The 1,082,012-nt window shown below is 38.8% G+C and overlaps 3 protein-coding genes, 4 long non-coding RNA genes and 1 pseudogene across 25 annotated transcripts; 3 read left to right on the forward strand and 5 right to left on the reverse strand.

Moving 5' to 3' along the window:
* The first annotated feature begins 9,148 nt into the window (after positions 1-9,148).
* Positions 9,149-12,627, forward strand: LOC309665014. The gene is made up of 2 exons (XR_014266156.1): positions 9,149-11,514; positions 11,841-12,627. It is a non-coding gene; the product is annotated as an uncharacterized lncRNA (long non-coding RNA).
* Positions 12,628-15,998: 3,371 nt separating this feature from the next.
* TRPM3 (transient receptor potential cation channel subfamily M member 3) lies at positions 15,999-942,456 on the forward strand. Of its 17 annotated transcripts, XM_082470810.1 has the most exons (28): positions 424,107-433,459; positions 685,038-685,117; positions 686,459-686,663; positions 703,142-703,355; positions 706,487-706,611; positions 720,706-720,877; positions 738,312-738,386; positions 760,719-760,893; positions 780,945-781,068; positions 814,424-814,496; positions 838,941-839,041; positions 840,436-840,570; positions 846,423-846,473; positions 853,687-853,722; positions 853,881-854,021; positions 855,181-855,210; positions 855,998-856,287; positions 856,941-857,169; positions 859,336-859,503; positions 864,222-864,362; positions 871,075-871,203; positions 875,724-875,975; positions 882,459-882,633; positions 921,741-921,891; positions 922,008-922,207; positions 924,174-924,306; positions 934,079-934,362; positions 936,026-942,456. In XM_082470810.1, the coding sequence occupies exons 1-28, from the start codon at positions 433,283-433,285 to the stop codon at positions 936,046-936,048; spliced, it is 4,089 nt and encodes a 1,362-aa protein (XP_082326936.1). In that variant the 5' UTR covers positions 424,107-433,282; the 3' UTR covers positions 936,049-942,456. The 17 variants fall into 17 exon arrangements, with proteins under 17 accessions (XP_082326948.1, XP_082326936.1, XP_082326933.1 ...); XM_082470822.1 differs by lacking the exon at positions 424,107-433,459 and adding an exon at positions 15,999-29,956 and having other exon boundaries at positions 934,079-942,456; XM_082470807.1 differs by having other exon boundaries at positions 934,079-942,456.
* On the reverse strand, positions 736,096-737,010 carry LOC309664975 (transcription and mRNA export factor ENY2 pseudogene; annotated as a pseudogene). The gene has a single exon. The product of its transcript is annotated as a transcription and mRNA export factor ENY2 pseudogene (transcript).
* LOC309665012 lies at positions 882,645-901,693 on the reverse strand. The gene is made up of 3 exons (XR_014266154.1): positions 893,522-901,693; positions 893,044-893,199; positions 882,645-891,721 (listed from the first exon to the last, which is right to left on the reverse strand). It is a non-coding gene; the product is annotated as an uncharacterized lncRNA (long non-coding RNA).
* On the reverse strand, positions 910,365-915,137 carry LOC309665013. Its single transcript, XR_014266155.1, has 2 exons — positions 912,006-915,137; positions 910,365-911,260 (listed from the first exon to the last, which is right to left on the reverse strand). It is a non-coding gene; the product is annotated as an uncharacterized lncRNA (long non-coding RNA).
* Positions 942,457-1,010,623: 68,167 nt separating the features above from the next.
* Positions 1,010,624-1,030,108, reverse strand: LOC309665004. Its single transcript, XR_014266145.1, has 2 exons — positions 1,016,912-1,030,108; positions 1,010,624-1,016,594 (listed from the first exon to the last, which is right to left on the reverse strand). It is a non-coding gene; the product is annotated as an uncharacterized lncRNA (long non-coding RNA).
* An 8,987-nt stretch (positions 1,030,109-1,039,095) lies between these two features.
* On the reverse strand, positions 1,039,096-1,040,331 carry LOC309664935 (uncharacterized protein). Its single transcript, XM_082471093.1, has 2 exons — positions 1,039,926-1,040,331; positions 1,039,096-1,039,641 (listed from the first exon to the last, which is right to left on the reverse strand). The coding sequence occupies exons 1-2, from the start codon at positions 1,040,328-1,040,330 to the stop codon at positions 1,039,192-1,039,194; spliced, it is 855 nt and encodes a 284-aa protein (XP_082327219.1). The 5' UTR covers position 1,040,331; the 3' UTR covers positions 1,039,096-1,039,191.
* Positions 1,040,329-1,068,504, forward strand: KLF9 (KLF transcription factor 9; the record flags this gene model as incomplete). 2 transcript variants are annotated; one of them, XR_014266100.1, is made up of 5 exons in its annotated part: positions 1,040,329-1,040,833; positions 1,060,867-1,061,750; positions 1,064,434-1,064,510; positions 1,064,864-1,064,951; positions 1,068,205-1,068,504. XR_014266100.1 is itself a non-coding variant. In XM_082471107.1 (2 exons), 2 exons carry the CDS (start codon positions 1,040,329-1,040,331, stop codon positions 1,061,094-1,061,096), a joined length of 735 nt encoding a protein of 244 aa, XP_082327233.1. In that variant the 3' UTR covers positions 1,061,097-1,064,280. The 2 variants fall into 2 exon arrangements, 1 of the variants encoding a protein (XP_082327233.1); XM_082471107.1 differs by lacking the exons at positions 1,064,434-1,064,510; positions 1,064,864-1,064,951; positions 1,068,205-1,068,504 and having other exon boundaries at positions 1,060,867-1,064,280.
* Between the last annotated feature and the right edge of the window lie 13,508 nt (positions 1,068,505-1,082,012).

Below are 1,082,012 nucleotides of genomic sequence, written 5' to 3' on the forward strand. Positions count from 1 at the left end.
AGCTTTTAAGTTTCATTAGGTCCCATTTGTTTATTTGTGTTCTTATTTCCATTTCTCTGGGAGCTGGGTCAAAAAGAATCTTGCTGTGATGTATGTCATAGAGTGTTCTGCCTATGTTTTCCTCTAAGAGTTTGATAGTGTCTGCCCTTACACTTAGGTCTTTAATCCATTTTGAGTTTATTTTTGTGCATGGTGTCAGGGAGTGTTCTATTTTCATACTTTTACATGTACCTGTCCAATTTTCCCAGCACCACTTATTGAAGAGGCTGTCTTTTCTCCACTGTATATACTTGCCTCCTTTATCAAAAATAAGGTGCCCATATGTGTGTGGGTTTATCTCTGGGCTTTCTATCCTGTTCCATTGATCTATATTTCTGTTTTTGTGCCAGTACCAAACTGTCTTGATTACTGAAGCTTTGTAATATAGTCTGAAGTCAGGGAGCCTGATTCCCCCAGCTCCATTTTTCGTTCTCAAGATTGCTTTGGCTATTCGGGGTCTTTTGTGTTTCCATACAAATTGTGAAATTTTTTGTTCTAGTTCTGTGAAAAATGCCAGTGGTAGTTTGATAGGGATTGCATTGAATCTGTAGATTGCTTTGGGTAGTAGAGTCATTTTCACAATGTTGATTCTTCCAATCCAGGAACATGGTATATCTCTCCATCTATTTGTATCATCTTTAATTTCTTTCATCAGTGTCTTATAGTTTTCTGCATACAGGTCTTTTGTCTCCTTAGGTAGGTTTATTCCTAGATATTTTATTCTTTTTGTTGCAATGGTAAATGGGAGTGTTTTCTTAATTTCACTTTCAGATTTTTCGTCATTAGTGTATAGAAATGCAAGAGATTTCTGTGCATTAATTTTGTATCCTGCTACTTTACCAAATTCATTGATTAGCTCTAGGAGTTTTCTGGTAGCATCTTTAGGATTCTCTATGTATAGTATCATGTCATCTGCAAATAGTGACAGCTTTACTTCTTCTTTTCCGATTTGGATTCCTTTTATTTCTTTGTCTTCTCTGATTGCTGTGGCTAACACTTCCAAAACTATGTTGAATAATAGTGGTGAGAGTGGGCAACCTTGTCTTGTTCCTGATCTTAGTGGAAATGGTTTCAGTTTTTCACCATTGAGGACAATGTTGGCTGTGGGTTTGTCATATATGGCCTTTATTATGTTGAGGAAAGTTCCCTCTATGCCTACTTTCTGCAGGGCTTTTATCATAAATGGGTGTTGAATTTTGTCGAAAGCTTTCTCTGCATCTATTGAGATGATCATATGGTTTTTCTCCTTCAGTTTGTTAATATGATGTATCACATTGATTGATTTGCGTATATTGAAGAATCCTTGCATTCCTGGGATAAACCCCACTTGATCATGGTGTATGATCCTTTTAATGTGCTGTTGGATTCTGTTTGCTAGTATTTTGTTGAGGATTTTTGCATCTATGTTCATCAGTGATATTGGCCTGTAGTTTTCTTTCTTTGTGACATCTTTGTCTGGTTTTGGTATCAGGGTGATGGTGGCCTCGTAGAATGAGTTTGGGAGTGTTCCTCCCTCTGCAATATTTTGGAAGAGTTTGAGAAGGATAGGTGTTAGCTCTTCTCTAAATGTTTGATAGAATTCACCTGTGAAGCCATCTGGTCCTGGGCTTTTGTTTGTTGGAAGGTTTTTAATCACAGTTTCAATTTCAGTGCTTGTGATTGGTCTGTTCATATTTTCTATTTCTTCCTGGTTCAGTCTCGGCAGTTTGTGCCTTTCTAAGAATCTGTCCATTTCTTCCAGGTTGTCCATTTTATTGGCATAGAGTTGCTTGTAGTAATCTCTCATGATCTTTTGTATTTCTGCAGTGTCAGTGGTTACTTCTCCTTTTTCATTTCTAATTCTATTGATCTGAGTCTTCTCCCTTTTTCTCTTGATGAGTCTGGCTAATGGTTTATCAATTTTGTTTATCTTCTCAAAGAACCAGCTTTTAGTTTCATTGATTTTTGCTATTGTTTCCTTCATTTCTTTTTCATTTATTTCTGACCTGATCTTTATAATTTCTTTCCTTCTGCTGGCTTTGGGGTTTTTTTGTTCTTCTTTCTCTAATTGCTTTAGGTGCAAGGTTAGGTTGTTTATTCGAGATGTTTCCTGTTTCTTGAGGTAGGCTTGTATTGCTATAAACTTCCCTCTTAGCACTGCTTTTGCTGCGTCCCATAGGTTTTGGGTCGTCGTATCTCCATTGTCATTTGTTTCTAGGTATTTTTTGATTTCCCCTTTGATTTCTTCAGTGATCACTTCGTTATTAAGTAATGTATTGTGTAGCCTCCATGTGTTTGTATTTTTTACAGGTCTTTTCCTGTAATTGATATCTAGTCTCATAGCGTTGTGGTCGGAAAAGATACTTGATACGATTTCAATTTTCTTAAATTTACCAAGGCTTGATTTGTGACCCAAGATATGATCTATCCTGGAGAATGTTCCATGAGCACTTGAGAAAAATGTGTATTCTGTTGTTTTTGGATGGAATGTCCTATAAATATCAATTAAGTCTATCTTGTTTAATGTATCATTTAAAGCTTGTGTTTCCTTATTTATTTTCATTTTGGATGATCTGTCCATTGGTGAGAGTGGGGTGTTAAAGTCCCCTACTATGATTGTGTTGCTGTCGATTTCCCCTTTTATGGCTGTTAGTATTTGCCTTATGTATTGAGGTGCTCCTATGTTGGGTGCATAAATATTTACAATTGTTATACCTTCCTCTTGTATCGATCCCTTGATCATTATATAGTGTCCTTCTTTGTCTCTTGTAATAGTCTTTATTTTAAAGTCTATTTTGTCTGATATGAGAATTGCTACTCCAGCTTTCTTTTGATTTCCATTTGCATGGAATATCTTTTTCCATCCCCTCACTTTCAGTCTATATGTGTCTCTAGGTCTGAAGTGGGTCTCTTGTAGACAGCATATATATGGGTCTTGTTTTTGTATCCATTCAGCCAGCCTGTGTCTTTTGGTGGGAGCATTTAATCCATTTACATTCAAGGTAATTATCGATATGTATGTTCCTATTCCCATTTTCTTAAATGTTTTGGGTTTGTTATTGTAGGTGTTTTCCTTCTCTTGTGTTTCTTGCCTAGAGAAGTTCCTTTAGCATTTGTTGTAAAGCTGGTTTGGTGGTGCTGAACTCTCTCAGCTTTTGCTTGTCTGTAAAGGTTTTAATTTCTCCATCGAATCTGAATGAGATCCTTGCTGGGTAGTGTAATCTTGGTTGCAGGTTTTTCTCCTTCATCACTTTAAGTATATCCTGCCACTCCCTTCTGGCTTGCAGAGTTTCTGCTGAAAGATCAGATGTTAACCTTATGGGGATTCCCTTGTGTGTTATTTGTTTTTTTTCCCTTGCTGCCTTTAATATGTTTTCCTTATATTTAATTTTTGATAGTTTGATTAATATGTGTCTTGGTGTGTTTCTCCTTGGGTTTATCCTGTATGGGACTCTCTGTGCTTCCAGGACTTGATTAACTATTTCCTTTCCCATATTAGGGAAGTTTTCAACTATAATCTCTTCAAATATCTTCTCAGTCCCTTTCTTTTTCTCTTCTTCTTCTGGGACCCCTATAATTCGAATGTTGGCGCGTTTAATGTTGTCCCAGAGGTCTCTGAGACTGTCCTCAGTTCTTTTCATTCTTTTTTCTTTATCCTGCTCTGCAGTAGTTATTTCCACCATTTTATCTTCCAGGTCACTTATCCTTTCTTCTGCCTCAGTTATTCTGCTATTGATCCCATCTAGAGTATTTTTAATTTCATTTATTGTGGTTTTCATCATTGCTTGGTTCCTCTTTAGTTCTTCTACGTCCTTGTTAAATGTTTCTTGCATTTTGTCTATTCTATTTCCAAGATTTTGGATCATCCTTACTATCATTATTCTGAATTCTTTTTCAGGTAGACTACCTATTTCCTCTTCATTTGTTAAGTCTGGTATGTTCTGACCCTGCTCCTTCATCTGCTGTGTGTTTTTCTGTCGTCTCATTTTGCTTATCTTACTGTGTTTGGGGTCTCCTTTTCACAGGCTGCAGGTTCGTAGTTCCTGTTGTTTTTGGTATCTGTCCCCAGTGGCTAAGGTTGGTTCAGTGGGTTGTGTAGGCTTCCTGGTGGAGGGAACTAGTGCCTGAGCTCTGGTGGATGAGGTTGGCTCTTGTCTTTCTGGTGGGCACGTCCACGTCTGGTGGTGTATTTTGGGGTGTCTGTGGCCTTATTATGATTTTAGGCAGCCTCTCTGCTAATGGATGGGGCTGTGTTCCTGTCTTGCTAGTTGTTTGGCATATGGTGTCCAGCACTGTAGCTTGTTGGTCGTTGAGTGAAGCTGGGTCTTGATGTTGAGATGGAGATCTCTGAGAGATTTTTGCCGTTTGGTATTACGTGAAGCTGGGAGGTCTCTTGTGGACCAGTGTCCTGAAGTTGGCTCTCCCACTTCAGAGGCACGGCCCTGATGCCTGGCTGGAGTACCAAGAGCCTTTCGTCCACACGGCTCAGAGTAAAAGGGAGAAAAAATAGAAAGAAAGAAAGAAAGAAAGAAAGAGGCTATAATATAGTGAAGTAAAATAAAGCTATTGTAAAGCAAAGCTATACAGACAAAATCGCACCCAGAAGCATATACATATACACTCACAAATAAAGGAAAAGGGGAAAAATTAATATATCCTGCTCCCAAAGTCCACCTCCTGAATTTGGGATGATTCGTTGTCTATTCAGGTATTCACCAGATGCAGGCACATCAAGTTGTTTGTGGAGTTTTAATCCGCTGCTTCTAAGGTTGCTGGGAGAGATTTCCCCTTATCTTCCCTGTTCGCACAGTTCCTGGGGTTCAGCTTTGGATTTGGACCCGCCTCTGCGTGTAGGTCGCCTGAGGGCGTCTATTCCCCGCACAGACAGGACGGGGTTAAAGGAGCAGCTGCTTCGGGGGCTCTGGCTCCCTCAGGCCGCGGGGAGGGAGGTGTACAGAGGAGGCGGGGTGAGCCTGCGGCGGCCGAGGCCGGCGTGACGTTGCACCAGCCTGAGGCGGGCAGTGCGTTCTCCCGGGGAACTTGTCCCCGGATCACGGGACCCTGGCAGTGGCGGGCTGCACAGGCTCCCGGGAGGGGCGATGTGGAGAGTGACTTGTGCTCACACACAGGCTTTTTGGAGGCGGCAGCAGCAGCCCCAGCGTCTCACGCCCGTCTCTGGGGTCCGTGCTGATCGCCGCGGCTCACGCCTTTCTCTGGAGTTCGTTTAGGCGGCACTCTGAATCCCCTCTCCTTGCGCGCCGCGAAACAAAGAGGCAAGAAAAAGTCTCTTGCCTCTTCGGCAGCTGCAGACTTTTTCCCGGACTCCCTACCAGCCAGCTGTGGTGCGCTAACCCCTTCAGGCTGTGTTCACGCCGCCAGCCCCAGTCCTCTCCCTGCGATCCAACCGAAACCGAAACCCGAGCCTCAGCTCCCAGCCCCGCCCGCCGAGCAGACAAGCCTCTCGGGCTGGTGAGTGCTGCTCCGCGCCGAGCCTCTGTGCGGGAGTCTCTCCGTTTTTTTCCTCTGCGCCCCTGTTGCTGTGGGGTCTGCGGTGATCGCCGCGGCTCGCGCCCTTCTCTGGAGTTCGTTTAGGCGGCGCTCTGAATCCCCTCTCCTTGCGCGCCGCGAAACAAAGAGGCAAGAAAAAGTCCCTTGCCTCTTCGGCAGCTGCAGACTTTTTCCCGGTCTCCCTCCCAGCCAGCTGTTGTGCGCTAATCCCTTCAGGCTGTGTTCACGCCGCCAGCCTCAGTCCTCTCCCTGCGATCCGACCGAAGCCGAGCCTCAGCTCCCAGCCCCGCCCGCCCCGGCGGGGGAGCAGACAAGCCTCTCGGGCTGGAGAGTGCTGCTCGGCGCCGAGCCTCTGTGCGGGAATCTCTCCGTTTTTCCCTCTGCGCCCCTGTTGCTGTGGGATCCGCGTTGGTAGCTGCGGCTCGCGCCCGTCTCTGAAGTTCGTTTAGGCAGCGCTCTGAATCCCCTCTCCTCGCGCACCCGGAAACAAAGAGGGAAGAAAAAGTCTCCTGCCTCTTCGGCAGCTGCAGACTTTTTCCCGGACTCCCTCTTGGCTAGCTGTGGTGCACTAACGCCTTCAGTCTGTGTTCACGCCGCCAACCCCAGTCCTCTCCCTGCGATCCGACCGAAGCCCGAGCCTCAGCTCCCAGCCCCGCCCGCCCCGGCGGGTGAGCAGACAAGCCTCTCGGGCTGGAGAGTGCTGCTCGGCGCCGAGCCTCCGTGCGGGAACCTCTCCGCTTTGCCCTCCGCACCCCTGTGGCTGCGCTCTCCTCCGTGGCTCCGAAGCTTCCCCCCTCTGCCACCCGCAGTCTCCGCCCGCGAAGGGGCTTCCTAGTGCGTGGAAATCTTTCCTCCTTCACGGCTCCCTCCCACTAGTGCAGGTGCCGTCCCTATTCTTTTGTCTCTGTTATTTCTTTTTTCTTTTGCCCTACCCAAGTACGGGGGGAGTTTCTTGCCTTTTTGGAGGTCGGACGTTTTCTGCCAGCGTTCAGTGGGTGTTCTGTAGGAGCAGTTCCACGTGTAGATGTATTTCTACTGTATCTGTGGGAAGGAAGGTGATCTCCGCGTCTTACTCTTCCTCCATCTTCCCGAGGACCCCCCCCATAGGATTTTATTTATGGGCACTGAAATGTGAATTTCACATAATTTCATGTGTCGCAAAACGTTCTTCTTTCTTTTTTTTTTAGACATTTAAAAATGTAAAGACTATAGCTAGGTGTGAGGGCCATATAAAAACAGGTTATGGCCAAATTTGGCCCATAGGCTGTAATTTACCAGCCCTGCTTTAAAGTGTACTGGCCTGGGACTTCCCTGGTGGTGCAGTGGTTAAGAATCTGCCTGCCAATGCAGGGGACACAGGTTTGATCCTGTTCCAGGAAGATCCCACATGCTGCAGAGCAACTAAGCCAGTGCACCACAACTACTGACCCTGTGCTCTAGAGACCACTAGCCACAACTACTGAGCCCATGTACCACAACTACTGAAGCTCGCGTGCTGCAACTACTGAAGCCCACGCGCCTAGAGCCCGTGCTCCACAACAAGAGAAGCCACTGCAATGAGAAGCCCATGCACCGCAACAAAGAGTAGCCCCCACTCGCTGCAGCTAGAGAAAGCCCGCATGCAGCAACAAAGACCCAACACAGCCAAAAATAAATAAAATTAAACAAACAAAAAACCAAATTTACCTCTTCTTATATAAAATCACCAAACTGGATTAGGACCCACTCTAATCCAGTATGAGTTTAACTTAACTTGATTACATCTGCAAAGACCCTATTCCCAAATAAGGTCACGTTCAGAGGTACCAGGGGTTAATATTTAAACATATCTTTTGGGGGTACAGCATTCAATTTGCATCATCTGGTATCTCATCCTTGCTTGTCACATCAATCCTGTTCTTTTTTTCTTCGCACTTTCCTTAAAGTGACTTTTTTTGCTTACTCAGAGTTTTGTCATTCTTCTTTACCATAAGATTGTCTTGTCCATGGTTTTGGCTTGCAGCATGCCAACTCCATCTCACACTGTCCTTCATTTTTTTTCTCTTCGACTTCTGCAGCTGACCACAGCATTTTTATTTCCCAATTCCAATACCAAGAAGATGATCCCAATTGGCCAAATTTTCGCTTTTTGTTCTAGGCTTTAAGTTACAGTCAGTCAATATAGGGGTTACTTCTGAGTCAGATGTTCACTCCAGATTCAAACAGTTGGGTATGGGGTCACATAGGCATGACTACTTAGGCAGAAGGAGCTCTGGATGAATCCTATATGCACTTAATGAACTGTATTAACTGTACAAGGGGCTGTATTCTAGCCCCTAGAACTGTATTAACTGGCAAGGTATTTTATAGAAATAGACAAGATCATTCTAAGTTTTATATGGAGAGGCAAAGAAACTAAAATAGCTAAAAAAATTTTGAAAAATAAGAACAAAGTGGGGGGAATCATCCTACTTTATTTCAAGACATTATAAAACTATAGTAATCACGACTGTGTGGTTGGCAGAGGGATAGACACTTAGACCAATGGAATGGAACAGAGAACCCAGAAATACACCCAAACAAAAGTATGCTCAACTGATTTTTAACAAGTGTACAGAAGCACTTAGATGGAGGAATGATAGTCTTTTCTATTGTTAGAACAACTGGATGTCAATAGGCAAAAAAAAAAATCAACCAAAATCTTATATGTTATACAAAAATTAACTCAAAATGGATCGTAAACTTAAATGTACACAGCACGTGGTATTTCATACCTGCTTCTCACAGCATTCCCATTCCATTTTCTTAACATTTCTCTTAACAGGGTCTTTCACAAAGCAACATTTAAAAATTTTGGTGAAAATTTATTGATTTTTTTTCTTTTATTAATGGTGCTTTAAAAAAATTTTTTTAAAACATCTTTATTGGCGTATAACTGCTTTACAATGGTGTGTTAGTTTCTGCTGTATAACAAAGTGAATCAGCTATACATATACATACATCCCCATATCTCCTCCCTATCCCACCCCTCTAGGTGGTCACAAAGCAAATGGTGCTTTTTGGTATGTCCAAGAGCTCTTGATCAATCCCTAGGTTCCAAAGATTTTCTCTCATGTTTTCTTCCAAAAGTTTTATAGTTTTATATTTTACATTTAAATATTTGCAAACTACATATGTGATAAAGGAGTCATATCTAGAATTTGTAATGGACTCTCAAAATTCAGCAGTAATAGAAAACAAGAAATCTGATTAGAATGTGGGCAAAAACCATGAAGAGTCATTTCACCTAAGAAGATAAACAAGTGGCAAATCAGCACATGAAAAGATGTAAAACATCCCTTGCCGTTAAGGAAATGAACATTAAGACCACAGTGAGGGGTTCCCTGGTGGCGCAGTGGTTGAGAATCTGCCTGCTAATGCAGGGGACACGGGTTCGAGCCCTGGTCTGGGAAGATCCCACATGCCGCGTAGCAACTGGGCCTGTGAGCCACAACTACTGAGCCTGTGCGTCTGGAGCTTGTGCTCTGCAACAAGAGAGGCCGCAACAGTGAGAGGCCCGCGCACCGTGATGAAGAGTGGCCCCCACTTGCCGCAACTAGAGAAAGCCCTCGCACAGAAACAAAGACCCAACACAGCCAAAAAAAAAAAAGACCACAGTGAGATATTACTCCATACCCATTAGAACAGCAGAAATAAAAAATTGTAAGAACACCAAATGCAGGCAAGGATACTAACAAACTGGATCTCTAAATCACTGTTGAGAATGTAATATGGTATAGCCATTCTGGAAATAGTTTGGTAGTTTCTTAAAAAAATGAAATATACCCTTACTATATAATCTAGTAATCACATTTGTGCATATTTTTCCAGTTAAATGAAAATTTTTGTCCTCAGAAGAAAATTGTATGCAGTGGTTCACAGTAGATTTATTTGTAATAGCACCAAACAGGAAACAAAATGTCTTAGAATACGTGAATCATTAAACAAACTCTGATATATCTATACCATGAATATTACTCAATGAAAAACGAACAAGCTAGTGATACAACAACTTGGAAGTATCTCATGCTGAATAAAAGAAAGCCAATCTCAAAATTTCTCACACTGTATGATTTTATTCATATAAAATTCTTAAAGTGACAAAATTATAAAGGTGGAGAACCAGTTGATGGTTGTTAGGGGTTAGGGTTGGTGGGGAGAAGGGAGTAGGTATGGGCTTAAGGGGTAGCATGAGGGGGATACTTGTGACGGAATAGTCTTGTATTTTGATTGTGGCAGTGGTTACACAGTTCTAGTCATGTGATGAAATGACATAGAATTAAAAACACACATTATACCAATATCAATTTCCTGGTTTTGATATTGTACTATAATTGCGTAAGATCTAACCAATGGGGGAACTAGGTGAAGAGTACACAAGATGTCTCTGTACTCTCTGTGTAACTCCCTGTGAATCTATATTTCAAAACTGTATTAATTTAGTCCCTGAACTCAGCAGAAAATGTAAGGAATCAGTAAGGGAGGCTACCTTGAAATTTATATACTTGTTTCTTTCTTTCATTACTATGTGTTTTTAGGTGTGTATACATTTATATCTTCCTGATGTATTGACTCTTTTATCATTATTAAATGTCCCTCTTTGGCTTTAGTAATATTTATTGTTTTAATGTCTAGTTTGTCTGATATTCATATAGTCACTCCAGCTCTCTAAAGTTACTACTTGTATGGTATATCTTTTTTTCATCCTTTTACTTTCAACCTGCTTGTGGATTTGAATGTAAAGTTTGTCTCCTGTAGACAGCATCTCATTGGATCTTGGTTTTTGTCCCGTCTGACAATCTGTCTTTTGATTAAAGTATTTAGTTCATTCACATTTAATGTAATTATTGATATATTTGGATTTACATCTTCCATTTTGCTATTTGTTTTGCATATATCTCATGTTGTTTTGTTTTCTTGTTTCTCTTTAATGTCTTCTTTTGTGTTAAACAAAGCTTTTTGTGTACCATTGCAACTTCTCTGTTAATTAAAATTTTTTTTGAGTTATATTCTTAGTTGTTACTCTAGGAATTACAACATGCATCTGAACTTATCACAGTCTACTCAGGTTAGTACTGACTCAATACTGGTAAAATGTAGAAACTTTGTTCCAACAAAGCCATTGTACTAATATTGTCATATATGTTATACATTAATCCCTATAATGCAGTGTTATTATTACTGCTGTATATAATCGTATGTTTTTAAAATAAATTGAGAGGAAAATAAAAAATATATTTAGCCTTTTCTTTTTTTTTTGGCTGCATCATGCAGCTTGTGGGATCTTAGTTCCCCAGCCAGGGATTGAACCCATGCCCCCTGCAGTGGAAGCGTGGAGTCCTAACCACTGGACCGCCAGGGAATTCCTCATATAGCCTTTTGTTCTTATCATACATATTTATCAATTCTAGTACTCTTTATTTATTCCAGCGTATTTCAGTTATCTCTGGTGTCATTTGCTTTCAGTGTAAAAGATTACCTTTAGGATTAAAAAATTTTTGTTTTAAAGTTTTATTATTTTATTTTATTTGTTATACAATTTTTAAAGGTTACACTCCATTTACAGTTATTACAAAATATTGGCTATATTCCCTGTGTTGTACAATACATCCTTGTAACCTATCTTACACCCAATAGTTTGAACCTCCCGTTCCCCACCCCTATATTGCACCTCCTCTCCCTCTTCCCACTGTTAACCACTAGTTTGAGTCTGCTGCTTTTTTGTTATTTTCAGTAGTTTGCTGTACTTTTTAGATTCCACATATAAGTGATATCATACAGTATTTGTGTTTCTCTGTCTGACTTATTTCACTTAGCATAATGCCCTCCAGGTTCATCCATGTTGCTGCAAATGGCAACATTTAGCATTTCTTATAAGGCAGGTTTACTAGCAACAGTTTTTCTGAATTTTTATTTATCTTGGAATGTCTTTATTTCCTTGGAATGTCTTTATTCATTTTTTTTGTTGTTGTTTTTTTTTTTTTTAATTAATTTATTTATTTATTTATTTATGGCTGTCTTGGGTCTTCGTTTCTGTGCGAGGGCTTTCTCCAGTTGTGGCAAGTGGGGGCCACTCTTCATCGCAGTGCGCAGGCCTCTCACTATCACGGCCTCTCTTGTTGCGGAGCACAGGCTCCAGACGCGCAGGCTCAGTGACTGTAGCTCACGGGCCCAGCTGCTCCGCGGCATGTGGGATCTTCCCAGACCAGGGCTCGAGCCTGTGTCCCCTGCATTGGCAGGCGGATTCTTAACCACTGCGCCACCAGGGAAGCCCTTTATTCATTTTTGAAGGATAGTTTTGCTAGATATAGATTTCTTGGTTGACAGTTTTTTAATTTCAGTATTTTGATTATGTCATTCCATTGCCTTGTGGGCTATCTTATTGCTGATCAGAAGTCAGCCATTAGTTGTATTGTTCTTCTCTGTACGTGATGAGTCACTTTTCTCCTACTGTTTTTGATATATTTATGTTTGTCTTTGACTTTCAGCATTTTGACTGTGACATGTCAAGATGTAGATCTCTGTGCTAATAGTACTTGGTATTCATTGAGCTTCTTGGATTGTTAGATTAATGTTATTTTTAAAAATCAAATTAAGGAAGTTTCACTCATTTCTTCAAATAATTTTTTTATTCCATCTCTCTCTCTCTCTCTTCTTCTTCTGTGACTTATACATATGTTGGTACGCTTGGTGTTGTCCCACAAGTTTCTGAGATTTTAATCATTTTTCCTCTTTTTTTTTTATTTGTCAGATTGGATAATTTCCATTGACTTTAAGTTCACTGATTTTTTAATTCTGTCATCTCAAATATGCTGTTGAGCCTGTCTACTGAATGTTTCATTTCAGTCAGTCATTTCAACTTTAAAATTTCCATTTGGTTCTTTTTATTGTTTCTACTTCTCTACTGAGATTACTTATTTGTTGAGTCATTCTCATCATATTCTCCTTTAATTCTTTGAAATAGTTATATTAGCTGCTTCAAAGTTCTAGTCTGCTAACCTAAATGCCCGTCAATAGGTGAATGGACAAAGATGTGATATATATATATATACACACACACACACATATACATATATTTATATATAATGGAATATTAATCACCCATAAAAAATAGTGAAATCTTGCCATTTGAGACAACGTGTGGACCCAGAGTGTATTATGGTAAACAAAATCAATCAGACAGAGAAAGACAAATAGCATATGACTTCACTTTTATGTGAAATCTAAAAAATAAAACAAATGACAATAGGAACAGAGTCATAGATACAGAGAACAAACAGGTGGTTACCAGAGGGGAGGAGAGAGACAGGTTTAAGAGGTACAGATTTCTAGTGGCAAAATAAATGAGTCATGGATATGAAATGTGCAGTATGGGGAATATAGTCAATATAGTCAATAATTATGTAATATCTTTCTATGGTGTCAAATGGTAACTAGACTTATTGCAGTGATAATTTTGAGGTGCATAGAAATATTGAATCAATATGTTGTGTACCAGGAACTAACATAGTATTGTAGGTCAATTATACTTCAAAAACAAACAAACAAATAAACTCATAGAAAAGAGATCAGATTTTTGGTTACCAAAAGTGCAGAGTGGGGTGCAGGACCTGGATGAAGACAGTCAAAAGGTACAAATTTCCAGTTACAAGGTAAATAAGTACTAGGGATGTATAGTACAACATGATAAATATGATTAATGCTGTTGTATGTTATATAGGAAAGTTGTTAAGAGAGTAAATCCTGAGTTCTCATGACAAGGACAAATTTAGACAGTTTTTTTATAGACAGATTTAGACTGTTTATTTTTTTTTCACTGTTCTTTTTCTGCCCCGAGTACGGGTCCTACTTTCTGTTTATTTGCATGTCTTGTAATTTTTTGTTGAAAACTGGACATTTTGGATAATATTTTGAAGCACCTCTGTATTTTAATTTTTTCCATTGACAAAAAGCTTTATTTTGTATTTTGTAACTTACTTGGACTTGATCTGCAGAATCTTTCCTGTGGTATGTGGCAGTTTTTAAGTTCTTATTTTTATTTCTAGTCCAGCTTCCTAATGGCTGTCCCTGTGTCTTCATATCTCAGTTGTTATACAATGATTTGGGCTGAGGTTGTACTCAAACACCTCAACCCCATAATCTTCCACCCTCTGCTGATGGATCAGTATGCATGTTTGGTAGCATGTTCAAAGTTCAGGTAATTCTTATCTGCCTTAACTTTTATTTACCACCAGACCATCTCAAATTTCCCTTGCACACATGTTTAGTTTCGTAGTCACACAGAGATGTGTGGAGAGCTTATCTAGCTCTTGTATGGCTCTCTTATTTTCAGATTTTCCCTATTAACTTTCTGGTTGGTCTGCTGCTTCCCCCAACTGTACCTCAGTCTCAAGCTAGCAGAGCTGTAGATTTGCCCTATTCTTTTTCTGCTGCATTTGCCTTTTTTACTGACAGCCTTTCTGGGTGTGGGTTTTTTACCTTCTGTCCCAAATCAAGTCTTCCTGCACTGGCAGAAAATTGCTGGTTTTCAGGGTCAGCCTTGCTTTTGTAATCCTACTGCATTGACAAACTGGGGGATTCAGAAGTGGAATGGGAGCAGCCCTAGGCAAAAAGGCTGCAGAATTCTACTCCTCTTACCCAAAGTTCAGCTGATTTCCATGAATAAATGCTTCTTAATTTGTTGTCTGCCTTTAGTTAATTTCCAGAGGCCTGAGGTGATTGTTTTGGATTTTTTCCCCCAGTTTTATACTTGTTTTATGGGTTGAGTGGGAGGCTTTTGACCTCTTTTCTTTTTTTTTTTTAATTATTTATTTTTGGCTGTGGTTGGGTCTTCATTGCTGCATTCAGGCTTTATCTAGTTGCAGTGAGCGGGGGCTACTCTTCGTTGCAGTGTGCGGGCTTCTCATTGCAGTGGCTTCTCTTGTTGCAGAGCATGGGCTCTAGGCACGCAGACTTCAGTAGTTGTGGCACGTGAGCTCAGTGGTTATGGCTCACTGGCTCTAGAGTGCAGGCTCAGTAGTTGTGGCACACGGGCTTAGTTGCTCTGCGGCATGTGGGATCTTCCCGGACCAGGGCTCAAACCTGTGTCCCCTACATTGGCAGGAGGATTCTTAACCACTGTGCCACCAGGGAAGCCCTTGACCTCTCTTTGATTTTTTAGCCAATTATGTTTTTAAAGCATCAGAGTGCAGATGTCTTATTTTACTTATGAATCTCGTTTATGGCCAGAGGGAGAATGACCTGCTTCCTCAGGCCAATATTTCCCTCTTTTCGGAAGTATCACATCAGAAGTGATACTTTGATGTTGCAAAATACAATCTATCTAAAGATGGCAGTAACTTACAGATTTAATTTGATTTTTTCTCATCACATGTGGTTGACCTGTAGCATGCTAACTGTGAGATTATTTGTGTAGGTGGTATGACTTGGTTACTATATACATAAAAATATTGATGAGTGGGATGCATATCATTAAGTTCCTTATTTCAAAGAGGATTTAAAGGTTATGCATTTTTGCAACTTTTAAACTGTAAATCTAACTTTTAATTATCAGTGTTAATGGAGATGAGCAAAAGTGTGATAATATCCAAATATTGGGCAATATGAAAATCATATATGCTGCTGAATGTTTTGTTTTTGTATTTCTGTTGGAAAATAGTTTTATTTATTATACAAACAACAGTTTTTAGCTACCAGGGTTAAAGGCTGTATGTGTAGTCTTTAATTTAGTCTTGAGATTTCCATGAGAGGATTATTACATTATCATCATTTTACAGATGTGGAAACTGTGGCTGGGAGAAGTTAAGTAACTTGCTCAAAGACAGACATAAAAATTCATGTAATGCACATTAGAAACCCAGTTGGTCTAACTCCCACAACCTTGCTTGTATAATGCGTGGTCATGTAATGTGGAAATTTATAGTATTATTTCCAACTGGGGGTAATATGAATTTTAGAGGCGAGGCTTTTTCATTTCCTTATCCTCTCTTTCTGCTGAGCTTTCAGCATTGCTTCTGAGACTGATTAAAAAGTGTCCACTTATAACAATTCTGGACTCTTTTACCTTGCTGGCCTATGACTTCCTTAGGGCAGAGTGGTTATTGCTTTTATATACCTTATAGCTCTTGCTTTACTTGAGGCAACAAAATCCATAAGCACAATTGTTTTTAGCCATTATTTAAATACAGGTAATCTTCTCTTTGCCTTCAAAGTATTGGAAAAACTTAGGTAAACAACTAAGATCTTAAAATTCATGTCTTTAAAATTCACAACTTTTAACCCTGATGCATTAAACAGAGTGGTGCTCCAAATTCAATATTTTTTCTATTGCCTTTATTATGTGCAGATTACATGATGATGGCATAAAGAATACAAAAGCAATGATAATATTTGCCACTAGTAAAAAGCTTTGGGATAAACAAAAATATTATGCACTAAAAAAAAAAAAAAAAAAAAAATATTATGCACTACCCTTGAGTTTCATTTATTTATTTCCAACATACGATTCTCCCTTAAAGATATCATGGTTGCAGTCTATCCTTGCAAAACACATGTTAAATTTGAGTGATACTTCAGATATGTGAGAGGCTACTTATTTGTTAAAATTCACTATTTTCTTGTCTGTTTGTTTGAGAGTACCTGTAAAGAGTGACCAAAGTGTTCCGGTCTTCCTGGGAGCCAGCCTGGAATGGACACATAGCTGAATGGACTAACTATGCTAATGTTTACTTTTTGAAAATGAATTAGCCCAAATCATTTCAATCTCTTTGATGCCTACAAAAGAGGCAGAAAAAAATCTCATGAACAAGCAATATAAACTAGTCAGTCCTTACCTCTGCTGAGATGCTACTGCTAGCTGTGGGCTTTCTAAAATGTTGAGGGAGATTCTGAATCCCAAGTGGCCAAAGGCACACAAATAGTACCAGAAGCCACTCTTAGTGAAAAACGAGCAATAATAGAGGTATGGGAGCAGCTCATTTTTCCTCACTGATTTTTCTGAGGTTGAAATCATGTTCCTCTTTTTATTTAAAAAAAAATTTCTTTTTTACATCTTTATTGTAGTATAATTGCTTTACAATGTTGTGTTAGTTTCTGCTGTGTAACAAAGTGAATCAGCTATATGTATACATATATCCCCATATCCCCTCCCTCTTGTGCCTCCCTCCCACCCTCCCTATCCCACCCCTCTAGGTGGTCACAGAGCACCGAGCTGATCTCCCTGTGCTATGCGGTTGCTTCCCACTAGCTATATATTTTACGTTTGGTAGTGTATATATGTCAGTGCCACTCTCTCACTTCATCCCAGCTTACCCTTCCCCCTCCCCGTGTCCTCAAGTCCATTCTCTACGTCTGCGTCTTTATTCCTTTCCTGCCCCTAGGTTCATCAGAACCATTTTTTTAGATTCCATATATATGTGTTAGCATATGGTATTTGTTTTTCTCTTTCTGACTTCACTCTGTATGACAGACTCTAGGTCCATCCACCTCACTACAAATAACTCGATTTCATTTCCTTTTATGGCTGAGTAATATTCCACTGTATATATGTGCTACATCTTCTTTATCCATTCATCTGTTGATGGACACTTAGGTTGCTTCCATGTCCTGGCTATTGTAAATAGCGAATCACGTTCCTCTTATCACTGGAGGCTATTGTGCCCACAGCTTATTTCATTCTTAGGTGGCTCATCATTTGAACATATCAGAACATTACATTGCACTCTGTGTGGCTCAGTGAGAAGGCATAATTTTTATGTAAAGCAGGAATAGCTAGTAGAGGGTTCTTTGCTCCCAAGGTTTGCCCACAAATACCCCACACCTGCAGATATTTTCAAGGCCCTCAGATGTATAAATTGTCCTAAAAAATCACCACCACAACCATCACCTACTCTTCAGAATCCTCCAATTCTGTCTACCCTCCCCAAACACACAGTTTCAACCAACTATTATATATATAGGCCCATAGAACCAAGAATGTAGTCTAGTGGCTTCTATGATAAAATGCAAACAGATAATTAATTATAATTGAGAAAACTTTCTAACTGTGACCCCTGCATGTGTAATGCAATATTCTGATTTGTAGTCAGACTCCCCAGGAATTGAAGCACACAGATTGGGAGTCTGAGAAAATGAACAAGAGTGATCATAGGCAGATGCATAGCCCACAGAAATATTTCAGAAAGCAGTACAGTTTGCAGAGTCCCCATGCAAGCTCCTAGACTAAGGATTTTGAAGAGGAGATAAATGTCCCTCAATACCTTTTTAGATGAATAATACAGACAAAACAAAATCTTTTTCTTCTTTATTTCAGATTGTTGGGAAACCTGCTAAATAGAAACTACTGCTCTAGAAATTAAGGGAATTGGAGTTGGCATTAAGTTGTAATTTTTCTATTAAGCTCTTTGGAATTCAGAATTGACATGTGGAATGTCAGCTATTTTTTATGACTACATAGCTGTGACAGTACATAAATAATAAATGTTCGCTTCATCTATGTCCAAGGGCCTGGGATGCTGGGATGACCTTAGAAATGCTACCTCTTTCTCACTGACAGTTATTTGAAGACGTCTTTGATGAATCAAGGTGGAAATTAACATTCTTTCCCATGAAACACTACCTTCAGGCCATTGGCTACAAGAAAAAGAGCAGGGTCTGTTGTGTTCTGATTTATTGGAATGTTCATTAAAATTCTCAGACGAAGCTTACCTTTGTATAAAACAAATATGGATACTGTTTAGCAGCTATATTATTTCTGTACCTTAGAATGTGTGATATTGTGTATAAGTATCAGCCAGGCTCCAAATAGAAACTACTCTGAGTTTAAAACAGGAGATTTAATACCAGACTGGCTAAACAGGTGATAGAAAAGCTGAGAAACCAAATGGGGGACACTTAGGTAATCTAGGAATTAACAACAGCAGGAAGTCATTACCATCCTAAATTAATTATCTGTTGCTGTGTAACAAATTATCCATAAAGTTACCACAAAATTATTATCTCATACAGTTTTGAGGGTTGGGAATATTAGTGTGGTTTAGATGTTTACCTCTGGCTCAGATTCCCTCATGAACTTACAGTCAAGTTATTAGCTTGGGTTGCTGTCTTACCTATGGGTGCTTGACTAAGATGAGGCATCCACTTCCAAGTTCACTTAGGTGAAGGTTGGTAGGCTCCAGTCTCTTGCCATGTGAGTCTCTCCACAGGGTTCCCTTACGTCACGGCAGCTGGCTTCCCCTAAAGCAGGTGGTCTATGAGAGGGAAAGAGTGCACTCAAGATAGAGTCCCAGTCTTTTAAAAAATTTATTTATTGAAGTATAATTGACGTAGAACAGTATGTTAGTTCCAGGCACACAACATAGTATTTTGATATTTCTATACATTACAAAATTATCACCATGGTAAGTCTAGCTACCATCTTTTGCCATATAAAGACATTACAATGTTATTGGCTATATTCCCCATGCTGTACACTTCATTCCCCTGACTAATTTATTTTGTAACTGAAAGTTGGTACCTTTTAATCTCCCTCACCTATTTCACTCATGCCCCAGTCTTTTTATATCTGAAATGATATCCCATCACTTCTGCTGTTTTCTATTTATTATAAGTGAGTCACAAAGTCCAGCCCACACTCAAAGGGGGGGAGGATTACACAAGTGTGAGAATACCAGAAGTATGTATATTAGTTTGCTAGGGCTGCGGTAACAAAGTACAATAGTACAAACTGGGTGGTTTAACAGAAGCTTATTGTCTCATTTCTGGAGTTTAGAAGTCTGAGATCAAGGTGTCAGCAGGGTTTTTTCCTTCTGGGGGCTGTGAGGGAGAATCAGTTCCATGCTACTCTCATAGCTTTTGATGATTTGCTGGCAATCTTTAGCACTCCTTGTCTTGTAGATGCATCACCCCAATTTCTGCCTTCATCTTCACATGATGTTCTCCCTGTGTTTGTGTTTGTCTCTCTCTAGATTTTTCCTTTTTTATAAGGATGGCAGCTGTATTGGGTTAGGGTCCACCCTAATGATCTCAACTTGACTATATCTGCAAAACCTTATCTTCAAATAAGGTCACATTCACAGGCTCTGAGGGTTAGGAGTTCAATACATATTTTTTGTGGGGGACACAATTCAACCCATAGCAGTGAACATCATTGGAGGCTGTTTTAGAAGCTGCCTACCACATACTGCTAGTCTGGAAGACAGAGGGAGGGGGCAGTCTCACAAGAGCCTGGTGGACCAGCTTCCACCTGACAGGAGCTAGGACCACAGTAAGCTGTCTGGCCAGAGGTGGGCTGTGGAGAAGACTCTTTTGCTGCCAAACTCTCTGCTACCTGAGCATAGAGAGAATGGGAGAATGACCTGCTTCTTCCCCACTCTGCCCCACTCCAAAGTAGACAGTCCAATCTCCCTTGCTGTAAGTCATTTGATAAGGGCACCTACAGAAGTCAGCTCTTCTGAAAGACTGAGCAGAGCTGGAGAAAGGCAAGCTGTGGATCTGAGGCACATACGTGTTGTGTTAGATCTGCAGCAAGGCATCCCAGAGTGCTGCGGCAAACTCACAGAGACATCGCAGGATATTTTAAATTTTTTGAGGTTAACACAGCAATACTTGATATGTTGGACACCACATGCAATACTAGCTCAAGGTAGTTCACAGACTCAACATTAGATTGTGCTACATTCCTTTTTGATATCTTGGCAGTTTCTGTGTCCTAACTACTTTAGTAAGTGGAATTTTTAGATATATCTGTGCCTAGAGGAGCCATGAAAAAATTCCGAAGACACTAAGGACTCCAAGAATTGAGAACATTTTGGAACCTCTGACAGTAGGCATTATTTATATTATTATTCACCATGGCCATATTTATAGAGCATACCTGGGGAGGTCGATTCTTTAATGTCTTGACAGCTAACTTCCTGCCCTCCATTATCCCATTTTGATCTTAGAATGACTGAACTCAAGGTTGGGCTATGAGGACTGTTCAGTTGGAATAATGTCAAGAGAATAGGAGAAGCCTTGTCTAAGAAACTCAAGGTAACATTTATGGATCCTGGACAGTGGAGCTTTAAGATTTTAGTGATTCATCTGCAAAGATGCCATTTAAAAGAAAGAAAAATCTGGACACATAGATATGTTCTAGCCAAACTGAGTATCACGTGTTCGCATATAGTTCCAGCCCTTGCACCTGCTGTTCTTACTGCCAGAGCAGTCCCCCCACCCACACCCCCATATCACCTCCTATCAGGGACTGATTTTCCCGCTAGGGATCAGCCAAGAGCTCCCTTACTGCCTTACACCTATCCTGTGCTCAAACTGGCCTGTCTATGCTTTTTCATAGCTGCTGGTGCCCTCCCATTGTAACAGTTACCACACTGGACCACTAAGCATCTTTATGTATTTCTTGCTGCTGGTTTGTAAACTCCATGAGGGAAGCAATCATTTCTGTCTTGTCACCACTGTATCTTCAGTATGACTACAGAGCCTGGCACATAGGCACTCAATAAATATTTAAGGAATGATTAACTGTTTTGGAATTAGATTGCAAAAGAGAGGTTACAGCTTTCATTACAGTGAGCCAAAGGTGGATGCTTCCATTGGTGACAGAGTATCTTCTGTTATAGTCCTCAAAGACACTACAACAGGAAATGGTTATTTAATAGGAAATGTAGTTTAGTCAGATCTGAATATTCACATTATGACTCAAATATCAAGTGATATTGAGTGATATAAATCAAGTGACACTTGATTTACAGTGGACTGTTGTGCCCTTACTTGTCTTTTAAAGGTCACTCAGCAATTTTCCGTTTACGACTTAGTCTCTTCCATGTTAACTCAGTCTCTTTGAGGAAAGAAAGCTTTTCTTTTTCATGGAGAGGGTGGTCTGTCTTTGGGTGGTTTGAGTGCTGTTTCTTATGAGGAGGGGAGCATCTGCTTTGCCGCCATCTTCTGACCCCTGGATCCCACTGCAATCCTGCCTGGCCATGGTTATCCTGTTTGGCACCTGCCTGGGTTACTGAGCATCAGCTGGAAGCCTTGATGATGTCCAGGTTCTGCCATGATTGTGATCTTGAGGATTTTACATTTTGTAGCTTCCTTATCTCAAACTTGGGTCTCTTCTGGTTCACAAGACATCCTGGTCTCTACAAAGCCCAGAAAACTTTGGCTGCCTTCTCTGCACCACCTCAGAATGTGTGCATCCCTCAGGCTCCCCTGGGCCAATCCACAGGTGCTATTTTTATCACCTAAGCACCATGTCCCTGCATTGGCAGGCTGAATGCCAAGCTCCCTTGAGGCAGCTTATACTCTTTCCAGGATATTCCCTGGAAAGCCGGGCCCAGCTGACTTGCTTTGTTATTCTGCCAAGCCTCCTTGGGGGTCCTATTATTTCACACTCCCTGCAGCTAAGGCTCAGAGAATAGGGTGTTGGAAACTGTCTCAGTGACCCACCCCAGTCTCACATCAATTAAATCCTCTTCCTTCTCTACTTTATGACCTAATTTTGCAAACTCTTTGAGCTCAGTCCTCTAAACTTGGTCTTTTTTGCAATTCAAAATATAACCTCCTTTCACTTTAGTGCCTAGCTCTGACTAATCAAAAGCATTTTGGCTTTTGGAGGATTATTTTTCCTCTGGGTATGAAAACATTTTATTTGAAACTCAAAGCCAAGCAATGACTTCTTTGTTATAGGAGGTATCTGCCCTCCCTTTATCCAGGGAAGTTAGCCTTGTGTTCATGGCTCAGCTTTACTGGTGGAAGGGATAACAAGTTCAAAGAAGAGAGGTGGATAAGGGCAGGTAGGGAAGGAAACTTAATATAAAAAATATCCTACTACATTTGTAGTTACAACTTATATTGCATTTGTGTTATATAAAGCTTTATAGTTTACGAAATGCTTTTATATATGTCATCTTGAAGCAGAAGAGAAAAATGGTTAAAAGTCCACACTTTAAATCTGGGTTTTGACTATAATTCAGCCACGCACCAGCAATGCGATATTGGATGAACTAATATAAGTTTCTTCATCTGGAGAAGAACAGTACCATACTCACAGGGTTATCACCTTTAAATAAGACTTCATTTATGTAAAGAACTTGGCATACCTCAAGAAATTAAAGAGTATAAATTAGTGCCACAGTATTGTTTTTTAAGCTGGTATTAATCTCTTTGGAGCTTTCTTCTTCGGTCAGATTTGTTCAAACTCCAACCTTAGTCATGGATTTCCTTCTGTTTGCCTAGGGTAAAGGAAATGGAGGCCCTTAATTGCTAAAATATTTGGAAGTTCATGCCACTCTCAAATGGCCATGTCACATGACTCTGTGCTGCATCTAGGCTTGGGGACTTTGTTGACTGACACTAGAACTTGGGAGCTTCCAGCCCAGATTTGCTACATGGGAGGCAGGGGGCAGGGTCCAGTCTCACTGAACCCGCAGCCCGGCAGATGAGTCAGTGTCTCCCCTTCCTCACCCAGTGATGCTCCTTCTCCTCCACCCCCCATCCTCCTCTGGGCCAACCCAACATAATCTCAAGAAGTTCACATTTTAAGAATAAAAGCCAGGAAGGGAGACTGATATCAGAATATTTCTACTTTCTGGGGGGCACCTCTTGTGTTCTGCTGCAGCAAGAACAAAGCCCATGTTAATATCTCAATACACTATCCTTCTGTGAAATGAATAAATGAAAGCAGTTATTATATTTATGCCATGATACGATGGAAAGAAAAACATTGAATTACACTTTAATCACAACTTAAACTCAATGAAAGAGTTTTAGAAATGACTGTTTTGAATATATTGAAAATGAGGATAAAACATCAGACAATCAGAAATGTAAGATTTCTGTCAGGCTTGTAGAAAGGAGAAAAATGAATCAGTCCAACACTGAATGTTTGGTTTTAGGAATTTGTCCTAGTAATCAGAATGAATTTAGAAATCAGAAGCTAGGTCTCTATGATGATTAAAGATGGGAATGCAAATATTCATACAAACAAACAAAGTCCCCTCCATAAGTGGTGCTGGGAGAACTGGACAGCTACATGTAAAAGAATGAAATTAGGACACTCCGTAACACCATACACAAAAATAAACTCCAAATGGATTAAAGACCTAAATGTAAGGCCAGACACTATAAAACTCTTACAGGAAAACATAGGCAGAACACTTTTTGACATAAATTGCAGCAAGTTGTTTTTCGATCCACCTCCTAGAATAATGAAAATAAAAACAAAAATAAACAAATGGGATCTAATTATACTTAAAAGTTTTGCATAGCAAAGGAAACCATAAATAAAACAAAAAGACAACCCTCAGAATGGGGGAAAATATTTGCAAACAAAGCAACTGACAAGAAATTAACCTCCAAAATATACAAACAGCTCATGCAGCTCAATATCATAAAAACAGGCAACCCAAATCAAAAAATGGGCAGAAGATCTAAATAGACATTTCTTCAAAGAAGACATACAGATGGCTAAAAAGCACATGAAAAGATGCTCAGCATCACTAATTATTAGAGAAATGCAAATCAGAACTACAATGAGGTATCACCTCACACTGGTTAAAATGGCCATCATCAAAAAATCTACAAACAAATGCTGGAGAGGGTATGGAGAAAAGGGAACCCTCTTGCACTGTTGGTGGGAATGTAAATTGACACAGGCACTATGGAGAACAGTATGGAGGTTCCTTAAAAAACGGAAAATAGAACTACCATATGACCCAGCAATCCCACTCCTGAGCATATATCCGGAGAAAACCATAATTCGAAAAGATACATATACCACAATGTTCATTGCAGCACTATTTACAATAGCCAGGGCATGGAAGTAACCTAAATGTCCATCAACAGAGGAATGGATAAAGAAGATGTGGTACATATATACAATGGAATATTACTCAGCCATAAAAAAGAACAAAATAATGCCATTGGCAGCACCATGGATGAACCTAGAGATTGTCGTTGAGTGAACTAAGTCAGACAGAGAAAGACAAATATCATATGATATCGCTTATGTGTGGAATCTAATAAAACGGGGTACAAATGAGCTTATTTACAAAACAGAAGCAGTCACAGATGTAGAAAACAAACATATGGTTACTGGGGGTAAGTGGGGGGAGGGATAAATTGGGAGATGAGGATTGACATATACACACTACTATATGTGAAATAGATAACTAATATTCAATACTCTCTAATGGCCTATAGGGAAAAGAATCTAAAAAAAGAGTGGATATATGTATAGAATAACTGTTTCACTTTGCTTACACCTGAAACTAACACAACATTGTGAATCAACTATACTCCAATAAAAATTTAAAAAATAAAAAACCTTGGGAAAGTATAAATCTATTTGAAAAAAATATTCTATTGAGATATTTTGGGCCACAGTTAATTACTTTAACTTCTCTTGAAAAAAATATTCCAAATTTGATCTAAAAAGTAGTTCCCCTGATAACTGTAAACATTGGAGCCCAACCTATATGTCTTGAAAAAAAAAATTTTGCAAGAAAACCTAGACTACATAGAGCAGTGGGAGAGAAATGCATAATCAAGACTGGAAACTCAGACCTATAAAGGAAAAATGTAGTTATATTTATTAAAAGTTAAAAACAGTTGTGATATGTGGGCTTCCCTGGTGGTGCAGTGATTAAGAATCTGCCTGCCAGTGCAGGGGACACAGGTCTGAGCCCTGGTCTGGGAAGATCCCACATGCTGCGGAGGAACTAAGTCTGTGTGCCACAACTACTGAGCCTGCGCTCTAGAGCCCGCGAGCCACAGTTGCTGAAGCCCACGTGCCTAGAGCCCATGCTCTGCAACAAGAGAAGCCACCGCAATGAGAAAGCCCGCGCACCGCAACGAAGAGTAGCCCCTGCTGGCTGCAACAAAGAACGCCCGCACCCAGCAACGAAGACCCAGCGCAGCCAAAAATAAATAAATTAATTAATTAAAAAAAAAACTTAACAGTTATGATATGTGATAGCATAATCAAAGTAATAAATGATAAGTTTAGAAAAAGTATTAGTAATACAAAAGACAAAGGGTTTATATCCATAATTATACACACTTCACTGAAAACTTGGTTAAGACAAACTAGTAGAAATATGGAAAAAGTATGTGCTCAGTAATGCATGAAAAGTTGATATATCAATTTACTGACCTTAGACTGATAAAATTAAACAAACATGGAAATGTAAAGTCCTGTCTTGGGGGACACACACATAAAAGAGTACATTCATGCGCTGATGATAGGATTTGTGACGTCCTTTTGGAAAGAGACGTGGCAAGGCCTACTAAAATTAAAGAAAAATATACATATCTGTTGTCTTAGCAATTCCTCTTATAGAAATGTATTCCATGGAAATAAAATGTCAACTACAAAAGGAAATATAAATAAGAATATTTATTGTCATATTGTTCATAATAGTTAAATAAATTATGACAAACCCACAGCATGGAAAGTTATGCGTCTATTAAAAGGAATGAACTAGACCTGTATCAGTCATCTTGGAAGGATTTCTAGGAAATGCTGTTGACTAAGCAAACAAAGATTTGGAGAAATATGTATAATACAATCTAATTCTTATAAAATAATAACGACTCTCCCATATAAGTGACTGGGTGTATGTATGGGTATATGATTAGAGAGATACACAGTAAATTTTAACATGGGTTACCTGGAGGGGTGGTGATAGGGTTGGGGGCAAAGGAAAGATGATAGATGGAAAGCAAGGATAAAAATATCTAGACTAAAAAGTAGATGTGCAATATCCAAATAAACACACACAAATTCACATACAGAAATTAGGGGGAAAGAGGATAAATGTAGTTTTATGTATACTGCCTTATATGAATGGCCCATGATACTCTGTCAAGTTTTAATTTACAGAGTGCTTTGTATAATATGATTCTGTTTTTGTTAAAACAAGTAAATAATCACATATTTGTGTGTATATGTTTCTACACATATATGTATATATTTATACACAAACATGGGCAAGGGAATAGGCATGGAAAAGCACATACTAGTCTTAATATTGCATATTTTAGGAGGTGGGAATGGAACAAGGATGGGATTACATCTTTATCCTTTTATTATGCATTGTTTTAATACTTATACTAAGCTTGAGTGACTTTTGTAATTTATAACACACCAAATAAATTTAAATAGTATGTAATACCTTACATATGTATAACTTTTAGATTCTACAAATCTGACTCAATCAAATAACATATATCAACCCTGGCCTGTGGCCAACATAACCTAAACCAAATTCTGATCTTATCCCAAAGTGAATTTATTCTCCTTATGCTAAGTGATTGCTAAGATGCTGTTTTCTCATTCATATTCTCATCTACTTCTCATCAGTAGCCTGAAAAGATATTATTATCCCTGTATTTATATACAGTATGTGGAAGAAGGAATCAGAGGTCTTCATTGACTTGCCAAAAGTCGTAGAGCTAGTTGTGACCTTAATCCAGATCTCAAATTCCATTTTTTTTCCTTTCTATTATATCACAAATGCTGCTAAGCAAGTGTTTTCCTAGCTCCTTCCAAAAACTCAACACTCATCCAAGTCCTAGCCATGGATGTCTGTAAAGCTGCTCATACCAAATAGTGAAAATTTCTCCTCTGGTTGTCAACATACCATTTATTTTTTCCCAATCTCTGCTTGGCTAAATGCTATCCATTTGTGAAATCATTTGGGTACCTCCCAAATGCGTGGCGTCAAAAGAAGACTCAGCCCTATTAGATGCCTCCTGTTTCAAGTAAAATAGGCTGGTCCTTAAGATAGTCCACGATCAAGATTTTCTCAGCCTGTGAGCTAAAGAAATAAGACAACTGACAAAAAAAGACCTCACAGCTTCAGGCTACTACGGTGAAAGAAACAGAAAAAGAACCAAACTATAAGGTTGATATAGGCTGAGTGTTTGTGTCCTCCCAAAATTCATATGTTGAATCCCTAACCTCCAATGTGATAGCATTTGGAGGTGGGGTTTTTGAGAGGTAATTAGAGTTAGATTAGGTCATGAGAGTGGGGCCCTCATGATGTAATTAAATGCTCTTATAAAAAGAGGAAGAGACAGAAGCATTCTCTCTCTCTCTACCATGTGACAGTACAGCTAGAAGCCAGGAAAAGGGCCCTCACCAGACACTGAATCTGCTGGCACCTTGATCTTGGACTGCCCAGCCTCCAGAACTGTGAGAAATAAACCGTTGTTGTTTAAGTCACCCAGTCTGTGGTATTTTGTTACAGCGGCCTGAGCAGACTAAGGCGAAGGCGCAAACAATTGAACAGAAATCCTTGATGCAACTAGTCTTGTAACAGTAGCTAATAGGAAGTGGCAGGACTATTGCACACATATGTCGGTACTTTTATTTCTTAAATTATGCTTGTGGTAGGCAAGATTCTAAGATGACCCCCTATGAGTCATGGCCTTGCATAATCCTATCCCCTTGAATGGAGGCAAAACTTGGGACTTGCTTCTAGCCAATAGTTTATGGCAAAGGTGATGGGATAGTCAGTTGCATGATTGCATTACATTACGTAAGACTCTGTCTTAGTGGACTGGGGAGAGATTCTCTTGCTGGTCCATATGGAGGAGTAAGTTGCCAAGTTGTGAGAGGGCCACAGCTGTGGGTGGCCTTTAGTTGCTAAGAGTGGTCCCCAGCTGACAGTTACCAAGAAAAATAGGGCCTTCAGTTCTGCAACCACAAGGAGATAAATTCTGCCAACAACCACACGCACTTGGAAGAAAAACCTGAGCTCCAAAAAGAAATGCAGGCTGGCTGACACCTCTGAGACTCTGGACAGAGGATCCAGCTAGGCATCACGTGGACTCCAGACCCGTAGAAACTTGTATGAGATAAGAAATGCCTGTTGTTTAAGCCATTACCTTTGTGGTAACTTCTTATGCAGCAAAAGAAAATGAATACAATACTTAACAAGTACAAACCACGATGTTATGGAAAGAACACAGCTCTGGAACATAGGATACCTGGGTTCATTCCTCATGAACAAGTGAACTAGCTATGGGACATCAAGCAAGTCATACAACCTTTGGGGGCTTCAGTGACCTCATATGTGACGTGATGGCCTGTTCAAGATCTCTTTAAGGTCTTGATACTAACACCTCCTGGCTAATGTTGACATTAATTGCTATAGGATTTTTACCCATGTCAAATATACTGCATATTATCATCATATATTTTAATCTGGCCCACTTGCTTCATTTATTTAGTTTTGGTATTATCATCCTCCCCCCCCGCCTCCAAAAAAGTCCATTAAAATCAGCACCCTCGGATTTTGATTTAAGAAGGCAAGAAGAGGTCTAATTTGAGAAAGGTGCTTAAAAAACTGTATGATGATCATCATTACTTTTCAGAAATTTCATTGTAAAATTGAGAAGCAAAACATAGCTAAAGTCACAAAAAAGGAAATGAGAATTTTATTTTCTGAAACATTTCAGGAATGTGAAAGTTGGATTAGATGTGAGCCCTGCCTCTCTTTCTGGAGCATTGCACAATGTAGGAAAACAGAACAAACTTTTAGCATCTCTGGAGAGAACTGTGTACATTCCCCAGGTGAGACTCTTATGTCAGAAGGTAGCACCTCATCAGCATCAGGATGCTGGTGGTTCATCAGGTTCATCTTAATCTGTGCACTCACTCATGCATAAAAGAGAAAAGTGAACAAGGATGCAGCCACCATTCGTTTTATTGCACTTTGTTACTAATATGAAGCATCATGGTTCATATTTATATTTAGCGTAAGAGATGAGCCTTCTGGAGGCAAAGCCCCAGCTCCGCAGGGTAAATGGTATATTCCCTCCTGATCCCACAAGGCGCTGTAAACAAAGGAGACTTCTGCTATAAATAGGACCTGGGTCAGAAAACGTTTTGTGGGAGTATTAATAATCAATGCACTACACAGACAGTGTAAGGTGAGGGCCGGAGTCATTATCCCGTTAGGAAACGAAGAAATGATTTCCTTTGTTGTAGGTGGCCTTTGGTGTGACCGCATGAAGGAATGTTTGATTAATCCAGCTTTTCCTCTTTGCATTGATTCAGCTCCACAGTGGACACCGGAGTACTGGGGCTTTCTCTAGGAGTCAGCCCTCGGAGCACAGGAGTTAGCCGTCATTTGCTAACTCACCACGCCACTGGAGGCAAAGCTAGAAGACAGAGCCGCCAAAAGCCAATCGCTGCCCCAACCTGTGGCAGGCTCCTGCCTGGGCTTTCCCCCCTGCCCCGCCCCGGCAGCTCCCGACCCCTCAGTCCTGCTCCTCCGCACGCCGGCTGCGCTCGCCTGCACCTGTCGCACCTCCCGGATTTGGCAGAAGGATATGAGGAGACAGCTGGAGTCACTGTAGTTTCCTCTGTTTGAAGGTTGCCCAAATGAAAAACAAACAAACAAATCTGGTGAGTTTCGTGTTTCTTTTAAGTGTACAGAAATGCAGCTGCTAAGTGGTGTAGGAGATCAAAGGAGCCTTTTAAATTTAGGACACCAAAGTGTTCTTCCTGGCTTGATCCTTGTTGGAGATTTGTTAGAAAACTTTAGAAGGAAGTTGCAGAAGAGGATTAGGTCTATTAAACTCGTCTGAATTGTGAAAAGTTCTTTATAAAGCTCATTAAGTGTCCTCATTGATGATCCTGTGGAGAATGTGTTAGTGCAGTGAGCCCTGAGGTTGTATTTCTGTTTCAGGTGGTAGGAGTCAAGGACATAGTTGAAAATATTTATTTAATAGAATGGTAAGGTGATATGATTGATTGCCTATTAATTGTCAATTTCGTAGCGAGAAACAAAGATATGTTACAAAGCATTCAGTAATTTCAGTACTTGGTGTGAGATGAAGATTAATCTCAGTTTCCAAATTTGAAGTTATATCTTAAAATATAAAGACATTGCGTAGGGAAAATAACTGGCATATTCTTTTCAGTGTACGTTGCAATATTTTAAATAGCTTAGATTCCAGTGATTGGGGCAAAAAAATGGTTAATTATTATTTCTATCAGTAACTTAGCAGTTGTTAATTTTCTTAAAATTTCTATTTATTTGTAAAAGAATGTAAAATTACTTACTGTAGATTGCAGTAGAAAAAGTAAGTGATAGTATTTGAATATTCCAATTTTCTGAACACAAAAATCATAAACATTATAGTTTTTAAGTTGCAGTTTTAATTTTATTTTGACCAGAATTGGGAAATGGCTGGTTTGTAAATGGTTTGTACTTTAAAGTTATTTTTCTTTAATTTGACATGCTTTAAATGACTTCTTGATCCCTCTCACTTCTCTATTTTGCATCAGAAAATTTTTAAATATGCTAAAGGGATAGAACTAACAAGGCAAATGTGTTCTATGGTACATTTCGGTTGTTGTTGATGATGTTTGTAAGCATGAAAAAAATCTATCTTGATTAATCCGAGTTTTTTTTTTTCTATTCTCTAAACTAATTAGTTGCTTTCAGTTAACTTTTTTTTCTGGTTAAAATAATATATCTAAAAATTAATTTCCACCTGAAATCATTTTAATCCACAAATTTAATTGAGAACTATTTAATAATTCGTCATTTTGGTCAAGTTTGAATCTTCCTTTGACAACTTTAAGGGGCTTGCTGAGGAGGGGGAAGGAGAAAGTGAGTGTGGAAGAAGCTCTTGAATTAAATAATGTATAAAGGTTAAACATCAAACACTCCTGACTGTCATCATCATAATTCTAAATCACAGTTGACCATGGATATTGATGTCTTCCTCCAATAAGTCCTAACCTCCTTGATGTATTTTTTTCTTCCGTTGACCTGATTTTCATTTTCTTAGCCTCTAAGATGTTAGCTCCATAAAAGGTAGGTTTGAGGACAGGATCCCCCAAAGGTAGGTTTTTCATTTCATATTCATACCAAGCAGCTTATGAGGGGAATTACAAATGAGGTCCTCATTCAGGTATAAAAGTGCTGAGCTATAGCGTTGGTTGGTTCTCCAACAGAAGGCAAGTGAATACGTGTACACATCTAATTGCAAGAGAAACTCTAGTTTTTAAACTATGTGTATAGAATTTCTGGAAATGAAGCTTTAAAAACAGTTTAGAGCTATGCATCAAAAAGCCATTTTGTTTCTCCTCAAATTTGAGGAGTAATTCAGAAACATTTTAATTTGGTAATTGGAATATGATTTGACTTTTGGAAAGAAACTGTGATTGTCCATCTTTGGCCTTCTATGTAAAATGCTACCATTTTTCTTATTTCAGTACCCAATGGTATATGTTTAAGTTTTTGTCTTTTAATTTACATTTATAAAGTAAAGCCATCCAATTTGTAAAATAAAGCCTCTAATTAATTTCATTAGACATTGACTGGGGTATGTGTTTCACAAGGTACTTTGGAGCTGGAAACTTCATCAAGATGTCTTTTAATTCAAAGTAAAATACATGTTACTTTTTGAAAAAATCTTTAAACATGGTACATGTTCATTGTAGTTAAATTAGAAGATGTAGAGAAGTACAAAAACAATTATAAAAACCAGTCAGTCTCAATAGGCAGAGAGAACTATTAAATATTATGATGTATTTATTATTATAAAGCATGTATAATTTAAAAAGTGGAGTCATAATGTGTAGAAACTATATTTTGATTTTTCCCATAAAACATTAATTATTTTTAAGCACTCTTGGCTATTTTTAGGTTAATACATGATAGTCTGTTAAGTGGATAAGCCATAATTCTTTAAAATATTCATTTGTTGACATTTAAAGGTTCATTTTATAGTAAGTGGATACAGCAGGATTTTCTTGGTACAATGCAGTATTGAAAACACTGGCTCTTCCCTATTCTACAAATGAGTTTTCACTTCTCAAAATGGAATGTTTCATATGGAAATGGATAAAAGAGGCTCTTTGAGTGATTTCAACACCTTCATTTTAATTTTAGTGATAAGCATTGGAAACACCTATTATTATAGCTAATATATTGATTGAGTTCTACAAAGATTCATTTAAAAGACTTAATATGCCATTAATACATCAAGGGAGCACCTTGTAAAGAGTCTCCTTTACAAATCATTTAGAACACTTTTCCTCCCACTTGTATATTTGCAAGCAAGAGGGGTATTTGTCTTTATTAAAATTCTCAAGGTACTTCTGATACTACTACCTCTAATATAGCAATAGTAGTGTCAGCTGAGGTCTGTGGTTTTAGGTGGGTTATAAAATCAGCAGGGGATGATGGATTTTTAAATATTAATTATTAGCTACTAGCTTAAATTAACATTTGGCTAGCAGTCCCTGATGCAACAGTTTCCTACCTTACACTAAAATTCTTAGGAAGGCATTTTAAAAGATGAATTCATTATACTTCCAAAGACCACTACTGACAGTCAACCTATTGCTAAGATCTTGGAGACATTTCACTGGGCTAGAAAATATCTGTAACACAAGGTTCAGTGTGACCCGAAAGTAGGAAGAAATCCACTTTATACTTTTTCTTGTGTTTGATTCTTAATTTACAACCTCACTGTCTATACCAAACAGGGAACTGGGTTTCCATCTCTTTACTGGGTGCTGCTTTTGAGGAAGCCAAAGTACTCTGTCCTTGCCTCTCCCAAATATTAGTATTTGTCTTTCTAAAACTGTCAGAGGTGGTAGACCACATAAACAACTGTGGAGAAAGAAGATGGAACATTAACAATGTTGGTGGTGGCCTGCATCACTCAGTAAAGCTTTGCAGGCAGGCTGAGAGACTGGGAGAAGCCCAGGAGCAGTACTTATGGAGTTGATGGTGTTACTCTATCTCTTCGGCCAGGGCTACCTGAGCTGGGCAGTGCAGTTTGTGCCCCAAATGAACAGGGCAGATGGAGGCTGTCTCAAAAAGGAACAGTGCCTTTTTGAAATTGTGTAGTTGTGTGTGTGTGTGTGTTTGTGTTTCATACAAAGACCTTGCATGTCCTAGTGGTGGCCTTATCTTTAGAGCATCAGAAACCCAGGCCGTGTAGGTAGGAGAAATACCAAGGCCAGCAGAGCCATGATGCAAGTGTGACTAGACCCTGGAAATTGGGATGGGAGCTGTGCGAATCAGTTTATGTCCCAGCAGCAAAACTGAGAAAGGAATGTGACCAGAGCCCAGGTGACCAAGAGTGAGGTCAAGGGAAAGTCTCCTTGCCTCCTTGTCTGTCGGCAAACACCTGGCTGAATTCTTTTTATTGAAATTGAGTGCAATTCTGTTAGATAACAGATATATTTTAAAAATACCAGAAGGAAGATAATCTGGCTATCCTCTGGATGCTGAGATCATGGGATTATGAGTGATTTTTGTTTGACTTAAAAATAATCTGTATATAATATTTATTGATAATAATCAAAAAAATGAAAATTATCCTTAACTAAGAAGAGAAAAACAACTAAAATAAGTTTTGTATTCATTTGTGTGCCAACAATATAATTGGGGTCTTTCTTGCCTCTCCTTTTATTTGCTTTTTCTTACTTAGTGAAGGTATCTAATGAGAAGATGTCGATAGTTCTATTTTCCTTTTGAATTGAAGTCTCAGTGACAGTCACCTTTTAGTTTATCACACACAGGTTGGTTAGGTATTGTGGTAAAGAGACAAGGATTGCTTAGTCACCCAGATTTTCTTCCTTCCTGGAATAGCCATACCAAAAACCACACCTGAAACAACTCTTAAAATCTCAGCAATTTTCCCCCTTGCTCTAGTTAGAGAATGTCAGAGAGTGCTGGGCAACCAAGGTTATGTGATCTGGTGGGCCAGATCTGATTAATGTTTTTAATTGTGTTTTCAAGATGTAACACACCCAGGGAGATTTGTTCCAGATGGATGCAGTACAAAATGAAAAATAAAATAAAACCCCCTCCAAGCACAATATTGTTCTGAATATTTCTTTGAGGCATCAGCAGTTTTTAAATCATTGGAAGATGAGCTGAAGGCATTCTCTACATTATTGTGCCTGTCCCAGTAATTTAAAATAATTTTTAGTCTTAAAGGCTTTTCTGTGTAGCCCTTTTCTCTACCTGTCATTGGTGATCTCACCCATTACATATTTTTTAAAAAAGTATATGACAGGTCATAATGTGAGTAATTATGACTCTTAAGAGTATTTTATATGACATACCCAATATTTTGTCTTAGTGTATAAAAATTTCTGCATGGGTTTGTATATGTGCATACTTTAAAAGGTCAAAGACAATACAAAAGCTTTGTCTTCCGAGAATATTAAGTTAAATGTGAAATGTATATGTAATAGAGCAAACCATTACATAAAAACTAATGAAACAAGTAGATTTGACACTTTTTTTGTATAAATACACAAGTTGTTGGGATATTTAAAAATATCAAATCAGAGAATTTATTTTTGTGCTAATTTCTGATAGTTATTATATTTTTTATTTGATACATACCCCTATAAATTAGAATTTAATAATATTTTAAATGGCTCTTAGAATCTGCAAACAAAAGCAAATTTGGGGGGAGGATATTTTTGAAAGTAACTTGGATTTGGGTAAAGATCTCACACACACACATTAGGCTTACAAGCTGACTAGTTTTATCTTGGTGCTCTTAGGTTAATAACTACTTCTTACAACTGACAACTAAGGAAATATCTTTGCATATTAAGGTGGTATGCCATATCTAATGCCATTTCGGCTTGTTGTCACTGGGGACTCTCAAGATTTATCTCCACGGTATTTTAATTGTGAAAACACAATAAAAAACCTAGGGCTTTACTTCTCTTTGGTTTTGCAATAAATTTGGCTTTTCTCTTTGGATTTAAGTAGTCTTAGAAAAGTAAAATCATCCTTAAACTCTCTCTCTTACAATTTAGAGGAAAAAGGAATGCATCGTAATCAGGGGCATTAGATGTTTAAGGAACAAAACTCTGTTTAGGAAATTGACTTCATGTTAAATCAGCCACCCTGAATATAGAAAATTGTGTTGAGTGCGGAATAGGAGATGTGATGTTTGTCCTGGATCAGATGATGGGGAAAATTTGCACACAGGTAGGACATGAAAACTTAAGTAAGTTATTAAATGATATCTTTAAACTATGCACACTCGTAAACCTCAGACAATTTATAACAGGCCTCTGCATTGCAACCTTAAGTTTCATTTTTAGGTAAATCAATGAAGCAGTTTGCCATGAAATTTTTCCTACTAGAGATTCCATAATTTCTAAAACAAAAGAAATAGTGTAAACCCATTTCGAATGTTTAGGCCATGGTCACTACCATTGAGGCTTTGTTCTCAATTTAGATTTCTATGTGAAGTTAAAATCACATAAACATAACAAATAGCTTGAGCATCTTCGGCAAAATACTGTAACTATTTGAGCCTAATGGGAGTAGTTGCCCTCATTTTTTTTTAAAGCATTAGGAGGATGAGTTTTTAAAAAAAAATTATTTTATTAATGTATAGTTGATTGACAGTATTGTGTTAATTTCCGCTATACAGCAAAGTGATTAGGTTATACATATATATACATTCTTTTTTATATTCTTTTCCATTAGGTTTATTACAGGGTATTGACTATAGTTCTCTGTGCTATACAGTAGGACCTTGTTGTTTGCCCATTCTCTATACAATAGCTTGGATCCGCTAACCCCAGACTCCCAGTCCAGTCTTCCTCCACTTCCCCTCCCCCTGGGCAACCACAAGTCTGTTCTCTATGTCTTTGAGTCTGTTTCTGTTTCATAGATAAGTTTGTTTGTGTCATATTTTAGATTCCACATATAAGAGATATCATACGGTATTTGTCCTTCTCTTTCTGACTTACTTCACTTAGTATGATAATCTCTAGGTCCATCCATAGTGTTGCAAATGGCGTTATTTCATTCTTTTCTATGGCTGAGTAGTATTCCATTATATCTATCTATCTATCTATCTATCTATCTATATATATATATCTATATATATATATATTACCACATCTTCTTTATCCATTGATCTGTTGATGGACGTTTAGGTTGTTTCCATGTCTTGGCTATTGTGAATAGAGATGCTGTGATCATAGGGGTGCATGTATCTTTTTGAATTATAGTTTTGTCTGGATATATGCCCAGGAGTAGGATTGCTGAATCATATGCAACTCTATTCTTAGTTTTCTGAGGAACCTCCATACTGTTCTCCATAGCAGTTGTACCAATTTACATTCCCACCAACAGTGTAGGAGGGTTCCCTTTTCTCCACACCCTCTCCAGCATTTGTTATTTGTAGACTTTTTGATGATGGCCATTCTGACCAGGGTTAGGTGGTATCTCATTGTAGTTTTGAGAGAATGGGTTGTTGACAGTAGCCTAGAGTAGGTGTGGAAAGCTAGGAATCTGTGCAACCTGAGCACTAGCACACAATTGTTTTCATAGCATATTCACTCCTTGTAGACACGAATGTCTGGGTGTGCTGCTTCTTTACCTCAAAGTTCCTAAGCATCTCCTTGAAAGCAAAATGTTCAGATATATAGCTATCCAAAGAACAGATATTTGGAAGTGATTCAGGAAGTGAATAGAATAGGAACTGTTTTAGGTTGTTCTTTCAATCACAGTTGCTAAAATAACAATGTAGTTTTGTTTCAGTACACGGAAAATAAAACATACGCCAAGGATATCTTTTTCTTTTAATAAGTTTCCAAAGAACTGGAGAAAAGTTCCTGACTTGCATACTTAAAAGGATATGAATTGTGTAGAACCCTGGATTATGTATAGATTTGAGTTGGGAATTTTGCGGGAAGATGTCCAAATTATTTTCTCATTCCTGTATTCTTTGTAGGTCAATTCCATTTCCGTTAGTTTCTTTGGATGCAGTTGATGTGTGCTAAAATTCATTAATAAAACCTTTTCTGTAAACTTTGGGAGACCTTGCCAGTTTTAAATTGACAGTTTGGCATATGTGGAAATCAGCATTGTTGCAGAGAGGCTAAAATTTCACAGGCAAGCTATTTTCTGAGTGCCATTTGATCTGGTGGCATTTGAAGAGAAAATCCCTTTGAGATTATTGATTTACAGCAAGCCCTGTTGGGTGGTGTTGCATAACCTGCCAAACTATGGCTATTGTTTTATCCAGACCAGATTTTCATTTCTCGTCATTTGTCTGTCATGACCTTACCTTTTATAGAATTTATACCAAATAGGAAAGTTAAAACTGATTGTGGGATTGAACCATCCTTTCACTTTTTTTTTTTGATTCTCAGGCAGCTTCCCAGTTGGGACATTGTTTATTTTATTTATTTATTTTTAACATCTTTATTGGAGTATAATTGCTTTACAATGGTGTGTTAGTTTCTGCTTTATAACAAAGTGAATCAGCTGTACATATACATATATCCCCATATCTCCTCCCTCTTGCGTCTCCCTCCCACCCTCCCTATCCCAGCCCTCTAGGTGGTCACAAAGCACTGAGCTGATGTCCCTGTGCTATGTGGCTGCTTCCCACTAGCTATTTATTTTACAATTGGTAGTGTATGTATGTCCATGCCACTCTCTCACTTTGTCCCACCTTACCCTTCCCTTCCCCGTGTCCTCAAGTCCATTCTCTACATCTGTGCCTTTATTCCTGTCCTGCCCCTAGGTTGTTCAGAACCATTTTTTTAGATTCCATATATATGTGTTAGCATACAGTATTTGTTTTTCTCTTTTTGACTTACTTTACTCTGTATGACAGACTCTAGGTCCATCCACCTCACTACAAATAACTCAATTTCATTTCTTTTTATGGCTGAGTAATATTCCATTGTATATATGTGCCACATCTTTATCCATTCATCTGTCGATGGACACTTTTTTTTAAGGTGGCTGATTTAGTTTGTAACTTACGTAGATCCCCTCCTGCTCCAATCTCATTTTGCAGCTTGTCTCTATCAGTGTTTATCAAAGTGGGAGCAAAATAATAATTGCTGGAGGTAAGGCCCTAGGATGCCCTTTCAACAGGCATCTCCAGGTAAACTTTGAGAATCATTGCTTTAGGTGTTTCAGGAGTCATCACTTTGTGCTTCAGATACTTTGAAAGGAGATGAAATACACCTTCCTCCCACTCCTCACCTTCATGCAGTAGATTTTTTTTACTTGGTATTTTACAGAGAGTTTCATGTGGAAGAAATTAACCTGGATGGCTAAGATTCCACTGTCTAGGAGTTTCGTTTATCCAGTGCACCCAGGTTAATGCAGAACTGATATGTAGTATGACTGGTCTAATAATCCTAAATGATGAATGTAGGTATAATAGCTCTGGAGGAAAATGTTTAGGACATTTCCTGAGTTTTGAAAATAAGAGGTCATCAGTTCTTCAATATTATTGTTGATCATTGTCATTATTGTCATCATTAACAAAGGCAATTCAAAACATTGTGCTTTTAAAGTTGAGCTAAGAGGTCTAAATGGTTTCCAGATTGTGGGGAAGATCTTGACCTAGAGCTGATAATTTATAGCAAAGAAATATTTATATGTAAATAAGTCAGTGATAAAATCTAATAATATAAAATTCAATCATTTGTACCTATGTTGGTGTTTTTCAACTAAAATTTTGGCTGTGCACAAGGCAAAAGAATGGTTAAGTATATTGACACTCACAAGTAAACATATCACATGTCATCTTGGTATGCTACTGAAAACAATAAACTAAGATAAATAATAGCTAGGAGGAGAGTCATAAGCTATTAAATTCTGCTGATTTGAGACTAAAAATATGTGTATTTATGGTTAAAATAAACTGTATGAATCAAGTCATATGTATGTAGAGAAGTGAGTGATTTGCAAAGGAAACAGTATTTAATAGTGTTCCGGGAGGACAGAGAAAGCAAATTGTTATGATTTTAGGGTTCCTAACATCAAGTAGCTCACAACTATTAGTAACCCCACAGTAACAGTATGATATGATAAATACCATTTGGCACACACATGTTAGGAGAGAAGGTAGGCAGAGTTCTAAACTTGGCCTGGGGAGGTTCTGGAAAGTATGCCAGAACAGATAACCCTAGAGCTTATAGATACTGTGTGTTCAAGAAACGATTGTATAACATCATTATTGTTAATCCTCTTGACAACTGACCTTGGAAAAAGGTATATTTTAGGTGATTTTTTTTTCTGGGTTTAGTTTGACTTTAGTCTGTGGCTTTGGATATATTGATTTTCTCACTTTCTTCCTGTCTGTAAATAGTATAGAAGTAGCAGTGAAACCATTTGGGGCTTTGATAAAAAGCCTGTAACAATGCTGTTTAACATGCATATAAGCCTTTAAGCAAAAACTCTGGAAATTATGTTGAAGGGTGTCGAGTTGCAGCTTTTGCAAATGGGAAAGGATGTCACAGAAGTACAGCTATTATAAAAGATAGTTTGAGATTTTTGGAAAGTCGAAGAGACAGTGGATGTGGCTGCTAACAATATTATGTATCCTTTTCAGGAAAGCTGGTGATATTGAGGGGGTTGGTTGGGTTCTCTTTAATTATTTCCTTCATGGCCATTTTTTCTTCAATACCTAGAAAGGAAATAAGTAAAAAACAGAATTCACAAACAGGGGAAAGGTAAATAAGGTTTTACATTTTAAGTATGTAACCTAGGGGAAACGCTTAGACTTTTAACTGCTCATTGAAGAGAAACTTGGCTGAGAGTGAGAGGCAGCTTGAGGTCAACTGATTTAAACCGCACTGAAAGTTTAGGACCAACTTCCTGGAAGAGCATTTCACTACAAGCTAAGAAAAGCTGAGTGTGTGGTTAAAGGAAACCTTATGTACCAATGAGAAGCATATTAAACTTTATTTAAAAAACTGTATTTCATTTTATTTTTTTATTGAAGTATAGTTGATGTACAATATTATATTAGTTTCAGGTATACAACATAGTGATTCAATATTTTTATAGATTATACTCCATTTAAAGTTATTATAATATATTGTCAATATTCCCTGTGCTGTGTAATATATCCTTGTAGCTTATTTATTTTATGTATAGTAGTTTGTACCTTTTAATCCTGTACCCCTGTCTTGCCACTCCCTCTTCCCTCTCCACACTGGTGACCACTAGTTTGCTCTCTATATCTGTAAGTCTATTTCAGTTTTGCTATATTCATTCATTTTATTTTTTTAATTCCGCATATAAGTGATAACATACATTATTTGCCTTTCCTTGTTTGACTTATTTCACTAACTCTCTAGGTTCATCCATGTTGTTGCAAAGGCAGAATTTCATTTTTTTTATGGCTGAGTAATATTCCACTGTATTTATATACCACATCTTTTTTATCCATTCATCTGTTGATGGACAGTTAGGTTGCTTCCATGTCTTGGGTATTGTAAATAATGCTTCTATGAACATTGGGGTGCATGTATCTTTTCAAGTTACTGTTTTCGTTTTCTTTGGATATATACCCAGGAGTAGAATTGTTGAATCATATGGTAGTTCTGTTTTTAGTTTTTGAGGAATCTCCATTCTGTTTTCCATAGTGGCTGCACCAATTTACATTCCCACCAACAGTGTACTAGGGTTCCCTTTTCTCCACATCCTTGCCAACATTTATTATTTGTAGACTTTTTGATGATAGCCATTCTGACAGGTGTGGGGTGATAGCTCATTGTGGTTTTGATTTACATTTTTCTGATGATTAAACTTCTTTAAAAATTGCTTTCTAATACCGATTTTAAATACCAATTAGCCTTGCCTCATGGAGGTATATTAAAATTGCAAGTTTAATTTTTGTTCAAGTTGAGGTAGGGACTTGTATAAAATGGTAAATGCTAAACAGCACAATAGAGAAGTGATGGGAAATATCATCTTACTTTTTCTCAAAAGATACTGTATGAAGCATATGGTTAAAAAGATCATAGAGATCTCTGGTAAGTGGAAGCTAGAAAACAGTCCTTTAATTGGCAGAAACTCCTTCATTTATGAGATCTTTCTTATTAATGTAGAGCACAGAATACTGAGAAATATCTTTCTTGAAAGATAAGTGAGTAGAACATGGTCAAAGCATTGCATGTGACATTTATCAAGCTTCAGAGGAAAGAAAAAAAAGAGATGTCAGTTCCCTGTCAGTCATTGGGCCAATAATTTCTATATTTATTAAGTCAATGATATGAAGCACACAGAACCACAAAAGCAGGCTGATGTTCTAAAGGCAAAAAGAAAAATGTGTAATATTTTAGCAAGAAATGAGTAACTCTGTGGTTTCTCTCTTTATTTCTATCCTTAGCCTTTGTGGCTGTTACTACTTTTAGTGCTCTTTCCCATCTACATTATTTTTAGCATTGAGAATGAAGCTTCTAATCAGTCAGACATACCATCAGAATCTACAGATAAAATTATTGCTTTGGCATTATGCTTACAGAAACTGAGTTTCCTAGAATTGATGTAAAGGTAGTATGAGCAGAAGCAAAATATATCCTTTTAAGTGTGGGTCTTTGCATCAATCTTTAGCCATCAAGCCATAAAATCACACAATTCTATTCTCTTTTTCATTCACCTCATTATGAGAATTCCCTTATGAAAGACCTGACAACTCTTGATGAATTGAGTGGTGCCATTTAGGCATTTTGTGGAAAAATCTCTTTTGAGAGGTGAGCAACCAAATGGCACTCTGAACTTCTGATATTCATAGTGATTTCCTGAGAGTTGTAAGGCATACTAGTTCAGTTTTGTATCCTTCTCCTTTGTCTTTTGTGTACAGACCATCCCCCCCACCATTTCCACAATTTAGCCTCCTCACAGCCTCCTCCCACCTGCAAGGTGCTGCAGTGCTGGCTCCCAAACTTATTCAGGTGGCTGAGGACCTGAACACTGGAGAGTTCTTTGTGGCACAGCATAATAACAATAAGACAAACTTAGAATTATTAAACGTATCTTTGGAGCTCAATCACACATAATCTCGTATGAGATTATATTATAAACAAGTGGTAGCAGCAACCAAAGGGTGAAGAAAACTCATGAGAGATTGACTTAGTAATGTTTTACTCATTAACGCATTGCTTCCCTTTGAAAATAGGAAAAAAAAAAAAAATTGGGTTGAAAGCTATCCTGTCCCTTCTTTTGAACACCAGTGTTTTGAACCATAGTTTAAAAAACGTTATGCTGAGGTCAGTGTGTCTCAACCTTGGATGTGTATCAGAATCACCTGAACAATTTTTAAAAATCACATCAATACCTGGGATTCACCCCAGATGGATTTATTGAGAATTCTTGGGTGTTTTGCTCAGGCATTTATAGTTTTAAAAAGTTTTCCTTTCCAGGTGATTCCAAGTGGACAGCCAAGGCTGTGGATATCATGCCCAGCAGGGCTGTGAATAGACATTGAGAGAGTGTGTGAAGACTGTCTGTGATAAGCAGGGCAGCTGTAACTGTTACCCAGTGCCCTCTGCTTGATTACAGTAACAACCCCTGCCAATCAGCTGCCGCAGCCTACCTCCCCCAAACTTCTGTATCACATAAACCAATTTGTCTGTTCTTCTGCCTTCTGTTGGCTCTGCCTGTGCATTAATTCCTTTAATACCTGGTTACAGTTCACTCATCTTTAGGGTAGGTAGTATTGTCTAGTGGACAGAGCATAAGCAGTGAAGTCAGGCAGAGTTGGTTAAAATTTTAACAGCCATTTGCATATTGATACTTGGCTTTCTGAGCTTTTGTTTCCTCAACTATACATTGCAAGTTAAGATTGTCAGTTACCACGTGTAAACAGTGCCTGCTGCTCCCTGTTGTTGCTGTTGACACCTTAGAGCCACACCTCTCTTCTGTATGACATTAATGAATACTAGTAGTTATGACTGTACTGCAGATGTGCTGCTTCATGACTTGGTGGTCTGGGTCTATAGCTAGATTTCACATATATTTGTCAGGGATTCTGTCTTCTGTTTCTTGGTCATTCCCAATCTTCTTTTCATTGCTCCCAGCCCTGATCTTAAATATATCCCAGGCTTCACAGCTCTCTCTATAGTAGTTGTGTTCTAAACACTGATGACAGACTGTCATTTTCTGATTTCAAAATGCCATAGACTTCCTAATGTAGATATTGAAAACAATGACATAGAATCAAGTCTTTAGTAGTTCAATTAATAAACTATGTAGAGTTAGATTAAAGGCATTTTGAAATATGATATTTTGAAATATTTGTTCAACCCTAAATAGAATCACCATTTTAAACTAACAGGAAGGCATAATGATATTTTCATGTAAAACAAATTCTTTCATTAATAATCAGAGGCTGTATAATTGTATAAATGCATGCACAAAATCAGAGTCTGCCAAGAATTATCAGCAGACAATTTTCATTTAAGACTTCTTTCTAATGTAAAATCAGTTACTGTGGCCTTTTTTTCTTTGAGCTCAAATTTAGCTTTGATTATATCTAGGGGCTCTGCCTTGTGGTTATGTAGGCTTTCACACTGTGATGCTAAGAGCAGATGGGAAAATGTGCTATAATACTACAATATAGTCTTGCAAATAGCTGTGAAGAATCAACCTACTAAAATTTCATAGGCTTCTGCTTCTGATGGCTACGCCTGTGTGGTTGTTGCAGTTTTATAATGTAACTAGGATTCCTTCTTTGGAGTTTATCTTTATTTCTTTTAGGCTTCAAGTGGTTCCATAATGCTTTATTTGGGGTCCTGCCTTTGAAACTGGAATAGATAGGAAGGCTGTCCATAAAGCTGAGAGTAGGAAGGGAGGCTTAAGGGTTCGAGTAAAGGCTGAAGGTATTCTGTGCATGCTTCTGGCCAAGGATGAGGAGCTGCAGTGCATCAGAGAGGAAAGCCAGGAACACAAAATATATGCTCAAAAACCAGTTTATTGAGAACATAAACACTTGAATGAACGGATGGAGCCCCCACTATGTGCCAGACACCACCAACGATTCTTACACCTGTAGCTTTCCTACCTGGTCAACATCTAGACACCTTTCTCCAACTAATGCTGTCTTCAACTAGGTATTTCAGATTCTAAATTTCCTTTTAGTTCACTCTTCAAGTAAAGCAGGTACATTGTTCAAGAATTTTTTCAATTTTATTTCCTTCTACTATTGATATCCCGTAGCTTTGAAGTATCAGTTTGAAAGCAAATTTACAAATTAAAAAATATTTTAAATATTCTACATAAAAATTAGTCAGTGTAAAATAAGCGTGACACTTTTGTCTTCAGGTTCTAGAAATGTGTGGGTTTCATGGTACTCCCCCACTTCATGCAGGGTTACTAACTAGGCTTGTACAGATTTTGCACCATATAACTCTAGGGATTGTATGAGGGATTTCATTCTACCATTATCAAAGTGAATGGCAACCCTTAAATTGTGCAGTGTATAACTTGGACAGCTGTACCTGTTGGCTTAGTATATGTTACCTCCTCTTCTCAATCAACATTTGGAGCTCATGAAATATGGTTATGATGAATATTTGTTTGAAGTTTTGTTTTTTTTATTCAATACCACACCAGAGTGATCCATGCAGTTGCTGTTAGAAGAAGCTTTAACTGGACAGCCATTCCTGATGCTTCTCTATCTCATTTCTAGTTAACTATGATAGATGACCTCAGACCTTTCATTGAGGACCAGTTGGTAACTTGACTGTCTCTTTCATGTTCTGCTATTTTACATTAACCAATTTTAGTCACCCACCTAAAGTACACGTTTCAGTGTGACTATTTTAATTTGCCATTCCCTAGGGCAATATTTGTCCAATTTGCCTGATGTTAGGAATAACAGTGTCTGTAAATACACTGTAAATACAGATTACTACTCTCCTTTTTATGTTTATAGAATCAGAAGTTCTAAGATAGGGCCTGGGGATTTTTGTATCTGCTCTGAGGTATTATATTTATTATGATGCAGAATTTCCTTATAGTAAGACATTGTTCTAGCAGAGTATCTCCCACAAAATGTCTCCAGTACCAAAGCCCATAACTCAAGTCAAAAGTAATAGGTCAGGGGTATCCCAGGAACTTCTAACAGGGTCCTTAAATCTGTACATTCAGTGAAGAGCTTCATGGTGGCTTTTGCAAATTAGTCCATTGCATAACGTTCTTAAGTCCATCCTATTTGACTTAGAGCTTTTCCAAAACATATTTCAGCGAACAAAGAGGTCACTAACCAACCAGCGACTGTCCACCACTCATCAAAGGCAGGAGGCATGCTCTGATGGAGCCAGAAGGAGTCACGTGCATGATTAAGAAAACTCTTTGGAATTATGCCGTCTTGCTCAGACTGCAGAGTACTTGCCTACAAACCACTTCATGGACACCACACAACACCCTCCAAAATGGGCATGACTACACCTCTGCCACTGATGGGGGAACTGATAGTCCGAGAGGCTAACTCAGTCTCCCAAAGACACCCAGCCAGCCAGGGGCACGGCCAGAGCACATTTCTGCTTCTCTGGGATTCCAGCTTGATAGTGTTTTTTGACAATACCACAGCACCCTCCTCTATAACAGTGTGTGCTTGTGTTTTTGTGTGTCGGGTGGAGGTGTGTGTCCTGACTTGCAGATCACTCTCTGGTCACGGGCAGAATGGATGTGCTGGGGTGAGCGTATGGCCTGTGGCAATGTATGTGTAAGTTGTGATGGCTTGTAGGGTCATGGAAGACCATTCTGGATAGGAAGTTGCTTTTCTAGTATCATCATCTCATCTAGGGGGCCCATTTTCTCTGTGGCAAAGATGAAGAAACTCCAAACCAAGATGCGCTAACATTGGTATGGACTCCTCCTCAGTGTTTCTTTTCTGCCTGCCTCCATTTTGACACCAGTGCTTACAGATGCTGAATGTTCTCTCTATACACAGAAGACTTATGCTCCTGCAGTGTGTGCCTGTGAGGAGCCTTGATCTCTGGGGAGGTGGATCCATGTGGATTTTGGCAGTGGACTCTGCCTAGAAACAGTTTAAAAACAAATGTGCAGGGAGTGCCTACTTAGTCATTATGGATAGCATTATTGAGTAGGAGGTATTTGGGTCTTGAATGACTCTGTCATCCTTGGGTTCTGGCAAAAGACTTTGGGTGTTATTTCATCTCATGGATAACAACAGACTGACTTCCAAATGATTCTCAGTAAATAATGGGCCTTGGCATTGGCTTGGGTTACAGTTGTACTTTGTTTATGATTTTAGGTCTGGTGTAGAAAAATTTCAGAGCGAAAGTTCTGGTCAGGTAAAACAGTGTTCCAAGGTAGCTGTCTTCACATGGGGGTTCACACACACTGGGGGAGCATGAAGACGTCCCAGACTCTTAACATTTATGTATACTTTCCCCTAATACCGGTGGGCCTGAGGTTTGTTGGGTTTCTACAATCCTACCCTCCACGATTGCCCTTTCTTGGGTTACCATGTAATTATCATTCAAATTGGAACACTTTTGAGAGTGAATGAGGGAACTATTTTAATAATTATGGTGAGGCAGCAAGTGTGAACTGGGGTTATTTTGGATAAAACTGCATTGTATGGTCACATTACACTTCTCTCATTTTATGAAAGGAAGGCAAACCTCTTCCCCATGCTGATTCTTACTGTGGTGAATGACCCTAAGTTGGGTAAATTTCTGGATGCCAAACAAAGGGACAGTTGAGAATCCATAACTCCATAGGGAATAAGTAGTTAGAGCAAGGCAAAGACGTTTTCAGTAAGAAACAGGTGGTGAGGCAGTGGCACCTTATGTCATTCATGCAGTAAACTCATGGCGAGTCCCTGTGGCTTCTCTCTCTCACTCTCTATCTTAGATAGGAATTCAGAAGTGACCTGGTTGTCATAGGCATGTGTGGTAATACATTTATTTAAAATGAAAATGAAACCTGGCCCTTTAGGATGAAAAATAAATCTGATTTGGCTGATGGATTTGACAACGAGGACCGACATTACCTATCAGGTTAATATGACAGATATTTTCTCTAAATCAAATGAGCTAAATCTTCAGTTCTAAGGTTTTGAAAAAACAAATATTTAAGTCTTATGCATTTTAATATACGCCATGAATTACACCTGTAGCAACTATTAAACATATAACGATGTTTAAATGTTAACTTAAAATATTAACAACTTTAAATGTTAACTTAAAAGTATAGATGGTACATAGTTTTGTGATTTTTTTTTAAGCAATAATCTTTGAAGACCATTTGAAGTGTTTACATTGAAGCTTCATGATGTTCACTGTCCTGGCCTCCTGCCTCATAGTTGCTGTGTCATCCACAATGGCTGTATTTTCAAATGCAGCCTTCCTGTTCCACACATGTGGACCCACTGTGGGCCCAGTGTCTCTTCAAATGAAGAAATCCCATGCTAGAGAAGCTACCTGAAAGGAAGACCCCACCATCTTGTCCAGTCAGGCAACTCAAATGTCCTGGTCCAGACACTTCATTTGTGCTTGGGTTTGTCAGGGCTCGAGTATACTTATTTCTGGGAAACTTGGTAAGGGCAGTTTATTCCAAAACATATACACTTTCCCCCCTTTATTTCCTATTTGGTAACTATGAAGTACATTTCTTTCCTTTCTTTTTTATTTTTTTGTGATGGCATTTTTTCTTAACAGTAGGAAAGTAAATTGCTTTAATATTTGGTGCAACATGAAGGCTTTGGATGAGGCCATGAGATAAGTTTCTATTCATAGAATATTAGAATTTATACCCAAGCCGTGGTTGTCAATCTAATTAGATCTTTATTAGATTGGCAAATTTTTTCTTGTACCTAAGAGATTACTGTTTTGTCTTATTTTGTTCTTCAGTGAATCTTAATACAATGATAGAGATGAACAAAAAGGAAGGTGATTGAAAAATTTCTTGAGGAAATTGGACATCAGTCTTACCGGTCAATGCACAGAAGAATAAAATCAGGTTTACACAGGAAAGAAAATTATGATGGGAATGATCCATTTAGTCTTCTTTGCAATTCTTAAACTCAAACTAGAAAAAATGAAACTGGTGAGTTTTGTCCAGTTCTGGGAAATTGAAGGTAAGGAAACATAAAAGAATAGGTTCAAGAAAAGGGCCTGCTGCTTTGGAACAAGAAAGGGTAAGGAGGGCCAAGTGGGGCTGCTTTTTGTGGTGGATTGCTCACCTGTACAAAGGGGCTATCATAGACATGAACATTGTAATTACATAAACATAGAGGCAAGCTTATTTTTGGGCAAATAGGAATTCTTAACCCAATTCTTAGTCTATATCTCTGGATGCTTCTGAAAAAGTAAGTTCTCTCTGATCAGGTCAGCAATGCTAATGTACCTTTGGTATTTGACAATAAAATCTACAAAAAGTGGCTTATATTTTTGTAGGTTCTTAGTTAGAAATGGCACCCTCCCATATATTATTCTGTTTGACTTTGACAAGAGTAGTTCCCCACATGTAGAAATGGCGTTCATGCTGAAGAAGGCAACACTCAATAGCATTCCTGCAAGGCTGGAAGGTTTATAAAAAGCATCTTCCAGGGTTGCACTCTGCTTCTTGTATAAACTCTACTCATATCAGCAAATTAGCCTGTGAAACAGTTAGTTGACTCATGCCTAATTAAAGAATGTCTCTATATGCAAGATGAAAACAATTAAATGAGTAATTTACAAAAATTATTTTTGAACATTTGACAGAGCTTATTATGACGACACTGCTACCGTAGGTAACCTAAAACTAACTGCACTGTAATTATAATGTACTCTGGCACAGATTTAACCCACTGGCCCAGATTTAACCCACGGTGTCAGGCTTCAAAAATTTTTCTTCAGCTCCCAAACTAGTAATTTTTCACAAAAATCCATAAAACCTTCTAAAATAATACATACACCATTAGAAGATAAACAACTGCCACAATTTTGTATGCTATCAAAAGGTGAAGGATCGGGTACAAGTAGTGTAATTCGACTGAAATAGTTGAGTCTACAAATGGAAAAGATGGGTTGGCACATTAGATATTAATATTTGTGTAGGATTTCTCCTTATTTGTTGATTTTTACCTATCTTTTTTTATTTTGCTGTCAATTTAGCACTTAATATAAATGGTTACAATGAGTTTTTAACATATATTTCTCATGGAAGTCCTAACTTAATAAACTAGAATGTTAGTTCAATACACAGCAGGGGAAATTACATAAAATTGTTTTAACCATGAGTTTTGTTCCACTTTTTCTTTCTATTTCTGCTGCCACTGACTAGATTCAGACACTTATTTCATTGGACTCTTGTAATAACACATTAAGCAGTCTGTTCCCGTGTGTCCCCCCCTCCACTTCATTCTGCCTCTTCAGATTAATCTCTTCTGAGTGCCTGCTTCATCATTTATACCCCTTCAGTGGCTCAATGACTCATTTTACCAATAGTTGATAGGTAAACTACTTAGCCTGCCAATCAAAAGTAGCTACCATTTATTCATTATTTACCAGATACTAAGGGCTATGTATGTACATTGTTCTATTTATTTCTCACAATAATCCTATATGGTAGATACCATTGTCCCCCTTTTATAGAAAAGGAAAGAGAAGCTCAGAGAGTTTGAGTAATAGTCTGAAGATAACACAGCGCATAAGTGGTAGAGCTGGGATTTGAAGCTGATCTACCTGACTCCAGAGACTATGAATGTAACTGCTAGGCTAGACTTCCTTCAAAGAGATTCTAAAATCTGACCCTAATTTAACCTTTTGCCTTCATGCCAATTACTTCCCTGCATCTAGTATTATTCATTCATTCATTCAAAAATATTTAGTAGGCGTCTACCATGTGCCATGGACTGGTAAGGAATGGTTGGTCCCTGCCCTCCCATTGCTTGTGATCTTGTGATGCTGTTGCTCCAGGCAACCTGGTCAAATCACTGTTCTCTAAGCATGCAATGCACTTTTCCTTCCCCATGGCATTTTCTAATGCCTTCTTGCCATATCCTGTTTATCCTTTGAGGACTGTCTCGTGTTCTTTCCCTCCATTATGTCTCTTAAACTACTCAGACCTATGGAAATTTCTCCCTTCCTAAAGTTTCAGTTTACATTCTTACTCTAGTTTCAAACACTAGCTCTGACACCAATTAGCTGTGTGACTTTGGGAAAGTTATTTAACTTCTCTGTACCTTAGTTTCCTCATCTGTGAATGAGAATAACAAAAGTACCTATCCCATACAGCTATTGTGAGGATAAAATGAATTTATTTATGTAAAGTTCTCAAAACAGTGCCTGACATATATTAATAATATGTGTTAGCTAACACTACTACTACATTATTATTGTATGGTTTATTTGTAAAGGATCATGTGACATTCCTGGTATTATGTATCTAGTATTATAATTCTCTTGTATTATTATTTTAAAACTGTTTGTAGATTTCTTTTTCTTTCTGTGGCACTTACCAGAGTTCTTTGTCTTGCTCTAATTTTGCTCTGATTTTTTTTCTTTATAAGAGAATTTCCTGTCAGAAGAAATATTATCCTTATTTATAAAAGGGTCATATTTTAAGAAGTAAAAGACCATGTGGTAGTGACTTCCCAAATATTGGGTTAGTATTGTGATTCAGCTTATTCTATTTATAGTCTTATATTTTACTTAGCAATATAAACAAATCCAGCTTTTCTAGTGGCTATATATTTACTTGTATATAGTAAACTTATCTTAAAAATGAAGACTAGACTATGGAATACATTAATAAAAATCTTTTCCATCTGAGTCTATTAGTTGTTACTAAACCTTGGATCCTGAAGATGTGATTACATTTTAGAGTTCTTATCTTAACTCATCTGCTTCAGACAGCAACCCCCAAAATAATCTGAACAAGAAAATTATCCCTATTTCGGTGAAACAAATACCTGAAACATTTGAAAGGTTAAAGGAAAATGTGTGCCTAGTATTGATAAAAATGTTGAAGGAACATTTTGTTCCAGGAGAATAATCAGTTTCTTATCTTTTCCTCATGAAATCTAGATGCCTGGGATAAACTCTGAGTATGGAGATCTTCATCATCTAAGAAAATACAAATTCCTTGAGAGAGCTGAGAATTCTTTTCTAAAAATATTTCTGTTTTTCATGTACAAGAGAGTTCTGAACACAGATATATTGTTGATAAAAGGATACCCTAAGCTGAAGGAAGAAAAGTGGGCATGAGAATTTTGTGAATGGGGGAAAGGGAACTAATATGAGGGCTATTCTGGGCCAGACACTCTGCTAGATGTTTTGCATGTTATTTTATTGGAGAAAGTTCAATAAGTGTTTTTGTTTTTGTTTTCTGGTAGCAGGTAACAAGAACTCAAAACAGCTTATTTTAAGCAAAAATAAAGTATTTTATTATGTAAGTAAATATAGTAATCCAAGATTGAGGCACAACTGGATGCTGTGGTACAATTGACGCCAATGAGAATTGGTCTGTCTCAACTCGGGTTTTCTCTGTGTTAGCTTCATGTTTAAGAAGACTCTTTCCATGAAGAGGCAAAGGTGGCTGGCCACTGACTGATCTAGGCTTACATTATTCTTTCTGCTAGGAATTTCAGCAAAATCTAGTAGGGAAACTCTGATCAGCCTTACCTGGATTTGGTGTCCATCTTTGAATAACCACTTTGCCTAGAGGGATGATGTAATCTGATTGCCCAGTCTGGGTCACATGTTCACCTTCATTCTGGTGGAAGCAAGGCTCTGTGAGGTAGAGGAAGAACCGTTTCCAAAATGGGATTATGATGATGAATATCCACTAGAAAAGAAATAAAAGCACTAATAGTATTCTGGGCTAGTAGGAATGGGTATGGCAGATATTTATAAAATAAACAATGATAAAAGGGTTAATGCCCTCTTGACTCTCTGTCCTTTTAAATCCCTCAGTCCTAGGAGGTTGAGCATGGTTGGTGCACGTTTCTGACTGCAGTTCCACTTCAGGGTCTAGAGGGCAGCCCTCCTTTTAATCTTAGAAAGGTGAGGGTCACATAGGGAGCCCACCGTGCATAATTTACCAGTACAGCATCAAGTCAGTCTTGCTCTTGGTCTCACTCCAAACTTGGTAGCCTAATTCTCCATTTATTGAGTTCCTGCTATGACTGCTTATTATTGGATTCACAATAAATGACTCCTTGTCCTGTTCTGTAGGGTGACAACAACTTGACCACTTCTAACTTTATGATCAACTTCTTTTTACTCCCCTTCTCTGGTTACTGAGGACTCCAGTTTCTGCCATGTCATTTTTTGACTGAAGCGCTGTTTAATGCCCCAGCTCTGCCAGGAACTAGGTTGTCTTCCTGCAAACTCCTTATGTATAATTAAATCCAGTACTAGTTTCCTGATCCCACTTCTCTGCATTGCAGCCCAACTTGCCGTAAAAACATCTTCCATTATTTTGTCCTTTGGATTCAGCTATTTACTTAAACATTCATTCTTTCATCTGTTAAATAGTTACACTATTTTTCCTCAATAAATATTATTTCAGCTCTCTTAGGTGCTTAGTTGTGGGTTATGGCTGGAAAGAAAAAAATGAATGCTTCCTACCATCAAGATTTTAAGTTTGGTGAGAAAACACACTCAATACTCTTCAAATTACTAGAGAGCACTAGGGATGCATGTACAAAGGCCAGGCCTGAAAAGAAAAGAAGGTCAGGAAGGTTTCCCTGTGAATGTGCTCCTTGGTCCTTGAATGACTGGCAGTTAGCTGGAAGTGGGAGCTGCCCAAAGAAGAGGAACAGAATCTGCAAAGATTCAGAGTCCTGAGAGAACAGAACCACTAGAATCCTGTGTGTGATGTATATGGGAGAGTGTTGGCAGATAGGGAGATCAAGGTAGAGAGTGACAAGGTCATGAGGGATTTTTAAGTTATAGAAAGGTGTTTGATCTTTTTCTAAAAAAAATGTCTCCTGCCTTTCCCTACTTGAATAGACCCCTTTTACATTTATCTCATTAGGGGATTTTGGTGAATAGCAATTGAATTCTGCCTGTCTTCCTTTCAGTGTGACATATATGCAGCATCAGTTTACCAGAGCATTTAGATTTCTGTCTGAATGGCTGTCCTTAAAAAAACAGTACTGGGTCACATTTTTTGAGATCCTTTTTGAATTTCCTGACTCTGCTGAGGCTCACTCTCTTCCACTGTAAAGTTCTGAAAATATTTAACGATGGGCTGATCTCAGAGATGATGGAGAAAACACCTTCCTTTTGGAGTAATCTGATATTACAGAAGAGCCCACCTAACCAAAAATACTTTCTCAATCCCTGAGCCTGAGACCATGATTAGAATTATTCTTAAGGATCTTCTAGGGTAAGGGTGGGTGTACATTTTCAAAGTAATAGGAAAGAAAACATCCTAGCTCTCTGACACGTTGGAAGGGCTTTGTCTTATGAGTTTCCATGTAAGTTTTTATGAAGTTTAAGAGAAAAAGGATCAAGAAAGAGGAACATGGGGTGCTTCTCAAGTCTGTTAACCTTCCCTACCCTAAACTTTAGAAGGGGGTCTCTAGCCTATAAGAAATCTAATGGTCTTCAGATATCCAATAGAATGGATGAAGGATACCAGAGTAATTTTAGCCTGACTCTCATTTTTTTTAGAGACAACATAATATAGAAGGAGAGAAATACTGATTATGGGATATGGGGGAGAGGAAAGTTTAGCCATAGAACCTGAAAGAAGAGCTGGATATGTATTAAGAGGTTAAAAATAGTCCTTAGCCAAAAAAAAAACTTGCAGCTACTGAGAGGGATTGGCTGGAACATCTTCTAGACTATCTAGAATATTCTAGGACACACTAGAAGTGAGCCAAGGCCATTTAAAGTTTACAACAGGCAGCGAATCCACATTTCCACTTGTCTTTGTAAATGCTTTGTATTACAGGGAATAGGGGATGGAGGGGGCGGGTGGAGGAAGTAGGAAGGCCCCCTCCCTTCTGAAAGCACTGCACAGTTCTGAGGAAAACTGGCTGTTCCTTGGTTCTGAGTCCATTTACTTCTAAACTCATGGCAATGGTTTGGTCTGACTCTATCTATGTTTTATTAGAGAGGCCCCATTTACAAAGGGCATAGTCATCTCACCTTTAAAAATACTTCTATATAAAGAGAAGTGCTGTTTTATGTATCCATGTTTTTATTGGCACCAGACTATATCTTGTACTCCAAACCTTCATCTCCTCCTGCCTTTATGCATATGTAAGGTCAACACAGCTGTCTTCTACCATATTACAATGCTGCCTAGACTGTTGTTGGTTTCCTTTCAGGCCACCATTAGCAGAAGAGAACTATTATTTAAAACAAACATATAAGAAGTGTGCCTTTTATACTTCCTTCTTTTTTTAAAAAAAATAAATTTATTTATTTTATTTATTTTATTTTTGCCTGCATTGGGTCTTCGTTGCCGGGTGCGGGCTTTCTCTAGTAGAGGCGAGTGGGGGCTAGTCTTCGTTGCGGTGTGCGGGCTTCTCATTGTGGTGGCTTCTCTTGTTGCGGAGCATGGGCTCTAGGCCTGCGGGCTTCAGTAGTTGCAGCACGTGGGCTCAGTAGTTGTGGCTCGCGGGCTCTAGAGCGCAGGCTCAGTAGTTGTGGTGCATGGGCTTAGTTGCTCCATGGCATGTGGGATCTTCCCGGACCAGGGCTCAAACCTGTGTCCCCTGCATTGGCAGGCGGATTCTTAACCACTGTGTCACCAGGGAAGCCCTATACTTTCTTGTTTCTTAACTCACTGCAGTTGCTTTCTATGTAAGGTGAACTGAGAAGTTCTGCAAAGTTGAGTCCACCCCATATATTCTCCTCCGTCAAGTAGCTACAGGACTGAGCTCTCTCCTTTCAGAATTATGCTTTTGGATAAAGAACTTGTCTGGTGAAACTGTGTTAAAAGAAAGCTGTAGAATTGTAACATCTAGGAGGAGTAATGTTTGCATAAGGATGACAAATGTATGGCATATATGGTAACCATCCTCTACTTCTGCAAATCAACCGTGGTATTTTTGCCACTGAATCTCGATTGGGCCTTAGAATCGTTGCCATTACATGCTACAGGAGGCATTACCAATTAATTGGAATAGGACCTTGGGACAAAGTCAGTTTGCTGTCAGTGCATGGATTGAGTTGGCTTGATTAGTTTATAAAGTTGATATAGCAGAAAGCCATCAATAGGGGGGTCATTAGAGCACTTACCTTTTGGTAAATGTAGGGAGTTGGGGAAAGAGGATGTCTTTCTGACTGTAGAAGAGTGGAGTGTTAAAGAAAAATTATATACAACAAAAATAAGTGTTGGGACAGTGACAATTCACAATTTGTCTCTAAACTACCTCTGCACAGGTGCCTTGTATTTCTCTATGTTCTAATTCCAATAGAAAGGAGAGCTGAGGGGTTGTAAAAAAAAAATTATGTAATTAAAAATATTCACCCCATTAGTTTCCACCATTTCATAGCACTTTTAGGTTCCAGGGAAGGTCTCTGCTGGGTAGAACACTGGCATAAAAAATCACATTGGAACCTTGTTAGGATCGTAATTTCTAAAGTTACTTATTGATTAGGAAAACTCTTTTCTGACCCTCTCAGATCACTGTTATTTATAATCATTTCTAAGGTATTTTAAAGGGCGTCACTTCCTGTTTTCACCTCGATCAGAGCTTCCAAATGGATGAGCTCATTTCATCCAAAGAAAGGTTCTGTTAAGTAGAATCTGTTTTCAGTTTCCTCTCTTGTGTGAAGTGTGACATACAAAGATAACAAAATACGTCTCGCTAAATTTAAAAGGTCCTCTCTGTCAGCTGTGTACAGATATGTTTCTAGGTAGTTTAATAGGACAACTCATTAGAGAGCTTAACTTCAGAAAACTGTATTTAGGAGCAAATAATAAATGTTGCCTGAATGTCGAATAGGTATTGAGGAGATATTCCAAAAGGAAGGTCCTGTAGTCTAACCCACACAATGTTTCCATATTGGCCTCTTTGGGCAGACTTGATGATTGCGGACTGTGGTCTTGGACAATTTTTGAATTGCTTTCTGTTTTGTTTTGCAACTGTTGGAACTATTTTTAAAGCTGTATACAGTGAAGTTCATTTATATAGTTCTGAGTAATTTTTTCCTGTGCTATCGTTCATGTCTATGGCCCTGCCAAAAAGAACATAGGCTTCAAATTAATTTTTCCTACAGATACTATTTTGTACATGTTCTGGCTTTATTTTGGGTTGTTGTGAGGTCACCAATTTTGTTTTCCCTTTGGTATCCAGTATTCTTGGATAATTTTCTGTGGCCTCAGAGAGACTCAGAGGGAACAGATGTTGTATAAACCATATCCCCCGCATGTTTTCCCACTTATATTCTCCTTTTGAAAGAAAAAACAGATGACAGCTCTTGTGTACCAAACCTTTTCTTTTAAATTCCCAAAGACTATTTATGAAATCTGTCCTACCTCTATTGTGGGAGAGAATGCTCCTTTTCAAATGGAATGATTGATAAAGTCTCTGGCTGCTCAGAGGTTGATAAAGGACATTTTCTAGATACCCATCACTCTGGATAGCATATGTAAGCCACTAGTTTACTTATTTTTTAATCCCCTTATGTGGAGACCTTTTGAAACACATATTAAGTTCCAGCAAAGGTCAACTAGTCCAGGACCATATGTCAAAAATCTCAGCAGTGATTAATCACCCTACTTGGTTGAAAGACAGAGACAGATTCAGTGTCTATGAACTTTAATATCTGGGTATTATATCCATGGGCCTGTTCCAATTTGCCAAGTCAAGCCAGAAGTCCACGTCACAGCTTTCGTCCTTTTTCTCTGTGTAAATGTTGTGCCCCCTCCCCTGCAAATGTTTGAAATAAGCTGAATAAACAGAACACAGTAGGTAACCTGGGGAGTGTTCTAATCAGAAATATTTTCACTCATGGGGTAAGGCTTTATATAACCTACGAGGAGCTGTGATTTGAACCACCCATTGCAAGCATAAAGCATTGAAATAAGGATGTATTTTTATCAGATCTCCAGCTCCATATTTGTTTCTTTTTTCTCAGCTGCTCATGTAGAACTTCATTGTGAATTGTGCAGATGCATAACTCTACCTGCCTATTGGGCAATATGTTTAAATGTCAACTTTTCCTTCCAGATAATTTTTTCCGTTATGTTTTTTCTTCTTCTGTCTTCTGAGTGTCAGAAGATAATATAAAAACACAAATGCATTGAAGAGACAAATGCAAAATAAAATCTATCCTTGTTTGTTGCACATTTCAATATTGGGTAGCTGATTTCCAACACACCCTGGAGTCCAGTGTTTTTTAAATAGTAATTTGGTCCTACAGCATCAGCACAGTGAGACATGTGAAAAAGAATTCTCTTTATTTAGCTTTCTAAGAACACATTTTGCTATAAACTGTATCCTAAAAGGTCGTATAATGTATATGTGTAACGTTTATGTACCATTTAGACTAATAATAAATAGAACACCTGTGTAATCACCAACTAGCTTAAGAAATAGATCAGTACCTTCTAAGTCCTTTGCATGTCCTTTCTTAAAACCCCTCCCATCCGTCTACTCAGAGATAACTTCTATTCTGAAAGCTATTACCATCTCTTGCTTTTCTTTAAAGCTTTATTTATTTATTTATTTATAACACCTTTATTAGAGTATAATTGCTTTACAATGGTGTGTTAGTTTCTGCTTTATAACAGAGTGAATCAGCTATACATATACATATATCCCCATATCTCCTCCCTCTTGCGTCTCCCTCCCACCCTTCTTATCCCACCCCTCTAGGTGGTCACAGAGCACTGAGCTGATCTCCCTGTGCTATGCGGCTGCTTCCCACTAGCTATCTGTTTTACATTTGGTAGTCTATATATGTCCATGCCACTCTTTCACTTCGTCCCAGCTTATCCTTCCCCCTCCCCGTGTCCTCAAGTCCATTCTCTGTGTCTGCGTCTTTATTCCTGTCCTGCCCGTAGGTTCTTCAGAACCTTTTTTTTTTTTTTTTAGATTCCATATATATGTGCCGGCATACGGTATTTGTTTTTCTCTTTCTGACTTTCTTCACTCTGTATGACAGACTCTAGGTCCATCCACCTCGCTACAAATAACTCAATTTCATTTCTTTTTATAACTGAGTAATATTCCATTGTATATATGTGCCACATCTTCTTTATCCATTCATCTATCGATGGACACTTAGGTTGCTTCCATGCCTTGGCTATTGTAGATAGAGCTACAGTGAGCATTGTGGTACATGACTCTTTTTGAATTATGGTTTTCTCAGGGTATATGCCCAGTAGTGGGATTTAAAGCTTTACTTTATATCTGCGTGTTTCCATAAATGATTTTTGAGCATGCAGGATTTGAACTTTATATAAATAAATATGTATTCTGTTTATTTTGCTCAACATTATGCTTCATGTAAATGTGGGTAGCTTGTAGTTCATTTATTTTCACTACTACATAGTATTCCATTGTATGAAAAAAAACTCTCCACTATTCATTTAGCCATTCTGTCAAGGGACATTTTGAGTTGATTTCATGTTTTCTTATTGCAAGTAACACTGCTAGAGAGATTCCTGGATCATGTTATCTCGTAATTATGGGTAAGAGTTTTTCTAAGATATATATTTAGGAGTGGAATTACTGAGTTGTAGAGTTCGGACATCTTCAGCTTTTCTCAATATTGCTATCCTGCATTTGGTTTTTATTCAGTTTTTTAAAAGTGTATTTTAAAGAAGTCAAAGTTGTGAATGCAATTGGAACTTAATGTTAAATTCTTTACCCCCACCCCCCGCATGCCAGAAGAATGGTCCCTCGCTTATAGTTATAAGCTGTAGATCTGTATGAAGCTGTTGTTGGTAGCTTTGCTGCGTTTTTCTTTCCTGTCCATTCTAGTTGTGTGCAATTATTCTAGACAAGATTCCTTTCATTCCTTAGGGTAACACCATGGTTCCTTTGCTCACTCATCCCTACAATCTTTCCCATTAGTGCTAGGATAAACAGTCTTCCTCCCCACCTCTAACTGCAGTGGCCTAGGTTGTTTCATCTTACTGTCATCCTGTCCTTCTGGGAATAGTACTTCCTCTTCTTTTTGAACAATTTTTTTTAGCATACTTAAACTACCACTAAACTGTACTCTTTAAAATGGTTAAGATGGTAAATTTTATATTAAGTTTGTTTTATCAGTTAAAAAAATAAATTTAAAAATTGTTTAAAATTTACCATCTTAACCATTTTAAAGAATACAGTTTAGTGGTAGTTTAAGTATGTTCATATTATTGTCAGAGCTCTTTTTATCTTGCGAACTGAAACTCCATATCCATCAAACAACAACTTCCCATCCCCTTGTCCTCCCAGTCCCTGGCAATCACCATTCTAGTTTCTATCTCTATGAATCTGACCACTGTAGGTACTTCATATAAGTGGAATCACACAATATTTATATTTTTGTGACTGACATTTCACTTAGCAAAATGTCCTCAGGATTCATCTACGTTGTACCATGTGTCAGAATTTCCTTCCTTTTTAAGGTTGAATAATATTCCATTGTACGTATAGACCACATTCTATTTTTCTATTCATTCATCATTGGGCACTTACATTGCTTCCGCCTTTTGGCTATTGTTGATAATACTGCTATGAACAGGGGTGTACAACTATCACTTCAAGACCCTGCTTTCAGTTCTTTTGGGTACATACCCAGAAGTGGAATTGCTGGCATACTTCCTCTTCTTTGAGGAGTACTGCCCCTATCCCTATTCCAGCCGTGTGGTTCTGATGGAAGCTGCCAATCCAGTCAGCACCATGCCTTTCCTTGTCACAGCTGACTGACAGGTGAATACCTGATCCAAACAAAGCCAGTAAGAGTTCTGCCCTGGGAGTTTTCCAAGTGGAGAAAATAATTCAGCCTTCTCTGTAGGGGAAACTGTGAAGCTTAGATGCTCTCAGTGGCTAGGTACTTTGTCATGTGGAGAAGACCCTTCTGTGAGAGGAGAAAATGAAACCATCAGGCAGAAAAAAAGTAGAGATTAAAAATGAAAAAGTCCTTCTAAGGACTTCCTTGGTGGTCCAGTGGTTAAGACTTCACCTTCTAATGCAGTGGGTGCAGGTTCAGTCCCTGGTCGGGGAGCTAAGATCCCACATGCCTCACGGCCAAAAAACCAAAACATAAAACAGAAGCAATATTGTAACACATTCAATAAAGACTTTTAAAAAATGGTCCACATCAAAAAAAAAATCTTAAAAAAAAAATGAAAAAGTCCTACTGGCACATTGTTTACTGTCTTTTCCACAGTCATGTGAGCCAATAAGTTCCTCCCTTTCCTTAATCAATTTGAGTAGGACTTCTATTTTTGATAGCAAAAAGTATAGTGACTAATATAGTGTCTTAGTTATACCTGCCCTATGTACTAGGGAAGTTCTACTTTATATTGGCCAAAAGTCAGTATTGATTTGTACAATTTTGAAAGCTGTTTAATGAAATGAGAAGAAATATAATGATATGAGACAGAGTAAATGGTGCCCCATATCCCCTACAGAAATTGGCAGTAGGAAAGAATGAAAGAATTAAACTGGTAAAGTTTAAAATTAAGAAGGGAAAAAGACAGTAATAAGCTATTGGAAGAAAAGATTTGGGTTCATCACAAATATTTGATGAGGAGGCTGACCTAGGTTGTAAACCTAGGAAGTATGAATAATAGATTTCTGGGATTATAGAATGTAGAACAACAAAATTTGGAGGGGGGCAGAATCTTTGGGGAGGGCAGATTTATCTTAAACCAAAGAGTGGGTATGGACTCTACTTACAAATGGCCTTGGTCTTCCCCAAAGTTTGGAACCTGAGAATGAAAGAAAGTATTCTAGCCTTGCTGGTCTGGAAAACAGGCATTTATAGATAGTCTTAACTATTTCTTAGTTACAAGAAACAGACATCTACTTCAACTGAATGAAGTTAAAAAAAGAAGGAGGAGGAGGAGAAGGAGAAGAAGAAAAGGAAATTTACTGGAAGGATACAGGAGTGTCTCAAAGGACAAGACATACTGTTTGGACTCACAGAGGACTAGTGCCTCATATGGGAATGTACAGCAAGTGAAACATTTATTTATTTTTTGCTATTTTTTTCTCTCTCTGGACCCTCTCTTCTCTTTTTGTGTGTGTTCCTATTTTATCCTTCTCTGTTTCTCTGTATAGTCTGATTTTCTCTGTTTGCTCATCATCATTCATATCTTAAGCATGGCCACTTCAGCCCTGACTTTACATGTCTTACATATCCAACACTCAAATTTCAGAGAATGAGAATCTGATTGGCCTAGCTTGGGTCCCGTTTCTACTCTGGTCCAACTAGCAGTGCTCAGAGAAGCTTGCTATCTCTGCAGCAGGAAAGGGCTAAGTGATGACCTGAGAGAAGGATGTGGGCATTCTCTAACATTGAAGGGGGCAAAAGAGAGGAAATGATTGACTTGTCTTGTAGATGTATTAATCTGGACCAAATTGGACACCATACATATGCTCTAGACCTAGTTTATACAGCATGGAGACAACTATCAAATTCCTCAGAGTTCTCTTCTCCACTTTCTCTGATGTCAGTGTTTCAGTTGTAGTTTTTCATGCTTGTAAAGCCCTCACTATGTATTTTTTGCTACCCGGAAGATATATATGGCTAACTCTCACATTAGTGTAAGAGCATGTCATCTGGAGCCACAAGACCTTACGAGAGAATTAGCTACTGTCTAGGTGAGTGACTTGAGCCATAATTTCCTTATCGATAAAATGGGGCTAATAATGCATGCCCCACTTATCTTACAAGATGTTTATAAAAGTTGAATGAGATGTTAGGAGTAAAACTGATTTTAACCTATAAATCAGTTTTAAAGAAGTAGTAACTAGAGCTGTGGTTCTCAAGCCCAATGTAGATACCCTGGAATCCCATCATAATTTGTGAGGGGTAGATTATTTGTTGCCAGTAATTCGTTATTAATCATAAAGATCCAATGTTTATGAAGCCCTTTTAAAATTTAAGAGTACATTCTAAGTTATGTTTATAAAGATGTCACTCTTACTCATTTGCATTTCAACATTTTCCTTAGTGGGAAGAGAATAGGTGGAGTTTGGGATAGCACAGTGAGAATTGCCTATAATTTTGAACTCACCTCCGGCAGTGTGTGACACATGTGTGCCTCATCTATCATATTTTCACAGCAGAATGTGGTTGAGGGATTGGGAAATCATTAGACTATAAGCTGTGTGAGGCAGGATCCGTGTTTTCTCATTCACTATTTGTATGCCCAGCAATAAGCACAGTTCTGCCACGTAGGTTCTCAGTAAATATTGAAGCAACTGGAAGCTGACATTCTAAGGGACTACAGGTAGTTTTTCTCATGCTGTAGGTACTAGAATTTCATTCTTACGCCAAGTGGGAAGGCATATGTCTTCTCTTCTCCTCCGTACAGGAGAAAAATATGGTGTTCAGAGTATTTGTGGTTGATTTAAGATATTAGTCACAGTTGCTAAGTTGTTCCTTTGAGGTTCTAGAAGGAGTTGTGAACAGAGAGGCATTTATTTACTACACAACATCTTATTATGAGGCACTTCCTGATGTGTGCATCCTAAGCCATGAGGGATTTGTTGATGTATTAATGAAAATAACTGATTGAAATAATACAAAACCTTAGAATAGAAGGTAGTTCTGAGGAACAGAAGTTTAAGTGGGTGCTCCCTTGTTTTGAAGGAAAATGATATTAAATAAAATCTTTATCCTGGATGGGGGAAGACTCTAGATAAGGAAGAAATTTGAATTTCTTTAAGAAAAAGTTATAGAAGATGCTGATAACCAAGAGATTGAGAAATGAGATAAAAGACTGTAATTGACTACTCTGGTCTTTAAATATTATTTCATTTTTTAAAAAGTTGGTAACAAGTTGTAAAGTGATTTCCTATGGTGTTGGCAGAGTGGGTGTTGGAGAATAGAACAATTGCTCCTTTGAGGGAGCTTGTTGGGTGTTTGCCTCCTGCAGTTAGATTTTTCTATTTAAGAGAGCCATCTGCTTCATTAAACTTTCCAAGATCAGGCACTATCTACAGGGAGTTCCACAATGTCTTAAAACTGAGAGCTGCAGCAAAGTTTTAAGTTGCTGCCAGAAAACCAGATGTTAACCAGATTGTCAAGTTCTTTTTTCTTTCCAGAACCAGAGATTTCAAGTGAGGCTGAGTGAATGCAAATGTTGGACAATCCTTATGGTTAGAATTTGGAGCCAACATTGGCCTCCTATGGCCTCTGTTCTTGAAGCCCCTCTAAACTCAGTCAAAGAGAACTCTGTTTATGGTTTAAAAAAAGAGGGAGTGTAGAGGGAGAAATTCTGGTCTTCCACATTCCCTAATGCACATTCCTTACTGAAAAATTACACATGCTAAATGCTGGAGAATTCAGTAGATATTCCCAGTGCTGTTTCCTTGGTCCAACATGCATTTCTCCATGTTTTGGATGGGTTTTCATTTCTGATTGTACCCTGCAGATTGCCTACTGATCTCAAAAAGGTTGAGTGGAGGACAAATGTGCAGTGGAAACTGAAAATGAAAACAGTTCCTTTCACGTCCCCCAAGAACTGACATTTGAATATCTGAATTATTTGGACTGGGTCTCTCAGTAGAGATTTGCAGGCATGAAAATAGGTATATCATTTCTAGAAACAAGTGCTGAGGGAGGCTGTGTGGTCAAATACTCTGGGGGTAGGAAGGCCTTCATTTTTGTTTTGACGAGTGCTAATTTATTTCTTGGGATTAGGGAGATCAGAGGTTCTCCCTATACCAACCAAACAAGGCAACATTCATATGTTTTTAGGGATCCAAAACTCATTTATATTTTCTCCTCTTAACAGCTTTTCAAATTAACTGAAGTTGGCTGTAATGTTTGAGCTTTAGCTGTTAATGCTTATGAAAACCTGCATTTTTAACAGCCTTAGGAGAATCAAAATAGATCGAATTCTTGGTATGCCAGATGTAAAGGTCTTCCACAAGTATACCTAAATGTCCCGATTCTGTTTTAGACCCACAGATGGGTCCTGTTGTCATTGCAAACAAGAAGGCCTGATTCCTCCTCTGCGATAAGGGCGTGGCTTTCTGTCATAATGTGCTATCATATGATGAAAACGTCCTTTAGACACACATGCACTTATGCTTCTATTGTTTAAAGGTATTTCAATTAAATTGCTCATTTCCATCACTGGAGTCTGCAAATATTTGGATTCAAATGGTACTGTCATAGGTAGTTTCAAGAATAAAAGGAAAAACTGGCTTAACACATCCTAGCAGATGTGTAGGGTCAGGGATATTCCATTTCTCAGTGTCCTTCATTCTTCACCTACATCACAGTCCTACCTCTGCTCAGCTTCCTTGAGGACCCGCAGGGAGACTTGTATAAAACAGACTTCTTCCATTGCTAAGGAAAGAAAAGCCTACATTTCCTACTGTTTTACCTTTATAGATAGATTTTTTTTCACAGAAAGAAGACTCTTATTTACCAACTTCAAAAGATGTAAACTGCTATGTCAGCATCACCTCTCAACTCTGTAGGATTCTCCATAGCTGTTTTTGTCATCATTTATGATATTTCACATCTTTCTATTTTTAGCAGTTATTATCCAATCAAAGCAATGTAGCCTTCTGAAGCATTAGTTTGCAGCTGCAGGAGAAGCATCCTGTCCCCTATAATAACAACAGTTTAAGGTTGCTGGCATCTAATTTTTCACTCACCACTGGCAAGCAGAAAGCTCACTGTCATGGCTGCACTGCTCTTTCTCCAACTGTATTTCCTTCTCTCCAAGTAACAATGTATTATCCTGTCACTCCTTAGAAACCGTTGGGTTTCTGCTACTCAAAGACAGAGCTGCTACAGATGGAACAGCTTTCTTATCAAATGAGCCGTGGATTTTAAAGCTGCCAATTCAATATGAATTAACATAAAGTTTCACTTGAAAAATGAGGATATCACTCAAAGAACATTTTTTAAACCAGAAAGCAGTCATATCTTTAAAAAAAACATTAATCATCATAATCCCTTTTCAAGAATTCTCTTTACTCCTAGGATCTGCAAATAATATGCCCCAGATTTTCTTTACAAATCTGAGTAGTCTGCCTTTCAGTTTTGCAAATATGAGAGACTTCTTGGCTATTTGCCTGGGTTCTGCAGCTTCTACACTACCAAACTGAGTTTGAATCAGTTTTAGACCAATGCTGATATAAAAAGAGGAGAAAGCCCTACAGAGATCTCAGCAATACAAACAACTAAATATAGCCTTGGACCATTCTAAGGCTAGAACTGAATTGTGAGTTCCTTTTTGGCAGGAGCCATGCCTTTTACTTTCTTTGTCTTCCCAATTCTGCCTGTCACCGAACTGAGCATGTAGTAGGTGCTCAGTAATACTCTGAACAATTATGACTCTTTTTTTCTCCAGTTCAAAAAGCACATGCATTAAACAACTTTAAGAAAATGTAGGAAGAAGAACAAATTCACTCAAGGCCTCACAAGCCAAATTTCAGCACAAGTGGTTTAGTGAATGCATAGTTTGAAGTAAGGTCTCTGTTGAATATACTGGTGCCCAACTGTCAGGTCATTATCCCAGCCCACTCTTTCTCATTCCCTATAACCCCCAAAATTCTTAAATACCCTTGCATCTGAAAAATTCCCATAAGCCACAATCACAGCTGGCTGAATGAGAGATCACATTCCTTCTAGTACTCCCCTATTGTTGGGCTTAAGGGAATTCAGAAATTTGCATACAGAAAATGACATCAGAGCCCTTTTATCCATCCATTTTCTTAATTCAACAAATATGTGATCAGTGCTCACTTTGAACTAGGTCACTCTGTTATATTCTGAGAAAACAGTGGTGAACAAAATAGACCTATCTCTTTCTTCCTAGAGCATAAAATCTGATGGGAGAGAAAGTATATAAATAAGTAAGCAAGGAAGTGAGTAAACATAGAATTCTGAGAAAATCAGGAAGCCAAGAGGCATAGGAAAGTAGATCAGATGGAGTTGCCTTTTTTTTTATTGTGGACCATTTTTAAAGTGTTTGTTGAATTTGTTACAATATTGCTTCTGTTTTATGTTTTGGTTTTTTGGCCCTGAGGCATGTGGGATCTTAGCTCCCTGACCAGGGATTGGACCACCGGGGAAGTCCCCAGATGGAGTTGCTTTTGATTTCTTATTTGGCTAAGTGCTTTTCTCAATTGGATTTTTTGACTGTTAGCTCCATTATGCAGTGGGCATACGAAGAAACCATACATGGTACAAGGGCGGTTTGGGTCAAAGTACTTGCAATAGGAGGCCTGTATTCTAGTTAGACTAGCAAGATGTGCAAACCAAAAACCAAAAAAGAAACAAACAGGACAAGCTGTATTAAATTGTTGGACCTCATGTAACAGACAAGTCATAAGAATAATAGATGTGATATGGTGCCTATTGTGTTTTAGAGACAGAGTGAGGCAGATAAATAAAGGGGAGTTTAATGCAGGCCCTGAGTGTACTCTGTACTTCTGGACAGTTAGAACTTTGGAGTGTTCTGGACCTTTCCTCTCTTCACTGCTGCAAATATCCATATTTCCCAACACCAATCCCAATTTCAACATTAATTGAACAGACTATCTTTTCCCCACTGAGTATTATCGGATCCCTAGTCAAATATTAGTTGACTGTATATGAATGGGTTTATTTCTGGGCTGTTGATTCCGTTCTGTTGATCTATGGACTATCTGTTTTTATGACAGTATGATAATATTTTGATAACTATAGCTTTGTAGTTTAGTTTGAAGTCAGGAAGTGGGATGCCTCTAACTTTGTTCTTCTTTCTTAGGATTGCTTTGGCTATTCAGGGCCTTTTGTTGTTCCATACGAATTTTAGGATTGTCATTTCTATCTCTGTGAAAAATGCTCTTAAAAATTTGATAGGGATTGCATTGAACCTATGGATGCCTTTGGATAATATGGATATTTTAACATTATTAATTATTTCAATCCATGAACTTGGGATATCTTTCCATTTATTTGAATCTTTAGTTTCTTTCATCAGTGTCATAGTTTTCACTATACAGATCTTTCACCTCTTTGGTTAAATTTATTCTTAAGTATTTTATTATTTTTGATGATATTGTAAATGGAATTTTCTTTATGTCTATTTCAGATAGTTTGTTATTATTATATAGAAACACTACTGATTATTGTATGTTGATTTTGTATCCTGCAACTTTACAGAATTGATTAGTTCTAACAGTTTTTTGGTGGGGTCTTTAGGGTTTTTTATATATAAGATCATGTCTTCTGCAAACAGAGACCATTTTAGTTCTTCCTTTATGATTTGGATGCCTTTATTTCCTTTTCTTGCCTGATTGCTCTGGCTAGGACTTCCGGTACTGTGTTGAATAGAAGTGGTGAAAGTGGCATTCTTGTCTTGTTCCTAATCTTACAGGAAAATTTTACAGAGTTTCACCATTGAGTATGATGTTAGCTGTGGGCTTGTTGTATATGGTCTTTATTATGTTGGGGTATGTTCTTTCTATAACCAATTTGTTGAGAGCTTTTATCATGAAAGGGTGTTGAATTTGGTCAAACACTTTTCTGCGTCTACTGAGATGATCATGTGGTTTTTATCTTTCATTTTGTTAATGTGATGTATCATTTATTTATTTTTCCTTATTAATTTATTTTATTGAAATATAGTTGATGTACAATATTATATGTTACAGATGTACAATATAATGATTTACAATTTTTAAAGGTTATATTCCACTTATAGTTATTATAAAATATTGGCTGTATTTCCTGTGCTGTATAATATATCCTTGTAGCTTATTTTATTTTAATTTATTTATTTTTTAATTTTTATTTTATATTGGAGTATAGTTGATTAACAATGTTGTCTTAGTTTCAAGTGTACAGCAGAGTGATTCAGTTATACATATACTGATACATGTATCTATTCTTTTCCAAATTCTTTTCCCATTTAGGTTATTACAGAATATTGAGCAGAGTTCCCTGTACTATATAGTAGGTCCTTGTTGGTTATCTGTTTTAAATATAGCAGTGTGTACATGTCAATCCCAAACTCCCAATCTATCCTTCTTCCTCACCCTTCCCCCCCAGTAACCATAAGTTTGTTCTCTACATCTGTGAGTCTGTTTTGTAAATAAGTTCATTTGTATCATTTTTTTTTTTAGATTCTACATATAAATGATATCGTATGATATTTATCTTTCTCTGTCTGACTTACTTCACTTAGTATGATAATCTCCAGGTCCATCCATGTTGCTGCAAATAGCATTATTTCATTCTTATTAATGGCTGAGTAATATTCCATTGTATATATGTATCACATCTTCTTTATCCATTCATCTATTGATGGGCATTTAGGTTGCTTCAATGTCTTGGCTATTGTAAACAGCGTGGTAATTAACATTGGGGTGCATGTATACTTTTGAACCATGGTGTTCTCCAGATATATGCCCAGGAGTGGAATTGCTGGATTATATGGTAGTTCTATTTTTAGTTTTTTAAGGAACCTCCATACTGTTCTCCGTAGTGGCTGTACCAATTTACATTCCCACCAACAGTATAGGAGGGTTCCCTTTTCTCCACACCCTCGCCAGCATTTATTGTTCATTTTGTTGAGAAAATTTGCATCTGTATTTATCAGGGATATTGGCTTGTTTTCTTTTCTTGTACTGTCCTTTATCTAGCTTTGGTATCAGAGTAATTCTGGCCTTCTAAATGAATTTGGGAGTGTTCACTTCTCTTCAGGTTTTTGGAAGTGTTTGAGAAGAATTGGTGTTAAGTCTTTTTAAAGTATTTAGTAGAATTCACCAGTGAAACCATCTGGTTCTGGGCTTTTTTTGTTGTTGGGAGTTTTTTTGATACTGATTCGATCTCCTTGCTTGTTACTGATCTGTTCAGATTTTCTTTTTCTTCATGATTCAGTTCTGGTAGCTTGTAGGTTTCTAAGAAAGTATCCATTTCTTCTAGGTTGTCTAATTTGTTGCTGCATAATTGTTCATAGTAGTCTCTTATGATCATTTGTATTTGTGTGGTATCAATTGTAATGTCTCCTCTTTTGGGTCCTCTCTCTTTTTCTCTTGGTTAGTCTACCTAAGATTTGTTAATTTTGTTTATCTTTTCAAAGAACCAATTTTTAATTTTGTTAATCTTTTCTATTTTTTTCCTATTCTCTATTCCACTAATTTCTGCTCTAATCTTTTTTATTTCCTTGTTTCTGCTAATTTTGGACTTACTTTGTTCTTTTTTTAATTCCTTGAGGTATAATGTCAGGTTGTTTATTTGAGGTCTTTCTTTTTTCTTGATGTATGTGTTTATAGCTATAAACTTTCCTCTTAGAACTGCTTTTGCTGTATCCCATAAGTTTTGTTATGCTCTGTTCCATTTTTGTTTGTTTATCTTGTTAAGATTTTTAAAATTTCCCTTTTGATTTCTTCTTTGATCATTGGTTGTTCAGGAATGTTGTTTAATTTCCATGCCTTTGTGTATTTTCCAGCTTTCTTTTTGTTATAGAGTTTTAATTTCATACCATGTGGTCAAAACAGATACTTGATATAATTTTTATCTTCTTGAATTTGTTGATACTTGTTTTGTGGCCTAACATATGATCTATCCTAGAACATGTTTCATGCACTCATGAGAAGGGTGTGTATTCTGCTGCTGTTGGATGTTCTTTGTATGTCTGTTAAGCCCATTTGGTATAGTGTTGTTCAGATCTGCTGTTCCCTTATTGATTCTGTCCGGATGATCTGTCCATTGCTGAGAGTGGGATATCAAAGTCTCCAATTACTATGGTATTGCTATTTATTTCTCCTCTTAGTTGTTAGTATTTGCTTTATATTTGTAGATGCTCTGATGTTGAGTGCATACATATTTACAATTATTGTATCTTCTTGCTGAATTGATCCCTTTATCATTATATTATGACTTTTTTGACTCTTGTGACCATTTTTAGCTTAAAGTCTATTTTTTTCTGATATAAGCATGGCCACCCCTGCTGTCTTTTGGTTACCACTTGCTTGGAATATCATTTTCCATCCCTTTACTCTCAGCCTATGTGTATCCTTAAAGCTAAAGTCTCTTGTAGGCAGCAAATCATTGGATCTTGTTTTTTAATTTTTAAATTAAAAAAACCTATTCAGCCATTTTGTGTCTTTTGATTAGAGAATTTAATTGATTTACATGTAAGGTAATTATTGATAGGTAGGAACTTGCTATTGCCATTTTCATTGTTTTCTGATCCTTTGCTCCTTGCTTCTTCTCTTGCGGTCTTCCTTTGTGATTTGATGACTTTGGGGGTAGTATGCTTTGATTTCTTTATCATAATCTTTTATGTATTTACTACAGATTTTTCCTTTGTGGTTATCATGAAACTTACATAAAATATTTTATAGTTATAACATGCTGTTTTAAGTTGATAATAACTTAACTTTGATAGCATACAGAAACAATATTTTTCTTCTCTCCCCCCTCACATTTAAGATTTGATGTTACAATATTTTTTTAATTTATATTGTGTATCCAATAAATAATTAATATATAGTTGTTTTTAACATGTTTGTTTTTTAACTTTTAAACTAGAATTGTGATTCATTCACCATTATTACAATATAAGAGAATGTGACTTTCATTACATATTTACCTTTACTGGTGAGTTTTACACATGCATGTTTTTACCATGTTAATTATCTTTTCATTTCAGCTTGAAGATCTCCCTTTAGCATTTCTTGTAACGCTTGTTTAGTGGTGATTAATTCCCTCAGTTTTTGTTTGTTTGAGAAAGTGTTTATTTCTCCTTCATACTTAAAGGACAGCTTTTCCAGGTATAGTATTCTCTGTTGAGTATTCTTGAGTATTTTTAGAACTTGCAGGCTCACTTCATCAGGGAAAGACCTTCACCAGTCAGCTCAGTTTGGTGTACTAGATGAGTCAGCTTATAGTGTTCATGGGTAGGCAGGGCTTGCTATCAGGGTTTCTAGTTGGGTAAGGTCACTGCTCATGCTTGGAGGTCAGTGGGGGTTGCCACTGGCTCTGCTCTGTGGTTGGTTGGGCCTATTCAAGTAGATGCTGATGGATTCCCTAGTTCGATGGGGCTGCTGACTGTGTTCTATGGTCAGATGGATCCACTATCTGGGCTCTGCAATCACTTCTGGTCAGGCAGTGTTTCCTAGCAGGGCGGTGCCACTCTTTGGATTCTGCAGTTTGGCAGGACTGCAGGATATGCTCCATAATTACTCCTGGTCAACTGGGGCATCAGACTGTGCTCCTCAACTAGATGGTGCTGCTGGCTGGACTCCGTGTTCAGGCAGGGTCACAGGCCAAGCTTCTCAGTCAGACAGGGCCTCAGGCTGTGATCTGTGTGATCAGGCAGGGCCACAGGCTGTGCTCCACTGTTGGGAAACGTTGCCGGCTGGGCTCTCTGGTTGGGTAGGGCCTCTTACTGTACCCTCCAGTTGGGTAGGGCTGGAGACTGCTCTGTGGTCAGGCTGGGTGAGTGTCTGCGCTCCCTGGTTGAGCGGGACTTCAGGCTATGCTCTGCAACTGGGTGGGTTCACTGTCTGGCCTGCCTGCCTGGCAAAGCCACAGGCTGTGCACAGCAATCAGGCATGGCCATAGGCTGGGTTCTGCTGCTGGATCGGGTTTGTAGGCTGGGTTCCAAGGCTAGTCAGCACCACTGTTCAGGTTTGCTGATTGTGTGAAACCAGAGGTTACCCTCAACAGTTGGGCAGGGCTGCTGGCTGCTGGGTGGCTCCATAGCTGGTACAGCTCATTGGCTGGGGATCCAAGTCAGGTAGAACTGCCAACTGAGCTCTCTGACCAGAGAGGGCCACCAGCTCAACTCTGCAGATGGGCAGAATCACTGGCTGGGAAGTCTGCTTTGGCACCGCTGCAAGCGGGAAGGTTGTCCGTCATAATCTGAGCGCTAGTTGCTGTAAGCTTTGGCCCCTTCTCTGTCTCTATCTGATCACCAGTGTTGAGCTCCACAGATTCCCCTAGTGTTCCCTGTGAGGTGAGTCCTGAATGGGCCTCCTGGGAAGCACCCCAGGAGGGGAACCTGGTTGTCCACTTTGGGCTCTCTTTCCCCACTAGAGAGACCTTAGGCCAGGGTTGAGGTGGGGTTTCCCTCATATGGCACTGTGCTAGTCTGGGACAGAGGTGGTGCAGTCAAAGTGCACTCCTCTTACCTTTCTAATGCAGTCCTTCTCCGTCTCTGTGGTCCAGGGGGCCCCAGGTTCTGGGATTTTCACAGTGGTGTCTCTTTATTTATTTATTTATGTCTGTCTGTCTGTCTGTCTGTCTTAGTTGAGGCAGATGGGCTCCTTAGTTGCGGCTCGTGGGCTCCTTAGTTGCGGCTCGTGGGCTCCTTAGTTGTGGCATGCATGTGGGATCTAGTTCCTAGACCAGGGATCAAACCTGGGCCTCCTGTATTGGGAGCATGGAGTCTTAACCACTGTGCCACCAGGGAAGTCCCCACAGTGGTGCCTTGTCTGTGAAGAGTTGCTAGTTGACCTTCTTGTGAGAGAGATCGAAGTCAGGAACAAACTGTGTCACCATTTTGATGACATCACTCCTCTTTTCACGATTTGCTGATTTCTGAAGACTGTCTTTGGACCATATCCATGTGCACATAGGAAGAAATAGAGTTATGCTGTGCATTTAAAGGTAATTAATATCTTCACATAATGTATAAAAGGAAATTATTTACTCATGCTCTGTGAACTTGAGAGCATGACCTGAAAGGATCTGAAAACAGAATAGCTTTACTTTCCTTAAGTTGTGTGTGTGATAAAGGGCATTTCTAACAACAGGTAGCAATTTTCAAATGACTTGAATCAAAAATCATAGAGGCTGCTTGATTTGAATCTCAATATGCCTACTTATTAACAGTGGGACCGTGGGTATGTTAAACCTCTCTGAACCTCAGTTTGCTTATCTGTAAGATGGGGAAAATTCCTGTTTCATTTATTAAGGACATTAAATGAAATACTCTATCTAGAGGTTTATGCCCAAAGCCTGGCATTTAATAGACATTCACTGGATGTAAGCATTCTCATTCATTATGGATGATTGCAAGAACTTGTGCATTATTTATTATCTGGTAGCTAAGAAGAATTTGAAAGGCTCACTTTCAGTTCAAATACCACAGTAGTTCTTAAATTAAAAAAAGATGTTATATAGGTCTTATAAATTAACAGCTTATACTTTAACACCATTCAGATATGTAACTTGTACAGATCTGTGGAAATACAATAATGAATTATAATAGCAATAACTGTGAGAAAAACAAAAACAATGATAGTAGCAAAAATTAACTGAAAGTTTATTTTGTGCACAGAGAACATGATCTTATTTAATATTTGCAAAACACTTGGGTATTTATTATTCCTGTTTTTTGGATGTGGAGTTGTAGAGATTAAATTAATTGCTCAAGGTCATGTAACTAGTAAGTAGAAGGTCCAGAGCTGGAAACTTTTCTGTCTTAATCCAAAGCCCAAGGTCTTCTATGACCAGTACCACTTTTCAGCCTGGGCCAATGGGCCCCTGCACTTCATCCTACCCTTAAAAGGATCTCTTCTGACCCTCCTTTGGCTGTGTCCTTTCCTAAGAGGCAAGAGCCTGAGGAGCAAAGAGGACATGCTCACCCAGAGCCTGTAACCTCTTCTACACTACAGCCTGGGTACTCAGGGCCTTGGAATTCTCTGCATTCAGAGTCCCCAGCCAGCTTCCCAAACTTGCTTAGATTTATCCCCAGTGTATCCTCCTGAGCATGGACTATCCATGGTGTGCAAACCCCAAGTGGACTTGTAAGCTGGTATGTACACAGTAAGGAGATGGGGCACCTTGAGGTGTGGGATGAAATTGAGGGTGATAAGAAGGAGGCTGCATGAATGCAGCCAGGGTGCTGCCATGCTCTCCAGGGGTTGGCTGTTGCATTCTGGACTAAAACTTCAAGGAGTTCAAGAATTCTAAACCTGAATCTGGTCTTTCAGATCATAGCAAAGGCATTTTTCTCAAGAGAGGAGATATAACAAATTTTATTTGATAGTTTATTGTCTTGATTGATAGATTTTAGTTTTTGAGGATAGTTAGAAGAGCTGTTTTAAAAACCCTTTCTGCTAATTCATATATCTGGATTATTTGGAGATCTGTATTTAGTGATTACCTTTTCCCTTGAATATGGGCCGTATTTTTTGGATTCTTCATAAATCTAGTGATTATGGATTGTATCCAGCAAATTGTGATTGTATGTTACAGAGACTCTACATTTTATTATGTTTCTCTGCAGTGTTTTTTGTTTGTTTATTCCTTTTCCATTTTGTTCTAGCAGACATTTAAATGGACTGAACTCATATTTTCAACTCAACTTCCCCTGTGTGGGCAGAAGCTAAGTCTCAGGTTAGTTTTATTAGCTTTAGCTGAGCTGCTTGGAGTCTTACCAGATTATTAGAATTTTATAGGTCAGCGAGAGATTTGGACAGAGTTTTTATACCAAATTTGGGGCTATCACTTTTCTGGTTCTCTTCTTTCTGGAACGTCTCTCCTCACTTTCCAGCTACTGTGGTTGCCCTGAAATCTCTCTCTTTATCAAGCCAGTAAAACTGCAGGTTTCTATCAGCATGATGATGGAAGGGACCTGCCCTTAAACTAAAGGCTTTAAAAATCAGGAAGCTCATTTCTGTTTTCTTCTTTCAAGTGTCCACTCCTACCCTATGCCTTCTTTTAGTCACATGTAAACATGACTAATGAGTTCTTTACTAGTATATTTCCTTGGACATGAATATCACTCATTTTCAGATAACCAAATAGAATTTCATTTTAATTAAAATTTTCAATACCAAGAGGAAAAATAATAAATAATAATCAAGCCGTGGCTACTTGGGTTGATTTATTTTTTTCCTTTGTGCTTATCTACAAAATGATTATTTGATCACCTATAAAATTATCTATCTTTGGACATTCCAAATATATGTCTTAATGATAGTGAGTGAGTCAAAGTTATTGTCAATGTGTATATTATTTAAAGAAAAATAACATGATTTTCATGAAAGCAAGTATCTATTTGTTGAAAGCAAGACTGCATTGCCTATTTTCCCATTTTGGCCTATAACAGTGTTTACATATTGGCACTTGATGTTAATTGACTCCCAGGCCCTATTTGCCTTACTACTTTAATCCATTGAAAAGTATGGTAGCAATATTATTTCCACATTATAGAACTTCTGTGGTCTAGTTTACCAGTTGTTTTTTAAGTTAGAGGATGTTCTTTTTGAGTTAAGTAGTTGGAACAGAGTATGCTAAAGACCAGTAACAAATTCAGTATCCAAGGATCTTGCTAACAAAACATAATCCAAAGAGAAAAAAAATCTAAAAAAGATTATTTTTCATTTACATAGGTTACTTTTAAATCTCTTATTAAGAAGGGCACACATTTGAATAGATGGCTGAAGACTTGTAAAAACTCTGGGTATTTTTCATTTCGAAGAGAGGTTTCAAATGCATGTGATTCTTTATACCAAAATATACCAATACTGAATAATGAATCAAAGGTATTCAACTCTGGAGGCATTACTGCTGGTTTCTAATGAGCCCGTAAGTCAGAGCAGATGACTTCTCTGCACTGGAGTTAGAGATGGTAAATGTTCCAGAGAATATGCCGAAATAGAGGAGTTTTTAACATCATCATATGTCTAAGTCAGTTTGCTTCCTATAACAAGGGTGATGATTCAGGACAACAAAAAAAAGACATTTTGTAAATATGAGGTGTTTTTTATTTGTCAGTACTACTATTCATCTGATTTTTCTGCCCCCAAGGATATTTTGTTCATTACTACAAAATTCTATATATAGCAATTTCTCTGTAATAGCCATGGTTAGAAAGTAAGATGCTCTGACAATAAATATCTTGATTAGTGGAACGTATGTTATGTTTGGCCATTCTTTGATTATTCAGAAGATAACACAATATCTCATTGTACTTTGGAGCCATTACAATTATGGACATCATTTTTTTACTAATATATTGACTCATATTAATTTTTCTAATACCCATTTGTTGAATGTTTTCAATGTGTAAAATACCATGTTATACATATGACTGGAAATGATGTTTAAAGTGCCATTTAATCAAATGATGTAAAATTAATAATTTGTTATACTTTGTATAAGCTTCTGCATACCCCATTATTTTGCATTATTTTGGGAGATTATTTTGCTCCCATATCACAGTGCATTCCTGATGAAACTGAGGAATACATGAATTATTAACTGTCAGAAATCTGATAGAAGCTGAAACATGAATATAGCTACCTAAATTTGGAAGCATAAGTCGCGGTTCGTTTTTTTATAAATTATGTTTTTTGTTTGTTTTTTTGACAAGATGGAAAACCAAAACAAAGATAAGCAATGAGCACTCTCTCCTAGAGAAATTTGTTGCTGTCACGTAAGAGTTGGCATGTCCAATCTTGATGCCTTTATCTCTGATGGAAGGGTGTTTTGATGCCCCTCCTCTTAAATTGGGAAAGACCCCCTCACTCCACCTATTTCTTTCCTTCCTCATTCATTCTTTTAGCCTTTAATCTGTGAGTCAGAGACCTAGCAAGAAACATATGGAGTAACTGAAGAGCATTTAATAAAAGGAAAAAGTGTGGCTAGGGCTTAGGGAAACCAAGAAGTGTCTTACCTTCCTTTGACTGAAGGAGCAATGGGAGGGAGCATTTACCTATTACCCAAAGTTGCTGTGTAGAGGCGGCCTTCTGACAGGAGCTGTGACCTCCTGGAGAGGGACACATCCAACCTGTGACAACTTGACAGGGAGGGATCCCGGGCAAGACATTCCCTGGCTTCGCTGTCTTCCTACTTTTTCTGGTAGTTCCAATTAGCCAAGTCCAACCAGTAGCCAGAGACAAGGGAGCCTCCAAGGGCTTAGGGTAAGTAGATAAGCGTGGACATTGGATCTGAGGACACAGATGGAAAATATTCAGCATGTGCTGCATTATATGTTATCAAGTCAGTATCCCCACCACTTTCTTCCAAATGCAAGGAACCATGTTTCCCAGAATCCCCTTTGTCATAGGGATCTTAGGGTCTGCCAATGAAAGCCACTTGTGGGATGTTAGAAGGAAGAGGAGGAGGAGAGACCATTCTTTTCCCTATGCAGCAGTGGACAGATGTGTGCCCAAACAAGCAGTTCCAAGCAGCTTCTAGGTAATTCCTTGAGAGCCACCCACTTCATGGTAAAGGCTGAGAAAGCTGGTGGGAGCATTTCAGAAGTTTTGGAGATTCACAGCCACTTTCCAACAAAAGGGCCATAGGTTGAGCTCATTGGTGGCAGCTTTCCTACTCCTTTGTTCTCTCAGCACTTCTGATGGCTATGTATGTCTCTATTTCCAAATTTGGAAAATGTGGAGTGGCTGCAATTTTTCTGACTGAATTCTGATTGATACACAGAACAATTCCTGTCAGCTGAAGTGCTAGAAATGTTCATTTTATTTGAAGAGGGAATATTGGGATAAATGATCAGCTTGGCACTGATACGAGGCCACAACAGGGAGCCCTAAGGATGGTGAGACAACAGGAGGCTCCGGGAGTGTGTAAAGGGGAAGAAAGAGGAAGGAAAACAGAGTCATGCTGTGCTATGGAGTTCCCTGGGGTATCTATGAAGAAAAATTCCTTTGTAACCATGGAGTTGGGTGGCATTATAGGAATACCTAATAGATATGAGCCAGATTTGGTTTTGTAAACAATAGTCTGTTGTTTCAAGCATACTGTTATTATAATTATCAGGGCTATTAACCTCTTAGGAAAGTGACATGTGCCTCTTTTGCACACAGTTTAGCTCATGAAGATGCCATCTGTACAGCTTCAATCACAGCCTAAGCCAGTGGTTTTTTTACTTCAGCTGCATATTAGAATTACCTGGGAAGCTTTTGGAAAAAATACCAATTCCCTGGAATCACCCCAAATCAGTTAAATCAGAATCTTCAGGCATCAGTGATTTTTTTTTTGAAACTCCACAGGTGAATATAATAGACAACCACATTGAGAAGTGGTTCTAGAGCCTTGCTACTCCAGCTCAGATCCCCTGATAGCAGCATGGGCATCCATCCATCTGTCCACCCACCCACCTTGATAGCAGTGTGGGCAGCCCCACCCCAGGTCTACTGAATCAGAATCTGCATTTTAAGACGATACCCAAGTGACTTGTGTGCACTGTTACAGACTGAGAAGCACTAGTCCTGGCCATTCTAAGTAGGCAAAATTTACCTTTGTTCCATCACATTTTCCTATTAGCACTTAAGTTTCCTCCTGCCCTTTTGTAATACCTTTTTCACACTCCTCCCCTCAGCCCTTCCCCCAACCCTATCCCCATGCAGCCATTGATCTGCTTTCTGTCACTATGATTAGTGCATTTTCTAGAGCTTTATGCAATCATACAATATGGTCTGGCTTCTTTCACCTAGCATAATTACTTTGAGATTTATCTGTGTTGTTGTATGTCATTCTTTTTCATTGCTAAGTAATATTCTATTGCATGATGTAATACAATTTCTTTATTCATCTGTTGATGGGCACTTGGGTTACTTCTAGTTTTTGGCTTTTACAAAGAAAGTTGCTATGAACTTTCATGTACAAATCTTTGTATGGATATATATTTTCATTTTTCTTAGATAAATACCTAAAAGTGGAATGACTACGTTATATAGTAGATGTATGTTTAACTTTTCATGAAATGTGTTTCATAACGATCCTCTAAGGTAGGTATTATTGTTGATCTCATTTTGAAGTTGGAAAAAAGTGGCCCAGAGGTTAAGTGATTACACTGCCTATTGTGAGATATTTTCCTATCTTTATAGTGATAACTCAGTGATGACAAAATTTTCACATGTTCTTGGATATTTAATTATAGCCATTATTACAGTTTGGGGGCCTTTGCTTGCGTCTCAGCCAGATATGACTCAAACCGTTTGGTCCAGGGAGGGTCCTTACATATTCAGCAAACTGCTTTTCCCTCTGGCCATCATATATTGTGAATTAACAGATGATTCTGGTTGAAGCCAAATGCCATCATGTCTATTGGGGAGTTTGCTGTTAGGCAAGTTGCCATACTTCATAGAAGATCTCTGTATCAGTCAGCCATTGCTGTGTAATAAACCTGAATGCTAAAACTTAAAAGCTTTTATCAATTCTCAGATGTCTGTGAGTTGGCTGGGAGTCATATGATCAAGGCTGAACTTGGCTGGGTAACTGTTTCAAGCAGTAGGTCTGATTGAGCTTGGCTTTTCACTGTGTGTTGGGCTCAGGTTAGCTGCATTTGTCTTCATTTGGAGGCCCAAATATTAGTTATTAGTGCAATTATTCTTCGTTAGGCCAACCTGTATGCTGAATTTTCTGAAGCCAAATTGCCAAGAAAGTGAGTAAAATTAATAGAGTGGAAGAATAGAAATTGCACAAGTAGGAGTGGAGAGGGACAGACACAGAATTTTTTTTTTCCAAGTAGGATACCTTTAGCAGACATTGCAGTTATTTCTCACCATTCAGTCTGTGAAGAGGCTGATAAGTTCACATAAGGACTCTTGGATAAATTAAGGGTCAAATGAATTCCATTTAGCACATCAAATTTTACCCAGTATACCACATTCCACTCTGCTGCTTGAGGAAAGCCTGAAAATGACCTTGATAGTTTATAGAGGAGACTCATGAAGTGATAAACTCTAGTCTGCCATTTCACTTAAGGTTTGACTTTTAACAGACTGATGATCTAGCAGTATGAATAAGTTTAGCATACTGGATTACAATGAATTCTCTGGCATAATGTGCAAGACACAGATTCAGCTGGCTTTGAATGGGATCATCAAGTTGGTGAAAACAGAGTACAAATGAATGAATAAGAGCATTAAATGATTTTAAAATAATAGCATTCTTAGTCTGAGATATTTCCATTAGCTACAAATGCCCTAAATGTTATTAGACTAAATCAGCCTTTGACTGAAATAACATTTCACCTTTTCCTCTTTAATTAGTGTTTGTATCTCTATTTGGGAGCAAATAAACATTTTCTCACTCATGTTACCTAAACACCAAATGAAAATAAAGACATAATTAGTATAAATATTCAGTTCTTGGTAGGGTGTCCCAGTCTGTTAATCCTAATTTCAGAAATTCATTGTCTTTATAAAACAGGTGAGCAAAAACCATTTGGTTTGCAAATAATGGTACCAGACCATCACCCCATTGGAACTAATTTGATGTGGCATCATGCAAATGAAACATGGGCATGGTTCCCTAGGGAGAAATGCTTTTGGAGATAGGCAGAACATTGGCAGATGATCTATACCTGCCAGCAGTGGAAAGGGTTATACTGTGGCCAGGAACGCTGTGATCTCTTGAATTTTTTGTAAACATACAGGGACTCTTCACTGACAGGTTACAAAATGAGTCATTTCAATTTTATAAGTTGGTGAAACATTCAACTAACCCTTGCATCCTTATGAATATCTTAATGCTAGTTGGGATACAGAATTTGTAGAAGCTGGAGATTTAATTAAACTTATATTAAGGAATCCCATGATACTTGGATGGTAAAGCAATGTAAGGCACAACCAGTCCTCCAAATTCAAATTCATGTCCCTAATACTAATGTTCTTTAACTTTTGTCTATGACATACTACGCATGCAGTAGAGAAAGATATTTTTCCCTCATATCATTGGTTCTCTAACTTGAATGATAATAAGTATATTCAAGGCTGCTTATTAAAACTTTAGATCCCCAGGACCCACCTTAGAGTTTCTGATTCAGTATATCTTGAACGAGACTGAAAATCAGCATTTAAAGTAAATCCCACAGGGGATTCTTTTTAAGGTGGTCATGAGCTCACGCTTTGATATAGACGTCATTGGACCTTTGTGATAAAGAGCAGAACTGTCTCACATAGATACAGGGTGACGTGTCTTACCATATTGGTGTCGGGATGTATCCCCTGGTTTATTACACAAAAGACTTGAAGTAGAAATAGCTTAAGATAAAGATAGATTTAAAAATAACATAAACAAGCAAACAATAAAAAGTAAGGAAGATTTAAAAGCAATTTGAGTAAGAAGTCAAGATCGAGAGAAAATAGTACAGATAAAAAATGTATAAAATCTTGATTACTTGCTATGATTAAACTAACAACTTGGTTTAAATTCTCTGGTCAGCCAAAACAATAGGAAGATACAGTCAGCTCTACAGTCAGTTTTCTGTTACCAAAATGAGGAAGAAATACCCTGACTTAGCAAAATTTGCCCTGGCATTGCCCTGGCATAGAAGGACACTGAGTGCTGGGGCAGGCCATGTCCTCAGTGGCTTTCTTCATTGGTAGGAAGGAATGGTCCAGTCCCCCAGTCCATTATTGTCTCCCTGCTCTTGAAAGATGAGGTATGTGTTAGTGTAATCGGGGTGCAGAAGGCATCCAGCTGGGCCGAAATGCCCAGATCTTCTACTGTTTGAAAGCTGAAGATTGGCATAAAAGGTATTTTCCCCTAACTCACACCTTTCTTCACTCATCCCATCATTGGTAACAGTTACAGCCATCTTCTCTCCTGCCACGGAATCATGTTCTTCCAGCTAGCAGAGTCCTGCACACATGCTATCTTCTCCAGGAGGCCCTTTAGTCATATGATGGTTGTTCCCAGGATTGTCCAACTCTATCTAAGGGGGACTGCAGTATGGAGTTTTTGCAGTTGAAAACATAGTACGAGCCAGAATTATACCACCCTTCCCATCATTCTCAGATCCCACTCAGCTTTTAGGTCTGGACAGGCAGGAATGAGACTGACATAGGCTCCTGACTGTTTCTGGCTACTGAATTTAGTAAGATGAGAAGAAATCTTGAAAGCTGCCTTAGATCCTGTTTGGGAAGCCTGCCTGCATCTTAAAACCATTGCTACACTTATGTGGAGGTGCAGTCTAGATGGTGAAATCTAAATCTCCTCAAGTAATATGTAGTTTAGAGTTGAAATTCCACCATTACCAATTCATTCCTTTGTATTTAAAACTTTCAACTCTGTTTGTATCCTAAAATATACAGGATGATTCAATATGAGTACATTAATCAGCTTCTTTGTAGCAGAAGGACCAGGATTAATTGAGAACACTGAGATGCTAAAGGCAGGAATTGCTTACAAAAGGAACATAGGTGTGGAAGGGTAGCAGGAATTAAAGATATTTATCTATCTCATAATTTTACCTAGGGCTATTCTTGCCTACCACACTGCGGTGGAATGAAATGAAATTGTCTTTATTTTCTTTGTGAGGTGCCATGTGATCTGCTCATATTAGCATAAGAGACATAATCTAGAAACAAGGGAAACCCTTTAATGTTAGGGATGCTTTTGCTAAAATTCACATATGTAGTGCTGGTATATTTAAAGGGGCCAGAGGAGATCATAATTAACAACTGAAGCATGAAGAGGAGAATGCAGGACTGCAGGTCACAGCAGATGCCAATGAGAACCTAGAATGAATTTTTGTCCCCCAGGTGACCCTTATATTATTTGTGAGTAGTAAGGCTTGATTCCACTGGGAGGAGTCACAGGTCTGGAGTGGATTTTATCCAGAACATCAGGGAGGGGACATCGTTAGAGGGCCTTCCAGTCACTGGTCCCTACCTAATATGGCAAAGTTTGTGGTAATGACTCATGGTAGACACAATGCCTAATAATCTGGTAAAACCTGGGCAAAACGGAATTGTTATTCCATTTGAAAATGGACAGTCACTCTGGCCTCTTTGCTTCATAAAGTACAGCTCAAAAGCACAGTGAGGTGTAATTGTCATTGCACATGAAAATAAGCCAAGTTTTCTCAAGATTAATCTGAGGGAATTGTCTTAACTGTAAAAGGAAACTGTCCAATGAAGTGACTGGTCTTGAGAACATTTCAGTTACACTTTAGAAAGGAAAATGACATTAGCTTTTCATGAAGGGGAAATGGGAGGAATGCGTTTTCTTTTTCTTGTTTTTTTAATATATACCAGTGGTATATTTTTAGAAGCTATTTTGAAAGTAGAAGATCTTTTTGCTTACACAAACATCTTCCAAACTTATTTGTAGGCTAAAGCCCAATTTTTCTTTATGAATTAAAAAATGTAAATCCTATTATTATTTGATCAGTTCCATTCTTATTTAAATCTTCATAGATTTAAAAAATTCTAATATCAGTAGGTAGTTTAGAACTTTGAATAACTATACTCATAGACAAAATGATGTAAATAGAAGTTAGGTTCTTAAGTCCCTTCATCAGACATGATGGAACCCAGAATGTAGCCCAAATCAAATCAACCCTAATCACCCTGCCACATGTCCTTGGATCTCTGTATTATCTAGAGCCCAGGACTCTCAATCCTAACTCACCACAGGTTCCTTGGGCTGGAGGTTTATCACTCCGTGGCCTTCTAATTCTTACTGGGGTAGTGTTCCTGCAGAGAATGGGGCTGTGGCAATGAGGGACAAGCTTAGAGAAGGGAAAGAAGAACCGAGACCCCATTAACAGCAGATTCTGAGGTCAGACTGGGGAAGGGTTTTATTGTCATTGAAGTAGGATCATTGTAGGAGATTCATTGTGGGTAATTCATAAAGTCTTAATACTTTAAGGTGGGGACTACATGTCCCTCATTTTTGAGCATTATCTTTGAGTGGGGAAAAAAATGTTAGACCTTTTTCGTATTGCCCCTGAAATCAACCAACAAAGTTGTTTGTTTGTTTTGGTATTTTCTTTTGGAGAAAATAATTCGTTCAGAGTGATGCAGAATATAATGTTTCCTTTAGAATTTTGACTCACAGCTAGCAACAAATGGATGTTTTAGATAAAAGGAAGCACAATTAATAACCAGGCAAGAAGTATATAGTTACCTAGGAGATCACTCTCCTTCCAGGTCTACTTATGTGGGTTCCTCTTTTCTTAGAAATGCAGTGGATTAGACGAAGTGCCAGCTGTAGGAACTGTGGAACACAAACATGGAATTGTGGAAACATAATTATGCCAGCCAAATAAAAAGCCTTTATGAAGTATACATTAATAACACTGAAGCTGTCCTTCTTGTAACATAAAAGACATAAAGTCTCAGTTTCTTGAAAAGACAAATCTATTCATGGAGAAAATCAGTAAATGAATACACAAAAGCTATAGAACATTGGAGCTGGGAGGTTTCTTAAAGGTTATCTGTCCAACTGCTTCATGCAGATGTGGAAACATGCTCAGAAAAGTTAGTAAATTGCTCAAGCTTGCAGAGCCAGAGGCAGGCCTGGGGTTGGATTAGAATCCAGGATTCCTAAATCCTTTTCAAATCTTTTCCCCTCCTTTCTCTACATACTCTGCTTCCAGAGCTGTGGTTCTCAAACAGGGGCAGTGTTGCTTCCCAGGTGTGCCCTTTGGCGATGTCTGGAGATGTTTTCAGTTGTCACAACTGGGTGTGTGTGTGTGTGTGTGTGTGTGTGTGCGTGTGTGCGCGCGCACGGGGAGGGTTGCTACTGGCATCTACTGGGTAGAAGCCAGGGATGCTGTTGAACGTTGTACAATGCACAGGACAGTCCCTATAACAAAGAATGATCTAGCCCAAAATGTCGATAGTGCTGAGGTTGAGGAAACCTGCTTTAATAATAAATCTTAGAGTATCCTGCATTAAGCAGCCTGTGAGAAAAACTAGATTTAAAAACAAGCAAATTCTTTATAAAGGATTTACCAAAGGGTTTGACTAATTGATCATATATTCTAATGTGAAGATCTTAAATAAGGTTTAACCAACAGCAAAAGACATACGTCAAAGAGACACAAGTACTATAAAAAATTCTGACACTCTTACATGAACAAAACATGAACACAAGTGAGAAGTAAGCATAGTAATACTGTAATTTCTATACATTCTGTAGGGTATGAAGTGATTTCACAGGTTATTCCTCATTATTAGAGCCTTGTGACAACCAAGCCAAGTGGGAATGGGAAGCATTCCTATAAATCTGAAAACTAAAGCTCAGAGAAGTCAAAGATTCACTCCCATCATACGGCGCTGGAGCTGGTACCCAGACCCAGTGTTTCGGTCTCCATCAACAATGTTCTCCCCGCATTTCTGTGTTGTCTACATAATATATAGGTATTTATAAGTATGTATTTTAAGAATTCATAGTCTAGAACATGTGAAAGTTCTTACGTTTTACATATTTTGGAAGAATGTGCAGAGAAAACCAGTCTTGCATTATTTTTCACTGGGAACCAGAAATGAAAAAGCAGTAGTAATATTTTATAGGAACTTCTCTGCCTGAAAGCGGATTAATTTAAAAGTCACAACTTGCCTAGAGCCTCTCTTCTTAGGATCATTAGGCCTGCGTTAAGATTAGGTGGAGAAAGCCATGACCAAAATCCATGGAGGGCTCCAGATAAATGTCACAGCTGTTGCTCTCAGCTAATTTCTCATGCACTTTTTACATGATTTCTTTGCTCACTGACTTGAGCAGAGTTATGGAGATGGGCTAAAGGTGACAGGACTTTATTATGATCTGTTGAAGTCAAAAGGCCACCATCATTAAGAGTGTCAGCTCTGCTACTTTGGAACAAAAATCTTTATTTTCAGTTTCTCTCTAAGTCTGGGTTTCTGTCCTTTTCTTGTCTGAAAGATTTTAAAAGGAACAGCATCTCCAAGTGAATATTTGGTAACATGACATTTGATATTAATAAGGTATTTCTGGTGGGTTCTAGATTTTGCTGTATTACTTTAAACTTGAAAGGAAATTGTTCTTCTGTTTCAAGGAATTGATAATTCAGAACCTCTTACTTTTGAACCTTTTAATACATGTGTTTTTATAACATGTAAATACTGGTTTATACACCAAGAACAAAAATGAAATCAAAAGATTTTTATGGGAATCTATTTTAATATTGTTTTATTCAGTTTTCTGTAGCCAAATTCTAAGTACCTTTCTGGTAGGCTATTTGTCTTTGGCCTCCAAGGTAACATAATTCATTCTCACACTTTTCTCTCCATCATTTTAGTCTTTTAATCTCTCCCATGGCAGAATGAAGGCATTTTTATTCCCTGCCTTCACTTCCTCTCAATGTTTCCATTTTGTACCCATCAACTAAGGTGAAGGGAATTTCTTCTTTGAAAGTAACTTTCTCCTAAATGTCCTGAGGAAGAAGATATTCTTTCATACCTGACTGATCCTTGGCATCCCATGGCTCAGAGGCAGGAGTCAGGCTTGGTCTGGATTAGGTGTCATAGAATATCTTGAACTTTATACATTACCTTACGCTTGTGTTTACTCTTAGAAAGGCTGCCCATGGAAAAGCACTGCAGCAGAAGGGGGCGGGGGTTTAGGAGAGAGCGAGGGTTCTGAGCAGCCAACCCTGGGAGCGCCGTGAGTAGGTATCATGAAGCAGGACAGCACTGTTAGAAATGCAAGAAAATACTCAAACTATTTCAAGATACTGTCCTGGGAGGCCTCTGCCCATAGCAACAAATTCAGCTGCCAATATTCCATTTGTTCATCACTTCATTCACATATTCTTAATTCATTCATTTAGGCATTAGTTTAATCAAACGTTTTGATTATAGATGATTCCCAGCACCACAATCTCAGAAAATTAGCTGCCCAGTTTTCTCAGGAAAGAGTCCTTGTACCTGAATGTGCCGATGACATGAATTCTTCAAGAGTAGAAGAGTAGGGCTATGTTGTTATTACTTTTAGCCCTTGTGAAAAGTGCTTGAATTGGGACATCATAGGGCTGCCTGTTTGGGGAAGTATCCTCATAAACACACACTCCATAGAAACTAATGGAAGCATTTACTTGGAGAATATTGCTATACAAAGATATAGATATGTGTACATAGGAGTTACGACTCTGAAATACTGAGGCTGATTTTACAGTCAAGCATGAAACTTATTTTATCATTTTAGAGTTATGACTTTGCATTGAAATATGCTGCAAAGGCAGGAAGGGTCAGAATCTAAGAGTAAAAAAGTTGGGAAAAAGAGGTATGTCTGAAAATTCCAGAGGTGGATGAAGTCAATGCATATTTGAGGACCAAGAGTAATATTTTATGGAATTAATATTTTTACAGGCTATCCGCACAATGGTATATTGATAATATGTTTACTTCTGCATATTATGGTTAAAAGTAGAGAAACAGATATAAAGAAGTAAAAAGCCTGTATCCATAGTTTCCCAATCCTGTATCTTATTGAAGAAATAAAGTAAATATCAATCTCTTCTTCAGCAAGAATGATTTCTTTATCATAACATAAATAAAACAGATTAGAAAGAATTAATATCTGGGAGAAGTATCTAAATAAATAAATAGAAAAGAACTTAGATTTATTTTTGTGAGTTTTGTGGGCTGTGATATTAGATCTGGGCAGCTCGGTGTTGGACAGATATCGGGTGGTGTGGTGTTTGTAGCTTCAGATCCTTCCAACAGAGCCATCTTTGTATTTATTAAGAATGTGGAATGCAGGGTGGGACAATAAAACTCCAAATTAATCACAGCAAGGCTCAACAGGGGAAAAATACATGGGTAAGAAGCATCAGGAGAAGTCCATTTAGCAACAGGAAGCTAATTGCTTCATTTTTATTCCATGGCAAAATCAAAACCAGGTGGCTGGCAGTCAGCCACACGTGAAGATGTTTCTTAGAGTTCCTCAGTCATGGGTCATGGATGTTGTCAGATGAAGTTGGAAGGCTGAAACAGCCATCTGGTGGCTGGTCATATTGTTGAACTCAATGGCCTTGGCTCCATCACAGAGCTTTCTAGCTAGATCACCTCCTGGTCTGTACATCCTTTATTAAGAATCAACAGAGCTGCCAACACTAGCCAGACAGATAAAGCTGCACACACCTAATTAACTCACATTAAGGTTGATTGATACTTCTTTCTTTATAAAAGTAGAACTCATTAAGCAGTGCTTCTTAAACTTTAGGATGAATCAGGGTGGCTTGGAGGGTTTGGTAAAACACAGAGTGCTGAGTCTCCTCCTCCCCCAGAGTTTCTGATCTGGTAGGTATTAGGTGGGCTCTGAGAATCTGCATTTCTAACAAGTTCCCCGGTGATGCTGTTCCTCTGGTTCACCATCCTCAGGGGAGCCATTTATTGTGTTAGGTATAAACAAAACAAGAAGTGAGTTACATTGTAATGCAATTTTCTCCATTCACATTTGACAAAAAATTCCTGAACTTTTATTTCTGACAAAATTATAAGGCACGATTGCCTGTATTAACTTTTTCATAGAAGTTCCTCCTGATCATTACTTTTAGGTGATACACCTGTCCCCACCCTCTCACCCTGATAAGTGCAAATAAATTAATGTTCCTATTTAGAGTGACTCATTACTTGGTCAGAAAACAAATTCACATCCAGCGTAGGCTGACCTTACCTCCGGTTTATTAAAAAACAAAACAAAGCAAAACCAAAGAGCTCACCAAATCTATTGTGCTTTCACACTAACAAGCATTTAATAAGAAGTAAGGTTTCTTTTTCTTTGCTTCTCTTCCTGGAGAACTATATTGACCTATACCTAGTATTCTATGTAATGAACATTTTTCAGGGATTGCAATGGTAGAAAAGTAGAGAGCAGTGGTAGGCTGCAGAGAGATGGCAAGGGTAAAAGACGTGCTTTACAATGTATCCAGAGATGAATAGTATCTATTTTTTGTTAAAAGTGATAAAGACAGGCTATGAATATACAACTTTAATCTAATTGACTGAAATAGAAGTTGGTTAGGTGTGTTAGGGAAAGAAAACCTTTTTTATAGTATAAATCTTGAAAAGGAGAGACATAATCAGCATAGGCAAAAAGGAGACAGGATGGTTTAGAAGAGGCAGTGATGTGTTTTCTTTTGTTTACATCTTTATTGAAGTATAATTGACATACAACATTGCATTAGTTTCATGTATACAACATAATGATTTGATATTTGTATACATTGTGAAATGATCACCACAATAAGTCTAGTTACCATCTATCATGATACAAAGTTACAATATTTTTTGTCTTGTGATGAGAACTTTTAAGATTTACTCTCAGCAACTTTCAAATATGCAATATCATCTTATTGATTATAGTCGCCATGCTGTACATTACATCCCCACGTGTATTTATTTTATAACTGGAAGTTTGTACCTCTTGACCCTCTTCGCCCATTTTGCCCACTCTGCCTACCCCTCTCCCCTCTAGCAACCACCAATCTGCTGTCTGTATCTATGAGTTTCGTTTGATTTGTTTTGTTTTTCAGATTTCATATATAAGTGAAATCATACAGTATTTGTCTTTCACTGACTTATCTCACTTATCATAATGCCCTTGAGATCCATCCATGTTGTCACAAATGGCAAGATTTCCTTCTTCTCTATGACTAATGTTCCATTATATATATACATATATATGTATATATATATATGTATATATATATATTTATACAGCTCTACCTCGACTTATGATAGGGTTACGTCTGATAAACCCATGGTAAGGTGAAAATATTCTAAGTTGAAAATGCATTTGATACACCTAACCTACTGATCATCATACCTTAGCCTAGCCTACCTTAAATGTGCTCAGAACACTTACATTAGCCTATAGTTGGGCAAAATCATCTAACAAAGCCTGTTTTATAATAGTGTTGAATATCTCATGTACATTATTGAATACTGAATGTAAAAAGCAGAATGATTGCATACATTCACAATGGTTGTAACTGTATCAGTTGTTTACCCTTGTGATTGCATGGCTAACTGGGAGCTGCAGCTTGCTTTCTCTGCCCAGCATCATGAGAGAATATCATACCACATATTGCTAGCTTGGGAAAAGATAAAAATTCAAAATTCGAAGTATGGTTTCTACTGAATGCATATTGCTTTCACACCATCATAAAAACGAAAAATTGTAAGTTGAACCATCGTAAGTTGGGGGCCAGCTATGTATTTTGGGTATTAGCCCCTTATCAGATATATGATTTGCAAATATTTTCTCCCATTGAGTAGATTGACTTTTCCTTTTTTTGAAGATTTCCTTTGCTGTGCAGGAGCTTTTCAGTTTGATGTAGTCTCACATATTTATTTTTGCACTTGTTGCTTTTTCTTTTAGAGTCAGATTCAAAAAATCATTTCCAAGACCTGTGTCAAGGAGTTTACTGCCTATGCTTTCTTCTAGGAGTCTTACGGTTTCAGATCTTACATACAAGCCCTTAATCCACTTTGAGTTAATTTTTGTGAATGGTGTAAGATAGTGGTCTAGTTTCATTCTCTCCTGCATTTGGCTGTTCATTTTTCCCAAAACCATTTATTGAAGAGACTTTCCTTTTCCTGTTGTATATTCTTGGCTCCTTTGTCGTAACTTAGTTGACCATATATGCCTGGGTTTATTTCTGAGCTCCCTATTCTGTTCCATTGAGCTACGTGTCTGTTTTTATGCCAGTGCCATACTGTTTTAATTATAATAGCTTTGTAATATAGTTTGAAATCAGGGAGCATGATACCACCAGCTTTGTTCTTCTTTCACAAGATTGCTTTGGCTATTCAGGGTCTTTTGTGGTTCCATACAAACCTTAGGATTGTTTTCTCTGTTTCTCTGAAAAATGCATGTGGAATTTTGATAGGGATTGCACTGAATCTGTAGATTGCTTTGGGTAGTATGGACACTTTAACAATATAAATTCTTCCAATTCATGAATACAGAATATCTTTCCATTTATTTGTATTATCTTCAGTTTCCTTCTTCATTTTCTTATAGTTTTCAGAGTACAAGCCTTTTACCTCATTGATTAAATTTATTCCTAGGTATTTTATTCTTTTTGATGCACTTGTAAATGGAATTAAAAAAAATTTCCCTCTCAGATAGTTTGTTATTAGTTGTATAGAAATGTGACAAATTTTTGTATATTGATTTTGTGTTGTGAAACTTTACCAAAATTGTTTATTAGTTCAAAAGTTTTTTGGTGGAGTCTTTTAAATTTTTTGTATGTAGAATCATGTCATCTGCAAATAGTGATAGTTTTACTTCTTCCTTTCCAATTTGGATGATTTTTATTTCTTTTTCTTGTCTTATTGCTCTGGCTAGGACTTCCAATACTATGTTGAATAAAAGTGGGCATCGCTTTCTTGTTCCTGATCTTAGAAGAAAAGCTTTCAGCTTTTCGTCATTGAGTATAATGTTAGCTGTGGTCTTGTCCTATAGGGCCTATATTGTGTTGAGGCATGTTCCTTCTATATCCACTTTTTGAGAATTTTTATCATAAATGGCTGTTGAATTTTGTTAAATACTTTTTCTGCGTCTGTTGAGATGACCACATGATTTTATCCTTCGTTTTGTTAATGTGATGTATCACATTGATTGATTTACAGATTTTGAAACATCTTTACGTCTCTGGAGTAAATCCCACTTGATCATAGTGTATGATCAATCTTTTTAATGTATTGTTGAATTTGGTTTGCTAATATTTTGTTACAGATTTTTGCAACTATGTTCATTAGGGATATTGGCCTGTAATTTTCTTTTTTTGTGGTGTCCTTACCTGGTTTTGGTGTCAAGGTAATTTTGGAGAAGTGTGTTTTTTACTTTGGTGATTTAATGAAAATCTTGCCAATGGCTACAACAATATCCTTTCTGTCTTCCATTTTCTTTTTTTCTCTCTCTTTTTTCTTCTCTTTCCTTCCCTTCCCTTTCATTTTCTTCCCTTCCCTTCTTCACTCACTAGATTTTTACTTGTCCCTAATATGTGCAAACATAATTCAAGATTGTAGAGGGAGAGGTGACTCAAACACAGATTCTGTCCTCAAAAAAGTACAGGTTGACAATTTCACCATATTTAAATGTACTTGGGCTCAAACTATAATAATTTCTTCTCAGATCCTTAATATACACTTTCATTATGATAGACTCCTTTGAAGAATGACATGGTTGCCTCCCACTCTCCATCATGTTTTGCTTGACCTGGAAATTCCCTCCTTTCCTCCTGGGTGCCTCCCTAGCAGCCTCTGTCCTTTAGTTTGCTGTTATATTTTGGTAGGTTTAAATACATGTAGCTTATAATGGGTAGGGCTGTGTGTTCAACACTCAAAGGAACTGGGCAGTCAAGATGAGGAATGTCTACGCTTCCAGCTGCTCAACTATAGCATGTAACCCAAAGACAGGCAGTATGCCAGAGGTCTGTCAATGGAGCAGTTACTACATTCATACAGCTATGGCTAATACTAAGTTATATTGGTTCATTCAGCGGTTTAATGTGTGGTAACTAAATTAAATTATTTGCATTGTGGGCATGTTTATTGATTATTTTGTTGATGTGGAAATCCTGAAGAACAGAGCATGGTCATAACTTGGGTGAGTCTGTCTTTGAGGCATGTTGAGACCTTGACAGCACTGATGGTGGAGAAGGGAAGGAACTGGTGAGTGAGCAGGATTGGGGGGAATACCTTGGCTCTTGACTGTAGCATTGACCAGCAGAGAGTAGCAGAAGTACAACATATAGGGAAATATATGTAGTTGTTACCAAAAAAGTGACATCTGAGGAGTCAGGACCAACTCCACCATCTACTGTGTATATGAACTTGCTAAGACAAAATTCCCAAGTAATATGGGAACATTAATATTGTATTATTAATAACAACAATACTCAATTTATAGGGTGGTTGTGAGGTAAGTGAGAAGTGTCAAGTATTTAGCACAATGCCCTCAATAAATATTAACTTTATTAATTATCTGTCTATGCCCTCAAACACAAGCTACACATAGGCTTCTTTCCAGATCTAAGTGATCTAGTTCTGTATGCAGATGTTCTCAAAGTGTGTCCTCAGACTGAAATCACTGGCATCTTGCTCAAAGTGCAGCCCCTCAAGCTCTTCTCATACCTACTAAGTCAGAAATGCTGGGGGTGGGGCCTAGTAACCTGTGTTTTCACAAGCATTCCAGGTGATTCTGATGTACCCCCAAGTTTAGAACTGTTGCTTTAGTGGGACATAATAGAGTCATTTTCAGCAAGGGAGTGATGATCAAAGCTGATGAGTGAAACACTGTGGTTCCAGGGGATTGGCAAATATAGCAGAGGCTTTGAGCCATCAGCCAGAGGTATTGAGGATGAGGTATAACCTTCCAGGAGAGAAGGCTGGGACAAAAGATAGGCAGCATGGCAGGCTTGGATCTATCCTTCCTTTCCCTATCCCATCCATACCAACTGGCTTTGGAGACAGGGTTCTTGTCCTCTGAGGGAATGGGGATGCTAATTATACCAGAATTCCATCATAAATTGGGGCAAAGTAAAAAGAGGGTAAGGGAAACTTGCAATTCTGTGGACCTGTAGGTAACCAGGGTTCACTTCCTGGAGGAGCAAAACTTATTCCTGATCAGATATGAATTAGGTTGGAACTAATGCTGAAGATAAAAAGTTTTCACTCTTCGAGCTGAGTAGAGCTTGGCAAGGTAGGGACTGAGATGCTCTTTGAATTAACACAAACTCTTTGGAAAAGCATAATCAACTTCAGTTCAAAATAGCCCTGATCCTCTACTCTCTTGTTCTGTCCTCCTGGCTCACATATTCACAGGCTTCTTGAAAAAATACTTAGCATTTTCTTTGAAGGGCCAGAAGCAGGCTGTGACCAGGCTATTTGTGTCTGGTGGTGGCTGCATGAAGCCCCTGGGATTGCCCACTTAACTACAGTCTGTGTCTGAATGCCCTGGGCTGGAAATTGAAAATGTGTGCTTGTGTGAGTGATCACCCTTGGCTGTAGGTGATGCTTTCCACAGTGCTCTTTGTAGAAGCCTCAGGGGAGGAAATCATGGAATGATATAACTGGGAGGACCTCTGAGAAATCATTTGGCCTTGCCTCCCATGGAGAGCCCAGGACAAAGAAAACAAGGAAAAGAAAAACAAAAAGCAGAACCCTGATTCTCTTCCCTCTTGCTGGCACACTGTATAATGCCGGTGCTCTCTCCCCATGCTAGCAGAGGAAGTTAGGATCAGGGAACCACTTGGGTTTTTTCCCTGCCATCCATCATTTGAGCTTTCACAGTGTGATACTCAACAGCTTGGAAATATTATCACTAATATGTAAGATATGGATTGAAATTCAGCCTCACAATTATGATTAGAAATGAAATCACATTGAGCCGATGAGTGTCACATTGTCATTAAATAGAAATTAAAACCTAAAAATGTGAATGAGTTCAATAAATATTGAAGGTCCCATTAGGGTAGTTCTCAAATATCACATGGAAGTATCACCTGAAAGGCTTATGTAAAGTGTTTTCAGGATCCACCCCCAGAATTTCTAATTCATTGGATTAGGAATGAGGCCGAGAAATCTATATTTTTAACAATGTCCCCAGGGAGTGCTAATGCTAATACTCTACAAAGCATACACTAAGTAGCACTGTTTGGGGAAAAGGACAGATATTTTGTGAGTAGTTACTATGTTCCGTCCCTAGACTATAAGCTTCCCACCTGCAGAAGCTTTTCATTTGCCACCATATCATTCCTGTGGCTTGTGGCTTTAAATACCGTTATATGCCCACAATTCTAAATCTGTATTTTCAGCCCAGACAACAGTTCCTAACTTCAGACTCATATAGCCACTCAACACCTCCATACAGATGTCTAAAAGACATCTCAAACTTAACATGTTGAAATTGAACTTTTAATCTCCCCTAACCTACTCTACTTTCAGTATTCCCAACTCAACTAATGCTGAACAAATCCTTCCAGACATTCAAGTAAAAAAATAGTGGGTCATCTTTGACTTCTTTCTTTCTCCCATACCCCTCATCCAATCTGTTAGAAACGCTGTTACCTGTGTCTTTAACCTATATCCAGACTCTGGCCACTTTCAGTCCTACCACCCTGATTCAACGTACTCTGTCTAATCTCTCTTGAGTTATGGCCAATTGTCTCATATCCATGCTTCCACTCCTGTCCCCTACTGTCTATTTTCAACATAGTAGCCAAAGGGATCCTGCGAAAATATAAATCAGGCCATGTGACTCTTTGGTTCAACACTATTTTGAGTAAAAGCCAAAGTTCTTACAGTGGACTGCAAAACCCTGTAAGAGGTGACTTCTCGTTGCCTCTCTGGCCTCATGTCTTGTTCCTCTCCTCCTTGCTTTGCCATGTCCACACAATCACTGGCTCTTCCTGCAATATACTCATCATGTTTGCACGTAGGCCTTTATATTGGCTGTTCATTCACTTTGCCTGGAACACTATTTCTCCATATATCCACATAGCTCACTCTCTCACTCACCTTCTTCACGTCTTTGAGTCTTTGCTCAAATTTGTCTTTATTACCTTCTCAGTAAGGTCTATCTTGGCTGCCCTATTTATTGTTATAATGACTCCCACCCATCCCTAGCGTTTATGAACTCCTTCTCCCCTCCTCGTGCTATTTTTTCTGTGGCATTTATCACCATTTAATATACCATGAAATTTACTGATTTATTATGTTTATTGTCTTTTCTCCCATTAGAATGTAAGCTTCACAGGCGTGGAGATCTTTGTCTCTTTTGTTCAATGATGCCACTCAAGCACCCACAGCAGTGCCTGCCATGTGGTAGGTGCTTTATTAATATTTGTTGAACAAATTAATGATGCATAATAAATTCTTAATATTTATTAAATGATAAAGCATTTAGAAATATTACTTCATTTAACCCACAGCAGCCCTTTAATCCCCATTTTACAAATGAGAAAACCAAGGTTGACATATATTAAGCAACATGATCAATATCAAATATCCAAATATGTCTGACTCTGAAATGCCTTCACTTTCTACTCTCCCACTACCTATACAATGGTCTAGGAACTATACTAGCTATTTAAAGGATATGAATGAAAGAGGCATCGTTCCTTCTCTAAGGATCTCATTTGTTAGAGAAGACAGATGTACAGAAAAAAAAATATCCTACAGGGAACTTACAGTCTATTACTGTAGCAAATGTACAGACAATTAACTACACTGCAAAGCAGAATGTGGCATATATTATCAAAAATGCACTAAGTGTCATAGGAGAGAGTTAGTCTTGCATGGAGTGACAAGAGATTGAACTTGTAGGAGGAGGAAATAATAATCATTGAAAATGTGAATAGTCCTTGGTTAGCTGCTGAATGATGGATAGGATTTAACAGCTAGAGATGCTCAGGACTAGTATTTCAACATGAGAAAAGGAAATAAGCAGAAGAGTGAAGATTAAGTGTGAGGAACGTAGAATTTTCTAGAAACACAGTATATGAGGTGGCATAAAGGCAATAGCCTAGGTAAGTCTATTGGATCTTTCTTCTGAATCTGCTAAAATGCTTTTGTTGAAGGGAAAGCTGTACTCTGGGAGAGCTGTTCTGGCAGGCATATGTTCATTTATGTAACATTATTTATTAAGTGCCTGCTATGTGTTTGATGAAGGGGTTAAAATGGAAAGAGAGATGGAAGATGCCTCTCTTGTAACCTGGCAAAGATGGCAGCTATTTAAACAAGGAAATACAACTCAATGAAATATGTACAGTGGAAGGAGACACAGAACCCATGACAAGGGAGAATAACCTTATCTGAGGTCAGGGAAAATATCAGAGACTTACTAGAGGACTTACATTTCAGCTGAGACTTGAGGGATGTATAGGCATTACCAGGGCAAATAAGAGGGCAAAGAGTGTTGTAGGCAAGGGAATGACATGTACAGACAACCAGAAGTGACCAGTACCATTCACTGAGCCCGCCAGGACCCAGAAAACATTCAATATAGCTGGAGTATAGAATGAAAAAGGAGAGAGTGGAAAGGAGTAATGTGGAGGAGTAGGCAGAAACACATTATAGGCATGTTAAAAATTTTAACTTTATCAAAAGGGGAAAAGGGCGTCAGCACGGGTTTCAAGCAGAGAAACTGTATGATCAGATTTTCATTTTAGAAGCTTTAATCTTGCTTTAGTGAGCAGAATGGGTTGGAAGGGACTAAAAATGGAAGTAAGGAGATCTATTCAGAGGCTGTGGTAATAATCCAGTCAGGTGGGGATAGATTAAAGCAGATGGATGAGATTGTCAGGATTTGGGGATTGATAGGATATATGGGATGGAGAAAAGGGAGGCGTCAAAGATGACTTGCAAGTTTCTAAATTGTGCAAATGGGTCATGGTATAGTCAGTTACTAAAATATGACTGGATAGAAAGTATGCATGTGTGTGGGTGTATATATGTAGATGTAATCAGGGAGTTATTACAATAGACCAGACAAGAGACTTAACAATGGTAATGATAGAATAGAAGTCAGGCAAGTAATCTTCAACCAAATTTATAAATATTTTAAGGTTATTAGTAAGAAATTATGTAGACTTAGAAAGTGATGATGGCACAATTTTTGTAATCCATTTGTAGTTTTCTAGATCATTGTTTGATAGCCTGTCTGCGTACTGGGTTGAGTCAATGCCTCATTTATTTAGTCAGTACTTAGGGAGAGGATTTTAAACAATCTTATAAGATCAAAATTTATTATTAAAAATGTTAAAAATATCCATCATTTTCATTTTATCATTTCATATCTCTGATGTAAAAAGAATGAGTGCACTACTTAAACAAAGCACTAATTTATTAGCTTCAGTACAACATGAGCTGCTCCCTAGACCTGACCATTCTTTTTTAAGAAACACAGTAATTTGGGAATTGTTCAATTGTATAGGCTTAAAAAGTAAATAGGGGCAAGGAAAAGCCACATACGGCTCATCTACATGAAGGATGGCTGGAAGATCAACTTAGCTTGATTCTTCAGGGAGTGATTTTCTTTGAACACTTAGCTGAATTCACATATAATATTCATCCAAGTGGCTCATTGCATCTGCAGAAAAAGCCTCATCTGGGCTTGCAAATATTCTTCTTTTAAAATGGTAAACTTAAACATTACTTTTGAAAGCACCAGTATAGAAAATGAGCCTTCAGAATATTCATTCAGGGCAGCCATCAATAAGATGGCAATCCTCTCTGGGCTAAGAATGATGGGTGGCCAGTGCTCAGAGGCTACCTCTGCACACTCTGATGGAGATTGGGGTAGCAGGAAAAGATGATACAGCTTATAGGAAAATTAGCCTCGTCAACCAAATGGACTTGGTAAGATTCTCTTCTTTCTACCATTTTGAATAAAATGATGGGCTGTGTAGTTCATATAATTCTCAGGAGTGTGGTCTGCCTTTATTACATACCTCCTTCTTTTCAGAAAATATATAAAGAATTCCAACCCTCCACCAGGCACTGTGCTAGGTCCTGGGGATACAATATACAAATTCTGGTTTCAAGAATCTTATAGGCTGGCAGTGGGGACATTCTCTTCATGCCATTCCTAGTAAATAAGCAACTAGCATGTTGACCTGCTTATGGTAGGTATTCAATAAATGAATAAATGAAATGACAAATAATTCATAATATATAATCCACACTGCCTGACTTGACTTCCCTGATTCCCTGTAGAGACCCCTGCGCTTGAGTGTTTCATTTCTCATGCAACAGCAAATATTTTGGATAGGAAATTTTTAATGAATACTTACTGCAGAGCCTTTAAATTGCCAAAATAGATTTTTCTCTATAACTATTGCTCTATAACACTGAACTTCTAAAACCAAAATTATTCCTTGCTATTCCTTGCTAAATTATTTGCTACAAAGTAATAACATGTTTCTGACCTAACAACCAAAAACTCAAAAATCGGACACACAGAGCTGAATGGAAGACAGTTTCCTCACTTAGCAACACATGATGGAGGAGAACTATCAGCAAGTATATGGTGACTTGAAGGGCCTTCAATTTATCTTTTCTTCTAGTAGCTCTCTCCTCCACACTGTGTCTTCTTCTTTGGATCTCTAATGCCATTCAGTTTTCAAAATCTGCTCTCAGGAAAGCACCTTATAACTTTGTAGAAGACAAAAATTATTTCCCAGGTGGAGGGTCACAGGAGGAAGGATAGGGGATCCTTCTCAATATCCCTGTTATCAGACCACACAAGCACTGCCTTTGGTGTTCATAAGAGTGGGTTGCTCTTAATAAACATACATAATAAATTAATTTATTCATTCATTCCTTCAATAATTAAGTGGTTAATAAGACAAAGTTTTTGGTGCTTATGAGACAAGATGGAGTTATGAATTGACAGAAATTATGATTCAGAAGTAAAAGGAATGCAGTAAGTAAAATGGAAACAATGAAGTCAGTAGATGAGAGAGCTGAGTGGAGTAGACTTAGGAAAACATAGACACTACTAAAAAGAGTAACTGGCCTCAAATGTCTTAAAAGGACTGAGATGAGGGCCACACTTGACCCACATGCCTTTGGAAAAGCATATTGGAAAGTATTTTAAAACTTTAAATAGAACGGAGATGAGAAGTTAGGAACCAAGAAGATAAGCCCAAACTTTTTCCTTCTATCTCGTGGTTCGTTTATCCCTCATAATTCCAGCTCTACTTCTCCCCTTCATGACATTAAAAAAAAAAAATTGGCCTATCTTCAAACTACGTAATTTGTTCACCATTTCCAGAATACAAATTGCCTGAGAATAAGATTGGCCCAGCTCATCTGTGTACAGTGGACTTGTTGTATTTATGTCAAGTGCCTTTATCCTTGTCTAATCCATCATCCATCAATGGCTTCCCAATTCTGGGGCTATGGGTAAGTAGGGCTGTGCCCTTTAGAAGGGATTTGTGACACCACAGGCATGAAGGCTAAAAAAATCTAGAACAAAAATGAGTTATTAGAATATAAAAAGAGCTAACTTCTTTGAGTATTTGCCATATGCTACATACTGCTTTATATACTTTAAATTTAACCTTAATAACAATCCTTTCATTATACTTGTTTTTATATGAGGAAACTGAGGTACTGAGATATTCAGTAACTTGTCAAAGTTGACTTTTCAAGTGGCAGAGTTGAGGATTGAACTCAGGCAGCCTGATTCCCGAACCTATGTACACAACAATTACGTTCTACTGAGTAGTTTAAAATTCTGTTTTCTCACTTACTGTTAGGTATGTGCTTCTAGGCAAGGGATACAACTCCTTTAAACTCTAGTTTTTCCATCCATCCAATGAAGGTAATACCTGCCCACATACCACATAAGATTGTTCTCAGGATTAAGTAAAAATGTATTTGAGAATTCTTTTTAAACTGTAGAGCAAGGTATTACAATTTAAAGCAACAACGTTATCAGTAGCAATAGGAATAATAAAAGTACGGAGAAGTTTGGTTAAGTAGTTAACTTTCTGAGAGCTCCTTAAAAAATTCATATGTTCTTTGCCCTCAAGTTCCCATTATAAAATAGCTGTCGTCATCTTTTACACTTCAGCATGACAATCTTTTGGGGGATTTTTTTCTTGAGGTTGATCAGATTACTGCTGTGTCATCCAAGAAATGATAATATAATGGGAAAAGGGCAAAAGTCCTGGATCTACATCTATTTTTCTCATTTCTCTTCCTGCCCATGATTATTTGTGGGATAGATAAATTTGTAACATGCTTTAAAAGCTTCAGATGAAAGGTGTTATAGGCAATTTAAAATCAGTATGTTCTGTTACATTTTTTTTTTCTTGAGACTTTCAGCAACCAATTGCACAATGGAAAGTTCTCTTAACTTACTACTTATCTCTTTAGTTATATGTCTGTTTTATTTTAGCACACTCAGATTTGCATGGCATACATCTAAATAAATGCTATAAAAAAGAAATCATGGGACTTCCCTGGTGGTGCAGTGGTTAAGAATCCACCTGCCAATGCAGGGCACACAGGTTCAATCCCTGGTCCGGGAAGATCCCACATGCCGTAGAGCAACTAAGCCCGTGCACCACAACTACTGAGCCTGCGCTCTAGAGCCGGCGAGCCACAACTACTGAGCCCACGTGCCACAACTACTGAAGCCCACGTGTGTAGAGCCCTGCTCCGCAACAAGAGAAGCCACCGCAATGAGAAGCCCGTGCACCACAATGTAGAGTAGCCCCCACTCGTCACAACTAGAGAAAGCCCGTGCACAGCAATGAAGACCCAATGCAGCCAAACATAAATAAATAAAATAAATTAAAAAAAAGAAATTATTAAAAAATTTTTTTTTCTTATCTACGAGCCTTTCTTTTAACACAGTTCTGCAGATCCAGTAGGAACACGAATGTATTTGAAAGGGAATCATTGAGAATTGAGGCAGGTTTTTTTCCTTCCAGGTTTCTCTATTTCAGTAGTAAGCACGTTAAATGCCAAAATAGCATTAGCCCCAAGAACATATTAGCTTGCTGTGGGATACTTAGAGCTCCATGGTAACAATTATTTGCAGAATTCACAAGATACACTTCTGGAATTAAAAGATGCTTATCTCATTTTAGGAAAAATAACATGCATAAACGAAGGAGAATAGGAGAAGTTTTAAAACAGACTGTTGTTTCAAGAACAGAGTTTATCCATAATCTTTTCCTGTGGTTATATTTATGTTCTGTCATTTTCCCTTATTATATTTCTCATCTTTCACACTAAAAAAGGGTAAGTTTGTGTTTGCAGTCTGCTGGGGGATTGTATATGGTTATGAGGTTGGAAGATATTACATTTCACCTCATAAAGTTGATTATGTCCTCAGAGCATGCATAAAAATGAAATTTCCTTTGTTTACTCTTGGAGTAAGATTCTCAGGTAAACTACTTGTCTTCATTTTAACTAGGTTGATGGCCATATCCTCCTCCTGTCCTTTGTAACATTCCTATTATGTCTTTATCTCTGGGACAACAACCTGTATGCATAAACACAGAGATAAGAGTTGGAGTAGTCACCTGCAGACATGGTATACATGATCAAAAGCTCAGCTATTATCCAGTGGCCCTGGCAGAAATTATGTTATTAAAGGCATAGATTAATAAAGAGGTCCTTTGGAGTTTGGAAGATGTGAAATGAATACTGTCATCAGTTTCTCCTGGTCATAGAAGCAGTGAAACCAATAAACTTTGTCAAAATCATTGCCGATCATAGCTTTTCTTTCACCTCTGATTATGATCCTAAAGTCCTTCTCCCACCTAGATACAAAAATGTAATCCATAGCTGGATCAGTTTATGAGATTGTATTTTAATTTCTAACTGTCAAGATTGAGGACTTAATAGATATTTGTAGAACATTACATCCAAAAGCAACAGAATACACATTCTTCTTAAGTGTGCATGGAACATTTTCTAAGATAGATCATATGTGAGGCCACAAAACAAATCTAAGTAAACTTAAGAGGATTGAAATCATATCATGCTTCTTTCCCAACCACAATGGTATGAAACTAGAAATTAATGACATGAAAAAACTGGAAAGTTCACAAATACGTGGAGGTTAAACAACATGCTACTAAATAACAAATGAGTCAAAAAAGATATCAAAGGAGAAATTGAAAAATACCTTATGACCAAATGAAAATAGAAATGAAACATATCAAAATTTATGGGATGCAGCAAAAAACAGTTCTAAGAGGGGAGTTCATAATGATAAACACCTTATTCAAGAAACAGGAAAAGCCTCAAATAAACAATGTAACTTTACACCTCAAGGAACTAGAAGAAGAACAAATGAAACCCAAGTTAGTAGAAGGAAAGATATAACAAAGATTAGAGCAGAAATAAATGAAACTGAGACTAAAAAGACAATGGAAAAGATCAATAAAACTAAAAAGCTGGTTCTTTGAAAAGATAAAATCAACAAATCTTTAGCTAAACTCATGAAGGAAAAAAGAGAGAGAACTCAGTAAAATCAGAAAGGAAAGAGGAGATGTTACAACAGATATCAAAGAAATACAAAGGATCATAAGAGACAACTATAAACAATTAAATACTAACAAATTGGAAAACCAAAAGAAATGGATAAATTTCTAGAAACATACAACCTACCAAAACTGAGCCATGATGAAATAGAACATCTGAACAGACCAATTACTAGTAAGGAGATTGAATCAGTGATCAGAACTCTCTCAAAAAGTGAAAGAGGGCTTCCCTGGTGGTGCAGTGGTTGAGAATCTGCCTGCCAGTGCAGGGGACACGGGTTCGAGCCCTGGTCTGGGAAGATCCCACATGCCGTGGAGCAACTAGGCCCGTGAACCACAATTACTGAGGTTGCGCGTCTGGAGCCTGTGCTCCGCGACAAGAGAGGCCGCGATAATGAGAGGCCCGTGGACCGCGATGAAGAGTGGCCCCCACTTGCTGCAACTAGAGAAAGCCCTCGCACAGAAACGAAGACCCAACACAGCCATAAATAAATAAATAAATAAATAAACAAACAAACAAACAAACCCAAAGTTTAAAAAAAAAAAAAGTGAAAGACTAGGACTGTATCACTTCACTGGTGGATTCTACCAAACATTCAAAGAAGAATGAATACCAATATTTATCAGACTCTTTCAAAAAACAGAATAGGAGGGAACTCTTCCAAACTCATTTTACGAGGCCAGAATTATCCTGATACCAAAAACAAAGTTACAGGCAATAGTCCTGGTGAACATAGGGATGAACAAAAATCCTTAACAAAATACCAGCCATCCATTAAAAGAATCATACACCATGATCAAATGGGATTTATTTTAGAGCTGCAAGAATGGTTCAATGTCCACAAATCAGTCAATGTAGTATACCACATTATCAAAATGAAGGATAAAAATTAATAGATGCAGAGAAAAATTTGACAAGATTCAACACCCATTTATGATAAAAACTCTCAATAAAATGGGTATAGGTGAATATATCTCAAAATAATAAAGACCATATATGACAGGTCTACAGGTAACATCATATTTAATGGTGAAAAGCTAAAAGCTTTTCTTCTAAGATCAGGAACAAGACAAGGATGGCTACTCTTGCCAATTTTATTCAACATAACATTGGAAGTCCTAGCTAGATCAATTAGGCAATATAAAGAAAGAAAAGTCATCCAAATTGGAAAGGAAGAAGTAAAACTTTCACTATGGATGATGTGGTATCAGATATAGAAAACCCTAAAGACTCCATCAAAAAACTGTTAGAACTAATAAATGAATTCAGCAAAGTTGCAGAATACAAAATCAATACACAAGAATTTATTGCATTTCTACATGCTAATAACAAAGTATCTGAAAAAATAAGAAAGCAATCCCATTTACAATTGCATTAAAAAGAATAAAATACCTAGGAATAAATTTAACCAAAGAGGTGAAAGACCTGTATATTGAAAACTACAAGACATTAATGAAAGAAATCGAAGAAGACACAAATAAATGGAAAGATATTCCATGCTCATGAACTGGAAGAATTAATATTGTTAAAATGTCCATACTACCCACAGAAATCTACAGATTCAATGAAATCCTTACCAAAATTCCAACGACATTTTTCACAGAAATAGAACAAACAATCCTAACATTTGTATGGAACCATAAAGACCCTGAATAGCCAAAACAATCTTGAGAAAGAAGAACAAAGCTGGAGGCATCATGTGCCCTGATTTCAAACTATATTACAAAGTGGTTGTAATTAAAACAGTATGGTATTGGCATAAAAACAGACACATAGATCAATGGAACGGAACAGAGAGTCCAGAAGTAAGCCCACTCATTTATGGTCAGTTAATTTGCCACAAAGGAGCCAAGAATATACTATGAGGAAAAGATACTCTCTTCAGTAAATAGTGTTGGGAAAATTGGACAGCCACATGCAGAAGAATGAAACTGGACTGCTGTGTTACACCATACATAAGTATTAAATCAAAATGGATTAGAGACTGAACATAAAACCTGAAACTGTAAAACTCTTAGAAGAAAACACAGGTGGCAAACTCTTTGACATAGGTCTTGGTGATGATTTTTTTGATTCTGATACCAAAAGCAAAGGCAACAAAAGCAAAAATAACCAAGTGGAACTACATTAAACTAAAAACCTTCTGCACAGCAAAAGAATGCAATGAAAATGCAGCCTACTGAATGGGAGAAAATATTTGCAAATCATATATCTGATAAGGGACTAATATCCAAAATATATAAAGAACTCATACAACTCAATACCAAAACCTAAACTATCTGATTTAAAAATAGGCAGAAGATCTAATTAGACATTTTCCCAAAGAAGACATACATATGGCCAACAAGTATATGAAAATATGCTTTACATCATTAATCATCAGGGAAATGCAGACCAAAACCACAATGAACTATCACCTCACACCTATTAGAATAGCTGTTATCAAAAAGACTAGAAATAACAAATGTTGACAAGGAGGTAGAGAAAAGGAAGCCCTTGTACACTGTTGGTGGGAATGTAAGTTCATGCAGCCACTATGGAAAACAGTATGGAGGTTCCTCAAAAAATTAAAATAGAACTACCATATGATCCAGCAATTCCAACCCTGGGTATTTATCAAAAGAAAACAAAAACACTAACTCAAAAAGATACATGCACCCCCAACGTTCATTGCAGCATTGTTTACAATAGCCAAGATATGGAAACAACGTAAGTGTCCATCAATGGTTAAATGGATGAAGAATATGTGGCATGTATATATAATGGAATATTATTCAGCCATAAAAATGAACAATATTTTGCCATTTGTGAGAACATGAATGGACCTTGAGGGCATTATGCTAAGTGAAACAAGGCAGACAGAGAAAGACAAATACTGTATGATCTCTCTTATATGTGAAATTTAAATACATATGTTATATATTTAATATTATCTATTTCATAGATACAGAGAACAGATTGGTGGTTGCCAGAGGCAGAGGGTGTGGAGGTGGAATAAATGGTGTATTGGTTTTGTTTCGTTTTTTAGTTTAAATAAATTTGAAAAAAAATTTTTTTTAAATGTAATCCACACCTGGAACAGTTCATGAGACTCTGTTTTAATTTCTACATGCCAAGATCGAGGACTGAATTTGAATGAGTTACAGTGTTTCGTGGCTATTTAGTGTGAACAAGTAATCTCCTCCATTGGCTAGAAGGAGCACCTAAAATTATACTCTCAGAAGAGAATTCACTTAGGTGTTGCTTTATTTTCAGTCCTTGCGAGTTCCTTATTAAAATGAAGATTCCCAAAGTAGGGGACACCAGAGCCGTTATTTCTTCCTTGACTAATAGGAACTGAAACAGTAAGTTTATCCAGATGAAGAAAATTTTTAGTCTACTAGTGGACAGCTAGCTGTATGCAAATATCAAAAAGTAACAATGGGCTTCCAGTTCTGGACCAAGATGGAGTAGATGTACTTTCCCCTATTCCTCCCACTAAGTACAGCTAAAAACCCAGAACGTTAAATATAAAACAAACATAAGACTCTGAAAGTGGAGAGAGAAGACAGGTTGGCTATGGTCCTGGAGACCTGAGGAACAACATGGCAACATAGGTTATCTTTTTGCCTCATATATGTTGGACTGAGTGCTGGAGACGCACTGAAAATGTCACTGTGAGCAGACCAAAAAAGCCCCAAGGAAAGCTTCCTGTTTCTAACCAAAGGACCAGAAAAGGGCAGCCTACTGAGACAGAAAACTTTTAAGACAGTGGCCACTCTACTTTATCCAATCACCATGGGAAAAACCATAATAATCCCACTTCCACTCTTGTCAGCAAAGGCTGAGTGGGGAGCCTAGACCTCCACCCTCATCCAGCTGTAACGAGGTTCCCCTTATCCCCTCCACCCATGAAAGTCTAATTAGGAGTCAAGACTTTCATCCCTGCCTAGGGGAGAGTGAATGGGGAACTTGGATTTTCACTCCCATTTGGGAGTAGTGAATTAGAGCCCCCTTTCCCCAACCTGTGTTGAGTTAGAGGGGGCTTGCTAAAACAGATTTATATAATATACAACTGATACACAATTATACAATTGAAAATCACATCATACCAAGGGAAAGGAAAATCACAATTTGAATGAGAAAAGGCAATCAACAGACAGAAACTTCAATATGACATAGGTGTTGGAATTATCTGACAAGGCAGATATTATAAAAATGCTTCAATAAGCAATTATGAATATTCTTGAAACAAGTGAAAAAATAAAAAGTCTCAACAAAGAAATTGAAGATATAAATAGGAACCAGTGGAAATTTTAGAAGTGAAAAGACAATAACCAAAATAAAAAGCTCATTAGATGGGTTCAATGGCGGAATAGAAGGGATGGAAGAAATAATCAGGAAACCTGAAAGTAGCAAAAAAAACATTCCCCAGTCTGAACCACAGAGCCAAAATAGACTGAAAAAAAAAAAAAAAAAAAAAAGACCCTTGAGAACCAATGAGAATAAAATAACTAAGCTAACACTCATGTCATCAGAGTCCCAGAAGAGAGGGGAAGGAAGGTAGAGGTAAAAAAGTATTCAAATAAATAATGGCAGAAAACTTCCCAAATTTGGCAAAAAGCTTGTCTGTAAGCAGTAAGCTCTTTGAGCTTAGCAATATATATATGTATGTGTATATATATATATATATATATATATATATATATATATATATATATATATATATATATATATATATATATATATATATATATATTTTTTTTTTATTTTAGATCTCCTCAGTCAAGGAAAACAAAAGCAAAAATTAAAAATGGGACTACATCAAACTAAAAAGCTTTTGCACAGTGAAGGAAACTGTCAATGAAACAAAAAGGCAACCTACTGAATGGGAGAAAATATTTGCAAATCATATGTTTGGTAAGGGGCTAAATGTCCAAAATATACAAAGAACTCATACAACTCAACATCGAAAAAAGCCAAACAACCTGATTTAAAAATGGGCAGAAGACCTGAATTTACATTTTCCCAACATGTACATGAAAAGATGCTCAACATTACTAATCATCAGGGAAATGCAAATCAAAACCACAATGAGATATAACCTTACACCTGTTAAAATGGCTATTATGAAAAACAAGAAATAAGTGTTGGTGAGGATGTGGAGAAAAGGGAACCCTTGTGCACTGTTGGTGGAAATATAAATTTATGTTGCCACTGTGGAGGGAGTATGGAGGCAGTATGCAGGTTCCTCAAAGAACTAAAAATAGAACTACCATATGACCCAGAAATTCTACTTCTGGATATTTATCCAAAGAAAATGAAAACATTAATTCAAAAAGACATATGCACCTCCACGTTCATTTGAGCATTATTTATAGAAGCCAAGATATGGTAACTTTACTCAGCTATAAAAAAGAATGAAATTTTGCCATTTATGACAACATGGGTGGTCCTCAAGGGCATTATGCTAAGTGAAATAAGTCAGACAGAGAAATACTGTACAATTTCACTTTTATGTGGAATTTAAAAACCAAAACAAATGAATAAGCATAACAAAGCAGAAACAGACTCATAGCTATGGAGAACAAACTGGTAGTTGCCAGAGGGAAGGGGGGGTGGGGACATAGGCAAAGTAGGTGAAGAAGATTAGGCGGTACAAACTCCCAGGTATAAAATAAATAAGAGGATGTAATGTACAGCATAAGGAATATTGTCAATAACATTGTAATAACTTTGGTGGCAAATGGTAACTAAACTTATTACGGTGATTATCTTGTAATGTATAAAAATATTGAATCACTATGTTATACACCTGAAACTAATATAATATTGTAAGTCAATTATTCTTCAAAAAAAGGAAAAAAAGAAAGATCCCAATTGATAACCTAATCCTCCACCTTCAGACACTGGAAGAAGAAGAGAAAACTGAATCAAAAGTAAGAAGAAGGAAGAAAATGATAAATATTAGCATGGATATTAATGAAATAGAAAGTAGAACGGTAGACAGAAATCAATAAAACTGAAAGTTGATTCTTTGGAAATATCAACAAAATTATCAAGCTTTTCGTTAGACTGACCAAGAAAAAGAGTAGATAAGACTCACATTGTTAAAATCAGAAACTAAAGAAGGAACATCACTTCTGACCTTACAGAAGTAAAAAAGGATTTCAGGGGAATACTGTGAACAACTGTATACCAACAAATTAGATACCTTAGATGAAATGATAAATTCCTAGAAAGACAAAAACTGTGGAAACGAACTCAAAAGAAATAGAAAATCTGAATAGATCTTTAACAAGTAAAGAGATTAAATTAATAATTTAAAAAAATCCCATAAAGGAGCGCCCAGGCTCAGATGGCTTCATTGGTGAATTCTCCCATACGTTTAAAGGAGAATTAATACCAATTCTTTAGAAACTCTTCCAAAAAATAGAATATTTCCCAGCTTGTTCTATGAGATATATAGATACTACTCTGATACCAAAACCAGATACAGATTATCATGAGAGCAGAAAACTACAGACCAATATCTTTTATGAATACAGATGCAAAAATCCTTGACAAAATAGCAAAGTGAATCCATAAGTCATTTTTAAAAGGTACACCATGTTTAAATGGGATTTATCTCAGAAATGTGAGGTTAGTTCAGTACCTGAAAATTAACTAATGTAACACACCGTATCAATAGAATAAAGTTTAAAAAACACATGATGATCTCAATAGTTACAGAAAAAGCATCTGGCAAAATCTAGTACCCTTTTGTGATTAAAAACACTCAACAAACTAGGAATAGATGGAAATTTCCTTAATATGATAAAGGGCATCTACAAAAAACCCACAGCTAACAGCATACTTAATGGTGAAAGACTGGATGCTTTCCCCTTAATATCAGGAAAAATAAAAGGATGTCCTCTCTTACCACTACTATTAAACATTGTACTGGAGGTTCTAATCAGGGCAATTAGGCAAGAAAAAGAAATAAAAATCATCCAGATTGGAAAGGAAGCAGAAAAACAATCTCTATTTGCAGATAACATAATCTTGTATATACAAAGTTCTAAGGAATCCAGTTAAATATCTATTAAAACTGAGAAATACATTCTGTAAGGTTACAGGCTGTAAGATCAATATACAAAAATCAATTATATTTTTATACACTAGCAATGAACATTCAAAAACTGAAATTATGAAAGCAATTACATTTAAAATAGCATCAAAAAGAATAAAGTACTTAGGAATAAATTTAGCCAGCTACATAAAAAACTTGTACACTGAAAATTGTAAAACATTGTTGAAAGAAATTAAAGATCTAAATAAAAAGAAATCTCACATTCATGGATTAGTAGTCTTATTAGGATATTTTTAGGATAGCAATATTCTCAAATTGGTCTACAGACTTGATGCAATCTCCATCAAAATCCCAGTGGTCTTTTTTTTTTTTTTTCCTCCAGAAGTGGAAAAGCTGACCTTAAAATTTGTGTGGAATTGCAAGGGACCCTGACTAGCCAAAATAACCTAAGAAAGAACAAAGTTGGAGGATTCACATTTCTCTATTTAAAAATTCATTATAAAGCGACAGTAATTAAGATAGTTTGATAGTGCATGAGAATAGACTGAAAGAACAATGGAATAGAATTGAGAGTCCACAAGTAAACACTTACAGTTTTGATCAATTGATTTTTCAAAACAGTTATCAAGAAAATTCAATGTGAGAAAGAATCATCTTTTCAATAAATGGTGCTAGGACAACTGTATATCCACATGCAAAAACATAAAGTTCGGATTTTTTCTTACACCACACAAAAAAATTAACTCAAAATGTATCATCAAACTAAATGTAAGAACTATTAAACTCTTAGATGAAAACATAAGGGTAATCTTCATGCCCTTGAATTAGACAATAGTTTTTTAGGTTACTGCACCAAAGCACAAGCGAACAAAGAAAAATACATAAATTGAACTTCATCATAATTAATTTTTATTCCTCAAAGGATACAACCACAAAGACAACCCATACAATGGGAGAAAGTATTTACAAACTACATATCTGAACAGAGACCTTTATCTAAAATATATAAATAACTCTTACAACTCAATTATAAAAATACACAAAAATAATCTACGGACAAAGTATTAGAATAAACATTTCTTTAAAGAAGATATACAATAACCACATGTAAAAATCCTCAACATCATTAGTCATCAAGGAAATGTAATTCCAGTTCACTGTGAGATGCCACTTTGCTCCCATCAGGATAGCTGTGATAAAAAAAAAAAAAAAGATAACAGGTGTTGACACAGATGTGGAGAAACTGGTATCTTCATACATTGCTGGTGGGAATGTAAAATGGAACAGGTGTTTTGAAAAACCACTTATTAGTTCCTCAAAATATAGGACGTACAGTTATTATATGACCCAGAAATTTCACTACCCAAGAGAAATGGAAACTACATGCAAACAAAAACTTGTACACAAACATTCCTAGCAGCCTTACTCATACTAGCCCCAAAATGGTAACAAACCGAATGTCCTTGTGCTGATGAATGGCTAAATAATTTGTGGTATATCTATACAATGAATATCTTTTGGCAATAAAAAGAAATGAAGTATTGTTATATGCTACAATAGGGATGAACCTTGAAAGCATTATGCTAAGGGAAAGAAGCCAAGCACAAAAAACTTCATATTATATAATTCTGTTTATATGAAATGTCCAGAAAAGACACATCTATAGAGACAGAAAGTAGTTTAATGGTTGCCTGAGCTGGGGAAGGAGAAGCAGGATGGGGAGTGACTGCTAATGGGCCTGGGGTTCCTTTTTGAGGTGATGAAATTATTCTAAAGGTAGATTGTGGTGAAAGTTGCACAAGTCTGTGAATACATTAAAAATCATTTTACACTTTAAATGGGTGAATTTTATGGTATGTGAATTATATCTCAATAAAGCTGTTAAAATTAAAAAAGTTGAACAAACCTTTAACAGGATAAACCCGAAGAAATTCATGTCAACACACATCATAATTAACTTCAGAAAACTAAAGACAAAAAAAAAACTTTATTGTTTCACCTTTGAAGCAACACCTTTGAAATAACACAAATTGCATTAAGATTATCGTCAGAAACCATGGAGCACAGAAGTGGTACAACATTTTCAAGTGCTGAAAGAAAAGAATTTTCGATCCTGAATTCTATATCACACAAAAATTTCTGTCAGGAATGAAGACATTATGACACAAAGGAAAATGGAAAGAATTTTCACCAGCAGTCCTATCCTAAGGGAAGATCTAAAAGAAGTTTTTGAAAGAGGAAGGACATCTTGGAACATCAGGAAGGAAGAGCCATCGTAGAAAGAGCCAAAATGTGGGTAAATACAATATACTTTCCTTTCACTCTTGAGTTTTCCAAATTGTGTTGGATGATCTAAGCAAAGTGTAGAACACTGTCTGATGTGGATCACAGTATGTGTAGAGGAAACATTTAAGGCAATTGTATTATAAATGGAAGAGGAAAAGGAATTTAAAGGAAGGTGTTTTCACTCTGGTAGTGTTGACACCAGTAGATTTTTTTGGTGCTGGGTAGTTCTGTATCTTTATTCCTATGGTAGTTTCAGGAATCTACACATGTAGTCAAATGACATAGAATGATGTACATTTCACCAATGTCAATTTCCTGACGTAGATACTGTGCTTTAGTTATATAAGACATAACCATTGATGGAAGCTGGGAAGAGAGTACATGGAAACACTCTGTAGTCTACTGGAAACTTCCTGTAAATCTACAAATATTTAGAAATAAAGTTTAAAAAGTGATGATTCAAAAACTAGAGAAACACCTATGGTGAAAGTGTGTGTGAGAGACTAGAGAGACTAGATTTAATTGATATTCATAGGACATTCCATCCAAAAACAGCACATTACACTTTCTTCTCAAGTGCACATGGAACATTCTCCAGGATATATCACATCTTGAGTCACAAATCAAGCCTCGGTAAATTTAAGAAAATTGAAATCATATCAAGCATCTTTTCTGACCACAACGCTATGAGATTAGAAATCAGTTACAGGGAAAAAAACGTAAAAAACACAAACACATGGAGGCTAAACAATACATTATTAAATAACCAGGAGATCACTGAAGAAGTCAAAGAGGAAATCAAAAAATACCTAGAGACAAATGGTAATGAAAACACGACGATCCAAAACCTATGGGATGCAGCAAAAGCAGTTCTAAGACGGAAGTTTATAGCTATACAAGCCTACCTCAAGAAACAAGAAAAATCTCAAACAATCTAACCTTACAACTAAAGGAACTAGAGAAAGAACAAACAAAACCCAAAGTGAGCAGAAGGAAAGAAATCATAAAGATCAGAGCAGAAATAAATGAAATAGAAACAAAGAAAACAATAGCAAAGATCAATAAAATTAAAAGCTGGTTCTTTGAAAAGATAAACAAAATTGATAAACCATTAGCCAGACTCATCAAGAAAAAGGGGGAGAGGACTCAAATCAATAAAATCAGAAATGAAAAAGGAGAAGTTACAACAGACACTGCAGAAATACAGAGCATCCTAAGAGACTACTACAAGAAGCTCTGTGCCAATAAAATGGACAACCTGGAAGAAATGCACAAATTCTTAGGTATAACCTTCCAAGACTGAACCAGGAAGAAATAGAAAATATGAACAGACCAATCACAAGTAATGAAATTGAAAATGTGATTTAAAATCTTCCAACAAACAGAAGTCCAGGACCAGATGGCTTTACAGGTGAATTCTATCAAACATTGAGAGAAGAGCTAACACCCATCCTTCTCAAACTCTTCCAAAAAATTGCAGAGGAAGGAACACTCCCAGACTCATTCGACGAGGCCACCATCACCCTGATACCAAAACCAGACAAAAATACTACAAAAAAAGAAAATGACAGACCAATGTCACTGATGAATATAGATGCAAAAATCCTCAACAAAATACTAGCAAACAGAATCCAACAACACATTAAAAGGATCATACACCAGGATGAAGTGGGATTTATCCCAGGGATGCAAGGATTCTTCAATATATGCAAATCAATCAATGTGATACACCATATTAACAAATTGAAGAATAAAAACCATATGATCATCTCAATAGATGCAGAGAAAGCTATTGACAAAATTCAACACCCATTTATGATAAAAACTCTCCAGAAAGTGGGCATAGAGCAAACCTACCTCAGCATAATAAAGGCCATATACGATGAACCCACAGCAAACATCATTCTCAATGGTGAAAAACTGAAAGCATTTCCTCTAAGATCAGGAACAAGACAAGGATGTCCACTCTCACCACTATTATTCAACATAGTTTTGGAAATCCTAGTCATGGCAATCAGAAAAGAAAAAGTAATAAAAGGAATACAAATTGGAAAAGAAGAAGTAAAACTGTCACTGTTTGCAGATGACATGATACTATACATAGAGAATCCTGAGGATGCCACCAGAAAACCACTAGAGCTAATCAATGAATTTGGTAAAGTTGCAGGATACAAAATTAATGCACAGAAATCTCTTGCATTCCTATACACTAATGATGAAAAATCTGAAAGAGAAATTAAGGAAACACTCCCATTTACCATTGCAACAAAAAGAATAAAATACCTAGGAATAAACCTATCTAGAGAGACAAAAGACCTGTATGCAGAAAAGTATAAGACACTGATGAAAGAAATTAAAGATGATACAAACAGATGGAGAGATATACCATGTTCTTGGATTGGAAGAATCAACATTGTGAAAATGACTCTACTACCCAAAAGCAATCTACAGATTCAGTGCAATCCCTATCAAATTACCAATAGCATTTTTTACAGAACTAGAACAAAAAATCTTAAAATTTGTGTGGAGACACAAAAGACTCCGAATAGCCAAAGCAGTCTTGAGGGAAAAAAACGGAGCTGGAGGAATCAGACTCCCTGACTTCAGACTATACTACAAAGCTACAGTAATCAAGACAATATGGTACTGGCACAAAAAAAGAAATACAGATCAATGGAACAGGATAGAAAGCCCAGAAATAAACCCATGCACCTATGGTCAACTAATATATGACAAAGGAGACAAGGATATACAATGGGGAAAAGACAGCCTCTTCAATAAATGGTGCTGGGAAAACTGGACAGCCTCATGTAAAAGAATGAAATTAGAACACTCCATAATGCCATACACAAAAATAAACTCAAAATGGATTAGAGACCTAGATGTAAGACCGGACACTATACAACTCTTAGAGGAAAACATAGGAAGAACAGGCTTTGACATAAATCACAGCAAGATCTTTGATCCACCTCCTAGAGTAATGGAAATAAAAACAAAAATAAACAAATGGGACCTAATGAAACTTAAAAGCTTTTTGAAAGCAAAGGAAACTACAAACAAGACGAAAAGACAACCCTCAGAATGGGAAAAAATATTTGCAAATGAATCATCGGACAAAGGATTAATCTCCAAAATATACAAACAGCTCATGTAGCTCAATATTAAAAAAACAACCCAATCAAAAAATGGGCAGAAGACCTAAATAGACATTTCTCCAAAGAGGACATACAGATGGCCAAGAAGCACATGAAAGGCTGCTCAACATTACTAATTATTAGAGAAATGGAAATCAAAACTACAATGAGGTATCACCTCACACCAATTAGAATGGGCATCATCAGAAAATCTACAAACACAGATGCTAGAGAGGGTGTGGGGAAAGGGAACCCTCTTGCACTGTTGGTGGGAATGTAAATTGATACAGCCACTGTGGAGGACAGTATGGAGGCTCCTTAAAAAACTAAAAATAGAATTACCATATGATCCAGCAATCCCACTACTGGGCAAATACCCAGAGAAAACCATAATTCAGAAAGACACATGCACCCCAATGTTCACTGCAGCACTATTTACAATAGCCAGGTCATGGAAGCAACCTAAATGCCCATCGACAGACAAATGGATAAAGAAGAAGTGGTACATATATACAATGGAATATTACTCAGCCATAAAAAGGAACGAAATTGGGTCATTTGTAGAGATGTGCATGAACCTACAGACTGTCATACAGAGTGAAGTATGTCAGAAAGAGAAAAACAAATATCGCACATTAACGCATATATGTGGAACCTAGGAAAATGGTACAGATGAACCAGTTTGCAGGGCAGAAATAGAGACACAGATGTAGAGAACAAATGACACCAAGCGGGGAAAGCAGTGGGGGGTGGTGGTGGGGGTGGTGGTGTGATGAATTGGGAGATTGGGATTGACATGTATACACTGATGTGTATAAAATGGATGACTAATAAGAACCTGCTGTATAAAAAAATAAATTAAAATTCAAAAAAAAAAAGGAATTATGAGGCACAGAAAATAGTACAATTCAGGAGTCCTGGCATTTGCTAGAGAGATAAGGAACTTGGGCCAATTATCCTGCATATTCTCCCTTCCTCTCTACTTTGATATCAGAATGCTGAAAAAAATCCAGCTAAAACAAATTTAAAACATGAAAAGAAGTAAAAAACTGACGATGTTTACCCCACCACATTGGCTTGGTTGTGATGGAGGCAAGGAAATTGTGGGTTGAGGTACAGTAAGAGCCCTCAGTTATTTTAAAAAATAATCATCGGTGGGTAGAGCTGCCACCTCCCCACCAACTGCCTCCATGACTCATGGCCCATTCCCCATCAGCCCTGGGGAGCAAGTATGGGGGTGGCTGGGTGATAGACCTTATGTAGTATTCAGTTGTTAGCTTACAAGTTTGGCTAGAAATCCAGCTGGTGGGAAGTGTTTCCCAAAGCACTGAAATGCCTGATAATGTCATCCTGGATTAGGCCAAAATCAACAGCAGATAAAGTAGTAGAAACTTATACAAATAAGCATATTATCATCATTATCATTCATAACCCCTAGCACCATCACTGCTGTTGTACTGGAAATGAGAAATCAAGAACTGGGTGGCTTTTCTCCATTAAATAAATTGCCAGCATTTGCCTTACAGCAGTTTAAATATGTATATTTATATCTGTTGCAACTATTTTCCTCCATACTCTCACAGGGCTATTGGGAAAACTTGAAATTGATTTTGTAATCAAAAAGGGAAACAATATACAGGTGCCAAACATTATTTTAAAATGTGGAGATTGGTTCAAGACTGGAGAGTAGAAGGACATGCACTCACTCCCTCTTGGGAGAGCACCGGAATAACAACTAGCTGCTGAACAGTCATCAAAAGTAAAACACTGGAACTCACCAGAAAAGATGCCCCACCTCCAAAGACAAAGGAGAAGCCCCAATGAGATGGTAGGAGGGGCGCAATCACAATAAAATCAAATCCCATAACCGCTGGGTGGGTGACTCACAAACTGGAGAAGAATTATACCACAGAAGTCCACCCCCTGGAGTGAAGGTTCTGAGCCACACGTCAGGCTTCCCAACCTGGGGGTCCGGCAACGGGAGGAGGAATTCCCAGAGAATCAGATTTTGAAGGCTAGCGGGATTTGATTGCAGGACTTCAACAGCACTGAGGGAAATAGAGACTCCACTCTTGGAGGGCACACACAAAGTAGTGTGCACATCAGGACCCAGGGGGAAGGAGCAGTGACCCCATAGGAGACAAAACTAGACCTACCTGCTAGTGCTGGAGGGTCTCCTGCAGAGACGGGGGCGGCTGTTGCTCACTGCAGGAACAAGGACACTGGCAGCAGAAGTTCTGGGAAGTACTCTTTGGCATGAGCCCTCCTGGAGTCTGCCATTAGCCCCACCAAAGAGACTGTAGCTTCCAGTGCTGGGTCGCCTCAGGCCAAACAGCCAACCGGGAGGGAACTCAGCCCCACCCATCAGCGGGCAAGCAGATTAAAGTTTTACTGAGCTCTACCCAACAGAGCAACACCCAGTTCTACCCACCACCAGTCCCTCCCATCAGGAAATGTGCACAAGACTCTTAGATAGCCTCATCCACCAGAGGGCAGACAGCAGAAGCAATAAGAACTAAAATCCTGCAGCCTGTGGAATGAAAACCACATTCACAGAAAGATAGAAAAAATGAAAAAGCAGAGGACTGTGTACCAGATGAAGGAACAAGATAAAACCCCAGAAAAACAATAAAATGAAGTGGAGATAGGCAACCTTCCAGAAAAAGAGTTCAGAATAATAATAGTAAAGATGATCCAGGACCTCGGAAGAGGAATGCAGGCAAAGATTGAGAAAATGCAAGAAATGTTGAACAAAGACCTAGAAGAATTAAAGAACAAACAAACAGAGATGAACAACACAATAACTAAAATGAAAAATACACTAGCAGGAATCAGTAGCAGAATAACTGAGGCAGAAGAACAGATAAGTCACCTGAAAGACGAAATGGTGGAATTCACTGCCTCGGAACAGAATAAAGAAAAAGAATGAAAAGAAATGAAGACAGCCTAAGAGACCTCTGGGACAACATTAAATGCACCAACATTCGTATTATAGGGGTACCAGAAGGAGAAGAGAGAGAGAAAGGACGTGAGAAAATATTTGAAGAGAGTATAGTTAAAAACTTTCCTGTGTGTCCTCGGAAAGTTGCTGAGGCTCTCCAAACTGCAGTTTCTTACTCTTTAATACAGATGAGAGGATGAGATTAAGTGTGTGCTCAGCTGTGCTTTGCACTGTGCCTGGTTACATAGGAAATACTCCATGAATATTAGTTGTTTACTATTGTTATTGGTTTTTTTTGAATTTTTCAATTTTATGTATTTTTTTATACAGCAGGTTCTTATTAGTTATCCATTTTATACATATTAGTGTATACATGTCAATCCCAATCTCCCAATTTATCCCACCACCACCACCGCCCCCGCCACTTTCCCCCTTTGGTGTCCATACGTTTGTTCTCTACATCTGTGTCTCTATTTCTGCCCTGCAAACCGGTTCATCTGTACCATTTTTCTAGGTTCCACATATATGTGTTAATATACGATATTTGTTTTTCCCTTCTGACTTACTTCACTCTGTATGACAGTCTCTAGATCCATCCACGTCTCTACAAATGACCCAATTTCATTCCTTTTTATGGCTGAGTAGTATTCCATTGTATATGTGTACCACATCTTCTTTATTCATTAGTCTGTCGATGGGCATTTAGGTTGCTTCCATGACCTGGCTATTGTAAATAGAGCCGCAATGAACATTGGGGTGCATGTGTCTTCCTGAATTATGGTTTTCTCTGGGTATATGCCCAAGAGTGGGATTGCTGGGTCATATGGTAATTCTATTTTTAGTTTTTTAAGGAGCCTACATACTGTTCTCCATGGTGGCTGTATCAATTTACATTCCCACCAACAGTGCAAGAGGGTTCCCTTTTCTCCACACCCTCTCCAGCATTTGTTGCTTGTAGATTTTCTGATGATGCCCATTCTAACTGGTGTGAGGTGATACCTCATTGTAGTTTTGATTTCCATTTCTCTAATAATTAGTGATGTTGAGCAGCTTTTCATGTACTTCTTGGCCATCCATATGTCTTCTTTGGAGAAATGTCTATTTAGGTCTTCTGCCCATTTTTTGATTGGGTTTGTTTTTTTAATATTGAGCTGCATGAGCTGTTTATATATTTTGGAGATTAATCCTTTGTCTGTTGATTCATTTGCAAAAGTTTTCTCCTATTCTGAGGGTTGTCTTTTCATCTTGTTTGTAGTTTCCTTTGCTGTGCAAAAGCTTTTAAGTTTCATTAGGTCCCATTTGTTTATTTTTGTTTTTATTTCCATTACTCTAGGAGGTGGATCAAAAAGGATCTTGCTGTGATTTATGTCAAAGCGTGTTCTTCCTATGTTTTCCTCTAAGAGTTGTATAGTGTCTGGTCTTACATTTAAGTCTCTAATCCATTTTGAGTTTATTTTTGTGTATGGCGTTAGGGAGTGTTCTAATTTCATTCTTTTCATGTAGCTGTCTAGTTTTCCCAGCACCACTTATTGAAGAGACTATCTTTTCTCCATTGTATATCCTTGTCTCCTTTGTCATAGATTAGTTGACCATAGGTACATGGTTTTATCTCTGGGCTTTCTATCCCATTCCATTGATCTGTATTTCTTTTTTTGTGCCAGTACCATATTGTCTTGATTACTGTAGCTTTGTAGTATAGTCTGAAGACAGGGAGTCTGATTCCTCCAACTCCTTTTTTTTCCCTCAAGACTGCTTTGGCTCTTCAGGGTCTTTTGTGTCTCCACACAAATTTTAAGATTTTTTTGTTCTAGTTCTGTAAAAAATGCCATTGGTAATTTGATAGGGATTGCACTGAATCTGTAGATTGCTTCAGGTAGTATAGTCATTTTCACAATATTGATTCTTCCAATCCAAGAACATGGTATATCTCTTCATCTGTTTGTGTCATCTTTAATTTCTTTCATCAGTGTCTTACAGTTTTCTGAATACAGGTCTTTTACCTCCTTAGGTAGGTTTATTCCTAGGTATTTTATTCTTTTTGTTGCAGTGGTGAATGGGAGTGTTTCCTTAATTTCTCTTTCAGATTTTTCATCATTAGTGTATAGGAATGCAAGAGATTTCTGTGCACTAATTTTGTATCCTGCAACTTTACCAAATTCATTGACTAGCTCTAATAGTTTTCTGGTGACATCTTTAGGATTCTCTATGTATAGTATCATGTCATCTGCAAACAATGACGGCTTTACTTCTTCTTTTCCAATTTGTATTCCTTTTATTTCTTTTTCTTCTCTGATTGTCATGGCTAGGACTTCCAAAACTATGTTGAATAATAGTGGTGAGAGTGGACATCCTTGTCTTGTTCCTGATCTTAGAGGAAATGCTTTCAGTTTTTCACCATTGAGAATGATGTTTGCTGTGGGTTTGTCATATATGGCCTTTATTATGCGAGGTAGGTTCCCTCTATGCCCACTTTCTGGAGGGTTCTTATCATAAATAGGTGTTGAATTTTGTCAAAAGCTTTTTCTGCATCTATTGAGATGATCATACGGTTTTTATTCTTCAGTTTGTTAATATGGTGTATCACATTGATTGATTTGCATATATTGAAGAATCCTTGCATCCCTGGGATAAATCCCACTTGATCATGGTGTATGATCCTTTTAATGTGTTGTTGGATTCTGTTTGCTAGTATTATGTTGAGGGTTTTTGCATCCATATTCATCAGTGATATTGGTCTGTCATTTTCATTTGTTGTAGTATCTTTGTCTGGTTTTGGTATCAGGGTGATGGTGGCCTCATAGACTGAGTTTGGGAGTGTTCCTTCCTCTGCAATATTTTGGAAGAGTTTGAGAAGGATGGGTGTTAGCTCTTCTCTCAATGTTTGATAGAATTCATCTGTGAAGCCATCTCATCCTGACTTTTGTTTGTTGGAATATTTTTAATCACATTTTCAATTTCATTACTTGTGATTGGTCTGTTCATATTTTCTGTTTCTTCCTGGTTCAGTCTTGGAAGGTTATACCTTTCTAAGAATTTGTCCATTTCTTCCAGGTTGTCCATTTTATTGGCATAGAGTTGCTTGTAGTAGTCTCTTAGGATGCTATATATTTCTGCGGTGTCTGTTGTAATTTCTCCTTTTTCATTTCTAATTTTATTGATTTCAGTCCTCTCTCTCTTTTTTTTGATGTGTCTGGCTAAAGGTTTATCAATTATGTTTATCTTTTGAAAGAACCAGCTTTTAGTTTTATTGATCTTTGCTATTGTTTTCTTTGTTTCTATTTCATTTATTTCTGCCCTGATTTTTATGATTTCTTTCCTTATACTAACTTTGAGTTTTGTTTGTCCTTCTTTCTCTAGTTCCTTTAGGTGTAAGGTTAGATTGTTTATTTGAGATTTTTCTTGTTTCTTGAGGTAGGCTTGTATTGCTATAAACATCCCTCTTAGAACTGCTTTTGCTGCATCCCATAGGTTTTGGATCATCTTGTTTTCGTTGTAATGTGTCTCTAGGTATTTTTTGATTTCCTCTTTGATTTCTTCAGTGATCTCTTGGTTATTTAGTAATGTATTGTTTAGCTTCCATGTGTTTGTGTGTTTTACGTTTTTTTCCCTGTAATTGATCTCTAATCTGATAGCGTTGTGGTCAGAAAAGATGCTTGATATGATTTCAATTTTCTTAAATTTACCGAGGCTTGATTTGTGACCCAAGATATGATATATCCTGGAGAATGTTCTGTGTGCACTTGAAAGTTTTACCTGCTGTTTTTGGATGGAGTGTCCTATAAATATCAATTAAAGCTGTCTGGTCTGTTGTGTCATTTAAAACTTGTGTTTCCTTATTAATTTTCTGTTTGGATGATCTGTTTATTGGTGTAAGTGAGGTGTTAAAGTCCCCCACTATTATTGTGTTACTGTCGATTTCCTCTTTTATAGCTGTTTGCAGTTGCCTTATGTATTGAGGTGCTCCTATGTTGGGTGCATATATATTTATAATTATTATGTCTTCTTCTTGGATTGATCCCTTGATCATTATGTAGTGACCTTCCTTGTCTCTTGTAACATTGTTTATTTTAAGGTCTATTTTATCTGATATGAGTATTGGTACTCCAGCTTTCGATTTCTATTTGCATGGAATATCTTTTTCCATCCCCTCACTTTCAGTCTGTATGTGTCCCTAGGTCTGAAGTGTGTCTCTTGTAGACAGCATATATATGGGTCCTGTTTTTGTGTCCATTCAGCGAGCCTGTGTCTTTTGGTTGTAGTATTTAATCCCTTCACGTTTAAGGTAATTATCGATATGTATGTTCCTGTTAACCATTTCTTAATTGTTATGGGTTTGTTTTTTTTTTTAATTTTTTTTGATAGTAATCTTTTATTTATTTATTTATTTTTATATTTATTTTTGGCTGTGTTGGGTCTTCATTTCTGTGCGAGGGCTTTCTCTAGTTGTGGCAAGCGGGGGCCACTCCTCATCGCGGTGCACGGGCCTCTCACCATCGTGGCCTATCTTGTTGTGGAGCACAGACTCCAGACGCACAGGCTCAGTAGTTGTGGCTCACGGGCCTAGTTGCTCCGCGGCATGTGGGATCTTCCCAGACCAGGGCTTGAACCCGTGTGCCCTGCATTAGCAGGCAGACTCTCAACCACTGCGCCACCAGGGAAGCCCCTATGGGTTTGTTTTTGAAAGTCCTTTTCTTCTCTTATGTTTCCCACTTAGAGAAGTTCCTTTAGCATTTGTTGTAGAGCTGTATTATTGTTACTGTTGCTGTTACTGTGAAGAAGTCAGGCTAACTTGAGGTTAATCTCAATGCTGCCACTTAAAAATTGAATAATTTGGGCCATGTTATTATTGTCCTGTGAAAGTCTCTTTTTTTCTCATTTGCAAAATGAAAATAACATTTCCTACTTTCTAGGGTTACTGAGAAGATTAGGGATCTCATTCAAGACACTCAGCACAGTGCTTGGCACAAAGGAAGCAGTCCCTATCAGGCAGTTATAATCACTCCCTCCCTCTGTCTGCTTACTTGCACATAGTTACATAGTGGGAAAGTGGATGGGCTCTGGAGCCAGACTCCCTGGGTTCAAGTCTAGGGTCTGCCACTCACTCTCTAGTTATATAACCTTAAGCGATTTGTTTAGCCTCTTTTGCCTCAGTTTCTTCATCTGTAAAATGGAGTTACTGTGAGAATTAAATGAATTAATCCACAGAGAGGGATGAAGCCTGGCACATAGTAAGTGCTTAATAAATGTTAACCATTTTAATATGATTGTTATTAGTGTTTTAGTTTCTCATATGCTACTTGGACTTTTAGGGACACTTTTGAATACTACATGAATAAATGGTTGACACTTGAAACTAAAATTACTGCCATGATCTTAATCAGTGTGTTTACTTTACCTCATAAAGTAATTTGGAAAGAATGTGGTCATGACAGATACATAGATTTCTATACATGCATAGAAAAGCTGGCTAGAAACTTTCAACCATCCTGCAAAGCTGTTTACACAGGTGAACGGTTTGTAGCATCCAAAACAATCTGTATTAGTGGGTATGATGGAAGTAATGAACAGGAGTGCTTCATGTTTTTGCCATGACTCCACGTTAGGTCTGGTTGAAAAATATTGGTAGAAAGTAAGAAGTGAAGCTAACTAACCAGTGAACAAATACTGAGGCATCATGTTGTTAGAGATCTTAAAAATCACTTAAATGTTCACCTTTAGGTAAAAGAAACATTTGTCAATAAAGCCTTAACAGAAAAGAAGCGTTTAGAGCACTATGACTTTCCCATTTGCATTCTCATTTTGGTTAAATTTTTATTTTAACCAGTTTGGCATTGCTTTACATCTTATTGTAGTTTTAACACTGATGAATTTTGTTTTCAAGCCACCAAACTGGACATGTAAGTTCTTTCATTGTTGCAACATAATTCATACCTTTCAGCCAGTCAGACCAACTTTCTTTTCAGCTAAATGGCACAACTCTACATAATTTGGTACATGTATTTCTTTTAACCCAATTTAATACAAACCATCTTTTAGTCTCAAGTGTTATAGTAGGCATTGGAGTATCTACTGAACCTCTTAAGAGCCCATTCACCAGGCAAAGATAATTTGTAATGGAATACATTGTGTTAATGACAATAGCTTGTCTCATTTTTAGCATCTTGTTGTTGGCTTTGTTTCTTTTGTGGAAGTCAAAGGAGAGTATGAAGCACTTGAGAGTTTTAGTTAGTTCATTGAGCCTCAGCCTTCAGACTCTTCTCAAACCCCCATAATGATTTTGCATGAGTTGGAGGAAATTAACTTTGAAATACATCAAAGATGAAAAGGTAGCTAAGCTGCTGTTTCTTGTTTAACTAATTGCTTTCACTTCATTCACCTTTATACTTTGGGGGGGGGAAAATGCACAAATTTGTTCTGTTTTGAGTAGTGAAAAATGCTTAATAGGATTCTAATTAATATGCTCAAATTCAAAAATCACATTTGAATAATTCTTTTCCAGTGTGAATAGAAATCGTGACTTTAAGAAATATGGGAGTTTTGCATGGTCAGTTACATGTTCCCTTTTCACTCTGTTTTGTATTGGAGCAGATGACATTACTACTTGTCCTTCTTCAGAAAAGGACAAAATTGCACAAAATTATTCAAGTGGACAGTTTAAAGTTTTAGTTTCATAAAGCCATTTAATACACTTACATTTAGGAAACTAAACGTGTTTAAGTGCTGGACCTAACTGTTTAGGACATTACTGAATAGTTTTATTGACCTGTGTGGTGCTTTTAGATATTCATACTTTCTTAAAAATTAAAAAGGAGAAAAAGTAAAGTCTTCCTCTAGTGATTAGACCCTGTGTTCGTTTTGAAGATGACCTTCAATGTTTTCCTGCTCTTTATACTGGACAAACAGAAATAACTGGACTTTAGCAGAAATGATTGCCTTCTGTTTTAGTGGTCTAACTCAGGAGGAGGAAGGAAACAATAGTTTCCCTTTAGAAACTTCCAGGTGCTGCATTCTGTACCCACCTTATCACATCTGTGTTGAGTATCCTTCTCTCCCAATCTCCTGGAGTTCTTGATACACACCTAAAAAAATCTTGACTTTAGAAAGGTGCTAATGAGTGATAAAATTTAAAGGATTACTCATTGAAGAAGGAGTGGCATTTTTAAAGAAGAAAAGTAGTGGAATTACAAAGGTTCAGGTATCCATGATGTCAGAAAAGCAGTTTGAGAAAACATGTGTCCCTTCTAGATGGGTAGCAACCAATTTCTTCGACTGTCAGCAAGACCAGTTCCTCCTGGGGATAGCTGAATCTTCTATCAGTTGAAAAGTCAGTTAAGCTTAAACAACGTATTTTAACTTAAAACATTATATTTATTTACTATTTTTGATGTAAGGATAAAGTCTTTTCTTTGATAATGGTACTAGTCATTGAACCTCTGATTTACCTCTTTACATAAGCCACATCCATCATGTAGCATCTAATTTCCTGTTTCATTTCTTTAAAATAGAGATATTAATGATAACTGTAGAGCAATCTGGTGGAAGTGAACTTTTGTATTTTTTCTACTTTATTATTCTTATTTTTACAGTTGTCTACACTACATTATTCTTATTGCTTCATCCATGGTTTTGCATGTAACAGTGGTTCATTCATTCTTGTTACTGTATACTATTCCAAAACTTATATATCCATATTTATGCTGATGGGCATTTGTGTAGTTTCTAGTTTGGGACTTTTACAAATAGTGCTGCTGTGACTATTTTTTCAGTATTTTATTGATCGTATGTATGCATTTCTGTTGGGTATATACCTTGGAGTAGAATTGCAGCGTCATAGTATGTATATCATCAGCTTTAGTAGACAGTGCAAAATAGTTCTCCAAAATAGTTGTACCAGTATACTCCCACCAGCAGTGTGAGGGTTCCAGTTGCTCCACATCCTTGGCAACACTTGGTATCTTTTTGTCTGCTTAAATTTTCTATCTACAGAATTTTAGCCATTCTGTTGCTAGTATTATATTAATATTTTAAAATCTTAGACATTATTTTATAATAGATAAGAATTTAGTTCACTTACGCTTTCCTTTTTTTGTTCTCTCTTCCTTTTCCCCCAGTTTTAATCATTAAATTATTTTCAATTCTATTAATTTATTTTTATAATCCTTATACAACTTACTTTAGTCATGATCTTTTAATTTTGAAATAAAATTTTTAAAAACCGTGTAGATTTAGAAAGAGGGAAAAGTTTTAAAATTTATGCAAATACATCAATGAAAGATAAAGAGGGTTTATACTAAAAATTTCTACAAATCATAATGTGTTTAGTGGGCAATTGGAGGATTTTGTTTTATGTTGAGGGAATGGTCTACAGAAAAATTAAAAATAGGAAGGAAGGGGGAAAGGAGAGTGGAAGAGAGAGAGGAGAAAGAAGAAAGGAAGGAAGGGTTGGAGGAAGGAAGGAAAGAAAGAAAAGAACAGTGCAGATATGCAGCTGGATTCTCTGACCTGCAATGACTCCTGCAGGGAGGACTTGGGTGTGTACCAGCTGTATCAGCTGGTATTTCAGGAAAGATATGACATTGTTTTCAGGAGGGGATCCCCAGAGAATTTCATCCACACAGATGGCAAACTTATATAACCAGGATAAACCTACTGCTCCTTTTCTTCATTAACAGTCGTTGGGAGATCTTTTTGCTCGAATTACAGGAGTAATTGTGTCAACTCTCACATTTGTTTGGCTTGTGTGAGAATCAGCCCTCATATCTACTGAAGGAAATCTAATCATAACTAAACACATCCTATCTCCTGCTTCATGGGTATTGACTAATCCCACTTCACTGTGAGTCTGGTCATAGTGATTAAGCTTTTAGTGAATTCACAAAGCAGTTGGCCCCAAATTCATTTCACACTCACCATTTTCAAATTTCTTAGTATGCTAGAATGCCAGTTCTGACTTTGCTCCTCCATGTGTGTGAGGATGTGACAAAAGGAACCAGACATTGTTTAGCTTAAGAGAAGATAAAAGTTAGGAAGCTTGTAAAGGCCATCTTCAAGGACCTGATGACTATCATGAGGAAAAGAACATATGTTAAATTAGGGTGACTCTAGAATTTGAAATAAGCATAGAAGGCATGGGTTTCAGCTTAGTTTATAAGGATGAGCTTCTAATGCTTAAAATTGTTTAGTAAGGAAATGTCCTGCTTATGAGAAAGAAGATATCTAATGCTGCAGACTGAATGTTTAGGCAGAGGATGAATGATAGCTTGTTGGGTTTCTAAGGACAGACCTCTAAGTGTCTATCTCACTCTAAATCTCTATGATTCAGTAAAACGTATTATTCTGAATTTGAGATACCATCTATTATAAAAAGCATCCCGATTTCAGAGAGGTTAAAATGTAAAAAATTGAGAGTGTTAAAATTGACGAAATATGGTTCATATTCTCTTATTTTGTGAGGAGAAATTGTGGATCAAACATGGCTTTGTAGTTTTTGTCACTTTCTCTATGTTTACTCTCCCCTCTCACACTTTGCTTGAGTTAGTCCCAGGGCATGCCTGTGGGTTTACACGTACTAGAAATAACCAAAGGAAAATATATTTACTGTTAACTCTCCTGCAATACAGTGCATGGCCATGTGACCCAGAGCAAATGGGATTTGGAGAGAGTTTCTTCTGATTATAGACTCATAATAGGCTCAACAGGCTAGTAGGATCATGTGAGTTCATAGAGTACCTAGGGCTAACAGAGGACCTTTGGCATCTAATGTTTTCTTGAAAAAAAATTTTTTGAGTCCTACTTGAAGTTCACTTTCCAGAACACTTCACAGTATTATATTTTGATTGATTCATGCATAAAATTTTTAAAATTTTATGTAGAAAATCTATTATTTAACAATATAAGTAATTTTGCCTTAATCTTTATTTATATTAACATTCTTTAATGCCAAGAAACAATGGAGAAAAAAAGGTTCATGTCATACTTCCCGTTTACCTTTTTAATGTATTAACATCCACCTTTGTAATTGTGGTGACTCTTCCGGGAAAGTTAAGGTGCTCTGGAAATGGCTTCTAAGCCTGCTCCCAGAATTTCAATGCTGGTGATTTTAAACATGTTCTTAGTTTTGATGCTGCTATGCTCTGCTAAGTTTGTGAGAAATATGATAGACATTTAACCTAGTTTTCCAGTTCCCGGCTATTCGGGAACTTGAAAAAAGACAAATGAACATCAGAAGAGGAAGGGGTCGATTTTCTGCTTGCTTATAATCATGTCTAATTTAGCCTCTTGTACAGTTCACAGACATTTTTGGTCCTTGTCAAGTGCAAAAAGAAATGCAGAGATGGTCTTCAAACAAGGCTTTAAAAATATTGCTCTAAGATAAGGGCAATTGAAAGCTCATTTTCAGACCAAACAGCTAAAAAAAATGACAAATGCAATCAAAACTCATCATTAAATTTTTCTAAGTGTGTTTAAAAAAACTCATCAGTTGCTCTGAGTGCTCATGGATGTGCTGGTACCATCGTTCATGACAGATACCATTGATTGATAGCAGGGTTATTTTCCCCTTAATAGGCAGATGCAGGTGAGCCAGGGGCTTGTGGCTCTGTGAGCTGAGCATTCTTGGATTTTATGTGTCTTGATATATCTGTGAAGGCCCTCGTAGCTCCTTTTCAGGGATTTTATCATTACACCTAAAGAATGAACTTTCAAGTCATCCAAGTTGGCACACAGGCTTTTCATCTTCTAGGGAGTTCTCACCTATATTTCCCTTCACTGACAACTAAAGGAAAAGGTAAACATTTACTTTATCATAATTTGTTGACTTTTATTCTACACCCTAATTGGTATTTAGTTCTCATACTTGTCTAATTTGTAAACTAAGCATAATCATTTTGATTTGTTTTTGTCAGGGGGAGGAATCTGGGCTGAATTATTATATTTCCATGAAATGTCACTAATAATTTCAAATCCATGAACCTAGATAGGAAGTGTGAAAACGCAGAATGGAGCCTGTGGTTTTCTCATTAAATGGCATTGTGTGTTGCAAACATTGTTTAGAGTCTCATTTTGTTTAATATGGGTGTGTGATTTCTGGACACAGAGGATTGTTTAAAAAGGTAGAAAGTATGCTCTGTGAGTCCCTTTGCTTAAAATGACAAGATTAATATTAATGTAGCACTACATACAGGTGCACAGCTGTGGGATATTAGGGCTCTGTATTCCATTCCTGTGAACTAGCCAATTCCAAAACCTCTGCTTAATCAGACTGACCACTGACAAATCAAATTATGCTTTTCATAACTGGCACCACAGCACCAATTTTCCCACAGCATTTCTCACTCTCTCTCCTTCCCTCTTATCCCCTTTTCACCTTTTCCTCCTGGGAAGACCTGGAATTACTCAAATAGGAGGGAGAATGCTGGATTTCAGAAAGAAATGAAAATACATCTGTTGCCATTGCAACAGTTAAGCAACCAGACAGCCCTTTTCAACTAGGAGCGAGTTTAGGTCTCCTTCCCTTTAGTAATGAGTAAGGTCATTGTTTCAGTTTTTGTAAATTTATGATGCCCCCTACGGCCTTCTCTCATCTGATCAAGGACATTTCTGAATACGAGGACAGCTCAGTCTGGTAAAATAACTAACACAAAACCGATGAGAGCCTGCCGGCTTTCCTTCTGATGAGCAGAAGGCAGACGCGTGAACACAGGCGGAGGTGGAGATGTCAAAGAATGTACAACAAACAGAAGCTTAAGCATCATCCTCACTGCTTAACGGCTGTACCACCCTTGCCCCAGGAGTGAAAGGGTAAACTGAATACCCATTCCTACCTCGGAGAGATAAGTGTGTTGATTTAAGAAGTATCAACCCTCTTTCCCTTCCAAGGATCCTCCTCTGCCCTGTCCCTATAGCGCAGGTCCTTGAAGGCTCTTAATTGCGGTTAGAACAGCAAGAATCACCCGGGGAGCTTTTAACTATCCTGATTCCCAGGCTACAGCCAGGCCAATTAAATTAGACTCTGAGGAATATCAGCATTACAAAATTTTTTTTTCCTTAGCTAACTCCAGTGTGCAGCCAAGTTTGAGAACAAGTGGGTTAGTCTGACCAAGCGTGAGAAGGAACTAGCGTGGCGTCTGACAAGGGGACGAAGCTTTACTTTCCCCAAGGATACTTGGGAGACAGTTGTTGCTGCACAGGGGAGAAGGGGAAGAAAGAGAAAAGGAAGAACAAAGTTATACGTTTCCAGTCTTTCTCCAAGCCAACTGGAGTCTCCACCCACCCAGTGTGGGTAACCCGGGCTTGCACCTGCAACTCGTGGTGGGGTGAGGTTGATCTCCAGGCCTGGGGGACTGGGCGGGGTGGGATGACCGGAGGTAGCTACTCAGCGGCGCATCAATAGCCCCAGGTGTGGGCCGTGCCCTCCCTCCCCCCAGGGAAGGCGGCGGCCGCGGGTGGAGAGCAGTTTGGGGGGCGCAAAAGGAAACTGTCTTGGGCGCAGGTGGCGCTCGCAGCCCCAGCCCCCAGTTTGGCCAATCACGGGCTCAAGCGCAGCCTGGTGGCAGCGGCGGCGGTAACGGAGTGCAGCAGGGCTGTGGCCGGAGCCGGCGGAGGCAAAAAGGCGGCGCCAACAGTGAGCTACGCGCAGGCGGGAGTGCGACCCGGCGGCTTGAGGAGCGAGCGAGAGCGCTCGGCGCCGGGGTGTTGCCCGGCCGAGCGAGGCGAACTTAGCATGGGGAAGAAGTGGAGAGACGCGGCCGAAATGGAGCGGGGCTGCTCGGACCGCGAGGACAGCGCGGAGAGCCGCAGGCACAGCCGGAGCGCCAGCCGGGGCAGGTTTGCCGAGTCGTGGAAAAGGTTAAGTTCCAAGCAGGGATCCACCAAGCGCTCGGGACTCCCGTCGCAGCAGACGCCGGTGAGTGGCTGGGGGAGAGCCCCTGGTGTCTTCCCCCCCCGTGCACGCGACTCGAGCCCTTTCCATGGTGCTGAACTTGCCTCCTTAGAGGCTCAAGCCGGGAACTTGTGGAGCCGCTTCTAATGAAAGTGTTGGGGGCTGTGAGGAGGGGCAAGAAGGAACGACTTTCCTTTCCTCAGCTAGGGGAGGGTCTCCTGACGTCTCTGGTGTCTCTGCAAAAAATGGAAAACATGTTCGAGAGGCGAGGGCTCACTGTCAGATCATTAGAGTTTTGCAATTAGCGGGGCGTGGGAGATGTTGTCGAGTGTGTTGTTGTGACTCGCATACGTCCCGAGGGTCTGCCTGTGCAGCGTGTTCAAAGGTACTAGGCATCCGCTGAATGAGGGCGGAATAGGGAGGGCATGCCATATTTTTACTCTTAACACTGGCTCTTTTCCATCGCACACCCCCACTATGTTAATAGGTGCGTTTAGTTGTTTGCAGAGTCATTTGCACGCAGAGAATAGCAAGAATATCCCAGGTGTTTATAATCCGACTGTTAACATATACAGCGTCCAGAAAACAGTTTTCCCATGTGCCAGCTCCTTTTCAATGTCTAATTAGTGCAATAAAAGCACTCAAGCGAAATTAATATGGGCATCGTATGTGTGTAGAGAAGTACAGTTGATAAAAACTTGAGCCGCATTTGCATTTTTAGTATTTAAATATTATGTTTTCCTTCAGCCTAGAGGGAGAGAACTCTGTTCTAGAAGAGAGTACAGAGCCCTCCTGTTGCTCCTAGGGAAGAAGGGTACACCACTTTAACTTCCAAGACATCACTGAGAACATCAGTGTGTGTGTATTTATGTTTTACATCCAGAGGAGTTGACAGCAGAGATTGTACAGTGAAGAGAAATTGAATTCATTTTTTAAAAAAAGGATGGTACATAAACATTGTATAGCACGAATAACGTTACCCTGTTCTGTTTTTGAAAGGTCATCATTGCAGGACAAAAATTAATCCCTAAAAAGCAGGATGTCTAAAATATTCCTTCAAAAGAGTAAAATATAAATGCATACCATTTTTTGGTATTTGTGTTTGTTTTGTTTGCTTGCTCACAAAAACTACTAGCAGAAAATGTTATTAGATATTTATTTGAAATATTTTAATATTTAGTGTGTTGAATGGGTAGGTTTTTTATTAAACTATGGATATAGAACACTTAAAATGCAATTAATTTTATTTCAGCCATTGAAATATTATTTTTCTAGAAATGTAGACTTGAAAATATTTTAAAAAGGAAAATATTCTGAAGATAGTTTTTTTCTGAAATAAATTATGTAGAACATATAAAATTGATGACTTTGGTTTCTATCACTTATGTGAACTAAGAATTAATTTTATCCCCTTTTTAATAAAAAGTCTAAATATCAATTTAAGTAACTTCTTGTGCTGCTTCTTTGATTTTGTTCAACAGGTACATTCAGAGTCTATATCAGGAACATATAAAATCTTCATAAAACTGTAAGTTAGATTAAATAGCTTGCAGGTCTGTTAGCTAGAATAAAAATGTGAGAGAAAGAGGACATAATAGATACCATGACAACCAGAAGACATCTGGAAAAGTAACCATGTCTCCTGTTTACTAAGGGTGATGATGGTGCTCTATTTCTCTGTAGTACTTGTTAATTGCAACATTAGTAATTCAGCTAAAAACAAGTTATGGCAAAAGCCTGTGCTTATTCTCACATTGCATGGCAAGTTTGATATTGATTTTGTTCTGAAAAAATCTAATAAGTGCTCCTAGCCGTGATTTTAATTATCAGAATTTTTTAAACAAATATAATGAGGTTTTGTAAATGTTGGAGCTGGGATGATGGTTTTTAACCAAGGTTTGATTCCATTAATACATAACAAAGACTTTCTACTTCATTTGTAAGTAAGACATCCAACTTATTTATGCAAACAGGAGGGAAGCAATAATAATGTTTGCAACAGATATGCTTATAAAAGTTTTTAATCTTTAAGGTAAGATGTTTTTCTCCCTCTTAAAGTGAGCTGGTGCTATTTTCAACTTTCACTGTATTTCATGTAAAAAATAGCTTAAATTATAGAGATTAGGAAGAGATTAAAGCAGTTAATTTGATTAATACTGCTTTTTATTTATTCTTATGAATAAATAAGATATTCTGTGATGTGGCTTTGGATCTTATTCATTTTGTGTTGTACTCAGAAATATTGTGGCATCCATCCTGATAAAAATCGTATAAGGATTTTACTCTTTCCTTTGAAGACAAAATAGATAAATGGGGAAAAAGTTAGTTAATAAAACATGGAAGCTTTCTAACATCTTTCTGTCTTCTTTCTTTTGAGAATGTAAAATGATTATATAGTTGTTTTAATAACGTGGCCTTTGTTAACTCTCTTCTCTGCTTTAGTTAAGAGTCTTGAAATCACTTCCAGTTAAAGTTATTCCCAGGGAATGATACAGCCTATGACTCTGTCCCCAGTGGGAATGATTGCATTATTTTTCATTTTCACTAACAACAAAGTAGACATACATCATGGATAATGGGGGAGATTTTCTTCAGCAAAGAGAGGTCTGCCATATTCTTGGTTATCCAGAAGTACTTTTCTTCTGTGATCTGAGTCATGGTGATTTTGTGTGTGAAGTATAGAGGAGGTGTGTTTGAATCAATCTTGGCAATTAGATTTCCTACCTATCACTAAATATGCTGGGGTTTTCTTAGAAATATCTTAGAGGCTGGGGTGGTCCCATGATTTTAATGCTGCTATTAGAAATCAAAAAGTCACATTCCTGGCAATCCCTTTGGTACTCAGAAAATGATCTCCTGATAGTCTTTACAGAGTATGGCAGGCCCACATTAGGACAGTGTGTGCCATCCCTGCCCCATCTCTCTGGGGTCTGCTTCTGTTCTGCAGAAGCAGCACTACCCTGTGCAATAGCTGGAAGAACAGGCAGCCGTTCTGAGTCCTAACAGTGGCATTTAAAGGGCATGTTTTCAATTTCTGGGCCACAGTCCTAGGTGTGTCTGACAAATCAATCCTTGCTGATTTGAAAAGTTTTTTTTTTTTTTTCATTTTTCTAATTCAAGAAACACTCTCCTCTCCGCTTATTTTTAGTCTTCATGGTTGACAATGAAAGCTTTAATCCAGTAATCTGCAATACTCAAAATGTACCCCAAATCATAAAATTCTGATAGAGTGAAGTAGGATTTAATCATATTCATTCCTTGGAATTTGTTCCTCTCTGAAAGTGCATCATGGATTATTTTTTAAAATCTAAAAATACTGAGTTTTTTTTTTTTTTAGTAAATGTAAAGGAATTTTATATCAACTTTACAGTTAAATTAATATGAAAGTTATATATTTGAATTTTGGATATGAAATGAAGTTTCTGGATATTAATGTTTTATGTAATATCTCTGTTGAATTGGTTAATAAGCATAAAAGTAATTTAAAACTTCTTTGCCTCCATTCTATAAGATCTGGATTTCGTATTTCTCCTTGAAGTATTGTTCTTGTTATTCCTATTATTTGTTTTAATTCCACCCACACAGAAATATTTGGAAATCTATTGAAAGCTGAGTCAGCAAGTGCCGTCTGGTGTTACGATATCAAATGTTCACCTGCGCATATAGTACTTTTAATTTTGAAAGGCGATTTCCTCCTCTAGTCCATTTATACAGCTATTTAAAGGCTTGTTTTCAAATAGATGCAGATTTAATTTAATCTCTGAGTAACCTCTGTGCAAAAGAAGAAGAAGCAGTTCTGAGGGAGTCAAATGATGGAGTTGTTTTTCAACCTTAGATGTCATGCTTGCTTCTACTAATGCTGTAATTACCCTCATCAGCAGGTGCCCACCACAGAACATCACACCTTGTGCAGACAAGAGGGCAGCTAAGAGCGTATAGAAGCAGCAGTGAGTCTATGAAACAGCAGTCCTGCGAAGTAGACGAGACCCGTTCAGCTGGTACTACATTCACTTCTCCCACAGCTGTTTGAGATGCTGTGTGCGCAGGGGGGATTCCATGAACAAACCTGGTCCATTTCCGAGGCTGACTTGTCTCTTTTGGAGCAAGTGACTTCCAGTTGTTCCTGCCAAAAGCTGGGTTCTTCAAGATCTTAAAATAAATGAGAGAAAGCTGAGTCAAAGGCAGGGCTAAAGTCAGAAAAACTCATTTCCCAACCGATTGCCCATTTGAGGATTGTGTGAATGGTAGATCCCATGGTGGCCGTAGAAACAACAGCAACTTGGTGAAAAGAATCCTTGTTTCCTTTTTCAGTGTCTAATATGCTATTGCAGTGTCATTAAACCCTTAATAGTTTGTTCTTGTTACACAAAGGGCTCGCTGGTGAAAGCAGAACAAATCCCCTGTAGTGCTAGTCCATTACTGAATAAACCATTTCTTGACAGGTGATTTTGTCTACTGCCTTTTACTCCCTGTGTTGAAAAAATAAAAAAAGGGACAATGTTGTATCATTTAGGAATATGGCTGTATTTTCTTGATATTGTGATTTTTTTGATGGGGAAAAAAGCCATTTTCTGATAATCGTCTATTTTGCTTAAGCATTTCTGAATTCTTTTTCTAGTAATTAATATAACAAGCTTTTTCTCATCAATCACAGTGAATTAAAAATTTAATTTAATTTAGTTTCATCTTTAATTTGAGGGCCATGGTATTAGGTGGCACGTGAGTAATTCAAATATTTTAAGTTTTGAGGAGGAAAAATATCCTTGTATGGGGATGGTTTTAAACATGTTTTCAGTTATTCCCAAATATATTACAGCAGTTTCTTCTGCCATTATTTATTGAGATCTTGAAAAAGAATTGAATCATTAAAAATCATTTATAAATAGTAGCAAAACATATTCATTTGTTCTGACCAGCTGTGCTGGTCTGTGCATTGGCTTTACTTTTTGTTTCTTTCATTTGCAAAGCCAAATGGGGGGCTGGTAGAGCAAATATGAAAGGATTATAGAGAACAATGTTTAAAGAAACTTTTATTCCTCTAACATTCATTGAGTACTTAGGAAGTGTTAGGCACCATGGTAGGTACTGAACAACTTCCTCAATAGAACTAATGGTTTAACACAAGACAGAGATATGCAAAGCAACAAGACAGGGTTATACATAGCCTAGCTTCATGGTCAGAATACAGTGGAGCAAAGATGAAAGTAGTCAATGCCTCTTAATGGATGGTGATGGAAAATTTAGATAAGAAGCATCCTAGACTTGGTGCCTGATTCTCAAAAGATGAGGAAGAAAAAGAGTTGCTTGGCTTTGGCAATTTGGAAAGAGGGCAATAATTCCTTTCTCAGTCATTTTAACAGACTCATGAGGGTCGATGCCTGACTGCACAGCAGATGAGACAGAGAAGTAACAGCGATGACAGCAACAAGGCAAAACACGTAGGTAGTACTCAGTATGTGCCAGCATCACAGAATTTATTATCTATTGCCTGACTTCAGCTAGACTGTAAGCAAAAGTGGGGATCTTTGTTTTGTTCACTGATTTATCCAGATGCCTTGAATAGTGCCTGGTGTATAGTAAGCACTCAAATATTTGTTCAATGAATAAAGTGACTAATTAATTGTAAAATGGTGCTTTTTGATTAATGTGAGGTAGACTTTAGGTTCTTAGCTATGAGGGAAAAAAGAAATATAGGCAATTTTTCTTTTTTTTTCAAGATGGGAGAAATTTGAGCTTTCTATTTGCTGGGTGAAGAACCTATTAGAGAAGGAGGGTTTAAACAAGTAGGAAGAGAGAAAAGCGATGAAACTAGTTTATACATTTGAAGGAGTTGGGATTTGTTTAATGGGAGGGTTAAAGATCTGTTTTCCCTTATGTTCAATCCTGGCTCTACCCTCTTTATCTTAGGGACTTGCCTGGTGGAAATTGGACCCGATTGTTGATTATTTTGCAGGTTTTACTTAGTACATATTTAGTCTATAGTGTTAGTGAATAATTCAAAATTATCACTCAAATATATGTATTTCTGGGAAACTATTGTTTGTTAGTAATTAATAGATTGCTGAAATGCTACTTTGTATCTTTGACCTCTCTAAGTACCTGAATTCTTTGATCTCACCAAATACCTCAAGAGATGTGGGAAATTCCTCAGATCTCAACAAGGTGGGAATCAGTACTTCAGTTTTCCTGAGGATGGTTATTTCAGTTGAGTTGACATGGCAAGCTGCCAATCCCTGCATACAGTGTCATGGGATTATATATTTATTTAAAATGCCTCTGTAGAATACCAGAACTTCAACCACAAAATAGTCACGCAAAACGGAACACATTCACAGTGATAATCAGTAGGTTTTGTCCTCCACAAGCGTTGATTTTTCTAGGACTTCCTTGGGAATGAACTTTATAATGGTGAGATTAGGAGGGACAACTCTTTTGGGTAAGTGTTCCCAACAGGCTCAATTTGAATGCAGTTCATCTCTACTTGGAAAGTTCTATGGACAATCTGAATTGATTTTAGAGAACAGTATGGTGGCTTTGGAAGCAAGCAGATCTATATTGGAACCCTGGCCTCTCTCAGTTTTCTCCCCAGTTCTATCAGGAGGATTCCGTCTTCCTTTCCCACTGTTTAAGATTCACTGGTGTTCTTTTTTTTTTTCCTAATAAAGAAAAAGTAATTATTGTATTTATTTTTATTTAAAATTTAAATTGGCCCAAATAGGCAAAAATAGAAAATACTATGAAAAGAACTCACATACTCATAATACACATTAAACCAAGGTTAACAATTTGCCGTATATTCTTTATATCTTTTTAAGAGTAAACTGCTACAGACACAGCTAAAATATCCCCTTACCATTCTCTTGATTCCTTCCGAAGGTAAGAATTATTCTGAACTTGAGGTTCATTCTTCTCATGTAGGTTTATTTAAAAAAATCTCTACTACATATTTATTTATTCATAACTATGTATAAATAGTATGGTTCTGTATGTTTAAAAGTTTTTACGTGAATGTATAGTATACTTTTGCAATTTGCTTTTATTCATTCAACATTGTATTTTTTGAGGTATATCAAGGAGTTAGAAGTAGATGTTGCGTATTATTTCAGTATGTTTGTACAACAGGTAATTTAGTCATTTCTCTACTGGCAAAATTTTAGTTTATTTCCTTATTTTTTTTGGCTATTACAAACAATATTCAATGATAATCTTTGTACTTGTCTCTTTGGTCCTTAACTTGCAAAAATAGGATATAAACTCAGGAACTGACCTTGCTCTTTGGAAGATATAAGGACCAGGGCTTCTTCCCTAGAGAAAGTTCAAGCTTGTCCAGCTCCTAATCTCTGAACAGATCCAAAATTTGCAAGGAGTTGAAGGGGAATGGTGCTGGCCTTCTTTAATACTGGATTGACATTCAGATCAGACAGACTTGATTTCCAGTCTGGCTCAGGTCATTAACTGGTTTTGCAGCTTTATCTTTCTGTGTCTCAGTCCTTTATAGTAAAGTTCCCTTTGTTTGATGGGGAAGTGTTTATAATCTTTAATTCTTTTGAAATTAAAATGTTGGTTACAGACAAGAGGTAATATAAGGCTAATGATCATTTGTATTGGGCTTCTGGTTTTGAAAGTGCTTCGGAAAATAAAGTCAGCTTGTCTCCTCCAAGGTGATTGTTTTCCACAGTTGATTCTGGTCCTTGAAATGTCCATTATTCTATGTTTTTACTGAAGGTAAATTTATTGACATTTTTAGAAATAAAATGTGAAATCTGTACCATATTGAAATACAGGATACTCTTTGTTTTTGGTATTTTTACCATTGGGTTCTTTATGTTTTGAAATAAATTATGATTATAAAATTGTTATCTTCATGAACCTCAAGATTTTTGGGAAAGAATGCTTTTTAAAATACCTTTATTAAGGAAAATCCAAACATATACAACACTAGAGGGAATAGTGTAATAACCACATTTACCCATAATCCAGCTTCAACAATTGTCAAAACATGACAAATCGTATTTCATTTGTATACCCCTATTTCCTGTTTTTTCCCTCTTCACTAGATTATTTGCAAATTCCAGATATCATATTACTTCTTCTAAAAAATATCTGAAAAATAAGGACCCCTTATCAAAACAAAACTGCAATACTATTATGAAGTTTAGACAAATTAATAATTTCCTAATACCCACATATATTAAATTGGGATCACATTTCCTTAATGATCTCACAATTCTGTTTTCTACCCACAGTTTGTTTGAATCAGAATACAGCTGTAATTTACACATTACAGTTATTTGTGTTTTTCAGTCTATAAGTTTCCTGTCCAGGTCTCCTTTTTTTCTGTTGAAAATTATTTTTCAAAGAAATTTATTTATCCTATAGAGTTTCCTACATTATATATTTTGCAGAATACATCCCAGTGGTGTTAATCTTACATGTTCCTCTGTCCATTGTATTTCCTGTGAACTGGTAGTTTGCTCAGGAGCCTTGATCGGTTTTGATTTTTTTGGAGAGGATACTGCATAGATATTCTGGTTTCCTCTCATTTTAGGTATTAGCTACCATTGATGATCATTGTCTAGAGCAGGTGTTGGCAGACATTTTATGTAAAATCCAAATAGTGAACATTTTAGGTTTTGTGCACCATAAGGTCTCTTAGAACTACTCAACCCTGCTATTACAGCCTCAAAGGAGCCATAGACATTATATAAATAAGTGGACATGGCTATGTTCCCAAGCAACTTTATAAATAAACACTGAAATTTGAATTTCATATAATTTTTTACATGTAATGAAATATTATTCTTCTTTAATTTTTTTAACCATTTAAGAATGTAAAAATCATTCTTAGCTCACAGGCTAAGAAAAAAACAGGCCACAGACTGGATCTGGCCCTTAGCTGGAGTTTGTTGATCCCTGACTAAGATCCATTGCTTTATTAGGGCATTGCAAAATGATAATATACAATTCTGTCTTTCCTTTTTCATTTATTAGCTGAAATTTTATAAATAGGAACCACTGCATCAATGATTTGCTTACTTTGAGTTATAATTCATACCATAAAGTCAAGATAAATATTTGGGAGAGACAGTTTTAAAAAGCTGAGCTAATAATAATAATAGGAGCTATGTGGTGGCATTGATCTCTTAGTTTACTGTCAAGCCTTAGATTTTAATTGGGTCACTGTGTTCAGTTAACCATCAGAAAATATTTGGCCCTTTATTATGGAGACCAATTAAACTGTCATTAAGAAATGGAATATGTAAAAACATATTGTCAAACTATTTCTGTATTAAGGCTTTTGCTCTCAGTATTTAAAAAAACCCTGGGCATTGTGTTAGGTTTCTGCTGCTGCCATAAAAAATTACTACAAACTTAGTGGCTTAAAGCGACACGAATTTATATTATCTTATAGTTCTGTAGTTCGGAAGTCTGATATGGGTTTCTCTAGACCAAAATCAAGGTATTGACAGGGCTGTGTTCCTTTCTGTAGTCTCAAGGGGAGAATCCATTTCCTTGCCCTTTCCAGCTTCTAGCAGATACCAGCATTCCTTGGCTCCTGGCTCCTTTCTCTTTCATCAAAGACAGCAAAGTTGTCTGTCATTGACCCCTGCTTCTATTGTCACAATGCTTTCTCTGACCCTCTCTTTTGCCTCCCTCTTCCATGTTTGTCTTATGATTACATTGGACCCACCTGGATAATCCAGAAGACTCTCTTTAAGGTCAAGTAATTAGCAATCTTAATTACCCTTTGCCAATGGAAAGTAACATATGTATTCACAGGTGCTGGAGATTTAGGATGTGGCCCTCTTTTGGAGGCCACTATTTTGCCTATCATGGGCATTAAGGTATCGTTGTTTGGTTTGTTAAATCTTTACTAGACAGGTTTTTCTTTCTATTTTAAAAAATTTTTATTGGGGTATAGTTGCATTACAATACTAGAAAGTTTTGAAGGTGGTGGTGAAAGATCCTCTCTGAGGTGCCTTTAAACCTATGATAAATACTCATCTCCTCAGAATGATGTTCTGCTGGCAAACAAAGGAACAGAATAGATAAGAATTTACTGCACTCTTTTTCTCCCCTATTTTTCCCCAGCTTTGTTGAGCTATAATTGACAAACATTATATATATTTAAAGTATATAACATAATGTTTTGTTATAGTATACATTGTGAAATGATTACCACAATCAAGCTAGTTAACATATCCGTCACTTCACATAGTTACCTTTCTGTTTTTGTGGTGCGAACATTTAAGATCTATTCTCTTAGCAAATTTCAAGTACGTAATACAGTATTGTTAACTATAGTCACCATGCTGCACATTAGATTTCCAGAGCTTATTCATCCTGCATAACTGAAACTTATACTCTTTTGTTTTCTGAATGTTGAATTCACAGTGAAAACTGTAGAAGTGAAAATTACCTTTCCTACCAGTGGATATTCAGTAGATTTGGCGATATGAATGTTTTGTTTTGACATACATTTTAATGAGCACCCACTCTGTACAAGGTAAAGTCTCAAATGCTACAGGAGAAAGAAATGTGAAAAAGACTTCTGGAAGACTTACTTGTGATTGGTGGGAGGGATGAAACTATAACTTGGCATATAACATGATATATTTACTGTGACATATTAGGTATATAGTTAGCAATTATACATAAATGATATATTTTGACTGTTACTCATAAGTATCTTAAAATTGCCTTAATTATATTATTAGTCTGCTAAAAAGCTTGGTAAGACTTGTCAAATGGTTGAGAAAATCAGTTGATTGGACCCATGGTGGAACTTTCAGTTTTTGATCCACAGACTTGAAGCTGTACAGGTAAAATGATTTTTTAGGATATCTTTAATTAGTATTTTCTTTAAAAAATTTTTTTAAACTTTTATGCAATTTTTAAAGGTTACTTTCCACTTACAGTTATTACAGAATATTGGCTATATTCCCTGTGTTGTACAATACATTCTTGAGCCTGTCTAACACCCAGTAGTTTGTACCTCCCACTCCCCTACCCCTGTATTCTGCCCCCCCAGCACCCCCCATAACCACTAGTTTGTTCTCTAGATCTGTGAGTCTGCTTCTTTTATGTTATATTTACTAGTTTGTTGTATTTTTTAGATTTCACATATAAGCGATAATCATACAGTATTTATCTTTATGTCTGACATTTCACTTAGCATAATACCCTCCAAGTCCATCCATGTTGCTGAAAATGGCAAAATTTTTTCTATGTAGATGTTTCAAAAAGCAATTTTTACTAGTTTGTAAATATTTTATTGATTTTTTTAATGAATGAAAATAACCCTTAACTTGAAATTTTGAATTACAACTACTTTTTAAATAGGGCTCTTAATGTTTTTTCCCGTTATTTGAGTACATCTGATTATTCATATAATTGCTTGTCTCCTTTATTCAATAATTTTAACAATAGATAATTATTATAAATCACAGTTAATAGAAAAGAAAGAAGGATGAATAATTAGCACCAAGTGAGGACATAGCAATAGATAGAGTCTTCAAAATGCTAAGGTCAAATAGGGTGAGAAATTGAGTCTCTCTTTTTAAAAATGTTCCTATTTCTTTTTTTATTGAAATATATTTGACTATAACCTTGTGTACATTTAAGGTATACACATGTTAATTTGATACATTTATATATTGTTATACGATCACTATAAAAGGCAGAAGGACCAAGATGAAGACAAAAGATCTGGACCTTGACTCAAGATAAAGACATTTCCTTCTATCATTCCTAACTAAGGGTTTTCCTGTGGTTATAGCTACGTATTATTGTTACTATTAATTATTACAACTTATATGTGTGATTAGGTTTAAGGTAATATTGGTGAGTAAACTCCATTTTATTCCATTTTTCTTGACTTTATAAAGTCTGTCATAAAATAAAACCTTCAGGAATTATTGAGGGGAAGTAGCAGAATTGGACCTGACAGACATTTGTCACCAGCCCATTGTCCATTGTGGGTGCCAGTTTCAGAATAAGATCTATTTCCATTTGTTTGGACTTTATATCACAAAGTTGACCCCCCATGTAAAGACACATTTTTAACAAAAAGATAAAGTTTAAAATTGCTTTCCTTTTTTCGGAGTTATTGGCAGCCATTTTGTGGGAATATGGGTTTTTAAGTATTTAAAAGTGTTAGATACCCTAGCACTAAATGAAATTAGTTTTCTTTAAAAGATAAACAATAATGATTCAAATTACTAGAGCCTAGGACAAAGTGGGAATGATTTGGATTACAGCTACAAAAAGAGCTCATTGTTTAAAAGGTGTATCACGTTATCGGATGTAACTATAGAACGCAGTGGTAACAGTAACTAAAACAAGAGCTTAATTCATGTTATGAAAATCACATACTCCAGGTGAATAGACTTTGAAAAAAATGAATGCAGAAGGAACCAGTGATAAATAATGGCTAAGTCCTGCTTTTGTCTCATTACCCATTAAGTACACTTAGGGGAGGGAAGGGAAAAAAAATGTGTGACTATACTGTACCTTGTATAACTGGTGCCTTTGGGTCCACTGATGGAGATAGACGACTAAGCTGGTATGATAACATCATGGTCCTGCCTTGATCTGGGCAGTGAGGTAATTCACAGGATATTGTATTACTGCATAGTTTGTGAATCCTACACATTGTAAAACCTTTGGATAGCTGGGCATTATTTCTTCTTCCTGGGGAAAATGTCTGATTGTCAAATATAATCTTAAATGTACCTGGAGTATAATTTAGTCCTTTGGTTTAGGATCTCCTTTAGGATGAGGTTTGTATTTTATTTACCAGTGTAGCCCCACATTTTGCACAGTGCCTGGCATGTTGTGGAAACTCAGTACTTGTATGTGGAGTAAATGAGAGAACATAGTGAAAATGCTCTAGACTTAGATGTTTCATACCTTGGACAGAAAAAGGGTGAAGAAAGGAAGAAAAATAAACATTATTTTGGTATTTTTAAATACCAGGCACTTTCAGTGATCTCTTATGTAATCTTCTGTACACTATTCTGATGTAGGATTGATTTGGATGCCCAAAGCACAGATGAAGAAGCAGAATTTCAAAGAAGTCAAGTCAGTTCTTACCAGGGTAACTGGGAAATGGTAGAGATAGAATTCAAATGCAACCATCCATTAATTTTTTTTCAATACTCTGCTGACTTGTGAGCTAGGGATAAGATGATTTAAAAAGCATAAACAAAGTTTATGTATGTCTCTTCCCTCACAAAGGTGGTTTGTTCTTGGAGGTGGCTTAAAGGTCACTATGGGTAGTGAGACTAAATCAGAGCAGCACTGAGTAATGAAAGCAATTAAACTGTATTGTCAACAGTCCTGCCAACAAGCTTAGTCCCAGGAATAAACTATTGAATGGAAAAACAAAAACATGGTAACTTGTTATTGCTGCTACTTCTCTTACTGTTGTTGGGTGAGAATAGGGCAATATAGTTGCATTTACATGATTGTGACACTTTATTTCCTTTATTTTAAAAAATATGTTGAGTCATTTACTTATTCTTTCAAGTTTTAAATAAACTCTGGTTATTTCATTTTTGTGATGTCAAACAGAACCAGATTTAGAAAACTATAATTTCAAGTGAAACTTGAGTATAGAACCCTTGTTAAATAGGTTCTGTGTGTGTGTGTGTATGTGTGTGTGTTAGAAAAATGTGACAAATAAGAGATAAATAAGAACCTTTCCTGGGAGTTTAATTTGAGAAAGTAATTACCTTGGTTTGTCTTGAGGTCAGAGTAGAGTCAGGCCAATATACCGTATCATTAATATCTTACATCAAATGGAATTGGTGTCCATAATAATGACCCTGAGCCAAGGTGTTGTACTCAGACATAAGAGAAAGATGGGTTTGTGTCCCGTGCTTCCTACTTACTAAGGCGAGAAGCTGCATTAAGATCAGGAAGAGAGATGTTCAATAACAATGGATGAAAGAAAATGAGTTGTTGATTAACTAGGAAAAAAACAATCAAAAGAACCCTTTTCACAAGCATTCTTATTTAATCGTACTCTGTGTGCGTGTAAGAAGTATATGCCTATATTTTCACAACCAAGGGTGTTTAAAATCTAATTAGGATATGCTGACATTTGCTGTAAATCTAAATAATGACCATAAAATTGAAGTTTCCATCCATTCTTCTCAGGTCTCTGGGATACTCATTGTGGGGGATGACAGTGGTGGTAGAGATACAAGAGAGGCAACGTGCCCACCCTCTTTACTTGTTATCATGAAGAATGGGAGAAAATGAACATTTGCTGTATGCTCAGCACTTTGTTAGGCTTTTTTTTAATATTTATGAAGGCTTTATATTTTATACATGCTATCTCATTCAGTCCACACAACAACCTGATTAGGTATAAGCATCCCTCCTGGAGCTTATATTCTAGTGAGGGCTGACAGAAGATACACAAACAAGCACGTGAATATGTAATAAAATGTCTAGTGATTATAAGTACTATGAGGAAAGATAAAACAAGGCCAGGAGGTAAAGAATGAGCGAGGGTGCTATTTTAGCTAGAGGGGAAGCCTCTCTGTTTGGTGCTATTAGGCAGATGTCAAGATGAAGTGAGGAAACAAGCCATGGAGATACCTGGGGAAGAACATTCCAGGCAGAGAGAACAGCAGGTACAAGTGTCCTGAGGCAGAGGAATGTCTGATGTGTTCAACCAAAGACGCTGGAGCAGAATGAGCCAGGATGAAAGGGGAAGGAGATAAAATCTGATTTGAACCCAGGTCTATCTGACTCCAAACTGATGTCCACAACGTTCCTCTCACACCATGAATTGGGAAGATGTGTAGCACTAGAGAATGACACAGGAAATTGAAAACAATTTGAGACTTTGTAGTATGGACTGTAACTATTGTAGAAAATCAGGAATAGGACGGCAAGATGTTTTGTTGGAGGCAGGATGACATGGGCTTGGGCTCTACGATACACATAAATGTGGGCTTGCAGATTCAAACTACAAAGAGCAGATTAAAATGAAAAGAGCACTGACATGGGAATGTTAATAACAGTTACACATGTTGACTTTCATGTGCCAGAAACTGTTCTGTGAGACTTACATGTATTGAATAATTTTCTCCATATAACAACCTCATTGTACCCATTTTATGGAAGAGGAAACCGAGTGACAGAGATATACAATAACTTGCCCAATGCCATGGAATTTAGGTTTGAAATCAGGATGCCTGGCTCTGTATTCTGTACTCTTAAAGAATGGTGAGATTGAAAGAAAATGTGGAGCAATTTTAAAAATTCTTTTTTAAATCTTCTCCCATCACTTTCCTGAAGTATGGAACAAAGATTGACAGATGACCTATCAGAAACAAAGTTTACTCTTACCCTTCTGAAAAATATAAAAGGAAGTTTGGGCAGAATCAGTTGGGGAGGATGGTGAAGATACACATTAGTCAAAGTATTTTCTCATCTCAGTTTTCCTCTGGCTTTTGGCTAGGGTGAAAAGGTGATTAGCCAGTGAGGTACAGTACTGTGCACATAGTTGTCCTCAATAAAGAGCTCATTAAATCTGCTTAAAAATATTCTTTATATTATTTTTTCTTTTTTAAAAAATAATCTTTATATTAAATGAAGAAGCCAATTTTTGAAACCTGGGGCAATTGGATGATTATAATGTATTAAATATGTGCTCAAGGGTTAAAAGAAGCCATGAGACAGTATAAATTTGTTTTCATTATTGCTTTTGTTTTTTTGTGTGTGTGTGTCAGTGTTTTGTGTTTTTCACTGAGCAAGACTTTTAGGCTTGTTTCACTTGTAAATTGGCTGCTGAAACGTGCCAGAAGCATCAGAGCAAGTAGTTTTAGATTAAATTTGTCAAAAGCTCTGTAGAGATACATCAGTGAGATTTAAAACAAACAAAAAATCTATCCAGGAATTCTGAAGGAACTTAACTATGAAATAGGAAAACAGTTCATTGAAATGTGTAACTGATTGTAAATAGCCACAGCATTGGAGAAGTGTTCGCAAATCTGCTGGCCATTGGGATCACCTGGGAACTGTTTGAAACTATAGACTGCTAGACTGGCCACACCTTGCCTGTGGACTTAACATCTCTGTGACAAGGCTGGAAAAACTATAATTTGACGAGATCCTCACGTGATTTAGATGATAACCCATATTTGGATACTACTATTTTTATAAGTATTATCTGTGATGGTGGGTCTCAATGTTAGCACATATCAGAATCACCTGGAGGGCTTGTTAAACCACCTTCCGGTGGGCTCTAACTTCCAGTGGGCCTTAACTTCCGGTGTTTCTAAATAAATAGACCTGAGGCGTGGTCTGAGAATTTGCATTTTGAACAAGCTCCCAGATGTAATGGCTGCTGCTGGTCTGAGCATTGCACTTTTGGAGCCATGACTTATAAGAACTTCAGAGTAGGATGTGGGTGACAGCCGGACAGGTAAGCAATATGACTTTCATTAATGGGATCTGGAAGACTTCATGGTATGGGATAGAATCAGTGACCACTTAAAAATAAAAAATTATAGTGAGTAAGGCAACGTTATTGCTCTAAGGTATATTCAACCAATTCAGTTGTTTGTGTTTTTAGTAAGTTTTTGAATAATGGCTTAACAAGGACAATATAATTTATAAGCCAAAGACTAAGAACTTCTAAAACAATCTAGTTTCACGGAATTGGAAAAAGTGGATGTGCGAAGGAAATCTTTTGTTCAAGGATGAGATCAGATTTAATGACAGACGTGAAAAGGAGATTAGCAAGCATTTTTAAAGACACAGAAAACAAAATAGTGAATTACCTTTGGCAATAGGTCTGGGAATTTCTTTAATGCTAGTAAATGTCTTACAACTGTGAATACCGTGGTAAATCACTCAGTGTACTTAGATCCTAAATTCTTCCCAGTAAGAAAATGCCAAGCTAGTAGAAATAAATTTAGGAATCTCTTCACAACAAAATCTGTGGTACAGGCAGGAGCAGCTGCATAATTTGTGGAGCCCAGTGCAAAACGAAAATGTGAGGCCCATGTTCAGAAATTACTAAGATTTCAAGACTGCAACAGGAAAGTATTAAACGAAGTGTGGGACCCTGTGAGACTAACACGGTCTCACATCCATGAAGCCAGCTCTGGGTATAGAGTCTAAGGGGCTTCAAGAGATTTGGAGCTAGAGCTAGATTTGAGTTCCATCCCTGACACTGTGTCATTTTGAGTGATATACTTTTGCTCCTCAGTTTCTTGATATGTACAGTTTGTTGAATAATCCCTACTTTGAAAACCCATTGAGAAAAACAAGTTAGGGAATAGATGAAACTCTCTATGGCAGCACATGGCATAGGGCAGACAATTTTGAAAAATTCTAAATAAAAAAAAGAGTTGGTAGGGCTGGAGAGATTATTGATCTCCCCAGTATGGGTGTGTCATCTCTCATATTCTTATAAAACTGACAAATTCATTAAAGGTTTGTTGACTGCTTATAAAGTGCTAGGCAGTGTCCTAGGTGCTGGTGTTTGTGCAGGTCACAGTCTAGTGGGAGACACAGCCAGTAAACAAGTAGATGAAAACATACTCGTGAAATGCAAAGTGCAATGGAAGGAAATAACTGACACAAGAGGTATGGCCTTGGAGGGAGGCCAGGGAAAGCCTCTCTGAAGAGGTGGCATTGAAACTGCTACAATCTACAGGTGAGGAAAATCTAGTTAGGAGACGAGAAGTCAAGTTGGAGAGAGCAACACATGCAAAGCTTCTTAAGCAGGAAAGACTTTGGTGTGTTTCAGGAACTAAAAGAAGACCAGTAAGCCTACTAGAGAATGAGGTAGAGAGTGGTAGGAGATGAAATTGGGGAGGAACATAGGACCAGAACGTAGCCCTTTGTGGGTGAGAGTCAGAAGTCTGGATTTTATTCTAAGCGTGATGGGAAACCATTGAAGACTTTTAAGTAGGGAAATGATGTGCCGATGGATATTGCTAAAATATCTCCAGATGTTTTGCATATAATAGTTGGAAGAGGGACAGAAGAGGAAGTGAGAGGCTATTGTGCAAAACCCAGTGAGAAACGATAATGGCATGGACTAGGTTTGTGACAGTGGAGGTAGGAAGAAATTGACTGAGTTTCTTTCTAATGTATTCTGGTGGGAGGAGCAATTGAATTTGCAATTGGGATTTGTGTGAGTGTGAAGAGAGACAGATGAATCAAGAATGGATCCCAGGTTTCGGGCTTGGGCAACTGGGTGGATGGTAATATTCACAGAAATCATGAAGACCTGGAGGAAAACAGGCTTTGGAGGAGAGTGAGAAGTCCAGTTTTGAACATGCTGATTTTGAGATGATGGTATCAAGTTGGTTAGTTGAATATATGTGACTGGAGTTTAGAGGAGAGGTCAGAATTGGAGATAATCCAGGTGTTATCTGTTTATAGATTATATCAGTATTAAAGCCCTGGGAATGAATGATGATTAGCATGACAGTACATAGATAAGGGAGTCCAGAAAAGACCCCTGTGGATCTATTTAGTAGAGGGACCATCCAAGGAAACAGAGCAACCTCTTATGTTACAGAGGCCAAGAGAAGATCTTTCAGGAAAGGAGAAGTGACCAAGAGGGTTGAATGCAGCAGAGATTGGTCAAGGAAGATGAGGATACCAAAGAGCCCATTGTATTTGGCAATTTAGATTCTTGTGAATTTGCTAAGAGCAGTTTTGTTACAGTAATGGGGACAGGAGCCAGATTGGAGTAGGCTGAGGAATGAGGTGTGAAGTAGTGGAGACAGGGTGTATACTCAATATTTTGAGAAGTTTAATGTACAAAGGAGTGGGAAAAAAAGGGGATGAGCATTTAAGAGGGCATGTGCAGTCAAGGTACTTTTTTTCTTTTAGGATGAATAATACCAGGGCATGTTTGTGTGCTGACAGGAATGATACCACATAGAGGGAAAGAATAATGATGGAGAGAAGGGATGCTTGTTAAACACAAAGTCATAGAGAAGGCTGAGGGGATCTATAAAATTATGCAAAAAAGCAGAGTGACTCACTGAGAATAAGTGGCCAGCAGGGTAAACCTAACATTTGAACTATGTCCTGCCTTATGATATTGCTTGTATTTGAATTATTTAACCTGTTTTGTATATTTATTTCTCTCCTTGGCTTGTCAGCTCCCAGAGGAAGAGGACATGCCTAATTTACCTGACCTCTTGCACAGTATCTTGGCATGAGTGTCATCCAGATGAGTTTTCTAAAATGTTGTAGTGGGGAAAATAATGGAAATTTGAACCAGCTATCTTAAGAATTGGTAGATGCTTTGCCATAAGGCACAAAATGACTGTTTCTGAACAGTATAGGAAGGAGCGCAAATGCACATCAGACCTAGGGTTGCTGAATTGGGATAAAAAACAGTAAAGAAATGAGATTTCTTCACAGAAGACTGTGTATTGAATTATCTATAAGAAACCTTATGATGTTGTAAAGTTGATGGTGATCTATAAGGCCTCCTTAAGAATGCAAATGATATGAGCTCTGGGTGGAAACCAAAAGGCAGACCCTGGAAAGCTGGAAAACCGTTGAGCTGTACTTACTCTCACTGGGAGCACTCAAGGTCCAGAAGCTCAGCCAGCCCGATTTCATTCAGCCCTTTCTGTCACCTTGTCCCAGACAAGGTGGAAACATTACTGGATTTGGAAGAGAGGCCGATGAAGGAAGTAGGTTAGTTACATGAAGCCTTAGTTGACATTTTAATAATTTTAGCCTCATCAGAAAAAAACATTGTTTCTCTGGGTTAAGAAATTGGGGGCTGAGGCTAAGATTTAGGAAGAAAAACTGTCAGAAATAGCAGAAAAATATTATTCAGTGGCTTAGGCAAGGCTGTCATTGCTCTATAATGTTAACATCCTGAATTATCCTTTGAGATTTTTTCAAATATGTACTTCTTAAATTCCATAGCCAAAGATATAAAAAACAAAACATTAAAAGCAAAAACATTGTTTGTTTTTATTTCTAGAAGAACATGATACTGTTTTCTATTCACAAAAGCTCAGTAATGAGCATAAAATATTGAGAGAAAACAAACATAAACTATTTTTATGGTGCCAGGCTTTAGTTCTGGAAGACTTGTTTTGTAGAGAATGGTGACAATAAATAACTCCTAGAGAACAAAGGAATGGTTACTCAAAAATGCCAGGTTTATTTATTGCTTAGATGCAGTGTTTGCTTCTCCTGTATTCTGGTCACATTCCCAAATAGTCTGAAAGGATGAATCTTGAAAACAAAATGGCAAATTCCGATTGGTTTTTAAAGGGTAGCTCGTAAAAAAAAAAAAGAAAAGAAAAAAAGTTATAATAATAAATAGAAAATTTAAAAAATCCTATTGTAAGAGTTTTATGGCCATCCTTACTGGATCTTTCCTGTTTATTTTGTATAATGTTAGTTTAAAGTTGTCTGTCAAAGAGTGAAAATCTGCTATGAACAGAAGTAAATTTAATGGTAATGAAAGTGACTTGCTCACAGCAGGGAATGGAGTTTTGCTCCAGGTTTTTTGCTTTAGTGAGCAAGTGATGAGAGACTGAAATGAAAGTGCTAGGAACTGAACGAAACTCTTAATCAGCTATATAGAGGATTGTCATAGAATTCATTTGTTCAGTTCACTGGGATGGGAATTAGAGCAGTTTTTGCTTTGTAGATATTGCATATTGATGTGGTAATGAATGTGGGGGGCACTTCAAAGGTTACCCATAACACTGGGTATGTGGGGTGAGCTGATAAAGCCAAAGGTTTAAAGATTATTCTTAAATCTCCACTGAACAAAAACTTATGAGTTGCTATAATATGTAGTTGTCTCAAAGATTCGGAGATACTGGAAAATTAGTATTTTATCAGCTGAATAATCTTCAAAAGCTAACTGTTTGTAAGAAGTCAAGCATAGCAATATGACATGGGTTCAGCCAAATGTGTCTCATTTGGACTCCCTTTTTAATTTCAGTGATCATGGAAATGTTTTTAGCTCCCTTGAAGCCTTTGGAGATACGCTACTAGAAAAATCTTCAAATTATGTTACCTAAAGTATAAGGAAACTGATTTTTTTTTTTTTCCAAACTACTTGGTGAAATCCCAGGTTTTCATAAAATGTCTGTTGGGATTCCTTGGGGAACTAGGCGTGTGGTCATGCGGTCATAACTTTTGCCACTGGGTCCAGTAGTGAACGCAGATTGAGGGGTCTCATAGGCAGAAGGTGACCCAAGTCAAAAGGATGGAAAACCGTTGCCTTAAATAATACATACAGATGGCATTGCTTGCTGTGAGTGTCTATTTATAAGTGTGTAGATAATCTGCCACATTTTCCTTCAGCATCTGAGATACTGATTCCTTTTTTTCATATTTTCCTTTTAGTATGATGTCAGAATGGTCATGGTTCCTTCCTAAGTTAGTAGTCATATTATCATACCTCTGTGATATTTGCTCCAGTACTCCCTTCAGAGTCTGTGCTTGACATATTTGCTCTAAACACCATCCTGAAAGAAAAAGGGGTTTATATAAGACACATCTGTTCAGTTAATTAGGCGGCCCTTTACGGGAGGAAGTGGGCAATAGAGCAAGTCCGTGTAGCATTCCTGTCCTTGGTTTTTCTTCAGTCACCTCTCTAATTCTCTCCTTTTCCAGTCCCCTCCTTACCAGACTTCCCACCCACACCACCCACCTGGTGATGTCTCAGATTCCTGCAGGTTCTCTCCTCATTATGGCTCAGATTCCTCAGATTCTCTCCTCATTATGAAGAGTAATGTAAGACAAAGATGGTAGCTAATGTTTATGAAGATTTTAAATATGGAAACTATGAAAACTGTTATTTAAAATGACGCGCAGCAGAACACTTTATTTTATTCTTTTAATTTTTATTTTATATTAGAGTATAGTTAATTTACAATGTTGTGTTAGTTTCAGGTGTACAGCAAAGTGATTCAGTTATACATATATCCATTCTTTTTCACATTCTTTTCCCATATAGGTTATTACAATATATAGAGTAGAGTTTCCTGTGCTATACAGTAGGTCCTTGTTGGTTATCTACTTTTTTAAAAAATAAATTTATTTTATTTTATTTTTGGCTGCATTGGGTCTTCGTTGCTGTGTGCGGACTTCCTCTAGTTGCGGCGAGTGGGGGCTACTCTTTATTGTGGTGCTAGGGCTTCTCATTGCGGTGGCTTCTCTTGTTGCAGAGCACGGTCTCTAGGCACACAGGCTTCAGTAGTTGTGGTGCATGGGCTCAGTAGTTGTGGTGCGGGGGCTTAGTTGCTGTGTAGCATGTGGGATCTTCCCAGACCAGGGCTCAAACCCGTGTCCCCTGCATTGGCAGGCGGATTTTTAACCACTGCACCACCAGGGAAGTCCTACTTTAAAAAAATTTTTATGGGAGTATAGTTGATTTACAATGTTCTGTTAGTTTCTGCTGTACAGCGAAGTGAATCAGTTATATTGGGTTGGCCAGAAAGTTCATTCGTGTTTTGCCATAGGCTGTTACAGAAAAACCTGAACGAAGTTTTTGGCCAGCCCAATACATATATCCAATCTTTTTTAGATTCTGTTCCCATAAAGTTCATTACAGAGTACTGAGTAGAGTTCCCTGTGCTATACAGTAGGCCCTTATTAGTTATCTATTTTATATGTAGTAGTGTGTATATGTCAATCCCAGTCTCCCAATTTATCCCTCCCCCCTCTTTCCCCCTAGGTAACCATAAGTTTGTTTTCTACATCTGTGACTCTATATTTCTGTTTTGTAAATAGGTTCATTTGTACCATCTTTTTAGATTCCACATATAAGTGATATCATATGATATTTGTCTTTCTCTGTCTTCACTTAGTATGGTAATCTCTAGGTCCATCCATGTTGCTGCAAATGGCATTATTTCATTCTTTTTAATGGCTGAGTGATATTCCATTATATATATGTACCACATCTTTATCCATTCCTCTATCAATGGACATTTATGTTGCTTCCATGTCTTGGCTTTTGTAAATAGTGCTGCAATGAACAGTAGGGTGCATGTATCTTTTCGAATTATGGTTTCCTTTGTGTATATGCTCAGGAGTGGAATTGCTGGATCATATGGTAGTTCTATTTTTAGTTTAAGGAACCTCCATACTGTTCTCCATAGTGGCTGTATCAATTTACATTCCCACCAACAGTGCAAGAGTGTTCCCTTTTCTCCACACCCTCTCCAGCATTTACTGTTTGTAGACTTTTGGATGATGGCCATTCTTACTGTTATGAGGTGATACCTCATTGTAGTTTTGATTTGCATTTCTAATAATTAGTGATGTTGAAGCAGAACATTTTAAATGTAAGAATGTATAACCAATTGGACTGTGATTGGTTGACTATTTTTTTTTTTAATTTTATTTTTTGGCTGTGCCACATGGCATGTGGGATCTTAGTTCCCTTACCAGGGATTGAACCCATGCCCCCTGCATTGGAAGCGTGGAGTAGTTGTGGGAAGTCCCAGTGATTGGTTGACTATTAATAACAATTCATAATTTGATTTAAAAGAATAGCTTTGTTGGATTTCATTGAACCTTAGGAGCTTTAATGTTTGGTGAGTATCAGAATTATACCTTAAATATGTATCTGAACCAAGATATGAGCATTTGTTATCCTTATTCTGACCTTCATTATAGAACAGAAACCATTAGTCTCACATATTATGGAAAGGAAATAAGCCAAAATGAGATTTTTTATATCAACTTCTTAATGTATTTTTACTTTATTGTGGTAAAATATATAACATAAAATTTATCATTTTGTCACTTTTAAGTGTACAGTTCAATGGCATTAACTACCTTCACATTGTTATATTAGAACTTTTAAGGAAACACGTTTTGTGACATGTATTTCTGGTTATAAATTTTTTTTGCAAATGTTTTGATCTCTTTTGCTATTATCCAATTATGAAAATTAAGAGAATTCAAGATTTATGGCCAAAATAAATTAACTGACTTGATACCTGACTGATTTTTCAACATGCTCAGAAATAAATTATTCCTCAGGCAAAGAGAAGCCTACCAACATACAAACAAACAAAAACACCACTGGTATATACACTGGACATTTCTCAATCTTATCTAAACTGTCATTGGATTTCTTGGTCCTTTGGGAGAAATTTTTTAATTCAAAGTCTTTTTATAATACAAATATCCACACATTACTACTACCATAAATAATTATTGTACTGCATTAAATCCTGTCAATAAGACCTTTTCTATTATGAGTTCTATAAGTTATTTTGGAAGAAAAATTGCCCTAGGAAGTAGGTGCTATATTAAGATGAGCAAAACCCATAATAGCTCTGAGGTTTTACATTTTATGATAGCTTTTTAGTTTTATTTCCCTTAGGTTTACATTCACTGCTATGTGTTTTCATATGTCCTCTTTAAGTTCATATCAGTGTAATGAAATGTTAACATTTGCTAGGTGCCTATGGTTTTCAAAGCACTTATGTACATATATTGTATTATTAGAGCCTTTTAGGAACCTCTCAGTTGGGGAGGAGGGGCCATTCTCAGAGTTTTATAGATTGAGATATTTAACTTGCCTGAGGTCATTAGTGGAGATTGATTAGTTCCTGAATGCTCAGGACCTTTTTCTCTTTCCTAACAACACATGAATACCCTTTCCCCCTAGATACAGTCACCTAGGGCTGTAGTGAGGGGCCCACCAATACCTAGTCGTGGGGGCAGGTATGAGACCTAAAGCACAGGCGGTTAGAGGCTCCCTTTTTGGAGCATGAACAATGAGATTGCTAGAGGTTGAGGTTACTCCATCTCAGCAGAGGCATGTCTTGATGTGACTGTTCCTGCTGAGAGCACTGCAGAGCTTCCAGCTTCCTCAATCTGAAGTGGCCTTGCTTCCTCTTTTCCAGGTTCTGAAGCCTCCTGGAGACTCTGGGAGTCCTTGATAACCTTTCAGTAAATTCCCTTTAGTTTGAGTTTGCTGGAATCTTTTTCTGTTGCTTGCCACCCCAAAACCAACACAAGATCATTCCCAGTGTCGGTGTGGTAGAAATCCTTGCTTGGACCCAACTCTTCCCTCATGATGTTCCATCAAATATTGGTTCTTTTAAAGCATATTATTAAGGCTAATTAAAACAATTGCTCATCCTTTTAAAAAAAGATTTCCAATTACTTTAATGTTTATTCCCATTCCTTTTCCCCCTTTCCATATGCCCTTCTCACCAAAGAAAAGTTTTTAGTCTTTTTAGACTTTTTAGAAACTTAAAATTTTTTTTTTCTTCAGGCCTTTTGCTGACAGTGACAGAGCATGATAAAGAGAAATGGTTCATCTAGTGCAGGCAAATAATGTGTTTTGAAGAGAAAATAAAAAAATCTTACCTCAAAGTTGAGGTAAGTCAATGGTTAGATAGAGATGGGTGTGAAATTGTTTGATATTTGGATTTCGAAGTAATCACGTCTCCTCCTAAACTATGAAGTCATTTTCTTAGAGTTACTTCTTGTTTACATGTCTATGTGAGATAGTAAAAGAACCCAGCATGCTGTGTTCTTTAATATTTCCATTTTGTTGGCACTTTACTTCTTTTATGCCCTCTCACATGTGTTTCTAATACCTGTTTCCTGTAGATTCTTTATCCACTAACTTAGATTAGGACATTAATGTCATAGGATTATGAGATAATACTTTGGAATACCAAGTCATTTATTCAGTCACTATTGAGTGTTTATGGGGTGGGCATTGTGTTAGTGTGGGTAGATATCTTTCAACAAATGGACTATTCTCTGAAAGATTTGACCAGGGACTTCACAAAGGAAGATATAGAAATGGCCAATAAACACACGAAAAGATGCTCATTATCACTAGTTTATCCGGAAAATATAAATTAAAACCGCAATGAGATACAACTACACACCAAACAGAATGACTAAATTAAGATTGACAATACCCAATGTTGGTAAGGACCTAAAGCAAGTGAAACTCCCATATTTGTTACTGAGAATATAAACAGATACAACACTTCAGAAAACAGTTTGACAGTTTCTCATAAAATTAAACATACACTTACCATATATTGCTGTCTTCCCTACAAAAATATCACCACCCAAAGACTATCACTTGAATGTTCATAGCAGCTTTATTTGTAAGAGCCTTAAACTGGAAACACCCCCAAATGTCCACTAATAGGTGAATTAATAAACAAATTGTGGTATATCCATATAATAGAATATTCAGCAATAAAAAGAAATGAACTGATATATAAAATTGCGTGGTTAAATCCTAAAAATATGTTGAGTGAAAGAAGGAGAGAACAGAAGAGTACATATCGTATGCTCTCACTTATATGAGATTCCAGAAAAAAAAAAATCTATAGCAGAGCAGGGATTGCCTAGGGGTGGGAGTTAAGGTGTTTAGGAAGGGGCACAAGGAAGCTTTTGGGGGTGATAGAAATGTTTTGTATCTCACGGTGGTAGTTTCCCAGGTGTATAATTTTGTTAAAACTCATTGACATGTACTTTTAAAATGAGTGCATTTTATCATATGTAAGTTATACCTCAATAACACTGGCAAAATGTAGGTGGATACTGTCTTTTTGTTTTACAAGCCAGTTTGAAATATGACTGTAATTAAAATGGAAACATCACAAGGCACTTAATTGTTATATTTTTAAAAGTATAGTGCTTTTTTGAGAATTTTAAATAAAAATTCCCATCTATTTACAATGATATAGGATGGGGAAATTATCCAAGAAACCAAATATATTTTCCACTATTAAATAATCTTTTATTATGGAACAAGAGTTAGACAAGTCCTCATATCTTTAAGTAGCTTGTGCTACTAGTTTGGGGGAAAAATGTTAAAACAGCAACAGCAAAAAAATTTATGCTAGGTGGTAATAAATTGTCAACCAATCCAAACTGATTTATCAAATATAAAAATGATAATTTTAACATACTTAACTCAATATTTTATTATGTTTTATTAAAATTGTAAGAAACCATGTGTTAATTTCTCCCCTGCTTTCTTAAACACCTGCTTTAAGTTATATGTTGTGAAATCATCTCCATGGACATGTATCTTTTAACAGGTGCCAGACAAAACCCAAGCAATACTTTGATTCTGTAGGTAAATGACTAGGTTCTTTCTTTGTGAAATAAAAGCATATTAAAAACTCAATGGTGATACTCAGCCTTCCGGTCAACTAATAGAAAGTAATACCTTACCAAAAAAAAATCATTGGGATAGTATAACAGGATTATTAAATGTTTTCCTGAGGCCTCAGGTAATAATAGAAATTCAGTGTTCTACCATCTGTTCTTTTAATGCAATTTCAAAGTAAGTTTTTCAGGAAACAGTCTCCCACAATTCCTTTAAATTTTTACTTTTCTAACACTATTTCATTTTTTAGTGCTTATATTTTTAAAAAATCCATTTACTATAAATCTAGAGAGGCTATTATAGGTGAGAACCTCACAAAGAGTCTCTTGGATACCCATTTGGAGAGGCAGGGTATAGAAAACTCTCCCAGTGAGGCAGCAGTAGAAAGTAGGTGAAGCATTTTATAAGCTGGAGTCAATCAACTTCCACATTAAGAGTTTAATGGCCATACATAGCAGTGGAGGTTTATAATTTAAGTCTGTTTGCATTTTTTTTAATAGTTCTGAAACTTGAGGGTTTACCTCCTTAAAAGCATATTTTGGTAACACCCTTAATACTTCTATTTATAATTTAGGAAAAAGAGTTTTTCTTATTAGGTTGTCTTTAACAGGTCTAGATAAGTAGAAAAATATTTTTATATGTATTTGAAGAATAATAATTAGATAATTATATCATATTGAAACTTAATTATGACTGTATCAGTTTCCTGTGGCTAATATAACAACCACAAAGGCAACAGAAATTAATTTTCTTGTAGTTCTGGCAACCAGAAGTCTGAAATTAATATTGCTATCTGAAATCAAGGTGTCAACAGGGCCATACTCCTTGCAAAGTCTTTAGAGGAGCATCTGTTCCTTGTCTTTTCCGGGTTCTGGTGGCTCTAGGCATTCCTTGGCTTGTGGCCACATCACTCCAATCCTTGCTTCCATGGCCATGTTCTCTTCTGTCTAGGTCAGATATCCCTCTGACCTAGACAGACTTGTGACTTCATTTAGGGCCCACTCAGATAATCCAGAATCACATCTGCAAAGACCCTTTTTTCAAATGAGGTAATATTTACAGTTTCCAGAGATTAGTTAGGACCTCATATCTTTGAATGTCATTATTCAGGCTACTGCAAACACCGAAAAAATGAAGCTTGCTATGCTGATTACATTGCTCTTTTTCCTGTCATTTCAAAGCACATATGGTCTTTCCTACACATTTAGTAGTTTAAATATATTACTTATTTACCCCAAAAAAGACTATTTCTGTTGTATAAGACACTGTCTGTTGTCATTTACAATAATCAGAAGAATCTTAGGTTTTCTCTGCCTTATGAGTTAGTGTCCTGTGTCTCCATTACAGTAGTAAAGATTTTGAGCACAAGACCTATGTAGATACTATGCCGTGTACTGTGAACCTGAGAATTTCACTGATAGTATTAATTTAAAATATTCAGTCCTGTTGTTAACCAATGTGTTTATTACATGCTAAATTCTTGATTCAGAAAATGTGATCGCTGTATACAGACCATCTGATAGAGTAGGACTTTTAAAACTATCTGTTCAAGAGAATAACGGCATTTCAGTTTTTTAAAGCTAGTTCACCATATCCCACTTTTATTTTTTTTCACTTTGGGAAAGGAAGTAAAAAGGTAATCAATGAATAAGCTGTTAAGAGTGGCAATATCAAGTCTGTTTCACAACATAAAATTATGACAGCCTATTGTTATGATGAAATGATTCTTGTAATAAGGCATTGATGTAGGAAAAAAATCCATCATATTAAAATTTCATTTCCATGGTTTCACTTAGATGCTGACATCTTCCCTCAAATGGTGTATATTTTTTTCATTTTAATAGTATCTTTTAGCTTTGTAGGCCACAGAACATGCTGCGTCTGTGTGAGAGGTCAGAGCTACCCTATACATCATAAAGAATGGAGCTACAATAATTACAGTACAATAGGACAAATTAGATTTTATTTTTACACAGCACAATTAAAAGGTTATATTTCAGTTTAGCCTGATGAATATTACAAAGCAAAGGGTCATTCTTGGGAAGCCATTTTTAGAATAGTGTCCATCAATGAGGTGTGGTGAAGTACAGAAGAGTGAAAAGTGAGTAGACAGTATACAAGCCAGTGAAGAGTATGCACTATTCATTCATCCATTGAGCAAATATAAAGAGCCTGTACAAGGTTGAGAGGCTTGTTAAGGGTGTAGTTTGGGGGCCCTGCCCATATGCATACAAATCACATTGTGACCACTTACTAATTTTATGACATTGAGAAAATTATTTAATCTCAGCTACCAAAGTCTATTTTCTTCTCATCTATAAAAAACGGATGAAATAGAAATTATCTCATACTTTTAAAAGTTAAGTTAGACGAACTGTAAGAAGCACTTAGGACTGGCACATACTAAATGTTTAACAATATGAATTACTGATTTTCAGGGTCTGAACTAGATATAAAACCATATAGGAGATAATAGCCAGTTTGATGAATTTAAGCCATGACCACCCTCATCCAAATTAATAAGTAGGCCATATTCAATGCATATGACCAACAAAAGTTTTTCCTTCAGTATGGATCAGAGCTTCTTTGCAACTTCCAAACTGGCCCTCAAATTCCCCACATAAAACCTAATCATTACTCTAAACCTGCAGCCCTAAAGTCTGAGTTCTGAGACTCCAGACCACTTTGTTGTCTTTGAGTTCAGTCCTTGATCCCTCAATCAATACCATTATTTCCATTTTTAAAGAGGACTTAATACCTCGAAACAAAATCCCCTAATCCAATGGAAACTGTTTGTTATGGTTCAGAAAGGCAGTGACACAAATGACATGACTGTAACAAAGACGATTGGAACAAAATAAACACATTGGGGTTGGGTTGATTTCAGGTCACTCTAAATATCTGGAGAAGTTTCAGCTACATTTTTTCCATGGACAGAATTTCCATTTTCTCTATGTCAAAACAAAACAAAACTAATTTTTGCTTCCTGTGTATGTGTATTTATGTGTGGTGTGTGTTGTGTTTTTCTCTTGGTAAATTGATGTAAATGGTTTTCATATTTAGGAAGGCAGGCTCTAGCTAAATGCTGATGTTGGAAATGTTTAAGTTAATTCTCAGATGTTTTCTTCCCTTGGAGTTACTCCTTTCTAATATATCTGAATGTCCTCTTATTCCTTGAGGAAAATTTTGGTCTACTTTTACTTACTTTTTTCTTTTCTACAAACTGTATCTCTGTAGACAGAGGACATATTGTGTGCCTTCTTCCATGCTCTGCATTCATCTCTTTAATTCAACAAATAGTAAGCACTGCCTATATCCCAGGCATTGTGCTAGGTGCTAGGAATACTACAGTAAACAAAATAGACAAGGTTGGATCTTTTTTTATAAAGGGAGCTATTTACCAACTTCTTATTGTTTTAAAATAATGACACTGTATTCAGTAATGGAAGGATTTATTTTTCTTGTTTTACTCTGTTACCTTTTGAGTATTTATGCACTTAGGTGTGAGGCAGTGAAGAATAGGTGTGAGGCAACAAAGAATAGGTACAGAGATGTTTTCTTAGCCTTTGGCATCCTTTAAAATATATTTTCATCTTGAATATGTATTAGTTGTGATCTGCCAACTATTAATTACTGTTCTTTGAAGCATGCCTGGTACAGAGAATAAAGACAAATAGAGTTGATAATTTTGCATAGCACTGTGAAAAAAGGAATCATCAGGAGGAGATGAAATGCATAAAATGACATTTTTGTTACCAAGCAATTATAATTAGATCTCAATATGTACAAAGCAAACAAAATTTTTCCAACAGAGCTCTCTGAACTTACGGTGGTTAGAGTGGTTTAAGCTTACTTTTGTCCTCCTCTCATTTTCCAAAAGGAAAAGACACAAATCTATTTGTATAACATTGACAAGCAGGAAAAAAATCCATATTTATGGTTGAAGTTTCAGGTCTTGTTTACATGGAAAGAAAACCTACCAATTATCTACTACTGTTGAACTACCTCTGGGAATTAGGAGGATGTGGGCAGCTGGTTTGTGTCTCTACCTAATCTAAACCCAATGTCTAATGATTATTTGTGCCCTTTCCTAAATTCCTAGAATTTAGCACAAGAGGAAAGATCCTATTTCTTTTTGACTTTGTATATTCCACTGGGCACAGGACAGGGCCATACATATGGTAAGGAAGTGCTAAATTCTAATAGACTCAGAATGAAGTTGTTTTTATATGATGGTAGAATCTATGGAGACAGTAAGACAAGGAGTAATTATCACTACATTTGCCAGTTGACAAATATTTACTAGTAATTAGATAAATATACCAAGTGTGGAGGATATGAAGTCAAATGAAAAGAAACCTCCAATTTAGAGGTACCCACAGTTTAGGTGTGACCCATGCATGTTAATTATAGTACAATACAGGAATACCAACATGTAGGTATGTACAAAGTACTGCAAGAGCTGGAAGGGTCCATGTACCAATGCTGCCTGGATAAGTTGGAGGGCCTTACAAAGCACAGAGATATTTGGTTTAGGCCTAGAAAGATTTTCTAGGTGTCGAACAAGACAAGGGCCGATGAATCTGGTTTGTGGGGAGGTGGCAGAAATTGAGGCAGGATAGTTAGATGGGAGCCAGGTAAGGATGCATCTTGGGGGTTGTGTGTAAAAGTTCAGAATTCAGTCTCCATACAACTAGAAGCCATTGGAGGTTCTAAGACGACCAGTGGCATCATTTTAAGACCCCCATTGGTCAGTTTCGAGAACAGCTTGGAGGAGAGGAAGAGACTGACACAACTAAAGCCTTCAGAAGGTGATAGCACCAGTCCAGTCAAGAGATGACCAGGATCTACCTGACATAAGGCCAAGAAAGGGAGGAGAGATTTAAGATTTCATAAGGTAGCTTTGAAAGAAATTGGTGAGTAATTGAATTGTAGGAAAGGGAGTGATGAAAGATGGGTAAGAGAAAGGCAGCTGGAATAATTTCAAATTCAGAATATTCCCATGTTATGCTACATTATTCAAGTGGAATGCATCTGATTAAGGGTGATATTAGCTAAATTTATTTCCTAATGAAAGTCTATTAATGTAACAAACAATCATTGAACACCTGTTTATTTCTTACGTGTTGGACACTCTTTTATCCTTAAAAATCCAATAACAAAAACTAGCATTATTGAGCTACTACTTTGTGTTAGGCATGGTGCTGTGCACTTAGATGTTTCTGTCTAGATATCTTAGATATCAGATGTTCTATCATCCTCACAGTCACCCTGGGATGTGTGTATTACGGTCCTAATTTTATATATGAGGATGCTGAAACTCTGGTATCTAGTTTTCTGTGTAATTGAACTTATAAGAGGTTTACTAGTTGAACAAAAACTGGACATTTCTGATTCTAAAACTCTGCTCTTTTCATTAGCTTACTCTGCTTCTGTATGTCAGAATTTCATATACCCTGCATTTTCAGGATTTTGAAAGGAGAAATATTCCTAATTGGTCATTAGGAAGCACCAACTTGTTGACATCCTCTGAATTCCTTTAAGTCTTATTCCTGTGAGTTCCTAATTCTCATTAGGAAAATGCACATGTCCTTTATCCTATAGGAGTCTGTGGGGTTCCGTAAGTCCTACCTCTTTGGATGGCATCTCCCGAAGACTTTGTGGTGATAACTGCTTCATACTTGCCTTACTAGTGGTATAGCGCATAGGAGTTATACCGCCTGGGTTCAGACCTCTCCTCTGTCATTCATTAGCTATGTAACCTCACTTCCATTCTCTCTGCATCCATTTACTCACTTATCAAATGAAGGTTATAGTTTTACTTCAGAGGACTGTTGTGAAACTTAAATGAGGTAATGAATGTGAGAGGATTAGTAGAGTAGTATCTGACAAAAAGCAAACACTAAAAAATGGTAGTCATTATTAATCTTTTTCAACTACCTACGCATGAAGTGCTTTGTAATCTGGTCCATGGTTATCCCTCTAGCCACATTCCTCCCCACTCCCCAAGCACACTGTGTGTTCTAGCTACTCTGAGCCACACACAGTTTGCTTTGAAACAACCAATTTTTTTGTCACTCTGCTATCTTTGCATGTGGTTCCCTTCCAGGATGGCCAAATCCTATCTCCAAATCCTCCATTGACTCTTTCTCTAGAACAAGAGTTGGCAAGTTTTTTTTGTTTTTGTTTTTTGCAAAGGGCCAGACAGGGCCTATTTTAGGGTGTGGTATGTGGTATCCATAGCAATTACTTAGTGCTGCCATTGTACCATGAAAGCAGCCATGACAGTAATCAAAGGAATAATTGAGGCTATGTTCCAATAAAGTTTCCTCACAAAAACAGGTGAGCTGGTTTTACTTGCAGGCATATTTTGCCAACCCTCTTTCTGGAAAGTTCTCTGGAAGCTCCCAGTCTGAGGTGGGTGCTCTTCTAGATGAGCCTTTACCCACTCATGCTACCTGTAACCAAGCATTCTTTACCCCCAGGAAATTATTTGTCTCTCTGTCTCTTGTAAGACTGAGAAATGTGAGAGCAGGGATTGCATCTTGTCTTTTCTGGCTTTTTATACCTTTCCAAGGGGAGAGAAGTCTCATTAATGTTTCTTGTGGAAATGGATGAATCTCATTAACAGGATGCTGTGCACTGACTTTGTGATTCATTTGCTCTTTACAAAATCTGGGTTAACCTGGTAAGATTAGTGGAAGGTTCAAATTGAGGCCATATCAGCATGGCTCATACTTGCCAAAGGCGTGGCCTCTCTGTCTCGTAGATAACATGAAATCGGCATATACCACTCCTTTCTGTTTGCTTTAAAGTATTTTCCCTATAAAAGAGTACAACTTTCAGAGGCCATTAAAGTGAAACAATTTAATAAAAACTGTTCGTTCATTTCTTAGTAATGGGATGATTCAGTTAAGTGCAATTTTAAATTTAATGATGTGGGGAAAAATTTGGAAAGGGAGTGTTGATTGTATGCTTTGGAAGTACCTTTCCTATAAGATTATTGAAGTAGGTAGAAGAAATACCATGGACCTTTGATACATCCATACAAGCCCTTAGGGTGTCTTCAACATAGCTGAGTAGGGAGGAGGTTAAAGATAGGGGTTACCAAAATTATCAAAGAAGAATTATCTGGAGAAGATGGCAAACCAGATATCTTAAATTTGATAATTTTCTGTCATCTCTTCTCCAATTTCGGGAGATTGTGTACCTTTCTTATTGTTGACTACTGAAGCAGCAAGGTTCTGTGGCATCTTTTCGAATTTTCATTAAGTTATCTTGACACATAAAAATGAATCCAATATCTAAAATAGCTTTGGATTTGAATTTATTTTGGCATATGTAAGCAGCAAAGTGCCAGGCTATGTAGACTTGCATGCTGATTCTAATTTGTGACAAGCAGTTGATGACAATTTGAGTGTTCATTTCTCCATTTCAACCTTGCTGGCTAAAAGGTGGCAGAAACAATTCTGGTATGTAGGCTAGCCGTAACTTTATTGCTTACATATTGATCATGAATCGTGTGCCCTTTTAGAACTCTTTCTCCTAGTAACCCATGAGAGTGATCTGAGCAGATAATATTAGCTTGAAATTTCGATTTTTGCCTCTTCCTAACGGCTGTTCAGCTGGATAAATCATTTACTTGAAATAATTCTTCAGTTATTCAATTGTCTGTGGTCAGATTTGAGTCTAAGCTTTATTTTGACTTAGCCTAAGGAATCTTAGGCTGTGTCAATCTTTTCAAAGACTGTTTTGAAATGACAAACAGGGGCTTTGCCTTCCTCCCCATTGTCATCACTCAAGTTCAGCTCTTTAGCACTTCAGCCTTACAGCTCCTTTCCCATTCTCTGATTACTCTCTAACCACCCTGTGTATTACTTCTGCTTTCAGGAGATCATTCTCTGTTCCAGAATATTCAATGAATCCTTGCTATGCACATCATCAAGAGCAAACTCTTCAGCTCTGCTTTTAAGACTGCTAAAATCTAGCTCCATCCTGTCTGTCCAACCCTCAATTTTCTCTTTCACCTAACTTAAAGCACTATTTTTATATCTCAGCTATTGTGAATAATGCTTCAGTGAACATGGAGTGCAGATATCTGTTGTCCAACTCATAGAAGTAGAGGGTAGAATGGTAGTTGCCGGGGTTGGCGGGGAAAAGAGAAAATAAGGTACACAGTTATACAAGAGGAATGAATTCTGGAGATCTAGTGTACAGCATGGTGAAAATAGTCAACAGTACTGTATTGTATACTGGAACACACACACACAATTGTAACTATGTAGAGGTAATAAGTTACTTAGCTTGATTGTGATCTTTGTACAATGTATGCATATATCAAAACATTGTTATATACCTTAAATAATACAATATTTAAACGTAGAAGATATAATAAAGTTGTTTTTTAAAAAAAACCCCACTATTCCCAACAGATGAATTATTTGCTGCCCCTTAGGCCTGCCAGAACCATGTCCCCCATCTGCTTGCCTTTTCTCTGTCTGCTCGTATGAATCCTGGGGGCCCTCTGAACCCCTTCAGTTCCCCACTTCCCCTAACTACCCCAGCCTACTCTGATATCCTTTTCTCATCTTTATCCTACTCTATGTCCATTTGTTTCAATTAAATGGAACTCTAAGTTCCTTGAAAGCAGAGGTTAGTGGCTATATCACTGATTCTTAATGAATATGTGATCTTTTTTTTTTTTAAACATCTTTATTGGAGTATAATTGCTTTACAATGGTGTGTTAGTTTCTGCTTTATAACGAAGTGAATCAGTTATACATATACATATGTTCCCATATCTCTTCCCTCTTGCATCTCCCTCCCTCCCACCCTCCCTATCCCACCCCTCTAGGTGGTCACAAAGCACTGAGCTGATGTCCCTGTGCTATGCTGCTGCTTCCCACTAGCTATCTATTTTACATTTGATAGTGTATATATGTCCATGCCACTCTCTCACCCTGTCACATCTTACCCCTCCCACTCCCCATATCCTCAAGTCCATTCTCTAGTAGGTCTGTGTCTTTATTCCCGTCTTGCCACTAGGTTCTTCATGACCTTTTTTTCCCCCTTAGATTCCATATATATGTGTTAGCATACTGTATTTGTTTTTCTCTTTCTGACTTACTTCACTCTGTATGACAGACTCTAACTCCATCCACCTCACTACAAATACCTCCATTTCATTTCTGTTTATGGCTGAGTAATATTCCATTGTATATATGTGCCACATCTTCTTTATCCATTCATCCGGTGATGGACACTTAGGTTGCTTCCATGTCCTGGCTATTGTAAATAGAGCTGCAATGAACATTTTGGTACATGACTCTTTTTGAATTACGGTTTTCTCAGGGTATATGCCCAGTAGTGGGATTGCTGGGTCGTATGGTAGTTCTATTTTTAGTTTTTTAAGGAACCTCCATACTGTTCTCCATAGTGGCTGTATCAATTTACATTCCCACCAACAGTGCAAGAGGGTTCCCTTTTCTCCACACCCTCTCCAGCTTTTACTGGTTGTAGATTTTTTGATGATGGCCATTCTGACCGGTGTGAGATGATATCTCATTGTAGTTTTGATTTGCATTTCTCTAATGATTAATGATGTTGAGCATTCTTTCATGTGTCTGTTGGCCATCTGTATATCTTCTTTGGAGAAATGTCTATTTAGGTCTTCTGCCCATTTTTGGATTGGGTTGTTTGTTTTTTTGTTATTGAGCTGCATGAGCTGCTTGTAAATCTTGGAGATTAATCCTTTGTCAGTTGTTTCATTTGCAAATATTTTCTCCCATTCTAAGGGTTGCCTTTTGGTCTTGTTTATGGTTTCCTTTGCTGTGCAAAACCTTTTAAGTTTCATTAGGTCCCATTTGTTTATTTGTGTTTTTACTTCCATTCCTCTAGGAGGTGGGTCAAAAAGGATCTTGCTGTGATTTATGTCATAGAGTGTTCTGCCTATGTTTTCCTCTAAGAGTTTGATAGTGTCTGGCCTTACACATAGGTCTTTAATCCATTTTGAGTTTATTTTTGTGTATGGTGTCAGGGAGTGTTCTAATTTCATACTTTTACATGTAGCTGTCCAATTTTCCCAGCACCACTTATTGAAGAGGCTGTCTTTCCTCCACTGTATATGCTTACCTCCTTTATCAAAGATGTGACCATATGTCCGTGGGTTTATCTCTGGGCTTTCTATCCTGTTCCATTGATCTATATTTCTGTTTTTGTGCCAGTACCAAACTGTCTTGATTACTGTAGCTTTGTAATATAGTCTGAAGTCAGGGAACCTGATTCCTCCAGCTCCTTTTTTCGTTCTCAACATTGCTTTGGCTATTTGGGGTCTTTTGTGTTTTCATACAAATTGTGCAATTTTTTGTTCTAGTTCTGTGAAAAATGCCAGTGGTACTTTGATAGGGATTGCATTGAATCTGTAGATTGCTTTGGGTAGGAGAGTCATTTTCACAATGTTGAGTCTTCCAATCCAAGAACATGGTATATCTCTCCATCTATTTGTATCATCTTTAATTTGTTTCATCAGTGTCTTATAATTTTCTGCATACAGGTCTTTTCTCTCCTTAGGTAGGTTTATTCCTGAGTATTTTATTCTTTTTGTTGCAATGGTAAACAGGAGTGTTTTCTTAATTTCACTTTCAGATTTTTCATCATTAGTGTATAGGAATGCAAGAGATTTCTGTGCATTAATTTTGTATCCTGCTACTTTACCAAATTCATTGATTAGCTCTAGTAGTTTTCTGGTAGCATCTTTAGGATTCTCTATGTATAGTATCATGTCATCTGCAAACAGTGATAGCTTTACTTCTTCTTTTCCAATTTGGATTCCTTTTATTTCTTTGTCTTCTCTGATTGCTGTGGCTAACACTTCCAAAACTATGTTGAATAATAGTGGTGAGAGTGGGCAACCTTGTCTTGTTCCTGATCTTAGTGGAAATGGTTTCAGTTTTTCACCATTGAGGACAATGTTGGCTGTGGGTTTGTCATATATGGCCTTTATTATGTTGAGGAAAGTTCCCTCTATGCCTACTTTCTGCAGGGCTTTTATCATAAATGGGTGTTGAATTTTGTCAAAAGCTTTCTCTGCATCTATTGAGATGATCATATGGTTTTTCTCCTTCAATTTGTTAATATGGTATATCACACTGATTGATTTGCGTATATTGAAGAATCCTTGCATTCCTGGAATAAACCCCACTTGATCATGGTGTATGATCCTTTTAATGTGCTGTTGGATTCTGTTTGCTAGTATTTTGTTGAGGATTTTTGCATCTATGTTCATCAGTGATATTGGCCTGTAGTTTTCTTTTTTTGTGACATCTTTGTCTGGTTTTGGTATCAGGCTGATGGTGGCCTCGTAGAATGAGTTGGGGAGTGTTCCTCCCTCTGCAATATTTTGGAAGAGTTTGAGAAGGATAGGTGTTAGCTCTTCTCTAAATGTTTGATAGAATTCGCCTGTGAAGCCATCTGGTCCTGGGCTTTTGTTTGTTGGAAGATTTTTAATCACAGTTCCAATTTCAGTGCTTGTGATTGGTCTGTTTATATTTTCTATTTCTTCCTGGTTCAGTCTCGGCAGGTTGTGCATTTCTAAGAATCTGTCCATTTCTTCCAGGTTGTCCATTTTATTGGCATAGAGTTGCTTGTGGTAATCTCTCATGATCGTTTGTATTTCTGCAATGTCAGTGGTTACTTCTCCTTTTTCATTTCTAATTCTATTGATTTGAGTCTTCTCCCTTTTCCTCTTGATGAGTCTGGCTAATGGTTTATCAATTTTGTTTATCTTCTCAAAGAACCAGCTTTTAGTTTTACTGATCTTTGCTATTGTCTCCTTCATTTCTTTTTCATTTATTTCTGATCTGATCTTTATGATTTCTTTCCTTCTGCTAGCTTTGGGGTTTTTTTGTTCTTCCTTCTCTAATTGCTTTAGGTGCAAGGTTAGGTTGTTTATTCGAGATGTTTCCTGTTTCCTGATGTAGGCTTGTATTGCTGTAAACTTTCCTCTTAGAACTGCTTTTGCTGCATCCCATAGGTTTTGGGTCATCATGTCTCCATTGTCATTTGTTTCTAGGTATTTTTTGATTTCCCCTTTGATTTCTTCAGTGATCACTTCGTTATTAAGTAGTGTATTGTGTAGCCTCCATGTGTTTGTATTTTTTACAGATCTTTTCCTGTATTTGATATCTAGTCTCATAGCATTGTGGTCGGAAAAGATACTTGATACGATTTCAATTTTCTTAAATTTACCAAGGCTTGATTTGTGACCCAAGATATGATCTATCCTGGAGAATGTTCCATGAGCACTTGAGAGAAATGTGTATTCTGTTGTTTTTGGATGGAATGTCCTATAAATATCAATTAAGTCCATCTTGTTTAATGTATCATTTAAAGCTTGTGTTTCCTTATTTATTTTCATTTTGGATGATCTGTTCATTGGTGAAAGTGGGGTGTTAAAGTTCCCTACTATGATTGTGTTACTGTCGATTTCCCCTTTTATGGCTGTTAGTATTTGCCTTATGTATTGAGGTGCTCCTATGTTGGGTGCATAAATATTTACAATTGTTATACCTTCCTCTTGGATCGATCCCTTGATCATTATATAGTGTCCTTCTTTGTCTCTTGTAATAGTCTTTATTTTAAAGTCTATTTTGTCTGATATGAGAATTGCTACTCCAGCTTTCTTTTGATTTCCATTTGCATGGAATATCTTTTTCCATCCCCTCACTTTCAGTCTGTATGTGTCTCTAGGTCTGAAGTGGGTCTCTTGTAGACAGCATATATATGGGTCTTGTTTTTGTATCCATTCAGCCAGTCTGTGTCTTTTGGTGGGAGCATTTAATCCATTTACATTTAAGGTAATTATCGATATGTATGTTCCTATTCCCATTTTCTTAAATGTTTTGGGTTTGTTATTGTAGGTGTTTTCCTTCTCTTGTGTTTCTTGCCTAGAGAAGTTCCTTTAGCATTTGTTGTAAAGCTGGTTTGGTGGTGCTGAACTCTCTCAGCTTTTGCTTGTCTGTAAAGGTTTTAATTTCTCCATCAAATCTGAATGAGATCCTTGCTGGGTAGAGTAACCTTGGTTGTAGATTTTTCTCCTTCATGACTTTAAGTATATCCTGCCACTCCCTTCTGGCTTGCAGAGTTTCTGCTGAAAGATCAGCTGTTAACCTTATGGGGATTCCCTTGTGTGTTATTTGTTGTTTTTCCCTTGCTGCTTTTAATATGTTTTCTTTATATTTAATTTTTGATAGTTTGATTAATATGTGTCTTGGCGTGTTTCTCCTTGGATTTATCCTGTATGGGACTCTCTGTGCTTCCAGGACTTGATTAACTATTTCCTTTCCCATATTAGGGAAGTTTTCAACTATAATCTCTTCAAATATTTTCTCAGTCCCTTTCTTTTTCTCTTCTTCTTCTGGGACCCCTATAATTCGAATGTTGGTGCGTTTAATGTTGTCCCAGAGGTCTCTGAGACTGTCCTCAGTTCTTTTCATTCTTTTTTCTTTATTCTGCTCTGCAGTAGTTATTTCCACTGTTTTATCTTCCAGGTCACTTATCCGTTCTTCTGCCTCAGTTATTCTGCTATTGATCCTGTCTAGAGTATTTTTAATTTCATTTATTGTGTTTTTCATCGTTGCTTGGTTCCTCTTTAGTTCTTCTACGTCCTTGTTAAATGTTTTTTGCATTTTGTCTATTCTATTTCCAAGATTTTGGATCATCTTTACTATCATTATTCTGAATTCTTTTTCAGATAGACTGCCTATTTCCTCTTCATTGGTTAGGTCTGGTGTGTTTTGACCCTGCTTCTTCATCTGCTGTGTGTTTTTCTGTCTTCTCATTTTGCTTATCTTACTGTGTTTGGGGTCTCCTTTTCACAGGCTGCAGGTTCGTAGTTCCCCTTGTTTTTGGTATCTGTCCCCAGTGGCTAAGGTTGGTTCAGTGGGTTGTGTAGGCTTCCTGGTGGAGGGGACTAGTGCCTGTGTTCTGGTGGATGAGGCTGGATCTTGTCTTTCTGGTGGGCACGTTCACGTCTGCTGGTGTGTTTTGGGGTGTTTGTGGCCTTATTATGATTTTAGGCAGCCTCTCTGCTAATGGATGGGGCTGTGTTCCTGTCTTGCTAGTTGTTTGGCATAGGGTGTCCAGCACTGTAGCTTGCTGGTCATTGCGTGAAGCTGGGTCTTGATGTTGAGATGGAGATCTCTGAGAGATTTTTGCCATTTGGTATTATGTGGAGCTGGGAGGTCTCTTGTGGACCAGTGTCCTGAAGTTGGCTCTCCCACCTCAGAGGCACAGCCCTGATGTCTGGCTGGAGCACCAAGAGCCTTTCATGCACATGGCTCAGAATAAAAGGGAGAAAAAATAGAAAGAAAGAAGGAAAGAGGATAAAATAAAATAAAATAAAATAAAATAAAGCTATTATAATAAAAAATAAGAAAAAATTAAGAAAAAATGTATTAAGAAAAAAATTTTTTTTAATTTTTAAAAATAAATTTATTTTTTGTAATAAAAAAATTATTAAGAAAAAAAATTTTTTTATTTTTTAAAATAAAAAATATGAACAAACTTATTAAGAAAAAATTTTTTTTAATTTTTAAAAATAGAAAATAAGGAAAAAGTTATTAAGAAAACATTAAGAAAAAAAATTTTTTTAAGTTAAAAAAAAAAACAGACGGACCGAACCTTAGGACAAATGGTGAAAGCAAAGCTATACAGACAAAATCTCACCCAGAAGCATATACATATACACTCACAAAAAAAGGACAAGGGGAAAAATTAATATATCCTGCTCCCAAAGTCCACCTCCTGAATTTGGGATGATTCGTTGTCTATTCAGGTATTCAACAGATGCAGGCACATCAAGTTGTTTGTGGAGTTTTAATCCGCTGCTTCTGAGGCTGCTGGGAGAGATTTCCCTTTCTCTTCTTTGTTCGTACAGCTCCCGGGGTTCAGCTTTGGATTTGGACCTGCCTCTGTGTGTAGGTCACCTGAGGGCGTCTGTTCCCTGCCCAGACAGAACGGGGTTAAAGGAGCCCCTGCTTCGGGGGCTCTGGCTCACTCAGGCAGAGGGGAGGGAAGGTTACGGATGCAGGGCGAGCCTGTGGCGGCAGAGGCCGGCGTGACGTTGCACCAGCCTGAGGCGTGCCGTGCATTCTCCTGGGGAAGTTGTCCCTGGATCACAGGAGCCTGGCCGTGGCGGGCTGCACCGGCTCCCGGGAGGGGTGGTGTGGGGAGTGACCTGTGCTCGCACACAGGCTTCTTGGTGGCGGCAGCAATAGCCTTAGCGTCTCTTGCCTGTCTCTGGGGTCCGCGCTGATAGCCGCGGCTCACGCCCGCCTCTGGAGTTTGTTTAGGCAGTGCTCTGAATCCCCTCTCCTTGCGCGCCGCGAAACAAAGAGGCAAGAAAAAGTCTCTTGCCTCTTCGGCAGACTTTTTCCCCGGACTCCCTCCCGGCTAGCTGTGGTGCGCTAACCCCTTCAGGCTGTGTTCACGCCGCCAACCCCAGTCCTCTCCCTGCGATCCGACCGAAGCCCGAGCCTCAGCTCCCAGCCCCCACCCGCCCGGGCGGGTGAGCAGGCAGGCCTCTCAGGCTGGTGAGTGCTGCTTGGCACCGATCCTCTGTGTGGGAATCTCTCCGCTTTGCCCTCCGCACCCCTGTGGCTGCGCTTTCCTCCGTGGCTCCGAAGCTTCCTCCCTCTGCCACCCGCAGTCTCCACCTGCGAAGGGGCTTCCTAGTGTGTGGAAACCTTTCCTCCTTCACAGCTCCCTCCCACTGGTGCAGGTCCCGTCCCTATTCTTTTTTTTTTTTTTTTTTTCCGTCCCTATTCTTTTGTCTCTGTTATTTCTTTTTTCTTTTGCCCTACCCAAGTATGTGGGGAGTTTCTTGCCTTTTGGGAAGTCTGATGTCTTCTGCCAGCGTTCAGTGGGTGTTCTGTAGGAGCAGTTCCACGTGTAGATGTATTTCTAATGTATCTGTGGGAAGGAAGGTGGTCTCCGCGTCTTACTCTTCAGCCATCTTGCCCCTGATCTTTTTTTTTTTTTAATGAAAATTAGAAACCCCTTCTTTGAATGTATTTTTATAAAGTTTGTCTTTTTCCTTGTTAAGACCTCTGGCAAATAAAGTGTAGGAGTAAAATTAACACCTGTTTTCTAATTATCTGAAGATAACATTGTTCTCACTTTAGATTTCCTTGTAGTCTTTGTTTGAATACATATAATACATAACATAACTACAATCACTGTGACCATATGAAATCTACAATTTATCTCATTATTTCCACTTAGACTCTAAGCTCCTTGAAGCAGGGAGTTTGTCTGTTTACTCTCCACTCAGCTCCCAGTGCTTTGAAAATTCTCAGCTGTATGCTGGGTGTTGACAAGGACAATCCCCTCTGCTTATTTCCACATTAAATAGTCTTCCAAGTCCTGATGGTTAATGGCTTCATTATATTCCTTCTTACAATTATACTATATTATTTTAACATCCCCTGTTTTTGTGCATTTAGGTTGTTGCCATATTTTTCCTTATAAAATTGCTGCTATGAAGCTTCTTTTTTTTTTTAATTAATTAATTAATTTATTTATTTTGGGGTGTGTTGGGTCTTCGTTTCTGTGCCAGGGCTTTCTCTAGTTGTGGCAAGCGGGGGCCATTCTTCATCGCAGTGCGCGGGCCTTTCACTGTCGCGGCCTCTTGTTGCGGAGCACAGGCTCCAGACATGCAGGTTCAGCAATTGTGGCTCACGGGCCTAGTCGCTGCGTGGCATGTGGGATCTTCCCAGACCAGGGCTCGAACCCGTGTCCCCTGCATTGGCAGACTCCCAGCCACTGCGCCACCAGGGAAGCCCTGAAGCTTCTTGAACACAGATGTTTCTGTACATATTTGGGTTTTCTTAAATGGTAAATACTATTGTTTTAGAATTGAGGCAAAGCATATGGCCAAAATTCTTGTATTTAAAGGCAAATTATGGGTATTGTTAATGCCCTTGATAAATATTATCACTTTTGAGATTGTTCTCTTTCTGTTTAATGAATAAAAGGAGAATTTTAAAGCCTGCATTTCTCTTATTTATGAAATTGAACAGTTTCCTAACATTTATGGATTATATTATCAGTTGCCTGTTCATGCCATGTGGCCTTTCTTTTATGAGGACGCTCCTCACATTTCTCACTTTACATTTGTATAGTGATTTACAGACTCAAAGTACAGACGGTCCCTGGCTTATGATGGTTTGACTTACAATTTTTTGACTTTACTGTAGTGAGAAAGTGATACGCATTCAGTAGAAACCGTACTTCAGATTTTGGATTTCGATCTTTTTTTCAGGCTAGCAATCTGAGGTACAATGCAGCTTCCAGTTAGCCAGTGCTATCATGAGGTCAACGACTGATATTTAGAATCATTCAGGGACTTCCCTGGTGGCCCAGTGGTTAAGAATCCGCTGGTCAGTGCAGGGACACGGGTTTGATCCCTGGTCCTGGAATATCCCACATGCCACGGAGCAACTAAGCCCACGTGCCACAACTACTGAGCCTGTGCGCCACAACTACTGAAGCCTGTACGCCTAGAGCCCGTGCTCCACAAAAAGAGAAGCCACTGCAGTGAGAAGCCTGCACGCAGCAATGAAGACCCAATGCAGCCAAAAATAAAATAAATAAATAAAGATTCATTACTATAAAAAAAAAATTTAGTTTTTCCCTTTCAGTGTAGTATTCGCTAGATTACTTTCGATAGTCAACAGTTTGTTATAAAATGAGCTTTGTGTTGGATGATTTTTGCCCAACTGTAGCCTAATTTAAGTGTTCTGAGTGCCTTTAGGGTAGGGCAGGCTAAGGTGTGATGTTCAGTAGGTAAGTGTATTAAATGCTTTTTTGACTTTATTTTCAATTTAGGATGAGTTTATTGGGATGTAACCCCATCTTAAGTCAAAGATCTGTACACATAGCACCTTATTTACTCATTGTAACAACCTTCTTGGAGAATAGGGCCATGTATGAGCCTTATTTTATATATGAATAGAGACTCAAAAAGCTAAACTGCTTGCTCAGGGTAATGGGCTGACAGATGCAGCTGGGACCAGAACATGCCTTTTTACTGTTATCCTAAAGCTTTTCCCTCAACAGTACTCTGGCCTAAAGGAAACCTTTTCAAAGGAGAGATCCTTGAACTTGTAAAGAAAAATTAATACTATATGAGAGTATCAAGTGTAATTAAATAGATGTATCATGAAGCTTATCACGACACAGACCAGTGTTGGTCAACTCAACAGTCCTATGCCAGTGCCCGACACAGGCGATGCATTTCATACATGGTTGCTGAGTAAATAAACGGGCAGAGTCTATGTTGGATAAACTGGATAAAGTTGCTGGGAGCGTGCATGTTTTGATTGAAAATCTAACCTGTTTGGATGGGAGTTTGTCTTAGTAAAGAATCCATTCTATTTATCAGACAATGTTCAGACCTACATTTAAGAGCAATTTTTGCCAATTTAAAGAACCTCTAATGTGGAGTTGATGAGGTTTGATGGACTCAATATTTCTGGAGTATATCATATAGGTTCCCCATCTTTTTCAGTCTTTTTCTTTACGATATAAAAATGAGTTCTGAAAATGCATTGTAATATTAGACTCATGAGTTCAGGTCACTGTATTTCAAATTGCATAATCCTCGTCCACAATTTCATTTCAGACTCCTCTGATTTAGGTGGGCAGATTTTTTTTTTTAATTTTTAAATTTATTTATTTTTGGCTGTGTTGGGTCTTCGTTGCTGTGCGCGGGCTTTCGCTAGTTGCGGCGAGCGGGGGCTACTCTTTCGTTACAGTGCACAAGCTTCTCATTGCGGTGGCTTCTCTTGTTGTGGAGCATGGGCTCTAGGTGCGCTGGCTTCAGTAGTTGTGGCACATGGGCTCAGTAGTTGTGGCTTACGGGCTCTAGGGCGCAGGCTCAGTAGTTGTGGTGCACGGGCTTAGTTGCTCCACGGCATGTGGGATCTTCCTGGACCAGGGCTTGAACCTGTGTCCCCTGCATTGGCAAGTGTATTCTTAACCACTGCACCACCAGGGAAGCCCCTGGGCAGATGTTTAATGCCAGGGATTTAACTCTTTGTCATTCCTTGTGCTTCTGAAAAAAGGTATCAGAGAACTATGGGGGACAGAGGGTAAGCCCCAACTTTTCCTCTGTAAAGTTTGCATTTTTTGGGTTTAATCTAACAAACATTCATTGTGATGTTGTATGTAATAATCAAGAGACCTTAGGGTATCAGGAATCAGAGTTATTAAGATATGGTCTATAAGTTTATTTGATTCAGAAAGACTATACTTTAGAGTAAAAAGGAGAAGCAAAAATCGAAGAGTGGTTACACTTAAAGGTCTTAAAAAACAGACAGTAGAATAGTATTAGAAAATATATGCCTTATAAACAAAACCTATTATCCCTGGCCAATACCCTCCAGATAAAGGCTATACTGTTCTGGCTGTAAAGAAATAATAGTAGCTTCAAAAGTGGTCCTTCTCTAAATTGAGACACATTTCATCATTGGACGGGCATGGTTTTATCCTGGTTACCAACTGTACTATTTTATTTAGAAATATCTTATTGTACTACATGAATGTTATTGAATTTTCTACATTGGAGACACAGCTTCTATTTTATTTGTGATATGAGACTATTTTTCCTGCCTAATAAATTAACATAATTAGATATAAACATCGGCAAAACAAAGCTTGTGTGTGTTTTTATTCAACTGTATATGTTGTATTCTTTTTCTTACAGAAGGATTTTTTTCCAAAGATTGATTTTAATTTTCCTAGACATGGTTCTTAAACATCTATCTTCTGAGCTGATACTCCTATGATTGGAATTTCCCAAATGTAAGGGCATAATAGGATGACTCACATATAAAACTGGCCCTCTGACTTTAAAATATTCTGTCCCGTAGCAACAAACCTATTGCTTTAAATGAAAACTAAATCAAAGTTTCTGTAAATTATGATTGTTTTACAGCTGTTTAAGACCAAACTGTGTCACTCTCTAGACTCTTAAAAGTTGTTAAATAAAACTGTGCTTTGATAACCGTAATCATTACTGATGTATAAACGTGTACATCAAGAGTATCTTTTTAAACAATAGTTCTTAAAAACAATTTATAAAGTTAAATATAGAAAAAGTATATCTGTTAAGTAGTCTGTGATAAATTCTAAATATCATGAGCCAGAGCAGAAAACAATTTGCAAAGTTATTTCTATTACCAGCCTGCTTGAATCCATTTTATGGCTCTAGGAGTTGTTTTCCACTGGTCATGGAATTAAGACCAAATTACCAAACTCTTCTTCAATGTAATCCTCTTACTTTTGTTAACTTTTCCTGTTTTCATTTTTTTTTCCATTTTAGCTTTTCTAGGTGATTTTCCTGAACATTTTGTTCACTTGATTTTTTTTTTTTTTGGTTCCCACTCTTAACCTTGTTCATTCCCCAAATTCACACCCAGTGGAAATTGTTCCCCCTGCTTTCAGACTGTCAGCTCCTAAAAATTTACATTAATTCTGTAATTCCATTTCTCCCACTAAATCTTTACCTGTTAAAGAGGGGCATTACTTTTCCCTCCAGCTGTGTCTTTTCCAAAGCATGCAATTTCTTCTTTGTTCACATCTTTTGCTTCAAGGCTCTCTCTCCTTGACCCCCTACTAAAAAACCTTAGGTCAATTTTAATTGGTATGAAGTTTGCCCAGCACATGAATCTAATAAGTTCTTTTGATCATAATGATAAAGAATGAACTAACCTAGAGTTTAAGACCTTAGTCAAGATGTCTAATCCAAATGTTGAAGTAAGCTTTCATTAATTTTCTAGCAGCTAGAAAAATCAGAAAGGGAAATAGTTAATGTTTGATCATCTGCTGTGGTACCAATATTGCCTGAGCACAGTACTGCTATTGTCAGTTATACTAAGTTAAGGTTAACAGTTCAGCTCAACATGTGCTTGTTTCTTTAAAAATAACTCTCCCTAGAAAGTCTGAAGTTTTTGCAATATCTGACCTCTTTCTATATAACCTATTCTGATTTGTTGACATAGAGCTTAGCATTTCCTAGATGATAGTACTCAGAATTTTCCTAGGTGACCACACACTCAGGACCTCAAGGTTCTCTTGAGGAATGCAAAGCATTTATATATGAAGTTGTTAATCCTTATATAAAAAAACATAATTAAGTACCAAACTGAGTACAAGAGATGGAGATACAGAGAAGGGATGCGATGAAGTGTTTGGGGGAAGTTTCATAGAGAAGATGGATTTGGACTTGAGCCCCATAGGAGAATAAGAGCGTATGGGAAGAACACAGACAAAGGCTCAGTGCTTCTCAGTAGAAGTGCTGTTGGCATTTTGGCAGTACTGCTCTTCATCATGAGGGACTGCTCTGGTCATTGCAGGATATTTAGCATCCCTGGTCCTTGGGTACTAAATGACAGCAGTATTCCAGTTACAGTGTAATCAAAATACCCTACAGAGGTCCAAAACACTTGCATGGGTGCTGTGCTGCCCTTGGTTGGGAACCACTGTGGAACATGCCATCCTTTTATGGAGTCCTGATTTTGGCTTTTCCAGGCAGAGTTTATGATGCCAAGTAACAGGAAGTAGAGGTTTATTTATTCACACTGTAACATATTTTAGAAGGTGTAGGCTTGAGTATTTTTAAAGGATAGGTTGGATTTTTCTTTTGAAGTTATTTCGAAATGAGTTTTTCAGTCATCCAGGAGAAACCTTTTTGGAGGTTAGAGAAAATCATGTGTGAGATAGGTAGATCATACATAATTAAAAAGACTGGGATGTGTGAGGACAACATAGGCACCAACAAAATATAATTTTCTGAAATTGGTGAGTCTCCAGAAAAATTTGGGACTGGTCATTTTTGGCTGACTGATGCACCTACACAGGGAAAATACTGTCACATTTAATTCTGGAAGCCTGTACTCTCCATGTATCTTTATAAATTATGTATACATATACAGATTAAGTCTAAAAAGGATAAAACAATACATGCTTATTTAAGAAAATTTAGTGGACACCAAACATTGTGGGGAAGAAAAACTAAAAATTATAACCTCAATAATGAGGGATATTTTCTCAAAATGTTTTCTCTGGTTCATACATACAATGTAGTTCCCTGCTTTTTTTCCACTTAAAGTTCTGATGAAAGTATTTTACATATATATTGAACTCTTTATAAGCATATTTGTCATGCATCAATAGAATATTTAATATGAATGATTGAGTCAGTTGTAGTATATTTAGTCTATTATCAGTTCTATGAAACCTCTCATGTTAAATGAATCCTGGCAAGTAGGTGTCATTGATTTTTTTTTTTTCTTATCTTTTAGCAATGGTTCTTAATTTCTTGCATCCTACATCTCTTTGAGGGCCTAAGGAAGTCAGTGGATCTCCCTTCGAAAAAAGGCATATATGTATATGCTCAAAAAATTTCTAGACCACCTGAAGACTCTCTGTGGATCCTTTAAAGAAATACAGATCTTGGATTACAAACTCTTATTTTTCAGCATAAACTTTCTCTCAAATGCGGGAAATGTCAGGGGAAGAATGAATGCCACTGTTGAGATGTCTGTCACTTGGTGGTCTCTGTGGAACTTAATGACATGAGTGTGCTGTGTGGTATGCTGTTGCCAACTGTTCTGAACCCTGAGGCCATCTAGAGTTCGCTTATTCCAGGCCGTTGTACCAGAACCTGTTTATTGATGGAACTGGCTTTGTAGTGTTGGAAGGGATATGAAGAGTCTCTAAGTTATTAACATAGGAAGAACTGATGTCCACATTTCCAAAGAGTCTAGAGATAAGGCTTTTTCTCTGAGCACTGCTGATTTGCTGCAGAATTGGGAAGTATCCAGATTTTTGTTGGTGACTTCCCACTTTTCCTTCAGGTGTTTTTATTCCTTCTGTTTGATATTGCATCCTTAAGTTAAGCTCTACTGCCACTCTCCCCCACAAGCACCCTTAAGTAGCACTTACCAGCATCTCCTTTTTCATTTCTTGCCCCATCACAATCTCATCTGTTTTATTCTTTTCAACCTAGGCCAAATTCTGGGACCCAAGAATGAAAATGGATACCTTTTTCTCAATATGTGGAGCATTTTACCCCATGTTATGCTATTCAGTATCTATAGAAATACCTAGAAAGTGGTGTTCTCAAACTTAACTCTGTGCTTCCCCTTGGCTGTTTTATTGCCATAGAAACTTTAACAGGTTTAAAAGTTAATTCATTTATCTCACTCCCTTGGCTTGAATCGGTCTCTCCTTTTCTTACTGCTACATTATTTCAATCCCCCCAGACTCAACTGCCCTGTCATCTTTGACATCTTCATCTCACTGGCCGTTTAGAACTATGGTATCCTAATTCCTCCTAGAAAACAAATCACTTCCTCCTTTTAATTCTGACTACTACTGGCCTAATCCAGGACAATAATTTATGTCCTAGATTGGTTTCCTTTCTGTATTCTATATTCCTACTAAATCATGTTCTAGAATATTACTTTGACCACATTACACATGTACTCTAAAACGCTTAATGGCTTTCCCATTCCCTAGAGGGTAAAGTGCTTTCAAGTGAACAGTTATTCAACTAACATGTCTTAAATGCCTTTCTCCATGCTGTGTAGCGTACAAATGTGATTTAGATATAGTCACTCAAGAAATTGTTCAGTAGGAAAACCAAGATGGGCATAGTTAACTATAATGCTAGATAGAAGGTGCTCTAAATTTTGAGAGGTAGGAAGTTATAGTGAATTTGAGAGGAGAGCGATGATGTTTCCCTCTGACTGAGAGAAGTAAGGAAGGCTTGTTAAAGCCAGAACTGAAAGAATGAATGGGATATAGATGAGGGAGAAATGGGGCAATAGGCTTTGAAAACAGGGAGAATAAGAATAAAGACTGACACTGAGCCAAGGCACATTTGGGGAAATTCAAGTTGTAGTTTAAACTTAGTCTTGCATTGAGGGCCTTCCAGACCTTGGCTCAACCTTCTTTCTGGTTAACTTAACTCCTTTCATGTCCTTAAATGCACCCTTTGGTCTAACGAAATTGGCTTATACTTTCTCCTCTGACAAATGCCTTGATTTCCCTGTCTTCATGTCTTTGCCTTTGTGTTTCTGTTAGTAGGCTCTTTCCCATTTTCTCCATAACCAAAGTGCAGACTATCAGTTACAGGTCCTGACTCACTTCTGAAGATATGTCTTGTTAACAGGTACAATGTTTGTTTTTAAATTAAATTTGAATGCCTGAATGTGGGGCACATATGCTCTCATTCACCGCAGTTCCCCTAAATTCTCTCGTCATATTTTTTTAAAAAGGCTTTTCCTTTTAGTTCCCACCCAGGCCCTTGTCAGCATTTGAGTTTGCAATCCCTATGAGCTTGTTCAAATCCTACTGAATTTTTCTTTAATGATTTTCCAAATCACTCTAGCCCATGGAAATGACTTCTATCTTTAAATTCTCTTCCTTCTCTGAACTTACTGTTTTATCTCCATCAGTTGGAAATTAGGTACTGCTTTAAAATGTCTATGGATTTAATGATTAAATTTGCAAAGATGTTTAACTATTATACCCGGTATCTTCAGCACCAGATATGTGGGAGCTAGAAATGTTTTACAAGTTCTTCATGCCACAAGAATGCCTTACATTCAGCACGAGTGCAACAAATATTAGGTTGAACCATATGAAATTGTTATTTGTGTTGGTCCAAATGGTTGAATATTAACAATTTCAAACAGTTCAACATAAGAAAAATCAAATTTGATTTTTAAATTTGCAAACTTATGAAACTTCCTAAAATGAATTTTTTAATTGTATGAGTAGAAGTTCATTTATTTAGCATCCTTCATGTGGAAAAATTCCAGTAACATTTAATAAAGTTTGACCATTATATTCATGAATTAGAATTTTAAAAAGTCATTTTAATCTAAGTATATGAATAATAACCATTATTAACCTATACTTATAATAGGAAAAGTTTTGAGAAAAGGTAATATCTTAGGAGAATCACTTTATATATTTTACCTATGTATAAATTTTTTTTCTTCAAGAAATAAATAGGTAAATAGATGTAGTTGCTTTTGTATTATTGTAGAATCAGTTATCTGAACTTGATTTCTGGTTCTGAACAAGTCACTTCATCTTTTTAACCTCAGTTTTCTACTGTATAAAATAGAAATAATGGTAATAATACCCCTCACAGGTTTGTTGGGAGGATCAAATAAGATAATATACATCAAGAGGCCAAGGATGGTGCCTAGCGTGTAATAGATGCTCATGTTGGTTTCCTTTCTTTTGATCTTCAGGCAGGGATGGTCTTAGAGAGTATGTTGATGATAAATGAGGGTAATTTGTAGTCATCAAGGCTATGGGGACTGTTTGCTTTTTTATTTATTCATATGTTATTCATTTGGATTTGCCTAATCTCTCTGGCCTTGTGTTCAACACCTTTTACCTCTTCATTATACTGCTGTTCCCTCAGTTCTAGCCAACTCGAGGTTATCTTTTAATCTTTGCTCGAACTATAGTCTTCCCCATACTCATGAGGACAGTTCTCCCAGGACTCTGTGCTTTTTCCCTCGTAGCATGTAACCACAACTGCAGTGAAAAGCAACCATGTACTTCAGTGTTTATTATCTTCTCCTTCACTAGATTAAAATCTCCAATACAGTGACTATGTCAGTTTAATTTACTGCCATCACTACAGGGCTAAGCATGGTACCTGGTCCATAGTAGGGTAGGGTTCAGTGAATGTTTGCAGAATCAATGACTGACTGACATCTACTTAGTGAATGTCTAGATCTAAAGTGGTGCATGTACAATCAGGATGGAGGAAGAGTCTGTTAGGTGGTCACCTCAAGGTAATTTGCCAGCTTAAACTGTGTCTAAAAGAGGACTACTGATTCTTATTTATGGAGCTGGTAGAAAGGAGAGTCCTGTCTTTAGCCAAACCAATGATTGTGTTCTGCATTTAGAATGGTCAGAATTTAAAGATATGCAAGTGACTGAAGCTGAAATTTAGACAACTCCTAGAAATATAAGTGCTGCTTAGATGACAACAGCCAAGTTCAATTGTTGATTGAGATGAAGAAAGTTATTTAGTTGTTTGTTATGCACATAAACAAGGGAAACTTAATACTCTGGACATAGTACACTCATTCCTTTCTCCAGTACACTCATTCCTTTCTCCCTCTCATTTCCTTTCTTCCTTTAAATAAATGGGCTCCTAATAGTTTTACCTCTTGTTCTTTTCTATGTGCCAGTGAGATCTATTTATCCATCTCATATGGAGAATGTAGGTGAATGTATGTTATCTGTGTATACATGTCTATCTGTGTGTGTATATATGTGTGTGTGTATGTATGTATAGTCAATGCTGTCTTGTCTGAAATATGAAGTCTTCTAGATGGGTTGTTTGAATTTTATATAGGGTTGAGATTATCTCTTATTTTTATCACATAACATTTTGTTCTCCTCTTTTTGCTCTAAGAAGCTGTTGCTTTGCTATAGTTCTTACAGCACGATAAAACTTTTCAAGTGGCCAAACCTATTCATATCAGTTCAAGTCCCCAGAATTCTCATTTTGATTTCTCTGAAAAACAGTAGAGTGTTGATCCCTGGGCTCTGGACTGCAAATGTGCATTTCCTCAAACTGTTGAGAGTAATCTCTCCTGGGGAGCTGAAGCCACATTAGGGAAATTAAAGACAAAAATTATTTTTTTGTTCTTGAGTTTTAAATGACTTTGCTCTGAAGATAAAGTCTTCCTTGACTGGTATATGTAGAGAATTTAGAGGCTAGTAAAATGTGCCTGTAGACCCTAATATACTATGTCAGCTACTCTCTAGGCTGAAATAGGTAGATCGGGCAGGAGCATGGATTAATTTCTGCTTCAGCGGCAAATGACTTACATGTTCCTTAAGGGATTTTTCATACTGCCATTGGCTTTCCTACACACATCCCATATTATGAGGCCAAGATAATATAGCAAGTGCCATCTATGTACTCTAAGATTTTATCTCAGAAACTTTGTGGGGAGGGATTTGTGGCAAGCTTTCCTTCTCATTTGTTCAATTTTTATTTTAAGTCCTTCTCATAGCCCAGACTTAATTTGATTCTCTCAGACAGACATAATAAAATAGCCAGATTTTATACTTTTCTTGAAAAAAGATGATGCACTTTGACTTTTTTTATTCCTCTAAATTTTGTGTACCTATGTGTGTTTCTGTGTAAGCTTGTAAAAATTAAAAGTATGAAAAAACAAGCCCAAAGGCAAGGTTTTCCCCTCCTGGTTCTTCATGTAGAAGGTGGGTCTTCTTTTTCTCGTCTAGCTATGTAAGATGGGTGCTGCCAAAATCTTCCAGACAGTGGCACAGAAATCTCTGACTAATGAGCCCTTGATTTCTGTGGCTTCTTTGAAGAAAGGAAAAGAATCCTTCAACTTCTTAGAACTGGAGCTGTCCAAAGAATATTATTTGGCAATGGAAAAGTTTTTGGAGAATATAGGTGAATATATATGTGTATGTATATATATGAAAAATATGTTTACAATGTAGGATTGAGTGGAAAAACATTTTACAACATAGTGTCTAAAGTATGATCTTATTTTTATCCAATGAGAGAAGAGTTATATGTGTTTGTATCTGTGTGTGCCTGCATGTGCATTTCAGTGCTAGTAGCGGTTATCTCTGGAGACGGTGCTTTGGTTTTTAGAAAACTTTTATAGTAGAAGTAGCTACTGGTAAGTAGTCTTGACTACTATGTGTCAGGCATTGTTATGCCTTATCTAATTATTTCGCTTCTCATATTTTGTAATATTAACATATTTTAATAAGACACAAGTAATATTTAATGAAAACAATAAAAATTAATGTTTCTAAAGAATGCTACCTTTTTCTTTTCCCTATTTTTCCAACTATACTAAAAGTGATGTATATAGTTATCAAATATTTAACTTGGAAAGTTGTGGCACTAACATTACTTTTCATAAGGATTCAAAGCCTATCCTATTTCCTTGTAGTTTAAGAACCCTCTTCATAGACTCAATTTATGGATGTAAAATACCATGGTTATTGGCAAAAATAAAGATGGTATTTAGAACCCTGTCACTTCTACTTATCTTTGGATCTGCCCACACTGGGTCCTTCCCTGATAGATATCCCCCACAGATAATTTGTTATCAATCAAAGATTAGGTTCTAATATCTGATTTCATGTGACCATGAAGACTTAGAATTCAGAATCATGTTTAGCATCATGTTTGGCAACTGTCAGCTCTTTGGTGTCTGGTGGTCTACAATGTAGTGGTTGCTGAAGCTGTTTAGGAAGCTTCTTAACTGAGTTTAGTCATATATTCAACCCAGATGGTCTCAACAACACCTTATTCTTTCAAGGCTATGTCCTTGAAATGGCTGCTGGCATGGGAACAGTAGGAATATATATCCCAAGGACAAGTGATGGGGTGAGGAGCCTCGATTGCCAGAGTCCAGCTCGTGGGTCAACCAGTAGTCACGTCCTCTTGATGACCTCCTCCAACACTAGTCATTCTGATGTGTAAGGTAACCTTAATGAGTGTAGGAACCATCAGTTGAGTAAATGCTCTCTCTGGGAAAAGCAGCCTACAAGTACATTTTCCAGTATTCTGATTGTTATTCAGCTGTGTGCTCTCAGTGCCACTGGAGAAATGGTGCTCTTACTAGAAAAGTAAATGTTTTTACTTTATGTATATGTCCGTCAGTCAAGCCACATGGTCAACTAAGAATCAAACTGAATTTATAGAATATTTTCTATAAATTTTCTATTGTCATTTTCTTCAGAAATTCTGTTAAGTTCCCAGGTTTTAAAATATTTAAGTTATTCCTATAAACTGAGTCCTTATCCATGGCTTAAGCTGCAGGCCAAGTATATATTGAGTGATAGTATCACGATGCACAATATTATTAGTAAAATTTTCTAGGGATTACCATTACTAGCAGCATGAAAATTAATAAAGGTTAGCTATATATACACACACTCCCAATATCCAATTGGCTACCTGATATATCTGAACCTCAATATTGCATAGGTACTATGAAGCCAATGATTCTAGATTTATGCTCATTAATTCTGCTACCTCTGCCCCTCTGAATGTATCCTCTTCCTGTATTCTCTATTTTAGGTAGTAGTGTACCACTCTTCCCATTTATCCCCACCAACCCAGAAATCTCAGTCATTCTTAGTTCCACTCTTTCCCTTGTAAGTTCCAAGTGGTGGTAGTCCAACCAACCACCATTTCTTACTGATTTATATGCCTGTATATTCTAAGAATTATTTAAAAATAACAGATAATCTGTGAATGTCAGTGTAGTGACTAGTATGTTTTTATTGTAGATAGGGCTAGTCATTTAACTTGAGCATCACAGTTTGGTTGTAAAGTGATTGGGAATGGCAGGGATTGTGGCAAACTGAATAGTAGCCATGAAGAAGTGCAGACTCCGAGTTTTCAGATATTCCAGTATTTTAAGAGAAGCTGGAAATCTGAATCTTTGTGTCAACTCCTGATTTTTAAATGTAAGCTTCTAGTTTAAATAAAGAATATGCCAGGCTAGTTAATAAACTCTATAAATCCAATTTACCCTCTGGGTTGCCACCTTTAGATCTATGCATATAGGTCATGTTGGGTACTATGTTTCATATACATTCAAATTTTTTTTTCCTAAATAGTTATTAAAGAAATAACTTCTTTTTCAGAAAAATTGATTTTTCTAGATTGATATTTTGAGAATACTGAAGAGACAAATGTGGAGATAATATTCTACCTCATATTCTGGAACCATTCTCTGGGACTTCAAGGACAAACTTTCATAATCCAAATTTAGGGCTCTCCGTGTGCTGCTCGAAGTTTTTAGATCTTTTCTTTGTCTTTCCTTTTATCAAGGGAAGAGTTTAGTTTCACTCTCGAAATGGAATGGGAGGTAACTGTGTCCCCATTATCTCAGGAGATTCAAAATTTTATAATTCCTCGGTTACATTTTGCCAAAGGGGTTAGACTTCAAAGTCTATTATATTAACTTTTCTTCTCCATTATTTGAGAGATTTTTATTAACTGAAGAATTAATGCCTTTTATAACTGTTGATTCTTCTTAAATGACATTATAAATCTTTTATTTAACAATATTGAAAGCTGAGCAGTTTTCAGGCTCACCTGGGATTGTATTAAAATGAATTCTTGCTCATACTGTGTTCATTGCACAGCATTCGATGACTGAAATTGTTACATTTAGGTACAAGATACCAACAGTTTTTTTTTCTTTGTTTGTTTTCTTTTTGTTTTTTTTTTTTCTTTCTGGCATTGCCAGAAAGCCCTGAGACTGCTAAAGCCTAAGAAAATCATAGCGGAAAATTCAGTGGTATCTATGGGAGAGTCAAGGAATAGAAAGGCTAGTGACTGGCGGTTTCCATGGCAACAACGGAATTTTCAGGCTAAAAAGATGTGTAGGTTACACCATCAAATGTGCCAGAGATTGGTCTCCATGACGACAGCACTGTGAATGGGGAAATGTACGCTCGTGAGATTTTGTTTTAAAAGCCTGTTGGGTTATTTTAGAAGAAAATCCTTGCCAAATCAATATTTTTTTCTATTATTATTTCCCTAAAAAATACATAGTCAAAATAAGGAATTCCATTTGTTCTAATATTTGAGAAAGTAGCATTCTTGAATATTTGTTACAAAAGGGGTTACTGACTTACAAATAACTCCTTTGGCAGCATGTCTGAGATAAAGAACCCAAAGAGTACAGATTTTTAAAATGTATTTACTTTTAAATTTCAACATTTATTTCAGAGAGCAGTGCCTCCAAATGTGAAAATAACTACAGAGTTATTTAACTTATGTTTCTGAACATAAATCAACAGCCAGAATGCATGATGTATTAAAGCTTTACTCCTGTTGTATCAGAAAGACAGGATTTATTACAGCAGTCATAGAATAAAAGAATGCTCAAGACTAATTACTACTCAAGTTCTTCTTATGCTTCGATTTCTAAGAGCTCTTGGCGAATTTTCCTTACTGCTGCATTTTGAAATCTCTAATGTAAGCACTAGGGAAACAGACCGTGCGGTTAGTGTGTTGTGTGCATAATTAAGGACTCATATACATAGTGTTAGTTAAGGATCGATTCAACCATAGAAATAAACACTGGCTTTATGCCTAAGGTTTAAAACACTTGGTGAACACTTTTGTTTTCATTTCATGGGCAGATGCTTGTGTAATCATTTTTTGAGACCTGCTTGGTAAGATTGATTTGTTTGTATTAGTGAGGAAATGTAAAATTTATGAAACTGTAAACAGGGTTGAGGAAAAAGGGATAGCATCCTCTGGGCTGGTGCTAGCTGGAAGCATTTAGGCTAACCAGGACAAGAAGGCAATCCCAGAACTTGGAGAGAGGAGCTGCTGCACTTTTGTAGAGGGACACAGATAACTAACTTGGAGCAGCCTAACAGAGCAGGAGCTGAGAGTAAACACCCCGACCACATTTTCCACCCTTCTCGATCTCTCATTGGTGTTTCCCATCGGCTGATCCCAACAGAAGTCAGAAGGCAAAGAAGCAAATAGTCTCTGAAGGTCCATTGCCAAGGGCACAGAACAGGGAAAAGAAGGGTGGAAAATGAATCTAGAGGGGCAAATACAAGATATCCAGCACTACCAGAAGTGAGACATTTAAAAGCGTCAAGAATAAAAATTAGCTTGATTTAAAAATCACATAACATACGTGTATGTATAGTAGTTTGGGTTAATAGTGTTGTAAATATTGATGTAAAATGTTAGAGAAATCTTTTTATGCTCTGTTTTTTTAAAAAAAGCAAAACTGAATAGTAATACAGAATATTGACGAATGTCGTTTTAAAATGAGTTCTATTTCATCTTTGTTCATAGTCATTTATCCAGTATCCATATATAATATACAGTATTATTTGGGGTTTATACAAAGTAAGCTAAAAAAGTCCCCTTTTCTAAAGATCAGTACTGTAGACCTGAAAAGGATTATCAGACGCTATTTTCATGTTTGTTCTCTACTTTGAGACAATATGTAATATCAACTTTCAGTGAATTGATAAATAAAATGCATATGGTGATTTCTGAGTAAAGGTGAAAAAGGAAGTATAAAACATTGCTCTGGCCTTTAAAGAGCTAAAGATTTAATTGAGAAAGAAGAATGTGTATTCGAGAGACTGAAGGACATTAAAAGCAATATGGGATAAACTGCAAAAACTATGGCTTTACAGACATAAAAGTTCTATAACTGTTTTGAGGTGGGTTTTTTTTTTTTTTAAGATTTTCAAACAAGAAAAATCAGGATATCACTCATTTCAGGGTTCATCTGGTGCTTTTGCTGGGTCTACGCAAGGCAAGCATTTTCTATTAGTTCTCCCTTATATAGTCTTACGTGTGGATTTTTTTCCCCCCTCTCTTACTGTTTAAATTCAATTCTAAATACCACGGTACTTAGAGTAAAAAAAACAAAAACACAAATTCACATCTTGGTTTTACCATTTTCTAGTAGTGTGGTTTGGATTTTTAACATTAGCGCCTCAGTTTCCTTATCTGTAAAATGTGAACTTAGAAGAAAATAATAAATGGAAAGGTTTTTCACATGCAGCTGCTGCACAGTAAACCGTATAAATGAAGTGGAGCCTGTCCTTTTATTTATCAGTTAAGCACTCAGTCAGGTTTTTATGGAGGGTTAGAGAAGTAACCATTTCAAAAGTTTAATTATCTAAAATTCTCATTGACTTTTCTAGTCCATGACTCATTTCCCCCTAGGTGAAACTAGTAGTTCCTTTCAAGGACTCAGTTTAATAACTGAATCTTTAGATTGGCTCCATGAGTTATACATACTTAGCTTCTTGTAAACTTATACAAGTATTTCAAGTTCCAAGTCTATAGAAACTATGAATTGGTTTTCTTGAATTCACTGACCAGTGTGGTAATTGTATACATTCATGAACAGCAAGAAAGGTAGACATTTGTTCATGTTCAAACTTGTTAGTGCTTGTGCCTAGTGGCATGGAAACGCAGGTCTGTCTAGACTTCAGACCACAGGACACCACCACTTCTAACATCAGAATGACAGCAATTTATTGAGTGCTTACTCAATGTCAGATACTGCACTGAGTGCTTTACATACATGACTTCACTTAACCTGAATAGGGACCCTGTAACTCCTAGGTCTTATGATCCTCATTTTATGGATGAATAAACTGGAGTTTTGAGAAATTACTTACCCAAGGCTGCGTAGGTAATAAATGACAGAAGTGGGATTCAAAATAAAGTCAGACACTAAAGCAATGTTCTTAACCAAAACCAGTTTCAAATACTTAATTGTGTTAAAGGGCATGCATTTATTTATCCATTCATTTATTCAATCAACCGTGGCATGCGTCACAGAATACTGTGATTGTTTATTTTCTCCTCTCTCCCGTGGGATCTGTCAGCACTGTGAGGTCAGGTCTAAGTAGAGAGGAGGTGCTCAAAAACTGTAGAATCACTCAGTATTTACTGAACCCAGCCTCTTCTCTAGGTGTTGGGGACAAATAGGAAGGATGAGGAACTTAGAGAGAATATTTAATAATCCCTCTGTCCAAGTACTAAAGCCCTCCCAATATTAGAGAAAACCATGTAACATAATGAATTGTGTGGGCTCTGAAATAGACATACCCACTTCCACATTTTAATTTGCTTGTTAGAGTGAATTTGCTTGTTTCTGTGAGCCTCAGTTTCCTTACCTGTAAGTTGTGGTTAATAGTGGCTACATCATTATGTTGTCCTGAGCACTTGTATGCTGACAAATATTAAACATTCAGTAATAATAATACTTTAGTGCCATATATTTTTCAATTCAGCCACAAATATTTTTTCAACTTTGAACTTGGCAGTTGCCTAGAGTCCCACTTAATCACTGAGAGTACTAAATGACACATGGGGCCTTACCTAGTCATTGAAATGGCCAGGTTCTGACTTGACCATACTTATGGGACTCCTATTTCTTCCTACTCTGTTTTCTTCGGGGATGTACTCACCTGCTCTCTTCTACCTCTGTGGTTTTGATAATATTCATCCTTATGTCTGGGATGATCATCTTCTCTGTTCCCCCATCTGACTGTTACTAGCTCTTTAAGATTTAATTCCAACTTTCATTCTTCTAAAAAGTTTTTTCTATCCTCTAGTGTTTATTGATGGCTGAGTGTTCTAGTCTCTACCACATAATGCAACACTATTTTATGCTGTCTGAGGTCATCTGGTATCATTCCATATGCATGAGGCTTAAGGGCAGTGATTATGTCTTATATTTCTTTAGTCGTGGTTGGTCCTTATTTCAACCTGGGGACTGACCTGACTCTGCTTATCTAAACCTGTGTGTGTAATGTCTTTCCAGTGGGTTACAAGATAGTTCCAGCTTTTCATTCTTCAATCTTCTACTCCCTCGTACCTAGGGGCAAGATGCATAACTTCTTCCCTCGTAAGTTTTAAGCAGTTCTGAGTTGAGATGTTGAGTGCTTCAGAGTCGTCTTGGCCAAAGATCAGGGGAGTGCATTCTCCCTGTCAGGCCCTAAGTTACTAAGTAGGTTTTATTTATGATGTAGTGAGTGAAAGATTTAGAAATCCAAGAGACAAAACTCAGGAAGAATGGATTTTTTTTTTTTAGTGAAGTCACTTATTTTTTATGTAATAGAATGTTCAATAATAATAACCAGATATTGGCCATACAGTACTGGTTTCTCAGCTCTTTGCTGATGAAGGTTTTTTCCCTGGGAAGAATTGTCTTTCTTAGAAGGGGGTGCTTTAGGGAGGTTGATCCATGTTTCAGCCCTGTGGATTGAAGTTGGTTACTGCTTCTCCAGGGTCAAAATGACCTGCCTCCCTCCTTAGGCAATGAAATGATTGACAAAGATGAAATAAAGTTTCAACTTTTCCGTTCTTAATTGTGGTGCTGAGAGTTGGGATTCTTTGTCTTCTAGTTGATAATATTACAAAATCACAAGCATGCATAATTTCTCATAACATAGGACAAGATTTAAAGTGTTTACGTGCTATTTCATATATTTGTTCTTCTTCTGCCTTGTATGTATTATCCTTTGGGATTGGAATGGCCAAGGACTTACTGTATCAAGCACAAAGACCATCAATGACATTTTATAACCCTATCTTTTCCTAGAAAGAAGAATTTCCTTAGGCAAATAACCAAGAAGACCACTGCACATTGAGGAAAACTGGCAGTCCTTTCTAATTTTGGGACTGTTGGACATTAACCTTTTAAATCAAGATTTGTACTTCTTGAATCTACACATATTAATAAATTGACTACGTTGAAGGATTGTGAAAGCAGTGAAAATTAATGCATTGCTTTTACAAACCTGGGCAATCATTATCTTGTCTTAGAAAAATTGATAATATTTAAAATATTATTCCAAATAATGCTCTTTATATTTGCATTAACCTGCTTGAATAATGAAGATCTGTTCTGTCATGTCATAAAGATATGATTAAGAATTTATATCATTTATATTCTCTTATAGCTATGCCACTTGATATTTTACATTTATCTAAATTGATACAGCCACTATGGAGAACAGTATGGAGGTTCCTTAAACTAAAATAGAACTACCATATGACCCAGCAGTCCCACTACTGGGCATATGCCCTGAGAAAACCATAATTCAAAAAGACACACGTACCCCAACGTTCACTGCAGCACTATTTACAATAGCCAGGACATGGAAACAACCTAAATGTCCAATGATAGATGAACGGATCAAGAAGACATGGTACATATATACAATGTAATATTACTCAGCCATAATAAGGAACAAAATTGCATCATTTGTAAAGATGTAGATGGACCTAGAGTCTGTCATACAGAGTGAAGTAAGCCAGAAAGAGAAAAACAAATATCATATATTAACACATATATATGGAATCTAGAAAAATGGTACAGATGAACCTAGTTGCAGGGCAGGAATAGAGATGTAGACATAGAGAACGGGCATGTGGACAAGGTGGGGAAGTGGAGGGTGGGATGAATCAGGAGATTAGGTTTGACATAAATACTACCATGTGTAAAATAACTAGTGGGAACCTGCAGTATAGCACAGGGAGCTCAGCTCGGTGCTCTGTGATGACCTAGATGGGTGGGATGGTGGAGTGGGGTGGGAGGGAGGTCCAAGAGGGAGGGAATATAGGTATACATATAGCTGATTCACTTCATTGTACAGCAGAAACTAACATAACATTGTAAAGCAATTTTACTCCAATAAAAAAAGAAAAGAAAAGAAAAAAACAATGTGCTTAGTGATTAAAAAACAAAACAAAACTCCAACATTTTGAAAAAAAATTAAAAAGTCAAAATATTATTTAAGTATTATATGGTAAAGAAAGAGAAACATGGTCTTATTTCCATGTCCTTTAAGTCACCCCAAGTAGTTGTAAATTTCTGTGATGCAATACTGTACCTAAAATGGAATTTAAAAAATAAGACAACAATTATTTTTGCTACTTAAAATTTATGCTCCTTTAATATTAATATCTTCACACTCATATCACATAGCAATTCTCATTTTACTATCATTAGACTTTTAAGAACAAAGATATATCTAAATTACACCATTGACTGTTTCAGCGATAGTTGTACACACTGTATATTATTATTCAGTAATATCTAATGCTATAATAGTATCTAAAGCAAAGATGGACATGCTTAGGTTCTAGCAAAGGGAATTTTTTAACAAACAACTTGTTAAAATTTTACATAGATGGTATTTGAAGATATTCACTCAAAAGGGCATCGTTAAAGTTATAGTCTAATGTTTTGATAATTTGAATAATGACAACATAGAAACATCCCCCATAGGTTCCAAGGGGCAGCAAGAGGAAGCATCTCAGCATGAAAATATGAGGGAAGAACTAAGTTGGAGTCTTATATCCTCAGAACCTGGTACAATGTCTATGACTTATTAGGTATTCAGTAAGTGTTTGACTGAATAGCATTTCCATTTTGCCCGAATCAAGAAAATTACGGCAAAGGTTTTCAGTGCCTTGGATGGCTCTAACTGTAGCATTATTAAATAAGGAATATTACAGGTGGTGCTACTATGAACATTTCTGCTAAATAGTTTTTTAAAGTAGTTACACCAGTTTACAAAGTGGTTGTTTCAGCAGTGTGCCTAAATTCTAATTGTTCCATTTTCTTGCCAGTACTTGGTATTTTCAGTTTTTTTCCACTTTAGCCATTTCAGTCTGTGTATAGTAGTATCTTATTATGTTTTAATTTGTATCACCCTGATGCTTAGTGAAACTATAAGTCCTTTTGACATGTTTATTGACTATTTGCATATTTTAACTACCTGTTTCAAATCTTTTGTTCGTATTTCTATAAGGTTATCTTTTTATTTTTGATTTGAGTTATTCATATATTCTGGATATGAGTCATTTAGACATGTGTATGGCAAATATGTTCGCCCACTGTGAAGCTTGCTTTTTATTTTTTGAATAGTGTCACTTGACAATCCAAATGTCCATTAATAATAGAATGGATAAATATATTGTGGTAATTTCATACAGTTGAATATTATATAGCAATGAAAAAAACGGGCTACAGCTACATGGACAACATATTGGGTTGGCCAAAAGGTTCATTCGTTTTTTTTCCATAAGATGGCTCTAGTAGCACTTAGTTGTCTTTAATTTCATTCGAAATAATTTTGTTAGATTGTATGCGACAGCTGTCATATCAGTGTGCATTTAAAAAAAGACATTGAAATTGGTGAATTTTTGTGTAGCCATTTTAATACTGAAGATGGAAGAAGAGAAGCAACATTTTCAGCATATTATGCTTTATTATTTCAAGAAAGGTAAAAATGCAACTGAAACACAAGAAAAGATTTGTGCAGTGTATGGAGAAGGTGCTGTGACTGATCGAACATGTCAAAAGTGGTTTGTGAAGTTTCGTACTGGAGATTTCTCACTGGACAATGTTCCACGGTCGGGTAGACCATTTGAAGTTGATAGCCATCAAATTGAGAACAATCAACGTTATACCATGGGAGATAGCCGACATACTCAAAATATCCAAATCAAGTGTTGAAAGTCATTTGCACCAGCTTGGTTATGTTAATTGCTTTGATGTTTGGGTTCCACATAAGTTCAGTGAAAAAACCTTCTTGACCATATTTTTGCATGCGATTCTCTACTGAAATGTAATGAAAACGTTCCGTTTTTAAAATTGTGACGGGCGATGAAAAGTGGATACTGTACAATAATGTGGAACGGAAGAGATCGTGGGGCAAGCGAAATGAACCACCACCAACCACACCAAAGGTCGGTCTTCATCCAAAGAAGGTGATGTTATGTATGTGGTGGGATTGGAAGGGGGTCCTGTATTATGAGCTCTTTCCAGAAAACCAAACGATTAATTCCAACAAGTACTGCTCCCAATTAGACCAACTAAAAGCAGCACTCGAAAACAAATGTCCAGAATTAGTCAACAGAAAATGCATAATCTTCCATCAGGATAACGCAAGACCGCATGTTTCTTTGCTGACCAGGCAAAAACTGTTACAGCTTGGATGGGAAGTTCTGATTCATCTGCCATACTCACCAGACATTGCACCTTTGGATTTCCATTTATTTCGGTCTTTACAAAATTCTCTTAATGGAAAAAATTTCAATTCCCTGGAAGACTGTAAAAGGCACCTGGAACAGTTCTTTGCTCAAAAAGGTAAAATGTTTTGGGAAGATGGATTTATGCAGTTGCCTGAAAAATGGCAGAAAGTAGTGGAACAAAAGAGTGAATACGTTGTTCAATAAAGTTCTTGGTGAAAATGAAAAATGTGTCTTTTATTTTTACTTAAAAACTGAAGGCACTTTTTGGCCAACCCAGTAGCTGTGTCTCACAAACAAAATGTTGAGTGAAGGAAGCCAGATACAAAATAGTATGTGAATGTTATATAAATGGTCTGATACAATGCAAACAGGCAAAAGTAATCAATGGGAGACTAGTAATGTTCTGTTTTTATATCTAGGTGTTGTTCACATAAATATTGGTTATGTTAGTGTTTTTACTTAGTTAAAAATAAACCTTATACTCTAATGATTTGTATACTTTTCTGTATATATGTATGCTTTTCTATATGTATGTTATACTTCAATAAAAACTTTACATAAAAAAGATATAGACTAACCCCACTTATAGAAGGATAATGTATCAAAAATAGAAACTCTTTAACAGAAGATGAAAAGTAATGGGCATGGTGATTTATTATAGATCTGCCTTATGATGAGCTGGTTCTGGTCAGGGTCACATCAAAATTTTGGCTACTGAATACGAGCAATTCAATGGAACCAATATTTCATATTAAGCTTAAACTTGAGATTTGGTCTAAAGAAACTTAGATGAGAACCTCCATATGATTATTTCCTTCATGTCAAATGACTCAAATGATTATCTTTGGATAGTGGTTAATACTCCATCTCTGAGGTTAAAGAATAATTAGAATGTTTTAATGCCCATATATCTCAGGTTTATTATAATAATCTGTTACCAAAATATCTTTGGTTAATAGGAATTTCTAATAAATGGCTATTATATTTAAATATTTTATCCGTACGAGGCAGTAAAGCAGGGTGGAAATAAAAAAATGACTTGGCATCTCCAAAAAGTGGTTTGAAACTCATTTTGGTCATGTATCAGTTGTTCGCATTTGTGTAATTTCCTTAATTTTTGAGCCATTTTTCAGTTGTGTAGTACTCAGAGAAACACTTTCATAGCAAATAGTAGATACATGATAATTGGTAGCTATTATGCAATTTTTATAGACTTTTGAATTTTAAATTCCATTCTTTGAGAGAATCTTAATTGCAGTGATATAGATGAAGATTACATTTCATAAATAGCATTGAAAATAGGAAACACTTTCAAATTTAACTTAAATATTAAGCAGATATATAAATTTTCAATCCATGATTCACTGTGCCTTTGTGAATAGAAACACAGAATTTCAAAATTTTCGGTTTTCTTAGCATGTCATTAAATTCGAATAGCACTGAATGTAAATCATATTACTTATTTTTGATGACTAGAACCTGGATGTATGCATTTAATATGGAAAAAAGGAGTTATGATTCTAATGATCAAGATGATAATGATGATGATAAAATAACAAGCAATTATTGAGCCCTTACTATGTGGCAGGCACTGTTTTACTAGTTCCATATGCATTTTCCTATTTAGTCCTAACAACTTGGGTAAAATAGAACATTTATATTCCTACTATACTGACAAGAAATGAGTAAAGTTAAGACATCATTTAAAACATGCTACAAATATAGAACTCTTGGAAGATTACTTACGTAACCATTTACTGATAATTATGAAACACAGTGTTGTAGATTTTAAATCTTACTCTATTAAGGAGTTTCATGTAAATCACCTGGAGGGGAAAGTTGTTTTCTCAAAGTTGCAAGAGTTGGCCTTAGAATTCTGTCATATTTTGTCTGATCTCCCATAATCCTAAATGATAATGAGATATAAAAGTTTATTTTTTCCAGATTTTATTTAGTTTAATTCAGATTTTTTACTATAACTCCCACCCCCTCACCACTCAGTGTTAGAAATTACTATCTATGAGTTTGGGGAAAGAGATTGCACTCTTGTCAGGAAGTATCTAGTTACATAATTTTTTAAAGAAATGTTTTATTGCAGTATAATATACGTGAACAAACAACAAATTATAGGTGTAGAAACTGATTGAATATTCACAAAGAACACATTTGTGTAACCATAACCCCAATCAAGACCATTATCAGCAAGTCAGAAATCCCCCACTAGCCTCCTCTAGATGTAGCACTAGTATATCCCCGTAGATGTAGCACTAGTATATTGTCTGTCTTCATTTAGTTTCTCTAAGTTTTGATTTTTTTAAACAAATGTGTCCTTTTATTTATATTTTCAAGTGTATTGGCCTAAAGATCATAATAGCCTCTTATTTTTTAAATGTATAGAGTATTATCCCTTTTTAAATCCCTGGTATTAGAATTAGTATTTTCCTTCTTTGTCTTTTGATCAGCATTACTAGAAATTTTATTAGACCTTTCAGAAAAACAGTTAATTTCTCTTTTTATATGTTTATCTTCATTTCATTCATCTGTGTTCTCTTTCATTTTCATTATTTTTTTCCTTTTACCTTTTTAAAGGATTTAATTTGTATTTCTTTTTCTAAGTTAAGATGGATAGTTTATTGATTTTTAGCTATTTTGGTAATATATATATGCTTAAGACTATATCCCCAGTAAGCATGTTTTTTTCTATATCCTACATGTTTTGGTATGTCCTATTTTTATTATTCAGTTTACCGGTTTTTAAATTTCTGTTGTGATTTCTTTATTGACCTGTTTTTTGGGGGGAATTGCTGCTTGTCATACATTTTATTTTCACTTAATATTTTATTCTGCAAAATTGAGTGGATTCAACAGAAGTCCATTATTACAAATTGTCTAGCTTGCTTGTTTTAGTATTTATCTAGTTGTTTTGTTATGGATCATATAGAAAATATTTGATTCTTTTCATGAACCAGAGCCAAAGCATTTTGTTTATTGCCTAAACTTAGGTGTGAAAGAACATTTCAGAACAGTAAATCACTAAAAATTATTCCATGCAATTATATTAAAGCTAGAGACGATTATACAACAAAGGTATTATAAATAATACCACATATTAAGCATTACCTATTTTGATTTGTTGTTTTAGAACCTTAATACTAATATAGAATAATGGAAGATTAAGCTCATCTTAGCCTGATATTGAAATTGGTGGATATTTGGAGCTCTGCTTAGGGTACTAATGAAATTTAATTTATAAGGGACCAGAAAGAAGCTTTATTTCAATGCTATGACATTTAGAAAAACATAGATTAAAATTAATATGTCATCTTTAAAGTGCTATTTAAATTTTACTAATTAAGTGAAACTTTTGGCCCAAAAAGACAGAGTGTTGAAAGTTATATTAAATGCTTTAGAGGAGCAATAATAACAGTAATTGGTGAGTCATGATCTTATATTTCTACATATCAAAGGATAGTTTAATGATTTTTATGAGGCAGTAGCATTTCAATAGTAAGAAAAATCTTAAAGGTAATCTAAAATCTTGACTCAAAATCCAGTATCATATTATATATTTTGACCTAAAGTATACAATGCCTACAATGAAGAGTAACATCATTGTTAGGAAGAAAAATCAGAGGATCCCTACAGCAGGGTAAAGTGATAAGACTCTAAAAACAGGTATATGGATATTCCTATAACAGCTGCATGTAGTGCATTTTCCAGTTCCTGGTGAGGAATTTGTGAATGTTCCCAAAGCAATACTCTAGGTATATGAGATAATAAAGTATACGGGAATTTTAAAAGTTGCTACTTGAGTAAATGAAAATCCTTTTTATTTTTTAAAATTTTTATTTATTTATTTATTTTTGACTGTGTTGGGTCTTCGTTTCTGTGAGGGCTTTCTCTAGTTGCAGCAAGCGGGGGCCACTCTTCATCGCGGTGCGCGGGCCTCTCACTATCGCGGCCTCTCTTGTTGCGGAGCACAGGCTCCAGACGCGCAGGCTCAGTAATTGTGGCTCACGGGCCTAGTTGCTCCGCGGCGTGTGGGATCTTCCCAGACCAGGGCTCGAACCTGTGTCCCCTGCATTGGCAGGCAGATTCTCAACCACTGCGCCACCAGGGAAGCCCGAAAATCCTTTTTATTTTAAAAAATGTGATGTTTATTTGTACTGTATTACCAAACCTAACGTCTTTAGAATTTGATAATTATGCCTTCTTTTCTCTTAGCTTGAAATTATTGCAACTTTTTATTATACATTGTTAAAGGGACTTACTGATATGTCTATGCAGGTTGTACTGTAGGCTCAGTGGGGTTTTTTTGGGGGGGAAGGAGGAAATTTCTTAAAAAAATTAGAGATTCCATTAAAATAAGAGAAGGCTTCTGTGAAATAAAACACTTTAGCTTGTACTTAGCATGTATGAAAGTGGGAGGTGGGACCTTATAATCCTCATAGTGTGTTACTTTTTCCAAAGCACTTCTTGGGGTGACCAACTATGATTTTACTTTGTTGTGTTGTAGTGAGTTGGTTTCTTCATGATGAAATGGCTTCAGTTAGTTGAACTTGTGATTCTTAAACCTCTTTTAACTTTAAATTTTCTTCTAGCTTTAAGATCCTAGGAATTAATGCGTAAAAAAAATTTTTGTCTGACCTTATTTCCCTTTTTTAAAGGACAGTGGATTAGTAAATACTACCTGAAGTCTACAAATATGAAATTTTAAAACCTTTATTTACATGAGAATATGGTTATAAATATGGTTATATAGGTTTTTATTCTCTGGCTGCCATTAGATTGTATTCCTGTGACTACTGCAAGCAGGCATTATCTAGATAGCCAATGAAATAGCAAGGTAACAAATCAACCAGCAAATTTAGCTACTGAAATTCTTTTCGAAGAGAAAATGAAAGTGAAAGTGAAAAGAAGAAGAAAAAATAGGTGAATCAGTTAAACCAACAGTGTGGTTTAAAGTTCACAGGGCCACATATGTGTATATTTTGTGGCACCTCTTGCTAAAGATGCACATCATGTCTGCGATATGCAGTGTAAATACTCATGCTTCCCATTGTAGTAGGTTACATTATGCGATTTGATTAATGCTATTAAGCAGGAAACTCCAGGACACACAGAACTTAGGACAATTGAGAGTTGTAGGAATTCCTATGATTTGTGTCTCTAAACTTTATTGGAAAAAGTCATGGCATAGATAATAAAAATATTCATGTATTATTTATGAATTACCCTAGAGTACATATGGGACTATAATACTATAATATTTCTTTGCCTTTTTTCCTTTTTTTTTTTTTTTTTTTTTTAAGACTCAACTTACGCACTTTCAGGAGCTCTGCATAGTGTAGATGCAAAGGACCCTTCCCCGAGATATACATACACATTTTATTGCAGGTCTATTCATTTATTAATTTAATAAACATTTTCCAGACCACATCACTAAATGTAGGCTTCTGTTCCCCACTGGGCAAAACAAACACAATTAAACAAGGTAGACAGGGTCCTTGTTGTCAGGGCTTTCCATCTACTGGTTGGGGCACTGCTTTACTCCTTAGGTACCAAAAAAAAATACAGTGATGGAACTTTTTTCCTATAGGCCTTGGGATAAGACTTTGGGATAAAAATTTCCTTGCTGTCACTAGGGTTCACATGGGAGTTCAGGCCTGGAGTTTGGCCAGCTGATTGAGGATTATTCTAATCCTCAGTTTTTCAGTAAAAGTTTCAAGGTAGCAGTAGCTCCCCTGAGCTAATGGATAAACTCTGTAGCTGTCAAACAAGTAATCAGAAGGTCTAAATCAGCTTCTACAGTTGTACTCACAATCAGAGGGAATAGCGCTGTTGGGAGTCTTCATCACATTTTACCAAAGAAAATTATTTTAAGGTCACTGTGGCACATCTAAAATCTTGGTCCTCTCTTTAATGGTTGCAGATCCGTCCCTGGTTACTGATAGTTCTTTAGTCAGTTAACCTAACACACACACAGACACCCCCCCACACACACACTCAGAGGAAGATACTATGACAGCAAGTAGAAAGACCAGGTATTTAAGACATTCAAAGTAGGAGAAACATATCTATTAGGAGGATGGCAAAAAAGCAACCTCAGACCATCCTAAGAGTAACTGAACATTTGCCCAGGACCTGGGAAGACACTAATAGCACATATTCCCCAGGAGAGGTGACAAATTCCCCATGGGTATTCTGCCAGTGACTTAGCAACATGGAGAAATTGCTAATTCCTCATGTCTGTCCTCATCTGTTTACAGAGCACTTTTGCCTTTATCCTTTTATTTAATGGTTTTGGTGAGTTTGTACCTGCACTAGATCTTTTTGGATCAGAAAACAGGCTGGAGGAGAGTAGTGAAACTGTAACTAGAGCTCAGGTCTTCTTTCTCCTCCTATTACTGTTTTTCTGCTACATGACTGTCTCTGATCAAAACGTCACAAAATGTTATACTTATAAACTTTTATTGTGTAAACCATAGACAGCTTGTTGAACTTCAGAAAATCTCCATTTCCCTATCTTCCAAATGGAAATGAAAATAAAATCTTCATCATTGAGTTCTCCTGAGGATTAATGGCCTTATCCCCAGCACCTCTAACAGAGGCAAACACTCCAGAGGGGTCAGCTGTTATTATGCAACACGTTCCAAAATGCTTTACTGTGTGTAGTCTCTTTTCATTGTTTATATACATCCTTTTCGAATTGTGCTCTTAGCCTGGGGTAAAGCATGGCTAATATCCCCAGATTTTTCAAACTGTTGTTTTAAGGAAGAAAATTTGATTCTGAGATTGCACTGAATGTTTTTCTTATGATCACTTTATTTTGTTTATCCATCTTGTTAGAACAAGACAGTTCTAAAAAAAAATCTGCAGGAAATCCCTTATTAATTCTATTTATCATATACAAGTTAATGCCCTCTGTCTGCCTGGCACTTTGAAACAGTCAATTAAATAGGTTCATTCGCCTTATGAAAATCTTCCACTTCTTTCAGTTGGTGGAATCTCATCTATATTTGAATTTGAATTTGTAATGATCTTTTAAATTTCTGAATGTGCAGATTCATCACTGCCAAATTATTTCTGCTAGAGAGTAATCTGCATTAGAAAGAAACTCTTCTTCTCATGACCCACTGCCCTATGGAATAAATTATTAGTAGGAGAATGCTCTCTTGGAGATAATATTTTAAGATAGCACCTGGCCCTGTGCCCTTAAAATACAAAGAGAATTACAGTGGCTCTATAAGGTCAAGTCCTAAGCAAGTTGGTCACATAGGTGGGCTCAGGTGTGGACCCCATATTTCCTTCTCTCCTCCCCACACCACCTCAGCCTCTCTTCATGCTTGTTCCATGAGACTCCAGGCTGTCTGCTGGCTGCTGAGCCTAACATGGCCCTTCCCTTCCTCGGCCAGTGTGTATCTCAAGCCCCATCCACCTCCCTGCTCTTCTCCCTGGTACCATCACAAAGTGTCATTCCTTTAGGTTCTCTAACTCCATTTCTCCTGTTTTGCAAGGAAACAGTAAGAGGATAAAACTGTCCATGGTAAGGTGCTTGTGTGCGCTTTTGTACAAGTAATAACACTTGTGTATTTTAATAACATGGGCCTTAATAGAAAAGAAACTTACAGTTTTGTTACGACACCTACTATGTTTGAGTGCTTACTAGGTGCTAAGCGTTGACTGTACTAGTTCCTTTATTTGTAAAAATTTGCATAATGGTTAATCTGTGGAAAGCTCTTTTAACAGCCTTCACCGCACTTTATTCACATTATAGTTCCAGTGTAACCTCCAAAAGACCGTCCAAAAGATTTTAGATAGCATGGCACCCTTTATCCCCCTTTTCCATTTCATTATGTTTTATATCATTTATCACATTGGTGTTATATCCAATATTGATCATATGTTTGTTAATATTCTGTCACATCAACTAAAATGGTAGTCCCATGAGGGTATGACCTTTGTTTTGTTTGCCACCATTTCCCCGTATTTAGAACAATAGGTATTACATGCATATTTGTTGAATGAAGTTGGACATTATCCCTATTTCCACAGTTGAAAAAAACTGGGCTTAGAAAAATAAGCTCAAAGCCACACACTTAGAAAGTGCGTGGAAATGGGTGGGAATCTAGGCTTGTTTGGGCCCAAATCCTTCATGTCTTATTTACATCACGGTGCAACTTTTCCCACCCCCACATACCAACAAGAGATCCTAACTAAATAAATGGCAGATGCCACTAGCTCTTCAAGAGACAGTTCTTTGTTAAGTCACACCATTCAGAATCCCTAAAATCATAATGCTTAGGTTGTTATCAATTCTACCCATATAGCTAGCCCATTTCATGTTTCTATCTGGGGAATTTTAGACTCTAAAGTGATGTCTTGAGTGAAATGAAGTGAAAAGTAACATTACAGGATGAGAGAAATAATATGAAGATCAATATGTCACCTGGACATTGAAAATAGAAAAAATATCCCTATGGCCTCTACATGGGGTCTGGGGTTTGCTTAGTAGGAAAACAAAACTCAAAACCATGCTATTTCTCAAGAAAGAAAAACGAAGCTGGAGGAATCAGGCTCCCGGACTTCAGACTATACTACAAAGCTACAGTAATGAAGACAGTATGGTACTGGCACAAAAACAGAAATATAGACCAATGGAACAGGATAGAAAGCCCAGAGATAAACCCACACACATATGGTCACCTTATCTTTGATAAAGGAGGCAAGAATATACGGTGGAGAAAAGACAGCCTCTTCAATAAGTGGTGCTGGGAAAACTGGACAGCTACATGTAAAAGAATGAAATTAGAACACTCCCTCACACCATACACAAAAATAAACTCAAAATGGATTAAAGACCTAAATGTAAGGCCAGACACTATCAAACTCGTAGAGGAAAGCATAGGCAGAACACTCTATGACATAAATCACAGCAAGATCCTTTTTGACCCACCTCCTAGAGAAATGGAAATAAAAACAAACAAATGGGACCTAATGAAACTTAAAAGCTGTTGCACAGCAAAGGAAACCATAAACAAGATGAAAAGACAACCCTCAGAATGGGAGAAAATATTTGCAAATGAAGCAACTGCCAAAGGATTAATCTCCAAAATTTACAAGCAGCTTATGCAGCTCAATATCAAAAAACAAACAACCCAATCCAAAAATGGGCAGAAGAGCTAAATAGACATTTCTCCAAAGAAGATATACAGATGGCCAACAGACACATGAAAGAATGCTCAACATCATTAATCATTAGGGAAATGCAAATCAAAACTACAATGAGATATCATCTCACACCAGTCAGAATGGCCATCATCAAAAAATCTACAAACAATAAATGCTGGAGAGGGTGTGGAGAAAAGGGAACCCTCATACACTGTTGGTGGGAATGTAAATGGATACAGCCACTATGGAGAACAGTATGGAGGTTCCTTAAAAAACTAAAAATAGAACTACCATACGACCCAGCAATCCCACTACTGGGCATATACCCTGAGAAAACCATAATTCAAAAAGAGTCATGTACCACAATGTTCATTGCAGCTCTATTTACAATAGCCAGGACATGGAAGCAACCTAATTGTCCATTGACAGATGAATGGATAAAGAAGATGTGGCACATATATACAATGGAATATTACTCAGCCATAAAAAGAAACGAAATGGAGTTATTTGTAGTGAGGTGGATGGACCTAGAGTCTGTTATACAGAGTGAAGTAAATCAGAAAGAGAAAAACAAATACTGTATGCTAACACATATATAAGGAATCTAAAAAAAAAAAAAGAAGGTCATGAAGAACCTAGTGGCAAGATGGGAATAAAGATGCAGACCTACTAGAGACTGGACTTGAGGACATGGAGAGGGGGAAGGGTAAGCTGGGACAAAGTGAGAGAGTGGTAGTGTATATATGGGCATATAAACACTACCAAACGTAAAACAGATAGCTAGTGGGAAGCAGCTGCATAGCACAGGGAGATCAGCTCAGTGCTTTATGACCAGCTAGAAGGGTGGGGTAGGGAGGGTGGGAGGGAGGGAGACGCAAGAAGGAAGAGATATGGGGATATATTTATATGTATAACTGATTCACTTTGTTATAAAGCAGAAACTAACACACCATTGTAAAGCACTCATACTCCAATAAAAACGTTAAAAAAAACAAAACAAAACCATGCTATTATGTGATTTAATATAAAAAAGCAATTCATTAGGAACCAGTAGTGGGACGTTTGTGGTAGACTCCATTTGCTCATTTATTCCTGGGACCCAGGGTCATGGAATGGAGTGGGAAGAGGGGTCTTTGCCTGTTGTCTACAGTGACCTCAAGGAGTAATCAGCTCTTCTTCTCTTAAATCCCCTATCAGTTAGCTTATTTCCTTCTGTACCTTTTTTTTTCTTTTCCTTTTCCTTTCTGACCTGGTGTCACTAATACCAGGTCTTTCTTTTTTTGTCAGTAGGTCTACATTGTTAAAATGAGCAGATTCTAGTGAGAAACAAGATTGTATCTTATTATTCTGTTTCCTTTCTGAAAAATAGATTCTTTTCCCCCAGGCAAATGTCTATGAACGTTCATGTGATTATTCAGTTAAAAAGAAGAGGGATGTATTCCTGTGTCTGAGTAAATCTTTAGTGATTCACGGTTCATGGTTTTCTTAATTGTAAACTTCTCTGTTGTCACTTTTAGTACCCTGGATCAGTAACTTCGGTCACCCAGGATGATAAAAGACATTTAATGAGACACACACACTACTCTCAAGCTGTAGGTATAAATATTCTTTTATTGTCTCTCATCCATAGGATCCTTACCACCTCCCCTCTCCTAGGATTTGTGAAGATTTTAAAATCACTTCTTTGTCCCAGTTTAGCTCTGAACCTCACGTTAAACTCTAAGAGGATTTATAATTTTTTATAGTCATTTCGAATAAGCAGTCGGTTCTGCAATAAGCAAACAAATTAGCCAAGCTTCTTCTAATGACTCTCCCTTTTGCACTGACACTGCCGAAGGCAGATGTGTTAAGGTAATCTGCCCACCACACACGTTTTACCCCAACCAATTAGTGGCTGAAAATGTTCAGAAAAATATCCCATTTAATTAGGCAAAGATAAATGATGACTGCATGTGTCTCATATCTTTGAGTGCTCAAGTTTCCTTAAGTGATTAAGGAATTAGTTTTCAATATTGTTTTTGGAATTGATGTATTCTAATAGTGGTGAACAGAAATATTAAGGCTGCCCCAGGAATGGATGATGTTCTCTTTGTATATGGGAGCCCAGTACTTTATTTTTTCTTGGTCATATTCCATGGACTCTGCTTCTTATTTATTTATTTATTTATTTTTTGCATAAAGATGTCTTACTCTCCTACTACGAGATAGCACTAAATCTTTTTTCCAGTCCTATTATTTTTCCTGGTTGGCATTAACAAATAACCAGCTTTCAAGATTCAAATGAACTTCAATACCACAAGCTTAGCATATTATTTCATCCATTTATTTCATAAATATTTTTGTACATTATTGTACGTGCTAGGCCTGAGCACACAGTGGGGTCTAAGCCATGTTCAGGGTCTACTCTCAGAGAGTAGCACTTAATTCTAGTGTGGTGTATTCTGGTAGTGCACGGGAGCTATGGGAACATGTGTCAGGGTCCTCCTGTTCAGGGATCAGGAAAGAATTCCCAGAGGAGGATATGTTGTAGGCTGAGAAGTGATGGGTGAGAATAAGTTAGCTTAGAAAAAGAGATTTTTAGAAAAATACATTTTTACTTTTTATGCTTATGAGCTTCTAGTTCTGGCAGATGTATTTTATGAAGATGGCTAGGGACAGAAGGGTTGTTTCAAACGAAAAGCAACTCATTGAGTTGAAAAAATAAAACATAATGAAACCACATGGGGCAGTGTGGTGACATGAAAATGGAATGACATTAAAATGATGGGGACTTGGGTTCAAATCGCACCTCTGCTGTTTATTGATTGTGTGTCCCTGGACACATTAGTTAACTATGCCAACCCTCAGTTTTCTCTTCTCTACCTAGGGTTTGTCTGGATGAAATAATGAGGTATAAAGTATCAGCATACAGTAGCTCCTGTCTAAATGGTATCATTTTTGTTACTGATTCAGGACTCAAAGCAATCTATCACATTAAACATTTGAAAATAGGGTGAGCAAATTAGTCAACTGAAAGGCATTTGATTTGAGTGACCATTTTTGCTCTCTTATTCATGACATGGCATGGGCACCTTTTTTTCAGGATAAAATTACCCAAGCCAGGAAAGATGGTGATGATCATTGAAATTTTCTTCAGTTAGTAGTGAATACAAATGAAGTTAGCTTTACAAACACAGTGAATTTTATATGTTCTTACTGGACTTAAGAACCTATGCCAACATTTTGGAGTCACCATTGCTATGTGGTTTTCTGGAGCACAACTTTGGAGTTTTGTGTTTTATTCCTTTAATTTAAAAATAGATGAACTTGATGGAATTAAGAGTATTTATTTAACAAGCTCTTAATCCAGATTCTGTGGAGAGCATTTTCATGGCACATTACATTTAAGCAATATGTGTGGGCATCTGCATGAGAAGCAGTCACTGTAGTGGCTGGGGACCAAGATTTCAGAGTTACCCTGACTGTGTTCTAGTTCTGGCCCTGCTACATACTAGCTTGTACAAGTAGATATCACCAACCCTCTCTTTCCCCATGTCTAGAGTAATAATTATTATAATAATAATAGCCATCTGATAGTGATTTCTGGATCAATTAAGATAATGTAAGCATATACTACATGCTTAGCATAGAGCAAGGGCTCAGTTAATGGTAACTATAATCTCTCAGCTTGGTTTGTAACATAAAAATAAAAAGCACAACTCCAGGTCTGTTGACTGGTGGACTGCTTATATATCTAGTATAGACAGGACTTAATACAAAATTAGTTATTCCATGATCATACCAAGAAAGGATGGTAGAATGGTGTTATTAACCTGGGAGTGATGGCAGGTATCCTCTTATTTAGCTGAGTGTTTCCCTTGATATACTCTTAACTTTCCAGTAGTTATTTAAGTTCTAGCAGAACTCACATGCAGAAATTTTGCCATATGAAAATTTTATCAGAATGATCCCTCAGGAGTAAGTAGTACAGGTAGTAAAATGAATAAAATCAACATTTCTGGTTTCTCAATCGTAGTACTGGCAAGGCTTCTTGTTTTCAAAGTATTGTTCTGAAGAAGATTTTGCTTTTTTAGTTTGCTTGTTTTAAATGAAAGAATTGCTCTTTATGATCTTAAGCAATTCCAATGAAATGCCAGTGTGTTTCCCCAAACCCATTCTTACTAAGCTTAATTCCTAAGATGGTTATTATTATTATCTTTATAAGTTCTGGCCTAAATTTTATGCAGTTGTTAACTAGAGCCATAATCTGTGTTCCAAGTCACTCAGCTTTAGTAGATACAGGTACTGTTTAATTTGAAACTTTAGATCTAATTTATTATGTTAGAAGAAAATGTATTTAATTAAGTTTCAAGAATTGTTATCCATTATGTTCAGGAGGTTTATCTGTAGTCATAGAGACAGGCAGTAATATTAAAGAGAGAGGATCATTCTGGATGTTGGTAGTTTGAAACTTTAATTTCAACTCGTATTTTTAGAATGTGTGAGTACAAGGGCTACCCTTGCTGAAATTTGCTTTAAATAGGTAAGAGTAAAGTCCTTCAGGGCCAGCCGCAGGGGAAATAGTCAAGTTGACAGTTTTTCTTGGATCCAGTCACAGCTTCCTGTTCCACAACTCTCCTTGCTGTTCTGAAGAAAGCCCTGAAGTGAGCACTTTTGACTTCCTATTCACTGAACCCTGCTCTTCCCAAGGTCAGTATCCTTTGTTCTGGGCTGACTGTTAATGGCTACGGGCACATCTCCTCCCAGGGGAACTGGGTTTGTAATTCTTTATTCCTGAACAAGGCAACCTTTAAGAAGCCTTCTCTGCAATGAAAGATGCTCAGGCTGTAAACAGGCCTAGACGGGGGATGGAGGAACCTTGCCTGAAGTTCCTCCAGTCACCCATATATACGTGTGTGGCCTTATCCATGGGCATCATTCATGCGGTGAAGAGCACTAGGGGAGTTTGTCCAAGGCCCCATCCCAATGTGGCATTAAGTAAGGTGTGATGATCTTGAAGCAAATCACCTCCTAGCTGAACCTTGGATCTTTTGCCGGCAAAATGAAAAAGCTTCAACTTGAACATCCTGTGATTCTGTAATCTCTTTCATGTCTTTTTGCACACTTGCTTCCATTGGACTGCAGGAAAAAAAACAATGGAAAGGTTTTATTTTTCAAATATATTTGAAACTAATTAGGGAGAAATGACTAGTCTTTCAACTCAGCAATAAATCCAGTTTAATTACTGTCAGCTTTTGGGTAGAAGTTGTAGAGTAGTGTAGACTTTGAAAAAAATTGGAAGAATTTCATACAGAATAATTCATAAGCACTAGAAACAATGAAAGCCATTTTTACAAACCAGGATTTCTCCATTGCTGTGGCAGTGCCATAGGAATAACCACCAATAAGTAAGCAATCTGGTCAAAAGAGTGAGCTTGGGTGCAAACACATATGCAAGAGAAAAACTTGCTCTCTTTTCCAGCTAGCTTGCTATACCTGCGCCCCTCGTATGTAAAGCTTCTATAGCTACCACTGTCTAATCAACAATTTTGGTATGGTCAACCACAAGGACTGCACATGAACCAATTCCTGCCATAAGTATTTCCACCTCAGGGAGGTAGTGTTTTTGGATAAATTTTTCTCATCCCTTTTGTTTCCTCTGTCTCTAACTTGTCCCTTTCATTTTCCTGAAGATCTTTGATTGAGAGTTAAATTTATTATTCTGTGATCTTTCCAAACATCATAGGGACATTCTCATATATTTATCAGTTTTTGGAAATGCAAGGCTCATTTCAAAGTTACATTAGAGTTAAGATTTATCAATGTCTAATTTTTAAAAAATTATTATGAAAAATTTCTAATATACCCAAAAGAAGATAATATAATTACTCCTCACGTATCTATCCTCTAGCTTCCACAATTTTAAACATGTTGGCAATTTGCTTTCTTCCTGACTATTTTTCTGGAGCATTTTTCTACAAACTCCACTGCTACAGTTAAAAGTGTTGTGATATAAAACGATGTTGTGCTGGGCTCTGGCTATTGAATCTTCTAAACTAGAAATTCTTCTAAATTAGAAAAACTCTGAATGTACAGAAAACTACGACTAGGCTGTGTTGTCTGATTCCAAAGAGATGATGTTATGATGACGCTATTCAATCATACAGTCTCTCAGAGTTGGTATATGGAAACTATCTTATTAGTGAATCATCTACTAGAATGCAAGTTTGTGAGAGCAACTTTCTTTTTTTTTTTTAAAGTGAGTTCACAGTATTTCGACTGTGGTTTTCAGTTTAGATTAGAATACCTTAGAAATTTAGAAATTGAATGAGCTTTTGTTACCCTTTTACATCCAACTATAATACCTAATCCAACAATTTATGGTGAAATTCTAATTTATTTTAAAGCTGATTTCAGTGAAATTAAGATATCATTTTGAAATTCATAACATTTTTATTCATTGTTTTAGCTCTTGTGATCTTTGTACCCAGAAATGTTAATAGCAAAACTGTGATATTTATCATACCATTCTATCAGTTCATTGATTACCAAAATGGTAGAGACTTGTCCAAGGTTGAATAATTGTATGTGGTTGAGTTAGAACTGGACTCCTGATCCCTGACTCTTCGGCCAGGACATTTACCACCAGCTCGTAGTGCTTTCTAAAATCCAGTGGGAAATTAGAGGTTAAATAACTACCTTATGGTTACACAGCTAGAAAGTTAAGATTAGGACAAATATGATGATAAGAACAATACTGATGAAAATACCAACCAACAATTATTCTAGCTATGTGTCAGCTACTTTTCCACCAACATTGTTCATTCTTTCTCCTTTATTTAATAAATGTGTATTGAATTCCTACTAAGTGCCAGGTACTGTTCTAGCTGCTGGAATGTAGCAATAAGTAAAGCCCCAAATCCCTGCTCTCATGCATCTTATCTTGTAGTAGTATTCTATGTAGATCATTCTATTTGAATTTATACAGCAACTTTACAGATAGCTACTCTTTATTTTCCCCATTTTATTGTTGGGGAAATTGAGTCACAGAGAGTTGAAGTATCTTAAACTCCAGGTCACACAGGTAGGATGTAACACGCAGAATCTGAATACAGATGGTTTGGTTTCAGAAACCATTATTATAAGCATCATGCCCTATCGTGTCTCCATATTGAGCTCCAAAGCCTTTATTTGTGATCACTCTGCTATGCCGCACCTCTAGTTCTGCATTTCTTACTGAAGTTCTTACCTTTATCCTAAAAAGTGAAACATGGACGGCAAACAGATTTTATATCCCTGTGATTCAACCTGTTTCCAGGGAACTTCTTTTGGAGGCAAGGGGACAGTTGTATCTCCGTACTTGTTCAGTCATTGGTATGTTAGGTAAGATCCTCAATTGTGATTGTGATTTTTCTGATGGTAACACAGAGGGCTGGCTTCTTTCAAAATCTGAGCAGCTTTTTCCCTTGGGATCAATCTTTGAGCTGCCCAGCTGAGATGCCCTAAGTCAGTCAATATAAAATTGGATTTAGAGGGAAGGAAAATGGACTTCTTAAAATATCATTACCACATTTTAAGTACTTTTTTTTATTTCTAAAAGATAGCTCTTCTATGGGAGAAGAAAGTAGGAAATAAGAAGAAATATAGCATATTTCTAGTACTGACTCATCAAGAATATATCAGAAAGCGAGAGACGTAATAACCAGCCAAAGACATGAATTAAAGCAGCCAGAAACTGACAACATGGAAATTAAGAATTTGCTTTTAACAACAAAAGCATTCTCTTATAGTGTGCCTAGAAAATATGCCAACTGATGAGATGTTTGAATTTTTTTTTTAACATCTTTATTGGAGTATAATTGCTTTACAATGGTGTGTTAGTTTCTGCTTTATAACAAAGTGAATCAGTTATACATATGTTCCCATATCTCTTCCCTCTTGCATCTCCCTCCCTCCCACCCTCCCTATCCCACCCCTCTAGGTGGTCACAAAGCACAGAGCTGATCTCCCTGTGCTATACGGTTGCTTCCCACTAGCTATCTATTTTACGTTTGGTAGTGTATATATGTCCATGCCACTCTCTCTCTTTGTCACATCTTACCCTTCCCCCTCCCCATATCCTCAAGTCCATTCTCTAGTAGGTCTGTATCTTTATTCCCGTCTTGCCACTAGGTTCTTCATGACCTTTTTTTTTTCCCCTTAGATTCCATTTATATGTGTTAGCATACTGTATTTGTTTTTCTCTTTCTGACTTACTTCACTCTGTATGACAGACTCTTAACATACAGAGATGTTTGAATTTAAAAAGTAAAACAAAGGCCTTCAGAATCGAAAGTTAGGTTTGTTTCCCTATTAAAGGCTTCATACAGAGTAAGGGTAGTTTCCCTCCTTAGTGTGAGCTATTAAATATAAGTGTTAAGGACATTAAGTTGGGTCTCAAAGGACCTAAATTGCAAAGGCTTCTATGGAAGAGTCCATGGGTAGAAATAGCCATGAAGAGTTCTGAAGTGGATTAAAACCATTAAGACATCGAAGGCATTTGTGTTGTGACCAAAATCGAGGGTGGTGCTTAATTTAAAATTTTAACATCTTTCATGAGCCATCTTGACACTCTTGCTTAGGAACCAAGAAATACTCCCTGTGTGCCCCTTCTATTAGCCTGAGTCCTGAAAATAATGAAATTTTCTTCTTAATGTGAAACTCCAGGATGGAAATATGCACCCAAAGAGAAAATTATTAAGAATATACAAGGTAAAAATTTAAATATTGGCATAATAAGAACTATGGGAGGTTAACCATAAAATTTATCTCCAGCAATTAAATTGACAAGTTAATGCAGTGGGTTTAAAATTATTTATATCTTAGAATAATAGCATTTACTTAGGTGCATTTTAGAATTTTCTGTCAAGGTTTCAGTGACTTCTGTTCCAGATTTCCTTTCTTCATGGGTGCAGCTATACTTGATCACAGATACAGCTCACAAAACAGGCATGTTTCCCTTTTTCCTTACTAACCATTTCTTGACTCTTCACCAAATGGATTGTTTAAATTCTAACAGATTTATTGCCTCACATTCAAGCTCTAAGCCTCCTCTTTCTTCTGCATATTGATTGTTATCCCCTAATTCTCTCTCTTTGGGTAGAATAGGATAATTGATATAATTAATCCTCCTCTAACCCCAGTTCTTAACATCTAGGTAAATGACACCTAGCCTTCGTTTCAAGGCTCAATGAGGCACCATATCATCAAAAGAAATATGACTGAATTCTTAAACAAATGGTCAATAGAGTGATTTAAATTTATTTTGATGTATAAAAGTCATAAATTATTTTTAGAAAAATTTAAAAGGCCTGAGGTATAACTGCTGCTGGCAAAAAGTTTGGGAATTACAGGCTATATCTGTTCATTCCTTTAGCAGTAGCATCTGTGTGTTACAAGCCATGATAATTCCCAAAAGTATGCAATTTCCATAAAACTTAACCTATAAATGTTCTTCTTAATGACTTGTGCATTACAGGTCTGCTTGAAGAAGTCTTTGTGACACCAAAGTCACAAATATATTCTCCTACATTTTCTTCTAGTAGTTTTTATGATTTTTTTTCCCCTTCCACATTTATATCTTTGGTATATTTGGATTTAACTTTTGAATTTGATATGTAGTATTAATCTAATTTTATGTTCTTCTATATATAGACCTAATTTCCCCAACACTATTTACTAAATAGTTCATTCTTTCCAGATTGACACATTCTAAGTTCCCGTGTGTAAATGCTTCTGTTTCTGTATTCTCTACTATATTTCCTTGTTCTGTTTATCTGTTATTGTTCCAGAACTGTGCTCTTGTAAATTCTGTGGATTTGTTATATGACTTCACATATGATAGGGAAAGTCTTCTGCGTTTACTCCTCTTTGAAAAATTGTTTTATCTCTGTATTGAAAACTTTGTTCCTCCATGAAAAAAATTCTAGATCTGTCAGTTTTATTTCCTTCCCCTATGATCAGATACTTGGTAGAAGAGAGATGTCACATCCCAGTTTTAAAACTTCTGCTGACTTCCCCATTCACCTTGCTTTGTTACCTGTTCTTTCTGGTCTTCTGACCACACCCTATTTTCTATTTTCAGTACCTTTACATTTAGGATCTGAAATTTGAAATATCTTGTGATTAGAGGGATTGTCAGTAGATTGTAAAACATTTCAGTTTATGGTCCATTTAATCTGAAGAGAACAGAAAGCTTGAGCAAATAGGGATGCTTGGAGCCCTTCATTTTGGAGTATATTCTAACCCACAATCTCTAGGATAGACTCCTTTAGTTTTTTTTTTTAATTAATTTTTATTGGAATGTAGTTGACTTACAATGTTATGTTAGTTTCTACTGTACAGCAAAATGAATCAGCTATATGTATACATATATCCCCTCTTTTTTGGATTTCCTTCCCATTTAGGTCACCACAGAGCATTGAGTAGAGTTCCCTGTGCTATACAGTAGGTTCTCATTAGTTACCTATTGTATACATAGTATCAATAGTGTATATGTCTCCTTTAGTTGTTTTGCCTTACTGGTGGTGGGTTGTGTTTGTCTAGCTGTGCATCTCACTTGGCCATGCCGGACAGATAATGCACATTTTCTAAAAGAGTGTTTTAGGCTTAAGTGTCTGTGCTCTTGAAAGTGATGTAGAGTTAACAGATCCATGTGGGGATTGAGCCTATAACCTTGGCCTCATTAATCCCTACCAATGAGTGAATTGTTTAGATAAAGCCAAGAAGAAAAAGAGAAAACAACAATAACAACAAACACTGTTGGGAATGATAATGTTTGATAACAAATTAAATGGATGTTCTGGTAATTACTGAACTTTCAGACTGTTTTGCCGAAAGTGAGATTTGAGCCCAAATTTATCTAGTTTATTGAAGATAAAATGCCTGCTACCTTCTTGTCAGTAATTAGGTTCTGTTGAGGAAGTATTGTATTCTCTTAAAATATGACAAATATTTTACCTCCACTGTATTCATTTGTTTCTACACTTTTTCCTACTCCCCAAGGCCCTTGTTGCATTAGGATCTGGGACAGAAGTGTGGAGTGAGTAATCTAGCCCATTTTGATAAACTGAAATTTGTTTGCAACAGAGTATTATCTTTCAAATTGCTTTCCAGATGCTTTTGGAATCACTTTCCTTCATCACAGGTTCATGGGAAAAGCTTTAGAACTGAATAGTTATTTGACTCTGGATCTCTTTATAATGATTAAAAAAATTTTTTTTCTTTCAAAGATAGCATATCACTTGAGTATGAAGCAGTTAAGCCTGCTTTGAGCCTAGTTCAAGTGAACTGAGGGCATGATTTGTATTTCAGAGAAGGTCAGTCAGTTTCGGTGTGTGACATCAGACAGGGTTCCCAGTTCCAACAAAACATCTGGCAAATGCATACTGTTGTTAGAGACTAGGCCAGAAAATGTTGATGGATGCAAATTCAAGCCAAAGTGAGCGCACAGTAGTGCTGTCTTTGTGAGTGATAGAGTTGTTATGAATGTCAGTACAATAAAACGTGTCTGCTTAGCTTCACGTTTGGAACTCCTGAGCTTGGTTCATTGTCACGTTACACATCTCTCACTGTTTGAGCAAGTGTCACTTGAAGAACGTGAACGTGCTTTTTAGGAAATATTACATTTTGGTTTGAAGATAAATGACATGAAATTGTATCTTTACATGTACCATTTGCTTCTTTAGAAATAACAGACTACACAGAAAATATTGGTAATGCAGCAAGAAGTAAAGCTTGCGATGTTTGAAAATGAGTCAAAGAAATCAATTTTAACTGAGTAGTGTGTTCATTTTTTAAAAACAATTTCCTCCCATAGCAAACCTAGCATTGTGGTAACCCTAAGTGCAGTGGTATGCTGGAGGGTGGGCTCTCTGTTCATATACATCCTGTTGTCCCTGTTCGCTATTTTGTTTTTCACGGGTGCCATCAACAACATGGTTTGCCCACTGCTCTGGAAGAATTTTCTTGTCTCCATTTGGTCCAATCATGTGGTTCCTGCCCTTCCACTAGCCTCTCTCCTTGGGGCTCAGGGTTGGGATACAGAAGGAGTAAGAAAGATTAAGAAATAAATATGCATGATAAACAAGGTGGTAGAAAGTCTCTGGGTTTTGTGCTACTATGTCAAAAAGTTACATTGTTCATAAATAACAATTGAGCGTCTCAAGCATCGACTGAGAATCTACTATGTGCCGGACACTGACTCAAGCAGTTCCCATGGATTATCTCATTTAATTCCCACAGCAACCTAATGACATTGTTATCCCCATTCTATAGCTGTGAAAACTGAGGTCTATCCAAGTGAAGTAATATGCCCATAAAGGTGGAAAGAACCTGAGATTTGAATTCAAGTACATCTTCCTAATCACTTCTCTATGCTACTATCTTATAGTATAGACACATTAACCTCTGAATTTCCTGGGTCACAGACCTCCCATGAAAAGAGTTCAGTTAAAAGTACATGATCTTCTGGGCCAGTCAGTGTAGCTGTTTTCATTGGCTGAATGGGTAGTCACTTACTTGGCATGATTTCATGTGTGGCAGAGAGACCCACCTGCTGGTCATTGCCTGAAAGTTCACAATTAGGGGTTTTCTCCAGGAGTGAGAACACATTGATGCCTAATGAGCTACTAACCGGCAGATTTTGTTTTTCCTAAAGTGTGCTTTTTCTAAGTGCCATAGTTTAGATCATTTGGACTTTAATGTGTTAGCTCTCCATTAAAAATCTTAATTTTTTTCAGTGTATTCTCTCCTTTCAAAGGCTTATAATAAGTATAGCCCCTAGGAAAACCAGGATGGACTGCATTATGCTGTGATAAAAATATCCTAACTATAAGTGGTTTGCAGAGACAAAGGTTTTGTTTAGCTCATGCTGTGTGTCCATGTCCATTGTAGGATTTTAGGGACCAGTGTATGAGGGAATGAGAGATTCTGGAGGGTCTCACATCAGCAGTAAATTACTTTTCCTGTAAGTAATGCATGTACTTCTCCTTATAGCTTATTGGAGAAAAATAGTCATATAGCCCCAAATAGCCATAAAAGGGCCGTATTAGTTTCCTACGGCTGCCATAACAATTACTACAAACTAGGTGGCTTAAAGAAAGAACAGTTTACTCTCACAGATGTCGGCTAGAAGTCTGAAATCCAGGTGTTGGTAGGATTGGTTTCTTCGGAAGGTCTGAGTAAGAATCTGCTCCATGCCTCTCTCCTAGCTTTTGGTGCTCACCAACAATCTTCTTCGCTTGTAGAAACATCACTCTAATCTCTGCCTCTGTCTTCACATGGGATTCTTCCCTGTGTGGGTCCAGAATCTGTGTCTAAATTTCCCTTTTCTTATAAGAACAGTAGTCAGTGGATTAGTGCCCACCCTAATCCAGTATTACTTCTGCGAAGACGCTTTTTCCAAATAGTCACATTCACAGGTACTAGGGATTGGGATTTGGACATACCTTTTGGGAGGATAAATTCAACCGTCAACAAGGGCCATGAAGTACAATTAGACCATGAGGTTAGAAAGGAAGAGACATGGAAATATATAGCAAAGGGCACTAGTGATGGCTGCACCGCTCTTTGAAATTTGAAGAGGAGACACTTCTTTTCAGAAATTGCTAGGAGTTTAAGAAAGGTTAGCAGCTCAAAGAACTAAGACTTGACTATGGATGTTAACCAAATAGCCTGACCTGCTAAGAATGTATGAATAGCAGAGGGATACTATTTGGGAAAAGAACACAAAGATATTATTTATGGTCTCAGTAGTTTGATGGCCCTGCATCTCTACCTATCTCTGCCACCTCATGGAAGGAAGTGAATCAGGGCTTTTGTGAGCATAGGGGCAGAAATAAAAACGAAGTCTTTTACCTAACTGGAGCGTTTTGTGTAGGATATGTGTAGTCTCTTGGTGGTGATTATAACAGAAGATAAATTAGAAATAAGTAAGATAAGACATTTTGGTGCCAGGGATGTCTCAAGGTTGAGGATTTACTACAAAGAACACAGTTTAATTACAAACAATGACTGTATAAACTAATGATAAAAAAAATTCAGGATTAACTGAAAAGTTGACAAGCTGTATCTTTTGGTTAATTAATACTCAGGTATCTTTTAAAATAAAATTACTTTGTATTTAAATTCTGCAGTTTAAAAATGAATTATATTTGGATAAATAAGCTGTGGGAAATGCATAGAAATAAATGCCTTTGGGGTTAAGAAGGAGGCCCCATCAGAAGCTTGTTTAAAGTATCCATGAAGCAGTTCCATGGGGTTTGGGTCATGAGTTTAGTGTAAAGGATGACACTGAATCCATAAATCAAAGTGGTAGCAACTGATCAGCAAGAAGTGCTGATATGGGACCGGGTACAGTTAAGAATGTGTGTTTATGTGTGTGTGTGTGTGTGTGTGTGTGTGTGTGTGTGTGTGTGTGTAGGGAGATCATCCCGGAAGTAACATTCAAGTTGTACCTTGACGGATGCACACCAGTGAAGGGAGAAGAAAGAAGGTAAAGAGAGAAAAGTGTTTGTAGCAGAGAGAACAAGTGAGAAGAATCTAGAGCTAGCACTTAAACTTTGGACAGGTGCTGACGTAGCAGCTTAAGTTTCACTTGAGATTCTGGTTTGGCAGGTGTGGGCCTGGGCATTTATATTGTGAACAGAGTGGTTTGAATGTCAGGCTGGTTTGTGAACCCTGAGTTTTAGGTTTTTGGCTTCAGGAACCCCACATATTCTAAGGTCCTTCCTGGAGGTTCTGAATCATTTTGGAAAAGGACAGGAAAAGAACCTGGTTGGATGCCAGAGATTACAACCTCCAAGGGAGCTTCCTGCTCTGGGTGGATTTGGGTGGTGTTTGAGACAGACCAAAGGCTGGACCTTCTGAGGGCATTCTGGGAGTGGCTTGGACCAGCCAGGGGGCATAAGTTCAAGAAGTTGCTGAAGTGACATGAGAGGACCTATTCTCTTCTTGTTTGAAAACCTGTATTTGGGGAAGTATTTCATTCTCAAAGACTTGTGGCAGAGTTAAATCACATGATGAGTGGTGTTCATTCAGGTGCCCTCTCTCACATGTGAACCATGTGGCAAGTGTCTGTTAGTTTTGTGCCAACATTTGTAGATATTTTGCATTAATGTCATAGGCCAAATGCTGTGATAGCTTATCCCATTCTTATCAACAAAAAACCGTAAAGGAATATAAATGGGACCATCAGTTTTGGTTGTCTTAGTGACATCTTTATGCTATTCTTTCTAGGAAAAAGGTTCATTATGTAATCTAGTGAAAAATATCTCTGAAGTTATACTGTATTTGAGTCACTTTCAAAGTAATCACGAGAGAAGTTCTTAAGTCAGTTTTCTTTAAAAAACTTACAGATTTTTTCCTTTCGTATTATGGAACTTTTCTAATATATAAAAGGGTAAAAAGAATAATATAATGAACACCTATATGTATCCTATTCACTTTAAAAATCTTCCTGATTTCCCTTCCTTCTCCCTTCTTTTTATCACCCAACCCCTCCCATAACACTTCTTATTGAACTTGGTGTTCAGTTTCAGTTGGTGTTCAATTTAAATAATGTTTTAAAATGTCCAAATTACTACATATTTTAGAGTTATACCCTTACATAGTAAATGATAACATCTAGGTCATCTAAAAATATTTTTCTATGTAAGTGTATCACCCTAAAAATATATAGTAATTTGGACATTTTAAAACATTTTTAAAATCATAGCTTCCTCTACATATCTTTCCACAACTTTTTTTTGTTTTTAGCCCAACATTACACTTTGAAGATCTATCACTATTGGTGTGTATCACTACTTCATTCATTTTCATTGCTTTATAGTATTTCACAATCTAAAAAGACCATGATTTATTTATTCTCCTATTGATAGGCATTTAAATTGGAAACAACCTATCAAGTTCATGACTAATTATACCTATAACTTAAATTATTCAATCTTTGCCATTTATAGCTGCCTCCTTCCTCCATTTTTTCAATGATCATCTAAGGTATACAGCCATTTTTCAGGAAGATTAAAGAAAAACAGACAACATTGCAATAACTAAATTTGTGTGAATCTAATTACAGCTTGAACACTATGTGCCTAAGCTTACAATTGGAACTAATGGTGACTTTCTAAATGGAGAGGAGCCAGTGAGCCGTAATAAAGCTGAAGCTCTGGTCATACTCCCTAACTTAATATTTTCTAGGTCCAGTGAATTTGTTAGAGACCAGTAAATTGGTAGGTATCTACAGGAAAATATTTTCATATCAGCTTCTTCAGGATTGCCCAGCAGATTCACCTTTAAAAGAATTATTTATTGTAAGAAATGGTCACCCAATCAGATCCTGTCACACTCTGGGTCTTTTCAGTCTTGAATTCTAAATTTTAAAAAGGCTGTTTTTAGCCATTCCTAATTCAGAAAATTTTAGAAATATTTGTTTCATGAGCATGGAGATAGCTCCATATGGTGATTAGGCCATATTGATATCTATCATCCTCTCCCCAAAATATCTTCAATATCAGTTATCAGTGATGTTTCAAATGGTCTCACCAGAAGACACATCCTTTCTGCTGTATGAATAAAGATAGCACTTGTTAAATTTGGGTGACATAAATTTTGGCAAATGATTTGTAGGTTAGATGACAGAGGTGGTGACTTCATGCACTTGAAGGAGAAACCCAAGTCAACAAAATAAAATCCCATTTTTAAAATTGCTTTGTTTCTTTTCTTATTATTGAATTTTGAGAGTTCTTTATATACTTTGGATATATGTTCTTTGTCAAAAATGTTATTTGTAAGTATTTTCTCCCAGTCTGTCGGCAGCCTTTTTCATTCTCTTAATACGGTATTTTTTTGCCATGTAAATCATTTTATTTGTATATAGTAGTCAAGGTTATCAATCTATAATTTTATTGAATATAGATTTTTGAGTTATAGTTTGAGAACTTTTCTAACACTTAGGTTACAGAAGAATTCACTCATTTTTCCCCTTCTAATATTGGCAGTTTTATTTTTAAAGTTTAGATCACTTATGTTTGGAGTTTATTCTAGTATGTGGTATGAGGAATTGATTCGGTAGACCCAATGTTACCTTTTTCCAAATGGCTATACAATAATCCCAATACTATTTACTTGAGTATGTTTTGTCCCAGTGGTTTGAGATGCGACCTTTATAATATGCTACATTTCCATAAGTTGTTAGGTCTATTTCTAGGCTTTCTGTTCTGTTTTATTGGTTTGTCTGTTCATGCACCAGTACACACACTGCTTTAATTTTGGAGGCTTTGTAGTATGCCTAAATATCAGGTAGAGCTAGATTTTCCTCAGAGCTCTTTTTTTTCACTGTTTTCCCAGTTTTTATTGCATATCTGTTTTTTCCACTTAAACTGTAGTGTCAACTTGTCTAGCTCCAGGAAAAAAAGATTTTTATTGTGATCTAATTAAGTTTATGAATTAACTTTGAGAAAACTTACATCCTGATGCTATTGAGACTTTAAAACCAATAAAAGGCATGTTTTCCATTTACACAAGTCTCTGTTTATATGTTTTATGGGTGATTTTATAATTTACTTCATAAAGGTTTTGAAGTTAACTGGCTAAGTTCATTTCCGAGTATTTATCTTTATTGTTGCTACTGTGAATTGTTTTCTCTTCCATTTTATCTTCTAACTTGTTATTTGTTATATAAAGGATATTGATTTTTGCTTGCTAATTTTGTATCTGCTACCTTGTCTAATTCTTTTATAATTTGAGTTAGTCTTAACATTGATTCTCTAGGTGTTTCTTGGTATAGTGGTATGTTACTTACAAATAAAGACAGTTTTATCTCTTCTTTTCTCTTGTCTAATTGCATTGGTTAATACATCCAGTACAATGTTAAATAGTTTTGGAGATAGTGGGTATTAGAATCCTTGCTCTGTTATTGATCTTAATGGGAATGTTTATGCTGTTTCCTCGTCAAGTAAAATGCTGACTCCAAGACTGAGGTAGGGATGGGTGTATGTGTGTGTGTGTGTGTGTGTGTGTGTGTGTGTGTGTGTGTGTAAGAAGGTATCCATCCATTCTTCATCAAGGGTTTTATTAGAAATAACTGTTGAATATTTTCAAAGGCTTTTTGGCTACCAATTAAATATTTTATTTCAGACAGTGCTTTTTCTTCAGTTCTAGGATTTCCATTGGTTTCTTTTATAGTTTTCATCTCTCTCCTGAAATCCCCATCTCTTTACGCATAAATTCATCTTTTCTTGGAGTTTAACATTGATCAAATGTTCTTTTTTGTTTTCTAATTCTTGTATGTTAATTCCAAAGTCTGCCTTGTCAGTGGATCTGTTTATATTGACCTTTTTTCTCTTGACCAGGAGTCGTATTTTTTTCTCTGATAAGATACAGGGCATTACATATGACACACTGAAGAGATTTGGGTTCTGTCATATCCCTCTGAAGAGTGTTGAGGGTTGTCTCGCAAGCCCTTACATTACTGGCAGATCACCTTTATTTTCTGGAGGCTTGGTTTCAGGTTTTGTTGGAGTGGCCCTGTATCAGTTTTTCCCTTAATCTAAGCAACATCTTAGTCATGGAATATGATTTATACTACTCAGGTAGACTGAGACCTTCAGTGGAATGGCTGAGGTGTTTACTAAGCCCCTCTGACTTAGTATAGTAGTTCTTTCAGTATTCTGTGTTTTTTTTTTTCCTTGGGCTGTTTGGGGTCTTGCCTTTAATCATGTGCAGTGCAGTTAGAAGTCACCCAAACATCCTGAGAGAAAATTTTATGCAGATTTTGGGACTCCCTACATTTTACCTCCCTCCTCTCAGGGAGTTTCCTCCTTGATTTATAGTTTTTCTGGCAACCCCAAACTCTGACATTGGACTCCTCACTTCATTAAGATTACCGTTTTCTGCTTGAGTTCTAGCCCTTGCTCTGGAACGAATAGACTGTGCTTGCAGAGGAAAAGCTGTATTCATGTGGATCTCATTCAGTGTCATTTCTTTTTTCAAGGGATGGATTCTGTCCAGTTCCTATCTATTTTTCAGTCACTTTCCATTACCTCCAAACACGTTAAAAATATTTTACTTAGTTTTTTTATTGTTATCGGCAGGATACAATATAGTCTGATACAATGACTCTGCCATTACTTGAATCCAGAAGTACAGAACCAAGATTAATCCCAGTGGAATTAACTCCACAGTGTATGCTCGTTCCATTTTACCACACTTCCCTACCTACTTTATTGGTACTCCCTAGGTGTGAGAAATGAGTTTTATTATTTTTCTGGTCATTTTTCAAGGCCAGATTGCCAGAAGTAGTCTTCTTGGAGTGTGGTAATAAGCCAACAGTTTGGCTGTTTTTTGTTTGTTTGTTTGTTTTTTAATTATTTATTTATTTACATTTTGGCTGTGCCGGGTCTTAGTTGCGGCCTGTGGTCCCTGGTCGGGGAACTAGATTCCGCATGCATGCCACAACTAAGAGTTTGCATGCTGCAACTAAGAAGCCCACACGTCGCAACTAAGAAGTCTGCATGCTGCAACTAAGTTTGGCTGTTTTTAATGAATTGATCGGTAGTTTGGAGGAGTAACTACCGTGACTATTTTCTCCTGTACTGATCAGTCTCACTGAACCCATGATAATTTGCCTGACTTTGGTAAACCCCTCTCTTGATTTTATGTTGTTTATATGCAGAATCTGAAGTCAAAGAGTACCATATCTTGCCACTTCTAAAAGGGTTAAAGATATTTTATATTGCAACCCCAAACTAGTTTACGAATGTTATATTTGTTAGCTTCTACTTGATAATAGACCTTTCCCAGATGTTCCTCATGTTTATAAATTTAATGTGAAGATTTGGAAAGTATATCGTATGTCTGTAAGAGAGAAACTCATTTAAAAAATGGTTATTTGCTTGTTCTTTCAAGTAACCCAGTTTATTGGTCCTAGAGCATAATACAGACTAACTTATGATTTCTTTCTCATTATTTCAAATGGAAAAGTGGTGAATTTAATTTTGGCAATTGTCTTCAGAGTTGTTTCATGTCAATGGTGAGGAGATACTTTTATATGCAGCTTCATCAAGTTATAAAATGTTGGTATGAGTCATGTAATGGGAAGATTATAAAAGGTGTGTTCTATTTTAAGAGTACTCAGTATTTGAGAATTTAACTACTAGTTGTTAAGTTTAAGAATGGCTACTCATTTTATAAAGCATTATTTCCTTAATGTTGGTTTTGTAAAAGTGGTCTTCTGATATAAATAAAATGTAATCTAAAAGAGTTTGATTTGCCAAACTTCTACCCAGGGTTTTAGGGGAGGATTTAGGTTCACTGAAATCTGTGATAATCTATGCTAAATAGCAAACCTTGCCAAAAAGGAGAGCTAACTACAAGTCCCCAGTGAGCCATGACTATGAGTCATGTCTACAAACTTATTAATATGCTTTCATGTCACTAAAATTGATTATAGTTGCTATTATCCATAATTTTTGGTTATCCATAATCTCCTTCCTAATATCTTATAGTTAATTTCATCCCGTTATGGTGGTTAAAATTTCAGTTGTGATTGCATTTTGTAATGTGGGGCAAAATTCTATCATATTATCATCAACAATTGATATTTTATTCAGTGACATTTTAAAGAGTTTGATATTGGTATGTATGTATAGTATAAATTAATAAAAGGGTGAATAGTTGGAAAGAAAAAGATGAATAGAAGAAAATGACATAGTAATTAGGGTGTTAGTTGGTGAGGGTTTGAACCCGCCGTCATTCTTGTAGAAATATAAAGGCAGTAATGTTTAAGATAATTAGATTAAAGAAATAAAATAAAGAATATCTAATCCGACTTGGTAACTGGATGAAAATGGCTATGGTGGAGCAGTGCAGTGGGGAGGCAATTTGAGGAGAAAAATGAGTGTTGAATAAGAAATAGAATAGCTAAGAGAAAATACAATTTGAGATAAAGGATTGTAGTTTAAGAATCTGGCCAGGGATGAAATGAATATTTGGGATTCATGTTCATAGAAGTGATAGATGAAATGTTGAAAGTGAGTAAAATGGGATTAGCCATCATCCATATGAAAGCAGATGATGCTATGGTAATTCCGTGGCACAAATTTATAGAAACATTCTGTCTTAAAATATTTTAGTATGACTTATATCCCTGAGTACATTTCTATATTAGAAATTGGCCTCTTTTTCCTAGCAGTTAGGAACTCATGTATATTAACCATAGTATAGGTTTTTAAATTTAAAAAGGAAAAATAATCCCTTGGGTTTACTTTGCTGCTTGCTTATTACCATTTGGTAGAAACACATGAGCCAAATGTTAAGCAGCTTTAATATTAGAGCTTTGATTGATTCAAGGTCTCTGGTGAATTGCTCAGTTAGTTATGATTTTTTTCTTCTACTTTTATTACTGATTATCATACATCCTTGAAACAGGAACTTCTTACCTTTTAATATGTCATCTCTGTTGTCATGTTATACTTCATAACTGGAAGCAGAAATAGTTTATTATTTTAGAGGACTTTATCCTCATTCCCATGCTTATCAATGCGTGTTCACTTTTGGTCATCATCTCTGGCATTTCCCTTGTTAGTGTATCAGAAACTGGAAATTTGTAATCCCCTTTAGCATTCAGATGTGGCTATATATTTATCTATTAAATGAATTGGTTTTCAAGTTTTAAAAGTTAGGAGATTTCACACACCTGAATCTGAATTTCCAGCTACTTTGGAAAAATTGGAAAATCTGGTGACACTCTGCATTAGCTATCTACCACTTAACACAACAATGTTTGTTATGTCAGTTTCTGTGGGTCAAGAATCCAGGTGCAGCTTGACTGGCCCCTCTGGCTCAGGGCCTCTCACGAAGCTGTACTCAAAGTGTGTACTCGGATTGCAACCATTGTTAAGATTCCACTGGGAGGATCATCCAAGCTCACTGCCAAGGTGGTTGGAAGCATTCAGCTCCTCAGGGGATGTAGGTTTAAGGCCTCCCTCAGTTCCTTTTCATGTGGGCATCTCCATAGGGCAGCTCATCACACGGCAGTTTGCTTCATCAGAACAAAAATGAGACGAGACAGAGAGAGTACCAGCAGGACTAAAGTCACAGTCTTTTGTAACCTAATCTTGGAAATGCCATCCAGACAATTTTGCTGTGTTTTTTTTTCCATCGGACACAAGTCACTAGGTCCAACCCATGCTCAAAGGGAGGGCATTACCCAAGGGAATGAATGCTGTCATGAGCTGTTTTAAAAGTCATCCATTGCTCCCTGTTCACGAGTTTTCACAATACAGGCATGTGTTAGAGCTGAGTCATGACGGACTCCTTATGAGTGGGTCATGAACTCTCTGGTCCAGAGCTGACCTCGTCCAGTCCCCTTAACCTTTTTATGTTCCCTGCTGGGATTCTACATGCAGTTGAGTTAGTGACAATGACATTAAACAGGAATCACAATCTTTTTTGTGGAGATGTTTTTCCACAGTTCCAAATTCTTCCCTTCTCTGCTCTGTGGAGACAAAATAACCACATGAAGTCAGAATAGGAGATTTGAAAAGGACCAGATTTAATATAGACTAGTTGTTTAAAATATACCACTTAGTTTTTCAGAAGTTCTTTAGGTATTCTCCAAATTTTGAATTAAACTTTATTAATGCAGATATTTCAATAATTTAAAAACTGTTTAAGTAAACCCACTAGAGGTATTTAGTAAAAGTTGTCACACTTAGAAACCAGCAAAGCTTCATTTGCACATACATTTTAAAGTATTCTAAATGTGTTATTAATTAGAAGCTTGTGACACTGCACTGATTTTTTTTTAAAAAGTTCTATGAAATTCTGCATGAATGCTCAGTGGTATGAAGCATTTAGGTAGAATGGTATGAAGCAAGTTCTTCATGAAATTGTGTAACTAAAATGAAATATATGAATAAATTGATGATGAAGCTGATATAACACTGTAACTTTAATACTCGGATTTCACATTTTTCGGTTTATCAGATCAACGTATCAATGTATTCTCATTGACTTTATAAGTAAATTTTTTAAAACATGAACTTACGTTAATAAAATGCCACTTTTAGCTCAATTGCAGTACTGTGTAAGAATTCACTTGAGCAAAGAGTTTCACTACTAAAAAGCATAAACAAATAACATTCAAAGCTACTGATCTGGAATAATTTTCTTTTAGGTTAAAGAAACTTTAGCAAGAGATATTTCTAGTAAAAGCTGTATTATTCCTAAACAAAATCATAAAATAGCCATTTAGAATAAAAGATATAGTGGAGCGGCATATTTAAAATACAAACTCTGAGGTGCAGCAAATTTCTGAAGTGTCTTTTTTAATCTCCAAGATTTAATATTCAGAGTATAGTTTACACCTTGAAGAGATTATCAGTTACCCAGAGGTATTATTATGTTACCTGACTACCATATTCAATTAACCAGAATTTGCTATTCCCTGACCTGCAGAGTTTATTTTATAAACACTATGTCTACACAGTAACCTATCTAAATACTTATTTTATTTACCATGTTTATTTATTACTATTTTTAGGATATCACTTTAATGATAAGAAACATAAAACGTATGCTTAGATCTCCTGAGATTCCTCTTAGGTATTTATCCCCCCCTCTGGGTAGAATTTAGTAGAGAATTGTGGCAGCTATATGTAGTAACAATGTTAGCAAATCAAATGTTAGTTAATCATATTTATTATAAGTCTACATTCTTCAAGGATATTTATTACTTATGCATTAAAATAAATATGTGGCTAGTTTATCCGAACATTAATGAAAAGTTTATTGTGCTTTTAAACATAGATATTTTAAGAGTTCACAATATAACTTTTTTTGATGCATTTCTGTTGCATAGAATTTGTTTTTATTTCACCCCATTTACCACTCCAATATGGAAATGGCTTTATTGTATTATCTATAGATGTGCCATGTGGTTAAGGAACCTGATACCCAAAAGAATTTGCCTCATCCCATCTTTCATGCTAACCCCCTCCTGACACTCATAAAAAGCCCCTCAGGAGGAGGCCACCACTAGAACTGGGGGTATTAGCAGCCTCCTGGTTGAAACTCGAGTTCTATCTGAAATGGCAGATAATTAGTGACAGGCATTTGTACATGGATATGGGAATCCAACTGCCATTTATAATCCTTTGCTACAGTAAAGTATGTGCTAAATGCTAGCTCAGAGTTGAAATTTTAGAAGCCCACCTATTAAAGTTGAAGACTTGCTGGTACTCTGGTGTTCAAATAGGTGTGTTATTATCTCGTCAATCAATACTTCTAATACAGGCGGAATCCTATTCTCAGATTTCCCTTTTCCAATCTGAATATAATATTTGTTTTTATAAGAAATTTTATAAATTCGTCTATTTGGATGGACAGTTGCTGGGATGGTTTTCTTTCTTCTCACACTTCCCCTCCACATCCTTATATCCACTGCAGCCTTTAGCACATGCCTCAGTGTTAGCTTTCGAGATATCCGTCACCTTTGTTCCTGCTTCTCTGAGATGGAGAAATCAGAAATGTATTCTGGGCTCTTTCATTTACACCATATTGAGAATTTCCCAGTATTACAAAAATATTGACAATAATAAATTCTAAGATTTCAGGGATGGTTGTGATCATTAGTAATATAATATCTGGTAAGTGACTGGTATTCAGTAAATAATGCTCATTATCCTTCTATTAGTGCAACTAATTAGTATAAGATTCTGAATTTTGGGAATGCCATTTATGTATGAATTAATACAATGACTATAAAAAACATTTTTCTCTCATTAAAGCAGGTCCCACACTGAACTAAAAACCTTTTGTTAGCCTAATTGAGTTACTGTGTGTCCTTAAGTAATTAAACTACATAACATTAAAAAATTCTGCAATTTAGTTTTTCAGAAATCCAGACTACAATTATTGCTCTGATTAGCCAACATTAGTGAGATGTTCCTCTTTGTGGTCTGACAGATGTGAGTTGCCTGCATGAAGGATGCACTAGGACTGTGCATAAAGAATGTATTTTTGGGTGCTATGTTGGGAACTGTGCTACAGCTGCTACCAGGCTATGATTTGTGAGGGGTTAGCTTTCTTCTATTGTCTTTCTAAATACGGGTCTTTTTTTCTCACTATTTTTTCCTGGTGTGCCAGCTTACCTCCAACAACTCCTTCAACTTAAAACTCGGAATATGATGCTTCCAAAAAGTTTTCTATATTTGTATAAAGGTTTATGAATACTTGTGTTTGAGTTATTGGATAATCAGCACATAGCAGGTGCTCAGGAATGCTCCTTTAAAAAATTCAGGACTATAAAACACATTTTTACCTTTTTATATAGGGAGACAGTATCCCCCAAATGCTGGGGTCATGCATATATCTCTTTTCCTCAGAATGCAGGAAGAGTATAGATGATCACTCTAGTATTTAGAGATAAGTGGTTTGATGCAAGATATCTAAGATGTGTATTGATTTGTCTTTAAGGTGGCATATCATTTTGATTACCCATGGCAATGGTTTTCAACTCCTCTTTAATTCGGTCCCTTTTACCCAATTTCAATTTCATTCAGATCTCCAAGTTATAAAGCATATAAAGTAAAGCTTCTGTAGTTGAAGTTGTATCTCCTTGGCCACTTTGAGCCCTTTGCTGTATCCCCAAGGCTCGGCTCAGCTATATGGCTTTGGGAGACTCTGTACCCAACTCTTCTTGACCAATTGACATATTGAAGAATCATCAGATAATTAAAACTTTTTTATTCTGACTACTGTATGCTTTAAATCACATTAGATGCTGTACAAAATATAGAAAATAAGACCCAGTCATGTTTCTCCAGATGCTGACTTAAGAGATGAGATAAACATACATGAAATAAGGGTGAACAATCAAGGCAGTAGAAATTAAGAATAACTTTATCACAGTTCTGGGGGTTCTTGCTGTTGATACTCTTCATGGATGCTGCAAAACCCAAGATAACAAATAGTGGCTAACTTTTATTCAATAGTGTCAGGTACTTTTCTTGCCTTAACCTGTTTTATCCTCATAACAGCTCTGTTGTCACCCCTCTTTTACATATGAGGAAACTGAGGATCAGAGAGGTTAATGCCTTGCCCATAGGCACCAGAGCTGAGTTTGAAACCTGCTGTGTTCAAACTATTGATAGTTACACTTTGCTGGCATTTAGAGTTGTCCATATGTGAGTATGGAAGGTCTTGGCCTCTGGGGCATGGCGATAGGGATGCATTTCTTAGTCTGACAGCATTCAAGGTAGCAGTTAAAATATAAATGAGATCTGTGCTATAATGCAATGCATGAGACACAATAAAAATTACAAATCAGCTGAATAATCTTTTGCATTTTGAAAGCAGCTTTATATACATTATCATAGATATGAATTTTTCATGATAAGCTAATGTTGTAACAGGTTTTGCTATGCACATTGGAAAGATGAGGAAATATACCAAAAGATCTTAAATGGCTTGTCCTAGGTTACAGGGCTAGGAATAGATCTAGCAATAGAAATCAGTATACTGGACTCCTTTCCACCAAGGTTTTCTTCAGAATTGGGAGACAGAGTAAAAAATGGATATTTTTGTGGGCTGCCTAAATATTTTTACTAATAGCAATTTTCAGTCTGTAACAATGATTCTTGTTTGTCAAAGAAGTACTGGGTGGGAATTTAACATTAATTGCTTGGACATGGATATTTGATTCATACCTATTTTTCATTTTTTTTTGCAATCTTTCAAATTCTCCTGGAATTAAACTTGAACCTCTTAATTATTTGATCATATTCTGCCCCAATAGCAATTGTAGAGGAATTCAAACCTGCTTGCGTGAAACCCAATTGCAGTCACCCAGACAGTGGTAGTTACTGGTAATTGTTAGACTCTTGTGGTCAATCAGTTCTTGAGTATTAGTAAATTAGTTAAAAAGACTTTTCCCCTTGGCTCAGAATTTCAGAGAAACTCCACCTCAGTCACATGTTGAGCTCTTGATCATTTGATACCCCATGGCCTGATAGAGGTGAGGAGAGAAGATCAGGATGAAATATGAGGTGTCCTAGTTAGACACCCTACTCACAAACCCGACAAGTTGGGCTTCCAGAGAGGTAGCAAAGATGAAAGAGAAGCCAGAATATAGATAGGGGATTGAGGACCCTTTGGCCTCTTCATTCTGGTCACTTAGGTAGTTTTTACTCAGCAAAGCATATCTTTTCCTTGGCTAATGCCATCTGTAGTCATTCCCACTCTTTTTGATATTCAGAGACTCATCATCACTCCCAAATGAATCCACCTCAGCAGTGCTGTAGAACAGCCAGCACAGCTTCAGACAGGAGGACTGCTCCTTGAAGGGCTACATTCCCATTGTGCTACTTAATGTTAAATATCACACGTAGCTGGCACTCATGAACTGATTCCCCTTACATCCTTTTTGGAAGCAGGGAAGAGATAATGATTAATACATTACAACATTTTTAAAACATTGGTAGAACCTCTTAGGAAGATGTTAGTAGGTGCAGATTGTTTCCAAAGCAAAGCTAACTTCTGATCGGAATTTAGAGGTTGTTGGAGAGATAAAAGAAGAGTTGAGGGAACCTAGGAACAGTGTGTATTTTCTTTAAGATACACAGAATTAAAAACCAGGCTACATTATTTAAACCTTTTGAAACACTGATTTATAGCTTTTGGTTTGGAAGCCAGTGGGTGACTCGTTCTGCAGTCTTCCATTTGGTTATAGTGTTAATATCATATTTCATATTTATCTGGTGAATTTTGTCTCAGAAGCTGTCAATGTGACTCTTATTGCACATAAAAATTCTTCTGTATCCCTGGAAAGCCAATACATCTCTGCTGGAGGCAACATTAGCTGGAGAGGCAGAGTGTATGGTGTGGCTGATCAGTTAGCTTGTTGTAGCATGCTAGGTGCTTAGACATCCCCAGAAGTACTACCATTGGATGGTTGTCCATTGCTCTCCACACTCACCTTTTTTTCAATGATCTTTTGACCCTTGTAACATTTAAACAAAATCCCAACTTGATAGCAAATCTTCGGCATCCCCTTAATAAAAGCTGAGACCTCCAGCCTCAGTACCACAAGAAAGCAAATGCTGTGGTCCAAGGAAGATGGAGTAGTAACATAACTACAAACAGCAGGTCCTAGTCTAAGTGTAAAATCTTGGATCTGTAACTGAGGAGAGTTTTCCATAGTAGTAGATGCTCTGCCAGTAGCACACACAATTGGTCTGGCCATGCAGCCTTATCTAGAGAGGCAATCCTGATGTCATCATGCCAGGTGAATTCATCATCAGTGTGTTGTGCACCTGGAGTGAGAGAGTTGTGGACTTGGGAGCCACACCAGGGACACTAGCCCTGTTTCTTGTCTGCTGGGTCAGAGGAGGTCATGAGAGGGGACCCTCATCCATTACCAGGGCTCAGAGTTACTAAGGATGTGAAGATATTTCTGGGTTTGGAAAAGCTCCAGTTGTCTATTTCTCCTGTTGATCTTCCCTGTCACAAAAGAGTGTTCTTGGGCTGCTTTGCCAGCCAATCAGAAACACACCGTGGCAGCGTCAACCATGGTAAAAATTGCATTAAAACAGCAATCATCTCCTTATTTGCCTTTGCTATAACTCATGCTTGAGGAGTTTGAGTTGCATTTTACAGATTCTTGACTCATTCAAACAATACTTAATAGCACACTCATGCTGAGCCAAGTAAGTTGTTGGGTGCTATGGATACAAAATGAGTGAAATGCATAGTCCCAAGCTCATAGTCAGCTAAAGAAATAATTGCAATATTAAGAGCACCTGATAAGCATTACCAACCTGCCAGTCACCTGGGAAAGCTTTAGTTTCCTCATCTAAAATGGAAACGTTGTATGAAATGGTTTCTTGGTTCTTCTCTAGTTGGATGTTCCATGATTCCTTCTGACCTGTTATCAATAAATGTCCTTCTTAGGAATGCAGAATATTTTGTTTGATAGCCTCAATTTGTTGGTTCAATTACTACATGTGCTCTTGCCCACAGTTACCAAATACTTGAACAACAATATTATGGTAATAAAATACAACGACTATATTTTAACACTTTAAAACCTGAGAAGTAAAGATATTTTCTCACATGGGCAAGTACTGTTGAACTGAAGGAAATATATAAGTCAAGTACCATGCAATATTTATCATATGGCTGGAATCTGATCTTTAGAATGGACTTCTGCTATAGTAGAAATATCTTCTGAAATGATAGTCTTAGATTCTGCCCAAGCTGGCCACAAATGTGTAAAATCCCTAGGTGAATTTGGTTATGATTAGCAATTAAAAATATAAGCAGAGTGAGAGAAATAAAATCCCCAAGGAAAATCATCAAATTACCATGCCCATTTAATGAAGTATGCGGCAGCATCTGGATCACTGTGTGCATGTGTGCGTGCATGCGTGTGTGTGTGTGAGAGAGAGAGAGAGAGAATATGAGAATATGGCTGGCATCTTTGAGAACAAAGAAGGGAGAAGTTGCAGCTTTGTTGACTTGGTTATTGCCATGATCTTTCTGCCTAAGCAATTCTTTCATTCATTAACAAACTTAATTACCTGCTATGTGAAAGGCAGTTCTTCAAAAATGTGTCTTGTCCTCTCTCACATACGGGCAAAGATGTATTTGAAGTTATGTGATGGTTTCTTCAATTCTTAGTTTTATAACTTAAAATTTCTGTGAATCTAGACTTGACATTTGCTCTCTCTGAGCCTCAATTTCCTCACCTATGAAATGGGGGACACTTGCCTCACAAGATTTTTATGAGGATTTAACAAGCATATATGTGGGAAAAAAAGGTCACACATATGCCAGTAGCCTTCAAAGATGACGTGATAATAAACTGGTGCTCGAAGACATGTCAACACCTTTTCTTACCATATCAGCTCTGTCGATGAAAAATTAATCAGTCAATCTAAGAAAGAAATAGAAAATTTTATTTGAGCCAAATTGAGGATTATAACCCGGGAACAGCCCCTCAGAAAGCTCCAAGAACTATTCTACCCATTAGAAGTCAAAGCACAGTTATATAAGTTTTTCGAGACGGAGGACTGTACGTTAAATGACGTATTATTGACAGTTTACACAATCCAGATCTGCAAGTACAAAGTGGTAGGTCATGTGACCCCTTACAAGATCAAGAAGGAACATTATCTTTAAAGGAGTTGTCTTGTTGGTACTAGGAGAATGTTGCTCTTTATGGTTGAGCAGGTATTTCTGCTGATGGGGAAGTTTGGTTGATGCGTAACACAGATATGCGACGCACAGTGAAGGGGAGAGAGGAGGCCAAAGGGCAGAGAAAATTTTTTGTTTAAATTTTTCTTGTCTTGCCATAAACTATGAATTTTATTTCACAGCTCTAAATGTAGAAATTGGCTTCTGTTGATATTAGTCCTGTTTCACAGTCATGTGGAAGCCTGTTTTAAAATTTTGTGCTAGGGAAGGTCTGCATTTATGGTTTGGGTTGCAGAAAATTCCATGAGTTTGGATCACGTATTCAAGAGACCTGTGTTTTCCAAGACTCTTTTCATTTACACATTTTCCCTAATTATTTCCCAATTATTATTTTCCTAATTATTTATATATATGATAATTCTATTATATTTATAAATAAAACAACAATAAATCTATATATCTCTATATAGAAATTGAATAGAAAGTTATACCAGTGAGCACATTCTGACACTATTTAAGGCTATCAAAGAAATAGATTCTATAAAGAAGAGCAAATTCACAATTTTGTGCATGACAAAGAACTGTGGGAATAAAATCCAGAGCATGACAGTTCCAATTAGGTCTCTGTTTTTTAGTCAGGGCCGTTTGGATTGTGACAGAGCCCACTCTAGCTAGCTTAAGCAAAGGCATTCATTGTCTCTAGTAGTCAATTTCACTGTCATCCAAGATCAGGAAGTAAAGGGCAGCCAGACCTCATGGGAATCAGAATTGGAAAGCCAGGTACAAGATTCTTTATCTCTTCTAGGTTGCATGGCTCCTTTCATGTTATTTTCTCTCTGATCTCAGTGTGTCAACTTCATTTTATTTTCTTAACCAGTTTCTTTGGCTTGCTCATATTTCATATGGCTTAACAAAGTCATTTTTTCATCCCTCAGACTACAGTGTGGCCTTTCATTTTTGATGCTTGCATCCAACTGACAACAGTCTCTTTGTATCTTGGTTCAAATTCTCAAGACAATCTCATGGGTTGTTTGGGGTCAAATATCCATGCCTGATCAGTTTAGTAGTTTTGGTTGGGAAGGGTACAGACAGCAAACCATATCTAGTAAAACCGTTACTAGTTTAGTAAACTTGGATAAGATTCAGATAAATTTTGTCACCTGAAAAAACGTGAATAACACTACTTCAAAGTATAATGTGAGAATCAAAATCAAATATTGATAGGTAAAGTGTAAAGACTTCTGTTTAGGGGTTAACGGATATTGGGTAAGTTGAAGTGTTCGGCAGCTAGTATTCCTGAGTCTACAGCTATTCCCCTTTACATCCACTCCAACTCATTTCAAGGACTTAAGTCCCAATTGTGCTATAAGACATGAAGGCTGATGAAATGGTATCTCTGAAGAATGAATAGAGACCACGGTGTGTTTAAATTACTGGGGTGTGAAAACAGGACAGATTAGCTTGAACTGCAGAGGAGAAAAAATAACTGTGTTCCCAAATGTTGAAATATATTTAATATCCATCCAATCTTGACATTTAGAATGTATCACCTTTTTTTTAATTATAAAAGGCAAAAAAGACTTAGAAATATTGCAAAAAATGTGAATGGAATGGCAGATCTTTTTCTCAGCAAACACACTTTTTAAGATGAACTATTACCTTGAACTTGAACTAACTACTTTTTATCAAGTCAATGTGCTTAATTTGTGGTTTGCCTTAAGAACATTTTTTTTGTTGTTTTTTGGCTTTTTTTGTTTGTTTTTTGTTTACTTTGGAAATGATGGAATCTGGGAAGAATTGCTTAACTGTGCAACTCATCATTTAGAAAATATATCAGAACTTAGAGATGAGCCAAAAAATAAACAAAAAATAATTAACTGGTTGATATGGTGCTTTTACATGAAATCCTGGGCTAAATATCTAGTGTAGTTTATTTTTTAATTGTCTCCATTGATGTCATATAATATAAATTGGAAAAAACTAACTGCTTTTTTTATGCCTTGTTCCTAAAATGTTGTTCATGAGAGAGGACTTGACATTTTCATTGTAACCACCTCACTCACACAGAACATGCTGGCATAGTCTAACTCTGCTGTAACCTGAGGCAATATGACTGGCTGAGATGTCATTTGTAGGGTAATATATCAGGTTGAATAGCTAGTTATATATGAAGATGCTTAACGAATTTACTGCAACCTTACAAGAAATATTTTGAATAACAATATTTCATCCCAACAACTATGACATCATCATCTGATTGTATGAATCATTTGAATGATTTCTCCAGATGTGAAATATCTGGGCAAATTCACAGGCCAACATTCATTTAACATACCAGTGGGGTCTCTCCTGCCCTCTAAGATGGCTTATGGCCAAATGAATGATGATTTTAATAATCTAAAATATTTAGGGAATTAAAAAATACTAAACATTATGAATCTTAAACTAGATTAAATATATGGTATACCATTATTCCTCACCATCACAAAAAATCCAAGTTGTCTTTACAACCAAAAATTATTTGATGAAAGCTTCCATAAATCAAAGTTCCTGCCCCAACCCATAGGCTACTTCATCTACAACTTCTTGCTAAACATTTAGATTTCCTACTTCTGTTTATTTCCTACAAAGCTTGTATAAACCTATTAATCTCTTTTCCCTCACCTCATTTTTTCCTTCTGTCATATCTTCTGGTTGCATGCATTTAAACTTTTTGTTATATGTTAGTTACGTCTCCTCAACTAGATTATGAAGACCCTGCGAGTAAGGATCATTTCTTACATCTCTGTACTAAAAGTTGCTCATCAAATTAATGTGCATGTACTCAATAAATATTTTCTGAATAAGTAAGAACTTTTCTCTTTACAGACGACAGCCCCAGCTCAGACCCCTCAACAGCTCATAGGCACTTTTAATCTCTCATATCTAATATATTTACCAGGAAGTTCTTTTTATAGTAACTATTAACTTTTTTTTTTAACATCTTCATTGGAGTATAATTGCTTTACAAAGGTGTGTTAGTTTCTGCTTTATTACTATTGACATTTAGTGGATGAAACATGTATGTAAAACAATTTATATCTTGTTAACCAATGCATAAGTGTTTTAACTTTATTTTATTTTATTTTTTTATTTTTTATAACATCTTTATTGGACTATAATTGCTTTACAATGGTATGTTAGTTTCTGCTTTATAACAAAGTGAATCAGTTATACATATGTCCTCATATCTCTTCCCTCTTGCATCTCCCTCCCTCCACCCTCCCTATCCCACCCCGTAGGTGGTCACAAAGAACCGAGCTGATCTCCCTGTGCTATGCGGCTGCTTCCCACTAGCTATCTATTTTATGTTTGGTAGTGTATATATGTCCATGCCACTCTCTCACTTTGTCCCAGCTTACACTTCCCCCTCCTCGTATCCTCAAGTCCATTCTCTAGTAAGTCTGTGTCTTTATTCCTGTCTTGCCCCTAGGTTCTTCATGACCATTTTTTTATTTTATTTTATTTTATTTTTTTAGATTCCATGTATATGTGTTAGCATACGGTATTTTTTTTTCTCTTTCTGACTTACTTCACTCTGTATGACAGACTCTAGGTCCATCCACCTCACTACAAATAACTCAATTTCGTTTCCTTTTATGGCTGAGTAATATTCCATTGTATATATGTGCCATATCTTCTTTATCTATTCATCTGTTGTTGGACACTTAGGTTGCTTCCATGTCCTGGCTATTGTAAATAGAGCTGCAATGAACATTGTGGTACATGACTCTTTTTGAATTATGGTTTTCTCAGGGTGTATGCCCAGTAGTGGGATTGCTGGGTCGTATGGTAGTTCTATTTTTAGTTTTTTAAGGACCCTCCATACTGTTCTCCATAGTGGCTGTATCCATTTACATTCCCACCAACAGTGTATGAGGGTTCCCTTTTCTCCACACCCTCTCCAGCATTTAGTGTTTGTAGATTTTTTGATGATAGCCATTCTGACCAGTGTGAGATGATATCTCATTGTAGTTTTGATTTGCATTTCTCTAATGATTAACGATGTTGAGCATTCTTTCATGTGTTTGTTGGCAATTTGTATATCTCCTTTAGAGAAATGTCTATTTAGGTCTACTGCCCATTTTTGGATTGGGTTGTTTGTTTTTTTGATATTGAGCTGCATGAGCTGCTTGTAAATTTTGAAGATTAATCCTTTGTCAGTTGCTTCATTTGCAAATATTTTCTCCCATTCTGAGGGTTGTCTTTTTGTCTTGTTTATGGTTTCCTTTGCTGTGCAAAAGCTTTTAAGTTTCATTAGGGCCCATTTATTTTTGTTTTTATTTCCATTTCTCTAGGAGGTGGGTCAAAAAGGATCTTGCTGTGATTTATGTCATAGAGTGTTCTGCCTATGTTTTCCTCTAAGAATTTGATAGTGTCTGGCCTTACATTTAGGTCTTTAAACCATTTTGAGTTTATTTTTGTGTATGGTGTTAGGGAGTGTTCTAATTTCATTCTTTTACATGTAGCTGTCCAGTTTTCCCAGCACCACTTATTGAAGAGGCTGTCTTTTCTCCATTGTATATTCTTGACTCCTTTATCAAAAATAAGGTGACATATGTGCGTTGGTTTATCTCTGGGCTTTCTATCCTGTTCCATTGATCTGTATTTCTGCTTTTGTGCCAGTACCACCCTGTCTTGGTTATTGTAGCTTTGTAGTATATTCTGAAGTCCGGGAGCCTGATTCCTCCAGCTCTGTTTTTCTTTCTGAACATTGCTTTGGCTATTCAGGGTCTTTTGTGTTTCCATACAAATTGTGCATTTTTTTGTTCTAGTTCTGTGAAAAATGCCAGTGGTAGTGTGATAGGGATTGCATTGAATCTGTAGATTGCTTTGGGTAGTAGAGTCATTTTCACAATGTTGATTCTTCCAATCCAAGAACATGGTATATCTCTCCATCTATTTGTATCATCTTTAATTTCTTTCATCAGTGTCATATAATTTTCTGCCTACAGTTCTTTTGTCTCCTTAGGTAGGTTTATTCCTAGATATTTTATTTTTTTTGTTGCAGTGGTAAATGGGAGTGTTTTCTTAATTTCACTTTCAGATTTTTCATCATTAGTGTATAGGAATGCAATAGATTTCTGTGCATTAATTTTGTATCCTGCTAGTTTACCATATTCATTGACTAGCTCTAGTAGTTTTCTGGTAGCATCTTTAGGATTCTCTATGTATATTATCATGTCATCTGCAAACAGTGACAGCTTTACTTCTTCTTTTCCGATTTGGATTCCTTTTATTTCTTTTTCTTCTCTGATTGCTGTGGCTAAAACTTCCAAAACTATGTTGTATAATAGTGGTGAGAGTTGGCAACCCTGTCTTGTTCCTGATCTTAGTGGAAATGGTTTCAGTTTTTTACCATTGAGGACGATGTTGGCTGTGGGTTTGTCATATATGGCCTTTATTATGTTGAGGTAGGTTTCCTCTATGCCTACTTTCTGGAGGATATTTATCATAAATGGGTGTTGAATTTTGTTGAAAGCTTTCTCTGCATCTATTGAATTGATCATATGGTTTTTCTCTTTCAATTTGTTAATATGATGTATCACGTTGATTGATTTGCATATATTGAAGAATCCTTACATTCGTGGGATAAACCCCACTTGATCATGGTGTATGATCCTTTTAATGTGCTGTTGGATTCTGTTTGCTGGTATTTTGTTGAGGATTTTGCATCTATGTTCATCAGTGATATTGGCCTGTAGTTTTCTTTCTTTGTGACATCTTTGTCTGGTTTTGGTATCAGGGTGATGGTGGCCTCCTAGAATGAATTTGGGAGTGTTCCTCCCTCTGCTATATTTTGGAAGAGTTTGAGAAGGATAGGTGTTAGCTCTTCTCTAAATGTTTGATAGAATAAGCCTGTGAAGCTATCTGGTCCTGGGCTGTTGTTTGTTGGAAGATTTTTAATCACAGTTTCAATTTCAGTGCTTGTGATTGGTCTGTTCATATTTTCTATTTCTTCCTGGTTCAATCTCGGCATGTTGTGCATTTCTAAGAATCTGTCCATTTCTTCCAGGTTGTCCATTTTATTGGCATAGAGTTGCTTGTAGTAATCTCTCATGATCCTTTGTATTTCTGCAGTGCCAGGTGTTACTTCTCCTTTTTCATTTCTAATTCTACTGATTTGAGTCTTCTCCCTTTTTTTCTTGATGAGTCTGGATAATGGTTTATCAATTTTGTTTATCTTCTCAAAGAATCAGCTTTTAGTTTTATTGATCTTTGCTCTTGTTTCCTTCATTTCTTTTTTATTTATTTCTGATCTGCTCTTTATGATTTCTTTCCTTCTGCTAACTTTGGGGGTTTTTTTGTTCTTCTTTCTCTGATTGCTTTATGTCTAAGGTTAGGTTGTTTATTTGAGATGTTTCTTGTTTCTTAAGGTAGGATTGTATTGCTATAAACTTCCCTCTTAGAAGTGCTTTTGCTGCATCCCATAGGTTTTGGGTCGTTGTGTTTTCATTGTCATTTGTTTCTAGGTATTTTTTGATTTCCTCTTTGATTTCTTCAGTGATCTCTTGGTTATTAAGTAGTGTATTGTTTTGCCTCCATGTGTTTGTATTTTTTACAGATTTTTTCCTGTAATTGATATGTAGTCTCATAGTGTTGTGGTCAGAAAAGATACTTGATATGATTTCAGTTTTCTTAAATTTACCAAGGCTTGATTTGTGACCCAAGATATGACCTATCCTGGAGAATGTTCCATGAGCAGTTGAGAAGAATGTGTATTCTGTTGTTTTTGTATGGAATGTCCTATAAATACCAAGTAATATTTTATTTTATTTTTTTGGTTGTTTTTCCCCACATAATTAAATTAATTAATTTATTTATTTATTTTTGGCTGCATTGGGTCTTTGTTGCTGTGCGCGGGCTTTCTCTGTTTGCGGTGAGCCAGGGCTACTCTTCATGGCCATGCGTGCGCTTCTCATTGTGGTGGCTTCTCTTGTTGTGGTGCATGGGCTCTAGGCGCATAGGCTTCAGTAGTTGTGACACACGGGCTTAGTTGCTCCACGGCATGTGGGATCTTCCCGGACCAGGCATTGAACCCATGTGCCCTGCATTGGCAGATGGATTCTTAACCACTGCACCACCAGGAAAGTCCCTTAATTGTTTATTTGTGTTCTTTGTGTCTTATGACATTATAGGAGGGGGAAGTCTCATGAATGCCTCTTATGAGATAAAGTATATTATGCATATTCATAGTTACATGTTAATGAATTTTCTATTTGTATGATTTCAACTAAGTGGTTTAAGCAAGGGAGAGATTAAAATCTTCTGCTTTAGAAGAATCAATTTGACTGAACTTGTAAAACAGATCAGGGAGGCAAAGGCTGTAAGTTAAGAGAACGGTTTCAAAGAACAATTTCAATAATCTAGGCAAGATATGATGATGATGATATCAGAGTCTAGTTGTGAGTGACTTTGGGGGTCGAGAAAGGTGGGTAGATGCAAGGGATATTTAGTAGGTATAATAAAAAATTTTGGTTGAATTTCAGATAGGGTGAGGGGCAAGAGGGGATGGTTTGTGTTTTAAAAGATCCCTCTGACTGAATTGCAGAGACTAAATAGAGGAGGCTGGAAGAAGTATGGGTTGACTTGTTAGGGAGTCATTGCTGTTGTCCATGATGGCAGTTTGGACTAGGACGAAAGCAGGGTGAATGGATAGAGGTGGACTGATTTAAGAGAGATACTGTGTTTAGAGGGTTAAAAACAAGAATTGATGATGGCTTAAATATAGGAGGGGGATAAGGAAGAAGGAAGGGTCAAGGATGGCCCTGATGTGTGGGTAGCTGGATGAATCATTCACTGAGTTAGGGAATTGTTCAAGAGGATCTTGTTTGGGAGGAAGATCAAAAGTTTATTTTTGGGATGTTGATCTTGAGATGGCTTTGGAACATTCAAGAAGATTTTTCAAGTAGATGAGTGAATAAGTATGTCTAGAGCTATGAAGGGAGGTCTTGGCTGGAGATACACTATTGTGAGTCATCATGTATAGGTGGCAGTTAAAGACATTGCAATGGATGAGACTGTCAGAGAAAAAAGAGGGGTCTGACAGTTGAGCTCAGAAAAACTTGAGCATTTACCCACTAGGTCGAGGAAGTTACACCTGAAAAGGAGATAGAGGAGAACTTGTCAGGGTTGGATTCTGCTGGGCTGGAGCAATGACAGAACAAGTGATAAAGAGTGTACAGGATATTAATAGAAGAGGGTTTTTCCCTCTCTCGTCTCTGACTGACATTGATATTTTCTTATTTCCACACTATCTATGTTTGTCTGATTCATTTGTGGAGACTGTTCTGATAAGCAGAGAATTCTGTTTCATGAGCAACTGCTCAGTGCTTAAACCATAGAAAATATATTTGTTTTTCTTTTTAATTAACGTTGCAAATATGTTCGCAACACCAGAATGCAGGAAATATAATTCCAGAATTAACATCACACTATCCTGCTGCTCTTTTTAATAGAACTTTCACACTTTAGGGAAGACAGATAGTTTTCTGGAATGATTATGGCCCGGAAGACAGCCCCCCTCTCCCTTATTTAAATCCCTATTCTTCTTTTAGCTTTATAGGAAGTTATCTTTTAACTGCTCTTTGCTCATATGTTCTAATTATAGTAGCACAATTCTTAAAATAACAAAGTTATTTTAACATAACATAATAAAAATGTTTTCTCAAACTGGGATTTTGTAATTCCTCCTTTCAGGCATCACAGGGACCAGCAGTAATGGCACATGGAGTGTATGTTTTCCCCTCTCCAAATTTCCTTTCCATTTCGTGCAATAATAACCATTTGCTAAGGACCATTTGCTTGTTGCCAGAGTAATGGAATGTCTGAGGCTGAGGTTAACATTTTTTAATAGTAATATTACATTAATTTAATAATATTATATTGCAAAGTGCATGTAGCATTTGGCCATGGAGAAAACCGTGAATGCCAGCTCATTAATTTGTCCACTCAGGGTTCATTATATGAAGAAAAAAATTAGGCATACTACTCAGAAATAAAAAGGAAAGAACTATTGATATCAGCAAAATAGACGAATCTCAAAATTATTATGCTGAGTGAAAGAAGTTGGGCAAAGAAGAATACATGTTGTATGATTTTATTTTGGTAAGATTTTAGAAAATGCAAATGTATCTATAGTGGCAGAAGAGGTCAGTGGTTGCTGGCGGCTCCGGGCTGAGGGTAGAGCAGAAGCCTAGGATGGATCATGAAGGGGTGGGAGGAAACCTGAGTAGCTAATAGAAATATTCATTATTTTGATTGTGGTGATGGTTTCAAATGTCAAAACTAATCAAATTGAATACATATTTAACGTTTATTATACTTCAGTAAATTATATTTTAAAAAAAAACGAAGTGGGCTTCCCTGGTGGTGCAGTGGTTGAGAGTCTGCCTGCCAATGCATGGGACACGGGTTCGAGCCCTGGTCTGGGAGGATCCCACATGCCGCGGAGCAACTGGGCCCGTGGGCCACAACTGCTGAGCCTGCGCGTCTGGAGCCTGTGCTTCGCAACAAGAGAGGCCGCGATAATGAGAGGCCCGCGCACCGCGATGAAGAGTGGCCCCCACTTGCCACAACTAGAGAAAGCCCTCGCACAGAAACGAAGACCCAACACAGCCATAAATAAATAAATAAATAAATAAATAAGTAAAAATTAAAAAAAAAAAAAAACTAAGTGACTCAAGAAAAATCAAATTTAATGTCCCTTTGAACTCTCACTTTCTATGTTCCTCTTATTTTAGAGGTGAGCAGATTGAAAGTGGACAATATATTTTATGAAAGTTTCTCTGCCAAGCATTAGGGCTAGTTGGTTATGATTAGATTGCAATTTCTCAACAACTGCCCTTCCAACAGAGCATCTCCGCCTTCTCAGAACCTTATCTACTGAGAGAAGGAGGCTCTGAAATACTAACATCCTTGATGGTTGAACGAGAGCTGTGCATGTTGTGAACACAGTTACTGAAAAATGAAACACTCTACTTACCACTCAGATGTCCTTTAGTTATATGCTGTAAAACCTCATTATCAACGTAGAGTTGTGGAAGTTCCTTCCAAATTTGTAATGAGCCAAAATTTTACATTTTTAAAGAAAAATGTAATTTTAGTTGTCAAAGATAGTGCTGTATTAATGGAACATGATTGTATTTACAGGTAAACCTCTATTATATGATGGCTTACATTTTAAAACCTCTGATTTTGACTACTTTTTAATAACTTAGAATTCAGTAATAATCAAATACATTTCTGAATTGTTACAAAGTCTGTATTAATAGACGTCTCAGAAAGATTCAGTTTTTCACAGTCTATTTAAAATGTTGAAACCCAACATTCTACCTGCAGTTTTTCTAGGATGAATTCAAAAGATGCATTTTTTTGTTTGTGTTTTATGGATGGATCAAAATTGAATGAACAAGATTAATGTTATTTTTGATAACTTCTGAGTACTTTCTTAAAAATAAAAAATAGTTCATTAAGTGAGAGAATGAAAAGAATAGCAGTTCAAAAATGTAATTAGAATTAAGATGACAGGATTATTTTGCCATTGTATATTTTGAATAATTTATTTTCTTGACCCTATAGAAAACACAAAAGTTGTTTATATTTATCAATCATCATTTTTTACTTAACATGACATCGTTATCATTCCAGCCAAGATACTCACCATTCCTTTTCCACTAGAAAGAGTTGATTAATCTCTTTCTTGTGCATTCATTTTTTGAGGCTTTAATCTCAGCATTCATGGGGGTGATGCAGTGCAGATGTCATATGACAGGACAGAATTACATCCTGGTTGTAAGAGTGCATCATTGACATCTTCTGGGGAAGAGAGCAAAACAGTGACAGAAACCGAAAAGCACAGGGAATATGGCTTATGTATAACCTCAAAGTCATCCATGTCCCCCAAAGGTGGGGATTCAATATGTATAAATTATCTTAATAGAAAAAAATACTTTAGAAGTGATAGTGTAGACTCCTGAATGACATTATTTGTCTGAAAAGCATAGTAGTCAGTTGGCCCACAAGACTTTTTGTCCTTTACAATAAGATTCATTCTTGTAGGTTGTATCAGTTTTTTTCTTAATTTTTATTTTATATTGAACTATAGTTGATTTACAATGTTGTGTTAGTTTTAGGTGTACAGCAAAGTGATTCAGTTATACATCTATATATTTATTCTTTTTCAAATTCTTTTCCCGTTTAGGTTATTACAGAATATTGAGCAGAGTTCACTGTGCTATACAGTAGGTCCTTGTTGGTTATCTATTTCAAATATCATAGTGTGTATATGTTGACCCCAAACTCCCAATTTATCCCTCCCCCCACCTTTCCCCTTTGGTTACCATAAGTTTGTTTTCTATGTCTGTGAGTCTGTTTCTGTTTTGTAAATAAGTTCATTTGTATCATGTTTTTTTTAGATTCCACATATAAGTGATATCATATGGTATTCGTTTCTCTCTTTCTTACTTACTTCAGTCAGTATGACGATCTCTGGGTTCATCCATGTTGCTGCAAATGGCATTATTTTGTTCCTTTTTATGGCAGAGTAATATTCCATTGTATATATGTACCACATCTTCTTTATCCATTCCTCTGTTGATGGACATTTAGGTTGCTTCCATACCCTGGCTATTGTAAATAGTGCTGCAATGAATATTGAGGTGCATGTATCTTTTCGAATTATGGTTTTCTCTGGATATATGCCCAGGGGTGGGATTGCTGGATCATATGGTAGTTCTATTTTTAGCTTTTTAAGGAAACTCCATACTGTTCTCCATAGTGGCTGTACCAATTTACATCCCCACCAGCAGTGTAGGAGGGCTCCCTTTTCTCCACACCCTCTCCAGCATTTGTTGTTTGTAGACTTTTTGATGATGACCATTCTGAATGGTGTGAGGTGATATCTCATTGTAGTTTTGATTTGCATTTCTCTAATAATTAGCGATGTTGAACATCTTTTCATGTGCCTCTTGGCCATCTGTATGTCTTCTTTGGAGAAATGTCTATTTAGATCCTCTGCCCATTTTTTGATTGGGTTGCTTGTTTTTTTGATATTGAGCTACATAAGCTGTTTTTAAATTTTGGAGATTAATCCCTTGTTGGTTGCATCATTTGCAAACATTTTCTCCCATTCTGTGGGTTGTCTTTTCGTTTTGTTTATGGTTTCCTTTGCTGTGCAAGAGCTTTTGAGTTTGTATCAGTTTTCTATTGTTGCCATAACAAACTCCCACTACCTTAGTGGCTTAAAACGATAAAAACTTATTATCTTAGGGTTCTGTAGGTCAGAAGTCTGATGCTGGTCTTGCTGGGCTAAAACCAAGGTGTTAGCAATGCTGTGTTTCCTTCTAGAGGCTCTAAGGGAGTATCCATTTCCTTGCCTTTTTTAGCTTCTAGAGAGCTGCCCTGTATTCCTTGGCTTATGTCCTCCTCCCTCCATCTTCAAAAATAGCAAGATAGAATCTCTCTGTAACCTCTGACTCTTATTTCAGCCAGAAATGTTCTTTTAAGGAGTCCTGTGATTAGGCTTGAGCCCACCTGCATAATTTAGGATAATCTCCCTTTCTCAAGGTCCTCAACCTTAGTCGCATCTGCAGAGTCACCTTTGCAACTAAAAGTAGCATAGTCACAGGTTTCAAGGATCAGGGCATAGACATCTTTGGGAGGCCATTATTCTGCCTCCCATATGGGTGAAATTCTAGAACAGTTAGGGACTAAAACAAGGGCAGGGAGAGATTGAATTAATGGATATGTTTTGGAGAGTATCTGTTGGTGTGGTCTTCAACAGAAGAGTCAACAAACGAAAAAAATTATCACCAGAAAGAAAATCAGGCATCAGGATAGCACTTTGAGTTATGTACGAGTTGCCACACTTTGCACGTAAAAAGCAATCCTCTTTGTTCAGTCAATATTTAAAGAAGCTAATTACACGAATGGGCCTGTTCTGTCATCTGTTTTTCAATCTGGTAGCAGATACAGCTCCATCACTTAGGTACTTGAAGTTCTGTAGCAAACATTTATGAGAGTGAGTTGACAATTATTAGTGTAAAAGAAAAGCTAGGTTAATACCATTTTTAAACCTAGAGTTTCTTGCTTAGGATGTATTAAAGATAAGGAAGATAAAACATTTAGAAAATGTTTTTTACTTAAATAGATAAAACTGATATGTGAACATCAATAGGAGTGCAAGATTAGTTCTAGCTTTTAAATTAGCAAAACAAAAAAATTCCAGTTTTCACAAAACTTAGTTGATAAGGAAAGGCAGATTATACTTCAAGAATCTTTTAAAAACACTGATGGATATTAGAAACACTTCTTTTTGTTTTAGTTAATTAAATACCTTTAATTCCTTACAGAATCCTTTTAAACTGTATTTTTTTAAAAAATTAATTAATTTATTTATTTTTGGCTGTGTTGGGTCTTTGTTTCTGTGCGAGAGCTTTCTCCAGTTGCGGCGAGTGGGGGCCACTCTTCATCGCGGTGCGCGGGCCTCTCACTGTCGCGGCCTCTCCCGTTGCGGAGCACAGGCTCCAGACGCGCAAGCTCAGTAGTTGTGGCTCACGGGCTTAGTTGCTCCGCGGCATGTGGGATCTTCCCAGACCAGGGCTCGAACCCATGTCCCCTGCATTGGCAGGCAGATTCTTAACCACTGTGCCACCAGGGAAGCCCTGTATTTTTCTTTTTTAAAATTGATTTTAATAAATGGGCTGGATAAAATTAATATTCAATTGAATCTAATAGATAGCTGCAAATATAGCTGGATTTGATGGTCTTAAAATTAATTGTAGTTTGCAATTTAGAGCTCAAGCAATAAAATCAGTGACAGGTGAGTAAAGCAGAGATCCAGACAGAGTGGGAAGATAATTTTGTGTGTCATGGGAAATTCCTCAGCTTTAAATATGTAGAACGTTTAAAACATGCTCTCTGATCTTTATAAGGAAAAACTGGTTTTATATATAACAAATAGCTGAACTGTGCAATAGAATTATTTGGTCTGTTTTTTAAAGTTAACTCTATATAGTTGTAAATTAACACCATATTTACTTGTATAATTCTCTTATTCCACCTCCTGGAGTGGGCTAGACACCTAGAAAGAATCCAGACTTTGCTTGATTTCACTCTTCCTTGAGCCTTGGAGGAGAAATGGGAAAGATTGAGTGAAGTGGAGGCCATCTGGAGGCAGGGAAGGGAATGAATGCTTCTTACCACCAACTGTGTGCTAGGTACACTGCTTCATGCTTTACACGCATTGCCATAACTTTAGTTATTATCCAAGAAAGAGAAATGAAACTTACAGTGGCCAAGAATTTTGTCAAACATACCCTAGGCAATAAAGCCTGACTTGAACTCACGTACACTTGACTCCAAAGGTTTGTTCTTCTCATTGTCTCTATGCTTCCTTCCTGAACCTTGAGACCCATTTTTCTGATTCCTCTCCTTAAATAGAAGGCACTGTGTACTGAAAAGAAAGGCAGGTCCCTCAAAACCGGTGACACTGACAGGTTTACAGGATTCCCCAAAGTATCCCAGGGCCCCAAATCAGAAAAGCCTTCAAGTCAAGGAGCCATTCTTGTTATAGTTATGTGAGCCATCTACTCCTTTAACCGAAGGCCTCACTTCCAAGTTATGAATCTTCTCCAGGAACAGATGGACTATGAAGTCAGCCATGCTCTCTGCATGGTGACAGGGCATGGTTATACTTCAGCTCAGATCTTCCTGTCTTATTGACTCACATGAGATTGCTCGGAGGACTCCTGCTTCCCTATCTGTTGCTCCCTTCCTTATACACATCAGGGGTTAACAGGATAGAATGTGGGACCCAAATCATTTTTCCTTATTTTAAAAGAACTTCAATAATTGGACTGAAGTTGAAACTAGAGAATAAAAGGAATTATCACACAGGCTACTGAAAGGGGAAAAGAACTCTTACGTGTTGTGGAGTAAGGAAGGCAGGAATATGTGGAAAATATGATGAAAAGGATGCAGATCTATGTGATCTTTGTATGTGATAAAAAATAATATAATTGTGTTCATGGTGTATTTATCACAGATATATTTTATCTTTAAGGCCAGTATGGTATCATTTAGAAAAGCACCTATGGGGGAACTTAAAATATAGGCAGGCTTTACTGTGAAAAGGTGTTGATTACATCATAATGCCCAGCAACAATAAAATGATTGTACCTCAATGTGATATCCTTAGTCTTTAACGCTGATGTTTATAAAGAATTAATAGTGATACAACAAAAAACCTTTACAGTAATATTTTAAAAACAAGATGGAAAGTTGGGGATATGATTTTTCTTAATTATGTAATTGCATAAAATTCTAAACATAACTGCTAAAATGTTAACAGTGTTTGCCTGGGGAATTCTGGTTTATTGCTGTTTTTTTTTTTTTTTTTTCTGCTTCACTGTATTTTTTCCAACACTTACAAGCAGAAAAACAAATAAGGTTCCATGATGAGAAAAACAAAAAGCAGAAGATTTTATGAGTATTCTCAAGTGACCAGTGAGGAAACAAAAGATCTTCCTGGCCAGATGAGACTTAATATTACTTCAAGTTAATTGATTCAGTGATTCTTCTGTTTAGATTAAAGCCAGTAGAAATCAGATGGTGACTGTACACCTAATTATCATGTTATTTTAGCAATAGGAAAAAATAATAAGAAAAGTTGTGCAACAATTTTTCAACTATAATGAATCAAGAAAAGGCGCGTCAAGAATCATATAAGGCACATGTTTTAGACATTAAAATGTTGTTTGTAGAAACAATCATAAGTCAATTATATAATTTTGAAGTAAAATATGAATAGTATGTTAATGCATTTGCTGTGTTCTACTTTTTGTAATTTCCTTTGATATAAGATTAGCTCTGTCTAAAGAACCACACAGGTCATGTAGAAATTTGGAAACCAGCTATCAGGTATCAGTTCATCCTTTTTAAAGTTATTAAAGTACTATATTTGGGGATTAACATCAGTAAGCAATGAGTTAGATTATGTAAATTCATAAATATATTACTTTTTAAATTCTTAGTGTTTTATTTCTTTTAAATAGACTTTGTCAGAGCAGTTTTAGGCTCACAACAAAATTGAACAGGAAGTACAGGGAGTTCCCATATTTCTTTATACCCCTTTCCCCCACATAAATACAACCTCCCTCTCCCCGCCATCATCATCCCACACCAGAGTGGTACATTTGTTACAATCGATAAACCTACATTGACACAACATTATTACCCAGAGTCCATAGTTTACAGTAGGGTTCAATCTGGGTGTTGTACATATATATAATGATATGTATCTACCATTATTGTATGCAGAGAAGAGTTTCACTGCCCTAAAAATCCTTTGTGCTCTGCCTATTCATTGCTCCCTTTCTTTAACCCCTGGCAAACACTGACCTTTTTACTGTCTCCATAGCTTTGCCTTTTACAGAATGTTACATAATTGAAATCATACAGCATGTAGCCTTTTCACATTAGTTCTTCCACTTAGTAATGTGCACTTAACATTGTTCCATGTCTTTTCATCGTTTGATAGCTTGTTTCTTCTTGGCGCTGAATAATATTCCCTTGTCTGGATGGACCACAGTTTTTTTGTTTGTTCACCTACTGAAAGTCATCTTGGTTGCTTCTAAGTTTTGGTAATTTAGAAAAAAGCTGCTATAAATGTGTGCAGGTTTTTGTGTAGATGTAAGTTTTCGAATCTTCTAGGTAAATTCCATGGAGCATGATCACTGGATCATATGGTAAGACTATATTTGGTTTTATAAGAAACCAACAAGCTGTCTTCCTAAGTGACTATCATTTTGCATTCTCACCAACAGTGAATGAGGGTTCCTGTTGCTCCACATCCTCATCAGCATTTGGTGTTGTCCATGTGTTGGATTTTGGCCATTCTGTTAAGTGCGTTTTAATTTGAAGTTCTTTATTGACATATGACTTGGTGCATCTTTTCAGTAAGCTTTTTGTTATCGCTATATCTTCTTTGATGAGGTGTCCAGACCTTTGGCCCATTTTTAATTGGATTGTTTGTTTTCTTATTGTTGACTTTTAAGAGTTTTTGTGTATTTTGGATAATGGCCTTTGATCAGATATGTCTTTTGCAAATATTTTCTCCCAGTTTGTAGCTTATCTTCTCATCCTCTTAGCAGTGTCTTTCACATAACAGAAGTTTTTATGAAGCCCAGCTTATCAATTATTTCTTTCATGGGTCGTGCCTTTGATGTTGTATCTAAAAGATCATCGCTGTACTTAAGGTCATCTAGATTCTCTCCTATGTTATTTTCTAGGTGCTTTATGGTTTTGCATTTTACATTTAGGTCTATGATCCACATTGAATTTTTGTGTAAGGTATAAGGTCTGTCTAGATAGATTTTATTGCATGTGGATGTCCAATTATTCCAGCACCATTTTCTGAAGAGGCTATCTTTTCTCTATTGTATTGCCTTTCCTCCTGTCAAAGACCAGTTGACTATATTTATGCAAGTCTATTTCTGGGCTCTCTATTCTCTTCCATGGGTCGATTTGTCTATTCTTTCACTAATACCACAGTGTCTTGAAGAGATACTACTTTGAAAACTAAAAGAAGGTATTAGAGTTTTTTTTACTTGACTGTGATACATCATATTTTCTAAAACATAATTGTTCTTGTAGAACATGTTTCTCTAATGTTGAAATTAGTTCTGATATCCTAAAGAGCTTAAATTGTGTTGAAAAAATGAATTTACAGAAAAATACACTTTCCTAGTGACAATTTGGTTTCACTATACATATTTGCATACAAGTTTTAAACTACTCATTTGTGCAAGGATAGACATGAAATAATTATCAGAATGACATTATATTTTCTTTTGTGTGTGTGTGTTTTCTTTAAAGTCACTCTCCAAAAAGTATGTAAGGAAAAAGAGATGAAGAAAGAAAAAGTATAACATTGTGGTTTCTGTTCACCACAGTTCTAGAGTAATTTTTCTAATAATTTTTAGTAGAAATTTATATTGAAGAATAAAACTCAATAGAGGAACAGATTGAGAAGTTAAATCAATATCAGATTAGAAACTGTTTCAATGATTTATTATAATTTCTTAAAATTTTGAAAATTGTATCTCTTATTTCACCTCTTATTTGACTGGCTCTTTGATAAAAAAAAAACATCAAGCTGTTTCAGGTTTAGCCTTCCTTGGTGCCAACATTTTGGTAAAGAAAGTTATTCAAAATATTGTTCTATGCTTGAAATCTCAGAGCATGTCTGTTCAGCTGGAGGTGATACAGCCTGAAAGATTGATTTGTATTAGCCAAGGTCACAAGAGAATGATTTATAAGTCTTAATGCCCACTCATTAATTTACAGTGGGAGCTACATTTTAGTTCAATAACTGGATCAGTTATACAAGACACTCCCATTGGGTGAGTAGATGTACTCTAGTGGCCAAACTATAGATAGAAAACTTGCTTGGAGGCTATGAAATTAGACCAGTGGGAATTGAATATTAACAGATATTTCTTTCCAGCTAGAGGAGCCTGATAATTTGTCCTTTGCCCCTCTAGGAATTTTTCTATTATAATAAGAGATGTTGCTCAGATCTTTCCTTAAATTTTTTTTTAACCTACCACTCCTTTTTCTAGATTGTATAAGGTTACTGAAACATACTGTCATGAAATCATCCTTCATGAAATGTTGGTTTCTATTTCCAAGCTTATAGTATGTTTCTCACTTGTTTAATTTTACTATGAGTTAGTTCTGTTAACTCTTGGAGACAGATCTTCCTATAAAAAAATGAACTATCTGAAAATAATGGTATAGTTTGCAATGAATTCCAGCTATTGTATGTTGATTCTTACCTCCATTAATTTCAGAGATTGCCATACTTTGATTTAGGGTTCTACCTTATTCTTTTGGCTTTTTTTTCTTCCCCTGTAGCATATTGAATGATAGGTTATACCTATGAACTGAATTTTAATTTTATATTTTATTTTGATAGTTACAAATATCAGTAGTATAGCATTTTTGCTATCTACCTTAGTATATGTTATACTCTTTCTTTTATGAAAGAAATTCTTTTTAAAGGTTTGTTCTTCATTATAAAGTTCTTTCATAATTTGGTTTATAGGCTGAATTATAGAAATCCTTCATTCAATTTTAAATTCCATAAGTCACCTTCAGAAAGTAAAAAAGTATGCTGAGGGAATTTTTTGCTGTAATTTTTGTCAACTCTGCCATGATATTTTCAGGATATTTTGATGAAAATGAATGTATATTTTAGTTGCAAATTAACATGTCAGTATAAAGGTTGTAGGAAGAATGTCATTCTAAGAAAATTGAAACAATGAATTAAATATTCAAGTTGTGTTTTCCCCTGAAGTATTATTAAGTACAGTGTGTTTGTTATTCCTTTGTACATTATTTCAGAATTACAGAGTTGTAAAATCAAGAAAATAATGACAGATCCAGCATTCGAAAAATGAAGTTTGGTGGATCTTGCCAAGCATACTTTATTTTTGAGTGATATGTGTTTACAGTGATGGCTGGAATACTTTGCTTGTGTCTACTAAGTAATTAAAATGAATCTGTCTTTAACCATTTGTGCTGGGAAATGTCTATTTTGCATGCATTGAAAATGAAACTATTACATTGGTATCTTTATGGAAAAAATATGTTTATTATTACTTTGAGCCTGTTTGTATTAAGACTATTCATGAAACAAATAGAAATTTTGCCACGAATATAACACAAAAGTGGAATATTTATTAAACTCACCTCAAAAAGTCTAGATGTCCTAAAATTATAGCTGTAAGGAAATGGACAATAGCCTAGAATGTTTGTTGTGGTCCTTTTGAAAAGGATACGCAATCTGAAGAAGCTATGTTATTCAATGCCCATTAAAAAATTAAAAGTGAGTTTCAGATGTTGATGTTTCTATCTCTCACACTAAGTTATGTTTCATAAGGTGACTCCTGTGATGCTTTGGAACATGTAGCATAGCAGGATCTTCAAATATTGACCAGACAAGAGTGCCAGTCAATCTTATAGTACGATGTCCCTTGATGCTAGAACAAAATAGTCTCTGGTAAACTTAAAAGAGAGATATTTAGGGAAGTATATAATTTAATACCAGTACAAGATCTCAGTTCATTAGAATTGGCTTCATAACCTTATGTTCCTAAAGACTGGGAAAATCGGTCTGAAGCCCATTGGTCTGTATATATTTTCACTGAAAGTTTACCTTGGTTTTCTGCTTCTGTGGTTTCATGGTCTGTCTTTGAGCTTCAGTTACAGAGCACAGCAGTACTGTTTATGTCAAAGCCCCCCATTACTTTGCTGAAGTGTAAAATAATTTTTGTTCTGAGCCAGAACAAGTCCTACCTAATCTCCAACTGACCTCAGAAAATAAAATGACTAGGTTCTTTAATTTAAGGGTGTTAAGTACTACCTTTAGGAGAGGCATTTTAATGAAATAACTGATCATTAAATAGTTATAACAACTATACATTCTGCCTGAATTGCTAATAAGACCAGATAAATGTAGTAATCACAAATTGGTGTTTAAATTATATGTATAAACAACCTTATTAATCTTCCCCTCGGTTCTCCTGGATTCATGCTGAGAAAATCTCAAATAATTCTCTATGCTCAGACGATGACAATGTGTAAAAACAAGTAATCTTTTTTTTTTTCTGAGATAAATATTTCTCAGTTATCGTACTTTCATATAGACTGTAAGTATAAATTATTTTTATTGATTTTGAGAGGCTAGGATGTTAAAGTATATTGAGGCTTACATAAACCTTAAGCATTTAATTATTAAAATGAGTAAAAGTTTTAGATAAAAACAGTTTTAAATAAATGGTGGTCAGTTTGGGTGACAAATTTAGTTAGATGCACATTTTATACAATTTACTACAATAATTTCCAAGGAATTAAATTATAATAAATACATAAATAAGAAAAAATAATAAAATTGAGTGTTAGCTCTTAGTTGAAAAAATAATCTGAATTTAAAAGTGCCAGAAGAAGTTTAAAAGGAAAAAAATTAACAAATTTAATTAAATAACTTTTTAAAAAAGGTAGGCACCCTAAGGAACCAAAATAATTAGGTAACTAAGTACAATACTTGAAAAATGTTAAGAGCAAATAGAATTTTTCAAAAGACAATGTATTTATATTAGTAATATATAAATATATAATGTATTTATAAAATAAATGTATGATGTAAATATGTAATTTGGTAAGAAAAGTATTTAATCAAGTAGATAAAGGACCAAGTCTAACGTAAAATTCATAAAAGAGGGGCTCTATTGATAAATAAACATGAAAACAGAGAAAGATCAAAGCATTCTTATGTTAGGAAAAATTAAAAGAACAAAGCTAAAAGAAATTTTTTTAAAAAATAAGAAGAAAATGGTTTCTCCTGATGAGGTTGCCGTGAAACCACTAGTCCCATGTACTGCTGCAACCAGTCCACATAAAACTAACTTCACAAATTATCAGTATTCACAGAAGTGTTCCTAGCCTTTGGCCCAGTAATCCCACTCTGGCATCCCAGATTAATCTAAATGATGCTAAAGCCAAAATCATTAGGCTTAAAGATGCATGAAATGTTTAGCACAGCAGCATTTATTCTAGTAAGAATATTGGTAGCAAACTAAATAGTGAACAATATCTGAATTGTTAAATTATGTTTCATTGTAATGTCAAGGGAATCTTTTACGGACAGTGACAGTGATACAATATAGAGAATATCAAAACATCCTTGAACAGATACTTGAAGTTTTTTTTAACTATCTCTATATTTGAAAAAAATATAGAGAAAACTTGATAGTAGAATAGTGCTTATATGTATATCCCACTCTGTTTGCCAAATTGGATTTTGTAATATAAAAAGAATAAACTTTAAATTGAGAGAAAAAGGGAAACTTTCCATATTGACTATGTCTGTTTATTACTTATAATAATATGAAACTAAGAGCAAAAAAATGAAAAAAAGTGTTCACATGGATGTTCCTCATTCAATTCAGGTAGGGTTTTCGCTGCCGAGTGGTGCCAGTTACAAATGCAGGCCCTGGAGGCCAACAGAAGTCATGGCTGTTGAGTCTAGCAAGAACTTGTAAGAAAGGAGAGATGGTCCAGTCATGTAACTGGAAAGTTAACAGATCTGCATGGATTTCCTGTTCAGTCCAGAATTTAGACTGCAGGATTATGATAAGATCTCAGTAACCAAAATGCTTCTTTCCACCTTCTAAACTGTAACGGACCAAATATGTTTATGGTAATAGCAAGTAGCAAAGCAAGGCCCCTGTGCGTTTTTGCTTAAGAGCCTATGCACTTAAAACAATTATGTATATGCATGACAATCAAACATCCTTTTTATTAATGGCAACCATAAAGCCCTACAAGAGGATCAAACTATCAACTTGAAATGCAGAATGGGAATACCTAGTGTACATGCGCCACTTTTCTTGGATGTTCTCCTTACAGTTAGAGAAAATTGCAAAGAAACATTCTGATCAGGAATAAGCCATGATTGCATAAAGAAATTTCCAAAAGAAATAATTCTGGCATACATGAATAAGGTAAATCCTTGTAATAAGATGATACAGCTGTGAATAATAGGCACCATGATCTAAAGAAAGAGAGAAAGCAGGACAACACTAGCTCTTTGGAATTTCTAAAACCTAGTCTGAGAGCTCATATTCTATGTCCTTCTCACGTATTCTATATAGTGAGTCTCAAGCCTGGCTGCACATGAGCGTCACCTTAGAGTGCTTAAGAATTCCTGACACCCAAGCCGTGACAGAGCAATTAAAATGGACTCTCTGGAGGTGGACCCAGGCATCATTGTTTTTAAGTCTCCACAGGGGATATCAATATGCAGCCAAGGCTGAGAACCAGTGCCTTAATGAAATGTCAGTGGTTTAAGACAGTTATGTTTATTTTCAACCCCTATTTTATGAAATATCTATGGGGTCCTGATAGGTAGTGCAAATGAGTAAAGCTGACCAGGTTTTTTTTTCATAATTGTGTCTTCAGTAGTATTTTTTCAAAGCAAACAATTTGCTTACATATTAAATGTATAGGAATGCTTTGTTCTTCCACCCACCCCCCGCCAAAAAAAAAAACGTGTTTTCCAAAATACATTTGGGTCTGTTTTTGGCTTAGGCCTATCTTTGGTTTGGCCAATTTTGATAGAGCTCAGCACAAGAAATATTTCACTTTTTACTTTATTGTATGAAAACCTAGCACTAAGGTGATAATAAAAGACAATCAACATTTGTAGGCTATACCATGGCAGCTGCTCTTCAACCTTGGCCTTTGGTTACCATGCAGGAATGTAGATCCAATCATTGCCATATTTTTCGGATATTTCAGAAGACAGAGATTCAGATTTGCATATGAAGTCACTCAGTATTTATATATTGGCAATTCAATTAAAAAAAAAAAAAACTCAGTGTACATCAACATTGCAAGCCAAAGAACACATCTGTGGGCTTTTTCTGCTCACAGACTAAATCTGGCCAGCAGGGTGGCAGTTCATATGTTTTGGTCTAAGGCAAATCTGTTGAGGCTGCATAACCAGTTGACCTTATTGCATCATTTCAGAAAGAATCTGTTATTGGCTATAAAATAAGCAGGGTCCAGATTCAGATACAAAAGATGCCTTGTCTCAAAAATAAGGTCAAGGCACTAGACTTAAGGCATGTGGTCAGATTTAGACTACTGGCCAAAGAGATTTGATAATGAGTGACTCTATAGTAACATTAAATCGGCTCTTACCAGGGGCAGGGCATATTCTATAGACTCTGGCAGGGCTTAGTGGGGAAGATGAGAACTGTAGGAACTAACATCAGTCAAGTCTGAGGTGTTGGAACAGATCTTTGCACTGTTGACCCATCCTGTGGCTTGTTGATATGGAAATCTTGTCTTCCTCTTGTTACCACCATGATCTAAACAGCTCACATAGTCTGCCATATGGCCTTTTCACCAAGTTGGTTCTTGGAGAGAATTTGGGGAGAAAAATATGTTCTCCTTTGGCTGGCTAGACAAAAGATTGATTTTATATCTGGAGAGCAGTGATTCTCAAACTTCAGTGCACATCAGAATCATCTGGGATGATTTGTTAAAACACAGAATGCCAGGCCCACCCCCAGAGATTTTGATCGGTAAGTGTGGAATGGGACCTGAGAATTAGCATTTCAAACGAGTTCCCTGCTGGTGTTGATTGCTGCTGGTCTGGGAACTACATTTTGGATCCTCAGGTCTAGGATCTTTAATTCTCATTTTCCCACTAACCTATTTTTGTACCTTTGTCTCTGATAGTGGGAAATGATGTTCTTTTGGTGTGTGTGTTAGAGTTCTCCTTTGAATAAAATAAAATACAAATGTTGAATAAATATTATAAAGTATTTCTTCATAGGGCCAGCACTAATCTTCAGGTTCTATTAATTGACAATTGTAGGAGCCATTTGAGATCCTTATCCTTTAAGTTTTCTGTGGCAATCAATGGAAGCCGTTTCTGTACTTCCAAACTTCCTGGCATGTTGACGGGGATGGTGACTGGGGAACCCCAGAGCCCGTACCTCATATAGTCCAAATACGGCTTCTTGGATTGTCTGGTTGAAAGTGTGGTGTCTGTCTTTTCCTTGTCTTTGTGTATCTGGTGTTATCTTCTAAGACAGTTGAATCATGAGGCCCATCCTGGAAGCTGCTTATGATTTCCTTGTTATTATGATGTTAGTTACTGGAGCTGCCATTTGTCAGGCATGGACCTAGTAATTGAACTCTCTGGAGGTCAGAATTACTGAGAGAGGGAAAGCATAAGTATATTCAGTTCAGCCAGATATTTTTTCTGTATTATTTTCTGGGAAGGATACCATTTGGAACAAATCTTCAAAGAAACAGGCCAGTGATTCTCAGCTGTGGATGAGACATCAAAAAATCCTAGGCAACTTCGAGGTGAGAGGCTGAATGCTTCGACCCCCAACTCCCACCCCAGACTAATTAAATCTGATGCTCCACGGTGGAGCCTGGTCTTGTTATATTTTCAAATCTCCCTAGGTTAGTGGTTCTCAAATTTTGGCCTGCATCAACATCACCTGCAAAGCCTGTTGGAGATTGCTTGGTCCCACTGCTAGAATTTATGATTGAGTAAGTCTGGGTTGGGGGCCTAAGAATTTACATTTCCTACAGGTTCCCAGGGGATGCTGATGCTACTGGTTTTGGAACCATGGTTTGATGATTACAGTGTACAACTCTAGATAGCATGGCTGCTCTGGGCAGAGGTTGCCTTTTCTCTGAGCTCAGCTGTTAGCTACTTCATTAACCTTGGCTTCCCTAGCAGGCTAAATAATAACTCTCAAATCCACTGTGAACCTTTTTTTTTTTTTACAGACTAAAGTATTTTGGGAGGTTGTGCTCTTAGTTACATTGGAGCCCATTAAATTATATGGCAATTTAATTTTGTTAAACAAAACTATATTTGTATCAAATATGTCACTTTAGTCGCTTCTAGCTGTATCAGTCAGCTTCAAAGAGCTCTATCTTTGCTGATATTTTTCATTATATTTTCCTGTAATTTTATTTACCAGACCCTTAAATTGAAGAAAAATAGCAACCACAACATCAGCAGGCCTAAAATAAATTAGATCTATACGGGCAGTTTTCTGCATTATACTCCCCTGGTATGATAAATTCAGTCATTATTTTATGAGGCTCGCCATTCCTGGAAAGGTTATTTTTACCAAAAATGTCTAAAGAGCATCTTCAAACCCAGTGAACCTTAGGAGTATCCAAATCTTGGTTCTTGACCTGATCCTGCAGAATTCTGAATGTATTTTAATCATAAGTATACCTTTTAAAACAGGTATGTACATTGGCTTTCTCACTGTACCAAATGTTCATGCCTCTCTTGCTCGTGTGATAAGAAGAGCAAGGCCTTCACAGACATATCTGTATTAGTATTACCAGCAGAGTAGGTTGGGCAAATTACTTGCTCACTCGCAGCCTTAGTTTTCTTATCTGTAAAATGGTAGGAATAATCCCTGTCTCACAAGGATATTGCAAGATCAGATATGAGGAGACCCAAGTCCCCAGCATAGTGCCTGCTAAAAAGTGCTGTATAAGTGGGAGCTGTTTTTTGTGGTGTTGATGGGGCCTAAGAAGATCTTGGAACCCTCTGTGTGGGGAGAGGATGCCATGATCAAAACTGGATATTCACCCAAGCCACAGAACCAAATCAGACAAATCATATGTAACTCCATTGTGTCTACACATGAGTTCACTACGTCTACATTACTTTTGTACTTTATTCTAAAGTATTAAAATGTGTCAGTGGAGAACATTGCAGGTCAGAGTCCTGCTCTAAAAAAAATAACTTGTGCAAATATGATTGTTGACCTAGTTTTTAGTACTGTCTTTCATTTTTACATGGTGGCGTCATATGTCTGTTAGGCACTATTTTTAATGTGGATTCTTGGCAATAATTCATTTAGGCTTAATTAAAAATGGAACTTGATTTAATTAAAGGATTACCTTCACAATAAAAGCTAGGGCGGATTTCTTTGAAGTTTGTAAATCTTCATTCTAATGATCATATGGCTGATGCCTTGTGAGACTGTGCTTATTTACAGCTTAAACCAGTCCTTGCAATACAGACTTCTCATTTCCCTGAACAAAAAGGGTTTTGGAACTTTACCCTCCATTGAATGAGGTGGGTGCACCAAGCAGGCTACTGTAGTTTTTCAAAGTCAGCACTAGTTTGGAAGAAATGAAGTCCATGTGAAAAAACAAAACCAAAATCAAAACCACACCTGGAGAACTCTAATTATTCTTATCGTGATATGTTAATTTAACAAGGTTATGATATGATTATATAACTATATGATATCACTATGTAAATGTATAGTTTATTTTAAGTCCATTAAGCTCAACTTGTTGCATCAATTATGTGTTCAGTTTCTTCAAGTTAGGAATTTTCTATACTGGTTCCCAAAATGTGTGTGTCTCAGTCTTCACAGGTGTGTTGATGTGTGTGTTTTTGTATAGGTCTGTGAGCATTTTGTTTGGTTGTTTTTATGATGCACAAAAACAACCCTTGAATAATCATTGTAATATAATGACCATAAAGCATAATTTTGCTTTCCTTCAGTATTTCTGTTAAAAACCCATTTAAAATAATATAAAAATCGTTATATTCTACCTTTTCTCTTGAAGTCTTGATAATAAAAATTTCTGTCTCTTTTTATTTTAATAAGCTAGTGAAACAAGCTAGGCTCTTAGATTTAATTTTGCCTAACTCTAGGTAAGGGTTGAGCTTTCTTCTATAGGGTGACCATTCCTCTCCTCTCTTCCTCAAGGAGCTCATCTCTTCTTCTCACTGCTGAGCTAAAAACTTAACAATAGTGATATGCCAAAAAAAACATGGGATTAAGACCCCTGGATGAGGACAGTCCCCACATCTTTTATCTGTATCCACTGGGCTTCTTGCCAACCTTCTACTTCTCTAGAGATTCTTATTGAACATTTCTGCTTCTCTCTCCTGCCAGTGTTCAAAAGTTAACCCCTAGGAAAGCACTGTCATCTATTGGGATTTACACTGTAGGATGTACATGTACAGAAACTTGACTTTGTTTTCTGTAATTGAACTCAACTTGATCATGAGCTCCCATTTCTGCTGATGGTGGGGGAAAATAAACTTTTACTTTTTCAAAGTAATTTGTTTTCTTCCTTTATACAATTTTGTCTTTAGATAAGGCAGTGGGTCCTGGATTGTTTCCTACCATCCCCTTTCTCTTTCCTTGTCTTGAGAAAGAGGGGAAAGCTTATCGAACCTTATAGTAGTGAGATGGAATGGGTGCTCAGGATGTCCTCGGTCTCCTTCTGGCCACTGTGGGTGAGGTAACCAGATTTATTCACCTCTGAGTAGTAGTCAGCACCACTGCTAGTGTCCCTGGAGTCTGTGATAGAATCAGGCCTCAAAGTTCAGCAGCTCTGTAAGCGTCTACTTTAACTTCACTGTGGCCACCAGGTATTCTCCTCTCAGAGCCCCAGATATGAGCCAGGGCACAATCCCTCTCTAACTTCCCCTTCAATCTATCTGTAGTTTATACAGTTTCCTCTTGGACCCTGATCTTCACCCCAGCCAGGGTTTCTCAGGGACAAAGGCAGTGTCTTAATGCTAGACTTCTCATTTTACAGTCTCTTCATTCTGCAATACAGCTTGTAAAGAGCTTTTAAAAAAACCTTTCTTTGGTGAAAAAAAAAAAAAAATTTTTTTCCCGTATTCTGCAGTTGACCTTATTTATCTCTGTGTCGAATCTTCCAGCTTTGACTCATTGGTCCTCTGAATGCATCCTTGCAACAATGCCTGGCTCTTACAAAATAAAAGCTTTTGTTCTCACAAGTGTCGTCTTTAAAATGGACATTAAGAGCCTTTTTTTGGAATTCAAAAGTAGAGTATCATTTTATTTTCTCTGCTGGATTCTGCCTTTCTCCTGAACCAACCGATACCTCAACTTCAAGGAGCACAGACTAAAGGTTAGCAATAATTAAATAAATGAAATTATATCAAATAACATTTCAGAATTATTTGATATTACCACTTCAAATAAGCTTATGTGCTGCAGATCTTACATAATGGTTTTGTCCAGTATTGTTTCAGAGACTATTTTGGTGGGTTTTGGACTTTCACATGAATTAGATAGCCCTATTTACTCAAATAGTCTGTTGGCTTTTCAATTTGATCATAAAATAGTATATAATGAGGATGCATAAAATATTTATTGGCAAATTTCTATGATCCTAGACATATTAAGGAGTATCTGCAATGACCCTTATTCTCACTGTGTGATTTAAACAACTATGGTTTATTTTTTAACTGTGTAGGTTTTTAAAACTACAGTTACATAGAAAGCAATTTAAAAACCTACTGTGTAGGAGTTGATTGTGACACTAAATTATATATATAAAACCAAAAAAAATGTATATTTGGAGTTTGCTCTATTATTCCAAAGCTACGGCAATTATCTCTAATGGTTCAGAGTAACGAAGGGCAGAAACACACAAGCCATTTCTTTTTATAAATTTATTTATTTTATTTATTTATTCTCTGGCTGCGTTGGGTCTTTGTTGTTGTGCACGGGCTTTCTCCAGTTGTGGCGAGCAGGGGCTACTCTTCGTTGCGGTGCGTGGGCTTCTCATTGCAGTGGCTTCTCTTGTTGCGGAGCACGGGTTCCAGACACGCGGGCCTCAGTAGTTGTGGCGCACAGGCCTAGCTGCTTCGCAGCATGTGGGATCTTCCTGGACCAGGGCTCAAACCCATGTTCCCTGCATTGGCAGGCAGATTCTTAACCACTGACCCACCAGAGAAGTCCCCACAAGCCATTTTAATAAGGTTCATTCAACGCAGAATTGGTAGGGAGAATAACTGATCAGATTTTACAACTATTGAGAAGACCCCTTGAGGGCAAATCCATGTTTCCACAGAAACATAAAGGGAATTAATATTTATGAAGCATCTACTGTATGCCAGGTACTACACTAGTAGCTCATATGTATATGATGTTTTACTTAGTCTCTATTAGGTAGGTAGTTCTTATAGTAAAAGAAGCATTTTATAATGAAGCAACTGGCACATGGCCAAGCTGGAATTAAAAACTAGGTCTCTCCCCTACAACCCATTGCCAAACACTAAAATCAGCTTTTATAATCTTCCTCTCTATTAGATAAGCAGTATGTGACATTTGAATAAGGTAATTTTTTTTAAAAGGAATTCCTTTATTTTTTATTATTTATTTATTTATTTATTTATTTATTTATTTTTGGCTCTGTTGGGTCTTTGTTTCTGTGCAAGGGCTTTCTCTAGTTGCGGCAAGCGGGGGCCACTCTTCATCGCTGTGCGTGGGCCTCTCGCTATCGCGGCCTCTCTTGTTGCGGAGCACAAGCTCCAGACGCGCAGGCTCAGTAGTTGTGGCTCATGGGCCTAGTTGCTCCGCTGCTTGTGGGTTCTTCCCAGACCGGGGCTCGAACCCGTGTCCCCTGCATTGGCAGTCAGATTCTCAACCACTGTGCCACCAGGGAAGCCCCAAGGTAATATTTTTAAAAGATAGTCATTCATAGAAAAAAGTTAATCGTATAATTATAAAATGATTAAGAACTTTTAAAAATTGAAGTGTAGTTGACTTACAATATTATATTAGTTTCAGGTGTACAACATAGTAATTCAATATTTTTATAGATTATACTCCATATAAAGTTATTATGACATATTGGCTATATTCCCTCTGCTCTACATTATATCCCTGTAACTTATCTATTTTGTGCCTAGTAGTTTGTACCTCTTAATCCCCCTTACCCATTTTACCCTTTCCCCACCCCTCTCTCCTCTGGCACTAACCAGTCTGTTCTCTATATCTGTGAGTCTGTTTCTGTTTTGTTATATTTGTTCATTTGTTTTATTCCTTAGATTCCACATATAAGTGATAACGTATAGTACTTGTCTTTCTCTCACTTATTTCACTTAGCCGAATACTTTCTAGGTCCACCCATGTTGTTGCAAATGTCAAAATTTTATTCTTTTTTACACCTGAGTAGTATTCCATTATATATATATATATGTATATATATATATATATATATACACACACACACACACACACATATATATACACACCACATATTCTTTATCCATTCATCTGTTGATGGACACTTCAGTTGCTTCCATATCTTGGCTTTTATAAATAATACTGCTATGAACATTGGGGTGCATATATTTTTTTGATTTAGCGTTTTCATTTTCTTTGGCTAAATACACGGAGTAGAATTGCTGGATCATGTTAGTTCTGTTTTTAATTTTCTGAGGAACCTCCATACTGTTTTCCACAGTGGCTGTACCAATTTATATTCCCACCAACAGTGCATGAGGGTTCTCTTTTCTCCACATCCTCACCAACACTTGCTATTTGTTGTCTGTTTGATAATAGCCATTCTGACAGGCATGAGGTGATATATCATTGGGGTTTTGATTTGCATTTCCTGATTATTAGTGATGTTGAGCATCTTTTCATGTACCTGTTGGCTATCTGTATGTCTTCTTTGGAAAAATGCCTATTCAGGTGCTCTAACCATTTTTAAATCAGGTTGTTTCCTTTGATGTTGAATTGTATTAGTTCTTTATATATTTTAGATATTAACCCCTTATCTGACATATCATTTGCAAATATCTTCTTCCATTCAGTAGGCTGCCTTTTTGTTTTGTTGATGGTTTCCGTCACTATGCAAAAGCTTTTAAGTTTGATTGGGACCCTTTTGTTTACTTTTGCTTTTGTTTCCCTTGCCTGAGGAGACAGATCCAAAAAAATATTGCTAAAACCAATGTCAAAGAGTACTGCCTATGTTTTCTTCCAGGAGTTTAATGGTTTTAGATCTTGCACTTAGGTCTTTAATCCATTTGAGTTTATTTTTGTATGGTGTGAAAAAATGTTCTAATTTCATTCTTTACATGTAGCTGTCCAGTTTTCCCAACACCAATTATTGCAGAGAGCGTCTTTTCCCCATTGTATATCCTTGTCTCCTTTGTCATAAATTAAATGACCATATGAGCGTGGGTTTATTTTTGAGCTCTCTATTCTGTCTCGGTGCTCTATGTGTCTGTCTTTGTGCCAATACCATGCTGTTTTGATTCCTGTAGCTTTGTAGTATAGTCTGAAGCCAGGGCACATGATATCTCCAGCTTTGTTCTTATTTCTCAAGATTGCTTTGTCTATTTGGGGTCTTTTATGGTTCCATACAAATTTTAGAATTATTTGTTCCAGTTCCCTGAAAAATGTCATGAGTATTTTGATAGGGATTGCATTAAATCTGTAGATTTCTTTGTAGCGTATGGACGCTTAAAAAATATTAATTCTTCTAATCCATGAACATGGGATATCATTCCATTTATTTGTATTATCTTCAGTTTCCTTCTTTAACTTCTTATAGTTTTCAGAGTACAGGTCTTTCACCTCCTTGGTTAAAGTTATTCCTAGGTATTTTATTCTTTTCAATGTGATTGTTTTCTTGATTTCTCTTTCTGATAGTTCATTATTAGTGTATAAAATTACAACAGATTTCTATTACTAATCTGGTATCCTGCAACTTTACTACATTTATTTATTAGTTCTGATAGTTCTTTTGTAGAGTCTTTAGGATTTTCTATGTATAGTATCATGTCATCTGCAAATAGTGACAGTTTTACTTTTTCCCTTCCAATTTGGATGGCTTTTCTTTTTCTTGTCTGATTGCTGTGGCTAGGACTTCCTATATAATATTAAATAGAAGCAATGAGAGTGGGCATCCTTGTCTTGTTCCTGATCTTAGAGGAAAAGCTTTCAGCTTTTAACTGTTAGTATGATGTTAACTGTGGGTTTGTCATACATGGTCTTTATTATGTTGAGGTATGTTCCCTCTATACCAACTTTGTTGAGAGTTTTTAGTCAAATCTTTAAACACTGTTTTCACATAAAGTATAAACATTTACTCTAACTCTTATTTATTGATTCAGTTTATGACTTTGAAACTGGGTGTAAGTGATTTTGAGAACAGTTGGACACAATAGTTTGGCACAAGTTCACTGACTCTAGGGAGCTGGGAATAACAGTAATCAACATGACATATAAAGCATTATTTCCCCTCCTGGGAATTATTTTAGAAATAGAAGGATTTCCCGTTTCATGCTTTGTCCTATCCATAAAGTGAAAAATTACTCATCATCACATGCAAGTCTCAAACATTACTTGGGTGGCTGTGGGCAAGGTACTATACCACTCACTCAGAAAACAAAGATGTGACCTCTTACATGTAATCAGATGTCTACACTAAATTAAAAGGTTTTTGGCACATGTTGCCCTGAGATAGTTCCCGGGAGCAGGTATACTGTGTGTGTGTGTGTGTGTGTGTGTGTGTGTGTGTGTGTATTTTAAATGTCGTATGTGTAAGAAGTGCCCTATACATATTCATTTGATGGTAATGCAATGAGATCATGGTTAAAAGGAGCCTCAGTGTAGTAGCATGGAGTTTAGCACATATTAGCTATTCAATATGTATTAATTACTTTAAAGTGAATTTCAAAGTACTACTTAGACTTGATTGAGGGTCCAATCTGATTCTGAGAACATGAGTCATTAGCTCATGTCCTTCTAAGCTCCGAAATCCCATATATCTTTTGGGGACATCATTAGCTTTCTTTTCATTTCATAAGGAAAAGATCTTTGAACTGTATCATCTAGGAATTACACAACTTGGAAAACACTGTCAGGGCTTTTCTTACTAATGAATGACCTTGGGTTAAGGATTCTAGATTGGGAAGTGTGAGAACATTTATAACTTAGAATTCTATTTAAATCAATATGATCTTTAAAAACAAACATATATTTTAAAAGGCCTTGCTGTATTCATCATTCATACAGTCATTGTGACTTAACTGTACTGAGTTGAAAGTGTTGAATATGTAAATTGTGGTTAAGTGTGTAGGTCCTAACACTTACACCGTCACTCTACATTTTGGCAAAATAGGATCCTTAGGAAGTCACTAAGATACCTTATGTAAGCTAAAAAATGCATATACTTTACAAATAAATGGAAAAATAATCCAATTAAATAATTTGCTATCTCATTAATAGGCAGGCATCTCAGTTCTGGGCTTCCATGATAGTACCATTAAAACCAGCTTGCAGCTTCATGCATTTTGAAAATATTTTGACCACCAGTGAGAATATTTTTAAATTAAATTTTTATAAAGTTAATATTTAAGTTACTTTTCCTTTGATTGTCTTATGATTAAAAATATTTCACTATAAAAATATTTCATTATAGAGTTCTTTTTATCTTTAAGAGCCATGAAATGAGGGACAGTGCCAGTGATGTCTTGTTTCTTTATTGCTCCAAGCACAGGAAGAGAAAATTTTCAATTAGAAATTCCATTTTCTCTTTATATATGGGAAATAGCACATAGAGGCAGATGAGACATTGGCCTAGCTAATTTTTTTTTAACATCTTTATTGGAGTATAATTGCTTTACAACGGTGTGTTAGTTTCTGCTTTATAACAAAGTGAATCAGCTGTACAGATACATATATCCCCATATCTCCTCCCTCTTTTGTCTCCCTCCCACCCTCCCTATCCCACCCCTGTAGGTGGTCACAAAGCACCGAGCTGATCTCCCTGTACTATGTGACTGCTTCCCACTAGCTATCTATTTTACATTTGGTAGTGTATATATGTCCATGCCACTTTCTCACTTCGTCTCAGCTTACCCTTCCCCCTCCCTGTGTCCCCAAGTCCATTCTCTACGTCTGCATCTTTATTCCTGTCCTGCCCCTAGGTTTTTCAGAACCTTTTTGTTTGTTTGTTTTTAGAGTCCATATATATGTGTTAGCATATGGTATTTGTTTTTCTCTTTCTGACTTACTTCACTCTGTATGACAGACTCTAGGTCCATCCACCTCACTACAAATAACTCAATTTTGTTTCTTTTTATGGCTGAGTAATATTCCATTGTATATATGTGCCATATCTTCTTTATCCATTCATCTGTCGATGGACACATAGGTTCCTTCCATGTCCTGGCTATTGTAAATAGAGCTGCAATGAACATTGTGGTACATGACTCTTTTTGAATTATGGTTTTCTCAGGGTATATGCCCAGTAGTGGGATTGCTGGGTCATATGGTAGTTCTATTTTTAATTTTTTAAGGAACCTCCATACTGTTCTCCACAGTGGCTGTATCAATTTACATTCCCACCAACAGTGCAAGAGGGTTCCCTTTTCTTCACACCCTCTCCAGCATTTATTGTTTGTAGATTTTTTGATGATGGCCATTCTGACTGGTGTGAGGTGATACCTCATTGTAGTTTTCATTTGCATTTCTCTAATGATTAGTGATGTTGAGCATCCTTTCATGTGTTTGTTGGCAATCTGTATATCTTCTTTGGAGACATGTCTATTTAGGTCTTCTGCCCATTTTTGGATTGGATTGTTTGTTTATTTGATATTGAGCTGCATGAGCTGCTTGTAAATTTTGAAGATTAATCCTTTGGCAGTTGCTTCATTTGCAAATATTTTCTCCCATTCTGAGGGTTGTCTTTTTGTCGTGTTTATGGTTTCCTTTGCTGTGCAAAAGCTTTTAAGTTTCATTAGGTCCCATTTGTTTATTTTTGCTTTTATTTCCATTTCTCTAGGAGGTGGATCAAAATGGATCTTGCTGTGATTTATGTCATAGAGTGTTCTGCCTATGGTTTCCTCTAAGAGTTCGATAGTGTCTGGCCTTACATTTAGGTCTTTAATCCATTTTGAGTTTATTTTTGTGTATGGTGTTAGGGAGTGTTCTAATTTCATTCTTTTACATGTAGCTGTCCAGTTTTCCCAGCACCACTTATTGAAGAGGCTGTCTTTTCTCCATTTTATATTCTTGCCTCCTTTATCAAAGATAAGGTGACCATATGTGCATGGGTTTATCTCTGGGCTTTCTATCCTGTTCCATTGATCTATATTTCTGTTTTTGTGCCAGTACCACACTGTCTTGGTTATTGTAGCTTTGTAGTATAGTCTGAAGTCATGGAGCATGATTCCTGCAGCTCTGTTTTTCTTTCTCAAGATTGCTTTGGCTATTCAGGGTCTTTTGTGTTTCCATACAAATTGTAAAATTTTTTGTTGTAGTTCTGTGAAAAATGCCAGTGGTAGTTTGATAGGGATTGCATTGAATCTGTAGATTGCTTTGGGTAGTATAGTCATTTTCACAATGTTGATTCTTCCAATCCAAGAACATGGTATATCTCTCCATCTATTTGTATCATCTTTAATTTCTTTCATCAGTGTCTTATAGTTTTCTGCCTACAGATCTTTTGTCTCCCTAGGTAGGTTTATTCCTAGGTATTTTATTCTTTTTGTTGCAGTGGTGAGTGGGAGTGTTTTCTTAATTTCACTTTCAGACTTTTCATCATTAGTGTATAGGAATGCAAGAGATTTCTGTGCATTAATTTTGTATCCTGCTACTTTACCAAATTCATTGATTAGCTCTAGTAGTTTTATGGTAGCATCTTTAGGATTCTCTATGTATATTATCATGTCATCTGCAAACAGTGACAGCTTTACTTCTTCTTTTCCGATTTGGATTCCTTTTATTTCTCTTTCTTCTCTGATTGCTGTGGCTAAAACTTCCAAAACTCTGTTGAATAACAGTGGTGAGAGTGGGCAACCTTGTCTTGTTCCTGATCTTAGAGGTAATGGTTTCAGTTTTTCACCATTGAGAATGATGTTGGCTGTGGGTTTGTCATATATGGCCTTTATTATGTTGAGGTAAGTTCCCTCTATGCTTACTTTCTGGAGGGTTTTTATCATAAATGGGTGTTGAATTTTGTTGAAAGCTTTTTCTGCATCTATTGAGATGATCATATGGTTTTTCTCCTTCAATTTGTTAATATGGTTTATCACATTGATTACTTTGCATATATTGAAGAATCCTTGCATTCCTGGGATAAACCCCACTTGATCATAGGGTATGATCCTTTTAATGTGCTGTTGGATTCTGTTTGTGCCTAGCTAATTTTATTAGACTTTCCTAGAAGACCTCTACCACAAATCTCTCCCGTATAAATGTGCCCTTCTTGGGGATTTTTATACTATTTTCCCTCTCCTTTACATTGCAGTGTGACATATCTCTTTGAATTCAGGTGATCTTTGCCCACTTATCTAGAGTTTGCTCCTTAATAGTTATATTTTTTCACAATTTTTTTTCAGTTTTTATGTTTTAAACGTGTTCAAGACCATTTTAAGGGAAGGCATGTAGTCTTAGTCACAACTCCAAGAACTTTCTAGGTAGAAAGTGTTCTTTGGTTTTCTTTCTGAGAACTGCGAGGCACAATTTACACTAAAACTAATACTTGAATAATGTTACAGTTGGAAAATTGAAATAATTTCTCCATTACTGTAGTCCTTCCTTCCTTTTTTGCTTCCTTCCTTTTTCTTTTTCTCTTTTCTCTCCTTTATTCCCCCTACTTCGTATTTCTTCTCTTTCCTTCCTTTCCTAGCATCTTTTTATATCTATTTTACTCTTTAACTTTTTACACTTTTATTTTGGTATAGTTTTAGATTTATAGACAAGTCATAAAAATAGTATAAAGAATTTCCATATACCATCCATCTAGCTTCCCCCAAAATGGACATGTTACATAACAATGGTGTATTTATAAAAACTCTTTCTTTTGTATCTTTCATGTACATCAACCCTCTATTGCAATACCTGTCAAGCACTGCTATGTAATAGGACTGTCTTATATCAGTGAAAATAATGCATTTTTTAAAAATAAATTTATCTTATTTATTTATTTTTGGCTGTGTTTGGTCTTCGTAGCTGCGCGCGGGCTTTCTCTAGTTGCGGCGATCGGGGGTACTCTTCGTTGCGATGCACAGGCTTCTCATTGCCATGGCTTCTCTTGTTGTGAAGCATAGGCTCTAGGCATGCAGGTTTCAGTAGTTGTGGCACACGGGCTCAGTAGTTGTGGCTCGCGTGCTCTAGAGCACAGGCTCAGTAGTTGTGGTGCACGGGCTTAGTTGCTCCGCAGCATGTGGGATCGTCCTGGACCAGGGCTCGAACCTGTGTCCCCTGCACTGGCAGGTGGATTCTTAACCACTGCATCACCAGGGAAGCCCAATAATGCATGTTTCACAAGGATACAGTGAAATAACCTCAGCCCACATCCTCTTTTTTTCCCTCTACCACTTATCCTTATTTACGCTCTGATAGTGTATTTTTATGAATGATTTAAAAAAAATTTTCTCTAATATAATAATCTCATTAAAGAGGCTGTTTCAGAGCTTTTCTGTGGTTTGATATCACCCAGAATTTACTCCTGGAATACTGAAGCCATATGAACTATTCCATTTGTCTCCAGTCTTGGCATCTCCATCCTTTCTCCAGCCAGCTGCCAGGGTGATCTTTTTAGAGAGTACACCAGAATCATGTCATTCTCCTGCTTCACATCTTTCCATGGTTCCTCACTGATTATAGCTGTGGTTCCCAAACTGTGTGCTAGGGCACCCCAGGCATGGCAGTTAACTCACATCAGTACCATGGGATATTTTAAATATTTGGGGGAAACAAAGCAATCTATCCCTTAAACACCCTCTGTAACAGCTTGAGGTAGTTCAGTTTCAACATTAGATTGGCTCTATTCCTTCTGATGATGTCATATTTTACAAAGCTGAGTTCTCAGTGGTTGCTGTGATGAAAAGCAAGCATTGTGTAAAAAAAACAATGTAAAACAAAAAAGGTGGCAGTGTTCAGTCTGATTCCAAAATCTGTGAAGATGTGCAGTGCCCAAGCAAGAATGTCCCATTGGTAAGTAATGTGGCTACTTAAGGATGAAATAAAAATGTTAATTTTCTTTTTTCTTTTTTTTTTTTAATTCTTTTGTTAATTTTCTTTTAAATTTATGTGTATTATGTTTTCAAATGGTTACTAAGTTTTAAGACATAAATATTTATTGGTGTTTTTTAGACATAACTACTTAAAGAGAACTGTTATTTATCTCTTTTGGCCTAGAGTCTCAATGAAAATAGTACTGACACTAAGAGTGCTGCAAACCAAAAAAGTTTTCAAATGTCTGGTCAAAAATTAAAATTCAAACTCCATGGCAAGGTATGGCAGGCACAGTCCTTCAAAATCAGTTTTCTGACCTTAAAATGAGGAAGTAGTACCATTCATGCTTACATTTCTAGGTTTCAAATTCCTTATCTATAAGGTTGGGATAGTATTCGTACCTAATATATATTAAGAGAGTTGTTGATATTAAATTAACATGTACTGGCACTTAGCACAGTGCCTGGCACATGGTAAGTATGCAGTGAAGTTTTGGTGATTAAGTTAAGCACAATGATATTTGCTCTTAAAATTAACATCATCTCAGTCAAAACAGATACAGACTTAGAATCTGAGAGCCCTAATAGTCTTAAGAGTCCTAGTGTTGGTTAACTTGCTTAAGGTAGTTCAGCTAGTTAGTGGCAATGTGAAAACTTGAAGTCAGATCTTTTGGGTCTGTCTCATCAGCCTTTCCTCTACTCTGCAAGCAAGATCAGTGGTTTTCATCCTTCAAAAGGTGTGCATTACGAAGTAACAGTCATGAGTAGAAACAAGTTTTCTAAGTTCAAGGAGGACATTAAGAAATCAAATCCAATAGTGTCTTTTTATTTTTTACTTATCTTTGGACAAAGATTTATCTGGTATTACATTTGTGAAAATGGGAAGAATAAAATACTGAGTTGTTTGCCTTACCTAGAAAAGTAGGACAATGTGGGCTATATAATTTGAATTGGTTCTTATTCCCATATTGCTTTTTTGCTTCTGTGTCTTTTTTTCCTTAAAAGGGAGGGTTCTATAAAAATACTCATATTTATTCTGCAAGTGCAAACACCTTGCTTTAGTGACGCAAGTACCCTGAAGGAGGCCTGTTTTGAGCTAGAGGAAAGTGTAGAGAGATCGTAGAGGTGACATTAGAAGGTCTTTCCTGTGTTGCTACCTGCATTTTGGTCTTGGGCCCTGGCCAAGCAGTGATAGGACATCTGTTTAGGCTTTGAATTCCTAATATTGAGAGAAACAAAACTAAAACAAAAAGGAGTAGATGATGGTCTCAGGATTAGTGAAGTACCATACTAAGCATTACTGCTGCTGAACAAACTTAAAACTGTGAACCCTGATTTCCTCATCTAAGTAAGAAAAAAATATTTCATCAGATTATTTCTAAAGTCCTTTCTTGTTCCATGATAATTTGGAGGATCAAATTTATTGTTCACAGGGCCATAAACTCATATTCTGCCCCTGGGGCTTAGAAAGGTCACTTAGCTCAGTGCATGAGTTTCCTGATCTGTTGGACTGATCCAGCTGGGTCTACGGATTATATTTCCTGATATCATGCAAAACAAACAAGCAACAAACCAAACAAATCCTTATTCTAGATCAAATAAGTTCAGCATATAATACATCCTATATTCCTCTTAGAGATTCATAATACACATTATTATAAGACTAAAAGTATCCTTCAGTAAAGATAGATTTATTTGACTCACTGTCTTAAAAGAACTTTTTTGGTGACACAGTTCATTGATATACCATGGACTGACCACTCTGGACTAGAGTATTTCTAAATCCCAACTGTAAACATTTCGACTCTATGTTCCAAAAAATAATTTGAGATCAGATGAGTTGGTAGCCAGCTCTCTAAGTCTACTGAGCTATGCCTTTCACCTTTTATTATATATGAGGGTCAATTACATTCTGGGCGTGCTAAGTAAACCATGAAATTATTGCAGTCAAGTGGTCCAGAATAAAGATAATGGAACCAGACTGATTGGATTCAAAATTCAAGCCCTGCCTCTGCCACTTACTCGCCTTGAGGAGTGGGACAAGTTAAGAAGCTCAGTGCTTCATTTGCTATCATCAGTTAAATGGACATGATGATAGTACCTACATTGTAGGGTTCAGACCAGGAGCAGGGCCTGGTACATAATAAGTTTTCAATAAACGTTAATACTACTATGATGATAGTGATGATTGCTAAGGGAACCTGCAGACTTCTCTCCTGGAGATATTGAGAAGAAATGGAAAGAGTCTCATCTCAGGTTCACGCATTGTTAAATTTTTATCTCCTTAAAATTTCTCCTCTCCATAGTGTTTGCCATCTCAGTAAATGGCATTAACCTTCAGTCAGTAGTTCAGGCCCCAAACTTAGGAGGCCAATTAGTAAGTTCTTTGTCCTCTACCTTCAAAATATCCTTCAAATTATATCTCAAAACCTGTTCTTTTGAGATATTTATTAATATTATCACAGTGCAAGCCACCACCATCCCTTCCCTGGAATCCTGCAATAACCATCTAATGGTTTGTGATCCCCCATAGTCCCTTTATCAGTAGCAACTAGAGTGCTTATTTGAAACTTACACCAAATAATTTGCCTATGGCCCCATTGCATTAGAATAAAATCCAGACATCTAACCATGATCTTCAAAGTCCCTAGCTGCCTCCCTAATCTCATCCCCTTCATTCACAGTGCTTTGGACATCTTGGCGAAACACAGAAAGTTTGTTCTTACCTTGGTCTTTTGTATTTGATGTTCTTTTTGCCTACAATATTCGTTCCACAGATTTTTATAAACCTGGTTCCTTCTCTCTCTTCTGGTCTGAGTCCTTCTCTCTATTCTGGTCTGAGTCCCATGTTACCTTCTCAGAAAGACAATCTGCCATCACTGTAGTAGCCCCCAACACACTCTATCTGAATTTTTAAATTTGTTTATGTGTTTATTTTTCTATCCTTTAACCAGAAAGTAAAGCTGTACGGGGGTAGAGATCATGCAAGTCTTGTTCATGGGCATTTAGAATAAATTTTATTATTTCCATTTAAGTATATATTTAATGACTGAATGAAGTTTTGCTTGAGGGTCTAATGGTCCCCATCTCGCAAGCTTGTTTTGAAGGTTAAAAGAGAAACTACACATAAAGCAGCTGAATTCAGTACTTAGCAGATGGAAGCTGCTTAGTATCTGTCCTTAGTATTCCTTAGCATTTTTATGCCACTTCCTCATTTTCCTGTTCTATCCCCTCAAAGGTACTGAGAAAGAGGCTCAAGAGACTCCCCTTCCCCCTAATATCTGGAGGGTGCAAAGAAGCAGAGTCAGGGCTGGAGCCTCCATCTTTGGGCCTTCTTTTGGTCTAGGATGTCTCTCACTATGTCACCCAACTTCTATAGTAAAATTTATTCAGCATTTAAGTTTTAAGAGAAATTATATATATTTTCATACTCCATACAAATAATTCTTTTTAAAGAGAAAGGAAACCACAAGAACAAATTTGAACCCATGATGGAATTAATTCATTATCCTGTAATCATTTAAAATGTTTAAGATATAGCTAATCATCTATATTTTTTCACCTCTGCTAAGATTCAACATTTGGAATGAGTTCTCATTCTATAGTGTTATACTCAGTCTACTTTAAATCCTAATGTAATTAAAATTTTTTATTTCCAAGCTGAAAGTGCTGACCATAATTATTTATCATTTTACATACCTAATCCATAGTCTACCCTTCTGAGCTTCATGTTATTTGCATACTGAATTAGCAAGATTCATATTCAGGTACCTATGTTACTGATCAAATTGTACACATTGAAAAGTATTGAGATATATCATATGTACAAATGTGTGTAACATGAGCATTTATATACATATATACACATATATGTATATATATATGTGTATATATATAGTTTAAACAATAACAAATAAGCATCTCTATTCACCATCCAGGTTGTAAAAATAGAACATGATCAGTACCATTGACATTCCCTGTGTGCCCCCCTCTATTTACAGAATTTGGTAATAATCATTTCTTTACTTTCCTTTATATCACTAAACAATATAAGTTTAGTTCTGCCTATTTTTGTTCACTTCATACAAATGGAATCATACTGTATATATTGTTTGGTGACTTGCTTTTTCACTTTATGTTATGTGTTTGAAATTCATCCATGTTGATGAATACAACTGTGATTCAGTCAGGCTCACTTTAGTACAGAATTCCATTGTGTGAATAAATCACAATTTATTTCTCCCCCATCTTGTTGATTTGAACTGTTTACAGTTATTTGCTATTATGAACAGTGTTGCTGTGGACAGTTTCTTATGCTTGTTAGTACATATGTGCAAGGGTTTTTCTAAGGTTTATACCTAGAATTGGATGACTCTGTCATAGGATATTCTCATATTCAGCTCTCCTGTGTAATACCAACTTGCTTTCCAAAGTGATTATATCAAGTTACATTTCCCTCCAGTGGTACACAAAAATTCACGGGGCTTTCTATCTTCCTGAACATTGTTAGGAAGACTGTCAGGCTTTCAAGTTTTGCCAGTTTGGCAGGTGTGAAATGGTATCTCCTTGAGACTTTAATTTGCATTTCTTTGCTTACTAAAGACACTGAGCATCTTTACATATATTTATTTGGCATTCCCATTTTCTCTTCTAGGAAATGTTTATTCGTGGTTTTTTTTGTATTTGTCTTACTGATTTATGAGTTCTTTTTACATATTCTAGGTACTATTTTGTCTGTCATATGTACAACAAACACCTTTTCCCAATTATTCGGATTGTCATTTCATGATTCCTTTTGATATACAGAAGTTTCAAATTTTAATATCATTGAATTTACCAGTATTTTCCTTTTCTAAAAATTGGCACATAAGACATTCTCCATATTGATGTCATAAAGATATTCTCCTACCTTTTTCAAAAACCCTTAATGTTTAACTCTTCACATTAAAGTCCTTGAATAGATTTTTCAAGGAAGGAATATTGTGTTTTCATGTGAATTTGTAATTATTCCAGCATAATTTATTGAATAATGTGTCCATTTCCCACAGATGTGCATTACCACCTCTATCATATATCAATTCTCCAATTATGCATGAGTCTGTTTCTGAGCTCTCACTCTCATTTTGTTGGCCTATTTGTCTATCCCTGGGATAATACCATAGTTTAAAAATTGCTCTAGCTTTATAATAAGTCTTAATAACTGGTAGGGCTAACCTTTTTTATCATTTTCTTGACTCCTACATGAAGATATTTAGAATCATTCTGTCAAGTCCTATAAAACGTCCCATTGGGATTTTTATTGAACTTGCATTGAAAGTGTAGATCAATTTGGGGAAGGGGGTTGATACCTTTACAACATTGGGTATTTCTGTCCATGAAAATAGCATCTCTCTCCATTTATTTAGCTCTCCTTTAGGATTTTTCAATAAAGGTTTGTACTTTCTACATAAAGAATTTGCACATCTTTATATTAAAATTATTTCTAGGTACCTCATCTTTTGGATTTGTAAATGATGTGTTTTCAAATTGTATTTTCTAATTTGTTCTATTAAAAAGCAATGTACTTTTATTAATTTTGATAATCAGGAAATGCTTAAGTTTTCTATATATACAATGATGTTATCCTGAAATAATAGAAGTTTTATTTCTTCATTTACAAACCATTTGTATGTTTTTTTTTGTTTTTTGTTTTTATTCCACTGATTCAAAAATCAAAGGTAATGTTGAATAGAAGTGATAGTGGGCATTTTTTAAATGTAAATTCAAAAGGAATGATTTTGATATTTCACCACTGAATAAGATGTTTGCTCGAATTTTTTTGTAGGTACACTTTTCAAGATAAAAAAGTTCTTTGATTTCTAGTTTTTAAAGAATTTATTATGAAGGGATGCTGAATTTTATAGAATGCTTTTTACCAGTTAATGAAGATGAATATGTAGATTTTTTCCTTTTGAACTGTTAATATGAAGTACGTTTCTGATTTCTAATGTTCAACCAACTTTACATTCTTGAGATAAACACAGTCTGGTCATAAAAATTTAGGGTTTTTCTGTGCATTGCTGTGTTTGTCATACTATTTTAAATACTTTTATTATTTATTTATTTACTGAAGTATAGTTGATTTACAATGATTAAGGTTTACAACAAAGTGATTCAGTTTTATATATATGTTTGTGTGTATATATATGTGTGTATATATTCTTTTCCATTATAGATTATTACAAGATATTGAATATGGTTCCCTGTGCTATACAGTAGGTCCTTGTTTATCTGTTTTATGTAGTAGTGTGTATCTGTTAATCTCAAATTCCCAACTTATCCCTCCTCGCCCTTTCCCCTTTGGTAACCATGTTTTCTATGTCTGTGAGTCTATTTTTGTCTTGTAAATAAGTTCATTTGTATTATCTTTTTTTAGACTCCACATGTAAGTGCTATCATATGATATTTATCTTTTTCTGTCTGACTTCACTTAGTATGATAATCTCTAGAATACTTTTATTTCTATAATTAGCATTGGCCTGGTATTTTTCTTTCCTATCTGCTTGTCTGGTTTTAGTGTCAAAAGTTACTCATAAAATTATTTGGAGATTGTTTCTTTCCTTTCTATTACCTAAGATTAATAAATATGAGATTATTGATTCCTTGAGGATTTGTAGAACTTGCTTTTAAAATGCCCTGGGTATAATGTTTTCTTGAAAAGAAGATTTTTTTTATAGCTGTCTTTTTTTTTTTTTAAGTGTTATTAGCATTCAAATTTTCTCTCTTCTTGACTCAGGACTAATAATTTGTACATTTCTAAGCCTTTTCCTTTCTACTTTGTTTTCATATTTAATTGTATTTTGTTGTTTGTAATGTCCTCTTATCTTTTAAATTGTTTCTTTTAGTCCTAAAATTGTTTATTTGTGCTTTTCTTTCTTAAAAAAAATCTGTCTTTTTCTGGAGATTACTCAGTTTTTTTAGCCATTAAAAACTAAAAAATTTGACTTCTCTAATCCTTTCTCCTATATCTTTGTTTTCTATTTTCCATTCTTTATTTTCTATTTCTGCTTTTAATTATGTTGTTTTTTTACTGCCAGCTTTAAAAAAATGACTTCCCTTTTTTACACCTTAAATGCCTTAGCCTATTTTAACCATGTATATGTGTACGTATATGCATTCTATACTTTTCCTTCTAAGTGTACTTTATAAGTTTTGATACATTGTATTTTTATCATCTTCGAGTTTTAAGCATTTCTTTATTTTCATTATGCTTTATTTTATACATGTGCTATTTAGAAGCGTATTTCTTTAATTTCTATTTTTCTTTCTCCTCCTTATTCTATTTGCTCTTTTTGTCTTCCACCTCTTTTTATCTCTTCTATTATTTGTTTCTACCTTGTTTATAATAAGAGAACATGATCTATATGACATTGATCCTCTGAAATATGGTGAGATTTGCTTTGTCCTACATTGTGAACAGTTTTCCTTAAATGCCCCATGTGAACTCGAGAATACATACTCTTCAATTAATGATTGTCCATCAGATCAAGGTTCTAATTATGTTATTCAAGTCTTTACTGTTTTCACCAATTTTGTTAATATTCCTTTATGGTATCAGTTATTAAGTGAAGTATATCAGAACTTCCCACTGTCATGGCAGATTTATCATTTTCTTGTTTTTATATTTTTCCTTTTGTGTTTTTGAGGTTCATAGAAATTTGGAATTGTTATACATTCTTGGTAAGTTTAACAACTTATCAATAGATGGTGACAAACTTTTACCTCTGCTAAGATTTTACCTTAGTCTATTATGATTAGTAAAAATAAATTGCATTAGCTTCGTTCAAGTAGTATTTTACTAATATAACTTTTGCTGCCTTTTTTCTTTTAACTTTTTTTGTCTTTGTAAACACATATGTAAATTTTATCTTTTTTGAATCATCTGACATTTTTTATTAATTGAAGATTTAGTTCATTTATGTTGAATATTTCAGGTGTATTTGTCTTCATTTCTAACATTATTTGTGTTCGTATATATTTTTTTACTTGTCTTTTTTTTCCAGAATTATTTTCTCATTCCATTATTCTCTTCCTTGAGTTTAGAATTTATGTATGCTTTGTCTGTTCTTTTAGGCTCAATACACTTTAAATGCATATTTAACTTATCAGAGTCTAATGTTAATCCATATTTTATTATCCACCCAAATAATAAAAGGATTTTAGAATGATTTAGTTAGTATTTTCTTTCTGACTTGTATAATTGTCCTAGCTTTTATCTATATCTAGATTCTTTTAACACCAGAAATAAGGCATGTATTTTTTTTCACTAGCTTAATTTATTTATTTTTTAAAGGGATCAATATTTTGATTCTTCCTTTTTTTTAAGGTGTGTATTATTATTATTATTATTATTATTATTAATTATATACAGTGTCACACATATGTTTGCAAATTTCCTTTCTTCATCATTTCTTGAATCTTATATATTCCTTTTGAGATCATTTTCTTTTTTCTAACATACAAGCTTTAGAAGGGCCTATAGAGAGAGTCTCTTGATTCTAAACACTGTTTCTATCGATTGGTCTGTAAATCTTTGTTCCACCCTCATTACACTGGACATTCTTGGTTGACTTTTTCTCTCTCAGTATTTTGAAAGTATTATTCCAACTACTGGTTTCCACTATTGCATGTAAAAATCATCATTCAATGTAGATTTTTATTTTAAATCTATTTTCTTTGTTTATGGTATTCTGAAATTTCACTATGACATATTTAAGTATGTATCTCTTGTTGTTTATTCATGGGATATCTTGAACTTCTTAAATATATAAATCACTATCTTAGAAATACTAAGTTATTATCTCTTCAAATATTGCCTCTGTCCCATTTTGTCTTTCTTCTTTTTTGTGAACTTTTACTAGATCTGTGTTGCTGTTTCTCATTCCATTCTCTAGCCTTTTAGCCTCTTTTATATTTTGCCCCTCAGTGCTACATTAGAGTAATTTCTTTAGATTTATCTTTTAGTTTCACGATTTTTTTGTCAGCTTTGCTCAACCTCCTGTTGAACTCATTTATCAAGGTTTTGATTTCTATTATAAGTTTCTATCTCTAGAAGTTTTATTGCTTTCTTTTGCAAAACTCTGAGGTTGTTTTTTTTTTTTTAATTAATTAATTAATTAATTAATTTGGCTGTGTTGGGTCTTCATTGCTGCGTGCAGGCTTTCTCTAGTTGTGGCGAGTGGGGGCTATTCTTCATTGTGGTGTGCGGGCTTTTCATTGCGGTGACTTCTCTTGTTGCGGAGCACGGGCTCTAGGTGTGTGGGCTTCAGTAGTTGTGGCACACGGGCTCTAGAGCGCAGACTAAGTAGTTGTGGCACACAGGCTTAGTTGCTCTGTGGCATGTGGGATCTTCCCGGACCAGGGCTTGAACCCACGTCCCCTGCATTGGCAGGCGGATTCTTAACCACTGTGCCACAAGGGAAGCCCTCTGTGGTTAATTTTTGAAGGTCTCTTTTTCCTTTGAGGTATTCTCAGTGTCATCTTCTATTTGTTGCACTGAAAGCATTTATAGATACTAAATATTTCTGGGTTTTACAGGACTGCCCCTGCAGTTTGTGTTTTCTGCTGACTATTTGAGTCTACTGCTGCCTTACATGTTTTGTTAACTTTTTTCTTATGAGCTTCTGTTCCTTGGAACTTCACCTGTGGAAATTCTTTCAGGCCTGGTTTTACAGTGTGTTCCTCTAGAGAGGATTTGACTTTGCTTTGTGTTTGGTGTTAGAGACACTACTCATCCATCCCTCTTTAAAGTAAATGTGTACATCAGGGATTCTTGAGCGAATCAGGTTGTACAATAGGATGTGGGATTAGAAAGTCTCAGGGAAAAGTTTTTCTCTCATTCCCACCTATAGTCAAGAGCATGAAGGGATGATACCCACTGTTGCCCTCTGTAGGAGGTTTTATTTTTCTCTCAAACACTTAAGAGATTCCAGCTATATATACACTGGTCTTCTGTCTGACCTCCCATCTACTTGGGTCTTAAGCTTTTCCCCCCTATTTTCTGGTCATGCAATCTTCAAAAAACCAGGCTCTGGGGAACTATGGTTTGGCTGATACTCCCAGAGTAAACACTGGCTTCAGTGCTATTTTACCTCTCTGAATTCATCCTTTCTTGTCATTTCTCTCCTCCAACGAATTCTCTTCATTTCTCCATCAACTCAGCCCTGCATTGAAATTAATTTTTAAAAATCTATCATTTTTAGTTCTGTATTATAAAGATGTCTGTGTGTGTGTTTAAAACTAGCCTGCCATACTACTGGAAGGTAAATGTGCATAGTTTTCACTAGAGAACTTTTTTTTATGTTCAGATGAGCCTTATTTTTATTGTCTGTGTGTTTGTGCCTCTCTGCATATACATGTGTTTAACATATACAAATATATGTTAAACAATTGAAAGTTATGGATAAATAGCATCATAAATTTTTATTTTGCTAATAATCAAACAATTTTAGCTCTACATTCAGGAAATAACATATACTGTGGATGGCATTGTAGATTTAGAAGTTGTTCCTGTGCTAACATGTCTTCTCCTATCCCCAAGGTATCTCTTTTTTTGATGTCATAATTTAGATAAAATTTCAGGCATTTAGAATGAGGAATGATGGGGGGAAAAACCCTTCACTTTCAGGAAGTAGCAAATCTTATAAAGTTTCCCTCCAGCCAACAAAGGATAAGCCAATTTAACAAATACTTAGGATTGGACTTGGTCACAGAAAACAGACAGTTAACATAGGCCTTCTATCTTCTAGAAAGTTTAAGTTCAGGGCCATAGGTACCCGTCCTTGGCAGTACCTGTAAGTAAGCAAATTGGCAGAGGACTTCTCAGAAATGTGACCTTGCCTGCAGAGCTGGCTTCTAGAGTTAAAATGCCAGTTCTTATTATACAGGTGACATTGGATGCTTTTCTTAACCTCTCTAACCACCACTTCCTCATTTATTAAATGAATTTAATGAAAATAATAAATGTGTCTGTCTCATATAGCTGCTGTGAGAAATAAAATAGTTTATTCAGTTGGATATACAGTTTGTGATTAATGTAAAGTATTAATAGACCAGTCTTATTTTTCTGAGTCAGTGACAACATGTTCTATGATTCTGAAATTTTAGCCTTTTTATGCACTGAAATCCAGCAACTGAATTTTGAAGGCCTTCCTGCCTATCCCCCAAATTGAGAACCTATACTTGTCATGTTCCCACTTTTCTGAAGTTGATCAGCATTCAAAAACATCTTGTCTATTGCCAGGAGCACATGTAGATTTTTGTACCCAGGTTAGTGTTTTTTCTATACTCCACATAAGGTGGAGTTTGTGTGCCAACCCTATAGTGACTTCCGGTTTTAAAATCTGTTTGATATGCAGCCATGAAAGCACATTGGTGTATATTCCAAGATTTCTGAGACTCAGGAAGGAAAGGCAAGTCATTGTCTCTTCCCTGAATGCCTATAATTCTTCCTCTTGGCATTTGTACAATGCATCCAAGTATTGTTTTTCTCAATACTGTATTTCTCAAATTAGGTGGTAAATCTCCAGAGGGTGGGTATCCTGAAATGGTTTTCTTATGTTAATTATTCAATATATATTATTAAGTTTTTGAGAATAATCGTATCCCTAATTCATTCATTCACTCATTTAACAAGTATTCATTAAGCACCTAAAAAAAAAAAAAAGCACCTAAAAGAAAAGTTCTAGGTCCTAGGGTATGCATGTCAGTGAACAAGAGATACAAGGCCCTGTTCTCATGGAATTTACATCTGCTTAAGAGAGACTGGAAAATAAACAAGTAAATTAAAATGGATTATAAATAGTGGTAAGTGCTATGCATTCATAATGGATGTGGGATGGGAAGGATCACTTTGGCTAAGGTGGAGGGAAGACCTTGGTAAGAGGTGATATTCGAGCTTTGAATTAAACAATGAGGAGAAGCCAAGCATGTGAGGATATGAGAGAAGAACAATCCAGGCAGGGGAAAGAGGTTGGCATTTTGAAAAACAAGAAGAAGGCCATTGTAGCTGGAACATAACAAACAAGGCGCATAGACTGGTACTAGATGAAGTCTGAGAAGCTGACCAGGGCTGGATCATTTAATATATGATTTTTACTAACAGTATTCCAGATGCAATTGAATAGGATTTACCATGTTGACTTCTGTTTCTTCTCCCTGTAAACTTGCTGCTATTCCCTTTGCTTAAGCTATCGATGCCAGTGAATGTCTCTTTTCCTGTCTCAGCCTTCCACACTCATCATAACTCAAATGACCACAAAAGGTAGTTTGATTAGTAAGGGATTAAGGATTAAATGTATTAAGGTCTGGATTCTCTGGGAAGAGATATTCCCTCTGAAAAGTGAGCTTTGCACATGAAGGGCAGATCACAGCGAGATTCTGGCTTCTTGCAATAAACAGATCACAAATCTGAATAAATTACATGTCCTCCCTTGGCTTAGCTTAATTTGAATTAGTGTTGTCTAATATGAGTTTCCTGAACTGTTAATCATGATTTATCAACAAGTTGATCGTGAAGCTATTAAACTATCTCTAATCTGATGACACAGCATTTCAGTGGTTACCACACCTTCCTACCCATAGGAGGAGCTTATGAAAGGGGATTCTTAGGAGCTTAGGGGACATCGTTAAACCTTCTCACAACCTTCTCATAGATGCGGGGCCCTTGGTCTTGTGGCTTATAGGTCTCTAGAAGTGTTGACATAGGGCCATTCTTTTCTGACAGTTGCATGGCTTTTTGCATTGGAAGAAATAAGTATTTGAAGGAAAATTGCAAGCAAATATGAATAATTTTGTGGCATTATCAATCTTCTGCTTTTGTAAAATGGATATGTTTACTATTTTGAAATTATGGGGCATAATGGTAATTTGCACCTGCAGGGTGACTGTCAAAGGGAGTCTCGTTGGCATTGCTCCGTGAGACTTGATTTTGAAATTTGGTACAAACCCCAGCTGGGAAGTTAGGCTACAGAAAGCAGCAGGAGCAAGCTAAATGTGCATAGAAACTGGTGGTGTTGGCGCTTGTTCTCAGCAGAGAGAGCCTTGTATGATGTCTGAGCACTTGAGAGACTTGGACCAAACAGCACTGGCATTATTTGATTTTGACTAAGTAGCCCTGAGATGAAATGGCCTTTCATTCAACTTTGTTAAACTTAAGGGCATGCTGGGCCTTGCTTCACTCTGAGTTTGCCAAGGACAGGGTTGGCAGCTGCAGAACAGAGCAAGACATTTCTGCCACATCAATCTCTTGATGGCAGCTGTACGCAGTACGGGCTAATAGGCACCTTTTCAACTCTGAGAGTTAGACTGTTTGCTCAGTGTTTCCTTGCTTGTCTGGGTACACAAAAAAGAATAGAAAGACAAGAGGCACAGAGCCTCTTTTTACATAATGTAGCTGGCGCCCTCTAGTGGGCGATGGTAAGTATGCAGGTAATTTGAACTGCAAGTCTGGAAAAATAGGATTATTTCTAGCCTTCAGATAAATGACGCATACCCAGGCAAGATTGGGTTTGGGTTAGTGAGGCCTAAAGCTTATACAATTTAGGGGTCCCTTTTAGAAAAAAATGCAAAATATCTTATTTAAGTTTTACAAAAACGGGCAAACATGTAAACACAACTAGGATTCCTCCCTTATCACCTAAACCTCATGAAATTCTTGGTAGATCCACCTCTGGATTTACTGGATTCTGTTTTTGCTGACTTTAAATAAAATAGAAATTATGGAGAATATTTTTTTTTAATGTTTGGGAATTACAGCTTTTTAGTCTATAAAAGTTTGGACAAAATTATAATATACAAATTGTACAATACAAAATTCAGACTTAACTTAATTCTTTCTTTCTTAGAATTAGTTAATCCAGCCTTTATAGCATTTCTCAGAATGACTATTCTTCTATTCCTTAGCTGAGTTCAGAACTGTATGTGCTAAGTAATGTATAACACATTAGTCTTTAACCTATAAAATCTTACTTGAGTATGGTAAAGTACAAAGTTAGTAAAGGTTAGTAAATAACTTTGCCTTCATTAACCTGAGGAGAGTATTTTAGTGATCAGCATATTCAACTTTGCTTATCCATTGGTAACTCTAGAAATAGATGAACCTCATAAGCAGAAATGTTGGAATTTGCAAATTGGCTTGAAGATCTGCAAAGTGGGAGCCAGAACCTGCCAAGTACAATGGAATAAGATTGATTCAGTCTTGAAGTGCAAAAACATTAATGAAAGACACTTCCCACTCAAACTAGGGCCTTAAAAAGTCCATTTTCTGAAACAAAATAAGCAATCCAGTTTTGACTGTTTCCTTGAATTAAAGGGGGTATAGATTTGTGGTTTTGTGCTCAATTATAAGCTCTTTCTTAAAAATTAAAGTTCCAAATAAAGTTACTAAGTCACAGAGTTTTCTATACTAAAAAGCTCCTAGATAATGATTTATAGATGTTTCCTTTTTCAAATAGTTGAATTTGTGAATGGGTTTTAAGCATATAATGTGTTTCTTTATTGCCAGAAATATGCAGTCTCACCACTCAAAAGGACCGTAGGCTAATAAAACAGTACAGAGTTTTTTGGAATCAGATTCAGAGAGACAAGAGCCGAAAAAGAACTGTAAGGCCGTCTCGTCCAGTCTCCTTTTCCATTAGACAGGTCAGGAGTTGTGTTCTTCATGTTTTCTTCACACATAAGGATGGCTGATTTTAAAGAAAAACTTAAATTGAACTTCTCTGTCTTCATAAACATTGAGGCAAGCTACCTGAAGTATTAAAAACCCTGGACTTTTAACCTTAATCACTAGCTATTTTTATATAGAAATATAAGTTGATTTTATTTTCTCAAAGATAATGTATTCCAATTTAAAATCTAAGGTAATAATGGCTAGCCTTTTTGTTTGGTTTTTAATACATCAGGCACTGGTCTGTGTATTACTATAGTGCTTATGCTTCTCGTGTGTTATTTCCCTTTTATCCTTACGACAACCCACTGAGGCTGGTGTACTGCAGATGAGAAAACTAAGGGCCGTAAAGGTTAAAGAAATTGCCCAGGGTAATTTAGCTAGCAAGTGGCAGACCAGGGCTCATACCCAGGCAGTCTGGCTTCCTGATATATTATCTCCCTGTTAGAAGACTTTGAGGAACCCACTGGAGCATGTGACAGATTAATGCATTAAAAAAGAAGGAATACAGATTGGATTATAAAACACAAACTTCGGAAGACAATAACTGTACTCACATAGATGTTGGTATATTAGAAAGTGCACTCAGCTTGGAATCTTAAACTTCTGAATAGTGGTGGTAGTTAAAAATGGAGTAGACAGCCATAAAAAAAAGATGAAACCTTGCCATCTGTGACAACATGGATGGACCTTGAGGGTATTACGCCAGGGTGAAGTAAGTCAGACGGAGAAAGACAAATACTGTATGATTTCACTCGTATGAGGAATGTAAGAAAACAAACAAAACTCCCAAATAAATGAACAAACCAAACAAAAACAAACACATAGATACAGAGAACAGAGTAGTGGTTACCAGAAGGAAAGGGGTGGGGTGGGAGAGGGCAAAATGGGTAAAGGGGATCAGCTGTATGGTGACAAATGAAAACTAAATTTTTGGTGATGAACACTCTGTAATGTATACAGAAGTAGAAACATAATGTTATGCACATGAAACTTAGATAATGTCATAAACCAGTGATACCTCAATAAACATTAAACTTTAAAAATATAGGAGTAGATACAATTTCCAAGACAGGAATTCTTGCTAAGAGTGGAGGGGTCAGAATGTGGAAGCTTAGGGAACACCAGAGAAGAGGAAAGGTGGCCTGAAAGTGACACGACAAAGGAATGGTCAGTGGGGTGGGAGAGCTGCCGTCTGGCAGTGCCCCGGGGGAGGGAACAGACAGTCTCACCAGTTGAGGGTAGATGGCAGTGCTGGTCATCCAACACACCACACACCGCCTCCTTGAATAAGAACACCTGAAGCTGACCTAAAGGTGTCTGGTCACATCAGCCACATTTAGAGTCTGATTATACCCTTATAATCAGACTGAGTCTTATACTCAGTCTGAAGTACCTGAGTTACTTCACAGGGGGTGGGGGCAGGGTGTTAGTATTCCTTAGATAAGAACACTGATCCAAAGGTTTTAAGTTATCCTGCTGGTGAGCCTCAAACAAGAAAAAGCAGGCTGCTACTTTTGATTTTGAATTGCTATACAGATGGTGCTAACAGATGTTTCCAAGCAACAGACTTCTAAAAATCACAACTCTACTTGAGGCTTCAAACACAAATACACACAGACTTTGTAATGTTTTGGCATACCTCTTGTTTTAAAAATAGTACCACACTCTCAACCCCGTGGGGTGAGCGGAACTCTGTATAATTACCCTTTTCACATTTAGATGTACCTTACTATGGTTGAGAATGTCCATGTATGCTTAAACGTGGTTTTCCTGTCCTTTCAATGGTTTTAATGGGATAGGAACAATATGATGGCTCATAGATCCAGCAAATTCTAGAATAATGTGAAAAGCACACTTCCCCAGCTTAGAAAACTACAATCAAAGAGATGTAGATAACAAAAGTGACAATTAAAAAAGACTTTTTTTTAAACCCCCAGCAGGAGAATTCATGCAATCATTAAATATTTGAGTGCATACCAGTTATTTATGTGGGGAGACAGCAATGGAGAAATGCATTCCCCTGGAGCCTTATTCTAGAAAATAAAATAGGTAAATAATGGATAGTATGCTAGGTAGAGGTGAGTGTTTTGGAGATAAGGGGACCCAAGTTTGTTCCTGATCCTTTAAGTGTCTCAGGGTGCTTTAGTACTCTTTTTAAAGGTCATTCTGGTTCTATCACTGTCCCTGCTGAAGTTTGCCTCTCCTCTGTCCCTTGTGTCCTGAGTTACTGCTGCCTTCTTGGCTTCGTGTATGGTGTAGGTTAACCTGGTAAGGTTACAACAAGCCAGGATAGGTCTTTATCATATTGATACACCTCTCAATTTCTCTTTTGGGGTCCTGATTTTGTCTGTAGTGGTGCTTCTTCCTCCAGTGTATTCACTGATCATTTCAGCAGGTCTATATTGAGAACACATTATATGTCAGGCACTGTGCCATGGGCTTGGGGGCACAGTGGTAAGACATACATGGTCCTTGCCTGCATGGAGCTTATTGTCTAGATAGGGGGAAGAAAAACAAACAACATTAAAACCTGTAAACACTCAAGTGAATCGGATAAGTTCTACGAAGGAAGCGAACAGACTTTTGAAATAGAGAATAGTAACACATGGTGGTCAGGGGACTCCTAGAAAGTGTACCATTTAGGCTGAGATTGGAAGAAGGAAAGGAATCAGCCTTTTAATTTATGTGTTTGTGTATTTGTGTGAGGGGAAGATGGAGGGTTGCTTTTCAGGCCGTGAGAACACCATGTACAAAGTCCCTTAGCCAAGGGGAGTAAAATCTGGCGCCTTCAAGGATCTGCACGAAAGCTTTTGCAGGACTGAGTTGGAATTGGAATACTCAGTGCCCTGAATCTGTCTCTTAAAAGCAAACCTGATGGTAAAATTTGACTCCATTATTTACTTTTCCCTACACACCCCTCTTTCAGGAACTTGGGGATTATTTCCATCCATGCTGGGTATTAGTGCATTTGACAAAGTGTGAATCAGCACTGCTCCCAGAACCACCTCTCCCTGTCTACCTTGAGTCCCACCACCTAGACTCCGTTCTCAGAGATTGTCTTCTGAGCATCGGGGGGACCAGTACTTAAATGTTCCCACTGCTGTTCTTCCTAGGATGTCACAGAGTCCCTGTCAGTCTCCCATGTCATACCAGACCTCCTCAGAGGCTTGACACCCTTCTGAGACACCTGTCACCAACACACATGTTTGGTAAAAAGATACAATTTTAATTTTTTTCAATTAGATAAAAAAGTTTTCCTTTTAAGTCTAGATTTTGTTTTTCCTTTAAAAATACTGTATTTTCCTAAAGTTCCAGGTAGACAAATATTTAACTACGCTCTGAATTGCCTTGGTAAATCTCAATAAGCCAACATACCTTTGAGCTCTGTTGTGTAACTGTCCATATTTGGGTTTTTTTTTTTTCATAGTGTATTTTTTACCCAGTGGGTAACACTCCAGCTGTTGATACTTTCACAGGAAGGGGTTGCCCTCCTCTGCCTGTGTGAAAATTTCGGGCTTAGTAGCTGGGGCAAAGGAAATACTTGTGGTAAAGGACAATCTGTTAAAGAAACTAAGTTACTTCCTTTCATTTCCACTATGGGGTATTCAGCAATTTGGAGAAACTGGAAGAAAATAATAAGCAGAAATGGTCATTGGGTGTTTTTTGTGCTGAAGCGGGATAAGTTTAGTGAGAAGAGAAATCGAGAAATAAGTGTAATCTTTGCCAGTCTGATGTCCAAAAAGTAGCATCTTACTGTTTTAACTTGCATTTCTTTGATTACTATTGAGATGAACTATCTCTAGGTGTACTTGGTGTGCATTGCTTCTTCTTGTCTCTTAGCCATTTTTCTTTTGAGGTTTTACTTTTCTTATTGATAAGTAAGATTTCTATATATGTCACATACGGATATGTTAGTATGTAATCATTAACGCTCTTGTCGTATATGTTTCCAGGTTCTTATTTCTGGTCAGATCTGTCTATTTCTTTATATCATGTTGAACCATATGCTGTTGCTGTTTCTGTACTTCAAACATGGTTAAAAAAATAATATAGAAATTACAAATGGTTCAACCTAAATAGTTTATGACTTAGAGTTTGTACTCACCCCAGATTATATTGTTTCATATGTACTTTTTTTCTCATGCCTAATAACCTATATAATCCTTTAAGAGTTGTGTTTCTTTGAAAATAAGTACTTTATTACTCGTTAGTGTGTTAAAAACACTCTCTTCTAACATAGTCTGCTTTTATCTGATTTGGTGCCTTTTGCTTTTGTTCTAATACAGTGGTGTTCATACCCTGCCTTAACTCTTTTTAGCTTCAGGTCAGGAATTGCCCCCTCTGGGAAGCCTCCTCTGAACCCCTTAGCTTGGTTTGGTGCTAATGTTCTGTGCTTTGGTGGGACCGTGTATATCCTTCTCCCCTGGAATTTACCACATTTACTGGGATTGTTGATTTCTCCACCTCCAATCTGGGACCACATTTTATTTACTTCCAAGTCCTAGGATCTAAGATACTGGTTGCCTCATAATAAATTCCCAATTTATGTTCCTTTTACCTGAATTAAACTACTTGAGCAGGAGTTTCCCACGGATCAAGGAATAGAGTCGTTATTTTTATAGCTTATGTGATATACATGCAAGTAACCTTTTCAGCGCAGCACTGATACACATAATAGGACCATGAGAACAAAATGTGCTGAATTGCATTGTGATCCTACACTCTTTCTAATTAGATCTCTCTTCCTTTTTCTTTCCTTCTAATTTATTTTCCTTTTTATATTTTCAAAATAACCTCCTTCCTTACATTTCTAGTCTCTGCATCCTTTTCCTGAAACCCATCTGTTGAGTGCAATGTTTAACTATTTCATGTGCATGTGTATTACACCATGATGAAGTGTTTTCCTATTTGAATATTTTACTCTTCATTTTACTTAAATATAGGCTAGATGTTTGTTGAAAAAAATGTAATTAGAAGAGTCATATCATTATATTCAGGCTGGACTGTAGGCACTTTCTATTTGGGGAGATGCTCTGCATTTTACCTGATCATAAACATATTGTAGGCCATTAACCTCATTCATGGACTTTAGAATTTCCCACTTTGTACTATTCTTTGCTGACCACATCTTTCTTTTCCAAGCCTGTGTTAAAAAAAAAAAAATCACCAAATCCAGTCATGCTACTGTGATTTATCACACTAATTTTTCCAAAACTTTCCCCTCATAAATGTTGTCTTTTACATCAAGTATAAATAGTTCATCATAAACTCTTTTTATTTATTTATTTATTTTTCACATCTTTATTGCAGTATAATTGCTTTACAAATAAACTCTTTTTAGAAAGCAAAAATGAAAAAAGATTGTTATTGAGGAATAATGACTACATATGAAAAGGCACAGGAAAACATGAAGTTTAAATCAATAAAGAAATGCATATCTCTATATACTTAAAGCAAGAAATTTATTTACCATTTCCATTTTACTCTCATCTTTTTTCTGTGCAGGCCTTTGTGGGGAGGGTCATTATCCTGAATACTATTGTGTTAATTATTCCCTTACTTTTCTTGATAACTTTTAGAAAACAAACTTTCTAGGAATTCTGACATATTATATTGTTTAGTTATCTGGTTTTGTAATTTAGGTAATTACACTAAAATCATACCACATGAATTTTTAGGTGATTTGATTCTATCATTCAACATTGTATTTTTGAAATTTATCTATTTGATGAATGCAACTTTCATTCTTTTTCATGGCAACATAGTATTTCATAGTATGGGTATATCACAACTATTTTTCCATTTTCTTTTGAGGAACACATAGGGGTTTTCCAGTTTTATTGCTATTTTGAGCAGCATAATTGTAAATATACGTATTCCCTGGTGCACATGTGTGAGAATTTTTTCCAGGATAAATACCTAGTAATGAAGTTTCTGAATCATAGGCTAGGCAACCAGTTCAACTTTCCTACATGATTTTCCAAAGTAGTTTTACTCATTATCATACCTAGTTTCAATGGATGAGAATCCTCTGTGTATATTCATGGCAACACTTAGTATTACCCTACATTTACATTTTTGCCAACCTTGTGGGCATGAATTGTATCTCATTGTGCTTTTAATTTACACTCCCTTGATTACTGAAAAGGTTAATATCTTTCAATATGCTTTGGGGCCATTTGTTTCTTCTATTTTGAATTCATGTTCATTCCTCTTTCCCATCTTTCAATAGTGTTGTTTGACTTTGTCTTATTAATTCATAGAGTTCTTTGTATACACTGCGTAGTAACCCTTTGATTATGTGTTTTAAGTGTCTTATCCAAATTTATAGCTTGTATTTTTATTTATTTATTTACATTATTTTATTTATATATTTATATATATTTTATATTAATTAAATTTTGTACTTCTTTTAAAAATATAATTGCATTTACCAATTTTTCCCTTCATAATTTGCCCATTCTATGCCTTGTTTAAGGAATAATTTTCTATCTCCCAAGGTAAAGAAGAAATAAATCTTTCCTAAATTGCTTCTAAAATCTTGTCTTTTACATTTAAATGCTTAATTCGTCAGGAATTGATTTATCTGTATGGTCTAGAAGGGGATTTTTTTTCTTCCCACATATGTAGTCAATTGTCCCAGTACAATTTATTTTAAAAAGTTCATTCTTTCTCCACTGATCTGTATTATAATCTCAGTCATATATTTTGACTGTGCAGTCATCATTGTATTTCCAGGCTATTTTGGTTCGTTGCTCTATTTATTAATCCCTGTTCCAATACTTGACTACCTTTATTAATATGGCTTTATAATAAAGTTTAGTATCTGGTAGTCAAGTCCCATGATATTATTCCTCTTCTTCATTAGTATATTAGCAATTATTGGAACCTTGAAATTCCTTATATATTTTAGAATCAGTTTTTCAAGCATCACATATAAAACACACACACACCCCCACAGAGTTGGGACTTTGATTGGAATTGAATTTATAGATAAATTTTTGATCAAATAATATTTTTGTAATACTGAGTATTCCAGTCTGTTAATATAATATTTCCACTTTTAAAATTATTCTTTCATGTCTTTCAATAAAATATTATAATTTCCCCATAGAGATTTTGCATGTGATTTTTTATGCTACTCTAAGTGGTGACTTTTTTTTAAGTTGTCATTTTCTAAATTTTGTTGCCAGTGAATAGAAATACAAATTTTTTTGTGTGCACTGATTTTTATATCTAGTAATCTTGCCAAGTGTGTTAAAAGTCAGTAATTTATTGTTTGAATCTTTTTTTTATTGCCTACAACCATTATCATATCATGGTGAATAAAGATAATTTTGTTTTTCCTTTTCTAATTCTTATGCCTTTATTTTTTCCTTGCCTTACTCTATTGGCTAAGAACTTCAGAACAAGGGCAAACAGAAGGGGTGATAACATGCATCTTTGCCTTTCTTTGCAAACTCAAGAGATACTTTCAGTATTTCAACATTGAGAATCAGATGGGCTCTCTCTGTCTGCACTAGATCTTAATATTGTGTAGGCCCCTAAGTTGAGATAAATCACTGGAGGCAAAGGAGAGAGTGCCAGCTTAAATTTATATTTCTGCCACAAAGCATATTAGGATCTTAAAGTAAAAATTAATTTCTATCAGAGAAAAATGAAATGATATTATTTCTTGTACACCTAAGTTTGTAGACTAAGGTACATTCCCACTACATAGTGAATAGATTCAAGAAAATGACACTTTTTCCAGTAAGGAAAATATCGTCAGAGCATTTTCCAGCTCCCTCAGTGGACAATTTCTTAAGGAATTCCTTTGCAAAAATTCTCCCTATTAGAGAGCAACACAGTGGGTGACAGATTAACTAGTCATTGCAGCATTCTCTGGAGGAAGGGAAGGTGGCAGGGTGCTTGCAGTTCCATTTAACTGTCCCAATAAGTATATGAGGGACCTGGTGTGCTCTTTCACCAATACTTTACTGGGTAAGTGTAAGTGATGGAAAAAAACCAGGACAATTGTACTACACAGCTGTCTCATTCTAAAAAAAAAAAAAAAAAAAAAAACAGAGCCTCTGAAGTCTCACTCAGTAAAACCACTCAGTTCCATCCCAAATAAAAACAGAATACTTGGTGCTGGTCCTGACATAAAGAAGGCTTTCTGTGTAGTAGACATTCATCCTCCTGAAATCCACTTGGAGGCTTTAGAAGTCAACCCCAGGCATAGCAAATCTAAGAGCACCTCTGGTTGACACACCCCTGACTCAGTGTCCTGAGTCACAGGAGCAGCCTGTTGCTTGGGTGAATATGGACAAGGGAGATAGTTTATTCACAGCTCCAGGGAAGGAGAGAATGAACATTATACAGAAACCACTGGTCACAGATGAAGAAATATGTGGATTGTATCCATGGGCATATGTTATTCTTATACAGTTGCTCAGAGATAAGAGATGGCATATCCTATATTGTCAGGAACTAGAGTTGAGACACACAGGTTAACTCAGGGAGGAGCATCTTGGGGAACAGTGTGTAGGCTATAACTAGGATGTTGGTTGGCCTAGAAAACATGTTTCATTAGGCCTAGTGGACATGTCTCTTGGGCAGAGTAAGCCAGGCTTTGCTCCGGGCACAAACATGAAAAAGATGCAGAAACTTGAAATGTTTTTTAGAGATTCATCATCTCCCCCAAGAGTTCCAAACCCATTATGAGCACAACATGCTTAATTGGCACTTTAAGGAGTAGATTAATAGTAAACATTGCAAAGTTCCCAGAATTACATAAAGTCTTCCTTTTGGTATTGTAAACTTAATTTATAACCTTACTGACATCCTAATGACAGTGCTAACAGGGAAAAATGCAAGGCATAGTGATACTTTATCAAGTTATCATTTATTGATATCAACTTGGCTTGCCAATGCTATCTCCCTGTTCCTGTGATAAGAGATGAAAGGGAATAGAAGACAGGAAAACAGGATTGGTGGTGAGAAGTCAGATGGCAGGGCCATCCTTCCTTTCTTCTGATAACGTGTTGTCATGTTTGTTGTCAGTACCACAATGCAGTGATTGTGGCTTTGCTCTAGTAACCACTGTTGAAGGACTGTATAGATGGAACTGAAAATGTCTCTGATGGTGAAGGGGGACATAGAACAAGTCAGATTTTGATTTTTCCCTTTTAACTTTAAGATTCTGGTCATGTAAAATTATTGTTAAGGAATTAAACATGCTTCAATATCATTTCTATCTTATAAATTCATGTAAATTTTTTAGATCCTGGCTCTTTGCTTTCCTAGAAATGTACATCTGAGCTCTCTCTACATAGAGCATAATTATGAATAAATACTATAACCCTATAATAGATGATCATATAAAATGATAAAATATATAATATGAAATTTTAAATTTGTATGATTCCTATTACAAATGGGCTAATTTCACTGTGTTAGACTTGAGGAATAAACTATATTCAGGCATGTGAGCTTGGTCTGCTGGATACAGGTGCATTTAATCTTTTCATCAGATTATAAACTTCTGAGTCTGTTTCATCTTTGTACTTCCCAGGCTCCTTAAGTACTTATTGAATGAATAAATACATGGATGAGTTAGTAAATTAATAAATGAGCTAATACGTAAGTACATAAATACATAAATACTTGGTATTTCTCTAGGAAAAGTGGTTAGTACCTATTGGCTTATTTGGGCTTTGTGCACTATATTGCCAAATAGACTTTCATTATTTTTATACCCCTTACATCAATGTACAAGGTTTTGTATTTTTAACTTAAAAATTTTTTGTTATTGTTTAGAATCTAGCTATGTGAAATTGTAATCACCTTTTAGAAATGTCAGTTTCTTTCTATGCCACTTCTACTTTCTTGATGTCTTCATCATTGAAAATTAAAAAAGAGAGAGAGAGAGAGAAAAATCAAACACTTCTCTTCCATACCCAGGCACTGTTTGAATAGGATGCTCTCTCATTCAGTTTACTACCTGCAGGGTTCATTTGCCAAGATTCCTTTGAAGCACAACTCTTAGCTTTCTAAGTTTTGAATTAAAAGGTATTCCCTCTATTACCCAAAATTATGTCTCAGATGATCCAGCTGGCAAAACAAGGCTGGGATAAGTGGTACAGGTCTGCTCTTCATAAGACAACGGATGAGAGCCACTAGTTTGGCCCCCCAGGGATAGAGAATGAATAGATCTTTATCCTTTTCCTCCTCCCATCACACTCCTGTTCACCCCTTTCTCTCATGTCTTTTGATTGAAGGAGACAGCTTCTGTTACTGTTCATCAAGTGGAAAAATGACTCCGTGTGGTTGGGACTTCGTTTCTAGGGCTCCTGGAGACAATAATGACACCTCCCATTGAGAGGTGTGTTTGCCAGTTTAGTCATTTTCCAAGTCAAACCAGGTCCCTCTGGGAGCCCCTTGTGATTCTTTTATTTTATTTTTAACTTCTGCTTTTGTTTTTTCTACAACCAGACACTCTTCTTCTGCCCCTTAAGTGGAATTTGTGTTCCTGACTTATCATGGTCTCTCAGAAGCCCACTCTCCTTTTCCTTGTTGTAAGAATGATCTACATTTCCTTTACCCATGACCATGATAAGCTGGTGCTAAGTTGCATCCATGGTGGAGAAATCCAGAAAATATATTAAGTCAAAAGATATGAGACCCTTTCCAACTGTGATTCTCTTAATTCAGTAGTTAAGTTTTGGAACTAAAATAGGCTTAATAATTTTGAATATAGGGAAATTCTTTGTCAATTTTGTTCTTAGGTAGGAAAAAGGGAAAAATACACTTTTTTATACTTGTCAACTGGGACTCATTTTATTACTAGCACTTATTGTAAATTATAGGGTTAATATGTTTATTCAAAACTCCAATAGCTCCACTTCCTGCAAAATTTCTGTCTTAACTGCATGGAAAATACTCTCCACATCAAATTTAGGAGAACTGTATTTTATTTCCTCTTAAAATTTTGATTGGAATTAGACACACTGGATGGTTTGTGTCTTTGTAGGTACACGAATGCCATTATACTTCCCACTGCAGCACGATTGGGAAGTCACACTCACAGGAATGCATTGCAAGTATGTGAGGGTGTGAGGGGGTATAACGTTGCTTCATTTTTGAGAGCTCTGATTAAACAGACACCTTCTGCGGCTGTGACTTTGTACAGATGGCAAGACTAAACCAGAGAGGCTGAAAGCGCTTTCTAAAATGAAGCCAAGAAACAGATCTAGTTTTCTCCACTGAAAGTTTGGAGAAAACCACATAAAGTACATGCTATTTGCATGTCCATGCATGCTGGATGTGTGTAGACCTTTTAACCTTATTTTTGGTCATGGAATTGTATATGCCACACCTACTACCTACTGGTGAAGTCTTAAACCATATACATATTATGTAGAAGTTTTAAAAATGTATGTTTTATTTAACAGAGAAAGTGGCTGGATATAGAGCAGTTTTCCCTGCCTTGGATCTTTGAAACTGCTTTGGACAACTTGGGTACAAATCTTTTAGAAGGTCTAAAGACAGCCAAAAGATTACCTCTATTACATTTGTTTGAATTGTTTTCCACCTCCTCATATTTTTCTTTTTCCTTTTTTCTTTTTCTTTTTTTCTGATGATCATCTCTTCTACCTTAACTCTGGTCCTCTAATATTTTCCCCAGTTGGTTCTTGCTTTAAAAAAAACTTCTCTACATCATGTACATTTCTACTAGATCTCCATATTCTCTGCCCTAAAATCTTCTCTAAATAGTGGCTATCACGCAAAACAAGACAAAACAAAAAATTTTACCCTTTCTGCAGTTCAGAACATGCAGTTTTGCTCGAGGGATAACTGAGCCCTGGTTCCTCTTCTTGTCTGGGTTCAAATACTTCTCACTCTTGGATGGAATCTGAGCCACCACACAGGTTGGGAGAAGGATTCAACTCACCAACCTCATATGCCTTGGAGAAAAAAGTGAAATCAAATTTTCACAGAGTGCTAAGTTATTCTCTCCACGGGTATCTATGGAGCATCTACTCTAGTTGACCCAATTCTTGGCATAAACATTGGTAAATCGGGCAGATAAAGTTTCTGCCTTCAAGAAGCTTACATTCCAGGACTTCCCTGGTGGTCCAGTGGTTAAGACTCCCGCTTCCAGTTCAGGGGCCGTGGGTTCGATCCGTAGTCGGGGAACTAAGATCCCTCATGCTGCATGGCGTGCCACCCCCCCCCAAAAAAAAACTGAAAAAAAAAAGCTTACATTCCAGTGGTGGGGAGACAGACACTAAACAAAATAAAAATGAACAAGACAATAAGCTATGGATAAGTGTAAGAAAGAAAATAAAATGGAGTAATTTCATAAAATGTGACAGGGTCTTAAAATGTGTAGCGTCTTGGATTATATGTCAGGGGAGACCTATATGAGAAGACATAACAGTTATTATTGCTGTGTAACATATCACCCCACATCTAACAGCTTAAAAACATTTATTGTATCACATGATTTTTGTTAGACAGGAATTCAGTGATGACTAAAATGGGTAGTTCTATCTCAGGGTCTCTTAGGAGATTGCAACCATCTGAAAACTTGACTGGTGCTAGAGATTCTGCTTCCAAGATAACTCACTCCCACTATTGTTGGCAGGAGGCCTCAGTTCCTTCCCCCGTGGATCTTTCCATAAAAGCACACGAGTGTTCTTGTGACATGTTGACTGATTTTCCCCAAACAAATGATCCAAGAGGGCAAAGCAGAGTAGCAATATATTTCTTAGCCTTGGAAGTCGCATGATATCACTTTCTGTGCTGTTGGTCACACAGTTTAATGCTGGTGCAAGGTGGGAGGACACTACTACAAAGATGTGAATACCAGGATGTGAGGATCATTTGGGGGGTGGGGGGACATTTTGGGTGCTGGTTACCACAGGAAGGGTTAGTTGAACTCAGGCCAGGATAATTAGAAAAAAATCTGTTAGGTGAATGCTCAGGGGAAGGGCATCCCAGCTGGCAGGAACAACAGTTCGTATGACACTGAGGCAGGGAATACTTGGTATTTTCAAGGAATCGATACAAGGCTGGATTGAGTAAATGAGAGAGTTGCATAAGATGAGTCCAAAGAGCAAGGGCCAGATTACACAGGACCTTACAGGGGTTTGGAATATATTCTGAACCTGGGGAGAAATTGTTGGCAGGTTTTAAGCAGAGGAATAACCGAATCACATGCGTACGTGTTGAACCAAAGTACACTTTGAAGAACTGAATTGGACCTGAAAAATTGTAATACTAAAGAGAATGAGTTTGACTAAGACTTTTGACTTTGACTCTTGATGGTCAAACTGTGCCAACGCATCAAAGATGTGACGTGTATTTATTCAACTCTGTTGAGTAATAGAACAAAATTGATCCAGAGATTTAAGCATAAAGTGTGAGCGTTTCTGAATTAGCCCTAACTCCCTATTCTGTCATCAAAAGGAGGCTGTACTTTTGACCCCGACCATTTATAGGAGCCAAAACCCGCAGGGAATTTCAGGCAGGAATATACCTATTGAGGTATTTTATAAATGTTTCAAAGGTCAGATTGAATTCCTGCTGAAACAGTTGGGTGTTTTCCCCTTTGTTTGCCAGATAGAATGTCATTCACTCCGATTTCTCCAGTTCTTTTTCGTGCTGTTAAAAGGCAGGAAAATTTTCTAAAAATTTTCTCATTTTTAGAAAATTCACTTCAGACGTAAAAGAATAGCTCTTTCTTCTCTTGACACCATGCCCCACCCTCTCAGCTCACTGACCAGTGATGTCTTGCCCTTTAGAAGGTGGTTCTAACCTACAGAGAAAACGCAGCATTTTATTTTAAATGAGATTGTTCTGCTCTGTTGCTCTGTGCAGGTGCTGAGATTCTGGCCATGGTTCACTGACTTGGAGGAGGGATGTATTCAGTTTTTCTCTTAACTACCTGCCATGCCCCTCAAAACATTTCAACAGTAATAGAATGTATTTTATGCACATAAAAATGTTCATAGTCTCTGATCCTGATCATGTACACAAAATTAACCTTTGCTCCAAGTCTAATGGTTTGATGTGACATTCTTATCTCTTCACTGCTTACATTTCCTTCTTTTTACTTAAGAACAGGAACATTTGACTTGCATATCATGTACCAGCTCCTCAAATACAAATCTACTAAATTTTGTGTGTCTTTATTATTTAAATATTTCTAAGAGTTGGAATGTACCTGCATTGTAGAACTGAAAACCCATATCTTGGTTCACTCTCCACCTGTGCCCACACCCTACACCCTATGCTGTTAGTCACCGATGAGTATGCCATGTACTTGGCTGTCTTCACTCCTTGTTCATGTGGTTTGCTCTGCCTGAAATGTCCTCTAACCTTACTTCTCTCATGAACTTATATTTCTCTTTCAAAGTTCAATACAAATATCACTTCCCCTGAGAAGCCTTCTCTGATGCCTATAAGTAGATCTATCTCCACTTCCCACCATAAACCCATGCTAGGACATTCAGGTCTCTGCAAAGAGCATTTAGTTCTAAGTACCATAATTGCTTAATGACATAATTCAATTCATAGTCTCTGATATATCATAGGCTCATAAATATTTATCTTAACCAGTCAGCCCAAAACCATTTTAAGTAATCAATATAAAGTATTTCAGTGTTATCAAGCAAATATGCTTCTGTGTCCTTTGCTCATCAGAATCTTGTAACAGCTTCAAGAAAAGGAACAACTTCAGGGTGACTGATCTCAAGGGATTTTAAATCCACTGAGATGGAAAGTAATTCCTGACTTTTCTTATACACCCTAGAAGCTTTGGTAGCAACAGTCAGGAAGATCAGAGGTTCATATTATTTGTGTGATGATTGTTCTCATCATTTATCACTCACTGGGAACATTATCAAACATGATACTCGCGAGTTCATCTTCTGTCATGTCCATTTATTTAGATTACGTGGCAGTAAACAAATGCCGACTCACATCTCTGGGCATTCTAAAAAGTAAATATAATTAACAATCACACAGAAAGAGTGAGCCTTGGCATTTAAAGTGGGATACGGGCTGTGGAGTTTTAGGTCGTCTGAGGGAGGAATGGCAGAGATGATGAATAGAGTCTGAGTGAGGAGCCTCCCTGGGACTTGTGAATTTCTCTGTGCCTGGGGGAGTGACAGGAAGGAGCTGCAGTACAGAGTCCTTAGGGAAATTATCATCTGTTTACTTACCTGTGTATGTGTTTATTCATGAATTCAGCATTCATCTATGGAGCTCTCCCAATGTGAAGCCACTGTGCTGGGTACAGTGATAAATGAGACAGAAGCATATTGCCCTCATGTTGCTTCCAGTCTAGAAGGGAAGACAAACATGATTACATGAATAATTTGTCTACTATCCTTTTGATAAATACTATAAAGTAATATTCTGGGTTGTTAGAGCATGTAATAGTGGGTAGGGTGTTAACTTAGTGGGGGCCCTTAGGAGGCCTTCCTAAGGAGGTGACAGTTAAGTTGAATTTTAAAGGATAAGGTAGTCAGGCAAAGAGAATGGGGCATGGGGAGAAGGATAGGTAGGCCAGGATGGGGGAGAGAGATCAAGCTCCAGGTGGGTAGAACAGCCCCTCGGGCACTCTCCATGGATGAATTTGCCATAAAAGATGGACAGAGTTAGGTTTCTTGCTTTTTTTTTAAAGTTTTGAGTTATGTGGAATTAAAATTTACTTTTGACATGACTTTTTTTGGGGAAGGAGAAAGATATGATATTCAAAGGATTCAAATTTTGTTCATTAATAAAAATACAGAACACACTAAAACAATCTTTGTTTATGCTTCTGTGCTCATTCTGCCATTTATGGAGAGAGTTAGGAAGGCAGAGAAAGAGAGAGAAAAGGAAGGAGAGGACCCGTAGAAGGAATTACTGGAGGGACAAAGGCAGAGAACGAGAAAATAGCAGAATGAAATATGAGTAGAGTGATGCATTGTTTGTATCAGCCATTAAAAAATGGTTTTGTCCTTTCTTGCTGGAACATCAAGGTTTAGATCACGTATCTTTTTTCATTCCTTCATGATATAAAAGTTACAAGGTTAGTCTGTGTTTATTTTGACATCTTCAAATAAATTATTCTCCAGGTTTCAGTGCCCAGATCGCCTAATTTTGAGAGCAGGACAAAATGGAGGCAGGGCTCTAGATGGGCTTCAGCTCACTAGTCCTATCAGTGGAATTCAAAGGGGTGAGCTAGAATATGAAAATGGCCAGGAAATAGCAAATATCTTAGGATTCTGTGTTTGGCTGCAGTAGAGTCCCTAGGTTTGAGAGGCCTGACATGCCTCAAGCACTCACGGTGTTGGCACTGGTGAGAGACACCCACTCCCTTTCTCTAGCCTGAGAGGGGACAAGCGCAGCAAGTTGGTTGACACTGAATGGTATGATAGGTTACTTATATTCAAAGAGAAATCAGGGTGCAACATAAGTTGATAATAACTGCAACAGTTTTGAATTTTAATTGAGTGGGTCACTTGAATTTAGCATATGGGGAAAAAAAGGTGAGAGAGGAAGAGAATAGTCACTGGTTAGGAGAGGTGACCGTGTAAGGGAAGAACTACAACAGTAGATAGCCAATTAACTCAGCCAACTGTTGGACATTAGAAAGGAAAATGTGAATACACAAAAGATGTTGTTTTTTAATACCAAGGGGATTTGTCCTTGATGCTTGAGCACTTGTAATAAACTTATGAATAGCCCTAGGCTACATATCATGGAGGAGTGAAATCAGTTAAAAGAGCTTTGAGCATCTTTTAAAAGCAGATGTTTGAAAACATATGAGGTAGGTGAGGAGGGATTAGAAAATTAGTGAAACTGGAATCAAAGGTGTCTTGAACTCAGTTAACTTGATGTATGTACTCAGACAGGACAATAAAGCAATAGCTATTTAGCACACACGTTCACTTACACATCCCCAGATGTCACCCATTTCAAAGAAGGCTTTTAAAAATCAGTCTTACTAATTTATAGTTCCATCTCTTATCCAAATGATTCTCTCTTCTAAAGGATGTGAGAGAAAACAAGTTTAATAAGCTGCATGAGGAAGTTAATGTCAGAAAGATAACCCAGGATGATAGTCTATGTGACTACCATAGGACATCTCGGTATCATTATGCTCAAAGAAAATTTAAAATTACAAAATAATTTTTTATATTTTAAAGATATTTTGTAAGTAACATACGAGAGTGGCTTTATTAACCTTTTTCTTTGTGTCAGAGAAGTTCTAATTCATCTTTTCCCTTAATTCATATTGAAATAATAAAGATCCCACACTTGGATTTAAGAGAACCGAGTGGGTATTGCATATTATAAAAATATCTTTCTTTGCTATCATCCAAATTAAATGTATTTCTTTGTTAAAACACCTTGTGGTAAGATTTAAACATTCTTTTCTCTAGTATTAATGAGAAATGATACACCCACACACAACCAACTTACTTCTAAGAATTTTTTTTTTAATTTGGAATTAAGTGGATTTTCAAAATATACCTTACCATAAAAATCTCTGCTTTGGGACACAAAGGCTAGAGGATGGAACACTTTTATAATGTGGGAAGAAAGGAAGGCAGAAATGAAGCTTAAGGAAAGACAGAGAGGCACAATGGATATGTGTGCAGCTCTGAAGTACACTTGTCTGGATTCTTACTGAGGCTCCATTCAAGGGCAACCTTGAGCAAGTCACCCAAACTTTCCTAGCCTCAGTTTCCACATCTGCAAAATGGGCGATAGTGGTTCTCCCCTCATAGGGGTTTTGTGAGGATCAAATAAGTGAATGCAAAGCTCACATAGAGACTGCACATGGTACAGCCTCATCTACTATAAGCCTCATGTATTATTTTCTTCTAAGAGGAGGGCTATTCCTATGCTGATTTGGGGACTTTCCTTTGGGTCACTTAATGTGACTATGGAAACAGCATTCACTTTGTTGTTCCCTGGGGATATCAGGCAGTAGAGAAGGTAAGGGAGGTCAAGCCCACTTTTACCAATATGAGTTCTCCTCTCTACCCTCTAGACCGGCATACCATCCTACACTGTTGTTTCCTTATTCAGCTCTTTACCCATTTCTTTGTCACTTTTGTTTCCTTTCCCTTCTCCTGTTACTTCAGAATCTTAACAGTTGGATCAAAGGTAACAGCATTAATTGTGTGAGCCAGAACAAGGAGTTAGGGATTAGTTCAAATTTGAACAGGGGGAGAGGGTTGCATGTTTGAGATCTGGGGTGGTTATTCCCTTGGCTGGTTCTGTCACCCTTGTACATATTCATGGGCACAGTATTTCTGGACTCACTGTGATTATGCCTGAATTAACACACAGCTTTGCTTATCTCTTCTATGCAGAATAATCTAAGTGCTAAGAGTATAGAGAAGGTAAATAAGACAAGATCACTTAGCCTAAGGAATGTGTCATCACAGGCATACATGTTAACTGACAGTGCCATGGAGATCTGTGATAAGGGCCATGAGAATTATGGCTCAAAGAATTGAAAGATGAAATAGATAGTTGTAGGCCCAGAAGTTGTCTTATATTTTGGGATTTTTTTTTCTCATGCTCTTGGAAATAAATTTCGAGCAAAATAAACAGTCTTTTGACTGCATCATCTCCTGCTCATTTTTAAAGTCTAATTTATAGAATTAACCCCAAAGAAGAAAAAAATATGCATAGATTTGGTTACTGTAACTTTTATTTTTTATTTAAAAAAATTTTTTTAAACATCTTTATTGGAGTATAATTGCTTTACGTTGTTGTGTTAGTTTCTGCTGTATAACAGAGTGAATCAGCTATACGTATACATATATCCCCATATCCCCTCCCTCTTGCGTCTCCCTCCCACCCCCTATCCCTCTAGGTGGACACAAAGCACTGAGCTGATCTCCCTGTGCTATGTGACTGCTTCCCACTAGCTATCTATTTTACATTTGGTAGTGTATATATGTCCATGCCACTCTCTCACTTTGTCCCAGCTTACACTTCCCCCTCCCCATATCTTCAAGTCCATTCTCTAGGTCTGCGTCTTTATTCCTGTCCTGCCCCTAGGTTCATCAGAACCATTTTTTTTTTAATTCCATATATATGTGTTAGCATAGGGTATTTGTTTTTCTCTTTCTGACTTACTTCACTCTGTATGACAGAATCTAGGTCCATCCACCTCACTATAAATAACAATTTTGTTTCTTTTTATAGCTGAGTAATATTCCATTGTATATACGTGCCACATCTTCTTTATCCATTCATCTGTCGATGGACACTTAGGCTGCTTCCATGTCCTGGCTATTGTAAATAGTGCTGCAATGAACATTGTGGTACATGACTCTTTTTGAATTATGGTTTTCTCAGGGTATATGCCCAGGAGTGGGATTGCTGGGCCATATGGTAGTTCCATTTTTAGTTTTTAAGGAACCTCCATACTGTTCTCCATAGTGGCTGTAGCAATTTACATTCCCACCAACAGTGCAAGAGGGGTCCCTTTTCTCCACACACTCTCCAGCATTTATTGTTTGTAGATTTTTTGATGATGGCCATTCTGACCGGTGTGAGGTGATACCTCTTTGTAGTTTTGATTTGCATTTCTCTAATGATTAGTGATGTTGAGCATCCTTTCATGTGTTTGTTGGCAATCTGTGTATCTTCTTTGGAGAAATGTATATTTAGGCCTTCTGCCCATTTTTGGAATGGGTTGTTTTTTTGATATTGAGCTGTATGAGCTGCTTGTATATTTTGGAGATTAATCCTTTGTCAGTTGCTTCATTTGCAAATATTTTCTCCCATTCTGAGGGTTGTCTTTTCATCTTGTTTATGGTTTCGTTTGCTGTGCAAAAGCTTTTAAGTTTCATTAGGTCCCATTTGTTTATTTTTGTTTTTATTGCCCTTTCTCTAGGAGGTGGGTCAAAAAGGATCTTGCTTTGCTTTATGTCATAGAGTGTTCTGCCTATGTTTTCCTCTAGAGTTTCATAGTGTCTGGCCTTACACAAAAATAAACTCAAAATGGATTAAAGACCTAAAAGTATGGTGTTAGGGATTGTTCCAATTTCATTCTTTTACATGTAGCTGTCCAGTTTTCCCAGCACCACTTATTGAAGAGGCCGTCTTTTCTACATTGTACACTCTTGCCTCCTTTATCAAAGATAAAGTGACCATATGTGTGTGGGTTTATCTCTGGGCTTTCTATCCTGTTCCATTGATCTATATGTCTGTTTTTGTGCTAGTACCATACTCTCTTGATTACTGTAGCTTTGTAGTATAGTCTGAAGTCTGGGAGCCGATTCCTCCAGCTCCGTTTTTCTTTTTCAAGATTGCTTTGGCTATTCAGGGTCTTTTGTGTTTCCATACAAACTGTACAATTTTTTGTTGTAGTTCTGTGAAAAATGCCTGTGGTAGTTTGATAGGGATTGCATTGAATCTGTAGATTGCTTTGGGTAGTATAGTCATTTTCACAATACTGATTCTTACAATCCAAGAACATGGTATATCTCTCCATCTGTATCATCTTTAATTTCTTTCATCAGTGTTTTATAGTTTTCTGCCTACAGGTCTTTTGTCTCCTTAGGTAGGTTTATTCCTGAGTATTTTATTCTTTTTGTTGCAATGGTAAATGGGAGTGTTTCCTTAATTTCTTTTTCAGATTTTTCATCATTAGTGTATAGGAATGCAAGAGGTGTCTGTGCATTAATTTTGTATCCTGCTACTTTACCAAATTCATTGATTAGATCTGGTAGTTTTCTGGTAGCATCTTTAGAATTCTGTATGTATAGTGTCATGTCATCTGCAAACAGTGACAGTTTTACTTCTTCTTTTCTGATTTGGATTCCTTTTATTTCTTTTTCATCTCTGATTGCTGTGGCTAAAACTTCCAAAACTATGTTGAATAATAGTGGTGAGAGTGGGCAACCTTGTCTTGTTCCTGATCGTAGTGGAAATGGTTTCAGTTTGCTCCATTGATAACAATGTTGGCTTTGGGTTTGTCATATATGGCCTTTATTATGTTGAGGTAGGTTCCCTCTATGCCTACTTCCTGGAGCATTTTTATCATAAATGGGTGTTGAATTTTGTCAAAAGCCTTTTCTGCATCTATTGAGATGATCATATGGTTTTTCTCCTTCAATTTGTTAATATGGTGTATCACATTGATTGATTCGCATATATTGAAGAATCCTTGCATTCCTGGGATAAACCCCACTTAATCATGGTGTATGATCCTTTTTTTTTTTTTTAAACATCTTTATTGGAGTATAATTGCTTTACAATGGTGTGTTAGTTTCTGCTTTTTAACAAAGTGAATCAGTTATACATATACAATATGTTCCCATATCTCTTCCCTCTTGCATCTCTCTCCCTCCCACCCTCCCTATCCCACCCCTCTAGGTGGTCACAAAGCACCGAGCTGATCTCCCTGTGCTATGCGGCTGCTTCCCACTAGCTATCTGTTTTACATTTGGTAGTGTTTATATGTCCATGCCACTCTCTCACCCTGTCACATCTTACCTCTCCCACTCCCCATATCCTCAAGTCCATTCTCTAGTAGGTCTGTGTCTTTATTCCCATCTTGCCACTAGGTTCTTCATGACCTTTTCTTCTTTTCCCTTAGATTCCATATATATGTGTTAGCATACTGTATTTGTTTTTCTCTTTCTGACTTACTTCACTCTGTATGACAGACTCTAACTTCATCCACCTCACTACAAATACCTCCATTTCATTTCTGTTTATGGCTGAGTAATATTCCATTGTATATATGTGCCACATCTTCTGTATCCATTCATCCGATGATGGACACTTAGGTTGCTTCCATGTCCTGGCTATTGTAAATAGAGCTGCAATGAACATTTTGGTACATGACTCTTTTTGAATTATGGTTTTCTCAGGGTATATGCCCAGTAGTGGGATTGCTGGGTCGTATGGTAGTTCTATTTTTAGTTTTTTAAGGAACCTCCATACTGTTCTCCATAGTGGCTGTATCCATTTACATTCCCACCAACAGTGCAAGAGTGTTCCCTTTTCTCCACACCCTCTCCAGCATTTATTGTTTGTAGATTTTTTGATGATGGCCATTCTGACCGGTGGGAGATGATATCTCATTGTAGTTTTGATTTGCATTTCTCTAATGATTAATGATGTTGAACATTCTTTCATGTGTCTGTTGGCAATCTGTATATCTTCTTTGGAGAAATGTCTATTTAGGTGTTCTGCCCAGTTTTGGATTGCGTTGTTTGTTTTTTTGTTATTGAGCTGCATGAGCTGCTTGTAAATCTTGGAGATTAATCCTTTGGCAGTTGCTTCATTTGCAAATATTTTCTCCCATTCTGGGGGTTGTCTTTGCATCTTGTTTATGGTTTCCTTTGCTGTGCAAAGGCTTTTAAGTTTCATTAGGTCCCATTTGTTTATTTTTGTTTTTATTTCCCTTTCTCTAGGAGTTGGGTCAAAAAGGATCTTGCTGTGATTTATGTCATAGAGTGTTCTGCCTATGTTTTCCTCTAAGAGTTTGATAGTGTCTGGCCTTACACATAGGTCTTTAATCCATTTTGAGTTTATTTTTGTGTATGGTGTCAGGGAGTGTTCTAATTTCATACTTTTACATGTACCTGTCCAATTTTCCCAGCACCACTTATTGAAGAGGCTGTCTTTTCTCCACTGTATATGCTTGCCTCCTTTATCAAAGATAAGGTGACCATATGTGCGTGGGTTTATCTCTGGGCTTGCTATCCTGTTCCATTGATCTATATTTCTGTTTTTGTGCCAGTACCAAACTGTCTTGATTACTGTAGCTTTGTAATATAGTCTGAAGTCAGGGAGCCTGATTCCTCCAGCTCCAGTTTTCATTCTCAAGATTGCTTTGGCTATTCGGGGTCTTTTGTGTCTCCATACAAATTGTGAAATTTTTTGTTCTAGTTCTGTGAAAAATGCCAGTGGTAGTTTGATAGGGATTGCATTGAATCTGTAGATTGCTTTGGGTAGTAGAGTCATTTTCACAATGTTGATTCTTCCAATCCAAGAACATGGTATATCTCTCCATCTATTTGTATCATCTTTAATTTCTTTCATCAGTGTCTTATAATTTTCTGCCTACAGGTCTTTTGTCTCCTTAGGTAGGTTTATTCCTAGATATTTTATTCTTTTTGTTGCAATGGTAAACGGGAGTGTTTTCTTAATTTCACTTTCAGATTTTTCATCATTAGTGTATAGAAATGCAAGAGATTTCTGTGCATTAATTTTGTATCCTGCTACTTTACCAAATTCATTGATTAGCTCTAGTAGTTTTCTGGTAGCATCTTTAGGATTCTCTATGTATAGTATCATGTCATCTGCAAACAGTGATAGCTTTACTTCTTCTTTTCCAATTTGGATTCCTTTTATTTCTTTTTCTTCTCTTGATTGCTGTGGCTAACACTTCCAAAACTATGTTGAATAATAGTGGTGAGAGGGGCAACCTTGTCTTGTTCCTGATCTTAGTGGAAATGGTTTCAGTTTTTCACCATTGAGGACAATGTTGGCTGTGGGTTTGTCATATATGGCCTTTATTATGTTGAGGAAAGTTCCCTCTATGCCTACTTTCTGCAGGGCTTTTATCATAAATGGGTGTTGAATTTTGTCGAAAGCTTTCTCTGCATGTATTGAGATGATCATATGGTTTTTCTCCTTCAATTTGTTAACATGATGTATCACGTTGATTGATCTGCGTATATTGAAGAATCCTTGCATTCCTGGGATAAACCCCACTTGATCATGGTGTATGATCCTTTTAATGTGCTGTTGGATTCTGTTTGCTAGTATTTTGTTGAGGATTTTTGCATCTATGTTCATCAGTGATATTGGCCTGTAGTTTTCTTTCTTTGTGACATCTTTGTCTGGTTTTGGTATCAGGCTGATGGTGGCCTCATAGAATGAGTTTGGGAGTGTTCCTCCCTCTGCTATATTTTGGAAGAGTTTGGGAAGGATAGGTTTTAGCTCTTCTCTAAATGTTTGGTAGAATTAGCCTGTGAAGCCACCTGGTCCTGGGCTTTTGTCTGTTGGAAGATTTTTAATCACAGTTTCAATTTCAGTGCTTGTGATTGGTCTGCTTATATTTTCTGTCTCTTCCTGGTTCAGTCTCGGAAGGTTGTGCTTTTCTAAGAATTTGTCCTTTTCTTCCAGGTTGTCCACTTTATTGGCATAGAGTTGCTTGTAGTAATCTCTCATGATCCTGTGTATTTCTGCAGTGTCAGTTGTTACTTCTCCTTTTTCATTTCTAATTCTATTGATTTGAGTCTTCTCCTTTTTTTCTTGATGAGTCTGGCTAATGGTTTATCAATTTTGTTTATCTTCTCAAAGAACCAGCTTTTAGTTTTATTGATTTTTGCTATTGTTTCCTTCATTTCTTTTTCATTTATTTCTGATCTGATCTTTATGATTTCTTTCCTTCTGCTAACTTTGGGGGTTTTTTTCTTCTTCTTTCTCTAATTGCTTTATGTGTAAGGTTAGGTTGTTTATTTGAGGTTTTTCTTGTTTCTTGAGGTAGGATTGTATTGCTATAAACTTCCCTCTTAGAACTGCTTTTGCTGACTCCCATAGGTTTTGGGCCATCGTGTATTCCATCTGTTTCTAGGTATTTTTTGATTTCCTCTTTGATTTCTTCAGTGATCTCTTGGTTATTTAGTAGCGTATTGTTTAGCCTCCATGTGTTTGTATTTTTTACAGTTTTTTTCCTGTAATTGATACCTAGTCTCATAGCATTGTGGTCAGAAAAGATACTTGATGCAATTTCAATTATCTTAAATTTACCAAGCCTTGATTTGTGACCCAAGATATGATCTATCCTGGAGGATTTTCCTTGTGCACTTGAGAAGAAAGTGTATTATGTTGTTTTTGGATGGAACGTCCTATAAATATCAATTAAGTCGATCTTGTTTAATGTGTCATTTAAAGCTTGTGTTTCCTTATTTATGTTCATTTTGGTTGATCTGTCCATTGGTGAAAGTGGGGTGTTTAAGTTCCCACTTAAACTATTATTTAACACAATACTATTATTGTGTTACTGTCGATTTCCTCTTTTATGGCTGTTAGCATTTGCCTGTGTATTGAGGTGCTCCTATGTTGGGTGCATAAATATTTACAGTTGTTATATCTTCTTCTTGGATTGATCCCTTGATCATTATATAGTATTCTTCTTTGTCTCTTGTTATAGTCTTTATTTTGAAGCCTGTTTTGTCTGATATGAGAATTGCTACTTCAGCTTTCTTTTGATTTCCATTTGCATGGAATATCTTTTTGCATCCCCTTTCGGTCTGTATGTGTCCCTAGGTCTGAAGTGGGTCTCTTGTAGACAGCATATATACGGGTCTTGATTTTGTATCCATTCAGCCAGTCTATGTCTTTTGGTTGGAGCATTTAATCCATTTACATTTAAGGTAATTATCGATATGTATGTTCCTATTACCATTTTCTTAATTGTTTTGGGTTTGTTTTTGTGGGTCTTTTCCTTCTCTTGTGTTTCCTGCCTAGAGAAGTTCCTTTAGCATTTGTTGTAGAGCTGGTTTGGTGGTGCTGAATTCTCTTAACTTTTGCTTGTCTGAAAAGTTTTTAATTTCTCCATCAAATCTGAATGAGATCCTTGCTGGGTAATCTTGGTTGTAGGCTTTTCCCTTTCATCACTTTAAATATGTCCTGCCACTCCCTTTTGGCTTGCAGAGTTTCTGCTGAAAGATCAGCTGTTGACCTTATGGGGATTCCCTTGTATGTTATTTGTTGTTTTTCCCTTGCTGCTTTTAATATGTTTTCTTTATATTTAATTTTTGATAGTTTGATTAATATGTGTCTTGGCGTGTTTCTCCTTGTATTTATCCTGTCTGGAACTCTCTGTGCTTCCTGGACTTGATTGACCATTTCCTTTCCCATATTAGGGAAGTTTTCAACTATAATCTCTTCAAATATTTTCTCAGTCCGTTTCTTTTTCTCTTCTTCTTCTGGGACCCCTATAATTTGAATGTTGGTGCCTTTAATGTTATTGAGAGGTCTCTGAGACTGTCCTCAATTCTTTTCATTCTTTTTTCTTTTTTCTGCTCTACAGTAGTTATTTCTACTATTTTATCTTCCAGGTCACTTATCCATTCTTCTACCTCAGATATTCTGCTATTAATTTCTTCTAGAGAATTCTTAATTTCGTTTATTGTGTTGTTCATCATTGTTTGTTTCCTCTTTAATTCTTCTAGGTCCTTGTTAAATGTTTCTTGTATTTTCTCCATTCTATTATCAAGATTTTGGATCATCTTTATTATCATTACTCTGAATTCTTTTTCAGGTAGACTACCTATTTCCTCTTCATTTGTTTGGTCTGGTGGGTTTTTACCCTGCTCCTTCATCTGCTGTATATTTCTCTGTCTTCTCATTTTGCTTAACTTACTGTGTTTGGGGTCTCTTTTTTGCAGGCTGCAGGTTCGTAGTTCCTGTTGTTTTTGGTGTCTGCCCCCAGTGGGTAAGGTTGGTTAAGTGGGTTGTGTAAGCTTCCTGGTGGAGGGGACTGGTGCCTGTGTTCTGGTGGATGAGGCTGGATATTGTCTTTCTGGTGGGCAGGACCGAGTCAGGTGGTGTGTTTTGGGGTGTCTGTGGCCTTATTATGATTTTGGGCAGCCTCTCTGCTAATGGGTGGTATTGTGTTCCTGTCTTGCTAGTTGTTTGGCATAGGGTGTCCAGCACTGTAGCTTGCTGGTCGTTGAGTGGAGCTGGTTCTTAGCATTGAGACAGAGATCTCTGGGAGAGATTTCGCTGCTTGATATTATGTGGGGCTGGGAGGTCTCTGGTGGTCCAGTGTCCTGAACTCGGCTCTCCCACCTGTGAGGCTCAGGCCTGACACACAGCCGGAGCACCAAGACCCTGTCAGCCAGACGGCTCAGAACAAAAGGGACAAAAAGGAAGAAAGAAGGAAAAATAAAATAAAATAAAATAATTAAAATAAAAAATTTTTAAAAATTATTAAAATTAAAAAAGTCATAAAAAAAAGAGAGCAACCAATCCAATAAACAAATCCACCAGTGATAACAGGCGCTAAAAATGAAACTAAGATAAACATATAAATCAGGAACTAGTCAGTTGCATACAGCAAACCCCAAGTCTACAGTTGCTCCCAAAATTCACCACCTCAATTTTGGGATGATTCATTGTCTATTCAGGTATTCCACAGATGCAGGGTACATCAAGTTGATTGTGGAGATTTAATCCGCTGCTCCTGAGGCTGCTGGGAGAGATTTCCCTTTCTCTTCTTTGTTTGCACAGCTCCTGGCTTTCAGCTTTGGATTTGGACCCGCCTCTGCGTGTAGGTCGCCCTCTGGTGTCTGTTCTTCGCTCAGACAGGACGGGGTTAAAGGAGCAGCTGATTCGGGGGCTCTGGTTCACTCAGGCCGGGGGAGGGTGGGGTACAGAATGCGGGGTGAGCCTGTGGCGGCAGAGGCCAGTGTGATGTTGCACCAGCCTGTGGCGCGCCATGCGATTTCCCGGGGAAGTTGTCCCTGGATCACGGGACCCTGGCAGTGGCGGGCTGCACAGGCTCCCGGGAGGGGAGGTGTGGATTGTGACCTGAGCTTGCACACAGGCTTCTTGGTGGCTGCAGCAGCAGCCTTAGCGTCTCATGCCCGTCTCTGGGGTCCACGCTAATAGCCGCGGCTCGCGCCCATCTCTGAAGCTCATTTAGGCGGTGCTCTGGATCTCCTCCCCTCGCGCACCCCAAAACCATGGTCTCTTGCCTCTTAGGCAGTTCCACACTTTTTCCCGGACTCCCTCCCAGCTAGCTGTGGCACACTAGCCCCCTTCAGGCTTTGTTCATGCAGTCAACCCCAGTCCTCTCCCTGGGGTCTGACCTCTGAAGCCGGGGCCTCAGCTCCCAGCCCCCGCCTGCCCCGGCGGGTGAGCAGACAAGCCTCTCGGGCTGGTGAGTGCTGGTCGGCAGCGATCCTCTGTGCGGGAATCTCTCTGCTTTGCCCTCCGCACCCCTGTTGCTGCGCTCTTCTCTGTGGCTTCAAAGCTTCCCCCCCACCACCCCCATCTCCAACAGTGAAGGGGCTTCCTAGTGTGTGGAAACTTTTCCTCCTTCACAGCTCCCTCTCAGAGGTGCAGGTCCCGTCCCTATTCTTTTGTCTCTGTTTGTTCTTTTTTCTTTTGCCCTACCCAGGTACCTGGGGATTTTCTTGCCTTTTGGGAAGTCTGAGGCCTTCTGCCAGCGTTCAGTAGGTGTTCTGTAGGAGCTGTTCCACATGTAGGTGTATTTTTGATGTATCTGTGGGGAGGAAGGTGATCTCCATGTCTTACTCGTCCATCATCTTGAAGGTCCTCCAGCTACTGTAACTTTTTAAAAGTATATTTTAATTGTGAACAAACTAAGTCCAGATGTTTGGAAGAAAGTTAACTAAGTTATAATGTCGACTAAGTGAAATAAGATGTAGCCATTAAAAATGATAATTATAAAAACACATGACATAGTGTTAAGTGAAATCAATATTATAATAGTTTTAGAGAGAAGAGAAAAAAGGCAATGCTAGTCAGTGTGAAATGTAGGATTATAGTGATTTTTAGTTTTTTCCTCTTTTCCTTAAGTCCACTAAAGTTCTTACAAATGTAGTTTTAAAATAAAATTGAGGAGGTCAGGTACCCAACTACAAGTATCACCAGGAAATAAGTTTACAAAGCCATCTTGATCCCTAAAATAGTAAGAAGTCTGTAATTTTTAAAAATTGCAGTATATTTTGTTTACAGTATTGTGTACAGCATAGTGATTCAGGTGTAACATGTATAGCATAGTGATTCATTTTTCTTTACAGATTATATTCCATTATAGGTTATTACAAGATGTTAGATATAATTCTCTGTGCTACACAGTAAATCCTTGTTGCTTATTGTCTATTTTATATATAGTAGTTTGTATCTGTTAATCCCATACTCCTAATTTGTTTCTTCCCCCCTCCCTCTCCCCTTTGGTAACCATAAATTTGTTTTCTATGACTGTGAATTTCTGTTTTGTATATAGATTAATTTGTATTATTTTTAGATTCCACATACAAGTGATATCATGTAGTATTTGTCTTTCTATATGACTTATTTCACTAAGCCTAATTTTCTCTAGGTCCATCCACCTTGCTGCAAATGGCATATTTCTTTTTTATGGCTGAGTAATACTCCATTTTATATACATACACACACACATACACCACATCTTCCTAAGCCAATCGTCTGTTTATGGGCACTTGGGTTGCTTCCATGTTTTGACTATTGTAGATAGTGCTGCTATTAGTCTGTAATTTTTAAGAGGACTACTTTCTGGATGCTGAGACCAGGGAAAATTTCTTTACCCCTTTGATTCTTAGATTTCTCATCTCTAAAATAATCTGTGGATGTTGGGAAGATTAAATATGATGATGCATGTAATGCAATTACCATGGTACCTGGCAGTCAGCAATCACACAAAGATCTTAATGAGTTGGTATATTTAGAAGTATTGATGTAATTAATTAAAATATAAAAACATTACTTCAAGGGATAGAAATTTAAAGTGAAAGTTCTACAAGGTAAATACCAATTTATCATTATCATGAAAGTCATTTATTTTTGAATAAGAAAATAAGAAATAAGAGGAAACTTTTTCTCAATGTAAAAATCCAGATCATGGATAGATACAAAGTCTAGATGGATAGATTTCCTACAATAAAAAGAATTCATGGGAACAGTGGGGACACCTGCTTTAAAGGTTAATGCTAGACAAATACAAATAACTGATGGCCAGGAGGTCAAGAGCTCATACTCTTAGCCAGTTTGCCTGGGTTCACGTCCCAACTTTGCTGCATGAACTTGGACACCCTACCTAACTTCAGTTTCACCATCTATAGAGCAGGATTAATAACAGCGCCTACTTGATACTGTTATGGTAGGAATTAAATGAGTCAATACGTGTAAAGATCCAAGAGCAGCACTTGGTACATTAATGAGTGCCATGTAATTTACTTAGAAAATGTGATTATGAAGTTTTAAGCCTTATTATAAGTTTGTTTCCATAATTTTAGCCATTCTTCCAATTTTGATTTGATAAGAAACCACTTATGGTATTAATAAAATAAAATATCATTCTTGGAAAATGTAAGCCTTAATGCTTTTAGATGGTGAAAATCTTCAGATGTGTGTTCTCGAGGTGTAAATACTTTTTGAATGAGTATAAGCAAATCACTCCATAGAGCAATTTAACACCTAGTGACCATATTACCCTACCCCCAATTTTATGTCTCTTATAAAGAAATATCACTTCGTTCTCAGGAAGTGAAGCCATAAGACCTCTGGATGAAAATTAAAACAGTTCACTCAGTTACTAGGATATTAACTGGAATGGAGGAGTATTGACTGTCAAATGATATTATCAGAAGACTCACCAGTACTCTGCTTATCTCAGATTTAAAAATCAGCAAGCATTCAGGTGCAGAGTTAGTACAAATGCATTCATTTGTGATTATAGGTTCTATGAAAGTATTTTCCTGAGGATTTCTATAAGTAATTTCTCTTGGTGTAAATCAACTCCATTTAGATAAGTTGGTATATATATAAATATGTAAAGAAAATATGTCTCAAATAGCTCAGTCAGACCCATACCTTTGCTATTATGATGAAACATATTTCATATGTAATACTTTAGTCATCACTGTCACATGCTATTATTGACCAGCCATTGAGCCCATGGCATGAAGGTTTTCACCACATCAGCACAAGATCATTATTTGCTCCCAACTTGCTCTTATTTCCCTCTTTTATCAGATGACCCCACCATGTATTAAGTTACCCTGTTTTATAACACAGGGTCCATCTTCTCCTCATCTTCCTTACACAGTACCCACCTCCCATCCAGTCAGTTACCACACTCTCAGAAGTCTCTCCCCTGGGAATCTTTTGCTATCCTATTAAAGAACTTGTCGTCTTCATCTGTACCATTATAGCACTTTCCTACCTGTTTCTTCCTGTCTTATGTCTATTAAATTACTTTAGAAGATGACCTTAAAGCACCTCTTCTAAAATGCAAATTTAATTACGGTGCCAGACACTTCCCATATTGCTCTGCAAATATTCATTCTTCAGGATGTTAAAAGATGTTACATTTGGGAAATTCTGGGTTAAATCATGTTAAAACATGATTCTTCATTGTAAGACTTATCAGGGCTTTTTGGATTTATACATTATGATGTCCAAAGGGTGTTTTTTTTTAAATTTTTAATTTTAATTTAATTCAAAAAAAACTTTTGGCCTTCCAGCATGTGGGATCTTAATTCCCTGACCAGGTATCAAACCCACGCCCCCTGCAGTGGAAGTGCAGAGTCTTAACCACTGAACCACCAGGGAAGTCCCCAAAACGGTGTTTTAATATGTAATTTTTCCTAAACTGTACTGACCAAAAACATTTTTGGGGGTGGGGTGGGGTATAGTACAGAGAGGGCTGATGTCCTTCGGAATGCACTTTGTGAAATACCATTTTATTTGCCTCTCCAAATCCACATTAACCTGTGAGATAAAGCACAAATTCCTTAACATAACTTATAAGAACTTCTGTGGTCAGCTTCCTGGTATCACCTTAGCCCCATTTACTGCTCTTGCACACACACCTTTTGTTCTGATCCTGTCAAACTATATTTAGACCCAATGTCCTGTATATTGTCATGACTTACATGCACTGCTCTCTCTCTACCTGAAATATTTTCTCTTAACCTTGTCTGCTTGATGAACTCTTTATCCTTCAAGATGAAGGATAGGGTACAAATGACACCTACTTTGTAAATGTTCCTGGACCGATCCAAGCAGTCAGTCTCTTTCTCCTCCATACTTGCTGGTACTTACCTCTCTTGTAGTTCTAATCAAATTTTATTAAAAATAAAATATTTGTATATAGTCCCCCTTCTGTGCCAGACTAGGGGTTCCTTAATGGTCAGTATTCTTTGATCCTGTGTCCTGGCATCTGGTCCATGATTGATGCTCAGTAAGAAAAGGAGTGGTGCTTCTGTAGAGGTAAATGGACACCCTATTGTCAGAGGAGAGACATGCAGTGTAATCAAGTTAAGACTCTAATGAAATCACAGAGGCAAGACTGCGTTTACTAATTAATACATGGCAACTTCAGACATGAAAACATTTTCAGCAGAAACAGCTTCTGAATACCAGTGCCTTTGTCTACTAACAACGATGTCCTCAAATCAAATGGTGAGCATTTGTAACATTGAAGGTTACTTCCTACCTTTTTTTTCTGCTTTCCTGATCACCATATCTCTGAAAAAAAGAGAAAAGAACAGAATGGCCTTCAGAGAGGCTGGAATCATTATTGAATATGTCACATCTCAGATCTTGGAAAGAGATCAAAGGAGAAACAATAAATAGGGGTTCCCCCCTTTTAATTTAACCACTCACTCTTGCTTAGCTATATAGATCATTCATTTTTGAAATCAAGGTAGTTGTGGCCACAGCTCTCTGTAAGAAGCAAATAGCAGAGTCGGCTTTATCTCAGGACAAAGTATATTCAGAGAGTAAATTTACTCAGAATAATAACATTAGAGTTTTTACAATTAAAAGGGGCAAATAGAACCCATATTATTACACGTAAGAAAATGATGCTGGAACAGGGTAAAAGACTTGCCCAGGGTCACGAGAACTTACATTTTCCAAGTTGCAAACGTATATTTTTAGTCATGTTTAAAAATACAACTCACATAAGACTAGAGAAATAAAGCAAAGTAGACTTTAAAATCAGCAGGCAAAATCTTATTGTCAAGCTTTTGTCTATCTTTCATTTGTGTAGAGCATATGTCTTTTAAGTAATTTTTACACTAACTGATGTTTTACAGAGATACATGGAGAGGGTATCAAGGAATGATTTAGGAAGAGACGGGTGGTGTTTGTAAATTGGGGCAGGGTGGGCGAATGCTTGGCCAGCCAATGGGCGTGATGGTGGATCACCATCTTGTAAAAGTTTTGCAAGATGAATCTAAAGCATTCTTCTTAAATTTTCATTCATTTTTGTTTCCTAGTACAGAAGACCACGTATTATTGACTCACCACTTAGCATTTTCTTTAAAATGAGCATTTAAAATTTTGTTAAAAAACAACAGAAAATTATACCGTTTATGGAAGCAGGTTAACTGAGAGATGAGGCAATGGGAAGGCAGACGTGAACAGAGATGGTCACAGTAGTAGCTTCTGGTCGTGTTTGCTTAGAGCAGGCCCAGCGATGGATTGGTGGTAGCTGTAAGGACTTTGTCGTAATCCTTTTGTGGACTCAGTTGGGCTGGCTAAAGGAAGGACACAACTCCAGGGCTACCGAAATCAGCCAACAGGGTGTGCCCTTGCTGGGATGAGGGCTATCTATGAAGGAGGGAGGGGCTTTCTTTTGATACTTGGGAAGCTTCGGCCAACCTTATCTGAAGGAGAGGTAGGAGGGATAGTTTATCTTTTCTCCTTGCCCTTACCGCCTCTGCACTTTAGAGGCTGCATGAGATTTGATCTTACCATTGTCAAAAATCCAGCAACAGTAAAAATTAAAACCAGATCAGTAAAATAGTATTTGTTAATAATTTATTGTGCACATAAGAAGAGTTCATGAACTGGGAGCTTTCAAACCCCAAACTGATGTGAGGCTTACAGAATGGCTTGTAAAGTGAAAATGAGGAAGTTGGTTAACCTTTATAAAGATTGGTTATTACAGTGGGGATTTCTAGAAGGAAGGAGATTGGTTAAAAGTGTTTATCTTATACTTTAAGGAAGATGACTTTAATTTCTTTTATGATGGCCAGAAACATTTACCAGCATTTACCTAAATTAAATTTTGCTTATGATTTAGTTTTGCTTACGTGGCTTAAATGGTTTGTCTGCTCAGGGAGTTTTCAAGTTGAGTCTCCACTTTGTATTTTACTTTAGCACCATCCACACATAAATCTTTACAAACTATCTAAGGATATACAGGGCCAGAATGCTAAAGTGCTTTTGCATTCAACCTCTTAAAAATACTGTTTTGATAGATCATAAGACTTTGGATAAAACCAAAGCAGCTTCTAGTAGGATAAATTTGGGGGCTGCTGTTTCATTTTAATATGTGTGAAAAGTAATAGAAACCTTAACCTAAAGGAGGATGTCTCAGTCTTGGCACTATTGACATTTTGGACCATATAATGCTTTGTTGTAGGCGGCTGTTCTGTGCATTGCATAATGTTTAGCAACATTTCTGTCCTCTACCAACTAGATGACAGTAACACAACCCCTGGCCCACCCAGTTGTGACAACTAAAAATATCTCCAGATATTGGCAGATGTTCCCTGGAGGCCAAAATTGCCCCAGGTTGAAAATTACTGACCTAAAGCACAATGTATCGTTTCCTGCTTACTATGAAGTGAAAACTTGCCTTTGAGTCAGGAAACTTTCAATTAGTGCTGAAATCCCTTTTTCTTTATCCATCACACATGTGTTGAACATATTACAATTAATCAGATCCTGGGGATACAAAAATTAATAAGAAATTGCCCTTCTGGACTTACATTGTAGTAAGGAAGACAGGTATATGAAATAAATCATTACTGTATAGGGTTCGAGTGTAATTTTGTAGAGGTAAGTCCGTGGTGCCACACAAGCTCCGAGAATGCAGAACCAAGTTCGGAGTGAAGAACTCAGGGAAGTTCTGTAATGAAAGGCATCTCTGGATTATTTCAGAGCTGTTTCTCCCGTGTTAGATGCATTCCCTGGGAGATGAGGCCCCTCTTAGCCCCATGGTTGCAGGAAAGTCATTGATTTTAGTTATAAGAACCTGCTCCCAATAAAAATTGCACAATTTTATGCTGGAAGAAGTTGGTCCTGGTGTGCGACTTTCACAGCACTGTTCTGTGTTGATGTGGCGAGTCATTGTGACAGAGGTGATCGATATCACAGACTTCCATCATTTTGAGAAATGTGAAATGAGCAAAGTCCACATCAGGCAAACAGTGCCATCACTTTAAAGACAATGAACTGAACTCAGAATGTCACATAAATTCCCAAGAAAAACTATTGTTACCCTAAAATGCTGTGTTTCCCTTGTTTAAAGAGCCGAGCAGTAGAGTTAATGAAGAATCATGTATTCTACCTCCATTGACTATAATTAGAATATGTGAAAGAAGAATGTTTTTCTTTTAGGTTAGAAAAGCTAACAGAATAAAGAAACTCAAAATTAGCTTGTATCTGAATTTTCCTTTGGGGAGGCGAAGGTTCTAATTTTAAAAATTAAATTTCTCTGTTACAATGAATTAGTATTATACATAAAATTTTATTTAGTTAAGTATTTATTGTATAGCTACCAAGTATAAAGTACAGTATTGTGGGACTGTAAACAATGAAGAAGACAGTGTTTACTCTCAAGCACTTATCGTCTTGTAGGGAAGATGAGCACTAAATAACCAGGCTAATTCATCAGAAGGTAAGATTAGTGCTGTAATAGGGGAGTTCAGATGAGACAGTGAAGAATTATAACTGGTGAATGAAGAAAAATGAGCATCAACTCTTTGTCTTTCTGATTTACTGAGCACAATAATATATATCAGGAATATTTGCAGGTCAAAAGTTTCATCCTCTAGTATTAATAAAGCTGGTAGAAAGCTGTGATATGGTTTTAGTAGCTTGTTCTCAAATTCAGTTTTCTCTTCAAACAAAACAGTAAAAGGAAACTTTCTCTAAGAATGCAAGAATACCCTCTTGTGTCTTCCATCCTTCCTTCCAGTTATTCTGCCTTTTTCCCTATCTTAGGACCATTACATATGCACCTTCAATTCTGTCCCTCTGCTCTTGGCTCCTGCACGGCACTCTGCTGGCTCCTTCTCATGTTTTACATCACAGCTTAAATGTCACTGCCTAGAAAAGGTCCTTATTTACAACATTTGTTCACTTCCTCCATTACACTTCAAAGCATTACGTGAAAGTAGGATCCTTGTCTATTTTGTTCACTAATATATCCCTGAACAAGGCACAAGAAATAGTGTATACTTAATATGTATACTTTGAATGTGTAGACAAATACCTCTCTTCAAGTGTTTATCCCTACACTAGATTACATATAAGCTTCTTAAGGGCAGGATAAATGTCTGTTTTGCTCACCGTCGTATAACCATTACCTAGATCAGTGCCCAGTTCAACGAAGATTTTAAAGAAATATTTTTTTAAAGATGGAAATGAATTAATCAAGGTCTAGTTCAGGTAAAAAGCAAAAAAGGAAAACAAGGGCAATAACAATAACAAAAACATATGATCCTACCAATAGCTTGCCAATAGGTATGGGAAGGAAAAGTAAACATTTGATGAGTCAATTTTAAAAAAGTATAGCTTCAAGGTTAAATACATGTAATCATCTTCTCAATTTGAATTTATTATGGTAAAATTCCTTAAACATCATTTATTAAACCAAATGTAATAATTTTAAACATACTCCCTCTCCCCCATAGAATTGCGGCTGATAATCCATTATTAACATTCCTTATGAATCTGTCATTACTCTAAGTTAAAGAATAAGTGTTGTTAATGGGGTTTACTCTGTTAATGGCAGTGGGGAGTTACCAAGCCTTAAACTATGGACCACGTGGAAGACCGGTATTCACATTGTATAGTTTTATCAGTCTAAAATGATTCTCAGTATTGGCCACCAGATGGCAGTGTATGGGAAAACTTTCCCACTTCAAAAAGAATTCTTTCTTCAGCCACTTGATGGCATCTCCTCATTGTTTTCAAGAACTCTTGACCCACTCATCTTGGTTCCTTTTGTGTTCCCTGTCTGCACCGCTTTCCTCCTGCAGTTCTTCCCTATCACATGGACTCCCACCTGCAGTGCCAGTCATGCATACAGTTCCTTAAAGAGAAGGTCTTTAGGACACTCCTTTGAATGTTACTCATTGTGAAAAATTTCCACTCTAATTGTTTAAAATGTACTTTAAAGAAGAATTTTTTTCTTGTATTTTAAAGGCAACAGAAAGCTGCATAGGATTCTTTAAATATTATGATAAAATTATATATATTTATATATACATATATATACACACACACACACATGCATATTTCTAATGGAAAAAATGTGTGTGAGCGAGTGATGTTTTTGTTGAAAGGGTTTATGATTAGCTTGTACAATAGCATCACGTTGTTGAACTATAATATTATGATTCCATATAGGGAGCTTTAAGCTCTACTCTTCATAGGAAGATATAGACTATTTACACCTCTTTGGCCTATTAAAAATTCCTGATTAAAAAAAAAATTAGGGTAAAATGTAGAACCACATCAGCATTCCAGTGTAATTTAGACTTGATTTTATAGTGTTTGCAGGCAAATTAACCTTTTAAAGTATGTATATATATGTGTGTGTGTGTGTGTGTGTGTGTGTATGTATTTTTAAGGGCTGGTAATTTTTCCTCTCAGGATATTATCTCGTTAACATATTTGACTTGTCAACCAAAATTCTCATAAGGCCATTATATAAAGTGAAGCTTTGGGGGATCATACTTTCAGGGGTCACTATTTCAAGCATTTTAAAGATACTCCACAGGAGAGGAGAGGAGGGCATTTGCCCCACCCACTCGAGCCCAGGAAGCCTGCTGGGCTCCCAGGTGAGGTCCCCCACCCTCTGAGACCAGGGGTTGGGGGCACACCTGGGCCCCTTCTGTTCCTTGAGCCTAAGCCCCACCCCCCACAGCCCCCAGGGCCTTTTCCAGCACTGTGGGTCCTGAGCATTGGCCCTGCCCACCATCCAAACCTCGCCCTTGCTTAGGCCCCGCCCTCCACAGCCAAGGCCTTTCTACCCCCCCCCCCTTTTTTTTCCTTCTCCCTCCTCCTCTTTCTTACTATGGTGGTACTGTTGTACCTTCCAGTTGTTGATTCATCTATATTTTTATTTTTATATTCTTTCTAACATATCTGTTAGTTTCCTAGTCTAATTTTATTTTTTTCTTTGTTATTGTCTCTCTCTTTTTTTTTTTTTGCTACCCCACACGGCTTGCGGGATCTTGGTTCTTGAGCCAGGGCTCAGGCCAAAGCTCCTGCAGTGGGAGTTCTGAGTCCAAACCACTGGACTAACAGAGAACCTCATACCCCAGGGAATATCCATTGGAGTGAGGTCTCACGGAGGTCCTCATCTCAGCACCAAGACCCAGCTCTACCCAACAGCCTACAAACTCCAGTGTTGAAAGCCTCAGGCCAAACAGCGAGTAAGACAGGAACACAATCCCACTCATTAAAAAAAAAAAAAAAAAAAAAATGAGACGGCAAAAAAAGATGTCACAGATGAAGGAGAAAGGTAAAAGCCTACAAGACCAAATAAATGAAGAAAAAATAGGCAATCTACCTGAAAAAGAATTCAGAGTAATGATAGTAAAGATGATCCAGAATCTCAGAAATAGAATGGAGGTATGGATTGAGAAAATACAAGAAATGTTTAACAAAGATCTAGAAGAGAACTAAAGAACAAACAAACAGAGATGAATAACACAATAACTGAAATGAAAAATGCACTAGAAGGAATCAATAACAGAATAACTGAGGCAGAAGAACAAATAAGTGAGCTGGAAGACAAGATGGTGGAAATAACTGTCGAGGAGCAGAATAAAGAAAAAAGAATGAAAAGAATTGAAGACACTTGGGCTTCCTTGGTGGCGCAGTGGTTGAGAATCTGCCTGCCGATGCAGGGGACACGGGTTTGAGCCCTGATCTGGGAAGATCCCAGATGCTGCAGAGCAACTGGGCCTGTGAGCCACAACTACTGAGCCTGCGCGTCTGGAGCCTGTGCTCCGCAACAAAGAGAGGCCGTGACAGGGAGAGGCCCGCGCACCGTGATGAAGAGTGGCCCCCACTCGCTGCAACTAGAGAAAAGCCCTCGCACAGAAACGAAGACCCAACACAGCCAAAAAATAAATAAATAAATGTAGTCATTTAAAAAAAAAAAAGAATTGAAGACAATCTCAGAGACCTCTGGGACAACACTAAACACACCAACATTCGAATTATAGGGGTCCCAGAAGAAGAAGAGAAAAAGAAAGGGACTGAGAAAATATTTGAAGGGATTATAGTCGAAAACTTCCCTAACATGGGAAAGGAAATAGTCACCCAAGTCCAGGAAGCACAGAGAGTCCCATACAGGATAAACCCTAGGAAAAACACACCTAGACACATATTAATCAAACTAACAAAAATTAAATTCAAAGAAAAAATAGTAAAAGCAGCAAGAGAAAAGCAAAAAATAACATGCAAAGGAATCCCCATAAGGTTATCAACTGATTTTTCAGCAGAAACTCTGCAGGCCAAAAGGGGGTGGCAGGAGATACATAAAGTGATGAAAGAGAAAAACCTACAACCAAGATTACTCTACCCAGCAAGGATCTCATTCAGATTTGATGGAGAAGTCAAAACCTTTTCAGACAAGCAAAAGCTAAGAGAATTCAGCACCACCAACCAGCTTTACAGCAAATGCTAAAGAAACTTCTCTAGGCAGGAAACACAAGAGAAGAAAAAGACCCACAAAAACAAACCCAAAACAATTAAGAAAATGATAATAGGAATATACATATCGATAATAACCTTGAATGTAAGTGGATTAAATGCCCCAACCAAAAGACACAGACTGGCTGAATGGATACAAAAACAAGACCCATATATATGCTGTCTACAAGAAACCCACTTCAGACCTAGGGACACATACAGATTGAAAGTGAGGGGATGGAAAAAGATATTCCATGAAAATGGAAATCAAAAGAAAGCTGGAGTAGCAATACTCGTAACAGGTGAAATAGAATTTAAAATAAAGACTGTTACAAGAGATAAGGAGGGACACTACATAATGATCAAAGAATCAATCCAAGAAGATACAACAATTATAAATGTTTATGCACCCAACATAGGAGCACCTCAACACATAAGGCAAATGCTAACAACCATAAAAGGAGAAATCGACAGTAAAACAATAATAGTAGGGGACTTTAACACCCCACTTACACCAATGGACAGATCATCCAAGCAGAAAATAAATAAGGAAACACAAGCTTTAAATGACACAATAGACCAGATAGATTTAATTGATATTTATAGAATATTCCAACCAAAAGTGGCAGAATACACTTCTTCTCAAGTGCACAAGGAACATTCTCCAGGATAGATCACATCTTGGGTCACAAATCAAGCCTTGGTTAATTTGAGAAAACTGAAATCATGTCAAGTATCTTTTCTGACCACAGTGCCATGAGACCGGATATCAATTACAGGAAGAAAACTGTAAAGAATATGAACAGGTGGAGGCTAAACAATACGCTAATAAATAACCAAGAGATCACTGAAGAAATCAAAGAAGAAATAAAAAAATACATAGAAACAAATGACAATAAAAACACAATGACCCAAAACCTATGGGATGCAGCAAAAGCAGTTCTAAGAGGGAAGTTTATAGCAATTCAATCTCACCTCAAGAAACAAGAAAAATCCCAAATAAACAGTCTAACCCTACACTTAAAAGAACTAGAGAAAGAAGAACAAAGAAAACCCAAAGTCAGTAGAAGGAAAGTAATCATAAAGATCAGAGCAGAAATAAATGAAATAGAAATGAAGAAAACAATAGCAAAGATCAATAAAACTAAAAGCTGGTTCTTTGAGAAGATAAACAAAATTGATAAACCCTTAGCCAGACTCATCAAGAAAAAAAGGGAGAGGACACAAATCAATAAAATTAGAAATGAAAAAGGAGAAATCACAACTGACACCACAAAAATACAAAGGATTATAAGAGTCTACTACCAGCAACTATATGCCAATAAAATGGACAACCTCGATGAAATGGACATATTCTTGGAAAGGTACAATTTTACAAGACTGAACCAGGAAGAATTAGAAAATATAAACAGACCTATCACAAGTAATGAAATAGAAACTGTAATTAAAAATCTTCCAGCAAACAAAAGTCCAGGACTAGATGGCTTCACAGGCGAATTTTATCAAACATTTAGAGAACTAACACCCATCCTTGTCAAACTCTTCCAAAAAAATTGCAGAGGGAGAAACATTCCCAAATTCATTCTACGAAGCCACCATCACCCTGATACCAAAACCAGAAAAAGTTATCACATAAAAAGAAAATTATAGACCAATGTCACTGATGAACATAGATGCAAAAATCCTGAACAAAATACTAGCAAACAGAATCCAACAACACATTAAAAGGATCATATACCATGATTTATGGGATTTATCCCAGGGATGCAAGGATTCTTCAATATACGCAAATCAATCAATGTGATACATACATCCTTAACAAATTAAGGAATAAAAACCATACGATCATCTCAATAGATGCAGAAAAACTTCTGACAAAATTAAATACCCGTTTATGATAAAAACTTTACAGAAAATTGGCATAGAGGGAACTTATCTCAACATAATAAAGGCCATATGTGACAAATGCAAAGCAAGCGTCATACTCAATGGTGAAAAACTGAAAGCATTTCCACTAAGATCAGGAACAAGACAAGGATGTCCACTCTCGCCACTCTTATTCAACATAGTTTTGGAAGTCCTAGCCATGGCAGTCAGAGAAGAAAAAGAAATAAGAGGAATACAAATTGGAAAAGAAGAAGTAAAACTGTCACTGTTTGCAGATGACATGATACTATACATAGAAAATCCTAAAGATGCCACCAGAAAGCTACTAGAACTAATCAATGAATTTCGTAAGATTGCAGGATACAAAGTTAATGCACAGAAATCTCTGGCATTCCTATACACCAACAATGAAAAATCAGAAAGAGAAATTAAGGAAACATTCCCATTTACCATGGCAACAAAAAGAATAAAATACCTAGGAATACACCTGCCTAAGGAGGCGAAAGACTTGTAGTCAGAAAACTATAAAACACTGATGAAAGAAATCAAAGATGACATAAACAGATGGAGAAATATACCATGTTTTTGGATTGGAAGAATCAATATTGTGAAAATGACTATACTACCCAAAGCAATCTACAGATTCAGTGCAATCCCTATCAAACTACCAATGACATTCTTCACAGAATTAGAACAAAAAATTTCACAATTTGTATGGAAACACAAAAGACCCTGAAAAGCAAATGCAGTCTTGAGAAAGAAAAACAAGAGTTGGAGGAATCAGGCTCCCCGACTTCAAACTATACCACAAAGCCATAGTAATTGAGACAGTATGGTACTGGCATAGAAACAGAAATATAGATCAGTGGTACAGGATAGAATGCCCAGAGATAAACTCACACACATATGGTCACCTAATTTACGATTAAGGAGGCAAGAGTATACAACGGAGGAAAGACAACCTCTTCAGTAAGTGGTGCTGGGAAAACTGGACAGCTACATGTAAAATAATGTTATTAGAACACTACCTAACACCTTACACAAAAATAAACTCCAAGTGGATTAAAGACCAAAACGTAAGGCCAGACACTATAAATCTCTTAGAGGAAAACATAGGAAAAACACTCTTTGACATAAACCACAGCAAGATCTTTTTTGACCCACCTCCTAGAGTAACGAAAATAAAAACAAAAATAAACAAATGGGACTTAATCAAACTTAAAAGCTTTTGCACAGCAAAGGAAACCATAAAAAAGACAAAAAGACAACCCTCAGAATGGGAGAAAATATTTGCAAGTGAAACAACAGACAAAGGATTAATCTCCAAAATATACAAACAGCTCATGGAGCTCAGTATAAAAAAACCAAACTATCCAATTAAAAAATGGGTGGAAGACCTAAATAGACATTTCACCAAGGAGACATACAGATGGCCAAGAGGCATATGAAAAGATGCTCAGCATCACTGATTATTAGAGAAATGCAAATCAAAACTACTATGAGGTATCACCTCACACCAGTCAGAATGGCCATCATTAAAAAATCTAGAAGTAATAAATGCTGGAAAGGGTGTGGAGAAAAGGGAACCCTCTTGCACCGTTGGGAATGTAAATATATACAACCACTATGGAAAACAATATGGAGGTTCCTTAAAAAACTAAAAATAGAACTGCCATATGACCCAGCAATCCCACTACTGGGCATATACCCAGAGAAAACCATAGTTCAAAAAGAGACGTGTGCCACAATGTTCACTGCAGCACTATTTACAATAGCCAGGACATGGAACCAACCTAGATGTCCGTTGACAGATAAATGAATAAAGAAGATGTGGCACATATATACAATGGAATATTACTCAGCCATAAAAAGAAACGAAATTGAGTTATTTGTAGTGAGGTGGATGGACCTAGAGTCTGTCATACAGAGTGAAGTAAGTCAGAAGGAAAAACAAATGCCGTATGTTAACACATATGTATGAAATCTAAAAAAAAAAAAAAAAATGGTACTGGTGAACCTAGTTGCTGGGCAGAATAAAGATGTAGACATAGAGAATGGACTTGGGGACACGGGGTGGGAGGGAGAAGCTGGGGCGAAGGGAGAGTAGCATCTACATATATACACTCTACCGAATGTAAAATAGCTAGTGGAAAGCAGCAGCATAGCACAGGGAGATCAGCTTGGTGCTTTGCAATGACCTAGACGGGTGGCATAGGGAGGATGGGAGGCAGGCTCAAGAGGGAGGGGATATGGTGACATGTGTATGCATATGGCTGATTCACTTCAGCGTACAACAAAAACTAACACAGTATTGTGAAGCAATTATACTCCAATAAAGATTTATTAAAAAAAAAAAAAGATGCTCCAGATAAGTTTAGCTATTAACCAGCAGTTTGCAAATAAATGACCAAGTTTTGCAAATGCTGTTTTTAAGTCAGAGAGTATATTCCACATGAAACATTGTTTGAGTTACCTACTGTTTAAAAGCAAATCATAAACATCTTAAAGCTCATTAGAGTTGATCTGCTTTGCAAGAAATCTGTTTTCATATTCTTCCCTCATGAAAATTTTATCTGTGTATCCTCAAATGGCTTTTCTTTGTACTTTGTGCTATAAGGCTCTTTTTTCCCACAATTCACAGAACTTATATTTATAATCTTGAGGGCTCTTTCAAAATGTTGGTGTTCAGGGAAGTTGACAACCCTAGGGAGCTATGTAAGTGTATAACAATAATTGGATGTGCATTATAACACAGACCAGGGCTCTGTTAAAAGTGCCTTGGGGACTTCCCTGGTGGCGCAGTGGTTAGGAATCTGCTTGCCAATGCAGGGGACACGGGTTCGATCACTGGTCCAGGGAGATCCGACATGCCGCGGAGCAACTAAGCTCGTGCGCCACAACTGCTGAAACCCACGCACCTAGAGCCTGTGCTGCAGAACAAGAGAAACCACTGCAACGAGAAGCCTGCGCACCGCAAGTAGAGAAAGCCTGCGCGGAGCAGCGAAGACCCAATGCAGGCAAAAAAAAATTTTTTTTTAAGTGCCTTTGTTGAATGGGAGAATCAGTCAGAAAATGAGAGACATTGGTAATTAGCTGAGAATAGGAGCTTTCTCTTATGCCGCCCCCCTTTTAAATCAGTTAAGATGGGATTTGCTCCAACTAGCAACAAACAAAAACTTAAAGTAACATGTAAGAAAAGTGTGTTATCTCATATAGAAAAGAGGGCTGAGGTGTGATGTTTCCAGGGTTGGTTAACATAGAACCTGACAGATATCCTTTCTGTCTTCCCCTTCTAGCATTCCCAACCTGTCAGCATTGTCTTCTGGCTTGTCCCCTCATGGTTAATAGATGATTGTATCTTTCCAGAAGCCACATTCAAATACCAGAATGTCCAGAGAAAAAAAGATAATGTTTAACCATACCCAGAGGCCGTGCAGGCAACTCCCTCAGGTCTCATTGGCCAGAATTTGTTGTTATGTATACTCCTTTCTAAACCAATCCATTCCTGCTATTTCCTCTGCAAAGCAATTTGATTTCCATGATGGCTCAGACTATTTAGTTTACCACTGAGTCACATAGTGGAGGGGAGAATTTTCCAATGAAAAACAGCCAAGAAGGGTGGATGGGCTTAGGGTAGACACCCAATAATTTCTGGTGCCCTACCTTTTTCTCACTTGGTGGAAGTGTGGGAGAGCTTGGAAAAATTCGGTAATCAGATAAGAGGGAGAATTTGCTTAAAATCTCAGTAGTTGTAATGTTCTTGGCTCGTGGACCCTTTGGGAATGATGATTCATTAGCCTTTGAGATTGTGCTGTCGGCTCAGGAAAAACTGGTCTCCTATTTATTCCCTCAAATATTTCGCTCTTATATCAGCTTTAAAACCTTGACTCTAGCTAGTAAAATAGAGTATTTATAAAATGAAGACTTGGGGTCCTGGACCTCCTTGTTTTAAACCCTAGTTCGTAAATGTTGGATTTCATATTTCTGCCAGGAATGGTGATTCTAGACCCTCAGCGATGATCAGGCAGGAGAAGGGAATCTGTCCTGTATTCCACTAGCCGGTTTCCCACAGCAGCTGTTCCCTCACACTGGGCTGATTACCTTGTATCCCTGAGAAAATAAAGGTCAGTGCATAGGAATCACATCGGTTGGTCCTCCCTTTGTCATTTCTGAGTCTCTGCTCCTTCCCTCTCATTTTCAAGTATGGAATACCTCTCCTCCCTTCCTATTTCCTCCGCTAGTGTTTTTGATTCTTTTCTTTCCTGACTCCTTGAGCTCTGTCATCCCAGTCCTTCTCCAGGTCACCTGGGCTGGACACTTTGGACTTTGACCCCCACATGCAATGAGGTGCCAATTTCTATTCTTCCTCTCAGGTGTCACTCATTCCTTCCTGCTGCCACTGTTGTCTCGTACTGAAATAATTTTAGGTTCTTGGAGCTCAGGTTATGCTCCTTTAATCGAGTTGTGCAGTAGTCTGGCATTTGAAATAGAGTTTCTATTTTGCTATTTTTTATCTTTATTAAGTATTCTGAGAGGTAACCTTTTGGTGATCTATATTTGCTTTGCAGTACACTAGAACTGCAGGATGCACATAAAACCTGAAGAGGATGAAATGGTAGCAACTAACTACCAAGTACAGAGAGAGCACTAATTAAAGTGTCTTACAATTAAATCTTCCTTATATTAGGGTAGATAAATTAGAACTGTGTGAATTTACAGGGGCCAATTTTGAGATGACAAAATAAATCCTATTATTATTTACTCCCTAAAAGTAGATTGATAGTATTGTAAGCAAATGTCAGTTAGTTTTGTGAAACCAGCTATTTGTATAAAATGGCTATTAAATAGGGCCAATTCAATTCTGGGTGCTTTTCATTAAAGCCATTGTTTACTTTTCTTTTTTTCCTTTTAGTTGAAAATCTCAATCCATTTTGTATTACCGCCAAGACTGAAGGGCTTGGTGAAACATCTCATTTTCCAGAACCATATGCTAAAAAGTGTAAAGGGGGAAGCACCTTAAGTAATTTTATTTAGTTTGTGCACAACGCTCTGTTCACTGTTCTACTCGTTTTCATTGATTTCATCCATTCACAAATCCAAAATATGATCAGTCTTATTTGCAGGCATGATAAACATGCCTTTTTTCTAATTGTTTCTAAAATATAAATACTTTGAAAATTAAAAAAAAATCATTTAAGCATCTACAAACTCTAGAGAAGAACATAAAACATTCTGGCAAAACCATTTTAGTGTTAGAACTTTTATTGAATTTACTTCTCCACCTATCAGTGGATCAAGTAAAGAGTACATTAGGCAACCAAATAAGGATCCAAATTATTCAGCAATCCATTTCCCAAACCTCATTCAAGTCCCATAATTTTAAAAGTTTTAAAACTATTTAAAACCCCAGCCCTACTCTAATCCCTTCCTTCTCAACTGATGATCTTGGATTCTGCTTCACTGAGAAAATACGAGCCATTCTTTATTAACTTCATGAGATATCCTTACCACTTCTTTTCTGTAAATCTCTTTTCCATTCTTTCCCTCTCTGGGGCAGTTGAGCCCTCCTCTTTTCCAACATAAACTCCAAACCCATGTATTTGAAAACATTTATTCCTGTCTCCCGAGCCTTTAGCCACTATCCTTCTAGTTGTCCAGGCTACACACTTCCAAATCATTGTCAGCCCCTATTGGGAGCCCCTTATCAAGTGATTACTCATCCCAGTTTATTCAACTTCTCCATAATTCTTCTATCAAATTCTTTGCATTTCCACCACTACTGCCCTGTGTAAAACCCAGCTCATCTGCACATCCTTGGCACTACTAATTTATTCTTCTTATGAATTCCTTCAGCTATGTTCTCAAAACAATTAAAATTACGTTACTCCTTGCCTCAACAAAATTCATCAGTGCCTCCCTGTGGTCTAAAGATAAAATTCAGATGTCTTCACATTTCATTCATACTCTTGCTTAGTCTGACATAAAACTACTTTTCCAACATCTTCTCCCAGAGTATTCTTCATTCTGCCCACCTTGGACTTGCCCATGATGTACCAGTCACTCTGATTGTCCTGCCTCAGCTCAAGTTGTTCTAGCAACCCAGGAAGTCCTCCCCACCAACCTGAACTACTGAAGTCCTGCTTATCTTTCAAGATCCACTTCAAATGCCATCTGGAGTTTCATAAACTCCTTCTCTTGATCCTTCGTTGAGAATTAACCCAACATCCCCTGTACTCCTAAACTAAATTTCTTATAGAGCTATCAAATCACTTCACTTATCCTGCTTTTTATTGTAATCAGAATGGCTGGATTTGAAATCAAACTGCCACTCACTCTTTTAAGGCTCCAACTTTTGAGTCTTAGTTTTAGTTTTAGACTCGGGTGAAAGGGGTCCCTGCTTTAGAAAGCTCTGGTTTTCCTCTGGCCACACCTTTCTTCACAAGATGAAGAGTTCATGCTACCAAAAGGATGTTCTTACCTGGAGCCTGTATCTCCACTTTTAGAACATGCTTCTGGATTCCTGAGGCCTTTTGTGCACATGACCTTGTACCCACTTTCAGGTCCTGCAAAGGCCTCTCTCCTCACCTGTCTTCCCATGGGTAGACCACAGGAACAAAGTGTCCTCCAGGGAGAGCTATTTGATGGGGCAGGGACTGAGCTTGGACATGGGAGCTGGGCTGTCCACAGACTCTACACAAGGTCCCTCGCAGTGTGGGACATGGCCTAGGGTGGGAGATAAGGGAGGTAGGCGGTGGGGGGGTGGGGGTCCACAATGATCTTTTCCCATATCTCTGCATCCTTGTGTGGAATCCGAGGAATTAAAAAATTCAAGCCTGATCTTACGTGTTTTATGATGTTATATTGCCAAGATAAGAGTAGAGAACGTATTTTATGTAACAGTTTCTTAGCCTGGTTTATAACTTTTGAGTATTTGGACTCAAAGTGTCTGGGTCCCCATTTGTCCTCCTCCCTAAGCCTTGCATATGTTATAGGCTATAAAACTGAGATAATTAACACTTCTTTCCCTTACAGTCTGACACTGCAGATTAATTATGATAATGTAATCACAGCACATCGGTTCTTAGTAAGTGATCAGTAAATACAAGCTCCCATTAATAATGATTTATTCCTCCAGTTGTTTGTTCAAAATATTTTTATTGAGTACTTACAATGGATTAAGCACAATTTTATGTGAAAACAGACAAGATTCCTGCCCTCATGAAGTTTACATCTTAGAGAGACAGTGAAAACTTGAACAGAAAAATTGCAAGTTATGCCAAAAACAATAAAAAGATGAGATGATAGAGAGTGATAGCACAGCACTGGGCATTCAGGAAAGCACTCCATCAGGAGGTGACAGTTGAACAATGGAGATGACAGTAGCTATCAGGAAGCGCCACACACAGGCTGGGGCGTGAGAATTCCAGGTGGTGGGAACAGCAGGTGCAAAGGCTCTGGGACCCAAATTAGTTCGGTAAGATTGGGGTCATTGAGGGCCAGTGTACAATGAACTGTGCCTTCTGCTGTACCCCAGCTACACTAGTGTGGTATGAAATTGGTAAACAGGGATGAGATTATTCATGTTTAACAGGATCAGCAGCTTTCATTTTACTTTGAGCAGATGGGCAATTACTGGAGGACTTTCAACAGAGGTATGATAAGGTCTCATTCATACTTTTTAAAATTTTTTTTGAATTTTTGAATTTTATTTTATTTATTTTTTTATACAGCAGGTTCTTATTAGTTATCCATTTTATACATCTTAGTGTATATATGTCAATCCCAATCTCCTAATTCATCACACCACCAGCCCTACCCCACCACTTTCCCCCCTTGGTGTCCATACATTTGTTCTCTACATCTGTGTCTCCATTTCTGCCCTGCAAACCGGTTCATCTGTACCAGTTTTCTAGGTTCTACATATATGCGTTAATATACGATATTTATTTTTCTCTTTCTGACTTACTTCACTCTGTATGACAGTCTCTAGATCCATCCATGTCTCTACAAATGACCCAATTTTGTTCCTTTTTATGGCTGAGTAATATTCCATTGTATACATGTACCACATCTTCTTTATCCATCTGTCTGTCGATGGGCATTTAGGTTGCTTCCATGACCTGACTATTGTAAATAGTGCTGCAATGAACGTTGGGGTGCATGTGTCTTTTTGAATTAGGTCTCATTCATACTTTTGAAAGCTCAGTCTGGTTGCAGTATGGAGAATGGATGATAAAAGTGATGAAGGCAATGATGGATAATGAAAGTATTAGAGTAGAGCTAGTAAAATTAGTAGGGAGGCTATTACAGAAAGCCCAGGCAAAGAGTGGTTGTGGTAATGATAACAATGGTCACAGTAATAGATGTAGAACTAATAATAATTATAAAAAGTAACATCAACATTAGTATCAGTAATAAGAGCAATAAATAACAGCAATGATGATAATATAGAATTATCTTTCTTTGTCAGGTTCTGAATTGAATACTGTAGAATTAAATTTTTAGGTAGCCAACTTAAATTGATTTCTGTTTTTATTGAAGTATAGTTGATTTACAATATTAGTTTCAGGTGTACAGCGTAGTGATTCAGTGCTTTTACAGTTTACACTCCTTTGAAAGTTATTACAAAAAAATAAAAGTTATTACAAGATAATAGCTTTGATTCCCTGTGCTGTACAATATACCCTTGTTGCTTATCTATTTTATATACAGTAGTTTGTATCTCTTAATTTCATCCCCCTGTCTTGCTCCTGCCCCCCTTCCCTCTCCCCACTGGTAACCACTAGTTTGTTTTCTATATCTGTGAGTCTGTTTCTGCTTTCTTATATAAATTCATTTGTATTATTTTTTAGATTCCACATATAAGTGATATCATACAGCATTTGTCTTTCTCTGTTTGACTTACTTCACTAAGCATGATATTCTCTAGGTCCATCCATGTTGCTGCAAATGGCAGAATTTCATTCTTTTTTATGGCTGTGTAATATTCCTCTGTGTGTGTGTGTGTGTGTGTGTGTGTGTGTGTGTGTGTGTGTGTGTGTGTACACCACATCTTCTTTATCTGTTCATCTGTCTGATGGACATTTAGGTTGCTTCCACATCTTGGCTATTGAGAATAGTGCTGCTATGAACATTGGGGTGCATATATCTTTTCAAATTAGCGTTTTCATTTCTTTTGGATATATACCCAGGAATGGAATTGCATCAAAATCTAAATTCCTTCATTGAAATGTTGTTCTGTTAACAAAAGTCAGTCTTAAATGAATAGGTTTTTCTCTATTTAACCCATTAAGGACCTAGACTTTTCAGAGCAGGGCTATAGAGTTATAGAGGGTGTTTGGCTGCGGGGACTCAGACACTTCCTCAGCTAACTGATCATTTCACAGGGTCAGCCTTTTAGAGCTGAAAGTCATCCTCTGGATCCTGTGGATCATTTGCCAATGAAGAAACTGCCTCTGAGGATTTAGTGACCTAAGCTAGAGATGCCTCAATTTCTTTGTGGCTTCTAGTCTGTATCACAGCCACCCTCTGCACGTAGCCCAGTACCTTGTGCTGCTAAAGGACAATGGAAACTTATGCCTGAAATATTGCTTTCCACATCTGTCTGCCACAAAAAAACGATTTAAAGCTGTTGAGAGGCAGTGATTTCCCAAGTTGACACATATGCAAATGTGACAGATGCTTTTGTCTTAAAGTCTCCTTCCAAAAGCAATGTATATCTGAGTCATCCTGATTCTGTGTGCTCACTGTTGAAATGAGCATTGCTGCTGGATGTCTGATGAAATGAATGTCCTGAATAAAGTCACATAAGATGGATTTTCGCCTAAGAATATTTTAAATCAACACTAATTTGCACAAAGTTGGTTTCTTAAACCTTTACTCTTAAAATGAGTCTGCATACATAATGTTTATTTCTATAACTTGTTTTTTTGCCAGTTGAGTTTAGATTTCATAGCATATCAAATTAGTAAGCTTATGAAGCATTCATACATTGCATAATAGAATTCCAGTATATTCTGTAAAGCATTTTTACATGAACCCAGGCTTCCAACCAGGATTATTTTTAAAGTGTTGAACCAATTGAATTTTTGGCTAGGTACGGTTAAGAAAAGGCCACCAGAACTATAGTGAAAAGAGCTATGAGGGCATAAGCAGGAAGAGCTCTAGCAGCTTTGCCATCATTACCACTGAAAAGGATTTTAAATTTAAAGGTCTGAAACAAGAGAACTGGTGAGTGTGTGATTGCCTGAGGTTCAAGGTCTGTTTGAAGAACTGTGCATGTAAGTGAAGGAATGTATTCTGCTATTAACTTTAAATCTTACAAAGTGATCATTTTGAGGTATTTTCCTCCATTTGCATTTCTCTTGGAATCTAAGAAACTTAGAGCATTTTTAAGGCTTTTTATATCTTTGGAAATAAAAGAAATAGTTTAACAAGGACACAATGTTCAGAAAAGTTCTAATGATCAACTAATAATATAAAGCAGAATCTACATTGTAGGAAATTTTCAACACAGAAAATTTGGTATCCTTCTAGGAGCCAAAAACGTTCAATTAAAATGTTATTCCTGGCATGACCTAGATACTACTCTGAATTCCTTGTAGCAGACCTAATCCTACAATGGGTAGACTACAGACTTCTGTTTTATTTTGCTTTTTCTCAAAAATGTTGGTATTCCTCTCTCCCTCTCTCACTCTTGTGTCCTTTCTCTCTCTTTTTTCTTTCCTCTCTTCCTTCTCCAAATCTACCTTAAACACTAAAAATGTTTTTGTAAAAGCATTAAACACAAGAAATTGTTTTTTTCAAATTTTCTTTCTTGGTTCCAAACATGAAAAAATACATTTGTTGTTATTGTTGTTGTTTAATTCTGGGTGTTTAATGCAAACATTTAAACTTATATTGACACTTTCAGAAACTATCTGTATTAGAGTAAATGTAGACTTAGATAAAAGATGTTAAACTAATGGGTAAAGCCATATGGTAAAAATAATGCATCCCATTGGCTAAAAGTCATGGCTAGATTTACAATGCATTTACTCGTTCACTCATTCAAGATAACACTTGGTATTGCTTACTCAGTAAATGGGATGCCAGGGATAAAAAGATGACTATGACCTAATTCTTGCTGTCCAGGAATTTGTAATCTGGCCAATCTCTTTTCCCCTGATGGTCATTTTGAAGAGTATGACAATAACTTAACATTTCCCTAAAAGAATCCCAATAATTATTCAGTGTCTATGTAGAAAATTATTTTTAATTTATAAAATAAATTTCCAATAAAGAATCTGAAACAGGTGCAAAAATTGGTATATGTAAGGCTCATCCAGTTCCAATGGGAAAAAAACTTTATATTTATGTAATGAATTTCAAGATGCACTAAATTATTCCTCTGAGCTATATTTAGATGCTATAAAGGTCTCTTCAGCTAATCCTTGACAAAAGAATGAAACCTTTTAAGCAAATAAATTCTTATATAGCAAATGTGAATAAATTCCACAGGCTGCCCAAATTAATTCCATTTTCTAAATACAATGAAATCCCTCTTCTAACAAAAGATCTAAATAGGCAAAGTAATCTTTGAAAACCCCAATCCATGAGGCTGAATCTTGGTGATATTATAGTTTCAGTGCATAACTTTTATATTTGGCATATTTAAGGACTTGGAGTTGGTTAATTGCATGAAAACATATTTTCCTCATTCCTATTTAACTAAAAAGAAAAAAACAGGCCGTCAATAACTTATTCTAAGAAATGCATAATATATTGTCATTCTAAGGAATGAATAAGTATATTATATTTCCTGTTGAATTATATTCTGAGTTTATATCAAAGGAAACATGCAAATACTTTCTGTAACTAATGCAATCCCTCTTTTGATTCATGACTTTTGATGTAGAAAGGTGATTTTGTTTTAAATTTATGCTACTTTTTTGTGAAGTTATTTTCTTCAAAATATTTATTTGATGATTTTTGAATGACAAATTCATGGATCAGTGTGGTTGTATGTTTTCCTATAGAACATTGAACTATAGTGATTGTAATTTAATATCTCAGTGATTTAGAAGTGCCCTGAAGATATTTGAATTGCAAGAGCTGTGCACTTTGAAATGTTTATCTGTGAGAGACTTTTCAAAATATACCAATAGTAGTGGTAGTAAACCTATTCTGCCATTCTGGTATGAGAAATGCTATAAATAAAAACATATTAATATGGTAAAATTTTACTGCATGAAATGTTAAAAATTCCACATTGGATTTGTAGCATGAGATTTGTAAAATTCTGTTATTTTATCCCTTCTTCAAGGGAAGGAGGTAGGGAAGGCCATCTCAAGAAGAGAAGTGCATTTGACAGAATACAATCATATATATTTTGGAATATTCTAATCTGAGATATTTTGTACCACATTGCACAGTTGGTAGGGGGCCATGTCAAAGAGAATATTAATATCTCTTAGAATAAGTGTTGCAGTTTTTCAAAAGTGTTCTTCAAAAGTAATGTTAATACTTTTGAGGTATGCTAGGGAAAAAGAGAGCCCAATACCCTTCTACAAGGAAGAGTAGATGACTGTTTGTGAGTTGTGATTTAAGTAGCACCAAGAAGATCCCCCTTTCCCTAAGTTTTCTTGACAATCTCACATAATCTCATTGCTTAAAGTTCTACTGATTAGAGGTACACTGAGTTTATGAGTAAATGGCCCTTGAAGAATAAAGATATGTAATGCCAAATTTTATATTCATGGTACCTTCATTTAATCGTAACTCCAGAAAGAGGGCTTCCTTAAAAAGTCAGTAGATATTGGAGCATGGGAACTTAAGAACTGAAACCCAAGAAATAAAGGAGCAAGATGGTCAGAATTAACTGAGGACAAAATAAAGGAGGACATCAGAGCCTGGTTTCACTTTGAATGTTTTTCCTGTGGTTGAGCTGATAATTTAATTTACATCATTGTGTAACAGTTGGATAGGGAGAGATAATTGTCATTTTACCTGACTTTAGGGAATGATATATGGAGAAGGAAGCCAGACTGACTTCCTGAAATACTGGGCATCATCTTTGGCAGACATTGTTCATGATCCATGTGAGATGGAATAAAAGTAGGTTTACTGAGGAGAAAATGGTTATATTAATAATTTAATGCTGCTACTGCTTTTATTTTTCATAGAAGTGTATTATGGATATGCAGAAAATGTGTTACTTTGAAAAACATGTTGAATTTCTGCTAATCCTTCATTGTAATGAGCCATTAGAAATTTGATAGATATAACCTACATGCCCCAATGGGGAATATGAAGGTGAAAGATCTGCCAATCACTTTTTGGTAGTCTTCTAATCTTTTGCTTGGGAGATTCACTTTTATATTGAAAATGGCATCAAAACCTAAAGAATTAAATCCTATCAGAAGTGCCTAAAGACTTTACAATGGAGTTCATCTTCCAGACCACCTAATAAATAAAAGTATAAAATTTGGGCTTTCTATTGCTACCCATACCTCCTCCCCCAGCCGCTTTGTAAGAAATTGAAGCAGGTTTCTGAAACAGTGTACCTGGATGAAGAAAGACTACCTAAAATCCCAAGAAGGAAGTATTTTGAAAGGGTATGGTTTAGACAAATGTCAAAGTCATATTGGACATGCTCTAGAACTATGTTCACACTACCATCACCTCATTCAGAGAAAAGCAAAGAATATTTGATTCACGAGTATACTAAGAAGACTTTAGATAGGTCAAGTTCATGAATCAGGAAGTGTGAAAACCACACAGCCTAATTGTACCCATTTCTGTTATAGCTCAGAATTAAACTATTTGAACATTTAGCAACTTTTATGTACATAATTTTTTTTTTTTTTTTTGCTCGGAATGTACGAAAGTTTTGCACAAAACTTGCTGTAGGGAGAAACACATTGGCATATTGTGAACAATTATTGAGCATTCTAGTTAGGTAATTGCTGTAAGACATAAGATATATTATCCTGCCTCTGTCCTGAGGGGACTTAATTAATGTTTGTGAGTAAGGTGTCTTATATGTGGAGAGTTCAAATTATGAAAGTCATCATAGCTAATTGAATGCCACCTGCCTTTGTTTTAACAGAATTAATAGTGCTGCTTATTTTCCTCCAATTGAACAATCAATAGAATTGTGTATTGTATGACTACTCTTATGAAGTGTGATAACTTAAACCTCCAGAAAATCTTCTAGAGATGAATTGGGAACAGCAGTTGAGGAGGAATAAATAATACCTTTCTTTTGATTATTATTAAGTGAAATAAGATTATTTGCTTATATACCACTGCTCTTCCTCAACTTTTCCAGTTACTTCTTTTTATTTATAATGCAAATCTGAAGGTAATTTATTACATAACGATAGATAATTAGTATAATAATTAAAGGGAAAAGGACTCACCAAGATAGCTATATTCCTTCTTGTGAATCTCAAACTTGATCAGTGGGGTTTCATTCAGTCTGAATTAAAGGAAAAGACTTTTGAGCTTCACTGCAAAAGAAATCCCAAGCCTAGAATGACATTTAAAAGGGCTAACTGAATATTTGGCTAGGATCTTGAAATTTGGGGTTCTTAAAAACTCTGAAAGACCTTCTAATGCTAATAATAACACCTACAGTGTACTACCTGTAATTTAAAACACATGTTCACATGAGTTTAGTTTAATTTGGAAGGTGGCAATTATTTCTGCAATTTCCTAGAATTTGCATAGTGCTTTTCCAAAATTATCAAGGCTGCTTCCCCATGGGATGATGTATACGATGATGGTTTTGTTTTTATGGCATAAATGATGCCTTTGCAAAGTAAAATAAGACTCTCTCCCATTTTAACATGCCTTTTACTTTTGCATATACTACTTATACCAAGAAAGGAGCAAATGAAGATATCTGCATATAATTAAAGCAGATATGTTGACTGAAATATGAGTATTTGGTATTGAAACTCAACCTTAATTATCAAATTGTAATTTGGAGACAAATGAGATGTCTGTTGACTATAAGTGATTTCGGCTTTTATAAAATGAAAGCATGGAGTCTGATAAAGTTAATATGGATTGATAATGCTCCTTTTGAATTTTTTTTAAACATCTTTATTGGAGTATAATTGCTTTACAGTGTTGTGTTAGTTTCTGCTGTATAACAAAGTGAATCAGCTATATGCATACATATATCCCAATATCCCTTCCCTCTTGCGTCTCCCTCCCACCCTCCTTATCCCACCCCTATAGGTCATCACCAAGCACTGAGCTGATCTCCCTGTGCCATGCAGCTGCTTCCCACTAGCTATCTGTTTTACATTTGGTACTGTATATATGTCAATGTCACTCTCTCACTTCATCCCAGCTTACACTTCCCCCTCCCTGTGTCCTCAAGTCCATTCTCTACGTCTGTGTCTTTATTCCTGTCCTGCCCCTGGGTTCATCAGAACCATTTTTTTTTTTTTTTTTTTAGATTCCATATATATGTGTTAGCACACGGTATTTGTTTTTCTCTTTCTGACTTACTTCACTCTGTATGACAGACTCTAGGTCCATCCACCTCACTACAAATAACTCAATTTCGTTTCTTTTTATGGCTGAGTAATATTCCATTGTATATATGTGCCACATCTTCTTTACCCATTCATCTGTCGATGGACAATTAGGTTGCTTCCATGTCCTGGCTATTGTCAATAGTTCTGCAATGAACATTGTGGTACATGACTCTTTTTGAATTATGGTTTTCTCAGGGTATATGCCCAGTAGTGGGATTGCTGGGTCATATGGTAGTTCTATTTTTAGTTTTTTAAGGAACCTCCATACTGTTCTCCATAGTGGCTGTACCAATTTACATTCCCACCGACAGTGCAAGAGGGTTCCCTTTTCTCCATACCCTCTCCAGCATTTATTGTTTGCAGATTTTTTGTTGATGGCTATTCTGACTGGTGTGAGGTGATACCTCTTTGTAGTTTTGATTTGCATTTCTGTGATGATTAGTGATGTTGAGCATCTTTTCATGTGTTTGTTGGCAATCTGTATATCTTCTTTGGAGAAACGTCTATTTAGGTCTTCTGCCCATTTTTGGATTGGGTTGTTTCTTTTTCTGATATTGAGCTGCATGCGTTGCTTGTATATTTTGGAGATTAATCCTTTGTCAGTTGCTTCATTTGCAAATATTTTCTCCCATTCTGAGGGTTGTCTTTTTGTCTTGTTTATGGTTTCCTTTGCTGTGCAAAAGCTTTTAGGTTTCATTAGGTCCCATTTGTTTATTTTTGCTTTTATTTCCCTTTCTCTAGGAGGTGGGTCAAAAAGGATCTTGCTGTCATAGAGTGTTCTACCTATGTTTTCCTCTAAGAGTTTTATAGTGTCTGGCCTTACATTTAGGTCTTTAATCCATTTTGAGTTTATTTTTGTGTATAGTGTTAGGGAGTGTTCTAATTTCATTCTTTTACATGTAGCTGTCCAGTTTTCCCAGCACCTCTTATTGAAGAGGCTGTCTTTTCTCCACTGTATATTCTTGCCTCCTTTATCAAAGATAAGGTGACCATATGTGCGTGGGTTTATCTCTGGGCTTTCTATCCTGTTCCATTGATCTATATTTCTGTTTTTGTGCCAGTACCATACTGTCTTGATTACTGTAGCTTTGTAGTATAGTCTGAAGTCAGGGAGCCTGATTCCTCTAGCTCCATTTTTCTTTCTCAAGATTGTTTTGGCTATTCGGGGTCTTTTGTGTTCCCATACAAATTGTGCAGTTTTTTGTTCTAGTTCTGTGAAAAATGCCATTGGTAGTTTGATAGGGATTGCATTGAATCTGCAGATTGCTTTGGGTAGTATAGTCGTTTTCACAATGTTGATTCTTCCAATCCAAGAACATGGTATATCTCTCCATCTGTTTGTATCATCTTTAATTTCTTTCATCAGTGTCTTATAGTTTTCTGCCTACAGGTCTTTTGTCTCCTTAGGTAGGTTTATTCCTAGGTATTTTATTCTTTTTGTTGCAGTGGTAAATGGGAGTGTTTCCTTAATTTCTCTTTCAGATTTTTCATAATTAGTGTATAGGAATGCAAGAGATTTCTGTGAATTAAGTTTGTATCCTGCTACTTTACCAAATTCATTGATTAGCTCTACTAGTTTTCTGGTAGCATCTTTAGGATTCTCTATGTATAGTATCATGTCATCTGCAAACAGTGACAGCTTTACTTCTTCTTTTCCAATTTGGATTCCTTTTATTTCTTTTTCTTCTCTGATTGCTGTGGCTAAAACTTCCAAAACTATGTTGAATAATAGTGGTGAGAGTGGGCAACCTTGTCTTGTTCCTGATCTTAGAAGAACTGCTTTCAGTTTTTCCCCCTTGAGAACGATGTTGGCTGTGGGTTTGACATGCTCCTTTTGAATTTTAAAAGAAGGAAATAAAGTTGATTTGATTTGAAATGATATCCTCTCTTATCTAGGTTTTATAGGTTTACTAGGTTTGTTAATTCAATTGTCCTGTGCTCTTTTAGGTAAGGATGATGTATACTGTTGGAAAGTAAAGCAGGATGGTAAAATGAAGTCTCTGGCTTGCCTTTTCTGGGCTACATATGGCACTTACAAATGTAACCCCAGATGGAGTCTGGGGCTGGAGGCAGGTCACTCCTTGATAGAGGCTGAAGACAGACGGCTAATAGAGCCTGCTCATGGAAGCAAGGTGAACCCCATGTTCCCCCAACACAGTGGTGTGATAATGGGGGCTAGAGAGTTAGCACACCAAAGCAGAGGGGCAAAGACAACACAGTGCAGGGAGAAGAGACACAAACTTAAGTTGTGGGCCAGGAAGAGAGATGGCACAAGTTAAAGAATAGGTACCTTGACACTGAATCCAATTTATATATGCATTAGAATATGCATCAGTGAATGGACAGGGTAAGGAAAATGAACAGACAGTCTTCTCATGGTGAGTACATGGGAAGCAGGATGGTAGAACATTGACAACATGCACATTGGAGTCATATCAGCTTCAGTTTAACCTCTGGTTCCACACTTTACTAATCAATAGTGTGATCTTGGCAGGTTGTTATACTAGTGCAACAAGATACCTAGCACAGGCCAGACTAACATACAAGAGGTACAAACAATGCTGGTTCTAGTGTTAGTCTAGATTGGAAGCACAGATTCTTTATATTTGCTATATTCTTTTCCTTCTTAGAATCCACTCCACTTGGTATCAACATTTGCTTGAAATCCTATTCTCTAAGGCTATTTATTTTTAATTTGTAAAGTATGGTAGCTTATAGCTACAGACATCTTTTAAGTCTCCAGTGGAACACAGTGCCTTTGGAGCACTTTGAGTTGAGCTCCTTGAAAGGACTAATCTAAATGTAACATTTAAATAATACCTGATTTTTAAATCTATTATTCAAATGTAATTGTGTTTATATAATATGTGTGTATTAGTTTCCTATCCCTGCTGTTTGACCACCAACTTAATGGCTTAATGTCTTGCTTTGGACTACTATTTGAACGTCAAGAAAATTTAGTGCATCCATTGGTAGTGGTCCAATAATACATTTAGTTAAGACAAGATCAAAGCAAAAAAAAAAAAAAATTAACTGATTGCTTCTTGAAGGAATCTCTTAAGCTGAAAAATAAGAGGAGTTAAAAAGTTCTATAATTCCATGAATCCTAACATTAAACTCGTGATCCTGGGCATAAATGAATTGCAAAGCGGAGCCCCCAGTTTAACTTAACTTTGGAGGCTTTCACAGAGGAGGCGACAGAGAATGCCTATTGTAATAATACAAACAGATGCCAGGAAACAATGGTGTTTGTCTTCACTGTTGGTTTATTGGCATGCTTTTTTCAAATGACTGCTTTTCAATTGTCTGCTCCATATGCAAGCCAAATTTACTGTCTTAAGATACACTAAGAAGTAAGGTTTTTTTTAAAAATGTTGCTTTCTAATGAAAATATGAGCTATGTTCAGGGATATTAGTCGTTCAGCAGATACTTTATGAACCACAACTTTTTGTCAGGCATCTGTATTAAGCATGAATAAGGCATATTTCCTATCCTCATGGAGCTTACAGTTTTGAGGGTTTGGGGTGTGTGTGTGTGTGTGTGTGTGTGTGTGTGTGTGTGTGTGTGTGTGTGTGTGTGTGTGTGTGTTGGCAACAGTGGACAGATAAATAACAATAAAATCTGTCATAAAGTAAACAATGATAGACTTATGACCGTCATGAAGAGACCAAGCTGTAGAAAAGGAAAGGTTTTTAAAGGTGGCAAGAGGTTGAAAAATAGGAAGTTATTAGCAAGGAATGCATTCTTTCAGGGAAGGTCACCCTCCAAAGGGGAACAGATTATCCTTACTAGTGCTGACTAGGTAATTCCAGGTTGATGGGTTAAATGTTACATTCCGGGAGGGACTGCAGTTAGGTTAGATATTAAGTCTTTGTTTGCTGACGTGGGATTTAGCACAGGTGACTCCATTTGGGGCCTGCTGTCTCTTTTTTAACAAGACTTAAGTTTTCAAAGTAAATATAAATTTGCACCAGGGTCTACTGTGGCAAACAGGTTCCATTGTGTGTTTGTAGTATCGGAAAAAATTAGGTGTTCTTGACTTCTGGTCAGAATTTAAAAGTTGGAGATCTTTGTAATATCTCTTGAACGCACTCCCACTTCCTAGTAGCCTCAAGAACTGATGTTTCCCATCTGTGTCATATTCCTTTATGTTTATAATAGTTTATAATTCATGTTTATAATAGTTATTTATTCTGAGCTTAAATGTCATAAACCAAAGAAAGAAATAAAGTGAATATCTAGTTTAGTGGTCAGCAAACTTTTATCTGTAAAGGCTCAGCTAGGAAATATTTTAGGATTTGTGCACCACACAATCTTGGTCACAACTGTTAAACTTTGCCATTGTAGTGCAAAAGCAGCCAGAGACAAAATGTTAACAGATTTACATGGCTGTGCTCCTATAAAACTTTGATGGACACTGACATTTAAATTTCATACAATGTTTGTGTTGTGAAGTATTCTTTATTTGATTCTTTTCAACCATTTTAGACTGTAAAACTCATTCTTATCTCATGTGCATACAAAAACAGACAGTGAGTTGGATCTGGCCTGTAGGCAGCAGTTTGCCTCCTCACCATGGGAAGTTCCCCTCCTTCTCCATCATCTGGTGCTCTTTGCCTCTCCCACAACTTTTGCCAAGCTCACTATTGTTCTTTGTGCGCCAACAGTACATATTTGGTAGATGTAGGGGAGCAACTAAGATGGGCTCCACTACCAGGTATTGTTTTGCTTGAGATTATTTTGAAAAAGTTTTTTTCTTTTTGTCCAGTCGATTTATATTCATGTTAGAGGAGGCAACGTGTTCTTGAGATTGACAGGAAGACAATGTGTTCTTGATTCTCTTGTTCAAGAGCATCACATTCTCTTCCTCTCCTCTCTCCCTCTTTCTCCTCTATCTCTGTCCCTAACTCTATCTCTGTTTCTCCAGTTTAAATTCCCTTGATTTGGTTAGATGTTTTAACTCAAAAAATCACTTTTGGAACTGGCTCCCTTAGACACGAGTTAAAACTTAAGAAATGAATAAATTTTGCTTATGAAAATGTGAATGTTCACTTCCTAATATTGAGAAATTATAAGCTTACTCCTTAAAAAAGCAAGCAGTTAGTTTTAGCAACCATTATGCAAAATAGAAATGGGGCATCAATTTGCTAATTATTCTTTCCCACTCTAACATCAGCTAGAATTCAATTTCTAGCTATGGCATATGAATAATTAAAAGGATTGAAGTTTCATGATTTACGTTATGTCTGGATGGGCTAAGATATATTCATTTAAATTCTTCACAAGAAAATAGTTTCAGGGACCACTACTAAAAGTCTTGATATTTTCACAACTGGACATATTTTAGGTTTACTAGGGTTTCCAAGATATGTAATAAAACTTCATAGTAACTTTTAAATCCCTGAGGGTTACATTTATGTTTATATTTTCCTGGCCATTTCTATTTTTACCTTGGAAAATAGGACAATAAAGGGAGAGCTGTAGTGCCTAGTTTAGCAGATATCATAAAAATATTTAGAGATGTTATTTTGACCATGAAATGTACTTCTATGATGGTAAATATTTCTGATGAGTTAATTTAAAAAATTTTCATGTTAATTATAGGATGCTTTAATTTGATTGACTTCAAAGACCCAAGTAAATTCTTGGTTCTTTCTTGGAAACTGACCTCACAGTCAGTGTTAATGAATGCAAACCAAATTAGGCCTTTATAAAGCAATTTGAACTATTTATTCTTAACACGTGCACCACCACCACCAAATGTTCGTATATCTTCTACTGCAGGAATGTTTTCTATTGACTTTTATTCCAGGTTTTGGGTAAAGGATGAAAGTCAAGGTCTAGCATTTCACTCAACGTTTCCAAAACTTTTTAATACCTAAATTATTGCTATATTTTGTGAATGATTTGTTTAAAATGAAAATTTTAAACTGCAACAGTAAATTGTGTTCTCACCTTTCCCCTTAACCCCAGCAATATAATTTTGCGCTATTATTCAGTGGTCAGTTCCAGCGAAGGTCAATATCAATTACTGGTTGGATAGGCATGCCAGATCAAATTAATTAGCTTAAAGTACAAATGTGTTCTGTCTATGCTGTTTTTCTGGAAAAACACCAAAATGCTTTTTTCAGGAGCTCATTCCTTGTCCTTTTCAGGGCTAGAGATGGAAGAACAAAATTGAAATAATTTTGGCCTTTTCCTGTTTTGTTAACTGCCCTCCCTCCTCCTTACCCCTTCTGATATAAGATGCCTTACTCTATTGGTCAAGTGTGGACCTAAGAAAGGGAGGCTTTGGTAATAAGGAAACAATTCCTATCAAAGAATGGATCAGCATAATTTTGGAGCAGTTAAGGAAAAATAAAAATTTAAGCTATATGGAGAACTGATGAAAATTTAAAACACTTGACATACATCAACTCTTTTTGTTCTTTCATACTGATTTTTTTCAAAAGGGCAATGAAGATCTGTTGAAAGGCATTAAAATAGACCAACCGGTTTTCTGTGACATATTTAAAAATACTTTAAAGTTCATTCTCATTTTGAACAATAACTGATTCAGGGAGTTTCTGTGATTACACTATCCATTACTATATGGAAATTTTATAGTACCACACTATAAAGTGCCAGATTTCCCACTGAAGAATTAACCAAATGGTATGTAATATTTATTACAAAATATATGTTGAATATTTCACATTTATCTCTTTATCTTTTATGCCAAAAATCAATTTAGGGAATAATGACCGATTTGACTTAATTGGGCACACTATTGAAGAATCTCAGTATATTTTTTTCATTTAAAAGAGGTAAGATACATAAGAGATGTATTATTTATTCCAGATAGTAGGTCTGTAATTGTTAATAGCATGTTAGATGTTTTTATAGTGTCTTAATCCTTTTACTTAAGAAAAAGAAATTTTAGTAGAAATCAGCTGCTTCTTCCATAAAATTTCAAGGAAGAAAGCTATCATTCCTAATCAGTTTCCAGGTATATAGCATGGATTTAAAAGATCAACACTTTATTTTATACTGGTAGCTACTTCTTCAGTCTTCTTGTTTAACTTCTGTACCCATTTCAACTGCTGAAAAGAAGAACATCCCAGTAAGGCCATCTTTGAGATAGCTTCGGGGTCATGAATTATTCTTTGAGGTAAGTTAGAGAAACCTTTTGGTACCTACATAAACCATTTTTGCCCTACAAGGCTTTTGGCAAACTTGTGTACATTCCCGCTTATCTGCAGGGGATATGGTCCAGGACCCCCAGCGGATGCCTGAAACTGCACATAGTACCCAACTCTATACAGGTGACTCTTGAACACTGTGGGCGTTAGGGATGCCAACCCCCAAGCAGTCAAAAATCCCTGCATAACTTTACTGTCAGCCCTTCATATCAGTGGTTCCACATCTTCAGACTCAGTCATCCACACGATCTGTGGATTGTGTAGTACTATAGTAAGTATTTAGTGAAAAAAAATATGAGTATAAGAGGACCTACACAGTTCAAATCAACATTGTTTAGACACTGTATATGTTTTTTTCCTATACATACAAACCGATGATAAAGTTTAATTTATAAATCAGGCACAGTAAGGGATTAACAACAGTAACTTATAATAAAATAGAACCATTATAACAATATACTGTAATAGAAGTTGTGAATGTGGTCTCTCTCTCTCTTTCTTTCAGAATATCTTATCATACAAATTTAATGCCTTTTCCATCTTAACTAAGCACTTATCACACACTGTGGCTGTAACTTGTAGTTTGAGGTGTGACAGCAAAACTAACACAGTTTCACAGATAGAAGATTCATTCTGACCCTAGATCTTAGCAACTTCAGCATACGATTTTTTTTTCTTTCCTTATTAAATCAGGAACTTCCATCTTTTCACTTAAAGGAAGCACTTTACTGCTTCTCTTTGGCATATCCGAACAGCCAGCATCACTACTCTGGCGCTTTGGGGCCGTTATTAAGTGAAATAAGGGTGACTTGGACACAGGTACTGTGATGCTGTGACAATGGATCTGATAACCGAGGTGGCTACTAAGTAACTAATGGGAGGGATAGGCTGGGCAAAGAGATGCTTTCACATCCTGGGCATGACGGGAGTGTGACTGCGCAAGATTTCAGCACTGCTACTCAGAATAGTGCACAGCTTAAAGCTTATGAATTGTTTACTTCTGGAATCTTCCATTAAATATTTTCAGATCTCAGTTGACCATGGATAACTGAAAATGCAGAAAGTGAAACAGTGGGTAAGGGGGGACTATTGCATTTATTTTACTTGGTAAGCTTTTTCTTTACCCCAGCTGTCCAGTATCTTTCATCTTAAAACTCCATTTTCCTTTCAAGTTCCTGAAAGAGTGTTCTTAGAATGGAAGCCAAGGCTTCGTTTGCTGTTTCCTTCCCCTGAGGTAACTCTTTCACACTCTTATTTTTACTGAAACGGTAGTGCGCAAACACAAGGATTCCTGTCATTTCTCATGGAAACTACCAGGAGATGGTTCAGTTTGTTCATTTGCAGTCTTAGGCAAGAGATATTTATTAATTTACATGAATGAATCACTTTTAATGCTACATGAAATGTGAATTTGAGAAGGATGAGTAATTACTTCTTGAGCTGATATTCAAACTACATAGTATATAGTTCAAAATGTATCAGCATATTTTTTTAAGAAAATGCATAATTAGTGATATACTTTATTTTGTCCTCAAACAATCCCTAGTGTGTTTTAATGTTTCACACAGCATTGCATATAATTTTATTTTAAAAGTGTTTGCCCAACAAACTTGACATGGGTGCCATTCCATCTTCCTCACCCTCCTGTCCAGCCCTATTCCTCCTCAACCACTGTCTACCCCACTGAGAAAAACCTGGGCAGGGCACTCATAAATTCAAGCAAAGCAGAACAAGTTAAATTCATTTTGAACTCAATGAGTAGCTTTGTTTTTAAGCTTTGAGAATAAAGACTAATATGTATTTTCATAGAGGTAATCTTTTTCCTCCTTTTATACTCAAATCTTTGAAATGGTATTAGTAACAATTCTACTGCTATCTGTGGCACCAAATTGCATTTAGGATGATGATAGTTGATGTTAGCTGATACTTCCGTAATGCTCTTCACACTGTACCAAGCACTATCCAAAGTACCATAGGTGTATTAATTCCTTTAATCACACAACAGCCCTCAGAAGTAGATACAACTATAATTGCTGTTTTACAGATGAGGAAACTGGGACACAAAGAGGTCAAGCAACATGCCCAAGGTCACACAGCTAATATAGTTGATAAGAGAACTGGGATTTCAAACCAGACAATCTGTCTCCAGGGTTATTCTGCCTTTCTAATATCATTAGCACTCAGTTTTACCCAGCCCCTACTGAGACTTTGAGATGTAATTCTGGCTGAATAAACATGAGAAGATAAACGCATAGAGTGGAATTTGTGTCTGTTGCATTTTGGTACAAAATTAGGAATGGTAGGTTTGGCTACAGCTTACTGAAACATGTTAAAAGGGAAAGGTGGGGGTAACAATAATATTGAATATGCATTATGAGCCACGATGGTCCAGTAAGGGGGATATTTTTCAGATTTGCAGATAAGGGAGAATGAAGCCAAGAAAGGTTAATAAATGTGCCCATAGTGACACTAAAGTGGTGAAGCCAGCATTCTAAACAGCTCTGTCCTGCTCCAAAGCTTCTCTGCTTCTCTGGAACTAGACTTTCCTCAGAGAGTATGTGTCAGTGTCAACCAGAGAAGCAGAACCAGCTATATATCTATACTGGCTAAACCAAACACTTCTGGGGGCCAACCTGCAGGCCACCAATTTGTAACTTGGCTTTAAATAATTGATACTGTTTTCATACAGTCACTGCAGTGGGCATACCATGGTATTACTTGCCTATTTGGGGATTTCTCTTTTACAAAAAGAAATGCATAATTCAATATTTATAATGTCTTTGCTTAGAGAACATTTTTCTAATACCTACTATGTATCAAACACTGTTTTAAGCTATTCACATACATTTTCTAATTTAACCCTCACAACACATTTATGAGGTCAGCTATACCATTAGGTTCATCTCACAAATGAGGGTACAAAGGAGGAAAGGACATTGTCAGTGGCATAGTTGGCATTCAGATCTGAGCAGTCTGGCTACACAGTCTGAGCTCTTAAAAATGATTCTTTGCTAAAGTGTTACAACCAAGAACTGACACATAATCCAACATTGTCCAACTGAGTACCTGGGCCCATGGGTCTTCCCCATGAGGCTTCTATGTACCTGCCACGCTATACCTGGAAAGACGCTCAGAGTAAGCACAAAGCAAAAGTCAGAAAGTGTTCAAAATAACAGCCTGGGATCTCTATCTGCCTATGAAGTCTGTGCCGGAAAACTCTATAACAAGATCCTTTTAAAGTGTTAATAATCGAGTTCTCTTGTGAGATGTACACAAGGACCTAACCTGTGATCCATTCTGCCTCATAACAAAGAGTGCTGTGCAGTGCCACCTGTATGCATAAACAATGGTTTAATCCCCTGTTCATATCTTAGTTTTCTTTAGAAATATATAAAAGTCTTATAAGTATTACTAAATAAAATTTAAAGCGAGAAAAGTTCCCTCTTAATGCATCTGATACTTATTTGGTTTAGCAGGAATTTAATTGCCAGCTGTCAATGAGGAAACCAAATATTGGGGATGATTTGGGGTGGAGGTGGGGTGAGGTGACAGCAGCAGGATAGGTCAATATATAGGGGAAAAGGAGGCAATCTGGTGAAATACACATGACATTTGTAAACAGAAAATGTAGACTATAAAACTCTACCTGTGATACTAGGGTAAAAATGTAAATACCAAATATGCACATGAACAAGGACCAAAGAATGATAGATTTTCAACAATGCAGTTGAGGATGTGAGTATGAAGTAATGGTTTGTTGGTTTTTTTTTTGCTTTCTGTTATTTCAATACTATCTGAAATGAAGTATTAAAAAAGAAGGGAAAGAAAACAATTAAAAAATAAAAATAAAATAAAAGAAGGAAAAGAAACATATATTAAAGATCAAGAAATTGGGAAGCCAAATAAATACACCACAAGTAGAGCAAATAAGATACAGAACACTATTTTGTGGGAATTTTTAAAATGCATATATCTTTTATAGTAGTCTTTAAAGTGACAGTTGGTGCCTATTATAAATTGCTTCTTTTTAGTTAACTCAATGAAATAAGAGATAGGGTGTCAGTGTTTCTATGGGTAATATACATGTCATTGCTCCTAGTGAATTACTTACTGAGAAATTGGTTCAGGGTGATTATTCTTGGTGGTTTTTATTTGTTTTTGTTTGTTGTTTTGGGGTTTTTTTTTTGATGTTGTTGTATACAGTTTGGTAACATTTGATCCCCTTTTCAAGTCTAGCTGAGTTCTCAGAACTAATTGAAATCAGTGTTTTCTTTTTTTTCTAAGTAACTTCAGCACACTTCCAACTGTATACTTTTAATATGATCCATATACAACTGGTCCTACTCTAAAAATATTTTCTAATGCATGTATATTAGTTAAGGTAAAGCTTGCTGATGTGGCAGATAAATTTAGTGGTTTAGCACAATAGGAGTTTCTCTCTCATACGTGTCAGAGTTCAGTGAGGGTGTCCCTGGTTGGGTATCTCTTCTCCAAACAGTAATTCAGGGCCCAGGCTCTCTCTGTCTTGTGATTTCACTGTCATCAGTTTGACACCAAGGCTCACCTTGGGGGCCATATTCACTCCAACCAGCCAATCACCTGAAGGGGGTTTTCATGGACTGACAGGGTCTGGAAGTAGAATGCATTCTTTTGCCCAATTCTGTTAGCTAGAATTCAGCAACAGGGCCACACCTAACAGGAGGTTGGGAAACATGGTGTAGCTGTGTGTTTGTTAAGGAAGAAGAGAAGGATTTAGTGAGCACATAGTCTCTGTCACCATTGACCCTCTTGGTCACCATATCTCTATTTCACTCTTCCTCCCATACATGGAACATTCTCACCCCCTTCCCATGAGAAATCCTGAACTATTAGAGCCAAAAATCACTTACTAAAAATTCCAGTGATCTGTAGTTGTAAGTTCAATTTTCTAATTTAGCAGAAACAAAGTGAGGGAGGGGGGAACCTGATTCAAGCTACCGGTTACAAAAATCACAAAATTACAACTATCAAGTTACAAAAATTGCAAAAAATATCACCCCTTCAATAAAGTGAAACAACTTCAGCATCAACTATACTCGTAAAATATATCTATTCTTTTTCACAGTCTTTTCTATTATAGGTTATTACAAGGTATTGAATATAGTTCCCTGTGCTATACAGTAGGTCCTTGTTGGTTATCTTTTTTATATATAGTAATGTGTATCTGTTAATAACAAATTCCTAATTTTTCCTCCCCCCCCTTTCCCCTAAGTTTGTTTTCTATGTCTGTGAGTCTATTTCTGTTTTGTAAATAAATTCATTTGTATCATTATTTTAGATTCTGCATATAGGCAATATCATATGGTATTTGTCTTTCTCTGTCTGACGTCACTTAGTATGGTAATCTCCAGGTCCATCCATGTTGCTGCAAATAGCATTATTTCATTCTTTTTAATGGCTGAATATTATTCCGTTGTATATATGTACCACATCTTCTTTATCTATTCATCTGTCAATGGACATTTAGGTTGCTTCCATGTCTTGGCTATTGTAAACAGCACTGCAATGAACATTGGGGTGCATGTATCCTTTCGAACCATGGTTTTCTCCAGATATATACCCAGGAGTGGGATTGCTGGATCATATGGTAACTCTATTTCTAGTTCTTTAAGGAACCTCCATACTGTTCTCCATAGTGGCTGTACCAGTTTACATTCCCATCAACAGTGGAGGAGGGTTCCTTTTTCTTCATACCCTCCCCAGCATGTCTTGTTTGTAGACTTTCTGATGATGGCCATTCTGACTTGTATGAGGTGATACCTCTTTGTAGTTTTGATTTTCATTTCTCTAATAATTAGCAATATTGAGCATCTTTTCATGTGCCTATCGGCCATCTGTTATAAATTCTTTTAAAGAAACTTTCATTCATTTATTAGTCTCCTTTAGCCTGGACCTTAAACTGCCAAATTGCTTTCAGAGACCGAAACCTCATGCCTTATTTCAGCCCCATCCCCACCCTGAAGCCTAGATTTGGGAGAAGAGAACATTAAAAATGCTCTAAAAAGGAGAGAATCACAATGATACCCATTGGAATTTCTGTTCAATAATTTGTGCTTTTGCTATATTTACATAGAGATTAAAAAAATAGATTTAAGACAGTGTCTTCCTTTAGCTTAGAAGTAAGTGTTACCATATATTAAATACATTTTTCTTAAAAAAAATTTTTTTATTCCACTACTGAAAAGTTAGCGCAATAAAGTAACAAATCTATCAGAATGTTGCATTCATTTCTATGTGAGGGAATAAAGCAGTCAAAGGCACCTTCTCACCAGCTCTCCAGGTCAGAAAAGGGAAAAAGGTATTGTGTCTCACAGATACTGTATTACCCTGAGGCCAAGGCTCCCAGCAGCTGAATTCACACTTCAGTTCTCTGATCCTTGATGATGTGGTGGGTTCAGAAATTTGCTATTCAGTTGTTTCTTAAGGAAACAAATACAGATTAAAGTTAAAATAATAGTTTGTCCATAACAAAGGATACAATGTTTACATTTGAAAAAGAAGTGCTCCAAATTGTCAAAACAGCAATACTTACAAACAGTTTTTATCTCATAGTATTACAGGCAAGTAGTCCAGCACAGAAAATGCCTGTATCCATTATCACTGGGGACCAGAAGTTAAGCTAGATGGTGTAAAGAATTCAAAGTTTAAGAATTAATGAGACCATGAGAATAAAAATAAGTGAAACAGAAGGACAACAAATACATAAATGTTACAGGGAATTTGGGTATTAATTATGATTTTCTAGTATAGACCATGAATTAAGGAGAGATTGAGGTAAGCTGCTAAGTCCAGTCATAGAAAGCATTATGGAAGAATGTGAACTTGAGAAAGGGGTTGAAGGTTGTAGGTAGGTAGATGGGCATTTTCAACATAGTCAAAAAGCAAACAAACAGACAAAACCCACAGGATCTTGTTTTATTTATTCAAAAAAAATTTATTGAGTGATTACTATGTACCACGCCGTCACTGAGGATAGAGACAAGTGTTGAAGTCAGAAATTACAGGCCTGTTCAATACAGCTTTAGGTTTAAGAAGGCTTGGAATAAGTGTTCAAACACTGGCTATGTTATTTTTACTCTGTATGGCCTTAGAAAAGTTACCTTATCATTTTAGGCTTAAGTTTCCTCATCTCTAAATATTAAAGAAAAGAAAGAAAAAGGCTCCCTCGCAGGGCAGTTGTAAGGAATAAATGAGAAGAATAAATGAGAAGATTTATCTCCGCTATTAAACAGTTCAGGGTGTGTATGTAATAAGAGCTCAGAAAATGAGAATTGCTCTTCCCTGGATTGAAGCTTATATTTAGTGGAATAGTAAGAAATGTATCCAGGTGCTTGGTTGGGAGACAATCTGTGAGAGGGTTTCAGTGCCAGTCTGGGAATTTGGGCATGTTCTATAGGTTGCGGAGAGTCCTGCCCAGGGAATATCATTTTTCTTTTTTTTTTTTTCTTTTTTTAAATGGATATCTCTGGTAATAGCCCTCTTCCTGGTACAGGAGGCTCTTCTAATGTAAATTTCTTTCTTTCTTTTTTTTTTTTTAATGATACCAACTATCATTTTACCATATTCATTTTTTTAAAGGAATTCCTTTATTTTTATTATTTATTTATTTATTTATTTTAGCTGTGTTGGGTCTTCGTTTCTGTGCAAGGGCTTTCTCTAGTAGCGGCAAGCGGGGGCCACTCTTCATCGCGGTGTGCGGGCCTCTCACTATCGCGGCCTCTCTTGTTGCGGAGCACAGGCTCCAGATGCGCAGGCTCAGTAGTTGTGGCTCACGGGCCCAGTTGCTCCGCGGCATGTGGGATCTTCCCAGACCAGGACTCAAACCCGCGTCCCCTGCATTGGCAGGCAGACTCTCAACCACTGCGCCACCAGGGAAGCCCCCAGGGAATATCATGATCACTGTGGTGTATAACAGGTGGACTAGATCAGAGGGGCAAGGTGGCTAGCTGGGTGGCTTGGCTAGCTGGGTGGCTTTTTTTCAAGCTTGATGTCCCAGAAAAATGATATTGTGGTCTTCTGTGTTTAGGTAGATGTGGAGACTTCATAAGGAAGTGCGTGTTATAAATGTATGGAACATATGACGTTACCTGTAGGAGTTTATAAACTGTTGAACATTCCCTTTACCCAGTCCTTCATTATCCTACCCATCCCCTCTTATAGAGAGGCCTCAGATGCCTGGAAGACTTGAATGTTTTCAGATATTTCATACATTAAATAAAATAATTGGATGTGCAAAGAGGATTGTTGTCTTTGAGCTAATTCCATTAAATCTCTGTGGCAAGAGCTTCTTCAGTTTGATACTCGGATATGTGTGGGAGTACCTTCGTTGGTGAGAATATGAAAAGGATGGGCATTCACTCAGCAGATATTAACTGAAGGCTTAGTACTTAGATATTTGTGCAAGTTCTTTAGAGGTAAGATGGACTGAGCTGCTTTGTTCAGCATATTAGATATCACTTGTAGATCCCAAGTCAAATGAGATTTCAGTACCACTGCTACCTTGTTTATATTGAGCAACTGTGCAAAATGACATGATGTGATTACTGCTCCTGCTTTATGTACTGAACTGTCAACACAGCCAAGCCCATGTACCTTTAATACAAAAGTCAAGGCAAAGGGCAAGGTGTTAGATTTACTCTTTCAAATTCTTACATCCCTGATGGCCATTGGGGAAATCAATTTGTAACTTAAAGTGTATAAAAGTGACACCAAAATCAGTCAAGAGGAGAAAAAATTCCTCTGCTGATTTTGCAAATTCTTTCCTAGTTACTGTGGGCCGCGGATGGATTTTTATATGAATAGTGCCTGTGAGTGGAAGCACTATATATGCCTGTTGATATGTAAACTCTTGGAGATAAAAGATTTAAAAATCCTGGACACCCCAGGAATCCCAGGAATCATGGACAACAGAGAGAGGCTATTGCTGATTTCCTGATTTTTGGAAGCATCCTTACTGGCATGGTGTTGGCACAGATTGATTTGAAACCACTTCTAGGGGACTTCCCTGGTGGTCCAGTGGTTAAGACTCAGTGCTTCCACTGCAGGGGGCACGGGTTTGATCCCTGGTCAGGGTAAGATCCCACATTCCACGTGGCGCAGCCAAAAAAACAAACAAAAAACAAACAAACAAAAACACTTCTAGGTATTACATGCTCAAAGTTTGGGGAAGAGAACAATCAGTCTCTTCCTTTCTTGAATTTGTAAAATAGGTCCTTTTCTTCTTGGTGGACACGTGTGCAAAAAAAGCACAGTAATATAAAAATATCAATTTTATACATTTACTGTATGCCAAGTGCTGTGCCTATTACTTTGTATACATTATTTATTTAATTTAACATAAATTTTAAGAGATAAGTATCATTTATTATCTATAGTTTACAGAAGAAAAAAACAAAGCGTAGGGATGTTGAGTAGCTTGCTCACTGGTACAAAGCTAGTGAGTAGCTACATAGATTCATGTGCAGGTGAGGTAGCATGGTGGCTCCTGGGTCACGACGGAATATACTGGGGTGTCTGCGGACCGTGCTCAGAGGTGGGCTGAGAGCAGTTCTGTAGGTGTTTGAGAGACAGGCACTTTTCCCCTAGCTCCTGGGCTCTCTAAGATCCTGTCTCCCAGCGCACTTCAAAGTCTACAATTAGGAGTTTCTATTATGCAGCGTTATAATAATAAATATCACATGGTAACATCAAAAGTATCATCCAGCAGATTAAACAAGGAGAGAAAATATGAAATTGCTTGTACAGTCTTGTTACAGGGATAGAAACCTATCAAGGGACATGGTTGGCCTATGCATGTCAACTATAGATGGCACTGCTGTTGTGTCGATATGATGTTTTAAATTAAGAACTTCCCTTTTCCTGATCAGATTGGAAAAGATAAAGATGTTGATGGTACCTGGTGTGGGCAAGGATGTGGGGGAACGTGCACTCTCACACTGTGCTCCCAGGAGTGTAAACTGGTATAGCTTTAGAGGTTTCCCATTAAAATTAAAATGGTGCAAAACTTTTATTCAGTACTTCTTTTTCTAGAAAGTTATTGTATAGGTATACTTGCATTTGTGTCCAAAGGAAGGTGTATACGGATGTTGATTGCAGTGGTTTATAATAGAAAAAATGGAAACAAACTAAATGTTTGTTGAGAGAAAAATGTTAAATTATTATAACTATATAATTGAATACTGGTTAACTTAACCATATCTCTGTCTATATATATGTAAAGGTTTGTGTGTATATGGACGTGAAGAGAGATGGTATGTTCAGAGAGGAGGGTATTGTAGAATAACATGGAAAGTATATTCCTTTTTGTGCTGTAAAAAGTATGTGCCCTTGTATGATCCTTATATTCTTGGAAAATGCCTGAAGAAATAACAACAAAATTAGGAGTGGTCCGCTTTGGGTAATGGGGAAGCAGGGAGGGGAGCTTTTAAGTTTTGCATAATATTCTTCTGTATCGTTTGAGTATTTTAACTTTATGAAGAGCATGTTGCTTTTTTTTTTTTTAATAAAAATGAACATTAGGTTTAAAAAAATCACTTGATTTTGTTACAGTTTTCTCCCTAAGATGATTCTGTGTTTCCCACTTGCGTTAATGCCAGTCTTCCTACCCTAGTCTCCCAGAAATTTCCTGATGGAGTGAGTGGTACAATGTGTATATATGCCTGGTTAGGATGACCAACAGAGCACATCTTTCCTCCTTCTCCTTCCTTCCTTCTTCTAGCCTGTAGGCCTAGAACAATAAGAGGTGGAATAAGAGGTGAGCAAGAATTTGTTGCTGTTGTGACTGGGAATTTCCTGGAGACAAGAGGAAACTTCATATTGTGTGTTGAAAGGTAGTTCAGTTGGAGCAAACTATGTGGAAACAAAGATTGCGATGCCAGCATATAACCTCTTGCATGTAGATTGACTAATTAGAAATGAGGGAGTAATTTAACTTAAATTGAACTAAAGTTTAACTTTATCTGATCTATGAGAAGAGATTTGCCGAGCACAATAGTACTGTTATAAAGATAGCCAAAGGCTTGTTTTATCTGCTCTATAGGACTCCTGTTAACAATAAGTGAGCTAATTATTGGTATGCAAAGGTACTAGTAATTTTAAATCAACCTTATCTTTTAATTAAAACTGGCCCAGAACTGTATGCTCACATGATAAAGTATTATGCACTATTGCAGATGATTTTTAAGAAGAGTTTTTAACTGATAGGGGAAAACGTGTTTATGAGATGTGTTTCATTCTCAGATTTGCTCATAGACCCAGCTGAGGTAGAATGAGATGGTTAGACTTTTGCTAGCTCATCTTATACAAAACATTAGTCAAGCAGCAATACATGCGAGAAAGGCTTAAAGATTTTATAGACATTCAAATCTATTATTTTTTAAAGGAGCTAAGTATACCAATTAATAGCAAATTCTGCCCTTAATATATTTCCATTTAGGAATATTACAAATTTTTATAGAATTCTAATAGATGTCATTCCTAATCTTAGTCTGGGCTGACCACATATTTCCATGATTCATTTATATATTCTCTCAGTCAGACATAGTTCATCATTGGACATTAATCAGTTGCCTTTCTGAGGGATAATTTGCAAACAAAATGCCTTGGAGATAGGAAGTTAAGGTAGGCATAGAACTTGCCCTCAAAAAACATACAGTCTAAAGACAGAGAGGATATGAATTTAAGGAGAAGTAGAGGCTTGGGTGGCCTTTATAATATAATTACTTAGATTTTTCTAAGTTTGCAGTTAGAAAATAGTTTAAATTCATTGGTTAGTTAATTTCTGCAATGTTGTTAATATAGTAAATAACCTAGGAACTAAAGCATTTAATTAGAATGATTTGCCCATGAATGTGAGATTGTGATGCTTTTCATATGCACGTGCTGTTTTCTCTGCAAAGTTTTCCTGATACCCATAGTGGTTAGTGATCCCAGGGATGAGTTACCTTATCTCTATGAGCCTCAGTGTCCTAATCTGTAAAATATTTAGACTAATACCTAATGGCATATTAGTCCACACATGAAACACGGAGGATGGAGCCTGGCACATAATGGATGCTTCAGAGGTACATGTGAATTCTCATGCATTCCCTCTCTGTGTGTTGTGCAGGGCAGAAGGCTACTCCCCAAGAGCCTTTGTCTGAAGTCTGTCCTAATTAGTGTCTGAGTAAGAGAAGCCAGGTCTGTGTCAGTGATTGGGTTTATTCCCCACTGGTCCAAACAGCTTAGCAGGAAGCATAGAGGGTCTATCTACTTCTAAAACAAGCTGCTTTGGGTTTTGTGTTGTTGTTTCTGTTTTTTGTTGTTCGTGGTGGCGGTGGTCATTCCACATAAAATATATAGATACTTGTGGAATTTCTACAGGTTAATATCTTTGCTTTAAGTCGGATAGGATTATGCTTTCAGTGGTGAGAAGCAGGGAAGTAAAGGGTAGAAATGAAATAGCTGTGGTTGTTCTAAGTTTTGTACCCAGAGTTGCTCTGATTTCTTTCATAATATCTCCTCTTTCCTTACATGTACCAGTTGTACAATGAATTTTTATTACTGTAGTTGTAGCCTCCCCACAGCAAGTTTTCCACCCCCAAAAGTTCCCTGTGGTTCGTTCGAGAGCACAGTCTTTGAAAAGTCACTTGGTTTCTCTGAACATTTGTTTAGCCATCAATGTATGGACTTTCATATCTGCTTGTTATGAAAGACCAACAAATCTTAGGGCAGTCATCCTGTATCTTGATAACTGCTGTTCTAATCTCTGTGTGTGTGTTTGTGTGTGTGTGTGTTGACAGTCTTTTACTTTCTCCACTTTTTTTTGTGTGTGTGTGTGAGAATGAAACAAACTTCTTCATTAGAAATAGGACCTAAGTGTAGATTCTTCGGGAATGAGCAATGCATGGAATTAATTGGATGAGCATGCGAAAGCTGGTGTCTGATCCTTACTTGCACTAGTGATTTTTTTTAATGGATCAGAGACTGAAGTAAGCATAAGGATAAAGATTGGGTCAACAAGACAGGAAAAAAGGCAAAGACTGAGGCTGCTTATGAGAATTCTTTGCCTTCTTCATGATTTTGCCCAAGGCTAGTTCTAGGTTAATACTTCACAACAAGAAGATTGTCTGCCTGCTCAATGCAGATACAGAATCTGCTCAGCTGGCATCATTGCAGAAAACAATTATGGAACGAACTGAGGATGAGCAGATACCAGGAGAGGCCCAGCCCACGTCTATTTTTCAGGGCTTCAGTAATTTTGAAAAGAAAAGAGAGAAGTGCCAAGTCAGGTCACAAAAACTGTTCTATGGTTTAAATGATTACATTCAAAAAGTTAACACTTCTTTCATTTACAGAGAAAGCCAGGAGTCTAGATTGGAGACCCTTACTAAGAATGAGCATTGGGCCGAGTGGTCCTCTTGGAGCCCCCATCCCAGGCCCTGGCATGGACTGATACCATTAGTTATCCTTTGATCTATTTCCACGTGGAGTGTTTGAGATCAATTATTCCTAGTTAATAGCGAGATACCTCATTATCAGAGGTGTTTTTCTCTGATGTCCACACCCTGAGGACATCTGGAAGAAGGTCCCCAAAAACTGCTGCTGATGAGTTATCTTAAAAACCTGGCTACCTGTGTAGCTGGAAACCTGTCGTGATTTTGGCTGAGCTAATGGTAGGAACTGACGATTCCTGACAAGGGTATGAGCCAGGATGTGGCAGAGCTGTGATACTATTGCTCACTATTTGTCAGTGGGGCCCTGACTGAATTGCTGTTGAATTATCTACTCTGTGTACAGTAATGGGTGTATGAGTGAGGCCTGAAAGCTGTTAATTGTATTTTCTTCTTCTATTCCATAGCCTGTATTCCACATAGTGGAAACATCCCAACACTTTTTATTTCTAATGCCCCCATAGGTTACACTGTGATAGATATACTTGTTAAGGAACAGAAGACACTGAGAAAATTATACCACTTCTATCACTCATGTTATTAGTGTGTTCAGTAAGCAGTGTTATTAGCTGTAGTGATAGGATAGAAGCTCTAGAGGGGAAGGTTTTCCTAGCTGTGTGTATTTCGATGTGAAAGTGCTCTAGATAAATCATATTAAATATAAATTCTGGAATTAGCATGAAATTGATAAGCAAAGCTTAGAAAAGAATAGGCTGGTATATAATGAAAAATATTATGCAATGCAACTGTGCTTGGCTAGGACTGTTTTCGGAGTAGTTGCCGGAGAAGGAGCCAATAATTGTAATAAGACAGGAAATTAAAGAGCAAAAGAGGAAAGGTACTTTCAAAGGGGCTGGATGGCAAAAGGGAGAAATGCCTCCAGCTGAGGAGAGTTTCCAAGAGAAAGATCTGATTCAAGTGAGATGTTTTTCTTCTCTGTTTGCCTACTTTTATTATCCTTAGAGAATCTGGGAGAAGATGAACAGGTGGTGCTGAGAATGAGAAAGCACAGTAAAGGCCTTGGACTTGACCTTGCAGGGCTGGTGGACTGTGCCGATCTAATTCAGGTGCACATTAATAGGTCCTGGATCATGAATACTTATTTGATTTTGGGTCACCCAAGTGGTGAGTGATGGATAATCTCATAATATATCCTTCTATTTACTAAATTCCCTATTTACTGCCTTGCCAGGTACATTCCATCTGTAATGTCACCAGATAAATGAATGTCTTTTTTTACCCCACTTGAGGAATGAGTAAAATCATTCGATTCCTTGATGGAGTGAACTGCTTGTTTTAAAAATTTTCAGTAGTGAGCATTTTTGGTCATATAAGTAAGCCATTATACTATTTTGTGTTTTGTTATGTTTAATTCGATCAAATAAGATTCAGAGTTGCTAAAAATATCTTTTAGGACAAATTGACTCCTTTATGTTTTTGATAGATATGTATAAATTTAGGACCATTTTCTTCATTGAGGTTTACCTGCCATGTTAAGATAAATTAAAAAAAAAGAAATTATCAGATTTTACTTGGCCATGTAGAAATATTTAAAGATTCAGAGGAATCCAGATTCCTTTCAAACCCTTGGAATCCTGGAGAGCTACTCTTCCTCCTGTGACTATCTTTTGAGGAGGGAAATTCAATGGGACAGGAAGTATTTACATCACTATTATGTGTGGCCTGATAGATTAGCAATATTTATCACACAACCCCCCTAATAATTGTTTTCTTTCCTATTCTCTGCTATGACTTCAACTTAATCATCTCTGAAATCTTAGTACCAAATTATATTTAGGTGTAGAAAGAAAAACAAATGAATGTTTATTTAACACACACTCAAAGTGCCTGTTATATGCTTGTCTGGGTCTGGTAAAATATGGTCCATATAAAAAAGAAACAAGAAAGCTGAGGATGATAGGCAAAAGGGAGTACAGGGCATGAATCATGTAGATGTTGTGGATTTCATCATTCAGTGTGCTTAAAAATGGCCTGTGGGGCTTGCCAAACATGCAGATCTCCATGCCCCCACTGATTCTGGTTCTGTATGAAGTGGCTCAGGAATTTGTACTTTTACAAACACATTGGGTGATTATGATGCAGGTGGTACAGGAGACACTGAGAGGGTAATCTTAAACCTGTGCTTTATGTTGACCACTGTGAGATAATCTTTAAATTGTTACCTGGGGCCAGACATTTGAGCAAAAGTTATATCTAAGGATTACTCAGCAGCTAGTTCAGCTATAGCAATCCCACATGAGTGAGTGTGTATGGCAAGATACAAGAACACAGAAGTGAAAAATGACCTCTTATTGCTAAAGGACAATGGTAAGTTTGACATCTCGTTTGTAAGTTTCAGAAAGAAAAACTGATCTGTAGAAATGCAATATTATAGTATTTATCTCATAGGGAGGATTAAACATGATAGTGATTGTAAAATACTTCATATAGTATTTCACATAATGTCTAATACTAAGTTTAATAAACACGATGTATTCTTCTTGTTATCGTTTAGTTATTATTTAAGCTATGCATTTCCTATTCTCTGCTTTATTTTTAGTAAAGTAAGTTGACCTAAGGGCTTGTTTGTCATCTTGTAGTTTGAAGAGCTAGGTTTTTTCTGCATCAAAAGAAAATAGCAGTTACCGACTCCATTATTCTTTTGAAAAATAACAAAAGTATTTTGATTAAAACAGGAGTTGGAGTAGAAAAAATGCTTACATGCTTTTACTTATAGGGTTCAAAGTTGTAGAGGGATGTGGTAATACAAGATCAGTTTCCATCCAATTTAAAAGAGAACCTTAGATAGTCTGGTGAATGACTGGGATAATGCCTTTGTTCTCAGGAAGGTCACAAGATCTTTCTTGCTCTATAAAGTAGGAGTATTAAAAAAAAAAAAGGCACATTACATTAATTTTAATGGAAATGAATCCAATTTCTGAAGCATCTGGGTCCTCAGGTAAGGGCAGTCTTGTCAACCCCCTGTGACTAAATTAGCATGATGGAAGTAAACACTAGAGCCTTTATGAACTGCTTGCTTCTATTCTAGCAACTTAATTCACAGAGGACTGAAAGGCCAAACCTTTAAAGAGTACTTTTATCCTATAATTAGAAAATCCAATATGCCAGAATTTGGGGGGAGATGAAAGGCCTCTTTAGAAGAACTATTAGTCTTTTATTTACTCTAACTGCCTAATCCTGGGATTTAGACATTTTAGCTGGGGTCAAATTGTTCAAATCTTATTTTACACAAGAGAGAAATTCCTAGGGATTTATGCTTTCTTCTTTTTGGTAAAAATTTTCAGAATTCGTTAGGCAACAAAGAGAACATGTGGTCTAGGACATCTACCACTCACTACTAGTTTTAGCGGGGACCATATAGCCACTCTGCCTCCTTCCTTTGTATCCAATAGGACATGTTTTCAGAAATTAATCTGACCTTAGAATGTCTGTTATGGATTCCCATGTGAGGTATTGCAACTCACATTTCTCACTAAGTGTAGTACTTAACAGAGTATATGTTTCTTTCTATTGATAGAAATGGGGTCAGGTCATGGCCCACACACCTTAGGGAATTATATCCAGGTTAAATTCCTGTTCAGATGAACTGAATTTGAAATACATGGTAAATGATGTCCCTTTCTAAGAAAGATGGATGATAAGGATCTCCCCTTCTATTGTGTAATGTAAAATCTATTATATTCTACTGAGAGAGAGATGATTTCCAACATGGTAGTTCCAACAAAGCAATTTCCTACAACGATGAACACCAGCATCCGACACACATTAATGCCATATGGTGAGTCCTGCTGCTATTGCCAGGTGAGCCACTAAAATTTACTTCCTATTCTGGGAGGCAGATTTGATTAGGAAGTCTCATTATGATTTTAAAATTTTGTTTACAGAGGATGCTTATGGAAAAAAATATTCCCCAAATGGGAATATATGTTGGTTATGTTTAATTGGTATGACAAGTAAAGCACTTCAAGATCACTACAAATCACAGCTGTCTTCAGCTAAGTCAGCATCCTGCCCCTTCGGAAAAAGTGTAGAGTCTGGTTTCCTTACTGCCTTGCCTCCTTCAGGACAATTTTGTTTTATGCTTTCAGTATTTACTAAGTAGATGCCATTAAAAACTGACTTGTTTAAAATTATCTAAACTGATCAAATTCACCAAAAATTAGCAAATCCTCCATTTTATTTCACATAATATGCATTGGGATTTGGTTCTTAATAAAGCAAAGCAACGTCAAGAACAAAAAACAGGAATATGGGGCACTCTCTTTGCCTGCAACTTTGGATGTGGTGTACATTTTGCTATTTTGCTGGACAAATAAATGTTTGATGTCGAATAACTCCCTTTAGAATCATGAATGGTGATGCCTCCTGCCTTTCCCTCTCCCTCTTGATAATCGGCTCATCCTATCACTTCTTTTAGTCTCAGTCTAACTAGTCCAGTCCAGGCCCTCACTTTGGAACTAACAATGCATGGTTAGCTGGCACACTGCATTTCACATCAAATTGTTCTGTTTCAAGTGTGTTCACTTTTTCTCCTAAACTGGGTTATCAATTCCTTGAAAGCAAGGGAAATGCTGGGATTAAGAACTAAGGAAAATCATGGTTCAGTATCTTCTGGAAGTTCTCCTTTATCTAGTTCATCATTCTAATGTATGAAATTTCTATTAATAAAAGTTTAAACTGTCCTCTTAAAATATTTTTAAACAAAAGTTAATTTTTAGAATCTAGGCTCTACGGCAACTGCAGTGTCACTGAGGGAATAAAATAGGTTAATTACCTTGACTTCCTAGAAGTAATTCCTTTAAAGTAAGAAAGCAGCCTCTGCCTGTCAGGGTTTCAGAGTGAAGGATGAAGGCATTTTTAACAGCAGATTGGAATAGCAAGGACAAGGGGATGATGACTCTGATATAGTTACGGATGCTATAATATTTATGTCTTGTATTTAGTTGGGAAATATTCTTAGAAACTGAATGAATCTTATAAAATTGCTATTTCCTCTTCATGCATATTTTCATCTTATAATTTGCCTACTCTTAAGTGATTATTTCTTTGAATACTATCTTCTAAATACCAGTAACATAAAGATAATGTCTAAAAAGAAAGGGTGCCTACAGTCTTACAGAGTGAGAGAAATTATATTTTGTTTTTACATTCCTTTTGATTTTATTTATTTCCAGCATTATTGACATATAATTGACATATAACATTATGTAAGCTTAAGGTATACATGTTGATTTGATACATGTAAATATTGCAAAATGATTACCATCATAGGTTAGTGACCACCTCTACCCCCATCACATAGTTACCATCTCTTTTTCCTCATTTCATTATAAATTGCCTGGGTGTGTAACCTACTCTATACAGAAGCTTTTATATTAAACTACTATGAGAAACATGTTATTATGTTTATACTACCTAAAATAAAACATATTGAATTTACGTACCCACTTTCTGTAATATTCTCCACTCTGTTGTATTTTAAGCTGTAAATATGTATAACACATGCATAAGAATTCCTCCTTGCAAGTCTTATCAATATAAATGCAATAATACACTGTAAATCATATATTACCCATTGCTACATTTGCCATGTGTAGGTTTATTGCACTCTTTCTACAGTGTGGCTATATGATAAAAATCTTATCTCGAGGAAAATGAATTCCAAAAATTACCAAGCTGAATAATTCTTATACTGAGTTTAAGATCATATCTTGGTTTAACATAAAACATTTTCTGTTAGCAAAGGCAGGTTCGTTAGAAGCATTTTTGTTCCAAACTATCCTTTCCATTGTGGTACAAAAATACAATCTCCCTGTTAGCTTCAGGAACTTAAGGCAAACAAAAAATGAAAACCTCATAAAAGTCAATTAGGATAACCCTATGTGGTGCTTCCATATGACTAAAAACTAAGCCTCAGTGTGCTAGTCCCAGAGGCAGAGGAGGCAAGAGCTAAAAGTCTAAAAACCCAGTGACATTTGGGGTCCGGGTTTAGTAACTTTAAGACTATTTATAATATCGTTTGGGTGTTTTTTAAGTTGAGTATTTGTGTGTGGCAATAGCTGGGTTTCCTAATGCATGAATGACACTGAATCCTGTCTATGTTTGTGAAAACTTGGGTGTTCAGCGTGCTGATTGCTTTTCATACCTTCCAGTATTTCTCCTCATGGCTTAGATTTTTAATGCCTCTCCTATCCGTGTCCTTTACCTTTTGATGATTTCAATTTCTATGTTAAAAGCCATTTGATTCCTCCATCACCTGGCTTTATGCCTTCTTTGATAGCACAGCTACTTAGCAGCAGCCCAGACACTAAGTACAATGAGTATTGCTTTGCTTCAGAGATCTCTTCTTGGTCCTCTTTCTTTCCCTGTTATACCATCCTCACGCCGTACCACCACTGAGACCAGCCTGCCTGTCACATCTACATCACTGGCTGCCTGCCAGCTCATCACACTCCTCCCTCCCTTTTACCTCTAGTCTTCATTATATTAGAGATTTATTTTTTCTACCCACATTTCCCTTGGTCTGCCTCATTGTTTCCCAGATGCACTGGTAACGCTTGCAACTGTTTCAGCTTATGTCCTCTGCTCTTCTGCTCCTCAACTGCCAGGCTTGATGGGAGAGAAGCATAGAATTATACAGGCCGAGCCTATTCCAGGTTCACACAAATGCAGTTTGGCTATCATTGCAGCTCCGCAAGCCATTTACTTCTCTTCTGTGCAATCCTAACCTTACTCTCCCAGAGGCTACTTGTGACCTTTTTTCTCTTCTTTGAATCCAAATCCTGCCTTCCCTCACTTCCAAATTCATGGCTAAGATCATTACAGTCTGGCAGGAGCTGCTCTACATCTTCGGTCATGTTTACCTCCATCGGTTGCTTCCTTCCTCCCAGTCATCTTCTCCCTAAACTCCCTGCCCCCGTGGTATTTGGCCCACCTGCCATTCTCTTTATGACTGCTTCAAGGCTCTCGGTCTCTCATTCAATTCCAGTAGCCCCAGCTGCTCCTCTTCTACTTTTAAGCAAGATTAGCCCTCAGTATCTGAAAACAAAACAGCCAAATGTGTTTTTCTTGGCCTCATTCTCTAATCTTATTACTCAAACATGGCTTTGTCCCTTCTGTTGAGCTGTTAGAATGTGTGGTCCTCACCTGATGGCTGCATCACCTTCATCAGCAGCATCTCTTAATGTTCTCAGACTCTGACTTCTAAACTTGCTTTATCCAGATTCTGCCCAATACATAGTCCTACCCTGTTTTCCTCTTGTTACCTGATAGCTCCTTTTTACCCTTCAGACTTTAAATATATTTTTTAAAAGGTTTATCCTTGATACTTTTCCCTCCTGCTTCTTTGCTTGGCATTCCCCAGTTCCAACTATCAACTGTATTTTCATGATGCCCCAAGATATGTCTCCACATGAATCTCTCTCTAGAATTACAACTCTATTTTCAAAGGCCTAGTGGACATTCCAACTTAATTTTCCTATGATTGCTTCCATTTAGCTTGTCTAAAAGTTGATCAGTTATCTTTCTCCAAAGCCTTTCCCCTTTGACATTTTTTTCCAAATGCCTTTTCATTTCCAAATTTATTTTATTTTAATTTTTGAGGGAAGAAATATGATACTAGCGGAAACATACTCTTTTGACTTGACGCTGAAATAATCATATGCAGACTCAGTTATCACTTCTGTAGATTATGAAATATTTTCCTTCATAGGAAGTACATTGTATTGCAGATGATTATTGTGATCTGGTTTATCTTGGAGTGCAGTGACTGTAGAATGATTTTATTTTTAGCAATTTATAATGTAATGCAATGCCCAGATCATGTCAGTTATTTGCTGATCAAATTCATTGTATTTTTACAAGTAAAAACTCACAAGTAAGAACGGTAATTTCAGGGAATAAGTTGGTCTTCCTAGGTTGTACATCTAAAAACAAATTAAAAGTTGACTCATGCTGTCCTCCGGCCATTTCAATATCATTCTTACCTTGAATGAAGGTAGAAAAAAAACATTTGGACAATTTGTGACATGCTTGTCTCCAAAGCTGGTTTACAGGCAGGTAGTAATCTGTCTCTCCCCTGAGCCCCCCATGGAATTTTCCATAAAGAACCCAGACATCTCCATCAGTGCACAGCCATGGACCTACCTTCTCCCAAATGTAGGGAGATACTTGCCAACTACATTTTAAGGAATAGCATTTTTGCAAAGTATAACTTGTTTCTTTCATCACCACCAAATGTAAGATTCTAAGGTAAATATACTGCCTTTCCATATATGTTCCATAGGAGGGGAAAAAGTTTTCCTCTTTTCTCTTAGGGTTCCTGGCTAGGTCTGAATATTAAACTGGCAAAGACAGATTAACAGGAGAAAAGCATGCACATTTATTTAATGTAAGTTTTATGTGACATGGGAGCCTTCATAAGGAAATAGAGACCCAAAGAAACAATTAGCCCTGAGTATTTTTATGCTAGGTTTGATGAAGAGTGGTCAGATGTGAAGAGATATGATAGGTCAAAGAGTATGAGGTAAGTGTAGTAATCTGGGGAAAAATTAGCAAGACCTGTTCGTTCGGATTCTTCTGGGCATCCTTTGTCTCCAGAGATAAGGATGCTCCTTTCCTGGTATAGAGGAGCATCCTTATCTATACCTCTCACATGTGAGGTTCTGAAGTCACAACCTGTTTCAGGGGAGAAGTTGTAGGGGAAGGTCAGAGTGACCTTCCTGCTTCTACTGTTTTCTTAAACTCCTTCAGCTTACAATATTCAACATACGAAGGTGACATATTTTGGGATAGTATGTCCTGAACCCCATCATTTACGGTTTACCTCCTGCATTCTTTGTTTCTCTAGCTGTCCTTATTTTTCTGTAATTAGGAAAACTTACTTATAAGACTCTACCAAGGAAAATGGGTGTTTGGAACAAGAAAGTCCTTTTAAACTGTTCCTAAGTGTTTGTATGGAAATTTGAAGAATCTGGGGCAAAGTTAAATTGCGATGCATAAGAAAGTGGTAGCAGTATTAGGGGCAGAGAAGGAAGATCAGGGAAAAATGATAAATATATTGCCCCGGTATATTCCCACAGTGTGGGAAACCCCAGTAGGAGGCTGGGTGAAGGGACTGCAGGAAAAGGAACATGTGAAATGAGGAATTAGGAAGTGGGCTGTAGGGAATAAGACACAATGCCTTTCTCCAGTTATACTATAATATGTTCAGGGAAGTCAACTTTGATCACTAATCCTTTTCAGTATAAGTAGATGCTTTCTGGAAATGCAAAGACTCCTACACACTGATGGCACTCTTAAAGACTGCATGGTGGTGGCTGCATAGGGTGGTGTTACAACTCACATAGCAGAAAGCAGTTGTGATGCCATTGTTTTCTACTCATATTCATCATCAACATATATTCATGGCACGGGTTGATGCTCGAGGCACTATGGAAAATGCAGTTATGAGACAAGGCACTTACAAGTCTAGTTATGAAGAGAGAACAACAATTATAAAGGCAATTGGGTATCGTTGACAAGTGGATGGTCCAGTCAAAAGGTGTTCAGAGGAAGAAGACATGGTTTGCAGAAAAACCATGTCTACCAGCTGTTCCTTCCTTCCCACATCTATGTGACTTTCTACTTTGTCATGTATTAATATTTTGTAAATGCCTTTGCCCTTTGGATACCTCTGTTTTCCATGTATGATGTCCTTTCGAAACTTTACACCATCTTTAATTTTTGTGTTTCTTATGCTGCACCCTGATTCAATCCATTTTAGTTCAATGAGAAGAACCTACTTAGCTATTCTGTTTGGGGGGTTCTTTTACGTACAACACATTCAGTAAATCTGGGCTACAATGAGAAAGCTTTGATTGTTCCTCTCTGAGACCTCACAGCTAAAGATATGACTTATTATTTGGTGGCAAATGTCCTTTAAGCATAACAATGATGAAACTCTAAAAGGACTTGTAGTCTATTTTTTTTTTAACACATTCATCTCACAGGAATGAGGTCATCCCTGTTCCCCTCCCTCTCTCTCCCAACAAGTATCTGTGTAGCTAAATTCTTCTGATACTTTTAAGACTCACTCCAGAAGCAACTTCCTCCAAAAAGCCTTCTTTGATGCCAAACTATTCTCATTTTGATGTTAGAAGCTGCCACGTTATGCAGTTCCAGGGGACGCCATTTACTTCCAGTCTATGTGAGTGACACCTCCTGGATTTACGCAGCTCACAGCCTGAGCAGCAGTACACAGCAGCCTTGGGTGCTTCTCCCATAGTACCCTATGCCTCAACTATTACATTATTCTTCCTTTCTATTTATGATTTTGTCCCCTAACACACTGTATTTTAGAGACAGAAACTGTAACTTAATTCTCCACCCATAGTAATTACAGAGTAAAGGTTTATTTTATTAGTGAAAAGGAAAGAAAGAAGTTGAATGGAACCTCTTTGTAAAATTCATACCTTAATGATGTCTCTAAAGACCTATGCTTAACTCACACTGTTGTTACATATCCTGACTCATAGGTGTAGCAGTCCAGACTTTCTCCCCAATTCTGACTCCTGATCCAAAATACCGGGGTTTCCATTTTCTAAGAGCCTTGTACCCTTCTGACCCTATCTATTCCCCATCCCTTTCTCTATCTGCTGTAATCCTGGTCATTGGCCATTATCACCTTATTCCCCTGACTCATTAACTTTATGGAGCAAGTACTGGAGAATCTTTTCTAAACTCTGCCAACTCCAGTTTCTCCTCCAGGTCTTTCCCCCTCTTTCTTCTGTTGTGCATCTCTCCCATCCTCCTCCACACTTGCCACCAAAAATTAGAAATTCAGCAATAAAGGTTGAAATTAGATTTTTATATCGCTGTATATTTTTCTTCTCTGCCTTCCTCCCCTGTTGGGAGGAAGGCAGAGAAGAAAAATCCATAGGTTTAGTAATAACAATTAGATATCAAATCTGTTTGTCTAAGAGAATAACTGATTAGGGTGCATACCTCTTAAATAGGTTAAAAATATTTTTTTATTTTTAGAAATAGGTTTTAGGTGACTTTCCTAATCCACCCTTGATCTGTATGTGTGGCCTCATTCTGCACATCATTTGTCTATTGCATATAAACAACATTCACCTACATACTCTCTCCTTTCAAGTCTGCATTTCCAATTTTCTCTTACATAGAAGAGATCTGGGGGGGTCCTGTTTCCAGCCATTGGTGAACATGAAGAGCAAGCCTTGCAAACTGGGGACTTCGACCTGCAGATGTGCTTTATTTAAAAAGCATACTACTTGGAAAAATTATTTTTTATTTAACAAATGAAATTGGAAGATTCCACGTAAGAATTCAGCTTTACAAGTTTTCTTTAAAACTTGTTTTGAAATCCAACAGATGATCCACTTTACAACATGGTAAAAATCAGTGGGGCTTAGTAGCAATTACTTCATTTATACAGATATCCACTCCCTATAGACCACAGTCATCACCACTCCTTATTGTCTCCCTAATGTGGAGGTCTAATGCATCTCTGCTCTTCCACTGTATTCTCTTATTGTGGAGAGATACTTCCTTGTATCCCTGGTTTTGTCAATTATAGGAAAATGAAAAATGACTGGAGAGGGCAGTTTATTTCATGCAAAAAGTGGAAGTAGCTTATTTCCTTGTGCCAGTGACACATATTTTTATATATCAAATGCAAAAAAAAAAAAATGTGTTTGTGGAACTTTAACCAGGCATCTTCACTCATTTAAGTTACTTTCTTGTTCTTGTACACATATTCTGTGACCCTTGAAAAATAAAAAGAATGATATTATTAAAATAATAACAACATTCCAGGAAGTAACTCATTGCCAATGGCATAGGAGAATCCATGTAGAAGGAAGGTCAGGGTTAAAGGAAGGTGTTGGAGATGTTGAAGTGGCAAACAACAGTGAAGCAAGGCTCTGACTTAAACTCTTGCCACTCTAGATCACCGTGTAATACCCACTGCTGTCTCATCCTCTCCACACAAGTGGAATATGGGGCCTGGATTGGGAGAGGACAGACAACGTAGGATCTGTCTTAATTTACCCTCTGGATACTTAGAAATCCAAATGACTGAAAAGTAGACCACAGGGAAGACAGCACATAAGTTTTATTTTCAGAGTCATTGTAGTCTGTATGCCATTTGGAAGCAGAAGTGTCTTGGTGGCTTCAAAGCCATACAAACAACACCAATAAATAGTATACAATGATGGGTGTTAATTTGGTTTGCTTTGCCCATTAAAATACCATTTTTGGCAATCTATTTTTGTATTCTCCGTAAGATGATAACAATATTTTTTCCTCTAAATGAGGTATGTCGTAGTGCACTTATTTTCAGATTCAACAAAAACAATTCCATAGCAGTCTATTTGTCATGGTATTATGCAGCTGTTGGTGCAATAACCGTGTACCTAATAAAAAGTATTGTTTTATTTCCTCCATTCTCCCACATCCTGCCCTCCACTTACCCCTTCTAATTTCTCAATTTTTTCCTCTGCAGAGTGAAGCTAGACTGTTGTTAGAGTTTTAAAAAAATTATGCTGTCATGATTCCCTCCATAATTAGCTTATTGGGAAAGTTTTGGTAAATATCTCATAGCTCAGCAGGGAAAACATTAAAAAAACAAAACCAAAAAACTCTTACTCAACTTGTGCAAGGGGTGAAGTTACTAGGGAGTTTTAATTGAAACCTCAACCATGAGTGTATAGTTCTCAGAATTCTGAAAACTGCTAATTAGGTTCAAAATTAACTTCTGCATGGAATAGAAGACTATTGAATTTAGGAATGTATTATGACTATGTGGAAAAGTGACATCTATAAATAATCCAAAATGAAATGTGTCATGAGAGAAAGAAGTGTGTGTATGTTTTTTGTTTTTTGTTTATTTTATTTTTTTGGCAGGGAGGCAGGAAGTAATTGGTTCTTTCATTGGTTTTATGGACAAAGGAGGTATTATTCTGGTAAGTTCACTCTTGTGTTCTAGAATAAAATATGGGGATAGCAGAGAAAACTAACAATGAATTTTAAATAAAAGATAACATCTTTATACCGTACTTAGTGTTCTTGAGGAAAAACACGTTGAGGGAGGTAAGATAAATAAATGAGGAAATCATCCAGGTAGGTCAGACTGAAATGAATACGTCTTTTTTCAGAATTATCTGGATATTGTTCTACTGCCTTTTGGTCAGTGGCTTTATAACAACCACTGACTAGCCCAAATAATGTCTTTCATTTGACTCAAATTTTTGAAATAATGGCTGTAATAAATAAATTTTAGTTTTGCTTTTCTTTTTATTTTAGATTTGTTTTATTCCTTGTGGTGCCAGATATTTGAGAGAGCCTAGTACATATGTATTGGTTGAGAAATATAGTTTGGCATAAGAGAGTAAAATGATGATCTCTCTGATATAAAGGGGAAACTTGAAAACAAAATCATTGAAACAGCATAAAACATTTAAAGAAAAAATGTGGACCAACTATATTTTAGAGACCATCTGCACTGATACTTACTTGGTATAATATTGGAATATTCAATGGAGTTCTTGAATCCCTTCTGCAATTTACCTCATTTTTCTTAAACAAGATGATGAGAAGAGATTAAAGTGCTGTGGACAGTACCTAGGGTATTTCCATGTTATTCACCATAATTCCTTTAATCAATTTAAATTAATCAGTGTATGATTCCAGTCATTTGTATGAACTTTCAATCTGTGCAACACATTATTTTACATTGTTGCTGTCTTAAATAGTCAATTTCCAAATATTTTATGCTTGATAGTATGGCTAAATTTACCTTTTTATGATGAAAGATATATTTAAGTTTCACTTTTGCGCCTATATATTGATGGTCCATGAGTCCTTTTAATTCTTCTCTTCAAAATACTGTTTTAAAGAATATACAGGGCTTCCCTGGTGGTGCAGTGGTTAAGAATCCGCCTGCCAATGCAGGGGACACGGGTTCAAGCCCTGGCCGGGGAAGATCCTACATGCCACAGAGCAAATAAGCCTGTACGCCACAACTACTGAAGCCTGCACGCTTAGAGCCATTGCTCCGCAACAAGAGAAGCCACGACAATGAGAAGCCCATGCACCACAAGGAAGAGTAGTCCCCGCTCACGGCAACTAGAGAAAACCCGCGCTCAGCAACGAAGACCCAATGCAGCCAAAAATAAATAATAAATTAAAAAAAAAAGAATATACTAACATGGAAACATTATATTTTTATTTCTTTAGACACAGCTGTCAACCTACTGTGTTTGTTGAATTTCCTGTTTCCTTCCAGTCCATTTTGGCCAGTCACCGTAAATTTCTGGTCACTTTGGTTTATTATAATTAGTCTAATCCTGTTTAACTTCCGATATCATATCTGATTTCATTGTTTTCTTCCCTCCCCCCAGCTGTAGATTGTGATCTTGGCTACTTGGACTTTGGAGAGTAGGAGGGTCTGCATTTTAGACCTTCATTACCTCTTCCTTTTCAAGGTCCAGTCTCTTGAAATAGGGAGAGAGAGGAATAGTGGAAGCAGAGCTTGTCTGTAACTAAGCTGCTCTGATTCCATCTGTGATCTACTCAGAGAATGGTCTTCGTGTAGATGTTACATTTGGGTGGGGGTGGGGGAGTGAGGGCTTTGTTCATCCTCCTTTTGATGACCTCTATTGCTGACAACTCCTGCAGAGAAAGACAGCTAGTTTCCCGTGAGTCCTTCCAGAAGGCCATGTTCCCAGTTCCTTCTGGTACTTCCTCATCTGTCTCTGCCCTTCCTCTGTCTTCCTTGCTCCTTCATATGGGGCCACAGGAGTCATAGGAGGCTTCTTCTGTCCCCTCTGATGGCCTCTGGGAACTTAGAAGGGGCTGCCCCACCATTTTTCTTCACAAGTGTAATGGACATTAGTCCTTTTAAGACTTGCTGACAATAGACTACTCTGAAGACCTTTCTGCTTTCAGACAACCCTAGCCCAGAAATGGGCACCAGGTTCTATATTTATTATTATCCTACATTTCAGGGGGTGGATGTTAACCTCACCTGAGAACTTTCTCACTGTTCTCAACTCCAGCTCAGGAATCAGCCAGCCAGGTTTCCTCACCCACTGCTGTACATGAGTCTCCTCCTCCCCTGACATGCTTGGCTTTAGCGAAAAATTATTCTTACCTTTCTTTTATGGTTGGGACAGGGATGAGTAACCTCTCACCACAAAGAGTGCATAGCCATTAAGTCTAAGGCTGACCCTCAGGATCGTTCATCTGCGCACTTGGGGGAATAGAGGACAGAGAAAAAGTTAGTGAATGGGGGCTCTGGTAGCTGCTTCTGCCTCTCTGAGAAGAGGAACATATCTGGGGGGCTTGTTGTTAGTACAATATTGTGCCCTCCCTGTTATGTAAAAGGTCCCTCTCTACATGCTGTTGGGGGGGTGTGTGTGTGTGACAGCCTCTCTCTTCCATGGATTTTAAGCTACTTTGAGACAGAAACCATATATTGCAGCTTTTTCATCCCTTCTAACTACTACTTTAACAGTAAAATTGATATCAAAATGGTAATAATAATAGTAAAAATAGTAAATGGTGCTTTTTAGGTCAGGCACTGTTCTAAAAGATTTATATATATTTATGCATTTAATCCTCACAAACCCTACGAGGTCGGTATTGTTATTGCTGCAATTTAGCTTGTGAAAATAGGTTATGGAGTGGTTAAGTAACTTGCTGAAAGTCACACAGCTGATAAGCGATGAAGCTGGGGTTGGAACCCAGGCAGCCTGGCTCTGAGGTTTATCAATATTGATTGTCCTCGTCACAAGCATATGGCCTTACTGTGAACAGGTGTTGGTAAAGTTAATTAGAAACAGGGATAAATTGCTCAGTCTGATTTAGTATGTGAAGGAACATATTAAATTTTAATTTAAGTGAATTATTTTACTTAAGAGGAAAATCAGATTATTATTATTTATGCATGCAACTTCATAAATTATTGTTGAACTCAGTGAATATGAAACTTCATAGATTAAATGTAAGCAAAAAATTAGTCCCGAAAGAATTGAGAACATTAAAACAATTCCTTCTAAAGATGAGTCAAAACAGTTACTTAATGAGTGACTGTCCCTGAATATATTAGATATGTTTTTAAAGGTAAGTTTAAAAAGTTCAAACCATATTGGTTATCTAGTCTCAGACACTATCTGGTATCTCTTTGTAGATAAGAAAATAAAAATCAGAGTTCAGAACGATGAAGTCCATTGTTCTCACCTTGCATCTCCTTAAAATCACTGATGATCTTCTCCCAGATTTAAACAGATGCTTTTCAGACCATATCTCTCATACTTCCCTTCCCTCTCCTCCTCTGTCTCGAGCTCTGCCCCTCGTTCTCCACCCCCTCATTTTCCCCTCAGTCTGTCCACTGCACCAGCTGTGAGGTGCACTGAGTCTCCTCTCTGCTCTCTTCCTGCTGTGCGTTCTTTGCCCTCTGCCCCTTCTCTGGCCAGCTCCCTGCAGTTCTGACAATGGGTATCTGGGGCAAATTCAGCTCTCTTGACAATGCTCTAATGGAGAAAAAAAAAAGAAAACTGGTCAGCTAAAACATGGCATACATTTTTCATAAGCTCTTATCTCTACCCCATCCAATACACATTTCTGTAAACCATTTCAAATTGTTAAAAGAAGCAGGTATTTCCCTTTCTGACTTACTTCACTCTGTATGACAGACTCTAGGTCCATCCACGTCTCTACAAATGACCCAATTTTGTTCCTTTTTTATGGCTGAGTAATATTCCATTGTATATATGTACCACCAAATATCGTATATTAACTCATATATGTGGAATCTAGAAAAATGGCAGATGAACCTATTTGCAGGGAAGGAATAGAGAATGCAGATGTAGAGAATGGATGTGTGGACGTGGGGGAGGGGAGGGGGGAATGAATAGGGAGATTGGGATTGACGTATGTTCACTGCCACGTGTAAAACGGATAGCTGGTGGGAACCTGCTGTATAGCGCAGGGAGCTCTGCTTGGTGCTCTGTGGTGACCTAGATGGGTGGGATGGCAGGGTGGCGTGGGAGGGAGGTCCAAGAGGGAGGGGATATATGTATGCATATAGCTGATTCACTTCATTGTACAGCAGAAACTAACACAACATTGTAAAGCAACTACACTCCAATTTAAAAGAGAAAAAAGAAACAAGTAGATTCAGTGAACTTGTTACTTGGTGGATTGACTTTCAGCAATCCAGCCTTAAATGAAGTGGCCATTCAGTCAGCTGGTAAAATGGTGAATTGTCTTTTGGGATATTGGCCCTGAGGCTGCCCTGGTTCCTGCCTTTCTGGTTGTTCAGCTTGTGCTTTGATACCATGACCTATCCCAGCATGCTTTGTGCTTAAGCTGGTTGGCCTCTGTGACTTGATGGAAAGAACCCTGACTGTTTTGAACCATAGTTCAGCTAGTCTCTGAGCAGGTCTGTTGGGAGTGGCAGAAGCAGAAAGCTCTGGGGCCATCTGGCTCTCCTGTTTTCAGAGTTCCTATGATCACTTGGTCTGTGCACCTGTCTTGCTCACAGTATAAACCTGGACTTTTTAATATGTATATTATATTGTAGATACACACTGATGGGGTTAGGATTAGGGTTAGAGTTACGGTTATGGTTAGCTTAGTGCTGGATTTTGGATTCTCTGGTGAGATTCCTCTGGTCACAGAGACCATTGACCTCCATATGGCCAAATCCAGTAGCTACAATTTTGTCATTATATTTCCTGATAATCCTATTGATTTTTGCAATGTTGACCATTCTCTGCTACTTAAAATCTTTTTCTTTTGTTTCCAGAATCCTTCTTTCCAGGATTTGTGGTTTCTCTTTTATTAATAAATAAAAATTTATTTTTTAAATAAACTGTTATTTCTGTCATCTTTACAAATCTGTCTTTAGCCACCCACTCCCTTTAATAATGTGTTTCTTCAGGACTCAGGCTCTGACCCTCTAGTTACCTTACCTTACATTCTTTTTTTTTTTTTTAATATTTATTTATTTACTTACTTACTTACTTATCCGGCTGCACTGGGCCTCAGTTGTGGCACGCAGGATCTTTGTTGCCGCTTGCAAGATCTTTGTTGTGGCGTGTGAGATCTTTTTAGTTGCAGCATGTGGCATCTTTTTTTTAGTTGCAGCATGTGGGATCTTTAATTGCGGCATGCGGGCTCTTAGTTGCGGCATGTGGGATCTAGTTCCCTGACCAGGGATCAAACCCGGGCCCTCTGCATTGGGAGCACAGAGTCTTAACCACTGGACCACTAGGGAAGTCCCTACCTTACATTCTTAAACATGCTTATCCATGCCCATGACTTCAACTGATGCATCTCTACTTAAAATCCCCAAATTTCTATCTCTTGTTTTGGCCTCTCTACTGGTCTCTAGACACATAACAACTGTTTACTCGTTTCAATTTGGTTGTTTCACAAGCACTTCAAACTCATCATCATCCTTCTCCAAATTTTCCTCTTTGACATTGCCCATCTGGTAAATGGCACCACTGTTTACCCACTCCACCTAGCCTTCTCTGTCATCCCATTCAGTCACCAGATCCTACCATTTCCACCTTCTAAGTCAGCATCAACCACTCTCTCCCTCTTTGCTTCTCCCTCTCCTTTTCCCCCTCTGTCTTTCTTTTTCATCACCATTGCTCCTGCCTTAGTGCAGAGCTGCATCTTTTCTCTCCCAAATCATTACAGCTGTTTCTGAATAATTATTTTCTTTCCAGTCTTATCTCCCTCCAATCTGTCCTTCATACTGTGGCCTTGGAGGGAGCTTCTGAGGTGCTGTTCTGATCATATCACTTCTCTGGGTAAACCTTGTCATTGATGTCCATTCCCTTTAGAACAAAGAGTTATCTCATTAGCATGAACATGTAACCTGGTAACATGTAACATGAAACCTTGTAACCTAGCCTCTGTTTAGCTCTCTATATCATTTATTCTTTTGCCTTCTAACATGTATTCATCACTCCAGCAATAGAAAACATGGCATTTCCTAAATGTGCCATGTACCCTAATGTTTCGCACCTGTTTGTAAGACCCATGTGAAGCATCACCTCCCCAAGGAAACCTTCTCTGACCCCTCAGCTTAACATAGATGCTCTTCCTTTGTGTTCCTACAGCCTCGAATACACACATATCTCTGCCCTAATGCTTATCATACCCTTTTGGAATAGTCTGTTTACTTTTCTGTCTCTTACACTAAGTCCAAACCTATTTACTTTATCTCCCCCAAACCTAGCTCAGTACATAGGAGGTAATCAATAATTGTTTATTAAATGATTAATATATTAATGAATGGGTGAAATATAAGAAAATTAAAACAGAAGAAGTTTTCTTATTTAAAAATACAGACGATTCCTCTGAACAATTTCATTTACGTAATGTTATTTCTATTTTAAAATACTCTTTTGCATGTTTGGAGGGCAGTTGCATTCTTGCTAATTATATATTTCAATTAATATTGTGTAAAGCTAGTTATGCCATGTAAAGTATGCCCATTCTATTGAATAAGAATATAATAAAATGCATGCTACAAAATATTGTAGTCCAAATGATTCAGTCTACATTGTTTTTCTGTCCTTTATTCATTGTTATGACTGTCAACTATTATTATACAGTAGATAAGGGACCTGTAGGTTATGAGAAAGTCAGAAGTATTATATTTTATTATGAACTAATCTTGCTCTAACCCCCAATGCAGCTACTTCCTTTTAATAACATTGTTTTAAAAGATCTTCTGACATCTGCATATACTCAGTAACGTGAATATAGCAAACTTTTAGGTATTTCACTCATCTCTGTGCAACATATTAAATTACTAAGAATGTCCTTTTGGAATCATTTTCCTGGAATATAGTATCTTTCTTAAAGTCTAAGGCTTTTTCCTAAAACAGTCTCCCTTTCCCCTAGAGGCTGAGTAATCAGAGACTCCCCTATTCACCTTCTCTTTAGCATGGTACCAGGTACTCAGCAAGTTCTCAGTGACTGTTTCTTGAGTCTACATCCTTGAAACTCTTCTTCCTTTCAGTTTTACCACATTTAGAGGATTTTCAGCCCACCAAAGCCCCTGATATATTCTCTGAAAAGCCAAGGGTTTATTTAAGGGTATAATACAGCAGGGAACAGGAAGTAGAGTGAGTGTTTCTTCATCTCCTTGGAACTGTGGGCCCCTTGAGAATCTGATGTAGTCCTCTCTCAAGGAAAATGCACATACTCATATACTCACAAATGTTAAAAGTTCAGGGGGTCATAGAGCTCTAAAAGGATTTCATTGACCCTCCTGGGTCCATGGAACTCAGATTAGCTCTGAAATCAGGTTTGATTATGCCTGGAGTGAAGGATGTTTTGTTAGGACATGGTAGAAGATGAGGCGAAACCAGAGGTAACCAAGAGATGGAGAAGGACTTGGATTCCATGAAAGCAGTTGGGATTTCTTCCTAAGAAAGCATTAAAACTCATGATAACTAAATCGAAGGATATTTATAAAACCGAGACTACCAAGCCAGAAAGTAAAATTTCCATTTATTTTATGGGGAAGATAAATATAATTTTGCATGAGCATCAAGGGGGAAATACTGAGTTCCTAGTGTTGCCTCTTTGCTCAGTAAAATGCCACTAAGTTGGAAATCTCATATTTTAGCAGACCGAATCTATTTGCACTGAGTTGGCAGTAGTTAAGTACCTTTCTCTACAAAGTATAAGGCTTACTTATGTCTAATATTTTGTCTAGTAAAAAAACAAAACCAGAAAGTTATGGCCAATTCACTCTCATACATATAGTTGAGTGACTATAAAGGGTCAGGCACTATGCTAGGCTCTAAGAGGAATATATAGACAATTTTTAGAAGACTAGAGCTTCTTGAACAGCTTGAAAAAGAGATGCACAAATAAGGTGAACGCTATAACTAAGGTCCAGTTATAATGGGAAAGAAGAAAAGAGGATTTGATCCTCCCTAGTGGAATCTGGGAAGACTTCACGGAGGAGGTGGAACTTGAGCAGGCTTTGAAGACAGTTGGATTCTGACAAGTGGAAGTGAAGTACAGAGACCACTGTAGTTAAAATATGTTCAGAGGGAAAACGTGGAAGTTAGGGAGAGCAAGGAGAATGATGAATCGTCTCCTTGGGTTGGCACAGAGGTGGCATGATGCACGGTAAGGAAATGCCCTATGTGGCAGAACGTGCTCTGTATTCCACATTCAACAAACCTTGAGCACGTACTATGTGCAAGTGGAGAGAGAGAAATGATAAGCCATAATCATAATAGGAAAGTTTTAAAGGATTTTATAAGTGATAATGTGATTAAAAATAAAAGAAAAAATAAAGCAGGGTAAGGGGGATTGTAGTGCCTTATAGGACGCAAGTTAACATTTTAAATAGGGTGGTCCAAACATAATTCATTGAGAAAGTGACCTTTGAGCAAAGCCTGGAAAGGGATTAGGGAGAGAAACATTCAGATATCTTAGGGGAGAATGCTCCAGGAAGAGAGCGATGAGGCCAAAGTGTGCTTGGTTTGTTCAAGGAATGACTTGGACACCAGTATAACTGGAGCTGAGTGCAGAGGAGAGAAGTAGAAGATACAGTCAGGTAAAGTGGTGGGTGATGCAGGTGGGGATGTGTCCTATAGGGTCTAATCGAAGGTTTAGGACTTTTCTTGCTTCCTCTGCCAATATTTTCCCCGAACACTCTTAACAGTTCCACAGTTTTAGAATCTCAAAGAAAACATGGAGGCAGTGTTACCTGGAAGGGATGTAGTGATTCATCTATTCATAGCACAGTGTATGGAATCAACATAGTCTATTTTATTTCACATTTTTTGACTCAACCATACAGATCTCTGGAAGGGAGATGATTTTGCTAGACTTCAAATAGTAAGGAAGCAGTACTTCAGATTGTTACATGTCCCCCATGATTGACATGGTTCTAAGTACTTTCACTGCAAGCATCTTTGCTGCAATCATTTTCACCACATAACTAATTGGCTGTAAGGCAGTTTTTCCATAAAAGATACAGTAACAAAAAATAAAAGAGGGACATTTAAAAGGACATAATGAAATATGAGAAATGAATAACAAAATTAGAAAACTATTGTGAAATACAAAATATTTGATTACATTTAAAATGTGTTGATTCATGGTAGTTCTGCATAAATAACTGATTTTATTTTGTGGGTTGTACCTAAGCACTTGTCTTCCAAGTATTTTCTCCTAGTATTTTCTTCCTTTTTTTTTTTTTTTGCTTGTTGATTCATGTCCTTATTTGGCATCACACTTTTTCTTTTTTGCGAAAATTCTTTCATTAAGAGAGGTATCAGTTTCCAAATACTAGGATGTATATTCGTACCTGAGCTTTGTATTGCATGTGAAAGCCTTCTACACTGTTGTTTGTTATTGGCATATTGTCACATGTCCGTTGACAGACATTCCAAAGTCCTGTGGGAATGTGCATTCAAGTCTGCACCTTGGAGGCCCTGGCCTCTTTCTCCTCCAACGTAGTGTGTTTCAAAATAAGAAACCAACTCTTGAGGCAAATCATCCTCATCTGTCAGCTGGACAAAGCCATCAGTAACGTCGCTAACTGGAAGAAATGCTAATGTATTTCAAGCAGTTGAAACCAAACTGTTGAACCAAAAACTATCAACCAATTGTATCTTTCACGGCAAAATTGCCTTACGGCCAATTAGTTTTGCGGCAAAATGCTTGCGGCAAACATTTACGGCAAAGAAGCTTATGGAAAAAATACCGGATTCTGAGGCGCTCGCGTGTTGCCTTCGATATAACAGGTAGGAGTTATTTTTCACTGGAAAGGTTTTGACTTCCAGAATATTCAAAGGGAATTTTTAGAAAGAAAGACGGTAGCTATGAAATAAGCTTCTTGGGACTTCCCTGGCGGTCTAGTGGTTAAGACTCCGCTTTTCCACTGCAGGGAGCGCGGGTTCCATCCTTGGTTGGGGAACTAAGATCCCGCGTGCCAAGCAGCTCAGACCAAAAAAAAAAAAAAAAAAAAAAAAAAAAAAATTCTGTTAATAAGTTTCTTAAAAACGAAAGATGGAGAGAAAATATGTTTGTAGGTTTTAGGTTCACTAGGATTTTTTAAAAAACGTATATGTGTTTTTTTTGGCCAGATATTGAAGTATGCATGCTTGATATGTTTTATTCAACATAATGACATTTGGGTTTTCTCTTTAATTAACATAGATGATGTAGCCAAGCCTTATTTTTTCACATGACTCTATCTACAGCAAGGATGTACAAAAACATAGTTTTTGTGTTAATGGCCCTCTCTGGCCCATTGTGTTCACTACTGTTTGCACTATACTTTATTTCCTATCCTTACAATGACTCTATAAGACAGAGATTTTTAGTCAAATTTTCAAGAGAGTTACCTGAAGCTTACAGAGGTAAACTAATTTTGCCCAAGTTACACAGTCTATTTGTTGTGGTGCTGTAATATTAGTTCATATTGCTCTGACCCCAAATCCTTTGTAATTTCCACATGATTGAATTGTCATCTTCCTTGTAATTCCCTTTGAACCATATGTAGCTAGAGTCCAGAGAAGGAATAAATTGTTAATAGGGTAGTAGCTACTGGGTGTTTATCTCTGCCCGATGCGGTGTCCTAGACTAATTTAGGTAGTAGGCATTTAAAAGTCCTGGATTCAAATGCTACTTTCCCTCTATGAATGGTATGACTTTGGTCAAGTTACTGTACAGTTTTGAGCTTTCATTTCCTGATCTATAAAGTGAAGATTCACGCCTACCTTGCAGAGTTGTTGGCAGAATTGAATAAGGGCATATTTTGGACTAAGTAAGCTTTCCGTTTTTGCTAGTTGAATATAGTAAGACCTTTTCTTTGTGTGGTTGGCAGAGCATATTTTTATATCAAGAATTAATAGTCCAAGCTATGTCACAACTTTAAGATTGCATGTAATGTCGCTCCCTGTGTAATATTATAATAGGTTTCAATTAGAAAAGTTCACGGCCAGTCTTGCATGGCAAGTTGTGTTAACCTCATTTAACCCAGTCAAATGTTCTGTGGTACCAAATGCAAAATTTTTTTGACAATCTGTCCTCATAGTTTTTGAAATAATTTAATTATTTCAGTTTCAACAATCTGTGTGCTCTTCAGCTTAGGTCTTCTCTTACTAAACTACTTGATTCCTCCTATCCATGAAAGAATAACTAAAAATAGCATATCTTTAACCCAGTTCCTTTATTACTTGCTATCTACCCTCAAATATTGTCGCTTAAATATTAGGCCATCACAGATCTGTAGTTCTTGTGTCCTGGTCACACTTAAAAACAATAATGATGTAGCAAAGCATTTGTAAGCTAATAGCTTGGCTAATTACTGAACTTTGATTAGAGTTTTAAGTTTCTGAAAAAATGTATTAATGGAAAATCAGAATGGCTTTTCTTTGACTTATAGATTTTAATTGATATTATCTTTGTAGTGTAATAAGATTCCTTAGAGGGTGCCCTTGGTTTAATTTTATCTTGCTCTGACTATGAAAGAGGCAAGAGTTGGGCAAATGATACTGTAGGATACTGTAGGTAGTAGAAACTAACATTTTTTGAAATTAATAGCTATAGCTTTTAAAACTTTTTGAAATAAAAAGTAATACTTTTAAAGATGTTTAGATAGCATTATAGACAAATTTATGGTAATTTGCTTCTGATATTTTTAAGTTGTGATACTTTGCTATTTGTTTAGGCAAAATATTCTTTGCCTTCAGAACTGTAACATTTGTTAGCTCAGCAAACCAAAATGTTCCCTCAACATTGTGTAGGTGTTATGCTTTTTGTTTATAACGTACTATTATTCATCTTCTATTAATATTTGGAAAATAAATCTGGAGTCTAAGGAAGTGTGTGTCCAATGTGGATTATTGCAGTCAGGGAAGCCCTCACTCATCCATGTGTGTGGGAAGCAGGCAGAAGTCAAACATTTAAATATTTGATCAAATATCCTTTATGGAAATTATACTGGACTTTGACATTCTTGGACACAATTTTCATGGAAGCCGCTTTGTAACAAGGGTTATGACCTAGAGCACTTTCAAGTGATTTGGTCTTAGAGAATGACTGTAATGAAGATGCTTATTATGACATCAAGTTGTGATCATTTTTCTTTCCAAAGCAATTTGGAATGCTTTCACAAGTGACATCTAGCATTCTTTCATAAGGGTTTGCAAATTTTTAACAGGGTGAAATTTTCCTGATCCTATATTAAGAATAAGTCTACAAGTCTCTTAAGAATCCTGAAGAATGCTTATTATAGCAAGTTTTCCTAAGTACGGTCATGAGTAATTTAGAAATATAAGTACATTTTTGTCTTTCTCATAACTTGAAAAGCATTTATAGCATCATATGGGATTATATGGGTAGCAACCTAAGCACAATCAGTTCTTCTCATTTAAATCTTTAAAAGAGAACGAGAAATTTGATTTGCTTTAAAAAAAAAAGTAGATTAAAAGACTAGGCTAATCATTTAATTATTAATAATCATAGTTGGTATATACTGATCAGTTACTATGTATCTGGTGCAGTGATAAGCTGATGAACAATGTATATACTGGTGGTATACTTATATTCTGTATAAAGAAACAAAGGCTTAAGAATTTAATGACTTGCCCAAGTCTGATGACAGTATTCAAACCAGGAATGATCTGACTGCAGAATTCAGGACCTCAACCAGCAGATGCATGGCCTTTCTCAAACTCCCAATGTACCTGAACTAACAAACATCAGCCTAGGGTTGACCACTAGGGAGAAGAATCCCAACACACAGTCTGGTTACTAGAATATGGCAGTTTCTAGATTAACTTAGAACAATGGCTTTCAACTCTCATTTTGTATTAGAATTATCTGGGCAATTTTAAAACATCCTGAGATTCTGATTCAATTGGTCTTGGGTGAGACCTGGACACTGGTATTTTTTTAAATTGCCCTATAATTGTTGTTAATGTGTAGCCGAGATATAGATGCATTTATTTAGGGCAGACTGTGTCTTGTAAGACAGCAGCATTCAGTGGAAATACTTCAAGTTTGTTTCAAGTTTAATTTTTAATATATTTGAACTATTAATTAATTAAAATAAAATATACAATCAGATGTTTTAACTACAAACGTTAAATCTCAGGATGAGCCAAGCTCATTTTAGCCTCAGGGTCTTTGCAGTTGGCCTGCAATACTTTGAGGCTTTGCCTGGATGGTTTCTTCTCTTTATTAAGGTTTCCACTCTGTTGTTCCTTTAGAGAGACTGTCTATGAGTGTCTCCCAAAATACCTCCCCCGATTTTTTATCTCATTGTTTTTAAAGGTTTTCATTAAAACACTTTTAATTTCCTGAAATTGTCTTATTTTTATTTGTTTTTTGTTGGCTTCCTTGCAAAATGTAAACAGAGATCTTGTCTGTCTTGTTTTAATATGTGTCTATCCCTAGCACAAGGAGTGGAGTTTGGCTCAAGTACTCAATAAATGTCTGTTGAATGAATGAATGAACGGTGAAAATTTAGCATAGATTTTTGGTTAGTCCATCTGCTTATAAGCTAAACTGACTCTCCCAACTTTGAACACAAATTCTGTGTACCTTACTTCCTAGATAACTGGAAAAAGAACACACCTGGTACACAGGTAGAGGTATTCTGAATTCAGTTTAAAATTAAGGTGATTTGATAAAGCCTTCATTTGTAGCTGGGATTGTGACTCTTACTTGATGATAAAACCATGTTTCTGGAAAATATTAATTGTGTTACAATAAATTGACATCTCTGATATGTAGCAAGTCTAGTTTTTTAGACTATCCAGCGAAAATAAAGGTCTAAGGTAATGCTTTTCGAGTATGTCATTAGTACACTGGATGTAGTTCTGTAAGTCTATACCATTTTGAAGGGAATCTTGATTTTGAATTCTAGACTGTATCATTCTTTTCTTTGATAACCTTGGCACAATATTCTTTGGATAAAATAAAACTATTAATATTTGGGAAAGTTGAGTTTCTAAAAATGGGAACTTGGATAACAGGGAGTAATTAAAATACCTCATAACTCTTGGTCTTTGTCTGCTTATTCAGGATGGCAGTTCCTAGAAACCGCTGAAGCAAGTTCATAGAATAATATAAAAGAAAGCTCACTTCTTGATTGACATTCGCTTAGTACTTAATGTGAGATGGGGAAGTTTTCTTCAGTTAGAATATTTTGAAGGAGGGAGGTCAGTTGGGTTTCATCCCGTGCAAGTATCTTTTGACCTGCTGCTGATTAAAGTTTGTTAGCTTGCAGAGTAGCAATAGACTTAAGAATCTTTAAATGTGAAGAAGACTTACATACCATTTAGTTCAATCACTTTATTTTACATCAAGGAAACTGGGGCCCAAATAGGAGAAGTAAATCTGGAACTCTGTCTTCCCTCAGTAATTGCAGTGTAGCTACATGCTCTGCCTTTCTAGCAAATGTAGTGAAAGGTTTGCTCTTGTATCTTCTGGTGTTTTTTCGAGAAGAAGTGTTTTGCTTTGTACTTATAAAGGCTAAAAATACATGTTTTAAATATATTAACAATTATATATGTATAATATAAATGCAAAATATCACTGGATAAGAGACCTAAGGCATAAGCAATCATTTGAAGTGCCAATTTGAAGCTAAAGTTTTTCTGTGGATCTATCTAAAATAGAATAATATTTACTTGGAGAATTCAAGGAAAATAAGCTTCAAAGTTTTTTTTGTTTTTGTTTTTGTTGTTTAAGACTTGAACTTTGCCATTGCAGCTTCCCTCAGGTTCACTCTCACAGTGCCAAACTAAATTTACTCCTGGTGTTTTTAACATTGGCCTTACAGAAAAATGGCTACATAAACCTCAAATTGTGAAACATTAAAGGAATGTGAAAGAAAATATTCTATTTGACTATGTGCAAGTAAATCAGGTTGCTAAATTACAAGAAAAAATGAAGGTGCTCATTATACTTGTTGGGTCCCATTTTAGGGGTATAGAATTCCAACTCCTATGGAAATGTAGTGAAAAAGCACAGACTTCAGTCAGGTCTAACAGGGTACAAGTCTCACTACTGCTTATGAGCCAGGGCTCTAGGGCAAGTGACAGAATATCCCTGACCCTCCTTTGGCTTAGCTGCAAAATTACCCTGAGATAAAAGTACGGTGAAGTGAACTAAACAGGGAAGGGTGTGTCCCAAGGCACCAATGTTAAGGGAGTACAAACCTTTTAAAAATTGAAATTTTAATGATGTCATTTAAAATAACGTAACATTTGCATATTGACAGCATATGCAGTGAGCTTAGTACCTAATTAGCAAGAAAGAGTAATTAAAACAGGAAGCTACCATGTGACAAGTATTGTTACTGATACCTACACCTGAGGCGTATTACCAAGATGATCTGATGGTTCTACTTTCTGTGGGCTCAGTATTGCCAGTGACTGCCCTGATAATGCCAACTTCACAAGGGCGTTATAAAGATTCCATGAGGTAACATGCTTCTATGACTGTATAAATGGTAGTCATTGGCCATTGTGACAGGAGCTCTTTCTCAGGTTTCTAAGTTTGGTATTATGTTGACTTTCTTATCAACCTGATATCTCTTTTAGTAGACTTTCTGCAGGGTAAGGTCATTGCACTGTTTTATTCTTTGAGTCTACCAAGTAAGTGCCTGATGTGGAATAGGTCCTCTTTGAAGAGTTCAAATGAATGTATACAGTCATCTAAAAGTTACTTAACTGGGGATCTTGTTATCATTTTGAGAGCTCTAATCTCTGTCCTAATAGGACAGATGAGCTAATAAAGGAGAGTTGAGTACCAATTCTACTCCCCAGATGGCCTCAACCTTCTTGGGCAGCAGTAAGGCCAGGAAGAGTCAGTGGTGATCACTCCATTGTGAGGACAGACTATATCTAATTCTGCTGGCTCTCCCCTCTGTATTTCCATTCATCTGAAATATAATGGGTTGGAATTCATAAAATAAAATTCTCACTTGTTTATATTACTTTCATTGGACATTAATGATCCAGTTAAATGGAAAATAGAACTTTTTTGAGCGGGGGTATGTTAAAGCTGTATTTGCTCTCCCATTTAAGTATTTCCTTGAGATTGAAACATTTTAATAATGATTTACTCATATAAGTACAATACTATTATAAAGAAATTTGTTAGGTCATTAAGTTCTGAGGAGCAAGGTACAAGGCAGTCAACATCCAGCCCCTTTTTTGAGAATACGTAACATATACCCTCTAAAGTGACTTGGTTTTTTAGCCTTGGCCTTGACTTGAGAAATAAATCTCCAAGTTACTATGCAGTAAACTTCAGAATTATTTCTCTTATAGTTTATAGCAGAGCAAGTTGAAGGTGATAAAATTTTTATCAACAAGGAGTTCACAGTTTTATATGTGATTAAGAACATGTACTTCTGGTTATTTATAATATGTGTCCAGATTTTTAAAACCCACATTACCATAAAATCAGCTATGACATATAAATTGACTGAAAAACAAGCCATGGTTCTTATACCTCTTTTGAAAGGAAAGGCAGATATATCACAGAGTGGTTTTTATAATGTACATTTTTCAGTTGTTGATGGCAGATAGTTGAAGCAAAAACCTCAGAACGGTCACACGAGAGTTTAACGCATAATTTTGTAATAACGGAAGCATGGTTGTTTTCAACCTTTTTTTTTCCCACTGGGAGCCCATTCCATATTAGTGTGTATAGAATTGCCTTATACTTTTTAAGGGATACTAAATTCCTTTTATTTGGATTTATATAATGTAGTCAACCATTCTCCTATGGATGGAAATTATGCTGTTCCCAAACTTTTGCTGCTATAAACAATGATGCAAAGAATGTCTGTGTCCATGTCATTGAGCTTTTGGGTGAATACTCTGCAGAATAAATACCTAGCAGTAAAATTGCACATTTTATTGCATTTTTTATTTTTGATAAAGATAGCCAAATTGTCTTTCATAGAAGTTGTATTAATTTACACTCTCATCAGGGGTTTGAGAAGATACATAATTCTTCACATCAGGCTTTTAGATCTTTACCAATCCTGATAGGTAAAAAATGGTATCTGAACACGTTTAATTTACACAGCTCTTGTTACAAATAAGAGCATTTGAAGTTATTTATATTTCATTTTCTGTGAACGCTCTGTGTATTTTACGTTCTGTTTTTAAATCTTAGATTGTTCTTTTCTGATTTGTTGAAACTCTTTCCATATTGGAAAACCTATGCCTTTGTGATAGGATTTGCAAATATTATTTTTCCTCATTTGTCATTTATCTTGAAGCAGTTTAGTATATGTTTTGTCCTGAAGAAAAATTAGATTCTTTTTTACCTATTCAATTTATGAATCTTTAATTTGATGACTTCTCATTGCAAATTCTGCCCCCCCCCCAACACACACACACACACTCTCTCTCTCTCTTATTTGTTTGTAGGGTTTTATCTGGAATTTATTTTGTTACGAGATAGATATCCAACCTTAGTTTTTCCCAAATGATTTCCCAGTTGTCTCAGTTTTTAATCTAGTTCTCCTACATGCCACTTACATCATAAACTGAAGTCCCACATTTATTTGGTTTTATGTATAGACTCTGTTCTGTTCCATCTTTCTTTCTTTCTTTCACCACAATATTTTAGTAGCAGTAGATTTATAATAAAACTAGTTTTCATTCCATCCCCTCTTCTTCATTAGAATTCGTTTCTAAAAATTTCCTTTTTGTACACATTTATTTTCCACATGAATTAAATAAACAGATTGGTATAGGTCTAAAAAATATGTTACAATTGTATTTATGATTTGTGCATCTATTTTCTTAAGTGTTATTCATTTGTGGGAGGCTATTTCATTGGATTTTGGCATCCATGTTATACTAAATTCATATAAATAGTTTAAAAGATTTTCTTCTTTTTTAATGCTTTGGAACTGTTTCAATAGTATTGGAGGTATCTGTACTTTCAAATTTGATATGGTATCAGAGCTGTTTACTCTTTATAGACTTTTTTCTCCTGGGAAAATCTGAGACTTGTGCTTAAAGGTATAAGAGGGGGTAGAGGAATCACTCTTCTAGTGTTTCCTCGATTTTATTTTCACCAATTAGGATATTTATATATTCTGCTTATTTAGGTCAGTGGTTTTATAAAGCCTTTATTTTTTTAGAGCAGTTTTAAGTTTACAATAAAATCGAGAGGATGGTATAGAAACCCTTTGCTCTCATACACCCATAGCCTCACCTGTTAACAAGATCATTCACCAGAATGGTACATTTTTTCACCAAGAATGAAGCTACGTTGATACAACATCATCATAGTTCACCTTAGGGTTCTTGGTTCTGTACCTTTCAGTGGGTTGGTGCTGTACCTTTCAGTGGGTTTGGGCAAATGTATAATGACATGTATTCATCATTATAATATTACACAGAGTATTTTCACTGCCCTAAAATCCTCTGGGCTTCTCTTACCCACTCTAGCTCCGTTTTTGTAAAATTATATTTTCCTAGTTAACCATACATTTTATACAGATTTTCAAATTCATTTTCAAATTGCTGAAAATAATAGCAGTCTCTTCTTTCTTCTAATTTCCTCTGTTGGGATTATTTCCCCTTTCACTGTGTGCATGTATGTATGTATGTGTGTGTCTCCATCGCCCACTTTTCCTTGCTTGTGTTTATTGTTTATTCAACTGTATTTTTAAAAAAGACTCTTTTGTATTTTACAACATTTCTTTTTTTTTAAAATTGTATTTATGAGCAAATATCATGGCCTTCCTTTTTTTTTTTTAATTTATTAATTTATTTATTTTGGCTGTGCTGGGTCCTCATCTCCGTGCGAGGGCCCTCTCCAGTTGCGGCAAGCGGGGGCCTCTCACTATCGCGGCCTCTCCCGTCGCGGAGCACAGGCTCCAGACGCGCAGGCCCAGCAATTGTGGCTCACGGGCCCAGCCGCTCCGCAGCATGCGGGATCCTCCCAGACCAGGGCTCAAACCCGTGTCCCCTGCATTGGCAGGCAGACTCCCAACCACTGCGCCACCAGGGAAGCCCCTACAACATTTTTGTATTCTAATTATTTGGTTTTCATTTCTCTTTACTGTGTTTTTTTTCTTTTTTGTATTGCTTAGTTTCATTTTCCTCTTCTGTTTGAAAATTCTTGTGTAATACGTGGATAATTATTAATCAGTGATTTTCTTTTTCATTATTACATAAATATTTTAAGACTAAATTTTCTCTTAAACCTGACTTTAGCTATTTCTTGCCATTTTTAAGATAAATTTCATTATCTGTGTTTGCTAAGTATTCTGTAATTTTTAATTTATTTCCTCTTTAACTCACATGTATCTGTACTAATTATATTTTGGGGAGATTTATTTAGGTTTTCTAAGTGGCCTAATACTTGGTTTATTTTTTTGTGGCTATTCTATTATTACTTCAAAAGAAGTTATTTTGTTTGTTTAAAGATTATAGAAATTTATATCAGTTACCTTGTTAATTTTGTCCCTTAGGTATAAGAAGACCTTGTTTATTTCTGTTCTACTTGCTCTTTTGTGAGTGGGGGAAAGAGGAATTCAAATTCCCTATCACTGATGTTTTTCCATCTATATCTCTTTGTTTCCACTGGTCTTTGCTTTATGAATTTTAATGTTATTTGATTCACAGATATCATAGCTGTAAACCTTCGTTGGTTGAAATCATTATCACCATCACTGAATGCTTTCTTCGTTTTTATTTAATGTTTATGGCCCTGAATTTAATCTGTTTGGTATTAGTTCATAAACCCTTAAACCTCTTTTGTTTACATTTCTTCGAATACTTTTGCTCACCCTTTCATTTTCAACCATCCGTAATCACCTTGTTTTAAGTGTATCTCTTGTGTACCACATATAGCTGTTTTGCTTTCAAGAATATCTGTCTTTCAAAAGACAAGGAAATTCTTTTTGCAATTATATATAAGACCAATTTGTGTGGCCTAATTCTGTCATTATATTTAGTGCTATATGTGCTCCTTCTATTTCTTTAGACAATTTATAGGCCCTCCTCTCTATGTGGTCTTTAAATTAGTATACTTTCACTTTGTCTCATTTGCCTTCCCTCCTGTCTTTCCCTTCACAATTTTGGGTGATTACATTTTTTTTTTTTTAACATCTTTATTGGAGTATAATTGCTTTACAATGGTGTGTTAGTTTCTGCTTTATAACAAAGTGAATCAGTTATACATATACATGTGTTCCCATATCTCTTCCCTCTTGCATCTCCCTCCCTCCCACCCTCGCTATCCCACCCCTCTAGGTGGTCACAAAGCACCGAGCTGATCTCCCTGTGCTATGCGGCTGCTTCCCACTAGCTATCTATTTTACGTTTGGTAGTGTATGTATGTCCATGCCACTCTCTCACCCTGTCACATCTTACCCCTCCCCCTCCCCATATCCTCAAGTCCATTCTCTAGTAGGTCTGTTTCTTTATTCCCATCTTGCCACTAGGTTTTTCATGACCTTTTTTTTTTTGTTTCCTTAGATTCCATATATATGTGTTAGCATACTGTATTTGTTTTTCTCTTTCTGACTTACTTCACTCTGTATGACAGACTCTAACTCCATCCACCTCACTACAAATAACTCCATTTTGTTTCTTTTTATGGCTGAGTAATATTCCATTGTATATATGTGCCACATCTTCTTTATCCATTCATCCGATGATGGACACTTAGGTTGCTTCCATGTCCTGGCTATTGTAAATAGAGCTGCTGTGAACATTTTGGTACGTGACTCTTTTTGAATTATGGTTTTCTCAGGGTTTATGCCCAGTAGTGGGATTGCTGGGTCGTATGGTAGTTCTATTTTTAGTTTTTTAAGGAAACTCCATACTGTTCTCCATAGTGGCTGTATCCATTTACATTCCCACCAACAGTGCAGGAGTGTTCCCTTTTCTCCACACCCTCTCCAGCATTTATTATTTCTAGATTTTTTGGTGATGGCCATTCTGACCGGTGTGAGATGATATCTCATTGTAGTTTTGATTTGCATTTCTCTAATGATTAATGATGTTGAGCATTCTTTCATGTGTCTGTTGGCAATCTGTATATCTTCTTTGGAGAAATGTCTATTTAGGTCTTCTGCCCATTTTTGGATTGGGTTGTTTGTTTTTTTTTGTTATTGAGCTGCAGGAGCTGCTTGTAAATCTTGGAGATTAATCCTTTGTCAGTTGCTTCATTTGCAAATATTTTCTCCCATTCTGATGGTTGTCTTTTGGTCTTGTTTATGGTTTCCTTGCTGTGCAAAAGCTTTTAAGTTTCATTAGGTCCCATTTGTTTATTTGTGTTTTTATTTCCCTTTCTCTAGGAGTTGGGTCAAAAATGATCTTGCTGTGATTTATGTCATAGAGTGTTCTGCCTATGTTTTCCTCTAAGAGTTTGATAGTGTCTGGCCTTACATTTAGGTCTTTAATCCATTTTGAGTTTATTTTTGTGTATGGTGTTAGGGAGTGTTCTAATTTCATACTTTTACATGTAGCTGTCCAATTTTCCCAGCACCACTTATTGAAGAGTCTGTCTTTTCTCCACTGTATATGCTTGCCTCCTTTATCAAAGATAAGGTGACCATATGTGCGTGGGTTTATCTCTGGGCTTGCTATCCTGTTCCATTGATCTATATTTCTGTTTTTGTGCCAGTACCAAACTGTCTTGATTACTGTAGCTTTGTAATATAGTCTGAAGTCAGGGAGCCTGATTCCTCTAGCTCCATTTTTCGTTCTCAAGATTGCTTTGGCTATTCGGGGTCTTTTGTGTTTCCATACAAATTGTGAAATTTTTTGTTCTAGTTCTGTGAAAAATGCCAGTGGTAGTTTGATAGGGATTGCATTGAATCTGTAGATTGCTTTGGGTAGTAGAGTCATTTTCACAATGTTGATTCTTCCAATCCAAGAACATGGTATATCTCTCCATCTATTTGTATCATCTTTAATTTGTTTCATCAGTGTCTTGTAATTTTCTGCCTACAGGTCTTTTGTCTCCTTAGGTAGGTTTATTCCTAGATATTTTATTCTTTTTGTTGCAATGGTAAACGGGAGTGTTTTCTTAATTTCACTTTCAGATTTTTCATCATTAGTGTATAGGAATGCAAGAGATTTCTGTGCATTAATTTTGTATCCTGCTACTTTACCAAATTCATTGATCAGCTCTAGTAGTTTTCTGGTAGCATCTTTAGGATTCTCTATGTATAGTATCATGTCATCTGCAAACAGTGACAGCTTTACTTCTTCTTTTCCGATTTGGATTCCTTTTATTTCTTTTTCTTATCTGATTGCTGTGGCTAACACTTCCAACTATGTTGAATAATAGTGGTGAGAGTGGGCAACCTTGTCTTGCTCCTGATCTTAGTGGAATTGGTTTCAGTTTTTCACCATTGAGGACAATGTTGGCTGTGGGTTTGTCATATATGGCCTTTATTATGTTGAGGAAAGTTCCCTCTATGCCTACTTTCTGCAGGGCTTTTATCATAAATGGGTGTTGAATTTTGTTGAAAGCTTTCTCTGCATCTATTGAGATGATCATATGGATTTTCTCCTTCAATTTGTTAATATGATGTATCACGTTGATTGATTTGCGTATATTGAAGAATCCTTGCATTCCTGGAATAAACCCCACTTGATCATGGTGTATGATCCTTTTAATGTGCTGTTGGATTCTGTTTGCTAGTATTTTGTTGAGAATTTTTGCATTTATGTTCATCAGTGATATTGGCCTGTAGTGTTCTTTGTGACATCTTTGTTTGGTTTTGGTATCAGGGTGATGGTGGCCTCGTAGAATGAGTTGGGGAGTGTTCCTCCCTCTGCAATATTTTGGAAGAGTTTGAGAAGGATAGGTGTTAGCTCTTCTCTAAGTGTTTGATAGAATTCGCTTGTGAAGCCATTTGGTCCTGGGCTTTTGTTTGCTGGAAGATTTTTAATCACAGTTTCAATTTCAGTGCTTGTGATTGGTCTGTTCATATTTTCTATTTCTTCCTGGTTCAGTCTCAGCACGTTGTGCATTTCTAAGAATTTGTCCATTTCTTCCAGGTTTCCATTTTATTGGCATGGAGTTGCTTGTAGTAATCTCTCATGATCGTTTGTATTTCTGCAGTGTCAGTTGTTAGGTGATTACATTTTTGCTAGTCCTGAAATTTAAATTATATCTTCAAATATCCTCTCTTTCTGTTATTTGATTTATCAGCTGTGTATGATGCATTTTGAATCTCCAGCTCTAAAAAGAGAGAATATCAGCATACATCCACTACCATCTCCTTCTTTCTCATTTAAGTTTTGGTAGTTATATTATTTTTACATTTCATATTTCTATTACCATAATGGCCCCAGGGTTGCATTTTTTCTTTATCCTAGAATTAAATGACTTCAGTAGCCTTTGCATTTGCTGTTCTTACTCCATTTTCCTCTTCTTCAGCTGCAATTTAGCTTCTGACTTTCAAGAAATTTCAAACTCCTTCAAGAAAGCTTTCTGGGAACAATGATCTCTGAGTTCTTATATGTTCAAAAGTGTTTTTCTTTGGCCTTAATACTCAAATGATTGCTTATCCATTCATCCGATGATGGACACTTAGGTTGCTTCCATGTCCTGGCTATTGTAAATAGAGCTGAAGTGAACATTTTGGTACATGACTCTTTTTGAATTATGGTTTTCTCAGGGTATATACCCAGTAGTGGGATTGCTGGGTCATATGGTAGATGTGGCACATATATACAATGGAATATTACTCAGCCATAAAAAGAAATGAAATGGAGTTATTTGTAGTGAGGTGGATGGAGTTAGAGTCTGTCATACAGAGTGAAGTAAGTCAGAAAGAGAAAAACAAGTACAGTATGCTAACACGTGTATATGGAATCTAAGGGGGGAAAAAAAAAAAGGTCATGAAGAACCTAGTGGTAAGACAGGAATAAAGACACAGACCTACTAGAGAATGGACTTGAGGGTATGGGGAGGGGGAAGGGTAAGCTGTGACAAAGTGAGAGAGTGGCATGGACATATATACAGTACCAAACGTAAAATAGATAGCTACTGGGAAGCAGCCGCATAACACAGGGAGATCAGCTCGGTGCTTTGTGATCACCTAGAGGGGTGGGAGAGGGAGGGTGGGGGGGGAGGGAGATGCAAGAGGGAAGAGATATGGGAACATATGTATATTTATAACTGATTCACTTTGTTAAAAAGCAGAAACTAACACACCATTGTAAAGCAATTATACTCCAATAAAGATGTTAAAAAAAAAAATGATTGCTTAGTTGGGAGTAAAATTCTTGGTTCATGCTTGTCCTAAGATCTTCCCAGGCATCATTCTACTATGTGCTAGTTATATATTTTGCTCCGGAGAATTGTGTGAACAGTTGACAGAAGAACAAGAGAGGAGATTTTTAAAAATCATAAAAATCTAAAATAAATCCCCTCCATAGCAAAGCATTTCAAAACAACATCCAGTACACCTCAGTTGTATCTAAAAACATTATTGTAGCATGTCATGTGATAATGATGTACATTACCATGTCCCAGGGTGTTAAGAAAAATGTAAATTACTTTCAATGTTATTTATAAAAATTCAGGCAAATGTAAATTTGTTTATAAATATCCCTCTACTGATTAATTATATTAATTAGTATTAATTATATTAGTCTAATATTTTAAACATCTGGTAATTTTAGCAGATTAAAAAGTTTAGTTCTGTGAAATTACTTATATCCTAAGGACTCAAGAAAAATATGGTACTTCTGCCTATAACAGTTTTTCTCAAATGGGAGTACAAATGGCATATTTACTTGAGAAGATTTTAAAACATTAGACAATCCCACAACTCCCTGTCATTTCTGTTTGAGAATCGGTAATTTAGTACCAAATGAAATATGGAAGGGAGAAGCAGAAGGGAATATTGTTAGACTAAATTTTTTAAGGCAAGCTTCTTGATGAGGTGACTCTGGACTTGTATAGATTTTTGTCAAGGTAGAGGGAAGGGGAGCATATTTGTAGATCCCTGGAAAATGAAATGCTGGTCAGAAAGTGCCACATAATTAGTACTGCTTGTAAGGGCCCTGTTTATAGTGTTGCCACTTTTTCCAGCTGGTCTAAGATATGAGTCGTGTACCTACCTTTGTCCAGAGGCAGCATTTTCTATCTCTGAGAACTTGAATCAGCAGGATTGGCAGCAAACGAAGTTATTTTTTCAGTCAATTATGTGATTAGAGCACTTGAAACAGGCTAAATTCCAAAATGCTATCTTAACCTGATTTCCATTCAGATTGGAGGTTGGTTGAAAAGAATCACTGAGTGATTCTCAATTCAGATCTCTTGAGGGTTTCTGTCAAGTATGGGCCTAGGACTTCAGAGAAGCTCTGGGAAAAAGTTCCATTATGAGGAAAAATAGTTGAATTTGCTTTCCATTAACCAGCCAGCACTATTTTTATTGTTCTGGGTGTGTGTGGGGAGGTCAGGGGGAGTATTTAATGACAGGTGTGTATTTTGTTTTAAAGAAAAATAGTTATCTGAACTGTGGTACAGTTATATTTTAGTAGTTCCTGTATGGAATTTCTGTTCTAAAGGTTCCAAGGTCTATTTTTAACACATGAAGATTTTAAAGCAGGAGCAAATTAACCCATGCCTTTCAATACACTGTGAATCTTTACAGTAATTTCTAGGCTTTTCTGTTTCCTAAGGTACAGCTAAAGGTATGTTACATATTTTAATTCTTTATTTTATTCAACAAACATTTGTTGAGCATTGTGAATTGGAGAAACACAGATATATAAAATACCTCCCATACCTTCCAGGAATCCATGGAAGCAGTTGTCTACAGAGACCAAATTCATGGGAACTTTGGGAAGTACATGGAACTAAGTGGGGGCTCTGTGGCGTGTTTGGCATGTCCTGGCCTTAGGGATTCTTAAGCATCCAACATCCATTACCCAAAGTCTGTGGCCTCCCTGTGACCATCATAAATAAGTCAGGCCTGTGGCATGTCCTTCTTGCTGCACCTTTACTTTCTAATCAGTTCTCACTCAATACAAGAAAATTTTAAAATTTTCATTTATTCTAGGTGTAGTTTCTGAAATGTTTATAAACTTATGATTTGTAGACAGAGATTAGAGACAAATTGCATCTCTGAGCCTCATTAACTATGTGACATTAGGCTCTTAATCTGATCTGTAAAATGGGAATGATGTGAAGGGTCCTTACGAAGATTAAATGAGGTAACATAGGTAAAGGACTTAGCAAAGTGCCTGACATATAGTAATTTGTCAATAATTATGTGTATGTGATATATATTCCTCTCACGATTATTGTTTTCAATAAACTATGAACTCCTTAAAGGCATGAAATAAGTCTACTCAGTTTTTCTATCTGAGAATTAGGAACAGTGTGTTGCATGAGACAGTAATGAAACAAATGTTCATTATGAAGGAATATTAATAAATTATGCAAGGCTTCCAGCTGCTTAGATCTTCAAGAGAAAGCATGTTCTTTCAAGGTTCCAAGGACATGGGTGATGCCTCATTTCCTATAATCAGCAGTGTCCTCTAGGATATATATAAGTCAGGTGCTGAGTTTGAAAGACCTGGGGTTGGTTGTTACTGTATCATTGTGTAGATTGTAAAAGAGAAAAGAAAAAAAATCCATAGAATTATAAAAGAAAAAAAGAAAACTCATCCATAGATGAATGATGATACATCCACCTCAGTGGAACTATTTAGCATTTAAAAACAGATGGATCAATATATCCTGACACTTTAAGGAGCACTACAACGTATTGATAAGCAAGTGGAACATGATGCAAACACATACAACCATACATAAAAGGATTCAGTTATTTTAAACTATATATAAACTACTTCTGTATCTATTCATTTACCCACATATCCACTCATCAATCTGTTATTTTTATACCTACATCTGTAGAAGAGGCTATGTATCTACCTATTCATTCATCCATCTATCCATTTACCCTCTCTCCATCTTCTCTTTGTAAACATGAAGAAAAAGGAGTTCTGAGGATACAAACTAAACTGATAAAAATGGATATGGTGGCTGTTGGAGTGGGCAAGGGAAACTTTTGCTCTATCTGCAACATTGTAATGTCTTATAAGGAGAATCCTTTAATGAATTTCTTGTTTTTAAGCTCTGTTGAGTATTAAATAGGAAATCATGGAGTTATCTCCTTGTTGAAAATATTGTATCCTATGTCAGAAGATGTTTTGCCTGTGTTCTCTTCTCGGAGTTTTATGGTGTCATGTCTTATATTTAAGTCTTAAAGCCATTTTGAGTTTATTATTGTGTATGGTGTGAGGGTATGTTCTAACTTCATTGATTTACATACGGCTGTCCAAATTTCCTAACGCCACTTGCTGAAGAGACTGCCTTTTCCCCATTGTATATTTTTGCCTCCTTTGTCGAAAGTTAATTGACCATAGGTGTATGGGTTTATTTCTGGGGTCTTTATTCTGTTCCATTGATCCATATGTCTGGTTTTGTGCCAGTATCATGCTGTTTTGATTACTGTAGCTTTATAGTATTGTCTGAAGTCTGGGAGGGTTATGCGTCTTGATTTGTTCTTTTTCCTTATGATTGCTTTGGCAATTCTGGGTCTTCTATGGTTCCATATAAATTTTAGGATTATTTGTTTTAGTTCTGTGAAAAATGTCATGGGTAATTTTTTTTAAATTAGTTAATTTACTTATTTTTGGCTGCATTGGGTCTTCGTTGCTGTACGCAGGCTTTCTCCAATTGTGGCGAGTGGGGGCCACTCTTTGTTGCGGTGCGCGGGCCTCTTATTGTGGTGGCTTTCTCTTGTTGCAGAGTACAGGCTCTAGGCGTGTGGGCTTCAGCAGTTGTGGCTTGGGGGCTCCAGAGGGCAGGCTCAGTAGTTGTGGCGCATGGGCTTAGTTGCTCTGTGACATGTGGGATCTTCCCGGACCAGGGCTCGACTCTGTGTCTCCTGCACTGGCAGGCGGATTCCCAACCACTGCCCCACCAGGGAATTCCTGTCATGGGTAATTTGATAGGGATCACATTAAATCTGTAGATTGCTTTGGATAGTATGGCCATTCTAACAATATTAATTCTTCCTCTGTTAGAAAATTTTAATCTGAAATTTAAATTCCATATTTTTAAAATTAATTAATTTAATTCTGGCTGCATTGAGTCTTTATTGTTGTACGCAGGCTTTCTCTAGTTGTGGCGAGCAGGGGCTACACTTTGTTGTGGTGCGAGGGCTTCTCATTGCGGTGGCTTCTCGTTGCGGAGCACGGGCTCCAGGTGCTTAGGCTTCAGTAGTTGTGGCACGTGGGCTCAGCAGTTGTGGCTCCCAGGCTGTAGAGTGCAGGCTCAGTAGTTGTGCCACACGGCCTTAGTTGCTCCACGCCATGTGGTATCTACCCGGAACAGGGCTCGAACCCGTGTCCCCTGCATTGGCAGGCGGATTCTCTACCAGTGTGCCACCAGGGAAGCCCTAAGTTCCATATTTTAAGCCATGTTTCTTTCAATGCTTTTTCTGGTATATTACTCATAATAATATATTAACAGTAGTATACTTTTCTTTTTTGATTACACAAAACTAAAATTAGGATTTTACATGAAAAAATAGACTTTGGAATGCTCGTTCTTTCCATTCTTCATATTATGTCTATTTTCTTTTCCCAGAAATGCAGCTTTTTCCTGCAGGGCACCTCCAGGCTTCACAGCAGTTTACTAGGGCTCTCAAAGTTGGCTGAGAAAACACAAAATCATGACGTGGTATTAAGTGCTTTCTTACTTATAGAGTATTCCAGAATCCATTCTCAAAGTCCCATATCTAAAGGAACCTACATCTCTTACTAGAAAAAGGAAAGAGTAGCAGAAGTCCTTGCCTGAATGCCCACATTCAGTCATTTTTCTATTGTTATTCTCCTCTGGAGTGTATCACCTCTAGGGAAGTTGCCCTATCAGATTTCCAAATGGAGTTCCATCTGGTATCTAAGATAGCATTTACATTTTCTCATATTTTCATATCTTTTTTGACTTCACAGTAGTCTGAAGGATATGTGACCCTTGACTCTTTGGTTTTCATTATAATTATGATATTAAACAGCTTTTCTAGTTTCTCATGAAGAATGATAATCAAAACTTTTCATAATTTTGATTTGCTGTAAAGTTTTTTTGCTGGACTATTAGCTAATGGATGTTTATGGAAACATAATTTTATCTTATTACAGTGTTTTAAATAATTTACATATTCTTGGTAACATAGCTATTTGAAAGTCAAAAACGTAAACGTGGGTTGTCATGGATACGTACATGAAGAAACTTACTTCATACATTTATTACAGAACTACCTGTTTATTTTTAGTATGTAATGTAGTGTAATCCAAAAAACTGCTGTTGTAATTGAGGTTCACTTTCATTTTCACTAAGGTTATTTTATTAAGCATATTGCTCCTTGTTTTTCTTTCGATTTTTTTTTTTTTCTCTAAAGACATTATATTGCCAAAGGGCACAGTTTAAACTGTGTGTCAAAATGACTGATCAGCAGTCTAGGTTGACTTTTGCTGCCTTTCCTTTCTCCGGCTGATATGTCAAGTCAGGTCTATATATAACTCTCAGAATAATGCTTATTATAATGTGTTAGACCAACTCACTAGGGAGCTCATAGAAATTTAATTGACCCAGAGGGGAAAAAAAAATAAAACCCTAGCTCGCCCTAAAAAAAGTCAGCAAATCTCCCCGTGCTTTGCCTTTTAAGGGTACAATAAAAAAACAAAAGGGTACAGTGTGCAAAAAACATATTGAAACAATTATATTTTTGGGGTTTTTTGTTTGTTTTGGCCATGCCATGCGGCATGCGGGATCTTAGTTCCCTGACCAGGATTCGAACCCATGCCCCCTGCATTGGGAATACAGAGTCTTAACCACTTGACCACCAGGGAAGTCCAAAAAACACATTGATACCTAAGAAAGTAGGGGAAAGAGAATGAATGGATGGGTAGGTGGAAACAGTATAGGTCAGGTTGCCCAGGAGCAAAGAGTTAGATAAAAAGAATTGGGAAAGGTTTTTTTAGTTTGTTTGAGTAGACCAAGATATTGGGTAAGACTAAAATTAAAATGATCAGATGAAACTTTGTTAAAGTAACTTGCTTGGATAAAACATACTGCTGCTAGGTACACGGAAGTTTAAAAATCATGAACCTTATGAAATTTAGAACTCTTACTCATTTTTGTACTTTTTTTCCCCACAGGGTTGGCCATAAAGTAAGGGATATTTTGGTGAAACATAACAGAGAAAATACACATTTTGTTTGATAACTGACAAATATGAAAAGAAGTTTAGAATATATATTTTTAAAAGCCAGCTCTATTAACTAATATAATAGCTAATGGGACAAGGTGCTACCAGTGGAAAAATACAAAACTGCTTTGAAGATTGTGTACTATTTATATAAAGTAACAGAATCTGACAGTGCGTGAAAAATGCATCTTCACATAGGCAGAAGAGACAACTTTAATATAAATTGCAAGGCAAGCTTCTTTTTTATAAATTATCAGTGAAAAATAAATCTGAGAATGTTACCTTTGTTAAAGTTAGTGTGCTCAGATTAGCTTGGTTGGTGTTTTTTGATAATATGATTTTAATATTAAAATTTAAACATCTGATTTGATCTCAGGTTAAATTATACATATAAAATATATAGAAAAATGGAAAAGTCTTAAACAGCCCAGAGCCTTAAACATATTAGGTAGACATTCAATATATGCTTGTTGGAGCTGCTACTGCTGGATGAATTTTCCAGCGTGGCTCACTAAGTTTTTGGTGTTATGAATTTGATAACAACATTAAAATGTCAGCATAAACTGTTCCACTGTTTCAATGTCTAAATAATTTGAGTTACAGCGAGGGATGGCTATTTGGCATAAACAACTGTAGTCATTTCTGCATGCTCTGTTTCCTCACAGAAATGCGATAAGAGACAGCTTGGTGAATGCTAAATTTTTACAGAAGAACCACAGGCTTACCCAATAGCATTGCTCAAATAGATGTAGGTAGACTACTAGGCTAGAGATAGAAAGAACTTAGAGTTTAGTGGAGATAGGCATGCAGTGCAATCATTCCTATAACGATGTATGTGGTACGACAGAGCTCGGGAGTCAAGGGAAGCTGTGCACAGATGATATAACATTTGAGCTAGTTCAGAGGATGATCACAAGTCTGCCAGGTAGATTGGGAGAGGAGCATGGGAAGGAGTGGTGTAGTAGATTCCACCTATGTCCTTTCAACCCATTTCAGTGCCCTTTGCCTCAACATAAAATTCCTCACATCTGTATCTCTTTGCTTGATAATGCTGGCTTCTAGAGCCCTGCATGGCAGTCTGGAAGTGCTGGTGAATAGAACTCTCCCCTCTCAGTAGCCCCCAACCAATGACTGACAGGCGTTGGTGTACGAATGCCCTGGCTCCCTCAGCCTTTGGGTAGGATAACTCTGGGAAGCAGGTTCAACATCATACAAAGCATCCCAGTGAAATGAAGCTCCAGGTACTCACTGTGATAACTTAACATCCTCATTGTCTTTCCCCTAACTGGTTTCAATTCTTCCTTTCCTTCTTTGTTTCCTGGGATAACTACCAAACAAACTGCTAGGGCTCAAATTCTTGTTCCAGGGTTTGTTTTGGAGGGAGTTCAACCTCAGATATTTAAGACATTTCAGAACAAGTGGCCACCATGTCCAAAGGCATTTTAGAGATGCTGTGTCAAGAAATTTCCCAGCTTAAGCTCTTCTCTTGAGAAATAGGAAACTGGAGGTCTAGAGAGATTGATGCCTGGTCCAGTGTCACAAACATTAAAGAAAGAATTCTACCCTTTGGGGTCCAAATTTAGAGTTTTGACACTAGTCAACATTAAGTTTTTTTTAATATATATATAACAAAGGTAAAGCTTAAGATAGAAATCCTGCAGCGGTAACAAAACCCTTTCTGCTCAGTTTTGAAAACATTCAGATATTATATACTGGTGTTTTTGATGATATCCTTCACAGATATGGTCCTTGACTGTATTACAGACCCAGTGAATGGAATTTCAGAAACCATCAGAATACAAGTATAGTAACAGGGTATTAAAGATGTTATTGTGGATGAAGCAGCTTCATTTCATGGGAAATCAAAAGGTCATGCCAACATAATTGGGATTTTGCAGAAGAGCAACTACCAGAATTACAAACATGAGTGAAAGTGATATATAAAAAAATGTAGTCAGCCTATGAAATGTAATAAAAATTTATTTTAAGTGGTAGTAATATTATTAATTCCATTGTTCAAGACCTCACAGATAATGCTTCAAACACTGTCATGTTTTATTGCAGATTCAGACAGTCAGATGTTGTCCATGTAATCTCATTAACTCAGAATATTCCAGGTTTGTGTTTGAAAAGTCCCTTTAACTCAATAAATAACGCATGGAAAAAAAGGATGTCTTGGAACTAAAAGATGAGTGAAGAAAGACCTACTTGAAATCATCGGAAAAAGAATAGAATCAGAATCAGAGGTCAAAAGGCAGTTATATCCATCCCCAAATTAAAAACTAGGTGTTCACAGTTTGTTACAATCATTTTGAACATGAAAATCCATCTTAAATATGAGTTTTAGTATTTTTTGTGTTTATATTAAGTACTCAAAGTATTTGTAAAATGTGCGAGGATATCAGAATCCCAGTCAACTAGATGCTATTTATAAAGATGTCTGAAGCTAAGTGCATTGGTAAATTATAGTACTTTTAATACAACTAATTAAATTATTGAAAGTAGCAGATTAAGAACCAGAAGCTTAAGAACATGCTAATAGTCTAGCTTTCTTAGGTTTTTGTGGAAATTTTAATTTTACATGTCAAAGTTAAATGTATCATGTTCAGTGTACTTGATTTTGGATCTTGTAAATATAAAAAGGTAAAAATGGGATATGCATAATTTTTACATTTAAACATTACTGAACACATGACAGATGAGTTCGACATCAAGGGTATTATCTGCATACTTCTGAGCATAGAAACTAATTATACTTGAATATGATATAGTGCAGCTCAAGCACACCCTCTTGAACCCCTGAGATGACCCCAGACAGAGCCAGTTGCTTTATTCCTCTGCTAAAATCATAGATTGTTTACATTTATTTTATTATGCTTTTCATTGTACTCTGTTTATACAATATGTTAAAATACAGTATTTTTCTGTATAAGTGCATGTATAATTCAACTGTTAGACACTAGTCCTGTTACTTGTACCTCAGGGCCAGGCACATAGTGGAAGGTCAGTAAATGTTTGGGTGGATTGATGGATAGATGAGTGAAAGAATGAAAAATATGCTAATTTAGAGCAGTCATTGAGGAAAGTTATGTGCCTGTTGGCTTTAAAGGTACCATAACATTAAAATACTTTCAAACATTATTCTAGGGTGGCACAAAGGACCAAACTTGAGTAGATGTCAGGATGCCATATTGAGGAAGAAGAGGAGATTAAAAGAGGTAGAATTGGAAAATATTAGGAGGATGAAGAAGGAAAAGGAAGTAATTCTGTTTTCAAACACCGTGCAATTTCCTTTGGAAATGAAAGATGTTGTAGAGCGGGGATTTAAGACACTGGAGACAAACTGCCTGGGTTGAAATCATGTCTCTGCCACTTCTTAGCTGTGTGACTTTGGGGAGGTCAGCTTTTCTGTCCTTCAGTCTCTTCATCCATAATTTGCTTCATAAGGCTGTTTATCCTAAAGCATAAAGCTGCAAGTAACAGAAGACTTACTAGCTGCTTAAATACTAAAAGCACTTAATTATATTGTATAAGTAGAAGTCTCAGAGGTGGTAGATTGTAGGTTGGCTCAATAGCTCAGGATATGAGGGCACTGGATGCCATGTCTGTCTGTCTTTTGACCTCTCACTCATGGCTTCAAGCTGATTGTTATAGCTCCAGGCCTCCCCTTCTCAAATGACAGCATCCCAAAGGTAGGGAACAAGTAGAGGGACGGTAAGTGGCTTGGCATGGGGGCTGCAAGAGAACTTGGTGGCTTTCTTGTTTTTCACGAAGGGAAATCTTTCCCCTAACCCGCACATCAATTCTTTCCCTTTTTGACTAGAACTAAAGGTGAGGGAGGCTTAGAAAACAAGTCTTAGCCTTTCCAGCAGAAGGACAAATAAGAAAGTGGTTAAGAATGGGAGCTGACTTGCTAGCCAAGAGCATATGTCACTTTTGTTGTAAGGATTATTACTGCTTAGCACCATGCCTGGCACAGATTTGATGTTGTTATTATTACTATTATTATTGTTATTATTATTGAATACTTATTTGATACATACTACAGTTATTATTTTAACTACTCTGGAATGCATTGAAGAGAATAAATCCAGTATTAGTAAAGGTTTTCCAAGGGAATATAGACTCCTTTCTACCACTTACAATTATTTTTATAAATTATTTACAAACTCAGACATTACTATTGTTCTCCTCTTAGTATTATCTCTACCCCTACCCTTTCTTTATCACACCTCTACTCTGATTTGTGTAAATTGCCAACTAAGAGAAGTCATTTTTTCCTGTTTTCAGGACTGAAATGTAAACAGTAGTTTTTCTAACGTATCAGTTAAGATGAGTGGAAACTTTTGTTTTAATTATTTTTAATATCATCAGGAATTAAGGTTGAATTTTACCTCAGAGCTTCACAACTAATAAAATTTTCATTGCAGAGAACCTCTTGAGGTAATAACTTGCCACACAGCCATTTCTATATGGACTATTTAGCTAATGGGAAAATTTATCTTATATGCTATTCTCATCAATGTAATCTTTGAGGACATCACTTATTTCAGTTATAACATGAATTGTAGTAAGAGAGGACAGCATTTGGGGAAGATTAAAAAGCATGTATTCAGGGAATCAAGTAAGAATACCAAAGAGGTAAACAAAACAGACAAAAATGAAAAATGACCTCTAGAGAAGAGACAGAAAGATGAAAATAATAAAATCTACATCACAGTTTTTATGCTAGCAAATTAGGAGACCTCTTTCAATGTACTAATCACTAGTCTTTTATATTATACAAGTTATATACTAGTATAACTTGCAAAGTCAGAAGCCTTGAACAATAGTATTTTTATGTTTCTAAGTAGAAAAGCAAATAATCACATTTTAAAAATCAATTTTTATATTGGAGCAAGCAGAAACATACATGACTATTTGAAATATATGTCACAGATATACTGAAGGATCAGAAGCCCAATTAGAGAGAGAGTATCTCCCCAGGGAAACCTGATGTGATTTCCGTTTAATAAATGGTTGAAGTATTGGGAAAATGGCTCTAAAACCCAGACCTATTATTGCTTGTATGCTGTATTCTGTTTCTTTTGTAAAAACAGTTTTATTAAGATATAATTTTTATACCATAAAATTCACCCGTTTGAAGTATACAATTCAGTGGTTCATTCTATTATTTTTAAGTGAAGCAAACTGAAAAAAAAAAAAAAGATAAAAGATAAAGAGAGAATGCTTGGAAAATGCTTATTTCCAATTAGAAGTTTATGTAAGTACTAAAAAATCAATTGGAAGACAAATTTTTCATTTAAAACCCCAGAACAAATTAAAAGTAATATTTATGCATTGCATCATTCTCTGTGTCCTGAGTTCAGGCAACCTTAGTGTTAGCACAGGATCACCTGCCTGGGAACAGAAAAGCACCAGCTTTTCTCCTCAGATGACTGGGAGCAAATATAAACAAAGACAGAGAAAGCTGGGAGGAGAAGGAAATTGGAGAGACCTTTGATGTGGAACCAGGTGTGTGAGTTTGACAAAGGGGGTTTTTGTTGCCATGCTTCATTTTTATTTTTTCTTGATTTCTAATACTTTCTCTTTCCAAAGTTTCGTTGTCTATTTCTAATTGCAAAAGTTCCTTGAACATAGATTTTCAACTGTTTAAATGATGTAAAAAGGTTACTTTCCTAAAAATAATACTTGAAATGTGTCGTCCAAGCCTGAAGCTTCCTTTTGGACATTTTGCAGAACTTGAATCTTTTGCATATGAGTCCTTCAGTGACATGTCAAAAGTAAGGAACTGATGAGGATTACAGCTCGAAGTCATGTGCTCCTCCATGTGGAAAATTAAAGAGAAATAAGATAAGAACCATCTTTTTGAAAAAAGGATTAAAATAATTGGATTGCTTAGTCATTTTACCAAAGTTTATGTTGACACAATTGCCAAATATGTATATTGTCTGTAATCCCACTAATGAATCTTCAAAACTCAGTTATCATTTCTTCATGTTACTGTGTTATGCTCAGACAAGCTTGTCTTAAGTATTTACTTAAGTGCTTAAGGTCATCTATTCACTTGACATTTGTTAGACTATTAGATTTTTATTTGATACTCGTTTGTTTTTTTTTAACAGAGGAGAGGCTATATCAAATGTAATAGAATTTTGCCTTAGTCTGAAGCTGTGAAAATGGGGGCACTTAATCTTTATTTCTTTGAAGTAATATCTTTGTCTATTTTGTGTGAATTTCAATAGTTTTTTAAATTAAGTTTTAAGGAAAAGCCACAACATAAAGAATAACTTTTTGCATTATGAAGCACATGCTTGGAACATTATGTTTACCTCCATTCTATAAGAAAATTTTACCTTTGGGTCTAGAAGTTGAAGGAAAATTTGGTATCAACCACTAAAAACTGAAGAATTAATAATTTTCTATAATTGACATGGTTTGCTTTCCTTCCTCTTGTTTTGCCCCACTCTGATCTACTTTCTACGGATAGTAGAGTCATTTTCTAAAACACAGTCCTGATCACAAAACCTTAAAACCTCTCCCACCCCATCCAGTTTAATGATACAGTTGAAACATCTTAGTTCAAACTGTCCCTATCCACCCCCAGCCTATTGTTGTGCTATACAACACTTCTTATATTCAGAAAGTACCATGGGTCCTCTTACTTCTTTGCCTTTACCAGAGCTGTTCTTACTATCTAGAGTGCTATCTTACTCTCATATCTGTGGCTAAATTTGCCAAACTCTTTTGCTTCCAGAAATTGCATTTCTCTCTGTGCTCCAGACTGAGAGGACACCCCGAGATGCTCCCCTTCCTGTGCTCCCTTTAGCATTTTGTGTGTAGCCCTGTCTAGATCTGGATTAAGGAGCAAACCTGGGAGTCCCTACCTGGTCCCTGCTCTGTGATGGGCATTTAATTTCCTTAGACATACATAACACTGGAAATGTCCCAAGGAGGAGGGCATTACATTTATTAGAGCTCATTTTAAGGAGACTAAGGTATGTGGTTGGGAAGATTTGATTGAAAAGTAAGTAGGATTGAAGAGTAAAAATCCCCAGGAAGTAGATTCCAATCACAAGGTGGTCCTAGTCCCAAACTACCTTCTCAGGTATATGAGTCTAGTTACCTGTGACACTTTTGCATTACCAGATGGAGTATCCATATTTGGTGTTAGAGCTGAACGACTCAGGGCAATAGAGGAGAGGCTGGGCCTAGCGATCTTAAATCATTCCCCACGTGACACTCACCTTACTCCAAAGTAAGGTTTAAATGTAGCCCTTCTTGAGCCACTACGTAAAGAATTTGTGTCTTGAGTTTGTCTAGGAGGCTGTCTCTGTCCAGTCTTGCCTTTAGTCTGGCACTTACCATGCTATGTGAACTGCTTGTTTTCTCAAGTAATGTGCTTGTGTGTTCCATTATTGTGTGGACTATATACTAATCGTTTTATATCCTCAGCACCTGGCATAGTTCTGGGCACATAGCAGACATTCAGAGGGTGGTTAGATTAACAAATCTGTCCAGTGAGTTGGTAAATGTTAATTACATCACTTTTAAATGGTGTCTTCATAAATTTGCTAAAATCTTAAATTCAGGGTTAGGCTGCAAGTGTGGCACCAAACAAATTCTAGACCTAGGGATAGATATTTATGTAATTCCTCAGCAAACAATATGTAGTATTTGTATTATGTTAACAGCCCTTAAAATTCTACTCTATTTTACTGAGAAAAATTAAGGCACATCTAAAATTTGCTGATGTTTTTCTTTTTTCCTGAAGATAAGCATATGCTGAGGTATATCTATCTGGCCCAGATATTTCATAGCATAAACTCCAGTAGAATAAAACTCTCCAATTACATCTGTGATGCCAGTTGGCTCTGGGTGAGTTTATGAGGCTGTCCTATTACACAGACCCTATAGTAAGTGTTAGGCAGTATTCACTTTTTATTCAAAATGGGTAATGCTGAAAATGATTTATTTGTGGCACAATGAAATAGATGGAAACTATCTAGGAAGGAATTAGTATTAAAATCTAAAATGTTAGCTCTGGAAAAAACTCAGCAGAGCATCAACATCACTCTTATTATATTTTAAAATTTATTTTATTGAAGTATGGTTGATTTACAATGTTGTGTTAATTTCTGCTGTACAGCAAAGTGATTCAGTTATACATACGTATATATGTTATTTTCCATATTCTTTTCCATTATGGTTTATCACAGAATATTGAATATAGTCCCCTGTGCTATATAGTAGGACCTTGTTGTTTATACATTCTACATATAATAGTTTGCATCTGCTAATCCCAAACTACCAATCCATCCCTCTGCCATCCACCCTCCCCCTTGGCAACCACAAGTCTGTTCTCTATGTTTGTGAGTCTGTTTCTGTTTCATAGATAAGTTCATTTGTGTCATATTCTAGATTCCATATATAAGTGATATTGTATGGTATTTGTCTTTCTTTTTCTGACTTACTCACTTAGTATGATAATCTCTAGGTCCATCCCTGTAGCTGCAAATGGCATTATTTCATTCTTTTTTATGGCTGAGTAATACTCCATTGTATATATGTACCACATCTTCTTTATCCATTTGTGGACATTTAAGTTGCTTCTATGTCTTGGCTGTTGTAAATAGTGCTGTTATGAACATAGTGGTGCGTGTACCTTTTTGAATTATAGTTTTGTCCAGGTACGTGCCCAGGAGTGAGATTGCTGAATCATATGGCAACTCTATTTTTGTTTTTTTGTGGAGCCTTCATTCTGTTTTCCATAATGGCTGCACCAATTTACATTCCCACCAACAATGTAGAAGGGTTTGCTTTTCTTCACACCCTCTCCAGCATTTGTTCTTTGTAGATTTTTTTAATGATGGCCATTCTGACTGTTGTTAAGTGGTACCTCATTGTAATTTTTATTTGCATTTCTCTAATAGTTCACAATGTTGAACATCTTTTCATGACCATCACCCTTATTTTATACCATTATCCTGGGCCCAGAGGAGGGAGGTGCCATCACACAATTCCCCGCTCCTGCTTAGTGGTACAGCCTGGAGAAGAATCCAGCTGCCTTGGCTTCCGTACTACTCCCGTTCTACACAATCACGTCTCTGTGGCTTCTGCTTGTCGCCCTCCTCTCTAACCCCACTCAGAACTGGAGGTGACACATGGCACTTTGTGTTGCAGAGGGAAATGGGGAGCTAAAGGGTGACTGAAAATTTGCTGTCCAGTGTATGGGAAAGATGCCAACAGAATATGACCTTACAGTAGGTCCAAAAATAAGTTTTGGCTCCAGGTGAATGCTTAAGGAGTCACATAATTCGAAGAGACTAAAAATTGTCATAATTGATAATTCCAGAAATTTTGGATTTAGCTAAGTATGTTTTTATAAGGTTGTGTTATGATGAGTTCCTTTTGTTGACTTTCTTCTTTGTCATTTGCTTCTTGCCCATCTTTCCTATCGTTAAGGTTTATTGAGTTTTCAAGTTGGATTTTTCCCCAACTGGTTTGCTACCAGTTGACAGCTCTTAGAAACAGATGTTCTCCATTTTCTGGCTACTAGTCCAGAGAGCTTAGTTTAAGGTATTGACTCTGATCCTCGAAGTCTCTAGTAGCTTAAGTTCTGGCAAACTCAGAAATCCATGTTACATTTATTCAGTAGCCAGACAATAAGGTACATTCAATCACTCATTGCTTTTACCAGTCATTTTTGTGGCAGAGATCATAGCCACATTGAACCTGCAGGATTGCATCTCTCAGAGACTGAGATGACAGAGATTTCATGGCATTTGGATCCTTTTATTCTATGGAGATAGTGATTGTGGAAGAGAAAAGAAGGCTTAATACTATTTGAAAATATGAAGCAATAAGCTTTATTTAGAACAGATTATGGATTATATCATAGAACAGAAGATCCCTTTAGTCACAGTTGCTGTTCAAGGAATTTTATCACACCATTTGGATGGGCCTTTAATAAAAAGGGTGATATAGGATTGCAGTTTGGTTAAGTATCAGCAAAGAAATGTTAGTCCAAATAGTTTAAATATAATGAGAAAGAAAGAGAGAATTTGAGACAGGTGTGCATGTGTGTGTGCACGTGCACACACACACAGACTTTTATAAATAGTAGGCAAAATAATGAAGTCACAAAGGAAGGTGAATGGACCAGAGGTGGTGTTAAGAGATGCTAATGGACTATGGAACAGCTATAAGAATATATAAATGAGTATTTATTGGAGCCTGGGTCGGGGATGGCCTTCCTTTAGCTTAACATGTATGATGGGAGCTACAAAGGAAATGACTGCTAGATTTGAATGTATAAATGTTAAAAAAAATTTTATAAATTAACAAAAAGAACATAAACAAAAGACAAGTGGAGGGACTTCCTGGCGGTCCAGTGGTTAAGACTACATGCTTCCACTGCAGAGGGGTGCGGGTTCGTCCCCTCGTCAGGGAACTAAGATCCCACATGCCTCGTGGCACAGCCAAAATATATTTAAAAGAAAAAAAAGTGGAAAACTGTAAAAATACTAACAACTCATATGACGATGGGTTAATACCTTTAGTATAAAAAGAGCTGTTATGGATAAAGAGGAAAATTAAAACTCTATTACAAAGAAGAAGCAATTTACTAGAAGAATTACAATTGGCAACAGGAAAAATGGAGCTTTATAAGTTACTCAGTGAGTGCACAATACATTTCTTTTTCTGTGATCGACTTGGCCAGAAATTAATTTAAATTAATGATATACCTGGTTTTGTAAATGATTCAGTAATAAGGACATTTTTATCTATTGCTGAGGGGCATGTAAAATGGTACATTTTTTGAATAACAATTTGGAAATACCTATCAAGAACCTAAAAAAATATTCATCACTTATGAACCAGTTATCCTTCAACCTAATTGTATCTTAAGGAAATGATCAGAGATGTGCACAAAAATGTATGAGCAAGTTTATCCATAGATAGTATTATTTATTACAATGAAAATGGAACCAGGCTGATAACTTGCAGTGAATAAAATAACACAATAAAATTCTATATACCAATTTAATATTATAATTTCTAAGAATATTTGATAACATGGAGGTCAATTTATGATATCATCATATTAAGTTATATATAAAGTATAATTCCTAAAATGCTTGATAAAATTTCTTAAGTCACATGAATAGTTATTTATGGGTAGTGAAATTATAGGCATTTTTAATTTTTTATACTCCTATGAATTAAAAAAATTTTGTATTGAAAAGTTCTTTTTTATAATCAGGGAAAAAAATATATTTTCCCCAGCTTTATTACATACAAAAAATTCACTAATTGTATGGTTTGATGAATTGCAGCAATTATATGCAGTTGAGTAACTGGCATTACATTCAAGATACAGAACGTTTTCATCACCCTAAAAAATTCCTCATGTCCTTTTGCAGTCAATTCTATCCTCAAACAATTACCGGCAGTCTCTGCTCTTTCTGTCACTATTGTTTGTCCTCTCTAGAATTTCATATATCATTTTGAGATCCATGCTGCTTATATATGCCATCTTTTTGTTCTAAGGATTTTATTTTGAAAGAATATTCAGTATGTGGCTCACTCCAAGAATTAACCCAGGGGTGAAGAGGCGATGGGGCATAATGAAAAGAAGAAATACTGAGGCTGGAGAGTCTGGATAAGTCATCTACATCTTCTGATTCTCAGTTTGCTCATCTCTAAGATGAGGTTAAAAATAACATTTTCCTTACCCATACTTCAGCATCATTATGGGTAACAAATTAGAATATGCTTGTTAAACCACTTTGTGAAGCATGTGTATCAATTTCTGTCTTAATTATTATTGTGAGTATGATTATTATTGCTGATGTGTAGGTCAGTGTACCTATCCCCTTCAAAAGGAGATTTGCCTTTATGCGAAATAGAGAACTGCCTTCGTAAAGGTATATTCTGACATTAAGTTAAGTCCTAATAAATTGCTGTCATGGGAGATGTTTGAGAATGGACCAGACTGTCACAAGTGGTAAATGATTGAATTCTCTAGCATGAGTTATTTTCAGATTCAGGTTCTGATATCTATACTTTCCCCCTTTCCTCTTTCTCTTTTCCAAATCCCTCTACATTTAGAGCTTGGTCTCTACTAGCAGGTTAGAGTATAAGAATGTACTCCTTTTATTAACTTTTAAAATATCTAATAAGTAATTCTTAGACTTTTCAAGGGAATGGAGTTAAGATTTGGAGAAACAAAAAGGCAGTGAAACCCAATAAATGTTCAACCCAGTTTTCAGATAAGCACCATGAAATAACTTTAAATAACTTGAAAGGATACAATGAACATGTCTAGGTCATTCATTCATTATTTATTCATTCTACAGTCACCAAATTTTGATTGAGTTTCCATCATGTTCTAGACGTTCTGTAGGACCTGGGATATAGTTGGTAATTGTCCTAATAGAAATTACAATCAAGTAGGAGACGAAGACAAAAAATAAATCATTAAATAGTTACAAATTCTGATAAGAGTAAAAAGAATTCAAGCAAAAACTGCAATGGGTGATGGAGTGTAAGGCTAGAGAAATCAAGAAAGGAATCTCCAGGGAGACTACACTTAAGCAAGACCTGAAGCATGAGAAGGAGCTAATCTTGGGAAGAGCTGGAGAAAAGAGCATTAGGAGGAGAAGAAGAAACACTACGTGTAAATACCCTGTGACAAGAAATACAGGAACTAAAAAAAAAAATCAATATGGCTGACACACGATGAATACGGAAAGGTCCATAGTTGAAGCCGGAGAGTTAATAAGCAGGATCAAATCAGACTGAGATGAAGACTTTGGGCTCTGTCCTAACTCCCTGGGGAGAACTGGATGGCTTTACTCATGGGGGTGCCTTAATCTGTTTTAATCCTGAGTGTTTTCATAAAATCGAACTGATCATTCTCTCATCTGATCTGTAACCAACCGTTTAATTGCAAAGAATTTAATTAAGATGCAAAGAAAACTTACACATATTAAAGCTTTATCTACCTACTTTCTTTTGTTTTTTTTTAATGGTAACTATTGTTTTTATTTATTAAAAAAATTTTTTTTTAAATTTATTTTTGGCTGTTTTGGGACTTCATTGCTGTGTGTGGGCTTTCTCTAGTTGCGGTGAGTGGGGGCTACTCTTCATTGCGGTGCATGGGCTTCTCATTGCAGTGGCTTCTCTTGTTGTGGAGAACGGGCTCTAGGTGCATGAGCTTCACTAGTTGCAGCACGTTGGCTCAGTAGTTGCGGCACGCGGGCCCTGGAGTGCACGGGCTTCAGTAGTTGCGGTGTGTGGGCTCAGTAGTTGTGGTGTGTGGGCTCAGTAGTTGTGGTGTGTGGGCTCAGTAGTTGTGGTTCACAGGCCCTAGGGCATGTGGGCTTCAGTAGTTGTGGTGCGCAGGCTCAGTAGTTGTGGCTCGTGAGCTCTAGAGTGCAGGCTCAGTAGTTGTGGCACACGGGCTTAGTTGCTCCATGGCATGTGGGATCTTCCTGGACCGGGGTAGAACCCGTGTCCCCTGCATTAGCAGGCGGATTCTTAACCACTGTGCCACCAGGGAAGTCCCTATCTACCTATTTTCTAAAATAATAATTTAAGATTTTCGCTTTGAGATAATTTCAGGTACAATAGGACATTATAGTTCTTTCCTCTATTATCATCTCTCCACTTCCTTATTGGGGAAGGCTTCCCAGGAACACCTGGGGGTCCCATGCAGTCAACCAGATACCCCATGCCAACACATGTATTGTTTAGGCTCCTGTGGGTGGCTTTGGCTAGATTTAGAATAACAACAGTTGGAATCTGATTTATTAGCCAATTTAGAAGCTATTGTAAGTCAAATTTTTCTTTGCTACCTAATTTTCTAGTTTAACAGCTTCGGGTCAGTAGTAAAGTTTTGATATTATTTTGTTTTCTCCCCAGATGCTTTTGTACATTTCATACGAGGGTCAAGTAACTTTGAATAATCACCATAATTTTATATGATTACACAGATACCTTTGGTATTTACTTACTGTGATAGTTATCAGGCCAAGTGTATTTTTTGTGTAATTGAAACTTATTGTTACCCTAGTAAGTATCTAGAATATTGTCTTTCAGTCATGAAGACTGCTGGTTTTATGAGCTATCTAACTAAAGTATATGAAACTAATTCTGTTGCCTTAAAAATAGATTTTATTTTTATTTTATATATTATAAAACATTACACAATATCTCAAGTTTATATTTGAATTAAAACCATGGCTCTGAAACTTACTGTGTGAACTTGAATAAGTATTTAACCTTTCTGTGCCTCCATTTTCTCATCTAGAAAATGCATGTGGGGATAAAAGTGGGATAGTAATGAGAATTAAATGAGTTCATATATGTATATGTATATATATTCAGTATATGGAGAACTTAGACCACATTGGCAAGAATCATGTGAATCCTTCAGAAAAATTCATTTTTCCGCTTCTTAAATACTGTGTCCTGGGCCTTGTGTTAAAAATATTGGCATACCAAATGATTAAGGAGAAATCATTGTCTCACCGGAGAGACCTGAGCTTCTAGCCCAGGACAGGCTGCCCCAGCCAGATGGAACAGGAGAGTAGGGAAGGGATGTGGATGTTAGCAGTAAGAACATAAGAAACCCAGAGCCGGGAAGATCCCACATACCGCGGAGCAGCTAAGCCTGTGCACCACAACTACTGAGCCTGCGCTCTAGAGCCCGTGAGCCACAACTACTGAAACCTGCATGCCTAGAGCCTGTGCTCCGCAACAAGAGAAGCCACCACCGTGAGAAGCCTGTGCACCACAACAAAGAGTAGCCCCTGCTTGCCACAACTAGGGAAAGCCTGTGTGGAGCAACGAAGACCCAACGCAGCCAAAAATAAATAAATAAAAATAAACTAATTAATTAAAAAAACAAAGAAAAGAAACCCAGAGCCATTGGGAGAACCATTGGTCCTCCTGTGCTCTGCAGGATTCTTATGTTACGGTTAGATGCTCAAGTTACTTTTTCTGTTTTCAGATTGTGTCAGTGATCAAATACCACCTTCCTTTTGGAATGCAACCAAAAACTTGTATAAATCTTTTTGTTTTTAATTGTAGTGGTGTAGTGTGAACAGCACAGATTATAGAACCAGATGCACAGATTATAGAATCAGATAGACCTGGATTCAAGTCCATTTACTACCCATGTGACTGTTGACAAAAATAATAAATAAACAGTCAGTAATAAGAATAGGAAAGGGTTTTATTTGAGCCAAACTGAGGACTAGCCTGGAAGCGTGCTTCCCAGATTACTCTGAGAAACCGCTCCAGAGAAGCAGGGTTTTCAGTACAGTTTTATGTCTTGTCAGAACAAAGAACATTAACCATTTCTTCAGGGGTTACATTTCTTCAGGGTTTCAAAAAAAAAGAACAGACCAGCATGTACACAGTGAGTCAGTATGGCCTTGGCACCTGGGAAGGTAGCCTTATCATCAGAGGAGTACCAGTGTTGGCATTCTAGGAAGAGGGGCATTTAATCTTTATTTTTAACATGGACATTCTTTATTTCTGGTCAATGTGCGCTTTTCTTTCATTAAAGCAGATGTACAGTGTGTGTTTGATAGGCCACAAACAGACTATTTTAGTTAGCATAAAATTCAAATTAATTCATATATAAGTCAGAGTGAGTTCCCTGTATCTCAATATGTGAAAATTTCTTTTATTATGACTTACTGCAAGTTTCTTAACTTTTTTGAGTCTTTGGTTTTCTGAGACTATTTCCCCATCTGTAAAATGAGGATAATAATGCTACAAATCTCATAGGTTTGTTGTGAAAACTAAATGAGCTATGCACTTAGAAGGATTAATACACTTTAGCATATAATAAGTGCTCAAAGTTGTCAATCATCATCTTAACATTATTATAATTAACTAGTATGTTTATTTTAAAGATGAGGATTCATAAAAGTTGTATAAATTGCCCAATGACTTAATGTGGATTCAAACCCAGTTCTTCCTGATTTCGAAATCCATGTTTGCATTGATTTTATGCCTCCTCATAAGAAAAGCAAAACAAACAAAACAAAAACTGGACCAATCCCTCAAAAACTAGAATCGTGTAATCCCCACCACTATTGTTAATTAAAATAAAAATGAAAGGCTCATGGTTGTTAAAAATGTGATATCAGAATAAGCATCAACAGTGATACATTTTATGGTAGGCTGACAAAAGTAGATAGCAAGTATGGTTTTCATTAGCTTTCTTTGTTAAAATCCTCTTTTGTGCAGATCTACTGCTTTGAGGATTTTCCAGATCACAGCATGTCTGTTTCCCAGGTGAGCACACCTTATGGTTCAACACAGTGGTAGCCATTAGTGTCAGAAGCCCAGATGCACAAGGTGGAGTGTGCAGCTCAGGCAGTTTCTCTGCTCTCATGGGTGGGCATCAGATGGTGTTTGAGAAGGTATATGTGAGGCATGAGCTTGAACTTGTATCTTATTTGAGCATGCGTTAGGCAAAAGATCAGACTTATGCTGCACTGTTAGCAACGAAATATTGAGCTTCCCTCCAATTCACACAGTTTATTCAGGCAGTAATTGGAGATTCACTGCTTAAATCTCCCTCCCAAAAGATGTTCATTCACAAGTTTTGTACCAAGTTGGCCAGATTTGTGGTTTTCATAATGGAGAAGTCTCTAAAATACCTGTATTCTCTCTGTGTGTGGTGCACTTGAGTGTGTGTGTGTGTGTGTGTGTATGTGAGATGTCTAGGCTCAGAATAGAGAATATCTGCAGTAATCAATAGCATTGCAAGTATTAAAAGAATGCAAATATTAAGCGGTTTAGAAATGCACATCTCAAATTCCTGTAGTTTTAATAAGCCTCCATAGACTCATTAAAATTTTCGGAATTGTACAAAAAAGCAATCCCCTTTGTGAATGAAAGTATTAGGGTTTCAAAGCTTGCATGAGGATGTATTTTAGCTCTTGGCCTTTGAATACTTGTTATACGTGTGTGTGTGTGTGATTTCTATTTTTGATGAAACAGAAACTGCTTATATACCTTAATGTTTTCCAATTGAAACATTTTATATATTAAAGCTTTGTACTCTGTTAGTGGAATATATGATCCCCTCCCAGCTGCAGAGAGGAAAGCAATAAGTAAAGGCAGGTGTGGTTTTCTTCTGTGTTCTCTGAAGCTTATCCTCTTACTGGAACAAGCAAAGGAGGAAATGAAGGCGTTTTGCTTTGCTTTTCCTAGAGCAGCAGCTTTGGGAAAGACAGTACATTTGACTTCATATTATTAATAATCAATTACTAATATTTTTTGAGCTTTTACGATGTGCTGGTTCCTCTTTTGAGGGTTCTGCATATATTAGCTAATTACTTCACAATATTCCTTTGACATAGGTAGTAGTATTATCCCCAAGTTACAGATGAAAAAACTAAAGCATGGTAAGGTTAAGAAACTTCCCAAAGCTACATGAAATGGTAAAGCTGGGGTTCAAATCCAGGCCATTGGCTGTATGGCCTGTGCTCTTAAGCACTGTGCCGGTGTTTCCAGTGAAAGAGATAACAATAATCATCATCATTCATCATAATTACACTTAAATGTGTGTTTACTATATAAGCACTGTGCCAATTGATTTTAATCTTCACAAACATCTTGAGGTGGAAACTGCTGTGGACCCCATTTTACAACATGGAAACTAAGACTCTGGGAGGTTAACCGGCCCAGGGCTACACAGCTGTGAGAGGTGAGACTTGAGTTTGAATTAAATCTGACTGCAAAGCTAGCAAATAGACAGGGAGAAGGAAACACAGACCAATCCCTGCCCATTTCTAGATAACATGGCTTCTCATTAGCCAGAGCTTATCACTACCTCCATTACAGGGGCAAAAAAGAGGAAATTACATGCACTTCAGGCTTCAGATACAGTGGAGGTCACTTTGTAACAGAGGTTCTATATGGCACACTTAGGGAGAGAGGGGGAGTCAGTTATTAAACTGTATGTTGAGTAAATTAATTAATTCATGAAGAAAATTTTTTAGAGAAACTACATTATTAGTGAGTTTGCCCTCAGAGCTCCCTACAGGACCTTTATGAGAAGTAATTCAAGGGACATAAGAGAATTAGACACCATTATATTTAAAGTGCCCTATGACATAATATTGACTATAACCATGAAGAGGGTTTTTACATAACGATACTCCATCATGTGAAGAAGGATCAAAGGTCCAAGATGTCCAGTATGGAGAAGAGGTTTGAGTGGAGCTTGTTGCCTGTCTTTATACTTTTGGCGAACATTCTCTGGAAGAGAAACTCGACTGGGAAGTTCCAGGGAGACACATTTTATCTTAGTTGTAGGAAGAACTTTCTCTCAACTAGAGCTGTCCACCCATGGAATGGGGTGCCTTAGAAACACACCCGCTCCCTGCCACTGCATGCAGAGGTGGGGATAGCACTCAAGGAGCCGGGGAGAAATGGAGTAGACAACTATTCTAATTTTGAGACCTTTTAATTTTATACAGCATAAATGTTGTTTAAGCTACTTAACTGAGTGAGTCATGGGTTTTAATAGATTTTAATGTATGTTAGAATCTGTTATCTATAAAAGATACCAAAAGGGGAAAAATAAGTATAGAAAAAAATTATTTAATCTATTTGGAAAACATATTTGAAACCAAATTAAGAACTGTTCTGTATCAATGGAATCTATAAAGAGATTTAATACCTTAGAAAATATTGTTGAAGGATCTAAAATTTCTAAAAATTTTATGGCTGTATTTGAGCGCAGTTAAAGCGAAGAAAGAGGAAAAGCATGGTTTTTTGATAAAAATGATAAATTGCCAGTGCTTACAACACAAATGTTCTGATAAAAGTGATGAATTATCAAACACAACAAATAGGGTGATGATATTGAAATTACAAAATATTAAGGCAAATGAAGTTATCTTGCAAAGGCTTACCCTTGGACTGATTTCTGCTATTTCACTGGGATGCTTGAGTATCGTCCTTCTGAACTAGGTACACTACATTCACTGTGAGAGCCTCGAAATATCTGTTCAGTTAATGTCAGATACGTATGAATTTCCGTGTTTTAACAACATTGTGAAAAATTATATTGGAGCATTTTTTAAAAAACACATCTTAGGCGGCAGATTTGGAACACTGAACCACCCGTATACTGTGTCATTTCCTTTCTGTTTTCTTAGGTTTTCATGGATCAGCCCCTTGTATATCTAAGAAATATAAGGGAAGACAGTGTGCGAAGTGGAGCAATGCTATGTAGAGGATGCCATGATTTTTTTAAGGAGAGGGAATGTGGTTGTCAAAAGGAAGGCAGGCAGCCTGTCTGTACTGTGGCTCGTCATCAGCATTGAGACAGCTCAAATCTTATCATAATTCCTAAATTTAGCATCATTAAGACAGGAAGTAAAACACAAAGATGATCAGTGGGAAGTGGGCTTACATAGCATAGGAGAAAATTAGTTCAAAGACAGACTTCGGAGAGCAGAGATTTGATGTGCTGGGCTTGCTATTTTGGGGGATACTGAAAGCTGATGTGGTCATGTCAGGCTTTTAAGTCTGTTGGTATTTATTGTGTAGCTTTGTAAACATCCACATTCATAAAATTGGTAAACAGGCATTTTGGATTTATGAGATGCAGACGTCTGGGGCTGGGCTTGCTCCTCTCTGCTCTTTCCTCATTAGACTCCTCTCTAAAAGCCAGGAAGACATCATTCCATGTGAAAATATCATTTCTTGAAGCAGGGCGGGATCCTGAGAACTGCTTCAGATGTTGTGATAGCAAACAATTGTGGCCCAAACTATTCCAACAATGGAAGAAAAACCTCCTCTCACGCACTGTCATTCTTCTTTGATCTTTACTTCTTTTGCGGTGTAGTCTCCAATTCTCTAGAGGTTTTGTGCTGTCTCCTCTAATTGCCATTATAGAGGGCTGTGAATCCTCCTACTTCTCCATTCCGCAGAGTTCCAAACTATTCTCTTTGACCAAAGTTATTCAGTAAAAATTAAGGGGGCTAGGAGGATCAAAGGCTGTGTGTTTTCAGAATGATGCTGTCCTTTTTGTGGGGTCCTTAACAGTGAGGAACAGTGGGGGCAAGGGAGAGGTAACTGCAGTGTTTCAGCATTTTAACCGACCACTTAATAGCATTTTATAGCTTACGGAGGTTGGTGCCTGGTAGCCTAACCAAAGGCAACATCTTGCAATCTGATGAATACCACTCTGCAGTATAGCATGAGGAAATCCATACTGCTGTCTTAGTTTCCCACTTTTCTCTTTACCCCATTTATTAATCTCATGGTAACTCATATAAGAAGCTGTCAGGTTTAATCTGCCTTGCTTGACTTCATTACCTGGTACTAAAAGTGTATATACTTGTGCATGCTTAAGGAGATCATCAGCAGGTTCCCACCTCAGCATCAGTGCTTGCTACCTGGAAGATAAATCATGGTATAAGAGACTCAGTGTACGCCAGGCACTGTTGTTCTAAGTGCTTTACTGATCTCTTAGCTGACTTAGTCTTCACAGCCTTAGGTGTGTGGTTTCATTTTTATCTCCATTTTACAGATGAGGACTGTAAGGCACAGAGTAGGCCGGTAAGTTGCCCAAGGCCAGGGTCAGAATTAGAGTTCGAACCATGCAGCCTGATTCTAGAATTCATGGGATTTACTATATCAACGTCAAACCAAAGAAATAATTTGAAACAGATGCTGAGCATTTTTTCTTCATGGTCTTTTAGCTCAACTCTTATGTAGGGTTAAATCACCAGAACGCTGAAGCAGTAGCTTAAATGCTGTGGCTGCCATAACTATGAAAGAAATAGGAAAGAAGATAAAGCTTGTCTTTATAGTCTTGTAGACTGGTTTCAGTCTAAATCCCAGTTTTATTAGTTATGTCATTACTAATTCTCAATTACTCATTACGAATTTCTCAAGACCTCAGTCGCTCAATCTGTGAAATGTGGATATGACAGTAGCATGTACTACATAGAGTTATTGTTGACATGAACTTACATAATGCATTTAGAGTGCCTAGCACAATGCTTGATACAGACAGACATGTTAGCTGTTACTGTTTTAAGCTGCCTTTAATCTTTGGTGGAAATAGAATGGTGGCAGATAGTGAACCAACTGTGTGTGGGGGGGGGTCTATAAAGTGATATTGGTTAATAGAAGGAAATCAGATGCATGAATTTTATTACACAAGGCAAGTCAGTAGTCTGGATTCTACCCATGGACTAGATTTTCTATAAAAAAATCCTTAGTGTCCTTAGATCTGTAACACAGGACCATTGTGAGGGAAATACAGTTGTAATGTGGTGTGTCAGGTATTTATTACACTCCAGGGAGGATCCATGTTGCTCCAAATTCTGAATTACAGCAGGGTCTCTGTGTATCACATCTGCTCTCACATCTCCCGTTTCTGCTTCAGAATGCATAATAGTCATGGAGCTGGGATTTACCATTCTCTCCTAGTTAATTCAAAATTGAAAATCAGTACAGTCATAGGGAGGGACATAAAGAGGAAGAATAAGATGGAAATGCTCTAAGGATGTGAGGGTTCTCCTGGGCAGCCGTCAGTCAACTGCACTCACTGACGTCTGATTCCTCGGGATGGGGGCGTTTACGTGGGGCTTGTGACTTCCTCTTCCCAGCCACCTCACTGCCTTCAACTGGAAGAGTTCCCCTTTGTGCTTTCTCACCACAGGAGCCCTAAAGACTATTCACACCAATGCAGCAACTCTCTCTTAAAGCTTCCCTTAGGAAATGGTGGGGGTGGGTATCCCCAATTCAGGAAACTCCATCTTTTATAGAAAGCATTCCTTCCATGTGGCACCTTAAGGGTTAAACTTTTGTTGCAGATAGAGTATCAAGTGGCTTTTCAGGATGGGATAACCCCCAATTTAGAAACTGCTGTTTCTAAAAGGTAAGCCAAAGACACATTAGTTTACACTGCTTTCTATGAAAGGAATAACTCACCGCTCCCTCTGTGTGTGTTAGTTTGCTTCTCTCTCTGCTGTCTGCCTCCTCTAATCTATATAATGTATACATCAGGGTGAGGACTGTCAATCACAGTTAATAAAAAACCCAGAACTGACAGAGATCCCTTTTATTGTAAATCCATTTTACAGTAGCTCTCAATCTATTGTCACATAAATCAAAAGTGTTTATCTTATCATTCGGAGGCATTCCCTTTTCCTTCTGTGTCCTAGCCCCTCCCCCCTGTGCCAGTTTCCAGCCCCTCAGAGATGCTTTGTACCAGAAAGTGCAAGTTCCCTGTTCTGGCTTTATTGATGTTCCCTTTTGCTCTCCTCCTGGCTCCCCCCCAAACCAAGTGAGCAGAACAAATGGCCAGGGTTTTCCCCCAATGCCTGACCTGCGTTTACTGGGAGGAGAGTAGGAGAGGGAGCACACATTCTGAGCAGGCTGCTCTGACTCCGACCGCTGGCTGTTCCGTGCAGGCTGTCCCTCTCCTTCAAAACCGTGCATCCCCTCCCCGAAGCAGCAGGCAGTGTGCCTCCATTCAGCCACATTTGGTATGCATGAGCACGGCTGCAGGGAGAGGGGAGGTGGCTTTCTTAAGAAGGTTCAGTGGCTCAGGCAACGCCACTTGACTAGTCTCCCAAGTTGCAGGAAGCCTCTGCCCTGATGGAATTCTCAGGTGTGGAGATGACCATGGGATGCCAGGGCTGTGGGGGACCGTTTATTTTCTAGGCACTGCTCAGGTTTGCGACTTCTGGTTTTCCCGGTGGAATTTGGACGAGGTCATGAATCAAACTGATGCTCCTCGACCCCTAAACTGGACCATCCGGAAGCTGTGCCACGCAGCCTTTCTCCCATCTGTCAGACTTCTTAAGGTACTGTAACTTGCTGCTTTGAATGCCTCTCATTGTGCTTTGCAGGTCTAAATACCCAACTTTGCACTTGGGCTGGGACACACCTTTTGGGGAGTATAGATGCCTTGTAGTACTGGCTCTGTTGCCCATGGCTGGAGAGAGGTTCTAAACGCCCCTCACCCCATGGTGTCAGGGAGGGAGGATGGTCTGAGCCACATTTGAGAATGAGATTGTGGTGGTATAGAATGGGCTGCCTGAGTGCTCCCCACCCCCAAAATCCCTAAAATAGAATTAATTAACTTCTTTGGGAGGGTGGGAACAGTGGTGGGAGTGAAATCTCTTACTCCCCTGTGTTTGGCTCCTGGATTCTTTTCCCTCCCTGGGGAAGCCTTTCGACCCAGTTTTCCTTTAAATGGAACCTGGGAGAACAAAGGATTCTCCTTATTAGTTTAAAAGCCCTGTGTCCTTAGGTGGTCTCTCAGATAAAGACAAAGAACAAGCCTCATCAGACTGTGACTTTTTTGGTGACTTTTTTTTTTTTAAAGCCATGATAATTTTAGTCTCTTAAGTGAAGTCGGTAGTGGGAAAGTATTGTTAAATATATACCGAGTGTGTGCCTCTAGCTTTCTCTCTAGCTGAGTTACACAAAAGAACTATACCTGAGCTAGGATGCTACCTGGTGTCTGCAGCACTCCTCTTTCTAGAAGCAAATACATTAAAGATACTGAGAAATTCCCTACAACTTCATAATAATTCATCTTCATCATCTGCCTTGTAGGGAAGGAAATACAAGTAAAATTTAAAAGGTGCAGAAAACAAGTATTTTCCCTCAGAAAAGAGAATGTGGTAATACTTATTTGGGAAAAGTGCATATCTCTGGATGTTCCTCCCACATCCATGTGGAGTTAAAAAGGCAAGGTGAAGTTCTTAATTCTCTTTTCCATATTAATATGATACTGTGATATAATGACCACTGGACCTTGAGTCCAGTGTCACAATAGAGGATTAATAAGTTAACCCTGAATAAATTACGCTTGCAACATTTTTTTTTTTTCTGAGGCTGTGTTCTAGTTGGGTCAGATTTGATGTGGACCATTAGTTCTGTACAGCTAAGTGGCTTCTTACAGTGGAGTATTACCTTGTCTGAGTTTCCTTTATTCTGTTCAGCACAAACTGAGATTAACTTTCTCAAAGGCTACCCTCACGTACCGTTCAAACACCTCTCATGTTGTTGTTATGATGGTGGTTTGCTTCCCTAAAAGAGTATTTTGGAGGAAAAGCAGGTTTGAGGGTGGGAGAGAAGCTTCCTTGGATATAAGGGCTTTTGCTGTATTGGAACAACATGCGTGATAGGGCATGAAAAAGAATGAGGCCAGGGAACTAACAAACAAATGTAAATTTTCTTCCAGAATTACTCCTGAATCCAGGGTCTGGGGCGAAGAGTGTCTTGTCAAACCTAACTATGACTGAGAAAATTGACTTTAACAATGCCATGTGCAATAAGAAACATTTTTCAGTTAAATCATTCATTGGCTTTACCCCAAAGTAATGCTTTTTAACTTACATAATGATTTTTTAAACAAGTGTGTGTATACCACCTTCAATATATTATTCATTAATACTCTCATTTTTTTAATGGAAATGTTATTTTTCATTTGCTAGTCACAAAACCAGCAGAGAAGCATCTCTTTGAGGTACATTACTTATTTTTAGAAGAGCTCTCATCTTTTTTAGCTGAAAGTACCATCCATGCTATATACCAGCAGACATTGTCAATACTACACCAATACCATGGTTGGCATACAGCTCAGTCTTACCATGGTTTATTAACATGGTGCTTTATAACAATTCATTCTAATAAAGTGCATTCATGAGTATCCTTCCAATTCTCTCAATATCTGAAAGATAGGATTTGTTTTACCTGAGAACTTTCTTTCCAAATGACATCTGTATTTTTTGAAAGATTATACCTATCCTAGGAGACTTCAGATATTGAGCACATTTCAAACTAGAAAAAAAAGTGCTACCAAATTCTTTCAGCAATATTTGGAAAGAAATAAAAGCTGCTTCTGTATATGAGTTATTGTATTATCAACATTCTGGATATCAATGCCATGTAATTTTTTTCCCCTCTAGATTGTTGCTGTCTTATCTTTGCTTTCCTAGTCCCTGTGTATTCTTGCTCTGCTTTTACATTTTGAGTAAAATCGAAGTTTCTGAGTAATCATTTGCAACTGTTGCTCAGTGTTCTTCCTGGTTTAGTCTATAAATTAAATATTTAATAACAGCAGTCCTACTGTTCTTTCTGTACTTTCTGCTGGTTCTCTTCCTCTCCTCCTCCTCTCTCAGTCTCTTATTCTGTCCCCCACACTACCACAACCGTGTTAGTATAACGGATGGATTCTCTGTTGTCTATTGAAATTGTAAGTGAATAAACCCAGTTCTCCTATTCAATAGGTGTTGTTTGTTCCTCTTTCAAGCTTTTTCTGGTGTGATATGCCCTTTCCAATGCCCTGACTTGTCAGTAAATGCAGTTTAGGACATGATGGCATGATTAGATTTAACTAAACTCAGATGGCTCACCGTTTCTGACAGACAGGGCTCAAGCCAATTTCCCTCCCTATCCTTTCCTTGAAAATGTGTGTTTCTTTGCTAACTTACTTCAGTACCATGCTAATGTTTAGAAATGGCTTCATAATCCTGTTTCCTGTATTTCCCATTTCCTGATGAAAACAGGATACTAAAGAATTAGAAGGGGAAGGCCAGCATCTGAAGCATGAATTAAACCCAATGAGTGTTGGAATATACTTATTATTCCTTCTGAAAACATCTCATTTGTTGTTTTGTCCGTCTCAGAGAAAATTTTGAACATGCCAGCCAACTCACATTTTGAATTTGGGATTGCATTCGGAAATATCATTTGAAAATGAATTTTTGGACAGGCACATGACCATGATAGCCAAAAGTCAGAGGCTGTTTTCAAACGGATACATTTCAAATGGGACCCTTACCAAAATGTTTCTCTTCAGTTGTCATTTGCTTCATTCTCATGTGTTTCAAGATTTCATCTTACTATTAATCTCCAAAAGTCTAATTTATTTCAGTGATAGAATGTTCTTAGCATATTTTATATTCATTATAAGGTCTGTCTCTGACGTTGTTTTATTTAGGAGATTTTATTTTGGTTACTTCTGTTGAATTTGAATATTAATTTTAGAGCAGAGAGCTTTTTTTTTTTTTTTTTTAAACATCTTTATTGGAGTATAAGTGCTTTACAATGGTGTGTTAGTTTCTGCTTTATAACAAAGTGAATCAGTTATACATATACATATGTTCCCATATCTCTTCCCTCTTGCATCTCCCTCCCTCCCACCCGCCCTATCCCACCCCTCTAGGTGGTCACAAAGCACAGAGCTGATCTCCCTGTGCTATGCGGTTGCTTCCCACTAGCTAGGTATTTTACGTTTGGTAGTGTATATATGTCCATGCCACTCTCTCACTTTGTCACATCTTACCCTTCCCCCTCCCCATATCCTCAAGTCCATTCTCTAGTAGGTCTGTGTCTTTATTCCCATCTTGCCACTAGGTTCTTCATGACCTTTTTTTTTTTTTTTCCCCTTTAGATTCCATATATATGTGTTAGCATACTGTATTTGTTTTTCTCTTTCTGACTTACTTCACTCTGTATGACAGACTCTAACTCCATCCACCTCACTACAAATAACTCCATTTTGTTTCCTTTTATGGCTGAGTAATATTCCACTGTATATATGTGCCACATCTTCTTTATCCATTCATCTGTTGATGGACACTTAGGTTGCTTCCATGTCCTGGCTATTGTAAATAGAGCTGCTGTGAACATTTTGATACGTGACTCTTTTTGAATTATGGTTTTCTCAGGGTATATGCCCAGTAGTGGGATTGCTGGGTCGTATGATAGTTCTATTTTTAGTTTTTTAAGGAACCTCCATACTGTTCTCCATAGTGGCTGTATCCATTTACATTCCCACCAACAGTGCAAGAGTGTTCCCTTTTCTCCACACCCTCTCCAGAGCAGAGAGCTTTCTTTGTATTGACATCTTGGTAGACTTAGTAAAGGGGCTTCTGAAAAATGGATTGCTTTGGGGAAAAGGAAACTCTGCACTTGTAACAGACTTTGGATACACATGTTTAAGCCAGTTTCTTAATGAGGACCAAATGGTCTGTATCATTTTATGATTTTCAAAGAAAGAGTATGACTTTGCCACTTTGAGTAATGTCAGAAAGAGATTAAAGAAATTGTACTTTGGACAGTTAGGCCTAAACACTGGGTCCTAATTCCTTCATGTTCCTAATCACCTGTGTGACCTTGGGAAATTACTTAACCTCTCTGTAACTTGGTGTCCTTCTCTTTAAAATGAAGAGTTTAGGTCTTGACTTAGATTCAATGCTATGATTCCTTGTGGTGAAGGCTGCCATGCTCTGTGGGCCTGGAAGAACAGAGTCTATTGAGGCTAAAAGTAGCTAAGCTGGATTGAACATTAAACTGGAAGGACTAGAACAGTCAGCAGAGTTTAGATCATAAGGGGCCTTGTCTGCTAAGCCAAGGCAGTTGACAATGATCCTGAAAACGAGGGAGGGCCATTAAAGGGGTCTTAGCAAAGAAGCGACTGCTAGATTCAGCTATTAAATAGATTGCTTTGGCTGTAGTGTCTAGAGTGGATGGGAGATGGTAGGATTGGAAGCTGAGAGATTAAATTAGAGGCCTGAAGAATTCATGAGGACCAGGGCTAAGGCAAAAGTAATGAAGGTAAAATAAATAGGGACTTGTTAAATCGATTAGTTGTGGTGGAAGAAAGAATTTAGGATACCTTCAGATATCCTACTTTGCTGTCTGATGGTCCCAGTGGTGGTGGTTCCAGTGTCTGAGAATCAAGGTCCTGAGAAGGAAAGACAGAGCTTCTTGATTGGTGGTTCTTTGGTGAGCTAGAAAGGGTATGCCAGTTACTAATTCTAGTGGGACTGAGACAAAAGTAAGGCATGTAACTTCATGTCATTGATGAGTAAGAGCCCCATTGGATGCCTGATAGCAGAACTCTTTGATTAAGTAATATACAATCAGAAATATCACTTCTAGTTTTCTTAGATTGTTTTTTTTTTTGCTCTTATAAAACAATGCATAGTAAATTCCCAATTTTTTGAAATCCAGTCAAAAAAGCTCAGAGTTTCATTTCATTTTTTCCCCTCCTTTCCCTCTTTTATGTTATTATGCAAAGAGGGATAAATGAAGGTGAACTGGGTATGACACAAGAGAAATAATTGAAAGAGCAGTGATCAAGTTAGGCTACCAGATCACAAATTCTGCCCAAGTACCAATGTTTTCTACTCCTATAATTTCATGTCATGGTAACCAATGTCCATTGTATTGTCTCTGAATCATAGCAAGATCCTGATGACAAAATAAGTTGGGTCTGTCTTCTCCAGTTGATGCCAGGCATTCCAGAAACTGACTTCCCTTTGCTGGTCTCAAACTCTTAGAAAACAATTATGTTGAGATTCATTTCAATTTGTGTGTTAAATTTATTACTTTTAATGTCTTCTTTTCACATCTAAAATTCTGAATCTTTACATGGCAGGTAGAATAATATTAATATACCAGAGCTTTTCCTTAGCCAGGACAAGGCACTCCTAAACCACATGCTGGTGAGTAGCCATTAAGTTCCCACAGGAAGAGAGGAAACATACACCTATTATATCTAGACATGTTCATGAATGGTGGTAAGTGAGGTCAGGGAACTTGTTATGGATCAATTCCACTAAGCACCTTAAAGATGGGAAACTTGAAGAATAAATTGCTTTTAGGAAAATGCAGTGTGTGGTTAGGCAAATTTTAAGGGCTACTAATAAAGAAACTTCTGTCTTTCCATCTCAGCATGCCAGCCTCAGATTCCCTTTAAGAAAATAAGAAAAAGAAAAGAAAATGTGCCCAAACTAAAACCCAGGAGAGACAAAATCTGTCTGGTGTGTTTCAAGTGGTGGCTTCAACTCAGACTGCTGAACAGTGACCATGTGATTTGCCTTTTTGTGAAATGTTCCTCGGGCAGCCTGAAGGAAATTCCTGAGGCAACAAGAAACCTGTCTCTCTGGAGAGCTCTGTCTTCTGATGCCCACCATTGTGGAGTAAAGAATGAAAGTGTGTGGTCACTGAAGAATGAGGAAGGGCATAGCTGGGATGTCCAAGCTCAGGGCCATCTGGTTCTGGGATGACTTGTGGAGTCACAGTAAAATGGGGCAAGGTCTGTGTCAAGGAAAAGGGTTTTGCCTTCCCTGTAGATGACTTCGTGCAGGGGGCAGGTGGGGAGGCGTGGGGGGTGGCAGGAACACTGCCTCTCCAGCAGTGGCTTTACATCCTCCCCCTCTCTCAGTCTGTTGGTATAATCTCAACTGGCTCCAAGCTCATCTGCGGACAACTAGATCATATCCTTTCTCCATTCCATTAGCTAACATGAAAAAGAGTTTTAAAGACTGTGGCTCACAGAAAGTATTCCGTAAATGTTTATTGAAAAATAAATGAGTGAAGGAACATGTGAATGATACATGATATGCTAAGAATGCTTAGGAATCACTTGGGGAGCTTGTGAGCAAAGCAGATATTCATGTCCACCCCTTGGGGGTGCTGACTCAGTAGGTAGGTTGTCGGCCCAGGAATTTTCATTTTAACAAGCTCTCTCAGTGATTCTGGTATGAACACCCCTTAGAAGGACCGCACGCTGAGAAAAACTGCCGTAGATTCAACTGAGCTGGAGGGAAACTCAATTAAATGCCCTCTCTCTTTTGCTGGCATCTGGGCAGAACAGATTATGTGTTAGTTAACAGTGGGAGCAAAGGGTTTTAAGTGAACAGTTCATGGGTTTTCAAAATTTTTAATCATGAAAGATCATTTATATAGAGAAGTAATTGAGTTCAGCTGCCCCGTTTTGGTTTGTAGATGATATAACATCATAAAGTGAAGGAATGTTTGTCCCTATTCTTTATCTTTTTCGTTTATCTATTTGAGATTTCTCTGTGTATTATTTTCATGATGTTTTTCAGGCAATGACATACAATTTTAGATTTTTCTATCCTACTGAATTTATATAGAGGCATGATTGTGAACCAGAGCTCCCAAAGGTAGTGTCCATCGTCAAGATTCTGGAGCATCCTGCTTATGCCCCCTTTAAACTTCCTTATGATGGTACTTGGAATTGCAGTGGTCACTCAAGTGCATGTCCCTTAGATTCCAGTAGTATGTGATAGTACCAACTGAGCAGTGGTCAGTTCACTTCGGGACCAAGGCCAAAGCAGCCATAACTGATGACTATATTAGTAGAGATAATACCCGCACCCCTGCCCCCTGTCTGCTCTACCCTACATCCTTCAAAAACTAAGGAAGAGATTCTGGACAGGGAGGGGGAGGAATGGAACATCCAGGGCTTTCATTTGAAAAAGCATGTTCAAACTCAAAATTAATTTTATATTTGATTTTTTTAAAATGATGCCTGGTATTAAATATTAAATGTGGAAAATTGAGCTGAACAAAATTTTCTTGGCTCCTGAGCATGTGAGAAAGATACAAAGCTATAATTGCTTGGGTAAGGTGGGGGCAGGTATAACAAAACCTCTAAGAGGGAGATATTTAATTTTTACATTTGTCTCACATATAATTTATGTTTAAAGCATTTGGGAATTTTGTTCCAGCCATTGGCTCTTCTCTACTTCCATTTTCAGGGGCACATGCATAGAAATTTGAAGTTTAGGGATAGCATTGATAACTTTTGCTTCTTTTCCCCCAAATAATTAAAGAATTTCTAAGTTTAATATATAGAGAGACAGACAGATAGGTGACAGTTAGATGATAGATAGGTGATAGACAAATAGAAAGATAGATAGATAGATAGATAGATAAATAGATAGATAGATAGAAGGAAGGAAGGAAGGAAGGAGTGTTTCTCAAAGTGTGGTCCAAGACTGCCTGTTGTTAAGTCTGACTGAGTCTAACTTCTGCCCTAATCATTCAGCCATTGCTGAAATAAGCAAGCTCCCTCACACCTGCTCCTTTTCCTCTGTTTTCTCCCAATTGCTAGAATCACCCATTCACCAGGTTGCCCAAACTGGTAAACTTGGGCTTATGCCTTTTGCTTTGTTTGCTCTCATCCCTTACATAATCAGCCAATCAGTTCTGCCACGTAGTCTCATACATATGTCTCTGATCCACCCGCTTCTGTCTATTCCTAGTTCCCAAGACCAGTCTCTCTTTTTCTTGGGCCCAAAATACTACAGCTGTCTACTTCAAATTGATCCTTTCCACAGCCACCAGAATGGTCCACTTAAAATGCAGGTAAGACCAGGATACTGCCATGTTTGACATTTCTTGTAGAATAAAATCCTAAACTCCTTGGATTGGTATATAAGACCCTCTGTGATCTGTCCTCTGCCTACTTCTCTGCCTTTATACTTTGTTTTTCCCTTTCTCAAATCATGAAATTCCTTTTAGCTGGGCTTTTTGCACAAGCTATTTCCATTGCCTGGAATATCTGAACCACATCTTCTCCTACCTGACTCCTGCCCATATTTTAATACTCAACTCAAGTGAGTTGGATGAGTTCAAGAAAAATTTCCTGAATCTCTAAAGCTAGATTAGGCTCTTCTTTTATTCTTAAAAAAATTCATAAAAATCAGTGGGTATTTCTGTCTTTGCTTTTAGCATGTTGTAGCATTATTAGCTCTTTCACCTCATTCTGAAGAGCTTCTTAAAATTAGGAACCATATCTTAGACAACTTCCTGTGTACATCATTTAGCAGAGAGCACGGGATAATTGGGGTGCTAGATGAATAGGTAAATGTTGGAGAGCGTGGATAACTATGCTCTTGATGCAGTGCTCTGAAGCCACTGCTTAGAAGAACCAAATGGTATTATAGGGTCTTGGCATTTTTGTCTAATTAAAGGATACTTTGAGCTTGAGTTGATATACTTCATATGTTCCCCAAATTGGAAGATTAGTTAGGGAATTGAACTAATAATTATTACTCAGTAAAAGTGATGCATAGTAAAATATGTACTCAAGGAAGAAACTGTAAGTAGGTAGCACCAGATGTCTGCTTTCAAAATATTTACTGAAAGTGAAAGTGAGAGATTGAAATTACTTCATCTATTGCTTATGTTGGAGAAAGGGCATTCCTTAATTTAGTGATCTAAGAGACTTTAATATGTTACTTTCAATAATGTTGGCTGGGTTACACTGTGAATTAGAGAAAGTACTATTAGAAGAAAAACTACACTGTTAAACTCAGGCTATTCTTGCTTTAATCTTTAAATATGCCATTGGCTAATGTCTAGAGATAATTATGTAGACAATTATATTGAAGTATTTTGTCATTTTCATTTAAAGGCAAATGTGGCTTAGGATTTGTGTTTCTGTTAGCATTAGGTTATTTAACTGTATCAGGTATCATGGATAGAAATATTTTATTATATCAGGTATCACGGATAACTGGTATAAAATAGAAGTTTTAGTTTATCCCATTGTGACAACCAAAAATGTCTACACACATGGTCAAATCTCCTTTTGGGGGCAAAATCATCCCCAGTTGAGAAGCACTGCTTTAAACATTTCCTCTTAAAGATGGAGGGTAGGTAATTGATTACACTGGAAACCCAACAGATACATCCTAGTGATGTAAAAGGGATGTTTTAACTTTAGACACACTTCCTTTTTCATTTTATAAAAGACTGAAATTTACATTTACATTTACATCCCAAGTTACATTTGGGAAATTAGCTGGTCAAGTTCTAGTCACTAAACACAGAAAGGCTAAGGGATTATTTTCTCATCTTATTGTCAATCATCTCTTGTAAGAAAATTGAATGTGGCCAGTTTCTCTGAAAGTGTTTGAATTTCCATATATTACTGCTTTATGAATTACAAGCAGAGCATGTGTCAGTTGATTGATGTGTTAAGCAAAATATTTAATTTTTACCATTATTTTATTCTACAGTAACTTCTACTTAGAACTATTTAAGAATAATACAATATAAAATTCATTTCAGTGAATAAATGAAGAAAATATTTTACTTCATCAAGATGAATTTTTTGTATAATGTTAGCTTATGTGAGCAAAGATTCTGAGATAAATCTAGTAATTAGCACAAGGAGGCTACATAATTTAAAGATGAGTATAATTAAAGCTAATTTTTAAACATTAAATTGAGCATGATCAAATGGACAGAAATACTAGGTTTTAGCCCTAATTCTGATTAATTAATATCCTAGCTGAGTTACCTAGAGTAAGTAGTTTTATCTTTAGTTTTCTCCTCTGTAGAATGACAGGATTGGGTTAGATAAGGGTTGGCAAACTTTTTCTATAAAAGGCCAGATGGTAAAGTGGCTTTGTGGGTCATATAGTTACCCTGTCTGTCACAACTGTTCAGCTTTGCCATTGTAGTTTGAGAAAGCAGCCACATACAATACATAACAAATGAATGTAGTTGTGTTCCAGTTAAACTTACTTATGAACACTGTGCTATGGTCTGAGTGTTCATGTGCTGAAAGTCCATATATTGAAATCCTAACCCCAAAGGTGATGGTATAAGTAGGTGGGGCATTCGGGAGGTACTTCAGTCATGAGGGTGGAAACCTTATGAATGGTATTGGTGCCTTGTAAAAGAGGCTCCAGAGAGCTCGCTATCCCCTTCCAGCAAAGAGAAGTCTGTGCCTAGAAGAGGGCCCTACCCTGACCATGGTAGAACCCTGATCTTGAGCTTCCAGCCTCCAGAATTGTGAGCAATAAATTTCTGCTGTTTATAACCTGCCCAGTCTGTGGTATTTTGTTATAACGGCCTGAACAGACTAAGACAGATTGAAATTTGAATTTCATGTAATTGTCACATGTCATGAAATATTATTCTTATTTTCATTTTTTCAACCAGTTTTAAATGTAAAAACTATTGTTAGTTTATCGGCTATACACAAACAGAGGGCAGGTGGTAGTTGGCCTGTGGAGTGCAGTTTGCCAATCATGAGATGATTGTTAAGTTCCCTTATAGCTCTAATATTCTTGGATTAATTCATAATAATAGAAAGCCATTTCATGCTCCTGTTTATTTTAAAATTAGTTTGATATTTGAAAGAGCTGAGAGTAAATCATTTATTATAATAATGTTATCTCATGCTCACTGGAGAGCGGTGTGGAGTAGACTTACTGTCTCGTGATGTAGCTCACATTTAGTAAATGTTAGTAGGGAATGCTTGTTTTCTATCTCCAGCAATCTGAATGTCTCTGTCCTTCAGAAGATGTCATTATTCACAAACTATTTTGAAAGGTGCAGAGACTACAAGTGAAATGATATTAAAACTTAACATTTAAAAAGTCCTTTTCAGTTTACAGAGTTCTTTGCTTTACATCAAACAAACTGAACTTCATAGCAACCCTGTGACACAAGTATAGAAAACACGGCTATCCCTCTTTCGAGCTGAAGAATTGACCCACCTAGGTTACCCACATCATTGGACTTTGCTGTTCCCGAGCTCAGAATTCCCTCTGTTGCACGCTTCTTACATCTGCCCCATCCCCACCACCTTCACTCTCTCTGCATCTGAAACCCAGCTAGATGATAGCGTTACTCATGCATTGATAATACACACAAGCAGATCATTTGGGTACTTGCTACCAAAATAATTAAATGGCATATTCTCAAAATTATCATTGACAAAATAGGAAAACTTCTCCAAATTTTAATTTCCTTAATTATAAATTAAATAAAAATATTGCTTTATGTTCAGAAATTAATATGTTTGGTGTCGGCATACTCTATAGCCAGTATTCAGTTAATATGAGTTCCTCCCTTCCAGCCTAATAAAACAGAAATGGTGCAGTGCAAATGAACAAAATTCAAGATGTCTTTTGTAATAATTTAGGTTTAGGGAATACATACTATTCACGTGCAGCTAATTACACTTTGTAGTTATTGTAGGTTGTATTAGTTAGGGTTCTCCAAAGAAACAGAAGCATTTGTGTGTGTGTGTGTGTGTGTGTGTATGAATAAAAAGATTTATTTTAAGGAATTGGCTTACATGATTGTGGAAGCTTGGCAAGTCCAAAATCTGATGATGGACACTGGCAGGCTGGAGACTCAGGAAAGGCCTGCAGTTTTAGTCCAAAGGCAGTCTTCTGTAGAACCAGGAATCACTGATGTTGCCGATGAATTTCAAAGTCAGTCTTCTGGAGAATTCCGTCCTGTTTGGGGGAGGGTCAGCCTTTTGTTCTATTCAGGCCTTCAACCAACTACATGAAGCCCACTCACATTATGGGGGGCAATCTGCTTTACTCAAATAGCACTGATTTAAATGTAAGTCTCAGCCAAACACACCCTTACAGAAATATCCACAATAATGTTTGGCCAAATATCAGAGCACGGTGGCCTAGACAGGTTGACACATAAAGTTGGCCATTGCATAGATCATTGTTGCAGTTAAAGTTATTATTTTAGATGTAACAACATGGGCTTGAACTGTGCAGGTCCATTTATATGTGGATTTTTTTTTCAGTAAATATATACTGCAGTACCACATGATCTGAGGTTGGTTGAATTCAGAGATGTGGAACTGTGGATATAGACGGCTGGCTTTAAAGTTACATGTGGATTTTCAACTGTGTGGAGAGTCATTGCCCCTAACTCCTGTATTATTGTTCAAGGGTCAACTGTACTTTGCTTGCAAATAACAGAAATCCACTCATGCTAACTTAAATAAAGATCTTCTTCTAAGGCTAATCTCTGGGATATCTAGCAACTGGAATGGAAATACATCCCGACAACACAGGGACCCAAGCTTCACTGTAATGGGGCCCTAGAATCTCTCATTTTGGCTTCTCTTAGCCCATCTATTCTGTATTCCCACTTTTCTTTGTAGACTAGCTTCCTCTATCACTCTATATTTCTCTCATACTTGCCACAGTGTGCAGTTCTATATGATCTTGCTGTTGCATTCCTTACATCTTACCAATTTGTCTCTCCCATTCTCCTAAGGAATCTCCCTGACTCAGGTTTGGTCAGATATCCATCCTTGCCTACATATCTTTGGTCAAGGAAATTGAATCACCTGATATAAATATGGCCACCTAGACACATTCTTCTAGTAGGTGATGTGGGCAGGGGCAGATTCTCTTAGCAAGGATATAGGCACAATGCTTCACTAATTCAATTAGCATGAATCCCCTACACACACAATAGCTTAATGTTTCTGGAAGCCATCCAGGCCCAAAAGTTACAGCAAGCGATCCAAAACTAAAGTTTCATTCTGCAAGTGCAGATAAACAATCTGCACCTTTTTGCTAATATGTAACAGGAGGAAGTGGATTCCAATTATAGAACCTGATTTTAGGTGTACTATAAAGACAATATTTCTGAGGAAGGGGCTTAGAGAACCAGGGAAAATAGTAGGCTCTCCTCCATTAGAATCAAGAAGAAAAAGAAGAAATGCTTTTTAGAGTCCACTACAAGATGGCATGATGGGCTCCAATGTCCCCTTAAATGCCTCCTTGAGTTCTCCCATTTTTCATGGTTTCACCACTGCTGAAAGGTCCTATGGAGCTTTTAATGGGGTTTGTCAGCTCTTCTGACTGAATGAAATTGCACCATCCCAAATGTATATCCCTGAGAAAAGCAAAATAGCACATTGTTTAGAAGCAGTAACGTGATGGTGAACTAGATATGAGAAAAGTTTTATGTTTTTAAAAAATTAACCATGCTAAAGGAATTCAGTCTGAGAGATTAGTGTTTTAGTCAGAATATTCCTGTTTTCCTCAGTGTTTGTGTGAACGGGAAAAGTTCATAGATATTTAATGCTGTCAAAGTGAGTATTGTTTTGTTTCTAGGTGTACAGCAATCAATTCACAAATCAAAACAGGAATATAAAATTAGCTTTTCTCCCCATTCATTTATTCATTCTTCACACTCTTATTCATTCTACAATTATCTATTGCTATATGTCAGAAATGTGAAAAGGTATTAGAAATTCAGAGATGAAGAATAACTAGGCTCCCCATCAAAAGGAGATAAAATGAAGTTAGGGAGACAGACAAGCAAATTGGAAGGGATACTGTGGTTTGATAATTGGTGAACATAGATAAGGGGCACCAAATAATAGCCTGGAAGGTACTAGAAAAGGTAACTCCTGAACTGAATATTGAAAGAGATACCTATGGGAAGTTGGGTGGAAAGAATATTCCAGATAAATAGAGTGGCATGTACAAAGGCAAGGCGATCCTGGAGAGTATAGCTCATGGAGAGCACTCCCATGAGGGAAGCTGAAGTATCAAGTGTAAAGGGATTGTCATGGAGAGAAGTGGGCCAAAAAGAGTGCCGTGTAGCTAAGGGACTACTTCTGGTGGTGGGTGTGGGGTGTATTTATATTGCTCTGGCGTGTACAGCTCGTACTCACTTGACAGTCTGCCCAGTTTAGGCTGCTCACATTGAAGTGCAAGCTGCCACCTCCTCACCCTCTGCCTCAAAGAAGCTCTGTAGATAGTACCACTGCCCCCAGCTGCGCAAATGCAGAGACGAACTCAGATTCATTAATCATTAAATGTAGGAATTGTTCAGCAGCTGCAGGATGCTCTATTAAGAGTGTTACACTGTAGGAGAGCTCTTCATTTTTCTTTTCCTTCTTCCTTTTTTTTGTGCCCCTGGCAAACTCACTTTGCCTCATCATGGAGAAATGTTTTGTCCTGTTTTATACATTTTAAAGTGTCTTCATCGAGAGTGATAATGGCCTTATGAAAATTATAGTAAACAAAAGCTACAACACAGAACATCTTTCTTTTGCTCTGGACAGCTATAAAATGTTAGGCACAGGGGATAATGAGCTTACTGTGTAGTTGTCAATAACGGCATATCACTGAGTAGAGGGAGTAGGTGTGCCTTCAGATGTGTCCCCATTTAGCAAACAAGTGAACTCTGGACATCAAGACTGTTTAAATCTAAACTGACTTCTCTGGGATTTCAGTCATCCTCCATCATCCTGTAAAAGCCTCTACCAGGTGAACTACTCAAGTGAACAGTTGAACATCATCAAGAAGACTTTGTAAAGTTGAGGTAAACTTACATACAGTAAAATTCATGAGTTTTCATTCTAAGCTCAATAATTTTTTGGAAATATAATCACCTGTATGAGCACTACCCTTATCAAGGCATATTAGTTTACATCACTCCAAAGAATTCTTGGTGCTCTTTCCCAGTTAATACCATTACAACCAGCACTACCCAAGGTAACCACTGTCAAGCTTTTATCACTCTATATTAGTTTTGCCTGACTTAGAATTTTGGATAAGTGGAATCATACAGTGTGTACTCTTGTGTCTGGTTTCTTCCACTCGACATAGTGTTTCTGATATTCATCCATTTTGTTTTGTCTATCATTCTGTGTAATATCACATTGTATGAATACTATAACTGGTTTATCCTTTTTCTTGTTAACGGACATTTGGGTTCTTTCCCACTTTGAGTTCCTATGGATAAAGGTGCTGTAAACATTCTTGTGAACCTATGCACTCATTTGTGTTGGCTATATACTAAGATTGGAGTTGCTGGGTTATAGTGTAGGCATATATTTGACCTTACTAGAAACTGCCAAAGAGTTTTTCAAGATGGTCATACCATTTTATACTCCCTTTTACACAATATGTGAGAGTTTCAGTTGCTGCATATTCTCACCAAAATTAGCATTGTCTATCTTTCTTTTAAAGTTTAGCCATTCTGTTGGGTGTATAGTTGTATCTTACTGTATTATAGTTTTCATCTCCCTGCTGAGTAACGTGATGTTAAATTTCACATGTAAACATATTAAAAAAATAATAACAATAGCAAAAAATGTATGGATAAACCTAGGGAAAGGGGAGGAAAATTAATTTTTATTGAGTTATTATGGTGGCTAGAAACCATGATGCATGATTTATATCTTGTCATTTAATCTTTAATGAGGTATTATTATCTCCAGTTTTTAGGCAAGGAATTTATGATTAAGAGACATTAAATAAAGCAGGGATAGTTATAATATTAATTACTTTGCAATGTAGTTGGAAGAAATAAATGAATCATACACATTTATACACATTGTGTTGTATATTCTCAAGTACTGAGAATAGTGCTTGGCATATGGGCAGCACTCAGTATGTTTTTGCTGTTTTGAAACATAGTGCTACAAATTGTAAATAAAAACCAATTAGTTTGTGGTTTTTAAGGAAAGTCAAGATGTGGTAGACTATAGATCTACCCATCTGAAGTCAACATGAGGAAGTTTCATAACAGTGTTGGCTGTGCTGCTAGGGATGTCTCAGTATTAGTAGTGATGGTCACCCTTGAAGAGTTGCTAAATGGGTCTGATTATTCTGAGCTATAGTTATTCCACGGAGCTTGGTTTGGATGGAGAGTGTCCACGTTTCAGAAGGAGGACATAGGATGTCATTAGTTGAGTGATGTATTCACTGCTTCCACCAAACTTGTCAGGTGCCTCCTACGCATGGGATGTCATACTGAGTGCTGGAAATACAAACTTGTATAGTGATTATAGTTACATTTCATGGAGCTGAAAAGAAGAAAAGACTATCTTTCCGAGTGTACTCTATTTTCCCAGCCCATCACATCTAGTTCCTTAATCAGTTACATTTAGACCATGTCAGGTGCTTTTGAAGACTTAACAGCTTCCAGGACTCTGCAGTTAGAAAGATCTTTGTGTTTGGGGCAGGCTTTTGTTTTTGGTTTTGTTTTTAGTTTTGTTTTGAGGTCCCTATAAATAAATATCTAAGATTACAGTGACACAAATGACTGTGCCAGTATTTCATAATTCTTTATTCAACTTTGACTTCTGAAATCTCACCTTATTTGGAAGGCTTCTCAAATAGCCATATTTTGACCTTGGCAGCTTGAAAGACTAGTTTTCATAGGATACTCAGGTGATAAGAGAGAAGATACTCATCAGTTTGTTCTAAGGTTCCTATTTCACTTTTTCTTTTTAGTAATTCTCATTTTGTCATAAAATTTAATAGGGGTATTTACATTGATTACAATCAAGATTCAATGGAAAAAATAATACAGGTGTTTGAGAAAACTTCAAACAGTGAAATTCAGCATGTGATTTATTAGGGATAGGTATCTTTAAATGACCAAAGCTGTTATCCTCTTTACTTACTTACATTCCTCTTACGTCGAAGAGGATTTGAGGTAATAATATCTTTACTTAAAACTAAAATCTTCTTTGGCTAGTTTTAAAAATTTTTTAGTTATACCTCAGAATTCTGTTAAAACACAAATATTGGGAGGGGGAGAAATGTCCTAGTTTGTCAGAAGGGGCAAAGCATATGTGCTGTTCTCATAATTTCAAGTCAATTCAGTAAATATTGTTGAGCATTTCCTATGTTCCACGCTCCATGCTGAGTGTTAGCAATACAAAGATGAAAATGACATACTCTATACATTCTAGGATCTGAACAACTTATGGGAGAGATCCACATGAACAATTAACCATAATGCTTTCTAATAAAAATATAATAGAAAAATGTTCCATGTATTAAAAGAGAACACTGTGTAAAATAACTAATTTTTCCTGAAGAAAAAGGCATCAAAAATGGGTTATATTGGGCTCATATGAATCTTAAAAGTTGATTTCAACATCTTTTAAGGAGGGCAAGGACATTCTGGGTGGAGAAAAGAGTATGTGGAAAAGCATCGTGGTGTGAGTGAGCATGGTGTGTGTGGTGATTTGAAGTTGATCAGTGATTTGAAGTTGATCAGTGAAGCTGAGCAAAGTGGGCTGGAGGGAAAAGGAGGCATTGCAGAAGGAACTAGGGCAGGAAATGAGAAGGTTTTCATGTGCAGTGTTCAGTAGCTTGGATTTTACATCTGAACTTGTTTCTAAAATGTTCTTAGGGGAAAATGTATTCAACAAATATTTACAGAAATCAGCTGTGTGGCAGAGTCTGAACTAGGCGCTAGGAATACAGTAATGAATAAAAATTCATTCCCAGCGCTGAGAAATCCCAAGTAGAGCTAGACCGACATAGAAGTAATGTGGTTGATTCAAGGATAGGTGGTTCTCTTACCTCATGGGAAGAGAGCTGGGAGCAGAAGGGAAGGTGCTTGTTTTGCTTTACCTTTGAAAGGACACATTCCACTCACTACCAAGACAAAAATGTTTAGGTTATGAACCAAAAGCTTAATAAATCAGTAATGTCATTTCTGATTTTGCTTTGGCATGGAGGGGATGCTTGAAATACATTTGAAAAGAAAAATTTATACTAGAACTCCACTTTCACAGGTTTTGGTTCAAAACACACACATATCCCCCTAAAAGGAAAGCTGGAGTCTTGATTTAATTGCTTCTTCTGAAAGGCCCAGAGAGAAAGCTATTGGGCTTCGCAGGCTTTTAACCAGTTTTGTTATCAATAATATAAGAGATGGGTGCTTAAATGTACCTTTCTCACAGGGGAAATGCTGCCACAGGAGCCAGTGACCTAAATTGTCTTTGAACATCAAACTTCCTAAAGTGAAGAGGACACATCTACCCTTTGAATATTAAACTAGTCACTAAACTGGGTCAGAATGCCTGCGGAGAGTGCATTTACAGTCTTCTCTCTCTCATAGAAAGTAATGTCTTGGGCCTTCATTACCGTGAAGAAAATAATTGTATTTCCTATACAAATTGCTTTTGATGGAACAAGTGTTTTACAATATTCATCTTTGACAGTATAGCCCTGCACCAATTTTTAGATTTTCTTAACTGAGTTTGAACTAATTCCTTGGGAATTACTTATCCCTTGCTACCTGTGTTCTCCACTTTTCTCCTTTATATCTGTCTCAGTTACACATACACACACAATTCAGGCCTCCCTTCAGATATCAGAAACAGTCTTAACAATTGTTTGAGACTACTTCAGCAGTTTTCTTACGTCAGCATCCTTGGAAGGAGGATGTCAGTGAGGACTAAGAAAAGACCCTTGGGTTGAGCGATTTGTAGGGTTCAGGGTGACTCAGTCAGAATCTATGGTAGGGTGTTCAAGGAGCAAAATACCCACAACCATCTCAAGAGCAGAGACCATACCTTTTTCATGTTTTCATTGCACAACACCTACACTGAAGTCACAGATGCTTGTATGTTTCCTGAATGGATCAGTAAATGAACAAGTGGGAAGTAGAGGCAGTGGGTATACTATTTCAAGAAGATAAGCAGTGGAGGAGAGGAAACATAGTGAGTTGGCTTCAGGTGGTTACATGGTCCCAAAAGAAAGGTATATTTAGCTTTTAGACACATGACAGAAAGCAAGAAAAGAAAAGATTTAGAATTCAAGCATGATTTAAGAAGAAAAGATGAGTCAAAATCAGAGGCCAGGAGTTTTCCTTGGAGCTGAGAAGTCTAACAGTGGACACACAGTAAATATTTGTTGAATAAATCAATGGGTGAGTAAAGACATTTCATCTTCTAAGACATAAAAAAAGATTGGCTCAAGGTACAAAAATTTTGATGGAGAATAAAAGGAAGTTGGAAACTCTTAAAAATCTAATCATCTAAGGTAATTGTAGTAAAGATTTAGGAAATGATCGCTGTATGCTGGGTGTCATGTTATGTACTTTACATATATTATTTCATTTAATCCTTACTCATAAGCCTACACTGTGAGTGGGGGGTAGTATTTTGGTCATTTGTAGTTAAGGAAACAAAACTTAACCTTATAGTGATCTAGACTTAAGGAACGATTGTAGCTGAGCTAGGACTTGAATTTTGGGACTCTGCCTCCAGACGTCACTGCTTCCTGATGGTAAGGGAATGAGGCTGGAGGCTTGAGTATCCTTTGCTTTTTTTTTTGTTTGTTTGTTTTTGTTTTCAGTTTTCAAAAGTCTCTTCTTCATCTTATCTTCTCAGACAACTAACTGTTTTGAGATTCTGACATAGCGAGTATCCTTTCTTTGCTTTTAATTTTCCGATGGTTTCTCATTTTCTTATGCTTATGTGGATCTTGCTATATGGATTATATATTCATTAAGCGTGAAGACTTGAATTTGAATTTTCTTCAAATTCAAGATTTGAATTTCCTTCAGTGGCTAGCAAAATGCTTGGATTATTGTAGTTAGTTGGCTGCTTGTTAACTGATGTGTTAATCAAAGAAGTTAAATCAAAGAAGTTAAAATTTGGGATATGAAACTTAGGAATTGAAAGTCAGAAAGGAATTAATTTTTATAAAGCATGATGAAACGTAGAAATATACCAGTCCCTTGAAGTGTGGCCAATAAGATCTGAGGCTCTGCTATGTCAGGTAAAATTTCTAAAATAAAGGCATATAAAACTTGTTCCAGTGTTAAAAATAATGGACGAGGCTACAGTGCACTGTCCAGCACATAATAGGCTCAATATACATCAACAGGGATGCAGGATATCATAGGCATTGCTTGGGTCCAAATCTCATCTCAGTCACTGGAAACTTTGGGTAAATTACTTAATCTCTTTAAACCTCAGTTTCCTTATCTGTAAAGGAAATAGATGATACCTCCTTCCTTGGGTTGTTATTAATATTAAACAAAGTAATGCACATAAAGCACTTACTTAAGGCTTTACACATAGTAAATTTTCAATAAGTATTAGAGATTACTATTTGATGTTGAATGAAGGAAAGGGAGCTTAGAGTCATAAGACAAGTATAGCATGGATCTCCTGGAGTCCAAGTTGCATATTCTATCCTGGTATGTATGTAATGGGTACAGTGGGCTTGCCCCAGGCTTTTTGGGAAAGAACTCATCTAGAGGTACAGTCATACATATGCTTGGATCATTGAAAAGGCCCCACACCAGAGAGGAGGGTTGGTTGTGATATACAGCATTGTAGCTACCCTGTGCATTTCAGGAGACAGGGATTATGAATTAAATATAGTGGGGAGATGGGAGAGCTCTTTTCTGTAAAGTGCCTGAGATATTGGAAGTACCAGCTAACATTGCTTTGGCTTCAGTGTCATGGCATGAGGCCTAAGGAATAGGGAACAGCACTTTCCCCCCTCAGCTGAGCAGCCCAGCCTGGTGCCTGCAGCAGCACCACTCTGACAGCTCTGGGAGAGAAGGAAGTAGGGATGCCCAGGGAGGCATGGATATCATTTCCTGAGTGGTAGGTCTGGAGGTGGTGACCCTTGTGAGATGCCGTCATAGGTTTCACCTGGCCACTGAAATCTCCAGGGGAGTCCAAGACATCTTTGGATAAGACTTGAGGAGGATTAGAAATCCTTTGGTTGACGTTAGAGACAGAGAACTGAGCTAAATTATATCCATACATTTACAACTTCCAGGCTATTGTGGTCAGGGGAATAGGAATTACATAGAATTCTAGAGCTGAGAAGAATGTAACCGGTCAGCTGGTTCAGTTTTATCCTTTAACCTATGGTCCAGAGAGCCTAAGTCGTGTTCCCAGGATCACCTGCCATAAGAATCTGTGTAACAAAGTTTGAGTGACAGGGGAGTATTCACCACTGCATATGTCCATTACTTACTAGCATTATGAAAAGTGTGAGTGAGCTGAACATATATGAGAGCGATTGCATTAAACCAGAAAACGCCAGTATGGACAGCCAGGCAGCCTGCTTGGTTTGTTTCCCCACATACATATGCTCCTTTTGTCTCTCTTTAACGGTTGCTAGCTAACTGATGATGTGAAAACAGACTTCCTTAACTCCTACACACTAAATCAATTAGTGTTGAGGTGCCACTAGGTTCACTGAGAACTGTTGATTTCTACCCTGTTGTTTTAGTTGTTGCTTTTATTCTTTTTCATTACTCTTTGGTTTGGGATTGTGTTAGTAGAGTGAGGACATCTGCATGATCCATGGCCCTGTTAAAGGGACTAATAGGAGATAAGTAAACATGTTACAGGTATTCCAGTGTTGACTACAGAGCGATCATTACACAATGAAACTCTCATGGCCTGAGCACACAAAGAGGCCATGCTGGTATTGGGTGAATTTTTGCATTTTCTTTTCTTCCTCTTTATAGAAGAATGCTCATGAGAGTCCTGGATGGTTTGAGGAGCTATCTTCTCTGCATCTTTCCCTTCCTGGACTGATTTAATCATATGCCCCTTCCTTTCCCTTCATCTCTAACTTCATGCCATCTGTGATATTTGGCAGCTGCTGGTATATCCAGAATACTTCTTGGCCCCAGCATCTGTTGGTTTGGATGAAGCTGGAAGTATTTTATCTATCGGTAATGTCTTCCAAAACCATAAATGGTTATTTTGTCACCTGTTATGTTGGGATAATCATTTCCTTTATATATGGCACCTTTGGGCACTTTGACCTCTGTTTCTTTTTAGGCCCTAAAATGCAGAGGCACACAAGCTTGAATAATGGGAAATTTGATTTTCCTATGGGGTGTATATTTGGTTCTAGGAGATATTCAGTGGTGGCATTGAGAATAAAGAGAATACAGCGTTAGAAGAGTCAGAAAGTTCCTCGTGGTGTTTTTTAAGCTCAGAAAAGTTTGGAACCAAGAAACTAAAAAGTATATATATATAAATTTATTTTGTGTCCATAATACTAAGTATAAACAAATACCATACAGACATGCAAATTAAACATACCCTCATTTACACCATGTATACATTTGTATATGTATGTGGGTGTGTGTACAAAAAGTGTTGGCCAGTTGTATATGTATGTATATCTGAAGGTGTTCATAATATTACTATATGACAGAATTACAGAAAATTTATTTTTTCTTATATAGTTTCTGGGTTTTTCAAATTTTTAAATGAGCTTGGAGGCCTTTTATAAAAACGAACAGCCAAACATTGTAAAGCAAATCCATGCTTGGAGTCTTTTTGACAGCACACCATACAAGCTGCCAGAGTCAGGAAGGACATAGAAATTGCAAATGTTCCCTGGGCTCTGGCCAAATAGGTCACAGGAATTGGTCCCCACCCCCCATCCCCACTCCCATCTCCTTCTTTGAGGTCCCAGCTATTTTGAGACAAAACAATATATGTGATCAGTGAGGTGACTGAGATGGTATAACCAAACAGATTACTCCAGCCTCTCTTCTAGAGACAAAGTCTGATTATGTTTGAATTCTAAATTTGTATTTCCTCTCAAATAGTTGCAGAGAGTTCACTCACAGAAACTCCAGAAACAAATTAAGTTGACCACCAGCTGATTTGAAATTTAGTGTTTAGTTATGAAGGACTGTTTTTTTTACAGATAATGATTGCAGCACTCCAGGTACATGAAATCTGCCACTGCCATTGTAGGTTCCTGTACTCCTTCTCCGTTTTATTTAATCGGGTGTATGTGCACACAGGGGATGGGGATTCCAGCAGTCAGTGGGAGATCCTGCAAGCTTCTCATCTACTAGGTCCCATTTTCACTCTTAACCTCTGGAAGAGTTCCACAGAGCCCAGAGGTAATGTAGTATGTCGTCTTTGCTTTTTCACAGGTTTCCTGACTGAGGTTATGCTAATGATTTTCAGTTAGAAATTTGACCATGGATATGACTGTTGTCTTCCTTTAGATCCTAGCAGGGTAGTTCCATCAATTTTTAGTAAAGAAAGAGAAAAGCAACTATATCTAAAAATCAGTTGCTATAAGAGTTTACCATACTCTGATGTTTTGATTCTGATAGAAGCATAGCATTTATAACATTATTTGGAATTTACATTTTTTTTCAAACTGCCGATCTATTTTTAGATTGGAGCAAATGAACTTATTTTTGAAACATTAACTTGACTTAAAATCATATTTGGTCCTCCAGAATCAAGAAAGCTAATCTTGGAAAGTTATCCTGCTTGGATAAATACCTTTTTTAAAACCCTTAACTTGATAAAGCCATGGTGGTCTCCAGAAAAGAAAAACATAGGCCCACTTTAATTTTTATGACTGATCTATCTGAAGATGGAAGAGGAGAATTGTAATTCCTTGAGAAGTTATGCTAATGAAAATCTCAAGTGTCCATTCCATATCTCTGACAGCTATCTAAGTGAACAATGGAAATATCCTCATAGCTATTAGAAGAGAATAAACTTAAATGGAAAATTCTCATTCTCCTGCATTGGGAGAGTTACTTTTGTCTTCTGCTTGTTTTAATTTGTGGTTAAGAACTTATAAGAAACAGTCCAAGAGCATAAATAAAGTGTTCTCCCTTTGTGCCCCACATCACACCTCCCTCCAATTCCATGTTCTTTTATGAGAGAAGAAAAAGAAGGGAATCTGGAAAATGGTTCTATCTCTTATACACGATGATGGAGTCAGTTTGACCCCTTCTGTACTCATTTAATAAGCAAATCTTTTGTTAGTGAAAATAGGAGAGTTTTTGTTCACATGAATTTTAACAGCCAAATGTAATCAGAAACTCAGTCCAAGAAGCAAAAAAGGAAAAAGTAATATGTCCTCTGAGCCCTACTCCAGATAAAAGCCAAGGCATTTCCCAGGGCTTGGATTACAGTCCATTTTGTAGATACTCATCTGTAGGGATGATATAGTTCCTCTTTTGAATACGAAGTGGTTGTTTTGGATGGAGTATGCTAAGAGGACTTAGGACCTTCCTGGCTGGAGCCGTGTGTACTTCCGAAACTTGAGAGTTTTATGGCTGTCCTTTTCCTGGTCCTCCCTGTAAACCCTGACTATATCCATTGAGATCAATGTTACATTACTGAGTTGCAAGTCTGTGTTCTATTCTGAGGATGGATTTTTCTCTTTTTTTTTTTTTTTTGAAGTCTAGTTGATTTACAGTGTTGTGTTAATTTCTGGTGTACACCAAAATGATTCAGTTATATACACACACACACACACACATACACACATTCTTTTTTATATTCTTTTCCATTATGGTTTATCACCAGATACCGAATATAGTTCCCTGTGCTATACAGAAAGATCTTGTTGTTTATCCATTCTACATATAATAGTTTGCATCTACTAACCCCAACCTCCCACTCCATCCCTTCCCCATATCCCTTCCCCCTTGGAAACAACATGTCTGTTCTCTATGCCTGCGAGTGTGTTTCTGTTTCATAGATAAGTTCATTGTGTCATATTTTAGGTTCCACATATAAGTGATATATGGTGTTTGTCTTTCTCTTTCTGACTTCCTTCACTTAGTGTGATAATCTCTAGGTTCATCCAAGTTGCTGCAAATGGCATTATTTCATTCCTTTTTACGGCTGAGTAATATTCCATTGTATATATATATCACACTTCTTTATGAGGATGGACTTTTTTTTCTTTAACAATATATATAATTAAACCAGAGGCAAAGTTTGATTTTTAGAATGTGCCTTGATAGCAACATCTAATGTATCACAGAACAATTACTGTATGACAGGCATGGTGCTTACTATCTTTCATACATTTATCTCTCTCATTTTCCCAACAGACCTGTGACAAAAGATTGTTCTTTCTACATACAGCTTAGAGCATTAGATATTATGCTGGTAGGAAATGGTAGCTGAGGTTTGAACCTGGTCTGTGCTGTTAACTACTAACTGATTTCCTCCTATTATATTCCTTCTGCTTTGCTCTTCTGTCTCTTCCATGAAATACTATGGATTCTCTAAAAAAAAAAAGCATAATACTTAGAAATGGAAGAGAAGTAGAGAAGAAGTCAAGCTAATAAAATGATAATATGCAGGCCTGGAAGAAGATGCAATTTTCCAGTCTTACATGTCTGTCAGAGATGGTTTATACAACAATAAGAACCTTGTCTATTTTTCTTTTTTCATTCTTGCATTCCCTAGCACCTAATACAGTGCTTGGCAAATGGAGGCAACCAAATATTTTTAAATAAATGTTTATATTAAATTTATCACAATGTTTAATGTAAAAGATACATTATAATAATGTTCAAGGAGCCGAGGACATTGATTTTATCAATTCAAACAAATGCTTCTGTATTGGTCTTAAAGATTCAGAAATTTAGAATCAGGGCAGAAAGAAGTAGAAAACTTATTTTGCCCTTGTTATTCTTAAGTCAGTATTATAGTCTTAAGAAATATTCTGACATTATTTGTGGATAACTTCCTAATCAGATCCTGAAATTTCAAATTGAGTCTATTTTATAATTTATAAAATGTTAAGGGAAAGCAGAAAAGTCTGTACTTGGTAAGTGAAGAAGTTAGTCTTATTTCCATTAAGGGAACAAATTTGTGAGAAATCACATTGAAATTTAAATAAATCCATTATCTCCTTATGTTTATCATGAAAATAGATAATCAGTGTTATTTTATTTTCTGTAATTTAAAAAGCTTGCCCAGGTTGCTTCACTGCACAACTCCAGAGGGCACCATTCCCAGTGCAGTGAATCTATGTGAATGGTGCTCTGGGCTAAAGGAGTGCTGTAGTTTCACAGCCATTGGCAGCCCTGCCATTCCTTCTGTCCATATAGATGATTTAGGCCTAACCTAAATAGATTCCTATTTGCAAAAACAATCAATTTATCCAGGGATTTTTTTCATATTTGTGTGATGTGATAATTTATTTTAGCATTTATTGAATACCTATGTCAAATTTTGGGCTAGAACCTTGCAGATAAGTAGGACATAATCTCTAAAAGAGATTTACCATCTGTCAGAATGGAAAATACTAAACTGATGTCGTAGTATCTTTATCTACAGATAGACGTGATTGATGGTTAAGTGGTACACATACAGAGGTATAGATGTATAGAGATATATATAATACATGCTTATGCTTGGATAGCTACAGATCAAGGTTATTATGATATTTTAAAATTGGGTCATCCATACAAAATTCTTTATCCCTCAGATACACCCTTGCCATTCGCAATAGCCAAAACTCCCTCTTCCCAGGGGCTTTCTAGTACTAGAAAATGCTTGGAAACTGGCCTTTTTCTAGGGTTTATATCCTTGATTTTCTTTAGCAGTACATGTAACGAATGATTTCATTTGTATCAGCTGTGGCTGTTTGTGAGCTGAAAATCACAGAAAATGCAATGCCAACCAGTTTAAAGCACAAAGTAAATTTTTTGGGTCCTGTAACTGAAAATCCAAGGAGCTATTTGGCTTCAAGTAGACAGTGTCGCTAGTATTTGGTTTCCCTTGTTCCATCTTTTATTACACTTACTCTGGGTTGTTTCCATTCTCTTGTGACCCAAGATGGCAGCAACAGTTCTGGACTTAATGTGATCGTGTTTCAAAGGCTCTGATCAGATCCTATGGCAAATCCAAACCAACCATTGTTGCAAGGGGAATGTGATGCTCTGACCAGCTTAGACCTACGTTACACGCTCCAACCCTGAACTGGGGTGGATTCTCCAGCTGAAGACTAGTGACTGAGACTGAGAGAGGGGTGGTTCCTCAGAAGTTTGAGTTTCAATTACCAGAAGTGGAGTGAAAGGAATTCTGGAACAATAGATGTCAATCACAGAGGCCACAAAGAGAAAATCGACCTTCATTATCTATCCTTTACCACAATCAACACAAGTTTTGTAATAAAAGCTGCCAATATGCTAAAGAATGAGACGTCCTGTCTGCAAGGGAATGGCAAGCATAGCATTTTTAAGTTTTGATATTTCAAGGTGTTTCTTATCAAGCCAGAGTCAAAAGGTAGGGTCAACAGCCATGAAGCAAAAATTAATTTAGAAAGTAAAAAGTTACAGTAAATTTTTATGACTTGTTAAAAGAAAGGGGTGAGTGGGTGTTAAAAAATTCCTACTATAGATATAAATCAAGAATTTGAAAGTTTTACTGGAGCTTTTAAAATCATTGCACAGTTAGGTACTGTAATACTAACAGTACCTAATGTGTATTTGGTACTTACTACAAGCCTGACATTATGCTAAATACTTTTAATCCTCACTTAATCTTCTCAGTAATCCCATGAAGTAGGTAGGTATCCTCATTTTACAAATGAAGATGCTCAGGCTTGGAGAAGTTAAATAACTTGTCTAAGATCACAGAGTGAGTGTAGTGAAGCCAGCCCTAAAATTTGGTGCAGTTTGAGAGATAATAACTTAACCTGTGCCTTCAACCCCTTCTAACAGAAACAACCCATAGCAAGAAAAGCCTGCTTTTTGTACTGCTCGGGGCAAACAGGAAGAGCAGTGTAACAGCCTGGGAAGCGTATTTTAGAGGAGACCTTCCTAAACATGAAGGCATGGTGTAGAAGATGGCCAAGATGGTGATGATTCTGGAAATTGGCAGATGAGAAGGGTCATATCGAGGAAAAAGGCCATGATGACTTTGCCTCTGTCTTAGTTCAGGCTGTTATAACAAATTACCATAGACTAGGAGACCTAAATAACAAATGTTTATTTCTCACAGTTCTAAAGGCTAGAGGTTTGAGGTCAGGGTGCCAGCAGAGTTCTGGTGAGGACCCTCTTCCTGGCTCCCAGATGGCTGTCCTTTCTCTGTGTCCTCACATGGTAGAGAGCAGAGAGAGGGGAAGCAAGCTCTCTCACGTCTCTTCATATGAGGGCACTGATCCCATCATGACGGCTTCACTCTCATGACCTAATAACCTCCCAAAGATGCCATCTCCGAATACTCTCACATGGGGTTTAGGGTTTTAACATATGAATTTTGGGGATACACATTCAGTTTGTACCATTCTGCTTCTGAGAATTGGCTCACAGATATGGAATTATACTTACCCTGCATAGAACGGTTGTTGGATGTTTCAGAAAGACAGTTTGCAGATAAGGTAAGACTTCTTAGCAGTTACCCATTGGCATATTCTGTTACTTCTGTCTACAGTGCTTCTCCATTCTCTTCACATGTCTAGATACAACCCATCCTTGAAAGCTTGAAATGCCATTTATTCCACAAGACCTTGCTTGATTGCCTTCACCACTGCCATCAAGTGAGGTATCTCCTTCCAGTAACTCCCAGAGCACTAAGACACTTGCCTTAGGACCTTGTGCTGTGCTTTATTAATGTAGAGATCTTATCTCTGACTTCAGCCTTAAGTTCTTTGAGGACGAGTGCTTTGCCAGCTTCATCCATGAACCATTCTAGAGTGCCCCATTTGGCCTTGCACACAGCAGATGCTCAGGACACCTCCTGAAATGGCCTGGCTGGTGAGACGGGAGCTCCTGTTCCTAATCATCTTCAACAGAGTGTGCTGAAGACAGTGATTATGGGGATAAATCCCTGCATTAAGTGGAAGGCACATGAAACGACTTCCAAGACCCTATTTATTCTAATATTCTATGATATTTATGGCATAATTTTGCACTTATTGTTTATTTTTTTCACATCATTGTTGAAACATGACTTTATGCATCTGACAAAAAAAAAATCGTAAATGAATTTCTGGCTCTTAAGTATCTAGATGTCTCTAGCTAGACAGACATATTTTCAGGTCATATCAATATAAAGGAAGATACAGATAACATAGCCACAGTTTGTTACTTTTATCTATCCCTAAGGAGATCTATACAAGTTATATGGAGCTATAAATGCCATATTAAGAAAAGTATGTATTGTATTTATGTATTCTTGCATGTATGCTATATCCTTGTATAGCATGTTTAGAGTTATAAAACCCTTCTGCAAAAATCATTTCATTTTATAGTTATATAGAAACTATATATACCTATAAGCAAATGTTTGTATATATAACGTATATATATATAACCATACATACGTACATTATATATGTATACATGTATATATACAATGCATATGTATATTATCCACACACATATACACACTTACAGTGATGTATAAACTTGCCTTGATATTTGAGGTTGCCTTTTACCCTGGAAAGCAGCTGAAATAGTGCCGGGATTATTTTTCAGAAAGGATGAACTAGAGAAAGAAGAGAACAGTATATCAGCAGCTGTCTCCTTCCCCCTCAAGTTTCCATTACACCTTCTTCCCACTTTCTTTCCACCTCTCTACTTACAAATCTTATCATCTGGTCTCAGTGTACTAGTGCAAATAACAAGTTTGAATGGAGTGAGTTCCAAAATCAAAAGAGCATAAAGAATCTTTCAAAGAGAGGAAAATTGTGTGAAGTGGTGTTGTGGATATTTAGTGCCTTGCCAACAACCACATACCAATTATGTTACCTTGGGCTAGGTGAAAATGAGGAAACCTCATTATGCCTTGGAAATTCTGCTGCTTATACCTAGAAGTGTCACTTGGCTTTCTGGTTAGCACAGAAAATTTTGGACTTTCTGAAATTAAGTAACGGTAGTCAGCTTGAGTCTAGAACAAGAGAAAAACGTTGATATATTTGGAAACATTTCGATAACCATATATATACAGTTTAGTTTGTATAATAAGCTATAATTAGATTATATCTATATATTATGTTGCCTTCCAAAGATATTTTATATCAGTCTTTAAAATATGATATAATAGATTTTGGGGTATATCAAACCCATTCAGAACTCCATATATTTCTGTTCTTACTTCGTAGGGTGAAGTTCCTCCCTTGCTTTCTAAAGGTCCCACTCAGAATCTGTTTGAACAGCTTCTATCCTGAAATCCATTTTCTCTTTTCAGCTATAACCAAATGTTCTATCTTCTGTGTAACATGGGTTCATAAATGCTTCTCTCTACCAACACTTGTCTCAAACTACTTTTCTTCCACAATTGACTGTGGAGTCACTGTAACCTGATAGGTATAACTGTATCTCATTGTTGACAGGAGATTACTGAAGAACATGTTTTGGTCTTATTTTATTTCTAGCAACTAGTCCAATCTCAAGCATAAGGGAGACACATAGTAACCTCTCGATTAAAGAATGAATAACAGTATAAGGGTTAAGGCAGATCTACTGCCATAGATGCAGTTGCTTTCTGGCAACATTTAAATCCAAAGAACATCATGTCCTAAAGAAAATGTGATATACATGCATATATATACATAATGGAAAAAAAAGATGAAATCTTGCCATTTGTGGCAACTTGGATAGACCTTGAGGGTATTAAGCTAAGTGAAGTAAGTGGAGAAAGACAAATGCCATATGATTTCACTCACATGTAGAATATAATAAACATAAATATAATAAACAAATAAAACAAAAACAAACACATAGATACAGAGAATAGAGTAGTGGTTACCAGCAGGGAAGCAAGGTGGGGGAAAGGTGAAATGGGTAAAGGGAGTCAACCCTATGGTGATGGATGAAAACTAAACCTTCAATGGTGAACATGCTGTAGTGTATACGGAAGTTGAAATACAATGTTGTACACATGGAACTTATATAATCTTAGAAACCAATGTTACCTCGATTTAAAAAAAAGGAGCAGCATGTCTACATTTTTTTGAGCTTTTCAAATATTTGAGCTTCTAATACTTATTTGCTTTGTATTTATGCAGTTTGTAATTTTCAAAATACAATTACTCCGTGTACTCACCCTGAAGTCATTTATTAGTTATAAGTGTTTTCCTAGTCTTTATACCCAGTAGAATTGGCCTAAACGTGCAATGGCCTATGTTTAAAATCTACTTTGCTGATTAAAAGAAGGAAATGAGCTTGTACTTGGTTGCTTGCTCTCTCCCAAAGCTTATTAATCCATGTACAGTTATTTTACTAAAGAATGTACCCAGTCATGCAGTGAAGTGCAAATATATTGAGTGCCCACCATGTGCTGGATTCTGTGGGAGTACAGAGACAAATAAAATGGACACTTCCCTCCAGGAGTCTAAACGGTATTCACAGAACAGATATAACTGTAAATAATGTTTTTTATAAAGGATCCCTGAGATACATGCTCTCTCAATGTTGTGAACAAGGAAGGACAAAATTAATTGCTATGGGTGGGATCTGAAAAGGCCTTTCAGAGGAAAGGGCATTTGAATCAAGCTTTGAAGTTCGTGATATAAACATTGTACAGTATAAGCAGTGTGAAGGAAACTTCCAAGAGGAAGAAATGTCTTGGTCAAAAGGCTGGAAGCAACAAGGTTAAAAGCTATTCTTTGGCACAGATGGGATATAGGAGTGGAGATGGGGTATCAGATAAGACTGGAAAGTCAGATTTGGGTCAAAAGTTCTTGGTAAGAGGTGAGGATCTTGCTTTAATTTCCCAGGCAGCAGAGAGAAAATGAAAGTTTTTAAGGCAGAGAAAAGAAGAGACAAGCTGTGATGTTTAAATGTTTTCAAGAATCAGAGGCATCAGAGCCAGTGGCCAGAGAATTTATAAGTAGGAGGAAACCTGATAATCTTCATAAGGAAATAAAATGCCCAGACATTACTCTCCTCTTCTCAAATAAGTGCTGGAACCAGGGCAAAGCATGTGAGGTGAGTAAGGTGTAAATTTATAGGAGGCATTCATTCTTAGGGGCATGAAAGTACATGAAATTGTACCTCTCTCACCTTAATCTAGTTCTGACACTGCCTGGAATATTAAATTGGCATTACTGTAAAAGATACTCGTGACATTTCCTATGAGAACTCGCTTCCTATGAGTACTCTCAAAGTGGTCTACTGGATTCTTTCCTTGGGCCACCATTTTCAGTTTCTGTAAGGGGAGAGGAAGGCTAATTCACATAGAAAAGTTGCACTGCAATGAGATATTACACTGAACCAGGCCAATTAGAAGAAGAAGGTCTTACCTCCGTGAGCCTGAAGCTCCCATTTATCCTGACAGGATAAATAATGACTCCCAGGTCTTTTCAGTTTGACCTCTTTAATTTAGATTCTCAGTCTGAGGTAGAGAAAAGGACATCGACTGAATGGTGAGGAGCACCAAACTCTGAGCCATGAATTTGTGTCAGTGGTCCATTATGATAACCCAGACTTTCTGCCCATTTTTAAGGTTGCTGAGAAGAGGAGGAAAAAATTAGAATGAATCTCTTCTTTTTTAAAACCAAGAAGTAGGTGACACAGAACATTTGCTTATTTGTGGCCAAGATCCCTTCATGTTACTGCTTGTTCGTTATTGATTGCCTATGTGATGCCTTGTACAATCATAGATTCTTAGAGCAGTTTTCATTTTATAAATATACCGTGTGGTCCATTGTTAAAATTAGTGTACACTACATATGACTATCCATTCTACAGTCAGTCAGCCTGTTTCTCACCCATGAGAAACAAAGGAGATATTCAGGAAGCACCTAGCACAACATTGGCACATTGTAGGTCCTCAGTCAAATACTGGCTCATTTTCTTCCCCTCTCTCAAAGATCTCCTTCCTCTGTAGAATCACTCTCTCCCCCACAGACTGGGCCCACATCACTCAACTTCAAGATTCTACTGCTAAGATAATTTTTCTGAAGTATTATTTGAATATCCTATGCCTGGCAATTAATTGATTGGTTTAATATGTTGTACTCCACCACTTAGAAGGAAAGTTGGTTAAAAAAAAAAAATATATATATATATATATACACACACACACACACACACAAACATACATATATATACATACACATGCATGCCCTTCAATGTACAAGTCTACTGAGTCCAAAAACAACACATAGTATGTAAAGTCATAGTCATTAAAAACAGGGCTACCTTAACTTTTTTTATATACGTTCCCATCCATCAAAAAAAGTGCAGTGTGCAGAGCATTGTGATGTTTACAACTTCAGAATACGTAGCTCTTAAGATTGGCTTACCCAGTAAGATTCAGAGAGATGCAGGATGCAGAATGGGAAAGAGCAGGGGCTTTAAATCAGGAAGGCTTGGGTTTAAATCTCCTATCTACCAGCCCTGTGACCTTGAGCAGGTGGCTTACCATTCTGAATATTTGTTCAAGATATTAAATTGCCCCGCCTGCAATTCTGTAAGTATTAGATGAGATGATATATGTAAATCATCCAGTGTAGTTTCTGATCCATGGTTGGCACTCAATAAGTGGTAACAATAAATGACATTGATTACAGTTTTAGGAAATTATTTCTGTCTCACACAATCACTCAGCCACTTCAATCCATGTATATTCTAAGGGATTTACTTGGAATTCAGACTCATACCTCCTTTATGTGTTCAGTGGATTCTGTGAAATGCAGTACCTGTCATATCATCCAAATGAAGGCTGTTCTTTGGAACACATACATAGAGATATTTGAAAGATTTCCCTATTCAGGACAAGCTAGACATCTCCATATGAAATCTCCATGTAAAGAATTTTTTCAGATTGTCTTCTAAGATGTTATCTGTCCTGTTCCTGCCTTTTCAATTCCTTCCTGCTATCACCAAATCTCATACAACAGAAGTAAAATTTAGTACCTTACTGTGTTTTTATATGACTCTTCTTGCCTTTACTACCACAGAGATACTCTTCTTGTTAAACCCACTCTCAATGGTTACATTATTAACCTTTGACTTTTTTTCCCTGACACAGATCATTTTAATTCCAGTAACAACCTGTTCTTTCTTCCTTGATTTGACAGGGTATCAGGCCATGTAAGATCATGTAATCCACTAAGAATCATAGACCATTAGAGCTGGAAGGCATTTTATAGAGTATCTAGTTCACTTTGTTCTTTATATACAGGATAAAAGGGAAGTTCTGAGAAGTTAAGGCACCTTGTGAACTATCATTCAATGTCTGAGATTTATGTCTTGAAACCAAACATAGATTCTCTTTAATTACCTGGAATGAAATTAGAACATGGCTCTAACCTACCTTATGGTCATCCTCTCTTTGCTCCTTGTCTTGGTAGGTATTACATGAGAAGACATGATAGAACAGTAAAATTATGCAGCCTTGTTAATAAGGTAACATTCCATCGATGTCAGGAAAATTGGCATCATTTGAATGGTTTCCTAACTTTTATTTTCGACATCAGCTATTTGGCAGTCTGTACATATACTGTTAGGAGCAAGCACTCATAAATCCAAAGCAACCAAATGATCATCAGTAAACACCAAGGGAATTTCCCTTAGCATATTCGATATACTTCCGTGATCCTTGAGATTGGCGCTGGGATTAGTTGAGAGTATACAACTATTAACACACAGTTAACTATATTGGTATTTCAGGAATACTGTCTATTACATGTAAAACATTCATAGCCCGATAGATGCACTTTTTCTGCATTCTTTCCAATAGGATTTATTTTAAAACATCTGTTGATGTTGTTACATCTGTGCAGAGACATAAGGTTCTGCTAGGAGAAAAATTAAAAGATTGGTGGGTAGGCAAATGTGGCTGTTATCTTACTCAGAATCATCCGAAATTATAACTCTACTAAGTCAGTGTGGTAGTACAGCTAAAGGAAGAGCCAGAATGTAAGACAGATGTTTACACTTTTATTAGAACTGCTTGATACCAAATCAAGACTGTGAGTTTGGAAAAACCATTGGTAATCATTTCAGAAATAGCTTACAAAGCATGTAGTTAAACTAAGTCTCTTATTTCTAAGTCCTCCTGTGTGTGTGTGTGTGCGTGTGTGTGTGTGTGTGTTTTCAAATAACAATGACGTAAGGCATTTTCATCTAGATATTCTACCAAAGATCCTTCTTAACAAAAGTTCTTATGTTAAGCTCACAGTTCTTTCTTAGCAATGCCATACAAATTTTAAATAAAGGACTTTTGTCTTGGCACCTTACAAATCTTTCCCCGATTATCCTGAGTCCCTCAAAAACTTCCCTTGTTTGAACCCTTATATTTAACACTGGTGAAGCACTTTTATGTGTTGAGTACTGTTCTAAGCATTTAATCCTTCCAACAGTTACTAGAGAAGTTATTCTAATTATCCTATGTTTAAAGATGAAAACACTGAAATACAGAGGTCAGCATGTACAGAGTCACACAGCCTGTGAAAGATGAGGCAGGAGTGGAATCCAGGCACAGCCTTCCTAATTACTTCTGTAGATTGCCTCACTTGTTCACTATTAATTACCATTCTCTGGGACATTATATCCTGTCTTTCCAGGTAGTTTGTTAATGCTTTGTAGGCACTGTTCCTCTTTATACTCTTAAAGGCAGAGTAGATTTTGTTTGGTAAAGACCAGTTTAGCTTCATGCCCAGAGAGGAAGTGTCCTGGACTTTCTGAGGGCCAAGCTGGAAGGGGCAGTCTTGCCTCCAACCACCTGGCATTTCTAGTCTCTTCCCTCACTTGCTCCTGGTCCTTGGTTTTATCCTTTGCAGGTGCAGGATCGACTGCAGAATGTGTATATACAAGGGGTTTAGCCAACCTGTGAGAGAGGGACTTTAGGCACTTCCATGCCTACTGTGTAAACACAAGGCCAGCTACGTAACTTGCTAGGTCTAGTGCAAAATAAAAAGGTGTGACCTTTTATTCAAAAAGCAGGAAAAAGTTTATGCCTTTCTTCTGTGGTCTCTCTCTCAACCTGTCATGGTGGTTTTTATTTGCTATTTAATGTTGTGCTGCCTCAGGCATGGGGAACTCACTAAGCGAATGCACCTAGGGCCCCTGCAGGAGGGAGATGGGGAGAGGGCAATGGCTGAGTGGGGTTGTGGTTGGGAATGACCAAGAGTCCACTCCAAGGAGGCAGTGGGAGATGAGACCATGGTTGAGCCTAGGCTCTGAAGGCCCAGCACATCCTTCATTGTCTCATCAGACATCACAGAACACAAATTCAAAATAAAAGTACTAAGAATTTCAAGATGGTAGCTGCAGAGTTAACCCCCAAGGGTAGGCCCCCCTTTAGAGCACTGGTTGCAGACCAGACCCATGAAGCTGGCTCTTTATACATATTAATTTGGTTTGACTTAGGGGTCAGAGCTGATGAAGAATATGGCTGAAGCCCATCTAAGCTGTCTTTTGCTTCTTCCACTGTTAGGGTGATAGCATCTTTTGAGGTATTGTTGTCTCATCCCAATGACTAGATTGTAAATCTTCGAGGGCAAAGCATCTCCTTTGTGTCTTTATGAAGTCTCACAAGGTGACCAGAGGACCACTGGGGGTAATGAGGGCACTATGGGAAGTCCATTTGAGGATAGACAAGCCTGTGCAACCCAACAGAAAGATGACTTGTACCACTTTATGATGGCAGAGAGTCTTCACGTCCACTGGACTCACTGAGAAACATTGTTGACTACTAACCAAGCTTTACACTCCATTGGGAAGACTCTCATGCATTTTTAATGAAGAACCATCTACTTCCCAGCTTATCTCCAAATGGTACAGTCCTGAATGTGCAGACTGAAAGGGACTTTCGAAATCATCCCTTCCCAGCCAGGCACTTTACCAAAGAGAAAAATGAGGCCTGGGGAGGTGCCTTGACTTACCTAAGGTCATAGTCCTCCAGAGATACAGTTTTCATTCGGCCTGGTCTTTAACACAGCACACCTTTCCCTCGAAATCTGGCACAAGTTTTTGGAGACAGAAGCCAACTTGAGGGAACAGTCCAGAGTGCTACCCTCTCAATCATTCCTTCACTCCAAACCCCAACTTGTCCGTGTCCACAGATGATAAACTTTTCTTTCCACAGAGAGCACATTCTTTTTTCACCTTGTGCATTTTTCAGGTGTTCTATCCAATGTTTTGTTTCAGGGCAAATTATACTCAGAGACTGAGATTGTATTGCCAGTATTTTATTTAACAAAGATTCAGTGTACAAATTATAATTTCACAAGCCAATAGCATACAGGAAAATGTCTCTTAACAAGCCAATAAAGAAGTAACATACTCTAAAACGATGATAATTACACTATTCTTCTAGGCGAGGGGAGATGACAGAAATAAAGTCCAAATTTAGTTGAGGTGTACCTTTTTATGAGTTAGTACTCTGGGGAGGCAGCTTAGTCAATCATCAGCTGATGTCCAGCTGCTGGCAAAAGCGAAAGTCCCCTGTTGTTGGAGCACGTTGCTAGGGAGTGATGGTGCTGGTTTGGGGGAGATGATCTCCTTCACGGGGCCACTGCTCAGCTTTCACCACTGCCGGTAAAAGAGTGGACTTTACCAAGGGAGGAGCTAATGCCCCAAGGTCTTCCCAGAGCTATTAGATCAGCAACAGCAAAGACCCGCCTTGCCCAGATGGAACACTCTCAGGTGGTCCTCAGAAACTCTGAGTATGTATAGTCTAAATGTCCCATCACCATACTTGCCTCTGTGTATGTTCTTATTAATAAGCCCCAGTGGCGCCCCCAGCAGCTGAGCTACTGAGTGCTCGTCAGTAGTCACACGTGTGGATGACAACATCCCCACATGCAACTTCACTTTTATATCAAAACAACTTATAAAAACAACTTCATTTTTAGACCAAAACAACTTTACTCTTAAAAACAACTTCATTTTAAAAATGAGCCTAGAGTTTTTTGTCATAAAAAACAAGTGGATTTGAAATCCTACTGTCGACTGAAAAAAATGCACAACTTAGAAGTTGAGAGTTATGTTTTATTTGGGTACTTTGCTGAGGACTATAGCCCAGAGAATCAGCCTTTCAGATAGCTCTGAGGGACTGTTCCAAAGAGGTAAGGGATGAGACAGGATACATAGGCGTTTTTGTTGGAAAAAAGAACATATAGTTGAACATCAAAAGATAACTGCTAATTTACACACAAAAAAACCCAGACATTTCAAGTTAATGATTTTATTGCTTTTCTATATATGGGAAGATGCAAGAGTCTGGGCTCATTGAAATTACTACTTTGATTTGCATCTTAACTATCTAGGTCCAGTATCCTGTTCCCTCCATCCTGAATTACCCTCAGGGCACACCATAGTGGGCTGCTGATGACAGGTAACATTGGTTGTTTACCGGAATGGCAGGCAACATTCTTCGTCTGCAGTATCAAACCACTACACAGCACCCACAAACCCATCACCAACTCTGATGGACACGGTAAAATCTTTCCTCTTCTTTGAGATATTTGGGTTATACAGACAGAGCCCTAGCCAGGCCAGCACAGAGGCTTCTCCTCTCTGCCTCCCCAAGAGTTCAAGGTGGATGTGAGGGTACACTGTTGAGGCCTGATGTGGAAAAACTGGTTTTCATTCTACTCAACTGGCAGTGAGTACCTTGAGGATTCTGAAGTTGACCCAGGGGCTCAGTGGGAAAGTGTACCTTTGCCTTTGGTAGTGGCTTCCTGGGTGCCAGGACAAAAAGGGTGGTAGTTCTGCCACCTATTTGCTTTGTATTAGCTTCTGTGCTTATTCTGGATTTCCTCCTGGATTTATTATGCTATAATTTGATGTGCTATTGGAAAATATTTTAGCTGAAATTCTAGGCTCATTGATGAACTTTCATAACGGGCTCTTCCATTAGGCCCTGCCAGCAGGAATCCTCTCAGCATATATTTAAAGAAGCAAGATGATTAGGGGAAGAGCCTATTGGTAATCTTAACATTGCAAACTTTTATTTAACAAAATGTTATACCTACATATATGCATGTAAGTCTAAATACTTTAAAACTCTTTTTAGTTATGGTGATTTCTGTTTTTAAAAATTATTAATTGAAGAAGTAATATAGCTTATGGCAAAAATTTTAAAGAGTACAAGAAAAGCATGCAATGAAAAATATTATGACATCTCATCACCAATAATTAATTCCAAATTCTCCATCCCAAGAGGCAATTACTGTTAAGAATTCCTTCTGTATCTTTCTAGAAATTGCTATATATAAACAGAAATGTGTGTTTATACACTTGAGAAGATACTTTACATATTATTCTGCATCTTGCTTTTTTTTCCATGTAAAATTATATCTAGGAGGTAGTTACCTATCAGCACAAATAGATCTCATTTTTTTAACATCTACATATATTTCCATTTCAAAGATGTTTTTTAATTTATGTAACAAATCATCCAAAGAGGATGCTTTCTAGATATTTGCAATTACAAACAACACTGTAAAAAACCTCATGACTATGTTTTTGCCCACATATGTACATACATGTATAATGTGATTTTCTAGAGGTAGAGTTGCTGGCTCGAAAGATACATGCACTTAAAAATTGTGATAAGTGTTTCCAAACACTCTAAGAAGTTTGTGTGACTGGTTAGCATTTGAAAAACCGTGATTGAATAGAAAAAGACAGATATAAAACCAAAGTAGATGACTATGAATTGAATTAATATATTCTACTAAAAGCATAAAGGAAATAGTAATTTAAATGGAATCTAAAAACAATAAGTAGTTTAGTTCAGTTTATCAAACACTTGTGCCTATTGTGTACTGAGCAGTGTCAGATGGATGAGAAGGAGCTGGAGGGCATGGGGAGGAAGGTGTACACAGGTGAGTAAGGCTGCATGCTTGTCTTACCTTGACAGGGTCCCCAGTCCACTAGTGTAGGCAGTTGTGGGTGAAAACACAGGTGTTAGAGAAGCACAGGTGAGAAGGTTTAAGATAGGTGTGGGGTTGGTGGGGAGAGGGCTCATGTTTATAGTACTTTTTTGTACCTCAGATATCTTTCTGCTTCAGCCTATAGCATTTATGTACAATTCAGGAAGAACTGATTTACGGGCTGCTCCCTGTTTAACCATGGGTTGAATTCCAAAAGTTGGGTTTAAGTCCATTTGGAGCTTAGAGGACCTTTCCTCACAGAAACATTGCCATAAATTGTTTCAATTCCTAAACCATATAAAAGCAATCTCTCCCACAGTGTAGCAGAAAAATTGTGCATATGTGGTTAAAGAAGGCAGTAATATTCTGGTAAGATCAGGTAATTAAGCAGAAGACAAAACAATTCAATTTAAATGAGTAGCTTACCATCAATGCCTGCACTTGAAGACTACTAGGTTTGGTTAGAGGAAGATGAAGAGGTCTGTGGAGATTCTGAAAGGTACCGGCTCTTTCTCTGGAAACTTTCAGGGGCTTTCGGAGCTAGCCAATCCATCCTAATTTCTACTTTTTTGTCCTCTGCACTCCCTTTGTTTTGTAATTCATGGAAATGAGCCAGAGGGAAAGGTTTTCCTGAGGTAAAAAGGAAAGAGTTGGAAGAAAGAGTAGAAAGAAAAATGAATTCAAGTAGGGTGTGTATATCTCCATGAGAAAGAGGTGTCCTGAAATGGAATTGAGGAGTGTCTGAATAGTTGAGTGATGAAGCTTGGAGTCACACAATTTTACAGTCTGCCCAGGAGGTTATGATGTTTGTCCCAAATGCCTTGGCTGGTCTTTGAGAGGGCGAGTGGGCTTGGTAGTGCTTCCTTTAAACCAGTGGTTCTCAAACCTGGAAGTTCTTCACAGTCATTTGGAAATTTTAGAAATGCACACTCCTGGCCTCCAATACTGGAGATTTGATAAGAAATTTCTGTTTTCCTGTCCAAGTGCATAATGTGTCTAGGTGATTCTGATATTTAGCCAGGGCTGAGAACCACTACAGGGCTGGACTTCATAGCCTTGGGTGAAAGGGGAGAAAGACTATATGTAACCTGTTGATGGTGTAAAAAACACTTCTTTAAGCCAAGTGATTGTAATGTATGGAATGCTTATTTATATTTCAGAAAAGGGCAGTCTCCTCTTTTTGGAACAGTGGAAGGTACGAATCCTCTGTTCCTGGGGACAGGATGGTAAACAAGATAGGTCCCTGCTGTCTTTGAGTTCATATTCTGGTTTTTACTCTCTTCAGTGATTCTGATAAGTGATTCTCAATCACCCTGCACCTAATGCCTGGTCCATTCTTGGATGTGATCCCCTGGTTCCAGGATGGGACTCAAGCACTGATATCTTTTAAAGGTCTCCAGGCGGTTCTCAACAGTGAAAGTATTGAGAACCTTGTCTAAATTTGCATGAGGTTGAAGAGGGAGCAGTAACCTCTCTCCAGTGTTTCTCCTCTCCCAACTTAGTTCCCCTCTCCTCCAGGATTTCTGGTGTAAGAAAAGATGCTAGTACTGTCAAAAATTTTTGAGATGAGGAGAGAGAGTGTTTTGTTCATCGTACTAAGAGATGGAGAACTCTAAGAGCAGCAGAGCTATGATCTTCAGTGACTCCCAGAGGATTTTCCCGTGTGTGGAGCAACTGTCCCTTTTCCAGCTGATGGTTGATGCAGGGAACTCCCCGCCCAGTCCAAGCATCTGAGAGCAGATAAAAGCTTTTCTCCTCTTCCTAAGAATGGCTGCTTGACCCAGTAGCAAATTAGTCCATTGTTTTTATTGTAAGATTTTGTCATGTGCTAGTGAATGTTTAACAACCGGCTCTGGAAAGAAAACAGAATCCGTGACTGGTAGTGTGTGCTAATTTCATGGTGTAAGTACTCTCCCATGGCTGATTTCAAGCTGACAGCAGTTAAACACCTCACTTGCAAGGTTCCTGAAAGTGGAACAAGTAGCAATCCTGAGCAGTTAGAAGCCAGCACACCACTAGATGTATCTTTCCTCCACCCCTCTGCATTCCAATCATTTTTTATTTTCGATAGTTTCTTTCACATAAATGTACAGTTGGCACTTTATTGTATATAAGTGATATATCAATTAAACAATAAAACAAAAACGAAAATGAAGTATTGAGGCTAAAGTTGTGCCAGTGATTTACATCTCTGCCCTGTTTTTTTTCATTTATAGGGACAACTTATCTTCTTGCTAGTTAATATGACCTCTGAAGACTCTTCATTGACATGAACATCACAATTAAAAATAGTGTACAATATTTCTTTTCTGAGACATCTTGTTATAAAGCTTATGCCAAAAGAGCTAGTTTTCCTTAAAGCAGAAAAAAATTTTGTTTTAATATTTGCTTCTTTTCAAAGTTTAAATAAATGGCTTAGATATTATTTATGGTTTATTTATGACCCACAAGACACTCATTAGGTGGCTTTATGAGGTTGACTTATAATGTGGAAGTTTTACAGATTTTAAAAAATAAAACAGATGTATATTTAAATTAAGTCTATCAAGTAGTATGGGAGAGCGGGTGGTTGCTTTTTGAACATTTATTATCCAAATCTCTACGGGAATTAAGGTTGCATAGGGGAGCAAAGTTGAACATATCATAGAAATATTCACAAATGAACTGACCACTTATAAAATTAGCCCCCATTCAAACCACTCCCTCCACTTGACATCTTATCTATTTAAACACTGAACAAAATGCAATGCAAACTGGCTTCAAAGTGCATTGGAAATCCTTTAATATGAGGAATTTCTTTGAAGGCAGTGTTGGTGAATGGTTTGAATCTTGTGCAGAGCCGTAAACAAATGGTGATCTGATTGAGTCATCTGAATCAAGAGGTGAAGTAGAAAAGAAATCTGAAGATGAAGATAGGATAGGTTTTTCAGAAGTGAATTATTCAACATCAAAATATTGAGAGAGACCTCTGCAAAAATTGATAGACATTTTTGCCAAAATGGCTCTCTTAATTATGGTGCTACAAAGTATCATGTAATTTTGTTAGGAAAGTTAGCTACATTCCCATCCACCAAAAACAAACAAAAAAAACCCCCAGAAAACAAGAACAATTACAGTAGAGCCACTTGTTCTTAGAAACAATAGCCTAATTCACTGTGTACAATAGTACACAGTGGGTGCAATTATAATTTAGTTTTTTGACGTATAACATATGTTATTTTAATAATTTTTATGAATTTATCAAAATTTGCCAAAATTTTATTGTCATTTTTCCTGGGTAAAGTTCCATTCAAACTTCACCCTCATTATTTATAATGAAATGATTTTTCCTGCTTTAATTAGGGTCATTTCAAGTCAGCCTTTTCCAGGTAATGGTTATCCTTAAATAACCATAATGATGTACTCCTGAATTCAATCCAGAACTTGCCAGGTCCCTACTTTTTTAGCAATAAGGACAACAATAATAATTATTGAGAATATGCTATGTACTATTCTATGCCTATGTGCTATTCTAAGTACTTCACAAGTGTCATCTCTTTTAATCCTTACAACAACCCTGTGAGGTAGAAACATTTATTAACAGCATTTTAAATATGAAGTAACTGAATTGAGAGGCTGGAAAGTAACTTTCTATGGAGGGGAAGCAGACACAGGTAATCTGATACCAGAGCCTGCTGCCAGTGTTTACCAGTGACATAATGGCCAAGAAATATTAAAATGCTTAACTCCTCAAATTCTAATGGTGAAGTGACCAAAAGTCATATTCTTATCTACTTTAAAACATAAGATAAATATTATATTAACAGGAGTTAATAAATATCAATACCGGGAAATCCTCTCCCTAATAACTGGCTTATTCACATGTTAATCAGAGTTTGAAATGCTGCAAGAAACAGCTGCACAGACTGCTTGCCCCATAAGCAGAAAAATATTGTGTAATATTTGGACAGTAACTTAAATAAGAGCTAACTATATATACCTTGCCTGTTCTGGTAGTTACTAAAATGGAATTAATTGCAGGCTGTTGAATTATATTGTTAACAGTAATCATGGTGCTGCTAATCTGTTAGGTGAAGAAAAAAAGCATGTTGTAGTTCTTAAAGTTATTTATTATTGTTTAAAAGCTCCAAATTAATAGAATCAAAAGATGTATTCTTTACATAGAAGAAAAATGGTACAGCAAAGAAAGTTTAAATTAGAGTAGTTTTGTACGCTGGAAGCATATTTTTCTCCTTAGGTTAGTGACTTTCCAACTTTTTAACAGCTCCTTAGGGAAATGAAATCAAGATAATGATAAATGCCTTTGTGTCACTATAAAATTCAGCATTCCTTTTTCAACATTATCTCAGCAATATTTTTATGGGTTTTTAAATATTAAATATATTAAATTTGTGCATCGTGGAGTCCCTGCCATATGTAAGCTGCCAGCTTGAAAAGCAAAGCTCTCTGCTTTAATATTATGTGATACAAGAAATAAGATTTTCCAAATAAATTGGTTTATTGTTCATTGATGATTGGTGGAGTGGAATAGGGAAACACATTACATTTTGCTTTAAAATAGAATTCAAGAAAATACAAATGGGTATATTAGAACATGGGCATTAGTTGAAGCTGCATCTCTGGCCAGCAAAATTAAAGCAATTAGATAGTGTCAGAGGCTAATTACTGATGAGACCTCTGTACTTTCTCAAGCTCAGAACCGGGAAATTAAATGCAGAGCTGAGGATATAGTAAGATACAGCATGTTTCTTTTTGAAAACTGTAATCTTCCTTTTACCATATAGTGAGAACCATGTCATATATTTAATCTTCCTTTTTGTCTCGATCTACAAGAAGTTCAGAGGCACAAGTTTGGCTCAAATACAGGATCTTGCATTAAGCCTACATTTTTGACTGTTAAGCCTCACCTTCCCTCCACTCCTTCATTCTCATCCTTATTATTTCAATTTCCCTTTTTAGCCTTCAGTTCATAGTTTTACTTTTTTCTCATTCCTATGCATTATACTATGTTTTGTTTTAGTTTTTGCAAGTTATTCTGAATCCTTGAAGAGACAGTGTAACTTTATGAGCCCTGGAGTAGGACTGCCTGGGACCAGATCTTGACTCGGCCACTCGAGCTGTGCGATCTCAGGCAAACGATTGAATTCATCTGTCATTCATTTTTCTCATCTGTAGAATTGGGTAATTATGATACCCGACTCCTAGGGTTACTGTAAGGATTAAATGGGTTAATATATGTTCAGTGCTTTAGAAGGGAGTCTGGCACATGGTAACTTTTCAGTAAGTATTAGCTACTGAAGCGACGGATGGACAGACATGCTCTAGGTGGAAGAGAAATAGGCAAATATAAGATAAAATGCTTTGTAGAGATGATGATAGGTTTAACTACCTGAACTTAAAGGAAAATTAACTGAAGACGACCCTGAAAACAAAATGTGGCCCTGATACTCACCAACTGTAACAGCAAATAGAGAAATCTCAAACAATGTAGGCATTGTCATCAATGAAGGCATTCCATAAACTACTGGAAACTAGATCTGAAATGTTTGGGTCTCCCAAGTCAGACGGGGATATGTTTTGTGACATTAGTGTCAATTAGTTCCTCTCTGAAGTTATGTCTTATAATTCTGGGCCAGAAATCCTAAGATTACTACATTATTAAGAGATTAATCGTACCTAGTCAAGAGATCAAATGCCAAAAAAATAAAAAATTGGAATCCCACTTTCTACTCTTTCTTCTTGCCTCCTTCATTCTTGCTTTCCTGGCGCTGAGATCTCTGTGATGTCCTTTGAAGGAGTAGAAGAAAGATAAATACACCTGACATTTGTTGATTCCCTGTGCATGAACCAGGTTATCTACTAGAAGCTCTAGCCTGCATCCTCATGCTGCAAGCAGGTATTAATATCCACGCTTACGTTGCAGGTTCAGAGGACTTAAGTGTATGTCCCAACATCTTACATTTAGTGAGTGATAGAGTTGGATTCAAGCCCTGGTCTGTATGGTGCTAAAGCCCATTCTCTTATGGATACAGCCTATTCTGTATATCTTATCACTCTACCACAGAGTCTGTGGATAAAGACATAGCTATAATGTGTTAATTCAGTCTTGCTTAATTAGGAATCAGTTGCAGTGGTTGTACAGTCTGGGTTACAATTCGTGTTGTAAATTTTTAAACATTTTTTAAAAAAATATTTATGTGTTTATTTATTTATTTGGTTGCACTGGGTCTTAGTTGCAGCAGGCGGCCTCTTTAGTTGCAGCTCCAGGGCTCCTTAGTCATGGTTTGCCGGCTCCTTAGTTGTGGCACACGGGCTCCTTAGTTGTGGCATGTGAACTCTTAGTTGCAGCATGCATGTGGGATCTAGTTCCTTACCAGGGATTGAACCTGGGCCCCCTGCATTGGGAGCGCGGAGTCTTATCCACTGTGCCACCAGGGAAGTCCCTCGTGTTGTAAATTTTTGAAGAGAGGTTTTCCTGGGTAGTTTAATATTGCTTATTTCATTGTCATGATTGAAGTCCTGTGGCTACAATCTTCTAACAACCTCTCATCCTTTATTCTTTGTGATCCTACCCATTCTTGATTACTCATTAGCTAAGCTAATTTCCTAAAACACTCTCCTGTATGAGGTCAGGCTATGCTTTTGTAACCCAAAGACCCAAAACCATAGTGCCTCAAGCAAAAGAGTTTATTTCTGTCTCATGTAGCAATCCAGGACTAGCAAGCAGCCCTGCCATCCTCAAAACATTGCTTTGAATGTTGCCTCTTTCCAAGAAAGTGGGAAAGAGGTAGGCCAAGGCAAGGAGATAGCCCAGAAATGGCACATGTTACTGCCACTCACATCTTATTGGCTCAGACTAATTAATACAACAAAGCTAGCTACAAAACTAGAGAACCCTCTAACCAAGCGACTGTGGGGATAGATGTTCTATGCTAAAAGAAAGAAAAGAAAATATGTACTGGGGCACAATCAGTGGTCTCTGACTCATTACCCCCAACTAAAGAACCTCTGAGACTCCTCACTGTCTCTGTTATTGAAGCTGACCTAGATTCCAGTGCCCTCTGTGATGACGCCTCACCTTACCCATTCAATTTTTTTCCCTGGAGCCTTGCCAACATAGGGTTATGTCAGCTTTAGAGCTGAAAAGAAATCTTTTAAAGCAACAGTTATGGTTTTGACATATGTAAAAGTCTGTATATCCCAGGCCCATCAGCTGAGTTGGAAAAATGTCCAGCCCCTCCCCAGGATGAAGAGTGCTGCATGTGAGACGGGAAAAATGAGATTTGTGTTCATATTAACTAGACACGAAGATTTACATTTGTATCATAAAAAGACAATAACTACACTGCAAAGATAATTTCAGAATTGGATATCTCTTCTTCTCTCCCTCTCCAAACCTCATTATTAAAAAAAAAAAGGTGAATATGTTGTTATTTGCATGGGTATCAGTTGACAGTGCGTATCTGGCAACTCAGAGTTTTACAAACGTTGTCCTTATAAAATATCTTGCTGTGGTTTTGTTTTGCTTTGATTTTTTTTTTTAAAAGAAAATACATCTGATAAGAAATCTGGCCCAAGAGAGTTTAGAGAACAAAGCTTACAGAAATTGCAATGGATTTGTTCCACAACCTGGTGCAAAGCTAAAAGCAAAGGGAAGCATATTTCTCTGCTTTCTAACAGTCTTCTCTGTTTCAATCAGAGTGCAGAGCTGTGTGGCTGAACTTCTTGTAGCACCATGCATCATTCATGACCTGATGGAGTAGACAGAGTGCATAACAATCAGTGCAGAAATCCACTGCATGAATAAGTTCACCAATAGGTTACAGACATCTCCATTTTGTTTTCTGCTGATCTAGGACGTTACCCCCTCCCATTTCAGGAGCAAATTACTGATACATTTTAATCATAACACTTCATCCTGATATGTTTCCTCTTAATTTGGAAGTTGATTTGGGTGATGAGAGTTTTGGCAACTGTTAGAGTGAAATATAATCATTGTATGGTCAACACTCATTAAAATCTAAATTAAACAAAAAGGATAACTCAGCATATTAAGTTACTAGACTGGTGACATTAAATCCACTTTTCTTTGCTTAGAATAAATTTATGTTAGGGGAAGAGACTAAGAGGCATACTTCTTAAAAAAAATTAATTTTGGTAAACAGGTCTTCCTGTTCCTCCCTACCTGTCTCTCCCCACCATGTGAGGCCCTATAGTAACCATTTTTATTACTGTCTTTATGCATTTACATATAAATGCAAATACATGTTCCCCTGCCATTCTTATATAAAAGGTATATATTGGGTTGGCTAAAAGGTTCATAAACCCGAACGAACCTTTTGGCCAACCTAATATATACCGTACTATATATACTGTGGTGTACTTTGTTTTTCTTACATAAGACATCTTAGAGAGCTTTTGATATGAGTACATAGACAGCTTCGTCATTCTTTCATAGAGTTGCATCATTTCTTTTTTGTGGATCTGTCAGAGTTTATTTACCAGTCTGAGGAGCATTGTTTAGTTAAATCCTCAACTCTAAAGTAGGCATTATTAATCTGGATTTTCAGAGAAAACCAAGGCTCTAGGAGCTTCTACAGTGCTTCCACGGTAATCTCTATCTTCCAGGGTTTGGTAGGTGGATTCATATTACATCACCATGGTGGAAGCAATAGTATCAGTTCTTAAATATTGGCTATTATTAAGAAAATCTCCTTCCTTCATATGCTCACAAGTAAGTTTTCCTATGCCAGAGGTTCTCAACTTCAGAGTACAAGAGAATCATTAGCCGCCTTTGAGAATGCAGACTCCTGGGCGGCACTCTCATAAGTTCTCATGAGCATGTCTGGGGTGAGTTGCTGGAACACAGCTCTCCCAGGTAGCCCAACTCCATCATGGCTATTCACATAGAGTGGAACATAGAGATTCTGGTCTGCAATACTCATTTGAACATATACGCCAGATGGTTTGCGGCAGTGATCCCTGAGCCAAACTCTAACACACAGCTGTAGATAGTCCCTGGGTGTGTATAGTATTTGTGTACAGCATCATGCTTGGTAGTCAGAAGCATTCCCTGATCCCATTGCCACCTGGTTCCCTGTGGTGCTTTGGGCTGGGCTTTGTTCTCCAGCGCACTTTGCACCCTGGCTGTACAGGCTGCCTTAGGTGCCAGTGGGTGCAGCAAAGCATGAGGCTGAATATCTCTCTCTTGTGCCTTTGAGATTGAGAAAGACTCTAGTTCTCTGTAGCAAATTAGCATATAAATAGGTGCTGTTGGAGTCCCAAATCCTGAATGCACCAGGAATTGAAAGTATGTGCAAGGGATTTAATTAGGAAACTCTTAGAATCTCCAATGAGACAGAAAACAGAAATCTTCAGTGAGGAAGAACTGCTTCCTGAACTTACCGTTCACTTCCTTCTTGTTTCCACCATAGTCAGGTCAGGAATTATAAGAATGAGACCATTTCTGTAGGACTGACCACCACAGAATGCCAGAGCTTGAAGAACCATGAGAGGTCATGTAACATGACGATTCTTAACGTGGAGCCTCTAGAAGGGACCCTTTAACTTCCAGAGGTCAGTAAACCCCACAAAATCATAAAGTACTGTGTCAAAGGAGTTTCTGATCTTCTCAAAATGATTAAGGACCACCCATATAGCCTAGCACCTTCATTTTACCAATGATGAAACAATGATCCAAAGAATTGCAATGACTTTCCAAGGTCACATAATTATTTGTGGCAGGGATGGGGCCAGAATATGGGAATCTTCATATCTGGTGATTGATATCTCCAAGACTTTGAAAATAGCATATGAAGGTGGCTTAGTAAGAGCCCTTGGCAAGGAACATGTCATTGCCAGGACTTGCAGTCTTTGTAATAGAAAATGCTAATTGACGGCTTACTTTGTGCTAGCCACTGTTCTAAGTACTTTACATATTAGCTCATCTGAGTCTCATAATCACTGCATAAAGAACACTAAGAATGGATGAATTGTAGGAGTTAACTTTTGAGTACAGAGAGGTAAACAAAGACTGGACATGATGGTGAGATTTAGATGAAAAGGGGGACAGGGACCAGGAAAGACTGGCAGCAGGAAAACTTTATGATAAGCCACATAGCAAAAGGTGGTCAGAAGAATAAATGATGTTCAGCTGTGATTTTCCCCACCTTAAAAAAAAGTAATTCAATATGTTGTTGTTCTTATCATCCCATTTTATTTATGAGGAAAAGAAAGTACAAAGAAATTAATTTATCTGCTACGATTTAAAGTCCAGCAGTTTGGTTCCACAACCATGTTCATCATTACGCTATGCTATTTCTTTCTCTGAAATGATGATTAATGTCAACTGGGAGAATGAGCACCAAATCATTTACAGATCCACATTTTCATGAGACATGAGAGAAGGTAATCTTGGCTCTGTTCCCACGAACTTTCTGCACTTGAACATGAGCCCTAGAATGAAGAAACACCATTGAGATGCTTTCAATGATAAACGACAAGATGGTTATACACTAAAATGTCCACAGTAGTTATCTCTGAGTTCTCCAGTATGCAATTTTATTTTTGCTTGGTGCTTTGCTGTTTTCCCAGTTTTCTACAAAGTATATCTGCCACTTTGATAGTCAAAAAGAAAATAAATATTATTTAAAAGATACTATACACAGTATAAGAAACCCAGAAGTTCATTGCCTCCTTTTTTGTCTCAAACCATTGAAAGGGATCCTTGACTTCTACAGACATTTGCTGTCAGGTTTTGGGCCTCTGGGGTGTATTCTTGTCTATCTTCAGAGTGCTTTTGTACAGTGGGAGTTTCAAGGGCTGACAAAACTGCTCTAATGCTTTCCTGGGTTGAAATATGGCACCGTAGCACCAACCCCTAAATGGAAACAGTTTTCCTTCAAACATTATCCAGAGAACACTTTGAATGGATGAATGGTAGGAGTTAACTTTTGTGTACAGAGAGGTAAACAAAGACTGGACATGATGGCGAGATTAAATGAAAAGGGGGAACAGGGGCCAGGAGAGACAGGCAGGGAGGAAAGCTTTAGGATAAGCCACATACGAATAGGTGGTCTGAAGAATAAATGATGTTCAGCCCTGATTTCCACACCTTTTAAAAAAAGAGTAATTTAATATGCAACAGCCTTCAGTGCTATTCAGGAATGATCTGTCAGTGTGTGTCTGTTATGCCAAAACTCAGAGTGGTTAATTATAGATAGAGCAGCATGAAATATGGCCTGCTCTGCATATAAGGCCATCAGGGACCCTCTCTGTTCCTTGCTGTTACTAAAGAGTGTCAGCACAGCTTAAAAATGGCACCCTATCTGCCAACACCCCATTTACAAAACATTTTTAGAATACATTTATGGCTGGGAAGGTCTGTGTCATGGAGTTTGTTTCAGTTTCAAGTCTCAAGTTAATGGATAATTCCTTGGAAAACCTACATGGAATTTATTTCTTTAAACTGTATCTATTGGTATGAGAATCAGACCCTACCTTAGTCTTTCAGGAAACTTAACATTTCTCAAGTGTCAAGCTGCACCATAAGCAAGGTTGCCAACGTTTTAGTAATAAAGTTCACAGAGTCAAGTTTTGCTTAGATATTATTGTCATCAGGATATAAAATATTTCAGTTTGGTAAGTTTTTTCAGAAGACTGAGTTTCATAACTTTAAGGTGTTAAGGCTATTTTCTCTAACTTTAAACACATGTTTTTCTCTCTTAAACATTTCTCAAATATGTGATACATTTCTGTCCCTTTTGAAACAAAGCACTGTACTCTGGGTGACTAGGGGGTCACCACTGTACATGCAATTGATAATTGTCAGAAAGCATTGGTGCATATGTAGCAGTTTCCCCCTGCATGTAAGTCCCAGACTGCCTTCTTGGGTCAGTTTGTGTGTCTGCGTTTGAATTTGTGATCTCTTCGCTTACTATCCATCCCACTTCCAGATATCATTTCTTCCTCTTACCAGTGTGCCAGTCATAGACATGTTGTATGAATTTTGATGACTTTCCTTAATCTCCTCAGTTCCAGGATTGCTTTAGGTAATTGAGGTGATTAGACAAATGTTTTTTAGATAAGTGATATTTTGCTATGAGCAGCAATAGATATTTTAATGTTTTTTAATGAATTCACTTAATGATATGCTCTCAAAGTATTTAGAATAGGTTAGTGGTCCCATTGTTTAGAAAGGTGGAGTGAGCGACGGAGTCACAGAATTCTGTGTTGGTGATTGGGGCCTAAGACTTAGCCAGTCAGCAGCAGCCCATCAGTAGCAGCACTGATGGTCTCCTAAATCTCCCAGGGGTCAGAGCTCTCATTCATTCATTCATTCATTCATCAAAGTGGTAGTTTAAGCAGAAGGATTAATTTTATACTTGCGTGCAGAATGATTTCAAAGCTATGGAGACTTAAGAGGGAACGGGGCTTCAAAGACATACAATGTTGAAAGCAGTTGAAGCCAGTTAGAAGCATTTTCAATAATTTAGCATGAAAAGTCACCCTTACTTGACAATCCTACCTGAACATGTTTTCTTCATCCATTAGCTTTGAGATTCTTCAACAGCTGTTACCTTTGACAATAAAACTCATTCATATGGTACAGTTAATTATTGCAGAGATTTATACAAATGTCACCTGCAAAATATCATGTAAGATCTGATCTATCAATTGCTTACAAGCCTTACCACCTAAGTGTAGTTGAGTGTGTTATAAATAAGCTACTCCTGCTAGACATTTCACCTCTAATTCACCTTGTTTAAAATTTGATTTATCATATATTTTTTCAAGTTATCCCCTCGTCCTAATATGCCTATATATTAATTCCAGTTTTTGAACAACTGCAGTATGCCACGCCCTACACCAGGTACTTGAGACACAATCCCAGCCTGCAGAAATTTATGGGCTATAAAAGAATAACAATAAATCAAATTACACTAATAGTTATTCTGTTACAATTATAATGAAGGCTATGAATTAGAATTTTAGCACATTATATGAGTGTAGTATTAAAACCAACTTTTTAAAACTTTGTTTATGGGACCTTCATATCATAAAGTGTCTCCAGTGCTTATTGGCTGTGCTGTCATTTAGCCTCTCATATCCATTTCTTTTTTTCTGTTTCGCATGTTTGCAAACTAATTCGACCTCTTCTTATTTCAGTAGGCATGCTATGCTGAAATTTCCAGATTTCTGTTTCAATGATTTACAGCCTCTTTCATACCTCTCTTCAGTTTTGTCATTCTTATATCACACCTCCAGACGAAGCATCCACAACTGCCACATTGAAAGCAAAAGTCCTCTGCTCTGCAGACACCTTTGGTGGTCTTCCCTCACCAGCAAGAGGAATGCCAGCCTTCTTAGACTGCATTCTAGGCTGTCCTCAGCCTGGCTGCAGCTGCCTACCCAGCCTTATTGTGCATTATTCCCTTAAACACAGTCTCCCCTCGGCCGCCTTAGTCTACTCATTGTCTCCTGAATGTGCATCTATGCACATTATCAACGCCATCGGAAATGATCTCCCACCTTGGAGCATTGTATACCACCAGACTTCATATTTCAGTGTAGATCCTTCCTGTAAAGATGTTTACATCCTCAGAGGGTTCTTTCCTTTCTGAACTTGTAATAGTAATCTGCATTTCTTACTTAACAACATAGCCTTTCTATTGTTTCATTGGATTGCAGTGTGTGATTACACACCTAAGGCTGATGGTTTCTAGATATCAAGGACTATGTCACTTTCAGGACACAGCACATGTTTTACATGAAGTAGGTGCCCAGTAAATATTTATTGATTTCCTAAAAGGATTCTAACTGTACTCAGCAAAGGTGAAGGCATTCTATAGATCTATATCAGTGAGCATCTCCATAGGAACAGCATGCCAGGCTCCTCAGAGACGTCAAGTTTGAGAGCTTTCTGACTCTTCCAAGTGGAAGTTCATGGGAGGAGAGTAAGTGCTGTGATAGGAATTTATACTTGCTTTGATAATGTGAGCAAGATGGCCGGATTCCAGAGAAAGAAGACCAGTAGTGTTGTTCGGTTGTTTACTTTAGAAAGCAAGATTTGTCTTCCATGCCAGTTCGTATCTCATCAATATTTTATTTGCTGTTTTCCTCTCCTGAGAATGGAAGAGTAAGTATATTGGATTTTCATTTACTCAAAGAAACAAAAGTATTTAGTAAGCAATATCCAGTTTTAAGCCTTGCTCTACTGGAGATAGTGAAGTTGGCATATATTTTGTAAAATTTGCCTTTTTGGTTTTCTAGTATGTTTGTATTGCTAGTTCTTGCAATTAACAGAATATAAAGTACAAAGAAATGACCAACTTTCCTAGGTTTTGAATAATAAACTGAAAGTGTAAGAGAAAGAGGCCATTCAGACTGCAACGTTGACTGGCTTAATATAAAGATATAAAATGAAAATGACCTTATTACATTCATTGGCACAACCTGCATTTTAATAAAGGCAGATAAATTAAAGCTATAGAGCATTATGAAATTGGTTTTCTGAACTCCTGAAGGTAAGATGCCATGTTCCTGGGCAAATGCAGGGCAGTGGCACTGGGGATTGCAGGTGGTTGTTTAATATTTATTATTAATCTTTGTTGGAAGTTAGTATATGTCTTTAAATTTTCATTACCCAGCCGTGGCTCACTGTAGACATTTCTAGACCTTAGAGTCGTGAAGCAACTGCCGAGGTGAGAGTTGCCCATTCTAACCCACCTTTGTAAGCCCTTCAGTGGTTGGAGGGGAAGCTTTGATTACATGGTCACTATAGGCTTTGGGGTCAGCAAGGTCACAAGCCCTGTATCAGGGGTCCCTAAGACCACCCTCCCCTGCCCCACTAGGTTTGGTGATTCACTAGGAACACTCAAAAGACTTATAGAGTCATCCTCATGGCTAAGATGTGTTACAGGGAAAGGACACAAAGCAAAATCAACAACAGGATGAGATGCATGGGGTAAAGCCTAAAGAAAACTAAATACAAGCTTCTGTGCTTTCTCCCAGTAGAGTCACACAGGACATGCTTAATCCCCCCAGCAGTAGTTGTGAAAATGTTTGTGAAATGCTGTCTACCATGTAAGCTTATTAGACTCTCAGTGCCCAGGGTTTTTACTGCGGACTAGTCATGTAGGCACCCTCTGCCTAGCACATACCAGAATTCCAGACTCCCAGAAAGAAAGCAGGTGTTCAGCAAAAACCATATTGTTTGTACAGTTTAGACACAGTGAGCCACTCTCATCAGTTCTGGGAAGGGTGGGAACCTTCTCAATATCCAGGTGTCCTGTTGCCAGCCAAGGGCCAACCTTGCAAACAGGACTTTTAGGCATAGCAGTGTCAGGTCTGCTGTGCTGTTTGTACATACCACCCAACCTCCATGTGCAACTGCATTGAGGACTATGTGATTGGGATGTCCCAAGCCACCAAGTTATCTCTGTCCTTATGCATTCATTGGTTCATTTAGAAAATTACATATTCTACATGGCCTTGCATGAAGTGGCTTCTGTCCACCTCTCTGGCTGCATCTGATGCCACTGCCCTCTTTATTAATAAGAAGTCAGGCACCCTGGCTTTCTTTCAGTTCTTCAGTGCTCCAAGTGGTTTCCTATTTCAGGGCCTTGCTATACACTGCACCTGGCTGAGCACTGTACATCCTTCAGCTCTTACCCTGGCAATTACTTACTGAGGGATGTCTTCCCTGACCCTCCAGATGAAATAAGGATCCACCTGTTACTCACTCTCCGAGCACTCTGTTCTCCTTCTCAGCATTGATGACAATTGTAATTAAATACTTACCAATACATTTTTTTAAATGGTAAGTTTTTTTTTTTAATTTATTAATTAATTTATTTTTGGCTGCATTGGGTCTTCGTTGCTGCACTGGGGCTTTTGCTAGTTGCGGCGAGCGGGGGCTACTCTTCGTTGCGGTGCGTGGGCTTCTTTTTGCGGTGGCCTCTCTTGTTGCAGAGCACAGGCTGAAGGCTCACGGGCTTCAGCAGTTGTGGCTCGCGGGCTCAGCAGTTGTGGCTCACGGGCTCTAGAGCGCAGGCTCGGTAGTTGTGGCTCATGGGATTAGTTGGTCTGTGGCATGTGGGATCTTCCCAGACCAGGGCTCGAACCCATGTCCCCTGCGTTGGCAGATGGATTCTTTTTTTTTTTTTTTTTTTTTTTTTAATCTTTTTAATTTTATTTATTTATTTATTTATGGCTGTGTTGGGTCTTCGTTTCTGTGCGAGGGCTTTCTCTAATTGCGGCAAGTGGGGGCCACTCTTCATCGCGGTGCGCGGGCCTCTCACTATCGCGGCCTCTCTTGTTGCGGAGCACAGGCTCCAGACGCGCAGGCTCAGTAATTGTGGCTCACGGGCCTATTTGCTCCGCGGCATGTGGGATCTTCCCAGACCAGGGCTCGAACCCGTGTCCCCTGCATTGGCAGGCAGATTCTCAACCACTGCGCCACCAGGGAAGCCCCGGCAGATGGATTCTTAACCACTGTACCACCAGGGAGGTCCATCAATACATTTTAATTTAATATTTACCTTCTCTGTAGATGTATGTATCTGATGGGGCTGGGATCGTGTCTATCTTGTTTGTTGCTGCATTCCTGGATGACTAGTACCTGTGATCAACCAGCATTTGTTTCATGAAAGAAGACAATTCTTTCACTTTTAATGCTCTGAAAAATAAAGCATGGCCCCATCACAGATGAATTCACTACATTGTACTCAAGGCAGAGAAACATATAATTAGGGTGCATGTACTAAGGGTTGAACAGACAATGACTTGTGGCTCATGCATGAGATTTTGAGTCCTTCTCTCACAGGGTAAGGAGAGTGTTTCCACAGAGAGTTGCCCTCTACACAGTGGCTTCCCAGGGGAGTCTGGGGAGTCGGGTGGGCCTGGGTTTGAAACCTAGCTTTGAAATCTACTTACTGGTTGACTTTGGACCAGTTACTGAGCTTCCAAGAGCCTTATTTTTCCTGTCTTTAAAGTGAGGGCACTAAGGCCACCTTAGAAGTTGGGAGGATGACGTTGTGAAATCAGATATCTAAGTGCTGAGCACAGTGTCTGGCACGCAGGGAGGACTCAGTAAATGGTGGCTTTGATCGGGGAACTGTCAAGCTGGATAGGAGCCTCCAGGTCATACTCTCTCTTCTCACCTAATCAAGAAGAATCTTTTTTAATCTCCTGCCACGTATCACAGTCCTTTTAGAAAGCTGGTCCCTGGGAGCTGATCCAGTTCAAATGGTTCAGTTCTTGTGTTTATTGATTGCCAGTCTGCCCACTGTAACTTCTAACCTTAGGATCCAGTTTTGTATTCTGGGGCAGCACAGAACACGGCTGATCTCTCTTCTGCATTTCAGACCTTCAAATATATGAAGGAAGCTGTCAGATCCCACTTAGACCTTCTTCTTCCAGACTGAATATCTGTAGTGCCTTCAGCCTCTCCTCACATACTGTCATTTCCAGACCTTCCTGGTTTCCAGATCCCTTGAAGTCTTGGCTGCCTCCCTCCCCACACATGCTCCATTTGGGTGGTGTATCAGTCAGGGTTCTTCAGAGAAGCAGAACCAATATGTATTTATTTTAAGGAATTGGCCCATGCCGTTGCCAGCGCTGGCAAGTCCAGAATCTGTAGAGCAGGCCCCAGCAGGCTGTGAAAGCTCAGGCAGGAGCTGATGCTGCAGTCTGGAGGCAGAATCTCTTCTTCCCGGGAAACCTCAGTTTTTGCTCTGAAGGCCTTCACTTGATTAGATGAGGCCCACCCACCTACATTATCAACAGTGAGCTGCTTAAAGTTAACCACATCTATAAAGTACCTTCACAGCGATGCCTAAAGTAGTGTCTGATGAAATAACTGGGCACTGTCATCTAACCAAGTTGCCATAAAAGTAACTATCACAGACGATATACTTAAACTATGATGCCAGAACTGAGCACGAAACATTCGCTCTGACTAGAGTCCAACACGGGCGAGTGTTAGCTCCCTCGATCTGGAAACTACTTTTGTGTTAATGTGGTCTAAGATTTTATTAAATTTTTAAAAAATAGCCAGACCACACAGACTTGTTTGTGCTAAACATATCTGCTGCCCTTGCAAGCAGGAGGTATGGACCCTGCTGCAGAAGCTCCTGGTCCAGGTAAGAGGGTGCCTGACAACAAAGGAAAACCCCAGATCAGAGGAAGTGGGGGGAGGGAGGGATTCTGTCAAGGAGCCTGGAGGAGGGAAGGAGACAGTTTTCTTTGACACAGTCCTACTTTGTTTCCAGTAGCCTTTAACATACCCTTCCCTCATCTCCCAACCAACCCTTCTGTTCACATGTCCCTAACTGCCACCCAGAAGCTAGTAGCATAACACTAGTTAATAGTAACTTACAGTGTTATTTCTCCTATAGGTTATTTATAGCCTAATAGATGACTCTTGAAATTCGAAAAAAAAGTCATAGCAATGTATTTACTGCAGCAGAACTTCAGACTCCAGAGGCAGGCAGGGAGGGAGATACTTTTGGAAACAGGCACAAGATCCATCAGGTGGACCAGCTGCTCTCCATTCCTGACATCTCTTCACTGTCCCTGTCAGGAGGCTGTGAAGGAGGTCAGGAGGCTGACCTCTGCGATAACTGTGTGTACTCGGTTAGCCTTGCAAGGCCAGCCCTCCTACATCTTGGCAGCTGTGCTGCCTCTGGCCCTGGGTTGGTTTTCTAATTCCCATATTAATATTAAGAGGGACTGAGCAGCTGACGAATCAGCAGGAGAAAACAGGAGAATGGAGCACGTTACTTCAAAAATATTGTAGCCTGCAATACCCATCAGTCAGAGCTCTGAATTTGAAGCCACTGCCAGGTGGCTGCACAACTTGCTTAAAACATGTATATCGTAGCTTCTGGAAAAACATCAAGGCTTGCACTGGGCTATGCCGTGGGTTATTTTGTTCATAAGTGGCATCAGTTTGTAGTGCAGTATTTCACAGACTATGATACCCATACTCTTGGTGACTCACAGATAATTTTAGGTGGTACATGGATGATCATATTTTATTCTAGATTTGTGTGCTTATTTATTTTAGTATATATTCTTGTGAAATGTGTTGTAAGGTTATATTCATCTTAATGTCTGTTTTAAAAGTATAGTTGTCTCACTGAGCTATATAAAAGTATAGCTGTTGCATACTGCTTAAGACAACGTTAAGGTAAAAATTTGAGGCTATTTAAAGAAAAATGTTCAATAGATAATAGTACAGATAGTATGTAGATATGGTAAAAGTTATGATAGTGACATGAGAATGACCACAGTTAGAAAACACATGTCCAATGAGTAAAGTCTGGGCTTTACTATCAGACCTTTGTTCCAATATCAGTTCCATTATGGCCTCTTTATGGTCTTTTGTGTCTCATCGATAAAATTGAAATGTTAATACTTAACCTTCAGGATAATTTTGAGGATTAGAGCTAATAATACAAAGTGCCAGGCTCATCATAGGTACTCCATAAATAGAAATTATTGCGTTTAGTATTTTAGATCTGTTAGAAGAAAATGGCACAATTATCAGAAAGATGAGATCAAAGGCTAGAGATCTAGCATAAGACATAAAGACAGAAAACTATTTAAATTGTGAGACTGCATCAGTGTAGTAGTTCCTTTAACTGTGTTTAGAGCACTTCATTATCTGACAGTAGCTTCAGATACAAAAGTAGAACATGAAGACACAATCAGGGGAGGCCAGGCTAGACTCTGTACAGAAGTAGACTCAGTGGTATAGAAAGTGTCATGAAAGATTTTTCAGTTAAAGGTTCAGAGAGGAAGGACAGACAGCTCTCTGGCCCTTCAGAGGAAAGGGAGAAAGTGACGTGGACCCTCTGGTCCAGCGGAGGAGCAGTGAGAGGGGCATGGAGATCCGGTTCTGCATCAGGGGTCTCATGAGCCCATTACATGGGTATCTGGAGACAGTAAAATGAAAACAACGCTACAGACTGAATCGTTTATCCTCTTCCTCTATTTTGTTGAAACCTAAGATAGGACACTTTGTCACTAAACTCCCAAGCTTCCAAAGCATTTCCTTGTCACTGTTTTGTCCATCTTAGTCAATGCACTAATAAGCTTTTCCTCATAAGGGAGGCCAGGTTCTGGAGTGTGGATGAACCCAAGGATGCTGTATTAGTTTGCTAGGGTTGCTGTAACAAAGTACCACAGACTGGGTGGCTTAAACACAGAAATTTATTTTCTCACTCTTCTGGAGGCTGTAATTCTGAGGTCAAGGTGTCAGCAGGGTTAGTTTCTTCTGAGGCCTCTCTCCTTGGCTTGCAGATGTCCGTGTTCTCCCTGTGTCTTCACTTTGTGCTTGTCTGTGCCCAGATTTCCTGTTCTTGTAAAGACACCAGTCATACTGGATTATGGTCCTCCCTCATGACCTCATTGTACTTTAAGTACCTCTGTAAGGCCCTATCTCCAAATATAGTCGCGTTCTGTGATACTGAGGGTTAGGACTTCAACATGTGAATTTGGGGAGACACAACTCTGCCCATACACATGTTTGTTAACTGCTCCTGGAAGAAAAGAATTCACACAGTAGGACCTGCTGACTAGACCACAAGCTTCATCTTCATTTCAATGAAGAGTGTCTAATTATCTGTATCTTTGCAGTGTTTCCTAAAGATTAGAGTTGAATAATCATCCTTCTCTGAAGTTTTAAAATTAATAAAATCAGATATCCTTTCAACACGTTATGAAGAGATTACAACAAGAGGCAGCACACTGTAACTGGTATCTTAATTTCCATTCACAGCTAATGAGTACTTTGTAAACACTGGAATATAATTTATTCTTCTTCAATTTTTCTAGTCCCAATTCTACACCCAAACATGTTATTTTAATATATCTTTAAGTTTGATTTGAATCATGGCTCTGCCACTAGCTGCTGGAGTGGCGTTGGGCAATTTTGCCCATCTGGGTCACAGTCTATTGCTGTGTAGAATGGGGATGATAATTACCTGATAGGGAGGCTAAGGGGATAACAGGAGATAATGGCTCTAAAGTGCTTTGTACAATGCCTGGCATACAGCAGGTGCTCAATACGTGATAGGTAGAGCTCTAAGGGTTATTTGTATACAGGGTATATAGAAAGGAGGGTGGATTCTTAGCTGTCAGATTAGGAAGAACTAAAAAGGAAGGTGTGGTCCCCTTCAGCTCATGCTCTCTGTCAAGAACAGAAGCTATTCTGGATTACTACCAAATCATTCAAATCAACATTCATTCACAAGCTCAGAAGGACATGCTCACATTGAACTGTAGTGGCCTCAGCACATGTAATATTATCTTCAAGGAATTGTCATAAAGATCTGAATCCTTATGACTTCTATCTACATTATCCATTCCTTTAAGAGAGCAAGCAGCCAGGCTAGAGATTATATAATAGGTGTCAGAGCAGATAGCACAAAGCAGTAAGTGATACCGCCTGGACATGCATGCATTTGAATTCTGAGTCATCTGAAGCTGCCTTTTTGGAAAAATGGTCCACTTGGATATAAGAAAGGATGTGTACTGAATGTTTTCCTGCTACTCACAAGCCCTGACTTTAAAAATATTTGCTGAAAAGTAGGGAATTGGACCCTTTGTCTTTCCTCTCTTGATTCTGTTGCTCAGCCTGAATACTCTACTTTTCTAGGCACTATATTTGAAATCTTGTAGACACCTGACAAGATTATTATTTTTATAACTAGTCTCCTTGACTTTATTCTCTTTCCTCTCCAGCCCATCCACTTACCTGATTAAGTTTCTTAAAATGTGACTCTGTTCAACCCAACACTTGAAAAAGTGAATATTTAGTTAGCAGACTGCCTCCAAAATGGTTTAAGCACAACCTAATCTCTGGCTTCAACATAACTAAACAGCACCTTACCTCCTAACTTGTGTTTCAGATGAACTGGAATCTCCAAATCTGTTCTGAACTCACTACTTAAACTACATATATAGCAAACATTCGTAGATACGAGTGCTTAGTATCTACCAAGCATTGTGTGGAGTGATTTATATGTATTTTTAAATCACCACAGTAACTCTATAAGAAATATTTGTAAGATACTGTTATTATCTTTATTTTATAGGATGAAAGTGGGGCTGAGGAGGTTAAGTGGCTTTCCCCAGGTCACACAACTAGCAGTGATGGAGCTGGGTTTACCTGACTCCAAAGCCTTCCTTCTGCCCCAAACGCTGCTTCTTCACATCTGCCAGTCAGGCCTTTAAGGTACATCTGAAGCATCTCCACTAGTTAAAACTGTAAGTTCCTTTATTATAGGAACCGTGGAGATGCCACTATATGTATGTATGTATGTGTGTGTGTGTATGTATATATATGTGTGTGTGTGTATATTTGTATATATATTTTGTGCTCATAAGATCTAGCATAGTGTTAGCCTCATAACAGATACTCAATACCTGTTTGAATGAGTGGACAGAACAGATGATTTCAGATAAGGCATAAAACAAAAGTAAAAAGCAAAGTGGTATGCAGTGCTACTGTAAGGACTTACATAAACAAAAGCTGAGCTGAATTAAATTTCATTTCACTTCACAACTACCTCAGTCTGCCTCAAGGGCAGAATAAACAGATTCTGTGAACTTTATGAGTTCATACCTATAAAAGAACATTGCTGATGTGTGGCCTCCTCTGAGAGGGAATAAAGTTTCATAGCAGGCATCCTGAATAACCAAAGATGCAGAACTCTGCACATGGGGAAACATCTTGGCCAGTCAACAAAATCAGGCTGCTGCCCTCCTGGGGACCATTTTGTTTGCTTAGCGTCCACTCAACTTACTTGGTTGTCTTGGGCAAGACTTCACCTCTTTGACCAAGTTCCTCATCTCTAATGCAGAGGGGCTGGTGGAGATAGTAACAGCTACCATGACATAACTAGCACAGCTAGTATGAGCAGAGCTAAGGTTTAAGCTGACTAACTGAATTTAAAGCCTTAATGCTACTGTTTTAAGGTCCCTTGCAGCTCTAAAATTCAGTGAATCTCCCACATGTTCTCTCTGAGTTGGTTGGAGGCTCTTGCACTCCCTTGTCTGAAGATCCTTTACTCTGTTTTGTGATGTTTGGTAATGATTTTTATACTTCTACCCCATGCAGGACCTGCTGGAGGGGTCTCAGCCATTATGCAGCTTGGTCTGGCTCACATCTGAGGGCTGCTGGCTGGGGAGGGTGTGGAGGCAGAGCAGACAGTAGAACAAAGCTTCTCTTGCCAAGTCCATGTCACTGAGAGGCAATTCGATACTTAAATTAAAATTTTACATATTTCAAATTTCAGATATTTTCAAATTGTCAGATAACTTCTCTAAAAGAACTGAAAAATAACACATTTTTCAAAATTGGGTAGTGGAATTGTAGGTGGCATCTACACCTCTTTTATAATCTTGTTTTCATACACAATCAGCAGGTTGACCCTCATCTTCTGCCACCGTGACCTTGAAAGAAGACCTGAAATTCTCAGGGCCACAAACTGTGTGTGTGTATTTAACTATAAATCTTTTTACTTGTGGGACACTTTCCCTTCAAACTCTCTGGAGTGATATAAGAGGTACTTAAGTGAATGTGAAAGGAAATGAGTGGACAGCACTGTATATTGTGAGGATAATGAGGCAGGATGAGTTAGCTTGAAAGGCCAGCATTGCACAGACATCTGCAGAGGTCAGTGTGGCTCAAGCTTTGAAGAGACTCTTCTTCATCTGGGATTGGAAATAGATGATCTTGAGGTCCCTTCCAGGTTGTTTAATTGCAAGATTTACTGCTAGACTGGAAGATACCTTCCCTCTTCCCTCTCTGCTCAGTTTTTTTTTTTTCTTTTTCATAGCATGGTTCTATAAAAAAGGTACGTTAGTTTGCTCTGTGTTATAAAACTCCAGATGCATCGCTGATGCCAAGAGAGTTACTGAGATGCACTTTGGGTAGGTGTAAATATTGTTTTGTTATTGTATTTTTTGTAATAGTGTGATATTTTTGCCATGAAAGTAGAGCTTCGGACGGTCATTTCAGTAAAAAAGAGAAATAACTACCTCACATGAACTTATGGGAAGTTCATTTTATCTGGTGAAACTGAGTTTTGCTTTGTGCGCTGAAGGAAGCAAATGATGGTACCTTGTTCATTTGCAGCAAACTCTTAGATACCTGGAGTTGTAGGTGTTTTTAGAAGGTTATATGTGTTTTGGCTCAGCTAGTGAATAGAGGTGGAAACAAGCCTTCAGTATGACCTATAAGGTTAAAAATTACTGTAAATTATGATGAGCACTAGTTATTTTCTGCTGTCAATAGGTAGAGTGAAGGTCCTGAAACATGGAGCACTCATGGCCTCACTCTGGCTTGCACACCCGTTGTAGACATAACAGATTGAACTGGCACTCTTTCCTGACTTGGATCAAGACCTCAGAATCCTTTCTCAACACAGCAATTCAGGAAGCTGCTGTCATCTAATGAGAATGATCTAGCACCTAAAACCCAATTGCTATTCCGAGATTCATCCCTGTGGGCATCCAAGAAATAGATATGGGTTCTAAATACAACACTTTTAATTTAGCTTGATTTGCATTAATGAGTGTGAATTCTTGATCTGCCATTTACTAGCTGTGTGACCTTGGCCAAGTTTCTTAACTTATCTCATTCCTCTAGTATTAAATGGAGATAATAATACGTACCATGAACATATAAACATGGTTCCTTAACATGAAGCCAAATTGTGCCCTACATTTTCACTCTCCCCCATGATACAGAACCAACCATTTACTGCCTTTAAACGTTCTCCTTCACCCTGCCTGCTTTTCTTCTCCTTCTGATACAGTTATTCCAATGCCAGGAATATGTTTGATTAAGAGATATAGTACAGAAGCAGGTAAGACATGCCAGACCTGAACACTAATGAGGATGAAATTAAATGATAATGGATTTTCCCCTCCTACCCCCTAGATAATGATGAGACTGAAATGAACACCAAAACTGTGTTCTTCAGTAATCCATGGTGACAGTAAAAAGAAATGGCCAAATAACATATTGGCCTCAATATTCAGAGCACATTTGGAATGCAGAGTAAGACTGAACAATCCTCCATTTCCCTTTCTCTCTTCTTTTGTGTAGTATAGTCTGAGCAGGTATGTGGGTGAGGCAGTGTGCTCCCCCCAGGTGGGGTAGGGACACTAGGCTTGGGAATCAGAATACTTGTGCTCGGGTGTCAGCTCCGTAACTGACTACCTGTGTATCTTTGGATGCATGGCTTCCCAGCTTCCTGATCTTCATAATGGAAGAGAATGATGTTATCGACCTCACAGCAATGTTGAAATGAGATAATGAATTTAGTAATGCATTTTATAAACTGCAAAGCGCTTAAACACATTTTAGAGTCTTAGTAGAGATGCTCAAAGACATGCTGAATGAATGCAAATCAGTTAAGCAGTAGAGGCTAAGATCACCATCCTAGTAGATTCTTTATAGTATAATACTTTGTTCAAAGAAAATCTTATTATGGAAAGCCAAGTTTTTGCTGTCTGACATGGCAGGAACTTCAGGACTCATCTGAGAAACACTTCCATTTCTGTAAGCAACATTGTGCCTTATCCCTGTCCTACTGAAAGGTACAAATTGTACTTTTTTCTATTTATTTTTTAATTTATCTGTTACCAAGGTGTATCTGAGACCTACATGAGTCTCACAAAAACTAATTGATGAATCTAATTTATGTGCCTAAATATTAGTTGAGAGCTTCCTGGGTCCCAAGCACCATGCTCTACACCAGCAAAACAATAATGAAAATGTCACAATTCCCATATAACAATTTCCTGTATGCATTGTTTTCCTAGTATTTGCATGACACTGAGGGAGGCACAATTAATAATTATAGGCTACACTTAATAAGGCTCTTGAGCACCTTCTGTGTTCCAAGTCCAGTCGTTACTTTACTTTACAGTATTCCATTTAAGCCTCACAAAATCTGGACGGAGATTTTTTTTTGTTTGCTTTTATTTTATATTGTGGTAAGAACACTTAACAAGAACTATACCCTTTTTTTTTTAATTAATTTTTATTAGACTATAGTTGATTTACAGTGTTGTGTTAGTTTCTGCTGTACAGCAAAGTGAATCAGCTCTACATATACATATATCCACTCTTTTTTAGATTCTATTCCCATATAGGTCATTACAGAGTATTGAGTAGAGTTCCGTGCTAAACAATAGGTCCTTATTAGTTACCTGTTTTGTATATATTAGTGTGTATATTTCAATCCCAATCTCCCAGTTTATCCCTCCACCCCCTTTCCCCCTTGGTAACCATATGTTTGTTTTCTACATCTGTGACTCTATTTCTGTGTTGTAAATAGGTTCATTTGTACCATTTTTTTTGGATTCCACATATAAGCGATGTCATATATTTGTCTTTCTCTGTCTGACTTACTTCACTCAGTATGACAATCTCTAGGTCCATCCATGTCACTGCAAATGGCATTATTTCGCTCTTTTTATGGCTGAGTAATACTCCATTGTATATGAGCTCTACTCGCTTAACAAATTTTAAGTGTACAATACATTATTGTTGACTCTAGGTACAGTGTTGTACAGAAGATCTGAAGGGAAGTTATTATTAACCCCTGGGTCACAGATAAGGGAACTGAGTCTCAGAGAGTGGGATAACTTTCCCAGACTCACACAGCTGGAAAGTGGAGGAAATGGGATTTTTAACCTGGGCTGTTGGAACTCTAGAACCTATCCTCTTTTCCATTACACCACAATGCCACCTCTGCCTTCAAAGAGCGACAGTCCAGCTGGGCAGATACAATCTACCTATAATGACCAGGAAACGTAGAACTGGCTAAGGGCCAGTCGCTTCAAGGACCCTCTCATTCGGCCACTTATTCCCTTCCTCCCTCAAACCCAGGCAACACATATGCCTCCTTACTGGCTTGGGCTCCTTGGGGCCACCCTTTCCTTTTTCCTCTCATGAACCAAATAAAAGTTGGTTAACTTGGTTTCTGCATACAAAATGATGTTTTTAGAAACTAAAACTCACATTTCAGATTGGGACATGCCAGAGCATTATTTTACAGAGTTTTCTCGTGCCCTGAAAGATGAGTACTTAACTCTGGTTATGACTCTGAGCGTTTTGGCTGACGTGGCTATCATTGGGTACAAGACAGGAGCTATGTGCCTGGAGGATGATCAAGTCATTAAGGCAGGTCAGCATAGCCTCGGAAAGAGGGAGTCAGGGTGTGCCTTGTGATGAAAAGGATAAGTGAGATGGAGTCACTGACAACGACTGTGACACATCAGCAAGAATGGTGCTAAAAATTTAGTGCAGCAAAGATGTGGTGAAGAAAGTGAGGGTCTTCAGCCTGCTCTGGGGAAAGACTCATTTATTGTTATTTCCCTGGAAGTAAAAGATCATGTCAAAGGTATTTTATTTTATAAAACGGCATTGAATAATATGGATTTGAAGGAAATGAGTAACTTTCATCTGATTTCATCTCATAATGGCTAGCGTGGGCCAGAATGGAGCCATAGCTCAGGCTCCTGATGAATAATCATATGTCTCCTTCACATTAGCAGTGAGGGATTCTGAGTCCCTTTCGTTACTTAATGCCCCATGGAAATCTGTCTTGACATTCCTCTCACATCAGCATCAGAGTGAGATTTTTGCTGTCTGTGGCCGTCTCAAAAATGGGCCGCTGCTTTTCAGTCACGCAGTTTCTGTGCATGGGTGTGACTGCCTGCAGTTGTCCATCCCTGCTGCAGTGCAAGGCTCAGATTCTAACCCATACATAAAACACGGTAGATTCATGTCACAGAATTGAATGAGGTGAGCAGGACAAGGCTCTCCCCGCTGGTTGGAGCCATAAAGTGCCTGGAGAGGAAACAGAACCAAAAGGGAATTGTCCTGATTTTATGGTAGGTGAGAACCATAGTATTGTTGCTGAAAGCACACTCCGACGAGCATTCCTGCTTGGGGAAGGTTGGGTACTTCACGGATGGCTAGTGAGTAAACTGTCCCCAAAGACATAAGGATCTGAGGCCAGTAGGCCTGCCCCTAAATGGAAGCTGACCTTCTGGGCAGTTGAGACTAGAGGAGTTACTTAGTTCTTTGGCATAAAATGAGATAGGTAACTCAATAACTAAATGCTCTAAAAAGTTAAAAGATAGTTTTAGCCATTCTTTCATTTAACAAATATACTGAGCACCTATTCTGAGCAGAACACCAGTCTAGGCTCTGTTGCGGATGGGGTAATGAAAATACTACTCCTCACCTTTCAAAAAAAGTGTCAATAACATATTAGATTAAATATCTATACTAGAGTTGAATGATGATATGGCAAGAGTAGAAAATACGGAATCATTTATTCAGTCAACGAATACTTATTAAGCACATAACCGTGTTCCAGGCACTCCACAAAGCATTGGTGAATCATTGGTGAATGAAAGTCAAATTCTCTGCCCTTGACACCCTTTTGTTCTGGAGGAATGCAACCAGTAGGCTTGCATTTTGAAAGCAGTGATTTTCTCTGGTGATTGAATATCTGTAAACTTGCAGTTGTATAGTTTGTCTGTGGGGCAGATTTAGCCATTGTCAGCTTTCACTGATCATGAAAGAATGAGATTTTTGCATGTGGTGAACCAGAAGACCAGGTCCTGTCTTCTCCAGATACTCTTCAAGTGAAATAATCAGATGAGCAAGACGTTGACTTATCCAGAGGGTAGCCAAAGTTGTAGGAGTTTGGGACAGCCTCCTTTGTATCAGAAGATTTTAGTCCCTACACAAAATCAAGCTACTGATTGAATTCTTTCCAACATTATTTGTGCTGTGCCTAGGTTCTTAATGATGGTTCCTGGTTCTGGGGCATTCAGGTAAAGTATACCATAAGGCTTTCAGGAAAAAAAAAAATTATTAAAATGTTTTTACCTGATGATCAGTTCAGGCTAGAACATTTGAATGTTTAGAAGAAAACCAACAGAAACTGGAATAACAGAAAAATAATTGAAAGTCCATGAATGATTAAAGATTATACCATATTTATACATCTGCATAATCAATATATAATAATTCCTATTAATCTCTAATGATCTTGATTCTAAATTGCCAGAAGATCTCCACATATGAACTTTTATCTTGGGTTAATTTGGGACCCTCTTCATCTATTGGAAAAGCATTTCATTAAATGGATTTTACACACACACACACACACACACACACACACACACACACACACACACACACATTTCTTTCCCTAAAAGAACAGTTTTGAGGAATTCATTATCCTTAAACACTGCAAAGGCAGCTTGCATTTGACCTTTAAAATATTCCAAGGGGCAGTTCTTAGGGATTACAAGGGTAAGCCTATTTTGGCATATGTGTGAAAGTCATGTGGTACTTGGTGCTTATTAATTTAAAGTATTATTTTGAACATTCTTAAGTAAATGTCATGGCATTTAGGAAAAAAAATGGGCCACAACTATGAAATATCAAAGACCAGATAGAATATTAACTCTATTCCATTCTGATCAGTTTTTCTGTGCCCTCAGGCAAAATATCTGTTCGATATATATGTTGCTCTAGCAACACTTTCAAGTCATGGTAAACCTATTTTAAATTATGAGTCTGAGAGTTGTATGTGTAGTTAATTTTCTTTTTCCCGCCTTGCTTGGATTGCTAAGAAAATCCGTCCAAACAAACAAAAAAAAACATGTTTCACAAAGTGGGAATAGGGAAGAGGGGTGGTTAGTGGAGGCTAGAGCTGGAAACAGGCAACAAATAACTGATAGTCTGAGAAATCCTCAGGAGAGGGGACTGTGGAGCAGATAACATTATTTGGATGCTTGAAAGAGAAGTGCCCTTTTTGCCATTTTATGGGCCAGCTAATTTATTTTTTTCCATTTCTAAGGTACTGAATATTAGAATTGCCTTCAGTTTCTTATTTAAAAGCTCACAAAATATCAAGTTGCAGAGGGTCAGTCATGTAGTGTTTCCCAACATGAGTTCCTCAGAAATGCTGTTCTTACAAGATGCTCTGTGATAAAAGACTGTGTGGTCACATAAGTGCAGGAAATACCACAAGCTGCAGATTCTCCTGGAAAGTCATACATTACTAAATGAAAGATTTAAGAAGTGGTACAATGAAGAATCCTTTTCATTTTTGTGTGTCAGATTTTCTCCAATTATTTGACCGTAGAACCCCCAATTTAAATAGCTAACAGCTACTCATTTTACTCAGAACTAATGTTGCGCAGTATGCTAAATTCTATGGGAAGCACCCCTGTCAAGTATTCTTCCCTAAGAGTCCCTTAGCCTGCAGTTAGCACTCTCCACAATTGAAAACAAATCCACATTACTTCCTTAGATCTCTGCTGGAGGATACTCTAGTCTTTGTTTCTTCAGGTCATAAGACTGCTTGTCTGCTTGCTTTATGTCTCATCTGTTCCTCCACCTTCCTCTTTGGTTGCTTCTTTTATAAGACTCATCAATCATCTCATGGGCAAATTTTAGGCAGAATTTATTCAATTCAAAAATATTTATTAAGCATCTGTAGCGTGACAAATTGTGCACTAGGTACTCAGATACTCAGGTGAGAAAGAAAAACTTAGAGACCAGCTCAGTACCTGTCTTTAAGGAGTTTACAGTCTAGCGAAGAAGAGAAGCCATTGTGCACATTATCATAATAACTTACAGATGTGTCACCTGCGATAAGAAGGGTATAAAGAAGGTGAAAATAGAGGAAAGATAATGTCGTAATGGGGGCTACCTAAGAAGGAAACATGGAGGATAACTGAAATGGTATTCTAGGTTGAGTGAAAGCATTACAAAATAAAATTACAGAAATATTCAAAATAGTGATGAAGCTCAGAGACTCTTTAATGGAGAGTCTCCCAACTTGGCTAGACTATAACAGGGAGCAGTATGAACTAAGCCTGGAAAGGAAGTTTGGAGTTATGTAATGTAATAGATAATCTCATGTGTCAAGCTAATGAATGAAGATTTTATATGTGAGGTAGTGGCAAGTATTAGAGAATCATTGAATGCCTTTATAATGATACAATCAAAACCTTGAGATTAACTTAGTAGCAATTACTAGAAAAAACTCAGGTGAAAGATGACTAGAGGCTGGGTCTACTGAGAAGTTGATGGAAATGCAAATAATATAAACAGACTCAACAAGACTTGGCAAGTAATCAGTTGTGGAGTGACTGAAAAACAAGGATGAGTCTGAGTCTTTGAGCCTTCTTGTGTGAGAGTCTAGGGAGAGAAACAGGAAAGCTGAAGAGCAGGGGCTTTTGGGGGTGGCGAGGACTGGGTGTTTGGGTTTTGATGTATTCCTTATAAGAAGCCATGGAACACAGAGATGGCATTTCTACTCAAGCAGTTGGAAAGGTAAACTTGGAGACTCTATTCAGATTGAATAAAAGACAAAATTTTTAAAGTCCTGTGACTAAAATGAATGATTGAGATCATAGCGATGCATCAGATTCTCATGGAAGGAAGTTCGAAGTGAAAGGAGGCAAGGTTTAACTATGGAAAACTCCAGATAATAGGGAAAAATGTCAATGAAAGAGATAAAGGAATGGTGTGAGGTAAAAAGAGAATCAGTCAGGGTAGTACAACCACAGAAAACAAGGGAGGAGGAAGTCTCAAGCAGTGATGTGAAATGGTACAGGGATAAAGAAGGATCAGGGCTAGGGTAAGACCCCTAGATTGGGTGAATTAGAGGTCCTTACTGAACTTTGAGAGAGTGGTTCCAAGAGGGCAGTGTTCTGACTGTGGTGTGCATGGGAATCTCTTGAAGGGCTGGTTACAGCAGAGATGGCTGTTCAGTTCTCTTCCCTAATCACTCTCTGCCAAAATTTTGATTTTGTAGATCTACAATGAGGCCAGAAATTTCCACTTCTAACAGATTTCCAGCTGATGCTGGTGCAGATGTGCTAGTCCAGGAACCATACTTTGAGAATCACTGTAATAGAGTGATGGAAGATTGTAACAGATGCAAGAGAATAAGGGAATAAAAGATAATCTAGATGTCTGTGTAGCAAATGGAGGCAAGTTCAGAATACTTGCCTATGAAAAGAAGCTGGGGAAGAGCTGTAGACTGGGGACTAAATCTTCCTCCCATAGCACCCAGCACGGTAGCTTATGTATATTAGGTTCTCAGGGACTAGCTATACACTGAAGATAACCAATAGCCATTTCTTTCTCCTTGCTCTAGTAGCAAAGACTTCTTAAATGTAGCCTTAGGTGTAGTCACCTCTTCTAAACTCCTCCATCTCTTCTTGCCAGAAACTGCCCCCGAATTCTATCTTATGTCCATAATATACCAGTTGTGTGACAATCACCTCAACTGCCAACGTTGGGGGATAGCTAGGTTTGAGGCTCTCTGCAAAGAATTTAGCTATTTAAAGGATAAGGAGAATATGTCAGACATCACTTTAGCCTTGAAAATGAAGCAGTATGTGCATCCTTACATTTATGTGCTTAAAAACTCAAGATCTGTTTTGCAAAGATATCAAATTTTCTGTTTCTCAGAAAACTGCAAGAACTTGGCAGAAAGCCTGTGCTTTGGACCAAATGCAGTCATGCTCGTGTGTAATCCCAAGAAATAAGAATTAATGCAACTCTCACAGTTTAGAAAAGTCATTTCAAAGTCTGTGTAGTGGTTTCCTTCATGACACTATGATTTTATTACCTATAATTTAAAACACCGTGGTGCTTCCTGATGAACTGTTTATGGCCCTTTGATTTTTCCCCAACTGCCAGGTATGTAATGCTTATTTAAATTAAATTTTTCATCTCCTATTCAAAACCTTTTAAGGACTCTCCTCTTTGCAAAATTGACTCTTACCTGGGTAAGAAGAGAATGAAGAGTTACACAAATGTAATCACAGGCTGTCAGAATGCTGAAGCTTCTATCAATGATTAGAAGTCAGCTTCAGGACATGCAAAGGTCACTTAGTTTGGATGTAAATATTAGATAGAGGAAATAGGAGGGATGAAAATTCAATACCACGAGATACTGTAAGAAGAAAAGAAACAGTATAAGAGGCTTAGTGTGTCCCTGCCAGTAATCATGGGATATTTATTGAATATCTACTATTTGCTTAACATGTAAAAGAAACTGAAGTGTAAGGTACATCGAGTTCTTCAAGTAAATACTATCTTTGGGCGACTAAACAAAATTACATAAAATAGCTACAAACAACTTTTTTAAAGTGGCTGTTGAGCGGCATGGTATACATTATGTGGGGAATGCTGTATAATGCATACTACAGAAGAGTAGTGACATAAATTAGCACAGTAGAGGCTGAGTTGATTAATTTCATTTAATGCAATATATCTGAAACATATTTGACCATTGTACTCTCCCCCTTTTTTTTCAAATAACAACTTCAACATTCTAAGGTATATACTTTAGGAAATGAGAATGGAACAGACAAAGCCAGACAAATAAAAATTTGTCTTAACTTTTGATCTTCAGTTTTCTGAGCTCTAAAATGGGAACAGTAATGCCTATCTCACAGAAGATGCAGGAGTTAAATTAGATTCTGTGTGTGTGTGTGTGTGTGTGTGTGTGTGTGTGTGTGTGTGTGTGTAGTGGCACACTTAAATACTTTACCCTTGAATACTTCAATGTATTTTCCCCTAACAAGGACATTCTCTTTCATAACAATAGGACAATAATCTAATTCAGGAAATTAACACAAGTACAACATTATCTAATCCACATACCTTATTCAGATTTTGCCAGATTTTTCCTTCTTCCTGGGGAAGTGCCTCAGTCTTCCCTTGTCTTTCCTGACCTTGACACTTTGAAGAGTTTAGGACACTTATTTTGCTGACTCTCTCAATCTTTGATCTTGCCTGATACCTCCTTGTGATTATATGCAGCTTATACATTTTTGCCACAGAAGTGTCATTGTGTCCTTCCCTGTGCATCATATCTGGAGGCACCTGATGCCTGTTTCTCATTGCTGGTGATGTTCATTTTCATCACTAGGTTAAGGCAGTACCTACTAGGTTTCTCCTGTTTGCCTCTGCTTCACTTTGCAATTTTGTAAATATCCTGTTACTAATCAAAGTTTATACTACTTGTTTTAGCATCCACTGATGACTCTTTTTAATCAGTTATAACCATGATGGCTGCCAAATGGTGGCTTTTTAAAGTCCACGTCAAAAGCAATTTTAAAAACTTATGTAATCAGAGAGATGCTACTCTATGTGAATGCCTCTAGTTTACAGAATGCCACCCTGAAATAATGTTTTTTATACAGCATGAGGAAACATCCCTAACACCCAGCTGTGACTGTTAATGTCGTGGGGATAGCACTGCTGAGAAAGTCTGGGAGGTAATATCAGGCTGATGAACAGCTATGCATTTCAAAGCTTCTGTTATAGAGGAAGCTTTGTCCACTAATGTTTATCTATAAAATATATTGAGAAATATTGTGTGCTTTGAGATAAACTATTTTTATGAAGAATTCTAGCTCTGGCCACCAGGACTTGTTTCTGCCTCAAGACGTAAAGAATTTTGTCTTTTGCTTTTACTCAAACAATAAACTTATTTGTAAATGACTGAAAGAATAGAAGCCTTTAAAGGCTTGTTTGTAACAGCTACAGGCTTTCTCTTTCCTGCATACGGACTCCTGCTCCCTTTACCCCTTTCTTGAAAATTATAGCAAAAAATTAATTCTCATAGTACCTGTGAGATGTATTGGAAGAGAAAAAAGTTTATCCACTTTTTAAATTATTGCCCTTATAATAAAATTATCAAGTATTAGCATTTCAAATATTGTATTTTGAAATGTGATCTTTGTATACCATGAATAAAAAACTATAACATCTATTGATCACTTATTATGCCCCAGGTACAGGATATACTAATAGTCTATATATTCTCATTTAATCCAAAACCACTCTCTGAGGTGTTATCCCCATTTACAGAAGACAAAACTGAGACAGAGATTTAAGTGCTCTTCATTTCATTTCCAGTGTTTGTGAGTCCTACTCATAAATCCTGAGAATTAGAACCTATCTTTGTTCATTTGTGTTAATGAGAATAGTCTTGAGATTGAGTTGACCATGCCTGTGGCCCAAAGAGGCTCACTGATATTTTCTACTTTTATGGCCACATGTGGCATTTCCAGACCCAATATGTTTTCTTGAAATAGCACATTCTTTCATCCCTGGCAGTATCTAGCTAGAGACTATAGATTTACATTTTTGTAAATAGTTGATATTATTAAAGAGCATCTATTGATATTATGATTTGAAACTTCTACTTTTAAAATGTTACATACCTTTTTACCCACTTACTAAATATTTGTTGAATACTTAATATGCCTGGCCCTATGCTGGGCTCTTTACATGTATAACCACCTGGTTCCATACTTCCTGGAGGGTAGTTTTTAATTCTGATTCTGCACGTGAGAAAGCTGTAACTTAGAGATAGAAAGATTTGCTCAAGACCAAAACACCATAAGGTTCAGAATCAGGATTAAATTCCATGATTTGTCTGATTTCAGAGTCCACAATCCATATAGCACCCTGACAACACTGGCTTTCATAAGGGTGCAGGGATGTGTGGGTAAGAAAAAGACCAACGTTGCATGGTTGAGGTGACAGGGTTTTGACATGATGCAAGGCACATTTTCCTCTATTTCTTTTTTTTTTAAGTTTACTTCAAAATGTTTATTCCTGATTTATTAATGCAAAGTTCAAAATTATACAGAAATGAAAATATTTTAGAGGAAATTTTGGTCTGGGAATTGGGCCCATGACATTGAAGACAGTCATATAATACTCTTCTGCCATTGCCTGATGGGTCAGTTTTGCTGAGATCCTCCAGTGGCCTCTTCTGGCAGCTTTCTGCTGTGGGACATTAGCACAAACCATGTCCTCTGCCTGGAATGTTATATACCCCCATTCTGTGACAGCCTGTCTCCTATCCCTAGGTCTCAGTGTGAATATGACTTCACCAGAAAGCTTTTCCTGACCTGTCCATGTGCCCAACTAGACTATAAGTTCCATGAGGTCAGGGATGCAACTGAAGCCCTAGTCCCTAACCCTATGCCTGGTACATAATAGCTGCTCAGCAAATAATTGTTAAATAGATGGATGGATGGGTGGATGAAAGAGAAAGAGGGAAATGAAAAAGACAAGGGGAAAGAGGTGGAGAGGAAAGGAAGGAGGGAGGAATATCGTTAAAGAGAAAGAGACAAGAGGGAAGGGGAGAGAGAGAGGAAGGCAGAGAGGGGAAGAGAAAAATTCTCATTCACGGTATACAGTAAGCATGTTGTAATGCAAAAACTTCCTGGACCTAAGGCCAGTAGAGATGAATTCAGATGCCCCTTTATTCACTTGTTCCATAGCATTGAATACATTATTTCCCCTCTCTGAACTTCTAATTCCTTATCAGTAAAATAAGGATTTGAACTTGAAGACAGGAGGCATCTCAGATCTCTTCAAACTCTGTCATTCTCCAGAATTGCAATTGTTAGTGGATAAGTGTTCTCAAATGCCTGATATGCACTTCTCCACTTCTCCTCCAACTCCCCAAAGACTGAAACAGCCCACAGCCTTGAACAATACAAATCTGTTTGAAAACACTTTATGCTCTGTCACTCCAGCTTTTATCTCACTAAGCTAAGACTTTTGAAAATTCAGTAGGGTCATTAAAATAAGTTCGTCGATTTCTTTTCCCTTGTAATCTGTAAGCACTACTATATTTTGACTGAAAAAGACCAAAACAGCGTGTAAAAGCATTAGCAGCAAGAATGATAGGCTGCACCATTTATTTGAATGCATAAATGTCATTTTCTAGGACAACTGATGTTATCCAGGTTTTTCTTGATTAGGATTCGCCTGTGGCATCCACGCTTGATGGAACTGTGTGGGTGGGCAGGAGGGAAGAACAGCAGACTGGCTTGTATTAAACAAGTAGTGGGCTCTGTACATTACTGATTAGATCTGAGGTGATCCATTTCACTGAGAGGCTTCTGCATATGCCTGCCACATCGTACCAGTGTTCTGCAGGCTGCTAGCTGAGAAATGAGGTAAACCACACAGTCAGCTAAGGTGGGAAGACTTGAATAAGCAAGAAGTGCAGTTTTGTAACTTCATAATGGACAAGTTATGCTGAGTCGATGGGCAAGGGCCACTTTTCTGCGCATGCACACACACACACGTATGTATGAGCTTGTCTCACTTGAAGCCATACATTTTATGCACACATATCACGTATATACATAAAAATGTTTATGAACACATGAGACTCCACTGAGTTTTAGGAAACACTTGGATTCCACCCAGTAAAGTTAAATCCAGTCAAAACACTGGATTTGTGTTACATATTCAAACTTTAAATGTAGTATTTCCCATGGTACCAAAACTTACTCTGAGGTTTAGGGGGTAGCTACTAATTGTTTAAACTAGGCTAGTCTTACATACCTAAGTATCCAAGTGTTGAATTCTCCTCACTATTGTAAGTTGAACATAATCATGATAAGACTTGAACACGGCTGGATGATCAACATACAGTTAATTCTCAATTAACACCCCTAAGAAGAAAATAAATACAGAGTTTATAGCATACCTTTTCATGTGGGACGCTTTTTAAAGTTTTTCATTATTGCTGCTGCTTCTCTTGTTGCTGCTGTCATTGGTCATGAGCTGAGTATAGCAACTCTGTCTCATATTTCTTGGTATCTCAATCATAGCTTTCTGTCATCATCGATGCTTAATAAATGCTTATAATCATATTGTACTAGATTGTCCTAAATTTTGCATAATTTAAAAATGATCAATCTGTGTTAATTTTGAAATGTGTGTTTTCACTCATATTTGAGTGTCTATTGTCCCTCAACACCTGTTGAACCACCTAATGACATCCCCAAGGCACAAAGGAGTTGTCAAGTTCCCCATGCTGCCATTCTTATAAGTTGCTTCATAATGGTAGGCAGCTACTTCAAACTAATGCAAACTTAGCCTTCTTTCAAAAATTCTCTTTATCTGGGCATAGGGCCAAAAACTTCTGTTTCGAAGAGTTTCCCTCAGGCAAAGTAAATTGAGGGAGTTCCCTCATGCATTCACCTGTTCCTTCAAAAATAGTGTGCCAACAAATGTGTAGTGAAGCCTTTGTACTGTTAACTTTTTAGTTAATGCCCAGCAAATGAAAAATAAGTAATTTAAATGAACTGGGGTCTATGGAAAAGCCACAAGGCAGTGTAGATAATATACCCACAAATAAGTGAAATTTGGTTGCACTGAGTTTATATGGTCTTAGTAAAAACCATGTCAGGGTGCCTGACACGTAAGCGCTTTCTGAAGAAAATTGAAGAGGCCTAATTTACAGAGATGTGACCTGGAGGTCCCTGCTTCATACATCCTAATTAAGTAAAGCAGTCACTGAAATTGCTTTCTGTCACCTGGATAAGAAGCAATTACAGTTACACTTCAGGTTGCTGGTTTGGTTAGGGAATAAGGTATTGTATTTAGCTGACTCCTTCAATCAGCTGAGGGTTAATAAATTAATGTCCATAGTTGTGAAAAGGTAATGTGGCAAAGAGGGGAATCTAACTGCTTAGAAGATGGAGACTTTAAAAATTCAGTCTGAAACCTCTTTCCAGATCATAAAATTAGGGTTAGTGGTTATTTTTGTTTTCTCTCTTACAGAAACTGAAAAAAAAAAAACCCCAAAATTGTTTAAAAAATATTTCCATCACCAAGTTGAGTTTTAACATGGTATACAATAAATTTAATTAGAATGGATTTCTGATTTCTTTATAAAACCTCCTGTATACTTATCTCTATTTAATAAATATTATAATCTGTGATCTGCTGCCAACTAGATGATGAGTTCTTCAAGGGCTGATACTGGAGTTTTTTCTTTGAGAAATCCTGATTATTGCAGGCCCCCATAAAGTTTGATGAAGGAGTAAATTTTTATACTATGTTTTATGAATTGGAAAATTTGTGTCTCCTAATGCCTGTTCTTGAAATATGCTAAGTCTCTAAAAGTAGTTTCTGGCTTGTTGTTGTTGTTGTTAGAATATTTTCTGGAAGGATTTCAAAGTTTGCATTCATTTGTTTTTTGGTAGTTTCATCTTTCTCTTCCTGATCAATCGGCACTCTCTGAATTGCTGGTTACTTGATGGGTGCAGTTAGCTGAGTGCTTGTTAACCAAGTTTTTACTAATGAAGAAAAGCAAATGAGCTCAACTGCGAAAGCTTTTGGAATAATTCTAATTAACTTCAACAAAAGGGTTGGCCTACTAAAGGAAAGAGTGGGCTGGAATTACCAACAGGTTGAGATTAGTCCACTGTTACCAACTTCCCACTGTAAAAAATGAATAAGCACAAGGAAACTGTTAAGAGATTTTGTAGCTTCTAAAACGTATATCTGACCATTTTTAAATGCATGGGTGAGCTAGAGGAAGATTTAAAGTTATTTTGACTAATTTTCCAGAAATTAAATTTCCAGAATGTGTGCATGCACACGCATACACAGACACACACTGAGTAGTGTGCTGATGTATGTTTAACAATGCAAAGCTCTCTGGAAAAAAATAATGATACAAATACCCTGATTTGCAGCATTGTTGATTTCCAGCATAAATTCTCCCATCATGGCCAATTTCAGTCTTCAAAGGTGATGTCACTGAGCACAGTTAGGAAGAGATGTGCACACTCAGCTCTTAACACTGAAGCAAACCAGCTCAAACAAACCACTGCACACTCGGCCCCAGTATACCATTTAACTTCTAATATCTCAGATATTGAATCCTGTGAATCATATGTAGAGGTGTGACCCAGAATCCAGTATGAAAGTATCTAAACTGGAAGAAGGAAATATTCGCCTTTCTTTTCCCATGTTTCAGGCAACTAAACAGAACAATGAGGCTTGCCACTTCATGGGAATAAGCTCATTTTGGTGAAACACATTCACTTGATAAATGATCTCTGTCAGCATGAAGCCCTCACCAAACCTTCTGTCATTTTGCTGATGACCCAAACTTACTGACCCAGCTGAGTGCTGACTGGATCTCTGCTAGTCCAAGCAGAGCTGGGGCATGGCCACCATGAGAACGAGAAAGAGCAGCTTCAGAGTCCTGGCTTTGCAGATATTAAAGGCAGCCTCCCAGTGACCTTGCTCTCAGCCACAGCCTGCTTCTTTGAACAACTCAGTCTGTCTGTTTGGCTTCCCAGCAGTTTAGGACCCCTTCTCCTTATTTCCTGTGTTCCCTCTTGCTTCAGAGACTGCAAGTCCCAGCCTGCTTGAGATGGAGAGATGGCTCATGAATGGAGTATCAGACGGGTGCCAGAAGAGTCAGATGGAAATAGGATCTGATTGTTTGACTCTGCTTAGAATCAGTAATTGGCACTAAGTAAAGCAGGGAGTTGTAATCAAGGTAAATGGGACGGTGATGAATAGATAGCTAAATGGAGTCCAGGAAGTAATAGAGTATAATTCCAAAAGAAAGGTTACATTTAATCCAAATAAGTAAAGTGCTTCTGAGAGGGAGGAAGTTAATAGATAGATACACACCGAGACCGTTGATGGTATGAATAGCTGTGTACCACACAGGAGGAATCTTCATGGAAAAACCGCTATAAAACAGATTTCAAACACACACACTCATACACATACCCCTTGGTGTTGTGGTAGAAAAAAATAAATGCCACATTTTCAGATGTGAGGTTAATTGGACACAGGTGATTGTTGTTTCAATCTATGGGTCACACTTTTACATCATCCTTACTTAGTTAAAATGTTATTACATTTATGGAGACTTAGAATGACTGTCTTCTTATCCTACCCCTCATTTCTGCAATTTCTTCTCTTCTTTCTCTTGTCCTATTAGCTTGTTTTACTTCTGCAATATTCAGACTGTATTTCAGTAATATGTTGAAATTAATGGTGGGTTTATAACCTGATACTTATTTTTAAAAACCTTGGTGTTAGTAAATACATCAAGGATGGGTCCCAATATCTTCCGTCTAGGTTAATATTTAGGAAGTGTCAAATTTCATTGGTTTTCAAATTATGGTTCGTGAAATATATTTTATGAAAGAATCAGTGGCTAAACATATTCAGGGTAGGATTAGCCCAGTGTCTCCAGCCTTGACCCTCAAGTTAAGATGTTTACGTATGAAAAGGGAGTGTGTAAATGTCTCAGAATCTCAGAAATTGAATGTTTCAAGGCCCTAGGGGACTATAACTTGGCATGGTATTTTGTAATCTGCCTAAAAATATCAACAACAGCCACAAAAATAGTAATAGTGAGTATGCTTTTTTAAAGTATCTACTTTGTGCCAGGCATCTGACTTTCTTAAGTATCACTATGTGCTGAGTATATACTAGGTATTTCATATGTATTGCATTCATTCTATTTTTAAAAAATTAATTAATTAATTAATTTATTTATTTTTGGCTGCGTTGGGTCTTTGTTGCTGCCCGCAGGCTTTCTCTAGTTGCGGCCAGTGGGGGCTACTCTTCGCTACGGTAGGCGGGCTTCTCACTGCAGTGGCTTCTCTTGTTGCGGAGCATAGGCTCTAGGCGCGTGGGCTTCAGTAGTTGTGGCACACGGGCTTCAGTATTTGTGGCACACGGGCTTCAGTAGTTGTGGCTTACGGGCTCTAGAGTGCAAGCTCAGTAGTGGTGGTGCATGGGCTTAGTTGCTCCGCAGCATGTGGGATCTTCCCAGACCAGGGCTTGAACCTGTGTCCCCTGCATTGGCAGGCGGATTCTTAACCACTGCGCCTCCAGGGAAGTCTCTTGCATTCATTCTTGAGAGAAACTTGACAAAGGAGTTAACACTATCCTGTTTTTATAAATGAAGAAATTGAAGCTTAGAAAAGTTTAGAGAGAAATATGAGGGAGAACCAGTATTCAAACTCAGATCAAGCTGACCATAATTCTGCTCTCTTACTACTATGGCCATCTGATTTTAAGCTCTGAAAGGGCAGAGACCGTGTTGGTTGTGCTCATCTTTCTATCTCTAGCACATAATAATTTGCTTGGCATTCAATGTGTATGTGTGAGTTGAAAGAATAAATGAAATCTCTCATTTAAATTCTTGTTAGCTGTCCTATTTTTTTCCATCTGAAAGTGAGAATTATAATGTTAAAATTTTTTGTTAAACTTTCAGACATTTAATGAGACCATATGACTTAGTGTGGTTGCAGCATTTTAGTTCTCAGCATGCAGCAGTAGGAGCCCCCAAATGTAATCTATGAAACACTACAGAGATGCTGAAATAAATTAAAAATTTTAATGAGTTCAACAATTCAAACTTTAGCTCAAATAATTTCTATGGAGATCAATAAATACCCTGTGCCTATGTAATTTCTTTTCATATGTTTCATGTCAATATCAACATAATAAATGCAAGAATTAAATTCTCTAGGAGAAATAGCTTCAGATTCATTCAGTCTTTATAAACCAGATAAAACTACCAAATAGCTTTGACTACATCCTGGGCATTGAATTCATGAATTAGCTGTTAAAACTTAATATACCCTTTATGTCCAAGTTCGCATTGCTGCACAAGATTCCAAAATGAATAATCTTGTCTATACTAAAATAATGTTTTGTGTTTTTAAAATGCCATTTAGCCCGATTGGTCAAGGAAAACCTGAGTGTCATTTTAGCCATCTAAGCTTCATTAAAATTTATGCTTCTGTCATTAGAAAAAAATTGAATGCATCATGTCAAAGAAGGCATCTCTGTTACCTCTGAAAACAAAATCATGGCAGATTTTTTTTTTTTAATTTTAAAAAATATTTATTTATTTATTTTTTATTATTTTTTTTGGCTGTGTCACGGCTTAGTTGCGGCACGCGGGATCTTCGTTGAGGCATGCGGGATCTTTTTTGTTGCAGCACGTGGGCTCTTCGTTGGGGTGCGCCCGCTTCTCTCTAGTTGTGGCCTGCGGGTTTTCTCTCTCTAGTTGTGGCACGCAGCCTCCAGGGCACGTGGGCTCTGTAATTGTGGCGCATGGGCTCCAGAGTGCGTGGGCTCTCTCGTTGAGGCGCACGAGCTCAGTAGTAGTGATGCGTGGGCTTAGTTGCCCCGCAGCATGTGGGATCTTAGTTCCCTGACCAGGAATCAAACCCATGTCCCCTGCATTAGAAGGTGGATTCTTTACCATTGGACCACTGGGGAAGTCCCATGGCAGATTATTTTTAAATAATTCTAATAACTTTCCCTAACTATAAAATATGTTTACTGAACAAACTTTAGAAAATATGATCAAAAATTTAAAAATAATTATACCTCCTTAGCCTTAGGTGACCACAGTGAATGTTCATTAACATTTGTTTGTGTTTGCTAACAGACTTTATACTTTATTTATAGATAAGTGAGTCAGTAGAAAGGGAACATGAATCAGACATTCTTGTCTTTATAGAAAGCTTCAGCATGTAATTTCAGGCTTTTGGACCCCTGGAGTAGCTTCTTTTAGCTAAGAGTTCAGTCTGTATCCTGGTACATGACTCAAATGATAAAAGCAGCCCACCAAAGTAATGTCATAGCCCTAATTCTACTCTAATTTTCCTACTAAATATTCTCTCCTGAATTCCAGTTATCTGTCTGACTATTGTTTATTATCAATATCTGTAGTATCTATTGACATTTGAATGCATATCTATGTAAGGATATGGAGTGACCAATGTAGTTTTTTTGCTGAAGGTCTCTCATAACTCATCATTATATACCTTGATTCTTAAAGACTTTCTAATTCCTGAAAGACTGTTCCCCAGAATACATGCATGAAAAATCTGTTGATTTTCCTTTTTTTGGTCATAAGCTTAGATTGTCTAAACTGTATTATGGTATTTCTCTTCCTTTATTATATCTTCACATAGTAATTGAATTTGGAATGGGTAAATCTTGAACTTTTTATTGATGAATATTTACATCTTAATTTGGTGTCATTTTATATTTTGGTCACCTTTCAGTATGTAGCTTTTACTCCATACTGAATTTTGTATATCTTTGGCTCTAGAAATCTGTGAATACATAGAACATGTTAAAAATCCCTCTTACAACTATTAAGCTAATTTCTGATAGTATTTTATTTTTCACTCTCTCTTTATGAGAATATTTTGGTCTTATTATAGGTCAGGAGTTTTTTTTTTTTTTTAATGTTGTGTTTCAGGTGTACAACAAAGTGAATCTGTTATATATATATACATATATCCATTATTTTTTAGGTTCTTTTCACATATAGGCCATTACAGAGTATTGAGTAGAGTTCCCTGTGCTATACAATAGGTCCTTATTAGTTATGTATTTTATATGTAGTAGTGTGTATATGTCAGTCGCAATCTTCCAATTTATCTCTCTCCCCCACCTTACCCCCTGGTAACCATAAGTTTATTTTCTACATCTGTAACTCTATCTCTGTTCTGTAGATAAGTTCATTAGTAGCCTTTTTTTTAGATTCCACATGTAAGTGATATCATATGATATTTGTCTTTCTCTGTCTGACTTCACTCAATACGACCATCTCTAGGTCCATCCATGTTGCTGCAAATGGCATTATTTTGTTCTTTTTATGGCTGAGTAATATTCTATTGTATGTATGTACCACATTTTCTTTATCCATTCCTCTGTTGATGGACATTTAGGTTGCTTCCATGTCCTGGCTATTGTAAATAGTGCTGCAGTGAACATTGGGGTGCATGTATCTTTTCAGATTATGGTTTTCTCTGGATATATGCCCAGGAGTGGGATTGCTGGATCAGATGGTAGCTCTATTTTTACTTTTTTAAAGAACCTCCATACCGTTCTCAACAATTTACATTCCCACCAACAGTGTAGGAGGGTTCCCTTTTCTGCACACCCTCTCCAGCATTTATTGTTTGTAGATTTTTTGATGATGGCCATTTTATAGGTTGGGAGTTCTTTACCTAGAATCCTCAGACTCCCAAGGGTTCAAGAATTTAATTCATAAGGTCTGTGAACTTGTATTGAAAAACATATACATATGCATATTCACTAACCTCTGACTAAAATTAGCAGTTTTTTCAATTATAAATGTAGACAACAAACCACAGTACTCTTAGCAGTATCTGACTTTGTCACCACTGAAACTCACAGATATTTTCATGTCACTTTATAGTTGCTATAGATATCTTAAAATATCATTACACTCATCACTACTTAGAAATTATGGAAGTTATTAGACCTACTGCTAGATCTTGATATTTAGTGTGTTAATAAGGGCTTGCATATTTTTATAACGAATATCTGGCTTTAATTTTTCAACGACAATATTTAGTGTTTTAATATTTCAATATAATAGGTTTTCTTTGTAAATAGATGTAGTTTATGCACAAAAAACTGTTTTGATGATGCGACTGTATCTTTCACTTATTTATTTTACTCTTCCAAACATTAGGATTATATACCAACACACAGTGTAAGTATCTTTCTTGGTACTTAGACTTCAAAAATATCTTTTGATTAGTTTTCATACTTAAAAAATGACTATAGAACTTGGAAGAACTGGATAAGAAAGAAACTTCAAAACAAACAAAAGGGAATGATTAAACGATAGATGGAGAAGAGTAAACAAGGGTGATCCCAGACGATCTAGAAGAGGAAATTTCTTATATTTCTATTTATACATGATGCTAATTTCATCCAGGTGATGAGCTGCCAGATTAATAAGGATCATTTCAAGAAGGCCTAGTAAGACATGGCAGATGTGCTTTCATAAGGAAAGGTAGTAAATTTGCAGAATATAGTTCTAGAAAGAGGACTGTTAAATCTAGAAGCCGTGGTTGACTGTTTCCCAAAGTGTAGTAGTGTCTGCAGCCAGAGATGCTTCCCCTTTCCCACTCATCTCCACCCTTGCAAAGCTGGTAATCTTCAGGAAAATTTCCAGAAGGAAAAAAAAAAAATCCCGTGCTGATTATCATTATACACCCTTGCCAGAGGTATATTTCTGGATCCTGTACTTCCACAAAAGAATAAAGAATATGGAGGAAGTTGAGTGAATGGTAACTAAAATGATCAGCGGATGGATGTATCCCTTGATTTGAGAAAGTGAGGACTGAACAAATGCAAGGCCTGTAAAAATTTGAAGATTATAAACAAGATGGAGATGGCTCTATTAATCAAGTTCTTGAACATAGAACTCTTAAAAGGGATTTGATTCAAGAATTTGAATAAAAATAAATGACAGAATCACTATATACTGCAAGTAATAAACATATGGGACTGGTAATCTCCAATGGTGGTATTCCTCAATATAAACAAAAAAGGGGGGCTGAAAACAGTTGAGTATGTGAATAGTGGCTTTCCAATGGGATTTCATTAAGGGAATGTTAAAATGATAAACCCACATGCTTAAACTACTGAAGTTATTGACAGGACAACCACTGCATGTGACGAAATACCCTTCAGTGACATTAACAGGAGCCATACAATTGGACTGTATTCTGGTGTTCCCACTGTGTGGTGGTTTTTGTTTCTCTGGCTGCATGTTGTGTATGGTATGCCAACAGCGATGGCTGCTAAGTCAGTGCTCGTCCTTATTAAAGAAGAAATGTGCCAATACCACCAACTTGGTATTTTCCCTGCAAGTGATCATATCCTGGTTCATTAGAAAATATGAGCCTCATATAGTTCATGCCCATAAATATTTATTCCTTTTCTATGCGTCATGTATTCTTGCCAGTAAAGCTCAGGCTCTCGTAGAGTGGAATTCTCACAGCTGTCATCCTGTAGGCTTCAGGGCTACTTCAGCAGCTCCTTCTGCACTACTCAGAGCAAGTCTATCTGTAGGGGATTTAGAGCCAACAAGTTCAGTCTAGATCATTACTGCCTGTCAATCTTCATCAGTCAAGAGGGTTGCAAAATAAGGAAAAAATTTTACCAGCAGGGCTGGAAAATGATGATTACAGTTTCTCTTTGGGGAATGAGTGTTTCATTACTTGTGATGCATTGTACTTCGTCAGAGAATAAATAGGTTGCTTGGTGCTGAGAAGGTGAAGATACCGCAGAATTATCTCTAATTTGTGCTGGACTCAGAAAACAAAGATCTTGTTGGAAATCAGTCAGGAAAAGGGGACAGGTTTGAGGGAGATGTATTGAACTGGTTTCCCTCTCCAAGCAACATTGTTTATACTTGGATGGGTAAGCAGCCACCTACACAATACTGTGCTTCTCTGGCCTGCTTTCAAACAGCTTTAGAAATCAGAGATGCAGAGGTGTCAGTTTCCCCGGCTACTGTGGGATAAGCTCAGTTAGTAGAAGTATCAAAACACAGTAAGTAATAAGAAAGACACAGGAAAATTATAGCTTATGTTGCCCTGTGATCAGGTAATGATACAATCAGCTAAGACTGAATACCAGGCACTCTTCTAAGATTTTTATATACATTAATTTATTTGGCCCTCGTAATAGGCTTATAGGATTCATATATTATAAGGAACCTGAGGCATAGAGAGGTTTCAATAACTTGCCCAGGGTCATACTGCTAATAATTGACAGAGTTGATATTGGGTCTCAGGCAGTCAAGTTTAGAGCTCACACTCAACAGTTATATTCTACTGTATATTTTGGATGTATTCTGTTCAAGAAGGCAGCACGAGATACTTGCCCTGGATTTTTGTCCCTAGTTAAGTAGAAGCTTGTTACCTCCTCCTTAAAATCTCAGTTTCAGTCTTAACCAGTACTTACTTCTACCTCTCTGATACCCTGTATCCAATTTGTTTTTTCTTTTCCAGAAAATGATAACGGCTCAGTTTTTGGTACTCTGCACCTCTATCCTGTGTGTGTGTTGTGTGTGTGTGTGTGTACATATGTTTTTTGTTTTTATTCCAGTTTTATTGAGATATAATTGACATACAGTACTATGTAAAGTTAAGGTGTACAGCATAATGGTTTGACTTACATAACATCGTGAAATGATTACCAAAGTAAGTTCAGTGAACATCATTTCATATAAATGCAAAATTAAAGAAATAGAAAAGAATGTTTTTCTTCTGATGAGAACTCTTAGGATTTGCTCTCTTAACAACTTTTATGTATAACCTACAGCAGTGTGAATCATGTTTATCATGTCCAGTGCTGTACTGGAAGTTTGTACCTTTTGACAGCATTCATCCAGTTCCCCTCCCCCCACCCCTACCACAAATCTGATCTCTTTTTCTATGAATTTGTTTGTTTTTGAAGTATAGTTTTCCTACAACATTATGTTAGTTCCTGGTGTACAGCATAGTGATGTGGCATTTCTATACACTTCCAAATGATCACCACTATAAGTCTAGTTACCATCTGTCACTATACAAAGACATTACATAATTATCCACTATGTTCCTCACACTGTAAATTTCATACCCATGACTCATTTATTTTGTAGCTGGAAGTTTGTATCTCTTAATCTCCCTCAGGAAAGAAACCTATTTCTTCCCCCCCACCGCCCCCCGCCACCCCACACCTCTCTGGCAACCACTTGTTTGTTCTCTGTATCTTTGACTCTGTTTCTGTTTTGTTATGTTTGTTCATTTGTTTTATTTTTTAGATTCCACATATAAGTGAAATCATATGGTATTTGTCTTTCTCTGACTTATTTCACTTAGTATAATACCCTCTAGGTCCATCCACTACATATATATTCTTTCTTTGAGTTTATAACGGAGATATATTTTTGTGTTCAATAATTAATTAAACTTTTTTGTTTTGAGATAAATGTAAATTTACATACAGTTGTAAGAAATAATACAGAGAGATCCTATATCCTTTACCTGGTTTCCCCCCATAATAACATCTTGCAAAACCACAGTATAATATCACAAGCAGGATATTGACATTATCCAGTCCGCCAATCTTATTCATATTTCCCAAGTGTTACTTTACTCATTTGTGTGTGTGTGTGTGCGTGCATATACTTAGTTCTGTACAGTTCTGTCACATGGGTCTGTTCATGTGTCTGAACCACAGTCAAGATATAGAAGAGTTCTATCACCACAGGATCCTTTGTGTTGCCCTTTTTATAACCACGCCATCTTCCTCCTGTACCTCCCCTTCCCTGTTCCTAAACCTTGGCAACCACTATCCTGTTCTCCATTTCTAAAATTTTGTCTTTCCAAATGTTTATTATAAATGAAATTACCATATGTAATTTGGGGGGATTGGCTTCTTTCACTTAGTGTAATACCTTGGAAACTCTTCCAAGTTGTTGCATGTATCAAAAAATCATTCCTTTTTATTGCTGAGTAGTATTGCACAATTGGTTTAACAGTTCACGTGTTGAAGGACATCTGGGTCGTTTCCACTTTGGGCTTTTATGAATAAGGCTGCTTTGAGCATTCACACACAGATCTTTGTGTAAACATAAGTTTTTATTTCTCTAGGATAAATGTCCAAGAGTATTATTGGGTTATATGGTAGCTGATGCTTAGTTCTACAAGAAACTGCTAAATTGTTTTCCAGAGTGACTCTATCATTTTATATTCCCACTAGCAGTAAATGAGTGAGCCAGGTTTCTCCCCATTCTCACCAGCATCTAGTACTGTTACTATTTTTAATTTTTGTGATTCTGATAGGTGTATAATTATAGCTCATTGTCGTTTTAATTTGCATTTTCCTGATGTCTAATGATGTTGAACAACATTTTATGTGCTTATTTGCCATCTTTATTTCTGCTTCTGTGAAATGTCTGTTCATCTCTTTTGCTTATTTCCCAATTGGGTTTTTTTTTTTTTTTTTTTTTACTGTTGAGTTTTGACAGATCTTTATGTATTCTAAGTAATAGTCTTTTGCTGGATATGTAGTTTGCAGATACTTTCTTCAATTCTGTAGCTTGTGTTTTTATCATGTAGCAGAGTATTTCAAAGAACAAAATTTTAAAATTTTGTTAAGGTCCAAATTATCAATTTTTCCTTTTAGGGATCGTGCTGTTGGTATCAAGACTAAGAATTCTTTACCTAGCCCTAGATCTCAGTGGTTTTTCTCAGTTTTCTTTTCTACAATTTTTATAGTTTTATGTTTTGCAATTTAAGTTTATAATCTGTTTGTGTTAATTTTTATATAAGGTGTGGGTTTAGGTTGAGGTTCACCTATTTATTTATTCATTTTGCCTGTGGATTCCAATTGCTCTAGTATCATTTCTTGAAAAAGCTATCTTTTCTGATAAATTGCTTTTGCACCCTTGTCAAAAATCAGTTGGACGTATTTGTGGGGGTCTATTTCTGGGTTCTTTATTCAGTTCCATTAATCTATGTGCACATCCCTTTACAAATACCATATTGTCTTGAGTAATGTAGCCATATAGTAAGACTTGATTTTGGGTAGAGTGATTCCTCCCACTTTAGTCCTTTTCAAGTTTGCTTTAACTATTTAATATTTAATTTATGATGTTAATTTATAATGAAAAGCAACAGCCCATGCTCCACTTACATTCTTATTCTGACCTCCTGGAGGCAACATCTGTGAAGTAATTGCATTTTAGTTTCTTTTGGTGGTTTACCCTTTATTTCTTAAAAGTATGTATTGCTGCCTCTTGATTTATCAACTTTTTGATGCTTTTGCATTACTTTTTGCTATAATATATAGTGTCTTAGCTCACTTAAATCAATCCCCACTCCCTCTCCCTCCTACCTTTTGCTATTGTTAAGTCACTAGTTTTAGTTTGTTCACTGGTCATTTGTGTACCTTAAAAAGACATACCTGAACCTTCTTCTCTTGACTTCCCTCTTTGTTAGATGACAGTACTGCTCCCCCAACTCTTTCACCTCATATTGTCTTATACATTGTTGAACTTTTCAACATTTTCATTCTGTTTTGTAATGAATGATAATTGTCTTATTTCTTTATAGTCTGATTTGAAAAGTTGAAAATCAGTAGGTATTATTAGCTTTTTAAAACTGTAAATATTTAATCATAAATTTCTCTACTGTGCCAAATAGTACCCTATGGACCATTCCCATTATAAATGTTCCTAATAACAAGTTGAATAGACTGTCCCCACCATCGTCAAAATTAAGTCACCTTTTAGATTACTTCACACTTGAATGATGCATTTCTTATTACTCCTTGAGTTGCGTATTATCAATCTTTTTGGAATAAATTTTCTTATTGAAGTATATGCATACATAAAAAGCAAAGATTATAACTGTATAGCCTGATATATTTTCACAATAAATGGAACATTAGCAGTACCCCCAAACCTTGTTTGCACCACCCCAGTCATCAGTTGTCCTTCCCCAGTCATTTTCCTGACTTCAAACACAGTATGTATTTGTTTTATTTGATTTTGGATTTTATATGAATTGAGAGATACAATATTAATCTTTTGGTCTGGCTTCTTTTACTTAACATTAAGTTTGTGAGAGACATCTTTGTGGTTGCATTCAGCAGTAATTCTTTTATTTTTGTTGCTGTAAAGTAGTTTTTGTAGTAAAATACCACGATGTCTTTATTCCAACTCTGATTGGGCATTTTTTTTCCAGTTTGGCTATTGTGAATATGCTGCTTTAAATCTTCTTTTACCTGTCTTTGAGTATATACATACAAACTTTCTGTTAGGCGTGTGTTAGGAGTATAATTACTGTGTTATAGAATATGAATATTTTCAAGTTTAATGAATACTGCTAAACAGTATTTCTAAGTTTATAATCTCACTAACATGTATGAGAATTCTACTTGATCAATTTCTTCACTAACATTTAGTCTTGGCAGTTATTTTAATTTTACCCAGTTTGGTGAGTAGATGTTTTTACCTCATTGTAATTTTAATTTGCATTTTCCTGATGAATAATGAGGTTAAATAGTTTTTCATATTTTTTGGCTAGTTCTTTAAATATTCTGGTTTTGAATCTATTTTTGTTTATTCTATGGCTTTTCACTTTTTTAAAACTGTCTAAATGAGCAAAAAAAATTGTAATGTTATCCAGTTAATCTTTTCTGTTTTGGTTAGTGTTTTTTGCCCCATTTAAAACGTATTTGCCTATCCCAAGTTTATAGAAATATTGCATAATATTTTCATCTAGAAGCTTTATTGTTTTACCTTTCTTATTTAGACTTACTGAAATTAATTTTTGTGTATGGTGTGAGGTAGGATTCAAAATATATTTTTCCCATATAAATATCCACTAATTTGGTTCCATTTCTTTAAAAGGCCATCCTTTTCCCAAAGTTCTACAGTGAAATCTTAGTCATAAATCAAGTGTCCATAGATGTGTGGGTCTGTTTCTGCCCCTCTATTCTGTTACACTGTTCTATTTACCTGTCTTTGTACCAGCACACACTTTAGCTTTTTACTGATTCTTGAAATGTGGTTGTGTAAGCCCTCCAGTTTATGATTGTTTTGGCTATTCTTGGCCCTTTGAATTTCCATATAAATTCTAGAATCAGATTATCATTTAAAAAAATTCTCTTGGGATTTTGACATTTATAGATCAATTTGCAGAGATATGACATCTTTACAATATCAATATTCCAACCTGTGAATCTGATATATATCCCCCCAATTATTTAATTCTTTAAAAACCTCCTCTCAATATATTTTTTTCAGTTTTCTGGGTACTTACACTTCTTTTACTTCATTTGTTAGAATTATTGCTAGGTATTTGAAGATTTTTGATATAAACAGAAACTTTTAAAGTTTTCATTTTTAGCTGTTGATGAAATATAGAAATAAATTGATTTTTGTGTATTGACCTTTAGCCAATGAACTAAATGATTTCACTTACTAATCCTAAAAATGTATTTTTAGGTTCTTTTCTAGTTACTATAGTTCTTTTAGTCACATAGTACAGGGTGTCAGTTTGGGAGGGTGATAAAAGTTCTAGAGATGGATGTTGGTAATAGTTGTGGAACAGTGTGAATGTACTTAATGCCGCTGAACTGTACACTTAAAAATGGTTAAAGAGGGCTTCCCTGGTGGCGCAGTGGTTGAGAATCTGCCTGCCGATGCAGGGGACACGGGTTCGTGCCCTGGTCTGGGAAGATCCCACATGCCGCGGAGCAACTGGGCCCGTGAGCCGCAATTACTGAGCCTGCGCGTCTGGAGCCTGTGCTCTGCAACAAGAGAGGCCGCGATAGTGAGAGGCCCACGCACCGCGATGAAGAGTGGCCCCCGCTCGCCGCAACTAGAGAAAGCCCTCGCACAGAAACGAAGACCCAACACAGCCATAAATAAATAAAAATAAAAATAAAAATTATTAAAAAAAAAATGGTTAAAGAGATACATTTTATGTTATGTATATTTTACCACAGTTTATAAAAGAGATGTTGATGAGATCTGCAGTATACTCACGGTTGGTAATGTCGTCAGAATTTCTTTACCTCCCTCATGATTTATTATTATTACGCTGAAGCAAGTATGTAGAGAACTGTCCAAAACCTGCTCCTCAGTGTGACACATGGATATTCCATTCAAAACAAAAATAGACCCAAAATCTCTACTGAATTAAACTGGACTACTCTGGTTCATTGGCTTTCTTTTTTGCTTAGCAGATTTTCATAAGGAAAGCTCTGATTTAATTGATAGAAAACACAAAACAAATGTAAAAGACCCCAAATGATAAACTCCAGAGTGTAATGGTAAGGGGACACTCTCATAGTACTCTGAAGTACTCTGAACATAAGAAAACACAAAGAATAAGGAAAATGTCCTTGAACTGCTATGGAATGATTTCCAGGATATACTGTCAAGTGGGGAAAAAAAGCAAGATTCAAAGGATTCAAAATATTTAAACTAAATCTAGTCTGAAAACTATAGTCAGACAAGTCAGTTTGTGGAAAAATCATTAAAGATAACTAACCCTAGGACTCTTTGAAAATGTCAGTATAATAAATAACCAGAAAAAAAAATATGAAGGTAATAGACTATTCTAGATTAAAAGAGATACTAGAGAGACTTGACAACCAAATGCTGTAAGTAATCCTTTAATGAGTCCTGGATCCAACAACAACAATTATTAAAGACATCTTTGGAAAACTTGAATATAGACTATATATTAAATCATACTTTTCCATGTTAAATTTCTTGGTTGAGATATTGGTATTGTGATTATGTAGGAAAACATTCTTGTTGTTAAGTGATACATGCTGAAGTGTTTGGGGATGAAGTGTAATGATATCTGCAACTTGCATTCAAGTAATTCTAAAGGATATATGTGGAGAATGGATCTAGCTGAAGATAATATAGAGGTGCTCACTGTACTATTATTTCAACTCAAAATCAGACTTGAAATTTTTCAAGTAAAAAGTTGAGGGACAAAAGGGATGTCCATGATAAAAAATAATTTAAATTAGAACTATGCCATTTACTTATTTTGTAGTTCATTGCAGTTTGAGCTTACATTTAAGTAACGTTAAATAGTAATAAATTGGTCATCCTAACCAAATAAGCCTTCATTGAATGCCTGTTGTGTCTGAGGTGTGGTAGAGAATAGATATGTATAATGGAAGGAGAAAAGAGTCAAAGCAGAAAAACGATCACCGTGATGGATGAAGTTATAGTGAAAACCTCAGTGTAGAATAATTGTGTTGTGTGTCTAAAAAGTTGGTCTTTCATTTTCTCTGAGACTTCTCATTAAAAAGAAATGTAGTCCCTTGTATTAGATGGTTTCCTGGAGACTGAGATTCCTTTTTAAAGTTTGAAAGCTAAAACCACTGGCTCCAGTTTCAATGAAGAGAAGTATTTCTAGCAACTGCTGATAGCTTATGGCATATAGTACATAAAATGACTTAGTACATGGAGTCAGGGAATGCTTCCTTGAATTGATGTCAAAGGTGAACTTTGAAGGGTGATAAGAGTTAACTAGGCAAATGGGATAGATGAAAGTATTCTAAGCACAGGGAACAGCACGTACAAAGAACAAAAACGAGGGGAATGGTGCATTTGGGAACTAAGAGAAGGTCAGTATGCTTGGAGCACGGAAAGGGAAAAGATGAATGTAAGAAACAAGGTTGCAACCCTCCATCTCCCACCCCTTCATTGTTCATTCCTCCATCTCTATTAGCTTGTCAACCACAAGGGGGCTCCCAAGACCCAATACCTGATCTGTGGCCTGTGTGCCATTCCAAAGGTGTTTCCTTTCTTCCTTGGGGTTATACAGAACCATCTTGAGCAGCTCCCATCTCTTTCACATATGCCCCCGCCAACTGAGTAGCAAAGGGGAAACAAGTGAATAAGTTTCAAGTTACTGCCAACACACAATAGGTGCCATGTGTCTCATACTCCCTCTTGGGTTAGAAATCAAAATAGCTGCCTAGACACATGGGGATCAACAATGCAGTCCTCCTTCTGTTAGAATGATGTTTTGCTTTGGATTCTACATCAGAAAGGCTAATTTTTCAGGGTTAGGGACTTGCTGTTTTTATAGGAGGACAAAAAAAGAGGAGAGTGTTTGGTTTTATTTTTTACAATGTCTCTATTGTTCCTGGCTTTTTTGTCCTTAATGGACATTGTATGGCACCAAGGCATTTAGAAGTAACTCAGTATGCCTGTTCAGAAATCATGTAGATCAGTAGGAATATCATAACTTTTGAAACTAGAACTATGAGGTAGCAGAAGTCTTAGGTTTGCTGAGATATATTTAAGCTTAAAATGACGTTAATAGAAAGAACAAATGTAAAAATCTAAGGGAAAATGACATGTGTGTATATATTTTTTTCTTTATCTCTATTTGTTAGTTATCCTAGGGTTGATAAAATTAATCAAAAGGCACAGTGACTACTGAATTGGTTATAGACATAACCCCCACATTGGGACTGCTTTTGGGAAGACCCAAGGGTTCTCATACCACACCACCTACCACAGTCTGGACTCCCAGGTCCGGGCACTGGAGTGGCTCAGAACTGGCTTTGGGTTCCAACAGCACTAATAATCAGAATTCACTCAGTCACGCATCCACCAACCACCATTCAAATATGTTCTACACCAATGTTTCATCTATTGGAGTGGAAGGCAATTAGGTAGAACTGAGGAAATTCAGCAGGCCAAATCATTATTTTGCATTCTGCATGTAATTTGTTGAGACCCTTCTAATAAGAAAAGGTATTTTGTTTGTTTTCTAGCTAGAATTATATTTATAGGGACAAAACTTATCAGACTAGTATCAGTTTCTGCTATGAAAGTGACAGGACTGATAAATTGCAATATGATTATAATTTATCTTGATTTTGTGAAGATTTTTATTCTGTGCATACTAATGAAAAGAACTGGAAGAACAGCCCACCTCCCTTTTCAGGGTGTTGTCAATCCTGTGGACTAAATAGCAGGTACGCACTTTATTGTCAGCTTCTCATGAACTGTGTGAGGGGTCTAGGTTAATGAGGTAAAGAGCAAGATCCCTTTATGATGGTAGATGATTCTGTGATTTAATCAGCGAACTGTGTTTAATTAGCTCTAAAGGTAATAAAACTAGATAAGTTTGACAGCTGGAAGAGGAAAGTCAAATAAATTAAAAAGCAAAATCTAAATTTCTCTGGATCCCAACTAGATTGAAATTTTATTTGGGTTGTATATATACACTTTAAAATTTATTTTTCATGTAAGCACCACAGCTCAGGGGAGTATTTTTACACCATGAAAGCCCGGTCATGGATCTGAAAACCAATTTAGCACTTTCTTTATTTTATTTCCAAAACTTAGCAGTACTTTGGAAATGGCTAAAGAAAAAATAATAACTACAATGAGATGGAATTCAACACTTTAACCTCAGTGTTCAGCCAAACAGAATCTTAAGGCTCTAAATTGTAAACTCATTCCATTTGACTTGATTTTAGGGTCACATGGAGCCAAAACTAACTTATGTGCCTTGAATTCACTGCTTTGAACTGAAAAGTAAGCTATTTACTTGCTCCCAATGGGAATACGTTATGCTGAAAGATCGCTTCCTGTCTGTCCTAGAGGGGTTTCCCTGCCCTGAAAGAAGCCGTAAGTTGGGCCAGCTGTCTCTGCAGGGGCCGCCTCTGACAGCTTTCTCAGGATGAGGTCAGGAAAGCACCAAGCTGTCGCAAGATATGAAGCCAAAGGCTTGGCACAGCCCCGCCCCTCCCTTGCAGAGGGCTCTTAAGTTTAAGTGCGGCCCGAATGCTGAAGTCACAGAAAAGGGACACATTTCCCCCAAGTGACTTCTGCTGAACCACACTGTGGATTGTTTCAGATGTTGCTGAAAGTCATTAGGAATGCTGTCCTGCATGGGTATTTTAGACCGTCTGTAAGGAGGATTGCCCAGAGAGAGTTGCACCTCTCTCTGTGACATTGGAAGGTGATGGAGAGTAAAAATAATCCTGGATCAACATATGAGTCAAATGCAGTATTTATCCATTCTGCAGTTAGGGAACAAAAACTTAAAATGCCACCTTGCCGAAGATAACAGGCAATTAAAGTAGGCCGAACCCATGATACTACGTGTGGTAGCCAAGAAGCATTATTGTAGAGGAATAATTATAATGGGGTTTCCAGTCTTTCATTTACCCTGATATTACCTACCTCTTTACCCTTTTGCCTTTGAAAAGAAGTGAAGATTTCTTCTGGTTTCATCCAGGGTAGTATCACCACTTCTGCTTATTATTTCTGATCACTGTCCTGGTAAATTCTAAGTATGATGCTAAGTTCTGGCATGAACCACTGCTGGAAGGAGTCCAAATGAAGACGTGTGAACATCCAAAGACTGCCCCATTCACACAGCTGGAAAAATCAATTCAGTTGAAAGCACAGGTGTGATAGACAGCATATTACCAGGTCAATGCCTTCATAATTCTTTCTTTCTAGTGAGGCCTTGTGGGAGATAGGCCAGATACTCTGACTCATCTTTACTGAGTGCTTTCATGCCAGCGTGCTCCCTTCTCTGAAAGGCAACTGGAATTGAAGGAAAATGGAAAACTCATCTTGAGGTGAAATTGGAAGTGAGCAAGGAACATAAAGAAGGCAGTGATTGTCAGTAGGCAGAAATACGGGGCTTTGCTACAATCATGCCTCGTAAATGTGCCTACCTTCCATCACAGTGCCTTATATCTGGCAAGTATGGAACAAAAAATTCTGGAAAGTATGAAAATAAGGAGTGCACTGTGTAGTACTGCAGAGGACCAAGGGGTAGAAAGTAAAAGTTTAAAGAAGATGTGAAGACCATCATTGCAAAATAAATGGAAACGCAGTTCCAGGACTTCTAAAAGCACGCTAGTGAAACTGTTGGTGTTGTAATCTGAGTTCTGAGTAAATAATGTGTCCTTTTCGTGGAAGAAGTGGGTGGTGGTGAAAGAACACGTACCAGAAAACAGCTAAAAAATAGTGATAATGATACAAATAAAATTCAGTAAAAGTGGTTGCATCAGGGTAAGTAAAAAACTGAAACTAAGAAATAGAATTGAATCATAATATATGGATTATATAAATAGAGAATAAAATTAAAAACAATTTTTCAGCAACAGTGATAACCTGAAAACAATAGAAACAGGCTTGAAGGCATATGGGCAAGGTATTTCTTTTTTTCTTTTTTTTTGAATTTTATTTATTTTTTTGTACAGCAGGTTCTTATTAGTCATCACTTTTATACACATCAGTGTATACATGTCAATCCCAATTGCCCAATTCATCACACCCCGCCCCCCACCCCCCACCCCCCCACTGCTTTCCCCCCTTGGTGTCCATATGTTTGTTCTCTACATCTGTGTCTCAACTTCTGCCCTGCAAACTGGTTCATCTGTACCATTTTTCTAGGTTCCACATGTACACGTTAATATACAATATTTGTTTTTCTCTTTCTGACTTACTTCACTCTGTATGACAGTCTCTAGATCCATCCACGTCTCAACAAATGACCCAGTTTCGTTCCTTTTAATGGCTGAGTAATATTCCATTGTATATATGTACCACATCTTCCTTATCCATTCATCTGTCGATGGGCAGATGAATGGATAGGTTGCTTCTATGACCTGACTATTGTAAATAGTGCTGCATTTTTGGGGTTCATGTGTCTTTTTGAATTATGGTTTTTTCTGGGTATATGCCCAGTAGGGGGATTGCTGGATCATATGGTAATTCTATTTTTAGTTTTTTAAGGAACCTCCATACTGTTCTCCATAGTGGCTGTATCAATTTACATTTCCACCAACAGTGCAAGAGGGTTGCCTTTTCTCCACACCCTCTCCAGTATTTGTTGTTTGTAGATTTTCTGATGATGCCCATTCTAACTGGTGTGAGGTGATACCTCATTGTAGTGTTGATTTGCATTTCTCTAATAATTAGTGATGTTGAGCAGCTTTTCATGTGCTTCTTGGCCATCTGTATGTCTTCTTTGGAGAAATGTCTATTTAGATCTTCTGCCCATTTTTGGATTGGGTTGTTTGTTTCTTTAATATTGAGCTGCATGAGCTGTTTACATATTTTGGAGATTAATCCTTTGTCCGTTGGTTCGTTTGCAAATATTTTCCCCCATTCTGAGGGTTGTCTTTTCGTCTTGTTTATGGTTCCCTTTGCTGTGCAAAAGCTTTGAAGTTTCATTAGGTCCCATTTGTTTATTTTTGTTTTTATTTCCATTACTCTAGGAGGTGGATCAAAAAAGATCTTGCTGTGATTTATGTCAAAGAGTGTTCTTCCAATGTTTTCCTCTAAGAGTTTTATAGTGGCGGGTCTTACACTTAGGTCTTTAATCCATTTTGAGTTTATTTTTGTGTGTGGTGTTAGGGAGTGTTGTAATTTCGTTCTTTTACATGTAGCTGTCCAGTTTTCCCAGCACCACTTATTGAAGAGAGTGTCTTTTCTCCATTGTATATCTTTGCCTCCTTTGTCATAGATTAGTTGACCATAGGTGCGTGGGTTTATCTCTGGGCTTTCTATCTTGTTCCATTGATCTATGTTTCTGTTTTTGTGCCAGTACCATATTGTCTTGATTACTGTAGCTTTATAATATAGTCTGAAGTCAGGGAGTCTGATTCCTCCAGCTCTGTTTTTTTCCTTCAAGACTGCTTTAGCTCTTCGGGGTCTTTTGTGTCTCCATACAAATTTTAAGATGATTTGTTCTAGTTCCATAAAAAATGCCATTGCTAATTTGATAGGGACTGCACTGAATCTGTAGATTGCTTTGGGTAGTATAGTCATTTTCACAATATTGATTCTTCCAATCCAAGAACATGGTATATCTCTCCATTTGTTGGTATCATCATTAATTTCTTTTATCAGTGTCTTACAGTTTTCTGCATACAGGTCTTTTGTCTCCCTAGGTAGGTTTATTCCTACGTATTTTATTCTTTTTGTTGCAGTGGTAAATGGGAGTGTTTCCTTAATTTCTCTTTCAGATTTTTCATCATTAGTGTATAGGAATGCAATAGATTTCTGTGCATTAATTTTGTATCCTGCAACTTTACCAAATTCATTGATTAGCTCTAGTAGTTTTCTGGTGGCATCTTTAGGATGCTCTATGTATAGTATCATGTCATCTGCAAACAGTGACAGTTTTACTTCTTCTTTTCCAATTTGTATTCCTTTTATTTCTTTCTCTTCTCTGATTGCCGTGGCTAGGACTTCCAAAACTATGTTGAATAATAGTGGTGAGAGTGGACATCCTTGTCTTGTTCCTGATCTTAGAGGAAATGCTTTCAGTTTTTCACCATTGAGAATGATGTTTGCTGTGGGTTTGTCGTATATGGCCTTTATTATGTTGAGGTAGATTCCCTCTATGCCCACTTTCTGGAGAGTTTTTATCATAAATGGGTGTTGAATTTTGTCAAAAGCTTTTTCTGCATCTATTGAGATGATCATATGGTTTTTATTCTTCAGTTTGTTAATATGGTTTATCACATTGATTGGTTTGCGTGTATTGAAGAATCCTTGCATCCCTGGGATAAATCCCACTTGATCATGGTGTCTGATCCTTTTAATGTGTTGTTGGATTCTGTTTGCTAGTATTTTGTTGAGGATTTTTGCATCTATATTCATCAGTGATATTGGTCTGTAATTTTCTTTTGTTGTAGTATCTTTGTCTGGTTTTGGTATCAGGTTGATGGTGTCCTCATAGAATGAGTTTGGGAGCGTTCCTTTCTCTGCAATTTTTTGGAAGAGTTTGAGAAGGATGGGTGTTAGCTCTTCTCTAAATGTTTGATAGAATTCACCTGTGAAGCCATCTGGTCCTGGACTTCTGTTTGGTGGAAAATGTTTAATCACAGTTTCAATTTCATTACTTGTGATTGGTCTGTTCCTATTTTCTATTTCTTCCTGGTTCAGTCTTGGAAGGTTATACCTTTCTAAGAATTTGTCCATTTCTTCCAGGTTGTCCATTTTGTTGGCATAGAGTTGCTTGTAGTAGTCTCTTAGGATGCTTTGTATTTCTGCCGTGTCTGTTGTAACTTTTCCTTTTTCATTTCTACTTTTATTGATTTGAGTCCTCTCCCTCTTTTTCTTGATGAGTCTGGCTAATGGTTTATCAATTTTGTTTATCTTCTCAAAGAACCAGCTTTTAGTTTTATTGATCTTTGCTATTGTTTTATTTGTTTCTATTTCATTTATTTCTGCTCTGATCGTTATGATTTCTTTCCTTCTGCTAACTTTGGGTTTTGTTTGTTTTTCTTTCTCTGCTTCCTTTAGGTGTAAGGTAAGATTGTTTATTTGAGATTTTTCTTCTTTCTTGAGGTAGGCTTGTATAGCTATAAACTTCCCTCTTAGAACTGCTTTTGCTGTATCCCATAGGTTTTGGATTGTTGTGTTTTCATTGTCATTTGTCTCTAGGTATTTTTTGATTTCCTCTTTGATTTCTTCAGTGATCTCTTGGTTATTTAGTAATGTATTGTTTAGCCTCCATGTGTTTGTGTTTTTTACGTTTTTTTCCCTTAATTCATTTCTAATCGCATAGCATTGTCAGAAAAGATGGTTGATGTGATTTCAATTTTCTTAAATTTACTGAGGCTTGATTTGTGACCCAAGATGTGATCTATCCTGGAGAATGTTCCGTGTGCACTTGAGAAGAAGGTGTAATCTGCTGTTTTTGGATGGAATGTACTATAAATATCAATTAAATCTATCTGGACTATTGTGTCATTTAAAGCTTCTGTTTCCGTATTTATTTTCATTTTGGATGATCTGTCCATTGGTGTAAGTGAGGTGTTAAAGTCCCCCACTATTATTGTGTTACTGTCGATTTCCCCTTTTATAGCTGTTAGCAGTTGCCTTATGTATTGAGGTGCTCCTATGCTGGGTGCATATATATTTATAATTGTTATATCTTCTTCTTGGATTGATCCCTTGATCATTATGTAGTGTCCTTCCTTGTCTCTTGTAACATTCTTTATTTTAAAGTCTATTTTATCTGATATGAGTATTGCTACTTTCTTTTGATTTCCATTTGCATGGAATATCTTTTTCCATCCCCTCACTTTCAGTCTGTATGTGTCCCTAGGTCTGAAGTGGGTCTCTTGTAGACAGCATATATATGGGTCCTGTTTTTGTGTCCATTCAGCAAGCCTGTGTCTTTTGGTTGGAGCATTTAATCCATTCACGTTTAAGGTAATTATCAATATGTATGTTCCTATTAGCATTTTCTTAATTGTTTTGGGTTTGTTTTTGTAGGTCCTTTTCTTCTCTTGTGTTTCCCACTTAGAGAAGTTCCTTTAGCATTTGTTGTAGACCTGGTTTGGTGGTGCTGAATTCTCTTAACTTTTTCTTGTCTGTAAAGCTTTTGATTTCTCCATTGAATCTGAATGAGATCCTTGCTGGGTAGAGTAATCTTGGTTGTAGTTTCTTCCCTTTCATCACTTTAAGTATATCATGCCACTCCCTTCTGGCTTGTAGAGTTTCTGCTGAGAAATCAGCTATTAACCTTATGGGAGTTCCCTTGTATGTTATTTGTCATTTTTCCCTTGCTGCTTTCAATAATTCTTCTTTGTCTTTAATTTTTGCCAATTTGATTACTATGTGTCTCGGCGTGTTTCTCCTTGGGTTTTTCCTGTATGGGACTCTCTGTGCTTCCTGGACTTGGGTGTCTTATTTCCTTTCCCATGTTAGGGAAGTTTTCGACTGTAATCTCTTCAGATATTTTCTCTGGTCCTTTCTCTCTCTCTCTTCTCCTTCTGGGACCCCTATAATGTGAATGGTGTTGCATTTAATGTTTTCCCAGAGGTCTCTTAGGCTGTCTTCATTTCTTTTCTTTCTTTTTTCTTTATTCTGTTCACAGCTGTGAATTCCACCATTCTGTCTTCCAGGTCACTTATCCGTTCTTCTGCCTCAGTTATTCTGCTATTGATTCCTTCTAGTGTAGTTTTCATTTCATTTATTGTATTGTTCATCTCTGTTTGTTTGTTCTTTAATTCTTCTAGGTCTTTGTTAAACATTTCTTGCATCTTCTCAATCTTTGCCTCCATTCTTTTTCCAAGGTCCTGGATCATCTTCACTATCATTATTCTGAATTCTTTTTCTAGAAGGTTGCCTATCTCCACTTCATTTAGTTGTTTTTCTGTGGTTTTATCTTGTTCCTTCATCTGGTATATAGCCCTCTGCTTTTTCATCTTGTCTATCTTTCTGTGAATGTGGGGTTTTTTTCCACAGGCTGCAGGATTATGGTTTTTCTTGCTTCTGCTGTCTGCCCTCTTGTGGATGAGGCTATCTCAGAGGCTTGTGCAAGTTTCCTGATGGGAGGGACTGGTGGTGGGTAGAGCTGAGTAAAACTTTGATCCGCTTGACTGCTGATGGGTGGGGCTGGGTTCCCTCCCTGTTGGTTGTTTGGCCTGAGGCAACCCAACACTGGAGCCTACCTGGGCTCTTTGGTGGGGCTAATGGCGGACTCTGGGAGGGCTCAAGGCAAGGAGTGCTTCCCAGAACTTCTGCTGCCAGTGTCCTTGTCCCCATGGTGAGGCACAGCCACCCCCCGCCTCTGCAGGAGCCCCTCCAACACTAGCACGTAAGTGTGGTTCAGTCTCCCCTGGGGTCACTACTCCTTCCCCTCGGTCCCGATGCACACACTACTTTGTGTGTGCCCTCCAAGAGTGGAGTCTGTGTTTCCCCCAGTCCTATCGAAGTCCTGCAATCAAGTCCCACTAGCCTTCAAAGTCTGATTCTCTAGGAATTCCTCCTCCCATTGCTGGACCCCCAGGTTGGGAAGCCTGACGTGGGGCTCAGAACCTTCACTCCAGTGGGTGGACTTCTGTGGTATAAGTGTTCTCCAGTCTGTGAGTCACTCACCCAGCAGTTATGGGATTTGATTTTACTGTGCGCCCCTGCAACCGTCTCATTGTGGCCTCTTGTTTGTCTTGGGGTGTGGGGTATCTTTTTTGGTGAGTTTCAGTGTCTTCCTGTCGATGATTGTCCAGCAGCTAGTTGTGATTCTGGTGTTCTCGCAAGAGGGAGTGAGAGCACGTCCTTCTACTCTGCCATCTTGGTTGAATTCCTGGGCAAGGTATTTCTTGTTATTGTGTGGGCTGTGGGATGTGTGATATTCTGTTGTGAGGCTTTGGGAGATCTTGTTGGGTGCTGTGTAAATGGGTATTAGAGGAGTGTTGAGACTTATGAAAGACTCTCAATTCAGAGGAGGTAGACACAGCATATCAGGAAGAGCAAAACAGTTCATCCAAGAAATGCAAAAAAAAAGAAAAGAAAGTTCTAGTAGAAATCCACAGTGGATTATAATTAACATTGATACCCAGGAACCCTGAACACTGAGGATTCTGTCAAATTAACTACAGTGTGTGTGTTCTGAATATCATCTGGAACTAGACATCAATGATGTGGCCTTCAAGAGAAGCTAGCCTACCTTCTTAAGGGGAAGGTGAAAATGTACTCTGTTTGACTAGATTCCAAAAAGATTGGAAATGATAGTCTGGGAAAGACTGTGCAAGAATCAGATTTTGAAAAGGTAGAAGGAAGCCAAAGAAAGCATTAAGGTTAATGAGTATAAAAATGTGACACAGGGGAGAAAAAAAGAAAAGAAAAAGGAATATACATTACTGAAGTTTTGAGCTCTGTAATTGGAAAATATGTTGTCCATCTAGTCCTTCTTAAGGTGCAGACAACAAACCATACTCAGTAGAGCATTAAAAAGATTAAGGCAGAAGAAACCCTAATATGGCCCACAGGAGAAAAACACAGGAGTCATAAACCCCCATTAAAGGTATATTTATGACTGATTATAAGTTTACTCTCATTTATGAAAAAAAACGGCAAACCTTCCCACAACTCCTGAGATCTAAAAAGTGTTCTTCCCATTTACCTGGTCATGAGTGCCAAATAACATCAGAAGAAATTTAATCCAAATTTCTCGTTACTTTGAGATACTAGGTACTACATGTTAAAGCTTTTGGAGGCAGTTTAACTGGATAAATTACCCGACACAACAAAAGAAAACTTGAGGCTACTGTTAAGGTGAAAAGAAAAGGAAATCCCAAATAAACTATTAAAGCAGATAGTATTCAGTACACTAGGAATGACCCAATGGCTGACCTAAATGTGAGAAATTAGTGTGATTTAATATTGTGACTTGGCCAATGATTCACTGTTAGCGTTGCATACAATCTGAGTGCTAAGGCCATGGGATGTAGATGTAAGTGGAACCATATATTTACCATCCCTGTTTGCTCCGTCGTTCATAAGCCAACATAATGAATGCTCCTGGGTATCTTGTTCACTTGGTTGGACTATCAGGATTTGTTTACAGTAGACATAGATGGCCCAAGTTCTTTGGTGTCATTGTGGAGCAGGGAACAAGAGGACAGAATTCCTCTTATCAGATTCCCTGTGACTTTCAACAGTATTGGATCTATGCGTTTCACCACCTAGGACTTCACTCTCTAGATAGACTGAGCAAGGTGAGTTTGTGTCTATAGATCAAAGTTCTTAATCGCTTCAAATGGTAGGCAGGATTCCATTTCTATGGATATGTGTTTAGTTTTTCTAAGGAGAATGTATCATTGGCCATTCATCTGCCAAAGTTAAGAAGGGCCTTTCATTAATCCAACAATATATTGTAGTACCTTCAATGTATAAGACACTAGATTCTGTGATTACAAAAGTAAATATGACAGTAGTTGCCCTTAAGCAGTTTTCAGTCCACTGGGGTAAACAAGCCCCAGCCAATTTCAAAGGTGCAGTAAAGACACGCATAGAGCTAATGGATCCAGAGAATTACAGAGGAAAAAGGGACAAGATTAGAGTTTCTTCCTGAAATTGCATAAAATTATGGCAATTAGGAACCAAAGTTGGGACACCAAGCTAGAACAATTAAGTAAATGAGTCCAGCAGTATGCATGTGTGTAAATCAGTGTCCGTAGAAGCAGACAGCATTTGGGTTTTGCAGGGCTTTATTTTGAGCAATTAATTTTTAAGAGCCTGGAATGCTAAATTTATTCATCGTCTTGCCCACACATCTGGAAAGATGCTAGGAACCTCTGACCTAGCTAATTAAAACAAATAGCTCTTGTTGTGGCATTGTGAATGGCTAGGCAAACATCATCGCACTGTTCGTTAGCAGATTCTGCCACACTAGTGGAAGAAAAATGTCAAAAATCCTAGCGGATGTCTTTCCTAATTGATACAAGGACACTTGATGGGCAGGGATGACAAATGCTAAAACAGAAGGAGATATAAAGAGAAATGGATCCAGCTTGTTGGGCTTGGAGATTAAGTTGATGAAATTTTTTTTAAAAAGGAATAATCTAATCTGTACACTTTTGCAAAGATAAGAGTTAAAAGCAGCAAGTGATCCATCTCTCTTCCACTTTTCATCTACCCTGATCTAGAGAAAATTTGCTTGAACTGTTGATTTAAATGTATTTTTTTAGTAAATCCTTTTAGGAAACACTGATGAGGACAGTTCAAAGAGAGTTAAGTAGATTCCTTAACCTTAGAAAATGACTTTAAAAAATGGTCAGCACCCACGTATTGCACTATAAAGACTCCTAGACCAATTTTCAACCAAATTAAGACAGAAAAATGTGATGAGATTACACACACACACACACACAAACACACATACACATTTACACTCATACAGAGGAGGAAGCAGGAATCTTGGAAACCTACATGCTCTGATTTCTGCAAGAGTCCCCTATACCTGCCTTAGTGGTGGTTGTTCATTAGGAGCATCCACCTGGATCCAATGAGTCACCTGTACAAATACAAAGTGGGATGGAGAGCACACTCTGCAGATAATAAGAAAAGGTGTTTTGAAGATGATCATGCTAGACTGGGTCCATGTTTCTAATTGATCTGCTGGGATAAATTAACTGTCTCCCATCTTTTTTGTTTCTCATATCCACGGTGGTTGAAGATTTATTAAATAGAATGCACAACGAAAGCAGAGTCAGCAGGAATGTAGCTAATCCACATGTTTCACTGCAGTTTGGGAAAAGAACAGTGCTTGTATGCCTTGCTGGCAAGCCCTGCATGCTGAGTAAGCTGGTGAGGTTCCCCTGGAGAGTAAGGTGGGCTGGGAGGAGGAAAAGGGGAAACATTGGGTTTCCCTGGGCACACATTTACAAAGGCCATGTGAAATTACATACTTCCTGCCAGAGAGCAGTAGGCAGAGCCAGTTTCGGGAAACAGCACTTTCCAATTAAAAAAAAAAAATGAATTAAATTAAAAAATTATTCTTAGGGAGCATTAGAGAAGTAAACAGAGAAAGAAGGGATAGAGCCAAAATCAGATAGTTCTAAAGCACAGGAGTCGTGGCATGGCACAGTGGAATGATCACACAAGCTTTGGAGTTGCGTACACCTGGGTAAATTTCTTAGGCACAGTAACAGGATTACTAACACTGACCAAGGTATTTCATATCAACAGCTAATGCATTTTGGGCATTTACTATATGTTAGGCATTGGACTTGTGTCCATTATTTTACTTAATTATCCTTACAGCTTCACTTACTGATGAAATTTGGGAGACATTAAGTATCTTGTCCAAGGTTATGCAGCCAATAAAGAGTGGAGTCAGGATTTTGACTCAATTCTGTATGACTGTGTACCAGTTACATTCTCTGTGAAATAGAGGTGCTATTACTAATCGTCCAGGGTGACACAGCTAGTAACTGTTGGTTCTCCCCCTTCGTGACTGTAGCCATTTGCTCAGTGCAAAACTCAGAGTACACCTCTGTGGTGTGAACTTTGGGTCACTGATGGTTGGGCCCTTGGAATTTGCCCATTTTGCCCCAAAGAGAAGTGACCCTAATCTAAAGAGAATAACCACTGTGCAGGTGCTGGTCAGCATACCCAGCCCTCCTGGAGCACTTTCTCTTTTCTGTCTGGGCTCATCCCACAATTGATTTCATCAAGTCCCTGAGCTTCAAAGACCATTTCTATGCTGCTGCCTCCCAAACCCACATTCGCAGTTCTGACCTTTCCTCAGAATTCCAGACATGACATTTCCACTTGGATGTCTAATAGATATTTTATACTTGGCATATCCAAAACTGAACTCTTGATTTTTCACCCTTGAGCTGGGTCTTGAATTTACCAGCAGTCAATTAGGGAGAGACTTTTTATCAGAGAGAACAGTGTGCCAGAAATAAAAGAGAACTTTGATGGTTCATTGCATCTGGGAACTTGAAACAGTTTGGAACAGATAGAAAGCAGAGTTCAAGGATCAACACACAGGCAGCGAGGCAGTGGAAGGAGACATGTAGATCATGGAAGGTCTTCTGTGAACCACAAAGGATTTGGATGCTATTAGGGAGATGGTTTGGTGCCACTGAAGAAGTTTAAGTTAAGGGAGTAACATTATGAAAACATTAGAAAGATCCTTCCAGAGCAGAGGTTCTTAATTCTTGTATGTGTGCCATGGACTGCTTTAACGGTCTGGGAAAGCCTAGAGATCCCTTCTCAGAAGTGTTTTTTAAATAGACGTATAGAATTTCAAAGGAGACCAATTACATTGAAATACAGTGATCAAAATATAAAAAAGAAACAAATCTGTAATACAGCTATATATGTGCTTCTTTATTAAATGCATTAAATAATAAGATCTAGGAGGAGGTCTAATAACTAAGATAATTTTGAATGGTGGTGCACTTACATGATATTGGGGATATTTGCTGTAACTGTAGTGAGATATGAAAATGTCTGTGGTTTTGTTTGGCGACTAGCTCACATCTACTACAAATAATACTGAAATTTGTTTCTCCTTTCATCGTAGAAGGAAATGCTAAATTTCGGTTTGAGATCAGTGAAAATAAAGATACTTTATTTTTATCCAAGTTTATGGACCACTGAATTCTATCCATGGGTCCAGATATAGAGCCCCTATTGTAGGTGATACGGAGAATAAACTTGGGGGTGAGAAAGAATAAGGGTGAATGTTGTGAGGCTTGTGATGAGACAGGGAAAGCAGTTAGAAAGATATTACCATAGTTCAGTGAGAGATGAGGAAGCTTGAAGGGAGCAATTCCTTTAAAACAGATGTGGCACAAATTCACTTCCAAAATAGATCATTTAAAGGGTAATTTTTCTATTAGAAATGATACATCACAAGTCCCTTATAAATAGGCTCCCCCTTACCTTATTTAAGATTTAATTTATATTAACTTTGAGATATGTACGTTTCAGAGACACAGTATTTCTGGAGAGATAAAGTTGTGCTAGTTCTATTTTCTTTTTTTTTTTTTTAACATCTTTATTGGAGTGTAATTGCTTTACAGTGTTGTACTATTTTCTGCTGTATAACAAAATGAATCACCTATATGTATACATATATCCCCATATCACCTCCTTCTTGCGTCTCCCTCCCACCCTACCTATCCCACCCCTCTAGGTGGTCACAAAGCACCGGGCTGATCTTCCCTGTGCTATGCAGCTGCTTCCCACTAGGTGTTTTACATTTGGTAGTGTATATATGTCAGTGCTACTCTCTCACTTCATCCCAGCTTACCCTTCCCCCTCCCCGTGTCCTCAAGTCCATTCTCTACATCTGCATCTTTATGCCTACCCTGCCCCTAGGTTCATCAGAACCATTTTTTTTCTTTTAGATTCCATATATATGTGTTAGCATACGGTATTTGTTTTTCCCTTTCTGACTTACTTCACTCTGTATGACAGACTCTAGGTCCATCCACCTCACTACAAATAACTCAATTTTGTTTCTTTTTATGGCTGAGTAATATTCCATTGTATATGTGTGCCATATCTTCTTTATCCATTCATCTGTTGATGGACACTTAGGTGCTTCCATGTTCTGGCTATTGTAAATAGAGCTGCAATGAACATTGTGGTACATGACTCTTTTTGAATTATGGTTTGCTCAGGGTATATGCCCAGTAGTGGGATTGCTGGGTCATGTGGTCGTTCTATTTTTCGTTTTTTAAGGAACCTCCATACCGTTCTCCATAGTGGCTGTATCAACTTACATTCCCACCAACAGTGCAAGAGGGTTCCCTTTTCTCCACATCCTCTCCAGCACTTATTGTTTGTAGATTTTTTGATGATGGGCATTATGACTGGTGTGAGGTGATACCTCATTGTGGTTTTGATTTGCATTTCTCTAATGATTAGTGATGTTGAGCATCCTTTCATGTGTTTGTTGGCAGTCTGTATGTCTTCTTTGGAGAAATGTCTATTTAGGTCTTCCATCCATTTTTGGATTGGGTTGTTTGTTTTTTGATATTGAGCTGCATGAGCTGCTTGTATATTTTGGAGATTAATCCTTTGTCAGTTGCTTCATTTGCAAATATTTTCTCCCATTCTGAGAGTAGTCTTTTCGTCTTGTTTGTGGTTTCCTTTGCTGTGCAAAAGCTTTTAAGTTTCATTAGGTCCCATTTGTTAATTTTTGTTTTTATTTCCATTTCTCTAGGAGGTGGGCCAAAAAGGATCTTGCTGTGATTTATGTCATAGAGTGTTCTACCTGTGTTTTCCTTGAAGAGTTTTGTAGTGTCTGGCCTTACATTTAGGTCTTTAATCCATTTTGAGTTTATTTTTGTGTATGGTGTTAGGAAGTGTTCTAATTTCATTCTTTCACACGTAGCTGTCCAGTTTTCCCAGCACCACTCATTGAAGAGCCTGTCTTTTCTCCATTGTGTATTCTTGCCTCCTTTATCAAAGATAAGGTGACCATATGTGTGTGGGTTTGTCTCTAGGCTTTCCATCCTGTTCCATTGATCTATATTTCTGTCTTTGTGCCAGTACCATACTGTCTTGATTACTGTAGCTTTGTCATATAGTCTGAAGTCAGAGAGTGTGATTTCTCCAGCTCTGTCTTTCTTTCTCAAGATTGCTTTGGCTATTCGGGGTCTTCTGTGTTTCCATACAAGTTTTGAAATTTTTTGTTCTAGTTCTTTGAAAAATGCTGTTGGTAGTTTGATAGAGATTGCATTGAATCTATAGATTGTTTTGGGTAGTATAGTTATTTTCACACTGTTGAATCTACCAATCCAAGAACATGGTATATCTCTCCATCTGTTTATATCATCTTTAATTTCTTTCATCAGTGTCTTACAGTTTTCTGCATACAGGTCTTTTGTCTCCTGAGGTAGGTTTATTCCTAGGTATTTTATTCTTTTGGTTGCAATGGTAAATGGGAGTGTTTCCTTAATTTCTCTTTCAGATTTTTCATCATTAGTGTATAGGAATGCAAGAGATTTCTGTGCATTCATTTTGTGAACAGGATTTTATGTATCCTGCTACTTTACCAAATTCATTGATTAGCTCTAGTGGTCTTCTGGTAGCATCTTTAGGATTCTCTACGTATAGTATCATGTCATCTGCAGACAGTGACAGTTTTACTTCTTCTTTTCTAATTTGGATTCCTTTTATTTCTTTTTCTTCTCTGATTGCTGTGGCTAAAACTTCCAAAACTATGTTGAATAATAGCGGTGAGAGTGGGTAACCTTGTCTTGTTCCTGATCTTAGTGGAAATGCTTTCAGTTTTTCGCCATTGAGAACGATGTTGGCTGAGGGTTTGTCATTTATGGCCTTTATTATATTGAGCCTCTGTGCCTACTTTCTGGAGAGTTTTTATCATAAATCGGTGTTGAATTTTGTGAGGAGCTTTTTCTGCATCTATTGAGATGATCATGCGGGTTTTCTCCTTCAATTTGTTAATATGGTGTATCACATTGTTTTGCATATATTGAAGAATCCTTGCATTCCTGGGATAAACCCCACTTGATCATGGTGTATGATCCTTTTAATGTGCTGTTGAATTCTGTTTGCTAGTATTTTGTTGAGGATTTTTGCATCTTTGTTCATCAGTGATATTGGCCTGTAGTTTTCTTTTTTGTGACATCTTTTTCTGGTTTTGGTATCAGGGTGATGGTGTCCTCATAGAATGAATTTGGGAGTGTTCCTCCCTCTGTTATATTTTGGAAGAGTTTGAGAAGGATGGGTGTTACCTCTTTTCTAAATGTTTGATAGAATTTGCCTGTGAAGCCATCTGGTCTTGGGCTTTTGTTTGTTGGAAGACTTTTAATCACAGTTTCAATTTCAGTGCTTGTGATTGGTCTGTTTATATTTTCTATTTCTTCCTGGTTCAATCTTGGAAGATTGTGCTTTTCTAAGAATGTGTCCATTTCTTCCAGGTTGTCCATTTTATTGGCATATAGTTGTTGTAATAATCTCTCATGATCCTTTGTATTTCTGCAGTGTCAGTTGTTACTTCTCCTTTTTCTTTTTTAATGCTTTTGATTTGAGTCTTCTCCTTTTTTTTCTCGGTGAGTCTGGCTAATGGTTTATCAAGTTTGTTTATCTTCTCAAAGAACCAGCTTTTAGTTTTTTTGATCTTTGCTATCGTTTCCTTCATTTCTTTTTCATTTATTTCTGATCTGAGCTTTATGTTTTCTTCCCTTCTGCTAACTTTGGGGGTTTTTTCTTTTTTTTTCCTCTAATTGCTTTAGGTGTAAATTTCGGTTGTTTATTTGAGATTTTTCTTGTTTCTTGAGGTAGGATTGTATTGCTATAAATTTCCCTCTTAGAACTGCTTTTCCTGCATCCCATAGGTTTTGGGTCATCGTGTTTTCATTGTCATTTGTTTCTAAGTATTTTTTGATTTCCTCTTTGATTTCTTCAGTGATCTCTTGGTTATTTATTAGCATATTGTTTAGCATCCATGTGTTTGTATTTTTTACAGTTTTTTTCCCCTGTAATTGTTATCTAGTCTCATAATGTTGTGGTTGGAAAAGATACTTGATACGATTTCAATTTTCTTAAATTTACCAAGGTTTGATTTGTGACCCAAGACATGATCTGTCCTGGAGAATGTTCCATGAGCACTTGAGGAGAAAGTGTATTCTGTTGTTTTTGGATGGAGTGTCCTATAAATCAATTAAGTCCCTCTTGTTTAATGTGTCATTTAAAGCTTGTGTTTCTTTATTTGTTTTCATTTTGGGTGTTTTGTCCATTGCTGAAACTGGGGTGTTAAAGTTCCCTGCTATGACTGTGTTAATGTCGATTTCCCCTTTTATGGCTGTTAGGATTTGCCTTGCATATTGAGGTGCTCCTATGTTGTTTGCATAAATATTTGCAATTGTTATATCTTCTTCTTGGATTGATCCCTTGATCATTATATAGTGTCCTTTTTTGTCTCTTGTAATAGTCTTTATTTTAAAGTCTCTTTTGTCTAATACAAGAATCACTACTCCAGCTTTCTTTTGATTTCCATTTTCATGGAATATCTTTTTCCATCCCCTCACTTTCAGTCTGTATGTGTCCCTAGGTCTGAAAACAGAATTTATACGGGCCTTGTTTTTGTATCCATTCAGCCAGTCTGTGTCTTTTTTTTGGAGCATTTAATCCATCTACATTTAAGGTAATTACCAATATGTATGTTCCTATTACCATTTTCTTAATTGTTTTGGGTTTGTTTTTGTAGGTTTTCCTTCTCTTGTGTTTCTTGCCTTTAGCATTTGTTGTAAAGCTGGTTTGGTGGTGCTGAATTCTCTTAACTTTTTCTTGTCTGTAAACGTTTTAATTTCTCCGTCAAATCTGAATGAGATGCTTGCTAGGTAGAGTAATCTTGGTTGTAGGTCTTTCTCTTTCATCACTTTAGATATGTCCTGCCACTCCGTTCTGGCTTGCAGAGTTTCTGCTGAAAGATCAGCTGTTAACCTTATGGGGATTCCTTTGTATGTTATTTATTGGTTTTCCCTTGCTGCTTTTAATATTTTTTCTTTGTATTTAATTTTTGATAGTTTGATTACTATATGTCTTGGCATGTTTCTCCTTGGATTTATATGTTCTGCGCTTCCTGGACTTGATTGACTATTTCTTTTCCCATGTTAGAGAAGTTTTCAACTATAATCTCTTCAGATATTTTCTCAGACCCTTCCTTTTTCTCTTCTTCTTCTGGGACCCCTATAACTCAAATGTTGGTGCATTTAATGTTGTCCCAGAGGTCTCTGAGGCTGTCCTCAATTCTTTTCATTCTTTTTTCTTTATTCTGCTCTGCAGTAGTTATTTCCACTATTTTATCTTCCATGTCACATATCCGTTCTTCTGCCTCAGTTATTCTGTTATTGAGTCCTTCTAGAGAATTTTTAATTTCATTTATTTTGTTGTTCATCATTGTTTGTTTGCTCTTTAGTTCTTCTAGGTCCTTGTTAAACATTTCTTGTATTTTCTCCATTCTATTTCCAAGATTTTGGATCATCTTTACTATCATTATTCTGAATTCTTTTTCAGGTAGACTGCCTATTTCCTCTTCATTTGTTTGGTCTGGTGGGTTTTTACCTTACTGCTTTATCTGCTGCATATTTCTCTGTCTTCTCATTTTGTTTAACTTACTGTGTTTGGGGTCTCCTTTTCACAGGCTGCAGGTTCGTAGTTCCCATTGTTTTTAGTGTCTGCCCGCAGTGGGTAAGGTCTATTCAGTGGCCTGTGTAGGCTGCCTGGTGGAGGGGACTGGTGCCTGTGTTCTGGTGGGTGGGGATGGATCTTTTCCCTCTGGTGGGCAGGACAGCATCTGGTGTTGTGTTTTGGGTTGTCTGTGACCTTATTATGATTTTAGGCAGCCTCTCTGCTAATGGGTGGGTTTGTGTTCCTGTCTTGCTAGTTGTTTGGCATGGGGTGTCCAGCACTGGAGCTTGCTGGACTTTGGGTAGAACTGGGTCTTAGTGTTGAGACAGAGACTTCTGGGAGAGCTCTCACCAATTGATATTACGTGAGGCCGGGAGGTCTCTGGTGGTCCAGTGTCCTGACCTCGGCTCTCCCACCTCAGAGACTCAGGTCTGACAGCAAGCTGGAGCACCAAGACCCTGTCAGCCACACGGCTCAGAAGAAAAGGGAGAAAAAAGAAAGAAAATAATAATAATAAATTAAAAAAAATTTTTTTTAATTATTAAAATTAAAAAAAATATTAAAATAAAAAATTTTAAAAGTAATAATAAAAAAATAGGAGAGAGCTACCAAGCCAATAAAGAAATCCACCAGTGATAACAAGTGCTAAAAACTATACTAAGATAAACATAAAAGTAATAAACAAGTCAGTCGCAGACAGCAAGCCCCAAGTCTACAGTTGCTCCCAAAGTCTACTGTCTCAATTTTGGGATGATTTGTTGTCTATTCAGGTATTCCACAGTTGCAGGGTACATCAAGTTGATTGTGGGGCTTTAATCCGCTGCTCCTGAAGCTGCACGGAGAAATTTCCCTTTCTCTTCTTTGTTCACACAGCTCCTGGGGTTCAGCTTTGGTTTTGGACCCACCTCTGTGTGTAGGTCACCCTCAGGCCTCTGTTCCCACCCAGACAGGATGGGGTTAAAGCAGAAGCTGATTAGGGGGCTCTGGCTCACTCATGCTGGGGGGAGAGAGAGGTACGGTAGGTATAATTGGAATGCGAGGCGAGACAGCGGAGGCAGAGGCCAGTGTGACGTTGCAACAGCCTGAGGCATGCCATGTGTTCTCCTGGGGAAGTTGTCCCTGGATTACGGGACCCTGGCAGTGGCAGGCTGCACAGGCTCCCGAGGGGGAGTGTGGTTAGTGACCTGTGCTTGCACACAGCATTCTTTGTGGCTGTAGCAGCAGTGTTAGAGTTTCATCCCCGTCTCTGGTGTCCGAGCTGGTAGCCATGGCTCGTGCCCATCTCTGGAGTTCGTTTAGGAGGTGCTCTGCATTCTATGGGAAGACGGGGAAGGAATCCCCTCTCCTCATGCACCCCAAAACAATGGTCTCTTGCCTCTTAGGCAAGTCCAGACTTTTTCCCAGACTCCCTCCTGGCTAGCTGTGGCGCACTAGCCCCCCTCAGGCTATGTTCACGCAGCCAACCCCAGTCCTCTCCCTGGGATCCGACCTCCGAAGCCCAAGCCTCAGGTCCCAGCCCCCGCCCGTCCCGGTGGGTGAGCAGACAAGCCTCTCTCAGGCTGGTGAGTGCTGGTCGGCACCGATCCTCTGTGTGGGAATCTCTCTGCTTCGCCCTCTGCACCCCTGTTGCTGCGCTCTCCTCCGTGGCTCTGAAGCTTCCCCCTGCCACCCACCGTCTCCACCAGTGAAGGGGCTCCCTATTGTGTGGAAAGTTTTCCTCCTTCACAGCTCCCTACCAGATGGGCAGGTCCCCTCCCTATTCTTTTGTCTCTCTTTTTTCTTTTGCCCGACCCAGGTACGTGGGGATTTTCTTGCCTTTTGGGAAGTCTGAGGTCTTCTGCCAGCATTCAGTAGGTACTCTGTAGTAGTTGTTCCACATGTAGATGTATTTCTGATGTATTTGTGGGGAGGAAGGTGATCTCCACGTCTTACTCCTCCGCCATCTTGAAGGTCCCTGCTAGTTCTGTTTTCAAAGCTCATTTCTAACATGGTGGGAAGAAAACTGAATAGTTCTAAGTAGTGACTCCAGGAAAAAGATCCCTTCTGTGCATTTTATGCCTTTGTTTTGTTTTTAAACATGTGTGTATGCACGTACACACACACACACACACACACTGCTTAATATCCTGATGTCAGTGACAGTAACAAATAGCCCAGGACCAAGAGAGGTGAATTGTGCCTTCCTTCATTTCAACACAGGCATTTCAAGCACAGGGTGTTTTGGGCCAAGAACATGTTGTAAAGGAACAGGAATCCAAGGAGTCACCTTCAAGACCTATACATCTCATAACTTGAACTGAAAGCTTCTATCTTGTTATAAACTATTAAAGTATACTATCTGTTTTATGGTGCCTTATTGAATTTTTTAGGCTCTAGGCAGAAGCTTTAAAGTAGGCTTTTGTATCCTTCATTTTTCTTGCCAAGAGCAGTAGTGAAGGAGAGGGAAAGGTCTGGACTCAGTTACTGGTTTTTAGATGTTTCCTTGTTTCACGCCTTTGCATTTTGCCTCTCCAAGCAGAGGCACCATTCTTTGACACGAAGATCCTGCATCTTCTGCTGAAGGCTGCACTTTGCATGCAGTAGGTTTGTCGACTAAGAGAAATAATATATCTCATCTCAAAATAGAGTAAGCATTATATACACAACTTTCTGGGTTCCAACTTCTCCACTTACTAGCTATATGATCTTGGGCAAATTATTTAAGTACACTATATATAGTTTCTGCATTGTACAAAAGGCATAATGTTAGAACTTATGCTACCTTTCTAGAAGAGATGTTATGACAGTTAAATTAATACACTTAGAGTGCCCACAACAGGATCTGGCATACAATTGCTTAATAAATGTTGCGTATTATTGTCTACATGGGAAATGCACACATGTTTCCTACACAAGTAGAAATTCCTATATACACTTGCTTCAGGTTATAAAAAGGGGAAAAGAGATCATTATTCTCCTATTAGATCTGATCTTACTGAGATTGGAGACATGATTTATTTTTATTTGAAATACTTTAGAAGGTAGAGTTTGGTTGAATGTCTAAGTTCCTGGTCTAAATAATCCAAACCAATTGGGATTTAGTTTGAACAACATATAAAGCTGAGTATTCTTACTGAAGTCCCAAGACTTTCAAAAAAAAATCTTCATCTTCTTGATGAGATCAGAAAGCCAAAAGTACCAATTCCCTTCCCCCAACCATATGGAAGGACTAAGAAAATGAAAATTCAACAACAATAACAAGGAAGGAAGCTCTTCACAGTTGTAAACCTTTGGGAATTGCTGTTTCTTCAAGTTAAAAGTTCAGTTCCTGTCGCTTCTAGATTCTTAGCTAAGCCTGTGGGCAAGATGGGAACGTTATTTCACTGTAGGGCATTTATAACAAACTAAAAGAGATGGAGTGAAAGAGATGTGCATTTATGTAGTCCTTGGTAATATGTCAAAATAGTGAATATGTTGTTTCTCCTTCCATTTGGCCCTCGGAAGATAAGAACTGTCACTTCGTATTTCTGTTACAGATACAAGCAGAGGTGTATGGTGGAAAAGGCAAGAAGAGGAATTTGTTCTTCAAATAATGTTAACTTTTAAAAACAATCATATAATACAATTCTGCTATATATATATTTATTGTCATCTAACAAATTATCACAAACTTAGAGATTTAAAAGAACACTTTATTATCTCGCAGTTCTGTAGGTCAGAAGTCTGGCACAGCATGGCTGGGTTCTCTGTTCAGGGTATGGCAAAGATGATATCAGGATGTCGGCCAGCTGCATGCTCCTCTGGAGGCTCCTCTAGGGAAGGATCTCCCCCATTGCTCCTTTAGGTTGTTTCAGATTTCATTTCCTTGCAGTCATAGGGCTGAGGTTGACAGTTGGGGACTGATCTCAGCAACTACTCTCAGGTCCTTGCCATGTGGCCCCATAGGCAGTTCACAACATGGATGTTGGCCTTCTTCCAGCCCTGCCTAAGTGCATCTCCCTGACTTCCTGTGGGACAACCAGCAAGAAAAATCTCTCTGTTTTTAAAGGGTTCATGTAGTCAAGTCAGACCCACCAGAATAATCTTTCCATCTTAAGATCAACTGATTTGGGACTTTAATTACATGAGCAAAATTCCTATACAGAAATACCTAGATTCGTGTTTAACTGAATAACTGGTGGTTGGGAATTTGGGGAGGACCATCTTAAATGCTGCCTCTCCAGAAATACATATGCAAGGTATATAATGGACACTTAAGTAGTATGGTGAATACTTAACTAGCATGTACAAGGGTATGGTGGAGAACTGATTTTCTTGGGTTTCTTTTCTGGACCAAGTGCTGTGGGAAACTTTCTACTGATTAATGTTTTCATTCTCCTAAAGGCACAATCATTTTACAGGGGAGACAATGAAGGCTGCCAGACTTTAAAAGTATCTTAGGTTACCCAGCTAGTAAATGACAAGGCAAGATTTCAAACTTTCGAGTATTTGGATTCAAAGTTTGTACACTTTACTCCATACTAGTGGTTCTCAAACATTAGGATGTATTTGAATCAAGGAAAACTGGTTAAACATGTTAATTTCTAGATCCTCCTCCCAGATATTCTGATTCTCTGGATCATGGTCTAGGAGTTACTATTCAAGAAATCTTGCTCTATAGCAGTGTTTCCCAGAGATTCCAAAGAATCTCAGTGGCTAACACAAGCTTACCTACATGGAGAACAGATATTTTAACCCTGAAAAATTTAGAAGAACATACAGAATAAGAGATAATCTCTTAGGTCCTTATTTTTCACACTTCTCCATAAACTGATAACAAAATTGTCATGAAATTTACTAATCCCAGGTCTGGCATTTGGGAACCACTGTTCTATACCATAGTTGGAGTATTTTTAAATTAGTTATTTACATAACATACAAGTCATTAATTATCCATGAAATAAAATTTTACTATAATTTAAAACATAGGAATATTTTAATATAATGTTAAAATTTTTTAACACTCCACAAAGACATTTCAGGAACCAACAGAGAATTAATCTTTGTTGTTCGGTTGATGTGCAGAAGGACTACTTAATGGAAAGTTCCAGCTGATAGATTACTAAATTAACAATATTTTATTCTGTATGTATGACTATAGCCTCAGGATGATAATATGGCAGCAAGAGCCTCTCTGATCTTGTTTTCATAGGTTCTGTTCCCAAAGAGTTTTCATTGCTTGTAAAACACATAACTAATATATGTGTGTGTTGACCCACATATAACCGTATATGTGCGAATATATATTCTGACTTATTAGTGACAGTTATTGTATCACATATACTTGTCTCTGGCTTTCAGGTTTCAAAAATACCAGAATTAGTCATTGGACATAATCTCTATAGCAACAAATTGATCATTTCACATCAGAAATAATATTGGTTCTTAAAATATTGGGGAATATAATAGATTTTAGAGATCTTAGAAAAGGACACAAGAAATGGAAGAATTAAGCAGAATTTTCCAAACAGTGAGTATATTACAATTACCATCTACATCAAATATAGCACATGAGAGTTGCATCTTACTCAGAGCCTGTGTTCAGAATTTAGCAGGAAATGCAAAAATTATGTAAAATCAAAATTACCTTTGAAACCAAATAAAGGGATAGAACAGATCATACTTTCTTCAGTTAAGCACTAGTTCAAGTATTTGGCTTAAGTTTGGGGGCCATTTTGTGTTTTAAAAACACATGTTGGTTTTTGTTTTTTGCTTTTGTTGTTGTGTCATCGTTGTTGTGTTGATTTTGCTGAGTCCATATGATTACACTGATGGAGTTTAATGGACATATAATATTATTCTCTTGTAGGACTTTTTAAAGCTTTAAAGCTCTTTGAGTTGGATTTCTATCCGTGACTGACTGGGGGATTCACAGACATGGTGATGTTTAAGCTGAATGCAACTAAATTTGAAAAAGTAGGAAAAGGAGGCAGAGGAAGGAAGAAGAGATGAGCTGAGAATTTAAAAATAAAAAGGAAGTGTCCACATGTATTCCCATCACTGTTTTAAATAAGCATCTTTTGGAAACAGCTTTATGGAAGCTAAAATAGTATTTTTCAGCTTTGTTGATAAGGAAACTGAGTGCTTGGGAATTCTTGCTAGGTTTACATTAACAAAGGTTGTGAACCCTTACATTTTTCTTTTTTTCATTAAACTTCCACCTTCACCCATTTCGCCCACTCCTCCCCACCCCCACCCCACCTCTGTGGGGTTTTTTAAAAAATTCCACATATTAGTGAGATCATACAGTATGTATCTTTCTCTGTATGACTTTTTTCTCTTAGCATAATGCCCTCTAGGTCCATCCATGTTGTCACAAATGGCAGCATTTCCTTCTTTTTTATGACTGAATAAGATTCCATTGTATATATACCACATTTTCTTTACCCATCCATCATGAAAGAGATTAATGAGATCTGTAATCTGTCCTGTACTGTTCAATAAATTAAATGTAAATTAATTAGAATTAAATAAAATTAAAAGTCCAGTTCCTCAGTCACACTAGTTGCATTTCACATGCCCAAGAGCCACATGTGGCTAGAGGCTACATATTGGAAAGATGCAGCAGAAATATAGAACATTTCCACCATCCAGAAATCTCTGTTGTAATATACTGACCCATCATTGGCTAAATGATGCTCCTAGAAGGTTAACTACAGATAATAAGAGACTGATGTGACCTGTGCTCTTTTGAAGAGTTTTCTAAAACCAGAGATCTGAAGAGGCTCCACTAGATTAAACATCTGTTTTTGCACATTTGCCTGTATTCTATTTGCCTACATTTTTGGGAAATCACAAATGTTAAAGAAAGAGGCAGAGTAATATAGTAGAAGAATAATAGTGCTGCTTCAAAATCTGGTTAATTCACTTGTGAATGCTGCTACTACAGACCCGTCACCATACATCTGTAGGTCTCTCTTTCCTCACCTGTGAAATAGGATCATAATATTGACCTCACATGGAAATTGTCTGACTTAACTTAGATAGTTCAATGGGAAAACATCTCAAAGCACCAGATGATTCTGAATCATAACAGACTTCCTCTTGAGATGAATGTGTAGTCAAGTTTTGGGTTTTGGGTGTTTATTAAAATATAAGTAATAAAATTATAATATTGCAAATAGAGTATGTTTCTCTTTCCCTGTTAGATTAGGTTCCTTGAGTATAGGGATCATATCTGGCCCACTTTTATACCCACCAGAGCCCAATACAGGAAAAAGTCAGTTCTCAGAAAACACTTGACTCTGGAGCTGAGATTACTAGCAAGTACTTTAGATGGATTTAGAAGCCAAATTTCATTTTTTAAGTAGCATTTTAGTTATAATACTTTTGACCAAAAGTAATAGAATAAATTCCTGAGTAAAAACAAATACAGACATTTCATTGCTTGTACAAAAAGAAGTTTGGAAATGTGCATCCCCAGGGCTGGTTCAGAGGCTCAGTGCTGTAAGAGCACTGGGTTGCCCTCTTTAGAATTCTCTTGGCCTCTTCCTCATGGTTCCAAAATGGCTGCAGAAATTCAGTATGACATGTCCGGACATCAGGCACACCAAGCAGGAAGGGAGGGAAGAAAGGTCCTCTCTTCATCCATCTCTCTTTAAGAAAAAATTCTTTCCCAGACACTCTACAGCTGAGGTCTTAAATTAGTCAGCACTGGGTATTAGGGTTACTGCTGACATTTTCAGCTTAAGGAATGTCTGGTACTGGCCCCAACAGCCTCTGCCACAGTAAGCTGTCCCTAAGCCCTGTAGATAATAATGCCATAATTAGACCTTCGTGATCTCATTTCATTTTACTTTTTTCTTCTTTTTTCCCATCTGTTCTTTGGCACTCCATGCCATCTGCTGGGTATTGTTTACGTCTGCATCTTAAAGTGTCTTTAATTTGAGATAAAGAACCCAACAGCAGAAAGCTGGAACCTAGGATACAGGTTCAGGAAGCTCCACATGACCCCAAATAATCTGTAGGTAAATGAGACAGTGGATGACATATTAGCGTCCTATTGTTGCTTCAGCAAATTACCACAAATTTAGTGGTTTAAAACAATACAATATATTCTCTTACAATTCGGGAAGTCAGAACTCCAAAAGGAATCTTAAGCAGCTAAAATCAACATGTCGGCAGGGCTTTTTCCTTCTGGAGGCTCCATGGAATGTTGTTCCCTGCCTCCTCCAGCTTTTAGAGGGGGTTGGCATTTTTTGCCCTGTGGATTCCTCACTCCATTTTCTGCTTTTGTTGTCACATCACCTTCTGTTCCATTGACCCTTTTGCCTCCCTCTTATAAGAACCCTTGTGTTTATGTTGGCTTACCCAAATAATTCAAAATAATCTCACAATCTTAAGGTTCTTAACACTATAAAGTCCCTTTCACCATGTAAGGTAGTAGATTCCCAGGTTCCAGGGATTAGGACGTGGACATCTTTTCTGGGGGAGGGCAGGGAGAGGGGACATTATTCAGCCTACTACATATAGGAAGTTCCATTGTACACCATCAAAAATATGTGGAAGTAGGAAACAAATGTCTGATCAGGAAACACAACTTATTTGAAGTTTTTATTAATTATAAGGCACTAAATAAATGCTTTTCTTACGGAGTTTTGCATCTCCAAGCAGCAACCTCTTTTCTTTTACAAATAAGGTGACATGACTTACCTGAATTGACTGTTTTGGAATCTAGGGCAGAAAGCGGGTGTCTGAGTCATAATTTTTAAGAAGGATCAGGCAAGAAAAATTACCCCTCAAATGCACCAGTACATTAATGCTATTATGCCTGCCAAAGCAGATTATATATATGTTATATGCACAAGAGCTTTATTTGTAATGTTTTAAGGGAAAGTTGATCCAGGAGGTCAAAACAGGAAAAACAGAAAAGGAAGCTTCTGTTTCACACTGCATCATGTCTCCTTTCTACTTACTCTAAGCATCATTCTCATTTATTTTTAAGATGTCAGTTTGATGCCAAAAAAAAAAAGTGGCAGTGTGGATACCAGTGCCAATAACAGATAAAGTATGATGTCATAAGAGAACAGTTTTCAAAAGGCCACTTTCTGAAGTCTTTTTCTAGTTTCAAAAGGAAATTTCAAAATCAAGGGCATTTTAAGCATGAGATAAGGTTGTTTTGAGAGATGCCAATAACCGCATAACCAGTATTTATTATGCACCTAAGGGCTGCAGAACATTACTGTGCTTTGAAGGAGCAGTTATAAGAATCCTATGAGGGGGACTCATGAATCCCAAACTATGCAAGGAGTTGAAGTATGAATGGAGCTATTTGGGGAAATTTTTCTGAGGATTGCCTGGAAATAGACTTTAAATAAAGGAAGGATGTAATATGGGAGAGAGGAAGAACAACCATAATAGCACCTCTTAGGTACTCTGTTAGGCCCTCTACACAAATAATGGCAAATCCTTACAACCTGCATTGTCCCCATTGTATAGGAAAAATGCTGAGGCTCAGAGGTAACTCCCCAGGGTCATGCAGCTCATCAGGAGCAGGAGCAGGGTGCGAATCAAGATCTTACTTTAAAGTCCATATTCCCTATACTACTCTGCTATGTAGCCTCTAGGGACTAAAACATTTATGCCTTTAGTAGTCCAGGAATCTTTTAGGAAATAAAGTGCTACATTGACAACCCCCTTCTTTTTTAATGTGAAGCAGGGAAGAAGGAATGATCTGCCATGTATCTATGTCAGAATAGACAAAAATCTTCTGTCTTGTTGAGATCATTGTTTACAATGATATATAGTAAATATAAGGATGGAAGAAACTTTCTATGATAGCACATAACAAAAAAACTTGATCTGGACAGGGGTTTTTGGAAAGGTTTCCCTGACAATACCATACTTTAGCTAAAGGATGGGTAGGAGTGAACTCAGCGAAGGAGGGATGGTTTGGATGCATTCCAGATAGATGGTGGGGACAGTATGTGCAAAGGTTCTGTGGTGAGAAGGAGCAAAGTTTATTCCAGGAACTGAAATAAGGTAAGCATGGTTGGAGTACGGGGAGCAAGGGAAAATGTAATGGAAAATAAGGCAGAAGAGCTAAGCAGAGGCCGTGGAAGACTGTTGTAGGCCATGCTAAAGATTTCTATCTTCATCCCAAAAACAAAGCCAGGAAAGGTTTTTAGTTGGGTGGAAGCAGAAAGACACGTTCACTGTATGATAAGATTAGCAGTGAGTATTTTCCTGCATAGTGCAGAGGAGATATTATGGTAACTGATAGCAGCGAGGATGGAGAAAAGAGAAAAGATGTCAGTGGTACTGAGGAGATGATGATGGGAAGACTTTGGTGATAGGTTGGGAAATGAGGTGGATAATAGCAACATTAGCTAACGTTTATTAAATACTTACTATGTGCGAGATGTGTTGGTAAATAACTTTTTTGTGGATTATCTCATTTTTCACAGTAACTAAACAGTAACATAGTATACTTTTAGCTTCAAGTGACAGAAATGCCAGCTTAACATGTTCTTATGTTGTAGAATGAAAGTCTGCAGGTAGGGCAGTTTTGATGTTGAATTAATTCATCAGCTCTAATGTCATCTGGGACCCAGGTTCATTCTGTGTGTTCACTCTGTCATCTTAGTGCGCACCATAGTGCTTTGGGTAGCCCCCCTCATGGTTGCAAGCTGGCTGCAGCAGCTCCAGCCATCACTATTCATACAGCTATGTCCAAAAGGAAAAACTTTCCATCCCTGTCTCCTTCTGTTACCTTCTTTCCTCTTTAGGTAGGCATGTGTTTTAGTTTGGAGGTTATTCTCACACTGTTTCCTTCTGAAAATAAAAACAAATATGTGGATGTATTTATTTCCTCTTTTCTTACAAAGGATAGAATGCTATACACACTATTCTACCCATAGATTTTTATTGCTTAACAGTATATCCCAAAGATCACTAATGTAAAAAGATCTTCCTCACTCCTTTTTAGAGGTACATGGCACTAAGTTTATGGCTGTACTAGAATTTATTCAGCTAGTTCCTCATCGATAAACATTTAGATACATTCTAGTCTTTGCTATTACAAGTACTGTTGTATAGAGTGAACTGTTCATACATGTCATTTCATATTTCTTTTTTTTTTTTAAATTAATTAATTAATTTATTTTTGGCTGTGTTGGGTCTTCGTTTCTGCGCGAGGGCTTTCTCTAGTTGTGGCAAGCGGGGGCCACTCTTCATCGCGGTGCGCGGGCCTCTCACTGTCGCGGCCTCTCTTGTTGCAGAGCACAGGCTCCAGACACGCAGGCTCAGTAGTTGTGGCTCATGGGCCCAGTTGCTCCACAGCATGTGGGATCTTCCCAGACCAGGGCTCGAACCCGTGTCCCCTGCATTGGCAGGCAGATTCTCAACCACTGCGCCACCGGGGAAGCCCCATTTCATATTTCTTCCTGTATATCTTCAAAATAGATTCCCAGAAGATGGATTGCTCTGTTAAAGGGTAAATACATGTGTAATTTCAGCAGTAAACACCAAAATCCCCTCCATAGTGTATGCTGTACCTCTTTGCCTCCCCACTAGCAACATATAAGGCTGTTTGTTTTGTGTTGGCCTGGCCAGTGACGATTATTGTCAGACTTCAGGTTTTTGAAAATCTGATAGATGAAAAGTAGAATCACATTATATTTAATTTTACATTTATCTTATTAGAAGTATGGCTGATCATCTTTTAGTATGTTTAGGACCATTTGTTCTGTGAGCTGCCTGGTCCTATCATTTACTCGTTTTTCTACTGGGTTGTTGGTCTCTTCTAAATTTTGAGGAAGCTTTTATAGATTACAGATTTAGCTGTTTGTAATTTAATTTGCAAATGTTTTTCCTATTTTGACACACTCTAGGTGGAACATATCTTGGTGTACAGTGTGAGAAACCCACCCCATTTTATCTTTTTCCATACTTCTACTCAGTTGTCTCAACTTGATAAAAAGTCCATCCTTTCACTTCACATCACTGATTTGAGAAGTTGTCTTTATCGTATTCTAAATTATCAAGTGTACTTGGATCTATTTGTGAATTTTCTATCCTGTTCTATTGGTTTGTATCTCTCTTCATGTACCAGTGCATACTATTTTAATTGTAGAAGCTTATATAATATTTTAATGTGTTTGCCACCCCTGTCCCCCTTCCCAACATTGATTTTTTTAAAGTTTTCTTGGAAATTTTGCTTGCTAATTCTTCCAAATTACTTTGTAGCTGACTTATCTGGCTCCAGAAAAAAAATCAAATGGTACTTTTGTTAGAATTTTATTACGTACATAAACTGACTTCTGAGAATTGACATCTTTTTGATATTGAGTCTTTCTTTCCAAGAACATGGTATATCTTTCTATTTGCTCAGGTATACATTTTTTTAAAAAGACTCTATTTTTTAAAGTTTTTGTTGAAGTATAGTTGATTTACAACGTTGTGTTAGTTTCAGGTGTTCAACAAAGTGAATCAGTTATACATATGCATATATCCACTCTTTTTTAAGATTCTTTTCCCATATAGGCCATTACAGAGTATTGAGTTGAGTTCTGTGCTATACAGTAGGTACTTATTAGTTACCTATTTTATATGTAGTAGTGTGTATATGTCAATCCGAATCTCCCAATTTATCCCTCCCCCACCTTATCCCCTCATAACCATAAGTTTATTTTTTACATCTGTAACTCTATTTCTGTTTTTTTAAAGCCATCCAGCTGGACACTTTATTTATTTATTTATTTATTGGCTACTTTGGGTCTTTGTTGCTGCACGCGGGCTTTCTCTAGTTGTGGTGAGCAGGGGCTACTCTTTGTTGCAGTTTGCGGGCTTCTCAGGGCTTCTCATTGTGGTGGCTTCTCTTGTTGCAGAGCACAGGCTCTAGGCGCATGGGCTTCAGTAGTTGTGGCACTTGGGCTTAGCAGTTGTGGCTCGTGGGCTCTAGAGCACAGGCTCAGTAGTTGTGGCGCATGGGCCTAGCTGCTCTGTGGAACGTGGGATCCTCCCAGACCAAGGATCAAACCCATGTCCCCCGCACTGGCAGGCGGATTCTTAACCACTGCGCCACCAGGGAAGTCCCTATTTCTGTTTTGTAGATAAGTTCATTTGTACCCTTTTTTAAAATTCCACATATAAGCGATATCATATGATATTTGTCTTTCTTTGTCTGACTTACTTTACTCAGTATGACAATCTCTAGGTCCATCCATGTTGCTGCAAGTGGCATTATTTCATTCTTTAAAAATAACTTTATTTTTTTTTTAGAGCAGTTTTAGGTTCACAACAAAATTGAGAGAAAAGTTCAGAGATTTCCCATATATCTCTTGCCCTCAACTCATGCATAGCCTCCCCCATTATCATCATTCTCTACCAGAGTGGTACATTTGTTACAATTGATGAACCTACATTGACACATTGTAATCACTGAAAGTCATAGTTTACATGACAATTCACTCTTGGTGTTGTACATTCTGTGGCTTTGGTAAAATGACATGAATCCACCATTATAGTATCACGTGGAGTAGTTCACTGCTCTAAAAATCCTCTGTACTCCACCTATTCAGCCCTCCACCCGCCCCCCCACCCCCCCCCCCGTCCCCAGCAACCACTGCTCTTTTTATTGTCTCCATAGGTTTGCCTTTTCCAGGATGTCACATAGTTGGAATCACACAGCATATAGCCTTTTCAGATTGGCTTCTTTCACTTAGTAATATGTATTTAAGATTCCTCCATTCTTTTCATGGCTTGATGGCTCATTTCTCTTTATCACTAAATAATATTCCATCACGTGATGTACCACAGTTCATCTGTTCACCTACTAAAGGTCATCTTGGTTGCTTCCAAGTTTTGACAATTGTGAATAAAGTTGCTATAAACATTTGTGTGCAGGTTTGTGTGCGGACATAAGTTTTCAACTTCTTTGGGTAAGTACCAAGGAGAATGATCGCTGGATCATATGGTAAGAACATATTTAGTTTTGTGAGAAACTGCCAGATTGTCTTCTTTAGTGGCTTCTATTTTGCATTCTGACCAGCAATGGATGAGAGTTCCTGTTGTTCCACACCATCACCAGTATTTGCTGTTACCAGTGTTCTGGATTCTGGCCATACTTTGGGTGTGTTGTGGTATTTCATTGTTGTTTTAATTTGAATTTCCCTGATGATATATCATGTAGAGCATCTTTTCATGTGCTTATTTGTCATCCATATATCTTCTTTGTTGAGGTGTCTTTGGCCCATTTTTTAATCGGGTTGTTTGTTTTCATATTGTTGAGTTTTAAGAATTCTTTGAATATTTTGTCCTTTATAAGATGTGTCTTTTGCAGATATTTTCTCCCAGTCTGTGACTTGTCTTTTCATTCTTTTGATAGTGTCTTTTTCAGAGCATATGTTTTGTATTTAATTAAGTGTACTTATCAATTATTTCTTTCATGAACTGTGCCTTTGGTGTTAATCTAAAATGCCATCACCATACCCAAGGTTATCTAAGTTTTCTCCTGTGTTATCTTCTAAGCATTTTATAGTTTTGCATTTTACTTTAGGTATTTGATCCATTTGATTTAATTTTGTGAAAGTTGTAAGGTCTGTGTCTAGATTCAATTTTTTTTGCATTTGGATGTCCAGTCTTTCTAGCACCATTTGCTGAAAAGACTGTCTTCGCTGTATTGTATTTCCTTTGTTCCTTTGTCAAAGATCAGTTGACAGTATTTATGTAGGTCTTTCTGAGCTGTCTCTTCTGTTTCATTGATCTATTTGTCTATTCTTTCACCAACACTATACTGTCTTGATTCCTGCCTGTTTGTAGTAAGTGTTGGAGTCTAGCAGTTTCAGTCTACCAGCTTGGTTTTTCTCCTTCAGTACTGTGTTGGCTATTCTGGGACTTCTGCCTCTCCATATAAACTTTAGGATCCACATATTAACTTGCTGAGATTTTTATTGGGATTACATCAAATTTATAAATCAAGTTGGAAAAAACTGACATCTTGAAAATACTGAGTCTTCCTCTTCCTGAATATCTCCCCATTTATTTAGTTCGTCTTTGGGAGGGTGGGGGGGGAGATGCAAGAGGGAGGAGATAAAGGGATATATGTTTATGTATAGCTGATTCACTTTGTTATACAGCAGAAACTAACACACCATTGTAAGGCAATTATACTCCAATAAAGATGTTAAAAAATAAAAAATAAATAAAAAGATTGAAAAAAAGAAAAGGGGGAAAATGAGAAATAACACGCCCACTGAAATATGGCATATATTATATCCTGTTACACAGGAAGGGTCAGGACTCTCTGGTAGAGATCAGTCAGTCATTCTGGTCATCTCTGGTTCTGCCCTAAGGAAGGATCTTTCTTATCTGTTGTCATTCTGAGTGACATCTGAGACATTTATTGGGTAGAATGTCCTTCCTTTGAGCCAATTGTTTTAGCACTATACTTCTTGTAAGTATGAGTGTAGAGCCCCAAAATCACTGTAAGGTTTGTTACAGATTATTTTTAGCCAAGCACGTGGTAAATTTAGCAGTGTAGTACTCAGAAATAAAAAATTATTAGGTTTCCATTCTGGTTTTTTTCCCCACACGCAGCTCCATATTGTAAAACCAGCACCAACAATCTCCTTGTACATAATCCTTAAGAGTATCTGTCTTCTGGTCACTGGCACATTTCCTCTGCTAAACCCAGAGCTTTGATTTTAATGTTAAAATATGGAATAGCATCTTCAGTGATATGGGAACACACCTCCTTTAAGCTTATTTTTGCCATCAGTCTTTTCCCCTTTGTCAAGCAGAGAATGATTAAGATGCCAGGGCCACTGTTTTCTCAAGTGTATATCCTACCTCTCTCTCTCTATTTAATTCAGGTTTGAGAATTCCATTATTCCAACACTGCAAGACTGCAAATTATAGAAGTCTTGGTTAATTTTAATTTCAGGCTATTGGCACAGAGAGCTTCTCTTAGCAAGTTTGACTCTTAAAATACTATACTAAATTCTGCGGGGCTGTAGCTAACACATATGAGTAGGCTGAATTTTCCTTATATTACTATCAGCCTTGTTAGTAAAATTGTCTTCATTACAAGGTAGTAATGCAATAACTAAACCAAGCATTTTGACCTTGAATGACAAAGCTTATCAACTTCCAATCTAGCAATAGTGGAATTCTCAACACCCTCCATCTCCTTTCTTCCTTCAATCAAATTCTCATTTTTAGGGTCTGTTACTTATAATGCACCATTCCTGATTATCACTGGACCAAGAACATAGCCAGTAGTTAAATGTTTTTAACACTTCAGAAAAGTGTGGGTAATGGCTGTTGAGTAGGCAATAACTGTGTCTATGTCAGGTAAGTCTCCCATTCTACTAATTTTTAGGTTAAGTAAATGAAAATTAAAACAAAATTTAAGTACCTTGTCCAGAGTTACAGAGCTCATGTGTGGTAGACCTATGAAATATAAACACAGTATGATTCCAGAGCTCACATTCTTATTATCATGCTATATTGCCTCCTTAGTTTCTGGTTTACGAGACCGGACTGAGGGAGTTGAGAGACTGAATATACAAGTGGACAATGGCCAGACCATATATAAAATAGAACTCTGACCCATAATCTGCATCAACCAGCCCAGGAAGTGAACCTCCCATTTATATTTTCTCCAACTGGAGGAATCCAAATATATACCTCTAACCAATCACATAGGAGGCCCACTTCTAGTTAGCCCACGTCCAGCTTTCCCATGCCAACAGCCTCTAATCAGGGCATACCTGGAGCCCTTTTTTCTTGACTGTAAAGCATTCCCACTCCTCTGCCTGCCTTTGAGTCTCTGCCAAACACCGGTGATGGTGGCTGACTCCCTTTTTGTGAATAAATAGTCTTTGCTTGCTCTCGTTTGAGTCGTCTTTTTATTTCCACAGAGGTATCTTTCAATGAGAGAGAAAGTGCTGAAATGAAAGAAAATGAATCTTGGATAGTATGTGTTTGATGCTTTTGAAGTATCAAAATACACATGTTATGTAGGCACTTAGATTTATTGGTCTGAAGGGCCTAAGCTATGAAGGGTGGATAAAGTTGCCTAGAGAAATATACAAAGTGAGAAGATATGAGGTATTAGAACTGATCCTGGAGGAACTCCCGCATCTAATGGTTGGAAAAAGCTGTATCAGCCTGCAGAAGAGTATGAAAGGATGAGAAGGGGATAGGAGAAAAACAAGGGCCATGAGGTCATGGATGTCGAGGGAAGAGAGCTTTCAGAAGGAGTTGATCTAATGCTGATGAGAGTTGAGTGGATTTAGCACCATGGAGGTCAGTGTGCTCCTAGCAGAAATGCTACTGTGATAGCATGGATTCCAGACTTGTGGAGATTGAATAGAAAGAGAGATGAGAAAAGAAAGACCAAAAGTTTAAAGAACTTTCAACAACTTTGGCTGTGAGGCGGGGGGATGAAAATGTGCTGGGAGCTGAGGTAGAATGTGAGGATCAGAGAGGGACTTGAAAATACCTAAGGTTTGCGTGTGTTTAGATGCTGACAAGAAAGATTCATTTGAAAGGTATTGGTTGATTATATGCGAGGGGAAAATGAATAGTCATATGTCAGGTTCCTGAGGAGACTGGAGAGAGATTAAAGCTTAGGCAATAAAAAGGAAGAACTCCTTTAATCTAACAGGAAAGACGATGAGGGCTGTTGACTAGGTCAGTGGGTTTGTCATTTTCAAGTGGGTTCCTTTGGAAATCTTTGATTTTCTGAATAATATATAATGATATTGGAAATATTTCAAATAGTCACTGTGGAAATTAGGCAAGGTAGTTTACCAGGGAAATGATGGGAAAATGCTAGGTATAGTTGAAGGCCCATTTGAAGTTTATAATCTTGATTTTATTGTCACATCAGTAAATTGATCCAAGAATGTGAGGTTGTACAGTATAACTGACTCGGAGGAAATAATCACCAGATAGATTCCATGCTGGGCTGAGAGGAAAAAGAGAATATTCATGATGGGTGAGGTGAAATTAGTCTGGAGAGTATATGTAACCCAGAACTGAGGATTGGTAAGGTTTAGATGGTGAAGTAGCCCCAGTCTTCCAAGGTTTCAGGAAGAACAAGAAGCTTTGCAAGGTTTGCTCGAGTCACACCAGTATATCAAGGCACTTTAGCATATGTCCTCTTGGGACTAGTGTTTTATAAATCTCCTAAGAATACTTTTAGTGCTTTATTGGGTGAAGTCCAATTTGTTTGGAAAGAATATAAAGATAATATTTTCTAAGATTAGGATGTTTCTGTGCTTTTGTACTACTTTTTTGAAATTTGTATTACACATCTTAGATGCACGAGCTTCAAATGGAATGGGGAAAGAGATGCTATCATCCTCACATAATAATAATTATTAGCATTAATTGAGTATTTACAGTAAGCCGGACATTGTGCTACATATTTGCCTACATTTCCGCACTCCATCCTGCCAACAACCATGTAATTTAGATAGCATTCTTATCTCCATCTTACAATCAAGGAAACTAAGGTTTATAGAGGCTAGGTGACTTGCTGGAGATCCCCCTACTGGGAAATGATGGAGTCAGGACCAGAACCCAGGACCTTCTCAGGCAAAATTGTGATGTCAGCGAAAGTGATCTTCAGGAAATTCCTGGTTCTCTTCCAGCTTTACTTTCTCAGACCTTGCCTAACACTCCCACCTCCCCAAGATGAGACAGCTTCTATCTCTTTTCCAACTAAGGCAATAAAACATTCTTTGCTAATGGGTTAATCATGTACTCCCAGACATTGTATTCATTATTTATTAGGAAACTTTCTGGAGACACTGGCCTAAATCAGTGAGATAGCTCTAATGTTGCTTTTACTCTCCCATTTTCAAGTCATTCTGTGCTGTAAAACTGCAGAAGAGGTAACTACTGTTTTCATTCAGTAGGGCCCTAAAATCAAGACTCCTGTTGCTCTGGAACAAATCACATTGTCATCTTTCTCAGTAGAAGTGAGTAGGTCTGTGGGGATGGGAGAGCAGAGAAGTGACAGATTGTAGGTTCATCAAAGCTTATGCTAATTAGGAAGCAACTGATTTGATGTGACTCTTGAGCTTCCAGTCACCCAAGGAAAGAGGCATCTTGTGTGTGCATGCACATGTGTGTGCACTCACATATGTGTGTATTGAAATTGCTTTAGATTTATTTTTGTTTTTTAAAATTTCAGCTTTATTGAGGTATGATTGATAAAGTTGTAAGATATTTGAAGTGTACATTGTGATAATTTGATGTATGTATGCATTTTGAAAGGATTCCCCCTCCACGCATCTAGTTTATTAACACACCTTTTCCGTCACCTCACATATTTATCTTTTCTGTTTCTTATGGGTTTTTTGGGGTTTTTTTGTTTTTTGTTTTTTATAAATTTATTTATTTATTTTATTTTTTGGCTGCATTGGGTCTTCGTTGCTGTGCGCGGGCTTTCTCTAGTTGCGGTGAGCGGGGGCTACTCTTTGTTGCGGTGCGCTGGCTTCTCATCGTGGTGGCTTCTCTTGTTGGGGAGCACAGGCTCTAGGCGCGCGGCCTCAGTAGTTGTGGCTTGCGGGCTCTAGAGCGCAGGCTCAGTAGTTGTGGCGCATGGGCTTAGTTGCTCCGCGGCATGTGGGATCTTCCCGGACCAGGGCTTGAACCCGTGCCCCCTGCATTGGCAGGCGGATTCTTAACCACTGCGCTACCAGGGAAGTCCCTGAGATAGATTTCTTAAAACAAATGAATATAATGTATTTCCTGAGTCCTAAAACGTACGGGAGAATGGAAAAAGGAGAGAAGAGGCCACAGCAGTGTGCCTATCTCTGGTGAAACATCTAGTTAGAAATTTAGGCAAAGAAAGCACAAAGTACCCAAAGATTGAGTTCCCACATTTAAAAAATAGTTCAGTTGATTTTTAATCACTTTTGCCCACTTTTTTTAGAGAGAAGCTCAAGGTAAGGCAGTTGAAGGGAGTATGTGTTGGCAGGGGCCAGGATGCTACCGAACAAATAAATTGGGGGTGGGAAGTAAAGGAGATGGAAACAAGATAAGTGCGTGTAGAGGGATGAGTTAATCAGTCAGCTTGATAGAGACTGGAGCAAAAGAAGAACATGAAACAGATGCCTTAGAACCACAGGGAGTAGCCAACAGAACTGAGCAGAGGGAGAAAGAAAAATGAACACCTACACGTAGCCGACATTGATTAGCTTCCTACCTCAGGAACATGAAGGAAAACCACTTTAAAACCACTTTAGAGGGGCTTCCCTGGTGGCACAGTGGTTAGGAATCCACCTGCCAATGCAGGGGACACGGGTTCGAGCCCTGGTATGGGAAGATCCCACATACTGTGGAGCGGCTAGGCCCGTGAGCCACAACCACTGAGCCTGCGTGTCTGGAGCCTGTGCTCCGCAACGGGAGAGGCCGCGACAGTGAGAGGCCCGCGCACCACAATGAGGAGTGGCCCCTGCTCTCCGCAACTGGAGAAAGCCCTTGCACAGAAACGAAGACCCAAGACAGTCAAAAATAAATAAATAAATTTATTAAAAAAAAAAAAAAAAAACACTTTGGAAAAGCAAAGGGAAAATATGAAAACTCTCCCAGACTGCCCCCTTCATACATCTTTCTTCCTTCTAACACTGATCTCTCTCATGCTGCCGCTCCCTCTGGTCTTATTATCCTGTGTTATCACTCAAATCTTTCCTTCTGCCCTCCAAAGATGTCCAGAAATCCCAGTTCCTCCATAAAGCCTTTCCTGGCTAAATGAAAAGAGGTCGCGCTGACTTCTCCTCCCTCCAGCAGTCTGGCAGAGAACACTGCAAGGCCTGATTTAAGAAGGTTACCCTCAGTGTAAATATTTAATGACAAGTGCCCTCACCACAGCATTAGCTCTTGGCTTAGCGTGCTGTGTGTGCATGAGCATGTGCACGTGCTATGGACTGAATTGCCTACCCCACCAATTCATATGTTGAAACCCTAGTCCCCATGTGACTGTATTAGAGATAGGGTCCTTAGGAGGTAATTAAGGTTTAGTGAGGTCATGTGGGTGGGGTCCTAATCTGATAGGATTTTGGCCTTATAAGAAGAGGAAGAGAGACGTCCTATCCTCTGCCCAACCAGTCCCCCACCCCTCACTCCCTGCTACCCCGTGAAGACACAGCAAGAAGGAGGCAGTCTGCAAGCCAGGAAAAGAACCCTCACTAGAACCTGAACCCTGCCTGAACCTTGATCTTGGACTTCTTGTCCTTCAGAACTTTGAAAAAAAAAATTTCTGTTGTTTACACCACCCAGTCTGTTGTATTTTGTCATGGCAGCCCAAGCAGTCTATGGCAGTGTGTGTGGGTAGCGGCAGTTGTGAAGACTGTTAGTTGAATTTAGGTCATCCATTGTTAGAATAAAACTCCCATAAGGCAAGGATTGTCAATTTAACTGTATTTACAATAAGCAAAGTGTTTATGTGAGGCCAGTACCTAATAAATACCAGTAAATTTCTGCTGTTTCTTTTAATACAGAAATGACAAATGTCTTCTGCCTATTTTTCTTTATGTATCCGTTCGGCTCCCCCTTCCCCTAAATTTCTGTTTACCTGAAACCAGGGACCCAGATATAGCAATACAGGTATTCCTCGTTATATCACACTTGGCTTTACTGCACTTCAGAGATACTGCTTTTTTTTTTTTTTTTTTTTTTTGCAAATTGAAGGTTTGTGGCAGTCCTTGTCGAATAAGTCTCTTGGCACCATTTTTCCAGCAGCATTTGCTCACTTTGTGTCTTTGTGTCACGTTTTGGTAAATTCCCTCAATATTTCAAACATTTTCATTATTATTATATTTGTTATGGTGATCTGTGATCAGTAATCTTTGATGTTATTACTATGACTCAATGAAAGTTCAGATGATGGTTAGTGGTTTTTAGCAATAAAGTATTTTTAATTAAGGTATGTACATTATCTTTTTAGACATAGTGCTATTGCACACTTAGTAGACTACAATATAAAGTATAAACATAACTTTTATATTCACTGGAAAACTAAAAGTCTCATGTGACTTGCTTTATTGCAATGTTCACTTCATTGCTGTGGTCTGGAACCAAACCCGGAATATCTCCAAAGTATGCCTGTACTGGAAGCTCTGGATTATACAGGACAAGGTTGGAGCGAAGTTACCTAATACCCCAGAGAATTGAGAGGCTTTGCCAATTAGGTGTAGATCTTTCACACTCTATAGCATTTCTGTTAAATTAAAGCTGTAGCCAGCTGTATGCTGGTAGGTATACAGCTGTATGCTGGTAGGTATTAGATGGCAGCTTAGCTGAAAAGGCGCTTTCCCTACTACCGTAATTATTGTGCTGAAAAACTGCCTAGGAGAAGCCTGCAAGTAATTAGATGCTGTTAAAAGCAGGTGGAGGGACGATGCTTCATTCTCCTCCCTGGGCCAGCACACCCACATGGTAATTTACATAAGGAATCCTTCCCTCTGACTCAGAAAGAGGGTGATGATCCCTGTGGGGCTCTCCTCATGTGAGGAATAAATGTGCCCCTGCGAAGTCACCCTTTTTAATCCTTAGATACTCCAATCTAGCAACATGGACCTCAGAAAAGAATATTAGCAAGGTTGGCAAAAAGCACGTTTGCCCTCTCTAAGACTTCATTCAGAGCCAGCCTGGAATATGAAATGGCAGTGGACATTTAGCAGGAAGGCTAATTCTGGTTCTCTTCCCATTACAAGGGTCGGGAGGAGGGGGACTATTAAGACCTTCCATTTTCTTGCATCTTTTTTTCCTACATGATACATCAGCACCTCAAAAGCCTTTCTTGCACCAGATTCTGTATTACATATATCAATGAACAATGCTGATTCCTAACTCTTGCAGGGTGCTGGCCAGTTAGGGGGAGAGGAAGAGAGCCCAGGCTCAACATCCTCCCTCCCACCTCCATCCCTACCCATATCCCCCAACCCCCATGAAAACCAAAAGGGGTCCTAAGGTCAGGAACGAGGACCTGGAACTCTTTCCTCCCCAAGGACCACACATCCTCCTAACTCACATCCCTATGCCCTCTCCTCCCCACAGCACTGCGACCTGGGTGGGATTAAAACCCCTGAGGCCCTAAACCCTGGAACCAATATAGAACCTCTTCTCATATGTAAATCAAAAATGTAAATAAGTCTCAATGGAATAGCCATACACCTTGTCACCCAAACCTGGACACTTGTGAGAAAGGAGGAGCTGTTGACAAATGTCAGGACAGCAGACAGAAGCCAGGAATGTCCTGAGCAAATGGGGCTGTGTGATTACCCCAACGCAAAACCATAAAAGAGGTATAAGAAAGTTCTTTTTCCATGATGACTAATTTGATTTTGAAATATCAAATTCTTACCCCCTAAATTCTTTCTCTAATATAAATAGTTTGTTTTTTCTTTTTCGAAAGAGTTGGTATTGGGCTGCTTATTGTTAAATCCACTAGTTCTCAAGTGTAGTCCCTGGACCAGTATCATCAGAATCATCCGTGAATGTGTAAGAAATACAAATTCTGAGGCCTACCCCAAACCCACTGGGGGTGGGGCCCAGCAGCTTGTATTTTAACCAGCCCTCCAGGTAATTCTGAGCCATGCTGAAGTTTGAGAAACATTGGGATAATCAGTTCAGCTCTGAAGGCAGCTTGTTAAGGAGGTTCCTCAGGGATTTGCTTGAAGTGGTTTCCCTTCCAGTGGAAAAGGAAAATGCCTGGATGGACCTAACCAGCATCTGCTGATAACTTATAAGCCTAGTTGTCTATCAGAGTCTTCACCTGTTGACTAGTTGTTGGATTCTGAAGAAGGCTGCAGCTGCACAGGCCATATCTAGGGTTTTGTAAAATGCTTTAGGTCCTTGGAACTGGATCTCAGTATAAAGCATGCAGATATATTGTTTGACTTTCATACCATTGTGTTTCCAACACACTTTCAGAAAATTGTTATGTGTGCTAGAGAGGAATATCTGGACTTCCTAGCTGTGTGACATCAGGCAAGCAATTTCTCCATCTTTCATGTATCAGTCAGAGTAGCTTGGGTGATGCTGTGCTAGCTAACAACCCCCAAATCTCAGTGACTTAAGATGACAAAGGCTGATTTCTTGCTCATGCTTTATATTTATCATGGTTTGGAGGGGTGAGAAGCTCCTGCTCATTGGAGTAACTCAGGGACCAAAGCCACCATCCACAAACATTGCTGATCTCCATATAGAGGCAAGAGAGTTCTAGAGTGTCTCACATCGGCAATTAAATGCTGTAACCTGAAAGCGACACATTGCATTTCGGCTCACAGCTTATTGTCAAAAACTAGTTACATGGCACAACCATGGGGGTATCATATATTAAACAAAAGACATAAGAAATAAGTTACATAATATGTAAGAAAGGGATGAGTGTGATGCAGAAAGAAAACATGGAGCAGATAAGGAGGATAGGATGTACTGGGTAGAGGAGAAAGGGAGGAAGGTTGTAAATTTAGACAGGGTGGTCGGGGAAGACCTCAGGGAGAAGATGACTTTCCAGCAAAGACTTTAAAGAGATGAAGGAGTCAACCATGCAGATACCAGGGGGGAAGAGCATTCCGGGTAAATGAACAGAAGGAACCGCTAATGCCAGTGCAAATGCACACCGAGCATGTTCAGGGCCAGCAAAGAGGCTGCTGGTATGACAGAATGGAGTGGAGAGGGGCTTGGGTGTGGGGCGGGGGGTGTAGGAGGTAAGGTCAGAGAGGGAAAGGGGCCTCATTCTTCCTAAGGACTTGGCTTTTACTCTGACTGCAGTGGTGGTGGCCTATTATAGGCATTTGGGAAGAGGACTGATGTGATCTGACTTGCATTTTAAACTGATGCTCTGGTTGCCTTGTTGAAAATAGACTGTAGGAGGGCAACGGTAGAAGGAGGGAGACTTATGGGAAGCTACTGTCATAATCTGGGCTCAAGATGATAGTTTGGGCAAGGGAGGTAACAGAGAGGTTGGAAGCAGAGATCAGATTCTAGATAGGTTTGGAAGGTAGAGACAAGTGAGATTTCCTGACAGATTGGACATGAGGTGTGAGCGAAAGAGAAGAAGAGCCAGGGACCCACTTCGAGGTTTTTTGCCCAAGGAATCAGAAAAGTGGAGTAGCCATCAACTGAGATAGGGAAGTCTGAGAGGGGAGCAGGGTTATGGGGACCAAGAGTTCTGAGTTAGTGTGAAATGTGAGAGAAAGCCTCTTGCAAAAGGCAGCTTCAACTGAAGTGCTATCAGTAGATGTCAAAAGTAAGAGAAGTAGAAAATTCCACATGCTAGCACAGGCTAGCTTCCTTGAATTCACCAATCCAGGCAGATATGAGAGACCTGGGACAATCCTTTTGACAAAAGATGATAATTTTTACTGGTTATCATATGTTTCATAGAGATGCCTCAGAATGAATGCATTAGGATGGCTGGGGTTAAAATTAGAAAGTTAACAATACGTCATATTCATCTTTGCATTCATCATGAGTAGAAAATCCATGGCACATAAGCAAATGATAAATATTTGATAAGTGGATGAATGAAATTACCACACCCACATCTCCCCAAGTCTGAGCAATGGAATGGCAAATGGAGAGGTGTAACAGGAGATAAGGAAAGCCAAGTGAAAGGCGTGGGCTTGAAAAAACAGCCATTTGGCCCAAAGGGGACTTGGTATGTTGACCTATCACTGGTTTCAAGAAGTACTACACACCTAATCTTAGCAGTAGTTGTATTAGTTGGAATTCTTTTCTGCTCTAGAAAGGTATTCCTTTAAGATGACTCATCTCAAGGTATCCACCAGGGCAATAACGTTCAATCTTCCAATTTTCTTTCTTCCTTGGGGGGAAAAGTCTCATTTTAACTTGTTTCTCTCTGGCATTTGCGGAAAAGGTATGAGTGTGGCACTTTGGAACAATTATGTTCACTTCCCTGGAATATGGATGGCATCCAACCTCGAGGTTTTATGTTGAGGACACTGGCAGGGCACCCAGTGAGCATGTAGCCAGGAGACAAACTTCCTGATATAAAACAGAGCCGTCTGACACCAAAACAAATGTGTTTCCATTTCATGCCATTTATGTTTTATGAAGTTGTTTAAATTATGCTGATGGCAAATTAACACTAAGCTTAAATGCCTTACCCCATGATGGGAACTACAATATTTCCTCGTGGAGGCAGTGTTTCAGGAACTTATGATGCAAGCCATGGCATCGGAAATAACTTGAATCCTGATGATGTCTCTAAAGCATTAAAAGCATCTCTCGTAGATGCATGAAATAAATAGGATTGTTGCTGGAAAAAGAGAAAAAAACATAAGTTTTGGGAAGGGAGAAACCTGTGAAGGGATTTTCTGAGCAATTTCAACTGACTGCAAAAGAGTAAAATACACTATACTGACAGATTGTGGAATATGCATGGGGCTGGTTTTTCTTACACTCAGTGGGCTGAATTGCATTTGCTTTGGTCACTAGACATAAATATCCAAGCAGGCAGCTGCCCTGAGAAGCATCCAAGACATTTTTCATTTCACCTGTGCACATTAGTCACATGCATTTCTTAAATATTTTTTGACCAGAAACAGTTTAACTTTCTCCATGTTATAAAATTCAGTTATCCATCCTTTCTGAAGTTATACTCTCAGGTGTAGCTGAGGGGCAGATGGGAAGAAAAAAAAATTTTTTTTTGACCTTCATACTTAAAGTAATGCTGTGCCTTTCTCTTAAAAAAAAAATCCCTGGAATTAAAGGAGAATCACATTATGGTGATTCACAAATAAGAAAATCATGACTCAGAAGAATCTTTCAGAGACTTGCCCACTGTCCATCTGTGGCTGCACCCAGGTTTCTTCATTCTCAGGCAAGAATTTTTATTATTAATAACTATTATTTACATAGGACTTACTAGAATCCAGTAGAGTGATGTATTATCTCATTTAATCCTCACAATAATCCAGTGAGGTAAAAACTATTATTTGTATCTTTTTACAGAGAGAAAATTGAAGCATAGAGTGGTTAAGAGACTTACTTACCCAAGGTCACACAGCTACTAAGGTGAGGAGCCAAGCATTAAATGCAGGCAATCTGGTTCTCAGATTCTTTGCCCTTAACCAGTGCACAGACTGCCTCTTTAAAGACATAAGCACTTTCAAAGAAATGAGCTTTGATTGATTGATTGATTTTTGGCCGTGCCACACAGCATGCAGGACCTTAGTTCCCCAACCAGAGATTGAACCCGTGACCCCTGCAGTGGAAGCGTGGAGCCCTAACCACTGGACCACCAGGGAATTCCCAAGAAATGAGCTTTTAGAAGATGTTCTCAAATTATAGTATACATAAGAATCTCCAGGAACCCTCTGATTCAGAAGGTCTGGGCTGGGGCCCAGAAATCTTTTATGTTCAGGTGCTTGTGGCTGGGCCCGATGCTTTAGAACACCTCTGCTCTCTGGATAAGTGGTATATGAGATGGGCTGGGGTGCTTTTGAATCTCTTGACTTCGGTGTGTACTTTGCACATTCTGCCTAGTGACCTGGCCTCGTGAAAACGTTCACCTGGGTGTGGATGTTGGCGAATCAGGTGGAGAAATCACTAGCTGCGTGACCTCCTAGGCAGGAGAAGTTGAGCTTCCCTGTTTTGTGTTTTCTTTCACGGTAGACAAACCCTTCACTTCCTGAGGTTTTACCTCATGACATAATACTCAGTTCACCCTGCTCCTTCTTGACAATGCCTCATGCTGAGTTGTTCTGCACCAGGAGTGAAGAGCGTATCTGTGTTCGCCTTCCTCTTATTGTCCAGGAAATTTCACCATGGATAGTCTTCTCTACACTGGAAGCAGACTGATTCTTATGAAGTAATTGCAATGAAAGTGCATATTGAATACAGTGAAGTGAGAGTCCCCTTGGATTCTAAGGCTGGGAATGGAGATCAGGCTTTAGAGAGCAGGGATGGAAAGAAGGGACACTAAAATATGTGTCCTAGGCACTGTGCTTGATCATTTGGGTCTATGATCTTCAAGGTACCTGTTATCTACATTCTTACAGATGAGGACCCTTGGCACAGAGAAGTTAGGTAACGTGCCCAGGTTTGTTCAGCTAAAAGATTCTGTCCTATCTGATTCCAGAGAGTGTGTTCCTTCCATGATACCATGCTGGCCAAGACAACGCAGGTGGCTAGCTGAAGTAAGCTCCTAGGTGATCCTCACATGCAGCTTACATCTTTAACCTTTGAGCTGAACCTGAGAGGTTCTCCAGGCCTAAGGTCTTATGTGGTATTTATCTACTGCAACTAATTAGAGAATCTTCTTTAGAAATTGTGACTATTCAATGTTAGATAAGTGTACATATAAACACTTATTTTTTTTTACTGATATGAATCAAAATGCATTCTGGCTTAAGGCTCTGGGTAGTATTATGTATGTGCTCCAAGGCACATAGAGGTGTTCGTAACATTGTAGATGTACAAAAGGTTTTTCCTCTAGGTATTTCCTAGGAATGGCTGTGGTGCAAGTAACAAGTTCTTTTTCCTTTAAAGAATCCTTTATTCATCTCTTATTTCTTACTCTAAAAATACATTTTGAAATAGGAGTAACATGATACTATAAGATGGCTCTACTCAGCAACTCCTTTGCAGAAGTTATCTTTAGCTTCCTGAAGAAATTAATGGTCTTTCATTCTCATGGAACTATAATCAATTTTGAATTTTTGTCTTTATGTACATTTCTTAACCTTTGTAAATTTCACATTTCTCCTATTAAAAACAAACACAAAAAACCTTTCTCATTTATATCTGGAAATTGTTATATCCATCAAAAAAATTACACATGTGAAAATGTTTCAGTAAATTTATCATGCTGTACAAAGAGAAAGAATTTGCTTTCAAACCATGGTGACTGGATTACTTTTCAGGATTAGCCTGCTGGTTTCTCTGGTTGGTAGGCAGTTAATAGCCTTTGTAAGTATCATTCCCTTTTACTTATGAAGTGCGTATGTATACTTCACTTACTATGCGCCAGGCATTTTGTGAATAGTAACTCACCTAACTTATTCAGAATGTTGTCCTTTTAGGCATCAACTACTTTATAAAATTCCCTGTCTGTTAGTGAGGAACTTTATCACAACTTTGAAATTGACCAATTCTAGGCTATGCAATTTAAAGAACTTTATCTTAAAATTTGTATTCAGTGAAGTTTTTGTTACAGTTGGTACTCCTTTTTTCAGTGACTTTAGTCTGAATTTTTGATTTTTTTCCAATGGGAGATAGTTTTGACCCAGTGGTGTGCCGTAAATGTTTAATAACCAGATGGATGATGTTTAACAACCAGGTTTGGGGAAGGGATTAAGACCCTAATTTGTATCATTGGCCAATTCCTATGGTGTAACCATGGCTGATTTGGTGTCACAATGTGGAATTGGGAAGAAATGCTAACATGCAGCTCCTGTGAGTGTGGTCTTTTTATATCTTATCTTAAAGATGCTATAAATTTGAGTTTAGTGAGAATGACCTAAATTCCTAGATAAGGTTTAAAATAAAAAGTGTCTCATGAAATGGAGGATATTAGTTGCCAGACAGTTACTACCTTCTCATGTAGGTATAGTTGATAAGGTTTGAAATCTTATATAAACACAAACCAGTAGGAAGACTACGTAAGAATGAGTCACCTTTACTAGAAATTAAATTCTTTCACAAATGAATGAGACCTCCTTGCACTTGGGCTAACTCAGCTTAAATAAGCAAAGTAAGCAGTGTCCTTGTCAGTATGATAGGAAGACTAAGGAAAAAAGATCTCTGTTAGTATTAACCACCCACAACCTGACATTGATGTGATAAAGTCAGTCCTTTGAATTAAGAAATAATTGTACACAGTAAGATGTAAAGAGGACTAGACTGTGATTCAGCAGACTCACATTCCATCTATGGAATCTGTCCACATCTTTCTATCTATGTCACTTAAAATCTCATTTAGGCCCCAAATGTTTCATCTTTATATTGGAAATAATAATTATTGAAAGCATAAATACCAAGGTACTTTAAAAACCAAAGGTTTTATATGAATGATGAGGCATCTTATATAGGGGTTAGATTTTTAAAGTGAGGACATGAGAAGGCAGATCATATGTAACCTCAGTCCATGCTCCCAATCCTTTCGATATCATAGCGTCCACAGAAAATAATAATAGTGGTGGGTCACACTGGGCCCCCAGCTGAATAATGCTTACCAGATGAAACCTTACAACTACTATAAGCCAGATACTGTCTGGGGTTTCTTGCCGCTTGGGATGTAGAAAAAAATTCTGCACTGATACAAGTCCAAAGCCCTCTTCAAGAATCTAAAAAAAATTCCTAAAGCACTTTTTAAATAACAGCTTTGTTGAGATATTATTCACATACCAAAAAGTTCATCTTTTTTTTTTTTTTCCTTTTTTGGGCCGCACCGTGAGGCATGCAGGATATTAGTTCCCCAACCAAGGATCGATCCCATGCCTACTCCAGTGGAAGCAAGGCATCCTAACCACTGGACCGCCAGGGAAGTCCCAGTTCACCTTTTAAAAGTGTACAGTTAAATAGATTTTAGTGTATTCACAGAGTTGTATATCCATCACCACTATTTAAATCTGGAACATTTTCATCATTTCCAAAAGAAACCCTGTACCAGTTAGCAGTCAGTTCCCATTTCCCCTCATCCTACCCCTGGCAAACACTAATCTACTTTTTGTCTCTGTAGATTTGCCTATTCTGAACATTTTATATAAATGGAATTATATGTGGCTTTTTATGTCTGGCCTTTTCCACTTTACCATAATGTTTTCAAGATTCATCCATACTGTAGCATGTATCACACCTTCATTCCTCTTTATGGCTGAATAATTCCATTGTATGGTATACCACATCAATTGATGGGCCTTTGGATTGTTTCCATTTTGTATAATGAATAATACTGGTATGAACATCCATGTATACTTTTTTTATGTGAACATACATTTTCAGTTCTCTTGGGCATATACCTAGGAAAGGAACTGCTGGGTCATATGGTTAACTCTATTTAGCATTTTGAGGAACTGCCTCCAAAGCAGCTGGACTATTTTACATTCCCACCAACAATGTATGTGGATTTCAATTTCTCCACATCCTCGCCATCAATTGTCATTGTCCGCCTTTTTCATTATAGCCATCCTAGTGGCTGTGAAGTGGTATCTTAATGTGGTTTTGATGGGTATTTCTCTAATGACTAATGATGTTGAGCACCTTTTCATGTATTTATTGGTCATTTGTAAATCTTCTTCAGAGAAGTGTCTATCAAGTCCTTTTACCATTTTTCATTGGATTATTTGTCTTTTTATTGTTGTAAAGTTTCTTTATATATTGTGGATACGAGTTCCTTATCAGATGTATGATTTGAAGATATTTTCTATCATTCTGTGGGTGCCTTTTCACTGTCTTGATGGTGTGCTTTGGTGCACAAAAGTTTTTAAATTTGATGAAGTCCAAAATTATATATTTTTTCTTTTGTCACCTGTGCTTTAGTTATCTAAATATCTGAGATAGATATCTGAGAAAACATTGCTTAATCCAGGGTCACAAATATTGACCTCTGTGTTTTCTTCTAAGAGTTCTTACATTTAGGTCTTAGGTCAGTTTTGAGTTAACTGAGTTAATTTTTCTGTGTGCTGTGGCACTGATGCTTTTATGGTAACTCTACCCTCAGGCTCCTACTTCTGTACATAGTGTCTCTGTTCTAATATTGACACACAGGAAAACCAGGCCCTTCCTTGATTTCTACACACACACACACACACAGATACACATACATACACCTAAACTCCTCTTCTATAAAACATCCCCAGGATAGTATACTTTACAGAAATTTTAATAGTCACATCATATATCAGACAAACAACCTAAAATCACATTTTAGGCATCTCTAACCTCCAGAGTTCTTTTGGCCAAGGGATATTCACTGTTAATTGTCCCCAGTATGATGCAGTTTCTAAGTGGTTTTTTTCTTTGTTCAGTTCTTCTCTCTCTCCCCTGTACTTCTCTCCAGGCTCTTGAGAACCGAAACGCAAATGTCTCTCATTTTCTCATGTAGCACAGCTTAACTTCTTCATTTCCTTACTTGAGTTCCTCATGGTTTCTCACTTGCTTTTCTGCAAGAACGTATTCCCCTACCCCCCCAAAAGGTTTATCCCTAATGGAAATTCTGGTACCATTTTCCGTACCATTATTCTAAGCAAGTTTTGGTAGAGTAATGGATGGAGAGTGGTCCTAGGAGTGAGTAGAGAGCCCACATACCTGAATAGCAAAAAATAAGAATCACCAAATGAATAAAAGAAAGGCACAAAAGGGGAGACCAAGAACACTATGATGATGAGCTTCAACTATTCCAACATGTTCACAACAGTTGAGGTAGCAGAAAGGGTCTTATAGGTCAGCTCAATACAGTGGGGGAGAGATTAGGTTGTGGAGAGATTGGTCAGTGGAAGGGGGAAGGAAACCTACTTTTAAATATACAAAGTTATAGTGTTTTGATTACACATATCCACAATACTTTGGGGCAGATCTGTTTTATAATTTGGTATTTTTCAGATTTTAGAACATATTACAGTAGGTGTGTCATGTATTATATACAATATAATACCCGGGTAGGGTGAGGCAGCATCCCATAAGCAAACACAGCATCAAAAGTATATAACATGAAGGGGGAAGAAAACTCTAAATAGCTTTATATCGATTATTTAGTCTTGTCAAATGAGTGAGGAAAAAAACTTTCTATTTTTGGTTTTGGTTTTTTTTTTATTCTGAATGTCATATTATGGAAATATGAGATCTGTAGGTGATAAACCACTATTCCAGTGTTCTCTTTTGCTGAGACTGCTCAGCACGGCTAGCGATGATGAGGATGAAGATGAGGATGCTTCCCAAGTGCCAACATTCTTTCTAGCCGGTGCATGTTTTGTAAGTGATTTGCCAGGCAGATCAGCTTTGCTGCTTAAAAGCATTCACTGTAGCCTCATTTCCTCCCAGCTTTCTTTTTAGCTTCAGTCTTACTGCAGTGAATATAGTTGGAACATAAGACGATGAGCAAATGCTGTTGAGGATAATAATGTGAGCTCAAAAAAGAGAGTGAAATCACTACAGCGAGGAGAATAGCAGGGAAGAAGTAGACTAAAGCAGTATTAGGAAATTGCTACCCACCCCTCAAGGGAAAAAAGGCCTATCAGCTGTACTAAAGCTCTCTTTGGAAAAACCTTGAATGGTAATAAATGAGCACGGGCATCTAGAAGGAGTGACCGACAGCCTTTGTGGACTTAATGGAGGAATTAATCTTAATTTGCCTTTTGCGTAAAGGAATTCTGATGCAGCTTTTTTTTTTTTTGCATTTTTAAAAAAATTTATTTATTTATTTATTTTTGGCTGTGTTGGGTCTTCGCTTCTGTGCGAGGGCCCTCCCCAGCTGCGGCGAGCGGGGGCCACTCCTCATCGCGTGCGCGGGCCCCCCACCGTCGCGGCCTCCCCCGTTGCAGAGCATAAGCTCCAGACGCGCAGGCTCAGCAGCCATGGCTCATGGGCCCAGCCGCTCCGCGGCACGCGGGATCCTCCCAGACCAGGGCCCGAACCCGCGTCCCCTGCACCGGCAGGCAGACTCTCAACCACTGCGCCACCAGGGAAGCCCTCTGATGCAGCTTTGATGCATGAAAAATGCTTAGGATTTGGATTCAAGATACTGGGCCTTAACCAACCTCTTCCTGACTGTGACCCTAACCAGCATCATTTGTTTTCGTTAGTGAAGATGACCATTTTGTAAAAGTCACTGTGATCGGGACATTTTACATAAATTAGTTCTAATATTCATAATAGCCTTTCAATGAAAAAATACAGGTCTTAACATCTCCATATAATGGATGAAGAAATTGAGATCTGGAGAGTTTACCTGACTTAACCCAAGTTACACGGTGAAAGATCTGTTCCACTGGGATTAGACACAGTTCTGTCTGATGCTAGAGCTTATGTTCTTCTGTTGTTCAGGATGCCTCTTTAACTGGGACCCTGGTTTAGCACGTGAATACTGATTTTACTGTACAGTGTAGAGACCTGCAGACCTAGCTTCAAATTAAGCTTATTATATACTAGCTATTCAAGCTTGGAATAGTAATAATAGTAGTAGTGGTAATAGTTACCATCACTATGTATCAAGCACTATTCTAAGAAACTTTATATAGATATACATGTAGGTAGATATTTAAGGGATAAAGATACCAGCTTGTTTTCTATGTAGTTCACATGACATAACGTGGATCAGCATTTTCCACGGTTCATTTTAGGAACTACTAGACTCTTGAAATATCCCAAGAGAAGAGGTTTCATGCTAAAACAAATTTGAAAAACCCTGACTATTTTTTTCTTTTATAGGTTCTCAGTGTACATCCACATTGTAATGATGCTGAGAAGCATTTAAGGTTAAAAAGAAATGGTTGAACCTTGTTTAACTCAGGGGTTTCCCCAGTATTTTGACCACAGAACCTCTTTATTCAGAGTTTATCTGTTAACATCCTTAACTTCCATGGAACACAGTGTGAGAGATGCTGATATAAATGAAAGTCCTTTGTATACTGGTATAAAGTGATACGATCACTCACATTATTTTGTACAACTAGTATAAGTTTACAAAGTAAACACAGAGTTTGTTTGGGTCAGAACATGTGTCTGACTTTAGCTTCTCATTCTACCTGTGGGCTTTGCCCACTTGAATATTTTTTAAATAAAAATAAATTTTAGGGTTATGTCTTACCATCCAAATTCAAGGCGCTCAAATCCTGGTCAAGATTTCTCTCTTTCACAGAATCTTCCCAAGCCTCCCTCCCCTCTAGCCCACAGGGATCCCTCTGTTCTCTGCCCTGTCTCAGCACTGATTGTCCCCAAGGAACTGGGGCTTCAGAGTCGTCTCTAAGAAACTAGAATTATGCGGAATTAAAATGTTCTACATTTGATGGAGCTGAATAGGAATAGATTGAAATTTGTGAGAAAGCCACAGTTTTAAAACAAAAGGCAACATTTCCTCATTAGCCTTCCGGAAGAAATTCACAAGGGGAAACTAGCTTTCTTGCTTTCTTTCTTGCTTTCTTCTTTGTGATCCAGTCCTGAGTACACAATTACAAAAATTTTATTTACCAAAAACAGATATTCAGTTTGAGTCTTCTAAACTTGGACATGGATTTACATTTAAATTTCTCATATATCTTTTTTTAAAAATACAACTGCAAAAAATAATGACTCTTCTCCCTGTGTGAGTCCTTGATTGTTTTTAATTTGTAACACTTCCCAGCTATATGGAAATTTGTGAGTCTCTATTCAGAATCACTTTTTTAAAAAAAATGATGAAGTGCAACATTCCTAATTGAAATTTAGCACTTTATTTATTATCGGGGACCCCTTTTATTAAAGTTGTGAAATTAAAGTACAGTGTTTACTCTGTTTAAAATGTCCTAAATATGCTCAATGCTGCTCTTGCAAGAGAACCACCCTTTGGCCCTCTGACTAATGCACCAATGGAAATGTAATCTGTGCTAAAGGGAAATGCCCACGACCTGCTTCTACTATGAATTTTAAAAAATAAAGGATAGCTTGAGGGTGTGGCACTGTAGCTGTCCTTGGAGAAGCTGGAGTTAGGTAGGAGAGGATGATCAAGTAGTGATCAGCCACATCGGGGTGTAGGTACGAAAAGATTGTGTCAGGCACTAGTTTACTGTACTAATTTAAGAACAACCACAAGCTAAATGTGGTGCTCAGTCTACAGGGAGAAAATTAAATTAGGCAGAGAAATAAAGATTGATGTAAATTTCTGTGGCTTCATATAATAGGAAAGAGAAGAGGTTTGATTTTGAAAATGCTCATGCTTCTCTAAAACAGAACTAGCCACCTAAGCAGAATCTTTGGAACACAAAGGGTGATTTATTTGAAATCCTGTGGTTAATTATAATACCATTAGTCAAATTCAAATTATGATTTATGAAAATTAGTCAAGGATAACAATTACACCTGTGGCTCTGACTTAAACTGGTGGTTATTTATAATAATACAGATCAGTTCAGAATATAACTGGAAATTTATCTATGAGTTCCTCAACCACGTTATTCCCACCACACGTACAGAGCCTGGAATGTAGTAACTGCACAGTAACTGGAACAGAATACTTGCTCTCCAGATTAGTCATGTGGGTAAATAAAACAATGAGAGAGATGGAAGCAGCTTAAGTGCCTATTGATAGATGAATGGATAAAGAAGATGTGCAAATATATGCATATACATATATTGGAATATTACTCAGCCATAAAAAAGAATGAAATCTTGCCACTTGCAACAACATAGATGGATCTAGAGCGTACTAAGTGAAATAAGTCAGAGAAAGACAGTGCAGGATCTCATGTATTATACATGGAACCTAAAAAACAAAAACAGACAAAGAAAACAAAATGAAAACAGACTCGTACATACAGAGAACAAAGAGGTGATTGCCAGAGAGGAGGAGAGTGAGGTTGGGCAAAATAAGTGAAGGGGATTAAGAAGTACAAACGTCTAGTTAAAAAATAAATAACCCACAGGGATGTATAAGGAATATGGTCAATAATAATGTAAATAACTTCATATGGGGACAGATGGTAATTAGACTTATCATGGTGATCATTTCATAATGTATGTAAATGTCAAATCACTATGTAGTATACCTGAAACAAACATAATATTGTATGTCAACTGTATTTCAATTTAAAAAACAAAAACCAAAAAATAATTAGGAACCACAAGGAAAAAACAATGATAGTGAGATTGTTGCCTTGACTTAAGAAACACACTTCTGTCATTTACCAAAATGCCTCATAGTTCTTAAACTCATTTTATTCTGTCTCCTCTCTGTTAACTCATTCATTAATTTAAGCATTCATTCATTCACTCAAAACCTCTTCTTTGAGCCTATTCTTTGTTCCAAGTACTAGGTATACACTCTGCCCTCCTAGGGTTTATGGTCTAGCAGAAGAGCCAAAAAACAAGAAAAAATATATATAAAATCATAATTGGGATAAATAATAAGACTAAAAATAATGATGGCGAATACTTCAGTATGACAGGTCTAGGTGAACAGAAATTTCACCTTCCTTTGAGAAATCACTGTATTATATTGAGTTGTACTCACTGATTTGCCAGTAAAGCACTTGTGACATTTAAAACAAAGGTTAGAAAGGTCTCTAACCCAAAAAAGACACTGCCAGAGAAAACACATTTTCCAAGGAAAGAATATAAAGTTAACAGGATCTTAAATGTCATAATTGTCCCTCATTAGCTAAAAAAACAACAGAAGAATCTTGCTTTAAAACATTTCTTTCTGACCCTGGACAGAAACTTTCTAGACCAAAGCATGGCCTGCTATTGATGCAAAAGACTCATATTTTATTCACTCTCTTTAAGGGCAGCAGACCTTGGGGAAGACTGTGGATTTTGGTGCCCACACTGAGAAACAAGGGTGTGAATCTGTACTCTTCCACACGTTTTCCATGTGGACATGGACAGATTATTTAACCACTCAGAACCTCATTTTTGTAAGCCTTTTAGTTGACACACAAAATTTGCAAAATATCAATATACAGCTCAATGAATTATCTCCAAAAGAAATCTGTGTAGCCAGGCAAACCAAGATGTGGGCCATTGCCAGCCCATCAGAATCCCCTCTCAGGCCACCTCTAATCACTTCCCCTCTCTCCTCTCAAGTAACCAGTCTTTTAACTTCTTACACTACAATTTAGTGTTGTACTTTCTTTTTTAAAACTTTATGCATATATAGGATCAAATCATACGTATTGTTTGGTGTCTGGCTTCTTTCACAGAGGCACATTTCTGTATCTGTAAAATGGGGGAAATCATACCCACCTTATACCGTGGTTACGATAATGATATTGGAATTTTGGAGCATGGAAAGTACATGGCTACCAACTAGTTGGGAGAAAAGGGGAGTGGTTTATCCTCCCTAGTTCCATGTTCACAAGCAGCAGGTGAACATGCAGAAATGCTAGTGACAAGGATGGGATGGATTTGGAAGTATTTGATAGACCTGACCTTGCCTTGAGATCTACAGTTAAAACATGAACCTTTATCTTGGCAGTTAATTCTTCTTTTCCTGATGCCATTTCCTCCTGTGGAGTAGCTGTTCCTTCTCCATTAGTCTCCAAACGAGCTCAGGTGGTTTGTGCACCAGAAGCTTGTAGAAGTGACCCAAGCAGGTTTTCAGATAGAACAATAGTTATAAGTAGTTTTTCCTAAAGACTCATTATGTGCCAGGCCCTCTACTGATCACTTCACATACTTTATCTCATCTAATTCCACCACAGCCAGATGAGGAAGGTATTCCTATTATCCCCTTTGTAGAGATGAGGTACTGAAGCCAGAAAGACTTGAAAGTTTACCCAGCCTCTAGGAGATGGAGTTAGGATTTCAACCTAGGCAGTTCATCTCCAGAATGTTGGCTAGCTGCTGATGTGCAGGGCCCTGGTACAAACAGATCCTGTCATTTTTACTGCACTTCTTTGGGAAAAGTTATCACATGTAGATTTCAACTTATTGGAGAGATTTGGTTGAAAAAATAATAAGAAAGTGTTTTACACTCTCCCTTCTAACCTTACTAGAAAATGTTTTCAGTGAACAGAGTTTGGAAGACACAGGCCACATATGCCTCATTAAAAGCCCTAAAATTTAAGGCCTAAATCTATGTTTATGGTGTTACCCCTGCACTGGAGCATGTCATGTTATCTAGGAAAGTGCTTTTGGGGATTTTAGTGCCCTCTCTAGTTCTACTACCATTTCCTTCTTTTTATCTCTATAACAGTTTTACGTATTTCTTTATTTTCCATTATTGACCAATAATCACAGCCCTATAGAGTCATTCGTGATGCTACTTCAGAAATTTAGAGAGCCCCTGTAAAATCCCACTGCCAGGTTTAATCCTATGAAGTTGCTGGTAAGACGTTTTGTAATAAATCTTCTTACAACATTATTTAATATGTCAAACCAATACTTATTTAGTATTTTTTTTGTGCACAATACTATTCTAGGGGGGGTAAAACAAAAAATTACATGACATAAGCCCCATCCTCAGAGTGCTTGAAATTCAGTTGGGAAAGAGGACAAAGATGTAATCACAGAAAGTTAAATGTTAGTTCAAAGCAGTAGTAGAAATGTTAACTGTAGTGCCTATGAGTAAGAGGACATTTAAGGTGGTCTCAGAATAATTACCACAGATGTTCAGAGAAAGCAGGAATCACATGGTCAGAAAAGCAGTGAGATTTTTTTTTTTTAACATCTTTACTGGAGTATAATTGCTTTACAATGTTGTGTTAGTTTCTGCTTTTATAACAAAGTAAATCAGCTATACATAAACATATATCCCCATATCTCTTCCCTCTTGCGTCTCCCTCCCACCCTCCCTATGCCACCCCTCTAGGTGGTCACAAAGCACCGAGCTGATCTCCCTGTGCTATGTGGCTGCTTCCCACTAGCTATCTGTTTTACATTTAGTAGTGTATATATTTCCATGCCACTCTCTCACTTTGTCCCAGTTTACCCTTCCCTCTCTCCGTGTCCTCAAGTCCATTCTCTCCGTCAAGCAGTGGGATTGAAGGTGCTCCTAGAACATGAATAGGATCTGCAGAGTCAGACTGTAAAACACCCTGGCTGATAAACATGGCTTTACCCAAGGATTCAGGAAGACGAGAAGAGAGAGGGTAGAAAGTTGAGTGCATTTGTTTCCTATTGCTGCTGTAACAAATGACCGCAAACTTGGTGGCTTCAGATAACACAAATGTATTATGTAAAAGTCTGCAGGTCGGAAGTCCAAAATAGATCTATGGCTAAAATCAGGGTGTCAGCAGAGCTGCATTCCTTCTGTAGACTCTAGGGTAGAATCTGTTTCCTTGGCTTTTCCTTGGCTCCTGGCCCCTTTCTCCATCTTCAGAGCATATTATTCCAACTTATGTTTATGTCATCACATCTCCTTCTGTGACCCTGACCCTCCTGCCTTCCTTTTATAAGGGCCCTGTGATTATGTTAGGCCCACTGGAAATGTCCAGGATTATCTCTAAGTGTATCATCTCTACACTAACTGAATCACATGTGCAAGGTTTCTTTTGCCGGGTAAGATAACATGATCACAGGATCTGGGGGGCAGAACCCGGACATCTGTGGGTGGTGGGGGGGGGGGAGGCATTATTCTGTAGATTTAGCTCAGCACCATACTGAGGAGGTTTTTAAGTGATAGGCTTTGAAGTTTACCTGGTGCAACATGAAACCATTGAACATTTCAATCTGGGAAGTGACATGAGCAAAGCACAGAGTAAAAGGCAGAGCAATGGTTAGAAAAGCATAGAGACAAGGAGACCAGTGCAGAGTGCTGAGTCAATCACTGGACAGTGTGCATGTGGTGTGTCATCTTTGCCTGTGTGTCAGTCATGTGTGGGTGGGGTGACAGACCACCCACATGTCCACCTACGCTTGTACTTGTGAACACTGCCTAAGCTTGTTCCAAATGGATATTTGCCTAGCCATGGGAAAGCAGCCACCCGAGGAGACCTGCACCTCTTCCTGCCTCCCAGTGTTCCTGCTAGAGCATGGGTGATATGCAGGGATTTTGGTTTCTAAGTAATTGTCGTTATACTTCAAAATATGGGACATTCAGAGAGCTGGGAGTAACCTCTCCAGACAACCGACCAGGTGTTCCAAGGGGGTTTCCATACTTTAAGAAGATCTTTTAAAAAGTAGTCTGTGATGGGCAATTATACAAGCTGCAGTGATCTCCCAGAGAGACTGTTTCCTGGGGTGGCAGGGACTGTCACATAGTGGCAGCCAGGAGAAGTGATCTGATTAACAAGAAGTCTGAATGGTGTTCAGAGCAGAGCTGAGATGCTATTCATTAACTTGCCTCTCTATTGTTTTCCCTCTCTATATTGTCCAAAATTTGAAATAAGTTGTCACACACAGTGAGTTTTTGTTCAGACACTGCTTTATTGGAATTAGCTGTAACTATGGCTCTACACGGGTTTGAAATTAGGCAAAAACAAAAAAAAACCCAAATCCCAAGGATCAAATGAATTAGCAGACTTGCAGCAGCCCGAGAAATTTTTAGGAGAATTCTCACTGACATACAGGCAAAGGCTGGAGTTGCCTCTCCGGCCAAACAAATTCAGATAATTCAGGAGTGAGCAAGCCCAAATGGTTTATTAACTCATTTGGGGATCCTGTCATCAGTGTAGTTGCTTATCTAGGGTAAAGCAATTAAGATGGTATCAGATAGCTTCACCCAACTGCCTAGTAAGACTTGATAACATGGAATTTTTGGAACAAAAACTTGTGTTTTCAGCAACGGGAAAGAAAATTATAATGTTGGTATTCAGACTTTGAGGAATTACAACACAGTCTGAAAGGGATGGATGTTATGAAGTGAACATGTTCCCCCTTCCCAAGGCTGAATGGTATAGCAGAGTTATTTTGGTGACTTATAACTATTACGATGTTCAATAGCAAAGAAAGATCCTCAGAAATAAGCCCAGAAGTCTCCGAGGGAAAACATAAATATTCAGCTTTGCTTTTAAAGACTTGCTGTTTTCTTTCTTAATTGTGTTTACCTTTTAAACAACAGCAAACAGAAGCCAAAAACTTGGCAGAGGGATGCTTTTTAAGGAGAATGTATTCCTTGGCTGCTAACTGAATATGCCTCTTTTTTTATTTGGTTCTTTTTCCTTTAAAAAAGAAGAAAGTGATACTTCCCATTTTCTTCATTCAAGAACATCTTGCCCTTCAGTCATCAAGAGTGCTCAGACTTCAGAATGGGGTCCCAAGGAGGATAAGTCCAGGGATGTGTTTATCGTTATTATCATCATTATTGTTATATTGCATGAAATTATAAGACTCAGGGTTTGGAGCATTAGAGATATACTAGATTGATAGAAACATGTGCATAAACAATGACTACACAACATCATAAGGCATTTGTACTTAAAAAATCACTATGGGAGTGTTATTATTTTCAAGAGCGATGACCTCTAGTGAATTCATGCACGTGTTTGCCACCTTTAAAGAGTTCCTCACCTCGTACAGCAGAACCAAACAAACTACAAAGCAGTAGCAAACTATCCTTTTTGAACCCGTTTCCCATGCTTGGGGTGTAAGACAGAAGAGGACCATGGCCCTGGAGTCACTGACATTAGGTGGTAGCCACTGTGGTAATCAGGAGAGACCCCAAGAGGAAGGTGACCTCAAGTCGGTGCTCTCCTGCCACCCAGTGTCCCTTTCTGTGCTTCATTGGGAAGTTGCAGGCTCCATGTCTAGTTAGGTGTCTCATACATGGTATTCCGAATTTTCTGGTTGTTAAACCCTCTTCCCTGTGCACTCAGAGAATATCTCCATGGAAATGAGTTCAGAAAGTAAACCACGATCTTTTTTACGTAACATCCCTTTACAGAGGCTAAAGCTTGGCAAGAGTGCTGAAGAACTAGAGGGGAACTTTTATATCGTAGTAGAGGAAAGTCTGTTTCCTAAATGGAAAAAGTTCTGCCTCTTCTTACTGATTATATTGATGGGGACACCATGGACCAGTTGATATTTGGGGAAGTTGGAGGAAGGGGGAGCAGGGTAGCTGCTAGGTTTGAAGACTTTGGGCAAAGTATTTGAATTATTGTGGGATTTAGAGAAACTGAGAGGAGTGAGTATTTATTTATTGAGCCTCTGCTAAATAATTTAAATATTCATTTCATTTAATCTTAAAACAAAATATGAGGTTTACAGATATGGAAACTAAGGATTTGCAAGAAATTACCCAAATACATTATTGTTCCACAACCACTGAGTGACAAAGCTGGAGTTTGAATTCGGCCCTGCCAGAGGACTTTCCACCTCAACAGTGTAAACACCTTGGGCAGTGGTAATGCACTCAGGCCTGCCTCTGAGATGGGTGTTCAGTTCCGGATGACTGCAATAAAGCAAGTCACATGAATTTTTTGGTTTCTCAGGGCATGTTAAAGTTATGCTTACACTATACTTTAGTCTATTGTGTGCAATAGTATTATATCTAAAAAAAAACCCACAATGTACATACCTTAATTTAAAAAATATTTTATTCCTAAAGAGTGCTAACCATCATCTGAGCCTTCAGGAAGTTGTAATCTTTTTTGCCGATAGAGGGGCTTGCCGTGAAGTTGACGGCTCCTGACTGATCAGGGTGTGGTGGTTGCTGAAGGCTGGAGTGACTGTGGAAATTTCTTAAAATAAGACAACAATGAAGTCTGCCACATTGATGGACCCTTCCTTTCGCAAATGATTTCTCTGCAGCCTGCATTACTACAGAGCTTTTTACCCACAGTAGAACTTCTTTCAGAATTGGGATTGGTCCTCTCAAACCGTGCCACTGTTTTATCAGTGAAGTTTATGTACTGTTCTAAATCCTTTGTGGTCATTTCAACAATCTTCACAGCATCTTCACCAGGAGTAGATTCCATCTCAGGAAACCACTTTCTTTGCTCATCCAAGAAGCATCTACTCATCTGTTAAAGTTTTATCACGAGATTGCAGCAATTCAGTCACATCTTCAGGCTCCACTTCTAATTCTAGTTCTCTTGCTATTTCCACCACATCTGCAGTTATTTTCTCCACTGAAGTCTTGAACCCCTCCAAGGCATCCATAAGGGTTGGAATCAACTTCTTCCAAACTCCTGTTGATGTTGATATTTTGACCTCTTCCATGAATCATAAATGTTCTAGGATGGTAAATCCTTCCCAGGAGGTTTCCAATAGACTTTTCCCAGATCCGTCAGAGGAATCACTATCTATGGCAGCTATAGCCTTACAAAAAGTATTTCTTAAATAAAAAGACTTGAAAGTTGAAATTACTCCATGATGTTAGCAGGCATGAAAACAACATTAATCTCACTGTACATCTCCATCAGAGCTCTTGGGTGAGCAGGTGCCTCATCAACGGGCAGGAATATTTTGACAGGAATCTCTTTTTTTGAGCAGTATATATCAACAGCGAGCTTAAAATGTTCAGCAAACCATGTTGTAAACAGATGTGCTGTCATTCAGGTTTTGTTGTTCCATTTATAGAGCACAAGCAGAGTAGATTGATCATAATTCTTAAGGGCCCATGAGGATTTTCAGAATGGTAAATGAGCATTGATTTCAACTTGAAGTCACCAGCTGCATTAGCCTCTAACAAGAGAGTCAGCCTGTCCTTTGAAGCGTTGAAGCCAGGCTTTGACTTCTCCTCTTTAGCTATGAAAGTCCTAGATGGCATCTTTTTCCAATAGAAGGTTGTTTCATCTACATTAATAATCTTGTTTAGTGTAACCACCTTCATTAATGATCTTAGCCAGATCTTCTGGATAACTTTCAGCTTCTACATCAGCACTTGCTGCTTCATGTTGCACTTTTGTGTTGTGGAAATAGCTTCTTTCCTTACATCTCATGAACCAACCTCTGCCAGCTCCAAACTGTTCTTCTGTAGCTTCCCTTACCTCTCACAGCCTTCATAGAATTGAAGAGGATTAGGGCCTTGCTCTGGATTAGGCTTTGGCTTCAGGGAATGTTGTGGCTGGTTTGCTCTTCTACCCAGATCATCAAAACTTTCTCCATATCAGCAATAAGGCTGTTTCACTTTCTTATCATCTGTGTGTTTACTGGAGTAATACTTATAATTTCCTCCAAGAACTTTTCCTTTGCCTTCACAACTTGGCTAAGTGTTTGGCGCAAGAGACCTAGCTTTCAGCCTCTCAGCTTTTGATCACTAAGCTTAATCATTTCTAGCTTTTGATTTAAAGTGAGAGACATGTGACTCTTCCTTTCACTTGTACACTTAGAGGCCATTGTAGGATTATTAATTGGCCTAATTTCAAAATAGTAGTATCTCAGGAAGTAGAGGCCCAAGGAGTGGGGGATAGATGGGGGAAACAGACAGCTGGTGGAGCAGTCAGAACACACTCAACATTTATGGATTAAAGTTACGTCATATTTGCGCGGTTTCCACGTCCCAAAACAGTTACAACAGTAACATCAAAGTCACTGATCACAGATCATCATAACAAATATAATAATAATGAAAAAGGCTGAAATATTGCAAGAATTAACAAATGTGACACAGAGACACAAAGTGAACCAATGCTGTTGGAAAAATGGTGCAGATAAACTTACTCAATGCAGCATTGCCACAAGCCTTCAATTTGTAAAACACAGTATCTGTGAAACCAGGTGTTCCTGTACTTCCTAAGTGCTTACTGGTCTAAACTTAACAGGCCAGTTGTTCTGCTCTTAAATTGATGTTGTCATTGCAATTATACACAAGTGCAGTTTAAAAATAAAACTTCAAAAGTTAGAAGCATTTTTAATGTAAGAAGTAAACCATTAAAACTTTCATTCATTTAGATATGATATACATATAAATGCATACACATATCAATACATCCCTATCTTTAGTCAATGCTAAGTTCTTACAGATTTTCAACATCTTTATCTTTGCATTAAAAGCTTGCTACAATTATTCCATTTGCCTTGCTAATATGTTGCCTTTTTTTTTTTTTTTTTTTTGGCTGCATTGGGTCTCTGTTGCTGTGCATGGGCTTTTCTCTAGTTGTGGGGAATGGGGGCTACTCTTCGTTGCGGTGCACGGGCTTCTCATTGGGGTGGCTTCTCTTGTTGTGGAGCACGGGCTCCAGGCACGTGGGCTTTAGTAGTTGCAGCATGCGGGCTCAGTAGTTGTGGCTTGTGGCTCTAGAGCGCAGGCGCAGTAGTTGTGGCACACGGGCTTAGTTGCTGCTCAGCATGTGGGATATTCCCAGACCAGGGCTCGAACCCATGTCCCCTGCATTGGCAGGCGGATTCTTAACCACTGCGCCACCAGGGAAGCCCGCAAATTTATTTTTTCTTATTTTTTTCTATTTAAAATTTACTATCCTTAGGTAGAAATGTTGAATTAATTAACAAACCTTTCTGAAGTGAAAAATGTGCGTTTGTCTAAGTAGAGTCTTGGCTATATTTATTCATGTGACTAAAAAATAAGATTAAATCCTACAAGCTATCTAAATTCTGCATTTATTTATATGTTAAGTATATTCTGTGCTATGCTATTCTCAATATTGCCCAATTTCTTCATCTTTTTATTCTGAAAAGCTTATCTTGGAGTAAGCAAATATGTATATCTTTCTGATTCTCAGTTGGATGCCCTTCAAGTAACACTGTCAAATAGTACAATTAGAATCCTGGGAGTGCCTCTGATATGAAAACTCATTCAGTAGATGTTAGACTACTGACTAATTGGCATTGGCCACTGAAAGGTTGTCAGAGATAATGATATACTGTCACTCTCACTATTGTTATACTTTTCCAGTACACCAAATATATTAGATGCCAATTAATAATCATGGAGTTGCCCCCCAATAATCTTGCAGTTACCCATTGAGCTTGTTATATTAATTTGAAAAATGAGACTCGAAGAATTGATAAAGACTATTCACAGAAAAGAAACATGGTAACTCAGAATTCACGGGCCTCATTCTATAGGAAATTTTCACCAATCGTGAAAGATATATGCAGAGTCACCATCTTAGTGAGCTAGTAGAATACTATCAGACACCCTGGAATAGTAGTGGTCAGAAATCTTGGATTCTGGTTCTAGCATAATCCCTGATTTTCTGTGTGACCTTAAATAAATCACTTCTCTGGGTTTCAAATGTCCCACCTGTTAACTAGGAAGATATAATGCCATTCCATTGTAGGTATAAAAGCACCGTGAAGATCAAGTGAAATAAAATATATAAATATGAATTTAAAAGTATTAGGAACAAGAGAGATGTTTAACTGCTACTGCTACTATAATTATATAGCCATGTGGAATAGTGAAGATATCTAAAGACAGGAGTATGAAGTATAAATATAAATAAGGATAATTATTAGATGAGGTAAGGAACTAAATAAGCCAAAGAATATTCCTCATTCTTCCTGTAATCTCTTCTGCAATGCAGAAACAGCCTCCAAAAACAGACTACTCCCTAACTGTTTAAAAAAATTTTGATAGCTAAAGGCAGAGGGATGTTACATAGGAAAAAGAAGAATGTGATTGTCACTTGTTTTCAATCACTCTACTTCAAGCAAAAAAGAATGTAATATAGGGAATTAGAGGCTGATATAACTGTTGGAAGGGCTGCGGAAGCAAAGGTCAGGAGGAGAATGCTGCTGGTTTTCAGGAACTCCAGAAGTGCAGGAAACACAGAAAAGCTGTTGCTGATGATCTTTAATTGCTGGCAATTCCCGAGTGACTTGCCACTGCTCACGTAGTAAGCCCCAGGCAAAATCTGCTCTAGGCATCTGTCAGTGTTCGCCTGGCTGCTGCTGGAGAATGCAGGCTTCTCCTCTTCTGTGCTCCAGCTTTCCTGCAAGGATTCCCACTGGCATAATTCAAATTGGAACCTAGAGGGTGAGGGATCCCAGGAAGTGTGGGTACCAGGCTTCCCCCCAAGGATGGGAGTGATGTGCAGTTGACAACACAGCTGACACACTCCTGCTCTTCAAAGCCATTTCTTTAGTAACACTTGCATGAAAAGACTAGAGTTAGAAAGCAAGGATCTCAAATGTTAAATCAGAGTTATTTGAGAGTAAGAAACTAGACTATTTCTGTACTCTCTCATATGTTATACTATTTCCACAGTTCTAAGTTTCCAACAATTAGGAGTTGCACCATTAATTTAATAAGAGCTTTTCAAAAAAAAAAGAAAAAGCAACATAAAAAGTACACATCCAATGGAAGACTTGCCCCCTCCCAAATCACTGTTGTTCATAGTACAGAGATTAGTCTTAGAGACAAGGAAATAGGATGTTACTGTGATGTTGGGGGGTTCTAGTGGGAGGAAGTTGGAAATCCCTTATCCTTCTCACATCCTTCTACATACTGACAATTGATCCTTTAATCAAATTGGGTCAGGATCAAGGCATTTTCCTCTACTACCAAAGAGGTCTGGTGGACATGCTCAAGGATATATTATTGGTTATTGAGCTATAGGGGTAATGGAGAGAATGTCACTGTCCTGGGCAGAGAAGGAAGGGGGACCAGGGGGTGTCACAGTCTCTCCATACATGGACTTCCTTACATTATGCTAGGGAGAAGTAGCTAGTTGTCTCTTTCTCTTTGGTTTCCTTCTGCTCCCTTCTGACCTTTGTCCCCATGTGACCAGGGTAGAGGTGGCCCATTTCCTCCTGGAAGAAGCCTTGTCTTCTCTGTGTATTTCTTTTTGGGATGCTATTTCTTCAGGGATGTTCCTGGTGCCCCAGCCTCAGAAGACCTACCGAAGTTTCTCTAAACTAAATCTACTATAGGCGTTTCAGAAAATGTTTCCTCCATCTTCCTCTTTGAGCTCTTGGGCTGGCTCTGGATGAGAGCCTTTGCAGTGGTGTGGCTGAGATTTGGGCTTGGGCCCAGTGGCGCCCTCTCCTCTGGCTTGTGGTCTTTTCAATCCACCTTGTTTAGGCCATAGTGGTTCTACCCAGGGCCTCTTCCACCTCACTGGAGAGTTCTGCATTGGAGTTTAGTGGTTATGTGTACATAAATTTCCTTTGGAACCTGGTAAAGAGCAATGGCCAATTTATGACCTAGATTCTTGGACTCTTGGCCAAATTCTGTGGTGATCTCACTTTGTATTGAATAATGCCATGTTTATTGCCTAGAAAGTAATTTTAAGTATTTTAGCATATAATCAGTGTTGAGCAACTGGCATATGTTGCCTGTTATCAGAGTAGAAGCCCAAACACTTCCGCCTACTGCATCTTGATATTAGAGTTGCCAAGGAAAACACAATGATGTCAAGTACTGGATGGAATAGTGTTTTACTTAATAGAGAAGAGACAGAGCAATACCAGCTGCAGTAGTTGGGCATCCATCACCCATGGTGCCTACATGCACCCCAGTTGTGACAGAGAACAGAAACCCCGTCCCCTTCCTGTAAGGGACAGGTAGAGCTGTGGAGCTGACCAGGTGCCATATGACACATACGCTTAAGCAGAACAAAGGAGTTCACATTGAGTCTGAAACAGAGAAAGATGCTCTTCTTTCTCAAGTCCAACAGAGGCTTTGAGGATTTTTAAATTTTTGGTCAGAATGTATTCTAGGCCCAAGGGCTACCCTGTGCAGCTAACAGGGTTGAAAAAAACTACATATATAGAACTATTTTCCTAACCATCAGGATTTTCAAAAAATGTATTTCCTGATTTCTGAGAAGAGTATATATGTACTCATGATGAAACATTTAAAAATGCTTGATAATGTCACAGATTTTTCTGGAAATGGTATTGTGTCCTACTTTGGTTTTTTTTTTTTTGAGACCAGAAGAAGATTATTACCTGCAGTAATCTTCTCCAGGGCTGATTGGTTCACTCTGAACTAGGTTTCACTTTGGAAGAATATCTATGGACACCCTACCCCTATCATAAATGCTAACATGACAGCCTTCTCATCAGTGCCTAAGCTGGTTAGGTGACCTTGAGAAGCAAAAGCACTTTGAAACTGGGTGACCATTACCTGAAACATTGTCAGGCAAACTCCCCACCATGGGAAAAGAAAAGAGAATGTTTGGGGGTCTGTCATAGACCTTGTCTTTTATTTGTGCCATAGAAGTTCTGTTGAGCAGCAATGAAGCATGAAACATTTGGGGTCCCAGCGCTATGGACCAGTATTCAATTTTAGCCAATATATCCTTTTAACCAGAAAAGAAGCACCCCTTTTTGAGGTTATTTCTGTCAATTGGGTCAGTAGAGAAACCATTTTTTTTAGTACTTGGCATGGTTGCAGGAAAAATGGTTTGAATACTTTATCATTTCTTTGCTGAGTTTAATTCAACTTTGTCACTTCTTTGCTTAAAAATTCCTTCAGTGGCTCTCCCTTATTTTCTGGATAAAGTTCAGATTTTTTCACATGACTTGACTAGGACTTTCAGTAACTGGTTCCTCCTTGCCTATCCAGACTCATCTTCCAATGACCTCCCACAGGCTGCAGCTCCACTACAGCCTGACTAAGCTATTGTCATTTCCTCCGACACTCATGCTCACCTGCTAACCCCTCTGTCTAGCTTCCTATCTCCCCTACTCCCCTCCCTTCCTTCATCTTTCAGATGAATTGCTACTTAACCTTCAGGAGAGCAGACTTTAAGCACCTCCATAGATTGGCCATGTCCTATTCATCTCCAAACTCCTGGTGCTTATCAGAAAATTGGTACATCAGAGGTGCTCAAAAACAATCAGTGTATCTGAAATGAACTTTATAATTGTACATTTTCTGCATGAACTTTATCCCAGTGTCAAGAGTCTTCTGCTTAGGTAATGTGAACGATTACTAGAAATTGCTCATTTAATTTCCATGACATCTCACTAGCAAGAATCTCTTCATTACCAAAGTCCCTATTAAGAGCTGTATTATGAATTCCACATATAAAAATGTGTCCTAACACACCATTTAAGAATTCAACAAATTGTAGTTGTAGGAGTGAGACCATCCCCTGTCTATGGGCTCAGGCTATAAGATGAGCAATAAAACTTTGCTGCTAAAGAAAAGTGTGCTTTCATTAGTGCCACAAGTTCATCAAATATTAGAATCTTAGTTGAAAGACTGTGAGCAAATCTTTTAAGGAAGCAATTTGGGCTCATTGATGGTTAGGAGATGATGCTTTTCTTTTCAGGGCATTGCATTTGTTTTCTGGAGGTAGAATCAAGGCTTCTTGGGTTGTGGATCCCAGGGAGCCTCCTGACCTTGAGCATTTTGGTCTGCCTTAGAGCAGCCATTTTTAGCACGGAGTCAGCCCGTAGGTTTAGGGGAAAGCTTTGTTCAACTGATCAGTAATTCTAGAGGGCTGAAGTGCAGTGAAACAAGTCACAGCTTCTTTGAATGTATATTAGTTGTTTTGCTTGTTTAAATAGAATTCCATCCTCATTACCAAAACATTTGTCATGTTGAGTGCTATTAGGAAACAGAAAAGAACAAGCAGCCCTTCCAGAAGACATTCCTTTAGCTCTGCAAAATCTGTATATCCCTGGAAGTTACTGCAGAGACTCAAGAACAGACTGTATAATGGAAATATTATCAATAAGCTTCACTGCCCTTGGGTATGTAAGCAACAGTACTCACATTCTGTCCTATTTCTCAAATTCTAGAAGGATCATAATGGTTTAATATGCCTGATTTACAGAGTGTGTTTAGTGAGGAGAAGCTAGCAATGTAATAAAATAAAATAGAATATGTTATATTTTAAAAGATTTAGTTTACCTCTTAATGTTGTACCTATATTTTCTTTGATCTTTTACATGCATAATATATATTTCATGCCAAACTCCTCTAATCCATAATTTGATTATTCACAGGATAATAGAATGTTGTCAAGTGTACTTTTTTCTTTTTTTTTTGATTACCTTGGTCATATGGTTCACCAGTTTAGAGAGTTACTTACATTGACCTGAAAATTACTCAAGAAGTTTATCGTCATTATTTGTTGACATTCTCTCTTTCCACCTATTCAAACATAATTCTTTATTAAGCATCTACTAAGGATGAATCCTAAGATGCAATATCTAGTCATTGTTTCCACAAGCTAAGTTGGTTAAATCATAATATGTTCTTATAAGAGATCAGGAGACCTTGAAGGCTGAATAACTGAAAAATAAATTAAATAAACCACAAGGTATATGTGCTATAAGAAAAAACTTCAGTGCAGTCTGGAGAGGCTGCATAAGATTTAATAGGCCTTTTCAGATTTTTAATTTCAGTCAGTTCATGGGTCATGCTGTTGGCTTTCTCCTCCTCTCTTCATCTTGGTTAATTCCATTTGCTTTAGAACATGTCTGTCCGGTAACTGTGGAGGAACCCTCATTCTCAGTGCCTCAACTCAAAGAATCCTCAAAGAATCCTGTTCCCTGAAAAGGATACCTTTTCCAAAGGATTCCCATGTAATAACAGGTGGTCTCAGTTCTCTTTGTTCTCAACCAGCTTATTTTTCCTTCTGTGATACTGTCAGGAGCCTACAATTAATATATCACCCAAATCCATGAAAATATTGAGGAGGTTTGACCATCAATATTTGATGGACCAAGTTAAAAACGTACCACAGCCACTTGAAAAATAACACCACGAGTGTGCGACAACTCTTTATTAAGAACAAATAGAGATTTCTTTGAAAGGTTTTTTGAAGCTACAAATCATGTTCTGGTGTGAATTTAAATACATCTGTACTGTGGCATTACTTAAAAAGAAAGCCGTTTTGCTACTTAAATACTTTCTAAATTGTTTAAATAAGGCAGCTTTAGAAGGTTTTGATAGAAATTGCAATACCACATAGACTTTGCCATCTCTATTTAAGAGAAAGATCATGACTGCACAGGGAGCATTTCAGATATTTTTTTTTCCAAATCTTTGTAAACAACATATGAACAACTCATCAATCAAAGTGAATTGCATTAGTATCCTTCCCAACTGCAGTGCCAAGTTAGCCTTTGGGGAGCTTCCACGTGTCACATGGACTCCGTAACAGGAGTCAGTTTGTCCTATAGCTTAGGCATGGGAAAGAAAAGCAGACCTCGCTTGGCCAAGGCAGTGACTCCCATGTCACAAATTAAGGAGATGAGTCCTATTACTAGAAATAAGAGAATGTTGAATTTTTTCTGGAAACCTGCATCATTCTCTTTTTTTTCACTTTTTTTTAAAAAATTGAATTGTAGTTGATTTACAATGTTATGTTAGTTCTAGGTGTATAGCAAAGTGATTCAGTTTTATATATGTATTTATATATTCTTTTTCAGATTCTTTTCCATTATAGGTTATTATAAGCTATTGAATACAGTTCCCTGTGCTCTACAGTAGATCCTTGTTGTTTATCTGTTTTATATATAGTCGTGTGTATCTGTTACTCCGAGACTCCCAATTTATCCCCCCACTACTTTCCCCTTTGATAACCATAAGTTTGTTTCCTATGTCTGTGAGTCTGTTTCTGTTTTTTATTTATGAACACACATCGTATCATCTTCATAACATATTTCCTTAAAATCCTTCATTGGCTCCCCTTCATTGTCTTTAGGATTAAGTTCAAACTCCCTGTCATGGCGAAGTCCAAGTCCTTCCAGGATGGCATCTCCCACCCCCAACCTCTGTAGTCTAACTCACTCTCTCTCCCTGAAGCTGCAGCCATATGAATCTTGTGTGTGTCCACACTCACCATGCTCTCCAAATGTGGCTATATCTTCTTAGAACACTGTGCCACCCTACCTAAACCATTCCATTTGTCCCTACCTATTTATCCAGACTCACCTCATGAGTCACCTCCTCCATGAAGCCTTTCAGACATATTGGACCAATTCTGGTACCTATAGGACTAAAGTAATATAACTATTACTTTTCTGTTTATTTCAACTAGATTGTAAGCTATTTATGGGAAGAAATGTCATAATATTTATCACTGTATTCCCAGTGTTCAGCATCATGTTCAGCACAGCATAGTAGAAAAACACTTCTTTTTAAAAACACATTTTGAAAGAACTCCCCCCATCTAGTTCATTAACCTATCCATCACCTCACATATTTATCTTTTTTTTTTTTTTTTTTTTTTTTTTTGGTGAGAACATTTAAGTTCTATTCTCTTGGCAAATTTCAGTCCCCACAATTTGTTTATTTTATAACTGGAAGTGTGTACCTTTTGACCCCCTCATTTTACCCACCTTCCAAATGCCCCACCCCCATCTCTGGCAACCACCAGTCTGTTCTCTGTATCTACGAGCTTGGATTTTGCTGTCATTGTTCTGTTTCTTTTAATTCCACATACAAAAAGTAAGATCACACTTCACTGGAAGATTTTGAAAATAGAAATACAAAAATGTATTTTTATAAAGGTGAATTGAGTTTTTTAGTTTATTTGATTATAAAAGTGATACAGGCTAATTGTAGAAATGTAATGCAAATAATACTGAAAATAAAAAGAAAATAAAAATTATCCAGATATAACCACCATTAATATTCTCTATTATATTCTCTGTCCTTTTTAATGCAAAGGTATTTTTAAAGAATATATTAGATATGCTATTTGTGTAGTTGTGTAACCTTCATTTTAGACTTCATTATGGCCCACTTTCTCAGTCAATAAATGTAGATGATGATGAAAATTGTCCTTAATGTGAAAAGATACTTTTCGAAGTCTTTTACATATATCAACTCATGTAAATTTCAAAACAGCCCTATTGTAGATTGTCATTATCTTCATTTTATAGATAACTAAAATACAGAGAAATTATGTAACTTGCCCAAGGTCACATAGCTACTAAGTAGCTGAACCTCAGTTTGAGCCTAGACAGTTTTGCTCTAAATCTATGTCTAGAACCACTGGACAACACTATCATCCATCTTCAATCTTATTTTTATGGATTCACAATTTAAAATTGTAAGCATGAACTTTAATTTATTTAACATTTCCCTTATTGTTAGACATGGAAGCTATTTTTCTAGTATTCAGTATGATAAACAATGCCACAATAAATAGCTTAGTGCAATCATTTTTGTATAATTATCTATTTATTGCCTTATGATAAATACCCATCTTCAATTTGTTCTTTTCTCTTTGGACACTGTACTCCTGCTACATGTGCTTCTTGTTAATTCTGCGGACTCAGAAAGCCCTTCCCTGACTACTGTATCTAACTTAATCCTTACCTCTGTTATTCATTATCATTGCATGCAGTGCATTTCCTTCAAAGCACCAAAGTTCTGATAAAATATACATCTGATAGTCTACATATTTATTACTGTCTCCTTCACCCCCAGTGGCCTATGAGCTCCGTGAATCCACAGGTCATGTCTGTTTTATAGAACACTGCTTGCCCAGGGTTTGATTCCATGCTCAGCCTATGGTAGGTATTTAAATACTAATTGAAAGAACAAATAAATTTGAGTATAATTGCTGAGTCAGGTAGATGTCATGAAAATTTAAGCTAAGGGCATTACACTTTCTTTCTCTAAAACCACAACATAGAGAAAAATTCCAGAATCAGCAAAACAGTAGATCAGTCTGTAGTAAGGATATAATATGATCATACCTGTGAAGCAAAAAAGTCAGCATCTTCCTGCATTAATTACCACTCTTGGCAATAGGGCAGATGGTTTAAGTAGTTCAGGGAAATCTGTGTCAAAAGTGGCTCCAGGTCCAATGTCATGTTGTGAATTCGCTGGAGGCAGGGATTATCTTTTGGTCTGGCCACTTACCGTGAGTAGTGGCTGGAATACCAACTGCTGAGAGCAGCAGAAATTCTCTTTGCTGCTTGTAAACTCCTAACAGGGTGATATTTGTTTAATAGTCTCTCAACTACCCAAGCCATGTTTTTGAAGACAGTCTCTTCAATTGTTAATATATTCATTCATCTTTAACCTGCAACCCAGCCCACTGGTCACAGTTTCAATTTTTTATCGACGTAACCAAACCAGAAAGCATGTTAAAAAAACTTATTTCAGTCGTCAAAAGGCTCTTTATTTTTCAAGCTTAGTGTTTCATTAGAGAAAAGGACAAGGAATGCATACAGTTGGAACTGTTAAAGTATATTTTGTTTTCTGCAATGTTCACATTGGCACAAATGATTCAAAATGTACCTCTCTAGTGTTTCCCAAGATAAAAAAATTCTTTTAAATAATTTATATTTGAGAAGGATTCTAAAGGAAGAAAATTCTTTCAAATCCAGGAGAGGAAAAATTGTGTGTGATTTGAACGTAAGCCAAGAACATATATTCATTAGCTGGAACCCTTTTATGAGAATGAAGAGCAGTTTAGTGTTCTATCTGAAGGCAAGAAAGGCTTCTATCTGAGGGTGAGAATAAATATGTAGGAGCTGTATCCTGGGTGATACTAATACTGTTATTTATAAAATCAAGTTATGTTAAGGAGTTTGGTGGTGTTTCTGTGCACTCTCATAAATATAAAGAAAAGCAGGAACAACTTAAGTGTTTACAAGAGTTATATCTAATAATACTAATTTTTCCCTATTTACTGTCCCTACAAAAGGCTTTGGAGGAAGTATGGGAGACTTAGGTACACCTGTATGTGCTAACAGTGAAAGTAAAACTTAAAACCCAAGCTGCAATCATGCATTCTCCTGCAAAATACTCACAGATGTGCTGTACTGTCATTATTCTCACACATACACCCAATCTTCCTCCCCCCCACGCACCTCTGGCTCAGTTTCAAACATAAATGTCATGAAAACACCTTGCAGTCACTAAAAACTGTCATGGAGCCTCCAGAAGTAGGTCATCCTTCCTTACTGTCTTCCTCTCCGCCCCCCCCCCACCCCGCACCCCACCAAACACTAAGCAGGCCTGCAGAGCCAAGATAATTTTCTAATTCCACTTTGAATGGAAACAAAAGGAAGTGCAAGAAAGTCTTTTATAAAAGACCCCCTTCCTCCCCTCCATTACCAGAGGGTAATTCTCTAAATTACAAAAGAAAAAAAAAGTGAATACAGAATAAAAATAGTGAATGCCCTTGATTTCTAAATTAGAACTTAAAATTCTTTGAAAAGCTTTGGAGAGAGGCAGTTATTTATAAAATGAAAGGTGGGGATAGTTATTTATAAAATAAAAAAGAGAGAGCACAGGCTTTTGACTTAGAAAAACCTCAGTTTAAATCTTGGTGTTGCTTTATACAAGATATCCAAATACCCAATAAATAGGTGTTTAATTTCATTAGTCATCAAGGAAATGCAAAGTAAATCCACAATGAGATACCGCTCTACCCCTCCAGAATGGCTGCAATGAAGAAGACAAAGTAGAATTTCCGTATTCTACTCATGGGGAGTACTTATTTACAACTAATCTCTGTTTTACGCTATATTCTAAAGCTGACTGTATTAATACCTTATGAGCCAGAAATTCCACTTGTAGATATATACCAAATAAAAATGTGTATACATGTTCACCAAAAAGCATTGTTGAAAGGTTTATAGCAGTACTATTAGTAATAGCGTAAATTTAGGAACTCCTCAAATGTGGGTCAGCAGTAGATTGGATATATTAGTTGCGGGAAATTTATAGATAAAATAACATACAACCATGAGAATAAAGGATTTTTATCCACATATAACAACAAGTACAAAGTTTAGTAGAAGAGGCCAGATACAAAAGGTTATACATTGTATGATTCCTTTTATATAAATTACAAAAACAAGAAAGACTCTTCTGTGTGTTAGAAGTCAGACTATCAGTTATGAAGGGTGTGGGGATATGACTGGAAGGGGGCATGAGCAGAGCTTTTGGGTGCTGGTAATCTGTTTCATGGTTTGGATGCTGGTTACATGAGTGTTTTCAGTGTGGGAAAATCTATCAAGGTATACATAAATTTTAATAGCTTTTAGAAATTCTAGTGCCCCCAATAACTAGCTGTGCATCCTTGTATATGATTAGTACCCACTCTTGTGCCAGTATTCTGAGAGCTTTATAAATAGTGATGCATTTAATCATCACCCTGGAAGATAATTATGATTATTATCACCCCGGTTTTACAGAAGAGGAAACTGATGCATGGAAATGTATGTAACCTGCCAGAGTCCCCATGGCTGGTCCATGTTGGAGCTGGGTTTCCGATTCTGCCTGCCTCTCTACAAATTCAGTGTTCTTACCACTACACTGCTCTGCTTCCGTAGGCACTTAATATATATGAACTACCATTTTCCCTTTTATAATGTCAGCATAATAATACATCAAAAGTTGCACTAAGGATTAAGTAACACATCATTTGATGTAATATAGTCATTCCTCGGTATTTGCGGGCGACCCCCTGCAGATACCAAAATATATGGATGCCCAAGTCCCTTACGGTTGGCCTCCGCATCCGTGGATTCAACCAACCAAGGATCAAATCCATGATTGGTTGAATCTGCAGCCACAGAGCCCTCTGAAGAGGGCCAAATGTATATGACATTTGTCTAGCTCACAAGGTGTTTAACTAACGTTAACTAAAAGCACGTCTGCTCCACCTTTCTGACCAGAGTTGACCCAAGATCTTCCTAGTTCAGGGTCAACAAAGTTTATTATTCACATACTTCTCTCTCCCTTTTCTGTCCCATTGGACCCCGTGTCCTCAACACTCTGCTCCATTTCTCTCTTCTTCTGTACCTCTCCGGCCAGTTCTTACTAACTAGGGCTGCCCTGCCTGAATAGTACAGAACCTCCCTCAATTTTAAATTTAATTCAGAATTACCTTGTTCTGTATTTTAGGGTTGCTAATGGTTGCCAAGTGATAAGAACTCATCTAATTAATATTATTCCACCAAACAAGGAATTTACATTTTAACAATAGTCAGTCACAGCCGAATAAAGGAACCTAATGTTGACAATTTCAAGCCAGGAGCTATACGGGGAAACATTTTGTGTTGGGTAGTGTTTTGTAGTAATAAGAATAACATTTCTTGGCATTTTACATTATCCACATTAGTTTATGTGGCCATGATTTCATTGAATCATCACAGCAATCTAGCTGGGTAGGTAGTATTTTGCTCACTGTAAGATGAGAAAGCTGATGTTTAATGAATTTAAATGTATTTATTTGACAAATATATAGAGGGTAACTACCCTGTACCAAATATTGTTCTGGGTCCACAAGATCTTACATTCCTGAGAGAGGAGAGTGATCGTACACAAGTAACACACAAGACAAGTATATAAAGATAATTTAAATGGTAGGTTAATGCTATGAAAAAGGAATAAAACAGAATGGTGAGATAGAAAGAGACCAGCAAGGCTGGGGCAGGAACTCTATTTTGTCCTGAGAAATTCAAGGCAGAATCTCCTGGACCTTCTCACTTCCTTGTAAACAGTGTTTCTCCACTTTGGCTGCACATTAGAATACACTGCGAGCTTTTAAAAAAGTACCTCTGTCCGTGCTTCACCTGCAGAAAGACTTTAATTAAGCGTAATACCTTTTAAAGCAAAAAACGAATGAGGCCCAAAGAATGACAGCACTAGCTTCTGTTGATGCTTTCAGTTTAATACAAAACATGAACATGCCTACATTGATTTCTGATCCTTCACCTAGTTTTTATTGAGGCTTTTATGTGGGTTTTTCCCCCATGAGCAGAGTAATCTGTCTCTATGCAATGGAAGAAGATAAAAACCTTCCCAACATAAATGAGCATAAACATTTCCTTGCAAACCACAAATGATTATTGTTAAAAGTTTAAAATTCAAGGGCTTAATGTCATCTTCCTGAACATTTTAATCAAGATATCTTTGAAAAGACTGAAGGGAAATATGAAGTTATGTTATAATTTTTCTACTGTGTCTCTTAGTCTGCTGCTGGTATACGCTGTCCATATGGAGGAATTTGAATTGGTGTCAAAAGACATTATCATCCACCTTTACCCATTAAGGTATGAGGGGTGTTTGTGGAGAAGGAAAAGGGCAAGTCTTTACAGGGAGAATCTAGAATAACCCTTCACTTATGATCTCATTCCTTGAAGAAAACAAGAGATAAGAGAAAAAGAGAAAGAAAAAGGAAGGAAAGGAATGAGAAAATAAGAGAAAGTGAGAGTGTGGAAATGAAGGAGGGTTGTGGGCTCTGTGGTCTAAAGTGATGGAGCCGACTCAGAAGTCAGAAGACAAAATAAAGGTACATTAGAGAAACACACGCCTTGCTCCAAGGCTGCTTTTCACTTAGGCTTGTGTCTTCCTTTTTGCTTAATGAAGGCAGGATTGTTCAAGCAGGGTGGTCATTCATGATGCTGCTGCATGTTTTCTCTTCTCTGCTTTTCATTCATCCACCTCCAGCCCTCCAACTACTTCCTTTTCTGTACTGCCAACTAGAGCAGAGGCCAGATTGAGCTTTCTTCTCTGTTACTTGTATAACTCTATGGAGTCAATTTTTTTACGAAAAAAATTACTTTAAAATCATTATCACCATTGTAATTACTCATGCACAATAACATTATTATTCAGTATCAGACATTTTTAGAGACTTTGAGGCCTGTACAAAATCTTTTAACCAAATGGTAAGATTTTTGGGGGATTTTTTTGAGTTTAATAGAGTGAAAAAATGGCTTAACTTGGAAGCATAGTTTAGTAACTGTGACCTTTGTTTGCCATTAGCTAGGATTTTGGTCATAAGTTAAGAGGATTTGCACACAGTAAATAAAAATAACTTCTAACCCAGTAAAACAAATATTCCCTCAGTCTTTTAGGGAAAGTTAACTCAGGTTATTGAATGGGTGTAAGAAACCAACCATACAGGAACTATGTGTTATATAATCAAAGCATTTTGTGTCAGAAGTTTTACTGAGTGTCATGGGTAAATGCAGTGGCAGTCATACTTTCAATTTCTACATTCATGATATTTGTGATCTAAGTCTTGAGAAAGTTTTCATGGAGTTAAGCCATGTAAGTTTTGTGTCTAGAAGTTTCTATATATGTAAAGAAATCCAGATGTAGTAAGAGGTTCTTCTTCAGCCAACATCTGTCAGTCACCTCCTGTGAGCCACCTTGTCTCATCAAACTCATGACCCCTTGATGTGGGCATTATCATCCCTGTTTAACAAATGAGGACACTGTGGGTCACATAAGTTAAGTGACTCAGCAAAACTCCCACAGTTAGTAGGCAGTAGAACCCACATAGAGATTCAGATCTTGGACTCCACAAAGACAAAAAACTCCTTTCCATTTTACCACATGATCCTAGTTTAAAAACATTTATAGTGGGCCGGGTACTTGTTACATTAGCTCGTCTTTAATCTCCAAAATCAGTGGTTCTCAAACTTTGGTGAATATGAGGATCACCTTGAGAACTTGATGAAAATACAAATACCCAGGCTTTGTTCTCCTTTAATTAGTTTGACCTCTGTGTTCTTCATTAGCTCTCCACTGAAATTTGAGAAACACTGGTCAAAACCTTCCATATTAGAGATGATCTACAGAGGTTAGTACAATAATTTGCCCAAAGGCAATGCTGGAGCCATTGGTGGAGCTCCAAATGGGAACCAGGACTCAACCCCAGTCTGATCCCAAATCATTGCTTCTGAAATTGAAGTGGGATGCCAATGGAGATAGAAGGCAAGGAAGGCATATGCTACCTAGAACCAGTCTTTATTACTGAAGAAGGTGGAAAAACATGATATGATCACTGATAAAGAAGAAAATGAATCCCCACCCAGTGAATTTTCCAACAAGGTTTTGATCTCCAAGAGCCAAAGTTGATTTGTAAATAATCTGTGCATTGTGCCAGTATGGTTGTTGAAGGTCGAGATGCTCACCCCTTCTTCCTGAATCTTGCCATCCTTTTCTTTTGCCTCTCCTATTGGACTTCTGTACATTTTTTGGCCTAAATGTGTTTGCCAATCTCTCCTTCGCCTGAGACTCTCTAACCTGAATGGTTAATTCATTTGTCTGTGTATGTATGTGTGTGTGTATACAAACCTACATAACAGCCTGTGTGAGATTCCCAAGTTTAACTCTAAAAAGAATGTCAAAAAATGGTCCTGGTGTAGATTTTTAAGAAGGAAGATTGTCTCTCCTTTTTCAAAAGTCTGTTGCTGGAAACTATCTCAGTTAAAGGTTGGCCAATTGCTCTTGCTAGTGCCTGCTAAAGCTGAGCTGCATGATTTATTTGTCTCCCAGATGAAAATCAAATGGCATCCAAAGAGAAGTTGAAAACAGTATGTGGTAAGATTTAAGAGGAAAAAACTTACAGGTTTAGAACAAAATATAAGGGCCTCTACTGATTGTTTTTGGAACCGATAGAGACTGGTTAATTTTTTTTTTCACGTAACAGATTTGGGGATAGAAACTACTTGCTGAATTGTGGAGTCAAGATAAACAGTAATCAGATCTATTTTCCAAAGAGTCCAATGAGTTCTCAGAAGGTGTCTGAGATTCAAGGGAACAAAATGTCATCCAGATGCTCATTTGGTACAATTCACTCCCTCTGGGTCTTTTGCAGTGTAAATAGAAAGCTGACAGTTTGCCACCTTTAATAAAATGCCCCTTGCCTTTCTGAATCAGCCTGTGCATCAACAAAATCCACCCAGGGCAGATACCACACTGATACCCTCTTCACATTTTGCCCCGCCCTACACAATGATTTTCAAATTCCATTCTTGCATTCTTATATGCAAACTGTTAGAAATCGTAAAATGTTTATTATTTTAAAGGAGAATCTTAATTAATACTTAAGCTGCAATGATTTCTAAATAGAGAGTTAATTTTGTCCCTCACTAGGACACAGCAATGCTGGTTGTACTCCATTTTTTCAAATACAAACTACTTCTCTCCTCAAGCCCTTGCACACATGCTCCTTCAGCATGAAACACTCCCTTCCCTCCACTCTCCATCCCTGTCCCCAAACTTCTCATTGCTAACTCCTCATCCTTCAGCCTTAGCTCCACTGCCACCTCCTCCGAGAAGCTTTTCCTGGCCACCTTATAGAAACAGGTCTGTGCCTTGGTCTTCCATTTGCTTCACAGTTGTTTCCTTCACACCATTTATATTGTATACCCTTATATATTTTTGTTTACCGCCTTTGTTATATATGCCTTTGTTTCCCCACCATACCATAAGCCCCATAAGGGCAAGGAGTACCCCCCGCCTAGCATCACACTTAGCACATAGTAGATGTTCAAGAAATTTTGAATTGGTGGACCACCAAAACTAAAGAGATTGAGATTGAGCCACTTTCTTGTCTCCACTCCCTACCGAGTATTCTCTAATCATGCTGTTTTTATATTCCAATGGAATCCTAACAAAGTTTCAAAGAAACTTAGATAATGTAATTTGATGATGAAAAACACAAGCTTAAATGCCAGCTTTGTCACTTCATAGGTTGGTGAACTTAGGCAAAATATTTTACCTTTTTGTGTCTAAGTTTCCTCTCTATATACTGAAGATAATACTTGTATCTAATTCAGAAGGTTGTAATGAGTCTTACACAAGTTAACACATTATATGCTTTTTAAAATAGTAGCTGGCAGATAAATTCTGGCCAGAATAGTTTCAAAAGCTCCATACAGGGAGGGGTTCCAACACCTGCAGGAATTCTGAATTGATGACAGGAAGGTTGAAACCACCCAACTGAGAACCTGTGTTGTGTGTTTTAAATACTGAGACATCATCTGGATTCCTCACTTTAGCTTCTTAACTTTAGCTAGAAAGCAGCTTACTGTAATTATAATGGAGAATCTCCCTCATCAAGCTGAATTCTAAAGGACCCTGCCACCTTCACACTTCAAGGAACAACATCTTATGTCATTAGCAGTATTAATTAATTTTACTTTAATAGATGGGTACATTGAGGAGAAGGGACTCCCCAGGGCCATAGAAAGAGTGAATAAAGGTGCTTGGAAAAGGTTACAGCAACTCTGTTTCATAATTCACCACTCAATTCAAATGCTTGAGCTGTCCCTCATTTAGATTTCCTGTTTTCTCTCTCAATATAAATTTTAGTTGGATTTATCTTAGGAAACTTCTCTTTCCAATCTTTCACTGGCAAAATCAACCCTTGTGGGTGTGTCTGATCACTATAACCCAATTAGGGATTTGTTGATTTATCTTAAGAAACTGTTCCTTGAAGCATTAAAGTAAATCTCTCTGCAGCTTTTTAGATCCTGTATTTCTTTAAGCAATTGGGCTGACTAATACTTGCTCTGCTGCTGAAATCGAGTGATAACTCATTAATCTTGCTGAATAATTAACGTATGTGAGAAAAGGGGAGGAAGTACTATCAAGTTCTGAGAGAAGTTTCAGGGACTCTTGGGTAATTAGCAAAGCAGGAGGAGGTGGAAACTCTTGCTCACTTTGAAAAGTTCTATCATCAAGACAGTAACTTTGGTGAGAATTTTGGTAACAAAACTGTAAAGGAAACAAAACTCATTTTAGTGTTCTGTGCCACCCTTTCACTCTTCTCTTCCCCTTCTTCCTTAGTTGCTTTGAAATAGCCATTATTTGTGATGCCTCCACCTTTCACCGAGGAGAATGGCTCTGAAAAGCAGGTGTACTTTAACCCATTAGTAGTTTAATAAGGTATCTCTTGCATAAGTTATTGCATTACACAAGGTAAACCATAAAGAAACAAATGTCTAATGGTGGAATTTCAGCTGCTGAGACACCTTGGTAGAGGGAGAAAGGAGTAATATTACTGATAATTGGCGACATTTCATGATATGAAGGGGGCTGAAAATGGGCAGCATCACTATTTAAAGAATGTTCAGAGGACAGGTAATCTGCAAAGAATGAGAAAGAATCAGCAGAGAGATGGAAGGAAAAGCATGATTAAATGGAGACATATTTACCAAAGGTAGAGAGAGCACCCAGGAGGAAGTTGTGGTTAGCAGGGGCAGATGTGAGGAGGGCTCATAGAAGGTAACTCCCATAAAGCATGCAGGAGTTAGCAACAGAGAGTCATTGGTGCCTTGAGTAGAGTGGGCTCAGGGCTCAGTAAACTGAGAAGGGAACAGAACCTGAGGAAGTGGGAATGACATGGTTACTACATGTTTGCATTGGTGTTTTGGAATCTGTCCAGATCTCTGTATTTTTTGATGCACCCTCACCCATCAATTCAAAACTCACAACACAAATCACAGAGCACTTTAGCCCCTCTGCCCAGCCCTCCCTTACACCATTATAGTGATGCAGCCCCAGGTCCTGTTCCCCACCCCAGAACATGTAGAAGTCCTGAAAGTGGTCTCCAACTTCTGCTTACTTACTGGACAGAATATACTGAGAAATTATAATAGAAGAGGTTTCTCATAGGAAAGTAGCAAATTCGAGAACAAATCCTCAGAAATCAACTAAGAGATCAAATTTCTGAACATTATTAAATTGTAAAGGGAGTTCTTTAGAAGCAGCCCCCTCCCAAAACATTGATAGCTTTTAGTCTGAGAGTCTAGTTAGGCTCTCAGCTGATTTCTGCAGGACCTGCGAGAGTGACAAGGGCTCACGGATACAATTGCTGGAGCCTTCCTGCCCCAGGAACTTTGAAAGAGGATTTCGCAGTCCACCCGGTAAACATTCAAATTTCTGTTTAGGGATGGCCACATTTTCAGTCAGTCACACTTTGAGGCTTCTTTTCTGGTGAAGTTTCTGTACAAAAGAGTCAATGGACTATGCTATGTATTCAGTTTCTTTTAACTCAAGAATGTTGTTAGTGAATTTTTTTAAGGGTTTTTTGTTTGTTTGGTTTGGTTTTTTTGTTCACAGGAAAATTTGTAATGTCTCAGTAACTTTGGACATTTCTGTCTGTAATATGTTGCAAAGTTATTTTAGCAAGAATGAAATTAAATATTGTGTTGGCCAAAAGGTTCATTTGGGTTTTTCCATAAGATGTTACGGAATAACATAATATAAAAAATTACCATGTTTACTGATTCCAGTATAGTTCCTACAGTTTAGATCCTCAAAAGATTGATTTTAAAGTCATAAATAAATCTTGTCATTTAGAGATGGCTACGCTGAGGGAGAGGTACCTAACAGATTTGCCCAAAGATGATAGTTTGTGGCCAAGCTGAGAAGAGAAACGAGAGAATAACATGAAACCTAAGCCTGATTCCAAGCTCAGTGCCTGTTTCTATGCCTATCTATCCACTTTCAACTAACCACTTTTTAAAACTTTTTCATTTTGAAATGTACAATTATGAAGTTATCTCATCAACTCATGCCATGTGGTGACGTTTCATCAAAATGTATAATAAAACAAGTTCATTAATTCTTTTAAAACTATTTTCAGCTCATGACATATTTCCTCATTGTGTTAATATTGAACAAAAGTATGATAATTGATGCCACAGGCTGATTTGTTTCCGAAGGCTTTTGAGATAGTAGAGATTAAAAACTGGTGATAAGCCATGTACCTTTTGTATGGTCTGGGAAGCTAAAGGCTGGAAGATCTTGACAGATACGAGTTATGGCACAGAAATCCTACTTAAATTTCCTCTTAGATGCTAAAGCCTGGAGTTAGCTGAGCTGAATACAAATGAGGTTGATCTTAGTTTACTTCACCTGTAAGAACAACTCTCCTCCTGAGCAAAGAGTATAGTCATCCCTCGGTATCCGTGGGGGATTGGTTCCAGAAGCCAGTCCCCCACAGATTGGAAGCCACAGACTGGTACCAAAATCTGTGGATGCTCAAGTCTTCTATATAAAACGTCTTATGTAGTACTATGAATACAGTTGGCCCTCTGTGTCTGCTGGTCCTATATCCCCCTGTTCTGCATCCACAGATTCAACCTACCCAGTTTGCAGTTGGTTGAATCCACGGACATGAAACTCTCGGATAATGAAGGTGGACTGTATATCTCATTGAGTCGTAATGAAAATCTATTTACTGAGTCAACAGAACTCTAAGCATAGGAGGAGACTTGTGTGATACAGAAGTCTCACGAACACTTTTGAGGGGTAAAGGTTGTAGCTTTCAGTTCATCTGAACCATTAGGCAAATCACCCAGCAGCCTAGTAGTGATCACACTATTATCAGTTCTGATTTCCACTCCTCCGCTAACCCATTAGTGGTCTCTGAATAAATCAATTGCTTTCCCGCTGAGGTGTCCCATTTCTACCAGTTCAACCTGAATTTCCTTGTCTGATTCCAAAGGGTTAATTAAACATTTTCTCAAGAGCTATAGACTACAGAATCTCATTCTTTGCCAAATTTCACAGAGGATGGACATAATTCTCTCCCTCAATGGAAAATTCTGTGGCTGGAGGTCTTCATACAGATTTTAGTGAATGGGGTTGAGTGAAGTTTTTGTTTCGCTTTGTTTTAGAAATTCCTAAACATCGAATCAAAGCAAAGCAATACTGTTGTTCACATCTGAAGGGTGGTACAGTTAGTCATTTATTTACTTACTCATTTACTGCATTTATTGAACTTACAGTACATTTGTGCCATACAATCAAGTTTTAAACCCTTGGAGGCTGAAGACTGGAAATTATAGTTACTTCCATGGAGCAATCACCCCAAGAAAGCTCTCTCTCCTATGTTTTTGCAGCCAAAGTTAATCCTATTGCTAAAGTGATGCCAGGTGTCTTTGGCATTATCAGAAAGCTTTTGAAGGAAGGGAAGTGCATAAATGCACAAGTATTTGCAGGCCTTTTGTTCTGTCAATAACTGGACTGCTAATACTCCTTTTCCTAATCTTTGTAGCTTTGAAGCACACTAGAGGAAATTTGGAAATGGGTTACTGATTTGAATGAACAGCATACCTAAAGATATTAGGATGTGGAGCATTTATCATGCTTGGGGGGAAAATCATTTTCTTTTTAAAAAGTTCACAAATATAAACAAGATTATGTTTAAGTCTCATCCAGAAAACATTTAAGTGTCTACCTACTCTTGGAATCAGACTATTAGATATAATTAGTTTGTCAGAGTTCCTAGAGGCCAGTGACCCAGACAAATATGTAGGACACACATCGGTGAGGGAAAGATGCAAAGTAGGTGCAAAATGGTAATGGATAATATCATGCATTTTCAGTATGCACAGGCCAAAGTTTAGGTATATTTACAGGCAACCTATAAAGTGTAAACAACTTCCTGTTTAGATGGTATTTTTTTCATATATATATATATATATATATATATATATATATATATATATATATATATATATGTTAGATAATTGTGCAAGTCAGCCTTGCCATTAAAAGTATCCCCAGGATTCATTCTTTACTTCATCTAACATTTATTGAGCACCATGGTACCTAGCCTGGAGTAAGCACTAACGTGGTTCCAAAAACGGATTGAGTCCTTTGCCCCCTGAGATGCTCAAAGTCTGGTGGGGAAGGCAAATCAATTAACAGACTAATTAAATACAACCCAGTAAGTATTAAAATGGGGGTATGTTCAAAATGCCAGTGTTCTATAAGCCTAGAAAAGATATCTGCCTGGAGAACTGGGGAAATCTTCATAGGAAGGAATATTTCCATTGAGTGGGTGGGAGTTAATGAGGTAGATAAGAGAAGCAGTGGGTGGAAAGGGATGGGATGGGGACTTTGGTGTAGTTGCAAAGTAGGGCATAGGGAAGTGATGGAAGATGAGGTGATGAAGTACGTTGGGGTCCAACTATGAAGGCTTTTGTAAGGATTTGCGTTTCATTTTCTGAGAACTTGATACCTTGGGAAAGGTCTTCTAGACTGCCAATGTCTCTCCTACAAAATTTACAAGCCCATGATTACCCAGTTGTTTTCTCTGGTCATTGTATGCCACAATTCATAAAACCTCAGTTAAATTTCCCACTAGTTACATGTAAATTACATTTCCCACGTACTTCAGCGGCACACCTCCTCATTACAAACACATATGGGCAAAAGAAACAAAGATATTTGACATTTATTCTGAGGGAAAGAGGAATTTTATTGTAGTAGTCATTTTACCTACATTATCCTGTTTGATTCCTCCAAGTCTATGGTGGTAGGTATTATTAATACCTCATTTTTAGGATGAAGAAGTTGAGAAAACTGATACTTAGAGTAGTTAAATAGCCCAAATTCACCATCATAATAACTTTGCAAGTTACACTTAATGTATTACAAATGTATTGCAAGTACATTTAATGCATACATCATATATATTTCATATATTGTTTATTTTAATCTTCACAACCATATGAGATCATATTTTATTCCTATTTAGTGATGAGGAAACTGAAGCTAAGAAAGACTAATAAATAAATTGCTTATGATAGAACTGGGGTTTGAACCCAAGTCTAGCTGATTCCAACACCTATTTTTTTCCCCAATACTGTCACTTATGCTTATAAAGCAAACCTGAAATGCTCTTTGATTTTCCCAGGCATAATCCTAGAATCATCAAATATTATGTTTTCTTACCAAATCCTCTCATTATCCTTCCATATTGTAAATTTTTCAACTGTGCCTTCTTTGTTATTCCTGAGTCTACCTGGGACTCAGCACATCTTGATACTGCTTTGTGTATTCCAAGGATTTTGGTACACTTATAAAAAGATTTTGACAAATACATGTTTTGGACAGCCAGGGGAAGTTTTTTTATTATCCAGCATGTTGGTACAGCAGTGGAAGCCAGGGAATGCAGTTTTGTAGCTTCCGTAACTTTAGGAATTAAGTTTAGTAAAAGAGTTTATGCGGGCTTCCCTGGTGGCGCAGTGGTTAAGAATCTGCCTGCCAATGCAGGGGACATGGGTTCGAGTCCTGGTCCAAGAAGATCCCACATGCGGCGGAGCAACTAAGCCCGTGAGCCACGACTACTGAGCCTGCGCTCTAGAGCCCGAGAGCCGCAACTACTGAGCCCGCGAGCCACAACTACTGAAGCCCGTGCGCCTAGAGCCTGTGCTCCGCAACAGGAAAGCCCGCTGCAATGAGAGGCCTGCGCACCGCAACAAAGAGTGGCCCCCACTTGCCACAACTAGAGAGAGCCCGCGCACAGCAGCGAAGACCCAATGCAGCCAAAAATAAATAAATAAATTTTTTGAAAAAGCTTTAAAAAGAAAAAGGTTTATGCATCAAGTAGAATGTTCAATTTTATGCTCGTTATCCTAGAAACTCCCAAATATATGTGATTGACAGACTTGAAGGTTTATTACAAAAATTTGATTTTAAAGTTTTTATACGAATCTAAAAAGCATTGGTGAAACTATTAAAAGGTTTGTCGGGCTTCCCTGGTGGCGCAGTGGTGAAGAATCCGCCTGCCAATGCAGGGGACACGGGTTCGGGCCCTGGTCTGGGAAGATCCCACGTGCCGCGGAGCAACTAGGCCCGTGAGCCACAACTACTGAGCCTGCGTGTCTGGAGCTTGTGCTCCGTGACAAGAGAGGCCGCGACAGTGAGAGGCCCACGCACCGCGATGAAGAGTGGCCCCCCCTTGCCGCAACTAGAGAAAGCCCTCACACAGAAACAAAGACCCAACACAGCCAAAAATAAATAAATAAATAATTAAAAAAAAAAAAAAAAGGTTTGTCATTTGGAGAAAATACATATTTTTTCAGAGAGCTCATTTTTCCATTTCTTTCTGATCATTCTCTATGCTGCAAAAAAAAACTATAGCACAGAAAACAGAAAGAGTGAAATAGTGATCAATCCTGCCTTTCACGTCTTTAAATGAAATGTTTTCTTCAAACTTCATTTTATTGTTGTTATTGCTCTTATTGTTGTTATAGCTCTATTTTCTGGGTTCTGTCTCCAATCAGTTTTAGTCATCAAGAGCTCAGATTTATGAAGCCATTCTTATTTCTTAATTATGGACTTGTTTTCTTTGTGTGTTTTCTTAATGCATTCTGAATACACTGTCTTAAAATTACATAATCTTTGCATTTTTTTATTTCTTGAGTGCACTCACAAAATAGGAGTTTTTAAAATTTACTCTTACAGTTTTTTCAAATGCATTTCTAATTATTCTTAAAATATATAACTTATACATGCATTTAAATGCATTTACTATAATTATCATTACACCAGAAACCCTATTGAGCATAAGTTTCTTCAGAGTCTGAACATTGTCTTCCCAAAGTTGCCTTGCTTATTATTATCCTTATAAAACTCATAAAAGGCAGGAAACAATTCTTTACATTAAAAAAATTACTTTTGGGACAAAGTGAATATTATGCTTCTTTATCCAATCCAGAGCTTGGAAAATATGATTATTGGAGCCCCAATATTCAAAGTTATCTACATTTTCTCTGCTTTGATTATTGCACTTGATACATATAAATGTGTGTGTTGTATTTTTCCCACAGCTAGTTTCCTTTATTCTGCTTTTCCTGCTCCCAACTCCCACATCTTGACCAAACACATTGGCAAGATTTTGTCTTGGTTTTAGTGACTGTTTAAAATGAACAGTTTTCTTGCTTTTGCCAAAGTATTTATGGAAACCACTTTCTATATTTAAGTTAATTGAGTTGAAATCATATTTCATTACAAGAAAACAACCACGCAGTTATGTCACAGGACCTCATTGCTCCTTGATAATCCTGCATTTCATTCCTTAACACCTCCTAATGTAACATTAATAAGAATGTGTGCTGCTCTGCTCTATCCTTAACTTTTTGTTTATTATGTATTCAAATATTAACACACTGTGGCTTAAATGTTAAGATTTAAATAAATAAGTCAATCATATACATGTTATTTTTTAATAATCAAAAAACAATTGTAAGAAAATCATAACAATGATAAAAGAAAGTATAAAAATTCACCCAGAGAAACAATTTCCATGACACTGCTGAATCCTCACATAGGAACTTACATAATCTGCATTAAGTGACAACATGGACAAATTCTTGAACTACAGTTTTGAAAAAGATAATACTAAATAGCTACCATTTTCTATATTCTTTCAGTGTAAGGCATTATGCTAGGTACTTTACAAATGTGACTATATTTCTATCTACTAATTTGTTTTTTCTCACCCCACCCCTATCCTGCATTGTCTCCTGTGGATCTCTTCATTTCTCCCACCACCCTTAAACAAATGTAGAAAGAGTAACTGTGGAAAACCAGGGACACTGCATCCCAACTCCACCGTTTACTATGTTTAGAATCTGTACTTCTCTTCTTACGTTGTCTAAGCCTCAGTTGCTGCACAGGTAAAATGAGAATAAAAATATCTACCTCAAAAAATTGTTGTGAAGAGCAAATCATATGTACACCCAGTGGTTGATACTTAAGTTTCCACAATTTCTCTTGTACCAGACAGACTGAAGAGCTGAAATATTGAGGGCTAATTCTAATTGTATACAGGGAAGAAAGGCTAGACTGAGGGGCTGGGGAGGAGGACAGCAAAAGCGCGTCCTAAAAAAAACAAAACACAAAAAATTCTTTAAGCATGTTCAAGCCCTTGGAGAAGCTCTTGGTAAGATAAGGGTTCTGTGCCAGAAAACCGTGGGAGGAAGCAATTTTTCCCTGACCATATTAACAATAGATTTTCCAGTTATCAATGCCAGCCATAGAAAATCAGCCAGGACCCAGTGGAACATACGCTTTTGGATAGAACTGTCTTCAAGGACCATCCAGAACCTATGATTTTGTAAAACACTATTATCGTATAGCTTAGGCTCCAAAGACATGAAAAAGTATGAGGAAGAATTATATTTAAGAGATGATGCAAAAAAGAAGGCAATGCTTGAAGACTCTTGGAACTTATCAGATACTAACTAGGTAAACCAAGAGGCTACTTTCTACCATTTGTGAATATGGCTGGAAAAACCACAAGGATGTAGAATCCTTTCTTTCCTGTACGTGTGCTGGGTCTTTCCTGGAATGTGGAGGAAGCCATTGTTGGCTGGCCAACTAGGAATCATAGTAATTTTTATCATATATTGTGCTGTGCCAGAACAGGAACTGAGGGCTTTTCTTAGGGACAGCTTGGTTGCAAGCTACTGAAACACATTCAAGCTAGATTCTGTGGGGATGGTTAATTGTCAGGGCAACCTCTCAGATACCCAAGAGCAAAGAGCAAAGGTCAGCCAGGTCTCTCATGAGGTTGCATAATCCTCGCTTCATCATCTTTCCACATACCTGCTTTGTTCTCCCACATCTCTCTGAGATCATGTTTCTCACAGCCTCCTGTCATCCGTGGCTCAGGTTTGCCATGTTTCCTTTGGATCCAGCTGAAAAAATATTCAGCTGCCAGACCCAGTGAAGTAAATAGAGAAGCAACCCCATTTGATAGTCAGTGTCACAGAGTTCCAGTGCTCCATATTGTCTCAACTGTATTTGGCCTGTGTGTTTTAGATTGAATTTTCAAGAAAGACACTGTAATAGGCCGTACTTAATCCCTAGGTGTGTTCTCTTGGTGTCAGGTTTCCACATTGCTCTCTCACTTTGGCCAGAGGGTCGAGATCACCTGTATGAAATCCACCTGTTCCTATGATCACCCTTTTAGTAAGAATTGAAGAGAGAAGGTGATTTTTTAAAAGGGGTGAGGAGACCTGGTTTATTCAGACAAGTCCAAATATCTCTAATAGAGCTTCAGCCTGCAGTCCTGCAGATAGCATTATCTGCAGTTCACAGATGGAGAAACAGAGGCTCCAAGATATTAAAGCTCCTTCCTAATGTCACATACCTAGTAAGTTACAAAAAATGGCATTTCATCCCAGTTGTATCTCTCTGACCCCGAAGCTCATGTTCTTCCGATTTTGCCTTAACAGCTAAATATCCAGATGACCCGCAAAAATGGGGGCAATTTGTTTGAAGTCATAAGAACTCAGAAAGAATTAAAGGCTCCAAAATAGTTTCTACACTTCCAAGCAGTGTATTCATTATCTTGGAATTAAGAGATGTCTCAGGAAAGCTCTTCATAAAAAGAAAAATACTGCATTTAAATGCTATTAGAAACTATTAATTAGTGGGAGGTGAGAAAGCTGCTCCCAAGCTAAAAATAGACAAAATAGTCTAAATTAGGGGGGAATGGACGATACCCAAAAGGAGACAAGAGACCCAATTGATTGTGCCTGCTTTTAGCGTTTTGCCCTAAAGCCCTCTGGCTGGCAGGTCCTATCAGGTGCTGTGACATTGCCAGATCTCCCTTTTATGTATAAAGTGGGGCACCTCAGACTCTGTGCCCAAGCCTTGGAGAAACACTGAAAAGAAGAATACAGGAGAAAAGTATTCAGAAAGTCCTTGCGAATAGCAGAGATCATTAAACCAACCATTGGAAGCTGGCAGCCCAAGAAAGTATATAATAAAACATATTTTCTCTATCTCCATGAGAAAACCTTAATGTACTTTTCTAAGTTACAAAATTAAAATGGAAGATTTGGATGCCTTTAAGGTTTTGCTAGTTTCATTGAGATTCCTTTACCTTTTCTCATGCTATGAATTTCATTAAATGTTGTCTGTTGGCCTACAGAACTGTCCGACAGTTACTTTGTGGACGGCATTTACCAATATCATTCAGGGAGCATTCAATAATGTCTTACCTGCAACTTAATGTATTTTCACCTCTTATGTGCAGAACATAATAGCATGAAAGTACATCTGAATTTCCATAAAATGTAAGGAGACATTCTTTCTCAAGCTTCCAAATAAGAGAACTTTTCTTTGGCCCCCTCAACATCCTTTGAAAAGAACTAGAGTACAATAAATTCAGATACAAAGTGATGATAAACAGGAAAATGTTTCAGTATGTCAGTAATAACTTACAGTATAAAACCCTGATAAGTAAGACTGAGCCCTTCAACTATGACAGTCGTGGAGAATACTAGAATAAATTTTCATGTTACCTGAAATGTAATTTCCTTAGATATGGTGCATTTTCAGGTTAGCACTTAACCTTTAAGCTGGAAATTTTCCGATTAAATCCAATGCCTGCTGTAGGGAGAGCTGTCAACACAGGTCTCCTCTGGTTGGAAGATTTCGTTGACATGTTCTTGCAGTGTGGGTATTTGCGATCTCAAATCTGCAAGGATGCTGACAACTTTGAAAATTTAGTCCTTAAAATGCCTTCCCTAAGCACACTCGGGACTGATATTTCCCACCAGTTATAGTATGTTTAGGAGCAACACAGCATCAGATGGATGTGCAGAAGACTAAGTAAATTACGACAAAAATTTCAAAAGCTGCTTAAAAATAATAGGTCATAGAAAAATGGTTCTGGTTGTTAACTTCTATTATTGAAGTCCCAGACCAGGATGTGAGTTGAGTTAAAAAGTGCCTCTATGTTTCTTTGAAGCAGTACTACATGAAGAAAAAGTTGTAGCTTTTTTTCCAGGGTGTTTTAATATCTAAAAAGTAGCTCTGCCTTTGCTATCTACCTGCCTCTTTTTCAAATGCTGCCTTTTGGGAGAGCCTACCTTTCATTTTCTGGTGAGTCTCTCTATGGAATCACATGTAGTCATGTGATTTTGCAGAAAAATATGGTACATACAGTAGTATCTCTGAATTATATAACCACAAACCTTTACAAATAAATACAGATAACTTCATGAACAAATAACATTAGTTTGGGCTAGACTTGAAATATTTTACAAATGCTTTGTCTCACTTTGGTCTTGGGGACACCTCACTCTGAAGATCACACAAGCCCCCAAACCCACATTTGTAATTTATTTCCATTTCTTGTCAAGTTACAAATTTGAGAAGGAAACCATTATAGGTGATCTCTTGTCAATATTATTGGTCGGCAGTCTCTATACCAGCAGCCTATGGACCATTTTTGGTCTCCTTGAAAGAAGGATGACTTTTCTGTGTGTATTAATAATAGTTGTTTGAGATATGCAGATTACAGATTGATTTTTAAAGGTGGGGGGAGGTTGTTTTGTTTCATTTTTTTCAAGCCTTTTTCTTTTCTAGTTACGAGTGGATCATAAAATGCCTAACTGAAACTGATCCCTCACCTAAACTGACGCTGTTTTCAGAGAAATGAGACTGGCCTTGGTTCCACACTGTAAACAGGAAAGGTGCTGTTCTCCTCCAAATCCTAACTGTGTTGAAGAGAACTTCTAACCTGTATTGACAGTAAGAAATTTATCTCCATTGTGCTGCCTAAAAGGACATATTGTGCTGCTGCTTCCATCTTAACATTAAATTATTTTGGAAAATGAGTCACTGCTAATATCCCAGCCATCCAATCCATATTCCACCGACATTTCTGTGAAGCTATCACAGAAACAATATAGTCTGTATAATGACTCGTAATCTTTTTATAACTACCCTGTTTAAGACCCACCTCTGACTCCCACTGCCTCCCCAAAAACATTTACCTATGTGTCTTTAGGAAAAAGGTCTGGTTTAATACATCATTGCTATTAGGTGGTGAGTCATCGTTTATTTGCCCTCAGTACCCCCGAAAACAGATTTCTTTCAATACTGAGCAAAGACTGGTTTTGTATTTGAAGTCTGCTGTCTCATATTCAGGTTCAGTTTTGGACCTGTGAGCAATTTCAATAATATCAGTGCGCAAAGTGGACTTCATTGAACAGCCTTAAGCAGGCCTGCTCAAATCAGTCAAGTTATAAATTTGCCATGTAGCAAATTTAAATGTTGGAAAGACAGCACCATCTGCTGGAAGGGGGCAGGTAGAGAAACACATGTTAGCCAAGTGTTGGAGAATCTGAAGACCAAAATCCCTGACTGGCTCAAGTGTGTGCATATCCATGTTCAAATAATTCATGTTTTGAACTGGCAATTGTGGTATTTCAATGATAATGACGTTTTATGGTTCAGTGGAAAGAGCACAGAGTGAAAATAGGATTTTGGTCTGGTTCAGCCTTCTTCATCTTTTTTTGTTTTTGTTTTTTTGGTGGTTTTGTTTTTGTTAAATCCATGTAACCTTGAGGAGATCACTTCTTTAAAATAAGAGTTCCTTATATGGGTCTTGGGATGTGTGGGTAGTAGTACCTAAGCTTCCTACCTCACATTAGTCAGCTGAAAGAATGGTTGTTAAAGTGCTTTGTACCCTGTAAGTCACATTAGAGTATAAGATATAAGTGTTAGTGTTAGCATATCAAATTTTAATTCAGCAAGATGCAGTAGAAGCAGAGCAGGCCTGTTGAGTATTCTAATACACTGCTGGAGAGACTGTTAATTGGGAAAGTAATTTGGCAAGAAGAGGAAGAGCTTTAAAAACATTCATCTAGTTTGACTCAGTAATTGTGCTTCTAGGAATCCATCCAAAGAAGATCATTAGAGATGTGGAAATAGATTTATGGTCAAGAACATTCGTACTAACATTATTTATGGTGTTGAAATACTGGAAATACAAACTGATGAATATCAGTAAGGAGTAAGTCCCATGATAGAATAGTGTGCAGCATTAAACATCCCATTTTGAGGAATAATGATATGAGGAAATATTTATAATTTAATTATAAGTAAAAAAATATGGGATTTGAATGTGAATGACCAGCGTGATTATAACTTTTGGAAGGAAAAAGAAAAGAAGGGATCAAGAGAGGAAAAAAGATATTGACGGACACTCAGTGAGATGTCAACAGCAGTTATCTCTGTTAACACCATCAACACTTTGACATTGTTGACTATATAATTCTTTGTTGTGGATTTTGGGAGACTGTCCTCTGTGTTGGATATTTAGCAGCATCCCTGACCTCTATCCACTGGATGCGATAGTAGAACTTCCCCCAGATGTAACCAAAAATGTCTTCAGACATTGCCAAATGTCCTCTGAGAGCCAAAAATCACCCTTGGTTGAGAACCATTGGTTTAACGGCAAGTAGTAAAAACATTACAAAGTTATTTCTGTGCTTGTACATATACTAAGCCCAGTTTGATCAATAAACTGGTTATAGGAATCAAATGGAGAAAGTGGAGAGTAACTCACTGGCTCTCCAGGATTTTGCCTAAAGGAAGTTCTTGGGAAGTGGATTGGACATCTGGCAAGAAGAACTCATAGGAGATACATATCTATTCACAGATTGAAAAGAAAGATTTTCTGACATATGACCTTTAGGAACTTAGGCCTTTTCCCTTTGTACTAGCTACATTACTTTATGGTCATTTCTTGGCAAAAGAGACTGAGTTCTCATCACTGACAGGTGATGATGAGTAACTTTTTTTTCTTTGCACTTTCTATATTTTACATATTTTTCTACAATTAACATGAATTAATTTGTTATCAGAAAAAGTAAATGTTTTAAGAAACCCTTAGAGCAGACCAGGAAGCAAATGCTTGAACCCTGGCTAGTGTTTTCCTGATGTAATCCTGATGAATTCATCTGCTCTTTGTATCCATTCCATCATCTTAAAATCGGACAAAACCTGCATAATTGCCATAGTAAATATGAACATGTACTGAAAAGTTTAAAATGCCATGAACATGAAAACACGTCGTTATCTTAATAACACTTACCTTCAGGTTTTCCTGGCTTCTTTTTCATTAATTAGTTTACTCAGATTGTCAAATTAATAAATCAAGAAATTTTTAGGCTCCAGTTAATTGTTCCTGGATAGGTACCATAGATTATCATAGGCTGAATTGTCTAATCCATTTAGAAAGCCAAAGTCAGAAAGACCAATCACTTTTATTCTTGGTGGACATGATCTTTGCCAAGCAGATCATTTGCACTGTTTCAGCTGAGCTCGTAGAAGGTGAGCTTTTGTGGAATGTGTTTACAGAGTCGATTCTCTTTCCTCAGGCCCCAAATATTACATTCTATATAACATGCTGGTTACCTGCAAAATCTCCCTTTGAAAAATAACCTTTTGGAGATCTAAGCTCAATATGTGGAGAGAAAACGAGCCTGAGACCACTTAGCAGCCCAACAATAACTGAAATCAAATAAAAATGAGCGGGCCGGTTCCCTTTCCAATTTTTCAAAATGAAATTCTCTCAGCAATGCAGTATCAGTGTGTGAGGGTTTAGCCACAAGCTAAGTTCAAGGAGTTGTAATAAATTCTGAAAGCAATGATTTAGTGGAAAAAACGGTAATCAAGGCAAAGTATTACATATCTTCAAATACAGTAGAACGAATAAATATCTGTAGAAGACCTGCAGAGATGCAAAACTATAAGGGCTGACTTCCTGCTATTTAAATCCCTTAACAGCTTTATCAAAGTATAATTTACCTAACATTAAATTAATTCATTTTAAGTGGCTGTTCAATAATTTTTAGGAAATGTGCAGAACTGTGCAGTCAGCACACCAGAACTTCTTTTTGAGGCCTAATATTTTATTGTCCAAGTCAAACGTTAATAACATGATGCATCACACATGTGTGTGTGATTGAGGACAGGATTTGGAGAGATGGTATGTATTCAGAATTGAGTCTCTTTTGCCAAGAACTGACTATAAAGGAATGTAGTTAATGCAAAGGGGAAAGGATGCTTAGTTTTTAAGAGTTATATGTCAGAAAACATTTTTTCAATCCATGCGTAGACATGTATCTTCTGTGAGCTCTTCTTGCCAGATGGCAAATCCACTTCCTAAGAGCTTCCTTTAGGCAAGGCCCTGGAGAGCCAGTGAGTTACCCTCCACTTTCTCCATCTGATTCCCATAACCAGCTTGTTGATCAAACTGGGCTTAGCAAGGGAGAAGTACAGAAATTATTTTTTTTACTACTTTCTTTTAAACCAGTGGTGCTCAACTAAGGATGATCCTCCACCCCATCTCAGGGAACATTTAACAGTGTCTCCAGTCATTATTGGCTATCGCAACAAGGGGGATGCTATTGACATCTAGTAAGCTGGAGGTTAGGGATGCTACTAAACATCTCACGTTGCACAGGATATTTCCCCCAGCTCCCCATACACACAACAAAGACTTATTCTGCCCAAACCATCAACAGTGCCAAGACTGAGACACCCTCCTGTAAACTCACTTCATGCATCTGCTAGTCCCCACCGTGGACAAAGTGTCAGGCAGGATACATATCTTCTCATCAGTCATTTTATGGTAATAAAAAGTCCTGTGGTCACTTTCAAGCACTTAAGGATTCACCCTAAGCAAATTATCAAATAACTCCAGTTTCATCTGGTCAAATGTCAAAACTTAAAAGCTTATTTGGAGTGAACATTTTTCCCATGTAGTAACTCAGGCCTGCTGGAAACCTGCAGCAGGAAAGGGGCATGGTTAGAGGATTCTTCCCTCCTATGCTGCCTAGCTTTCTGGTCCCTGAGCTGCTGTTTCTATGCCCGTTACAGTCCAGCCCAGGCGGCCAGGGAATTACATGACTGGTACAGTTGCAATTTGGCATCAGTGCTCTCTGGTATAATGCTTGGACAATACAGACTTTTTCATTCATGGGATAGTTTTGCTGTTTCTTTAGAGCATACTCTCCACCCCAACTTTCCAAGGTCTTCTCCAACTCCTTTGCTTCAGGCAGTGTCTTTCCTCCTCTGGCTGCCTACTTAAGATTCCCTGCTAGCATCTTGTTCTTCCACTGTTCATCCCTCTCCTGGGGGGTTTCACTCATCAGTCCAGATGCTCTTATGCAAGGAGGTCCCTTTTTAAGACACTCTCAGACCAGATCCCATTCATGGGGTCCAGAGTTGGTTCCCAAGTGTATTCGTTATCTACGGCTACGTAACAAATTATCTTGGAACTTAGTTGTTTAAAACAATAGCACTTAGGGCTTCCCTGGTGGCACAGTGGTTGAGAGTCTGCCTGCCAATGCGGGGGACATGGGTTCGAGCCCTGGTCTGGGAAGATCCCACATGCCGCGGAGCAACTAGGCCCGTGAGCCACAACTACTGAGCCTGAGTGTCTGGAGCTTGTGCTCCGCAACAAGAGAGGCCGCGACAGTGAGAGGCCTGCACACTGCGATGAAGAGTGGCCCCCGCTCGCCGCAACTAGAGAAAGCCCTCACAGAAACGAAGACCCAACACAGCCAAAAATAAATATAAATAAATAAATAAACAAATAAAAATTAATTAATTAATTTAAAAAAACACAACAAAAAAACAATAGCATTTATTATCTCACAGTTTCTGTGGTTCCAGAATCCAGGTATGACTTAGCTGATTTCTCTGGCTCAGAGTCTCCCACAAAACCACAGTCAAGGTGTTAGCTGGGGCTGCTGTCTCATCTTAAAGCCTTATTGGGAAGGGAACCTCATCCAAGCTCTTTCAAGTAGCTGTTGGCAAGATTCAGTTTCATGCTGACTGTTGCACAAAGGCCACTCTCAGTTCCTTGCCATATGGGTCTCGCCTCATGGCTACTCACAACATGGCATCTTGCTTCATCAGAGAAAGCAAGAGAGAAGAACCAGAGAGAGAAAGACAGAGCAAGAAGACCTATGCTCTGCTAGTGTTTGAAACAGTCACTCTCTGTCCAGCCTTCCTTCCAAGAGACACTTACCAAACTCTCCTAGTGGGCTGCTCATTGACCCACTTGGATCTATCACTTGGCTAAGGAAAAAGCAACCATCTTTTCCCAGTGGAGAATTGTCAAAGCACCTCATCACCCTCCCCACAAATATTTTGTTTCTTGGACTGTTTAATATTGATCTCCTATGTAGATTGTGATAGTGGGAGGCCTGGATAATTGCTGACAGTACCAATCTGGTGGAGCTTGCTTCTTTGCAAATGCTGTACTGATGAGCTATCATTTTGCTATACAACGTGAAGGAAGTTGGCAATTATTTATAATTCAGCATTTAGAGTTCAGCAAAACTGAGGCAGGAAGTACTCACTTTTAATATCCTGCTACCTTTTAATCTAGAGGTAGCAGAGAATAGAGAAGCAGATTATAAAATTTTATTTAAGTGCATTGTGGAAAACAATTTAAAATGAGAACTGTGATAAAACTGGAAGAGAGACTAGAACATCTTGTATAGAAGAGTATAATCATTCGTTCAATTAATAATAAAATAGGCAAAAAATGATGAGGACACAGGTGTAAGAGGAATGAATCTACTTGTTAATAGAAAATCAGTAGGGAAGGCAATCAAACATTTGGAAGGACTAAGAAAAGGTGATTTGGATCTGTGTTTGATGCCTACTTTTCTCTTACAGCAACACTACTCTGTCCACAGAGAATAGGAATATTGAACTAAGAGTGTGCAACCTGTATTTGAGGGGGTCTGCTAAAAATGAATCCCTAATATTGGTCTACAGCAAAATTTTCATCAGTTCAGGATGGAATAAGAAGTAAAGATATTATAGTAAGCATTTCATATTTATTCAGTATAAATAAATCTACTCTGGCATTTTATCTTTTATGTTTGGGAATATAAATATTTCCTCTTATTTATGAAACTGTTGAGGGTAGATGTCTGATTATTTAGATTGGAGGTTACATGTTTTTTACTCTTAACCTTCAGAGATTTTTTTTGATGGTGTATTTCATCACTTTTTTTTTTGATATTAATGAATATGTAGTTTTAGGAAAATATAGAGAAGCCAAAATCAGCTGTTTTAGCTCCTTGTTAGAGTTCTGGCCAGAAGTTTGATAGAGGAGACTTAAAATTCCAAAATTATTGACATTTTAAAATGGTCTGTCATTTTCCATTATTTTTTGTTTCTATTCTATTACCACATTTCATTATTTCCATTATTCCTATTTCATTACCACCGCATAAAACTAATAGACTTTTCAAAGCCCTGACCCCACTCACTAAATGATGAAACAAAATTTTAGTAAGCACCTACTATGTACAAGGCACATAGGCATTGTGAGGGCTACAAATAAGAACGGGGCACAGTTTTTGCCTTCAAGAAGCTTGTAGTCAATGGGGAAGAAAAACTTTTATCCCAAGTTTATTGATTTCTCACTAACAAAAATTGAATTCTCTTATAACAGGTACTAGGAACGAAGTAATAAAAAAGACATGCTCCTTACCTTTTTTGAGTAATCACCAAATGATGAACATGGGATAATTTATTATCCACAGTAAATATCTTTGTCTATTATGTCAGTTTTTTTTAAACCTTGGACTTGATGTGACAGATTAGAGAAAGCAAACTGTATTCTTGAAGGTCAATTTAGTCAAACCTGGGGAGAGCCTGTTCTGTACTTTTGACCCCATTTACACAAAAATATCTGCATTAGTTGATGGACAAATGAACACCAAGTTAGACCTTTACAACTAAATATCAGTCATGGACATACATAAATAAAAGATAAGGTAGAATATAAGTACTATAATAGGGAAATGAACAAAATAGCACAGGAGTGTAGAGAGGTGTAAGATTAATTCTGGCTGAGGAAAGTGATGAAAATAATTCTACTTGAGCTAGCCTTCAAGAAACTAACAAACATACATAATGAGGTTTGGGCGGAGAGTAAAAGACCTTCCAGGCCAGGACAGGGTTTGTCCCATGGTGAAGTCACTTGCCGAGGCCGGGCATGTTTCTAGAGCAGGGCTCAGTTTGACTGTGGCATCAGGTTCCTGAAGAAAAGTGACTGATCAGGCTGGGAGAGCAGATTCCAGCCTGATGATGGAGAGCCTTGGTTGCCATGCTGAGCAGTTCGGACTTGTTTCTTAGCAGATGAGTAGCTATTAAGGGATTTTTCACTGTGAGTGTGATAACCTGGTGCTTTAGGAAAGTTACTCTTTTGGAAGGATAGGTTATAGGATGAATTGGAAAAGGGGAAGGCAGTGGAGAGACAGACAGACAGCTCCCTTGAGAAACTATTGTCTGCTCCATTGAGAGACTATTGTAACCACCGAAGAAAGAGGCAATGAAGGCGCATATTTAATGAGTAGCAATAGAAGTGGAAAGGAACAAAGAGACTGAATAAATTGTGGATTGAATCTATAATATAATTTTTAGGTTTTCTATAGAAAATGCTACATTAATTTGGGTAGAACAATATAAATCTGCTTCATATGAAAAACATGCGCATCATCTTACTGTACAACACTTATTACATATTTGTCACCATAATTTTTAAGTGGGAACCTAGGAAATTTATTTTTTAAACTCAAAACTGCCCAAATGAATAATCTGTACACCCAAAGCTGACTTTTCTCTCGAAATACGTGATTTTCTCTTTATCCAGTAGGTGCTCCTCTCTGAGCATCCCCCAAATGGCATCATTTTACGTTTGTACAATGCCCAAGCCAACGTGCTCCTTCATTAGCTCAAGACTAAGGGTCTTACTGCACTGATCTGTCTTTAAAATAAGGGGTTTCTGTTTTATTCTGGGGATGAGGGATGGATGAAAACATATACAAGAAGGAAGAATCACAGGCTCATCCACATCCAAGTCCTAGAACAAAGCAAGTGACAGTCACTTCAATGCTTGAGTAGTGGTGGTCAGTTCCAACAAAATGGCATGAAGATTTCAAAACAAACGCAGGCCCCATTTAACTTGAAACAGGGGCGTTTTTGTAGATGTACCACTTTCTTCAAGACTAGAAATCATTAAAATATATTCTAATGGCATTTCCTTTCTTGAGGGTCTAAATGTTTTTAAAATTACAAAGAAATATGTAAAGTCATTCTTACACACTTTTAAAAGCATAGTCATTATTTAGTTGTAACCGCAGCTTGATCCATGCCCTTTCATCATCACACTGCACATGTCTATTCTGCTTCACCATCTGTCTCTATAGGAAGTTTTTTTTGACACCGCTTTTTTCTCATTATACCTCCGGTGACTCTGAGAGATACAGATGATGGTGTTTAGCAGCCATCATTAAAGATTGTGATCTAAGTTATTTTGCCCAGGGAACATGATGAGAAATCTGTAACTTTATTTCTCTATTCTTTGACCTGGTCTTTCTCATGCGCAATAGAACATGTTGGTGCACTGGGGTCTAGGTGTGGTTGCTGGCCATCACATAGAGGAAAGCAATAACTTGTAAGCTCGACATGTTTTATGCTTTTAAGACTGATAGACAAGTTAATATTTTACTCCTGGGAAATTTGGGAGAGACAGTTAGATGCTCAGAATACCACAGAGACTTAGAAAATTAGATTTAAACCTAAAAGAGCCTAATTCATCCACTGGTCTAGTAACAGCCTATTGTCTTTATGCTGGTACTACTGGACACCACAGATTCTACTCTAGAACAGTTAATACTTTGTTTATTGAAGTATAGTTGATTTACAAAGTGTTAATTTTTGCTGTACAGCAAAGTGATTCAGTTATACATATGTATACATTCTTTTTTAAATATTGTTTTCCATTATGGTTTATCATAGGATATTGAATATAGTTCCCTGTGCTATACAGTAGGACTTTGTTGTTTATCCATTCTATATATAATAGGTTACATCTGCTAACCCCAACCTCCCACTCCATCCCTCCCCCAACCTTCTGCCTCTTGGCAACCTCAAGCCTGTTCTCTGTGTCCGTGAGTCTGTTTCTGTTTCATAGCTAGGTTCATTTGTGTCATATGTTAGACTACACATGTAAGTGATATCATATGGTATTTGTCTTTCCCTGTCTGGCTTACTTTACTTAGTATGATAATTTCTGGTCTCATCCATGTTGCTGCAAATGGCATTATTTCATTCCTTTTATGGCTGAATATTCCATTGTATATATGTACCACATGTTCTTTATCAATTCATCCGTTGATGGAAATATAGGTTGTTTCCATGTCTTGGTTATTGTAAATAGTGCTGCTATGAACATAGGGGTGCATGTATCTTTTTGCATTAGAGTTTTGTCTGGATATATGCCCAGGAGTGGGATTGCTGAATCATATGGTAGCTCTATTTTTAGTTTTCTGAGGAGCCTCCATACTGTTTTACATAGTGGCTGTACCAACTTACATTCCCACCAACAGTGTAGGAGGGTTCCCTTTTCTCCACATCCTTTCCAGCATTTATTATTTGTAGAGTTTTTAATGATGGCCCTTCTGACCGGTGTGAGGTGGTACCTCATTGTCGTTTTGATTCACATTTCTCTAATAATTAGAGATGTTGAACATCTTTTCATGTGCCTATTGGCCATTTGTATTTCTTGTTTGGAGAAATATCTGTTTAGGTCTTCTGCCCATTTTTCGATTGGGTTGTTGAGTTGTATGAGCTCTTTGTATATTTTGGAAATTAAGCCCTTGTCGGTTGTATCATTTGCAAATATTTTCTTCTGTTCTGTAGGTTGTCTTTTCATTTTGTTTATGGTTTCCTTTGCTTTGCAAAAGCTTTTTAGTTTTATTAGGTCCCATTTGTTTCTTTTTCTTTTTATTTCTATTGCCTTGGGAGACTGACATAAGAAAACATTGGTTCGATTTATGTCAGAGAATGTTTTGCCTAAGCTCTGTTCTAGGAATTTTATGGTGTCATGTCTTATGTTTAAGTCTTTAAGCCATTTTGAGTTTATTTTTGTATATGGTGAGAGTGTGTATTATAATTAAATTGATTTACATGTGGCTGTCCAACTTTCCCAGCACCACTTGCTGAAGAGACTGTCTTTTTCCCATTGTATATTCTTGCCTCCTTTGTTGAAGATTAATTGACCATAGGTGTGTGGGTTTATTTCCAGGCTGTCTATTCTGTTCCATTGATCCATGTGTCTGTTTTTGTACCAGTACCATGCTATTTTGATTACTGTAGCTTTGTAGTATTGTCTGAAGTCTGGGAGAGTTATGCCTCCTGCTTTAGAATAGTTAATACTCGATAACACTAAGCTATTCATTTTTTTTAAATCATTGATTATTCATTATTTGTGTCTTTTTCTGCTATAGAAAATCATGGAAATTTTAACAGTGGCTATTTTCCTCTACTCCTTTGAACTTGAACATTGTAAATAAATGTACATGAACTTGATGACCTTTTTTTCTACTTAATATCGCCCTCTAACCCACTCTCAGTGGTGGTGATGTGAAAAATGTGAAATCCAGGGATGATCTTCACCAATCCAGGGAAAAGGAGGTCACTATACTCTGTACTAGTTCTAGCACTGACTTTTGACCCCCAAAAGACTTTTTTTTTTTAAATTAATTAATTAATTAATTAATTAATTTCTGGCTGTGTTGGGTCTTCATTTCTGTGCGAGGGCTTTCTCTAGTTGTGGCAAGTGGGGGCCACTCTTCATCGCGGTGCGTGGGCCTCTCACTATCGCAGCCTCTCTTGTTGCGGAGCACAGGCTCCAGACGCGCAGGCTCAGTAATTGTGGCTCACGGGCCCAGTTGCTCCACGGCATGTGGGATCTTCCCAGACCAGGCCTCAAACCCGTGTCCCCTGCATTGGCAGGCAGATTCTCAACCACTGCGCCACCAGGGAAGCCCCCCCAAAGACTTTTGACCTCAGAGACTACAGTAAATCATTTCTAGGTAAACCAAATAAGACTATTGGGACACCTCTGTGTACAGGTGAAGTTTATAGTTCATACCTCTGAAACATGTCTAAGAAACAGAGGCCTGGAAAACAAAACCAAATACGTGGAAGTGACTCATTCACAAATTTTGAAAAGGGAAAAAAATGGCTGTTTGTACCATTTTGTTTTGGGTTTGACAATTTCACCATTGGGAGGGTAAACATATGCCTACTCTACATTTATAGGTTACCCACCCAGCTTTTATTTTACAGGATGCCTTCTCATAAGCAGGATACCCATGTATATAAGTGGTTGCCTGGGAAGGGATGGATTATAAAGGAAGAGAAGGAAACATTGGAGAATGGTTAAGTGTATGTTATCATAATTATGGTAATGGTGTCATGCTTGTATATATATATCAAAACCCATTTCATGTATGTGTAGTTTATTCAGTGTCAATTGTATTGCAATTACTTTGTTTTTTTTCAAAGATTTATTTATTATTTATTTATTTAATTTATTTTTGGCTGCTTCTGGTCTTAGCTGCGGTACATGGGATCTTTGTTGAGGCATGCGGGATCTTTCATTGCGGCACGCGGGCTCTTTGTTGTGGTGCGTGGGCTTCTCTCTTGTTGTGGTGTGCTACTGCAATTACTTTGTAAACCTGAAGAGTAGATTTGAGAGAGAGAGAGGGAGAGAGAAACAGACGGAGAAAGAGACGGAAAGAGAGACAGAGAGAGGGAAACCTAAAATACCTTGCATAATGGGTGACTGCTGCAGAGTTGGTGCCCATTGCATTTCAGCTTGTTTTTCCTTTCCATTATTTATTGTTTTTTCCAGGCTTTCGTTCCAAGTTTGCGATCTCAAACACTTGTTAGGGGGCAATGTCCACATTTGTTTTGGCTTCCCATCAGCTGCTCCTTTCACTGAGGAGTGTTTTCTAAATACTTTCGTTGATTTTCAGATAAGCAGCCCAAACATGTTTTTACATTTACTCTGCTGGGCTGCCCTGGTCTCTCCTCACTCTCTTCACCTACCCTCTATTCTATCTGAGAAATTAGACTAAGAAATTCCAATTTGTTTTAGCTGTTTGAGGTTACTTTGCTTTATCAAGCCTGTTGAGGCAACTATTTAGAATTTTGTAGAACACCTTAGAATTGCTGTACAGGTACCAATGTTTTTCCAAACATAATATTTTACCCATGAAAGAGTTGTTTTGTTTTGTGGTTTTAACTTTGAGAAACTGTTTAATCTCTAGAAAACATTCTTAACTTTTAACCTTTGGGATAAAAAATACTAAGTGAGAATTTAAAAGTTCCTGGAAAACTAAAAATTAATATAATGATTCTCAGGGAAGATTGCATTAATCCTTTTAAATATTTATTTGCCTCCTCTTCCTCTCTTTGACTTTTCCTGCTGATATTGGCCATAAAGATTGTCCTGAAATCAACTTCTGATTGAGACAATCATGGAGGAATCCACTTTGACTATTCTGACTCTATTCTAACTCTTCTCTTTGGTTAGACATCATTCTGTTTCCTCAAGTCCAAGCCAACTCCTTTATTTTTGTATCACAATCCTCATGCATGGCTACTCAGCCCTTGTCCCTCCAAGCTAGGTCCAGCCATGGCCAGAAGGGATAGAAGGGATGGTGAGGGTGGTGAGGGGTATGCAGGAGATACCTGTTAGTCATAGGGAAGCAAATGAGGAGACGGGATGATGGGACTTGATGAGGCTTGCTAGGAGGGTGTTGCTGTTGTGCAGGAAGAAGAGATGAAGGTATGAACTAAAACAGTTGCATTGGCAATGGGAACCAAAAGGAGAGGACAGATTCACAACAAATTGAAAAACTAGAATCAGGACTTCCCTGGTGGTGCAGTGGTTAAGAATCCGCCTGCCAGTGCAGGGGACATGGGTTCAAGCCATGGTCCAGGAGGATCCCACATGCCGCGGAGCAACTAAGCCTGTGGGCCACAACTACTAAGCCCACCTGCCGCAACAAGAGAAGGCACTGCAATGAGAAGCCTGCGCACCGCAGCAAAGAGTAGCCCCTGCTTGCTGCAACTAGAGAAAGCCCGTGCGCGGCAATGAAGACCCAACACAGCCAAAAAAAAAAAAAAAAGAATAAAATTTAAATAAATAAATTAATTAAAACTAGAATTAGTAAGACTAGGTGACTTTTAGATGGTGAGTGGAAAAGTAAACAACAGAGGGGAGACTATTGGCATCCAGGTTTCTAATCCCTGGTGGAATCATGATCATCGTGCTGCTTACTAATAGAGAATATAGATGAAGCAGGTTTTAGTAGAATCCCATGAGTTCATGTTTGGACATATGAAATTAAAATACCTTTGACATGTCTCACTGGAAATAACTAATAAATAGCTGAATATACAAGTAAAAATGTTGGTATCACCAAATTTTAGATAGTAATTAAGGTACAATTTTGTATGAAGTTACCCAGGAAGGGAGTACAGAACGAGATAAATGAAGAGAGGGCCTAAATGGTGCCGTAGGGAACACCAGTGTTTCAAAGGTGGTCAGAAAAACAGGACCTTGCAAAAGAAATCAATAAAGAATGGCCAGAAAATCCAAGAGTAACTGATCTAATAAAATGTTCCCCAAAGTATTGCTGCAGGACAGTACTCCTATGATTTGATGTTAAATGGGGTTCATTTGTCAAATAAATTTGCAAATGCTGCAGGATATATTCTTTCCTGGAAGAGTCCCCATCTGAGGAGTCTTCTGGTAAGGAAAATTGTTCAAGTTATATAATCTAGGAATTTCTCAACATGTTGGGCCACAGAGCACTTTTCAGACACAGTACATCTCATTAACATTCAATACAACTACTACCATTCCTGAAACACACTTTAGAGGTAGTGTAATAGAAGTCTACATATGAGAACACCAAGGAGGGGCATGTCATCTGTTTCCATTGCTGCAACAAAATCAAGGACAGGTTAGGGCTGAAAGCCATTTATTGCATTTGGCAGTGACTGCAATGGTTAAGAACTCAGACAATACTATTAATTTGTAGAACTTTCTTAAAGATAGAGGGGCTTCCCTGGTGGCGCAGTGGTTGAGAATCTGCCTGCCAATGCAGGGGACACGGGTTCGAGCCCTGGTCTGGGAAGATCCCACATGCCGCGGAGCAACTGGGCCCGTGAGCCACAACTACTGAGCCTGAGCGTCTGGAGCCTCTGCTCCGCAACAAGAGAGGCCGCGATAGTGAGAGGCCCACGCACCGCGATGAAGAGTGGCCCCCACTCGCCGCAATTGGAGAAAGCCCTCGCACAGAAACGAAGACCCAACACAGCCAAAAATAAAAATAATAAATAAATAATAAATTAAAAAATTAAAAAAAAAAAGATAGAAATAGAAAGTGTATGCAAACTGCTGAGAGCAGCTATTATTTGGTAACTCTTATTCATAGCTTGGCAATTTTGGTTGCATTTTATGGCAGAATCTTTATTTCTAGAAGTTAAAAAGTGAGTAGAAAGTGATAAAAGTGATAAAGATTCAGCTTCTAAGGTGTATTTTTCCAATTATAATTTTACCAAGTTTTATTCTTTTTATTTTTAGAAATTTTTAAAATTAAAATATAACAACTAGAAAAGCACATAAACTAAAAGTATATATCTCAATAAATTGATACAAAGTGAACACACCCAAGTAACTACCAACCAGGTGCAGACAGCACACTAAAAGCCCTATTCTTGCCTCTTCCCAGTCACTATCCATACCCTCTTTCCTGAAGATAACCATATCCTGACTTTGAACAGCATGATTAGTTTTACTTGTCTTCAAACTTTGTATAAATGGAATCATGTATTCTTTTCCATATGACTTATTTTGTTTAACATTATATTGGTGAGAGTCAACCATACTGCATGTAGTAGTTTATTCTTTTTCACTGCTGTATAGTATTTTGTTGTGCCAGCATGCCACAATTAATTTATCTGTTCTATAATTAATAGAAATTGGGGTTGTTTCCAGTTTAGGGCTACTATGAATAATGATACTGTGTACGTTGATTTATACATAACTTGGTGACCATATGTATGCATTTCTGTTGCTATTAGCCTAGAAATGGAATAGCTGGGTCATAGGGAATACATATATTCAACGAGTAGAAATTCCAAGTAGTTATATCAATTTACACTCAAAATTGTAGCAATTTATACTCCACCCAGCATACAAGGGTTTCATTCTCATATCATCATCATCACTCTATATTGTCCATCTTTTTACTTTTAGCCATAGGGTGGGAATGTACTGGTATTTCATTGTGGTTTTAATTTTCATTTTCCTAATGACAAATGAGGTTGAATATATTTTAATATTTATTGGCCATTTGGATATCTTCACAGGACCTAATCAAGTCCTTTGCCAACTTTCCTATTAGACTGTATATTGAACCCAATTTATATACCCTCCACCCAGTTCACTCCTTCTAACCCCAACTTTTTGGGCCCTTAGCTGCTTGATCAATGGACAGCCCAAGCTGCCAATGCTGTTGCTTTTTTTCCTTAACACCCCAGGCTGCCTAGGGCTTCCTCAGAATAAGTGCTGGGCTTCAGCATGGCCTCCCTCATGCCCACCTTGCCTGGGGCTACAGCAATTCTGGTTCCCAACCCCAACCCTACCAAACTGTGGAGGATCTGGCTTCTCCCACCACCTCCCTAGGGGTTCCCTAGAAAGGCCAAGTGAATTAATCTGGAAATATAAAAATTTGACAGTGAAAGACATGAGCTAGAAGGAAACCAGCATACAAATTATTCCCCTTCCCTCCTTTCCATATACTCTAGGTATTTCTCTATGTCCCCTCTGGAAACTGAGCAATCAGCTAGGTTTTCTTATAAGGCTGTGGGGTAGCTAGGTATTTGCTTTCCCTTTTTCCCTGCCTCTCTTTCCTATTTTCCTTTACTCTTGCTGCCCTGGACTTTTAACCCCCCAATAAAGCATTATCTTGTTTTTCCCTCAGGGTTGATTTTTTAGGGAAACTGGATTATTGATTTAAAAGACTTTATATATGTAAACTTAATTGGTTATGTGTATTACAGATATCTTCTTCATTACGTGACTTCTTATAATGGAGTTTTTTGATTAACAGAAGTTCATATTTTCAATGTATTATAATGAATCATTCTTGCTTGCTTGTGGTTTATGATCTGTGTTTTAAGAAATCTTTGCTTACTCCAAAGATATAAAGGTACTTGACTGTCTTCTCAAAACTTTATTTCACATTTCACGTTTTTATCTACAATCCAGCTGAGGTTGTCATTTGATGATGTGAGATCAGGGTATTTTTTTTCCCATATGGATATGTGGTTAACACAGCATCATTTATCCTTTATCTGCTTCTCTGAGGTGTCATGTTGGTCATGTATTAAGTGTCAACATATGTGAGGGTCTGTGTCTGGACCTCTGTTCTATTGTTTGTCTATGCTTGAGCCAGTACCACATTGCCTTAATTACTGTAGCTTTATAATGAGTGTTCATATATGCTAGTGTGGATACTCCAGATTTGTTCTTCTTCTTCAAGCTTGTTTTGACTATTTGGAGCCCTGGGATTTTAACTGAAATCACACTGAATACAAATCAGCTTGGGGAGACTCAACATTTCCACAAGTTTGGATCATCTAGTCCATGAACATGGAGTATCCCTCCATTTGTTTAGGTCTTTAGTTTCTTTCAGTATTGTTGTGCTTGCTTCTATGGACTTCCCTTTTGTCCTGGACCTTGGCACCACAAGTCCTTGTTACCTTCACAGCTTTCCAATGTCTTCAAAACTTGATGTATATTTTGTCCAGTTCATGTAATTGTTCTTGGTGGGAGTGTTGCCTGAAGTGAAACTCTCCCTATCTGTATTAAATAATTAAATATTATGTAATCAGTTGATTCTCATTATCTGTAATTATTTTCTGTAAAGTCACCAGGAACAGTGAAATAGCAAGTATGGGATCATTGCTCCTAGGGGAAATACAGTGTTAGGTTCCTGTGAGCCTCTGCTCATAACATTTTCATCAACTGATCAATACGTAACCTTGATTTATGTGTGTTTCTGTTTAAAGACATCTTATTTAATATATATTGCTTATTCATTAACATTGAATTCACAGCCAAAGCACTATAACTTATATCTGAATGAAGCTTATCTAACACACATTTTCTCTGTAAGGCAAATCACAGCCTTTGCATACTCAAGAACACTAGAAGACACTTACGAATAATGTTAGGGGAATATTTTAAATAAAGAAATCACCAGCAAAAAGCACAAAAATGTAAAAAATGTGTCTAAATAGACCGTGAAAAGTATACAGTATGAGAGCTGAAACAAGAAGCCAAGAGTCATCTTGTTCGACCTCAGCTGGGAACACACATGTCAAGCAAGTCAAAGTGTTTGCCCCTCTGCACAGGAATGACTGTGAACACGTGCCATGGGTACTGATTTGGGGTTACAAATAAATTATCATAGGTAGGCTAATTAAAAAATACAGAATCCATGACTAGAAAGAATCAACTGTATTATCCGAGTAAAATTTTATTGTTTTTAATAAGCTCTGTTATAATTAAAGAAATATAAATTTCAAAAGTAAATAGTAAATGTATACAGAACTCATACGTTTGGGTATGTTTTAGTCCAATTGAATTCATTATTTATCCCACAGTTACCCTACCTTTCCTGTGTTGTATCTGAACTTTTTTAAAGCATTGTTCTTATCCACTGTAACTGAATATATAAAATCCCCATCTAACTGTTTCTCAGCCTGGAGGCTGAGAGTTTCTTCCCCAAACTTCCAGAAACTCCCCCAAACTCTTCTGGCATTTACTTCCCTGAAATTTAACAAAGGGATGGCACTAGCTTCACCTGCCAGAGGTCACCAGCCCTCTTCACCTTTGACTTCCACCCTCTCCTCAGAGCCCAGGCCGAGTGAAGAATCATGCAGCTGGCCCCCTCACAGGCTCATGGCAGAAAATGAAACTATGTGCCATTCCCATTTTAAGATTTTCTTTTTTTTGTACCTCTTCATCTCTTTTCTATGATAGATGTAAACTCCAAAATCCCTGGCTACTACCTGGGATTCTTTGTATACAGTAGGAAAGAGCTACTGATTCACAAGACCTTTTCCCCTAAATATTATTACAGAAATAAATATTCAGAAAAAAGAAGATTCTTTAAGTTATGAAGGAAGAACAGAGTCACAATTGTATTCTGTCTTCCTGTGAGCTGTTATTGTTAGTTTGTTTGTGATGAGAGAAGCCAGAGGATTCTCCAGCAAAAAATGATTCCTTTATCAGAATCCAGGTCCAGGAAGTAGAGGATGCTTTGTCTTGGTATTGATCATCCCTTGGGTGTATTTATTAATCATAGAGATGACAAACGCTTATTCATTGCATTTCTAACGTCCAGGTATTTATAAAATGTTGTAGCTTCTATTTATGGCTATAAATCTTGTTGGTCTATTTGCACAGTGGTATGTTACTCTTCCTAGTAATTAAATATACTTTGTTGAGAGAAAATAATATAATTACAGTTAAATAGAGGCCATTCCCTTCAGCTGGTTTTAATGACACTTAGTGAAAATTCCAACACAGGCATTTTGGTACCTTCTGCAAGATATTAAGAGTTGCTACTGGTTTGTAAACAAAGAGGAGAGGGACTTTCAATTTGTTTCGGAAATGTTGATTTAAGCAAAGTTAAACAGCTTGTTTACTGCAGCACTTTGCTCTTTAATATGTCCACATGTATTGGGCATCTCCAGAAGGAGATTACAGTGTACTGCAATCTTGAACATACTTAACTTCAGAACCATTTTAAGAAACAACTTGTGGGAATAATGCTATGAAAGGCATAAATTTGAAAATACTACTCTAGAATATGACCTACATTTTTTTTGTAGACTTAGAAATTCTAGTGGAGGAAAATGGATAATTAGTGATTGGCAGGAACCATGTCTATTTGTTATCGATGCTCTCGAGATGGCTTTTCAGGATTATTAGCAACTCCCCAGGATATCCTGAAACCTACCAAAACAATTGAGTTTTTGCTTACCTACTTCATTAAACCACACTGTGAATGAAGCAGATGTTATGAGATTCAGGGATCATACAAGGAAAGCTTCCCCAGCCATAAGAAAAATTTAAACTCTGGAATATAAGCAAAAATTTTAGAAAAGCTACCTTCAAATTTTGTTAATCTCAAAAGAAGCCAATTATCAATTAAAAACTCTCCTCTAAGTCTTCTCTTTTTTTTTTGTACTTGAATAGCTTTTTATTTATTTATTTATGTATTTATTTATTTATTTATTTATGGCTGTGTTGGGTCTTCGTTTCTGTGCGAGGGCTTTCTCTAGTTGCGGCAAGTGGGGGCCACTCTTTATCGCGGTGCGCGGGCCTCTCACTATCGCGGCCTCTCTTGTTGCGGAGCACAGGCTCCAGACGCGCAGGCTCAGTAATTGCGGCTCACGGGCCTAGTTGCTCCACGGCATGTGGGATCTTCCCAGACCAGGGCTCGAACCCGTGTCCCCTGCATTGGCAGGCAGATTCTCAACCACTGCGCCACCAGGGAAGCCTAAGTCTTCTTTTTAAAATGTCTTTAAATTAGCAAAACTTCATTTCAACACCTTTGAAGAAAAAATATTCTATTCGATTACCCTGTGAATATGTGTTTTCAAACTGAGTATGTGAAACCCAATTTAGCCCTTCCTTGAAGGCTGTGTCATTTTGTGACATTTTGTGTTGAAAGGCATTGCTGCTCCAAGCCCATTAATATATGCTGGCCATTTACCCCATCCCTAGATGGGCCCAGGTTGCTCCGCTTTCTGAGATTACTTCTTATCTGCCTCTGAGTTCCTTCCTTCTTACCCCTCTTCCTCCTTCACATTCTTCCCTGGGCTGTTTCTAATCTGCTGGGCTTTTGGAAACCACAATATGTATTACACTTGTTGGTTTAAGTAGTAAATTAGAGAAGGTGGGCCCTTGAGCACCTAATTTGCACTTCGTTGATTAGAAAGAAGTAACTTTTCAGAAAACTTTCTTAGGTTTTTTTTTATCAAACATGTATTCAGCCAACAAATATTATTACGGCTTGGGACTGTGTTTTGGATGGTCAGGTTTGCCAGAAAAGCGAAGAATCTTTATATTTTTATTAATTAATTTCAAAAATAAGCAAAAAAGAAAATATATGATAACTTCAAATCCTACATAATTCTGTATCTCAGAGAAAACATGTTCTCCTTTCTATTCTTGCATATACACAATGGACTCTTAATTGAACAATATTTAAACAAACTCATTTATCACGTACCTCTTATATATGAACAACCCTGCTGTTTGCAAGCAATACAACCAAAACTGTAGCAAACTATAATAGATCCTTGCCCTGTCTAGTAGTTTTAGCTAATAAACAATATTCTGTAGGTAGAGTTTACCGTAAATCACTCTTTAGTATTTTATATGCACCATTTTGCTTTTTCATTTTCTTCATGATAAATAAACTCAACAAAAAAAGTAAATGTCTTTCAGTTCCCTTGTTAAGGAAAAAAGTATGTTGATTCCTCATTGTGATCTCTTTCTTTTTGCCAAATTCCCCTTTTTTTAAAAATAGTACCCTTTTAATAGGAACACTTTTAACAGAGTACTTTAAGGGAAATTATCTTTTGGGGGAGGTGGATGAAGCCTCCATTCACATTTTACGAGGTCCAGAATGTTAGTGTAGGAGTGCCAACGTGGCATTTCCATATAATGGAGCTAATCCCCACACAAAATGTGTCAGTCATTTCACTGCGTATTAATGCCCCAGCTCTCTTTTAAACAACCAGCAAAGCTCAGATCTTTGTTTCAAGTGCAAAACCCTGCTGATGCGCCAACTTTGTTCAGGCCTCCGGCACATTGTCTGTGCTTCATGACCTGGAAAAAGGACCCATTATATCTGAAAATGTTAACGTTTCAACACAGGAAAGGACAGTAAGGTACAAACCAACACGGAGTCATCTTTCCTTTGTACTGGATTTGGTTTCTGAATTCCTTCCTGGGAAAGAGTTCCGGCTGTAATTTTCCCCTGGCCAGATACGTGGATAACATCTTCACGTCCCCCGCCACTTCGTTTCCTCTTTTACATTTACAGCAGGACACACTATGCTTGTATTACAGCCATCTTATGTGCCTGGGCAACCTCTGCCCAGACTGTAAACTGGAGGCTGGAACAAGGTTATGTCACTCTGCTATTTGTGCCATGACACCGTGAGCTCTTTCAAAAGGTTCTGTGACTTATTCTAGTTACAGTCAAGCCAACAACTTTCTCTTCCCCTGAAACATCACTAGTGCAAGTCACAGGTACATATTTATTCACTTGTTCATTCATTCATCTAGAACTCCCAGCACCTAGTATAGTGCCTGGGGCTGAAAATGTCCTCAAAAACTGAATCAACGAGTGAATGGCCTGCGTTTTGCTCATTGTAACTTCTCTAGAAGAAGGAAGAAAGCAGCTGACATGATTCTTATTCAAATAATAGGTGAAAGATTGGAAGAAGAACTGAGCTAACCCTAACTTGTCTCATGCAGATGCAATGAATTTGTGTCTCGTGCAAAATTTGAAATGTGTCCCTCCCTTATGCTCCCCGAGATTAAAATAAGTGGCCCCCAGAGTAACAAAATAGATCTTAACCACTTCCCATTCAGTCGTCGGCATTTATTGAATATGTACAGTATCAGGTACAAAAGAAATGAGGCCTCCCAGATCTTGAGTGCAGTGACGTCAAGCATAACCACAGCTTCGCAGAGTGTGAGGGATGTTGAGATGAAGGGGCATGCCTGAACTGGAGCTGGAGCCATGACCAACCTTGCAAGATTCTGCTTATTTGCTCCTGGAACTTCTCTCATCCTGCCTTTGCTATGTGTTATTTGCTCGCCAGTGGGGTGAATTTGGTTTCTTATTAGCTAAGACATGTTGGAGAGAAGCAGGCCTTGTAAAGGAGAATTACGTAAAAATTGCTGTGTGTTACTGGCTAGATATTCAGTGTGGACCCTCACATTCTATGTGACTCCTCCCCTAACCACCAAAGAACAAGAATGTCAGAACATAAAGACTGCTTTGTGTGGCTACGGGTGTCTGCCCATGTCATCTTTCCTAATTCTACGACAAGCACAATAAATGACATTTAATAGAAACATAATTATGATGATGAACATCCTCAGCTGGTTTAAAATTTGCAAATATATGCTCTCATGAACTTGCTTATAAATTGTTCTCTGGGATCATTCATTAATTAATAGTAACTTGGAAGTTAATAACTTAGAAACAAAACTCGCCTTCTTTTTGTTCTTCTGTGCCATTAAGTAACATTAAACCTTTGCTGCTTCAGATGTTTTAACTTGTCAAAGCCTAATAATTATTCACAGCTCCACATATTGCTGCTCCTCTCCTATTATAAACAACTAATTTTTTTTTATTTTTAATGCTTAAATTTTATTTTCAATTTATTTGTTGAATTTATTTCTGGATATATAATAAAATTCCTAAGTATGTTCTTTTCACGGTATATTTCAAATTCCATAAAATGTTTTACCACCATGGACACAACATCTACCATGTTGCTAACCGAAGTCAAATTTTTTAACCTACCTTGTTAAGGAAAAAAAAAAAAAGCTGAATGTTACATCTTGATAATTTTATTCATACAAAGTAAACATGCCTCCTCTTCATATTAGTTGATGGTGTTTGGAGCTGCCTCGGGATTTTCTCTCTAAGGACTGACTCTGTAGTATCTGGAAATGCTTATGGGGTCATTAATGAATGTGCCCTTTGAGCTCAATGATCAAGGGTGTTTCCTTTGGTTTTAATTTGTGTTACCATATCCACACTCATAACAATTGTGTAGGTCATTATACTATGCATTTTTACCTAATTCCTGGTTACATTTTAGGTCTCCACCCTTATTTTTCTTTCTTTTTTCATGCCACTTTCATTTTAGTCTATCCTGTTCCTTGTGGAACAAGGTAGTATGTAAATAGTACTGAAACAAAGGACAGTTAAGGCAAACCAATCAGTGATTTCTGTTGAACACAAATGGGGGAAAAGTTGTCCTCTACTTCTCCCTGAGAATATCATAGAAAATAATTTTAAAAGCTCTTTATAAACTTCAAAGACATAAGTATTCATAGAGTCTCTGGCCCAGAAGGGAAACCTCCCTTATGAAAGTAGCGTGGCTGCCTGCCTGTGAGGCCAGACACAGATTCTTCCTCTCGATTGACCCTTCTCACTCATGATCAGGCCTATGACCATGACCACAATTTAGAGCAGAATCAGAAGCCCTGTCAGATTGTATAGTAACTTTGACTTGGAGAAAAATGAAAAGAGTGTTTGCATAAAGGTTGATCCAAGTGAATGATCCACTTATAGTGGGAAAAGACTAGAAATTCTTGCTAAAAGATATTTGTGGATACTGCCCAATTTTTTGCTATAATGTATAGAATGTGCTTTTTGAGGTAAGGTATTTAATTTGCTTCTCTTTTTAATTTTAATAACCTATTTTTATAATGCCTGTGTCCATTTTCTTCTGTAATTCCTTGTTTGTGCCCTTGAATTCCAAATTTCGCCACTCATTTTTTTCTTTTTACTTTCCTAATCTCTGCAAGAAATCTTTGAACCATGACCCACGCTTGTACCTTATATCATTTGATTTTCTAGAAATTTATTTCTTGACCTCCAGTAAGTTTGATTTTATCTATGTCATTAAAGTTATGATTTCCATATTGGAACTTGATTTTTTCTTTTTTGATGAATTTATTGTTAAGGGTCCTTCCACCCCTGAGATTCTCTGAAATATTTCTTCTGTCTAAGAAAAAAAGAATAATGAGAGTTTATGCAGTGCTAGTTTTTATATTCTTTGCAGACATTTTAAAGCAATTTTCATGCTGCAATAGTATAATTAAAACCAGCCTCTTCAAGTATACATTTATCTAGTGATTGGTTGAGCCTCTTCAAGTATACATTTATCTAGTGATTGGTTGATTGATCCATTCATTCATATATTCTTCAAACATTAAGTGACTTACCTATGCAAACAGGATGCTAAGAACTATTTCGACAGTGATAAAGCAAAGAGGGTTCCTAACCCAGAGAAGTTCACAGTCTTGTAGATAAAAACACACAACTGGGCTTCCCTGGTGGCGCAGTGGTTGAGAGTCTGCCTGCCAATGCGGGGGACACGGGTTCGAGCCCTGGTCTGGGAAGATCCCACATGCGGAGCAACTAGGCCCGTGAGCCACAGCTACTGAGCCTGCGCGTCTGGAGCTTGTGCTCCGCAACAAGAGAGGCCGCGACAGTGAGAGGCCCGCACACCATGATGAAGAGTAGCCCCCACTCGCCGCAGCTAGGGAAAGCCCTCGCACAGAAACTTAACTCGAACAGAAGACCCAACACAGCCAAAAATAAATAAATAAATAAATATTACCAAAAAAAAAAACACACACACAATTAAGCAAATGCCATAAAGTGGAATTATTACTACGGTCTAAGCATCTATAGGGTGCATTGGGGCACAGAAGAGTGTGTGATCAGTTCTCCCTGAGGTATAGGTAAGGAAAAGCTTCATAGATGAGATAATGATTCAGCTGAGTTTTTTTAAACTTTTTATTTTATATTGGAGTATAGTTGATTAACAATGTTGTGTTAGTTTCAGGTGTACAACAAAGTGATTCAGTTACATATATACATGTATCTATTCTTCTACAAATTTTTTTCCCAACTAGGTTGTTACCAACAAGGACCTACTGTATAGCATAGTTGAGTTTTGCAAGACAGTAGTAGATTCATAGGGGGGCAGGGGAAGGGACAAAAAGCAGTTTGGGCACAGCAAACAATACAAGAAAAACCAAGGAACGTGAACCAATATACGCAGTTTAGGGTTTTGGAAGTGGTTCTGTGACTCAAGTGTGAGGTGTGAAGTGGAGACAGAGTGGAAGATGAGGAAAGAAAGAGGTGGAAGAGAGCTCAGATGATAAGAAGTTTGGACACAAATCTGTAGGCAATGAGGATCTGTTGAAGAATCTGATCAGATTGCCTGAGAGACCCTGTTTTAATAAATAAACAGTAACTGTAAGATTACCTCCAGGAATGACAAGTCATCTTTTAAGGCTACAACAAAATGTGGTAACAGGTTTATACTCAGTGATGGTAGTTTGTATTATGCTCTAAAGTTAAATCTTTCTTTCCCTCTTTCAATTTTGGTTGCCCTATTGCTTTCCATTCCAGTACCACTGATGTCTCTGTCTTTGCTCTTGTCTTCCCTGCCCTGCTCCTTTCTCTGGAAGCATCAGATTTCAGGTTCTCTGAACACTTTACACAGGCACTGGCCTTGGCTCTATTCCTTTCTCTGACTGTTTCCTACAGAGGGATAGTACATTTATTTCTATTGTCCAAGCTGCATATTGGTAACAAGCTTGCCAGTTAGGCACACATTTCCCAAAGCCATTTGGACCACCTTCATTCCTAATAAGTCAGTCCAAATTCTATCAGTAGCTTCTGTTCTCCTCAGGCTGCTTTCAAATTGGTAGAAGTAGAGGAAAAAACAAGTAAATCTTTCAAAAACATTTACTTTTAAACTTATTGGGAGCTGTTGAGTGAGAATTCGGGTTCCTTCAATACCAAAATAAAGACTGTTCTAATGAGTTGCTCAATTCGTAGCACTTGTCAGGGATCTTATTCAAGAGGGATATCCCCAGAGCTAGAAACGCTCCAGAAACTGGAGTGGTGCTTTATTTTGTCTTGAATTATCTCTGGTTTAATGACAACTACCTAGACAGCTTCAGCCTTGCTGTAATTGATCAATCTGACTCTCCTTGACCTTCATAAGAGATGCTATTAATGGCCAGTGAGCTGGTGCACGGTAATAAAGAGAATTGTCTTTAGAAGCCATTGTTTAATTTTACAAACCATTAACATACTCTGAGTCTTCCCTTCACTAAATATAATCAGTTCCTTCTCCTATTTGGAGACATTTACCTACAGATTATCTAACTTTTCTAGGAATTTACCTCTGGGAAAATAATTTCCTCTTCAAAACTCAGCCTAGACTTTTTGGAGCTTTTAACCCCAAGACTTACTGGAGCTTTCTGGAGCAACTGTCCAATATAATCAAAGACCTTCATAAGGAATTGTTAAAAAAAATTCAATGGCTATCAGGTTTGGAACTAGACCTTCTCCCTTGTGCACCTCAATTTTCTCACCTGTCAAAAAAAATTAGAAGGTCTGCTTAGCTCTAAAATGCTCTTTGGTGTTAGGAAGTTCTTTACACTGCTCGGCACGTAGAGCAGTATTGTAAACTAGTGGAATTGGTTTTAATAAAACATAAATCTCCTGATTTAGGCATTAGTCCCTACAAATCTCATCATTGTTATTTGTTAGTGGTAATCTTTTAATTAAAATCTGCCTAATTCAATCCAAGAATGATATACAATGAACATGTTAGGCTTTTATTAATAAATGTTCAAATATCTTACTGCACAATGAACATCAGTAGTGATTAAACAGCTCTGTGGGGGTTTTTTTGTTTTTTGTTTTTTGTTATTGAAAGTACTCATTGTCTCTATCTGTTCACAAATCGATTAGTACTTTTTGTGTAATAATTCATGCACATTCACTTTTGAGTCCTTTTGTCTTCTAGCATCTGGTTCTTTATTTTCTGTGACTGTCTGTATCTTATAAAAGAAATTGAAGCTATGGCAGCTATCTAATTAGTGTAATCAGTATGTGTAGCTGAAGTAGGAAATTCATCCAGACCCCGGTATATTTTGAAGGGTTTTAGCCTTTGAGTGATCAATTTAGCTAAATAAATTTGTAAGATTAAATCACCACTTTCCACTAGGCTATAGAACTATCCTGTGTAGCCTACTCCAGCAGGGCATGACAAGCAGATAGAAGTGAACATCCCTAAAATTTGCCACTGTGCAGACACCTTGCACAGCAAAAACATTGTAGTGTGGTAAATTCATTGAAAATGAGGAGTTTTTCCCAAAAGTATAGAGGTTAGCACAAAACAAAAGATAACACCCTAAACCTTTTTTTTCAACTAAATCTTTTTTTCCAGTTATATTGAGAAATAATCGATTGACATACATCACAGTATAAATTTAAGGCATACAGCATAATGGTTTGATTTACATATATTATGAAATGATTACCACAATAGGTTCAGCTAACATCCATCTTCTGATAAAGTTACAATAAAAAGAAAAGAAAAGATAAGAAAAGGAAAAAAATTTTCTCTGGGATGAGAACTCTTAGAATTCAGGATAAAAACTTTCTTATGTATCATAGAGGTGAGTTAGCTATAGTCATCTTGTCGTATATTACATCCATAGTATTTAATTATCTTATAACTGGAAGTTTGTACTTTTTGAACCCTAAACCTTTTTATGAAATGCTGCTGTTCTAATCTCTATCTCTTTTTCTGCGTATTGACCTTCATCTCATCTTTCTCTCCAAAAGTATTCTTAATCTCTAATTATCTTTCTTGTGACTCATCAATTATAATTTTTTTAATTTCTTTTTGATCATTTAGGCCACCTGCTGTCTGACCCATTTGACCAGTAATGCATTTTATAAGAGGGGATGTTTTCCCTATGTGATGAAATTTCACCAGAGCCACTCTCTGGATAATCCCCTCATTCTTAATTTAGGGTTATCTAATACTTTTGCTGTCTCTACTCAAATTTGCTATCTCTTCCAGATGTGTTTCTTATAAGATTATCCCTTTTAGTTTCTGGGGCATTTTGAGGGCTAGTCTATGGTCTGTCTCTTTTTGTAAGGTATAAATATCTTTTAACTTTCTAAGTTTCTTCTCTATCTTTAAAATATATCCTCAGTGCAAATTCCCCCAAAATAGCTTGTAATGTGGTAAATTCATTGAAAATGGTGAGTTTTTCCTAAAAATATAGAGGTTAGCACAATTTAAATATACACAGAAGTATAGAAAGGATTATACTATATTCAATAAGCCCCTATTTTCCCATCACCCAGCTTCAGTCTTAGCAATTCATGGCCACTCTTGCTTCAATGACTCCACCACCCACTTTCTCCCCTCCTAATATTATTTTGAAACTATCCTAGACATATTTTATCCACAAATACAGTGTTTTTAAAATATATATAAAATATATATTAGAATATATAACATATAGCACATGTCATATGTATGATATATACAACATGTATATAATACATATATAATATTAAGTAGAAAATTGCCTAAAAAATTCTGGGAATTTTCTGTAATCCATTTGTCTATATAAATACTGGGAGTTATCATAAGTCATCTCTAATTGATATGTTTGTAGTATTAGATCATTCTAATTAAAATATCAGATGTGAAGGAGAAGAAAAATTAGAATTCCATCCAGATATTAATTATGTAGTTTCATTTCAAGTAGCTTGGGCAGTTAATATGTTCCTCTAGATTTTCTGTGGCACATAAGCTATTTAGTAGATAGAGGGGCCTATTCAGAGTGGGCCAGGTGGTCCTGCCAAGTTGTAGAAAATATTACGGATTTTAAAAACCTTTTGCAGAGTTAATAAGCATTAAGCATAGGAACAAAATTCAAAGTGGTGTACACTGCAGAATTCCATAAAGAACAAAAATGCAGCACTGGATCTCTGCAAAGCTCAGATCTGCCTGTGTTTGGACTGGCATACAGAATTGTCATAATACTACTAATGTTTATATAGCACCTGACACTTTAATATCTCATCTGATATTCAGTTCACCTTAGAGCTGGGGACTCTTATCATCTTCCCTGGGCTCATGAGGAAATAAAGGCTCTGAAAAGATAAGGCTCTCCCCAAGGCCTGGCCCTAGCACCCAGTAGAGGCAGCTCTCAAGCCGATGTTGTCTGCGACTCTAAAACTTGTGCTCTTTTTCTCATTTAGGATTCTCATGGGTCCTGTTAAACCAGTGTAGCCCTGAGATGTAAGCTTCTTGAAGATATAGACCCTTGTCTATAGACTACTTGTAGGAAGTAGTATTGACATGATGTTACTAACATTTATGTAGCAAAATGTCAAGTACTTTTATTTAAATGTTAGTAATGTTATCACAATTCTATATGACGGCCCAAACGGATATAGGTCAGGGCCCTGGAGAGGCCTAATACCACATCTTCTATTCTTTACAGAATTCTCAAGTGCACCTAACCTTGTATTTTATTCTCATGTTCAACGTTTTCTTGGTCAATACTATATAACCAAGTTCCTAAAATGGTGTGTGGTATATGGTAGGTGCACAAGGAACATTTGTTGAATAAATAAATGGATGAAAAGTGATGACAGTATCCCTGGCTCTTGTACCAAAGGCACAGACCTTGATTTATAGAGAGATATTCCATGAGTTGCAAACACTGAATATAGCAAACCAAAGTGGTGCAGTCCCAGGAAGCCCAGTTGATGTCCTGCGGTCCCCCTTGCCCAGGTATCCATTCACCCCATAGCCCAGGGCAAAACTCAGCTGGGTCCTAAGCTTGACTGCTCCTAGCTGACAGTGTCACTGGACAACACCACTGAAAATGTTCCCTTTTGTTTGTTTGTGTAACAGTTACCAAAGTGTCTTCATATACGTGGCGTCTGAGCCTCAAAACAACTCTGGAAGGAAAATCCTGGGCCCCTGCACCTTAGCAAGCTCCTTGGTCTCTAAACTCCTTTCACATTCTGGTGCTGTGATTCTGAAGAACTACTCTTTCCTCACTTGTAAATTAGAGACATGTGCTTATCTATCATGAAGTTACTTCCCAACTTTTAAGCTATTGTAAAGCAAAGTAGACTTTTTCTATGGTAATTTTCTGCATATCTTATTTTTTATTTTGGTTTTGGATCATATTCCTGATTGACGTGTGTGTGTACACACGTGTGTGTGTATTCTAAAGCTATACACCATAGTTAGATGACTGTTAACGTGCAAACACAGACATGCATCCACTTCATTTGCACATGATACCATACAAGAAAACTTACATCTTTGTAGCTCAACAAGGAGTACATATCAGTGTTGAAATTTGTTGGGATGGCTTATGAACACTTTTTCATTCTGTCTGCTGTATGTGTTCTCCTCTACGTGTTCCAAACAAGATTCCCAAGTTCTTGGACAACCATGACCCAATTTTCCCTCCAATATAGTGCTGTTTCCTATATGTGGGATAAAGCCTTACACATATTATAACTTCTGGTATTTTCCAGGAGAAAAAAAATTGTGCTTACCTCGTCATATTTTTCAACTTCTTTTAAAATAACTGAGAGGCTTAGAATGCTTTGCATAAGACTTCTTTCATATCCCAGGCCTTTTTGGGAGAAAAAAGAAAGAATCCTTTGATGTAAATCTTTTTTGATGTAATCCTTTTCTAATATTAATCTTATTCACTGTGTGTCAGTCTTTAATTACCATTAGCCCTTTAATCTGACCACGTGTGGGATTTGGGGTGGCGCTGGTGGCTTTGCTAGCACAGTAATGTGACTCCAGCTACATGAATTACTTTTCCCTTTTCAATAAATAAGTTTATAGAGCCCTAACTGTTCCACGTCTAAGAGGTGTACTTTTAATCCCAAAGTTATCAAGGTACAACTAAAAATATCCGTAATATACCATAAGCTGCTGGTGGTCACCATGGGGCATCTTGATATTTATGCTGTGCTATTATTATTTGTATTAGTCATATCATTATAACATATTTCTCTGGTACCTTATCATTTATAAAAGAGCTTCCTGTACAGGACACATTCATATTCTTTATTCATTTGACCCTAACAAAAACCCTGTGATGCAAACAGGGATCCCTTTTTATGGATGAGAAAATTTGGGCTAGGAAAGTTGACCCAGGTTCCTTGTGACAAAGCCAGCTCTTTGACCCAAGCCGCTGGTATGGTCTAAGTGACTTCACCAAGCAAATATCGACAGTATGGTTATGCAGCCCTTCCCATCTGGAGGACCTATGGGGAGTAGTTTCATCAGCAACTGTGTTACTGCTATCCCAGGCAATATCTGCATCAATATATTGAAATAGCGATCTGGTACAGGAGACTGTCCTTCGGGGAAATAGATCATCAGTGTTGCCTCTTTTTCAGAATATGTTGTGCAGAGATGGTGCTTTGTGTTTGTTTAAAATGCCATCTCATGTTACAGCATATTAATAACCTTGTAAGTAGTTGCAGTGGGTGGTATTTTCTCAATTTTATTTATTGACATATTTGGTCATGTAATTAAGTGACTTTTCTAAATATGTGAAGGTAACATCAGAACAAGAAAACTATAGTATTCTTTTTTGTTGTTTGAGTTATTTTCTTTTTTTAAAATTTTATTGAAGTATAGTTGATTTACAATGTGTTAATTTCTGCTGTACAGCAAAGTGATTCAGTTATACATGTATATATTCGTTTTCATATTCTTTTCCATTGTGATTTATCATGGAATATTGAATATAGTTCCCTATGCTATAAAGTAGGACCTTGTTGTTTATCCATCCTATATATAATAGTTTGCATCTGCTAATTCCAAACTGCCAATCCTTCCCTCCCCCACCTCCTCCCCCTCCCCCTTGGCAACCACAAGTCCGTTCTCTATATCTGTGAGTCTGTTTCTGTTTCATAGATATGTTCATTTGTATTGTATTTTAGATTCCACATATAAGTGATATCATATGGTATTTGTCTTTCTCTTTCTGACTTACTTCGCTTATTATGATAATCTCTAGGTTCACCTGTGTTGCTGTAAATGGCATTATTTCATGCTTTTAATGGCTGAGTAATAGTCCATTGTATATATGTACCACATCTTCTTTATTCATTCATCTGTCAGTGGACATTTAGGTTGTTTCCATGTCTTGGCTATTGTAAATAGTGCTGCTGTGAACATAGGGGTGTGTGTATCTTTTTTGAATTATAGTTTTGTCTGGATATATGCCAGGAGTGGGATTGCTGGATCAAATGGCAACTCTATTTTTAGTTTTTTGAGGAACCTCCATACTGTTTTCCATAGTGGCTGCACAAATTTGCATTCCCACTAACAGTGTAGGAGGGTTCCCTTTCCTCCTTTTTCTGTTCCACCACACACTATGGTTGGAATGACAATTACCAGTTTTAACCACTTATATCTTGGTATTGACTAAGAGTTAGAAGAGTCTCTTTAATTGGAAACCCTTTTGCAGAAATAGGTTCCCTAAGTTTAATAGATCCCTTGAATAGATTCCCATCCATGAACATGATAGTTTTTCATAAATGTTTACAGATAGGCTAATTTTTTGATCCCTTTTTTGAGGCCAAATAGGCCAATACAAAGCTTGAATCTAAAGAAGGAACAGTGTATTAATTTGGGATTTTTTTTTCATTTCAAAAGATAAAGGATTGAAGTAACCAGAATTGAATTGAATTGAACCATAGAATTTCTTTCAAGATAATTATTTAAAAAATAAAAAGTGGCACAATCTCAGTAATAGCTAAAACTATTCCCCAGAAATTAATCAAATATCGGAAATTGGCTTTATCTTTAATCTCAAAATTCAAGGTCTGACCCCATTAATGTAAAGGAAGAAAAGCAAATTACCCTATTTTTAGATATTTCTACCAGTTTATAGATGCCTAGCTTAATGTCTGACAATAATAGTGCCTTCTTTCTCTGAAAGTTATTCAATATTATTAATTCATTTTACTTTTTATAGTGTATACTACTCTGTTGGCTAAAAAAGTAAATTCTCTACTCCCATGAAAAATTAATTTCTAAATATAGTCTTTCAAAAGTTTAAGACACAAGATGTTAAAATAGTGTGGATAATACATTCTGAAAATAAAGAATCCTCTCACATCTTGCTTTTTTTTCCCTCTTCCTTTATAAATAAATTCCCCCAAAGAAGGATTAAAGTTATCATCTAGATGTCCACTTTATTATGAAACGCTATGAAGGCTAGGAGAAACATGCAGTCCATAACAATTTCTTAGAATCAAGCTTCCATATATAATTAAATGAAACTTCAGAATATGGTGAGAGCATGGAACTCAGGGTGAAAAAGGCTTTTGGTAGGGTGTGACTTTGCTAGCCCTCTGACCTTGGACAAGCCTTTGGAACTCAGCCTGAGTTCTCTTATCTGGGATGTGGGGACAAAAATGCCTGCCTCATGGAGTTGTCATTAGCATTAAATGAAATAGTGCCTAAGAGACTGCCTAACACAGGGGCTTGTAATAGATAACACAGGTTTGTTTTAATAACGACCCTGGGGGAGCTGGAAGGATAACAATCCAACCGCCTACTCAAGTTTTATTGTTGTTGTTCATTTAATTCTTATTACATAATTTTATTATATAGCTTAAAAAATAAAATAGAACTGCAAGATCTTTAACCCAAAAACTGAGTCCCTTTCCCACTCCACATTCGTGCTTCCCATTCACTTTCCACTCTTTTAGCATCTTTTCCTGATATTTATCTTTGTTTGTAAATAACATGCTTATATGTCTACATTTTTTATTTTTCGTAGTAGATATTTTTACCCTGAAAGATAGGATTTAGCTATTTTACTCTCCTTCCCCAACATACACTTCCTCTTCCCCCTTACTCCCAAAAGACGGTTGATAAATTTTTTTTCAATCCATATTCAGTGTTCTTTATGACTATGCAAACTTTGTTCACTGCCAAGACAAGCAAGATTATTAAACCTCGTTTCCTGAATAGTATTTAAGGTTATCTGTGTTTGTTTGGTTTTGTTGTTGTTGTTTTCATATGCGTGATTTTCTTTGTACTTCTAGCCAGGTTTTCCGGTACCCTCAGCAGCTTTGTAAAATGTCTGGATCCAGTTTTCCCCATCTGTCCTTCTACCCTATTCTGGAATGGTTGGTCCTGTGTGTGCTGTGTAGCTGTCTTGTCAACCTGGCCCTTGGTTTTTCCATCCTCCTCTCACTTCACTCTGCTCCTATCCCATGTTTGGTTCCCTGTTTCTTGCATACCATGTTTCCTCATATTTATAGAGCGTATTTTCCAGTAGCTTTCTGAGAAAGGGTGCATAGCAGGTTAAATTTTGAGGTAGTTTAGATCCCAAAATTCCTTTATTCTATTCTTACACTTGATTAAGAATTACTTTCACTCACAATTTTGAGGTAACCCCCACTGCTTTCTAGATTTCAGACTCTTGATCTTATTTATGAAGCCCATTTTCCCCTGTCTGGAGGCTTATAGAACCTTCTCTTTTTCTCAGTCTTTGTAAATTCTACAGTGTTATACTGTGGTGTAGGTCCATCTTCATTCACAGTGGCTCCTTCAATTCGGAAATTTATGTTCTGCAATTCTGGAAGCTTTTCTTATATTGATTTTTGATAATTTTCTCCTTCGGTGTTCTCTATTTTCTTTTTCCTGCACACCTTCACTACTGATTCTCTGATCTTATTTTTTTCTCCTGTTTTCTCTTTGTTCTGTTTACTAAGAAATAACCTTACCTTTATCTTCCAGCACTTCTATTTAGGTTTTTTTTTTAAGCTTTTTTGTCATATCTTTAGCTTCTAATAATCCCTTGATGTTTTTGAAATGCCCTTTGTTATAATCTCTCTCCTTTCATGCATGGGGCTTCTTTATCTCTCTGAGACTATTGTTTATACCCATTCTCCTTGTTCTCAACACTGTTTCCTTTGTTGTTGATTTCGATGGTCTCTGTCTTTCATATTAGAGGCTTTCTTCAAGTCCTGGTAACCCTTGGCTGTTATTATATTTAACACTGAGACACTAAAATGCAAATTGGAAATTCTTTTTACTGAGGTGGGATTTTTTTGACTGATGGCCTTTTCAGTGGGTACCCAATATTTTGTTGGGAGAGCCCCCCCCCCCCCAAATCAAGATCATTAGGTCTCTGTTTGGTGCTCTTTAGTATTTCCAAAGGAAAGTCCTCCAGTGTCCTGCCTAAAAGTGGGTACAGAATGGAGTAAGAGTGATCAGGGAGGGTGGTGAGGATATTCAGCCAGTCTGCGCATGTGTAGCTGAGAGAGGTAAGGAACTTCTGGGATCTCACTGGTCTGTTTGTACACTTTCACTCAATATTTTTGTTTTCAGTCTGGTGCCTCATGCCTTGTTTCAGCTCTGCCCCAGAACCCAATCCTCTGAGGTTCAACTTCTCAAAAGAGTAAACCTCTGGTCTTCTGCCTGGGTGGGACAGGGGCAGTTTCCTGGCTCTGTGGAGTGGAGGAGGAAATTTGGCTCCTTCTTTTAAATATTTTCAACCAATTATCCCTGTGGGCTTGGCCTTACAACCCCACCCACATCCCAGCCTTCAAAAATACCCCGATGCCTCTATTTCTAAGCCTGTTTGAGGTTCAGCAGAGTGAATCAGCTTCTTTGTTGTTGGCTTATGCCACCCTTTCCAGTCCCTTAGCTTGGAAGAGTCCCTCGTCAGCTAAATCAGTTACCACTCATCTACTTTGAAGCTTCCAGAAATGTTGTTGACATCCTTCATGTGTTCCCACTTCCTTCTCCATGCTCCTGTCCTCATAGGCTATGCCTTTGTTGTTGTTCCTTTACTGTCATTGTAGGAGAATATTTAAGAAGAACCAGGAAAACTGCATATATTCTATCTTCCATGTTTGATCAGAAGAGCTATTGATTCAGTCTCTTCCCATTCCAAAACAGACATCATCACTCCTTAACTTAAGCAAAGGTCAGCCCAAAGGGAACCATATCTCCTTCCTCTTCTCATCCTAGGCCCAGGGGTCAAGTCAGTGTCTCTGCTGAGCCAAAGTAGCTGGACAAAAATGTTAGTGAATTGTCACGACCTCAGAAGGGGAGGGTAAGGTACACCCAGTCCTTCCAGTTATCACGGGAATTTTTTAAAATGGTATGCAATGTACATTAACAGTGGAGGTAAGACAATAAGCAGAAGTTGAAAGCAAAACATGTATTTGTCAATGGCAAAATAAATTCAAAAATAATATCTCCTAATCAGAGAAATTTTCTGAGAAAAATTTTGGAGAATATATACTATCTGGTTATTTACAGTTTTATCTTAATTATGCAGAAAATTTTACATCTAAGATTGGATAAACCACACACACACACACACACACACACACACAAAAGCAAAACGTACTCTCTTAACTCCTATAAGCCCAATAAGAAATTTTTAAAAATGAAAATATTGTTATAAAAATTCAAGTTTTTAGGCAACTACTATGTGCTAAGTGGTTATAATAGTTCATAGTAAAGATTGAAGCTAAGCTTCCTTTAGTGATATAAAGCCTCATCATTATAGTGATTTGGGGAAAGCCAAATCTTGTTAATATGCCTTCTTGGTTCTATGGAGCATGCTACAATCTGTGCCAGATGCAATTAAAGAATGGTTCAAATGGCAATCTGTAGAGCTTTGAAGATATCCGTGGGAAATAGGCTGCTTGGCTGTTCATTCCCATTGTAATAGATTAGAAGTGACATCGGTTTAAAAAAAAATAACAACTCATCATTCTGGTCCAGTTGACCAATTAGGGCATTCACACTTGTCATACTGCAGTTGCACAGTTGTTGACATTATTTTTCTTCATATGATGGTTATGGGAAAGGAACACGGTACTTCATAGACCTTTACAATATCTGTGCTTCTGCCCAAATGTAAGTCTTCTTGCATATGAGAGTTAAATATGTTGTGTTTATGTACATAGATAAAATGGAGCAAACCAGTGTCTGGTGATAAGGAATAAATGGATTGATAGTTGAAAAACAGATGTTGAAACACACAGAAAACCAGATATCAATAAAATATGAGATTTGTATGAGCTGCCTCGCTCACCCACATGTAACATAAATGAGAAGAATTAAAATTACTGAAATGGGAAACTTATAGTTTCCTGACAGAAGTTTATTCTTGTCATTTCAGATATTCAGGGAAACTCTCTTCTGTAATAATTCATAAAAAGAAGGCATCTATATTGACATGAATATTATAGTATAAAATTATACCTATTAGATTTGCATCACTGTATATTCTAAAATGCTCTAAAAATGGAAGAGAAAGCATTTTTATATTTATATTCCTTATATTGTTTCTCACTAAGTTTTATTAGCACTTTAGATGAGTAACAATGTAGACAGTGAATAATTAGCTCTTTGAAGATCTTCCCAACACTTAAATAATCTTCCATTTTCCTTTTGTAACATCAACATTGAAATTAGGAGGAAAACTACGTATAGATGTGACACAATTTGGACTTAATAAGACCTGGAACAATCTAAACTAAGTCACCTGAATTCATATCCTCAGACCCCTTTCTTTCTAAGCAGGAGCCCGATCACTTGGGCACAGGTGATATGAAAGAACTCCAAATAGCTTAGGAGTTAGGTAGTATATATTGGTAAACTTAGGTAGAATGCAATTACAGATTTCCATTTAGAAGAATGACTCTCCTTTAAAACTTTGTTTTGGTTTTGTCTTCTCCCAGTTATTAGTGATAAAGATACCTTATAGGTAAAAAGAAAAACTCTCAAAGGACCTCCACCACCACCATCTTCCTCAGTAGTCCTCATTTCACCCTTGAGCTGTTGTCCCCATCTCCTCCTTCTGAGTTCAGGGTAGCTAAGGTGGTCAAAATAGGCGCTTTAGATCTGGGCTGAGATTGGATGTTTAGGATCAACTAGATGCATTTGTTATACAACATAAAGTAAGGACACAGGGCAATGAGGGGAGAATGGAGACAAGCTAACTGTTGTAAATTACTGTGATTGTTAATCCATTAATAGAGTAATTCCTAAAACCTAGAACTTCTTGGGAGTTCCCTTTGTAATAATTCTACCAAAGATGCTAACATAGCACCTACTGAATCAATGCTTTTCAAAGGCGATTTGAGGTATAATTTATATCTATTAAAAGCAGGAAAACACTAAAGTGAACATTGCTCATGTGTTGGTTTGGGACTGGTTTTGTTTAATTTTGGGCTGCTTATGAGTAGTTTGGTCACTTTTTCTTACTGATTTTAACTTAACTTTAGTTAAGGACTTACTGCAAATTAAATATTCTAAAATGTTGATGGCTAATATCCTGACTTAAAGTGTAATGCTGTAGGTCTATAGCACACACATTTAATTTTGTTTCCATCATTCTTGGTGAGTCAGTTATAACATATAGATTAAAAAACTTTTATTCTCTGTAGTGTGCTTTAAATGTCACTTTTATTCATTTGCGCAGTTATTAAGGGCCAACTTGTGCTTTCCCTATGCTCAGTGCTAATGAGTTGGGAAGAAATACGTTCTGGTCTTTGCAATTGAGAGGGAAAGAGATGGGCAAAAAATTGGTTGTGGGACAAGTCTGAATGAATAAGCTCTAGATAGAGGCAAAAAAAAAACAAAAAAAAAAAACTAGTACACACAAGGAAAGAGTGGAGATAATTAGGAAAATCAAGAAAACTTTGGAGAAGGTGGATTTTAAGCTAAGCTTTGAAGATGTCAGGTTTTCCTGGGAAAGCAAGCAAAAAAAGAAAAGGATGCTTAAGGCTTGAGAAAAAGCAGAAGCTAATGTACAGAGTTGTGAATATCAATGGTTCTTGATATTGGGTAAACTAGAATGGCCTAGTTCGGTGAAGAGCGAGGGTCATTGAGTAGTTTAGCAGTAGGCACGGCTGGAAGCCTGTTTTGGAGGCAGATCACATAGGTATTTGATTGCCATGGTAAAACATTTGGACAATAGAAGAAGAGACCTAAGGTTTAAGAGCAGTGGTTTTCAACCAGGGTCTGTTTTGCCCCAAAGGGATGTTTGGCAATGACTGGAGACAATTTTGGTTGTTACAACCAGGGATGGGGATGTTACTGGTTTCTAGTGAGTAGAGCCCATAGATGTTGCTAAACATCCTACAAGGACAGGACAGTACCCACACCCAGCAAAGAATTATTCAGCCCCATGTGTCAACAGTACTGAGGTTGAGGAATTCTGGTTTAAGAAGATATTTTTTATGGCACTGTGAAGGATGGAATAGGGTGAGGGAGTGGGGAGCAGAGAGGCCTGTTGGGAAACCTAGAGTAATGGTGTTGGAGTGAGAGAGAGGACCTAACCAAGGCAGTGGCAGTGGGTTTGGCATCTTGCAAATAAACATAAATAGCCGACTTCGAGAAACTCAGATGCCAACCAGTGGCCGAGAGGAAATCTTAGCAGTGTTGCTCAGACAGTAGTTCACGGAACTAACTGTGGTTATTATTTAAAAATTGGGATGCTGGAGACCCACTATCACCTACAGATGCATAATCTATGAACAAGGGACCATAATTTACATTTTTCACAAACTCCTGGAACAATTTTTAGCAGGAGTTCCACTTCAAGTCATTGATTCTTAAACTTGTTTTCTAATACATCAGAATGCTTATAATTATCTCCAAGATTATCCTAGTTTTTTTAATCACTTAAATTAGCAAAATACATGTCCCCCAGCTCTGTGAAGCAGGGATATAAATCAGCCATATTTAGGATATTGCAAAAACAAAGGCATAGCTGTGTCCTCTGTATACAGGAACTATTTGGGGTATTTGTATAAAATGCCACATCTCTCCTGTAATAAGGAGCACCTTTGCCACATGGCATATGCACACTCTGCCCCATGCTGGGGCCATCACTAGTTCTGCCCTCACATGCCTGATCAGCACATTCTCAGATGAATGGTTAATTCAGTTCTGCATGCTTTCACCAGGTCATTGCATCCCAGGGAGAAATCAGACATTTGCCTTGTAGGCTTCTGGGGTATCCTATACTTTTCCACCAAGAACATATGCCAACATGTTATCAGAGTTCTCTGTGGGTAGGAGTCAAGATTAGAGGTAACGTATATTTTCTTCTCTTTGTGTAACTGTTTTCCAAAGGATCCTCAGTGAATTAGCACAACTTTTGTAAGACAGAAAGAATGTACAAAATAAGTTGTAAAAAAGCAAATTAAAGAGTTTGCATGTGGGCGTTGTCCCTGCAAGTGATCATTGTAAACCACCCCTAATACAGGAAAACGCCCTAGGAAGCTCTTCATTTTGAACAACAGCAAAGGATGGAGACTGAAAGGGGATGAATCTCACTGTAAATACATGTCCCTAGATTTCTTAAGATCCCCAATATATGTTTTTCAATATAGCCAAGAAAACAACTACCCAAATGCCAAGAATTATTGGGCTGGCCAAAAAGTTCGTTCAGTTTTTTCCATAAGATGGCTTTAGTAGCACTTAGTTGTCTTTAACTTCATTCGAAGCAATTTTGTTAGGTTGTATGTGACAGCTGTCATATCAGCGTGCATTTTAAAAGAGACATCAAAATTGGTGAATTTTTGTGTAGCCATTTTAATATTGAAGATGAAAGAAAAACAACATTTTTGGCCTATTATGCTCTATTATTTCAAGAAAGGCAAAAACGCAACTGAAACGCAAAAAAAAGATTTGTGCAGTGTATGGAGAAGGTGCTGTGACTGATCAAACACGTCAAAAGTGGTTTGCGAAGTTTCGTGCTGGAAATTTCTCGCTGGATGACGCACCACAGTTGGGTAGATCAGTTGAAGTTGACAGCAATCAAATTAAGACATTAATTGAGAACAGTCAACGTTATACTACGCGGGAGATAGCCGACATACTCAAAATATCCAAATCAAGCAATGAAAATCATTTGCACCAGCTTGGTTATGTGAATCGCTTTGATGTTTGGGTTCCACATAAGCAAAAAAAAAACCTTGACTGTATTTCCACATGCAATTCTCTACTTACATGTAATGAAAATGTTCCATTTTTAAAACAAATTGTGACGGGCAATGAGAAGTGGATACTGTACAATAATGTGGAACAGAAGAGATTGTGGGACAAGTGAAATGAAGCACCACCAACCACACCAAAGGCCGGTCTTCATCCAAAGAAGGTGATGCTGTGTTTATGGTGGGATTGGAAGGGAGTCCTATATTATGAGCTCCTTCCAGAAAAGCAAACAATTAATTTGAACAAGTACTGCTCCCAGTTAGACCAAATGAAAGCAGCACTCAATGAAAAATGTCCAGAATTAGTCAATAGAAAATGCATAATCTTCCATCAGGATAACGCAAGACTGCATGTTTCTTTGATGACCAGGCAAAAACTGTTACAGCTTGACTGAGAAGTTCTGATTCATCCGCTGTATTCACCAGACGTTGCACCTTTGGATTTCCATTTATTTCAGTCTTTACAAAATTCCCTTAATGGAAAAAATTTCAATTCCCAGGAAGACTGTAAAAGGCACCTGGAACAGTTCTTTGCTCAAAAAGATAAAAAGTTTTGGGAAGATGGAATTATGAAGTTGCCTGAAAAATGGCAGAAGGTAGTGGAACAAAAGGGTGAATACGTTGTTCAATAAAGTTCTTAGTGAAAATGAAAAATGTGTCTTTTATTTTTATTTAAAATACCGAAGGCACATTTTGGCCCACCCATTAAGTTCCTTTAGATGAATCTCAGTAAGGGAAATGTTGGGACATCCAAGACTCATGGATGTCAGAGCTAACACTGTAACTGTTTCCAAAAGCAAAATAACAACTAGGATTATGTCCCTGATACAAGCAGAATGCGTCAGCCTCTCTGTACTTGTCGTACAAATCAGCCCCTTTTCAGAGATGAAAATACTCTGTTTTAGATGCCAGCTGACTCTGCCTTCCATGTGGAGGGGGTAGTGTGATGGGACTGGATTGCACAGGTGTCTGGATCAGAAGAGCTGGCTTTAATTCTGCTTTTGCTGGTTGCTAGTGGTGTGACCTTGAGCAAGTCCTATCTCCCTCTCTGAATGTCAGTTTCTCCCAACATGGAGCTCAGGTAGAGCAAATGAGACACAGCACTTGAGAGTTGGATCTGTGAACTATGAAAAGATAAGGTTTTTTGGTATCTTTTGGCTCATAAGATTTTATTGTTACCTTTCCTAGCTGTTCTAATAATGAGAATCACTCAAGTCATGTTAGGGAAGAGGAAATTATTGTGAGCCTAGAAATTGACTAGAATTGGAATGGGAAAATCATCAGGAAGCAGGACTACTCTCCCCATCTCTCTGTCTTTCATGGGCTACCTTGTTTCTCTCTCATACACAGCGTTTCTACTTCTAACTGCACAGGCACTATGGAGTACTCTGATAATGCACATGTTCCCCTCTCTGAATTTCTACTTATACCTAAGTGTTGTTACCTAGTTGGAACTTTCTCTGCCTCAAGACTTCTCTGCATTAGTTCCCCATGGTTCCTGGCTTCATTTTCTCTGAGTTTCTAAGTTCAGATTTCCAAGTAAAGGACTATGATTGATCAACTTCTCTTTGGGGTCCTTCATAAGTCAAAGGTAGTGGACAGCCTATGATTTTTTGCTGTGATGTCAGGCACCACCACTGGTCCACTGGTCTTTCAGTTATGACCATGGTGGGGGGGGGGTAGGTGAGGATATGGTATCACGACAAAAATGGCTACATCTGGACAGGCAGGCACTAACTGAGATCTCTAGGAAGCACACTGGTTTGAGTACTTCTTTATAATCCCTGCTTTAGCACTCTTATATATCTATCCTTTTGAGGTTTGTTACTATCATATTAAGTGTTATAGGGAACATATATGTCTAGGGATGTTGTCTTGAGGAATGGGTCCATGGTTTAAACGGTACCCAGTCTAAAACAAAGTCACCACTCACTCAAATGAAGGACCAGAATCAGGTTTCATTCTTCTCTGCTCTTTATGATGTTGTGAAGTCATTGGGAACAGTTGCCATGGCCTGCAGCCAAACATCCTTGCAAAGTCACTTGCAAGGGAGAACTTTACCAGTAAGTCAAGGTAGACCTCATATGATCAATAGTATGAAGTGGGAGACATAGGAGTGGGATTAAGTTTAAAACTAATTTTGAGGAAGGTGCTATGTTCCAGAATACTCAAAATGTCTCACTAACTTTGAAGTTCAGGTGTCATTCTGAAAAAATAAAGTAGCTGAAAAACCAGTGGAGAAAACAAACCAGCAGTGATTCCTAAGGCCTGAGTCTCCACACCTGCAGTCTTGCTAATAATCATATCCAGGAATGGAAGAGAAAGAATACCAAGATTATTTCTAGAAACTTATTTCTAACCATTCCAAACAGCTTTGGCATTTCCTGTTAAAAAATGTTATTTATGTCAGCTCCCCCCAGTATAGCATTTTTCACTGTCTGGTTTGTGACTCTGTTAGAAATATGGCAGACCTAGGAGTCCCAGAGGAATGAGGCCTCTGTCTCTTCATGTTGTGATGACACCAAACGCATGTAACCAAATCAACTAAAGTGAGGACTGGGTCATGTCAAGACACTAAGTTAATTTATTTAGTCGACTAACAGGCTGAATGCTCTGTGTGTCCAAGAATCTATTGGGTAATAAATCATCATTTTACTCTTTCGTACAATCTCTTTCATATGTTGACTCTTAGTCTTTTGGCTAACACAGCAACTTTATACTCTGGCTAAGACTAACTTCCTAGAACTGGAAAACTTGGTGATAATGTTATTTTTAGAGCATACTTTTGATTATTTAAGATAATTCATTGTTTGTTAGGCAAACAGACTGAGTGCCTCAATATGCCAGATATGGTACTAATTGCTAAGGAATCAGATGAGAGACACGGCCCCCACCCTTGAGGTACTTATAATCTGGACAAGGGGATAGACAGAAAATTTTAGGAAATAGTGGAAAAGTTCTGACTAAGGTAGAGAGAGCACAGCTTGCTCTAAAGTGAATATTTCCATTTGTGGCTCACATTTCATGTAACTAACCTTAATTTCTAAGTAACATAATTCACAGGTGATGGGTTTTGGTGTCACTTGAGAGAGATGCAGGAAACTCCAAAGGCAGTGCTCCAAAAGAAACTGCAGAAATGCAGAAATGGCCAAAAGCACCAATGTGATGTCGCCTTTTATTAGTCCACAGAGGAGATGTAATTATTCTGCTAAGTCTTTGTTTGCTATTTGAGAGCAACAAATTAAACCCCACTAATCTACCTCGCTGGATGGTACCTACTGAACCTAAGAGGCTTCAATTATCAACAGCTTAATAAACTTACTAATCTGCATTAAATGAAATCCTTTGCAAAATCACATTGAAACAATGCTTAAGTCATAATCAGCCTGCCTGGTATCTGCAGCCTGCTGTGGCTGAGCCCCAGAATGCACTGTGTAATCAAATTCCATGTTACTTAAATCTTAGAAAATTCCTAATAGTTGGTTGTGTTTGTGTGTGTTGTGTGTGTGTGTTTTGTCACATGAATTCATATAGTGCTTTTTTTAATCCAGAGAAAATTGACATTTAGGTATAAGTCAAGCAAGAATGTAATTTAGAACTGCTTAAATTCAACCACCTATTACCATAAAAAGAAAGCTTAAAAAGAATGTTCTATTCTGCATGCAGCAAGCCAGCATTCTGTGTAACAAGTCTTCATATGACACTCAAAGAATCCAAGGTTGTCATCATGTTATCAATCCAGACCACAGTCCCTTGCGAGGTAATAAGAGAAGTATTCTTTAGGTTTGCAAAAGGAGAAACGGAGGCAATGGAATGCTTTGTCCCCAGTCATAGAGGGGAACACCAGCAGGCTACCATTTCATTCCTCTTTCTTTTGCTAAGCAGTCCAGGTAAGGGAGGACTGTTAGAACAGAATCACTAATTGAGTGGTTTAGGATTCACATAGATATTCTCCAAGTGATTTGTATTGATGTCTGGCACAGAAGCTCAAGTTGATAGTAACAGTGCCATGAGGAACTCATCAACTAGGTCTTAAATGTTAAATAATGAGCAGTGCAGTACAGATGAGGGTAGGATTTGTGCACCTAAGAACAAGGAAAGGGAGCCATAAAAATAACTGAACAAAGCATTTCAGGATTTTGTCCTCAATTTTATGGACTAATTAATCATTTAAACCTGTCCAGTGCACACACATGCAAATGCCAACTAAAATCTATCCATTTAGGATTCTACTGGCATAGTTTTATTTTTTTAAGGTATAAAATGCAGAATTTTCTATCTGGGTAAAACAGAATCTAGCAAGGACTGTCATTTAAAAGCTACCTAGGTAGTAAAAGTTCTGATCCTCTCTATAATTTTGAATTATGCTGACTAAAATTATTTTTCAGATCATCTCCATCAGCCTGTAGTTTCTAAGACTTGAAAATTTTTGAGCAGAGGGGAGGTATAACATGTGTCTAAATTCAGTGGGAAAACATAATTGATGGGCAATTATACTATTTAACAAATGGCTGAATTTAAATAATGACATCTACTGACATTAAGAAAAGACTGCATACCCCCAAAATAGCATTTGACAATCCAGAACTTTTCTAAGATTTTTATCCTTAGACTACAGAATATTAATTTGAAGGTCCAAGCATTCAAGAATGATCTATGGACCCATTGTCCTTAAAATGCACTAACAAGCTATAATGCCAACAAAAGGAAGGGTGGAGATGAATTACATTTTTATATATTTCTCCGTTTTCAGTGCTTTCCAGCATGTTTTTGTAATATAGAACTGGTAAAAGTAGAACTTGGTGTGTGCCTACCAGATTCCAACAGAAAAAAAGTGTGTGTGTGTGTTTCTGCGCACAAACACGATGTGTGTGGGCATGTGATCAGTGTAATCAGTCAACTCAGTGGCAATGCTTTAAGTCTGACAGTTATATTTTGCTAATATTTTAAGGTTTGACAGTTCACGTTAAGGTTCTGGTGCAGAACGTGTTAGGAAAATAGAGAGCAATGAATATCTAAAAGAATGTTCCACCCGCAGCTGAACGATCTATTTTCTTGGTAACTTTATATTATTTTAACAAAGGTTTATTGAGGTACCAGGCACTTGGGTTTCAAGAAGAAGGTAAAAACGTAAATAGATGTGGTCCCTTCCCTACATGAGCCTGAGGACGTAGGCTAGCAGCACACTATTAGTCAGGACAGAAGGTGTTAATGGGCCAGGAAAGAGGAAAGTATAGGGAAGCTCAAGGAAGGAAACAAACACTTTCACTGTAGAGTTGGAAACAGGGGAAATAGGAGAAGAAAGAAAAATTTGAGCTGAATCTAAAAAAGTGTAGAGTTATGAGAACAGGTAATTAAATTGAAACCACCTCCCTGAAACTATGGAAATAGGGAAGGACAAAAGTTATGTAACTCAGCGAAATGCAACCAAAATCATTTAAGTGCCTACTGTATGCTAGGAATGCCAGCTATGTGCCAGACCCAGCTCAAATACCTGTCCTGTCCAAAGTTGACCCTTCCCACATCTGAGCACCCTCTCAGCCAGTCTCAACTTCTCTCATGTCCCTGAAGCTATTCTCATTCCTGCATTCTGCTTCCTAGCTGTGTGACATTGAACTAGACGGTTAATCTCTACTGTCTCGTGTCCTTACCTGCAGAATGAGCATAATAAAAGCACTTAACTTCACAGGTTTGTTATGAGGATCAGATTAGTTGATATATGAAAATAATTAGACCAGTGTATGCGTACTTACTGTAAGGGCTGTAAACCTGTTTGCTATTATTGCTATTATTAAATGTTATTGTAATCTTTCATTCGTCTGATTGATTTCCCTGCAGAACAGTGCTTTTCCCCTGTGGATCTTATTAAAATGCAGATGCAGATTCAGTAGGTCTGGGGTGGGGCCTAAGAATCTGCATTTCCGACAGGTTCCCTGATGCTGCTGGTTCATGGACTACTCATCGAGTAGTGCCTTACGGTACACAGACTGGTGCTGGCTCACGAACTGTTTGTGAATGATGAGAGAAGAGCAAAATTGAGAGTAAACATTTGGAAACTTTTAGAGCAACTTGCCACTGCCACAAAAATCCAAGTGCATAATCAATTCATGGCATTTTACAGAACTATGAGTTTGTAACCGATTGAAAAAAGTTTTTAAAATGGTCCTTCACCACAAATCATTTGAGAAGCATTGCTCTAGAACACAGCATAAACTTAAAAACAGATAGGAGGTCTTTGTAAAGTTTGGTACCACCTCATCAACTAAAAGAACTTTGTACAAGGTTCGTGTTCCACAGATATTCTTGAATGCTTGTGAGAATTCATTTAAAAATAAGTGAATACAACTCTGATTGCCCATTTTCAAATCCTCCGTGTGATGGCTGGAGTCAGAGCTCCAGGTAGCATCAACTTTAATGAAGTACAATTAGCAGTTGTACGACTAAGCTTCTGTTTACATCTTATGCTTAATGATTGTTTAAAGACTTCTGTGTTAGAACTGATACGCACAGGAAGGTGTTTTCTCTACTTGGTTCTCTCCTGCGAAATATTAGATTTGTACATTTGTAGAAATACATGCCCACTTTCATAATAACTCACTTTCAAATAACTAACATTAGGATCTGAAGAGAGACAGAACACATACACATGTATGTTAATATGAGTCTCATATTTCATCCTTGTTCTTCATCTACTATGGCCTCAGGTAGAGCACTATTTAACAGTAGTATACATATCAGTATGTCAAAGAAAAAAGTAAAAGGGAAAAGAAATACCTGTTTGAACAAAAGAAATATATTATTATTTTGGGGGTGTGTGTGTGTGTGAGTGAAAGTCAGTATTATAGTATATTTTATGCCTTTACCTGTAGTGGCAGTTTTAATGACTGGTCACAGACAGTATTCTAATGAAAAGGATCGCATCCCAGAGTCAGGAATTTCATGTGAATGTGTGTATTTATGATTTTCCTTTGCAGTTATCTCACCAGCTAGAAACAAGGTGTCATTCACCAGAAGAACTTACTTAGTTTTCTACTAAATATTGGAGAAAGGACCTAAGATCTCTTGCAAACTTAGGGTTTGAAGATTAAATTAAGAAATGAATTGGGATACTTGGTCTCTGCTCCATGATTTTCCAGTGATTAACGTCTTTACTAATGACTTCCAAAATCATTATCATACTTATCTCTCATGTGCCAAACAGATATCTTAAAATAAACTACATTATCAAATTAAACAAATCTGTGTTAGGAAAATTTACATTCAAAATGCGGACGTCAGATCATCCACACCCCCCTCCACCCAGGTCATGAGTGTTATTTGTATCCCCTCAAAAAGGAGTATTCAAATTAAAGAGTAAATTCTATCATGACATTTTTACTCTTCCATCTCTTTTATGTGGAAAAGTTGCAGATCTGAAAGAAGGCTGGTATGGCTGGAGGTAGTGAGTTGGGATGTGACTGTGCAAGGCCTCTGAGACCTGCTAAGGAATCTCGATTTTATTCTGGGAATCACTGAGTGATTTGTGGTAAGGGAGATGGAATGCCATGAGCTAATACATCATTTTAAATGGTCATCAGTAAAACTATTCTATATTATACTGCTATGATGGATACATGATATTATGCATTTGGCAAAACCATAGAACTGTAGAACACAAAGAGTGAACCCTGATGTAAACTGTGGATTTTAGTTAATGGAAATATATCAGTATCAGGTCATCATTTGGAACAGATGTAGCACAGCAGTGCAAGGAGTTAAATAATATGGGAAACCATGGGGATAAGTGGAGGGAGGGGATATTTGAGAACTCTCTGTACTTCTGGTCAATATTTCTTTAAACCTAAAACTTCTCTAAGAAAGTCTATTAATTAAGAAAAAAAATGATCACTCTTGTTGCTGGGTGGAGAATGAATTAAAGGGACAAATTAGAAAGCCAGTACAGTCCATTTTAAAAAATAGCTTTACTAATATAGCTTCCTTCAGAAGAATTTTGCTATCAGAATTTCATTTTGGCATCAAATATCCAAAGAATGGAATTCTCTACATCAGAGTAAGGGTGAGGTGGTAAGAAAACAAGAGAAAAATACCACGTTGCCATCCAATGGAATACAACTTGGAAACTAAATCTATATTTTTGCACTACCTACTAACATTTTTTACACCTACTTCTGAATTTTTGTTCATTTCTATGTGCATCAAATTTAAATTAATATATTCAAAGAAAGCTAATAAATGTATTAGTATCTTCCAGGACCTAAAATCTTTCAGAGAAATTTTTTTATTAACATACTAAGCTAAGAATAAATCAAGAAGATATAGGCTTTGGTAAGGAGTATGTAAGGAAAGGCATTGGCAATATATGGAAGCTAATAAACTTGAACCACTTTAAAACTGTCACATTAGTACAACATAACCAGAGGCTGAATTTATGTGGATGCCTTTATTTTCTACCTAACAATCTAGTAATTTGACAGAGAAAGATGGCTATCAGACAGAAATACATTTATGCTGCATTAACTTAATACCTAATAATTTTTCATTTCCAGAGAGAGATAGGAATAGCTTTACAGTTACATCGCTGGACCTATCTGCTTATAACTTACTTCTGATGATAAAAATGGTATTGATTTGGCCTCAGTTTCTCCAGTTAAGTAATTCTTGATTGTTAGGTTAAAGAAAAATTACAAATCATGGGCAGACTCTGCATATTCTGACTGGAATGACCATCAAGATTTGATTTATCATTTGGTTGGGAATCAGGGCAAGAGAACACCAAGTTCTGGTCTTGAAAACTCTCTCAATAGCAGAAATAGAAATGTCAAGTCATTAATTAATTGCAGTAATGTCTTAATAATACTTGAAGTCTTATTGAAACAGAATTAGGACTTGACACGTGTGCCAGATTGCTAAACCAGGGGCATTCTTAAGAATGGTTGGAGTCTGGGGAGAATTCTTTCAGGGATTATTTATTAGTTCAAATCTCCTTATGTGCTTTGTGCTCAGTAAGCACAAAACTGTGTGCTCTGCTACATTTTTGTTTGTTTTCAGAAGAATAGTGATTTCATGAATTTGTAAAAATTAAAATAAAAATACCCTCTTATTTAAAAAAAAAAAACACCTCTACATCTATTTTGTACACATTAATGAGGAACTAATAACAAAGCTGTCAGGTTCTGATTCCCAGAATCCTCAGCTCTGAGACCTGGGGTTGACCATGAGATCACCAAGATTAAGTCCTCCCCCAAGTTTACACGACTAGGGGTCAACAAGGCATGGCTAGGATGCATATCTTGGGACCCCTAATCAGTCATGCTTCCACTAGGCTCTGCCTTTGAATGGATAAAGAAAATCAGGATTTCAGAAATAAAATCCTGCCCCAAATTTAAGTCTGTACTTTGTGAGGATGAAGAGTTTGAACTGAACTAATCACTCATTGATTAAGATGAGTCTGTTTCTGTACCCAAAATACTTTAAGGTAATTAGGACTGATGATAAAGAAACTAAAAATAATAAAAATGAGAGAGAGAGAGAGAGAGAGACACTGATTTCCTAAGCAGTTAATCCTCATTTGAGAACTCTATTACAGATAGAAGTACAGCTACTGATCCATTGTCCCCTTCTTCTTAGCATCTTCATCCTTCCAGGGCAAAAGAGGCAAACAAAGTAAAAATCAGCCTCTGAATCTATGATATCATTTGTCACATAAACTTCACATTTCAACATAACATAGAATGTTCCAATTTCATGACTCAGCACATTTCTTTAGTTCCTGACAAAATCAGAATGATGTGGGAATGAATTGTGAAAGCTAAACAGAATTAAGGACTTAAAGGATGACATTACATTCCCCCAGCTCTGCATTTACTTGACAGAAAACAAGGTTGTATTTCACATGTATGCGGCCTCCAGGAATGTAGAAAGCCCTCCCGGTGACTTGCTGTACACTGGCATTGTCACATTGATGCTGCTTTCTAACAAATGACCTATCATTTTAAACTTTCTACCTCTTGAATATGTCAAATCTCAGTCTTATAATTTTGTTAGTCATAATTTTGTCTTTCATTTCCTACTTCTCTGGGTGAAGTTTATCCTATTATTATCTTCCTAAGATGTACACCGGTTTTATAGAGCTGGCTCCAATGTAGGTATGTTTTTTGGTCAATGAAGGCAGTGAAGTCACTAAAAGTATGTGTGGAGCTTTTAAGTTTTTATGTCACCATGTATGGAAATAGCTATTATATTCAAACAGATGTCTAATCCTTGATCATAATTAGGATACTTTTGAAATAGAAGCCTATGTCCTCATTTCAATTTTTCAACAGTCTTTTAGGCTTGATGAAGTGTGTATATTTTTACTAAGGTCATAATGATTAAAATGCACTTATCCCACCACAAAGAAGAAAAAGATGACTCAGCATTCCTAAGGTTAGTCATAGCATATAGAGGATGCAGGGTTCTCTGTACCCTCTGTACCCTATGGAAGCACAAGGGCTTTGGCTCCATCAGGCTAAGCCAATAGCTGATGTACAACTTAGGAATGAGACTAAACCTCTGTAGACCCCAGTTTTTAATTTGAATAATGGAATTTTATAATACCTACCTTACAGAGTTATTGTGAGTATTGCATAAAATACTATGTTTGGAAGCATTTGTAAACTGTAGAATAGTTTATAAACGTAATATATTATTGCCAAGCAATAATTAACTGATTCATAATGAAGAAACAATTTTCCAAAGAAACATGAAATATATTTTTAAATTGTTTACAAAAATTCTATGAGGTTAACATTAGTATGTATTCATAGTACATCTATATAAAATTCTGCCTGTATTTAAGTGTAATTTACATAGCATGACCTACTGAAAAAAGATGTTTCAGTTATAATTATAAAGCATAATTTATTGAATTTTTTGCAAATCTAGTGATAAAAATATAATCTAATTTAACTTTATGTTAAGGTGTATATGATTTAAGTTTAGAGGCTATAAGGAGAATTTTAGTACAAATAATTTGTATAATAATTTATATACTAATTATAGTAATTAAAATAATTTAGTATAAATAACCCACAAAGAATTATTCCCCAAAGATGACTGACTAGGAGTGAGAAATTGATATTTCTGCAGAAACAATGTTAAAAATAGAAAAAGAAGGAGAGTGTCCTAGGCAAGGCTATGAAACTCTAGTTATGCCATGATAGACCCAGAGTACTGTGTGTTTGCAGCAGAAATTGGCAGTGGGTGATTATAAATCTTGAAATGAAAACAAATAATTATAAAATTATATGACTTTCCTTCTAATGGAAGTGTGAGCAAGGTATGGAAGTGGATCAGTAGTTGTGGTGATTCATTCTGTCTGGCAGTGGCCAGCCAAGCTTGTCAAAGAATACAATATTTTGTGCAGAGTTAGGAAGAACAAACAGGTGTTTGCTAAGTACAGAAGGAGGAACCTAGCATTCCAGGCAAATGGGACAGCATATTCAAAGGTTGAGGAGTGTGGCACAGCATGGTGCTTTAGGGAAATAATCAATAATCTAGTGTACTGGAGCATAATGTGTTTAAAGATTTGGAGGGAGATTGAGAGATTTGAACAGATAGTTTCAGAGGCAGATCCTGAAAGGTTTTAAATACTGAACCGATCTGATCTTGTTGGGGTTGGGGAGCTAAAGAAGGGTATTGACCAGGGGGTATCCTGATTGACTGTTTTAGGAAAACCATGTTGGTGGTATTATGCTCCAGAGGCAGCTGGCTTTGTCATGTTCCTCTGGCATTGTTTTACTTTATAGGTCAAGGGCAATTCTGAATATTAGAGAACACAATACATTTATTTTCATGCATTAGAATAAAAACAAGGAGCCAAAGGGGCATTTAAGAGGAATTGGTCCTGTGTTTCCCAAACTTCACTTGCTTATGTGGTACCATCATTATCTACAAATCATTTTTAATCTAATTTATTAAATATTTTGGATGGATTTATTTTTTCATAACTCCACAAAAGAAAATGTATGTCACCAAACAATAATATTTATTAAATTACAGGTTTAGCCATTGCTTAACTATTATATATTATTATAAATCCAACTGTTAAAAGAAAAATGCATCTGGGTACCACCTCTGGGAAACACAGGTCCATCTGATGTCATCATCTTACAGGTGAGGAATTGATGTACAAGTAAATCAAATGTTGTCCCTAAGTCACCTTTGTATGCTGACCACGTCCCAAACACAGTTCTAGGTGCTGGAGTGACAGCAGTAACAAAATAAAATCACTGCCCTCAGGAACTTACATTCTAGTGGAGGAAATAGACAAAAAATAAATACGTGAACACATGGCATAATGCTAGGTAATGTGAAAAATAAATACGTGAACACATGGCATAATGCTAGGTAATGTGAAGGTAATCTGAAGAGGAAAAGAGAGGGAAGTTACAGAGTAGAGAATGATGACACAGGTGTGCCTTCAGATGGAGTGTCCGGGCCTGTCAGTGTTCCTAATGTGCTGATGGAGCAATTGTGGGCAATCTGAGGATGGAGCTGTCCAGGTAGAAGGAACAACAGAAGCAAAAGTACCTGAGAACTTGCCTGACATGCTTAAGGAAGAGCCAAGACAAGCTAGTGGTGGTGCCATGGAAGCCTGGTTTTTAGGACCGTCACCCCCCTCCCCTGCTGCCCCATCAGACATACCCCCTTTCTCTATAGCAAGGGCTGATCAGTACACACCAGTTCCAGCCCACTGCCTGTTTTATTGGAATGCAGCAATGCTCATTTGTTTATATCTGGCCTATGAGCGCTTTTGTGCTGCAACAGCAGAGTTGAATGTTGTGACGGAGACCATGTGACCCACAGAGAGCCTAAATTATTTACCATCCAGCACTTTACAGAAAATGTTTACTGACCCCTCCTCTATATCATGCTCTTGTTGTCATTGTTGTTATTAAATGTGGACATCACAGAAAGGAATGCTTTGGACACCTTTATAAAAATGAATACAAATCATCCATGTCAAAGTCTAGTTTCTACTTGTAGAAAATCTGATTTCATTTTTTAAAATTGAGTTATGTACCAGTGGGAACTTTTTAGTATATTCTATTCAAGTGTGATCTTTTTTCTTTAACGATGAATTGGAAGAATAAGGTAATCTGCCATTACATGAAGATAGGAGTGAAGAATAACCACAGTTCGCACTACACTTGTGGTTTCCTCTTGTTAGTATTCAAAGTATATTCTCTCTAAACTACATCTGAAACAAGATGGTGATATATCCTGTCAGGAGTTGAAGTTGCATTGTTGGGTAATGCATAGGGTTTTTAAAAGATCTGTGTGGACAGTGTGGCCCAGAGCTACAAGTCTCTTTGGAACTAATTACCTTCTCAAATCAGAGTCCTGAAGATCATCTGTGACCTCATATGAAAGAAATGCTGTGCTGATTTTTACCTCAGGCTTCCTAGTTCACATAGACAGAATGCTCGTGGTTCTGGTGGCAGTATTTTTGTCTTTGGTGTAAAGTTCATAGAAGGTGCCTCATATCCTTTTCCCTATCAAATATTTCTCTCTAGGAAGGAAAAATAAGCGAAAAGAAAAACAGCAACAAAAAATGAGTAAGACTAGAGAGAATAAGGCTAAAAAAAACACATGGGCAATATTTAAAAGACTCAGTATGGATCTGATTGAACTCAAGATTTAAAGTAAGTCAGATGAGGAACTGAAGTAGTATCTAGTGAAGTAGATATCAGATCTCAGTATCTCTCAGATGCCTGCCTGTCAGCCAGCCCTCGCCGTCTTCTTCCACCTCCTCCTCCTCTTCTCTGTTCCCTTCCCTGCTCCTCTCTCTCTCTCTCTCTCCAGCCTTTATACCCTAGGAAACTCATCCTATACATTATAGAACTTCCCTTTCCAAATATTAACCACTGAGCCCTCTCTTTTAACTGAGCTCTTCGTACGTCACTTCCTGAACTGCTCTTTCCTAATGACTTCCCATTATCATAAGGTCGAGCTTAACAGCTGGAAAAAAAAATCTGGAGATCTTCTGACCATATAGAATATAATTTCATGACTATAAATATATGGTTACAGAAGAAAACTTCGGAAAATATAAAAAAGCAAAAGGAAGAAAATAAAAATTAGCTACAGTTTCCACTTTAGTATATTCCCAATCATCTCTGTATCTATTTAAAATTTGTAATTATTCTCTACTTAAAATTTTGTCCTGCTTTTCTCACATAACAATGTGAAAATGTATATTTCTCTATGTAATTAAATAGTCTTCTGAAACCTGATTGTGGTCATCAAACAGCATGAACCATAGTTTAATTAGCCTCCCATTAATTTTCATTTGTTTCCAATTTTTCTGAATTATAAATAACGCTGTGGTGAACATCTTTGTGTGCTCACATCTCTGTTGATTCCCTAAGAATAAATGCATAGGAGTGTTACAGCTGCATAGAAGGATAGGTATCCTCATTGTGAAGGCCATCACTACGTATTATTCTGCAGCCAACTCCTGAAGACTGTCAAAGGGACTTCTTTCTCCATCTCATGTTTAATGCTCACGCTCAGTCTGATGATGATTCATTTGCATTTTGCTTATTGTAATGTTTCCTCAGTTGAAAGTCACTAAGTAGTTTGTTGCCCCTTGTCTCCGGGGAAACCTTGGTAAGTGAGAGACCAGAAGATGGGGGAGTTTGAAAGAGATCCATCCTGGAAACAGCAGAGAGGCAGGGAGAAGGCTATGGATCTGATCCAAGCTAGAAATAAGTCACCTAGTTCCCACTGTGATTCTCAGGGAGTGCCCACATAACACATACTAGGTGCTTTGAGAGGAGACTGTGGGAAAATGAAGCTCAAAATGACACTGCCCTCAGAGGTTCACAGCCCACAGAGTTGATGATGAACACACCTCTCAGCTCTGACTTCCATCTGCAAGAAAAGATAAGTCTTTTGGAGGTGAAGTGTTCACATAGTCACTTCTTTAAAAGTATTTTTGCCATGTTGAAAGTTGAGCTCTCTTCTTCCCCAGTTCGTTCACTTATCTAGCTAAGAACTACTATTATCTAAAAAACTTATTCTTGGAAGATATTTGAAAGAGCCCTTTTGTGTTGTGTGAGCCAGAACCTCTAAGTTGCCCTCCACCCGCCCCAGATAAACACATCACAATGCCACTGCTTTCAGCCTGCATCCATGTGCTGTAATAGTCCCAGCTCATCTTTTTTTAATAGGGAAACAGGGGAGTGTAGGTTTCTAGTCACACAGTTACAATAGTGGGGGAGGGGCTGCAGGATAAGAAGTGTGATCAGTTGTATTATTATTATTTATTGACATCTCAGAAGTTGTGGAAGGTTACTGACAGACCCCCAACTTTATTCTCCTTGGGCTCACATTCAGGGACCCAGCTATCCTTTTGAAACATTCAGAGTTTTTAGCAGTTCCTCTTTAAAGAAATGCTATCATTCCATCCTTTGGGGAGGAATGAACAATGCCGCTTGTGTGTTCAAACCACTCGGAGCATTAATATACTGTTTCTTTAGAAGGATTTGCTTTCCAAAGTTGAACTTTTCAGAACTCAGAACACCTTATCACACTTTCACAAGCCTTCTCTCTGAAAATGGAAAAAGAAAAGGGGGGAGAGCCTGTCAGGACTTGTGCCAGTTAAATCCGATCTCTCCGGGGATTTGTTTTTCTTCTGGCGTCAGATTAGATGTTCAAATCAAGCAGTGTTTGAGGGCTGCGAGGGAATGTCCATGGGATTCTTAGTGAGGCTAATCCCAAAGCAGCACATTCCAAGGGGCTAATCTGCCCAAGTTCATTGCTTACTTGAAACGTCTCTTGGGGGAAGAGCCGGGCAAGTGACTTTTTTTCCAGTGGGCGGTCATAAGAGCATTATTAACGGGATGACCAGCCCCAGACGCAGCAAAATGAAAGCAACAAGAGCTGCTCGTGGGACTGCCTTTGCCACCACCCAGAGTCAATGCTCAGGTAAAATGATTTCAGCTCATTTTCTTCTTGTTCAACCTCCCAGTACTGGATCTGGGGATCTAGAGGAAGACCCAGGGAATGCCAGGGAGATGTTGAGGGAAAGCAAAAGGTAAAAATGAACACAGGCATTCAGTACCTTGGGGTCTTTGGTGTTTTGTTCTGATTAGGGCAGAGTGTACCTTTTAAACCTGAGAGTCTCAAAATGAGGGATGTAAAGTTTTGCTCGTAATTTGTTCCTATAAAGTTAGTAGACTGTTTTTCTAATCTTGCAATTACTGGACTGGATTGGTGTCCTGTTAAGTTGCCCTGCTAAAGGGTAGATTGCAATAGCAGTTTCTGAGACTTTCTGTAGACAGATTTAATACATACTCTATGTAAGTACTTGTAAATCATGTTGCCCGGAGAAGGTCTTAATTCTGTAGCTAATGGGGAGTGGGTGGTAGGAAGAGTCAAAGAAGTTTGAGAGACTAATGTTTGTAGCAGAGTCTTTGTGAAAAAGAGTTGAAACCTTGTTAAATGAAACCATTTTTTTTTCTTTTTTCAGTTCCAATTATTTTGATGCTTTATTGACTGTACATTTGACTTTCAAAATTCATACGTACTTTATTCTTTGAGGGTTATTATTATACTTTTCTTGAAATGTGAATGTCCTCATTTTTGTTTTGAATAAGATGTCCTTTAATTATTAGCCTTTGAAAAACAGTTCCCTATTACACATCACACATGACTGATAATGCAGAAAGACAAGAAAGAAAATAGCCCTTCGCCAACTCAGTCATGGTGATGTGACTGTTCTGCCTTTAGAAAAGTGATTTTCTAAGAGCTGATAGAAGCCACCTTTTCTAAGAGTACATGAGCCCTCCAAAGCATATTTAGAAAGAAGAGATTTTAGGGCATGCTGTTGAAGTTTTGCGTTAGAAGAGAGTTAAAGGGTCAGCTAGAAATATGGCATGTCAAAACTGTTTCATGCTTTCTAACAATAAGGATAGCCATTCTGTGCTTAGTTGGGTGTTGCAACCAAGCATAAAGCTTCACACAGAGTAGTTCAAAGCCTTTGAACAAAGGAAAAGGGAACTAGTTTAGGGAACAAGTTAAATCATGATTATACATCAAATATGCCTTCTCCAAGAAAATGATTTTAAAAATCTAATATCCATCCACACTGAAGACTGAATAAAAGCACAATAAAGCAAAGCCCACAATAAAGCATAGTAAATTATGCATGATATTTGGTAGAATTCCTAATTCATGTGCTATACGTGCACTCTTCCTGTTATGTATTATGCTTTTCTTCTCAAAAAGAGAATCCGACTCAATTATGAATGATGGAAAGATTTTTTTACATTTTCTCCCCTCCCAATTTTCTATGCCTTTGCAAGAGAAACTGTTAGTTTGCTAATAATAAGAAATAGAAACTGATCCTCAATCCCTTTGCTGACAGTGAGGTAGCTTTTCACCTTTGAGAAGGTAATTAAGTTGCTAAACTGCACACAAGTCAGATTACTTAAAGACTAACAAACAAGTTGGCAATCCATATGCAGTCATTCTTATTACACACCATCTGTGTAAACCTTCCAGGGCCTTCCAACTTGAAACCAGGATCCATGAGTGAGAGAAATAATGGAGGTGCCCTTGAAAAGTGTAATCTATTTGTTGTGGCCCCCAGATTCTCAAGTTGGGAGTCCTGTGTGATTACATTTCTTTGGGGTAGCCGTTATAATGATCCCCCCCTTCTTTTACGTCTTTCTCATATTCTGATGTCTGCCTAATGTCCCACCTCAATCCTTGACCCCAAGGAGAGAGGAACAGAGAGCAGAGTGTTCATTACTCCACTTGTGGGGACTGGCAGGGGGAAATAAGGAGGGGAAAGGTGCAGGTATGAACTGGTTCCCAGACATGCCTCTAGAAGGCATCCCAGGCAAGCCCAGATGGCACTGCCCAGATCTAGGGTATTTAATACCAATAAAACCTAATTTGGAGAGGCAGTTGAGCAGAGTGGGTAAGAGTGTGAACTCTGGAGTCAGACTGCTCACGTTCAAACTCTGTCTTCTAATCTGCTGCATCTCTGACTCAATTTCTTCATTGGTAAAATGGACATAATAGTAGTAATTCCCTCACGGGGTTCTTGTGCGGCTCCATGGAGATAATACGTATACAGCGCAATTCCAGGTACATGATGAACCCTTAATAAAGGTTAAGCATTGTTATTACCTACTGAGTGCCTACTATGTGCCAGGTGCTTTCTCTGAATCATTTGCTTTGATTAATAAAACAACTCTCCAAAGTAGCTGTGGTACCCTCATGTTATAGAAAAAGCTCAGGAAAGTTAAATAGCTTTTCTGTATACCTTGTTTGTGGCCAGCCAGGCCTTCTGAGAGCATATCATCTCCAGTGCAAAGTGAAATCAATTTAGGTCAGATCTGCTACAGCAGTTTCATAGTAATCTCATCTAAACCTTTATCTGAACTTCTAGTACCAGGCCAACCTAGGACCGGTCCCTGTTCTTGAAGTGAAAACTTGGTACCTAAATAATGATAACAACTCTGTGTCAGGCATTAGTTTTGTGCCCATTTTATAGATGAGGAAAGCCGAAGATCAGAGAAATTATACGACTTTGTCCAAGCTGCAGAATCCCACACACGACAACTTTTTCTAACTGCAAACGTCATTGTCTACCCAGGATACTGCCATTCCTGCTTTCTCTCAATGAGTATTGATCAGAACTCCCTGAAATTCCCAGATAGTGGGCCACAAAAAAAGGGAAAGTATGCTCTCCCTTTTCTGCTCCCCACGGTGTAGGAAAAGTTGGTTGCAGATGTCCAGTGAGGAATATTTTTACCATCTATCTTTTACCAAGAGATGTTATCAAAGAAAGTATTCAGTTTCTAGGAAAAATCACAGCCTATGAATAGTTTAACTTACAGGCTTTTTACAAAGATAAAGACTGGTTATCTATGCTGCTAAGCTCATTTCTGCTGCAAAGATGTACCCACTAGTTTTTCCTATGTATTTGAGAAGAAAAATCTTTAAGAATAGACACTGGGGCTTTTTCCATGCCCAGATGACAAATGACGGCAAATGTTAGTTTTGTGGTGTGAGGGCGCAGAGGGCCACCAGGACCCAGGGATCTCTGTGGCAGGGTGGTGCTCCTTTTCACGTGGACAATGTATAAACACTCAGAATTATGCAACCTGATTGTAACCATGACTGAAACAGGATGCAGGTCCTTTGTATCCCTCAAGCATCCCCCCGCGTTGCTACTTTTAAAATGTGCTTTGTCATGAATATAAGACAACTGCTTCCTTCTGTGCCACCTGCTCGCATAGACTCCACTGTGAGAGAGGAGGCAGGTGCAATATTAAAGGGTTGAGGGCAAACCAGACCTTAGCACAACTTATACAGACATTTGGGTCCCTGGCAGAGTCAATATCAATTACAGCCAACAAGCAGGGGCTTGTAACAGTTAACACTGGTCATTGGGACAGGCCAGGTAAACAGCTTAGTTGCGCTTTGGTCCCGTATATTTTAAAAGTAGGAATTTGGTCCTGATGCTGGGTTAGAGAGAAGACGATGCCATGTAGATACAACATTACATGTTACTCTAGCAACTTCTGTTTTAAACACGCGCTTAGAGAAGGAATCTTCTGAGTAGCTTACTGGATTTCGTAGGAGGCTCTGCTACTGTTTCAAATGCTGCTAAAAAAAGGGGTTAAGGGATGAAGGATGGACACTGCTTTGGAACAAGGATGGTACAGTTTGTTGAAACTTCCTTCATCCTTCTGGGAGCCCAATCTCAGTGGCCAGGCTTCTGGGTGGACAGTCCCAACAGTGTTCATTCTAAGAAGCCATGTTTGCTGTGCTGAAAGGCATGTGGGATGCCAAAAAATGTGGTATCTTCCTTCCTTCCAAAGGCATTACCTGTGAAATTTTGGACTGTGATGAAGACATTTATCATCCTATGTTTCCATTTCCTTTTTTCCCCTCCATATTCAAACATTGCTAATTTGGATTTTAGAAAAAACATGGTGATGGATTAGGGCTCGAATTATGTAATTTCCTCACCGTTTTTCTTTCTTTCTATAAGGAAAATCTAATGGAAGTGTCAGCCATGAAAACCGTATGCTTATTTAGATATATTTCTTCCTACCACTGAATACTTGTTAACTAAAGGGTTATAAACATCCTGCTCTATGGCTTTCATTTTCTCTGTAAATAGCATTATTTTTCTGTTCTTCAAAAGTCATTATGAACTTGTATATAGTTTCATTACTAACATTTTTTATTATGGTCATTTCCTTTAACTCTCATATTATAATGTTAAATAACCTAACCAGCAGATTCTGGTAATAATTGATTTTGTTATATGCAGTGTTTATGTGTGAAGTAACCACAATTTCAGTTCAGTTTATGAGACACTAGTCTCTTAAGTGATTATGAAATTTTGCTTTCTAGTCAAAAATACTTGAAGGTTGTGTTCACCTTTCCTCTTCTTTTTTTTTTTTTTTCAGGCTCAGAAGTCCTGGATAGAAAGAGCGTTTTATAAAAGAGAATGTGTTCACATCATACCCAGCACCAAAGACCCCCATAGGTAATCTTGCTGTCTCTGTAATGTAGCAAGAACATGAAGTAGCAATTATGGGACCAAAAATATGATACCAATCACTATCCATTGCAAGAGAATGAATGTTAAAGATCATTTTTTAATTGTTGCTGGACATCTTTGAAGCAATCTCATATATACACACCATGTAATATGCCATGCCTGCAGTTAATTGTCTGAGAGCCTGTACAAAATAAAAGCTACACCATTGGGAAGGGAATTCATCACAGTCTATAGGAATGGGATATATATATATATATATACATGAATGGGAGATACATATATTTAGTGTGGTTACTGGTTTTCCCTTTCTAGCATTTCATCAAAATGCTTACTTTTTACTAAAATGCTCTGCTACAGTGAAAAAGAGACTTTTAAAGGAAATACTCCTAGCAGATTACTAATTAGACTGCAGACCTTCAGATTTCTATCCAATCACATTTTTAATATTCTGCTTACCTTCCTGAAGATCAACAGTATATAAGGTGGGAAGCATTTGGGATAAAGTAACATATGAATGTCTGGAAACGCCCTTATGAAAAGGCAGTATAATGGAGTAGTTTAAAATATAGACTCTGGAATCATATAGACCAGCTGTATAACCTTGAACAAATTACCTAACCTTCAAAACTATAATATTTTACCCGTAAAATGAATGTCACACTGTTAGTATTTAATAAATGATAGCTCTGTATCAGCATTATTGCTAATAGTCATAACAGTGCTAGTAGTAAAGTATGAAGGACATTTCCATGGTATGAGGGGTGAATTTTGTTTTCAAATACCTTGTGAATAATTTTTTCATTGTTTCTTCAACAACACTTAAGCTGCAGATCTTCATTCTCAGAATTGGATATATGACAGAGTGTCAATTGGGAAAAGACAAGTTAGGTTGTGACTCACATATGATTGAGAGTCCTTATTTAAATGTACCTGTTAAAATTCTTCCCTCAAAGCTGTTCAGTGTCCTTCGTGCAAGATTTGATAGATGGGAAGAGTGAGAAGTAGAAAAATCTACATGGTGGTCGTTCTTTTCGTTCCAATCCTGAACAATGTGGCAGGTGTGAAAGGGGGTAGGTGCAGAAGGATGGGAGGCATGTTACAGCCTATACAGCTAGAGGAAAATGTGGAGGGGCCAGAAAAGAAAAGAAATATATGTCAAGTAAATCCCAAGTTCACCATTTGCCAGGTATGGCCACATTATGGTTTCCACCTGAAAACTGACTCTCTGGCTTGCTATGGTTTGTAGGTTTCTCCAGCAGGTTGCCTTCAGTGTGTATTACAGTTGTTGCTAATACAGGGGGTTCACTTTGACCTCTTATGTTATAGGTGTTGCTGCGGGCGTTTAATAGGCCAGCATGTCGGCCTCACTCCCAGTATCTCAGTTCTTCAGAATGAGAAAAATGAAAGTCGCCTCTCCCGAAATGACATCCAGTCTGAGAAGTGGTCCATCAGCAAGCACACTCAACTCAGCCCCACAGATGCTTTTGGGACCATTGAGTTCCAAGGAGGCGGCCATTCCAACAAAGCCATGGTAATCAGAAACCATTCAGTCACTTCTCAAATTCTGTCTCAAGTCCTGCAAAGGAATGGTGAAGAGCTGGAGATTTAGTCTTTGGGCTGAATCCCAACTTTGCCAGTTCCTGGCTGGGTGACCTGCTCTAACTGTGCTGCTCCTGTGCAGCTCTGCCCTTCCTCTGTCAAATGGGGCAAAGAAAACCTTCCTCTCAGGATCTTTGAAATGATTAGTATGAGATCAGACACAGTGACTCTTGTTTTTAATAATAATAACAAGTAGCTTTCTACAGTTATCCACTGTTCATTATTTTATTTTCTGGGTCTCATCCATTGAGACATGTTTTTCTAACTCCTTTGGTAAAAAATATCTTAACTTTAGGTCTCTGTTTCATTCTATTGGTAACTAGCATTTCTCTCAATTCAAGGTAGAAATGATCATCCCAGACTATTTCCTTCCCTGTTCTAACAGAGATCTTGTCATCCAAATTGAGTGCTTTTTCTTCAAGCAGCTGCGTTCAATAATGTTCTCAATAGAACAGCTCCATATGAAAAGCATTTTTTTTTTTTTGGAAAGGAGGCAGTAGGAAATATACAAATTTTACTTCTAAGAGTTGTTGCTTCTAAATTTTAGCTTTCATCATGGACCTCTCCCTACTTGGCTGACAGATTTTGCCAGGAGAAAAGTCTACCATGTGTTTTTGGAAATTCTAGAAATGCTGTATTCCAACAAGCTTGCTTCTAACTGTTGAGAGAGAGTTAGTTAGTTGAGGGTGGAGCAGTTGGAGGTGACTGTTCTCAGGCATGCCACGGAGTTTTCTGAGTTTGGAGAGGAAATTTTGCTTAGAGAAGCATACTGCAAAACGCAGGAGAACTCACTTCACACCAGTTACAGTCTAAAAATGTGCAATAAAGCCACCTCTCTTGTCTCTCTCCTCTTCTCTCCCCTTTCCCCCATCCCCCCCTTCCCACTGCAGTATTTTCTTCACCAAGAGTAGCTGACCAAGCTATTCTCACAGTTCTTCCCTAAGAAAATTAATTCTGAGCAATATACTGAAAAGGAGGATGCTATGTGCAACCCCCAGAAAGGCCTGGGGAAAACAGAGAAAGGGTTAGGTAGTCTTGACCTGGACAGAACCAAGGGAAATGAAGATTTGGTAACTTCCTCATCCACTTAACGGATGGATATGCCCACACAAGATCCTTAAGGGTTCCCAATTACAGTACAGTCCCCATTCACAGTATGAGATTGAACCATATGCAGTGTGGATGCTCTGGAACCGTGCATTAATTAAAAGTCACGAAAGTTCTCCCTATAAGAAGAGTGCTGCAGATGAAGAAGTGGTTTAGCGGTCAATAATCATTATAGAGTAGTATACCCAGTGACTTCATAGGGTGCTTGAATGATGCCTGTAAGCATCATGCCACAAGCCCAGAGGCATATGATAAACTTCTAGCCGTTATTTCCTTCATTAATATGCAGTATCTGTCAAATATAGAGCATAAATTTGGTCTTAAGTAGAGCATTCCTCCAAAGTCATCACCTAGGGAGATTCTAATTACCGTGATGCATGAGTGCACAGAACGTGTTTTGGGGACTGCTTTCAGACAATTTATAGATCATGAGAGAAAAGCACTCCGTATTTTCTTCAAATGATGTTTTTGATCAGAAGTTAATCCCGAGTACCTAAAATTCAGAAAACTTAGGGCTTGTCACAAACGGCTTCTGCTAGTTTTTAAAAATCAGGTCTGTTCTCAGAAGATAAAGTTTTCCACCACTAAAAATTCTGAAAGAATGGAGTTCTAGTTTGGAAGTGAAGAATGTGGGTTTTGGATGCAGACAGTCTAAGTTTATCCCAGAACCATCATATATTTGCTGTGTGACATGAGAAACATCAATTAAATTCTCTGAGCCTCAGTAATTTATTCTGTTATCTAGGAATAATAATACTACCATTATAAATGTTAAATAGATGGCATATGTAAGTCATCTGGCACAGTGCCAGGACACATAATAGTTGTAAAATTAATTTTAACTGTTATTTGTACTACTATCATCATTATTATTTGCTTCAGGCTTTGAAAAATTTTTTAAATATTTTGATTAATACTCTGAAGGACATACATTTGGGTGTATATCTTGGTATATTATTTTAGAAAGTCAAATCATAATTTTTCAGTTAACCCTTTAAAATAATTCAAGAAGTTCTGATTTCTTCACCTAGTTCTTAAGCCCCAAATCTGAAGCCACATTGCTTTGTTTATAGTCTGGCCTGTCACTTACTGGTTTAAAATCTGGCCCAGTTTATTTAACTTCCCAGTGCCTCAGTTTCCTCATCTGCAAAATGAGGATAGTAATTCCTGCTTTATAGGGCTGTAGCAAGGATTAAGTGAGTCAATATGTATTAAGTGCTTAGAAGAGTACTTGGTGTTAAAGCTAAATTAATGTTTGCTATGTTATTACTTCCACTAAGTGTTCACTTACTATAGTTACAGGAGAGGCTTTGCAATCAATTAAAATAAAATGCATAATCTTGAAGTCATATAGAACTTTGTCTAAACACTCACTCTCTCTGCCTAGTTAAAAAGTCTTGGTTAAACCAATTAACTTAGCTGAGCCTCAAGATTTCTTATTTATAAAGTGGGCATGTTTTCCTTATGAGATGGTTACAAGGATTAGAGAGAATATAAAATCACCTGGTATACAGCTAGTGCTCAATATATTTATGAAAATCATAGTAATGGCACAGTGAAGCAGCTTCGTTTACTTCCTAGGAATCCAAAGATATGTTAACATATTTCCACAGGAGTACCAGGCTGCATAAGCTGGTGTCAGTGACGGTCACTAACTGGAGGCTACCACTGTGGACACCAGCTCATCAGTGACTGGAGACATGTGGCTTGTAAACCACCACATTATACACTTTGACTTCCGCATTGAGTCAACCTCCTGCATCCACTTACTCTAGCAAAACGGAAAATGAGCTGTTACCTGGTATCCTCTCTACTTTACTCACTGTAGACTTCAACAGTTAGACAGCTACTGTGGGTGTGGCATTTGTGCCTTTTATGATGGACAAAGCCAAGATTCCTTCTCATGATACAATTTTCTTCTACCTGAAATTTTTCCCCTCCTAAAAATTTCTAGTGAATTTGAAATTTTTAAGAATCCTGGAGATTGAATCTCCAAATAAATTTACTAGAACATGTGTCCTTCAAAGTATCAATCAAAATACTTTTGCAACTGTTTTCAGGGTCTGTAGCAAATAATAATGACAACTAAAACTTATTAAACATCTACTATGTGCCCAGCACTGTGCCAAGTACTTATCTATGTTGGTATATTTCATGTTTATGACACTAGCATTATTATTCCTGCATGACAGAATAACATACTAAGGCACAGAAAAGTTAAGTAATTTGCCCTGTGTCACACAGCTACTATATGATATGTGTATATTATGGTATTTAACAGTAGAGGAAAAACTTGAAGAGACAGCCAGATCTTTCACTCTGTTCCAGAAGAGTGAACACATAAGGACATTGAACCTTGACAGCCCTCCCCAGGTCCCACATAGCTGTGTCCAACCCAGAGCTGTCTGTTGGCAGTCAGGTTAGGCAAGGTCAACTACATGATTTGTGGAGCCCAGTATAAAATGAAAATGTAGGCCCTCAGCAGGGGTAGGGAAATCCATGCCCCTTTCCCATGACTACAGCCCCAACCCGTCAATGGATTGCCATCTCCACACTGGGAAGTGCTCAGTATCCAGTGGGGGAGGCTTCCCACAAAGTTGCCCACAAAACCCACCGTGGCACTGCCAGCCCAAGGCAAAGACAGCTACATCCTTACCTGCCCTCAAATGCTACAGGCCACATGCCCGACCCTGCCCCTGCCCTTGCCTGCACCCAGGTACCAGCCAGGGATGGAGGGTAATGATGGAACACGGCCCTGTCCGCTGCCCCAGGCAGGGCTGGGGAGGGGAGGCTAGGCTGGCAGGGACACTAAAGGCAGGAGCGTGTATGAATGAAATCCCATTCTGGCGAGGCAGCAGGAGGTAGGACGTGGGACTGTAGCGACGTGTGAGCCGAGGCTCCAGGCCCTCTGCACATGCTCCACTGTCCCATCAGGCTTCACTTACAAAACACGGATTCAAGGGTAAATTTGTCAAGAATTTCAAGACAGCACGTGCAGAACATTAAACCCTGAACACTGCCCTTCTGAGCAGTGTGACTGGGCTGGTGGCACGACCATGAAGCCAGCACTGAGGTTAGGTCTCGCCTGCCCTAGGTGGTCTCAGAGCAGTCACTTCAAGGGGAAACCTTTCTTTCTGACTCTAACCTGCCAAATGAGGACCACTTTTTCTTTTTTATTACAACCCAATATTTAACAAGTGGGAGTCCCCACTGTTCATCTAGGCATGATGAGCATTTTGTCCACTTTAGATACTTGGCCTTGAATTATTCCGATTCTCCTGTCTAGACAAAAGGGTGGAGTTATGCATAGGACAGATGACTTGTTTTATCAGGCAGGACAGTCGTTTTGTGCCAACCTGTGCCTTCTTTACCTCTTGTTCTCTCCAACAAACCAACATGCAGTTCATCAAAGGGAAAAATCAGCAACTACTGTCTGTTAAAGAGTGCCAGTCTTTAGATGGGGAAGCCATGGTTAAATATTCACCAGGATTGAAGTGAATCAGGTCAACTAACTTAATATGTCTTTGGTCCCCTTCTCCTGACAAGAATATTTGAAAGTTGAAATGATTTTTAACAAAGTGGTCAAAAAATTCTAAAGGGCAGATTAACTTTGACCTTCATTAATTTTTAAAAAAATAAGATATAACATTAACTTTTCCCCTCAAGACAGCCCAAAATAAAGCACTTGGGTCTTCAGAATGCCGATGTGGTCTGGACCCAATTTGAGGCAGAATCTGCCGTAGTTTGGTAGAAGATACAGTGGGAGAAAAGGGACTCGTTATTAAAATGTGGTGGGCTATGTGAGAACCATATCTCACATATGTATCTCTGTTACCACATAGACAGTACAGCATGGTGTCACAGGACTTTGATCACCAAAGACCCTTGAGGGATCAGTGCAATGGTTCTCTACTTGGAGGCTCACAATAACTTGTGGGGCTACTACCAATGCCCATGCCCAGGAATCATTCCCAGAGAGTCTCCTTCATTGGTCTGATATAGAACCTGGGCATTCAAAGTGTTTTGTTTATTTATTTTATTTATTTATTTTTGGCTGCATTGGGTCTTTGTTGTTGTGCACGGGCTTTCTCTAGTTGCGGTGAGCAGGGGCTACTGTTCTTTGTGGTGCACGGGCTTCTCATTGCGGTGGCTTCTTTTGTTGCAGAGCACGGGCTCTAGGTGCACAGGCTTCAGTAGTTGTGGCGTGTGGGCTCAGTAGTTGTGGCTCACAGGCTCTAGAGCACAGGCTCAGTAGTTGTGGCTCGCAGGCTATAGAGCGCAGGCTTAGTAGTTGTGGTGCACAGGCTTAGTTGCTCCGCGGCATGTGGGATCTTCCCAGACCAGGGATCAAACCTGTGTCCCCTGCACTGGCAGGCAGATTCTTAACCACTGAACCACCAGGGAAGTCCCCAACGTGTTTTAAAAGTTAGCCCGGTTAATCTACTGTTCAGCCAGGCTTAAGAAATACTGAATAATCCCAATCTGTCTACCTATTTTATAGATGAGGCAACTCGAGCCCAGAGAGGTTAAATTATTTTCTGAGAGTCACCCAATTACTTGACAAAGATAGTTCTCAAACTCAGGATCCTTAGCACTCTCCATCAGTTCTGTTTCTTCTCTGTCATGTATTCCTGGTGCAGCCTATAATAGATGTTTTGAAAGGAAGCTAATTACTATTATGTTTCTAACTCTTTATAAGGGTTTTGAAAACTTTCTAATAGAATTATAAAATCTCTAGTATTTGATGAGGTTAATTACACTCAAAAGCTGTGAGCAGGAAGAGCTCTTTGTAAAATTACATCCTAGGTTAGTGGAGCCATTTTCTGAGCCCCTCCCAGGACTCTGTGGTATTCTGTCCTCAATTCTCAGACTTGACAAACCCCAGTGAAATAGCAGTGAAATCAGTGTCTCTCACGCTTTACAGAGAAAGAAGTTGTGACACAGAATGAAGACATTCAGAGCTGACAGTAAGTGAAGGATTCTCGTTCCTCTCTCTTCTCTATACCAAGCCACATATTACCAAAAAATTCATGGCCCCCAAATCCATTCCTGGGCTGTTAAACAACCTGGCAGTTCATGCAGATGCCTCATAAAAACCAGAACATGAGGACCAAGGAAGAAGGTACTGAGATACTAAACCTCTGGTTTAGGCATTTTCTTACTAGACTGGGTTCCAGGGAACTTTTTAAAACTGACTGAGAGAGCAGTACCAAAATGGCCCAACAGCAGACATTGTTGGGTCCTTTCTCAAAGACTCTTCCTTATCTGGGGCTGAGTCTATTAAATTATTTAGAAAAGGAAGCAGTGCTGGACTTAATTAGGCAGACTCTTATTTGCTTACTAATCATCTCTTCCAGTTAATGCTGAGCTGACTTACAGACCAGGTAAGTATAACCTAATTAAGGACTTGTATTTAAACTTCTCAAGTCACCCACATAATTCTCTTTGGGTTTTCCCTTGCTGTTTACTCAGCTTATTAGATCAGGTTGAGCCCCTTATTACAGTTTTTGTATAATTTAGAGAATTATTCCTGTGCTTCATTTTTACACTTAGAGCTGTAACTGTTGAGTCAGCCAGGATGCAAGCCTTCTTCTCTGCGCATTACCAGAGAGTGTGTGAGAGGGAGTAGGTAAAACTGAGGAGATGCTCAAGGGGGTGGGGAAGCTGTCAGCTGCTTGACATCTACAACCTTATACTCTTAAAATCCTTTAGGATTAAATCTGATTTTTTAAAAATTATCTTTCTTTGCATTATGCAGATTTGATCTGGGAATCATTGACTGACGTGCACAAAATACATTAAATAAATCCCAGTTCACAAAACAAAATAGCTAATCACTGGACTATAGCTAACTAAGAAGCTTTATATAGCAAGGTATGGTTTTTGAGGGGTTTTGTAATTGCTCTGTTGCTTTCCAGTTTCCACTTTGAAATCTCTAGACCATTAGACTGGCAGTACCTTTGGAAAACCTTTCTGAAGCTGGGAATAAAACTAGAACTTATCAATATCACTTAAACTTCTGATCTCAATCATAGACCTATAGAGAAGGAAGAACCGACATTCCTCAAGAGACTCATCTTGTTCTAGAAAATTTTATATAAAAGCAATTCTGGCAGAAAATTCATAGAGTACCCCTGCAACTAGGTGATATGCTCAGTGAAGTTTTGTATTATTTCTAAACCTTTAGCTTTGGCTTATCAGCATCCATCACCTGGAAGCACCTGTTATCTAACATTGAAGAATCACAAAAACAATATAGAAGAAATTACAATGGCATTTTCACTCCCAAAGTTTTGTGGGTCATCAAACTAGGAATCCAATAACAGTGACACCTTACATTTACCTTCCACATATTTTCTTTCTAGGGAACTTTTGCATACATTAAACCACCATAAGCATTAAACATTTGGTGCAAAACCAACGGCTCCATGGACTTGGAAAGCTGATATCAGCAAAGTGGTCTCAGCAGTCTGATGCAACATATTCTCCTTGGCCACAACTTTAATTAAAAATACTCATTTAAAATGGGGCTACAGAGAATTAGAAAATGAAATGATGCTTGTCACAGATCTCAACAGAAAAGAAAATGGGACAAATTCCCACTACAGGCTCGGAAGAGAGGCATTGAAAATACTGTTAAAATAGATTTAGCTGTAGTAGTTCCATTACTCAGAAAAAGTACTACTGAAATATACCAATTGGTTATTTCCCCAAATTAAAGATGGCTTCGCAGTGAGAGTTAGACAGATTTGTCATTTACCATTTCCTAGAGTATAACCAGATTTGTTGTTCTGTAAATATCTTCCCTTTTCATTTAAAAAGCTGGGCAAAATGATGTGAGTAAAAATTTAGGGCTGAAAAGGTGACAGATTAATTATCAGAGACAAATTGCTCCACAGCAAGTCAAGATCAGAATACCAAAGGAAGATTATTATTATTTTTAATTAAACAACCCCAGCCTATTCTAAGTAGTGACGGCTGCTTCTCCACTTTCCAGCCTTCACCCGCCCTGGGTGTTGTAAAGGGAAGGATACTGTCTGGTTTGTGACACCTCTGTACCAGTTTAATGCAGTGAGGCCATAGTAAAGTTGAATTCTGCTTTGACAAGTGAATCTAATGATGAAGCAGATTAGAGTGGCTTTAGAAAAAACTGCAGTGAAATCACCTGCTAAACAAAAATAAATTTAGCAACTGGAAAAAGCAAAGACTCAAGAGTTTTAGTTACCAAAGCCCTCTGCCATTCGAACAAAAGAAAAGCTCTAGTTTGCTATTATAGTCTCACTTGCAAAATTTCATTTGTAAGTTTGTGGTTTGGAATTCAAAGTACGTGTTTTTGTGAAAATCATGCTTGTATGCATTGGCCTCCAGAGCACCTAGGCATAGATCAAATAGTACAATTTCAAGTAGAGCTAACTTCTGTTTTATACAGTACATTCTTTAGATGCTCTTCTGAATCTCATTAGCTCATCACACAGGCTTTCTGCTGCCAGGCAGGGGCACTAATGATGGCAGTGCAGGCATGGGTAAGTCATTTGAGCTCAATTTATTTCTAGAAATTAAAATTAGGGAGCTCAGGGCATGAGGGAGAAGGATAGGATAGGTAGCCAGACAGAGGTAGCATTTTCCCTCTGGACAGGTACTTTTTATAACTTGCACCAGTCACTCCTCAGATAGCTCAGAGTTGAGAGACAAAGGGCTACTTTGAAGGGGACATGAAAGAGCTGACGGCAAGTTATCTGGACCCTGTTGTATGCAGAGGTCATTTATAACGTGAGTGCTCGTAACTCTTATCCAATTTACATATACTGATTTTTCTGCCATTCCAGGCATTTCCCAGAATTTAATCTTTAGTGTTCTGTGTGGGGGTCAGGATCACCCTTATTTCACAAGAGAGGGTCTCAAACTGATCTAAATGACTTACAGTGCCAGTACTGTATCTGATGCTAGAGTGTGATGCCACCCGTGATTGGGAAACCTGTAAATAGGAGCACACATCACCACATCAGAGTACTGCCCAGGTAACAAAATTTAATATACACATTAGGAAGATTTCTTGTTATTTGTAAGGTGATCCCTTGGCAATTAATGAGCTCACAAGTGGACAGTCAAAATTGCTTATCTTGACAACCAAAATAGCTCCTAATTTCAAATCACATTGACCTTTGAGCAGGAATGGATTAATTGCTCTGGGTACAACCATTTATGACCTTGAAGCTGCTGATTCGGCACCTGAGTTAACTGTTATATTACAAGCACCGGGAGAATTACTGAATAACCTGATTTTTATGGGTATAAGAATATAATTTAAAAATTGAAATCTCCAGGTAATCATAAAGTGTCATTTTATCCCTTAGTTTTAATTATCCTCTTATCCCTAAACTGTTTCCTTGAGCTGCTAAACAATAACATACAAAAAGTAACAAATTGATTTCATTTAAATGCTTCCTTTTTTAAAAAATCTCTTATTCTCCAAGGGAAGGAAAAAATAAATCTAAAATAATGGCCAACATTGAAGGAACAGGGACACCCAGTATTTCTGTTATTTATCAGTTTCTGGATAATCAGGGATGGGCTGTCATTAATCATGTGTTCCTTTGTATAAGAATTAGTCCTGGTGAAAAAGAATTAGGTAGTTGAAATTGAGTAGCTTATCAGTGGCTGCACTTTCCTACTTCTCATGGCCTGAGTAACTTTCCAGTGTTTCCTCCATTCTTCTCTTTGATTTTCATGTAAAATATTGAGTGTTCTTTCTTCCCTTGGGCCCAGTGATAAACGCTAGACACACCACTTAGAATCTTTGGTCTGGGGAAGAGTTGTAATCCTTGCTACTCCTGTGGTCCCTGGGGAGCTAGTTAGAAATGCAAAACCTCAAGTCCCACCTCATACCTACTGAATCAGAACCTGCATTTTTGAGGTCCCCTGGGTGAGTTTTGCATGTTAAAGTTTGAGACGCATAGCTCAACCTAGAGTTTCCAGTGTAACAGTAGCTTTAATAATGGGTTAGGTGAGTGGTTAATTACTAGATAACTAATTCTGACTCCCAGTCACTCACCTTCCCTGGGTCTCAGTGTCCTCATCTGTAAAGCAGAAGAACTGAAATAGAGTATTTCTAGTTCCCATGATTGCTAAGATATTTCTAAACTCCCTTTTATTTCTAAGATTGTAACTACATCATAGCCAGTACTGAAAGGCTTATCCAAAATCGTAGGTCAGACCAAACATGATCCCTCCACTCAAAGGTCTTGCAAATGGGGAGATAAAACTGACACATACAAGAAACAGCTGGAAAAAAATATATATTAGACTGGGTTTGACTGAGAGTTATATTGAGTCAACATGAGCTTGCATTCCAAGGAGCAGTCAGTAAGAGCCTTTGAAAGACAAGAATGATTTATGTAGATGAAAGGGGAGGGACTGGGTTTTCTAGGACTTGGGGAATAACATTAGCCAAATACAGAGAGAAGTGGGGAAACGCCTCTTAAATAAGTAGGGTAAGGCCAAATTGTGGGGACCATGACAGGCAGAATGGGAGTGTATGTATGATGTAACTATTTGAATTGAGAAATAATAGGATCAAAAAGGAATTGGGGAAAGAAATCTGCCTGTTGGTGTCTCATTGAGAACACAGGGTTAGAGGAGCCAGTAGGACTGTTGCCACAACCCAAAATGACATCCTAGTAAAGAGCATTCTTATTTATTCTTAAAATAGCAACTGAAGCAATAGAAGGAAAGGCCTGGATGAGAGCACCATTTGAGAAATGGATCGTTAGGGCTCGCAGACTGCTTGGTTGTAAGTGAAGGAAAAGGAAAAGTAAGGAGAGAGGAGGCGTTTATGTTTTTGAGGTCAAGAGCAAGGACGTGGAGTCAGACAGACCTGGGGTGTGAATTCTGTCATCACCACTTAATAGCTGTTGAACTTACTGTTCTTTCCTGTCCCCCGTAAATGTGGATGCCACCAACCTCGTAATTGGGAGGAGTCCATGAAATGATGCATGTAAAGCACACAGTACGTATGTACCTGGAACACAAGGGATTTGATTGTAGGTTTGGGGTTTTTTCTCAGTAGTTAAGAAATTGAGAGTAGAGAGAAATATGCATGGAGAGCGTATGAGCAACATGAGCTTACACAGGCCAGACACTGAATACCTCTGTTTCTTCCTCTGTAAGACAGAGAACCAGGGACAAGGTGATCTAAGGTCATTCATTCATTCCCCCACTGGAGCACTTATTAACTGAGTAAGAAGTGTTTCGTGATCACCAGCAAGCTTTTCTTCGTTTCCTAGCTAGGAAAAAGATAAAGCTAGTTCAAAAGGAATTTTAACATATTCACTAGATTCGTTGGTCACTTTCCAGTGAACTGCTCACATGATCAGTAAATTGGGTTCCTTATTGGTAAGTTGTAACTTTAGAAGCCCCAAAGGGAATTATTTACCAAGTGAGACTTATTCCTAAAAATGCATTAGGATTATTATTACTAATTACTATAAATAATGGAACTCCATAATATGTTATTTTTAAATATTTTTTATTTATTTATTTATTTATTTAATTTTATTTTGGCTGTGCCAGGTCTTAGTTGCGACGTGTGCAATATCTTCATTGCTGGCACGTGGGATCTTTAGTTGCGGCATGTGGGCTTCTTAGTTGTGGCATGTGAACTCTTAGTTGCAGCATGCATGTGGGATCTAGTTCCCCGACCAGGGATTGAACCCAAGCCCTCTGCATTGGGAGTGTGGAGTCTTACCCACCAGCTCACAGGAAAGTCCCCATAATATGTTATTTAGCTAGGTTACACATACTAAAATTATTACACATTCTCTGTAGTGATTTAGTATGATTGCCATATCTCTTCATATTGAGTTAATTAATAATGTATGTGTGTCTGTTCCCAGACACTACCTGTGGCTCAGAATCTCACATTATTTACCTGGCTAAATGAAATGTGCAGGTGGGGTTGCTCAATGAGGCATCTTGAAGTTCCAAAAGCCATAATCACACTACTTTTCTTGTTTTTCAAAACATTTTACTGTTCTCAAGTAAGCCTTCTCTAATCATTGGGACTACAGCTTTACAGTTCTTCAGAAATTTTAGGAACTACTATCTAGGCTTGCAAGGGGCACATAATTTTAGAAGGATTTTTATACTTTAGATGTTTGTCTATATTTAGAAATGTAATTTATATCTCACCTTAGAAGAATATGGATTCTTATTTAGTTGGGGTTTTTTGAAGGAATAAGAAAGTGATACTGAAATAAAGTTATTGAATAATTTGAGAAGCAGTTTCTTAGCCTCTCCCACAATGAACATTCTTGGTTTGGAAGGCTTGTGAGTCTCAGTTCTAGTTTATTTTACTAAATATCCCTTTCTAGAATTATTCAAAATGGTATAAATTTAATCTAGTAAAGCTACCAAATTTTAACATAAATTTAGCATAAATTCAGTGTACAGGCACAGAAAACATTTTATTCTTTTATTTTATAGTGTTCATTATATAGATAGCTTTCTTATAAACAGTCACTCAATGAGATAATTAATATAACAATAGATAATTTTAAAAGCTTTTAAGAAACCCTTGTGTTTGCTTCCACCACTGCAGTACCCTCTCTCCAGCCCCAAGGCTCCTTGCATGACACAAAAGCACATGTTGTTGAAGATTTCTGCTGATAGATATCTGAAAGTTCTTGCCCTCTACATGAGAGTTTGTGTACAAAATATGCAGTTTCCCACATTGTAAACTCTAGTTAAATTCTATTGATATAAGTGATGTAATTCTTTTTTTTAACATCTTTATTGGAGTATAATTGCTTTACAATGTTGTGTTAGTTTCTGCTGTACAACAAAGTGAATCAGCTATATGTATACAGATATCCCCATATCCCCTCCCTCTTGCGCCTCCCTCCCACCCTCCATATCCCACCCCTCTAGGTAGTCACAAAGCACCGAGCTGATCTCCCTGTGCTATGCAACTGCTTCCCACTAGCTATTATATCACTTATTTTATACACTACCAAATGTAAAATAAGTGTTATAATTCTTTTGATATAATGTACTTAGCTAAAATTGCCAACCTTTACTGTTTCCATTCTGGAATTGATTTTTGCTGAGTAGATTAAATCAATATAGAACCAGCTTGTTAGATTCTAACACTTCTTTGGATTTCTAGTATATGTATATGGGAAACTTTAGCTCTTTTGTATTTCTTGATTATGCAGCTTAATTTATCAAGCTACTTTCATATTTTGTATGTTTGTGCCTCACATTTCTGCTAAATATATTTAAAATATACTTTAACAAAAGAATTGACATATAATTTTTAAGGTTTTTGCAACAGTGGGGTCTCCCCGATCCAAAAAATATTACAATAAATTGTCATCTCCTGCATAACCTTTTTTATTTATACATCCAAAAGCATATGTTTGTATGATTACATGCAAGTCTGTTCTTTTTGTGGTTATGTAACTTCAACATTAATACTTCACAAATTCCAAATTAAAACTTTTCTCTCCCACACAATATATAGACTTTAGAATGCTTTGACTCTAATTACTACTCCTGAGTTTATATGCTATATTATCCAGTGCTTTAGTTCTATCCCTTTCCACCATATATTAGACACTATTATCATTTTATATTTTACAACCAGTGCTTTTTAAGATTTACCCTGTATGTGCTAATATCTTTGTTTACCATTCTTTCTTGTATCTCAGATCATCCATCTGGGATCATGTAACTTCTGCCTGCTACATATATCTTAAAATTTCCTTCAGTGAAGTCTGCTAGAAGTAAATTCTCAGTTTTGGTAGTCTAAAAATGTCTATAATATGCTCTCATTTTGGAAAGATATTTTTGCTGAATTCTACACTGACAGACAATTTCTCTTTGCAAATCGAAGACACTGTTCTGGCATCCATTGTTGCTGTTGAAAGTAAGCCATCAGTCTAATGACTCTTTCTTTGTAGGTAATCTGTCTTTTTTTCTAGCTCCTTTTGAAGGCTTTTCCCCCTACCCTTTGGTGTTCTCTATGAGGTATCTGTGCGTGGGGTTTCTTTTTATTTATCTTGCTTGGGATTCATTGAGCTTCTTGAATCTGAGAATTAGTATCTTTTAGTAATTCTGAGAAATTCCCAACCAATATCTCTTCAAGTATTGCCTCTTCCACATTATCTCTTTTATTTCTATCTAGAATTCTGATTACATCCTCTAAAATTCTCAAATTTTCTTCTATGTTTTCAATTCCTTTATTTTTCTAGGCTGCATCTGGCTTATTTCTCTGGATCTGTAGTTAACATGTCTGATCTGTAGTTTCATTTATCCCCTGTATTTTTTATTTAAATTGTTATATTTTAATTTCTAGAAGTTCTGTTTTTTACTATTTTTCAAATGTATGTGATCATTTTTTATAATCACTTGTTCTTTATTCATATGTTCAGTTTTCTCATTTATGTTTTTTAACATATTAAATGTAGGTATTTTATATTCTCTGTCTGAGCATTTCAGTATCTTTGAGGATCTTATTCTGCTACCCATTGTGTCTTTTGGTTCTCATTCATGTTGCTTTACTTCCTTTTGTATTTTGTGATTTTATTTTTTTACAATGAAATGCTTATTTTCCCATGGGAATTATTTGAGACCTGGGTTGATGATGTATTCCTCCACAGAGAATTTGCATTTGCTTCTGACAGTTATCTGGAGCCATTACCCCACCAGAACCACCTTATATTAAATACTCTGATGTTTCTCAAACCACACTGAGAGTGTGAATGTGGACCAGAACCTATATGAGGACCCACTTTTTTTTTTTTTTTTTTTTTTTTTAATTTTATTTATTTATTTATTTATGGCTGCGTTGGGTCTTCGTTTCTGTGCGAGGGCTTTCTCCAGTTGCGGCGAGCGGGGGCCACTCTTCATCGCGGTGCGCGGGCCTCTCACTGTCGCGGCCTCTCTTGTTGCGGAGCACAGGCTCCAGACCCGCAGGCTCAGTAGTTGTGGCTCACGGGCCCAGTTGCTCCGCGGCATGTGGGATCTTCCCAGACCAGGGCTCGAACCCGTGTCCCCTGCATCGGCAGGCAGATTCTCAACCACTGCGCCACCAGGGAAGCCCGAGGACCCACTTTTGTTTATAAATAACCAGAGGAGAATTTTTTTTTCCCATCTGCTGAGAGTCAAGGTTGAGGCAGGCAAGTTTCCTTGCTCTGTTCTTCTGACCATCAGCCTTATTTATTTTTCTTCCTTACACTTGAGAGTGGAGCCCTTTGAAGTATCCCCGCTTTATGTGGGGTCTCTCCTTAGGCACTTAGGCACCCCCATACTGCATTAAGCTACCAAAGCAGCTGCTCATGGTCTTCCAGGATTCAGGAGAAAGCCTCAAGGCCAAAGCTTGCTTTGGTATTTCCTTACCTCCTGAGATTCCAGCTTCCACTTTGTTTAGGTATCTGAATATTCTCTCTTTTCATGCCAGCTCAGCAATACATTTCAAAAGGCTTTCAAGTGCATTTGCCCAGTATTCCAGTTGTTTCCAGCTAGAAATGAAATGTTTATATAATTAAAGACCTAAATGAGTATGTATATATATATATATAGTTATAGTTATAGTTATAGTTATATAAATGTTTATCATTATATGTATTTATAGCATTTTATTTATATATACTTATCATAACTTTATTTCCAGTTGCATCTGGGAATACGTTGATATCTGCTATGCACTTCAATTTTTTTCAACTATTCTACAAAAATAATTGGAATGACTTTTGTCACTTTTCTTTGAAAGATAAAGAAAACATTTGGTATGCAGGTATTTTTAGATTTAAATAAATATAATCAGCTGTTACCATATTTTAAAATTCTTGTTACATTATGTAGAACTGTAGAATTTTCAAAACCTCTCAAAATAATAGAGTCACAGAAACAGTCATGTCTAGGTCCAGTTGGTATAGAGGGATTATTTATATTGAAAATGTTAGCAACATTTGAACTGTTGCACAAATTTTAAGGTTGGTAAAATATAAATATGATTTCCTTTGAGCAAAGAACCCATCCCAGGGAAAGTTGTGTTTACACTGCATTTTAGAAAGTTAAATAATTTAAAAATTTGTAGTCATTCAGAATTTCAAGAAAACCTTTTAAAATGGTGAATCCCTTTGTCTAGAAGGCTCTTTTGGTAAATCAATTGATTTGCCCCTTTTAAAAAATCTAGTTTTTATAAGACGTTTTCTTCAAGTAACTATACATATTATTGCAATCAGTAAAGATAAGCAGTCAGCCCTGCCCTGTCTCCCTAATCAATGGTTGTCCTTCTTCTAGTATGTACGAGTATCTTTCGATACAAAACCTGATCTCCTCCTACACCTGATGACCAAGGAATGGCAGTTGGAGCTTCCCAAGCTTCTCATCTCAGTTCATGGGGGACTACAGAACTTTGAACTCCAGCCAAAACTCAAGCAAGTCTTTGGGAAAGGTCTCATCAAAGCAGCCATGACAACTGGAGCATGGATATTCACTGGAGGTGTTAACACAGGTAATTGGAAGTGGGACAGAGAAGGACAACGTAAGGCCACGAGAATGTTGTGACTAAGATCATTTTCCCCTGAGGTTAAATATATTTACATTCCCCCACCTCATCCCCTACACCTGTGTGTCCACACCTGCTGGTTATTGCTCCTTTCACTGAGTCTCTCTCCTTCCTCTACCTAAATGATAACTGTACTGTCATTTCTCAACCAAGAAGAATTATTTACACTTAAGAAAAGGATTGGGATATTTAATACTTGACTCTACAGAATTTATAAACACGACTAATGGAATTTCACAGGATATTTTCAATACCTCAAGTTGCCAAATAGGCATCCAGTAATTTTTTAAAGAATAACTTTTGCTCTAAATTGGAGACTCTGTTCTTTAAGTGATTTTAAGTTTGATGCAAATAGCTTTAGATTTTGCAGAATGCCCTTTCCATCTGGGGTGACAGCAAAGTCTGGAGTAATATGTGTTTATTATTTAAAGTATTTCATTGAATCAACTCTGCACCAACAGAAGACACACTCCACTCTGAACTCCAAGCGGTCTTTTCTACCTGCCAAATGAGTTTCTATATTGTGATCCAGGCAAGCTGTCAAATCAATTCTTACAAACCCACTTAGAGTTAAGTGCTTATCTGCAGAACATTATGAATGTGCAGCAGATAATGGAATGGATGCTGTAAATGTTTTGATATATTTCCCCAGCCTGAGTCAGAAGTGCCAATTGGAAGAGACAGGTAATGCTGCAGTAAATTAATTCAGACTTGTTTCAAGACTCAAAGTCTGCGCATGTGGACACATTTGAAGTTAGTGGGACATGCTGAACATAACCCTGGACCAACTAGTTTTAAATAAAATGTTATCTCAATGTTGTTTATTCATTTGTTTGTAGTTTAGGTGATGTTTGAGTGAGACCTGCACTCAGAATTCTCCTCCATACCTAGAAGTTGGGAACATTCAGCTCACAACAATGTAGGTTCATTTACACAGCGAAATCTGCATATCGCCCGTGCCCGTCGTTGTCATATGAAACCCTGACTCAGTCTGTGTAGTGACATGATCTTAGAATGACCTGCTCAGCCGGCTCTTTACTGTTTACTTTGTGGCGATCAAATATCTACAGAGCAGTTTTCTTCCGTGGCTGTTCAGGCTTTAAGCTCCAACTTTCACTCACAGTTTAACAGGCATCATTTGCCTAGAATTATTCAGTCTTTCGCTTTCCTGGCATAACCTGCATCTCCTGTGGAGATCAACTCAAAGGTTTCTAAAAGAAATGCTTACCAATCTTCTGTTTGGGGGAACTTGGAACATTGTTTATTGTTTTTCTTCTTTTGTGAAATGCATCCAATATCAGAAGAAGAATTAACAGCGTAAATGTTGTAAACCAAAGAGTTCACCTCTGCCTCTCTACAGGCATAGTGTTCAATCCAACACTCTAAGTGAGGTTTTTTGAGTGTTCGATTGAACGCTCAGCTTGGGTAAAAGGTGAAGGTGGAATTGTGGCAGATGGAGGGAGGGGCTACCATGAAGTTAACCTTCTTGTCCAGGACTGGACCCCAAATGAGTTTTGCATATAAATAGGAAAAAACTTAACACTAATATTCACACCTTTACTCTTGTATTTGGTTTTCTTTATCAGTACTTTCTCTTAGAAGATCCATAGATGAGTTAGTAAGTGAAATTGATATTCTTGCCAACGCTCCCAGCACAGCTCAGCATGGATTAGTGGCTATTTACACTACTCTGTTGTTTGATTTTTTTTAAAGGAGGCTCTTTCTGTTTGATCTTAGGAATATTTCAGAATTGAGTTGTTCACACATGTCTGTTGTCTCCTGTGATTAAATTGCCTGGTGTGTTTTGTGTGCTTAGTTAGTTCAGTGCCCAGTTCCTGAGCCCTCACTCTGTGCTGGCACCTGAAGAGAGTGAGCCGCTGATCTCCAGCCTTCCCCTCAGTAAGTTTACTCTGAGCAGAGACATCCTCACATGTGGTTATGAGCCAAAGAAGAATATGTTCAGTGACATATTGAACTATTCAAAATATACAAACTGCAACCCTGTTCAAATGGAGAAGAAATCAAATCCAACTCAGCTTTCATATAGGAGATGGAACTAGGTGTGAGTTTTTCCTTGAAGAATGGGTGGAATTTTCCTTAAAGTATAAATGGAAACATCTTTTCTTAGAGAATGTATTTTATATCTTCTATAAAAATGATCACTTGAGAGAGAAGTTACAAGATTAGAAATTATATCTTCTTTAAATGGTTTATTAAAAGATAAAAGGTAGTTCCCTACCATCTTGTAAACTGAATTTTCTCACTCTTAACTATGGTGAGGAAAGGCGTGGTGATGGGAAGGCCACTATGACAGAAGAGGAAAATAATTAGAATGATGTCTAAAAAAGTGTATTTATGTATTTTTAACATAAATTTTCCACAGAATATATCAACATTTTCTTTACAAGCAGGGTCTCCACATTATGTGTCCATAAATAAGAAGGTGAAATCAAGATTAACAGAATCTGAGCTAAGTAATTACTCTATTTGCTGACCCTAACTCATACACAAACTGTGGTATAGATTTAATATAATATTATTTATGATGCTTTTTATAGGATATTGTCATGTTATTAGTTTTAGTCATACTAACACATCATTATACTTATAATACAAGAAAAGATTCTCTAAGTTTAAAGTATCGTATTTATTCTTTTTTTTTAAATGAAGTTTTATTATTATCATTATTTTGGCCACGCGGCTTACGGGATCTTAGTTCCCTGACCAGGGATCGAACCCATGGCCCTTGCAGTGGAAGTGCAGAGTCCTAACCACTGGACCACCAGGGAAGTCCCTGTATTTATTCTTTTTATAGATATTGTATACATCTGTTTTTCATATGAGATAGAATAAGAAATGTATTACTAGAGTTCATATACAAGTCAAGCAGCTGTATCTGGCATTAGAGCTGCAAGTTTATGTTCTCTCCTGAACCCGTGTAGTTCATGTAGAAATGTGTCAAAACTTTATATTCAGTGCATTTAATCTTAGGAAAAACAGTTACCACAATTTCCTTTAGATCAATGGAAAGTAATTGCTTTAAAAGGCAAGAGTAATACTTCTCTTTTTCCTTTTAGGTGTTATTCGTCATGTTGGAGATGCCTTGAAGGACCATGCATCTAAGTCTCGAGGGAAGATATGTACCATAGGTATCGCCCCTTGGGGAATTGTGGAAAACCAGGAGGACCTGATTGGAAGAGATGTAAGTCCTGGGAGCTCCCTGTATGTGACTTCTCATAGAGGCGATATCAAAAGAGTAAAATAAAATTAGAATTCAAACTATGCATACTGGATTACTCTGTCAGTCCCCACCTCCCAAAATGAAACTGATGTTAGGAATAGTTATGGGAGACTGTTTATTTTCCAGTATCTATCTATGTGAACTCCATGTCAACTCTTAGGATTAGGAAAGGTCCTAAGTAAGACTTATCAACTACCCTCTTGGTTTGAATCAAGCAATGGTCTTTTATCACCCATCAAATTTTGCAAGTGCTCTTGGCACAGTTATGTTAAGATTAATTAACAACATGAATTCATTGACTGATACATAAAATGAGGACTTCCCTCACCCCAGGTCTCCAGCTTCTTTATTTGAGTGCCCTTCACCTAGGACAGGAGGCTACAGAGGGAGATTCTTTCCATTCAAACTTGTGGCTTCCCTGGTTGGCCTTTCTTTTGCTAAATGCTTGGGTGAGGAGTGAGCATAGTTGGGTTCTTTATTTCCCGCTGTGGAACTACTCAGAAGCCCTTGACCAAACTCAGCAGGTTGTCAACCTCTCTTTCCTGTTCTGATGTCCGAAGCCACACACTGACCAATCAATCAACAGTTTTGCCAGAGATAATTTGGTCCTATTTCTTCTGAGTCACTGTCTTATTTCCAGGGTCTCTTTTTCGTTTGTTTAAAACCACAAACAGGTCATTCCGCACCTCCCTTCTAGGGTTTTTCTCTCCTACTAACAACCAGACTTTTTCCCCTATGTAATACTTTCCAAAATTCCACTGGTATGGGTTAAACTATGTACACAGATTGCCATGCATTATTTGCTTCTTTTGTCCCCAATAATTTTAGCAATTAATTATTTATCAATGCTTCTCTATATCAGATCAATACAATCCTCCATTCCCAATCAAGACCTGCCATAGAGTAATAAATGTGTTTCGCAGTTCTTTCTAAGTAACATGAAGTCTGTCTGAGTTAAAAAAAAAAAAAAAAAAAAAATTTTTTTTTTTAATCAAAGAGGTTGAGAAGTAACTGGTCCTAAACTGCTTCTTCTATTGTGTTGCAGTATAATGAAACCATCTTATTTCAGTGCAACACAGTATGTGCAATTTTTTAAAATGCAATGCAAAATACTTTGAATTTAAAAATCAAAGATCATGAAATGGAAGCAGTAAATAAACACTCTTTGAATCCTTCAGAACTTTATTTAAGTGATAAATAACTTTATTTTAAGTGATAAGAAATGTCCATATCTCTGCTACCAAATTACATGTAGAAACACGAATTTATCCAGAATATGTAGAATAAGAAATGAGATAGTTTTATCAGTGTAATATTCTCTTAACTAAAATGTACTTGCTGTTTTGTATCATACAAAAATTGAATATCTCAAGCAGCAATTCCCAAAGTGTTATGTTGGCAGAACTGACTGGAAAAGTAATACTAATTTTTTCAAAGTATCTGGGACTAGTCTTTGATGGAACGTATTTGGGTTAATATTTGCCTTAGATTCCAAGTTGGCTTTTACGTATATATCAATTGCGAACTAGAACAAATACAGTTCTTAAAGAATTAGAATATGCTAAAATGCCCCCTAATACCAAGAGCATCTAATAGTTCATTTTATTAACAAATGAATTAACTATTTAAAATGTCGTGATGATTCAGAAGTCATTTTTAAATGTTCATAGTTTCAGCATCTCTCTTGTAAACCTGAGTTGTTATTATTCAATTTTGGAACTTTCTCATGCAGATGAACTATGAATAAATGAAAGCTGATTATTTCTTTATTCACGATAGAGTAACCATATAATTACCTCAGTTGCCTAATCATTTGCAGAGAATGCTGGCCTACTGCCTTTCTGTGTCATTTTGTTTGTCTTCTAATTCTGTATGATTGTGGAAGACAATACTTATATTGTACTTACTTGCCTTGCTGGGTTGGAAGAATCACCCCTAATTCATTTTCCTCCAATCCTAGCTTTTTTTCTCTGGTTTCACATCCACATGTGCTCCTCTTTTTCACTCTTCTTTTCTTTCTCCCTGTATTTCTTACCTGTTCTGTGCCAATAGGAACTTACATATGCCTATGCCAACGGGACTTACTTACATTGTCTGACTTCCCAGTAAAAAACTAGTCTTGATCCCAGTTCAGGGGGCAGAAAAAGCCACTTATAAGTTCAATAAAATGTGCACGTTCATTGTCCCTGCTCACAGGGGTCTAATAAAGGCAAGCCATGGCTCACAAAGATCCATGTGAACTTGCGGAGAGACCGAGAAAAGGAAGTAAAATTGGCAGGTTGTAGAGAGCACAGGAAAAACAATTGTATTTTCATTTTTTAGTAAATCTTTGACCAAGATCTATTGAATTTCAACCACTCTGGCATGTTTTTCCCCCAAAATTGGGAAACCAGAATACACATAGGACTTCTCAGGCTCTTATATAATAAGAGTTTGTTTTTCAAGTTGTAAATTATTTGGAGCAAAAGCGCTGTTTTTTTGTGAGGTTTTTTTAATTTAATTTTTTTTTTTTTTAATCTGTGTACTGGCCTATTTAGGTGATTCGCTTTCCAATCGTGATTTTCTCTTTCCTATAGATTCTTTCCTCTTTTCTATTTATTTATTTATTTATTTATTTTGCTGCACCGTGCGGCTTGTGGGATCTTAGTTCTCTGTCCAGGGATCGAACCCAGGCCCTCGGCAGTGAAAGCGAAGAGTCCTAACCACTGGACTGCCAGGGAATTCCCAAAAATGCTGTTTTTGGTATACAGGATTTATGACATAGTTTGAGGGACATTTAAATATGTGTTTATTATTCTAATGTATAATTTAAATGATAATTTAAAAGGAATATGATGTTAGGCTGTCATAAAAAGAAGTATTTGAATGAAATATGTAGTCACTGGTGAAAATCTCCCTAAAATTCATTAAAACAGAAGTGCTGTCTGGTAAGCTTCTTAAGTAGTTACAATAATTTTCATAGCTAGCTTGATTTAATACCTTCTATCCTTTTTCTTCCATTTTATATAAACAAACACACATGTAATAAACATCAAAAAGGAAACCTTATAGGATCAGACATCAGGTAGCAGAGAAAAACAACCAACATATTATTAAAAATCCTGATCACTTCAGAATTCTATCAAAATGCAATCATTTGAAAAAATAGGATTGTTGCATTTTTGGTCAAGTCTATGTCTATGTTCCAGAATAAGATTGAAGTGGCACAAAATAAATGTCAAGGGAAATCTAGGAAATTTACTTGAAATAAATAAAAAAATAAGGATAAAAGAAAGGCTTTATATCTTATGCCAGATATTTTATTACAGTAGATTTATATCCAAACCAATAGAAAATATAGATCATTTTATTTCTGTGGGGCTGGCTCTCAGATGAGCACTTTTAGAAGCTGAAAATTCAAGTACTACTAGAGTTATTTTATTGATAGAAGTAGTAGACATCACAGTTGCTATTCATCTTAGAATTTGAATACACTTTTGGAATGGCACCATAAAGGCAAATACTAGCCCTAAAAATAAAGAAGAAAGATAAATTTGTCCTAGGGTGTGCTTCTAGATATTCTAAAAAATTTACTTCCCTTCAAGTCTGATCTCTTAACTAGACTTTAAAGATATAAGGCATGTATCTTTGGATTCTGAGTTCAACTTAGAGCCACACACATAGTAGGTACTCAATAAATATTGAGGAGATGGATTGGCCATGATGAAATTCAGGCTTCAGGGAAAATAAACATTATGGAAAAAATATAATGATAAATTTTATCTGGTTCACAACTTTACCACAACTTAATCTCTACTCATATTACAGAGCTTGATCATACTATAGTAGCTATAGTCGAGGGATTTTTTTAACCAAGTATCTGAATATAAAACTATTTTCTTATGTAGCAGCTCAGGTTAGGAGGTGGATGGTGAAGCCTCTACACGTTGGGGATGGAGACAAAGAAATGTGGAATGAGAAGAGGCTCTTCTGTAACCTCTTTGAAAGATGCATGATCCTCCCAACTGAGTGATAGAACTAGCCTTGACTCTTTAAATTTAAATACCTTCAACTCTGTTTAACCAAATCTTTCAATTAATAGATAAAAACAACAGACTTTGGTGAAGAATAATGCTATGAATACTGAGACAGTAACAATCTTTTACCCTGCCACTAGACCTGAAAATGAATATTGTCCAGCTCTTAAGGTTAACTCCACCTCTGTGATGTCTCCATATTATTCCTACTGCTCTTCTCTTCTATGGCAACCCATAATCCTATACTTCCATCAAACTAAGCTCAAGGCTCCCTTCCACCAAGACGGCTTCCCTGGCTTCACCCACAATATCATATGCCTGATTATAGTTCTCCCACAACTGTCTTTTTCCCCAACTTAATTAAAAACTCCTCAAAAATAGGGATTAAATTGTTTTCTTTGTTTGATGGTAACCACTAACATAATACTTTGCATGAACATAAGGCATTGACATGTCACTTAAACTCTATAAGATTTGATTTCTTCATCTCTAAGTTGACTATAAAACATTTGCTCTATTTTATACAACTTCGATGAGCATAATCATAATAGTAGTTGTAATTTATTGAGCTCTTATTTGAGGAAGCTCTCTGTGATTGCATATATTAGCCTGCTGAGATATGTTTCATTCCATAAAAAAAAAAACTAAGCCAAGATCCACTGTCTCCAAAGCCCATACTCTTAGCTAGTATTGGGTTGGCCAAAAAGTCCATTCGGGTTATCCCATAAGATCTTATGGGATAACCCGAATGGACTTTTTGGCCAACCCAATAGTATGCCAAGTGATATATAAGAAAATATTTAATGATATTATGTTTTTATTGTTAGTTGAGATACTGGCAGATATCTTATGCCTGTAAATTGAACTCAAAAGTAGACTTAATGAGAGTGACCTGAGCCCTTTTCTTTGTCGCTAAATACTCTTGATCTGGAATGATGATTATGAAAGTGTCACCACTGTTAAGTCAAGAAAGAAATTCCAGTGAATTGTGATTTGTATATGACTCATTTCAGACTTAGATTCTTGCTTTAGAAAACAATCTGACCAGAATTGTTTCAAGTAATTGAACAGTTCCTGAAGCCTTTATGGTTTGTCTTTTCCCAAATTTAGATTAACAAAACACATGCCAAATGACAAATCTAGACATGATCACAAGAAAAAGCACTTTTCATTTTAGCCTGAGGATGAAAACACAAGGTAGATTTCCAAAGCATCATCTTATGTGGTTATTAAATTATCTTGACATTCAATATCTTCTGTCTTCCCTAAGCTACATATATATTCTCAGACTATTATAACCTTTAAGAGTTGTTACATTTAATTGGCAGGTGTTCTTTTGATGTCATTTTTATATTTTAAGCCAAGAAAAATCAAGTTTAATAATGCAATTGATAATTCTAGTGTAGTTTTCAACTCAATACATTTTTCATTTACTTCAAATGCAAGCCAAATGTGACTTCATATTGTAAGCTCAGAAAACCTCCCAGGAGTGTTCTTACATGGAGTTTATTAGACTTCTATGACTAGGTTAGATAAGATATATTCAGAGGATGTGAGAGGAGAAGTTGAGACAAGGAGACCCACCCAAGTCTTTACAGTCATGAAGGAGCCAGTGCTAGCTAAACCTGGACCACACTCAGGTTCAGGGCTACATTCAGTTGCATGGGTAATACAGTTTCAGTAAACACAGTGTTGAGTTTGGATTTGGACATGTTGATTTCAAAGTTCCTTTGAAATATCTATGTGAAAATGTCCAGCAGGACAGTGAGAAAGATCTGGTTACCCACTTAGATTCAGAAGGTGTCTGCATATAGATGATAATTAAAGCCACTGCAGTGGATGGATCACTACATACAGCAGAGTATGTAGAGTGATGAAAAGGAGGGCCTGATGATATCCCGGATCCTGGTGATAGCCAATATTTAACGGTTGAGCAGAGGAAAAGCAGCCTGCAAAGGAGAGCAGAGGAAAAGCAGCCTGCGAAGGAGACCAGAGGAAGGGCTAAGAGGGAGGAGCAAAACCAGGGAGTGTTTTAGAAGCCAAGGGAAGAGTGTGTTTTAGAAGGACTGTGTGAAGGGCAATGCCAAGTACAACTGAGAGTCTAAGGAAGATAAGGACTTGGAAGTGTTCATCCAGTTGATCAAGACAGACATGATTGGTATCACTGGTCAGAGCTGTTTCAGAAGCATGATGGAGGATCAAGCCATATTTCAATGGGTTGAGGAGGAAAAAAAAGAAGTAGAGATGGCAAGTAGAAACTACCTTTTAGAGGTTTGTCTGGGATGAGGAGAAGGGACATGAGCAGCCAAAGGGAGCCATAATTTGAGGGTTTTCTTCTTCAAGATGGGAGAGACCTGAGTTTGTTTATATGTTTATGGTAGAAATGGAGTTAGGGATGGAGAGGAGATAATTAATGAAATAAGTCCTAGAGTGGCCCTGAGGTGCTGGGGTCCAGAGCTAAAGGGGAGATTAACCATCTGTACCCTTGTAACCGAAGGAGACGAGGAAAGAATATGTAGGCAGAGAGTTGATGGCAGGATTTTGAAGTTTAGCTGGAGGTTTATCATTTATCACTGAAATAATAATAACAACAATGATAATATCAACACAATTGTAGAGTTTAATAAGTATCAGCATCCATCTAAGCACTTTACACAGATAGTCATTTAATCCTCATAATGGCACTCAGAAGTTGCTATTTTTAGTATCACTGTGATCCTTCCCATTTTACTGATGGTGAAACTAAACACAGTGAGATTAAGTAACTTGCCCAATGTTACATAACTAATAAATTATGTAGCTGGCATGTAAACCTAGGCCATCCAATTCCCCAGATCATATTCTTACCTATTATGCAATATTACTTCTTCATATAAGAGCAACTCTCATTTTTTTGAGTTCATATGTGGATCACTTCATGAGTTCTATATCTCATTGAATCCTAAAAATGACCCAGTGAGGTAGTTATAATCATTATTAATCTCCATTTACAAATGAAGACACTGAGACCAGAAGGTAAATAACCTGCCTTGGGTCATCCGGCTGACAAATGTGTAAACACAGGAGTCAGATCATCTGCCAAATGAGGAGAGATAGTGTTTGGGGTCAGGCGTATGAGGAGCGTGGAGGATGGTAGTCATAGCCCCAGTGTAGAACAGGAACCAGAACTGATCAGAGCCCAGGGATGGAATGCCAGGCAGCTTAGAGGACTAGAGTGAGGCAGGATGGAGGTCATGAAATTATGATGCATCAGTGAATCCAGAGTAGAGGGAAGAGAATACATTTTGAAGTCTCAAAGAAAACGATAATAATGCACTATTATATTAGTTATCTATCACCATATAACAGATTACCCCAAAACTTAACGACTTAAAACATTCATTATCTCACCGTTTCTGCGGATCAGGAATTTGTGAGTGGCTTAGCTGGGTAATTCTGGCTTGGGGTCTCTCGTAAGGTCACGGTCAGGATGTCAGTTGGGACTGCGTCATCTGAAGGATTGAATGGGGTTACAGTACCCTCTTCCAGGGTGACTCACTCACATGGCTATTGGGAGGAGTTTTCGCCATGTGGATCTCTCCAGGAGGCTGCCTTATTAACATGGCAACTGGCTCCCCCCAGAGTAGGTGATCCAAGAGAGAGCGAAGAGGGAACCCTCCTATGACCTAGTTTTGGAAGCCACACACCATCACTTCTGTTTTATTCTGCTTAGAAGTGTGTCACTGAATCCAGCCAGACTAAGGGAAGATTTTCAAAGAATTTCTGAACAAATTTTAAAATCACCCCACTGACACATGGTGATTTCTAAAGCAAGTAACCCCTTTCAGAACTCAAGGCCTTTTCCCACAACCAGTAGGCCCTGTATCTGAATGGTACACAGTCCACCTCAGGACAGGGCAGAGGGAGGCGAGCCTATTCGAGCAGAAAGCCTGAAATGTGGACGGTGCAACTCTGCAGCCCGTGAGGTGAAGAACACATTTTCAAAGTGCTGCAAAAAGATGCAGTTGTTTTCCCGTGGATTTTAGTGGGAGTCACGCGGCTCAAGTATCTGGGCATTCTTTAGAGATGGATCCCTGGGTTTGCTGGTTTCTTGTTTGGATTGCTGAGCTGAGAGTCAGCATCTGGGTTTCAATATGACCCTGCTTCATACCTAGACTTGGCCGCTGAGCTGCCTAAATAGGAAACAACAAGGCAGTGTTCCCTCTAGCTCAGGCCTTGCTATGATTCTGAGGATACACAGTGCCTTTCTTTTTTTAATTTCATTCTCTCAGTCCCCTTGTTTCTTTACCTCAGACACAGGTTGTTTCCCACTTCTCTGCAGTATACCCTCATCCCTCCCAGAAACGCATGCCTGATCTGAAGAGTACCTTGCCGCTCCTTTTGTGTCTCTCTCACCAAAGCACAAACCCCGTTTTGCTGCCTGCTGGTGCCTTTCCTGACCTCTGTCTACTATACAGTTCTGGAGAACTCATCTGGAAATAATCTGATCAGCTGTCAGCAGGCTTTTAATGCCCGGCTGAGTCACTGACAAAAATGTCCAGCAGCAAAACCAACCATAATATCCTTTATAAATTTAAAATCAGGCTGGGTCCTCTGTCTTTCCTCTAAATGTCTCCTGCCCTGTAAAGGAATTTAAGGTCTACATGCAATTTATAGGAAACAGTGAGGTTAGTGGGGCAGATCTGGTCAAGACGCTTTACTTCTCCGAGCCTCTATAGTTGTGTCTTTAAAATAAGCATGAAATGGATTAATCCATGTAAAAGTGGCTATCACAGTGCCTGGCATACAATAAGTAGTCAAAGAATGCTAATCTTCTTCCTGCCTAAATTATAATCGTGGTGCTGTTAGGAGGGAAAGAATGACTCAGTGGGCTACACATCCCCTACCCTGGTATTGCCTGGGGCAGGTTGACACACACCTCACCAGGTAATAACGGCTGGGATTGCAGAGGGCCTGTGATTGATGACTCAGAAACCTGATTTAACTCAATTCAATTCTGTTCAGGAAAGGAGTCACAGATACCCAAACTGCCCTTGCGTTGTGGAAAGCACCACAAAATGGAAGAGACCCCAAGATATGAGCGAACTACTTTTTTTGTGGCCAGCATGCCCAGAAGGTCATTGTTCTATACTAACTTGGAAAACGCAAATGTATTTTTTAATACAGACTGTTCAGACTCAATTTTAGAGGTAGAAAGCCTTCAGAATTTATAGTCAAATCCTCTACCTTACAGATGAGAAAACCACCATCCAAAAAGTTTCTTTCGATTAATATATTTTGAATATTTATTTGAGATATTACTTAGATGCAAGATTATATGTCTCCTCAAGCCAGTCCAATACTTATCACATACATTTCCTAGAGAAATTCTGAATGGGTATGTGAACGAATGAATGAATAAATTTGAAGACTTGCCCAAGTTCACAAAAGTAATTAGGGGAACTAGAACTTGAAGTCCCATCTCCTGACTTCCTACTAAGTACTCCTGGGTGAGACCAGAACATGCATGAAAATAGCTAGGAAAACTCCAGCAGGTGTCCTAGATCAGCTCCCAAATGATCGATTTCAGCCCATCCAAGTAAAATAAATGCAGCACGCTGCACCAACACACGAACGATGTTCAGTTTCTCCACAGTGTCTCTAGATCGGTTCTCTCCTGGCAATGATAATGGCCCTACAAATACCTTATATAAAGGCCCTCCACCTCATTAACTTCTTTTTTTTTTTTTTTTTTTTTTTGAATGAACAGTTTTACTTTTGTAGTTTAAAATGCATTCAAATAAGATTCAAATGGAAATGCGAAAATGCATGGTGATTACAGTCATTACAAGGAAAAAATATTTGAAAGTGCTTTAAGAGGACTTATTTTCTTTCTAAATTATACTACTGAACTCATGTTTAAATTCATACAGAAGCTTGCTTTACATGGTAACCCATGAGTTGAATTATCAAACAGTAACAACTGTTTGAAATGAACAGATGATCCTAGTTAACAGGAGGCCATGCCACATGTTGACTAAATCCCATTCCATTTTCCCCTTCCTGGGTGCATTTCCCAGCTTCCTTTGCAGGAGGCTGGGCCCATGTGACTGCACACCAGTCAATGAGGAAGAGCTGACTATGCGCTCTCTTCACTCCCACAGCAACCTTAAAAGCCATGTGTTCCAGCTGCTACAACTACAGCTTGAATCTCATTAACTTCTTGAACAGCTTCTATTACATTCCCTCTTTGTTGCAAAGTCAAGGTACACAGAGGCCTTAGAACCAGAGCTTTACCAATCAGCCAATACAAAATGTGTACAATAGATTAATGCGTGAAATACTAAGTACCTAAAATCCATTTCTAAGCAGATTTCCCTTCTAGGTATAGATACCAATGTAGTTACCAATCATGAAAGATCACTTGATACGTAGTCCTTTCAGACACAATTCAGTCTTTCTCGACCCAGATTCCTCATTTGAGCTACAAAACACAGAAAATTATTTGAATGACTCTCTTCTCAATTCTCTCAAGGATGGTACATAACGTGGACCATCCTATATTCTTAGGAGAGAAGGTGATCCATTACATACAACGAATACTGCAGAGCATTAGGGCTTGATTCTCCCAGGAAACACTGGCTGAGAAACGTGCTAATCTGTATACCTACAGGTCACAATTGTTCTAGCTATGCACACATGCGCATGCACACACACACACACACATACACACATTTCCAAAAAAGTCCTTTTTATGTTATGCTCTTAACAATAAAAGTTTTGCATTACCTCCAAAATTTTGTCAGAAGGAAAAATTCATTTGTATTCATGTGATACAAAGGCATTATTTTTTTCTATTTGAAAAACTTAACAGAAGATCAGCAAATCTTTTGTAGATATGCAAATTGTAAATTGAACAAAAATAGACTGCTGGTATGTTTGTTATGAAGAATATTAAGTGGATTTTGTAGACAAGTTAGACCAAAATGCATTCCTCTGAAGTATTTGGGAAGTTATTTCCAACTTTGCAGTTAATCAACAAATATTTCCAGAAAATCACCGTCTTAAATGACCTAGGAGGACATGCAAAAAAAACCACTTTGCATATTTTGGCAACTGATAAATTTGTTTTCTCTACTCATATTGATTGATTTAAATCCCTGTGTAAAACAAAAGTGACTGATTTGTCTCCCGTCGTTTCATTTTGGTCACTAGTTTGCAACTGGAAAATCAGTTTATAGTTGTTAAGATAAAGCAGGACTTGAGAAGAAATTCACATTTGTAGATTGCCTACTAGGAGCCAGGCATGGTGCCAGGTACTTTGCACATATAATCTCATCTAACCCCCATGAGGTAAGTGGTTTTATCATTTCCCTTTTACAGATTAAAAATGTGAGACTCAGATTCACACAGCCATTGACAGAACTGGGATTCAAAGAGATTTCCATGCCTCAAACGTTCATGATTATTCCGGGATTCAACATACCTTCCTCCAATGATGACTGGAAAATAATTTAGGACATTTAACTTATTTTTTGGATTTATATCCTCCATTATTCGGCAGAAAAAAATCCCTGCCAATATATAACTACCTTTAACTTACTTTGACATAAGATCCAAAGAAATGGGGAGCAGTAAGATGAAGAAATTAAAATTCATGAGTGACACTGTAAACTTGATCCTCTTATCATGATTAATTCAAATGTACAGTATTCCCAAAGAGCTGGTGCACCATGTTTCACAAGAAAAGAAGGTCAAAACTCAGAAGGCTGAAGCACCAATGTCCTTAGAATCCTGTGGTGGGGGAAACAGATATATAGAATATAGTCAGATGATTTAATTATGTTCTTTTATTCTCAGATTGTGGTGATTAAGTCAGGTTGACCCAGAATCATTTTCACTCCTTTATTTGTTTGAAAACGTCACTTTCACTGGTGGGCTTTAATTAAGCTCCCAAGAATTAGAAAACGTGCCCGGTATCTCAGCTAGAACAAGTGTCTGGAGTTCTCCATCACAAATAGTTTAACCTCTAGAAAATCCACTGTCCCATGACCCTCACAGAACTGCTTTGGGGTTCCCTCCTTCTTGGCATGGAGCCTTGGGGAACTGCCGTTAGGAAAGAGAAAACAGTAACCTAAAGCTTTTTCTTTTGTCCAAAAGTACAGTGCAGAGGTACTTTAAGAATAGGAGAAAGTCTTTCTGCTAAGCCTTTTTCAACAAAGCATTAATATTTATTAACTTGCACTCTGTTATAGAATGAATGTTTTATGATCAAAAATGCGTAAGAGCAAAATGGGAATTTTAACCACAAGCGACCTACTCTTCCAGTGATAAAGAACTCAGGATGGGGTTAGCCAACCACTCTCTCTGTAGTTCAGGGGGGACTCTCATTCACTCATCTAGACAAAGGAGTAATTGAATACTGCTCCATGTGATTACTGGAAACAATAATCACAAATTTATAGGCTTACTTTATAAATGAGAGCCATCTAGAATAAGCTGTGAATTAATGTTATATTAGTGGTATATTAACAAATAGGGACATTTATTAAAAGGTCTGAAAGATAGTTCAAAAGCTCAGAATTACCCATTTTAAATTTAGATTAGATCAATTCCCAAACAATTCAGATAAGAGGGGGTTTTTATTTTTCAACTTTTAATAAAAGCATGTCTGTCTCAAGTCTTTTGAATTAATCCATTCACTATTCATTGAGTAGATTCTGTTTGCCAGGCATACAGAAATGTGGGGTTTTGAATCAGCATCCAGGTGTAAAATTTGACTTTTATGAGATCTTTTCTACTGACGCTGTCTTTACTGAATCACTTTGTAATTCCTTTAGCAAACTACTCAATCTTACTACAGCTTTGCCTGATGAGTTATTACTTACTTAAAATGAACAAGTGCATCTCAACTCTATAATTAATGTATACACTGCATAAAGGCACAGAAATAAAAGTCCCTTAGCATTTATTTCTGTCTTGTCAATTTCAGTGGTACACTACAGAGATAACTGTATGGAGACCGTGTAACAGTGAGTTTGTTAAATGTTCCTTTTCATAGTCTTGAGTGAAATTTCTGCCTAAATATTTTAGGAGTAGATTTCCAACACATCATCTTGTTTCCATTGTGTCTAAGCAGTTTGGGAAAAGGGAATGAATAAGCATAGATTTTGGAATCAGGCAGACCTGGTTGTGATTTCTGGTTCTGAGCGTGGTAAACTCTTGTAAAACCTACTTAATCTCCATCTCTGTTCCTTCATCTACAAAATAAACATAACAGCATCTACCTTGCAGGATTATTGCAAGGAGTATAGATAATGTATATAAAGCAACTAGCGCACAATAGGCTTTGTTTTTCTTTTCAGATCAAAAGTCTGAAAGACCATACGAAGAATTGTTCTGTTTCAGGTAGTCTGATTCACCATGAAATTAAAATAACACAACAAAAATTTAAGACAGAGATGAACATTGTGAGCCTGATTTTTATTTATCTCATGATACAGTTATTTTACATTCAGCATTTCCACTTAAGGTGTCTAATAAGACACCTTAAGGTGTCTTAAGGTCTGTTTAAATAACAGACCTTCAGATTGCTGAATGGGCTTGACAAAGAAGATCACCCCTGACCCCATTCTCCACCCTCCACTCCCCACCCTCCACTGTACTCCAGAATCATGATTGCTCTTCTCTGCCTATTAGAGTATGGACATGATGGAGAGGAGAAAGAAAGAAACAAAATAGCTAAATTTAAAAATTATTTTTGGTTCATCAGCATATAAACAATCAACTTCAAAATGAAACAGACATTCACTTGCCAGTTTTTGAGTACAGTGAAAGCACAAACTCTCATTTCTGTATGAATCCAGAAAATGAATGGAACACTTACTGTAAATCTTGCTTCTACCCAAAGCAGTATTAGGAGGAGGATGTAGACTATCCTTTCACTGTACCAAAGAATTGATTTCCCTTCTCTCTCTCTCTTTCCTGTCTGTCTGGTTCTCCTTTTCATATTTTGCACTCTTTTCTCTGACTTCTGCCCCTTCCTTTTGAAATTCTGCAGGTTGTCCGGCCATATCAGACCATGTCCAATCCCATGAGCAAGCTCACTGTTCTCAACAGCATGCATTCTCACTTCATTCTGGCCGACAATGGGACCACCGGAAAGTACGGAGCAGAGGTGAAACTTAGGAGACAACTGGAAAAGCATATTTCACTCCAGAAGATAAACACAAGTAAGTCGGCTGCTGTTCCCACTCATGCTTCACGGGAAATAGGCTGAAAGTGAGAAAACTTGAGCAAATTTTAAACACAGATCATTTTCTACTGGGCCAGTGGTTAGAATTAGAGGAGGTCATCTAAAGGAGGATGATTGGAGGCGCAATAAGTGTTTACACAATTAGTGGACTCAAGCTCATTTATTATGTGTGAAAAATTCAACCCTGTCTGGGGTTTATAAATGCAGATAAGCTTTTCTTTCCAAACTTTTTTCTACGTCTTTTACAATACTCTAAGGAGGAAAAGCACCCTGGAGAATTTTTTTCTATTTATTAAGCTATTTTTGGTGGCTAAAGAAAAGAAAAAAAAAGAAACAGGTTTTGATCTTAGCATAGATCTGGCTGTGCAAAGGCATTTCGAGGGAACTGACATTGTCTAAACTAAAGCATAATGTGTAACCATGTTGATGAAACTTTAATTCTGTCTCTTAATTTTATGTATGTATTCATTCACTGTTTCTAGATACCTATATATTTAGATATATGTGTGTATTTATGGGTACCACATAATACTTAGCCCATAGTTACACTGAAATTATCTCTTAAGTACTTATGTGTTCTATGCAGTATTTATTGTGTACCCATTTAACTATGAGAAGGTAGCATTGTAAAAACAGCAACGCTCCCCAGATCACTCAGTGGCTTGCATTTAAATGTGGTAGAGGTAAGAAAATAATCTACTGACCTTCCTCACAAAATAAAATTCAATTTGTTTTCACAAAGTAACACATGGCTTCGCGGCAGGCTCAAGCTTTCTGGTAATTGTATGTTCCATCAGGGAAACTTGGATTTAATTGATTAAACTTTCAAAACCTGCAATTCCAAGTAACAAAAGATTCTCTTTGGCTTGATAAGCTTTCAAAACTTCAGTGTAACATGATTCAACATGTCCAAATGGCTTTTCTCATCTCCAGTCTTTTCTCTGCATCTGTCCCGAATGGATTTTGCTTGCTCTCGCCACCTTCCTCCCAGAACTAGGATATCCAACCTATCAGACCACAACTTCTCTTTCCTGTACTCTCTTTTCTGGTTCCACCTTTTAGGAGCTACTACTGTTTAAGCAGTCAAGTTTCATACCTTCATCTTTTTCACAGAGAAGTCTGGAATAATAGATTTTGGTGTAGGCCTGAAGTCAACATTGTATTAGAAAACTCTCTTCTAAGAATCTTCAACTATCTTTGGAAAGAGAAAACACAGGATTACCCAAAGGTAAACATCTTTTGGGAACAAAAGAGTAAAAAAGACTAGAAAATCCATCCAGAAACCAGCAGAGATCCAAAGTAACAAAGCACTATAGCCAATGGGTGGTAGGTTTTGTTAAACTAAAATTGAATTTTATTATAATACTTGATAGGAAGGACAAAACTCATATCATTAATATTATCCATTTAGGTTTTTATTGGCTGTAGCATTACTTTTTTTACACCAGCAGGTTAAGAATGAGCCTAAATAGGAGTAACCTGAAAGCTGAAGAAGATGGGAGCAGGGTAGACAAAGAGCAAATGCAGGGTCAAGTTCAGTGCTCAATAGTGAGACCAAATTTGTCCAGACACACAAAGCATGCCATTGTGCCAGGTCCTGGTGGCAGCTGGGCCAGGTATTTGTTAGTGTTAGGAGGAGAGCTAGGTGTGCGGTTGTGTAAGTTTAAACACCCAGCTACGGTGGTGCCAGCAGGAGTTAAAACCCAGCCAGAGCTCTGTCTGCCAAGCCCTGTGCCTTATAGGCTGCCCAAGGAAAGGATACTCTTTTCTAATTAGTCATCCCAGAGGGGACATCGTTTTGTAACCTTTGTGCCTGGGGAAGCACCTGTCTCCAAAGCTCACAGAGTTGCTATACGTGGGGATTGCCCTGAAGGGGAGGCTCATAGACAGTGGCTGGGCCTCCGTGAGGAGCAGAGCCCAGCAGCATAGAGTCCAGGAGGAGGCCAAGGCTGGTGGTCAGGGCATCAGGGATGCTGGAGGAGCCAGGACCCCAGGCACATGCCTTATGCCACTCGTGTGACACTGGACCCTTGTGAGCACATCAAGGCAGGTAGCGGCATGCAAACACATTGCCAAGTGGAATCCCAGTCAAGGGTCTAGGGCGCAAAGTAGGGGATAAACACAGACCCAGGTTCCAAGCTGAAGCACCAGGTCAGAGAAGCTGGCTTGAGACTCCTAAAATGTTCCGAGTCCACAAACAGGATTAGGCCTCGGACCTGGGGTAGAGGCTGAGCCCCTAGATTGGGTTAAGTGATAGTAGCTGGAACAGGATGGGGGCAGAGAGAGGCAAATAGTCATTGCAATCGTCATAATTTATAAACACAATTTTCCTCTTTGTTTTGGAGACTATATTTGAGGCTTAATAGGAATCCACAGACTCCCATTCAGTGCAAATAATTAAATAGGAAGAAGAAGGTTAAAGATGCCCAGAGGAGATCCCTGAGGTCACAGGAAGTTATAAGGCTCAGGGCCAAGAATTTGCCACAAGCTGTAGTGAATGATGCCATGTGTTAGCTCTTCTACCAGTTCTATCCTTGAACTTAGTAGTGGGAGGGTGACCAACTTGTCCCAGTTTCCCAGGGACTTTCTCAGATTCAGCATTGAAAGTCCCATGTCCCTGGGCCCCTCCATCACAGGCAAATGGAGATTGCAGGTCGCCCTCCAAGTCAGACTCAGAAGTCATTAGTTCTACCTCTCTTTTTACTGCATTCACCCCGCAAACCAGGGAAGGAGCAGCGAGGGCCTCAGAGCTTACGGAGTGGCCCAGGCTCTGGAAGTAGAGCAGGACCTTGAGATCTCCATTCAGTTAGCAGTAAAGCAAAGTGCCCACTGAGAACCTGGAAGCCTCCAGAATAGGACTGAGTGAGAAAAAAGGAGGAAAAGTTGACCTGGTTAAAATAAGAAACAGCAGAACTAAGAATATAGACCTTTAATGTAACTCTCTGTTCTAATCTGAACACTATTTTTTTCTTTATATCATAATTAGTGATAATGTAATTCTTCTTACTAAAATAAAATTTTATTCTATAACAATTCTAAAAATCTCACCTACTTCTTAATTTCCCTCTTCAAAAGTCTAAGAAATCTAAAATACAACAGGGGAACTCAATTTTGGGAAACCTCAATTTAGCCTCCTGAAATTAGACCGTCTACCAGGATACCACAATAATACTATCACCACCTATTACGCTTAGCACGACCCTGGGGGTGTCTGAATACACTCAGCATTTTGCTCATTAAAGTGCCATTCCTCCTCATCACTTAGGGATGACATGCATACCATAGGAATCTTTCCACAAGTCTATTTCTTGCATAAATAGCATAATCTTCTGAAGAATATTTTCAAGAGACCTTTAAGCCCTTTCTCATCAACATGACAATTATGAATAATAAAATATTACAAGCACCAGCATCTTAGACTTTTCTCAGCACTCTGGCATCCATTATCTCAACTCTCCCCTCCCTCCACTCATTCCTGCTGTTAACAGTCCTTCCGGAAGTGTTGTCATTGGTTACTGAAGGACTTCTTTGTTGTTAAAGGAGAATCCTTTCCGACGTGAGCCACTTAGGAACACTTCCATCTGAAATTTTCTAAACTTCAAATTTAACATGCAAAGCCTCAAACAATCCCCATCATGCCTTTAGTAAACAAATATTTCTTGAACTCCTATTATGTACCAGTCATGGTTAAGGTCTAGAAAAGCAGCAGTAGATAATTCATTGAGCTTACGTCAAGAGGGGCAGAGAAATAAGTAAATAAGTAATTAGGCAAATATATGTAGTAAGAGAGCTATTAAGAAAAAGCAGAAGAAGGGATATATGTATGTGTCATGGATACACATGTCTGCATGCATGCACATGTGTGTGATGGGAGGATAGTTTAGATTAGATGATTGGGTATGGTGTAATATATAAGCAGAGACCTGAATGAAGTGAGGGAGCCAGCTCTGAAAAGATCATTCTGGAGGGAGTGAAAGCAGGAACAAAGACCCAGGTATTTGATGAAGAGTACGACCTTTGTAAAGAGTTGAATTTTATTCTGACAGAGTTTTGATCTGGCAAGTTATAGGATCTCCCTTGTGGTTTAAAACACCACTCTGCTGTTGTGTGTAGAGATCCAGCTGACGCAGGGGGCAAGATTAAAAGCAGGTAGATGTTTCAGTAGGCTATTGCCGTAATGCAGGTGAGAGATGACAGTGTTTTGAATTAGGATGACAGCAATAAAAGTAGTAAAAAGCGGTTGGATTCACATTTATACATATCTATTTTCTTAACTGATCTTTCTTTTAATGTGGTAAAATATATATAACATAAAATTTATCAGTTTAACCATTTTTAAGTGTACCGTTCAGTGCTATGAAGTACATTTACATTGTTATGTAATGATCACCACTATCCATCCCCAGAACTTTTCATCATTCCAAACTGAAACTCTATACACATTAAACGCTCTTATTCCCTCCCTCCAGCCCCTGGTAACCATGATTCAACTTCATGTCTTTATGAATTTGTTCTAGGTATCCCACATAAGTAGAATCATACGATATTGGTCCTAAGATACATTTTGAAGGTAGAGCTCAAGAGAACTTGCTACTGAATTGAGCATTCAGGGGAAGGAATAGACACATCAAGGATGCTGAACAGTCATCCTTACAGACACCAGTGTATTCTTCAAAGAATGGGGCTAGTGGGAGCCCCTAAGGAGTAAGTTTTTACAGAAAAGGGAGTTGAGGACTAATCTCTGGGGAGTTGGGACAAAGTCCTTGAGAAGGAGGGAGATGATGAGATTCAGCGCACAAATGAAGAATGTGGCCATAGGTAGAACAGGAAGAGTTTCATCCTGGGTAGCAGGAGGGAAGGCAGAGTTTATGTGTGCAGATGTAGGTGGGATGGAACATTTTCTGCTGGGAAGATCAGGTAGTTCTTTATAGATGCTTTCTATATCTGAAGAAAATAATACAGGAGGTCATTGGCTAAGAGTGTGGAAAGGCAAGAGGTGTAGAAGATTAGGGAGAAAAAAGAAAAAACAAGTGTAGAGCCTGGGAGAGTGAGCTGACTAGGGAAATGTAGGACTGTCCACTTGATATTTGTGGTCATAAATTTGCAGTGGCATGAATCATCAGGGATGTGTGTTTTTTTCCAGGCATGTTCAGCTTGAGTAGTAGAATAGGCAGAGACTTGGGTTGAGAGGCTATTGGGATTTTGCTAAGCAAGTAGAAAAGAGGAAGAGAGAGGCAAGGGAGTGAGGCTATATGTACTCTATATACCTATATCCCAGGAGTATTGTCAGTGTCTGGATGAAAGCAGTGGTTTCCCACCCACATCTGTGCCCATTCACGAGAACATAAAATCATTCATCTAAAAGATCAGAATAAGGTGCAGAGAAGTGATTAAGAGAATTATCAAATGTGACCCACACCTTTAGTTAGTATTGCCAAGCATTACATATGTTAAGTTCAAACCATTTAAGTAAGCAAAGGTTCATAATAAGCAGTTCCTCATATTTATTTTATTGTTGTTTACATATTCATATAAGTTGAATCAAGTTAGCACAATGCTGGGAACATAGTAGCTGTTCAATAAACACGTGTTACCTGAAAGACTGAATACCAAGGGACTGCTCCAGAAAGTAACATGTAAGTAGCCTGATGAACCTACAAAATCCCAAGCATATTTTCTGCATACATTTTTGCTGTTAAAAAAATTTCCAAAAAAATTAGAGAATATTATAATAACCCCTGTAACTATCACCCCAGCCTATAGCCAATCTTGTTTCCTCTATGTATATAACCACCTACATCTTCCTCCGGGTAAGTTTGAAAGAAATCCAAACAGTGTATCATTTCATCTATAAATATTTCAGCACCAAAGCATTTCTTTAACTTGCGTGGGCCACACGCAAGGTAGATTTTTAAAGTATTTCCTTAACTTAGGAGCAACATAATGGAAAATACTGATCCAAGAATCCTTTAACAATTCTTTCAAAAAAATAAAAATTAAGAACTATGTTATCACATGTTAAAATTTATCTAAAATTTTGATAATCATTTTTTCTTGTCCCAAATTCTACACTAAGCTGGCCAAAAAACATTTAAAACAAATATTACCTTGCAGTTCTTCAAAAGGAAGATTAGAAAAATCCCCAGCAATTGTGGCTTTCTTTGAATCATTTGAAGGGAAGAATATAACTTTTGGGAAAAAAGGAAGGCTTTGCCTTTTGCCAGTGGTATAAGCTGAGAGAAACAGGGAGACCCGGGGGTTCAGATCTTCATGGCTCTGTGACCTTAGGTAAATTACCGTATTTCTCTCAGACTTTATTATCCCTGGTTCACAGACACAGAAACAATTTTTCACAGTGTGGTGATTAAATGAGTCAACCTATGAAAGGATTCTGGCATGTGGCAGTTCAGAAACACTGATTCCCTTGCTGCCTTCTCGGTGGCGCAGCGGTCCCCCAGTGGGAAACCATGTTCTGTGTTGATATAGCCTGATGGGCTGCCATAGATTCCAGCATGAGATCCAGACCTTCATTCGAAGCACATCAGAGTCTAGGGTGTCTGTCAGAATATCTTTACCACAAATCGAACCTGTCTCTGCTTGTTAGGGAAAAGCCATGTATCTCTGGGGTTACAGAAAGGGTCCAAAGAAAAAAATAAGACTCAAAATTGTATTCTGAAACATATTATCAAGCCTCTATTAACATTACTTCTTAAAGAGTAGTTGATTTAAAGTCTTGATCATTGCAGCAATAAACAGAAAACTCTTGTTTTTTCATTATTGTTGAAAATATATTCTAAAGTGTAGTTGTTCCTCTTGCTTGAGTGAAGAATATAATGGAGAAAATTTAATATTTCTTTAGAGAGTCAAGCTATTCTAGTGTCTTGGAGCAATCATTATGAATGTCAGTTAAGTTTGCAGAGAACTCTATTTGGTGGAGGTGTTAGAATTTGGGCTAAATGTGAATTGGTCCAGAATATATAAGATTAGATTTATATGTCAAGTTTAGATTTAGGCCAATATCAGATTTCCTTCTTATAATTTACTATTTTGTTTAAAAAGGAGATTGGAGGAAGAGGACAGAAATCTAGTTGGTTTTGGGCTCTAATTAATGAAAGTGTTACTGCTTTGTGTTTGAATTTTATTTTAGGTTTGGCTAAATGCAAAGTTTTATTTGAATTATATATCTTAATTAATTTGTGAACATTAACTTTGTAGGAAATTTCATTATGAGGCTAGAATTTTCCAACTTTGTCATCTTCATACTATAAAGTGAAATCTATGTCAGACTAAATCTAGTCTAAGAGACTCTGTCCCCACGGCAAGTCATTATAGATACACCCATTCTGCAGTACTAATGAATGGGGATGTCTGAGTAGGTTTAGATTTTTGTAACCATCGCTTTTGCCACCGTCAGGGTTTTCTTGAAAGAGAATTTGATGCTGTGCATTTTCTTTGCCCCAGAGTAACAACTGACATTTGAGCATAGCCTCATCTAATGAAGCCACAAAGAATACTCTCTCTAAAGCAGTAGATTAAAATCTGCTTGGCAGTTCTAAGCAAACAAGTAGCAGAAATGATCACGGAACTCATAAAACACAATCAAATTTGGTATTTGAGGATACTGCTATTTAGAATTCTCTGGGAAAAAAGAACAGATGTTTTGTTATGCAGTCCCTAAACCAGTACACCTATTTATATATGATTGTGTGCTTAACTCACACAAACTAACAAAAAATAACAATGACAATAATGTCACCCAGTAGCACCGAATGTCATCCCTGGTAAGTTATGCTTTATGATGGGAACAGATGTTTCTGATTTCCACTGAGTTGTTTGGTACAGGAGTCCCATGAACAGGCTAATCCACAGAGTGATAAAGTCTTATGGGTTCCAGGAGATTTTATTTTAAAAAGATCATGATGTGACACTCATCAATTTTACAGCATTTTGTTTCAGTGAAATTTCCATAATCAGAAAAAATACTCATGACTGTATCCTTGTTCGATTACCACCATTTTTTGGTGATAATTCTTAAACATGGCTGTGGTGGTTTTCAACCAAGGTGACGCTGCGTCCCGTAGGAGGTATTTTAAAATATCAGAGGGGTTTGGTTGACACAATTTCTGGTGCTCCCAAATGACACAGAGAGGAGGAGGGAATGTTAATATTCTACCTTGTGCAGGACGGTTTCACATGAAGAATTAATTGCCTGGACCAAATGCCAATCCATCCCTTAGGAAACACTACTCTGATTTTGTTTCCTTGAGTTTTGTTTTTCTTTTTTTTTTTCTCCCAAATCTTTCCAATAGCCCACACCTGATGTGGTAGGACCACACACTTTCAAGATACTCTGTCCTAGTCTAAAGACGTAGAAGAAGCAGCAATCGTGAGCCAGCAGTGAGATTTAAAATATCGAACAACGTGTGAAGACTTTAGTGTCCTCAATCCACATCATAGGCTGGATGTCAGCCCTGACATGTCCTTCAGATCTTAACATCCCTTGCTGTTGGGAAGTTCTCCCTTATATCCAACTTCATTTGCTCTGAATCCGTTCTCTTCTGGGTGAGGACCAAAGTCATCACCTGTGTTAGAGCTCTCAGCTTATTTGAAAACTGTAAATGGACTTGAATTGACCTTTCTGCCATAATGGCTATAAGGAAGCTGTTTTTCATTTGAAGAGACACACTGACCTGCTTAACAGGCAGAACTGACTCAAGAAGTAAATCAGAATTTCCATTTCGGCAGCACCCGCTCTTAGCACCACTGCTTTGTATGTTTCAGGCTCAGTGACTCCAGAAATGTGCTCAATGCTGGGGGCTCTACTGTCAGAGTCCTTGATGTTCAGAGAAATCCTACAGTCCACAGTTATTAACTGATTTGGGGGTAGAAACAGAAGCCCAGAAATGTGGTTGCTTTACCTGCAGGCCCCTGGAGAGCCTACTAACTAGAATTCATTGCCAAGGGAATATTTTAATAAACCAAGGTTCTAGGAGAATAAAGAGTTTGAAACTGAATACAAAGAGACCTCTAATTTTTAATCTATGTATTACTGAGAATTATGTTGGAAATAAGGGAGCAGGGCAGTAATATAAATCTTGAGTGAATGAATAAATTCATGATGTAAAATGCCATAAAGCAGTGCTTTTTAAAAATTCACATTTAATTTCTAATATATGTCTCTCATTTCCCTGGACTGTAATAGACCCCTTATACGTATTAGTATTTTTCTCTTGTTAAATTATGAAGCCGACTTACCCTGGAAATTTGACATAGATTATCTAAAGAATACTATTGACATCCTTACTGTTAAATCCTTACTATTTACCAACCTCTCTGACACCAAAACTAGCGTTAATGTTATGCATAGTAAGTGCTCAATAAAGAGTTGCTGATTTGGTATGAAACAAATTTAAGTGATTTTGACCCAGTCATATTATTATAAGAAATGTGTGAATTTATAGTTTCCAAAAAATTCCAAAGATATTTTAGCAACAGCAGCATTACTGAAATAAGCGGGTAGCTTCCTGGGAGGCTATTTTAAAGGATTGTAGTCATTTATATATAAATAAATAATTTGTATCATAAATACTACATAAATTATTTATTTTTATTCTTATTATGACTGTTAAGTAAGTCTCATTTCTTTGTATTTATACCAAATACAGAGAGACCAAACCTGAGTGTCAACAATAGCACAGAGAGGGAGGCATATGGCAAAGGAAAGGTCTAAGGTATGAGTCACATCAGAGCTTCCTTGGAAAGTTTTCCATTTTGGAGTAAGTTGGATAGCCATGAAGTAAGAGGTTAGAGTTGGCATGGAACCATCGGGTCCCTTGCCCACTATTGACATTGCAAACCTAGCGAGACACTTTTCCCACTGAGCCTTGATACAGCTCAGGACCATTTTGCATTCATTAAGACACAGGTTCTGCTGCTGTAACAATGACTCAAAACAATGGATGCCTCAATGAGACAGGAGTTTATTCCTTATGCGTGTGTTATTCTGAACATGAGTCCAGGCCTTTTGTGGTAGCCTCACAATGTTGAGGACTCAGATTTCTTCTTTCTTTTGCTCTGCACATCCCTGTTTTCATGGTCTGCGGGAACTCACTATCACATCTACATTCTGCTCAGAAGGAATCAGGAAAAAGTCATAACCTGTTCCCTTAAAGGCACAATGAGGAAGTCATATACAGGATTTTGGCTTACATCCTATGTGCCAATATTTGGTCACATATTCACACCTAGCAAAAGGGGGATTCAAAAATGTAGTCTTTATCCTGGGCATACAGCTAAAGTTCTATCACTATGAAGGAGGAAAATAGATACTAGGGTACAGCCAGCAGTTTTTGCCACACCTTTCCAGCATAGCATTACAGATGGTTATTAAGAATTGGCTGGAGTTGGCACATGAGGTAAAACATACCTGCCATTCATAAATAAGATACACCTACATGTTCTAGTGTGTTCATTGAGTAGCTTTGTCCATAAATAACTCCTGTAGCATATGCTTCATATCATGCCCTTTCACTCTTCACGTGTGTGTTTCTTAGTCATATGTAGTTGAAGAGTCTTCCACTGGTTCTGGAAATTGTAATTCCCCTTGAAATGGGATTGAGACTAGCTGTCTAAAATTATATACATTATTTTAGACCATCCTGGTTTAGTTAACTTTTTAGGTTAACTCAAACAGATCCTCCTAGCCTCAAAGTAATTGCATAGGCTATACTATGCATAATTTGTATACATTCCATAATGGATCTGTAGCCACATATTTTCTTGCACATCATTTGTAACCTTAAATGCCTAAGTGTTAAAAATAAATAGAAAAGATTCAGTTCTGTGTTTCTATGACATTGTACTTAATATTAATGTTTCAAAGATAACTCCTAGGAAATAATTCTCATGTGACCTACACAGGACTGTACTCTTGGTAACAGGCAGTAGAATGGAGATTGCTCGCCTCTCAAATCCTTCCTGAGGGGAAAAGGTTGTAACTGGGCCTTGGCCCAGTTGGGGAGAAAGGATGAGAAACCCATCTTAGGGAGTAAAAGCAGCAGCGCATCCTCCGACTCTGTTGAGGAAACGTTTGAGGAGACCTGGAAAGCAGATGCATTTGTGAGGGATTTAAAGCTCTCTTATGCCAGTTATCCAGTTTGACATTCCTACATTTTATAACCCCTAAGTGATAACTAATAATTTGGCAAGATACAGCCGAAAGGCTCATGAAACCTTCTGAATGCCTATAAATATATAATTAAGAGTATTTCCTGACACTGACAGTTATAAGAAGATTAATCAGTAGAACTTCTCTTAACAAATGGTGAACTGGGTCACCTTGTTTTAGAGACTGAGATACATGTGTATTATTGATTCAACCCTAGTTAGTTTTTCTTTTGATTTTAGCTTGTGTTCCTCAGTAAAACCAAAAAGATAGAGCTAAAAGCAGTCGGGGTTTCTTTTCTATCTTAAGTGAATAAAGCCTACGAGGATCTATTGCGGTACAGATTTAATGAAGCCAGAGGCCGGCACTGTAAAAATAAACCTTGCCTTTCCTCTCTGGGTATTCTTTGAATAGAACAGTTTCTTGGCCTTGTTTCTGCCTTGCCTATATCTTTTTCCCTCATCTTTTTATAGTACCAAACTCAGAGGTATTGTGACTTTTCCATTCAGACAAACTCAGTTTCTGTAGAAAATAGATTCAATGTTTAGAAACCCCATTAGAAAATAGTATAAATAAATTCAAAAAACAAATGGGAAAGCAAAGAAAATATTTGCAACCATGACAAAGAGCTCATTTACATAATAAGTAAAGGGCATCTACAAATCCAAAAGGAAAATCCTTTAATAGGCAAAGTATATCAACAGGAAAATCTTGGGGAAGAAAATACAAATGCTCAACTTCACTCAAAATTAAAGAAATGAAAGCTAAGACAACAATGAAATGTTTTTTAACCTATCAAATTGACAAAAAACAAAGTTTAAAAATATCTGGTATCAATAAGTGTGTATGGAAATCTGTACTGGAGGGTGTGCAAATATGGACAACCTTATCTGGAAGATAATTTGGCTACCCCTATTAAATTTTAAATGCACATACCTTTTGGCCCGTAATTTTACTTCTAGGGATTTATTTTATGCATATTTATTGCCATATTGTTTACAGTAATAAAAATGGAAATAATTCAAAGATTCACCAATAAGTGACTAATTAAATTATACGTAGACATAACAGTGAAAGACTGTGAAGTTATTATGAATAATGCAATAGCTCTGTTTGGGCTCCTATGGATAGATACCCAATGGTAGTTTTTATGTCCTTTTCTTAAGTTAAAGCCTGTTGTACGACAGTAGAACTGTGTGTTTATGATCACATTTACGTTTTTTAAAATTATGTGTGTGTGTGTATATATGCTTACAAAATATCTGAAAGGACACAGGTGAACAATTATAGCTTCTAGAGAATGAGACTTGAGGTAAGTAAGAAGTAAGATGAGAACTGACATTTTCCACTAATACCTTTTAAAAACCTCTCAATGTTGTTTTTTGACAATGACCAAATATAGCTTTTATAAAAGGAAGGAAGGAAGGGAAGGAGGGAGAGAGGGAGAGAGAAAAGGAGGGATGGAGAGAGGGAGAGAGGAGGAAGGATGGATGAAGGAAGAAAACTTTTTGGAAGTAGTCAGCCTATCCATGTTCAGTACTTTCTTCCCACAAGTGTATATTTATCATTCTTGACCTGTGGGTAAGGAGCCAACACAGCTGTGTTTGACACACCTTGATTTCTCTTGCCCACTGAGTCTGCTGGCAATTCTTTGCTTCATCTAAGACAAAAGGAAAGAGTCAAGTCAGGAGACCTAAGGGAAGAGGCTGGTTAAAGACATGCCATGGAGAATAATACTCTCAAATCATATAAAGGATGTGTATAAAACAGTAAGACAACATAACAGGTTTGAATCTTATATTTGATAGTGGCTGAAATCAGAACCAAAATTATCTTCCCTGTTTGGAGTTGGTAAATGACAAAAGAGCCTAAATTTATTCCCAATCCTTAGCCATAACCAGATAGCCTAGTATAATGGGGCTGCTGAAAATGCCCTACTTCTATATCTCTACCATGAGCACAATTCAGTAGAGCTAAATTATTCATTTTCCTTTTATTAGGCTCTGGGGCACCCCGAAGTCCAGCTCGCCTCTCCCTGGATCCTACTCCCTGTGATGGAGTAGGCTCACACACAGCTCATTCAACAGCCATTTCATGTTGAATGTTGTCTGTGATGCTCACACTGGAAAAAATGGCTCCCACTATATTCCTGACTCCACTGTGCTCTTAAGATGCTTTGTATGGAGCCAAAATACATGTCAGAAGTTCATCAGCTTTTCTAAATATGGCAAGAATGAGAACTCAAAATATCTGTCATCTAAAATAAGTAGTGATCGCTCTCTCTGTTATTTTCCCCTTGATAGTTCTTCTGTTACTCCACCAGTATTTGCTTGTGTGCCTACAATATACAAAGCACTATAGAGGTGGCAAGATAAGACATAGTTGTGCACTTGAAGAACTTAGAGTTTTACAAATAAGTTAACAATAACTAGCTATTGAGTGCTATTCTAAAACTTTACAAGGAATAACTGACTCAGTCCTTACAACGACCCTGTGAAGTGAGTACCATTATTATTCCCATTGGCCAAAAAGAAAACTGAGGCACAAAGGAGGTCAAGTAATAACCCCCAAGGTCAGACTGCTAAAAAGTGGCAGAGCCAAGAAGTCTGCCTGCGTCCATGCCTCAACCGTGTGCTCCACGGGCTCTCAGTGTGCAAAGGGCTGCATCAAACAGCAACAAGTGTCAGATGCCCTTGAATGATACGAAATACAACAGGAATTCAGAAAGCATTTCTGGATAGGATGTTCATGGGGGCGGTGTAGTCAAGGTATTCTCAGGAAGATTTTGACAGATGGAATGTGGGCAATGGATTGCAAGCCATGCGGGTGAAAGCTTTCAACATTTAGAAAGGTAGTGCACAGCATGTGGTCTAATTACATTTATTTTACTTTCATTAAATTGTTTTTCCTATCTTCATAAGCAAAGTTTCAGCTGCAAATATAAATAAGGTCTACATGTGAACTAAGCTTAGTTTGTTTTTTAGGAAACGCGATCATCAAAATCATAAGGATAAGATATAGATGTTTCATTGTTTCCCTTTTATTGACCCTCCTTAATAGAATGATGTAAAGGTAGAAGATAGTGTAATATGATAAATGAGACATTATTGTGTATACATAGATATAGATATATATATATAATATAATATTATATATATAAGATATATATATAACTATATATTATCATTGGTATTTTATATATATATATATATATATATATATTTCACCTAGTTCATTGCCTTCATTTTCCAGATAGGAAAGCCCACTTGGAAAAGGTCAATCAAGTGTCCTACCTAAATTCATACAGTGAATTAACTGGCACAGCTTTTACCTGAACTCACGACTCCAAACTCCTAACTGCTACTCTTTGCTCAGCATTGTCACTACCTTAGTTTGGGAGGTACTTCTCTTATTCTATTTAACAAAGCACCAGGGGAACTCAAATAAGAAAAGGTTCTCCAGGCACCTGAGCAAGGAATAAAAGCAGGGCACTTAGGATATCAACGTATTTGATGCAAAATCCTTAGCCCTTTATTCTCCAGTTTTTCCCCTTGAGACCATTTTCTCCACTGCATCTTGAAGGGTAAGCAAGGAAGTATGGAGAGAATTGGAATCACAATCAACAGACACCGGATGTTCAGACATTTCCATTTTTAGCCGTGCAACAAATCGGCAAGAAATCTGGTTGATCTGCACTAAAATGTCATTTAACTTTTGTTCATTAGGGCTTGGTAACTGTGGGGGGAAAGAAAGAAACTAAAAATACCAGTGTGCTGTTCAGTCTGCAGGAAAGACGCAGCTAAGCCAATTTTGTGCTTGGTTCCTTAAACAAGCGCTTTTGTGGTAAATTTCCAGGAGGGTTTGTGTCATCAACTCTTTGAGGTTTTGCTCGTAATATTTAGCAATCTGTCTAATTGTTGCACAAAGTGGTGGAGTGACCTGGGGAGGTGTGTGCTCCCAAGCTGAATTTATGTTCTCAGGAAGGTGCTAATTAGTAACTTTCTGGAAAATGTACAGTAGTTACTCTTGGCTTGTTTTTTTTTTTTTTAATTCATGAGATATTTATTAAAATAACACATTTAAGGAAAAAAATCAATACAAATGTATGCATCATTACTGAAAACTGTATACCATCATACAAAAAAGGATTTTATTTTGGGAAATCGATTCCTAATTTATGGAAAGTTCCCCCCCCACCCCCGCTGCTTTGGGTCTTCTTTGCTGTGCACAAGCTTTCTCTAGTTGTGGCAAGCGGGGGCTGCACTTCATTGTGGTGCGCGGGCTTCTCATTGCAGTGGCCTCTCCCGCTGCGGAGCACGGGCTCTAGGCACGCAGGCTCAGCAGTTATGGCGCACGGGCCTAGTTGCTCCGCGGCATGCGGAATCTTCCCCGACCAGGGATTGAACCCGTGTCCCCTGCGTTGGCAGGCGGATTCCCAACCACTGCGCCACCAGGGAAGTCTGGCAAGTTTTACTTTCAGAAATAAAACCACAAAACAACACAGTCTAATTCAATCTTAAAGGCTGGCATGCTGAGCAAGGAATGTTCTTATTCTTTATAGGAGCTCCTTCTTTACACTGTCAGGTACCAGGGCTCTGCCTTTTGGTGTGATTTCAGCCACCAAGTCATCAACAGTAATGTGTTCTAGTCCTTTTTCTTTAATTACCTCTTTACAGTGTGCCTTCAACTGATCCTTCCAGCCACATTCAGTTAATTTAGCTCTCAGCCACTCTTTGAGGCATTCTCTTTCTCCAGTTTCTATCAACTTTTGGTTAATTGCTGCTCTCATCTGCGCATCTCTGTTCATCTTGCTAACCACCATCACCGCGGGCAAGGGCCGTCCCTTCCCAGTGACGAAATGACCCTTGCGCTGACGACCGTTACCTACCACACTCTTCGGCTGCCCGGACCTAGACCCTCCTTGGCTTGTTATTTTGCAAACTATTGATAATCCAGAAGAACCAACCCTTATATTTTGTGCTTGAAGTGATATTGCTTTGTGTTTTCCCCAATGAGTACGTTCTTATGAAAAGGCAGCCCTGCCAAGTTATGGGCACTGAGGAATTACCAAGTCATGTTTTATGAAAAATGGGGTGAGACCCTACTATGCCTCTCACCAACCAGCTACCCCCTGCCCAACCAGCAACCAACAACTACCACCCCAAGCTGTGGCTGCGCTAGAAGTCTGGCTTGATCCTAGGACACTAGGGCTAGAAGACCTAACTCAAGGATCTGGGCCCCTCTGTAAATGCTGTTTTAGGGAAGGAGCAAAAACGGGCAGAGGCAGATTCTCCTGAGGCCTAGATTTGAAATGAGATCATGCCTGAGTCATCTAGCCTAAAACTAGCTTGTTAATAAGTTAACAATTCCAGAGACATTATTTACCTACCATTAAATTTATCTCCCAGTTTGGGATAGAATAGCCAGAATTGGTAGGAAACCTATTATAATGAAATGTCTTTGACGACTTTTTTTTGGAAGATAGATAGATAGAAAGGTAGGTAGGTAGGTAGATAGATAGAGGTATATGATAGAGATAATATGTGACAGATAGATATAGATATATATGGTTCTATCTATCTATCTAATTGGTCGTTTTCTTGGCCCATGAGAGAAGAGAGGGGAAATGTGGGGATCTGTTCAGTAAAGAGCATGAGATATGTTGAGTGACACATTGGCATTGGTTTCAGTTCCCTTTTAAAAAGAAAAGTTAAGTACATTAGCCTCTGAAAAAGTACTTCTTTTAGGTCAGAAGTAGCTAATTACCTAAGAATAAGACATGTATCTCTAGAAATCAGAAAAAAAAATGTTTTTAAAGGGAGGGAGGGAGGGAGGAATCCGGTATTTATTCAGCCTTGGAAGACATAATTATTGTTATAATTAGTGTAACAAAAACAAACATTTCTTGAGGATTTACTAAGTGCCAAGCATTGTTACAAGCACTTAACATGGATTAACTCATTTAACCCTTTAACCACTACAACAGTTATCTAGGCTGAAACAGAATAATGAAGGCTATGTCCTCCAGCAAAGGGAATGTTGATTTTAAGGACCCGTTTATCTGAGGGAGCAATGAGACAAGGCATAGCTGGTACAGAGTGCTGTTTGATGCTTTGCATAGGTCTGAATATGCAATTGGGTTGCCATCACATGTGTAAATTTATAAATTGGGAGATTGGACTGCTTTAATAAAATGTGAATCCAACCATTGGGTTGTAGAAATTTCAAAGATTTTGTTTTTTGACAGGATGCCTGCCGTTTTTCTCTCTTGACTCCCGCTTGTTTTATTCATTTTGGGGTAGTTGCCAATTAGACCCAATTGGTAAGTATAATTAATGGACAACATGAATTTCCTCTTAAACCCCAACCAAGAAAATTAACCATAGAAATAATCATCTCCTTTACAAATTCCTAACACTATCCCTCCCTGTGACTGCTGTTTATCTCTTCTAAGACATCCAACCACACCAGAGATTAATTACTCCCTATTATTTATCATCTTAATAATACCACATAAGACAGAGAAGAGAGAAATGAGTGTTTATTGAGGTCCAAGTATATTCCAGTCACTGTGCTAGCATTTTCATATATACTGTCTCTTTCAATAGTCACAAAAACCCTTCAAAGTAGGAATTATTATCTTCCTTCTTTATAGTAGATGAAATGGCATCTCAGAGTAGTTAAGCCCTTTTATATCCAGTTAGTGGTACAGACAGGTACAAACCTAGGCTGATATGATTCCAAAACCCTTGCTCTTTTCACCCCACATAGGAAGCATTATTTCATTCAAAAAGACACTCCCCTAAAATTTTGTTACCTTGGAGGGTTTGGGGGTCATTATTTCATTCAACAACTATTTGAACACAAACTCTGTGTCAGACACGGGATGAATATTGGTTCAGCTGGGAATAATCATCAGCAGAACTTTGGGTGGAGGACAGTGGTTAGTGGCAAGATGGTAGAGGAATTCACAGGAACAAGATGAGGAGGAAGTAGGACAGGGTGGTGGCATGGGCGGTAGGGGTGAAGACAAACAGAGGAGCTCCTGATCGTGTGCCCATGGCTACAGTCTTTCTTCATGTGACTCGTGGACTTCCCTTTGTCATCCTATGCCTGAGAATATATGAAGGAGGCTGGGAAGGCAAAGGGACGTTCAATTGTCATCACTGGCATCTTTTTGATCATTGCACCATCATCCAATGCATTGGGATAACCATGACATGAAGTTTTCCATCATTGAGCTCATAATTGTTCCATGAGATAAATAACAACTCTGTAAGTTAAAGGTCATAGCAGAACTTCATCCAGGGAGCCCTGGAAGTAAGAAACAGTGAATTTATATTCTCAGAGACTGACAGCCCTGGATTCAAATCAAGTGACCTAAAAAGGATGTTAAACTTCCTCTGGGCAGGTTACATGTATATCAGGAACATCTCATTGTCTTCCTTGGATGCTTAATCCAAGACATGTTCAGCCTAATCATTCAGACTTTTTACTACTGGTAGAATCAACCAATCAAGTAGAAGACCATCCAAAATACAAATACCAAATTCATGATCAGTTAACTTTGGACTGTGATAACTTGCCATTTTCCAGATGCTCTCAACTGAATGTGTTGTTTGAAGTTTTCTCTGCCTTATAAAGAATTTTCCCTTCAAAGGATAGGTTGTGTGAAGAAGACAGTTACAGTTTAAACATCTGCCCTCTCTTCATTTTATAAAATGGCTTGACAGAAGTTGGCTGTGACACTGAACTGTTTGCCATGCTTGTTAATGAAAAGTCACCTTGTCAATCAAGAAAATAAAGGAGTCAAAAGAATAATACTGAAGGAGTAGAACAAATTTTAGTGAAACCTGTTTCTTGGTATTTGCCTGTCTTGTTTATCTGACTTATTTTCCAATTCAAGCTAGGAGCTCTCTCTTTTTTAGGAAGGAACCCCATTCCACATTGGAACTCTCTGTTCAGGGACTGGGACAGTTCCTGTAAACAAATGAGTCTGAAACAGGTAACTGTCCACCATTCTGATAAGACTCTTAGGTTCTTTTACATGTAGGGAAGAATGCTGAGATCTCCTTTCAGATTAGGAAGATTTGGGTTGCAAATGTTTGACTGGCATTTTGGTCTCAAAGTCAGCAACATTTACTGTTGCTGGTCAGAACTAATAGGTTCTTCTCATGGCAACTTTCTTGGTGGGACTCAGTCTCTTCCTCGTTTCACTAACTGGAAGACCTTCCATATCTTCTCATTTGTTGTTTTTCTAGCTTTCGTCTCCTTCCTAATGCCTGTGGACCTTATGTCCCACCCATTCCAAGCTACTTGCAGTTTCTCTTAAAGGACATACCCTGTTCGATGTGTTTTTCTCCCATTTTGACATTTGCTGAAATTCCAACCTCTCCCAACTCTACTTATTGGCAAAAACCTACACTCTTAAGTCTCAGCTTGAAAATCTTCTTTTCTCTGAAATACTGTCAGAAACCATACACACACACACACACACACACACACCGTGATCCTCTTAGGCTCAGTTATTCACCACATAACCCCCGTTCCCACAGCACTCTGTACAAACCTGTGTTGTAGCATTGCCTCTTTGGTAGAGTGGTTGTCTGCCTGCACCTCCTCCCCACCACCTGTAGATTGTGAGCTCCATGTGAGCAGAGCCTGAGTCATACTCACTTTTGTCATCCTGCAAATCTAGCACAGTGCCTGGCACATGCAGGTAGGTAGGTGCTCAATAAATTTTTATTGTAAACATCAGTATATGGTTTTCTGGCCTTATTTTTAACTCTTGTTTCTAGCCTGACATAAAAATGTAATAGAAGAGTTTAGAAACTAAAAGCTATATAGAAAGGACACATAATAAAACAATAATACATAGTGTCAGGGAGGATAAATAAATAGGAACGTGTACAGGTAAAGACCATCATGCATACTTCCAACTGTCATGGGCATAAAAACGTTTATTCTGGAAATTTGACTGCATTTCTGTTGACTTGTGCTTGTTGTCAAATCATTTCTATCTTGTGGATTTAGAGAGTCTAGGATATACATTTTTGTAGCAGCCAATGCCATCATGGCTTCATTATTTCCATTTACACAGAAAAAGAAATAAGTATTGATTTTTCTGCACTTATCTAAAGTGATAATTGCCCATGGCTGCTTTTCAGTCTAGATTAGGATCAACCATTCAGTAGAAATGCATAGCTAACTTTAGAAAGTTAGAGAAACATAAAATAGATGGGAAAACTCGTGCTGACTGAGTACTTTTCTGCCATAATCAACAATTTTACAGTAGGATATATTTGGAGACGATAAGGTATCTCATTCTCTAGGGGTCTTTTAAAAAAAGCAGGCTGAGATTTTAATTCACTAGAGATGGGTCAGGCCAGGGCAATTGTCATAGGATCCTTCAAAGCCCCTTCCCAGGATTTAAAATAATTTGCCCATCCTTTGAAAATACTGTTTGGATCATTTCAAGCCATTTAAACTAGTGGATGTAAGGCTATATTTCATATAGGCTAGGAAAATGACTAGAAGTAGTGCTCCCAAGATGTCAGTAATAAAGTTGTCATAAGTTTTAACAGAATAAAAATCTTTTAACTTGAACCCTCAGCTTAAGATCATTAAGCCCTGAGAAATAGGAGAAAAATAGAGATGTTATGCCCTAATACTGGCCAAATAAGCATGCAGATTCTTTTTTTTTTTTTTTTTTTTGGCATCCATCGCTGAAGCAGCAAGCACTCCTACCCTTACTGAACAGGCTGTCCCTGTTCTGCAAGGAGGCCAGATTTCACAAGCCTCACAGAGTCCCACATGCTGCAACCCGGCAGGCAAACACTCAAGTCCTAAATCCCAGGCAGAGGAATCAACAGTTCTTGTTGGCTAATGAGCCTTGACGTCTCTGGGTCCACATGGGGTTCTGTGGGCAATTCCTGGCGGAATGAGGCAGGGTGGAAAAACAGGTGCACCTTTGCTAAAACAGAGGGATGAGGATTGAAGAGTCAGCTCTCCTGGTCATCAGAAAGATCTGAGCTGAACCCTTCCTCATTAGCAGCATTTCATCCACCCAAAGGGAGAACACAGGAAGTGCATATTGACTCTGGTTCACATCAGAATTTATTATGAAATCATGGTGGAGTTTGGGGAGAAGTGGAAAGTTCATTATACCCTGTATTTCCATTTTTCTATCCTGTTTTCTTGGTTTGAGTGGAGCAGGGTTTGTTTTGTTCCATTGATTTATTTATTTCCATTATTCAAGTAATAAGAACTGTTGAGTATGAATTATTGTTCATAAACTTAGGTATGTAGGAAATGTCACATAATAACAATTTTCCTTAATTCAAATAAATCCAATTCCAAGCCCCCTTTCCATCTAGTTTTGGTAAATTCAATCTTTATCTATTAGGTCTCTCCCACCCTCTCTCTCTCTCTCTCTCTCTTTCTCCCTTCCTCCCCCCTCCCTCCTTCCCTCCCCCCCCCTTCATTCTTCTTCTCTCCCTCTTCCTCTCCTCTGTCCCCGTATTCCTCTCTCCTCTACCCTTCTCCTCTCCCCTTCTCTCCCCTCCCCTCCTCCCTCCTTCGCTCCCTCCCTCCCCCCTCTCTTCCTCTCTCTCTCTCTCTCTCTCTGTCTCTCTCGCCTCTCCCCCCACCTCTCTCCCTCTTTCCTCTCCTCTCTTCTCTCCCCACCCCACTGTCCTCTCTCTCTCCCTACCCGCCTCTCTCATGCTTATGGTGTACCATAAACTGAATAAGAGCCTTTTAACCTCCCTCAGCCAAGGTGACCACTGATAAAAACAACTGCCCAAGCCTGCTTGGTCCCTCCAGGGTGGAAGGCTCTGGTGCTGCCTGGCCGAGTAAAGCCAGCGGTATCTTTGCTGCAGCTGGCATCCCCGTGCCCAAGGCTCTGCAGCCCCGACTCAGCACCCCAAAGTGCACTTCACAGCAGCCCCCTCAGACCAGATGCCTGTGCTGATCCCACCCTTAAGGAGCTTACATTTGAGTGGAAGGAGACAGAGAACAAACAAGTAAAATACATAGTGTATTGCATAGTGATAAGTGCGGGGGAGAGAGAGAAAGCAAAGAAGGCAGAAAGGCAAGTGCAGGGAAGGGGCTGCAATTTTCAGTAGAGTAGGGGGAGGACTCCCTGAAAAGGGGACATCTGAGTAAAGACTTGGAGGAAATGAGGGAGCAAGTTGTGTGATGTTTTGGAGGAGACCATTTCCAGCAGAGGAAACAACATTAAAAAGGCGCTGAGGTGGGAATGTGGGCAGCATGTTTGAGGAGCATCAGGAGGCCTGTGTGACCACGTGGGTGGACGAGTAGGAGAGGAGTGGGGAGGAGGCCAAAGAGGAAACAAGGGCCAGGGCCAGCGAGGACTGTAAGACCTCTGACTTTCACGTTCACTCTTTGGGAGATGGGAGCTTGTGGAGTTTCGAGCAAAGGAATGAGTGGTCTTGTATGTTTCAATAGACTCGCTGTACCTGCTGAGTTGAGAGTCGTCCAAATTGGGAGCAGGAATGAAAACAGAGATGCCAGTCAAGAGAAAATGGCACTAATCCAGGCAAAAGCTGATGGTGACTAGACTAGGGGTGGTAGCAGTTGAGGAGCTGAGAAGCAGTCAAATTTGAACTATGATATGAAGGTAGACCAGGCAAGTTTTTTTTTTTTTTAAATGAATTCCTTTATTTTTTATTTATTTTTTATTTATTTATTTATTTTTGGCTGTGTTGGGTCTTCGTTTCTGTGCAAGGGCTTTCTCTAGTTGCGGCAAGCGGGGGCCACTCTTCATCGCGGTGCGCAGCCCTCTCACTGTCGCGGCCTCTGTTGTTGCGGAGCACAGGCTCCAGACGCGCAGGCTCAGTAGTTGTGGCTCACGGGCCTAGTTGCTCCGCGGCATGTGGGATCTTCCCAGACCAGGGCTCAAACCTGTGTCCCCTGCATTGGCAAGCAGATTCTCAACCACTGCGCCACCAGGGAAGCCCCAAGGTAATATTTTTAAAAGATAGTCATTCATAGAAAAAAGTTAATCGTGTAATTATAAAATGATTAAGAACTTTTAAAAATTGAAGTGTAGTTGACTTACAATATTATATTAGTTTCAGGTGTACAACATAGTAATTCAATATTTTTATAGATTACCATCAAATTGGATATGGGGTATGGTTCCAGGTTTTGGAGGCTGATCAGTAGAAGAATGGAGTTTCCATTTTCCAGTCTGGAGAAGACTGTGGGGATGTGGATGGCAGGGATGAGACAATATCAGGAGCTTAGCTTTGGACATGTCAGATTTGAGCGGCCTCATGGCATGTGTGGAGACGTCGAGAGGGTCACGGTTATGTGAGACTGAAGTTCAGTGGAGATATTTGGCCTCAAATTATAAATATGGAAGTTGTCTGTGTGTCGACAGTATATGAAACCATGTGAGTGGATGAGATCACCAAGGTAGTGTGTGAGGAGAGGACAGGACAGGAGAGAACCAAGAACTGAGCTTCGAGACAGTCCTTCTATCAGAGGAGAGACCAGCAAAGGAGATAAAGAAGGAGCAGCTAGTGAAGTGAGAGGGAAACCAGAGGAGAATGCTCTCTGGAAGCCAAGCAAAGAACATATTTCCAAGAGGAAGGAATGGCCAACTGTGTCAAATGCTGTTGACAGGACAAGTAAGGAGAGACCCGGGAACTGACCATCAGGGATTTTGTGAGTCTTTTCTGCCTGTCCCAGGAGTTGGGTAACTTCCTCCCCATCTCATCCGCTTCCACCTCTCCCCATCAAATACATTTGTCTTTCTCTTCCTCCTCTTCAGGGCATCAGCGAGCTTAGTTCTTTAGCAAAAACCATCATGAGAGCTTATCTTCAGGCCACCAACGTAAACCTCCTGTGAGAAAAGACAGCCCAGTGGGCCCTTTTGGAAATAAGGAGAAGAAAAACCGAATTTAAAATGAAATATGAATTAACTGATAACTCAATCAATGATCCTGCTACACAGGATTGACTTTTATTGACTTTTAGGCAAAGTACCAAGTAGAGAATAAATTAAATGTACGTAATTTCCAGCAGTGCAGTGAAACCCCTGTTGAATTAGGATGAAGTGGTGAGCCATTGGTTTTTAAACGGTTGTAGGGGTTGAATTGCAAGAAGAGTGCATATCTTCCAGTGCGGGCAATAGTCAACCAATCACGTGCAGCTAAAACAGGTGTCAGTGCTTGGCTGACACAGGTTTCCAGCTTGGTTGGTTTCTCATTGATCATAGGCATGCTTGGGCTCAACATACTAACAGATGTTGCAATATATGAATCATATTTATCACATTAGTTAGACTCAGAGGTTGGCAAATTATGGCCTGTGGGCCAAATCCATTGCATTATTCGTCTTTGTAAATAAAGCTTTATTGGAATACAGCCGTGTCCATGCTCCATCTTTCATGCACTGTCTCTGGCTGCTTTCATGCTACAGTGGCAGAGTTGAGAACTTGCAGCAGAGACCATCTAGCCTGCAAAGCTGAAGATATTTACTATCTGGCCTTTTACAGAAAAAGTTTGCTGACTCCTAGTCAGACTTCAATAGACTGTTAGAAATATAACAGGGACATTTCAGTCCTACTCCATGGGCTTTCATCTTAATTTATTCCAGGGGGCATATCTTAGATTTCACTTCTTTTCACAGGTGAAAAGTCTCCACTCCCTACAGCTTTATGCTAGGGCACTGGTTCTCAGAGTGTGGTCCGTGGACCAGCAACAATAGCATCATCCGGGAACTTGTTAGAAATGCACATTCTCAAGTCCCATTCTAGACCTACTGATCGGAAGCTCTGAGGGTGGGGCCCAGCAGCGTGTATTTTAGCTGATCCTCCAGGTGATTCTGGAGCATGCTAGGCTTGAGAGCCATCCTGCTAGATCCTAGAGCACACACTGGTAAGAAGAGCTGAGGACTGGAAATGGGCATTTCCACACACCTCTTCTTGTGATAATTTTCAATGCACAAACTAGTTCTTTGCACATTAGAATCAGGATTTTAAGAGCAGTCCTTAAAGTGCCATGCTCTTCTATGTAACATTAGGATAACCCATTTACTAGAATGATAGTAGTAGCACTGATTATTGATGTCAAATGACTCTTGGTGGCAGCAGTAGGAATAACTCAAGTGGCTGTTTCACACCAACTCGACAGAGTAGGGTAATGAGGTTAACCGCCCCCATGCCCCTGGGCCTTGACTGTCTCTGATTCCTCATCACGACACTCCAGTGTGCTTAAGTGATAGAATGTAATGGGACATTTATTTATAAGAGAGAAAAGTAGAAGGCATTTATATCCAGCTCCATCAAGGATATGCTAGAACATGAGAAAAACTTTAAATTGATCTTTTCCCCCTACAGGATTTATGCAGGTGCTGTTGTACTGTTGTTTCTATTTTCCTTTGCTTAATGATCTAATCCTTCCCTGGAGCTTCATCCCTCTGTGTGGCTAGAGGAAGAAATATCTCTGATAACAAACAGCTGTGATTTATTTAGATGGAGCTAGAAACTGGATCTCAAGAATCAGGGAGGGGCAACAAGTGAGTCTTAAGCCTTTTTAAGCCAGGAAGAGGTGAACAAAGGAACAGTGAACAAACTCAGGCCCCTTTCTAAATATCCAGAATTGGCATCTATTTTTAAACATCTGCTAGAAACGAGTTTGAGACCCTAGAGTGATCATATGTACAGGTTTGTCCAAAACTAAATAATTCTGGTTTATATTGATGTTTGTCATCCCAGAATAATTATTAACGATGACCCCTTCACTTGCAAGAATGTCCTGGTTTTTGTATGATAAATCACCTGGTCACCCTAGTGAGAGACAAGCCAGTAGAGTGCAGAGTGCAGGCTCTGAATTTCCTAATAGGTCTCTGAAACCCTGTTCAGACATGAGATTTACTCTCAATGCCTCAATTTATTTAACTGTAAAATGGGGATGATAATATCTCTATCATAGGGTTGGTGAGCAGATTAAGTGAGCATATCCAACTCGCCTGGCTGAGTGCCCAGCACCTGGTGGGTGCTTCGTAGCCGCTACTTCCCCTACAGGAATAAGAAACTGCCTTCAGTCAGTTGGCCGAGTGGACTTCACTACATGAAATCATTCACTGCAACCCAGAAATTCATAAGCTCCCTTGTTTGGGTTCCATTTTTAATAAGCTTTTTTAAAATCTGTGGCAATTGTTGTTTCCTTTTAAGGAGCTGTAAAGACATTAAGAAAAAATTGTCTTTCAGAAAAGGCCATATTTGTGTCTAAAAAATAAGATCACGTTCACAAACTTGAACCAGAGGTTCAAGTTTGTTAGATGCTGCTGCAAAATGAATGCCAGAAACAGAAATGACTGCATTGTAATTCATGGTGTTGGAGCTTGAGGAAGTCCAGTAAATTATAACTCACTCTTGACAGGACAAGATTCAAAGTGAGAGTTGAACAGTGGAGTTATGCAGATGGAGATCAAAATATCACTTTTATTAATGATGAAGTAGTTGAAGATAATGACTTATTGTGAGGGCCAAATGGGTTTGCCTGCTTACCTCAGCCCTCAGACAGCCAACCAGAGGAGAAATTTAGGTCTACAGAAACAATTTTACTAATATCACTGACTGGCACTGGTCCATAGAGAAAAACGAAAAAAGATGCTAAATCCTCCTCACTGAGAGACTTTTAGTAGACTAGTCCTATCCAATCAAGAAACATGGACATTAGTCACCACCAACCAGGTTACTCAATTCTATATATAGAGACAAGAGAAGGACAAGGGGCTAGATGTGTCACATTAATGGAGCCCTTCACATGGAAACTTGACACCAGAGGAAAGAAGGTTTCCCATGACATTGTCACCATATTTCTCACTGAGGATTTAGTAACAGTGAAAATTTGATCAGATTGGACACATTATCTTTTGGAAAAGATGCCAGATAATCAAATAAAAATGTATCGCTTTTCCCAACTGCTGGTCAGAAATTGGATTAAATACCATTACTAGATTCCAAATAATCAGTACCCTTCCTTTGTCTCATACATGATAATGGCAGTCAGTTATTCTAATAACTTAAATAACCTTTGTGGTGAATGAAGGTCACTCCTGGCCTACAGCAAGTTAGCTGCTAAAACATATCCATCACCTCAGAGAGAACAGAATTAGGTTTCTACTTCAGTCATATAGTTCCCTATTTATTTCAACTGGAGGAAATAATAGCTTTCACGGACATCCTTCCAGCAAGGGGAAGAGTGTAAACCTTTGTTCGCGTCTTTCTCCCCAGTGGCCAGAACACGTTGTCACTGCAGCTGCGTCCAATTCTGAGAAATAATAAGGCTTCAATTTAAAAGTACAAGACAGCTGAACTGAAATTGGCTATTCAAGTTCCTAAGAATCTGGACTCTTGCGGACTTAATCCAGATGGACAAGGCAATGTGTGAGCACCCACCCAGGTCACTCAGCGTGTTCTTTTCTTGGTCTCTGACCACCACTAAGGCCAATAGTGAAGGCCTGTAAAAGGACACCAGGGACCACTTAAATGGCTGTCATCTCCACTTTCAGCAGTCCGCATCAGCAGTATTGAGGTGTGATACTTAGTCCCCTTATAACAACCCATCTATTCATGTCGTTTCAGCTGTGCTAGTCCCAAGGTATAGACCCTAGGCATTGTACCTTCTAATTTTATTTCACAAGCATTTATTTGATCTACCTTCTAGGTATGAGGCACTACGGAAACCAGAATGTTGTCTAAGAGGGGTGTGTGTGTTTCTATCCCAAAGAGTTTACAGTGTAGTAGATGAAACTTTCATTAAAGCAAGGCAGAATTTAAAAACTGCCAAAGGATATGTAGAAAAATAAATAAATAATGGGACTACAAAGGAATGAATAATTAATACTGCCTGAGGGAGTTAGGAAGGGCCTCAGGAATTAGTAACATTTGAACTGGACTTTGCAGATTGAGTTAGGGTTTCTGAGGGGCTGCAATAAATAGCACCTCTTTTCCTCATCCAAGTTCTAAACACTTTGAGAAATAAAAGAAGTAGTTGATGGAACTCAGAATATCATTTTTAGTTGGGGGACAAGTTAGCAGACATGGCTTTTAGACTGTTGACCAAGTGGGATTATTGACTCCCCAGAATTAGGCAGAATTCCACAGTAAGCCTTCATTCCCCACCCCACCGCATACACCCACAGGGACGGGGCCCTGGAGGAGTTGGGAGATGTCAGGCTTCCGGCAGGCAGGAAGATGCCAAGAGAAAGAAGAGAGAGACTGAGTGGGCAAATCCAGTTATTCTTCTCCAATCTACCAAGGAGTAAAAGCATAGAAGACCCAAGGATCTGCTTAGGAAAAATTCCTCCTCATGAAACCAAGAGTAGGGAAAGATACTCCTCTCTGAAAATTAAGATGGCTAAAGGGAAATTTAAGAATAGTCCTAGATGGAGGATAAGGAAGATAGTCTGGATGAGACTAGAATCAGAATGAACAGAAAGTTCTGGAGAGAGAGATGAGGCTGTGAATAAAGGTTGGGTCCAGAATATGGGGAGCCTTGTCTGTCATGCAAAATTATTTGGGCTTTTATCTATAAGCAATGGGAACCCACTAAATATTGTTACAGAGAAGACTGTATTTACAGATGATGACTAGCAGTTATGTGATGATTGTTGTAGAGGCAGAGAAATCAGTTAGGAAGCAATCTCAGTAGTCCACAGGAAAACCAGTCAGCGCAGAAACCGGGCATTTGGCATCATTCCTGATTTCAGGAGAATTTAAATCAGATCTCAGTGCCCTGGATCTCAGGTCAGTTGATTAAGGGAAAATTGCTTATGTCATAAAACATTTGAAAATTTCTATTGAAATAATTACATTGTCATATAACCTATGAGCAATCAGGATATACTTGAGGTGATTCAGTATCCTGCCTTCCTTCTGTACCCCAGATTTTAGTGAACAACTACTACATGTAGAACACTCTATGATATGCTGGGGATACAAAGATAAACCTACCTACAGAGAAAAGAGATGTCCAAACATGTAATTTAATGAGAGAAAACTTCAAGAGATATGTAAGGTACTATGAGAATTTTTTCCTTGATATCATAGTAGTTGATTGACAAATTTATAAAGTATATTCATTGGTATGGGCTTTTAAGAAAAGTAAATGCTATAAGAACACAAAAGTGAGAATAGTTAATTCTGCCTGGTGGGGGTGAAAGGGAGGGGCCTAAGGAAGACTTGTCTTTGAGCCTGGGAACTACAGGATGCATAGTAAGTTCTCCAGAAAGAGTAAGTCAAAAAGAACATGCCTTAAAGAGAGAATAGAACTTTTCACATTTGGTGCAGGGAGAAGTAATTGCAGTCTCCTTCAAATGATGCAGAGATTATTTTTAAAAATTATTTTGGAAGGGCAAATTAATATACAATTTTGCCATTACCAGCAACATTTCCCTCTCTCTTACCATTTACCTCTCCTACCCAGCCGTGCCCTGCACTGTGGGCTAGGTCTTTCCAAATCATAATTCCCCTGGCTGCTCTGCTGCTTACTAATTCTGCCAAGAAGCCAAAGGATCTTGTACGAGCTGTGGACCTAGATCCTGGCACATTTATAGGGGAGTGTGGGCAAGGAATTATAAAGTAAAATGAGTTAGAATCACTTTGATTACCTTACATTTGAGAAGGCAAGCATGCCTTTTGATGTGGGTTTTGAACAGAGCAGAAACTAAGAAGACTGTAGCTTTGTTTGGGCGAGTTTTCTTGTAGACTTAGGTCAGTTACATTAAAACATTCAGCCTGCAAACAATGGCCCCAAAGAAAAAAACTCTGGCTCTTTCCTTTTATGAGAGTAATACTTGCCTTACAGCCCATGCAATTGGCCGTTCCCTTTCTTTTGAAACGATTCACGTGGAATGTCGCTTGGATGTCCTGGAAACATACGGACATTAATAGCAGAACATTTTAATCAGAGCTGTCTGGCCATGAGGGAGTAACTGTTTTCCATTGATTAAGTCAAAAGCTAAGTTTGTTTACTAGCATGTAATATACTTGGAGTCAACTTATGAGTTTTGTTATTTGGCATTTACATCTTTGTCCAACCCACAGAATTCAAAAGACTTAAGCTGATTGAAGCACTGACGAGAGGCCCCTTGGTAGAAGACATCTGGGGAGTGACAAAAAGATCACCTACCCCGAAGCAGAAAGTTTTAGTGTTTTGGATAGGAGATAAAGGAATTTGCCTTCCTAAGCATATTACTGGTCTGCATGAGAGAATATTCAAACTTTGGAAAAGTGTGTTTCAAATTATTTATTTGTCGGAGCATACTTTTGGTTTAAATCCATAAAATGCATTTGTTGCCATGAATCATTTATACAGTTAAAATAGAAACCTTTTACAAACCTAATAAATATATATAAAAATCTTTATATTTGTTTAACCATATAGTTCTCAGTAAGTGCCAGACTCTGTTCTAAGTGCTTGACAAATAACTCATTACTCAAAACAGTGCTATGAATTGTGTGCCAACTCTGTGTGTTAGACACTGTGTAGAATTCTAAAATGTATTGTTGGTTTATCAATTCATATCAAGATGTATTTATGCCTTTCTAGGATGTGCATAGTTCCAGCTACCATGTTAGTAGTACAATGTCTAGACATGCTGTCAAAGTTTACAGTAGCATGGAGGTAAAATAGACTAGAGGGACCCATGCTGAGTTAGAAAATGGGGGTCAACAAAAAGCAGCAGACAAATGAAGGTAGAGGCAGTCATGGAACTGGGAATCAGAGTCAGAGATCAGAACAGGACAGGTTCAGCCCAGTTCCAGCCAGGCAGCCCATGATCTAAAGAAAAGAGTCATCATCTGAGTGAGACAGGTCCAGGCTTCCAGAGTATAGGGCAGAGATGGTCGTGGTGTTGCATGAAGAAGTGCTTCCAGAAAAGTCCACTGAAATCAAGGCAAAACCCCAGTCTTGGGGCCCACATTGCCAGGGAGGGAGCAAGCAAATGTCCCAGCCTGGCTGGCTTATAGAAGAGGGTGCCACTCTCCAGGAGCCAAGGGTATTCAGAGAGGACGGATTGTTCTCTCTGCTCTTGGGCTTAGAGCTCTCTGAAGACCATCTAAATCCCTTCCGCTGTCTGAGTGAAGTTCCTTGATCGACCACATGAGTGAGTCCTCTTCTCTTTGAGAGAAGCAGAGCAGCTCACCATGACTGGTAACCAGATTTCCCACATGAGCATCAGTTAAGCTTCAAAATGAAGGCCTGCCTGACACTGTGTAGATGGTAGCCTTACACCCAGTTTAGAACTGAATATTGCCTCTTAAAGCCCTACCTCAGGGCTTCCCTGGTGGCGCAGTGGTAAAGAATCCGCCTGCCAATGCAGGGGACATGGGTTCAACCCCTGGTCCGGGAAGATCCCACATGCCGCGGAGCAACTAAGCCCATGCGCCACAACTACTGAGCCTGCACTCTAGAGCCCGTGAGCCGACTACTGAGCCCTCGTGCCACAACTACTGAAGCCCGTGCGCCTAGAGCCCATGCTCCGCAACAAGAGAAGCCACCGCAATGAGAAGCCCGCGCACCACAACAGAGTAGCTCCCGCTCACCTCAACTAGAGAAAGCTCATGCGCAGCAACAAAGACCCAGTGCAGCCAAAAATAAAACAAAACAAATAAATTAAAAAAAAAAAAAGCCCTACCTCAAAAAAAAAAAAAAATCTCTGCTATCCTCAATTTTTCTCTTACAAAGAGCCCTCAACTACTCTCTCCCTGTGAGGGTCCTCAGGCTGAGAAAAGAGCATCTGAGGACTTTCCATGTTGTTAAGGACAGGTGAAGACTTCCTTAGAGTCAGCAGAGGTGAGGCTGAGGAGGGGAATGTTTGGTGGCAATAAAGAGAAACTCACTCAAAATATATAAAGGAGTATTTTTGATAAAAAGACAGAAATGTGTTTAGAGGAAGGTTTGCAAACTATGGCCCACCCTGTTTTCATATGGCTCATGGGCTAAGAATGTTTTTTTTCATTTTTAAATATTTGAAAATAAAAGAATAGTTTTGTGACATATGAAAACTACATCAAATTCAAATTTCAGCATCCATCTGAAAATTCCATTTTTCTCGTTAGTAGACCTGTAGTACAAAAAAAAAGTATTCAATTGTGTTTTGCAATTCGTCCATAAACATTCTGTATAATTTGTTTTCTCTCTTGTTATATAAGTACCTGCATGATGTCCTCTATTTTGCCCATTGTCCTACAAAGCCTAAAATATTTACTATATAGCCCCTTACAGAAAAAAATTTTCTACCTTTGATCTATAGGGGACTCTGTACAAACTATAGCCAAGTGACTGTATCTTGAACTGAAAAGTCATTAATAATCCAGGCAATAAATCCCTCTCTCTCTCTCCCTCTCTCTCCCTCCCTCTCTCTCTCCCACTCTCACGCTCTCTCTCTCTGTCTCTCACCCCCAAACACACACACTCTTTCCCTCCCTCTCAGGCCATGTGATCTCTCCTCTGTGATGCCCTCTGTTCCCTTCTTCTCTTCCTGCACACAGACTTCTTTGCTTGTTTATTCACCCTGACACGGTCCCATCAGAGCCACCATTAATAGAGGCTTTACTCCCCAAATACTCATGCCCTCCCAGTCCCTCCCAGTTACTCACCTCAGGTTCAAGGTCTCCATTCAAATTGCAGAAAGGCAAATCTGGCCCACTGCAGGTCTGGAATCTACCACCATTCCGATCAGCTTTGAAAGATGCCAAGTAAGGCTGCCCTTCTGTGCTGCGGACAGCTCAGTTCTCTGATAGGCGAGTGTGGATAGAGAGGACATGATGGGAGTTGCCAGTACACATGCCACAGTGACCTCTTTGGTTGGCTTTCAAGATTTTACATTCAATCCACTCATCCACTCTCCCAGTTCTGGCCTTTGGCCTTCAGTCACTACATGGGAAAGCAAAGCAAGAAGGCAGTGTCCAAAATTATAGTCTTCTGGTGGGGGCTAGTACTAAATTCCTAAGAAAATACTTGCAGCATTGATAATGCGAAAAATAGATTGGTTCAACAACAGAAAAAAATGCATTGGAAACAAACAGAAAAAAAGGGGATTGGCCATATTAATTCAGTAGATTTAACATTCTTAGTCCCCAGGGTAAGAAATGCTATGCACCATCTGCTTTCGGTCTTTTATCATTGTCTCAGAGAGGTGTTTCCATGAATTCAAACTCTATATCTTCAACGTCTTGACAACCTCATATCTTCAGCCAGATTTACTGAGATTTTAACTGCCAAGATAAAATATACATGTATGTTTATTCTGGAATATTGGCACTAGCTTTAAATATGGAAAGATTGTGTATGGATGGGGTCTGTTAAGTTAAATATCGACAAGGGAGTTGCCATAGGGATTGGTGATGATAGGAAAAGACATTTAAGCAATTCTCATTATCTTTACCCCTGCCTAGTACTCCAATGGGTTGGAAATTTATGCCTCAGGGAAAGACCCCAGCCCTCTTTCAAGGAATTTCTTCCCCACTAGAGAACCAAAAGTGTCTAAAAGTGAAGCATCTTGTTGCATGTGGTTTCCTTTTGACTGCTTAATAATTTGTGCAGTATTTTATATTTCCAAATGCTTTTCTAAGCATCCATTTAGGTGCAGAATTATAGTGGCAAAAAAAATGTAGTAAGGATATACATAATTGGTTTGAACTGGGATTGGCATTTACCAATTGAATACATCATCAGGATTTGCTAAAATGAATGGGTTTATTACCCATTTCCAAGTAGGATCAGGCACATTCCAGTAATAGTTCTGTTGTCTTGAATAGATAATGTATTCTATCTCTAAAACATGAAGGCAATATCTAAAACATCTGCTTCCATTGAAGACTGAAGAGACATTCTAGTTAAAATGAGATGCATTTTTTTTTTCTTATGTCATTCCTAGATATTTTCTTGGGCTCACTCTGTTCCTTAGTAGCTCAAAGATTTCCAATCACGTTTCTTTTTGCCAAAAAAAAGCATATTAAAATATTATCTTTCTATACAGTAATATTCTACAGTTGTACCTGAATATTCATGTTCTGGGAATCTTCCTAATTATAAGAAGCGCCTTAAACTAAATAAACAAGAATAGTATCGAGTGTTGTCAGTTAAACACAGCTGATTACCAGCTTTATTTAATTTTCATAAATCCATCCCACAATTTGCAGATCATAGAAGAGATGCATTAAGGGGAGCAAGAACCTAATTCTAAAACTATTTGTGAAAAGCCGTGGCATTATGCAAACTTCAGCCACTATTTCTCAAGTAGAGAGTAAACTGGTGCCCATTAAAATGAGGCAAATAGCTTGACTGCTTCTTCTCCCAGCATTACAGTAATTGTTAATGCCCCCCAGGTCTGTATAAAGTTCTGTTTGTAAAATACAAGATCTTAAGGGGTTAGTGAGTTTTTATGGCCCCATTCTAGTCCAAATACAGGAGATGGTGACCAGTGTATCTATTGGTCGAGTCAACCATTGAATCAAAGACCAGACTATTCAAATGAGAAATGGGATAAAGGGGACATGTTCAGTGCTTTTTAATAATATACACATTTTAATAATATAAATTTAAAATTTTGCAACATAAAATATATTGACAAATTCTCACTATATGCACACTTTCAAAGCATATGCATTCTCCAAACAAACTTCTAAATCATCAAGAATCACATAATCCCAGAACTGGCAAGGCCAGTGTGTTAACTGTGTTCATGTTATTGCTAAACAGCTTTAGCTGGTAAACAGAAATGCCTACCCATCACTGACAGACTCATTTTCAAAGTGATTAAGATCTTCAAGAAGTCATCGCTCATGTAAAGTTTGAAGCCTCCTTTCTAAATGACCTGTACTGTAATAATCACGTGATCTGTGGCTTTGATCATTAAGACTTAGCTAAATATCAATCTTCTATGCTCCATCTCCATGTAAATATAAACCGTTTTCCAACAGCAAAAAAAATTATTCCTTAGGCCCACTGGCATTTTAGATCATATATAATGATGTTGACAGTAAACCAAAGGATTAATTTGGTTTGGTCAAAATTCTATTTATCCAAGCATTTCACTACAATACACCAAATATTTTTACAGGTGGCTGAACTGATCGTAGATTATAGTCTCACGTCGGCAGAAAGAGAGAGAAAAAAGGGGTCTTTCAGAATTTTAAGACATTCTTCTCTCCCTGCCACCTCCCTTCTTTACACCACCCAACGCAATCTTTGTTTACACCAATTTTGACAATATTTGAATTATTGGAAGCCCAGGCTTAACTGCGTAGTGGTCATAACAAAATGGGACAAACGTCTAAGAGGTTATCTTCTGCAAAGGACCATTAACTGGGGTTCAATTTATAATTTGAAAACCCTAGGTCAACCTGGAATCCTCTAGAATGTACTTGCTAAGTCCATTACTCAAGCTCACGTTTTTGTAGGCTATAATGCTTCCAGTTCCAAAATTACAAAAACTAAAGAGTGTGGCAAACATCTTGCCTCTTCCTGATTAAGCAACTCTGCATTGCTCTAAAATTAAATTCTAATGGAAATCTCTAAGAAGTTTTTGGTTATAGTAGAAAATGAAAAATTATTGCAATCAACTAAGGAATTAGCCTACTTTCCCCAAAACCAAAAGAACAAGTATTGACCAAAAAGTTCTCTGAGGGGCCTAGATAAAATGAGAACTTTTTTGGTGATAATAGATAATAGAAGTCATATTTTTTTAAAACTATAAATCTAAACTACTTTTTGTGAATGGTCAGTAGTTTCAGCTGAGCAAGGCTTACATTTGTGAAGCTCTTCAAAGGAATTTATGTTAATTTTTTTGTGGGCATAAAGAAAATGGTAGTGGTCCTTATGAATCCAGCTGGATCTGTAGTGAATTCCCAAAATGTTTTCTTTATTTCACTAATAAAGAATATACCGTTCTTGTTTTTTAAAATGCTTTTTCTTTACTAATGATGTCATATGCTACAGATTTGTAAATTTGTGGTTTTCTCTAGAGATTTTTTTTAATATCCTACATCCAAAATGTAATTTAGAAAAGAAAATGTGAACAGAAGAAATAAAGAAAAACAAGGAAGAGAGAAAGGCATGAAGGATGGGAGGAGAGATAACCTATAGACAGTGCTTCACCTTGGAAACTTCGGCCAGTCACTATAACTGGGTAGTAATAATGTGATATAGTTTCCCTGGACATAGAGTTTTGTTTGAAAACCCATTCTAGAACCTGTCTCAGAGGCCTCAGTGAGCTTCATAAAAGAACACAAACTGATGCTCTTTGCATATATAGTGGTCCCTCAGTATCCTTGGGGGATTGGCTCCAGCCCTACCCCCACAGATACCAAAATTGCGGATGCTCAAGTCCCTTCTATAAAATGGTGCAGTATTTGCATTGTAGCCTACGCACATCCTCCTGTACACGTTAAATCTTCTCTAGATTACTTATAATACTTAATACAACATAAATGCTATGTAAATAGTTGCCAGCACCCGGCAAATTCAAGTTTTGCTTTTTGGATCTTTCTGGAATTTTTTTCAAATATTTTCGATTTGCAGCTGGTTGAATTTGTGGATGTGGAACCCACAGATACAGAGGACCAACTGTATATCAGTGTTCTTAATTTAGGGTGGGGCTTTGTAAGGGTCCATTAGCAAGATTTTTATGAATAGGCTTCAGGGATCCATGAACTTTTGAAATGCATAGAAACATTTTTGTGACTGTCCTTATGAGCATTTATTTTTCTGGGAAAAGGATCATTAGCTTTCATCAGATTCACAAAAGTTTTCAAAGATTCTTGTCTCCAAAAAATAGGCTAAGAACCATTGCTTTAGGTCATTACTAATTATTTGATATCATTTTCTTTTCTCAGAAAAAAGGTAATATGTGTGACGGGTGTGTGTGTGTGTTGACAAAAAGGCTTAATGTTACCATATATCCATATATTGGCAAGTTTAATTTACACAAAGCATAGTTTTAGGAATGGCCTGATTCTCTACCACCTATAACTAAGAAAATCAAAAATGCTTTTGTTTTAGGCTATAAGGGTTTTTCATTGTCTGTGGAACAAATTTCCATGTATTATCACTAAAGGAAATGGGAGAGAATTTGGAGGAATAGATATATTGGATATATTCAGTTTATGAAAAAATAGATGATATTTTGATACTTTACTCCATCCAGTTTTTAGCCCTGGAATATATATCTGAATTAATGTAGTTCTTTTCATCATTTCAGTTAATTACAGCTTCATTCCAAATATAGGAAATCTGACCATCTAATTGCTTCTGTATTTCTAGAGGTTATAACAATTTGATTTATTGACAAATATAACTGACAGCTTATTGCTCTCAAATCTTCCTATGAAAATTGATCCTTTGCACCTGTGTTTCCTCTCAAAGAGAGGAGAGTTTTCCAGCCATCTTGCCTATTGTTTGGTAGACTCTGGATCACTGGAACATTCTAGAAGATCCATTCTATGACTTCTTCCTCCATGAGTGGATCACAGTTGGTCTGTGAGTAGGAGTAAAGATCCACTGATAGAATCAGTGCTCAAGAATCAGAATTTGGCCAAGGCCTCTCTTAGAAGATCCTAGAAATAGTCTAAATGATATCATTTGGTATAAAACAGTAGGTATAGCGTATTGTCCCTTGACATGAAACAATATGAGAGCATGTGCTAAAGAGAAGCAAAGGGAAAAACTAAATAGCATAGTATTTTGGAAATACCTTATAAAATCACTTGAAACATTTAAGCTTATGTTTAAACTTTAAACATAAAATACTTTATAAAATAACATTTAATGTGCCTTGGAAAAGAGTCTCTTTTCCAAGGCACATTAGAACATAAATCCATATAGGGGTGGGTATTTTTTATGTCAGAAAATTCTCCTCCAAAAGAAGTGTGCTGTATTAACATTTCAAGTGAGCCCTTAATCTTTAAAGTGCCTTTCAACAGGAACTTACTTAATCCTCATAAACAATAGCAGTGGGAAAGTGTCTCCTTCATAGACCCCCCAACAGAGCTTTAAAGTAGCCTTTTGTCTGAGTCATTAGAGCTTCTAGGTCAAAGGAGAACAGCATGACCTTTTACTTCCCTCTCCTTGGTTTTGAAGGAGTAATTCTCAAAAACTCCCCATCCACAGAAAACTCTGATGGGACTACAGGTCATCTCTCTCTCCCAATTCCTTCTGGGGAACAAAAAAAAATCTTGGCTTTTTGCCTTAATCAACAATTGTTATTTTCTTACATTTTTTAAATGTAAATTTAAAACAGCACTCTTTTTTTGTGTAACTGGCATTTTGGACCATTCTTTCCAGATGAAAATCAAACCATGAAAAACACTGACTTAGAAGAGATAAGGCCCTAGGAGACTGATGTACTTATACTTTAGAAGTAAAACAGGTCACACAAGTCTAATAAAATCTCTTACTAATGGAGCAAGAAATCAAACACCAACCTATTATTTCTCATAGGGAAGCAGTTTCTTGATAAAAGATAAAACCATAACAGAAGGAGGAAGAGGAAGGAAGAACTGAGGTGATTAAGGGCTTTTTTCAGTTCATATTTCCGGAAGTGGTACAGAATCTTGACTCTATTTTTTAAGATAACTGCTTTGTGTACCTTACAAAACCCTTTCATTTTTATGGCACTGCCCAATTTCCTAACTATTCTGAGAAGATAGAGTGAGAAAATACAATGTGGTACCAAATTGAGCAAAAAAACTTATTCAATGAACGATGATACTTGAGATGTCACTTGAAAACTAATTTAATTTCTTTCTCATCATGTCTCTCATGGACATTTGTTTTTAATACTTCTCTTTACTATGTTAGGTTGAACATACGTAAGTGTTGATGTTAGGGCAGTTTTTACTTGAATACAGCAATGTCTGTGGCTCAGCATAAATAGCTGAAATCCCTTAACTCAACTGAATTCAGAAAACGTTTGCCCATCGTGTGCCTGGCACCTTCCTCAGTAGTGAAGGACACAGTAATGGCAGAGGACAGATGCCATATCTCCTGAGTAATTTATTATAACTATTCTAGTGTTAAGAATCCATAATCAAGCTTATCACCTATGGTCAGGAATAGATAGACCCCTAATTTTGCCACTAGTTGATTCAACAAGTTAAAATATGCCCCCAGCTGATTTTGGTAGTCTTTAATAAAAAGAACCATTTAGGCACTTTCTTAGCACTGTGATGACTTCAGGGAGGTGGCATTTTTTTTAACTTCCCACTTTTCATATAGGAAACTGACCGTTGGATCCATATGAGACATGCTTAAGATCGCATTTAGCTTCCAGTCTTTTGGCTGCTGGCCCAGCACTTCCTCTACTAACCAATTCCTTTCCCACCCTCCTCACTCTACGCCTCCCCTGTGAGGTATAGTCATCAGCGCTTTAAAACCCCAAAACCCTGGGAGTTGCGGGGAGAGGGCAGAGTCAAGTGGACTCTCTAGCGGGAAAATTCTGCTAAAGGGTTTTCTGTAAATTTTCGCTCCGTATGTTAGCCCTTCATATGTTGTTACCTCCCCCATGCTCAGTAATTTTAGTTTGTGCTTTTTGTTTCTCTTTTTGTTTCTTTGGTTTGCTGGCTTTGTGTTCTTTTCTCTTTTTTTCCTTTTCTTTTCCTTTTTTAATGCAGGAATCGGTCAAGGCGTTCCAGTGGTGGCACTCATTGTGGAAGGAGGACCCAATGTGATCTCAATTGTCTTGGAATACCTTCGAGATACCCCTCCCGTGCCAGTTGTTGTCTGTGATGGGAGTGGACGGGCATCTGACATCCTGGCATTTGGGCATAAATATTCAGAAGAAGGCGGGTAGGTAATTTTCCAGGCCCCAGAGTTGACCTGTGAGTGCTAAGCTTGTGTTCCAAGCTTGGAAGAGAGGGTGTGAGTTGATTAATCATTTGGCGTGGGAGGGAGGTGGGGAAGAGCAGGGAAACATATCTACATGTCCTATGAAGTGGGAAATTCCATGAAAGCTCTACTAGTCCACACTGATGCTAAAGAGAACTAGGGGAATGGAGGGGTCATAGGATGTGGTCTCCTTTCTGTTCTCTTCATTCTCCTCTCTTGTCCTCCTCCCACTGAGGAGAAGCAGGAATTGGGTTTTAACACGTGAAGCACAGCTAACCTGGACTATACAGTACAGGTTAGTAACTCGAGAGAAGCTAGGATGTGCAGCTTCCAGGCTTGACCTCCAAACACCACCTTCCCCAAGCTGCCATGTGTGTACAAATGCTAAATGTTTACAAAAGCATTTGGTGGCCTGTCCCATCAGATCCCTCTAGACTGGCTTGGAAAGTAGATTCTCTGCAATGGTAACCACTCTGTCCTGTGTAACCTGCTCTTGACCCCCTCACACACTTTCCTTGGTCTAGCAACCCCCGGATGCTGCTCTCAACAGTCCAAAGTACCCAACCCCATGGAGGACTTCCTTTCATGGCCCTCCCCCCCAAATCTGAGATCCCCCTCAGTGAATCCTGAAGTGCAGGCACTCCTGCAGAAGATTAGATCAAAGTCATTCATCTGAAGGTGTGAATGACTTTAAGGAAGAAAACTCAAGGGAGCAGTTGAAGTTTTAAATAAGGAACTTCGTAACCTAATCAGTTCTCCTAACACATGAAAGTAGTGGGAGAAAGAAACCCCGAAGGAGTTGGGGGTCTTTTATTCATTCCTTTCATAAATATACAGTAATTGTCTACTGGGTGCCAAGCACTAAGATATGAAAAAGAATAACAAGCTATTCCTACCCCAAAGAGTTCATAGCAAGTCTTGTAAGTAGACAAGCATATCATTATACTAATAGTAATGACACGTGAGCTTGCCTACTCAGGCCACTCCCTCCTCCACCTCTCTCTCACCCAGCCTGACTTAAAATAGACTTGGCATGGCAGCTCAATACCCTCTCTCTCCCCAGTCTTCCTCTTGTCTTTGCCAGCAGCCCAGCACTCTGGGTGAGCCATTAAATCCGCACACTTCCCTGGTTAGTACGTGAACTTAGACATGCGAAAGGAAGACGGCTGGAGACATAAGACTCTCAGCTTAACATTGCAAACATTGACAGTGGCTTTAGGCCCTGTTAAAGCTTTTGATACTAAAAGAAAAAAAGCTAATTTTTGTACGCACCAAGTTGGAGTTTGCTTACTGGCAAATTCAATGAAGTTACTGTTATCTTCTTCTTTAATAGTGAATATCAGTCACATTTTCCTATGTGTCCGCATGTCTGTTACCAGAAAGAGTTCGAGATCCTCAGCTATGCTTTGCTTTTAGCCATAGTTCTCATTGATTTAAATATAGCAATTGGTTCTTTATTCAGAAATAGGTTAGAGAATGTACAGTTTTTAGCTTTGGTGCTTTTTTTCGTTTTAGTGCTTGCAATTATTTTGCTGTATCCCTAAAAAGTAGATACAAGTTTGCACTCAGAATGCACATTTCGTTTTGAGAAACCTCAGCATTTCAGGTTTCCAGGTCTATATACAGTGAAAGTCTGGACCTAGTGCTTGTTTTTTGTCATTCTCTCGGGTTGGGTACCTTGAAAAATATTAAAATCTCTGATAAGTTGCTTTTCCTGATTCTGTTTTAATATAGGAGAAATGTTATACATTTTAGAGCTGGGTAAGACTCTATATATTATTTAACCTAGGGGACAGATACACAGAGAAATTAAGTGCTTTCCCAAGGCCACACAGCCCATGATCCCAGGCCATTTCTGGTGTATTATAAAAATTCACTGAAATGTGTTTTGTGGTATGTGCCCTAGTGTTTCTCATATAGTACTTGAGTGATACTATCTTTTAAATATATAGGTGTACTTAAGCTGCCTTCAGTTTCCGCTTTCTGTTATAATTGAATTTTTTTGTTATTCTGTGTAATCAAAGAAAGATAAAATCAATGTATTTCTGGTTATAAACCAACATCCAAGCTGATCACCTCTACATCATGTAGATTCTTTTCTTTCTCACACCCAGACCATCATACCTCAACTCCAAAATTAAGAGTCAAAAATACCATGCCCTTTCATGCGTGTAACTAGTGTGAAGATAAAGAGTTAAGATATAATTTTTTTTAAAATTAATTAATTAATTTATTTTTGGCTGTGTTGGGTCTTCGTTTCTGTGCGAGGGCTTTCTCTAGTTGCGACAAGCAGGGGCCACTCTTCATCGCGGTGCGCGGGCCTCTCACTATCGCGGCCTCTCTTGTTGCGGAGCACAGGCTCCAGACGCGCAGGCTCAGTAGTTGTGGCTCACGGGCCCAGTTGCTCTGCGGCATGTGGGATCTTCCCAGACCAGGGCTCGAACCCGTGTCCCTTGAATTGGCAGGCAGACTCTCAACCACTGCGCCACCAGGGAGGCCCAAGATATAATTTTATATCTTTGGAATTATTAAAATTAAAATTTCAATAATTTTCAGAAACATTTAGAAATGGTTATTAAGAATATAGAAGACTAAAAAGAGCATTATATTTGCCAGTCTAAATATATATATATATATATATATTTTAAAGTTATGATAAAAATACGCTCTGCTTCAGGAAACCGGTTATAAATTTAACATGATAAAATGCATTCAGAATGTCTCTGTGTGCCATCTGAATAACTGCCAGAATTAATCATGTTTATTTACCTTGGTAAGAAATTGTCCAGCCACACATGTGCAGCCAATTTTAAAAATCATTAGTGTGCTTTACTATATGCTCCTGAAAAAAATGGCCCACCTGGACTTCATTCATCAAGAAGGATTTCTTCTTTGATTTTCAACAAAGTCCAACAGAGTTGAGACATGTTTCACTGCAAATAGATATAAACGCATAACTATATGTTCATATAAACAAATCTATGTGAATAAATGTGTGTGATCGTACATATACTATTGAACATAGGAAACATACATACCCTGTTTATTAAACATGAATCAGGATTTGAAATCACTTATTTTTATTTTTCAGTTACTTTGGTAATTTAAATATGATTTTTTAAATTTTAAGTTCATTTATAGGTTGTTAAATAGTATAGGCCCAAGCACTATAAATTTTTATATTCAGCTGTAAAGCTTTTCAATTTTATAATCCTAGAGGAGTGAATAGAATTTACACACACTTATGTAGTTTAACTTTTGTGAACTTGATATTTTGACTTTAAATTCCCTGTTATCAACTACCTTCCAAGAATATGAATTTGAAGGGGAATCGCTCTGGAAGCAAATTATCATTGGAAATACTGATTAACTTTTGTAGATGAGATTATGTGAGGTAGAAAAAGTCAGACTGTATCTCTCCCAATGCAAATGGGTTTGGATAGACTAGGAGACTGTATCTCTCCCAATGCAAAGGGGTTTGGATAGACTAGGAGACAATTGCAATTAAATTCTTATTTTTATCTTTTTTCCCCATCTCTGTTCTGTGGACTATACTACCAGAAAGAAATGGTCAAACTTTGTTTTTTTCCTTATTGACATATTGGATTTTCTATTTCTCATCTGTCATAGTTTAGAATGAGTCACAAGTCACTTTCCCTACCTAATTTCATTGCTTTAGAAATATTATGAAATATTATTTCTGAATCACAAATGACTCAACACTGCAGACATAAATAGATTAATGCTGTCTACATAGCATTAGATTCAATTACCTCAGTTTTTAAATACTAGGATTCCCCTTTTTGCTGTGTTGACTAACCAAGATGACCAGCATTACCCATAGTCAGGAGCACCTTTCCGGCTGTAGGTTTCTGAAGTTGAAGTCGGAGATTGCTTTGCTTGATAATTGTCAACCCAAGTCTCAGATTGCAGAGAAATGTGGTCTAGCCCCTCATTTATCAATTAGTGAGCAATGACTCACAGACGAAAACCGTCAGCATGAAAAAGGCATCTGAATGAATGTGAGTCCTGAGATGATTACCCCCATTCATCCAAATTGTATTATCAATGCTTATGTTTATTTTGACAAGTTTGTCCCAAAAATAATCATCCGGATTTACCATTTTTAGATACCCTAGGCAAGAAGCAGAACTTGCAGTAACAGAAGGCCTTAAAGTTTTAAGTAGTCATAACTTTTGGAAAGTTATTAATGGGGCAAACACCAATAGACTTCACATCCTTATGTGCCAGTGGAATTTGCATCAGGTATTGTGAAGAATAAATGAGCAATGGCTTGCTCTTGAATACGGGAGATAAATATTTTATTTGAAATAAAAGTCTGATTTGCCTGTTTAAAGGGAGCTTAATAGGGTCCCTACATTTTTGAATTAGCTGAAATAAAGGCATAAATGGAACACAAAGTAGAAATGAAGAAGGAAAATTTTGCTGCATGGCTTCAGATTATATAACTCTATCCTACCAGAGATGTGACAAGTTTGTTTCTCTCCAAATACACATCAAAATGACCAAGGACAGGAGAAAGTCACCAGAAAACTAGTCATTTTAGAACCCCAGGTGTAGACTGTATTCCCTAGGGCATATCATTCTGTGCGGTGGCCACTCTTTCCTTCTGCTGCTCAAGAGATTTCCAGCTAAAGCTGAAAGATGCCACAGGCCGATCATTTGTCTCTGTAAGATCTGCTGAAAGAAAGTAATTGATCTCGATGGTTTGTATTCCAGCATGATTTAGACATAATGGGAATGTCAAGTGAGAAGGAAGGAAACCAATAACAGGCATGCCAACTTCAAGTGTCCATTTTATTTTTTGTTAATTTCATCTTGCCTTGTCTCTTTTCTAGAATTTTCTATAAAAAGCATGTCAAAACTGGATTCTGTTTTGTGACCTCAGAAGGGAAGTAAGAAAAATTGGAAACATCTTGTACAGACACAGAATACTGGTGGCTTTATTTATAAAAAAGTGCTGGTTTTGTAAACTGTTTTCCAAGTTAACATTTAACTGTTAGAGGACGGGCAGGACGTGGCACTGTCGAGGACTTTGGAGATTAAATGGAGACCTCCAACACAGGCATGAATACAGATAACGAGAAGGTCATGTATGCTATGATAAATGTATAAAGTGTTACCAGAGCACAAAGCAGTTGAGTGTGGCATTCCTCATGAGAATCTATTCAATGAAAACATTTATGTTAATTATCCCCAAAATGGCAATATTAATAACTCTATTGCTTCCCTTCCCCTTTTCCATCAAAAACTATATCTAAAGTGAGAGTCAGTATGAATGATCAAGGAAAAGCTAACATACAAACCTCTTTTATGCAAGTCAACACAGAAAAAAGAATCAATCTGAATAGGATTGAAGGAAAGCTGGTAAAGGGACAAATTATATGAGACAGTATGGTGTTTTGTGTGGTGGTGTGTGTGTATAGATAGATATTATTAAACTGAATTTATATATGCTCAAATTCAAAGTAATGAAGTTAATTGATATATTAATAATAATAATATTTTATAATATTTATAATAAATTTAATAATTTAATACTATAAAATTTAATTTTATATAATTAAGTATATATACTTATATATAAATGATAATAATATGTGTATGTATGTGTGTGTTTAAATTTTAAGTGAAAACTTAAAAGTAGGACTGATAACCTCAGTTTTCAAATCAATCACCAGGTATTCTTTGAATGCTTGTTTTAAGCCTTTCCTGGAGAGGTACAATCTCATTTGAACTAATATAATAGAAAGTAATTTTCAACTAGATGTTAGTTACTGAATTCTAAAAGGCAGAAAGAGGCAGAGGTTGGAGTAGATGGAGAAAGTTTCATAAAGAGAGTATTATTGCAATTTTTCCCTCCGTGGAATATATAAAGATATAGTTATATGGATACTTAGGTCACTGTATCCAAGTTCCACAAGGCTAGAGTAGCTTCATTTATTTAGGAAAGTGCAAAATAAAATAAATATTTTTTCCTTAGAGTTTGCTATTTGATCCCTCCATGTGTGCCAACATGGGGAGAATGAAGCATTGACTTAAAAAAAATCTAGATAGTTCATGGAGGAAAGTACCAGTGAAAACTTTTATTGATATAAATTGGCCGATAAGTTCTCTACATTGATTAAATTTACTTTAGAATTGCTCAACTCCAAGTTGGGAAAATGTGGTCTTGAACATAAAGAGCAAACATGAGAAAAACACAGAGCTGGGTAATCCATTACCGTAAAGAAATCCTTTTTAGGGAACCACTGCCCAGAACTTTTAGATAGCCCATCAATGCAAGTGAAGACTTCAAAGGTACCAGTTGTGTTCCCCTGAGATTTGCTTAGCTAACTCTCGGCCACTTGTTATATAGAAAACTTTCAAAATAAGCATGTGGTTATCACATTTCAGCATGCCTGAGAATCACCTGGAGAGTGAAAGAAAAAGTCCCCTAAGTATCTTGATTCAGTGTAGCTGGGCTGGGGTGCAGGAAACTGTATTTGAAACCAAAACCCCAGATGATTCCAATATGAGTGGTCCATGGACCACACTTTCAGAAACTTTTTAAAAATTTATTTCATTGAAGTACAGTTGACTAACAATGTTGTGTTAATTTCTGCTGTACAGCAAAGTGATTCGGTTATACATATGTATATACATTCTTTGTCATATTCTTCTCCATTATGGCTTATTACAGGATACTGAATGTAGTTCCCTGTGCTATACAGTAGGACTTTGTTGTTTATCCATCCTATATATAATAATTTGCATCTGCTAATCCCAAACTCCCAGTCCATCCCTCCCCCATCCCCCCCCCCTTGGCAACCACAAGTCTGTTCTCTATATCTGTGAGGCTGCAGAAGCTCTTTTAAAGTTTATAAAAATTAGATTTCTCTTTGTATTTCTCTGGTGTTTCCAAAAACAGCTTCTTCACTTTCTATGCCTCATGTGCATTCTACTCACACAAGTCATTGCATTGTTACCACAAGCACTTTGTACTCTCTGCCAAACTTTGTCTTTGGAACCCAGTTGACTTGAAAAGTGTATTTAGCATGAATCTCCTCATTTCTTTCTTTATCACAGCTGTTCTTCGTTCCAAACATCTGTCAGACTTGAAAATTCTTCCCTTGAAGAGCAAGCTATAGCTCTTCATACAGCATAAAAATACGCATTTAGACAGGACTGGGAGACTTCTCTGTTAGTATTTTTATTTATATGGATTTCTTAAAGCTATTCAGCTCACCTTCCTGTTTCTCTTGAAAATTATTTTCTGAGTAGTTCAAAAGGTATGAACAATTTAAAAAGAGAAAGAAAAGAGGATGAGGAAAGCAATAGTACTTAAAAGTGAAGTAATGCTAGTTGGTTGTGAATGATGGCTCTCAGCTGTTTGAGAAGCCACTGACAGTCACTGGGGCCATTAACTTCAGCATTAGAAGGTATTACCTCACTTTCCTTTAACTTGACGATTGCAGTGGATAACCATTTAAGAGTCCCAATTTCCCACTTGCCTCTAGTATTGATTTTCACTTCTTTAAAGCCCCTGGACCCCTTCTCAAATGAAATCTCTGGTAGAAGTGCCATTTATAAAACAGACAAGACACAGGTTTACTCTGTTGAAGCTGGGGTGGAAGGCCTAGACCACTGGTTCTCAATTTTTACCTTGCATCAGAATTACCCAGAAGGCTTCTTAGAGTCCACATGCCACAACTAAAAAAAGATCCAGCATGCTGCAGCGAAGATCCCCCGTGCTGCAACTAAGACCTGGAGCAGCCAAAAAAAAAAAAAAGATTAAAAAACCATTAGCATTAAAAAAAAACTACCCAGAGGACTTCTTAAAACGAATTGCCGGATCCATACTTCGAGAACCACTGGCTTAGCCTCCTTCTCTCTGCCTGGTTCTCACCCACTAAAGCAGTTCTGAAGCAGCTCTGGAGCTCATCCTCAAAATTCCAGGGGCTTCTTTGTAGAACCCAGTTGAAGACCATTAATCTACATGTTAAGCCCACGTTCCTTTACTTAAACTCAACACTCTTTGCATTCTGGCCCCAGCCTCTCTCTAGAGCCATCTCAATGAAACTTGCATTTACCTGAAACCCAGCTGAACTGTCCCCCTGCACTGCTCTCCAAGCACAGCATGTTGCCATAGGCCTCTCTGCCTTAGCATGAGATGTCCATGTACATTTCTTTACCCCCTTAATTTCTAGGAAATTTGTCTTTCTGAAGTCCAATGCATAGTTACTCTCTCATGAGAGCTTTAAAACCCACATTTAAAGAGCTTTAAAAATACATTTAAAACTTATCTGGGTGAGGTGCAGATAATAAACTCTCCTGGTATTTAATCCCTCTACCTTAGAGGAAATGAATTCTAAATCAACCTGGCTGACACTAGAACCTGCAGCTGCTTAAAATACAGTGTATTAACATCTCACCCAGTGATCATTAATAATAGATAATGTTTGGAATGTTCTTAATGGATTTCCCTCAGATTCCCCATGCAATTCTCAGATGTTGATTATGAGCCACAGGATTTATGAAAACTATTTACAGCAGTAACTACCTGCTTAAAAAAGCTTCTTCATCCAGAGAAACACTAAAGATGCATTAAAGTAGGACTCCAAGGTTAAGTCAAGTTTGTACTTCTGAAAAGTACAAACTAGAAAAGTCTCCATTCAGTTTCAGTAAAGCCTGTCCTTTATTGTCCTAATTGCTGGACAACCATCCTAGAGTTAATATACATGTTCATTGTGTTTTCTGGGTTTATTCAATGTAAATGAAGTGTCCGTCCATGAGCAGTGTCCCCCTAAAGGTCTTAAGTAAGCAATAAAGAATCGGTTCTTCTAACTCCATGGAAACCACAGTTCAGTGTCTTAGAGACAGGCCTAAAATTTGGAGCTCTTTGACCCTATGATCTTATTGGTTTTCACCATTTGACAGTGTATTTGAGATTTATTATCTCTGGTAGAGGGATGACAAGTTTTCATCTTGAGTGTCAACGATAATCAACCAGTAGTGGCTTCCTAAGATGATGTGTTGAGAGTGATTCTGAGGCCACATCTGGACTCAGGAAAGATTACTGTGATAGATTAGCAATGATGCAAAGAAGGAAATTTATAGTCAAAATACCATGGATGTCTATTCTTATTCTTGAATAAAAACAAAATCTTTTAGCTAGCCTGTGTATATCACTACCAGGCAACCATCAAGCAGCACATTGAATTATGAAACCAGGGGAAAAATAAGAACCTTATCTGCCTAAAAGATACTTAGGAACTACTCAGTTTTTTTATCAACACTGTGAAGCACATCAGTCTTTAAATTATCTGATGATATGAGCCTTTTCACACAAGCATAATGCATAGGATATGAGGGACAAGAGGCTCTTTATTGTGGGGTGGTGCTGTTTGGAGCTGGACTGAGGGACAAAGTGCAATTGCTAATGGATAATGTATTAGGAAAAAGAATAACTTTTTCAAAAACTTAGGAACTAATTCACCACAGAATACATACAAAAATAGAGAAAAGTATATTTGCCCCAGCATCTCATAGAGTAGGATATAGGGTTAGAAGGAATACTTTGACAAATTACTTTGAAAGAGAAGTGATATTTACCACTCCTTTTCCTCCACACCCCTGACCCTCCCCCCAATAGCATACTTGAGGAATTGAAATTACTGTTTTTTAAAGCTTCTACATGCAGGAGCCCGATCTAGACACTTTGTTTCATAAATGCTGTGAGGTAACTATGATAATTATCTCAATTTTATAAATGAGGAAATTGAGTAGAGAAAGGTTAGGAAAGTTCAGTATCGCACAGCTAGAGAGTGGTCTGCCTAGGAAGATTAGGGCTGGAACCTCTGCTCTTAGCAGCTGCACCATGTTGCCTCCTAGGAGAATGGGCCCCAGGAACTGCAGGAGGTTTACTTGCCCCAGAGCTGAGTTACTCCGAACAGAGGAAGCTGCACCCAGCTTCCATCTTCTCCTTCTTGTTTCACATGCTGGTTAACTTCTCCTTTGAATTAAATGTTGGACCAATGTTTAAAGCATGTCAGTTGAAGAGGTGCCAGTGTTTTTGCCTGCCCAAGGAGCCTACACATCTCAGTCCAGCTCTGATTCTGTCTCTCATACAGGGCCTAAAACAATAAAAGTTTGATTATTCCTCTTGCCTGGCTATGTGCAATATTCACTGATGGGATTTCACTTGGCATGAAATCAGAGGATGTGTTTTCCTTACAATTTTGGCAGCAGAGAAGCTACCTGACCATGTGGCAGTCCCCATATCCTCTGGCAACAATTCAGTTTCTACTCTTGGGCACATTCATAACCAAAGGCAAAGAGAAGAGGAGGAATTGGAGAGATGCAGCCAACACTGTTCAGGATTTTTCACCTTAAGTCCCGCTAGTCCCTGACTAAGGTGGAGGATTTGGCACCTCTGCCTCAAGAGCAGCGCTATCCACTAGAACTTTCTGTGGTGACGGATATGTTCTGTATCTCTGCCGTCCAATCAGACAGGCACTGAGCTCTTGAATTGTGGCTAGAGTGACTAAGGAATTGAATTTTAAATTTTATTTAATTGTAATAAATTTAAATTTGAATTGCCACATGTGGCTGATAGCTCGCACAGCTCTGGCATTTCTGTAATTGGATTCTACCACACTAGGAACCCTTGAATGTCTGATAGATTTCCAATGTTATTAGAAATTGTTCCCTTCATTTTTAAATTACATTCTTTCATCCAACCAACATTATGTACTCAGTCATTCAATATTTTTGGACACCTACCATGTTCCAGGCACTATTCTAGGTGCAGGCAAAAACACACCTGTGAGCCAAATAGACAAACATTTCTTTTGTGGAGCTTACATTTTAAATTTTAGCAGGGTTAGATAGATAATAAGTAATATACATAATAAATAAGCCTGTAGAACATTTTAGAAGGTGATATACTATGGGGAAAAGGAGAAGGGTGAGGGGAATCAAGATAAGGAGGTAGAGGAAAAGCCTCTGTCTACAGCACATCCATGAACACTGAGAGAAGGAGTACATAAGTAATATAACATGTAGTCCATGCATCCAAGGAGTTAGAGTTAGTTAGGATTTTCTTAGATTAATCTGTCTTTCTTTATGAAATGCCAAATACAAGATGCACAGCACAAAGCTTGTCTTATAATAGGTGTTAACTGCCTCTCTTAGCACCACCCTCAACCCTACCTCACCACCTACCTTCTGTTTCCTTTTGTATGTGTATCTAAGCCTTCTCTTTTACTATATCTGGCTCAGGATTGTAGAGTGGGTTTTAAAAAGTAGATAGATATTAGATAGGTAGGTAGGTAGATAGATAGATAATAGGTAGGTAGGAAGGTAAGTAGAAAGAAAGAAATGTAAGACACATCACTCTGTGGTTAGTGGTAGGTGAAATTTGCCAGAGAGCAGACTGTACCATCAAGGTATGTGCATCTTGCCCAATTATAAGCAGCTTCTCTAAGATCCTTCCAACTGCCTCACACTGCTAGATGGAAACCCTCAGGAAAAGCCCAGGTGAACAACTTTTCTAGGCCAGATGTTCAAACAAGATCAGAGGTACTATTTCTAACATGTCTTAGCTAATAAAGGCCATTTGTACCTGGAGTTGATCCTCAGTAAAACTTGGGCAAAGTAGTTTGGTCACTTTTCTACATCCCATTCACATCTTCCCCAACTTTCTATCCAACTAGTGCTTCCTGAAAAACATCAACATCAGTCAATTATAGCTAAGTAGTTTAACATGAAATATCACGTTAGGGCTTCTAATTGTTGAGCAAAATAGTTGTTTGCCTTTTAATTAATTAAAAGGAACTTGGGGCATCTGCTAAGTTAAGGGAGTAACTCTGAGAAAGTAGTGGATCCTTGAAATCACATTACTCAGTCTTCTCACATATAAGATATATAACATCCTGTCTCAGGGATAAAACAGAAGAAATCTCCTCTTGTATCCAATTGTTTAAACAAATCACTAACTTTACTACACTGAGCTGAGCCTATATATTTAGGTTAGTATAATTCATTGTCAAAGATTATTCCTTCTTATTCTCTTGTTCTCTTAAGCCCAGCTCTGATGCTTTCAGCTATGTAATCTTTAGCAAGTCAGTTTACCTGTTCAGGCTTCAGATTCTTCATCTGTAAAGTGGTTGTTCTGAAGTTGTATCATTCCTTTATCCCGAACTTCAAATTCCTCAATAGAATTTTCGGATTAGCACTTTTCCTAGAACACACAGACTCTAGAAATATCAAAATATAAGCTTCAGGAGGAGGTCATAGTCAAGTAACAGTTCTGATACTAACAGCAGTTTGACTTCAGGATGACATAAAATTATCTAGAGTAGTGGTTTTAGGGTATCTTAGGATCACTTGTTTGTTTTTACATGACATTGATGAACATAATACAAGAGCTAATGAACTCTCTTCATTGATACCCTTCTAAGTGGTTTTGAATTATAGCCTTGGGCTTCCCTGGTAGCGCAGTGGTTGGGAATCTGCCTGCCAGTGCAGGGGACACGGGTTCGAGCCCTGGTCCAGGAAGATCCCACGTGCCGCGGAGCAACTAAGCCTGTGCGCCACAGCCACTGAGCCTGTGCTCTAGAGCCCGCGTGCCACAACTACTGAGCCCACGTGCTACAACTACTGAAGCCTGCGTGCCTAGAGCCCGTGCTCCACAAGAGAAGCCACCACAATGAGAAGCCCACACACCGCAACGAAGAGTAGCCCCTGCTTGCCACACCTAGGGAAAGCCCACGCGCAGCAACGAAGACCCAACGCAGCCAAAAAAATAAATAAAATAAAATTAATTAATTAAAAAAAAATTATAGCCTTTTCTATCCCATTCACAGACCTGCTCCATCCAAATTTTATAGAAATACTGCAGTTTTTCCCTCCTGCGTAGAATTGGTCTCCTCCAGCTAATTTGCATATTCAGTACCTTGCTTCAGCCCTGAGCTGGGCACAACGTTGGGATTCCCTGCAGGTGCGAAAGCCCCTGGGGTATTTAATAATAAGAAAAAACTGCTTATTATTGAACACCTACTACGTACCAAGAACAGTGCTAGGTGCTTTCTATACCTTATCTTTTTCCAAATACATCAACCTACAAAGACATATTCTACCCCCTTTCAACAGATAAGGAGATGGAGGCTTAAAGAGATTGAATAACCTGCCTCAGGTCCCTCAACTAGTAAATGAAAGAACTGGATTCCAACCAAAGGCACCGTATCATAGTGCTTTAATTATAACATTCCATCTTCTATAGAAGATTGCAAAACTGACCTCACCCCTTCTATGTACGACATGGAATTAGTTGAAAAAATGTAGATGTATGTTGAGTTGATCTTTTTAATTTTAGTTTATTTTATTGTAGTATAGTTGCTTTACAATTTGTTTAAATTTCTACTGTACAGCAAAGTGATTTAGTTACATATATAATTCTTTTTCATATTCTTTTCCATTATAGTTTATCACAGTGAGTTGATTTTTATGTGATATAATTACTTCCATAAAAAAACAACAAGATCTATGTTAAGGAATTATCTTGATATCACTGAAATCCTTAAAGTCTTTAAACAGTTATTGAGCACTTTTATGGGCAAGACATTGCCCTCAGCATTATGGGGGAGACACAGTGAATATGCATCTCCTCCTGACGAGCTACAAAGCAATTCAAAAGGGGAAAACAGTCTCCAGAAGTAGAACCAAATATAGATTATTTAGTTTGGTGGCCAATTCATTTCTAAATACCCTTTGAGTTTAAAGAAAAACTAGAATATTTCTTAGAGATGGATCTGATTGAATAAAAAACGATCAAGAAAATCAGATTGTTGGGGGATGAGGGGCAAAACCCTATGCCACTTCTCTCATTCTCCCAAAAAGGTTTGAAGTCCATCCCAGCATGAGGAGCAAAGGGGAATGGGGAAGACCACCTGGTTAGCTGCCACAAAGTAGCTAATGAGTAGGCAGCTACACATTCACTCAGTCAATCCACAGATATGCTTCTAGAACCAACAATGAACTATGTACTCTTCTAGAGCTTAGGTACAGGAAGTGTTAAGATGCATTCACTCCTTCAAGGAGTTCATAATCTACTGGAGGGAGACATACATGTAAATAAATAATTCACATACAATATAATAGTAGTAATTAATATGTATCCAGTGCTATGGGAACATCAAGAGAGTGGTAATCAGAGACTTCCACACAGGAGGTGGACTTGGAGCTGAATTATGAATGATGAGCCTGAGTGACGGGATCAGATGTAGAGAGTATTTCAAGCAGCAGGTACAGCAAGTTCAAGGGCATAGAAGCATGCAAGAGTCTGGTGTGTTTGGGTGATAATAGCATTTTATAGAACATGTGTGAGAGAGTTGCAGGGGATGAGCCTAGCTGGGAGAGAGACCATGATAAGCCTTAAATGCCATATGCAAGTTGAGATGTTATCTTGCTAGTGACGGGAAGTTATTGCAGGGTTTTAAGAAGGATATGATAGAATCTGATTTGCCTTGTAAGAGAACCATTCAATCAACACTGTGGGGAATATAGTAGAGGACATAGAGAAGAAACCAATTAGTGATCTGTTGGTACCATTTGCATGAGTCACCTCTGCCTGAATTCTTGGCCCACAAAATTATCAACACAATAAATAAATACTGTTTTACATTGCTAAGGTTGGGGTGTGTTACCTATTAATAAATGACCAGAATATGTTGACACACAATCCTGTGAGTTCCTTGAGGCTAGGACTGAATAGTATTCATCTCTCTACCTCTAGTATAGTGCCTGGCACATAGTAAACACAATATTGTTTGTTGAATGAATGAGTGAATGAATGTTTAGGTGCTGCCTGCATGGGATGTTTGCAAGGCTGCATTATAATTAAACCTCCAAATCTAAGTATCTCTGTCTCAAATGTAAGAAAGAATGGTGATCTCTGACCTCACTGAAGTCAGAAAGTTATTTCTCCGACTGCATACCTGGCGAGCCCAGTGGTATAAGGATTGGAGTGTCCTTATACCGCTGGGCTCTCCAGGTATTCAGAGCACTGTTGATCCCAGGGGAGAGCTCTGCATTACACACAGAGGCCCTGGCCACTGGTTGTGCTACTTGACAAGAAGGGCTGGTCAGTGATGCTTTCCTAAGGAGCATTGTAGGGCTGAGCTCTAATAATAGCAAATGTTTACATAGGACTTGCTGTGTGTCAGGCACTTTTCTAAGCATTTTGCAAAGATTAATCCATTTAACATTCACAAGTCTATAAGTACTATTATAATTCCTATTTTACATATACAGAAAATATGACTTGGAAATACTAAGTAATTTGCACAAGATCACACAGCTAGAAGTGACAGTTGAACTCCAGACATCCTGGCCCTGGTGACCATGATGCCTTTATTCATGATGCTCTCCTGCCTCTCTGGGAAGAATCATGCTGTTACTTGTAACCTCAGCCATTTGGGAAGAACTGATAACTTTTACTAAGGAAGAAAGAGAAGGAGAAATGGAAGAGAAGAAAAGAAAAATACCAGTCTCTGTGACCTTAGACAAGACATGTAGACTTTCTGTGCCCTAATGTTGTATTTAGTAATTTGCTTTCGTTTCAAGCAAATGATAAAATTTCTTTTTTTTAGACCATTAGAGATTCCATGGGAAATGATGTTTTGTAAGTACCAAACAGTGGTATTGTTAACAGTCGTTTTTATTTATACAAGTAAAATTTTCTCCCATTGTATCTGAATAGGTTAATAGAGAGTGTCTGTGGGGGCATACGAAGGGCCCCTCTCCTCAAAAGCCATTAGCCTAAGCCTAGCTGTTTGAGTCCCATTGAATTCTGAACGCGCTTTCCAATTTTTAAATCTAGGAACAAAACTCTGATATTGCAGGTAAATTCATTTTGAGAAAAATATGTACATGTGGGTTGAATTGCCAGCATTTGAACAGAATATTAGTAGCAAACTGTGGGAAGTTTTGTTGGTTACTCTGAGCACTGGATGAAACTGACCTATTTCAGATAACTCTGTGACTCATCTGAAAAGCTTCAGATCACAAGTACAGCATTTAAATGGAGACACAAATGCTGTAGTGTAGAGATTTTCCTCACTTCAGTGACTACACTTCCTAATCAGAAAACCTTCTAATTTGAGGTGTACCAAAAATAGCATTGGTACATATGGAACCACAAATTAACAGTTTCCATAAATAGGCACCCCTTTGTCAAAGACCCAATTCTAAAACTAAAATTTTACATAATACTATGACCATGTTTTGGTGTCAAGAAATTTTTAGTCACTATTCTAGTGCCATAAAAAGAAATCTAAAATGAGCTTATTTCTATTTTTTGCTCATGATTAAATATAACAGTCAAGATTTTTAAATCATTCCAGTGTTGTGCAGAAAAAAATATGTGAAGAGCTAGGAAAGTAATAATTTCAAGAAAGTAGGCCTCCCAGTATCATAAGGAGTATAGTCACAAAATAAGAAAGGTGCGGTGGAAAAGACGGAGTAAGAATTTGTGCCAAATGGAAATCATCTAGTTCAGCATAGAAAATACTTGTGGAAAATTAGAAGCAAATGTAATCTTCAGTGTACTAAATGCACTTTGTCGTTGTCCTCATTTACCAGTTTCCCCTTATCTTCTCCAAACGTGTCTGATTTCCTTCAGATATTTTCCATGTAACTAAAACGAAAAGCAATTTCCTACAACACATACATGCAAATGTCTACCTCCAGTGCAGATCAGTAGGAAAGTGAAAGGCATATTTATAGATTACAATCAGGAAAAGCAACACCATGGAAGGAAGGCTGAATTCAATAGACCCAGCTGAAGCACTAAGATGATCAAGCTTTGTGACTTTGCACACATCATTTCACCTCTTTGGGCCACAGTCTCCTCTTCTGCAAAATGGAATGAATACCTGCTTTTCTCACAGACTGTTATGAAGAGCAAATGAGATTATCTCTGTGAAGCCCATTGTGTGTCATAAACACTGCTGCACTATGAACACATCAAACCATTATACAGTGTCTTTTTAAAAACAATATTATTAAACTCTCTGCAAAGAGTATGGGACCTAAAACCTGTCATTTCTCTGTCAAAAGGGGGGATTTGTAAGTGTTTGTGAGCTGTGAAAGGCAAAGAAGCATCAAAAATGAAATTTTCCTCTTGATGCAATCAGAAGGACAGAAAAAGAAGTAAACCAGGAATAACAGTTATTTAATGTTTAATGAGTATAACCTAATGCTTTCAAAGGACCAAATCACCTTTGTTCAACCTAAATTCATCTTAGCTCCAACAGAGACAGTTTTCCTACACTCTGGAAAACACCAACCTAGAGAATTCTTGTACTTCTAGAAGTAGAATCCATGGTTTTTGTTGCTAAATGATTTAACCAAGGCCACAATTTCAGTCAGTTGCATAATTGGACTAAAAAGTATAAGATGCTTAGTGTCTTTCAGCTCTCCTAGCCACTGAAGCCCACAATCAGCTAAGTTGTACATCATTTCTGAATTTTTACAAAGTGACAGACTGGGTACAAGTGACAGACAGATCCCTCAAACAGTTAATGACCTCAGGGAACTGGGATTTCATTACAGATGGTTGGCAATAGACAACAAATTTTGAGTTGTCAAAATTAAACACCTGCAGATGAATGATTGGATCTATCAAGTGGCTAATCAGAGAGTCTTTTCTGTTGTTAATCATGTACAACCTTTATGTACACTTGATATTGCAAAAACCTCTAGACTGTCAAGTAGACACATGCCCAGGTATGAGTGCTCATGTCTTGACTCTTACAGAAAATTAATTGGCAACACAAATGTAATCATGTTACTCTCCAACTTAAATCCTTCAATGGTTCTCCTTGCCTGGGGGATAAAATCCAAAATCTCTAACACAGTCTTGAAAATTTCCCATGATCTTGCCCTTGCTTACCCCTTCTGCAGCCTCATCTTGTTCCATTCTTTCTTTTGCTCTCTGTGCTCTAGCCATACTGGCCTTCTTTATTTTCTCCAAACTAGGCCTATTCATGCTGTTTTGTTTGCCAAATATGCTCTTACCGAGGCCCCATCCCCATCCCCATCCCACCCGCTTCAAGTGCTAATGCTCCTCCATTCTTCAAGTCTCAGATAAAAGAGCACTTCCTCAAAGAAGTCTGCCCTAAACCCCTTAGATTAGATTGTATTCAACTGTCACAAGCTTCTCTACTTCTTGACCACTGTAAATTATAGTTGAATTGCTGGATCGTGTCTTTCTATTCCACTGGTGTGTAAGCCCATCGAAGGCTGTGAGTGTGTATATCTCATCTATCCCTGTAGCCCTGGCATGCACCACAGTGTCTGGCACTAAATAGACATCACTAAGCAATTGCTGAATGAATGAATGAATGGATGGTTTCAGAGTGGTTCACAACTAAGAGTACAGAGTCCTCCAGAATAATTCAGTAATCTTGAGAGGATTTGGTATCATTTTTCAACTTTATCTGGATCATTCTCTTTTTCTGAATGTATATGTTCATGATATAAATCTTCCTGGAGGGCCAAAAGGGTAACCCAACCCTCCATCAAGGTGAGTGACATTCCAGGATCCTTGGTATAATTCTATCATGGGGAGTGCACCTGCCTCAAAGTAGGGCCACCATAATATGCAGCCTCGTGGGTCTAGGTGAATCTTCACACAGTCCTGGGGCACAGCAGGTCAGTGATATGAAGACATTCTCAAGCCTCTCATCTTGCTTTCTTTTAAGAAACAAAATTTGTCCTGCTTTCATGTAAAGGAAATTTTATAATTTCCTGCTCAAGTAGCCACAGTGATGAAGAGAGGCAGTGGTGTATTGCGAGGTGTAATACGAGGCAGCATGGTGTAGTGGAAAGGGCACTGGACAAGGAATCAGAAGAACTAGGTTCTGGTTTTGACTGTGCCACTTGTTTTCTGAGTGACCTTAAGCATCTGGCTCTTTCTGGCTAAAATATCCTTCCCTTTTGAATTGGACAGATCTCTTGTCTATCAAGTTTCTGTAGGCACCAAATGAGATAATAATTATAGTATACTACTTTATCTAGGAGTTGTTGGTACTTCATATGTGAAGGCAATTTGTAAACTGTAAAATACTAGGCAAATTATGATAATTTTGTCATTAGTCCTTAAGAGCAGTTTTATCTTCCTGATTTTGAATAGTATCTATTAATACAAAGTGAATTTTCATTCCTGCTATTTGATGGCTGATAGAGATAGACTAGTTCTCACCAGGCTAGTGATAAAGGAGTTAAAATTAATTGTGATTCGTCCATATGCAAGAGATAATTGAGCTTTAACTTGATATGATGCACCTTCCTTGTTTTAATTCACTCCTCTATAATACGAAAACTATCTTTAAATAAAGTAGTCAATATAATACCTCTTTATGGGTCAGACTCCTGTTGGCAAACAACACAGCAAAAGTTCAGCATAAATAGTGAGGACCTGAATTGTGGGCCAGATCAGCTACTACCTTCATGGAATGATTTTAGAGGAAACATAAGTCCTATTTCTCCTCATTGATACTCAGCAATCCCTTACTGAGACAAAATTTTTCTTTCCACAGTTAGACATGAAGCTGAAATTTAAATCTCCTTCAAATTAGTAATATATTAATAGTAAATTTTTACCAAGATGCAAAGGATTAATTGAAGGTATTTTTTTGATAACAGCACTTGAGCAAGAGGGCATTAGACATATGCCATATAAAAGAAAAAAGAGCCAAAAAAGAACTAAATCCATCTTCTTCCTTTACTCATTTAGGTACTGAGATGTTGAAATGGATTTATTTTTAAATGTACTTTTTAAAAAAAAATTATCACAATCAAAATAACTGCTATGGAAAAAAAATATGGGAAGAAATAACTCCTATCTAAAGTAAATCCTCATAACGCTTTCTCATGTTCTATGTTTGTCAGAAATATGTACTAAATAGGAGCTGAGTTAACCCGCGTTCAACATTTTTTCACTGCAGACTTATAAACGAATCTTTGAGGGACCAGCTGTTGGTGACCATCCAGAAGACTTTCACATACACTCGGACCCAGGCTCAGCACCTGTTCATCATCCTCATGGAGTGCATGAAGAAGAAGGAATTGGTAGGTAACAGTGTGTCCGCGGGTGGCAGAGACTTCCCCACATTCCCTCTGTGTGTTTAACCATTTTCTTGAATCACACACCCGCTGTTTCTCCTTTCTGGCCAAGCTCACAACCATCCTCAGCCTCCACTGGCCCCTGTAGCTTCCTCCCTTCAGTAGCTAAGAAACTTTTCTGCCTGGATCTAATGAAGTGTGGGCAGCAGGGTTCTAGCATCATTTGCTATTGAAGCTCACCTGAATGCTCCAATTGCCTCAACCCAATGAGGTGAAGAGAACACGGGTTTCGTCTTGGAAAATGCTTCAGTTGATACTCTCTTAGGTTTGGAGTTTCACTTGACTTGTGAGTCGTGAATCACTGATGTGCTTAGTATCAATGATCTTAGTGACACAGGGTCCAGGCTAATCTGTTCATCTGTACAGGTGGAAAATGGAGAAACGTAGCCAAGGAAGGGTGGGAATTTCTGTAATTTCCGAAGTGTCCTTCAATAACTACTGAAACATTTCTTACATCTGGGGAAAATGTCTTAGAAGTGTGTCAGCACAGAGACCTTCTGTTAGGGTGCACAGAAATAACCTGAGCTAACATTGAAGGAGTAGGCAGAGTGCCAGATCTTTCCATATATTAGCTCACGTGATCTTGGCAACTGTCCCAATGTGAGAGGTACAGTAATTATCCTCACCTTACAGAAACCCAAAGTCACCTGATGAGTAAATCAGGAACTAGACTAAAAAGCATTGGTACTTCATCTCTGTGGGAAGTATTTTTATTCAGAAATTGTCTCATTGAAGCAAATGTAGTGAATCGCCCACTCTGGGTCGATTTGAGGTGGGCCCCAGTGAGAGGAGACTATTCTCAAAGGCCACGTGAGCCCACCTGCTGATGCGGAGGCAAAGGAGCAGTTCAGACCTGAGCAGCAGCCTCACTCAGGCTTTGACGATCTCAAAGTCTGCGTAGGCATCCTGGAATGATTATCTCCGGAGACATAGGGCGGCACTGCTCCTCCAGAGGGGCACCAGGGCCAGACCCTAAAAGGCTCAACCACAGGGAGGTAGGTGGTGAGGAGAAGAACTAGAGAGAGCTGCCTGCAGCCTGCTCCCCACTAGACTATAGCTCCCTGGGCCCGGGCTGGAACTGTCTTGCTCACGATGGTGTCCCTATGTATGTGACAGTGGCTGGCATGCACAGGTGCTCACTGAGGCTGCCAGGAGGGAGGGAAGGAGGCAATTTCTGAGTTTAAGGAACTAAATATTTAGAAAAAAAAAGATTTGATTCAAATAAACAAGATCCAACTCCAGAAAGCATCACACAGCCTTTGTGAAAAGCCTTTCAGCAGCTTCTAGGTTTGGGATGAGAGAGAGGAGTGAGGTGAGGAGAATGGGACAACACCTCTAATCCTTGAGTATCCAACCTAAGTAGTCTGGCCGCCCTGCAGAGGGAAGCCCACGTGCAGACTGGGTTCACAGTCATGACTGCTGGTGTCCCAGCAGAGCCTCTGTCAATCCTGAAAGTGCCACTGGCGTCCTCCCATCTCGGAGGCAGTTAGCTCACAGCATTTCAGCCCATGTGCTTCCTGCACTCCCAAGGAGGGCATGAAACTGAGCTCCTGCATGCTTGCAGCAGGGATTTTCTCCTAACTGAGGATTAATGATTTTCCAACGCTAAGGCCAATGACTGTGAAAGTTTACCAGAACTATGCATTTCAGCAGTCCTGCAAGTTTCCTAGAAAGGCAGTCAGGCTCAAAATTCTAGGAACCAGTTAGAAGTCATAAAATCAAATGAGGCTGAATGTAGTTTTCTGGGTATGTTATAGGGCTGTTCCCTGGGATTCTTTCTGTCTGATAATTATCTTGTTGCTTGATCATGGCCCCTGCTGTAAGGTCAGCTGCATTTTCACGCGAGATATTTATTCTAAGAAACGTAAGGTATCCCTAGATCTAGGCTAAGGACATGTGATCTTAACAAGCAGTAAATTGTCCTGATTTCCATCCACATCTGGACAGAAATTAGGATTTTTTAAATCATAAATGTAATTAAAATAATTTCCATTTTTGAAGGACTATGTGTGTGGACAGTACTAGATGCTTTAGAAAGGAGGTGGAAGGAGGTAGGCATTATTCTTCTCCTTTTGAAAGAAACAGGCGAGGGAACTGAGGCTGGGGAGGTGAGGAGATACGCGCACAGCCAGGAAGAGCCACACCAGGTCTGTCCTGCTGCAGCGCCCAGGTATCTTTTCCATGCCGCCTGGCTTAGCACACACAGCGGCATTGCACAGGGAGCCCCTCTTCACTTTTACATCCTTCAGGTTGCTTTTTTTTTTTTTCTTTTCTCAATTAGGTAGTCTAGAGTTTTTATTCCCCCACTGGAGATTTAATCCATCAAGTATTAGGTACAGAGTTTCTTTGCAACTTTTTTTTAAATTGAAGTACAGTTGATTTCCAATGTTTCAGGTGTACAGCAAAATGATTCAGTTTTATATATATATAAAGAATTTTCAGATTCTTTTCCATTATAGGTTATTACAAGATATTGAATATAGTTCCCTGTGCTATACAGTAGGTCCTTGTTGGTTATCTATTTTATATATAGTAGTGTATATCTGTTAGTCCCAAATCGCTAATTTATCCCTCCTCCCCTTTCCTCTTTGGTAACCATAAGTTTGTTTTCTATGTCTGTGAGTCTATTTTGTTTTTAAATAAGTTCCTTTATATCATTTTTTTAGATTCCACATATAAGTGATAGCATATGATATTGGTCTTTCTCTGTCTGACCTACTTCACTTAGTATGTTATTCTCTAGGTCCATCCATATTGCTGCAAATGGCATTATTTCTTTCTTTTTTTATGGCTGAGCAATATTCCGTTGTGTGTGTGTATGTGTATATATATATATATATATATATATATATATATATATATATACCACATCTTCTTTATCCATTCATCTGTTGATGGACATTTAGGTTGCTTCCATGTCTTGGCTACTGTAAATAATGCTGCTATGAACATTGGGGCGCATGTTTCTTTTTGAATTAGTGTTTTTGTCTTTTCTGGGTATATATGCCCAGGAGTGGCATTGATAGATCATGTGATAACTCTATTTTTAGTTTTTTAAGGAACCTCCATACTGTTCTCCATAGTGGCTGCAACAGTTTACATTTCCACCAATAATGAAGGAAGGTTCCTCTTCAAGTTTCTTTTTATTTCCTTTACAAATGAAGTGGGATGTCATATCCTGAGGTCAACCTAACCATTCATTACCAAGTTCAACTTAGGGATTTGGTTCTAGAGCTGATCTTACATCTTTCTCATCCCAGCATCCTATTAACTATGTCATAAAAATCTGCACTATAGATGCTTGTGAAACCCAGGCCTCTGGGCTGTGTGGCCTTATGGAAAACATGCATTGATGGGCCCTTTGTGTGAGTACTTTCTACTAACTTCATATTGTTCTTGAAGAAATTCACTTCTCCTCTGCTTACTTCCCAACTTGGGTCAAAACACCTGAAATCCTGTCATCTTCTGAGAAGATATATCCCTCTAGAAACCAAGCCATGAGCTAAATTCCATCATTGTTATTCAGGAAAAAAATAAAAATAAAGCAATAAAAACTGTCCACAGCCAGTATAGTAATTTGGGGGCAAATGTAAGGGATCAGTGGCCCTCCACCTCCTTCCTCTCAAGAGGGATCTGGTCATAAAGAACATCAGGACAGGAAAAGTGGCATAGCATACTCTGAGGCTGATTGCGTGTGTAGAAACCATAGAGCCTTTTAGTTCCAGAGGACAGTGCCACCTCCTGCCTCTTGGAGCTCCTGCCTGCCCTCCGAGCTCCTGCAGAAGCCTCCCCCCATCACCACTTCCAACCCACCAGTGCCAGGCTGGGCAGTACCTGTGCTCCTGACACTCTGTAGTGATGGGGTACCGGTCAGACTCAGCAATGTAAGCCCCATGGTACGTGTGGCCCTAAACAAGTCATGGTGGAGGATGGCACCCACCTGGCTCCTAGTTCACTACTTCCATTTACACACTGATGGCTCCTCTAATTTGCTACCCTTCTCTCCCAGCCGTTGGACCTCCTAGGGGCCAGTGCTGTTCATCTGGCCACCACTTCCCAGTCACACCTGAGGATCATGTCTCCACTCAAAACTGATGCTGCTCTAAAATCCAAGACTTTAAATTCCATTCTCACCTCCAAATACAGTCACCCTCCCCTCCCCCCACCACCATCACGTTATTCATATCAAACTTGAATGCCAAGCTTTTCCATAATTTGCTAGTCTGAGATCAAATTCTTGAGATCATCCAGGTGGAAGCATATTTTAAAGTGTGGTTTTCTTTGTCCTCCTAGTTGAGAGTCCAAGCCATCACTCCCAAAGCTGAGTCATTGGTTCTAATTCAGTTAGGTCTTCAGTCATACTGGGCAATCTCTTTATTCATCTCTAGTCAATTCAGGATGTACAGGAATGAAGATAAACTGATTTTTAAAAGACATCAGATGTCAAGAATCTACCAAGGATGTCTACAGGTATAGAGAAGAGGTAGTTTGGGGAGAATTGGAGGGGACCTGGTACCCACCTTTCTTTGGAAAATGATGGACACATGCAACCTGAGAAGCTAAATTTAAGGAATAGGTCACTATTATGTCCTAGCAGCTGAAGCTATAGCATCTCAATATCATCACATTCTCACTTGGGTAGGGCACCTTAAGGCAAGGAAAAGCCAAGGACATAGAAATGTGCTAATGGAATAAACTGAAGCAAAGATATTAGGTCATCAGGTTTGTGTCCTTTTCAGTAACTTCTCTGTAGCATTTGATGCTGTTAACTCCTCTTCCCTCTTCCAAGTTACATTCCTGAGGAGTCAATGATGTTAGACTCTGTAGATTCTGTTTCCTTGCCATTTCTCTTACAGTTCATTTATCTTTCTATTGCTAGTTCCCCTTCTTCCTCCCCATACTATAAAAAGATGTTTATCAAAGATCAGTTCTTGGCTCTTTCCCCTTTCATTCATTATTCTGACTTCAGTTATCATTTTGAGACAATTCCCAAATTACACATGTTAAGCCTTGTCTTCCTCCAGGCTCCTTCATTTCCAAAGTCCATGCTCTCAGACACTCCCTCATTCTTCCTTTCCTAACCTATCACTCTTCCCTATTCACATGGCTTCCCCTAATCCAGTGTCCCCCCAACAATCCATTTTATACACTGCAGAGGCTGTCAAACTTTTTTCTGTAAAGAGGCAGATGGTAAGTATGTTAGCTTTTGTGTACTACATACAGTTCTGTCACATAATTTTTCTGTTTGTTTGCTTATTTGTTTTTAAACCACCCTTTAAACTATAAAAACCATTCTCATCTTCCTGGCCACAGAAAAACAGGCCATGGACCAAATTTGACCCACAAGCTGTGGTTTGCTGGCCCCTGCTATATAGTAATGCCAGATACTCTTGCTGGAGCAGAGAACCAACCACATCAGTCATTTGAATATGAAGTACAACGTTTTGCCTATAGTTCCAGTCTTACATTCCATCACTTTTTTATGGACCCCTTACACTAACCAAACTAATCTTCTTGCAGTCATTTTTTTATTTCCTACTTCCCTGAATTTGTTCAAGTTTAGAACCCTCTCTTTAGCCGTAACCAGTTGCCAAACACATGCAAATACACATGCATGTACATGCACACGTGCACACACACACCTAGAAGACACCTCACTCCTTTATTTGTAACTCTCTTGTGGTACTTATCGTTTATACCTTAAGTTATTTATGTGTATCTCTAACTTCCCATGTAAACTCTTAAGAGCAGAATCTCTGTCCAATTCGTTATTCTCACTCATCCCTAGTTGTACTTAGTAGCATAGCATATATGTGGCAGATGCTCAATAAATCTTTGTTTAATGGATGAGTGAGTGAATGAATGAATTCAGATAAATATACATTAAGGCAGAAAGATACATATTCAGTATCCATAAATTGCCCTAGAATTTTCATTAACACAGCAGCATGTCTCCTTAGGGCGTCGTAGATTTGGTTTATGGACGTAGATTTGATTCAGGGCCATCTGCTTAAGTTGCTCTACCTATGGGAGGTATCCCAATGCAGTGGTTATGAGGAGCAAGCTGTAGAAGCAGACAAGTCTGGATTCTAACTCTGGCTTCAGCACTCAAGAGACTTAACTTCCATTAAGCCCCAGGGCCCTCAGCTTTTAAAGAGAGTGATAATAATACCTATGTGTTCCAGGATCTGCCACATTTAGAGCTTCTTCCTTACTGATACAGATTATGCTTTGATTCTTTTTTTTCTAACCACAATGAGACAAATGTCACAATACCAAAAGATTAAAACTGGCACGAGGATTTCACATGCCCTATTCTATGCCCTACCAAGTCCAAGGCCAAGCAGTACCCAGACGTCACTCACATGGCTTCTTGCCCTCTGCTTGATGGTCCCAGGCTCCAGAGCTGATGAATATCCGCTAGACACTGGGGAAGGCAACAGAGGGGTGTTTTCTGTGCCTTACAGGTGAGTCTTTGGAGGCCCAACTCTGCTACCTTCCAATGCAGGGAGATGTATTACTTTTATGAGGGCATATGTAAAGCATATGCTGATGTCCCATCACAACTCTCTAACCACATTTGGGAAACTGAGAGACAACTCTCTACTTGTCATTTCATAGATTCATAAAAACCAAGCCAGCATGACTTCTAAACAAACAGGTTTCCTCTCCTTTCACAGATGGGTATCCTATATCTGAGGAAGAACCACAAAGTGCAAGATGTTCCTTGCTTAGAAAAATAGATGTTTGTAAGACTCTTAATACCATAGGTAGGAGCAGTTAGTGTACCTTGACGCATTGATATCTTAGCATCATGTAGGAGATATTCCTGAAGATCCCAGTTACCCCTCCACCACCCTGGGATGCTGGGAGAGTTGTGCAAAGAATGTTGGCACAGTTTGTGGCTCCTAGGAAATACTCAATAACCTCAGCTATCATTACTGTTATACGACAAGTCACTACAGATGCTAATTAGAGTACAAGTACAGATACCTGCTCTTACCCTTGTTTTTTCCCTAGTCCTATTGATAGTTATAATTGTTACTGGGGCACAGTTTGACTTGAGTCACTTGTCATCCATCTTCATGTTCCGTCTTCCTTCCTTGCTCATCACCATGGACAGAGAGGACAGACAAGAGGAAACATATTTATATGTAAACTCCCATGTGATAGGAGAGGAGTGAGCCTGCGCCTTCCCTGTTTAACACCAATGGCCAAACAAGTGCAGTAGATCTCGTGTGGTCATGAAGGGAAAAAAACCTCTTAGAGCTGAAGAAAGGCTTTTTAGGCCAAACGGCTGAAAGTCATAAAGTCAGGTATCAAGTTTAGAAAACAGTTCTCTCTAACACAGTGTATGGGGAGAAATAGAAATGCTCTTTGAGATCAATGCTGAATTGTACCTAGGTCCTTTTAATTTCATTTGACTATCATCGTAACAATTTAAATCCAAACGTCTTAAATGAGATGGAAAGAGGATAGAGGAGAAATATTGTTCCATTAAAAATGTTTCCATATTAGTTCTCAAAACACACTGAGTTACTGATTAATTTTTGGAAGTTCTGAAACTCTTTTAGGTGATAGAATATCACTATTCTAGGAATAAGGATGATGAAGGCTTTGGAGTCAGTTTGCCTGGCTTCAAATCCCAGATCTGTCATTTAATACTTGGCATTAGCAAGTTATTTAATCTCTTTAGTTTTCTCCTCCAGAAAGTTGAGATAATAATAATGTTTATGTTATGGGGTTAATTATAAGGATTAAATGAGTTAATATATGTAAAGAACATAATAAGCATTCAATAAATACTTTTATTGTAACAGTGATGATGATGTCTATATAGCACTTTATCTTTAACAAAGACAATTTTCTTGTCATCTTATTTGATACTACAATCAACCTTGCTAAGGTCAGTATTAGAATCTCCATTTTACAGAGAGAAACCAAGACTCAAAGACTTAAGTGACAGGCCCAACGTCATGTAGCTTAGTCAGTGGCCACCCCAAGACTTGAACCAAGAACATCTTTCTGCAAGTCCTCTGCTCTTTCCACCATATTTCAGCTGATTCTATATTCAAAATATCAGGTATGACCAAGTTAAAATGACTTTAAAGTAGGAGCCAGTTTTCTCTTTCATTCCTAGAATAATCTGAACAAATATTTATTAGATTTTTAGAGTCCTGGAAGGAAAAAAAAGAATACATTGTTGGTTGATATTCCTGGAATGCCCTCTGCCCCTGTAGCCATTATATTCCTACAAGGAAAATGTAAGTACAATGTCCAAATCACTTGAAATTTCTACATCAAGGGCAAAGTGAAATTATTCTTTTCCAGCATAATACCTTAATCAGACCAACTAGAAATCCCAATTAGTGATCAACTCTCCTATGTCTTCTCACAAAATATTCATTGAAATAAAAAAGAAATTTGAAGGAAATGTCATTTACACAATTCCTTGCCAAGACAGCTGATCATAACACCTTTCATTTAATGATATATAATAACACTTTATAATAGACAAAGGTCTGTTGCACTCCTTGTGTCATTTGAGCTGCACAACAATGGGACAAGAATCATGTCTATTTTTCAGCTAACCAGAAAAATTAAACAAATTGGGAAAGACCAGAGAAGTATACAGAAAATGGCCATCTGATTTTCAACCCCACTATGCAGGTCTCACATTCTCTCTCATAACCAATAAAAATGCATAGAATTTTAATGCTTCTGACTTTTTTCAACCATATTCATTAAATATTAGTAGATTAAGGCAAAGGGAAAATATAGCAAGCATTAAAATATAAATAATTAAATATAAATAATGCCCAAAAATAAACATATTATTGTATTATTTTATTCCTTTAGGAGCTGACTTACTAAATGGTTTACATGACAATTGGTTTGAGTTCCAACTCTAGGAAGACTCCATCTCACCTCCAGTCTACATTTTCCCTCTGCCTCCCTGGTCCAGGGTCTCATCATGTTCACCTAGACCATTGGTGTCTGCTTGGTCTCAGCACCGCCAGGCTCTCCATTCCAACTGACACTCAACTGCTGAAGGATTCCTTTTACAGAGCATCTCTCATAACATAACCTCCCACCCACTCAGAAGTCCCCATCGCACTCTCTAGTGTTTCCCAAAGTGAAGAATACCTACTGCTGATTGCATGAGATCATTTCAGGTAGAATGCAAATTCATATTTTTATTTTAGGAGATACAGTTTTTTGCATATGTATTTGAAATGATTACAATAAAATGCAAAATATAAGTGTATATTAAGCCTTTAAAAATATAAGTTTTAAAGGGGAATCAGTTTGAAAAAAAGATCTAATTGTCATGTTGGGATATAGATATGGCAAAAAGATGAAGATTGTACAAGGATGACTGTAGGCTGGAACATACTGGCTTTCAGAATTAAGTTGCAGTTTCTTAACCTAGCATTCAAGATCCTCCGTGATCCAGATCTAGTCCTCCTTTCCAGTCACAACTACCAGTACTACTACTCTTGTTCCTTATACTCTAGCCTCTCCATACCTAATTTTCTTTGAGGAAAAAGACTATGCCTTATACATCTTTCTGTATTTTGTGCAAGCTCTTGAATCCTCTCTCAAATGTTAAATGCAGTAGGCTCTACAAGCACCAGGATGGACTCTTCACCCCTACCCTACAGCCTATTCCCAAATAGGAATTTTACTGTTGTAAATAGAAATACATGGGCTAGCGTTTTCCCTGAATTCAATAGGCTAACAATTCTTAGCCTAGTGTTCAAGAACAACTAGAAGTCTCTAGGGAGTTCTGTGAATCCCCTGAAAATATACGTAAGATTCTGTGTGTGTGTGTACGCATTTCATGGAAAGAATGCATTCAATTCTCAGATTCCCCAAGGTACAAATAACCCCAAAGAGTTAAGAACCACTATATTAGAGACCTCTCCACGGCAGCAACCAAATTAGAATCATGGGAGCCATAAACATTGTCTCACATTCCTTTTAGTTCCTCAGAGATATCCCATTTGGATAAACATTTAAACTCTGAGCAATTTTTAAATGTGTGAACCTCCACATTTCTCAATAAGAGTTTTGTACACGTAATTTCTTCCATGCAAAACAGTCAATCATGCATCTCAGGAAGTCATCAGCTTATAAATGGGCTGTGATCCAAGGATCTATTTACAACCCAGAATCCATTTTCTCATAAAGAAATGTAAATAATTTAGCAAAATTCTGGTTTGCTATGAAGAGTCTGAGAGCAAGAAATCAAGAAATGCAGTAGGAAAGAAGGAAAAGATTATCATTCCCTTCTTTGGGACATCCCCATCTTGTTCCTCCAGTGTTACCCATCTCCCACCTCCTACAATTCCAAGTCCTCCCTGCAGAGCATCTTGTCTGGGAACCTGGAATCCCAGCAGCAGGAGTGATAGCTCTTTGACCTCCGTAACATACTTGAGCTTCCAATAGAGGAAACTTATTGAACCAAAGGAATTATTGATTAGGGGACTTCAAGGTAGTATAACAAATGAAGGGGGAAATACAGGTGGGAAGGGCAATGAAGAGGTAGGATGCTGAGTCTTTTTTGGAAATCTTCTGATGTCAACTGTCATATTCAAACCATTTCCAAACTATGCTTCCTACAGCATCTTCATGATGGGTAAAGGCAAGGATAAAAAACATGCTGAATATGACAGACACCAGCCCACCCTTTCTCTGTTTTAAATTCATCTTAGTTCTGTAACCCGTCTCCAGTAACAGTTCATTCAACTAAAGATCGTAGGACTAAAGTTTGAAAATCACTTCTCCAAAATAGGTGTTTCCCAGCTTATTCCCTTCCTCCACTTCTTTTTTTTCATAGCTCTTTTTTAAAAATTTTATTGAAATATAGTTGATTTACCATGTGTTAATTTCTGCTGTACAGCAAAGTCACTCAGTTATACATATTATATATATACTTTTTCATATTCTTTTTCACTATATGCTATATCACAGGATATAGCATATAGTTCCCTGTGCTATACAGTAGGTCCTTGTTGTTTATCCATCCTATGTATACTAATTTGCATCTGCTAATCCCAAACTCCCAGTCTTTCCCTTCCCCACCTCATCTCCCCCCTTGGCAACCACAAGTCTGTTCTCTATGTATGTGAGTCTGTATCTGTTTCATAGATATGTTCATTTGTGTCGTATTTTAGATTTGACATGTAAGTGATATCATATGGTATTTGTCTTTCTCTTTCTGACTTAACTTCACTCAGTATGACAATCTCTAAGTCTATCCATGTTGCTTCAAATGGCATTATTTCATTCTTTTTTATGGCTGAATAATATTCTATTGTATATATATACCACATCTTCTTTATCCATTAATCTGTTGATGGGACACTTACGTTGCTTCCATGTCTTGGCTATTGTAAATAGTGCTGCTATGAACATAGGGGTGCATATGTCTTTTCAAACTATAGTTTTGTCCAGGTATATGCCCGGGAGTGGGATTGCTGGATAAAATGGCAACTCTATTTTTAGTGTTTTGAAGACCCTCCATACTGTTTTCCATAGTGGCTGCACCAATTTATACTCCCACCAACAGTGTAAGACACTTCCTCTACTTCTGATTCCACAATTTTACTCAAACATGTAAGTTTTGTTTTTGACCCACAGTGTTTGCAGGAGGAAGAAGGGAGTGGAGGGTTGCGGGGGGGGGAATAAATGGGAAGGAGCTAGAGAGGCTATTTATATGCGTGTATTATTTGTAAACCAGGTTTCTGAAACCAGATACTTTCTGCTTTCTCTTCCATGCTAATCAATGTGTATAAAATACCTTCTATCATTTGATCTCATTCACCCACACTTCTTTCTGTATTAGTATTTATGCTGCTTCTTATTAGATGTGAGGCTCAGTAAATGAATACATTCATCGAATTCCAAGGTTTCAGGCAGGGCCATTAGCCTGGTGTTGATCACATGTTGCCCAATATATCATTCTCCCAATTCATGATCTGCCTTCCCCAAACCCAAACCTTGACCTGAGAAAATTTTTCCCAATCGGAAGACAAACATACACTGCCTAAAGAGCACTCCTGCTACTATTATCTCTATCATTTATCTTTGGGTTTTTACTTAACCGTCTTCTCCCTCAAAGGGAATTTAAATATTTTACCCACTAACCTCCTCCTTTACATTAAATAATATTTCCTTTCTTTTTCCTTCTCATTTGGCCTTTGTATTTTCTTTATTCTCAGCCCACTTCTACTGTTTGTTATCAGCACATGGCTATCAACCGTAGGGCCGGTGCTCAGGCATTGTTCTGGAGCTGGTCTGTCATCTTCATTCCACAGTGTTGTGACTAACACTTCACTCATCCCTGTCCTTGTGGGCCTTAGCATTGGCCCATGGCAGCCACATTAGTTTCCTTCCCCTTCTTATTTTTAATTCCTAGAAACATAGATACATAGTTCACAGAAGTATAGAGGCTTGGGGTGTTAAGAAACCACTTAATAGTGATTCTCAACCTTGGCTGCACATTAGAATCACCTGGGGAGTTTTAAAAACTGCTGATGTCTGGACTCCACCCCTGTGAAATAAATTAAAAGTTAGCTTATGTGAAACTCCTCCTTTTTCAAAGATACCAGCAAATGAAGTATCCTGATACAATGAGAGCAGGCCTGGTGGGGGGCTGGGCAGAGAAAGAGCATTATTAAGTAAAACTGGCCCCAAACTGACTTGATTTTAAATGTTGTGATCACATCCTCCTCCACGCGCTCGGCCATGACTAATAACAGTGGTGAGAATGACTGTTGGGGTCTCACACCACATCGTGGGCTCTCTGCACATGCCAGCGACGAGCCATTCAGTGATAAAAGACAAGAGGCTCAAGGCGTCGCCGACTGGTGGAGGGAAGGGAAGAAAGGAGGGAAGTGGAAGAGGAGGGAAGAAAGGGAATAATTCATCCCTAGCTTGCCAGTTGCTTTTTGCAATTTTATCTTCCCTACAGCAGAGGCAAATAATGCCATCCCTATTTTTACAGACAAAAAAGTTGCTTGGAGTGACTAGAGGTCACTCAGCTAGCAAGTGGTCTGATCAGGCTTCCTCCTACCACTCCTGCCTTCCTGTCGTCACCTGTTCAAAGTCTACTGCTCTGGTTTTGAAGGTCAGGGAACACAGACCCTCCAGATCTGAGTGAAATAAAGTTCCAGGTGGGAGGAAGGGCAGTCTCCACCCAGCGGGAGGAGCATTACAGCTCTCAGCCCTCTGGGTGGAGGCAGGCTGACTTGGGACCCAAGAAATAGAGTTTGAGTTTTTCTGGCAGTGGTTGGCCTCCAAGGGGACCTGGGTCAGGGGAAAAACAAATTCCACCAAGCAGGTTCCAGCAGGCGCTACATGAATGCAAAGTCTGGAGTATGAGTCCTTTTGCCAGGCTTCCCCAGGAAATGGGCTGGAGGACTTCTGTTATTGAGCTAATGGGGGGACAGTTTTGGTTGTTGTGGAGAACAGCAGAGCATAGAGTATTCACAAAAACCCACCATCCTCTCATCTAACGACACTAAGAAACAGTCAGATACTAATGATTCAAACATATGGGCAAACCTGCACTTCAACCAAATGGCATCATTTTGTTTCCATACTTGCAGAGGACAGAATGATAACCAAAGGGAGAAATCTCTTACAACACAGCATTTAGGGGCGGGAGGTGGCCAACTCTCAAAAAAGATTTTCCCGAGGAATGACTACCAATATTTTCACCCTGTTTTTCTCTCCTTGCTCTAGCACTGGTCTCTCATCTCAGCCACTCTGGTCTTCTTTCAGTACCTCAAACACCCCTGTGTCTTCTTTGGTCTCAAGACATTTGCTTATATCCTTCCTTTTGCCTGAAACCTTTCCCTCCAGTCTTCATGTGGCTGGTGCTTTCTTATTCTTCATTCTCAGCTTGACCATCACCTCCTCCAGGAAGCCTTCCCTGAACACCCTGTATAAAGCAGTTCCCCCTTTCATTCCACTGTGTTTCCTATTAGCATTTATCACACTTGACAGTTCTCTCATTTATTTATGTTTGCATGTGTTTTTGTCTATCTGCAACTTTAGCCTCTACGAAGGCATATCCATCTTGCCCAGCGAGTCACACATTTTTAGATACAACATAGATGCTCCATTTAAATGTTTGCTGAATACATTAGCAAACAAAGCCCACGTCTGCCATGTCTGATGCTGTATTTTCTCCCCCTACCCTTTTTTATAACTTTTTTTAACTATTTAGGGTGGGCTCTATTTCAAACCCTATGCTAGGCACTTTGCTCATATTTCATTTAAGACTCAAAACAATCCTATGTGATAGATATTATTTCTCCAATTTTACAGATTAAGAAATTAAGGTTTGAGAAATTAGGTTTCTTGCCTAAGCCAGCATCATAACTGAAACAGTCAGGATTCAAGCACAGATGTATCTAATTCCAAAGCTTTTGCTCTTTTCACTCTGTGACACTATCCCTAAGGAAAAAAGAGGGATTATTGGGGTGGATGAATAATCTTTCCAAAGAATTGAACAACAGTGCTTCTCACTTATCTTTCTTCCTCTCCTTTTATTTGTTCATTCCTTCCCCCCATGCCCCCATTTCACATTGCCAAAAACATGCACATCCATTGGCAGGAAACACAGGGAAGTAATCCCTGTCCCAGATAGTGCCTTTAGAAACACTGAAGTCAGAAAGCCACTTTGAATGGCAAGCTCCTTTTCCAGTCATGGAAATCTCCTCTTTTAGTACCTATATTTCTAGAGCCTCAATGCAGCAGACCTCAACGCACCATACTCAGCCCCTGCAACTTCAGAGAGATGCCCTTGGAAGGGCTGAGTGCTCTGGGGAAAGGGTACAGGGCCCAGATAACACCCCCACCAGCATCCCCCAAACTCAGGGCTTGCAAGAACCAACTTGCAAATTCTACTGTGGACAAAAAAAAATGGATCAGGGTGTGAGAGGACCCCAATCCTGACATAGATAAAGTTTGAGATTGCTAGGACTGTCACTAGCCTATGCATAGCTTTAAATGCCCATGTTCCAACTCAGCCTAAGACAAAATGTTTCTCAACAACTCGATTCCTAACCAGACCTCAACCATCTGCCATCCATGAGCCATAAGCTCTTTGTCTTCCTCTTTCATTGGTCCTCGGAAGCTCTCCATTTCCACTACAGCTGTTTTATCTCCTTGTGTGGGTTCATTCTGTCACTCTGCCAGCTTAGGAATACTTGGTAGCTTTCTCATCCCCAACAGGATAAACCAGAGAGCTCAGAGAGGAGAATTTCTAACCATTGTAACATGCCAGTCAGCTCCCAGATGCCCTGTGGGCACAGGCACACGGAGGGCCAGGAAGCAGAGCAGATGCCAGGCACAGCACACATCATATACACATAAACATGGGCATTTGCAACTGAAGCTCACTGCAGAAAAATCCAAGTGGGAAATGCATCGCTTTTTAAAGCCAAATCATTACACATGCCAACAAATTATAAGCACTGAACAGAAGTCCAGAATGTGCTCAGGAACTGCTCACGGCATCCATGGGGTGGACTTCAGCTTGGAACATACATTCACATTCCCCTCAGGGTATCCTTCAGGGAAAGGCAGTCTGTTGTTACCTGCAATAGTTTTTTGCTCAACAGACTACTTTTGCAGACATTCATTCCACTAACCTTTATTGTGCGCTTGCCGCATGCCAGGCACTATTCTAGGGGATAGGGATACAACAGTACCTGCCGTCATTTCAGCCCACATTCCAGTGGGGAAGAAATAGTAAAGAAATTGGTACTGACCCTTTCGAGTCTGGCCCCAGCAAAGGTCTTCCTGCCCAATGTCATTTAGGCCAATACAACGAGACCGTGTTCAGTGCAGAAGCAAAGCAAAGTTTTATTCTTTGATCAGAGAACGGAGAGGTGTGAGCTCACGCTCTAGAGTACACGGTCTCTTGACAGGCTGTGGGCGGAACTCCTTTATAGGGATCGTGTTCTCTGGGAGGGAGGGGAGTTCTGGTGGGTGGGCGGGGCTGTGCTGTTCTGGCTCCAGATGGCAGTGTCGGGCGCAGCGCTTCTGCGCACAGCCCACTGCCGCCATCTTGAATTGCAGTGTCGGGCGCAGCGCTTCTGCGCACAGCCCACTGCCGCCATCTTGAATTGCAGTGTCGGGCGCAGCGCCTCTGCACACAGCCTGCCCGGCTGAGGCGTCGAGGCGTCAGCTCAGGCGTTTGGTGCTAGGAACTCCGGCCTGAAGGGCCAGGCGCAAGGCCTCTGCAGGCGGCACCCTATGAGCAAGTGACACTAGACTAAGCACAAAGGAAAAAAAGGTTAGATTTTATTACCCAGATTCTATTTTTATTTCCGGGGACTTGTTAATGGACTTTGCTGGTGACAAAATAAAATAAATACATGGAAATATATATTATCATAAATATATCTTGTGCATTTAACGCATCAAGTACTGTAAGTATTAAAAATCTGCGACCAGATTTAGCAAGATGGAATTCATTGGTGGCCTTAAGGAGCATGGTTTTGGTGGTGGTGTGGGCAAAAATCCTATGAATAGGGTACATTCAAGAGAGAATGAGACTGTAAGGAATGAGACAGAGTAGAAACTGCTATGTGAGGAATTTTGAAATAAAGGAAAAGAAAAAGTGGGGACGAGCTGGAGGACAATGGAGATCAAGAGATGATATCACAATAACTTGTCCATTAAAAAAATATTCCATGACCTTAAATATTTATCCTATCCAGTACCGGAGACACAGGACAGAGATTTCAGTACTTATCTTCATTCTCTTCTAAACCCAAGAGAAATGGCATCAAAATACTTCTGGCCTGGGGGCCACCGAGGAATCAAAGAAGTCAAATAATAATGATAATGTTAAAAGCTGCCATTTTGAGGGTGCTTTAATGATTAAGCAATTATATACGTGTGTGTATATATATTTCCCTCTCTTATTTAAATCTGAAAAACACAGTAAGAAGTTGACATTATTGTCAGCTTCCCTCTCTAAAGTTGAGAGAGGTTAAGTAATTTGCCCAAGGGACACAGAGTTATGGAACAGCATTAAGATTTGAATCCAGACTTGTTTGATTAAAAATCTTGTGTTTTTTCTTCTTCTCTCTTCTAATGTGAGAAGAACAGGCTTTCAACTCTCCAGCCTAAAAATCTCACCTTGAAATGACCTGATCAGAGGGAACACACAATCTAGATCTCTAGGTCCCTCTGGCACTGCTTTTCTTTTAGTCTGTGATTCAGTTACAAAGAAAGACTTTTTCATATTTCAAATTCTTTTTTTTTTTTTACAAATTAATTTTACATCTCTCAGTGAACAATCATCTTAAACTTAATTTTTCATGTAGTTTTGATTTAGTTTATTTCTTCCATTGGGGAAGTAATATCTGCTGATTGAAAATATGTTTTTTATAGAAAATTTAGAGACCACCAAAAAAATGAAAGGAGAAAAACTATCACCCACAGCCCCACAAGCACCAGTGACTTTTATTGTTTCCTTCCATGTTTTTTCTATGTGTAAATTTTTAGATTTATTTTGTTTTAAATACAGTTGTAATTAAGCATATATTTCTAAAGTAAAATTTTTCATTTAACATTAAAATATTTGCATTTTTCATACCATTCATAGGTATACATTTTTAGGATTAAATTATTCATTATGTTATAGTGAGATTTCCCCACTGAAAACATTAGGTTGAGTTTTATTGGGAAAAGATATGAATAGTGCACTTAAGTCCCCCCAGCCATGCTATTAGAAAAGAATAGGTGTCTGGTTATAAGGGTACATGACTCAGTACTACTAGCAGCTTCTTCTACCAGGGTTCTCCACCATGATTCTCAAACCTACTTTCAGTAGGGGATCTGCCTTGGCAAGTATAAATTTTGGGGTCATCCTGTTAATCAGTGTTATGACCCTGCTGAGAACACTTGAAAAAACTTTGGATTAAGAAACATGCCAACCCCACCTCTGCTTAACAAAGCCCTCCCTAACCATTAAAATTGCACATGAATGCTGTTTATGATCATGTACTGAATAGTCCAGCATTTGAACAGAGGATAATGTAGAGACGACCTTTACTACTTGTCCCTTTTCACTCGTGAAGTTTATATAATACAATTAATTTGAATTCACTTAATGTCCAAACAGTTTATTGGGCAATTTGCAGACTTGGTGAGTGTCATGGATTCTTAGACATTATGGAATACAACCTACTAGAGAACCTTTGTCCCCTAAATAGACAGTCCATGTGAAGGAGCCACAGCATAACAAGAAATGGCATGACAAAAAGAAATATGAAGACCCAGCTTGTACTTGACATCTGTGATGAATGCAGCCTTTCACTGATGTACTCCTGCCAGTCCTACCTTGTTTGGTTTTGCATTCTCCATGAATGTGGCTATAATGCTGGCCCTGGTAAAAGTTCCATTGTAAGCTTCCTGTTTCCTGGGTATTATACAGCCAGCAAGCTTACTTACATACCAGCTATTGACTAACAAAACAATGACCTATTATTGAAGAGGTCTTGGGTCACTGTGCAGTATATTCTTTATGTTCAGCGAAAGCTGTATCAGAGACAATGTTAGAAACCAGTTCGAACCACCAAAGAGAATCCCCTTTCATTCTTTCTCTCATATATGCTCTATTTATCTTTTTGTCTTTCTTTTCCTTTTGTTTTTGCAAGGGGTATTTCCAGTAAATCTATGTCTGATCGGAAGTGGTTCATTTTGTAAAATGCCATTGAAATCAAACTACTGATGAATAGCAATTTTTTTTTTCTTCTCTGGACTATTGTTCCCTAGAAAAATTGTACCTTCCTGACTGCTTTGTCTCTCACCAGAATTTTTTAATACTTTTTTTTTAATGCATTTGGGTGCAGTAAATATAGCCTTTGGATTTTGGTGGAGCCTAAATACAGGGAAATGTAAGGTAAAAAATCTCTTTTTCAAAAGAGGACATACTCACTAGCTCAAAGCCTAATTGTAAGCAGCTTATAGCCCCCATGACTAGCATTTATTCTGCATAGGAAGATATTTGAGAAAGAGAGCAACCATTTGGGGGAATGAAGGATTTACAGTAGCAGTTGTTGGAACAACTGGCCGTCAGCCTGTCCAAACATTCTCCCAGATTTATAAAATAAAATTACCGTATCAGAACAAGCGAGCCTCCAGGGAGCTAAAACAACCAGTTGACAAGCTGTTCTACTCCCTGTTAAGGCTGAGCTGGGCCTCTCTCCTTCTGGATCCCAAAGCATTCAAAGCTAGGCCAAGTTTTTAAGCCCCCAGGAGAAATTACCTGCTTATTATCATTTCATCATTCTGGCATTATAAAAAAACAAACAGAAGGTATTTGCATGGAGCAAGACAAAACAGTTATTCTTATGCTTCCATTTGCTGCCATGAGCTCTTAATACCTCAGGGTAAATTTTCATTTGTGTTAAATGTTAACCTGATCCACTGATTTAGGATATTGGTCCCTCCATAGAAAATTGAAGGACTTTAACAGAGGTCACCAAAACAAAGAAACTGTAGGGATCATCAAGATGAAATCCACCCATCCAGTTTACAGATGAGGAAACTAGGACTTTAAATAATAACAATAATAATAACAATAATAGCAACAGCATTTACTGAGCACTTACCTTTTCCCAGGTGGTTTGGTTTTTTTAGCTCACCTGTAAAGCCAGTTCAGTTTCTCCAAGAATACGCCAAGTTCTTTTCTGACTGCTTTACACGTGTTAATTCACTTTTCCCACAACAACCTATGAAGATGATATTGTTAGTGTTGTTGTTTTGTAAAAGTTAGGTGACTTGCTTGAAGCCACAGAGCCCGTTAAGTGACCTAATATATTATGTGGGTGTATATCATTATATTACATTGTCTATAACGTTATTTATATGATAACTGTCAAATGTCACAATACAATGATGTTATATAATAATAAATGTTATTATATTATATGTTGAAACTTACAAAAATCCATTTTCCTGCAAGGTTCTGTGCATTTTGTTTTTCATTGAAGAGGATTGCAATAAGTCCATTATGTGCTGGTAAAGAAAACCAGGAAAAAATAACATGCCATATCCCACGTAATAAAGGTCTTCTGATTTCACTAGATATTGAATTAAAACACCAACCTTGCATCTGAAGAAGGTGTTCAGAAAATATCTGTTGACTCAAAATCTGACTTTCTCTCTTGGAGTCGTAATAGTGGATAATATGGGTCCAGAAACCATATTTTCAGAACTAAAATGTAGACAGGGTGGCCTTGGATGTGAGCTATAAACTGGGCAGAACATTTGAAATAGGGACAGTTCTGGAAAATTCCATGTGCATAGTGAGTGTGTGTGTTTAATATGTGTACTTGGTGTGAGTGTAAAATGTAGGATGCCATTTTTCAACTTCTTTTGTTTGACGCCAAGTAAAAAATTTGTAAATTTTTAAAACCTGGCTATTTTAGAAACTGTAGGTAAAGCCTGATAAAAATTTGAGTTAGAGAGCAGGAATGTCCAATATTCTCTCACAAGTCAGCATAAGTAAGTCACCAAAGACAAGGAGGACGTCTTCTCCCTCGATTTTATCCCAGTTCCAGAAATGCCTCCTTTCCTTGTCCATATCAGAAAGTATAGGATCAGTCCCTGTAAAAAGGTATGTTTAGGATGCTTGATTTAGAAAGCTGCTAAAATATGCTTTTCCTTTAAGGGACTTTCCAGTTCTCTGCCAGCCTTTGTCACACTGGGCTGGGTGGTTCTGTGCGGGTGGTTCTGTGATTGCTGAGTGTGCTCAGTGAAGCAGTGCTTGAAAAGCAATTGAAACCTGAAGTTGACTGGGCCCATAACAGCAGCCAGTCTACGTGAAAATACACACTGGACTCCTTGCAGTGGAACTTGTCATGCCCAGCAAAGCTGGTGACTGCCTGTCGATCTGGGAATTCTTGGAGGAATTGAACTAGCCTGACAGATAGACTCAAAAAACCAAGCAACCTGGAGAAAAGTTCCTGAGCTGCCCCCCCTTTGCAACATCAGGCATGCTGGCGGCTGTGCGCTGTCTTCCTCATTAGTTCCTAGTAGCATGGTGGTCATGTTTCTGGTGGCCTTTTTTAAAAGATGATGAGATACTTGATAAAATATTGTCTTGAGTAACGAAAGGATTTGTCATTCACATGATATTTCTTCTTTTGGAAAAAAAATTCTTGCTGTTGCCCAATTTATTTTAGGGCTGCCACAGTTCTATCAACTCTTAGACCCATAGAATTATGGTATCTGTATATGGGGTAAACTTGGCCTTACATGCTTTTTCAGATTGATGATATAATTATGGAGAGCCACTAATGGTGTCATTCTCTCAAACACACTCTACTACTTAGTTAAAACTAGGTTTTTCTTTTCTGAAGGGTGAATAAAAATAAAACCTCCTTTCTTTTCAAGGGATTAGCATTATCCATTGTATCTGGTATAAACCCACTAATTTCCTTTTTATTCAGAATTTCAGAGACCCACTGAGTAGTACATAATTGTGTAATTTTTTCACATCTAAATTTAGCTTCATTTAGCTGCTAATATGTTATATTGTTTCTTATTTTAAACAACTATGGCCAGATAAACTCAGGTACACTTTTCTCATCATCTAAGAACTATATTTGCTTTTTTAACTAATAAAATTACTCCTCTGATGCAGTTTTTAAGGTTATAAATTTTGAACTGAGCTTCACCTAGCTACTGTTCCTATTCCATAGAAACAAATCTCTATCTAGAAAATATATATATATGTGTGTGTGTGTGTGTGTGTGTGTGTGTGTGTCCCTGCACAGTGCCTGGCCCTTTAAAGGCTCCTAGTTAATAATTTTGGAAGCAAAGAAGGAAAGGAGAGAAGGAATGAGGAAGAAATGAGAAGGGGAGGCTAAAAACATAACTGAAAGAAATGCAGTGTTTGCATGAGAGAGGGACTCAACATTTGGATGTTTCTTGAATGTTCCCATGCATCTCTCCATACATAACTTTCAAGCTAAGGGATGTTCTGCTGCAGTTGAATGATAAGGAAAAGATTAAAAAGGAGAGAAATATTTCTCACTGATGTCCAGAAATGAATAACAAAGTGACAGACTCAAAGACAGGTGCTGGACAGAAAATAATTACATTCTACTTTGCATCACTGTTACTTCAGTTTAATGCAGTAGCTTTATAATTGCTAGCTAAAAATATATGCCTTTCCATGCCATTCTATCAAGCCTATTTTTGGGAACTTGACTTTCTTTAGCAGCTTGCTTTATTCCATGTTATTTCTACTTTGGGGCATCTAGGAAATTCTCTATTTAAAAAGCAAAGTCTAAAAGAGCTGATGATAAATGATAAAAATCTGTTTGCATATCTGACAATCAGTAAGTGCTCTTGGCAAAGCAACAGAGAGGAGGTTCAATACTGAATAATAATGCTGTCTCTTTCATCAACATCAAATATGGACACTACCTCTGACCTCAGTGCAGCTTCCATTCATTCTCTTTCTGTCCCTCCATAAAACCCAGGGAACTCTGATGAATCATCCAGCAGAATGAGCGGGGAGGCCTTCAACAGTAGTGTTTGAGCACACGCCATGAGAATTCCAGCTATGTGACTTTGAATTAGTTACTTTACCTTTCTAAGCTTCAGGTATCTCTACTGGAAAATAAGAATAATAATACTGAGGGTCATTGGGAAGATTAGTGAGTTGTACGTGTACAATGTTTAGAGGAGTGCTTGCACACTACAGCTGCTATTATTATGATTAAGAGCTCTCTTCTATTCTTACCTTAGGCAGATGTGCTAATGTCACTTAGCAGCTGCTCTCCTTAAGAGGCTAGACATGTTCAATTCTTAACTCCCTAGTAGGGATTAGCAGAAAGAGTTCAAGTAAAATTAATTAGAAAAATTTCCTGCTAAAAGTATGACAATGTCTAATTTATCTGAAGATCTCTTATACAGAAACCTCAACTATGCAGACCAGGAAATAAGAAATGAAAAAAGAGAGTTATTTGAATGCTGTCATTAATATCAGACAATCTGACACTAAATCCCACACAGTCAAAAGCACTAAATGCCACAGAAACCACCACTCTTTTGTTCAGTTTTGGTCTGGTACTCCTGCCCTTTATGCCTCAGGGATGGTTTTGAGAAGAGTTATTCAGACTGTAGAGTGAGGAACCAATAAATAGCAGATACATGAACTCTGAACATGAACGGTCTGAGGTCATTTCGATAGGACGAAGTAGTCCTACCTTCCTGACAGTCAGTGAGAACATCACAAAGTCACACCAAAAATAAATGGATTTTCATTTTATTTAATGTTGTCTAAGAAGACAAATGTGTCTATTCCATTTTAGAAAAGTTTCCATCCAAGAGAACTAGTTTTCAATTGGTGTCAAGCAATAACTCATACTTAACTAGAAAATTCACCTTTATAGAACAATTCATCATTCTTTAATATCTCCAAATAAGATAGACATCATCATATAACTGTACAATCAATGTAACAGGAATATGTAAAAAATGCAAGCATTTGATGAAAGTGGTAAATGTAAAGCTGAACATTTTTCTGAGGGTTCTTTGTGGGAAAGGCGATGCTGGTTGAAAGGTACATTCTTCCATCCAAGAGAACCACACTCAAATTGTACAGAGTTGCTTTCTGGGGCGGCGGTTAGCATATTTAATATTGCCAAGTCATGTGACTCACAAAACCACTGTGTGTGTGTATGTGTGTGCACGTGCACATACCTCCTTATTGTCATGATAGGATGTAAGTAAAACATGCCTCCAATTTTGCTCCCTAAAGAGAGCAACTTGATGAGAGCTTCTGTTTTCTCAGTCCTGGGTATCTCCACATACATACACATTGCTCTGTGGCAGTTATAACCTGAAAAGCTGTTGACAGCCTCAAGTTTTGCCAAATCCTTCCCTTTCCCTACTCTTCAGAATCTCCCCAGGGCTTTGGTGTAGCTCTAGTCAAAGGCATTTTAACAAAGAGCTCATCTTTTTGCTTACCAGTGGGAAGATTTCGAGGGCGTATGGGCAGCAGGGATTCTACTCATTTTGGTTTCACTGCCCGGCAGAGCGCTGTCTAAAATCACCCCCTACCTTGTAGTGTGCTGCCCTGGGCCAATACTCAACTTCTGAGTCAAAAAGAATAGAAGTTATGGAAAACTCTTCACTTTTCCTGGCTTTTCTGTTTCTCTTAAGAGCAGCCCCATGTTCTCAGCACCAAGGCTGAAAAATTGAGTCATCTTTGATTCCTTCCTGTCTTTTGACCCCTGAAAATCAACCCACCTCGTGATTCTTCTTGATGTTCCTCGCACAGAGCCTCTTCTCCATCACACGGCCATGTCCTAATCCAGGCCCTTGTTACTTCACCTTAAACCTGCTGCAACAGCCCTGAAGCTGGGCCTCACCTCCAATTTGTACCCTGAGATTAATTTGCATCCAACAGTATTTGACTTCAGCAAGATAGCCTAGCAGGCTAAGAGCATAGCCTTTAGAGCTGAGCAGATCTGAGATCTAATCTTGACTCTGCCATTTACCAGCTAAGCGCTGTTGGGTACTTATCTAATCTCGGAGCCTCACAGGGTTGATGTGAAGATTCACAAGGTAATATATATAAAGTGCTTGGCACAAGGCCTAGTACATAGTGAATTATGTCCAAATTCCTTGACACTGAAGATGGTTCACAACTCGGCCCCAACCTTCCTTCATTAGTTACCTTCCCTTTACACAGTGCTCCAGCCAAATGAATATGTAATGCTTTTATTATTTTTTATTTATTTATTTATTTATTTATTTATTTTAAGTTCTTATTTCGTTTTATTAGCTTCCTCAGAAAGTGCAAACTTAAATAGCCATATGTGTTCTCCTGGGCAACACCAAGTCTCTCTCATGTCTTACTTTTAGTCTTGACAAGAAAACTGTCTTTGCCAATTTGCCTCAGAACAGGTGATGGATGTAATATTTATCCTCAAAGAAAGGAGTAGCAAGAAAAACAATAAGCTGCATTTATACAGTGCTTATACATATTTTATATCATTTGATTTTTTTTCTTTTTTTTTAAATTTAATATCTTTATTGGAGTATAATTGCTTTACAATGTTGTGCTAGTTTCTGTTGTATAACAAAGTGAATCAGCTATATGTATACAGATATCCCCATATCCCCTCCCTCTTGCGCCTCCCTCCCACCCTCCATATCCCACCCCTCTAGGTGGTCACACAGCACTGAGCTGATCTCCCTCTATTATGCAGCTGCTTCCCACTAGCTATGTCAGTGCTACTCTCTCACTTTGTCCCAGCTTACCCTTCCCCCTTCCCGTGTCCTTAAGTCCATTCTCTACATTTGCGTCGTTGTTCCTGTCCTGCCCCTAGGTTCATCAGAACCATTTTTTTTTTTTTATTCCATATATATGTGTTAGCAAACGGTATTTGTTTTTCTCTTTATGACTAACTTCACTCTGTATGACAGACTCTAGGTCCATCTACCTCACTACAAATAACTCAATTTCGTTTCTTTTTATAGCTGAGTAATATTCCATAGTATATATGTGCCACATCTTCTTTATCCATTCATCTGTTCATGGACACTTAGGTTGCTTCCATATCCTGGCTATTGCAAATAGTGCTGCAATGAACATTGTGGTACATGACTCTTTTTGAATTATGGTTTTCTCAGGGTATATGCCCAGGAGTGGGATTGCTGGGTCATATGGTAGTTCTATTTTTAATTTTTTAAGGAACCTCCATACTGTTCTCCATAGTGGCTGTATCAACTTACATTCCCACCAACAGTGCAAGAGGGTTCCCTTTTCTCCACACCCTCTCCAGCATTTATTGCTTGTAGATTTTTTGATGATGGCCATTCTGACTGGTGTGAGGTGATACCTCATGGTAGTTTTGATTTGCATTTCTCTAATGATTAGTGATGTTGAGCATCCTTTCATGTGTTTGTTGGCAATCTGTATACCTTCTTTGGAGAAGTGTCTATTTAGGTCTTCTGCCTATTTTTGGATTGGGTTGTTTCTTTTTTTGATATTGAGCTGCATGAACTGCTTGTATATTTTGGAGATTAATCCTTTGTCAGTTGCTTCATTTGCAAATATTTTCTCCTATTCTGAGGGTTGTCTTTTCATCTTGTTTATGGTTTCCTTTTCTGTGCAAAAGCTTTTAGGTTTCATTAGGTCCCATTTGTTTATTTTTGTTTCTATTTCCGTTTCTCTAGAAGGTGGGTCAAAAGGAATCTTGCTGTGATTTATGTCAGAGTGTTCTGCCTATGTTTTCCTCTAAGGGTTTTATAATGTCCGGTCTTACATTCAGGTCTTTAATCCATTTTGAGTTTATTTTTGTGTATGGTGTTAAGGAGTGTTCTAATTTCATTCTTTTACATGTAGCTGTCCAGTTTTCCCAGCAACACTTATTGAAGAGGCTGTCTTTTCTCCATTGTATATTCTTGCCTCGTTATCAAAGGTAAAGTGACCATATGTGCATGAGTTTATCTCTGGGCTTTCTATCCTGTTCCATTGATGTGTATTTCTGTTTTTGTGTCAGTACCATAGTGTCTTGGTTACTGTAGCTTTGTAGTATAGTCTGAAGTCAGGGAGCCTGATTCCTCCAGCTCCATTTTTCTTTCTCAAGAATGCATTGGCTATTCAGGGTCTTTTGTGTTTCCATACAAATTGTGAATTTTTTTGTTCTAGTTCTGTGGAAAATGCCATTGGTAGTTTGATAGGGATTGCATTGAATCTGTAGATTGCTTTGGGTAGTATAGTCATTTTCACAATGTTGATTCAAGAACATGGTATATCTCTCGATCTGTTTGTATCATCTTTAATTTCTTTCATCAGTGTCTTATAGTTTTCTGCATACAGGTCTTTTATCTCCTTAGGTAGGTTTATTCCTAGGTATTTTATTCTTTTTGTTCCAATGGTAAATGGGAGTGTTTCCTTAATTTCTCTTTCAGATTTTTCATCATTAGTGTATAGGAATGCAAGAGATTTCTGTGCATTAATTTTGTACCCTGCTGCTTTATCAAATTCATTGATTAGCCCTAGTAGTTTTCTGGTAGCATCTTTAGGATTCTCTATGTATAGTATCATGTCATCTGCAAACAGTGACAGTTTTACTTCTTCTTTTCTGACTTGGGTTCCTTTTATTTCTTTTTCTTCTCTGATTGCTATGGCTAAAACTTCCAAAACTATGTTGAATAATATTGGTGAGAGTGGGCAACCTTGTCTTGTTCCTGATATTAGAGGAAATGGTTTCAGTTTTTCACCATTGAGAACAATGTTGGCTGTGGGTTTGTCATATATGACCTTTATTATGTTGAGGTAAATTCCCTCTATGCCTACTTTCTGGAGAGTTTTTATCGTAAATGGGTGTTGAATTCTGTCGAAAGCTTTTTCTGCATCTATTGAGATGATCATATGGTTTTTATCCTTCAATTTGTTAATATGGTGTATCACATTGATTGATTTGCATATATTGAAGAATCCTTGCATTCCTGGGATAAACCCCACTTGATCATGGTGTATGATCCTTTTAATGCACTGTTGGATTCTGTTTGCTAGTATTTCATTGAGGATTTTTGCATCTGTGTTCATCAGTGATATCGGCCTATAGTTTCTTTGTGACATCTTTGTCTGGTTTTGGTATCAGGGTGATGGTGGCCTTGTAGAATGAGTTTGGGAGTGTTCCTCCCTCTGCTATATTTTGGAAGAATTTGAGAAGAATAGGTATTAGCTCTTCTCTAAATGTTTGATAGAATTCACTTGTGAAGCCATCTGGTCCTGGGCTTTTGTTTGTTGGAAGATTTTTAATCACAGTTTCAATTTCAGTGCTTTGTGATTGGTCTGTTTATATTTTCTATTTCTATTTTGTTTCGGGGTGCACAAGGAGAGGGGATTCAGAGCACCACCTAAAAGAGCTCCAGAGATGGGCGTGAGCCGCAGCTGTCAGCGTGGATACCAGAGGCGGGCATAAGATGCTAAGGCTGCTGCTGCAGCCACCAGTAAGCCTGTGTGCAAGCACAGGTCACTATCCACACCTCCCGTCCTGGGAACCTGTGCTGCCCACCACAGCCAGGGTCCCGTGATCCAGGGACAACTTCCCAGGGAGAGCACACGGCGTGCCTCAGGCTGTTGCAATGCCACGCCAGCCTCTGCCGCTGCAGGCTCGCCCCGCAGTCTGTACCTCTCCCTCCCACAAGCCTAAGTGAGCCAGAGCCCCCTAATCAGCTGCTACTTTAACTCCATCCTGTCTGGGCGGGGTACAGACATGCTCAGGCAACCTACATGCAGAGGTTTGGCCAAATGCAAAGCTGAACCCCAGGAGCTGTGTGAACAAAGAAGAGAAAGGGAAATTTCTCCCAGCAGCCTCAGGAGCACCAGATTAAATCTCCGTAATCAACTTGATGTACCCTGCATCTGTGGAATACCTGAATAGACAACAAATCATCCCAAAATTGAGGCGGTGGACTTTGGAAGCAACAATATATATATTTTTTCCTTTTTCTCTTTTTGTGAGTGTGTATGTGTATGCTTCTTTGTGTGATTTTGTTTGTATAGCTTTGCTTTCAGCATTTGTCCTAGGGTTCTGTCTGTCCATATTTTTTTTTTTAGTGTAGTTTTTAGCACTTTTTATCATTGGTGGATTTCTTTTTTGGTTTGGTTGTTCTTTCTTTTTGTTAAAATTTTTTTTTATTTTAATAACTTCATTTTATTTTATTTTATTCCTTCCTTCCTTCCTTCCTTCCTCCCTCCCTCCCTCCCTTCCTTCCTTTCTCCCTTTTCTTCTGAGCCGTGTGGCTGGCAGGGTCTTGGTGCTCCAGCCGGGTGTCAGGCCTGTGCCTCTGAGGTGGGAGAGCCGAGTTCAGGACATTGGTCCACCAGAGACCTCCCGGCTCCACATAATATCAAACAGCGAAAGCTCTCCCAGAGATCTCCATCTCAACGCTAAGACCCAGCTCCACTCAATGACCAGCAAGCTACAGTGCTGGACACCCTATGCCAAACAACTAGCAAGACAGGAACACAACCCCACCCATTAGCAGAGAGGCTGCATAAAATCATAATAAGGTCACAGACACCCCAGAACACACCACCGGACACAGACCTGCCCACCAGAAAGACAAGATCCAGCCTCATCCACCAGAACACAGGCATTAGTCCCCTTCACCAGGAAGCCTACACAACCCACTGAACCAACCTTAGCCACTGGGGGCAGACACCAAAAGTAAGGGGAACTACGAACCTGCAGCCTGCAAAAAGGAAACCCCAAACACAGTAAGTTAAGCAAAATGAGAAGACAGAGAAACACACAGCAGATGAAGGAGCAAGGTAAAAACCCACCAGACCAAACAAATGAAGAGGAAATAGGCAGTCTACCTGAAAAAGAATTCAGAGTAATGATAGGAAAGATGATCCAAAATCTTGGAAATGGAATGGAGAAAATACAAGAAATGTTTAACAAGGACCTAGAAGAACTAAAGAGCAAACAAACAATGATGAACAACGCAAGAAATATTTAACAAGGACCTAGAAGAACTAAAGAGCAAACAAACAATGATGAACAACACAATAAATGAAATTAAAAATTCTCTAGAAGGAATCAGTAGCAGAATAACTGAGGCAGAAGAACAGATAAGTTACCTGGAAGATAAAATAGTGGAAATAACTACTGTAGAGCAGAATAAAGAAAAAAGAATGAAAAGAATTGAGGACAGTCTCAGAGACCTAGGGGACAACATTAAACGCACCAACATTCAAATTATAGGGGTCCCAGAAGAAGAAGAGAAAAAGAAAGGGACTGAGAAAATATTTGAAGAGATTATAGTTAAAAACTTCCCTAATATGGGAAAGGAAATAGTTAATCAAGTTCAGGAAGCACAGAGCGTCCCATACAGGATAAATCCAAGGAGAAACATGCCAAGACACATTAATCAAACTACCAAAAATTAAATACAAGGAAAAAATATTAAAAGCAGCAAGGGAAAAACAATAAATAACATACAAGGGAATCCCCATAAGGTTAACAGCTGATCTTTCAGCAGAAACTCTGCAAGCCAGAAGGGAGTGGCAGGACATACTTAAAGTGATGAAAGGGGAAAACCTACAACCAAGATTAGTCTACCCAGCAAGGATCTCGTTCAGATTTGATGGAGAAATTAAAACCTTAACAGATAAGCAAAAGCTAAGAGAATTCAGCACCACCAAACCAGCTTTACAGCAAATGCTAAAGGAACTTCTCTAGGCAGGAAACACAAGAGAAGGAAAAGACCTACAATAACAAACCCAAAACAATTAAGAAGATTGTAATAGGAACATACATATCGATAATTACCTTAAATGTAAATGGATTAAATGCTCCAGCCAAAAGACATAGTCTGGCTGAGTGGATACAAAAACAAGACCCGTGTATATGCTGTCTACAAGAGACCCACTTCAGACCTAGGGACACATACAGACTGAAAGTGAGGGGATGGAGAAAGATATTCCATGCAAATGGCGATCAGAAGAAAGCTGGAGTAGCAATTCTTATATCAGACAAAAGAGACTTTAAAATAAAGACTATTACAAGAGACAAAGAAGGACACTACATAATGATCAAGGGATCAATCCAAGAAGAATATATAAAATTGTAAATATTTATGCACCCAACATAGGAGCACCTCAGTACATAAGGCAAATGCTAACAGCCATAAAAGGGGAAATCGACAGCAACACAATCATAGTAGAGGACTTTAACACCCCACTTTCACCAATGGAAACAGTAGCAAAGATCAATAAAACTAAAAGCTGGTTCTTTGAGAAGATAAACAAAATTGATAAACCATTAGCCAGACTCATCAAGAAAAAAAGGGAGAAGACTCTAATCAATAGAATTAGAAATGAAAAAGGAGAAGTAACAATTGACACTGCAGAAGTACAAAGGATCATGAGAGATTACTACAAGCAGCTATATGCCAATAAAATGGAAGAAATGGACACATTCTTAGAAAAGCACAACCTTCCGAGACTGAACCAGGAAGAAATAGAAAATATAAAGAGACCGATCACAAGCACTGAAATTGAAAATCTTCCAACAAACAAAAAAGCCCAGGACCAGATGGCTTCACAGGCAAATTCTATCAAACATTTAGAGAAGAGCTAACAAACACCTATCCTTCTCTAACTCTTCCAAAATATAGCAGAGGGAGGAACACTCCCAAACTCATTCTACGAGGCCACCATCACCCTGATACCAAAACCAGACAAAGATGTCACAAAAAAAAACTATAGGCCGATATCACTGATGAACATAGACGCAAAAATCCTCTGCATCTTTGCCAACACCAGGGGTGGTAGGAGAAGACGACTCTGCTTTTCTTGTTTGACTTTTCTTTTTTTCTGAGAAAGACATATAAATTGAGTAATTGATATTTTTTAAATTTTAATTTCAAATTTAAAAGTTTAGAGTAGTGGAGACATAATATCTCAGGTCAACTCAAGGGAAAATTATGAAATAAATTTCATCTTTGGATCCTCCAGCCTCCCTTTGGTGCTTCCTCTCCCTCTTTCTAGGATCCTTAGGTCCTTCAGTCTAAGCACACCATGGGGATGGGGTGCCACAGACAGGTGGACAGCCATCCCCTCCACACCAGTTTTCCAGAAAATCTGTGAAGCCCCAGAGTACAATGCTATTTCAGGCTCCTGGACAAACAACAGCACACATATCTGCATCTCCACCACCCCCACCCTGAAATCCTTTAGCAGCTCCACACTGTAAACCTTCCTTTCCCCTCCTCAAAGCTGTTCCTAAGAAAACCTGATAATCTTATATTTCAGGGTAAATTTATCTATTTGCTACCTTGGAAGAATTTGCATCTGAAATGGGATCTCTAATTAGGCAGTGAAATTTAGGCATCTGCAGAACAAGTAGGTCAGATGTTTAAGGAATTCTGTTTGATGCCTAATTTCTGAATTCTTCTAAAACAATGAGAGATGTTATCCTGGTAGTCCGCAGCTTGCTACCAGCTCAGCACACGGTAATACCTTTCAAACCCTAGCCAGCCCTGGCTTAAAAAGTTGAAGATTTAGCCAAAATTCCACTTCTGCCCCTTGGTTCTTTCTCCAGTGGACCTGAAGTTTTCTTCCCAATTAAGGCACTTCTGAGTTCAGAACAGAGAAGAACTGCCTCTCATCTCTGTTCTTGATTCCAGTCACAGCTGTTCTTCTAACTTGATGCTGACCATAAGCAAGTTACTCTGTCTCTGGATAGTGGACTAGAGGATTTCTAAGGCAACTGACAGTTTAACAGTCTGTGATTCTAGGTGCCTGTTCTCTTCATCATGGTGGCAAAACTTAGAATTATACATGAGCAAATCCTACAAAGTTTACTTCCTATGTGGTTAGAAACAGGGAAGCCCTATTATTTTCCCATTTTACAGATAAAGAAACTTGAAGTCTGAAGCAGTTGAGTACAGTAGTAATTCAACCAATGTATATATTCAAATAACCTTTCGGCTTCCTTAAGTAGCTTCCATCTGACTTGGAAGAAAAAAATCTTCATTATCGTTAAGCATGATGTGGGGACTTCATATTAATCCAACATGTATTAACCCTTCAGTGCTGCATCTGTACTCTCCTCCCCATCATTCATCCCCAGAGAATACTTTTCTTCCCAGATTTAAGAGGAAAAAATGTTATTTTATTGTCTGCTTTTTCATTCTTACAACCTGGATACTGCTAAGTCATTCTCAAGAAGGTTTAAGGTTATTGAGAGGACTGAAGGATCTAGAGGCATCACAATATTGAAACCCTTGAATAACTATTGCTGAGGAGAGAGTGTAGTGATGGCTATATTGCACACGTGCATATACACAAAAACACACACGGGCACACATGCATACATAGTGGGGCCACTCACTGAAGGGCATACTAACTAGCTATTTTTAAACAATTTCTCAACTCATAGTTTAAATTATGGCTTACACATTTTTGCAAATCTGGCAAGTTTTAATTCTAAAACTGAAATGGTAGAAGGGGACATTTTCTTTGGTCTCTGGTTTCAGAGATTGTAACCATAATCAATGAATTATCTAAGTTGGTTTCTGTTTGGAGGCTACTGAGGCATCTTCCTCTTAATGAGTTGCAGACCCCTCTAATTGAATTCTTGCTATGCATGCTTTCGCTGTGGTTAAGAATCTACCTTATAGATATTAAGATAGTCTGTGTTCAAATATGGTCTCATTGATTTAATTTCTCTTGAGAGAAAAAATGCATAGCTAATGGTCACCTTGTCTCAAATTTCAGATTACGGTGTTTCGGATGGGATCAGAAGGACACCAGGACATTGATTTAGCCATCCTGACAGCTTTGCTTAAAGGTAAAGATTTTCTACGTCCAGAGAGTGCAAAAATAATTTAAATGGATTAACACAGTAACTTTATGTCTCCTAAGAGTTGGATATAATTCCAAATGATACCATGACACATCTAATTATTGATAACATAAGGGCCTCTGTTGTAAGACATTCTTAATGCTATTAAATTCCCCTATAATAGACCTCTTACAGTGTGACTCAATTTCATGAAATTTAAATGTACTGCAATTCATCCGTGTCCATTGAATCATAAAAATATATTAATTAAAAGGCTAATGTAATATGTAAGAAACTAAGTTACTAAGGTTAGTTAATAATTATTACCCTGCCTACTTTCAAAAACCATTTGATATGGCATAGATGATAGATAGATAGATAGATAGACAGATAGATAGATATGGAGATATTATAATACATTAAAAATGAAAATCAAAACCATTGAGAAGAAGGGAGAAAGAAATAAAACAAAAAAATTGGGCTACTGTATTTGTTATAATTGAGCATTAAATTTAAGCTTCCTAGAAGTTCAGATAAGAATAGAAATGCCCTGGGTTGTATGATTTTCCTTTATAAGGTGGGCATTTGTCCTGTTTTCTAGTCCTAATATCATAAAGAGGTCCTTATCCTTGGAACCATATCCAGGAGAAGACCATTTTCCTCCAGGCTCTGCAGATCAGATTCTGCCCTTAATGTCCCTGAATAGGTATATTACATTTAACTAATAATTTTCACTATTAAAATAAACAAAAGGAAATTGCCTCTGTTCAGCACTGAAGTGAAAACAGGAACAATAAGAAAAAACAAAACCACAAACCTTGTTGACTGTGGTTCTGGGTTAGAGCTATCTCCTACATTCCCGCTAAGCCCCACAGTTTATGCCTGCTGCAGCATTTATCACATGGCTGATTAGTGCCTGTTTGTAAGTCTCCATTAGACTATAAGCCCTGCGAGGGCAGAGAATGTGTCTTGTCCATTACTGCTTTCTTAGCACAAACAGTAGCATTTAATCAATTTTTGTTGAATAAATGAAGGAATGAATGGATTACTCAATGATTCAGTGGTAGACTCAGCATCCCAAATTTTAAACTCAGAATAGCAGCCATTGTAATCTAAGTTCCATTCTACCTACCCTAATTCCACTATTAATAGTTTCTCGAGTACCCATCATGTGGCAGCCACTATGCTAAGTGCTAAGCTTTTTACAAATACTGTAAACATTAATTACTCCAACAACTACATCACATTAGAGCTATTTTTAGTCCCCATTTTACAGATAGAGTAAGTGGAGCTACAAGAGATTAAGTAACTTGCTCAAGGTTACTATGCTAATTAATAAGCCTGGACTTAGATCCAAAGTATGTCTAGTTCTTCACTGTACCACATGTGACCCCTTTGATACTAGAAACTGTCTATCCTCTCCATTCATTCCCAAAGGTACATGTGCACATTCATTCAAGATCCTGATCACATTTCGGAAGTTCACAATCCGATGAAGTGTATCGTGTGTCCCAAGTTGAGCATTTCATTCTAATGAACTAAAGCATTTCATTCTAACGAACTAAAAAATATATACATGCAGAAAAATTAAGGAACCATGCATGGGTTGAGCCACAAAGCATCTTCAGGGCCTAATCATAGCAACCAGAGATTTCCACTGGAAAGGGCCCCAGACTTGCCTTAATAAACTATCCAGTGCTTATCAACCTGCTCTGTTGGTCACCTTATCCTATCTGCATCCCTCATGCAGCAGTATAAACCTCTTGCTCCAGGCTCAATGAAGCCAGAAAACATCTACTCATAGTAGATGAAGTTATTATAAGTGGTCCCTTGACCCTTTCTGTGCATAAAATTACTCTCATTTTTTTTCGTCTTTTCTCATACACCTTGGAGGTTAAATCGTGTGGGTGTATACTCTTTCACTTCTGTACATGCACTGAAGTGTAATATGTGATTATAGCTATCCTCCGTAAATGAGGAATTCTTTTTCTTTGGGTTTAATCTTCATTGGTAAAGAAGTTCACCTGTGGCATAAAGAGAATAACTTTTATTGCTTATTTCTTTTTCTGGAAGGTATTTTAAAAGAGAGTGCAAAGATAATATATTCCTCCTCAAAAATGTCAAAATCATCAAAAACAAGGGTAGTCTCAGAAATTGTCATAGCCCTGAAGAGCCTAAGGAGACATGACATCTAAATGTAATGTGGTTTCCTGGATAATATTCTTGAGCAGAAAAAAGGGGCATTAGGTTAAAACTAGGAAAATCTTAATAAAGTATGGACTTTAGTTTGTTGGGTTTTTTAAATGTTAAGGGAAAAATAAGAAATTTATGCTATCATATATTATGTATCTGAGGAGGAGACATACTGTAGCCAAGAAAACGCCACACTTCTTTCATGTCAAAGTGACAAAAAAAGGAAAAAGCTTCTTATGGGATTAACTGTACAAGTCAAGTACATATATAATCAAAGTACTATAACATGCATAGCCAGTATTTAATATAAAGAATCTATATAAATCACATAGGCATGGATAATAGCTGATCACTACTGATGTAAGAAACGATTAAAAATACCACTGGGGAATCGAAGACATGTAATGAATACAGAACTAACAGAAAACAATTTGTAGGAAATCAAATGTCCTATGGACTTATACAATCATTTCAGAGATAATTACCATTTTATTTTATACAGTTCACTTCTTCAGACATAACTAATGCTATCAGTAATTAATAAACTAATTAATTACTTACCTATTCTTAAGCAGAGGAAGAAAAACTCTTTTTAAGATATGTATTTGCTAATTTGTTCAAACTATAAAGAAAGTTTACAATAAAAATTCAAATGCCAAAAGAAAGTCAATATGTTCTAACTTTAGAAAAAATTTCTAGTAAGAATGCTATTGATTAGATTAGATCATACAAAACAATGAAAATCACTGTTTTCAGAGTCATTTTCCTTTAAAACTATATCTTTAAAAAAAACCCTAAATTTGAAATAAAAGTGGGTAAAATCTAATGTTTTTAAACTACTTCTGAATGCATGCCCCTCCAACTCTATTAACCAGAAAATGCAGAATTATTGTCACAAACTAGTACTGATATCAATACACAATTAGTCTTGCTAAATAACTCATTTTTAAATGGCTTAATTAATCCTTGATAAAACAAAAATTTTGACATATATTCTAAAGTAGTTTCTGTCCAATAATTCTCTGCACCAGATACATTTCATAAGTAACTAACACCCTAGAATGTTTACTGAGAAGCTGTCTTTGCTTAAACTTGGATGATTAATGAATAGGTTTTATGGGAATTTACTGTGGCTCTGCTTTGAAAATTAAAAAATTATTTCTAATTATGTGTTCCATCTTTCCCACCCTTTTTTCTGTGTGTAGGCAGCTTAATATAACACATGCATGATTGCTTTCTTTTTAATATTGTTTTTTTTTAACCCAGAACTGTTTAGATAGCTTTATTAAGGCCAAAAAAAAGAGACATTCATGTTGACACTTTCATCGTTTATATGCAGTGCAAAGTTATTAAATATTATGCAATGGAAATAGATGAAATTTTGTCCAAAAGATATCTCCAGAGTCGAAATGTGTGGCATATTTATTTTAGGTTTAAAAGGGCATAGGGGGTAAACTGTGGGAGAACAGTGAAATATTTCAGGTAGAGATAAAATTCACCCAGTATTTTTTACAGTGTAGATTCTTAACAAAAGTATTATTAAGCCCCTCTCTGTATGAGACCACTTTTAACCTTCCTTGTGTCCTTTGACTGTAAATCAGGCTCCCCCAAATGCACTTGTTTCCTGATGGTTCATTTTACCTCTTTAGCCAAATCTTTAACTTAGATGTCACGGAGCAGATTGGCCATGAGCATTAGAACCTTAGCATGGGCCCCCCAGACCTATGTCTGCTACTGGCCTCTTATTATTACTTCATCCCAAAGCCACCCTGAAGCCACAATACCCTCTTTCACCTTGCTACTCCCTTGCATTTTACAAACTTGGAAATTGAGGCCAAAGAGTCTAAAAGACATGCAACATCATTAGGCAAATCAGTGGCAGAACCAAGGCTTAAACTCAGGTCTCCTCACTTCTATTGTTTTCTTTACATACATGTATGAGTCTTTGGGGCATCCAGGATTTCTTGGCTCTACACTGCCACAGAGATTTCAGGCATTTGCCCCTTTGACTCCAGGGGTATCCGAGTGATAACAGATCAGGACATCTACTTCCTTAAAACTATCAGAACACTTACCAGGGCCCTCAGCTGCCAGATGATCTTAGCTGCACACACAATATCTTAATGATGAAACTAGAATGCCCACAATTTAACCTAATGTAATGGAAGAATAAGTATAGTCTGACACTTGTTTTATTTTTAAAGATTAGACCTCTGGTGAAATATTGACTTAACCAGGAATTTTTTTAGTTACGTGTGACAGAAACACAGTTCAACCTAGTTCAAACAAAAAGAAATAAAATGGTTCACACAGCCAGGAAGTCTGAGGGTAAAATGAGTTCAGGCAGAGTAGCATGCAGGACTCAAATGGTGTCATCAGGGTCTATACTCCATTTCTTAGACGTTAATCTGTACACTTGTTATGCAGAACAGCAATCAGCAGTGCCAAGCTCACATCCAATCCACTGAGCAAACCCCAATTCAAAAGAGCCATCTTTCCTCGAACTTACAATGAGAAGTCCCAGGGAGCATTTGGATTTGCTTGCCTTGGTTCAGTGCCCATCCCTGAATTCATCACCGTGGCAAAGAAGATGGGAGAATCCCTATAAGCATGAAATACAAGATGGGATCAGCTTCACCTGAGTCTCAGAGTTATAGATTCCCAACAACACATAAAAGAGGTTCTGTAGCCAGAAAGTAGAGGAGGAAAGAGTGCTGAGAAGACCAAAAGCAACTAAAAAATATACACGTCTCTGCAGTTGTATTAAAAGAAGTACTGAGGGTCAAAGAGTGTCAGATTTACCTCACATGCTGGCACCTCATGCACCTTAGTGGAATAAATTCTTCACTCAGCAGACAAAAATGGGAACTAGGTCAAATGAATACTAATCAGGGTTCAGACATTCTCCCAAGGCATTCTCATACAGTTCACTTTAGGTAGACCTAAATATGCAATTTATGAATATTATTTACTATATATTGTTATATATTACTATAATCATTATTACCCTTTTCAATTTTAATTGTCTGTACTTGATTATTTCTGCCAAAAATTTTAAAGGCGATTACATTCTTAACACTTTTTCCCCAAGACCAAAGTCTGTCCCTTAGGAAAAAATGATTCTGGGAAGACCAAATCGTCCCAGGCTTTCCCCACTAGACACCATCCACTCCATCCTCCACTACCACCCCAACCCCTCAGAATAGTACTTACCACAGTGAGACCACTAGTAAAGGGCCTTATAATGTTAAGAATTACAGCCATACTCAAAGCATCGCTACTCCCTGATTGAACAAATTGCTTTACTTCATTGAGGCTTGGTTTCCCAATCTGTAAAATTGAGATAATTACCATACCTCACTTACAGTCATTGTAACAATTGTAATTAATAATGCAAGTAAAGCACTTAACAGTACCTGGAAAGTTCTGTTTAATAAATGATGGTTGGACAGATCATGATGATGATGATGCCAAACTAGAAATGAGGACAGGGGCCACATCCGTTTTACTCATGATGATATACACATATACACAGTGCCTGGCACACCGTCAGTATTCAATATGTTATATTTGTTGGATGCGTGAATAAATGATCAACAGGCTTTGGGATAAGATGAGATATATACATATACATATATATATATATATATATGTATATGTATATATCTCCTAGTTCTTTGCTGGCTGTAGAATTGACCAAGTTATTTAACCTCTGTATGCCTCAGTTCCCTTAACTGTGAAAAGGGAAGTTGTACCTTTCTCATGTGGGTTGGTTTAAAAGGGCCGCATGAGATGGTTACACTGGAAGCTCTCTGAGGGCAGGCACTCTGCCTTCTTCATGGTAAATACTGAGCACTTAGTGCATTGATACTCTTCCCCTTCTAAGACAGGCTTTAAAAATTCCTAGGGGATTAGGATGTCCCCCATGTCCAAAATCCAACAGCATCATAAAATGTTAATTTTGAAAGGACACATAAATTTGAAAATACAACAACAAAACCCTTGAGCATACGTGTAAAGAAACAGAACAGACCACAAAAAGAAATTTAATCTTGAAAATGGTTGAGCACATGCTAAGCTGCCTTAAAATGAAGTTAATTTTCTGGCAAGTTTATTTTCTTGCATATCCAAGTAGATCTCAGAGCAATAATAGAGACCATGGTAGAGAGCAATTTTGGACACTTCTGTTTGTCTCTAATAGGAGAATGCAATAAAAGAACTTAAGTCTCTTAATTTTTCTATTTGTGTAATGTTTTACAATTCACAAAGCATTTTCACGTAAATTTTATCATCTAATCTTTATAACAACTCTGTGGAATGGTTGCCAGTTTATTTATCTCCAAACTGGGCCTTCTGGGGCATGAAAGTGGGAGGTATAGATAATTATGACAGAACAAGCAGAATGAACCAAGAATGTCCAGGTAAACTGGGAAGAGTGATCATCCTGATTACAACACCCACCTTCCAATTAGGAAATTTCCAGAAGAAAAGTATTATGTCTTCTTTGCCTTCATATCCCACAATACCAGGAAAAATGCTTGACATACGCTAAGCATTCAATAAATGTCCACTGATTGAAAGAAGTGAAGTTTAGTCCCAAGCCCATCAGTCACTGGCTAAAGTCATATAAACAACCTAGACATAAACTGGGCCTCCTTACCCCTTGAGAGTTCATTGAGGTGGACTCCAGCCTTTCAACTCAGTGATCCACAGTAATGCAAATTCCACATCCTCCCCAGGATTTCTGCAAATTCCTGAAAGATGTAAGTTCTCTTGGTCACCCCTGCCTTCAGGTTCCTGATTCCACGTGTGATATTTCTGTTTCTCATCACAGAACGCAAAATGTAAAACTCAGCCTTGCCACAATTTCAAAACAAAAAACAAAATTCACTTACACAAAGCTTTTAACAGACATAGTAGACTTTTCTAAAAAAGTAGGTAGGGATGGAAGAGAAGTTTACTTCTCAATAATGCACATAGCTTCTAATTGCACAGCAGGCATCTCCAATGTTGACGTCCTTTGGCTATTTCACACAGGGACTTCCCATGGATCCTTCACCCTTGACTTCCCCAATGTCACACTGTCTCACAGTCTTCTCCCCCTCTTCTCCCACTGTTCTCTTCTTCGTGCTCCCCTCTAAGAGTAAAACAAAGTCCTTCAAACAGAGCATTTCATCCCTGTTCTCTGACATTTTGGCCCTGGCCCTGAAGGGCTCATCTACCCTAAGCAGCTTTGCAGGGTATTTTTACAAACAAAGACAGCCTCCTTCCTAAGCAGAGTTCTGGTGCCAACGCATAGGAGAGAGTGATTCTTCAGCTCCTTTGATGTAGTAGTAAGTGAGAGAGTGGGGCTTGGACTTATGTCTCTAATCAGAAGATGAGAGTATGATGTTCTTTGCTCCAGGGCCATAATCACCAGCAGTAAAAGTTACAATGTGTAGGAGGCTCAAATGCTTGCAAGAACTGTGAACGTCGGCCCCCAGGTCTGCAGCCGTGGACGGGCCATTTCTAGCAGATTTTCAAGATTATGACCATGTCCATAAGATTGTCTCATTGTAGAACTACACAGCTGGATAGAACCGTAAAGGTCTAGGGTAGGGAGAGGCCTCTGCTGATGTTCAGACAAAGGGGAACTGGAATCCAGGTCTGCAGATGTCCGGGTCTGTTACTCCTTCCCTGCATCATGCAGCCAGTGCTGGTGGCAGATGTGGTCATCCTTGGCCTCTTGTTACACAAAAGGTAAACACCTTTCACTCTGCAGCTCCCTCGTGCCTCAGGATTGGCACGGGAACAATGCCATGTGCACATTAAGCTAATTGCGAACCCAAAGCTCCTGAGCAGCTCTCAGCTTGTGAAGACATCATCACTGCCGACTGCCCAGCAGTGCTGTAGAATTGTACCTTTTCTTCCTTGACTTGCCTGAGAGCAATGAATCAGCCATCAGTTAAATCAATTATTGAATATTCTGAATTACATAACCATGCAGATTGGTAAGAGCATGATTCCAAAATGAATAGTTTACATTAATAACAAAAGTAATAGTGATGACAATAGTAAAACATGTAACAATAACAACTAATATGGCATTTACTATAGTACAAGCATTAACTAATTTAATTCTCACACTACTCCAATGGGGCAGGTACTATCAGTATTAGCCATTTTACACTTGAGGAAACTGAGGCACAGCAGGCTGCCTTGGCCAAGGTCACACAGCTAGAAATTGATGGAGTCTGGACACGAACTCAAGTTATTTGAGTCCAGAACACTTGGTCTGCATCCTAAGCCTCTATGGCCAGAATCAGATATTAAGGACTACCCCCATTTTTTACATGTTCTGAACAATAAATGGTGGCTAAACTTTCCTTGATGTATAAAAAAAAAATACAGATTCCTGGTTAAATATGGTCCACTGAATACGTGGATGTACTATTATTAGTCCCACTGAATCCCTCTAAAACAAGAGTAAATGGTTATTTATTAAAATATTTTTGTTGTTGGAGCAGAAACAATATTTTGTGTTGGAGCAGAAACAATATTTTGTGTTCACCACACTGATTTCTCTTCTTGCACACTGAAGATTAAATATCCTAGCCTTCCTTCCAGAGAGGTTGGGACCATGTGACTGTGCTTCGACCAAAGGGATGTGATCAGAAGTGGTGTAAGCCATTTCTAGACCTGGAAGATGAAAAGCCAATGTAAGAATGGAAAATAACATACCAAAGAAAACTGAATACTAAGCTGATACCAAGCTGACTTACACTTCAAAATGCTCAAAAGGCCCAGAAAGGTGGGGTACACGGAGTCTTTTTAAAGAAGTAGCCAGAATGCCATATCCACTCCCCTAGACTCCCCTACACTCCAAAACCCTCTCCAATCAAAAGGCAAAGATTTATTCTCTGAAGAGGGTAAAACATATTCTCTGCACCAGGAGACACCAGGTGCAAGGTGAGAGCTAGGCTATAGAACTGACAATGGGGGTGCTAAATAAATTAATAGATATCAGATGCTGAGACCCCAGCCCTTCGCCCTCCACTTGGTTCCCAGCATGCTGGTGGCTGGGGTCTTCATCCTCCAGTGAGGAGACTGGAAGATCCTTTTTTGTAAAACCACTCTTAACACCCATTGGCAACTCTGACATATATATAAGCCCTTGATAATTTAGGGACCTCAGTACTTATTTCTGAGAATTACTGTTCTCAGTAATTACTGAGAATTACTGTTTCACTATACAGTTGGTATTCTGTGTGGTAATTGTTCTCCATCTAGGAGTGTCTACATGGCAATGGCATTATTAACCTGATAAAATTATTAAAATAGTATTTTTAACCTGGTAAATTTATTGTCGGGAACGTGTAAGACACTCAAAATATTTGCACAGTGCTTTAATTTAACAAAACAATTTTTTCATCTGTTATTCTATTTAATCCTCAGTCCCTTGAGGGAGATCTTGTTGACTTTGTTTTACGTGAAGAAACTCGGTCTTGGGAGGATAAGTAACGTTTCCAAGCCCCCCAGGTAATATCAGGGATAAACAACCTAATCGCTGGGGCACCTACTATAAGGCATTATCTTAAGTGCTGCAAAGTCTTAAAAGTCTTAAAATATGGTAGAGTACAGACCCCAGTGTAAAATGTAAACAAAATGCTAAAAAAGTGCAAATGAAAGAGACTGCGTGTCCAGGGGAAGTTTTATTATAGAGGCAGCATTTGAAATGCACCTCTGCAGTTCAGAATACTAAGCCTATTATATTGAATAAACAGCCTAGAGAAATCCAAAATAAATAGTATGCCAATTATTTTTTCAGAGGAATTTAAAATCAAGAAGAAGATACTTGTTTGTTTGTTTTCTTTTTCAAATTATTTTCCCATTTAGGTTGTCACAGAACATTGAGCAGCGTTCCCTGTGCTATACAGTAGGTCCCCGTTGGCTACCTATTTTAAATATAGCAGTGTGTACATGTCAATGCCAAACTCCCAGTCCATCCATCCCCCCGCCCTTCCCCTGTGGCAACCACAAGTTTGCTCTCCCAAGTCTGTGGGTCTGTAAGAAGAAGATACTTTTTAAAAAAGTCTTATCAAGACTGAAAATCAGAGCCTCCAAATAAACAGGATATAAGAATGTCCAAACAGGGTTTCTTTTGCCTGTACAAGTGTGCATCATTTTATCCAATCAGTACCTTCCTTAAAATGTATTTGTAAATTGTATCTTTTGAACTGTATCATACTTTAGACACACTTGTAAATTCCTAATTAAGGAGAGAGTAAGTCCTTTCGCAAAAGAGAATCCTTTTACAAAAATATCACCTAAGTCACTGTTCTGTAAGTATTCACTTTTACAATATTGTTACCAAAAGTGGGGTCAGGCTGCTCATCCCTATGAAGCCGATAAAGAGGCAAGGCTGGTGGAAAGGAAAGTTTGCTTTATTTCAGAGGCCAGCAACTGTAGGGGAGGGTGGAGTCGTGCCCAAAGGCCAACTCCTTGCAACTGACAATCAGTGGGCAAGAGCTTTTATGGGCGGAGGGAGGGGGCCACATGCAGAAACAGCACAGTCAGCTCTGCCAGTCATCTTGAAGTTGGTCGTGTGGTGGTCTGATCAGTGTCATCTTGATTGTTTTCAGTACAGTTAGTCTTCAGTTCCCGGTCAGTTTGTTCCCATTTCTTTGAGACCAATTCTCAGAATTGTGGCAGCTTATGTCATGCTACATCCTGGTCATCATGTAGTTCACTTCTTCCACCTGGTGGGGGTTTTAGTATCTATAAAACAGCTCATAGGACATGGCTCAGAATATTATTCATAGCCCTTGAGGAGGAACTAAAGGTCCTTGACTTTGCTTAATGACTAAACTTTTTTTTTTAAATAAATTTATTTATTTACTTTTGGCTACTTTGGATCTTTGTTGCTGTGCGTGGGCTTTCTCTAGTTGCGGCGAGCGGTGTCTACTCTTTGTTGCGGTGTGTGGGCTTCTTATTGCGGTGGCTTTCTTTGTTGCAGAACACGGGCTCTAGGCAAGTGGGCTTCAGTAGTTGTGGCTCGCGGGCTCTAGAGTGCAGGCTCAGTAGTTGTGGCACACGGGCTTAGTTGCTTAGTTGCATGTGGTATCTTCCCGGACCAGGGTTCGAACCCATGTCCCCTGCATTGGCAGGCGGATTCTTAACCACTGCGCCACCAGGGAAGTTCCTTAATGACTAAATTTTTATTATTTTGTCCTGTTTGACTGTTTTCCTTTGCTTCTGCATTTTCTCACTTCTCTGATTAAATTTATTCTTTGACTAAAGTTTTTCTACAGACGAAAGGCAGGCAGTAGACGTGGTGGGGAAAGGACCATAGGGTCCTGCTCCGTTTCAGCATGAGACTTTCAAATGGAGAACTCCTATTTATGACTATCAGGAAGGGGTGGCAGTAGAGATGGGATAATTGAAATGAATGGAGCTGGTAGGGTAGAGTGGATGGAGCCCAATTTAGGACCAATCTTTTCTGTTCCAAAGGAAATGAAGAACACTGAATTCATTTTGGGTCACTTCAAAAACTGGCATAGACTCTTAGGTAGTCGTCTAAGGACTCTATCCAAAATAAGAGACTCAATAATAGAATCCAAAGGAGGACTCGGGAGATTGCATATATATTTATTTTATTTATATTTATATTTATTTTATATATATATATATATATATTTTTTTTTTTCCTTTGAGAGTAGAAACTTTGGTTCAACCTTGTTTTCCCCAGGGCCTAAAAGAAAGGCTGATGGAGAATTGGAATTCAATAAAAATCTGTTGAGTAAATGAAAACAGCTGGGGATCCAGCTCTCTTCTCTAAAGGCAGCCCCTAGAGGCAGTGAAATGAAGACATCAAGAATTTCAGCAAGGAGTGGGAGGTGGGGGTAGGTGAAATGGGTGTATGAGGTCAAAAGGTACAAACTTCCAGTTATAAGTAAGTTCTTGGGAGGTAATGTATAGCATGGTGACTTTAGTTAACAATGCTGTATTTTATATCTGAAAGTTGCTAATAGAATAGATCTTAAAAGTTCTCATCACAAGAAAAAAATTTGTAACTATGTGAGGTGATAGATGTTAACAAAATTTATATTGTACACCTAAAATTAATACAACATTTTATGTCAATTATATCTCAGTAAAACTGGGGGAAGATGTTTTTAATAAACAAATAAAACCTCAAGCCCAAATGGCTTGACTAATAATCATAATAATAATTAAAGAAGCTGATATGTGAATTTTAGGTAACATTTTACTGTCAATTTTGGACCTAATCATAGGGCATTAGAGAATATTCTGGCTTACTTCATTAATGCAATGTGGGTTATTTTGTGATAAAGGAAGCAAAAACCTGTTTGCCTCCTTCCCTTTTTGTTGTAGGTATGATGTTCTAAATTTCTATGAATCAGAAAAAAAAAAATTTCAGCTCTTAAAACCAGATTGCCTGAGTTTGAATCTCATCTCTGAACCTCTTAGCCATCTCACCTTGGACAAGTTTCTGTGCCTCGGTTTCCTCATCTGTAAAATGAGGATAATGGCACCTCAGAGCTTGTTGTGAGAATTCAATACATTAACACTTAGAAACAGTGCCTGGCACAAGCTAAGCATGAAAGAAATATTAGTTATTATTATCTTTCTTATTTACTAAAGATAAACCAAGAAAGAAAACTCCATCTCCCCACAAAGGGCTCTTTCACTCAGCTGTCTGGGTTTTCTCTTACAAGCCAAATCTGAATTTCTTCAGCTAAAGTTAATCCAATTTTTCCTGATTCCTTTTAACTTTCTCCTGGGAGTCTACCTGAAGTTATTTTTACCAAGAGGAGATAGTTATCATTCAAGGTAAGAAAATAGAGCAAAGAATAATTATCCACAGACCTCACATACTTTATATGTGTGTGTTTCAAGCCTTTAATTTGTTTTTTCTCAACATAGCAGCTGCATTCCTAAGAGAGGTTCACAAGGCTAGGTCATGTCTCTGCTCTGAGAGATAACTGAAGGTGTATCCTAGCAACCAAGTCACATGGCAGGGCCTTTCAACTACTTTCCTTCCACCTTTGTGGTTTTCATGTAGGTAGAGAATCTGAAGTCTTTAAATGAATGGATGGATGGGTTTTCACTGACTTACTGCATTTAGTTGCAAAACTTACCAGTAAAGTAAATTGATAGAAATGAATAGAATTCCTGAGAAGAATATTTAATCCAGACAAGGTTCTTTAGATAAGACAAGGAAAGGCCCAAAGATCCCAGCAAGAAGAAATGTTCCTCAATTAATTAGGGATGGGCGGCATCATCCTATATATCACAGAATCAACGCACTACTAAGACCTTGCAAGGTCAGTACCTCCTGCCCTCTCCCCCCACCACCCAGTCCATCAAGCAAGATCATGCTTAACTATCCAGGTCAAATGACTCACCCAACTTTTTTATTTGGAAACTCTCCCAAAGAGGGTCCACAGCTCTATTTACAACCCATTGAAGTGTTTAGTGACCCTCAGGGTAATAAAAAACAAAACAAAACATAACTTTCCCTAATAGTGATGCTCAAGTCCCTAAATAAATATTGCCTGCAACATGTACCCATTGGTGCCATGACATATTTGGGATGCCCTACCTCAAGTGGGCTCTAACTCTGCTCCAAAACTGCTTCATACTTTAAGCCTCAGCCTCAGACACATTCTCCCTGTTCCTTCCTTCAAGTCCCCACTTCCTCTCACTCCCAACAGATGGTATCCCCTCTTAATTAACTTACAATATTTAGGTTCATCTAAGCTCCCTTCTTTTCCTCTCATGAATATGTTTCTTCACTCAGCCTCATTGCCTTTCCTCCTCTCCCTGAAGACCCCTCTTTGCTAAAACCAACTACTCCCTGGCGTCCATTCGCCAGGATCTCAACCATCACGCACTTGCTCTTTCCTTTTACATTTTCAATGCCTCCCTCACCAGTGGCTTTTTCCCTTCTGCTATAAATACGCTCCAGGTACTTGTCACCTAAGGAGACCTGGCTCCTCTCCACCAGGACCCTCAAGGAAGCATCCTCCTTTTCTCATCTTAACCATCAAACTCTGAAAGGTAGCCTGCCTTTCTACCAGCATTCCTCACCCTCCACTCACTCTAAATTCTTGACTCACTTACTCACTCTGCAAATTCTTGCATTCCATATTCTATCCCAGCCAATTTATTCACACAGCTTTCAGTGACTTGATGATGTCGTCTTTATCCTCTTCTTACTGCAACTCTTTTTTATTTTGAGGGAAGGCCTCAATTTAAAGCCTCGTTCTACAAGTTAATCCACCTCTCTGAGCCTCTATTTTCTTTTCTTTTTTTTAAATTTTATAGTTGCTTTATTTAAAAAAATTTATGCCCACTTCTCTATCTACATACATATGTGTTTCAAAATCAGAGCAGGAGACACACAAACTGTTAACACAGGACTTATAGTAATGCTTAAAACATGTTACACAATGTTTTGTTTTCAGCTCATACTGACATTGACAGATTCAAAATTATTCCAAAGGCTGAGCAGCATCATGTCTTTATTTTCTTGGGTGGTTTATATGGTATGTCCTAAAGAAAGAGGGATGGAATTTTTGAGGGTTAATACATTGTGTTCAGTTTAGTTCAACCAACAATTCTTGACCCATAAGAGGGGCTCACAAAGTGTTTTGGACTGGGGATAAAAACTTGAATAAAATAGAATCTATTTGAGTATACTTTAAAAAGCTTTTTTCACTGTCATATCATAAACATAACAAGGTCATCTTGTTTCTGATCCCCCAAAGTAAGAAAATCTATTTTAAAAAATAAGTTAAAAATGATTTTAGTAGTAAGTACTATGAATAACATTTAGTGAGTAGAGATCCTTCAAAATCAAGGTAAGAAAGAGTAGACAGATACTCAACACAGTTTTGCCCCTACCTTCTTCAATTTTGTTGGAAATATGTTCGTTTCATGACATGAAGCTACATGTTGACAAGATGTTTTCTAAAGTTCTTTATATGGGGAAGACAGCCATTTTCTGCTTTCTCATTTTTTTACAACTTCCAGGAGCCCTCTTAATTCCTTAAAAAGTAAGTACTATAGTTCTGAAAATCTCAAAAAGCTTAGCTACATATTCTACTCACAAAATTTTTGAGCCTCCGTTTTCTGATCTGCAAACTGGGGATAAAGATATTCACTGTACAGATCTTTGTGAGCATTAAATGAGATAATACATGTAAAATGCCTAGCATGTAATTGTATGTATGATGGCAATTATTTTTATTTTTCATTGGTGTCAGAGATACTGAATATTCTGCCTTTCAGACTACTCCTTTGTTTCTTTCATTAAACTCTCTTACTTCTTCACTCTGCCTCTGTCAAACTTTAAAAGTACCATAACTTTAAACAGCACATCTGCATGAATAACCTCCAGACTCACCTCCAACCCTAGCTTCCCTCCCTGCTCCCTTTTCTAATTGCCTACTGGATAACTTCCTTGGTAGTCAAATTCAATCAAATTAATTATCATAAAAATAAATATAAATAAATGAAAATAAATTCTTTGCCCAAAAAGCTGATTTCTACCATTTATGTTCATATAACAGCTATCCTTTTGGCTATCGAGAGCCTTCATCAAGTTCTTCCTCCCTTTGTTCGAGCAAATTCTTGCTAATTCTGGGCATTTTTACCACCATAATTTCCGTTATGTCTATCCCTTCTTTTCCCTCCTTGCTCAGCATCATTAGACCTTCAGGACTTTTGATCTGAATTATTGCAGTGGCCTCTTAAGGGATCTTCCTGCTTCTTGTTGAACATATTCCTATCCATCTTCTATGCTTCAGTTAGAGGAATACTACTAGTGCAAAGATCTGATCAAAACACTCTTCTACCTACAAAATCCTTCAGGATTTCCAGTATAGACATGGCAACATAAATGTATCTTTCTCTTCCTAGAAAGCTTCAAAAATCAATAATGAAAAAGGAAGACAACAGCAAGCAAACTCCATTTTTGGTAAACTAGGAAAAATTCCAAAATATTTGTATATGTGGGACATCTGTAGGAGGAAAGGGTGAAAGCTGAGGAGAGAGAAACCAGCAGTGACAGTCCTCAGAAAGCACCAACAAAAATGTAATTCCTAGATGTGAGGAACACCCTAAGGTACAAAGTTCTCTCCTTTGTCTGGAACAGCATGTGCAAGAACAAGAGGGAGTTGGATGGTGGCAGGAGACCCTCCTGTTCCTGACTTAGTACATATAAGTAGAGGAGGTGAGCCACATATGGAATTATTCAGATAAGCCATGTTTGCAGGAGAGAGTTTTCCTTCATGGTAGCTGGGAAGAAAACCTTCCAGCTGTGAGTAATAACTAGCCTGGAATGCTACCCTGGGCCCATTATAACCCAACTCACTAAATGATAAAAAATAAAAAAGGAATTAGCACACAGATTTATTCTAAGAAAAAAATAACAAAAGAGCAAAATGTATTCACAGAAGACTAATACTCTATAAAAATGTTTCCAGGGAACAGATGAACATTATGAGTAAATACTTTACCATGAACTTTAAAAAAATTAAATCTCAATGAAGCACTTACCTATGAAGAAATACTTCAGAGTTGGAATACCAAAGTTCAGGTAAGAGTAGGTGAGGCAGCAAGAGGAGATAAAATGTGAATAGCACTCAGGAATAAAGTAAAGGGGGGAAAAAATAAAATTATCACAGAACTGCAGAAGAAATGGAAAATGGTACAAGATCAAATACACATTGTGAAAAACCCAGCGCAGGACACAAAGAGTAGAAATGAGGAAAATAAACAAAAATGAAATGAAACAGAGTTAATTGGGATTAAAGAGAAGTTATATTTATAGAAGATAGAAAAGAGATCCAACATAAACATACTTGGTGACTCCAAAGAAGACAACCAAAATAACGGATCAGAGCAAATATTTTGAAATATAATTACATAATTTAAAAATATAATTTAAGAATTTTTATTCAAATTTTTTAAAACTTTGACCTGGATATTGAAAGGGCCACGTAATGCTAGGGAAAAAATGGATTCAGAATCCTCAACACCCACACTTAAAATCCTAGTAAAGTTACTGAACGTCAAAGAAAAATAAAAGATACTTTGGGCCACCAGGAAAAGTAATCAAGTCTTTTATGAGGTGAAAATCAAGCTGGCCTCAGACCTTCTTACAGTAACATTCAATGCCAGGAGTCCATTGAGGAACAGATTTTATACTGAACCAATGTCATTCAGCTACAATGACTACTGAAAAAGCGAAACAAAACAGTTTAAAACAGTCGAGAACTCTGGCAGTATTGTTCCCTTAAGTTCCTCTTGAAAAAAACTATTGGAGAATTCAAGCTACCAACCAAGAGGTGCTTCGTTGGTAAAATCACTAATTGTGAGCATTGATACTAGAATCTAATAGAACTAAGATTTAAAATAAAAATGGGAATTTGAGTAACAGAACAGAATGTAAATGTTACTTGCCATTTACATAACAACAACAAAAATTAACAGGAGGAAAAAGGGTGAAGGTAAAGTTGGTAGGCTTTTTGCCCATTATTATATCTATGCCTTTTGCCTAAGCAACATAATTTAAGACACAATTCAAGTATTAGTAAAAGAAATATAAGCATATTTGACAGCACAGAGTAAAACACTAAAAATACAATCTTATATTCTAAAATTGAATGGTGGAGGAAAGGGAGAAAGAGTACATGCACTTAATTTTATCATGATCGCAATAGAAAACTAATTAATGCTTGCTGTCTAGAGAAACATAATTAGGAGCCCACCCCAGACCAACTGAATCAGAATCACCATTTAAACAAGATCCCCAGGTAAATGATATGCACATTAAAGTTTGAGAATTGGTACCATAACAAATTACCACAAACTTAGTGGCTTAAAATAACAAAAATTTACTCATAATTCTGGAGACCAGAAGTCTAAAATTAAGGTGTTAGCAGGGTTATATTCCTTCTAGAGGCTTCAGAGGAGAATCATGTCCTTGCCGTTTTCAGCTTCCAGAGGCTGCCTACATTCCTTGACTTGTGGCTCTTACCTTGCATCAATCCACCCTGTTGCTTTCATTTTCACATGTCCTACTACTACTTTGATCCCCCTATGTTCCTCTTCTAAGGACTCTTGTGATTACATTGCATTTGGCCCATCAGGTAATCCAGGACAATCTCCCCATTTCAAAATCTTAATTACAGCAACAAAATTTTTCTGCCATATAAAGTAACAGCTTCACTGGTTCCCAGGATCAGGACATTGACACCTTTGAGAGATGGGGGCATCACTCAGCCTACCACAAACTCCATTTGTTCAAGTCTCCCTCATCCTTCCCCATCTCTCAGAAAATTCTACTTCCTCCTTAAAGTTGCTCTGACTTAACTGACAGGAAGTGCTCTAGACTTATTTGTGTAGCTTCTACAGAACTTACCACTTTGTTCTTTGATACAGTGATTTGTATACTTGTCATATCTCTCCTTTTATTCCATTCCACCTCCATTCTTATTAGATCACACTTTCCTTGAGGGAAGAGTTAGGAGACATGCTTCCATTCCCGTACTCTGCTGACAGTACGCACACTGTTTTCATCAAGGACTTCTTAATTGCCAAATCCAGTGCACACTTTTGGGTTCATTTATTCATTCAGCAAATAGTTATTAAACACCTATTATGTGCCAAGCACTGTTTTGGACTCTAAGAATACAACAGTGAATAAAGAAGACTCAGTCCCTGACCTCTTGCAGTTTACATTCTGGTGAAGGAAATAAGTAATAAACTAATAGATGCATAAGCTGGTGCTCAGTAATGAGAAGAGTTGTGAAGAAGGAAGACCAGTCTTTTCACTTGCTCTTTTTGCAGAATTTGCCCTATTGACCACACCCTCTTTCTTGAGAACCTCTCTTTCCATAGTTTAGGACACCATGATCTCCAGTTCTCTTCCTATCTCTCTGTTTTTGTGTGTGTGTGTGCTTTCTTTCTAAAGATTTGCTTTACTTTCGTACTTTTTAAGTATTGGTTTTTCACTTACCCATCTTCTGCTCTCTTCTTCTTGTCACCTTCATGCTGTTTCCCAAATCTGTATCTCCAGGCCTGACCCCTCCCCTGCCCCAGACCTCAATATCTAGTGGCCTCTGGTCATTCCCACCTGGACATACCACAGGCATTTAAGCTCAACATCTTAAAGAATGAAATTTTTCTGTCCCCAAATGCTTGTTTATCTTGCATTGCCAATCTCAGTTGGGTTCCCAAGCTGGAGACAGGGGATCACATTTGACTTCTTTTTCTCTCTTGCTCCCCACTTTAAATCTCACCCAAGGCTATCAACTTTGCTTTCTAAATATCCCTCCATCCAAGCTGCTTCTTCAGGTGCTTATTTTCCCTTTCCTAGAATGCTGCAGAACTTTCCTAACTGCTTCTCCAGTCCACTGCTCTTCCAATCCATCCTTCACACTGCTCTAGTGATTTTCCTAAGTCATAAATCTGACTGCGTTGTTTCTGAGACAGAGTCCTCCAGTGGTTTCCTCATGACTTCAGGAAAAAACAAAACTCCTCCACATCATTTATAAGTCTTTCTATTCTAGCTTCATCTCTCTCTGCTTCTAACTCACACTATACCCCAAGCACTGAATCTTCAATGTCTTCCCATGAATTTTCCAAATTCACTGAGTTATTTAACTCCCCAATCTTTGCATATATGATTCCCTTTGCTAGAACACTTTTCTTCCTCTCATTTGTCTAGTGAACTAATCCCATAAAACCAAGTGTGGCCATTACTTATGCAGGGAAGATTACCTGCAGAAAGAGGAAATAATAAAACTATATTTTAATGTCTTATACCTACTTGTTTTCATTTCTACGTCAGGACCTTTGCACTTGATGTTTCCTCTTCCCGGAATGTTTTCCCCCCACTTCTTCACACGATGGCTTTTTCTAATCATTTAGGTCTCGGTTCAAGTGTTACTCTCGGGGGGGTCTCCTGTTCACTCATTTTAACAGAGCAGCTCCACCACCCTGATCATTATCAGTACCATCCTTAGACCTTTGCTTTCAAGGGCCTTCTCCATGGCCACCTGGGATCCCACACCAGCTAGGGCTGTAGTACCATATGCTGGGGAGGGCAGGGACTGAGCTGACACCAGGACCTGCATAGACCCCAGACCCATTTCAATAATTCAGGGCATTTTTGAAACTTCTGTTTCCCACACGGGATCAACCAGATGCCCCAAAGTATTCCCAGACTTGTGCTATGAGGTTATCCAATGGCTCCATGTCCAGCCTTGGTTTCAGGAGGGCAGCCTGGCCAGCAGATCACTCCAGCTGACTGGCACAATACTTTTGTCCTGGGATCATATGAAATGGGTTGCCAGAATGTTGCTGCCACTTTGATTTGGAATGACTCAAATTTTTTATATAGACACAGGTCCCATATATCCTGGGAATGACACTGCTCCTTCATAGCACTTACACGTTCTGAAAGTATACTGTTTATTAATTCATTTATTCATTTATTTTCTGAGTGCCACTCCTCCACTAGTAGAAGTAAGTAGTAAGCTATGTGAAGAGTGACCTTAGCTATCTTGTTCACCACCAGACATTCAGTGCTAAAACAGTTCCTGGCACCGAAGGTATTCAATAAGTATCTATTGAGCAAATAAATGAATGATTGCATGAAATAGTGTATTTAATTACAGACCTCTCTCCTTCTCTAGAATGTAAGCTCTCAAAAGACAAAGGATTTTGTCTTATTCACCTTGGTCTTCATACTGGCGTAGTGCCTGCCATATGAGAAGGCATGAGGTCAATATCTTTGAATGCATACATAAATAAATAAATGAGTGAATGAATGACCATATAATATCTAGACTCGAGGTTCTTAACCTTGTCTTCACAATTCTAATGTGTAAATGAGGTTAAGAACCTCTAGTTCTTAAAAGCTGTTAAGAATCTCTAGTTCTTAAAAGCTGTTAAGAAACTTTTAAAACTGCAGTGCTCAGGACCAGTTAAATCAGAGTCTCTGAGGATACATCCCAGGCATGAGTATATTTTAAACTTTCCAGGAAATTTCAGTGTTCCACCACAGTTGAGAATAGGGTGACCAGCCATCCAGGTTTGTGCAGGACTGAGGGGTCTCCCAGGATTCAGAAATTTCACTGCTAACACTGTGACTATACCAGGCAAACTAGGATGGTTGGTTACCCTAGTTGAGAACCACTGATTCGAACTGTCACCCAGCACCAATCTTGAGTGATATATTTTCAATTTTTGGAAAGTCAAGACTCATTAGTTTCGTGCTTTCATTTGACACTTACCTAATTACATTCAGGCAGTTCACATTGACCTCAATAACTGCTTTCTGCTATGTGTTCTTGTTCAGATTTGTGTGGCTACTATTGACTTGGGTGACATACAAATTTGTGGCATACAAATGGCAAAGGGAATGATTAAACCATTACAGCAGGTCAGCAAGGACCAATAGGGCAGCTAAGCTTCCTTAGCTGGAAGTTAGCATAAAGTGCTACCTTTCCAAATGCAACTCCAGTGAGCCTTCACTTTTCATTCTCCTTCAAAATGTTGACAGTACATTCTGACACGTTCCTATTTATCACTTATGTACGTCAGTTACCCTGGTATGAGCTTGCAGTCCCTGCTGTTATCTGAGGAGACAAGAAATACTTTTCTTAATGGAAAAATCCCTATGTAAACTGAATTAATATTTATCATTCCAATTAATTTAATTCCTAATTAATTTACTACAAGTATGTGATTTATACTGAACCCATCAATATCTGGACACCAGAATCAGAAATGCTCTTTGACCTATGAAGGGAACATAGCACCACAGCTCTCTAGGGCCTTGTTATTCAAAGGGTGGCCCTAGATCATCAGCCTCAGCATTACCTGGGAGCTTGTTAGAAATACAGAAACTCAGGTCCCACCCCAGATGTACTGAATCAGAATCTTTGGAGGTGGGGCCCAAGAATCTGTGTTTTAAAAAGCTCTCCAGATTATTCTTATGCATGCTCAAATTTGAGAAGGGGTCATCTAGAGAACACTTCACTTACCTAATTCTTCACATCATTATCTCAAAGCCCAGAGAGAAGAGGTAAGGGTAAGCAGAGGAAAGAAACATGTGGCACAGTGGTCCCCAAACTCTGCTGCACATTGAAAACACCTGGAGATCTTAAAAACTATCTGCGCCTGGTTTGCCACCCAAGGCACCGTGATACAATTGGTTTGAGGTGCAACCTGGGCACAGGGATATTTTAAAAGCTTCCCAGGTGATTCTAATTTACAGCAGAGATTGGGAATCACTGATACAGCAGCCATATCCCCAGCTCCTTGCTTTGGGCTTCCACTGATGAAGAACCCAGAGGAATGGGCAGCATCAGCATTTTCTGTCCCTCCTTCCTTCACAAACATCAGAATCAGCAGGGACAAAATGAAGGGAAAACTCTCTGAGTCTGAATCTCACCTCTGACATAATGAATGCTTATTCTGTTTACCCTCTGTTAGTAGCTGTTCGATCTTTAACCTCTCTGGACCTCAGTATCGTCTGTCAAATGGAGACAGTAAGACCAAATTCCCAGGATTATTTGAGACATTACATATGATAACATGTGGATGTGCCTAATACTTTGCCATTCGAAAACATCTGATGCAGGAAAGAGTGTCCTCTCTTTATCCTGCTCCCCTGGTGGTGGGACATCCAGCAGCATGAAGTCTGGCAAATATTTAGGGATGTCTCTTGCTCAGTACATCAAGGATATTGATGAATTGAAATAACCCTGTTCACATGTGAGTTCATTTATATAATCCCATTTCAGTCTCACATCTCAGCTGGGTAAACAGGATAACTTTTATTGTCCCCATTTTACAGATGATAAAACAGTGGCTTAGAGAGGTCCAGTGCCACACAGCAGTGAAATGGCAGACTCAGATCCTCTGACTGTAGCCCATTTTTCTCTTCATTCTCAATCTCACATCCCGCTGCTTCTCAGGTTGCATTTATGGACAGGATACATTGATTTAGACCAGCTCTGTCCCAGTAAACTGTCTCTGTGTTGATGGAACTGTTCTGTACTTGCACTGTCCAATTCAAAGGCCACCAGCCACATGCGACTATTGAGCACTTGAAATGTGGCTACTATGAGTGAGGAATTAAAGTTTTAATTTAATTTTAATAGTTTAGATTTAAATAGCCACACGTAGACAGTGCAGATCTAGCGACAGAGTCTGGAGAATAATGGGAAACTGAAAAATTGTTCAGTGGTTTCTATTCACAAATCGAAGTAAACCTCAGCCATTTGTTTGCCTTTCTCTTAAAAGATCTTCTTAACTCTTTTTCAATAGAGTGTTAAAGCTGGCTTACTTTTTTTTTTTTAATTAATTAATTAATTTATTTATTTATTTATGGCTGTGTTGGGTCTTCGTTTCTGTGCGAGGGCTTTCTCTAGTTGCGGCAAGCGGGGGCCACTCCTCATCGCGGTCTCTCTTGTTGCAGACCACAGGCTCCAGACGCGCAGGCTCAGTAGTTGTGGCTCACGGGCCCAGTTGCTCCGCGGTGTGTGGGATCTTCCCAGACCAGGGCTTGAACCCGTGTCCCCTGCATTGGCAGGCAGATTCTCAACCACTGCACCACCAGGGAAGCCCCCTGGCTCACTTTCTTGACAAGGGCACCATCACCATGCAATATATAATTCAAATGATGCCTTGAAACCAGTGATTGGCCAGCAGAAACAAAATGTGTTGTAGAGCAGGCTTCTCAAACTTCAACATGTATAGGAATCACCTGGGATCTTGTTGAAATACAGATTCTGATTTAGTAGGTCTGGGGCGGGGCCTGGGATCCTGCCTTTCTAATAAGTGCCCAGGTGATGCTGCTGCTGCTGCCCTGTGAACCACACCTTGACTAGCAGAGCTGTAGAGCAGCAGTCGGGTTAATATTGTCTCCCTTCACTCCTGGGGGCGTTTGGCAATGTCTGGAGATATTTTTGATTGTCATGGCTTGGTGGGGGAGGTGCTATTGGCATCTACTGGGTCCTGAGATGCTGCTAAATATTCTGCAATATATAGGACATGATAATTATCCTGCTCAAAATGGCAATAGGGCCAAGTATGAGAACCCCTGCTGTACAGCCAAGTCTGCTCTCCAGGAAGAGGGGGTGGATGGGAGAGCGATGGAGTGGGTCTTCTTGGTATAATAACTGAGTGCTGTTTTCTCTCTCTCATTCTTCTCTCCTACTTATCTACACACAGGAGCCAATGCCTCGGCCCCAGACCAACTGAGCTTAGCTTTAGCCTGGAACAGAGTCGACATCGCCCGCAGCCAGATCTTTATTTATGGGCAACAGTGGCCGGTAGAGTATATGTCGTCACCCCTGAAAAGCCCACTTGCTTGGGCAAGGGTATTTGTTTAAGGAAACTCTGAGAGCGGCTCAGGAAAGCGCTGCTTTTTCTTTAGGGTAGAAACGTTCCTTTGTAACTGCACTCATTCTCAGCTCCCTTTCTTATATTTAGGAAAACACTGTCATCTGGTGGAAGATATGAGAAAGCACAGCTCCAAATGTTCCAAACATTTCCATCTCTCTGAGTGGCCTTTGATAGCAATGTTTAGCTGCAACTAATGCCATTTCTTTATATGCCTGAAAAAATATATATAAGACAAAATTGTGTTAATTAAAACTAAAGAAGGAGCAGAGTTAGCAGTTTGTTTCTGGTTGTCCCGGAGGTTTCTGCTGCCATGTGGTGGCACCCCATGCTGGTGTGGGGCTGGGTTGCACCTTAGGATACAGAATTAGCAGGCTTCCACGTGCCGGTGCCATCTGGTCCTGGAGGCTGAGCACAGGTCCTCCCTGAACCCAAGAACAATACAGAGGCAACCAAAGCTTTATATAACTGTTCTTGGTTTGTTTCCGTCAACTGGCTCTACCAAAAATAAAAACTTGGAAATTGGCCATTGGGTAGTGTATGCTTGTATGCCCAGGAGGCAGCCAACAGTCTGGGATTTGATTTCTGTGCCTGGAATCACTGCAGAACACACCTTCATGTACAGGTCTTTTTTAACCCTTCCTCTGCCCCAGAGAGCTTCTGCCTAGGATTGAAACCCTGGCTTCATTTAGTGCAAATGAATTGCTAGTGTGGAAAGATTTGTCAAGGAGTCTGGACACTGGGAAATTTTTGTGAAAGAAATTAAATAAAACCCTAGTAAACAGACCAAATGACCTAAATAGTTATTGGGCCTCCGTGTAGAAATGGGCGAGGTGGAGACAAGGTAGTATCACTTAACTAAAAAAAAAAAGAGCAGCCTTCTTTCTGGTCTGTTTACTAGGATCCCTCCTCTCAGGTCAGCCAGGAGTCCAATTTAGAGCCTAAGGAAGATGACAATGAAGACAGTAAAGTACTCACCTTGGAACTTCACTGGTTTTGTAGAAGTTTGGTCAGAGAGTTGGAAGAAGGAAAGCCTTTTAAACCCGTGCACCTTCTCAGAATCTAGAACAAAAAAAGAGATTCAAGGAAGAAATAGCTTTTGGAACTAGAGATCCTTGTGTTCTGTTTGCAAAGACAAGCCCCAAAACACAGGAGAGAGTGTGACTGTCCCAAAAGTGGGGTTGGGAAACTCTTGCTAGCATGTTCTCGGAGGTGCTGAAGGTTTACCAGATGTCAAAGGCATCCATTTCTAAACTATTCAGGAGAATGCCAGAGAACTACATCCTTAGACCCTGGGTCAGACTAACTCTGACTTGATTTGCAGGTGGGGTCTCTGGAGCAAGCCATGTTGGATGCCCTAGTTCTGGACAGAGTGGATTTTGTGAAATTGCTCATAGAGAATGGAGTAAGCATGCACCGTTTTCTCACCATCTCCAGACTAGAGGAATTGTACAATACGGTAGGACCGAGCTAAGGCACATTTTATTCTCTCTACTTTGTTTGTTTGTTTGTTTGACCTTCTCCTGCCCCCCACACGTCTGTGAGTCCCTGCCTTCCCCTCCAAATGCATGGATCATTTTCCACAAAGGCTCCCTTAGACCTGTATAGACAACAAGCACCAAGTCACCAAGAATCCACTTGTTTTAACTGCTCAGTTGTCAGCATCCAAGAAGCAGAAAGTTACATGATCACCAAAAGGTAATGTTCTCAGGTTCTTACACAAAAGCATATGGCTCTGGAAATTAGAACGCACTTTATTCTGTAAGCCCAGAGGGTGTTTGAGGCAATCAGCAGAGGAGGATTGATTTAACTCCAAGCATCAAAGGAGGCCGATTAACTATCCTGCACCATCTTGTTATCCTCAGAGCTATGAAGTTCATTCATTCCACTATAATAGGATAAAATGTAAAAACCTCTTGTTTGGAGTTACCCAGAAAGATTTGTTTTGTTTTGTTTTATAATGATTTGTTAATGCATTCACTAGGGATACCAAGAAGTAATCAAAAGAAAACCTACTGTTTATGAAGTTGTTGAGAGTATCCAGTGAGTTAAGTACATCAGCTCTGAGCTGATACTCACTAAAATACAATGAAGTTTAAAGAGTAGATATTGTTTTCCCCATTTTATAGATGAGGAAACTGAGGCCAAGAAGAGAACTGGCTTATTCAAGATCACAAAATTTCTCAGTAAAGACAGAAGCCAGTACTGAACCAAAGCTTCTTTCTCAGAGACTGTTTTTCCCCTCATTTGTCACAGTGCCTCTTTGTCCCACCACCCACAGCACTAATGAGATGGAGCTCGTTGACCTGTCCCCAGCCAGTGATAGGTATTAGCTGGTGCCACCCTGGCTCTGTAACATTCCCACTGCTGGAAGTAGAAAACAAGTTAGCGGAATGACCCCACGTTTCTGTTTTCTCTGCAGATTTTTCTCAGTTCCACATACTAAGACTTTCAGTAACAATACGCCAGAATGGCAGAGTGGGAGACCCAGCCTCTATCCGCCCCCCCAACAAAGATCAACAATTAGACAGCTATCCACAGACAAAGACAGCTCTAGGAGAGCTCAAGAGTTCAATTAAGAAACTTCAGCAAAACAGTGGAACAAAAAATATCTGAAAATAACCACACAAAAAGGAGAGGAAGAACAGCTTCATTGTGTCTGTATCACCCTGTCCCCTGAGGCCAGCACAACTCTGTGCCAAGAGGAAGCTCCTCAGCTAGAAATAGTTCCCCTCACTGGAAAAGAGAGAGCCAGTGAGCCTTTCAGGGCACTGCACAAAGGACACACTTCGGTTTCACCCCGCCTAGAGACCTGCAAAGCTGAGACATACTGTGATAGCTAGGAACACAGTATCAGCCAGGCTGAAGGCTGAGTAACCATGGTTCCCAGAGACCTGCTCTGCAGAGGACCCCGGCATTTTTCACCAGTGAAGAAACCAATAACCAGCACAGCTGCCACAGACCCCTGCAGATTTCACTGGCTTTTGCTCTACAGATATTTGCGTTCATAGACACCAGTCACCCAAGCCCCTCACCACTCCCTCTCCCCTCACCCCTGCTGATGCCTGGGGTCCACACCAGCAGCCAGCCCAGGCCTCTGTGGCTACACGATTGCAAGAACCCAGCCTAGACCCCCATGGCTGACCTCCACTGCTGTGCACACTCTGAAAGCTAGCACCTCTGGCTGTGCACCTGTACACTGCTGGCCTGACACACACCGCCACTGCTGTGGAAATGCAAGACCCTAGAACTGCAAGACCCTGCAGCTACATGAGTACACTCCATCAGCCAAGGCTGCATGTGGACCAATAGCAAGTAAGGAGATTGAATCAGGAATCAAAAACCTCCCAACAAAGAAAAGCCCAGGACCAGATGGCTTCACAGGTGAATTCTACCAAACATTTAAAGAATTAACTCCAATTCTTTTCCAATTCTTCAAAAAAAATTGAAGAGGAGGGAATGTTCCCAAACTTATTTTAGGAGGCCAGCATTACCATAATAGCAAAGCCAGATAAGGACACTGCAAGAAAAGAAAACTACAGGTCAATATTCCTGATGAATATAGATGCAAAAATTCTCAACAAAATACTAGCAAACCAAATTGAAGCACATTAAAAAGATGGTATACCATGATCAAGTGGGAGTCTTCCTAGATGCAAGGATGGTTCAACAAATGCAAATTAATAAATGTGATACATCACATTAATAGAATGAAAGACAAAAATCATATGATCATCTCAGTGGATGCAGAAAATATATTTGACAAAATTCAACATCCTTTCACGGTAAAAACTCTCAACAAATTGAGTATAACAGTAACACACCTCAATGTAATAAAGGCCATATATGACAAACCCACAGCTAACATCATACTCAATGGTGAAAGATTGAACGCTTTCCCTCTGAGATCAGGAACAAGAAAATTGTGCCCACTCTTACCACTCCTATTCAACACGGTACTGGAAGTCGTAGCCAGAGAAAATAGGCCAAGAAAAAAGGAGGAAAAGAAATAAAAATTTTTTATCCAAATTGAAAAGGAAGAAAGAAAATTGTCTCTGTTTGCTGATAACAGCATCTTGTATACAGAAAATCCTAAAGACTCCACCAAAAAATCTATTAGAACTAATAAATTCAGTAAGTTTCAGTATACAGAGGCAACATACAAAAATCAATTGCATTTATGTATGCTAACAATAAATTATCTGAAAAAGAAATAAAGAAAACAATTCCATTTACAACAGCACCAAAAACAATAAAATACTTAGGAATAAACTTAAAAGATCTTTGAGATCTTAAAAGATCTTTCAAAGAAGTGAAAGATCTTTGATCATATATCAAAAACTATGACATTGATAAAAGAAATTGAAGAAGGCACAAGTAAATGGAAAGATATCTCATGTTCATGAACTGGAAGTGTTAATATTGTTAAAATGTTCATGCTACCCAAAACCATCTATAGATTCAATGCAATTCTGATGGCATTTTTCACAGAAATAGAAAAAAACATTCCTACAATTTGCATGGAACCACAAAAGACCCTGAATAACCAAAGAAGTCATGAGAAAGAAGAACAAAGGTGGAGACATCACACTTCTTGATTTCAAACTATATCACAAAGATACAGTAATCGAAATAGTATGGTATCAGCATAAAAACAGACACATAGACCAATGGAACAGAATCAAGAGCCCAGCAATAAACTCATGCATATACAGTTAACTAATATTAGACAAGGGAACAAAATATAGGAAACAATATGGAGGTTCCTCCAAAAAATTGGGGCCGAGGGGCGGGGGAAATGTGGAGATGTTGGCCAAAGGATACAAACTTTCAGTTATAAGATGAATATGTTTCAGGGATCTAATGTACAGCATTGTGACTGTAGTTAACAGTACTATATTGTATACTTGCAAGTTACTATGAGATCAGAGCTTTAATGTTCTCACCATAACAACAACAAAATGATTATTAAGTGAGGTGAAGGATATGTTAACCTTATTATGGTAGACATTTCACAATATATACGAGCATCAAATCATCACATTGTACACCTTAAACTTACACAATGTTACATGTCAATTTTATCTCAATAAAACTGGGGAAAAAATAATAATGGGGTTTTCAGTAAAATAAATAAATGAAAACACAGAGTTGAATGACCTTCATATAAATTAGAGAATCAAGGGTGTAGAGTGATTTATTCCAATGATTGGAAAGAAGTAAGTAGTAAAGTTATAGATCAAGAAAGGCCAATAGATTTCATCACTCCAGTCAAGTCTAATCAACATTCCCTAGAGTACTCTCTTGAAAAGGATTATGGAACAGTGAATGGCCTCAGTGATAAGAATAGCTAACATTTTCTAAGCACTATTTTAATAGTTTTATAAACATTTCATCATTTAATCCTCACAACAGCCCTACCAGATAAGTGGTAGTATTATCCTCATTTTATAGATAATAAGACTGAGTCACGGTTAAGCAGCTTGCCCATGGTCATAGCTGGTAAGCAGCAGGGTCAGGTTTGGAGCCAGGCATTCTGACTCCAGAGTTTGCATGTTTAATTCCGACACAATACTGCATCCCTCAGTGGAAAAAGAGTTCTGATCAGCATGTCCGCCTGAAGGGACCAGTGGTTGAGGCGGTACACAGGGATTGTCTTGAATACTTGAATTTGTTCCAGCAGTGCTTAAGGATTTGCCATCACTGTTCAGGATCTTCCAATACAGTCACCAGATTTAGCAAACAAAAATACAGAATTCCCAGTTAGGTTTGAATTTCAGATAAAGAGCAAATAATTTTTAGTATGTCTCAAATATTGCTCAAGACATACTTATACTCAAAATTATTCATTGTTATTGGTCAAAATGTACAAAATTCCAAATTTATTTATAAAATAAATGTCATGAGGATGTAATATACAGCACAGTGACTATAGCTAATAATATTGTATTGCATATTTGAAAGTTGCTAAGAGAGTAGATCTTTAAGGTCCTTATAACAAGAAAAAAATCTAGGAACTATGTATGGTGACAGATATTAAATAGACTTATTGTAATGATCATTTTGCCTTATATACAAATATCAAATCACTATGTTGTACACCTGGAACTAAAATATGTCAATTATACCTCAATTTTAAAAAGATGAGGAAACATAACAGAAGAAGCTGTAAATCAAAAGATTAAGAGATATAGTTACATTTAAAACTTTTAATTTGATACATAAAAAATACATGAATACTAAAAAGAAATACAAAATAGGCCATCAGGGCTTCCCTGGTGGCGCAGTGGTTAAGAATCCGCCTGCCAATGCAGGGGACAGGGGTTCGATGCCTGGCCCGGGAAGATCCCACATGCCGCGGAGCAACTAAGCCCGTGCACCACAATTACTGAGCCTGCGCTCTAGAACCTGCGTGCCACAAGTACTGAAGCCGGTGCGCCTAGAGCCCATGCTCTGCAACAAGAGAAGCCATGACAATGAGAAGCCTGTGCACCACAACAAAGAGTAGCCCCCGCTCGCTGAAACTAGAGAAAGCCTGCACACAGCAACAAAGACCCAACACAGCCAAAAATAAAAACAGATTAAAAAAAAAAAAAAAAAAAGGCCATCAATATGACAAAAAAAAAGTTCAACATTAAGAATTAATAAAATGAATGAAAATTAAAACAAAAAAAGAAGTTATTCAGTGGCTGTCTGGAATTCAGATTTAACTAGGCATCCTGTGTTTCATCTGATATTCCTATTCCTGAAAGACAAGAGAATGGCAAACCACTTCACTTTATTCTTACCTTAAGCAAAGGTAAGGATCTTTTGCACAATGGCAGAGTTGAACAGTTGCGATGAAGACTGTGTGGCCCACAAAGTCTAAGATATTAACCATCTGGCTATTTACAGAAAAAGTCTGCCAAACCCTGCTTTAGCCAGTTTCTCATTCATTATGGGTAATAAACAAGTTGCGATTGGCAGTGTGCCAAATTGTAGTTCTAATGCAGTAAACTGGCCCTTTTGTCTCCCCCTGCTGCACAACTAGCCTCTTGAATGATGTTTTGGCCCAGCTGTCAACAGAGTTGATGGCCTCCTTTGCAAAGTTTGAATCTAGAACCTCAAATGATTTTTCTTGAGGAGCCACAATCCAAAAACCTGCCACTGTATTTGTTTAGAAAAGACAGGTACAACTGAGCAACTAGAACAAGGTTCATCTTAATGAACTTCCCCTCCGCCAGCCAGAACCCTTCCTTCCAGATCCTTGTTGCCTTGCCAATGAGAGCCCCTGACTAGCAAAACCATTTGATTCTTCTTTATTGTTTTCAGAGACATGGGCCCTCAAACACATTGTACCACTTGGTCAGGGATGTCAAAAAGGTAAGAACCCTCTCGACTGCAGGTCGGAGGCCCTGTCTTGACTGCTTCCTGTGATTAGAAAGTGCCTGTTTTGCATGAGCTGCCAGAGTATTCCTGTCCCTGCCAGACCCCCTCATTTCAGGACACAGTGTGCGTGTATGTCTTTTAACTTTGACATCTCTGCTTATGATGCAGCTGCGGTTTTATTGCCAGTCTCCATGGTTTTAGATGCTTTCATTGGACATAATGCTTTCGGATAGTGGAACCCTAGGCTTTCCCCCCATGCCGTGTGGATTTATGCCATTACCTGTATTTTTCCATGTGCTCCTCACTATTTGGGGAACTCGTTTCCATGCTATCCAACTGACCATGAAAGGTATATTTATTTACTAGCTCCTGATACAGTGTATCACTGCCACGTCTAGCATGACACAGAGCATATAGTAAGTGTAGCTCAAAAAGTCTCAGAGAAACAGAGACTACAACATATATATACATTCCATTCTGCTAACACTTTATTTTCTCCAATATATTTTTTCACATCATCAAATTTGATGGGGGAAAAAGCCAGTTGGTTTGGATCTAGTAGATTTATGCCCAATTTTAAAATGAGGAGGTTGAAACACAAGGAGGTGAGAACTGTATTGAGTGGTTAGTAAGGAGCTAGATTTAGAACTCAAATCCTTTAATAATCATAATCATGAGTAATGGTACCTAGGATTTAGTGATGACAAGGTATGTGACACTAATCCTTCTATGTGTCTTAGCTCATTTCATCTTCACAACAAATATATGAAGTAGAGTTATTATTTTATTTTTTTTTACTATATAGTGTTATTCCCATTTATAGATAAGAAAAATGAGGCACAGGGAGGTTACATTTAATCTTAACCAAGTGCTTGTTCTGCCCCATACAATCTCTTTCTGAGGTAGCTTCAGTTCTGAACCCTTGGCAGGGTTCCCAGAAAGTGATGTTTTAACACCAAAGGATAAAATAAATGGTGTCACTTCCCCTACCACATACACACGTACACACGCACACACATACACAGGTATACCCACCTACCAGTTGGTAGCAATTCTTTGCCAAAGTCCATAGGACATACTCGGAGAAAGCTACAAAGTGAGGTAAAAAGTAGAGTGCCATTCCTTCATCTCATAGGAAGTCATAGGCTAGAACTACCCTTTAGGTGTCCTGTAGCCACTTACTAATTTTTCCTTCGAAAGGCCAATCAAAGGCCCTGGGACTGATTATAATGTACCTATTAACCAGCTGGACCTTTGCTGATAATGAGTAAAGAGTACTAAAAAACCTCCTTCTGTAGGCCCTTGGGAACTTTACTCCCATCTCTGCACAACCTTACTGAAAAATTTCTCATCCATGTGAGTGAGTGAAGCCTGTAGTTCTTTCAAAGCAAGGGAAATAGATGCTATGCCATCTGTATATTTTACCAAGATCACACCTTTCCATGGTCTGCCTCATTTCAAGCCATAAACATACCTGCCCTCAACAAACCCATTTCTCTTTTCCTCAAGTCTTCCTATTTTGTTTAATTTATCTTGGCATAAAATTGCCTGGAAACTAAACAGAAGTATCTCAGAAGATTAGATGTACACACCCAGCATGTATTCTTTGCCAAGATACTTGTTGCTCATGTTCAAAACTCAAAATGTTTTGAGTTTTTCTAAAATAATAAGTAAAATATCCCCCTCACCTTAATCTAGTCTGTGTCACTGAAGGAATTATGAGGCTTTCTGAAGAGACAGCTGTGTGTCTTTTCCCTTAGTCCCAGCCACTGGGCAGGCCAAGCCTTCATATAAAGTCACTCATCTACCTCCATCACCAAGTTTCTCAATGTCTTGCCTGATTTTCAAAGAGATTTTTGCAGTTAGATTTTAATGAATATAAATGATTGAAATCCCTCCTAATAGGTTCTCTTCCTCGTAGGACTTTGCTTTGCATATCATTTTCTTTTTTCTGAAGTTCCATTAGCTGCCTCTTACATTTGCTTACATTTAGTGGAAGGCATGTAGAGTATTTTTAAGGTAGGGTTTTCTTTAACTTCTTAGCTAAAGGTATACCTCAAAAATAATATAGACTAACAAGAAAGGACAGGATGGTAAGAATTTGGGAGGACTATCAGTTAGGAGCAGTTTTATTTTTCTTTCAAGTGTGATCCAAATACCAGAGCAAGAATATAGTTATATAAGGATTCATTTACTTACTAATTTAGTAACAGGAAAAAAATAAGAAATCACTCAGGATAGTACTGAAATGGCTTAGGAAAAATTTATCCTTTTTCTTGAGAAAAGAGACTGCCAATATGGTTGGGAGAAACAAAAGCCTATGTTTAGTTTCTTCCCTTGGGAAGAAATAGGGGCAAGAAATGCAGACTCCATTTATTTCTATGATAAAGGTGAGTGTCTGACTATTGGAGAGCAAGAAAGAATAACAGTGGTAGCCAAAGGAGCTGTAAGTGTCTATGTTTTATGGATGAAAGTAGCTAAAAATTAGGTTTTTTTGTTTGTGTTTTTTTAAGAAGTGAATGAGAGAGAAATTAATATTGGTAAACATCTTCCTCAGATGGTTCCAGATGACTTCCATCAATTTATGCCAGTAAGATATACAAAATCTACAAAAACTAGGTTTAAAATGCTAAGAAAATCTTGGGCAGTTTAAACAGTTTTCAAAATTAAGGAACATAATAATTAGCATGTGCTTTGTGCTTTATGATTATAGGACTTTATGTACATATTAATTGATTTAATCTATGACAAAAGTTAATCAGTAAGTGATAAGCCCTAGTATGAAATGAATGCTGTTCAAAAATTAGAAACACAGTTCGGGACGTTAAACGTAGTGTTTGATAATATGTCTGTAAAATAAAATGTAAATAACTCTTATGAACCCAGAGAATGCATTTAGGAATTATCAGACCATCGTTAAGTTAACCAGCATATCTCCAAGTCCAACTATCCTTTGAAACCAACAGAACTGAACGTGGAGACTTACTCCCAAGCTAGTTTCAAAATCTTAAATTATTTATATCAAGGGAGAAATCTAGGAGCAATGAGGTAGAGTTAGTATCAATCAGAAATTTAAAATATCACCCAACCCAGTTCCCTGAACCTTTCTCGTGCATAAATCCATTGGATGTACCAATGCTCTCATATTAAACCAGAGTGGCCTGAGTCTGTCCGCTTTTCCATGAAATCTAACTTGCCATTTTAGTAGCTAACTGTCTGCTCAATTTGTGCCTCTGTATGTTTTAAAGTAGTAGTTTTTCTTTCTTAAATTAAATGTACTAATACTTTAGATTGCCTCAATTATCCCTCCCCACCAAAGAAGGGTGATATTTGACTATTATGTAAGAGTAGTGGTGAAATTATTATAACTTAAAATTCATTTATATGGGAATCAAGACCCAGAGCTTTGCCAAATTTTAAAGAAAAAGCATTTTGGACACACTTTGGGTAAAGAAAGGACATTTTCATAACTCCATCTGCTAAATTCATGCAAATTTGCAAAAGCATTCTTAATTTTTAAAAGATTGGTTGCCCAGTCTACTGCCATGCCAAACACTGAGGGAATGTCCTCTTTTCCCATGAATTTTCACCAGGTTGGTCTTTTCCCCACTCTCCCTTGGTAAATATGACAACCAGCTATCATTTTATACCTTGCATACATCAGAAGGAAACAGTATTCTTTGAAGGCTTGTTATGAGTTTCAAAGAAAAAAAAAAAGTTTCCTAAACAGCTGAAATCTGATAGTGATATCATGAGCTGACATCTGAAAAACAGAGTGCATTTAGAAGAGCAGATCTAATAAGTGAATTTAAGTTATTCTTTTAATTAAAAGACATCCTTAGGCATGGCATGGATTAAAATTTAGCCTCAGAGTAGTATCTCATGGCATGAAAAAAAAGGAGACAATGTTTTCAAGTTGTAAAATTTACCTACCCATGGATCCAAGCCTCTCTATTTTACTCTGTGGATCAAATTATTTGAATCCTGTGGCTTGCTATGTGTTGTTAAGGCATGAAATGGGAAATAAGTGTTCAGACTTTACCAGTTACCAAAGTAATTACCAAAAAATGGGAGCAGGGAATAACAGAAACAGCAGGCAGAATGAATATTACTCCGGTATATTGACTTCCTGTTCGAAAAGGAGCCAAGCAAAGGAAGACTCCTCCAGAGGTTTTTGGACATTACCTGTGGAATATGAGGGGGCATTTTTCTCTGCTTTTTTTTGAAGGAGGTGGATGTTATGAGCACAAGCCCATCCCTGTCTAACCCTTTACCCTCCCTTTTCTCTAAGCCTCCATCTCTACTAACCAAATTCCAGCAGATTATTAGAAACTACATCAACTCTGGAAGCTCTGGACAGGGGTCTTTGCCCAGGGACCTGGCAGCATAGAAATAAGAGCAGCCTTCCAGGTAGTGATCAAACAACTGGACCTTTAGAAACAGACAGGACCTTAGAAGTAACTATGTCCACATTGCCTGTTTTCAGAGCATGAATTGAAGTACAGAGAGAGAACCCTCATTGCCTTGTTAGGTGACCATTGCCCCCGTTGTAGTCAAACAGAAATCAGACCAGTTCCTTTCAGGCCGTCACTCAAAGCTCAGTAACCCAGAATGGTCACAGAATCTTTTCTCCTACTTCAGACCAGATCATACAAAAATCACTCCAAAATAATCAAGCTTTATATAAGAAATTTCTAGGAAAAGAAGATTCCAGCACCTTCTTTGGTAGTATGTAAGCCTATCAGCCCTTTATGAATTTGCATAAAATTTTGCAAAACAATGTTGCCAATGTTTGCTGAACATTTGCAAAAAGTGTTGCCCCTCTAAAATTTTTGTTTATTTTGAATTTTACTATTATCACTTTCCTGACAACCCACTCTTACAGAGACCTCAAAAGCATAAATATTGCCATTCAATATTGGCCTTCAGGCAATATTGGTTCTTCTTGTTAGAATTCAAACTGATGTTCACACATAGGTTTCTCAAAAGGAAATATACAGGTGTTAGGCTCACTATTACCCACGTTTTAAATTTGGAAAATCGTTACAAGACTAAAAATAGGCACAAATTCATAGACCCACTATGATTGTTGTTCAGTAGCATCACAATAAACCTTTTGGGGATTTTTCTGAAACCTGGTACTTGAGCATTACAGGCCATAAAGGGCATGGAGTTCAGCCCCTTTTACGGGGAAGAAAACTGAGGCCTTGAGGGAAAGTGGATGATTTGTGAAGGATGGATAGAGTCCAGAGCAGCTGACTCGCAGCCAGTGCTCTTTCCCCTGCCAGCTTCACAGTGCCAAGGAAAATAGCACAGATGGGGTGAGCCTCCTCTGGAGGTCATCCGTGTAGGAGCAAAATGCACAGGAGGTGAGGCTGACCCAGATGTGCCCAGAGAAGCTCTGGGGCTCTTCTACTCTTGAAATAATAGCCTTGCCTAACCGTCCAGTAAGAGCCAGACAATACAGAAAGTGCAGTCTTGTTAACCTGCCCAAAATAATGGAGAAGTGTTGCACAGGTAATATTTTTAGATTCAGTTTAATGTTTATGGAAAGGACAATACATAAAAAGTTACTACCTTAAAATAAATCTCTAAGTTCCCTTTTAAAGAAGTCAGACAATTGGTCTTTCTTGATAACCTGAGGATAGCTGGGGCTTTCCCACTCAGGAGTGACTCATAAACTGTAACTAGTTAGTTGTTACTGAGAACATAATACTGAAGAAACCCAAACTGAGACTTGATCCCAAATACATTGATTAATTTCAGTGTTTTACTTATTCACATTTTTGACCAAAAAAAAAAAATCTTGAATGCCTACCATACACCAGGCATTGGGAATACAAAGATAAATAAAGCAATTAAAAATATGAAGTTATAGGTTTGATGGCAGGATACAATGGGCCACCTGTAATCCTGAATCCCTTTCAAGTGATTGCTGTTGACCATAGGAAAGCTGATAAGGATAACTGAAAACCTACCTTCAGTTAATAAAACTACATAAGCTAATTTCCTAGTGATAATGATTATCTTCATACACTATGAATTTCCCAATTCTGCTGTGTAATCCCACCTGAACTTTATTTAGTAGACCTCAGAATCACCTGGACAGCTCACAAAGTGCATAGAGTCTTATACTCGAAGCAGGATAGGGTCCAGACCTTTGCATTGTCACCAAGTTCCTCAGATGGTTCAGATGCCACAAAGTTGGAAAACCACCACTATTATGAGCCACTTCTGTGAAGTGGCAGGAACCTCACACAGCATCCTGGATGGATCCTCCATTAAAGACAAACCCCAAAGTGGACAAAGCCCTCAGGCCCCTCCAAAATGTATCTAAGAATGCAGTGTGCCAGGCTTCCAACACGGTGTGGTACCCCTGCCATTCATGGTATAGAGCACACTTCTGCATCAGGGAGCTAAACCAGACAGTGAGACTTGATCAGTTGTACCCTTTGGAACTCACTGTGAGCTCAGAATTTCCCACAAACAGAACTATTTCTTCCTTGACCTAACAAAACAAGGATTTTCCTCAGACCCTATAGAGCTCCCTTTTGAAGTAGAAACCAGTAATGAGCAGATAATAATAAAAACTCTTGTTTTTGCATCTATATGTACAACATTAAACTTATACCATAGCTCTAGGTCCTTAAGAAGCACTATTCTCTGAAAGAAAATATGAAAAACCTCTTTAATTCTGAGAAAATAAACATTCCGTTGATAAAACTTCTCTTATTTCACCCCTCTTTCTCTTTAATCACAGGGGATGTTCATAAAGGGCTTTGTCATGACATCCATCCTGATCTCCTTTTATTAAAAAGGTGCCAATTTTTAAAAAAAGTTTAATAGAAGTTTTGTATAAACGATATTTGAGCTCTCAGCATATTTCACCTGATGCAGTCCCTGGTAATCACAATCATCTTCTGGAAGGAGTCTTCATTTAGTGAGTGTGAAGAAATAAATGATCAGCAAGAGGACAGTAACAGGCCTGGGTCAGAGGCAGAGCAGCGAGGGGGTCCAGGGGGAGTATCTGGGGAACATAGTTCCTAGTGGCTGGGAGTGGTAGAATTTGCCATGTCTAGCCTTGTGTTTCTTTCTGCTACACTGGTGTTTTTTTCTCCCCAGCTGAAGACTTGAATAAATATTTTGATTTTCTGTTATTGCCGACGATTACTGCATCTTCTTATTTAACTTATGTCTTCTTTCCAAGCGAGAATATCCAGGTTTCGGTTGGATCTATTTTAAGGTGAATTGATTAACCAGAATAATAATACATTCATATGTTTCTTTTTTAATTATTATTATTATTTTACTCTAAAATAGTTACAAAACACATGGAATAGAATCCCTAGTAAACCACGCTGTCTTTTGGATGTGTCTGTTTGTTCCATTCTTCCCTGATAGGGGAACCTGCCCCCAGACTACAGAATCAGCCTGATAGACATTGGCCTGGTGATCGAGTACCTGATGGGAGGGGCTTATCGCTGCAACTACACGCGCAAGCGCTTCCGGACGCTCTACCACAATCTCTTTGGACCCAAGAGGGTGAGGCTGGCAGCAAATTCCATTTCCTGGACGCCGGGGAGGACTAATGTGCAGTAGATTTGGAGTGTGGCTACTTTGTCATCTCCAAGGGGGAGATCAGATGACAAGGCAGTTGCCCTGCCTCTTCTTCCCTCTGCCATCAAATCTGTTTAAAAAAGAAGAAAGAAAAAAAGGAATATACTGGGTGTTACACTTCTTTCTTTTCCTCACTAGATCCAATTCAAACCAGAAACTGGCATTGAAAGTGAACCTTTTTTAGCTTTTCTACATGCTATGAATTGAGATGACATGCTCAACTTCTAAATAAGTCATTTTGTATATTAAAAAAGTAATTTTTCTCATTTAAAAAAAGTGAACCTTAATGGTCAGAGAATAGTAATTATATTCAAATAATCTTATTATCTACCTCATCAGTTTTCAAGGTTTTTGGTCTTAGGATCTATTTATACCTTTAAAAATTATTGAGGACCCCCCCCAAAGCTTTTTATCTATATGAGTTCCATCTTGTTCTATAATTTGCTGAGTTGCCTTCTCTTCCGTCTTGGTCTGTGCCTGTTTTGCACATCCCCAGCATCAGCAGTGGTGCTACTGTGTGTGCTTACACTTTCCATGCCATTGAGTGCCTTTTGCCGTCAGCACATGCCCCTCTGGTCCCACTCACCCTGCTCTACTGGACCGCAGCAAAGAGAGATAGCCAGCATGAAGCATCTCAACATACAGTATTTCTGAATAATATCCCAAGTCTCCAGATAATAGAGGTCTTTCAGAGGTTTGGGAAACATCTCATGGTTTGACTGAATGTCTCATTGTTCACTCAAGTGCTTGATGTCATGGAGAGGTCGGCCTAGCGGGATGGTTTTAGGATGATGGAAGAAATCTTGGTCCACAAAAGAGATTATAAACCTGCAGGCTCTACCCTTGGGCAATCTCATTATGCCTCTCCAGTTTCCTAATTTTCTGTAATTCACCAAAATCACTAAATCCCTAATTCTTTTAGAATTTCTATAAAGAGTTTCCCCTGTGGTATTTTATTTAGTGAAATGAATAAATGCTGTATGGTACAATAGATTTGTTCCATTACCTGTTTAAGATACATTAGGATTCTTTTCTTACCTCTATAAAGAAAGATCTAACTTTGTGCATAACATTTTTTTAACAGCCCAAAGCCTTGAAACTGCTGGGAATGGAGGTAAGTGTTTGCTCAAATTATTAGTGTCAATTGTTTATTCTCTTTATTAAACATTTCAAAATATATATATAAGTTCATTCCAGTGGTAGGGCTTAGTACATGTTTCTAAAATAAGGAGGTGAAATTTTTTCCAGTGTCGAGGGGGCAGGTCACAGTAGCTTTGAAAATTCTATCATGGGGTTATATTAGCATTGCAAACAAAAAAATAAATCCTATTTGAAGTACTGACTTGAAAACCAAGAAAGCATATAAATTCCAGTAAGTGAAATCTATTCATGGGTGCTTACAAATGGCAACAGATCCAAAGACCAGAAATTCTTCACAAATGCATCTAATGAAGTATTCAGAAACTCAAGATAGATTATCTGTCTCCCATCTTCTGTTCATGTGGTTATTATCGTATATCCAAGTGCAAGTATAGGATGTCCTTGTCCTTTCAGCAGAAAGGGTAGTGCTGTCCATCATGAGGTACAACTAACCCTACTTGTAGAGGAAAAGAATGGACAAAAGTTAAAAAAAAAAAAGCCCATTAAAAAACTGTTCTAAAATTAAAGTATAACACTGACATGTTCCCATAGGACTGTGCTTATGCATTTATTATAACTTGTTTTAAAGTTAGGCATGCAGGGGCTTGTGAGTTCTTTTAGAATAGAAGCTAGGAAAAGATAGTTCATTTTTTCTGTATCTATCCCAGAGCTGGGCCAGTAGTAGACATCCAAGAACTATTTACTGAATTGAATGGATTCATTTCTAACTCCATCTCTATGTTTTTTCCCTAAAATTACAGGATGATGTTCCCTTGAGGCGAGGAAGAAAGACAACCAAGAAGCGTGAAGAAGAGGTGGACATTGACTTGGATGACCCTGAGATCAACCACTTCCCTTTCCCTTTTCATGAGCTGATGGTGTGGGCCGTCCTGATGAAGCGGCAGAAGATGGCCCTGTTCTTCTGGCAGCACGGCGAGGAGGCCATGGCCAAGGCCTTGGTGGCCTGTAAGCTCTGCAAAGCCATGGCCCACGAGGCTTCTGAGAACGACATGGTCGATGACATCTCCCAGGAGCTGAACCACAACTCCAGGTTGGACAGCCTAGCAAATGGCGTGGTCAGGGGAAGAGAAGGGAAGGTGGTCCCCAGATACAGGTTTTTTGAGCTATCCAATACTTCAAGGGGAGACAGAATCAACCCAATGGTGCACACAGAGGGTGGACACAAACAGTTAACATTTACAGTGCACAGTGCTAGATACAGAGGTACATACAGATACATAGATTTCATTTCACCCTCTCAACTGCCTCCAGAGGTAGGTCCCTTATGATGCATACTTTACACCTGAAGAAAGTGAGACTCAGAGAATTTAAGTAACCTGCCCAAGATCACACACTTGTGGTTGACAAGGCCCAGTTCGGAACTGAGGTCTGTCACATTTAAGAAGACATACTGCACTCTGAGTTTTGGGTCTGCCTTCCGCATCCATATGCTTTGAACTGGGGGCCTTGAGTGCAGGGATTGTGCTTCATTTGACTTACACCCCCGGTTCTAAACATGGTATCTGGCACACAGTAGATGCTTAATGGGTGTTGGCTGAATGAATGAATGAACAGACTAGACCCCATAAGGAACAACTAGACCACTCAGCGACCACCCTTTGTGGCTTGGCCAGTGGGTCCCCACTTTCATCATCTAAGTCTCCAAGATGGCCAAAAGACAGTTCCTCACATTCTCTCATTCAGGGACTTTGGCCAGCTGGCCGTGGAGCTCCTGGACCAGTCCTACAAGCAGGATGAGCAGCTGGCCATGAAACTGCTGACGTATGAGCTGAAGAACTGGAGCAACGCCACATGCCTGCAGCTCGCAGTAGCTGCCAAGCACCGTGACTTCATCGCACACACATGCAGCCAGATGTTGCTCACGGACATGTGGATGGGTCGGCTCCGGATGCGCAAGAACTCAGGCCTCAAGGTCAGTGAGTCCAGAAGGCCCTGTTGGCTATGAGGACCAGAGGGCTGGTGGGAGCTTTCCAAGCCAAATCTGCAGTGGTAGTAGGCATTCTCTTAACTCGGGAGGGTGGTTCTAAGCCCCAACTGTGCATCAGAATCTTCTGTATAATGGGTTGTTTTTTTGAATACAGAGACGAGGGCCTACCCCAAATTCTTCTAAATCAGAACCTCTAGAGATGGCATGCCTAGACAGTAATATTCTCAGAAGATCCAAAGGTGATGGTCACACACAGGTACCATAGGAGGTATCATTTGCTCTGTCACAAGCCATGCTGCACCAGGAGACACTTAACTTAGGCAACCTTTCACCTCCATGCGAGCCTGAACGCCTTGGCCCCTCCTTGGCACCATAAAGAGACATTGGCTCTTATCAGCTGTACTTTAGAAATTTTTTAAAGGAAATAAAAATGAGATTTATATGTAAAGATGTTGCTAGGTAATCCTGATCTATTCTTCATTGAAGGAAAACAAGTTGCAGACCAATATGTAGAGCCTGAGTCCCTTTCTTTGGTTTTTTTAAAGCATGTACATGTATAGTTCTATTTGTACAACTTCATTTTTTTAAAAAAAAAATAGAAAGGATACACAGTAAATTGTTTGTAGTGGTTATCCCTGGGGTTGAAAGTATAAGAAATAGGATAATAAGTGGCTTTTGATTTTTTGTTTTCTTCAGTGTTTTACAAGGAAAACATTAAACTGAGAGAATTTTTTAAAAGGCAAAAAAAATGGGAAGGGAAGATGGAAAGAATGTTTTTAAATGCTCTATCTGTTTAGAGTCTGTGGCTGTTACAACTGAAGCCAGCCAGGCTTATACTTACCTAGAACTACCTGCTCTAGGTAACTCTGAGGTCAGCCCAAAACAAAAGGGCCACCAGACCAGAGCAATCTGCTGAGGCCACCCTGATTGAACCAGCAACCCTCCCCGACTCCACCCTTTCCGTGGGCTCTTGGCCCAGAGTCACAGAAGGGCTCCATGAAGTGGGTCATGGGCATTCCATCACTACACTGCAAACAACGCCAAGCCTGGCTCTCAGCTCTTGAGGACAGGGTGTCATGTCCCCTGAAGACTGCCAGGCATGCCATCTGAGCGTTCCCAGGCCTGCCAGGCACCCTGAGTCAGGGTCACCACTCTCCCCTTTCCCTTAGCTGCTCTCAAGTCCCTGGGCACTCGAGCACAGGCTGTCCCTGCCTCATTACTTGAGGATCATTTTTACTTATCCTTCATGGCCTCTCTTAGCCCCTCACCTTGGTATACTTTCTTCAGGGAGGGTTGTATTCAGAAGCCTTGTACACAGAACCATTTTAGGACTGAGGGAAGAGGTGAGAGAAGATTTAGGGAACACAAATCAGATGTCAGTATTATCATTCAGAAACTTGGTCCCTGGAAATAGAGAATGAAATTATTGCCCTCTCATGAGAAAAGCCAATGAATTTAGTGTCATCACGTGGAGATTTAAGCATGTGGTTTATAATGAGAGAAATACAATGCAGAGCCTTCTGGGGCATTTGTGCAGAGGGATTCTCATAGTGATGCAGAGCCCACGTGTGTGTGTGTTTCTGTTGGATAGTAGCAAATGCTGAGGGATGCTCTAAAATGAATACCGTTTTCCTACATGGACTTTCTCAAGGTCAACTTAGGACAGTATTTTTTACGGAGATAACCAGATGACACATAATCAATTCCACTTGGCATATTAATAAATAAATGCCAATGGACATAAGTATGAACTGATTTCACAAAGTGCCATCAAGTGACTAAATGGGAATCTGAATTTTTTCCCATTTTTGCCTTGGGTAGAATCTTTTTCCTCCGTTTCCCTCATGCAAAGTAGGTGTTAATTGGACAAGATGTATTTGGGTAAGATGCTTTGTTTCTCCAAAATCAGACTGAGCTACTGTGAGTTAACAGTTAACAGTTCCCAGTCACGTGGGCAGAAGTGACCCTCTTAGTATGGATGTTCTTAGTTACTCAGATATGCAGGTCCCCACTATGGGCACAGCCAACACTCATACACCCTCACATCACACACACACAGACCCCACCCCCCAGGCTCTCTGATTCTAAGCAACCACCCTTATCTTAATCCTTTAAATGTGATTATTATTATTATCATTATTATTACTTTAGGTAATTCTGGGAATTCTACTTCCTCCTTCAATTCTCAGCTTGGAGTTCAAGAACAAAGATGACATGCCCTATATGACTCAGGCCCAGGAAATTCACCTCCAAGAGAAGGAGCAAGAAGAACCAGAGAAGCCCACGAAGGAAAAAGACGAAGAGGACATGGAATTGACAGTAAGAAAAAACTATGCAGTTATTGTCAGAGGGGAGAACCCCTAATCCACCTCTCCCATGGATATGGCTTAAGATTTAATAACTCTTGAGGTCAGCCTCCCACCAGGTACTTTCATTTAAGTATTGAGACCAGGTTATTATAAAAGTGTCCTCTCGGGGACTTCCCTGGCGGTCCAGTGGTTAAGACTCTGTGCTTCCAATGCATGGGGCACGGGTTTGATCCCTGGTCGGGGAACTAAGGTCCCACATGCTGCATGGTGCAGCCAAGAAAAAATAAGTGTCCTCTCTGTACACAAATAACATAACTAAAGGGACTGATTCTAATCCTTCAGCCAGGTAAGTGGCACTCAACAACCCAATGAAATTCAGAAGCAAGACACCCTGAATTTTCCAAACAGGTGATACTTTATAAACAACAGGTGATGTGGCAGTCTTAGCACACTAAGAAGGAAAGGGAATCTGATTTGGGAGCAGCTGGCTCCACTGAGCTGGAGCCGTTGTGCTGATCAGAAGCTAAGCCTTTATCTGTCTTTGAGGTCAGGCTCACAAATACAGCACTAATTGAATTTGGGGGTTTGTATGGAAGGCTTTTATTAGCTCTTCCTGGTATAATTATAGAGCATGGATGGTTTGTTGTGTAGGGGGAATGGGGCAGCTGGGCATGGGACAGCTTCCTGCAACCCCTGCTGGAGCAGCATGACTACCACTGGATTGTATCCAAAGTCTAAAAACATCACATGCTATTAAAGGGACAAACAAGGCTTCAGAGCTTTGGAGACATAAGGCAACAGCTCCATAGGACTTCCTGGGTACCCCCCACCCTCCCCACCACCCTGACCAATTACCGTGATGAGCCAGAAGAAGCTGTTTGGGGAAAAAGCAAAAAATTGGTCTTGCTCAGGTGACAAAAGGCCTTGGCATTATTATCCTAAGTGGGACCACCCTGCGAATTTTTTTTCCTCCAGATAAACACTATTTCCTTCAGTAGGTCCTTCCTAAAGATCTATTTGCAGGCACATTCCCAGCCCCAAGTACAACAGGGGGTATGCATTGGGCCACTCTTTGGACTGATTAATCATTCACTGCTTTTGACTCACTGAGTTCAAGTCCTATGTTTGCTTTCAATTTCAGGATCCTTATATAAATTAGTGGAGGAGTCGGCTTCCCTCTATGACAGGATCAAATGACTGTCTTCCCTAAAGAACTTGCCATAATTTTGGCCTCTGAACCCCTTCAAGGATAGGAAATGATATTTTGATCACTAGCAGAAACGTTGGTAGTAGTAATACCAAATCTTTATTGAATGCTTCAGCAGAGGGGTAAAGAGTGTGTGCTCTGGAGCCAGAATCCTGCCCTGTCACCTACTTGCTGTGCAACCTTGGGCACAGTTTCTTAACCTCTAACATGGGAATAATGACATTATTAGTATTACTAGCTGACAGGTACATGTAAACTATGTAAAAAGTGTACATGTAACTAATGTAGACTGGTGCCTAGCACATGGTAAATGTTTGCTAATATTGCTATAATGGTGCTAAATGCTTAACTGTACACTTACTCATGGAATTCTCACAACAAGCCCACAAGGTAGATGCTATTGTTATACCATTTTATAGATGAGGAAGCTGAGACTCAAGAGAGGTTAAATGGTCCAAGGTTACCCACCTAATTAGTTGCAAAGCCGGGATTAGAACCCAGGCATGCAGACTCCACTGGCCATGCTTTTACCTGAAAAACCTAAGGGATGCAAAGAATTTCTTCCTAGTCTCAAATGTAGGAACTCAGCTGGTTTGGTCCACCACGTAGTAGAAAGAATCCAATAGGGATGCATGGGCCTCCTGTGTCAAGTATGACATGTCCTTGACATTGGTGTACATCCTAGGAAGGCTCAAAGAAGGAACCTAGGAAGGTAGCCAGAAGCTAAAGCAGTATTCTTTCTGGTTGGGTCTCAAGGAAGATAACAAAAGAGGCAGCTGCCTCTCCTGCTCGGTCCAGAGTTTTGAGGATCTGATCTTTCAAGAAGCCACAATAAAAGATGCATCTCTGGACTAAGAGCAAAGTCTACTTCCCAAAGAATAGCCCCTGCCATTGTCTACTGAGAACCCAAGTAGAAGACACCACAACAGCATTACTGCCTGAGCTGATTCTCCACAGGCTGAAACAGCAGGGAGAATGAAAGGAAGGAAAGGACTTATGGGCTGGCAAAGTCAGGGTTGGACAGCACTTGTTTTTAAGGTGGCACTTTCTTTGACCCTAATGACAAATTCTGTTACTGCTGGACCACTGGTCTCAGCTCACCCCAGACAGGATTGGAGAATGCAGCTTGTTGACAATTCCACTCCCTTCATAGCATTGATATTTGAGCTTCTGTGTTAAATCAGTATATCCTCTCTTGGAATGGAACATTTTCCCTTGGCCCTTCCAAAATTATACATGAAACATCAGCCTCAGTTTGCTTCACTTTAGTAGCCTTTAATAGCTTAGTTCACCTCAAAGGATCTTTCCCGGACTTGACATCTGTGTCTAGCCAGCAAAGATTCTGAAATCCATATTGTGCAGTCATGTCTGTATTTGACCCTGTTACAATCTGCTTTAAGAAATGTAGGCTAAGGAAATGTTTGACTACTGGGAAGAGAAATCAACAAAATCAGCAAGTTAAGCTGGAATTAATGAAATGTCGAAAATGCTTTACTTAAACCATGAAAGACAAGCCTCTTAAAAATGCACTCACTTTGAAATATTTTTGAACAATAAAGGCAAAATAGATTGTTCTGTTTTTCCCTTTGTTTTACCTGCCTTGCTAGGTAAGTGTCTTGAATTTTGCCTAATAAAGCCTCAACACATCCACAGACCCAGGGCATTGTTACAACTCTGTTGGGAAAGCCACCATCCCTAGAGGTTACCCCAAGATGCCATTCTCCAAGATGCCTAAAACCCTCCAAGCTGCCTTTACTCTCATCTAATTGTGTACCCAAATGGTCTTGTATTATTGAGCATATAAATAAGCAGAATAGAAGTAGGATAATTATGTTACATATATTATAAATTATAGAAGAGAAATATCATGAACTTCAGAGTTTCCTGAGGTCGATGATCGATATTTATAGAACCCTATTGCTGTCTAGTGTGCTATATCCATCACAATCCATCACAAAGATTGACTCAGCTCACTGATCAAAATAAATTCTTAGATAGGCCATAGTATGGAATCTTACCTATTCATTAGTTCAAGGTACTTTTCCAGCCAGAGAGTCCATAAAGGAATGGAAGTTACCCTTTCCCGAAATCCAATGGTTACAGGTAAATCATTTGTGATTGTTACATATTTGAGTAAAGTGGATATTTGAGGCAATGACAAAAATAGTTGAAACTAATATATCTATATTGTGGGTAAGGTAGTTTGAAACCAGAATTATCTAGTGGTTGTCTCTGTTATCAACTTCAAGGTAAATTATTTTGGTAATTAGATCTTCAACTTTAAACCCATATTCCTATACTTTTTCTTCCCCCAAATCCTTGTCTGTCTTCAGTAGTTATAAGGTTTTACCCTGTTCTCACACTTAATAAAAATTTCATTTCCCAAACATTGTAAAACTAACCTTGCTTAGAACAATATGGAAAGAATTAAAGCCAAGAAATTATGCTGTAATAGGTGCCTAATATCACACTTCTTTTTTTCTTGTGAGAGATCCCAACTAGATCATTTCAGTCACGAGTATCCGAGAAAGTCTTAGTTCACTTTAAAGACCAGCTCATCTTTACCGAGCACTTATTACGTTCCAGATGCCGATTGATTTGTAAACCAACCCTCTATCAGGTGCTATTACTTATTTTACAGTTAAAGAAACTAAGTCTCAGAGAGGTTAAAAGAGTTGCGCAAGGTGCCACAGATTCTAAGTGTCCAGGGTAGGACCCAGTCCCTTTCTGAGTATGTCCGCTTTTTCTCAAGTTCTGCCTTTTTTGTGATGTTTAATTGTTGTTGCCGCTTCTCCTGTCGGAAATGAGGAGGAAATAGTGAATTCTTAAGGAGATCTGCAACAACTTGGGAGATGAGGGCCTTTTCTGGTCAGGCCTGACTTCCAGTCCCATCTGGTTGACTCTGCCATGCAGAGGAAGGCCGTGTGCCCAGGAATCACCAAACTAGCACCAGCAGTAATTCAGGCTTTACAGGGTTTGAAATCGGGGAACCGAGGCATATGCCTAAGAGTTGGGTAGATATTCCTAAGTTCAGGCACTACAGATAACTTAACCTCTTGAATATTCAACACCTTTGGATAAATAAGGTATTACTAGTCCAATTTACCCTTGACTTAAGAGTCGTTAGCATGAGTAGAGAACCCAGACCTGCCTGTTTCACGATATATAAAGGGAGAGAGGGGTTGGGAGGAATGACAGATTCCTGGCCTCTCCAGGTTACGCTCTTTCTCTCAGAACTCTGGGTATCTTCTAACAGCTCATCTTCCAGAGGTTCCAGGCTGGAAGAGAAGAGAATGGTCAAGAAATATCCCTAAGGCCTTCCATCCCAGGGAAAGGGTACATAGATTCTATGTATAATGCAAATGCACACTTAGGGAAGGCACAATCTCTAAATCTCTGGGGGCCCTGAACAAAGCTCTTAGGTTCTATGAACACACTTTCCCCATCTATAAAATGAGATACATGTTGAAACATGTTCTGCAGAACAATGCTGTGACGGTATCGGTTCTCTTCCACTGTAGGCAATGTTGGGACGAAACAACGGGGAGTCCTCCAGGAAGAAGGATGAAGAAGAGGTTCAGAGCAGACACCGGTTAATCCCCCTGGGCCGAAAAATCTATGAATTCTACAACGCACCCATTGTGAAGTTCTGGTTCTACACTGTAAGCATCTTTCCTTTTCTCCTTTTCTTAAAGGAGAAAAGGCCACAAAGAGCCAATGTCAGTTTCTCACACACCTGGGTGGTTTCTTCTACAAGTCATTATATAAAGACCATACAGGCAGGAATAATGGCTCTATGACCTTGCTTTTTCCTATAGCTTTGCAAGATTTGTGGCGTTTGTGAGGCAGCTTCCACAGCTTCTACATTTCTCCTCCTTGCAGAAAATAAAGGAAATGGTAAAAGTGAGAACTAGCAGAAATAGAGGTGAGATGAATATGAGTCCAGTCTAGAAGGGAAATAGAGGTCCTTCTACAAAACGCTTCCTGTTCTGGAGGGACGAGCAATGGATCAGAGTTGCCCATTTTAGACACCAGTCCTGGGTTTGGGGGGACATTTGGTGGGTAAGGGCTGAGCAGAGTGTTAGAAGGAAAACCACTAAAGACGGGGATCAGAAGTGTGTAATTACTCCCAATCCGGTATGTCATCAAACAACCTTTCTTGCTCTGACACGGTTAAACAACATGCTAACCAAAGCAGCAAAAAACATGCAAAGCAACCTACAATCACAGCAAATACTGTCCAGTAAGCACACCCTGCAAATATTTTCTGCCCACAAGATAAAAGATTATCCCTGAAATAGCCTCCTCATATGGGAGAAATGGCCTGTCTGCCCCCGTTTTTCATGATATTTTAAGCTTAAGGTGAGCTTTGACCCAGGTCGTCTCTGCTGCTCTCCAGCCAACAGTGGAGCTGTGCCAGATGAAAGATAGTGCATCTGTATTTTTGGCCTTTTTCACAACCAGCTCCACACCAGTCACTTGAGTCAGCAACAGGATAGTCTGAGTCTGAGGCCGAGATGACGCAAATGACCAGATGAGGTCCTTTTTGTGTGGTCCTGTATGCTAACACTCAACGCTGGCTTTCAGCCAGGCTTTCCCAACCTCAGCACTCTTGACATGTGGGGCGGAATGATTCTTTGTTGAGGAGGGCTGTCCATGCGCAGCAGCATCCCCGGCCTCTGTCCACTAGACGCCAGTAGCAGTGTCCAGCCCCCAAGTAGGACAACCAAAATGTCTCCAGACATTGCCACATGTCTCCTTGTGGGGTAAAACTGCCACAAGCTGAAAACCACTACTTTAAAGTTTGTTCTTCAAAGAGGATGGGAAATTATTAAAATACAAATATGACTTTTTTAGTGAGGTAAAAATTTAAATTTAAAGTTTAAATTTATTAACATTAAAAAAAATCCTTCCCCCCCCCAAAAAAATAACTAAGGCATACAGAAATCATTTCTATTTATCTATTGCATGCAGATATACACTATTTTTACCTTGCAGAAAACAACGGAGTGGTGGCAAACATGGACTTTGGAGTCAGCCTAAGTAGAAATCCTGTCTGGGCCTCTTTATTATGCTGTGACCTTAAGCAAGTTACTTTAGCACTACGTTCCCAGTTTTCTTACGATGGGGATAGTAATAGTACCTACTTTATAAGGTTTGGTAAAGATTAAATGTGTTGAAATATATAAAGCACTTAGAACAGGGCCTGGAACACGTAAGCACAATATAAATGTAACTGTTGTTATTCCTAGGCTGGTCCCATTGCAGAGCAACGGTCAGTGTTTTATTCATCCACCCAGTCAATAATGATAAACTATCATTTACTGAATACTTACCTTTCTCTTATATTAGACTGCTTTAATTGTCTAGGACGGAGCGAGGCAAACTAAAGCTCACAGGCCAGACCCAGCCCACTGCCCATTATTGTGGCCTGTGAGCTAAGAATGTTTTTTACATTTTTAAAGAGTTGAAATAAAATCTACTGAAGACTAATTTGTGACACATGAAAATTACATGAAATTCACATGTAATTCATGTGTCCATAAATAAAGTTTTACTGGAATACAGCCAAACTCATTCATTTACCTACAGTCTGGGTGCTTTTGTGCTACAACTGTTGAGTTGATTACTTGCGATAGAGACCATCTGGCCCACAAAGCCTTAAAAATTATCTGGTCCTTTACAGAAAATGTTTACAGACTCCTGATCTAGAGCATGAAAGAAACCAGTAGTAGTATCAAGAATTATCTATCACCTTTACAAATAGAATACTAGCTTCTCTTATCCTTCCAAGGCATCTCTTTTTTTCTTTGTCTGAGTTCAGTATTAATTTTACTTCCTTGATTCCTCTAGTCCCCATTTACTTAGTTGAGGCAGTTTGTTAGCCAAGAATGTTTTTAAATCACAAATGCCTTGGCCAGTGGTTCTGAGCCTTGGCTACGCATTAGAATCACCTGGAGTGCTTAAAAAAAAAAAACTGAGTTCTATTTAATCTATATGTTTATCTACTTAAAAAGATGCCTAGGTTCTTTTCCCGGAGATTCTGTTGACATTGTTCTGGGGCACAGCCAGGACATCAGGATATTTCAAAGCTCCCAAGTGGTTGTAATGAGTAGCCAGGGATGAGAACCACTGCCCTAGACAAAGGGCTGAATTTTCAGCCTGGTATTTCCAAAACTTCCATGATGATAAGGGATTGTGTTAGAAATGCAAATTCCTGGCCCCATCACGGACCCACTAAATGAAATCTCCAGGGAGGAGCCCGAGCGGTTGTGTTTAACAAGCTTCCCAGGTGAGTCTTGTGGTCTGGGAAGCTTGGGGCATACTGCTTTTCTTGTACCATATACTGCAGGTTGTGAGGCTGTCCCTTTGAGAAGTGGGGCCCACGTGTCCAGCTCCCTTCTGCATGGCTGACTGGGTTACCCTCCACAGACCCATCAGACTGGATGCTCCAGTCATGTCTGATTGTGTTTCCACAATGATTTTCAGAAATCCGTATGTATTGACAAAGCCTCCAAGAAGTAAATGGAGATGCGGAGTGTCAATCTTTGAAGTCCCCAGAGATGCTTAACAATAAAATGCAGCTTTAGATCAAAGGGCCCATTTGCTTTTGGTTGTGTTTTTTTCTGTAAGAGTAGTTCCCACCCTGATTTCCCAAAGTATCCCCTTCTACACTCCCAAGGTTCTGAAAGGTAGGACACACCTCACTTCCACATAACCTCACTTCCATATCTTAGCAAGTTTCCAGAGGAGCAGGTTGAGTCCTCTTCTGTTCCAAGAAGAAAGGAGGCAGGGATCCAGCTGGCTCCCAGACCAGTTTGTGGTGAGAGCCTGTTTCAAGTGCCCAGCTGGAGAGGATGCCAATTCAAGGTGCAAAGTGGTGCCGGGTCAGAGGGCACCGGGTGTGCTCTGGGCTTCTCCAGCAGGAACAGACTCCTTCCTCTGCTGACATGATGGGCCCCTCCACGCTCTAGTGGCAGTAGGAAAAGGCCTGGGAAGAAGCGAGGAATGGCCAGGGCCCACCAGGGATCCCCAGGCAGCTTCAGCAGGCTTCGGTGCTTGCATTTCATACTTTAGGAGTCATGCACCTTGGTTAATGGTAAATTTATAAAAATATATAAGCAAATAAAATACAAATTCTTATAGGATTCGCACTAACTTAAGAATCACAAGGTTCTGTTTCTTTTCAAAGCTATGGCATTCCACACACAGCTTGTTAAAGCTTACAGAATACATATGTGTGTATATATGTGAATATATATTCACACACACAAACATTAAAGCATGTCACGTTAGGGTTATCTGCAGCAAGGCCCCATGAATGTTAGCAAGTTCTAAGATAGGTTTCTTCCAAGGCAGCATCCAGTCCTCTGTTGTACCACTGAAACATGTTTAAAGCCCTATTTTGGAAGTCCGTATTTTGAGAGTTGTCCCAAAATATTATATTGTAGCTTGTTTATGGAAAGAAAAGCATTGTAGAGTAACTGATTTAAAAAATAGGCAGGAGCTAAAAAGGATGGTCGTGGAGGAAGCATAAGCAATGAGGTCAATTTAAAAAAGAAAAAAAAAGAAGAGAGGTATGAGTAGTTAAGGGGGGTAAAAAGGAAGGAAGGACTGAGATAAGAGGAGGCAAGAGGCGTAGAAGTTTCTTGAAGAAAGAGGTGTATAATAATATCAGTCACCATTCATTGGGCCTCTATACTGTATCAGGAGGTAGATGCATATTCCCCTCCCCCATCCTTCTGAAAGCTCTACAGGGTCGATAGCAAACATCTCCATTTCACAGAAGGGAGGCCCAGGCAGGCGAAGTGATTTTACACAAAAAGATACAGCTGGGATGTACTTGAGCCAGGATTTAAATCCAAGTTTCACTGACTTTGCGTCTGTATTCCTTCCACCAAACACTAGTCCTTCTGCCAAACAAGTACATTAGACCTGTGTTCAGAGGAGAGAGGCAGATTGAAGGAGTTATTTCAGTACTAAAAGGAAGAGGTTCTGGAAGAATTGTGTGTGTGTCACTGGGCCTACCTGTGACAAGAGAAGATAATGCTTTGGAATGTTTTGTAATGAACTGAGTAAAATGACAAAACCTGGGCAGTTAACAAGGCCCACCAGAAGCAGTGGAATTTGGTCCAACAAGGAGAAGGAAGCAACTAGAAAGAGAGAAGGATTTCAGGTCAGAAGGAGGCTAAGAGCATATTTCACCGTTTATCCACTGAAGTCCTTTCCTTGTGTTTTGTAAAATACAGAACTCACAGGGACTAGAGAGTGGATGCCAGTGTATAATGGTAAACAGGAACCATATGAAACAAATTACACTCTAAACACCATCCTACACGATTTCACGTTGAGTAGACTCTTCTCAGGTGAGGTTTTTCACAACGTGCTAATGATCCCGAAGGGGGTGGGGTAGGAACTGAGGCATGGTTATAAATGGTGGTCCTTGGGCGGGGCGTATACCAAAGCGAATCTCTCAGGAGGAGGAGGCCTGCTGATCCTCCAGCATCTATGCAGCTGCCCTCTCACTTTCATACGTGATCTCATTCAACTCTGACATATGCCCACCCTTCAAGAGATGAGAAGTTATATCGCCGTGTCTGTAAATCCGTCAATGTAATAGGGTCTCAGAAAGTACCTTTGACTCATATTAAGGACCTATGTATTCATTTATTTTTTAAATGAGAAGGAAGGGGAAAAAAAGGAAAAGGGGGAAGAAATAAGAAAAGGGAGGATAAAAAGGAAAGAGAAAAAAAAAAGAGGGTGAGAAAAAAGAAAAGGGGGATAAAAAGGAAAGGAAGGAAAAAAAGGGGGGAAGAAAAAAAGGAAAGGGGAGGAAAAAGAAAAGGGGAGGGTAAAAAGAAAAGGAGAGGATAAAAAGAAAAAAGGAAAAGGGAATAAAACAGGAAGAAAGAAGAAAAAGGGGGATAAAAAAACAGGAAGAAAAAGAGCAAAGGGGAGAGAAAAAGAAAAAAGGAAAAGGGAATAAAACAGGAAGAAAGAGAAGAAAAAGGGGGGATGAAAAAAACAGGAAGAAAAAGCAAAGGGGAGAGAAAAAGAAAAGGGGGAAAAAGGAAAAAAAGGGGAAGAAAAAAGAAAAAGGGAAGGAAAGAAGGAAAGAGGTCCGTTAGTAGAGAAAGCAGCATTTCTCTAGCTCTGCAGGGCTGCCCGTTCCCCTGTCTCCCAGCCAGGCTGCATCTTTCTCCACCTTCTAAGCTGCCCTCCTGGGCTCCGGAATCATGCGGTATCTCCAAAATTCTCAAGGTCTCAATCCTTTTGCCCACACCGTATCCTATTCTTTTCTACCTAAGCTCCAAAGAGTGCAGATTTCAATAAATTCACTCTTAGTTCCTATTCACAGCCCCTGAGGCCCCTAAAGGCAGCAGGTACCTTACTCGACCTGAAGCCTTGCCTAGAAAAGGCTTAACTTCTATGCCATTGCCCCTAGGATGAGTTTTTTTCTCCAGAGGCTCCTCAGCCCCTTACGTAAGAACCTCACTAGCCCTCCTATACTTCACTCATCTAGACATACCTGAGTCGTCCAGTGACATTCACCAAACCTGAAGCCTGAGGAGTTTTCCTGGGACACCCAGCAACTCAGCTAGTTCCATCAGGGCTCAACCTCCAGTGCTAGTGCCTCGTGAGGATTAAACCTTACTCCAAGCCACAGTAGGCCTCACAGACTCATTCTTTCCTATAAATTGCTTGTCTTCTCTTGCTTTGTTCAAAGAAGCAGAAACCAGGAAGGAATATCCCAGCTTGGATAGGGCAGGAAAGCAGTGCCTGGGATAAGAGGTAAAACCTTCCCAGGGCACCGCCAAACCAAGCACATTAAGATAGAAAAAAAGAAGACATTAACATAGAAGAGAATTAAAGTGGGGCTCCAAGAAATTCCGGGCTATTATTTATGTCGATTTGACCAATTGACACGTATAGCATGTGTCTGCCTTTCCTTCTTACAGACATTTAATCTACCTGGTATTCGTTAGGCAAAAATTCACTGTGCTGTCCTAGTTCAAGGACGCAAGACTCATGCATGAGCAAGAGCAGCCCCTGAGAGAAGAGGTTCCATGTTTAGCCAAGAAAATACGAGAAACAGGGAATTGCAAAACAAAATGGTCCATCATGACACATAGGTACAAGCAAAGTACTGGGACGCAGAGACACGCAAGGATCAAAAGGAAGATTGTATATCAAATTATTCAAAATTACAGTCTTTTAAAATTCTTTTGATCGTTTAGAGCCTAGAAGTTCATTTCGTCGTGAATTCCTAGTCCTGCTTGCTGACCTTGTTGTGTCCTAACTCACAGTGGCCTGGCCCAAGGGCAGGGCTCCCAGGTCTTCGCAGCCAGAGCACTGTATTGTGTTTCCTTACAGCTGGCGTACATCGGATACTTGATGCTCTTCAACTATATCGTGTTAGTGAAGATGGAGCGCTGGCCTTCCACCCAGGAATGGATCGTCATTTCCTATATTTTCACCCTGGGAATAGAAAAGATGAGAGAGGTAACTGCTTTCATAAAAGAGAACAGAGGAGAAAGACAGTGGCTAGTTACATCTGTGGATAGAGGGGATCATGGAACACTCGGGATCCAAGTTAAGCCAGAAACTATTTCTCTAACACTGCCACAGAAATAAAGGACTTGGCTTCCACGGCTGCTGACAGACCTGGGAGGCTTCAGTGTGTGTTTATAGGGTTGTCAGTCCATGCATGCTTGGGATCTAGTCTATTTTCTGCTAGAGTTATCTCTTACCCCCAAGAAACCCTCCAGTTGTCTTCAACAGTGTTTACACCTGTCTTTCCTCGTCCTGATAAACATGACTTTAAAATTTTTTCTACTTTAAAAAAGTTTTTTTTAATCTTTAAATTTTCCACTTTTAACTCCCATTGCAACCCGTTACTCTGTGTCTCTTTGGACACAGTCCACCAATACCTGTGATTCTGCAAATGCATTTCAGCAGCTCTAGGAGGAACTATGCTTTCATTCATTAATTTATTCCCTGGTTTATTCCTTCTCAACATTTATTATGTCCCTGCTGGGCGCCAGCCTCTCTCCCAGCCCTAAGTGAATTGAACATATTTCTTGTCCTTCAGGTTGAGGATGTGGGTCCCTCTCTTCTCCCCCCAACGCCATCGCATAAAAGGGGCCATCAAAATGCCACCCTCCTGTGACTTGAAGTCAAAGCTAGCCTCGGGTCATCAGATTCAGAGCCATTAGAATAAATGTAGTCAAGCAATAATCCACCAGAGGGCTCTGCAACCCTGCCCAACAAGCTCCCAAAGCCCATTCCCAAGCCCACAGGGGAGGCAGGCTTGTAAGGTATGATGATTCCTCTGCATTTCCCCCTGGAACTACAATCAGCTGGAGAGGTTTTTCTGGAAGAATTACTCCCTGTCAAGTCCACTGCATTCTCGGGAGCTCTGGAACAACCCTACTTGCTGTACTACAGTGAGTAGGAAAATATATTGAGCTCCATAGAAAAAAGAATTCCTACAAACCCACAAATTCACCCTTGCCTTCATTAGTAAGGTTAAAAGGGCCTTACTATCTTAGGGCTTAGCTCTAGAATGTTCTCCAGAGAAAAAGTGGGATCATTTCTTTAAAAAAACAAACGTATAAATATTTAGAGCCCTTCCTTGGGTTTTTTAACTGCTTTGGGGATATTTAAATTCTAACCAGTATGCCCCTATCCTGAGAGTCCCATTTTATAAGGGACTGGATTTTTTTTTTTTTTTTTTTTTTTAAGCGGCTGCCTTTGCCTCATTCCAGCTAGTTGTCTCCTCTTAGGCTTTACCATTCATAATGCCTTCCACTTCCTGACCACTGTTGTGCATTTCCCGTTTGTAAACTGAAAACAGTAATAAATTCGCCTTGGTCTTTGTGTAGTTCTCTGAGAACTGAGGCCGCGACTGCTGCGGGCCCTGTTGCTGTGCAGCGCCAGCTCACTGGCTTTGTGATTTAAAGCCCAGATGCCTATTCCTTCCCCAGGACAAGCAGAAAAGGGAGAGACTTGAGCAGGGAGACTGGAATCTCTCCAGGGACTAGACTGGAAGAAGACAGGGAGCAGTCTGTACTCCACGGACTGTTCTGGAAGAGGCTGCCAAGCCGGCGGGCTGCCAGGAATCTCCAGGCTGGCTATCCATTTCTCCTGAGGCGGCATATAACAGCGGGGAGAGCAGGCTTTGGAGCCTGGGGTCAGCGGGGGGTCAACCAAGAGTCCTTGTTTCCGAGGAAGCAGTGGGCGGGAGGCACTGACCACCTAAGTGTCTGACCTTCTCTTCGGCCCAATGAGGTTGCCCCCTGGCCCCTCACCCCACGTCCCTGAACCCATTAAGGACATGCTCAGGCGCCGGGCGTCCCGCCTGGTGCCTCCTCACAGCACGCGGGCCCTCCAGACCTCAGACGCAGGAGCCTGAGAACAGGGGAAAGGCTGTAGGCTTCCGCGCCCCCGGGGGCATAGGCGGGCTCTGTGGTCTCTCCCTGGGCCCGCCCCTTCCCGGCACACTTGCTTCTGCGCGCAGTCGGCCAAACAAGCCCGGTCATGCCGTAAGAGCCCGTAACAGCTCCCGGGTGCGGTTAGACAGCTTCTCACGTGGGGCCTCCTCCCCGCGACTCGTGAGGTAGGTGGCGCGCTGTGACGACATCTCCACTGCACAGGTATGGGAACCAAGACCCAGGGATTGAGCACTTTTTCTGCATCCCACAGCTAGAGAGGAGAGCTGGGTCTTAAACCCGACTGACCCGGCCCGAGGCCCACGGCTCTTTCCACTTCCCGCGAGGTTGCAAACTGAGACGCGCCCCGGATCCCTGGGATCCTAAGAGAGGCCTCACCCCAGCCACTCTGCTTTTATCTCTTTTTATGTTGAGATTTCAGAAAAATACTTTAACTATTTAAAATATATATACATATATACTAAAAACCTTAGGCGAGTGTGGGCAAAGGGTTAGAGAAAGTCTAAGGCATTCCCCACCCCACCCCAGCACGTACGCTTGTGCACAGACAGGTTTTTTCCCCTAGTTAAGGTGGAACCTGGGTGGGAAGCCATCAGGACAATAGCTGCTGCAGGAATTCCTCATGGGTAGGACAGTGGCTCCCAACCTGTGGTCACCAGCATGACCTGGGAGCTTTTAGAAATGTAAATCCTCAAGCCCCACACAGGCATACTGAAGCAGCAACTCCAGGACTGGGGCCCAGGCAACCGTGTTTTCACCAGCCCTCCAGGTGATTCCGATGCATGCTAAGGGCTAGGGTTTAGGAATGAGGCACTAGAGGATGAAGAATGAGGCTACCACGTGGCTCCTGGTATCTTGCTCAGCCTTCCAAGCCCCAGTCCTGACTCACTAATAAAACCTCCCTTCCTTAATATTTCAGGCCAAGGCAAGCTCTTAAAGGCACCGTGAGGATTCAGATAAATAGCTGTAGATTAGACCTGGCCCCCGTCTTTGCACTCCTCTCCTTTGAGAGGTCCTGAGTCGGGAAAGGGGTGGGTCATGGCTTGAAGAGGTGGAAACCTCAGAGGCAAACACAAGTGATTCGTGAAGGTAGCCCTGCTGTATAGCCTCACCAGGTTCCTCACATCCTGTGCTGCAGAATGGGTGTCAACTCCTACTGTCCAACTGTTCATTTATAGCGTGTGGAGCAGCAAAAAAACCCCTCTAGATTTAAGATAATTCAGAGTACCACCCAGCAGTTAAGATATACAAGGGAGTGGAGAATTGCTATGAGGTGTCTGTGCAACAATCAGTCAACACATGAGTGTCTATTATGTAGCAGGGCCTGGGAAACAAAGGGTCTGTCCTCAAAGTTTACAGTTGTAGATGAGAGGAGAGATGGATGGATGTTGAGAGGGATGCGTAGATAGACGATAGCTAGCTAGCTAGACTGGCATGCGTACATGTACGCACACATATACATGCATGCAGAAGATTTCCATAGAGTGATAAAAATCTTCAAAAAATAGAGTAGGGTAAGGTATTAGTGGCTTGGGCATGTGGAGACCACTGCAGGGAGGTGGTCAAGGAAGTTCTTCCTAAGAAGGGGAAATTTGAGTGGAGACCTTGAGTATAAGGAGAACCCAGACATGTAAAAATCTGGGAGAAGAAAATGCCCAACAAAAGGAACAAGTGCAAATGTCCTGAGTATAGAGTGGATTTGTTATGCTTAAGAACAAACCACTATGGCCTCAGGGTAGTGAACGGGGATAATATGGTGGGACATGAAATGAGGCCACCGTAAGGAGTTTGGATCTTTCTGTATTCATAATGGAAGCCATCAGAAGGCCTAAATATTCAGTTATCACAATTTACTTCAGTTTTGCTGTTGTTCATATGTCTCTCAAGTCTCTCTCTTTTTTAAATTGAGGTATAATTCACCGGTAAGAAAATGAACAACTCATAAGGGTAGAGCTTGATGAGTTTTTACCTGCCCATACAACTGTGTAATCACCACCCAGCTCACAGCTTAGGCTTTTAAAGGTCTTTCTGTGTGCTGCTCAGAGAATACATTGAGGCTGGTCGGGCAACAGTGGTGGCAGGGATACCAGTTAGAAGGCTGTTGCAATCATCTGGGCAATGTAATGGGGCTTAGGATAGAGTGGCGACACTGAAGGTGGTGAGAAGTGGTTGGACTAGGTCGTATTTGGAAATATAGGTAAGAGGACATGTTGATGCAGAGGATATGGGAATGAAAGAGGAATGAAGGAGTCCTCCTAAGTTAGTGGCCTGAGTAACTCAATATGGTGATACCGTTTACTGAGATGAAGGAGGATTTTGGAGATTTGCAGGGTATTAGGAATCAATAATTTTATAGCAAAACCCTAATGCGTGTCTTAGAATTGTAAGGCATCCCAAAGGATCAAACTTATTGCTTATATACAACTGAGCTAAGCTTAGGCTACCCAGATGAGTAGATACAGGTAGACAAAACAAGCTACTGTTGTCAGCTAACAGACCAAGCACTTTCCAACTGGGCTGAAAATATAGACAGAAATCAAACCTAACCCCACTCTCTTTCCTGACTTTCAGATTTTGATGTCAGAGCCAGGGAAATTGCTACAAAAAGTAAAGGTGTGGCTGCAAGAGTACTGGAATGTCACAGACCTCATAGCCATCCTTCTGTTCTCTGTTGGAATGATCCTTCGTCTCCAAGACCAGCCCTTCAGGAGTGACGGGAGGGTCATCTATTGTGTGAACATCATCTATTGGTACATTCGTCTATTAGACATCTTCGGCGTGAACAAGTATTTGGGCCCATATGTAATGATGATTGGAAAAATGGTAAGCAGGGTCCTCTGATTCCATGTTATAAGTTCTCAGGGAAGGAGTGGTTATCCTAGGAAGAGGGAAATCATTCATTTGGGTCTGCTATCAATGTCTGAGATGGCCCTGGGGGTGTTTTATTTTTTAATTCCTTTTGAGTGTTCAGAAGTTTGACTATATCTATATATTATTAATACATAACTGGAGGATTAACTATCACTCACTCGCTTACTGACAAATATTTGTAAACATCATCTATTTTGTGCCAGGCACCTGGGTAGGAGTTGGGTATGTAAGGACTCTCATTTAATGAGGTAGATGATGAGAGAAAGAGAGAAGTGATTACCATACAGTGTGAGAATGCTGCAACAGAGTTGTGTATAAAATACCTCAGGAGCATAGAAAAGAGACGGTTGGTCAGGGAAGCCTTCACACAGAAGTTACATTTTATACCGGAGAAGGTATGGATGGATCTCCACTGTAAATTTTTAACAGATTCCTTTTTTCTTAATGAAGTTCTAGAAAAACATGTTTCCCTACGCAGAGGGGGAAAAAAACATAGTTTATTTGAGTTGAGTTAGGTTGAGTTTGAGCTGAACATTAAGTTCTATCAATATATTACGTGTTTTGTTACATTACTGGAGAATGATATCTGTTGAAAACTGGGTTCCAGAATGATGCTCCTACTTATCTTATTCTTTTTAAAAAAGAATCCCAAGTGCCAAGTTAATATGCTTCCCCACATATGGCTGTGGACTGGTTCCGGTATTCCTGGACCATACACTAGTTTCCAGACTTTCTCCATAAAGACTGAGCCCTCACAGGACAGCATCGGTGTAACCCTGGGAATGCACAAGTAAATCAGCCCCCTCTCCAAACTTACTAGAGGAAGAATCAGAGTCTGATGCTCAGAAACTGGGTGCTTTTTATCAGTTACCCCACTTTTCTAAGTGTGTCCCCTTACTTAACCTTTACAGGGCATATATGGAAAAGCCAAGTACATCCATTTTACTGTGGCAAACAGCTCTTACTGAAAAATCTCATTCCTAATGTCCTCCACTCTACTCCCATTGTATCAGCTCTTGAAACAGTTGAACAATTGGTCAACAGATATCTTTCATCATTCTCACTCAAGTTTTACTATTTACATCATTACTGCTTACCTTTCAGTCAGCAAATCAATATTTATTATTATTATTATTTTGTGTGTGTGTATGTATGTAACTCTACTAAAATGAGTCTTAAATAACAAAAACTCTTCCTACAAAAGCACTGGCAAACTCATACAAAGAGAGGGAGACTGAATCTAAAAGGAAAGGGTTATAATACCTTGAGCAATTTATTTAACCTCTTTGAGATGCAGTTCACTCATTTCCAAGTAGTAATAATAAATGCATATCTCGTCAGGTTGTGGTGATAATTAGAAATAACACAGGTTAAGTGGTCAACAATGTCTGGCTTACAGTAGGTAGTTGATAAATTATATCTGTTGTCATTGTTAAAGTACAATGGAAAAAGGAAAAATTGGTGAGCATACTTATTTGCTCTATTCCTAATCCTTTTGTACAAAAGCTTGGTGTTTATAAAACCAGCATTGTTTAGGGAAAATATCACAAAGCCCACTCTAGGGTGGAAAAACTTGAATTAAGTAAGCTTGAGTTACTTACCCAAAGCTGAATCCCAGTTCATTTGGGGGTTTTTTGAGTAGGAAACAAATGCGTATCTTACTGTATAACACTACCTTTTACATCATCTTTGTACTTTAGTGATGAATTTGAGATGGTGGTGAAAATTTCCACATCTAAAAGCAGAGTCTCCACTTAGTCTATGGAAGAGGTTTAGGAGAGAGGATCTGTTGGCTTTCCACACAATTTATGTATAAAAATGTGTAGATGTATGAATTTTCTGGACAGAGGGGACAGACCATCTATGAGATTCTCAAATGTGAAATTCTCAAATATATTCTCAAATAGACCCAGTGAAAGTGAAGAACTATAACAGCTGCAAAATTAAGCCAAGTTTTCTCATTCTTGACACTATTGCTATTTTGGACTAGATAATTCTTCGTTGGGGGGCGGGGGGCTGTCCTGTGCGTCATAGGATGTTTAGCAGCATCCCTGACCTCTACCCACTGGGTGCCAGTAACGTGTGTGCATGAGCGCATGTGTGCACGCATGCATGTGCACACACACGCGCGCGCACACACACACACACACACACACACACACACACACACACTCACAACAACAAAAACATCCAGATATTGCTATATGTCCCCTGTGGAGCAAATTGCCCTCTGTAGAGAACCAGTACATTAGGTGAATACATTATTTGATTGGTTGTTTTTCATAATTGATCATTACCTTATTTCAATAAATAAAATTGGGAAAGACCCAAGCAAGCCAGATATATTAGTTTTAAGAGGTTGAGTCACATTTAAATACTTGAAATAACTAAAGTCACACTAATGCAGTAAGATGATTTTCTTATTTATTTATTTATTTATTTATTTATTTATTTATTTATTTATTTATTTATTTATTTATTTATTTATGGCTGTGTTGGGTCTTCGTTTCTGTGCGAGGTCTTTCTCTAGTTGTGGCAAGCGGGGGCCACTCTTCATCGCGGTGCGCGGGCCTCACCGTCGCGGCCTCTGTTGTTGCGGAGCACAGGCTCCAGACGCGCAGGCTCAGTAACTGTGGCTCACGGGCCCAGTTGCTCCGCGGCATGTGGGATCTTCCCAGACCAGGGCTCGAACCCGTGTGCCCTGCATTAGCAGACAGATTCTCAACCACTGCGCCACCAGGGAAGCGCAGTAAGATTATTTTCAAATTCATATCTATCTTTTTAATAATGGCATAATTATCCCCAGTTTTGATGAGAATGAAACCTTACCGTGGAGTGAGCAAGAGAGATTGTACTGCAGTTTTTTTACATTCTAACTTATTCTTGACTGATTAGTGAAGTCATTCATAAGTAGAAAATGAGTATATTTGGGGGCTTTGTTCGCTTTCATGGGGCTTTTAAGATAATTAGTAATAGAGTCACTGATCCAGAAGGTAGGTAAACTATGCCTATAGAAATTATCAGTGAGCTGGATGGACTGCCAGGATGGAAGCTTAACAAACTATGCCCAGATGTGATTATACCGAAAGTCCCCAATATTAGAGAGCCCCTGTTTAGTACTAAACAGCCAAGTAACTCACTATGCCCTGTGGTCTAGGGACTGCAGGCTGCTAAAGTACCTGGACTCAATACTGATCAAGTATGATTCCAATTAATCTTCAGATCCAGGATCACTTAATGGAATTCCAACCCCTTTTCTTCATATTCCACTTCTCAATGGGTCTCTAAACCTAGCACTAACCTCACTTATATAATGTGGAATAAAAACAACAATAATAGGTTTCATTTACTATGTGCCAAATACCATGTCAGACATGTCAATCATCATTACAACCCCATGAAATAGGTTTTAGTATCTTCATTTCATAATTGAACAAACTGAAACTAGACAAGGAACAAAGGAAGGATTCAAACTCCTGTCTATCTGACTCCACAGCCTGACCTCCTTTCAATTCTAATAATAAACTTTTACTGAGAACTACCCACATTGTTTCACACATTATCTCATTTAATCCTTACAAAAATAATATACATTATTATTATTATCCCCACTTTACAAATAAAAGAAACAAGACCAAACAACGTGCCCAAGATTACCTAGTTGTTTTTACTACCAGAGTCAAGGTGAAAACTCAGGTAGTCTGACACCTGAGGACACATACTTAACTGCTACAGTATATACTCTCCTCTATAGAAACCAACCAAAGGGTATTTGAAAGAATGAGACACAATCAGCTCTCTTCATATTAAACCAACTGGACAACTTAGCTTTAGAAACAGAGGTAGCCAGGGCTTCCCTGGTGGCACAGTGGTTGAGGATCCACCTGCCAGTGCAGGGGACATGGGTTCGATCCCTGGTCTGGGAAGATCCCACATGCTGCGGAGCAACTAAGCCCGTGCACCACAACTACTGAGCCTGTGCTCTAAAGCCCGTGAGCCACAACTACTGAGCCCGTGTGCCGCAACTACTGAAGCCCGCCCGCCTAGAGCCCGTGCTCCACAACAAGAGAAGCCACCGCAATGAGAAGCCCACGCACTGCAATGAAGAGTAGCCCCCGCTCACCGCAACTAGAAAAAGCCCGCACGCAGCAACGAAGACCCAACACAGCCAAAAATAAATAAATTAATTAATTAAAAAATAAATAAAAAATAAAAATAAAGGTAGCCAGACCCAGTTCTCACTAATAATGTCCTGTTTCTGCAGTTCACTCCAACAGATATCAGTATTTGTATGGAAGCTAAGACTCCTTTGAAATATATGAAGTTGAGTGTTTGGGAACAATGTTTCTTTGATTGTTTTGACCCTTTGAATAGATATTACAATCAAGCTGAATGAAAAACAGTCCTGAGAAATTAGATTAGAACAGTTGCTGTATTTACTGGCTGAGTTTTCTTGGGTCAGACTAGTTCCTAAGTCTCATAAGTACACACCTTCCTCTCCCCACCCACCTTTTCATCAGTCTAAATAAACATAACATGAAGGACCCATTTGTGTTTTCTCACTAACAGAACTTTTTGTAAATAAATGATGAAAGAATTTTATAAGAGAGAGAGAGGATGAGAAATAGACCCACATTCCCTATAAAACTGTTTCAGCACAGCTGGCTTGCTCACTTTTAAGAGAGTTCTGAGGCCACTAAGTTGTGAAAAGAATAATTAACCAGCATATATTTTTAAGGACAGTGAACAAATACGAATGAACGTCAAATTTTGAGAGATTCTTATTTAGATTCAAAGTCAGACAATACTTGAGAGATTTTTAAGTTGCCTTGAAAGTTGATTAATTTGCCTAAAATATATTGAGCCCTCAGTGTCCTAAGGCATACAGGAAGGCTGTAATGTTTTAATTCCAATAACTGGCACCATGAAATGTAGTCTTGCAAAATAAAGTTTTAAAACTATTTTAAAGCCTTCATTACTATTTATAAAATTATCATCAGTTTTTCTTTGTGGATGGGCATTCCTTCAGGAAATTTGGTATCCAAGAAAAGATAGCCTTTTGTATTAGGTGGTTTTATGTAAGGGATAGAAACCAATCTCCAACTAGCTTAAGCCCAGGAGGGGTAAATTGATTTACAGCAGGGCATGATGGAACTGGGCTTAAAAGCTACTGCAGCCAGGCCCCCAACTACCATCACAGCGCACTCTTTCTCTCTGGAATAGCTGCTTCGTTCACTCTGGTCAGTTTCACTAGTGGGAGACTCAGCCTCAGACACTCTGAATTCACATCATTACAGAGAGAGTAAGGGAGCTTCTCTCTCCTGCTTCAGTTAAAAAAAAAAAAAAAAAAAATCCAAAGAAGGGATTCTGGTTGGCTTGTCTGTGACGCATGCCTACCTCCTGTCATTTGCCAGAGGGCAAGGTACCATGATTAACCCAGCCTGGAAAAGACACCTACCTTTAGGGCCAAAATGGGTGGGAACTGTTTCTGAAAGAAGGAGGCAGTGGGTTCTGGCCAGGCAAAATAATAGTTAGTACATCCTCATCTACTTTTGGTGATAAAAGGAAAGTAATTTGGCATGTGAGAAACAGATCCCAGATAACATGTATCATGAAAACAAGCAAAAAAGAAAGGAATAAAGAGGGATAAGAGATAACACTGTACTTGAATGGAGTCGAGAATTTTATAAACATGTCGAGATGAAAATCCAACATTTCAACAGCAAACACTGGAATGGGCCATTAGGCTACCTGATTCTAATGCCTACAAAAACACGCTCCATAACTGATAGGATGCACTGCAGAAGAAAGCACAGAAGAAGTGATTCTCTGAGACTGGTTTGTGGTAGAATACCATTCAGTGAGGTAGGGGCCACAAGGATAAGACGGTATAAGGTGGATATTTGGGTTGTCCTAGCCTTGTTAACAAATGATTTTCTTGAGCTTTTCAGCTCTCCATAAGCCTTTCAGAATTTAGGGAATTTACAGCATTGCAATAGTTGTTGAAATAGTTCAACTATCTCAATTCCAATTTTGCTAAGAGGAAAGAGACCCAGCAAGGGCATTTGCCTTTCCCAGGAGCAGAAAAAAAGTTAGTACTGCATTAATATAAAGACTCAAGCCTCTGTGTTATATGACTCTCATGCCTAGTCTTGACTAGGTCCCACAGAAAATAATGAAAGATGAAGGGGTTCCATTGTGCATGTGCTTTCTTTTTTTTTAAATGATTTTTGAGTTACTGACAAGCTTGTATGGACATTGGCTTCAATAGACCAGGTGTTCTCTTACCTGAACACAGCTCCCTATGTCAACATCCCTTATCAGCAGTCTCAAAAGTGCACCTCCTTCAAAGGTTTCCATCAATGTCAGCACCACAGGAATACTCAGTCATTCTGGTTTTCTTTTGTTTCTCCCTCTGCTTCCCCACCCTTCCAGATGATAGACATGATGTACTTTGTCATCATTATGCTGGTGGTGCTGATGAGTTTTGGGGTCGCCAGGCAAGCCATTCTGTTTCCCAACGAGGAGCCATCATGGAAATTGGCCAAGAACATCTTCTACATGCCCTATTGGATGATTTATGGGGAAGTGTTTGCAGACCAGATAGACCGTAAGCAAGTTTATGATTCTCATACACCAAAGTCAGGTATTTAACTTCATTTGGGTCATATCTTTTCCAAGTTCATTTGTTTGTTTTCAATAAATGGCTCAAGATAGAGGACTGATTCCTAGCTTGCTATCTTGGAGGAAAAAAAAACAATTACAGAAGGTGAATATACAATTTTAGCAAAGTAATCCTCGGGTGCTTTTTTCAGGTATGTCCTTTCTGTGACATCTGATGTGCCAAATTCGATCAAGAATGAACCATTTAAAAAGGTCTAAATTCTTTGGGGATTCAAAATCCTAGGGCCATGTGTTGAATATTTCAATATTAGGAGTATATTATGTCACTACTCCCCACCCTACCCCAGCCCCCAGCCTTTAAAAAATAAATTCCTTGGGTTTGACTTCAGAACAAATAAACAATTCTCAATTTCGCCATCAGAATTCAAGAGTGAGGGCAAACATCTGCATGTTTTCCTTGCACTGGAAACTACTCTCCAGCTCCTTTTCCCACTGTCTTAAGTTATGTGCTGTTGAGACTCAAAAGAAGCTAGTATTCATTGCCTGGAAGTATGGAAAATGCCTTAGGTTATAAAATGAGTTGCTTGCTTGTAAATGCCAGAAAAAAAAATAGTATCTATATCATGAAGTGATTCATTGTGAGGAGCGAGTGCCAGCAGGCCCCCGATGTTTCATGCCCTAATAGATGCTGATTCTCGGTAATAAACACCCTTCTTGTATAGAGTTTGAAGATAGTTGTGTCCTAGGAGTCTGCTCCAGCATTTTATTTGGATAAAATGTCAGGACATACCAGGCACTGGGAAATTATTTGGGAAGAAAGCATCAGGAAAGAAATATCTTTCAATGTGGAGGAGTTGAATCCCGGGAGCAACCATTTCTCATTTTCCCTGAGGAGTTTAACTCTAGAAATAACATCCTTCCAACATTGTTGAATTAACATTTTTCTAACGTTTTTTGCTGACAGGCCAGCCATCTGAGCTCTGGACTATGGACATGGATTAGGGTTACATAACTAGGTAGTATAGCTTATTAAGAACAGGAGCAAAGACTAGTCAGCATCTCCCCCACCCTACCCCTGCCAGTCCCAGGTAGGACTGAGACCAGGAAAATAAGGACAAAGCACCAAAAAGTGTGAGTCCTACAGGCCTGTGAAGAGCATGTGTACACTGGCCACAGGACACACCAGTCTCTCATTTTCCCTTCCATGATGGGTTTTGAACAAATACTCTTTCCTTCTCACAATGAGTTATCTGAGGCAAGAAGGTTTTTTGGAACACCTAATTGGAACAAATACTCATTTCATGAGACTTAGCCATCTCACTGAGCAAGAATTTTAACTCCATCTCCCAGTTGGAATATCTTTGACAATGTGCAGCCTTCACCAAGACAGCTTTCCAGGGACTGGGGAAAACTCTTTTGAATTCCTTCTTTCAAATGGTCCCTAAAGGCAAAACAACACTTAAAAAGCCCACCTATGATCATTCTCCTCAGAGATTAAATGTACTATTTTTCCCCAAGAAATTGCTTTTCCACTTACATTATTTTACTTTTTCTATCTTTCCTTTCTTTCCCCAAATGAAATTAAGCCCCCATGGGTCTTTTGACAATGCAACATTTTGGGATGGGAGAAGGAGGGAGCTGTAGGTGTGCTTTATGAGTGGGATTCTGTCCGTCCGTCTACAAGTGGCCATTTATTGATGTTGTACTATGAACCCAGCCTAGTGCAACAAACACCACCATCTGGCTGAATCTGAGGTTCTATTATTGTTATTTTAAAAGAAGGGCTGATTGTAGTTTAGAACTCGAAAAAACCCTGGAGATGGAAGTGCAGTGTTTTGTGTGAGTGAAGTATGAATACAGATTTCCCACATTGTTAATTAGATCTGTGGTGCTCTATGTGTGTGAGAATAAATTTCTACCCCATATCCCACATATCCCAGCATGTAGCCAACTCAGCCTTGGATGGATGTAACCTTCATGACACCCTTCCCCCGACCACTTACCGTCCTTTTTGATATTCTGAAATTGGCTGCAATGGTGGCCACTGTTCTAAGCTAAATCAGCCAGTTTTCTGTCTAGAGTGTTAGAGTATCTGTCCTTTCTCAAATGGGCATAGAACACTGCCCCCAAATCTGTCATTACACTTGGCCAAAGTCATTGAACATCCCTATCCTCTAAATGATTTGGTTCTCATGTCATGGCATTGAGTGGGCCAAAGGGGGATTGGGTGATGGCCCTGCCCGGACATTCAGAACTGTCCAGGAGACCCAAGTACCGAGCTATTTGAGAAAGGTACAAATCGTTTATGCTGCCCTGCGGTGTCTTGCCTACTTTCCGTGCCATGTCCAGGTCGGTTTGTGAAGCATGTATTCAGGCTGATTGGATCTCATATCCACCTGGACCCACAGCCCTGCCCAGGGTCCACCAACCCCATCCTGTGGATGTGCCCTGTGGGGACCTCTCCAAGTGCTGCTCATTCTCGCACACCTTCTCAGAGCAGCTCATTTCTAACGTAATGCACGCGCTCCATGTCTAACTCTTTTTGTTTTTAGCTGCAAAATTGTTAAACCTATTTCATGTTTGCAGAAATAATCTTTCTTAATTAAGATGAGTGTATATGGCTGTATCTTGGGGCCCTCGGGGTGGGTTATTAACATCTGTCTCACACCTCAGAAGGGAGGGCAGCTTTAATGCCCTCACTTCTGGGAGGCAATATTACCCAACTACAGATTTTTAATATACATTCCATTTTTTTCTTGTAGTTAGTCCTAAACCCAGAGACTATCAATAAGGCCAAAAAAGCTAGAATGAGACTTCTAAAGTTACTTTCCAAATGTGCTTAAAGACTAAAAGCAAAAGGAAAAAAAGAATGTAAATTTACAAAATGACATATACTTTGACCTCTAAGCCAAGTTGGGTTAACACAAACGATAGTCCAGCCTTAATCTCAATTATCTGTAGAGGCTAAAACATGTGCTTTGGTGTTGGGAGCAGAAGTGAGTGCAAGAACGTGTTTGGAAACAGCAGATAATGAAACTCAGGAAGGAACAGTGATGATCTGCTCGTCTACACACTTTGCCTAACACCCTGATTAATGGATGGGAATTGAACCTGCTGTCATTGTCTGATTGGTGGGTTTCTGGTTTTTGTTTTTTTCACATAGCCCAAAATCATCTCAGGTATTTATGTTATATATACTAGCTCTCTAAGACCCAATCTATGGGCTACCGTGAGGGGACTTGGGCTCCAGGTTGCTAAAAGCATTGCTACCGAATGATGATATCCTTCTGGGCATCTCATTAAATGACCCATGTTGCATGGCTTCTGAGAGCTGGTCAGGATCCCACTGGAGCCTGAGGGGAAAAAAACCACTTGAGAGTAGAGGAGCAGCAGAATAAATTTCCAGCACATTCATGCCAAGGCGGGGGCAAAGCTAAAATTAGATGGATTTTCGCCAGCTAAGAAATCCGGTTCTACGTTTTTGTGTGTGAGGTGCTTGGAAGTTCACCTCTGTTGGCAGAGAAAATGGGGTGTCTCTAGCTTCCTCGAGCCTCTGAATGAATGAGACTTCCCTTTATTTACAGGGCATCCTTGTGTTGCCTGCCATGCACACAGATTCCCCAGGCTGTACCAGGGCAGGGGGAAAATGAATCATGCTCTTGAATACATTAAATCAGCATCTAAATTTAGTCCTTGTTTCTGTCTCTCTGAGTATTTTCACAAGTTTGGTTAGTAATGTGGAAGCAGAATGTCCAAAACTTACTTTCTACCATGACAACTTATTATTTAGCCGTTTCTATTCACCCTAAATTAACTATCCAACCTACTTAATGCATGGATCACATTTCATTTCCCTTATTGCCTAGGGCCTTTCCATCTGAAATTAATAGGTTATCTGGAGTAAGAGGGATATTTGTGTTGTTGTTTGGTTTGATTTGGTTTTGCTCATTTATTTATTTAGTACTGAAGTTTTGCTGTTCAAAAACTCTATAGGCCTGTTGTCTCTGTGGTGTTGACTGGATTTAAAGTGTTGTTTTTGTCAGGAAACAAGGAGCATGCATGGGCATGTAAAGCTCAGACATTCTCCTGTATTACTTTTCTGTCTCAAATCATTTGTTGCTCACTTCAGGTGTGGAAATTAGGATAGCTCAAGGCCAGTCTCTAAAATATGCCTACTTATGGTGAAGCTTAGAACAGCAAGAACAGAGAAGATGACTATTGTTATGCATTTCAATCCATAGACCCCAGTTCTGGAAACTCAGGGCTCTGCATCTGTTTGGTATTCAGGACTGACCTTCTCTAATGGATTCAGAGCACACTATGCCTGACAGTTGTGGCGTGGGGAGTGTTCCCTGACGAAAGAAAGTATTTTGGAAAAGACAAACTCGAGCCTGTGCCAACTTTTGGGAAAGGGGGTATTGTTTTGCTGGGTTTTGTTTTTGCAAATTGCTAAGGAAGCAAGCCAATATGAGGCACCACCCCCATTTTCTGTCCCTGAAAGTCAGCTTACACTCTAGAGAATCCCCACCCGACTTGTTTACTAATGCAACCTGAGGGTTAGCGGGCTTACAAACAGCAGAACTATCTGCAGACAGGCCGTTGTGATGATTCATTTCACTACTGTAACCAACATTTGTTCCATTGTCATCATACTGATTTTAGCCTTTGCTCACAGGTTAGGCTCCATTTTTAATTTGTTCGTTTCTCAGTCAATGAATATTTGTTTTGTTCCTACTATGAGCTGAGCATCAAGGTACAGAGATGCATGTGACAGAGACATTGTCTTCAAGGAATTTACAGTCCAGGAGAGGCAGACTGACGTGGTCCATATATGTGGAGATGGAGCCCCAGAAAGAAAGTAGTCAGTTCTTCCTGGGGTGAAAGGAAGAGCACAGTAGATGAAGCCTTGCAAAGAGTGGGAAGGTTGAGCTGAGCCCTGAAATTTAAGTAGATATTTGCTAGACAGATGGGAGCAGGGGGGTGTGAAGGAGAAGAATGACATTCCAAACCGAGACTTAGCATGGAAAGTTCCAGGCACAGCAGGTAGTTTAATATGGCTGACTGCAGGGTGAGAGGCAGGAGGCAGGAAGCAGGACAGATGGGTCTGAAGAGAGACAGGAGTATAGATCTTAGCGGAGTTATACTCCCTGCGCAGGGTAGTACCATGATGTGATATATGTTTTAGTTGGAGCTATCAAGCAAAATGTAAAGGGTCCATAAAAGGGATGGAGATGGAAGGTGGGAGGACATTAGCTAATGCAGTAGCAGTTGGGATGGAGAAGATAGGCAGCATGAAACTTCAGGAAGGTAAAATCAGAAGGACCTGGATAGAAGTCAGATGGTGCAGAAGGCGGGAGTGCGGGAAGTGGATGAGGATTTAAGATGGAGGAGATGAAGTTCACTCCAAGGTTTCTGGCTCAGTCTAAACAGTGCTGTCATCTACTGAGATAGAGGAGCAGGGAGGAGGAACTGTGGGGGGAAGGGGACTTGTTCACTTGGGCTTGGATGGAGCTTGAAGTTTCCATTGGAATTCCAAAAAAATTATGAAGAAGACTATTTTGTTTATAGAACTCTGGAGCTAAGTAGAAAAAGCTGGACTGGAGATATAGATTTGGGGGTCAAGAATATAACCACCAGTCAAAGCCATGGGAGTGGGTGAGCTTTCCAGAGAGCACAAGTAGAGAGAGAAGAGAAGGCCAGAGCAGAACACTGAGAATGGAGGAGTCAACAGTATCAAATGCAAGAGAAGAGTGCAACTAGGTGAATATTTAAAAGAGTCCATTCAGTTTGACCTTTAGAAAGTCATTGGTGACTTTGGCCAGAGAATTTGCATTTCAGTGGGGAGTGCAAAAATCAATTACAGTGATTTAAGAGTAAATGAGTAGCAAGGCAAAGCATTTACCAGGGAAAAGGGAGGGAGACAAGTGTTGTATATGTATGGGGCCGGGGGTGTCAATGCAGTGAGGCTTGGAAAAGAAGAGTATTGTTTTGTAATCACCCCTCAGGAAAGTCACTGACCCATACATATCAAAGAATTGCCTAGGGCTGCCTCTTTGCATAGTTAGGTTGTCTGTTTTCTCAGTCAAGACTTAGCAGCCCAGATCAGGAAAAACAAATCGGTGGATTAAGTCAAGATTGAAGATTTTTTGTGCCATTACAGCAGAAAGAAAGGGGCCTAGGGATTTTGAAGAGGCTTGCAAGGGTTCTTAAAGTTTTGCATTATAAGGTCTAGGATGGAGGGTGAAGAAAATAAAGGTACAATGTTGGTAAGTACCTAGGAGGAAAAAAGAATAATCAAAGGACTAGAATTCTAACTTGAACACCAAGGACGCTGAGAACTAAGGATCCTGAGAGTAGTGATGATAACGTGCTGTGGTCAGAGAATGGTAAACTGGCCTTCAAAATTGAGAGGTGGAACAATTTAGGATAATGATAAGAGCCAGGAGTGGCTATAAGGATGGGTTCTAGGATATGCTGGAATCAAGGTCACACATCGTGAAGCTAGGTTCTTCTGTGTTTGTCACTTACAGATGTTGAAGTGTCCATGATAATGACAAGAGAGGGGAAGACTTTGAGCAGGATGACCTGAAACCCAAAGGAGAAAGGGCTTTTTGCACAACAGTGAAAAGCAGTGGTTTAGAAGAGGCAAAGAGTATCAGCGAGAATGCAGACATTACTTATGGGAACCACACTGGCAGATGAGCAGAAATGTGGGATTTCCATTTGAGAAGGTTACAGGGAGGTGGTGTCTTCCTACAAAATGGGTTTAGCTAAGCCAAGAAAATGGGGTATTGTTCTTATGATAAGTGTAAGAAAGCAGAGGAGTTTGTGTTCAGTGGTAAGGGTTTTCCAGAAGGCTCTGGGGAAAGGGAGGAAAGGGAGAAATGGGAAATTCAGTGGGCAGAAAGCACAACGTCATATGAGGACAGTAGCATAAGGCAGGATAGTTAACCAGAGGAGTTTGCATTGCAGATATAGAGGGTCATAGGTAAGAAAGGTATGGTGGGAATAACTCTTCCAGAGTTTTGAGGCAGCTGGAGACTGGAGCCCTAGTAGCGTAAGAGGCCAGATGAGGCTGATGAGATCTAGGTCTCAGAGGCAGACTAGAGTGGTCATTGCTCAGGTTTCCAAAATTGTGTTGGGGACAAATTGCTCTGGTGCCTGAGGAATGGGTGTGGCTCCCAGATCACAGATGCAGAGGCTGCCAGAAAATCAACTTTTTTTTTTTATTATAATTCTGCTTATTTCTCTTTTGAACACCTACCCCCTTATGCTGGGGGAAAATCATGACCTCAGGCTCAACCCTCTTTACCTTCCCTGAGGTGGGTTAATGTTGGGGGCTGGGAGCAGGTTGTAGTTTTGAGTAATCTGTCCACACAGTTTGCTGCTAAAATGTCCATTATGCCTGTCAGTGTGACCCTCCAAGTGTAGCTGACTTATGAGGTCTCCCCACAGTCCCAAATCCTAGACACTTGCTCCCTCTGGGGTCCTGCTACCCACAAAAGAACTGCCAGGAAAACCACGCAGCCTGAGCCCACAAAGCACATGCAAGCTGGCGTTCACTCCCAAACACCCTCACACGTATACACAGACACACATTTCTTTCCTCTCCCCTCCAGTCTTGCTCCTGCCAGCATAATTTCATCTATTCCCAAATTCCTCTCTCTGTTACCCCTTCTACAAATGCTTGAAAGTCCTGAGAGCTTGTACATCCGGACCACAAAAGCAGCCAGAGACTCAAAGGCTGTCTCTGGGTTGTGCCTTGCAACCCCTCCTTCCCTGATACAGAGCCATTACCTGCTTGCAAAAGAAGCAGGAAATGTGAATGAGTATTTCATAGTGCTATCCCACCACACTGATTTAACCATCTTGTAAGTAAAAACAGGATGCCCCAAATAAAAATAAACTTATTGGCGCCAGGCATGCTAGATGTAATCTCTGTGTTTCAAAGGGAATGTGAAGGAATCATAAATCGTCTCATGGTGTTGCTGCGGGGATTTCCTAAACTCTGAGAATGGTAGTAGGTCTTGCAAATTCTTCTAGGATAGCCCTGTCCAGTAGAATCTTCTGTGATGGTGGAACTGATCTAGTCCTGTACTTTTAGTCACACGTGGCTAGCGGGCCTTTGAAATGTGGCCGGTGTGAATGAGAAACTGAATTTTTGTTTAATTTTAATTAATTGAAGTTTTAATTTAAAGGGCTGCACATTGCTAATTGCTACCCTATGGGACAGCTCAGTTCTAGTCCTTCAGAACACCAGCTCTGTGAGAGCTGGAAACACATCTGCCTTGTTCCCTACTGTAGCCTCAGCATCTCAAACTGTCTGGCACAAAGTAGGTGCTCAGAAAACAGTTGGTGCATGAAATAAACCCCTTGACATAAGGAATAGAAAGAAAGTAAGGTTGTTATCTGCTTTACATAATTTAAAAAAAGAAGATTTCAATGATACATATAAAGAAATTTGAAAATTTTCAATTGAGAGGGTGAAAAGTTTATTATAAAGGAATTTAAAATTTGGGTTAAGTCAAATGTAGTGATCATGGATTCATACTTCAAACACACACACACACACAGAAAAGTGAACTCAAATGGGATCCTAGAGTTGATAACTTCCTGCAATTTAGCTGAATTTGTATTCAAGAAGAGAATTACAGCCACATTCAAGAAATATTTATTGAACAAGTCATCATTCTAGACTATGTGCAGAGATTGACTGTTGGGTAGCTAGAAGAGAGGAAGGAAGAGAGGGAGAGAAGGGAGGAGGGAGGGAGGGAGGGACGGAGGGAGGAAGGAAAGAAGGGAGGGAGGGAGGGTAGGCATTTGGCTGTTGAGGGCAGCTGAGGAAGGAAGAGAGAGCTGTGTGAGCCCAGCAGTGGGACTGGATGAGACCCAAACAGAGAGCCCTGCCAGCTCCACGTTGTGCCACACTGGAGGTGGTTGCCATGCATCCTGTAACTACGGGCCTTTCCACAGGCACAGTGTTCTGACCAAACGCAACGAGGCAGATGGCTGATTTCCACTCAAAGCAGAGCAGAGTACATCCCTTCTGATAACGTGGCAAGATTTTAACTGACCTGTATCAACAACAACCAAAAAATACACTGACCTCCACACAGGTTAACTATTAACAGACAGGGCCAGCAAGATTCACATGCTAATTGTTTTTTTCTCAAATGTGACAAGAGTCCAAATAAGCCTGCAGCCTCAGTGAGGAGGGGGAAGTTAGGTGCTCAAGATCTTTTACAAGATACTGTCCAGTGGAGTGAAGAGCTTCCTGCCGCTAGATTTCAGACTCTGTCTGGCAAGTGACATTTGACTGAATCGCTTGGCCTTCAGCCAGATATTTGGTGTCTAGAGTATCAGGCCTGAGGTTCAAGATGAGGGCATGCTTGGCAGAGAGCCCAGTAACTTCAGATCAGGTACAGAATTGTGAGTCCTTGCCATGGTGACAAACCCAGTTCAAGTACATGACATCCCCTGATGGGTCAAAACCTGAGGGGCTATTTCTTGACCTGGGTTGTCGTTACGTGGGTTTTCATTTCACACTGGACATACATGTTTTATGGACTCTTCTGTGTATATGATGTATCTCACAATGTAACATGAAAAGGAGTAAAGCAGACAGGCTGCTATCACATTTTCTAGGTTCTCGTTAGAATGAATTCATTCATTCAGTGACATTTACTGAGTGCTTCTGTGTGCCAGGCACTGTGCGAGGAGCTGGGGAGTAAAAAGAAACATACGTTATTGCCTTGGCTTCGAAAAATGTTTAATAGGGATGATTGACAGGTAAACAAATCAGTATGATATATATTTCCATAGACGTGATGTATAAGGACTTAGCTCAAAGGAAAGAGCATACTTTTATTTGAGGGTGGGTGGGGTGAGGGGGACGTGTTGAAGCGGAAAAACAAGAGAAGGCAAAGTACAGCCAGAGAAATTCTCCTAGAGGTAACAGTTAAGCTGGATCATAAAGGGTATTAAGAGTTTCCCAGACAGATCATAAAGAGGGCATTCTAGACAGAGGGACCATCATGCACAAAGCTAGAGAGAGGTGACAAGGTATGCCAGGTGTAGGCATGTGGAGACAGCAGAGAAGTGAGACTCCCTCCCTGGACCGGTCAGTTAGGGTTAATCCCCCTTACAAGGTGCTCCCAAGCCTCCTTTACCTACCCTGGGTTAACACATGGCGCCATATTGGTTTTTTCTGGTTCCTTATGTGTATCCCCCACTGGACTATATGCATTTTGGGAGGGTGAAGGCCGGGGTTCGTGTCCATCTTTTTCACCATATTTGAGTCAATGAATGGAGAAGAGGTTAGAAGCGTAGATTGTAAAGCCTTTGTATGCCAGGCTAAGGAATTTGAATCTTTTCTTATGGGAAAGGCACAGCTTACCTTGTGTGGAGCTCATTTCTAAGTTAAGGCTGTTGTTTATGGAATTCGCAGGTTGTGAATGCCGAGTGGGGATATTGTGGCTGGAAAGTATACAACCATGATGCTCATTTCAGGGAAGCTCGGTGAGCCATAGAAAAGCCCTTTGTTCCAAAATGTCTTTTAAAAGAGAAATAGCAAGTTTTGAAGAGTCAAAACATCCCCGGAATGGGTTAAACCTACTGACTGTTCTCCCCTTAGTGTGAAGTATTTGAATCTTTCATCTTAACCCCCCAAAAAAGCTGAAATCAGCATTCAGGGAAGGAAAGTTAAAATGGGGGCAGGTCACGAAGGAAGCAGATGGCTCCAGCGGAGGGTGAGGCAGACTTTGAGCAGCCAGAGGGCATCGTGAGGCGACTGTGTGCCTGGAGGGCAGGGAAAGTGAGACGGGGTGTGGGGAAGGTTCGGAAAGAGAGCTGGTGGCAGAAGCAGCTATGCCTACCTTGCAGTTTTGCCAAGGGCCCTGGCAGATGCCCCGCTTGCCTCCAAAAACCATCTTCTATGCTGTCTGCAATAAATTGCTGATGCCTGAATTTAAATATCAGGACTACTTGAAGTTCTAAAAGCCTCAGGCTCCCCGCAGTTCAGGCTGCAGGTGCTGGAGTTCCCAACTCCTGCTTCTCCAGTTCAGCCAGGTTTCTCCTCACCTACACCCTGCCCCTTCCTGCTAGGAGACTAACAGATGCAAAAGAGAGAGAGGAAGACAGAGGGGAGGAGTCACATGCATTCAGGTACCACCCTCTCTCACCTTTTCCTTTAGTTCATCCTTTATTTATTTTCAGGTCCATTAAAAATCTATTTCCCAGGAAACTCAAAGGTCTAAAAAAGCCCCGGGAAAGCCAGCAGAAGCTGGAATACCTTCAAAGAAGTTTTCTTGTGACCGCAGAATCTCCCACAGTTAGGTCTGCCTCACTGGTTCTCAACCAGGGGCAATTTTGCCCCCCAGCCCCACCCCCAGGGGACATTTAGCACTGCTTAGAAGTATTTTTGTTTGCCACAACTCGAAAGATGCTACTGGCATCTAGTGGTAGAGGCCAGGGATGCTACTACACAGGGCAACTTCCCAAGCAAAAAAATCTTCCAACCCAAAATGTCAGTAGTGCTGAGGTTGAGAAAACCTGGTTTATTAGAATCCAAAATTCAACTTATTTTTGCTTCTCAAAAAAAAAATGGCACAAGGTAGTTGCCGTCAACATCTGCAAAGTCCTAAAGGACAGATCTGAAAAGATCCCAAGTCCTCACTACCTGATGCCAGGAACAGTGTTCTAGGCCCCCATCTGCCATTGCTTACAGAGTTTCACATCTTTCTCCACTCTGCTCACTCATTTGATCTTCAGACCAAAGACCAAGTTAGGACATCATGCAGTTATGGTGTCAGAATGGTCAACATGACAAGCCACTTTTAGCAAACACCAGTAGGTCGCATCACCTGTTCTTGGGGACCAGTTTTGGATGGAATAAATCCAGCTACCATTGCAGTGAAGAATGAGGAGAACCCAGAGGTCTTCACTTATCATTCAGAATTCACCAAATATTTTGCTGATCCAGGTAAAATCTAGCAAACACTTCCCAAGTTTTTATCTGAGAGATGTCAGTGATTTTTTAATAGGAAAGGATCATCCTGCATGACCAGAGAAAGTGGCTTCAGTGACCTCAGAAGTCCTGTGAAATTGTCCAGTTCAATCAGTCTAGCTCATCATCTGAGATGAAGCAGGAAGGAGAACCACACTCCCCATAATCAGACTCAATAGTTACAGTTACTGACCAACTTAACACCACTGGACCAAATCCAAAACCGTTTTTAAACATTGTGCTGGAGCCAGTGACTCTCTCCTGAGTAGACCACAGGATCCAGCTTTACAAAATCACAGTCCTTGAAGCAAAGGAATAGAGTCTGTGGCATGCCCTTTTTAATATTCTGAACAAGGGCTTTAGAAGTAAAACGCCACTGTGAACTAAGTGGTTGCAGTACTGTTGCAGGAAAGCCAGTTGCTGACAAGTACTTCAAAGTCACGGATGCCACCTGAGGAACATAGTGTTCAACGACCAGAGGAACTGTGTATGGTGCATGCGGTTCTATTATACAGCGAGTAATTGAATATACAGGGTGGGGGACATCTCCATCAAACAGGTCAGGCACTAAAAGACTAGATTCTTTTCAGTGGATTTAAGATTATACAACCTGTCAGGAGTCTACATAAGATAACCAAATGTCGAAAATGTCACTGCTTTTTGAAAAATGTACGGCAGTTGCACTTAAGCAGATTGTACTAAATATAAGGATGCCTGAGTGCTTTATTAGCTGTCAGGTGTGTTACAAAGGCTGTGTCATGAGTTTCATGGGTTTCTTCTGGCATTTCTAGGCGAAGGGAAGTCAATTAACATTTGTTGAGATCCTATTACAGTGGCTGGCACCAGACCAGGCACAGGATATACTGCAACCCACTTAATCCTGATTTACTGTTGATGTACAGAAAGAGCAGAGATTAAATAACTTCCTTCGGGCACACAGCCAGGGTTGCAGAGGCGGAATTGGAACCCAGACCTGTCTAACTGCTAAGTCAGTGCTCTCATTTCTACACTGTAACAGAAGGCTGCTTCCGTCTGATTCCACAGGCCTTCTTTCTCCCCTGCAACCTTGCTCCAGTGACTGGACCACAGTTATGCATTCATTTACTTAGCAACTACTTATCAAGTGCTCTACTTGGCCCTGGAGAGAAAGTGGTACACTGGAGAGACCTCATCTTTCCCTTAGTGGGAGTTATAGCCTACTGGGGGCAGGAGGGAGGTAGACAATTAGTAAACAAATAAATAAGATACTTTGGGATAGTAATAGGTTCCATAAAGAGAATAAATCCAAGTAGTAGTCTAGGGAGTCATTGGGGCAAAGAATTAGGGTACAATTTTACATAGAATGGTCAGGGGAAGACCTTGAAGTGATAAGGTTGTATTGAAATATGAATGATGAAAATAAGTGTGGCAAGAACTGGAGAAAGAACATTCCAGCAGAGGGAACAGCAAGGACAAAAGCCATGTGGTAAAAATGATCTATTAGTTGTGCTTAACTAGGATCAGAAAGGATACCAGTGTGACTAGAGTTTAAGATCTAAAGCAGCTCAGGTTGGTATTAACATGCCATAGTGGAAATCCTGGGTGCAAATGTGTGGCCTAATTCTAAGTTAGGGACTGGATTTAAGAACAGATCAACAACTCTGCAGTCATTCAGGAAACAGCATGCCACCATGTGCTGATAGGAGGGTAGGGAATCTTCCAGAAGCCGGTGGCTTCCAGGATCAGGAAGGGAGCTGCCTCCACTGTTGGAGCCATCCTTTGGCCTCACTGAAGGGTTCCTTCGACACTGGGATGGTGATACTTTGGACACTCTCAGAAGCACCCATCATGGATGAATCAGACACCCACATGAATAACACATTGTACCTCCAAAGAGGAGATTTACCTGTCGCTATGAGTATCTCAGATAGCATCCATCATCAAAACTGTGAACATCTTAGTAATGTAAACAAGAATACAGCACTTGTAAATGAGACGTGTTCACAGATGGGTCAGAAGATTACAAATTGGGAAGAGGCAGCTAAAAAGTGTTAGCCCTGAGACACCAGCACTGTGCACTGGGTATAACGTACTCAGGGAAAAAAATCTTACAGAAAAGTTTGCTTTGGGGAGTGATCATTAGTCCCGTAGCAGTTCACATTTACAAATGAGTGCCTGGTATGCATGTAGAACTCAGTTAAGAATGGTTTGAGTTACTGTAGCAGGGACAGCCCATGATGGAACCAAGAACCAGGAACTCTGAATCCCAGTTCTGTCACCTCTGATAACTCTGTGACCTTGAGCAAGTTAGTGAACCTCTCTGTGCTTCAGTATTCTTAACAAATTAAGGACAGTAAGGAGGTCTGGCTTGGTAAACCTCCCCCCAGGAACACTGTTAAGAAAAAGAGCAGTCTTTCCCCAATGAGTATAATAAGCCCAAGAAATACAGGAGTTCATGCATATTAGTGTTTATGATGAAGCTAAAATCTGCATCAGTGTCAAGGTGTGATGTGTTCAAAGAAAACATTAATGAATAATAACCCTGGTGATGTGCAGATGTGCCAAATTAATGAAAGTGATACCCAAAGGACTGGAAGTTTGGGAAAGAATGAAACAAAATTTGCACTTTATTTATTTATTTACTTATTTATTTATTTTTGTGGCTGTGTTGGGTCTTCGTTGCTGCGTGCAGGCTTTCTCTAGTTGTGGCGAGTGGGGGCTACTCTTCGTTGCGGTGCATGGGCTTCTCTTGGGGTGGCTTCTCTTTGTTGCGGAACACAGGCTCTAGGCACGCGGGCTTCTGTAGTTGTGGCACGCAGGCTCAGTAGTTGTGGCCTGCGGGCTCTAGAGTGCAGGCTCAGTAGTTGTGGCGCATGGGCTTAATTGCTCCGCGGCATGTGGGATCTTCCTGGGCCAGGGCTCGAACCCATGTCCCCTGCATTGGCAGGTGGATTCTTAACCACTGCGCCACCAGGGAAGTCCCAAAATTTGCACTTTAAAAGGCACAATACCAAGGACTAATCAGAGATAAGGTGTTATTGGTAGTAAACAGGGAAAGGATGAAGTGCGGTTGCTTGTAGGGTTGAGTCCTATAAAGCCAAAGTTTGCAAATCTGTTGCTTGAGCCTCTGTTCCCTTCCAGCAGGGAAGCCAGCTCCAAATAGGTGCAGGAGCCTTGAGTCATCCAAACAACAAGGTGCTTTCCAGCATCCTCTATTCCACTGTGTTCTTTTCAAACAAAGCCCATTGAAACAGTTAAGCCAAAACAATCTGTCTCAAATAATAGTATGCCTCCCTCTCTTTACAGCAAAATAGAACCAAGAGTCTGTTGCTGCTGATCATAATGAAAAATGACGATCTTGTTTGCCCTATTGTGTCTGCCTTCTAGCCAACCCAAAAGTCATTTTGGACAGCTAACACAATTTCTCATCCATTCATGGATTCAGCAAATGTTTAGAACCTACTCTGTTCCAGGCGTTATGATGGGTGCTGGGGGTACAGTAATGAGTAAAATCTGAGTGGGGGCATCAGATAACAAGCATAGAATCACAGAGATACTTAATCATAAGCTCTGTTAAGTGTGTGTTCAAGAAATAGAGGTGATATGAGAACATCAGACATGGAGACTCAGGGAAAGGCTTTCTGAGGAAGTGACTTTTTGAGCTAAGCTATGCAGAATAAGTAGGAGTTTGCCAAGCAACGAGCAGGAGAAGAACCCAGGGAGGAGGAATAGTCTGTGCCAAGGCCCTGAGGTAGGAAGGAGGTAATTCTTGCCAGTAACTGGGAGAAGACCAGCATGGTAGAAGCATAACATATAGGGGAAAATATAGTTTGAAAAAAAACTGAAGAGCAAATGAAGGTCAAGTTGTCCAGGGCCTTCTAGGCCAGTGTAAGGATATGAGTTTTCTCTTACATTTAATGGAATATCTTTGAAGGGTTTGGTACAGGAATTTAGCTATAGTAATGACAGTGGTGGTTGTGGTGGTGTATATATGTGTGCATGCTTATGTAAGTGTGTGTTGGTGTATGTGATGTGAATTGCATGATTTGCTCAATCAGCCTCAATCCAACAGTTACTATGGGTACTGTTGAGGGCTCAGCAAGCACCAAATCATGCAGGATAGGAGCACAGACCTGAATTTCAGGCTAAGTTTTGCCCTCGTATGCTGGCTACGTGGACCTAAACCCAGCCCCTTGCTGTGGACTGAATTGATTGGACTTAAACTAGATGAGTGGTGGTCTTGACAGGGCAGCATGGCCTCCATATTTTGGAAATTTTATCTTGAAATTCGAGGAGTGTTTTTGCTTGCCCTCCCTGATTGGGAGGGACACTGGCATTCAGTAGGTGGAGTCCAGGGGGGGCCCCTGTCCTGCAATATACAGGCCACTCCCACAATCAAGCATTGTTCTCTGTCCCACACAGCTTTCCAGAGCCCCTGCAGGCATTCATGTAGGTGAAAAACCTCGTTATGATTATCTGAGCCTAGCTCTGTTTTACATTTAAAGATACAATATTTTTGCATGTTTTTAATAAGCAGTAAATTTTTTCAGGAATGAAACCACCATGAAGATTGACGGCAGTGGTATTTTGTTTGCTTTGGAACTTTCCCAAGGGTTGTTCACCCTTTTAGAAAATCAACTCACCAGTGACAATCCTGCCCATTATAGTTGAGTCTTCTGTCAGTCTACATTTGTGTCTCTCTCACACGTGGAGATTCTTCATGTAGGTGTAAGCATCTGACCACTTCACTGTGGCTTGTGGAATAGTCAGACCTGAGCATTTATATATTGAAATATTTATTATTATATTATAAATCACTGGCCTTTTTATTTTCCCTTTATTTTAAAATTAGGACATTATATTGATTTTTCTGGTTTTTCTGATTATGCATACAGGTAAATTATGCCATCAATAATTTTATTTCAGAACAGTAAAGGAGGCAGTAGAAAATACTTACTATAAAAAAGAGGTGTTGGGTCTGATAAGATTGATAACAACTGAACAAGCATGTTTGGTAATTCAAAATACTATGATTTTAGGAATCTTGCTACTTACTATCTCTGAAGAGTCTCTTGGGAACTTTAATACCTCGAGAGTTCTATGTAAAAATTTTACTTTGTTAAATAACCCAGGGAGGTATCAAGGTTGACACCACCAGTGAGAAGTCATGTGGGTGTCATTTACCCTCAGTAGAATATGATGAGACAGACATTTGACCTTTGTGGTATTCTTCCCTAAATTTCATAACCCCACTCTAATCATGAGGGGAAAAAAATGCGACAAACACAAATTGAGTGATATTCTTCAAAGCGCCTGACCAGTACTCCTCAAAACCTTGTCAAGATCATGAACAACAAGGAAGACTGAGAAATTGTCACAAACCAGGAGACTAAGGAGACTTGATGACCAGATGCAACGTAGCATCCTGGATGGGATCCTAGAAGAGAAAAAGGACATTAGTGGAAAACTGATTAAGTATTGACTCAAGTCTGGAGTTTAGTTAACAGTAATATACCAATATATATAAATTTCTTCATTTCAGCAAATGCACAATAGTTGTGTAAGACCTTAACATTAGAGACTGAGTAAAAGGTACACAGGAATTCTCTGTACTACCTTTGCAACTTTTCTATAAACCTAAAATTATTCAAGTTTTTTTTTTTCAGGTTTCTGCTTTACTGACCAAGGTAGATCTAGGGATCAAAATAAGCAAGGAGCTATATTTTTTTAATCTGCGTATAATAAAATTGGCTTTTGGTAGTGGTGATTGTATACAGGTCTGTGGGTCTTAATACATGCATAGATTTCTGTAACCACCACCACAATGAGGATACAGAGTCATTCCATTACCCCCAAAAAACTCCTTTGTATCAGACTCCCCCTGACCCCAATCCCTGACAACTATATTCCAGAATATCACATAAATGGAGTCATATAGTATGTAACCTTTTGAGACTGGCTGTTTTCACTCAGCAAAATGCCCTTGAAAGTAAACCATGGTGTTGCATATCAATAATTTGTATTATTAGTTCATTCTTTTTTATTGCTGAATAGGATTCCATTGTATAGATGTATCACAGTTTGCTTATTCACCTGTTGATGGATATTCTGGTGGCTTCCAGTTTGGGGCAGTTATGAATAGAGCTGCTGTAAACATTCATGTGTAAGTTTCTGTGTGAACATAAATTTTTATTTCTCTGGGATAAATGCCTAGGACTGAGATTTCTGGGTCATGTGGTAATTCTATGTTTAACTTTTTGAGTAACTGCCAAACTGTTTTCCCAGTGATTGTACCATTTTACATTCCCACCAGCAATGTATGAGAGTTCTGATTGTTCTACATCCTCTTTGGTATTGTCACTTTTGTTGTTCTTCTTCCTCTTTGTTTCGTTTTTATTTTGGCCATTCTGATAGGCTTGTGGTGATATCTTGTTATAGTCTTAATTTGCATTTCTCTAGTGCCTAGTGATGTTGAGCGTCTTTACATGTGCTTATTTGCCACCCATAGGTCTTCTTTGGTGAAGTGACTTCAGATCTTTTGCCCATTTTAAATTGACTTGTTTGCTCTCTTGTTGTTGAGTTTTAAGAGTTCTTTATATATTCTGGACACAGGTCCTTTATCAGATATATCTCTGCAAATATTTTCTCCCAGTCTGTGGGTAGTCTTTCCATTCTCCTACCAATGTCTTTCTTAGAGAAGAGTTCTAAATTTTATGAAGTTTAGTTTAACAGTTTTTTTTCTTTTATGGGTTGTGCTTTTGGTGTCATTTCTAAGAAATCTTTGCCCAATCCAAGGTCACAGAGATTTTCTCCTGTGTTTTCTTCTAAAAGTTTTACAGTTTTACATTTTACATTTAGATCTGTGACCCGTTTTGAATTAATTTTTCATAAGGTGTGAGATTTAGGTCAATGTTTATTTCTTTTGGCATGTGGATGTCCATTATTCAAGGGTTTTTTTAAGTCTTTTTTAAAAAACATAGGAAGACATTAGGGGTCCCACATTTAAAGATCACTTAATTTTTCTAAAGATAAATAATCACCACATGAAAAGATACAATTAAAACAGGAGAAATGGGGCTTCCCTGGTGGCGCAGTGATTGAGAGTCTGCCTGCCAGTGCGGAGGACACGGGTTCGAGTCCTGGTCTGGGAGGATCCCACATGCCGTGGAGCGACTAGGCCCGTGAGCCATAATTACTGAGCCTGCGCGTCTGGAGCCTGTGCTCCGCAACAAGAGAGGCTGCGATAGTGAGAGGCCCGCGCACCGCGATGAAGAGTGGCCCCCGCTTGCCGCAACTGGAGAAAGCCCTCGCACAGAAACGAAGACCCAACACAGCCATAAATAAAAAATAAATAAATAAAATAAAATAAATAAATTAAAAAAAAAAAACAAAACAGGAGAAATGTCATAACCTTCCTGGACCCTCACACTCCAGGGTCAATATATGAAGAAGACAAAGACAACATGGGAACCACTGTCAGCTGATGTAAAATAACTTGTCCTTAGTGAATAAACAAATGCCAAGAGACATGGCAGAAATGGAATAGAGTGGGGGAGTCGATCACATGAATTGAGACCAAGCTTTGAAGGAGAGAGAGGGGCATTGCAGGCAAGACAGAAAGGCTGATTGACAGAAGCAGGCTATTCTTGGGAAAAGTTTGTGTCAAGCAGTAGTGAGATGTGAGGGTAATAAAAATGATAATAGTAAATACTTAAATAGCACTTTCTGTAATCAGGCATTGTCCCACATGTTTTATGAATGCTTACTCATGTATTCCCCATAACAATCCTATGAGGTAGGGTTATTGCCTCTTTTTTTAATTAATTAATTAATTAATTTATGGCTGCATTGGGTCTTCGTTGCCACGCACGGGCTTTCTCTAGTTGCCGCGAGCGGAGGCTACTCTTCATTGCTGTGCGTGGGCTTCTCACTGGGGTGGCTTCTCTTGTTGCAGAGCATGGGCTCTAGGCGTGCGGGCTTCAGTAGTTGTGGCACATGGGGCTTCAGTAGCTGTGGCTTGGAGGCTCTAGAGTGCAGGCTCAGTAGTTGTGGCGCATGGGCTTAGTTGCTCCGTGGCATGTAGGATCTTCCCAGACCAGGGATTGAACCCGTGTCCCCTGCATTGGCAGGCGGATTCTTAACCACTGCGCCACCAGGGAAGCCCATTGCCTCTATTTTTAATGGGTAAGGAAACTGAGGCACAGAGAATATTATGTTCATGTTAGGTTCAGCCCTGTGAAGCTGCCGTTTTTGTAGGTCAAAAATGATCTACTCTCAGAAAGTTCATATGGTCTGACCTAATAAGTAACTTGCCTAAAGTGTATGGCTATTTTGAGAGGCAGAGCTGAACTTTGAACCCTGGCAGCTGGGTCAGGAGTCTAGACTGGAAGACTACCAGCTAGAGGGCCTCTTATAGAAATGGCCAGCACTTACTGAATGCACACTGTGTACCTGGCACTGTCTAAAGTTTTACATGTATCAACAACTCATATATCTTTGCGTCAGTACTCTTGAGGGTAGGTATGATAATCACCCAATAATCTGGAGAGGAGAGGCTTTTCCTGTCAAACCTCAGTACAGCTGCTAGGGGCTTTGCATTGGAAGGACACACAAGAAGGGGACTGTATTTTCTGGCCAGCTAAAAATGAATGACATTGTTATTCTGATGGAATAGAAAATTGACCTCATAATCTCTTCAAAAATAAGGAAGTAAAAGAGAGAATGAATGATAATGGAACAGAATGAGAGAAACATAATGTGAAAGACTGGAAGATGGACTATAGAAGGTATTTCAGATGTTTCTATGCTGGAGATATTTGGAATCAAGTATTTTATTTGCAGTTGGCTAGCTTCTTCCTACTCTTAAATGATTGGCTGGCCATTCAGTGGACATCTGTTGCTTGGATCTACTCTATCGAACAGTTAGTAGTCATGTCATAATGGCCCGATGTTCAGTCTACTTAATTTACACCCAGATTCTCTTAGGCAGAGAAGAAAAAAGTACCCAAATGTTGCTCTCCAGCAAATTAACTTTTTAAAGTATCATTTAATAATATGACCTAAAACTCTGCTAAGTTTAACTATCAGATGAATCAAATTAGAAAAAAAAAATCTGAATTACAGAATATTTTAAAATGCAGTTTTATTATTTTTCATGTACAATATCTTAAGTTAGGCTCAGTATGGATTGCCTAGCAAGATGATTCTACACAAATAAAGAGTCTAAGAATCTAAAGTAATTTAAATCTTGAGCATTACATAATTCAGATCACCAAATCTACAAAAATACGGAAACATCCTTAACTTTATCTCTTTAAATCTCAAAATAAAGTAAATTAAGTCCCATGAACCATTGTTTGTGGGTCAATATTCTGGGTCAGTTCTGCGGAAATATAACTTAGACTAGAGCCAGGCCTAAACAAGGCATAAGTATAAAAAAATTATTAACTAATTCATATGAACATTTAATTAATTAAATGAAAGAGACTGCAAGGACTGTATTATTGGCACCACTCTGCCCACTTGGCCCTGTATACCTGCCGTAACAGTGGCAAGTCTCTTGCATTTTGAAGCACATAAACATGACTGTGAACATCTCTGTTGGTCTCAGATGCTGACACACAGACTTCCACCAGTTAGTAAAGCCAAATCCCTTCATTTGATATTCCTCGACTTGACATCACTGGTTCCTATTGTAATGTGGGACCAGCTGGAGCAGTGTATATCCATGGCAACCGTCAGTATAGCCAATTCCTTCACTCACCTAGTAATATGAAATAATAGTCTATTCTTTATAACACATAGCAAAACAAGATTTGGTTTTGTTCCTTGATTGTACACTATTTTGGTCCTCAGCCTCTTCTCAACAGAGATCCTACTGCAAACCCAACACTACTACGTTAAATGAAGCTATCAGTCTTGGTGGGTGTAAACAGCTATGCCTAAGCAAACGGCTTATTCTTGGGCCCATCTACACACTCTAGTGAAATAGAGAAATCTCTGTTTCCATGGGTTAAAAACAGACTGTTTACACAGTTAACTGGGATAAATGAGACCCAAGGAGGGCTTAAATCGAGTCTTCAAGCCTGTGGGATGAAGCGCCTTGCCCAGGGCACTCTAAATGATATTTCCTGGCCTGGAATTATTCATACCCCTTCCAAAGAATATTAGTTTACTCATTTTCAAAGGCACCACTGGACAATAAATAAAATAAAAACTGGGCTTTTAAATTTCTTTCATTATATTTGTGGTGATAAATATACATTTTCCATTTACACTGAATGTATTATCCACACAGATGTGGTTCTAAAGTAAGCATGTTGGCCAAAAATCACTTCTGGTCCAACTTACTCTCAAAAGTCTTTATATCATGGAAAGAGTATTACTTATGGACATCACCACTTGAGAGCCACTGACCCAGACAAAAGAATGAAACACAAGGATAGTCTAAATACAGATGTCTGGACATTCAAACCTTCATGACTCTAATGTAACGTTCAACTCCCTCACCATGAGAAAGAGCACAATGCGGTAGTTAAGATGATGGAATCTTAGGTTTGAATCCAGGCTCTGAGGTCTCTTTCTCTTACTAGCTGTGTGGCATTGGGCAAGTTACTTGCCTATTTGTGCCTCAGTTTACTCACCTCTAAAATGGACATAATAGAATCCACCTGTTATGGACTAAATTGTGTCCCCCCAAAATTCATGTGTTGAATCCCTAACCTGCGGTGTGACTGTGATGGGGCCTTTGGAAGGTACTAAGATGAGATCACAAGGGTGAGACACTTATAAGAAGAGACAGCAGAGACCTTTCTTCCTCTCTCTCTGCCTTATGAGGACACAGTGAGAAGGTAGCCATCTGAAGCCAAGCTGAGGACTCTCACTGGGGAACCAGATCAGCTGGCTGTTTGATCTTGGACTTCCTAGCCTCCAGAATTGTGAGAAATGTCTGTTATATAAACCACCCAGTTCATGGTATTTTGTCTTATGGCTGTTTGAGCTAAGACACCACCTTATTTTTTTTCTCATATTTTTATGAGCTGAAAGTTATAAAGCATGCAGAATAATGCCTAAAATATAGCAAGTGTTTTATTAATTGATTGTCAAATGAAATTTTTAAAAAATAAATGAATGGGTGGGAAATTCTAATGTGTTTCATGCAGGGTTTCCACCACTTTGTCTTATGATCAGCCTCCATAATCTTAATAATCTTTTTAAAAATGTGTTTGTTATCATGACAAATGAGCTAATATATGTGAAGGCATCTGGCATAGAATCTGATACACCCATCTCTAGGGTGTTTGTAACCACAGCTGTTTGTTGTATAATTATAAATGCTTGTTGTACTTGAGTTTGCAACTTGTTTCATCAGACCCATATCAACCCTGTTCTTTGCAAAGTTGTAGTGAAAAACCTGGCCATCTTCCTTATGTCTGTCCAAGTCCACATGTCCTGTTGTGGCCCCAAGGGACAGTGATCACACTCAATCCACTGGACATTGGTTTTAGGTCATCTTAAGTAGAATTGCATCTTGCACTGGGATTTGATTGTAGTCAGGTCATATATTAAATGCGTATAGGAGACTGTTCCTTTACATCTTGTTAGCTAACTTAGCAATCAAGCTGGATTTTCCCCCATAACTTTCTTTTAGCTTTCCTTCCTTTTCTCTCCGCTCTCTCTCCTGCTGGGGGTGGGGTTGTGTGCATGCATGTATGCTTGTCAGCAATGAGCACGCAGCCCAGAGCCTGCATGTTAACCATCCTCTTTTTACTAAATAGTTGTATAAGATACGGAGAAAGGAAGGCAGAACATTCACTTACAAACTCCCCAAGTTTGCAACCCACAGGCTGGTCCACCAGAGCCCAAAGAACAGCCTTTGTTTCACAATTAGGCAAGGGATATAGTGGAAGAAGCCCAACTTGTTTCCTTTCTATGTAGGACCCAGAAACTAGCCAATTTTATACTGCTTTTTGGTTTAGTTTTCAGATTTTCCCACAGGTCTATTCAGACCAACTTGGCCAAAGGAAATGCCACTGCACAGCATTGCTTAGAGTAGAGCTGCGTGAGGCATAAGCTTATGAAAATTGGGAAAGACTTTTAAAAAATGTGTGTGTGTATGTATATGTATGTCGGCTTTCACGTGTCACTAGTTTGTACTTTGTGCAGTGACAAAGTGAAGCCATCCAATTTTCAAATACATGAATCAACATGGTCAACTCAGTTGATCATTTGTGGAAAAAAGCAGCATCTTTGTATGTGTGAGTTTTGTCCAGGTACAGGAGAAAAATACAGATTTTGTATAAACCATCTATTTTCACTTTAAAAAGAAGTAACAACCTTCCTATCTTCACGAAGAAAAGAAATGAGAATTTAAATCCACCCTTTCTCTGCATATACTTTGTGGTGGGTAGGCACACTGTTGAATAAAACCGTCTAGAAGTTTTTCAGACTAACTGCTGGCTACAGCCTTTGCTTAGGTTTCCTGCCTCGGGAAAGGTTAGGATACTTAAGGAACAAAGGGGCTTTGCCTGTCCCTAAGCTTATTGTTCTTTGACACACCAGGTACAGCAAATAGTTTGCACCAAGCAGCAACCACTGAGGAGTTTAGCAGCAATGAGAAAAGCTGGATTGTGCTCTAAAGTCATTAGTAAGAACTTTGTTCCCTCTCCCAAGCCTCATACTGTGAGGACTTCTTCTATTTATAAAAGTTGATTTTGCTCAAATTAGATTAGAAATCAGCTTTCCCTCAGTAGGCTGCTTGTTTGGCCGATAAAGGGAGGATAGCTGTTGATGTGGGTAGGACTGAGAGAAAGAGCGAGCCCAGGCACCTGTTCTCATTAGCCTTCCATCTCTTTATGGTAGGTGGATGCAGAGGGAGTCTGAGAGCTACCGTTCATTGCAGATTGTGGAGAACCAGGATTCAGCTGCCTTCAGTTCACCACCAGGGGACAGAGCGTTGGTCCCTATTTCATTTAGGGGCATTGGGGGTCTATTGGGAAAAACAGAAGTAATGAAGAGAGGGCTTACTGAGTAAATCAAAAAACCGTCCAACAGGAGCCGGAATGGATGAAGAGGAATTACTCAGCTTCTTTAATAAAGCCAGTAAGGATTACAATAAATAGCAATGCCTTATTATCTGACTGGATCCTGGGAGGTCCTTCCATAGGCCCCACATGAAGTTCAACTTCCCTCCACCCCTTAGCACTCTTTTTTTCTTCTCTGCTCTCCTCTGCATTACGGCAGACACAGAACACAGCAGAAGCACTTCTGCCCCAGGGCCTTTGCCTTAGCCCTGCCTGCAGCTTCAAACACCCTTTCCCCAGATTGCTGCTTGGTTAACTCCCTCATCCAAGACTGGAGTCTGTTCCCGTCTCACCTTCTCATTGCTGTTCCCAGGCACCCACACGCCCGCCTGATCCTTCTTGCCCTGCCTTACTTTTCTTTTCTTCTACATCACTTATCACCTTCTAACACACCACTTAGTTTACTTATTTATGATGCTGTTGTTTACTTTCTGTCCACCCACTTCTCCCAATGTAGGCTGAAGAAGAGCAGGAATCTTTGATGCGTCATTCACTGGTGTGTCCCAAGCACTTAGAACAGTGTCTGGCACATCGTAGGGGGTTCATAAATACTTGTTGAATGAATGATGAGGGAATCTGGGCATGTGTCATCATCATTATTAATATTATTTCTATTACTACTGTATTCTATTAACATTACTGTTATTTTATCAGGCTTAGACATTTTAATTGACGTACTCTATGACGTGCACAGATGGCAAATGTCAGGTCTAGGACTCAAACTGAGCTCACTAAGATTAGTAGCTTGTGTCTAGTGACTTCAAAGAGTGATTTAATAAGATGGGTCACTTATGGATAGATCCCCAAACAGGAAATGTACAACAAGGAGATTATTTAAAATATTCAAACCACAATTAACAGCGAAGTGCCTTTCCCATCTTGCTCCTTTCTATGCCCCCCACCCTGCTTCTCCACTTGATTGGCACCTGAGTTTCTAATTTTTAACAGATAAATCTTTCAAGATAAAAGTGTTTCTTTATTTTATTTTCACTGACATTTGCTAACATTGCTCTGGGAAAGAAAAAAGTTGGTAGTCCACTGTACGAGGGTGTACTGTCACCCAGTCTTTTGTTATAATAATAATAATGTTTATATTCTGCATACAGTTGGACGCCTGTTCACAACATGACAGTAAGTGATGTCATGATGTCAGTAATCTGAGCCCGCCCGTGAACTGACTATGGTCCAGATTCTTTGCTGTGTGAAGAGCAGGAGTTGAAGAGTGAAAAGCTCACATTTTATCAGTAAACAGAGACAAGTGGGCAGAGGGGCCTTAAAGTAAAAAGAAGAGGGCGGGGAGAACAGAGCCTGGGATCTGGAGGGGGCAGCAAGGGGAGGAGAGACCCCAAGAGGGCCGTGTGCCAGGAGACTGAGCCAGGAGCTGAGTTCTGAGTACAAATGGATTTCCTGCGTTATCTGTCACTTACCAGGGGATTTGTAAATAATGTCAGCAGGAGCTTGTGTTTGCTTGCAAGCACATTCCTGAATATTAGGGGCCACATTGATTGTTTCCCTTTATGTCCTATAATCCCGGGGGCGCAATCCAATGGGAGCTGGCAGGAGCTGTGGATCATTTCCGTGGAGCTGGTCCAGCCTAGTTTCCCTGATGTACATCCGCACACAGATATACATAGCCTGGCTCGCTAGACTGATCTTTCTCAGCACAAAGAACCCTGATGTCAGCTTGCTAGTTTCTTTTCATGAGACACTCCCTCTCGAAGAAGGCCCTGGCTCCTCCCTCTTCATACAGCCAGCAGGACAGATGTATGGGTTTCTGAAAAATTATGCAGTCCCTTTTTAAACAAAAACAAGAAGCATGTTCCTTAACGTGAGGCATGGTGGCTCAGGTAGAATGGACCCACAGGGGAAGCCTTTCCCAGTTAAGGCAATGAGAAGGGAATCACGCTCCCTGCACCTGGGATGGAAGGGACACCTGTTTCTGCCCTTGTAGCTCTGGAGAGTGTATTCTTCCAACATGAGGAGTTGGTACAAGAACGTCACAGTCAAGAGTTACAGTGGAAGTGGACATAGCACAAAATCTGGGAGAGTAAATCATTTATTTGACTTCTTCTCTGAATGTTTTTGTTTTTGGTTTGAAGCAGAAAAAAGCTTATCTAATCCTATTTTGCTTAGGCAAATATCAAAAGGAATGAGATGAGCCCTCAGTAAAATTGTAAGTTAAATGCTTTTTATTCCCATCCTTCCGACCCTTCCCTGGGCCCCTTTCCCCCGTCCCCGGCCCCCTCCCTAATTGCCATGAGTTCCCAGCCTGCGGGATCTTGGCCTGCTCTGATGAAACTACCAGCCTGAGAAGCTGATTCTCTCTAAGGTGTTAATGGCTGTGCCCTCAACTAGAGAAATGTTGCTTGCAAGAAAACAAAACCCACTCAAACTAGATTAAATAAAGAAAGATTGACTGTAAGTGTCTAAGAGGAAACCTCAAAAACATTCAAAGACAGGAAGCAAAGCATGACATAAACTGACTGGAAATGAAGCTGGAAGTTGTTTTGGGAAGCCAGAATCTGAAGACATGACCACTCGTCTGCTTTTCTTTCTACTTCTTTCCAGGCTCAATCAATCAATCATCTCTCTTGCTCTCTAGCTCTCTCTCTGTTTTCCTTCCCTTCCTTCCCCTCTCCTCTCTCAGATGGCTTGCTTTCCCTTTTTTTTTCTTTTGGCAGTGTTGGATCTTCATTGCTGCCTGCAGGCTTTCTCTAGTTGCAGCGAGTGGGGGCTACTCTTCGTTGCGGTGCGCGGGCATCTCCTTGCGGTGGCTTCTCTTGTGGAGCACAGGCTCCAGGCGTGCGAGCTTCAGTAGTTGTGGCACGTGGGCTCAGTAGTTGTGGTTTGCGGGCTCTAGAGCGCAGGCTCAGTAGTTGTGGCGCGTGGGCTTAGTTGCTCTGTGGCATGTGGGATCTTCCCGGACCAGGGCTCGAACCCGTGTCCCCTGCATTGGCAGGCGGACTCCTAAGCACTGCGCCACCAAGGAAGTCCCTGGCTTTACTTTTAAATGACCTGACTTGGTCTGATTCTATATGATCTTCAATTAAGTACCTGCCATCACCTAACTAAAGTCTCTGCATCTCAGTTTAATTTCTAAAAACCAAGTCTGATTAGCCATTGGTCATTCAATGGATTTGCTCCTCGCTCCTTGGGTAATGATGGGATTTGACCTGAATTGAGGGGGGAGGATGAAGAAATTAGGAAAGGGTTTGTTAACCTGTGAGACCTAGGGCTACAGGTTGCCCTAGAAGAGGGCTACCTCTTCTAGCTGTGAGCAGGGCAAGGGAAGTGGAGTATGTATATCAGGTATCTTTGACATACACCCCAGAAGGCTTAACGCTGTCAACATTTATTGAGCTCAGGAGCCTGTGGGTTGCCTGGATGGTTCTTCTGTCTTGGCTGGGCTTGGGCATATGCCAGGGAGTCAGCTGGCTGTCAGCTGATCCAAAACAACCTTAGCTCACACAGCAGAAATGACTGGGAGCAGAGGCTCCCGTGTTTCATCCTCCAGCAGACTAGCTCAGGCATGTTCCTCATGGTGATGGCTGAAGTGGAAGAGTGGAAACAAAAACACTCAAGGTTTTTTCCAGGCTTCTATATAGGTCACATTTGCTAACATCCCCATTGCCAAAGAAACTCACATGGCTAAACTCAGAACCAAGGGGCAAGGAAATAGATCCTGACTGTTTATTGAAAGAAATGAAACTGTCAACTCACATGGCAAAGGAGGTTGGATACAGAGAGAGAAATTGGAGCTATTAATGTAATCAGTCTGCTGCATCATGGCAACAAATTCACTGACATGTACTACAGGCTAGTATAGATACACATCCTTTGCTGGCAAAATTTGCATGGGATCTTACTGATACTAATTCCTGATCCCAAATAATGAACTCCCAAGGTTGGAATTTTGACTCCTTCTCAAATAACAGCAAAAATGACAGGTTTGTCTCTAAGTAAAACTAGAAATTAAGAATAGCTAAAACACAGAACGAAGATAACAGAGGGAATTGGATGATCTCCCCTTCCCCCTCCCCCACTCCACTTACAAGCACATTCCTGAATATTAGGGGCCACATTGATTGTTTCCCTTTATGTCCTATAATCCCAGGGGCGCAATCCAATGGGAGCCCACAATTCACACACAACATACCTAGGCTTACAACATCCTGCTTTATATATATATATATATATATATATATATATATATATATATATGTATGTATGTATGTATGTATGTATGTATGTATTTTTTTTTTGTGGGGGGCGGCTCCGTTGGGTCTTCCTTACCGCGCGTGGGCTTTCTCTACTTGCGATAAGCGGGGGCTACTCTTTGTTTCGATGCCTGGCTTCTCCCTTGTGGTGGCTTCTCTCGTTGCAGAGCACGGGCTCTAGGCATGCAGTTTTCAGTAGTTGCACATCCTGCTTTCTGATTCACTAGATTAAAAAACAAAGCTTATTAATTTAATTGTGCTTCCTAAATAGCTGAAAGCTGAGCATGTGTAACCCTAACCCTGTGAAGAGTTAGAGGCTCTGTCACTGGTGAGTTTTTTCCCCCTTGGTGGTGGCTGGGTTCTCTGTTGTGCGGTGGGGGCTAGGTATTTGTTTGCTTTTCTGACAGGAATAAAAAGAATACAGCTTTTATAGGTGACCTACAGTTAGCTCCTGGGATGGATAATCCAGCCTGGGGCTTATTCTGGTCTTCTGCTCCTCTTCTTAGATTCATAGAGTAATAAAATGTCTGGACTAGATGGGGCTTAGAGATCATCTAGCGTTTCCCAACCTTTAGTTAGTCACATAAACCATTCACTGTTTTGTAACATCTGTCCACTCTTTAATGTTTTTAGTTAAATTGGCTCAATTTTAAAACCTAAATTAATTTATTTTTAAAAATTTACATCATGGCCGTAAGTTGAAAAATCAGTGTGATTTGATGTAATAGAAAATGAGCATAAAATAAACAGAATGAAAACACCGCATTGTTAGGAAATTCTGTCCAGATGCTTGAGCCTTCAGCCTGCCCAGTCTTTACTAAAAAGGAAGTTTAGCAGATGTGAAGGAAGTGTTAAAGAAATATTATCCTCAAACTGACGCATTCTCTCTGATGGAGTCAGGAAGATGGAAAGAGGCTTGAAAAGGTCATCACTTTCTCACTGTCCTCTTCAGTGCTGCTTAGTGCTGCCTGTATCCCACAGTCATCTTGGGCTTCCTGAGTTGTGTGGGCAGTGCACTGTGGGGGGTATCAATAGTCCAAGCCCCTCTGTTCACAGATGCAGGAGCTGAGGCCTCTTACTCCTTTCTCATGGTTGCCTTTGTACCATGTCACTACCAACTTGCATCTTGCCCAACACTTAGGATAGGGGAAGGGAAAAGAAATGAACCACAAAAGAAGTAAAAGAGCTGGTGGGTGGTGCTTTTGACTCTACAAAGTTGGAGCTTACCTGGTATTCAATTACCTCTGTTCTTCCTGACCTCCGTTTCTAGAGGACATTGACTATAGCCTATTAAAAGAAGCAGAAAGACCCCCTTACTTACATAAAGAAGACTTCTGCCTGGATGTACTGTTATGCAGGACTCTTAGATCAGGAGCTTCTAGATAGATATAGCCATACAAAAGGAGACATCTCCAGTTCTTTTGCCAAGGAAAGCAGTGTGTCAGGAGAAAGGCCAAAAAAGCAGAGCTATCTAAATCTGGTTCCTTGGGGTAAGCCATAGGAGCTGTGTAATGGCATTCTAAACCCTCCATGGCAAACTGTATGGATTTTCAAAATGAGGTGGGGAAATCCTCTTTGTCTCCTTTTCAGGATGGAGTTTTAGTTGAATATCCTTTGTTTAAAAAAAATAGGATAAATGTAGTCATATGTTTAACTAAGCTCTTTATTCCATTGCCTGTGATTTGGAATATGCTATTGAGACATTTCTTCAGCCAGGTGGGGAAGAGATGATCTTCTGGAAATATCCTTCTTCTTCATATTTTCAAAGATGATGCTCATTGTGTCATATATTGCTGTTTCATTTTTAATCTCTCATGCTTTTTGGAAACAGTATGGTATGCGTATTAAGTAAACAAATGTTTCTTTTCCCCATGCCTTATAGGATAAAATCAAAGGGGCAAGTGTCTTAATCTTTGGGATGTGGGTTCCTACACCTGGTACCTGTTATATGAATCAAATTTCTTTCTCCACACTTCGAATTTTAGTGTTCTGTACATTTGTACATGATCTGAACAGCTCAGGCTTTATTCGTGTTGATGGAAACAAGAAAAATTCAGATGTCTATCAATCTGTCTTTACATTTGTTCATAGTTGAGATTCCTCTCAACCCCATGTTGGCTCTTTCTTCAGAGGCACAGAGAAAAGATACTTTATAGTTGAACAGGTTTGCATGGACATCCTGATTCTGTTCTTACTGTCTCTGAAATACTGACAGAGATACTAAAATTTTCTGAGCCTCACTTCTTCACCTTTAAATGGGGCAATAAAATCGATCGTGTCAAAGTATTATAAAGATTAAAATAAGGTGATACAGATACGGCTCATAGCACAGGGCCTTACACTGAAGCTTGCGATTGGTAGTCACTAGCAATATTACACTGGAAAGGCTGTATGAGACAGAGAGGCATACATACAGGCTTTGGGGTCAGAGAGGAGGAGGACCCATTTCTGCTTCATTCATAAGTGCATCTCCAGAGCCAATTCCCACTGGCACGTAGCAGGAACTCATTATTTTTTGGATGGATGAATGAATGGTTCTGGCATATTCCCTTCTTAGTTGTGTGATCTTAGATAAGGCATTGCACCCCTCAGTGCATGTTTCTACAACTGCGAAGCAAGGATAATACATTTGTTATGGAGTTGCAAGGAAGCTTAAGTGCAATGGCTGATGTGAAGTACACAGCACAGAGACTGCCACATGCTATGCTTTCCACAGTTGTTTATTCCAAATCTCTACTGTCCTTCACTTTAGTGGATCCCAAATAACAAACTAGGATCAGCAGTTCCACTAGAAGTATCCATTTTAATTTAGTTTTTTTTTTTTTTTTTTGTCTGTGTTGGGTCTTTGTTGCTGCGCGTGGGCTTTCTCTAGTTGCAGCAAGCGGGGGCTACTCTTCATTGCGGTGCGCGGGCTCTAGGCACACGGGCTTCAGTAGTTGTGGCACACGGACTCAATAGTTGTGGCTCGTGGGCTCTAGAGTGCAGGCTCAGTAGTTGTGGCGCATGGGCTTAGTTGCCCCACAGCATGTGGGATCTTCCCGGACCAGGGAATGAATCCGTGTCCCCTGCATTGGCAGGCGGATTCTTAACCACTGCGCCAGCAGGGAAGTCCCAGAAGTATCCATTTTAAAAGGTATCTTTTAAAATGGGTAGTGGGCAGTGTCCAGGAGCCCAGGACGTATGTAGGTGGCCCTTCATCAAAAACGTCAGGGTCGGGCTTCCCTGGTGGCGCAGTGGTTGAGAATCTGCCTGCCAATGCAGGGGACACGGGTTCGAGCCCTGGTCTGGGAAGATCCCACATGCCGCGGAGCAACTGGGCCCCTGAGCCACAACTACTGAGCCTGCGCGTCTGGAGCCTGTTCTCCGCAACAAGAGAGGCCGCGATAGTGAGAGGCCCGCGCACCGCGATGAAGAGTGGCCCCCGCTCGCCACAACTAGAGAAAGCCCTCACACAGAAACGAAGACCCAACACAGCAAAAATAAATAAATTAATTAATTAATTAATAAAGTTCCTACCAAAAAATTCAAAAAAAAAAAAAAAAAAAAAGTCAGGGTCTAAGAAAAGCAGGATGTCTAATTTGACCCTTTTTTGTTCCTGGGCAACTTCAAGGTAGTATAGATTGGGCAAAGGCCAGGCCATGTGGGCGTAAGGAGGATCCTGAAAAGAGGTATAGAAATTATCTTTCACCGAGACCTCGTGTTCTCATTTTTGAAAGAACTAAGAAAGTTTCCATCTCTTGTGTCAACTTCATTTGGTTAGTCGTGCTTTGGGGAGTTGTGTGGTAAAAAGGATTCCAAGGCTACAACCTGACACAAGAGTGTAATGATTGATTACCAAATGTCTGCCGTGAGTTTAACATGGGGTGTTATGTCTGGTGTGCCATGGAGATTTATGCAGCAGCATTCAGAAGGGAGATTTTCTATAGCCTTTACCGAAGCCAGGCATGTTCCTTTGCAGGTTAATTGCAAAAACAAACAAATAATCAAGAATCTATTTTTTCCCCTCTTTCAGATTTTTGCTCTTACAGGAAACATCTCATATTAGCAGGTCATGGTGGCACTTAAGATCTTGAAGTAAATAAGAAAAGAAACACTGACCCAGTGAAATTGATCGCATGTAACCCTTACAGAAATGCCTGACATTGCAGGTCAAATGTACAGTATGTGATATTCCTGCCTGCATTCATTTGGCAAGTATTTATTGAGCATCTGCTATGTGCCAGGCAATGTTATAGCTGTTGTTTCTTTAGTGAACAAAACAGACAAAAAAACGCTTTTCCTCATGAAGCTTACGTTCTAGTAAGGGATTCTGTTGACCCTTATTTTAGTTATTATAAAAATTTATTTATGATAAAAATTCCAACCATTGGAAGGCTGCTCTCCAGAACATGTACAGAAAAGGGAAGACTTTCTTACTCTGACCTGCATAATCTGGCTGGATTATAACTGCACAAACCTATCATTGTTCTAGAGCCCAGTCTTCCATTTCACTTCTACTCGTTAATGCACTTCCAACTTTCTGCCTTGTGATGTGTCATTGTGACCCACGTAGATAAACCGTAGAGAATCTGAATTTCCAAATGTTTGATCCCTTCTCATTTGGCCATAATTGCATAGATGTAGCCTTTACACTCTGTACCCGCACCCCACCCCCCGGGGCTTCTTTGGCCTAATCTATCTGTGATCAGCTTCTAGAGCAAGGTTTGCTTCACTTTGGGAGTAGCTGGAAACTTTGGCCAGTTTCCCAAGTGTGTTTACCCTGCTGACTTGATAATAAGTGAAATCTGTATCATTAGTTTCTGAGTCAGAGGACAGTTGAGCTTTGAGCAGTGTAGACCCCTTAAGTTCTTCTATGCTTGGGGAAGAAAAAGAGCAACAGAGCCTCTGGCTCCTGAAACCCTGAAACTGTGATTCAACCTTGATGTCAGGTCAGATTTCACATTGCCAGTTGCCTCTTCCAATCTCTTCATGCTACCCCAAGGCTCCAAATGTAGCCTCCCAGGAGTGGCATAAACAAAATACCAACATCCTTAATGACCGTGGACAGGGGACAGGGAGGCAAGGGTGATTGTATTAGCCAGGACTCACTGCAAGTGATAGAAACCCAATTCAAATTGACTTAAGGAAAAAAGGAATTTTATGGTTCATATGACTGAAGAATTCTGGTTTTAGGCATGGCTGAATCAGGAATCTGTTTCTCTTCTCTGTGATGGAGTCACTCCTGGGCAGGCTCTCTTCGCTTGGTAGACTTATATCGCATTGTAAAAAGAGCTTCTCTTTAATACGAGTTCTAGCAAAAGTCCCAAGCTTTATGCTCGTTGGCTCTGGTTGGTCAGGCTAGGATCACATGTCCATCCCTGAACTAATCACTGCAATCAGGAGGTAAAATACACTGATTAATTTCCTCAATATGGAACTGCATGCAGCTCATTTCGCCCAAACTTCATGGACTGAGAGTAGGGAGGGACAGTTCCACAAAGGGAAACCAGCATGCTCTTAGCAGAGGAAGGGGAAATGTATATACTAGGCAGGTGGAACCACCAAACATCCACCAGAGGCACTCTGCACTGTCACCGACAAAGAGGGAGATGACAACATGTCACTTGGTATAAGGGTGGTAGTGACTGTGCATTTACTTCTTGCAGGAGGGTTGGGAGAAAAACCACTCGTGTCAGGTTCCAAAGCAGGGAAGGAGGAGGCGCAATGGCCACCAGCCCACACGTTCCTAAACATCCACCCGTGTGCCATCTTGGGTCTGTGTGCCCTGGAGTATTTCCCTGGGAATATGAACCCCCAGATACTGGTTGGTACCATTCGACAATCCAGATAACTTATCCCCCAACCTAAAATCTGCTTGTCAGGGCTTTAAGGCACCCAGTTCATCTTCATCAGTGGTAGACATCTGTAAGTTTGAGTCATAGCACTTTCTAGTGCAGATAAATGCTCTGAGCAAGGACACGGCTAGGAGCCATTACAAAGCAATGTTTTGCACTAACTGCTGCATATAATATCAGGAAACTGCCTCTTTGCTGATATTACCAAATGAAGGCTGTTTCTTACTGATTCATTTTTATTATCATTATCACAAGGATCATCTAATTCATGTATACTGCGCTTGTTGCTGTAGAGTCTAGATGACAGTCCTCAAGGCTAATCCTGACTACCAGCCTGCTCAGTGTGACCCAGGCTAGAAGGACTGCAGCAGTTCTGCTGTGCTTCCTCAGAGCCCCCAGCAGAGCTCACATCACCCGTTAAATGCAATGTTCTCTTCCCTTTCTGTGCCCCTTACTAAACTGCGAGTTCCTTAGCAACAGGGACTGTCTCTTTCATCCCCAGCATCTCCTGTACCCAGCATATTATAACCACTCAATGAATGTTTGTAGAATAAGTGCTATGCTTAGTGATTGTAAAATAAAGAGGAATAAGACATAGTCCCTAACCTTGAGACGCTTCAAGTCTACTAATTACAAAATAACAATACCAATCATGACACCAACTAATGTTAATTAAGTGCTGTATGCTAGATACTGAGCTAAGTGCTTTCCATGCATTATCTCATTTAATGATCTTGACAGTCTCCCCCCATATATACTATTACTACCCCATTTTACGGATGAGGAGGCTGAAGTTCATGGAGTAAGCTAATGTCGCATCATTTGAAAATGGTGGAATCGGGATTTGAACCCAGGTCTGCCAGATTATAATGCATGTTCCTAACCACTAAAGTAATACTACTTCTATAAAGGCAGGATGAAAAAAAGGTGGGGGAAGGTGGAATAAATTAATACCCAAAGAATTGGCAGAGAGTTCCCAGAGCCAATCATGATGACGTCAAATCAAATCAAATCTTGTCTAAAGGTAATGAGTTGGTCCAATTTTCCAGCTAGTAGGGGAATAAAGCAGAGATCTAGAGACATGTTAATGACACTATCTGAAGACCCATGGAAATGCGCAGGGGCCACTTGAAACTAGCGAGCACCTACTATTCTCCCTGGGTTTTTCTCTAGGCTGGAAGAAGGTTTCTTCTCTAGTGGAGGAAGTGTCTGCATCTTCACTAAATACGGGGTCAAGAGCTGGATGAGCTCTGCCCCTCACAAGTTTATTTTACGTTCTCCCAGAATGTAAAGAGAAATCTCAGAATGACATCGTTAAATGGAGATCAGGGATCACACCTGTAAAACCTGTGTGCACTTTGTACCCCACCCCAAGCAGTTCTTTCTCCTGCTCTTTGTCGGCTTCCCCATAGAGATCTGATCAGGAACCAAAGAAAAGGGCAGCACGGGAGTGACGGCCCCAAGGGAGGTCAACTCAGGAGGAAGGGGGTAGGGTGGCTGGGCAAGCTTCGCTGCGGAGAGAAAAGCAAAGTGAGCTATTCCATGAGGCCTGCAGCCAAGTGGGTATCAGAGACCCAGGCATCTGTCTGAGCATGAGAAGCCTTCTTGCCAGACCAAGGGCAGGATTTCTTGAAAGAATCTAAGGAAGGAGCCAGCAACTGCTTAGAGCTAGAACTATCCATCATGAGTAGGCCTGCAGAGCTGTGGTGAATGTTAGTGCTCAACAACCAAATTGTGTTTAATGATCTTTATTCACTCAGCAGTTTTCATGTGTGGATATTTGTGTATGTGCTGTGTGTATGCACTGAGGCAGGTAATTGGAAACCATGGAGAGACATGTTACCACTGGAAATGTTACGTAGGACACAGAGACCAGTAAATTGGCAGCAGTGATACGGTGTTGAGAAACCCCCCAAAGGGGCAAGCAAAGGGAGTTCTGGGATTACATGGAAGACAAAATTACTAAAGAAAAAATTATTTGTTAAAGAAAAAATTATTCATGACATTTGGTAAGAATGGTAAGGAAGACTTTGTTCAAGGGGAGCTACTGCGGTGGGGTTCTGTAATAGGAGAGAGAGATTGGGCTCGACTCTGAGTGAAGAAAAAAAAAAAGGAAATTTATAGCCAGGAGCTGGGTGTGGGTCAGTGGATGGAAGATCACTAAGAGGAAACATCAGGAGTAAGGGGGGTTCTGGCTTACCTGACGTAATGGATTCTTACTGAAGACAGACCAGTGTGATCAGACTTCAGATGGAGGATGGTGGAGAATGAGGAAACTGCTTAGATATCGATGGTGATTAGAAATTGAGAATGGGGATTCTGGCTAAACATACTTAGCAGGATTCTTGCTAAAATTGGACAAATGCAGAGACAAGCATGGAAGTCCACAAGTTGAGGCCACAGGAGAGCTCAGAAGAGCCTGAGTGGAGTTTGGTCAAGCAGAGGATCTTTGTCAATACCTATCCCAGTCCCAGCTGGAAAGGAGCAGAAAGTTAGCTGAAAGCTAAGTGAGCACTGAAAAGTGAATAGGATTCATCGAGGTAAAGCATGGGAGTGGGAGCAAGGTGTCAGAGGTGCCTTCTGGAAGCGAAAGAAGAAGCGTGGCTCAAAATCAGGAAGTAAGAGAGGGCATGACACTTCTAGGAACTGCAAGAAACTTGGTCCAGTTTGTGCTCAGAGCGAGATGTGGGAAGTAGCAAGAGATGGCACCAGGCTAGCTACCCTCAGAGTTTGGACCTCATCCTGGAGTCAGTGCGGGCTCTATCACTGGGTTTTCCTTCCAAAGGAGGAAATGATCAGAACCTCCTGCAGGGCTGTCTTGGGTGCATAGTGCCACAACTGCCAACAACAAAAAAGATGCCGGCTCCTTGAGAACATCTGAGTCCATCAACACCTGATCATCTTACAGGCAGGTCCAAAGGAAGCACTTTGGCCCTCTTTTTCTGGCCATAAAAACAGAGTCTTGGTGTCCCGATATTACTAAAAGCCTCATAAATTGAGAAGATGTATTTTGGACTTCAGAGCATGTCAAAAATCACATAATGTTTCTAGCCTAATTCTAGTTCAGTAGACTCATGTTAGTGGCACCTGAGAATTACCTGGGAAATTTTGAAAGGAATATTGATGCCGGGGCCACCCTCAAAGATTCTGGTTCAATTGACTGGAGTGGAGCTGGGCATTGGCAGTTTTTAAAGATCCCCACATGGTCCCCTGTGCAGTCAGATGTTTTATTTTTCTCTGTTTGCCCATTTATTCAATGCAGTTGGGTTTTGTTCCCTGTGCTCTGAGAAGCACATTTTTGGAATGGAAATGCTGCTGGAAAAAAAACAGGTGGCTCCAGGCTCCAGGGTCCTGGCCCATCTCCCCTCATTGCCCCTCCCCATGAAATGCCATCCATCAGGAGCACTGAGCTACAGTCCCCCTAAATACTTCCCAAGGTGCTGCCCTGTTTCGTTCCTTCCACACTGAGACAGCAAATCATTAACTCAGAGTCCCTGGGTTGTTTCTTGAAGCAATTAACAGCTGCCCCGGTGTTAATTCCCAGTCAATAGCCCCTCCATGCTGCTGCTCTTACAGCTGTCGGCTTCTGGCCTCCACAGCACATTTTGAAAGTAACTTGATGGGGCAGTGAGACTCTGCCCCTCCTGCACTCCCTGGGAAAGCCTTCACCAGGCTTCCTGGGGACACCAAGTGCCCCAGGGACTCGGCAAGCCAGCAGGGGGCTCCACCCACCTCTTTCGTGTCAGATGACAACTTGGGAGACTGTCGGAACCAACTCCCCTCTGCAGAGACAGCCCCTAGAGATATTCATGAAGCTTTCGTTTGTTTGTTTTGGCTTTTCTGGAATTCTTTTTTTCTGTTTGTTTTGAGATGGCTGTTTTTTTCCTTCATCTAAAAACCCCTCCTTCAACTCAGTCTGTGATTTCAATCACAGAGCCACACGATTTCTCACATCTTGCCTGTGCTGCTTCCTCCAGCTCCCTGTGGACAGAATGAGACTCGAGAGGATGGTAAAATAATCCAACTGCCTCCCTGCAAGACAGGAGCCTGGATCGTGCCGGCCATCATGGCCTGCTACCTCCTAGTGGCAAACATCCTGCTGGTCAACCTCCTCATCGCTGTCTTTAAGTAAGAGGGTCCTTCTTCAGAGCCCTTGGAAGTAGGGAGACTGAGGCAGGAGCGGGGCATGACGCTCCAGAAAGCAGGGGTGTTCCTCACTTGATTCTCTCTGGTCTCTATTTCAGCAATACATTTTTTGAGGTAAAATCAATATCCAACCAAGTGTGGAAGTTTCAGAGGTATCAGCTCATCATGACTTTCCATGAAAGGCCCGTTCTGCCCCCACCTCTGATCATATTCAGCCACATGACCATGATATTCCAGCACCTGTGTTGCCGATGGAGAAAACACGAGAGTGACCCAGATGAAAGGGACTATGGCCTGAGTAAGCTTTGAGTGACCACCCCCCGCAACTATAGAGCAGAAATCCCCACCACGTCTATAGGTGGTCATGGAGGACCACTGGGCACCTGGTTCCTCCTACTTCCTGCCCACAGCTCCGAAGACTTGGGAGGGATGGGAGGGTATGCGTGATGAGAAATGGTGCTGGAAGGAAGACAGGAGAGGCTGAAAGCGAGCATTCTTAGCCTCACACCTTTCTTAGTGAGATAAAACCAGGCTCTAGCAGGGCTGTTTTAGCACCTTCATAGGTTCTAAGCTTCTTACTTTACAGACATCCCACCACAAGATATATCAACCATGTTAATATGCTCCCAATGCTGCAGTATATATAATTTAAGTATCCTGACATGAGTTGAGTTGTAGGTGACTAAGTTTGATTTTCCATGGTCATTTTTGGACCTATCATGTTTTTAGGTCTTACACATTTCCCAAGCCTTAAGGGTTGTGCCTATATGGCTTCATGAGGAAACCAGTCCTGCTTTCCATGATTCCAAGGACAAAAAAAAAGACCCTCCACCAACCACCTTCTAGCCCAGTGTTTCTAGAAGGAGATTAGATTGACATTGGGGTGGAGTAATTCTTCATTATATAGGATTGTTCCACATATTGCAGGAGATTTAGCACATCCGGCCTGCACACATTGAATACTAATAGCTCCTGCAGATTCATAAATGTCCCCTGGGTACCACCCACAGTTAAGAACCATTGGGAATCCAGCCCCCATAGAAGCAACCTACCGTGATTTCTCAAAGTGTGTCAAATAGACCACCTACACTAAATCTACTGAACCAGAGCCTCTAGGATTGTGGCCCAAGAATTACCTCCAGGTGATCACTAGTGCAACTAAAGTTTGAAACCAAAGCCACTTAATAATCAACTGCTTCTCTAAGTCTGAAGCTTTTAACAACTTCTCTGACACAGCAATGCCTCACTTCTTTCGAGACATTAAAATTGGAATGTTGGAGAGGGGTTAAGAATTCCAAAATTCACTGTTTCCATTTGAAACACCCATTTAGGCAAGTAGAAAGCTCGGGGAGAAAAGGTTCAGATTTCCACTGGGCTCTTTCTACCACTGAATCAGTTATGAATTTGTTTACCAGCTATAAACAGAAAACCAGACTAACAGTAACACAAATACGTAAGGTTTTACTTTTCTCACACAACAAAAAGTGAAACGGTAAATAAATAGCCCAGAGTTCAACAATGACTCACTGAAGTCAAAGACCCCAAGTCCTATTTTTAGGCTCAGCTGTTCCTTGTCACACTGTCTTGTCTCATGGTAGCAAAATAGCTGCTGCACTTCCAGTCTTCACATTCATGTTCAGGGCAGAAAGAAGCATGAAGGTGAAAAACGGTAGAAAGAAGCAGCCACATACTTATAGTTTATCAAAGCAAAATCTCTTCTCAATACACAACCCTTTCCTGCAGCAGGTTTTTTTTGTTCCTTGAGCCAAACTGGGTCTCATGGTTGTTGCTAGCTTGAAGGGACACTGGAAACATGTGTATTTGGCTTTCCAGTCTCAGTAGTGGGAAAAGGGAAAAGGGAAATTGGGTTGCAAAGGGCCTTTAGTAAGGTGAATGAACAATGTCTTGTCTGCCACACTCCTCAGCCCAGAAGTTGAGTTTTCAAGAAACCTCCATTCTCTGCATAGCTCCCCTTTCCTTTATTTAGCTACATTCTTGTCCTTACAATATATATAATTCTAACTGGTCTCTGCAGTAAACCAGGTATACTCAGGTGAGCTTCAGAGACCCATAATGAATCTAACACAGAGAAAGAGGACAGTGACGCAAGTTGCCTGACCAGATTTGGATTTAGTTTGAGACTCAGTGAAGAATCTGGGCCCCATTCCCTAACCTTGAGTTAGATTAGGAATGTCATTAGACCCACAAGTCAGGTGCCATCGCTTTTACTTCTCTGCCTCATATCTCTCATTTCTTTTCCACAGAGCTCTTCATAACTGATGATGAGCTCAAGAAAGTACATGATTTTGAAGAGCAGTGCATAGAGGAATATTTCAGAGAAAAGGATGACCGCTTCAACTCGTCCAATGATGAGAGGATACGAGTGACTTCAGAAAGGTGTGTTCCCACGGGCACATGCCTCCTGGGGATGTTTTATACCATGGCATGCCTTATCAATTGATTTTGTTTGCAGGGCCGCAAAAAAACAGAGACCCCATTGTGCTTATTTTTATTGTCCAAGAAATCATTGAGCTTATGAGAGAACAGAATGTTGTCTGAAATGTCTATAGATCAAAGTCCCAGACTTATAGACCCTAGACTTCTCTAGCAGGCAGTAGCAGCTGCCTTCCCGGACACTAGAGATTGTTGAGTCCAGGACAGGGCAAGAGTTGTTGCTGGCTCAGACCAGAAATTGGAAAGTTCTGACACAGACATAAACCAAGAGAGACCCAGCCCAACTCAAGGCTCTCCATCAAGTTTGTGTTTCATATAGATCACTGAGCTTCTTCTCCAAAGGTGAGGATGGTCCTAGCGCCTGGCTTATATGGGTGCCCAATACCTTCTGAATAAACAATAGCAAGAGACTTGTGAATTAGCTAGAATAATGGTTGAGGGTTTTTTTTTTTTCAATTGTTTTGTTTTTTTCTTCTTATAGAACAAGATAAAAGCAAAGAAATAAAAGCAGATTTTTTACTTACTTATTATGTAATTTTAGATCTCATTGGCCCCAAATAGTTTTGTAGACCAGTAGGGCTGTAAGAAAAAAATCTCAAAATGAAGAGAAGAGAATCCTTTAAAGTTAATAAATATGTTTATGTAAATGAACTTACATTTTCTTATTTTCCCCATTTTGCTGTAGACTGATACAAACTTCATTCCAGGCTGGCACTCAGAACCCAGCATTTAGGAACTACTCTTCTAAAGAACACCCCGAGTGTTACAAAGCATTAGTGTAACTTTAAATTTTAAGCACTCTCAATATAAAGATGGCAGAAGCAAATTATAAATAATGGGAAAAGGATGGTATACTGATGACTTCAGACGATATATGACTCAGACTACTAAGATTTGAGTCAGTTGCCTCTAGTTTTCATGAAATGGCATTCTGTCTGTTTACCCATGTCATACATTTTCTCTAGTGGCTCTGTAGAAATTACACAAATGGCATTTTTCTGTCCCTGGCCCTTTATTTCTTTAAAGAATGCAGTCTAGATAAGTGAGTATATACACATATGCCATTGAGTGATTGTATCCATAGGTAGCCAGCCAATATTAATAAAGTTTAAAGCCATGGACAGATTTTATACACATCTGTCATTGCAAAATAGAGCATTTTATGATGACATGGTGTGAAGCAATTTTCCAGCAAACAGAGGAAGGAGCTGCAAATCTAAAGATCTCTCTCATGCTGAGGCCTTGAAAAAGCTATTTATTAATGGACATACAGCCACGTGGTTCCCAGAAAATTGTGCCCTGTGGACACATTGTCCATTGCTCAGACATATTTCCAAAGCATATGTCCAGGGGCCTTTGAAATGCTTTTTGGATTCAGAAAACCACAGACCTGGGAGGAAAGAAAGGTAGGGGAAGGAGTGTTAAGATGCAAGGAAGTCTTTGTCTTTCTTTCTGGGGAACTAGAATGAGAGGTACAGACGCCAGGGCATGTAAACTGTGACCTTGTCACCAATTCCTTTTGGATGGAAACATAAAGGAACTATAGCACCTCCAACTAAGGCTCTCACCCCACACCTACAAACGCTTCCAGGAGACTTCTTCCCCCAAGGCCCTATTCTTCTGTGGGTGGTTACAGAGCCCCACCCTTCAGAGCGTGACCAAGATGAACAATTCCCAGAAATCAGGACAGCGTGCAGGCCCACCCTCCCTGTGTCCCAGGCGTTAGCTGACCTCCTGGAGTAACATTGGCCTAGAGGACCAGGACGAGTTCACAGCCAAGCCCAGGTGCCAGAGAAGTGAACTTAAGCCCAGGCCTCATTCTGCTTCTGTTGCTTCTGTCTGTGTTTATTTGAGGTTTTGCTTTTGTTGTTGGTGGTGGTAGTCTTGGTTTGTTTTGCATTTGTAAATGTACCCGAAAATAACATCTTTAAACACTAGGATTATACTCAGCACAATAGAAGCACCACGAGGTGCATAAGGGAATCAACCAAGGGAAGAGTGGGTCCATGTTACCAATCTCACACATTCTCTAGGCCGTGTCCTTTCTAAGTGGAGTGGCGTGCGAAATCACCTGTCCTGTTTTACATTAGCTAGCTAGATGGATAGATGGATAGATAGATGGGTAGAAAGTGATAAATAGATAAATATGTATAAACACACATTTGAATACATATGTTAAATGTATATAAGTTGACTGTGCACATTCTATATAGTATATAAAATATTTTATAATTTTCTCTTCATATTAGATAACCTCAATACAGAGATTTGAAATCAGAAAAATTAAGAGCTGGTTCTTTGCTCTACTAAAAACTTGGGAAAAGGGTTTTTTCACGTAGTGAGCCCCATGCTTCTCCCCCTGCTACTGCCTTTAAAATACAATTTATTTATTCTTGTTCTATTTGCATGAATCTTTTTAGAAATACAAAGATACTTCCATAATTGTCTATTTAAATGGATCATTATTAAATCATATTTTTGTCACCAAATGGTATGTATAGGGCTCAATACAATATTCAGGAGATCATTAACACCTTGGAGGAACTTGATCCTGAAAACTCCTTGGCTTTCCCATTTTTATATAGCAATGACCATGATGTATCTAAAGCAGTACTGTTCCAGAATATAATGAGCTAATTGATTGTAACCAGTGCCCTCACTTATTTGGGACAATATCTAGCTGGTGATAATTATATTAAAATAACCAAATTTTTAAGCTATTAAGCAACATTGGTGACTGGCTTCTTTTCTGAGGATTTTTTGACTATTGGCTGAAGATAACCAATCCTTGGAGTTTGTTCCATCAAATTCTGTGCTCATCATCCTTTAACTAGTTCAGTTCTGTTTCAGTACATGCATACTGGACCTTTACTGTATACCAGACAATAAGGCAGGACCCTGTCCTCAAAAAACACAGTCTCATTGAGTTCCAGTGTACACCCAAGGCAGGAACAGCCAGAAACATCTAACTCAGTGTTGTCAAACTTTAGAAGGCCTGAAAATCATCTGGAAGGCTTGTTACTACACAGGTTGCTGGGCATCCGTCCCCACTCTGGGTTTCTGATTCACTATGTCTAAGGTGGGGCCTGAGAATTTGCATTTCTAACAAGTTCCCAGGTGATGCTGATGCTGGTTCTGGACCACACTTTGGGGACCACTAATAGAATACGATGCACAAGATAAAAGTTAAAGTAGGAGAGGACGGTGCAAAATTATTCACTGTGGAACATAGAAAATTCGGCACCTTACATTCAGAATAAGTTCGGGAGGTCAGTGAATACAGATTACTTGTACCCAAAGCAGTATTTCTCCCACACACCTGACCAACAGCACTTTGACAAGCATGTACTGAGCAGGGCCTGTGTTAGGGGTGGGGATATAAGGACTTTGCTTTGAAAGAATGCATAGTCGTTACACTCAGCCTCTATTTGAGCACCTCCTAGAAAGAAGAGAAATTGCCTTAGATACCAGCCTTATGAATAAATACAGAAAAAAATTAAATTCATTTCTCTCTGAGAAAGTATTTTACATAGGTGAAGATCACTATCATCTCCCCACTTTGCTTTGTCTTTTCTAAACTAAATATCCCAAGATCTTTTAACCACTTACCATGCATACAGCAGGTCTCCCACTACCCTGCTTACTTTCTCAGTATGCACTTTAAATTGTCAACGTCACCCTTTAAATGTGGTCTCTAAATGGAACTTAATTCTGTGTTTTAGTTAGAGCCTAGATTCAATTCCTTTATTCATTTATTTACTGTTTTTATCATCTACTATATGCTAGGCTAATAATCATAGAGTACAATAGAACAAGCAGTTCTTTTCATGTTACAAGAGAAGGAACACAGTATAATGGAAAGATTTTAATACTAATTCTGCAGTAACTAGCTGTGTGACCTTGAACAAGTTACTTAACTTCTCTGAACCTATGTCCCCATCTGTAAAATGAAGTATTAATACCTAACTGTAGAATCTTAAAAATTATTGAGATAACATATATGAGATATTATGCTTTCAGTAACTGTTAGTTATTGTTTGATCCATACATTTTATTTGCTATGAGATTGCATTACAATCATAGCAGCCAAGCCATGTCTTTGGTTCAGAGTGAAACTACAATTAATTAAAACCAGGGCTTTTTCACGTGAGCTAATTCAAATATCCTCAAACCTCTTCTTGTGAAATGTTTGTTTTTAACCTAAAATCAAGACTTAACATCCATCGCTGTGAAATTTTTCTTTAATTTGTTCCCCCTTTGGCTCATTATTCTAGCATTTTTAAGGACAACTTTGGATCCTGATTTTATCATCAGTCTATTAATTTTTCATCCTATTCTTTTTATATCATTGTTTGCTTGATAAGCATACCTACTATGCCTTCAACATAATCCACCAAAATGTCACCAGCACAGATCAGGTGAACCAAGACAGAACTAAGATATTGCATGACTCCAAAAAATACCTCTCATGGCGACATCGGCCCATTGGTTAATCAGGCAGCCAGGTGTCCACATTTCTGTAGTCACTCCAGTGTGTCAACCTCCCTTCTAAAATCACAATGTACTTCATCAAAAGTATTGTGCATCTGTGTCTCTCTATTAGTCTAGACTATCAAAAGAGAGACAAGATTAACATTGTAATTTTGAGCCCATGTAGTCTCGTGTTAACTAATCCTATCTCTTTAAAGTACTCAAAAGATACCATCTGCTTAATTACCTACGACTAAGCCATTCTGTAATGCTGCCTAGAATTGATGTCAAACTCCCATAATTCCTAGAATCCAGGAATGTTGAATGTCAGGAAAACATTTCCTATCTGCAGTCTCCTGGCATTTCTTTTCTTTTTTTTTTTTTTTTTAATTAATTTATTTATTTTGGCTGCGTTGGGTCTTTGTTGCTGCACACGTGCTTTCTCTAGTTGCTGTGAGCAGTGGGCTACTCTTCATTGCAGTTCGCGAGCTTCTCATTGCGGTGGCTTCTCTCGTTGTGGAGCATGGGCTCTAGGCGCACAGGCTTTAGTAGTTGTGGCACGCGGTCTCAGTAGTTGTGGCTTGCAGGCTCTAGAGCGCAGGTTCAGTAGTTGTGGCCCACGGGCTTAGTTGCTCCACAGCATGTGGGATCTTCCCGGACCAGGGATCGTACCCATGTCCCCTGAATTGGCAGGTGGATTCTTAACCACTGCGCCCCCAGGGAAGTCCCCGGCATTTCTTTTTACTTCCCTTTGGTTTTTAAGGGTCACGTACATTTTCTGTTGATCAGAGACGGAAGTTCTTTTCTGGTTCTTTTAACTCATTTAAAGCAGAATTTGCAAACTGGTTGCTCATGGGCAGCATCTGCCCACAGAGGGCTGTTGTGTTGAGCTTGCAGTGATTGTTAAAATTCACTCCGAATGCCTTTGGACTGGGTGTGCTCTCTGCTGCCACAGAATCCTTGCCTCTGTTCTCTTGCCTGCTTCACCTACTTACTTGATCTGCCCTTCTATAGGCATTTGATTCTCAGACCCCTAACTTAAAGCTTCCAGTTAATCCTCACCATCACCCCACCCGTAGGGCCCCACCTGTCAGAAGTTTCAGTTTGAATTTTCTCCTTGACAGTAACAATTTAAGCAAACTGGGATATACATTATTCCTTGTTGTCATCTTTTAATCTAACATTATCCTTCCCAGACCAATGGGCTCTATACCCTTTTTTCACTTCACCTAGATCCAAAAAGTATTAGACAATGACTATTAATAGTGTATACAACTTATAATTTTTCATAACAGAGAGGAATAACTTAGGATATATGAAATTTATAAATAATCCAAAAATAATGTAAGCCAAAAAAATGAGCTTCACCCACTTGCCACCATGACTTTTTCTAAAACTGATCTTTGATATCTCCATTGATAGAACCAAGTTTAAACCTTTCTCCCTGTTTTTGGTTAGTGAGAAGGATTACTGCCCCAAAGGGAAGGGTAGGTGACCCTAAAGGACTTAAATAATTCACAAATTAGGTATCAGTCTGTGGATAAGCAAGAGTTAGCTTTAGCTGCTCTGCATCGTTGCCTTTGACCTGAAAACCTGTGTCAGTATACCCTTTTTCCCCCCCGCAAGAGTCCCCACAATTGGGTTCATGTGTTCTGGGGTTGTTTTTGCTCTTCATCCTACACCCATTCTACTGCTAGCACTCCAGGGAATATTTGAAATTTAGAGCAGGCATGGTCTGCCAATTCTCTTTTTCCTTTTACCATATTTGCTTTAACTACATTTTGAGGTTATCAGAAAAGAAGATGAATTTCTGGAAGGTAATACAATAATCCTTAAGAAGTTACATATTGAAGTTGAAATTTTCTGTGCCACCAGAATCTTCTTTTGAATGCCCTTTTCCTTATCACACTGGCTGTTAGAGGCTGGTTGTTTTACTACCTGGTTTTTGTTTGTTTGTTTGTTTTACCAGCCTATTGAGTCCTCTCTAATGGGCTCCTTGCTGTCACTTTCTTGGCCTCCCGGGAACAGGAGCCACCTCACATCTTTCCAGGGTTCTGTTGGGTCCCTATTGTGATTGCCTTGTGAGTTATTCTGAAATAAGCCATGCAAGGTCTGGAGATTTGAAAGAGGGAAAGAAAAATAAAGTGTTCCTTCATACAACATCTTCCTTTCCACAGTTCCTTCTTCTTTTCTTACGTAGTCACTTCCCATATCTATCTCGTTAAGGATTCTTATTGATCCTTAAGTTCTTATAATTCTTATCTCCATTTTATCTCCTGATTTATTTGACTGGAGTCAGCTCCTAGAAACTACAATCATGACTCGAAACTCTCGGTTTGTTCCTCAGACCTATTTTTATCTGTGATGCGTGCCCATTTGCAAATAACTTCTCAAGAATTCTTTTTTAAAGATTAAGAGAAGTACTCTATTTATGGAACAAGCATATGTAAACTTGACTCTAGGAACGTTTATTCTTTTATAACTCCTACATTAAACCCCTATCAGTTATATCCGTGCTCTAATTGATGATATAACTAGGTGGTTAAACACATCTAGAATTCTGAAAGGAAATGGATCAAACAGTCCTTTTTTTTTTTCTTTTTTAAATTCAAATCTTACATTCCAAAGCACCTCAGAGCCCACAGCAGAGTTAAGATTTGGTGAAGAATAGCTCCTTGGCCCTGTTCTAGCAGGCTTTCCTCCCCTACTTCCATCCCCTGGAGCCATGCTTCTTTATCTTTGCTCTTGAGGCTCCACTGGGCACCTCCTTGCTTTCCCGGACGACCCTCTTCCTCCTTGTACCTCCTCTCTCTTCCTCCCATCCCCTTGGGCTCCTTAGTTTCTGGGTTCCATTTATTCCCCACAACCAAGTCCTTAGTCTTCAATTGCCTCTTGGTGCCTTAGCTTGGCCTCTCACCTGCTAGTTTTCTCTGCAGTATTGGATCCAGGGGCTAAAGCAAGGTGGGATGCAGGGAGGGGAGGGTCCCACAGTGCAGGGAGATAGCTCACCATGCTCAAACCAATGATCGCATGCAGTTATGCTCAGAGAGCATCTTTATTTCTTTCCATACCGACCTTGTATACACCAGACTCCAGGAAAGGGCAGGAGAGGGAGGAAGAAAACTATCCTGCCTTTCGTTACTCTGCCAACACTAAAAAGCTAGGTGGACCCAGTACCTAGAGTATCCAAAACAAAACTCCTCATTCTATAGAAATGTGCCATCTGTCCTTCTCTTGACTTTAATGAAGAAGTGTTTTTGTCCACTTACGCAAAGCTTATTGAATTACAAAAAAAATGAAATTGTAATACTTGAAAACTCCATAGGCTAGATGGTGAAGAAGTGAATTGTAAGTCTGTAAGACACACAAACTTATTATTGTAAGTAATTTGTTTCTCAGGCTATGTTTATACCACAAAACAAAGTGAAACAGAGGAAAGTTGAATTTTCCTTCTGAATCATCTGTGTTAGCTGAATGAATAACATTGTGTTTGCCAGACACAGAATTGCTCGATTTATAAGTCTTCTGGAAATACACCTGGGCATGATGGCAGAGTGTGCCTGGACCCTGGGAGGCTCTGGATTGGCTATGGAGCAGCACGAAGGAGCAAAAGAAAAAAATGTTCCCAAAGCAGGGCTCTTGAGAACAGTCCACAACCTTGGACCAGTGAAGGGAAGCTGAGAGGTAAAAGAGCAGAGTAGGTAGAGTGAGTTGGGAGGTTGTTGCTAAGAGAGGCAGAGATGGGCCCCAAGGCCGCAGCAGCAGAGAAGGAGGAGGAGGCTTTTAAAAGGCCTCAGGTCCCTCAGCGAGGGGGACCACATGCCTCTCATTTCATTCTGGCACTGAAACGTATAGTCTTCTCTGATAGAGGCACTGCTACTGTCAACCCACCGTCACCATCACCACCACCACCACCCCGGCTGGAGGGACCCAGGTCTGATGCCCACCGCTCTTCGTAATGCATGCAGCCATGTTCCTTTTCAGGGTCAGCAGTCAAGTGATTAGCTGTGCATATTGGAAGTATTGGAAAAGTATCTTTATCCTCCCCAAAAAAGTTGTGAATGGGTCTTATTTAGACTCTCCAAAAGATTTGCCTTTGGGCATCTAAAAGTGAAAGTTTGAGCTCAAACCAAAACTTGGCTTTGGTTTGTCCTTTCCAAGTTAATTTGAGCAGGTGAAAATGTGGCACAATTTTATTTTAAATGTGTGGTCTCTGTCTTTATAAATAAATGGCCAGGCAACCTATTAGACAGTTGAAATCAAGTTCATCACAGTGATTGACTCAGTGAACCTTTATTGACACCTGGCACGTATTGGGCTGGCAACACGGAAATGGGAACAGGAATATGAGGCAGATCACACGCCTAAGAATTTCCAGTAGGGAGGGTCAAGACCTGGAGAAATAACTGTAATATAAAGCATCTGTGATCAGCTACCCAGAGAGACAGAGAGAGAGGAGTAGGACTATTCATTTATTGATAGCCGCTCCAGAGTAATTTACCATAAATCACTCTATGTAATCTTGGCTGAATTTCTTGATGTTTGCTTTTCCTTTATTAATGAAAGGATTTGGTTAAATTAGATCAGCTCCAGGTGACTCAGTAACAGTACTATATCAGTTCCTCTGGAGGCACTCCATTCTAAAAGGATTGTTGTGAATAACAACAACAACAAAAGATTATTATATAAAGGCAAAATAAACATAATCCCAGTCCATAGAATACAAATTTAAATGTACACTGCAGTAAGAACAGCTACATTCTGCAGTTCCACTGCAAAATTCTGGGTAAAGTTATCCAAATGTAACATGCTCATTTTGTTGGTGACTGATAAGCCAACACCCTAATACTTATTTAGGTCATTGAACCCTGCCCCAAGCCACAGCAAAGCCAGGAGGGTGAGCAAAGGTGGGACTTTGGCCCACTTTACTTCAAGAAGAACTACTCAACTTTGGTGTTTATTTATTGGGATTGAGCATTAATTTTCACCGAGGGAAAAGGGGATTAGTAGCTAAAAACCGCCGGATTCAGTAATCTCTAAAGCCTCTTCCAGCTCCAGAAGATGGAGAGTCTGTGATTCTCAGTGGCAGGGTCACTGCCATCCTCTCCTCCCCAGCCCCCTTAGTTTCCCTCCAGTGGGACAGCGAGGGCACCGAGTCTGGGTGCAACTGTGATCCCCTCCGTGCTCTCCAGCCTCCCACAGAGAAACCAGCCCCAAGTGACTCTGGTTCTCTTTTCCCTCCCAGGGTGGAGAACATGTCCATGCGGCTGGAGGAAGTCAACGAGAGAGAACACTGCATGAGGGCCTCGCTCCAGACCGTGGACATCCGGCTGGCACAGCTCGAGGACCTCATCGGGCGCATGGCTACAGCCCTGGAGCGCCTGACGGGTCTGGAGCGGGCCGAGTCCAACAAAATCCGCTCGCGGACCTCCTCAGACTGCACAGACGCAGCCTACATTGTCCGCCAGAGCAGCTTCAACAGCCAGGAGGGGAACACCTTCAAGCTCCAAGAGAGTATAGATCCTGCAGGTGAGGAGACCTTGTCCCCAACTTCTCCAACCCTAATGCCCCGTATGCGAAGCCATTCTTTCTATTCAGTCAATATGAAAGACAAAGGTGGGATAGAAAAGTTGGAGAGTCTTTTTAAAGAAAGGTCCCTGAGCCTACACCGGGCTACTAGTTCCCACTCTGTAGCAAAAGAATCCAAAGCTCCTGCAGCCCCTGCAAACACCCTGGCCATTGTTCCTGATTCCAGGAGACCGTCTTCATGTATAGACATCTATGTCTCTGCCATGGATGAGCTCCACTGTGATATAGACCCTCTGGACAATTCCATGAACATCCTAGGGCTGGGAGAGCCAAGCTTTTCGGCTCCAGTACCTTCCACAGCTCCTTCAAGTAGTGCCTATGCAACTCTTGCACCCACAGACAGACCTCCAAGCCGGAACATTGATTTCGAGGACATCACCTCCATGGACACTAAATCTTTTTCTTCAGACTATACCCACCACCCGGAATGCCAAAACCTGTGGGACACTGAGCCTCCGATGCACCACACCATTGAGCGTTCCAAAAGTAGCCGCTACCTAGCCACCGCCCCCTTTCTTCTAGAAGAGGCCCCCATCGTGAAATCTCACAGCTTTATGTTTTCTCCTTCGAGGAGCTATTATGCCAACCTTGGGGTGCCTGTGAAAACAGCAGAATACACAAGTATTACAGACTGTATTGACACAAGGTGTGTCAATGCCCCTCAAGTGATTGCTGACAGAGCCACCTTCCCGGGAGGTCTTGGAGGAAAAGTGGGGGACTCATCATGCTGCCATCCCGAACGAGAAGCAGAACTGAGTCACCCCAGCTCTGACAGTGAGGAGAATGAGGCCAAGGGCCGGAGAGCCGCCATTGCAGTACGCCCCCAGGAGGGTGATAATTCAGACAGAACCCTGTCCAACAACATCACAGTTCCCAGGATAGAGCGTGCCAACAGCTACTCAGCAGAGGAGCCAAGTGTGCCATATGCACACACCAGGAAGAGCTTCTCCATCAGTGACAAACTTGACAGGCAGCGGAACGCAGCAAGCCTGAGAAATGCCTTCCAGAGGAGTAAGTCCTCCAAACCAGAGGGCCGAGGGGACAGTCTGTCCATGAGGAGACTCTCCAGAACATCCGCTTTCCACAGCTTTGAAAGCAAACACAACTAAACCTTCTAATAAGCTTTGCAGGAGGCTCAAGAATCCAGCCCTAAAATTCTCCCCAAAATTCACCTGTTCCCCTTCCTTGAAACTTATCTGCTTTATTCTTAGCTGAGCAAAACAAATATTGCCTTGGGAGGTATTAACTCAAAGGTGACTTCTGGCCAGAGATCAAGAAAGCATTTGTTCTGGCCCAGTGCCAAACACGGGATTTAAGTCATGTTCACACTTGATGGGTAGGGAGGGGAAAGAGGGAGAAGAAGGGTTGAGGTGAATGTGTATCACTAGTCACTTCAGAAAGCCATGAGTTCTGGGAATGAATGGGGCTTCAAGCACTGTCCGTGCCAGGAGGCATCTTTCCATTTCTGACCATTATCAAGAGTTTTAGGATGCAGGGCTAAATTGCAAAAATAAAATAAAATAGCCAGCATACAAATGAGATATTCTAAACTTTCAATTCTGTTTTCTTTTCACATTGGCTCCATCACTGGTGACTGATGAAGAGCATCCTTTTTATTCAGTATAAGCCGGCAGCAAGCAGTTCTACCTAACGTCCCACATCCTTCTCATGCCAACACTTCTGTAATTGATCATTATAAAGAAAAAACAAGGTAACAGTCATAGTTCACCTGTCTCTTATATATTCGTTTCTGGTGCCACAACTTTTATCTTTTTTGAAGAAAATAAAGGGAAAAGAAATGCCTTTTTGTATTGCAATCCAAATGAAAGAAGAATTGATGCTAAAAACAAATGTCAAGTGGTTTATTATAAATAGTGGGCATTCAAGCATAGTCAAGCAAGCTCAGGATGAATGTAATTAAATAATTTTATATTTTTTAATTTATTTTGTATCTCACCTGTCTTCAGTGAAGCCACTCACTGAATATGTAATAGTGAACTTAAAAAAATAGTAGGCAGAACTCACCTAAAACTGCCATATGAGATACTATTATCTTCTCACCATCCATGTCATGTGTGATGCTCCTGTGTGACCTTCATCATTTGTATGAGTCTACCATGTCTTCTGAACGTCTCCAGGATGTAACTGCCAATTTCCTGCACCACTCATCACATGAGCATTTTGTATATGAATATCTGGTTACATGTGGATATTTTCATACCTAGAGTTTTGCCATTTAATCTGAGCTCAGCATAAATTTAATTGGAGTTTTTCAAGGGCTGGTATCTTTTTTATGGAATGTTCCAAAGCACTTTTTAAGGAAGTTTCAAAACCATAAATAACCTTAGAATTGACTGGGAGTTTGGTATCAACCCAAGCCATCAGTTGCAGGCATACCATGAATATTTTTCTTATACACAGAGTTATAAAAAAGATACAGTAGACTAAAATAGAAAAAAAACATGTAAAGAGTTCTGTAGTATATGCTGCTTATATACATATATATGCATTTACCCAGGGAGACATGTTAATATATAGTATATAAACAGACATATAGAGCTTTCTTAGAAGGCTTGGACTTTTCTATCACCTTGAGATATAACCAGGATTTTTTAATATCCAAGGAGTTCCATTGAAAGAGTTCATTATATTAAATTTTGACAGATGTTGAAATTATGAATTTTTTAAACCCTTATGACCTCAGCTTTTCCTTGTACCAAACTAGAACATGACTCACTGCCTTCCCTCTGCCCCTTTTTGTGCGGAAGCACTTGCTGTCATGACGTCTCATTTAGTCTGGTTTCTCCTACACAAAGCGATTATGCCAAGTACAATCAGAATAGACATGCCAGTCTAAGCCAGATAGTATTATGGACTCGAGAATACAGGCATATGTTTCTAGATCCGAGTCTGGATTTCAAGTGGGATAAAGAAATCTTGACCCTCAAATCTTCGGATTCCTATTTGGATCACTGATTTCAAAGCGAATCAAGATCTTTAAGGAAAAAGACTTAATGTCTCTGACCCCAAATACTACCTGGCTCTTTTGTTTCTCTGTAGTTATGAACTCCAAATTGTCTCACTATGTGAAATCAAGTAAGTACGTGGACAAAATCTCTAGCCTTTAAATATTTAAACAAAACCCAAAACCTTCTGCACAAGCTTTTCAGTTGTAGAGATAATGATGTGGCCACATATAAAGAATTAAAGAATTCCTTCTTCACTCCTTGGATTTAAGTGAATAAGAAATAAGTCACCAGAGTCCCTCATATATAATTGCTCTAGAAACACTTAATTTTTATTGAACTCCATATTGGCTATTTCCCCCTCAGCAAACACACATTTGAGAATAGATCAGTTGCCCTTAAACTTCCTTGAGTCACGAATCTCTATGAGGATCTAATGAAAGCTCTGGGCCCGCTTCCCAGAAAAAAATGTACATACGTGCAAAGTTGCAATATACCTTAAAGGGTTCATGCACCCCTGGTTCCATATTGATTGATAATGAGGAGGAGGAACCATGTTTGTTCATAATCAATGCAGTTGTAATAGGCACTTTACATTTCAAGACCATTTCTCTGTGACTCTCAGGAAGGCCAAGTCTCAGCACCAGAGTTTGAACCAAGATTTTGTTATTTTTGTTCCTTAGATTAGCTTTTGCTAGTCTGATGTACTTACATCCTAACACTTTGATGGTTTTACGTATGGAGCACATTTACAAAGCCAGAAGCCTCTCTAAATCTGTAGAGGAATCTAAGAAGGAGGTGAAATCATTATTCTTTGACCACAGAGCAGGATATCACAGCACCTCCAGAGCCTCATTCTGGACCAGATTGAAAGTAGGGGAAAGAAATTATGAGCATGCGTGTTTCCATTCATCGTGATTTCTGGAGAGAACTGAGCAGAACCTGGGAAACAAAGTATTTAACAGCCCTGACCTTGTGACTACCTGGTCCTTTTGTTGTGCATGAAAATGAAGTTCTTACATCTTTTGTGAAGTGTGTGAAATATATAAGCCAAATTTAAGTGACTTTAAACACAACCTGTGTAACTTTCATGAGCCATTTCTTTCCTCTGCACTTACATGTGTATTATGTTTCCACCCATTTCTTTCCATTTCTGGGTGTTCTGCACACCGACGTGGCATTGGTTCTGTGGCCTTGTACAGTCAGCTTGTGTCCAGCTCATTTATTTCACCATGTCCCTGATCGAGGGGACATTAATTACCTGTCTCTGTGAATTAAGCAGCCCGTGAGCAGCAAGTTACTGAGGAATGTAAATAAAGTCATAGAGCGCTCAAGGAAGTAATAGCTTTGGTTTAATCATATGCTTCTAAGGTGCCAATTTTTATATACTACTATATGTAATGATTTGTTCTAAATTACTCAGTCCTTTTGAAAAAAAAAAAAAGTAAGGATGTCTAATGAAAATGACCATGGAAATTCCTGATTAACCAACATACTTTATACTTATACTTAGAAACTCCCTCCTTAATGGATTTCAATGAAGCTGGAAAGCTTGAGTGTAATTGTCGTGACTAGTCTGAGTATTTCTCCAGCCAAAAGGTGTATTAGGGGTCAGAATGCAGCACTTTACAGAACTGGATTTTTTTTTAAGTCTAAGCTTCCAGGTCTAGGATATTATATAGCACTTTGAAAGTTCCCCCTTTAAAAAATATATATCAGAATAATCGAATGAGAAAAATGTACTTGCAAGAACACAAAATGTGTTTCTTCTGAATGTTTCAAATGTATTCTAAAAGACGGTTTCTATAGATAATATTATGGTAGATAACTGGATAGCACATTTTTTCTACTTTCTGAGGCTGTACAGTCTAATCTTTCTGAATGTTTGGGCTGTTTAACTTCTGTAATGATAATAAATATTATCCAGTCATCGATCATGCTATATCTATAGGCTATACCATTCGATGTGTGTGGGGCAATGCTGTATTATAAAACACATGTAAACATATATGTAACCCGTGTTTAACTCAGCATAGTTGTAGCATGTGGTTGTATTAATGAACGTTACAGGACAGCTTTATAATCATTTACAAATCTGTAACATTCAATAAAGAAGCACATGTTGCAAGGATTAATGATGTTCCCAATTCCATGTTATTTAGCATCCTCGTGAAATGGGCACTTTTGTTCCTGATCTGCTTTATGTCTTTCACATTCCCGTAGACCACTGTAAAATATTCGTATAAGCTGATGTGCATCTTCTAACCAGCCCTGCGAGCTGTGGTAGGCAAGTTGTGATTCTGTGAAAGACAAACTGGCATGTTATACAAAAGACTATATGACAAATGAACTGAAAATAGTATTTTAAGCTCCAGTTGAATTAGCTGTTTGTTTACATCTGCTAACCCAACGTGGAAGCAGTGTACAGTATTTTATAAATATGTTCATGTGGTAACACTGATATGTTTGTTTCTAGATAAAGTGATGCTAGTGTGTAGGTGGTTATATCCTTGTTCTAGATATTGCATTATAGCTCACTTTTCTTTAGTAATAGTAATGTGACTTAAATGAAGTAATCCCGCTCCAAATCCAGTCTTAATTTTGTGGCAACAAAATGCATGCACTGCTTTATGTGTTTCTTTTGACTTTTTAAAGGCACTTAACATTTTACTGTTGCCTGCTGTGACACTTAAACCAGTTAGGAACTCACTCAAAATGTCGGGCTTCTTACACTGTTTGGGGGTTATGTCCAGTTTTTTAAAATTAAAAACAAAAAAGCAACCAAGTATTTTTTATTATTTTTTTAAGCTCTGCACAAATAATATGGACTAAAGTATTAACCACAGGGCATATAGCCATGCGAGACCTGGATATAGCTAGCCAATACTAAGGTCTAGGTGTTGGTGTATCTGTGATATATGAAAGACATGTTTCTGATTCTTTAGGGCCATTAGGTGCAGATTGCTAAAACAGAGATGAGAGGGAGAAGTCCATTCGTGACAGTGTAGAAATCCACATATCAGTATGAATGAATCCAGTGGACAACATATGACCACGCTCCTACCTTGGGGCTTTTTTCACCTTCTATGTGAGCCTGGCCCAGGGGAGGGCGAGAGATGGGTGACTGGGTGTGTGATTGAGCACTGGGTGACTCTGAAGAGTTTGCCTTGTAAGGAAATCACCATTTCATTGTTAGAAGCCATTCAACATCTGGACAAGAGAGGAGCCAATTTGCACAATTTACACATCTTACAAATGATGACTTCTCAACGAGTAGAGAGAACTTTTCTCTCAGCCTGCACTGGCCTAAGCTTTCTCTCCTTTTTACCTGTCAAACAGTCTCTTTCTCAGATTGGAGTCAGCCAAAGGAGGGGTTGGTTCTGATTTAAGGAAAACAAGATTTTTTTTCCTTTTCTTTTGTAATTCGTTTGAGAATGTAGTTGTGTTACCTTTTCTCTGATGAATTCCTTGCACTGATCGCTGCTAATGAAATCAAGACATGACCGTGTCTACATGTCATCTAAGAGAGGAATTCGGTGGCCAAGTAATCCCGACGGCGGTAAGAGTGAGGTGAATTTTCCCTCCCCTAACTTACCTAGTCTACTGGCCCCATTAAACCTTCAGGCCATTGCCTGTTTACACAGTGTTGTGTGCTGGGAAGTGAAAAGGACATGTGTGGCCATAAGGCCATAGGCTTTCTGATGAACATCAATGCCAACCTTGACCCAGGCCTTCCTCTGGAGCAGGCAGCCTGCTGAGAGCTGTGGGACACAGAGGGGAGTTCAACCTTGTGCCTGGATGTACAGCCTTTTTCACCCCTTTAACTTTCTTCCTTTCTCTTGACCCAGCACAAGGTGTTTTTTGCCAGACCAGTTGACTCTTGCTCCTATTACCTCAATACCCTCTGGACACTGGCACAGTAAACTGAAACAGTGGTTACAAACATTCAGACTTTGTCCACCCCTCACCTTCCCACTGGCTTTTCATCCTCCCCGCAACTCTACCCCACATGCTCCTAACTTGGCTGGTGTTTGCATCAGCCTCATCAGTTCTTTGCCTGTCTGAATCCCAACCCTCACATCTTCACCCCAGCTTCTCACATGTCGTCAGCACCGGCCATCTGCACCTAGATTGTGGGGCTGCAAACTCAAATACGTGGAGAGGCTGGATCCAGAACACAAAGGTGTCAGTTGGGCTGGCGAAAGACAACAGGAAGAAGTAGGGTTTGTAGGGCACGAGAGAACATGTGTCCTGCTGCAAAGACATTCACATTCAGATGTGCAAGCACTGTGCTAGCCAAACAAACGTGTCTGCCAGCAGCTTTCAGTCCCAGAGGCAATAGTTTGGGACCTCTGAATCAGAGCCAACCAGGATCATATTCTTGATTCCAACTTAGTGAGTATATACACAAAATACACTGAAAATGGAGGCGGGAGGGAAAGAAACTCACCCTATTCAGGGTTCCTCCTGTTCTCCCAAATGATATGTGCATGTATATTTGCTAGCTGCATCTTTCTGGACCTAAACTCAGGATCTTTGTGAGGAAGATTCAGAAGAAGAGTACCGTAGCATTGTATTGAGGCTTGTCTGCTTCCTGTCACTACAGTGTCTGACCTGAGTTCTCACTGCTGCTCCTGCCGTGCAGAGCAAGCCGTGCAGTATACTGTACTCATCGCCGTTTCGTAGCACAGAACGTAGCCTCTCATTTGTAAACGTGCCAACCATAGTTTATAATGGGGAAAATTATTCAAATATCATTTTTAAATGAATTCCTATAAACAATTTTGCAGTTGGGTTTCTTAAAGACACATACATCTTTTCGTTCTTTGTGTATAGACAGACAGTGGTTTGCATATCTATCGACATTATAAATATATATAAATCCTTAGAGGAATTGTTCTTTTTTTAAAGGTCTCTTATTGGATTCACAGTGCACTTTGAGCTTGTTCGTTTAGATATATAATTCAAAGCAGAAGTTGGCAGATACTACGGGAGAAACTTTCTGAAATTTCTGTAACAAATGTTTTGCAATAAAAAAAAGAGAAAAACTCAGTAGTTCAAAACATGACTTGGACTTCCTTGTGCATTTATTTGCCACCATGTGATCTCTACCATTCTCATGCCAAGAATTGTTGGGGTACAGAGAGACAATTGCCTTGGGCTCCATAAATTACTTGTAGAGCAGAGGCTGCAACTGGTGGTCTGTGGGTCATATCTGGCCAGCAGAGAAGGGGTGTTGTTGTCCAGCACAAGTATTTTCACTTCAAAGAATAGCGGAAAGAGAAATTGCAGAACACATATATGTACAATCTTTTATTTTAAAAAATATTTGTTGAGCACCTACTCTGTGCCCAGTAGCGTGCCAAGGTGAATAACACAGGCAAAGGCCCTACCCCTGTGGAGTTTTAAATCTAACTGTAATAAAGTGTAATCATATATAGTTTTGTAATTACCATTTCGCCGCCTAAGAAATAGAGCATGAAAAGTAAGAATCTATAGGTTCAGAGGAGTGACAGTGCTCTGTGTCTCAGGGCAAGGAAGGCCCTATGGGGTAGGCTACACCAGAATGTGCCCTGAAGAGCAAGGGGAGTTTAACTAGCCGATACGAGGAGGACATTCCACGTAAGGGGGACATTTTTTTTTTTAATTGATGCATAGTCACTGTACAATACGGTATAAGCTACAGGTGTACAATATAGTGATTCACAATTTTTAAAGGTAAGGGGGACATTAATTTGATAAGCAGCCAAACGTTACAGTGCTTCGTCCTGGTTAGAACCTCTAAGCAGCCCCAGCTTCACGGGCTGCATCTCCAGCATGGACCCTGATGTTGAGAATGAGGCTTTGTTCCAGTGAGCACCTTTATCTTTACTTTTCCCACTGGCTCTGTCTAGTCAATTTTTTGAAAATGGAATGGCTGGCATAGCTTTCTGCACATTTATGTAACACATACAATATTCAATCATGTGCCCTCAGATTTCCTGTAAAATTTGCTGCCAAAATCTCAGATTTAGACCAACATGGGGCTTCCTTGAAGGACATATTAATGGAGGTAGAGAAAGACTAAACTCTCTAGAGATAATATATCATCATTTCCTTTTTTACATTACCCAATTTGATTAAAAGCCGGAAGACAGCTTACCATAGAAAGGCCTGGTTTACCACACCCTTGTCTGTGGAAAGTTCTCAGTAATTATTTCCTTTTCACCATGCCTGATCTCTGGTCGTTAACTTGGCCTCTGCCCTAACGTACAGCACGTTACTTTTTTATAGTATGAACCATTTCCCAGAAGCCTTGGGCTGTGTCACAGTCATTATCTTACAGTATATCATCAGATAGACATGATGACACAATGCGGACACCCTAGAAAGGCCTTCACTCAAAATCATGAACTGTTGCCCCAGTATTCTTTACCTCAGGCACTAAACAATTTTTTTTTTTACAGACTGTATTAATCTGCTAGGACTGCCCTAACAAAACAGCACAAACTGGGTGGCTTAAACAACCGAAATGTATTGAATCTAGACCTGGAGGCTGGAAGTCCAAGATCTGGTACTGGCAGAATAGGTTCCTTCTGAGGGCTGTGAGGGAGAATCTGTTCCAGGCCTCTCTCCTGCTTCTGGTGAGTTTCTGGCAATCTTTGGCATTCCTCGGCTTATAGAAGCATCACCCTGATCTTTGCCTTCATCTTCACATAATGTTCTCCCTGTGGTCTGTATTCAAATATTCCCTTTTTATAAGGACACCAGTATGGGGCCCATCCTACCCCAGTATGGCCTTACCTCAACTAATTGTGTCCACAATGACCCTATTCCCTAATAAGGTCAAATTCTGAGGTACTAGAGGCTAAGATTTCAACATATAAATTTTGGGGTGGCAAAATTTAACCCTTAACACTGGGTGAATTTGTGAATAGGAGTGTGATGGTCACACTATCACACACACCTGTCTTTTTAATATCTTTTAAGGTAAAGAAATCAGAATTCAAGAATCAATTGGAAATATGTTGATCGACAGGAGAAAAATATAGATCAGTTGTGCCACCACATGGAGCCATTAAAAATAATTAAATCTTTGTACATTGACATGAAAAAGTGTCATTGGTATATTGTTAAGTCTTTTTAAAAGGAAATACAAAGCAGCATATAGAGTGTAATCCCAATTTTTATAAAAACTAAACCAAGTGTATAGATATGGATATATTTGTATATAAATAGTAAAAAGACTGGAAGAATACACCAAAAGGGAGAGAAAGGAGTAAAAGTTTTGCAGTAGAAATTTTTTTTTTCAAAAATTCAAATACTGTTTAAGAGTAATCTAAAGTGGCCTAAGTGAAGTTGGTTTAAGCATCAATAGACATCAACCAGGGACTTCCCTGGCGGTCCAGTGGTTAAGACTCCACGCTTCCAGTGCAGGGGGAGTGGGATCGATCCCTGGTTGGGGAAGTAAGATCCCACATGCCGTGCACTGTGACCAAAAAAAAAAAAAATAGACATCAATCAAGAGGGTTTTCTTTGCCTTCTTTCTGCTCTAGGCATTGTCACAATAATCACAAGCCCTGTAATGGCAAGTCCTCTCCCCCCAAGAAATGGTAAAGGTGAAAGAAAAGAAAAGTGGTAGCAATGGTTTAACTACTAATGTCATGAAATTGTAGGCACAAATACAATCAATGCCTTTCCAGCTGGTACTGTTCCTCTGGAAGAACTGAAAATTTTATTAAAAAGGCAAGACTGTCGTGACTAAAAAGATAATTACATAGTGCAGTTATTTAATTAGAGCTGCTGAAAAAATGGGATGAGCAGCCCAAGTTTAGCTCATCAACACTAAAAGTGTTCATGTAGAAGCAACATGGCCACCAGGAAGGCAACGTGTGGATGGTTTTCACATCCGGGCAGGAAATTGGGCTATTGGGCTACATGACGTACTCTGACACTCTGCATAGAATAGAGGAGAGACGCCCTTAGAAGTAAGAGGTAAGAATGAGTATTTGTAGCCTAGCAGGGCCCTAAGTAATATGCAGGACTGAAAAGATAGGAGGTGAGGGTCAGATATTTCCAAGGCTGGAGTCCCAGGCAAAACAAACGCATAGCCGTGAGAACACATAAGGCACACTGGGAGAGCCCTGGGCAGCCAACCTGCAAGGGCAGAGGGTTCGCGCTGGAGATTTGTGGGAAAGGATAACAATCCCTGATATTCACTTAATCTTCTCAGTACATCAGTGAATTTGGCATTATTATTCTCCTGTCCCAAATGAGGAAAAGGTGACTCGGCATTTTATACATAAATGCCAGGTTAGAGTTTGGACTTTATTCTGAGATAAAGAAAGTGCCTGAAGAATTCTGGGCGAAAATGTGACATGTAAAGATATGGCATGGCCGAGGAAGGAGAGGTACAGTCAGAAGAACTGCAGGATTCCAGGCAAAAGGAGATAAAACCCCCTGGATAAAAAGACACTTTGAAGAAATTTCACAACTCTTCCTAATTCCAGAAACATTTCATGGATACTCACTATTTGAAAAACACTTGACCAAGTGCTGGCACATTCTGTTTGAAATGTCAACCTCTTACTTAATTCCCTGGTGAATAACTAGTCATCCTTTCCAGAGGATTATTTTTTACTGTGTACCCAGCTGAGCATCCTTTGAGATGCCTCCTTGCTGGCAGTTGTTTCATACAGTGTGGAAGAGCTGTACCCTTTCCCTCAGCCACAGTTTTGGCTACATCTTTGGGGAAAGGTGACATTGACCCAAGAGTGCCAATCAGAGCTTTTTCCTTGGGAACTTGGAATAGAGGTAGGGGTGGGGACAATCTCTGGCTACTGAAACCATAACTTATGGACTCAGGAACTGTCTACCATCATGTTCCTACATATGGCTGAGCTGCAGAGGAAGTCAGTCTGAGGAGAAAGACAGAAACAAGGAATACAGAGACAGAAGCAATTATGGAAAACAGAAAAATTCTAGACTCTTCCTGGGACGTGACTGTAGTTCACCTTTGGGGTCTAAAAACATCAGTGTCCTTAAATTCCTTGTGTGGTAGGCTAAATAGTGGTCTCTCAAAGATGCGCACGTCCTAATCCCCAGAACCTATGCGTATTATCTAATATGGCAAAAGAGGCTTTGCAGATGTGATTAAGTTAAGGATCTTGAGATGGGGAGATGAGGCAGCCTCAGGACCCACCAGACCCTTCTATACAGGACCCAGATGCTTAAAGCCTTTCAAAAATTGCTTAAATGGCATTGCTCTTAGTTATAATTATTCTCCAATAATTTCCCCCACAACACACACACCCCTATCCTTCTCAGTGTTTAATTAAGAAACTTTCTGTCTTATCTTACTTATTTGGTAAGCACAGCAGTGCTTCATCAAATAGAGTGCTGTCTCTGTTTCAGAAAGAAAACTGAGGGACTTCCCCGGCGGTCCAGTGGTTAGGGCTCTGCCCTTCCACTGCAAGGGGCACGGGTTCAATCCCTGGTCAGGGAACTAAGATCCCACATGCCACGTGGCAGTGCAGCCAAAAAAAGAAAAAGAAAATCAAGCTCTCTTTTGCCTCTTTTGTGTCAATCCTGCCAAGGGACCCACATTTTTTTAAGACAGTGGGTGAAGGGGCCATGTGGGAAAGGAGGTGGGTGGAGGGATGGAATTTGTTGACAGAGATCTTTTTTAATGATATTTTCTCTCAGAGATCAAATGTAATCCACACAAAAGAACCTAACTGGTCTCCCCCATGACTCTGGCTTCCAGAGACTGCAGGAGCTGCTCCTAAATTATGTTGCCTTCTTAAGGTTTTCGACCAGACTTGCCTCTGCTATTTGGGATCTCTATGCTGACAGCAAAAGCTCCCTAGTGGCTCTATTTCATTCAACCAATTTTACCGGGCCATTAGCTCAGTCTGCAGCGGCAGAAAACCAGGTCAGTCCTATAAAGTATACAGACTTTCCAAAAATTTTAATAACTGCTTCTTTTCCTAATTTGTTCTCTCGGTTTCTCTGTCTGTTATGTGGGGCTTAGAAGTTGGACCAGATCAGTGGCTCTTAAATTTCTTGAATTATAACCACTTATGGGATCTATTGAAAGCTAGGAACCCTTCTTAGGGAAAAAAGCTTAGATTTGGGAGACTGTTTAAAGGGGCTCCTGGAAGCCCTGAAAGCCATCCAGTGTCACCAAGGGAAGACTCTGAGAAACCCAGGTTAAGAACCAAATGTCTCTCCAGCCCTAGAGTTCTGAGACTCCATGGAGCCTGGCAAAGCAGAAAGCACAGGGTCATTTTGAAACATCTGTCTGCAGAAGAAATCAGGCTGACAGCTGGATGAGCCATGATGCAAGCGTCAGGCGCTCACCCGTCCTCCTCCACTGCTTCTGAGCAAATGCACTGAAGTCGATACAGAAGGATCCCGAATTAAGTCAGTCAGTCTATTCCCGATGAAGGCAATGTGAACCATCTGTGCACTTTCAAGTCTCCAGCAAACCACAGATTCCCCAGCCCTCCAACTGGAAGCTCTGCCTGCAAATGAGGGTTAACCAATAGTCTCCTCAATTATCTCAGTATGTCTTGAGATCAGGCTTCCTGCCTGCATCTCATGAAGAACTGTCTGCTGATGAGAAAGCCACCCCTATCTAAGCACCCAGCCTTTCTCATCGCCTTTCTCATCGTGACTTTATGGGGTTGACACATAACTAGATTTCCTCTCTGTCACACCGGGTATTCTAAGTGAACAGGCTTCGTCTGCTATTTTTTTAAAAGCAGTATGAGCTGCTGTTCCACAAACATGCAGTACAACTATTGTCATATCTCTTTGAACCCTCACATCTTGTTAACTGAGACAAGTTACAGCTCTTGAGTCTCCCACTCCCTCTTTTTTCCCTCTAACTCTTAACTATGAAAATTTTCAAACATACAGAAACATTGAAAGTACAGGACAATGAAGACTTTCATACCCTCTACCTATGTTCAATGATTATTGACATTTTGCTCTATGTGCTTTCTCTCTGTATATATTTTTCTCCAAAACTGTATGAAAGTAAGTTGCAATAATTGAAACACTTTACTTACACATACTTCAAAATTTATGTCCTAAGAATACTGATATTCTCCTCCATAACCACAATGCCATTATCATGCCTAAGAAAATTATCAATAATCCTTAATGCCATCTAATATCTGGTCCATATTCAAATTTCCCCAGTTGTTTCCAAATTACTTCTGTGGCTAATTTTTATTCCCCAAATCATAACATTTGGTTGACATATCTCTTTAGCCCTTTAGCCTAGAGCAAGGCCCCAGCACACACTAATTTTTCACGACAATGACTTTTTAAAGAGTCCCGGCCAGTTGTCTTACAGAACGCCCCACACTCTAAATTTGTATGATTATTTCCTTTTGTCCTGTTCATGCTCCTCTGTCCCCTTTATTTCCTGGAAACTGAAAGCTTGGTCTAAAGACTTCATCAGATTCAGGTTAAACATTTATGGCAGGAATACTTCACAAGTATCTTACATACTTTCACACCACACCAGGAAATGCATAATGCCAGGTGTTTCTGCTAGGAATAGTAGTGCTAAGTTTGACCACCAGATCTCTCCAATGTAAAGATATATGTTACCTCCACAATTCATACACCACCTGTGGGGTGATACTTAGCTAACACGTGAATGAGCCGTTCCCCCACCGACCTTTCACCTAATGGTTTTAGTAACCAATGATACAACCCTTGACTGAATCAGTTATTACATAGCGGATTGCAAAAAGCACCCTCCCTCCCTCCAGAATTACTCAATCCAAAGGATCAGTCCTACTTACACATTCAAGTGAGGTGAGGATTAGGTCTGATCAGTCTGCCGCTGCCATGACTTCTTGTTGTCACAGGGTGTCACTGTTGAACACTGGCCCTGCACAGCCTCAAATGTCTGGCCCAGATCAGACCACTTCTCGGATCTCTGCCTACCATATTTATTTATATAAAGTACTGTAAAATAATGTTTAGTTTTAGACAGTGTTTATCTTCTCCAAATACTTTTGTGCCAAGAAAGTCGGTTTTTTAAAGCACCCGAATAAGACACTTTTTGTGTTAAATTTAAAGTCAATAAGTAAAACGGGAGAGAGGCCTGGAGTCACAAATATCTATTTCTTGAGCTTGCTGTAAGCTAAGTTGAAATGCTTAAATGGTTCCCACTTCCACATCACAAAAGAATGACCACAACATCCCATTGCTTTCTATTTTGACAATATGTAATCCATCTCATCCAACTCACCTGTTGGAAGGCAAATGGCTCCACTAAGCAAGCCAGAGATGATAAATGGGGAGCAGAGTCTTTGCTGGCTGTGGTTCATCCATGATGTCTCCCAGGAAGTGAGACTCAGGGGAGCAGATATGAGTGGGGAGACCTCCCATGTGGCCGCCAGGAAGGAAGAGGCCACCACCATGGCATCTCCATACCTGCTCAGCTTCAGGATGCAGCATTGCCAGATTGCTTCCCCTCTTATTCAGCATCTGAGTCCTCTAATCTCACTCCTCTGAGGCAGCACCCCCTCTCATCAAGAGACACCCAAAAAAAGACAGACTTTCCATGTGCTGTCTTTCAGTTCTCTATTTGCCCACTTTGATTAAAGAGAAGAGGGCTGGTGTTTACTGAGTGCTGGCTCTGAGCCAGCCAGTTTGACACATGTTCACATTGAACAGCTACCACAGCCCTAGAAGGTGGGCATTATTATCCCCCTTTTAGAGAGATTATATCTCTTGCTCAGGGACATGCAAATATCACATAACAGAGTTGAGAAATAATCCCAGGTCTGTGTGGCTGGTTAGTCTGATAACTCTTGACCCTCCTTCTAAGTATGTCCCTCTTCTGTTCTTTAAGAACATGTGTCAACAGGATGGGCATCAAACACTGTTTTAGCCTCTGGAGACTTTGAGCTGAAAGAGAAACTTACTAAGCTACCCACTTTCAACGGCTCTTTGCCTCTCTTCTCTGCTATGATGACTTATGCTCCCTGGGCTAAGCCATTCTGTGCCAGCAATAGTCTCATTCAAGAAAGCACATCAGAACTCAAATGAGTTGAGTGACATTATGATAGGAGACAGTGCTAAATCTGCTTTCATTTTTTTATTAAATAAATGTGTACAAACTTTGCAACTTTATTATTTTATCTTTAATTACTGCTATACGTATTATTATCTATTATTCTACCGTAATCCTGGGTTGAAAATCCTGATCTAGTTCAACCAACAGCCAAGGAAAGTAAAGCCCCAGTGAAGATAAGTGATTTGCCCAGGTCACACCACTTCTAAGTGGCTTTGCTCCAGCAGGTCTTCTGAACCAGGTCTTGATTCCTGCCACTACATCACAATATCCAACTATCAATCCTGGGCAAGGGCAAAGTCTTTTTTTTTTTTAATTTTTATTTATTTATTTATTTATTTTTGGCTGTGTTGGGTCCGCGTTTCTGTGCGAGGGCTTTCTCTAGTTGTGGCAAGCGAGGGCCACTGTTAATCGCGGTGCGCGGGCCTCTCACTCTCGTGGCCTCTCTTGTTGAGGAGCACAGGCTCCAGTCGCGCAGGCTCAGTAGTTGTGGCTCACGGGCCTAGTTGCTCCGCGGCATGTGGGATCCTCCCAGACCAGGGCTCGAACCTGTGTCCCCTGCATTGGCAGGCAGATTCTCAACCACTGCGCCACCAGGGAAGCCCAGGGACAAAGTCTTGTTCCTAGTTCTTCCTGACTCCCCTCTCTGTGCCCACTCCTTCTCCTGAAGACCATGCTATCTTCTCATTTCTAAGTCTGCATCCTCCATGGACAAAGACCATCTTTCTCCCCACCCCACTCCCACACCCAGTGCCTTTCTTGACTGCTATCTCAGGAAAAAGGAATTCAGCTGACACTCTGATGAAGATGGCTAGGCACCACACTAGCTATGCCACAGAGCAGTGGTTCTCAGATAGTTTGATCTCAGGATGCTTTACGCTCTTCAAAATTATCGAGGACTCCAAAAAGCTCCAAAGCAAAAAAAAAAAAAGAAAAAGAACAGCGTTGTTTTATGTTTGCAAACTTCTTTAATGTCTGGCTTAAGAGAAGGCAACTGGATTCTCAAATCTGCTTCTGCATTTGATTCATTGTGATATCACCTATCATGTAGCCTCTGGAAAACACCATACAATCATGAGAGAATGAGAGTAAAAAAAGCAAATACTGTCTTAATATTACTATGAAAATAGTTCTGGGACTTCCCTGGTGGTGCAGTGGTTAAGAATCCGCCTGCCAATGCAGGGGACACGGGTTCTAGCCCTGGTCTGGGAATATCCCACATGCTGTGGAGCAACTAAGCCCGTGCGCCACAACTACTGAGCCTGTGCTCTAGAGCCCGCGAGCCAAAGCTACTGAGCCGGCGTGCCACAACTACTGAAGCCCGCGCACCTAGAGCCCATGCTCCACAACAAGAGAAGGCACCACAAGGAGAAGCCCGCACACCACAGCGAAGAGTAGCCCCCGCTCGCCGCGACTAGAGAAAGCCCACGCGCAGTAACGAAGACCCAACGCAGCCAAAAAATAAATTAATTAATTAAATAAAAATTTTTAAAAGTATAATTTAAAAAAAGAAAATAGTTCTGATTATACAGATCAACTGAAATAGTCTCCAGGACCCCCAGATGTCCCAGGATCATACACTGAAAATCACTGCATGGAGCAATAAACATGGAGTTAGAGGAGCTCCAATCCAAGTGACCGCTTACTAGCTATGTAACCTTGGGCATGAATTTATGCATAAGAAACAGCCTGGCACATAGAGTAAATTTTTTTTTAAGCTTTTTAAAAGCTTCTCCATAACATATTTATATAAGAGGAGATATGCCTAAGGATAGTGCCTGAATACAAAGAATGACTCTAATGATGGGATGTCAGGCAGGCAAGGAAGCAGAGATAGAAAGTGAAATTTGAAACCTGGTAGTGGTGGTGGATATCCCTTGGATCATCTCTTCCCGACATCCTTAGGTTCACATAATGCATGCGACCACTTTTTGGAAAAAGTCTAGCTATAGTTGCATGTGTTCTACTTAGTCCAGCCACATCTGGGTCTTTCAATTTGCACTGACTTGTCTGAACCCACCTCCGCCCACAGCATAGGATAGGAAATCTTCTGAGAGATTGCCCTGCAGAAATGAGTCCCTTGATTGAATGACCTATCTGAGCCTATTGTTGGGCCTCCCTTTCTCCTGACAGAGACCACCTGGGGAGCCCTCATCCTCCCACCCCACCACCCCCATGCCATAGGCATGGACGGCATCTGGGACGCATTCTAATCTATTTTCTCACTAGATGAGCAGGAATTCTTAATTTGACTTAGTTTTTTGGGAATTGTTTCTGTGGGTGTTATAAATATTAGAGAGTGGTCTGCATTCTGAATTGTGAAAATTATTTTTGGCGGCCTGGTGCACTCTGCTATTCCTACTCATCTTTCACAGCCACATAGGACCAAGAATGAGCTCTAAGGTCATATTCCTGCCACTGAGAAAGCAGGGTCTCTAGGACCTTCCGATCGTAATTTTAATTGAATCACACTGTCCAACCCCCCCCCCCCACCAAAACACAAAGACCTAAGGAAGGATGGTGAGGCCCTAGCTGCCCTGTCTTGCACATCCTTTGAGTTTCAATTTGAATTTAGTTTGGAAACACATGACTAAAATGTTTAGAGGGAGGAAAAGGTGTTAGGGGGAAAATACAAATGCCATTATCTACTGCCCTAAACTAGGCATTACCAATCTGATAATCAGGGAGATAACGTAAATAAGTGGCACCGTCAGGTGGGGACTGTGGTTAGCAGGAGAGCACATGTTCCACCTAAAGGGGGCAGCACCTCCAGGCAACGGCTCTCCACCTCGCTATACCGTGGGCCCCGTGGTACCAAAGCTTTTCTCTCAAATCTCTCTTTTCAAGAAATTCTAGAAATCTGGATTTTTTTTTTATGTGAAATCTTCCAACACAGATGTTTATACATTTTTGAATAATACATTTTTTTCTTTCAGTTTTATTGAGATATAATTGCCATACAGCACTGTGTAAGTTTAAGGTGTACAGCATAATGATCTGACTTACATACATCATGAAATGATGACCACAGTGAGTTTAGTGAACACCCATCATCTCACATAGATACAAAATTAAAGAAATAGAAAAAAATATTTTTTCCTTGTGATGATTTTTTCCTCTTAGGATTTACACTCAACAACTTTCATATATAACATATGACAGTATTAATTATATTTATCATGTTGTACATTACATTCTTAGTACTCAGTTATCCTATAACCGTAAGTTTGTACCTTTTGACCACCTTCATCCAATTCCCCCTTCCCTCTTTCACCCCCTACCTCTGGTAACCACAAATTTGATCTCTTTTTCTCTGAGTTTGTTTCTTTGTTTTTGAAGTATGATTGACCTACAACATTGCGTTAGTTCCTGGTACACAACATAGTGATTTGATATTTCTATATAATATTTCAAAATGATCACCATGATAAGTCTAGTTACCATCTGTCACCATACAAAGATACTATATACTTATTGACGATATTCCCCACCCTGTGCATTTCATCCCCATGACTCATTTATTTTGCAACTGGAAGTTTGTACCTCTTAATCTCCCTCACCTATTTCTCTAATACTTAAATGTTCACAAATTTTTCAATAATACATTTTTTAGTATTTTTCAATAAAAATTCAACAAATTCTTTTTCGAAATCAGTGTCAACAAAAAATGTCTGTGGGCTGCCAGTTTGTGTCCTGTAGCTCCGAATCTCATTTCTCATGGTGTAAGACTGTTTCTCCCAACCCAAAACACTGTGGCTCCTGCCTAACATTGCCCAGGGCTCAGTTTTTGTTTCTGTCTTCTACGATGATGAAAATTTGCACTTTACACTGTCATAGAACATATAACACTGTAACTGATATTTCACAATTTCAGGAGCTGATTTGGTGTACTTTTGACAGATCTGACATGTTTATACAAGAATATTCTTCCTTCTGGAAAGTTGCAGAGGTAACCAAGTAATTATGGCCTTGGGGTTCTCTCTTACTTCAGCTACCATTGTTGCCTCCCCCTCGTCCCCCAGGGTGCATTGCTGCCCAGCATGGTCAATACTTTTTTCTTGGTACCCATTGGCACAGATGAGTCAAAGTGAAAATATCAATCAATCAATCCTAAATCATCGGGGAAAGCTGAAAGGCAAGGCAGAGCAATAAGCAGAGAAACAGAGAGAAAAACACTATAAAACCACTTCAATTTACAAAGTACAACTCTCTGTTTCCTTCTTTCATGGAAAAAAAAGACCTTTATTCATGTTTTAATACTGTTACTATCTATTTATGTAGCCATACATGACACACAGTACTGTTTTATAGATTTCAATTTTTCATAAATGATGTTACTGGATTCATTCTATAATGTTTTTCTTTAATTTAATATTATGTTTTTGAAACCTTTGTTGTTATATATTGACCTAATTTGGGTCCTCTCTCTTTTCTTCTTGGTGAGCCTGGCCAGAGGATTGTCAATTTTATTTACCCTTTCAAAGAACTAACTCTTGGTTTTATTGATTTTTTCTATTGTTTTCTTAACCTCTATTTTATTTATTTCATCTCTATCTTTATTATTTCCTTCCTTTTTCTGACTTTAGGTTTTGCTTGTTCTTCTTTTTCTAATTCTTTTAGGTGGTAGTTTAGGTTGTTTATTTGAGGTTTTTCTTGTTTTTTGAGGAAGGCCTATATCACTATGAACTTCCCTCTAAGAACTACTTTTGCTGCATCCCATAGATTTTGTATGGTTGTCATTGAACTAGTTCATTCCTTTTCATTGCCATATAGTTTTCTATCACTTAAGTATATCATGATTTAATTTAGCCATTCTCCTTTTGATGGACATTTAGGGTTTTCTTTTTTTATTCCCACTATTACGAATGATGTTGTACACCTTCAATACTAAGTTTCTCTAGAAAGAGAATTGCTGAGTTATAGCCAGAACACTTTTGTCTGCTCCGGATTTTGTCAAATTGCCTTTCAAAGTGGGTGCAACAGTTGACAGTTCCAGCAATTGTGTATGGAAGGTTCTCCTAATAGGGTCTAGTTTTTTCCTGTGTGGTCCTGAAGACTGTTAAGATTTGGTTAGTACGTGAATACAGTGAAAAATATGCCCTTTTAGAAATGTGGAATATCTGTATATGCTACTCAGGATAATCTTCAAGATAGATTGTTAAATACAAAAAAAACAAGAAGGGGAAAAAGTGTGTATGGTAGACTTAATTTATCTAAGAAGTAGGAGGATATAAGTAGATATATTCACATTGCTTATAATTTTTAATGGAATAATAAAACAATTTTTTAATGTTACCTATAGACAGAGGAAGAAATAGGTAGAGGGAACAGAAAAAAGGCTAGACTTCTTTGAATATACCTTTGTTTTGTAGATTTAACTTTGGAACTATTTACTATTTTGCATAATTACAACAAAGTTAATATAATAGAAAAACAACCTGAGAAGTCAGAAGCAGAATAAAACAAATGAACCTAACCATATGTCTAGTTGGTGGCAGAACCACATAGAGATGAACTAATCTAAATCATTTCATGATATAGAACTGCAAAAAAAAAAAAAGACCCTATTTTAGTCATTAAATTATTGGTTGTGGTGTTGGTATTTTTATTTTTAGACTGAGAGGGGCAAGAATAAAGCAATTTAGCAGTTATATTGTATCATTAGAAATCATAATTTTTAACATGAGAGAAAGGAGATACAGACATAAGGCTGATAAATTAAAACCCTGTAGAACTAAATTTAAATTTGAAATTTCACTTTGAATTCATAATGTGTCTTTAAAACAGAAATTAAAATTCCCTATCTCTGTCTCCTAAAAAAACTTTGAAACAATGACCAGGCCAGTGTTAATGAACTCCTCTGGCACCCCTGACGGTAAAGTCTAAAGATCATTTTCCACTATAAGGAACCAGGCTGACTTAGAAAAATTGCTGATTCTGGTCTGAAGCCAAAAGTGTACAAGACGAGCCTAGAACATTTTGTCATATCTGAAAGCAAGGAATTTCCCAAAGATCACTGGGATCATACCAAAGACTCAGGAACCAGCCTATTGGTCAAAAATGGGAAAACTTGGCAATCAATAAAGATACTAAGAGATTGAAAACACAACAAATATGTTTATATCTGTATTTTCATAGTGACTTTTTTTTTAAACATCATCATTGATTACTTTTGGAAGATGCTAATGAACCAACTCATTATCTTGAAAAATAACAAATAGAAGGAAAGAATCAAGCATTTATTCTGCTTTCCAAAGGAGCTGTATGTCAAGGCAACCAAATAGTTGACATGGGAAAGTTTCTCTTCATAGATGTGTTCCAGCCAGTAAAGAAGGATAAAATTAGACTGCTACCATCTTGCAACCCCAATGAATTAATGCATCCAGGCAATCAATATCAATGGCTCAAACCCTAAGGGAGAGATAACCAAACAGAAATACAAGAACAATTCTGAAGTCTTAGCCAAGAAAAGGAGGAGGGGGAAGAGTGGGGGCCGGGGGGTAGGGGTGAGGAGGAGAATCTACCCAAATGTTTGTGTCTAACTATAAATTTTCACGCACCATGCGCCACAAGGGATAGAGAAATGCATTAAATGGCACCAGGGGAAGATGTGAAACAGGAGTATTGCAGGTTACTAGGTTGCTCTCAGATTGACATCGCTGTCAAACTGCTAAAACTCTTAATGAGTCCTAAGGATTATTGACAATGTGTCCATTTTCAGTGAAGCTGAGCCACCTAACTGCTCAGATTGTTCCACCTCTTCTTGACTTCCACAATCATATCCTCAAAATAAACCCTGAAGTTTCTGATCATGTCTTTCTTTCATAAGGAAGCATCTTACACAAGCATAAGGAAGGACAAAATTCCCTCCCTAGCCCTTATACACAGGTGGATAAATAAATAAATAAATATATATATATATATATATATATATATATATATATATATATATATATATATATATATATATATATGTATATACTTTCCACCATATTTCCCCTGATGCACCCCCTGAATTTGGATAATACTTTGAACCTGTGTTGAATGGGAGACAGAGGAGATTATGTCTAAAGGGGTCTGATTCCTTAAAGATGAAAGATGCTGTGAAATGTCCATTTCTATCATTTCCATGTGTTGGACAACACCCAGACCATTAGAAAATATAAATTATAATTCATATATATTCTTTATATAAAAATATATAAATCCTTTGTCTAAAATATATATAAAAATATATACTCTTTATATAAAAATGGAAGCTCAGAGAGCATCTCCAGAAACTGTGACCATGCCAAGGGCTGTGACTTTTCTACAGGGACGGGATTTCGGATATATTGTGAACACAGCATTAAAGGGATGAAATGATTTCTTAAAAGAAGGACTAAAAAAAGCAGAACAGCTCCCCTGCTTCTCATGGTGTCTCAATGTTTTCCATATTTAGTGAGTAAGAGTCAAAAATATCAAAACTCCTGGGAAATTCTCAGTAAAAGAAGTTATTTTTGCTCAGCATAATTTAGTTCCATTTGTGACTTTATCGTGCAAGGCTCAGGATCCCTTATACTTAGAGAGAGAGAGAGAGAGAGAGAGAAAGGTTGGAAACAGGATGACCCAGGATTGTCAATCAATGGTCCAAAGATTCCTTTTTCATTTGGTCATTTTCTAGCACGTGTATATGAAATTAAGAAACTGGGATCAAAAAGAACAAAACGTGGCCTTAAATAACAAACAATCCTTAGATGAAGAACACTAGGCTGTGATTTCATCAATGATAATAGAGATCTTATATCATCTATGACCACAGAGTAAAGGAAGCAAATTTATTATGAACAATACAATGCAATGAGGAGGATGTTGGTTTTAATTGCTCTTAATTTATTCTGCAAGTCAGACACAAGGCAAGGCTTTGGAGAAATGAATGGTTTGTTTTTAAACCAAAACCCTGACATTGTGGAGTCCATGAGGACAGAGAACTGGGTTCTGCTTGAGTCATCCTTTAAGAAGACATTTTTCCTTCTTCCCAAACAGCTTCTATAGCTACTATCCTGTAATATTGGCCTATGTCAAAATCTTGGACCTGGAGAAAGACTTGCAGTTACTGTGAGTGTAGGATTCCAAGTCTCAGCTAAGAAGGGAATTCAGTGCCATGTAGCTGAAGCAACCAGATTTTTTTTAAGGTATAATACTTGCTCTAGGTGTTTGGCTATGCTATTTTAGTCCATTAGTAATGGCTGATTTAAAAGTTAGCACATCCAGACTGGAATGAACCTTGGGAATAAAAATTACTCCTGAATGACATATCTGCTTGCTATGGACTAAACTGTGTCTGCCTATATTCGTATGTTGAAGCCATAACCCCCAATGTGACTGTGCTTGGAGATAGGGCTTTTAGGAGGTGATAAGTTTAAAAGAGGTGATAAAGTTAGGGTCCTAATCCAATAGGACTGTGGAGTTATAAGAAGAGGAAAAGGGAAATCTCTATCTCTCTGTCTCTCCATGCCAGCACACTAAGGAAAGGCCATGTGAGAACAGCAAGAATCTGGGCAGTCTGCCAGTCAGGAAGAGGGCCCTTACCAGAAACCAAGTTGGCCAATACCCAGAGTTTGGCCTTATAGTCTCCAGAACTGTGAGAGATAAATTTCTGTTGTTTAAACCACCCAGTCTATGGTATTTTGTTATGGCAGCCCAAGCAGACTAACACACTGCTACTTTTAAAGTTGCCATGCAGGTGCTACAGATAAATCCTTCATGTTTGATGATCTCGGGTTTCTAATATAGTATACAATCATACAATTGGAGAATTTTTTGAGTTTAACAAAATTCTAAAAAATGTCTAGTCCTGGGATGTATTGTATCATGTCACTGGTGGTATGTTTGGGGCACTGTGTTGAGGACTCTGGTTAGGGTTGAGCTCAATGGGAAAAGAGAGCTGAGATCAATTGGGGCTGCAACTGCCACCTCTCGGCCCCTGGAGTGTGTCTGGGGGGGGGACAGAGGGAAGGGAGGGATGTGTGGATTACACATAACACAGATTTGCCACCCCTGCTCAAGACCAACAGCCCATTTGGAGGCAAAAGACCCAGATCTACTCCTAAACTCTTCCACTAGCTGGTCCGGGCCAGGAACATTAGAAAGCAAAAATAAGTCACCTAAAATATTTGAGCCAGGGTTTATTCATCAGCAGTCAAATGAGGATAGTCATTAATGATACTGCTGCAGCTCTCGGAGAAGCCAGGCGATGAGATCAAATAAGAGAATGTCTATGCAAAGGCTTTGTAAGCCCAGAACACTATGCAAATATCAGTTTGATTTTTTTAAAAAAAACTAATCATCCCATATAGATGGCTACTTATCTTTCACTCAAGTGTAACCGCTCCTAGCTGCAATCCACACATGGGCATTCCAATATAATTGGGAAATAAAATCAGATGGAACCATTTTTAAGCAATGTGGGTTTTTTTTAAAGGGGTGACTATTTTGAAAAGTTTCCATTTATTAATTATATGTATTTCTATATCCCTTCTTATCCTCAAAAGCCTTTGAGTCAGTGTACATACCATATAAAAGTACATACAATACATGATTAATAGAAGCAAAGGCAAAGGGCACGAGACTGTCAGACAAGATGGAAAGTTTGAATCTGAGCTTCCTGGCAACCAAGGAAAAATAAAACAACACAGTTATATAATTCTCATTTTCAGAAAGGAGAAAAAAGTTTTACATAGGAATTGTAATGAAAAGAAACTTTCTTCACCGTACAGATAAGCCAGTATTTTTCCATCAAGCCCCCGTTTGCCCAGGTAAATGTGGATGCAGCTAACAGTGTCTCTCAGGAGAACTGTAAATATAAAGGAATCCGTGTCCCCAAGAGTGAGGATGTGCTTTGACCCTGGCACAACATTAATTTCAGGAGCGCAGGGCCGTGCCCCTGAGGCCGCACAGAGGCCTGTTAAGAATATGGAACTGAGAATCTAAATCTGTTCCAGCCCCAGTCTCCCCATCTCTTGGCTGGGTGGCCATGGGCAAATACTTTAATCGAGAGAGTCCCGATTCTCTCTCCTCTGAGAAGGAATAATTATACCTACCTTGGAGAATTGTGATAAGGAAAATGCAAAATCTATTTGGCAAACACTTAACTTGTAAAGCACTAATGACACGTTTGTTGTCATTAACCCTTGTGTTTACAGCCCATGAACTTACCTAAAAGCAACGCCCAGCATGTATTGAATGCATGCTAATGCCACATCTTCCCTCTTGGAGATTTAATGTATCCGTCAGCATATTGCAGGCCTGAGAAGCCCTACAAATAAAATGCTCTGTTTAGCTTGTTTTCATTCAGCATTTCCAGACTTACTGGACTATAGACCCCACTTTCTTTTTGTATGACCCCCTAGTCCATGTTCCATTTGAGGAGAACATTAAACTAATTCACTGGGGGCAATTTTGCACCTTAGGAGACATATGGCACTATCTGAACACATTCCTGGTTATCAGAACAGGGGTGGAGTGGGGGAGGAGCTCCTGTCATCTGATGGGCAGAGGCCAGATATGCTGCTAAACATCTTCCAATGCTCAGGACAAGAATCCCCACCCCGAACAAAGAATTCCCTGACTCAGAATGCCAGTAGTGCCAAGGTTGAGAAACCCTAAATTAACCCCTTCTTTAAAATATTTATATTTCCAACCTGCCTATTCTTACAGGGCTAACAGGCCCAGAAATATACTACCTTCTGTGAGCCATAAAATCTTTCCTTCCCTCCGATCTTATTTAGTTGGCCTGGTTTATATATCTACGGTGCTCCAGGAATTCACGAACAATCCATGGGGCCCTCATGGATTAAATCCTCACCTTGTCGACTCTCATTAAATCTCCTATCAGCGCCGTGCATTCCAGGCCACAGTCGTAACTACACAGCTGTATCGGGAGTCAGCACTGTCCCCGCCAACTTTCCTGCTTCTCTCACCGCTGCCCATCCCTGCATCTTCTCCAAGGCCGTACAGCCGGTCCTTCCTGGAGTGCAGGACCAGATCCACAGCCAGTACTACAGATACAGGGGAGCCTTGCCGTGAGCTGGACGCTTCCTACCAGAGACCACCGGTATGTCTCCCAGGCCACAGTCAAGAGCCAGAAAATGTCACCTCCTCCTCCTCATTGTTTGAGGAAAGCCTTTCTATGTGTAACGCATACAAATAGCAGCTAAACTGTGCCCACAGTGTATAATAACTCTCTTTTCTGTGATTAAGTTCCCCTTTTCAGCTCCCACTCTGCTCAGTGGCAGAACTTTAATCTCAGTATGTTCAGGATTCCTGGAGATCCGCATTCCTTCAGGGCTCCCAGGATTTCAGGGGAAGGCGTCGCCAGGTCCTCCGTGTCGCCATCCACCGTGCTGGCATCACAGAGGGGTTCCCACCCCCACCGTCTTCTGCCATATTGTTCTGGTCCCCCCTGCTCACTGGCTCCCTGAGCCTCGTCTATGCTACTCTCAGAAGCACAGGGTCCAGGCTGCAGTTCTCACACTATCCTGGGCTTCAAGAAACTCAGAGGGTTTGTCTGAGGACCTTCATATTCCATACTCTGCTGGGCACTTCCTTGGGCTCAACCTTCATGCCCTGTGCCTCAGTTTCTCAAAACTACCTGGGGTGCCATCATTCCTCCTCCAGACTTGGGCCAAGGCCATGCAGGGCACAGAAATTCTTCCCAAAGGCCCACCTCTCCCCATATTTCTTCTCCCCACTCTGACTTCCACTCTTGAAGAGCTTTTCCCTTTTTGCCTGTTTTCATTCTTTTTTTCTACTCATCATATATTCTCTGTGCTCTGAGTCCCCTTATGACACAATGCTTTTGAAACTCCAAAACTTTAAGCTTTTCTTTTTTTTTTTTCTCAAAATACCATCTCTGCCAGGAGTTTCAAAAGTCTGTTTAGACTCGGCTCTCTCTCTGCATTTTCAGAGTCATTCATTCACCAAGAGACTAGAAGCAGAATGTCATTAGCCTGAATTCAGGGAAGGACTAGGGGCATAATGAAATGAGGGGGAAAACTTTGGTCAAACCTCAAAATAATACAATTATCCCACAATAGTGAGCCCCTGGCCACTTGTGGGTCCACTTTAGCGGCCTGTCCGTGTCTTTTGTATCCATCTTGACAAGGTTTAAAGTTTCACTCCCTGGAAGAGCTGGGTGTAGGGGTAACAGATTTCGTCTCACTTGCTAAGTTCAGTTGATTGGTAGGGGCTGCCTACAGTAGTGTTGAAAAGGTTTTTTCAGGCCTCCGTTGGGCTTACTGGGCAAATGTGGATTAGTCACATCTGCTGTGGGTAGGGGAGGAGAAGTGTGATAGCATGTGTGCCAAGAACTAGCCATCACTGGCTTACTCTTATCTCATCTAGAACTTCCCTTTTTCGGTTCATGTAAGTAATGTTGTTAGAGGGCCTGATGGAAAGTCTAGGATAAGAGGGGGTCCCACATATAAAGGGTGTTTGGCTAAAAGGCAGGAGCATCCCAGAACCAGCACCCCAAGTGGCACCCCTCAGAACTGGGAATGGGATATGACATATTGTCCCTCCTTCTCCCCAGCTCCCAGGCCTGCACTCAGGGAGGGGTGGCAGAATTTATGGGGTTTGTACCCTCTGGAGTTAAGCACAGGATACCTTGATTACACAGACTAATTATTTATACCACAGGCAATAAGAGCCACTGATGGTTTTTGAGTGGAAGAATAACAAGATACACAGCTTTAGCAAAATGAATCTAGCAGCCACAGAGAGAATGGATTGGAGGGGAGAATTTAGAGGACGAGAGCTTCTTGGAGAGTTGCCATAGAGGTCTAGGTGAGAAGTCTTTGTGAAGGGGAATAATGTTTAGCATTATTGAAGTGAAGTGAAGAGAGAATGTTTAGACAACAGAGGGCAGTGGGCCGCCCTCACCTGGATGCAAGCCAAGTCATAGGCCTTACAGAAGCCTGGAGTGTTGCGAACTTTCTTGAAACACCTTGTGCCTCTAGCCTCTGCCTTCACTTTTAGGGGAGCAAGGGATTTGCAAAAGTCAGAGTGCCTCAACACAGAATGCTGCCAGCCTGGTCTGATGTAGGGAGACCTAGTTGGCTAGTTGGAACCCTAAAAGGAGACAGAGTGCACCCGGCCCCCGCAGGCTGTGGGGCAGCAGGCACTGGGCATGCCCACTTCCAAGTGCCTGCATGACCAAGGGCAATTTCTGGTCTAGGGTGGCTCTAGGCCGTCCTGAGAAAGGTCAGACTGCACTGGGATGTGGCCATAGCTCTGGGTTAGGCATTTCTCCAGGTCTGGGAATAATTCCTCCAAGGCACAAGTCAGTCCCTCCCACTGAAACGAACTAAACCAGACACACAAAAACAAAGCTGGGCACAGCACACAGAGGAGATTGCCAAGGAGGAATACACTCTGGGCTGGGGCTGCTTTTTGACCTATCCTATTGAGGATAACTGGGGAAGGGGGGAAGGGGTGGGGGGGTAAAGAGAGCCTTGAATGCCAAGACAAGCCTTCGGAATTTCTCCATTCATAATAGTGAGATATGGAAGGTCGCGGAGCGAGAGGAACATTATCAAAATAATGTATAAGAAGATATCAAACTAGGGCCTTTCTTGTTGCAGCAGGATTGGCGCTCGGACCACAGCTGAAAACAACAGCAGTTAAGTAACACATATTGTGAAAAATAAAGGAAAAAAATGGGCCAGATACCACACTCTTCCACAGCTGATTAACTGTGGCTCCACTCTAATCCCCCCCACTTTGAAGAGCTGTATAAGCACTTCCACTGGGGAGGGGGTGGGGGTCAGGAGGGGTGGGGACACAGTGGCTTTGCCTCCTCCGTGTAGCAGGGACACGCCTTCTTCGCCGCCCTACCTCCCACCGGTGTCTGGGAGGGATTCCCATAGAGACTGAGGCACCTGAAAGACAGGGAGGCAGCCATCCTTTGCCTGCTTAGGCAGCAGGGCGCTGCTCTCGCTCTGAGCCAGGGAAAAGGAAATCTGAGTGACAGCAGGTGGAGAGAGAAGGCAGCTGTGGGGCACCTGCACAGCCACCATTTGGTACCACAGTTCTGCCTGGGCTTCTCGTGGTCACCAGGACACCTCAAAAAGTAGCTGTGCTTAAGACACAGAAGGTCACATAGTGTATGGGTCCATGTATGTGAAATACCCAGAATAGGCAAATTCATAGAAAGCAGATTAGTGGTTACCAAGAACTAGAGGATATGAGAAATAGGGAGTAACTGCTTAATGGGTACAGGGTCTACTTTTGGGGTGATTAAAAGGTTCGGGAACCACAGCAAAAGAAATCATAAACAAGACGAAAAGACAACCCTCAGAATGGGAGGAAATATTTGTAAGCGAAGCAACTGACAAAGGATTAATCTCCAAAATATACAGGCAGCTCATGCAGCTCAATATCAAAAAAACAACCCCAAAATGGGCAGAAGACCAAAATAGACATTTCTCCAAAGAAGATATACAGATTGCCAACAAATACATGAAAGAATGCTCAACATCACTAATCATTAGAGAAATGCAAATCAAAACTACAATGAGGTATCACCTCACACCGGTCAGAATGGCCATCATCAAAAAATCTACAAACAACAAATGCTGGAGAGGGTGTGGAGAAAAGGCAACCCTCTTGCACTGTTGGTGGGAATGTAAATTGATACAGCTACTATGGAGAACAGTATGGAGGTTCCTTAAAAAACTAAAAATAGAACTACCATATGACCCAGCAATCCCACTACTGGGCATATAGCCTGAGAAAACCATAATTCAAAAAGAGTCATGTACCACAATGTTCATTGCAGCTCTATTTACAATAGCCAGGACATGGAAGCAACCTAAGTGTCCATCAACAGATGAGTGGATAAAGAAGATGTGGCACATATATACAATGGAATATTACTCAGCCATAAAAAGAAATTGAGTTATTTGTAGTGAGGTGGATGGACCTAGAGTCTGTCATACAGAGTGAAGTAAGTCAGAAAGAGAAAAACAAATACCGTATGCTAACACATATATATGGAATCTAAAAAAATGGTTCTGAAGAACCTAGGGGCAGGACAGGAATAAAGATGCAGACGTAGAGAATGGACTTGAGGACACGGGGGAGGAGGGAAGGGGAAGCTGGGACGAAGTGAGAGAGTGGCATTTACATATATACACTACCAAATGTGAAATAGATAGCTAGTGGGAAGCAGCTGCATAGCACAGGGAGATCAGCTCAGTGCTTTGTGACCACCTTGGGGGGGATAGAGAGGGTGGGAGGGAGATGCAAGAGGGAGGGGATATGGGGATATATGTATACATATAGCTGATTCACTTTGTTATACAGCAGAAACTAACACAACATTGTAAAGCAATTATACTCCAATAAAGATGCTTTAAAAAAAAGGTTTGGGAACTAGATAGTGGTGATGGTTGCACAGCACTATGAATGTACTAAATACCACGCATTTGTATACTTTAAAATAAATTGGCATATTTCATGTTGTATATTTGACCACAATACTTTTCTTTAAAAAACAGTAGCTGGGCTTCAGCCATCTTGTCAGTCACCCAGGGCTGCCTGTGGGGAGAGGAGATCCAGAAGGAAGATGCCATGGAACGTAATACTTCCAGCAACGTGAGGGGAGGGACAGTGGTCTTCAGCCAGGAGTTTGACCTTCCTTGCCAGAGACGGAGGCCATGCTGAATTGTCTAAAGAACTCACACGTGTGCCCTGTTGTAATCATCAGTGCTGCTCCCAAATGTTCAAATGTTCAGAGCACTCCTTTTGGGCACGTGGTAAGATTGTACTTCCTGTTCCCATTCTGGTTGGGTGGGGCCACATGACCAGTCCTGGCCAGTGAGATGCAAGTAGAAGTCATTCCAGGCCTCCAGATTCAGTCCTGGTGTAAGATCTTCTGCAGGCTCTTGTTCCCTCCGTAGGGTCTGACATTGTTGGAGGTGAGGGCTGTCCCATGAGCCTGAGTCCAAGTGATCCTGTGAGCAGAGCTTCTCGTGGCCTGCAGTGGACATGTAGCATGAAAGAGAAGTAAGCCTTTAATGATCTAAGTTACTAAATTTGGGAATGGTGCGTCACCACAGCATAACCTAGCCCAACCTGCAAGAATCAGCATGTGAACTCTTGCTCCAAAGACAGCCTCCATTAGCCAGAGACACTAGCAGAAAGACGAAACTATCTCAGCAGCTGGTTATGAAAAGAGAGACCTGTACCTTTTCCTCACCCTTTCTCCAGCACCTGCATACAGAGGATGCCTGGTAGAGGCGGCAGGAAGGGAAAGAGTACACCATGCCTTCCTCCTCAGGTCCCTATTCCTGAGGGGAAGAGAAGAGATGAGAATTAAGTCAGAGATGAGATTAAATTTCCAACCAGACTGGACTTAAGTGGTGATAAATTGAAATGACCAGGATACAATGAGAACTCCCTAAGTGATAGGAGAGGGAAAGTCTGCAGAACTTGGCTGACAGCAGTGATTGGGGCCTCAGGACCAGTCAGGGTCCCAGCAGGAAGCACATGGTACCTTCAAATGGAGGTAATTTAAGAGAGTTTAATAGGACAGGACTATTTACAAGTAGTGGGCAAGTTAAGCCTAGCAGTAGTAGGGAGATGCTAGCATCCCGAGGTCCAAAGGTGAGAAAGTAGGTGTGGCTGTAGAAAGGGCTACCCAACAGGAGCTGTGGTCTATGTGAGAGAAATGTAGCCACTGCCGACCCTCTGGCCATCTGGGAGGCAGCCTAGGAGATGAATACCCCAACCTTATCTTCCTCCTACCCTTAGAGCCCTTGCCAGTGCTTCTTAACTGGCTGAGCCCAATGGAAGGCTAGAGGACAAGGGAGCCCTTTGATATCTCCCTAAAGGTCTGTCTCCCAGGACTCAGAGCATGATGGAGAAGGAGGAATTGATCAAGAGGGGCAAATGGAAGCTCTCCAGAACCTCTCCGTCCTGAGTGAGACTGCTCCATAAATTGTTTCCAGGGGTTTTGGGAATATTATTTTTTTAATGGGTGATGTTCCAGATAGGGCAGGATGGAATAGAAATTAGAGGACCACTTAAGAAACAATTAGAGTAGTTCTTGTCAGAGAATGAGTGGAAAGGTAGAAGGAAAGGAGAATAGAGTAGCATGCATCTAGGAGAGGAGAGGATAAAGAGGAAGAAATAACCTGAGCACGAGGGGTTAAAAAGAAGAGCAGGGAGGTGTTCTTGGGTACTGTTTTGCGTGTCCCTGGTGACCAGCCAGGGAGCTCTTCTGGAAGAGTGGCGAGGATGAAGGCTGTATAGTTCGTGTCCTGGCAGGAAACAGATGGATACTCAAAAAAGTTGGACTCTAAAGAATTTCACGAAGGGACTTTATAAGGTGTAGGCAGGATTAAAGGAGCCAGAAAGAGGTAATGAGTCACCCAGAGACTCATGATTGCTGGAAGCTGTTTCCATCCTTGTGCCTGAAGGAGCAAGAGAGGGGGTGGTGACACTGGAGCCATGGAGGAACCCCTCCCACCAGGAACTGGGGCTGCAGAGGAACACAGCCTCTACCAGAGCCTTCATGAGGCTGCCGTGGAGGGTCAGAGGCAGTCCACACCTCATCCCACAGCCCTCACACCCTCCAGTTTCCTGCCATGCCTCCCATTGGGTGAACCAACCAGAAACCCCAGAGCAGAGGAGCCCAAGAAGGGCAGAGAATGGATCTGTGGAGAGAGGGAGACAAATGGAAAAACCATCTACTTGGAGGAAGGAGGAAGTAAGAGGCAAGGAGACAGTGAGAAAATGGCAGATAGCGCACCAGGCTATTTTCTGGGGAAAGAAGAAGAGGGATGAGGGAAGAACAGCAGTGTCAAGCAAAGGTGTTTTCTAGGCAAAAGACACCTGAGCATGCTTTGAACTGAGACCCAATTTACCTAAGCCACACCACCGATGTCATGGTGACCGGTTACTCCTGGCTCACATCGCGTTGGAAAGTTTCTGTAATTTCAGGTGCCCCAAAAGATACCAAGGTTGAAGTGAAAGGGGCAACACGGTCGCAACAACATTGCAAGCTCGTGCTGGCTCTAACTATCCATCTTTCACACAAGAGAAAGATAATCTTTTAGAATAGGAAGACCTTCACTCAGAGTAACACAAAGGCTACTATGTTGCATTCCCCAGCTCCCTGGAGGCTGGCTGGATCTAGTTCAAATAATTTCTTTCCGGAGTTGCTGTTACCAGGAGGATTTAGAATAGCAAACAGGGGTGGTCAAACTAGGTGAAGCTGCGTGTGTTTGCATCCCGTCTTCCTGAGCAATTCGGAGAAATCAGCATCTGACTTTCCAGCAACAGACAACTGTGGGCAAAGAATGTGCTGTGCTCATTTTAAAGGCTTAGCTATCCTCTGCAACATCACTCATCAGGGCGGTTTAAAAGGAAGGATTCTCTTCCTTGCAGTTGGAGTGGGATGCGGTGAGCATCTGAAAAGCCAGCAGAATCTGGATTGCTAGTGGGTAGTTAACTAAAAGAGACAGCACAGACGACTGCTGCATTCAGCATGAAGTGAAAATGTGCAGAAAAGGGGAAATTGATAAATGGTCTTAGAAGGTTAGGTGAACTTTGCCAGGAAAATGAGGAGTTAGGCTTTCAGAGTTCAACCTCCTCAATGGTTCATCACCAAAGTCAGGTCCACAGGGTACAGCTGTGCAGGTTGTGCACTGCACAGAACAACCCTCCACCCTTGCCTGCCCGCCCTCCTGTCAATGGGGCAGGGACAGTTGAAATCCAGTGTGCTGTCCCCTCACCAAGCCATGCAACCTAGCATGCAGGTGTCTACCTAGAGGAAGGGGTGGCTTTTTCTCTGCATGAAGATCCTATTCCCCTGCCAAGCCATGTTCCCTGGAAACTGCACCACTCAGAGATGGAGGGAAGGGTCTATTTCTGATTCTCACAGAGATTGTATATATGCTTATAGCAACCCTGGCCAAATTCTTTCTAGTTGCTGATGATGCATTTACTTTCCACGCCTTGCCTGAAAGAGCATTGCATCATAATCAGAGCATGAGTAGGAGAAATTCAGAAAAGATGATACTAGTAATAACAACTACAATCCCTCATTTGGATTTAGCCCTTAACATTTATTATAAAAGTACTTTCCTATACAGGATCTCATTCAAGCCTCAGGACAACACAGGGATCAAATTGGGTAAAGGTATTTTCTCCCATTTAACAATTGTGGAGACCAGAAAGACTCAGAGACCCGGGACTGAAATATCCATTTTTCTGATTTCAAATTCTCCGCTCTTTGCACAATATAAACCAAAAAAATCTACACATTTAGAAAAGCTTCTAGGTATTGAGTTGGACAGCGAGCACCTATTCGCACGTCTTCTGGGTAAACAGAACAGTAATTTCCCCCCGGGCTAACTGCTGCCATTCTCAGTCCACTTTCTTCAATCCAGGGAGAGACTTGTAACTCAGGTCCGGCTATTCAGGGCACTGCCCTAGTGATTGGTTCAGGAAGGGCATGTGATCCAACCAGAGCCAATGAGAGTCAAGAATATATTTGCATAGGGGCTGGGTTTAAGATGGCGAAACGGGAAGACCTGAACTCGTCGCGGACCCAGCAAATTCGAAGTTTGGAAGGATTTCCTCCGAGAAAAACTTAAAAACTGGCGGAGCGACCCCTTCACATCGGGCAAATGAGAGGAAACTCGCCTGGAAGCAGGTAGGAAACGCTGAAACACAGTCTCGCCATAAATCCCACCCCCACCCCCTAGCACCGCGACCCGCCGCAGGACGGAACTCAAAACCCGGAGCTTCTCCTTGAGGAGCGAAGGGTTCCTACCTCGCACTGGGCACTCCAACTTTTAAGACATTTGCCTCACCTGAGACTGGAGAGAGACCCATCTCTTTTCCTTTGGTCCTGAGCAAGCGAGAAGGTGTGCCTGGGGGTTTTGGCTGCAGTCTTGCCCCCGTGTGGGATGTGGGAATAAATAAAGACAATGTGAGTGATAGGACAGCCAAAAAGTGACTAGAGGCAGGGTCCTAGTGGCAGCATTTGAGCCTGTAGGTGAGTCACACGCCCAAGATCCTTTTTATTTACTTAAGCCCATGTATTTCTTTAATTATTTAGACAGCTTGAATTGCATTATGTGTCACTTGAAACTAAAATATCTTGGCTAGTTCAGGTAGTTTCTTCCTCTTTTGTCCCTTAGCCATATGCAAATGCAGGCAGTGCCATTCACAGCACTGGGGACCAGCATAAAGTTTCAGTGGCCAAAGACTGAACTACAGAAATTCCCTCAGTGCCATTCTTTGGCTACTCACCACCTCTACTCAGCAGCCTGGAAAAGTTGGAAAAATTCCTTTTGCCCAGATGCCAGCAGAGTAGCCTAAGCTACTAGTAATTGTGAGGCAATTGTGTGGTACAATGAGCAGACTCACTTAGTAGAGGTTGAGCCGTGCTCTAATTGTGCTTGGACACCTGCATCAGATTGATCCCTGATGGTGAAAAGTTGCCTCTCAATGGTAATGGAGGCTACATGCAGGAGAAAGAGTCTTCTCCCCCAAGCAAAAGACATAATTTTTCTCCTTCAGTCTTACTGGTCCACCATAGGTCATGTACTCCGCTCTGGGTCAGTAGTGGTTGCCAGGAGCATGCCATGCATTGATTGATTTAGACTAACCAAGATCTACCCTGGATCTGGAAATGGTGTCACATTGGTTATCCCTGAGTCACGCTGGGGAAAGATAGATGCCAAAACTGGAATTCTGTTGAAAAGAAAGAAGTAGGGACTAGATGTTGGGTAAGACCAAGAGTGTCATTATAGCCACTACTTGATCATGTGACCCTGGGCATAGCTCTCTAACTCTTTGGGCCTCAGTGTCCTTGTCTGCAAATTGAAGAGGACGGAATGAAGGATATCAACAGTCTCTTTCTACTCTAATGTGCTATGACTCTATTTGACTCCAAACACAAAATAGAAAACCCACATAGTATGGTGTGGAAAGGAAATTTGATGATGGTGGTAATTAATTACTCATGTTCATTCATTTCAAAGTCACTTCACTTTGGGGGAGAGGTGTTGATAGGACACAGGTGTGTCCTACCTTAAGCAAACCCAAAATCAGATCCACAAAACACAAAAACTTAGGTGAGACTACACATGCTATTGATACATTTGCTTTACAAAGGGATTAACCACAGTAAATCCTCTTTCCTGAATTCTATTTATTTCTAGATATTATGATGATATGATGTCTTAAGCTTGAAGAAATTGCTTTTACAACCTTTTGATATTTCTTTGGTTTTTGTTTGAGGAGTTCTGCTGTTTCTCCACACTCGAGAGGGCTTACAAGTGGTCTTGTGCGATGAGTATGGGAAGGAACTAAGGAGACTTTCAAAGAAAGTGTGGGAAAACAAGCTTCAGACGGTGTGGTTCAGTTCAGTATAAATCAGCTTAACATTTGTATGTTTTAATAGCTTCTCATATCACTCCTGAACTCTATTAAGGACATTTATGTCCAAACAGTGGTTTTCTCCTTTCCCTCTGCATGCTCCAAAGTCATAAAAATGAGGGAGCACCATAGGTATATCAACTGGTTCCACAGGCAAAATTTCATCTCAAAATCTAGCAGCTTCTAAAAGCATGAAGACAAATGAGTCTCACTCAAATCTAACTCGCAGCACCTCCTTTTCCCGTGACAAAATTCCAGTCTCCTCTCAGTGACCTCCTACCTTTGACCTTAAATACTCTACCTGGTGCCTCTCTTTTCTTTTTAAAATTAATTAATTAATTTATTTTTGGTTGCGTTGAGTCTTCATTGCTGCGTGCAGGCTTTCTCTAGTTGCGGTGAGCGGGGGCCACTCTTCGTTGTGGTGTGCGGACTTCTCATTGCGGTGGCTTCTCTTGTTGCGTAGCACAGGCTCTAGGAGCGTGGGCTTCAGTAGTTGGGGTTCGCGAGTTCTAGAGTGCAGGCTCAGTAGTTGTGGCGCATGGGCTTAGTTGCTCGACGGCATGTGGGATCTTCCCCGACCAGGGATTGAACCCGTGTCCCCTGCATTGGCAGGCAGATTCTTAACCACTGCGCCACCAGGGAAGTCCCCTCGTGCCTCTCTTGATACTGTTTACCGGACACAAGCAGGGCCATGGTGAGCAGGACCCGTGTTCCTCCATGACACTCCCCTCCTCCCTTTTGCCTCAAGACCCATCCCAGGGACCCTGACCCAGCCAGCTTCATTCAGAGGTTTGCCAGGCTACTGAAAACCACTTAATACAGGAGGTACGATTCCTTCCACCTCAGAACTCTTTCCCAGGCCATCTTCCCCACCTAGCATGTCAACTCCTTAAAGCTTAGGAAACTCCCAAAGAACAGACTAATATGTTTTCTAGTGCCTGTGAGAGTAGAGAATGCTTCTTCCCCTAGCAAAGCAGCCTATAGAGGAGTCAATCCATAAAACAATGGGAATAAAAGTAAGTTTTAGAAATGGAGTGATTTACTAAAAAACAAAAAACCTGATTTTAAACAGGTTCCCACCTCTGTACAGTTTCAGAGTTCATAAAATGATGATCTGGTCCTCAAATGTGCTTCTTGGCACTCAGTGTTCTTAACACTGAGAGATTCTGCATACAAATACTAATGTGTATATTATTCTCCCCCAAAGTTGTGGCAGCATTAAGACCAGATTCACTTGTCATTAATCAGCCAGAGTGGGGTCAGTGTCTCCCTTGAGAAAGGATTCCTGCCTCAGCCCAGGCCTGTGCTCCTGGCTGCCTGGTATCCTGCGGTTTGCTGGCACTTACCTGCCTTTCCCCAGCCCCAGGCAGGTGTGTGAGGTTGCAAATCCCGGTTTACAGAACAGTGCTCCCCGCACCGCCACTGCTTCATAATCTCACTTAGGCTACACAGCAGTCCTGTGGAACGGGCAAGGTGAAGATGTCCCCCCCTCCCATGACAATGCAAAAAAACAAAAAGTTTTTCCAAATTTCTTTATTATAAAATCATATTCTATGGCATATAGAAAGTAAATTCTAAGCAATGATAACCTGTTTAAACAAAGACTGGATTTAGCTTTTTTTTTTTTTTTTCCCCTGGACCTGGTCAGATCATACAAACTACAGCACATTATAAGTACTTGGAAAGTTGTTTGGTTTTTTTTTTTTTGCTTTTTAAAAATTGAAGTATAGTTGATTTACAGTATTATATTAGTTTCAGGTATACAGCATAGTGTTTAATTTTTTAAGATTATACTCCATTTAAAGTTATTACAAAATAATGGCTATCTTTCCCTGTGCTCTACAATATATCCTTGTTGCTTATTTATTTTATACACAGTAGTTTGTATCTCTTAATCCCATACCTCAATCTTGTCCCTCCCCCCTTCCCTCTCCCTGCTGGTAACTGCTAGTTTGTTCTCTTTACCTGTAAGGCTGTTTTTGTTTTGTTGTATACATTTGTTTGTTTTATTTTTCAGATTCCACATGTAAGTGATAACATAGAGTATTTGTCTTTATCTGACTTATTTTACTAAGCATATACCTTCTAGGTCCATCCACATTGTTGCAAATGGCAGAATTTCATTCTTTTTTATGGCTCAGTAATATTCCTGTGTATGTATGTGTGTATGTATGAGACATTTGTATAGTTTGCATATTAATCACTTGTTGGTCATGTCATTTGCAAATATTTTCTCCCATTCCGTAGGTTGTTTTTTCATTTTGTTGACGGTTTCCTTTGCTGTGCAAAAGCTTCTACGTTTGATTAGGTCCCATTTGCTTATTATTGCTTTTATTTCTTTTGCCTTGGGATGAGGGAAGGATTTATACAGGAAAAAAAGCAGTGCTCCTCTATGCCCAGAGTCTTGCTAAATCAATAGATTCACTTTGATCTGACCCTCAACCCAACCTAAACTGGAATGGGAATCAGTCTAGGCTAATTAGGGAAACCTTTTTAGTTGTAGATTACAGAATCTTAACAGAAACCGACCTAAACGAGATAATTTATTACGTTAAGGTACAGTAGTGGCTGGATCTAAGCACCTCAGAGATGTTATCCAGAATCAGTCACTTTCCATCCCTCCACTCTGATTTCCTCCATGTTGGCTTCATCTTCAGACAGGCCCTCTACAAGTGGTGACAATAATAATTGCCAGAAGTTCCTGGCTCAGGTTCAGCCAGCTTAGCGTCCTCGGATAGTTCTAGCAAAAACCTGGGGCTAATTTCCATTGGCCTAGCCAGAGTTACATACCATCTCTGAACCAATAACTATGACCAGGGAAATGCAGTTCTCTCACTGGCCTGGACTGGCCTCTGTCATATGCCCACTCCTCATTCAAGGTGGGGAGGTCAGCCCTGCTCATCCAACATGGACCAATACTTCAGCGGGTGCCCAAAAGATAATTGGAGTATTTTCCTAGAAGGTGAATGGAAGCTGAGTATCAAAAACAACAACTCTGGACTATACTCTGCTGGCCCTGTTTGTGGATGCTGGAGTTATGACACCTCTTCTGACCTTCATTGTCACTGAATTTCCTGTGTCTGAAACTTAATAGGCAATTCAATAATAAATAGTTTTAAAATGAATAAATGAATGAATCTGGATGACAGTATAAACATGAATCATTTAAATAGTCTACAGTATTTAGTGATGTTCCTAAATGGATGATACAAAAGCAAAGATGCAAAGATAAAAGAAGAGCTCAGGGGAAGAGGCAAGATCTGAACTGGGTCTTGAAGGATGGATAGAGAGGGGGAGAGGTGGAGGTGCATTCCAGGCAGGGGCACAATGGGGGCACAGCCACTGAGATCAGACAAGCCCCATGCATCCAGGGACAGAGAGACAACTTGCCAGACAGCCTTGTGCGGGGAAGTAGTGGGTGGGGCCAGGTGCAAGTCTGGAATGACCATCTGCAGAGTAGACACAGGGTGGGGTGAGAAGGGTTAGCATTGAAGGGCAGCACTGAAGGGAGGGAGGAAGCATTCAGTGTGGGACAGGATGAGTTGGCAGTGTCAGCAGGAAGCATGAAGCAGGATGACAGTGCTGCTTTGGAAAGATAAGCCTGGTGGAGATGGGGAGGGTGGAGGGATTGTCAGAGGTGAAGATGGAAGCGGGGAATTAGTCCAGACACTGTCGCCAGGTAAAGGTGATGAAGGTCTGGCCTCTACCCTTTCAGATAGCTGTTTGCAACCCAGCCTCAAAAGTCCATTCATCAACCTGCTCAACCCTTCCTCTTTCTCTCTTGCTACCTTTCCTGCCTCCACTTCCTGAATGCATGTCAGATATTTGATTATATTCAAGAAAATTTTAAACGCATGGAAGCTCCACTGAGAGGAGTAACGAGTGCCGTGAGAAAAGACCAGGCCCTGCCACACAAGGGGCTGATGGCGATGATGTGGAAGCCCAGGTGGACCAAAGAAGATATAGCTTACTGTCACTCGCTATTCTGCAAGCTGGGTTTGGATCTCAGCTTCACCATTCACTGGGTGGATGATCAGGGGCATATCTGGGGCATATCTCCCTTAGCCTCAGTATTTCTCATCTGTAAAATGGAGGTAACAATTGTACTTTCCTCAGAGGCTTACTATGAGAATTGTGTTAACAATGTTATGTAAAGTGCCTGACTCAATAAATGTCATTATTGGGCTTTCCTGGTGACACAGTGGTTAAGAATCTGCCTGCCAATGCAAGGGACACGGGTTCAAGCCCTGGTCTGGGAAGATCCCACATGCCACAGAGCAATAAGCCTGTGTGCCACAACTGCTGAGCCTGCGCTCTAGAGCCCGCGAGCCACAACTACTGAGCCCATGTGCCACAACTACGGAAGCCCACGCACCTAGCGCCCGTGCTCTGCAACAAGAGAAGCCACTGCAATGAGAAGCCCACGCACCACAAGAAGAGTAGCCCCCACTCGCCACACTAGAGAAAGCCTGCATGCAGCAACGAAGACCCAACACAGCTAAAAATAAATAAATAAAATAAATAAATTTATTTTTTTTAAAATGTCATTATTATTATTATTATTAGCAACAGCAGCAGCAGCAGCAGTAGTAATAGTAGTATTTGCATCTGGGAACAAAACAAGCAACACTGCTGGTAGAACTCACCTAGGCTTCCTCCCAAAGCTAAAAATCCCTACAGGAAAGGGAGGCCGTTGGAGATGGAGTTAAGCTTTTCTCCAGGGGTCTTCAGGCTGAGCTGAGACTAGTAAGCTCTGTTCTCTCCTGAAAGATGCCAACCACTAGAGGGAGAGTGGATTTCTAGAAACCACAGCCCCTTAATACCCATGTCTTTCACACTGCAGTTAGCCACATATTAGCAGTTGTGATATCAACTTACTGGGACCCAACCAGCCTTATTATTTTAATGGAATAGAATAAAATTGAAAATGGCATTAATTGCACAAGATTCAGGCAGATATTGTTTCATAAAGCCCTTTGTTTTAGTTACATAATTAAGTATGTATGTGTAAAATGTATTTCTTATTGTGCGACATGACCAGCCAACAGTAGTGTAAGAAACACTGCCTTAAAGGATATGCAAGAGAAAACTACCTTTTTTCTTTAATTCTCAGACAGACACCAAACAAGTAACATTCAGGTGAGTCACTTTTCTGTATTAAAGAAGAATCAGATACAGGAGTAGAAGATTAAACTAATGGTGCCCCATATTGTTAAAAACTTGTGTTATAAAGCAGAAACTAAACACACCATTGTAAAGCAATTATACTCCAATAAAGATGTTTTTAAAAAAAGACTAATGGAATTTAAAAAAAAAAAAACCTGTGTTATTTCTTGGATGCTTTTCCTCTCGTGTAAGCATCTCTCAAGGTATAATCAGGCCCTCTTTTCCACAGGTCTGTAAATGACCTGCATAGCTCTTTTTCTAGGTGATAACATCGACTCCCAAGGCTTTCAGTGGTTCCTTTAATGTGGCTGAATCCTGAATTACTTCTTTAGCTCTTAACTCCAGACATGTATTTCCAAATGATGGCTGGAGTTCTCTCCATAAGATGTCCCATATCCCTCAAATTCAACCTATCTGAAGCATAACGTATCATCGTCCCTTTATTTAAAAAAAAAAGTAAAAAGCTCTTCCTGTATTCCTTCTCTTGGCCCCTGTCTTAGTCTTAGTCTGTTCAGGCTGCTATAACAAAATATCACAGATTGGATAGTTTATAAATAACAGAAATATGTTTCTCACAGCTCTGGAGGCTGGAAGTCCAAGATTATGGTGCCAGCATGATTGGGTGAGGGCCCTCTTCCAAGTCTCAGACTTCTTGTATCCTCACATGATGGAAAGGGCTAGGGAGCCCTCTTGGTGGTGGTCACTTTTCTAAGGCACTAATCTCATTCATGAGGGCTCCACCCTCATGACTTAAGACCCCATCTCCTAACACCATCATTTTTGAAAGCTAGTATTTCAACATATGGATCTGGGGGGACACATTCAGACCATAGCAGCCTCTTGCCTCTCAGTAACCCAGTTGAGAAAACTCAGTATTGTCAAGTCTTCTTTCCCTCCTCTATCATCACCAAGTCCTATCACTTCTACCTCCCCAGTGTCTCCTCTGTCCAACCCACTTTTCCCTCCCACTCACACCATTCTAGATGATTTGTGTAGTCTTCTTACTCGTCTCTCGTGGTTTCTAGTCTCACCTTTCCCAGGGATCCTTCCCATGGCCATCAACTACCTTACAAAAACCCAGGTTGAATCATGTCATTGACTCATATCATCTTGATTCTTAGAAACACGCAGTAACTCCCCAAGAACAACAAAATAAAATGCAAATGTGTAAGGATAGGATTTAAGGCTCAAGCAAAGAATGACAGATGGTTTTATCTCAAGTGCCAACCCCAGCTGATTAGTGGTGGCTTTTTGGGGAATTGCATTGAGAAAGATTCTGAAGCTTCATACAAACTCAGCAAGAAAGACTAGCTGTGGGCATAAGATGAAAAAGTAGACATCCCCATCTAGGCTCAATCTATTTTTTTTTTTTCTTCTTCCTACATACTCTAGCAACAACTGCTCAGCCACAAGAGCTACTCATTACTACCCAAATAGCGTACACAATTCTTTTAACCACAAAGACCATCTCTCTTCATGATTTGTTTCTTTTTTTAATTTATTTACTCATTTTTTTATACAACAGGTTCTTATTAGTTATCTATTTTATACATATTATTATATATATGTCAATCCCAATCTCCCAGTTCATCCTACCACCACCACCACCCCCCGCCCCACTTTCCCCCTTTGGTGTCCATATGTTTGTTCTCTACATCTGTGTCTCTGTTTCTGCCTTGCAAACCAGTTCATCTGTACCATTTTTCTAGATTCCACATATATGCATTAATATACGATATTTGTTTTTCTCTTTCTGACTTACTTCACTCTGTATGGCAGTCTCCAGGTCCATCCACGTCTCTACAAATGACCCAATTTCATTCCTTTTTATGGCTGAGTAATATTCCATTGTATATGTGTACCACATCTTCTTTATCCATTCGTCTGTTGATGGGCATTTAGGTTGCTTCCATGACCTGGCTATTGTAAATAGTGCTGCAGTGAACATTGGGGTGCATGTGTCTTTTTAAATTATGGTTTTCTCTGGGTATATGCCCGGTAGTGGGATTGCTGAGTCATATGGTAATTCTATTTTTAGTTTTTTAAGGAAACTATATGCTGTGCTCCATAGTGGCTGTATCAATTTACATTCCCACCAACAGTGCAAGAGGATTCCCTTTTCTCCACACCCTCTCCAGCATTTATTGTTTGTAGATTTTCTGATGATGGCCATTCTAACTGGTGTGAGGTGATACCTCATTGTAGTTTTGATCTGCATTTCTCTAATAATTAGTGATGTTGAGCAGCTTTTCATGTGCCTTTTGGCCATCTGTATTTCTTCGGAGAAATGTCTATTTAGGTCTTCTGCCCATTTTTTGATTGGTTGTTTGTTTTTTTTAATATTGAGCTGCATGAGCTGTTCATATGTTTTGGAGATTAATCCTTTGTCCATTGATTCATTTGCAAATATTTTCTCCCATTCTGAGGGTTGTCTTTTCATTTTGTTTATAGTTTCCTTTGCTGTGCAAAAGCTTTTAAGTTTCATTAGGTCCCATTTGTTTATTTTTGTTTTTATTTCCATCACTCTAGGAGATGGGTCAAAAAGATCTTGCTGTGATTTATGTCAAAGAGTGTTCTTCCTATGTTTTCCTCTAAGAGTTTTATAGTGTCCAGTCTTACATTTAGGTCTTAATCCATTTGGAGTTTATTTTTGTGTATGGTGTTAGGGAGTGTTCTAATTTCATTCTTTTACGTGTAGCTGTCCAGTTTTCCCAGCACCACTTACTGAAGAGACTGTCTTTTCTCCATTGTATATCCTTGCCTCCTTTGTCATAGATTACTTGACCATAGGTGCGTGGTTTTATCTCTGGGCTTTCTATCCTGTTCCATTGATCTATATTTCTGTTTTTCTGCTAGTACTGTATTGTCTTGATTACTGTAGCTTTGTAGTATAGTCTGAAGTCAGGGAGTCTGATTCTTCCAGCTCTGTTTTTTTCCCTCAAGGCTGCTTTGGCTATTCGGGGTCTTTTGTGTCTCCATACAAATTTTAAGATGATTTGTTCTAGTTATGTAAAAAAGGCCACTGGTAATTTGATAGGGATTGCATTGAATCTGTAGATTGCTTTGGGTAGTATAGTCATTTTCACAATATTGATTCTTTCAATCCAAGAACATGGTATATCTCGCCATCTGTTTGTGTCTTCTTTGACTTCTTTCATCAGTGTCTTATAGTTTTCTGAGTACAGGTCTTTTACCTCCTTAGATAGGTTTATTCCTAGGTATTTTATTCTTTTTGTTGCAATGGTGAATGGGATTGTTTCCTTAATTTCTCTTTCTGATCTTTCGTTGTTATTGTAGAGGAATGCAAGAGATTTCTGTGCATTAATTTTGTATCCTGCAACTTCACCAGATTCACTGATTAGCTCTAGTAGTTTTCTGGTGGCATCTTTAGGATTCTCTATGTGTAGTATCATGTCATCTGCAAACAGTGACAGTTTTACTTCTTCTTTTCCAATTTGTATTCCTTTTATTTCTTTTTCTTCTCTGATTGCCATGGCTAGGACTTCCAAAACTATGTTGAATAATAGTGGTGAGAGTGGACATCCTTATCTTGTTCCTGATCTTAGAGGAAATGCTTTCCGTTTTTCACCATTGAGAATGATGTTTGCTTTGGGTTTGTCGTATATGGCCTTTCTTATGTTGAGGTAGTTTCCCTTGATGCCCACTTTCTGGAGAGTTTTTATCATAAATGGGTGTTGAATTTTGTCAAAAGCTTTTTCTGCATCTATTGAGATAATCATATGGTTTTTCTTCTTCAATTTGTTAATATGGTGTATCACATTGATTGATTTGCGTATATTGAAGAATCTTTGCATCCCTGGGATAAATCACACTTGATCATGGTGTATGATCCTTTTAATGTGTTGTTGGATTCTGTTTGCTAGTAGTTTGTTGAGGATTTTTGCATCTATTTTCGTCAGTGATATCGGTCTGTATTTTCTTTTTTTGTAGTACCTTTGTCTGGTTTTGGTGTCACGGCGATGATGGCCTCATAGAATGAGTTTGGGAGTGTTTCTTCCTGTGCAATTTTTTGGAAGAGTTTGAGAAGGATAGGTGTTAGCTCTTCCCTAAATGTTTGATATAATTCACCTGTGAAGCTATCTGGTCCTGGACTTCTGTTTGTTGGAAGATTTTTAATCCCAGTTTCAATTTCATTACTTGTGATTGGTCTGTTCATATTTTCTATTTCTTCCTGGTTCAGTCTTGGAAGGTTATACCTTTCTAAGAGTTTGTCCATTTCTTCCAGGTTGTCCATTTTATTGGCATAGAGTTGCTTGTAGTAGTCTCTTAGAATGCTGTGTATTTCTGTGGTGTCTGTTGTAGCTTCTCCTTTTTTATTTCTAAGTTTACTGATCTGAGTCCTCTCCCTCTTTTTCTTGATGAGTCTGGCTAAAGGTTTATCAATTTTGTTTATCTTCTCAAAGAACCAGGTTTTAATTTTATTGATCTTTGCTATCATTTTCTTTGTTTCCATTTATTTCTGCTCTGATCTTTATGATTTCTTTCTTTCTACTAACTTTGGGTTTTGTTTGTTCTTCTTTCTCTAGTTCCTTTAGATGTAAGGTTAGATTGTTTATTTGAGATTTTTCTTGTTCTTGAGGTAGGATTGTATTGCTATAAACTTCCCTCTTAGAACTGCTTTTGCTGCATCCCACAGGTTTTGGATCATCGTGTTTTCATTGTCATTTGTCTCTAGATATTTTTTTTAACATCTTTATTGGAGTATAATTGCTTTACAATAGTGTGTTAGTTTCAGCTTTATAACAAAGTGAATCAGCTATACGTATATCCCCATATCTCCTCCCTCTTGCGTCTCCCTCCCACCCTCCCTATCCCACCGCTCGAAGTGGTCACAAAGCACTGAGCTCATCTCCTTGTGCTATGTGGCTGCTTCCCACTAGCTATCTGTTTTACATTTGGTAGTGTATATATGTCCATGCCACTCTCTCACTTCGTCCCCGCTTACCCTTCCGCCTCCCCTTGTCCTTAAGTCCATTCTCTACGTATGCGTCTTTATTCCTGTCCTGCCTCTAGGTTCTTCAGAACCATTTTTTTTTTAAGATTCTATATATATGTGTTAGCATACAGTATTTGTTTTTCTCTTTCTGACTTACTTCACTTTGTATGACAGACTTTAGGTATTTTTTGATTTCCTCTTTGATTTCTTCAGTGATCTCTTGGTTATTTAGTAACATATTGTTTAGCCTCCATGTGTTTTTGTCTTTTACGTTTTTTTCCCCTGTAATTGATTTTTAATCTCATAACGTTGTGGTAAAAAAAAAGATGATTGATATGATTTCAATTTTCTTAAATTTACCACAGCTTGATTTGTGACCCAAGATATGATCTATCCTGGAGAATGTTCTGTGTGCACCTGAGAAGAAAGTGTAATCTGCTGTTTTCGGATGGAATGTCCTATAAATATCAATTAAATCTGTCTGGTCTATTGTGTCATTTAAAGCTTGTGTTTCCTTATTAATTTTCTGTCTGGATGATCTGTCCATTGGTGTAAGTGAGGTGTTAAAGTCCCCCACTATTATTGTGTTACTATCGATTTCCTCTTTTATAGCTGTTAGCATTTGCCTTATGTAGTGAGGTGCTCCTATGTTGGGTGCATATATATTTATAATTGTTATATCTTCTTCTTGGATTGATCCCTTGATCATTATGTAGTGACCTTCCTTGTCTCTTGTGACATTCTTTATTTTAAAGTCCATTTATCTGATAAGAGTATTGCTACTCCAGCTTTCTTTTGATTTCCATTTGCACGGAATATTTTTTCCATCCCCTCACTTTCAGTCTGTATGGGTCCCTAGGTTTGAAGTGGGTCTCTTGTAGACAGCATATATATGGGTCTTGTTTTTGTGTCCATTCAGCCAGCCTGTGTCTTTTGGTTGGAGCATTTAATCCATTCACTTTTAAGGTAATTATCAATAGGTATGTTCCTATTACCATTTTCTTAATTGTTTTGGGTTTGTTCCTGTAGGTCCTTTTCTTCTCTTGTGTATCCCACTTAGAGAAGTTCCTTTAGCATTTGTGGTAGAGCTGGTTTGGTGGTGCTGAATTCTCTTAGCTTTTACTTGTCTGTAAAGCTTTTGATTTCTCTCCTGAATCTGAATGAGATCCTTGCCGGGTAGAGTAATCTTGGTTCTAAGTTCTTCCCTTTCATCACTTTAAATATATCATGCCACTCCTTTCTGGCTTGTAGAGTTTCTACTGAGAAATCAGCTGTTAACCTTATGGGAGTTCCCTTGTATGTTATTTGTCATTTTTCCCTTGTTGCTTTTAATAATTTTTCTTTGTCTTTAATTTTTGTCAATTTGATTACTATGTGTCTCGGCATATTTATTCTTGGGTTTATCCCTGTGCTTCCTGGACTTGGGTGGCTATTTCCTTTCCCATGTTAGGGAAGTTTTCAACTATAATCTCTTCAAATATTTTCTCAGGTCCTTTCTTTCTTCTTCTGGGACCCCTATAATGTGAATGTTGGTGTGTTTAATGTTGTCCCAGAGGTCTCTTAGGCTGTCTTCATTTCTTTTCATTCTTTTTCTTTATTTTGTTCTGTGTCTGTGAATTCCACCATTCTGTCTTCCAGGTCACTTATCCGTTCTTCTGCCTCAGTTATTCTGCTATTGATTCCTTCTTGTGTATTTTTCATTTCAGTTATTGTATTGTTCATCTCTGTTTGTTTGTTCTTTAATTCTTCTTGGTGTTTGTTCTTTAATTCTTCTAGGTCTTTGTTAAACATTTCTTGCATCTTCTCAATCTTTGCCTCCATTCTTTTTCCAAGGTCCTGGATCATCTTCACTATCATTATTCTGAATTCTTTTTCTGGAAGTTTGCGTATCTCCACTTCATTTAGTTGTTTTTCTGTGGTTTTATCTTGTTCCTTCATCTGGTACATAGTCCTCTGTCTTTTCATTTTGTCTATTTTTCTGTGAATGTGGTTTTCATTCCACAGGCTGCAGAATTGTAGTTCTTCTTGCTTCTGCTGTCTGTCCTCTCATGGGTGAGGCTATCTAAGAGGCTTGTGCAAGCTTCCTGATGGGAGGGACTGGTAGTGGGTAGAGCTGGGTGTTGCTCTGGTGGGCAGAGCCCAGTAAAACTTGAATCCGCTTGTCTGCTGATGGGTGGGGCTGGGTTCCCTCTCTTTTGGTTGTTTGGCCTGAGGTGACCCAGCACTGGAAGCCTACAGGCTCTTTGGTGGATCTAATGACGGAATCCTGGAGGGCTTACACCAAGGAGTACTTCCCAGAACTTCTGCTGCCAGTGTCCTTGTCCCCGTGGTAACCACAGCCACCCCTCGCCTCTGCAGGAGACCCTCCAACACTAGCAGGTAGGTCTGGTTCAGTCTCCTATGGGACCACTGCTCCTTCCTCCTGGGTCCTGATTCACACACTACTTTGTGTGTGCCCTCCAAGAGTGGAGTCTCTGTTTCCCCCAGTCCTGTCGAATTCCTGCAATCAAATCCCACTAGCCTTCAAAGTCTGATTCTCTGGGAATTCCTCCTCCTGTTGCCAGATCCTCAGGTTAGGAAGCCTGGCATGGCGCTCAGAACCTTCCCTACAGTGGGTGGATTTCTGTGGTATAATTGTTCTCCAATTTTTGCGTCACCCACCCAGCGGTTATGGGATTTGATTTTATTGTGATTGTGCCCCTCCTACCCTCTTATTGCGGCTTCTCCTTTGTCTTTGGATGTGCGGTATCTTTTTTGGTGTGTTCCAGTGTCTTCCTTTCGATGATTGTTCAGCACTTAGTTGTGATTCTGGTGCTCTTGCAAGAGGTAGTGAGCACACATCCTTCTAGTCTGAACCATATCCTATCATCGTTTCTTATTTGATAATCCATGATTTCTTTCTTTTGCTGTCTAGACTCCACATGACCCAACTTCCACCTATTAGAATCATCATCTTGTTCCTGTGATACTCTACATTCACAGTTTATAGCCTTGTCCTTCCGTTGGACATACATCAACCTCCGTTGTATCACATATGTATACAGTATTATGTGCGTGTGTTTGTGTGTGTGTGTGTATTTCTGCCTCTCCCAGTGGACAGTAAACTCTCTGAAAGCAGTGAACATATCTTACCCATCTCTCAACCCCTTAGTCCCATCTAATAACTTAAACATACCAAGTATTCAATGGCAGTTTATAGAATGTATGAACTAATCAACCAAAATTCTGATGGCATGTTGACTTTAAAAAAAAAGATCACAGGGACCCTCCAGGAACTAGAATCATTTCAGAAGTAAAGACACTCTTGTAGGAATCTCCCAGTTGCCAGCAGTGAGCAGTGAGCAAGATCTACAAGACAGCAGCCCCTCAACTGTGAGGTAGGTGGTGGAGCTGTGAATGCAAGAGAACGTCTTTCATTGGCATAACAGTATGGCACTGGACACTTATGAATGACTCTGTAAGTACACAAGACAAGCCCCTTTCACCAGCTGAGTTTTACAAGGCATGACTTGACCAGTATCACATGTGCACGCATAAGTAGAAAACTCAGACACGCAGCTCTCACAAAATTGTACTCTTCTGCTTCACCAGTGAGTTTTGGTTAATTATAGCATAAAGAAAGGAATCTACTGCTATTAAAAAATAGTAAGTTGGAAAACTACTGCTGCCTATCCTATAGGGGTCTCACATTCAGATCCTCCAAGCAGACCCCCTAAACCATTTATCAATGTGCCCCCAAATTGGAGGCTTGGCCCTAAGACTAGGCAAAGATTGTTTTCAAAGAGAAATTTCAGACCACCTTACCAAGCATTGGTTGTGTCTCAAGTTGGTGATTTATGTGGAGGCAAATGACTCAGAACCCTTACTATCGATTCTCTCAGGCCATACAGTAAATTGGGGACCACTGTTTGTAACATCATGGTAGCCTGAACACCTGAAAGAAGTCACAGGCATTGGAGGCCTTTCCTTTCCCTACAGGAAAATATCTTTTATTGTTGTTGTCCCTTGAATGCCTAAGAGGAAAAAGAGAAAGAAAGAAAGAAATCTAGGAGAGATGGTGACAGACTTGTTTCTTTCCAAAGTGGAAGCTGGAGTACTGACTCAGAGAAAGGACATCACAGGCATTTTGTTCTTCCGAGAACTGTAACGCTTGGGATTTTTAATTTCGAGCAGTGAAAAGCAAATGATCAGGGCCAAAATCAGAGAGAACACAACGATTTCAACAATTTGGGGGTTATCTTCCCTGTTTTTTCCCCTCTGTGTCTGTATGATTCCTCAAACAAAGTGGGTTGGAAAAGTTCAAGCTCAGTTCACAGAAGAGAACATTCTGTACTCTTCACAACAGGCTGGGCTGCTCTCTGTAAAACAAAATCAACAGCGTGATCTCAGCCACCGCGGCGGCAGGCACTGCGCCGCCAGCCTATGGCCCCAGCGTTTGAATAGACAGGCTGTCAAAGGCACCCCGTGGACAGGACACGCAGAAGGTGCAGCCACACGCGCATGCGGCCCCCCCCCCCCACACACATACACACACACACACACACACGACTTTCTGTCCAATTGTTATTTCTTCTCTCCAGAGGGTCAAGAAAGTTGTTTGGGTATTTCTCTTTGGAGAGTTATTATTTCCAAGGAAACAGCCCCCTGCGTGTGCACTTCTGCTCTGGCATTGATTGGAGCTTTTCAATCTGTTTGTATGTTACTGTAATCAAATGACAGCATTAACACTGAATAACGTGGCTGCTTCCCTACTAAGGGGGAGGGAGGCGAGGAAAGGAAAGAGTCAAGTTGGTGTTTGCACCCCTCCCCCAGCCCCTCAGCTTTTCAGTTTTCTTTCTGGATCCGCAGCCTTTTCTTCTTTTGTCTAGAATTTAGCATGCAATTCAGTAAATATTTATTGAGTGCATATTTGGTGCCAGGGACTGTTTACAGAATAATACCTGTAGCAAGGTTTTTCTCGTGAAGTGAAAACCTGGCCTTGAAGCCAGTCAGCGGAGGAAGAAAAGAGAAGCTGTATGTGTCAGCAGTGGAAGGTGGGAGGGGAGGAGAGGGGCTTCTCCAGGAGGGCTGAGGGGCTGAGGTACTAGAAGGCCCTGAACATGGGTGGGTGTTCTCCAGGATGACAAAGCAGACGTCTGGAATGGGGCTGCTAACCCAGTGCTCCTTCCATGCTGGATTCAATCCTGTTTGCTAGAGGAAGAAACAAAGAGAATGCACAACTGCCCGCAGCAGGGGAGTGGATCGCTGCCCCATGCCTCCTTTAAAGTCACCCTTTCCTGCAGACGCTGCAGGACCCAGAGATGGGGAACTGGGCAGGGGTTGGGGGGAGAAGCGTAGAGAAATGGCAAGTGAGAATGCAGGGGCTTCCGTGCATGTGAGGGGTTTGGAATCCTGGCTTACTGTCTGTGTGGTCTCAGATGAGATTCTCAGACTTTGTGCCTGTGAGTCTCCTCCGCTGTGCCCTCCGTCAGCTGTTAACTGGGGTGAGAAATCCCTGTTTCGTAGAACTATTGACTATTGTAGAATTTAAGGAAACAATATATGCCTTTGCTTGGCATAGGCTAGGTACTTAATAAATAGTAACCATTGTTATTATTAATTTAAGTACTGTTCAGAGAAAGCTGTTAACTGGGGTGTCAGTTGAGAACTTCCACCAGTGTGTCCTCTCAAATGTTTTCATGCCCACGTAGTTCACAATTTATTGACTTAACTGGGTGCCTGTTGAGCACCTATACCCAGCACTGTGCTCTGTGTTAGGCACTGCAGCGGGCACCGGGCCAACAAAAGACTTGTCCTCAGGAAGCTTCCTCCCCTGACCAGGGAGGGAGTTTACACAGGGCAATGGCCGCCCTGGGGCTTGATGGATGCTTCCTCACAGCCGACCTTCCTTCATGTTCAGGCTCGTTTCTTCCATGTCCCAGACCACCTCTGTGGCTATCACAGCCATCCCACAGAGAAAGCTGCTGGGGGGCGGGGACTGGTCGGTTTGATGCAAGACATTTCTTGAGACTGCTCTTCCAGAATGTAAACACCCTTTCTCACTTCAGGACCAGAGCTCCTGCCAAGACTTTGAAAAACAAGTTACACAAGCACCTTTGGGGTGGTTGGTCATGCCACATCACGGCTTCTACTTGGGAACATGGGGGAGGGGGGTGGCCTCAAGGACTCAGTCAGGTACAGTGCATAAACCTGTAAACACAAGGCTCACTGAGCCCGGAGTTCAAGAAAACACAAGCCCTTGAGCACCACAGCAAGCCCCGGCGTGGGGAAGGAGTCAGTCATTGCAGATCATTTCACAGACTTCCCTGCTGCCATCGCTGAAACAATCCCAGGGTTCAGTAGAAGAATCATCTGCCATTAGAGCCAGGCCTAGGCCAAGGTGGGGCTTCCCTGGAACTGCCTACCATGACGTCTTGAATTCTCTCTCCCCCACAGAGATCACCTCCCTGACTATACCCACCACACCAAGGGTCCTGTTTAACATTTTCGCAGCAGACAGCCTGTCACAAAAACACTTCCCCCATTGGACCTCCTTTGCCAAGGGCTCCTGCCAACTCCAGCTATTTGCAGATGGACTTTCTCAAAAGGGCAGAGTGTGCATGGGACAGCAAAAGCAAAACCCTGAGGATCTGAGGTAGACCAAGCTAAATCAATCCAGGGACTTAGGCAAGTAACCAAGATCTCAGAGAGAATAAATGAAGGGAAGTGGTTCCAAGTTCATACCCACCCACACACACTTGATGGGAGGAGAGCCTAAGAGAGTGACATTAGTTGACCATTTATTATATACCAGGTGCTTTACACACATTCTCTCATTTAATCCCCACAGTAACCCTGTGTGGTAGTTAGTGATGTTATCCCAGAGTCAAAGAGCTTAAATAACTGGCCCAAGGTCATGCAGCCAAGTATATGGTAGAGCTCGCACTTGAACCCAGGTTTGTCCAGCTTGAAAGCCCAGGTTCCTTTCATTATACTAGTCTGCCTCCCTGTATGCAAGGATCTTTTTAGAACACTGTTGGAAGCATCTTGTACATCGATTTTGGTTTTTCAGAGACGGAAGTCTCAAAGTTCTGACACCAAGTCCTACTCTTCAACCTCTGATATTTTACTTTATCTCAGTGTATATAATCAGTCAGCAATAATTATTGAACATGCATCGGGCATTGTGCTGTGCTCTCTGGGGGATAGAAAGGTGAATTATGCATGAGTGCTGCCTTCAAGGAACGTATAGTCTGGATAGGATAGATTGTGCTGCAGTAGCACACAATTATTTAATTTTTATTTATGTTGTTAATTATTCAGACAACCTCTGAATCTAAATGGCATAACACAGTCAAAGTTTGGTTCTTACACCACATACCCATGGTGAATCAGCTGGGTCCTCTATCAGACTTCCAGGACAGTCCACTAGATATCTCAGTCATTGCCAGCCACCAGTGTCGGGGGGAAGACCAGTCACCAGCTCTTACTACTTCTTCCTCTGAGAGCTTCTTCCCTAAAGGGGCTCATGTCAGTTCTGCTCACATTTCTTTGGCCAAAGCAAATTAAACAGCCACACATAACTTCAGAGGTTAGATAAGTACAAACCTACCAAGAGTCTGGAAATGGAGAAAAACCTGAAAAATCTGGTATATAGACCTATTAATGACCACATTCTAGGAAGAGGAATGGCCTTAATGCTTCATGCCCCAAATTCCAAACAATGAAAGCCTGAAAGATTAAGTGCCATTGGCACGGATGCATTCAAGACATGTCCTAAGGACTCAAGAGAGAATTATGCCTGGACCGGAGACCTCAGTGAAGTATCCTTAGGAAGTGAAGACCTGCATTGAACCTTGAAGAGTGAAGGCCTTGGATGGACCCACAGGAGCAGACCAGTTGCATCCACCTTGGCCTTCAATAGGGTGATGGTAATGCACCACTAGTCACGCTCATGAACTGCATAGGTAATTCCAGGCCTGGAGAGACCACCGAATGAGTGCCTGAAGGCGAGAATATGCGCGGTGGGGCTTGAGGGGAAAGGGCCCATCACAGCTGGGCAGAGTGCTCAAGTCAGGGAGAAATGGCAGTTGGCCAAAGCATTGCTTTGAGAAGGCATGAAAAAATCTTTAAACAGGAGAAAAACCATGATTACAGTGGAACTTTTTGGATTTTAATCTATGGCTATATTCTTTCATTTCACAAATATTTTAAATATTTTGCATAGGAATTACAAAGGTAGATAAGGCTTGATTCCCACCTGTAAGTCTTTAGTGGAAGAAGAAATGTGTTTGGTTTTTTACCATTGCCTTTTAAGAGAATTGATCTCAAAGAGATACTTTGTTTGATGAATAGGATCTAAAATTTCAAGGATGTGCATTTATGAAGCAGAAAGGGCTAAAATGGCTAGTCTGCTAAATGCAATTGGGATGGTGGTGAGGAATCCAGGAGTGGGAAGAGCGTGGAAATGGAGGAGACAGAGGAGATAAGGCAGCTGGCAACGAGGAGAGAAAAGGCTTTGGGAATGATGGAGATTTTTAATGGGGATTTTTATGAAGTTTCACCATATGGTGTTCAATGTAAGCCCTCCACTTTTCTCCCTTGTGAGCATTTCTGTAAAATATATATTACTCAAAATACTTTGGGAGGTGACTTGAGAGGTCACAAGGGGGCAATTGAGTAGCAATGAAGTGTTGATTGTGGCCTCAAACTGTGCAGAGTGTGAGCCAGAACTTCTGAAGTGAACCCAATCGTGTTTGTGTTAAATAGATATGTGCAATCACATTTGTACAGGATAAAGTGGCAATTCTAGCTGTGGGAGAGTTTGTCAAGAAGAGCTTCATAAAGGAGATTAAAGGAGATCCTTTAATCTGGGGCCAGGTGTTGAAATATCAGAAAGTGTCCCCGGCCCACCTGGATTAGTGAAAAGCATTCCAGTCCAGTCACAGAGAGCAGCAGGTGCAAAGGTACTGGGGTGTAGAACAGCCTGGTTTATTGGCACTACTCTGAGCAAACATTGATGGGTAGGATTTTGAGGGATAAGATGAGAGGGAGCAAGTCCAGTAATCTCATCCAGTTGTCAGCGTTTGTGGAAATAAGGACATGTGTTTACCGTCAAAACTATTTCTTCAGCATTTGACTCTCAAGATACTTTCCAGCTTTTATATTGTTGCAAAACTATTTTGTTTTAATTTGGCCAAAAAAACTGGGGAACTCATGATTTTCTATTTTCTTACCTATTGGTGAGACAAAAGGTGGATCCAGAGATGAACTTTTCTAAGGATATCCTGAGTTGTTTATATTCACTGCTCATGCACAGCATGCCAATATTTACCTGGCTGCTAAGCATCCCCTCCCCATGTGCAGTGCAGAGAAGTGCCGAGATCCTTCAGGTCCTATGTCCCAGGAGGTGAAGGATTGCCTGAGACAGCAGCACACAGAAGCAGAGAGCTGGTGACTGTTAAAACACACTTCTTGATTTACAGTCACCTGTCAGGTAGGAGAATTTATCCCTGCTGATCAGAGCAGAAAGTACCCTGAGTGTGGGGTGTGAGTGTCTGTATGTGCCTGGGTATATTTAAGTATCCACATGGGAAATCTCTAAATCAGCATCTATTTCAATAATCTTATACATTCATATGACACCTTTCTCCATAAATGCTTCCAAAACAGTTTGTAAATTTTATGTAGCAGGGGAATCGTCACTGCTGGAGTAGAAGGAAATAGATGCTTATCGGCTTCCTAATGAGAACTCGGGACTAACTGTACTTTTGTTAAGAAGTACAGAGATCCAAGAATGTGTGTGTTATTAAATGACATTGTATTTCATTAAAATAGTATTCAAATTTCCTCTGAATAATTCATTCAAATTCTACCTAGCCTTCCAGGCCCACCTCTAGATTCAACTCTACAGTTGATGCTAAATTTTGATCCCCTAGAGCAAAGTACTCTCACCTTGCCCTGGATATGGCTCTTCCCTCAGTACCCAGAAGAACAGAATTGGGCAGGAGACCTTCGTCACTCTTAACGTTATACGTTATGCTTTTCTGGCCCATTAGGAGGATGAGCAGTATCTGAGGGGCCAGGTAGCATCTGAAAGGAACTTCAACTCATTCATTCATTCAGTAAATATCTATTGGACCATTATTATGTTCTAGAAACTCTGCTAGGGTGCTGGAGATAAAACTAAGAACACCAGAGACAGGGCCCCTGACCTGGAGCCAGCAGTTTGGCAGGGGAGGTGGTCATTAGTGAAATAATCACACAGATCATTGTAAACTGAGAATCAAGATAAGTGCTACAAAGGATGGTTCTGAGAGCATAAGCAGGGAACTTCACCAAGACTGGGGAGTCAGGAAGGCTGCCTGAGAAAGTGAAGTTCAAGGCTTCAGCTCAAGGGTAAGTAGGAGATAGCTACGAGAGAGAGAGAGAGAGAGAGAGAGAGAGAGAGAGACAGGGAAACAGACAGAAAGAAGAAGAAGGGGGGGGAAGGGAGGAGGGGAGGGAGAGGAAGGGAGGGAGAGAAGGAAAGGAGTGTGGATGGTGTGTGTGTATGTGACAGCCTCAGTTTCTTCATTCGTAAAACAGTGATAGTAAGTTTTACAGTCTAAGGTTGGGGTCCCCAAAAGCAGATCCTGAGATAAGGACTCATGTGGACATGGTTTATTGGGAAGTGTCCCCAGGGGAAACTGCTAGAGAAGCTGAAGAATGGGAACATGAAGGGAAGGAGGCCAAGCAAGGTTGAGAAGGAAGCAAAATGCCATGGAGGGGAGAACTGGAGACAAGATAGGTGCCACTGGGAGCTGGAGCACTTGTCCCCCTGCACTGTTTCGTTACCAGTAAAATCCTAGGCACTTATGCTCTCCGGGCTGGGAAGCAAGAGTGGCTCCAGTAGCTCAAGGACTGTCCCCCAACACAGAGCCAGGGTGCTGGCAGCTGGGAGTATAGCACATGGTGATAAGTGTGCAGGAATACGGGGAAAGCATGTGAAGGGATGCGGGCAGAGCACCAGCAGCCTTTGCCACACAGGATACAGGGACAGGTTAAAGGAAGCAACACATATAAGGAACAGAGCGCAGTGCCTGACGTGTAGTAAGTGCTCAGTAAATACTCTCCTTGTAAGTCTTGTTTATTGACTAGGCATTGATGTGGCCTGGAACAGGCTTCCTCTGCCCAGTTATCTCTGCCTACTCCAATCCTGAAGGAAGCACTACCACCCACCACTCCCCGCCAGGTCTCCCGAGACAAACACATGTATAAATATAGCAGTATATATTTATATTTCCCAGGATTGTCGCATTTCGCTGAGCTCATAATAGAACTGAACAAATAGCCCTGTCATCCTCTGTAATACGTCCCATCATTCACTGAGGCCGCATCTCTCCCGGTCCTTCTGGACTCCTGGTGCTCAGAAATTCACGTGCCTGGCTACTTCTTAAATGTGATCTGTACCAGCCTGATGCAATTCTCAGGGCTGCGTTTCCCAGACAAGTTGATAGAATTTGTATACCAGAGGGACTTCCTAGCTATGCTCATCTTCCTAAGTGGTACACTGAACAATTGTTTGCTACTTCAAAAAGCAGCATTTTAAATAAAAAGGAATGAACTAACAAGAATGAATCTCAGAACCATTATCCTGGGTGAAAAAAGCAGACGCAAAAGAATGTGTATGGTATGATTTCATATGTTGGAAATTCTAGAACAGGCAAAATTAATCTGTGGTGACAGAAAACCGGTCAGCGATTGCCTGGGGCAGGGGCTGGGGCAGCTGCAGAAAGGCGTGAGGAAACTTTTGGGAGTTGAAAATGTCCCATGTCTTGATTACACCAGTGTATACATTTGTGAAAACTCACAGAGTGGTATACTTAAAATGGGTGTGTTTTACTGCATGTAAATTATACCTTAGTAAAGTTTATTCAAAATCAAATAGGCGTTTTATTGCCTGACCAGGAGATCAGAAGTAGATCCAAGACCAGTCTCAGGGACCTCCATGTGGCCAGACACGCAGATGCCTTTGTACTGTTCCCCATCCCCACCCCCTATTTTTTTCTTTTGGCAAGAAGTTGGTCATTATTATTTGCACCAATGGAGGGGAACAATGGCCCAGAGAATCTAAAAAGGGAATAATCCACGAATCATTTACATCTGGTGGCTCTAGAATGTGTTTTGTTGCCTATCTGGTATTTGAATAGAGATGTGCCTGCTTGACCTCCTGAAAATACACTTCAGGTGAAATAATGAAGTTCCCTATAAAGACCTGAATTGTTGGAAGCTTGGGAAGCACTTCACTTTCCCTGCCTGACCTCCTTTCTCCCTTCTCCTCATTCCAAGCAGGAAATGCAGTGTTTCACCTGGGCCCAAACCTTCCTTCAGACAAGTTCTCTCTCAGTGGGTGCCTCTACCTTGTGAGATTTGGTGCCTCTGTGTTAACATGCAGTGTAGCTAGAGGGAGCTGAGATACTCAAGCCATTGAAAAGCAGGCTTGAAAAAAGTTTTCTTGCAAACCAAGTGGAATCATCTTTTTGCAGGCAGATAATTGAGAACAGATTCTATAAAAATTGATTTCTTATATTTAGGATACAGTTTAGCCAACTCTGGCTCTGCGAAGCCTCTGGCACCCCCCGCATCCCCGCCCCTCCCAGCCCTGCCACTCCCAAGGCTGGGTTCGCAGCCCCTGCTATTTGTACCGCACCTCCCACCTCCAGCACCCTGGACTTTGTCCTTCATGGCACTCACCACGTGGAGGACAAATGCCTGTTTACTAATCTGTGTCCTGGACCCGACTGAAAGCTCTTTGAAAGCAGGGTCTGCTGAGGTCACCAGTGTATCCCCAGCTGCTACAACAGTGCCAGGCTCATAGTAGGTGCTTAATAAATAGTTGATGAGTTGTTATGATTCTGAACACATCACAACAGAGTTTATTTAAGGCTTTCAAAATCAGCTGCACAGACAGGAAAACTCTGGTGCTTCCAAAAAGAGCTCCACCCAGACAGAGCTCCAGCAGGAAATACCAAAAAGTCAGTATCTAGCACAGAAATCACTGTGTGTGTTTCAGGGCAAAATTGTGTGAGCTGATCTCTGAGAGGCTGTGGAATAGTCTGGAAAATCCAAAGCTTTAGGAACTCTACATAAGAATTCTCCTCCAGGGCTTCCCTGGTGGCGCAGTGGTTGAGAATCTGCCTGCCAGTGCAGGGGACACGGGTTCGAGCCCTGGTCTGGGAAGATCCCACATGCCGCGGAGCAACTAGGCCCGTGAGCCACAAGTACTGAGCCTGCGCGTCTGGAGCCTGTGCTCCGCAACAAGAGAGGCCGCCATAGTGAGAGGCCTGCGCACCGCAATGAAGAGTGGCCCCCGATCGCCGTAACTAGAGAAAGCCCTCGCACAGAGATGAAGACCCAACACAGCCAAAAATAAATAAATAAATTAATAAATTAAAAAAAAAAAAAGAATTCTCCTCCAAAGCAAGTGACAGTCCCTAAGTGGGGGTGGAGGGAAGAGAGGAGAGGCCCCCAGGAGAACACCCTGCGACTCTAGAGAAGCCCTGAACTTGGAGCCAGTGGACCAGGCTGGGCACCAAGACTCTTAGAACCTGTGTAAATGACAGTAATGACACCTCCCACAGAGTTTCATCTGTAAGTCCTTAAGGATGATACACATTTTAGCTGCCTGTATTATCAGGAAAAACAACAAAATACACCTAGGACTTTAAAATCGACAGAACAAGAAGAGGAAGAATGAGGAAATTCTAAATAAAAGTCATAAGTTACTCATTTTTCAAACACTGACTTCCAAGATATAAACCACCCCAGTCCTTTCTTTCTTCCCCATGGCCGCCTGGGTGCTCACCTTGAGCTCATTCATTCCACATGAGTGAGGAGAGAGCCTGGAGAGCTTAAATTCACTCAGTGCTGCTACATATTATCCACGTTAGAATTGGGAAAGGAACAGTGAAAATGAGCATTTGAGAGTATCTGAATGCCAACTTTCCATAAATTCACCTTGGTGGGCACCTAGGTCTCAACATACAAAGAGTTAAATTCGTTCATTGATTGATGGTGCCTCTTTCACTAAGATGCTTAGTTAAAAAGCGACTTCATGAACTTACCAGAGTTCCGTGACTTAGACCCATCAGATAACTTACCTTGAATTTAGATAATGAATCATGCCAACATTTGGGGGAAACCAAAAGAATTACAGAACATCAACAATCAGGTCAACTCCTAGTGAAAGTCCAGCTGGTGCATGTCGTGATATCACCAGTCATCCATTCATTAAATCATTCGTTCAATAAAGGAAAAGATCTTCGAGTCTGGTCTGAATACTGGCTCTGCCTTTTATTAGTGATATAACCTTCATCAAATTGGGTGTCCCTTCCTTTGTAGAGTACAGGTCACAATTCCTACCTTGGAGATTTGCCATGAACATTAAATGAGTAGTTTTTTTTTTTTTTTTAAAGACTTTTTCTTTTTTTTTAAAGGAATTCCTTTATTTTATTTATTTATTTATTTATTTATTTATTTTTGGCTGTGTTGGGTCCCCGCCTCTGTGCAAGGGCTCTCTCCAGTTGCGGCAAGCGGGGGCCACTCTTCATCGCGGTGCGCGGGCCTCTCACTACCGCGGCCTCTCTTGTTGCGGAGCACAAGCTCCAGACGCGCAGGCTCAGTAGTTGTGGCTCACGGGCCCAGTTGCTCCTTGGCATGTGGGATCTTCCCAGACCAGGGCTCGAACCCGTGTCCCCTGCATTAGCAGGCAGATTCTCAACCACTGCACCACCAGGGAAGCCCAATGAGTAGTTTTAATTAGTAATAATAGCAGCAATAGCTATGGCTCGGAGCATAATATGTGCACCAGGAACCTAGAGCCATTTTGCTTCTCCCACTTTAAGAATGTTCTTTCCAGCCTTAAGGCCTTAAGTGGGTGTCCTTGCCCTCATGCTTACATGCCACTGGTAGACAGTAAAGGAAATCTTATACAAAGCAAGCTCTGCAAAGTGCTGTGTTTCTAGTAAGGCAGTCACAGTTCCATCAGACTAAGCCATCTGAATGTTTCTGGAGAAAGAGAAGGCTTGGATGAGTAGGAACTGGAAAACAGAAAGCACAAAGGATCAAGGTAAATACATAAGAAACGCAGTTTAAGCATCTCAAATCAGATCTTTCTAGCACAGAGTTGTGATGAGCACAGAAGCTTCTCTAAGTATGTCCCTGCCTAACCACAATTCAAGTGCAATGTTTTGTAAGTAATGTGTGCTGCCAGTACATGCAGTAAATATTCATCATGCTTCTGTGGCATAAGCAAGGTGAGAGAACCAAACATGAATTACATGGGGCCCTCCCCTGAAGGAATCTGACAGGTAGATGCTTGTTGACTGAAAAAGAAAGTTTTATATTTCAGTTCTAGTTTATCAAATTCCATAGCACTTTACCTGTCCCACTCTTAGGGAGCAGTTTCTCCTGAGCCTATAGCTGACCTCCCTTGCCAGAGAAGGCAAGCAGTTGGGATGGGTCCATGGCTGGTCCACCACTGTGTCCCTCACAGTATGCAAAAGGCTGCCATATAAAGGCTGCCAAACATATGCCAAACAAGCATATTTTCTCCTCTCTCTCCCTCCCCCACATTTTCTCTCCCCCCTGCTCCCTCCCTCCTTCCCTCCCTCTCTCCTGCCACCCCCCCCCCCCTCCACAGTACTAACTCTGTTTACAGCTGTCACACCTATAAAGGCCTTTCTTTTGAAGGGTGCAAAACTGACCATAGTTTCTTATATCATTCTTGCGCTGATTGATGAGATGGGCAGTGCATTCAGTTGGAATGTCTGAACCCCTGTCCTTTGCCAGTTGCATAACACATAGCTCTCCAGTGAATGAGGACTATCATATTTCCTATTTCTTCAAACCTCACCACCTTCTCCCTCCAATCACGTCTTCCTCTGGCTACCTGTAAATCATTGGCTATTTGGAGTTAAAGGAGCCAATACAGCACAGCCTCCACCATACTTACTATGCAGTGAAATCAGGTAGTGAAGCAGGAGGGTGATGCCCCAGGTCATACAGCCAGTGATGTGGTCAGGAAAAGGACCTGGCTCCTTAACTTCTTGTCTTCCGTATACTTCCTTTCCAAGGAAATTAAATCCCAATTTGGGAGAGAGGCTTGATTCAAAGAGCTAACCTGGAGGGCAGCAGAAATATGGAAACAGTCCCTTCCTTACCTTTGTTGACTTCGAATTTTAAAGGCTATTGGGGAAGAGCTGTTCTATTATATGTAGCAAATGTATGTGTACACACATATGTCTTTGTGCATATGTATATTCATCTGTAGCATTAAATCCTAAGATATATGTGTATATATAGCATTATTGTATATTATTATATATATTATATATAGCATTATTGCATATATATTTCAGATTCAGACATGGCCCGTTCAGCTATTGAGATTGGCTCCAGAAGATTTTTTTTTTTTTTTAATAAATTTATTTATTTATTTATTTTTGGCTGTGTTGGGTCTTCGTTTCTGTGCGAGGGCTTTCTCCAGTTGCGGCAAGCGGGGCCCACTCTTCATCGCGGTGCACGGGCCTCTCACTATCGTGGCCTCTCTTGTTGCAGAGCACAGGCTCCAGACGCGCAGGCTCAGTAGTTGTGGCTCACGGGCCCAGTTGCTCTGCGGCATGTGGGATCTTCCCAGACCAGGGCTCGAACCCGTGTCCCCTGCATTGGCAGGCGGATTCTCAACCACTGCGCCACCAGGGAAGCCCCAGAAGATTTTTATTTGCATGTAGAACCAAGATGCCTTATGGGAAAAATTTAACCTAATGAAACATGAGTCTCAAAGTATCTGCTTTGTTGAAGAAGAGTCAGTTTGCCTTAAAGAAGGATGCCTAGAGGGCTATTCCTTGGAGTGCTTCTGCCCATTCTTCCTGCTCTGTGTTCCTAAAGTTCCCCCCTCTCTTTGATGGTGTTATCATATGGTGGATGCTGGGGAAAAAATGTCTGCAGCAGCTGCATCAAAACAGCAACAGTGGAGTGTTACACCTAATGTAGGGGAGGGAGTGACAACTATAGGAATGTGCTATAGCAGTCTTGGATGCAGGCACACAAAGAAAGAAAATGGGATTTGTTCTATGCAAACTGGTCAAGGACTGAACCAAAGAAACACTGTCTGCTTGTCCCTGGTCCTTTCAACCACATCAACACCCCTATACCCAAATACTAGACCTCAGCTGTTGTTATTTGAGGGAATCCCTTCCTCACCCAAGTTTGGAACCAATCAAGAAGAAGAGGAGTTAGGCAGCTGGAGATGAAAATACCATCTTTATTGCTTGCTATAGGCTGACTGTGTGCCCCCCAAAATTCACGTGTTGAAACCCTAATCCCCAATGTGATGGTATTTGGAGACGGGGCCTTTGGGAGATAATTAGGTCATGAGGGTGGGATATAAGATGGGATTAGTGTCCCTATAAGAAGAGACATGGTAGAGCTTGCTTCCTCTCTCTGCCCTGTGCCATGTGAGGACACAGAAAAAGGACAGCCACCTGCAAACCAGGAAGAGGGCCCTCACCAGAACCTGACCATGATCTTGGACCTTTCCAGCCGCCAGAACTGTGAGAAATAAATGTTGATATTTGTGTCTATGATAATTTGTTATAGCAGCCAAAACTAAGACATTACTCAGAAAGGCTGGGTGGCAAGATGTGTCTGGGGTGTGCAGTAATAATGAGCTTTCTAATGCTGAATCCCAGAATTAGGCAGACTTAACTCACCCAGTCATAGGCAGCACTGAATGATTACAAACCCCAACCGAGGCGAAGGCTGCTCTGTGTAGACGATGCAGGAGCAGAGCAGAATGGGGGCTCTCTGCCGGCCGGCCAGTCCCAAGGATAGGGAGAAACTGAGCCACAGGACTCAATTCGTTGTCTCAAACTCATCATTCTCTTACGTCACCTAGCCTCTCCTGGGAGGGATGAGTAAAAGGGTATGGAAAGGCCAGGAATGTTGCCGTAATAAAAGGCCCTCCACATGGAAGGAACATCATGAGTAGGGAGTAAGCGTTCCCCAGCATGAGCCAAGACACAAGCCAGGCTTCAGGTGACAGTGGAGGTCCCCAAGAATGGCTCAGAAATGGTGCTTTTCTTCCAGAGTCGTCTTCTTTCCTAACTTTCTAGTTTCACTTTGTTTACAGCCCCTTGGGCCACTCCTCTGGATTTTGAGTCATGGCACTCTTGCATGAGGGAAAGGAATAACAATTAAACCTAGGGGTTTTTTTTTGTTTTTGTTTTTCACTTCAGTGACTTGGCTGGAGTGGCACTTTCCAAGGAGAGAGAATGGGCGGGGAGGAGCAGGTCAGATTGCTGTGTTGGTGAACAGTGCCTCTGCCTGATAACCTTTTCCCCATCTTCCAAAAAGGATGCAGAACATAAGCAAAATTACTCTGAAGTCATAGCCTTGCTTTATTTTACTGTCCAGAGCTAGAAAGGAATCAAATGAGTCGACCTAAGAGCAGACTTCTGGATTTACAAAGCTCATTAGTTCCCAGTAATATTTACTCATGTGTTCATTCAGCATTTTTGTTGAGCACCTAAAAGGTATGAGGCACTAGGTGCGGGGGACACAGGCACAAGCCAAGCCCTAATGAGATTTATATCAATCCATTAGTCAAATAAGAATTTATGAGCATTTATTATGCACCCCATTGTGCCAGACATTCAGCAAACCCCTGAGATTTGCCCCCGCCGACCTGCTGAATGCAGCAGTGGAAAGCGCTTACATGAAGTGTCCAAAAGTACGGTTTCCTCTGGGGAGAGATTTCTTCAGATTGCGTTGAGAGTGGTGGAGGGTTTAGAAAAACAAAGTAAATGGCTGATTCAGTTAACTAAAATTAAATGTCTCTCATGGAAGACTGCACAACTCCTGAAGAAGGGCTAGTGAGCATTACTCTTGGGTAGGTAAAACCATTCTAAAAAATAATACGTGGTGGCTTTAAAAACGTTAAAGGGTTGAGAGTGCATCCCACCCTTGATGGAGGTGTGACTGCTGACCTGACCATGGCTCTTAGAGAGATGGATTTGTACATTTTTAGACACCATAGATTTCTTTCTGTCTGGGTTTCTTCTGAGCATTGTACATTCGGTAAAATTTTAAAACAACACAGCAGGTAAAAGAATAAAGGCCTTTCTTTCCTTTAGTCTCAGTATAACTGTGTATGAAGGGCAGAGAGCCAAAAAGTTCATGTCCAGAAACTCAGGTGCTATTTATAGCTTTCTAATAAGCAAAACTTTTGAGGCCATTTACTCATTCATTCATTTTGTTATTACAAAACCTAACGTGAAGATAGGCACATAGTAGGTGTCCAGTGAGGGCTTATTGAATGAATGAATGTCCAGAGATCAAACCACAGTCTGTCCAGCTTTCCACAAGCACAGAGTGACTTTGGGACTGGCCAGCAGTAACTGCCATGTTTATACCCCCCCAGGGACTAGGAGCAGAGAAGTTCTCACACGCTGACCCCTGAAAGGAAAAAATGAAGTAGAGAAATAGGGTGGGCTCATTCAGAAAGACTGCTGAACCCAAGACATAGAGAACTAGAACACTTGAGAGATGAGAGGACTGGGGGATTTATAGACCCAATCTTACCAGCCATTGCTTGAGCGCTGTTAGGGGACAAGAGCGTGTCTTCTGGGGCCCAGATTCCTGATTCCTCAGAAACTGTGAGAAAATAAACGTTTGTGGCTTTCATCCACTAAACTTCGGTGGAATTTGTTACATGACATGGGTAACTGATACAGTTGTGATAGCATTGGAAATCCACTACAAGGTACAAATTATTTTTGAGCCTAAGATACTGTGTTTCTTTAAAATGAGCTTTATTACACAAGCTGCAACTACTCTCCTGACCCACGTTTATATAAGTGCCCCAAAGCGTAACATTCTGTTCTTTCACATCTCCCCACCCCATCATGAATATTCAGACCAGTTCCCTGACTTTGTGTAAGTAAAAAACCAGCAGCTTCCCGGTGGGAAGTAGTCCCTTCCTTTTCTGCCTCCACCAACCCTAGTGTGGAGCAACCACTGATGATGGCTATGACTGGTGTAACAGCCGATCACAATCTCACAGGATCATATCATCAAAGAATCATAAGATTAGGAAGAGCCCCAATGAGATTTCTTTACTCTAAATTTAATAAAGGTAAAAACTGTATGCCCAATTAGAGAGGAAATCCTTAATACCTTTTCCCTTCCCTACCAAAGAAAGTTAACAGGGCCAAGAGCCCACTGAGTTCTTTCACTTTTAACTTTGCATAATGGAAATGTTCAACATAGAGAAGTAGAGAGAATAATACAATAAACCCATAACTCTTGCATCCATCTCTCATCTTCAACAATTATCAACTCAAAGCCAACTGCATTTCATGTCTTGCCTCCCTTCCTTCACCATACACTTAACCCTCACCCTGACCCTTTGGGTTATTTTAAAACAAATTGCAGACATCGTATCATTTCATTTGTATACACTTCAGTACATATCTCCAAAAGATGAGAAGTTGAGAACTCTTTTTATTTAACATAATCATGATACCATTCTCATGCCTAAATTTTTTTTTAAAGAATTCCTTACTGTCATCAAATATCCAGTCACTGTCTTATTTCCTCCAATTGTCTCATGTTTTGTTTTACACTTGGTTTGTCCAAATGAGGATCCACACAGGGTCTACACGTGGCATTTGGTTGATGTGTCTCCTAAATCTGTTCATTCTTCCTCCGTCTGTCACTACTCCCCACCTGCCACACCCTGCACTAACGGTGCATTTTGAGGCAATCTTTCTAACCTTAGTGAACACTCTATTTTCTAATTTCCACTAGTGACTCATCTCTCCTGATCAACAAATAACAGCACACTGGACCCCCTTCTTTAAGGTATAACTTTAAAAGGTACGCTTGAACTTGGGTCCATTTTAAAGTATCAAAATTTATCAAGGAGAGATAGTCTGATTACATATCGTACTGGAGGAGATAGAAGTCAATTTCACACTGCAGTTGATATAACACTTTTTAAAAATGCTACTCTTGGGGGATGTTTCACGAAAGTCAATGAATATTTTGGTCCATTGACGCTGCCCTTGCCATAACTTTTAGATAATAAATATGAAATGAGAAAGTATTTCAACAGCAGTACACATCACTTACATCAGGTGGCCTTTCTTCTAAACCTCCTTAAGATTTTTCTTATTTTCTCTGAAGTGGGATAAAACTAATAGCTTCACAGGAAAAATCTCACTGAGGCCTCTTCCCAAGTTTTTCCCAAGTGGAGACGCATCTGTGGAGAGTTGGTGTGAAGTGAAAACACGGGGAGTAACTGATATCTGTGAGTTTATTTGGGACATCGTGATGCTATTAACTGCAGGGTTTTGACAGGAATGCTGTGAAATCTCCTCCCAAGCTTGGTGTCGCTTAGGACCCAGGAGGAAGCACATTCTCAGGGCCTGTTTACTCTTCAAACCCGTCACCCTGGGCTCGCACTTCACCCCTGCACTTAACACCTGACCAGACAGAGCTGGGCACTGCAAACTTGGAGGTGTGAGCCTCATTATGGCTTTTCCTATGGTGCATGCCTGGGATTTGTCCAGCCTTGGAACAGGCAAGAGTTCAAAGCAGATGGCACCTTTTCATGACTTGAGTCAATTAACAAGTGATTCCAAGCCAGCCTGGAAGGCCTGGTTGCCAGAAGGGCCCTGGAGCAACAGCTGGAATAAAACTAATAAAAACAACTGCAGAGCAATTTGTGAAAATGTCAAGGCCAGCCCAAACGCACTGACCCTCGTAAACCTTGACATGAACTTGGAAGACTGGCCCAGCGTGCCTTCAGGATGGCAGAGCGGGTAGGGGCTGCTGCCTTCTTGCCAATTCTGGGGTCTTTCCAAATCTTCCTAATGCCTTGCTCCACTGCCTGACCCTCTCCTGATATGGCTTGCTCCAGTGGACCACAGATCTGCGCCGTCCACTCTTTCCCTCTAGGTAGACCCTCTCTCCATACAGAACTCCCTCTGCGATGAATGAAAGTGTCGGATGTATCAGCGGTGGCTGGAGCTGGTAATTCTAAGAGCCTGTTAAAAAACAAAGCAAAACAAAACAGCAGCTCCTCAAGCCTATAAAGACACTCAGAACCTAAATAAGTAAATGTTAGGATTCCAGCCTTCTTTTCTTTTCTCCTCCCTCCCTTTAAATGGTTCGGTACTCACCACTGTTTACACAGAAGCAAATGCCTCTCTCAAGATAAATGGACTTTCTGTAAACTCACAGCTGTATCAGCTACAAAAAGTTACAGAGGTGATTAATTGATCAAGACCACAGCTTAGCTTATATAGACACAGTGCAACAGGCAGCCCAGATCACAATTTTGCAACTACTGTAGGTATTGAACCAAATAACTGTTTCAGGACCCCTAAAGTCAGTCAGACTAAGGTGAAGAAAAATTAACCTATATTGGAAAAGGGAAAATAAGATTTGCTTTTATGTCATATTAACTTGCAAATGTGTGTTTTTTTTAAAGTACTTTCATGAGGAGAGTGGTTCTCTTTGCGGGGGAGGGTGGTAGGTGGCAGAACAAGAGGACATGAAAGGGGCTGCTGGGGTGCTGGCGGTGTTGCCCGGCACCATGGCCACATCAAAATTTGCTTTGTGATCAGTCACAGAGTTTTCATTCCTATTTTGTATGCTTCTTAGTATGTGAGAGTGCTTCACAATTATTTATGTATTTTGTTTTCAAGATTAATAGACAGTCCAAATAATGCACAGTCCCTAAAAACAGTTTACAGAAGTTTACTTTTAAGTACTTTCTTCTTATGGGCGCCTCTAAGAACTCCCTGTACCTTAAACTGTGTCCCTCGACTGCCTGCTTCTGAGTTATATGGGATGATTGTTATAAAAGCAGAAAGTGGGATCCCACTCAGCCCAACTGATACAGACTTAGGGGAGGGAAGGAAGGAGGGAGAGAAGTGGTTTCTCCAGAACCCATTATCCAAGCCAGAAAACCGAGAACGAGCCTTTGTGCATCCCTCTCATGCACCACCCACATCCAGACAGCTACCAGATCCATTCTGCGACCCAGTACAAAATTGACCAGGCTCTCTACTGCTGCCTTTCTTCCCTGACCTCCTAATATGTCTTCAGGTTCTCTTCTTGCCCTCCACCCCCTCATCCTCTGTACTGCTTCCAGAACAATATTTCTGAAACACAAACATGACTATGATAAGAGACCCCCTTTGCTAAAGCCCCCCTCCACACACACAGCCCAGCTCCTTAGCTGGGTCTACAACTGTACCTCTCCACCCTCCTCTTTCCCGAGTGTACCTAGGGCCCCTGCACCTCCAACCTGCTCACTGCACCTTCTTGCCTTTGCTAATTTTGTCTCCTCTGCCTAGAAGGCTGTCCACTCCCTTCTCCAAGCAAAGTCCTACTCAGATGTCACCTTATCTGCTTTCCTTTCCTGCTGCCTGAGACCCTATAAGCTCCTCCCTTGCCATGGCTTCACCACTAGAATGATACGTTGTGTCTGTTCTTATGGAGAACTTCTCTACAAGGTTATAAACACCTAAAGAAAGGGACCCTGCCTTGTTTCTCTTTGAATTCCTGAAACCTGGCACAGTTTGAGACACATAGTAGGTGCTCAACAGATGTTTTCTCCATTGAATTTAATTGACTCTAACAAAAACCCTGTAAAACCTATCACTTGCCTCCTCAGCCTGGGCTCTCTTACCTAAACTGTTCTCTTTTGGTTCATTTCCAGTCAGGGTGAACACTTGATCATTTCTGTCCTACCAAGATGCTTCTCCTAATGCAAGTCTCTCTCTACTAAGCCTCCTCTCATTGGCCAAGCTTGGGCCTGAGCAGCTAACACTGGTGCCAGCAACTATAACCATTACACGCTTTTCCTGCCAAGAGCAGCCATGACCCAGGGGTAAGATGAGCATGGTCACTGGAAAGCATTCAGTCTTTGCCAGTTGATGGAACCTTCTCTGGTCACCTTCTGAAGCAGCAAGCAGCAGATAGAATTACCCTCACCTGAGGCAGAGGTGTGTCTGGAAGGAAGGATACTTACCTTCCTCCAAACCAAACCACATTTTCTTCCAAATGCCTCTGCAGTCTAGGCTTCTGCCTCCCTTCCCTGGAACTTGCCTTCTTGGAGGTTGATTTTCCAGCCTAAGGTGGCAGAAAGTCATCTTAGAATGCTTTGAGTTCTATGGGCAATTGCACTGACTCAGAGGCTGAGCACAGCTTTCATTCAGCTGCTCGGGGACACCCAGGACTGAAAACAGTGGGACAAGCACTGAGTCCACAAAGCATTATATTAATAGATTAGGATACTGGACAACATTTAGAATTATAGCGTGTTCACATCGAAAAGGACATTAGGTGAATCTCAAAATGTCGTAGGAGCAACTTAGAGATCAACAAGTCCATGGTCCCATTTTACATATAGGAAACTGAGGCACAGAGAGGGGGAATGGCTTGCCCATATCACACAGCCGGTCAACGCTGAGCCTCACTCCATTTGGGGCTCTTTTCAGCATCCTTCCATACTTAAGTTGGAGGACTTACTGGCAAAAACGGACTCCAGGGTTTTCCACACCTCTGCCCAGTCCATCTTTCATCTGCTCAGTTGCTTGCAAATGGGTTGCATTTCTGATCCCCTGCTTATTTATTTACAGTGCACATTGACCCCCAGCAGCTGCAGACCATGTCCCCTCTCCTGTGCACTTGGAGGGCTTCCACTTAAGCCATGGTTTCTAAACCTGCACCAGACTACCTGGAGTGATTTTTTAAACATAGAATTCTGGTCCTCATATTGGTATTTTCCATTTCAGTAGGATGGGCTCAAGAATCTGTTTTGTTTGTTTGTTTTTAAACTCCTTCACTAATTCCCCTGTAAGGCAAAATTTCAGGACCACCCTGACAGCTGCCCTTTTTAGGTCCTTTCCAACCTGGAGGTTCTGTGCTTAAATGTCATATGGAATCCCTCACCTCTGATTTACTGGCAATCCATCATTCCTAATTTTAAAAAAGAAAGATATGATCAGAAGTATGGGTTTGTTGTCCAGACTTCTAGCAAGAAAATGAGCATCCAGAGAGAATGAAAGTCGCTCAAGGTCACCAACAGACCGCCTGCCTCCGTAGGAGAGCCCAGGAGTTTTAACTCACTGACCACGAGGTGATGCTGTCCTATAGAATAAGCAGCAAAAAGGAGACCTGTGACCCTGAATGACTCAGCCATTGCCCTGCAAGGTGAAAGTCAATTAATGTCTGTGCACCATTTCTTCATCCATGACATGAGAGTGATAATGCTTGCCTCTATTTCAGGTGACAGAGATGGTTATAAAACACCAAAAGGATAAAAGTGTTAAGCGAAGACAGACTGTCTTTTTAAAATAACTCACATGCTATTCCCTCTTAAGTGGCTGTGTTGAGTAAAATTTCTATTAGATCAAGCATGGAAATATGAACTATGAGAATACTGACATCTTAAACCACTGTTCATATAACTTGGGCTGCATGGGTGGCCTCCTTGTGGCTACTTCAATTTATAATTTATTGAAATCTGCCTAACACCAAGATAAAATTTTATCTGGTCAGTTGATTCTTTTAGTCTCTAGTCAAATCCAAAACCCCATTATAGATCTTGCAGTATGGAAGGTGCCTCCAAGGCAAAAGTCATAAACCTTTCAACTGTAAACACTAGACTCAAGGAGCTAGAAGCTAAGAGCTGGCTGAAGACCATTGCTTACTGATCCAAAGAAGATTCCTATAATCATTGTAGATCCCTGGGAGAACCTCTATATTAGCCTACTCCATCTTTGTCCCAGCTCCCACTAATCTGATGAACTGATGGGAAACACTTAGGCCTGATCAGTAGAATGCCTTGGATAGAACTGAAAGCTTAAGAAAGCCTTGAGGGACTTCCCTGGAGGTCCAGGGGTTAAGACTCTGCGCTTCCGTTGCAGGGGGCATGGGTTCAATCCCTGGTCGGGGAACTAAGATCCCACGTGTCATTCGGTGCGACCAAAGGAAAAAAAAAGAGAGAAAAGAAAGAAAGCCTTGAATAAAATTTCACTTAGATATATGGAATTTCAATGGCTACTGTCTTGTGGGATTTAACATTCTACAATGCTGAAGTTGTTTTGCAATTTATTGTGATCTTCTACTTGTGTCCATGTAATGCTCATACTCAGAGATTCCTATGGTTTTCCCATTGGTTTGTGGATGGGAAACTCTCACCAGTCTTCACATACATGTATTGGGAAACTGCAGAGGGAACAAATGGGCAGAAATACAGAGGAAACAGATCAGAAAAAATGGAGCACCGGGACAGACCAGAGAGAGCAAAGTGGACGCACAGTGAAACAATAAGGTCATGTGTGGAAACTAGAGAAGCAAATGCAAAAGCAGAGAAGGGAGAAGAAGAAAAGGCAAAGAGGGGAGAATAAGATAGCTACCTTTCAAGGAATCCACATGCCAGGTAGATGGTAGATGGAGAAGGAGACAGTTCTCTGTTCCAGATTGTTTTGAGCTGAGGCAGTAGGAATAGAGACGGGAGGTGATAGCAGTTTTGTTGGCTGCAAGGAGAGGAAAGTCATGTCAGCCCGTGTGCTGACCATAGCAACACAGCCCTGGGCCAAGGAAGCTACAGGGAGATCACATGAAGGCCTTCTGGACTGGTGTGCAGAGCAAGTCCTCAGGATGTAAAATCAGACCACCTGCCAAGGTTCTCTGCAGAGCCTACACCTCTGGGAGAAGTCAGGTCTAGGGGAATCACAGGTGTCCACTTGTCTGAGTCAGCTTGGGCTGCCATAACAAAATACCACTGACTGGGTGGCTTAAAGAACAGACATTTTGGACTTCCCTGGTTGCGCAGTGGTTAAGAATCCACCTGCCAATGCAGAGGACACAGGTTCGATCCCTGGTCTGGGAAGATCCCACATGCTGCGGAGCAACTGAGCCTGTGCGCCACAACTACTGAGCCTGCGCGCTAGAACCCGCGAACCACAGCTACTGAAGCCTGCGCACTTAGAGCCCATGCTTTGCAGCAAGAGAAGCCACCGCAATGAGAAGCCCATGCACCACAACAAAGATTAGCCCCTGGTCGCTGCAACTAGAGAAAGCCTGCGTGCAGCAGCAAAGACCCAATGCAGCCAAAAATAAATAAAATTTTAAAAATTAAAAGATAAAAATCTGTTTAAAAAAAAGAACAGACATTTTTTTCCTCACAGTTCTAGAGGCTGGGAAGTCCAAGATCAAGTTGCCCTGCTGGCCAGTTTGATTCCTGGTGAGAGCCCTCTTGCTGGTTCACAGATGGCTGCCTTCTTGCTGTATCCTTACCTGACAGAGAAATAGATCATCTCTGTTGTTTCTCTTCTTGTAAGGGCACTAATCACATTCGTGAGGGCTCCACTCGCATGACCTAATTACCCCGCAAGACTCCTAACTCCAAATACCATCACACTTGAGTGTAAGGCTTCAACATATGAATTTTGGGGGGACACAAACATTCAGTCCATAGCACCACTAGTATTTGTTTTTCTCTAATTATGAAAAATTTCAAACCACAGGGAAGTGTAATATATAGTACCCACCACCCAGACTTAATAAATGTTAATACTTTACTGTATTAGCTTTAAATCTTTGTTCTAAATGTTACATCTACACTTAGAAACTTATCTGGACCCTTCTCTGATCCTGTTTCCTGAGAAGTAACCACAATCAGGAAAATCGTGTTTACCCTTTAAATCTATCTTTTTATTTATTTATTTATTTACTACATCTATATGCGTCCATAAACAGTAGCTGGCATTGTTTGAGGGTGTTTTTAAAATTTGCATAAAAGATAGTACATAGGATCCTGAAACTTGCTTTTTAAAATTTAAACATTATGCTTTTGAGATTCATTTATATTGCTACTTACAGGTCTAATTTATTCAGTTAGTTGTTGTATGCTATTCCCTTATCTGAATAGCCCTCAATTTTTTAATTCATTTTTCTTTTGATAGACTTTTGGTTTTCATTTTTTGCTGCTACAACACTGCAATAAAATCCTCGTGAGAGTTTCTCTAGGATATATGCTTGGTGGTAGAGTATATATATCTCCAACTTTCATAGATATTACCAAATTATTCCTATAACAGTCCTCCCAATTTATGTTCACCAGCACTGTGTGAGGTTCCCTTTTTCTCCACACCCTCAGTATAATTGTTGACTTCTAATTTTCGTTGATGGGTATGAGATAATATCTCATTTTAATTTTACTTTGTATTTCGATGATGACTGGTGAGACTGAGCATCTTCCCCTTCAGGTCAGCATCTTCTATGCATTTCCTGTCTGTATTCTTTTCTTGTTTTCCGTTTTCTTTGGTCAGTAGGCTTTTTCTCAAGTATTTAGGGGAGTTCTTTGTGTATTCTGGATGCTAATCCTTTGGGGTTTTTTTTTGTTTGTTTCTGGGTTTTGTTTTTTTTTTTTTTTGCTACTCTTTTGTATATTGTGTGTAATGCAAAGTCTTCTCCCAAAATATAATTGTATTTTAACTCTGTTTTTTTTGGTGTCTTTTATCACTTAGACTAAGTTTCTTCTTTTTCTTAGTATAGTTAAGTTTATTAATTTTTCATTTATGGTTGCAATTTTTGTTTTGTTTAAGAAATTCTTCCTTATCCTAAATGATAGTCTGCTATAATTCTTTTTAAAGTTTTGCTTTTTATATTTAGAGCTTTAGATATTCTAGAATGTATTTTTTTAGTATGATGGAATGTAGAGATATATTTTAATTCTTTCTCATATAAGATATCCAAATGCCACAGCAGCAACGTTGAATAGTTCATTTTCCCTATTGATTTGTAATGCCCCTTTATCATATATTATGTTTTCATGTATGTTTGTGTGTCTTTATGGTCTGTTGGTTCTGTTCTATTAGTCCTTTTGCTTTATTACTCCACCAGTATCATACTGTTTTGATTTAATAGCTGTATAATAAGTCTTGATATCTGCTAGAGCAAGTCTCCCCCCACCCACCTTCTTTAAGTTTTCAAAATTCTCTTAGCTTGTTCTTGGCCTCTTCATCTTCCAAATTAATTTTCAGATCAGCCTGTCAATTTCTATGAAATGCCTCTTTGGGACTGCATTAGTTAAGAGTTGCATTAATTAGGAATTGATCAGAAACACACAACCACTATGAATGATATAGAATAGGGATTTATTTTAGGGCTGTGTCTGGTGTTGGACCTGAAGTCAACAAGACCAGTAAGAGGGAAACAAGAAAAATAGGGCAGAGCAGAGACAATTAGGAAACCACAAGGACAAACCTGTGTCTTTGTCTCATTGCCCCCAACCTCCATGATACAGATGATTTTCAGGATAAGCTGGCACCCTTCACCATAGAATTGTCACACAGACGTGGTGCAGCTGCTACCTCATGAGTTGCAACAGGGCCTGGCCCTAGACAGAACTTCAGAGCATAAAAAATTACTACTGCTTTACCTCCGCCTTCCAATCTTCACGCAGACTTTTCCTGTGGCTCATCCTAACCTAGGACCATTCAGTGAAGGTAAGTCTGGGTAACAAAGTTCCTGCCTAGCTAAATTGGCACTGTTCAAAACTACCTCAGGGATTTTATTTGGAATGGCTTAAAGTTATAGAATAATTTAGACTAATTGGCATCCTTAAAATATTTAGTCATTCCATCCATGAAACCAGTTTTATCTCTCCTTTTATTCAGATCTTCCTTTATGTCTCTTGAAACATTTTATGAATTTCTCCAGAACAGTCTTGTGCATATATTGAACCTTAAGTACCTTACAATTTTGTTTGATATTTTGAATGGAATCTTTTAGTGTTACATATCTTAGCTGATTACTAATGATTTATAGGATTTGATTTCTGTAAGTCTGTTGAAAGTATACCTGCTACTTATAGAATTTCACCACTAAGTATCATGTGTCTTACAGATTTTTGGAATGTACTTTATATTAATGTAAAAACTTTTCCTTCTATTCCTAATTTAAGTCTTTTATCATGAACATACTTTAAATTTTAACTAATGTTTTCGTTTCATTTATTAGAATAATTATGTATATTTTCTCCTATATTGTGATTGTGGTAGCCAGACTCCAAGATGCCCCCAGTAATCCTCACCTCCTGGTATTCACACCTTTGTGTGATGCCTTCCGTTAGTGTGGGCTGGACCTAGTGATGTACTTCTAATGGCAATGTGGCAGATGGGATGGTATGTCATTTCTGAAATTAGGTTTAAAGATATTTTTTCTTGTTTTAAGAAATGAAGTAGTCAGTTTTCTGTCTTTTGCTGTTCTGTAAAACATTTGTACAGGAGGAATTATCTGTTTCTTAAAGATTTAGTAAAACTTTTTTGTAAAATTCTCTGGGTTTAGTGTCATTTAAGTGAAGATTTTTAAAATTACTAAGCCAATATCTTAAATAGTTACTGATAATTCTTCCTGATTCACTTTTTGGTGAATTATATTTTTCCAGCATATTGCCCATTCCATTTAAGTTTTAAATTCAGTGTCATAACCTAGTTCATATTCATCACCTGTGAATTTTTAAATCTATAAGTGTCTATAGCTATGATCACAATACTGTTTATTTATACATTTCTCTTTTATCCCTTAATTAATCTTGCCAGTAATTTGACCATTTTATTAAACTCTTCAAAAAATCAGCTTTGGGTTACTTCCCTGGCAGTCCAGTGGTTAAGACTCCACCTTCTAATGCAGGGGACACAGGTTCAATCCCTGGTCAGGGAACTAAGATCCTACATGCCATGCAGTGTGACCAAAAAAAAAAAAAAATCAGTTTTGGGCTTTGTTGAGACTCTCTATTGTTTCTTAGTTTTCTATTTTACTTAATTTCAGTTTTATAATTACTATTTTCTTGATTCTACTTTATTTGGATTTACTCTGTTATTTTCTCTTTACCTTCTCAAGTACAATATTTAATTTATTTTGAGCCTTTCTTCATATCTAATAAGTGTGTTGAATGCCCCACTTCAAGCAAAAACTTTCTTCACTGCTTCTGCCTGATTTTGGACCCAGGGCCTGCTGCTTCAGGCCTACTCACTATTTGTCTTTCTGCTCCGTTTCTGATCAACAAATGTTTATCTTGCCTTTGAGCATGGCTATGTAGTTTTATTTTCTCATTTTATTTTTTTATCTATCATCAGTATCATTGGAGCAAAGATGCTGATTGGAGGATGAACTTACAATACAATCTTGACAGAAGTCTCCAGCTAATTCTTATACCAAGCCTCAAAACACAAAAGCCTTTGTCTACATGGAAAAATTTAACCTTTATGGAAGGGACAGGGATGTTGTTCCAAATGTTGATTCAAAATCTGTGTTTGGAGGCCTGCAGCTTTCTTTTTGTGAATTTTATTTTATTTTTCCCCATCCCATATGCTCTTTTTAAAAAATTTTTTAAAATCGAAGTATAGTTGATTTACAATGTTGTGCTAATTTCTGCTGTACAGCAAAGTGATTCGGTTATACATTTACATACATTCTTTTTTTAAAAATTCTTTTCCATTGTGGTTTATCATAGGATATTGAATATAGTTCCCTGTGCTATACAGTAGGACCTTGTTGTTTATCCATCCTATATATAATGGTTTGCATCTGCTAACCCCAGTGCCCCATTGCATCCCTCCCCCTTGGCAACCACAAGTCTGTTCTCTATGTCTGTGAGTCTGTTTCTGTTTTGTAGATAGGTTCATTTGTGTCATATTTTAGATTCCACATATAAGTGATATCATATGGTATTTGTCTTTCTCTTTCTGACTTATTTCACTTAGTATGATAATCTCTAGTTGCATCCATGTTGCTGCAAATGGCATTATTTCATTCCTTTTTATGTCTGAGTAGTATTCCATTGTATATATATACCACATATTCTTTATCCATTCATCTGTCGATGGACATTTAGGTTGTTTCCATGTCTTGGCTATTGTGAATAGTGCTGCCGTGAACATAGAAGTGCATGTATCTTTTTGAATTAGAGTTTTATCTGGATATATGCCCAGGAGTGGGATTGCTGGGTCATATGGTAGTTCTGTTTTTAGTTTTCTGAGGAGCCTCATACTGTTTACCATAGTGGCTGCACCAGTTTACATTCCCACCAACAGTGTAGGAGGGTTCCCTTTTCTCCACACCCTCTCCAACATTTTTTTTTTAAGAGTATTAGTCATTTTATTTTTATTTATTTATTTATTTATTTATTTATGGCTGCGTTGGGTCTTCGTTTCTGTGCAAGGGCTTTCTCTAGTTGCGGCAAGCGGGGGCCACTCTTCATCGTGGTGCGCGGGCCTCTCACTATCGCGGCCTCTCTTGTTGCGGAGCACAGGCTCCAGACGCGCAGGCTCAGTAATTGCGGCTCACGGGACCAGTTGCTCCGCAGCATGTGGGATCTTCCCAGACCAGGGCCCGAACCCGCATCCCCTGCACCGGCAGGCAGACTCTCAACCACTGCGCCACCAGGGAAGCCCTCTCCAACATTTTTTATTTGTAGAGTTTTTAATGATTGGAGGCCCACAACTTTCGGTGTTGTCCCACATATTCTCCCTAAATTTGGGTATGTGTGGGGGGGTGCATTTGTTTAGCCTTGCCAGTAATTGTGTTCCTGATCAACATCGGAAGTGATAGTGGCCATCACAGGGTTTACCCCAGGTGCCCCACTGCTTAACGATCCCTTTGTTTGGTAGAGAGATCCTCCCTGAGGTTTCCAGTCAAAGAAAGAGTTTACATACTGTTGGTAAGTAAACACATGTTTAAATTATTAAAACAAAACTCCAAAGATCAATTTACCCTTGAACTCATGAGGATATGCACCCTAATTAGGAGTATGTGGTCATGTGGCAGTGATGGCGGTGGGAGCTACACGTAAAGCCACTGAATAAGTACTATACAACCAGCCTCTCTGGGGGGAAAATTTTACCATTACATTTGGGTAAGAAAAAAAAACTTTTATATTTTTATATTAAAATACATATAGATATGTAGCATCAATACAAAATTCCTGAGTCGTTATAATAAAACACCAGTCTTCAAAGAAATGGCAAGAAATTGCCGTTTTCCTTTGTGGCAAGCCCTTAGAATCTCAGCGGTTCACTGTTCTGGCCTTTTAGGATATTTTGGTAGAAAAGTTGGAGAAGAATCATCATAAGTGAATTAAGTAAAATATAAGGTGGAATGAACCCACCATTCCTTACTCATTCATTCACCTCAGATTCCTGTTTTCCTAACTTTGTAACCAAGGAGGCCAGGACTTAAGGTAAGAGTCAGTGGTTAGGATGTTGTTTAAAGCCTGAGAGTTTTGTCTTCTTTACTTCAAACATTTCTAGTTAATTCTAAAACAGACACAAAAACTTGTGTGCATAGCAGTAAGGACACCCCATAGTTAAATATTCTACCCCAAAGTATACCAGCCAACAGTTGTTTCCTTCCTTTCTTTCATTCACACCAAAAAATTATTTTGCCCTGTCCCAGGTCTTTATAGTCTCCCTGTGAGCACCATATTTTCCAAAGTGTGAAACACATGATCTGACAATAGAACAAAATATTTGAAATTAATACTATCCTAGAAAATATTTGATTCATTGGAATTATACTACTGAAAAAGGCCGATGATTGAACAGTATACAGCTTTCCACAAAATGACAAGATGGAAGAATGAAGTCTCAAATGAGATCATCTTGTCACTACACCTAACATGTACTAAATGGTCAATAAATGGTGGCTGGAATTCTCCAGGTTCCTCTGGGCATTCCTTCACCTCCTCCACCATCGTCTGCTCCCCAGTGTTCTCAGGCTTCTCTCATACAACAAGGGTTCCTGCTGACAGAGAGCCTTACAGTTATTCGTTTATTCATTCAACTTCCATGTTTTCTTTTACATATTAACAACTTTTCACCATCCCAGCCTTTGAAAAGTTATACCACTTTATTTTTTTTCCTTTTTTTAATTTATTTCTTATACAGCAGGTTCTTATTAGTTATCTATTTTATACATATTAGTGTATATATGTCAATCTCAATCTCCCAATTCATCCCACCACCACCCCACCCCCCCGCCATTTTCCCCCTTGGTGTCCATACGTTTGTTCTCTACATCTGTGTCTCTATTTCTGCCTTGCAAACCAGTTCATCTGTACCATTTTTCTAGATTCTACATATATACTTTAATATATGATATTTGCTTTTCTCTTTCTGACTTACTTCACTCTGTATGACAGTCTCGAGGTCCATCCACATCTCTACAAATGACCCATTTTCATTCCTTTTTATGGCTGTGTAATATTCCATTGTATATATGTACCATATCTTCTTTATCCATTCGTCTGTCGATGGGCATTTAGGTTGCTTCCATGACCTGGCTATTGTAAATAGTGCTGCAGTGAACATTGGGGTGCATGTATCTTTTTGAATTATGGTTTTCTCTGGGTATATGCCCAGCAGTGGGATTGCTGGGTCATACCACTTTATTTTTGATATAACAACTTTTTCACTCAAAACCTCACTAAATAAATAATGAACAAGAAGTAATATTTCTGGGGCTTCCCTGGTGGCGCAGTGGTTGAGGGTCCGCCTGCCAATGCAGGGGACACGGGTTTGAGCCCTGGTCTGGGAAGATCCCACATGCCGCGGAGCAACTGGGCCCGTGAGCCACAGCTACTGAGTCTGCGCGTCTGGAGCGTGTGCTCCGCAACAAGAGAGGCCGCGACAGTGAGAGGCCCGCGTACCGCGATGAAGAGTGGCCCCCGCTCGCCGCGACTAGAGAAAGCCTTTGCACAGAAACAAAGACCCAACACAGCCAAAAAATAAACTAATTAATTAATTAAAAAAAAAAAAAAAAGAAGTAATATTTCTTCACTGGGGTTTCAAGCAAAAAACCCACTCACCAATTTTCTTGACACAGGTTTATTGTAGGGAATATTATTTGGAACCAATTTAAATTGTGAGCCATGTTTATATAAACCCCAAACATTTTGTTTTGTGTACATGGGCCCAATGAGAGGACTTAAGAGGTCGTGGCATCTATGGCTCTTTGACCTGTTGAGTGCGTGCACTATTTCCATATATTTCGAAGCACTCTCATGTTTAACTTTTATTTTGCCATAGAGGTATTCTTCTGTGCTATAATTTTATTTTTAACCCCGTGTAAGTGCAAAAGTCTCCAAAGTGTTGAAAAATTGAACAAGAAAGAAGAAAAAGAAGTACAATTAGCCTTTAATACATTGTTTTATGTATAAACTGTATTGATTTAACTTTCAAATTGCTGTTTATTACTTAACTAAATTTATTTTCATTGTTCAAGTCATATATTTTTCTTTATCTGTAAAGTTGTTTGGTATCTTGGGATGGGCTACAACACAATTTTTCCTGTTAAAATGAATAGAGTTTTTTTTCATGTAATAGCTTTTCATATAGTAGCAGAATTTTCAGTATAAATTAAAGTCATTGAGTGAGAGATGGATATACCCTGTTCAGGGCACCCTATAAGGCACTGGAAATCCAAAGATGAACTGAACAGAGATCCTGCCTCAAACTCATAATCGGATAAAAGACACTGGTGAGTCAACAGACAACTTGGAAAGCAATGAGAGAGTGCTATACTAAAGATTCAGGGAGAAAGTTTAGGTCAACCAGAGGTAGGAGGATGAACTCTAGGAGGGCATATGAATTTGAGGTAGGAGATAGTTCATGGCTTTTACTTAGCCCTGTCTCCTTCAGCAAAACAAAAATACTTGTATCCTATTCCTTTAGAACTTTAAGTTAACTAGGTTGTTAATCTGTAATAAAGTAATTTAAGGTGAGGAGTTAGTGGCTAATAATTAGCCAGCTGTCTACTAGGCTTGTCCACTGGACTGTCCCACAGACACTGCAAAGTCAGCTCCCCCTCACCTACAAATCTGCTTTCCACAGTTGTTGAATCCGTTAACCTAGGAGACATCCTTACCCTCTCCTTTGCCCTTCTCCACCAAACCTAATTCCCAAGCCTTGTCAATTTTTCATCCTAACTGTATCCAGAATCTGCCTACTTCTCTCCATTCCTTTGCCGCAGTCCTATTCCAAGCTACTTCCATCTGTTCCCTGGACTCTCATTTCTGTTCCTCTAATCTTGGTTCCTTTTGATTCATTCTTTAGACTGCAGGCAGAGTGGTATTTCTAAAATACAAGTCTATGTCTCTTTCCTGGCTAGAGACCTGAAAGGCTTGCCATTGCCCTTAGGATAAAAGCCACATGGGTATTCACAGCCATTTAAGATCTGACCCATGCCTTCCTTCCCAGCCTCACCTCTCTTCACCCCTGCCTTCCTAGGCTACACTACTTTCAGTTCCTTATATGTAGCCTGATCTCTCACGTCAGGACCTTCGTACTTGCTATTCCTTCTTCCTAGAACGTTCTTCCACCCAGTTCCCCTCCTTGCTTGCCTAAATCCTACTCAGCTTAGCTCTCAGTCCTTCCCTGATGCTTTGACAAGGTGAAGGACCCCTATTATGTTTTCTTTGTAGCACCCTTTAATCCTCTTGTCATAGCATTAATTACACTGTATTGCAATTGATTATCCCCCTCTCTCCCCCCACTTCTAGAACATAGGATTGGGAAGACAGTAGTCATGTGTGTTCTGTTCACCATTATATCCCTTGTGCCAATGCTGGCATATATGGAGGCCCAATCTATTGAAAAATAGATGAATGATGAGTGAATGACTTGTTTCCTTTATGAGTAACTGTAAAAACTTATGGGCTCCATGCTCTAGCTCAGGAAATGGATTGTTAAGGAGGACATTTCAGACAACTGTAGCAGGTACAGTAGTCCCCCTTATCCAAGGATTCGCTTTTCATGGTTTCAGTTACCCACGGTAAACTGGGGTCCAAAAATATTAAATGGAAAATTCCAGAAATAATTCACAAGTTTTAAATTGTGTGCCATTCTGAGCAGCGTGATGAAATCTTGTGCTGTCCCACTCCATCCCACCTGATTCATGAATCATACGTTTGTCCAGAGTATCCTGCCGTCTTGGTTATCATACGTGGTATCTCAGTGCTTGTGTTCAAGTCACCCTTATTTTACTTAATAATGGCCCCAAAGCACAAGAGTAGTGATGCTGGCCATTCGGATATGCCAAAGAGAAGCCATAAGTGCTTCCTTTAAGTGAAAAGGTGGAAGTTCGTGATTTAATTTTTAAATAAACGATTTTTAAAAATCGTTTGCTGAACTTGCTAAGGTCCACGGTTGAGAACGAATCTTCTATTCGTGAAATTGTGAAGAAGGAAAAAGAAATTTGTACTAGTTTTGCTGTTGCACTTCAAACTGCAAAAATTATGGCCACAGTGCATGATAAGTGCTTAGTTCAGATGGAAAATGCATTAAATTTGTATAGTAAGATAGGTTGAGAGAGAGGCCACATTCACATATGTTTTATTAGAGTATATTGTTATCATTTTTCTCTTGATTTGTTAGTTATTGTTAATCTCTTACTGTGCCTAATTTATAAATTAAACTTTATCATAGGTATGTATGTACAGGAAAATACAGTATATATAGTGTCTAGTACTATCCACAGTTTCAGGCATCCACTGGGATCTTGGAATGTATCCCCTACAGACAAGGGGAGACTATGGGGGGGTATACTGAAAGTGTCTTATCCCAAAGTGGCCTCTTCTTGGTCCCTAAAGGGCTGGAGCATTGGTTCTGAGCTCCTTGTGAGGTCCCTCTACTTCCTCCCCACATCACCTGCCCACCTCCCTCAGTGACATGGCATGCGCTGGTCATTGCTGTAATGTAACTACCAGAGCAAAATCTCAAGGCCCTTCTCTGACCACCTCCCCCATTCCCATACTGTTGCTGGGTTATTCAGGTCCAATGTGCAGACTGCTGTCTGCGTCCAGGAGCATGTCCAGAGGCTCTGCATCTGGAAGTCGGCCTGCTGAGCCTCACAAAACCCCAAGTGCTGCTGAGTATCTGACTCACCCTTTTCTCTGCTCCAACAAGACATAGAAAGAGCAATAAAAGGTAAATGTAATGGTAGACCAGATATGCAAATACAAAAGCAATTACATAATGAATTTTATCACAGTCAACACATTCCCCAGTCAGATCTGTTTCCTCCTTGAAGGGGTGAGGTAGGGAAATTACATACCAAATCTCAAAGAGGGTGACTAATCTGCCTCTCTGGGGTTGAGAGGCCAGAGAACTAGTTCAACAACTTTTCTGCTTTTGGAACTGTTAGGAAGTGCTTTGGGGAAACCTTAGGAACTTGCCTATCAGCACTGTAACTAATTGATGGTTGGTTTCCCAGACACCTCTTTACAGTACTAAGTTCAAATTGATATAAACTTGTGGAGAGCAATTTGGCAACACATAGCAGTCCTGGCATTTTCCTCTTCGCTGTCAGCTCCATTTTTGCCCACCCGTGCTCTGTTCTGCAGAACCAAATCCATAATTTGCAGGGTCAGTGCAAAACAAAAATGCTAGACTGTTTGTTCAAAACAAATTTCAAAAGAGTGACAGCATGGGGCTCTTCTAAGGATGAAGCCCTGTGCAACTGCACAGATGGAATGGCCATGAAGCTGACCTTGCTTGGCCTTGTGTCTCTGTATCATATGGAGCTGGACTCTGTCAACTATTTTTCCAGACTTCTTTGCCATCTTGCTTCTGATTAGGTTCAGTCAATGGGAGGCATTGGTGGGGTGGGAGGGGCAACTGAAAGGCAGGGAGGAAGAAGGCATTTGTATCCCCCTCTGCTTCTGGCTCCATCTCCAGAAGCAGTGGAGCATCCTTTGGTTCCAGCAGCTGCAGTGGTGGTGACTGTGGTTCCCGCATCCTGCAGCGACTCTAGCAGTAGCGTGAGTGGTTTCAACAGTTAAGTACAAGTCTTCACCAGTGTCCGCAGTGAGAGTGTCCTGGGTTCTGGCAACACTACTTCCTCCTGTTTGCTCCTATAATCCTAGTGTTGGTAATGGCTTCTTGCAGTTACTAATGTAGGGGTTATCTCACCTTCCCCTTTTTGCTTCTTCAGTCCTTCCAACAATAATAATTATTCCTTAAATTAGGTACGCTGATTGAAACAGTTACCATGGTTTTTATTTTCCTGATGGGACACTGGTTGAAAAGTAGCTAAATTCTTAAAATTATATCTACCCCTTGACCCAGCTATTCAACCTCTAAGGACTTACACTAAGTATATAATCATGGAGTGGGAAAAGATCTAGCCAAAATACTCTTTATTACAGCGTTGTCTGTAGTAGTAGAACCCTGGAAAAACCTAATTCCCAAATATCCAACAATGCATCCATTAATGATAATGAGGTAGGAAAGACAAATATTAATGAAACAAAATGTAACATAAAATCCAGAAATGGACTCAAACATTTATGGAAATTTAGTATATGACTAAAGTGGTATCTCAGATCAATACACAGCAAGGACATTACAGGGAAAGACCAGTAGGAGGGATACTGATCAATATCCCTCATGAAAATAATATGAAAATCCTTAACAAAGTATTAGCAAATAGAACCAAGCAATATATGAAAAGATAATAAATTATAACCAAGTGTGGTTTATTCCAGAAATGCTGTTGACTTAACATTCAAAAACAAATTAATATAATTCACCACATTAACAGAATAAAGGCCAAAAAAAAGCACATGATCACCATAGATATAGAAAAAGCACTTTTCAAAATTCATGATAAAAACTCAACAAACTAGGAATAGAAGGGTATTTTCTCCATCTGATAAAGTGTATCTACAACCTACAGCTAACATCATACTTAATGGTTATGGTTTCCTAGGCAACTCCATACACTGCAGAGTAGTTCAAATTGTCATAAACTTTGTGGAGAGCAGTTTGGCAACACAGAGCCAGCTGGTCCTTTACCTGTTTGCTCTCAGGTAAGATCAAGAGCAAGGCAAAGATGCTCGCTCCCCCTACTTCAGCCAGCATTTTACTAGAGGTTTTAGCAAGTACAATGAGGTAAGAGAAAGAAAGAAAAGGTATGAAGCTCAAAAAAGAGGAAGAAAAACTGTCTTTATTCAGAGATGACATGATTATATCTTTAAAAAAATAAAATCAAAACATAGGATTGGAATAGCTAGATATCATTTGGAAAAAATTTAATTGGGTACATACTTCACAAAGTACACTGGAAAAAAAAACATTTAAATAGATCAATGAAATCATAAGGGCTCTAGAGGAAGCCATGGGACAATTATTTTATAATATGAATGGGGAAGGACTTTCAAATTATGAAATAACATCTAGAAGTATAAGAAACTGATAAATATAACAACAATAACAAAAAAAAAACACTTCTGCATGGCAAAAACACAATAAGCAAAGATAAAAGGCAAATGACAAATTGGCTAAAAATATTTGTGATTCATACCAAAGACAAAGGGCTAATATCCTAATATAAAAAGACTCTAGAGGGAAAAAGCCTACAGTCCAAAAGAAAATGGACAATAGCTATGGGTTAAAAAAGGAAACATCCAAAGCTCTCAAACACATGAAAAAGTTCTCAACCTCACCTCTAATGAGAGAATGAAAATTTAAAGGCTGAAATATCATTTTTATCAATCAGAATGGCAAAGGTCAAACAGCTTTTTAACCAACTCATTGATAAAGATGTGGAGAAACAGGCACTTTTATACATTGCTAGTTTATACTTTTATACATTGCTATACGGAGTTTGTACATGTACATGGTACAAACTCTAGGGAGAGCAGTTTGACATCTATCAAAATTACAAATGCACGTAGCTTTTAACCCAGAATTACACTCTAAGAAATTTATCCTTCAAGTGTATTGCTTCAAAGTGAAAGAAGGTTATTTAAAGTAGTCTTTTTTGAAATTCCAAAAGACCCAAAGTAACCTAAATGCTGAGCAGCAGGGGCGTCGTTAAGGTACATTTGTATTAGAATTCTATGGCAGTCCTTAGATGTGAGGAAACTGTATGTATTGGTCTGTAGTGATCGTCAAGATATATTATTAAGTTTGTAAAGCAAGATGCAAACACTGCTATGATACTAATCATTTGTGTAAAAATGTGGGCAAGATATGTGTATTTCTTGGATATATATAAAATATCTCCGGAGGGATTTAAAAAAAAAAAAACTTAGTTGCTTCTGGAAAGGGTAACTAGGTAGCTGAAGGACAGGGTTGGGGAAGAGATTTTTCATTACATATCCCTTTAAACTTTTTAAATTGAACCATGTGAATGCTTACTTATTCAAAAGATAATTCTTTTAAATAATAAGGTAGAAGAATGTAAAACAATGTGGAAAACATTCATAGAATTGTTAGCTGAAATTGTTCAGCTGACTTGTTAGCTGAAATTGTTCAGCTGACTTGTTAGCTGAAAAACAGGTTATACAAAAATATGTACGGCCTGATCTCGCTTTTATTTTATTTTTTTAATGTATAGTTGTGCATAAAGAGGACAAAACCAATATATCCTGAAATATTAACCACGGTTACCTCTGGGTTTGTGGGGTGTGATTAATTTTTATTTCTTTTCTTTGAGTTTATCTGTATTTTTTAACTCTTTTACAATGCAAGTATATTCGTTTCGTAACAAGAATAAAAGTTATTAAGAAAGCCCCACAAATGCATGGTTTACCATCTCAGCTGGGCAGCTGTTGCTGTTTAACGATCCTATTACTCATATTGAGTCAATTCATTCTTCCAGCAGACGGAACCTGCCATGTGCCAGGCACGGTGCAAGGAGATATAAATAAGGTGGCTTATTCTGATGACAGGTGTTCCAAACCCTTGCCACTTTCCCCGTGGCCTCTGTCACATTCTCCATCATCTCCCTTGCACAGATTACCTTGTTTCTACTTCACAAAGAAAACAGGCATGAACTCCCCAGGGCTTTCCTCTTTCCACCTCCAAACTTCGCATTTCAACCAGGCTCACAGTCTTCTTTCTGCCTCAAAGGAAGACAGAGCTTTCCTTTTTCCTTCTGGGCTCTCGAGACACTTTTCCCTTCTGTACCTTGTTTTATCGGTGATCTCCTCCTTCATATATTTTAAATTTGTGCCTAACCACTCCCTCCTTCTCCTCGATGAAACGTATTCAAGTATTTGCAATCTAGAAAAAATGTCCCGATCATCTTTCCTTCCCTCCATATACCCCTACATCTGCTTTTCCCCTTAACCTTCCAACTTCTTGCAAAACCACACCATAGGCTCTGATGATATGTGTTTACCTATAGTTCAGACCTCAGCTCATTGGAGTTTGATTAATGTGCCCCTAATCTATTGAAACATTTCTTGCTAAATGTGTCTGTTAGGCTGCAAATAACAGAGCATCCAACTGGCAGTAGCTTAAACACAAACACTATGATTTCTCCTCATAAACAGGCCCAGAAGTAGGTCACTGCTAGCAATTCAGCACTTAACCAATTACAGGGCTCTGGTTTGGTCTCAGATATCCTCTTGGCCTTCTTCTCATGGTCATAACAGATCTAAACATCCTACCCTCACACAACTGTGTGAGGGGATCTGAATGGCTCAATGAACAGAATTTCTCCTCCTGTGCCTGCCTGTCAGCAAACTTAGCCTCCTTACACCCAGTTGTCAGAACCGAGTCACATGCCCACCTCCAGAGCAGAGATAGGCCTACTTTTTCTGAGATCAAGGGATCTCCGCCAGAAAGGAGAGAGGAGGGGTAGTTTTTGTTTAGGAAGTGAAGTGTCTGACTTACCAAACTGCCCCATCACCTCTTAATTTTTAAATCCAGTCCTCATCCTATTTGACCACGGTCAACAACTCCCTTTCTCTGGACCCTCTCTTCCTCTGGCTCTTTTTTTTTTTTTTATTCATTTTTATTTTTGGCTGCATTGGGTCTTCGTTGCTGTGCGCGGGCTTTCTCTCTAGTTGAGGCGAGCAGGGGCTACTCTTTGTTGCCTTGTGCGGGCCTCTCATTGCAGTGGCTTCTCTTGTTGCGGAGCACGGGCTCCAGGTGCGCGGGCTTCAGTAGTTGTGGCTCGCGGGCTCTAGAGCGCAGGCTCAGTAGTTGTGGCGCATGGGCTTAGTTGCTCCGTGGCATGTGGGCTCTTCCTGGACCAGGGATCAGACCCACGTCCCCTGCACCGGCAGGCGGATTCTCAACCACTGCGCCACCAGGGAAGTCCCCCTCTGGCTCTTGAGATACACCTTTTCTCCTGTTCTCCACTTCAGCATGTACACCATCATTTTCTCTTTTGACATTTGCTCCCTGGACAATCTCATCCACTACCATAACCCCAGTATCAACCTAGACAGATAATTGACTTCTCTAAACCCTAAGACTCTTCTGAGATCCAGTCCTATCTTTCCAAATGCCTACTGGCCATCTCTGTCTAAATAGATCAGTTGGGCTCTTTGTGTTGCAAACACCATAACAAAACTGGCTTTATAAAATAGGGTACTTATTGGTTCACATACCATGAAAATTCACAGGTTGTATAAGCTTTAGGGTCAATTTGAGTCATTAACTCACTGGATCGAAGACCCCAGTTCCTTTCCAACTCTCTGATCCGACTTCTGTCTGTCCAGCTCACCCTGTGGCTGGCTTCCCTCATGGTCACAGAATGCATGAAGATCTTCCAGACTATGCCATCATATATTACTACCTCATCCAAAAGGAAAGAGTCAAAAGGAGCTTCTTTTCTAGAAGCCCCCAGGAAAGTGTACAGGTTAACTGATCTAAGATGGATCGTGTATGCATTCTTTTTTTTTTTTAATTAATTAATTTATTTATTTTTGGCTGCATTGGGTCTTTGTTGCTGCACGCAGGCTTTCCCTAGTTGCGGTGAGCGGAGGCTACTCTTTGTTGCAGTGTGTGGGCTTCTCATTGCGGTGGCTTCTCTTGTTGCAGAGCATGGGCTCTAGGCATGCGGGCTTCAGTAGTTGTGGCATGTGGGCTCAGTAGTTGTGGCTCTTGGGCTCTAGAGCGCAGGCTCAGTAGTTGTGGCTCACGGGCTTAGCTGCTCCATGGTATGTGGGATCTTCCCGGACCAGGGCTTGAACCTGTGTCCCTTGCATTGGCAGGCGGATTCTTAACCACTGTGCCACCAGGGAAGTGCAAGTTTATGCATTCTTAAAGTACCAGAAGATTAAGTTTTTCTGAAAAGCTTACGTTAAGTAAAGCAAAATGCCCAACTTCCATATCCTGACATAGAGTTCAGATTTCCCAAAACACTTGGACTGCCTAAGGAGGCACTGGTACTCAAACAGAAATCAAAGCCAGCTCCCAAGAAATGGGAGAATTGGTATTGGGTGGACACCCAATGGCCCTCAGGCTCATCACACTCAAGGTGTCAAAACTAAGTTAATTACTCCAGTCCCTGCCCCCGTGTTCAAATTCACTCCTCCAGTGTTTTTTTTCTATCTCAGTTAATGGCACCAGTCCCCACATTCATAAACCTGGGGCTTACTGTGGACTCCTCCTAATATTCAGTTGGTTACTAAGCTTGGCTGATGCTATTTTCTGACCATCTCTCCCATCATTCCCTCATCCCCAGTACTACTGCCATAGCCTTTGTTCAGGTCCTCGTCATCTTTTATAAGGAATTTTGTAATCACCTCTCAATTAGTTTCCTGCCTCCAGGTTCTCTCTGCCTCAGTTGATCCTCCATATTTACCCTACAGTTATCTTTGTCTTTGAGGCCCTTCTTGACAGGTTCACAGTTCCTGCCACTCCCAGAGGAAGAATTAGATGACTCTTGGTGCCCCAAACACATTCTGCACCATCTTGCCCTCACATCTATGCCATGTGTGGGATGCCTTTCTTCCTCTCGTCTTTTAATCATCCTTCACAACCCAGCTCAAATATAACTTCTACCATGAAGCCTTTACTTATCTACCCCCCAAGGAGGGCTAATTACTGATTCTCTGGAATCCCAGAGGTCTTTGTCTTTGTACAACCTGTTTTGTTTGCACATACCACACTATGTTGTAATTTTTTGGACATATGTCTTCTTCCACCATACTGTGAACTCTTTGGGAAGGTATACCATAGTAGTCATTAATTTCCTGTACATCAGTATATCTGCTTAGAGTTAATATTATACCACTTCACATAAAATTTAAAAATCTTGTAATATAGAGGTTCACTTACCCTCCCCCATCTTTTATGCTATAATTATTATATGTAGTACACATACATTATGGTGAACTTCACAAGACAATGTTATAATTTTTGCCTTAAATAGTTAATATGTATTTTAAAGAAATGTTTTAAGTCTTTCATATTTACCCACGTATTTGCCATTTCTGATTCTCTTTATTCCTTCCTAAAAAGCTGAGTCTCTATCAGAGTTCATTTTCCTTCATCCCAAAGAACTTCCTTTAGCATTTCTTGTAGTGCTGACCTGCTGGTGGCAAATTCTCTTGGTTTTCTTTCATCTGAAATTATCTTTATTTTGCCTTCATTCTTGAAGGATATTTTCACTAGATATAGAAATCTGGTTTGACTGGAGTTTTTTTTTCAGTACCTCAAAGATGTCATTCATTGTATTCCAGTCTTTATTGCTTCTGATGAGAAGTCAGTGGCATTCAAATCATTATTCCTCGATATACAATATGACTTTTTTCTGGCAGCTTTTATGATTTCCTCTTTGTGTTTATGTTTCAGGAGCTTGACTATGATGTGCTTAGGTGTGGTTTTCTTTGTATTAATGCTGCTTAGTGTTCACTGACCTTTTTGAATATGTCAATTACGTCTCACTATTATTTCTTCCAATATATTGCCTGTCCCATTCTCTCTCTCTCTCTTCTCCTGTGACTCTAATTACACATGTATTAGATATTCTGATATTGACCCACAGGTCCCTGAGGCTCTTTTTTTCCCATTTTTTTCTCTCTGTCTTCTGATTGGGTAATTTCTATTGATATCATCAAGTTCACTGGCTCTTGTCATTTCCACCTGCTGTTTTTAAATTCTATAAATTTCCACTTGATTTTTTTTGTTTGTTTCAATTTCTCTACTGAGACCTCCTATCCATTCATTACAAGCATATTTTTCTTTCCACCCATGAGCATGAGTATAATGGCTGCTTTAAAATCCATATCTGCAATATGCAACATCTGAGTTATCCAGCGGTTGTTGTCCGTCGACTGTCTTTTATGATGTGAGTGGGTCATATTTTTCTGTTTCTTCATATGTCAAGTAACTTTGGAAAATGCCCTGGATACTGTGGATAACAGGTTGTAAAGACTGTGGATTCTGTTATATTCCTCTAAAGAGTATTGATTTTTTTCATTTAAGTGAACAGTTAACTTGGCTGAACTCAAATGGCAAAACTCCATTTCCCCTACAGTGAGTGGCTGCTCAAATATCAGGTCACTTGTGTCTTCTTACCTGGGGTGCTTGGAGTCTGTCGCATGCATGTATGATTCAGCAATCAGCCAGAGATTTGGGCAGAGTTTATACCTAGAATTTGGGGCTCCTCCTCTCTAGCTCTGTCTTTTCTGGATTTTCTTCCCTTATTTACCAGCATTTGTGGGTGCCCCAAAACTTACCCCCTGGCTCTTTAAGCCAGTAAGATTGTTGCCTTTCTGTCAGTATTTTAGCCATTGTAAATGGTACAAATTAGGACCTACACGCAAGCTAAAAGCCATAATAAACAGGAAATTCTCCTCATGTCATTCCCTTCTTCCAAATGTAACTCCCTTCCACTATCTGCCTGCTTTTGTTCACTCTTCAGGAGCCTCAGGTAATTTTATCCAGAGTTATATTTTATCCAGAGTTATAGTTGGTATCTATTAAGAGGGTTGGTCCAACAAGAGCATAGTCAGTAATACTGGACATGGGCCCAACAACTACTTCTAGCTCTCTGCCATCTGGGCACATGGAAGGATTGTGCTTCTTCTTGTTCCCTTTATGGATGAGATAGCGACAAATGAGATGTAATTAGAAACTATGACTTGAGTGTTCCAAATAGTGGCTGTTCCAGCAACCTGGGTCCTGAATTAAAAGAGACTCCAGCCAGTCTTTGTTCAAAATATATGGTGAACAAGAAACCAATCTATTGCACCATGCTGCCTCTGTTCTACAAATATGCTCAGCATCTTCATAAGTAGCCAAAATATTGTAGTGCAAGCTAAATACATGGCCATGTCCTTGCCCATCACGCTCACCCTTTCTTCAGCATGAGCGTCTAGAGTAAGGGAAGGAGCCTGTGTGACCCACCTTGCTGCCAGACACTCAGGTGACATCTGCACACGTCACAATGTGCTTCACCACAGCTGAAAGAACTCACTGTTGCCTTACAGCTTCCACATATACAGGGGCACGATAATAGAGTGCTAAAGAGCACGGGCTCTGGATTCAGAGTACTGAGTTAAAATCCTAGCTTCGCCACCGTGTGAGCCTGGATTTGTCACTGATTCTCTCCTAACCTTAATTTCCTCATCAATAAACCAGGAGTACTAAGACCACACAGAGTGTATTTTGGAGTGCCTGGTATATAGCAAGGTTCAAACATAATTACAGCTGTTTATCCCCTGTTTACATTCAGCAGAATTTACTGAGAGCTTATTATCTGCCACTCCCTGTTCTAGACGCTAAGAATACATCAGTGAACAAACAGCTTGTATTTAGTAGGAGACAGATAATAAACAACAAATATAACAAATAAGCAAAGTATGTAGCATGTGGGAATGATAAGTGCCATGGGAAGACAATGTAGAAAAGGGCAACTGCAGGAGTTGCAACTACAAATAGGACAGCCAGGGCAGACCTTGCTTAGAAGGGGACATTGGCGCCAAGGCTTGGAGGAGGTGAGGGAGTGAGGCAGGCAGAGATCTCGGAGAAGAGGGTCCAGGTGGATGGGAGAGCCATTGCGAATGTTTTAAGGAAGGAATGTGGCTGGAAAGTTCCCAGCTGAGCAAGGTGGGCAGGGTGGCTGGAGCGGAATGAGGCAGGGGGTGCAAGGAGGAGAAGAGGTCAGACAGCCACCTTTCAGGTGGATGGTATGGGCCCTGTCCCCATGGTGAGGACTTCGGCAGTCACTCTAAGACAGGAATCACTGTGGAGTTTTGAGCAGAGGAGAGATGTGACCTGTTGTGTGTGTGTGTGTTTTTTTTTTTTTTAAAGGGATGAGTTTATTATCCACTTTTTAAAAAAAATTAATTTATTTATTTTTGGCTGTGTTGGGTCTTCGTTTCTATGCGAGGGCTTTCTCTAGTTGCGGCAAGCGGGGGCCACTCTTCATCGCGGTGCGCGGGCCTCTCACTATCGCAGCCTCTCTTGTTGCGGAGCACAGGCTCCAGACGCGCAGGCTCAGTAGTTGTGGCTCACGGGCCTAGTTGCTCTGTGGCATGTGGGATCTTCCCAGACCAGGGCTCGAACCCGTGTCCCCTGCATTGGCAGGCAGATCCTCAACCACTGCGCCACCAGGGAAGCCCAACTCCTTGGTTTTTGGCCTGAGCAATCAGAATCACAGGAGTACCTTTATCTAAGATGGGGGGGTCTTTGAATTGAGCCTTTTGGGGAGGAAATTATCAGTAGTTCAATTTTATTTCTTTTTATTGAAGTATAGTTAACTTACAATGTTGTGTTAGTTTCAAGTGTACAGCAAAGTGATTCAGTTATACATATATATGTATATACTTTTTCAGATTGTTTTCCATTATAGGTTATTATAAGATATTGAGTATATAGTTCCCTGTGCTATACTCAGTAGTTCAGTTTTAAAATGTTAGGTTTGAGATGCCTGTTAGATCTTCAAGTGGAGATGAGGAATAGATGCTTGTCAAGTGTGATGTTCGAGAGAGGTCTGGACTGAAGATAAAAATGTGGCAGCCACTGGCATATAGAAGATATTAATGCTTTCAGGGTGGATTAAGTCACCAAGAGAGTGAATATAGATGTAGAAAAGGGCAAAGGATAGGGCCCTGGGGCACCCCAATTCTTAGAGAGCCAGGAGAAGAGCTGAAAAAGAGTCCAGCTAAGGAGACTAAGAAGGAATTAATTAAACTCTTTTCCTTGAAACAATTTCTCTTGGCTTCCAGGATACCATATTTTCCTGTTTTCCTCTTACTTCGCAGCCCACTCTTTCTTAGTCTTCTTTGCTTCGAGGTGGATGAAGTGAAATAACTGTCCAATAGATTTCATAGGATGGAGGTCATTTGTGACCTTGACAAGAGTGGTCTTGGTGAACTGATGGGGGTGAAAGTCTGATTGCCATGAGATCAAGAGACAATAGGAGGTGTGGGCATACAGGCAACTTTGAGGTGTTTGCAGCCAAGGAGAAATGGCAAATTAGAGGGGAATATGGGGCTAAAGGGACATATGTGTACATATAAAGACAGGAGGGTGTACACCATGTTTTTGTGCTGAAGTGAATTATTTAGGAGAGGACAATTGATGAGCAGGCGACGAGGAGATAATTTCAGGAGCAGTCATTAAATAGTCAAGAGGGGAAGGGACCACGGTGCCAAATGGAAGGGCTTGCCTTAGATAAGAGCAGGGACACTACATACATGAGACAGGAGGGAAGGCAGAGTCGAGCAGAGAGGCAGGTAGGATGGAAGCCATGGGGTGGGAAGATGAGGTAGTTCTTGTAAAATTGCTTTTATTTTTCTCAGTGAAATGAGAAGTAAAGTTTTCAGCTCAGAGTGGGGAAGGGGAGAGGTGTTGATATTTGAGGATAGGAGGTGCAATGCAGTCATTTCAGAGTGTGGGAAAGTAAACTGACTAGGGAAATGCAGAAGGGCAGTGTTGAGAGCGCACTTGAGATTTATGATCATAAATTTAGTGACAACAGTTAGCACTGTTATTTTTGTCCAGCGTGTTAAGCTGGACAAATCAGGGTTTTGCCTGGCAGGTAGTCCCAGGAACAAGGAAGTGAGGAGTGTATGCAAAGGGATGATATAGTGATGACTATGAAATCTAATGTGCGTAGGAGAGATATGAGAATATAAGGGCAATGAAGAACAGTGGGAAAGTAGATTAGAGGTCAAAATGGGGGCAAAGAATTGTTCAAGTGGGGTTATTAGAGTAAATAAGCTGGAAGGGAAAGACATGTTGATCAGGGAACAGGATGCTTGAAATGAAAAGTTCAGCGGTGATGCTGTTATTTGGCGATGCAAAGGTCCAGGGTACCCACATGACAGTAGGGTGGAAGGGGATATGGCTGCAGTTTAGATACTAGGGTTTCAGTTGGGTCATTACTCTACAAGGATGCTAAATTCACCAAAGATGTCAGCAGGAATGAGGTGGAGGTGGGGAACTCTGCTGTCAGATGCTAGCATCTCCGGGAATGGGGGGTGGGGGGGTGCACAAGAGAGAGATGTGGCAGAACACAGCAACAAGCAGGGCTTGGTATGGTCTTATGGCAGGTACTTCAGAGCAGCTGGGGGTTTTACAGCTGGAGGGCAGAGGGGAGAACTAGTCTAACTTGGGTATTAATTCTCTGGGTGTAGGTGGACCTGCTCTTCTGAATTCTACTCTCTAGTATCTCAGTAAGCTCCCTTCCCTCCTTTGGCTCTGAGAGGCCATCCAGGGTGAGGGATTTATTCCGGGTTACAGGGTCAGAAGGAAACCAGGGAACTGCCGGGATTTTCACTCTCTCTTCTCTGCTACCAAAATACCAAGGCAGTGTTTTGGATATTTAAAAGAACATTTAAAATGCCGTCGTTTGTGTCTGCCTCTGTGCAACATTTGTGCTGCGGAAGGACAGGGAACTGGTAACCATGGTAGTGGAGCAGAGCGGTGGTGAAGAGGTGGTTTTTGAATGGGGTGAACTTCAGGCAGGCGGCACCCAGAGCTCAACCCTCCTGGCCTCCTCAGAGCTCTTTGTTCTTTCAGCTTCCTTAGGGAGAGAGCTTGAATTCTTCCCTGCTGGGAAGCAAGCTTTGAAAGGAAAGGTTTTGCCACATTCCCTATGGAGAGGGTGTGTCCCTGGGAGCAGGTTTCGGGGATCGCCTGAAACCTTGGTCTGCAGGGAACTTTGGGCACCCTGTCATGAACGGGAGAGCCTGTGATAACAAGTAAGCCAGCTCTGCGGCGTCCTGGATGCCGAATTCCTGCACACGGTCAGCTCTCTCACTACCTGTCCCTGGACAGGTGGCTACTCATGGCAGTGGCCCAGAGCCCTGGCCCAAAAGGCAGCCCGGCAGGGCCCCCACAGGACGATACCTGGTGCCAAGAGGGGAGAGGAAGAGGGAGGGAGGGAGGGAGGGAAGGAGGCCTCTTCCACATTCCTGGATGGGGAGCCCCAAGGGCCTTTCCAGAACAAAAAAGTGCCCCAAGTGGACACGGGGCAAGGCAGGGCAGGGCAAACCCAGGCCGCAGCTCGAGTCCAGGGAAGTCTCATGACTGCAGTGTTTTGCTGCAGGTTTCCCAGCTGCTCGGGGCGGGAGGCGGCGTGGGGTGGTGGGGGCGAGGAGGAGGGAGGGGGAGAGGAGGAGGGAAGTAAACAGAAGACCACAGAGAGAGCCAGTTCCCTGCGTTCAGAGAACACCAGCCGCCTCCGGTCCCCGGTGGGTGGCTGTATGTGTGGAAATGAAACTGGGAGGGGAAGGGAGAGAGGGAACAGTAAGCAAGCGCTCCTCGGCTGTTACCCACCCACCTCGCCTTTCCTGACCCACCAGCCCACTCCCCCTCTGGGGTGACGGGGTGGGAGGGAGACGGTTCACGAAGCGCCCACCCCCAAGTACTCGTAGCTGGTTCAGCTGTCGGTGAATCAGACACTGTCTAAGCAGCTGTCACCTGCACTCAGGAGGGGAACAGGGGGCGGCCTTGGGAAGGGGTAGGATGGGTGAGTGGAAGATCCAGTACTGGCCTGCGCGTGGGGTGCCGCCTGGGGCTGGGAAATGGGGTGTCTACCTTCCAACACATGCACATTTCTCAACCCGGTCCCCACGACACGGGGGTATCGGGGGTCGGGGGGTGGGACGAGGGCCTGGGGACACAACTTAAGTGGGAATTGGAAGCAAGGGAGGGGCTGGGAGGGAGGTTGGAGTGTACTGCGGCGGGAAGCGCTGGGGTGCAGGGCTGGCGGGGGCCGCGGGGCAGGCTGCTTCCCGCCGCCTGCCCGCGCGGGGTTATGCGAGGTAACCGCGAGCGGGGAGGAGGAGGAGGGAGGCGGCGGGGGCCGCGGGCCGGGGTGTCTAGCGCTCGTTGGACAAAGAGATGATGAAACGTGAGCGCTATATTTACCAAGGGGGTGGAGACCAAGCGGGGGGGGGGCGGGGGGAGGAGGGCGGGGGGTTAAAAAGGACAAACTGTTCCACAACAACTACAGGAAACACAGCCCATCTGACTCACCGGGAGGGCCCGCCGACCCCCTCTCAGGCTTAGCCTGGAGGCCGACGCGGGGCTGGAGGGCGCGGAGGGTCCCCGGACCGACCCAGCCGGGCGCTACAGCTACAGCTGGGGGATGGGTTGATTTATATAAACAAAAGCAGCTTAGATCCAAGGGCTACGTGCGTGCGTGCGTGTGGCTTTTGTGGGGCAGGGGAGAGCGCGGAATGGCACGAATGTTCCCTAACCCCGTGGCCCCAGCATCCAGTGGCCCGACCACTGCGGGAAAGGCTTGCCTGCAAACTCCGTGAGCACGATTCCTGCAAAGTCATCTCCTCCCGCACAGCCCGGCCAGCCGGCCCGCCCCACCCCGCCGGCGGCCGGCAGCACACTCCTCCCCCGCTGTCCCCCCTCCCCCGCACTAGCCCAGCTCGCGGCGCTGAGTTGGGGTGCGGTGCGGGATATGTTTAGAAGCTGATGTCATCCGACACCCTACACCGCAGTGTTCCCAAGGGGACCGTAGGGCAGGTTTTCCTCTTCCTCGCGGGCGTGGGTGATGGAGAAGGTGCCTCCTCCCCCCAGTCCCCCCACACACACCTGTCTTCCCCCAGGGAATTTTTTTTTTTAAATGCAACCCCGCCAGAGTTATGAAACGGGGGCCGTACGCACAGAGGGCGCAAACCCTAGGGCTTGGGCCGCGCGGGGCCAACGAGCAGCCTCCGCCCACTCCCACCCCTTCCCGACCGGGTGCAGGGGCTAATTTCAAGGTTAGCTCACGCGGGCGCGGGCGCCCGGAGCTTCTTGCACGAGTTTGGGGCGGGTTCCTCATCCCTAATCTAGGGCAGTTTGTTCAACTGCAGTAAAGGGAGCTTGATGTTCCAGCAGGGAAGGGATTTCTGAGAACTGGGACTGTCCTCAGATGAACTCGCCTCCTCAGGCTGCTGCTGCGGCGGCCGCCCGCGGAAGACTTTTTAAAAGGGCGACGCCAGGTCGGGGCGCGCGGCCGGCGAGTGGCTGCGCCGCCCGCCAGTCTGCGGCCCCAGCCGAGCGCCCGCCCCCGAGCTCGGGTGATTCACCGTGCGCGGCGTGGGGCTCCTCCGAGCGCGCGGGGCTGAGAGCTAAACTTATCCTCTTGCATATGCATGAACGGGTGGCCTTTCGGCTCGGCAAAGGAGAGGCCTGGAGTTTTGCGGAAGGCTGCTAACTGGAGCGAGAGCAAAGTAGGGCGTCGTGCAAGTTTTCGCGCGGGCCGGAGGCCCTCCTCCCTCTCCAGCACCTGCGTGTTAACTGTCGTTATGGCCACGGGCATTTCAACAGATAGGGAGGGCTTTACCTGATTGCATTTCAAATCCAGGCACACCGCCATTCTTGGAAGCTCGATCCCTTCAGCCGCTCTTCCCTCCTCCCTCCTCCCCAAACTTGCCACCTTCCCCTAATTACCCAGCTTTCACTAAAATAAACACTGCTTCTCCTCCTGCACCCCCGCCCCCCAATATACCCTGTATGCCTTGGTGGGATCAATGAAGCCGAAGGACCTGGGTCCTGAAAGAAGTCTGGATCCAGCCCAGAGTGAGGTCCGACACGTGATCCCCTACCCCCAGCGGGCCATCTGTTCTCCTTCCTTACAACAGGGAGGCTGGCAGCTCTGCCCAGCACCGTCCACGCCTCCCAGCAGGAAAGAGGGAGAAAAGCCAGCGTTGGAACCCACTACCTACAGAGTGCGATTTTAACCTAAAAGTCCCTGAGCCTTGGGCAAGGGTGAGACTGGGCAATGTGTATTTTAGATTAAGCTCCAGGTGATGAGCTCCCCCCACCACCCCACCCCGGGAGTTGCCGTGGGCTCCATTTGAATTAAAACCTCCAGGGAAGGGGCCTGGGAATGGGTTGCATGTGCCTGGAAATACCTCACTAAGAGCTGGGGTGGAAAACTGGCCTAGGAAAAAGGGTGGGTTTCTGTGACCTCTCCCCGGCTCCGCACGCTTCCCACAAACTAGTTTGAAGAAAGAAGCGGCACTATAACAAGAAACTAAGGAATAAAGGATTTAAGGGATTTGGAACGAATTTATATTTGTGCCTGCTATCCAATTAAATATTGATTTAAGGTATTCTTACCTTCACAGTCCTAAAGAGCTGCATTTGTAAATGCACAGCAGATGAGGTGGTGTTTAAAAAACCCAAGTCTTGCCTAGAATTTTTTCGTTGGTGGGAGGACCCCTGGAGTATTTGGAGTTTGGAAGGGACTACAGAGATGTATTAATCTAATCCCATTAATTCACAGATAAGGAAATAGCTTTAAGAGGTTGCCTAAGGTCACACAGCCACCCTCAGGCCCAGGAGGCCAGTTCCCTGCCCCATGCTGGCCTGAACTGAAAATCAGCTCACTGTAGGCACTGCCTCTTAGGAGGGGTGATAATGAAAATAAAAACTTTAAGATGCACAGAAAATCAGACTTAGACGTTCTTGCTACAGGCCATGGTTCTTGAGAACTGGGAAAATAAAGCCAAGGTTTAGGCAGAAATTAGGGAGGAAAATGCATACTTACAAACTGTAAGCACAGTTCTAGTCTTTGAATGCTCGTGCTCCTCCCAGTTGGTTTGTGTGGATTTGAAATGTGTATTTACAAAGATTAACTTGGGGGAAAACAGACTTCTTATATTTATGTGGCATAATATATACTTTACTATAAATTATTCATTGCAATTTGGAATGATTCACATTGATCTGGGATAATTTATTTTGCCAGAATTTTAATTGGGACAACCACATGCTGGCAAAACAGCATTAATTGGTTTTCACTATAATATGCACTCTAGCACAGAAAGGAAATCCTATTGTTGAAAACACAAGAAAAAAATCCTGATGTAGGAATTATTACTTGTGAGATATTTATATCTATCTATATCTATAGTTGTTTTTAACATATAAGCCTCATTGAGGACAGACTGTCTTTTCATTTCTGTATTCCCCCATGCCTAACTCATTGACAGAAACATAAATATCTGGAGAGTGGATACGTGGAAGAGGAGAAAAAGGAGAAAGCAGTCTACACTTCTAGAATTGTTGGGTTTAAAAAGATACTCTAAATCAAGTAGTAGTTACGTTTGTAAGTGTGTGAGAGAAATTCATGTAAATGAAATCTGAGTTGTATTTTATTACTTTCTTGTATAGCTCTGAAATGAATGAGTTGGAAGAGTTCAGGGTTTATGTCCAGTCCAAACAAAATTAAATTAGAGGGAGTTAAAGAGAAGAGGGCAAGAAGTAAGTCTATATAGAAAAAAACCAAAAAACACAAAAACCTATGATGATTGACTTATTCAGGTTCCTGGATTACAATCTTCAAGGAAAGATACAAACTTTCCTTCTTTTCTGGAATAACCCCGATGTTAACTATAGGGCTTTCTGCTATCTGAAGGTGCCCACTGCAATGCCAGTTACAATGCAAATCTGAGAGACTGTATAGGCCGTGATCATGGGAGTCCTGGAGAGATCCTGCTGGTATTTGTGGTGGACCTTAAAGAGGCAAGCAAATGTGAAATTTCTAACTGATCTTGTATCCTTGGGGACAGAGTTTGTCCCAGAAAAATCATGAAGTAGGCAGACTCCCTTGGGCTTCAGTGAATTCTTTTCTAAAATTAAGGGGATTGGAATACAAGAACTCTAAGATGGCTTCACTTTACATGTACCTACCACCTACCTTAGTAGGATGGTGATGATGATATTCTTAGTTGACCAGCACCCCCTTTCTAAACTTCCCTTTCCTGTGTAGTCACCTACTGCAGTATCTTTCTGTACCACTTTAAAAGCAAAGTCGAAATAAACTACCGTAGACTTCAAACTAGAAGAGTAAATTTGAGACCCTTCCTTTAGAGACCAGGAACCTGATGTAACTTTCCCAAACCTTAACAAAGGCTAATAGCCAGTGGGGGGTATGGTTAGACCTCACTGGATCTACATCACATAGAAATAGGTGTCCCTCACACCCACTTAGGAAAATAAATGTATTTTTAATCAATTCTGCGGATAGTACACCTCCTGGAAGAGACATTGGCCCTAGATTCTTTTATCAGCTATCAAGATGAAAAACAACCCCATCATTCCTACAGAGGGAGAGGCAAACATAGTTAATCAGACTCTAAGAGTCATACTAATTGTTGATCAAGTAATGCCACAATATTCAATGGCTAAGGACCTCTGGCTGGTTCCAGTTCTTAAGAATCTGTTAAGCAGAGTTAATATTTCACAAAACCAAAGAGTTCAGTTGTGAAGCCCGAAGAGCTAGGAATCAGATTTATGTTTTCAATGGAGTTCTGTCACAAGTCACTTCCTTGCATCTCAGTCTTCATATCTGTTAAGTGAGGGAAGGGATACACACCCTAACATCCCACAGGAGTCTGTGGAAAGAAAAGGAGCTAAGAATGTTGTTGTTTTTAAAGTTTTAAAAGTTATGCAGGGATTTTTGTCTCCATTTATTTTAGAGAGGTTACAATAGCTTCAAAACAAAACGAAAACAGCTTCCTTAGAATAAATTGCACGAGGGAAGGAGAGGAATTGAGGTATCACAAAAGAAAAAATGAAGCGTTTCAAAGTAAGACTAGCCAGACAGAAGAAGGACTATGCTTTAAAACAGAACTTTTGTCAGCTCTGCATTTTTAAGTTGAATTAGTCATAGTTAATGTATTGGGTGGAAAAATTACTAAAAATCTGCCCCAAAGTATGCTGCATCCTGAAATGGAAAAACGAATTGATGCTTTCTCATTTGTGTTTATTCTTGAGCAACTTGCCCTGACATATTTAGTTGTTTTTTTAAAATTATTGACTCACTTTGCATTTATTTATCACCACTGCCCTCCCATACATATCTCGATTTTACCATCAGCAACACAAAGTACAAGGATGTGTTCAGTTTCACTACAGCTCTTCGCGTTTACAAGTGTGCAGCGCTGGCCCTCGGAATGCCCTTCTGATTGGCTGAGCCAATGTCAGTGACATCAACCAACTTACTTTTGATTGGAAGGCTGGTTGCTGGGACTGTAGCGTTTGCAGGAAGTCACTTAACTGTTTGCGAGCTGGAAAATGAAACTGAAGTTCTCTTTTGTCATAAGAAGGAACGCAACCGAGTAGGGAAGGTGTATCCCACACTCCGCAAGCTGGAACGTGAGCCAAGAGGCCTAGACCGGCTAAGGGATTAAGAGACACTCCCAAAGATGCGCGGCTGCTCCTTTCCAGCCTCCCGGCTGTTACCCTTTTAAATGTCGGCGTTCGAGGCTGTAGAGGTAGCACGAGGCATCGAAACAGAACTGTCGGATTGGCCGCACGCCTCAGTTCTAGACGCACCTCTCCACCGAAAGGCTGTTCTGACTGGCAGGGGAAGAAAGTAAACAGAGTTGAATCACCCTCCCCACTGGCCAATTGGAGGGGGTTTGGATTGTGACGTGATGGGATTCTGCGAAATTGTTACTGAGCGAGAGAATGCCGGAACGGTGCGGACCGGCAAGAGCAGGGGCTCAGAAGCCGTCAGTGGACTGGGGGAAAAGTGTCTCTTAGACCTGGCGCTTGGTCCGGCCCTTGCCACCCACGTCCGGGTGGTTGGGTGAATGTCCTGGGGCTTTGGCTCGACTGAAAAGGCGGCCGAGGGCGTGTACCTCTCTTGCAGTTTCCTCTCCCAGCGCCTCGGGGGCGTTTTCGGTCGAATAAACTTGCGACCGCCACGTGTGGCATCTTTCCAGGGGAGCCGGCTCGGAGCAGACTGTGCGCCCGTCGGGGGGATTGCGCCCGGCTCTGGGCACCGGAGGCGGCGAGAGGCGGCAGCGCGGCGGAGCCCGGGGCCGTGGATGCTGCGTGCGGAGGCGCTGCCGGTTACGTAAAGATGAGGGGCTGAGGTCGCCTCGGCGCTCCTGCGAGTCGGAAGCGCCCCGCGCCCCCGCCCCCTTGGCCGCTGCGCCGCGCTGCGCCGCGCTCATCGTCCGAGGCCAGGGCACGGCGAGCCGAACCTCCGCAGCCACCGCCAAGTTTGGCCGCGCCTCCGGGGCTGCTGTCGCCCGCACCATGTCCGCGGCCGCCTACATGGACTTCGTGGCTGCCCAGTGTCTGGTTTCCATTTCGAACCGCGCTGCGGTGCCGGAGCATGGGGGCGCTCCGGACGCCGAGCGGCTGCGACTACCTGAGCGCGAGGTGACCAAGGAGCATGGTGACCCGGGGGACACCTGGAAGGATTACTGCACGCTGGTCACCATCGCCAAGAGCTTGTTGGACCTGAACAAGTACCGACCCATCCAGACCCCCTCGGTGTGCAGCGACAGCCTGGAGAGTCCAGATGAGGATATGGGATCCGACAGCGACGTGACCACCGAATCTGGGTCGAGTCCTTCCCACAGCCCGGAGGAGAGACAGGATCCTGGCAGCGCGCCCAGCCCGCTCTCCCTCCTCCACCCTGGAGTGGCTGCGAAGGGGAAACACGCCTCCGAAAAGAGGCACAAGTGCCCCTACAGTGGCTGTGGGAAAGTCTATGGAAAATCCTCCCATCTCAAAGCCCATTACAGAGTGCATACAGGTTAGCGGCGTCTCCCTCTCCCACCCAACTCTCGGGTTAGTTAACCTTTGGCCGGGCAGCCTTCCTGGGCGTTAAAGGACACCACGCTCGGCCGAAAGGGTGCAAATACTTAGGATGAGATGCTGTTTAACTCTTTAAAATGATTGAACCGGGTAGAGACGGAAAGCTCACTCCTTAATCGTGCCCAGCCTCTAGAAGCCACGGAGAGCCTTAACCTGGCGGGCAGAGTGAGTGCCGAGTGCCAGCCGATGTGCGTGGCTTCATGGGGAGTGGTGCCGCCCCTCCCCTGTCCCGCCCCGCCCCCTCCCAGGACTCCCGCACCCGGCGACTCTGGGGCCACCCCACTTGGACAGACGCTGGCGGGGGGTTGGGGGGCACACTCAAATGGCGTATCTTTTATTTTACTGTTTTGGGATTGCCGCGAAGTGGCCGAAACCTGGAGAGAAGCGGCGCACATTATATGGAACCTTTTAGGGATGACTAAGGGCTCGGTTAGCTGTATGCTTGCTACTTTTCAGGGCTTGCCAAGGTGGTTTTAAATTTGGCCAAGAATCCCCAGAGAGGTTTAAAATAACACTGCTTCAGGTAGCAGAGAAGTTTGATCAAGTGATGGTTGGTTAACTTCACAACTAGTTAGCCTTTTTAATGAGATTTCAGAGTGGATTTTTTCCCACGTGATTTAGGTCGCACCCTCCACCCTGAATAGAGCAGTTAGTGAGGAGGTGTGGTTCTTGACGGAGGTCAAGGCTGATAACAAACGTTGGGATGTTCTGGAGGCCCCATGGAAGGGTCTCTCCCAGGGAGAGCCAAAGGCAGGGCTGATCAGATGCATGTGGCTGGTAAGACATCTGCAGTATAAAATGGGCTTTGGAGACTTATAGGAACCTTGGTCAGCCAATTCTGTTGGTTCTGTTTAACATATTCAGAAAAAGTTGGAAAGCATTGACACTTGACCATGCTGTCTCCCCATCTTTAGTAAGGTTCCTTTACAGCTGCTGTTCTGATAAGGAAGCACAGTGTTTGGTCCTCTCATGAACTCCTTTCCCTCTGTCCTATAACACCATGTTTAAGAGGAGCTTGTTGGAATTACTTGGAAAGTATTGTCGTTTTTTGGTGTAATTGTTGGTACTTTTAAGATGAGGCCCTGGGCCTGTGGTTTCAAAATGATCATTGGCTGGTTTGGTTTGGTTTTGCTTTTTTTAAAAAAGGCCACGTAACTGCATCTCATATTTTATTTCCTTTGGAAAGTGCTTCTTGTGGAGGTGGCTGCTGGCACAGGAGTAAAGCTGAATTTCCTCCTCGTGGTTAATGCAGAATCAGGTTCTGTTTGCGGCTGTCATCTAGGTTGCCATAAAACAGCACATTTTAAAGTTTGTGTCTGTTAGGTTGCTGTGCCTGGCTTGGGGGATGTGACCTTTAGCGTGGCTCCCAGGGTGAAGTAGGGGTATAATAACCAGAGGGTGTTACTCACCAACAGCTGCTGGGCGGGCCTGGCTGTGTCAGCCATGTTCCCGGAGTTCAGCTCACAGGGACACCCACTGCCACCTTGAGCAAAGGCACTTTCTCCTTCAGGGAGCTGCCCAGTTGTGCAGTTGGGGAGGCCTGCAGAGCTTCTCTGTGAGCTCCCTGAGTCTGTCCAACTCAGAAAAGCATTCTGGACCATTCTGCTGAGTGGTTTTCTCAGGCATTTATAGCAATGGCTGCTTAGGTGTGCGTGGATGCATGCTGCTCTTTAATTCTCCATGAGGCAAGTCAGCTCGGTTGTTTCAGGAGAACCTTTTACACAGTCCAGAGTGGAAAACGAAGTGAAGTGTTAATCCCATTTTATATGCTACAGTCAGTCTTTTGAAACTAGTGATGTGGTAATTGCAGGTGTCTTATTTATGTTTGGGGGCTCTGTAATGCTAGGACATGGTTGGACAAAACCCTCAGCCTCTGTAAAGACTGTCAAAAGTGTACTCCTGCTAGAGAAGGTGTGTGCAAAGGATACTCTAAATAAGAGACTTGTAGGAGGCCTCATGCGTTTGGAAGTTTCCGATTCAGCTTCCAGTTAGATTGTCTTTAGGGTGGGGTAGCATCTTGATTTAAAAATTTTTTTTTAATTTTTTAAATTTTTTGCTGGTATTAAACCCAGAAGATGGCCAAGAGATAGCAATTGGAATGTCTGTATTTTGTGAAGACTTTAAGAAGTAAAATTCCAGCCACACCCCCCCTGCTCAATGTGGCCCAACCAGAATCCCTCCTGCTGCTTGCTCCTCTCCTCCTAGAGCCTCATACAGCTGCCACTTTTATAGAACCAGTGGCTTTATTTATTTATTTATTTGTTTTGGCCACGCTGCGTGGCATGCGGGATCTTACTTCCCTGACCAGGGATCGAAGCGCAGAGTCTTAACCGCTGGACCACCTGGGAAGTCCCAGAACCAGGGGCTTTAGAAGTTGAGCCACTTAAACAAAATCGTGTTTAGTTCAGTGCAGTTATTTCTAGAGTATCCTAGGAGAAAAGACCCCTTTGAGGTGGACTGAGGTGGGTTCTCATTTGTCCTACTGTTTCCCAGTTGTGAGATGTTAACCTAGTTCCTTGAAGTCAGAGCTTGTAAACTAGAGGTCTGCTGCTGAATTTGCTTTGCTAATTTGTTTGGCTTGACCAGCACAGGGTTTGTAAAGATTTTGTTACTAACATGGAAAAATCAGGATTTCCACACAAACCCAGATTTCTGGCTTCTCTGGAAAAATCGAATGAACTGGCAATACTGGGTCTGAATTCCTGCCCAGCAACAATTGGCTTGAACTGACCGTTCTTTATATGAGGCAGTGTCCCTTATTTTAATCATTTACGTGGTCTCTGTTGGCATTTAAGTTTGCAGTCTCTTCTCTGTTTGAGCCTCAGTTTCTTAATCCACAAGATAGGGTACTATCTCTGAACTTGGATTCTTGTGCAAATATAATAATTTGTGTGTAATGGGCCGAGCTTAAAATCAGGAAACATAGGAGAAACTTATTTTTAAGTAGTACAGTACTTCACATTTTCTAATACTATGTTCAGTTTGTTTTTCTTCACCCTCTAGATCAGATATCTTCTCAGGTGATGTACCTATAAAATTTAAGTAGTGGATCCATGGTTAATCTGAAAAAAAGTACAAGGAATATGAGCTTTTCTGTCTCTAGACCTTTTGGACACTTTAGAGTGTATTTATTGTTTCTGATTAAGTATTAGGCCCATTGGAATACTTTGCCTGAAAACACGTTGAGCTTATTATTTGAAAATGCAACCAACTTTAAGTTTATCTTGGCACACCCCACATCCACACGCCGCCCCCCACATCTGAGCACACACCCCAAATTGGCCTCCACAAACCCACACCCAAACCCACTGACTCCCCAGACCCTCTCCCGCGTCCCCTCAGCCTCTCTAGGACCGTGAAAAGAAAAAAGAAAAAAGGATTAACCCAAGTTTCCTAACTTTGTGGTCACCCTGCACATGCACACAGGCACACCCACACACACATACACACACGGGGGTGTCTTTTGGAGAGGTAAACAACTGCATCCAAATTCCAGCTCAGAAGTCATCAGAACCAGCTGATGTAGAGTCATGCTAGGTTGCCATCGCAGTGATAGAAACCTTAGGCCTTATTTCCATGCCAGGTGCAATTTTACTATCTCTTTGGAGGGACTTAAATCAGCTGTCCCCAAATGGTGACAACGGGTTGAGCTTAAGGGCACTGCTTACAGGATTCTGAAAACCAGAAAGCCCTAAATCCCAATCATCACACCCCAGTTTTGTGGGAAAAATTTTAAAACAATGTATTTTTTTAATAGGGCAGAAGGAAGTTCACGAAAAACAAGGAGAGACAAGAGCTGCAAAAGCAGCCAACAGTGGCTGCTTCTGTTTCTCTTTATCCTGTTTGAACATTTCTCTGGGCTACCTAGAATATCTGGTGGAGGGGACCTGGGTAGCTCCCACCAGGGAAGTTATCCTCCAAACAGGAAATAGATTTTTCTGGCCTCTCTAGGAACACCCATCACTGGCTAGCTCTCACTCAGGCGGATTTCCTTCCCTGAGACTCAAGTTTTAAAACTTTGCTTATACAGGAGCCAGGCCTGCTCTGTGCCTCATGAACCCTTCTTCCTTAATTGCTACAAAAAGCTTTGGAGTCAACTTTTTGGTTCAGGAGAGTCTAGTACCATCAGAGGTATGAGGAGGACCCACTTCCATTACCCAGGAGGCAGGGGTTGAGGGACAGGGCAGGGTGTTGACATGGCCTCTGGGCAGCCCATTAATTAGCCCCTGCCCAGTCTTTCCCACTTGCTCTTCTTTTCATGAGTAGAAGGGAGGCCCTGTGCCTTGATCCTTAAGGAAACCTTCTCTCTGCCCCATTCTTCTTTCCATAATGGTCCCCAAAGTGATGTAGAGTGGTATTTCATAGCCTGACATGCTTCATCCAAGATATACTTACAATTAAGTCTGAGTGGGGCCTGCATAGATCATCGTTTCGCCACCTTTTCTTCCACTTTCTCTCCCCTAAGGAGATTAGCCATTTTTTCCCCTATAATTGTCCTCCCCGTGACATTTTAGTACCACAGATATACTGTAGAGCTGCTTATGTACTGTGCCCGTTTATAAGGTCACAAACCATTGTAATAACTAAGACTTTTATAACCTGCCAAAGATCCAGTCTTTGCCTGTGGCAGCGATTTCACCCCCATCCCCATCCCCAGTGAGGCTGTCTAGACCCAGGCTCATGTATCCTTCCGGGGAAAAAATGAGAGCAAAGGACTGCAGACGGGCTCTAGCTGTGGAGGATGATAGTAGCCTAAGAATTGCAAGGATGCCCTGTAGGGTTTGTTTCTGGGTTTCAGACAAGAGGCTAGAGACTCCCTTGCTTCCAAGGAAAGATGGCCCACAGCTGCTTGAGCCCCAGCTCACTGCTGGAATCTCACCCTGGGGACTGAGGCCTGTGAGGGGGCCTAACAGCTTGTTATTCCTGGTCCTGGAGGTAGGAAGGACCAGTTGCTCCCTCCTCACTTTCCCCCCGTCCTTCATCATCCTGCATCTAGCTGCCCTAGCAAGACAAAGCAGGGTTGCCTTAGAAGAACTGCTGCTGCTGGCAGGATTACTGTCTCACAACAGAACATACAAGTGGAGTAGAATTACAGGGTAAAACCATTGTTTCCCGTGATTTTCCTCTCAAATCTGTGAGTGGTGAGAAGAGAGAGGGGAGGAATGCAAGTGGGGCCTGGGTCAGGGAGGGGGAGGTACTGGAGTCCATAGCGTGCTGTTTTGATGGTAACACCCCATTACCTTCAGACGCAAAGATGTAACCTGAGGGAAATCAGTTCTGGAGACTCTGAACATAAGGGTCAGATATACATCCCTGGCTCAATTGTTGACACTTATCCTAAGAACTAGTCATTCTGCAGCGTCTGTGGGAAATTCCCCGATTGAACTTCCCAGGGAGAAACATCGTATGACATATTGGAAAGCAGCTGACAATGGTCTTCCTTAATAAGCTCATTGAGAAGAAAAGTGGGTGGGTGATTTCCCAGTATTCACTCGTTCAGGAGCCCCTAAAACAACCTGACGTCGTGCCCTGGTTAGAGTCGGATTTCTTGACCATCGTTTTGATTTCTGAATGCCTTATGATCGTGAGCATACTTGATTTAAAAAAAAAAAAAAGCCAGGTTTGTCAATTTTGTTAGTCTTGACTTCCAAAAATTTTTTCCAGTTTCTTTTTTAATTTTCTTTCCTCCTCTTGTCTGTTCTCAGGCTTGGAGAAAGAGCTTGCAGCATTCCAGGCCTCTGCTGCTAGAATCCCGACCCTCCCACCTTTTCCTAATGTTTCTCCAGCAAGCCGGGTGCCCACTGAAGAGCGTAAATTAGTGCCTAGTAATTGGTACAAAGGCACTTTCTGTTTCTATGCAGCACATGCAAAAAGGAGGGGTAAAGGAAGGAGAAAAGCCCACAGACAGTTAAAAAGGGAAAGAAATAGGATCCTCTGCCGTGGTCTTTGAGCAGTCCTGTCTCTTGCTCTGCCCCACTTTTTGTTGGGAAGTTAGTCACAGGCCTAAGCCCAACTCAGAGCACTTGGTGGCAGCAGTTGTTAGTATCAAAAGAACAGAATTTGGAGGTTGGAAGTGACCTTGAGAGGTCATCACATCCATCATTTTGTCTGTAGAAAAGTGAATGCTTTTTTTTTTTTAACCCTCTCAGATAGATGAGGATTGTTCCGTTGGGGCATTGGAGGTGCTCTGGAGGGTTTGGAAGCACACCACCAGGGTTCAAAGGCTGGCTCTCTGCCTTGGCAGGCACGCAATGCTGGGCAGAGCGTGGAAGCTACCAGAGCCTCAGTTTCCTCAGCAGCACAATGAGGACATGGGGTCCTTGGAAGTTGAAGTGCTCCAGGCTGGAGCTTAGCCAAATGGAGATCTTCCTTCACTGTGAATTCTTTGCAGTTCTTAGATTTGGATTCCTTTCCCCCATGGTCTCCTGAGGATTTCAGTCTGGTTAACATTTTTTTGTTTTGTTTTAACCTTGGTTTAAAGAGCTGCTTTGCATTAACCAAATTAATGGAGTGAAGGGGCAGAGGTGGAGTCAGTCGGGGGACCTCTGCCCTTTTATTATGGGAGCAGCACCCTGAAACAGTCGAAGGCCATTGCTTGTGAGATTTCCTACTCCTCCCTTCCTGGAGCCCTCCCGAAACTTTAATACCTTTTTGGTGCATTAAGGCCAGGAGCAGACATTTGTCTTATCCCAGCCTCAAACAGTCCCCTCAGCAAATAATAGGACTAACGTTATTATTCATAGAGAATGCCTTTCCCACTAAGGGAGTGAGAGGCATTCATTTTTCATGCGTGGGATTTTCCAAGGCATCCTTTCCATTTGTGCTTAAAGCCCATGTTTACAATGGTGCACCCGCAGGCTTCCCTTGTAATCTCAGTTTGTCAGCCTTTCGCGTCCTGAGATGAGAATTGAACATCTGGATCTGAAATCTAAAGGTTCTAGAGCTGCAAGAACCAGTAAGCTCACCATCTAAGCCCAGGACCACTGGCCATTTGAATTTTTTTTTTAACCAAAATTGAAAATGATCGCAAATTTGAACAGCAGAATGGAATTCAGCCCTGATTGAGCCCCCTTTTTTTTTTTAAAGTGAGGACTTTATTTAAATAGATTAAAATAAAGAGATGGGAGCTTAAGTCATACAAAATTAATGACAAGGATTTGAAAAGCAGGCAGCAGTATTTTGTATTAAACAAAGTGTGAACGTTTTTCCATGGCAAGTCTCCGTTGTTTCAGAAGTGCCTCCCAGAGGACCTGACTTGAACCAAAGTGGGGCAGTGAGGCAGGCAATAGACAAAAGCACAAAAATTCTACCTGAGAATTATGGACATTTAAGAACTGGAAGGAATCTTACAGATCCTCTTTCATCAAAGAGATGGAGGTTTCACCATCTCTCCCTTCCAGGGAGCCAGCTTTGATGAGACGGAGGCAGTCAGAAAAGCAGAGTAAGGCCTGTGAGAAGGAAACCAGCCCACCCTAAGGAACTTGAATATGAGGGGTCTCCAGAGAGGTCTCTACCTTCAGCAGGGAGGCAGTAGGTAGAGCCAGTAGAACACGGGCTTAGGGGTCCCTCAGACCTGTGTTTGAATCCTGCCTCTGCCACTTTCTAATTATGAGAACTCTCTGAGCCTCAGTTTTCCCATCTGTAAAATGGAGTTCAGTAATTATATATTCATAGAGTTTTTATGAAACTTAGTTCAGATGAGGTATTTAATGCATTTAGCACAGTGTCTCCATATACTAAGTATTACAATTAAAAATAATCTACATGTGTTGGCCAGAAGCCCTTGAGGTGCTTAGAATTTTTGTTTACAGTTCCACATTAATCCAGCAGCAGCTCATTCATTTAAATAATACTTGTTATTGAGTAACTGTTACATGCAAAGAGCTGTGCTAGATGTTGACAGCAGGTACTGTGAATGTTGTGGATAATAATAGTGTTGATAGTAATAATAGTTATAAATTATTAATACTAGTAATAATGCTATTAATAGTGATAATAATGAAGCATCCAGCATGTATTACACTCCAAGTTCCAAGCCAAATGGTTTACACACATTGTTACATTTAAACTCCCAGAAGTCCTATGTGATAGGAAGGTACTCTTATTCTCATTTTATAGGAGGAATTGGAGTTAGTTAACTTAGTCCAAGGTTACTCTGAAGTTTTCCTAGTATGTTTCTAGGTGCTTGGAGTTGCACCATGAATGGTTGTTGACGAGGACTCCTTGGGTTTTTGCCAGTGGTAAGAGACCCTGTGTTTTGCATGGCTCTCTTGGATTTGGCCCCAAAGCCACCATTGTCTCTACTCTTGGGTTCTAGCTCTGGCTTCTGGTTTGTTTTTATGAAGCTTGGTGAGGAATACCTTCAGAAATCATGAACCTGGCCAAACCTATCCTGTATTTTCCAGTAGCTATCCAGAACCTTCATCCTTCCAATTGAAAAAGATCCCAGTTGTGGGTCCACAGCTGTTTTAATCAAGCCTCTTGGTTGTAAGGAACAGAACCCAAACTTGGACTGGCTTAGTAAAAATGAGAACTTTATAGGTTGCCATTTCCACCACCTTTGGGGTAGCTCTGGTGTTAGGGATCTCTGGATACAAGTGGTCAGTGCCTTCCTCTCTCCCTGGCCCAGCCTTGCTCTCCTCTGCTTTGGCTTCATTCACCGGCAGGCTGTCTCTGAAGGGTGGTAAGATAGCTGCCAGCAGTTCGGACTCCCATCCTGCTAATTCAGCAAGCCCTGTGGAAAGACAGTTCCCCTTTCCTAATGATTCCAGCAAAAGTCCCAGGCTTCAAGCTTCAGAACACAGAATTTTGTGCCTGTCCCTGAACTCAGTCACTGTGGCACAGCTGGGTCACATCCAACCTCTGGGCCTGGGGTGTGGGGTCGCCTGTCTGGAATTACGTAAACTCAGAGTGAGGAAGGAATGGTTTCTAAAAGGAAATTCAAGGTGTGCTGTTTATTACCCCAAAGAGGCAATAGGTGCCAGACAGGCAAAACCAACAGCTGTTCATTCGATCCACCCATTTAGAACTACAGACAGGATATTCCCAAAAGCAGAGTTTGACAAAATGAGAGACAGGTTGGTATGACAATAATTTTTCTCATTTTTCTCCCCTTTGAAGAGAAAGAGCTCTGAACTCTCTCTGGAGTTCAACCTATAAGATAATTGTATACTAAATGGTCTTTGTAGAAGATAGATTATTTCAACACGTATTTCTTATGGTCAGGCCCAGCCCCATAGGCCCTGCTCAGTGGATGTTCTAGAAGCCAGTACCCAAAGCCTCACACGGAACACGTATAGCGGCAACAATGTGATCAGCGGCACCGTTCACTTGGTCTTAATTCCAGCCGTCTGACTGTTTTAATGCCCAGAGAAATGACTTGTGTTTACGTGAACATTTGTCACCCTGTGTGCTGATAGAGAGGCCTTGCCTTTACAAAGATGGGCTGTTTGTATGGTGGTTCCCACTGGGATTCAGAAATCTACCCGGTGTACATGATGCCCAGCAAAAACACCGCAATAAATTGTAAGAGGCAAAAATTAGATCTTAACAATAACTTAAAAAAACATACAAAAATGACTTAAATCCCTATGCTGTCATAATTCTACAGTAGTTTTGTACCATTGCTGTTTTAATGAAAATAAGCAGAATGACAACCAAACAGCTGCTTTCCCTCTTGGGTGTTGCAATTCATACCCACGGCCAGCCACAAGATGCCTGTCTGCTGAGCATTACCCACCGAAGCGGGGGTTCCCAGTGTGAAAGAGACACAGGCTGCACCTCTGACCTGAGTCATTTTTTCCCATTGCCCTGCTTGCTCCCAAACTTCAAAGCGCTGTCCAGGAACGCCTGCCCCAGGAGGGCTGAGGGAGTCAGGCAGGGGCTGTTGGGTAAGAGCTGGACAGCTCAACCCTGCCGTTCTTCGTGGTCTTTGGTGACAAACACCAGACTGTATGAATTAGTGGCTCACTCTGTAAAAGCTGGAAAAATGATGTGATGATGGCGCATGTGGCATGTGTGAGTAGGATCTGTGGTCGTCGCAGCCTTACTCTCGTGCCAGCCGTGTACAGAGGTTGAGCCCAGAGAGAAACAGCTGGAAACCTGATGCTGGAGCAGCGTCACTAGTCACTCTGGGTCACTGCCGTGAGTGCCGTGACCTGGGTGGCAGGTAGAGGAGGCATGCACTAACCAGACGACAGTCTCCTGTGTTTTCCTGGTTTGCTCATTGTCTTTTCTGAGCCAAAGAGAACTGAGTTCTCTTGAGCCCCCCTGCCCTCCCCACCATTTCTGCTGTTGGTGGACAAACCTCATCCTGGCAATTTGGGGTCTCTCAGTCTCTTTTGTGTTCAGTTTTATTCTCTTTTGGGTACATAGTCACAAAATCGGAGTTCTCTCTGTCTCTCCTTTTGCCTCTTTCTCCTGGGAGTGATCTGCTTAGTAGGCAGGAGCCTCATCTCTTCTTCCGGCATCATGGAAGGTCTGTCCATGTTGCGTGCCATCCTCTGACCTTGCTGGTCTCCCCCAGGGTGTCATATACCAGCTTGGGTCCTGGTCCTCACATGCGACATTAGGAGGGGTGGAAACTTAGGCAAACACTTGAGACCCCTTTCTCAGTGTGGCTACCCAACTCCTCAGGTGCCCTGGTGTGTGTGGCGACTTCCCTAGAGAGGCTCAGACAGGCTCCAGGCATGCCGTGGGCCAGGCAGCAGTGGTCGCGCCTCTGGGACTGCCCAAGACTGCTTCTAATAGGAGAGTCCAGAACGCTTGCACTTCTCAGACCTCTGCATCTGTTCCTTAAACACAGCTCCTCCAATTTCTCTCCCTATAGCTCAGGTCTTGCTACAAAGCTCTGGCAAATTAAGAGAATTTGAGAATTTCAGGGTCTGCTTTACATTTTTAAAACTCTATTTTGAAACCTCAAGCTTAGCAGCAACTTACTTGTTTTAAACTGTCTCTTCCCTCCCCGAGGCAATGCATCTGGAAAGGAGGGCCTGGGAGTAAGAGGATTAGAAAAACACAGGAAAAAGGCAGTCTCTACATTTAGTTAAGGTCTGTGTTCTGCTCTCACCTCTAACCTTGTTCTGTGCTCAGAACTGAAGCAAGAATTTGAAAACCGGTTCTAAGGATGTCCTTGGGCGAGTCATTGGCTCTCTGAGTCGGCTTCATCTGAAACAGGATGGGTTTGAATTAGGTGGTCATAAAAATAACCCAGAATGCAAAGATTCAAAGACTCTACGTTCTCAGCATAGCTTTGCCCTCAAGCTTACATATCCTGTTCAATGTTTAGTGCCTAGTAGGTTATTTATTTACTATTTCTCTTTTCCACAAAGAACTGGGCAGAGGCAGTACAGGCTGGGGTGGGAGGAAGAATGCAGTCGTGGGGATTGGCTAATCTGGGCCTGGACCTAGCTGTGTGGACGTGGGGAGGTCACCTCACCTCTCTGCCATTTCAGAGTTGCTGAGCTGGGGGCCAGGTAATGGAGACATCAAGGCAAAATGATATATTTCTTGCTGGGTTGAGAACCTAAAGAGTCAAGACGCTATTGTCTGTCATCTTCATTTCTGAGGTCCTGGCACATGTGCCACCTCACAGATCAGTTGAGGTTGGGAATGTGCAAGCAATATTGGGACAGGCTTGCTTCCAAATAGCTAGGCACCAGCTTCCAGTGAGGAAGTACTGCATGACAGATGTTGCAGACACCCACTTCCCAGTTCAGAACCTCAAGTATGGAGGCAGGCTGCTTTCCACAGATAACCACAGGGACCAGGAAGTAAAATCTCACGTCCAAACTCTATAGTGACTCTGTTGTATCAACAATGAAATATAAAAGGAAACCAAATCACAAGAAGGATTCAGAGAGAGAGGCCAGGAGCAAACCATAGTGTGATGGGACGGCATTCAGGCAGGGTTCTTCTAAAGCTATCAAGAATGTTTATCGTTTTAGGACATCTACCTGTGTAGGTAGTAGCAACATTTCTGGCGGACAGGAGGCTTTTAATTTCTTGATTTTTGAGTTTGATATTAATTGGAATGACTTATGCAGGGAAATGTAGAATTGGCTGTACCCAGACGGTGCAAGTGTATGGGTGCTTCTGCACTTGGGTGTGGAAATGAAGAACAGTAAAGCAAAGCTCACATTTTTGTACCTGCAAGTTAGCATTGCTCTCCCATGGGGAATGAGGACCGATGATAATGGACAATGGGGTGTCAATGGCTTCCGGTTGCGGCAGTTGTGCGGGCTGGTGCTCCGCCAGGAACGCTGCACTGGGCTCTGGGCTTTGTGTGTCTGCGCCTCTTTCTCACCCTGCTTCCTAAGGAGCCTGCTCCTTGGTGGGGCAGCCCTGCCATCACTGCCTGTGTCACTTGGTATCTGAAGGGAGATTCCTGTCTCTTCTCACGGGCCATTTTCCTTTCACGTACGGAAAAAGGAGAGGAGGAGGTGGGGGAGGAGTGAGAAAACACATGTAGTTTACTCTGAAAGTTTCTCACTTTCTAACAATTTGAGAAGGAAGCAGAAGGATTCTTTGCCTTTCTTTGGTCTTGGACCCTGGAGTCTATTTCTCAATAGAGTGTAAACCACCCACCCCTCGAATGGAATAGGATCTTGATCAACCCATTGGTGGAAAAATTTGAACTCATATGCATCATCGTTACCTTTGTTTTGTGTAAGACTTTTCTGACTTCTCATTATAAAAGAAATTTGTACTTGCTTAAAAAAATCAGAAAACATAGGGGAAAATTACAAAAAGAAGTAGAGGTTATCCCCTCACCTGTAGATAAATATTGTTCATATTTTGCATATATTCTTCCAGGATTTTTCCTCTCCTTAGATGTTCACACACATACACAGCAGATCATGCACTGCTCTTTTCACTTAGCCGTGTATTGCTAACATCTTCTGTATAGAATAATCTAGTACCTTTTTAACAGGCACATATTATTCCACTGTATGGAACACTAAAGTATTAAACCAGTTCTTTATTGTTAGACATTTAGGTTGTTACCGAGTTTTACCTTTTATAAACAATGCTGGTATCCTTGTATATTTTTGTGTTGCTCCCTAATTGTTACCACAAATAATTCCTGGACAAATGTATTGCCAGGTGATCCTGGAACAATTATAATTTCCACCCATGCCTATTTCCTCATGCCACCATCAATGATAGGTATATGAACATACTTTTTAACACTTTTACCAGCCTGATGTGTATTTCATTGGTGTCTTGATTGGCATGTTTTGATTACTTATGAGATTGACTATATTTTCATATATTTATTAATTGGCTGTTGGTATTTCTTATTTTATAGATTACTTATTTGCATCCTTGCCCAATTTTATGAAGTTGGGCTATTCATTTTGATTTGCTAGTGTCCTTTCTGTACCACAGATTTTAACCTTTTGTCATAGGCTGCAATTTCCTTTATTCGTTCACTGTTTTAGTTCTTAAATTTTTTTACTTATATGTGCGTGTGTGTGTGTGTGTATGTATATGTATCTTACCATGCAGAAGTTTAACATTTTCAAGTATTTTAAAACTATCCTTCAAATAGGATACTGCCTTTGATTTCATGTTTAGGAAGTCTCTCCCTATTCCAGGATTCTAAAAATATTCACCTATATTTTCTTTTACCTTTATGGTTTTATTTTTTACATTTACGTGTACAGTAAATGTAAAAAATTCCATTTGGAATTTAAGTGTAAGGTATAAGGGTAGGAATCCAGATTTAATTTTTTTTTCTTTTTTACCAGATATCTATGCCATTTATTGAATTAAACATTCTTTTCTTCACTGATTTGAAATGCCCATCCCTATAGTCCTGGGTTTATCTTCAGACTTGACTCTGCTCCACTGATTTGTCTTTTCCTGTGCTGGTATCACACTATCTTAATTTTTGCAGCTTTAATCATACATTTTAATAACTGGTATTGCAAGCGCTCATTTATTATTGTTCTATTCCAGAATTTTCTTGGCAAGTTGAGCGTATTTATTCTTCCCAATGAACTTTAAAATAATTTTGTCAAGTTCAAGAAAAAAGAATGTCTATGGTGTGTGTTAATTTCATAGATGAATTTGTACAGAATTGCCATATTCAGAACACTGGGTCTTACCATCCAAGAACATGGGAAATGTCCCATTTATTCATTTCCTTTCATATCGTAGTTTTATGATTTTCTTCATGCAGGTCCTGAATTTTATTGGTAGGCTTACCCTGACTGACTGTGGTTACCATATAAGAAAACCATTGTTCTTTTGTATATTTACACCTATGAATGCATTTTTTTCTCCATTTTTTTTATTGAAGTATAGGTGATTTACAGTGCTGTGCCAATCTCTGCTCTGCGTTTTTAATTTTTGTTATCTTAGACTTTCCAAATAGGAAGTTGTATCAGTTGCAAGTAATTCTTATTTTGCCTCCTCCTTCCCACAATTTACTTCTTAATTTGTTATTTACGTGCAGTCACTAGCATTTCCTGAACAACATTACATAGCTATAATGATCGGGGCAGGAGTCCATTCCTGCCTTGAGCTTGACCTCAGTGGGAATGCTGCCTTCATTTTACTATTGACCCTGCTGGGGAAAGGTTTGAATCTATATTTTCTATCCTGTTAAGGAACTATTTTGTTTTCCTAAAAGCTTTTATTAGGGATGGATGTTGAATTTTATCAGATATTGTTCTGCATTTATAAAGGCAAGATATGAGTGTGGGTGGGGGTGAATTTAACCTATTAAATGACGTGTAATATCATTATGATTTTCCAATATCAAATTATCCTTTTATCTCTGGACTCCTAGTTGCTTTTTTGTAATTAAGAAAAACACTATTTTTCCTCAAGAAACAGCCTTGCTTTTGTACATCTGTGCGAAGCTATGATTATTAATTGACATTTTTAGAGTTCTATTTTGAAAAGGAGGCCCAATTCCCTTAGATTTGTTTTACTAGATTGGGTTACTTCTGCTCAAAGCAGTGGAAGCTTCAGAGTTGGTATTTTTAACCCTCTTAAACCCAATTAAGTTTAGCCCATTTGGGGCTCTTCCGTGGAATTGTGGGAGGGGAAGAGAGAGAATCAGAGGCGGGAGGGGGAGGGTCTAGACCCTAGGCCAGGACTGCACTGGCTGTCCATCTGAGCTCTGGGGAGCTTGGACAGGGCTGGATATATCCAGTTAGCAGTCCCCGTACTTGTCCTCGTTCTCCCTCTATATGAAAAACTCACCACTGTTCATTTCACGACTTTGCCGAAAAGAATAAGCTTCACTTGACATCATCAACTAATCACCGGGTGGGGTGGAGGCTCCTTAAAAGCAATGAGCCATCAAGGTAGCGAGTGCATAGCCAGAAGGCCCCCCCTCCACTTCTCTTGAACCCACTGGAGACCCAGGAGAGTTCTGGAGACCTGACCTCTCTCTGCAAAGAAAGCCTTTTACACGTTTGATGCAGTGTTCAGTAGCCGTTTTGATCCAGTGTGTTTTATACTCAGAGCTGAGTCTGTCAGTGAGAGGCGCTGAGCTTGTTGCTGAAGGGGAAGGGAAGTGGTATATAAATAATGAGAATGCACAGAAACTTGTGCTGTTACCAGCTCTGCTCCAGTAAAGCAGACTGTATTGTGTCACTGCTTCTGGGTGTGTTTTCCTGTGAAGGCCAGAAATAAAGCACAAGTACATGTCTGTTCTTTTTTATTTATTTTTTTCCCCCAGGAGGATGGTAACTCTCTCATTAATACGAAAGACAAGTTTAAGTATTCCTTAATTGATAGTTGCTTTACCATATGATTTGTTCTGTATAAAGAAGGTTAACCATTCTTTTGGGGACCTTAGCCTTGAGCTAAAGGAAGGGCCTGACTTGATTTACCCCCGGCTGCAGGATGAAGGGCAAATCCCAGCCCTCCTAAGCCCTCTCTTTTCCACTCTGCACATCATCTCTGGTCCCATTCAGCCTGAAAATCTCTTCCCTCTCTACATATGATTTCCCCATTCCATACTTTCTTAGGTTCAAAACACGTATCTTTTTCTAGATACCTTAATATGTGTCTATCATTAACTAACATGTGGAAATGCATCCTATAGTAGGTTGTACGCAAACTCTCCACTGGGTTAAAGAGGTGGATGATTTCAAAGGGCTGCAAATTGCAAATCCCCAAGAAGAATCCAGGTCCCCTGAACACACACTGCTTGGCTGGCACGGTGTTTCATCAAGTGTTGAATTTGAATGCCTTTATGTGTGGAAAGCACTCCCCAGTTGGCCCCAGATTCCTCTACAATCCATGGTCTCATATACTTGGCATTTCACCCACTTTTATTATGTGTCTGGCTCCTGTAGACATTTGGATTTACAAATTCTGGTGTACACTAGATAGAAATTCAGGCCTGCAGATTGAGATCAGGGGTCAGCCAACTTTCTATAAAGGACCAGATAGTAAATATTTTAGGTTTTGTGGTCCGTACGATCTCTTATCACTACTCAACACTGCTGTTGTAGTGAAAAGGCAGCCATAGGTAATACATAAACAATGAGTATGATTGTGTTTCAATGCACCTCTGTATGTGGACATGAAAACCTGAATTTCATAAAACTTTCTCCTGCCACAAAATATATTACTGTTCGATTTTTTTCAACCATTTGGTAAAAACTAAGTATAGGAATGGTGTTTATTCCAGCAGGTGAGATTTGACCTATGGTCCATAGTTTGCTAACCCCTGACTTAGATCATTGACCAAAAGCCCCTAATGCTTTTCCAAAGGATCCGAGAAAACTCAAAATGATCCTAGAGCTTTTAGACCAGCAACTCACTTCCAAGTAGATCTATTTTTAAACGCTTGGAAACTGTAAGCTTGAATTATACACGTTATATGAATCTAACAAAGGCTACTGTTGGCTCTTATTTGCTCTGGGCTCTGTGGGTGGCCCTGTCGTCTCTGAAGCACTCAGGGAAAAGGATGCTAGGTCAATGACAGCACCTGGATTAGAAGCAATGAGAACAATCACATGACAACTATGAGGGGCAGTGAAGAGAGTGTAGCCATGAGCTAGACCGAAAGTGAATCCAATGGGAATGGACCCTGATTACACTTGAAATCTTTGTAAATCATAAGCGTAAATACTTAATAGCTCTCCAGTACCTGCAGCTGATTCAGGCTTCATGACGATTTTCCACTGGCTATCACTTCCATCTTGTTGAAACAAGGGGTGCCTTATTTCTTTTCCAGTCTTAGCACACAGTAGAGTGGTCTTCTGACCCATTTTTCCCACAGTGGACACAGATCCGTTCAAATAAATTAATCTCCCCTCATGACTCGCTTGAAAGAAACATGTGCCAGTGAATAACTAAACCACATCACCACTCCTTCAAGGAAACCGCCTCTGATGGGTGTCTGTCCTAACAAGTGTTGAGAAAACACGGAACTTCTCCTTGTCGTCGCTTTCCTCCCCACCAAATCATCAAGCAGTGGAGAGAGGGCTCCAGGAAAGGGACAACAGACAGGGGTTTTTGGTCTGTTTTTTTTTTTTTTTTACAACTTATCACGCTATGAATTCTAACTCTTCATTATATTTTATTTTTTAACATAACATGTTTAAAGAACACTTCTCCCATAGATTCTTCGTTTGGGTTAGTGAGGACTTGGCTGCAGTCTGATTCAGAAATAGCCCGGAAATATTCCTGTGATCTGGGAACTTCTGAGCAGGATTTGGTCCCCTGCGCGACCTGGAAGATGAACACACACGCACAGAGTTGAGGCATTTACTAAATGCTTGGCAGCACAGGTAGCACGGAGGTCAGACGGGACGTTGTCCTTGCCCAGGGAAGCTCAACCTTGTTGGGTTATGATAGCCTGCATTTCGCCTTTTGCTCAGAAGTTCTGCTGAACTGGGTAAAAATGCTTTTTAATCCAACAGAAGTTGCAAAAGTGTAGTTTTCAACTCCACGTCATTGGATTTTTCAGAGGGTTCAGTCTGAAGCTCTTCTTTTCCTCTCTCTCTCTCTCTCTCTTTTTGGCCCTGCTGGAGACTCTGAGCGTCCTCGGGCATCATCCACCTTGGGTAGGGCTCAGGATTCACTGGCTTGCTATCGCCTCTTGCTGCTGTGACTCTTCAGCTTAGAGCTCAGCGAGGAAGTATTTATACTTAGACCTGTGTATAGTGAATCTGTTTATACAAATTTGTTTTGCCCACATCAGGTTTCCCATAAGAACAGGTAGGTTGTATGTGGCGTGATGGCCATACCTCTGCTTAGAGAACAGCAAATAAAACCTTAGTCACGAAGGTGATAGAGGTATTTTGTTGTTATTATCTTTATTTTCACATCTCTGGCACAGGTTAGGAGAAGCTGGGGGAAAGGAATCATTTTTGGATGACTCAGATGCACCCCGCTGGGCAGCTCCCAGCCCTTTGAGCCTCTCTCTGGGTTCCAGGAAGGTGGGGACAGGAGTGAGAAAAGATTCACTCCTCACACCTACCTAAGGAGTGTCTGGAGAGTTCTGTGGAAACCAGAGTCTGTGCCCTGAGTCTGTGAAGCAGCTGCTTTGGGCTGTGCTTGGAAAGGTGTGAGGAGTAGGCAGGCAGGTGCTCAGAGCTGGGGGGTGGTGACAGTCACTCACAAGAAGAGCAAGCAAGACTCTGATCTTAAGCAGCTCCTTCTGCCTGTCGGCTTGTGTGTGTCCTGCCCAACAGACACGGACACAGACTCTCCCCTGCCAATCCAGGGGTCGGGAGGCCCCCAGTGCTGGCCTGGTCATGTCTGGAGGGCGGGGCTTAGCTGCGTTTTAAGTGGGACAGGGAGGCAATAGCGTGCATCTGAGGAGAGCAACCGTAATGGGAGGGATGTGGAAACCCTGACAAGTGTTAAGCCTCATCTGTAAAATGGGCCGCCTCCGTGGGGTGTCCTGTAAGAAGTCAGTGAGATAATGCATGTGCAACCCTTAGTGCTGTGCCTGCGCTTATGTTATTTTAGAATAATGTGAGCTCTTCTTTTATGAGAAATATGGAAGAAACTGGGATTGTTTCAACTAGACCAGAAAAGATTAGAGAATGGCGTGATAGCAGTCTTCAGATAGTTAAGGGATTATTAGGTGGCAGAGGGAAAAAACTAATTTTTAGTGTTAAGACAGTATAACTTCGCAGGAAGGCAGGTTTCACATCAATAAGAGTGTTTATCACAGGGATGCTCAGAAACAAGCAGGCTTCCTCGGCAGGTAAGGGGCTCTGCCGCCGGAATTGCTCAGGCAGAGGCTGGGTGGCCAAACATTCAGGAGCTTAAGGGGAGATGCCTGCCTCTGGTGGGAGGTTGGTTGGATTAGATGCCCCAGTTCTCTTCCATCTGTACGATGCCAGGAAATTTAGCAAAGGACTAAGGTTTTTGACACCTTGGAAAGAACTCGTGAAACCAGCAACCGCGTAGACAAAAACTGGAAAATATAGTTTCCAAGGCTCTTGGGGATCCATTGGGTACAAATAGCAAGCTCATTTACCTAGAGAAGACGATTCTCAGCAATTTCTTCGTGGTATTACTTCGTTAGGGCTGCCATGACAAAGTACCACAGACTGGGTGGCTTAAACAACAGAAATTTATCTCTCACCGTTTTGGAGGCTGGGAGTCCAAGCTTAAGATGTTGGCAGAGTCAGTTTCTTCTGAGGCCCGTCTCCCTGGCTTGTAGCTGGCCATCTTCTCCCAGCATCTTCACACAGCCTTTCCTCTGCGAGTCTGTGACCTAATCTCCTCTTCTTATAAAGCTACCAGTCATTCGATTACATGACCTCATGTAACCGTAATCACCTCTTTAAAGACCCTATCTCCAAATACAGCCACATTCTGAGGTACTGGGGGTTAGGACTTCAGCCTGTGACTGGGGGGCACACAGTTCAGCCCAGAACACAAAGGAGTTATTTTCTGAGTCATGGGATGGTTGACCAGGACCAGCCTGGAGAATTTCAGTTACACGTTCTTTAACCTGTATCCCTGATTCTCTTCTCTTAGGTGAACGGCCCTTTCCCTGCACGTGGCCAGACTGCCTTAAAAAGTTCTCTCGCTCCGACGAGCTGACCCGCCACTACCGGACCCACACGGGGGAGAAGCAGTTCCGCTGTCCGCTGTGTGAGAAGCGCTTCATGAGGAGCGACCACCTGACCAAGCACGCCCGGCGGCACACGGAGTTCCACCCCAGCATGATCAAGCGATCCAAAAAGGCACTGGCCAACCCTTTGTGAGGTGCTGCCCACCGAGCCAGGGAGGGACGGACCCGGAAGGACGAACTACTCCCAGCGAACAGACAGACAGGTGGGAACCACGGCCCAGAAGAGGCGCGCTGCCAGCACAGGAAGTCGCTGTTCTTTGGTCACTAGTCTAATTTTCCTCTCCCTGCGTTGTTTTTAAAAAGCACATTGTAGCCTAAGATCAAAGTCAACACTTGGTCCCCCTTGCAGAGGCAACTCTGAACCGTCTCTGACTGTTGGAGGCAAGACAAATTCTTTTTTTTTTTTTTTTTTTTCCTCTCCTTAATTTTCTTTTGGGGGGGTGGAGGGGTGGCAGGTGTGGGGAGGGGGTTAAAGCCAAGACTGGGGTAGACTTTTAAAGATTCAACACTGGTGTACATATGTCTGACTGGGTGAGTTGACTTGTAGCATCACACAGTGATTCTGGGCCCTTTCTGCTTGCTCTCTCTCAGAATTGTTTTCTTACCTTTTAATGTAATGACGAGTGTGCTTCAGTTTCTTTAGCAAAACCACTCTCTTGAATCACGTTACCTTTTGAGATACGAAACGCCATAGCACAGCTGTCTTTATGCAAGCAAGAGCACATCTACTCCAGCATGATCTGTCATCTAAAGACTTGAAAACAAAAAAGTTACTTATAGCCAATGGGTAAGCAGTATGAATTTATACTAATCAAGACACACCTTTGAAAGGTTACTGTAAGTACGGAACTTTCAAACCTTGCTTTGTATGAATTGTACTTTTTGAACATAAGCTGCACTTTTATTTTCTAACGCAGAGGATGAATAAGTTAAATACATGCTTTAAGGATAGAAGCAGACATTCTGTTTGGAACCACGTTATAACCTGCTTATTTTACAGTATACACATTTCCCTATGAAATCATGGCAGAGATGTGAGGGCAGAATATATACAACAGATGCTGAAGGAGAAGGAGGGTAGTATATATATTTTTTAATTTAAAAAAGAACAAACAATTTTAACTCTATTAACTTTTCCAAAATTTCCTATCCTTTTAATTAACCTCTTCTTATTGTACCATAATGCCACGAAGGGCGAGGGCTTTGACTCTGTTGGGTTTTATTTGAATGGGTGCATAACAGTAACTAGCTCTGGAAACGTTTATTCTTCGGGGAAAAGGTTTGTCGGTTACCTTCCCATGTTCCTACAGAACCCCCAATAACAGGTGCAAGAGTTACATAAAAGGAAAAGGGAGCTGAAATGTGAAAAGAAAAATAACATACCCCTATAAGTAGTGAGCGCTAAGGGAAGATACCACGATGATTTCAGAGGAGACTGTGCAAAATCATCCCTTTTGGAGAAGGAAGGCACATGGAACTTAGAGGAATGAAAACACAACACTGTATCTTTTATATCAGTAGCCTCACCACTATAAGATCTCGTATCCAGGGGTCTAAAATGGCCTCAACCACTATATGCATAGTATACCATTTACCTGAAAACTTAATTTTGGCCTTTATGTGGTCAGAAAAATGAACCGAGTTTTCATCGTTGAGAAGAAACCTCAAATAGGGGAGTCAGCAGTGATCATGGGGGAAATGTTTACATATTCTTCTTTTTCATCAGAAACAACGTTTTCTGACAATTTTATCTGATATTTAAAACAGGGAGTTATGGTGCACTCTAGTTTATACGTGTGCTATGAGATGTGTTGTGTAAACCTGGGGTGAATTCATCATTTCACCTGACACATGCTTGTTTCCAGTTCAGAACCAGTGTGGGCTCCTGCAGCAGGCATGGGTCACAGCTGACTCCAACTTCCAATACAGTAGCCATCACTAGCACGGTGTTTTTCTTTTGTTTGTTTAACCAGCGTAGTTGTATCAGTAGTTCTGGAAAGAGAACTGCTTTTAACATTAGGGACTGGGAGCAGTCCATGGGATAAAAAGGAAAGTGTTTTCTCACGGGAAAACATGTCAGGAAAAATAAAGAACACTTTCTACCTCTGTTTCAGATTTTTGAAACGCTTATTTTAAACCAAATTTTAATTTCTGTGTCCAAAATAAGTTTTAAGGACATCTGTTCTTCCATACGAAATAGGTTAGGCTGCCTGTTTCTTACTGAACTCATGGAATGGTTCTGCTTGTGATCCTCTGCATGCTGCCTTTTAGTGAGTGAGGAGTTTGGCGTTGCCTAGCAACCCACTAACTTGTACAAACTCATCTTTCCCTCACAGAACGAAATGAAGGAAAACCAAGCAAAGTCAGTGAAAGACAATCTTTGTAGTTTCAGGAGTAAATCTACATGTGGCTTTTGTCCAGCACTTCGATGGATGTAAATGCAGCAACTTGTTTTAAAAAAAAATGCACAATTTACTTCCCCAAAAGAGTTGCTACTTGCCTTTTCAAGTCGTTGAAGAACACACATTTGATATTCTCTTATATGTTATAGTAACATAACGTATAAACTCAAGGCTTTTTATTCCTTGTGATAAATCCTGTTTTAAAATGTCACAAAACAGGAACCAGCATTCTAATTAGATTTACTCTATCAAGATATGGTTCAAATAGGACTACTAGAGTTCGTTGAACACTAAAACTATGAAACAATTACTTTTTATATTAAAAAGACCATGGATTTAACTTAAAAAAATCCAAATGGAGGATAGTAATTTTTGTTTACTTTTTTAACCAAACTGAATTTTTTGAAAGACTATTGCAGGTGTTTCAAAAGAAAGAAAAATTGTTTTATCTAATACTGTAAGTAGCTGTCATATTCTGGAAAATTTAATAGTTTTAGAGTTAAGATAACTCCTCTCCTTGGTTAGGGAAGAAGAAAGCCCTTCACCACTGTGGAACGATGCCGTGGCTTTAAGGTGTAGCCCTACATCATGCTTCTTTTGAGAATTATATTTGGTATAGTTATAATTACAGAAACTGACTCGTTGTCAGTTTGCAGGTAGATTAAGCACAGTACTCATCACTCTGGATAGATTGAGATGTTCTTTCACAACAGATGAATGATCTGTAACACTGTAAGATACTTATCTTTACAACTGTTTAATCAGTTTTATTTTTGTACAGTATTAGTGACCTAAGTTATTTTGCTGTCCCGTTTTTGTAAATCAAATGAAATTATACAAGAGGATTCTGACAGTAGGTATTTTGTACATATGTATATATGTTGTCCAAATAAAAATAATAAATGATAAAGATTGCATTGTTCCAGCCATTATGTGTTGTAAAAGGGGCATGTTTCTGTCATACTGGGGGTTACTTCTTTAACTTGTGATGAGTGCAAAGATGATTTACCCTAGGCCTTTCAACATGTGAGATATTTGTGTAGACCTGTGTGTATTTACTATTCACAGACCTCTGGGGAAGTAGATGGAACGGAGGCCACGTGAAATCGCTGTATTATACTGGAGGGGAATATTTATATTTTCAGGTAAATCACTTAAAGAGGTTTATAAAGCTCATAACTGTGCTGGTGTGTGCCAGGAACTAGTCAGAGGATATTACTCAGATTGTTCTCTTGAGATATGATATTGATAAGAACACACAAGTTGAAGTCTCAAAGGCAAAACAGTAGACCCATTAAACCAAGTGAAGATGAACACCAAAGTGTGTGTGTGTGTGTGTGTGTGTGTGTGTGTAATTTAGTCTAGAGAATCTAAAACCTATAATTGTAGTATAATCTAGTATAGATACATACTAGCTAGCTAGTGTTTGTTAAGGTTTTATTGTATGCTAGTCACAGTGCCAAGCGTTTAGGACTTTTTTCTCATTTTATCTTTACAGCAGCTCTGTACAGCTCCTTACAGAAGATACCATTGTTATCCACATATTTCAGATGAGGAAATTACTAACTTGCTAAAAGACACATCTAGTAAGTGGTATAGACCATATTTAAATCTGGATCTGCTGAATCCAACCCTCCATCTGTCTATGCCTGCAGCAGGTTATTTGCATTTGACTCATTTTATTGAGCAACTGTTAGTGCCACACATTGTTGTCACTGAGACAGAAAGGTGACAAAAACATACCAGCTCTCTGCATTCAAGGAGTTTATGTGTTAGTGGATGGAAACACATAAGCAAGTAAACAAATTATCCATGTGATTTCAGATGGTGATAAGCATTATGATGGAAATAGAGTTGGGTGACTTGAGTGTTGGGGAAAGGCTACTTTAGATTGAGTCTCCCTGAGGGGACTTAAACATTAGAGCGGGGACCTGGGTGACACGGAGGAGCCAGGCCTACAGATGTAGAGGGAGCGAGGAGAGCCAGTGCGAGGAGTTCGGCAGGACGGTGTTCAGGAGTTTGGAGGAACCCAAGGAAGGTGGGGTGGCTGGAGTATAAACAAGGAAGATGAGAGGGGATGGGAAGTAGGGGTGGTTGGCACGGGCCACATCACGGGGCCTGGTATTGCAGGTTACAATGTGGTATTTGATTTTGATTCTAAGGGCAGGGCAGGGCAGTGTTATGGAAGTTTGCAAGAGAAGAAGGTTATGATCAGATATATATTTCAAGAAGCTCTTTCTGGGTGCTGGGTGGAAAATGGATTTTAGAGGGGCAAGAGTGGAAGAGTGGAGACTAGCGTTTGTCCGGGCAAGAAATGATGGTTATTTGGACCAGTGGAAGTAGGAAGAAGTGAATAGTTCCAAAAACACCTCCGAGGCAGAATCATTGGACTTGAAGATGTTAGGATGTCAGGGGTGAATGATGAAAAGGTCCCGTCATGACCCTCAGGTTATTATGGCCTGAGCAACAGGTTAGTGAAGTTTGATAAGGTGGAGGAAAGGAGAAAGCTGGTGTGCAGGAAAGGCATGGACTCATCCGTGGACACGTTGAGGTTGATGTGCCCGTCAGACATCACGTGGACATGTTGAGAGAACAGCGATTGTGTATACTAGTTTAGAGCTCAGAAAAGTTGTGTGGACTGGAGATTTGGAAGTCACAATCATGTCTGATGGTAACTGAAGCCACAGAAATGGGATCACCTGTGGTAGAATAGAGAGAGAGGGTTAGAGTCTAGAACAGAGGGGAGGGGGGATAGAAAGTTGGCTCAAGAAGTAACAAAACTTAGAAAACTGCAGGGTCCTAGGATAAGGGGCAGTCGGGGAGGCAGAGTAATCAATTATGTTGAATGTCACTGGGGTCTGGAGTAAGACTAGTACTGAAATGTGTCCACAGTATTTAGGTATTTGAGGTTATTGGTGCCTTATTAGAGCTACATTAGAATAGTGGAAATAGACCTCTGGTTGGGTAGGGGGAAGAGTAATCAGGAGGTGGAAAATCATAAATAGAAAGTATAGTCATTTCTTGCACAATTTGTAGAAAACGAAACAAAAACTGCCTTGATCAATACATAGCACAAGATAGGAAAAAGAAAGGAGACACAAGAAAACCAAACAAAATAAGGAAAGTAGAATCCACGTGTCACCTAAATCTCCTTATTTAAAGTTAGATTTTTCAATTTGGATCAAAATATGAAAGTGTGTGTGTGTGTGTGTGCGCGCGCGTGTGTGCACGCATATTTCACTAGAGGCTCACCTAAAATGAAGTGACAATAATTATCTTTATCTGGTAAAGATAAACAAGGCAGAGGCCAACAAAAAATAATTCAGCAGTAGTCATACTGAAAACAGAAACGAATAGAATTTAATGTAAAAAAAAACTGGATGAAAGAGGAGATTACTTTATACGGGCACATTCTATGTTGAAGATGTAACAGTGGCTAGTAACATTCCATCAAAATACATAAAAAGAAAAATAAAAAACAAACAAACAAATAAAAACAGCAGGAGAATTTCATGAAAACTACAGTCTTACCCAAAAAAGAGAGGATTTTGGTAATGTGCATATTCTTTTCATATATTTGTGGAATGTGTACAAAAATATGATATAATAAGACTGTAAGTAACAGAGACTACATTTTCTGACCACCAGGCAATAAAGTGAACAATTCACAACAAAAGGATAATTTTTTAAATAGCAGAAATTAAAATATTGTCCTAATTCTTAGATCCAAGAGAAAATACAAATTATAATCAGCATTTAAGTCAATAAAAATAGAGAAAGCTGTATATCCAAGATATACCCAAAAGCTTTACTTAGAAGAAAAATTCAGAGCCTGATATGTTTTTATTATTATCCATGAACAAATAAACCAAGCAATCAATTCAAGAAGCCAGAAATTGAACAAAATCTGAGAAAAGCATGAGGAGAGAATAAAATTAAAGTGAGATTGACATATAAACCCAAGAGGTGGATCTTTGAAAAGACCAATAAAAGTTAATTTTGACAAAGCAAAACAAGAAAAATAGAAAATCTAAATAATGCATGATATTACGAATGAAAAGAGAGATTATAGATATAATGATCTAATAATTTTGGACATTTTGATTAAATGGCTTTCCTAGGAAAAGAACAATTTTGATGAATAGCACAGTATAGACCAAAAACTATAAAAGAAGTTGACAAATGTCAGAGAATTTCAGCACCCAGATAATTTTATAGGCAAAATCTTTCAAATCTTTAAGGAACCAATATTTTCTTTAGAATTTAAACTGTTAGAACATGAAGCATAGAAAATGATGGGAAACAACTCATTTCACTGTAGGAAGCTAGTTTAACCCTGACTTACAAGAATAGTCAAGAATATTTTGTAAAAGAAAAGTGGGAGAATTTGCCCTACCAGGAATTACAGCCTGTTTTAAAGACATAATACTTTAATATATTTTGTAAGAGTGACATTCCAAATCAATGGGGAAAGCAGGAAGTATCCATTGTGTTTAGCCAGTTGATTATCTGAAAAAAAATCAAGGTACATCATACTATATACCAAATTAACTGCTATATCGATTAAAGCTTTAAATAAAATGATTAAATCACTTGAAGAAAATATAGGTGAAGATTCATAAATTATGATTTGGGGAAGAACTCAAATATACAAATCTAAAGGTGGAAACCAATGACAGAAAGATTAATAGATGTAACTATTTAATGTGAAACTATTATAAATGAAAAATTAGCCTAAACAAAATTAAAAGGTACAGATATGGAAAAATGCACTTCAAAAGGGTTAGTATTGGGATTTCCCTGGTGGCACAGTGGTTAAGAATCTGCCTGCCAATGCAGGGGACATGGGTTTGAGCCCTGGTCCGGGAAGATCCTACATGCCAAGGAGCAACTAAGTCCGTTTGCCACAACTACTGAGCCTGCGCTCTAGAGTCCACAAACCACAACTACTGAGCCTACGTGCCACAACGACTGAAGCCTGCGTGCCTAGAACCCATGCTCTGCAACAAGAGAAGCCAGTGCAATGAGAAGCCCGCATACTGCAACCAAGAGTAGCCCCCGCTCGCCACAACTAGAGAAAGCCCATGCGCAGCAACAAAGACCCAACGCAGCCAAAAATAAATAAATAAATAAATAATTTTTTAAAAAAAGGGTTAGTATCTTTAATATATATAACTTCTTACAGGTCAATATGAAAAAACACTTATTTAGAAAAATCCAGCAAATGATATGAATTGACACTTTATTTATTGACAAATAAAAACAATCAATAAACATTTTAAAATGTTCACCCTGCTTTCAGTCAAAAACACAATATAAAAAAAATGAGGTAGTTATATTTGCCTATGCATTTAGTGAAGATTTAAAAAATAAAGCACTCATTTTGTCAAGAACTGGGGGAGATGGGCATATTGTTAGTGGGAATCCAGATTGGTGCATGTTTTCTAGGAAACAGTTGGGCCATAAGAATTTTAAAACTATAAGAATTTCTTAAGACTTTAAGAAGAGATGTCTGCAAGGGAGGTGGGTATGAGGCATCCTTGCTTCCTATATTGTCCCTCTTCCTCTTCACTCCAGCTGACTCGGCCTCCCATCATCTCTCACCTGTATTCCTTGAATAGCCTCCTAACTAGTCTAGTTTCCTCCATGTTTTCCTCTTTTAACATCATCTTCCACTTTGCAGTGTCAGTGTCCCAAATATAAACTGTCCATGTCCTTCCTTTCACAAGGACCACCCATGTCCCCATCACTTACAGGATTAAGGTCAATCTTCTTAATATGGCTTTCAAGGTTCTCCATGTTCTGACTCCTGCCAAATTTGCTAGGCACACCTTTTTCCCCCACTATTTTGCCATCCATTCATAATACCCATCTGCTTATAATTTTTACAGATGTGTTACTTCTGTTCATATTATCTTTAAAATTCAGCCCTGTCCTCCCCTTCCTCCATCACTCCTCCAATCCTTTGCAGTGAAAGCTCTACCTTCCCCCAGGAAGCTTTGTATGACTTTCTGGGCTGGGTTAGGTACCCCTCCATTTGCTCCCACAAAACACGTTTATCTACTTACTCTGCATTATGTTTATGAGATTCATTCGTGTCATTGTAAGTAGTTGTAGTTTGTTCACTCTCATTTCTGTATTCAATTATAAGAATATTCCACAACTCTTGTTGAATAATTTCTCCAGGTTTTGGTTAATATGAATAGTGCTTCTATTAGCAATCTTGTGCATGTGTTTTGGTGAACATATGTACTCATTTCTGTTGGGTATATATCTAGGACTGGAACTGCTGAAGTCATAGGAGGCGGTCAGCAGAATACTAAAAATAGCCCCCAAGAATCCATGCCCTAATGATAGATTTTCCAGGTGGGCTTTATTGGGAGATATCCAGGTGGGCCTAATATAATCACACCAACTGCTTTAAAAGCAAGAGTTTTCGCCAGCCGGGAGCAGAAGAGTTAGTCAGATTCGAAGTGCAAGCGGTCCTTGCTGCATCGTTGGGGGCTTGATGATACAGGGGTCCACATGTAAGGACTGAAAAGTAGTCTCTAGGAGCTGAGGGTGGCCCTCAGCTGATAGCCAGCACGGAAACAGGACCTCAATCCTACAACCTCAAGGACCTGGATTTTGCCAACAAATAGGATATGGCTTTCTCCCCAAAGCCTCTAGATGAGGATGCAATCCTCCCAACGCTTTGATTTCAGCCTTGTGATACCCTGAGCAGATAACCCAGCCACACGGGTCGGACTTCTGATCTACAGAACTGTGAGCTAATAATGACTTTGCTTTTAAGTTTGTGGTAATTTGTTATATAGCAGTAGAATACTAATACATAGAGTTTGCATGTATTCATTTCAGTAGATGCTCCCAACAGCCGTATATGAGAGTTTCAGTTGCTCTGTAAAATCAATACATGTTGCTTTTAGCATAGTCACAGAATATAAAGTATCTAGTAAAAATTTGCCTGATTAAATGTCTAAGTATTAATCATTAGTGAAATAAAATTAGAAGTGAAATGTAGCATTCACTTTCTCATGTAAAACAAAATTCTATAAGTGATAACATCCATTTCTTAAAAACTATAAAAATGTTCATATCCTTGACCAAGCAATTGCATGTCCACGGAATTATCATGAAAGTCTGCAAAGATTAAGTTGCAAAAATGTAAATGGTATTGTTTATAATAGTGAAAATTTGAAAACAATCTCAATATTTAGTTCTAATGAACCGTTTTTTTTAGAAATTTATTTTATTTATTTTTGGCTGCATTGGGTCTTCATTGCGGCGCTCGGGCTTTCTCTAGTTGCGGTTAGCGGGGGCTACTCTTCATTGCGGTGCGCGGGCTTCTCATTGCGGTGGCTTCTCTTGTTGCGGAGCATGGGCTCCAGGTGTGTGGGCTCAGTAGTTGTTACTCTCGGGCTCTAGAGTGCAGGCTCAGCAGTTGTGGTGCACGGGCTTAGTTGCTCCGCAGCATGTGGGATCTCCCCAGACCAGGGCTCGAACCCGTCTGCCCTGCATTGGCGGGCGGATTCTTACCCACTGCGCCACGAGGGAAGCCCTCTAATTGAAACCTTTAAATAACAATGGAATATGATGCATCCATTACAAATGATATAGAACAGCTTTTCACCAAAGGATAGTCTGTAGAACATTAATTTTCCAAATGTTACATTATAGAAGGATCCCATGATTAAATAAGTTAAATAAGGGATACTCTGGGCAAGGTGAACCAGGTTTCTCCACTGGAGATCTTTGTAAGCATTTGCTCTAATCAAACAGGCATTGTTAACATCTGAGGCTCTGACACTGCAGAATTGCACAAACCTATTTGATTATGGTCAGTTTGCTTTGTTTTGGGGGACATTTTGCAAATTAGACTTCGAGAAATGACACAAACATGTTCATGATATATTTGGTGCAAAGTGGTACGAACAGCATAGTCCCACTTTACAACATAAAGGAAGAAGACTAGAAGAATTTAAATTACACAAAAACGTTAAACGTGATTATCTCGATGGGCAGTTTTTATATTATCTGTATTTTTCTAAAGTTTCTATAAAGTAAATATAGATTACTGTTGTAAAAAGCAGCAACATTAAAGCCCTAGCTCTTCAACTGGGGTTAACTTGTTATATGGTCTGGCCTTAATTAAATTATATTTGTTAACGGTCTGCTTCTGGGCTGCCTCTCTTACCATGGCAGGCCAGCCTGGGGGTCACATCCTCCAGTCGGTTTGGGTTGATTTGGGGTGGCCTCTGGAGCTGCTGTGCTAGCAGAGCAGCGAGTCCTCACATTCTCTCCTCTGGGCTCTAATTCAGGCTCCATCTCGTCACCCCGGCATCGAAGCTCTTGCTTCTTGAGCTTCATCTCTTCCGAGTGCAGCTTCTGTTCTTCCCATCTTCACTATCAACTCAGTTCTTCCCAGGTCACAATACCACATTGAAGCTTTTCTGAAAAGACCAATGCATGTTCAAACCCTACCTGGGAACCAGGTGGAGGCAAGGCACTTAAATTTTCTGAGTCTCACTTTCCTCTACTATGAAAAGTGTGCATGTACATGTAATACTATAGTATTAGTAGTACATTAGTACACACAATGTAGTAGTATTGTTGTGAGCAGTAAATCAATAAGACTTAAACACAGTACTAGGTTTTCAAGAAATATTTGTTCTCTCCATCTCTCACCCCTAGAGTTAACATGGCCTTCCATTAACACTAGGGGTTACCACCTGGTTTCTCTCTCGTGGGTGGGTCCCGTTTTCTTACATCAGGCTTTGTTTACAAAAGAGTGTGAAGTGGAATGGGCAGGTGGTGTTTGTGTGGCGGCCGGCAAACTATGGCACCTGGTCAAATCTGATCCACAGCCCGTCTTTATAGAGTCAGCAAGCTAAGAATGGCTGCTACGGTTTTAAATGGTTGAAGAAATCAAAAAGAATTTTATATCAGACACCTGAAAATGATTTAAAATTCAAATTTCAGTGTTCATAAATAAAGTTTTATTGGAACACAACCACTCACTTATTTGCATGTTGTCTATGGCTGCTGTCACACACCTTCAGTGCTGAGGATTAGTGACAGAGACTGTACAGCGTACAAAGCCATTATTTCCCATCTGGCTCTTTCCAGAAAAAGTCTAGGCTCTAGAATCTAGGCTAGGCTCTTATCTAGGCTCTAGGCTATTTCTTATTTAAGTGTTTCTTAAAGACCAGCTTTAAATTTGAGACCTGGTGCTCACTGGATTGCATTTTTTAAGTAATCAAAATAAATGTCTCTTGAAGGCTTGAGTTTTGAAGTTTCCATTTCCACCCTTTTTCTTTAACTTCAGTGAAGTCTGTGATAGGTTTGAAACGCAAGCCTGACACAGCTAAGGCTGCATGTTTCTTTCTAGATGCTCTGCCTGTCTGTTAGTTAAGAGCCAGCAGGTTAGTGGTCAAGACTAGCTTTTAGGGTTAAGCTTTTAGGTTATATACCTATTTTTAAGTAATTATTTCAGATTTGTTTTTTATCATAGGTTTTAATTGATATTTAATCAGCAATGCCTTAGAACACTGCCTTTGTCATTGGCCTCCCTTGTTATTTAATTTATAAAAAAGCATCTGAGGAGATGCTGCTTTCAAAGGACCCTGTGATCTCTTTGTCATGTGAGGATTCCTGTGCAGTGAGACCACTGTCACCGTCACGTTTCTCTGTAGGTGAGATGTTCAGATACTAATGGTAAGTATTTTGTTGCATAGTGCAAAGGGCAGTCCCCTAACAGGGACAGTAGGGTGTCTTGGGTAGAGCCTCTGCAGATTTTTTTTTCTCCTTTCCTCTCTGAGAATGGGTATTTTGGTGGAGACTATCTGCAACCTGGCCAGCTCTGGCTGCGTAAATTTTATAAATAGGTACAATGAGCCTAAATAATTGGAGGGTGAGTCCAACATATCGTCCATTCCGTTTATAGTTCTTTCATAAAGTAAAACTCTATTAAATGCAACTAACTAAGCAAAATGTTACACACGTGAGCAGGATTTAAAGGGCCACAGCCCTGTGTTTGAGTGATAATAACAAAGCCAAACCGAATTCGATTTGCTTATTCTGAGAGACCTTTCTGTTGTTCTCAGGCAGAAATACCACACAGCCTGGAGACTCAGAGCAGGCAGGTTTTCTTCTGTTGCCAGCTCTCAACAACCATATTTGCCCAGTTTTAGAATATGCTTGCTCTCTGTTACTCCTAGGAAAAACCTTAGGATCTTGTATCTTCTTTGCATTTTTACTAGCTGCAAACCATCAGTGTTTGCAGAATTTCCCCATTTTCCTAAAGCAACAGGATACCAGCCCTTCCCTACTCTCTTTAGCCCCTTGATTTCAGCGCCTTGTCTCTACTGCGGTCTTTTCCTAGTGGTTCCTGCAGATTTTAGACCCCTGCCGAAGCCAGACTTTTTACTCTTTTACATAACAGTTCTAAATAGACAGAGATCTCCCAGAGAGGAAGTGCTAAATCGTCTATAGCTTCTCAAAGCTTTTATTATTTTCTAGGATGCGTTCATTAATTTCATTATGTAGTGTTTATGCCGCCCAAGATTCCAGCTAACTTCCCCCATTTCTAAGGGAGCCACGGATAAATGAATTCTAAACGGCTTGTTCTCTATCTTTCTGGGTCGAGATCAGCATTGACGTGAAATATACTGTTCCTAAGTACCTCTGGTAATGGCTAAAAATGTTTTCTTTTTCTATAGAAATCAAAGTCACTTTTAAAAAGCCTACAATCACTTTCTGTGTTTCTCTGCTGGTCTTAGGTAATCAGCTTTGGGCATCCTAAAAAATAATTTTCTGTTATCACCACCCATGGAAATCCCAGTTGGCCTCTGAGGAATTTACCTAAATGAGTCAACCTTTATGCGTGTTTCAGTTTTATTTTTATTATCAAGTCTTATCATTTTTTTTTCTCTTCAGAATCCTATGAAGGAATGTCTCAACATTTAAATATTTACGTTTCGTGTCCTCCAATTTAAATATCTGAGAGTTTACATGTACTCCAAAAGTCATTTCAAAATGAGGCTGCCTGAAGTTTACTTTTGAAACTGGCATTTATTTAATTTTCCTGGTGCTTCTGTGCTCCCCCATCACCCCAAAATACTATTTGAAATCTTGATGATAATGTATACAGAAACACAATTGAAACAATAAGGTCAACATATTCTGGGGAAATAGACTAGAAAACGTTGCTCATTTGAAAGTCAGAATAAGCTTCTTTTATTTTCTTGAGATCGGGGGAGTGGTGGGTGGGAGGAAGGTGGGGAAAGGGGCTGAGTAAACTACTATTCAGTTTTTCATGAGAAAATGTTGCTCTTAAGAGAATTGAAGTATAAAGGTCAAAAGACTCTGCATTTACTCAGATGAGGCAACATTGATATTAACCATGGAAGGTTGAGTCCATTTTTAAAAACAAAGATTTGGTTGCTCATTCTTCTGGGCTCCTGAGCACACAGCATCATGAAGTTACAGCTTTCTGTTTACTCTTGTCTTTGCCACGAAGCTCTTAGTACCTTGACTGTGTAACTTATCTTCATGTAGCATCCCTCCAACCCCATCCTTTGAGGGCTTCCATACCCTGTCTCTCCCAGATATTCAGATTGGCCCCAACAATGTTGGGGAAGAAATGTGCTTGTCTGCTGCATTTGCTAAGTTGGACTGTATGAGTCTGGGACGGCAAAGGGCCATCTTTCCTGGCTGCACGAAAAAACTGTGTGTGCAGGAGAAAAAGAGGTAACGTACAGAGGATGAAGAGCTCAGAAGCAGAACCTGAGTGAGCCCTGAGCATATGTGAAACCTTGGATACAGCTGAGCCTGTTTCGCCCTGTACTTCCCAACTGTGTGTAAGTGAATTGCCTAATTTGTCTCAGCTAGTTTAAATTTGGCTTCTAATGATATAACTTTGTCAACCTAAATAAAGAGGTAAACTAAGGCAAACTCGAATTACTAGAAATTGAGTCAGGAATAGCAGAGGAACTGCAATTTGGGAAACGCACGCTCCAGCAAGCTACAGGCCAGTCCATTGAGGGTTAGGGTGGGCTGTATTTATGGACAGGGAGTGCAAAGAGGGGGCATCCAGCCAGAGGCCAAGCAGTGAGTTCATTGCCCTGAGGATGGAGAGAGATTCTTGGTGGATGTTCATTGGTCAGGAGATACATCTCGGTTCTGTGAATCAGGCATTTATGGGAAATCAATCTCTCAGTTCTTAAGTTTCCTTCTTCAGAGGGCACATTGGTGAGATTCTCCATTTCGCATCTTCCAGGTATATTTCACATTTTTTTCGGCTGTGTTACTTAGTTTATCTATTATAAATCAAACACCATTGCAGTGTTGCATTGACCAACGGTTCTTTTGGGGTCTGTTTTGTCCAGAACGAGAGGGAGTCGGGGACCCAGGTGGTATCAGGGATTCCCTCCCAGACTTTTTTGTTCCTCTCAATCTGATATATTTGAGTTGTTTTAAATTGTTTATACCTATTTTGCTATGTAAGCAATACTTTCATTGTTTACAATTATTAATCTCTAATTCCTAGTAAATTGTCCAAGAGCAAACTGATAAACAAACAAAACACTGTCTCCTACAGTCAAGTCACAGATAGATAACATCTGTTCATTCCAGGGGGCTTTTACAAATTAAAAAATTTTAAGCAACTGCTTTGTTCTAAAATACTTAACATTTTTTTCAGTCAGGGATGCCACTTTGCCTGTTTGTCAACACGTTCCACATTTTCTATTGGGTATTTCTCTCATGTTTAAGCAGCTGTTCTTCAAAACAGAAAACCCCAAACCTCTAATAGGATGATCAGTTTTTATGGCGTATTCCTGAAAAAAGCAAACAAAAAATTTTATAAGCATCAGAGTGTAAAAGCAACATGTGAGAAGCATTGCATAGATTATTTGTCATAAATTTAATCTGCTATAAAGAAAAGGTTGGAAAGAACCTAAATATCTATCACACAGCCTCAATTAAAAACATTATGACAAATTTAGAAAATGGAATAAAATTTGCTGTTAAAAAGAATGAGGTAGAACGTACGTGTGATATGGGACACTTCTCAGGATAGATGTTGTGAATAGCATTATTCATTTATTCAAAAACTATTTATGAGTACCTTCTAAATGCCAGATAGTGTCTGAGCATTGGGGACACAGAATTTAAGATAGACAAGCTCTCTGATTCTCATGTCCACATTAGTATCACATATTTCTATTTGTGAGGTTTTTTTTAAGTGTATCTGTAAGTATATATAAAAGTATAATTTAAAAATATGCTTGTATGTATAATACATATATATACATGTACGTATACACATACACACATATATGCACACACATTTATATATGTACATATAAAATGTTTGCTTTGCAATCTTCTGGAAGTATACCTAATAAAGTGTTACAGTGATTGCCTCTGGGGAAGGGGAGGGAACTCTGAGGTAAGAGGGAGCCTTCCTTGTCTACTATTTGTGTACCATATACATATATTACCTTTCTAACTGAAAATAAATGACTTTTAAAGTATAACTTTCCAATAATTATAGGCAGTATTTGTAACCTTCACTCTACATATATAACCATTGTTTGTTAAGGTAGAATAGTCATTGCTGGTTGAAAAATTGTGAAACCATGACTGGAAATACTCATTTCCCAATAATTCTGTCTGCTTCTGTATGATCCTGTCTGGCATTCGATAATACTTGTGGAAGTGAATAAAGAGTACACTACAGAAACTGGAGCAAGAGGCAACCCAAAGTAGAAAAGCATAAACACAGAAGAAAGGGGGAATAATATTAATAATATTAAAGAAGTACAAAATAAGGAATGGGTTGGTGAGAATTTTTGGTCTACACTAAGAAAACAAGGGGAAAAAAATCAGGAGATATACTGAGCTCAAGGGAGATTTAAGAGTCAGCATTAGAACAGCAGTGAGGCAGTCGAGCAATTTCTGGGTACCAAATATTATAAGGTAGCAACCTCAGAAGGCGATTCATGAGAGGAAGAAGAACAAGGCTTCCTTCAGTACAAGGTGCTGTGGAGACTCTGCAGGAACAGAATGGACCCTCTGCCCCAAATTTGGTTCAGACGTCAAGATTAATGATGCCTCCACCACACCAAGAGGTATGGAAAGGTTTATTATTCATATAACAAGACTTTCTGGAGAGGGCAGAGGAGGCCCCAAGTTTATTCAAAATGGCCTGAGAGCAAGGAGAGGAGAGTGGTGTGGGTTTTATTGCGGTTAGGGGCTGAGGTCAGGGTGAAGCTTTCTGCAGCTGGGTAGGGGCTTGGGAGGTTTGAACCACCTGCTCTCATCGAAGGAGGGGGCACCTGAGCTGTCTGTCAACTTGCCCAGATGTGGGGCACAGGAGGAAGAGGCTTATAAGCCTCAGAAGTCAAATATCAACAACTCAGTCAGGCTCTATTGCACAAGGTCCGATGAATTTAGAAAAATTTTCCATTATTCCATTTCCATGTGAAAAAGATAGAATGGGAGAGAAAATTGTGAATTTCTACTGCCTATGTTTTAAGATTGGTAAGGAGGGAGTATGGCTCTGGAGAGAAAAAGATACCCAACTGACAAAGACAGTGTGAAAAAAGGCATGGGAAGGATGATACAAGGAATTTTAAATGACAGGCAATCTTAAAGATGATTTAAGGAGTCAATGGATTTGCAGGCAAGATTGCTACAATGTCAGAAAGTGGCTACAGAATTCAAAGTTAAAGATGGGAACTCATGGGACAGGTTTTGTTCCCAAAAAAAAAATTAATTTCAGTATTAAATTTGTTTATATCCATTTTGGCTTGGCAAAATATTTGAGGTGATAAGACCAGTATAAAATCAAAGTTAGAAAATATATCTAAAAAAGAAAAAGAAGGAAAATATCTCTCCAAAAGAAGGATATGGAGGTCAGTCAGATACAGAAATTCAGCAAGAAGGCAGTCAGTAGACCAGGGCTCGGGCTCTGAAACAAGACAGGGGATGCTCAAGTCTCAGTCCTGCCACTTACCTACTGTGTAACTTTGAGTAAACAAGTAACTTGATTTTTTTTTTTAAGCCTTAGTTACCTCCTCTGCAAGCTGGAGATGATACCAGGGCTTATATAGTGGTTGTAAGGATTAAATAAGATAGTATATATAATCTACTGAGCACAGGGTGTGGAGTTCAACCAGTGCTGGTATTAACATATTAATATAAAAAGATTGTGAGAGTAGTTGGCAAAAAGGGAGGAGTGAGGGTGGCTCTGTTTTGGAGCATGCATCATCTCATTTAATCCGCATAACAACCCTGTGAGGTGGATACCATTTCTATCTCCACTTTACAGATGCTGAAATAGAAACAGAGGTGTTCTGTCACTGGTCCAAGGTAGGCACTGGAGCCAGCATCCAAGTACAGGTCTTCATGGCTCCAAAGCCTCCAGGCTGTCCTATTCCAAGATGCTTTTCTTTGCTACTCGTTAATGGATATTTTTCAAGTGAGAGAGGAGAGGAAGAACAATGGGTCTTAGAAAGAATAGCAATGTGAAAGTCTACAAATGAGTATGAGTCAGAAGAAAGGAACCAGGATGTAAAATACATTTGAGAGTAAAAAAAAAAAAAAAAGGAAAAGTAATAGCTATATGTATATTGTGTTAAAAAATGCAATGTTCGTGGAAAATTTCTTGGCTAGGTGATGGAGGAAATTGTATGTAAATGTGTAAAGTGTTAAGATAGCTTTTATAATTAAAACCTGTGAGAAAGAGATATGAAATTGCTTTGGCAAACTTAAAGGTACTTTACCAATAAGATAGTATTAGAAATGAAGTATTCTTTAAATGCTTCTTGGTAATGTTCTAACTAAGGCAGGTTTTAATGGCCATAATCTTTTAACTGTTTTTTAAAGTTGAGTTTGGGGCGCAGTAAGTGGAAGGAATGCATTTATCCAAACAGCTCCGCATTTCCATGTTCTTGTTGTTTGTTGATTTAGGCGGGGGTGTCTCTCTTAACTTCAAATGAAAGTTCCAAGACAGCCTCAAAGGGTGGCATTATTATTTGGGTATACATACAAAATGTATGCCAATAGCAACCAATCCTGGTCCCAGTTATTAAGTTTTTAACATTCCATGCATCTCACAGGCTGCTTCATTCAGTATTCTCACTTTAAATTCGTTAACATTTAGTTTCTGAAGAGCCAGAATGTGTGGAACTGAGCAGCAGAAAGAATGTGATGAGAATATCACAAGATAAAAACAGTAATTGTATACTACAGTTCCAGAATACTATAAAGAACAGTCAAATAGCAAAGTCCAAGCAAGAGAACAAGCATTGGTGTCCTGTCCTCTTGTTCACCTGCCTTTCATAATTCTGAGACATAAGCCAGCCATCTCTCTATACTCCTCCCTTGTGTTCTCCTTAGACCCAAATCCAACAGGAAACTGTACTCCATGGTAACGCAGCCTCTCTATAAAGACTTCTCATCCATTTGGAAGCTACAGCTGAGGCAAGAAGACAGCTAATGAACAGAAGCTCTCCACCTGAGCTCTGTGGGTTCCAAAGTCTTCCTACTTATTTCTGTAAAAATGAATCCAGGTTTATACAGAGTAGTTTTATATTTCCACATTAGGTCTTTTCTTATTCTTTTATATTCTAATCTCCCTCAGAAGACACAATGGTAATCCATTTATCAAGCTGGGCAGTCTACTTCCCTTGTACTCAGTAACCATTTTTAAGACTAGACTTTGGCTATAACTTCTGTCAATTTTAATAATATGATAGCTATTTTACCAGCAAAAGCTAGTTTATTCAGGGGCAGCCAGAGGAATTGGATTCAGAATATGCGAACTATGGTGGACAAGAGGCAAATCCAGAAACAAGGAGGGGGAACTTGCTTTTATAGGAAAAAGGGGAGAGTTGGAGCAGCTGTAATAAAGAATCCCTTGGAGGAAGTTGGGAGTCCAAAGTATGAAGGCTTCCCATTGGTTGGGTTGCTACAGTTTGATTGGCTGGACTGTCCGAGGGCAGAGTTTTCTTCTTCCTGCTGAATAGTAATATAGGTAACACTTTCCTGTCGGAGTTTGTATACGTAGGTTTCTTCCTGTTTGGAGTAATTGATGATGCATGGCACCCATGACAGCTCCCCCTACAGGCTTGTCCCGACTCCAACTTTAGCTGAGGTTTCTTTAATTCTACAGTTCATAACAAGTTTGGGTTATAATCAGCCGAGAAACTCTTCTCCTCCCTCTATAATGATGACAAATGAGTCATTTTTAATTTTAAAGGAGAGAATTTTTGCTTATTCTATATCAAAACCCTCTTTTGGAGACTCCAAGGAAGTAGTATCAACAATAGATAAGGCAAAACAACCAACAAACATAAACAAGTAGGCAAGACTTTGCAAGAATTAACTTTCATGCTATGATTTGCTCTGGGATGAAAGTCTCTTTATTATCAAAGTCTCTTTTTATCCCCCAGTCTGTCTGTCAGATTGATATTTTTTTTTTAAGTTCTCAATATTTTATCAAATCAATGATTTTAATAGCTTTGGTGAGTTAGGATTGACATACAAGAAACTGCATGTATTTAAAGTGCACAATTTATTTTGACATACGTATACCCCTCATGAAAACCATCACAATCAAGATAAACTTATCAGCCTCAAAAGTTTCTCACGCCTGTTTATAATTGCTCCATCCCATTCCTTTCTACTCACCTCTGCCACATACCCAGGCAACCACTGATTGTTTTCTAACACTAGAAATTTGTTTTTATTTCCAAGAATTTTATATACATGAAATAATACAGTTCTGTTTATTTTGGGGTGGTGACTATGGCTTCACTTGCTCAGCATAATTATTTTGAGCTTTATCCTTGTAATATTCCATTGCACGGATATACCATAGCTTGCTTATCCTTTCATCTATTGATGGGCACTTGGCTATTACAAAGACAGCTTCTATAAACATTTATGTAAAAATCTTTGCATGGACATGTGCTTTCAATTCTCTTGAAATACTTAGGAGTAGAATAACTATCATATGGTATGTGTATGTATAACTTTTTAAGAAACTGGCAAATTGTTTTCCAAAGTGGCTATGTCATTCTACTTTCCCAACACTTGTAGGAGAGTTTCAGTTCCTCTGTGTCTTTGTTGACCCTTGGTACTATATCTCTTTGATTTTAACCATTTCAGTGAGTGTATAGTTGTATCCACTAGTAGTTGTATGATTTTAATTTGCATTTCTCTAATGACTAATGATGTTGAGCACTTCATAATGTGCTTATTTGCTTGCATATCTTCTGTAGTGAATTTTCTGTTGAAACTTTATGCCCATTTAAAAAATTAGGTTATTTTCTAATTTGGAAGTACTTTATATAGTCTGGATATAAGCCCTTTATCAGATATATGCCCTGAAATTATTTTGTCCAGTTCGTGACTTGTCTTGTCGTTTTTCTTTTTCTTTTTTTGCAAATGTCAGATGGTTTTTAATTTTTTAATTGAAGTAAAGTTGATTTACAATGTTGTGTTAATTTCTGCTGTACAGCAAAGTGATTGTCATATATATGTATATATACACACACATTCTTCTTTATATGATTTTCCATTATGGTTTATCACAGATATTGAATATAGTTCCCTGTGCTATACAGTAGGACCTTGTT

Source organism: Balaenoptera physalus, assembly GCF_965194825.1.
Source record: "Balaenoptera physalus genome assembly, chromosome: 7".
Lineage (NCBI taxonomy): Eukaryota > Metazoa > Chordata > Mammalia > Artiodactyla > Balaenopteridae > Balaenoptera > Balaenoptera physalus.

Coding starts and splice junctions, on each gene's coding strand:
- TRPM3 (XM_082470807.1), top strand. CDS start 433,283: ATGCCAGGGCTGTGGGGGACCGTTTATTTTCTAGGCACTGCTCAGGTT. Junction 706,612..720,705: donor AGGACCTGATTGGAAGAGAT/GTAAGTCCTGGG, acceptor GAAATTCTGCAG/GTTGTCCGGCCATATCAGAC. Junction 875,976..882,458: donor TAATGATGATTGGAAAAATG/GTAAGCAGGGTC, acceptor CCACCCTTCCAG/ATGATAGACATGATGTACTT.
- LOC309664935 (XM_082471093.1), bottom strand. CDS start 1,040,330: ATGGTGCGGGCGACAGCAGCCCCGGAGGCGCGGCCAAACTTGGCGGTG. Junction 1,039,642..1,039,925: donor GAGAGGAAACTGCAAGAGAG/GTACACGCCCTC, acceptor TTCCCCTGCCAG/TCAGAACAGCCTTTCGGTGG.